A 1,153,433-nucleotide genomic window follows, 5' to 3' on the forward strand; every position below is an offset into this window, starting at 1 on the left:
GATACTTTGGCATCTTCATTTATCATTTGTATTCCCTTTGATCTCCTTAAGTTGTCTTACTGCTCTAGCTAGGATTTCAAGTACAATGTAGAACAGATACAGAGAATAGGTAGCCTTGCCTTGTCCTTTAGCTCAGTGTGATTTATTTAAGTTTCTCTCCATTTAGTTTGATATTGGCTATAAGCTTGCTGTATATTGTCTTTGCTATGTTTAGCTATGTGCTTTGTATGTCTGATGTCTCCAAGGCTTTAAAAATGAATGGGTGTTGGATTTTGTCAAATGTTTTTTCAGCATTTAAGGAGATAATCATGTGATTTTTCTCCTTCAGTTTGTTTATATGGTAGATTACAGTAATGGATTTCTCTATATTGAACCAACCCTGCATGCCTGGGATTAAGCTTACTTGATCTTGCTGGATGATATCTTTTATGAGTACTTGGATTTGGTTTGCAAGTATTTTGTTGAATATTTTTGCATTAATGTTCATAAAAGAGATAGGACAGAAGCTTTTTTTGTTGGGTGTTTTTGTGGTTTAGGTATCAAGGTGAATGTGGCCTCATACAATGAGTTTGGTAATGTTCTTTTTCTTTTATGTGAAATAATTTGATGAGAATTTGAGTTAACTCTGCTTTGAAGGTCTGTTAGAATTCTCTGAAACCACTTGGCTTTGGGCTTTTTTTTTTTTCCCTTGGAAGGGAGACTTTTGATGACTGCTTCAATTTCCTTGGAGGCTATAGGAATATTTAATCTATTTACCTAATCTTGACTTAATTTGGGTAAATGCAATCTATCCAAAAAAATTGTTCATTTCATTTAGATTCTCAAAATTTGTGGGATATAGCCTTTTGTAGTAAGACATAATGATTATTTGGATATGCTCCATGTATGTTGTTTTGTCACACTTTACAGTTCTGATTTTGTTGATTTGTATAGTTTCTCTCTGCCTTTTACTTAGTTTGGCTAAGGGTTTGCCTATCTTGTTGAGTTTTTCAAAGAACAATCTCTTGGTCTCATTGGTTCTTTCAATTGTTTTCTTTGTTTCTAATTCATTGACTTCACCTCTGAGTTTGATTATTTCCAACCATCTACTTGTCTTTGGCGTGTTGGTTTGTCCCCCCTGGGGCTTTTAGGAGTGCCATTAAGTTGCTTTTATGTGACGTTTCAAACTTCTTCCTGGAAGTACTTAGTGCTATGAACTTTGCTTTTAGCACTGCTTACTTTGCCTCCCATAACTTTGGGTAATTTTGCCTTCATTTTCAATGCATTTTGGATTCTCTAATTTCTTTTTATCATTTCTTCCCTGACTAAGCTGTCATTGAGTAGAAAGTTATTTAGTTTCCATGTGTATGTTGGTGTTTTGTTATTTCAGTTGTTGAGGTGTAATTTTAGGCCATGGTGAAATAGTAGGAGAAAAAAAATTATTTTGATTTTTTATGTGTTGAGGCTTGCATTGTGCCCAACTATGTGTCCTTTTTTTTTTTTTTTTTTTTTTTTGGGAAGTTTTCATGGAGTCCTGAGAAGAAGTTATGCTCTTTTGAGTTTGAGTGAAAAGTTCCGTAGACATCTATTAGGTCCATTTGATTTAAGACCTCTGCAAGTATCATCATTTTCCTGTTTAGTTTCTTTCCAGATGATCTGTCCCTTGGTGAGAGTGGAGAATTGAAATCTCCCACACTCAAGGGATAGATGTGTGATTTAAGTTTTAATAATTTGTCATTTACAAATTTAGGTACTCTTGTATTTGGGGCATAGATGTTCAGGATTGTGATGTACTCCTAGTTGATTTTTCCTTTGATGACAATGAAAGGCCCCTCCTCATCCTTTTTGACCCATTTTGAGTGAAATTCTGTTTTATTAGACATTAGAATAGCTAATGCCAGCTTGTTCTCTGGGAACATTTGTTTGAAAAAAAACTTTTTCTAGCCCTTTATTCTGAGGGAGTGTTTATCTTTGTTGCAGAGGTGTGTTTCTTGGATGCAGCAGAATGTTGGATCTTGTTTCTGCAACCATTCTGTTAATCTGTGTTTTTTATTGGAGAGTTGAGACCATTGATGTCAATTGATAATACTGACCAATGAATGTTTGTCATTTTATTGTGGAGTTGGTGGTGTTATTGTATTTCTATGCTTTTTCCTTTTAATTTTTGGTTGTGAAGTTATCTAAATACTGTGTTTCTTTGGTATATTTGATTTTGTTAGATTGGAGTTTTTCTTCTAGTAATTTCTTTTATACATACATATATATTATTATTATTATTGTGAGTTACATTTTATTAACTCTGTATCCTAGCTGTATCCTGCTCCCTCATCCCCCCCAATCCCACCCTCCCTCCCTCTTCTCCTCCCTGCCCCTTTTCAAGTCCATTGATAGGCGAGGACCCCCTCCCCTTTCATCTGACCCTGTTTTATCAAGTATCTTCAGGACTGGCTGGAAAGTCCTCTGTGGCCTAGCAGGAGGAGCAGGGCTGCTCCTACCTTGGGAGTGGGGAGGTCAAAAAGCCCGCCATTGAGTTCATGTCAGAAATAGACCTTGTTCCCCTTACCAGGGAAACCCGCTTGGTTACTGATCTACTACGGGCTACATCAGAGCAGAGGTTCTAGGTTATATCCATACATGGCCCATGGTTGGTGAAACAGTCTCTTATAAGACCCCTGTGCCCAGATATATTCGGTCCTTGTGGAGCTCCTAACCTCTCCACGTCATACTAACTCCCCCTTCTTTCATATGATTCCCTGCACTCTGCCCAAGTTTGGTTATGAGTCTTAGTATCTTCTTTGATACACTGCTAGGTAGAGTCTTTCAGAGTCCCTCTGTGGTAGGCTCCTGCCCTGTTACTTGTTTTCTCCTATGTACGATGCCCATCCCATTTGTCTTTCTAAGTGAGGATTAATCATTTTACCCCGGGTCTTCTTTCTTGTTTATCTTCTTTAGACGTATAGATTTCATTATGTTTATCATATCTTATAGGTTTATATAAGTGAGTATATACCATGTTTGTCTTTCTCCTTCTGGGATACTTCACTAAGAATGATCTTTTCTAGATCCCACCATTTGCCTGCAAATTTCATGATTTCCTTGTTTTTGATTAGGTATTGTTTAAGTTCAGTTTTGTCATGGAATATGTTGTTTTCTCCATCTATGTTGATTGCAAGCTTTGCTGGGCCTAGTTTTCTGTGTTGGCATGTGTGGTCTCTTATTGTCTGCTGAATCACATCTGCCCAGTCCCTTCTGGCTTTCACACTTTCTGTTGAGAAGTATGGTGTAATTCTGATAGTTCTACCTTATATGTTACTTGGCCTTGTATCCTTGCCAGTTTCACTAGTTTTTTGTTTTTGTTTTTGTTTTTGTTTTTGTTTTTTCTTTTTTCTGTAGATTTAGTGTTTTGGCTATTATGTGACATGACGAGTTTCTTTTCTGGTGTGGTCTATTTGGTGTTCTGTAGGGTTCTTGTATGTTTATGGACATCTCTTTCTTTAAGTTAGGAAAATTTTCTCCTATGATTTTCTTGAAGATATTTTCTGGACCTTGGAGCCTGGAGTCTTCTTTTTCAACAGTTCTTATTATTCTTAGATATTGTCTTTTCATGGCATCCTTAATTCCTTGTATATTTTGTGTTTGGGACGTTCACGAATTTTTTTTTTTTTGAGACATGTATCAATTCTGCAATTATATCTTCAGAACCAGAGATTCTCTCTTCTATCCCTTGTAGTCTGTTGGTGATGCTTACCTTTGCGGTTCCTGATCTTTTCTCCAAGTTCTCCAACTCCAGTTTTCTCTGTTTATATTTTCTTTATTAATTCTGATTCTGTTTTCATGTCTTGCAACATTTCCTTTACCTGTTAGAATGTGGATTCCTTTCCATAATGGCCTCTATATTTTTGTTCATTTCTTCTTTATAGGTCACTACTTGTGTCATTCACCAATTTTGGAGTTTCAGATCCTGTGCCCTTTAGATATGATGTGTGCTTGTTGTCACCATCTTGTACTTCAGTCACTATTAGTTTTATAGTAAAATCACCATGAGAAAATAAAATGTTGAAGAAAATAAAGAATGAAAAATGAGAGAAAAATTAGGAGTGATAAGTATGGAAAAACTTGGTCACTAAGCAAAGTTTATTTTATCTACTTTACTCTTCAATCTTCACTTTTACCAAAGTTTAAAGGTATATTTTTATTTTAAATTGTAATTTTTTCCAATTTCTTTTTATTTTCAAGTACTTTTAAGCAAATTCTCTAAAGTATATTCTATTACTATTAATCTTTTTACAGACATTTATATATTTTTTTAAATTTTTTTTTAATTTTTCATCAATTACACTTTATTCATTCTGCATCCCCCCGTAAGCCCCTCCCTCCTCCCCTCCCGATTTCATGAAGTGATCACAAAATTTTTAGCAAAAAAATTGACAGTTATAGTTAAAATCAAACGTAAAACAGTATGACAAAAATAAAATTCTCAAATTATAATAAAATGCATATGTAAAATCTCAAATTGACCAGTGTTATGTAGAAACTAAAGCAAAAGGAAATGTTAGTAGAAATTTTATCTAGAGTGATGACAGCCTAAAGACATAACATTTTATGAAGTTCCTGGCTAGAATGAAGGAGTTTTGATGCTAAATATTATTACAGACAAAAATAATAACAAAAAAAATCTAATGTAGAAAATAGCTGAGGTTTTCTAGGAATATTGAGAAGCACAACATGGCCTAAGAAGAAAATGGTGATGATAAGAATATATTTTCCACAACCAGATGAGGCTTGTCACTTATACTTTACAGTTTGTATTTTATGCCAAATTAATTGCATCACTATAGAGAATTTAGAAATGATAGTGTGAAAAAATTAAAGGGTTATTTTCACTGCTGTGCATAAATAATATAAACCTTTCAAGGGAGATATAAGGAAAGGGAGAGTTATGAGACTATTACAGAATATAGATAAAAATATTGGTGGCTTAAGTTAAAAATGGTAGGAACTAAGGGAAACAGTCAGGTTTGCAAAACAGGTTTTAAATAGTGTTGAAAGTATTTGTTGATAGTTTTAATATACGATATAAGAAAAGCCAAAATATTAAGTGACTTCACTAGCCAGATTTCAGTAAATGATTATCAATTAATATCACTATTTTACTACTAGGGATTTACAAATTATTTTTCTTATAATTTTTGTCTCCTTTAACCAACATTTCATTTCCCCCACACCACTGTGCCTGAGAAAATCCATGCTACTATCTTTTAATTTTTATCTGCATATAAGGGACTTCAAGTAGTAATTGTGGCTCTGTACTTCTATTATTTATCTTACATACTGCAGTTTAAGTTCACTCAGGCTGTAAACAGAATTTTCTTCCTATTTTATAATACATGGATGTAGTGGCTTGAGAATGGCCTTGTAAGCCCATATATTTGAATGTTTGGTACCTAGTTGGTGGACTATTTAGGAGGCAATGGGTGCAGGAATTATGGTTTAGTTAGAGGACATGTGGTCTTGTTAGAGAAAATGCGTCATTGGGGATAAGTTTGGAGATTTCAAAACCCATCGAAGGCCAAGTGTCTCTGCCTGCTACTTGTACCTCAGAACAAGCTCTCACCTACTGTTCCAGTATCATGCCAGGTTGTTCCATTGCTCTCCACTATGATGGTCATAGACTCTAACCCTTTGGAGCTGTAAGCAAGACATCCCAATTAAATGCTTTATTTTACAAGCTGTTTTAGTCTTGGTGTCTTTTCAGAGCAATAGAAATTTAATTAAGAAAACACAAATAAGAAAATATATTTTTCTCTGAATATGTACAAATTTTTGTCACTTGTAGTTAAGTAAAGATAGAAAGTTGATATTTGCTGATGAGACAATTGTGAAAGGAATAGGACAAGAGCTGGGAACTAAGAGTGTTTTTACAAATCAGTTATGGAATGGTGAGGGACAATTTACACATTTACTGAGGAAAGGAAACATTCATTGTCTTCAATTATATAACAACTGCTGATCATACAAACTCCAACAGATCACTCTAAACCCATGGACACACAGATGGCTCTGATTAAACTCAGTGGGTTAATAAAGAGGTAGAAATGAATATAAGAAATACTTGTGAATAGGTGCAAAGGAGTAAAAGGAAAGGGAAAAGTTGAAGGGTTATGGGGAGACAGTGGTTATTATATACTCTGTGCATCTCTAAAAATTATCTAAGAACAGAATTCAATTAATCAAAAGCACAGCAGATGTAAAAATATGATTTTATGAATCCAGAAATTTCTCTTTAAGCAGCCAAATGAGGGAAGTAATAAAACTGTCCTATATGACAAAACATTTATGAATCAGGACAATCATCAGCCTAGCAAGATATACAAAAAGGTGAAATAAGTGGCAATCACAAATCCATGAAAACAAACAACTGTGCAATTGTACTTAAGACCCATTCATAATGAGGAAAATCGTGCATGATGCTGGAAACCACCACATCCATGTATTATAAAATAGGAAGAAATTTCTGTTTACAGCCTGAGTGAACTTAGACTGCAGTATGTCAGATAAATAAGAGAGGTACAGAGCCACAAATTTCTAAGGCTATTGAGGTCACAACTTTAGAAAATAATCCACTACTATTCCTTTATTAGACTAGCAACATTCCTTACTACATTCTAAATATCATCCTTATACCCACAGTAATGTGTACCTACCTTCCTTCATCAAATAAACTTCTCTCTTCAGAAAATAGAGATGATTATAGTAAGGAACAACTGGCACAATAGAGAGATCAATAGATCATGGGAAGACCAGTCCTAGGGAACCCAGTTACAGCACAGTTTCATAACTATGGTGCAGGGAAGATATTTATAGAAGAGAAGAAAGATTTTTTTTTAATTTTTTTAGGGGCATTTCTTCCATAACGAGTCTGATAGCTTTATTTTGTGATCTATGCATGACAAGAGCCACAGTTTACTCACCAGTATGAGTGGAGGCTTACAATTCAAAGAAACTAGTAGTAAAACCTTTCAAGTCTAATCTTACATTTAAAGTCAGATATAACATGAAGAAACTGAGTGCTTATTCTTGCATCTATTTTTTTAATATATATATAATTATTTTAATGACTGATTAAGAATTCTTAATTTTCCATATCAATGAAGGAAATAAAATTAACTTATGCAATTATATTTTTTTCTTTTAGGGGTCTTTCTTTTTTCTTTCCTTCTTTCTTTCTTTCTTTCTTTCTTTAATTTTTTTATTAATTTTTTTTTCATTTTGTATCCTGACTATGAACCCCTCTCCTCCTAATTCCACCCTCCTTCCCTCTTCTCCCCTTATACCTCTCTACTAGTCCGCTGATAAGGGAGGTCCTCCTCCACTTCTACCATAGCTTATAAGATCTCATCAGGACTGGCTGCATTGTCTCCTTCTGCGGCCTGTGAAGGCTGCACCTTCCCCCCCACACCATGGGGAGGTGACCAGAGAATCAGCCACTGAGGTCATGCCAGAGAAAGCCCCTCCTTCCGTTACTAGGGAACCCACATGAAACTGAATCTCTGGGCTACATCTGAGCAGGAGTTTTAGATCCTCTCCATGCATCACCCTTGGTTGGGGTATCAATCTGTACAGGCCCCCCAGGGCCCAGGTTCTTTTACTCTGTTGTTTCCTTTTTGGAGCTCCTGTTCCCTACAGGACTTTATATCTCCCCTTTCTTTCATAAAATTCTATGCAATCAACACATGCTGGAGAGGTTGTGGAGAAAAGGGAACACTACTCCATTGGTGGTGGGAATGTAATGTGGCACCTTATCAGTCAATTAGAAATAGTGCTTCCTCAAGATCCAGCCATACTACTCCTAGGCATATATCCAAAATAAGCTCAAGTACACAACAAGAACATTTGTTCAACCATGTTTGTAGCAGCTTTATTGGTAATAGCCAGAACCTGGAAACAACTTAGATGTCCCTTCACTCAGAAAGACAAATGGGATGGACATTGGAAGTAGGAGAAAACAAGAAACAGAACAGGAGCCTACCATAGAGGGCCTCTGAAAGACTCTACCTAGCACCCCCTTGGATACTGATCTGCCATGGGCTACATCTGAGCAGAGGTTCTAGGTTATATCCATGCATGGTCTTTGGTTGGAGAATCAGTCTCAGACTGTGCCCAGAATATTTAGTACTTGTGGAACTCCTGTCCTCTCTAGGTCACACTAAGAACCCCTTCTTTCATATAATTCCCTACACTCTGCCCAAAGTTTAGTTATGAGTCTCAGCATCTACTTTGATATAATGCTAGGTAGAGTCATTCAGGTCCCTGTTCCCTGTCTTCTCCTGCTTTTGATATCTATCACATTTGTTCTTCTGAATGATGACTGAGCATTTTCCCTAGCGTCTTCCTTGTTGTTTAGATTATTTAGGACTATAGATTTTAGTATATTTATCCTATATTGTATGTCTAATAACCACTTATGATTGAGTATATCTCTGTGTGTCTTTCTGATTCTGGGATAGTTCACTCAGGATGATCGTTTCCAGTTCCCACCATTTACCTGCAAATTTCATGATTTCCTTGTTTTTAATTGCTGAGTAGTATTCTGCTGTGTAAATGTACCACAATTTCTGTATCCATTCCTCCACTGATGGACATCTGGGTTTTTTCCAGATTCTGGGTGTTAGGAATATAGCTGCTAAGAACACGTGACAGCCTACAGATTGGGAAAGGATCTTCACCAGACTTATATCTGACACAAGGCTGATATCCAGAATATATAAAGAACATGAGAAGTTAAACACCAGCAAACCAAAGAATCCAATTAAAAAAAATGGGGAATCGAGCTAAACTGAGAATTCTCAATAGCGGAATATTGAATGGCTGAAAAACACTTAAAGAAATGCTCAACATCCTTACTCGTCAGGGAAATTCAAATCTAACAATGAGATTTCACCTTATACTTATCAGAATGGCTAAGATCAAAAATTTAAGTGACAACACATGCTGCAGAGGATGTGGAGAAAGGGGAACCCTCCTCCATTGCTGGTGGGAATGTAAACTTTTACAACCACTTTGGAAGTCAATCTGAAGCTTTCTCAGAAAATTAGGAATAGTGCAACCTTAAGATCCAGATACACTACTCCAAGGCATATATCCGAAATACACTCAAGTATACAACAAAGACATTTGCTCAACCATGTTCCTTGCAGCTCTATTTGTAATATCCAGAAAGAAAAATTTTACAAGCTATAGTAAAAGAAAGCCGACTGTTACCTAGTCTCTCCTAGAAATAGCTGAATAAACAAGACCACAACAGTATGAATATTAGTAAACATGGACATTTAACATGGACGGGGGCAATTTTGTGGGGTCACATCTCTACATAAAGAAATAGAGGCAACAACTATTGATTACTGTGAGATGATTTCTCCCTCTTCCATGGATGAGTCATTTATTTGTTATCCATTGCAGAGTGCTCAGACTTGAAGCTGTGTACACACAAACAACAAAAATGGACTTCTCAGGTCGAATTTATAAGAACAAATAAAGCTAAAGTAAAAGAGGCTATCAATGAGAGTGACAGAAGTTTGATGGAGGTTGTCTTGATTGGCTGGAGGTAGGAAGAAATGACATAATTATATTTCAATTAAAATGTTAAAAATATGGTTCTATATATACATTTGATCACCTCACTCTAATAACCAGTTGAGTGATCTAATAGATTCATGAATAGTTCAGTCTACAACTTGAGGAATGGTTTGGCTGGAGGTACTGAAATTCACAGGTGTATATACAACCACAACATTTTCTGAACATGGTGGGTTTTTTTAATTTTAATTTTAACTGTCCCTTATTTTATTCCTTATTCTTTTCTGACATCCTTTCTATCTCCTATTGAAAATTCTTTGAAACAATCTTCTTATTTATGTTGTGTCTTAATTTTGTATATTACTTACTGAGTTTACTTAGCACTTCTTATTTGATAATAGGTGGTAGGTTAGCTATGGGACAACTGACTGCAGCTGTGGTTATCTGTAGAATTCCTCAAGAAGATTTGGCCTCTTAACATTTTGTCATGGATGGGGAGAAGTCCATGAGGACCTAAAGGACCATCAGCAACTAATGTTTGGTAGATTAACATTTTTTTTTATTTTTTTTGCCACTGATAAGTTGTTTTTGCTCCAGTAAATAACTTGAGTAGTTTGAAGACAATTTGGCAACAAAACCATTTAATGAAAGAATATTATTGTGGTTTGCTAAGGTCCTCCACACCCCCAGGCACAGCCTAGCCCAGAGTTACCAAACTAAACAAAAGTGAGAATGGAAAGATCCTTGGCTAACTATCTGACTTTCTTGATGGACTAGGTGGTATCAAAGTCTCAGTGAACTGGCAAGCCTTGTTTTGTGACTTGGAGTTGGGGTCACAACACAGGTATGTCATACTTATTTCTTTAAATGAGGAACTAGAGCCAGCAGCCACAGTATGAATGCATTGAGTGCCTCAAATAGTAACTGCCAGTTGGAATGAAAGTATGGACAGGTTGCCTAGCATCAAATGGCAATAAAGCATGCTGTTAGGAATGAAGTAAAGTTCAGCGTCATAAATTCAAATGGTTAACCACTTCTTTATTTGCATCTTTTTTCTTTTTTACCTGAACTTATGTACCTATAACAATGTAAGATTTAGAAATTATTTAAAATATTTAAAATTATCTAAAATTTTAAATTTAATTTAAAAATTAAAATGTACATGGAAATTAAATCTGAAACATTTATGTGCTGGGCAATTTTTTCACCAATGAACTATATTCACAGCTCTAATTAGTTGTTTCTAAATTTAATACACAATGTGATAGATATTTATTACAATAATTTTTAACAGAAAAAAGTACAAAAATATACTCATGCAACAGTTGGTGAGGCAACGAAAATATCAGGTAAGCCTGAAATCAATTGTAAGAAAAGTTTTTCCCAAATGAGGAAATGGTGAATTTTATGAAATATTGTTGAGAATTTAAATGAGACGTGAGAACTTGTCACTGAATTTGGCAAAATGAGGTCTTCCATAACCTTCATAATTCTGGTTCAAACTACACTTAAAATTTCAGTCAAATATAGGATTGGTAAAGATCCTTTCCCAGTCTGTAAGCTGTTGTTTTGTTCTGACTACAGTATCTGTTGCTTTACGAACCTTTTCAGTTTCATGAGGTCCCAATTATTGATTGTTGCTCTTAGAGCCTGTGCTGTTGGTGTTCTATTCACGAAGTTGTCTCCTGTGCCAATGAGTTCTAGGCTCTTCCCCACTTTTTCATGTAAGCGATTTAGTGTGTCTGGTTTTATGTTGAGGTCTTTGATCCACTTGGACTTTAGTTTTGTGCAGAGTAATAAATATGGATCTATTTTCATTTTTCTGCATGTAGACATCCAGTTGGACCAGCACCATTTGTTGAAGATGCTGTTTTATTTCATTTTATGGTTTTGGCTTATTTGTCAACAATCAAGCAGGAAAATGGTGGGATCTAGAAAATCTCATCCTGAGTGAGGTGTCCCAGAAGCAGAAAGACACACATGGTATATGCTCACTTATAAGTGGATACTAGACTTATATTATACTAGACTTATATTATAAGATAGAATAAACACACCAAAATCTGTACACATACAGAAGCTAAAGAAGAAGGAGGACCCATAGTAAGATGTTCAATCCTTACTTAGAAAGACAAATGGGATGGATATTGGAGTACGAGAAAACAAGAAACAGGACAGGAGCCTACTATAGAGGGCCTCTGAAAGACTCTACCTAGCAGTGTGTCAAAGCAGATGCTGAGACTCATAACCAAACTTTGGGCAGAGTGAAGGGGGAATTAGTACAACCTGGAGAGAACAGCTGCTCCACAAGTACCAAATATATCTGGGCATAAGCATCTTTTCTGAGACTGATTCTGCAATCAAGGACCATTCTTGGATAGAACCTAGAATCTCTGCTCAGACTTAACCCATGGTAGCTCAGTATCCAAGTGGGCACCCTATTAAGGAGAACAGGGACTGTCTCTGACATGAATTCAATGGTTGGCTCTTTGACCTCAGTCCCCTGCCAAGAGGACATTGCAGCCAGTCTTGATGAGACCTGATAAGCTAGAGTCAGATGGAAGGGGAGGAGGACCTCCCTTATCAGTGGACTCAGAAAGGGCAGGAGGGAGGAAAGAATTGGGAGGGAACGAGGAAGGGTGCTACAGCTGGGATACAATGTAAGTAAACTGTAATTAATATAAAGAATAAGAATTTAATTAAACTTCATTCAAAATATTTTGTAAATTAGAGGTTTATAATAATTATGGATTTTTGAATTTATGTTTTAAGTATTGTGCTGTTTTGTTCATGATTTCACTTAATTTTTCCAATATACTTCAATTAATATTTGAAGACTTTTAATTTACAGATGAGAAAACTATATCTCAAGGGAAGGTAACTGGTTTACTTCCTCCTAGAATCAATAAGAGACAGAGACAGATTTTAGACCAGGTTTGCATGACTCTAGAGTCTACAATTTCCATATCACTACAATAATTAAGGAATTAATATCTGTAACAATGGTTCAAAGAAATTATAAATACTGATTAACGTTGTCGGTTCTTGATATGAGGGTTTGTGCCTAGTCTTACTGTAATTTGTTATGCCATGTTCTGATTATATCCCTGGAAGTTCTGCTCTTTTTTAAAACGACACGGAGGAGTAGTGGATATGGAGGAAAAGGGTAGAAGGCTACTGGAAGTAGGAGAGGGTAGAGAAATTGCGATTGAGTTGTAATATATGACAGAGGAATAAAAGAAATAATTTCACATACTGAATTGACTTTAAAATAAAGAATAAGCCATGTTTAAAAATATTACTGATGTACATTTTTTTTTTTTACTTCTTGCCTGTGAAAACTGTTATTCTAAATAATAGACTTATATTCCACCAATGGTAATGGTACATTTTTATAAAAATAAGGGCCATCTCTGGTTTATGTATCACAGTACATTGGAAACTTTATATTTGAAATTTAAATGATATTTTAAATTATGATACTCCTATACAGCACCATTGGTGTATTTGTTGTGTGCTAGAAATCATGCTTAATAGTTTATGTATATTTGGGGAATCTTTAGTATAGTTCCATCTTTGTGCAATGTAACATTAACTTTGTTTCACAGATGAAGAAACTGAAGCCAAGAATGCTTAGATGACTTGCCCAGATTTGCATAAGTGAATGGTTTAACATGCTTCAATTCAGGTATATTTGACTATATAGGTGGGTAACTTTCCCTATGTCCTATTATTTATGAACAGCCAATTAATAACATTTTATTTACTTATCATTCAAAGTCAGGATTCAATAAGAAGCTTACTCTTGAATATTGTTACTTTTATTTTTCTGAAGCTGATGATATATATATATATATATATTTGAACAATAGTGGGTTATAATAAAACAGCCTAAAAAACAAGAATTATTCATATTACAGTATACATACTCCTTTTGGAAATTTTTCTTATATTAAAAACAGAAAAATTCTCTGCGGTGTGGTTTGTATATCAGTTTGAGTAAAGCATATTTGTCATATAACATGAACATTTTAGAAAGACTTGGAAAATGTCAACATGGAAACTTTCTCTTTTGACACTTCTAGTTTCATACTATACCTAAACCAGAAGAATCTATTTTAGTAAATGAAACTTGGGTCAGACTGTACAAAACACTGAGATGAGGAGACACGACTTTCCTCAGGTGAAAATGAATGCTAATATATTACCTTTTCAGTACTAGTTTTCCCATTTTCTGATATTTAACAGATAATTCTTTTTTATCTGATAAAGACAGATTATTTTAGGCTTAATACAATTTAGTTATATTTTCTGTAAGAATATAACTCCCTAACAACTTTTAAAAGATCATTTTAAAAAAGTTTGTGTTTAAGGCATATTTTGGCCAAGTTATTATTATTCTAAAGAAATCCTTTTATGTGTTGTTTCTCATGACTCTTGGAGAGTTTTGAAATGTTAGATAAGAGAAAGTTTTAGTTAGATAGATCCTTTTGGGAATATATTACAGAAAAAGCAAGTTAATAGCAGAGGCTATATCATAAAATGTTAATGATAATAACAATCAACTAATATTAAGCAAGCACTATGTTGAACATATTTAGTGATATCTTAATACTTTACATATATTTGCTCACTTCTCATTGCAATTCCATGAAAATTTATACGTCTTACTGGTGAGATATGAGAGACGGGAAAAGTCATTTTTTCACAAATCAGACTACAATTAAAATGATGAAGCCAAAATTCAAAATCAGGACATCTGGCTTCAGAGCTTGTTCTCTAACTGGTATACATAGATAGAAAGTTGGAAAAAATATGAAAAGAGGTCTGGAGAGTCAGATGAAAACATAGGCAAAAATATTCTTACAATATATCTAGCCAAATAAAATTATCTTAGGAGGAGAAGGGGCAAGAGGAGAGCTTGAAGAGGGAATCGGAGGACAGATCTTGGAACTACGTGGAGAGATGAACTGGACCTAAGATATCACTAAAAGCAAGTATAATGTGGGAAATCTAAATGTTAGGAAACTATGAGGGGTTGGAGGTTTAGGATAGAGTAACTATTGCCCAACATTGTGTTCTAGGTTAACTAAATAAACCCAGTCTCTGTGTGGTGATTTGGTTATACAGCTCTTTAAGATTAACAGCAAGATTTACTAGAAGATAAACCAATAGTAAATATTAATAACCACTTACAACATCTACTATTCGATTTTCTCTGTCTGCTGGGCAGTATTGTAATAAATAAAAATTCACTTACATTGTCTTCCAGAAGTTTGAGTGAATGTCTATTATACAGAAGCAATGGACATGCAGAACTTGGGAGAAACCAGGGCAAAGAATAATTTATTAGATTTAGGTGCACAAATATCCTGGAAAAGACAGTAAATAAATAAACCCACATTTAAAAAAAATAGAAATGCACACACACACTCTACTACCACAAACATCAAAATAAAAAGAATTAACAACCACTGGTCATTAATATCCCTCAACAAAAATGGCCTCAACACTCCAATAAAAATACACAGAATGGATGTGAAAACAGGTCCCATCTTTCTGCTGATTACAAGAAACACACCTCAGCAATAAAGACAGACATTATCCAAGATTAAAGAGCTGGAAAAAGGTTTTCCAAGAAAATAGACCCAAGAAGCAAATTGGAGTAGCCATTCCAGTATCTAATAAAATAGACTTTTAACCAAAATTAATCAAAATAGATGGGGAAGGACACTTCATACACAGACATAACTTCTCTATTCTGAACATCTATGCCCCAAACACAAGGGTACACATTTTCATAATGGAAACATTACTACAGATTAAATCACACACTGAACCCCACACATTAATATTTGGAGACTTGAACACACCACTCTCACCAACAGATAGATCATCAACACAGAAACTAAATGGAGAAATAATGAAATTAACAGGTGTCATGAAACAAATAAACCTGACAGATATCTATAGAACATTTCACCTGGACACAAAAGAACATGGGATGGGAGCACTGCATGGGGGTTCTCCAAAATTGACCATCTACCCACAAAGCAAGCCTTAGCAGATATAAGAAGATTGAAATAACCACTTGTATCTCATCAGAACAAATTGGATTAAAGCTGGAACCCAAAAACAACAGAAACAACAGAAAGCCTACTAACTCATGGAAACTGAACAGCTTCCAACCCAATTACCAGAGTCAGGGAAAGAACAAAGAAACTAAAATCTTTCTAGAATTAAATGAAAATAGAGGCACAACACACCTTAATTTATGTGATGCTTTGAAAGCAGTGCTGGGGGAAAGCTCATAGCACTAAGTGCCTGCATGAAGAAATTGGAAAGTTCTCATACTAGTGTTGTGCCTAGATTGTGAGACCCCCAAGAGACCACCAGGAGTTGACTCCATTGCGAAACACACAAGGATCTCTTTATTACAGGCTATTGCTTGGGCTCACACCCTCACTGCTATGGCAGTTGAGAGTAGAGTCCCTCATGCTCAGGATAAGTGGTTGATTTAAAGATTCCAGTCCCTCTCAGTGCACCCAAAGCAGGGAAATTCCTACCTGGGAAGCATCTATTGGTTGAAACACAAAAGAGGATGTTGTAGTTTGGCTATAGGAAGGCTCCCAAACCATTAGTGGTCTTGCTTCTCTTGTTTGGCTGTCCTAAGGGAGAGGGGTGATCTGGGCCAGTTTCCTAGCAACTGTATCTCTAGTGGGCAGGAAAAGAATTCAGTAAAGCTGGTTCCTCCCTGAAGATGGCTGGACATGTTTCCACCTGTCTGGCCTTTGTTCAGGCTTGTGCTTTAAACTTTAAACCAATAACTAAAAAAACCTAATTTTTAAATCTTTAGTTTCTCACTAGTAATTTAAAAGCACATATAAAAGCTCTAGGACAAAAAGAAACAAAGACCCCCAAGAGGAGTAAACAACAGGAATCAAATTCAGGGCTGAAACCAGTAACTTAGAATCAAAGAGCACAATACAAGGAATCAATAGAACAAGGAGGTGGTTCTTTGTGAAAATCAACAAGATAGACAAACCGTTAGCCAAACTAACTAAAAGGCAAAGGACAGTACCCAAATTAAAAAGTCAGAAATGAAATCCAAAGAATCATTAGGTCTTATTTCAAAAGCCTGTATTCCACAAAATTAGAAAACCTAAGAGAAACATTGACAAACTCATTTTATGAAGCCATAGTCACCCTCATACCAAACCACACAAAGACTCAACATATAAAGAGAATTTCTTCCTCATGAATATTTATGCTAAAATACTTAATGAAATACTCACAAACTAAATCCAAGAGCAGTTCAAATACAGCATCTACCATGATCAAGTTGGCTTCAATCCAGGGAGAGAGGGATACTTCAATATATGGAAATCCATAAATGTAATAACATTTGCATGACCATCTCATTAAATGAAGAAAAATCCTTTAAAAAAATCCAACACCCTTTCATGATAAATGTCTTGGAGAGATCAAGGATACAAGACCTGTCCCTAAACATAATAAAAGCAATATACTGCAAGCCGATAGCCAACATCAAATTAAATGGAGATAAACTCAAAGAAATACAAAGCTGCCCACTCTCCCCATATTTCTGTAATAGAGTGCTTGAAGTTCTAGCTAGAGCAGTAAGACAACTAAAGGTGATCATAAGGATACAAATTGGAAAGGAAGAAGTCAAAGTATCTATATTATCAGACGATAAGATAGTAAACATAAATGCCCCACAAAATTCTATGAGAGAACTGCTACAGGTGATAAACAGCTCCAGCAAAGTGGCTGGAAAGAAATTAATTCAAAACAGTAAATAGCCCTCCTGTGTGCAAACTACAAATGGGCTGAGAAAGAAATTAGGGAAATGATACCTTTCAAAATGTCCACACATAATTTAAAGTAGTTTGGTTTAACTCTTACCAAGTAGTTTTGACATGTATGACAAAAACTTCAAGTCTTTGAAGAAAGAAATTGAAGATTTTAGAAAACAGAAAGGTCTCTCATACTCATGCATCAGTAGGATTAGCATAGAAAAAAAAAGCCATCCTGCCAAAAGCCATCTATAAATTCAAAGCAATTCCTATCAAAATTCGAACAAAATTCTTTACAGACCTAGAAAAAACAATGTTAAAACTCGTATGTAAAAACAAATAACCCTGACTCACCAGAACAATCCTATACAATAGAAGAACTTCTAGGGTTATATCCTTCCCTCACTTCAAGCTGTATTACAGAACGATTGTAATAAAAACTGCATGGTACTGTCATAGAAACAGCCTGGTTGATCAGTGGAATTGAATTGAAGACCAAGAAATAAACCCACACATCTACAGACACCTGAATTTTGACAAAGAAGTCAAAACCATACAATGAAAAAAAAAAAGAAAACAACTTTAACAAATGGTGCTAGTATAACTGGATGTCTACATGAAGGAAAATTCAAATTGACCCATATTCATCCCCCTTCACAAAACTGAAATCCCAGTGGGTCAAAGACATCAACACAATAGTGAATACACTAAATCTAAAAGAAAAGAGTATAGGAATCAGCCTTGAGTTCATTGACACAAGAGACAACTTCCTGAATAGAACACAAACAGCTCAGACTCCAAGATCAACAATTAATAAATGTGACTTCATGAAACTGAAAAGCTTCTGTAAGGAAAAAGACACTGTCAATAGAACAAAATGACAGTCTACAAATTGTGAAAAACATCTTCACAATCCCTACATCTTACAAAGGGATAATATCCAAAATATAGAATGAAGTCAAGAAATTAAAGACCAACAAATTAATAATCCAATTTAAAAATGGAATACAGAGCTAAACAGTGAGTTTTAAACATAACTTCAAAAGGTTAAGAAGCACTTAAAGAAATGTTCAGTGTCCCTAATCATCAAGGAAATGTAAACCATTTTGACTCCGAGGTTCTTACACCAGTCAAAATGGCTAAGAACAAAAATTCAAATCTTGATTGTAGAGAAAACGGAGGGGGAAGAAGAGGAAGGGGAGGAACAGTAGGAGAGGAGGATGGGGGCTAAGACTGGGATCTAAAGTGAAAAACCAAATAAATAAAGTTAAAATTAAAAAAAAAAAACAAAAGAGATTGTAGTGAGGTATCAGTGAAATAAAAAATTAGTGACATGTACAAGTTAATAATGATCTATGTATTAAAAGAAGCAAGACAAATCTTTAATATATATTGTGTAGAGATGAATTTCAAATAGTCAGAATTAGAAAAAGAGTGGCCATTGATTAAGGATGTAAGTTCATCCACTATTATTTGTAAAGGGTTCTGTTTCAGAGAATTCTCTGTAGAGGAATATAGAATGGCAGAGAAACACTTAAAGAGATGCTCAACATCCTTAGCCATCAGAGAGATGCAAGTCAAAAAGATCCTGAGATTTCACCTTATACCCATCAAAATGGCTAAAATAAGAAACTCAAATGAAAACACATGTTGGAGAGGTTGTGGAGAAAGGGGAACCCTCCTCCATTGCTGGTGGGAATGTAAACTTGTACAACCACCTTGGAAATCAATCTGGTGCTTTCTCAGACAATTAGGAATAGTGCTTCCTCAAGACCCAGCTATACCACTCCTAGGCATATACCCAAAAGATGCTCAAGTACACAACAAGGACATTTGCTCAACCATATTTGTAGCAGCTTTATTATTAATAGCCAGAACCTGGAAACAACCCAGATGTCCATCAACGGAGGAATGGATACAGAAATTGTGGTATTTTTACACAATGGAATGCTACTCAGCAATCAAAAACGAGGAAATCATGAAATTTGCAGGCAGTTGGTGGGATCTAGAAAAGATCATTCTACGTGAGGTATCCAAGAAGGAAAAAGACAGACATAGTATATATTCACTTATGTAGACTTGTAAGATATGATAAACATAATGAAATCTATACACCTAAAGAAGATAAACAAGAAAGAAAACCCGGGGTAAAATGATTAATCCTCACTTAGAAAGACAAATGGGATGGGCATTGTACGTAGGAGAAAACAAGTAACAGGACAGGAGCTTACCACAGAGAGCCTCTGAAAGACTCTACCTAGCAGTGTATCAAAGCAGATACTAAGAATCATAACCAAACCCTGGGCAGGGTGCAGGGAATCATATGAAAGAAGTGGGAGTTAGCATGGCGTGGAGAGGTTAGGAGCTCCACAAGGACCAAATATATTGGGGCACAAGGGTCTTATATGAGACTTTTTATCCAGCAAATGACCATGTATGGATATAACTTGGAACCTCTGTTTGGATGTAGTCCGTGGTAGCTCAGTAACTAAGTGGGTTTCCTTGGTAAGGGGAACAGGGACTATTTTTGACATGAACTCATTGGCAGGCTCTTTGACCTCCCCACCCACCAAGGGAGGAACAGCCTTTCTAGGCCACAGAGGAGGACTTTTCAGCCAGTCCTGAAGATACCTGATAAAACAGGGTCAGATGAAAGGGGAGGAGCTCCTCCGCTATCAGTGGACTTGGAAATGGACAGGTAGGAGATGAAGGAGGGAGGGTGAGATAGGGAGGGAATGAGGGAGCAGGATAAAGCTAGGATATAGAGTTAATAAAATGTAACTAATAATAAAAATAAAAGATAAAAAGAAATAGATAAAACTATTCCTTTTTTTCTGTTAAGAGAGAGGGAGTACTGAGTAGAGAGGAGAAATAATAAGAAAAACAGGAATAAATATCAAAGAAACTGAAAGGAATACTTGCATATTAGAGAATTCTGAATTCCATATTATATATCAGATGGTGGTCTAAGCCACTTTAGCTTAAATGCCATATAAGTCGTATTCCATAAAACTGAAAAAAAGATACAAGCACTCATCAATGCTTAAGTGATTTAAATATTTTTATTGGATTTTTTTGGTGCTGGGATTAAAACAAGGGCTTTGTACTTGTAAGGAAAGTACTCTACTAGAAATCTAACTGGTAGTATTTTTTATTTTTTTTTTAAATTTAGTTACAGTGTATTAACTTTGTATCCCACTCCCACATTCCTTCCCAATCCCTCCCTTCCTCCCTCATCTTCTCCCTGCCCCTTTCCAAGTCCACTGATTAGGGAGGACCTCCTCCCCTTTCATCTGACCCTGTTTTATCAGGTATCTTCAAGATTGGCTGCAAAGTCCTCCTCTGTGGCCTAGCAGGGCTGCTCCTCCCTTGGTGGTGGTGGGGAGGGAAGGTCAAAGAGCCTGCCATTGAGGTATGAGACTGTTTCTCCAACCAAGGACCATGTATAGATATAACCTAGAACCTCTGCTCAGATGTAACCCATGGTAGCTCAGTATCCAAGGGGGTTCCCTAATAAGGGGAACAGGGACTAACTTGTAGTATTAAACATTATTTTTCCTATGATAGTTTTGAGTCTAAGGTATAATTGTCAATGTTAATTTGATACTAGCTTGGGCAACATGGAAATAGCAGGTTAGGTAGGATTACATCAAAGTCTACCTGAAACCATTCAATCAGTAAGACTAAAATTAAAAAAATCCAGAGACAACAGTCATTTCTTTTAATTTTAAATTTGCCTAGCATGATAAAGAAACAAGATTAAAAAAAAAAAAAACTAACACCAAGAATTTTCTGTTTGTTAAAGCTTCATGACTCAAGATTATTTTATATTTACCTAAAGTAATTGTAATACTTGTGTGTGTGTGTTGAAAATAAAGTTATGCAACTTGGGCTAACAGTGTTCTCTGAGAGTGCAATACACTACCTAACCAAAACCTCTAGAAACAGGAATGAAAAACTTCTACATTGACGTGAGAGTAGGTCAGTGACTCCAAAAAGCAATATTGCTGTCGCTGTTACCCTCAGTTGCCTCTCAGAGTTTGAAGAGAAGTCCATATTGCTGAAGACACCACACATTTTGGCCACAGGACTTGGATGATTTAAACTAGATATAACAAGAAAACCTCATTCCAGCAGTTTAGCATCCATAATACCAGAATATACTATGCAAGTTGCAAAGGGAAAGGAGCAATCAACTGTCATATTCATCCATGACACCTATGAACCAAAGCCATGACTAGGATTGCAAGATAGCCATAAAGGTACAGTAGTGCCACTTAGATCTTGGTGGAGGTGTCTAAAGAACATAAGGCCAGGAAGGAAATACTGCCTGGTACAAGAAACCTAACTATATTCCAACCAAGGACCATGCATGGAGATAACCTAGAACCCCTGCTCAAACATAGCCCATGGCAGCTCAGCAACCAAATGGGTTTTCCTAGTAAGGGAAACAGGGACTGTCTCTGACATGAACTCAGTGGCTGGCTCTTTGGCACCTCTCCTGAAAGAGGTGCATACTTGTCAGAACACAGAGAAGGACATTGCAGCCAGTCCTCATGAGACCTAATAAACTGGGTTGGATGGAAAAGAAGGTGGACCTCCCCCCATCATTGGACTTGGAGAGGAGCATGGGAAGAGATGAAGGAGGGAGGATGGGATTGGACGGGAATTAGGGAGCGGGCCTACAGCTGGGATGCAAAGTGAGTAAAATGTAATTAATATAAAAATATTAATTAAAAAAAGAAACCTAAATGAATTCCCCAGGGTTATTGAAGTCATAGATCTTAAAAGAGAACCTACAGCTACTGCTTTACTAGACCACCATAATTCATAACTACCCTCCTGTACTTATACTTACAACCACAGATAAGTGTAGTTCCCATTCCTCATCAAAGAAACTTCTCTTTACAGCAAGTGGAAAACACTGCAAATACACACACACAACACACAGAGACACACACAACTATACATAAAGCAAAGATCAGCAGGTAGAGGTTAGCCCAGCCCCAAGGGTCACATCTTCACTACAACTACAGCATGTGAGGTCCAGGTAAACTCGCTGAAGAGGAGGTAGAAAAAGTGTTTACAACCCAAAGGACTGGAAAATGTGCTGTGAGATTATATCTCCTAGAAATATTGCATTGCAACAAGATCTAAACAATGGCTACTATATCAATAGACATGTTAACGGGAGGGGGGCAGAAAGTCACTGGATTTTATTGCTAGGACCCATGTATATATGATATGTTTGTTTGTGCATGTGAATAATTAGAAAGTAAAGGATCATTATTTCAAAAGCAGACAGAAAATAGGGAAGAGTTCAACAGAAAAAGGGGGGATTATATAATTATTTTAACTTAAAATGTATTAGTTTAAAACAATTAGAGAACTATAATGATTCAGAATTAATACAGGATAAACAACTCAACTCTGTACTTTCAGAAACTCCTCAGGATTGTAATCCTGGATGTGTAATCTTTTGTATCTATTTTATTTCCCCATTCAGCCTGAACAAAATTGGATACATGTTCAAATTTGACTACAGAAACCCATATCCACGAAAAGCTTATAGTTTTTTCTCTTGGCTTGAAAATCATATTTAACATCTCCATGTGATTGTTTCAAAGCTTTCTTATAAGAATGAATAAAAACACAATATTCATCTACTGCTTCATTCTGCTGGATGGTATTATTATTCAGTTTATCACCTGTGTCAGAAAACCTAGGGTTATCAAACTTTTTTTTTTTTTTGCACATGTATTCTGGCACAGAAGAGATCAGCATTTGAGTTTCTCTTGAATCCCATTGTCTTCATGTTTACCTTCAGTGTCTTAAGTCACATTCACATCCTTCCTAAATTTATTTTTAATAATTCATTTCTTAACTCTGACTTTCAAATTGTAGTACATATTCTAAAGTCCATCTTCTTAAATCTTATACGGGGTCACATAATTCTTAATATTGACATGGCAAAAACAATGACTAAAGTAAAAGTTTCTGAGAGCCCAATATCCAACAACTTGTCCTTGATCAAAATAGTACTCATCTGTAATGCACTTGTAACAGCAGCCTTATTTGTAAATACCATCATTCTGCATAGTCCCAAAATTTCTTGCTATATCAATTTTTCTCAGATTTCAGACTACTGCGTTTCATAAATTGCAGTGTTATTATTATATATGCAAATTATTTTGCCCTTATTAAACAGAACTCTTTAATTAGAAGAAACAAAGATTTAACATTCTTCCACCAGGATTCCTTAGCATTGAAGTATCAAATTTGTTTATCTTTGGAATGTTATGTTAGAATCTTCATTTTTAAACGTACTGCTTTAGGAGGTGGAGAGATTTCTTATCAATTAAGATTGCTCTTCTAGAGGTCTCCAGTTGAACTCCCAGGACGCACAACTGCCTGCATGGTGATCCTGGAGGTACCTGATGCCCTCTTTCAACATGCATTGGTACTATATACCTGTAATACATAAAAATACATGCTAGTTTAAAGAATATACTCTTTGAGTTGTTAACATGAGTCTCAATAATATTATTGAAACAGTCTTGGTTAGGGATTAGAAAAAATCTTTTCAACAATTTCTAAAACAGCCATGAGCATAAATCTTCATTTTATATTACATGTTTATGTAATTTTGCATTATTGACATTGATGATTATAAAATAAAAAGGAGGACTCTGGTAAGATGATTAATCTTCATTTATAAAGGCAAAAGGGATGGACATCAGGAGAAGGTGAAAACAAGGAACAAGATAGGAACCTACCACAGAGTACCTCTGAAAGGCTCTACCCTGCAGGGTATTAAAGCAGATGCTGAGACTCATAGCCAAACTTTGGGCAGAGTGAAGGGAATCTTATCAAAGAAGAGGGAGACAGAAAGATCTGAAAAGTTCTGGAGCTCCGTAAGGAGAACAACAAAACCAAAAAATCTGGATTTAGAGGCCTTTTCTGAGACTGATACTCCAAACAAGGTCCATACATGGAAATAACCTAGAATCAATGCACAGAGGCAGCCCATGGCACCTCAGTCTCCAAATGGGCTTCCTAGTAAGGGGAGCAGGGGCTGTCTCTGACATAGATTCAGAGGCTGGCTCTTCTTCACCTCCCCATGAGGGGGTAGCAGCCTTACTAGGCAACTGAGGAAGACAATGCAGCCAGTCCTGATAAAACCTAATAGGCTAGGGTTGGATGGAAGGGGAGGAGGTCTTCCACTATCAGAGGACTGGGGAAAGGGCATGGGAGGAAGGGACTGGGAGGGGACTGAGTGGGGCTACAGCTGGGATACAAAATGAATAAACTGTAATAAATAAAAAAATATAAAAAGAAAAATGCTAGTGCTGCTACAACATCAAATATCCAAACAATATTTAATTATTTATGGAAAAATAAACAAATATATCCATGATTTTATGAAATTTTCTCTGCCTTTTATAAATGATAAAATAACACATATACTAAAACTTTTCTTTAAAGTAAAACAATTATTAGTAAATATTTTATTTTATACCTATATATGTGTATTTTTTCTACCAAAGGTCACATTATTTTCTCTCTAGGGTAAACAAGTCACAATTTAAAACGTTTAAGAAGTCTTGAATTTCATTTTCTTCAGAATGATGATTTTAATGTGTATATTTAGTTCCATACATCTTATAAAAAAATCCTTCCATGCTATGTATTATTCACTAATTTATAGTGATATTTCTGATCTAGAGTTATTATGTACATTTATCTTCATTTCTCGTAGCTTTTCCTTCCCATTTTATAAATCTCTTCTAGAACTACTAAGATTCCCTACAAATAGCATTCTGATTTAAACAGACATGCCTCAATATGTAGAATGTCTTCTGCCTTTCACATTTACTTCCCTTAAAAATACTTGCAAATAGTTATTAATCCCTGTAAAGGGGGTACAAATTTGATTTACTTTAGAAAATTTTCTTGAAGGCCGGACAATTCAGTGTTTTGCTATCTATATCATCAATGGCCTCCCTTAGAAAGAAGCATGAATGTCCATTTAGTAATACAGTTATCCTATTATAATTTGTTGTTATATTGAATAAAGGAATGAAAGTAATATGTCAAATTGCCAAAAGTGTCTTGGGAAAGCAATCACTCTTCTGCTAGCTTCAACTAGATAGACTCTATTTTATCCAGGTTATCTTCTAGCCAATATTCACCAACAGGATATTTAGTACTGCTAGAAACATTGATCTGAACAACAACCCCTGATCCCAGAAGACATAGAAAATCTAATATTTATTTAAGTTAACCATGACATCTTTACAGAACACACTAGGTCATTGCAAAAGCATTGTTCTGTTAGCCAAGAAGAGGTTATTAACAAGACTGATGACGAAGAGAAGATAAACATAGACAAGCATGTGGATCGTTTTTGCCACACGGATTTTTATTAGAACTCATCTTACTGCTTTTCTCTTTTTCCAGTGCTATCAGAGGAATCAGACAGCGAGCCTTGCTAGGCCACACAAGAGGGCATTGCAGCCAGTCCTGAAGAGAATGGATAAGCTAGGGTCAGATGGAAGGGGAGGAGGTCCTTCCCTATTAGGTGGACTTTGAAAGGGGCAGGGAGAAGATGAGGAAGGGAATAAGAGAGGGACCTATGGCTGGGATACAAAGTAAATAACCTGTGATTAATATAAAAAATAAATAAATTAAAAAAGACAGTGAAAATAAACAGCTTATTTATGGGGAATTATATTCATTAGACATTCTTTTGGGAAGCATCCCAAATGTGTTACTTCTCATAACTCTTTCAGTATATTGAAGGTAATCAGAGAAAATGCTCATCATTAAAAGCATTCTTAACGGAATAGGAAGAAATTTTACCTTGAGATGTACAGTAATGAGGAATCATTTATGAATTCCTGTAGACCCTTTGGTTCCTGAGTCATATGAGAAATGCTTTACTGTTAGTACTATGTGGTCTTATCCATCCAACTTTTACTAAACTTGCTTTTTACTTGATTTCATTTACAGCTTCTCTGCTTCTGGCTTGTCTAATGACTTCATTTTTTATCATTTCATACCTAATTTCTCTTTTTATAGTATTGCTAGATTGATAGTTGCAATCAAATTCTGTAGATACTTTATTTATACTGCCATAAATTTTAGCAAGATTTCTCAAACTGTTTTTTTAAACACGTAATATCATTTTGTATCTCAATCTGGCATCAAACTCATGTCCATGCTACCTCCACCCCTTGATAACTAACATTACACTGTTCTGAGAAACATATATTTTAGAGGAAAGGATTGAAATACATAATTTATACCAGTTCAGTTTGTTATATTTAGAGCTGCTTGAATAATTTCACTTATGTATTTCCAGTTAAGATCAAACACAAAGTTGTATCGTATTACATGGAATGTGCAACTCTTATTTTTTTATGAATTTAAATATTTCTTCAACAAATATTTTGTGGATGCTGTTATGAACGTTTTCATTACTAAAATAGTATAATGTGTTACAAGTATTACGGATATTCCAAATAGGACCATGATTACTTTCAGTAGACTAAGAGATTGAATATCATATTATTCACTGTACCTGATTCTAAAATTTCAAAAATACTAAAAGAAGAAATTTTTCACTATAAATATACGACTGCCCATATTTTTATACATTTGTATTATTAAAATGTCATTTAATAATAATGCTAAATCTAGCATGAAGTTAATAAAACAAATCTATACAATTTAAAATAAACAACATACAAAACTCTGATGATCATGAATCTTTTTCAGTCTCCTCACTAGGGATAAGAATGTCTTAGGTTCCTAGATAAAGGAAATAAGACACAGCACTAAATCCAGTTCTGTGATAAGAGAAATGTGGCTCCTAGGCATTATGGGGCCAATGTGACCAGACCCAGCTTTGCAGCCAACCTTGGGGATTAAGATAATCCTCTTCCTCCTATGTGGGGAAGTTCAGATGCCAGGGATAAATATTTTCCTTATAAAGTTGATTGTAATTTTCTGCTTCATTGATTCTTTGAGATGTCCCAAATGCTTTGTTCTTTGATGTCAATATCAAATGTTTTTGTTCCATAAGCTTTTTTTTCTAAAACACATTGCCAGTTGTAAAGATTTCAAGTTCATGTATTTCGAGATGCTGGGAATCTGAAGTAGGGGAAAGAAACTGTAGACTTTGTGGGACCTTAGGACATAACTTATGACACTAATACTAAAAAAGAAGAAATAGAACTATCATTTATTTTTAATTTTTAGTAGAATTGTACAAAATTGTTAATAGTTCCTTATGTTTAGCTTATTTTGAAACATAATTTACATTTTAAATATATCTTCTGATATCTTCTTCAGTTTCTTTCTTCAGAGACTTGAAGTTTGTTTTTTGGGTTTTTTTTTTTTTTTTTTCATACAGGTCTTTCACTTGTTTGGTGAGAGTCACACCAAGGTACTTTATGTGATTTGTGGCTTTTATGAAAGGTGTTGTTTCCTAAGCCCTTTTGTTTTTTTGTATACAGGTGGGCTACTGATTTTTTTTTTTTTTTGAGTGAATTTTCTATTCAGCCACATTGCTGAAGGTATTTATCGGTTAAAAAAGTTCTCTGGTAGAATTTTTGGGGCCACTCATGTACACTATCATATCATCTGTGAATGCTGAGTGAGGTAATCCAGTAGCAGAAAGACACACGTGCACTCACTTGTATGTAGATATTAGACATATAATACAGGATAAAACATACTAAAATCTGTACTCCTAAAGAAACTAAACAAGAAGATGTTCAATCCTCATTAAGAAGGGCAAACAGCCTTAAAGATGGAGCTGGTTTCCGCCTTCCACCTTCCCGATGGTGAGTGCTCTCTGTCACGAACAATTCCACATTTGGCTAAGGCTGAGGATCTGGCTTGCTTCCATGTATGTGGACCTATCTGCATTGCCCACATGGCACGCCTGGGTTGGCTACCCAGAGGCTATTTAAGCTGTGGGCTGGCTTTCCCCAGGGTCCGAGGATTGTTCAAGGTTTCTGAATAAACTGCATTGAAAAAAAAAAAATCTGAGCACAGGGGCTCTTTTCTGAGACTGGTATTCCACCTATGGACCGTGCATGGAGATAACTTAGAACCCCTGCAAGGATGTAACCCATGGCAGCTCAGTGTCCAAGTGGGTTCCCTAGTATGGGGAAAAGGGACTGTCTCTGACATGAACTTAGTGGCTGTCTCTTTGATCACCTCCCCACTGAAAGGGGAGGAGCCTTGCCTGGCCACAGAGGAAGACAATTGCACCAGTCATGATGAGATCCTATAGGCTAGGGTCAGAGGGAAGCGGGGGAGGACTGCACCTATCAGTGGACTGGGGGAGAAACATGGGTGGAGAAACAGGGGGATGAAGGTGGGACTGGTAGAGGAACAGAGAGGGGGCTCCAGCTGTGATATAAAATGAATAAATTGTAATTAATAAAAAAATTAATTTAGCTTAAAAAAAAAAGAAGGGCAAACAGGATAGACATCTGAAGCAGAAGACAAGGAACATGACAGGAGCCTACCACAGACGGCCTCTGAAAGACTCTATTGGTTGAGGTATTAAGCAGGGTGCAGGGAATATTATGAAAGATGTTGGAAATAAAAAGACCTTGAGAGGACAGTAGCTCCACAAGGAAACCAACATAGCCAAAAACTCTGGGTCCAATAAGCCCTTCAGGGACCAATACTGGAACCAAAGACCATGCATGGAGATGACATAGAACACCTGCTCAGATGTAGCCCGTAAGCAGCTCAGTCTCTGGTTGGGTTCTTTAGTAAAAGGAGCAGGACCTACCTGTCTTTGACATGAACTCAGTGGCCAACTCTTTGTTCACTTCTCTGTGGGGAGTACAACCTTGCCAGTCCACAGAGGAAGACAATGCAACCAGTCCTGTTGAGACTTGATAGGGTAAGGTCAGATAGAAGGGGAGGAGGTCCTCTCATATTAGTGGACTAAGGATGGGGTATAGGGGGAGAAGAGGAATGGAGGGTGGGACTGGAGGAGACTAGGGATGGGGCTACAGCCGGTATACAAAGTGAACAAATTGTAATAAATAAATTAATTAATTAAAAATTAAAATATATACTTTTAATACCATTACGGGGAAAACTTGATAACATCACACATATTGAAAAGAACAAAGTATTAACTAAGGAGATGTTATATAAATTAATGTTAGGCATCAATCTACTGTGAGATTGCTTAATTACTCTTTTCTTGAAAAATGTCTTGAAAATGGAAAAAAATGGTATATTATAGGATAGGATACTATGGGCAACTAAGCACATGTTGATTCAAAAGAGTAAGGAAACCGAATAGGTTCAAAACATTGTCACTTGAACAGTACGCTACTTAGGGGTTTTTGTTTTATTTTGTTCTGTTTTGTTGTTATCAACATGATAGAAGCTATTGTTATTTTTTATTTAATTACAATTTATTTACTTTGTATCCCAGATGTAGCTCCCTCCCTCATTCCCTCCCAATCCCACCTTCCCTACTTCATCTCCTGCTTGCCACTCTCTAAATCCACTGATAGGGGAGGTCCTCCTCCCCTTCCATCTATCCATAGCTTATCAGGTCTCATCAGGACTGGCTGCAGTGTCCTCCTCTGTGGCCTAGCTAAGCTGCTCCTCCCATGGGGGGTTGGAAGGTCAAAGAGCTAACCACTGAATTTATGCCAGAGACAGTCCCTGTTCCCCTTACTAGGGTACACACTTGGAGATTGAGCTGCCAAGGGCTACAACCGAGGAGGGGTTCTAGGTTATAACCATGCATAGTCCTTGGCTGGAGAAACAGTCTCAGATAAGACCCCTGTGCCCAGATATATTTGATCCTTGTGGAGTTCCTGTCCCCTCCAGGTCTTGCTAACTCCTTTTTCTTTTATATGATTCTTAAGCACTTTAATTCTTTTTGCAACCTGACACAGAACTGATGATAGGGGGCAATTCCCAGGTACTATCTAGTTTTGATGTCTGGACACAAGCTACTATCAAATTGGAAGAAGTCTTAATTGAGAAAAGACCACCAGAGAACTGCCCTGTAGGCAAGTCTGCTTTTTCTTGATTGATGATTAATATGGGAGGGCCAAGTTCACTATGGGTGGTGCCACCTCTAGACAGGAGTCCTGCATTATGTATAAAATAAGGATGAACAAGCCATGACTGAGCAAGCCAACAATGAGTTTTCCCCCCTGGCCTCTGATTCAGTTAATGCCTCCATATTCCTGTCCTGCCTTGAGTTCTTCAGCAATATTCCTTAGTAGTAGAGTGGAACCTGGAAGAATAAGCCAATTAAAACTTATCCTCACCATGTTGCTTTTGCCATGGTGTTTTGTCACAGAAATAGAAGTCATTACAAAGACATTCAGACAAAAGGCTTTGGAAGAACCTTTGAGACAAACTTGAGTCTGAAGGGAATATGTAAACCCTTCTTCCAGAAGCAGCTTCTCAGTGCTTCAAACAACACATGAAAATTTACCAATATGATGTTTCAGGCTCTTCCTTAAGGTCCTCCTTGTTTAGCTTCATTACTACTTCATAGAACTATAGATTTTAGTATGTTTATCATATATTTTATGACTAATATACACTTAGAAGTGATTATATACCATATGTGTCTTTCTGCCCTTGGTTTACATCACTCAGGATGATCTTTCCTAGTTCCATCCATTGCCTGCAAATTTCATGATTTCCTTTGTTTTTAGTTGCTGAGTAGTATTCCATTGTGTAAAAGTACCACATTTTCTGTATCCATTCTTCAGATGAGGGATATCTAAGTTGTTTCCAGATTCTGATAATTATGAATAAAGCTGTTAAGAACACAGTTAAGCAACTGTCCTTGATGTATGGTTGAGTATCATTCACATATATGCCCAGGAGTGGTATAGCTGGATTTTGAGGTAGCACTATTCCTAATTTTCTGAGAAAGCATCAGATTGATTTCCAAAGTGATTTTACAAGCTTATATTCCCACCAGCAATGGAGGAGGGTTCTCCTTTCTCCACAACCTCTCCAGCATGTATAAACATTTGAGTTTTGATCTTAGCCATTCTGATGGGTGTGAGGAGGAATCTCGGGGTGTTTTGATTTGCATTTTCTGGATGAGTAAGTACCCTGAGCTTTTTTTAATTAAATTTTTATATTTTTTAATATAAGTTACAGTTTATTAACTTTATATCCCAGGTGTAGCCCACTCCCTCATTCTTTCCCAATCCCACCCTCCCTCCCTCATCTCCTCCCTGCCCCTTTCTACCTAACCCTAGCTTATCAAGTATCTTCAGGACTGGCTGCAATGTCCTTCTCTGTGGCCTAGCAAGGCTGCTCTTCCCTTGGGGGTGAGGGGGTGGGATTAAAGAGCCAGCCATTGAGTTCATGAGAGAAATAGGGAACCCCTGTGGCCAGATATATTTGGTCCTTGTGGAGCTCCTGTCCTCTCCAGGTCTTACTAACTCCCCCTTCTTTCATATGATTCGCTGCATTCTGCAGAAGGTTTGGTTATGAGTCTCAGCATCTGCTTTGATACACTGCTAGGTAGAGTCTTTCAGAGGTCCTCTGTGGTAGGCTCCTGTCCTGCTTCTTGTTTTCTCCTACTTCCAATGTCCATCCATTTGTCTTTCTAAGTAAGGATTGATCATCTTATGCTGGGTCCTCCTTCTTCTTTATCTTCTTTAGGTGTACAGATTTTAGTATGTTTATTCTATCTTGGAAGTTTGGTATCCACTTATAAGTGACTATATACCATGTGTTTCTTTCTGCTTCTGGGATACCTCACTCAGGATGATCTTTTCTAGGTCCCACCATTTGCCTGCAAATTTCATGATTTCCTTGTTTTTAATTGCTGAGTAGTGTTCCACTGTGTAAATGTAGGACAATTTCTATATCCAGTCCTCCATTGAGGGTCATCGGGTTGTTTCCAACTTCTGGATAAAATGAATAAAGCTGTTACAAACATGGTTGAACAAATGTTCTTGTTGTGTACTTGAGCATTTTTGGATAAATGCCTAGGAATGGTATAGCTGGATCTCGAGGAAGCACTATTCCTAATTGTCTGAGAAAGTGCCACATTGATTTCCAAAGTGGTTGTACAAGTTTACATTCCCACCAGCAATTGAGGAGGGTTCTCCTTTCTCCACAACCTCTCCAGCACATGTTGTCACTTGATATTTTTTATCTTATCCATTTTCATGGGTGTAAGGAGAAATCTCAGGTTCATTTTGATTTGCATGTCCGTGATGTTTAAGTAGGTTGAACATTTCTTTAAGTGTTTCTCTGCCATTTTATATTCCTCTACAGAGAATTCTCTGTTTAACTTCATACCCCATTTTAATTGGATTGCTTGATTTATTGCTTTTTAACTTCATTAGTTCTTTATATATTCTGGATATCAGCCCTCTATCAGATAGATATAGGGTTGGTGAAGATCCTTTCCCAGTCTGTAGGCTGTCGTTTTGTTCTGACTACAGTGTCTTTTGTTTTACGGGATCTTTTCATTTTCATGAGGTCCTATTTATTTGTTGTTGTTCTTAGAGCCTTTGCTCTTGGTGTTCTGTTTAGGAAGTTGTCTCCTGTGCAAATGAGTTCTGTGGTACTTTTACGCAATGGAATACCACTCAGCAATTAAAAACAAGGAAATCATGAAATTTGCAAGCAAATGTTGGGGTCTAGAAAAGGTCATCCTGAGTGAGGTATCCCAGAAGCAGAAAGAAACACATGGTATATACTCACTTATAAGTGGGTACTAGACCAATATGATAGGATAAACATACTAAAATCTGTACACCTAAAGAAGATAAACAAGAAAGAGGACCCGGGGTAAGATGATCAATCCTCACTTAGAAATATAAGTGAGATGGACATTGGAAATAGGAGAAAACAATTAACAGGACAGGAGTGTACCACAGAGGGTCCCTGAAAGACTCTACCTAGCAGTGTATCAAAGCAGATGCTGAGACTCATAAGCACTTTAATTGGAGTGTGCATTTGAGCAGTGGAATTTGGCCTCTCAGCCCTGGTTACTATCTAAAGCTTGGTGGCTCAGAGATTGACCCTGGCAATTCTACAGGAGAGGGCTCTGACCCTGAGAAACTCTGTGCAACCATGGTAACCAAACAGCAGGTTCTATGTAACCTTGAGTGAGCCCTCATATGTTTTGGCTAAGTATAAATTGTCTTTGTGAGAAACTGATTGTACTTTTCTTCTATTTAAGTGTTAACCTGACATTCAGTAAATGACACCTTGATCAATGCCTAGAAATGGTGTCCCTCTTTGTGTCATCTTGCTTGCTCCTTCCCCCCAGCCCTCACTCAGGTGTTATCCAGGTGTCACTGCTGGCCTGTGACAATCTGCAGCTGTCAAAGAGCCCCTCTCAGAACCAGCACAAGCCAATTAGCTTGATGCTGTGGATGTTCTGAATCAGTCCCATATCCTACACCTGGGATTAAAACAAAAACATGTTTACATATCACAAACCAAAACTTCCACAATATTTCCCTCTTTTTGATTTTTAAAAAACTGGAGACTTACTCTTGCTTTCTTTAAAGGATATGATCAAAGAACAAAACACTTTTTGGATCAATAGTTTCTGCTATAACCAGCTAACTCTTTTTTTCTGGAAAGGCTTGTATATTTTGCTGTTAGCTTCGGAGCCAGGACTCCAAAGATGTTTCATAATGACAAAAAGTTGCCTTTTATGTCTCTCTTGGACAAGCATTCAACAGTCAAATGACCCCCTTTATCACACAGTTTACAAACTCTGGTTCTTCCAGTGCTACCAGAAATGTCTGTAGGCTGTTGTTTTGTTTTGTTCTGACAACAGTGTCCTTTATTTTGCAGAAGTTTTTCAGTTTCATGAGGTCCCATTTATTGATTATTGATCTTAGAGCCTGGGCTGTTGCTGTTCTGTTCAGGATGTTGTCTCCTGTGCCAATGAGTTCTAGGCTCTTCCCCACTTTTTCTTCTAAGTGATTTACTGTGTTTGGTTTTCTGTTGAGGTCTTTGATCCACTTGAACTTTAGCTTTGTGCAGGGTAATAAATATAGATCTATTTGCATTTTTCTACAGGTAGACATCCAGTTAGACCAGCACAATTTGTTGAAGATGCTGTCATTTTTTTATTGAATGGTTTTGGCTTCTTTGTCAAAAATCAAGTATCCATAGGTGTGTGGATTTATTTCATGGACTTCTATTAGTTTCCTTTGATCCACCATTCTGTTTCTATGCCAGTACCATGCAGATTTTATCACTATTGCTCTATAGTACAGCCTGAGATCAGAAAGGAGATAATTCCAGATGATCTGTTGCTGGGTTTTTTGTTTGTTTGTTTGTTTGTTTGTTTTTATTTTTCCATGTGAAGTTGAGAATTGTTCTTTCAACGTCTGTAAAGAATTGTGTTGGTATTTTGATGGGAATTGATTTGAATCTGTAGGTTACTTTTTGCAGGATGGCCATTTTCACTATGTTAATCTTACTGATCCATGAGCATTGGATATCTCTCCATCTTCTCATATCTTCTTCAATTTCTTTCTTCAAAGAATAGAAGTAGTTTTTCTGTTCTTTTTGTTTGTTTGTTTGTTTTGTTTTCAAACATGTCTTTTCCTTGCTTGGAGAGAGTCACAGAGAAGTACTTTATATTATTTTTGGCTATTGTGAAGGGTGTAGTTTCAAGGATCTTCACCAACCCTATATCCGACAGAAGGCTAATATCCAGTATATATAAAGAACTCAAGATGTTAAAAAGCAACAAATCAAGTAATCCAAATAAAAAATGGGGTACAGAGCTAAACAGAGAATTCTCAATAGAGGAATATCGAATGAAAGAAAATGCTTAAAGAAATAAATGCTCAGCATCCTTAATCATCGGGGAAATGCAAATCAAAACAACCCTGAGATTTTATCTTGTACCCTTCAGAATGGCTAAGATCAAAAAATCAAGTGACAATACATGCTGGAGAGGATGTGCAGAAAGGGGAACCCTCCTCCATTGCTGTTTGGTGGAGTCTTTTAGAGGATATCTGTGGCATGTTTCCATCCTGTTACCTCTCTTCTACGACTTCTGTTGTCTATCCTGTTTTCCCTTCTGAATTACAATTAAGAATTTTCCCTAGGGTCCTCCTTGTTGTTTAACTTCTTTAGGTCTGTAGATCTTAGTATATTTTTAAAAAATGGGGTATAGAGAGATAAACAGAGAATTCCGAACAGAGGAATATCAAATGTCAGAGAAACACTTAAAGAAATGCTCAACATTCTTAGTCATCAGGGAAATGCATATCAAATTGACTGAGATTCTACCTCAGAACCATCAAAATTGCTAAGATCAAAAACTCAAGTGACACCACATGCTGGAAAGGATGTGGAGAAAGTGGAACCCTCCTCTATTGCTGGTGGGAATGTCAACTTGTTCTAACACTTTAGATATCAGTCTGGTGCTTTCTCAGAAAACTGGGTACAGTGCTACCACAACGCCCAGCTATAACACTAGTGGGTATATGTCTGAAAGATGCTCAACCGTACAAAAAAAAGGACATTTGTAGAATTTTTTCATAGCAGTGTCATTTGTAATAGCCATAATCTGGATAATACCTAGATGTTCCTCAACTAAAGATTGGATACAGAAATTGTGGTACATTTACACAATGAAATACTACCCAGCTACTGAAACAAGGAAACCATGAAATTTGCAGGCAAATGAATGGAATTAGAAAGAACATCCCAAGTAAGCTGTCTGAGAAGCAGAAATACACACATACTATAAACTCATTTGTAAGTGGCTATTCACCATATAATATAGGATAAACATAATAACTTTAATTCTTAACTAAATAAATATATTCTCTTGCAAAATTCTTATCATACACTCATTTGGAGCTACATGATTTCTTGGCTAGTTTACTTATATTCATTTTTAGATAGTTTACTTCCAGTGATGTGATTAAAACAGTCTTCCCAAAAGAAATTCAATAGAGTATGCTTCTAAATTTGAAAACTTGACACACACTATGAAGTAAAAACTTCACTTTGTGTCTTATGTAGCCCATGGGCAACTCAGTCTCCATTAGAGTTTCCTAGTTAGGGGAGCAGGGGCAGTTACTGACATGAACTTGGTTGTCTGCTTTTAGATTACCATCCCTGGAAAGGTGGCCTAACTAGGACACAGAGAAAGAGGCTCCAGACAGTCCTGATGAGACCTGATAGGCTAGAATATGATATCAGTGGAATGACACTGTGAGTGTCACGGGGGGGGGGGGTGAGGGAAGATATAGGAGTTGGGAGGAGAAGAGGGAGGGAGCTACAGCCAGAATACTAAGTGAAGAAATTTTAATAAATAATATATATATATATAATATATATATATTAATAAGGAAAGAATTTGCCTACATCAGCTTGTCCTGTAAGCAAGTATGGGAGGCAATTTCTTGATTAACAAATCATATGAGAGGGTCCAGGCCTGTATGGCAGATAATCTCCAGTTATGTAAGAACACATAATGAGCTAGTCATGGAAAGCAAGTCAGTAAGCAACATTTCTCCATGACCTCTACTTCAGGTCATGTCTCTAGGTTTCTGCATTGTTTTAGTTCTTGCCTTGGCTTTTCTTTTCTTTTTTTTTTTTTTTTTTTTTTTTTTTTTGTTCTTTTCAATGCAGTTTATTCAGGAACCTTGAACAATCTTCTAACCCTGGGGAAAGCCAGCCCACAGCTTAAAATAGCCTCTGGGTAGCCAACCCCAGGGTGCCTCGTGGGCAATGCAGATAGGTCCACATACACGGAAGCAAGCCAGATCCTCAGCCTTAGCCAAATATGGAGTTGTTTGTGACAGAGAGCACTCACCATCGGGAAGGTGGAAGGCAGAAACCAGCTCTATCTTTAAGGCGCGGCATTACACACCTCTCTGCAGTTCCCCCTTTTTGTTTTAGACGCATCAGGCAAGAGTAGAGGTCTGATCTCTGATATTAGAAATAAATTGGGACTTTGTACCGATGTTCATTTAGGTGTCATCCACCCAAAGAGCATCAGACCCGTCTGATACCTTTTTCTCAGAGGCGGGACCTGGGGCATCAACCTGCATGCAATCAGACTTGCTCTTCTCTGGGTCCAAAGCGGCTGACCCTGAGTGCAGTGCTTAGCCTCGCATCCTGAGCGTAACATTTTAGCTTTTTATGGTAGCCAACCATGCTTGGGGAGACTGTCCTGCTTCAATGGCTGTAAAGGCCTGAATGATCATGGCTGCATTACACTGTTGTGAGACTCTAATCTTGCATATACACCACAGGCAAATCAAGGAGACCAACACCAGAAGGCCTGCTTGGCTTTTCTTATAGACTGTTAGCTGTAAGGAAGTGGTTCTCAACATTATGGTTGCAAACCCTTTTGGGGTCAAACAATGCTTTCAAAAGGTTTGCATGTCAGATATCTTGCATATCAAATATTTACATTATAATTCATAAGAGTAACAAAGCTACAGTTATGAATTAGCAACAAAAATAATCGTATGGTTGGGGTTCATTACAACATAAGTAACTGAATTAAAGGGTCCCAGCATTAGGAAGGTTGAGACCCACCTTCTGTGTTAAAGTAAAAAATAAACCCTCCCCCTCCAATTGGACTTAGGCCACTGTTTTATCACAGCAAAAGAGAAGTGAACTATAGCAAGCAAGAAAATGTTCTATTTGCCATATACTTCCAGGTTATAGTGTAGAAAAAGGGGCGACAACACTCAAGCAGGAACTTAAAGACAAAATTGTAGACAAATGTTGTTTGATGACTCACTCAAAGACTTATGTTTAGCAAGTTTTTTACACTGCCCAGGCCCACCTTACTAAGAATGGTGACATATAGATTGGGCTGGACCTTCCTATATCATTTATCAATCAAAACAATCTTCCACATACATACCCACAGGCCAAGTTTATTTGGCCAATTCTTAAGTTAAGATTCCATTCTCTGATTACTCTAGGTATTGAGAAAATTAACATCAATTAAGGACAGCTGTTAACCAAATCTTACAAAACTAGCTAATAATTTTAAAGGTTATTAGACACTGCTAGTTAAATACCAAAACATTTCCAACATATAATAGAGTAGTAAAGAACCAATATAAACAGTAGTTATTTACCAGAGGCAAAATTGAAATCAACTTAAAAGAGTTTTTGAAAACTCTATATTCCTAGATGCCTTTCCAAAAAAATCTTTTTATTATTATTTTAATATTAATTACAGTTTATTCACTTTGTATACCAACTGTAGCCCCCTTCCTCGTTCCTTACCAACCCCACCCTCCTTCCTTCATCTCCTCCCAAGTCCCTCTCCAAGTCCACTGATAGGGGAGGTCCTCCTACCCTTCCATTTGAACCTAGCTTATCAGGTCTCATCAGGACTGGCTGTATTGTCCTCTTCTGTGGCCTGGCAAAGCTGCTCCCCACTCAGGGGGAGGTGGTCAAAGAGGCAGGCTCTGAGTTCATGTCAGAGACAGCTCCTGTTCCCCTTACTAGAGTACCCACTTGGATACTGAGCTGCCATGAGCTACATCTAAGCAGGGTTTCTAGGTTATATCCATGAATGGTCCTTGGTTGAAGTATCAGTCTCAAAAAAGACCCCTGTGCCCAGATATTTTGGTTCTGTTGCTCTCCTTATGGAGCTTCTGTCCTCTCGTTTCATTCATAGGATTCCCTACACTCTGCCCAAAGTTTGGTTAAGAGTCTCAGTATGTGCTTTGATACAGTGCTGGGTAGAGTCCTTCAGAGACCCTCTGTGGTAAGCTCCTGCCCTGCTAATTGTTTTTCTCATTCTTCCAGTGTCCATCCTGTTTGTCTTTCTGAGTGAGAATTGATCATCTTCCTCAGGGTTCTCCTTCTTACTTGTTTTCTTTAGGTGTACAGATTTTAGTATGTTTATCCTATCTTATGGGTCTAGTATTCACTTATAAGTGAGTATAGGCCGTGTGTGTCTTTCTGCTTCTGGGATACCTCATTCAGAATGGTATTTTCTAGATCCCACCATTTACCTGCAAATTTCATGATTTCCTTGTTTTTAATTGCAGAGTAGTATTAAATTAAGTAAATGTACCACGATTTCTGTATCCATTCCTCAGTTGAGGGACATCTGGGTTGTTCCAGGTTCTGGCTATTACGAATGAAGCTGCTACAAACATTGCTGAATAGGGAAACAACACACTTCGCAATAGCCACTAATAACATAAATTACTTTGGTGTGACTCTAACCAAGCAAATGAAATGCCTGTTAGGAAAAAACTTCAAGTCTCTGAAGGAAGCAAATGAAAGAAGATCTCAAAAGATGGAAAGATCTCCCATGCTCATGAATAGGTAGGATTAATATAGTGAAAATGCCCATGCTGCCAAAAGCAACCTACATATTCAATGTAATTCCAGTCAAAATGGCAACACAGTTATTTACAGACCTTGAAAGAACAATTTTCAACTTCATATGGAAAAACAAATAAAACCCAGAATTACCAAAACTATCCTGTACAACAACAGATCATCTGGAGATATCTCCATCCCTAATCTCAAGCTGTACTACAGAGCAATAGTAATAAAAACTGCATGGTGCTGGCATAGAAACAGAATGGTGGATCAAGGGATTGAAACAGAAGGCCCAGAAATAAAGCCACATACCTATGAATACTTGATTTTTTACAAAGAAGCCAAAACCATTCAATGGATAAAAAGACAGCATCTTCAACAAATGGTGTTGGTCCAACTGGATGTCTACATGCAGAAAAATGAAAATAGATCCATATTTATCATCATGCACAAAGCTAAAGTCCAAGTAGATCAAAGACCTCACCATAAAACCAGACACACTAAATTGCTTAGATAGAAAATTGGGAAAGAGTCTAGTACTCTTTGGCACAGGAGACAACTTCTTGAACAGTACACTAACATCACAGGCTCTAAGATCAATAATCAATAAATGGGACCTCATGAAACCGCAAAGCTTCTGTAAAGCAAAGGACACTGTTGTCAGAACAAAACGACAGCTTACAGACAGGGAAAGGATCTTCACCAACCCTATATCTGACAGAGGTCTAATATCAAGAATATTTAAAGAACTCAAGAAGTAAAAAAAAAACAACAAATCAAATAATCCAATTAAAAAATGGGTTGCACAGCTAAACAGTGAACTCTCTCTCTAGAGGAATTTAGAATGGCAGATAAACACTTAAAGAAATGACCAATGTCCTTAGTCATCAAGGAGATGCAAATTAAAACAACCCTGAGATTTTACCTTACATCCATCACAATGGCTAAGATCAAAAACTCAAGTGACAGTACATGCTGGAGAGGATGTGGAGAAAGGGGAACTCTAATCCATTGCTGGTGGGAATGTAAACTTGTACAACCACTTTGGGAATCAATCTGGCTTTTTCTCAGACAATTAGGAATAGCACTTCCTCAAGGTCTAGCTATACCACTCCTAGGCATATATTCAAAAATTCTAATGTGAGATTTTTTTTCACAATTTTAGGCATACTTGACTTGGTATTAAATTTTATTATTTTGTATAAATCACATATACTTTATATATATTACATAATACATTTCAATGCATATATTACACTTTATTTTACATATAATAAAATAATTTTCTGATAGTAAGCAACAAAGTATTGAATAATTTTTGAAAGTAGACTACTTGAGAGTTCTTTTCAGTTCGCAGTAAAAATGAGTAGAACATTCAGAATTAGCCCATACACATGCACAATTTTCTTCCACTCTCAGTCATTACCAGAGTTGGATATTTTATGCAACATATGAATCTAAAGTGATGCATCATTTTCACTTGGTCTCCGTAGTTGATAATACAATTTCATGTTTTTCTTGTACATTTTATGGGATTAGACAGAGATGTGTTGGTTTACACCAACTGTTATAATAAACATTCAAAATATTCTGCTGTCTAAAACGTACTTTATCCCCCTATTACTTTTTTAAGATTTATTTTTTACTTTTTTTTTACAATTTATTTATTGTATATACTGATTATAGCCTCTCCCTCAACTCCTCTCAGTTCCAAACTCCTTTTCTCTTTCTCCCAGCCCCTTCCCCTAGTCCACTGAAAGGGAGAGTTCTCCTCCCCTGTCATCTTCAGCAAATCACCAAAAGATGCTCTACTAGCCAACAAGAACATTTGCTCAGTTATATTCACAGCAGCTTTATTTGTAATAGCCAAAATCTTTAAACAAAAAAGATATCCCTCAACTGAGGAATGGATATAGAAATTGGGGTACAATTACACAATGGAATACTATTCCCTCTTTATTTTTATCTACCTTTACTTCTGACATATATGTCATAAAAACAAAAGTGTTAGAAAGTTTCCTTGGTAACATATCATTGTATCTTAGAATCAGGCACACTGTTGTATCAAATGCTTTTATTGGTATTCCCTACACCAAAAGCTGAGCTTAGGGAATGATCAGAGTCCTAGTTCTTCTGAATTTATTAGATATTCAAATCTGTGGAATCTACCAATATCCGTTTTTGTTTTTGTTTGTTTGTTTGTTTCCAGGCAATTTTCATTTCTGTCATGTTGTCATTTCTAGCTTTTTGTTTGTTTGTTTGTTTGTTTTTTCCACTCACAGTGGTATCAGATTAAGTAAATGGGAGTGCATTGTATATATGACAGGAGTCTACTGCAGAAGGCATCTGAAAGACTCTACCTAGCAGTGTTTCAAAGCAGATACTAAGACTCATAACCAAACCTTCGGCAGAGTGCAGGGAATCATATGAAAAAAGGGGAGTTAGTATGACGTGGAAAGGATAGGAGCTCCACAAGGACCAAATATAACTGGGTACAGGGGTCTTTTCTGAGACTGACACTTCACCAAGGACCATGTATGGATATAACCTAGAACCTCTGCTCAGATGTAGCCCGTGGTAGCTCAGTAACCAATGGTTTCCCATAGTAAGGGGAAAAGGGACTATTTCTGACAGGAACTCAATAGCAAGTTCTTTAACCTCCCCACCCCCCAAGGGAGGAGCAGTCCTTCTAGGCCACAGAGGAGGACTTTGTAGCCAGTCCTGAAGATACCTGATAAAACAGGTGAGATGAAAGGGGAGGAGATCCTCCCCAATCAGTGGACTTGGAAAGGGGCAGGGAGGAGACCAGGGAGGGAATGTGGGATTAGAAGGGATTGAGGGAGAGGGATACAGCTGAGATACAGAGTTAATAAAATGTAACTGATAATAAAAAATTAAATTAAATTAAAAAATTTCTTTTGTATTTCCTTTCTTTTGTTTAAGTATCAATCAATATTTTTCCTCCTTGAGGGAATTACATTGTTTGGGGCCTGCAAACTAAGTTACTAGCTTCTTTTTTGTCCACTGTCTTGGCAAAACTAAATATTTTGTTCTGTATTAATCTTGTTGTTGTTGTTGACTATGTCAAATTTTTCATGATATTGTTTTGAATTATCATAAAAATCTCAAAATAAGTTTGTTTTAAAAGTCTGGATCAATGAAGAAATAAATCAGACAGTGAAACTTCTGCCTCAAAGTGTAAGAAAAAATGAGCTATACATTGGACAATTAGAAGGACAAAATGGATAGCAAGAACTAGAAATAAATAAAAGGTGTAATTTTCAACCCTTTTTGTTTTAAAGCAAATACAAGAATAAACTAAGCAGTGTGCATGGTTCTCATTTTAAATTCAGGCATAGTAGAAGGCACATAAGAGACTGATCTTCATTTTCTATTTATATATGCATTTGATGGCCTTATTATGTGTGTAAATTTATGCAGATACACTTTCTTTATTTTTCATAACTAAAATGAGTATTATTCTATATTCTGTATGTCTGTAATTCATTGCGTCAGTTATTTATGTCATAGGCAGTAAAATGCACTGAAGAATTATCATTTTACACAGGAAAAGAATGCACAAACACTTGAAAACAATTCTAAGTACTACAAATTAAAACTAAAATATTTATGTCAGCTGAAAGTTAGATATCCTTACATACAGAGAATAAAAGAAAAGTCTGTTTAAATTTTATAACTTTTAAATACTTATATAAACCATAGTCTATGGGCATTCACATTCGGTTGATGTATTGAAGGTCTGCAGTAAGAAAACTTCATTTTATTGACAATATAAGCAGAATCATGCCATTTAAATGCACATATCTTAGAAACATAGAGTAATAAGATAAACTAACCCTGGTGCCTAGAATCTTAAATCAGTTAAACTGTAGCACTCTTAATGACTGCAGTGGTTATAACTTTGGAAACACAAGTAATACAGCACAATTTTTTTAGAGATTTTAAATTGAATTACTGAAAATTGTACACTTAAAACTAAAATTCTGGAACTAAATTTTTAGTAAATTCTTTGAGCAGCGTTTTGCAAATATAAACATATGACCTAGACAATTATTTATTTAAAGTGAATTACTAATTGTTTTTTTCACATTATCCATGTATAAATTGTTATTTTACCATATTTGTTCAGAAATGGACTCAGTTCTCTGTTTTACTGACATATATCTGGTGTTGTTATACCTGTGCTTAAATATGATTAGATGGAAACAAAGCTATTCTGTATGGACTTTTGACAAAAATAGAACATAGGAAACAGTTTACCTATATTTTTCAGTGAACATTAATTTTTTTGTCAGTTTTTCTGCACTTGATTTTTGTTTTATTTATGGGGATGGATAAGTCATTTTATTAATGACTTGAAATCCATCACCCAATTAGGATAAGAAAATAGCATATTAGTAATTAAAATTTTCTTTTCTAAAAATAAAACAAGAATTAAATAAACACTATAACAGTACAAAATAATTTCGTATTAAATATTTTGCCCATCAGTATTTAAATAATCATGATTTTTGCCATGTACTTAGATGAATATGATAGTCTTTTAATTTTTATTGTTTTTAGACCAGTCTAGTAGCCATAGACATTTCAGAGAAAGAACTTTTGTTATTATAGTAGCCTATAATAAATAAGAGATAACACTTGCATGTTTTTTACCTGAATGTGTATATCACTCATTGGTAACCACTGCCTATTGGTTGAACCTGTTTCATAATTCTGCATAATACCAACATGAGGAGCAGTCCTGGAGAGATAGCAATTTACAGTTCTTACCTTGGCATAGGCAGTGTAATGCCCAGACCTCATAGCACCAGTGTGTTGAACAACTCCAAATAAGAAAGACAGTAGTTTTGAGCTTTCTGCAGCAAAATTCTTATGTTTAAGGGTTAAAAAAAAATGAGCCAAATCTAAGATTTCTGTAATTTTTTTTTCCTGATTTTTTTTTTTTCAATGCAGTTTATTCAGGAACATTGAACAATCCTCGGACCCCGGGGAAAGCCAGCCCACAGCTTAAATAGCCTCTGGGTAGCCAACCCAGGCGTGCCACGGGGGCAATGCAGATAGGTCCACATAAATGGAAGCAAGCCAGATCCTCGGCCTTAGCCAAATGTGGAGTTGTTCGTGACAGAGAGCACTCACCATCGGGAAGGTGGAAGGCGGAAACCAGCTCCATCTTTAAGGCACAGCATTCCGCAGCTCTCTACAATTCCCCCTTTTTGTTTTAGACGCATCAGGCAAGAGTAGAGGTCTGATCTCTGATATTAGAAATAAATTGGGACTTTGTACCGATGTTCATTTAGGTGTCATCCACCCAAAGAGCATCAGACCCGTCTGATACCTTTTTCTCAGAGGCGGGACGTGGGGCATCAACCTGCATGCAATCAGACTTGCTCTTCTCTGGGTCGAAAGCAGCTGACCCTGAGTGCAGTGCTCAGCCTCGCATCCTGAGCATAACATTTTAGCTTTTTATGGTAGCCAACCATGCTTGGGGAGACTGTCCTGCTTCAATGGCTGTAAAGGCCTGAATGATCATGGCTGCATTACGCTGTTGTGAAACTCTAATCCTGCATATATACCACAGGTAAACCAAGGAGACCAACACCAAAAGGCCTGCTAACGCTCCCATGCCTGCCCATTCCTTCAGATGATTCATGGCTGCAGCAATCCATGATGATAATCCTGTGGTTAGTCCTGCGTCCACTCTAGTAGAATTTGCTGTGACAATGGCCACTCTCAGCTGCTCCATCGTAGTATCGAATTCTCCAGTCCAATTACCTAAAATATAGCTAGACAATTGTTTAGACAGATTTGCAGCACAGGAAAAATTCTCATGTTGTATGCTAGTGACACAAAGTCCAGCATACTTTCATTGACAGCCAGGTTGAGCGATTTGCCATAGGGTATCAATTTGCTCCTGCAAGAGGTCAATCCTCTGATTGAACACCATCAAGCTTCCTTTTAGTTGAGCATTAATTCCTTTATGTACAACTAAGGCATGAGCTACATTGGCTAAATGATTATTCAGGGTCTGAGCAGTCTGCCCAGTATGACTCATGGCTAATGCCCTGGTGGTAGCTCCAACAGCTGTCAATGAGATGGTAGTAACAATGGTGGCTGTAGTTTCAAGATCCCTTTTCTGTCTGAAGAGAGTCATAGCATGAGGGGCATCAATGGGCACAGGCACCCAGTGAGGCATGTGAGTAACCAGGGCATACCTAACTTTACTAGCATTCCAGTATTGGGCAAAAAAGCAAGTATCATTACCACAATTACTTGGCTCTATCTGGCTAATAATGAATAAAAATGGGGGATATAGACAAACAGGTGTGGGCTTATAGGAAATATTATGAGAAGCCTTAACCCCTCGTTGGAACATCCTGCGTCAGTTCTAGAACTAGCAGTGGTGGTGTCCGAGGTCTGAGTAGGTTCAGGAGACCATTGCCCCCAGGGGCGAGACGTGCTCCATGCCAATTGACTAACTCCATGTTTTCCTCCAATTTTGAAAGTCATTTAAGGTTCTTAAATTATTTTTTCCCTTTTTTCTTAAATTTTTCATCAATTACACTTTATTCATTCTGCATCCCCCCATAAGCCCCTCCCTCCTCCCATCCCAATCCCACCCTCCCTCCTCCCTGTGCTTGCATGCCACTCCCCAAGTCCACTAATAGGGGAGGTTCTCCTCTCCTTTCTGATCTTAGTCTGTCAGTTCACATCAAAAGTGGCTGTATTGTCCTCTACTGTGGCCTGGTAAGGCTGCTCCCCCCCCAGAGGGAGGTGATCAAAGAGCAGGCCAATCAGATTATGTCAGAGGCAGTCCCTCTTCACATTACTATGTAACCCAATTGGACTCTGAACTGCCCTGGGCTACATCTGTGCAGGGGTTCTAGGTTATCTCCATGAATAGTCCTTGGTTGGAGTATGAGTCTCTGGGAATTTCCCTATGTTCAAATTTTCATGTTCTGTTGCTCTCCTTGTGGAGACCCTGTCCTCTCCAGCTCTTACTATTTCCCAGTTCTTACCTAAAATTCCGTTCACCTGCCCAACAGTTGCCCATCCGGTTCAGCATCTGCTTTGATAGTCTGAAGGGCAGAGGCTTTCAGAGGCCCTCTGTGGTAGGTTCCTAGGTTGTTTCCTGTTTTCTTCTTCTTCTGATCTCCATCCTCTTTGCCTTTCTGGATGGGGATTGGACGTTTTAGTTAGGGTCCTCTCTCTTGCTTAGTTTCTTTAGATGCACAGGTTTTAGTGGGTTTGTCCTATATTGTATGTCTATATGAGTGAGTATATACCATGTGTGTCTTTTTGCTTCTGAGACAACTCACTCAGGATGATCCTTTCCAGATCCCACCATTTACCTGCAAATTTCATGATTTCCTTATTTTTCATTGCTGAGTAATATTCCATTGTGTAGATGTACCACAATTTCTGCATCCATTCTTCAGTTGAGGGGCATCTGGGTTGTTTCCAGCTTCTGGCTATTACAAATGAAGCTGCTACAAACATGGTTGAGCAAATGTCCTTTTTGTGTACTTGAGCCTCTTTTGGATATATGCCCAGTAGTGGTATGGCTGGATCTTGAGGAAGCGCTATTCCTAGTTGTCTGAGAAAGCGCCAGATTGATTTCCAGAGTGGTTGTACAAGTTTACATTCCCACCAGCAGTGGAGAAGGGTTCCCCTTTCTCCACAACCTCTCCAGCATGTGTTGTCACTTGAGTTTTTGATCTTGGCCATTCTCATGGGTGTAAGGTGAAATCTCAGGGTTGTTTTGATTGGCATTTCCCTAATGGCTAATGAGGTTGAGCATTTCTTTAAGTGCTTCTCTGCCATTCGGTATTCCTCTACAGAGAATTCTCTGTTTAGCTCTGTTCCCCATTTTTTAAGTGGATTACTTGGTTTGCTGGTTTTCAGCTTCTTTAGTTCTTTATATATACTGGATATGAGTCCTCTGTCAGATAAAGGGTTGGTGAAGATTCTTTCCCAATCTGTAGGTGGTCGCTTTGTTTTGATGACGGTGTCCTTTGCTTTACAGAAGCTTTTCAGTTTCATGAGGTCCCATTTATTGGTTGTTGCTCTTAGAGCCTGTGCTGTTGGTGTTCTGTTCAGGAAGTTTCCCCCTGTACCAATGAGTTCTAGGGTATTTCGCACTTTTTTTTCAAGCCGATTTAATGTGTCTGGTTTTATGTTGAGGTCTTTGATCCACTTGGACTTCAGTTTTGTGCAGGGTGACAAGTATGGATCTATTTTCATTTTTCTACATGTAGACATCCAGTTAGACCAGCACCATTTGTTGAAGATGCTATCTTTTTTCCATTGTATGGTTTTGGCGTCTTTGTCAAAGATCAGGTGTCCATAAGTGTGTGGGTTTATTTCTGGGTCCTCTGTTCGGTTCCATTGATCCACCATTCTGTTTCTATGCCAGTACCATGCAGTTTTTAAAACTGTTGCTCTATAGTACAACTTAAGATCAGGGATGGAGATACCTCCAGAAGATCTTTTATAGTAGAGGGATTGTTTTAGCAATTCTGGGTTTCTTGTTATTCCATAAGAAGTTGAGAATTTTCCTTTCCAGGTCTGTAAAGAATTGTGTTGGTAATTTGATGGGCATTGCATTGAATCTGTAGATTGCTTTTGGTAAGATGGCCATTTTTACTATGTTAATCCTACCAAGCCATGAGCATGGGAGATCTTTCCATCTTCTCATATCTTCTTCTAATTCTTTCTTCAGAGATTTGAAATTTTTTTCATACAAGTCTTTAACTTCCTTGGTTAGGGTTACTCTGAGGTACCTTATGTCATTTGTGGCTATTGTGAAGGGTGTTGTTTCCTTAATTTCTTTCTCAGCCCTTTTGTCTTTTGTATACAGGAGGGCTACTGATTTTTTTGAGTTAATTTTGTATCCTGCCACTTTGCTAAAGGTGTTTATCAGCTGTAAGAGTTCCCTGGTAGAGTTTTTGGGGTCACTCACGTATACTATCATATCATCTGCAAATAGTGATAATTTGACTTCTTCCTTTCTAATTTGTATCCCTTTGATCTCCTTCAACTGTCTTATTGCTCTAGCAAGGACTTCCAACACTATGTTGAAGAGATATGGAGAGAGTGGGCAGCCTTGTCTTGTCCCTGATTTCAGTGGGATTGCTTTAAGTTTCTCTCCATTCAGTTTGATGTTGGCTATAGGCTTGCTGTATATCGCCTTTACTATGTTTAGATATGTGCCTTGTATCCCTGATCTCTCCAATACTTTGAACATGAATGGATGTTGGATTTTGTCAAAGGCTTTTTCAGCATCTAGGGAGATTATCATGTGGTTTTTTTCTTTCAGTTTGTTAATATGGTGGATCACATTGATGGATTTCCGTATATTGAACCGCCCCTGCATACCTGGGATGAAGCCTACTTGGTCATAGTGGATAATATCTTTGATGTGTTCTTGGATTCGGTTTGCAAGTATTTTATTAAGTATTTTTGCATCAATGTTCATAAGGGAGATTGGCCGGAAATTCTCTTTCTTTGTTGAGTCTTTGTGAGGTTTAGGTACCAAGGTGACTGTGGCTTCATAGAATGAATTTGGTAATATTCCTTCTGTTTCTATTTTGTGGAATAGTTTGAAGCAAATTGGTGTTAGCTCTTCTTTGAAGGTCTGGTAGAATTCTGCGCTGAAGCCATCTGGTCCTGGGCTTTTTTTGGATGGGAGACTTTTGATGACCGCTTCTATTTCTTTGGGGGATATAGGTCTATTTAGTTGATTTACCTGGTCCTGGTTCAGCTTTGGTAAGTCAAATCGATCAAGAAAATTGTCCATTTCATTTAGATTTTCAAATTTTGTGGCATATAGACTTTTGAAGTAAGTCCTAATGATTGTTTGGATTTCCTCAGTGTCTGTAGTTATATCCCCCTTTTCATTTCTGATTTTGTTGATTTGGGTGGTGTCTCTCTGCCTTTTAGTTAGCCTGGCTAAGGGTTTGTCGATCTTGTTGATTTTCTCAAAGAACCAGCTCTTGGTTTCATTGATTCTTTGAATTGTTTTATTTGTTTCCAATTGATTGATTTCAGCCCTGAGTTTGATTATTTCCAGCTGTCTACTCCTTCTTGGTGTGTCTGCTTCTTCTTTTTCTAGGGTTTTTAAGTGAGCCATTAGGGTGCTTGAATGAGCTGTCTCGAATTTCTTCTTGAAGGCACTTAGTGCTATGAACTTTCCTCTTAGCACTGCTTTCATTGTGTCCCACAAGTTCGGGTATGTTGTGTCTTCATGTTCATTGATTTCTAGAAAGACTTTAATTTCTTTCTTTATTTCTTCCCTGACCCAGCTGTCATTTAGTAACAAGTTGTTCAGTTTCCATGTGTGTGTAGGCTTTTTGTTATTTCTGTTATTGTTGAGGTCCAGCTTTATTCCATGGTGATCAGACAAGATACATGGGATTATTTCAATCTTCTTGTATCTGTTGAGGCTTGCTTTGTGACCCACTATGTGGTCTATTTTGGAGAAGGTTCCATGAAGTGCTGAGAAGAAGGTAAATTCTTTTGTGTTTGGGTGTAAAGTTCTGTAAATGTCTGTTAGGTCCATTTGATTCATGACCTCTGTCAGAGACATTGTTTCTTTGTTTAATTTCTGTTTGGTTGACCTGTCCTTTGTTGAGAGTGGGGTGTTGAAGTCTCCCACTATTAATGTGTGTGGATCTATATGTGCTTTAAATTTTATCAATGTTTCTTTCACAAATGTGGGTGCCCTTGTATTTGGGGCATAGATTTTCAGGATTATGATGTCTTCCTGGTGGAATTTTCCCTTGATGAGTATGAAGTGTCCTTCCCCATCTCTTTTGATTAATTTTGGTTGAAAGTCTATTTTATCAGATATTAGAATGGCTACTCCTGCTTGCTTCTTGGGTCCGTTTGCTTGGAAAGTCGTCTTCCAACCCTTTACCCTCAGGTAATGTCTATCTTTGTGTCTTAGGTGTGTTTCTTGTATGCAACAGATTGCTGGGTTTTGTTTACGTATCCATTCTGTTAATCTGTGTCTTTTTATTGGAGAGTTGAGTCCATTGATGTTGAGAGAGATTAATGACCAGTGGCTGTTAGATCTCTTGATTTTGATGTTGGCTGTGGTCATCAGGTTGTGTGCTTGGTTGCTTTTTGTTTTACTGAAGTGAGGATATTTACTTCCTGTGTTTTCTTGAATGTAGCTAGCTTTCTTGGATTGTATTTTCCCTTCCAGTGTCTTCTGTAATGCTGGATTTGTTTGTAGGTATTGTTGAAATTTGTTTTTGTCATTGAATATCTTGTTTTCTCCATCTATGAGGACTGAGAGTTTTGCTGGGTATAGTAGCCTGGGCTGACATCTGTGTTCTCTTAGGGTCTGCATGATATCCGTCCAGGCCCTTCTGGCTTTCATAGTCTCTGTTGAAAAGTCAGGTGTGATTCTAATGGGTTTGCCATTATATGTTACTTGGCCTTTTTCCCTTGCAGCTTTTAGTATTTTTTCTTTGTTCTGTATACTTACTGTTTTGATTATCATGTGGCAGGAGGATTTTCTTTTCTGGTCAAATTTGTTGGGTGTTCTGTAGGCCTCATGTATTCTAATTGGCCTCTCCTTTAGCTTGGGGAAATTTTCTTCAATGATTTTGTTGAAAATATTTTCTGGGCCTTGGAGAAGGGAGTCTTCTTTTTCCTCTATACCTATTATTCTTAGGTTTTGTCTTTTCATATTGTCTTGCATTTCTTGGACGGTCTGTGTCAGGAATTTTTCGGATTTAACATTTTCTTTGACAGATATATCGATTTCTTCCATTGTATCTTCTACACCTGAGATTCTTTCTTCCATATCTTGTAGTCTGTTGGTTATGCTTACCTCTGTAGTTCCTGTTTTCTTCCCTAGATTCTTCCTTTCCATTATTTCTTCCATTTGTGTTTTCTTTAATTTTTCCAATTCTATCTTCAGGTCTTGAGTTGTTTTGTTTACTTCCTTCACCTGTCTGATTGTACTTTCCTGTTTTTCTTTTAGTTCCTTCAACTCTGTTTCTATCATTTCATTCAGTGTTTTAAGCATTTCCTTTCTAAAGGCCATAAACTGTTTGGCTGCAGCTTCCTCTATTTCTTTACGGATGGCAATATTCTGTTTGAGTTTATCTTCCTCTATGTCTTTATGAATCTTATTTGTTTCCTCTGTTATCATCTTCATGAGCATACTTGTTAGGTCATCTTCTTGGATTTCAGTTATGGTGGGGTGTCCAGGGCTAACTGGGTTCTGGCGATGCCATATTGCTCTGTCTTTTGTTGCTTGAGCTTTTACGCTGGCCTCTACCCATTGTGTTATCTTAGGAGTTTGGGGTTATTTTCTGGTGGTTCCTGGGGATCCTGTGGTGGAGAGAATCCCCTTTGCAGAAAGCTGGATTTTCCTGAAGGATGTCTTCTCAGCTTTTTGGGTATAGTCCCTGGATGGCTGGTGTTTTTTCAGGAGTTGCTCACCTCAGGGATATAGACCTGAGTGGTAACTGTGGTCTTTGTTAGTCGAGAGGGTTCTCCTCTCACCCAGGGAAGTCCTGAGGGCAGCTGCCCTGTTTCTGGGTTTCTTGTTGCAAATTTAATGATCAGCTGCTGTGACCCAGTTGGACATCAGGCGCGCATCAACTGTTTGTGCTTGTGTGTGGAGCACAGCTGAGTGCTGGCGCCTAGGCCCCACTAGACTGCTATACTTTTTCTAGGGAAGGATTGGGTAATTTAGATCAGTACAGTTTCCTTCCTTCCCCGTGGATTCTCTGGAGACACGGACTCCTAGTGTCTTTTTTTGCCCTGGTGCACACTGCTCAGTGTCCGCCAGCTGGCTGGCCACAGAAATTTGCCTGTGCCTGGAGCACAGCTGTGTGATGGTGGCTCAGTCTCTGCCAGCTGTCTGGTGCGCAGAAACTGCCTGTGTCTGCCTTTGCGGCTTTTGGGAGTCTGAGTGGCTCCCTAAGCTGGGTAATTTTCTGGGGACCTTTTCAGGTTGGGGGTGAGCTGAGTGCTCTGAGATCAGACCCGCCGTTTCTATCTCTGGCGGCGAATCAGGCACGCAGGCAGGCAGGGCTCTGTGCTGGAACCTGGGTCCCCGGCTCTGGCGCCGGGCTGGCTCCTGGGGTGCCCGTGGAACCCGCCCGAGTCTTTTCCAGGGGATGTCTGGGTGACCTAAGGCCAGTCCCAATCGTTTCCTGTACCCTGGGGTTATCTCTCGACTGAAAATTCCAGTCTTTGATAGTGTGGTGCCCAAGGTTCAGTCTGGGACCGTGACCAGAGACACTGGCTTGTGGCTCTGGGCTGGGGCTGGGGCTGGAGGCCGGCAGCCAAGCATCTGGCGGAACCGGGATCTCTTCCGCGGTTTAGCCGGGTGAGTTAAAAGCTGACTGAATCCCCCACCGTGGGGTATCCTCTCACCTGGGAAACACAATGACTGTGTTTTATGCCCGAGAGTTCTGATTGCTGTTCACTGTGCTGATCCTGCTGTGCTGCTGCTCAGAATGAGAGTCCTCCCAGCGCCGCCATCTTGCCCCTCCGATTTCTGTAATTTTGAGTTTATGTAGGTGAAAACTAACCTAATGAAATATTTATTCTTCTATTTTTTAGATTATAATGAAATTTCATATTTTCTCTCTCTCCTTTCCTCTCTCCACACCCTTCCATATATCACTTCTAGCTCTACTTCAAATTCTTGGGCTCTTTTATTCATTAATTGGCAGTTTATGTATACATGCATATGTATGTACATTCTTTAAATTAAGAAGAGCTGTATAAGGAAACCAGGATAATTATGCATATTTAAATACCAATTTGTGAAATGAAGAGTGGAAATGGGAACAGGCAGGAAGGCTATGTACTCAAGCAAGATATAGTTCCATCCAAACAGATATCGATGTGTACCCTTTTTATACATTTTAATTTTTTTTTTAATATAACCTGCTCTGTCTGTATAGTGTTACTTGTATGTATGTTTTTAGGTCTGATCATTTGGTATTAGATAACCACTTGGTGGAACCTTCCATGGAGAAGATTAGCTCTATCACTTTCAGCATTCCTAAGCTGCCTGTAGCTCTTTGTGTAGGGTTGAAATCTATCCACCTTGGTATGATTACTGGTGTCCCTTCTTGTTCAAACCCTGTTTAAATATTGGTGAGACTTTATGAGTGTACTTTAAGAATCCATATGAGGTACACTCTCACAGCAAACTCCCTGATTCTCTGACTCTTACAACATTTTTGTTCTCTTGTCCACAATGTTCCCTGAATCTTAGGTGCAAGAGTTGTTTTAGTAGATGCATCAATTGTGACTGGGTTTCACATGCTGCATTTTTATTGCTTGTGGGTATATGTAATGGTCACTCTCTAGTGCAAAGAGAAATTTTCTTAAAAGAGATTATACTTATCTCTGAGCATAAGAAAAATAATTATAGGTTATAGTTAAAGAATATTTGAACACAGGGAACTTCCCAGAGACTCATACTCCAACCAAGGTCTATTCTTAGAGATAACCCAGAACCCCTACACAGATGTAACCCAGGGCAGTTCAGAGTCCAATTGGGTTACATAGTAATGTGAAGAGGGACTGCCTCTGACACAATCTGATTGGCCTGCTCTTTGATCACCTCCCTCTGGGGGGGAGCAGCCTTACCAGGCCATAGTAGAGGACAATGCAACCACTTTTGATGTGAACTGATAGACTAAGATCAGAAAGGAGAGGAGAACCTCCCCTATCAGTGCACTTGGGGAGTGGCGTGCATGCAGAGGGGAGAGGGAGGGTGGGATTGGGAGGGGAGGAGGAAGGGGCTAATGGGGGGATGCAGAATGAATAAAGTGTAATTGATGAAAAATTAAAAAAAAAGAAAAGATAATTTAAGAACCTTAAATGACTTTCAAAAGTGGAGGAAAACACGGAGTTAGTCAATTTACATGGAGCACGTCTCGCCCCTGGGGGCAATGGTCTCCTGAACCTACTCAGACCTCGGACACCACCACTGCTAGTTCTAGAACTGATGCAGGATGTTCCAACGAGGAGGTTAAGGCTTCTCATAATATTTCCTATAAGTCCACACCTGTTTGTTTATAACCCCCATTTTTATTCATTGTTAGCCAGATAGAACCAAGTAATTGTGGTAATGATACTTGCTTTTTTGCCCAATGTTGGAATGCTAGTGAATTTAGGTATGCCCTGGTTACTCACATGCCTCGCTGGGTGCCTGTGCCCATTGATGCCCCTCAGGCTATGACTCTCTTCAGATAGTAAAGGGATCTTGGAATTACAGCCACCATTGTTACTGCCATCTCATTGGCGGCTGTTGGAGCTACTACTGCAGCATTAGCCATGAGTCATACTATGCAGACTGCTCAGACCCTAAATAATCTTTTAGCCAATGTAGCTCATGCTTTAGATGTACAAAAAGGAATTAATGCTCAACTAAAAGGAAGCTTGATGGTGTTCAATCAGAGGATTGACCTCGTGCAGGAGCAAATTGATACCCTATGGCAAATCGCTCAACTTGGCTGTCAATGGAAGTATGATGGACTTTGAGTCACTAGCATACAACATGAGAATTTTTCCTGTGCTGCAAATCTGTCTAAACAATTGTCTAGCTATATTTTAGGTAATTGGACTGAAGAATTCAATACTATGATGGAGCAGCTGAGAGTGCCCCTTGTTACAGCAAATTCTACTAGAGTGGACGCAGGACTAACCACAGGATTATCATCATGGATTGCTGCAGCCATGAATCATCTGAAGGAATGGGCAGGCATGGGAGCATTAGCAGGCCTTTTGGTGTTGGTCTCCTTGGTTTACCTGTGGTATATATGCAGGATTAGAGTTTCACAACAGCGTAATGCAGCCATGATCATTCAGGCCTTTACAGCCATTGAAGCAGGACAGTCTCCCCAAGCATGGTTGGCTACCATAAAAAGCTAAAATGTTATGCTCAGGATGCGAGGCTGAGCACTGCACTCAGGGTCAGCTGCTTTCGACCCAGAGAAGAGCAAGTCTGATTGCATGCAGGTTGATGCCCCACGTCCCGCCTCTGAGAAAAAGGTATCAGACGGGTCTGATGCTCTTTGGGTGGATGACACCTAAATGAACATCGGTACAAAGTCCCAATTTATTTCTAATATCAGAGATCAGACCTCTACTCTTGCCTGATGCGTCTAAAACAAAAAGGGGGAATTGTAGAGAGCTGCGGAATGCTGTGCCTTAAAGATGGAGCTGGTTTCCGCCTTCCACCTTCCCGATGGTGAGTGCTCTCTGTCACGAACAACTCCACATTTGGCTAAGGCCGAGGATCTGGCTTGCTTCCATTTATGTGGACCTATCTGCATTGCCCCCGTGGCACGCCTGGGTTGGCTACCCAGAGGCTATTTAAGCTGTGGGCTGGCTTTCCCCGGGGTCCGAGGATTGTTCAATGTTCCTGAATAAACTGCATTGAAAAAATAAAAATAAAAATAAAAAAATTAAAAAGTAAAAAAAATTAAAAACACCTAAAAACACAGAAATAAATAAACCTCCTGAAAGTCAGTTAAATATAATTTAATAGATTATTTGGGTTTTCTGGTGGATTTCACTCCATAACAATTTCAGGATAAATCCTGGTCATCTCATAGTTGAACAAACAAATTATGGAAAGCAACCCTAGAGATTGTATAGTGCCTGCTTTCCTTCTTACTTGATCTCTCCTGGTATCAGGAGCATTAGCACCCCAGGCTAGCTAGCAAGAACCTTATTTTGAGAATGAATGACAATGAGAGAGAAGGCAAGAGCTGAACTGAGCTTTCATTAAACCATGAAGAGAAGGGTCTCCCTGGGAAATGTGCAAATTTTCCAGTAGGAACCAAGAAGAGGGTGGGCATCCTATTAGGGGAGGCACTGGTATAAATTGCCTTCTGTCTGTGCATGGGTAGGTGACAGTGGTGAAGCAAGGAGCACTGTAGCTCATTGCTGCCCATGCCTAAGATGTCAGCAGCATCTCAGGTCACAGGTTTGGTGAGAAGATGACATCCATATCAATCTCTGATTTTCTAACAGCATGTGGTACATTGATTTCTCTTATCTTGAGTAACAAGTGGCTATTAATATAGCAATTCACCAATCTTGAGTCCATTACTCTACATAAGTAGGAATAGAGTATGAGGGTTCTCTTTTCAGGGTCTTTCAAAATCTACACTGAGTGGCGCTGTTAGACAAGTTGTATTATTTTTCTTTGTTTCTCCTCAAGGTTCCTTTTTATTAAAAGCTGGTTTTGGAGACTACTCCCAATTATATTATGACTCTTTCTGATCTCTTTCTTTATGTCTGAATGTATGTTATAAGTGGTCCTGTGATTTGGTCAGATACACTCAAATAACCTGCCACTCTAGAGGTCCTCCTTTGTCATTATAGCTGCTGAATTCCTTTAGAGACATGCACCTTGCTGCTTGACAACACACATTTGGGATAGTGTGTTGACTGCAGGGTCAGGAATATTTGGGTCAGCAAACTGAGAGTTATTTCTACATGACATGAGAATAGGTTTCCAAATACCTATCCTGTGCCAGCTGCATTTGTGAAACTGGGAATTATTTAGAACTTAGATTTAAAAGTTTTATTTGAAAATTTCATACATGTATATATTGGATTTTGAGCATTTCACTCCCATTCCCTTTAATCTTCCTCCACTATCTCCTGGTAAATATGTCTTCCACAAACCATTGTTGTTTTTTTTTTCAAGCTGCTGTTCTTTGTTTTGTCTTCTGATTATTTCCTGTAATATAGCCTATAATCTTTAATAAATTGACTCCCTACAAGAAAAAAAGAGTTCTCTACCAAGATTTATAATATCATTAGCATTGAATAGTTGCCTAAATTTCAACAATCAGAAATGTTTCCCTGTTGTTGAGAGAGACGTAAGTCCAACTAGAGACCTGATGGTACTACCAAGCTTTTAAGGGTGTCACCAGTGAACCTTTAAGGTTAGTTTGACATGTTGGTCATTGTCTTGGTTCATAAGTATCATAGCTGGGTAAGATTGTTGGTTGTATCCCTACTTTGGAAGCTTGCATGATGTTTTCCAGTGCTATGAATGGTGGTGACTGAAATTTTTTAAGAGGATGGCATCACTAAATATAGAATTTTTTGTTCCTTTATTGATTACTGAGGGTCTATAAAACGTCTAAAATATAGGCAAAATATCCCGGACTATATTACCACAAGCAATGGGATAAGTCTTTTTATTTCATTTATTTATTTTATTCATATTACCCCTTTTCCTCAGAGAAGGGGAACTCCCTTTCACATATACCTCAGCTAACTAAGTTACATCCTTTTCCCCTGTGTCCTGTCAAGGGAAAGTCATCTGAAAGCTCGCTAGTAAGTCCATGTCCAATGCAGTCTTTACATCCCTTACTAGGTACCCAGCTGAAGTCTAAGATGCCCTCAATGGGATAAGTTTTGTGGCAGAGGAAATATGACAATAAGCACGTATGTCAGTAGGATAGTAATGGATAAACTTTCTTATTACTTGGTACACCTGGGAAGAAGGAAACTCAACTGGATACTATTTCATATTAGAATGGCCTGTGAACATGTTTGTTAGGGCATTTTCTAAAGCTATTTATTTATTTATTTATTTATTTTTATGTTTATTTATTCACTTTACATCTCAATCATAGCCCCTTCCCTCCTCTCCTGTGAGTCCCACACTGCTACTTTCTTTCCCACATCTTCCCTTCCATTCCCCTCAGAAAAGAAGACCTCCCCAACCTACAAATCCCAGCACATCACGTCTTATCAGGAACGAGTGCATCATCAATCTGGTGGCCTACCTGACAAGGCAGACCCACAAAGACAAAGTGATCTAAAAGCATGTAAGAGAATCCTTGTCAGAAATAGGTGGGGCATTTTCTTGTTAGGATATAAAAGAAACTGGACCACTGTGACAGAATTTACACCTGCAAGCAAGGTAGGAAGCAGTCTTCCCCTGTGGCAACTGTTTCAGTTCCTGATTTTCTGCCATGACTTCCCTCAGTGATGAATTGGAACGAGCAAACTACTTTCTCTTCAACTTGCTTTTGTTGTTTATCACAACAAGATAAATAAAAGTAGAACAAGGATTGCTCACATTATATAACATCACCTAGAAATTATCTAGTATAAAAGTTAAAAGTTTGGCAATTGTCTTCAATTGTCAATTTAGAAATGACAGCTTGAACTGAATATAATATTCTAAAATTAGATAGAGGAACTAGAAGTAGCATACACAGTCTCATGTAGATGGAAAAAATATGTTTCAGTGGTGTATATTCCCTAACATTGTGACTACAGTTAATAACCCTGTATTTTATTACTTTTAATATTTTAAATTATTTCATTTTTTAAGTTTTATTTTTCACAATTTATTCAATTTATATCCCAATTGTAGTCCCCTCTGCATCTGCTTAGATCCCAGTTAGGTGGAACCTTTCAGAGGCCATATATGATAGGCTTCCGTTCTGTTCCCTCTTCCACCACTTCTGGTCTCTATCTTGTTTGCCATTCTGAATGAGAATGAAGCATCCTCCAGAGAGTCATTCTTGTTGTTTAGCTTCTTTAAGTCTGTAGAGTTTAATATGGTTATCCTATATTATATGGCTTATATCTGCTTATAAGTAAGAATATACCTTGAGTATCTTTCTGGTTCTGGGTTACCTTACTCACGATGAACCTTTCTAGCTCCATTCATTTGCCTGCAAATTTCATGATTTCCTTGTTTTTAATTGTTGAGAATTATTCCATTGTGTAAATGTACCACAATTTCTGTATCCTGCCGGGAGCCAAGGCTATTTACTGAAGACAAAGTCAATTAGTGAGCCAAAGCTATTTAGTGGAGATCAAGCTATTTACTGAAGCCAAAGCCAAATAGTGAGCAAAGGTCATTTAGTGGAGACCTAAAGCTATTTAGTGAAAGAGTTACCTAGGACCCTAAATCATGGGTGATATATTTGTGAGGACATCTGTCTGTTAGTTTTAGAGCATCCATGAGATATCTTAAGAAAACATCCTTACGGTATCTTGCAAGTGCAATATTTAACCCAAGAAAGCACTCTTCCTATCTGCTGCAGCAGTAATTTAGCTTTCCCCCTTTCTCCCTGTATAAGTTGGGTAAAAATTTCTAATAAACGAGGCTTTGATCAGACAAATAGACTTAGCCTCCATTCTTCCTGTTTCTTGTTGCTCCCCCATTCCTTCCACCCCCTCTTTAGGAACCTGTTGAAATCCCGCGGGTCGGGACAGTATCCATTCTTCAGTTGAGGAACATCTGGATTGTTTCCAGATTCTGGCTCTTTCAAATAAAGCTAATGAACACAGTTGAGAAAATGCCCTTGTTGAATGGTAGAACATCTTTTGGTTATATGCCCAGGAGTGGTATAGCTGGATCTTGTGGTAGAACTATTCACAATTTTCGGAGAAAGCACCAGATTGATTTCCAAAGTGGTTGTACAAGGTTGCACTCCAACCAGAAATGGAGGACATTTCCCTTTTCTCCACATCTTCTCCAACAAGTGTGGCACTTGAGTTTGTTTTTTAAATAATTCTTTCTTTCTTCCTTTCTTTCTTTCAGTTTGTTCACTTTGTATCCCTGCTGTAGCCATCTCCATCTCCTCACAGTTCCATCAATCCTCCCTCTTCTCTATCTATACCCCTTCCCTAGTCCACTGATAAGGGAGGACTTCTTCTGCTTCTACGTAACCCTGGCCTATCAATTCTCATCAGGGCTGGCTGCATCATCTTCTTCTGTGGCCTGGCAATACTGAAATCCTAAAGGGGAGGTAATAAAACAGCTTGTCACTGAGTTCATGTCAGAGATGGCACCTGCCCCTCTTACTAGAAAGCCCACTTAGAAACTGAGCAAGGGGGTCTAGGTCTTCTCTATGCATGGTCCTTTGTTAGAGTATTGGTCTTTGCAGGTACCCCTGGGCCTCGGTTTTGGGGGTCTCTTTGTCTCCTTGTGCAGTTTCTGTTCTCTCCAGACCTTTCTATTTTTCTCATCTTTAATCAGGTTTCCTGCACTCTGCCCAAAGTTTGGTTATGAGTCTCAGCATCTCCTTTAATACCCTGATGGGTAGAGTCTTTCAGAGGCCCCCTCTGGAAGGTTCCTGTCCTGTTCCTTATCTTCTATTTCCGATGTCCATCCTGGTTGTCCTTCTGTGTGAGGTTTCAGCCTCTTCCTAGTGCCCTCAGTGTTCTACATAACTGTCATTTAATGCTTTCTTAGCACAGAATTTTACACAGATTTTGTGATTTAAAAACATAAATATTTCTACTTAAACTTTTCCATCATTAAAAAAATGACACTTTTTAGACCTGTGAGACCCAAATAGAATTTTAGAAAAACATAAAAACAGATGGGAAAAGTTTTGCAATTCTTTCTATCCACAGACTAAGTGTTAGTGCACACAAGTGTGTTTGTGCAACAGTTTTTCATTCACAAAATTTATCTTGTGGGAATCTTTCTTTCTCTGCAAGGAGAGTGCATGTTAGGATGTATTTTCTTTTCAATTATGTGTTTCTGTGGGAGTGGAGTGGTGTGTGTGTGCGCACTAAAATTAAATTGTGTTCATTATATAGTCTGGATATTATCCCACTGTCAGATACAGGGTTTGTGAAGATCCTTTCCCAGTCTGTAGGCTGTCGTTTTTGTTCTCTTGACAGTGGTCTTTGTTTTAAAGAAGCTTTTCAGTTTCATGAAGTCCCATTTAGTAATTGCTGATCTTAGAGCCTATGATATTGGTGTTTTGTTCAGGAAGTTGTTCCCTGTGTCAATTAGTTCAATGTTAGGACCAATTAAGACAATGATGAGATGCAAAACAGATTTTATATGAAAGGTGTTTATTAGATGAAGATAGAGATAGAGAAAGAGAGAGAGAGAGAGAGAGAGAGAGAGAGAGAGAGAGAGAGAGAGAGGCAGAGAGGGAGACATGATAGGGGTAAGAAAGAGGGGGCACCACAACAGAGAAAGTGGAGAGGGCAAGAGAGGCCAAGAAGGCAAAAGAGGAAGAAGTAAGAGAAAGACAAAGTAGTGGGTTGATCTTTTTAAGGAGCATTGTAACCTCGCCTACCAGGTATGGCCACCTGCCAGGCAACACATGATGACATCATAGGTTGCTAGATATCCCAGAATCAGGTGCTTAAATACTAATATTCCTCCATTTTTCTATAATTAAAAAATGAGGAGCTTGGGCTGCTTCTCATATAAGTTAAAGTATATAAATTTAAGTTCACTGGAAACAGTTCTTGGTTGCCATGCTAGAGGTTAAGAGAGAGAGAAGAAGAAGTAATTGTGACAAAATGGCCAGATTAAATGGTCAAGCAGAAGAGGAGAAGCCTCTGCCCTGGAAAGTTTAGGGTAGAGGGTTGCCAGTAGAGAGTTGCCAGCCATGAAAAGCAGCAGGTAGTGACTGAGAAATGCTGGGAGAACCTGGAGCTGCTTGTCCTAGTCCTGAAGCCCACTATTCCAGCCTTTTATTAATAAAACATGAAAAGTGGGCATAGATTCTCTTCTGGTTACTTCGTTCTGGCACTGGGGAAGCTATAGGGAGGTCAAAACACTTAAAAGCTGGCCAAGTCCATGAAGAACAGGCTGTTTTGATGCTGTCCAGGGTCTGTAAAAACATCCATGGCTGGTAGGGAAAGTGCAGGTCCAGCTTGATGAAAATCTGCAAGGTCAGACTGGAACACTTGTGGTAGCTGCTTTGGCGCTGCTGCAGACAAAGGAAACATCTGTGTCTGGCAGGATACTGAAACATATGCAGAAGATAAAGTTAAGTAGGTAAGTAGGTTATGGACATTTAAAACTTTTGGGTGAGTGAACAGAGTTGGAAGTAGAAGGTTTGGATCAAAGAGACCATGGGAACCTCTGTTTAACTGGGAAACCTCCATTTACCCAATCACTAGCAGTAATTAAAAAGGCTTTACTTTGGATCTGTCAACCAAAGAAATTGAGGTCAAGTTTGGTTACAGAAGAGGCACTAATGTAGAAACCTGAAATTCTGCAGAAGCCATCCCAGAGGAGAATCTGGAAGAACAGAAGAATGGACTATTCCCATTGGGAGGGTGGGAGTCAGTGACCTGCCAAGGCATCACAAGAGCAAGGTTTAACCCAGTAGAAATGGTCCTAGCTCATACAATAGCTCATTGGCATTGGCCAGAGACTTAGGGCACAGCTGCCTGTAAGAGACAGTTTACCTAGTGCTAGGATATTTGTAGGCAAGTGCGAAGGGAAGAAACTTTTCATGTAGAAAGAAAAAAAAATCTCTCCCAAGGGAAAGAGGAAGTTCTAAATGGAGGTCATCAAAAAGTGTCAACTGTAGCCAATGAACACTGTGGCTGGGAGTAGGGGGGGATCCCTCCATCTCAAAAGATAGTAGGAAGTTGCTGGACACTGAATAGTCAAGCTTTTGCTACCCAGAAAGGGGTTTTATGTTGATAAATGAGGTGAACTCTCTAATCCAGTGGCTGGCCACAGAGGAGAACTCACCAATCCAGCCAGTGTTGCAGCAGATAGCAATCTGGCAGCCAGGAAAATGAAGTCTCAAAACCATGGAAAGAGGAGGAATTCTATCTTCTGAGATAAGCAATAAGTGCAGTACTTATCTGGAGCCCAATTGACCTGAGAGGTGGATTCAGGTGGCTTTCCTTAAGCTTACAAGAATTACTTTTATGTTTTATGAAAGAAATAAAACTTTAGACATGTTAGCATCACAACTGTAATCTGCACTGAAATATACATTGTAGAAAAGGCAGTAGACATACACATCTGTGTTAATAGCATAAGTATTCTTTAAGGTGACCTCTGAAAAGGCAGAAGTCTTTCCTGAAGTAAAAAAAGACAAAAACTCACTTAATCTTAACCTTTAGTATAAGTACACATTATGCAGATTTAAGATCTTGAGCTTGGAACCATGATAGTGGGTGGTATAGTGGAATGTTTTTATGTTAGAGTTAGATTAATAAATCAGAGCTCTACTGATAAAGGTCAAAGCTCTGGACAGTCAATGCAACTGTAACATAGCAAAAGGAGGACCTATTAAGCCTTTTTACTTATTTAGGATACCTTAAATCATCTTAGACCTTGCAGTCTTTATAACTTGCATTTGCCAACCTTAAAACATTTTTAGACCCTCAAACATTTATAACTTGTATTTGTTTACCAACCTTAAGATGATTTTAGCCTCTCAAACATGTATAACTTGTGTTTACCAATCTTAAGACACTTTTTTAGAACCTCAAACATTTATAACTTGCATTTATCAACTTTAAGATGCTTTCTTAGACCATTAAATAACATTTTTTAGGCCTTTGTATGTAGTTATTTACTATTAGTCATAGGTGAGGCTGCTATAAGCATTTATTGTCCTTTAGCTAAATAAAGAGATGGTAAAAAGTTTCATTTAGGCCTATTTCTTGACTCTATCAACAAAGGATATTGTGTCTAGGCCTGAAAATAGCAACTCTAGGATTCAGGCTTAAGGCCTGATCTCCTGCATATGAAGAGAACTGAGAAGGCATCTGAAGTTTCCCAAGACAGAAGTTGGTAATATGTCCGTGGGACCCAAGTGTGAGGCCAAAACAGACCTGAAATGTTGCCCTGGGTTGGGCGAGGTGGTGGAGGTCACTGAATCAATAAACTATTTGTCCTCTGCCAGGCCAAGGAGCTGGAAGGCTGGAAGTATCTATGGCTCTTGTGCTGGCTGAGCCTCCATGGTTGGGCAGAGAGGACAAACCTGCCCGGGAGCATTTTGACTTCCAGAGGCCAGTCTGCTGGCAGGCAGCCATGGTTTGTTGAGGCAGCTGTGGGACCTGTGTCACCTTTGGCTACATTTGAAACAGTCACCTGGAAGAATTGACTTTTGGCTATACCCCAGTGGGAGAGGGCATTGCAGACTTCTTGTTTTTTGTGAGGGAATGCCAACAGCCTCAGAGCAGCAGCCAAGGTCTAGAGCATATTTTTTGATGCAGATGAGTCTTTCAGGAAGGCTCTTCTCTTATTACTTTTACCAACTCCTGTATAGTGACTCAAGGACCTTCCTCAGCTGTTCATTAAAGATATTAGTGAGACCATGTATGCTAGCAGCCAGATATTGGATCCTTCCCAAAGACATCGACTGTGGGCAACATAGGGATCTTGGGGACAGGGCTCTCAACATTGAATAAGGCCCTGTTCTCTGGGTGTCCCAGTGGAGTCCAGGCAAACAATTCCTGGAGCCAAGATAGTACAACCTAGACAGATCTGAGTGCCCAGAGGACAATATGACCAGCCTGTGGGCCACTGAGACATTCAGCACACCTGTGCATAGTCACTCTGCCTGCGAACCACACCATCACCCACACCTGTGCTTACATTCCACTCTTCCAGGCATCTATATGCACTAACAACTGGTCCTTAAAGGCACATTTCCACTTACACTCCCAGGATTGCACACATGCACCTGCAACTTTCCTCCCTTAGCTTCAGCTGAAACACCGACATCCAATCAAAAACCAGTGGGCCTCTCTCATCTTCCTGAAGATTACTCCAGAAAACAGAGACAGACGGCCCAGTCTGCAGTACAGGCTCCAGGAACAAACAGCAAAAGTTATCAGATAGCTAGAGGCCTGCTTAAGAACACATTCCACAAAAAATCAGGACATTATGGCTTCACCAGCAACCCCAAAAATCAATGGATATTTTAATTAATCAGAAACACAGAAAAAAATGATCTCAAATCTATTCTTCTCTAGTTACTAGAGTCACATAAAGAGGAAATGAACAAACTTGCAAAGAAATGCAGACAAATACAGCCAAACAAATAGAGGCACATGTAGAGACACATATAGAGGCATATAGAGAGGAAATGAACAACAAAATGGAGGTCATCATGGACAGACAGGATTCCAAATACAAACAGATGAAGGAAATGGTGCAAGACATGAAAACAGAATTAGAATCAATAAAGCAAACACAAACAGAGACACTACTGGAAATAGAAAACCCAGGGAAGAGATCAGAAACCACAGAGGTAAGCATCACCGAACAGAATTCAATATATGGAGGAGAGAATCTCAGGTGCTAAAGACACAACTGAAGAAATTGATACATCTCTCAAAGAAAAAAATAAAATCAGAAAAGGTCTACACAAAAAAAAAAAAAAAAGAAAGAAAAGAAATCAAGGACACCATGAAAACACAAAATCCATGAATAATAGGAATGGATGAAAAAGAAGATTCCAGGGTCCAAGGTCCAGAAAATATTTTCAAAAAGATCATAGAAGAAAAATTTCTCAAGTTAAAGAAAGAGATATCCTTAAACATACAAGAGGCTTACAGAACACAAAATAGACTAGACTAGAAAAGAAACTACTCGCATCCCATAATAGTCAAAACACTAAATCTACAGAACAAGGAAAAAATATGAAAAGCAGCAAGGGAAAAGGCCAAGTAACATATAAAGGGAGAGCAATTAGAATCGCACCAGACCCTTTCCAAATCCACTTATAGGAGAGGTCCTCCCCACCTTCCATCTGACCCTAGCTTATCAGGTATCTCCAGGACTGGCTGCCATGTCCACGTCTGTAGCCTAGCCTATCAGTGGACTTGGAAAGGAGCAGGGAGGAGATAAGGGAGGGAAAGTGGGATTGGGAGATAATAAGGAAGGGAGCTATGGCTGGGATACAAAGTAAACAACCAGTGATTAATATAAAAATAAAATTAAAATTTAAAAAAAATAAAAATCACATCAGACTTCTCAACAGAAACTGTGAAAGCCAGAGGGGCGTGGGCAGATGTCATGCACACACCACAGGTGCCAACAGATACTACTGTCCAGCAAAGCTTTCAATCAACATAGATGGAAAAAACAAAATATTCCATGACAAAACTAAACTTAAATAATCTCTACACAACAAACCAGCTCTATGGAAGTTACTAGAAAGAAAACTCCAGTCCAAGGAAATCAACTACAACCAAGAAAACAAAGGATATAGATAACTTCACAACAGCAACAACAAAAACTAAAAGAAAACAACATAAAAAAAATCACCACCAACTCCACAATAAAAGGGACTAAAATTTATTGATCACTATTAGCTATCAACATCAACAGAATCAGCACTCCAATAAAAAGACACATATTTACCAGAATGGTTGTAGAAACAGGATCCAACATTTTGCTGCATTCAAGAAACGCATTTCTGCAACAAAGATAAACAATCCCTGAGAGTAAAAGGCTCAAAAAGTGTTTTTCAAGCAAACAGGCCAAGAAAAAAAGCTAGAGTAGTTTTCCTATTATCTAATAAAATAGACTTTCAATGAAAACTAATCAGAAAAGATGAGGAGGGGCACTTCATCCTCATCAAAGGAACAAATTTACCAGAAGGACATCACAATCCTGAACACCTATACCCCAAATACAAGAGCACCTGCATTTGCAAACAAAGCACTATTGAAGCTTAAATCACACATCGATCTCAACAATAGTTGAGATCTCTTAATAGTGGGAGGCTTCAACAACACTCCACTCTCACCAAGAGACAGATCATCTATACAGAAAATAAATAGGAAAATAATGACACTTACAAAAGTCCTAAAACAAATGTATTTAATAGATGTCTACAGAACTTTTCACCCAAACAAAAAAGAGTATATCTTCTTCTCAGCACCTTTTGGAACCTTATCAAATATTGGCCATATAGTTGGGCAATAAGCAACCCTCAACAGGTACAAGAGGATCAAAATAATCCCTTTTATCCTATCAGATCACATGGCCTAATAGTAGACCTCAACAACAACAAAAAGAACAGAACCCCTACATATAAATCTGTACTCAATGAAACCTTTGTCATGGAAGAATTGAAAAAAGAAATTAGAGAATTCCTAAAATTCAATGAAAATGATGCCATAACTTACACAAATATCTGGGACACAATGAAAGCAGTGTTAAGGCCCTACATGCCTTCAGAAAGAAGTATAAGCCATCTCAGACAAGCAACTTAACAGCAAATCTAAAAGTCCTAGGAAAAAAAAAATAAGCAGACACACCCAAGAAGAGTAGATGATTGGAAATAATCAAACTCAGCTGAAATCAATGAATTTGAAACAAAGAAAACAATTCAAAGAATCAATGAGACTGAGAACTGGTTCTTTGAAAAAATCCACATGACAGACAAACCCTTACCCAAATTAACTAAAAGGCAGAGAAAAACTATCCAAATCAGGTAAATCAGAAATGAAAAGGGGGACATAACAACAGACATTGAAGAAATCCAAACAACCATTAGGTCTTAAAACAAAAGCCTAGTGACACAAATATTGAAAATCTAAAGGAAATGGACAAATTTCTTGATAGATTCCATTAACCAAAATTAAATCATGACCAGGTAAATGACTAAATAACCCTATATCCCTCAAGAAATAGAAGCAGTCATTGAAAGCCTCCCTTCTAAAAAAAGGCCCAGGCCAGATGGTTTCAGATAAGGTAAGCATACTAAAGTCTGTACACCTAAAGAAGCTAAGCAAGAAGGAAGACCCTGAGTAAGGTTCTCATTCAGAAAGGCAAATGGGATAGATATCAAAAGAAGATGAAAACAAGGAACAAGAAAGGAGCCTACTACAGAGTGCCTCTGAAAGACTCTACCCACCATGGTATTAAAGCAGATGCTGAGACTCATAACCAAACTTTGGGCAGAGTGCAGGAAATCTTATCAAAGAAGGGGAAGTTACAAAGACTTGGAAGGTACAGGAGCTCCAAAAGGAGAGCAACAGATCCAAAAATTCTGGGCCCAGGTGTATTTTCTGAGACTGATACTCCAACAAAGGACCATGCATGGAGATTGAAGTGCTGCACAGATGTAGCCCATGGCAGCTCAGTCTCCAAATGAACACCCTAGTAAGGAGAACAGGGGCTGTCTCTGACTTCATATGAACTCAATGGCTGGCTCTTTGAACACCTCCCCTGAGTGGAGCGGGCAGCCTTACCAGGTCACAGAGGAAGACTATGAAAGACAGTCCTGATGAGACCTGAGAGGCGAGGGTCAGATGGAAGGGGAGAAGATCCTACCCTATCAGTGGACTGGGGAAGGGGCATGGGAGGAAATGACTGCAAGAGGGAGGACAGGATTGGGAGGGGATGGGGGTGTGGGCTACATACAAGATACAAAGTGAATAAATTGTAACTTTAAAAAAGGTGTGTTTTAGAGCTGAACCAAATCAAACAAAAAAACAGGTTTTTTTCCAGTTCACAATATTGGGGTTCACAATAGGATCAAATACCCTGCATCACTTAATAGATACATTGATGACTTTACACAATACTGAATATGAATAATTTTAGCATATTTTTCCTATACATCCTAACATACATCTATAAATAATGCTTTATTAGCTGAGTACCACTTAACACAGTCAAAATGACATAAAAAATCAACCATCATAGCAATATGAAACAAGAATTGCTAGTAACACGAGAAACCAGGGGAAAGGCCGGAGTCAAATTCTCCATCAGAATATTGACTAAGAAACAATTGATAACTATATTTTAAATTCTAGCTTAGAAAACTACATTAAAAAAATTTATGTTGTTTTCAACCACACAGTTTTTACTGTAATGCTTTGTTATAGCTGCCCTATGAAATGATTTTGGGTATCTTCAACAAAACAAAAATGACTGTGGAAATTTCAAAATAGTGACTGATTAGTTGGTGTTGGATATGTTAAAGAGTGTATACTATAGTTATCAAAACTCATGGTAGAATTTAATCTCTATTAGTGGGATAGAAATTTAATCTATTTATGTATTTAAAGGTGGGGCCTTTGTGTGGTAATTAAGATGAAATGAACCTATAAGATCTAGGTATTAAACCAATGATACTGCATCTCTCTAGAAGGAGAGACCTGAGCTGGAATTCTGTCTTGCAATATGATGTATTTAATTACCTTGGTAATTGCAGAGAAATTTATCAAGAACTTTCCGAAGATGTGTCTCCCTAGACTTGAATTTCTCAGCCTCAGAAATATGACATTAAAAATCCTCCCTTGGATACATCACCATTGTAATGGAAAATGGACATAGACAGCTTGTTCCTGTAAAAGAAGAGAGTGTTTATATTATATATCTGAGAAAGAAAAATAAACATATTAAGTATATGGAACCAAAAGGAACAGTAACTTCACTGATATTCTCCCATGTAAAGAGTACTTAAATGGTATCAGATAAGGTTCAGGAACCAAATGACATGATAAAATTGTCTTTATGTAAATAACTTATAGAATATATATAAATCTTTTTGAATAAAAATATACAAATGAGAAAAGAAATAATAGAGCACAGGAGAAAATTAAATAAACAACACACATATGAAAACACAGTAATGAATTGGAGCTGGACAAAGGGGTTTATACCTGTATTCCTAGCTCTCAAGAGGCTGAGGTAGAAGTACTATAATGAGTTCTGGCAAAAGAATAGTTCTCAAATAAAAACGGATACATCATAGCTGAACACACAATGTAATAATAATAATAATGATAATAAAAAAGCTAAAGAGATGCCAAAGACTGGTAAAGGTGGTAAGAAGCTATGCTTGTGATCATAGTTCACAAATTAATCCAATCAAGAATACAATCCAGGACAAAATGCATTAAAAAGAGCAACCATTGTCTCAGAGCAGAAACTGTAGTTGACTCAAAGAAAATTATAGTTGGACTTACCATACTCCAGATATATTTATTAGGATATGTAATGTACACTTCTGAAAATCTCTGTAAGTTATATGAGTGTCAGTTTCTTGGGATAGATGCTAGCCAGCAAATAGGTTTTGATTTTTTTATCTGAAAAATACATGTGAGTTCATGCAGCTCTTACAATTGCTGCTAAGAATATTTTATAGGATGTGATATCATTAGGTTGATTTCCTAGCACAATTGCTTTAAAATGTAAATTTTATTGTATGAAGCTAATGATTTTTTCAGAATATTAATTTTAAAAGAATTAAAATTATAGAAACAGTTTCATATGAATATAAGTTTAACCTCAAATGTAAATTGATAAAATGGGATTCTAATGTTTCCTTCACATTCCCTATAGACTCTGGAGTTTGTGTAAACAAGCAAAAGTGGGTTCATGATTTGTATGTTATTCAGGTTACCTTTTTATATATTCCCTTGCTATATGTTCAATTACAAAGAAAACACAATTTGACATTCTCTTTTTCATTACCAGATGGCTCTTTATTTATTTCATGTAAAATGATGTTTCTCTTTACTACAATGATTTTTAAATTTATTTTAAAATTTTAACCTGTGAATATTTGCTTTTTTAAATTTTTTATTAATTACACTTTATTCATTTTGTATCCCCCCATAATCCCCCCCCTCTTCCCCTCCTGATCCCACCCTCCCTCCCCTTTCTGCATGCATGCCAGTCCCCAAGTCCACTGATAGGGGAGGTTCTCCTCTCCTTTCTGATCTTAGTCTATCAGTTCTCATCAAAAGTGGCTGCATTGTCCTCTACTGTGGCCTGGTAAGGCTGCTGCCTCCTCAGGGGGAGGTGATCAAAGAGAAAGCCAATCAGATTACGTCAGAGGCAGTCCCTCTTCCCATTACTATGTAACCCACTTGGACACTGAACTGCCATGGGCTACATTTGTGAAGGGGTTCTAGGTTATCTCTATAAATAGTCCTTGGTTGGAGTATGAGTCTCTGGGAAGTTCCCTGTGTTCAAATTTTCTTGTTCTGTTGCTCTCCTTGTGGAGACCCTGTTCTCTCCAGCTCTTACTATTACCCACTTCTTACATAAAATTCCATTCACTCTGCCCAACAGTTGGCCATCAGGCTCAGCATCTGCTTTGATAGTCTGCAGGGCAGAGGCTTTCAGAGGCACTCTGTGGTAGGTTCCTAGTTTGTTTCTTGTTTTCTTCTTCTGGCTTTCAGAAGCCCTCTGTAGAAGGTTCCTAGGTTGTTTCCTGTTTTCTTCTTCTTCTGATGTCCATCCTCTGAATATTTGCTTTTTGAAATAATTTTAGGTTTGAAAGCCAGAGATTATAATCTTGTGACTTCCTCGATATCCTAGTTAGAGCAATTAGACAACTAAAGGAGATCACGGGGATACAAATTGGAAGGAAGAAATCAAATATCACTATTCTCAGATGACATGATAGTACATAGAAGTGACCCTAAATACTCTGTCAAGGAATTCCTACAGCTGATAAGTACTTATAGCTTTGAGTCTGGGTACAAAATTAATTTTAAAAAAATCAGACATTAACTGGAAGGACAAGATGATGTCACCAGGAGAACACTGCAACTGAGGAGTAAGGCAACATTTTCCATACAGCGACCAAGAGACTGAACTCTGAGCCCTAAAGTGACAGTGACCATGTTCCCCAGGTGAGAGGAAATCCCTATGGTATGGGAATCAGTCGAATCCACTCTCGGGTTACCCAGCCAGAACCCAGAAGAGATCCTGGGCCCTGCAGACACTAGATTGCCAGACCAAAGCCACATGCCTGTGTGTCCTAATCACCTTCCCAGGCTGAACAGTGGGCACAAAAACACCAGAGACTGGGAGTCCCTGTCAGGAGAAAATCCCACAGGGAAGAAAGGAAACGGTTCTGACTTGGGTCACCCAGTGTTTACCTGGAAAAGGTCTCACACACCAGCGGGTACAAGCCGCCATCACTAAAACTGGGCTCAAGCTGTGAGTACAAAGAGTTGTTGTGTACCCAGCTCTCCAGCACAGACAGAGCTGTGCACCCTAGGGCAACAGAGACTGTGAGTCCCTGTTGGGAGTAAACCCTACAGGGAAGGAAGGAAACAGGGACCCAAATTAGGTCATCCACCATATCCCTGAACAAGGTCCCACACACAGGCCCAACTCAGGGACTTGATATGCACCAGATAGCCTGCTGTTAACAGGAGAGTGGTACTCACCTACTACAGATTACTACTTGGGTACTGGGGCACAGAGCCCCAACCTAAGACTTATAAAAGCCCAGGATCCCTGAGATCAACACCCAGATACTGCTCCAATGGACAACCAGTTATCCCTAACAAAACTGACCAAACCACAGAAAACCCAGGTTAAAGCAGCAGCTCACTAAATTTACAGCAAGAAACACAGAAGCAGGGCAGCTGTCTCCATGACTTCTCTGGGTGAGATGAGAGCCCTCTCAACTAACAAAGACCACAGTTACCACTCAGGTGTCTAAGACTGAGGTGAGCTGTGGCAACTCCTGAAAAACACCAGCCATCCAATGACTATACCCAAAAAGCTGAGGAGGTTTCCTTCAAGAAAAACCATCTTCCTGCCAAGGGGATTCTCTCCACCACAGGATTCCAGGAAACACCAGAAACTAAATCCAAATACCTAAGATAGCCCAATGGGTAGAGGCCAGGGTAAAAGCTCAACCAACAAAAGACAGAGCAATATGGCATCTCCAGAACCCAATTGTCCAGGGGCAAGCATCCCTGGACATCCCAGCAGAATTGAAATTCAAGAAGATGACCTAACATATATGTTCATGAAGAGGATAACAGAGGAAACAGATAAAATGCATAAAGATGTAGAAGAAGATAAAAACAAACAGTTTATGACCATCCATACAGAAATACAGGAAGTTGCAGCAAAACAGTGTGTGGCATTTAGAAAATAAATGCTTAAATCACTGAAAGAAATAAAATAAACAGAGGATTGTTCAAACAAACAGCTCAAGGAATTGAAGAAACACCCAGAAAATACAGTCAGAAATCTGAAGGAAATTAAAAAAAATGGCTCAGGATCTGAAGACAGAATTGGAAAAATTAAAGAAAAAACAAATGGAGGAAATTGTGGAGAGAAAGAACTTAGGGAAGAAAACAGGTACTACAGAGGTTATCATAACCAATATACTACAAAAGATGGAAGTAAGAATCTCAGATGTGGAAGATACAATGGAAAAATCGATGTATTTGTCAAAGAAAATGTTAAATCTAAAAAATTTCTGACAAAGATTGTTCAAGAAATTCAGGACAACATAAAAAGACAAAACCTAAGAATAATAGGAATAGAGGAAAAAGAAGATTCCCTCCTCTAAGGCACAGAAAATATTTTCAACAAAATCATTAAAGAAAATTTCCCCAATTTAAAGGAGAGGCAAATAAGTATACAAAAAGCCTACAGAACACCCAATAAATTAGACCAGAAAAGAAACTCTTTCTGCCACATAATAATCAAAACAGTAAGTACACAGAACAAAGAAAAAAATAATAAAAGCTGCAAGGAAGAAAAGGCCAAGTAATATATAATGGCAAACCCATTAGAATCACACCTGACTTTTCAACAGAGACTACAAAAGCCAGAAGGGCCTGGACATATATCATGCAGACCCTAAGAGAACACAGATGTCAGCCCAGGCAAAACTCTCAGTCCTCATAGATGGAGAAAACAAAATATTCAGTGACAAAAACAAATTTCAACAATACCTACACACAAATCCAGTGTTACAGAAGACACCATAAGGGAAAATACAACCCAAGAAAACCAGCTACTTTCAAGAAAACACAGGAAATAATTAACCTCACTACAATAAAAAAAAAACACAATAAAAAAAAACAGGCAAACAAACTTATAACCACAGCCAACATCAAAATCAAAGGATGTAACAGCCACTGGTCATTAATCTCTCTCGACATCAATGGAATCAATTCTCCAATAAAAAGACAAAGACTAACAGAATGGATGCATAAACAAGACCCAACAATCTGCTGCATACAAGAAACATACCTAAGTCACAAACGTAGACATTTCCTGAGAATAAGGGTTGGAAGACGGCTTTCCAAGCAAATGGAGCCACGAAGCAAGCAGGAGTAGCCATTCTAATATCTGATAAAATAGACTTTCAACCAAAATTAATCAAAAGAGATGGGAAAGGACACTTCATACTCATCAAGGGAAAAATCCACCAGGAAGACATCACAGTCCTGAACATCTATGCCCCAAATACAAGGGCACCCACATTTGTAAAAGAAACATTGATAAAACTTAAACCACACATAGATCCCCACACATTATTAGTGGGAGACTTAAACAGCCCACTCTCAACAAAGGTCAACTAAACAAAAATTAAACAAAGCAACAATGTCTGTAACAAAGGTTATGAATCAAATGGACCTACAGACATTTACAGAACCTTACACCCAAACACAAAAGAATTTACCTTCTTCTCAGCACCTCATGGAACCTTCTCCAAAATAGACGATATAGTTGATCACAAAAGAAGCCTCATCAGATACAAGAAGATTGAAATAATCCCTTGTATCCTATCGAATCAACATAGAATAAAACTGAACCTCAACAACAACAGAAATAGCAAAAAGCGTACACACACATGGAAACTGAACAACTTGTTACTAAATGACAGCTGGGTCAGGGAAGAAATAAAGAAAGAAATTAAAGTCTTCTTAGAATTCAATGAAAATGAAGGCACAACATACCCAAACTTGTGGGACACAATGAAAGCAATGCTAAGAGGAAGGTTGATAGAACTAAGTGCCTTCAAGAAGAAATTTGAGACAGTTCATTCAAGCAACTTATTGGCTCACCTAAAAACCCTAAAAAAAAAAGAAGTAACAGACACACTAAAAAGGAGTAGACAGTTGGAAATAATCAAACTTAGGGTTGAAATCAATCAATTAGAAACAAATAAAACAATTCAAAGAATCAATGAAATCAAGAGCTGGTTCTTTGATACAATCAACAATATAGACAAACACTTAGACAAGGTAACTAAAAGGCAGAGAGATACCACCCAAATCAACAACATCAGAAATGAAAAGGGGAACATAACTACAGACACTGAGGAAATCCAAACTATCATTAAGACTTACTTCAAAAGTCTATATGCCACAAAATTTGAAAATCTAAACGAAATGGACAATTTTCTTGATCGATTTGACTTACCAAAGCTGATTCAAGACCAGGTAAATCAAGTAAATAGTCCTATATCCCCAAAGGAAATAGAAGCAATCATTGAAAGACTCCCATCCAAAAAAACCCCAGGACCAGATGGTTTCAGCACAGAATTTTACATACCTTCAAAGAAGTTTTCTTCAAACTATTCCACAAAATAGAAACAGAAGGAACACTACCAAACTCAATCTATGAAGCCACAGTCACTTTGGTACCTAAACCTCACAAAGACCCATACATAGAAAGAGAATTTCAGGCCAATTTCCCTTATGAACATTGATGCAAAAATACTCAACAAAATACTTGCAAACCGAATACAAAAACACATCAAAGATATCATCCACTATGACCAAGTAAACTTTATCTCAGGTATGCAGGGGTGGTTCAATATAGAGAAATCCATCAATGTGATCCACCATATAAACAAACTGAATGAAAAAAAAATGATAATCACCTTGGATGCTAAAAAAGCATTTGACAAAATCCAACATCCATTCTTGTTTAAAGTATTGGAGAGATCAGGGATACAAGGCACATATCTAAACATAGTAAAGGCAATATACAGCAAGCCTATAGACAATATCAAACTAAATGGAGAGAAACTTAAAACAATACCACTGAAATCAGGGACAAGGCAAGGCTGCCCACTCTCTCCATATGTCTTCAACATAGTTCTGGAAGTCCTTGCTAGAGCAATAAGAGACTTGAGGAGATAGAACAGATACAAATTGGAAAGGAAGAAGTCAAATTATCACTATTTGCAGATGATATGATAGTATACCTGAGTGACCCCAAAAATTCTACCAGGGAACTCCTACAGCTGATAAACACCTTCAGCAAAGTGGCCTGATACAAAATTAACTTCAAAAAATCAGTATCCCAACTGTATACAAAAGGCAAAAGGGCTGAGAAAGAAATTAGGGAAACAACACCCTTCACAATAGCCACAAATGACATAAAGTACTTTGGTGTAACCTTAACCAAGCAAGTCAAAGCCTTGTATGAAAAAAATTTCAAGTCTCTGAAGAAAGAATTAGGATTAGATATCAGAACATGGAAAGTTTTTCCATGCTCATGGCTTGGCAGGATTAACATAGTAAAAATGGCCATCTTACCAAAAGCAATCTACAGATTCAATGCAATTCCCATCAAATTACCAACACAATTATTTACAGACCTAGAAAGTAAAATTGTCAACTTCATATGAAATAACAAGAAACCCAGAATAGCTAAAACAATCCTCTACAATTAAAGATCTTCTGGAGGTATCTCTATCCCTGAACTCAAGCTGTATTATAGAACAACAATAATAAAAACTGCATGATACTGGCATAGAAACAAAATGTTGGATCAATGGAATAGAACAGAAGACCCAGAAATAAACCCACAAACTTATGGACACCTGACTTTTGACAAAGATGCCAAAACCATACAATGGAAAAAAGACAGCATCTTCAACAAATGCTGCTGGACTAACTGGAAGACTACATGTAGAAAAATGCAAATAGATCCATACTTATCACCCTGTATAAAACTAAACTCCAAGTGGATCAAAGACCTCAATATAAAACCAGATACTCTAAATTGGTTAGAAGAAAAATTGGAGAAGACCCTAGAACTCATTAGTACAGGAGACAACTTCCTGAACAGAACATCAACAGGACAGGCTCTAAGAGCAACAATCAATAAATGGAACCTCATGAAACTGAAAAGCTTCTGTAAAGCAAAGGACACTGTCATCAAAACAAAATGACTGCCTACAGATTGGGAAAGAATCTTCACCAACCCTTTATCTGACAGAGGGCTAACGTTCAGTATATATAAAGAACTAAAGAAGCTGAAAAACAGCAATCCAAGTAATCCAATTAAATATTGGGGAACAGAGCTAAACAGAGAGTTCTCTGTAGAGGAATATCGAATGGCAGAGAAACACTGAAAGAAATGCTCAACCTCATTAGCCATTAAGGAAATGTAAATCAAAACGACCATGAGATTTCACCTTACACCCATGAGAATGGCCAAGATCAAAAACTCAAGTGACAACACATGCTGGAGAGGCAATGCAGAAAGGGGAACACTCTTCCCCTGCTGGTGGGAATGTAAACTTGTATAACCACTCTGGAAATCAATCTGGCGTTTTCTCAGACAACTAGGAATAGCGCTTCCTCAAGATCCAGCCATACCACTCCTAGGCATACATCCAAAATAGCCTCAAACACACAATAAGGACATTTGCTCAACCATGTTTGTAGCAGCTTTATGTGTAATAGCCAGAATCTGGAAACAGCGCAGATGCCCCTCAACTGAAGAATGGATGCAGAAATTGTGGTACATCTACACAATGGAATACTACTCAGCAATGAAAAATAAGAAAATCATGAAATTTGCAGGTAAATGGTGGGACCTCGAAAGGATCATCCTGAATGATCTGTCCCAGAAGCAGAAAGACACACACAGTATATTCTCACTCATATAGACATGTAATTACAGGATAAGCCTACTAAAGTCTGTACATCTAAAGAAACTAATCATGAGAGAGGACCCTGACTAAAATGCTCAATCCCCATCCTGAAAGGCAAAGAGGATGGACATCAGAAGAAGAAAACAGGAAACAACCTAGGATCCTGCCACATAAGGCCTCTGAAAGGCTCTGCTCTACAGACTTATCAAGCAGACACTGAGACTTATGACCAACTGTTGGGCAGTGTGCATGGAATCTTATGTAAGAAGTGGGAAATAGTAAGAGCTGGAGAGGACAAGGTCTCCACAAGGAGAGCAACAGAACAAGAAAATTTGAACACAGGGGTGTTCCAAGGGACTCATACTCCAACCAAGGACCATGCATTGGGATAACCTAGAACCCCTGCACAGATATAGCCCATGGCAGTTTAGTGTCCAAGTGGGTTACATAGTAATAGGAAGAGGGACTGCCTCTGACATAATCTGATTGTCCTGCTCTTTGATCACCTCCTCCAGAGGGGGAGCAGTCTTACCAGGCCATAGAAGATGACAATGCAGCCACTCCTGATGAGATCTGATAGACTAAGATCAGAAGGAAGGAGAGGAGGACCTCCCTTCTCAGTGGACTTGGGGAGGGGCATGCTTGAAGAATGGGGAGGGATGGTGGGATCAGGAGGGGAGGAGGGAGGGGCTTATGGGGGGATACAAAGTGAATAAATTGTAATTAATAATAAAAGAAGTCAAAAATAAATGTTGAAAGGCAAGGACAAATGAAAAACCTTGAAAGCAGAAACAAAGATAATATTAGTCATTCATATGATAATAGCAATAATATATAAAGCATTTCCATTTTCATTAGAAACAGAGAAATCATGAGTCCATAGAACATAATGCACTAACAGAAAACCGAAGTCAGGATTCCATACTTAGTAAGAGAATGTTTAGCAAATAAGCGGAAATTTCGTGGAAGAGTAACAAAACCAGACAAAATCCATTTGTAGAAATCTAGTCATATGAGAAAAATTAAAGGAGTGTCTTCATATGGAAGACAAGTTACTTCAATATTAATTAAAACACACATAAAATTGAAAATGCAACAGTAAGAAAAATTTTGCAATTTGAAAAAAAGTGAAATGTTAACATAAATACAGACTTCTTTCCTTCCTTCTCTTAGCAAACCAATTAAAAATAAAAAACTAGTAGGATTCATTTGCTCTCATGTATTTATAGTAAATAAATGTGTTATTTGTTAATAATACCATACATGTGTTAAGAGGATGGTCTGTGTTTGAATCCCTAGCATAAATGTTAAAAAAAAAAAAAGCTGTTCAGTTGGCAAAAATCTGTTATACTAGTATGAGAAAAACAGAGAGGTACCGCAGGAGCTCACTAGCTATGTATATATTTTTTTAATTGTTTAAAATAATAATTACAGTTTATTTATTTTGTATCTTCCCTGTAGCTCCCTCCCTCCTCCCTTCCCAATCACCTCCTCCCTGCCTCATCTCCTCCTATGTCCTTCTCCAAGTCCACAGATAGGGGAAGTCTTCCTCCCCTTCCTTCTAGCCCTAGCCTATCAGGTCTCATCTGAACTGGCTGCATTGTCCTCCTTTGTGGCAATGCTGCTCCTCCATCCAGGGGAGGCAGTCAAAGAGCTAGCCACTGAGTTCATGTCAGATACAGTCCCTGTTCCCCTTACTAGGGTACCTACTTGAATACTGAGCTTCCATGGGCTACATCTGTGCAGGGGCTCTAGGTTATACCCATGAATGGACCTTGGTTGGAGTATCAGTCTCAGAATATAATCATATGCCTGGATATTTTGGTTCTATTGCTATCCTTGTGGAACTCCTGTCCTCTCCGGGTCTTACTATCTCCCCCTTCTTTCACAAAATTCCCTGCACTGTCCTCAAAGTTAGTTTATGAGTCTCAGTGTCTGCTTTGATACAATGCTGGGTAGAGTTATTCAGAGCCCCTCTATGGTAGGCTCTTGTCCTATTTGCTATTTTCTCCTTCTTCCCAATGTCCATCTTATTTGCCTTTCTAAGTGAAAATTGACCATCTTACCCAGGGTCCTCCTTCTAGCTCACCTCTTGAGGTGTTCAGATTTTGTAGCTAATATTACTGGATATTTTCTGGGTCACAAGTAAGAGAAGTATTAGAAATTTAGAAAATACATGAAAGAGACCAAGAACAATAATGAAAGGCTTGATGTAATGCCAGTGTTAGCTACAAACTAATGAACTTTGTCAGATTCTCAAATTTTCCTGAGTTTCTAAAGCTAAACATTATTAATTATATGGCTCAGTTATTTTATAATTGTTGATGGATTCTGTAAGAACATTTAGTTAGCTATCTGGCTAGGTAGACTCAGTTATTGTTTTTTTTTTTTTTTTTTTTTTTTTTACAGGTAGCAGTTGTTCAATAATGTTAGTTTTCTTTCTTTTTTTTTTTTACAACACTGAAAATATTCAGAGAACAGTTAAGAGGCTTAAGACATAAGGTGGGATCACAGTCATGGGAAAAATTTATATTTCTTAAATTAATCACTAAGAAGAGCTGCTGAGGAGGTTTAATCACAACCTAAGGGTGGCAACACTTTGTAAGTCTTTCTGAAGCAATCATACCCTTAGTATAATAAACACTGACTAATATTCTGTATCTGTTTGGGTCCCCCTGTAGTAATGGTAAGCATTTATGGCATTAAGTCTCACATTTATATTACTGACCATTAATTTGTCTGGTCTGATTCCAAGTTCTGGATGCTCTAATTGTTACTCATATTACATTGAGCCATCTTGTTTAAGCATAGTTCCTTTTTTTCTACTTTGAAAAGTAATGGTTTTCATTTGTATGATATTCTTATTGATCTTCATCCTCCAGTCTCTTCTGCTGCATCCACTGTTCACTTCTGCTTTCATATGTTAACACGTATTCTTATATCTTAGTTTCCTTATTTCATAACCAACACCATATGTATGCATATATATGTATAAATATTAAAATATAGTATCCACCCATGAATTTGAACATGTAGCATTTGTCTTTATGAGTCTGGAATACTTTGCTTAACATAATGGCATTTAGTTACATCCATTTCTCTTTAAAATGGAATGATTTTTTTTTTCAATGCAGTTTATTCAGGAACATTGAACAATTCTCGGACCCCGGGGAAAGCCAGCCCACAGCTTAAATAGCCTCTGGGTAGCCAACCCAGGCGTGCCACAGGGGCAATGCAGATAGGTCCACATACATGGAAGCAAGCCAGATCCTCAGCCTTAGCCAAATGTGGAGTTGTTCCTGACAGAGAGCACTCACCATCGGGAAGGTGGAAGGCGGAAACCAGCTCCATCTTTAAGGCATAGCATTCTGCAGCTCTCTACAGTTCCCCCTTTTTGTTTTAGACGCATCAGGCAAGAGTAGAGGTCTGATCTCTGATATTAGAAATAAATTGGGACTTTGTACAGATGTTCATTTAGGTGTCATCCACCCAAAGAGCATCGGACCCGTCCGATACCTTTTTCTCAGAGGCAGGACCTGGGGCATCAACCCGCATGCAATCAGACATGCTCTTCTCTGGGTCCAAAGCGGCTGACCCTGAGTGCAGTGCTTAGCCTCGCATCCTGAGCGTATCATTTTAGCTTTTTATGGTATCCAACCATGCTTGGGGAGAATGTCTTGCTTCAATGGCTGTAAAGGCCTGAATGATCATGGCTGCATCACATTGCTGTGAGACTCTAATCTTGCATATATACCACAGGCAAACCAAGGAGACCAACACCAGAAGGCCTGCTAACACTCCCATGCCTGCCCATTCCTTCAGATGATTCATGGCTGCAGCAATCCATGTTGATAATCCTGTGGCTAGTCCTGCGTCCACTCCGGTAGAATTTACTGTGACAATGGCCACTCTCAGCTGCTCCATCGTAGTATCGAATTCTCCAGTCCAATTACCTAAAATATAGCTCGACAATTGTTTAGACAGATTTGCAGTGCAGGAAAAATTCTCATGTTGTATGCTAGTGACACAAAGTCCAGCATACTTTCATTGACAGCCAGGTTGAGCGATTTGCCATAGGGTATCAATTTGCTCCTGCAAGAGGTCAATCCTCTGATTGAACACCATCAAGCTTCCTTTTAGTTGAGCATTAATTCCTTTATGTACAACTAAGGCATGAGCTACATTGGCTAAATGATTATTCAGGGTCTGAGCAGTCTGCCCAGTATGACTCATGGCTAATGCCCTGGTGGTAGCTCCAACAGCCGTCAATGAGATGGTAGTAACAATGGTGGCTGTAGTTAAAATGGAATGATTTTTTAACTTATGGTTGCATTTAATTCCAATGTGTATGTGTACCACATTTTCACTATATATTCTTCCATTGATAGACATCTAGACTTGTTCCCTTTCAAAACTATTGCTAATAGTGTAGACTCATACAAATGTAGATGTACAAATATCTTGTGGTAGAACTTAGGAGTCTGTTAGGTATATACACAGGAGTCGTATAGGTGGGTAACATGGGAGATAGTTATAATTCTGGTGATAAATAGTTATAACATAGTTACAAATTTGGTTTCTAATAAACCTCATACCAGTATCTATAATGGCAGCAGTGATTTACGTCTATACTAGTGACCCATGGAACACTAATTTATAATCATATTAAATGGTGCTCTATTGTTGCCTGGGGAATGATTAGAATTCAGTAAAAATATACACAGGCATATTTAAATAAATCAGATGAACAGATTAAAAGACAAAATCCACATGATCTTTTTATATATATAAGGACATTTGAAAAAAATTTAACACCTCTACATGATGAAAATACTGGAGATACTGAGGATTCACGGAATACATCTAAACACAATAAAGGCAAGATACAGCAAACAAAGTCAGCATCAGTCTAAGCAGAAAAAAAAAACCCTCAAAACATTTCCATCAAAATCAAGAAGACAAGAAAGTCCACTGTCTCCATATCTATTCAATACAGTGTGTAGTCTTAGAGTTATAAAAAAACACGATTAAGAGAATACAAAGAGAAAAAGGAGTCAACATATCCTTCATTTACAGGTAGTGATTTTCCTTTAGTAAAATCCTAGAACTAATGAATACATTCTTCACAGTAGCAAGATAAGAAATTCTCAAAAATATCTATAGCTTTACTATACGCAAATGGAATAATGCTAAAAAATGAAACCAGGACCTTTCACAATAACCTCAATAATAATTGTACTAGTTTATGAAATTGACAGTAGTTGATGCTTCTCTGGAGTTCAATAACCATTGGTAATTAGCTATAATCCCAGGTTCAAATATTAAACTCCATCTATTTAACAGGTCATAAGTCAAATTATACAGATATTGGTTATCCACGAAATATAATTACTATTGCTTGTTGCACCCTATGAATATCTTGCCATACTGGCAATTATAGTTCATAAGATTTACAGCTGGATAAGACTGCTGACTGTTCATCTCTGTTGGCAGATTTTATAGAATCCTTTTGTGGCACAGAAGATTTAAAGATTTATACTAACTGTTATTATAATACGATGAATGTTTAACTTATATTTCTGTATTCATGTTAGTCAATAGAAGATCAATTTTTAAATTTAACTTGAGAATGATTTTACTGATTAATTGTTTTGTATTTTTCTCTTATATTCATGAACAAACTCAATTTAAGAGATATAGATTTTGGTATTTATAAGTAATATCCTGTAAGTAACCCAGATGAATGGGAAAAATGTGCACCTGAATATAGGATTAAATTGGAAAGCATTTTGTATAGTGTCAAAACATTTGATTATAATCTTTCTTGTTTTACCTTAGGAAGTACATGCTGTGGTCATTGAGATCATAGATTCAGAAAGAGCAATAAGAAATATTTATGATGTTTGCATATACTGATCTGTTTCTTGCTATTTATAAAATAGTCCTTGGTTGATGTGTATGAAATCAGACTGGAGCTAGCTATTCTGAGTGTTTTCTAAAGAAAGAGGTTCTCTTGCTTCAATGGCTGTAAAGGCCTGAATGATCATGGCTGCATCACACTGTTGTGAGACTCTAATCTTGCATATATACCACAGGCAAACCAAGGAGACCAACACCAGAAGGCCTGCTAACACTCCCATGCCCGCCCATTCCTTCAGATGATTCATGGCTGCAGCAATCCATGTTGATAATCCTGTGGCTAGTCCTGCGTCCACTCTGGTAGAATTTACTGTGACAATGGCCACTCTCAGCTGCTCCATCGTAGTATCGAATTCTCCAGTCCAATTACCTAAAATATAGCTCGACAATTGTTTAGACAGATTTGCAGTGCAGGAAAAATTCTCATGTTGTATGCTAGTGACACAAAGTCCAGCATACTTTCATTGACAGCCAGGTTGAGCGATTTGCCATAGGGTATCAATTTGCTCCTGCAGGAGGTCAATCCTCTGATTGAACACCATCAAGCTTCCTTTTAGTTGAGCATTAATTCCTTTATGTACAACTAAGGCATGAGCTACATTGGCTAAATGATTATTCAGGGTCTGAGCAGTCTGCCCAGTATGACTCATGGCTAATGCCCTGGTGGTAGCTCCAACAGCCGTCAATGAGATGGTAGTAACAATGGTGGCTGTAGTTCCAAGATCCCTTTTCTGTCTGAAGAGAGTCATACCGTGAGGGGCATCAATGGGCATAGGCACCCAGTGAGGCATGCGAGTAACCAGGGCATACCTAACTTTACTAGCATTGGGGTTTAAAAAAAAGCGAGTATCATTACCACAATTACTTGGTTCTATCTGGCTAATAATGAATAAAAATGGGGGATATAGACAAACAGGTGTGGGCTTATAGGAAATATTATGAGAAGCCTTAACCCCTCGTTGGAACATCCTGCGTCAGTTCTAGAACTAGCAGTGGTGGTGTCCGAGGTCTGAGTAGATCATTCAGGCCTTTACAGCCATTGAAGCAAGACATTCTCCCCAAGCATGGTTGGATACCATAAAAAGCTAAAATGATACGCTCAGGATGCGAGGCTAAGCACTGCACTCAGGGTCAGCCGCTTTGGACCCAGAGAAGAGCATGTCTGATTGCATGCGGGTTGATGCCCCAGGTCCTGCCTCTGAGAAAAAGGTATCGGACGGGTCCGATGCTCTTTGGGTGGATGACACCTAAATGAACATCTGTACAAAGTCCCAATTTATTTCTAATATCAGAGATCAGACCTCTACTCTTGCCTGATGCGTCTAAAACAAAAAGGGGGAACTGTAGAGAGCTGCAGAATGCTATGCCTTAAAGATGGAGCTGGTTTCCGCCTTCCACCTTCCCGATGGTGAGTGCTCTCTGTCAGGAACAACTCCACATTTGGCTAAGGCCGAGGATCTGGCTTGCTTCCATGTATGTGGACCTATCTGCATTGCCCCCATGGCATGCCTGGGTTGGCTACCCAGAGGCTATTTAAGCTGTGGGCTGGCTTTCCCCGGGGTCCGAGGATTGTTCAATGTTCCTGAATAAACTGCATTGAAAAAAAAAAAAAAAAAAAAAGAAAGAGGTTCTCTGCAGGGAGTAACTATTGTGGAAATATGTGATATAAATCGACAAAGACTGTAATCATTTGAAAGTTTAGAGGATTACAATGGCTGATTGTGTCTCTGCCACACACACACACACACACACACACACACACAGACAAATGTTCCAAAATAATGATTGCAAAAGAGCAGCCTTAGCAGAAGGCAGTAAACTGAATTTATTCATCACATTCCCATGTCAGGCCTTCATTTTTGCTCCTTTTGCATATTAATTTACTTAAAATATTTCCAAAATTTATGTACAATGTTTACATCCTTTCCCTTCAACTTCCCTCTATCCAATCTTCCCAATATCCCCATCCTTCTCAATGCTTAATCTATTTTCTTAATTACTATTTTTACTTATACATACATATGAATTAATAATTATATAAATACAATATATTGTATCTGTTAAGGCCTACAAAAGAGAAGAGAAATCATACATAGTACTCTAAGCCTATCTAACTTCCCTTGGCTAATAAAATCTTTTATTTTAAAGGAGAATCTAATCTTTTCACTTTACCAAAGCTGGATAATTTCCAGTTTCCTTAGATTTATCCTTATATCTACAGGTAAGTGTAGCTCTCATCTTGCATCAAATATGTTTCTTTTTTAGCATAAAAAAGAATTATACAATTATATAATTTTCTATTTTCTATTCCCTCTTTCCAGTATAATTCATTGCTCATTCTCTCAAAATCATACCCTCAGTTTTTTAAATTGCTGGTACATATATGATCTCAGGGCTGACTGCTTGATATTGGATAACCAATCAACACAATGCCTGCACCTAATCTCAGGGATCATAACAGAAGAGAGGGCAGGAATACTGTAAGAGCCAGAGGAATAGAAATTTTGTTCTGATATTGTGCCTTCTACAAATGTCAAGCAGCCTAGACACATGAGGGCTGTCTAATCAAGACCAGTACTATGATAACACCAGTGAACATACTGACAAGGAAGAGGCAAATCTCACTGGGCCTCAACCCTAAATAAAAGAACTGTGGGTAACTGGGAAATTCTCAAATTAGAAGATTTTTTTCCAGCATATCTAGACCATTACAGAAATCCACATTTGACTAAAATGCAGACTGTAAGTGACAATAAAGTATCTAACATCAGTTGAAATATGTACAATTAACCCTACATCTTGCAAACTGTGGAGAACAAAACCCCTATACCTCCACAAGGCTTAGAACACCATGAAAGAGGGGGTGGAAATATTGTAAAAGCCACAAGACCAGGATGTCTTCTACCTTTCTCAAAATTTAATCTAAGTTTTGACATTTTCTTGAGTGATATATATTCATTGAATATAGTGTGTTAATTGATAAGTGTATATATTATGCAGTGATCAAGTTGGGTAACATGTTGTTTTATCTCCTTAAACATGCAATACCTTCTTTTCATTAGAAATCTTCAAAATTGTTATTTTCTAGTATGGCATAAAATATAATACATTGCCATGAGGTATGTTCATCCTTCTGTATTGTAGAATGATAGAAATTATTCCTCCTACCTAATTATAAACCTTTAAATCAACTTATGTTGAGTGTTTTCTCTGACAGCAAGTGAATGAATAGTAAGTATAGCACAAAATATAAAACTGAGGTTCACTTCTCATGTTACTATAACCTTGTCTAACTATGAATTTTAATTGATTATTTCATTGAAGCTAAAACCATTTCTTGTTCTAGAAAAATTTCATAAAAACTTTAAGAGATCATATCTGAATCTTTCTGTCAGATTTCTGTCAGATTTCCTAGCTCTCTTTCATGAAACACCTCCACATTTTCCATCATAAATTCACCTCTATTCTAGTGTTGTTTTGTCATTTTACAACATATGTGACCTGTAAATTGCTGGATAATATTGAGATGGAAGTGAATTCATAGCATATTTTAATAATATCAAAAAAGATTTAAATTATTTCAAAAGAATTAATGAAAAAAGATGTGCTTTAGACTCAGATTTGTCTTTTGCTTCACAGAATTATAGGTATGTAGAAAAGTACAAGCAGTATAGTTATAAACACTTTAATGACAGAAAGCAATTTATACAGAATTATTGTCAAGGTTTATGAAAAAGCAAAAATCAGCCTTTGTGACAGCTGAAAATCTTATCAACTATGTGTTTTGGGGTTTAGTATTCATCTCTGTACTCATTTAAAAATGTGCCCATGTATCTAATGTGAACATCTTATAATTATACAGTTAGACAAAAGAAAATAAGATACATTTGTGCATATGATTTTAATGATACTATTAAATTACTCAAACAGTTCCTGTAGGCTTACCTTCCCCCAAATATAATTTATTATTTGTATTTTCTTTGCTATTTTCTCAACTCATCTTGTCTCATGTGCTGTTGGTTAGATTTGAGTAATTAGGTCACTGAAAGTCTGAAGAGAGAACAGAAATTAGATTTGACTTTACAAAGAAATGGAGACTATCTTGAGGTCTGGTACATTTAGAAAAAGGAAAAGAAAGTGGTCCTTTTTTTGTTTTTCTTGTAATTAATTTTTATCATGTGACAATAGTAGATTTTATTCAAGTGTGGATGTGCTTTCTCTCAAAGGAAACTATACATAAAATATATTCTTCGTTCTTTTTTTACACAGTCATACAAATTAATTCATAAAATCCACTTTTGAATGCAAATCAAAATATTACAAATGAAACACTATAAAACATTTTATGCAAAAAAGACAACATTATTTCCCTGCCTTCTGTGCTGATCTTTTTCCCAAAGAGGAAATAAATGACTTAATTTGAATGGATCCCTGTATCAATTACTATTTATGTTTTAGTGTTTTCAAACAATGTTTGATATTTATACGCTGTTCTTATTTTTCTTGTTGTTTTCTAACATTTCATATTAATCCAAGTAACAGCAATAAACATTTCTCTTCATTATGATAAGTATATGAAAAAGCCTTCAATAATGAGAATATCAAGACAATTGTAAATAAATAATATAGTAAATCATGATCTCCTTAGCAGAGTTTCAGTTTTAGGAAGAGTTTCATGAGATGTCCAGTGTTTTCAGGAACTGAAGTCCAATTCTCTGTAGTCATAGTTGTGTCATAGCCAGTATTTTTAGTGGATTTCCATTTTGTAACCTTAGGTATGCTTGAATAATTTTACCAAAATTTCTTCTCTACATAGTCAGCTAGGGTCAAAAGAGTCATTTTATGTGAGATTTGGAAAACAGAAATGAATAAGCAGCCAAATTACTTTTCTGCTTGGAAGGGTGATGAAAATGTACCAGGTGCTGTTGGAGTTCACACATGCTGTGTCTTTTTACCTGACTAATTGTTTTGGCATAGACCACAAATAGCATTTCAGCTATCCCTAAGCCTCTTAGAGCTTCAAGGTTCTTTGACTGCAGAGACAGATGAGAGTTTAGATCCGTGGGGAAGGATACTCACCTACATGATAAAAGTTGGAAGCGATAGGAAAACAGAGAGAAATGCAGTCCAATTTTGTGGCTTCTAGTCTTCCTTTATTTTCTCCTTCATAGATTTTTCTCTTCAGAATGGCCTATTCTGTAGACTTCAGTTTCAACACCAGATATAATACCAATAAACATTTTAACACACTTCCAAATATGTTCCATAAGCAACATATTAGGATCTATTCTACATAAGTGTTTTTATATGCATTTATAACAATATAATATGTACCACTACATATGATACATAATATGATACATAATGTGCATAAATACATCTGTATATTATACACATATACATGTATCATTACTCTCCAACAATTTTTTTTCTGATCAAATTCTCAACATTAGTGCTTCCATTGTATTTTCAAGTGAAAAAGAATGGATATTATGCAAAATTTCTTTAATTAGATATTTAAGATATAATAAATTAAATATTTAAATTAGATCTAAAACATTGACAAACATAGCAATGGAAACAATATACAATAAATCATTGCTTATTGCAAAGTCCCAAGGGCATGAAGTAAAATTATGGTAAGTGTACATAACAGAAAGATAAACAAATAATGACAAAATTAAAAAGCAACACCAATAGAAATGACATAACATAATGTAGAAGCTAACGTAGGTTACAATATCAGATTTTATGATATAGAAAATACGTTCAAGCAATGTAACCTATAATACTTTTAGCAATGACAATAGGGAAAATTAATGACATCTGTTCATCGTTATGCTTTGGCAACCCTCAGTAATAAGTATGTGAACAAGAGTTGCCATAAATCATTAGAGATTAAATTCAACAAAAAAAAATTAATAGGAAGAAAAGACTTAGAACATCAATTAAGTATGGACTTTTGAATTTAGTTATTTTGACTGGATTATTGCTTGAAAGAACCCCAAATATTAATTGTATTAGTTTTTTATTATTGTGACAAAATGCCTGAAGTAATTATCTTAAAAGAAGGAAAGGTCTGTTTTTGTAAAGTATAAGGGATTTATGTCCATAATCACTTAGTGCTGTTGTTTGAGAATTATCAAAAACCGTATATCATATGGGAATACATAGCAGCCTAATTGCCTCAGTGTCCAAGAAACAAACAAAAATAGGAATTACTTTTCAATTTTTCCTTCAAATACATGTAGTCAATGATTTAACTTCCATATAATAGGTACCAGTTCCTAAATTTACATTGCTTCCTAATAGCCAATTACGCTATGAATCAAGCCCTCAGTACTTGGGCTTTTGCATGACATACAACAGCCAGATGATTTATTTGAGTGGTCCAATGACTTATACTAAATAATGGATATCTTCAAAGAGATAATAATGTAATTTGGATATGGATAAGGCTGATAGTAACAGGTCAAAAGCATGAGGGTAAAAGTATTTGCCAGACCACCCCCCCAAAAAATAAGAAAAGTTTTATTAAATAAAAATTACTTTAAAAACATGCTCTCAGTAAAATCAGAGTTGTATTGGAGGAATTACTGTACAGATAACACTTTGCCTATAAAAACCTGTTAGGTATTTTTTTTATTATAGTTAAGAAAGGCTACTTGGGGGGAGGGGAAAGATGGCGGTGCCGGGAGGACTCTCATTCTGAGCAGCAGCAGGATCAGCACAGTGACCAGTAATCAGAACTCACGGCCATAAAACACAGTCATTGTGTTTCCCAGGTGAGAGGATACCCCACGGTGGGGGATTCAATCAGCTTTTAACCTACCCGGCTAAACCGCAGAAGAGATCCCGGTTCCGCCAGACGCTTGACTGCTGGCCACCAGCCCCAGCCCCAGACCAGAGCCACAAGCCAGTGTCTCTGGACATGGTCCCAGACTGAACCGTGTGCACCACACTATCAGAGACTGGAATTTTCAGTCGAGAGATAACCCCAGGGTACAGGAAACGATTGGGACCAGCCTTAGGTCACCCAGACATCCCCTGGAAAAGACTCAGGTTCCACGGGCACCCCAGGAGCCAGCCCGGAGCCAGAGCCTGGGACTGGCACCACAGAGCTCTACCTGCCTGCGCGCCTGATTTGCCACCTGAGATAGAACTGTGGGCACCAGGGCACCAGCGAAAGAGTTTCACTGTCTGGTGCAAACACACAGGGAGGGAAATGGCTGGTCTGATCTCAGAGCACTCAGCCGACACCCCCAGCCTGAAGAGGTCCACGGAAAATTACCCAGCTTAGGGAGGCACTCAGGCTCCCAAAGGTGGCAAAGGCAGACACAGGCAGTTTCTGCGCACCAGACAGCTGGCAGAGACGGAGCCGCCATCAACCAGCTGTGCTCCAGGCACAGGCAGTTTCTGCAGCCAGCCAGCTGGCGGACACTGAGCAGTGTGCACCAGGGCAAAAAAAGACACTGAGAGTCCCTGTCTCCAGAGAATCCACAGGTAAAGAAGGAAATTGTACTGACTTAAATCACCCAATCCTTCCCTAGAAAAAGTCTAGCAGACCAGTGGGGCCGAGGCGCGATCACTCAGCTGTGCTCCAGACATAGGCACAAACAGTTGATGTGCGCCTGATGTCCAACTGGGTCACAGCAGCTGATCATTAAATTTACAACAAGAAACCCAGAAACAGGGCAGCTGCCCTCAGGACGTCCCTGGGTGAGAGGAGAACCCTCTCGACTAACAAAGACCACAGTTACCACTCAGGTCTATATCCCTGAGGTGAGCAACTCCTGAAAAAACACCAGCCATCCAGGGACTATACCCAAAAAGCTGAGAAGACATCCTTCAGGAAAAACCAGCTTTCTGCAAAGGGGACTCTTTCCACCACAGGATACCCAGGAACCACCAGAAAATAACCCCAAACACCTAAGATAGCACAATGGGTAGAGGCCAGCGTAAAAGCTCAAGCAACAAAAGACAGAGCAATATGGCATCGCCAGAACCCAGTTACCCAGGGGCAAGTAGCCCTGGACACCCCAGCATAACTGAAATCCAAGAAGATGACCTAACAACTATGCTCATGAAGATGATGACAGAGGAAACAAATAAGATACGTAAAGACATAGAGGAAGATAAACTCAAACAGAATATTGCCATCCGTAAAGAAATAGAGGAAGCTGCAGCCAAACAGTTTATGGCCTTTAGAAAGGAAATGCTTAAAGCACTGAATGAAATGAAAGAAACAGAGTTGAAGGAACTAAAAGAAAAACAGGAAAGTACAATCAGACAGGTGAAGGAAGTAAACAAAACAACTCAAGACCTGAAGATAGAATTGGAAAAATTAAAGAAAACACAAATGGAGGAAATAATGGAAAGGAAGAATCTAGGGAAGAAAACAGGAACTACAGAGGTAAGCATAACCAACAGACTACAAGAGATGGAAGAAAGAATCTCAGGTGTAGAAGATACAATGGAAGAAATCGATGTATCTGTCAAAGAAAATGTTAAATCCAAAAAATTCCTCACACGGAACGTCCAAGAAATGCAAGACAATATGAAAAGACAAAACCTAAGAATAAGAGGTATAGAGGAAAAAGAAGACTCCCTTCTTCAAGGCCCAGAAAATATTTTCAACAAAATCATTGAAGAAAATTTCCCCAAGCTAAAGGAGATCCAATTAGAATACATGAGGCCTACAGAACACCCAACAAATTTGACCAGAAAAGAAAATCCTCCCGCCACATAATAATCAAAACAGTAAGTATACAGAACAAAGAAAAAAATACTAAAAGCTGCAAGGGAAAAAGGCCAAGTAACATATAATGGCAAACGCATTAGAATCACATCTGACTTTTCAACAGAGACTATGAAAGCCAGAAGGGCCTGGACGGATATCATGCAGACCCTAAGAGAACACAGATGTCAGCCCAGGCTACTATACCCAGCAAAACTCTCAGTCCTCATAGATGGAGAAAACAAGATATTCAATGACAAAAACAAATTTCAACAATACCTACAAACAAATCCAGCATTACAGAAGACACTAGAAGGGAAAATACAACCCAGGAAAACTAGCTACATTCAAGAAAACACAGGAAATAAATAACCTCACTTCAGTAAAACAAAAAGCAACCAAACACACAACCTGATGACCACAGCCAATATCAAAATCAAGGGATCTAACTGCCACTGGTCATTAATCTCTCTCAACACCAATGAACTCAACTCTCCAATAAAAAGACACAGATTAACAGAATGGATACGTAAACTGAACCCAACAATCTGTTGTATACAAGAAACACACCTAAGACACAAAGATAGACATTACCTGAGGGTAAAGGGTTGGAAGACAACTTTCCAAGCAAACGGACCCAAGAAGCAAACAGGAGTAGCCATTCTAATATCTGACAAAATAGACTTTCAACCAAAATTAATCAAAAGAGATGGGGAAGGACACTTCATACTCATCAAGGGAAAATTCCACCAGGAAGACATCACAATCCTGAACATCTATGCCCCAAATACAAGGGCACCCACATTTGTGAAAGAAACATTGATAAAATTTAAAGCACATATAGATCCCCACACATTAATAGTGGGAGACTTCAACACATCACTCTCAACAAAGGACAGGTCAACAAAACAGAAATTAAACAAAGAAACATTATCTCTGACAGAGGTCATGAATCAAATGGACCTCACAGACATTTACAGAACCTTACACCCAAACACAAAAGAATTTACCTTCTTCTCAGCACCTCATGGAACCTTCTCCAAAATAGACCATATAGTGGGTCACAAAGCAAGCCTCAGCAGATACAAAAAGATTGAAATAATCCCTTGTATCTTGTCTGATCACCATGGAATAAAGCTGGACCTCAACAATAAGAGAAATAGCAAAAAGCCTACACAGACATGGAAACTGAACAACTTGTTACTAAATGACACCTGGGTCAGGGAAGAAATAAAGAAAGAAATTAAAGTCTTTCTAGAAATCAATGAAAATGAAGACACAACATACCCAAACTTGTGGGACATAATGAAAGCAGTGCTAAGAGGAAAGTTCATAGCACTAAGTGCCTTAAAGAAGAAATTTGAGACAGCGCATTCAGGCAACTTAATGGCTCACTTAAAAACCCTAGAAAAAGAAGAAGCAGACACACCAAGAAGGAGCAGACAGCTGGAAATAATCAAACTCAGGGCTGAAATCAATCAATTAGAAACAAATAAAACAATTCAAAGAATCAAGGAAACCAAGAGCTGGTTCTTTGAGAAAATCAACAAGATCGACAAACCCTTAGCCAAGTTAACTAAAAGGCAGAGAGACACCACCCAAATCAACAAAATCAGAAATGAAAAGGGGGATATAACTACAGACACTGAGGAAATCCAAACAATCATTAGGACTTACTTCAAAATTTTATATGCCACAAAACTTGACAATCTAAATGAAATGGACAATTTTCTTGATAGATTTGACTTACCAAAGCTGAATCAGGACCAGGTAAATCAAATAAATAGACCTATATCCCCCAAAGAAATAGAAGCGGTCATCAAAAGTCTCCCATCCAAAAAAAGCCCAGGACCAGATGGCTTCAGGGCAGAATTCTACCAGACCTTCAAAGAAGAGCTAACACCAATTCTCTTCAAACTATTCCACAAAATAGAAACAGAAGGAACATTACCAAATTCATTCTATGAAGCCACAGTCACCTTGGTACCTAAACCTCACAAAGACTCAACAAAGAAAGAGAATTTCAGGCCAATCTCCCTTATGAACATTGATGCAAAAATACTTAATAAAATACTTGCAAACCAAATCCAAGAACACATCAAAGATATTATCCACTATGACCAAGTAGGCTTCATCCCAGGTATGCAGGGGTGGTTCAATATACGGAAATCCATCAATGTGATCCACCATATTAACAAACTGAAAGAAAAAAACCACATGATAATCTCCCTAGATGCTGAAAAAGCATTTGACAAAATCCAACATCCATTCATGTTCAAAGTATTGGAGAGATCAGGGATACAAGGCACATATCTAAATATAGTAAAGGCCATATACAGCAAGACTATAGCCAACATCAAACTGAATGGAGAGAAACTTAAAGCAATCCCACTGAAATCAGGGACAAGACCAGGCTGCCTACTCTCTCCATATCTCTTCAACATAGTGCTGGAAGTCCTTGCTAGAGCAATAAGACAGTTGAAGGAGATCAAGGGGATACAAATTGGAAAGGAAGAAGTCAAATTATCACTATTTCCAGATGATATGATAGTATACGTGAGTGACCACAAAAACTCTACCAGGGAACTCCTACAGCTGATAAACACCTTCAGCAAAGTGGCCGGATACAAAATTAACTCAAAAAAAATCAGTAGCCCTCCTGTATACAAAAGACAAAAGGGCTGAGAAAGAAATTAGGGAAACAACACCCTTCACAATAGCCACAAATGACATAAGGTACCTCTGAGTAACCCTAAACAAGGAAGTCAAAGACTTGTATGAAAAAAATTTCAAATCTCTGAAGAAAGAATTAGAAGAAGATATGATAAGATGGAAAGATCTCCCATGCTCATGGCTTGGTAGGATTAACATAGTAAAAATGGCCATCTTACCAAAAGCAATCTAAAGATTCAATGCAATGCCCATCAAATTACCAACACAATTCTTTACAGACCTCGAAAGAAAAATTCTCAACTTCATATGGAATAACAAGAAACCCAAAATTGCTAAAATAATCCTCTACAATAAAAGATCTTCTGGAGGTATCTCCATCCCTGATCTTAAGCTGTACTATAGAGCAACAGTTTTAAAAACTGAATGGTACTGGCATAGAAATAGAATCGTGGATCAATGGAACCGAACAGAGGACCCAGAAATAAACCCACACACTTACTGACACCTGATCTTCGACAAAGACGCCAAAACCATTCAATGGAAAAAAGATCGCATCTTCAACAAATGGTGCTGGTCCATCTGGATGTCTACATGTAGAAAAATGAAAATAGATTCATACTTATCACCCTGCACAAAACTGAAGTCCAAGTGGATCAAAGACCTCAACATAAAACCAGACACATTAAATCGGCTTGAAAAAAAAGTGGGAAATACCCTAGAACTCATTGGTACAGGGAAAACTTCCTGAACAGAACACCAACAGCACAGGCTGTAAGAGCAACAATCAATAAATGGGACCTCATGAAACTGAAGAGCTTCTGCAAAGCAAAGGACACCGTTATCAAAACAAAGCGACCACCTACAGATTGGGAAAGAATCTTCACCAACCCTTTATCTGACAGAGGACTCATATCCAGTATATATAAAGAACTAAAGAAGCTGAAAAGCAGCAAACCAAGTAATCCACTTAAAATGGGGAACAGAGCTAAACAGAGAATTCTCTGTAGAGGAATATCGAATGGCAGAGAAGCACTTAAAGAAATGCTCATCCTCACTAGCCATTAGAGAAATGTAAATCAAAACAACCCTGAGATTTCACCTTACACCCATGAGAATGGCCAAGATCAAAAACTCAAGTGACAACAACACATGCTGGAGAGGTTGTGGAGAAAGGGGAACCCTTCTCCACTGCTGGTGGGAATGTAAACTTGTACAACCACTCTGGAAATCAATCTGGTGCTTTCTCAGACAACTAGGAATAGTGCTTCCTCAAGATCCAGCCATACCACTACTGGGCATATATCCAAAAGAGGCTCAAGTATACAAAAAGGACATTTGCTCAACCATGTTTGTAGCAGCTTTATTTGTAATAGCCAGAAGCTGGAAACAACTCACATGCCCCTCAACTGAAGAATGGATGCAGAAATTGTGGTACATCTACACAATGGAATATTACTCAGCAATGAAAAATAAGGAAATCATGAAATTTGCAGGTAAATGGTGGGATCTGGAAAGGATCATCCTAAGTGAGTTGTCCCAGAAGCAAAAAGACACAGGATTATCATCATGGATTGCTACAGCCATGAATCATCTGAAGGAATGGGCGGGCATGGGAGCATTAGCAGGCCTTCTGGTGTTGGTCTCCTTGGTTTGCCTGTGGTGTATATGCAAGATTAGAGTCTCACAACAGTGTGATGCAGCCATGATCATTCAGGCCTTTACAGCGATGGAAGCAGGACATTCGCCCCAAGCATGGTTGGCTACCATAAAAAGCTAAAATGTTACGCTCAGGATGCGAGGCTAAGCACTGCACTCAGGGTCAGCTGCTTTGGACCCAGAGAAGAGCATGACTGATTGCATGCTGGTTGATACCCCAGGTCCCGCCTCTGAGAAAAAGGTATCAGACGGGTCTGATGCTCTTTGGGTGGATGACACCTAAATGAACATCGGAACAAAGTCCCAATTTATTTCTAATATCAGAGATCAGACCTCTACTCTTGCCTGATGCGTCTAAAACAAAAAGGGGGAATTGTAGAGAGCTGCGGAATGCTGTGCCTTAAAGATGGAGCTGGTTTCCGCCTTCCACCTTCCCGATGGTGAGTGCTCTCTGTCACGAACAATTCCACATTTGGCTAAGGTTGAGGATCTGGCTTGCTTCCATGTATATGGACCTATCTGCATTGACCACGTGGCATGCTGGGGTTGGCTACCCAGAGGCTATTTAAGCTGTGGGCTGGCTTTCCCCAGGGTCAGATGATTGTTCACGGTTCCTGAATAAACTGCATTGAAAAAAAAAAAAAGTAACAGAGAAGAAATAAGTTTTAAAGTGAAAAAAAAAAAAACCACCCACACAAAAAAAAAAAAGACACACATGGTATATACTCACTCATATAGACATACAACATAGGACAAACCCACTAAAACCTGTGCATCTAAAGAAACTAAGCAAGAGAGAGGACCCTAACTAAAATGTCCAATCCCCATCCGGAAAGGCAAAGAGGAGGGACATCAGAAGAAGAAAACAGGAAACAACCTAGGAACCTACCACAGAGGGCCTCTGAAAGCCTCTACCTTAGAGACTATCAATGCAGATGCTGAGCCTGATGGGCAATTGTTGGGCAGAGTGAATGGAATTTTAGTTCAGAACTGGGAAATAGTAAGAGCTGGAGAGGACAGGGTCTCCACAAGGAGAGCAACAGAACAAGAAAAGTTGAACACAGGGAACTTCCCAGAGACTCATACTCCAACCAAGGACTATTCATGGAGATAACCCAGAACCCCTGCACAGATGTAGCCCAGGGCAGTTCAGAGTCCAATTGGGTTACATAGTATTGTGAAGAGGGACTGCCTCTGACATAATCTGATTTCCCTGCTCTTTGATCACCTCCCTCTGGGGGGGAGCAGCCTCACCAGGCCATAGTAGAGGACAATGCAGCCACTTTTGATGTGAACTGATAGACTAAGATCAGAAAGGAGAGGAGAACCTCCCCTATCAGTGGACTTGGGGAGTGGCATGCATGCAGAGGGAGGAGGGAGGGTGGGATTGGGAGTGGATGAGGGAGGGGCTTATGGGGGGATGCAGAATGAATAAAGTGTAATTGATGAAAAATTAAAAAAAAGAAAAGAAAAATAAAAAAATAAAAAAAAAGAAAGGCTCCTTGGCCTTCCTTTGAATGTAATTTTATGAAAATCCATATCTGAATGTGTAAGTATGTTCTGATCTTAAAGCATTTCTCCATCTCCATTAAGAAACACATTTCAGTTTCCAAGTGATCTCACAATCTAGCCTTCAAACTCTTATGAGAACTGTCTTCTCCAAAATTCTACTCAAGCCTTATATATAACGTGTTCCTTTGGCCATGGGACAAAAAAAAAAAAAAAAAAATGGCTAACCAAAGAGAGTTTCTTATCTTGTTTAACACTGAGACATTCCAGAAGGAAAAAAAAAAAAAAAAACAAAACATAGACCTTTAACTCTTTTCAGTAATTTGACTTTGATGGCCTATAGGTGAGAATATACATAAAAAAAGAACAAAAAGTAAGAGCAGCAATTTCTACATTTTAACAGTAAGACTCTAATTATTTGGATCTTATCCCACTGACTTGTGATGTCATACTTAAATATTTTGAGTCCAGCTACTAATGATGTATGGTGATTTACCTCCAACAAATACAGTCTCAGGTGCATATTTAATCAGGGTATGACATACAGTGAGGATACATTATGTTTTCTGTCCAGACGACTATATGAGCAGAGGTCACAAAGAAAACACAGTTTAAATATCTGTATATGGATGTTATTACTTTATCCAACTGGCTATCCTTCTTGAGGAAAAATAGTTTAGTGTTTTGTGTTGACCTGAAATTATCTGTCAGGGGCCCAAATCCTATGACCTCTTTCTGGCTTACTATTGCATTTTCTCAAAGTCTGTGTCATGTGTCCACAAAACTATTACCATCTATCAACTTTGGATCATAGGGTAGGAGTAAAGTTCTGGACTATTCCTGCAGGTCAATGTCTTCATGAAGAAATATCATAGAGTAACCTCAGGAAATAATAGTAGAAAAAGAGTTAAATCTTGTCAAGATTGAATAGTAAGTGCTGGGGTTTTCCAAAGAGGAGTCTTATACTTATTGGTTCTTTTATCTGAGTGAACTACAATGGACCATTCCTTGAATTTAGAATTTCAAAGCCCTGGTATGATTTGTAAACCAACATGTTCTATCCTAGTCTTAATTTAGAGACATCTCCAGCCAAGACTGCAAAGGTACTGCTATTCTAAGGACTATTCTAAGAATACTCCTAAACCAGCACTTCTTTTATTTTAGACTTATTTTTTTTTCTTTTTACAGTTTATTTACTTTGTATCCAAGCTGTAGTTCCCTCCTGCATTCCCTCCCAATCCACCCTCCCTCCTTCATCTCCTCCCAAGCACCTCTTCAAGTCCACTGACAAGGGAGGTCCTCCTCCCTTTATATTTGACCCTAGCTTATCAGGTCTTCTCAGGACTGGCTGCATTGTCCTCCTCTGTGGGTTGGCAAGGGAACTTCCCCATAGGGGGTGGGGGTGGGAGTGGTCAAAGAGCCAGCCATTGAGTTCAAGTGAGAGACAGTCCCTGTTCCCCTTAGTAGGGAAACCACTTGAGCTGCCATGGGCTACATCTAAACCAGCACTTCTAATGATGTGGAAAAATAAGTAGCTGGATTCTGGGAGAACCCCGTTGTTTATCTTGGAACTCACAGAGATACTCTGGAACAAAGATAAATCTTGGTCTGGGATATCTACAGCTTCTTTTTAGATTTAGAAGGGACTTACTTTAGAAGCCTAATCTAATACCCTCTGTGTGGTATCCTCAACTAGGAAGGATTTAGCTAACAAACTGACACCAGCAATCCAGATTCCAAAAAATATTGTCTTACCCATATAGAGATCCTTGGTTGTTTTGTGTCTGTGTTTTCTAAAGTTAAATTGAGAATTTTGCAGTGTTCCTTGTGCTTGGAGTTCTGATAAGACCTAGGAAATGGACCTTTTTAGAGAAGTTTGGGCCTTTGACAAGCAAGTTTATATTTTGTGAGGCCAGTTTTGAAGAGTTAGTAGAATGTTTCATTTAGATTATTAACCTATTAAAGGAAGATACACAGGGTGGGGAAGAGATTTAGTAAAGGACACTTCTTTAGCTAGGGGCCTGTCCAAAAGATGGGGTTATTCTAAAATACCAGAGGTAAGCCAATCTAGTTATATTGCTGAGGTAATGACCTTGGTGAAGGTTTATAGCTATTCAAAGGTAAATACAAACTGAGTCTGGGAGGATGAGAATACCAGTAAAATTATTCTTACATTTTTTAATTTTTTATTTTTTAATTAAATTTTATTTTTTACATTAATTACATTTTATTTGCTTTATATCCCAGCTGTAGCCTGCTACCTCATTCCCTCCCAATCCCACCCTCCATCTTCCTTCTCCTCCCATGCCCTTCTCTAAGTCCGCTGATAGGGGAACTCCTCCTTCCCTTCGATCTGACCCTAGCTTATCAAGTATCATTAGGACTGGTTGCATTGTCCTTTTCTGTGGCCTGGCAAGGCTGCTCATCCTTCAGGGATGGTGGTCAAAGAGCCAGTCACTGAGTTCATGTCAGAGACAGTCCCTGTTTCTCTTACAAGGGAACCTACTTGGATACTGAGCTGCCATGGGCTACATCTGAGCAGGGGTTCTAGGTTATATCCATGAATGGACCCTTGGTTGGAGTATCAGTCTCAGAAAAGACCCCTGTGCCCAGATATGTTAGTTCTGTTGATCTCCTTGTGAAGTTCCTGTTCTTTCCAGCTCTTACTAACTCCTCCTTCTTTTATAGGATCCCCGGCTTTCTGCGCAAAGTTTGGTTATGAGTCTCAGCATCTGCTTTGATACACTGCTGGGTAGAGTCTTTCAGACACCCTCTGTGGTAGGCTCCTGTCCTACCTGTTTCCTGTTTTCTCCTTCTTCCAATGTCCATCCCATTTGTCTTTCTGAGTGATGATTGGTCATCTTACCCAGGGTCCTCCTTCTTGTTTAGCTTCTTTAGGTGTACAGATTTTAGTATGTTTATCATTTATTATAGGCCTAGTATTCACTTATAAGTGAGTATGTGCCATGTGTGTCTTTCTCTTTCTGGGATACCTCACTCAGGATGATCTTTTCTATATCACACCATTTGCCTGCAAATTTCATGATTTCCTTGTTTTTAATTGCTGAGTAGTATTCCATTGTGTAAATGTATCACAGTTTCTGTATCCATTCCTCAGTTGAGGGACATGTGGGTTGTTTCCAGGTTCTGTGTATTATGAATAAAGCTGCTATAAACATGGTTGAACCAATGTCCTTGTTGTGTACTTGAGCATATTTTGGATATATGACTAGAAGTGCTATAGCTGGATCTAGAGGAAGCGCTATTATTCTTACAGTTAACATCATGAATCGGTGAGTGTATCTGGTCAAAGACTTCGTAAAAATTGGGGACAATGGTGAATATTAGTACCACAGCCACACTGATGACCATCATGCAGGGGGAACATTCTGTAGGTTCCATCTGTGTGCTTAACCTCAAACATAGGTGTGTGTTTTATGGAGAGCAACAAAAGTGTCATAGTTCAGTATTTCATTTGTCAGTGAGAAAATGAAATACTTTCTATGCCTCAGGATTAAAGGATATTGATTTCTTTGAGGAAACCTATGAGAGTTCTTATGTGGAACTGCAACAGGAAAGGCTGTTAGTGTGTGTCCACGCGTGGGGATATTTTGCATATCAGAATATTTGTCCAGTGAGTTAGGGGCCTATATAGCAATTATATAGTGGCACTTTGAGGATCCAAGCAGTCCTTGGGCATCACAGAACTGCATACTTGGTGCTATAAATTCTATAAAAGCCTCTGGTATTTGAAAACACTTTTAAGGGGCCTGAGATTTAGACATGATGCTCTTTCCTAGGAAAGAAATAAGGTAACAAGATATGACCAGAAAAGAGTGAGTTAAAAGGTATGTTTGCATCTTATAAACCAAAATGCTGTATTTTTATATTTTCCTTTGTTTACAAAAATGTTAAGTTAGACTATCCAAACATAAAAAAGAAAAAATACAACAAAAATAACGTGAAATGAAAACTCAGAGGGTCTGTGCCACAAAGTAAACCAGTCCTCCTCAGGCTAATTTATTTGTTTTTTGGCTGAGAAACCAGGTAGAGGATGATCAGGCAGTAGGTGGTCTCTCCCAAGGTCAGAGCCATGGTGATCTGGTAATGCATTTGGTTGAGAATGACTTGTTTCAGGTAGATGGGCACACCATCAACCTTCTGAAAGAATTTCTACAGCTCTACAACTTTGTTCTTCCCAGCATAATAATATACCAGAGCATATTTGACAATTAAAGCTATTGTTTAGGGAAACTAGACTGAGTCAAATTTGTGCTCCTGATTTCCCTGGAGATTCTGGATGAAAGTTACTCAGAAGCTCATTGATGTCCTCCAGGACTCGGACTTTGTCTAAGCAGGAACCACAGAAGCACTGCTGGCTGTAGTATGATTGAGGGAGGAAGACAAAACCAGGGGTCAGGCATGTGGAATAAGGAGTTTCAGTTAGCCACTTGCGAAATTTTTCCATCTTGCAGTAAAATGTTACTAGAAATTTCAAATCTGCCTCTATTTATTGAGTATCATTTGCCTTGTTGAGATCTTTAGTGAAATGTTATGTAATTGTTCCATCATGGAAAAGAGAAAACCTATCAGTGTTGCACTTTACACAGCAGTACCAGAAATTCTTCTTTGATAATGCTATAGCTTTAAGTTAAGATTTGACTGAAGAATAAATACGTGAATAAAAAAAAAAGAAAGAAAAGGTATGTTTGTCTATCACACAGTCAAAGAAAAGTATAAAACAAGCTGGATCATGTCTTCCATCAATAACAATGAGGATGACCAGAGACAAAAATGATCAAATCAGTGAATGTGGTCAAAGTGGAAAAATGTTGCTCCATATGAAACAAAATCATAGTTCCTACCACTTTTTGAGTTACCCCCAACCTCATTCATAATAATGAGGAACATAAGAATCTATACTTCCTCAGGACTCTGTCAATACCTAAAAGGTGAAAAGGATCTCTTTCCTCATTGGGTTTCTCATAATTCAGGAGCATAGTCAGAGTCATTTGTCCCTTGTCAGGTCTGACCAGAGAGTATTAGGTTCTTTTGATGGAAGTTGGTGTCCCCAATTTGTAGATGTGCTTATTTGCCATTGGATTCTGGTACAGCCAAACAAAATGGAAATATTCTTGCTGATGAACACAGTAAATGAAAACCTAGATTATTAATTCTCCTATACTGACCTAGACAGCTGCTAGATATAGCTCTAAGATTTTGAGTGATATACAGGAAACAGATTATTGCTGTTGCAGTGTACTGTATCTATCAATTGTCTCTTTCATTCTCTAGCTTGGATTTTTGGGGACTTAAGCTCTTTTCCAAGTTTTAAAATGCCTTGAAATAAAGGGGGAAATGTGTTATGGAATCCCTAGTCACATTTTTGTTGATTTTGTCTAATATCTACAGACTTAGTTTATAAAACATATAGGCAGAATTTCCTGAATGTCTACATATTGTATAATATACCTTTGCATGATTTTAGCTAACCTAAATTTAAAAAAGATCTGGGTTCTCACAAGCTCTGCTTCTAATGGTACTTCCCACAATACATGATAGTTAATTAGTTTGAAAATTAAGCGTTTTTATTCATTCTAATACAATCTCAATGGGTCCTCCATTCATCATTGCTCACATCAGTGACTTAAAGTAACAACTGAGGCTCTGCATTGAACACAACAATGGAAAATGTTTTTGTTATACATGGGTTATAATTATGAACTTTTACATGCCAGGCATATGCTAAAGACAATATAAAAATTCTCTTCACACTTGAAATAGGTGCCTTACCTGGTTATGTCAAATATTACACTGAGTCTTTGAATTACATAATGAATAGTAGACATATTCTAGTTATAGAACTCTAGTTTGGATTTAATTATTGACAGAGAAGTACATATGTGCCCAGATAAGGCTGAAGTCCCTTATACCTACTGAAAAAGGAGAAAATTATTCTCTGAGAGAGGAAAAAATACCTTTGGAATAGTCCCCAAGATTACAGTATGAAATTTCTGGGAAAATACTGTATCTGGAAAAGCAGTCACTGGATAGAAGTCTTCAAGAAGAAGAAAAGAGAGAAAGAAAAAAAAAGCTTTGGAAAAGTAAAATGTGGGAGAAGATGCTAAATGGAATGGAAGGGAGTTAGAAGCTTAACAGGGCCCTAAATACACAAAAGTATCATCAAGAATGCCATATGGTTCTGAACTTAAGAAATACAGGCTAACATAAGACATGCTACTAAGGCACATAGAACATTCTTCTCACAATTTGCCTGTCCTATGAATAACCTACAAATGTGTGTTTATAAGGAATCTCATTACTTTAAATCAGAGCAAGCAGATTTAATAGAAACATAGAGTTACAGCTTTGTGTGTCATTTGGTGGTCAGTTTTCCTTGATCTGGGACTGAATATAAGTACCACATATATTTCTAAAGTTATTTAAATATACTTTGATAAGATAAGGAACAAATTTAGAGTAATATTTTAGAATACATCCAAAGAATGAGTCAGAGAAAATGGAAATCAAAAGATCCACAGTGTGAGTTCTGGTAGAAGTAAAATGTTCAAACAGAAGGAGATCCATAAAGTCAAGGGACTTGCCCTGATGTCAGTGGTGATAACATATTCAAAATACTCATTAGATATGCTATATGCTAGGCTGCCAATATAAGTTCTTCTGACTTTTGTGAGACCAGCTTTATTCCAGAGCCAAATACACCTTGGTTTTGAGGTCAGATTGATCTTGAAAGGAAATGTTTATAAGCCATAACTGGTCATAGAATGATCATGATTGGAAGAGAAATACAGGCTGTACTGAATCAATGTAAAAATCTAGTTAACTTTATGTCTCTTGGACTATAAATTCAAGGCAGGAAGAAGAAATGGCACATGAAGCTGCCTTTGTCAATACGTTCTACTCTTTAACTCTCAAGAGTAACAATGAACTCTCAAGAGTAACAATGAATGAGGGGGTGGGAAAAATGTTTGAGAGGGGAGAAAGACGAGTGACAAAGAAGGAGTGCTCAGAGATTGTAGAGTTTTTATTTTTATGCAAGAGATGGTGCTATTGATTGACTGAAGAACATTCTACAAATTCTCACCATATGAGAAGAAAAAAGTAAACTAACCTGTTACACTTATGAGATGCACCTATGCAAACTCTCTTCCTTTTGTCATTGCCTTCTGATTCCACCTAAGTATAAGCTTGGCTAGGGTCTGTCACTGGCAAAAGGAAGTAAGGCTTCAGCAAGGAACTGAAAGCAACACTTAATCTGAGCTCCAAGGAGAAATAACAGTCTGGATAAATGATCCAAAGGCCCTGGGAAGTCAATGAATATCAGTTCTATCCACAAACCTTAGTTCACCGGTGAACCCCACACTTTCAAGTTCTAGAATGAAGAGCATACAATACTGACCCAAATAAGAAAGTTCCCCATTCAGGCCACTGAAAACATCACGCCAGAAACAATGGTGACAGGTTAAAGAAGAAGGAAGAAAGTATTTACTAGAGAATAAGATTGGTAAAGCAAGAAAGATTTGTTTAAAATAAAATATGCTGCAAGAGGGACTGAGTTAAAGCTGGTAAACTATCAATGAAAATCAACTTTTTTTTCCATTGTATGGTTTTGACTTCTTTATCAAAAATCAAGTATTCATAGGTATGTGGGTCTTCTATTCTGTTCCATTGATCCACTGTTCTGTTTCTATGCCGATACCATGCAGGTTTTATTACTATTGCTCAGTAGTACAGCTTGAGATAAGGGATGTAGATAACTCCACATGATCTTTTGTTGTACAGGATAGTTTAGGAAATTCTGGGGTTTTGTTTATCCATATGAGAATTGTTGAGAATTGTTCTTTCAGTATCTGTAAAGAATTGTGTTGGCATTGTAATGGTAACTGCATTGAATCTGTAGATTGCTTTTGACAGAATGGACGTTTCCACTATGTTAAACCTACTGGTCCATGAGCATGGGAGATCAGCATCTTCAACAAATGGTGCTGGTCTAACTGGATGTATACTCGTACAAAAATGCAAATAGACCCATATGTATCACCCTGAATAAAACTAAAGTCTAAGTGGCTCAAAGACCTCAACATGAAACCAGACACACTAAGTTGGTTAGAAAAAAAAAGGGGGTACAGCTTTGAACTCATTGGCACAGGAGGCAACTTCCTGAACAGAACACCAACAGCACAGGCTCTAAGATCAACAATCAATAAATGGGACCTTATGAAACTTAAATGCTTCTGTAAAGCAAAGGACACTGTTGTCAGAACAAAATGACAGCCTGTAGATTGGGAAAGGATCTTCACCAACCCTATATCTGACAGAGGACTAATAACCAGAATATATAAAGAACTCAAGAAGTTAAAAAGCTATAAATCAAGTAATTCAATTAAAAAATGAGGTACAGAGCTAAACATAGAATTCTCTGTAAAGGAATATAGAATGGCAGAGAAAGACTTAAAGAAATGCTTAGTTATCAGGGAGATGCAAATCAAAATGACCCTGAGATATTACCTTACACACATAAAAATGGCTAAAGTCTGGGCACAGGGGGCTTTTCTGAAGCTGATACTCCATCCAAGGACCACTCATGGAGATGGCCTGGAACCCCTGCACAGAGGTAGCCTATGACAGTTCAGTGTTCAAGTGCCCTCCATAGTAATGGGGTCAGGGACTGACATGAACTGATTGGCTTGCTCTTTGATCACCTCCCTCTGAGGGGGGAGCAGCCTTATCAGGCCACAGAGGAAGATAATGCAGCCACTCCTGATGAGACCGGATTGACTAGGATCAGAGGGAAGGGGAGGAGGACTTCCCCTATCAGTGGACTGGAAGAGGGACACAGGTGGGGAATAGGAGGGTGGGATTGGGAGGGGAAGAGTGAGGGAGGTACAAAGTGAATAATAAAAATAAAAATAGATAAAAAGAATGACAAAAAAAAACCCTCAAGTGACAATACATGCTGGAGAGGATGTGAAGAAAGGGAAAGCCTCCTCCATTGCTGGCGTGAATGCAAACTTGTACAACCACTTTGGAAATCAGTCTGGCACTTTCTCAGACAATTAGGAATAGTGCTTTCTCCACATCCAACTATACCACCCCTAGGCATATTTCGAAAATATGCTCAAGTATACAAGGACATTTGCTCAACTACGTTCTTAGCAGCTTTATTTGTAATAGCCAAAACCTGGAAACAACCCAGATCTTCCTCAGTTGAGGAAAGGATACAGAAATTGTGGTACGTTTATACAATGGAATACTCCTCAGCAAATAAAAACTAGGAAATCATGAAATTAGCAGGCAAATGGTGGGATCTAGAAAAGATCCTGAGTGAGGTATCCCAGAAGTAGAAAGACAAACATGGCACATACTCACTTATAAGTGGATACAAGTCCTATAATATAGGATAAACATACTAAAATCTGTACACAGAAAGAAGCTAAGCAAGAAGGAGGACCCTGGGTAAGGTAAGATGATCAATTCTCCCTCTGAAAGATACCTGAAGAGGGAGAAAACAGGAAACAGGACAGGAGCCTACCATAGAAGGCCTCTGAAAGACTCTACCTTGCAGTGTATCAAAGCAAATGCTGAGACTCATAACCAAACTTTTGACAGAGTGCAGAGAATCCTATAAAAGAAGAGGAAGATAGTAAGATCTGGGGAGGACATGAGCTTGACAAGGAGAGTAACAGAACCAAAACATCTGGGCACAGGAGACTTTTCTGAGACTGATATTCCAACTAAGGACCATTCATGGAGATAATCTAGAACCCCTGCTCAGATTTAGCCCATGTCAGCTCAATATCCAACTTGGTACCCTAGTAAGGGGAACAAATACCTTCTCTGACATGAACTCAGTAGCTGGCTCTTTAACTACCCCCTCTGAGGGGGTAGAAGCATTGCCAGGCTACAGAGGAGGACATTGGTGAGACCTGATAAGCTAGGGTCAGATGAAAGGGGAAGAGGACTCACCTATCAGTGGACTTGGAGAGGCATGGGAGGAGGTAAGAGAGGAAGGGTGGGATTGGGAGGGAATGAGGAAGGAGGCTACAGCTAAGATACAAAGTTAATAAACTGTAATTAATATAGAAAATAAAAAATAACTTAAAAAACCTGGAAATAAATATATACAAGATGTAAAAAAGAAAAAAGAAAGAAAGAAAATCAACTCTTGTTCCTGAGAACACTTGAGGGAAGTTACATGATATTTTATCACTAACTGTTTGTGTTCAGTTCATATCTGGATAATTAAGGGAATATTTATTTTGTTAAGTGGTAAATTTTATAGCATATAGGATCACTTCTCTTTCTCTCCCCTTTCTCTCTTTGTCTCTCTCTTTTCAGACAGGATTTCTCTGTAGCCTTGTCTGTCCTAGACTCACATTTTTAACCTCAGTCTTGCAGAGATTCACCTCCCTCTGCCTCCCATAGTGCTGCCATTACAGACCTGCTGCACTGTGACTGGCTAGGATCTTATATTTGGCAGTGTATGGTAAAGTGTCATTGCAGATTGTGGATTAGCCTCTAAATGTTTGTGTGAAGCATTTTAAGCCACTGCATTCAGTCTCTTAAGTAGTGAGTTCTAGCTATTGAAGATGTGAATTTTGGGTTCTGCTGCTATTGTTGTATTCTTTTATCTTTTTAAAATAATTTTTAATTTTTATATTAATCACAGGTTATTTACTTTCTACCCCATAGCCCCATTCCCTCATTCCTTCCCAATCTCATCCTTGCTCACTCATCTCCTCCCTGCTTCTCTCTAAGTCCTCTGGTAGGGGAGGTCCTCTTCCCCTTCCATCTGACCCTAGTATTGGGTCTCACCAGGACTGGCTGCAATGTCCTCCTCTGTGGCATAGCAAGCCTACTCCTCCCTTGGGGGTTTGTCAAAGAGCCCTCCACTGAGTTCATGTCAGAGACAGTCCCTGTTCCCCTTAATAGGAAACACCCTTGGATACTATACTGAGCTTCTATGGGCTACATCTGAGCAGGGGTTCTAGGCTATATAGAACCCCTATAGAACCATGCATGGTCCTTGGCTGGAGAGTCAGTTTCAGAAAAGACCCCTGTGCCCAGATATATTTGGTCCTTGTGGCACTCCAGTCCTTTCTAGGTCTTACTAACTCCCCCTTCTTTCATATGATTCCCTGCACTCTGCCCAAGGTTTGGTTATGGGTCTCAGCCTCTGCTTTGATACACTGCTAGGTAGAGTCTTTCAGAGGCCCTCTATAGTAGGCTCCTGTCCTGTTTCTTGTTTTCTCTTACTTTCAAAGTCTATCCCATTTGTTTTTCTAAGTGAGGATTGATCATCTTACTCCAGAACCTCTTCTTGTTTAGCTTCTTTAGGTGTACAGATTTTAGTATGTTTATCCTATCATATTGGTCTAGCATCCACTTATAAGTGAGTATATACCATGTGTGTCTTTCTGCTTCTGAGATACCTCACTCGGGATGTTCTTTTCTAGATTCCACCATTTGCCTGCAAAATTCAAGATTTCCTTATTTTTAATTGCTCAGTCATATTCTCTTCAAATCATATAAATCTTTCTCCTTTTTTTTTGCCTTTTGTCTCCACAGTGAAGTTGAGAGTTTAAATGAAGAAACATTTTTAAACTTCATTTTAAGCATCAGAAACCTGAAAAACCATATTTAAATGTTGAACATTGGCTAGATAAATTTTATATATTTTAATAATTTATTTATTTATTAAAATTTACTCACTTTTTATCCTGGCTGTAGCCCCCTCCCTCATCTACTCCCAGTCTCACCCACCCTCCCTCTTCTCCTCCTTTGTTCCTTTCCTAATTCCACTGATAGGGGAGGACCTCATCACCTTCTATCTGACCCTAGCCTATCAGGTCTCATCAGGATGGCTGAATGGTTAAGGCATTGGACTTAAAATTTAAATTTTTGATTGACATTTTTCTGGAATATAAAGTAAACATCTCAAAATAAAAATGAGTGTCATGCCTTTAGAGAGACAGGAAAGAAACCAAGCTGAGAAGAATGCAGAAGGAAAGAGCAGCCACTGATCTCAGCAGAGTTTGGAATAGGTCCAGGATCTGACAGTTGCTACCAACTTTGGGGGAAGTCATTTAGCATTTCCTGGGAACTGTTTGCTAAGCTATGAGAGGAAAGGGATAACAATAGCTCAGTGACAAGTTTTCTGAGAGGATTTATATGAGAACATGTATATAAATATTGAACTGTAATTACATAAATTACAAAATAAAGTTAATATCGCCTACCTATATTACTCTTACGAAGTGTTGATACAGAGACAAGATTCAGTAGTTAGAATCCCTTTGTATTTGATAGATACAAGTTAGACCAAAATACAATCTTAACACATTGAAAGAAATCAAGAAAGACACTTTTACAATGGAAAAATGAAGAAAATATTCTCAAACTTGTTTAAATAGAGATGAAATATCTGTACATCAACATTTAAGAAATGAATAAAATACTTGGCTTTGATTAGGAATATGGAATATTTATACAAAAACAAGCTTTGTCATAGAAACCAGCTAGATGTAAGTAGTTTGATATCATAACCTTGTTCTTTGTATCATTGTGCCAAGAATACACGAAAAGATGGGGTTGCAGAATAATACTGAATAGACATGGTTGAATACCTATGGAGAGAAAAAAAATTTACTAGTAACTTTGAAGTTGATGTCAATTATTTAACTATAGCAAGAGAAAGGGAAAAACAGCAAAACAGCTGATACTTTATTTTTTTATTTTTTTTTTTTTAGAATTCTGAAAATAACTGTTCCTCAAGTGTATTCAAACAGCAGTCAAGAAACTTGTTCTGCTACTTTGGAGAATGAAGGCACTTGGCACAAAGGATAAGCTCCTTTTAAAGCTTTATCTTCTGAATGAACATGCAAATTAATAAATGTAGTTGGGAGAGTACTGAAGTAAACAAAGCAGTTTAGTTACACGTATTAAGAAGGAACTGTTGAGTTGTGAAGTTATCTTTTGTTTTTTTTTTCTCTAATTTTTCTTTAATTTCTTCTTGAACGAAGGATATTTAATGGTCCATTACTTATTATGTAAAATTTGAAGCTCTGCTAGATAAGTTGGAGCTTTCATTACGTTAGGTCTATTGTTTGGAGTTTTGGTCTGGAGAGTTTTACTGTTCTTTTTTATTTAGTTAAGTATATAATAAATTTTGATCATAATCCTTTTCCTCCCCCAACTCTCTCCATAACCTTGTTTCCTTTCCTACCCACTCAAATGCATGTTCTTTCTCTTCCCCTCTATCTATCTCAAAAAAGAGAGAAAGAATACAAGAAAGAAAGAAATGAAAAAAGAAAATAAAAACAAAAGAAAAAATGAAAATGAGAAAATCACGGTATTGCTATGTTGCTAAGCCTGGTCCCTACCCTCCTACCTCAGTTTCCTCATCACTAGAATTATAATCATGCACTACCAAGCGAGGCTATATATTATTGTAATACAGTAGGTTGAATTATTTTCACTGCCTATATTGGTATTTTCTCTTACCTAAAATTATTTAAAGATTTCATCCAGTCGGTATTTGTTTTTAAATCTTGCAAGTCAGATATTGACTACTTTAGTTCCAGATTTTCCACTTGATTTTTTTTATTTCCTTATTACGATGTCCTTGTTTCCTCATTATGTTGGATTTTCTGTTATAGCTTGAACAGATTCAAGGTGGCTACTTTCAAGTCTTTATCTGCTAATTTCATCATTCTTCAATGTGCTTGGTCTTGAAATTATTTTTCTTATTGCACATCATATGCATTTATATCTCTTTAACAATTTTTATTATAAGTAAGATGTTATGTTTATATGCCATTAAAGATCTAGATTTTATTTTTTTAGTGATAGACTTCTACATTTTATTAATGGTAAAATAACTTACAGATTATTACTATGGTTTTGAGGCTAATTTATAAGATGTGTTAAAGTGAATCCACAAAAGACATTAAGGTAAGATAAATCTATTCATAATTTTTTGCCTTTTGAGGTCTGTACAAAATTCCTGGGGTATTAATCATGTTATAAATAGTCAGAATTTAATTACTCTAAACGTTTGAAAATATTATATCTTATCTAATATTTTATAATTACTCTGTTGGCATTCTGTTTTCAATAATTATTTAACAGTATCTTTGATATCTATACTGAGTTGTAGTCATTTTTATCCAACATTACTTCTCTCACCTTCTCTTTTTCTAACTGAAGCTCTTATTCCAAAAAATGAACTCCTACTTATATGTGTTTATTTAATTATGGTTTCTTAAATCAACATGAATGGGAGGGTATTTACTGAAATATGGACAATTTATCAATGTCTATACAACTGGAGAACATTAATCCCATGCCCAGTGTCTGTAGTTGTTCTGTGAGATACATGTGGGGTGTCCTGAGACCTTCCTACATTCATGAAGAAGTAGTATCATATTTAATCTTTTTCTTTTTTTAGGTAATTGGAATTGCAGTGAGCTCCCGACCACAATGGTTTCATATCCAAAGGACATTGTTTCTTGAAATCTTTCCCAACCTCTGGATTTTATTTTATTTTTTTAGTTATACACTTTAAAGTTAATAGTTTGTATATTTTCAGTTTTCTTGAAAAAATATTAAAGACAATATATTTTGTTCATGTTTTTCTCTCTCTGAATGCATTCCAGATCTTATATACTTTCCACTCTGTTTTTCCATCAATGAATCTTTAAGGTGGTGACACATGTCTCCCATTCTTGGCTGTGTGCTCCATAGTCTCATGTTGAATTCTCATCTGTAGGGATAATCAATGTGTGCATGCACAAGCAGAAATTAGTACTTTGTTAATATAAAGTGGGAAATGCTCAAAGTCTGAATAAATGTGCTCCTGACATTCCTGCAGCACTTCCTATGCACAGTTCTATTGTTATTCACATTCTGTTTTGGAAATAAGCCAGTGATTCTAAGCTCCAGCTTCTGTGCATTAGGACTGTAACATAAAATTACTGAGCTTTTTGGGCTTTCCAATCCCTATTCTGCTACCTAGAAAATGTCTAAAAGCAGAGAGCCTGTGTGATCTCATAATGCTCTTACTGTATTTTCTTTCTTTTTTTTTTCTAATAACTGCCTGATGTCACTCTCAGCCAGCACCTGAAAAATAGTTATTTCATCTGTCTCTCTCAGCTTTACAATAACCTTTGGTAAAACTAGTTACTCTGCCATATACAGACACAGAAATTTGAAATGTCCCACAAAATAAATGTTAAAAGTGTGGTACTACTGTGAAAAATTTAAAAGAGTGTGTTGAAATATAGTTTCTACAAAAAAGTGATGTTGAGATAACTGGGAAATATTGGAATTGCATCGCACCACAGTTTTTTACACCAAAAATAATTTCTGGATGGGTTGAAATTTACCTATAAATAAATAAAAAAATGCAAGTAGCAAATTTAAAATAAAATGTTCCATATTGAGAAGTTTTTCTTTTAGAAGTATTTTCACATTAAAAATCTAAATAGTTTAGTGGGTTTATCCTATACTATGTCTATATGAGTTAGTATATACCGTGTGCGTCTTTCTGCTTCTGGGACAGCTCACTCAGGATGATTTCTTCCAGTTCCCACCATTTACCTGCAAATTTCATGATTTCCTTGTTTTTTATTGCTGAGTAATATTCCATTGTGTAGATATACCACAGTTTCTGTATCCATTCCTCAACTGAGGGGCATCTGGGCTGTTTCCACCTTCTGGCTATTACAAATAAAGCTGCTGCACACCTGGTTGAGCACATATCCTTATTGTGTACTTGAGCCTCTTTTTGTTATATGCCTAGGAGTGGTATATATATCCTAGGAGTGGAACTTGAGGAAGCACTATTCCTAGTTGTCTGAGGAAGTGACAGATTGATTTCCAGAGTGGTTGTACAAGTTTACATTCCCACCAGCAGTGGAGGAGGGTTCCCTTTTCTCCACAACCTCTCCAGAATGTGCTGTCACTTAGCCATTCTGATGGGTGTAAGGTGAAATCTTAGGGTCGTTTTGATTTGCATTTCCCTGATGAATAAGGATGTTGAACATTTCTTTAAGTGTTTCTCTGCCATTCGATATTCCTGTATTGAGAATTTTCTGTTTAGCTTTGTACCCCATTTTTAATTGGATTACTTGATTTGTTGCTGTTTAACTTCTTGAGTTCTTTATATATTTTTAAATTAGTCCTCTGTCAGATGTAGGGATGGTGAAGATCCTTTCCCAATCTGTAGGCAGTCATTTTGTTCTGATGACAGTGACCTTTGCTTTACAGAAGGTTTTCAGTTTCCTAAGGTACCATTTATTGATTGTTGCTCTTAGAACCTTTGCTGTTGGTGTTCTGTTCAGGAAGTTGTCTAACTAATTAAGAGGGAGGACTCTTGCTAAAATGCTCAATCCTTATCCAAAAAGGCAAAGAGGCTGGACATCAGAAGAAGGAGAAAACAGGGAACAAGTCAGGAGCCTGACACAGAGGACCTCTGAAAGGCTCTGTCCTGCAGACTATCAAAGCAGATACTGAGACTTATGGCCAACTTTTGGGCAGAGGTTAGGGAACCTCATGAAAGAAGTGGGAAACAGTAAGATCTGGAGAGGACAGGAACTCCACAAGGAGAGCAACAGAACAAAAAAATCTGAGCACAGGGGTCTTTCCTGAGACTGATACTTCAACCAAGGACCATGCATGGAGATAACCCAAGACCCCTGCACAGATGTAATCCATGGCAGTTCAGGGTCCAAGTGGGTTTCACAGTAATAGGAACAGGGACTGTCTCTGACATGAACGGATTGGCCTGTTCTTTGGTCACTTCTTCCTGGGGGGGGGGGGGAAGCAGCATTACCAGGCCACAGTATAAGACAATGAGACCTAATTGATTAAGATCAGAAGGAAGGAAAAGAAGAAGACCTCCCCTATCAGTGGACTTGGGGAGGGGCATGTGTGCGGGGGGGGGGGGGGAGAAGGGAGGGATTGGGACCGGAGGAGGGAGGGAACCATAGGGGGGATACAAGATGAATAAAATATAATTAATAAAGAATTTAGTCTATCAGATTACATCAGGAGTGGTTGCATTGTCATCTTCTGTGGCCTGGTAAGGCTGCTCTCCCCTCAGGGAGCAGAAGGAAGGAGAGGAGGACTTCCCCTATCAGTGAACTTGGGGAGGGGCATTTGTGAAGAAGGGGGAGGGAGGATGGGACCAGGAGGGGAGTAGGGAGGGGCTTATGGGGGGATACAAAGTGAATAAAGTGTAATTAATAAAATAAAATAAAATAAATTACAGAAAAAAATTTAAAAAATACTCAAATTACTGGCAAATTGAATAAAAAAATCGAAATATACAGAATAGATTGATAAACAAACTAAATCTTTATCCCAGCTTCAATAAATTACACTCATAGTCAATCTCATTTCAGATATGTCAACTTTCCACCCAAAGAATTTGTACCGACAGAGAAAAGATTATCAAATTCTGAATCCATATAATTTAGTCTGAATATGTCATTACACATATCTAAAAGAAGTTACAAAATATATGAAGTTTCAAACATCATAGCTAAAAATAGTAAATGTATCATTATATTTCCTTTGTTGTTTCATTTTTTACTCTTTTTAAATAAAAAAATGGCTTTATTTATTTTATTTTATGTGTGTGAGTATTATAATTGCACGTCTGTTTATGTACCACATTTGTGTCTGGTGCCCTTAGAAGTCAGAAGGAGAGAAGAGATTCCCTGGAACTGGAGTTATAGATGGTTACAAGCTGCCATTTGGCTTTTGGGAATTCAATCTAGGTCCTCTGCAAGAACAAATCCTCTTAACTTCTGAGTCAACTCTCCAACTCTATTTTATGGCTTATTATAATGCCATTTGTTTAAATGAGGAGCCAAACTGCTGTTTGGCGGAAGACATAGCCTTCATCAGGAAAGAGTGCATCAACTGGTTTTGCAATACCAAATGATAAGAACTGAAAACATATAAACTAGCAGCATACAAACTGATCAGACTATATATATATTCATATTCATATTCATATATATATATGTTTGTGTGTGTGTGTGTGAGAGAGAGAGAGACAACAATAAATGAAAAATAGGGTGAAAATTTAACGGACAGAAAGGAGGGTAATATGGGAGGGTTTGGAAGGAAGAACGGGAAGAAGAAACAACGTAATTATGTTATAACCTTAAAAGTAAAAAAAAAAGGGGGGGGCGGGGCAAGGTGTCAACGCCCGGACGACTCTCATTCTGACCAGCAGCACAGAAGGATCAGCACAGTGACCAGCAATCAGAACTCGCAACCATAAAACACAGGTGAGAGGATACCCCACGGTGGGGGATTCAATCAGCTTTAACTCACCCAGCTAAACCGCAGAAGAGATCCCAGTTCTGCCAGGCACTTGGTCGACAGCCCAGAGCCACACGCCAGCGTGCTCTGGTCACTGTCCCAAACTGAACTGTGGGCACCACAACATCAGAGTCTACTGATAAGGAAGGGCCTGCATTTTTTTAGCTGCTTCTAGTTCTTTGTGAAACGCTGAGGATTTTTTGACTTCCCCAAATTCTAACCAACATGACTCCCTAAATCTGTGATGATCAAGGACAACAAAACTGCTTTCTTTTGGCAGCTATTCGTCATAATTACTAAACATTTAATCAATGTATATAAAATAGTTATTTTCTAATTCCTTAAAATATTAGGTAGAAATTTTCAACAAAGAAAAGCCCTGACTCTTCTTTGTTAAAGGTGAGATACTGTAGTATTACATATGTAGAATAAACGCTTTACCTTGTCAAGGTTCAGAATAAGGTTTGTTAACATGGTCTAGCAGTGATCAATGAGATTACTACAATCATTGTGAACATACATTTCTAATATATTTTATGTTCTACATAGAGTCTTAACTTTTTTTGAAATTACATGTTTTTAATTACTTTTATTAATTACAGTTTATTCACTTTGTATCCCCCCTGTACTTCCCTCCCTCTTCCCCTACCAGTCCCACCCTCCCTCTTCCCCACCAGTATCCCTATCCCAGTCTACTGATAAGGGAGGGCCTCCTCCCCTTCCCTCTGATCCTAGTCTATTAGGTCTCACCAGGAGGGGCTGTATTGTCTTCTTCTGTGGTGTGTTAAGGCTGCTCCCCACTCAAGGGAAGGTGATCAAAGAGCAGGTCAATCACTTCATGTCAGAGACAGTGCCTGTCCTCATTACGATGGAGGGCCCTTGGACACTGAACTACCATATTCTACCTCCATTCAGGGATTCAAGGCCATCTCCATGAAGTGGTCCTTGGCTAAAGTATCAGTCTCAGAAAAGACCCCTGTGCCCAGACTTTTTGGATCTGTTGCTCTCCTTGTGGAGCTCCTGTCTTCTCTACGTCTTACTATCTCCTACTTCTTTCATAAGATTCCCTGCACTCTGCCCAAATTTTGATTATGAGTCTCAGCAACTGCCTTGAAACCCTGCAGGGTAGAGCCTTTCAGAGACCTTCTGTGGTAGGCTCGTGTCCTGTTCCCTGTTTTCTCCCTCCTCCTCTTTTTCTTTCTGAATGGGGATTGAGCATCTTAGCCAGAGTACTCCTTCATGATTAGCTCCCTTACATGTACAGATTTTAGTATGTTTATCCTATATTATATGTCAAATATCCACTAGAGTGAGTATATGCCCTGTGTGTCTTTCTGCTGCTGGGATATCTCACTCAGGATGATCCTTTCCAGATCCCACCATTTACCTGCAAATTTCAAGTTTTCCTGTTTTTTTATTGCTGAGTAATATTTCATTGTGTAGATATACCACAATTTCTGTATCCATTCCTCAACTGAGGGGCATCTGGGTTGTTTCCAGCTTTGCCTATTATGAATAAAGCTGCTACAAACATGGTAGAACAGATATCCTTATTGTGTACTTGAGCCTCTTCTGGATATATGCCGAGAAGTGGTATAGCTGGATCTTGAGGAAGCACTATTACTAATTGTCTGAGAAAGTGCCAGGTTGATTTCCAAAGTTGTTGTACGAGTTTACATTCCCACCAGCAGTGGAGTAGGGTTCCTCTTTCTCCACAACCTCTCCAGCATGTTTTGTCACTTGAGTTTTTTATCTTAGCCATTCTGATGGGTGTAAGGTGATATCTCAGGGTTGTTTTGATTTGCATTTCCCTGATGAATAAGGACGATGAACATTTCTTTTAAGTGTTTCTCTGCCATTCAAAATTCCTGTATTGAGAATTCTCTGTTTAGCTCTGTACCCCATTTTTTAATTGGATTACTTGATTTGTTGCTGTTTAACTTCTTGAGTTCTTTATATATATTGTAAATTAGTCCTCTGTCAGATATAGCGTTGGTGAAGATCCTTACCCAAACTGTAGGTAGTCGTTTTGTTTTGATGACAGTGTCTTTTGCTTTACAGAAATCTTTCAGTTCATGAGGTCCCATTTATTGGTTGTTGATCTTAGAGCCTATGCTACTGGTGTTCTGTTCAGGAAATTGTCTCCTGTGCCAATGAGTTCTAGGCTCTCCCCCATTTTTTCATCTAACAGGTTTAGTGTGTCTGGTTTTATATTGAGGTCTTTGATCCACTTGTACTTTAGTTTTATGCAGGGTGATAAGTATCTATTTGGAGGGGGGAATAAGCTTGCAGTGATAAAACCCAAACTTAAAACCTAAAAATTCCCAGGTCAATTACTGTGTCTTTAAGAAAGACTCTTAAACAGGCCTTGGAGCAAAAGGCAGCCACTGTGGGCAGACCTCAGACTTAATATAACAAAACTAGCTGCCACTACAGTCTAACAGGATGGAAGAAACAATAACAGACTTCTTGGAGCTTGTCTGATAATCTATTCTATGGTTTTAAGACTGAAATAAAGGAAAGTCTAGAAATTGTGACTATGATTACATTCATAGTCCTCAATTTAACTTTAATCATTGTGTTAGCCTTTTATTTCTTCTCAAAAGCAAAGGCTTTAGAAAAGTTACTAGAACAATATAAAAGAAAAAATGAAGGTTGGTAACAGGACATAAAACAAGAAATACAAAAGCATGCAGAACTGAATAATTAACAGGAAGATAGGGCAGAGATTTTAGAAAAGATACTGGAACAGCACAAAGAACAACTAGAACAATATAAAGAAAAAAATGAAGGTTGGAAGCAGGACCTAAAACAAGAGATACAAAAACTTACGGAACAGAATAAACAACAGGAAGATAGGGCAGAAGTTTTAGAAAAGATACTGGAACAGCACAAAGAGCAAGTAGAACAATATACAGAAAAAGCTAAAAGTTGGAAGAGAGGCATAAAACAAGAGATTATTGAACAAAACAAACAACAGAGAGATAGGTATGAAATGTGGGTGCAGACCTTAAGAGAAGAGTTTAGAATACTAAGTAAAGAAAATACTCAGGTAGAGGCAAAAGACAAAAATAAGAAAGCCAATCAAAGTGGTTAGAAAACAAACGTTGGCTTATCCAGTCAATATACAACAGAGACCAGCAGATGATGATCATCCACCGAATTATCATGAAGTTGAATGGTGCCCTGTGGAAGTGCTAGATCTGAGGAAATTTAAGAAAAGTGTCACTAATTTTGGAATACATTCACAATTTGTAAAACAAATGCCGACTTCCTGGTCAATCAAAAGTAGAGTAATCTCCAAGGACTGTGAGGATATGGCAAAGGCAATATTAGAACCTGGGCCATAATTACAACGGCTTTCATGGTGGAGAGAAGAAGCTAGAGAGATAGCACACAAAAATAGAGCCAGAGGTGTTGGTGTTTCTAAGGAACAGCTGCTTGGTGATGGCCAGTATGCTGACAAGGAGATACAAGCTGTATACAACGAAGAAACCTTAGCATTATGTCGCTTAGCAGCCTTAAATGCTTGGAGCAAGGTTGAGGAATCAGGAAAAAGGCTTGAGCCATTCTCCCAGGTCATACAAGGTCCAAGTTGAAACATTTACTAACTTTTTGCAAAGATTGACTTCAGCTGTGGATATAAGTATATCAGATCCACTAGCTAGAAAAGCATAATAGAATCTTTAGCTTTTGAAAATGCTAATACTGAATGCAAAGAGGCAATAAGGCCATTAAGAGCAAGATCTGCTCCAATAGATGAATGTTTTAGAAATATGATTGAAATCAGACCTCATTCACCCAATTTGATCTTGATAGGAGAAGTGACCCCAAAAGACCTTGGGAAATGTTGTAATTGTGATGGGCGAGATTACTACAAAAGAAATTACCAGGAAAACTAAAATAATTCAAGAAGGAAGCCTATGCTTCCTAGAATATGCAGATGTGGCAAGGGTCGCCATTGGCCTAGTGAATGTAGAGCAGTCACAAATACAAATGGGGTAATCCTTTATCAAAAGACGCCCAAGGGGGCCTCTCACAGGCCCCAGAACAGGACAGGGATACTCCTCCACAAGAAAATTAAACACCACTGCTCTGGGAATAAACATTAAAAACGTGGACAGTGAGGCCAAAGCAGATTCTATAGATAAATCAAAAAAACAGGAAGAGGACAAAAAACAAATATATTGGCAAACCTCTGTAAATGATCAAAGGCCAAAGCTAAAAGTAATTTTAAATACTATTGAAATTAAAGGCATGGTAGATACTGGGGCTGATGTCACAATTATTACTCCTAAATTCTGGCCCCCAAATTGGCCACTTCAAGAGGTGGATATTTAATTCCAAGGCGTTGGAACTTTATCTAAAGTGAAACAAAGTGTTATATGGCTTAAATGTACAGGACCAGAAAGTCAAATAGGAAAACTAAGACCATATGTAGCTGAGATAGCCATAAACTTATGGGGAAGAGATCTGTTACAACAATGGAAGACCCAGATTAACATCCCCCCAAGTTCTGAGACAAGCCAAAAAACAGGTAATACTCCTCATAAAGAAGCTAAAATTATGAAAAAAATGTCATCAAAAACAATTTCAGACTGTCCAGGTTGTCCATAAACAAAATACAACAGAGGCTGTCTTTTCAACTTCCTGTTGGGAAGCCACTGCTAATAAAATTCCCACAGCCTCACCATTAAGGTGTTTGGCAAACCAACCTATCTGGATTGAACAATGGTCTATGAGTAAAGAAAAAATTACTGGCACTAGAACAGCTAGTCCTGGAACACCTGGAGGCTCAACATATAGAGGAGTCGAACAGCCCTTGGAAGTCTCTGGTATTTGTCATCAAAAAGAAATCTGACAAATGAAGGATGTTAACAGATCTAAGAGCAATTAACAAAATTATTCAGCTAGTGGGATCGTTACAATCCAGAGTCCCATTGCATTCCTTGTTACCTAAAGAATGGCCTAATACAGTGATTGATTTAAAGGATTGCTTTTTCACAATTCCTTTACATGAACATGATAGGGAAAGGTTTGCTTTCTCAGTACCCACTTTGAATAGAAGCTGTCCAGTAAAGAGATATCACTGGAGGGTCTTACCGCAGGGGATGTTAAACAGTTCTACTTTGTGCCAATATTTTATACAACAACCGTTGGAGGTAATTCATAAGCAGTTTCCTCAATCCATAATTTGCCACTATATGGATGATATCTTATTAGCTGATTCAGATACAAAAACATTAGAAAATATTTTTGATGAAATAAATAGAACCTTGCCTTGTTAGGGGATTACAGATTGCTCCTGAAAATATACAAAGAGGAGATTCTATTAATTGCTTATGATACAAAATAAGTCCACAGAAAATTTGACCACAAAAAGTACAAATTAGAAAACAACAGTTAAGAACGCTTAATGATTTTCAAAAATTGCTGGGAGATATTAACTGGCTATGGCCTACCCTTGGTTTAGCTACTCAAGAGCTAAGTAACTTATTTCAAATCTTACAGGGTAATAAGGACTTGAATAGTCCAAGAACTTTATCAATTGAAGCTGAAAAGGAATTGGCTCTGGTAGAAAGGAAATTGCAAGATGCATGTATAGACTGTATTGATCCAAAGAGGGCATGTATTTTGGTTATTTTGCCCTCCACTTCATTCTCCCACAGGAATTCTTATGCAGAGGGAAGACTGTATATTAGAATGGATATTTTTAGGCACACAAACAAAATAAAAAACTAAAAACGTATATAGAAAAGGTTTCTGAATTGATCCTAAAAGGAAAAATGAGACTTTGTCAACTGGCTGGAATAGATCCAGCTGAAACTGTGGTGCCCTTTACCAATGCTAAGATTGTGTCATTATGGGCAGACAATATTGGCAAAGAGCTTGTGAATTTTTGGGAGAAATCAGCAACAGATACCCAAAAAGCAAGCTATTTCAGTTTATAAAAAGAACCAATTGGATTCTCCCTCATATAGTAAAAGGATCTCCAATTTCTGGAGTTCCCACATTTTATACGGATGCCAATAAATCAAAAAGGGCAGGTTATAAGTCAGAAAATCTGAGTAAAGTGGTGGAGAGTCCTTATGATTCAGTTAAAAAATCAGAATTATATGCAATTCTCTTGGTGTTATCAGATTTTCAGAAATCTCTTAATATAGTCACTGACTCTCAATATGCAGAGAGAGTTGTTCTGCATATAGAAACGGCTGCTCTAATTCAGGATAATTCAGACTTAACTTCACTGTTCCTTCAATTACAACAAGTAATCAGAAATAGAAATAATCTGTTGTATATAACACATATCAGATCTCATACAGGTTTAGCAGGTCCTCTAGCACAAGGCAATGATGAAATTGATCAAGTGTTGTTGGAAAGCATGTTAGAATCCTCAGAATTTCATAAAAAACATCATGTTAACAGCAAAGGTTTAAAAAGAGAGTTTTCTATCACTTAGCAACAAGCCAAAGAAATTGTGAGAAAATGCCCCACTTGTTCTTTATATAGCCAAACTCCACTACCTGCAGGAAGTAACCCTAAAGTTAACCAAAGAAATGAAATTTGGCAAACGGACGTGCTTTATTTTGCAGAGTTTGGTAAACTGAAATATGTGTACCGTACTATAGACACATATTCAGGGTTTCAATGGGCAACATCCTTAAGCTCTGAAAAGGCTGATTCAGTTATTACCCATTTATTAGAAGTGATGGCAATTATGGGCATAGCTAAACAAATTAAGACTGATAATGCTACAACGTATTTCTCTAATAAAATGGAAGGATTTTTTTTTTTTTACACATTATAAGATAAAGCATTTAACAGGTATACCGCACAATCCTACTGGACAAGCAGTCACTGAAAGATCCAATCGTACTTTAAGGGACATGCTTAACAAACAGAGAGGGGTATTAAAAGCCCCCAGAGATAGATTATATAATGCTTTATTGACCTTAAATTTCTTAAATGTTAATGAACAACAAACAACAGCTGCGGAGAGACACTGGGTTATAGCAAAAACTGCTGAGTTATTTCAGCCTATATATTTCAAAGATACCCTAACTTCACAATGCAGAGTGGGGAATGTGTTACACTGGGGAAGAGATTTTGCTTATGTTCATGCGGGAGAAGAGAAATTATGGGTTCCTTCAAAACTAATAAAAATCAGAAATGACAGAGGAAGACCACTGGAAGACCTTAGCCACTCAAAAGAAGAGAGAAATCAAGATCAAACAGAACAGGTAACATAAGTTGATAATCCCTTTACCTGGAAATACCTCTGAAACTGACTGAGACATAAAAAAAAAAAAATGTCTCCAGCCAGAATTCCATCAATACTTGGCCAATCAATCCTTGGCTATAATATCCTCAAAATTTATTATACTAATCTTTTAATTGCATAAACAAAAATGGCTTATAGTTTAGTTTCATCCTGCACATCTCATACATTTATAATTTTAGAACTCTATAATGCTTGAGAGAAATTATATGTTTGCAGAACAAAAGAACTGGATACCAGAGATGCTGACTCAAACCTAACAGAATCATTCTTCAGTATGCTGAGACATTGACACAACTGTTCCAGCATCTTGCATGTTCTTGCATGTTCCATTCTGCTTGTTCCTGCCTCAACTGCTTCAATTGCTGTTTCCTCATCAAAGACTGCTCCTAAAAGAGCATTAACGGAAGATACTAATTTTAATTGGTCTAGCATTTTAGACTATTCCAAAGAAATTTATTAAGCCTGAAATTTCTCAACACTCAAAGACTGGACTACAAATGTTATTGCTTACCTAACCATTTTTATTTGGGCCCCCTAGAGGATTACTACATGTCCAAACTGTCAGCTAGAAGAAATCCAAGAGAACGGCGTCCAATTTTCCTTAAAGGGGGTTGGGTATGTTTTTGGTTGTTTGCTATGGCTATGAAACTTTACTGTCATTGGGCGATGTTTATTATTAATGGTCTTATTCAAACAAGGAATATACAGGGATATTTTATAGAAATAGAAAAAAGGTAGATTATTGAATCTACTCAACTTAAGGTTTTATTTGTTATTCACAAATAAGGTTAATTTTAACTCTGGTATAGGATTTTGCATATTGATGCAAAAATAAGTATTTTTAATACATTGGTATAAGCTTTACTATATTGATAGAAAGTCAAGGTTACTTCCAACACTTTTAAACTACTATTAAAAAAGTGGTTAGGATATTAGGTATGCAAGTTAATTGCTAGTTATTCAACTCATAGTCATGTCAGACACTATTTTAATTTATCACAGGAGTATACATCCTAGGTTTGACAGATAGATATGATTCTGTATACAAAGCGATTACATAAAGATAGGTAGTCTTCAAAAACTTCAGAGACCTACAGAATATGGCATTTAAAATATTTTTATTATTTTAAATATTCTTTGACAATGAGACAAGTCATTTCCTGGCAGCACCCTGCCTACCTGAAAGAAGATAATGAGCATTGAAGAACCTCCATATGGAGATGGCTTCAAATGTGGCAAACAAGCCACTCAGATAAAGAAAATACCCTCGCTTCACGACAGACAACTTCTGCCCAAAATGGGCAAACTTAAATGCAGGACAAGTCGACTGCTGAATTCTGCCAAGACAGGGTAAGCAAGTCCTAAATAGTTCCTGCTTCACATATATGTCTGTCAAATATTCTGAGCCAGAAGGCTGATTATGCTCCGTTACAGAAAGTTATGGGCGACTACTCAGGCAGCCAACTGTCTCTGTCAATTTTTTTTATTTTTTGGAAGCTGCCAACAAGCACTTCCTATTTACTCCCATAACTAATTTTATTCCTTCTCAAGTCTCTGATTGTGTTGAAGACCAAATAGTTATTGTGCCACAATTAAGCTTAAGTGGTTTAGAAGTTAAAAAATCTTTTCTTATAGGTAATACCAATAATGATAATTTAGGTATCAAACTTTTAACTTGTCAAGATAGGATAATCAAATACTTTCTCCTAAGTTAACCTCTCCATGTGCTAAATACAAATGGACTGGACATTGCCCATGTAGAATTTGCCTAACAGTTTTCATATTTTCATAATTATTATTGTATTGAAAGAAAAGGAGCCTTTTTTGGACTTAAAACGGGAAATATTGGTATAATATTCTTTTGTGTACACCTTACCCTTGTTCATTCAAATGCTGATTTCTCTCGCCACTCTCTGGTTTCAATCCTAAGTATCCTGTCTCAGCTTGGTGTAAACTTCCAAATAAAGCAAATAGATGCAAGGTTGAGCTGGGAGGAGTCAGAGGACAGAAAATGAGTGGGAGGAGCTTAGAGGGCAGGAAATGAGTGGGAGGAGAAAGGGCAGGAGGAGAGCTTGGAGACAGAACTGGAGGAGAGTTCTTGGAGGACGTGGAGCCTGAATCAGACCTAAGATTTCACGAAAAGCAAGTATAATGTGGGAAATCTAAATGTTAGGAAACTATTAGGGCTTGAAGGTTTAGGATGAAGTAACTATTGCTCAGCATTGTGTTCTAGGTTAGCTAAATAAACCAAGTCTCTGTGTGTTGATTTGGGTATACAGCTGTTAGGTTTAACAGCAAGCACTACCAGAAGATAAATCAATAGTAAATATTAATCACGATTTACAACATTCTTGTATCTGTTGAGGCTTGCTCTGTGACCAACCACATGGTCTATTTTAGAGAAGGCTCCATGGGGTGCTGAGAAGAAGGTAAATTCTTTTGTGTTTGGGTGAAAGGTTCTATAGATGTCCGCGAGGTCCATTTGATTCATGACCTCTGTTAGAGTTATTGTTTCTTTGTTTAATTTCTGTTTTGTTGATCTGTCTTTGTTGAGAGTGAGGTGTTGAAGTCTCCCACTATTAATGTGTGGGGGTCTATGTGTGGTTTAAGTTTTATTAATGTTTCTTTTACAAATGTGGCTGCCTATGTTTTGGGGGAATAGATGTTCAGGATTGTGATGTCTTCTTCGTGGAATTTTCCCCTATTGAGTATTAAGTGTCCTTCTCCATCTCTTTTTATTAATTTTGGTTGAAAGTCTATTTTATCAGATATTTGAATGGCTACTCCTGCTTGCTTCCTGGGTCCATTTGCTTGGAAAACTGTCTTCCAGCCCTTACCATCAGGTAATGTTTACCTTTTTGACTTAGGTGTGTTTCTTGTATGTAACAGATTATTGAGTCTTGTTTAGGCATCCATTATGTTATTCTGTGTCTTTTTATTGGAGAATTGAGTTAATTCATGTTGAGAGAGTTTAATGACCAGTGGTTGTTAGATCCTTTGATTTTGATGTTGGGTATGGTAGTGTGTTTGTGTGTTTGGCTACTTTTTGTTTTGCTGTAGTGAGGGTTTTTTTTTTCTGTGTTTTCTTGAAAGCATTTGTTTTATTGGGTTGTATTTTTCTTTCTAGTATCTTCTGTAACACTGGATTTGTGTGTAGGTGTTGTTGAAATGTGTTTCTGTTGTTGAAAATCTTGTTTTCTCTGTCTGTGAGTACTGAGGGTTTTGCTGGGTATAGTAGCCTGGGCTGACATCTGTGTTCTCTTAGGGTCTGCATGTTCTGGCTTGCATAGTCCCTTTTGAGAAGTCAGGTGTGATTCTGATGGGTTTGTCATTATATGTTACTTGGCCTTTTTCCCTTCCAGCTTTTAGTATTTTTTTTCTTTGTTCTGTATACTTACTGTTTTGATTATTATGTGGTGGGAGGATTTTCGTTTCTGGTTTAATTTATTAGGTGTTATTTAAGCCTCTTATATGCTTATAGGCCTCTCCTTTAAGTTGGGGAAATTTTCTTCTATGATTTTATAGAAAATATTTTCTAGGCCTTGGAGGAAGGAATCTTCTTTTTCCTCTATTTCTATTATTCTTAGATTTTGTCTTTTCATGTTGTCTTGGATTTATTGGGTGGTCTCTGTCAGGAATGTTTTAGATTTAATATTTTCTTTGATGGATACAACAACTACTTCCATTGTATCTTCCACACCTGAGATTCTTTCTTCGTTATCTTTTAGTCTATTGGTTATGCTTACCTCTGTAGTTCCTGCTTTCTTCCCGAAGTTCTTTCTCTCCACAATTTCCTCCATTTGTGTTTTCTTTAATTTTTCCAATTGAATCTTCAGATCCTGAGCCGTTTTGTTGATTTCCTTCAGCTTTTTGTCTGTATTTTCTGGTTTTTCCTTCAATTCCTTCAGCTGTTGTTTGAACAATCTTCTGTTTCTTTTATTTCTTTCAGTGATTTAAATATTTCTTCTCTAAAGACACCAAACTATTTGGCTGCAACTTTCTGTATTTTTTTATCGATGACCATATCTGTTTCTCTTTATCTTCCTCCATTTCTTTATTGATGGCCATAATCTGTTTGACTCTTTCTCCCTCTAGTCTCTATGCATTTTATTTGTTTCTTCTATTATCCTCTTCATAAGCATAGATGTAATGTCATCCTTTTGAATTTCGTTCATGCTGGGGTATCCAGGGTTGCTTGTCCCTGGATAACTGGGTTCTGGAGATGCCATATTGCTCTTTCTTTTGTTGGTTGAGCTTTTACACTGACCTCTACCCACTGGACTCTCTTCGGTGTTGAGTCTTAGTTTCTGGTGCTTCCTGGAATCCTGTGGTAGGGATAATCCCCTTGTTATGAAGATGATTTTTCCTTAAAGAGGCCTATTCATCTTTTTGGGTATGATCACTGAATGGCCGGTGTTTTTCAAGAATTGGCACAGTTCACCTCAGGCATAGAGACCTGAGTGGTAACTATGGTCTTAGTTAGTCAAGAGGGCTCTTCTCTCACCCAGAGAAGTCCTGGAGACAGCTGCCCTGCTTCTGAGTTTCTTGCTGTAAATTTAGTGAGCTGCTGCTGTAATCTATGTGCCCTGTGGTTTGGTCAGTTTAGTTAGGGATAACTGGTTATCCCTTGGAGCAGTATCTGGGGGTTGATCTCTGAGATCCCAGGCTTCTGTAGGTCTGAGGTTGGAACTCTGTGCCCAAGTACACAAGTGGTAAACAGTGGCAGGTGAGCACCCCTTTCATGTGTGCAGCAGGAGGCTAGAGTCTAGAGCCTGTGGATAACCAGAATCATTCATGGAGCTATGTGTCCTGAGGTAGGGCCAGATATTTCCCACACCACAAGGTTTTCTCCCAACAGGAAGACCCAGTCTGTGGTGTTTGGGGTGGTGCATAGAGTTTGTAGGCACTGGCAGGTGGCAGTTCCAAGCTAGTGATTTGGCAGGAACCTGAGACCTTTTCCCAAGAACTTTCCTTTGAGTTGTGGTGGGAGGGGGGTGTCAGCTGAATGCTCTAAGTTGGTGCCTACTGTTTCCCTCCCTGTAGAGTTTTCTCCCAACAGGGAAACCCAGTCTGTGGTGTTCTGGAGTGCACAGTTCTGTTGATGATGGAGAGTCCAGCAGGTCTCTGGGCTGGTGACTGTGCACTGGTCTGCTGGACCTTTTTCAGGAATAGACTGGGTTACCTGAAGTCATTCCCCATTTGCTTCCTTCTCTGTGGAGTTTTCTTCAGACAGGGAAACCCAGTCTCTGGTGCCCTGGGGCCTACAGTTCTGTCTGTAATGGAGAGTAAGGCACACATCAGGCCTCTGGGCTGGTGGCTGGAGCACAGCTCAGGGCTGGCTTTTGTGCACCCATTGGCCTGCAGGACCTTTTCCAGGGATAGACTAGGTGACCTAAGGTCAGTCCAGTTTGATTTCTTCCCTGTGAGGTTTTCTCCTGACTGGGACTCCCAGTCTCTGTTGTTTTGGTGAGCACAGTTCAGCCTGGGAGGTGATCAGGACATGCAGATGTGGGGCTCTGGTCTGGCGACCGAGTTCCTGTGATACCCGGGATCTCTTCCCGGTTCTGGATGGGTGACCTGAGAGTGGACCTGACTGATGTCCACATCATAGAGTTTCCTCTCTTGTAGGAAACATGATCGCTATTGTTTGAGGGCACAGAGTTCAGTCTCTTGTTTGCTCTACCAACATTGCTTTCCTGCTCCTCAGACACAGTGTCCTCCCAGCGCCGCCATTTTGGATTCCCCAGTTTTAACTTTTTCACAAAAATTTTATCATATTTACCTCATTAGAACCTCTTTAAGTAGACTCCTGAGAAATTTTGATGCAATTATAGCAATGCTTAATAGTTTTATTCACTTTTATATATTGGGGAAAAGTAAGTAATTCATTTTTCCATTTTTTGAGTGCAGATATTTGTATTAGCCATATTTCTTTTCATCATTTCTCCTTTACACAAACAATGGTATTTATATACATACCACACAGGATAATTAATATTGGGTAGATTAATGTTTTCCTTTTTCCCCCATTTGGTGGAACTAAAGAATATAAAATGTTTATGGAAATATGTTATGGCATACAAATGAACATACTGACAATAAATTCAACTTTGAAGAAAGAAAAAAATATTTTTAGTGGTTTTTGTTTTTTGTTTTTGTTTATTTTTTGAGATAGCATTGATTTTTGTAGCCTTTGGTATCCTGAACTTGCTTTGTAGAATAATCTGGCCTCAAAATCACAAAGATCAGCTTGCCTCTGCCCCCTCAAGTGCTAGGATTGCACACATGTGCCACTATGCCTGGCATGGAGGAAAAGATTTCTATTTTTATCTGTCTTTTTCTAAACTACAGTTTTATCTTTTTTTTTCTAAACCAAACTACTGTTAAATAATAGTTTAACAATAACAATATCAATTGTTATTGTAAGATTGATAAAGCTATAATGAGCTTTAATTGTTTTGGTTGTTTAGTTTTATCTAAAAGTTATAAATTACAAACAGCATGTTTTGAATTTAACAAAATATCTTTTTTGCTTATATTTCTAAACCTGAAATGTTAAAACAAGTTTGCTTCACATTTCTTCATTATATTCTTTTTACAGTTCTTAAGCTTTAATTTATAATCAGGAAGAACTGAGTTTACGTTTTTAAACTGAATTTACTTCATTGGTATATTCAGTGATTTCTACTACACACTTTTCCCCATTTTACTTATAATTTCTCCCCATCCTTTCTCCTATAAAAAGAATGTAATTAGAGGGGGCAGAGCAAAGATGGCAACTAGCACACAAAGTTTCTGAGCGGTGGAATACCTAAACTTCTGAGTTGGTGAATGGAAAGACCTCTAACCCAGGAAAACAACAGTGAGGCTTTCTAAACGACGCGGAGCATCTCAGGAGGTGAAATCTTTGGTCTTGCGTCACCCGGGGACTTGTTTGGGGAAGGAGAAAAACGATCCTTTGATCTCTCGGCTCTCCCCTCCCCCAGACCTTCCTCCTCCTCCGGACAGCGCGCTGGTCTTTCTCAGCATAGACCTAACTGCCTGGGGTATACAGCCGCTGAGGCAAAGCTCCAAGCACTTTAGCGGCAGGCAAAGGCCAGCAGTACCTGTCCCGGAATCCCAGATTCGCATGGCAGCTGCACCATCCTCCCAGGGCCCGAGTCTGCTAGACGCCACACTAGCTCGGCAAGATCGCCCTCACTGACAGTACTGCCCACCCAATCCCACAGTGACAGAGAATACACTATATACTTACCAAAACCAGGCAGAAACGTCATACAACCTAGACACACCAGGCGCTGGGCCTCCCAAGCTTGGAGAGCATAGTGAAGAGACCCCAGGACTTCCCAGAAAGCATCAGGACTAGCAACCCAGTCTCCAGTTACAGTGGGACTTGGCAGCAGAGCAGCACTGAGCTGGCGGGGCACAACAGCCCTCCAGTTTAAGAAGAACCAGGGCCAAACCAGAGAACAGAGAGCCTGGTTACCCCATCTCTGCTGATGTGACCACCCTGAAATCTCCAGCTGCAACAAGACCGCAGAACCTGGCAGTGACAGCAGCACAGAACTGGCAGAGCACATCAAAGAAGCAGGGCCAAACCAGAGAGCAGAGAGCCCGGATATCCCGGTCTCTACCAAGTGACCTGCCTGTACAGCTAGTCCTCAGCACACGCTGAGAGTTCTCAGCTTCCTGAAAAACTCTCCAGACACCAGAGAGAGACAGTACCAGTCTGATCTGCAGAATCCAAAAACAAACAGGGAAGGTTTCAGATAAGCCAATGGCCAGGGGTAGGCAAAAGAACACTTCTAACATAAATCAGGACATCATGACTTCACCAGCAAACCCCAAAATTGATGGATACTCCATTTCAGCAGAAGCACAGGAAAATGATTTTATAGCCATGCTTGCCCAATTATTTGAGGCTCATAAGGAGGAAATGAACAAATCTTTCAAAGACTTGGCCAGTCAATTGGAGCTAAAGAAAGAAGAAATAGACAAAATCCTTAAAGAAACACAAGCAAACATAGCCAAACAAATAGATACACAAGTAGAGGAAAAATTAGTGGCATATAAAAAGGAAATGAACAAAGAAATAGAGGCCATCACAGAAAGACAAGAATCCAAATTAAAACACATGAAAGAAATGGTGCAAGGCATGAAAACAGAATTAGAATCAATAAAGAAAACACAAAATGAGAAAACCCTTGAGCTAGAGAACTTGGAGAAAAGATCAGGAACCACAAAAGTAAGCATCACCAACAGATTGAAAGAGATGGAAGAGAGAATCTCTGGAGCTGAAGACACACTTGCAGAAATTGATACTTCTCTCAAAGAAAAAGTAAAATCAGAAAAGTTCCAATCACAAAATATCCAAGAAATCAAGGATGCTATGAAAAGACAAAATCCAAGAATAATAGGAATTGATGAAAAAGAAGACTCTAGGCTCCAAGGTCCAGAAAATATTTTCAAGAAAATCATAGAAGAAAATTTTCCCAACTTAAAGAAAGAGATGTCCATAAATGTACAAGAGGCCTACAGAACTCCAAATCGACTAGACCAGAAAAGAAACACATCACGTCACATTATAGTCAAAACACTAAATCTACAGAACAAAGAAAAGATATTAAAAGCAGCAAGGGAAAAAGGCCAAGTAACATATGAAGGTAGACCTATCAGAATCACACCGGACTTCTCATCAGAAACTATGAAAGCCAGAAGGGCCTGGGCAAGTATCATGGAGACTCTAAGAGATCACAAATGTCAACCCAGACTAATATACCCTGCAAAGCTTTCAATCAACATTGAGAAAACAAAAAACTCCATGATAAAACTAAATTTACGCAATATCTACACAGCAAACCAAGCCTACAGAAGATACTAGAAGGAAAACTCCAATCCAAGGAAAACAAACTCACCCAAGAAAACAGGGCATACAGATAATATCCCGACAAAAAATGAAAAGAAAACAAGCAATGAAACAGGGTTAGATCACCGACTCCATTACAAAAGGAACTAACATGCATTGGTCACTATTATCTATCAATATCAATGGACTCAACTCACCAATAAAAAGACACAGGCTAACAGAATGGTTACAGAAACAGGATCCAACATTCTGTTGCATCCAAGAAACACACCTATGCAACAAAGATAAACACTACCTCAGAGTAAAGGGCTGGAAAACTGTTTTTCAAGCAAATGGTTCCAGAAAGCAAGCTGGAGTAGCCATCCTAATATCTAATAAAATAGACTTTCAACCCAAGTTAATAAAAAAAGATAAGGAGGGCCACTATATTCCTATCAAAGGAAAAATCCACCAAGAGGACATCACAATCTTGAATATCTATGCCCCAAATACAAGAGCACCGACATTCGTAAACGAAACATTATTAACGCTTAAATCATACATTGATCTTAATACCTTAATAGTGGGAGACTTCATCATTCCACTCTCACCAAGGGACAGATCAACTAGACAGACACCAAATAGGGAAATAAAAGCACTCACAGAATCCCTAAATCAAATGGAACTAATAGACGTCTACAGATCTTTTCACCCAAACTCAAAAGAGTAGACCTTCTTTTCAGCACTGGATGTAAATAGACCATATAGTGGGTCACAAAGCAAGCCTCAACAGATACAAAAGGATTGAAATAATCCCTTGTATACTATCTGACCACCTTGGACTAAAGATAGACATCAACAACAACAGAAACAACAAAAAGCCTACACGAACATGGAAACTGAACAACTTACTACTCAATGACAGCTGGGTTAAGGAAGAAATAAAGAAAGAAATTAAAGACTTCCTAGAATTCAATGAAAATGAAGGCACATCATACCCATATTTATGGGACACATTGAAAGCAGTGTTCACAGGAAAATTTATAGCACTAAGTGCCTGCAAGAAGAAATTTGTAACATCACATACAAACAACTTAATGGCCCAACTGAAAAACCTAGAAAAAAAAAGAAGCAGATACACCCAAGAGGAGCAGACGGCTGGAAATAATCAAACTAAGGGCTGAAAGCAATCAATTAGAAACAAATAAAACTATGCAAAGAATCAATGAAACACAAAGCTGGTTCTTTGAGAAAATCAACAAGATAGACAAACCCTTAGCCAAACTAACTAAAAAGCAGAGAGAAACTATCCAAATCAGCAAAATTAGAAATGAAAATGGGGACATAACCACAGACACTGAGGAAATCCAAACAATTATTAGGTCATACTACAAAAGCCTATATGCCACAAAATTTGAAAATCTAAATGAAATGGATAATTTTCTTGAAAGATTATATCTACCAAAACTAAGTCAAGATCAGGTAGAAAGACTGAATAGCCCTATATCTCCCAAGGAAATGGAAGCAGTTATTAACAGTCTCCCCTCCTAAAAAAGCCCTGGGCCAGATGGCTTCAGCACAGAATTCTACAAGACCTTCAAAGAAGTGCTAACTCCAATTCTCCTCAAACTATTCTACAAAATAGAAACAGAAGGAACACTACCAAACTCATTCTATGAAGCCACAGTCATCTTGATACCTAAACCACACAATGATCCAACAAAAAAAGAGAACTTCAGGCCTATCTCTCTTATGTACATTGACACAAAAATACTCAATAAAATACTTGCAAACCAAATCCAAGAATATATCAAAGATATCATCCACCATGACCAAGTAGGCTTCATCCCAGGCATGCAAGGGTGGTTCAACATACAGAAATCCATCAATGTAATCCACCACATAAACAAACTGAAGGAGAAAAACCACATGATCATCTCCTTCGATGCTGAAAAAGCATTTGACAAAGTCCAACACCCATTCATGTTTAAAGTCTTGGAGAGATCAGGGATACAAGGCACATACCTAAACATAGTAAAGGCAATATACAGCAAGCCTATAGCTAACATCAAACTCAATGGAGAGAAACTGAAATCAATCCCACTGAAATCAGGGACAAGACAAGGCTGCCCATTGTCTCCATATCTCTTCAACATAGTACTTGAAGTCCTAGCCAGAGCAATAAGATACCTAAAGGAGATCAAGGGGATACAAATCGGAAAGGAAGAGGTCAAAGTGTCACTATATGCAGATGATATGACAGTTTACATGAGCGACCCCAAAAATTCAACCAGAGAACTCCTTCAGCTGATAAACACCTTCAGGAAAGTGGCAGGATACAAAATCAACTCAAAAAAATCAGAAGCCCTCCTATATACCAAAGACAAAAAGGCTGAGAAAGAAATTAGGGAAACAACACCCTTCACAATAGCCACTAATAGCATAAAGTACCTTGGGGTGACACTAACCAAGCAAGCGAATGACCTGTTTGAGAAAATCTTCAAGTCTCTGAAGAAAGAAATCGAAGAAGATATCAGAAGATGGAAAGATCTCCCGTGCTCATGGATTGGTAGGATTAACATTGTGAAAATGGCCATACTGCCGAAAGCAATCTACAGATTCAATGCAATTCCCATCAAAATACCAACTCAATTCTTTACAGACCTTGAAAAAAAGATTCTCAGCTTCATATGGAGAAACAAAAAACCCAGAATCTCCAAAACGTTCCTGTACAACAACAGATCATCTGGAGGTATCTCCATCCCTGACTTCAAGCTGTACTACAAGGCAACAGTAATAAAAACTGCATGGTATTGGCATAGAAACAGAAAGGAGGATCAATGGAACCGCATAGAACACTCGGAAATAAACCCACACTCCTATGAATACTCGATATTTGACAAAGAAGCCAAATCCATTCAATGGAAAAAAGACAGCATCTTCAACAAATGGTGCTGGAACAACTGGATGTCTACATGCAGAAAAATGAAAATAGATCCATATTTATCACCCTGCACAAAACTAAAGTCAAAGTGGATCAAGGACCTCAACATAAAACCAGATACTCTAAATCAATTGGAAAAAAAATTGGGGAACAGCCTAGAACTCATTGGCACAGGAGACAACTTCCTAAACAGAACACCAACAGTACATGCTCTAAGAGCAACAATCAATAAATGGGACCTCATGAAACTGAAAAGCTTCTGTAAAGCAAAGGACACTGTCATCAAAACAAAACGACAGTCTACAGATTGGGAAAGAATCTTCACCAACCCTTTATCTGACACAGGGCTAATATCCAGTATATATAAAGAACTAAAGAAGCAGAAAAGCAGCAAACCAAGTAATCCCATTAAAAAATGGTGAATGGAGCTAAACAGAGAATTCTCAGTGGAGGAACATTGAATGGCAGAGAAACACTTAAAGAAATGCTCAACCTCATTAGCCATTAGGGAAATGCAAATCAAAACAACCCTGAGATTTCACCTTACATCCATCAGAATGGCCAAGATGAAAAACTTAAGTGATAACAAATGCTGGAGAGGTTGTTGAGAAAGGGGAACCCTCCTCCATTGCTGGTGGGAATGTAAACTGGTAGAACCACTTTGGAAGTCAATCTGGTGCTTTCTCAGGCAATTAGGAGTAGTGCTACCTCAAGACCCAGCTATACCACTGCTAGGTATATACCCAAAATTTGCTCAAGTACACAACAAGGACATTAGTTCAACTATGTTTGTAGCAGCTTTTTTTGTAATAGCCAGTACTTGGAAACAACCCAGATGTCCATCAATGGAGGAATGAATACAGAAACTGTGGTATTTTTACACAATGGAATACTACTCAGCAATCAAAAAGAGGAAATCATGAAATTTGCAGGCAAGTGGTGGGATCTAGAAAAGATCATTCTGAGTGAAGTATCCCAGATGGAGAAAGACAAACATGGAATATACTCGCTTATATAGACCTACAAGATATGATAATCATAATTAAATCTACACACCTAAAGAAGATAATCAAGAAAGTGGACATGGGTGAAGATGATCAATCCTCATTTAGAAAGACAAATGGGATGTGCATTTAAGTTATGACAGGAATCTTCCGCAAAAGGCATTTGAAAGACTCTGCCTGGCAGTGTTTCAAAGCAGACACTAAGACTCATAATCAAACCCTCGGCAGAGTGCAGGGAGTCATATGAAAAAAGGGGAGTTAGTATGATATGGAAAGGATAGGAGCTCTACAAGGACCAAATATATCTCGGCACAGGGTCTTTTCTGAGACTGACACTCAACCAAGGACCATCTATGCATCTAACCTAGAACTTCTGCTCGGATGTGGCCCGTGGTAGCTCAGTAACCAAATAGTTTTCCAAAGTAAGGGGAACAAGGACTATTTCTAACAGGATCTCAAGTTCAGGCTCCTTGACTCCCCGCCCCCAGGGGAGGAGCAGTCCTGTTAGGTCACAGAGGAGGACTCTACAGCCAACCCTGAAGATACCTGATAAAACAGGGTCAGATGAAAGGGAGGAGGTCCTCCCCTATCAGTGGACTTGGAAAGGGGCAGGGAGGAGACCAGGGAGGCAGTTTGGGGTTGGGGAGGGAATGAGGGAGTGGGATACAGCGGGACACAGAGTTAACAAAATGTAACTAAAAAGAAAAATATAATTAAAAAAAAAGAATGTTATTAAAGCCACATAGCTGTTGCTCAGAATGAAATTAATGAAATAAATTATTTCACTCCAAAATTATTTTTTCTGTACAAACAAATAGCTGTGTTTGAATCTCCAGCACCCAGTGTAAACCACAGCTAAGAGAAATGGTAGTACTCTTTGACTTGCTGACTGCTGACCTATCCCCAGTTTGTTGAGAGACCCTATTTCAAGAAATAAGACAAAGGTCATATATCAAGACATTTGATATCCTCTGGCCTCGCTGTGTAAATCCATGTATACACATACAAAACAAACAAAAAAGATAATGTAGATATATCAACGTAATAATTTTAATTAAATATTTATTTTTTATATTAATTACAGTTTATTCACTTTGTGTCCCTCTTTCCTTCTTTCCCTCTGAATTCCACCCTTCCTCCCTCATCTCCTCCCATGCCCCTCTCCATGTCCACAGATAGGGCAGGTCCTCCTCCTCGTCCATCTAACCCTAACTTATCAGGTCTCATCAGAACTAGTTTTAATATTTTTTAAAGATTTATGTATTTTTCTGTGTGTTTGTGCATTCTACATGCATCATTATATGTACATCCTGTTAGTGCATAGTGCCCAGGGAGTGAAAAGGGAGGGGCACTAGATTTTCTGGAACTGTAATTAGAGACATTGCCATTAAGTTTTTACTTTCATGTGTTTTATGTCATTAATTATTTTATTTAAGCTTCTCTGTCTGTCATTAACATATGGATAAAACTGCACCTTGCGCTGGATATAATCTATTATTGGCTTACTCCTTTAGTCCTTGGAATTTTCTGAGACAAGATTATACTACAAATCTCATACTAGCATTGGCCTAGACATGTAGACTAGAATAATTAATCTACTTTCTTTTTTATTTTATCTTATTTTGCATCACATATAGTGAAGCTATGCTATGAATATTATATAAGTACAGTTTTTCTATTTTTACTTATAGATTGAGTATATGTCATCATAGTATCAACTACTTTAGCTTATAAAATACATTTTTATCATATAAATGAATTTATTACTAAAATTTTGAGTAATAGTGAAATGTTTTATTTGTCTGTAAGTTTATTTTAATTTTTTTGTGTGTCATAGATGTACCACAGGGTCGGTCTCTGTGTTTTTAACCCAATTTGATAATTTTATCTTTTAATTATGTTATATAATTTTTAATATAATTATTTGATTAGATTTATCTATAAGTTTGGCTTTCAAGTTTTCTTAAAGTTTCCTTTCCAAAGTCCACTGCCAATGTCTGTCTCTGCCTTGGCAATGTTCCAGCATATAGGGTAGGATCTGACACAGGATGGGGAAGCCTTGGTTAGTTTTATCTCTTTGGTGGATGAACTTATGTCTCAGGTAATCAATCACGACCATGAAACATGATTTAAAGAAGAAATTGGTGTCTAGAGAGATGACTCAGAGGTTCAGAACAGTGGCTGTTCTTCCAAGGTCCAGAGTTTAATTCCACCAGCCACATGATGATTCCTAACCATCTATCGTGAGATCTAGTGTCCTCATGCAGGCAGAATGCTGTACAAATAATAAATAAATAGAAGAAGAAAAAGGAAGAGGAGGAGGAGAAGGAGAAGTAGTTGGAGGAAGAAATGTCGGGAGAGCCCAAGATTCCTTCTCTAGGACTAGGGACTGGCTATACTGCAGCTAAGGAGGGAAATATAAACTGGCTATTTTCTTCCTACAAAAAAGTGGCAAGCTTTTAGCCAAAACTGCAGAGGGTTGTAAAAAGGACCTCTTTGATCTGAGATTAGTTCCTGCAAAGGAGAATGCCCCTGCAGGAAGCTTCTGCAACAGTTAGGTCCTGAATCTACTCAAATGTTTGGGAACACATAGTAAAAGTAAAAAGGAGAGAAAATAAGCAAAAACCCTACATGCACACACATTCAAGGGGAAAAGTAGATAAGATAAAGTTAAGAACTTTAAGTTCAAACTCATTATTGTTTGGTTACAGTATTTATATATACCTAAAAATAAATGATGTATTTTAAAATACAACTGGATACAAGTTTTAAAACTAAACATTTCTTGTGTATGTATTCATTACATAAGTTCGTAGTGGGTTCATAGTGACAAAGGTTGACAAGTCCTAAAGGTTAACAGGGTCTAAAAGTTATAAGAAGATATGCCTTTTCAATTAGAACTGACCTGGCTACACATTTTTCAGCTATCTTTGGGACAATAATTTTATCTGTCTTTCATTCCAAGAAACACAGTAAATTTAAAAAGACAGTATATAATAACATAGAGAAATTACAACAAAACAGTTTGTATATAATGAAATAGAGATTTTTACTTAATTTAGACATATCTAGGTAACTCCATTATAATTTGAGTACATGGGAAATTCAAACCCACTAGTCTATATTTGTGGTGTATACCAGCATTCATGGTGACATCTGGAGTGAAAGCTATTTGAGGCTATAAATCTGCCTTAAGTCTCTTTCCAAGTGAGGGATCTGTAGGTCCACAAAGATATTTATTGTAGCCGTAAACTTTCTACTGTTCTGTAAGAAGTTCTAAAACAATTTAACTTTTAAAATTGTTTAAATCAAATCAGGAATTCCATAATCAGGAAATTAATTAATCTGAACAGGAGTACATCTTCAATAAGACCTCATAGGAAGTTTATTCAATCAGAGGATGTAAATACTCAGAAAGATAAGATTCACACCATTCCAGATTTTAGAGAGATGCAGCACTGCACAAATGACAGGGTTATAAAAGGTTGGAAGCAATTTGGTGGTGCATCACAACATAGACCTTGCAAAATAGCAGATTCCCTTCCAGAAGGCCCACCTACCTAATGAGCACCATTTCTTCTTTTTGCTTTTTAAAAATTCATTTATTTTTATTAATTACAATTTATTCAGTTTGTATTCTAGCTGTAGCCCCCTCCTTCATTTCCCCCCAACTCCACCCTTCCTTCCTCATCTCCTGCCATGCCCCTCCCCAAGTCCATTGATAAGGGAGGTTTTTCTCCACTTCCATCTTACCCTAGTCTATCAGGTCTCATCAGGACTGACAGCATTGTCTTCCTCTGTGGCCTGGTAAGGTTGCTCCCCTATCACGGGGAGGTGATCAAAGAGACAGCCACTGAGTTTATGTCAGAGACAGTCCCTGTTCCCATTGCTAAGGAACCCACTTGGAGACAGAGCTGTCATGGTCTATATGTTCAGGGCTTCTAGGTTCTTTTCATGTTTGGTCTTTGGTTGGAGTTTCACTTTCAGAAAAGACCCCTGTGCCCAGATTTTTTGGTTCTGTTGCTCTTCTTGTGGAGCTCCTGTTCCTTCCAGGTCTTACTATCTCCCCCTTCTTTCATAAGATTCCCTGCACTCTGCCCCAAATTTGGCTCTGAGTCCTAACATCTGCTTTGATACACTGTTGGGTAGAGTCTTTCACAGGCTCTCTGTAGTAGGCTTCTGTCCTGTTTCCTGTTTTCTCCCTTTTCCAATGTCCATCCTATTTGCCTTTCTGAGTGAGGATTGATCTTCTTACCCAGGGTCCTCCTTCTTGCTTAGCTTCTCTAGGTGTACAGATTTTAGTATGTTTATCCTATATTATAGGTCTGGTATCCACTTATAAGTGAGTATATACCATTTGTATCTTTCTGCTTCTGGGATACTTCACTCAGAATGATCTTTCCTAGTTTCTACCTTTAACGAAATGGCCCCTGATAAATTTTCAATTCCTCTGTCTGCTGATCATAACTTTTTTTGTAATTGATTTATTTATCTGACTTACTTCACCTTATCTTATTAAATAATTAACCATAACAATTTCATTCCTTATCAATTTGTGGTATGATTTATGATTTCTCCTATATATTAGACTTATCAGTCTAAATTAAAATATATTACTGCTTGTATAAGAGTGTTTTATGATATAGTTGTTATTTATTTTACTTATATTTATTTCACATATTTCACTTAACATTGTCATGGTTTTGGTATGTATTATCAGGTAATTATCTTTAAAATGATTCTAACATGATCAAAATATATTGTATTCAAATTAAATTGTGAAAATTACATATATGTATGTATATATTATAAAAGTAATATAAGCAGAGATTTATTACCCCTTATTCTTTCCATTAAACTATAACTGTAGTTTTCGTTTTGTGTTATTTTGTTTTAGAATAGTTTTATTGTTATACTTCTAATCTCTCTCTTTCTTTCTCTCTCTCTCTCTCTTAGTTTACAACAGAGGATTTCTCTGTGTGCCCCTGTCTATTCTAGAAGTCACTCTTTAGAAGAGGATGGCCTCAAACCCAGAGATTCTCCTGCCTTTTTCTTCTCCGTGCTAGAATTATGGGAATGTGTCACCACCACCTGGCTATACCTTCAATTATAGTGTTTTTACTTCAGTTTGTTTTCACTCTTTAATTATTTTTTGTCCATGGATTTTTTTAAAAACATCAAACACAGATGATAGTGTTTAAAAAAATACTATTTTTGGTAGTTATATTTTCTTGTAAGTTTCTATAAGCTTTAAATGTATGGAGTAAATAAATGAAAACTATTTTAACGTTTTATGATTTCTCCATAAAAGTTATATCAACTAGACTTTTCCAGATACATGGTAATTTCATTACTACAATTTTGTTTCTCTAGAATTAGTTGGGATTCTCTAAAGAAAAAAAACTGAACTGATAAGATGAATACATTCATATTTATAATTTATAAGTACACACACAAACACACCCACACACAGAAGAATGATTTACATGCTGTAGTCCAAGTGGTCTAACTATGGATGTCTATTGAAAGAAAGGTCAAGGATCCAGTAGTTGTTCCATCCACAAGACTGGATTTCTGAGGAGCCCTGATCTGGTTTTGGATTCCATGGGAAGTCATAGAAAGCGGCTGCTCTGCAATCTGTGTTGGAAGAACATTTTAGTTTCGGTGAATGAATACCTCAGCAACAGGATAGATGAAGTTTCCCTTAAGTATGAGGAGAATCAGGTAGAAAGCAAAAGCATCCTTCTTCCAAACCCTTTCATGTGGGTTGTCACAAGAAGATGTGGCCCAGATTAAGTGAGGAGAGGGAACTTCTCACCTCAAATTATCCAATCAAGAAAATCCTCCATGCTATGCTTAAATGCTTGAGTTTTAGTTTATTCAAGGCATAGTCTAGTTGATGACTGAGATAAGTCATAAGTTACATAAATGTGACATTGTCCTCTTCTTGAAAATGTCTTTAATACATGAATTTTCATTTAATACTATTATTATTGCTCATCTTCATTTACCACTATGAGTGTGGTTATGAAAAGAAAGGAGAGTTTTATTTTAATTGCCAAAATCCTAACTACCCAGAATAGTTCTTAGCACTACTAGTTGTAAACATCTTGATAAACTGAATTGAATTTCATTTCATGAGTGCAGTCTAAATGTATTTTAATACTGCAATAAAATACTAGAGAATGTAATTTAAGGAAGGAAAGATTTAAGTTAGATCACAGTCCAAGTTACTGTCCACTGAGGGAATAAACAGGGGAGCAGGAACTTGAAGAATCCAGAATGAAAGAGCAGTGAACACATATAAGAATACTAAGCTCACTTTATTTATATTATCTTGCTAAGAGAATAGACAAATCTACAAATAAGATGGGTCTTCCCACATCAACTCAAGTAATAAAAAATATTTCATATTACAATGGAGCCCACTTGGATACTGAACTGCCATGGGCTACATCTGTGAAGGGGTCTTAAGTTATCTCCATGCATAGTCCTTGGTTGGAATATCAGTCTCAGGAAAGACCCCTGTGCTCAGATTTTTTGGTTCTGTTGCTCTCCTTGTGGAGTTCCTGTCCTCTCCAGATCTTACTGTTTCCCACTTCTTTCCTAAGATTCCCTGCACTCTGCCCAAAGGTTGCCCATAAGTCTCAGCATAACTGATTGGCCTGTACTTTAATTACCTCCCCCTGAGGGGGAAGCAGCATTACCAGGCTACAAAAGAAGACAATGCAGCTACTCCTGATGAGACCTAATTGACTAGGATCAGAAGGAAGGAAAAGAAGTCCTCCCCTGTCAGTAGACTTGGGTAGGGGCATGCATGCAGAGGGTGAAGGAAGGGAGGGATTGGGATGGGAGAAGGGAGAGAACCACAGGGGGGATACAAAGTGAATAAAGTGTAATTAATGAAGAAAAAAAAAGTATTCCATAGAGAATTGCCCAAAGAACAACCTCCAAATTGATTTTAGGTTCATGAAGTTGAAAATTAACCCTTTGAACAAAAGAACTTTAATTTATTTTCAATATTTAAAACATAAAGCTCATTATTCAATAACAGTGATGAATCACATTTTGATTTTTATGCTTAGATGTTCTTATCAATTGAAAATTAAACATTAATTATTTCTAATTTTATACAACAGGTCAGAAACACAAAGAATCAAATAACAAATTAACTAACATTGTAGTTTCAAAATTATAAAACTGACAATTAAAACTCAATTGCTTATGACATATAGAAAATTATACACTATAGCACTATTTGCTCAATGAAAGATAAAATGCTATATAGTATTCTCTGTTCAAAATGAAAGATCTCAGTAAAGTACCAATTTTACAGCAATTATTTTACTTGAGAAGTACAAACTGTTTTTGTATTATAACACTACTTTGATCAAAAATACAATGACAGAATTTTTTTATATTCTTATTTTAAGTGAATGTTTTTTATTTGGATGTTAAATAAAAATATCATTATTTATGTGATCTAGTTCTAAAGACATCAGTACTATAATTTAACAAAATCTCATTATTAAACATTTTTATCTCTTTACACGTATCATTTTATGCTTAAAAAAATTAAACATTGATGATGACTGACTATAAACTTTTTGAAAATGTTGCTTACTTCAGAAATATTTGTTCTAATGTGTGTGTGTTGACTATCCTTACACAGAGGAAAATAACTCTTTAAATCTACCAGAACTTATTCCTTATATTAATTAGCATATACAACTTTCTGCCAGAAGAAAAACGCTGACTTGAATTTTAAAGAGGGGAAAAAAAGTAATGAAAAACACATTTATCAAGCTAATTCTAAATGTTTAAATCCCTGAGAAGAAATAAAAACAATACAGATGAAAAGGCAACTTGTCCTTTATAGTAACATCCCCAAACAATATTCAATATGTGCAAACAACTCAAAGAAAATAAAGATGTACGCTAAGAAAACAAAAACAAATTAGACATACTGAATTCATTTTGTACTTTAAAAGCAAACTTCAATAAAGATAAATGGTAAATATAAGACAAACAAGAATGATGCTGGAATGAAAAGTCAAAACCAAATACAGAGCTCTATGCTAACATCACTAAGAGATGTATGATGTGGAAAATAAGGTAACATTAGATACAAGACAAAAGAATTGTATCATTCACTAAATATGAGAATCACTATTAAACCACACAATTGGCTAGGGTCAAATAGAAGGGGAGGAGGACCACCCGTATCAGTAAACTAGGGGATGGGTATAGCTGAGAAGAGGGAGGATGGGTGGGATTGGGAGGAGACGAGGGAGGGGGCCACAACTGTGATACAAATTGAATAAATTGTAATAAATGATAGTAAAAAAATTAAAAAAGAAAAAGAAAACACACAATTAACAAGGAGAGCTTTGAGAAACTATTAAAAGAACAAATCCATGAATGATGGACATATAAGAAGACATATAGTATGCTAGTGACACAAAGTCCAGCATAGTTTCATTGACAGCCAGGTTGAGCGATTTGCCATAGGGTATCAATTTGCTCCTGCAAGAGGTCAATCCTCTGATTGAACACCATCAAGCTTCCTTTTAGTTGAGCATTAATTCCTTTATGTACAACTAAGGCATGAGCTACATTGGCTAAATGATTATTCAGGGTCTGAGCAGTCTGCCCAGTATGACTCATGGCTAATGCCCTGGTGGTAGCTCCAACAGCCGTCAATGAGATGGTAGTAACAATGGTGGCTGTAGTTCCAAGATCCCTTTTCTGTCTGAAGAGAGTCATAGCGTGAGGGGCATCAATGGGCACAGGCCCCCAGTGAGGCATGCGAGTAACCAGAGCATACCTAAATTTACTAGCATTCCAGCATTGGGCAAAAAAGCAAGTATCATTACCACAATTACTTGGCTCTATCTGGCTAATAATGAATAAAAATGGGGGATATAGACAAACAGGTGTGGGCTTATAGGAAATATTATGAGAAGCCTTAACCCCTCGTTGGAACATCCTGCGTCAGTTCTAGAACTAGCAGTGGTGGTGTCCGAGGTCTGAGTAGGTTCAGGAGACCATTGCCCCCAGGGGCGAGACGTGCTCCATGCCAATTGACTAACTCCATGTTTTCCTCCAATTTTGAAAGTCATTTAAGGTTCTTAAATTATTTTTTTCCCTTTTTTCTTAAATTTTTCATAAAATGCTGGACTTTGTGTCACTAGCATACAACATGAGAATTTTTCCTGTGCTGCAAATCTGTCTAAACAATTGTCGAGCTATATTTTAGGTAATTGGACTGGAGAATTCGATACTACGATGGAGCAGCTGAGAGTGGCCATTGTCACAGTAAATTCTACCAGAGTGGACGCAGGACTAGCCACAGGATTATCACCATGGATTGCTGCAGCCATGAATCATCTGAAGGAATGGGCGGGCATGGGAGCGTTAGCAGGCCTTCTGGTGTTGGTCTCCTTGGTTTGCCTGTGGTATATATGCAAGATTAGAGTCTCACAACAGTGTGATGCAGCCATGATCATTCAGGCATTTACAGCCATTGAAGCAGGACATTCTCCCCAAGCATGGTTGGATACCATAAAAAGCTAAAATGATACGCTCAGGATGCGAGGCTAAGCACTGCACTCAGGGTCAGCCACTTTGGACCCAGAGAAGAGCATGTCTGATTGCATGCGGGTTGATGCCCCAGGTCCCGCCTCTGAGAAAAGGGTATCAGACGGGTCTGATGCTCTTTGGGTGGATGACACCTAAATGAACATCTGTACAAAGTCCCAATTTATTTCTAATATCAGAGATCAGACCTCTACTCTTGCCTGATGCGTCTAAAACAAAAAGGGGGAACTGTAGAGAGCTGCGGAATGCTATGCCTTAAAGATGGAGCTGGTTTCCGCCTTCCACCTTCCCGATGGTGAGTGCTCTCTGTCACGAACAACTCCACATTTGGCTAAGGCCGAGGATCTGGCTTGCTTCCATGTATGTGGACCTATCTGCATTGCCCCCGTGGCACGCCTGGGTTGGCTACCCAGAGGCTATTTAAGCTTTGGGCTGGCTTTCCCCGGGGTCCAAGGATTGTTCAATGTTCCTGAATAAACTGCATTGAAAAAAAAAATAAAAATAAAATAAAAATTACAATTAATTAAAAAAAAAGAAGACATATAGTAAAAGACATAACATAAAAGAACCATAACAAAAACAAAAAATTTTCAATAAAACAATACAAGAAAATTTAACAGATCTATAGAAATAGATGTACATAAACCTACATGAACCCCAAAGAACATCAAAGAGACCAAACTAGAGAAGAAACAGTGCATGATGAAATAGAGCTTTAAAAATTAAAATGCAATAATAGAACATCTTTGTGGTATATGTCCAGTAATGATATAGCTGGGTCTTTAGGTAGAGCTAGCTATTCCCAATATTCAGAGAAACCTCCAGATTGTACAATGGAGGAACATTACGTTTTCCATATCTCAGCATGTACCATCACTTGATTTTTTTTTTATCTTAGCCATTCTAACAAGTATAAAATGGAATCTCAGAGCTATTTTGAGCTGCATTTTCCTGATGACTAATAATGTTGAGCAGTTTAAGTGTTTCTCTGCCATTCAAGATTCCTCTGTATAGAATTCTTTGTTTAGCTCTGTATCCCTTTTTTATATTTAAATGATTTGCTTTGTTGGTATTTACTTTTTTGAGTAAGAGAGGAAAAAAGATAGGAGAAAGAATGCTGAGGAAAATGATGGTAGAGGACTGATGTAAGGAGAGCAAGGAGGGAAAGAGTAAAGGAAGTAGAACAGAGTGCCTGCAGAGAGAGGAGAAACTGTATCCTGGGGCAACTATGAAATAGGGTAGAGACCTATGACAGGGTAAGCTTTTGGAAGTATTTGAGGATGACTCTAGCAGAGACCACTGCTATTGGGGGAAATGGAGATTGAAGAGGCTATCTGCTAATCTGACAAGTAGAGGGAGGGAAAACCAACCCACCTATAAAAATTTTGACCCTAAATTTATCCTGCCTACAATAAGTGCAAGGATGAATATAGAGATTGAGGCAATGTCCAACCAATGCCTGCTCATATCATGGGAAAGAGTCAACCCTTAACACTGTTAACACTCTGTTATGGCTGCAGACAGGAGCCCAGCTTAGCTTTCAGCTGCTAGGCTCCACCCATCAGGGGATTAAAACAAATGCTGAGACTCACAGTCAAACTTTGGGCAGAGCCCAGAAGCCTTGTGGAAGAGTAGGAGGAAGGATAGAAGGACCCAGAGGGAACAGGATCTTCATGAGAAGACAACAGAGCCAACTAAGCTGGGCCCAGAGGAGCTTGCCAAGACTGAAACACCAACCAAGGTTGATGTATGGACTAGAACTAGGCCCCCTTACACATATGTACACAATGGAAAATGTGGTATACATGTGGGTTCCCAAGCAAGAGGAACAGGGACCATCTCTGACAAGGGCTCTCTTGCATACTTTTCAATCACTTGTCCATGGCAGGGCTTCCTGGCATGGTCACTGTGGTAGAGGATGCACTCAGTCCTGATATGATTTGACATGCTGGGAGGGGTATAATGTGTGGGTTCCCCTTTTCTGAGGGGGAGAGGAAGGGATATATGCAGAAGTGAGAAGGAGGGTCTAACTAGAAGGAGAGGAGGGAGGGGGCTATGATTAGAATGCAAAATGAATAAATAAATAAAATTTAAAAATACAAGTTCTTTTTGCTGTATATTTCACATCTATCTTTTTTGTTTTCTGTTTATTTTATTTTATTTTTTTCAAGCACTAAGTGAACAAGCAGTCATTCAGTCATTTGTTCTTCTCCACTGTTCCTCTAGGGCTGGGCCTAAGTCTGAAGGCTTTCCAGGTGAGAGTCTATAGGGCCTTTGGATCTCTTGGCTCACAAGATATCCTTTCCCATTCTCTTTACTGCTTGCCCTCCATCATCTTTATCTCTCACCACACAAACGGATGAGTAATTCCTAACCTTAAGAAGTCATAGAGCTTTGACACAATGTGTTTCAGAGTTGACAAATTCACATTGTGCTGGACACCAGAACCCAGAGGGAACATTAATCGATTCTTTTTTATTTGAATTGACTAATAGCTGAAAAGAATGTATTGCTTTGTTTCATGTGTTTTTTTTTTTAATTCTTTATTAATTAAACTTTATTCACTTTGCATCACTGCTGGGGTTCCCTCCCTACTCCAGTCCCAATCCTTCCCTTTCTCCACCCTCTTCATGCATGCCCCGCCCCAAGTCCACTAATAGGGAGGACTTCTGTTCCTTCCTTCTGATCCTAGTCAATTAGATCTTATCAGGAGTGGCTGCATTGACTTCTTCTGTGGCCTGGTAAGACTGTTCCCCCCTCAGGGGGAGGTGATCAAAGAGCAGGCCAATCAGTTCATGTCAGAAACAGCCCTTGTTCTATGGAACCCACTTGGACACTGAACTGCCATAGGCTACATCTGTACAGGGGGCCTAGGTTATCTCCATGCATGGTCGTTGGTTGGAATATCAGTTTCAGGAAAGCCCCCTCTGCTCAGAATTTTTGATTCTGTTGCTCTCCTTGTGGAATTCCTGTCCTCTTCAGATCTCACTGTTTCCCTCTTCTTACATAAGATTCCCTGCACTCTGCCCAAAGGTTGCCCATAAGTCTCAGCATCTGCTTTGAGAGTCTGCAGGGCAGAGCCTTTCAGAGGTCCCTTGCATCAGCTCCTGACTTGTTCCCTCTTTTCTCCTTCTTCTGATGTCCATCCTCTTTGCCTCTCTGGATAGGGATTGAGAATTTTAGCAAGAGTCCTCCCTCTTGATTAATTTCTGGTATACAGATTTTAGTAGGTTTATCCTGTATTATATGTCTATATGAATGAGAATATACCATGTGCATCTTTCTGCTTCTGGGATAGCTCACTCAGGATGATCTTTTCCAGATCCCACCATTTACCTGCAAATTTCATGATTTCCTTGTGGTTTTTTTTTTTTTTTTTATTGCTGAGTAATATTCCATTGTGTAGATGTACCACAATTTCTGTTCCACCTTCTGGCTATTACAAATAAAGCTGCTACAAACATGGTTGAGCCAATGTCCTTGTTGTATACTTGAGTCTCTTTTGGGTATATGCCTAAGAGTGGTATAGCTGGATCTTGAGGAAGCGCTATTTCTAGTTGCCTGAGGAAGCAACAGATTGATTTCTAGAGTGGTTGTACAAGTTTACATTCCCACCAGCAGGGGAGGAGGGTTCCCCTTTATCCACAACCTCTCCAACATGTATTGTCACTTGAGTTTTTGATCTTAGCATTTCTGATGGTTGTAAGTTGAAATATTAGTGTCGTTTTGATTTGTATTTCCCTGATGAATAAGGACATTGAACATTTCTTTAAGTGCTTCTCTGCCATTCAATATTCCTGTATTGAGAATTCTCTGTTTAGCTCTGTACCCCAATTTTTAATTGGATCAATTGATTTGTTGCTGTTTAAATTCTTAGGTTCTATATGTATAGTGGGTATCATTCCTCTATCAGATATAGGGTTGGTGAAGATCGTTTCCCAGACTGTAGGCAGTCGTTTTGTTCTCACGACAGTGTCTTTTGCTTTACAGAAGCTTTGCAGTTTCATGAGGTCCCATTTATTGATTGTTTCTCTTAGAGCCTTTGCTGTTGGTGTTCTGTTCAGGAAGTTGTCTCCTGTGCCAATGAGTTTCAGGCTCTTCCCCACTTTTCTTCTAACAGGTTTAGTGTGTCTGGTTTTATATTGAGGTCTTTGATCCACTTGGACTTCATTTTTGTGCAGGGTGATATGTGTGGATCTATTTGCATTTTTCCATGTGTAGCCATCCAGTTAGACCAGCACCATTTGTTGAAGATACTCTCTTTTCTCCATTGAATGGTTTTGGCATCTTTGTCATAATCAAGTGTCCATAAGTGTGTGGATTTATTTCAGGGTCTTCTGTTCTATTCCATTGATCCACCAGTCTGTTTCTGTGCTAGTACCATGCAATTTTTAGTATTGTTGCTCAATAGTACAGCTTGAGCTCAGGGATGGAGATACCTCTAGGAGATCTTTTACTATAGAGAATTGTTTTAGCAATTTTAGGTTTCTTGTTGTTCCGTATGAAGTTGTGAATTTTTCTTCATGGGTCCGTAAAGAATTGTGTTGGTAATTTGATGGGAATTGCATTGAATTTGTAGATGGCTTTTGGAAAGAGGGCCATTGTTACTATATTAATCCTGCTAAGCCATGAACATGGGAGATCATTCCAACTTCTGATATCTTTTTCTAATTGTTTCTTCAGGGTCTTGAATTTTTTTTTTTTCATACAAGTTTTTGACTTGCTTGGTTAGGTTCACACCAAGGTACTTTTTGTCCTTTGTGGCTATTGTGAAGGGTATTGTTTCCCTAATTTCTTTCTCAGCCCTTTTGTCTTTTGTATTCAGGAGGGCTACTGATTTTTTTCTTTTTGAGTTAATTTTGTATCTTGCCACTTAGCTGAAGGTGTTTATCAGCTGTAGGAGTTCCCTAGTAGAATTTTTGGGATACTATCATATCATCTGCAAATAGTGATACTTTGACTTCTTCCTTGCCAATTTGTATCTACTTGATCTCCTTTAATTTTCTTATTGCTCTAGCAAGGACTTCAAGAACAATGTTGAAGAGATACAGAGAGTAAGGAAGCCTTGCCTTGTCCCTGATTTCAGTAGGATTACTTTAATTTTCTCTCTGTTTAGTTTGATGTTGGCTATAGGCTTGCTGTATATTGCCTTTACTATGTTTAGATATGTGCCTTGTATCCCTGATCTCTCCAAAACTTTAAATATGAATGCATGCTGGATTTTGTCAAATGCCATTTCAGCATCTAAGGAGATGATCATGTGTTTTTTCTCCTTCAGTTTGTTATGTGGTGGATCATTGATGGATTTCTGTATATTGAACCACCCCTGCATGCCTGGGATGAAGCCTACTTGGTTGTAGTGGATGATATCATTGATGTGTTCTTGTATTCAGGTTGCAAGTATTTTGTTGAATACTTTTTCATCAATGTTCGTAAGGGAGATTGGCCTGAAATTGTCTTTCTTTGTTGGGTCTTTGTGAGGTTTAGGTACCAAGGTCACTGTGGCTTTATAGAATGAATTTGATAGTGTTCCTTTTGTTTCTATTTTGTGGAATAGTTTGAAGAGAATTGGTGTTAACTCTTGTCTGAATGTTTGGTAGAATTCTGTGCTGAAGCCATCTAGCCCTGGGATTTCTTTGCATGGGACCCTTTTGATGACAGCTTGTATTTCCTTAGTAGATATAGGACTATTTAATTGATTTATGTGGTCTTGATTCAGCTTTGGTAAGTGGAATCAATCAAGAGAACTCTCCATTTCATTTAGATTTTCAAATTTTATGGCATATAGATTTTTGAAGTAAGTCCTAATGACTGTTTAGATTTCTTCAGTTTCTGTGGTTATGGCCCCCTTTTCGTTTCTGATTTTGTAGATTTTGATAGCGTCTCTCTACCTTTTAGTTAGTTTGGCTAAGGGTTTGCCTATCTTGTTGATTTTCTCGAAGAACCAGCTCTTGGTTTCATTGATTCTTTGAATTGTTTTATTTGTTTCTTATTTATTGATTTCAGCTCTGAGTTTGATTACTTCCAGCCATCTACTCCTTTTTGGTGTGTCTGCTTCTTCCCCCCCCCCCCCATGGCTTTTAGGTGATTCATTAAGCTGCTTGAATGAGATGTTTCGAATTTCTTTTTGAAAGCACTTATTGCTATGAACTTTCTTCTTAGCAGTGCTTTCATTGTGTCCCATAAGTTTGGGTATGTTATATCTTCATTTTCATTAAATTCTAGGAAGACTTTAATTTCTTTTTTTTTATTTCTTCCTTGATTCAACTGTCATTGAGTAGTGAGTTGTTCAGTTTCCATGTGTGTGTAGGCTTTTTGTTATTTCTGTGTTGTTGAAGTCCAGCTTTAACCATGGTGATCAGATAGGATACAAGGGATTATTTCAATATTCTTGTATCTGTTGAGGCTTGCTCTGTGAGCAACCATATCCTCTATTTTGGAGAAGGTTCCATGAGGTGCTGAGAAGAACATAAACTATTTTGTGTTTGGGTGTAAGGTTCTGTAAATGTCTGTTAGGTCCATTTGATCCATGACCTCTGTTAGAGACATTGTTTCTTTGTTTAATTTCTGTTTTGTTGATCTGTCCTTTGTTGAGATTGGGGTGTTGAAGCTCCCTCTATTAATGTGTGGTGTCTATGTGTGGTTTAAGTGTTATGAATGTTTTTTTTTGTTTGTTTTGTTTTTTGTTTTTTTGTTTTTTTTTTTTACAAAGGTGGGTGACCTTGCATTTGGAGGACAGATGTTCAGTGTTGTGATATCTTCCTGGTGGATTTTTCCTTGATGAGTATGAAGTGTCCTTCCCCAATTCTTTTTATTAATTTTTGTTGAAAGTCTATTTTATTAAACATATGAATGGCTACTCTTGGGTCCAGTTGCTTGGAAAACCATCTTCCAGCCCTCTACCATCAGGTAATGTTTACCTTTGTGACTTAGTTGTGTTTCTTGTATGCAACAGATTGTTGGGTCTTGTTTAGGCATCTATTCTGTTAGTCTAAGTCTTTTTATTGGAGAATTGAGTCCATTGATGTTGAGGGAGATTAATGACCAGTGGCTGTTAGATCTTTTATATTAACGTTGACTATAGTAATGTGTTTGTGTGTTTTAGCTACTTTTTGTGTTGCTTTAGTGATGTTATTTATTTCCTGTGTTTTCTTGAAAGTAGTTAGTTTTCTTGGGTTGTAATTTTCCTTCTAGTATCTTCTGTAATGCTGAATTTGTGTGTAGGTATTGTTGAAATTTGTTTTTGTTGTTGAATATCTTCTTGTCTCTGTCTATGAGAACTGAGAGTTTTGCTGGGTACAATAGCCTAGGCTGACATCTGTGTTCTCTTAGGGTCTACATGATCTCTGTCCAGGTCCTTTTGGGTTTCATAGTCTCTTTTGAGAAGTCAGGTGTGATTCTGATGGGTTTGTCATTATATGTTACTTGGCCTTTTTCCCTTGTAGCTTTTAGTATTTTTTCTTTGTTCTGTAGACTTGCTGTTTTGATTATCATGTGACGGGAGGATTTTCTTTTCTGGTCTATTTATTAGGTGTTCTATAGGACTCTTGTATTTTCAATGCCCTCTCCTTTAAGTTGGGGAAATTTTCTTCAATGATTTTTTTTGAAAATATTGTCTGGGCCTTGTAGGAGGGGCTCTTCTTTTTCCTCTATTACTGTTATCCTTAGGTTTTGTCTTTTCATGTTTTCGGATTTCTTGGATGGTTTGTGTCAGGAATTTTTTAGTTTTATTATTTTCTTTGATGGATACATCAATTTCTTCCATTGTATCTTCCACCGCTGAGAATCTTTCTTCCATCTCTTGTAGTCTGTTGGTTTATGGTTACCTCTGTAGTTCCTGTTTTACTTCCTAGGTTCTCCCTCTCCATGATTTCCTCCATTTGTGTTTTCTTTAATTTTCCAATTCTATCTTCAGATCTTGAACTGTTTTGTTGATTTCCTTCACCTGTCTGACTGTATTTTCCTGTTTTTCCTTCAATTCCTTCCAGTGTTTCTTTGAACATTCCTCAGTTTCTTTTATTTCTTTCAATGACTTAATCATTTCATCTCAAAAGCCACAAACTGTTTGGCTGTATCTTCCTGTATTTTTTTACAGATGGCCATAATCTGTTTTATTATATCTTCCCCTAATTCTTTATGCATTTTATTTACTTCCTCCATTAACCTCTTCATAAGCACAGATATAAGGTCATCTACTTGTTTTTCACTTATGTTTGCGTGACTGGGGATACTTGCCCCTGCATAACTGGGTTCTGGGCATACCATATTGCTTTGTCTTTTGTTGGTTGTGCTTTTTTGCTGACCTCTACCCATCTCTGTTTCACATGTTGTCTGTTAATTTCTGGTGCCTGCTGCGTCCTGGGGTGGGGAGAATCCACTTGGCAGGATTCTGAAGGAGATCTCCTCAGCTTTTTGTGTATGGTCACCTGAATGGTGGTGCTTCTCAGAAATTGTCACAGTTTACTTCAGGCGTTGGGATCTGTGTGGTAACTGTCCTGTTCAGGAAGGCTCTCCTCTTATCAGGAGAGGGCCTGGTGATGGCTGCCCTGCTGCTGGGGTTCTTGCTCTGAATTTAGTGAGCTGAAGCTATTGCTCTTAAGGTGTAATTGTTGGATGCAGCCCTCTTGAAGACCCAGGGATTCCCACAGTTTTGTCACTTTAGCTAGAGATAACTGGTTGAACCTTGGAGCAGTATCTGAGGGCTGCTGTAATGGTGCTCCGGCTTTTGTAGGTCTGAGGATGCAGCTGTGTGCCCCAGTGCCCTAGCGGTGCTCGATAATGGCGGGTAAGCACAGTGCTCCTGCTTGCAGGAGAAGGCTAGAGCCAATAGTTTGTGTGAATCCAGTAAGTCTTCTGGAGCTGGGTGTCTTGAGCTTGGACCTGATGATCCCCCTGCTGTGGGATTTCCTCCTAACAGGGACACCCAGCCTATGCTTTAGGGACTGCAGTCTGGTCTGGGATGGCAAGTAGAACCCATAGGCACAGATGCACATGGCTCCGCCTTTCTGGCGATTGGGCACCTGGGTGTCTGCTGAAACTGGGTAATTCTTTGGAGACCTTTTCAGGGTTGTGGTATAGGCTGAGTGCTCTGAGATCAGACCTGCTGTTCCCCTCCCTGTGGGTTTGCACCCGACAGAGAAACTTAGTCTCTGGTGCCCTGCGACCCACAGTTCTATCTGGGACAGCAAGTCAGGCGCACAGGCAGGACTCTGTGCTGGTGCCTGTGTGCCCAGCTCGGCTCTGGGCTGGCGACCTAGCACCTGGTGGAACTGGGACCTCTTCTGCAGTTTAGCTGGGTGAATTGAAACTGATTGAATCCCCCACCATGGGATATTCTCTCACCTGGGAAACACAATCGCTTGTGTTTTAGGGCTGAGAGTTCTGACTGCTGGTCACTGTGCCGATCCTGTTGTGCTGCTGGTTGGAACGGGAGTTGTCCAGGTGCTGCCATCTTGCAAGAGCCCCAATAAAGCTCTTGTGTTTATTTTTTTATTATTGTCATTTATTACAATTTATTTAATTTGTATCCCGGCCGTGGTCCCCTCCCTTCTCTTTTCCCAATCCTACCCTCTTTCCCTCTTCTTACCCTGTGCCCCTTTTTAAAACAAGGTTCTCCAGAAAAGAAGTCAAGTCACACATGTCAATCACAACTAAGTCATTATTCATTATAAAATTAGAATAAACTATTTTAAAGAGATAAAGGAGAAATTTAAAATAAGTGGATTAAATTGGAATAGACATGTGGACAAAGAAAAGTAGGGAAGCTGAGCAGGGATATCTAAACTAAAAACCTGAAGAGATATGTAGAACCCACTCCTGTAGAAGCTTTCCGAATTATACATGTGCATGAAAGGGAACTATATAGAGTCACCACATAATTGTGGAGATCTTAGAAAAGGCATTCCATCTAATATCTTATGCCTAATACCCACTTATAAGTGAGTATATATCATTTCTGTCTTTGTGCTTTTACATTACCTCACTCACGATGATCTTTTTCTAGTTCACACCATTTGCCTGGCAATTTCATGATTTCCTTGTTTTTAATTGCTGAGTAATATTCCATTGTGTAGATGTACCACATTTTCTGTATCCATTCCTCCATTGAGGTGCATCTGGGTTGTTTCCAGATTCTGATTATTATATAGAATAGAGCTGCTGCAAGCATGGTTGAGAAAATGTCCTTATTGAGTGGTGGGGCATTTTTGGGGTATATGCCTTAGGAATGGTATAGCTGGATTTTGAGATAGCACTATTCCTAATTTTCTGAGGAAGCATAAGCTTGATTCCCAAAGTGGTTGTACAAGGTTACATTACCACCAGAAATGGAGAAGGGGTCCCCTTTCTCCACATCCTCCCCACCATGCATCATCCTTTGAGGGTTTTTTTTTTTATCTTAGCGATTCTGATGGGTGTGAGGTGAAATCTCAGGGTCATTTTGATTTGCATTTCCCAAATAACTATGGATGTTGAGCATTTCTTTAAGTGTTTGTCTGCCATTCGATAGTCCTCTGTTAAGAAAACACTGTTTAGTTCTGCACCCCATATTTTAATTGGATTGCTTGGTTTCTTGGTGTTTAACTTTTTTAGTTTATATGTATATTCTGGATATTCTCTGTCAGAAGTAGGGCTGGTGAATATCCTTTCCCAATCTATAGGCTGTCATTTTGTTCTCATGACAGTGTCCTTTGGTTTACAGAAACTTTTCAGTTTTGGGAGGTCTCATTTGTTAATTATTGATCTTAGAGCCTGTGCTATTGGTATTCTGTATGGGAAGTTGTCTTCTGTGCCTATGAGATTAAGACTTTTCCCCACTTTTTCTTTTTACAGATTTAGTGTGTCTGGTGTTATATTGAGGTCTTTGATCCATTTGGACTTTAGTTTTGTGCAAGGTGATAAATATTTGCATTTTCTACATGTCGATGTCCAGTTAGATCAGCACCATTTGCTGAAGATATTGTCTTGTTTCCATTGCATGGTTTTGGCTTCTTGGTCAAAATTATGTTTCCGTAGATGTGGGTTTATTTCTGGGTCTTCAATTTGACTCCATTGGTCCACCAGTCTATTTCTATGCCAGTACCATCCCGTTTATATTACTTTTTCTCAATACTACAGCTTGAGATCTTGGAAGGAGATACCTCCAGAACATCATTTTTTTTTTCAAGTTAAAAAGGACTTCATTCATGGAGATAACCTAGAACCCCTGCACAGATCTAGCCCATTGCAGCTCAGTGTCCAAGTAAGTTCCATGTTAATGGGAACAGGGACTGTCTCTGACATAAACCGATTGGCCTGCTTTTAATCACCTCCCCCTGAGGGGGAAACAGTCTTACCAGGACACCGAGAAAGACAATGCAGCCACTCCTGGTGAGATCTGATAGACTACGATCAGAAGGAAGGGGAGGAAGACCTTTCCTATCAGTGGACTGGGCAAGGGGCATGGGTGGAGAAGGAGAAGGGAGGATGAGATTGGGAGGGGAGGAGGGGTGAAGCCACACAGTGAATAAATTATAATTAATAAAAATAAAAATTAAAAAAGGACTTTATTTTCCAGGAAAGGATGATACTATGATCTGAAATTCATCACCGCAATTTAGTAAAACAATTGATATTCTATATGTCTGTCTATCTATCTTCTAATCTATCATCTATCATCCAATCAACCATCTACCTATCATGTGGTCTGTGTGTCTTAAATTACAAATAATTACAGTAGTGGGAACATTAAAGATGAGAAGTACTTGCTTGATTGTTTAATGGATTGAGTCAAAACAAAAGTCACCCTTAAAATTTATTTCAGTGTTATCTGACAACTATTTACTTTAAAATGGTCTAGATGTTGTTGCATTGTGTATTGACCAACACAGAATTACATGCACTTCAAAGGGTTATTACCATTACCAGGAATGGATGTAATTACATTCTGTCAGAATGTACAGTACTTTGCTAATATGACTAACCCACTAGCTTGTTCAAACAAATATTGTCTGTGGTTTGTTTTATGTCTTTTCCAGTTACTACCTGTTCTCCAGGACAAGAGAGGTTGATATAGAGCAATTTTGTCTTTACAATAGCTTGATTCAGCTCCAAAAATATTAGGCCTTTTTAATGAGGAAGAATGTTAGAGCAATTGACAGTTATTTAACAATTGCTATTGTTAAAAATATGTACTAGTGATGAAACTATAACAGTTCAAAACAAAGTTTTTATAACTGTTCTTCTCCAATTCATCAAATGCTCAGAGATATGCTATCTTATACAATACCAATAATCCATTTCTACAACAATTACTAGCTAATTATTATTAAACAATCTAGAACTTTGGAATTCCTTGGGCTTAATTACAATGGTACAGAAATCATTATTTGCTCATTAACAGAGCAAGATTATAGGACTGGCCAGCAATGTTGGAAACTGACCACTTGTTTGCTACTTTACTTCAAGCCAGTTATCCCAATTTCCTCACCTGGAAATTGAGTAATATAAAATCCTGCTTGCTTCAATGGTTTTTTGTGCAAGTAAGTTAGTTGATAACCTCACATTATCACCACTACATTTCAGTGCCTCTTTTATTGATAAGACTCCGTGGCTTCTTACTGTTCTAAGACCGAAACTTAGAAATATACTTTCTATGCTCCACTCTTACCTACCTGACCAAACTACAGGCTGACATCTGGTGTCTTCAAAACTCTCAAGATGGGATTTATTTCTTTATCGTTTTTCTTGTAATCTTTGTGTCAGAAGATTTGTGTGTGTGTGTGTGTGTGTGTGTGTGCACAATTGTTTTAGCTATACTGTTTTTTTTTCCATAGAAAACTGAGAATTGTTCTTTCAAGGTCTATAAAAATTTTGTATTGGTATTTTGATGGGATTTGCATTGAATTTGTAGATTGCTTTGGGTAACAACAAGGAGAACCCTAAGGAAGTTGCTTAATCTTCCTTCAGAAGGGCAAATGGGATAAATATTAGAAGTAGGGGAAGACAAGGAATAGGACAGGAGCCTTCCACAGAGGATCTCTGAAAGACCCTACCCACCAGGGTAGTGAAGGAGATACTGACAATCATAGCCAAACTTTAGGCAGAGTGCCAGAATCCTTTGAAAGAAAAGGGAAATAGAATGACCTGGAAGGGACAGGAACTCCACAAGGAGACAAAGAGAGCTAAAATACCTGGGCCCAGCATACCCTGAAGAAACAAATACTCCAAATAAGGACTATGCATTGAAAAGACCTAGACCCTCTGTTTAAAGGAAGTTCATTGGCTACTCAATTTCCAAGTGGGGTCCCTAGTAAGTGATACAGGTGCTGTCTCTGACATGATCTCAGTGACAGGCTCTCTGATCACCTCTTCTTAACAGGCGAATCTTTGCCAGGCCACATAAGATAATGCAGCCAACCTTAATGAGATCTGATAAACTAGGGTCAAATAGAAGTGGAGGAGGTCCTCCCTTAACAGGGGACTAAGGAAAAGGCATAGGGAAAGAAGAGGGAGGGCGGGTGGAACTGGGAGGAGAAAAGGAAGGGAGCTCCAGCAGGGATACAAAGTAAATTAATTATAATGAATAAATGCATAAATTAAATTAAATTGAAAAAGAAAAGGTGAGGGATCCAAGATGGCTGAGAAGGGAGTACATACTTTCTGACCAGCAGCACAGCAGGATCTGCACAGTGACCAGCAGACAGAACTCCGGGCCCTAAAAGACCAAGGATTGTGTTTCCCAGGTGAGAGGAAACCCCATGGTGTGGGATTCAACCGGCTTCAGGTCACCCAGCTAAACTGCAAAACAGTTCCCAGGTCCCACCAGGTGCTCAGACGGCCCGGAGCTACATGCCACCAGCGTGCTCTGATCACTGACCCAGACTGCACTATGGGCTCCACAACACCAGAAGCAGGGATTTCCAGTTGAGAGAAAACCCCATGGTGCAGGAAGCAATCGGGACCGACTTTAAGTCACCCAGGCAATCCCTGAAAAAAAAGACCTGGGTCCGGTGGACACCCAGGCACCAGCCTAAAGTGGAGTGCTTAGCCACCAGCACTCTGCTCAACTTACCATCCCAGACAGAATTGAAGGCCCCAGAGCACCAGATACTAAGTTTCTCTGTCAGGTGGAAGCCTACAGTGAAAGGGAAAGCAGGTCTGACCTGAGAGCACTCAGCCAACATCCCCTCCCCCAAAAAAATGTTCTCAGGAAAAATCCCTGGGTTACTGCAAGCACCCAGGTGCCCAGGCACCCATTCTCTCAGTCTCCAGCAAGGCAGCCACATGTCTGTGCCTACTTGCTCTAGTCACCATCCCAGGCAGACCTACAGACCCCAAAACACCAGAGAATTGTGGAAAACATTGGTTCCAATCCTCAGGACACCCAGCTCCAGAAAAGATTCTGGGTTCCCACAGTTGCTAAGTTCTGGCCTTCTACTTCACATGAGTGCTGTGCTCACCAGTCACTGATTACAGGTAGGGTACTGGGGCACACCGCTCCAACCTCAGACCTACAAATGCCTGAGAGCCATTGGAGAAGCCCTCAGATACTGCTCTGAGGTGCGACCAGTTATATCTAGCTAAAGTGATGAAACCACTGGACTCCATGGTTCTTCACAAGGGCAGTGCCCATCAAATAGAGCTTAACAGCAGTAGCAGCAGCTCACTGAATTCAGTGAAAGAAACCCAGCAGGAGGGCAGCTATCTACAGGACTTCCCTTGAATAGAAGAGAGCCTCCCTGAACACCACAGTAATCACACAGGTCCATATGCATGAGCTGAACTGTGAAAATTCCTGAGAAGCACCATCATTCATTTGACCATACCCAAAAAGCTGAGAAGATCTCCTTTAGAACCCTGCCAAGGGGATTCTCCCACCCCAGGACCCAAGCAGACACCAGAAATTAACAGGCAGCACCTGAGATGGACAGATGTGTAGAGGCTAGCATAAAAACAAAATAAAAAATGGCAAAGCAGTATGGCATCCCCAGAACTCACATATCCAGGGGCAAGTATTCCTGGACACCCTAACATAAGTGAAATTCAAGAAAATGACCTTACATCTATGCTTATAAAGAGGTTAATTAAGGAGACAAATAAAATACGTAAAGAATTAGAGGAAGATAAAAATAAAGAGAATATGGCCATTAGTAAAGAAATGCAGGAAGATGCAGTCGAAAGGTTTGTGGCTTTTAGAGAGGAAATGATTAAACACTGAAAGAAAGAAAAGAAACAGGAACATTCAAACAAACAGGTGAAGGAATTGAAGAAAAAACAGAAAAATACAGTCAGACAGGTGAAGGAAATAAAAAAACAGTTCAAGATCTGAAGATAGAATTGGAAAAATTAAAGAAAACACAAATGGAGGAAATCACGGAGAGGGAGAACTTCGGAAAGAAAGCAGAAAATACAGAGATAAGCATAACCAACAGACTACAAAAGATGGAAGAAAGAATCTCAGATGTGGAAGATACAATGGAAGAAATTGATGTATCCATCAAAGAAAATAATAAATCTAAAAATTCCTGACACTAATCTTCCAAGAAATCCAAGACAACCTGAAAAGACAAAAAAATAAGAATAATAGGAATAGAGGAAAAAGAAGATTCCTTCCTACAAGGCCCAGAAAATATTTTTCAGCAAAATCATTGAAGAAAATTTCCCCAACTTAAAGGAGAGGCCTATAAGAATACAACAGGCCTACAGATCACCTAATAAATTAGGCCAAAAAAGAAAATCCTATAATAATAATAATAATAATAATAATAAATAATAAATAAAATCCCATAATAATAATAAAATAAATAATAATAAAATCTCATAATAATCAAAACAATGAGTCTACAGAACAAAAAAAAAAATACTAAAAGCTGCAAGGGAAAAAGGCCAAGTAACATATAATAGCAAACCCATCAGAATCACACCTGACTTCTCAACAGAGAAATCTCAACAGAGACTATGAAAGCCAGAAAGGTCTGGACCGATATCATGCAGATCCTAAGAGAACACAGATGACAGCCCAGGCTACTATACCCAGCAAAACTCTCAGTCCTCATAGACAGAGAAAACGAGATTTTCAACAACAAAAACAAATTTCAACAATACCTATGCACAAATCCAGTATTACAGAAGATACTAGAAGGAAAAATATAACCCAATAAAACACCTGCTTTCAAGGAAACACAAGAAATAAATAACCTCACTACAACAAGCCAAAAAGTAGCCAAGCACACAGACTACCACAGCCAACATCAATATCAAAGAATCTAACAGCCACTTATCATTAATCTCTCTCAAAATCAATAGACTCAATTTTCCAATAAAAAGACACAAAATAACATAATGGATGCATAAAGAAGACTCAATAGTCTGTTGCATACAAGAAACACACCTAAGTCACATATATAGACATTAACTGATAGTAATGGGACGGGAGATGGTTTTCCAAGCAAATGGAACCAGGGAGCAAGCAGGAGAGCCATTTTAATATCTTGTAAAATAGATTTTCAACCAAAATTAATAAAAATAAATGGGAAAGGACATTTGATACTCATCAAGGGAAAATTCCACCAGGAAGTCATCACAATCCTGAACATCTATGCTCCCAATACAAGGGCACCCACGTTTGTAAAAGAAATATTAATAAAATATAAACCACACATAGATACTCACATATTAAGAGTGGGAGACTTCAACACTCCACTTTCAACAAAGGACAGATCAACAAAACAGAAATGAAATAAAGAAACAATGTCTCTAACAGATTTCAATAAAATGGACCTAACAGACATCTACAGAACCTTACACCCAAACACAAAAGAACTTACAATCTTCTCAGCACCTCATGGATCATTCTCCAAAATAGACCATATAGTTGGCCAGAAAGCAAGCCTCAACAATACAAGAAGTTTGAAATAATCCCTTGTATCCTATCTGAGCACCATGGATTAAAGCTGCACCTCAACAACAACATAAATAGCAAAAATCCTACATACACATGGAGAGTGAACAACTCGCTACTTAATGACAATTGGATCAGGGAAGAAATAAAGAAAGAAATTAAAGTCTTCCTAGAATTTAATGAAAATGAAGACATAACATACCCAAACTTATAGGACACAATGAAAGCAGTGCTAAGAGGAAAGTTCATAGCAATAAGTGCTTTCAAATATCTCACTTAAGCAACTTAGTGGATCACCTAAAAGCCCTAGAGAAAAAAGAAGCAGACACAACAAAGAGGAGTACAAGGGTGGGAATCATTAAACTCAGTGCTAAAATCAATAAATTAGAAACAAATAAAACCATTCAAAGAATCAATGAAACCAAGAGCTGGTTCTTTGAGAAAATCAACAAGATAGGCAAACCCTTAGCCAACCTAATTAAAAGGTAGAGAAACACTATCAAAATAAACAAAATCGAAATTCAAATGGGGACATAACAAATACTGAGGAAATCCAATCAATCATTAGGACTCACTTCAAAAGTCTATATGTCACAAATTTGAAAATCTAAATGAAATGGACAATTTCCTTAATTGATTCCACTTACCAAAGCTGAATCAAGACTAGGTGAATCAAATAAATTGTCCTATATCACATAAGGAAATAGAAGTAGTCATCAAAACACTCCCATCAAAACAAAGCCCAGAGCCAGATGGTTTCCACACAGAATTCTATCAGACCTTCAAAGAGCTAATACTAATACACTTCAAACTATTCCACAAAAGAGAAACATAAGGAACTGTACCAAACTCATTCTATGAAGTTATATTCACCTTGATACCTAAACCACACAAAGACTAAACAAAGAAAAAAGAATTTCAGGCCAAACTTTCTTCTGAATATTGATGCAAAAATACTCAATAAAATACTCACAAACTGAATCCAAGAATACATCAAAGATATTATCAATTATGACCAAGTAGGATTCATCCCAGTTATTCAGGGGTGGTTCAAAATATGGAAATCCATCAATGTAATCCACTATATAAAGAAACTGAAAGAAAAAGACCACAGGATGGTCTCCTTAGAAGCTGAAAAAGCGTTTGATAAAATACAATATTTGTTTATGTTTAAAGCCCTTGAGAGATGAATGATACAAGGCACTTACTGAAACATAGTAAAGGCAATATACACCAAGCATATAGGCAACAACAAACAAAACAGAGAGAAACTTAAATCAATCCCACTGAAATCAGGGATAAGGCAAGGTTGCCCACTCTTTCCATACCTCTTTAACATAATTCTTCAGTCCTTGCTAGAGCAATAAGACAAAGGAGATCAAGGGGATAAAAAACAGAAAGGAAAAAGTCAAAATATCACAATTTGTAGATGATATGATAGTATACCTGAGTGACCCCAAAAAATTTAACAGGGAACTCCCACAGCTGATAAACAGCTCCAGCCAAGTGGCTGGATACAAAATTAACTAAAAAAAATCATCAGAAGTCCTCCTGTATAAAAAAGACTAAAGGGCTGAGGAAAAAAAAAATAGTTAAACAAAACCATTCACAATAGTTACAAAGGACATAAACTTCCTTGGTGTGACCCTAACCAAGAAAGTCAAAGACTTGAATGACAAAAAATTTCAAATCTCTGAAGAAAGACTTAGAGGAAGATATTAGAAGTTGGAAAGATTTCCCATGCTCATGCTTTGGCAGGATTAACATAGTAAAAATGGCTATCTTACCAAAAGCAATCTACAGATTCAATGTAATTACCATGAAATTACCAACACAATTTTTACAGACCTTGAAAGAAAAAATTTCAACTTGATATGGAATAATAAGAAACCCAGAATTACTAAAACAATCCCCTACAGTTAAAGATCTTCTGTAGGTATCTCCATCCCTGAACTCAAGCTGTACTATAGAGCAACAGTAATAAAAACTGCATTGTATTGGCCTAGAAACAGAACGGTGGACGAATGGAATCAGATAGAAGAACCAGATATAAACCCACACACTTATGGACACCTGATTTTTTACAAAGATACCAAAAACATACAATGAAAAAAAGATGGCATTTCAACAAATGGTGCTCGTCTAACTGGATGTTTACATGCAGAAAAATGCAAATGGATCCACATTTCTCACCCTGCACAAAAGTAAAGTCCAAGTGGATCAAAGACCTCAAAATAAAACCAGAAACTCTAAATCTGTTAGAAGAAAAAGTGGGGAAGAACCTTGAACGCATTGGCACGAGGAGACATCTTCCTGAACAGAACACACACACCACTGGCTCTAAGATCAACAATCAATAAATGGGACATCATTAAAACTGAAAAGCTTCTGTAAAGCAAAGGAAACAGCTGTCAAAACAAAAAAAACTGCCTACAGACTGGGAAACGATCTTCACCAACCCTATATCTGACAGAGAGCTAATATCGAGTATATATAAAGAGCTCAAGAAATTAAACAGCTACAAATCAAGTAATCCAATTAAAAATGGGGTACAGAGCTAAAAGGAATTCTAAACAGAGGAATATCAAATGGCAGAGAAAGACTTAAAGAAATGTTCAATGTCTTTTGTTATCAGGGAAATGCAAATCAAAACTACCCTGTGATTTTACCTAACAGCCATCAGAATGCCTAAGATGAAAAACTCAAGTGACAGCACATTCTGGAGAGATTGTGGAGAAAGGGGAACCCTCCTCCACTGCTGGTGGGAATGTAAACTTGTACAACCACTTTGGAAATCAATCTGGCACTCTCTCAGACAATTAGGAATAGTGCCTCCTCAAGATTGAGCTATACAACTATTAGGCATATATCCAAAAACACTCAAGTATACAACAAGGACATTTGCTCAACCAAGTTTGTAGCATCTTTATTTGTAATAGCCAGAACCTGGAAACAGCCCAGATGTCCATCAATAGAGGAATGGATACAGAAATTGTGGTACATCTCCACAATGGAATATTACTCAGCAATAAAATACAAGGAAATCTTTAAATTTGCAGGTGGGAACTGGAAAAGATCACCCTGAGGGAGCTATCCCAGAAGCAGAAAGACAAACAGGGTATGTACTCACTTATAAGTGGATATTAGGCATAAAATGTAGGATAAACACACTAAAATCTGTACACCTAAGGAAGCCAATCAAGTAGGAGGACTTTGGCTAAGATGTTCAATCTCCATTCAGAAAAGCAAAGAGGATGGACATTGGAGGAGGGAGAAAACAGGGAACAGGACAGGAGCTTACCACAGAGGGCCTCTGAAAGGCTCTGCCCTGCCTGGTATCAAGGCAGATGCTGAGAATCATAGCCAACCTTTGGGCAGAGTGCAGGGAATCTTATGAAAGAAGTGGGAGATAGTAATACCTGGAGAGGACAGGAGCTCCACAAGGTGAGCAACAGATCCAAAAAGTCTGGGCACAGCGATCTTTTCTGAGACTGCTACTCCAGCCAAGGAGCACTCATGGAGTTGACCTGGAACCCCTGCAGAGATGTCTCCCATGACAATTTAGTGTCCAAGTGGGTTCCAAAGTGATGGGGACAAGGACTGTGTCTGATATGAACTGATTGGCCTGCTCTTTGATAACCTCCCCCTGAGGGTGGAGCAGCCTTATCAGGCCACAGGAGAAGAAAATGCAGCCACTCCTGATGAGGTCTTATAGACAAGATCACAGGGAAGTAGAGTTTCTAAGTTATCTCCATGCATGGTCCTTATTTAGAGTATCAGTCTCAGAAAAGTTCCCTGTGCCCAGATTTCTTGGTTCTGTTGCTCTCCTTGTGGAGTTCCTCTTCTCTCCAGGTCTTTCTATATTCCCCTTCTTTCATAACATTCGCTGCACTCTGCCCAAAGTTTGGTTATGAGCCTCAGCATACACTGTTTGCTGATACAAACTTTGATACACTTTTGGGTAGAGCCTTTCAGAAACTCTCTGTGGTAAGCACCTGTCCTGTTTCCTGTCTTCTGCATCTACCAATGTCCATCCCATTTGCCTTTCTGAATGAGGATTGATTGTATTACCCAGGGTCCTATTTCTTGCTTACCTTGTTGAGTTGAACAGATTTTAGTATGTTTATTCTATATTATATGTCTAATATCCACTTGTAAGTGATATTTACCATGTGTGTCTTTCTGCTTCTGGGATACCTTATTCAGGATGATCTTTTCTAGATCCCACCATTTGCATGCAAATTTCATGATTTCCTTGTTTTTAATTACTGAGTAGTATACCATTTTCTAATTGTACTGCAATTTCGGTATCTATTCGGCTTTTGAGAGACATCTGGTTTGTTTCCATGTTCTGCCTATTATAAATAAAGCTGCTATGAACATTGTTGAGCCAATACAAAGGCTATAATTTCAACAATCAATAAATGGGACTACATGAAACTAAAAAGCTTCTGTAAACAAAGGACACTGTCATCAGAACCAAAAGACAGCCTACAGACAGGGAAAGGATATGAAGCAACGCTGTAACTGACAAAGGGCTAATATCTAAAATATCTAAAGAACTAAAAAAAGTTAAAAAGCAACAAATCAAGTAAGCCAATTAAAAAATTGGATGCAGAACTAAACTGATTTCTTTGTAGAGGAATATAGAATGGCAGAGAAACAGTTAATGGAATACCCCATGTTCTTAGACATCTGGGAAATGCAAATTAAAACTACCCTGGGATATCACCTTAATTCCATCAGAATGGCTAAGATCAAAACCTCAAGTGACAACACATGCTGGAGAGGATGTGGAGAAAGGGAACCCCTCCTCTATTACTGTTGGGGATGTAAACTTGTACAACCACTTTGGAAATCAATCTGGCGTTTTCTCAGACAAATAGGAATACTGCTTCCTTGAGATCCAGCTATATCATTTCTAGTGAAATATCCAAATCATGCTCAAGAATACAACAAGGATATTTGCTACTGTTTTTTTGTTTGTTTGTTTTGAGTTGATTTTGTATCCAGCCACTTTGCTGAAGGTGTTTACCAGCTGAAGTTGTTCTCTGGTAGAATTTTTTGTGGTCACTCATGTACACTCTCATATTATCTCCGAATAGCTATTCTTTGAATTCTTTCTTTCCCATTTGCATCCCCTTATTCACTTTATTTGTCTTATAGCTTTAGCTAGGACTTCAAGCACTATGTTGACGACATATGTAGATAGTGGGCATTTGTACCTTGTCCCTGATTTCAGTGGGATTGATTTAATTTTCCCTCTGTTTAGTATGATGTGGTCTATAGGCTTCTTGTATTTTGTCTTTACTATATTTATGTATGTGCCTTGTATCCCTGTTCTCTCCAAAATTTTAAAACTGAATGTGTGCTGTATTTTGTTAAATTCTTTTTCAGCATTTAAGGAGATGATCGTGTTTTTTTTTCCCCTCCTTCCATTTCTTTATATGGTAGATTACATTAATGGATTTTCACATATTGGACCACCCCTGCATGCCTGGGATGAACGCTCCTTGGTCTTGGAGGATCATATCTTTTATGAGTTCTTGGATTCTGTTTGAGAGTATTTTATTGAATACTTTTGCATCAATATTCATTAGAGAGATAAGTCTAAGTTCTCTCTTTTGGGGGATGTCTTTGTGTGGTTTATGTAATGAGTTGATTGTGGCCACAAATAATTAGTTTGGTTATGTTCCTTTTGTTTATATTTTGTGGAATAGTTTGAAGAGTATTGGACTTAGCTCTTCCTTGAAGTTCTGCTAGAATTCTGCTCTGAAACCATCTAGTCCTGGGCTTCCGTTTTTTTTTTTTTTTTTTTTTTTTTTTGAGAGGAGGCTTTTTGTGACTCCTCTGTATCCTTGGGAGAATATTTACTCTATTTGTATGAGCTTGATTTGATATTGCTAACTCAAAACTATCAAGAAAGTTGTCCATTTACTTTAGATTTTCGAATTTTGTGACATATATGCTTTGGAAGTAAGATCTAATGATTGTTTGTATTTCCTTAGTGTCTGTAGTTATGTCTTCCTTTTCATTTCTGATTTTGCTGATTTGGATAGTTTCTTTCTGCCTTTTAGTTAGTTTGGCTATGGATTTGTCTAAAATGTTGATTTTCTCAAAGAACCAGGTCTTGGTTTCATTCATTCTTTGAATTGCTTACTTTGGTTCTAATTTATTGATTTCACCTCTGAATTTGATTTTTTTTCAATAATCTACTCCTCTTCAGTGTGTCTGCTTCTGTGTTTATGGCTTTTATATATGACATTTTCTTATTTGTGTGAATGTCTTAAATTTCTTTCTGAAGGCACTTAGTGCAATCATCTTTCCCATGGTTAGTGAAGGTTATGCCTTCATTTTCATGCAATTTTAGGAAATCTCTAATTTCTTTTTTTATTTTTTCCCTGATCCAGCTGTCATTGAGTAGAGAGTTGCTTTGTTTTCATGTGTATATAGGCTTTTTTTTTTCTTTCTGTTGTTACTGAGGACTAGTTTTAGGCCAAGTTAATCTGATGGGATAAAGGGGATTATTTTGAACTTTTTGTATCTGTTGAGGCATGCTTTGTGCCCATCTATATGGTCAATTTTAAATAAATTTCTTTGAGGTGCTGAGAAGAATGTATACTCTTTCGAGTTTGGCTGAAAAGTTTGTAAACATCTATTAGGTCCATTTGATTTAAGACCTCTGTAAGTATCTTTGTTTCCCTATTTATTTTCTGTCTATATGGTCTGTCCCTTGGTGACAGGAGAATACTGAAGTCTCCCACTACTAAGTTGTTAGGATAAATGTGCAATATACATTAACAATATTTCATTTACAAATGCAGCTGCTCTTGTATTTGGAGCATAGATGTTCAGGATTCCGAAGTCTCCTGGTGGATTTTTTTCCTTTGATGAGAGTGAAGTGTCCCTCCTCATCTTTTTTTATTAATTTTTGTTGAAAGTCTATTTTATTAGATGTTAAGATGGGTATTTCAGCTTGTTTTCTGGGTCTGTTTGCTTGTAAATCCTTTTTCCAGCCATTTACTCTGAGGTAGTGTTTATCTTTGTGGAGAGGTATGTTTTTTGGATGCAGCAGAATGTTGGATCCTTGTTTCCACATCCAATCTATTAGTCTGTGTCTGTTTATTGGAGAGTTGCTTTTTTTTTGATGTTGATAGATAATAGTGGTCAATGAATTTTAGTTCCTTTAAATGTGGGGTTGTTGGTGACATTGTGTTTCTGTGCTTGTTTTCTTTTAATTTTTGTTGTGAAGTTATCTATATCCTGTGTTTTCTTGGGTGGAGTTTCTTTCATTAGATTGGAGTTTTCATTCTAGTATCTTCTGTAGGGCTGTGTTTCTGTGTAAATATTTTGTTTTCTCCATCTATGTTGATTGAAAGCTTTGCTGGGTATAGTAGTCCATGTTGGCATCTGTGGTCTCTTCGAGTCTGCATGACATCAGTCTAGGCCCTTCTGGTTTCATAGTTTCTTTGGAAAAATCTGGTGTGATCTGATAGGTCTACCTTTATATGTCACTTGGCCTTTTTCTCTTGTTGCTTTTAATATTTTTTCTTTGTAATGTGTATTTAGTGTTTTGACTATTATGTGATGTGAGGAGTTTCTTTTCTGGTCTAGTCTATTTGGTGTTATATAAGCCTCTTCTATGTTTATGGACATCTCTTTCTTTAATTTGGGAATTTTTTCTTCTATGATTTTCCTGAACATATTTTCTGGACCTAGGAGCCTAGACTCTCCTTTTTTGTCTATTCCTATTATTCTTAAGTTTTGTCTTTTCATGGTGTTCTTGATTTCTTAGATGTTTTGTGTTAGGACATTTTCTGATTTTATCTATTCTTTTAGAGATGTATTGATCTCTTTAATTGTGTCTTCAGCGCCAGAGAGTCTCTTCCACATATCTTGAATTCTGTTGGTGATGCTTACCTATGTGGTTTCTATTTCTTCGCTAGGTTTTTCCATCTCCAAAATTTTCTCTCTGTTTTTTTTTTTTTATTTATTCTAATTCTATTTTCATTTCTTGCACCATTTCCTTCATCTCTTTGCATTTGGAGTCCTGTTTGTCTATGATGGCCTCTATTTTTGTTCATTTCCTTTCTATATGCCTCTATATGCTCCTCTACATGTGTCTCTATTTGTTTGCCTGTATTTGTCTGTATTTCTTTGAGAACTTTGTTCATTTACTCTTTATGTGCCTCTAATAACTGGATAAGCATTGATTTGGGCTCATTTTCTTGTGTTTCCAATGAATAAAAAAATCCATTGATTTTTGTGGTTGCTAGTGAAGCCATGATGTCCTGATTTTTGTTGGATGCATTCTTATGGAAGCCTCTATCTATCTGCTTCTTAGTAACATTCACTATTTATTCTTGGAGCTTGTACTGCAGATTAGATCTGTCTGTCTCTATAGTCTGGAGTACTCTTCAGGAAGATGAGAGAGTTCCACCAGTTTGAGAGTGTATGTTGGTGTTTAAGATGTAGCTAAGGGTGGAAGGTCCTAGGTCCATGAGAGTGCATGTGGAAGTGTGACTTGGAGGGCCGGGTCCTAGTATGCACAAATGCCTTGGAAGGGTGTGGTGTAAGTTCAAGTGTGGGTACTGGTGCATTTCTCAGGTACAGTTGGCATGCACAGGTGCCCTGATTGGCTCACTGGCCCACAGGCTTGTGGTACTGTCCTCCAGGCACTCAGATCTGTATCGGTTACACCATCTTGGCCCCAGGAATTGCTTGCTTAGTCTCCACTGGGAGAGCGATAGCACAGGGACTTCCATGCTGAGAAAGCTATATTAAGGATCACTATGTTGCTGATGTCTGGCTGCTATCTTAGAGAGATCCTGGATCTGGGGCTTTGCAAGCACACACTTGAATGCTCACTCATTCACTTTTAGGCTTATGAGGAAAACACCAGCCCCCCATCTACTCTCAGAATTGTGCCTGTAGGGGGAAATGAAAATGTAGGAAATCTCTCAGTGTTGTCTTTTATTTGACCGCTGTGCAGGGATGCCCTTAGTTGGGGCTGTCTCTGCTGTCTCAGTCACAGAGCGTGGAGGCTAGTGCTTGGGTGAGAGGCCTCCTGCTGCAGAAACTGAACAGGGATTCCTGTCCTTGTGGCTGACTCAGGCACAAAGCAGGTAGGGCCCTACCACTGTAGCAGCTCCTGTCTGAGTCACTATGCTGGGAGGCTCCTAAAGGTGTAGCTCAATCTCAGTCACAGATCTGGGAATCTCCTTACCACCACCACGTCTGCCTTCTCAGTCGCTAAGCAGGGAGTATCTTGCTTGGGGCAGCCACCACCACAGGAGCCCAGTAAAGAAGACTGTGCCTGTATTCAAACTGTCCCAGTTCACATGTTAGCAACTCTAGCTCAGGAAGTCTCACTATCGACATTCTGCTTCAATCGCCTCTATATTCATCAGTTTAAGGATCTTCTGCCCCTCAGATAAGGTGCAAACTGGTAGCTGCTGTATTGGAGCCCCTTTATTTTCTGTTTTTTTTTTTTATTAAATTTCTCATTTTATTTCTCTTACATTTTAAAAATAAGGTGGTCATGTTGCTACATAGCTTTTTCTCATTATATTATTTTAGTATAAAATTATTAGTTTGTTTTTATTAAAGTCAACCTACAAATTCATCATTTCAAGGAAGTGTGATGTCACTAAGCATATTCTAATTTTATTCACTTTTTAGATTTTATTAAGTACACTTTACTCATTTTGTATTCCCCCATAAACCCCTCCCCCCTCCCCTCCTGATCCTACCCTCCCTCCCCCATCTTCATGCATGCCCCTCCCCAAGTCCACTGATAGGAGAGGTCCTCCTCTCCTTCCTTCTGATCTTACTCTATCAGATCTCATCAGGAGTGGCTACATTGTCATCTTCTAGGGCCTGGTAAGGCTGCTGCTCCCTCTGGGGGAGGTGATCAAAGAGCAGGCCAATCAGTACATATCAGAGGCAGTACCTCTTCCCATCACTATGTAACCCACTTGGACACTAAACTGCCATGGGCTACATCTGTCCAGGGGTTCTAGGTTATCTCCATGCATGGTATTTGGTTGGAATATGAGTCTCTGGGAAGACCCCTGTGTTCAAATTTTCTGGTTCTGTTGCTCTCCTTGTGGAGTTCCTGTCCTCTCCAGATCTTATTATTTCCCACTTCTTACATAAGATTCCATGCACATTGGCCAACAGTTGACCATAAGTCTCAGCATCTGCTTTGATAGTCTGCAGAGCAGAGCCTTTCAGAGGCCCTCCATGGCAAGTTTCTAGCTTGTTTCCTGTTTTTTTCTTCTGATGTCCTGCCTCTTTGCCTTTCAGGATGGGGATTGAGTATTTTTCTCAGGGTCCTTTCTCTTGATTAGTTTCTTTAGATGTACAGATTTTAGTAGGTTAATCCTATATTACAGGTCTATATGAGTGAGTATATACCATGTGTGTCTTTCTGCTTCTGGGGCAGCTCACTCAGGATGATCCTTTACTGGTCCCACCATTTACCTGCAAATTTCATAATTTCCTTATTTTTCATTGCTGAGAAATATTCCATTATGAGATGTACCACAATTTCTGCATCCTTTCTTCAGTTGAGGAGCATATGGGCTGTTTCCAGCTTCTGGCTATTACAAATAAAGCTGCTACAAACATGGTTGAGCAAATGTCCTTATTGTGAACTTGAACCTCTTTTGGATATATGCCTAGGAGTGGTATGCCTGGATCTTGAGGAAGCATTATTCCTAGTTGTCTGAGGAAGCGACAGATTGATTTCCAGAGTGGTTGTACAAGTTTACATTCCCACCAGCAGTGTAGGAGGGTTCCCCTTTCTCCACAGCCTCTCCAGCATGTGTTGTCACTCGAATTTTTCATCTTGGTCATTCTGATGGGTGTTAGGTAAAATCTCAGGGTCATTTGGATTTGCATTTCCCTGACGGCTAAAGACATTGAGCATTTCTTTCAGTGTTTCTCTGCCATTCTATATTTCTTTACAGAGAATTCTCTGTTTAGCTCTGTTCCCCATTTTTTAAGTGAATTACTTGGTTTGCTGCTTTTCAGCTTCTTTAGTTCTTTATGTATACTTGATATTAGCCTTCTGTCAGAAAAAAGGATTGGTGAAGATTCCCGATCTGTATGAATTCGTTTTGTTTTGATGATGGTGTCCTTTGCTTTACAGAAGCTTTTCAGTTTCATGAGGTCCCATTTATTGATTGTTGCTCTTAGAGCTTGTGCTGTTGGAGTTTTGTTCAGGAAGTTGTCTCCTGTACCAATGAGTTCTAGGGTCTTCCCCAATTTTCTTCTAACCGATTTAATGTGTCTGGGTTTATGTTGAGGTCTTTGATCTACTTGGACTTTAGTTTTATGCAGGGTGATAAATATGGATCTATTTGCATTTTTCCACATATAGACAACGAGTTAGACTAGCACCATTTGTTGAAGATTCTATCTTTTATCCATTGTATGTTTTTTGCATCTTTGTCAAAGACCAGGTGTCCATAAATGTGTGGGTTTATTTCTGGGTCTTCTGTTCGGTTCCATTGATCCACCATTCTGTTTCTATTCCAGTACCATGCAGTTTTTATTACTGTGGCTCTATAGTACACTTAAGATCAGGGATGGAGATACCTCCAGAAGATCTTTTATTGTAGAGGTTTGTTCTAGCAATTCTGGGTTTCTTTTTTTTTTTTTTTCTTTTTTTTTCAATGCAGTTTATTCAGGAACCTTGAACAATCATCTGACCCTGGGGAAAGCCAGCCTCTGGGTAGCCAACCCCAGCATGCCACGTGGGCAATGCAGATAGGTCCATATACATGGAAGCAAGCCAGATCCTCAGCCTTAGCCAAATGTGGAATTATTCGTGACAGAGAGCACTCACCATCGGGAAGGTGGAAGGCGGAAACCAGCTCCATCTTTAAGGCATAGCATTCCGCAGCTCTCTAAAGTTCCCCCTTTTTGTTTTAGACGCATCAGGCAAGAGTAGAGGTCTGATCTCTGATATTAGAAATAAATTGGGACTTTGTACTGATGTTCATTTAGGTGTCATCCACCCAAAGAGCATCAGACCTGTCTGATACCTTTTTCTCAGAGGCGGGACCTGGGGCATCAACCTGCATGCAATAAGACATGCTCTTCTCTGGGTCCAAAGTGGCTGACCCTGAGTGCAGTGCTTAGCCTCGCATCCTGAGCGTAACATTTTAGCTTTTTATGGTAGCCAACCATGCTTGGGGAGACTGTCCTGCTTCAATGGCTGTAAAGGCCTGAATGGTCATGGCTGCATTACGCTGTTGTGAGACTCTAATCTTGCATATATACCACAGGCAAACCAAGGAGACCAACACCAGAAGGCCTGCTAACGCTCCCATGCCCGCCCATTCCTTCAGATGATTCATGGCTGCAGCAATCCATGATGATAATCCTGTGGCTAGTCCTGCATCCACTCTGGTAGAATTTACTGTGACAATGGCTACTCTCAGCTGCTCCATCGTAGTATCGAATTCTCCAGTCCAATTACCTAAAATATAGCTCGACAATTGTTTAGACAGATTTGCAGCACAGGAAAAATTCTCATGTTATATGCTAGTGACTTAAAGTCCAGCATATTTTCATTGACAGCCAAGTTGAGCGATTTGCCATAGGGTATCAATTTGCTCCTGCACGAGGTCAATCCTCTGATTGAACACCATCAAGCTTCCTTTTAGTTGAGCATTAATTCCTTTTTGTACAACCAAGGCATGAGCTACATTGGCTAAATGATTATTCAGGGTCTGAGCAGTCTGCCCAGTATGACTCATGGCTAATGCCCCGGTGGTAGCTCCAACAGCCGCCAATGAGATGGCGGTAACAATGGTGGCTGTAGTTCCAAGATCCCTTTTCTGTCTGAAGAGAGTCATAGCGTGAGGGGCATCAACGGGCACAGGCACCCAGCGAGGCATGCAAGTAACCAGGGCATACCTAAATTTACTAGCATTCCAGCATTGGGCAAAAAAGCAAGTATCATTACAATTACTTGGCTCTATCTGGCTAATAATGAATAAAAATGGGGGATATAAACAAACAGGTGTGGGCTTATAGGAAATTTGTTATTCAATATGAAGTTGAGAATTTTTCTTTCAAGGTCTGTAAAGAATTGTGTTGGTAATTTGATGGGAATTGCATTAAATCTATATATTGCTTTTGGTAAGATGGACATTTTTACCAGGTTAATTCTGTTAAGGCATGAGCATGGGAGATCTTTCCATCTTTTGATATCTTCTAAATCTTTCTTTAGAGACTGGAAATTTTTTTTCATACAAGTCTTTGACTTGCTTGGTTAGTGTTACACCAAGGTACTATATGTCATTTGTGGCTATAGTGAGGGGTGTTGTTTCCCTAATTTTTTTCTCAGCCCTTGTGCCTTTTGTATACAGGAAGGCTACTGATTTTTTTTTTTGAGTTGATTTTGTATCCTGCCACTTTGATGAAGGTGTTTATCAGCTGTAGGAGTTCCATGGTAGAGTTTTTGGGGTCACTCATGTATACTATCATATAATCTGCAAATAGTGATAATTTGACTTCTTCCTTTCCAAGTAGTGTCCCCTTGATCTCCTTCATCTGTCTTATTGCTCTAGCAAGGACTTCCAGAACTATGTTGAAGAGATATGGAGAGAGTGGCAGCCTTGCCTTGTCCCTGATTTCAGTGGGCTTTGTTTAATTTTCTCTCTGATTGGTTTGATGTTGGCTATAGGCTTGCTGTATTTTGCCTTTACTATGTTTAGATATGTGCCTTGTATCCCTGATCTCTCCAAGACTTTAAACATGAATGCATGTTGGATTTTGTCAAATGTTTTTTCAGCATCTAAGGAGATTATCATGTTTTCTTTCAGTTTGTTAATATGGTGGATCACATTGATGGATTTCCGTATATTGAACTACCCCTGCATAACTTGGGTGAAGCCTACTTAGTCATAGTGGATGATATCTTTGATGTGATCTTGAATTCGGTTTGCAAGTATTTTGTTGAGAATATTTACATCAATGTTCATAAGGGAGATTGGCCTGACATTCTCTTTATTGGTTCTTTGTTATCTTTAGGTATCAAGGTGACTGTGGCTTCATAGAATGAGTTTGGTAGTGTTCCTTCTGTTTCTATTTTGTGGAATAGTTTAAAGAGAACTGGAGTTAGCTCTTCTTTGAAGGTCTGGTAGAATTCTGCGCTGAAGCCATCTGGTCCTGGGCTTTTTTTGTTTGGGAGACTTTCAATGACTGCTTCTATTTCCTTGGGGGATATAGGCCTATTTAATTGATTTACCTGGTCTTGATTCAGTTTTGGTAAATGGAATCGATCAAGAAAATTTTCCATTTCATTTAGATTTTCAAATTTTGTGGCATGCAGGGTTTTGAAGAAAGTCCTAATGATTGTGTGGATTTCCTCAGTGTCTGTAGTTATGTCCCCCTTTTCATTTCTGATTTTGTTGATTTGGATGGTATCTCTCTGTCTTTTAGTTAGCTTGGCTAAGGGTTTGTCTATCTTGTTGATTTTCTCAAAGAACCTGCTCTTGGTTTCATTAATTCTTTGAATTGTTTTATTTGTTTCTAATTGATTAATTTCGGCCATTAGTTTGATTATTTCCAGCTGTCTACTCCTTTTTGGTGTGTCTGCTTCTTCTTTTTCTAGGGTTTTTACATGAGCCATAAGTTGCTTGAATGAGCTGTCTCGAATTTCTTTTTGAAGGCAGTTAGTGCTAAGAACTTTCCTCTTAGCACTGCTTTCATTGTGTCCCACAAGTTTGGATATGTTGTGCCTTTATTTTCATTGAATTCTAGGAAGACTTTAATTTTTTTCTTTATTTCTTCCCTGACCCAGCTGTCATTTAGTAGCAAGTTGTTCAATTCCATGTGTGTGTAGAATTTTTGCTATATCTGTTGTTGTTGAGGTCCAGCTTTATTCCATGGTGATCAGATAGGAGACAAAGGTTTATTTCAATATTCTTGTATCTGTTGAGGCTTGCTCTGTGACCAACCAAATCCTCTATTTTCGAGAAGGTTCCATGAGGTGCTGAGAAGGTAAATTATTTTATGTTTGGGTGTAAGGTTCTGTAAATGTCTGTTAAGTACATTTGATCAATGACCTCTGTTAGAGATATTGTTTCTTTGTTTAATTTCTGTTTAGTTGACCTGTCTTTTGTTGAGAGTGGAGTGTTGAAATCTCCCACTATTAATGTGTGGGGATCTATGTGTGGTTTAAGTTTTATCAATATTTCTTTTACAAATGTGGGTGCCCTGTATTTGGGGCATAGATGTTCAGGATTGTGATGTCTTCCTGGTGGATTTTCTCTTGATGAGTATGAAGTGTCCTTCCCCATCTCTTTTGATTAATTTTGGTTGAAAGTCTATTTTATCAGATATTAGAATGTCTACTCCTGCTTGCTTCTTGGGTACATTTGCTTGGAAAGCTGCCTTCCAACCTTTTATCCTCAGGTAATGTCTCTTTTTGTGACTTAGGTATGTTTCTTCTATGCAACAGATTTTTGGGTCTTGTTTTCGCATCCGTTCTGTTAGTCTTTTTCTTTTTATTTGAAAATTGATTCCATTGATGTTGAGAGAGATTAATGACCAGTGGCTGTCAGATCCTTTGATTTGGATGCTGGCTGTGGTCATAACTTTGTGTGCTTGGTTGCTTATTGTTTTACTGTAGTGAGGTTAATTATTTTCTTTGTTTCCTTGAAAGTAGCTAGTTTTCTTGTGTTGTATTTTCCCTTCTGGTGTCTTCTGTAATGCTGGATTCATGTGTAGGTATTGTTGAAATTTGTTTTTGTCATGAATATCTTCTTTTCTCTGTCTATGAGGACTGAGAGTTTTGCTGGGTATAGTATCCTGGGCTGACATCTGTGATCTCTTAGGTTCTGCATGATATCCGTCCAGGCCCTTCTGGCTTTCATAGTCTCTGATGAAAAGTCAGTTTTGATTCTAATGTGTTTGCCATTATATGTTACTTGGCCTTTTCCCCTTGTAGCTTTTAGTATTTTTTCTTTGTTCTGCATACTTACAGTTTTGATTATCATGAGAGCTAGGCACCCAACAACTCTCTATGCTCCCGGCTTGGGCCCAGTGCAGTGATGGTGGCTTGTACCCGCTGGTCTGGGAGACTTTCTCCAGGCAAAGCCTAGGTGACCCAAGTCAGCACCGTTTCCTTCCTTCCCTTTGGGGCCCTCTCCAGACAGGGATTCTCAATATCTGTTGCACTAGGGTATACAACTGCATCTGTGCTGGATAGCTGGGTGCACAGCCACTCTCCATTCTGGTGGCTTGAGCCAATTTCAGTGATGGCGGCTCATACCCGCTGGTTTGTGAGACCTTTTTCAGGTAAACACTGGGTGACCTGTGGCCAGTCCCACTGCCTTCCTTCCCCATGGGTTTTTCTCGCAACTGGGACTCCCAGTCTCTGGTGTTTTTTTGCCCACTCTTCAGCCTGGGATGGTGATGAGGACACAGGCGTGTGGCTCTGGTCAGGCAACCTAGTGCCTGCATGAAATAGGATCTCTTCCGGGTTCTGGCTGGGTGGCCTGAGAGTGGACCCGACTGATTCCCTCACCGTGGGGGTTTCCTCTCACATGGGAAACACAATCGCTGTTGTTTTATGGCCCAGAATTCAGTGTCTTGGTCGCTGTATGGAAAATGTTGTCCTGCTCCTCAGATGCCGTGTTCTCCTGGTGCTGGCATCTTGTCCCCCTCCCTAATTTTATTCATTAATTCAAATAATATTTGTTTATTGTTTAGAATGTCATATTCACCAGATACTATCTCCCATATTTTATATATGTCTATATTTGGTGAATTCATTTTTAGACCCCATGTTTTTTCCTTACAATATACAATTATTCAGAAGAATAGAAAATAATATTTCTATTTAAATGTCCTTTGTTTCACTTCTCTTTTTTTTTTTTTTCCCAATGCAGTTTATTCAGGAACATTGAACAATCTTTGGACCCCGGGGAAAGCCAGCCCAAAGCTTAAATAGCCTCTGGGTAGCCAACCCAGGCGTGCCACGGGGGCAATGCAGATAGGTCCACATACATGGAAGCAAGCCAGATCCTCGGCCTTAGCCAAATGTGGAGTTGTTCGTGACAGAGAGCACTCACCATTGGGAAGGTGGAAGGCGGAAACCAGCTCCATCTTTAAGGCATAGCATTCCGCAGCTCTCTACAGTTCCCCCTTTTTGTTTTAGACGCATCAGGCAAGAGTAGAGGTCTGATAATTTACTTTGATGACACTATGATTTACATTTATTACAACCTAAAAGAAATTATCGTAATTTCTTTTCTTAATATTAAAAGTCTTTAAGTTAATTTACATTCTATTTAATGGTTCTGCACATAATATATATTTTACTACCATTAATTATCCTGAAGTTTCTCTTTTCTTGCCTTTTATGTCATCATTCCAGCTTGATTTTACTTTAATAGCTAAATTTTCTTTTCTTATTCATTAGTAACTTCTAAAATTTTGAATCCATGTAGAGAAGGCCCTAGTTACTCTAAATCCCCACCCCACATTTTTGGTTCCAGAGACCATGTCCATGACTTGTGCTTCTTATATAAGCATTCTATCACCAATTAGTATCCCAGTGTCTATTTCTTTTTTCTAGAATTTCTACCTAAAACTTTGCCTTTATTTTTAATATTATTAAAATATTAAAGCATATGATTTTCTATATTAATGCTTATAACTGAATATAACTTTCATATATTTCTAAAATAAAAATTGAGCTCATCCATAATAAGAGTGATGTGTTATAAGAGTCTTGTTCTACTTAATTTCACTTAAAATTTTTGGTACAAATCACTAAATTTATTGAAAAATGATACTTGGTGATTGTATAGTTTGGAATTCAACATTCAGTTTCATTAATACAATTGTACAATCTATATCTCAGTGAGTTTTAAATTTATAAGTCCTGGGCACAGCTATCCAGAGTTAGAGTTTGATTTTCCAATTCCCTACTTGAATTTTCACATGTAGTAGACTTACAGAAATAGAAGTAATTAAAACATTTTTTATTTTATTCTCTTATTTTTGTTATTGCATCGACTCATTTATCCTTCTTTCATTCCAATTAAGAAAAAAAACATAAATATTTTGCTCAGCAATTAAAACTATATTCTTTGTTTTTCTTATTCTTTTCATTTTTATTATATATCTCTATTAATTATTTTATACATACTGTTTACTATTTTATCAAGCTGCACTACCAAAGTAGCTTCTTCATAATCTTTGCCCTGCTAAAACAACTTTTAAAAATGTTAGTATTCACATGGAATACAACAATAAATTATCTGTAAGACTCCCTTTTGGACCATTGTGTTCCTATGACTTATAATAACAAAATATTTTAGCTTAGTGTTAAAATACTTGTTGAATGTGTGTAAAATCCTTGGATTAATCACTAGAATAAAAAGGATATTTTAAACAAACAAGTTGCCACATGTCTGTAATCTGAACCCAAATCCTTTGGAGAAAGATGGGATTTTCATGAATATAAATCTAGACTGGGCTATATTGAGGAGATCTACACAAAACACATGTTTTTAGGCACTTAAATTAAAATTGCATGTATTTTAAAATATTGTACCTTTAATTACATAAAAAATGGAGGCATAAGCTAACATTATTAGTGTATGCAACCATCATTTAAAATTTAATCATAATCACAAATAAGATGAAAGTAAGGAATGAGGTAGAAAGGTAAAAAGGGAGACATGAGTTATTTTACAAACTAGACAAAACTTTGTAACAAGACCACCTAATTTCTCCTTTCACAAGAGGATGTTAGTCTATCATCTGCATCTTTTAAATGAGGTGGCATTAATTATTTTTCCTCCAAACAATTCCTTTATAATGAAGAAAACTCAGTTTTCTACAATTCAGAATTCACTTACTGGAACATTAACTCGCTATAATTTTACTTTATGAACTAGGCTTTCCTGCAACTTTTAGGAGGAGCCAAAATAACTACATACTTAGCCCAGCCAATAGCAAAAAAAATTGTCCTCCTTAGAACTGTACATACCATTCTCAGTGACATTTGATCTAATATTGTAGTAATGGTAGTAAAAGATTTTACATGAATTAATTTCTGCTATTTCCTTGATAGAATTGTGTTTCTCAGACATTGTACACTCACTCCTCCAATGCTGGTGGACTGTAAACTTGTACAATAATTTTGGAAATCAATCTGGTGATTTCTGAGAATATCAGGAATAGCTTTATCTCAAGACCCAACTATACCATTCTTGGGTATACAGCCATAAAACGCTTGACCATACAACAAGGACACTTTCACAACTATGTTCGTAGCAGCTTTATTTGTAATAGTCAGAATCTGGAAATAAACAAGATGTCCATCAACTGAAGAATAGATAAAGACACTGTGGCACATTTACACAAAGGAATACTTCTTAGCTATTAAAAAAAAGGAATTAAATTTTCAGGCAAGTGGACAGAACAAGGAAAGATCATCTTGAGTGAGGTAATATAGACCCAGAAAGATATACACAATATGTGCTCACTTATAAGAAGATTTTAACCATATTGTACAGGATAAGAATAGATTCAAAGAAGAAGAAGGAGGTTCAAACACAGGGCATAGATATTGAAAAGGGCACCTTCTAACTAGACTAGCCTCTTAGTAAAGGGAGTGGTACTCAAACACACCCATAAAAATTTCAGCCCCACATTTACCCTGCCTCCAACATGTGCAGGGATAAAGATGTATCAGATAGAACAAAGTTTGAGGGAATGACCAATCAATGCTTCGGCCAACCAAAGACCTATGGGAAAATGCCAACCCACCTGTGACACTGTGAATGGTACTGTGGTTAGCTTGCAGATAGTAGCTTGACAGAATTGTCCTCTGAGAGACTCGACCCTACAGTGCCTCAAAACAGATGCTAAGACTTCCAGCCAAACATTGGGGAATGCTTAGGGAGTCTTCTGAAAAAGTAGAAATAAAGAGAAAAGGACCTGGATATGGTAGTTGCTCCACAAGAAGACCAACAATGCCAACTAACCAGGGCCCTGTGGGGTTTACTGAGACTGAAGCACTAACGAAGGACCATGCCTGAACTGGAACTAGATACTCTATAAAGATGTAGCAGATGGACAGCTTAGGCTTCATATGGGTCCTCTAGTAAGAGAAGTGGGGACTACATCAGACACAGTTTCACTTGCCTGTTTATAATTACTTCTTCCTGTTGGGACTGCCTTACCAGGCCACAGGGGAAAAGGACATGCTCAGTCCTGATGCAACTTTATGAGCTGGGGTGGATGGGAAAAGGATCTTCCCTTTACTGAGGAAGAGGCAAGGGGGAGGAAAATGGAGGAGAGAGAGAGGAAGGGTGGGACTGGGAGGAGAGAAGGGATGATACAATCAGGATGTTTAAGGCAATACGTGGCCCCTTCCTTCATCTTTCTCCCAATCCCACCCTTCCTCCCTCTTCTCCCCCTATGCCCCTCCCCTAGTCCACTGATACAGGAGGTTCACCTCCCTTTCTCTATTATTGTAACCTATCAGGTCTCATGAGGACTGGTTCCATTGTCTTCCTCTGTGGCCTGGCAAGGTTGTACCCCCACGGGGAGGTGCTCAGCTCAGATGTAACCCATAGACTCAGTATCCAAGTGGGGTCCCTAGTAAGGGGAGCAGGGCTTTCTCTAGCAAGAACTCAGTGACAGGCTCTCTAAGTTAATTAATTAAAAAAAGAAAGAATTTAAAATGTAATATCTGGCACCAAACTGAGTATTATTGATGTTGCAAGGCTTATGTTCAAGTCCTAAAAAAATAGCCTAAGGATGTAACAGAATTCTCAGATATTTTGGGAGACAGGTAATATTTAAGTAACTAATAGCAAATATATTGTTACCATTTTTCCATCTCATTATCGAATTTTTTTGGTAATTGCAAGTATATTGTTACTATTTTTCATGTCATTATTGAGTCATATTGTTAATATGTATGTTTAATTTATGACTTAGTCTTTATTATATGTGCATGGAAACAGTTAAAACAGTCTATATAAAGCTCATTGCTATCTGTAGTTATCAGAAACATCTTGAACATCTTAGAATATTTACCCTGTGAATGAGTGAGTACTACTGTGGTTTACCAGTGATTCTCTCTGATTTTGTATCTGCTTTATTTTTTTTCAAAAGACATATTTTAATATTTATTTGGTTTATGAGATTGGCAGAAACCCATTATAATCAAATGATATTATTCTCTCTCCTTATCCAGTTATGATTCTGTTACTATATTGCAACTTTCTTTTTTTTTTCTTTTGGTTTATTTTAAATATTTAATTTATTTTTAATTGTTTCATCATCATCATCATCATCATCATTATTATTATTAATTATAATTTATTCACTTTGTATCCTGGCTGTAATCACCTCCCTCATCTTCTCCTATTCCTACCCTCCCTCCCCTTCCCCTTTATGCCCCTCCACTAGTCAACTGATAAGGGAGGTCCTCCTCCCCTACTATCTGACCCTAGCCTATCAGGTCTCATCAGGATTGTCTGTATCTTTTTTATCTGTGGCGTAGTAGGCCACCTAGAGAGGGGGAGTTGACCACAGAGCAGGAAAAGGAGTTCATGCCAGTGACTACACCTGTTCCTTTTACTAGGGAATCCATATGGAGACTGAGCTATCCATGGACTACATCTGAGCAGGGGGTCTAGATCTTCTCTGTGCATGATCCTTGGTTGTTTCATCAGTCTCTGCATGTCCCTCTGGGACCAGATTTTTGTAGTGCTACCTCAAGATCCAACTATAGCACTGCTGGGCTTAAATCTGAAAGATGCTCAGCCATGCAACAAGGACAAATATGTTCATAGCAGCTTTAATCATAATAGTAAAAATCTGAATACAACCTAGATGTCCCTCAACTGAAGAATGGATACAAAATTGTGGTAATGTACACAATGGAATATTACTTAGCAATTAAAAACAAGGAAATTGTGAAATTTACAGGTAAAAGGATGGAACTAGAAATATTACAACTTTCTAACAGCTTGCCTTACTAAATTTTCTGAGTGCAAATCTTTTCCTTGTAGTTTGTCTTTCAGCATGACAGAAGGCAATAAATTTCAGAAAAAAATATTAAATACATTTGCTTTATCCAAAATACAACTTACATAATATTATTTTTACTTCTATTTTATGAAATTCTCAAAAATCTAATAAAATATAAGAAAAGTATTTCAGTGTTATCAAATTATTCTTTCACCATCATTAATTCTTCTTACTATGTTTGCAAATTTTAGCCCTTTTCCTCTAACACAACCATTTTCAAATTTACTGCCTTAAAATTTTATTTTTGAATGTCTTAATTACAACAAAATTGACAAAATGTACAATCATTCATGTACTTATTTCTAAGAATGAAATGAGAAATAAGCCATTTTATGGTCATTTAACTTTATAACCCATTTCAGCATTCTTTTTCTATAAAGAGAATAGGAATGTAATTATAATCTTAATATTAACACATTTGTGGAAAATAATTCTACTTATATATAATGTAAAATCAAGTCATCTTTAAATGCGGATGAACTGTTAGGTACTATTAAAAATTACTTCTCAAATTAGTAAAAAGGAAGATAACTATCATAAAATAGCATGCCATATTTCCTTATCATGAATTTGAAAGTAGAAAAATTTGCCTACTAAGTTTAAACCGGTGAGCTTAAAATACTAAAGTATTTGATTGACTTATCATAATTAAGTCAATGGTATTGAGAAATCTAACTATTTTATAATGATTTGATGTCCCCACTTGACTTTTGCTGTAAAAAACCAACATTTAGAAGAGCATCTTCACTACAAAATTAAGAAAATCATAATTTTCAACATTTTGAGAAGATTATATGTAATATAGATTTAATAGTAACTTCACACAGCTACTCAACATCTATGATTATTAGATGTATTTCTATACAATTTAAATCATTTGTTATAGTCCACTTTCAGAACAACACAGAAAATGAAAAAAATCATAAAATTATAATTTCAAAAATTTGTAATCATATAGATGATAAATGAATAAATAAGAACAAAAATATCTCTATCAGGTCAAAACTTCATCAGATGTTCTATCTAAATTCATACTGTGTTATACAACAAAATACAATTGAATCTTCACTAACAGAGAGTTTAGGGCACCAGTATTCATAAAGATGAAAATATATACATATATAATAAAAATATTAAAGACCTCTCATAGTCAGAGCTTATAGTTTACTAAATATTTTAAAAATCAAATTTCAAACTTATTTTTACACATTGAAATGCTGTTCTTTTCTTTAAAAAATTAATTATACATTCAATTTACATCTAGATCTTAGGGCTCTCCCTCCTCCCCTCTCAGTCCCATCCTTCCCCTAGCCCTCCTTCCACCCACGCTAGCTCATCAAGTAGCATGAGAATGGTGCTTGTCTTTTTTCCCTGTGGCCTGGAAAGGCAGTCTCATCAGGGGGAAGTGATCAAAAGGCAGCCAGCAGAGTCCATGCCAGAGATATTCCCTATTCCCCTTAGTAGTGGACCCACATGAACCCTGAGCTGCCCATTGGCTACATATACATAGAGGACCTAGGGCCAGGCCACCCATGGTCCTTGATTGGTGCGTCAGAATCAATAGACCCCTCTGTTCCTTGGTTAGTTGTCTGTGTTGATCTTCTCCAGATATGAAAGAATTTGAAGTGGTTAAAAAAAATCTGGACACAGGGGTTTTTTCTGAGACTGATACTCCAACCAAGGACCATACATAGATATAACCTAGAACCTCTAGTCAGATGTAGCCCATGGCAGCTCAATATCCAGGTGGGTTTCCTAATAAGGGGAACAGGGACTGTCTCTGTCATGAACTCAGTGGCTGGCTCTTTGATCACCTCCCCCTGAGGGGGGAGCAACCTTGCCAGGCTACAGAGGAAGACAATGCAGCCAATCCCTATGAGACCTGATAAGCTAGGGTCAGATGGAACAGGAGGAGGACCTCCCTTATCAGTGGATTTTTGGAGAGGGGCATGGGAGGAGATGAGGGAGGGAGGCTGGGGTTAGGAAGGAATGAAAGAGGGGGTTACAGCTGGGATACAAAGTAAATAAACTGCAATTAATATAAAAATAAACATTTAAAAATGTTTTGAGCTTAGTGGTGTTAGCATACACCTTTAATTCCAGGGCTTAGGAGGCAGATGGATATAGAACTCTGAGTTCAAAGTTAACCTAGTGTACTAAGAGAGTTCCAGAACAGCCAAGTTTTCAAAAATTTCCTGTCTCAAAAGGCAAAAACACTTTTAAAAGAAAAATAAAGATTTTCAAAATAATTATTACTGTATAAAAACCCTATATTGTATAGATAGTACTGATAATTTGGGCTACTTTGTTCAAAGAAAAAAATGTTCTGAAATTTTCAGCTTTAAAGTTCATTTTCACTGCTGGAATATCACATTTTATTCTTCCTGTTATATTATTGGCTGTGACAGAAATAGGATACTTACTTACATTTACACAGTCCTACCTTGTCTAGATTCAATAGCTGGGTAGATGCACTTTTCTCTCTTTGGCATCATTTGCTCATTACTGTTTTCTGAGTTTGTGTTTGGCCTCTTGTAGAATTGTTACCTAAATGGTGAACCAGATTGTGTTTTGCCAGTTTGCTTCTTCTCCTACACCCTCATAGCCAACAAACATTGTCATCTGTCTCTATAGGATTGCAATACTGCAGATGATGTCCAGAGAGTTTGTTTACACATATAGTAAGCTGGAAAACTTTGCCTAAGTTATAGCTGACCTTATTGAATCTGAATGTTGTGAACATATTTTGATGCACTGTGACATTCTTTCTCTTTTGTTTTCCTTGTACAGTAATAGTTCTGGCTACTGTATGGAGAAATATTATGACATGGAATTATATCCATAGTTTGATTCTGTTGCATATTTACTAATTTCAGTTAGAACACTACACTTGGTACCTCTATCCTTTTATTCTGTAATAACATCAAAACTTACAGTTTTACTATCTTCTATAAGGAGAAAAAGGTTTCCAGAGTTACTCTTTTTTTTCATTGTAATCTGAAATACAAATAATCTTTCCTGGTGATATACATATTAATAAACCCTATCAGATTTTTTTAATTATACTTGTGTGTTTTGTGTGTGTGTATGCCAGAGGTATATATCAGGATATCAGACATATTTTACTGTTGTTTACCTTGATTTTTGAAAGGGGGTCTCTCACTGTAACTACAGCTAATGTTGGTTACCATCTAGATGCCAAATCTTCCTATCTCTATTCCTTTACTAGTTCATTGGTTAAAGATGAATGACACTATGTCTACATTTTATGTAAATGCTTGGTATCTGAACTCAAATCTTCATGTTTGAACAATATGATTCATACGCAAAGCATTTCCTTAACCCCTCACATCAGGTTTCCTTCCTTCACTTGTATCCATAATGTCAGATCTAATATAGCCAATATTAAGCAGTAGGGTGAAATTAATGGCAGGGTTCTTATACTTCTCTATTGGCTGCTTATATTTGCCATGGAAGTGCTTGTGTTATGCTGCCAAATCAATGGCTCTTCTAACAGTGTTATCGTAAAAGGGTAATTTTGGAAATTGAACTGCATGGCCCTCTTGGATACATATACTCTACACCTTTATTATCTAAATAATTCTTCATGAAAATTTTCACATTTAATTTTTGTGGTGTTGGTGAAAATTGACACAACATATTCTGATCATGGTTTTACCTCCCATAACTCCTTCAGATACTCCCCTTATCCTCACCTCTTCACCTATCCAACTCTACATTGTCTTTTTTTCTTTAGAAAACAACAAGCAAAACCCCATAATAATAATTTAAAAAGCAAAAAATAAAAACATGCCAAAACAAGAAACATAAAAACAAACAAACAAAAAATCTCGAAACCACAATATACCAGTAAGCCAAAAATAAGATAAAAAATTCTCACATGAAACAATAGATAAAAACCATCTAAAATATACTATTGAGTTCTTTTTTGTTGTCCACCTACTATTGGGTATGAAGCTTTCCCTTACGTGTGGTTTATGTACCCAGTCTCACCAATAACACACAGAGTTGATCAACACATTGCATCTAATAAACGTATTATGGATACATGGAGAAAACCATAGTCATTTTTTTACTATGATACATAATTTCCTTCAGAGACAAACTGCTCACAAAGAGAAAGTTAGTGTCATATAACACAGATTTTTAGCAGATTATTATATAATTCTCACACTTGAGCTCACAGAAGTAGGAACAAGATATAACTATCAACTTAATATAAAAGTGCACTATATACTCTATTTTATGTAATTATTATTTAATACTGTATCTTAACATTCTTTAAATATTTCAGTGGCAAATAGTACCAGGGACGATCTAGGTTCATATATGTCAATTCTTACAAATTTTAAACAAAAGATTATATTTACTTTATTACTGTAAGTGATAAGATATACTACCTACATAAATTTTATACATTCATGCTATATTTTTCTGATTATTGATATATTGTCATGACTTTAATATATAGTTCATCTCTTTTTTTTTTCCAGTTGCTGCAAAAAAAAATTAAAAACCTACATGTAATTGTACCTGTGCAGTTTGTGGTTTTCTTAGTCTTTTTCATGTTTTTTTTTAATCAATTATCTCTTGTATAACAAACTTCATCAAAATTGAGTGGTCTAAGTCAGTTGTGGTCTTAGATGGCTGTTAACCTAGCACTTGGAGGTGAAGGAAGAGGAAACATTAGGATGAAAGTTATCTTCACTTTCTTAGTAAGTCTGAGAACACGCTAGTTTAGATGACACCTTGTCTCAAAAACAAACAATAAGAAAACATAGTGGCTTAAACATTCATTTCAGGATTATATGTCACCAAGTTAGGCTAGACAGAGGAAATATAGGTCATCTCTTTTCTATAAGATATGAAGTTTAATATTGAATGCTTGGTCTCAGATGTTACAGTTGAGTGGATGAAATTCCCACTATCCTTCCAGCACATGAAACCTCTAACAGATTTGTTTATTCTTGGTCAAATGGTGACAGTACAATAAGGTGAGCATGGAGTTCATGAGATCTACTGAATTGTAAGTTTAGAATGTGTATAATGTCAATTCTGTTTAATTCAGTGGGTCAAAACAAATCATAATGAAGCCTTGATCTCCAAATTTGGATCTGGATACTACCTATTGAAAACAGATTAAGTTAATTCTGTATCATTTAAGATTCCCTATATTATATCTAGGAGTGAAAGTTCAAGCTTTAATACTAACTCTGAGGTTGAATAAGAATGACAATGAGTTCTAGGCCATTATGGACTTCATAGGCAGCCCCTCCTCAATGTAGTAGTTTAAAATGTTTTCATTAATGCTGATATAGAAGCCTTTTAACCAATACATTTTATATTAGCTTCATAATAATATGTTAGCTAATATATTTAATGAGTTCATGAAAAGTAATGTATTGATCAAAGAAGATTTTTTAAAGCAAACAAAATACAAGCTAAAATACTCAAGAAATGTTCTCAGTAAGTTAATGTGATTGACTCTAAGGTAGTTATTAAGTTCAATAGAAGTGATGTACGGTTATCTAAAGTACACTTAGGAGCTAAATTCCATTTTGAGTTTAGTATATTAATTTTGAAGCAAATTGAAAAATACATATTTGAAATATTTTATATAACTGATTTATATTATGTGAGGAAAAATATTATCTGAGGAATTCAAATTTACCAATGTTTAGGATAGAAAAATAAATTATTTTAAAAAGTTTCATCTATGGAATGCCTATGTGAATAAATCAAAATATTCAGGGGACAGAAACAAAAAAGGTTAAACAAATGTCCTTGTTGTGTACTTGAGCATATTTTAGATATATGCCTAGGGGTGGTATAGCTAGATCTTGAGGAAGCACTATTCCTAGTTGTCTGAGAAAGCGTTAGATAGATTTCCAAAGTGGTGTGTAGCAGCTTTATTCATAATAGCCAGAACCTGGAAATAAACCAAATGCTCCTCACTTGAGGAATGGATACAGAAATTGTGGTACATCTACACAAGGGAATACTACTCAGCAATTAAAAACAAGAAAATTATGAAATTTGTAGGCAAATGTTGGGACCGAGAAAAGATCATCTTCAGTGATGTATCACAGAAGCAAAAAGACATACACAGTATATACTCACTTATAGGTGTATACTAGACCTATAAGATAGAATAAACATACTAAAATATGTGCAACTAAAGAAGATAAACAAGAAAGAGGACCCAGAATAAGATGATCCTCAGTTAGAAAGACAAATGTGATCGACAGGAGAAGTAGAAGAAAACAAGTAACAGGACAGAAGCCTACCACAGAGGGCCTCTCAAAGACTCTACCTAACAGTGTACCAAAGCAGATGCTGAGATGCATAACCAAACTTTAGGCAGAGTGCAGGGAATCATATGAAAGAATGGAGAGTTAGTAAGACCTGGAGAAGACAGGAGCTCCACAAGGACCAAATATATCTGAGCACAGGTGTCTTTCCTGAGACTGATTCTCCAACCAACGACCATGTATGGATATAACCTAGAACCCCTGCTCAGACTTAGACCATGGCAGCTCAGGATCCAAGTGTGTACCCTAGTAAGGGGAACAGGGACTGTTTCTGACATGAATTCAGTAGCTGGCTCTTTAATCTCCCCCCCTTCAAGGGAAGAGCAGCCTTGCTAGGCCACAGAGGAGGACATTACAGCCAGTCCTGATGAGACCTGATAGGCTAGGATCAGATGGAAGGGGAAGAGGACCTTCCCTATCAGTGGACTTAGAGAGGGCCAAGGAGATGAGGGAGGGAGGGTAGGATGGGAGGGAATGAGGGAAGGGGCTACAGCTGGGATACAAAGTAAATAAACTGTAATTAATATAAAAAATAAAAATTAAAAAAGAAACAAAAAGGTTCAACAATGATGCAGTCTTCATGAGAAGTTACTGAAGGAAATGTCTGACCCTAAACACTAAATCTGAGAAATTTATTTTTCTTTAAAGTACTATAGCCAGTCCACAAGTCGTAATTGACCAAAAATGTGTTAAAAATAATATGACTCTTTTTTCCCCCACAATATATAAAACAGGTAAAATGGTATTGAAAAATGTTATCACTCTTTACTTCCCTTTTAGAATAATTTTCTACTGACACAAATGAAAGCACTTGTTATTCAGTTTTTTAGCAGCTGGCAAGCCAGTATTGCTTTGAATATTTTCCAGTAATTGTGACCAATTCCTATTAGCATTTCTACTCTGGATGTTAAAATTTCATTTGAAAAACTGAGCACAGAACTTCCTTTTCAACATGAATATTGACTTCATCCTTTGTCTAATGAAAAGTAACATTTACATCACAGGAAAAATACCAAAAACAATATGCTTATGTTGATACAACATAATCAAACTGATAAATTGTAATATTTTCTCTTCATTTATTGATCATTACAGTATAATCAAGATCCAATTAAAGCGAGAAACAAAAACAGAAAATTAATAACAGATCAGTAATCATAATTCTAGGCAATCTAAATAATTTTAACATTCTGTGCTTGTGCTTTACCATTTGTAATAAATATATAAATCAACTTTTCATCTGACATCATGAACTTATTTTACTTTCTTAAAATTTGAAAGAAAAATTCTCAACTTCATATGGAATAAAAACGACCTAGAATAGCTAAAACAACCCAGTACTATAACAGATCCTCTGGAGGTATCTCCATCACTGATATCAACTGTACAATAGAGCAACAGTAATAAAAACTACATGCTACTGGCATAGAAACAAAATGGAGGATCAATGGAATCTAACTGAGGACCCAGAAAGAAACCCACATACCTATGAATACCTGATTTTTGACAAAGATACAAAAACCATTCAATGGAAAAAAGATAGCATCTTCCACAAATGGTGCTGGTCTAACATGACTTCCACATGTAGAAAAATGGAAATAGACCAATATTTATCACCCTGAACAAAATTAAAGTCCAAGTGGATCAAAGATCTCAACATAAAACCAGACACACTAAATCTGCTGGAAGAAAAAATGGGAAGAGCCTCAAACTCATTCACACAGGAGACAATTTTGTGACCATAACACCAACAGCTCAGGCACTAAGATCTACAATTAATAAATGGGACTTCATGAAACCGAAAAGCTCCTGTAAAACAAAGGATTTTGTCAACAGAACAAAATGACAGCCTACAGACTGGGAAGTGATCTTCACCAAACTTAAATCAGATAGAGGGCTAAAATCTAGAATATATAAAGAACTCAAGAAATTAAACACCAACAAACCAAATAATCCAATTTAAAAATGTGGTACAGAGCTAATGAGAGAATTCTCAACAGAGGAATATCGAAAGGCAGAGAAGCACTTAGAGAAATGATCAAGATCCTTAGTCATTAGGGAGATGCAAATCAAAATGACCCTGAGATTCCATCTTACACCGAGGAGAATGGCAAAGATAAAAATCTCAAGTAACAACACATGCTGGAGAGTATGTGGAGAAAGATGAACCCTTCTACATTGCTGGTGGGAGTGCACATATGTACAACCAATTTGTAAAAAATTCTGGTGTTTTCTCAGAAAATTGGAAATGGCACTAAATGAAGACCTGGGTATACCACTCCTGGGCATATGCCCAAAACTTGCCCCACCATTCAATAAGGACATCTGCTCAGTTATGTTCATAGCAGCTTTATTTGTAATATTAAAAAACCTGGAAATAACCTATATGCCCCTCAACTGAGCAATGGATACAGAAATTGTACATCTACACAACGGAATGCCACACAGATCTTAAAAACAAGGAAATCATGAAATTTGCAGACAAATGGATGGAACTAGAGAAGATCATTCCTGAGTGAGATGACCCAGAAATAGAAAGACAGGCATGGTATACACTCACTTATAAACAGATATTAGCCATATAATATAGGATAGTATCTATAGACCTAAAGAATCTAAACACTAAGGAGGACCCTAGGGAGGATGCTCAAATCTTATTCATAATGCCAAAAAGGATAGACACCAGAAACGCTAGAAGAGAGGAAACAGGAGGGGAGCCCACTTTAGAAGGTCCTCTGAAAGGATTTACCCAACAGGGGATAGAAGTAGATGCTGAGACTCAAGGATAAACTTTGGTCAGAGCTCAGAGAATCTTGTGGAAGAAGACAGGGGTGAGGATTGAGGGACATGGAAGGGACAGGAACCCCACAATGAGACCAAAGCTAAAGGATCTGAGTCCAAGCAGTACTGCAGAGACTCACACACCAATTGAGGACCATGCATTCGCAGGGTCTAGAATCCCTGGTCAGATGTTGCTGATTGGCAGCTTTGTCTCCAGGTGGATCTCTGAGTGAGGATATCAGGGACTGATTCTGTCATGTACTTGGTTTCCTGCTCTTTGATTGCTTGCCACTGGTGATGTGCCCCCTAGTGATGTGGACTTGCCAGACCAAGGAAGAAGAAGATCTAGGCAGTCTTGATGAGAATTGACAATATATGGGAAGATGGCAATGGTGGAGAACTTCCCCTGTCATTGTATTAGTAGAAGGCTATGGGGGGAAGAGGGAGGGAATTTGGGACTGTGGGAAGTTGAGGGAGGGCTTCAGTCAGGAAATATAATGAATAAAATGTGGAAAAAAATACAAAAGTTGTCTCTAACTCTAGTGTTGGTAATTTGTAACTAAAAAATGGTCTCTCAAGGAACAGAATTTCTAAATTTTTTTTTTTTCTCACTAGCATAGTTGTCACTAAAGACACAGAAGAGGTAAAGAAAGGCTTTTGGATGTAAATGTTTCTTGGTCTTAAAAAACATATTTTGCTCCCATCATTAAATTTTTGAAAGCTTGCTCTGGATAGGAACCATAGAATAATTGAAATGGAATTTGTTTTCATAAAATGTCAAGCTGTATTCTGAGAACTGTATATATTCATCTTTGATTAAATATTCATAATTATCTGTCAATTATTTTCTAATTTTGAAGGCCAGACAAGCAAACTGAGGATTTGAATTTAGTTAGCTATAGATGTAATATAAATTCAATTCTCAAGAGTTTGGGGTACTATTGGCAGAAACTGAGGTAGAAGGCTAAGGAATTCAAATTCACATGGGGGCTTTATCCACAAAAAAATATCATTAAGCTTTCTATTACTGCTAATGGTAACCTAAATCTCCAAAATAAATTGATTCAATCAGTGGCTCTAGACCTAATTTCATTCTCAAATGTCACTAGCAAACTTTATCTCTGAATTTTTATTTTTATTTAACTGTATCTGTGAGTATGTGTTCTTCTCTCTTGATGGGATAAAGCATTCATTAGCCATGCCTAAAGCACACATGACTAAAATGAAATACTTAGGTTACAAATCGCATCATATTTCTGAGTTTACTTCTTATAAGTTAATTAGAGGTGTGGTCTTCATATGATTTGGATTTAATTTATGTGCTAAATTCAAACAGTTCATTAGAAGAAGAAAATAAATCTTAAGTTATACAGATAATAGTGGTAAAGTTCTTTGTTAAGTTATAATTATCTATCTCTCTGTGTTAGTTATATATATTAGAATAGAAAAAAATTTAAGAAGACACGCTTTCCCACAAATTACTATTTATTTTACAGCTTTTGTCAATACACTTATAATTTAAAATGCTGACTTTGCATATATAGTCCACTTCGATGTAAATTACCCTTTAACATTTGAAATGTCAGAACCCCATATTTGAGGACAGCTTAACAATTGCAAATCAGCATGAATAGTAGAAAAAAAAAAGAAACAATCTGTATTCAAGCTCATGCCAATATTTTAGTCTAGTGCACACAAAGTGTTTAAAAGTGCTTAAAAGTGGCTACTTTTAAACATAGTGAGTTGAAAACAGCTACCCAGTGTCCCTTTTAAAGACTTATAAGGTCCTAGTAAACTTAAGTATAATATTTTAAGCCATTGAAATTTCATTCTTATCTAAAAATGAAAAGAATATTAATTTAGAATTGGTACATGGAATATGAGCATCAGAATGATGTTTTTTTTCTAATGGAGATTATTTCATATGAACAGATGGCTTGCTTTTTGCAAATGGAGATACTCTATTGCTCACAAAATGCCCATAATGGTATAAATGAAAATGCACCAGACAGGGAAATAAAAGACACAGGTTTTAGTTCAATACTATTTGTTATTCTACGTGCATTAGCTGAAGCTAATTTGCCTCAAGAAGCAGAATAAATTGAGAGCTGTGAATTATAAACTATTGGGGGATCATTAATTCAATTGTGTAGAACATAGAATTATTTAGAAATAATAAACAAGATACAGTAAAACCAATCTATAACTTATTTTGAAAGTCTTCAATTATATAGATGTCTTGTGATTCACCAAGAAGTTTAAATTATTAAGTACTTTTCAACTTTAGTTGAAATGTTAAACTAAATATTTTGTTCAAATATTGAATACATCAAGAGCTCTTATTAGTATTTTATTTTTAATTAAATTTTTATTTTATATATATTTTAATTAAATTTTATTTTTATACTAAATTACAGTTTATTCACTTTATATCCCAGCTGCAGTCTCCGCTCTCCTCCCCTCCCAATCCCACCCTTCTTCTCTCATCTCCCCTAGGAATATTTTGCCTGAACTCCACTCAGACACCCACAGAACAGGGGCATCAATGATGGGAATGCTGTCCCAAGGATCCCTATGTTGCCCACTGTGGGGGTAGGGGTGGGGGTGGGAGGGATTTAATGTCTGGCTGCTAGCATAATGGAGGCCTGGATCTGGAGCTCTGCATTCACTCACTTGAAGGCCCACTCACTCACTTGCAGGCCTATGGGGAAAGCACAGGGATTCCCCCTATTCTCTATTCTCAGATTTTGGCCTGCAGTCATAAATGAGTGTATAGGAGATCTGTCAGATCGGTGGTGTCTACTGTTTTGGCCATCAGCCAGGGAGGCCTGTACTTGGGGTAGCCACCTCTGTCATCTCAGTCACCTATCGTGGAGGCTCCTGCTTTAACTGCTGACCAGCTGCAAATGCAGACCTGCAAGCCTCTGCCATCTCAGTCACTGAGTGTGGAGGCTCCTGCTTGAGGCCAGCACTGCTGCCTCTGCAGAGCAGAGAGGCCCCTCCTTGGGACAAGGGGAAGTGTAGGTAGGTTGAATATTCTCCACTCTCAGTCCTGAAAGTAGTCTATGGGTGACCTTGATCCAAACTGTCCCAGCTCACGGGTTGTGCCCTCTGGCCCAGGAAGCCCCAGTGTTGATGTGCTGCTCCTCCAAGTAATTTCAGAGTTTTGAATCCTGTGACTCTCAGATATGGTATGCTCTGGTTGCTGCCATCTTGCACTCCTTCATTTTTTTTTTCTGAGAGTCATTCTGATTAAGCTATTTGTGTGGGCTTATTTTTGGGTCCTTTATTAAAATTCTCTATTCAGTTGATTTAAAAGTCTGTTTTGTATCAGTAATATCCTGTTTCTATTACAGAAATTCATGGAAATAAAATCTAATTTAGCTTAAGCTTCTGGTGAGTGAAAGATAGGGCATTGGCATCACCTCAACTAATAGGTGTATATGATGGTAGAGCACAGTGGTGAATGTATGCCAGGGGTAGATGGCATATCATAAAGGAGAAAGCAATATTAGAATTCAATCATTCTCATTCTCTCCTATTAAATCACGTTTACAAATGTTCAGATTTCTGTAGAGAATTGTCAGTCTCTTGTGAGTATAGCATTTCCCATCACCTGAAGACTAAGCTTTACCTATTAAAGGTTCCATACCATCAACCCCTAAAGGTATTGGCAATCAAACACCAATATATGAACCCTTGAAACACAAATAATCCATATTAAATTATAGCAATGAATATTTTGCCATTAAAAAAGCAAGTGTATTAAATATTATAAAAGCTTTATACTCAAAGTCTTTGGTTCATTTACAAGTAATATTTTCAGCATATATCTCAAATTTGAATCGTTTGTCTAGTTCACTGTTTTTCTCTCTCTAATGTTCATATAGCAAACAACCATTGTATACTTGAGACCATATTTACTACTTTTAGAAAAAAACTTGTCTCTCATATAATATATCCCTACTGCAGCTTCCCTTATGTCCACTTCTCCAAGTCCCTCACCCGTCTTCACTTTCACCAGATTGCCTCCCCCGCCACCACAGAAAACAACAGGCCGATCAGGGATATTAACTGAACACAGCACAAAGTGTTGGTTTCTTTACAAACACAGTTATATTTTGAAAATATGCTTTGTTTTAATCTCAGATGTGGGATTTTACTTTGGGCTTTAGTTTTTCCACAGCTCATAATTGTTTCATGCAGAGTTTGGTTTTTAATAGATGCTAACACCCTGGCTCCAGCAGCATTGTGAGGGGCATGTTCTAGGACTCTGAGAATATAAATATGAGAGCCCAGAAAGAGAACGTGTGGTGTGTGGTGATGTTGTGTGGTGAGTGGCAGTTTGGAGAGATCAGAGATGAGTAGTGTGGCAGCTTGGAGACAGACGCAAGACCCATGTAGATTCTACAATTGTTGCTTCAATATCTGAGCTTTCATGAGCCCTGGTTAATTGATTCCATGGGCAGTGCTCCTCTGGTGACCACAACCTCTCTGGCTACCACAATTCTTCCTCCCCTTTTTCTAGGGGGCTCTCAGAGTTCCTAGGGAAGCAACCAACCTCAAACTTGGGCTTTCTCTCTTTGAGTAATGTTTGGGTGTGAGTCTCTGCATGAACACCCATTAGCTGCTGGAGAAAGCCTCTCCAATGATGAGTTGGCTATGTACCCAGTTCTGAGTACAGTAGAGCACCATTAGTAATAATTTCATTGAATTTTTCTGCCAGTAGTACTTTGTTCTACCCTGGGTCTCTCAGCTATCCAGCAACCAGTTCCTAATCATCCAGGTAATGTAGTATATATGTTGTGGCAAAGGCCTCAAATGAGGCTGTTATTCATTGGTAACTCCCAAGGGTTCTGGGCCATCATTGCCCAAGCATAACTTGTAGGCTGAAGAGATTACAAGTCGAAGGATTTGTAGCTGGGTTGGTTTCCCTATCCCTAACATGGAAATCTTGCCTAATTACTAAAGATGGATGGTTCATTCAGGCTCATATTATCCAATACTAGCCGTCCTCCCTAGGGTCACCCTTATAGATTCCAGGAAGATTCCACTGCACTAAGACTTCACATGCCTCTCCACCAAATGCCCTCCAACTTCAATTGTCTCTCTCAATTCTCTCTTATTTTATACTTCTCTGCCTCCTGATTCCTCCTATTCTGATCCTCACCCATCCACAGACAACCTTCAAAATCTATTTTCACTCCTCTGGAAGATTCATGCATGTTCCCTGGAGTCCTCTTTGTTACTTAGCCTTTCTGTGTCTATGGACTACAGTGTGATCAATTATCCTTTATTTAACAGATAATATCCACTTACAAGTGAATACACACCATGTTTTTTTTTCTGGCTCTGGGTTACCTCATTCAGGATGATTATTTTTTCTAACTCTATCCATTTGTCTGCAAATTTCAATGTGTCATTTTTTTAACAGCTGGGTAAGACTCTCTTATATAAATGTAACAATTTCTTCATTCATTCTTCAGTTGAGGGACATCTAGCTTGTTTTCACTTTCTGACTATTATGAATAAAGTCACAGTGAACATAATTAGCAAGTGTCCTTATGCTAAGATGAAGCATCCTTTGGATTTATGCCCAGGAGCAATATAGCTGTGTTATGAGGTAGATTGAGTCCCAATTTTCTACTGATTGCCATATGTATTTCTGTTGTATGAGGTTATTAATATTTACTATTGGTTTATCTTCTAGTAAATCTTGCTGTTAATCTTAAACAGCTGTATAACCAAATCACCACACAGAAACTGGGTTTTTAGTTAACCTAGAACACAATACTGGGCAATATTTATTCCCTCCTAAACCTCCAAGCCCTCAGTTTCCTAACATTTAGATTTCCCACATTATACTTGCTTTTTGTGAAATCTTAGGTCTGGTTCATGCTCCACGTCCTCCAAGATCTCTCCTCCAGCTCTGCTATCCTAGCTCTTCTCTCACCCCTTCTCCTCCCACTTATCCCCTGCCTTCTGGTTCCTCCCCTCTTTCCTGTCCTCTGGCTCCTCCCTGCTCAACATTGTGTCTAGTGCTTTATTTTGTCCTGTTTACACAAGAGTTGAGACAGGATGCTTAGAATGAATATCACAATGCAATATCTGGATTGAAACCAGAGCATTGGGGGTGGGGAGGGGGAGAAATCAGCATTTGAATGAACAAGGGTAAGGTGTATACATTTAAAAAAAAACACATTATACCAACATTTCCCCCTTTAAGTCCAATAAAAGGCTCCTTTTCTTGTAATACAACAATAATTATGAAATTATGAAAACTGTTAGGTAAAATCTACATTTGTAATGTCCAGTCCATGTATATTTAGCACATGGAGAGGGTATCTTAGGAGAAAGTATCTGATTATCCTATCTATCTTGACAAGTTTAAAGTTTTATACCTAAATTAACTTTTATCCTTATTGGTATCACCTATATGAAAAGATTTCTTAACTTTTAAACAACTTAATTTTAAATGTGGTACTGTGACTATTTGGTCTTTAACCCCATCAGAGACTTGAGAAGGAATAAAATTAGTCATGAGAGTAAATACGAAGTGCATGTTAGCAGCTTCCAAAAAATAAAAAACTGACAAAGACAGTTGGCTGCTGAACAGTCACCCATAACTCTCTATAACGTTGGAGCTTCATCTTTAGCCTTCTGGCTCAGAAAATTTTGACAGACATATATGTGAAGCAGGAACTTTTTAGGACTTGCTTACCCTGTCTTGGCAGAGTTCTGCAGTCGACTTGTCCTGTATTTAAGTTTGCCCATTTTAGGCAGAATTTGTCTGTTGTGAAGCAAGGTTATTTTCTTTACCCGAATGGCTTGTTTGCCACATTGGAAGCCATCTCCATATGGAAGTTCTTCGATGCTCATTATCTTCTTTCAGGTAGACGGGGTGCTGCCAGGAAATGACTTGTCTCATTGTCAAAGAATATTTAAAATAATAAGAACATTTTAAATGCCATATTATGTAGGTCTCTGAAGTTTTTGAAGACTACCTATCTTTATATTATCGATCTGTCTACAAAATCATATCTATCTGTTAAACCTAGGATGTATACTCCTGTGATAAATTAGACTAGTGTCTGATATGACTATGAGTTGAATAACTAGCAATTAACTTGCATACCTAATACCTTAACCACTTTTTAATAGCAGTTTAAAAGTATTGGAAGTAACCTTGACTTTATATCAATATAGTAAAGCTTATACCAATGTATTAAAAATACTTATTTTTGCATCAATATGCAAAATCCTATACCAGAGTTAAAATTAACCTTATTTGGGAATCACAAATAAAACCTTGAGTAGATTCAATAATCTACCTTTTTTCCTATTTCTATAAAATATCCCTGTATATTCCTTGTTTCACTTTGAATAAGCCCATTAATAACAAACATCTCCCAATGACAATAAAATTTCATAGCCATAGCAAACAACCAAAAAAATACCCAACCTCCTTTAAGGAAAATTGGACACCGTTCTCATAGATTTCTTCTAGCTGACCTTTTGGACATGTAGAAATCCTGTAGGGGACCCAAATAAAAATGGTTAATTAAGCAAGTAATAACATTTGTGGTTCAATAACATTTGAATGTTGAGAAAATTTAAACTTAATAAAAGTCCTTTTTGAACAGTCTAAAATGCTGGATCAGTTAAAATTAGTAGCTTTCTTTAAAGTTCTTTTGGAGCAGGCTTTGATGAGAAATGGCAATTGAAGCAGTTGAGGCAGGAACAAGCAGAATGCTGGAACATGCAAGATGCTGGAACAGATGTGTCAATTTCTCAGCATGCTGAAGAATGATTCTGTTAGGTTTGAACCAGCATCTCTGGTGTCCAGTTCTTTTGTTCTGCAAACATATAATTTCTCCCAAGCAAAATTATAACTGCATGAGATGTGTAGGATGAAACTAAAATGTAAGCCAATTTAATCTATATCAATTAAATGGTTAGCATAATGCATTTTGAAGATATTATAGCCAAGGATTTATTGGCCAAGTATTGTTGAGTTTCTAGCTAGAGACATTTTTTTTTAATCTCTCAATTTGAGTTGTTCCCGTGTAAAAGGATCAGAACAAATATAAGTTACCATTATTATTGAAAATACAATCATTATCATGTTGAAATCAAAACAAGTTTGGATAGATCAAAACATCTTTTTGGGCTCTTGCGTGCCTGTTGTATTAGGCCAAGTTGCTACCTATTTCCCTAGAGAAGTCTCCCATTAGAGAGACAAGCTGGTTGCCTTAAGCAATAGAAAAGGCATGTTTTAAGTAAACTTTATATAAACTCCTTTATAAGCATACCGTAGGTATCTTGTACCTGTTTTGTGGTTTAGTCCTAGATTTTTATATATATTGTAGCTATTTGTCCTATCCCCTTGTTTATATAAAATAGGCAGTTATGCCTTTATAGCCAAACATAATTTAAACTCCCTCTTACCTTTAGCATTTAAACATACCCTAGGCATCTTGTACCTGGGTTTTATATTGTTTGTGGCTATTTTTTGGCTTGCCCCTTAGTTATACAAGATGGGCAGTTATGCCTTTATAGCCAAACTTTATTTAAACTTCCTCTTACCTCTAGCATTTATATAAACTCTCTTAGCATTAGCATATAAACTCTCTTACCCTTAGCATTTAAGTATATCCTAGGCATCTTGTACCTGAACTTTACATTGATAATGGCTATATTTTGGCTTGCCCCTTTTTTTATACAGAGTGGACAGTTATGCCTTTATAGCCGAACTTTATTTAAACTCCCTCTTATCTTTAGCATTTAAGCATACCCTAGGCATCTTGTACCTGGGCTTTACAATGATAGTGGCTATTCTTTGGATTGCTCTCCTTTTAATATGGGATGGACAGTTTTGTTTTTAAACATATGAATATAATTTTTGAGATTTTAAGACTAAACTAGGTTGGCATGTATTTTGCCATCTTTAAGCCTCTTTTGTCTTTTTTACATAGGCACAGGGAACATTATTCCCCTGTGAAAATGTCTCATGTTTAAAAGGATAAAGCAGTTTTCAGAGCAGTGTTAACCTATCTCTCTTTACATAAACCTAAAAATGATGTGAATCCAACCTTTAGAGCAGTAAGGACATAACATCTATTATTAAGAAAAAAAGAATTTACATGGTTACCTTAAGGAAAATTTTGTCATTTTGAATCTTAGACTATCTTTGTAAGTGGCTAAACAGCAGGAGTTGCCATCCTGGCTTTTATTATGTAAATGAGCTTGATCCAGAACTCAGGAGATCTGCCTGTTTCTTTTTACTTTGTTTTGGGAAAAAAGGCATGTGCCTTCACCAACTTGTATATATATACATGAATCAGTATCATTGTAACTCAAAGCCTTTAAATGAAAATCCAGCAAAGAGAAAAGAAAAATTTAGGTTATGCTGTAACAAACAAAGCCCATTTGGTTATTTTTTTTTGTTGATGTTTAAGTGAATTGGCAGACCCTTACCAGAAAGAGCTGACAAGTATCTTACAGCCAGAGAGCTTTGGATTTTAGCCATTATTAATCTAATTATTAGGAAGAGTGCCCCTTTTCTTATCAGTAACTTAGTATTCCAATTCTTGGCTTTTTCCCCATTTTCTCCTTGAATTTTCTCGGAGAAGGCATGGAGAAGAACCAGCACCATTAAACATGTTGCAACCAGATCCATGAATATTACAGCCAAAATGAAGCCAAAAGGGATTAAAACACCCTCTGCCATGGCATTTTTTTTTTTTTTTAATTTTAGATGCAGTTTAGGCCAAACTCTGTCTAGAGGTCTGTCTGCCTCCAGTTTCTTTCTTTCCCTCTATGGCTGTGGAGCTGAGCCAGACACAGTAAAAAGGAGCCATGCTTGTTTACCCTTCAGTTAAACTGCAGCAGGAGCCAGTTTTGTTATGGAAGTCTCAGGTTTGCCCACAGGAGGCTGTCTTTTGCTCCTGGGCGGGTTTAAGAGTCTCTCTTAAAGAGACAGTAATTGACCTGGGAGATTTTAGGTTTTAAGTTTGGGTTTTATTACTGTTTAAGTATGATTTAAAGGGTGTGGATTGTTAGATTAGTTGGGCGCCATTTGTTGTATGTGGTTATTAATATATACTATTGGTTTATCTTCTAGTAAAGCTTGCTGTTAATCTTAAACAGCTATATAACCAAAGCACCACACAGAGACTGAGTTTTTAGTTAACCTAGAACAAAATGCTGGGCAATATTTACTCCCTCCTAAACCTCCAAGCCCTCAGTTTCATAACATTTAGATTTCCCACATTATACTTGCTTTTTGTAAAATCTTAGGTCTGGTTCATGCTCCACGTAGTTCCAAGATCCCTGCTTCTGCCTCTGCTCTCCTAGCTCTTCTCTCAGCCCTTCTCCTCCCACTTATCCCCTGCCTTCTGGCTCCTCCCTCTTTCCTGTCCTCTGGCTCCTCCCTGCTCAACATTGTGTCTAATGCTTTATTTTGTCCTTTTTACACAAGTGTTGAGACAGGATGCTTAGAATGAGTATCACAATGCAATATCTGGACTGAAACCAGAAAGTTGGGGGAGGGGGGAGAAATCAGCATTTGAATGAACAAGGGTAAGGTGTATACATTAAAAAAAGAAAACATTATACCAACATATTTTCATAGTGGCTGTATAGTTTTGCACTCCCCCAGGAATTGAAAAGGTGTTCTTGCTACACACCCCAGCCAGCATGAGCTCTGCCTTGTGGATTTTGATATTATCCAGTCAGACAGATATAAGAAAAAAAATCTCAAATGAGTTTTCATTTGCACTTTCCTGGTGGCTAAGAATGCTGAACATTTTTAAAGACTTTTCTTGAATACTTAAAGTGTTTCTCATCCATTTGATATTCCTGTATTGAAATTTAGATCTGTAACCCATTTTTTTAATATTCTTATTTTTATTTTTATTATTAGTTACATTTTATTAACTCAGTATCCCAGCTGTATCTTGCTCCCTCATTCCCTCCCAATCCCACCCTCCCTCCCTCATCTCCTCCCTGCCCCTTTCCAAGTCCACTGATAGAGGAGGACCTCCTCCCCTTTCATCTGACCCTGTTTTATCAGGTATCTTCAGGACTGGCTACAAAGTCCTCCTCTGTGGTCTAGCAGTACTGCTCCTCCTTTGGAGGGTGGGGAGTTAAAAAAGCCTGCCATTGAGTTCATGTCAAACACATTTTTAATTGATTTTTTAGTTTGTTAATGTCTAGTTTCTTGAGTGCTTTTTTTATATTTATATTTTGAATATTAGACCTCTGTCAAAAATGGATCTGGTAAAATGTTTTCACTCTGTGAACTGCCTCGTTGTCCTATTGATGGAATACCTTGCCTTTCAGAAACCTTTTAGTTTCATGTGGGACTACATTTATTTCTATCAGTACTTTAACTCATTATTTTCACACCTTACAAAATTAATTGCCATTAATTACTTTTCCATTTTATGGTATAAAAAGTAAAACACAGAATTTAGATTCGGCAGCAATATACACTTTTACTTATGGAGATAATTTAAATCACGTAGTTTTAACAATTGAATTGTACTCTACATTCCAATAAAGTTATATTATGAAAATGATAGTAGATAATAGTCATTAGAAAATTAGCACATAAGTCAAAAGATAACAACTAGTGATTGTTGATGTCTCAGTTACTAATGGTATCTTTTCAAATTACAAAATATAACAATTTGCTACAGTATGTATCATAAATTAAATTTTTTGTTTTGTTTTGCTTTTATTTATTTTTTATTAAATACAGTTTATTCACTTTGTATCCCAAAGTAGCACCCTCCCTCAAGCCCTCCAAATCCCATGCTCCCACCCTCTTCTCCATCCATGTCCTACCCACAGTCCACTGATAGGGAAAGTCCTCCTCCCCTTCCATATGACCCTAGTTTATCAGGTCTCATTAGGATTGACTACATTGTTTTCCTCTGTGGCATGGAAATACTGTACCTCCACACACACCAGGGAGAAATTATCAAAGAGCAGACCACTGAGTTCATGCCATAGAGAGTCCTTGCTCCTATTATTAAGGTACCCACTTGGACACTGAACTGCCATGGGCTACTCCTGTGCAGGGGTTCTAGGTTATCTCAATGAATGGTCCTTGGTTGGAATATCAATCTCAGAAAAGATCCCTGTGCCCAGATTTATTTTCTCTGCTTGTGGAGTTCCTGTCCTCTCTAGGTCTTTCTGTCTCCCCCTTCTTTCTTAAGATTCTGTGCAATCTAACCAAAGTTTGGTTATGATTTTCAGCCTCTACTTTGATACACTGCTGGCTAGAGTCTTTCAGAAGCCCTCTATGATAGGCTACTGTCCTGTTCTCAGTTTTGTCCGTCTTCTGATGACCATCCCATTTGCCTTTCTGAGTGAGGGTTGATCCTCTTCCCCAGGGACCTCTTTCTTATTAGGTTCTTAGTTTCTGTAGGTGTACAAAATTTAGTATGTTTATCCTGTTTTATATGTCTAATATCCACTTATGAGTATGTACCATGTGTGTCTTTCTGCTTCTTGGATACATACCCCACTCCTGATGATTTTCTCTAGTTCTAACCATTTGCCTGCAAATTTTATGATTTCCTTGCTTTTAATTGCTGAGTAGTATTCCATGGTGTAAATACACCAAAATTTTTATATCCATTCCTCAGTTGAGGGGCATCTGTGTTTTTTCCAGGTTCTAGCTATTATGAATAAAACTGCTATGAACATGGCTGAGAAAATGTCCTTGTTGTATACTTGTGCATATTTTGGATATATGCCTAGGAGTGGTATAGCTAGATCTTGAGGAAGCACTGTTCCTAATTGTCTGAAGCAGCAGATTGATTTCCAAGTGGTTATACAAGGTTACATTCCTACCAGCAATGGAGGAGTGTTTCCCTTTCTCCACATCCTCTCCAGCATGTGTTTTCACTTGAGTTTTTTATTTTAGCCATCCCGATGAGTGTAAGGTGAAATATCAGGGTCGTTTTGATTTGCATCTCCCTGATGCCTAAGGACATTGAGCATTTCTTTAAGTGATTCTCTGCCATTCTACATTCCTCTACAGAGAGTTCTCTGTTTAACTCCGTACCCCATTTTTTTACTAATTAATTGCCATTACTCGATTTAACTAATTAATTGGATTACTCGATTTGTTGCTTTTTAACTTCTTGAGTCCTTTATATGTACTGGATATTAGTCCTCTGTCAGATATAAAGTTGTGAAAATCCTTTCCCAATCTGTAGGCTGTCGTTTTGTTTTGATAACAATGTCTTTTGTTTTACAGAAGCTTTTCAGTTTCTTGAGGTCCCATTTATTGATGGTTGCTCTTAGAGCCTGTGCTATTTAGGAAGTTGTCTCCAGTGCCAATGAGTTCTAGGCTCTTCCCCACTTTTTCTTCTGACTTAGTGTGTCTGGTTTTATGTTGAGGTCTTTGATCGACTTGAACGTTAGTTTTGTGCAGGGTGATAAATATGGATCTATTTTCATTTTTCTGCATGTAGACATCCAGTTGGACCAGCACCATTTGTTGAAGATCTTGTCTTTTCCATTGAATGGTTTTGGCCTCTTTGTTAAAGATCAAGTATCCATAGGTGTGTGGTTTTATTTCTGGCTTTTCTATTTGGTTCTGTTGATCCACTATTCTGTTTCTATCCCAGTACCATGCAATGCAGTTTTTATTCCATTTATTGATTGTTGATCTTAGAGCCTCTGCTGTTGGTGTTCTGTTCAGGAAGTTGTTTCCTGTGACAATAAGTTTAAGGCTCTTTCTGCTTTTTCATCTAATTGTTTTAGTGTGTCTGGTTTTATATTGAGGTTTTTGATCCACTTAGACTTTAGTTTTGTACAGGGTGATAAGTATGGAAATATTTGCATTTTTCTATATGTAGAGATCCAGTTAGACCAGCACCATTTGTTGAATATGTTATCTTTTTTTTAAAATTGTATGGTTTTGACGTTTTTCTCACAAATCAGGTGTCCATAAGTATATGGTTGTAATTTTTTAATCTTTTATTAGATTCCACTGATCCTTAAGCCAGTTTCTATGCCAGCACCATGCAGATTTTATTACTGTTGTGCTATAGTACAGCTTGAGATCAGGGATGGAAATATATCCAGAAGATCTTTTATTGTCGAGGATTGTTTTAGCGATTATTGGTTTCTTATGAATAAAGTCATTTAAAGGCAAAACAATGTTTTAATTTCAAAAGTAAGGACAGGAAGAAAAATCTACAGTCTTTAATATCAAAATAAATACATAAATATAAAAGTTACTGTATCAGGAATATAAAAAATAATAAAAGTAACTTAATTTAAAAAACGAATTAGAGGCTAGAAAGATGTCTCAGTGGTTAAAAGTTGTCTCTTCTTTTGTGAATGAATAGAGGCTCATTCCTAGCACCTAGGTTCATTCATAGGTTGGATAATATCTGTCTATAACTACAGTTCCAGAAAATCTGATGTCTATTTCTGGCTTCCACGAACACTTTTAAGACATGGTGCACTGGCACAGCATGTGTTGTCACTTGAGTTATTCATCTTATCCATTCTTTTGGGTGAAAGTTGAAATCTCAGGGTCGTTATGATTTGCATTTCCCTGATGACTAAGGACGTTGAACATTTCTTTAAGTGTTTCTCTGCCATTTGATATTCCTCTATTGAGAATTCTCTGTTTAGCTCTGTACTCCATTTTTCTAATTGTATTATTTAATTTTTTGCTGTTTAATTTTTTGAGTTTTTTATATAGACTGGATATTAGCTCTCTGTCAGATAAAGGGTTGGTGAAGATCCTTTCCCAATCTATAAGCATTCGTTTTGTTTTAACGATAGTGATAGTGTCCTTTGCTTTACAGAAGCTTTTCAGTTTCATGAGGTCCCATTTATTGACTGTTGCTCTTAGAGCCTGTGCTGTTGTTGTTCTCTTCAGGAAGTTGTCTTTGTGCCAATGAGTTCAAGGGTATTCCCCATTTTTTTCTTCTAAAGCATTTAGTGTGTCTTGTTTTATATTGATGTTTCTTATCCACTTGGACTTTAGTTTTGTGCAGGGTGATAAGTATGGATCGATTTGCATTTTTCTACACATAGACATCCAGTTAGACCAGTACTATTTGTTGACTATGGTATCTTTTTTCTACTGTATGGTTTTGGCATCTTTGTCAAAAATCAGGTTTCCATATGTATATGGGTTTATTTCTGGATCTTTTATCTGATTCTGTTGATCCACCATTCTGTTTCTATACCAGTACCATGCAGTTTTTATTACTGTTGCTTTATAGTTCAGCTTAAGATCAGTGATGGAGATACCTCCAGAAGATCTTTTATTGTAGAGGAATGTTTTAGCAATTCTGGGTTTCTTTTTATTCCATATGAAGTTGAGAATTTTTCTTTCAAGGTCTGTAAAGAATTGTTTTGGTAATTTGATGGGAATTGCATTGAATCTGTAGATTGCTTTTGATAAGATAGCCATTTTTACTATGTTAATCCTGCCAAGCCATGAGCATGGGAGATCTTTCCATCATCTGATATCTTCTTCTAATTCTTTCTTCAGAGACTTGAATTTTTTTTTCATGAAAGTCTTTTACTTGCTTGTTTAGGGCCAATATTTTGAGTACTCACTGAAAGCAACCACATCTTCTATAAGGGTATAATAGCATTACCTGTACCATGGCATAATACATCATTTTGGAGTCCTTCTTCCTGACAATCTTAATAATAGTATTATTTTCACATGTAGGGTTTAAGACATCCTCATCCATTAGTTAACTAATTTCCTGTGCCAACTGTGAGTTCCATCTTGTAAAATGGGCCACAACCTTAATAGTAGAAAAGTTGATGTTATGTGACACAATTCCTGTGAATACTCATTTCAAATGGACTACAGAAAACAAACAAATTAAAGTCTAATATTACATATCAATAAATGTATTGGGGGTAAATTACAGAAGTGTGAGTGATGTTCAAAATAGCATGGATGAGTGAAAGGCAGCTGAATCACTAAAATTTCTATACAGTACAAATGATAAAGAAAGCTAGGACCTTGGGACTCTCTAAAGGACTTAGAAAAAGCCTATTTAAGTCAAAGATCCTTTTCTCCTCCTTACTGATTATACAAGCTTATGGGGGGGGGAGAGGAAGTGGTTTTGTGAATGTCATATAGTTTTCGAGACTTATGGAGACTTGTGAGTCTCTCATTAGAACTTTCTAATTGTTAAGGAGCTTTCCTTCTTTATATAATATTTTAGTTCTGGGGATATGGTTACACAGTGGTTCATAACTCCCATAATATTTCAGTCATGTTTGCAAAAGTACATAGCTCTTATTTGGTAGATCATGGGATTCACAAATAGCTAAAGTCACTAATTCTTTTTCTCCTACAGCAGCCTACATAGGATCTTCCAGCACTATAACTCCTAACCAGAAAGAAAAAAGTTCTAGATCTCTTCCAATTAATTCCAATATTTCTCTTATAGTAGTGTGTTGTATCTTTATCAATAGGGTCTTATCATCTATCTGTATTTGGAAACCAAGATACATGCCAAGAGGCTATTTAGTTTAGGGCCTTTATGGCCCTCTGTGTAAAACAGGTTATAAGGAAGTACCTTATCACATTTTCCCTTCTGAATGAGGAATGAGCACCATGGTCCCTGGGGTCTTCTTGTTGTTTACCTACTTTAGGACTATAGATTTTAGTATGATTATGCAATATTATATGTCTAATAACCACTTATGAGTGAGTATATACCTATCAAGTATATATAAAAAACTTCGGAAGTTAATCAAGTTATACAATTAAAAAATTAGGCACCTAAGTATGAACTTATTCTAATCTCACAGGAAAAGTTAGAAATCAAATTTTACTACAGAGTCATCCAGACTCCCTGAACCACAAATGGGAGTTTTTACACCTCTGTGCTATTAGTTATTATTTTCCTTTGTCAATATGTGACACACACAACTATTCTGGCTTGGGGCTTCAATCTTTCTAGGCTAATATTTTGTTAGGACAGTTAATACATCCTTTTGGTCTCACAGGCTGTAGTTGAGAAAATTGATCACCAGGCCATTGAAAAAGTCAGATTCAAAAGACAAAAGTGATATAGCAAATAGAAATATTTGGAAATATATAACTTCCTATAAAAAAGTAATAGTCACCAAAATACTAATCTGGTATTTTTTATTTTCTTCATAGCTTATAACTTTACATGAGAATTTAATACACTGTGTAGCAATGTAATAACTTTCAAATATAATTAATGTCATAAAAATCACTAGAATATTTTAGAGTAACATATATTTGAAAATTTTAAAAATTCAAACCAATAATCTCACTTTTAGTATCTTTGGGCTTATTAAACAATCCAAAATATGGAAAAAAATCCCATGCATATGATTTCTTATCAGTGTGATTCCTGATTAGGTGAAATTGAAAGCAATTATATCTTCAACATCAGATTAATCATTACATACTTAATTTTCAAAATATTGTTTTGTAAGTAATTTTATATTAAGTTGTATATTTTTAAGTTAAAGAGAAAAATCATGAAGATTAAACAAGGAAACATACAAAAGCCAAAATACCATTAAATCATAAGACAAGATATTTAAGAAATACAATATTTTAAAGAGTATTCCTTCTACTAATCATAACATTTCTGCAATAGTATCTGTTGTAGGCTATATTACAAAATGTAATGTAGCTTACCTATATAAAAATAACAAAGATGCAATATAAAATTACAAGTATACTTTATATTCCAAGATATTAATAGACACATTAGAATATTTTTCTATGAAAGAAATTTCTATTAGGTCTAGAACACCTCAATTTTTCTATTAGATACTAATCTTTCAGTGGTTAAAACAAAATTTTCAATAAATGTTAGTTTTAATTTTATGTATATGAGTGTACGCCTGCATGAATGTACAGGTACAAACATGTGCCTTGATATTTCCAGAGGCCAGAAAAAGCAGTTGGATATCCTAGAACCAGAGTTACCAGAGTTCTGAGGGGGGAGTCTTGTGAACCTAAAATAGGTCATCTGATGGCGACAAATAGCTTGGAGGGGAAGCAGACTTATTCAAGTAAGAAATTGTGAAGTGAATTAACTGCAATACTGTCAGGTTAGGAAATCAATTAGACATGTTCCCAGCACATTCAAGTCCATCCCCCAAAAGAACTCTCACAGCAGACACATACATTGATATACACACAGCCAAATAGACCTACAGAAATCATAGCTTTGCTCCCCACTCCTTTTCCCCTGTAATACTTAGTCCTATTTCTATTTTACCACTTAAATCATTTAAGTTTTTCCAATTCAGGTGAACTATGCCTTCCATGAAGTTCTTTCCAATTTTTCTTATGTTTCTAAAAGCATGTTTCTAGTTATCATAACACATTTCAGATAATAAAGGTATAGCACAGTTTTAAATCGTTAATGAAAGCACTCTACAAACTCAGGGGTGAGAACTCTATAACTGTCTAATTAAACCAACACAGACTCCCAAGGTTCCCTCATTATTCAACACAGAGTTTACAAAGTAACCACAACAAACAAAATCATTCATTTTGAAAAGATTTTTAAGCTATACTTTTCATAGTTCATTTAAATATTTAAACATATATGTAACAATACAGTTCATGAAATGTGGTTATAAATTTATGGGGGAAATTGGAGAAATTGTAAAAAGGAAGGAAAATAGTGCAACTATATTTTAACTAAATAAAATAAATAAACAAACAAAAAATAGTACATATAGGATTAGGAATGCGGAGGATGTCAAAATTGTTTTATATGAAGATAAGTGATGCTACCAGTACTGAAACTAGATATTCTTCTTAACCTTTCTTAGTTCCTTTATTTTCTTGTGTAGATTTTTTTTTTCAGGCTTGCTGTTGTCATTACAACTAGTTATCTGAGAGACTTCTCAGGACTATGTACAACTTCCTTTTTTCAATTCAGACAGGAAATCTGTCCACCAACTATAGGATTTTTCCTTGTTGTTAGCTGATGCTACAAATATAAAAACTAAAGCATATTATTTTAAATAAAATTAGGACCTAACCTATTTTTGAAATTAAGTGTATGCAAAGCTCACTTCAATTAAATATGTGTGACAAAATTGGGAAGTGTAAACAGATACTAAGACAGTGTTGAATCTGAACAACATAGGCTGTTATCCTATGTGATGCATAGAAGGTATTCAACAAAAATTGGCTTTAGTTAATTTCCCTTAGAAATCTAATGCTTTCAGTACTAAGCGAGTAGCTTGAGAGATGGCTCAGCAGTAAAGATCCCTAACTGTTCCTTCAGAATACCCAGATTTGGTTCGCAGAACTCACATGGATTCTCATAGTGATCTGTAACTTCAGTCCAGGGGATATGATGCTTTCTTCTCACCTCCACGAGAACTGGGTACAAAAGTGGTGCACATATACAGGCACAGCACCCATGCACACAAAAGTAAACCACAACAAAGCCCAAAAGAAATATCATACCATCTTCACAGGGGTTTTGATGTCAAAAAGAAAATGATCAATAATGTAACAAAAAAATTATGTGGTCTTACAAGTTTAGTATTAACTTATTCTAAAGCTAGAGCACTATAAGTGAAACAGGAAAAACCTGACCAGCTAGAATAGTACTAGAGCAGGTAAAGGCACTTGCCCCAAACCTGAGGCCATGATTTTGATTCCCAGAACTCACATGGTGAAAAGAGAAAACCAACTGACCTGCATACACTCTTTGTATGATGCTCATATCCACCATCACACATACACACACATATACAATTATAAAAATGAAGTAAATAAATAAAGTCTGATGAGATGACTCAGCAGCTTTGAATAGGTATTGCTTTACTGCTCTTGCAGAGGACCTGAATTAGTGAGTTAGGTTCTCATCATCTGAATCAGGTGATATATCACCTATATCAATTATATCTCTGTGTAATTGCTTAAATGTGTCACTTATGATTTGCTTAAGGGTAAGAACTAATGAAATATTGCAAGCTCCAGGTCTAGTAGACTGATTGAATAGTGTCTTTTTGGACTCTTCAGGTACCTTCACTCAGTTGAAAGAATATACTCACACAGAGCACGTATTTGTACAAATAAATTGGGATGAAAAGAGGGAGAGGGCTGGGATTAGGCTGTAAAGCAATTAAATAAATACATGCTTGGAAAAAAGAAAAATGTAATATTTATATTAAAAAGTAAATGTAAAAATGTTTTGAAGAAGCATGAAAAACCCTGAGTGATACAGTATTTCCCAAATGTAGCATATTTTTTTCTGTTTATCTAATATCCACCAAAAGAGAGACATAATTTATATTAGAAGTTTACAATTTGTTTTATAAATCAGTGGCTTTAACCAATGCTTTTATTGTACCTAATTGCATTAAATTGAAATTTAACATTTAAGTTTTCTTGGTTCACTTTTAAAATATGCCATAGTCAATAAAGCGTGAACTCACTGATGAACTATAGAAATGCCAAGAAAATTTACATACTTTTGAGAATGTTTACAATACCACATCATTATTCAACATCCATTTCCCTGGAGTTTCCTACTGATTTACTTGGAAATCATTAAGAAAAGCATAGCTGTTAGTTAGATTGTACTTTTATTTTCTCCATATAATTGTCTAAATGTGTCACGTATGATTTGCTTAAGGGTAAGATCAAATGAAGTAATTTTTTCCAGTTTTCCTGATGACCCAACTCTGAAAACTTCAATTTTATGCAAATGTACTATTTCTAATAAATTATTTTAGGCAAGCACCATCTGAAGGAAATGCAATGAGTTTCAGCCTTTAAGACTCTTGAACTATTAGGAAGTCTGGCATAGCACTAATAAAATAAAACTACTTATAGTCAAATCTTATTTCTGATGCTGCTAACTGGGAATGTACAACTTACCATAATAGGCAATTTAGCATATAAATGTGTCCCATAAAAGCAAGATGTTGGCAATTCAAAACAATAAATGTTAACCTTAGGGCTAGTTGTTATTGAGGTGTTAAAGGGCCCTGAAATCTTAATGAACTCATTTATTCTTATACTATAAGAATTTCTTATAGTAAATATGTAGCCTACTCTAATATATTCTTTACTTCTCGGGCCCAACTATTAAGGAAACATTCAAAAAAATTTAGGCCTAAACAACAGTTTTCTTTTCTTTTTTTTTTTTTCATTGACTTCTTTTTGGTGGAAGTTTTAATTCAGTCTTTTCACTGAACTTACATGAGTGGTTTTTGTTTTTTGTTTTTTGTTTTTTTCTGTCATCCTTTGATACAGCTCTGCAAGTACATTTTATTGGCAGTCCATTATTTAAAATTTAGGGGGAAAGTCAAATGTCCCTTTGAAATAAAAGACCCAATTTCAATAAAAGCAAGCATGTAACCACATTTGTCTATTACAGATAAGGTTCAATACAATCATGGTGTTCTTCCTCATTTCTCTAAGTAAATAGAGATCTTGGCCGCTTTACACATCATTTGAAGAAGAAAAAAATCTTTCTTGATAATAGGCTTAATTGAAAAGGGAATCCAGATTAAAATAAGTTAGGTAAAGTCTCCTATTAAATAGGGTAAATAAAGTCTCCAAAGGAGATCATATGATGTGAGGAGAAACTGAAATCATAATATCAAGTAAAAATAACAAGAGTCTCTGAAGTCTTTCATAATCTTGACCAACCTTTCCTTATCAAACTTATGTTACTTTTTGTAAGCCTTTGACATGTCATTTGCTTTCCTAAAAATCTTATTAATCCTTTCTGTATGTTTAACTAGTTCCTATTTTGCTGTCTCCTCCTACTTTATGAATTTAGGTATTCTCTTTGGACTTGGCATGTGTTCCTGGTATAGAGAATTTACTTAGCACATTAAAAACCCTAGGGTTGATCTTTACCACCGAAAATAGATAAAAATAAAACAATCTCTCTTCCCCACCCTCCCAACAAAAATTGACTAAGAGGACTACGTACCATTTTCAGACTTACTTGCTTTGCCTACTTTATTCATTTTCCTTTTCAAAAATTGTGGATCTTTCATTTATTTCCAAAGTTTGTAAGCTATCCATAAGGTAAGCTTTCATTGTTTCAGTATTGTATACTATTTTCAATTAACTGCTACTCCTTACTTTGATAGATTACAATGTTTTACCTATTTTTATTTGTTTTAGCTCATTTGTAGATCTGGATGTATGAGTTTACATGTATCAAACATATGCAAGTGTGCACTGTGGCCAGAGAGGGCATTTGATCTCCTTGAAATGGACAGGTAATTAATTATTAGTCTCCTAAAGTGGGCTCTGGGAACCAAATCCAGGTCCTCTGCAAGAGGAGAAATTGCTCCTATCTCTTGAGGCAATTCGCAAATCCTCATACTTGAACACAATAATCTTCTTTCAAAATTCAGTGTATCTTCTTTTAGAGTCTTTATTTTACTACTTTTTCTTTATAATCTTTGTTATAGAGAAGATTTGTAGTCACTGAAAATTTGATAAAAAAGAATTATATTCAGTTGTTTTAATTCCTTTATTATTGTTTTAGAGATTCCTAGAGACATATAATTTATTTTGAGCAAATGTACTCACCTTTTTCTTTTTTTCTTGTTCTTTTTCTATTCTTCGCTTACTGTTTTTCCTTCCCAAATTCATGTGCTCACTTAAAAAAAAACACATTAAGTCTACTGAGTACTGCCCATATGTATATAGGTGTAGGGCCATTTACTGGAGCATGGGTAGCATTCCAGGAGTCACATCAATGACTGTGCCTCACTCCAAAAGCCATAATTTACCAATAGATTTTCAGCCAGGTCTGAGACTTTATTATCTTCTCCCCTGAACATGGTAGGATTATGTCTGGCTTGATTTTTTGCAGGTTTTGTGAATGCAGTCACAGATATTTTGAGGTTATGTGTACAAATCCATGTCATATCCAACAAAAGGTATTTCACTTCAGAAATTAAATAGCTCTGGCTCTTTTCACCATTCTTTCATAGTGATCTCCTACATTGGGAGGAAGGAGTGTAACATAGGTGTAACATTTGCAGCTGAGCACACTGTAATCTCTTATTCTCAGTGTGTTGACCAGTTGTCGATTTTTATATTAGTAGCTCTCTAACTTAAAGTTCATCTGAAGAAGGTTCAGTGTGTACTAATCTATGGGTATAATGATAAAAACATCAGGGACTGTTTACTAATATGTCCTTTTAACATAAAATATGATTAAAATTGCTATCAGGACCTATCATCCAACCAATTGCTGGTTTGGTGTAATTAATAGTTTCAAGAATGAGTCCTGACAGAAAAAGTTCCAAGATGGCGGCAAACAGAGTACCCCGTTTTGGAGAGGCATAGGACATGAATCTCCAGAATTGGTGAGTGGAGAGGCAATCGGAACTAGAATTTGGACTTTTGGGATTTCTAAAGGAGAGGGGACACCACAGAAGCATGGAGTGCTTGTAGATTTAGATTGGGTGTGGACTTCTCTGGGAAGGAAGTAGGGCGCTTCCCTTGTCTGGGCCTCCCTTGTCTGAGCAGGGAAACCTGCACACAGCACCAGGCAGCTGAGCGCAAAACTCACAGCCTGGGGATTAAGACAATAGAGACAGTGCTCCAGGCCCCTTACCGCAGTGGACAGCTGTAACCGCCTGCTGAACACCACCCCTGTGTCCCACCCCGGGCCCCGCCCAGGGCCCTCTTGCTGAGCTCTGGACCCATAGAGCGTCCTCTCCCCCTTCCCCCATCCCACTGATGCTATCCTGCCACAAGAAGCGCAGCGGAGCTCACCTCCCAAGTAGTTAGAGTGCACACACCTCCGGAAACAGCCACACCTGAGGAGCGCAAGAGCGCAGGCCCAACCACAGAGTGCCAACCACAAAGACTCAGTCCTGCAATACAATCCTTCCTAGATCTCAAAGCCGCAAAGCTCAGTGCCTGGGACCCAAGACCCCGGCTGCAGGGCTCCAGACCCCACAGCCACAGTGGAGAGCTGTAACCACCCGCTGAATGCCACCACTCAGAGCAAACACCTGAGGAGCTCATACCCCACCTAGTGCTCTCTTGCTGAGCTCTGGACCTATGGAACACCCCCCCCACACTACCACCACCACCTGGTCCCATCAGAGTGCATGCACTGCTGAAAACTCCACCCTCCCCCCCCCCCAGAGTGCATTGAACATATGACGAGAGTCTACCACAGAAGACATCTGAAAGACCCTACCAAGCAGCATTTCAAAACAGATACTAAGACTCATAACCAAACCTTCGGCAGAAGGGGAGTTAGTATGACAGGGAAAAGATAGGAGCCCCACAAGGACCAAATATATCTAGGCACAGGGTTTTTGTTTTTTTTTCTGAAACTGTTTCTCCAACCAAGGACCATGTATGGATATAACCTAGAACCTTTACTTGGACGAAGCTCGTGGTAGCTCAATAACCAATTGGCTTCCCATAGTAAGGGGAACAGGGACTATCTCTGACAGGAACTCAATGGCAGGCTCTTTGACCTCCCATCCCCCAAGGGAGGAGCAGTCCCTTTAGGCCACAGAGGAGGACTTTGCAGCCAGTCCTGAAGATACCTGATAAAACAGGGTCAGATGAAAGGGGAGGAGGTCCTCCCCTGTCAGTGGACTTGGAAAGGGTCAGGGAGGAGATGATGGAGGGAGGGTGGGATTGGGGAGGGAATGAGGGAGTGGGATACAGCCGGGAGACAGAGTTAACAAATTGTAACTAATAAGAAAAAAAAATTACACAAATCTCAAATCTTCAAACCTTATTATACTTCATTTCTAAAGAAGCTGAGAATCATGAGCAAATAAGACTGAATGGAAATGGTATTATGAATTTAGAATAAAAGTAATGGTAATGTCTATAAAATACAAATAGCTTTTAAAAATATTGAGTGATACAAGTGTAACTAAAATGTATGTAGTCCCCAGTTTAGGAAACACAATTTAGCTTTCCTTATTGCTATGTTTTGGATGTGAAATAACCTCACAGGCTGGTATGTTTAAACACTTGGTCCCCAACTGTCGATGCCACTTAGGGAGATGGCAACACCTTCTGGAGGTGGAGCTTAGCTGGAGGAAATGAGTCACTGGAGAGATGGGACTTGAGTGGGTGGGCCGTGATGTGTTATAGTCCTTGCTCAGAACTGGTCTCTCCCTGCTTCCTGCTTCCCCACCACCACCCTATCTCCGTGTGAGTCACGTGACAAGCCTTCTGATCCTCCCATCACAACTTGGTGTTGCCCACCTTGGTGGGCAGTACCTTCGAAATGTAAAATCAAAAAAAAAAAAAAAAAGAATGAGTTCTATAGTAGCATTAATATAATTTCTATGGCTCCAAAACTCACCCAAATCACTTTTTTTTTGCTACAATGTCATCTGTGAGTTTTTATTTTATTATTTACTAAAATTTATTCACTTTGTAACCAGGCTGTAGCTCCCTGACTTGTCTATTCCTAATCTCATCCTCTATCCCTCTTCTCCCCCTATATCCCTCTGGTATTCGACTGATAGAGAAGGTCCTTTTCTCCTTCCATCTGACCGTAGCCTATCAGGTCTCATCAGGACTGGCTGCCTAGTCTTCCTCTGTGGCCTGGCAAGGCTGCACACCCCAGGGGAAGGTGATCAAAGAGCCTGGGACAAGTTTTTGTCAGAGACAACTCTTGCTCCTCTTACTAGGAAACCCACTTGAAGACTGAGCTGCCATGGGCTACATCTGAACACGAGTTGTAGGTCCTCTCCATGAATGGTCCTTGGTTGGAATATTGGTCTCTGCAATGGCCCTTGGGCCCATATTTCTGGTTCTGTTGGTCTCCTTTTAAGGCTCCTGTCCCCTCCAAGTCTTTCTGTTTACCCCCTTATTTTATAAGATTACTTGTACTCTTCCCAAAGTTCGGTTATGGGTCTCAGCATCGCCTTTGATACTCTGGTAGATAGAGTCTATCAGAGGTCCCCTGTGGAAGGCTCATGTCCTGTTCCTTGTCTTCTCCTACTTCCGATGTCCTGTTTGCCCTTTTGAGTGACATTTCAACTACTTGTAGGGTCCTCTTTGTTGTTTAGCATGCTTATCCTATATTATATGGCTAATCTCCACTTATAAGTGAGTATATACCATGTGTGTCTTTCTGCTACTGAGTTACATCATTCAGGATGATATTTTCTAGATCTCACCATTTGCCTGCAAATTTCATGATTTCCTTGTTTTTTAATTGCTGAGTAGTATTCCATTGTGTAAATGTACCATAATTTCTGTATCCGTTCCTCAGACATCTAGACATCTAGATTGTTTCCAGATTCTGGCTTTTATGAATAAAGCTGATATGGACATGGTTGAGCAAATGTCCTTGTTGTATAGTTGAGCATATTTCATATATATGCCTAGGAGCAGTATAGCTGGATCTTGAGGAAGAGCTATTCCTAATCGTCTGAGAAAGCACCAGATTGATTTCCAAAGTGGTTGTACAAGTTTACATTCCCACCAGCAATGGAGGAGGGCTCCCCTTTCTCCACATCTTCTCCAGCATGTATTGTCACTTGAGTTTTTGATCTTAGCTATCATAATGGATGTAGTTTTTCAATGCTATATGACATTATGTAAATGTTTTTCCACAAAACATTGAGCCACTACACACAGCAATGCAGTGTTTATAAAATCCTTTATATATCTTCACAAATGAATGTTGATTCAAGTGTTACATAGAAGTTGACATGTTTTAATGATAGAATTTTTAATGTGTCTTATACAAGTTTATTATTATTATTATTAGTAGTAGTAGTAGTAATTACAGTTTGTTCACTCTGTATCCTGTCTGTAGCCACGTCCCTCATCTCCTCATGGTCCCGCCCTCTCTCCCTCTTCCTCCACCATGTCTTTTCCCTAGTTCACTGATAGGGGAGACAGACCCTCCTCCACTATTATCTGACCCTAGCCTGTCAGGTCTCATCAGGTGTATCTGGATCCTCTGTGGTACATTTTCAAAATGGACTACTACTCCACAATTAATAACAAGCAATTGGTGGGAAGTAGAAAGACACACATGGTTTATACTCACTTATAAGTGGCTGTAAGTCATATAATATGGGATAAATATACTAATGTCTATAATCCTAAAGAAACTAAACAATAAGGAGGACGCTATGGAAGAGTCCCAGTCCCACCAATCCTCCCTCTTCTCTCCTTATGTCCCTCCACTAGTCTGTTGATAAGGGATGACCTCCTTCCCTTCTATCTGACTCTAGAATCAGGTCATATAAGGGCTGGCTGCATCATCTTCCTCTATGGCCTATCAAGGCTGCATCTCCCCCGGGAGAGCTGATCAAAGAGCCAGCCTGTACAGATTTTAGTATGTTTATCCTATATTATATTTCTAATATCCACTTATAAGTGAGTATATACCATGTGTGTTTTTTTGCTTCTGGGATACCTCATCGAGGATGATCTTTTCCAGATCCCACCATTTGCCTGCAAATTTCACGATTTCCTTGTTTTTAATGGACCCTGGGTAAGATGATCAATCCTCACTCAGAAAGGCAAATGGGATGGAAATTGGAAGAGGGACAAAACAGGAAACTGGACAGGAGCCTAGCACAAAGGGACTCTGAAAGACTCTAGCCAGCTGTGTATCAAAGCAGATGCTGAGGCTCATAACCAAACTTTGGGCAGAGTGCAGGGAATTTTATGAAAGAAGGGGGAGATAGAAAGACCTGGATGGGACAGGAATTCCACAAGGAGAGTTACAGAACCAAAAAATCTGGGCCCAGGGATCTTTTTTGAGACCGATACTCCAACCAACGACCATGCACGGAGATAACCTAGAACCCCTGTATAGATGAAGCCCATGGAAGCTCACTATCCAAGTGTGTTCCCTAGTAAGGTGAACAGGAACAGTCTCTGACATGAACTCAGTGGCTGGCTCTTTGATTACCTCCACCTGAGGGAGGAGCAGGCATACCAGGCCACAGTGGAAGACAATGCAGCCAGTCCTAATGAGACTTGATATGCTATGGTCAGATGAAATGGGAGGAGGATCACAGCTATCACTGGACTTGGAGAGATGCATGGGAGGAGATGAAGGAGAGAGGGTGTGATTGGGAAGGAATGAGGGAATGGGGCTACATCTGGGATACAAAGTGAATCAATGGTAATTACTAATAAAAAATTAAAATTAAAATTAAATATCTAAACAAAAAAAAAAAGAGCCAGCCTGGCCCTTGAATTGCATCTTTAAATTCTCAAAAAAGTTAACTTACAAGGCCCATCCATTCATTACAGACATATTGTTTTGATTTTTTTCTCTGTGCCTTCAAAAGATTTTTTATGTTGGAACACTAGAAATTAATTACTCCCATTCCTTATGTCCTGTGACCTATGCTATATCTATCTCTACGGATTCAAATGCTTTATTCCAGAGTTAGTGGAAAAATGTATTGTAGTATTCATTATTGATGAACTTCTTTAACACAGCTCATGAAACATGCAGGAAAGATGCTGAAGAGACTGAGAATGACATGCACAATAGTTTCATAGATAACAGGCTTGAAAATTGAGATCAGACAGTTGAAAGTAAAACTGTATCACTTGATTTTACAGCATTCAGGAAATTTGTAACCTCTCTATTCTATAAGAAGATTAAATTAAGCAATATTTTAAGTGTTAAGTCATTATAAATTAAAGCAAAACAAAATAAGCATGAACAAAATGAAAACTTTAGAGTGTATTTCAATTTCTTAGCTTCATTCAAATAGCCTTTTCACAGAAAAAATTGTATTTATAAAAATATTAATATGTATAATAACAAAATTAAGTATTGAAAGAAAAGAAAAACTCGTGAATATAAGCAAAATTCTTCTTGATTTTAATATGTGTGAACTGTTCCTACAAATCTTTGTCAGAATTATGCCAATGTTTCTGTAAATTGCATGCTATCTTTATCTGTTCAGTTTGGAACTTTTGAACATGCATGCAATAAATATTTGCATATACTAGGAGTCATTACCACATTTACAACTGTATATAGTGACAAATACCAGGTTGTATATTTTATAACACTGGACTTCAAAGCAAGCAGAAAGAAGCAAAGGTCTGAACAAATAAGTTAGAGTAAGTAAAAGGTACTTTGTACCACATACTTTGTATCAAGTATGCCACATACTTGGACTCATAAATCAACTTCATATACAAGATTAGGACCAGTACCAGTATCTCCTGTTATAGTATATAAGAACTGAATTGGGAAGTTATTTTCATCTACTAAATGTATTATAAGCTATTATTTTCTCAGCATTTATTAAAAGGAAATTACATTTCATTGTTTGTTTGTTTTATAGGCCTGTTGTTTCATCCAGTAAATGTTTACCAAATATCTATTCTTTTAAGCAGTATATCAGTTACAACAGTAATAGAATTCAGTAATGAATTTGCTAAGTGGAAACACATTTAAAAAAGAGATATATAAGGTGAACTGAAGTAATATTAAAACGCATAATAGTTAAAATTTTTATTTTCTATGAGAGTATTCACAAAGATAAAAAGGGTTAGTAAATAGATGTATTTGACATCCTAGCCTCACACATACCCTGTCTATTTACAAATACATTCCTAAAATCACAATTATGTTATAAAACCTTGAAAATCTTATTTATAGGAAGTGACACAGACATATAGGACACAGTGTAGATTTTCACTTAAACTAAGCCAAAGATTTTTTTTAATAACTTGAAGTAAGACGAAGTTGAAATAGCTTTTGCTAAATATTAGATCTTTGAGTTCATTGCTGGCAAGCTTTAAAGTATATATATGTACAAAATTTGTGACAAGAGGGAAAACTGCACTTAATGAAACAGATTTAAAAGAAATCCTATTAGATCCACCTAGTACTGTCATTTTAATTTAAGCTAGTTTAATACTTTTAATTAAACATGTTATAATTTGGAGTAGTAATTTTATTTCCAAAGGAAAAAAAAATGGAGGCTGTGAAATTCTGAATAAAATTTTAAGGATTACAATACTAGAACATTATAGAAATGATATTCAAGCAATATATCACTAACACAGAAGTTTTGTTCCTTAACTAAATTATATTTCCTCACTACTCTTCAGCATCGATCTGATTTTTCTGAATGCAAAATGAGGAGGGTTTTTTTTCTTTCATTCAATGATTAAGTATTATGGGTTGAGGGTTAAATGACATATGGTATATAACTTTTAGTTGAAGAACTATAGATGGCATTTTGTTTCTCAGCCTTCAGTAAAACAATGGTCATTCTTCTGATATAAAATAGCTCTTCAAAATAACACTGAGAACTTGTAAGACTTAAAAAATAAAACTTGGTGTAATAGTTACTATAAATTCATTTTCATCTTTGCCTCACTTTTGACATTTAAATGCTAAATCCAGTTCTATCATTGACTTATTTACTATTCATTGATTTTAATGATTACTCTGTTGTTGACATTGGGTACATTGTTTATAAAATTTTAGGATAGCTAGTTGACAAAAAAAACTTAAAATATGTTTCAGTTATAATAGAATTTATTTGATATGGACACATATTCTGTTTCTTAACAAATTCAAATTATATAACATATTCATCATTGCCCATGGTATCTGGTATACAGAAAGAGGGAGAAGAAGGAAGGGTCTGTGGGCATGGCATACTTCCTAAAAGTAGACTCTATCTGCTAAAACTTTGAATACTATAATATTTGTAAAGACACTCCAGAATACAATTTATTTTCATTTCTTTAGTTATCAACTTTACTTTGTAAAAGCTTTCTAACTTCATGTACTATGATGTTGTTATAAACAAAAATGAAAATCCAAATTGATCTATTTTACCAATAAAAACTCAGGAGCCAAATGCTGAAGTAAAAATCTAATAGCTCAGAGAGCCAGAGAAAGCAACCAGCTGACCTTCCTTCTCAGCTCAGGTCTGGATAGAAAAGCCACAAAGTGCTCACGACCTCAACTGATAGTCCAAACAAAAAAGTCCAAGACCAAAGGCCTGCTAGCTCAAAGCCCAAAAATCTGGGAGTTAAGGATCTGATTCCTAAGCTAAAGCCAGGCTTGAGCTAAAAGGCCTTTTCTACTTCTCCATGCTGTCTTTAAAACACTTCAAATCAAAGTCCTTTCTACTCCTTAATCCATATCATCTGGTTTATTGCTCTGCCTCTTGACCTACAGTTACCTTTATTAAATCTGGTGTGCAGAAAGCTCTTAGATTACAGGTATGTCCTAGAACTGGCTGAACCACAACATAATCATCTGTTTACAATAATCAGAAAGTTCTTGGATTAAAGGTGTGTGATAAGACTCAACACATTAAACAAGAAGCAGAGTTTTACAGTTCACAGTTTTGAAGTTCACAATGGGGTCAAATATCCTGCAACACTTTCCCTTTCTGACAAAAAAAAAGATTTTTTTTCTCTAACATTAATAAACTATATACTATCAGGTAAAAATTATATTAACAATGTCTAGTCTATAATTAGCAACCTTGAAGAAAGTATTCTATTATCTATCCCAACTTGTTGAGTTCAAAGTTCAGTACCTAAATCACTTTGTATCAAAACTTGAGTCTGGGAGGGGAGGGACTCCTATATTCTGAGGAACAGGGGAGAGGGGCTGTCGGAGGAAGGGTAGAAGTGGGAGGAGAGAAGGGAGGGGCCTATGTCCAAGATAATTTGAATTAATATAAAAAGAAAATATCTTTTAATACCAACTAAAAACCATATTTAGACCTAAGTCGTCTTCTTAAATTTTAAAAAACATAATTTTAAATGAAAGATTACAACTATTTAGTCTTCAACCCCATCAGAGACCTGAGAGGAATAACATTATAAATAGGAAGTGCAGAACAAGTAGCTTTGAAAACTATAGAAATGACAGAGACTGCAGGTTGCCTGGATAGTCACCCAAGATAACTCTATAATATTAGAGAATCATCTTCATCTTTCTGGCTCAGAATATCTGACAGACATTTATGTGAAGCAGGTATAGTGAAGGACTTGCCTACCTTGTCTTTGCAAAGCTCAGCAGTCAAGTTTCTTGCATCCAGTTTGTCCAGTATTCTGTCTGTAATAGAAGCTAGGACATTCCTTGACCAGTGGCTAGCCTGCCACATATGAAGCCATGGCCTAGAGGAAAATGTTTTGATGCTCATCATCTTCTTCAATGTTGAAAAACGGTGTATCCAGGAGGTGATATGTGTCATTTAAAAAATATTCAATTTTTTTAAATGCTGTTTTTGGTAGATCTCTGGGGTTTTTTGAGGACCGTCAATCTATCCTTAGTATATCTGAATTACTTGCTTGTAGCTATTTGTTCACTGATTATTTAGAAATAAATATCTTTTAACTAAACTAGTACCTAACAAAACCACAAATTTGATTCACTCTTAGTTTGCATTTCTAATTATCCTGAACAGTTTATGACAGCAGCTTTCAAAAGGACTAGAAAGTCACATTGCACTTTAAAGAATTAAATAGGTACAAACCCTTAAAAAAGAATTGATACGCAGTAAGCTGTAACCAAAATATAACCTTAATTTTGTATCAATATACAAGTGATCTATGCCAATGTAACCAATTATAACCTTGATTTTTTTTATCACCATACAAAGATATGTAAGAGTAGATTCAGTAATCTACCCTTTTTTTCTATTGTGCCTATATACCCCATTTTCGTCTAAATAAAAAAGAATGATAAAATAAAACTATTTACAAAATTTAACAGTTTTTTGTTAAGCTTTCCACAATGCTCAGCTTTGTTAAATTTGGCAGTCTTAGGATTAACTACATTTGAGTTCAAAATTCTGTAGAATGTTCATGCTAGTCTCATATGAACTCAGCATTTTGAATGTCATAAGCAGTCTGTAGTCCAAAGACGATCTTTGGGTGGTGATTGTCAGTTTACGGGCAGAACATAGTAATCAACTGAAAGATGTCCACTCTTTGTACAGAATTAGGCAAATGAAAAATTATAAAGCACTTTTTCCTGTGGTTATTGTTACAGAATTCAGGTGGTGGATTCATCACTGGAGACCCTGTCACCTTCTTGGAAAACTAAAAAGTTACTGTTAAAAGTGGGAGAAAACCTAAACATTTTAAAAGCCATATTCAGCAGATTTCAGAAAGGTTTGAGGACCATAAAATACTGAGTACATATAAGGTATACAAACTTTGTTTCTTTTATTTTAATTTTTTATTTTTTTTAATATTTATTACAGTTTATTTACTTTGTATCCCAGTTGTATCACCTTCCCTCATTCCCTCCCAATCACATCCTCCCTCCCTCATTTCCTTCCTACTCCTCTCTAAGTCCACTGAAGGGGGAGGTCCTCCTCCCCTTCCATCTGATCCTAGCTTATCAGGTCTCTTCAGAGCTGGCTAAAATGTCCTCTTCTGTGGCCTAACAAGGCTGCTCCTCTCTTGGGGTGGGGGTGTCAAAGAGCCAGCCATTGAGTACATGTCTGAGACAGTCCCTGTTCCCCTAACTAGGGAACCTACTTGGATACTGAGCTGCAGTGGGCTGTATGTGGGCAGAGGTTCAAGGTTATATCCATTCATGGTCCTTGGTTGGAGAATCAATCTCAGAAAAGACCCCTATGCTCAAATATATTTGGTTCTTGTGGCGCTCCCATCATCTCTAGGTCATACTAATTCCCCTTTCTTCATATGATTCCCTCCACTCTGCCCAAGGTTTGGTTATGAGTCTCAGCATTTGTTTTGATACACTGTTACATATAGTCTTTCAGGGGCCCTCTGTGGTAGGCTCCTGTCCTATTACTTGTTTTCTCCTATTTCCAATGTCCATCCTATTTGTCTTTCTAAGTAAAGATTGATCATCTTACCCCGAGTCCTGTTTCTTGTTTATCTTCTTTAGGTATACAGGTTTTAGTATGTTTATTCTATTTTATATGTCTAGTACCCACTTGTGAGTGAGTATATACACTGCGTGTCTTTCTGCTTCTGGGATACCTCACTCAGGATAATCTGGCACTTTCCCACAATGGTATACTACTCAGCAGTTAAACACAAGGAAATAATGAACTTTGCAGGCAAATGGTGGGACCTACAAACTTTTTTTTTCTAGTTGCTTGCTTCAGACTCAAACCTTAAAACATGTATAGAAAGCTAGATGAAGCTTATTTCTAAAATTTCTAAAATAACTACTAGTATCAAAACAGAAAGTTTATATACACATAATAATCTTATAGGTTTTGAGCAAATATACTTTAAAAATTAGAGAGTCATGATTTTCTTGTTTTTGATTGCTGAGTAGTATTCCACTGTGTAAATGTACCACACTTTCTGTATCCATTCTTCAACTGAGGGACATCTGGGTTGTTTCCAGGTTCTGACTATATGAATAAAGCTGCTATAAACATGGTTGAGCAAATATATTTGTTGTATATTTGAGCATATTTTGGATATATGCCTAGTAGGGATATAGCTGCATCATGAGAGAGCACTATTGTAATTGTCTGAGAAAGCACCAGATTGATTTCCAACCTGGTTGTGAAAATTTACATTCCTATTTGCAGTGCAGGAGGGTTCCTCTTTCTCCACATCCTCTTCAGCATGTATTGTCACTTGAGTTTTCTGTCTTAGCCAATCTGATGGGTGTAAGGTGAAATCTCAAGGTTGTTTTAATTTACATTTCCCTGATGACTAAGGATGTTGAGCATTTCTTTAAGTGTTTCTCTGCCATTTGATATTCCTTTATTGAGAATTCTCTGTTTAGCTCTGTACCCCATTTTTTAATTGTATTACTTGATTTGTTGCTGTTCAACTTCTTGAGTTCTTTATATGTTCTGGGTATTAGCCCTCTGTCACATGTAGTGTTGGTGAAGATCCTTTCCCAATCTGTCGGCAGTCGTTTTGTTCCGACAACAGTGTCCTTTGCTTTACAGAAGCTTTTCAGTTTCATGAGGTCCCATTTACTGATTGTTGATCTTAGAGCCTGTGCTGTTGGTGTTCTGTTCAAGAAATTTGCATGCAAATGGTGGGAAGTGTAAAAGATTATCCTGAGTGTGGCATCCCAGAAACAGAAAAACACACAGGGTATATACTCACTCATAAGTGGATATTAGACATATAATATAGGATAAAATACTAAAATCTGTTCACGTACAGGAACTAATCAAAAAGGAAGACTCTGAGTAAGATGTTCAATCCTAATTCAGAAAGTCAAAGAGGATGGACATCAAAAGAGGGAGAAACAGGGAACAGGACAGGAGCCTACCACAGAGGGTCTCTGAAAGTCTCTACCCTGCAGGGTATCAAAGCAGATTGCTGAGACCTATAGCCAAACTTTGGGCAGAGTGCAAAGGATATTATGACAAAAGTTGGAAATACTAAGACCTGGGAAAGATATAAGCTCCACAGGGAGAGCAACCAACAAAAAATTCTGGGCACAGGGTCTTTTCTGAGTCTGATACCCCAACCAAGGATCATTCATGAAGATAACCTAGAACCCCTGCACAGATATAGCCCATGGCAGTTCTGTGTCAAAGTGGGTTTCAGAATAATGGGAACAGGGACTGTCTCTTATATGAACTGATTTGCCTGCTCTTTGATCATCTCCCCCTCAAGGGGTGCCGCATTACCAGGCCACAGAGGAAGACAATACAAGCGCTCATGATGATACCTGATAGATGGGGATCAGAAGAAAAAGGAGGAATTCCTCCCTATCAGTGGACTAGGGGAGGGGTTTGGGTGGGGAATAGGGAGGGTGGGTTTGGTAAGGGATGAGGAAGGGAGCTACAGGTGGGATACAAAGTGAACAAATTGTAATTAATAACAAAAATATGTTAACCATTTAAAAAATAGTCAAATGAAAACCAAAAAAATATGAGATCAGTTGCTAGAACATTTCCTTATTTTTTGTTTTTCTCTGTCCCATACCAGGTAGTTCTTCGGATATGAGACAGAGAATTTAAATTTTCTTTAAATTTGTATGCATTTAAAGAGAGAATCATGCTCCAAACTTAATGTCAGCTTTAATTTTCGATAGAATTTGAAGCACATAAAGAACAATTGCCCCTCATGTATGGATAGGTCAGAAGAGACAATGTGGAGGTGGGAGATACCACTTGGTCAAATTTTTCTTTTTCTCATCGTACTTTCTTTTTATATTCTGCCACTTTTCTTAAGATGTTTCATTTGTCCAGCAGTCTCCAGGTTCCTTTTTATTGTCCTGGAAAGATAAAACAAAACCCTGTCCCAATCCTATCGCTGGGGGCTTTTTTTGTAGGTGGGTTATATCAGTCCTAGAACAAAAATTATTTTTGGCAATAGGAAAAGTATTATGCCACAATTGAAATTTTTATAAAGTTCTTTTGAATATTGAAATTAAATATACGGGATCCAAGATGGTGCTGACCAATGCGCATCATATATGAGAGGCAGAGGATCAGAAACTATGAAATTGGTGAGTGGAGGGGCAGCTGAACCTAGAAAATCAATATTGAGGTTTCCTGAAAGAGAGGGGATGTCACATGAGCTGAGACCATTTAGATTCAGGTTACCTGTGGACTTCTCTGTGGACAGAGAGTGGCAAATATTCGAACTACTTGCACTTCCCCTTTTCAGGCCTCCCTCCTATTCCACAGAGCTGGCCCACGGTGCCAGAGACTCTTAGGTCAGAACTCACTGCTTGGGGAATAAGACAGCAGAGGCGGGGCTCTTAGCTCCTCAGCTGCAACTGCCAGTTGTACCAGCTATCCGGGTCCCAGATCCACAGAAAAAAAACCTTCCTTCTCCAGGGTCAGTGGTACCATGATTCCAGGTCCTGGGTATGCAAACAGCTATGTGGACTCTGCAGGGCTTCCCAGCCAGTGACTATACGGGCCTCCCAATCCCTCAGTGACAGACAGCTGGCTGTACAGCCACCAAAATCCACCAGACCAGCCAAACCACCCAGATACACCAGGCCAGCCAGGCCACTTAGATCTGTGGACCACTGTTGTGGCTCCCCAGGACTTTCTAGCAAGCACCTGTACAGACCTTCCAGTTCTTCAACTAGAGCTGGACTCCCAAGTTCTGTAGTGGCTGCAGCACCACTGAGCTGACAGAGCTCATACAATCACCTTTGCCCCAGCAAGCCCAAACCTGAGAGTAGAGAAAAGGCGGAACCCCTGTGCTTTCTGATTTGACTTGCTGGAGAGTGTGTGCATGCTCAAGAGCTTGCAGAGCCCCAGATTCAGGGCCCATCTAAAATAACACCCAGATATCACATCCCTCCCTCCCACACACCCACTGTGGGAAACAGAGTGATTTTGGGGACAGTGTTCTCAGTATTGAAGCCCCTGTTTTGCCGGTCTACCAGGGGAGTTCAGGAAAATAACTCCTAGAGCTCAGCATGAGCCAAATACCAGTAGCTTGTAGGTTATAGAGATGTTCAGGGAATCTGCACAAGCAAATTGCACCCGTGGACACCAACGCACCTGCAAACATCTTCAGCTCTTGCAACCCCTTCGGTGCCTGCACGACACCCCTGCCTCACACCCAAGGATTCTACACTCACTAGCCTGTCCTTCAAAGCACACTTCCATGCACATGCACATGCTCACCATCATTTATCTTTCTGTGCCCTCAGACATTCCTCCCTTAGGTACAGCTGAAACATCAAAGCAACCTTGCCAGGTCCCAGAAGAGGACGTTGCAGCCATTCTGGTTGAAACAAGATAAACTAGGGTCAGATGGAAAGGAGAGGAAGACCTTCCCTATCAGTGGACTTGGAGAGGCACATGAGAGATGTGGGAGGGAAGGTAGGATTGGGAGGGAATGAGGAACAAGGGATGCATAGGGAATAAAATAAAATTATAAAATAAAATAAAATGTAAAAAATAAAAATTTAATTAAAAAATAAAGCAAAAACAGAAATTAAATATACAATTAGGAATATTTATATTTTAGATTATAAATGATATTAACTTTAAATTTTAGCCTGCTTTTTAGTAGTTTAAAAATAATTAAATTATAGTTTCTCGAGGCTCAACATACCCAAAATTATGGAACCCACTGAAAGCAGTGCTGAGAGGAAAGTTTATAGAACTAAGTGCCTTCATAAAGAGATTGGAGACATCCCATACAAACAACTTAGTGGTACGCCTGAAAGCCCTAGGGAAAAAAAAAATAAGCAGACATACCTAAAACAAATAGACTGCTGGAAATATTAAAGCTCTGGACTGAAAACAATAAATTAAAAAAAGAATTCGAAGAATCAATGAAACCAAGACCTGGTTCTTTGAGAAAATCAGCAAGATAGACAAACCCTTAGTCAAATTAAATAAAAGACAGAGAGACAGTACCCAAAGAAACAAAATCAGAAATGAAAATGGAGACATTGCAACATGCATTGAAGAAATCAAAAGAATAATTAGTTCTTACTTCAAATGCCTATACTCCACAAAATTTGAAAATGTAAAGGAAGTGAACAATTTTCTTGATAGATTCCACTTAACAAAGTTGAATCAAGTTAACATAAACAATTTAAATATTCCTATATCCACATAGGAAATAGAAGCACTCATCAAAATCTCCCAAACCCAACCATAAAAGCCCATGGCCAGATGGCTTCAGAGCAAAATTCTATGGGACCTTTCAAAGACTAATACCAATATTCTTCAAAAGCTAATACCAATATTCTTCAAAATATTCTATAAAATAGAAATGGAAGGAACATTACCAAAGTCATTTTATGAGGACATAGACACTTTTATACCTAAACCACAAAAATATCCATAAAAAGAAAGCTTCAAAAATAGCTTATGAACAATGATGCAAAAATATTCAATAAAATATTTGCAAAATTAATCCAAGAACTTAATAAAGTTATCATCCACCATGACCAAGGTAAGATTCATCCTAGGAATGCACAGATGGATCAATATTCAATGTATGGAAATCTGTCAGTGTAATCCACCATATAAACAAATGGAAAGAAAAATATACATGACCATCTCTTTAGATGCTTAAAAAGCATTTGACAAAATACAACACTCCTTCATGTTTAAATTCTTAGAGAGATTAAGCCTACAAGGCACACACCTAAACATAGTAAAAGCCAATCCTATAGCCAACATCAAACTAAATAGAAACTTAAATCAATTCCTCTAAAATCGGGGAGGAAAGAAGGTTGCCCCCTCTCTGTATCTCTTAAGCATAGTACTGGAGGTATTGGCCAGAGCATTAAGAAAACAGAAGGAGATCAACTGATATACAAATTCGAAAGGAAGAACTCAGTTTCACTATTGACAGATGGTATCATAATATACATAATTCTACCAGGAAACTTTTATAACTAAAAACACTTTCAGCAAAGTCACTGGATACAAATTTAACTCAAAGGAATCAGTAGCCCTCCTGTATACAAAAGACAAGCAGGCTAAGAAACAAATTAGGAAAACAACACCCTTCACAATAGTCACAAAAACAAAGTATCTTGTTGTTACCCTAATCAAGCAAGTGAAATACTTGAATGAAAAAAAATCGTCTCTGAAGAAAAAATTTGAATATATGAAAAGATGGAAAAATCTCCCATGATCATGGATTGATAAGATCACCATTGTAAAAATGGTCATTTTACCAAAAGCAATTTATAGATACAGTGCAATCCTCATCAAAATACCATCAGAAATCTTTATGGACCTTGAAAGAAAAATTCTCAACTTCATATGGAAAAACCAACAAAAAATAGTTAAACAATTACTAAAACAATCCTGTATGGTAAAAGATCTTCTGTAGGTGTCTCCATTCCTGATATCAAGCTGTACTATAGAGCAACAGTAATAAAAACTGCCTGACACTGGAATAGAAACAGACTGTTGATCAATGGAATCAAATTTAAGACACAGAAATAAATCCACACACCTCAGAACACTTGAGTTTTGACAAAGGCCCCAAAACCATATTTAAAAAAAAGATTGCATCTTCAACAGATGGTGTCAGTCTTAACAGGTTGTCTACATGTAGAAAAAGGCATATAGATCCATATTCATCACCCTGTACTAAACTAAAATCCAAGTGTATCAAAGACCTTAATATGAAACCAGACATACTAAATCTGTTAGAAGAAAATATGGGAAGAGTGTTAATGTTTTTGGCATAGGAGACAACTTCCTGAACAGAACACCAACAGCACAAGCTCTAAGATCAACAATTAATGAATGTGAACCCATATAATTTACAAGGTCTGTAAAACAAAGGACACTGTGAACAGAAACAAATGACAGTCAACAGGCTAGGAAAATATCTTCACAGTACCTACATCTGACAGAGGTCTCATATCCAAAATATATGAATAACTCAAGAAAATAAGCACCAACACACTAAATAATCCAATTTCAAACTTGGCATACATAGATAAACAGAATTCTCAACAGAGGAATATCTAATAGTGGAGAAGCACTTAAAGAAATGTTCATACTCCTTAGTCATCAGGGAAATGCAAATTAAAAATAACTCTTAAGATTCCACCCTACACTCATTAGAATGACTAAGATAAAAGACGTATTACCAGAGGAGAATGGTATACATCAACCTACCTACAAGCCCTCTGGTATAATATGGTGGTCTGCTGACAAGAAAAGCTGGTACAATAGAGGCACAAAAGTTGTGGAAGTAAAAAAATCACTACCTGGTTGGATTGAAGGACCCTTCCATGAGAAGGAACTCATGCTTAACACAGCTTAGATGGCCATGATGCTGAGACTATATAGTTCACAGACCTGGGGTAAAACTAAATACTACTATTTTGATAAAGGAACATAACAATAAAGTGACTCATAACAACATTCTGTTAATACAGTTTAATGTCTTGCTTAGTCATCATTGAGACTTCCTTTTGTGGTAGATTGGAAGAGAACAGAGAACGACCACTGGACAAAGTGAAGAGAATGAGAGACCTCAAAACACTCAGGCCTAAATGCAGTGCCTCTATCAAATTCTTCTTGTCACAGGTCAGAGAAGTCTTTGGAAGATGGAAAACTAAAAAACAACAACAACAAAGAATTCTAGACACTCAAAGATGGCTGATTCATATATGAACTCAGACTATGGTGGCATTTATAGGACCTCCATAGTTGTAAGACAAATGGTATAACAGTACTAAGTGGGGAAATGGACAAAACCCCCTATCTCTAACCTAGAAGCTATTACCAAATGATCACAATTCACAAAGGAAAAATTAGTTTTCTCCAACAAAGTCTCACTGGATATAAAAACCACACTTAAATGTAGGCCCTGTGTTTAAAAGTAGATGGCTAACACATAATAAACTCAATGGTACTTTTGTAGGGTTTTATTATTATTATTATTATTATTATTATTATTATTTTGGCATCATCATACTGTGTCTGGGCATTTTTATTTTCCTTTTACCATACAGGTCTTTTGATTATATAATAGAGTTTCCAGTTTGGTGTCTTTATAATTTTTTGTGTGTTTTTGAATGTCTGTGTCTCTGCATACACATTATGTGGGCTTTTTTTTTGTGCTTTTTCTTTGGATTTTTTTCTTGTTGGTTTGTTTGTTTTATCCTATTCAGGTTTGTTTGTTTTCACTTTATTATTTCTTTTCTTTTTGTAGATGCTTGTTTGTTTTCTAATGAGATAGAACAATAAAGGATGAGGGAGCATGATGACTTCTGGAGTATTTGGGAGTAGTTCCACAAACAGAACATATTTTATAAAATTCATTTTCAATTAAAATGTTATTAAAATAAAAGCAATTAATTTCACTGTTAAAAAGAATTTACTCCAGAGAAAAGACTGATGGTGAGAACTCTGTGTAGTGGTAGGAACATACTGGAAATAATTGATGTGTATATACATTCAGTAACACAAAAGGCTCTTTGAAGGATTAATGCTCTACTTCAGAGATTCTGACAAACCAATCAGAGAATCACCTGGAATTTTAAGAGCCTTGTCTTTCATTCAACTTAGCATGAACCAGGATTGCAAAAACAAATATCTTGGAAAGTTCTGCAGGTTTTTTTTTTCATTAAGTAAAATTTTCAAGATAAAAAGACTCTCATAATTTATAGGGGAAATACATTTTATTTGAAGAATTACTATCCTGGACATTTTATTGGCAGGAATCAGACTAAGCTACAAACACATATGACTTTATGCTACAAAACAGGTATGATTCAGAGCTCAAATACAAAACTCAAAATGCACATACTGGAACCCAAAAGTATTATAACTAGTCTTTGAAACTTGTTTAAGAAACTTTGTGTTTTATTTTACCTTTTATTATTTTACCCTTCATCTGCACCAAGAGATCTGTACATTATTTTCATGTATATTTTTTACCATTATTTCTTTGAACATTACACTAATTTGCTTGCATTACATAACTATGGAGTCTGAGTAGTTAAAAAAAACTCCATCTGGAAAGCTGGAGAGACCTGAAACCCAATAAAGTTCAAGGTTTCAAGGCCAAAGGATTAAGACAATAAAACTGATTAAACTCTAGGCTGAATTATAATCTGAAGTTTAAAAAAAAATGTCCTGTCTCAACAACATCCAGAAAGAAAAAAAAAGTTTACTTTTTGCTATTAGTTACATTTAGGTATTTAATGGATTGACTAAATTCTTCTGACTCTGACAGTATACTCTGCTTTACTCCATTTACTACTGACTGAAATCTGGATCTCACTTAGAAACACATCTACATACAGATGCAGAAATTTTTAACCAAATATTTGAGAACCATATGGCTTTGTTATATTGACAATAACATTAAACCTTATGGTAAACTGCAGGTATATAGTTTGTCTAATTTTATCAATACATAAATTAGAGAAAGGTTTTTTCATAGAACGGTAGTTTATAAATCCCTGAGTCATAGTTGGGTGTGGTCTATATTAAACAATACTTTGAAATTTAAACTGAGCCTCTAATTATGCACATAGCATATAAAGACACACAGATCACTGTGTACCAGTAAGTAAAAGTCTCTCAGAGAAAATACAGCCATGATCCTGATAATTGGTTGTATGTGTTGTGGAAAAGCCTTTGTCTAGCTTCAACATTATAGAGTGTAGAATAATTAAATGTTTTTCATTACCATGATTTAATTATACTACACGTGAATCTGTCTTAGATCAATAGAAATAGTCTTCTGCTAGCTTTGTAGTATAGGAATAGTCTAGCACGTAGTAACATCTTATTGGTATTTAGTCATAGATGAAGATATAGACACAGTTTTCTTAATTTTTATTTGTTTCTTCACAGTTTATTCATTATATATCCCAATTGAAGCCTCCTCCCTCAATACTCCCAGTCCCATCCTCCTTCCCTGTTCCCTTCATCCACTTCTCCCAGCCCACTGAAAGGGGAGTTCTCCACTATTGCCATCTGCCCATAGCTTGCTAAGTCTCATCAGGAGTGTTTAGATCCTCTTCTGACTGCTCTCTGAAATAGATACATTTTTAAAAGTTTTTGCATGTATCTAAGTAGCAAAATATCTTTATTCCTTCCTGACCATCTGGATTTCCATCTGTTTCCATCTGGTATCTTTATCCAGAAAAAAAAATTCTGAAACATTTGTTATGAGGCAGATTATCTGGAGACATTTTTGTTTTATTTCACTTGCCTAAAAATGACTATATTTTCTCTATTTAGAAAAATTTACTGTATTGAAGTATAGTTCCATGCACTGAAATCCACATATTTAAGTTAATGAGGACAATAACTAATTTAAGATCTTTTGAATTAGAAATGGAAACAGTACCATGAGTTTTGAATGCTGATCTTTTCAGGATCAGTATTAAATGGGAAAGTATTCTCTCTAAATTTTAAGAAGTAGCACTGAGCCATAGCTTCCAATTAGCCATGGGTTTAGGTGGCTGCCTAGCTAATATTATACAATAAACTAATGCCAATAAGTTTTAATATAGATATTCAATAAATTACATGAAATATTCAATGCTTCATTATTAAAAAGGCTTTGGTTAGATATTTTTACCTAACTATAGGATACTTTAGGAATTTTAAGAATATTTAAAATACTCTGTGCAAAACTATGGAATTTTACAGGCTAGGCCTAATAAATATGTTATGTTCACTTCAGATTTTAGGCATTTTAAGAAGATTCAACTAACTGTGAGTCAAGAACCTTCTGTAGTTCAGTGGTTTATCACATAAGTGAAAATGAATATTGTGTCATCATAATCAAGATATATATCCATGTTCTTTTCTAATCTTCATGCTCTTTTCTAATAAGCCAAAGATTATTCAGTCAGAGAGTATACTGAACTAACATACTTTCTCTAAACATATGAAAACCATCTTAGTTTTCGATTTTGTATAAATACAATCTTACAGTGATTTTTTTCTTTTGTTCAAAAATAATCATGAAGGAGATACAGTTTACATCATGTATCAGAATTTTTTACTACTTTGTTTTTGTTTTGCTTTGGTTTAGTTAATTAAATAATCAGTTAATTAATTTATTATGATTGATTCACTTTACATCCTGGCTGTAGCCCTCACCCTCATCTCCCCCGAGTCCCACTCACTTTCTCTCTTCTTCCCCTAAGCCCCTTTCCTAGTCCACTGATAGGGGAGGACCTCCTCCCCTTCTACATGACCCTAGCCTATTAGGTCTCATCAGGGTTGGCTACATCATCTTCCTCTGTAGCCAGGCAATGCTGTATCCCCAAGGAGGAGGTGATCAAAGAACCTGCCACTGAGTTCATGTCAGAGACAGACCCTATACCCCTTACTAAGGTACCCACTTGGAAACTGAGCAGCCTATGTGTTTCCTCTGAGCAGGGCCTCTAGATCCTCTCCATGCATAGTCCTCGGTTGGAGTATCAGTCTCTGGAGGCCCTCCTGGGCCCAGGATTTTTGGCTCCATTGGTCTCCTTGTGTAGTTCCTGTCTTTCTATCTTCCTCTTCTTCCATAAGGTTTCCTTCACTCTGCCCAAAGTTTGGCTGAGTCTCAGTATCTTCTTCTATAGAGGGGTAGAGTCTTTCAGAGGTCCACTGTGGAAGGCTCCTGTCCTGTCTCTTGTCTTCTCCTATTTCCTATGTATATCTTGTTGCCCTGCTGAGTGAGGTTTCATCCTCTTCAACAGGGTCTTCCTTGAACAGTTGATTAGAACAAGTAAAATACTTGCCAAAGTAGTTTTACTATTTTCATTCTCTTCAGCATAAATATGTGAGGTCTATTTGAAAAATGTCATTGCCAGCATAAGAAATTGTCTGCTATTAATTCATTATAATAATGTGTAGTGTCATCTCACTTTCCTTTAATTAATATTTCCTATAAAAGTAATAATGTTAAATATTGTTATAAGTATGATGATGGTCTCTAAAAAATGTTATGGCTTGAATAAAAATTGTTCATCATAGTTGAGCAAATGTCCTTGTTGTGTACTTGAGCATATTTTGGATATATGCCTAGGAGTGGTATAGCTGGATCTTGAGGTTGCACTATTCCTAATTTTCTGAAAAAGTGTCAGATAATTTCCAAAGTGGTTGTAAAAGTTTATATTTCTACCAGCAATGGAAGAGGGTTCCCTTCTCTCCACATCCTCTCCAGCATGTATTGTCACTTGAGTTTTTGACCTTAGCCATTCTTATAGGTGTAAGGTTAAATCTCAGGGTGCTTTTGATTTGTATTTTCCTGATGTCTAAAGACGTTGAACATTTCTTTAAGTGTTTCTCTTCAATTTGATATTCCTCTGTTGATAATTTTCTGTTTAGCTCTGTACCACATTTTTTAATTGGATTACTTGGTTTGTTGTTGTTTAACTTCTTGAGTTCTTTATGTATTCTGATATTAGCCCACTGTCAGATATAAGGGTGGAAAAGATTCTTTCCCAGTCTGTAGGTGTTGTTTTGTTCTTTTGTCAGTACCCTTTGCTTTACTGAAGCTTTTAAGTTTCATGAGGTCCCATTCATTGATTGTTGATCCTAGAGCCTGAGATGTTGGTGCTCTGTTCAGGAATATTCTCAACTCTGTTCATAACAACTTTATTCATGATACCCAGAACCTGAAACAACCTAGATGTTCCTCAACAGAGGAATGATACAGAAATTATGGCACATTTACACAATGGAATACTACTCAGCCAATTAAAAACAAGAAAATCATGACATTTACAGGCAAAGGAATAAAACTGGAAAAGATCATCCTGAGTGAGGTAACCCAGAAACAGAAAGACACATATGGTATATACTTATTTATAAGTGGACATTATACATATAATATAAGATAAACATACTAAATTCTGTGCTCTTAAAGAAGCTAAACAACAAGGAGGGCCCTAGGGAAGATGCTTAATCCACATTCTGAAGGGCAAATGTGACAGACATTGGAATCAGGAGAAGAAAGGGAACAGGAAAAGAGCCTACCACAGAGGATCTCACAGAGATTCTGCACAGCAGAGGATTGAAGTTAATGCTGAGACTCATGGTCAAACTTTGGGAAGAGTGCAGGGAATCTTATGGAAGAAGGAGGAGAATGAATGACCTGGAGGGGACATGAGATCCACAAAGAGACCAACAGAACCAAAAGTCTGGGTCCACTTGGGCTTGTAGAGATTGCTACTGCAACCAATGACTATGTATAGATAAGACCTAGAAACCTTGCTCAGATGTAGTCCATAGACAGCTTTGTTTCCAAATGTGGGGAGCAGGGCTGTCTCTGACATGAACTCAGTTGCTGGCTCTTTGATTAACTCCCACTGGTGGGTGCAACCTTCCCAGGCCAGAAGACTAGGAAGTATCCAGTCGTGATATTACCTTATAGATTAGGGTCAGGTAGGAGGAGAGGAGGTCCTCCCCTATCTGTGAACTAGGGAAGGAGCATCAGGGAAGAAGGAGGGAGTGTGAGTCTGGGAGGAGAAGGGGGAGAAAGCCGTAGCCTGGATACAAAGTGAATACATTGTAATAGGTAACAAATAAATAAATCAAATTGTTCCCTAGAAACTCATCGAGCTTAACACTTGGGCCTCAAGTTGATGAGAATGTTGTGGAACGTTATGGAACACTTAGAAGACGGTGACTCTGAATTCAATGCTAGCTTCTTGCTCCACTGAATGCTTTCACTACCATGATTAGCTGTCTCCTCTCTGGAACTCTAAATTAAAATAACATTTTCTTTCCTAGAATGTTTTTCCCCCTTCAGGTATTCTATCCTAGAACCAGAAAGTACATACATCTACATATAAATCCTCAAAACTCATGAATATTACCTTACATGGAAAATTTAATTACATCAAATTGCATAATATTTTTATTTTGAACTTTTATAATGTTTTCCCTCATTTTTTAGTTTTGACACATTGTTTTGTTAGTTGCTGTAACATGAAGAGACTAATAAAAAAAAAGAACATTCTGATATCATGTCTTTTCAAGTATTTTAGATATTTTCTGAGTCCCCGATTCTCTGAATTATGAGAAGTTAATCCAAGAATGCCTATGGTAATTTATACTACGGTTTTTCTAATCCAGGAAACCCTACTGATAGTCCTCTTAAAAAGAAGAATTCACCATGAGTGTTTTTGTACTTGCCTTGAAAAATGCAGTATAGATTGTTTAATTTCTATCTTTTGACTAATTATTTTATAATGATTTTTCCACTTGAATTGTCACTATACATCACACACTTTTCTTTCAAAAAATGTAGATTTTCTTATTCGAGTTTATAGGAACATTTGATGTCTGTGTTAGTTCTTTGTATTTACTTTACACTTTGAAGAAATTGATATTGTGGAAGAATATAAACTTATTGCTCCCTATTAGAACATTTCAACCATGTATCCTATTTCTGGCAATATAATTTCACATTCATATACTTTTCCTTTGGGCAAGACTGTACTTCTTTGTAAAGACTTCAAAGCAGTTGGAAGATATTAGCAATTATTTGCACAAACCCCAACTTATAGGTAAGGATTACTGTAATTTTCCTTACCTAGACTCTTCAGGAAAAATAAATATATAGAAATTACCTCATTTGTAATGGTTGATATGTACCTTATTATACTGAGGAAAACTATATGTAAAAAGGATGAAAAGTTGGAATGGGTTTCAAATTGAATATTTGGGAAGAGTATTATTTTTTTTAAAATAATTATTTTTTGAATAATGATTGTCAGGAAAAATTGTAATTTCTGAAAATTTTAAAAATATTCTATCTTTCTTTTAATTTTTTATATGTATGATTGTTTTGTTTTTATGCATTGATGTCGACCATATTTATGTATGGTGTCTGCAGAGAGCAGAAGAGGGTATTGTATCTCCTGGAACTGAAGTTATATATTGATGTGAGATGCTATGTAGGTGTTCAGAACACAATCCAGGCTTTTTGCAAAAGTAGAAAGTGGTATTAGCAAGTGTGACATAGCTCATATTCTTAAAACATTTTTAGTGAAGAAAGAAAAATAATGAGGGTGAGGTATAATTTAGGAATAACTTGGGAAATATGAACAGATGAGGTGTTTTATTAGCAATAAAGATGTTTTAAAAGCCATATAGTAACTTTCCACTTTATACTATATAGAGTGATGATACTAATGCCCCAGACAGCATAGTGCACTAAGCAAAATGCCTAGTGTCAGATGTAGGATATTTCTCTACAATTGTTGGAAAATATAATTTGAATTTTGGTATTGCTCTTAAACCTGGTTAAACACCAGAATGTTGCTAGAGACCACACAGTTGGTTCATAGGACATGAAGTATTGACAATGGTGTGGAGCTGAAAAACCTCCTCCCACCTGGATAGATTTTATTGTGCCAGAGGTGCTGTGTACACTGCTAAGGAAGGAAAGTCATAAGCAGATATACCAAAGAGTAAAGCCTGTGAGTTATAATAATGATTAGCCAGGCAAACTTGGGATTTGTAATGATACCTACAAGACAAGATTTTCTCTATTTGTATATCTAGAATAGCAAACTTCACAGAATAGTTGCCATGTATTTGGTAGGAAAGGAAAATGAAAAATTCTTCAGTTGAAATGGAATTTCATTCATGTAACTTAATTAAATTCGGAAATCTAGCAGACATTATTAAAACTATGCTTAACAATATTCTAGTTTATATTCAGAAGTGGTTGACTAGAGAGATAACGCATGTTTTTAACACACAAAAGTACAAATATTCACCTTGTAAGATTTTACACATATATTTTTATATTTAGTTGTTAAAAATTTATAAACATATTTAATGGGTTTTAATGAAATTCAACCTATATTTCTCCCTCCTATTATTCACTTGTATTTTTATGTTTGTACATACAAAATAGCTACATAGTCTTCATCAATCATAGTGTATATAAATATTCAAATATCAATATTTAGCCTAAACACGCATAATTTATACATTTACAAAACAGTAAACTTGAACAAAACTCTTGATGTACTGAACCAGGTTTCTTCTGAGTATATATTTCTAAGTTATATATGCATATATATATATATATATATATATCCCTAAATTGTGTGTATATATATATATATATATATATATAAAATCTGGCACATGCAAATATGGGTGTATATATATATATGCTAATTGATTAACTACTTTATTTCTAGGATATCAGGCAGATTAACCAGAAGGCTAGTGATGAATTATGTCATTGAAGACTAGGGAGAGGTTAAATTTTTTGACTAATACAAATATATATATATAATGTCAAATAGAGTAATTGTCATAAAATCCAGTTTTGCTTAGAAAAGAACAGGTGCAAACAAGGAACCCACTGGAAAGTAACAATATGAATTTACGTGACAAATTAATATGAAAGTAATTGGCTGTAATGGAAATGATGAAAAAGAAATGGTTCAGAAACAATTGTAACTATTATTATACAAAGGGTACAACACTTGCAAGGCTGCTTGATGGCAGTTCTGGACAAAGGTTTGAATGAAATCATAAACTTATCTTAAGTACTAAGAACTGTATTCTTAGGTATTTTGTATTTTTTTTAATTCCGAACCAATATTTTGAAGTCACTCTACCTTTAAAGAACAGAATATTAGTAGTCTAAAAAATTCCATTATTTTCGTGCTTAACAGAAATACCTTTTATAATTCCCACCATGTGCCTATAAATTTCACTATTTCCTGGTTTTTAATTGCTGAGTAGTATCCCAGAAGCAAAAATACACACATGGTATATACTCACTTATAAGTGGATATAAGACAAATAGTATAGGATAAACCTACTAAAGAAGCTAAAGAAGAAAAACAAGAACTATGCTGTGTGTTACCTAATACCCCAGTCACATTTTCTATAAAACATAAAATCTCCCACTTGACAACATTAATTTAGAAAATGTTGGTAGCAACAATGTTAAATTCTATATATTATTCACATATAAATTCCTTTTTATAAATTTTGTTTTTTTCTTATCAGTTACATTTTATTAACTCTGTATCCCAGCCGCGTCCTGATCCCTCATTCCCTCCCAGTCCCTCCCTCCCTCCCTCCCTCATCTCCACTGTTCCCCTTTCCAAGTCCACTTATGGGGTACCTCCTCCCCATTCATCCGATCCTGTTTTATCAGGTATCTTCAGGACTGGCTGCAAAGCCCTCCTCTGTGGCCTAACAGGACTGCTCCTCCCTTGGGGGGGGAGGTCAAAGAGCCAGTCATTGAGTTCCTCTTAGAAATAGTCCTTGTTCCCCTCACTATGGGAAACCAATTGGTTACTGAGCTACCACAGGCTACATCTGAGCAGAGGTTCTAGGTTATATCCATACATGGTCCTTGGTTGAATGTCAGTCTCAGAAAAGACCCTGTGCCCAGATATATTTGGTCCTTGTGGAGCTCCTATCCTTTCCCCATCAGACTAACTCCCCTTCTTTCATATGATTCCCTGTACTCTGCCGAAGGTTTGGTCATGAGTCTGTATCTGCTTTGACAACACTGCTAGTTAGAGTCTTTCAGATGCGCTCAGTAGACTCATGTCATACGTTCAATGCACATCCCATCTGTCTTTCTAAATGAGGATTGATCATTTTACCTCATGTCCATCAGGGAAATGCAAATCAAAACGACCCTGAGATTTCACCTCACACCCATCAGGATGGCCAAGATGAAAAACTCAAGTGACAACACATGCTGGAGAGGTTGTGGAGAAAGGGGAACCCTCCTCCACTGCTGGTGGGAATGTAAACTGGTACAACCACTCTGGAAATCTATCTGGTGCTTTCTAAGACAATTAGGAATAGTTCTTCCTCAAGACCCAGCTATACCACTGCTAGGTATATACCCAAAGTTTGCTCAATACACAAAGGGATACTTGCTCAACCATGTTTATAGCAGCTTTATTTGTAATAGCCAGAACCTGGAAACAACCTAGATGTCCATCAACGGAGGAATGGGTACAGAAATTGTGGTATTTTTACACAGTGGAATACTACTCAGCAATCAAAAAGGAGGAAATCATGAAATTTGCAGGCAAATGGTGAGATCTAAAAGAGATCATTCTGATTGAAATATCCCAGAAGGAGAAAGACAAACACGGTATATACTCACTTATACAGACCTATAAGATATGACAAACATAATGAAATCTATACACCTAAAAAAGATAATCAAGAGAGCGGACACATATAAATTCTTATATGGCAAAAAATTACACATTTTAACATATTATATATGTGTGTATACAATATATGCACTCACAATACATATAACTGTATATGGAATACTATATGAAAGTATATAAATATTACATAGAGATAATTATGTTTATATACATATATACACATATATATGTTGTTATTGCTTTAATATAAAATAGCCCTTACATTTTATTGTATAGAATTTTTTTCAGATAGTGGCACAGGTTTGGGAAATGGTGTAAAATGTAAAAAAATAGTCCTAATTGTCTGAAGTAAATTATTTTGCATGAGCTTTTAACTATATCTGGTACCCAACATTTCCTCTATTTTTGCTTCCTCTATTGTGCACTATGATGTAAACAACCTCTTCTCAGTCTTTCCACTGCCATTATATTTAATCTCTCTTCAGGGGTAATATAAAGGACTTAGCTACTCATGGACATATGTGAAGCTATGTGCCAAAAGAAGCCTCAATTCTTCATTTTTGTTCCTCCACAGTGGTGATTTGAATGAGAATAGACCTTATTGAATCAAATATTTGAATGTTTGTTTCCTAGTTGATGGAAGGTTTTGGAAAGATTAGAAGGTGTGGTATTGTTCAAAGAGATGGGTCCCTGAGGGTAGGTTTTGAGGTTTCAAAAGCTCATGGAACTGCCACTTGTGCTTGAGCATCAAATGTAAAATGTCATATACTGCTCTAGTGTCCTGCTTAATTTCCACAAGTTTCTTCCCTATGCTGTTCATTAACTCTAAACAGTTGAAACTTGATTCTTTCTTCTATAAGTTTATTCAGCTATGATGTCTTTTCATAGCAATAGAAAATTATATGGGGTCTGCAGAGATGGACCGTGCATGGATATAACCTAGACATAGCCCAGGGAGGCTCAGCATCTGAGTGGATTCAAGGGGAACAGGGAATGTCTCTGACATGAACTCAGTGGCTGACTCTTTGACCTCCCCCCACCCTGAGGGAAGAGCACCCTTGCTAGGCCACAGAGGATGACATTGCAGACAGTTCTGATAAGACCTGATAAAGTAAGGTCAGATGTAAGGGGAGGAGGAACTCCCCCATCAATGGACTTAGAGAAGGACAGGAAGTAGAGGAGGGATGGAGGAAGGGTGGGATTGGGAGGGAATGAAGGAGAGGGGTACAGCTGGGATACAAAATAAATAAACTGTAATTAATATAAAAAATAAAAATTAAAAAATAGAAAACACCAAAAAAAAGAAAATTATCTTCGAAACCCACAATGGTATAAAATTATACTATACACCCCCCCACACACATATGTAATCTCTTCTTTACAAAAATCTTTATAAAAATTCTTCTAAGTATGAATTTTTCATTATTTAATTTTTAATATTTTATTCCCTCTACATCCTGATTGTAGCCCTCTCCCTTGTCTCCTTCTGGTCCCACAGTTTCACCCTTCTTCTTCTCACCTATAGCCCTCCCCAAGACTTCAGAAAGGAGGAACCCTCCCTCATTACCAGATGACCTCAGGCCATTAAGTCTCATTAGTATTGCCTACATCTTCTTCCTCTGTTGCCTGGCAAGGCCACCCTACAAGAGAAAAGTGATAAAAGAGCAAGCAACAGAGTCCACCTCAGAGACAGCCTCTTCTCTTCTTACTATTAGGGAGCCCACATGGAGACTAAGCTGCATCTTGGCTACATCTGAGCAGAGTCTCGATCCTCTCCATGTTTGGTCCTTGGTTGGTCCAGGCTTAGTATGCTCTTTTGAATATAAATACTGATGTAAAAAGTTTAATCCAAGTATTACAAAAATGATCTTCAGCGATGCTACCACTCAGGATGAAGATGATAACATTCTGAAATTTTGTCAACATATTTATATTAAACTACTTATTGACTTGATCATACTTCCATTGATCTATAAAAGTGTGAGATCTTAGGAAACAGTGATAAATATTCTCTTGAGTCATCATTCATACAAATAAAAAAAGAAAAAGATAAAAGAAAGATATGCAAATGGATCATATTAGTTACTATTTTCTATATTCAAACAAAATTCATGGGAAATAAATCTACTATTAAAGGAAAGCTTTACCAATAAAAAAAAATTAAGTACCATGATATGACTCTAACCAAGCAAGTGAAAGACCTGTTTGGAAAAAAAAAATCAAGTCTCTGAAGAAAGAAATTAAGAAGATATCCGAACAAACATGGAAAGCTCTCCTGTGCTCATGGATCAGTAGGATTAACAGAGTGAAAATGAACATTCTGCTAAAAGCAATCTACAGATTCAATGCAATTCCCATTAAAATACCAACAGAATTCTTTACTGACCTTGAAAGAAAAATTCTCAACTCCATATGGACAAACAAAAAAACCTGAATTTCAAAAACAATCCTGTACAACAACAGATCACCTGGAGGTATCTCCATCCCTGACCTCAAGCTGTACTACAGAGCAATAGTAATAAAAACTGCATGGTATTGGCATAGAAACAGAATGGTGAATCAATGGAACTGAAGAGAAGACCCAGAAAAAAAAAAAAAAGACAGTATCTTCAACAAATGGTGCTGGTCCAACTGGATGTTTACATGCATAAAATGAAAATAGATAATTATTTATCACCCAGCACAAAACTAAAATCCAAGTAGTTCAAAGACCTCAACATAAAACTGATACTCTATATCTATATCTCTTTATATCTATACAATACTCTACATGGTATAGAAGAAAAGGTGGGGAAGAGCCTGGAACTCATTGGCACAGGAGACAACTTCCTGAACAGAACAACGGCACAGGCTCTAACAGCAACAATCGATAAATGGGACCTCATGAAACTGAAAAGCTTCTGTATAGCAAAAGACATTGTCATCAGGACAAAACGACAGCCTACAGACTGGGAAAGGATCTTCACCAACCCTATATCTGACAGAGGGGTGATATCTAGAATATATAAAGAACTAAAGCAATTAAGCAAAAAATCAAGCAATCCAATTAAAAAATGGGGTACGGAGCTAAACAGAGAACTCTTCTGTAGAAGAGTATATAATCGCAGAAACACCTAAAGAGATGCTCAACTTCCTTAGCCATCAGAGAGATGCAAATCAAAACGACCCTGAGATTTCACCTTACACCCATCAGAATGGCTAAGATCAAAAACTCAAATGACAACACATGCTGGAGAGGTTGTGGAGAAAGGGGAACCCTCCTCCACTGCTGGTGGGAATGTAAACTTGTACAGCCACTCTGGAAATCAATCTGTCGCTTCCTCAGACAACTAGGAATAGTGCTTCCTCAAGATCCAGCAATACCACTCCTAGGCATATATCCAAAATACGCTCAACTACACAACAAGGACATTTGATCAACCATATTTGTAGTGGCTTTATTTGTAATAGCCAGAATCTGGAAAAAAAACCAGATGTCCCCCAACGGAAGAATGAATACAGAAACTGTGGCACATTTACACAATGGAATACTACTCCTTAAAAACAAGGAAATCATGAAATTTGCAGGCAAATGGTGGGATCTAGAAAACATCAACCTGAATGAGGTATCCCAGGAGCAGAAAGAGACACACGGTATATACTCACTTATATAGATAGGATAAACATACTAAAATATGTGCACCTAAAGAAGATGAACAAGAAAGATAACCCAGAATAAGATGATCCTCAGTTAGAAAGACAAATGAGATCGACAGAAGTAGGAGAAAACAAGTAACAGGACAGAAGCCTACCACAGAGGGCCTCTCAAAGACTCTACCTAACAGTGTACCAAAGCAGATGCTGAGATTCATAACCAAACCTTGGGCAGAGTGCAGAGAATCATATGAAATAAGGGAGAGTTAGTATGACCTAGAGAGGACAGGAGCTCCACAAGGACAAAATATATCAGGGCGCCGGGGCCCTCTGTAAGACTATTTCTCCAACCAAGGACCATGTATGGATACAACCTAGAGTCCCTGCTCAGATGTAGCCCATGTTAGCTCAGTAACCAAGTGGCTTCCCTAGTAAGGGGAACAGGAACTATTTCTGACATGAATTCAATGACTAAGAGAGGGGCAGGGAGGAGATGAGGGAGGGAAGGTGGGATTGTGAGGGCTTGAGTGAGGCGGCTACAGCTGGGATATAAATAAATAACCTGTAATTAATATAAGAAATAAAAATATAAAATAAATACTTACATAAAGAAATTTTTAAAATTGTAAACATAAAAAGGAAGGTTTTATTGTGGTTCACAGTTTGAATGTAGAGACCATCATGGTATCAATGATGTAAGTTAGCTGATAACATTCTTTCCACAATCAGGAAGAACATAACAATTAATTTTCAGGCTTAACTATGATAACTTTGGCCTTTTTATTTTGTATGGAACCTCAGCCAATAGAAATGAGTAACATATATTTCGATGTGTCTTCCCACATCAATTAACATGGTCTAGAGAACTTTTATATATTTGTTTCCTAGGTGATCCTAGATCCTGTCAACTAAAAAAATCACTATTAACTATAACTGGACTGGAAAATGTAGGTGCTTCTATTGGAGGATCTTCATTTGAAATGGAAGAAGAGGAAAAGCAGTGGATAAAGCTCTTTTTCTCCCTAAGAAAAGAAGAATTACCTCTTAAGAGATGCAATAATGTCAGAATTCTAATGAAGCTAATGGCTTCATGGTGGTTTTACTTTGGTTATGTTTAAGAAGTTGAAAGGACCTGTATGAAATCATGATGCTCCTATGCCTTTTATTTGGAATGAATTTTTGTATAAATGTTGATTTAATTAAATAATATATTGTGCTTTTAATAAAATGATGGGCCAATTGAACATATTGATCTGTTTCCTGACTTCATAAGTTTGTGATGATAAACGCATGGGTTCATTCAGCAGTTTACTTTCCTATAAAAATAATTTTTGAACAAAAAGTATTTCTTGTAGTATGTATTAAGTAAATATTATAATTTATACACCTGTTTCATAATTTCTCATATACAATGCACTTGCATGCATGAATTACACATACATGCATATACACGTACTCATATATTTTACTTTAAATTAAGCCATCTATTAAAATGCATCATTTTATGCATTGGGATTAAAAACTAGTCTACACCTAAATATACAATATTTTGGTAAATATGTATAATTACAAAATGAGCAAAATTTGTGTTAGAAGACATATCCTACGGGTGTGAGAGAAAATTATTCAATAGAAAAGACTGAGGATGAGATAATATTTAAAATATACATCAAAGAGGAATAATATTTCATCTAGTATAAAGAGTCACATTTTCAGGAAAACAATGTGTTATGTTGATGATTGCAAGGTCAAAACAAATATGTTGAGTCTAATAATATAATTTTAATTTACATAATTAAATGCAGATTTTTAAATTAATTTTTGTTTTTCTATTAGTTACAGTTTATTTACTTTGTATCCCAGCTGTAGCCCCCTCCCTCAAATCCTTCCAAACCCACCTTTCATCCCTCATCTACTCCCTCCCCCTCTCTAAGTCCACTGATGGGGGAGGTCCTCCTCCCCTTCCATCTGATCCTAGCTTATCAGGTCTCTTCAGAACTGGCTGCAATGTCCTCCTCTGTGTCCTAGAAAAGCTGCTCCTCCCTCAGGGGTTGTGGGGGGAGGTCAAAGAGACAGCCATTGAGTGGATATAACCTAGAATCCCTGCTCAAATATAGCCCATGGCAGCTCAGTATCCAAGTGGGTTCGCTAATTAGGGGAACAGGAACTATCTCTGACATGAACGCAGATTCTCTTTAACCTTAAAAATTTTGAATTCTGATATTGCATGGATTTTTTTCGGTGGCAATGTAAGCTCCTTCCTTACCAATAGCAACAAATAATTGAATCATATTACTTTGATCTATTGGTTAGTACAATGTAATACCTATTCACATTGTATTGTGCACACAGTAACTACATTATTAGAAATGTTGACAGGTATACTAATAGTTCTTCATAATCCAATTAAAACATTTATTTTGTTCAAGGTAAATACTCATAAACAAAGCTTTGTATGAGATTACGTTTATAAATTAAAAAAAAAAGTAAACCAGTGTGGTGGTGCATGCTTTTGATCCCAGCACTAAGGAGACAGAGGCAAGTGACTTTGCTTGAGTTTGAGGCTAGCCTGTTATACAAAGCAAGTTTGAAGACAGCCAGTGTTACATAGTGAAAACTTGTCTCAAAAAACCAACCAACTAAGGACATTGAGCATTTCTTTAAGAGTTTCTCTGCCACTCCATATTCCTCTACTGAGAATTCTGTTTAGCTTTGTACCACATTTTTTAATTGGATTGCTTGATTTGCTGCTTTTAACTTCTTCAGTTCTCTATATATTCTGGATATTAACCCTTTGTCAGATATAAGGTTGGTGAAAATCCTTTCCCAATCTGTAGGCAGTTGTTTTGTTCTGATGCCAGTGTCCTTTGCTTTACAGAAGCTTTTCAATTTCATGAGGTCCCATTTATTGATTCTTGATCTTAGAGCCTGTGCTGTTGGTGTTCTGTTCAGGAGTTGTCTCCTATGCCAATAAGTTCCCCACTTTTTCTTCTAACAGGTTTAGTGTGTCTGGTTTTATATTGAGGTCTTTGATCCACTTGCACTTTAGTTTTGTGCAGGGTGATAAGTATGGATCTATTTCCATTTTTCTTCAGAAATGCTCAAAGTCCTTAGTCATCAAGAAAATGTAAATCAAAAACACCTTAGATTTCACCTTACACCCATCAAAATGGCTAAGATCAAAAACTCCAGTGACAACACATGCTGAAGAGAATGTGGAGAAAGGGGAACCCTCCTCTACTGCTGGTGGGAATATAAACTTGCACAACCACTCTGGAAATCAACCTGGCGCTTTCTCAGACAATTAGGAATAGTGCTACCTCAAGATCCAGCTATGCCACTCCTACACACATATCCAAAAGATTCTCAATTATACAATAGGACATTTGTTCAACCATGTTTGTAGCTGCTTTATTTTTAATAGCTAAAATCTGGAAATAACCCAAATGCCCCTCAGTTGAGGAATGGATTCAGAAATTGTGGTACAATCTGCACAATGGAATATTACTTAGCAATCAAAAACAAGGAAACCATGAAATTTTCAGGCAAATGGGTGAGGATTAGAAAAGATCATGCTGAGTGAGGTACGCCAGAAGCAGAAAGACACACGTGGTATATACTCACTTATAAGTAGATATTAGATGTATAATGTAGGATAAACATATTAAAATCTGTACACGTAAAGAAACTAATCAAGAAGGAGGATACTGGTGAAGATGCTTAATCCCCATTCAGAAAGGCAAAGAGAATGGACATCAGAAGAGGAAGAAAACAGGGAACAGACAGGAGCCTAACAAAGAGGACCTCTGAAAGGCTCTACCCTGCAAGGTATCAAAGCTGATACTGAGACTTATCGCCAAACTTTGGGCAGAGGTCAGGGAATCTTATGAAAGAAGGGGGAGATAGTAAGAACAGGAGAGGACAGGAACTCCACAAGGAGAGCAACAGAACCAAAATATCTGGGATCAGGGGTCTTTTCTGAGATTGATACTCCAACAATGGACCATTCATAGAGATAATCTTGAACTCCTGCACAGATGTAGCCCATCGCTGCTCAGTGTCCAAGTGGGTTCCATAGTAATAGGAAGAAGGACTGTCTCTAACATGAAGTGATTGGCCTGCTCTTTGATCACCTCCTCCTGAGGGGGGAGCTGCCTTACCAGGTCACAGATGAAGACAATGCAGCCACTCATAATGAGACCTGATAGACTAGAATCAGAGGGAAGGAAAAGAAGACCTCCCTTATCAGTGGACCGGGGGAGGGGCATGGGTGGAGAAAGGAGAGTGAGGGTGGGATTGGGAGGGGAGGAGGGAGGTATCTACAGGTGGGATACAGAGTGAATAAACTGTAAATAATAAAAATATAAATAAAAAAGAAAAACAAAACAACAAACAAAAAATAAAGAGAAAATATAACATATTGGGCTAGAGTTTTTATACAGATATGTTTGATGCCTGTATATATAATAATATTCATAATACATAAGTATTATATTAATAATAAATGATACCTAATATCACCACAGCTCAATGTCAATTTTAAGATATTTGAAAAATATTACCATAGTGTAACAGAAACTAAAAATGGATAACATACATTTACCAAACAGAACAATGTAATATCTTGAAGCTAGCATCAGCTTTGTCCTTAGCTTACTTATTCAATTCAGCTTATAGGTTTTATAAAGAAATTATTTTGATATTCATTAATTTTATTAAATTTTTAATATTCAAATAAAAACAAAAGTAATACAGTTATTCTATCTAGTTTGTAAAGGAACTAATTGCCCTTAAGGAATAAAGTCAATAACAAGTAGGGAACCCAAAATTTATATGCAAAAAAGTGAAATTTGTGTCATTATAGAAATTAAAATGAAGTTGGATATACAATATGGACCCAAGAAATGGAAGAAAATGTTATCTAATTGGGGTAGAATTTAATTGGATTAATAGTAAAAAAGCTGAGGCACAGATAATAGGCAGAATTCTGTTTTGGCATTTTATGAGTAAGCTGTTTAGATCTTAGTTTAAAACATTAAGGATAGAAGTAGGAGACAGCTTCCTCCTTGGCACAGTGGCACAGTGGACTCGTCTTTCTCAGTGCAGACCTAACTGCCTGGGGTATACAGCCGCTGAGGCGGAGCTCCAAGCCCTTTAGCAGCAGACAAAGGCCAGCAGTACCTGTCCCTGAGTCCCAGATTCTTGCAGTGGCTGCACCATCCTCCCAGAGCCCGAGTCTGCTAGATGCCATACTAGCTCCACAGGATCGCCCTCACTGACAGTATGGCCCATCCAATCCCACAGTGACAGAGAATACGCTATATACTCACCAAAACCAGGCAGAAACGTCATACAACCTAGACACACCAGGCGCTGGGTCTCCCAAGCTTGGAGAGCACAGTGAAGAGACCGCAGGACTTCCCAGAAAGCATCGGGACTAGTAACCCAGTCTCCAGTTACAGCGGGACTTGGCGGCAGAGCATCACTGAGCTGGCGGGGCACAACAGCCCTCCAGTTTAAGACTAACCAGGGCCAAACCAGAGAACAGAGAGCCTGGTTACCCCATTCCTGCTGATGTGACCACCCTGAAATCTCCAGCTGCAGCAAGACCTCAGAACCTGGCAGTGACAGCAGCACAGAACTGGCAGAACACATCAAAGAAGCAGGGCCAAACCAGAGAGCAGAAAGCCCGGATACCACAATCTCTGCCAAGTGACCTGCTTGTAAGTGAGTACACCCTTGAGAATCTGCAGATCCCCAGATCCTTGGTCCTTCTAAAACAGAAGCCAGGCATCAAACCCCCTCCCACCCACATACCCACTTTGGGAAACAGAGGGGCACTAGGGACATTGAAGTTCCTGCTCTGTGGGTCTAATTGAGGAGTTAAGGCAGTTAATGCTAGAAACTGCACTGCGATCATCACTAGGGCCTGCGACATATACAGTGCAGAGCCCCTCCCACACACTCAAGGGTTCAACATTAGCATCACTCTGTCCCTCGAGACAGATGTCCACACACACTTACACACACACATACACACACACACACACACACACACACACACAAACAAACAAACAAACACACGCGCACACGCTTGCATTTGCCCGAAATGCGAATGCGTACTTTCCTCCCACAGGTACAGCTACTCCTCAGCACGTGCTGAGAGTTCTCAGCTACCTGAAGAACTCTCCAGACACCAGAGAGAGACAGCACCAGTCTGATCTGCAGAATCCAAAAACAAACAGGGAAGGTTTCAGAGAAGCCAATGGCCAGGGGTAGGCGAAAGAACACTTCTAACATAAATCAGGACATCATGACTTCACCAGCAAACCCCAAAATCGATGGATACTCCAATTCAGCAGAAGCACAGGAAAATGATTTTAAAGCCATGCTTGCCCAATTATTTGAGGCTTATAAGGAGGAAATGAACAAATCTTTCAAAGAGTTAGCCAGTCAATTGGAGGTAAAGAAGGAAGAAATGGACAAAATCCTTAAAGAAACACAGGCAAACATAGCCAAACAAATAGATACACAAGTAGAGGAAAAATTAGTGGCATATAAAAAGGAAATGAAAAAAGAAATAGAGGCCATCGTAGAGAGACAGGAATCCAAATTAAAACATATCAAAGAAAATTGTCCATTTCATTTAGATTTTCAAATTTTGTGGCATATAGACTTTTGAAGTAAGTCCTAATGATTGTTTGGATTTCCTCAGTGTCTGTAGTTATATCCCCCTTTTCATTTCTGATTTTGTTGATTTGGGTGGTGTCTCTCTGCCTTTTAGTTAGCCTGGCTAAGGGTTTGTCGATCTTGTTGATTTTCTCAAAGAACCAGCTCTTGGTTTCATTGATTCTTTGAATTGTTTTATTTGTTTCCAATTGATTGATTTCAGCCGTGAGTTTGATTATTTCCAGCCGTCTACTCCTTCTTGGTGTGTCTGCTTCTTCTTTTTCTAGGGTTTTTAAGTGAGCCATTAGGGTACTTGAATGAGCTGTCTCGAATTTCTTCTTGAAGGCATTTAGTGCTATGAACTTTCCTCGTAGCACTGCTTTCATTGTGTCCCACAAGTTCGGGTATGTTGTGTCTTCATTTTCATTGATTTCTAGAAAGACTTTAATTTCTTTCTTTATTTCTTCCCTGACCCAGCTGTCATTTAGTAACAAGTTGTTCAGTTTCCATGTGTGTGTAGGCCTTTTGTTATTTCTGTTATTGTTGAGGTCCAGCTTTATTCCATGGTGATCAGACAAGATACATGGGATTATTTCAATCTTCTTGTATCTGTTGAGGCTTGCTTTGTGACCCACTATATGGTCTATTTTGGAGAAGGTTCCATGAGGTGCTGAGAAGAAGGTAAATTCTTTTGTGTTTGGGTGTAAAGTTCTGTAAATGTCTGTTAGGTCCATTTGATTCATGACCTCTGTCCGAGACATTGTTTCTTTGTTTAATTTCTGTTTTGTTGACCTGTCCTTTGTTGAGAGTGGGGTGTTGAAGTCTCCCACTATTAATGTGTGGGGATCTATATGTGCTTTAAATTTTATCAATGTTTCTTTCACAAATGTGGGTGCCCTTGTATTTGGGGCATAGATGTTCAGGATTGTGATGTCTTCCTGGTGGAATTTTCCCTTGATGAGTATGAAGTGTCCTTCCCCATCTCTTTTGATTAATTTCGGTTGAAAGTCTATTTTATCAGATATTAGAATGGCTACTCCTGCTTGCTTCTTGGGTCCGTTTGCTTGGAAAGTCGTCTTCCAACCCTTTACCCTCAGGTAATGTCTATCTTTGTGTCTTAGGTGTGTTTCTTGTATGCAACAGATTGCTGGGTTTTGTTTATGTATCCATTCTGTTAATCTGTGTCTTTTTATTGGAGAGTTGAGTCCATTGATGTTGAGAGAGATTAATGACCAGTGGCTGTTAGATCTCTTGATTTTGATGTTGGCTGTAGTCATACTGTTGTGTGCTTGGTTGCTTTTTGTTTTACTGAAGTGAGGTTATTTATTTCCTGTGTTTTCTTGAATGTAGCTAGCTTTCTTGGGTTGTATTTTCCCTTACACAGGATCATCATCATGGATTGCTGCAGCCATGAATCATCTGAAGGAATGGGAGGGCATGGGAGCGTTAGCAGGCCTTCTGGTGTTGGTCTCCTTCGTTTGCCTCTGGTATATATGCAAGATTAGAGTCTCACAACAGTGTGATGCAGCCTTGATCATTCAGGCCTTTACAGCCATTGAAGCAGGACATTCTCCCCAAGCATGGTTGGATACCATAAAAACCTAAAATGTTACGCTCAGGATGCAAGGCTAAGCACTGCTCTCAGGGTCAGCTGCTTTGGACCCAGAGAAGAGCATGTCTGGTGCATGCGGGTTGATGCCCCAGGTCCCGCCTCTGAAAAAAAGGTATCAGACCAGTCTGATGCTCTTTGGGTGGATGACACCTAAACGAACATCGGTACGAAGTCCCAATTTATTTCTAATATCAGAGATCAGACCTCTACTCTTGCCTGATGCATCTAAAACAAAAAGGGGGAACTGTAGAGAGCTGCGGAATGCTATGCCTTAAAGATGGAGCTGGTTTCTGCCTTCCACCTTCCCGATGGTGAGTGCTCTCTGTCACGAACAATTCCACATTTGGCTAAGGCTGAGGATCTGGCTTGCTTCCATGTATGTGGACCTATCTGCATTGCCCACGTGGCACGCCTGGGTTGGCTACCCACAGGCTATTTAAGCTGTGGGCTGGCTTTCCCCAGGGTCCGAGGATTGTTCAAGGTTTCTAAATAAACTGCATTGAAAAAAAAAAAAAAACATATCAAAGAAATGGTGCAAGGCATGAAAACACAATTAGAATCAATAAAGAAAACACAAAATGAGAAAACCCTTGAGCTAGAGAACTTGGAGAAAAGATCAGGAACCACAAAAGAAACCATCACCAAAAGAATACAGGAGATGGAAGAGAGAATCTCTGGAGCTGAAGACACACTTACAGAAATGGATACTTCTCTCAAAGAAAAATTAAAATCAGAAAAGTTCCAATCACAAAATATCCAAGAAATCAAGGATGCTATGAAAAGACAAAATCTAAGAATAATAGGAATTCATGAAAAAGAAGACTCCAGGTTCCAAGGTCCAGAAAATATTTTCAAGAAACTCATAGAAGAAAATTTTCCCAACTTAACAAAAGAGATGTCTATAAATATACAAGAGGCCTACAGAACTCCAAATAGATTAGACCAGAAAAGAAACACATCACGTCACATCATAGTCAAAACACTAAATCTACAGAACAAAGAAAAGATATTAAAAGCAGCAAGGGTAAAAGGTCAAGTAACATATAAAGGTAGACCTATCAGAATCACATCATACTTCTCATCAGAAACTATGAAAGCCAGAAGGGCCTGGGCAAGTATCATGGAGACTCTAAGAGATCACAAATGTCAACCCAGACTACTATACCCTGCAAAGCTTTCAATCAACATAGATGGAGAAAACAAAATATTCCATGACAAAACTAAATTTACCCAATATCTACACAGCAAACCAACCCTACAGAAGATACTAGAAGGAAAATTCCAATCCAAGGAAAACAAATTCGCCCAAGAAAACAGGGCATACAGATAATATCCCGACAAAAAATGAAAAGAAAACAAGCAAGGAAACAGGGTTAGATCACCGACTCCATTACAAAAGGAACTAACATGCATTGGTCACTATTATCTATCAATATCAATGGACTCAACTCAACAATAAAAAGACACAGGCTAACAGAATGGTTACAGAAACAGGATCCAACATTCTGTTGCATCCAAGAAACACACCTATGCAAAAAAAGATAAACAAAAGCTCAGAGTAAAGGGCTGGAAAACTGTTTTTCAAGCAAATGGTTCCAGAAAACAAGCTGGAGTAGCCATCCTAATATCTAATAAAATAGACTTTCAACCGAAGTTAATCAAAAAAGATAAGGAGGGCCACTATATTCTCATCAAAGGAAAAATCCACCAAGAGGACATCACAATCTTGAATATCTATGCCCCAAATAGAAGAGCACCGACATTTGTAAATGAAACATTATTAAAGCTTAAATCATACATTGGTCCTAATACCTTAATAGTGGGAGACTTCAACACTCCACTCTCACCAAGGGACAGATAACTAGACAGACACCAAATAGGGAAATAAAAGCACTCACAGAATCCCTAAATCAAATGGACCTAATAGACGTCTACAGATCGTTTCACCCAAACTCAAAAGAGTACACCTTCTTTTCAGCACCGCATGGAACCTTCTCCAAAATAAACCATATAGTGGGTCACAAAGCAAGCCTCAACAGATACAAAAGGATTGAAATAATCCCTTGTATACTATCTGACCACCATGGACTAAAGCTAGACATCAACAACAACAGAAACAACAAAAAGCCGACACGAACATGGAAACTGAACAACTTACTACTCAATGACAGCTGGGTTAAGGAAGAAATAAAGAAAGAAATTAAAGACTTCCTAAAATTCAATGAAAATGAAGGCACAACATACCCAAATTTATGGGACACATTGAAAGCAGTGCTCAGAGGAAAATTTATAGCACTAAGTGCCTGCAAGAAGAAATTCGTAACATCACATACAAACAACTTAATGGCCCAACTGAAAAACCTAGAAAAAAAAGAAGCAGATACACCCAAGAGGAGCAGACGGCTGGAAATAATCAAACTAAGGGCTGAAATCAATGAATTAGAAACAAATAAAACTATCCAAAGAATCAATGAAACAAAAAGCTGGTTCTTTGAGAAAATCAACAAGATAGACAAGCCCTTAGCCAAACTAACTAAAAAGCAGAGAGAAACTATCCATATCAGCAAAATCAGAAATGAAAATGGGGACATAACCACAGACACTGAGGAAATCCAAACAATTATTAGGTCATACTACAAAAGCCTATATGCCACAAAATTTGAGAGTCTAAATGAAATGGATAATTTTCTTAAAAGATTCCATCTACCAAAACTAAGTCAAGATCAGGTAGAAAGACTGAATAGACCTATATCTCCCAAGGAAATTGAAGCAGTCATTAACAGTCTCCCCTCCAAAAAAAGCGCTGAACAAGATGGCTTCAGCATAGAATTCTACAAGACCTTCAAAGAAGTGCTAACTCCAATTCTCCTCAAGTTATTCCACAAAACAGAAACAGAAGGAACACTACCAAACTCATTCTATGAAGCCACAGTCATCTTGATACCTAAACCACACAAGGATCCAACATAAAAAGAGAACTTCAGGCCTATCTCTCTTATGAACATTGACGCATAAATACTCAATAAAATACTTGCAAACTGAATCCAAGAACATATCAAATATATCATCCACCATGACCAAGTAGGCTTCATCCCAGGCATGCAAGGGTGGTTCAACATACGGAAATCCATCAATGTAATCCACCACATAAACAAACTGAAGGAGAAAAACCACATGATCATCTCCTTAGATGCTGAAAAAGCATTTGACAAAGTCCAACACCCATTCATGTTTAAAGTCTTGGAGAGATCAGGGATACAAGGCACATACCTAAACATAGTAAAGGCAATATACAGCAAGCCTATAGCTAACATCAAACTCAATGGAGAGAAACTGAAATCAATCCCACTGAAATCAGGGATAAGACAAGGCTGCCCATTGTCTCCATATCTCTTCAACATAGTACTTGAAGTCCTAGCCAGAGCAATAAGACAACTAAAGGAGATCAAGGGGATACAAATCGGAAAGGAAGAGGTCAAAGTGTCACTATATGCAGATGATATGACAGTTTACATGAGGACCCCAAAAACTCAACCAGAGAACTCCTTTAGCTGATAAACACCTTCAGCAAAGTGGCAGGATACAAAATCATCTCAAAAAAAATCAGAAGCCCTTCTGTATACCAAAGACAAAAAGGCTGAGAAAGAAATTAGGGAAACAACACCCTTCACAATAGCCACTAATAATATAAAGTACCTTGGTGTGACTCTAACCAAGCAAGTGAAAGACCTGTTTGAGAAAGACTTCAAGTCTCTGAAGAAAGAAATCAAGGAAGATATCAGAAGATGGAAAGATCTCCCATGCTCATGGATTGGTAGGATTAAAATTGTGAAAATGGCCATCCTGCCAAAAGCAATCTACAGATTCAATGCAATTCCCATCAAAATACCAACTCAATTCTTTACAGACCTTGAAAAAAAGATTCTCAGCTTCATATGGAGAAACAAAAAACCCAGAATCTCCAAAATGATCCTGTACATTAACAGATCATCTGGAGGTATCTCCATCCCTGATCTCAAGCTGTACTACAGGGCAGCAGTAATAAAAACTGCATGGTATTGGCATAGAAACAGAAAGGAGGATCAATGGAACTGAATAGAAGACCCAGAAATAAACCCACACACTTATGAATACTCGATATTTGACAAAGAAGCCAAATTCATTCAATGGAAAAAAAAAAAAAAAACACCTTCAACAAATGGTGCTGGACCAACCGGATGTCTACATGTAGAAAAATGAAAATAGATCCATATTTATCACCCTGCACAAAACTAAAGTCAAAGTGGATCAAGGACCTCAACATAAAACAAGATACTCTAAATCAATTGGAAAAAAAGTGGGGAACAGCCTAGAACTCCTTGGCACAGGAGACAACTTCCTGAACAGAATACCAACAGCACATGCTCTAAGAGCAACAATCAATAAATGGGACCTCATGAAACTGAAAAGCTTCTGTAAAGCAAAGGACACTGTCATCAAAACAAAATGACAGTCTACAGATTGGGAAAGAATCTTCACCAACCCTTTATCTGACACAGGGCTAATATCCAGTATATATAAAGAACTAAAGAAGCAGAAAAGCAGCAAACCAAGTAATCCCATTAAAAAATGGTGAATGGAGCTAAACAGAGAATTCTCGACAGAGGAATATCGAATGGCAGAGAAACACTTAAAGAAATGCTCATCCTCATTAGCCATCAGGGAAATGCAAATCAAAACGACCCTGAGATATCACCTTACACCCATCAGAATGGCCAAGATGAAAAACTCAAGCAACAACACATGCTGGAGAGGTTGTGGAGAAAGGGGAACCCTCCTCCACTGCTGGTGGGAATGTAAACTGGTACAACCACTCTGGAAAGCTATCTGGCACTTTCTAAGACAATTAGGAATAGTGCTTCCTCAAGACCCAGCTATACCACTGCTAGGTATATACCCAAAGTTTGCTCAAGTACACAAAAGGGATACTTGCTCAACCATGTTTATAACAGCTTTATTTGTAATAGCCAGAACCTGGAAACAATCCAGATGTCCATCAATAGAAGAATGTGTACAGAAATTGTGGTATTTCTACACAATGGAATACTACTCAGCAATCAAAAAGGAGGAAATCATGAAATTTGCAGGCAAATGGTGGGATCTAGAAAAGATCATTCTGAGTGAAGTATCCCAGAAGGAGAAAGACAAACATGGGATATACTCACTTATATAGACTTATAAGACATGATAAACATAATGAAATCTATACACCTAAAAAAGATAATCAAGAGAGCGGATATGGGGTAAGATGATCAATCCTCATTTAGAAAGACAGATGGGATGTGCATTGAATGTATGACAGGAGTTTACTGAGTGCATCTGAAAGACTCTAACTAGCAGTGTTTTCAAAGCAAAGACTCATGACCAAACCTTTGGCAGAGTACAGGGAATCATAAGAAAGAAGGGGAGTTAGTCTGATGGGGAAAGGATAGGAGCTCCACAAGGATCAAATATATCTGGGCACAGGGTCTTTTCTGAGACTGACATTCTACCAAGGACCATGTATGGATATAACCTAGAACCTCTGCTCAGATGTAGCCTGTGGTAGCTCAGTAACCAATTGGTTTCCCAAAGTGAGGGGAACAAGGACTATTTCTAACAGGAACTCAATGACTGGCTCTTTGGCCTCCCCACCCCCGAAGGGAGGAGCAGTCCTGTTAGGCCACAGAGGAGGGCTTTGCAGCCAGTCCTGAAGATACCTGATAAAACAGGATCAGATGAATGGGAGGAGGTCCCCCCCCATCAGTGGACTTGGAAAGGGGCACAGTGGAGATCAGGGAGGGAGGGAGGGGCTGGGAGGGAATGAGGGATCAGGACATGGCTGGGATACAGAGTTAATAAAATGTCACTGATAAAAAAATAAAAAAGAAAAAGAAAAAACAGAAGAAAAATAAAATTAAAAAAAAAGAAGTAGGAGAGAAAAAGTCAATATGTGATGTGGAGTGTGGGGGAACCACAAGGCAAAATCTAAAGTTAAGTAGAAAATCATCATATTAAAATGCATGCTTTGAGATATTTGAAGAACACAATACAAGGAGAGATGATGTAGTTTAGAGCATATTAAGTGTGTGAAAATTTCGAAAATTGGGCAGATTTGTGTAGAGCATATACAATATGGTCCTGTTACACTGATGAGAGACACAGTCCAGCAACATAAAAACGGAAATGCTAAGGAAATTATTTTGGTATGTTTTGGAGTTATGAACTCCTTTTTGTGTTGTGTACCAAAAGTATAGAGACCATTAAGATACTGTTTAGGAAATTTTCTTTTTCTGTAGCAAATACCTTACCTAAATCAAGTTATAATGAGAAATGACTATTGAGCACTCTGGCCCAGTGGTATAGGCCGCTGATATCAGATAATCTGGAAACAGAGTCTGGAGATTTTAAGTTTAGCTTATGGAATTTTGTGAGATCTTGTCTCATTTTTAACATATTAAAAAGGTTAAAAATGTCTGAGCATATAGATCAGGATTAGAATGCTTATTAGTATGACTGAGACTCTGGGTTTAATACCTAATTATACAATAAAGAAAAAAAGGAAGAACAGTAGGAAACAAAGAAAAAATATAGACGGTTACAGAAATTGTGATATATATGATCAAGCAGCCTAAGTTATACATGATAGTATTTTATTATAAAAATTTGATTAACATGTGGTACTATGCTTCATCGTGGCATTTTCAAAGTTTTTGTTCGTTTGTTTTACTCGTCCCACCTTTTATTGATCTATTTCTTTGACAATTTCTCTTGTACCATTCTTTTCCTGACCATGGCATCCTTTGAGATACTTTGATACTTATACCTTATTTTTCTCTATATTATCCACTTGCACCTAATTTTCTTCTGTCATGTCTCATAGTCTCCTCACTAGTTCCAAAGTTAACACTCCCTTTACCATAGCTCATATAAATGCAAATGTCCATATAAGATGAAATATTTATTTTCTTTGTTCTTAGTCTGAATTACTTCACTTAATACAGTGGTTTCTCATTCATGTATTTTTCCCCAAATTTGTTGCTTTTTTGTGGCTGCATATAGTTTAATTTGTAGATGTACCACAATCACACTATACATTCATCTATTGACCGACATCAAGACTGGTTCCAATTCCTTGGTATTGTGAGTATTATAATTATCATAAATGACATGAAGTATCTATCAGAAAACTTTTAGTTTTAATAAACACTCAGCATTATTTTGGGGTCTACTATCAACACATAAAAACAACCACCTTTCATATATACCAATGACAGATTTACTAAAAGTTAAAGAAAATATTCCACTTACAACAACTCCATAGAACAAAACAAAGAAAAATTAAAGGAATTATATCAACCTTTATTGACAAGTCTGACAGCCTGGGTTTTATGCCAGAGAAAAACTCACTGTGGTATACACCCCTCCCAATAAATCAAGTGGTAAAAGTATTAAAGAAGTACAATAAAAATAAAAAATAACATTTTATGTTAATCAAGAGATATGAATATATCATGAACAATGAGTACTTGTATCAGCCACTAATTTATCCACACAAGTTTTTTTGATCAGTAATCTTTGGATAGAAAATGGTGAGATTTGATATTCAGAGTGCATAAGGAATGAAGCTTACTGTGTTCAGCAAAATTATTATTCAGAAAAAATTAGAACAACTTTCCCAGAGAAAATAGCAAGAAGGGATTTTAGTAACACTAGATCTATCTTAAGAAAGTTTTTCTTCCTTTTCCTGTTCTCCTGTGAGTTGGGAATATCCCATCTCTGACTCATTCTATCAAACCATTCTGATTCATTACTTTGTCTGTCCCTCTATTAGGTATCACATTCAAACATGGATGATTCATTCTATAAATTAAACTTACTTTCATTGTTTGGGATGAAAGGTATTTACTAAGGGCAAGTCTGTCTTCCCTCCAGATCATACTGTATTCCTGAGTACATACCAAATGGATCACATAAACCTAAAAGGACTTTGGATAGGATCCCTTGCAAGAGCAGCAATGTCATTGGATTAAAAATACTCTACATCATCTCCCTTTCTGTTTAAGATAAAAAAATGGCATAATTTTATTTTATAACATAAATAATTATTAGTCCCATAAACTTAGCAGTTCAAATGTCCTTATGGATATTGCTTGATTCTTCATAGGTAATCTTTGCTCATCTCTCCTTCAGCCAATGTCCACTTCATCATCAAGTTTTTCTATTCTTCCAGTCTGCTGAACAATCTGTCCTTTTTCAGCCAGTTTGTTCAGCTCTCTCAATGCAGTAGGAACAGTTTTCTGTATCATCTGTGTTACTGTCATTTGGCATCTCTTCCTTCCTTGAGTCATGCCTTTCACTTGGAAACTTCTCTTATTCCGATTGTACTTTTATCATACATAATCTTTCATCACCTGTAGAAATATAAGTAAAACCTCTTTTCCAAGGTATTACTGTAACTGACTTCCATTTTGATGTTAAAGCATCCTTGAAGAAATTGGTAGACTTTTTTTCTACAATCCACTGTTTTTCAGCTAATTCCCCCTTTCTGTTTATCAAGATACAATTAATTGATTAGTTAATCCATACATATAAAGATCTAGAATTTTTACCTTTGAAACTAGAGAGTTAAGCACTTGCATTCCATGCTCAGCTCCACACAAGTGAATGAGGCATTTTATCCATTTATGCACAGAAACCATGAAGCCATATTATATAAGACAGTGCCAGCCAGTTAAAATTATACCTGTTGTCTGACATTGAAGAAATACTAATCTCAGCTCCCCATTGTTGCAGTAGCTCTCTTCCTCATAGGTTTATGTCTATATCTGTCACATAAGGCTTTAATCTTCCTATTGCACTTCTGGACCCATACATTTAATTTGTCTTACACTTTGTTTTACTTGGCATAATGTTCTAATGCTTACAAATTGTGTAGACACCTTCTGAAGGAGTCAATGTGGATTTCTAGGTTCTCATGATGTTATAGTTATTTAAGCTCCTCTGTCCACCAAACCTTTAAATCCAATACCATTCAATTATAATTTTTTTGTGGTCTCTGGTCATTTATAACAGTTTTCAAAATAAAATCTATGTTCTAGTAATTTCAAATACTCTTGTTCTTTCAATTGAAGCTGCTTTGCCTTTCACATATGGAAGCAGTAAAAGCTGAAGAATCCTATCTCTCACTTTAAACTGCATATTTTCTTTACATAAGTCATAACTTCAATCTCTTCCTTGAAGTCTTCATCTATAATTCCTGGATGCACAATGAAGCCATCAAATGTTCTTTCTAAAACTATTACTACTGTCTTTGAAGGCAGATGGCAAATAACTCCAGTAGGTATTAAATGTTTAGTGATCATGTGAGATTTTAAGTCTAAAATTAAAATTTTAAGTCTGCTAAGTCTAGGGCAGCGATTCCCTCTAGAACATGCAATAGATCTCTAATACCTAGTTTAGTTTTCTCTAGTTTCTCCATGGATTGCTGAGAGGGAATACCAGACTCATGTTTGTTATCAAGGTATGAATGAATTCCTCAGGGAGTTTCCCTGTGTTCACGAAGTCTCCTACTCCAAGAATTTCCAGGTTAGACCCTTTTAACCCCCATAGACCCTGCTGTGCTAGGTCTTCTCAGACATGCTCAGTTGCCCTCAGCATCCAACTCCAATTTTGGGTCACCACTCTGCCAGGGTTTCTCTAGCCTTTTAACCAAGGAACATATGGCTAAAGAACAGCATATGGATACAATCAACAAGAACCAGGGAAACATGGTACTTTCAGAGCACAGTTATCTTACTATAGGAAGCCCTGGATATCCTTATACAACTGAAGCACAAGAAAATGAACATAAATTCAATCTTATAAAAATCTTTGAAGAGAAAACATATAAATCTCTTAAAGAAATTCAAGAAAATACAATTAAACAGGTAGAGGTCTTTAAAGAATAAGTGAATAAATCCCTTAATGAACTAGAGAAAAATGCAATTAAACAAGTGAAGGAAATGAATGAAACTATTCAATACCTGAAAATGGAAGTACAAAAACAAAAAACAGAAACAAAAACAAAGCCTAAAAGAAAGAATCCTGGAGATGGAAAACCTAGGAAAGAGAACAGGAGCAACAGACACTTTTATCACCACCAGATCGCAAGAGGTGGAAGAGAGAATCTGAGGTGTAGAAGATATGATAGAAAAAAATTGATACGCCAGTCGAAGAAAAGGATAAATCTAAAAAATACTCAGGAAATCTGGGATATTATGAAAAGACCTAATCTAAGAATAACAGGACTAGAGGAAGGTGAAGAATCCCAGCTCCAAAGACCAGAAAATATTTTCAACAATATTATAGAAGAAAATTTCCTCAACCCAAAGAAAGATATGACTATAAACATACAAGAAGCTTACAGAACACAACTTTGATTGGACCACAAATGAAAATCTCCAAACACATAATAATCAAAGCACTAAATCTATAGAACAAAGAGAGAATATTAAAAAGTGCAAGGCCAAGTAACATACAAAGGCATAATTATCATAATTACACCTGACTTCTGAACAGAGACTCTAAAAACAAGAAGAGCATGGACAGATGTTTTCCATCTCCTAAGAGACCACAGATGCCAGTCCAGATACTAAAACCAGGAAACTCTCAACCACCATATATGGAGAAACCAAAATATTCTAAACAAACAAACAAAAACAAAGTTTATTCAATATCTATCCATCAATCCAGCCCTACAGAAAATACTAGAAAGAAAACTCCAACTCAAGGAAGTTACCTACATCCAAGAAAATACAGGAAACAAATAATTCCACACCATCAGAAAGAAAAGAAGAATAGCTCACACAAACATACACACTAATATTACCAACATCAAAATAACAAGAATTAACAATCATCAGTTATTAGTATCTCTCAACATCAATGGAGTCAATCCCCCACTAAAAAGAAACAGGCTAGTAGAATGAATGAAAAATAGGATCCATCATTCTGCTCCACACAAGAAACATACTTCAAAAACTAAGATAAACAGTACCTAATAGTAAAGGGCTGGTAAAAAGATTTTAAAGCAAATGGACCCAAGAAGGAAGCTGAAGTAGTCATTCTAATATATACAAAAATAGACCTTCAACTAAAATTAACCAAAAGAGATAGCGAAAGACATTTCATACTCATCAAAGGAACGATCCACCAAAAAGATATCTCAGTTTTGAATATCTATACCCCAAACACAAGGGCACACAAATTCATAAAAGAAACATTACTAAAGCTTAAATTGCACATGGAGCCACACACATTATTTAATCCCTTTGTATCCCGCCTATAGCTCCCTCCATCCTCCCCTCTCCCAGTCTCACCCTCCCTCCTTCTTCCCCACTCCTGCCCCTCCCCTAGTCCACTGATAGTGGAGGTCCTCTGCCCCTTTCCTCAGACCTTAGCCTATCAGGTCTCAGCAGGACTGGCTACATTGTCTTCCTCTGTGGCCTTTTAAAGCTGCACCCCCCTGAGGGGGAGATGATCAAAGAGCAATACTTGAATTTTTAACTGGAGAAATAATACAACTAAAGGAGATAAAGGGGATACAAATTAGAAAGGAAAAAGTCAAAGTTTTGCAATTCACAGATGATGTGATAGGATGTATGAGTGAACCCTAAAATTCTACCAGGAAACCCCTACAGTGAGAAACACATTCAGCAAACTGGGTGGATAAAAATGTTAACTCAAAAAATTAGTAGCCCTCCTTTATACAAATGATAAATGGCTGAGAAAGAAATTCGGGAAACAATATTGTTTCAGGATATTTGATCCCATTGTAAACCCCCAAACTGTGAACTGTAAAACCCTGTTTCTTGTTTGGTATGGTTGAGACCTATTATACATTTTTAATCCAGGACCTTCCTGCACACCAGATTTAATAAAAGTAACCCTAGGTCAAGAGGTGGAGCAAGAAACCAGATGAGAGAGATTAAAGAGTAGAAGGGACTTTGAGTTGAGGGATATGTATGACAGCATGGCGAAGTAGAAAAAGCCTTTTAGAATGAGTTCTTGCTTTAGTTTATGCTTAAATTCATAAGCTCTCTGACTTTTTGGGCTTTGATGTAGCAAGCCTTTGGTCTTGGGGTTTTGGCTTTTTCTTCCTATGCAGTCATTTCAGTTCTTGAGCCTTTTGTTTTTTTTTTTTTTTTTTTTTTTTTTTTTCCCATCTGGACCTGAGTTGAGAAGGAAGGTCATCTGGGTGTTTTCTCTGCCTCTCTAAGCTAGCAGGTTTTTAACCTAGCACCTAGCTCCTGAGTCTTTATTTGTAAAATAGAATAGTTGGGATTTACATTTTTGTTTATAACAATACAGCACCCTTCACAATAGCCACTATATATATATTTGTGTGAATCTAACCAAGCAAGCAAAAGATCTGAATGACAAAATCTTCAAGTCTCTTAGGAAAGAAATTAAAGAAGATATTAAAGGATGGAGTAATTTCCCATTGCTCACTCACTGGTAGGATTGAAATAGTAATTATGGACATTTTCTCAAAGCAATCTACAGATTCAATTCAATTCCCAACAAAATTTCAAAATGATTCCTTACTTACCTGGAAAGAGCAATTCTCAACTTTTTTTTCCCATAATTTTATTTTTCTCATTAGTTACATTTGGTTAATTCTGTATCCCAGCTGTATCCCTCATTCCCTCCCCAATCCCACCCTCCCTCCCTCATCTCCTCCCTGCCCCTTTCCAAGTCCACTAATAGGGGAGGACCTCCTCCCCTCTCATATGATGCCCTTTTGTCAGGTATTTTCAAGACTGGCTGCAAAGTCCTCCTCTGTGGCCTAACAGTACTGCTCCTCCCTTGGGAGGCGGGGAGGTCAAAGAGCCAGTCATTGAGTTCTTGTTAGAAATAGTCCTTGTCCCCCTTACTATGGGAAACCAATTGATTACTGAGCTATCACGGGTCACATCCGAGCAGAGGTTCTAGGTTTTATCCTCTCATGGACTTTGGTTGAGTGTCCATCTCAGAAAATACCCTGTGCCCAGATACGTTTGGTCCTTGTGGAGCTCCTATCCTTTCCATATCAAACTCCCCTTCTTTCATATGATTCCCTGCACTCTGCCGAAGGTTTGGTTGTGAGTCTTAGTATCTATTTTGGAGCACTGCTGGTAGAGTCTTTCAGATGCTTTGTGCGGTAGACTCCTGTCATACGTTCAATGCATATCCCATTTGTCTTTCTAAATGAGGATATATCATCATACCCCGTGTCCACTTTCTTGATTATCTTCTTTAGGTGTATAGATTTCATTATGTTTATCCTATCTTTTAGGTCTATATAAGTGAGTATATTCCATGTTTGTCTTTCTCCTTCTGGGATACTTCACTCAGAATGATCTTTTCTAGATCCCACCATTTGCCTGCAAATTTCATGATTTCCTCCTTTTTGATTGCTGAGTAGTATTCCATTGTGTAAAATTCCACAATTTCTGTATCCATTCCTCCGTTGATGGACATCTGGGTTGTTTCCAAGTTCTGGCTATTACAAATAAAGCTGTTACAAACATGGTTGAGCAAATGTCCTTATTGTGTACTTGAGCAAATTTTGGGTATATGCCTAGCAGTGGTATAGCTGGGTCTTGTGGAAGCGCTATTCCTAATTGTCTGAGAAAGCGCCAGATTGACTTCCAAAGTGGTTGTACCAATTTACATTCCCACCAGCAATGGAGGAGGGTTCCCCTTTCTCCACAACCTCTCCAACATGTGTTGTCATTTGTGTTTTTCATCTTGGCCATTCTGATGGGTGTAAGGTGAAATCTTAGGGTCGTTTTGATTTGCATTTCCCTAATGGCTAATGACGTTGAGCATTTCTTTAAGTGTTTCTCTGCCATTCTATATTCCTCTACAGAGAATTCTCTGTTTAGCTTCGTTCCCCATTTTTTAATTGGATTACTTGTTTTGCTGCTTTTCAGCTTCTTTAGTTCTTTATATATACTGGTTATTAGCCCTCTGTCAGATAGAGGGTTGGTGAAGATTCTTTCCCAATCTGTAGGCAGTCGTTTTGTTTTGATGATGGTGTCCTTTGCTTTACAGAAGCTTTTCAGTTTCATGAGGTCCCATTTGTTGATTGTTGCTCTTAAAGCCTGTGCTGTTGGAGTTCTGTTCAGAAAGTTGTCTCCTGTGCCAATGAGTTCTAGGCTGTTCCCTACTTTTTCTTCTAACAGATTTAGCGTATCTGGTTTTATGTTGAGGTTTTTGATCCACTTGGACTTTAGTTTTGTGCAGGGTGATAAATGTGGATCTATTTTCATTTTTCTGCATGTAGAAATCCAATTAGACCAGCACCATCTGTTGAAGATGCTATCTTTTTTCCATTGAATGGTTTTGGCATCTTTCTGAAAATTTAGGTGTCCATACGTGTGTGGGTTTATTTCTGGGTCTTCTATTCGATTCCATTGATCCACCAGTCTGTTTCTATGCTAGTACCATGTGGTTTTTAGTACTATTGCTCTATAACACAGATGGAGATACCTACAGAAGATCTTTTATTGTAGAGGATTGTTTTAGCAATTCTGATTTTTTTGTTATTCCATATGAAGTTGAAAATTTTTTTTTCAAGATATATAAAGAACTGTGTTTGTTATTTCATAGGAATTACATTGAATCTGTAGGTTGCTTTGGTAAGATGGCCATTTTCACTACATTAATCCTGCCAATCCATGAACATGGGATAATTTACATCTTCTGATATCTTCTTCAATTTCTTTCTTTTTCTTTCTTCAGAGACTGGAAACTTTTTTTTTTCATACAAGTCTTGACTTGCTTGGTTAGAGTTACACCAAGGTACTTTATGTCTTTTGTGGCTATTGTGAAGGTATCGGTTCCCTAATTTCTTTCTCACCCCCTTTGTCTTTTGTATACAGGAGGGCTACTGATTTTTTTTTAGTTAATTTTGTATCCATCCACATTGCTGAAGGTGTTCATCGTCTGCAGGAGTTCCCTGGTAGAATTTTTGGGGTTGCTCATGTATACTATCATATCATCTGCAAATAGTGATAATTTGATATCTTCCTTTCCAATTTGAATCCCTTTGATCTCCTTTAATTGTATTATTGTTCTAGCAAGGACTTCAAGTACTATGTTGAAGAACTATGGAGAGAGTGGACAGCCTTGCCTTGTCCCTAATTTCAGAGGGTGTTTGATTTAAATTTCACTCTATTTAGAATGATGTTGGCTATAGGCTTGCTCCATGTTGCCTTTACTATGTTTAGGTAGGTCTCTCTATGACTTTAAACATGAACAAGTGTTAGATATTTATCAAATGGTTTTCAGCAGCTAAGGAGACGACCATGTGTTTCTTTTTTTTTTCCTTTTAGTTTCTTTATATGGTAGATTACATTGATCTATGTCTGTGTATTGAACCATTCCTGCATGCCTCAGATGAAGACTATTTTTTCATAATGGATGATATCTTTGAGGTGCTCTTGGATTTGCTCTGTGAGGTTTTTGTTGTTGTTGTTTGTTTGTTTTGTTTTCTGAGTATTTTGTTGTGTATTTTTGCATCAATGCTCATAAGAGAGATTGGCCTGAAGTTCTATTTTTTTTTGTATGGTCTTTGTGTAATTTAGGTATCAAGGTGACTCTGGCATCATAGAATGTGTTTTTAATGTTCATTATGTTTTTATTTGGTGGAATCATTTGAAGAACGGTTAGTTCTTCTTTGAAGGTCTGGTAGAATTCTGCACTGAAACCATCTGGCTCTGGGCTTTTTTTGGATGGGAAACTTTTGATGATGGCTTCTATTTCCTTGGTGGACATAGGACTATTTAATTTATTTATTTGGTCTTGATTCAGCTTTGGTAAATGGAATCCTGCAAGAAAACTGCTCATTTCATTTACATTTTCAAATTTTGTGGCATAAAAGCTTCTGAAGCAAGACCTAACAGATTAATAGTGGCAAATTTCAACACCCCACTCTCAACAAAACACAGTTCGACAAAACAGAAATTAAGCAAAGAAACAATAACTCTAACAGATGTCATAAATCAAATGATCTAACAGACATCTACAGAACCTTTCACCCAAACACAAAAGAAATTAACTTCTCAGTAGCTCATGGAACCTTCTAAAAAAGTAGACCATATAGTTGGTAACAAAGCAAACCTCAAGTGATACAAAAAGATTAAAATAACCCCTTGTATCCTAGCACATCACCATGGACTAAATAAAGCTGGACTTCAACAACAACAGAAATAGCAAAAAGCCTACATATACATGGTGAACTACTTGCTATTCATTGACAGCTAGTTCAGGGAAGAAATATGAAAAAAAATAAATAAATAAAGACTTCCTAGAATTCAATGAAAATGAAAACACAACATAGCTAAATTTATGGGACACAATGAAAACAGTGCTAAGAGGAAAGTTCATAGCACTTGTGGCCTTCAAAAACAAATTCAAAACATCTCATACAAGTGCTAGAATAAAAGCACTAGAAAAATAAGAAGCATACACCCCCAAGAGGAGTAGATGGCTAGAAATAATAAAATTCAGGGATGAAATCAATGAACTAGAAACAAAGAGAACAACTTGAAGAATCAAAGAAACCAAGAGCTGGCTCTTTGAGAAAATCTACAAGATAGACAAACCCTTAGCCATACTAACTAAAAGAAGAAGAGATACTATCCAAATCAACAAAATCAGAAAAGAAAAAGGGAACATAACAGCAAACACTAAGGAAATCCGTACAAATGCATTCTTACCAGAATTGGAGAGAAACACTCATATCAACTATAATCCTTTTTTCTATAAAGGGTCATGTGGACTTAGCTACTGCTTATAACTACCTTCCTCTACTACTCATTCTGCATTTCTCCCACCCTCAGCAAAAACCTCAGCTAGTCTTAGTTCTTTTCCTAAAGAACTGACTCCATCCTTCATTCCTAATGGGTATGGGAACTTTGCCATCCTTCTTGGGTTAGGCTGCTGTAGTTTCCCATTGAATTTAGTCAAAGGACACAGTAGAGTTCCATCACGAGATGCCTTAAAGGATCTTCTGTACCATAGACATAATCTTTCTTACCCCTGCTTTGGAGAAAAAAAAATCCAATTTCTCCTCATAATCTATATCAACCACTCCCTCCTAAAACATTTTTTTCCTTCTTAACCTAGTTTTTAAGGGTATTAGATGACCAAATTGGCCAGAAGGAAGTCTGGAAAAAAGATATGGATTAGATTACTTTATTTGTATAAACGTTATAAAGATATACTTTATAAATAGTGCAAAATATAAAAGTTTCCTGGGAGTATGACTGAGAATGAATTAGAAGTATCTAAAAGTATCTTCTGAAATACATAATAAAAACCCCATTATAAATTTTTATTTAAAAACTCCATTAATCCATTAACTCCATTAATACAATTAAAATATTTGTATTTTTCTCACTTATGTAGTTATACTTCAATTAAGAAAAGTCATTTAAAGTTATTAAGAAAAACTCATTTAGATGAATTATCTTTAAAGTAAATGAAACAGATGCAAAATATGTGGATATTGACTATTACCAAATACCTCACATTCACTGTCATCAAACTATCAAAATATTCTTCATAACCCCATCAGTATAGAATGTCTTTCAGCTTTTCCCCTCTTTTGTTTAATCCTATAAATGATCTTGCTTATAATTTTGCTCAGTAAATATCTCCTGACTGAAAGAATGCCATAAAATTCTAAGGTGATAGGATATTTAAAAGTACAGTAAAATTCTTAAATGATGGCCACAAGTTTATTTTGGAAAAACAATAAATGTGAAATTACATTTTTGAAATAAGCTCTTTAGTAAACAATTACCAAGTATTGAAGTTACAAGAAAAATGGGAGATAAATGCAACAACTATTTTGTGTACTACTGCAGTTACATTCCACCCTTTGAAGGCATTGAATTGTTACAAACAAATTAACTTCAACTTTTGAATAAAAGAGTTGATTTTTGTCATCCATATGGAGTTACAGAGTAAATGAAGAAAATTAGGTTTACATGAATAACTACTTTAGTACATTGTGTATACACTTTGGATTACAATTACAACAGCTGTAAGCCTCTGGTTACAAGATTGGTCCTACTGAAAAGACCTTATGGAGATCTTTTTGTTTAATGTTAAACTATTTCTGAAACAGGAATATGCCAGTTGAAATTTTCCAAAAGTCTTATCTGAAAGAATGCAGCAGCAATGACTTCTTCTAATTATCATTTTGTAAGGACAGAGAAACCATTAATTAAAAACAACAGCTTTTAAAAATTTTCAGTTACATCAGTGAACTGTTTTCAAAGAAACAAGCAGATATAACTTATGTAATAAATAAAATAGATCAATAGAGTAATGCTTCAGAATCAAAAAATAAAAAAAAGTGGAATTGACAGTAAAACTAAAGTTTTGAGTTAGTTGGAGATTTTGATTGTTATTTGACTAGAAGTTAGAGTTATTAATAAATTTGTTGTCTTACAGAGTTAATGATATTCTATTTCTCCTCTCATAGAAAATTGGATCTGGGTTATATCACTCAGGAAAATTTTTCATGCTCCCTCTATTTACCTATAAATTGATTATGTAAATGAACCCATCTTTTCATTAACAATTTGTGAGTTGATGAAAATCTAGGCTGTTTCCAGTCTCTGGCTACAATGAATAGAACATCAGAGAACATAAATAGGCAATGATCTCTGGAGTGATATGTAGAGTACATTGATTATAAGCCCAAGAATAATATGGCTAGTCTTGGTCATCATCTTGACTACATCTAGAATTAAGAAATACTAGATAATGGAGAGGCACACTCGTGAGGAATTTTTGCTTAATTTGAAATGGAAAGGTCCACTTCTAGTCCAGACCTTCGAGATGGAGAAACCCTTTTATAACATGGGTCACACCTTCTGCTGGAATCCTATATAAGTACATAGAGGAAGGAAGCTTTACTTTTCACCTCCTTTCTCTTACCTTGGTACAAAGTTCATTTCTTCACTACCATTAGAGTCAACTTCTTCTGGATTCCTGTGTATGTTGAAAACCAGCTAATCCATCCAGCCTCAGGGACTAAACAACTACTGAATTTTTGTAGCTTTCATTCATAGGCAGCCATTATTTGATAGACTTCAGCCTAAAAGTCATTCTAATAAATTTATTTTCTATATATGTATAGAGAAATTCATTTTATAGGTTCTGTTACAGTAAATAATAGTAAATAATACAAATTATATAACTAGGTCTTTTGCTAGATTAATTTTTTTTGTATTTTGATGTGCCTTCACACTGATTTCTATAGTGATTGCACAAGTGAGCACTAACAACAGTAGTAGATAAGTGTTCTCCTTTCATCACATCCTCACAAGCAACTGCTATCAGTTTTTCCACTGATCTTGGCAGTTCTTACTAGAGTAAGATGAATAATTCATAGTACTTTTCATTTGCATTTCCCTGATGCCTAAAGATATTAAACATTTTAAAAAGGGTTACTTAGCCATCTGTATCATCTGCATGGTGATTATTCAATGGGAATGGAGATGGAAGAGAAATATAAAAGATATAATATGAAGAGAGACAGGTAAAACTAAAGGCCTTTTGAAAAGCAGAAGTAACCCTGATTGAGTAAACATATGAGTGAATGCATATGGCTGACATGGGATCATCCATGAAAAAGATCAAGGCTTTATTCTCACTTGAAGATCAATCAGTGGGTATGAAAAATAGAAACTGCATTTTCCTTCTTGATGGTTACAACCTGAAAGTATTAACCTTCAGACATATTCTACTGAGACTAGAGAACCCATATACCCACTCCATGTTGTACATAATAAATGTGGTAAAGTTTCAGGTTGTCACATTAGTAGTTGAGCTTCCATCTGAGTGTGCTGTCCTCCTGGTTTAAGTTTTTTTATTGATGTCTCTGTGGGTATGTCATTTTATTTTATTCCCATGCTGCCCCAGTTAGCTTCCAGATCCAAGTCACACATTTTTTTTATTTTTTAATAATAGTTATAGTTATTAACTCTGTATCCCAGCTTTATCCTGCTCCCTCATTCCCTCCCAATCCCACCCTCCCTCATCTCCACCCTGCCCCTTTCCAAGTCCATGGGACAGACCTCCTCCCCTTTCATCTGACCCTATTTTATCAGGTATCTTCAGAACTGGCTGGAAAGTCTTCTCCTGTGGCCTAGCAGGACTGCTCCTCCCTTGGAGGGTGGGGAGGTCAAAGAGCCTGCCATTGAGTTCCTGTCAGAAATAGTCTCTGTTCCCCTTACTAGGGAAAACCAATTGGTTACTGAGCTACCACGGGCTACATCTGAGCAGAGGTTCTAGGTTATATCCATACATGATCCTTGGTGGAGTATTATTCTCAGAAAAGACCCTTGTGCCCAGATATATTTGGTCCTTGTGGAGCTCCTATCCTCTCCACATCATACTAACTCTCCCTTCTTTCATATGATTCCCTGCACTCTGAAAGAATCTATCTAACAGTATATCAAAGCAGATACTGAGACTCATAACCAAGTCACACAATTTATGCAAGAAATTTACTACTGTAAAAGCATATATATATATATATATATATATATATATATATATATGTTTAGATGGAGTCACCATACAATGGTGTAGACAACGATTCAAATAAATATCTTATGCCAGCAATTAGAGCCCCTATTGCCATGAATTGCTTACATGTTGTTAAGTCATTGAAAAAATGGGTTCCCACAGACATCTCCTCCAAACATTACAGGATATTGCCAAAGCTCTTGGTTACTTTCACAACCTAATGGTAGAGTTTTATTGCTGAGAACACACTTACATATGTAACGTAATATGGAGAAATCAAGCTGATGTTCTACAAGAAACTTCGCATATACTGATTAATGCCCATGATGTTGGAAAGTACTTTGCATACTACTAGAGGAGAAAGATATCATCAATACCATCCACCTCCAAAACCTGCAACTTACAATAATGATCTCCTGACAAGATAGACTGGAGCAATAGTGGCTCAGATGTTACAGAAAGAACCTCAGACTTTTCCATTAAATTTATATCTCATTCCATGAATTGTACTGCCAAATATTAAACTGTCAAAGGGGCCCCAAAACTGGGACAGATCTAACAGAAAACATGCTCCTATTAGTCTGCTAAAGGAACATAGTAATAAAATGACTACTAATAACATATTGCTATACTCATTAATCAGTGCATTTCTCAGTCATCATAATAGAAGATTCTTCCTGTGATTGATTGTAATTGATGCAAAAACCCACAACTAAACAGCATTCAGGGAATGAGAGACTTTGAAACATACAGCCCTAAATGAAATGTCTGCATCAAACCTTTTCCCTCAAAGCTCAAAGATTTATGTAGAAGAGAAAGTGGAAAGATTTTAAGACCCATAAGTAGTACACTACTCCAATGAAACAATGTTTTATGACAAAACAATATTAATGCACATATGAACTCACAAAGATTGTAGCAACATTCATAAGCCCTCTGTAAGTTCAAATGACAAAAAATCCAAGCACAGAAAAAATAGACACAAATCTTCACCCATTACAAAGAAGCTTTTTACAACTGATACCTTACGGGAAATAAAAAAAATCATATTTCTGTATTGCAGTGACACTGATTATATCACCCACCTTCACCCTGGTGTACAACATGTGATGAAATCCATATTTTTTGTGTGATTTCTGTTTTCTTTTTTTTAATTCATATTTTTGGGGGGTTTTTGAAACAGGGTGTTTTTTGTTTGTTTGTTTTTGTTTTTGATAATTCTTCATTGTCAGTCACCCTTCCAAGTGTTTTATGGGCTATGTTATTGATAGGTTTTATTTGCTTTTGTATGTGTGTATTAGAAAGACACAGTAAAACAGAGGAAGGGTTCTACAGTTTGTGCTCATTTTTCCTCCAGGGTCTTCCTAGGCCTATTTGCCATACCAACGGTAGGTTAGAAGAATTTGTTAATTTTAGCCCTCACTGCCACTGTCAGAAGATACTGCTCAACTTCTGAACTTTTTAGAATAATTTGTTAATTTAACTTTGCCTCTCAACATCACATACCTCTCAACATACCTCTCAACATCACAACTTTCTAGAAAATGAAGAATACTGAGTGACCCCTTTCAAGATTAAACTTCCTATTTTCCCAGTAAAGTTTCTAGACTTCCTGGTATATCCTAACATCCATGAACTCACCCTTGAAACCAGACTTTACATGGAGTCCCTCACACCTCTAACCACCACGGAAGAGATTCCTTCCTTCCTAGCCTGGAAGGGTAACTCTGAACCTAGTTTCCAAACTCTGTTCTATTTGTATACCCACTCTTAGAAGAAGTTATAGGATCCGTAACTGAGCTTCTAGACCCTACTATGCATGTCTTGTCTTCTGTACACACATCTAAAGCCCCTGCTCTAGCTCTATAAGACCTTGATTAGTCCTTTAGATTACTTTAAAAAGTGGGGAAGTGATCCCAGGGGTTTGGAGACAAATGAGATAACCCAATCTGTTGCCAATATTTCCAAATACATGGATGTACTCATTAGAGGAAGGCAGCTTTGCCAATGGATACTAGTAATGGACTTCCTATTGATTCAGGATGTTTTTATGCTCACATTCGGTCACCTTCTCTGACCTCTCTTCACCCTCAACCAGGGACCTCTTATCAGACAAGGATTTCTCTACTTTGTGTCCTCCTAAGTTTCTTCACATCAGCTTCTTAGAACATCCCTGTACTACTTGATTCCTGCTCTTCTCTTAACCCAGCAATGCTCCTACCCACAGTTACTACCCTTACCAACACCTGGCTAGAATCACTTGAATTCATTAGCTACAAAAAAATCACAATTTATTATTTCACCTCTGCAAGTACTGACTGTACTTTGTTTATTGATGGAAGCTTATCTTTCAACTCCTGCTATGCCATAATGTCCTATGACCAGGTTAGATTCTGCCCCTTTACCTTCAGGCACTACTTCTCAGAAGACAGAGCTCATAGCTCTCACTAAGGCCCTCTCTTTAACACAAAAACTTCTATCTATCTATTTACTTATCTATCTACATATATATATATATATATGTATATATATATATACATATACATATATATACATGTATATGTGTATGTATATTCCAAATATGCTTTCCATAAGCTATACCCCCATGATTCATCTGGCAGGGGAATGGCTTATTCACCACCAAGAATATAGCTATTACCAACAGGCTTCCAACCTATAGCTTCTACAAGCCTCTTATCTTTCCAATAAGTTGGCAGTTATTCACTTTTGAGGTCATTAGGCTTCTACCAATGATTTAGCTTTAGAAAATGCCTTTGTTGTCAAGACTGTTAAGAAGGTTAGCCAAACCCCATTCAACTTACTTCATTTTCTTCTTGGCCCTTTCAAACTTAACACTGACCTCCTCTGAGTCCCAAGGAGAAATCACCCAGTCCATGTGAACCATTGTGGGTCCCCAAAGGTTGGTTTCTTCTACAATAAGCTCAGGAAAACTCTTCCTGACAGGTATTCACAAGTCATGTTACATTGGGTCCCAACCTCTCTGCTACTTCTTGCAACTTCTCTTCTTTTTTTTTCCATTGTAAAGCTATCACCTGGGGATGCTCCAACTATACTCAAAACTCCGTAGAGTAAGCCTTGTAATGGACTCCTTCCTTCAACCTACAAAAAATTTGAGGTAATTTTCCAGTGCAAGAATACCAGACAGATTTTATACATATGCCTCCTAATGCAACAACAAAGACCTTCTTATGGTAGAAATTTTCTCAGAATGAATAGCTTTCCCTGCGTTGACTAAGACAGCACAAGTGACCCGTTTTTACCTCATTAATGTTATTTTGCTCAGATTTGGACTTCCTAGGTCCATACAATCAGAAAACAGACCAGCATTCATGTCTAAACTCACTCATTTAATTTCAAGAGCCTTAGAGGTACAATGACACCTTCATATTGCCTATCACCCCCCAATATCCTTGGGAAGATAGAAAGAGCTAATGATCTTATTAAGATACATTCATCAATACTGTCTTCTACACTACACCTTCCTTCTACTCAACACCTACCTCTAGCCATATCCCACATTTGTGCATACCCCAAGCTCCTTCCTTCATCAGCCCATTTGAGTTAATTTATGAACACTCTTTTCTCCATTTACTTCCTCTGGAAGTGGTTAGTTACCTTCTTTAAAAAAAAACAAAAAACAAAAAACAAAATCTCAACATTTAATATTATCAATAGACTCTGGAGCTAGATGATTGTGTGAAAGCCTTCTAGCTCATAGAGACATCAAAAGCACCCAGCTGACCTTCCTATTAGCCTATATCCCAGAAAGAAAATGCTCCTTTTTCCTTCTCTATGCTTTTGTAAAAGTCTTTCAAACTAAATAGTCCTCCTACCTATTTCCTGTCAGTCTCTCTATCTGTCCTCCAGAATTCCTCTCACTCTCTATAATTTTTTTTCTATGTCCACTCCCTGTCAACTGGTTGCTCCCTCTGCTTCTTGACCTATTTTTTACTTTATTTAGATCTGTTTACAGATAGCTCTAGGATTAAGGTGTGTTCTAGGGCGGAGCCACACCACAAATAGTAACAGGTTTTTCCAGTACGCAATCTAGGGGTTCACAGTGTGATCAAATATCCTGCAACACTCTCTTAGGATAACTTCTCCAGGTACATGCTGATCTCGTCCTCACTTAGACTTCCGCTGATACTATCATTCAAACCATTATGCCTTAAGACTAAAAGTTTCTTCTTCCTTGCTCTGAGCCCACAATGAGTGGCCCAAATTTGGACTTATTCACTATACTAACTATAACAAAACTTCAGGAATTGGTATCTTGTATTCATGTTATGCTGCTTAAGTGAGCTCTGGACACACAACCTGTCAGCTGACAAGACCACTAAATCTTAAGCTCTGTCACCTACTGGCTATCCCTAAGGAAGAATTCTATCCTTTTCTTTTCCTGTTTTTTGAAATTCCCTTCCACAGTGCCAATCACCAGAACCACATATCCAAACTTGAACTTTTAAATATATGTCCAAGATAAAGATCTCCCTGAATGTGTTAACTTTACCTTCTGCTTTTTCTTAGGATGTGCTTCAGCTATCCATATTACTTTTGATTTCCATGTAGCCTATACAGTGAACCATGGCTCTACACTGTCCTCTCACCTACATGATAACTTTAAATTTATTTCTTTTCCCTAGGATCAAACAAACCATTTTAATGGTGAGACCTTATGGGAAAGTTTGACCATTCTGTGGCTATATATACATTTGTTACTGTCTAAGAATTCAAACTTGACCTTTTCATTATCTGACACCTCTGAAATTACAAATGGGTCTAGGGGGTTAAAGAGACTGCTTATATTTAAATCTCCTACCAGAGGAAAATTTAAAATTTTAGGATTCTTGAAAAGACTCTGTCCACTCATGTTTTCATTGTAGTGAAGTCTATAAAATAAATCAGTATCTAACTTAAGCTTAGATATCTCAAAGCTTAGAAATGTCTCCCTTAACCCTAAATCCTATGGTCATCATAAATTGTTACCTTATACCTTTCCACATCTACGGAAATACCAACTCATCCTTTAATCAGTCTTGTGCTTCCTTTGATCACCCATGCAGTCATGCTTTCTGGCTATCTGCCTCACAAACATAACTTTAAACTTAAAACGCTGCAACTCTGAGACAATTTTCCCTTAATTTCTCACAGTACTTTTCTATACTATAGAAATACTGGGCCATTGTCTTTTCTATACCCATTTTCAAATTTACCCTCCCTCCTCCAATATTAGTACCTCACTCACAAAATGTACCAACCTCAGAGGAAACCCTCCTCTGGTGCTTCTTCAACATCTGTGGATGCACAGATGTATCAACACATGGTCTATGGTTTCCCCAGTCTGTTACTTCACTGTCTCATCCTCTACAGTGAGGGAGAAATTTTACCTCTTTTCCAGGTAACACATATATGAAATCAAGATAAGGTACTCCAAGTAATGATTGCTATAACTCTGACAGCTTCAGTAGGGGCTATAAGCAGTGGGGAGATTGATATATATTCTAATTCTATCCAGGCAGACCTCTATTGAGCTGACACACCTCATCCAGAAATCAACCTTGACCACGCAACTTCTTTGAAAGCAACTTACTTCCTAACCTCATTGGTCCCACAAAACCAGAAAGCCTTTGACTTACTGACCACCACCATTATTTCTAGATAAACAGTGTTGGTACAACATAAATCAGTGTGGTAAGCAGAAGATAAAAAATCTTATATGACAGCTTCCATTGACTGACTCCACAAAGTAGAGTCTTCCGACCTTTGGCTCCTTCCTTTCTTTGGCCTACTAATACCCATACTTATTGTAATAATCAATTTCCTTTCTCTTCAGGTCCTTTCAAGGGAAAATTAGCTAAATAACCAGAGAGTAAACCAAATGTTTCTAAATAAATTTCCTCAAGTCTCCTGTCATTGTCTGCCAGCTTGATTCTCTGCTTTGGACCAGTACTCCAGATATCACCTCCCACTCAGCAGGAAGTAACCAGGGGGTTGAGGAGGACTATCATTCCCACTTTTCAACAATGAAAGACTGTTAGGTCACAAAACACGCCCCATAATGGTCATGCTACTGACAATATCCTATGATGGCAGCCCTAGCCCCACTCAGGTCAGATTCTTACTGAGTAAACTGGAGTATTCCTTCAGTAAATGGAAGAAGTCTTACCTGGCAAACAGAAGAAACCTAAACTCAGCACTCCTTGTAAGCCTTCTGTTTGTCAGGAATACCACTAATTCCTTTCCTGCCAAGCTGCTGCTACCTATTCTCATGAGGTAGTCTGAAGGTTTGTTCCCCAAGGAGCTTTATTTACAGTTATGGAGTGGTGTAGTTCAGTGGTTTTGCTGCGCTTGCTTACACTCATAAATTTATTAAAACATTTTTCTACTATGAATTTAGCTTAATTTAATCAACAAATAATATATGGCCTCTCATGGAAATATCTATACATCAAATATTCCATTATAATCTTTGATATTTTCTTTGGAAATGAGACTGAAAAGCATATTAAAATAAATTGATATAGTTTTATATTGCATTAAAATTATTACAAAGAAATATTGTTTTTTGTCTTTTGTGCACAATTTACAATTTAATACATACCTAAGTATATACCTATATAATTCAGCCAAAACAATAGTCAGCATACAGATACACTGACTCTATTTAGCTTCAATACAAACTCATTTGTTAATCCATTAATAGATACTACCATCCTTTTATTTATCATTCCAATTTTAACATTTTCAGTTTATCATAAGAATGTGATCATACAACATGCAAGTGTGAAGACTAGCTATTTTCATATAGCATAATACCTTCAAAACTTATTCTTTTCTCTCAGTTGTTATGCTCTGTTAGACTTTTCCTGTGGACAATTGGTATAAATCTTGTTTCACCCAAGATAAATATTGTTACAAAATGTAACAATTCCATCAACACAAATAGGTAAATAAATGAGAATATCTGGCTACTTACAAAAATAAGGATGAAGAGTTACAAGAGTGAGTATAACACAAAGACACAACGATAATTAAGTGCCCATCTCAACATGGGTGATAAATCACTAAAAGTGTAAAACATGATGTAAAATATCTTTCACATAGTTCAGCTCTTTGATGTGTCTTCTTTTCAAGTAGTACTTTAATGCTTCCGTAACCATAAGGATGAGACTTGTAAATCTTAAAGCTGTCAGCTCTTATAACTTCCTAAGCCTTCTGAGATATCTTTCTCCACTCTGGAAAGAATGTTTCAATTAGTAGCAATCTCCTGAGGCCAAGGTGATGACTAGTTCCATGTTGCAACTGAAGGCAATGTCTGGGTCCAAGTTTCTACTGAGCCCAGGGTCTGCATTTATATCCATGACCCATGTTACCACCAAAGGCCACACATATGTCCGTAATCTGTGCTGTTTCCAGAAACCATAGCGATGGGCCATGCTGCTTCTTGGGACCATGTTGAAGACAATGACCTGTACTGCTTCTTCAGATCATGGTAATGTCTGGGTCCATGCTTCCTCTGAGGATCATGCCTGAGCCCATGTTCCTAATGTGGCCAGGAGCTATGTTGCTGTCCACCAATGGCCACATGGATGCCTGTGGTCTGTACTGTAACCTGAATCCATGATGATGTTTATGAGTTGTGCTACTTTCCCATGTTGATGTGACTGGCCTGTGCTGCCACCTGAGGCCTTTTTGATGTTTGTGGTCTGAGCTGCATCTGAGGGCAACTAGATCTACAGTCGTACTACATGTAGATGGAGGCTGTGTTCACGATCAATGCTGTGATTAGAAACCTTAGAGACTCATTATACAGGCTACTTTTGGTGTGATATCCGTGATTACGGATGAACAGTTGAGAGGTAGGGACCTAAAGGCTTTTGTGACGACTCCTACCTCGCAAAAAAAAAAAAAAAAAAAAAAAGCAACCGCCTAAACAGGAAGCCACTGAAGAGAACACTTAAAAGGTGTGATAGAGGGGGGGAGCCAAGATGGGGGAGCCAAGATGGCCGCGCCGGGAGAACAGCGCATCTGAGAAGCAGGACAGCACTCTCCATGCAGAGACCAGGAGACTGAACTCGGGGCCCTGAAACTACATCGATCATGTTTCCCAGGTGAGGGGAGGCTCCCACAGCATGGGAATCAGTCAGGTCCACTCACAGCTACACAACCAGAACCCAGAAGAAATCCCGGGTAACGCAGGCTTCGGATCTCCAGGCTGGAGCCGCAAGTGGGTGTGTCCCAGTCACTTTCTCAGGCTGATCCATGGGCACAAGGGTGCCTGAGAATGGGAGTCCCAGTCACGGGGGGACCCCACGGGGAAGGAGGGTTGCTGGTCTGATCACAGGTCACCCAGTCTTTTCCTGGAAGGTCACTGCCACCATCACAGCTGAGCTCCTGCCGCACGCAGAGAGCTTTGCACTCAGCTCAGCATTATAGACAAGCTCCCCGCCCCAGTACAACAGGGACTGGGAACTCCTGTCTGGAGAAGACCCCACAGAGAAGGAAGAAACTGTGCTGCTGGGGTCACCTAGGGAAAGTCTAGCAGACTGCAGATCGCAAACAGGTGAGTACGGCAAGCCATCACAGATCTGGACCCAAACAGGAAGCACAGAGTGATTGGAAACTCAGCTCCTGCAGACTAGCAGGTGGGCGCACGCTCCTCCAGCTCAGAGGCCTGCTTTGTACCAACTACTCCTTACAGACAGAACTGAGTGCCCCAAGACACCAGAGCAGTACTCACCTGCCACAGATTACTTCTTGGGTTCTGGGGCACAAGAGCCCCAACCTCAGACCTACAAAAGACCGGGAACCCTGAGATCAACCCCCAGATACTGGTCCAAGGGGCAACCAGTTATCCCTAACAAAACCGACCAAACCACGGAACACACAGGTTACAGCAGCTGATCACTAAATTTACAGCAAGAAACCCAGAAGGAGGGCAGCTGTCTCCAGGACTTCTCCCAGTGAGAGGAGAGCCCTCTTGACTAATCAGGACCACAGTTACCACCCAGGTCTCTATGCCTGAGGTGAGCTGTAGCAACTCCTGAAAAACACCAGACATCCAGGGACTATACCCAAAAACCTGGGAAGGCTTCCTGCAGGAAAAACCATCTTCCTGCCAAAGGGATTCTCTCTACTACAATATTCCAGGAACAACCAGACACTAAATTCAAACAACTAAGATAGCCCAATGGGTAGAGGACAGCATAAAAGTTCAACCAAAAAAAGCCAGAGCATTATGGCATCTCCACGACCCAGTTATCCAGGGGCAAATAGCGCTAGACACCCCAACATAAATGAAATTCAAGGAGATGACCTAACATCTATGCTCCAGATGATGATAACAGAGGAAACAAATAAAATACGAAAAGAAATAGAAGAAGCTGCAGCCAAACAGTATGTGGCCTTTAAAGTGGAAATTCTTAAATCACTGAATGAAATAAAAGAAACAGTGGATTGTTCAAACAAACAGCTGAAGGAATTAACGGAAAAACATGAAAATACAGTCAGACAGGAGAAGGAAACAAACAAAATAGCTCAAGACCAGAAGATAGAATTGGAAAAATTAAAAGAAACACAAATGGAAGAAATTGTGGAGAGAAACAACTTAAGGAAGAAAGCAGGAACTACAGAGGTTAGCATAACCAATAGGCTACAAGAAATGGAAGAAAGAATCTCAGGTGTGGAAGATACAATGGAAGAAATAGATGTATCTGTCAAAGAAAATGTTAAATCTAAAAAATTCCTGACACAGACCATCCAAGAAATTCAAGACAGCATAAAAAGACAAAACCTAAGAATAATAGGAATAGAGGAAAAAGAAGATTCCCTGCACCAAGGCCCAGAAAATATTTTCAACAAAATCATTGAAGAAAATTTCCCCAACTTAAAGGAGAGACCAATAAGAATACACGAGGCCTATAGAACACCCAATAAATTAGACCAGAAAAGAAAATCGTCCCGCCACATAATAATCAAAACCATAAGTATACAGAACAAAGAAAAAATACTAAAAGCTGCAAGAGAAAAAGGCCAAGTAACATAAAATGGCAAACCCATTAGAATTACACCTGACTTTTCAACAGAGACTATGAAAGCCAGAAGGGCTTGGACAGATATCATGCAGACCCTAAGAGAACACAGATGTCAGCCCAGGCTACTATACCCTGCAAAACTATCAGTCCTCATAGACGGAGAAAACAAGATATTCAATGACAAAAACAAATTTCAACAATACCTACAAACAAATCCAGCATTACAGAAGACACTGGAAGGGAAAATACAACCCAAGAAAACAAGCTACATTCAAGAAAACACAGGAAATAAATAACCCCACTACAGTAAAACAAAAAGCAATCAAGCACACAACCGTATGACCAAAGCCAACATCAAATTCAAAGGATCTAACAGCCACTGGTCATTACTCTCTCTCAATATCAATGGACTTAATTTAAAAGGCACAGACTAACAGAATGGATGCGTAAACAAAACCCAGCAATCTGTTGTATACAAGAAACACACCTAAGTCACAAAGATAGACATTACCTGAGGGTAAAGGGATGGAAGACGGCTTTTCAAGCAAATGGACCCAAGAAGCAAGCAGGAGTAGCCATTCTAATATCTGATAAAATAGTCTTTCAACCAAAATTAATCAAAAGAGATGGGGAAGGACACTTCATACTCATCAAGGGAAAATTCCACCAAGAAGACATCACAATCCTGAACATCTATGCCCCAAATACAAGGGCACCCACATTTGTGAAAGAAACATTGATAAAACTTAAACCACATATAGATCCCACACACTAATAGTGGGAGACTTCAACACCCCACTCTCAACAAAGGACAGGTCAACAAAACTGAAATTAAACAAAGAAACAATATCTCTAACAGAGGTCATTAATCAAATGGAACTAACAGACATTTACAGAACCTTACACCCAAACACAAAAGAATTTACCTTCTTCTCAGCACCTCATGGAACCTTCTCCAAAATAGACCACATAGTTGGTCACAAAACAAGCCTCAACAAATACAGGAAGATTGAAATAATCCCCTGTATCCTGTCTGATCACCATGGAATAAAGCTGGACCTCAGTAACAACAGAAATAGCAAAAAGCCTACACAAACATGGAAACTGAACAACTTGCTACTAAAAGACAGCTGGGTCAGGGAAGAAATGAAGAAAGAAATTAAAATCTTTCTAGAACTCAATGAAAATGAAGACACAACACACCCAAACTTGTGGGACACAATGAAAGCAGTACTAAGAGGAAAGTTCAGAGCACTAAGTGCCTTCAAGAAGAAATTTGAGACATCGCATTCAAGCAACTTAATGGCTCACTTAAAAACCCTAGAAAAAGAAGAAGCAGACACACCAAGAAGGAGCAGACAGCTGGAAATAATCAAACCCAGGGCTGAAATCAATCAATTAGAAACAAATAAAACAATTCAAAGAATCAATGAAACCAAGAGCTTGTTCTTTGAGAAAATCAGCAAGATAGACAAACCCTTAGCAAAGCTAACTAAAAGGCATAGAGACACCATCCAAATCAACAAAATCAGAAATGAAAAGGGGGACATAACTACAGACACTGAGGAAATCCAAGCAATTATTAGTACTTACTTCAAAAGTCTATACGGAACAAAATTTGAAAATTTAAATGAAATGGACAATTTTCTTGATCGATTCTACTTACCAAAGCTAAATCAGGACTAGGTAAATCAATTAAATAGTCCTATATCCCCCAAGGAAATAGAAGCAGTCATCGAAAGTCTCCCATCTAAAAAAAGCCCAGGACCTGATGGTTTAAGCGCAGAATTCAACCAGACATTTAAAAACAGCTAACTCCAATTCTCTTCAAACTATTCCACAAAATCAAAACAGAAGCAACATTACCAAACTCATTCTATGAAGCCACAGTCACCTTGGTACCTAAACCTCACAAAGACACAACCAAAAAAGAGAACTTCAGGCCAATCTCCCTTATGAACATTGATGCAAAAATACTCAACAAAATACTCGCAAACCGAATACAAGAACACATCAAAGATATCATCCAACATGACCAAGTAGGCTTCATCCCAGGTATTCAGGGGTGGTACAATATACGGAAATCCATCAATGTGGTCTACCATATTAACAAATTGAAAGAAAAAAACCACATGATAATATCCCTAGATGCTGAAAAAGCCTTTGACAAAATCCAACATCCATTCATGTTTAAACTATTGGAGAGATCAGGGATACAGGGCACATATCTAAACATAGTAAAGGCAATATATAGCAAACCTATAGCCAACATCAAACTGAACTGAGAGAAACTTAAAGCAATCCCACTGAAATCAGGGACAAGACAAGGCTGCCCACTCTCTCCAAATCTCTTCAACATAGTTCTGGAAGTCCTTGCTAGAGCAATAAGACAGTTGAAGGAGATCAAGGGGATACAAATTGGAAAGGAAGAAGTCAAATTATCACTATTTGCAGATGATATGATAGTATACGTGAGTGACCCCAAAAACTCTACCAGGGAACTCCTACAGCTGATAAACAGCTTCAGCAAAGTGGCCGGATACAAAATTAACTCAAAAAATCAGTAGCCCTCCTGTATACAAAAGACAAAAGGGCTGAGAAAGAAATGAGGGAAACAACACCCTTCACAATAGCCACAAATGACATAAGGTACCTCGGAGTAACCCTAAACAAGGAAGTCAAAGACTTGTATGAAAAAAATTTCAAATCTCTGAAGAAAGAACTAGAAGCAGATATGAGACATGGAAAGATCTCCCATGCTCATGGCTTGGCAGGATTAACATAGTAAAAATGGCCATCTTACCAAAAGCAATCTACAGATTCAATGCAATGCCCATCAAATTACCAACACAATTCTTTACAGACCTGGAAAGAAAAATTCTCAACTTCATATGGAATAACAAGAAACACAGAATTGCTAAAACAATCCTCTACAATAAAAGACCTTCTGGAGGTATCTCCATCCCTGATCTTAAGTTGTACTATAGAACAACAGTTTTAAAAACTGCATGGTACTGGCATAGAAACAGAAAGGTGGATCACTGGAACCAAAAAGAGGACCCAGAAATAAACCCACACACTTATGGACACCTGATATTTGACAAAGAAGACAAAACCATACAATGGAAAAAAGATCGCATCTTCAACAAATGGTGCTGGTCCAACTGGATGTATACATATAGAAAAAAGAAAATAGAACCATACTTATCACCCTGCACAAAACTGAAGTCCAAGTGGATCAAAGACCTCAAAATACACCAGACACATTAAATAGGCTTGAAAAAAAAGTGGGGAATACCTGAGAACTCATTGGTACAGGAGAAAACTTCCTGAACAGAACACCAACAGCACAGGCTCTAAGAGCAACAATCAATAAATGGGACCTCATGAAACTGAAAAGCTTCTGCAAAGCAAAGGACACCGTCATCAAAACAAAGCGACTGCCTACAGAATGGGAAAGAATCTTCACCAACCCTTTATCTGACAGAGGACTCATATCAAGTATATATAAATAACTAAAGAAGCTGAAAAGCAGCAAACCAAATAACCCACTTAAAAAATGGGGAACAGAACTAAACAGAGATTTCTCTGTAGAGTAAAACCGAAGGGCAGAGAAGCACTTAAAGAAATGCTCAACCTCACTAGCCATTAGGGAAATGCAAATCAAACCAACCCTGAGATTTCACCTTACACCCATGAGAATGGCCAAGATAAAAAACTCAAGTGACAACACATGCTGGAGAGGTTGTGGAGAAAGGCGAACCCTTCTCCACTGCTGGTGGGAATGTAAACTTGTACAACCACTCTGGAAATCAATCTGGTGTTTTCTCAGACAACTAGGAATAGTGCTTCCCCAAGATCCAGCCATGCCACTCCTAGGCATATATCCAAAAGAGGCTCAAGCACACAAAAAGAAAATTTGCTCAACCATGTTTGTAGCAGTTTTATTTGTAATAGACAGAAGCTGGAAACAACCCATATGCCCCTCAACTGAAGAATGGATGCAGAAAATGTGGTACATCTACACAATGGAATATTACTCAGCAATGAAAAATAAGGAAATCATGAAATTTGCAGGTAAATGGTGGGATCTGGAAAGGATCATCCTGAGTGAGTTGTCCCAGAAGCAAAAAGACACACATGGTATATACTCACTCATATAGACATACAGTATAGGACAAACTCACTAAAACCTGTGCATCTAAAGAAACTAAGCAAGAGAGAGGACCCTAACCAAAATGTCCAATCCCTATCTGGAAAGGCAAAAAGGATAGACATCAGAAGAAGAAGAAAACAGGAAACAACCTAGGAACCTACTACAGAGGGCCTCTGAAAGCCTCTGCCCTACAGACTATCAAAGCAGATCCTGAGCCTGATGGGCAACTGTTGGGCAGAGTGAATGGAATTTTATGTAAGAAGTGGGAAATAGTAAGAGCTGGAGAGGACAGGGTCTCCACAATGAGAGCAACAGAACAAGAAAATTTGAACACAGGGAACTTCCCAGAGACTCATACTCCAACCAAGGACTATTCATGGAGATAACCCAGAACCCCTGCACAGATGTAGCCCAGGGCAGTTCAGAGTCCAATTGGGTTACATAGTAATGTGAAGAGGGACTGCCTCTGACATGAACTGACTGGCCTGCTCTTCAGTCACCTCCTCCTGAGGGGGAGCAGCCTTACCAGGCCATAGTAGAGGACAATGCAGCCACTTTTGATGTGAACTGATGGACTAAGATCAGAAAGCAGAGGAGAACCTCTCCTATCAGTGGACTTGGGGAGTTTCATGCAAGCAGAGGGAGGAGGGAGGGTTGGATTGGGAGGGGAGGAGGGAGGGGCTTATGGGGGTATGCAGAATAAATAAAGTGTAATTGATGAAAAATTTAAAAAAAAAAGGGAAAAAATAATTTAAGAACCTTAAATGACTTTCAAAAGTGGAGGAAAACATGGAGTTAGTCAATTTACATGGAGCACGTCTCGCCCCTGGGGGCAATGGTCTCCTGAACCTACTCAGACCTCAACACCACCACTGCTATTTCTGGAACTGATGCAGGATGTTCCAATGAGGGGGTTAAGGCTTCTCATAATATTTCCTATAAGCCCACACCTGTTTGTTTATATCCCCCATTTTTATTCATTATTAGCCAGATAGAGCCAAGTAATTGTGGTAATGATACTTGCTTTTTTTGCCCAACGCTGGAGTACTAGTAAATTTACTAGCTGGTTACTTGCATGCCTCGCTAGGTGCCTGTGCCCGTTGATGCTCCTCACGCTATGACTCTCTTCAGACAGAAAAGGGATCTTGGAATTACAACCGCCATTGTTACTGCCATCTCATTGCTGGCTGTTGGAGCTACCACCGCAGCATTAGCCAGGAGTCATACTGTGCAGACTGCTCAGACCCTGAATAACCTTTTAGCCAATGTAGCTCATGCCTTAGATGTACAAAAGGAATTAATGCTCAACTAAAAGGAGGCTTGATGGTGTTCAATCAGAGGATTGACCTCGTGCAGGAGCAAATTGATACCCTATGGCAAATCGCTCAACTTGACTGTCAATGAAAGTATGCTGGACTTTGAGTCACTAGCATACAACATGAGAATTTTCCCTGTGCTGCAAATCTGTCTAAACAATTGTCTAGCTATATTTTAGGTAATTGGACTGGAGAATTCGATACTACGATGGAGCAGCTGAGAGTGGCCATTATCACGGTAAATTCTACCAGAGTGGACGCAGAACTAGCCACAGGATTATCATCATGTATTGCTGCAGCCATGAATCATGTGAAGGAATGGGCGGGCATGGGAGCGTTAGCAGGCCTTCTGGTTTTGGTCTCCTTGGTTTGCCTGTGGTTTATATGCAAGATTAGAGTCTCACAACAGCGTAATGCAGCCATAACCATTCAGGCCTTTACAGCCATTGAATTCAGTACAGTCTCCCCAAGCATGGTTGGCTACCATAAAAAGCTAAAATGTTAAGCTCAGGATGTGAGGCTAAGCACTGCACTCAGGGTCAGCCGCTTTGGACCCAGAGAAGAGCATGTCTGATTGCATGCGGGTTGATGCCCCAGGTCCTGCCTCTGAGAAAAAGGTATCAGACAGGTCTGATGCTCTTTGGGTGGATGACACCTAAATGAACATCAGTACAAAGTCCCAATTATTTCTAATATCAGAGATCAGACCTCTACTCTTGCCTGATGCGTCTAAAACAAAAAGGGGGATCTGTAGAGAGCTGCGTAATGCCGCGCCTTAAAGATGGAGCTGGTTTCTGCCTTCCACCTTCCTGATGGTGAGTGCTCTCTGTCAAGAACAACCCCACATTTGGCTAAGGCTGAGGATCTGGCTTGCTTCCATGTATGTGGACCTATCTGCATTGCCCACGTGGCATGCTGGGGTTGGCTACCCAGAGGCTATTTAAGCTGTGGGCTGGCTTTCCCCAGGGTCAGATGATTGTTCAAGGTTCCTGAATAAACTGCATTGAAAAAAAAAATATGTGATAGAGATGCTGAAATACATCTCTCCACAACTAATAGCTTTTGGCTGGGGTGTGTGAGGGGAAGGATTCAATTCTATTTAAGAGGCAGGCCACTGACAGAATGACATATATAAATAATATATATGCATATATAAATAATATAAATTGGACTTTTTAATATTTTTTCTTCTTTTGGTTTATACATTTTTAGGAAGAAAAGGTCACGAGAGGGGTGGGCAGACACAGAAAGACTGGGAGGTGAATATGCATAATATGACATTGCCAGAAAATCAATAAAAATGTTATGCTGAAAAACTTATTAGCAATCTGCTACACAAAACTCCATTCCTTGTTTTTTTTGTCTACATTTTAAAGTTCACAACCCACCATGTGCCTCATCAAAGACACTAAAATTATGTTACAGCCTTGAAGTTGTGAAGAATTTACTTCTTTATCAAATTTAGTTGAAAATATTTCTATGTAACTTGGTAAACTAGATTTTTTTTTTACCCTCAATTTTATCAGTATCATTTTACTTCATTTCCTCCCAATTTCTTACCTGACACTTAACATTGATTCCGTTTTTGGATCTTAAGAAAGTCTCTTCACAACAGATGTAACATGTACTCAGACATAATTTGCACTCTATTTTTCTTTTATATCTATCCATATCCACTAACAAAAATCAAAAGCTAATGCATAGGAGGTTAATAGCATCTTTCTCTCACTAATAATTTCTCTTTTCTAAGCAAGTACCCACTAATCAGTCAGCTGGGTCCTAAATGTATCTCTTATTACAAATATGAGCAACTGTGCAATTTATAAAGCATGCTGACAACATGCTTATATATTTTTAGTTACTTAAAAGTACTTCCTATTTTTAATTATTCTCAGGGTGTCCCTGTCCTTACATAGCAGACCATACTCATCAACTATGCTTGCCATTTTATACCATGTAGAAGACTGCCACACCAATACTTCTCAACCAGACTTTACTACACCTTATCACCCAAAGTAAGATTCCTTCAATCAGCATGATAGAAAGCAAAAACAGTATTCTATATCATATGGTGAAAATTTCTTAGGCTTTGATTTCCCTCTCAGATACTTCATTTGCACAAAAATCAGTTTTAGTTGTTCCCTGCTTCAGCACCATTTTTAGGAGCCATGATATCATTAATTCACAACCCTGTCTCTATTCAGACACCAAGTGTTGTTTTGTGAGTCTTCTTGGAGAGATATGACACAAATGTTTACCCACATAAGATAAAAGAGCAAAGATAATAGACCAAACAGTAACTACACCAAAGTCCAACTTGTTGAATCAATGTGTTTATATGGTAACTTATGGAATAGAGTAAGAGTAAGAAGTTTCTAAAATGAACAAAGAAGATAAAGATCCAAAGTTTACTGTCTCAAAGAAACTTTATCATTGGTAACAACTTACAAAAGCTGAAGCACTGAAGTTTTCTGCACAATCTGAAGACAGCTGTAGAGGTCCAAAAATTTTCTCTAAAAAGTCCATATCTTTGAGTCTCTTTTGCCAGTATTTGTTTATTACTTCTATTATCTTAGAGGGAAATCTGTGAATTCTATACATTCTTGCTTTCTAGAACTTGTAATTCCATTTACTTAGGTTTTCTACAGCTGCTTCCAAAAGGAAAAGTTTCAAATTTGTAGAGAATTAGTAAATTATGCATGAGACTTCTCCCTTTGTTGCTGAGTAGTCCTGTATTATGTGATTATAATTTAAAACATTAACCTGTTAAATGACATTTAGATTGTTTCTAGTTTTAGGCAGTTATCAATAAAATGTTATAAAGTACACTAGGAACTTTAAGAGGTTATTAGCATATCAATATTTTAGATTAATAATCTATAAAATTGGGTATGTAATTCTAAAAACGGTATATATTATTTGTAGAATCCAATTGAACTTAATATCAAATACAGAAGGAATGAAAAACTTAAATCAATGTTTAAAACATAAGGTCACTCAAGTTTGTAAAAGAAACACTATTACACTACAAGTCACATGCTGAACTTCACACACTCTCAGTACCAGACAAAAACTAAACAAAAAAAATAATGAAGCTAATAGACATTATGAACAAAATGAACTTAACAGATATTTAAAGTAAATTCATCTAAACACGAAAGATTATACTTTATTCTCAGCACCTGTGGTTCTTCAAAACTGACCACATACTTGAGCACAAAATGAGTCTCAACAGATAAAAGAAATTAAAAGAAAATCGTGTATCTTATCTGACCACCAGGAATTAAAGCTGGGCACCAATGTTGAGAGAAACAACAGAAAGCTTATAAATTTAGGGAAACTGAACAACTCTCACTATATAAAAACAATAGGTCAACATGGAAATTAAGAAATATATATAAAAAAACCTTCAAGAATTGAGTAAGTGAACACAAACAGCACAAGCTCTAAGAGCAACAATGAATAAATGGGACCTCATGAAACCGAAAAGCTTCTGTAAAGCAATGAACACCATCATCAAAACAAAACGACTGCCTACAGATTGGGAAAGAATCTTCACTAACCCTTTATCTGACAGAGGACTAATATCCAGTATATACAAAGAACTAAAGGAGCTGAAAAGCAGCACACCAAGTAATCCAATTAAAAAATGGGGAACAGAGCTAAACAGAGAATTCTCGACAGAGGAATATCGAATGGCAGAGAAACACTTAAAGAAATATTCAACCTCATTAGCCATCAGGGAAATGCAAATCAAAACAACCCGGAGATTTTACCTCACACCCATCAGAATGGCCAAGATGAAAAACTCAAGTGACAACACATGCTGGAGAGGTTGTGGAGAAAGGGGAACCCTCCTCCACTGCTGGTGGGAATGTAAACTGGTACAACCATTTTGGAAATCTATCTGGCGCTTTCTCAGACAATTAGGAATAGTGCTTCCTCAAGACCCAGCTATACCACTGCTAGTTATATACCCAAAGTTTGCTCAAGTACACAAAAGGGATATTTGCTCAACCATGTTTATAGCAGCTTTATTTGTAATAGCCAGAACCTGGAAACAACCCAGATACCCATCAACGGAGGAATGGGTACAGAAATTGTGGTATTTCTACACAATGGAATACTACTCAGCAATCAAAAAGGAGGAAATCATGAAATTTGCAGGCAAATGGTGAGATCTAGAAAAGATCATTCTGAGTGAAATATCCCAGAAGGAGAAAGACAAACATGGGATATACTCACTTATATAGACCTATAAGATATGATAAACATAATGAAATCTATGCACCTAAAAAAGATAATCAAGAGAGCGGACATGGGGTAAGATGATCAATCTTCATTTAGAAAGACAGATGGGATGTGCATTGAACGTATGACAGGAGTCTCCTGAGTGCATCTGAAAGATTCTAACTAGCAGTGTTGTCAAAGCAGATACAGACTCATGACCAAACCTTTGGCAGAGTACAGGGAATCATAAGAAAGAAGGGGAGTTAGTCTGATGGGGAAAATATAGGAGCTCCACAAGGACCAAATATATCTGGGCACAGGGTCTTTTCTGAGACTGACATTCAAACAAGGACCATGTATGGATATAACCTCTGCTCAGATGTAGCCTGTGGTAGCTCAGTAACCAATTGGTTTCCCATAGGGAGGGGAACAAGGACTATTTCTAACAGGAACTCAATGACTGGCTCTTTGACCTCCCCACCCCCCCCAAGGGAGGAGCAGTCCTGTTAGGCCACAGGAGGGTTTAGCAGCCAGTCCTGAAGATACCTGATAAAACAGGACCAGATGAATGGGGAGAAGGACCCCCCTATCAGTGGACTTGGAAAGGGGCACAGTGGAGATGAGGGAGGGAGGGTGGGATTGGGAGGGAATGAAGGAGCGGGACACAGCTGGGATGCAGAGTTAATAAAATGTAACTGATAAGAAAAAAATAAAATTAAAAAAAAGAAAAAAAAGAATTTAGTAAGAATAAACATTTAACACATCTTAATTTATGTTATAAATCTGTCCTATGAAATAAGGATGTCCAAGAAGCAAGATCAGAGTACTAAGTGCCTATATAAAATAAAATAAAATAAAATAAACACCTGTGGAGATCTCACACTAGCTACATTATAGCATATTTGCAAGCTCAAAAATAGCAACAAAAAAGATATAAATCCAGAAAATAAGTAGATGGAAATAAATAATAGAAATAACAACAAAATAACACAAAGAATTAAGGAAAGTGAGAGTTGGTTGGTGGGAAATCAGTAAGATTCACTACACATACCCAAATTAACTAAATGGGAGAAAGAGAATATCCATTGAACACAATTAGAAATAAAATGGTGAACATAACAATGACATGACAGAAATACAAACAAATATAAAGACACACTTTAAAACAAAGACTTCTTCTCAGCACCTCATGGAACCTTTTCCAAAACTGACCATATATTGGGGCACAAAACAAGCCTCAACAGATACAAGAAGAATGAAACAATGCCTTATACCATATCAGTCGATCATGGTCTATATCGAGACCTCAACAACAACAGAAAATACAAAAGCCTAAACTTGCATGGAAACTGAAAAGCTCTCTGCTCAAAGACAACTGGGTCAGGAAAGAAATAATTTACTTCTTCCTAGAACTTAATGAAAATGAAGGCACAAGTTAATCAAACTCATGTGACCCAATGAAAGCAGTGCTATGAAAAAAATCATAGCACTAAATGCTTTCATAAAGAAATTCAAGACATATCATACAAGCAACTTAACAGCACACCTGAAAACACTAGAGAAAAAAAAATGAGCAGACACGACCAAGAGGAGTAGAAGGCTGGAAATAATTAAACTTATAGCTGAAATCAATAAATTAGAAACAAAGAGAACAAAGCAAAGCATCAATGAAACCAAGAGCTGGTTCTTTGTTAAAATCATCAAGATAGACAAACCTTAGACAAACCAACTAAAAGGACAAAGAGGCACTATCCAAATCAGCAGATTCAGAAATGAAAAGTGGAACATAAGGAAAGACACTGAGGAAATCCAATCATTTGGTCCTACTTCAAAAACCTATATGCCACAACATTTGAAAATGTAAATAAATTAGAAAATTTTCTGGATAGATTCCATTTACCAAAGATGAATAAAGATCAGCTACATAAATTATATAGTCCTTTATCAACATAGGAAAGAGAAACACTCACGAAAAGTTTCACATCCAAAAGAATTCCAAGGTCAGACGATTTTAGAGGAGAATGCAACAAGACCTTCAAAGAAGAGCTAACACTAATACTCTTTAAATTATTCCACAAATTAGAATCAGAAAGAATGTTACCAACCTCATTCTCTGACCACACAGTTACCTTGATACTTAAACCACACAAAAACCCAACAAAGTAAGAGAACTTCAGACCTATCTCTGATATGAGCATTGATGTAAAAATACTCAATAAAATACTCACAAATTAAATCCAAGAACTCATCAAAGATATCATCCACCATGACCAAGTAGGCTTCATGCTGGGTTCAATATATGGAAATCCACCAATGTTATCCACTATACAAATAAATTTCATGAAACAAACAAACAAACAAACAAGTGATCGTCTCTTTAGATTCCTGGAAAGCATTTGATATAATTTGAATATGAACAAAATAGCTCATATTTAAAGTTTTAGAGATAAAAGGATACAAGGCACATACCTAAACATAGTAAAGACAATGTGCAACAAGCCTATATCCAACATAAAACTAAATGGAGGAACTTTAAATCAATTCCACTGAAATTGTTGAAAAAGCAAGGCTGGCTACTCTCTCCATATCTCTTCAACATAGTACTGGAAATCACAGGTAGAGCAATAAGACAGCAAAAGGAGATCAAGAGAATACAAATCAGGAAGGAAGATTTTAAATTATTAATACTCACAGACAATAAGATAGTATATATTAGTGACCCCAAAAATCTAACAGAACTCCTACAGCTGATAAACAACTTCAGGAATGGTGCTGGATACAAAACTAACTCACGAAAAATCAGTAGACCTCCTTTATAAAAATGATAAATGGCTGAGAAAGAAACTAAGGAAACAATAAATTTCAAATACTGACAAATTACATAAAGTACATTGGTGTAACTCTAAAAAGGAAGTGAAAATCTTGTTCAAAAAAATCTTCAATAAAATACTTGCAAACCGAATCCAAGAATACATCAAAGATATCATCCACCATGACCAAATGGGCTTCATCCCAGGCATGCAGGGGTAGTTCAACATATGGAAATCCATCAATGTAATCCACCACATAAACAAACTGAAGGAGAAAAACCACATGATCATCTCCTTAGATGGCAAAAAAGCATTTGACAAAGTCCAACACGCATTCATGTTTAAAGTCTTGGAGAGATCAGGGATACAAGGCACATACCTAAAGATAGTAAAGGCAATATACAGCAAGCCTATAGCTAACATCAAACTCAATGGAGAGAAACTTAAATCAATCCCACTGAAATCAGGGACAAGACAAGGCTGCCCACTCTCTCCATACCTCTTCAACATTGTACTTCAAGTCCTAGCCAGAGAAATAAGACAATGAAAGGAGATCAAGAGGATACAAATCAGAAAGGAAGAGGTCAAAGTGTCACTATTCACAGATGATATAATAGTATACATGAGCCACCCCAAAAATTCAACCAGAGAACTCCTCCAGCTGATAAACACCTTCAGCAAAGTGGCAGGATACAAAATCAACTCAAAAAAATCAGAAGCCCTCCTGTATACCAAAGACAAAAAGGCTGAGAAAGAAATTAGGGAAACAACACCCTTCACAATAGCCACTAATAACATAAAGTATCTTGGGATGACTCTAACCAAGGAAGTGAAAGACCTGTTTGAGAAAAACTTCAAGTATCTGAACAAAGAAATCAAAATCAAGGAAGATATCAGAAGATGGAAAGATCTCCCGTGCTCATGGATTGGTAGGATTAACATTGGAAAAATGGCCATGCTGACAACAGCAATCTACAGATTCAATGCCATTCCCTTCAAAATACCAACTCAATTCTTTACAGAACTTGAAAAAAAAGATTCTCAGCTTCATATGGAGAAACAAAAAAACCAAGAATTTCCAAAACGATCCTGTACAACAACAGATCATCTGGAGGTATCTCCATCCCTGATCTCAAGCTGTACTACAGAGCAATAGTAATAAAAACTGCATGGTATTGGCATAGAAACAGAAAGGAAGATCAATGGAACTGAATAAAAGACCCAGAAATAAACCCTCACACCTATGAATACTTTTTGACAAAGCAGCCAAATCCATTCAATGGAAAAAAGACAGCATCTTCAACAAATGGTGCTGGTCCAACTGGATGTCTACATGCAGAAAAATGAAAATAGATCCATATTTATCACCCTGCACAAAACTAAAGTCCAAGTGCATCAAAGACCTCAACATAAAACCAGATACTGTAAATCAGTTAAAAAAAAAAAAGTGGGGAACAACCTTGAACTCATTAGCACAGGAGACAACTTCTTGAACAGAACAGCAACAGCACAGGCTCTAAGAACAACAATCAATAAATGGGACCTCATGAAGCTGAAAACCTTCTGTAAAGCAAAGGACACCATCATCAAAACAAAACGACTGCCTACAGATAGGGAAAGAATCTTCACCAACCCTTTATTTCACAGAGGGCTAATATCCAGTATATATAAAGAACTAAAGAAGCTGAAAAGCAACAAACCAAGTAATCCAACTGAAAAATGAGGAACAGAGCTAAACAGAGAATTCTCTGTAGAGCAATGCTGAATGGCAGAGAAACATTTAAAGAAATGCTCAACCTCATTAGCTATTAGGGAAATGCAAATCAAACGACCCTGAGATTTCACCCTACATCCATCAGAATGGCCAAGATGAAAAACTCAAGTGACAACACATGCTGGAGAGGTTGTGGAGAAAGGGGAACCCTCCTCCATTGCTGGTGGGAATATAAACTGGTACAACCACTTTGGAAGTCAATCTTGCACTTACTCAGACAATTAGGAATAACGCTTCCTCAAGACCCAGCTATACCACTGCTAGGTATATACCCAAATTTTGCTCAAGTACACAACAAGGACATTTGATCAACCATGTTGTAGCAGCTTTATTCGTAACGGCCAGAACCTGGAAACAATTCAGTTGTCCATCAACGGAGGAATGGATACAGAAATTGTGTTATTTTTACACAACGGAATACTACTCAGCAATCAAAAAGGAGGAAATCATGAAATTTGCAGGCAAATGGTGGGATCTAGAAAAGATCATTCTGAGTGAAGTATCCCAGAAGGAGAAAGTCATACATGGAATATACTCACTTATATAGACCTACAAGATATGCTAAACATAATGAAGTCTATACACCTAAAGAAGATAAACAAGAAAGCAGACATGAGATAGGATGATCATTCCTCACTTAGAAACACAAATGAGATGTGCATTGAATGTATGACAGGAGTCTACCGCAGAAGGCATCTGAAAAACCCTACCAAGCAGCGTTTCAAAACAGATACTAAGACTCATAACCAAGCCTTCGGCAGAAGGGGAGTTAGTATGATGGGGAAAGGATAGGAGCCCCACAAGGACCAAATATATCTGGGCACAGGGTTTTTTTCTGAAACTGTTTCTCCAACCAAGAACCATGTATGGATATAACCTAGAACCTTTACTTGGATGAAGCTCGTCGTATCTCAATAACCAATTGGTTTCCCATAGTAAGGGGAACAGGGACTATCTCTGACAGGAACTCAATGGCAGGCTCTTTGACCTCCCCACCCCACAAGGAAAGAGCAGTCCTACTAGGCCACAGAGGAGGACTTTGCACCCAGCCCTGAAAGATACCTGATAAAACAGGGCCAGACAAAAGGTGCGGAGGTCCCCCTTAATCCGTGGACTTGGAAAGGGGCAGGGAGAAGCTGAGGGAGGGAGGGTCGGATTGGGAGGGAATAAGGGAGCGGGATACAGCTGGGATACAGAGTTAATAAAATGTAACTAATAATAATGAACAATAAAAAATGGCAATAATTAGATTAAAAAATCTTCAAGTCTTGAAGAAGGAAATTGATGAATATATCAGAAAATGAAAACATTTTTCATACTTATGGATCAGTAGGATTACATAGTAAGAATGACCATCCAACCAAAAGCAATCTACATATTCAAAGTGATTCCTATCAAAAAAGCCCAGAATTCTTTACAGACCTTAAAAGAACAATTCTCAACTTCATAAGGATAAACAAAAAACTCAAAAAAAAAAAAAACCTTAAAGAATAAGTTTTATTGTACTTAAGAATAAGTACAATAAAAGAACTTCTGGAGGCACCTCCATTCGTGATCTCAAGCTGTACTACAGAGCCACAGTAATAAAAACTACATGGTACTGTCATACAAACAAACTGGAAGATCAAAGGAATGTAATGGAAGACCCAGAAACAAACCCCCACTCCTAAAAACAACTGATTTTTTTTTTTTACAAATAAGGCAAGACCATACAATGAAAAAAGACAGCATCTTCAACAAGCAGCTGTTTTAACCAGATGTCTACATGTAAAAAATGCAAATAGATCTCTACTTATCACCTTGCACAAAAGTAAAGTTCAAGTGGACCAACGACCTCAACATCAAAGAAGACACACTATATCAATTAGAACATTCAGGAGGAACCTTAAACTCATTGGCATTGGAGGCAACCAAGAGTTTGGGCTCTAAGATCAAGAACCAATAAATGGGACCTCCGGAAACTGAAAAGTTTCTGTAAAGAAAGGACAGGGACACGTTCAAAAAACAAATCCACAGCCTACAGACTGGGAAAGGATCTTCACCAGTAGAATATCTGACAAAAAGCTAATATCCAGAATTTTAAAAAAACTCAATGTATTTTAAATACAAACAAACCAAATTTTCCCATTAAAAATGAGGTACAGGGCTAAACAGAGAATTCTTAACAGATGAATATCAAATGGTAGAGAAACACTTAAAGAAATACTCAGTGTCCCTAGTCATCTGAGATTTGATCACACACACACATCAAAATGGCTAAGATCAAAACTCAAGTGTTGATGATTTTTAATGTTTAATATTGATTTACCTTTTAGTTAAAAAGTGGTTCTACCTAAACCAGCTCTATATACAAATCACTACACAGAAACCAGGATTTATTTAATTAATCTAGAGCACCATGCTGAGTAATAATTACTCCCTCCTAAAGCTCCAAGCATACATAGCTTCCTCCCATTCAGATTTCTTACATTATATTTGCTTTTTGTCATGTCTTAGGTCCAGTTTCTTCTGGTGTTTCCTGGTCTTCTCCTCCCTAATCTGTCTTCCCAGTCTTTCTTTCTTCTCCCCTCCAGACCAGGATGTCTCACCCTATTTTCTTTACCCTATTTTCTCACCCTATTTTCATTACTGAGCATTGGATGGTTGATTTTATTGGTGATACAGAGAACAAATGGTAGTATGTTTACACAAACATGAGACAGGTGATGCTTAGAATAAGCATTAAAATGCAATGCCTAGATTGAAACCAGAGAATGGGGTAGAGAAGTAAACATTTGAATGAACAAGAGTAAATTGTATACATTCCACAAGAACATTAAACCAATATTTCCCCATTTAAGGCAAATAAAAGGCTCATTTTCTTTCAATATAATAATAATAATTATAAAACAGATGTGAAAATTATTAGGCAAGATTTACATGTGCAATATTCATTCCATGTACATTTGACAACTTAGGAGAAACTATTTGATTATCTATCCTATCTTGACAAGTTTAGAGTTCTATACCTAAATTAATTTTATACTTACTGGTTGCCTATATAAAATCATTTTCTTAAATTCTGAACAACTAATGCTTAATGGAGGATCTATAACTATTTGGTTCTCAACTCTACCAGAGACTTAAGAAGGAATAAAATTAGTTACTTGAGTAAATAGGAAGTGCATGTTAGCAGCTCCCAAAACATAGAAAATTGACAGAGACAGTTTGCTGCCTCTGTCACCCAAAACTCTAACTATGGAACATCAACTTCAGCTTTCTAGCTCAGTATATTTGACAGACATCTATATGAAGCAGGACCTACTTAGGACTTGCTTACCTTTTCTTGGCAGAGTTTGGCAGTCAACTAAGCCTGCCTTTAAGATTGTCCATTTTTGGCAGAATTCTGTCTATAATGAAGCAAAGGCAGTATCTTTACCCAGATGGCTGGTTGGCCAAATTTGAAGTCATCTCCAAATGGAGGTTTCTCAATAGTCATTATCTTCTTTGAGATAGGCTGGGTGCTGCCAGGAGATGACATGCTTCATTGTCAAAGAATATTGAAAATCATACAACCATTTTAAAATGCCATATTCTGTAGGTGTCTGAGATTTTTGAAAAATTATCTATCTGTATATATTCTTCCTACCTGTAAAATCATATCTATCTGTTAAACCTAGAATGTATACTTCTGTGATAATTTAGACTAGTGTCCAGCATAGCTATGTGTTGAGTAATTAACAATTAACTTGCATTGCCTAATATTCTAACCTTATTTTCTCTTTGAATAAGATCATTAATAATTTATAGCCATCTCCCATTGACACTAAAGATTCACAGCCCCAGAAAACAACCAAAAACCTACTCAACCCCCACCCCTCTTAAGGAAAATAGAATGTCATTCTCATGGATTTTTTTTTCCTAGTTCATTTTTTTGACACATGGAAATCTTGTTAGGGGGCTCAAAATAAATTGGAAAAATTGTAAATTAGGCAAACATTAGCATTTGAGGTCCAGTCTTTGAATGTTGAGAAATTTTAGGCTTAATAGAAGTTCTGTTTGGAACCATCTAAAATGCTTGAGCACTCAAGATTAATAGCTGTCTTCAAAGCTCTCTTGGGATCAGGCTTTGATGAAAAAAACAAATGAAGCAGTTGAGGCTGGAACAAGCACCATGCTGGAACATTCAAGATGCTAGAATAGATGTGTCAACGTCTCAGCATGCTGGAAGGATGAATCCTTTTAGGTTTGATCCAGGGTCTCAGATGTCCTGTCCTTTTGTTCTGAAAATATAATTTCTCACAAGCATTATACAGTTCTAAAATTATAAATACATGAGATATACAGGATGAAACCAAACTGTAAAAAAATTATCTATGCCATTTAAAAGAAAGGCATAATAAATTTTTAGGATATAGTAGCCAAGAATTTATTGGCCATATATTGTTGAAGTTCTGGCTGGAGACATTTTTATGCCTCAGTCAGTTTCAGAGTTGTTCACATGTGAAAGGATCAGCAATTTATATTACCTTTTCTGTGTAGTCTTTATTTTTCTCTTCTTGTGTTTGACCAAGATCTTCAGGGGGTCATCCTCTGTCATATCAGATTTTTATTAGTTTTGATGAAACCCATAATTTCTCTCCTCCTGTATGAACATACACAAAACCTCCTCCCCAGCATAACATATTCCTTGTTCTCCATTTTTGAATTAGGACCTTTATATACTGCTTTAATTCAGTAGTCCTTTTTAAAATTCCACTGTGTCTTAGCAAGTGTGTTACTTATCTCATTTAAATATTTTAAGATTGATAAATCATTACTTAATCTATTTGGGGGAAATATTACATTTCTCTTCTGTTTTATGACCATCTTTATAAAATTATTGTTAGATATTTTCATAACTGTTTGTCCTCTAGGATTATAAATTATATCTGTAACAGTTTTCATGTCATAATGTCTAAAATATTGTAGAATTCCAAAGGATACACATGCTGAAGCACCATCAGCCCCAATTTGCAAGGGCATCTCCAAAACATTCATCATCTTTAACAAATGTATAACCTTAGGATCATGTTCTCTGTAATTTAAGGGAAGAGCCCCCTGAAATTTTGAAGATGAATCTTTGGCATGGTGCACGTATTTCAGTTCTCCAAACTCTGTAAAACCAGGCACTATATGACCTTGTTCCAAGACAACACTAAACAGGATCTGCATTTGTACTTTAACACATAGACCCTCATCTAGTAATTGATCCTTGACAATACACAAGCACTATCCAGTCTGATAGTGTATAGCTGAAGACTTTCTCTCCAGCATCTCAATGGGTTGCCATTTTGCAATATCTTCAAACTTTTGTGGACTCTTCTCATCTGGAACTATCTCATTTTGTGTTATTGTATGTTCCAGATTGTATTTTTCTGAAGGCTCTCTATTTTGATTCAAGGGTGCCCCTAACCTCAGTCTTATGGCCTTTAATTTAGCATCTAATTTCTCAGACTCTTCTTTCTCCAAGTCTGTCTTTTCCTGATCTCTCCCAAAGAGGATATATAAAACTTAAATTGTCACTGGAAAAAAATATTTGTATGCTAAGAGAAACAAACTCAAATGTTATCCAGAAGCATATTGTCATTGTTTCTTCCTCCATTTTTATCACAGAAAAATATATTTTTTTTAATCTGAAAACCTCTGCCTAAGGACTTTACTTTCTTAGACCCTGCTTTCCTTTTGGACCTTAACATTTTAGATGCTTAAGGCTTTTCAATCTGCCCCTGCTCCTGTTTCCAGGGAGAGGTACATTATCCTGCCTCTCTCACTAAATCCTGACCCCTTTCTTACTCTGGGAAGTTATTGGGTCCAAAACTGTTTGCTCCTTCTACTGGCAAGCACTCCTTCTCAAATACTGACTTTGAGAAGATTGCTTGTTAAAAAAACAACTTGTTTTTCTACCTAAAAAAAACTTCCATGTATGTGGACCTATCTGCATTGCCCCCGTGGCACGCCTGGGTTCCATGTATGTGGACCTATCTGCATTGCCCCCGTGGCACGCCTGGGTTGGCTACCCAGAGGCTATTTAAGCTGTGGGCTGGCTTTCCCCGGGGTCCGAGGATTGTTCAATGTTCCTGAATAAACTGCATTGAAAAAAAAAAAAAAAAAAAAAAAAACTGCCTCTCTGGGATTTGTATGTATCAATTTTTATTTTTCTTGCAGCCTTTTGTATGCCTTGCTGCTCTGCGGAAGGGGACAGGGTCTCTCTAATCAAGAATCTGTGAGATCCTAGTTTAGGAACTGCTGTTGCTCTTTTTTTAAATGTCTTTTTATTATTATTTTTTACCATTTCTTTATTATTAGTAGTAGTAGTTAAATTTCATTGACTCAGTATTCCAGCTGTATCCCGCTCCCTCATTCCCTCCCAATTCCACCCTTCCTCCCTCATCTCCTCCTTGCACCTTTCCAAGTCCACTGATTGGGGAGGACCCCCTCCCTTTTCATCTGATCCTGTTTTATCAGGTATCATAGGACTGGCTGCAAAGTCCCCCGCTGTGACCTAGCAGGACTGCTCCTTCCTTGTGGGGTGGGGAGGTCAAAGAGCCTGCCATTGAGTTCTTGTCAGAAATAGTCCCTATTCCCCTTACTAGAGAAAAACAGTTGGTTACTGAGCTACCACGGGCTTCATCCAAGCAGAGGTTCTAGATTATATACATACATGGTCCTTGGTGGAGTGTCAGTCTCAGAATAGACCCTTGGACCCAGATATATTTGGTCCTTGTGGATCTCCTATCCTTTCCATGTCATACTAACTCCCCCTTCTTTCATATGATTCCCTGCACTCTGCCGAAGGTTTGGTTATGAGTCTTAGTATCTGCTTTGATACACTGCTAGGTAGAGTCTTTCAGAGGCCCTCTGTGGTAGGCTCCTGCCCTGTTACTTGTTTTCTCTTACATCCAATTCACATCCCATTTGTCTTTCTAAGTGAGGATTGATCATCTTACTCCGGGTCTTCTTTCTTGTTTATCTTCTTTGGGTGTATAGATTACATTATGTTTATCATATCTTATAGGTCTATATAAGCGAGTATATACCATGTGTGTCTTTCTCCTTCTGAGATACCTCACTCAGAACGATCTTTTAGAGATCCTATCATTTGCCAGCAAATTTCATGATTTCCTCATTTTTGATTGCTGAGTAGTATTCCAATGTGTAAAAATACCACAATTTCTGTATCCATTCTTCCATTGATGGACATCTGGGTTGTTTCCAGGTTCTGGCTATTACAAATAAAGCTGCTACAAATATGGTTGAACAAATGTCCTTGTTGTGTACTTGAGCAAATTTTGGGTATATGCCTAGGAGTGGTATGGAACCGAATAGAAGACCCAAAAATAAACCCATACACCTGTAAATACTTGATTTTTGACAAAGAAGCCAAAACCATTCAATGGAAAAAAGACAGCATCTTCAACAAATGGTGCTGGTCCAAATGGATGTCTACAAGCAGAAAAATGAAAATAGATCCATATTTATCACCCTGTACAAAACTAAAGTCCAAGTGGATCAAAGACCTCAACATAAAACCAGATATTCTAAATCGGTTAGAAGAAAAAGTGGGGAAGAGCCTAGATCTCATTGGCACAGGAGACAACTTCCTGAACAGAACACCAACAGCACAGGCTCTAAGAGCAACAATCGATAAATGGGATCTCATGAAACTGAAAAGCTTTTGTAAAGCAAAAGACATTGTCATCAGAATAAAACAACAACTTACAGACTGGGAAAGGATCTTCACCAACCCTATATCTGACAGAGGGCTGATATCCAGAATTTATAAAGAACTAAGGAAGTTAAAAAGCAATAAATCAAGTAATCCAATGAAGCAATGGGGTATGGAGCTAAACAGAGAATTCTCTGTAGAGCAATACTGAATGGCAAAGAAACACTTAAAGAGATGCTCAGCATCTTAGCCATCAGGGAGATTGAAATCAAAACGACCCTGAGAAATCACCTTACACCCATGAGAATGGTCAAGATCAAAAACTCAAGTGACAACACATGCTGGAGAGGTTGTGTAGAAAGGGGAACCCTCCTCCACTACTGATGGGAATGTAAACTGGTACAAACACTGTGGAAATCAATCTGGCACTTTCTCAGACAATTGGGAATAGTGCTTTCTTAAGACCCAGCTATTAATTTATTTTTTATTAATTACATTTTATTCATTTTGTAAGCCACCTCTAGCCTCCTTCCTCATCCCCTCCCAAAGTCAGCCTTTCTCCTTTTTTTCCTCCCATGCCTTCCCCCCAATGTGAGGTATCCCAGAAGCAGAAAGACACATGGTATATGCTCACTCATAAGTGGATATAAAAAAATGAAAATATAATATAAGATAAATATACTAAAATCTGTACACCTAAAGAAGCTGAGCAAGAAGGAGGACCCTGGGTAAGACGATCAATGCTTATTCAAAAAGGTGTTGTTCTGTTTTTTTTTTTTTTAATTTTTTATCAATTACGCTTTATTCATTCTGCATCCCCCCATAAGCTCCTCCCTCCTCCCCTCCCAATCCCACCCTCCCTCCTCCCTCTGCTTGCATGCCACTCCCCAAGTCCACTAATAGGAGAGGTTCTCCTCTCCTTTCTGATCTTAGTCTGTCAGTTCACATCAAATGTGGCTGCATTGTCCTCTACTATGGCCTGGTAAGGCTGCTCCCCCCCAGAGGGAGGTGATCAAAGAGCAGGCCAATCAGATTATGTCAGAGGCAGTCCCTCTTCACATTACTATGTAACCCAATTGGACTCTGAACTGCCCTGGGCTACATCTGTGCAGGGGTTCTGGGTTATCTCCATGAATGGTCCTTGGTTGGAGTATGAGTCTCTGGGAAGTTCCCTGTGTTCAAATTTTCTTGTTCTGTTGCTCTCCTTGTGGAGACCCTGTCCTCTCCAGCTCTTACTATTTCCCACTTCTTACCTAAAATTCCATTCACTCTGCCCAACAGTTGCCCATCAGGCTCAGCATCTGCTTTGATAGTCTGAAGGGCAGAGGCTTTCAGAGGCCCTCTGTGGTAGGTTCCTAGGTTGTTTCCTGTTTTCTTCTTCTTCTGATGTCCATCCTCTTTGCCTTTCCGGATGGGGATTGGAAATTTTAGTTAGGGTCCTCTCTCTTGCTTAGTTTCTTTAGATGCACAGGTTTTAGTGGGTTTGTCCTATGTTGTATGCCTAGTTGTTTTGTTTTTAAGGAAAAGAAATAAGAAACTGCTCTATAGTTTTTCTTGCTAGATTACTGTAAATCTGCCCCAATTTTTGGTGTCATTTGTTCAAGATTATTAATGTTTAATATTGATTTATCTATACCAAAATCACCACACCAGACTAGTATTTATTGAATTAATCTAGAACACCATGCTGGGCAATAATTACTCCATCCTAAAGCTCCAAGCCTACATAGCTTCCTTTCAGATTCCAATATTATACTTACTTTTTAGTCATATGTTAGGTCCGGTTTTTTTCTCCTGACATTCCCTGGTCCTCTTTTCTCTGATCTCTCCTCCCACTCCCTCTTTCTCCTCTCCTCCGGACCAGGATGTCCCACTCTATTCTCTCAATTGCTCAGCATTGGCAGGATTTTTTTTTTTTGGCAATACAAAGAACAAATGATAGAATGTTTACACAAACATGAGACAGATGATGCTTAGAATTAGAATCATAATGCAATTTCCAGATTGTACTATGTTAGATATTGTTTTAGAGAAATAAACATTTGAATGAACAAGGGTAAATTGTATACATGACACAAGAACATAAATACAACACTCATGGAAGAACACATCCTGGAGAGGATGTTGAGAAAGAGGAAAACTCTTCCATTGCTGATGGGAGTGCAAACTTGTACAACCTCTCTATAAATTAATCTGGTGCTTTCTCAGAAAATTGGGAATAGTTTTACCTCAAGACCCATATATTCCAATCCTGAGCATATACCCAAAGGTATATACAACTAGGAAAAGGTATATACAACTAGGAAATTTGTTCAACTATGTTCATAGCTGCTTTATTCATAATAGCCAGAACCTGGAAACAACCCAGATGCTCCTCAGTTGAAGAATGGATACAGAAGTTGTGGTTAATTTACACAATGGAATACTACTCAGCAATTAAAAACAAGAAAATCATGAAATTTGCAGGCAAATGGATGGAACTAGAAGAGATCATCCTGAGTGAGAAGTCCTAGAAGCAGAGAGACATGCACAGCATATAATCACTCATAGGTGTATATTAGCCATATTATATAGAATAAACATACTAAAATCTACAGAACAAAAGTAGCTAAATGACAAGAAGGAATCTAGGGAAGATGCTTAAATCTCATTCAGAATGGCAATCAGGATAAGCACTGGAAGTGGCAGAAGTGAAGGACTGGACCTTACCACAAATGTTCTCTAAAAGACCACGTCCAGCAGGGTATCAAAGCAGATGCAGAGACTCTCAGTCAAACTTTGTACAGAGTGCAAGGAGTCTAATGGAAGAAGGGGTATATAAAATGACCCAGAGTGGACAGTATCCACAGGAGACTAACAAAGCCAAAAAGAAAAGAAAAAAGAAGAGCCCAGGTGGTACTTTCAAGGCAGTTGCATCAACCAAAGACCATATGTAGAGAGTATGTAGACCCATTGCTCAGGTGTAGCCCACATACGACTCAGTCTCCATGATGTTCCCTAGGAAGAGGAAAAGAGACAGTCTGACATGAACTAGGTTGCCTAGTCCCTGATCATTTTTCCATGATTTATCCAGCCCACAAAGGAAGAGGATTCAAGTAGTCCTCATGGAACCTGATAGTCTAGAGTCAGACAGTACAGGAGGAGGTCTTCCTCTATCAGTTTACTAGGGAAGAGGGATAGGAGAGGAAGAAGAAGGGAGGGTGGAACCAGGAGGAGATGACAGAGTGGACAACAAATTGGACACAAAGTGAAAAATTGTAAATAATAATAATAATAACAATTTAAAAAAGAAAAAATAAATACTCTTTTTATAAATTTAAAATAAAATAAAATGCATTGAAAATAATTGTGTTGGTGTTTTATTGATGATTGCATTGAATCTGTAGATTGCTTTTGGTAGGATGCTTTCACAATTCTTAACAAAATATTAAAGTAAAGTTTCTACACTAGAAAAACAGATCATTGTTGACAAAGAGCACAAGGATGAGCAGCTTTAGAACTTTCATGGAATCTTTTATTTGTATCTCTCTCACTTGTTTTCAATCCTGATTCCGGACATATATAAAGCTTCTTGGATATATTTATTTGTATAGCAATAACATTTCGTAGGTCATGACATTAGTTCAGAATATAACCAAAGTTTCCTAAAATCCTCTTGTCTTTTTCTTTTCTTTTTTTTTGTTTGTTCTTTTATGTTTTTTAAATTTTTTTCATCACAATTTATTCATTATATATCCCAATTGAAGCCCCTCCCTCAATTCCCCCAGTCCCAATCTCCCTCCCTCTCCCCTCACCCCCTCTTCCTAGTTCACTGATAGGGGGAGTTCTCCACTATTGCCATCTGCTCATAGCTTGTTAAGTCTCCTCAGGAGTGTCACTTGCCTTTCTTAATACTGATGAGAAAAATGTAGGTGACAAGTGTCTGATTTATTAATTATAAAGTTCTCCATTAGGTTTTCACATCATAGATTCAGTGTTCATTGATGATCAGTGTGTCAAGGCTTTATTCCTCTATGGTTTGTCAAGTGATAAAATATTAATTCTGTCAGTTCTTTATATGTTAGCTGAAATAATTCTAGCATTAATAACTTTTCTTCATTAAATGTACCTTGAGGTGTAGTTTATAAAACAGAAGCAGCATAGATACTTTTACTTTTTTTTACTTTTATTTGCCATTTTCAATACTTTAGAAACCTGCAAAGCAACTTTTTTAACATTTTTTTAAAAATTTTTATTAATTACAGTTTATTTTCTTTTTATCCTAACTATAGCCCTCTCCCTCATCCCCTCCCAAACTCCCCTTCTTCTTCTATGACCATCCACCAGTACAATGATAGGGAAGGTCCTCCTCCCCTTCCATCTGATCCTAGTCTATCAAGTCTCATCAGTACTGGCTTCATTGTCTTTCTTTCTGGACTGGTAAGGCTGCTCCCCACTTAGGTAGAGGTGATCAAAGAGCCAGCCCATGAGTTAATGTCATAGATAGTCCCTGTTCCTATTACTGGGAAACCTTCTCGGACACTGCACTGCCATGGGCTACAACTGTGCAGGGGTTCTAGATTATCTCCATGCATGGTCCTTTGTTGGAATATCAGTCTCACAAAAGACCTTTGTGCCCAGATTTGAGAGCCTCTGAAAGACTCTACCCAATAGAGTACCAAAACATGCTGAGACTGATAGCCAAACTTTGGGTAAAGTGCAGGGTATCTTATCAAAGAAAGGGGAGCTAGAAAGACCTGGAAGGAACAAGAGCTCCATAAGGAGAACAACAAACCAACTTTTAAAAATCACATTATTAATATATTTTTGTTACATTTTTATTATTTACAAATTACCTAAATTTCTATTTGTTTGGAAAGTCAAATATACTCCTGAATTCTGTTAAAATGGCTCAAATTCATTTTTGTGAAAATAGTGATTTATTATTTATATTTCTATGTTAAAATCAAAAGTATGCTTCTTCCAACCTGATATACCATATTTAGTTGATATCCCTGGGAGGCCTGCATTTTCTGAAGAAAAATGTAGGAGTGGATTGGCCAAGAGAGGAGGTAGGAAGGAAACTTGGAGGAGAGGAGGGAGAGGAACCTGCTGTGGAGATGTAATGCATGAGAGAAAAAAATAAATTTTAAAATTTTGTTTTTTTGAGGTTCTGGTTTGCTACGCTGATCAAAGCAGATGGTAAGATTCATAGCCAAACTTTGGACAGAGAGCAGGGAATCTTATGAAAGAAGAGGGAGATGAGAGACTTGGTGGACCAGGAGTTCCACAAGGAGAACAACAGAACCAAAATATCTGGACACAGGGGTCTTTCTTAGACTGATTCTCCAACAAAGGACCATTCATGGAGATAACCTAGAACCCCTGCACAGATGTAGCCCATGCTAACTCAGTGTCCAGTGTACAAGTTCCTAGTAAGGGGAACAGGGGTTGTCTCTGACATGAACTCAGTGGCTTGCTCTTTGATCTCTTCCAGCTGATGGGGGGAGCAGCCGTACTAGGCCACGGAGTAAGACAATGCAGACAGTCTTGATGAGACATGATAGGCTAATTTCAAATGGGAGAGGAGGAGGACCTTCCGTATCAGTAGACTGTTGGAGGGGCAGGAGAGGAGAAGAGGGAGGGAGGGCACGATTGAGAGGGGATGAGGGAGGGGACCACAGTTGGGATATAAAGGGAATAAATTGTAATAAATATTTTTAAAACATTATTTAAGTGGAAAATAACATTTATTTGCTCTAACTTGGAATGTCTTGATAGCATTACCAAGACAAAGTAGCATTTTAATTAAACATATAGACTTCATGTCTCATAAATAAAATACTTGTCTTTTTAATAGGCAGACACAATTACAGAAAACCACAGCAAATTTATATGCATGGTTGTGGAGCCCAGTCTTCATGACTATAGCTACAAAACATCCCCACACCTAAGACTTAGGAAGATGGAATAGAAAGATATTAAGAGCTAGAAGTTCAGGAAGTTTGAAATAAGATTGTGACCCTAGTAATATTAAAAAAAAAAAAAACACATTTCCATTAAGTAACACTTACATGGCAGACAAAATATGAACTGAACAAAAAACCCCACCAATATAAATGCCAAAGTGGACAGGGAAAATTCCAGGAGATCTCAAATTGAAAAAGAGCACTATACAAGAAAACCTATACAAGTGAAGGAGGAAACTAACAGTTGGAGAGGTGGTCTTACCCCAAGGAAAAGCACACCATTTGATTCTGTGTTCCCAAATGGTCAGTCCTGAAAACATACATACAAGTAACCTTAAACAGGCTGATCAGGTTCTATTTAGGTAAATATATGTATATACATATAAGCATGTGACAACTATTAATCATAAAATAGGCAATAAAGAGAACAAGGGGTCATATGAGAGGGATTAGGGGTAGGAAAGAGAAAGGAGAAATACCATTTGATAATTTCAAAAATAAAAGTAAAAATTCAGCTACCATACATTTAAGAATTTTAATGTACTAATGACTATTATACTTACTTTCCATTTTTTTTTCTCAGTGGGGCTATTAGTTGCTACTAGTTTTTGTTGTTTAATTGATTTAATTAATTCATGTTTGGCTGTTTAAGATGTAGGTTTCTGGAATAAAGAAAAACATGCCTGAAAATTATATAGACACATTAAAAATAAAACAAATTTTAGACTTTAAAAGAATAATGTATATTCTAAGGAGGGATACTGATGTAATTGGGAAGGAGAGGAGATGAAATTTTATGTACTGCTATGGACACATATGTTGAGTTTTCTTATCAATTTGGCAAAAACAATGAATTCACACTTATCACACTGTAATTAAGTGACATTTTTATTCCTACGGCTATATTTATTTTTACTAACACATAGCAAATATGGTGCAGTTGCCTTATGCATCCTTGAAAATTTTTATCACTCTTGATTCTCCAGTTATTTTTAAGTTATTTAATTCTACTTTTCTAAACATTACGTAAAACTAAAAGGGCAGATATCTACTTTCCTAGCATATAAGTGACTTCTTATTTTATTAAGATATGTCAAGAAATAACACAAAGCTCAGTGGTAAATAGAAAGGTGATAAATTGTGACAATGTATATCCTTCTATTTTTGATGTAATAATCTGATTATTTAGGTAACAGTGTATCTTTTTCAGGAAGTTTGAACAGAAATAAGTAAAATTTAAATGTGAGGAAAGTTCATGCTTGTGGCAGAGAACTTTGGATTTTTCAGTTCTTAACAATATTTATGGGAGTGTTACTATGTGGTAGTCCTGACAGTTAGGAAAGGAAATTTTCACTAAATAATTTTGAATTCAAGACATCTCAACCCACGTAAATTACAAGGTACTACAAAGCTTCACAGTTTTAATCCTTTACTGAAAAACGGTTATTTTTCAGCTACATACATAAATTTATGAAGAGTGAGAAATCAACATACTTGTTCAAATTAAGATTTAAAAAATCAGAGAAATTGTTACAGAAATAACTTTCTGTATAAGAAAGACTGAGTATGCTTTTCTACTCTAAAGTATTCAATCAGTAATTTTTGACATGATAAATAACTACATTAAAATTTTTTTATTAATTACAATATATTCACTTTGGACCACAGTTGTAGCTCCCTCTCTCATTCCCCCCAAATCCCACCATCCCTCCCTGGCAAGGAGTTTCAGCCTCTGCTTTGAAACCCTGCTGGGTATAGTCTTTCAGAGACACTCTGTGGTAGGCTCCTGTCCTGTTCCCTGTTTTCTCTCTCTTCTGAAATCTATTCCCCTTGCCTTTCTGAGTGAGGATTGATCATCTTACCCACTGGCCTCCTCCTTGCTTAGCTTCTTTAGGTGTGCAGAATTCAGTATATTTATCCTATATTATATGTCTAATAGCTACTTATAAATGAGTATATACCATGTGTATCTTTCTGCTTCTGGGAAACCTTACAGTTTGGATATTAACCCTCTGTCAGATACAGGTTTGGTGAGGATCCTTCCCCAATCAGTAGGCTGTCATTTTGTTCTGAAGTCAGTGTCCTATGCTTTATAGAAGCTTTTCAGTTTCAGGAGGTAACATTTATTTATTTTTTTATTAAATATTTTTATATTAATTAGAATTTATTCATTTTTTATCCCAGCTGTAGCCCCCTTCTCTCATTCCCTCCCAATCCCACCTTCCCATCCTCATCTCCTGCCATGCTCCTTTGCAAGTCTATCAGAACCAAGCTTATAAGGTCTCATGGGGACTGGCTGCATTATCTTTCTTTGTGGCCTAGCAAGGTTGTTTCCCCCCTCAGAGGGTGGTGATCAAAGAGCCAGCCACTGAGTTCATGTCAGAGACAACCTCTGTTCCCCTTACTAGGGTACCCACTTGGATAAAGAGGTACCTTGGACTACACCTGAGCATGGTTTCTAGGTTTATATCCATGAATGGTCCTTGGCTGGAGTACCAGTCTCAGAAAAAGGCCCCTTTGCCCACATTTTGTGACATCAAATACAAGCAACTTAATGGCCCAATGGAAAGCCCTAGAGAAAAAAGAAGCAAATATACCCAAGAGGAGCAGACAGCAGGAAATAATCAAATGCAGGGCAGAAATCAATCAACTAGAAACAAATAAAACTATTCAAAGAAGTCTTGGTTCTTAAAAAAAATCAACAAGATAGACAAATCTTTAGCAAACTAACTAAAAGCAGAGAGAAACTATCCAATTCATCAAAATCAGAAATGAAAAGGGGGACATAACTACAGACACCGAGGAAATACAAACAATAATTAGGTTGTACAACAAAAGTCTATATGCCACAAAATTTGAAAATCTAAAGGAAAAGGACAATTTTCTTGATAGATTCCATTTACCAAAAGTAATTAAGATCAGGTAGAAAGATTAAATAGTCCTATTTCCCCAAAGGAAATATAAGCAGTCATCACCAGTCTCCATTCCAAAAAAAGTCCTAGGCCAGATGGATTCAGTGCAGAATTCTACCAGACCTTCAAAGAAGTGCTATTTCCATTTCTCTTCAAACTATTCCACAAAATAGAAACAGAAAATGTGAAGCCACGGTCACCTTGATACCTAAACCACAAAAAGACCCAAGAAAAAAAGAGAACTTCAGACCTATCTCTCTAATGAACATTGATGCAAAAATACTCAATAAAATACTTGCAAACAGAATCCAAGAACAGATCAAAGATACCATCCAATATGACCAAATGGGCTTCATCCCAGGCATGCAATGGTGGTTCAACATACGGAAATCCATCAATGTAATCCACCACATAAACAAACTGAAGGAGAAAAACCACATGATCATCTCCTTAGATGCCAGAAAACATTTGACAAAGTCCAACACCCATTCACATTTAAATTCTTGGAGAGATCAGGGATACAAGGCACATATCAAAACATAGTAGAGGCAATATACAGCAAGCCTATAGCCAACATCAAACTCAATGGAGAGAAACGTAAATCAATCCCACTGAAATCAGGGACAAGACAAGGCTGCCCACTCTCTCCATACTTCTTCAACATAGTACTTGAAGTCCTAGCCAGAGCAATAAGACAACTAAAGGAGATCAAGGGGATACAAATCAGAAAGGAAGAGGTCAAAGTGTCACTATTCGCAGATGATATGATAGTATACATGAGCAATTGCCAAAAATTCAACCAGAGAACTCCTCCAGCTGATAAACACCTTCAGCAAAGTGGCAGGATACAAAATCAACTCAAAAAAATCAGAAGCCCTCCTGTATACCAAAGAAAAAAGGGCTGAGAAAGAAATCAGGGAAACAACACCCTTCACAATAGCCAGTAACCACGTAAAGTACCTTGAGGTGACACTAACCAAGCAAGTGAAAGAACTGTTTGAGAAAAACTTCAAGTATCTGAAGAAAGAAATCAAGGAAGATATCAGAAGATGGAAAGATCTCCCATGCTCATGGATTGGTAGGATTAACATTGTGAAAATGGCTATGCTGACAACAGCAATCTACAGATTCAACGCCATTCCCTTCAAAATACTAACTCAATTCTTTACAGAACTTGAAAAAAAAAAAGATTCTCAGCTTCATATGGAGAAAGAAAAAACCAAGAATCTCCAAAACGATCCTGTACAACAACAGATCATCTGGAGGTATCTCCATCCCTGATCTCAAGCTGTACTACAGAGCAATAGTAATAAAAACTGCATGGTATTGGCATAGAAACAGAAAGGAGGATCAATGGAACTGAATAGAAGACCCAGAAATAAACCCACACACCTATGAATACTTGATTTTTGACAAAGCAACCAAATCCATTCAATGGAAAAAAGACAGCATCTTCACAAATGGTGCTGGTCCAACTGAATGTCTACATGCAAAAAATGAAAATAGATCCATATTTATCACCCTGCACAAAATTAAAGTCCAAGTGGATCAAAGACCTCAAGATAAAACCAGATACTGTAAATCTTTTTTTAAAAAAAACGTGGGGAACATCTTAGAACTCATTGGCACTGGAGACAACTTCCTGAACAGAACAGCAACAGCACAGGCTCTAAGAGCAACAATCAATAAATGGGACCTCATGAAACTGAAAAGCTTCTGTAAAGCAAAGGACACCATCATCAAAACAAAACGACTGCCTACAGATTGGGAAAGAATCTTCACCAACCCTTTATCTTACAGAGGGCTAATATCCAATATATATAAAGAACTAAAGAAGCTGAAAAGCAACAAACCAAGTAATCCAATTGAAAAATGAGGAACAGAGCTAAACAGAGAATTCTCTGTAGAGCAATACTGAATGGCAGAGAAACATTTAAAGAAATGCTCAACCTCATTAGCTATTAGGGAAATGCAAATCAAACGACCCTGAGATTTCACCCTACACCCATCAGAATGGCCAAGATGAAAAACTCAAGTGACAACACATGCTGGAGAGGTTGTGGAGAAAGGGGAACCCATTCTGGTTCCATTGCTGGTGGGAATGTAAACTAGTACAACCACTTTGGAAGTCAATCTTGCACTTACTCAGACAATTAGGAATAACGCTTCCTCAAGACCCAGCAATACCACTGCTAGGTATATACCCAAAATTTGCTCAAGTACAAAACAAGGACATTTGATCAACCATGTTTGTAGTAGCTTTATTCATAATAGCCAGAACCTGGAAACAATCCTGATGTGCATCAACGGAGGAATGGATACAGAAATTATACTATTTTTACACAATGGAATATTACTGAGCAATCAAAAAAGAGGAAATCATGAAATTTGCAGGCAATGGTGGGATCTAGAAAAGATCATTCTGAGTGAAGTATCCCAGAAGGAGAAAGTCATACATGGAATATACTCACTTATATAGACCTACAAGATATGCTAAACATAATGAAGTCTATACACCTAAAGAAGATAAACAAGAAAGTAGACTTGAGGTAAGATGATCAATGCTCACTTAGACACACAAATGAGATGTGCATTGAATGTATGACAGGAGTCTACCGCAGAAGGCATCTGAAAAACCCTACCAAGCAGCGTTTCAAAACAGATACTAAGACTCATAACCAAGCCTTCGGCAGAAGGGGAGTTAGTATGATGGGGAAAGGATAGGAGCCCCACAAGGACCAAATATATCTGGGCACAGGGTTTTTTTCTGAAACTGTTTCTCCAACCAAGAACCATGTATGGATATAACCTAGAACCTTTACTTGGATGAAGCTCGTCGTATCTCAATAACCAATTGGTTTCCCATAGTAAGGGGAACAGGGACCATCTCTGACAGGAACTCAATGGCAGGCTCTTTGACCTCCCCACCCCACAAGGGAAGAGCAGTCCTGCTAGTTCACAGAGGAGGACTTTGCACACAGCCATGAAGATACCTGATAAAACAGGGACTGTCGAAAGGGGAGGAGGTCCTCCCCAATCCGTGGACTTGGAAAGGGGCAGGGAGAAGCTGAGGGAGGGAGGGTCGGGTTGGGAGGGAATAAGGGAGCGGGATACAGCTGGGATACAGAGTTAATAAAATGTAACTAATAACAGTAAACAATAAAAAAATAAAATAAAATAAAATATAAAAGATCTGTATTCTGCCATTTTCACTGATATCACCCGGGGGACGAAACTCTGAAGATCCTGTGCTCCTCTTCTATCTCTGTGGTAACTGTAAAGCTGTTTTATTTCCCCCAAGATTATGGTTTAGTGGACTCCAAAGTTACCACTGAGCTGCTGAAAAGTAGATGGGGTAAGCCAAGCTGTTAGTATCACAAACTCAGTTCATGCCGTTTATATTCAGCTCCTTTTCTAGAAAAAAAAAATCAAAACAAAACCAATGACAAGAAAAACAAAATAAAGCTCCCTGAATTAATGCAAGATTTTGGGTTAAATTCCAGAGTTTTGAAAATGTTGGATAATGTTTGCCAGTTTTGTTTGTTTGTTTTGTTTTTTTAATTTTCAGAATCCCCACACCTTCTAAGCCTTGAATGTGTTACCCTCAAATGGCATTTATGTAGATTACCAAAAATTAAGCTTTTTTTCAAAAAGAGAATAAAAATGATACAGAAAAAAAAAAAAGATCTTTTGGATGAATCTCCATGCATGATCTCAAGCTGTATTATAGAACAACAGTAATATAAACTGCATGGCACTGGCATAGAAACACAATGGTGGATCAATGGAATTGAATACAAGACCCACAGACTTATGGACACCTGATTTTTGACAAAGATGGCAAAGCCATACAATGGAAAAAAGATAGCATTTCAACAAATGGTGCTGGTCTAACTGGATGTCCCCATGTAGAAAAATGCAAATAGATCCATACTTATCACCCTGCACTAAGTCCAAGTGGATCAAAGACCTCAATATAAAACCAGACACACAAACCTATTGGAGAAAAAATGGGGAAGAACCTCGAACTCATTGGCACCGGAGACAGCTTCATGAACAAAACACCAACAGCCCAGGCTCTAAGAGCAACAATCAATAAATGGAACCTCAAGAAACTGGAAAGCTTCTGTAATACAAAGAACAAAAGGACAGTCTATGGACTGGGAAAGGATCTTCAACAACCCTATATCTGACAAAAGGTAATATCCAGAATATATAAAGAACTAAAGAATTTAAAAAGCAAAAAATCAAGTAATCCAATTTTAAAAATGGGGTACATTGCTAAACAGTGTCTTTTCTGTAGAGTAATATAGAATGGCAGAGAAACACTTAAAAAATGCTCAAGGTCCTTAGTCATTAGGCAGATGCAAATCAAAATGACCCTGAGATTTCAGCTTACACCCATCAGAAGGGCTAAGATCAAAAACTCAAGTGACAATACATACTGGAGATGATGTGGCGAAAGGGGAACCCTCCTGAAATGCTGGTGGGAAATAAATCTTTTACAACCACTTTAGAAATTATTCTGGCGCTTTCTCAGACAATTAGTGATAGTGCTTCCTCAAGATCCTGCTATGCCACTCCTAGGCATATATCCAAAATGTACTCAAGTGCACAAGAAGGGCATTTGTTCAACTATGTTTGTAGCAGCTTTATTCGTAATAGCCAGAAGCTGGAAACAAAGCTGATGTCCCTCAGTTGAGGAACTGATACAGAAATTGTGGTACATTTACACAATGGAATACTACTCAGCAATCAAAAACAAGGAAATCATGGAATTTGCAGGTAAATGGTGGGATCTAGAAAAGATCATCCTGAGTGAGGTATCCCAGAAGCAGAAAGACACACACGGTATATACAGTATATACTCATTTATAAATGAATATTTGACAAATAATATAGGACAAACCTACAAAAAGCAGCTATGCAAGAAGGAAGACCCTGAGTAAATTGATCAATCCTCACTCAAAAGGACAAACTGGATGGACAATGGAAGAAGGAGAAAACAAGAAACAGGACAGGAGCCTACCACAGAGGGCTTCTGAAAGATTACCCAGCAGTGTATCAAAGCAGATGCTGAGACTCATAACCAAACTTTGGGCAGAGAACAAGGAATCTTATGAAAGAAGGGGGAGTTAGTAAGACCTGGAGAGGACAGGAGCTCCACAATGAGAGCAACGGAACCAAAAAATCTGGGCACAGGAGTCTTTCTGAGACTGATACTACAACCAACGACCATTCATGGATATAACCTAGAACCCCTGCTTAGATGTAGCCCTTTGTAGATCAATATCCAAGTGATTTCCCTAGTAATGGGAACATGAATAGTCTCTAGTATGAACTCAGCCACTGACTGATCACCTCTCCCTGATGGGGGAGCAGCCTTGCAGGTCACAGAGGAGCACAATGCAACCAGTCCTGATGTTACCTGATAAGCTAGGGTCAGATGGAAGAGGCCGAGGACCTCCCCTATCAGTGGATTTAGAGAGGGGCTTGGGAGGAAATGAGAGAGAGGGTGGGATTAGGAGGGAATGAGGGAGGGGGCTGCAGCTAGCATACAAAGTCAATAAACTCTAATTAATATAAAAATAAAAATTAAAATAGCAAAATTAATATGATAAAACCTGTCATATCATAGAAAACTTAACATACAATGCATCACCATCCACTTTGTAGTTTTATTTTAATCTATGTAAAATTAAAAACAAATTTAACATGAAAAACAAAAATCAAAACATTTTTCTCTCTGTTGTCATTGCTGGTGTTTGAACCCATGGCCTCATAAGTCCAGTGTACCAGGTCAGTTTTTTATTTTGGCTTCAAACAAACACATCATAAAATGTAATTATTTTTCATAACTACTTTATTAATATCTCTGTTTATGAATAAGAAAACATGCAATACAGAGCCTGAAATAGAACAATTAATACACACTTGCCACTTGACTATATACAGCCATACGTGTCCAAAAATATGCAATCTTTCACTTCCAAACGTCCCATACTTCGGGTCATTGTTCAGTGTCAGAATCTATATGGTACCACAGAGGAGGAATCTTCCCCAAATAAAAGCATAAATACCCAGTTCATAAAATTTAAAATATTTTAAGCAGGGACAACAAAAATTTCACAAGTTTTATCCCTATAATTATCATATACAGTCACAAAAAGTTGCCTTCCTTTTTAAATTTGTGCACACACCTTTTTATGAGCATCCCTTTCTTCTCTAGTCCTCCTGTTGTAAACTTGCAGTACTTTTGACAATCATATTTATGAAAATCACATGGGTGGTTAGTATAAAAAAGAGACTGTGGATGAATATTTTAAGGTTCTGAATAGGATTCTATAGTGTGATAATTGTCAAATGTTATCAAAAAAGTCTCTGCCCAAATATAGTCAGCTCCTCTGCTCTCATATTATCCAGGACAATTAAGCCCCTTAGAAATTCCAAATATAGTACCTTATGTTTGTGAGAAAATTCTTCACTTCAGTATAACTAAAGTTGGGTTTACAAAAAAAAATTAAAAAGTATAACCACAGTGAATTATAAATCAGAAGAATGTAAAGGATTACATTTTCATAAATGTATATTAGCTGCATGCATATTCAACCTTCATAAAAATAATTAAAGAAAACTTTAAATATGTTTAGGAGTAAATGCCATTTAATTTATTCAGGACTGAAAATGATCTCTTTGTTTATGACATGATTGTATTTTAAGGACTACCCAAATATGAGCTAATTGGTCTACTATTTTACTGTTTTTATGAGCGTGTGTGACCAACAGTTTGGGAAGGCAGAAGCTATTCATACTGTCATCATTGCATAATAGCACTTGTCATTTAGCAATATTTTTTAACCAAATTGGCATAACTAAAAACAAATTGTTAAATTACTAAATGAGACTACATAAAATGAACTCTCTAAATTGTTTACATTGATTGTATCATCAATAAAAGTTAGTTTTAACACATTGACATTGTATTAGTTAAAACTTGGAGATAGTTTGAGAATTAATGTGTATGTATTTATTACATGAGATACACAGTGTTTGAATAGAGTTACAAGTGTGTATACTAAAGCTATAGCAAGAAAATTAATAGTCACCTTTTAACTGAATATGAGGACAATACAGAATAACCAGTTTGGTAAACATATTCTGAAAATACCAAATCCCTGTCTAAATTCAAAAAAAGCTGATCTTTCTCTTTTTCTGAGGGAAACATTTTTTGACTCATTATAAAGTAAGATACTTTGCTGTTCTAGGAAAACATGTTTTGCTTTTCAGAAGAACCATTAGTGAGTTTTTTTAACATATATTTCTGTCCATCCATTCAAAGAAAGAATTTATCATGAGATGAGATAGATCTCATCAAATCTGAAGCCACGGAGATTCCTGGATTCCAAGGCTACACCTAGTGGAAGCTAAGAAAGAGAATGCATGGGGAGAATTACTGGGCTCACACCCCTTGCCTCTTTGGCTATGCCCAGCCTGCTTCCACTCAGTTTCACTCTGGTACAAAACCAGAAGATTGTGCCCAGTCATTTCATTTCCTAAACACTGTCTAAGTCTGATTATAAAATCAGATTTAGAAAGGGCAACAAAAGCATATTTGTTCATTCCTATATTTCTAGGAAAGGTATTAACACTTAACAAATTGTTAAACTTATGAATATAAAAGCTTCCCTACTAATTCCATAAGTCTCATAATCATAAAAATATCTCAAATATATATTTTTCAGGTTCCATATTTCCATTACTAAAATAAGCATTCATATTTCTGATACATTATTTAATAAAATTTTACTGCCAGTTTTTATCTCTTTTTAAATTTGTGTATATGTGGATGACTATGTCTATACTAGTTATGGAAAGAATATGTGTAAATAATTAAAACAAAAGAACCATTTCTCACTCACATAACTCTTTTTTTGTAGTTGTTCTTTTTTTCTTTTTTGTATGTGTGTGTTTAGAGGAAAAACAACAGTCTACTGGAAGAACTGATTTTGTCATTCTGGGTTTCTTATCTTCCCCAGGTTTAGAATCTTCATTAACAGCAACAATAGCAACAACAATATCAATACGTATATGTGATCTTATTTCAATAAAGTTTTAAAAACCATCAGTCTTTTGGGGGTTTGTACACCTGGAAAACCAGTGTGCTTCAAATCCCTGAAACCACCCACACATACAAAGACGGAAAGAGCAATAGTACTAACTAATTTGAAATTTCACTAATTAAACTCTAGGTGTTAAAAGTTAAGAACTTATACTGTACATCAAATCATATGCAATCTAACGAGCTGCACAAGGGGAACAATATATTCTCAACACTACTTAACCTACCTGGAACATGAAGGAGAACTTTTATCAACATTCATTGGAAAACATTACTAGTGAAATTATACATTTATCATAGTTTATATTACAACATTTACACACAGTTTAATCATAAATTACATATCTTCAAGTTACACATTACGAAGTCCACACCAAATTTAATCAACAAGAAATATTCAGCACCCCCAACCCAAACATAAATTAATTATTTGTTTAGTATGATATTGAAACTAGACACTTTCTTGATTTTGTTATGGGAGAAAATTAAGCTTGTAGTGTTTCTGTAAATTTGCGAAATGTACACACAGAAGATAATGCCCAGTTAAGTAGACAAAACAGAAAGCAATGTGTATACAACAAATGGAAAGTAATGTTTCCTACGGATATTACTGTATTCTTTGTTTAGAATATATTCTTCTCATATGTGAGATTTTGTTGTTCACTGTTACTGGGGTAGTTATTATTTACCCCGAGAGGCAGTCACGAACCTTATTTCTCCCTCTACACATCTCCTTGAAATTCAGTGCTGTAGGTTTAGAATTAAGTCTCTTAAAAAGTTCTTTCCTTACTTTCATCTTGTTTTCAGTAGTTTTCTTCAGTAAATTGAGCTAGATTGATAAAAATCCCTTAGTCTTATATACTTAATACAGGGTTTAATATACAACTTTGTTTTTTTCATTGAGCGTCTTTCAGCAACAGCCACTGAGCTGTCAAATCAATATTTAAATCATCCTCATCATCTTTAGAAAATTTTATTTTGTGGTAGTGGTTATATGTTAACACCTTCTTGGTGATTTTTATATACAAATTCCAGAACAGAAGCACCCAATTCTTACTGGAATATAGGCTTACCATGACAGATACAATAGTATTTCTGATATACTTTACACTACAAAGGTTTATAAATATAAAAAAGCACACGAACATTTAGGCTAATAGGTGCCTAATATGGGCATAGTTATTGCACTTCACTGTCTTGAATGCAACTGAAGAGTAGAGAAATAAGCAAAAACCTAGATATGTACAGTTTATATATGTTCTTTTTGGAAAAAACATGTATATACAAATTATATCAATATATTCTTAAAATAAGGGTAGAAAACATTTAAAAAAAAACAAGAATAGAGACAAAAACTGTAAAAGATCTTATTTTTACCCCGTGCTATAAATTTTTCAAGGTAGAAATATAGACAATAAAAACCCACAGGCAATTAAAATAAACAAAACAAAAAGATGAACAAAAAATGCTACAGTACTTATGCCATCTAATTTTATCTGAACAAATGTTTAGGCAGATTAAAGGTAAACTTGGAAAAAAAACAGACAAACTGAAAGTAAACTTGAAAAATCATATCTTTACCAATTTCCCAAAAACTACATACTGAATCAACAAAAATCAGAAAGGATGAAATCATATTGCACATAGTGGAAAAAAATTACCATACATCAGAAATATATTATAGATATTAATTTTTCTCATGATAAGCCTTTCCACACATAGAGATATAATTTAATTGTTTCTTTTGAAAATTTACAGTCCAAATCACAAATTTTAAATTGATTTTTATAATCTTTTACTAAGGGGTCTAGCTCTAGTCTTATCCTGGTATTTGGTATTTACAGAGCTATTTACAAATTTTCTAATTTAGAATATTCATTAAATGTGAACTTTAATCTTTGAATATATACACATATTTTTGAAAATGTGAACTATCCATAAAGGCTTTATAAGTGATGTTCTTCCATGATGGGAGAATCATCCTTTGAGGATCTGGACAGTTGACCTGAAGTAAAGGTGGTCAATGGAATGACTTTAATTGAGTCATCATCTGGATGAAGTCTTTCAGCCATGGTATAAAACTGAGATCTTGTACTACCCTGTACTCCCTGATCGAGGGGATGCAGTCCATCAGCTCCAGCACCCTGCACCCATCCTTGCTGCAAACTCATTGGTTGTTGGACCTGAGTGCTATGGAGTGTAGCAGCCTGTGACAGAGGAGTACTATGGTGAATTACCAGAGAGTGTGATAGAGGCAGGCTATAGCAGACTGCAGAAGCCTTTACTGGTGGTGGACTATGGCAGAGTGCAGTTGCCTGTGCTAAAGGAGGACTGTGATGGAGAGAAGCTGCCTGTACTGATGGAGGGCTATGGCACAGTGCAATAGGCTGTGTCACAGGGGGGATTTGGCAGATACCGACAGTCTGTGTCACTGGAGGGCTGCAGCGATGAACTGATGTGTTGGTCCTGGGTGGATTGTGGCAGAGAGCAGAGGTCTGTATCTGTTGAGGGATGGGATGGGTCAGAGAAGCTGGCATCCAGCAGGAATCAGAGTGACCCAAGATGAGGCATTCTTGAGTGCAGTTGTCAGAGGCTTCTTCCACAGTTGGCTGCACTGTTATTTCTGCAACTGTGAGGGTGAGGAAACAAAACAAAATAATTTTTTATCATTTATATAAAACAAATAAGATACAAATAAAAAGTTGATACTCTGTTTAAGTATATTACAGACTTCTAGTGGTTTTACAACTAGTGCCTAATTTATCAGAAAATGTTACTAATGTCAAATAAATAGCAGGCAGTGGATGAATCAGTGGAGAATTTTTGTATATTTATCTTTTCCTTACAAAAGGTACTGTAAGACAGGAAAAGATAAGAAACAGAGTGAACATATTTGAAAATCACTTCCTTGACTACCAATTTTTTTACATAAAGGATGTGAATCCTAATAGAAACAAAATAAATACAAATAGCCCATGAATCTTAATGTGAATAAGCTGGAATTGGCAGTCTAAAACGTGCATGTCCAATTATATAACCTATGCAGAGGGCAAAACTGTATGGATGATAAACTGATCAGTGGTTTCCAGGACTTTGGAGTTAACAGGGGAAGCAGAAAGAAAATCTTACTAATGCTATCCCTATACTTAGATGATTTTTCAGAGTGTAAGTAACCATAGAGAATGAGTTATTTTGTATATAAACATAGAAATAGCAACAAGAGTTCAGCAAATATCAAGAAAATTAATGCTTTATAGTTCATTTCTAGATGGCTGTGCTTCAAAATATTTCTAATAAAATAGTATTAGATGCCATATAAATACTCTCACTGTAATCTTACTCTTTGGAATATTTCAATTTTAAAATTTTATTCTTTTGTGTGTATGTTGTATACTTTGTGTATAATGTGGGTGAGTGATACTATACTCATTAATTCCTAGGCCAGAGCAAATATCTTTCTCTAATACTCTCCACCATAGTGTCTTGCAGCTGTCTCTCAGATCCAAGATGGCAGCGACTACCATGCAGGTGTCTGAACAGCAGCTCAGCAGTGAGAGCAGAGTGACCTGCAGCTGTGCTGTGGACCCCAAAATCCCGATGTCTATGTTTCTCAGGTGAGAGGAGAATCCAGGGGAATACTTGAACGTCCATCATCAGGCCACCCTGCTAATACCCCAAAATATTCCTGGGCTCTACCACAGGCCTAGGCTACCCACCTCCCCCAAGTCCCTCCAACTGAGGAGACCTCCCTGGGACTGGCTGCAGCTCGCTGGGCTCTGACCTTGCAGTCCTAGACCACCTTCACAAACTCACCATCTGTGGATATATTTCTGGCAGCTGTGATGCACGCAGCAAAGAGGCTCCTACCCTGCAGCCTTAGATGACCTACCCAAACCTACCTACTGGGAACAATAGCACCAGCAGTTCACTGGGCTCTTACTCCTCAGCCTTAGGCCACCCATCTGAACCCACCATCAGTGGATATTTTCCTGGGACCTGCAGCATGCACATAGGGCTCCTTCCCTACAGCCTTAGGCTACCCACATGCCCAAACACAACATGTGTGGATACCTTCCTGGACAAGCAACAGCATGGTTCTGACCCTGCAGCCTTAGGCCATCCACCTCCCAAGCCCACTTTCTGTGGATATCTTCCTGGAACCAGAGCAGGCCAGCTCTGACCTTGGGCTCTCACTCTCACTGCCTATGGAGTGAATACCTTCTTGTACTGTGGGTGAACTCCAAACCTGGGTGCTCACCCTTGCAGTCCTGTGGATACCTTTTGGATACTAGAGCTTCTTGTTTCCAAACCAAGGAGACCACACTAAACATCCTGTGGACACTTCCCTGGTCACAATAGCTAGTGGTGCTCACTCTCACTGCCTAATGGAAGGGATACATTCTGCTATTGTGGAGGAGGTGAGGTTCCATTATGCTTACTCCACTCCTTCCTGGTTCACACAAATCAGAATCAGCCAACACAGCACAGACAGTGAACACAGTAGAGCTGAACTGGGCTTGGGACCCAGGTTCCATTCCCTACTTCCCTAAAGGAAGTCTTTGGGACATTGGAGCAGCTCTAAGCAAAGAGATCTACCTGACAGTGCCCCAGCAGCCTGGCTCACATAGGCTACAATCAGAGAGCCCAGAACAGAAGAGAACCCAGTGGAGCTGAGCTTGGCACCTGACCAAAATTTCCATTGTTCTCTTCCCCAAGGAGGCCTGTGGGGCATTGGAGCATCTCTAGGCTTGGAGATCTTTCTGCTTGCTCCACAGCAGCCTAGATCACCTGAGTCTGAAACAACTCAGACCCAGCACAGCCAGTGAGCTCAGCAGAGCTGGGGCAGGACTGGGACCCAAATCACATCTTCCACCTTCTTAAAGAAGCCTGTGGGAAAATGGAGAAGCTCTAGTCTCAGAAATCTTTCCATTTGTCCCCCAGCTACCCAGTTCAGAAACAGAGAGCCAGAAGAGACAGTGATTCCAGGGGAGACTACTCAAGACTCCAGAGACAGGGCTATCCATCTGTAGTACAGGCTCCAGGAATAATCAGTCAAGGCTACAGACAACCAGATGGCTAAAGGATGGTATAATAATACCGGCAACAAAAACCAGGACATCATGGCTTCACCAGAATCTCCAAAAATCGAAGGAAATTCTATTGCAGCTGAAACACATAAAAAAGATCTTAAATCTATAATCATTCAGTTATTCAAGGCACATAAAGAGGAAATGAACAAAAAGTAAAGGCCATCATGGACAGACAGGAATCCACATTTAAACAGATGAAGGAAATGGTGCAAGATATGAAACAGAATTAGAGCTCACAGATGCCAATCCAGACTACTATATCCAGCAAAACTTTCAATCACTGTAGATGGAGAAAACAAAATATTCCATGACATAATTAAATTTCAACAACCTATATGTAGCAATCCAGCCCTACAGAAGATGCTAGAAGGAAAACTTCAACCCAATGAGATCAATTACACTCAAAAAAACACAGGATAAACACACCAACATATCAAAAAGCAAAAGAAAACAAACACACAATAACCACAAACTCCACAATAAAAGGAAATAAGAATTGTCACTACTATCTGTTAACATCAGTCACCTCAACTCTCCAATAAAAAGACACAGACTAACATATTGTTTGCCGAATCAGGATCCAGCATTCAGCTGCATTCAAGAAACACACTTCTGCAACAAAGATATATACCACCTCAGAGTAAAGGGCTGGAAAAAATGTCTTCCAAGCAAAAAGACACAGGAAGCCAGCTGGAGTAGCCATCCTAATATCTAAAGAAATAAACTTTTAAACAAAATTAATCAAAAAAAAATGGAGAGGGACACTTTATTCTCACCAAAAGAAAAATCCACCAGTATGAGATCACAATCCTGAACATCTGTGTGCCAAACACAAGGGCTCCTGCATTTGTCAAAGAGAGAGTCTCCCCTCACTGCCTTTCCTGATTTGGCTAGCCAGTGAACTCTTGGGATTGCCTGTAGTTTCAGTCATGCCTAGCATTTTTTGTTTGTTTCCATTGTTATATTTGTGTGTGTGTGTGTGTGTGTGTGGTATGTGTAGGAGTATGGATGAATGGATAATGGGTACTTAAACTCAGGTCCCCACACTTCATGGCAAATGATTTTACTGACTGAAAAATTTCCCCACTTTGTGTAATATTTTTGAAATAGAAAACAGATATAAAACATAAGTTTGAAAAACATTGATAGTACTAAACTGCTTACTCGCATGCAAAAGAACCAGAAATTTTATCATATATGCCTATAAAAAGGAACATACAATTGTTTTATTTGCAATGTGTATAACAAAACTCTAGATTCACTCACAGATTTTAAATCAAATCAAAGCTTCAAAGTAGAATGATGACTACTATTTGTGTGTTTGTGTGTGTATACCATATTGAGAAAATAGATTAAGATGGAAAAAAATGGATTTTTAGATATAGAACTTGCATATAACTAAAGTAACTGGATTAACTGGTTTTTTTGCTTGTTTGTTTATCTTCTTGAGTTCTTTATATATTCTGGATATTATCTCTCTGTCAAACATAGGGTTGGTCAAGATCTTTTCACAGTCTGTAAGCTGTCATTTTGTTCAGATGACAGTATCCTATGCTTTACAGAAGCTTTTCAGTTTCATGAAGTCCCATTTATTGATTGTTGATCTTAGAGCCTGTGCTGTTGGTGTTCTGTTCAGGAAGTTGTCTCCTGTGCCAATGAGGTCAAGGCTCTTTGCAACTAACAAACCAAGTAATCAACTAAAAAATGGGGTACAGATCTAAACAGAGAATCCTCACGGAGGAAATTCGAAAGGCAGAGAAACTCTTAAAGAAATGCTCTACATCCTTAGTCAACCAAGAAACACAAATAAAAATGGCCCTGAAATTCTACCTCACATGCATCAGAACAGCTAAGGTAAAAAACTCAAGGAATGACAAATGCTGGAGAGATTGTGGAGAAAGGAGAACCCTATTCCATTGCTGGTGTTTATGTAACCTTGTACAACCACTTTGGAAATCAATCTGGGGCTTTTTCAGAAAATCAGGAATAGTGCTACCTCAAGATCCAGCTATACCACCATTGGGCATATATCCGAAAGATGCTCAATCATACAAGGACGTTTGCTCAACTATATTCATAGCAGATTTATTCATAATAGACAGAATCTGGAAACAACCTAGATGTCCTTCAACTAAAGAATGAACACAGAAATTGTTATACATTTACACAATGGAACAATACACAGCAATTAAAAACAAAGAAATCATGAAATTTGCAGGCAAATCAATTGAACTAGAAAAGATCATCCTGAGTGAGGCAACCAAAAGGAGAAAGACACACATGATATATATTAACTTATAAGTGGATATCAGACATATAATATAGAATAAACATACTAAAATCTATAGTTCTAAAGAAGATAAACAACAGGGAAGACCCTGGGGATGAGGTTTAATCCTCATTCAAAAAGGAAAACAGGATAGACAGAAGTAGGAGAAGTCAGGGAATAGAACTGGTTCCTTTCACAAAGGACCTCTGAAAGACTCTACCAATCGGAGTATCAAAGCAGATGCTGAGACTCATAGCCAAACTTTGGGCAGAGTGCAAGGAATTGTATGGATGAAGGAGGAGATGATACCTGGAGCTCCATAAGGAGATAAACAGAGCCAAATAGCTGGGCCAAGGGTGGCCTGCAGAGACTGATGAATAAACCAAGGATCATGCATTGAGAGGACCTAGAGCCCCTGCTCAGATGTTGCTCTTGGGCTGCTCAGTTGTCATGTATGTTTCCTAGCAAGGGGATCAGGGACACTCACTGGCATGAACTCAATTGCCTGTTCTTTGATTACCTGCCCCTGGAGTGGTAGCCTTAGTAGGCCACAGAGAAAAATGATGTAGTCAGCCCTGATGAGATATGATAGTTTAAGTCAGGTAGGCTAGGGTCAGATAGTAGGTAGGCCGACCTCCCCTAATAGTGGACTAAGGGAGAAACATGAGGGCTAGGGGAAGAAGGAGAGAGGGTGGGACCGGAAGGAGATGAGCAATGGATTTACAACTGGGATACAAAGTGAAAAAATTGTAATCATATTAATAATAAAACAATAATAATAATAATGAAAATAAAAAAATAAAATTTAAAAAGATTTTATGGTACCAGCAAATAGTACCCAAGCTGTCATGGGAAAAAGAAAACAAACACACAATAACCACAAACTCCACAATAAAAGGAAATAAGAATTGTCATTACTATTCAATAATATTATCATTATTTTTGAACCATTCAATAATATTATCTAACTGCAACACCTATGAATCATAACAACGATCAACTTTGAAAGATATTAATAAAGTTACAATTAGTGAAACTCACATGTTTCTAGTAACCAACAGCTCTCTAATTTGACCTAAGTTCTACTCAACAACAAAAAAGTCATGTCTGGTACTGAAAACCTAACAAGATTCCCAGTGCTAATAAGGTCATGGATATTATTAGAAAAGAATCAACTACTACTCTGATAGATGAGCATAATCCAAACTACAACTTTTATCTTAAATTTATGCTCACAGATAGTTGTAGCTACCATTCTTCAACAACAACAGTAAAACTCTCTTCATAGCATATGGAGGCTATCACTAAAAACCACAACTGGACATAATATAGAAATCAATAAATTGATAAATACACTTAGCCCTGGTGTACTTATAGACATCACAACTCCTGCATCTATGGCTCAGGACCATTGCTGAAGAAAATGTGGACAGATGCTAAGAGTTAGAACACCAAGATGTCTGCTGTGTAATACAATCTCATAGAAATGGCTGCATAAATAAGACATGAACAATCACATCAATAGACATCTAATAAGGAAGGGGAAAATATTATAGGGTTCTACCATAAAAGATAAAAAAATGGACAATTTTAATTAGGCACTTAAAAATAGAAGAAATAGCTTCCATAGTAGGTTAGGTAATTCAACATAAAGTGGTTATACTTAAAACCATATACAAGCATAAATCAAACATCAAAAATGCAGTCAGCAGTTTATATCTATGCATTTATCCATGCACATATATGTAATATGGTGTTTGTGTGCTTATAATGATTATAGTACTAATGAGGTTATCAATTTGAGAGTAGAATGTGATAGTTATGGAAGAGGTTGGAGGCAATAGTCATGGAAGGAGCTTGATGGACTAGAGAGGAGAAAAGTGGATAGGTTCCAGGATGGTGGAAACCAGTATGCACTGTATGTGAGGGGCAGAGGATCCAAAACTCTGAATCAGTGAGTCAAACTGGTCAGAGAGTCATGAACCATGGGAAGCCAGCACTCCCCATGTAGGAAAGCCAATTGGGAGCTCCAGGTCCAGGGACGCTCCTCTCTAAAAGCCAACCACTGAATCCTTAAGGAAGCTTTGGATTGCTGAGGCAACATTCCCAGCACTCAAGCTGTGATTCTGCTGGTCACTCTCACTCCTGGGAGACCAGGCAAACATGGGAAGTGCACAGATCGTGGATCCAGAGTAGCACAGAGTGGCTAAGACACAGTCTGCCAGCCTTGTGGGTTTCTGCTCAGCTCCCTTCTGAGACACCCTGAGATTGACACCCATGCCAATCCCATCTGTGTACATGTACACGTGCACAACACCCACACCCCAACTAGCACCTGCACCCTGCCCTGCACACACACACACGCACCATGAATTTCAACACACACTCCCAAGCATGCTCACACACACAAGGCCATAAATATACCCAAGGAGCTCACATGCATGCACATGTACACTGGCCTTCAAGGCATTTGTCCCAGGGCCCGAGCCAAGCCTCCCAAGACTCTCAGCCTCTTCCCTTCCTTAGCTGCATCTGAATCTGCCGCACACATTCTTTTTCTCTAATCAATTTTTATTTATTTTTATTAATTAGTTTATTCACTTTGTATCCCAGCTATAGCCCCCTCATTCAATCACTCCCAATCCCACCCTCCCTCCCTGATTTCCTTCCATGCTTCTCTCCAAGTCCACTGATAGGGAAGGTTCTCCTCCCATTCCCCCTGACCCTAGCTTTTAAGTTCTCATCAAGAATGGCTGCATTGTCTTCCTCTGCGGCCTGGTAAGGCTGCTCCCCCCTCAGGGGTCGTCAAAGAGCCAGCCACTTAGTTCATGTCAGAGACAGTCCCTGTTTCCCTTACTAGGGTACCCACTTGGATATTGAGTTGCCATGGGCTACATCTGAGGAGGGGTTCTAGGTTATCTCCATGAATGGTCATTAGTTGGAATATCAGTCTCAAAAAGACCTTGTGTCCAGATACTTTTGTTCTGTTACTCTCCTTATGAAGCTCCTGTCCTCTCTAGGTCTTACTATCTCCCCCTTCTTAAATAAGATTCCCTGTATTCTGCCCAAAGTTTAGTTATGAGTCTCAGCATCTGCTTTTATATACTGCTTGGTAGAGTCTTTCAGAGGTCCTCTGTGGTAGGCTCCTGTCCTGTTTCCTGTTTTCTCCTTCTTCCAATGTGTGTTTTTCTGAGTGAGAATTGATCATCTTACCCAGGGTCTTCCTTCTTGCTTAGCTTCTTTAAGAGTACAGATTTTAGTATGGTTATCCTATCTTATATGTTTAGTATCTACTTATAAGTGAGTATAAACCATGTGTGTCTTTCTGCTTATGGGATACCTCACTCAGGATGATCTTTTCTAGTTCCCACCATTTGCATGCAAATTTCATGATTTCCTTGTTCACTTGAGCTCATGGAAACCTCTCATCTTCCTGTAGACTATCCCAGACTCCAGAGACAAGTAGACCCAGTCTGAAGTACAGGCTCTAGGAAGAAACAGTCAAGGCTATGGACAACAAGATTGCTAGCAGGCAACAAAAGAATCCAATCAACAAAAATCAATACATCATGACTTCACCAGAATTCCCCCCAAACAATGGGTAATCTAATGCAGCTGAAACAAAGGAAAATTATCTTAAATCTATGCTTATGCATTTATTCTAGGCAAACACAAACAAACTATCACAACCAACTCTACAGTAAAAGGAACTAACAATCTTTGGTCACTGCTCTCTATCAGTATCAATGGACTTAACTTTCCAATAAAAAGACACAGAGTAACACAATGGTTGTGGAAACAAGAACTAACTTTAGGCTGCATTCAAGGAACACACCGCTGCAACAAAGATAACAAATATCTCAGAATAATGGGATGGAAAAATGTTCTCCAAGGAAAGGAACCAAAGAAGCAAGCTGGAGTACGCATCCTAATATCGAATAAAATAGACTTTCCACCAAAACTAATCAAAAGAGACCAGAGGGGCACTTTATTCTCATCAAAGAAAAAGTGCACCACTTGAAAATCACAATCCTGAATATCTATACTCCAAATATAATGGCTCCTGCATTGTCAGAGAAACATTATTAAACCAAAAATCATTAATCAATCCAAAAAATAAAGAGTGGGAGACTTCAACACCCCGCTCTCATAAAGGGACAGATGATTGAGACAAAAGCTAAATAGAGAAATAATGACACTAACAGCAAACGGACCTAAAAGGTGTCTCTAGAACTTTTCACCCAAACATAAAAGAGTATACATTCTTTTGAGCACCTCATGGGACCTTCTCAAAAATCAACCATATAGTTAGGCACAAAGCAAGGCTCAACAGATACAAGAAAATCAAAATAATTTCTTGCATCCCATCAGACCAACATAGCCTAAAATAGACCTCAACAACAGAAAAAAAAAAAAAAAGCCTACATACACTTGGAAACTAAACAACTCTCTACTCAATGACAGCTTGGTCAGGGAAGAAATGAAAAAAATTAGAGACTTCCTAAAGTTCAATGAAAATGAATGCAGAACTTAACCAAACTTATGGAACACAATAAAAGCAGTGCTAAGAGGAAACTTTATAGCACGGAGTGCCTTCATAAAGAAATTTGAGTCATCTCATACAAGCAACTTAATGGAAAACCTGAAAACCCTAGGAGAAAAAGGAGACATACCCAAGAGGAGTGTAGAGATAATCATACTCAGGGCTGAAATCAATAAACTAGGAAAAAGGGAACAATTCAAAGAAGCACCAAAACCATAAACTGGTTCTTCGAGAAAATCAACAAGATAGACAAACACTTAGCAAAACTATCTACCCAAATCAACAAATCCAGAACTGAAAAGGGGGACATAAGAAGAAACACTGAAGAAATGCAAAGAATCTTTAGGTCCTACTTCAAAAGCCTATAAGTTACAAAACTTGAAAATCTAAATGAAATGGACATTTTATTGATAGAATCCATTTATCAAAGTTGAATCAAGATTAGGTAAAGAAATTAGATAGTCCTATATCTTTTAAGGAAACAGAAGTAGTCATCAAAATCCAACACCCATTCAAGTTTAACGTCTTAAAGAGATCAGAGATACAAGTCACATACAAAAAGATAGTAAAGATGATATACAGCAAGTATATTGGAAAACTCAAACTAAACGGAGAGAAATTTACACCAACCCCACTGAAATCAGAACAAGGCAAGGCTGTCCACTTTCTCTTTATCTCTTAAACATAGTACTTGAAGTCCTGGCTATAGTAATAGGACAAATAAACGTGATCAAAGGAATACAAATTGGAAAGGAAGGAGTGAAAGTATCATTCTTCAGAGATGATATAAAAGTATACATGAGTGACCCCAAAACTCCTACCAGAGAACTAATGTAGCTTATAAACAACTTCAGCAAAGTGACTGGATAGAAAATTAATGCAAAAAATAAAATCAGTAGCCTTCCTTTATACTAAAGACAAAAACGATGAGAAAAAAATCAGGGAAAAAAACAATTGCCACAATTATCATAAAGTACCTTAGGGTAACTCTAACCAAGCACGTAATAGAATTGTATGAGAAAAAAAAAACAAAAACAAGTCTTTGAAGAAAGTAATTAAAGAAGATATGAGACAATGGAAAGATCTGATATGCTCATAGATCAACAGCATTAACATAGTGAAAATGGACATCCTACAAAAAGCAAACTACAGATTTAATGCAATTTAAAACAATTAAACAATTTAATTAAACAATAAAACAATTTAAAACAAGAACAGAATCATTTACAGACCATGAAAGAACAATTCTAAGCTTCTTATGGAAAAACAAAAACCCAGAATTGCTAAAACTGTCCTATACAATGAAGTTCTGAAAGTATCTACATCCATGATCTCTGTACATTAGAGCAAAAGAAAAAAAAAAAAAAAACCTGCATGGTCCTGTCATAGAAACATACTGGAGGATCAATGGAATCAAATAGAAGACCCACAAATATACCCATATGCATACCTGATTTTTTATAAAGAAGCCAAAATCTTATAATGGAAAAAAGATAGCATCTTCAAGAAATGTTGCTGTTCTAACTGGATGTCTATATCTGAAAAATGCAGATAGACCACTATTTATACCCCTGCACAAAATCAAAGTCCAAGTGGATCACAGACCTCAAAATAAAATCAGACACACTAAATCTTTTGGAAGAGAAAGTGGGGAAGAGCCTGGAACTCATTGTTCCAGGAGACAACAACCTGAACAGAATGCTAACAGTACAGTCTCTAAGAACAACAATCAATAAGTGGGATCACATAAAATTGAAAAGCTTTATTAAAACAGAAGACACTTTTAAGAAATCAAAATGACAGCCTATTGACAGGGAAACCATCTTCATCAACTTTATATCTGACAGAAGGCTAATATCCAAAATATATAAAGAACTCAAAAAATTAAACACCAATAAACCAAATAATCCAATTAAACAATGGGTTACAGATCTAAAGAGAGAATTTTCAATAGATGAATAATGAATGGCAGAGAAACACTTAAAATAAATCCTCAAAAAAATGGAGGAATTTTGACATAATAATTCAGATTCTTATAAGTTCATGAAACACTTTTTTAGGTTATATGGAAATGAGTGGACCTGCAATTTCACTAAAGTTTCCTATCACAACAGTAGATTTACTTAATACATGCACAGTGTACATGTGAATGAATATATACAATCATGTGTATGTAATAATAATTTTAAGGAAAAAGTCCTTATCTTTCTGTATATTCCATTGTTTACCAATCTTAAGCAATTAAACTCAGGTAACTAAACAAAGAACCCACTACCAGTACTAGTCCAACATGACTGATTACTTACATATTTAAATAAACTTTATATTTGTATGTTTAGAAAGAATAGAATGAATAGTGTTCTTAAAGAATAATTTTATTACACTGCATACTTTTTCATGAAAAGATTTTCAATTTTCATTTATATGTTGCTTTTTAAATGGTATATTTTAAAATTTAGTGTCTACACATTTTAAGAAAATTAAACATAAGTCAAACTTTACAACTCATATTAAATAATGCAAGTTAATTGTGCAACTGCTCAGCAGTTTAAAATATAAGTATGCTAAAAGTATGTGATATCATGTATAATGAAATGAGGAAAAATGTATCCAATAAGTTCAAATGTAGATCATGGGAATTTCTGAAAATAAGACTTTCAATTTGAAGCACTAATTTTATTTCATTTTATACATTGTTAGTTTTTAAAATAGTAAAATCATTTATGCATATAATTGGTCACAAGTATATATATATATATATATATATATGATTTATAGAAAAATATTTTCACCTTATATACTCTAAAATCAAGTATCAAATTAAGTTATTTTTAAAGCTTAATCTTTCTCAAAAACAACATAAGAGCTTGTTTCTTTCAATAAATGATTGTACCTATAATATTATAAATATAACTAAAAATTACTTTATGCAATACAGGAAAAAAATTTTAACAACAAACGTAAACCCATTTGTTTCTATTATAAATAATATAGATTCATCAACTGAATATAATCTACTCAATTAAAACTTTTACAGTGTTACAACAGAATTTTCCTGAGAGGAAATTTTCTCTTACTTCTATAGCTTACTTTGACAGCTCACTTCTATAGTGCTTCATATTTTCAAGAAATGCATGTTTTGGTTTTTATACAATGTTTATGCTTTTATAAACTTGAAAAATTAAACATAGACAACAATATGATTCCTCACTATAAATCTGAGTTATTAAGAAATTAAGTGTAGTTGAGATTATACCACACACAATTCACCTAAAGTCATAGTTTCATGAAAAACTTACAGATTTCTTCTTGTCTACAGGTTTCTTTAGCATCCATGACCTACAGTCCTCTCAGAGTGGCTAATGATTACAGAACTGGGACTGTATATCAAATATTGAAGATGATTTTAAAAAAAGATATAGGAAATGCAAAAGTAATTTTAGAAGGACATAAGCCTCTTGCAATGAGTTAAGAATGACTTATTTCAGTGGCAGATACTTTCTTCATATTTCAGAAGTAGACTTATTGTATTCTGACAACTAAGAAATAGGGTGTAGTAGGGAAATTTTACACTGAGTATTGATTAGCGTCACTCTAATGTAGATTTAAGTCACTCCTTAAGAAGCGATCTTCTCCTTAAAAAATAAATCAGAACAGGAAATTTGGTAAAAACTCAGGAAATGGAATCTATAATCTCATAATTTTTTTTAATTTCAATTTTCATTAATTACAATTTATTCACTTTGTATCTGCCCCTCCCCCGAACCTCACTCCCTACTCCCCTTCTAAACCCACCATCCCTCCCTCTTCTCCACCCATGCCCTTCCACAGTTCACTGATAGGGGAGGTCTTCCTCCCCTTCCTTTTGATCCTAGACTATCAGGTCTCATCAGGACTGGCTGCATTGTCTTCCTCTGTGTCCTGGTAAAGGAAGAGGGAGGAGATCAAAGAGCAGGTCAATCCATTCATGTCAGACACAGCCCCTGTTCCCATTACTATGGAACCCACTAGGACATGGAACTGCAATGGGCTACATCTGTGCAGGGGTTCTATGTTATCTCCATGAATGGTCCTTGGTTGAAGTATCAGTCTCAGAAAAGACTCTTGTGCCCAGACTTTTGGTTCTGTTGCTCTCCTTGTGGAGCTCCTGTCCTCACCAGGTCTTACTATTTCCCACTTATTTTATAAGATTCCCTGCACTCTACCCAAAAGTTAGCCATAAGTCTCAGCATCTGTTTTGATACCCTGCAGGGGAGAGCCTTTCAGAGGCCCTCTGTGGTAGGCTCCTGTCCTGTTCCCTGTTTTCTCCTTCTTCTGAAGTCCATGCTCTTTGCCTTTCTGAATGTGGATTGAACATTACAACTACAGTCCTCTTTATTGATTAGTTTCTTTAGGTATATATATTTTAGTAGTTTTATCCTATATTATATTTCTAATACCCACTTATGAGTGAGTATATACCTTGTGTGTCTTTCTGCTTCTAGTATACCTCAGTCAGGATGATCTTTTCCAGTTCCCACCATTTACCTGCAAATTTCATGATTTCCTTGTTTTTTATTGCTGAGTAATATTCCTTTGTGTAGATGTACTACAATTTCTGTATCCATTCCTCAGTTCAGAGACATCAGGGCTGTTTCCAGCTTCTGGCTGTTACAAATAAAGCTACTACAAACATGGCAAATGTCCTTGTGTACTTGAGCTTCTTTTGGATATATGCCTAAGAGTGGTATGGCTGGGTCTTGAGGAAGCACTATTCCTAATTGTCTGAGAAAGCGCCAGATTGATTTCCAGAGTGGCTGTACAATTTTACATTCTCACCAGCAGTAGAGGAGGGTTCCCCTTTCTGCACATCCTGTTCAGCATGTGTTGTCAGTTGAGTTTTTTATCTTAGCCATTCTGATGGAAGTAAGATGAAATCTCATGGTTGTTTTGATTTGCATTTCCCTGATGACTAAAGACTAAGTGGTTTTTTAGCCATTCGATATTCCTCTATTGAGAATTCTCTGTTTAAGCATAACACATTACCTTCAAGAAAGTGATAACACATGTTGGAGAGGATGTGGAGAAAGAGGAACCTGACTCCATTGCAGGTAGAAATATAAACACGTACAACTACTTATAAATCAATCAGCCACTTTCTCAGACAATTAGGAATAGTGTTACCTCAAGATCCAGTTATACCAAAAAAAAAATCTAGTTATACCACTCCTAGGCATATTTCCAACACATGCTCAAGTATATAACAACATCATCCATGTTTATAGCAACTTTATTTGTAATAGCCAGAATCTGTAAACAACCTAGATGTCTCTCAGATATAGAATGGAAACAGAAATTATGATACATTTACACAATAGAATACTACTCAGCAATTAAAATCATGAAACTTGGAGGCAAATTGTGTTATCTAGAAAAGATCATCCTGAGTGAGATATCCTAAAAGCAGAAAGACACACATAGTATATACTAACTTAAAAATGGATATTAGACATATAATATAGGATAATCATACTAAAATCAGTACACCTAAGGAAGGTAATCAAAAGACCCTGGGTAAGATGCTCAGTCTTTGTTCAGAAAGGAGAACAGGACAGATATTAGAAGAGGGAGAAAATAAGGAACAGGACAGGAGCCTACCACAGAGGGCTTCTAAAAGACTTTACCCAGTAGGGTATCAAAAGATGCTGAGACTCATAGCCAAACTTTAGGCAGAGTGCAGGGAATCTTATGAAAGAGGGGGGAGATAGAAATAACTGCTGTGGACAGGAGCTCCACAAGGAGAGCAACAGAACCAAAAATCTGGGTCTAGGGATCTTTTGTGAGACTGATACTTTAAATAAGGACTATGCGTGGAGATAACCCAGAATCCCTGCACAGATGTAGCCCTTGGCAGCTCAGTGTGCAGGAGGGTTCCCTAGTAATGGGAACAAGGACTGTCTCTGACATGAACTCAGGACTGACTCTTTGATCATCTCCATCTGAGAGGGGAGCAACCTTACCAGTTCTCAGAGGAAGGCAATGCAGCCAGTCTTGATAAGACCTGACAGACTAGTATCAAATGGAAGGGGAGTACTTCCCCTATCATTGGACTGGGAGAGGAGAAGAAAAGGAAGGAAGGTTGGGATTGAGAGAGGCTGGGGAAGCTTGCTACAGCTGGGAAACAAAGTGAATAAACTGGAATTAATAAAAATAAAATTAAACTTAAAAAGAAATGATGGTATGATAATCAAAAGAACTTCCCAATCTAGGGGGGATCCAAAATGTCTAAGACCAGCGTGCACCATATCTGAGAGGCAGAGGATCTGAAACTACAAAATTGGTGAGTGGAGGGGCAGCTGAATCTAGAAAATAGACATTGAGGCTTCCTGAATGAGAGGGAAAATCACATGACCTGAGACCATTTATATTCAGGTCACCCACAGACTTCTCTGGGGACAGAGAGTGGCAAACATTTGATCCCCTTGCTTTTCCCCTTTTTGGGCCTCCCTCCTCCTCAGCAGAACCAGCCCACAGTGCCAGAGACTCTTAGCACAGAACTCACTCCTTGAGGACTGAGATAGCAGAGCTGGGGCTCCTAGTTCCTCAGCAGCAGCTGAAAGCTGTACCAGCCTTCTGAGTTCCAGATCTGTGGTACTATCCTTCTGGTTCCTGGGTCTGTGAGCAGATGTATTTACTCCACAGGGCCTCCAAGCCAGTGACTGTAAGGGCTGTCCAATCCCTCAGTGGCAGACAGCAGGCTATACAGCAATCAAAGTCCACCAGACCCACCAAACGCACCCAGATACACCAGACCTGCCAAACCACCTATGTCTGTGAACCACTGTTGTGGCTTCCCAGGATTTCCCAGCAGGCACCTGGACTGGCCTCTCATTCCGAAGCTGCAGCTGGACTCCCAAGTTTGGGGCTGCAGCACCACTCAGCTGAGGGAACTCGTACAACCACATTTGCCCCAGTGGAACCATACCTGACAGTAGAGAAAAAGGGAAAGCCCTGTGCTCTCCAATTTGACCTGCTAGAGATTGAGTGCACCTTCAGGAGCCTGCAGAGCCCCAGATCCAGGGTCCATCTAAGTTAGCAGCCAGACATCAAACCCCTCCAACCCCCACACCTACTGTGGGAAACAGAGGGCTCCTTGGGACAGTGTTCTCAATAGTGGTTGAAAAGGCCTGGTTCTGCGGGTCTACCATTGGAGTTCAGGTAACTAACTCCTGGAGATCAGTCAGAGCCAAATATCAGTACCCTATAGGCCACTGAGGTATTCAGAGAATTTGCACAAACAAATTGGGCTTGCAATCACCACTAGCACCTGCGAACACTGTCAGCACCTACAACCCTTTTGATGCCTGCATGGCGCCCCTGCCTCACAGTCCAGGCTTCTACACTCTCTAGCACCCTGTCCTTCAAGGCACATTTACACGCACATGCACATGCTCACCAGCATTTGTCCTTCTCTACCCACAGACTTTCCTTCCTCAGGTACAGCTGAAACACCAATGCACATGCTGAAACCATTGGACCTTTCTCATCTTCCCAAAGAATTCTACAGACACCAGAGAAAGACAGTACCTGTCTGAACTGTAGAATCCAGGAAAAAACAGTGAATTTATGGATAAGCAAATGGCCAGAGGTTGGTGTAAGAACACATTTAACAAAAATCAGGACATCATGTCTTCAACAGCAACCCCCAAAATCAATGGATACTCTAATTCATCAGAAACACAGGAAAATGACTTTAAAGCTGTGCTTATCCAGTTATTAAAGGCACATAAAGATGAAACAAACAAATCTCTCAAAGAAATAACTATGCAAATAGGGGCAGATAAAGAGGAAACAAGCAAATTAGTCACACAAGTAGAGGCAAATAAAGAGTAAATGAACAAAATTCAATAGCATCCAAGATGGCGGCGATCAGCGCGCATCGTTTCTGAGAGGCAGAGGATTTAAAACTCTGAAATTGGTGAGTAGAGGAGAAACTGAAATCAGAAAATCGACATTGTGGCTTCCTGAATGAGGGGGAACACCACAGGAGTGGAAAAATCTTTGATTCATGTCAGACACGGACTTCTCTGGGAACAGAGAAGGGCACTTTCCTTCTTTGGGCCTCCCTCAACCTCGGAGGAGCAAAGCCACAGCTCCAGTGACACAGAAATTGCTGAATGAAAACGGAGAAAACTTAGGCGGAGATACTAGCACCTCAAACTCAGCAGCCAGTCTAAGCTGCTTACGCAGCCTGAGATCCGCAGTAGAACACTGCCTGGCTCCCAAGCCTTTGAGCAGCCGGCTGTACTGTCTCCACAGAGCCTGACTGTACAAGCCACTCAGTCCTTCAGTGGTGGACAGCGGGCTGTGCAGCCACCAAAGTCTGGCAGACCTGCAAAACCACCCAGATGCACCAAGCTCTGAGCCATGGTACTGGATCTACAGGACTTCCAAGCAGGCACCTGGAAACCGCAGTTCTACAGCTGCAGCTGGACTCCAGGTACAGTGGCTACAACACCACTAAGCTGTCTGAGCACACATTAGGCTCCACCATCCCAAACCTGCCAGTAGAGAACAGGAGGGACCCCTGCGCTTTACAATTTGACCTGCTAGAGAGTGAGTGCGCCCCCCAAGTGCCTGCAGAGCCCCTGATTCAGGTTGCTTCTAAGCTAGCAGCCAGACATCAGAAATATCTCACCCACACACCCACTGTGGGAAATAGACTGTATCTTGGGACATGGAAACCCTGGCTCTGTGGCACCACCAGTGGAGTTTGGACAAATAACTCCTGGAGCTCAGAGATGAATACCAGTAGCCTGTAGGCCACTGACATACTCAGGGAATTTGCGCAGGCCAGCACTTGCAATAACTTAGTCTCACAAGACCCCTTCAGTGACTGCAAGTCACCCTTCCCTCACAGTGAAGGCTGCTACATTCTCTAGCACAGACAATAAAAGAAGAAACAAACAAATCTCTCAAAGATTTGACCAAACAAGTGGAGGCAAAGAAAGAGGAAATGAAGAAAACTCTCAAAGAAACACAAGCAAATATAGCCAAACAAACAGAGGCACAAGTAGAGATACAATTAGTGGCATATATATATCTCCCAAGGAAATCAAAGCAGTCATTAACAGTCTCCCCTCCAAAAAAAGCCCTGGACCAGATGGCTTCAGTGCAGAATTCTACAAGACCTTCAAAGAAGAGCTAACTCCAATTCTCCTCAAGCTATTCCACAAAATAGAAACAGAAGGAACACTACCAAACTCATTCTATGAAGCCACAGTCACCTTAATACCTAAACCACACAAAGACCCAACAAAAAAAGAGAACTTCAGGCCTATCTCTCTTATGAACATTAACGCAAAAATACTCAATAAAATACTTGCAAACCGAATCCAAGAACATATCAAAGATATCATCCACCATGACCAAGGAGGCTTCATCCCAGGCATGCAAGGGTGGTTCAACATAGGAAATCCATCAATGTAATCCACTACATAAACAAACTGAAGGAGAAAAACCACATGATCATCTCCTTAGATGCCGAAAAAGCATTTGACAAAGTCCAACACCCATTCATGTTTAAAGTCTTGGAGAGATCAGGGATACAAGGCACATACCTAAACATAGTAAAGGCAATATATAGCAAGCCTATAGCTAACATCAAACTCAATGGAGAGAAACTTAAATCAATCCCACTGAAATCAGGGACAAGACAAGGCTGTCCATTGTCCCCATATCTCTTCAACATAGTACTTGAAGTCATAGCCAGAGCAATAAGACAACTAAAGGAGATCAAGGGGATACAAATCTGAAAGGAAGAGGTCAAAGTGTCACTATTCACAGATGATATGATAGTATACATGAGCGACCCCAAAAATTCAACCAGAGAACTCCTCCAGCTGATAAACACCTTCAGCAAAGTGGCAGGATACAAAATCAACTCAAACAAATCAGAAGCCCTCCTATATACCAAAGACAAAAAGGCTGAGAAAGAAATTAGGGAAACAACACCCTTCACAATAGCCACTAATAACATAAAGTACCTTGGTGTGACTCTAACCAAGCAAGTGAAAGACCTGTTTGAGAAAAACTTCAAGTCTCTGAAGAAAGAAATCGAAGAAGATATCAGAAGATGGAAAGATCTCCCGTGCTCATGGATTGGTAGGATTAACATTGTGAAAATGGCCATCCTGCCAAAAGCAATCTACAGATTCAATGCAATTCCCATCAAAATACCAACTCAATTCTTTACAGACCTTGAAAAAAAGATTCTCAGCTTCATATGGAGAAACAAAAAACCCAGAATCTCCAAAACGGTCCTGTACGACAACAGATCATCTGGAGGTATCTCCATTCCTGATCTCAAGCTGTACTACAGGGCAACAGTAATAAAAACTGCATGGTATTGGCATAGAAACAGAAAGGAGGATCAATGGAACCGCATAGAAGACCCAGAAATAAATCCACACACCTATGAATACTCGATATTCGACAAAGAAGCCAATTCCATTCAATGGAAAAAAGACAGCATCTTCAACAAATGGTGCTGGACCAACTGGATGTCTACATGCAGAAAAATGAAATTAGATCCATATTTATCACCCTGCACAAAACTAAAGTCAAAGTGGATCAAGGACCTCAACATAAAACCAGATACCCTAAATCAATTGGAAAAAAAAGTGGGGAACAGCCTAGAACTCATTGGCACAGGAGACAACTTCCTGAACAGAACACCAACAGCACAGGCTCTAAGAGCAACAATCAATAAATGGGACCTCATGAAACTGAAAAGTTTCTGTAAAGCAAAGGATACCGTCATCAAAACAAAACGACTGCCTACAGATTGGGAAAGAATCTTCACTAACCCTTTATCTGACAGAGGACTAATATCCAGTATATACAAAGAACTAAAGAAGCTGAAAAGCAGCAATCCAAGTAATCCAATTAAAAAATGGGGAACAGAGCTAAACAGAGAATTCTCGACAGAGGAATATCGAATGGCAGAAAAACACTTAAAGAAATGCTCATCCTCATTAGCCATCAGGGAAATGCAAATCAAAACGACCCTGAGATATCACCTTACACCCATCAGAATGGCCAAGATGAAAAACTCAAGCGATAACACATGCTGGAGAGGTTGTGGAGAAAGGGGAACCCTCCTCCACTGCTGGTGGGAATGTAAACTGGTACAACCACTCTGGAAAGCTATCTGGCGCTTTCTAAGACAAATAGGAATAGTGCTTCCTCCAGACCCAGCTATACCACTGCTAGGTATATACCGAAAGTTTGTTCAAGTACACAAAAAGGACACTTGCTCAACCATGTTTATAGCAGCTCTATTTGTAATAGCCAGAACCTGGAAACAACCCAGATGTCCATCAACGGTGGAATGGGTACAGAAATTGTGGTATTTTTATACAATGGAATACTACTCAGCAATCAAAAAGGAGGAAATCATAAAATTTGCAGGCAAATGGTGGGATCTAGAAAAGATCATTCTGAGTGAAATATCCCAGAAGGAGAGAGACAAACATGGGATATACTCACTTATATAGACCTATAAGATATGATAAACATAATGAAATCTATACACCTAAAAAAGATAATCAATTGAGTGGACATGGGGTAAGATGATCAATCCTCGTTTAGAAAGACAGATGGGATGTGCATGGAACATATGACAGGAGTCTACTGAGTGCATCTGAAAGACTCTAACTAGCAGTGTTTTCAAAGCAAAGACTCATGACCAAACCTTTGGCAGAGTACAGGGAATCATAAGAAAGAAGGGGAGTTAGTCTGATGGGGAAAGGATAGGAGCTCCACAAGGACCAAATATATCTGGGCACAGGGTCTTTTCTGAGACTGACATTCAACCAAGGACCATGTATGGATATAACCTAGAACCTCCACTCAGATGTAGCCTGTGATAGCTTAGTAACCAATTGGTTTCCCAAAGTGAGGGGAACAAGGACTATTTCTAACAGGAACTCAATGACTGGCTCTTTGACCTCCCCACCCCCGAAGGGAGGAGCAGTCCTGTTAGGCCACAGAGGAGGGCTTTGCAGCCAGTCCTGAAGATACCTGATAAAACAGGATCAGATGAATGGGGAGGAGGTCCCCCCTATCAGTGGACTTGGAAAGGGGCACAGTGGAGATGAGGGAGGGAAAGAGGGACTGGGAGGGAATGAGGGATCGGTACACGGCTGGGATACAGAGTTAATAAAATGTAACTGATAATAAATAAATAAATAAATAAATAAATAAATAAAAATCACTAAACAAATCATTAAAAAAAAAAACAATTAGTGGCATATAGAAAGGAAACAAACAAAAACATATAGACCGTCATAGAGAGACAGGAATCCACATTCAAACAGATGAAGGAAATGGTGCAAGGCATGAAAACAGAATTAGAATCAATAAAGAAAACACAAACTGAGTAAACCCTGGAGCTGGAGACCTTAGAGAAAAGATCAGAAACCACAAAGATAAGCATCACCAACAAAATACAAGAGATGGAAGAGAGAATCTCTGGTGCTAAAGATACATTTTCTAAAATTGATACTTCTCTCAAAGAAAAAGTAAAATCAGAACAGTCCCAAAAACAAAATATCCAAGAAATCAAGGATGTCATAAAAAGACAAAATCTAAGAATAATAAGAATTGATGAAAAAGAAGAGTACAGGCTCTAAGGTCCAGAAAATATTTTCAAGAAAATTATTGAAGAAAATTTCCCAACCTAAAGAAAAAGATGTCCATAAGCATAAAATAGGCCTACAGAACACCAAATAGATTAGACCAGAAAAGAAACATATCATGTCACTTCATAGGCAAAACAGAAAATCTACAGAACAAAGAAAAGGTATTAAAAGCAGCAAGGAAAAAAGGCCAAGTAACATATGAAGGTAGACCTATCAGAATCACACCAGACTTCTCATCAGAAACTATGAAAGCCAGAAGGGCCTGGGCAAGTATCATGGAGACTCTAAGAAATCACAAATGTCAACCCAGACTACTATACCCTACAAAGCCTTCAATCAACATAGATGGAGAAAACAAAATACTCCATGACAAAACTAAATTTGCGCAATATCTACACAGCAAACCAACCCTACAGAAGATACTAGAAGGAAAATTCCAATCCAAGGAAAACAAATTCACCCAAGAAAACAGGGCATACATATAATATCCCAACAAAAATGAAAAGAAAAGCAATGAAACAGGGTTAGATCACCAACTCCATTACAAAAGGAACTAACATGCATTGGTCACTATTATCTATCAATATCAATGGACTCAACTCACCAATAAAAAGACACAGACTAACACACTGGGTGTAGAAACGGGATCCAACATTCTGTTGCATCCAAGAAACATACCTATGCAACAAAGATAAACACTACCTCAGAGTGAAGGGCTGGAAAATTTTTTTCAAGCAAATGGACCCAGAAAACAAGCTGCGGTAGCTACCTTAATATCTACTAAAATAGACTTTCAACCAAAATTAATCAAAAAAGACGAGGAAGGGCACTACATTATCATCAAAGTAAAAATCCACCAAGACGACATCATAATTCTGAACATTTATGCCCCAAATACAAGGGCACCTACATTCATAAATGAAACATTACTAAAACTTAAATCACACATCAATTCCAACAACTTAATAGTGGGAAACTTCAACACCCGAATATCACCAAGGGACAGATCATCTAGACAGAAGCCAAATAAGGAAATAAAGGCATTTACAGAAGCCCTAATTCAAATGGACTTAATAGATATCTACAGAACTTTTCACCCTAACTCAAAAGAGTTACCTTCTTTTCAGCACCTCACGGAGCATTCTCCAAAATAGACCATATAGTTGGTCACAAAGCAAGCCTCAACAGATTTAAGAAGATTGAAATAATCCCCTGTATGTTATCTGACCTAAAGGTGGACTAAAGGTGGACCTCATGGACTAAAGGTGGATGTCAAAGACAATGGAATTAGAAAAAGCCTACATGCACATGAAAACTGAACAACTTGTTGCTCAATGACAGCTTGGTTAAGGAAGAAATAAAGAAAAAAATTAAAGACATCCTAGAATTCAATGAAAATGAAGGTACCCTAATTTATGGGACATAATGACATAAGTGCTGAGAGGTAAAATCATAGCACTAAGTGCCTTCAAGAAAAAAATTTATAACATCTCAAAGAAGCAACTTAACAGCCCAACGGAAAGCCCTAGGGGAAAAAACAAAAACAAAAACAAAAACAGAAACACCCAAGAGGAGCAGACAGCTGAAAATAATCAAACTCAGAGCTGAAATCAATCAATTAGAAACAAATAAAACTATTCAAAGAATCAATGAAACCAATAGCTGGTTCTCTGAAATAATCAACATGATAGACAACCTTTAGCCAAACTAACTAAAAGGCAGAGAGAAACTATACAAATCAGCAAAATAAAAAATGAAACAGGGGACATAAGTACAGACAATGTGGAAATCCAAAGAATCATTAGGTCTTACGACAAAAGCCTATATGCCACAAAATTTGAAAATCAAAAAGAAATGGACTATTTTCTTGATAGACTTCATCTACAAAAATTAAGTCTAGATCAGGCATAAAAATTGAATATTTCTATATCCCCCAAGAAAAAAAAAGCAGTCATCAACAGTCTCCCTTCCAAAAAAACCCCAGGGCCAGATGGTTTCTGTGGAGAATTCTACCAGACCTTCAAAGAAGTGCTAATTCCAATTCTCTTCAAACTATTCCACAAAATAGAAACAGAAAAAACATTACCAAACTCATTCTATGAAGCCACAGTCACCTTGATACCTAAACCACACAAAGACACTAAAAAAAAAAGATAACTTCAGACCTATGTCTCTTATGAACATTGATTCAAAAGTACTCAATAAAATACTTGCAAACCTAATCCAAGAGCACATCAAAGATATCATACAATATGACCAAGTAGGCTTCATCCCAGGCATGCAAGGGTAGTTCAACATATGGAAATCTGCCAATGTAATCTACCATATAAACTAACTGAAGGAGAAAAACCACATGATAATCTCCATAGATGCTGAAAAAGCATTTGACAAAAGCCAACATCCATTCATGTTTAAAGTCTTGGAGAGATCAGGGATACAAGGCACATACCTAAACATAGTAAAGGCAATATACAGCAAGCCTATAGCCAACATCAAACTCATTGGAGAGAAACTTAAATCAATCCCACTGAAATCAGGGACAAGAAAAGGCTGCCTGCTCTCTTCATATCTCTTCAACATAGTGCTTGAAATCCTAACTACAGCAATAAGACAAGTAAAGGAGGTCAAGGGGATACAAATCAGAAAGGAAAAGGTCAAAGTGTCACTATTTGCAGATGATATGATAGTATACATGAGCAACCCCAAAAATTCAGCCAGAGAACTACTTCAGCTGATAAACACCTTTAACAAAGTGGCTGGATGCAAAATTAACTCAAAAAAATTCAGAACCCTAATTATTGGAGGGAGTCAAGATGGCAGCGCCAGGAAAGCACCGCATCTGAGAAGCAGGACAGCACTCTCCATGCGGTGACCAGGAGACTGAACTCTGGGCCATGAAACTACATCGATCGTGTTTCCCAGGTGAGGGGAGGCTCCCATGGCGTGGGAATCAGTCGGGTCCACTCATGGCTACCCAGCCAGAACCCAGAAGAAATCCCGGGTAACGCAGGCTTTGGGTCTCAGGGGTAGAGCCGCAAGCGTGCCTGTCCCAATAACTTTCCGAGGCTGATCCGTGGGCACAAGGGTGCCTGAGACTAGGAGTCCCAGTCACAAGAAAACCCCACGGGGAAGCAAAGTTGCCAGTCTGATCACGGGTCACCCAGTCATTCCCCAGAAGGTCGCTAGGAAGGCGGGTACCCACCACCAACACAACTGAGCTCCTGCCTCTTGGAGAGTTGCGCACTAAGCTCAGCAGTACAGACAAGCTGCGCGTTCCACTACAACAGGGACTGGGAACCCCTGTCCAGAGAGGACCCCACAGGGAAGGAAGAAACTGTGCTGCTGGGGTCACCTAGGGAAAGTCTAGCAGACTGCAGATGACAAACAGGTGAGTATGCCCAGCCATCACAGATCTGGACCCAAACAGGGAGCACAGAGTGATTGGAAACTCAGCTCCTGCAGATTAGCAGGGGGGCGCACACTCCGCCAGCCCAGAGGCCTGCTTTGTATCAACTAATCCTTACAGACAGAAATGTGTGCCCCAAGACACCAGAGCAGTACTCACCCGCCATAGATTACCTCTTGGGTTCTGGAGCACAGAGCCCCAACCTCAGACCTACAAAAGACCGGGAACCCTGAAATCAACCCCCAGATACTGCTCCAAGGGGCAACCAGTTATCCCTAACAAAACCGACCAAACCGCGTGACACACACAGGTTACAGCAGCTGATCACTAAATTTACAGCAAGAAACCAAGAAGGAGGGCATCTGTCTCCAGGACTTCTCCCGGTGAGAGGAGAGCCCTCTTGACTAATCAGGACCACAGTTACCACCCAGGTGTCTATGCCTGAGGTGAGCTGTAGCAACTCCTGAAAAACACTGGACATCCAGGGACTATACCCAAAAAGCTGGGAAGGCTTCCTGCAGGAAAAACCATCTTCCTGCCAAAGAGATTCTCTCCACTACAAGAGTCCAGGAACAACCAGAAACTAAATTGAAACAACTAAGACAGCCCAATGAGTAGAGGACAGCATAAAAGTTCAACCAACAAAAGCAAGAGCAATATGGCTTCTCCAGAACCCAGATATCCAGGGGCAAATAGCGCTAGACACCCCAGCATAAATGAAATTCAAGGAGATGACCTAACATCTATGCTCATGAAGAAGATAACAGAGGAAACAAATAAAATACGAAAAGAAATAGAGGAAGCTGCAGCCAAAAAGTCTGTGGCATTTACAGAGGAAATGCTTAAATCACTGAATGAAATAAAAGAAACAGTGGATTGTTCAAACAAACAGCTGAAGGAATTGACAGAAAAAAACATGAAAATACAGTCAGACAGGTGAAGGAAACCAACAAAATAGCTCAAGACCTGAAGATAGAATTGGAAAAATTAAAAAAAAAAAAACACATATGGAAGAAATTGTGTAGTGAAAAAACTTAGGGAAGAAAGCAGGAACAACAGAGGTTAGCATAACCAATAGGCTACAAGAAATGGAAGAAAGAATCTCAGGTGTGGAAGATACAATGGAAGAAATAGATGTATCTGTCAAAGAAAATGTTAAATCTAAAAAATTCCTGACACAGACCGTCCAAGAAATTCAAGACAACATAAAAAGACAAAACCTAAGAATAATAGGAATAGAGGAAAAAGAAGATTCCCTGCACCAAGGCCCAGAAAATATTTTCAACAAAATCATTGAAGAAAATTTCCCCAACTTAAAGGAGAGGCCAATAAGAATACAAGAGGCCTATAGAACACCCAATAAATTAGACCAGAAAAGAAAATCCTCCCGCCACATAATAATCAAAACAGTAAGTATACAGAACAAAGAAAAAATACTAAAAGCTGCAAGGGAAAAAAGCCAAGTAAAATATAATGGCAAACCCATCAGAATTACACCTGACTTTTGAACAGAGACTATGAAAGCCAGAAGGGCCTGGACAGATATCATGCAGACCCTAAGAGAACACAGATGTCAGCCCAGGCTACTATACCCTGCAAAATTCTCAGTCCTCATAGACGGAGAAAACAAGATATTCAATGACAAAAACAAATTTCAACAATACCTACAAACAAATCCAGCATTACAGAAGACACTGGAAGGGAAAATACAACCCAAGAAAACTAGCTACATTCAAGAAAACACAGGAAATAAATAACCCCACTACAGTAAAACAAAAAGCAACCAAGCACACAACCGTATGACCACAGCCAACATCAAATTCAAAGGATCTAACAGCCACTGGTCATTAATCTCTCTCAATATCAATGGACTTAATTCTCCAATAAAAAGGCACAGACTAACATAATGGATGCGTAAACAAAACCCAGCAATCTGTTGTATACAAGAAACACACCTAAGTCACAAAGATAGACATTACCTGAGGGTAAAGGGATGGAAGACGGCTTTTCAAGCAAATGGATGCAAGAAGCAAGCAGGAGTAGCCATTCTAATATTTGATAAAATAGACTTTCAACCAAAATTAATCAAAAGAGATGGGGAAGGACACTTCATACTCATCAAGGGAAAATTCCACCAAGAAGACATCACAATCCTGAACATTTATGCCCCAAATACAAGGGCACCCACATTTGTGAAAGAAACATTGATAAAAATTAACCACACATAGATCCACACACACTAATAGTGGGAGACTTCAATACCCCACTGTCAACAAAGAACAGATCAGCAAAACATAAATTAAACAAACAAACAATATCTCTAACAGAGGTCATGAATCAAATGGACCTAACAGACATTTTCAGAACCTTACACCGAAACACAAAATAATTTACCTTCTTCTCAGCACATTATGGAACCTTGTCCAAAATAGACCATATAGTTGGTCACAAAGCAAGCCTCAACAGATACAAGAGGATTGAAATAATCCCTTGTATCCTGTCTGATCACCATGGAATAAAGCTGGACCTCAGTAACAACAGAAATAGCAAAAAGCCTACACATACATGGAAACTGAACAACTTGCTACTAAAAGACAGCTGGGTCAGGGAAGAAGTAAATTAGAAAATTAAAATCTTCCTAGAACTCAATGAAAATGAAGATACAACATACCCAAACTTGTGGGACACAATGAAGGCAGTGCTAAGAGAAAAGTAAATAGCACTAAGTGCCTTCAAGAAGAAATTTGAGACATCGCATTCAAGCAACTTAATGGCTCACTTAAAAACCCTAGAAAAAGAAGAAGCAGACACACCAAGAAGGAGCAGACGGCTGGAAATAATCAAACCCAGGGCTGAAATCAATCAATTAGAAACAAATAAAACAATTCAAAGAATCAATGAAACCAAGAGCTTGTTCTTTGAGAAAATCAGCAAGATAGACAAACCCTTAGCAAAGCTAACTAAAAGGCAGAGAGACACCATCCAAATCAACAAAATCAGAAATGAAAAGGGGGACATAACTACAGACACTGAGGAAATTCAAACAATCATTAGGACTTACTTCAAAAGTCTATACGCAACAAAATTTGAAAATTTAAATGAAATGGACAATTTTCTTCATCGATTCCACTTACCAAAGCTAAATCAGGACCAGGTAAATCAATTAAGTAGTCCTATATCCCCCAAGGAAATAGAAGCAGTCATCGAAAGTCTCCCATCTAAAAAAAGCCCAGGACCTGATGGTTTCACCGCAGAATTCTACCAGACATTCAAAAAAGAGCTAACTCCAGTTCTCTTCAAACTATTCCACAAAATCGAAACAGAAGAAACATTACCAAACTCATTCGATGAAGCCACAGTCACCTTGGTACCTAAACCTCACAAAGACCCAACCAAAAAAGAGAACTTCAGGCCAATCTCCCTTATGAACATTGATGCAAAAACAATCAACAAAATACTTGCAAACCGAATACAAGAACACATCAAAGATATCATCCACCATGACCAAGTAGGCTTCATCCCAGGTATGCAGGGGTGGTTCAATATACGGAAATCCATCAATGTGATTCACCATATTAACAAACTGAAAGGAAAAAATCACATGATAATCTCGCTACATGCTGAAAAAGCATTTGACAAAATCCAACATCCATTCATGTTTAAAGTATTGGAGAGATCAGGGATACAAGGCACATATCTAAATATAGTAAAGGCAATATACAGCAAACTTATAGCCAACATCAAACTGAAGGGAGAGAAACTTAAATCAATCCCACTGAAATCAGGGACAAGACAAGGCTGCCCACTCTCTCCATATCTCTTCAACATAGTTCTGGAAGTCCTTGCTAGAGCAATAAGACAGTTGACAGAGATAAAGGGGATACAAATTGAAAAGGAAGAAGTCAAATTATCACCATTTGCAGATGATATGATAGTATACGTGAGTGACCCCAAAAACTCTACCAGGGAATTCCTACAGGTGATAAACACCTTCAGCAAAGTGGCCGGATACAAAATTAACAAAAAAATCAGTTGCCCTCCTGTATAGAAAAGACAAAAGGGCTGAGAAAGAAATGAGGGAAACAACACCCTTCACAATAGCCACAAATGACATAAGGTACCTCGGAGTAACCCTAACCAAGGAAGTCAAAGACTTGTATGAAAAAAATTTCAAGTCTCTGAAGAAAGAATTAGAAGAAGATCTGAGAAGATGGAAAGATCTCCCTTGCTCATGGCTTGGCAGGATTAACATAGTAAAAATGGCCAACTTACCAAAAGCAATCTACAAATTCAATGCAATTCCCATCAAATTACCAACACAATTCTTTACAGACCTGGAAAGAAAAATTCTCTGCTTCATATGGAATAACAAGAAACCCAGAATTGCTAAAACAATCCTCTACAATAAGAGATCATCTGGAGGTATCTCCATCCCTGATCTTAAGTTGTACAATAGAGTAACAGTTTTCAAAACTGCATGGTACTGGCATAGAAACAGAATGGTGGATCAAGGGAACCGAACAGAGGACCCAGAAATAAACCCACACACTTATGGACACCTGATCTTTGACAAAGAGGCCAAAACCATACAATGGAAAAAAAGATAGCATCTTCAACAAATGGTGCTGGTCCAACTGGATGTCTACATGTAGAAAAATGAATATAGATCCATACTTATCACCCTGTACAAAACTGAAGTCCAAGTGGATCAAAGACCTCAAGGTAAAACCAGACACATTAAATCAGCTAGAAAAAAACTAGGGAATATCCTAGAACTCATTGGCACAGGAGAAAAACTCATGAACAGAACACCAACAGCACAGGCTCTAAGAGCAATAATCAATAAATGGGACCTCATGAAACTGAAAAGCTTCTGCAAAGCAAAGGACACCATCATCAAAACAAAGCAACTGCCTACAGATTGGGAAAGAATCTTCACCAACCCTTTATCTGATAGAGGACTTATATCCAGTATATATAAAGAACTAAAGAAGCTGAAAAGCAGCAAACCAAGTAATCCACTTAAAAAATGGGGAACAGAGCTAAACAGAGAATTCTCGACAGAGGAATATCGAATGGCAGAGAAGCACTTAAAGAAATGCTCAACCTTATTAGCCATTAGGGAAATGCAAATCAAAACAACCCTGAGATTTCACCTTACACCCATCAGAATGGCCAAGATCAAATACTCAAGTAACAACACATGCTGGAGAGGTTGTGGAGAAAGGGGCACCCTTCTCCAATGCTGGTGGGAATGTAAACTGTACAACCACTCTGGAAATCAATCTGGTGCTTTCTCAGACAACTAGGAATAGCGCTTCCTCAAGATCCAGCCATACCACTCCTGGGCATATATCCAAAAGAGGCTCAAGTACACAAAAAGGACATTTGCTCAACAATGTTTGTAGCAGCTTTATTTGTAATAGCCAGAAGCTGGTAACAAGCTAGCTGCCCTCAACTGAAGAATGGATGCAGAAATTGTGGTACAACTATACAATGGAAAATTACTCAGCAATGAAAAATAAGGAAATCATGAAATTTGCAGGTAAATGGTGGGATTTGGAAAGGATCATCCTGAGTGAGTTGTCCCAGAAGCAAAAAGACACACACGGTATATACTCACTTGTATATAGACATACAAGATAGTACAGACCCACTAAAATCTGTGCATCTAAAGAAACTAAGCAAGAGAGAGGACCCTAACTAAAATGTCCAATCCCCATCCTGAAAGGAAAAGAGGATGGACATCAGAAGATGAAGAAAACAGGAAACAACCTAGGAACCTACCACAGAGGGCTTCTGAAAGCCTCTGCCCTACAGACTATCAAAGCAGATGCTGAGCCTGATGGGCAACTGTTGGGCAGAGTGAAGGGAATTTTATGTAAGAACTGGGAAATAGTAAGAGCTGGAGAGGACAGGGTCTCCACAAGGAGAGCAACAGAACAAGAAAATTTGAACACAGGGAACTTCCCAGAGACTCATACTCCAACCAAGGACTATTCATGGAGACAACCCAGAACCGCTGCACAGATGTAGCCCAGGGCAGTTCAGAGTCCAAGTGGGTTACATAGTAATGTGAAGGGGGACTGCCTCTGACATGATCTGATTCTTTCATCACCTCCTCCTGGGGGGGAGCAGCCTTACCAGGCCATAGTAGAGGACAATGCAGCAACTTTTGATGTGAACTGATGGACTAAGATCAGAAAGGAGAGGAGAACCTCTCCTATCAGTGGACTTGGGGAGTGGCATGCATGCAGAGGGAGGTATGAGGGTGTTATTGGGAGGGGAGGAGGGGGGAGCTTATGGGGGGATGCAGAATGAATAAAGTGTAATTGATGAAAAATTTTAAAAAAAGGAAAAAAAAAGATAATTTAAGAACCTTAAATGACTTTCAAAAGTGGAGGAAAACATGGAGCTAGTCAATTTACATGGAGCACATCTCGCTCCTGGGGGCAATGGTCTCCTGAACCTACCCAGACCTCGGACACCACCACTGCTAGTTCTAGAACTGATGCAGGATGTTCCAACGAGGGGGTTAATGTTTCTCATAATATTTCCTATAAGCTCACACCTGTTTGTTTATATCCCCCATTTTTATTCATTATTAGCCAGATAGAGCCAAGTAATTGTGGTAATGATACTTGCTTTTTTGCCAAATGCTGGAATGCTAGTGAATTTAGGTATGCCCTGGTTACTTGCATGCCTCTCTGGGTGCCTGTGCCGTTGATGCCCCTCACGCTATGACTCTCTTCAGACAGAAAAGGGATCTTAGAATTACAGCTGCTATTGTTACTGCCATCTCATTGGCGGCTGGTGGAGGTACCACCACGGCATTAGCCATGAGTCATACTGTGCAGACTGCTCAGACCCTGAATAATCATTTAGCCAATGTAGCTCATGCCTTAGATGTACAAAAAGGAATTAATGCTCAACTAAAAGGAGGCATGATGGTGTTCAATCAGAGGATTGACCTCGTGCAGGAGCAAATTGATACCCTATGGCAAATCGCTCAACTTGGCTGTCAATGGAAGTATGCTGGACTTTGTGTCACTAGCATACAATATGAGAATTTTTCCTGTGCTGCAAATCTGTCTAAACAATTGTCTAGCTATATTTTAGGTAATTGGACTGGAGAATTCGATACTACGATGGAGCAGTTGAGAGTGGCTATTGTCACGGTAAATTCTACCAGAGAGGATGCAGGACTAGCCACAGGATTATCATCATGGATTGCTGCAGCCATGAATCATCTGAAGGAATGGGTGGGCATGGGAGCGTTAGCAGGCCTTCTGGTGTTGGTCTCCTTGGTTTGCCTGTGGTGTATATGCAAGATTAGAGTTTCACAACAGTGTATTGCAGCCATGATCATTCAGGCCTTTACAGCCATTGAAGCAGGACAGTCTCCCCAAGCATGGTTGGCTACCATAAAAAGCTAAAATGTTATGCTCAGGAGGCGAGGCTAAGCACTGCACTCAGCGTCAGCTGCTTTGGACCCAGAGAAGAGCATGTCTGATTGCATGCGGGTTGATGCCCCAGGTCCCGCCTCTGAGAAAAAGGTATGGGACGGGTCTGATGCTCTTTGGGTGGATGACACCTAAATGAACATCAGTACAAAGTCCCAATTTATTTCTAATATCAGAGATCAGACCTCTACTCTTGCCTGATGCATCTAAAACAAAAAGGGGGAAGTGTAAAGAGCTGCGGAATGCTGTGCCTTAAAGATGGAGCTGGTTTCCGCCTTCCACCTTCTGATGGTGAGTGCTCTCTGTCTCAAACAACTCCATATTTGGCTATGGCTGAGGATCTGGCTTGCTACCCTGTATGTGGACCTATCTGCATTGGCCACGTGGCATGCTGGGGTTGGTTACCCAGAGGTTATTTAAGCTGTGGGCTGGCTTTCCCCAGGGTCAGATGATTGTTCAAGGTTCCTGAATAAACTGCATTGAAGAAAAAAAAACCCAATTATTTCTACATGGTAGTTAATAATGTCTCTCACTACCATGTATCACAAAGAAAAAATAATATTCAGGCCTTTACAGCCATTGAAGCAGGACAGTCTCCCCAAGCATGGTTGGCTACCATAAAAAGCTAAAATGTTATGCTCAGGATGCGAGGCTAAGCACTGCACTCAGGGTCAGCACTTTGGACCCAGAGAAGAGCATGTCTGATTGCATGCGGGTTGATGCCCCAGGTCCCGCCTCTGAGAAAAAGGTATCAGATGGGTCTGATGCTCTTTGGGTGGATGACACCTAAATGAACATCAATACAAAGTCCCAATTTATTTCTCATATCAGAGATCAAACCTCTACTCTTGCCTGATGCGTCTAACACAAAAAGGGGGAACTGCAGAGAGCTGCGGAATGCCGTGCCTTAAAGATGGAGCTGGTTTCTGCCTTCCACCTTCCCGATGGTGAGTGCTCTCTGTCACGAACAACTCCATATTTGGCTAAGGCCAAGGATCTGGCTTGCTTCCATGTATGTGGACCTATCTGCATTGCCCACATGGCACGCTGGGGTTGGCTACCCAGAGGCTATTTAAGCTGTGGGCTGGCTTTCCCCAGTGTCAGATGATTGTTCAAGGTTCCTGAATAAACTGCATTGAAAAAAAAAAATTAAGTAAACTAAAAAAAAAAAAAAAAAAAAAATTAGTCACCCAGGAATCACTTGTATTTATAGACAGCTATCTAAAGTTTTAAAAAAGCCTCCATTATCTTTCCTATTATTTTTTATTACATTTCAGATTCTTAAAAACATATTGAACCTTATTCTGTAACTAGAATAGTAATATATTGATGCACCTATGTTATATATATTCTGGATCCTAGACAACAGACAATATCTGTTATTTTCCAGAGTTAATAATTTGGAGGAGTTGGAGAATGGGGAATTAGTTGTTGAACAGAAAATGAATAACTATATTTTTATCACTAAGATTCAGTTATTAGGAACACAGTTTTGTTGGTTTTTTGTTGGTGGTGGGGGTGTTTGTGATCTTAGATGATCACACTTGATAACCAAAACCGTTATTCTTCACAGATGTGCTGTTGACTTTCACTAGTTTGGTGGGTGGTGGGAGGGAAATTATTTTTAACCATTTGTTAATCTAACTTATGTAAAATAATTGACTGCAACATAATTAATACAAAGATTTACCATTTGGATTATTTTATTAACTGAAAATTCAGGTGTTGAAACAATTTTAAATCCTGTTATTTTGTTTTCTGTTGCTGTAATGTGGGAGGGCTCTCACTTGTTAATTAAATTGTGTATAAAAAAGGAAGAAAATCTCAATCGAAAGACAAAAAAAAAAAATTCGGGAGCCCTCTTTTATACCAAAGACAAAAGGGCCGAGAAAGAAATCAGGGAAGCAACACCCTTCACAATAGCCACTAATATTAACATAAAGTACCTTGGTGTGACTCTAACCAAGCAAGTGAAAGACCTGTTTGAAAAGAACTTCAAGTCTCTGAAGGAAGAAATTGAAGAAGATATCGGAAGAAGGAAAGCTCTCCCGTGCTCATGGATTGGTAGGATTAACATTGTGAAAATGACCATCCTAACAAAAGCAATCTACAGATTCAACTCAATTCCCATCAAAATACTGACACAATTCCTTACAGACCTTGAAAGAAAGATTCTTTGCTTCATTTGGAGAAACAAAAAACTCCGGAATCTCCAAAACCATCCTATACAACAACAGATCATATGGTGGTATCTCCATTCCCGATCTCAAGCTGTAGTACAGAGCAATAGTAATAAAAACTGCATGGTATTGGCATAGAAACAGAAGGGAGGATCAATGGAACCGAATAGAAGACCCAGAAATAAACCCACACACCTATGAATACTCGATTTTTAGCAAAAAAGCCAAAACCATTCAATGGAAAAATGACAGCATCTTCAACAAATGGTGCTGGTCCAACTGGATGTTTACATGCAGAAAAATGAAAATAGATCCATATCTATCACCCTGCTCAAATCTAAAGTCCAAGTGGATCAAAGACCTCAACATAAAAACAGATACACTAACTAGGTTAGAAGAAAAAGTGGGGAACAGAACACCAACATCACAGGCTCTAAGAGCAACAATCAATAAATGGGACCTCATGACACTGGAAACCTGTAAAGCAAAAGACACTGTTGTCAGAACAAAAAAACAGCCTACAGACTGGGAAAGGATCTTCACCAACCCTATATTTGACAGAGGGCTGATATCCAGAATATATAAAGAACTAAAGGAGTTTAAAAGCAATAAATCAAGTAATCCAATTAAAAAATGGGGTACAGAGCTAAACAGAGAATTCTCTGTAGAGGAATATAGAATGGCAGAAAAACACTTAAAGAGATGTTCAATGTCCTTAGCCATCACAGATGCAAATCAAAACGACCCTGAGATTTCACCTTACATCCATCAGAATGCCTAAAATCAAAAACTCAATGACAGCACATGCTGGAGAGGTTGTGGAGAAAGGGGAACCCTCCTCCATTGCTGGTGGGAATGTAAATTGGTACAACCACTTTAGAAATCAATCTGGCACTTTCTCAGACAATTAGGAATAACGCTTCCTCAAGACCCAGCTATGCCACTGCTAGTCATATACCCAAAATATGCTCATGTATACAACCAGGATATTTGCTCAACCGTGTTTGTAGCAGCTTTATTTGTAATAGCCAGAACCTGGAAACAACCGAGATGTCTATTAATGGAGGAATGGATACAGAAATTGTGGTACATTTACACAATGGAATACTACTCAGCAATTAAAAACAAGGAAATCATGAAATTTGCAGGCAAATGGAGGGATCTAGAAAAGATCATTCTGAATGAGGCATCCCAGATGGAAAAAGACTCACATGGTATATACTCACTTATATAGACCTATAAGATAAGATAAAATACTGAAATCTGTTCAACTAAATAAGCTAAACAAAAAGGAGATCCCAAGGTAAGATGATAAATCCTCACTTAGAAAGGGAAATGGGATGAACATTAGAAGTAGGAAAAAACAACTGGCAGGAGCCTACCAGAGTGGGCCTTGTAAAGACTCTACCTAGCATTGTATAAAAGCAGATGTTGAGACTCATACCCAAACCTTGGGCAGAGTGCAGGGAGTCATATAAAAGAAGGGAGAGTTAGCATGATCTGGAGAGTATAGGAGCGCCCCAAGAACCAAATATATCTGGGCAGAGGTGTCTTTTATGAGATTGTTTTTCCAACCAAGGACTATGTATGGACATAACCTACACCCCCTGCTCAGATGTAGCCTATGGTAGCTTTGTATCCAAGTGGGTTCCCTAGCAAGGGGAACAGGGGCTATTTCTGACATGAACTCAATGGCTGGCTCTTTGACCTCCCCCCTCCCCAAGGGAGGAGCCGCCCTGCTAGGCCACATAGGAGGACTTTGCAGCCAGTCTTGAAGATACCTGATAAACAGGGTTAGATGAAATGGGAGGAGGTCTTCCCCTATCAGTGGAATTGGAAAGGGGCAGGGAGGAGAAGAGGGAGGAATGGTGGGATTGGGAGGGAATGAAGGATTGGGATAAAACTGGGATACAAAGTTAATAAACTGTAACTAATATTAATATATTATATTAATTATATTATTAATAATATATATGTATATAATGAAATAACCAAAAGCAAAACAAACAAACAAAAAAATAAAAAAACAAAGAAATCATGGAATTTGCAAGCAAATGGTGGGATCTAGAAAAGATCATCCTGAGTGAGATATCCCAGAAGTAGAAAGACACACACAGTATATACTGACTTATAATTGGATACTATATCTACAAGAAAGGCTAAACATATTGCAACCTGTACATGTAAGAAAAATAAACAATAAAAAGATTCCGGGGTAAGATGATCAATCCTCACTTAGAAAGACAAAGGGGATGGATATTAGATGTAGGAGAAAATGAGCAACAAGACAGGAGCCTACCATAATGTGCTTCTGAAAGACTCTCCCTAGCAGTGTATCAAAGGGGATACAGATGTCTTAATGGTAAGAAAACAAGATCCCATGTAGAGCCTAAAGCATAAACTTTGCCCTGGAGTTTAGGCACTACCATACATGCTTTTAACAGTGGTAGTTCCTCAAATCTCTATATTGCAGCTAACTTTACTTGAGTGAGATTTTCTGTTTTAAAGAAATGGCACCAATATATTTCAAAACAAATATTTTCTAAACTCTGTCCCATCATGATTTTGTTTGGTCCTCTTCATTTTTCATTTAGAACCATAAACTTCTTCCTTTCCATTTTCTGAAGTTTTCTTTCTTTTTCAACCATCTGGGACAAGAAATATATTGAGCTCAATAATTAACTTGCCGTGAACAATTTGCCAAGCACTTATAAATTTTAAATTCAACAGGCAGAATTATTGTCAGACATCTGAGAAGAGATGACTCAGCCACTTTTAAGACTGAGAGAATTGTCAAGAATTCATATGATAAAACTGTGACTTATAAGCAAATTTAAGTGTAAGAGTCTTGTCTTTTTACTTAAGTGGCATTTTAGCCATCTATATTTTCTTAATAATTACAGAATAATACTGCATCATACAATTTTCCTTTTTTACTTGGTTTGTCGCTTTTCCTAAATAATTTACAAATGGAAAATACTGGGTATACATGTGTTAAGATTAAATTGTAATATTTACTTTACATTGTTTATTATTGTCTCATGATAAAAAAATAATCCTCCCTAAATTTAATATGATGGATAACTTCTTCTGATTAAAAAATTTGTTAGTCTATGCTTTCTTTAAATTAAATTTTGCACACAAATTTTTGTACGTATCAAGAATATTTGGACTGACATTCTTATTAGTACATAAAGATAACCAAGTGAAAACAATGTCCTTAATGCATTTCTAGGAGATAATCACTAAATTTTCATCTATAAATAAGACCAACATTTGCCAATATTATTGTAAATTTAATTTATCATTCAAGAAAACACTTGAATATAGCCTTGTCCAGAGTAAACAATTTTGAAAGTAATGAAACTTGCAAATATTAGTTTTCTCATAACATCGATCTGATAATTCAGCTAGATGTTGTTAAAGTATATTTATTTTGAGAAAAACGAGCAATAACTCTTTATGCTAACCTTTTTAGTTATAATAAGCTTGTAGAAATATAATTTTTCCGCTATTTTGAAAAGAAATTTGGTGGATACTCAAAATTTGTTAATAATCACTGGACATTTAAAATAGTAGAATTTCTTTTGTATGAACTATATTTCAATTAATTTTTAAATTATGAAGATTAAAATAGCATCTCAGTCATCAAGATCCTGCAGAAGTAGGCTAAAGATTTAAGATCAATAGAGATAATCATCCAGTAGATATTTGTACAGCTATAAAATCTTATGAGAGTTTATATTATGTTTTAACATGACTTGGATATTCATATTCTCTATGATGCAAAACATCAAGGAATTCCTCTTTGTGGAGTGTTTACACATAAGGTTACTTTTACCTAAAAAGGTCTCTATTATTTACTAGTAGTATTTTAGCTTTCTTAAAATATAAATGTTATCATATTTTTTCTTTTTAAGTGCAATATTTATTTTCTCAAATTTGAATGTTATTGTTGCTGGATAATGTATGCTACTATCAATTAAAAGACTAGCACATCAAAAAATAAGAGTTCACTTAACATGATTACAAAACACTACTTAATTAAAATTATAATTTCCTGTAACAAAAACATAAGTACAATAAATGAAAATTTTTAAACTTAAAATATTACATTATAATTAAACTGATTCTTTGTGTTATACTTTTTAAAACAGTGCATTTTTAATTTTAATATTTTATTTATTTCACAGAACTAGGTTTTATTGTGACATTTTCCAAACAAGTCTGCTTTGTTGTTTCTCTTGTCACTTCTCCCCATGACCCCTCTCTTAATCCATTTCATCTCATTTTTACTTTCATATCACCCTGACCCTGAAATTTCCTAATTCTTCCAGCAACATCTCATGCTGTCCAGTGCTTTTTTTTTTTTTTCAATTAAAGAATGACTAATCCTTCAAGTTTTTGAATTGCAGTCGGTGTGTATCTATTTGCATGGACATTCAACATGAATTCATGATTAAGCCCTTTTATTTTTTATCATGATTAGTAATATTTTTGTCAAGAATAAACATGAGCAGGTTTATTTGATTTATACTTATGAAAAAAACTGACTAGTACATATTAAGTTCTTTTCTAAGTGCTTCACTCCATATATATTAATGCTCACTGTAAACACAGACGACACTTATTGAAGGTCAAATGTATGCCTGACACTTCTGTAAACTCATTATAATTCATCACCTCTCATTTAATATCCAAGGCATTCCACAAAGTAGTAACTAATATAATCTCTACTTGCAAATGAGAAAAACCAACATACACTTAAATAACTTGTTATGACTGAACAGTTAAGAATTACATTTATATAGAGAGAGATAGATATATATGAGAAAAACTTCACTTGTCTGATTGCAGATCCTAGTCTTAGCCATTGAACAACACTACCTTTTATTAAACTTTATTTATTAAACTTTTATTTTATTAAAACTTCAAGTGTACATGTCAAAATAATCCAAAATATTTATTTTAGTAAAAATTGTTTACTTTTGTTTTACTTTAGTACTCAGTGTTTCAACTGTGTAATGATAACTCTGTCTTATGGCCTGTAGGTGCAAAGACGCTAATTTTGGATTTAATTAAACATTTTTCTTTATTTTATGTAGTATCCTTTAAACATTGCTCTAGTAATTTCATTCCAGCTAAATAATTTAGTTCTCATGAGAAACTCAATCTTGTATTTCATAAGACTAGTTTTCTCCAGACATTTTTTGTCAGCTCCCTAAAAGTGTTATAGCATGAAGCACAACCATCTGAAGAACTTAATACAATTATTCCTAGCCTCTGCATAGTTCTTAGAATTACCATGTGAGCTACTCTCTAGAAACCTATGAATGTGGCTCTTATTAAATCTGTTACAGTTTCCAGTGATTTGTCTCTCTTATAATCATTGGAGGAGCACTGATTCAGTTCAGTGAACCAGGGCAATATTATTTTGCTTTCTGATGCATAAATAAAAGGATGGGTATGCACATTAAAGTGCTGATTCCTTAGAGGAGCAGATGATTATGTCAGTGTGTCATTCACGTAACAGATGGTATGTGAGATTAGTTTCTTGGGTAAGAATGTTTTCAGGTTCTGATTTGCAATACATTCCTTATTATCAAGTAACAACATATACATGGGAAGAGCTTCTTTACAGCTACATTTTATAATGATCCATATTTCCAGAAATAGAGTCACTCAGAGCACAGACAAGCAACAGATATTGCTTTTTGATTCCACAGATGAAGATGTTATTAAATTTCTACAAAGTTTGCCACCAAGGAAAACTGTCATACTCTTATACATCCTTTCATGTTCCAGGTGTATGAAAGTTTCTTGATAACTTTTGATAACCCTATGCACAGTATCTCAAAGCAAAATATGCATTGCACAAGTTTAGACTTTTCTTTTTGCTATGCTGAATGATTGCTAATAAAATACAGATAAATCAAATAACAGTTTTCTGTCTGTATTCTGTGTCACTTTAACTTGGCAAGGTACAATAGTACTGAATTAAAGTTCATTTTCAAACTCATCCACTTCAATGTACTTCTCTCATTTTGTCTACTAACAGAATAATAATCAACAATAACAATATCTGCAATAAAGTTGAAAACTATGGTGTGACAAACACTGCACTTAGTGTTTTAACACACATTATTTCATTAAAGTTGGTAGAATTATTTCTATTTTACATTTGCAACACATTAGGTTAACAACTAATGCATAAAATATTCAAACTCAGACTCATTCTTCCATATATGTGCTCTCCTGAACCCATAAATATTTCCTTTGAAACATATTATCTACAAGTTGTATTGTGAAGTTTAAGGGTCACAGTTGTCCTTTCCTATGTGAACAATTGTCAGTAACATGTTGTAATGGCACTCAGTATCTGTCTTTTCCAGGAGTCAGTGTAATTTAGTGGGTATTCCCAAATCACACTGCTGCCATAGATGAGCCTCCCAGATAACCATGAAAAGATAGTGATGATTTTCAAATACATTCATCTCTCCAGAAAGTTTACACAGATATGTATTCTGGCCACATGCAAACAATATTCTGTGAGAAATGGTAATCACTTCCAACCATCTTTATCTATTTCTAAATTACAGCTAAAGAAATTGGCCAGCTTTTTTGGTTCTGTTGCTCTCCTTGTGGAGTTCCTGTCCTCTCCAGATCTTACTGTTTCCCACTTCTTTCCTAAGATTCCCTGCACTCTCCCCAAACGTTGCCCATAAGTCTCAGCATCTGCATTGAGAGGCTGCAGGGCAGAGCCTTTCAGAGGTCCTCTGTGTCAGGCTCCTAACTTGTTCCCTCTTTTCTCCTTCTTCTGATGTCCATCCTTTTTGCTTTTCTGGAGAGGAATTGAGCATTTTAGCAAGAGTCCTCCCTCTTGATTAGTTTCTTTAGGTGTATGGATTTTAGTAGGTTTGTCCTATATTTATGTCTATGAGTGAGTATATACCATGTGCATCTTTCTGCTTCTGGGATAGCTCACTTGGGACGATCTTTTCCAGATCCCACCATTTACCTCTAATTTTCATGATTTCCTTGTTTCTTATTGCTGAGTAACAGAAGCAAAAAATCTGAGCACAGGGGTCTTTCCTGAGACTGATATTCCAGCCAAGGAATATGCATGGAGATAACTTAAGACATCTGCACAGATGTAGCCCATGGCAGTTAAGTATCCAGGTGGTTGCATTGTAATAGGAACAGGGACTGTCTCTGACATGAACTGAGTGGCCTGCTCTTTGGTCACTTCCCCCTGAGGGGGAAGCAGCATTACCAGGCCACAGAAGAAGATAATGCAGCCACTCCTGATGAGATCTAATTGACTAGGATCAGAAAGAAGGAAAAGAAGACCTCCCCTATAGTGGACTTGGGGAGGGGCATGCAGGCAGAGGGTGGAGGAAGGGAGGGATTGGGACGGGAGGAGGGAGGGAACCACAGGGGGGATACAAAGTGAATAAAGTGTAATTAATAAAGAAAAAATAAAATAAAAAATAAAAATAAAAAGATTATTACAAAAGAAAAAGAAATTGGCCAGCAGTACTACCAGCTGTACTGAGTGTTTCTATTTAAAGTCTGAATATTAAGCAGCTTTGAAAGTTATTGCTAAATGTGCACTTAAGTTAATTGGAAGCCTAAGAAAGAATTTCCATAATTTAAGAAGACCTTTCATGCAGAGTAATTGAACTGATATTGGTGCATTTGGGAAAGATACATGTTAGGATGCGACAAACTGAATTTCTAAACAACCCAATAAAATGCATAAGCAGGAGAATTTTATTAAGAGAAAATGCACCTTTTAGAACAGCCTTCCAAAATGCAGTCCATTGAAACAGGGAAACATTTTAAAGAATACTATATGATGCATCCCAGTATCTGAACCAATCCTAAAGATAAGTGAGGACAGTCTGATGCATAGTCACCTACTCACGGCCTCTTCTTTTTTTTTTATTAAATTTTGTTTTATATTAATTACAGTTTATTCACTTTGAATCCCAGCTGTAGGCCCTGCTTTCATCCTCTCCCAGTACCACTTTCCCTCCCTTATCTCCTCCTAAGGCCTTGTCATTATTATCTAATGCATGGAAAGTGGCAGTAATGTATAATATAGCCTTAGGCTGCATCTTTTAAAGTTTAGGAAAAATTTGGAACAATTACTACAAGCATGGTCATAGAGACATATTTCTCTCCAGATTTATGATGTTGGTGTCTTTAAGTGATTCAAGATTAGCATTTACAAGGCTCTTGTGCCTTCATTTATTTATTGAATTGTGTGTGTGTTTGTGCGTGTATATACATGCCAAGTGCACATCTGAAAGTAAAAAGTCAAACATAACTTTCAATAATTTGTTTTCTTCTACCATATTGTCACAAGAAGTGAACTCAGGTCATCAGACTTGGCAGTAAAGTTTCCTTATGCACTAATCCTTTACCTATGGTAGTATTTAATTTTTTAAACCATATTGGTACAGCCTAACTGCACATATTTACTAAGTGTTTTTTCAGGAATAAGAGAAATTAGACTGAAAACCATGTAACAAAATGAATAAAATAATTCAGTGTAAGTCCATAGGCTATTATTTAATAGCCTGGGGATAATCTATACTTCGGTCAAATATTTCAGTGTTTTTCTAAATAAAATATTATTTCTAATTACACCAAACTTTATTTTTATAAAATAAAATATTCATTTTATTGACCTTCTAAGTATGTTTTGGATGCTTAAAATATGTTTTGCATACATGAAAGCATAAGATATATACAACTGCATATCATAGTGGCTGAAAGAACTACATATTATGTAACATTAATGGATATGATAATTGTTAGAGCTAGATTATGACAATATTTACTCACTTGTCTTTAAATTGTTACTTATTTCAATAAATGATTGCAATGTTTAAATGAATACACACTCAAGTCAAGAAAATTATCACCATATAAGAAATGTTAATAAATATATATATATTTTTTTACCAAAGCTTTTCTTTGTTGCATGCATTTATCATGAACTTGAGCTTTGGTTAGTCAAACAATTCTTTACCTATATAAAGTGATGCAAACAGTCAGCTATTAGCTATTTTCTATATTATCAAATCTAAACTGTGAAAAAGTCAGTGTACTCTACTCTCAACCCATGGTTTGTGTTATTAGATATATTGTCTAATAGGTCAAAATACAGGAGATATATTGTCTATCAGGTCAAAATACAGGGGAAATAAATAAGCAAAATATAACTGAGGTAATATGAAATCTCTTAATGAATGACTAGGTAACTGTCATTATAAAATGTTCTCAGATAACACTTGAAGAAGTCAAAACAGACCATATTTGTAGAGTTATCATAATAAAGATGTCCCCAAAGAGAGAAAAGAAATATTTCTTTTCATTATTTACAATATTTTAAATTTGTATGATATTTTGTCCTTAAAGAATAAATACGTGCAGTCTCTCAAGTTATAATTTATTATAAATACTTATACTATACGTGCAATTCATGAATGTCAGTCACTATAGGATTTAACATGTGGGCAAATCTGATACATCAATTCTCCCCCAGCCCCAACCAAAAATCAGACATACTCAATAATTTCCATCCCTTCATTTTAGCTAAAGACCCAATCTGAAAATTTATTGCATCTCTCCTGCACCATATATTGGTATAATTGATGGTATATGTTAGAGCAGCTTAACTTCAAGAATTGCTGCTGCTTTCTGTAACTGTTACCTTTGTTTTCCTCAAATTCAACTTTGTAAATGATTTTCTTGCTACTGTTTTAATTTTGATATGTCTCATTTCTCTGGAAATTTGCCATGAAATGGAATAAAAACATGTATCTGTATATTTTTCTAAATATGTACATCAATTTCTGTCTAATATAATCAGATGTCTAATATCAAACACATTATTTTTCTACTAAATTTGAGTAAACTGCTAATGTATCATCTTGGTTAAACTATGTTTCAGGTGACATTATATATTGAGGCATATAAATGTATTTAATTCATGAGTTTCACCTTAATGATACCAATATATGTTACTTAAACACTTTAGTATATGTTATATTCCAAATTCTTATGTGCCACACATTTTTTTCAGGTGTACATTAAAATTATAGCCAAATTTCTATATTGAATGGCATTTTGACTTTTGATACATTTCAGTCAATTACTATAACATTCCTTCATTGTAAGGGGCTTAATTTACATAAAATATGGAGAAACTATTGTGTATTCTGAGAGGGTTGAAATATGTTGATGAAAAGTATCTCCCATGGTTCAATAGCAATGTACTTACTTATTTTGAAATTTCTCTTCCTGTTTCATTTCATTTAAATACATATAGTCTTGGAATCCTCCCAGTCAAGGAAAATGTTTCTTTATTCACGGCTTTTAAAATATTGCCTTTTCACTGCAACACAACTCCAATTAAACACTAATTTATATAAGAGGAGATTCCTTGGGTAGGGATGAATCAAATATTTCATACCCTCATGTAAATGCAGCTTATTTATTTGAATCTGTATAAACTAAACTACGAAACTGATAAGCATAAGCTCTAATTCAGAAAAAAAAATACCTTCTATCTTACCTAATGTTTATGCAATATATATATATATACTTAAAGAACCTCTTCACTGTTCAGGATTTTATGATTTTATATATAATATATACATATATTATTTATTAATATATAAATAAACATTATAGATTAAATGTTATATATTAATATATATACAATCTGTTATACTTTTGGGCCCCAACTTCAGCAACATCCTTAATATTAAGCCAAATGTTTTGATATTTTTCTTCAAAATCTCAGTAGGAATAAATTTTCCTTAGTCTTTAAGTATGGTACCTTCTCAGATGATATATAAAAATTGATATTAAAGATTGAATAATACAGCACATGGCAGTTCAGTGCCCAAGTGGGTTATATAGTAATGGAAAGAGGGACTGCCTCTGACATAATCTGATTGGCCTGCTCTTTGATCACCTCCCCCTGAGGGGGGAGCAGCCTTACCAGGCCACAGAAGATGACAATGCAGCCACTCCTGATGAGATCTGATAGACTAAGATCAGAAGGAAGGAGAAGAAGACTTCCCCTATCAGTGGACTTGGGGAGGGGCATGTGTGAAGAAGGGGGAGGGAGGGTGAGATCAGGAGGGGAGGAGGGAAGGGCTTATGGGGGGATACAAAGTGAATAAAGTGTAATTAATAACAAAAGATTGAATAATACAAACTAAGAAAAATCACTTGAATTTTGTAGATTAAAGTGCTATTATTTTCAAATTAAGCAGAATTAACCTGGCTATATAAATATGATCATCATTTTTATAGTACACACCTTTATTGATGAGTTTTGTGGATGATGTATAATAAAGCACAATATAACCATTTTAATTTTTAGAAACTTTATTGTGTTTATAGTATAAATTTCATTTTCTTTCTCAAAGTATGTTTTAGTTGGACATCAATTATAGAATGCTTTCAAACCACATAAAAATTGCCATCAGCAAATAACTGCAGTGTAATTGCTAATCTTCAATTCCAACTTGAATCAAGATATAATCGTGTAGATAACAGATATGTGTATGAGAGAGATACAGAGTATTTCTAGAAAGATTTAACTGTGAAAGTGAGCCATACCACTTTATGGGTAAGGTTTCTAAACAGCAAAGTGAGTAAAACACCAATATTCACTTCTCCCTATTTTCTGACTGAGAACATAAATTATACAGCTGTATCACACTCCTGATACTAAAGAAGGAACCAGTCTTATAGATATGCTTTCCTTGCTGTATGGATTATACATATAGATTGTAAGCCAAAATAATTTTTCCTCTACTACATTGCTTTTGTAGGGTGTTTTGTCAAGTAATAAACAAAATCACTAATCCAGGTTTTAAAGATAAAATTCCTGTAATCGAAACCACTTATAAAAAAATACAATGAAGACCAAGACTCAGAACTAAAGAAAATTAATCATAGTTACAGTAACCAGAGTTACTTTAAAAGATGTTATTTATCATGAGGAGAGATGAATAAACATCTATTTTCTTAAAAAGTAAAATAAATAAATAAATAAAAACAAAAAAGTGTTGAAGGTCCAAAACCAAGTATTTCACCTATGTGTGGCTTTTTGATGCAATGAGTAAATTTTACTTCCATAACATGGATAAGTATTAGGCAACAGCATCACTCAAAAAAGACAGTTTCACAGGTGTGATGATTCACAAAAGCTCTATCTCTGGAGCTCCCTTTCCTAATCACAGACAGTTCCAATGAATAGATTCTTTGCTGCCGCCCCCCCTTCATGACTGTTAGTATAACTTTGAAAACCGTCCTTAGAAACCATGTAACATTCTGAACTTCCTGTTTGTAGGTTTGATGAGATTTCTGAGTTTCCTAAATTTGTTGATTCTATGACCATCCCATTTCTATTCTTATCTAAAGATTTCGATTCATAGAAAAAAGTCACACAGTAGGTATTTGTAAATAATATTATAAATGAAACCATAGTAACAATCCAGGGGCTTTTTGAACTTTATTATTTTTAATGTACTTAATTTTATTCCTTTCATCTCCTTAAAAAAAAAAACCTTTATAACTTTTAAGAATACAAAAGTCACTACAAGTTTATATGAATAATGAAAGATATCCAATTAAATACTCTCAAACCAAATACAAGAACACATCAAAACATCATCCACCATGATCAAGTAGGTTTCATGCCAGGGATGCAGGGATGTTTCAACATGCAATAACGTTTCAAAGTAATCAACCACATAAACAAACTGACAGGAAAACAAAAACAAAAACATGAGCATCTCATAAGATGTTGAAAAAGCTTTTAACAAATTCTAACACCCCTTCATTTTAAAAATATTGGGGAGAAATGAAGTTGTGAATCAGTGGGTATATGCAGTTTTAATTGTGATAATCATTATGAAGTTCTTTCCAAAACAGCTACCATTTCAGCTCCATAAGGAGGTCTGTTTACCTACAAATAAATTTTTTAAAGTGTTACGTAGATCTGACTATTACAAAACAGAAACAGGGCATGTTAGTGTAATTTGACATATGTATTTTTTCAAGTTAATATGTTTTCATTATTATTATTATTATTATTATTATTATTTACAATTTATTCACTTTGTATCCTGGCTGTAGTCCCCTCCCTTATCTCCTCATAGTTACACCCTTCCTCCCACTTCCCCCACTATATCCTTCCCCTAGTCCACTGATAGGGGTGATCCTGCTCCCCTTCTATCTGACCCTAGCCTATCAGGTTTCATTAGGACTGTTTGGATTCTCTTTCTCTGTGGCCTTTTAAGACCACCTCACCAGGGGGAGGTAGTCAAAGAGCAGGCAAACAAGTTCATACCAGTGACTGCCCCTGCCCCCATGAAGACTGAGATGCCCATGGATTACATCTGAGCAGGGGATCAAGGTCATGTCCATGCATGGTCTTTGCTTAATTCATCAATGGAGAAAAGTGGGTGGTAGCTTTGAACTCAGTGGCACAGGAAACAACTTCTGGAGTAGTACACCAACAGCTCAGGCATTATGATCAACAATTAATAAATGTGAACCCACAAAACCGAAAAGCTTTTGTAAGGCAAAGGACACTGTGAAAAGTACAAAACAGCAGCCTACAGAAAGGAAAATATTTTCACCCAAATCACATCTGACATAAGGCTAACATTCAAAATATATGAAGAAATCAAGACACTAGACATCAACTAGCCAAAAAAGCCAATTAAAACATGGGCTGCAAATCTAAACAGAGAATTATCAACAGAGGGATCTCTAATAGCCATGAATCACTTAAAATATATTCATGTTATCAGGGAAATGCAAATCAAACAACATATTACACTCATTGGAATGGCTATGATCAAGAACTCAAGTGACATCTTACGCTGATTAAGATGTGGAGCATGGGAACACTACTCTATTGCAGGTGGGAGTGTAAATTTTTACGACTTTGAAAATCAATTCTGTGTTTTCTCTGAAAATTTCAAATAAATATATCTTAACACCCAGCTATACTACTCCTAGAATGTAACTAAGTGAAGCTCCACCATACTGCAAGGTCAGTTGCTCAGATATGCTCATAGCACCTTTATTCATTATTACTAGAAACTGGAAACAACCTAGATGACCTTTAACTAACTGAAGAGTGGATAAGGGATATGTGGTACATTTGCACAATGGGATATTATTCAATCATTAAAAATAATGGCATCGTGAAATTTGCAGGCAAATGCATGTAGCTAGAGAAGATCATCCTGAGTGAGGTTACCCAAACCCAGAAAGAGAAAGATGATATGTAGTCCTTTATAAATGGATATCAGTTATAAAACAGAGGATAAACATGTTTTAAACAGACACAAAGAAGCTAATTAACAAGGAAGGCCCAAGGGGAGAAACTTGAAACTCACTAAGAAGAAGTAGATTAGGTATTTCTAGTGTATAGAAGGAGGAGCCTGGGTGAGGGACAGAGTTGGGGTGGGAACAGGAAGAATGATGTGGAGTGGAAGATAGAGAAAGCTTTAGGAGAAGCAATTGGATTAGGGGTGGAGTCATCTCTGGGATAAGCAAAATAAATAAATAAATGAGCAAACTAATAAATAAATGAATGAATAAATAAATAAATGAACAAATGAACGAGTGGAAACTCCCAGAAATTTATGAGGCTGTCCTTAGCTAAGATTCCTAGAAATGGGGATATGTAACCTGATCCATCCATCTCCTGATGCAAGCAAGACTTCCAATGGAGGAATTGAGACTCCAATCAAGCCACAAAACCTTAGACCTGCAGTTTTTCTTGCCTACAAGATATGTAGAGGTATAGGATGGAGCAGAATTTGAGGGAATGACCAGGTAATTAATGACTGACCCCGTCTGAGACCAACCAAACAAGAAGGAGCTAGCCCTGATACTATTAATGATATTTTGCTTTACTTGCAGACAGGATCCTAGCATAACTGTCATCTGAGCAGTTTCACCCAGCAACTAGTGGAAAGTGATGCAGATAACCACAGCCAGCATTAAGTATAGCTTGAGGAATCCTGTAGAAAATGGAAAGTAAGGTTAAAGAGACAGAGGAGTCAAGGACACCACAAAAAATCTACATAATCAACTAACCTGGGCACATAGGGGCTCACAGAGACTGAACCACCAACTAGAACATGAATGGGATGGACATAGGCCCTGTGTATGTGGAGAGCTGAGACTCAGATGCCATCTAATGGCACTGACATCCGCCCTCAGAACTGTAAAGAACCTCCAGGACACATGTGCAGGTTGCGAAAGCTCGCCAAGCCACTGCCCAAGCCCCGGCCGTCAGACGGGGTGAAGAGTGAGCAGCCAATCAGGGTATGAAACATCACTTAGGTGCGACCAGGGCTTATATAAACAGCGCCACTTCGGGGCTAACTCTCTCCTCCGTCTCTCCCCGCCCGGGGGTTGCCCCCCCCCCCCCCCGGCCGCGGCCCGCAGGTCGCCGCGGCGTCCGTCGGCCAATGCGACGCCCGCCGCCCATGCCCGCGAGGTGGCCGGGCCCGTGCCGTGGCCGCGCTGCCACCCCGAGCGTCATGGGGCCGGTCCCGCGGCTCTCTCCTCCTTTCATCGCTTGACTGTAATAAAGCCTGTTGCAGAAGGATCCTTTTGCCCATGTGCGTTCTTGCTGGCGAGACGATCACGCGGCTTTCAACATGTGTATATATGTAATGGTTGTGCAGCTGTGTCTTCATGTGGGAACCCTAAGGAGGTAGCATGAGCTGTCTCTGACTACATCATTTGCCTTTGGATCCCTTTTCCCTAACTAGGATGCTTTTAATAGCTTCAATAGAAGACAATACACCTAATATTATTGCAATTTGATATGATAAGGCTGGTTGATATCCATGGGAGCCTGTTTTTCTTTTCTGAGGAGAAGGATAGAAGTGGTGGATTGGGGGAAGATGAAAGGAAAGAGACTGGGAGGAGAGAAGAGAGGGGAAGCTTTGATTGAGATGTAAAGTAAATAAGTATCTTAATAAAAAGAAAAGAAAATTAGTCTTCTGAGAAATTTAAGCTCACTAATTCATATTATACTTTTAATTTCTTGTTTCAGAATTGTTGTATCTGTATGTATATGACCTTAATATTTTCAATGAATTTCAGTTTAAAATAGCTTCACAATCACTACCATGTTTGATTCACCTAGTAGTATGTTATTTGTTTAACTATTTTTTTAATGCAATAAGTAAGCTTGACGCTTTACTCTTAGGTAATTTTTTTTACCATTTGTAGTTTTAATAAACTGGGCAACAGAATATATGGGATGAAAAAAAAGACCTTTTCCTTGAAAATGTAGCAGAATTGTTTTAAGTTATCAAATATTTGTATATTTAGCAATAATCAATCATATTATGTTAGTGAACCACATATGTCTGTAAAGAGTGATTACTTTGGCATGTCATATATGAAGGCATATTGTCTCAATAGGATAGCATCATTGCCACAGACACATTTCAATTTCCTTTGATGCTTTTGTTCTTCCATAGGTGGATTAATTTTACTGCAATTAAAAAAAGTTAAAATATCTTTTTAAAAGAACATCCATTCAAAAATCACCTTAAAAATGTGGAGTAAACTTAATTATAATTATCAAAGATAGTGAGCCAACCGGAGAATTACAATAATATTCTATTTAAATGTATATTATATTCTAAAATTTAAACGTACAAGGGATGCATTTGTTTTGTTTTCCATGTCTTTTTTTTTACACTTTATTCATTTTGTATCCCTCCATAAGCCCCTCCCTCCTCCCCTCCCGACTCCACCCTCCCTCCCCCTTCTTCATGCTTGCCCCTCCCCAAGTCCACTGATAAGGGAGGTCCTCCTCTCCTTCCTTCTGATCTCAGTCTATCAGATCACATCAGGAGTGGCTGCATTGTCATCTTCTGTGGCCTGGTAAGACTGCTCTCCCTTCAGGGGGAGGTGATCAAAGAGCAGGCCAATCAGATTATGTCAGAGGCAGTCCCTCTTCCCATTACTATGTAACCCACTTAGACACTAAACTACCATGGGTTACATCTGTGCAGAGGTTCTAGGTTATTTCCATGCCTGGTACTTGGTTGGAGTATGGGTCTCTGGGAAGACCCCTGTGTTCAAATTTTCTGGTTCTGTTGCTCTCCTTGTGGGGCTCCTGTCCTCTCCATAACCTACTATTTCCCTTAGTCTGGGTCCTCTCTCTTGATTAGTTTCTTTAGATGTGCAGATTTTAGTAGGTTTATCCTATAAGTCTATCACTTGTTAAAACAATAAAGAATTGAAAAAACTACAAACTGAAGCTGGGCATGGTTGGTCATGCCTATAATTCCAGCACTAGTGTAGGCAGAGGCAGGTGGATCTCTGTGAGGTCAAGGCCAGCCTGGTCTTCAAAGCCAAGGATAGCCAAGGCAACACAGAGAAAGCCTGTCTTGGAAAAACAAAAACAAACAAACAAACACATGCACATACACACACACACACACACACACCAAGTTTAACAACTTAGTGTTGACTTTTTCCAGTTTAACCAAATTAATTGAATTTCTTTGTTTTGGAAGAGAATTTTACTATGTACCTCATGAACTTATGATTTTTCTGACTCTGTTCCTGCTATTGTTGGTGTGACAAATGTATATGGCCATGCTAGGGTAACTAAATTTATTTCTTATTATATACTTTTATTTTTAAGTGATCAATATCTGAAAGAAGTGATTATAGGCATAGCAACCTCTACAAAATATACCTGGTTAAATTTAGAGTAATAATAGCTTGTCATCATACAATAATTCTTAAATCATTAACATGTAGATCTCTGTATGAAATTAACTACTACCAGAACAATGTATCAGGCAAAATGTAGGTGGTTTGATTTACCAATGTCAAATAACTTAAGTCTTAGACTTGTTTCCAGTGCAGATGTGATCATTCTCTGTGATAAGAATTATTTGAAGTAAAGCAGTGTTAAGCATTTAACAATAGACAATACTGAGTTAGTTGAAGTAGTTCCAGTGTTCATACTCAGTAAACAGTCATATACAATTTAGTTAAGTTTTATTCTTGGAATTACCTAAGTTATGTTTGGTTATAGAAGTCTAGGATCTAAATTTCAATAGATATCTACCTACTAAGGTGCATTTTTTTAAATAAAAGAGAAGTTAATTCTCCTAAAATGTCAGGGAATACACAAATTCTTGTAAACATGGCAGCTTAAATAAGAAGTAAACAAGGAAGAGACTAATAGATATGCTAGTGTGGAAGTGTAGTTTTACTTGTAGTAAAACTACAAGTAACTGGGGAATGCTGAAAATGTGAGAAATAGTTTTCCCCATAGAAGAACCCTTATTCCATGATTGGTAATCCAACACTGAGTGGTAAGTCCTTTATTATAACAGACATTTTATGTGCACCTTTTCTTCATACTAACTTTCTGTGAAATATCTTTGGATAACTCTGTCACATATTTGTGATGTCAGTTGAGCAAAAATCTCTCTAATCTTTTTTATTCATTTTACTGTTTTTTTTTTGTTTGCAGAGTCTCACTCTATAGCTCAGACTTTGGCAATAAATTGTCATGTTCTTATATTTAGAACCAAGCCCAGTTATGTACAAGCATTTTCCCCCGATTAAATACTTCTTGAATAATTTTTTGTTCTCTTTTAACTATTACGTAGTTCTAGTTGTCTTCATAATAGAATTTCATAGTACTATGCAATATAAAACTGAGACTCCCTAACAGTTCATCAATAAATGTCCTTACAAAAGACTATTTTGACATTTAGAGATCAAGGAAAATAATTTAGGAAATAATGGAAATTGGTCTTCAAAATGTAGTTTGAAAGTCATGTACGCCATATTTTAATTATTTCTGTAATTTCTAATTATTTAGCTATATAAACTATTAAATTTCATAGGCACAGAAATGAAAGATGCATAAGTAACAGCTTCATGTTTAGTCATAATTCTCAGAGAGGAGAAATTACTTTAATTTCTATTAAATTTTCTTGTCATATTCTATTATTCCTTGTCATTTTTGTCAGATATTTGTCATGTTAACATAGAAGATCAAAGTTTCTATTTGAAATATTACACATCCTTGAAAGAAAAGATTACATAATCACCTTCACTTATTTGGACACTGTCTGCTGTCGTTGATAAAGCCTATGTTTTATTAATAATGATAAAAATTTCTTTTCACAATTTTCAGTTACAATGAATAAAACATTTGTTTAATCCATATTTAGCACCACATTTTCAGTTACAAAATGAACAAGTAATTAACTAGTTTCCATTCTATGTCTGTTTATAAACATTAATCCCTCATCTCAATTGCTGAGATTTTTTAAAATTAAGTTAATATATATATTACAATTTATTCACTTCATATCCACTTTGAAGCCTACTCCCTCATCGCTTCCAACACTTACCCACCCTCACTCTTCTTCCTCTATGCCCTTTCCCTGGTCCCCTGATAGGGCAGAGCCTACTCCCATTCTGTCTGATCCTAGACTATCAGGTTTTATCAAGGCTGGCTGCATCAGCTTCCACTGTGGCTTGACAAGGCATCAATGTACAAGGGGTGGTGATCAAAGAGCCTGACACTGACTTCATGGCAGACAGACCCTGCCCCCATTGCTAGGGTACCCACTTGGAACCTGAGAAGCCTATGGACTTCTCAACAGGGGTTCTAGGTCTTCTCATGAATGGTCCTTTGTTGGAGTATCAGTTTCTTTAGCCCCCCCCCCCTAGGTGCAGGTATTTTGTCTTTTCTGGTCTCCCAGGTCTTTCTATCTCACCTTTCTTCCACAAGGTTTCCTAAACTCTGCCCTAAGTTTGGCTATGAGTTTCAGAATCTCCTGGTGGGCAGAGTCTTTCAAAGATTCCATGTGGAAAGCTCCTGTCCTGTTCTTTGTCTTCTACTTCTGATGACTATCCAATTTGTACATCTGAGTGAGGTTTCAGCCCCCTACCTGGGGTTCTCCTTGTTGTTTAGCTTATTTAGGGCTATAGATTTTAGAATGTTTATCTTATATTATATGGCTAATATCCACTATTTTATAATTTATTTATTTTTTAATACAATTTATTCACTTTGTATCCCAGCTGTAGTCCCTCCCTTGTACCCTCCCAATGCCACCTTCTCTCTTCATCTCCTCCCATGACCTTCCCCAAGAGAAGCTAAGCAAGAATGAGGACCCTGGGTAAGATGAAGAATCCTCACTGGGAAAGGCAAACAGGATGGATATAGGAAGAGGGAAAAAACAGGGAATAGGAGAGGAGCCTACCAAAGAGCACCTCTGAAAGTCTTTGATACCAGCAAGGTATCAAAGCAGATACTGAAAACCATAGCCAAACTTTGGGCAGAATGCAGGGAATCTAATATCCACTTATAAGAGAATATATACCACATGTGTTTTTCTGCTTCTGGGTTACCTCACTCAGGATGATCTTTTCTAGATCCTACCATTTGCCTGCAAATTTCATAATTTCCTTGTTTTCAATTGCTGAGTAGTATTCCATTGTATAAATGTAGCACACTTTCAGTATCCATTCCTCTGTTGAGGGACATCTAGGTTGTTTCCATTTTCTGGCTGATACAAATAAAGCTGCAATGAACACAGTTGAGCAAATGTCCTTATTGAACAGTGGGACAGCCTTTTGGTATATGCTTAAAGGGGGTATAAACAGATCTTGAAGTAGCACTATTCTTAATTTTCTGAGGAAGCACTAGATTAATTTCCAAAGGGGTTGTACATGTTACTTTCCCACCAACAATGGAGGAGGAATCCACTTTCTCCACATTGTTGCTAGCATGTATCATCCCCTAAGTTTTTGAGCTTAGCCATTCTGATGGGTGTGAGGTAGAATAGCAGGGTCATTTTGTTTTGCATTTCCAGGATGACTAAGGATGTTGATCATTTCTTTAAGTGTTTCTCTGCCATTCAATAATCCTCTATAGAGAATTCTCTGTTTAGCTCTGTACCCCATTTTTAATTGGATTACTTGGTTGGTTGGTGTTTATCTTCTTCAGTGTTCATATATTTTGGATATTAGCCCTCTCTCAGATGTAGGGTTGGTGAAGATCTTTAACCATTCTGTAGCCTAACATATAGGAACAAATGAAAAATGGCTATCCTATCAAAAGCAAACTACAAATTCAATGCAGTTCCCAACAAAATACCAACACAATTTTACAGACTTTGAAATAAAAATTCTCAATTTAATAAAGAAAAGCAAAAAAAAGTAACTAAAACCATAATATACAATAAAAGATCTTCTGTGATATCTCCATCACATATCTCAAGCTGTCCTATAGAGCAACAATAATAAAAATGGCATGGTAGTACCATAGAAACAGAATGGTGGATTAATGGAATTGAACTGAAGATACAGAAATAAACCAACACAGATCTGAAAAATTGATTTTTGTCAAAGAAGCCAAAATCATACAATGGAAAATAGATATCATCGTCAACAAATTGTAATAGTCTATCTGGATGTCTACATGTAAAAAAAAAAAAATGCAAATAGACCCATGTTTAACACCCTGCAGTAAAATTAAATCTAAGTGGATCAAAGACATCAACATAAAGCCAGACACACTAAATTGGTTAGAAGTAAAAGTGGGGAAGACCCTAGAACTCATTGGCACAGGAGAGAACTTCCTGAACAGAACACTAACAGCACAGGCTCTAAGATCAACAATCAATAAATGGGACCTCATGAAACTGAAAACTTCTGTAAAGCAAAGGACACCGTCATCAGAACTGCTGAGATTTTGGGGAGTTCTTATTTTTTAAAATGTAAGAGTAAATGAATAATTTATCTCTCCTTATTGCTATTTTTAGAGTCCCTTATACATACAACCTACCTCTAGTTATAAAAATTGGTCTAATCCATTATTTAGACAATGAAGCTCTGTATCAATGCTTCTCAACTTTTTTAAAGCTGTGCCTCTTTAATACAATTATCCATGCTGAAAGGGAACCTAACCATAAAATTATTTTCATTACTCCTGTAATTTTTCCTGTAATCAATTGTATTGTAAATACCTGCATTTTCTAATGCTCTTAGGAGATCCCTGTGAAAGTCCTTCCACCTTCAAAAGGGTCATAACCCACATATTGAGAACTACTGTTCTATATTAAATATTATAAATTTTATTATTAGGAAACTGACTTCAGTAAGTTTTATATAATTGATAAATGTGTATTATTTATTACTCATTTATATCTACAAATACGGATATGGTATATAAAATGCTATTTAGGCATTTTATTTTATATACCAAAAAATTAATAGACTGTGATAGCCAATGCAGTAGGTACTATGAACATTAAGAAACTTTTGAAGTATTAGAAAAAACTTAAGAGAGAGGATAAGCCCCAAGATTGCAATGGCAGCGACCAGTGTGCACCATTTCTGAAGGGAAGAGGATCCAAAACTGGTGAGTGGATGGGTGGCTAAAGCCAGAGCATAGACTTTGAGGCTTCCAGGCTAAAGGGGACAACCTGTGAGCTGGGAGAGATAGGATCCAGGCTCCCTGTCGAAATCTCTGGGGTCTGAGAGTGACCAACTACCTAGCCTCTGCATTTTGAGATACTCATTCCCTTTCTCAACTTGCCCAGGTTGGCGCAGCACCGGTGGGAAGTGTATAACACTGATACTAAACACCTCCTTACTCTAATGTCCAAACAGGGGACACAAATCTGAGAGTAGAAAACTGTGGGCTCTCTGAGATAATGGCATACCCATGTTAGTGAGTTCCTGGGCCCTGAGCAGTTTGTACACTTGCCTGCAGTGAGTGTACATGGGCCTTCTGAGCCTCCCACACACACCTACCTGTAAGTGAGTGCTTATGAAAGAGAGTGCATACACAACCCCAGATTGGAGTTCCACTGAACTTGCAGCCAGACATCCAATCTCTCCCATCCATACCCCCACTGTGAGGAACATAGGGATCTCTGGTACAGCATTCTCAACACTGAAGCCTCTGTTCTCTTGGTATCCCAGCAGAATCCAGCCAAACAATCCCAGAAACAAGAAGGTGCAGCAAAGGCAGATCTGAGCATTTGGAGCACAATATCTAGACAGGCCTGTGAGCCACTGAAAAATTGGGGCACCTGCACACACACACTGAGCCTGCAAACAGAAAATGGAGCCTACACCACAATCTGTGCTTTTTCTCCTCACTTACACTTCATCCTTCCAGGCAGGCACAACACACATTTCTGCTCTTAAGCATTTGCGCACTTGAGCTTGTGTCTTCCTCCCTTAGATGCATCTGAAACACCAACACCAAGGCTCAAATTTTTCATCTTCCTGAAGAATATTCCAGATTCCAGAGGTAGACAGACACAGTCTGCAGTACAGGCTCCAGGGACAAACAACAAAGGCTACTGAGCATCAGATGGCTAGAGGCAGGCTTCAGAACACATCCAAAAAAAAAAAAAAAAATTAGGACATCATGGCTTCCCCAGCAAACCAGAAAATCAACGGATATTTTAACTCATTGAAAACACAGGAAAATTATTTTAAAGCTATGCTTATCAAGTTATTAGAGGTACATAAAAAGGTAACAAAATTCTCAAAAAAATACAGGCAAATATAGCCATACAAATAAAGGCACATAAAGAGGAAACGAATAAAAAATAGACCATCATGGAATGATAGGAATTCACATTCAAACAGTTGAAGGAAATGGTAAAAGACATGACAGCAGAATTAGAATCAATAAAGAAAACACAAACAGAGAAAACCCTGAAGTTGGAGAACATAGAGAAAAGATCAGGAACCACAAAGGAAAGACTTACCAAGAGAATACAAGAGATGGAAAAGAGACTCTCATGTTCTGATGTTACAATTACAGAAATTGATACATCTCTCAAAGAAAAATAAAATCTGAAAATCCCAAACTCAAAACACCTAAGAAATCAAGGACGCCATGTAAAGATGAAACCTAAAAATAATAGGAATTGACAAAAAAAAAAAAAAAAAAAAGATTCCAGGCTCCATAATTCAGAAAATATTTTATTTTCAAGAAAATCATAGAAATTTTTCCCAACTTAAAGAAAGAGATGTCCATAAACATACAAGAGGCATACAGGACAACAAATAGACTAGGCCAGAAAAAGAACTCCTCACATCATGTAACAGTAAAAACAATAAATCTACAGAAACACAACAAAAAAAATATTGAAAGCAAGAAGGGCAAAAGGACAAATAACATATAAAGGTAGACCTATCAGAATCACACCAGACTCCCCAGCAGAAACTATGAAAGCCAGAAGGGCCTGTGCAGCTGTCATACAGAGTGCAAGAGAACACAGATACAAAACCAGGCTAATATACCAAGCAAAACTTTCAATCAACATAGATGGAGACTACCATATATTCCATGACAAACTAAACTTAAACAATATCTACACAGCAACCCAGCCCTACAGAAGATACTATAGGAAAAACTCAAATCTCACAAAATCAACTGCACCCAAGAAAACACAGGACACAGGTAACCTTACAACAAAAATTCAAAAGAAAACAAGTGCTGAAACACAGTTTCACCACCAACTCTACAATAAAAGGAACAAACATTCATTGGTTCCTACTATCTATCAACATCAATGGATTCAACTCTCCAATAAAAAAATACAGATTAACAGAATGGTTACAGAAACAGGATCCAACATTCTGTTGCACCCAGGAAAAACACCTTTGCTACAAATGCAGACACAACCTCAGAGTAAACATCTGGAAAAAGGTTTTTCAAACAAACAGATGCAGAAAAGAAGCTGGATTAGCTATCTTAATATCTAATAAAATAGACTTTCAACAAAAAATAATCAAAAAAGATGATGAGGGGCACTTCATTCTCATCAAAGAAAAAATCCAGCAGGAGGAGATCAAAATCTTGAACATCTATGCCCCAAATACAAGAGTACTTTCATTCATAAATGAAACTTTATTAAAGATCAAATCACACATGGGTCCCAACACCTTAATACGGAAAGACTTCAACACTATACTCTCACCAAGGGAAAGATCATCTAGACATAAGCTAAACGGGGAAATAAGGGCACTTACAGAGGCCCTAAATCAAATAGACCTAATAGATGTCTACAGAACTTTTCACCTAAATTCAAAAGAGTATAACTTCTTCTCAGCACCCCATGGAACCTTCTCAAAAATTGAAGATATAATCTGACACAAAGCAAGCCTCAACATATACAAGAAGTTTGAAATAATCTCCTGTGCCTATCAGACAACCATGGCTTAAAACTAGACCTCAACAACAACAGAAATGACAAAAAGCTTATACATGCATGGAAACTAAACAACTCTCTATTCAACGACAGTTGGGTCATGGAAGAAATAAAAATAGAAATTAGAGACTTCCTGAAATTCAATGAAAGGGAAGTCACAGCTTACCCAAATTTATGGGACACAATGAAAGAGTACTAAGAGGAAAGTCCAGAGCTAAGTGCCTCCTGAAAGAATTTTGAGACATCTCATACAAGCAAATTAATGGCACATCAAAACCCTGCGGGGGGGGGGGGTTGAAAGAAGCAGACTCATCCAAGAGCAGTAGATGGTTGTAAATAATAAAACTCAGGGCTAAAATCAATCAATTAGGAAAAAAATCAAACAATTCAAAGAATCAATGAAACCAAGAGCTGGATCTTTGAGAAAAATCAACAAGATAGACAAACCCTTAGCCAAACTAACTAAAAGGCAGAGAGAAACTATCTCAGTCAGCAAAATCAGAAACAATAAGGGGGACATAATGACAGGAACTGAGAAAATTCAAAGAATCATTAAGTCTTACAAAAGCCCATAGGCCACAAAATTTGAATATGTATATGAAATGGAAAATTTTCTTAATTGATTCAATTTACCAAAGCTAAATCAAGATCAGGTAAATAGATGAAACTGTCCTATATCCACCAAATCCACCAAAGAAATAGAAGTAGTCATCAAAAGTCTCTAATCCAAAAAGAAAGAAGGAAAGAAAGAAAGAAAGAAAGAAAGAAAGAAAGAAAGAAAGAAAGAAGGAAGGAAGGAAGGAAGGAAGGAAGGAAGGAAGGAAGGAAAGAAAGAAAGAAAGAAAGAAAGAAAGAAAGAAAGAAAGAAAGAAAGAAAGAAAGAAAGAAAGAAAGAAAGAACAGGGCATGATGGTTTCAGATCATAATTCTACCAAAACTTCAAAGAAGAGATAACACCAATATTCTTCAAATTCTTCATAAAATAGAAACAGAAGGAATATTACCAAACTCATTCCATGAGGCCATGGTAACCTTGATACCTAAACCACACAAAGACCCAACATAGAAGGAGAATTTCAGAACTCTCTTATGAAAACAAATGCAAAAATACTAAATAAAATACTCACAAATTGAATCAAAAAACACATAATAGATATCATCCTCCATAACCAATAGGCTTTATCCCAGGCATGTAGGGTTGGTTCAACAAACAGAAATTCATCACTTTAATCAATGACATAAAATAACAGAAAGAAAAAAAATAAAAACAAAAACACATGATCCTCTCCTTAGATGCCAAAAAAGCATTTGACAAAATCTAACACCCATTCATGTTTAAAGTTTTCGAGAGGTCAGGGATATATGGCACATACCTAAACATAGTAAAGGCAATATACAGCAAACCTGTAGCCAACATCAAACTAAATGGAAAGAAACTTAAATCAATCCCACTAAATCAGGGACAAGGAAAGTAGCCCACTCTCTCAGTATCTCTTCAACAGTCCTAGCTAGAGCAATAAGACAACAAGAGATCAAGGGAATGCAAATTGGAAAGGAAGAAGTCAAAGTATCAATATTCACAGATTATATGATAGTATATATGACTGACCCCAAAAATCCTTCCAGAGAACTCCTTCAGCTGATAAACACCTTCAAAGATGGCTAGATATAAAATTAACTCAAAAGTCAGTAGCCCTCCTGTATACAAAAGACATAAGGTCTGAGAAAGAAACTAGGGAAACAACACCCATTACAATAGCCACAAATGACATTAAATACCTTGCTGCGACTCTAACCAAGTAAGTGAAAGACCTCTATGGGAAAAAAAAAAAAAAAAAAAAAAAAAAACGTCTCTGCAGAAAGAAAAAGAAGAAGACATCAGAACATGGAAAGATTTCCCATGCTCATGGATTGATAGGATTAACATAGTGAAAATGGGGAAACAAAACAAAACAAAACAAAAACAATAACAAAAAAACTGAGCTCTGGGAGTCCTACAGAGAATGATACCCCACCAAGGATAATGCATGCTAAGGACCTAAAACCCCAGCTCAGATGTATCCCATAGACTCAGTCTCTAAGTGGTGTCCTTAGAAAGGGAAGCAGGGGCTTTCTCTGACATCAACCAGTGTCAGGCTCTCTGATCACCTCCCCTGTGGTGTGCAACCTAGCCAGGCTACAGAGGAAGACAATGCAACCACTTCTGGTGAGACCTGATAGGCTAAGGTCAAATAGAAGGGGAGGAGAGCCTCCCTTATCAGTGGACTAGGGGAGATGTATAGGGGGAGAATTGGGAGGGTTGGTAGGATTGGGAGGAGACATGGGAGGAGGCCATAGTGAGAATATAAATTGAATAAATTGTAATAAATGCTAATTGAAAAAAAGAGAGACTCATTATAAGTAGAGCCCAGAAATGTGTATTTGATTAAGTCTTCCTAGAGATTCTGACATGTGACCTGATTTAGGAGCCACTCCTTGGTACATTTTGCTCTATATCAAATCTAGGTACATCATGGTGCAACAAACGCTTATGATTTAGTCCCAAAGAAATTAACTTAGAGAAGTTTGTTTTTTTTTTTTTTATCTCAAGACCACTCTTTGTAGTATATATTTATTCTTGGGGGTCAACATCACCACGTTTTCTTTTTGAGAAATGCAAATAATAAAGAATAGAGAAGGTTAGTCTGTGGCAAAATGAAAATTTTGCTCTATACCTTACAACATTAATTGTTTACCTTTTCCAGAAAGTCTGCAAAGTTTTCTTTGGGCTCTAGAACAAAATAATTAACATCTTTCCAGAAATAATTCTGTAGTTGTTGAGAGTATCATTGCTCCCTGTGATTACTTTAGATATACTGTGACTGTTACTTTAGGAACCACTTCACTTGAGACAGTATGCTTGAGTTTGTGGTACCTTTCAGCAGTTACTTGTTGATTAATGACACACTGATTTCTTGGTTTAACATTCATGTAACTTTCATTTCATTGGCTATAGGATTGGTTTAAGCTACAAATTAAGGAAATAAGTATCAACTTAATCCATGAATTGAAAATGCTGGAATTCTAAAAACCTCAGTCTTTCTGAATGATAATTCATTCACCTGCTCACATGATTTCGTATATATTTATCTTTGAATAAATACAGGTAAATTAGTTTAACCATGGGTTTTATTTTATTTACTCATATATGATTTTTAATTCAGAATTCTTAAAATGAGATTGCAGGATCTAACAGCTTCTACCAACTTTTACTGTTGTTGTGATATTACAGTCATCCATGAGATTGTGTTATTTCTACCTAGAAGAAATAGCAAAATATGAGAAGGCTGAGACAAACATGTTTGAGGTACATTGGGAATTCAGTGCCAAAGTGCTCTTATTTGAGGATGGAACCAAGTGAAGAGGAATGAAATTGGATTACAATGTATAAAAATGGCATGAGAAAAAAACAACATTTAATAAGTTACTGTTTTGTTGGTTAACATCTCATATTTGTAATAGTAAAACTTGTTCTCATAAATACAAACAACTTGACATTGCCATTACCAATCTTAAAATTAGGTGAATGTCTTATGTATACAGGTTTGTTGTGAAACTCAGAATTTAGCTTGAATAGGTACAATAATTTGTTTATTATCAAAGTATGTGCACCACAAAAATTCCACAGTAAAGTATGATGACCAGCTTCATTTTGTGATTAAAGCTGCCTCCTTTTCTCTACTTGTGCTTAAAATCTTTTTAAATAAAATAAAACATTTTAAAATTAAAAAAGAAAAACTTCAGTATTTTGGTTGTGATGATAATTTTAAAGTTTTATACACATGAATGTATACATATATGTATACCAAAGCTTACATATGCATGTGATTTTCATAGGACAATTTGCAGGGTATGATTTGTCAATAAAACTTCTCAACTACATAATAACATGTCCTAGCTACCATAACATTAGTCCGTATATTTTATATGGAAGCCATAGAGGAGAAAAACTGGATTATACCTAAAAGTAATGCAGTGTTGGTTATGTTTTCTTAAATTGACAAAAGTGACAAACATCCTGGAAGAAGAAACTATATTTGTAAAAATGTCTCTATCAGTTCCAACTCCAGGGCATTTTCTTAATTAGTAATTTATGGGGAAAACCCAGCCCACTGTAAGTGGTGGCATCCTTGGGCAGGTAGTGAGTTGTATAAGAAAGCAGGTTGAGCAAGGGATGAAATGCAAGCCAGTAAACAGGGCTCCTCCATGGCCTCTGATTCAGTCGCTGCCTCCAAGTTCCTATGTTGACTTATGTCCTGAAATCCCATCATGATGCACTGCAAGCTGTAAAATGAAATAAACCTTTCTACTTCAAGGTGCCTTTTGTATAAACCGAGGACATGACCACTGCAAGATATAATTGAGGGGAAAGTTTTTATTGTAGATATGAAGGAGAGTACAGCGAGAGGTTTCTGGAAGTTTCCATAACAGCGAAAGAAGGTAGTATATTTAACATGACCATCAGCCTGTTCCCGACCATGAAAGGAGAGAGAGTGGGAGAGTGAGAGAGGAAGAGAACGAGAGTGTGAGCAAAGGAAACCAAGATAGAGGACCTAGAGAGACAAAGAGAGCACATAGTCAAAATAGAAGAGTCATAAGGGAATAAGAAGCCGGAATGGGAAGCTCATTAGTTGAAGAAGTTTAGGATAAGGGATGGGATAAGATACAAGAAGAGCCCGGACGCCATAGTATTTGTGATACTGTCAGAGCCTGGATAATAGCATATGTTCTGGTATGCTAATAGACATCACAGATAGTCATTTGTTGAGTTTCTTTTGTTAATGTTCCTTTTGTTTCTATTTTGTGGAAGGATTTGAAGAGTTTTAGTGTTAGCTCTTCTTGGAAGGTCTGGTAGAATTCTTCAAGGAAATCATTTGGTCCTGGGCATTATTTTGGATGGAAGACTTTTGATGACAGCTTCAATTTACTTAAGGGGCATAGGAATATTTACTTTTTTTTTTACCTGATCTTGATTCAGCTTTGGTAAATGGAATGTATCAAGAAAATTTTCCATTTCATTTAGATTTTCAAATTTTGTGGCGTATAGGCTTTTGTAGTAAGACCTAATGATTGTTTGGATTTCCTCACTGTCTGTTGTTATGACCCCATTTTCTTTTCTGCTTTTGTTGATTTGGACAGTGGCGCTCTGCCTTTATCTTGTTGATTTTCTCTTGGAGGAGATACTCTTGATCATGGTATTCATCATAGCAATAGAAAGCAAAGTAAAACAAATTGAAAGTATCTCAATGATGTTGATTGATTTTCATAGTATGTTGAAAGTTAAGAGCTATTTTCAAAGCAGATTTTCAAACAGAACAATAGAATCAAAGTCTAAAAGCTGTTTGAATCTTTGAGTTGAACTTTAAAATATTTTTACTGACGAAAACAATGTGATTGTGGGACAGATGAACAATAAATGAATCTAGAAGGACAGGCTATAGAAAAGGTAGTATTATGCTGAGATATTTGTAATAGTGGAAAAGATAATAACAATTAGATAATAACAAAAGATAATAGCAATTGCATCAATATAAAAGGATGTCATCAAATATTAAGGAAATCTATTACAATATAATATGTTCTAATTAAAAATGAAATGGTATAGAGTATAATAAGTTGATGTACTTTTTTTTAAAGAGTTATGTGCCTCTAAGCAAGCTATGTAACATTTTTCAAACTCAGCTTACATACTGGGATGCCGGACTACTACAATATTATGCCCGTATAATGACATTATTTATATCTATTGTAGAGTTGTTTATAATAGAATGGGACTTTGATATCTATGCATATAACGAAGAGTTCTACCACTAAAAAATGGTTGTATTCAATTCTACTAATAACACTAGTCCACTCTTCAGTGTTTTTTGCATTTCATTATTCTTTTGGTTGGAGAGAAAATAAACTGACACTACTTAGAACCATGGGTACTTTACTCCTAAAAGATATAGCTATAGATAAATCCGTTTCTTGAATGCTTTATGTAAATTCAGTATTGTCAGTGAGAAAGGATGGATTATAGTGGTTCTGGCCTATAATATTCACTGGAGAAAACAAAACTTTGTTTTTGAAAAAATAAATCAAATGTTAGCCATTCTTTCCTGAAACAAATTGGAAGGCGAATTGTTTTTACATATGGCCTGACAGCACCACTAGCAAATACTTAATTTTTCATAGGATAAACTGACAGTGACATTTAATACTCCTAACAGAAGCTACATGTTCTGATCTATGAAACTGTTTGGCAGGTCATGCAAAGAAGAAAAAAATGACTGATATACAATGGAGAAGCCAAGACAAAATATATATCTTGAATCACAAATGACATGAAACACACTTGGAAATTACTGTATTTGCAAGGGCTTTGGGCTACTTTAAACTAAAACATTCTGAGGCATTTTACTAAAACATTCTGAGCATGTTTACTATTTCATACCCAATACTTTAACCCTCCTTTTACTTAAGGTTTGACTGCATACAGTATGAATTCAGCAGAGTATGAGCAATTCAACCTCTTTTAGAACTGCTAGGCAGTAAAACCCCAAAATTAAAAAAATAAATTGGTAAACATGTTTGAGGGTTTGACTCCTCAGCAGATATTTTACATTTCCTTTTGCATTGTTTTTTTTTTTGACCTGTTATAGATCATGATCTATAGGTATCATTTTATGTGTAATATACATCCATATATCCATATAACAAGTAGCTTTAAATAAATTATTATAAAACACCTGTTCCACATAGTTCAAAAAGAAAACAGAAATCAATTATTTGCATACATTTATACAAACAACAAGTAATACTATAAAAATATTCTTCAGACATTCACCTACTGAAGGTTTTGCTCAGTTTTAAACTATCTCTCAATAGTGTGTTGGGAAGCATGAAGAGATGCATAGCAATTCAGTTGGAAATTAAAGAAGGGGGTCATTATAAAGGACAGAAGAAGGTTAAGAAATTTTGTTCCTTCTCTTTGTAGGCCATCTGTCCTGCCCCTGCTCCCCCCAGGTCTGTCCTTCACCCTCATATCTCTCTGTGTTGCCTCACATATGTTGTTCCCTGTCTTCAGGCACTTCCAATGTCTAATCCATTTTGGCTTCAGAGTGAGATATAAGAATCCTCCTTTGAAACTTGCTGAAGGAGCTGTATCACTAGCGGTGGAATTTGAGGGTATCATTCTTTCATGCTGCCCTGGTTGTGGATAAGATGTAAGCTCTCATCCATTGTTTAAGTACCATGCCTGCCTGTCTGCTGCCTGCTGTTACACATTTTACCATTATGTCATGGACTATAGTACCTTCTGGAACTGTGATCCCCAAATTAAATGTTTTATTTTTTTTTCATAAAAAAAAAAAGAATCCTCCTTTGAGTCCTCCTTGTTACTTATCTTCTTTGAGTCTGTGAACTATAGTATGTTTATCCTATACTACATGGCTAAAATGTGTTTAGAAGTCAGTACATACCATGTGTCTGCGTTACCTCACTCAGGGTGATCTTTTCTAATTCAATCCATTTGCCTGCAAATTTCATGATTTCCTTTGTGGGAGTATCTCTATGACAAGCTGGAGGCCTAAGACAGGTTGAGCTTTTAGGAGGATATGGGGATAACTCTAGTTGAGATTCCTTACAGCAGGGGTCATGTAGACTGAAGAGGATACCCACTAGTTAGACAGGACTCCTAGTGGAGGGAGGGTTCACAAACCCAACCACAAAACCTTGGATGCAAAACTTACCCTGCCTACAGAGATAAAGAAGGATCAGAAATTGAGGGAATGTCCAACCAATGCCCGGCCCAACCCGAGACCCATCCTATGGGAGAAAGCCAACTCCTGGCGTTATTAACCATATTCTGCTGTGCTCACACAGACAGGAACCTGATGACTTACAGTCAAACACTGAGTGAAGCTTAGAGAGACTTCTGAAAAAAAAGTGGGAGGAATGATAAGAAGGACCAGGAGCTGCCAGAAGCTCCACACAAAGATCATCTCATTTCAAGATGAAACTCTACAAGGTTAACAACCGTGTAGGAGGTCACTTACATATTAACTATAATATGGAATTTAAATATTTAATTATGCTGCTTAACCCATTAAGCTACCTTTCACTCCAGGTAAGCAAATCGTGTGACACCATTGTTTCTTAAAGAGGCACCCAGGAGATTGTATGCATATGATTTTCAGATAAAGAAGCTGCATTCTAAGAAATAAGGTTAGGAGTTGGGCTCTAGTGTCATGTTAATGAATCAGATCCAGTACCTTTTTGGTGTTAACAGTGGGTAATACTGACAGAACTGAAAAATAAAAACACAAACAATTTAGGAGGAAAAAAGTTGAACAACTTTACAGCTGTTAGGTCTCCAATCCTGAACAAATGACCAACTGAGGTGCCTATTTAACAAATCGAAGTGGCTGCCAAGGTGACCTAACACTCCTTAGTCCCTACCAATAACAGAGTACAGCTTGCATACCCTGTCCCCTATCCTAACCTCAATACCAGGAGCAGGGCTGTCCTTCCCCTAGATGCTCTAAGTATACTCTGTCCATTTTGGTTACCATTCCCTTTTGTCTACCCTTTACCTTACCTTCCTAGCTTCTTGGTCTCCTGGTCTCCTGTCTCCTGGCTTGCTCCTCTCCCCTCCTCTCTCTCCTCACATGGCCTTACTTAGGGTCATGTTCACTCTGGACTTTCCCAGATGTCTCGGCACCTGGCTATGCTCTGCCTTTTACCTATACTAAATGTCTCCTCCACCATACCTAGGAGCAGTCATGTTCTTCCTTTTATTTCTTTTTTTCATTCAATAGCTTAGAAATTGTTATGCCCAGATCTTAAGTTCTCCAAAGATCACCAAGAGCTGGACCATGTATGCAAGAGCAAAGAGCTTTATTTGGGCTTAATCTAGGTTTCTTCATCATTGCCAATGAAGTGGATCAGAGAGGAGAGCCCCGAGCAGCTACATGGCTGAATTTTTATTTGGAGTTTGAGCAAGAATCCAAAATTCCCAGCTCAGTAGTGACATGATTGGTTACAATTGGGTGACATTTCAGCAAAGGCAAGTTTGTTACAGAGTGATTGGCTAACTAACATAAATAACATTGAGTGAGCTATGTATAGACTTCAGGAATGTTAGGTGGGTGGGCTGCCCAGCACAGATGCCCCACCCTGAGATAAGATACATTCCCATTCTTGTGGTTATCCTCAGGCTATTCCTTGGGTAGGAAAATTTGTTTTGTTTTGTTTAGTTTTATTTTTTATTCCTGGAATTGGTGATCTATACCTCTTTAGCTGTAAAGCTACCATTAGCTTATCTTAGCCAACAATGTGATCAGAGACCTGAGAAGCACAAATTGTAATTTAAGTGAATTTATGTACCAAGAAAAATGACAGAGATGACTAGTTAGTCTACCACGTAGGCAGTTGTCCTTGTCTCCTGTGGTCTCATAGCATCATGAGCAGAAGCAGTAAGGCCATCAGGCACAGAAGATGAGAGACTACTTCTGTGGAAAAGAAGAACCTGAGAGAATGGCCTTGCCTCACTATCTGTAATGTGAAACAATGACTTCAGGTATCCACAGTTTTGTCAACAGTTTAGGCTGGGCCTTAGTGGTGGTTAAATTAGGGCAGTCTTTCTCAGTGTTTAGCATAACACAATCCAAAGTTGAAGTCCTCTGTCACTGTACCCAAATCTTCTCAGGGACCTTGGGAAGCTACTTCCAGGATTTTAGGAATCTCTGTCATAATAAAAACCTACATATATTTGATGCCATATTCATCAGATCTCTGACAAGCTTGAAGGCCAGCATATTTGAGTTGATCTTTGTCTGTATTTAGTTATCTGCTCTAAACTTCATCCTGTAAAACAGAATATTATAATCTCTAATTCTGGCATACCTTAGATAAGTGTCTTAGGACCATATCTATTTCAAGTAAATCTACATAGGCAAATTTTGTAGTTACCCATCCTAGGCTTAGCCTTGAAAACATAAACAAGAGACTATGTAAAGCTCAATCTTGTAACCAACTGCATCATTAGCATAACTTTAAATATATTTTTGAATTAAAATCAAAGCAAAACTTTAAATTAGATACAGTTCATAAAAGGGCTGGCAAATCTTGCTTATCCTACCATATTGCATTAAGACTGAACAGCAAAAAAGCTTAAAGGAAAGAAGATGCACTTAGCATTAAATAGGGAATTAAACACAGCTGGCAGCCCTCAAAAAAGATAGTGGTAAAACCACAGATCCACCTTCTTTATCCCTGAAGCAACAAGGCAGCCACATGTTGTTAAAGGCTATGGCTGGCAATTTAAAACATAGCCATCAGATATCCCTGATGGTGTTGCTTCCTCCCATGTATAGTACTGTGAAGCGTTTACAGTTTCCCATAACCAAGGTCTAATATTGTAATCAAATAAGTTTTAGAACCAACTATATAACAGAACATTATAGAACAATTTTAAAACTGTACTTGATCTATTCTGGCCATGTCAAACTTACTGGCAGAAAGAAACAGCATTGATCCATTTTTTTCAGTAACTGACAAAAACACAGGCAGCCAAGCACACTTCAAATCATCATGTTAATCTGAATAGACATTCACAAACCAGGGTGCTGAATCACACATACAACATGCCACAAAAATACAACCTTGAAAATTTCAATATTTCAAGGTTTTATATATATATATATATATATATATATATTCCGTAAAGATGTTATTATAAAGTACCTGATAAACTTTAAAATGTTTCATGGCTTTAAACATATTTTTAAAAGAAATATTTTTTTCAATATCAAAATAAAGTACCATTTTAAGAGTGAAATCACAAAGCATAACTATAATTTTAAAAGTCAAAACCAAATTTTATCAGTGTAAATAATTCAATTACTAAAATAAATACCAATTTAAAATTAGACTTGTCTTCTTAGTCTAAAATGAGATAGGATAATAAACAGAATTCATTACAAGTAAGAGATTCTTCAAGTTTTTGCCCTACCCCACACCACGTGGCAATTTTAAGATGGTGGAATCACATCACATGGCAAGTCACATGGTTGTTGCTTAAAAACATCTGTGTTTCTATAGATATTACAAACACATATGCACACACACATATGTGTGTGTGTTTTAAACAAGAGTTTGAATTTAAACTTTAAATGTACACAGTAACTGTAAATCTATAATCAAGACATAAAGAGCATATTTACCATTTAAGTTCAGTCAGAAATATACATGTAATGGCCATACATACATTTAAAACAAACAGACAAAACTTTCCTTACTTTCTCTAGCTATAATTTCAAGCCCTTTTTACTTGCTAGCAATGTGGCCAGGGGTGCGACACTCTGCAGCCATCCCTCAGTATGCCTCTTCGCCTTTGCCTTCTCATACTAACCCCCAGAAGAGAAGTGGCCATCACAACCATTTTTCCTTCTGGAGGCAGGCTTGTACTCCTACAGCTGTTTTTGCTTGTCTGCCTACCCTCCCAGCAGGCTCTTTCCCACCTACAGCTAAAGGCTAGAGGAGCAGAGCTTGTGGACTATGGTTCGAGTCTCCCTGCAAGAAACCTGCAGCTCAGGCTTGAGCCACCAAGATGAATGGCTCTGTTGGCCTTGAACTAAACTCAGGTTTTACCCATGGTTAAATCAATTTAAGAAGACCCAACATAAAAGAACAACAAACACAGAGGCATTCACAAACAGACATAAACGTTCCTGGAGAAAACTCGGTCTACCAGAGAATTGGAGGAATACCGTTTGCTGGATCCAGAACGAAAAAACCAATTTGAGAGCTCCCAGGCTCTCCCCAAAACCAAAACCAACGAGAACTGAGGTTCTCCCAAAGAGGTGGCAAAAATGTCTTCTGCACTTCAGGTGGGAGATTTACAGCCCATCCGCTAATCCCAAAGACTAGTTCCAACGACTTTTGCAAAAGGAAACCCAAACCAGGAAAATTCGACACCAGAAACAAGAAAAAAGACACACAAAAAAACCCACAAAACATAAACCAATATTTCTGAGACACTGACAGACATGAAAAGAACACTCACTTACTGGTGGTGTTCAGCTCCATCTGCCAGGTGCCCTAGGGGGTCTTAGGGATCCCAGATGCCCCCCAAATATTAAGCCCGGATCTTAAGCTCCCCAAAGACCACCAGGAACTGGACCACGTATGCAAGAGCAAAGTGCTTTGTTCAGGCTTAAGCTTGGTCTCTCCACACTCACCAATAAGAGAAGAGCCCTGAGCAGATACATTAAAGGGTTTTTATTTGGGATTTGAGCAAGAACCCAAAATTCCCAGTTTAACAGCTACACGATTGAGTGACATTCAGCAAGGGCAAGCTTGTTACAGAGTAATTGGCAAACTCACATAACTAACATTGACTAAGCTATCTGCAGAACACTGTCTTGAAAAGCACTTTATCATCTTTGCTTGTTTATTCTTCTCTTTCTTTTCAGGTCATGATTATATCCAGAGAAACTCATATATCATGCTTTTTAAACAACTAAAATCCCTGATTATCAAAAGTTACACAGTGTCTATTTGTTCTTCAGTAATAATGGTTTTGTTGTGTCTAGATTTAGACTGAGTTGACTGAAACCATTTTAAATACAAATTTTAAAATATAAAGAACATCTTCTTTTGGCTTGCATGAATCTACTAGATACAGACAAATGTGTCTATATATGAACACATAAGAATATATATAATGTTACAATGAAATATATGGTTTTTAGTGGTTTAATTAGACCACAATAAAAATTTGACATTAGTTACTAAAGTGGACTAGTACATAATTATTAAATACATAGAACAATTTGACTCCTCCAAAAATATAATCAAATAATATTTAAAATTAGAATATCTTTCAATAATTACTTAACTGAAAATGCTCTTTATGCATGATACCTCTTATAGGTATTTTGGAAACATGAATGAAGAACTTGAATAAGACACTTGTCAACATGGAGTTGGGATTGCAATAAAATTGTTTTTTGTTTTGTTTTGTTTTTGTTTTGTTTTGTTTTTGTTTTTGTTTTGTTTTTGATGGTAATCCATAGCACCCATTCAGAAGGTATTAGCTGTGACATCCAGGATATAAATAAATAAATAAATAAATAAATAAATAAATAAATATTGTTTCATCAATAATAATCAGGGAACTAAAAACTTACCACCTGTGCAACCTCCCCCCCCACCTTATCTTCTAACTCTAGAGAGGGAAAAATGATTTTCAAACCTACACGTTCATTTACTATATTGGTTGTTTAAATGTACATTTATTCATGAAAATATTATCAAAAATAAAAAAAATGACAGTATTGTTTTCCACTGAAATATCCCCAACACAATACGTGGCATAAGTGAAGCACATAAAATGTTAAATTGAACTATTATTGACTAACTGTCAAACATTTTCAATTTGAAAGGTTGAAAGACTTAAAGAATTGAATGCCATTTACACTTTTGAGTGTTACAGAATAAAATATTTAATAATGTATATCTCAATATTAAGAAGGTACATTACTACCTTATAGTAGATAAATAAGGTATTGCACAAATTATTTTAAGAAAAGGCAAATTTGTTTTCAAATTGCCATTCAACAATAGCAGAAATACCAGTCGCATAAATAATTTAAAATTCAACAGTAACCAAAATTTTAAAAAGTGAGAATAGATTAAATTAATTAATGTATTAATTTATTAATACATATAACATGAAATCAATATAAAATTATGTGTAATACAAATATCACAAAACATTTTAATAAGATGGTATTAAATTCCTATCTTCATTTTATATTTAAATAATATATCAGCTAAAACTAACCACACTCCAGAAATTCAATAGGTATAGTTGGTTAGTTGATAATATGTTGGTCAAAGTGGACTAAATGTCAGAACTAGATATTTGGAATCAAACTTAGAGCCTTGTGATTATGAGCTACATATTCAACTTGCAAGTTTTATTTTTACCTAACACCTCCCTTAAAGTTGCCCATGTGTGTTTAAAGAATTCGAAAAACAAAAACAATCATACATGTTTCATTATTAGCAAGGTTTTTGTTTTCCTTTCCTTTTCTGTGACTAAAATATATGTATTATTACTTTAGATTTGGTAAATAAAATAGTATGAGAAACTCCCTTGATTTATTTCTTTTATGACAGAAATTTAATAAATTTATAACTGAATAGTTTTTTGTTTATGTCCAGGCAATAATAGACAGATATTAATCAAACATAGCCTAATTATTAACTGTGAAGAAAACATTAATACTGAGCAATTAGTATTATATAACTACTTGTATATTGTATTATTTCTTTTTTTAGTTTTTTTAATTATTTTTTGAATTTATTACAATTTATTCAATTATTATCTCAGCTGTAACACTCTCCTTAGTCCCCTCCCAATCGGGACCTCCCTCTCTCTTCTCCTCCCATGTCCCTACCCAAGCACACTGATAGAGGAATTCCTCCTCCACTTCCATCTGACCCTAGCCTATCAGGTCTCATCAGGAATGGTTGCATTGTCTTCCTCTGTATATTGGTAAGACTGCAACCTGAAAGGGGAGGTGATCAAAGAGCTAGCCATTGAGTTCATGTCAGAGACAGTCTCTATTCCCCTTACTGGGGAGGCCACTTGGACACTAAGCTGCCATGTGCTTCATCTGTGCAGGGTTTCTACATTATCTCCATGCATGGTCCTTGGTTGGAGTATCAGTCTAAGAAAAGACCCCTGGGACCAGATTTCTTGGTTCTGTTTTTCTCCTCATGGAGCTCCTGTCCCCTCCAGGTCTATCTTCCCATACTTTAATAAGATTCCCTGAACTCTGACCAAAGTTTTGTTATGAGTCTCAGCACTTGCTTTGATTCGCCTCTGGGTAGAGTCTTTCAGAGGTCCTGCCCTCTGTGGTATCCTCCTATTCTTTTCCCTGTTTTCTTCATCTTCTAAGGTCTATCCCATTTGTCTTCTGAATGAAGATTGAGCATCTTCTTCAAGGTCCTCCTTCTTGTTTAGCTTCTTTAAATGTACAGGTTTTAGTGTTTATCCTATCTTATGGGGCTAGTATTCATTTTTAAGTAAGTATATACTGTGTGTGTCTTTCTGCTTCTGGGATACCTTACTCAGGATGATCTTTTCTAGATCCCACTATTTGCCTGCAAATTTCATGATTTCCTTGTTTTTAATTGCTGAGTAGTATTCCATGGTGAAAATATACCATAATTTCAATATCCAAAGGAATTATTTTGAATCTGCTTGTTATGCTACCCATAGACAGTCCTCTGTATTTATACTAAGAACAGCTTCCATTAAAGAAGAGTACTTTACAAATGTCATACTCCCTTTGATGCCAGGCTGAGGATATCACACAATGTTCAGTTTTTATAGTAAAATAGAGGTTAATCTCCTGCATTAATGCAGGATATCATGAAAACTCACTTCAGTCTCAGGATATCTTGTTCATTAATAAATTGAACAGTTCCAGCCTTCCTTATTTTTTAGGCTCCTGGCTTGTTTTTGTTTTTGTTCTCTTCTAATGTCTATTCCTTTTGCCTTTCCGAATGAGGATTAAGCATCTTGGCAAGGGTTCTGCTTCTTGCTTAGCTTCTTTAGGTGTACAAATTTTAGTATGATTATCCAATATTATATGTTTAATATCCACTTATAAGGGAGTATATACCATGTGTGTCTTTCTGCTTCTGTGATACCTCAATTTTTCTTCTAAAAAGTTTAATGTGTCTGGTTTAACGTTGAGGTCTTTGATCCACTTGGACTTCAGTTTGGGGCAGGGTGATAATTATGGATCTATTTATATTTTATGCACGTAGATATCCAGTTAGACTAGCACCATTTGTTGAAGATGCTTTCTTTGTTCTATTGTATGATTTTGGCATCTTTGACAAAAATCAGGTGTCATAAGTGTGTAGGTTTATTTATGGGTCTTCTATTCAATTCCATTGATCTATCACCCTGTTTCTATGCCAGTATCATGCAGTTTTTATTATTGTTGCTCTATAGTACAGTTTAAGATCAGGGATGGAGATACCACCAGAAGGTCTTTTATTGTAGAAGATTGTTTTAGCAATGCTGAGTAGTTTGTTTTTCCATATGAAGTTGAGAATTTTTCTTTCAAGGTCTGTAAAGAACTATATTGGTAATTTAATAGGAATTGCATTAAATCTGTAGACTGCTTTTGGTGTGATGGCCATTTTTACTATTTTAATCCTGCCAAGCCATGAGGAAGGGAGAGCTTTCCATCTTCTAGTATCTTCTAATAATTTCTTCAGAGAATGGAAGTTTTGTTTTTGTTTTTTGTTTGTTTGTTTGTTTTTCATAGAAGTCTTTGACTTTCTTGGTTAGAGTTACACAAAGGTACTTTCTGTCCTTTGTTGGCATTTTGAAGGTTGTTGTTTCCTGAATTTCTTTCTCAGTGCAGTTGTCTTTTGTATACAGGAGGGCTACTGATATTTTTTTTCTTTTTTCAGTTAATTTTGTATCCAGCCACCTTTGCTGAAGGTGTTTATCAGCTGTAGGAGTTCCCTGGTAGAATTGTTGGAGTCAGTTTGAAGGGTACTGAAGTTAGCTCTTCTTTGAACATCTGGTAGAATTCTGTGCTGAAACCGTCTGGACATTGGCTTTTTTGGAAGGGGGAGAATTTGATGACTGTTTCTATTTCCTTAGCAGATATCAGTCTATTTAATTTATGTACCTGGTCTTGAGTCTGCTTTGAAAAGTGGAATCGAGCAAGAAAATTGTCCATTTCACTTAGATTTTCTAATTTTGTTGCATATAGGCTTTTGAAGTAGAACCTAATGATTCTTTGGATTCCCCCCTCCCCTCCTCCCTAGGGCTTTCTCATGTGCCATTAAGTTGCTTGAGTGAGATGTTTCGAATTTCTTTTTAAAGGCACTTAGTGCTATGAACTGTCCACTTAACACTGCTTTCATTGTGTCCCATAAGTTTTTTATTTTGTGCCTTCATTTTCAATTTTAGCAAGTCTTTAATTTCTTTCTTTATTTTTTTCCTGACACAGCTGTCATTGAATAGTGAGTTGTTCAGTTTCCATGTGTTTGTAAGATTTTGTTTTTAGCTTTAGTGCATAGTGGTCAGTTAGGATACAAGGGATTATTTCAGTCTTCTTTTATCTTTGGATGCTTGCTTTGTGACCAACTACATGGTCTGTTTTGGAGACGGTTCCATGAGTTGCTGAGAAGAAGGTAAATTCTTTGTGTTTGGGTGAAAAGTTCTATAGATATCTGTTAGATTCATTTGATTCATGACCTCTGTTAGTCATTGTTCCTTTGTTTAATTTCCTTTTTGCTGACCTGTCCTTTGTTGAGAGTGGGATGCTGAAGTCTCCCACTATTAATGTGTGGGAATCTATGTGTGGTTTCAGTTTTATTAATGTTTATTTTATAAATATTTGTGCCTTTGCATCTGTGCCATAGATGTTTAGAACTGTTATTCTTCTTGGTGGAATTTTCCTTTGGTGAGAATGAAATGTCTTTCCCCAACTCTTTTGATTAATTTTGGTTGAAAGTCTGTTTTATTAGATATTAGAATGGCTTCTTCTGCTTGTTTCGTGGTACTTGGCATACCGGCTTCCAGCCCTTTACCCTCAGGTAATGTCTATCTTTGTGACTTGGATGTGTTTCCTGTATGCAACAAATTGATGGGTTTTGTTTACACATCCATTCTGTTAGTCTGTGTCTTTTTATTGGATATTTGAGTCCACTGATGTTGAGAGATTAATGACCAGTGGCTGTTAGATGCTTTGATTTTGCTGTTGGTTGTGGTAGTAATTTTGTGTGATTGGCTACTTTTAGTTTTGCTGTAGTGAGGTTATTTATTCCTGTGTTTTCCTGAATGAAGTTAGCTTTCTTGGGTTGTATTTTTCCTTCTAATATCTTCTGTAACGCTAGATTTGTGGGAAGGTACTGCTTAATTTTTTTTTTTTTTTTGTATTTGAATATCTTGTTTTCTCCGTCTATGAGGACTGAGAGTTTGGCAGGGTATAGTAGCCTGGGCTGACATCTGTGTTCTCTTAGGGTCTGCATGATATCCGTCCAGGTCCTTCTGGCTTTCATAGTCTCTGTTGAGAAGTCAGGTGTGATTCTGATGGGTTTGCCATTTATGTTATTTGGCCTTGTTCCCTGCAGCTTTCAGTATTTTTTTCTTTATTCTGCATACTTGCTGTTTTGATTATTATTTGGCTGTAGGATTTTCTTTTCTGGTCTAATTAATTAGGTGTTCTGTAGGCCTCTTATTTTTTTTTCCTTTTTTAATTAAATTTTTATTTTTTATATTAATTACTGTTTATTTACTTTGTATCCCAGCTGTAGCCCCCTCTCTCATTCCCTCCCAATCCCACCCATCCTCCCTCATCTCCTCCCTGCCTCTCTCTAAGTCCACTGATGGGGGAGGTCCTCCTCCACTTCCATCTGACCCTATCTTCTCAGGTCTCATCAGGACTGGCTGCAATGTCCTCCTCTGTGGGGTAGCAAAGCTGCTCCTCCCCCGTGGGGTGGTGGGGAGGTCAAAGAGCCAGCCATTGAGTTCATGTCAGAGACAGTCCCTGTTCCCCTTACTAGGGATTCACTTGAATACTGACCTGCCATGGGTATTCTTATAGGTCTCCTTTAGGTTTGGGAAATTTTTTTCTACGATTCTGTTGAAAATATTTTCTGGGCATTTGAGAAAGGAATATTCTTTTTCCTCTGTTCTTATTATTCATTACTTTTGTCTTTTCATCTTATCTTCAATTTCTTAGATAATTTTATCAGGAATTTTTGAGATTTAACCTTTACTTTGAAGGACACATCAAATTTTTCCATTGTATCTTCCACACCTGAGATTCCTTCTTCAATCTCTTGTAGTTTGTTGTTTATGCTTACTTTTGTAGTTCCTGTTTTCTTCCCTGAGTTCTTCCTATGCATGTTTCCTCCTTTTGTGTTTTCTTTAATTTTTCCTTTTCTATCTTCAGATCTTGAACCCTTTTGTTGATTTCCTGCATTTGATTGTTGATTTGACTGCATTTTCCTTCTATTACTTCACCTGTTTTTATTAAATTTCCTCTGTTTCTTTTATTTCATTCAGTGATTTATTTCCTCTATGAAGGCCACAAGTTGTTTGGTTGCATCTTCTTGTGTTTTTTTATGGATGGCAATAATCTGTTTGAATTTATATTCCTCTATCTCTTTAGGCATTTTGTTTCCTCTACTCTTTTCTTCATAAGCATATATGTAAGGTCATCTTCTTCAATTTCACTTATGAGAGATGGTCCAGGGTTACTTGACCCTGGATTACTGGGTTCTGGAGATGCCATATTGCTTTGGCTTTTGTTGGTTGTGCTTTTGTGCTGGCCTCTACCCATTTGGCTCTCTCAGGTGTTGGCTGCTAATATCTTGTGCCTGCTGGAATTCTGCGGTGGGGAGAATCTCCTTAGCAGGAAGATGGTTTTTCCTGAAGTAGTCCTCCTCAGCTCTTTGGCTGTGGTCACTGAATGGCCTGTGCTTCTCAGGAATTGCCACAGCTCACCTTAGGTGTATGGACCTGTGTGGTAACTGTGGCCTTGGGAGTCAGGCGAGCTGTTCTCTCACTGGGAGAGGTCCTGGAGACAGCTGCCTGGCTGTTGGTTTTCTTGCTCTGAATTTAATGAGCTGCTGCTGCTGTTCTTACACTGTGATTTTTGGGCATAGCCCTCTTGAAGAAGCAGGGAGCCCCATGGTTTGGTCTGTTTGGCTAGGGAAACAGGTTGTGTCTTGGAACAGCATCTAGAGGCTGATCCTGTGGATGCCAGCCTTCTCTAGGTCTGAGGTTGGAACTCTGTGCCCCATTACCCAGTTGGTGAGCCCTGGAAAAGGTCCAAAGCTCTGGCGGGCTCTTAGCCATCAGCCCAGAGACCTGCCCACTCACCCAACTCGCTGTCCCAGATAGAACTTTGGGCCCCAGGGCATCAGAAACTGGGTTTCCCTGTTGGAAGGATACCTGGCAGTGGCAAGTGATTGCAGCACTCATGAGTGTGGTAGGAGTCTAGAGCCTGGAGCCTGCATGAACCCAGAAACTTTTCCAGAGCTGGAAACCCTAAGGTCAGACCTGATGTTTCTCCCAAAGCGAGGTCTCCTGCTGACAGGAGACCCAGTCTGTGGTGTTTAGGGGTGCACAGTTCAGTATTGGATGGTGAGTATAGCACACAGGCTCAGGCAAGTGGCTCTGTGCTGGTGGCTGGGCGCTAGCAGGAACCTGGGAACTTTTCTCAACAATTTTCATGAGGGGGTGATTCTGCTGAGTGCCTTGAGGTCAGACATGATGTTTCCCTCACTGTGGGGTTTCCTCCAGACAGAGAAACCCAATCTCTTGTGCCCTGGGACCCACAGTTTTGTCTGAGATGGTAAGTTGGACTTGCTGGCAGGTCTCTGGGCTGGTGGGTGATTGCCTGCTGGGGCCCAGGATTTTTTCCAGCTATTGTCTGGATGACCTGAGGTCAGTCCAGAATGCTTCCTTCACTGTAGGGTTTTCTTTTGACTGGAAATCCCAGTCTTTAGTGTTGTGAGGCACATAAATCTGTCTGGGTTAGTGATCAGAGCACTCAGGTGTGTGACTCTAGGCTGGTGACAGAGGGTCTGCTAGGACTTGGGAACTCTTCTAGGGTTTAACTGGGTGACCTGAGAATGGACCCAAATGCTTCCCACACCCTGGGGGTTTCCTTTCATCTGGGAAACACAATCACTGTTTTTTTTAAGGCCCAGAGTCTGGTCTGTTGATTGCTGTGCAGTCATTGCTATCTTTCACTTCAGACGCAGTGGCTTCTCTGAACTGCTGTCTTGGATTCCCCCATATTATTTCTTAAGTGTTTATAGTTGTTTAACCACTAAGAAACTGTGTGTGTGTGTGTGTGTGTGTGTGTGTGTGTGTGTGTGTGTGGTCAATTTAAGTTTAAGTTGAAGAAGCTGGTATTTCTCACATTGATGAAGCTCTTTTTCAACCATCATGCGAATATTCAGTCTCTACGATATCATACTTTAATCAAAACCCTAATGTAGGATTATATACTTGGAAAACCATAAATCAGTATCTCTAAGAGGATACACAGTAACCCTTCTTTGTTAAGATTATCTTACATCTGCTTTAAGACATGCTAAATAGTTCTCAGATTATATACCTAATTGTTTGAGCAATGGTAAAAACTGCAATAATATTTCATAAGCTTATCTTATTGATATATTTGTCCAAGCAAATATATCTTATTGATATATTTGTCCAAGCAAAAAGAAAATACCTGAAGATACCTGATAAAACAGGATCAGATAGATGAATGGGGAGGAGGTCCCCCTATCAGTGGACTTGGAAAGGGGCACGGTGGAGATGAGGGAGGGAGGGAGGGACTGGGAGGGAATGAGGGATCGGGACACGGCTGGGATACAGAGTTAATAACATGTAACTGATAAGAAAAAAATAAAATTAAAAAAAGAAAAAAAGAAAAATGAAATTAAAAATGAAATATAAAACTATCTTTTTATACTTTAAAAAAGTTATATATTATGATAAAATTCTCTATGTGCAATTATGTGCAATATTTAATATAGCAATTAGATAATCTAGTATTTTTTATCTAAAAATTCAATGTTCAGATATGTACACATTTTTAGCATGCAGTTTGTTGAAGAAACTTATAGACTTTTTCATTATTTTTAGATTCTATGAGTCTTAACTTATTACAATAAAAAAGTAACATATGAATACATGCTATACAGTATAAATATGTCACTTATACTAATGCTGGGGATCCTGATTATTATTTAATATAGCTAATAAAATTTTTATAAAACTAACTATAATACAGTATCCTGTAAATAAGATTTAGCTAATGTATGTCTTCCTATATTAAATATAATGACATTTGTATGAATTATTGAATATTAGCACTTCCATAGGCCGGTTAAAAATGAAAATAAATAATTTATACTTTCTTAAATTTTTCATATATGGGGAGTTAATACAGTTTGCTTACGGTAAATTAATCCATCTTCCTTTTCAAAGTGGTAAATACGTGATTGATTAACACTTCACACACACACACAGAGACACTACATTTTTGGCTTTGGGTGGAAATTTTCAGTTTCAGATGGAATTTAAATACAATGAAATTTCAGGTCTAGGAGAAAACTGCTAAGGAATTTTCCTTTATATAAAATTAACATTTATTTTCATATTCCAAACCATATTTTATAAAACTATGAGAAGCCTCTGGATGGAAAACTTTGTCAGAGCTTTATCATTAAAAGTAATTATGTTTGTCTGCTATTTCAGTAAGTAGCCTAAAAAGTCATCTTGCATTACTTTAATGAAGTAGTTTTTATAGTGTTTTTTTTTTATTATTTTTTTTAGTGCAATGACAGGGAAAAATGAGTTTCAAATGCACAAGTGTTTCTGCTCTAATAATAAAGTGTTTCTAAGAATAGTATAATTGGCCATTTTCTCAAGCTCTTTACAATTATATATGCATATACCTTTAGAGAAAATGTTATTAATTTAATTTCACTCTCAGTAGTAATTGAATCATTATTCATTATTAAAATAAATTAACTCAGGAAGATAGCATGTCCTATCATGGTTTAAAAATAGCTTTTAATTGTGATGACTAATTGTGCCATCCTGTTGCATTATTAGAATACTTCACATTTATAATGACAAATTACTTTTTTATAAAAAGTGTTTCTTATGATACATAAAATATATAACTAGTTTTACATGACAGAGAAAATTTTCCTTAATTATGCTTAGCTGCACATTGCTCTACCTTAAAGTATTATTTGCTCTTTGTTCAGAAGCTTACATTCCCATGCAGAAACAATATAATGTTAGAAAGAGAGAGAGAAAATCCTGTTCACACAGAAATAAGAAATAGTCTGAATGTAAAACAGTTCCTAAAAGTTAAGCTCAATCTTTTTAAATAAAGCAACTCATTTTATGGAATAAATTATGGGAGAAAAAATGAAAGGTAAACTTGCTTCTGATGGTACATATAACTGATGTTTAAATGTACACAGAGCTAAGATACTGTAATGAACAATATGAAGTATAATTTTGTGGTATTCAGCTTTATTGGAGACAGCATTGGCACTGAATAAGAACAACTAGAACTAGTCAAAACAATGCTGACCATTATTTGTAAACCTTCCTGAGCAGAACACCTACAGCACAGGTTCTAAGATCAACAATCAATAAATGTGACTTCATGAAACAGAAAAGCTTCTGTAAAGCAAAGGACACCGTTAACAGAACAAAGCTACAGCTTACAGAATGGGAAAAGATTTTCACCAATCCTATATATGGTAGAGGGATAATGTTCAGATATATAGAGAACTCAAGAAGAAAAACACCAACAAACCATGTAATCCAATTAAAATTTGAGGTACAGAGCTAAACAGAGAATTCTCAACAGAGGAATATCGAACTGCAGAAATCTATTTAAGGAAATGCTTAACATCTTTACTCATCCGGGCAATGCAAATCAAAACGACCCTGAGATTCCACTTCACACCCATCAGAATGGCTAAGATCAAAAACTCAAGGGATAACACTTGCTGGAGAGGTTGTGGAGAAAGGGAAACCCTCTTCAAATGCTAGTGGGAAGTAACCTTGCACAATCTCTTTGGAAATCAATCTGGCACTTTCTCAGAAAATTAGGAATAGTGCTACCTCAAATTCAGCTAAACCACTCCTGGGCATATATTTGAAAGATGTTCAACCATACAACCAGGACATTTGCTCGATTATGTCCTAGCAGCTTTATTCATAATAAACAGAATATGGAAACAAACTAGGTGCCCGTCAACTGAAGAATAGATACAGAAATTGTGGTAACATTTCTGTTACCACAATGGGATACTACTCAGCAATTAAAACAAGTAAATCATGAAAATTGCAAGCAAATGGATAGAACTAGAAAAGATCATCCTGAGTGAGATAACCCAAAAGCAAATAGACACATATGGTATATACTCACTTATAAGTGGATATTAGCCATGTAATATAGAATAAACATACTGAAATCTGTAGTCCTAAAGAAGCTAAACAACAAGGAGGACCCTAGGGAAGAGGTTGAAAACTTATTCAGAAAGACCAACAGGATAAACATCAGAAGTAGGAGAAGACAAAGAACAGGATATGATCCTTCCATAAGGGATCTCTGAAAGACTCTACCCACCAGGGTATTGAAGGGGATACTGAAACTCACAACCAAACACTGGGCAGACAACAGGAAAACTTATGGAAGAAGGGGGGATAGAAAGACATGGAGGGGACAGGTGCTCAACAAGGAGACCAACAGAGTCGAGAAAATCTGGGCCCAAGAACCCTGCAAAGACAGATACTCCAACTAAGGACCATGCATGGAGAGGACCTAAATGTCTTGCTCAGATGAAGCCCATAGGCTTCTCAGTTTCTGAATGGGTGTCCTAGTAAGGGGATCAGGGACTGTCTCTGAAAGGAACATTGTGGCAGCCTCTTTGATCACCTCTTCCTGTGGGGTGCAGCCTTGCCAGGCCACAAAAGAGGATGATGTAGCCAGCCTTAATGAGATCTGAGAGGCAAAGGTCTGACTGAAGGGTAGGAGGTTCTTCCTTATCAGTAAACTATTGGAGGGACATAGGGGGAGAAGAGGGAGGGTGGGTGGTACTAGGAGGAGACAGGGGAGGTTAAAGTAGGATAGAAAGTGAATAAATTTTAATAAATATTAAATTAATTAATTAAAAAATAAATCATATAGTTAAAGATAAGACAGGAACACGTTAGAGTCATCAGAGAGAAGGAAACTTCAGTTGGGAAAATGGTTCCCTGAGATCCAGATGTAAGGCATTTTTAATAGCTTAATTTCTTTTTTAATTGTTATTATTATTACAATTTCTTTACTTTGGATTGTGGCTGTCATCAGCCAGTACAGATGCCAAGCCAACCTGAAAATAAGATGTATCCTAACTCAGAAATTCTTTGAAAGTCTCAAAAGTTTTGTAACAAGACATGGTAGCAAAGGTATAGATAGATAGATAGATAGATAGATAGATAGATAGATAGATAGATAGATAGATATACGTACATATATATATATGCACCACATTCAAATTGCCTGAGATGAATTTCAATGCCTTTGTTTATCTACAATTAGCAATTTAAAACAACTAAATAAAAGCAAATCAATTTTCCAAGCAAAAGAATAAAAGGAAAAAAAAGAAAAGAAAAGAAAAATACCTTAAACATCAGCTTCCCTGACAGATCTCATATATGAATAGAGGAAGTATTCAGATGTTTACTAGTATATCACTGTGATTCAGAAGTGATGACATTAAGGATTAATCATCAATACAGACAGTAAAATTTTTGAAAGATATTTTTCCAGTAAAAATGGTCATCCCTTAAAACATCCATACAGGTAGCATCATATGGATTGAACAGTTTAATCAGTGCAAAACTAAGCTTTGAAATTGAAGGATGGTGGGAAAGGTTATAAAGGAGAGTTTGGAAGATGGAAAAATATAACTAAATTACAATTAAAAAATTTAAAATAAGAACTTGTGAGATATTTCTGCAGCCATGTTTGGATTTCAGCTAATGTTATGATTATGCAGACCTTGTTTAGGCAACTGTGTCAATATTTTATTAGTGTAACTCCCTGAAAATATGGAAGATACTTTCTCCCCTCTTGATCATATGTGCTGAGAGAAGAAGATAACGTTTTCTCCAGGAATGAGAACCCAGTGGTTAGACCAAAGCACATACCAATGCATACAATGATGAATGGACTCTTTAGGTCATATATCACACAATAATAGTTAAAAAAGAAGTCATGAATTTGAGAGGGAGAGGGGATCAGACACAGGAGAAGCTGAAGTATGTAGAGAGTGGGGTAGAAATGGTATAAAAACAATAATCATATGTAAGATTCTCAAAAATAGTGAAAATATTTTAAAAAAAGATGAAAAAGTAAAAAGGTTTTTAAATTATTTGGATTATTCACATGATCTATGATAATTTCTCAGACTATACAATACTATCATGAAAGAAAAAGAAATACCAATATAAGGGATGAAAAAACTTAAAATTAACATTAAAAGAGAAATAAAATACTTTATGCTAAAATTATGATCTTTAAGTCAAAATTGAAAGAAGTATTTTCAGTGATATTTTTTAAGTTCATATACTATACTAAAACATAACCAATTAAAGGTATATAAAAATACATCAAAATATTCTCCTAAAGTGAACACTAAACTTGTAAATGTGAATATAAACTCTTTTTAAAGTGTGGCTTCATAAGACCCAAGCATCATATATTCTTTGTTTAATTTTTTTTTTATTTATTCATTTTACATACTGGGTAATAGCCTACTTCGTCCTTACCATACCCTTGCTTTTTAAAGAGAGAACAAGCATAAAAACCAATGAAAAATAATATATAAGCCTCCAAACATACATCTCCAGCCAAATTGGGTTTGATAAAGTTACTAAGAACATGCTTTGGAGAAATGCCTATTATCAATAACATCTTGACAAATTGGATATCCAAATATAGAGACTGAAGCAAGTTCTCTATATCTTATCACTTATAAAGAGCAACACAAAATAAATCAAATACCTAAGACGTGTAAATGGAAAAATAAGTTCTCAAAGTAGAGTATGAAAGAAAAATAAATATATAGAAGAGAGAAAACTGAAAAAAAAAACCTACAAAGAAAAAGAAATCCTCACAGAATTCAGTGATGATCTGCAAAATGTGAGATAATATTAGTATTAATAAAGAAAAGATATACCTCTGACACATGGTTGATATACAGAATACACATGTGTTGTATAGTCTTTAAGGTTGGCAAATTCATTTAGAGTATATATATATATAAATATACATACATATATATGTATATTATATATATTGTTACATGTTGGTTTTTATAATTGTTTCATAATTATGCTTACTCTATAAAATGACATTTTTATTAGGCAGAAAAAGGAAATTATTGGGGGTTGGTCTGATGCTTGTATAATGAAGTTAATTATTGGCCCTAAAGATCTGGTTACTGCCTGGATACACTTATTCTTGTTGTGTAAACCTATCTGATTGGCTGATTAAAAGGCCTCTACCTGAGCTAGGTAGAATGGGGTAGGTGTGGCTAAGGTTCCGGGCTTTTTAGGAGAGGAGAATCACTGGAAGCAGACAAACAGGAAGAGAGAAGGGAAGATGACCCCAGGTTAGCTTAAAGATAAAACCAAGGGGGCCAGGAGGAAGGACTCCAAGGATCGCATGGATGGTGAAAACAAGATGAGAAACATAAGAAAGTATTTATAAGATTTTGGATGGAAGATAGTCCAGATAAGGATGGTTAAGATGAATGGCATTGGATGGGACCTAGGAGGTGAATGGTAAGGTTGGTGAGATAACGTAGTTGATATATGTGCCCAGCCCAAGGTAAATAGACAATTATGAAATCTAACCCGTGTCTGTATGTTATTATTTATGATAGCAGGTTAAAAAATACCACCATGTTAAATATAGGGCTAATAATAAGAAACATTATGTAGCCTAATTCCCACCTTTAAATACACTACAACACACATGAAACAACAAAAAGCAAAAACTGATTTGGTAAAACATAGGTTAACAGAATGCTGAATGGCTTGATCTTGTGAAGGTTGGGTTCTGCCTTTAATTGAAAAACTATGGAAAGTTCTGTAAGATAGAGAGTCAGTTTTCTTTAAGAATATGGCTTCTTTTTTTTTTTTTTAAATACAAACAAACTTTATTAAGAAGATGTTCTATATGCTAGTCATGTTCTGTCCGTGGTTGATTTTCATTTACTCTAATTACTTTGTTTTTTTTTGTTTTTGTTTTTTTTTTTTTTTTTTCAATGCAGTTTATTCAGGAACATTGAACAATCCTCGGACCCCGGGGAAAGCCAGACCCCAGCTTAAATAGCCTCTATGTAGCCAACCCAGGCATGCCACATGGGCAATGCAGATAGGTCCACATACATGGAAGCAAGCCAGATCCTCGGCCTTAGCCAAATGTGGAGTTGTTCGTGACAGAGAGCACTCACCATCGGGAAGGTGGAAAGCGGAAACCAGCTCCATCTTTAAGGCACAGCATTCCGCAGCTCTCTACAGTTCCCCCTTTTTGTTTTAGACGCATCAGGCAAGAGTAGAGGTCTGATCTCTGATATTAGAAATAAATTGGGACTTTGTACAGATGTTCATTTAGGTGTCATCCACCCAAAGAGCATCAGACCCGTCCAATACCTTTTTCTCAGAGGCGGGACCTGGGGCATCAACCTGCATGCAATCAGACATGCTCTTCTCTGGGTCCAAAGCGGCTGACCCTGAGTGCAGTGCTTAGCCTCGAATCCTGAGCGTATCATTTTAGCTTTTTATGGTATCCAACCATGCTTGGGGAGAATGTCCTGCTTCAATGGCTGTAAAGGCCTGAATGATCATGGCTGCATCACACTGTTGTGAGACTCTAATCTTGCATATATACCACAGGCAAACCAAGGAGACCAACACCAGAAGGCCTGCTAACACTCCCATGCCCGCCCATTCCTTCAGATGATTCATGGCTGCAGCAATCCATGTTGATAATCCTGTGGCTAGTCCTGCGTCCACTCTGGTAGAATTTACTGTGACAATGGCCACTCTCAGCTGCTCCATCGTAGTATCGAATTCTCCAGTCCAATTACCCCCTGGTTACTCGCATGCCTCACTGGGTGCCTGTGCCCATTGATGCCCCTCACGCTATGACTCTCTTCAGACAGAAAAGGGATCTTGGAACTACAGCCACCATTGTTACTACCATCTCATTGACGGCTGTTGGAGCTACCACGAGGGCATTAGCCATGAGTCATACTGGGCAGACTGCTCAGACCCTGAATAATCATTTAGCCAATGTAGCTCATGCCTTAGTTGTACATAAAGGAATTAATGCTCAACTAAAAGGAAGCTTGATGGTGTTCAATCAGAGGATTGACCTCTTGCAGGAGCAAATTGATACCCTATGGCAAATCGCTCAACCTGGCTGTCAATGAAAGTATGCTGGACTTTGTGTCACTAGCATACAACATGAGAATTTTTCCTGTGCTGCAAATCTGTCTAAACAATTGTCGAGCTATATTTTAGAATATGGCTTTTTGTAGGTTAGCAACACTGCTCTGGGTATAGCCTCTGCTGCATAGATTTTTGCCAGCGTGGCACTAACTAGGATCACCTTGGTAGAGAAAACATTAATTGTAATGCTATGTATGGGAAAACCAGATAACCAATATGCTCAAAGTTCTTTGAAGCCCATAAGTTCTTCCACATGTCAGACATTTGAGCCTCTCAGACTGTGAGATTTAGTGTTTGATGACTGAAACTGTGCCTCAGTTCTTCCCTTTAGGAATAAAAAGTATTTGTTTGTGACTCTTCAGGAATCCATCTCAGTAAAAGACTTACCACTTTGAACAGTTTGTGAATCTCTACATTACCTACTACATGTTACACAATAGAAATATCTCTGGTTAAAGTACAGAGCAGCACAAATCTCTACATGTCAAGGTAACTATTTAGAAGGCAATTTGACAACATGCCACACACAGCTATGTTATTTTAACTCTAAGGGACTATGGTTTCTCTAGCCAGATTTTGTTTGTTTGTTTGTTTGCTTATCTTACCATGTTTACAGTGGAACCAGGCATAAGCAACTCTGGGTACTTTACTATTGATGAGACATCTGTTTTAACCTGTTGCTGTCAAAAAATTCAATGAACATTGTAGAAGATCACTCAGAAAGAATGTAGGAGCTAGAGAATGGCCAATGAATAAGAAGGAGAACTGTAAAATGTAATCCGCTAAACATGATATAACACATTAACTCATTAATTAATTAATTAACACATGGACTCACAGCTGCTGTGGTAACTTCCACTAAAACAAGCCAGTTAAAACTTCTAGCATGTTTTGTGGAGGGGCTCCTAAGACACCACTCCTAACTGAAAAGCTGTTGGAAATTGATGGTTGTTGGAGGAGACAGACAATATTTTTGTGTACTGTGGTCACTAGCATGTAACTTGTGCTTCACTGTACTGTATGATGACATGTCCATGTTCATATGAGCCTTATTAATTAAACTCACTTAGTATAACACAATAAATAAATAACTAAACAACCAAACAAGTGGACAGGAAGTTAAGAGAGATATATTTTACAGCAATCCTGGGAACTGAAGGAGGGCAGTGGAGGTGAATATTTTCAAGGTACATCATACTTTTTTGAAAGTTTCAAATAATTAATAAAAATATTCTGAAAGACTAAAGATATGTAGTGCTGATGACATTTGGAGAAAAGGGAACCTTTAAACACTGTTCATGAAAATGTAACTTAATACATACATTAAGAAGAATAGAGAAGTTTCCCACAAATATTCACAACAGTATTATAATGTTGTCCACTATTCCAACTCCAAAATATATACTCATAGGAAATGAAATCAGTATATCAAAGAAACACCTTTATCCAGATGTTATTGCAGTTTTATCAAAGAGTCAAGAAATAAGAACAACCTGAAAGTACATAAACTGATAAATGGAAAATGAATATGTGGTATATGTAAATAATTGAATAATATTCAATTATAAAAAGTAATTCCTATCACTAGAAAAATAGCATTGTTAGATAGAAAAATCATTATGGTATATGATTAGCTTTCATGATCTTATCTATTAAAAGTAAAATAACAAAAAGTAGAATTAAATATACAAGCTTATATGGAAACAAATAAAAAGACAATTACACTAAGTAAAATTTCAGTGTTAGGGATAACTTCTGGTGATACGACCGATCTACTAATTATGTTGTATGAAAGATCTTACCCATCTTTCATAGGTTTTATGTTGTTGAAGTTTCTGAAAGAAACTTGCAGCAACTTTCATTGTGTTGAAAGAGCTGTGAAGCTACTTTAAGTTCAGAAAGTATTTCAACTTTAAACCCACTTGTGATATAGATTTAAAGGTAGTTTATTCTTCTACCACATCCTTCTAACTCTGATACGCAATTGCCATAGATACTTGGCATATGAATTTAAAGTAGACCATAAATTAGTAACAGTAAAACCAGCACAGTCTGTTTTTTCTTAAGGAAATAATAAGATGTGAGTTCGAACAAGAAATAATAAAATGGCCATTTTCACAATGTTAATCCTACCAATCCATGAGCACGGGAGATCTTTCCATCTTCTCTGGAAAGCTATCTGGCGCTTTCTAAGACAAATAGGAATAGTGCTTCCTCCAGACCCAGCTATACCACTGCTAGGTATATACCGAAAGTTTGTTCAAGTACACAAAAAGGACACTTGCTCAACCATGTTTATAGCAGCTCTATTTGTAATAGCCAGAACCTGGAAACAACCCAGATGTCCATCAACGGTGGAATGGGTACAGAAATTGTGGTATTTTTATACAATGGAATACTACTCAGCAATCAAAAAGGAAGAAATCATGAAATTTGCAGGCAAATGGTGGGATCTAGAAAAGATCATTCTGAGTGAAATATCCCAGAAGGAGAAAGACAAACATGGGATATACTCACTTATATAGACCTATAAGATATGATAAACATAATGAAATCTATACACCTAAAAAAGATAATCAATTGAGCGGACATGTGGTAAAATGATCAATCCTCATTTAGAAAGACAGATGGGATGTGCATTGAACATATGACAGGAGTCTACTGAGCGCATCTGAAAGACTCTAACTAGCAGTGTTTTCAAAGCAAAGACTCATGACCAAACCTTTGGCAGAGTACAGGGAATCATATGAAAGAAGGGGAGTTAGTCTGTTGGGGAAAGGATAGGTGCTCCACAAGGACCAAATATATCTGGGCACAGGGTCTTTTCTGAGACTGACATTCAACCAAGGACCATGTATGGATATAACCTAGAACCTCTGCTCAGATGTAGCCTGTGGTAGCTCAGTAACCAATTGGTTTCCCAAAGTGAGGGGAACAAGGACTATTTCTACCAGGAACTCAATGACTGGCTCTTTGGTCTCCCCACCCCCGAAGGGAGGAGCAGTCCTGTTAGGCCACAGAGGAGGGCTTTGCAGCCAGTCCTGAAGATACCTGATAAAACAGGATCAGATGAATGGGGAGGAGGTCCCCCCTATCAGTGGACTTGGAAAGGGGCACGGTGGAGATGAGGGAGGGAGGAAGGGACTGGAAGTGAATGAGGGATCGGGACACGGCTGGGATACAGAGTTAATAAAATGTAACTGATAAAAAAAATTAAAAAAAATAAAGTAATAAAAAAAAGAAATAATAAAATGTGAGTTCGAACATATTTGAGAAGTGTGTTTGTTTAACTATTTTCAAAGGCAGTACTTATTTTGTGAGATGGCATTTAAAATTAGGCATATCTTGATTTAAAAATGAATAAAATTATGTGATATCAACTATATGTTGATTTTAAAAAGTTGCTTTATTTGTAATTAAATTTCTAGTGTATGCTGTAGTTCTTGTCTATTTTGGAAAGGAACACAGGATATGAAGAAATAGATCAAGTTTGAACAATGAGACTACTACTTAAATTGTAGAGGTATAATAATATTACATCACTAATATTACATAAGCAATCAGTAACCTTATCGAATATCTTAAGAAATGATTTTTGGGTTTGTATATTATATAGCTGTTAATATTTTATTCATTTTTAGTGCTTATGGTCTATTGCAGTATATTATTAAAGAATTATATTTATGTTTCAGAACAAGGGATCATGCAAAATATGTAATAAGGTACCTGACAGACAAAAGAAACTAAATAAGTATTAAATTAGGTAATATATTGTTTGTTTGTTTTATATTGTTTTGTTTTATTCTTGTTTGTTTGTTTGCTTGTTTGTTTTCTAAAGAGAAGGAGAAAGGAGTGGCATTGAATGGGTAAGGAGGTGGGGAAGATATGGGAGGAAACAACGGAGGGGAAACTCTGAAAGAAATATAGTGTATGCAAAATTATTTTCAATTAAAAATAAAGTAATATATTACAGAGAGTCAAAATATATGAATCTTTAAAGTTTATTACAACCTTTTGTGCTGTTTGGATTCTAGGTTGAGTATGTACATGTGTGTGGACGTTCATGTGCCGATGTTACAACTATGGAGGTCAGGGGACATTTTGTTGGAGTGAGTTTTCTCTTTCAATAGTAAAAGTTCTAAGAATAGACTCAGATCATCAAACTTGGTAGCAAGCATTCTTACCAACTAAGCCATCTCTTCAGATAGTATCCTTAGTTTTTATCATAAATTAGAAGCTTATAATTGGAAACTATTTAATGTGACCATTCTAAAGTTCTACATTTTCCTCTCTTTCATTCTATTTGTTTATTATACAGCAACAAATACCGACTGAACAAAAATTACAACATTTTAAAATGCTGTAAATTAAGACTTTGAAAAGTATTCAATAGCTGCTTTCCTTTCTCCAAGCAGAAAATCAGTAAATACATTTCCTCTATCTCACTTGGATATCAATAGCAAAAACATCTTCCACATATTTATGTCAACAGTGATATAATCAGATACGGTTTTTGCAAAGAAAGTATTTACTATTTTATTAAAAATTGTTCATTATCTTCTGTGTTTTATGTTTCCTTTTTATTTCATTTTTAATTAAATTTTTATTTTTTATATTAATTATAGTTTATTCACTAGGTGGCTCTGCCATTAAAGGCTATCCTCTTTTAAAAAATATTTAATTTCTTCCCTTTGCAAAGTTTTTCTTGCTTCTAATTTAGTAAATTTTGTAACATTAATAACTGATTATCAAATGGTGATAAATGCTTTCTGCTGTCTCAGGCACACAGCATTGTACAACATTATTATTAATAGTTCCAGAATATCCATCTAGTAAGCATGAGCAGCATTAATACATATTTCTGGAGAATCTGTTTAAGAGATTCACTTTTATTTATCGTCCTTAGAAATGTGCATTCCTAACATAAGGCCCATGTTATGGTAACTCATATCATTAATAGTTGAAGTTTGTTTTATATGACCTAGAGAAAATAAATATTTTGATCTTCTGAACCCAATTTTGATAGTGATACAAACACAGTACAACTAGAATAAGATGTCCATGGTGCAAGTATGGAAGTCAGAGGACATCTTGCGGTAGTCAGTTTCTCTCTTTCTATAATATAGGTCCCATGAATTGAATTCAGCAAATTAGGCTAAATATCAAGCCTTTTTATTTGCTGAGGCATGTCTTATGCCATTATTTTTATTTTTGACAGATAGACAGACACACATATACATGCACACAAAGTGAGAAACAGAGAGAGGAGTGAATGGGACTAGGGGGAGATATTTTTCAAAGTACTTTATTTTCTTTGAATTATTGCTGCCTACAGTGGTAATGTTCCCAAAAGAACAAGTATATATACAAAATTTTAGGGCCTTTTGTTTGTTGTTTATTTATTTATTATTCTTGGAATAATACCAAAACACTGTATATGCAACCAAAACTGAAAGGATCATTTTTAGTCTTTTAGAAGTATCCAAATCTAATGCAATGAACATTAGTCACAAATAATTAAGCTAACACTTAAAATATGACTGGTTGGAACTGAGAAGTTTGCTCTTCATAAATCACGTGTATTTTTGCAGTGTATACTGTGAGGAAAAACAGAAACATAATTTTTAAATTAGTTATATATTACTATGGTAACAGTTGGAATATGTTTTTTAATGTTTTACTGAAATTAATTTTGTCTACTTATTTTAAATTCTTAATAATACAACCACTAGAGAAATTAAAATTGTTCTCATATTTTCATAAGACTGTGCTAATAAAAATAAATAACAATATATAATTTAAAACTCCTTACTCCTTGGCTACAGTCTTAAATTAACAATTTACCTAAAGAAGAATTTCCTTATTCATTAATAATTTTGTATAATAATGGCTTTTAAGTATATTGAACCTTTTTGCAGGCATATTTGAAACTTTTGCAATGTCATGGCTCATTTACATTGTGCTAAGAAGCAGATTCAATTAGCAATGCCTTTATTTATTCATTGTTTTTACAGATACAGTTTAAAATGTCAAACACACAAATTCAGCCAGGAAGTTTGAATAGAGCATTTAGATTTTATGGCTTATATTTTATTCCAATGATACACCAAAGTTTTATCAGAACAACAATAGTAAAACATTACAGCTATTTTTAGAATTTAATAAGTGTATTGTCCTCAAAATGAACTTTGTTTTCTTCTCTTTAGTCTATTTTTGTATTATAAATAGTTTCAATTTTGCTTCCATTTTTGTTTGTTATAAAAAATAAAAGCTGGTGGGGCGCGCTGCAGAGACCAATACTCCAACCAAGGACCATGCATGGAGAGCATCTAGACCCCTGGCTCAATTTCCAAGTGGGCTCCTTAGTAAGGGGATGGGCAGGGGTTTTCTGTGACATGAACTCATTGGCCAGCTCTTTGATCACCAACCCCTGGGAGGTACAATCTTGCCAGGCCAAACAGGAAGATGATGCAACCAGCCCTGATGAGACTTGATAGGTTAGGGTCAGACAGAATAGGAGGAGGTCCTCCTATTCTGATAAGTCAGTGCACTAAGGAAGGGAAATAGGGGAAAAAGAGGGACGGTGGGTGGGACTGGGAAGAGATGGAGGAGCCTACAACCAGGATGCAAAGTGAATAAATTGTAATAAATAAATAAATATAAAATATTAAATAAAATAATAAAAAAGAAAAGCAACACAATTCTATTTAGAGAAACATTTTGCCTAGTTCTCTGTTAATGTACAATATATAATGAATATGGAAGAAGTATCTTGTAATATATTACCTGAAAAAAATTATTTTAACTATTAAAATACCCAAATCCTAATGCCTTCTAACACTTAAATCTTTCTGCAAATATTTTTCTATGCGATTTTATGCCTACTGTTAGTAACCTAAAACAGAGCTAACAGAACCTCAGTTGATTTGATCCTTCAGCATGGTAATATAGGGAGATAACTATATAAATAAGAAGAGATTAATTGTATGTTCCATACTATAAATTCTTAACATAAAACCTATGAGTACTTCAGCACGGTGCAGGGAATCATACGATAAAAGGGGGAGTTAATATGACCGGGAGAGGAGAGGAGCTCCACAAGAACCAAATATATCTGGGCACAGGGGTCTTTACCAAAGACCATGTATGGATATAACCTAGAACCCCTGCTCGGATGTAGCACATGGTAGCTCAGTATCCAAGTGGATTTTCCTAGTAAGGGAAACAGGAACTATTTCTGACTTGAACACAACGACTGGCTCCTTTACCTCCCCCACCTCCCTTGAGGGGAAACAGCCTTGCTAGGCCACAGAGGAGGACATGACAGCCAGTCGTGAAGATACCTGATAATCTAGGGTAAGATCGAAGGGAAGGAGGACCTCCCTTAGCAGTGGACGGAGGGATTGGGAGGGAATGGGGGAGGGGCTATGGCTGGGATACAAAGTAAATAACCTGTGATTAATATAAAAATATAAAAATTAATAAAAAAATGTATGAATACACATTTTCATTAATGCCTGCCTATAAGAAAAAAGTGCTACTCAGTGAAAGGGCATTATTTGACTAAAATTGACATTTGAAAACTCCATGGCTATCCTTCATACAGATAAATTACATTTTATCTCTTTTTTTAATTTTTATTTTTTTCTTCACAATTAATTCATTATTTATCTATATTGAAGCCCCTTCCTACAACTGCCCCAGTCCCACCCTTCCTCCTTCTTCCCCTCATCCCCTTCCCCTAGTCTACTGAAAGGGGGGAGTTCTCCATTATTGCCATCTGCCCATACTTTGTTAAGTCTCATCAGGAATGCTTAGATCCTTTTCCTCCATGGTCTGGTAAGGCTGTGTCATCGGGGGGGGGGGGGGGGAGTGATCAGAGAGCAGTCATCTGAGTTCATGATAGAGGCATCTCCCAAGAGATCCACATGGAGAATGAGCTGCCAATCGGCTACATCTCAGCCGGGATCTAAGGCGAATGGTCCTGTTAGTGGACCACGAATGGTCCTCTGTTAGTGGCATTAATCTCTGCAGGATCCCCTGGACCCAGATCTTTTAGTTTTGTTGGTTTCCTTGTGGGGCTCTTGTCCCCCTCCATGTCCCTCTAATCCCACCCTTCTCATCCTCCATAAGACTTCCTACACTCTGCCTAAAGTTTAACCCTGCCTCTCAGCATCTGCTTAGATTCCTCTGTTGGGTGAATACTTTCAGAGGACCTAGTATAGTAGACTCCCATCCTGTTTCCTGTCTTACACCTCTTCTGGTGTCTATCCTGTTTTGCCAATCTGAATGAGATTTAAGCACCCTACTTAGGATCCTCCTTAGTGTTTAACTTCTTTAGGTCTGTAGATGTCTGTCTTATATTATAGGGCTAATATCCCCTTATACGGGATTATATACCATGCCTTTCTTTATATTTCTGGGTTACCTCACTCAGGATGATCTCTTCTAGTTCTATTCATTTGTCTGCAAATTTCATTATTTCCTTGTGTTTAATAGCTGAGTAGTATTCCATTGTGTAATTGTACCACACTTTTCATCTAGTCGCATATAATACTAATAGCAGAATCCATGTGGTCATGACTCTTATTCAAATTCTCGTTCCACTCTAGCACTATGAATAGTTTATCAGGACACATTGCTGAGTAAAATAAGTCAGACACAGAAAGACAGTTATCACATATTTTATTTCATATGCAGAAAATAAATGTCTTATTGCAGAAAAGGTATTAAGGACCAGAGCAAGGATTCTAGACATGAGGTTGGTGATAAGTTAAATGGAAGCAATAAATAAATAATATAGTAATCAATGGAAATTTTTACATTGAATTCATTAATTTGAAAAGAAGTATTTACATTTGAATCATAAACACAAGCAAGTTATTATGACTATTACATATCTATAGCTTCTCAGTTATGCAGGGAGTTTGTGTAGCTACAAAGCCACAAGAAGGGGAGACTTATAAAATTACATGTAGTATTTCCACATTGACCTTATTATTTATCAAACTATTCAATATATAAGACATTGAAAGACATTAGGAGTTATGTTATCATTCAAACTTTAATATTTTAATGATTGCTAAATTTTATTAGAATATGAAGGTTGGTCATATAATAAGGCTAAAGAAGTACTCTAACTATATGTAACAAGCACCAAGTTCTGAAAACATTCAAAGTACCAAACAATAGTTAGTCATATATTCAAATTCTTTTATCAAGCTTGAAGAACAAAGAGATCTGTCAAAACAAAACAAAACAAAACAACACAACAAAAAGAGTTCTGTGTAACATATTGGATACATTAATGGCTTCTATTTCAATTTTAAAAAAAATCACTGTATTATTGATTGCATTTTTAAAACTTCCAAAGCAAAGTGATAATTTTGGATAATAGTAAAACAAGGAAGCTCATTTTCAAATGTGAAGTAAAAATGAGCATAAATATATGTGAAGCATTCTGAATATCTAATAGTATTTTATAATTTTATGAACAAAAAATAAAATTAAATGCATTTTAATTGGTTGCTTACAGTTAATTTTTAAAAATATTGGTTGTTTCTTAGTCTTACCTTAAAAGAGACTCACAATTAATGTATACATGAATATTTGTAACAGTGTACCTTACATATCATTACATGAATGGAAACTTAGACTATTTTGTTAAGCATGTATACAGTATGTAAAATGTATGCATCTAATTAGAAAAGAAGTAAAGAAAAATAATATTTTATCTTTCATAATTTCCTCAGATAAATGTTGAAGTTATTCACTTTTCAGAGGAAGAAATAAATAATTATATCCATACATTATGTCAAAGCAATTGTTTTAAGTAAATGACTACATGACTGTATTAATTTTATTACATAAAAAATTTACAAAAGGAAATTAGAAAAAACATTCAAGTAGTCAAGATACCAAAACAAACACAAGGAATATTCTTTAAGATATCAGTTCATTTTAATATCTGAAGCAAGCAGTTAAAATTGTAATTGTTTATGAGAAGTAAAAAAAAAATAATGAATGTTCTTAAAACACACATAAACAATTCATTTTAAAAAGAAACATGCATTTTAGGTAACTTTTGTTTTTGTTTCTACTGTACCTTTCTTTAGTCCAGGAATGAAAGCTAAAAAGAAATGTGTATAAAGTTAAACAATATATATTTAGTCTTCTTCCAACTATACTATATAAATTATATACTAAACTATATTATTTTAATTAAATTATATTTTTTACAATAATTACATTTTATTCACTTTGTATCCCAGCTGTAGCCCTCTCCCTCATTCCCTCTCAATCCCACTCTCCCTCCCTCATCTCCTCCCTGCTCCTCCCCAAGTCCACTGATAAGGGAGGTCCTCCTCCTCCCCTTCCATCTGAAACTAGCTTATCAGGACTGGCTGTAATGTTCTCCTCTGTGGCCTGGCAAGGCTGCTCCTCCCTCAGGGGAGGGTGGTCAAAGAGCCAGCCACTGAGTTCATGTCAGAGACTGTCCCTGTTCTCCTTACCAGGGAACTATTTGGATACTGAGTTGCCATGGGCTACATCTGAGCAGGGGTTCTTGGTTATACCTGTGAATGGACCTTGGTTGGAGTATAAGTCTCAGAAAAGACCTCCTATGCCCAGATATTTTGGTTCTGCTGCTCTCCTCCTCAACCCCATTACAAAGAGTGTGTTAACTTAAAGAGGATTTAAAAATCATTACATTTTTTTTCTTCTGTAGTTTGTGTGAATATGACATGACCAAGCCTATGTGATACATGTGGCACTTTCAGCAAGTAATGATTGCTTTGTTAACTAACGGGTATGTGTTTTTACTTATCAGCAGCTAAACTTATGCAAGAAATCAGTACACTTCTTGTTTCATTGACTGTGAAAGTAAAGTTCCAGTAGCATTCATAGACCCTCCTACTGGAAACATGAATGCAGCAAAACAGTATGTGTTACCTAGAATACTCTGTCTCCAAATTCTGATGATGAAAATAAAGGTAACTGCCAAAAATCAATAAACACTAGCATGACGATATAATTCAGTGGAACTATTCTTAATATTCTTTTAAGAAAAAGTTCCTATATCATAACTAACCATACATATTATTTCTCACAATTATAAGATGAAGATTCAAGTATATTATAGTCAAATTCTAGATAAACAAAGGATTAAGTTTTAATTACTCTTTATTCAAAGACACTATGGCATCACAGTCAAGGAGTAGTCAAGACTATTTAAACCAAATCTTTTATACTAGTAGAATATTAGGTTTCTATCAGTATGTATGGATGACCATTCAATATTTTATTGGTAACATTATAAAATCCACAATAAAGCTTATTTTTGATCACTTATGTGTTTTAATATATATTTTATAATATGCATGTATTAATAAAAGCTTAAAAGACATATTTCAAATATTTATTATCATGTATATAAATATGTGTTTTCTTTAAGGCATTACATTAATATTTTTAGAATAACTTCTAATAAAGATAAAAAGTGAATGAATCAGTATACAAGTAAGGTTAAATCTAAAGCATATTCTCAATTTTTATGAGTTAACTATTGAGAATAAGCTGTACATTTATTGTATTATGCCATACCTCTTAAAGGTTAATGCCTCTTAGAGGTTATGGAATGCAGCAGAACTGTGAAAAAACTAAAAGTTGTAGACTTGAAGACTTGAATGCAAAATGAGTAAACTAATATTTATTTCCCTGTGATTCTAATTTTAAAATGGTATTTGCCTGGTCCTTGATCACGTCTCCCTTTTGGGGCAACATAGCCAGCCCACAGAGGAAGAAGATACAAGCAGTCCTGAAAGGACCTGATTGACTAGGATCAGACAGTAAGGGAGGAGGACTTTCCTTTATAAGTGGACTAGGGAAGAGAAAATGGGGGTGAGGAGAAGGAGGGTGGGTGGGACCAGGAAAAGATGAGAGATGGAACTACAACTGGGATACAAAGTGACTAAGTTGTGAATAATAAAAAATAATACAATGAAATATTTAAAAAAATGATATTTCCCCTAAAAGATCTAATACTTCTTGATGTATATCTCAAATTGCCCCTGTAACTTTCTCATTGATTGTATTACTAATAAGTTGTATAGTTACTGTATTTTTCTAAAGTGCATGGACTTCAAAACAAGAAACATTGGGGCTCAAATCAAGTTTTCTGTTCAGTTTGTGTGAAAGGTTACGACTCCAAACACAAATGCTGCAAGGTCGATCATATAATGAGCATCTAACTAATAGTGGAAGAAATATTGAAAACATGTGCTTCACCCTTTTATAAACTTATATGCTTTTATATACTTATATACTTTTATATACTTATATAAAAGTAATTCTTATGTATTTTGTTCTGCCATGAATGTTAAAAGAATACTGTCTCAAAGAAGCACTCATTTCAATACTGCAAACTGATAGTCCATTTGTTCCTTTGATTATGAAAATATCAAAAACTTTTAATTTACTTTATGAAATAAACAGCCACTGTTAGCAATATCAACAAAATTTTGGTTGACCATACTCACACTATTGCGTAATATTAAATACCCCTATTCATCCATAGATTAAATGTGGCTGTAGCAGTTCCTAAAACAACTTATTTTGTCATTTCTCAAATCTTCCTTCTCTCCTAGCTATCATCTCTACTTTATTGAGAAGAACTCTTTCAACAGCTATAGCAGAGACTACTTTGAAAGAGATTATAATATAGAGAAAGTATAATTCAGAAAAATAAAAGATAAATCTTAAAATGTAGTAAAAGTAAAGTGAATTTATATATCAAAGACCAGGATCCTTAGAAAGTTCCAAGGTTTTCATGGGGCAATATCAAGGCATGTTATGTTATATTACACAGATATTCCTATTAATATTTAACATATAAATTAGAAATATATGACTTAATGTGAAAGAGAACTATGACTAGATTACTGCTTAAGATTATATCAGGGGAGTGTATTACCCTGCTTTAGCATCCTTAGTACATATAAAGAAATAAGTTTAGAACAAATGAAATCACTCTTCCAAAAGTCTAACAACAATACAGAGTAGAGGTAAAGTTTGAACTTATGTGTTTTGGTGGTAACCAGCCACTGCGGAAAGCTACTCTACTTTAAAATACCATTTCCTAGGAGAACTCCAAAATGGCAGTGACCTTATCACACGTTTCTGAAGGGCAGAAGATCTGAAATTCCAAAACGGGTTAGTGAATGGGCAGCTGAAGCCAGAACATCAACTTAAATGCTTCCCAGGCTAGAGAGGACAACCGGTGAGCTGCGACACATTGGATTCAGGCCATTCATGAAAGTTTGTGTGGTCAGAGAGTATCTACCCCCTACACTTCTGACTGTAGCTTTCCTGGCTCCTGGGGCAGCTGCTGCAGCAGCTGTAGAGAGTACATAACACCAGGTATGGGAACACCTTACTCTAAATGGCCAAACAGGAAACCCAAATCTGAGAGTTAAAAAACTGTGGGCTCTCTTCACTTTTCACACAAGCCTGCAAGTTAGTGCACTCAGGTCCTCTGAACTTCCCACAAATGCATGCAAGTGAGTGCACTGAGGCACTCTGCACTTTCCACACCCACCTGCAAGTGAGTGCTTCTGCAAGACAGTGCTTATAGAGCCCTAGATCAGGACCCTTCTACACTAGCAGCCAGACATCAGAACCCTCCCTCTGTACGCCTCCTAGCTGTGGGAAACGTAGGGATCTCTGGGACAACTTCCTCAACATTTAAGCCCCTGTTCTGTGGGTCTCCCAGTGGAATCCAACCAAACAATTTCTAAAACCAAGATCGATTAACCCAGAGAGATCTGAACGCTTGGAGCACAACACCAAGACAGGCCTGTGGGGCACTGAGAGATTCAGGACACCTGTTCAAGTGCACTGCACCTGCAAAAGGTGCCTGCACCACAACCTACACTTGCACTCATCCCTTACACTTCACCTTTACAGGAAGGCACACTTCCACACACATTCCTATGCTTGAGCACTTGCAACTGTTGCTTTCCTGCATCAGAAACACCAACACCCACACTCAAACCAGTGGACCTTGATAAGCACCCTGAAGATTCCAGAGACAGACAGACACCCTCTGCAGTACAGGCTCCAGGGAAAAAAACAGCAAAAGCTATTGACCATCAGATGGTTAGAGGCATGCTTAAGAACATATTCAACAAAAATTAGGATTTCATGGCTTCACCGGCAATGGAGATTTTAATTCATCGAAAACACAGGAAAGTGATTTTAAAGCAAGGTTTATTGGGTTATTAGAGGCACATAAAGAGGAAAGGAAAAACTCTCAAAGAAATACAGCCAAATATAACCATACAAATATAGGCATATAAAAAAGAAATGCATAAAAAATAGATGCCATGATGGACAGACAGGAATCCACATACAAACAGATAAAAGAAATGGTGCAAAACATGAAAAGAGAACTAAAATAAATAAACACAAACAGAGAAAACCGTGAAGGTGGAGAACTTAGAGAAAAGATCAGGAACCATAAACAGAAGCATCATCAACAGAATGCAAGAGATGGAAGAGAGTCTCTCAGGCTCTGAAGATACAATTGCAGATATTGATACATCTATCAATGACAAAATAAAATCTGAAACACAAAACAACCACTAAATCAAGGACACCATGGAAAGACAAAACCTAAGAATATTAGGAATAGACAAAAAAGAAGATTCCAGGTTCCAAGGTCCAGAAAATATCTTCAAGAAAATCCTATAAAAATTTTTCCAACTTAAAGAAAGAGATGTCCTTAAACATAGAAGAGACCTACAGAACACCAAATAGACTAGACCAGAAAAGAAACTCTTCATATCACATAATATTAAAAAAACTAAATCTACAGAACGAAGAAAAAATATTAAAAGCAACAAGGAAAAAAGGCCAAGTAACATACAATTGTAGACCTATCAGAACCACACCAGACTTCTAAACAGAAACTATGAAAGCCAGAAGGGCAGATGTCATGGAGACTCTAAGAGAACATAAATGTCAAAACAGACTACTATACCCAGCAAAATTTCAATCAACATGGATGGAGAAAACAAAATATTCCATTACAAAACTAAACCAACAATATGTACACAACAACCCAGCCCTGTAGAAGATATGAAAGGGAAAACTCCAATTTAATGAAATCAACTACACCGAAGAAAACACAGGATATAGATAACAAGCATAGAAATACAGTATCACCACCAAATCCACAATAAAAGGCACTAATATCCATTGGTCACTATTATCTATGAACTTCGATGGACTCAAATCTCTAATTAAAAAGACACAAACTAACCGAATGGTTGCAGAAACAGGATCCAACATTCTGCTGTATCCAAGAAACACATCTTTGCAACAAAGACAGACACTACCTCATAATAAAGGACTAGAAAAAAGCCTGAAAAGCTGTAGAAGCTATCCTAATAGCTAATAAAATAGAATTTCAACCAAAATTAATCAAAAAATATGAGTAGGAACCCTTCATTCTCATCAAAGGAAAAATCCACCATGAGGATATCACAATCCTGAACATTTGTACCCCAGATACAAGAGCCCTCACATTCATACATGAAACATTATTAAAGCTTAAACACACATTGATTCCAATACCTTATAGAGGGAGACTTCAACACTTTGCTCTCACCAAGGGAAAGGTCATCTACACAGAAGCGAAATAGGGAAATAATGAAATTTAGAGGGGCCCTAAAACAAATGGAGCTAATAGATGTCTGCAGAACATTTCATCCAATTTCAAAAGAGTATACCTTCTTCTGTGTGTCCCATGGAATTTTTTCCAAATTGACCATATATTTGGACACAAAGCAAGCCTCAATACATACAAAAGACTGAAATAATCCCTTGTATCCTAACAGATCAACATGGCCTAAAATTAGACTTTAACAACAGAAATATTTAAAAGCCTAGACATGCATGGAAACTAAATAACTCTCTATTCAATGACAGCTAGATTAGAGAAGAAATAAAAAAAAAAGAATTTAGAGACTCCCTAAAATTCTATTAAAATGAAGGCACAACATGCCCAAATTTATGGGAAACAATGAAAGCAGTACCTAGCTGAAAGTTCAGAGAATTAAATACATCCAGAAATAAGTTTGAGACATCTCACACAAGCAACTTAATGGGACACCTGAAAGCCCTAGGGGAAAAAAAGAATAAAGAAGCAGACGCACCCAAGAGGAGAAGATGGTTGGAAATACTAAAACTCAGGGCTGAAATCAATCAATTAGAAACAAACAGATAAACAAACAAACAAAGAACAATTCAAAGAATCCTAAAACAACAGCTGGTTCTTTGAGAAAATCAAGATAGACAAAGCCTTAGCCAATTTAACTGAAAGACAGAAAGAAATTATTCAAGTCAGCAAAATCAGAAACAATAGGTGGGGCATAATGACAGACACTGAGGAATTTCAAAGAATCATTAGGTCTTATTTCAAAAGCCTGTCCACCACAAAATTTGAAAATGTAAATGAAATGAACAATTTTCTTGAGATTCCATTTACCATAGCTAAACCAAGATTAGGTAAATAGATTAAACATTCCTATATCCTCCAAAGAAATAGAAGCAGTCATCAAAAGTCTCCCATACAAAAAAAACCACAAGGCATGATGCTTTCAGAGCAGAATTCTACCAGAACTTCAAATAAAAGCTGATATGTGAATACTGTTCAAACCTTTCCACAAAATAGAAACAGGAATATTACCAAACTCATTCTGTGAGTCCACAGTAACCGTGATACATAAACCACACAAAGACCCAACAAAGAAAGTTTCAGACCTATCTATGTTATGAATATTGATGCAATAAATACTCAATAAAATATTCCCAAACTGAACCCAAGAACAAATCAAAGATATGCACTGTGACCAAGTAGGCTTCATCCCAGGCATGGAAGATTGGCTCAGTATACACAAATCCATCAATGTCATCCACTGCATAAACAAACAGAAGGAAAAAAAGACAACACATGAGCATCTCCTTAGATGCTGATAAAGCATTTGACAAAATTCAACACAGTTTAATTTAAACAGTTCATGTTTAAAGTTTTGAAGAGATCAGCGATACAAGGCACATACATAAACATATATAGGCAATATACAACAAGCCTATAGTCACCATCAAACTAAAGAGAGAAACATGAAACAATCTCACTGAAATCAGGGACAAGGAAAGGCTACCCACTCTCTCCATATCTCTTCAACATAGTACTTGAATTCTTACCTAGAACAATAAGACAACTAAATGAGATCAAGGGAATACAAATTGGAAATGAAGAAGTCAAAGTATCAATATTAACAGATGATATGATAGTGTACAAATGTGACCCCTAAAATTCTTCCAGAGCTAGATACAAAATTAACTCAAAAAACAAACAAACAAACAAAAAACAGTAGCCCTCTATACAAAAGACAAAAAGATTGAGAAGGAAATTAGGAAAAAAACATCCTTTACAGTAGCCAAAAATAACATAAAAAGTACCTTGGTGTGACTCTAACCAAGTAAGTGAAAGACTTGTATGGAAAAAAACAAAAACAAAAACAAAAAACCACAAAACTTCAAGTCTTTGAAGAAAGAAATTAAGGAAGATATCAGAAGGTTGAAAGATCTCCCATGCTCATGGATTAGTAGGAATAACACTATTAATAACACTAGGAATAACACTAGTAGGAATAACACTATTAAATAACACTAGGAATAACACTAATAAATGGCTATCCTACTGAAAGCAATCTAAAGATTCAGTGCAATTCCCATCAAAATACCAACACAGTTCTTTACAGAACTTGAAAGAACAATTCTCTATTTCATACGCAATAACAACAACAACAAAACAGAATTCCTAATACAATCCTGTACAATAATAGATATTCTGCAGGTATCTCCATGGCTGACCTCAAGCTTTGCTAGAGCAACAGTATTAAAAACTGCATGGTACTGGCAAAGAAACAGAATGGTGGGTCAATGGAATCAAATAGAACACCCAGAAGCCAAACAATACAATAGCAAAGAGATAGCATCTTCAACAAATGGTGCTGGTCTAACTGGATGTCCAGATGTAGAAAAATGCAAATAGATCCATATTTATCACTCTGCACAAAACTAAAGTCTAAGTTGATAAAAGACATCCACGTAAAACCAAACACACTAACACTGTTCAAAGGAAAAGTAGGGAAGAGCCTTGACCTCATTGTCATAGGGGATAAATTTTTGAACAGAACACCAACAGCACAGGCTCTCAGATCAATAATCAATAAATGGGACCTCATGAAAATGAAATGTTTCTGTTAAGCAAAGACACTATCATCAAAACAAAATGACAGCCTATGGACTGGGAAAAGATACTCACCAACCTATATCTGACAAAGGGCTAATATCCAGAATATATAAAGACCTTAAAAAGTTAAACACCAACAAATCAAGTAATCCAATTAAAAAAATGGGGAATAGATCTAAACAGAGAATTTTTAATAGTGAATAGTGGAATATCGAGTTGCAGAGAAACCCTTAAAGAAATGTTCAATGTCCTTAGTCATCAGGGAAATGCAAATCAAAACAACTCTGAAAATCCATCTTACACTGATTAGAATGGCTAACATAAAAACCTCAAGTGACAACACATGCTGGAGAGGAAGGAAAGGGAAACCCTCCTCCATTGCTGGTGGGAATGCAAATTGTCCAACCACTTTGGAAATCAATCTGGCACTTTCTCAGAAAATCAGGATCAATATCCAGCTATACCACTCCTAGACATATATCGGAAATATGCTCAACTATATAACAAGGACATTTGCTAAACCATGTTCGTAGCAGCTCTAGTCATAATAGCCAGATTGTGGAAACAACCTAAATGTCACTCAATGGAGGAATGGATACAGACATTGTGGTACAGTTACACAATGGGATTCTATTCAGACATTACAAGCATGGAAATCATGAAATTTGCAGGCAAATGGATGGAACTAGAAAAGATCATCTTGAGTGAGGCAACCCAGGAACAGAAAGACACATATGGTATATACTCACTCATAAGTAGTTATTAGACATATATCTATACTCCTAAGGAAGCTAACAACAAGGAAGACCCTATGGAAGATGCTCAATCTTCATCCAGAAGAGCAAATGCGACAGACATCGGAACCAGGAGAAGACAGGGAACAGGACAGGAACCTACCACAGTCTCTGAAAGACTCTACTGATAGAGGTATTGAAGAAGAGGATAAGACTCATAGCCAAACTTTGGGCAGAATACATGGGATTTTATAAAAGAAGAGGAAGATAGAAAGACCTGGAGGGGACAGGAGCTCCAAAAAGAAAATATATATATATATATATATATATATATATATATATATATATACTGAGTCACGGGAACCCTGAAGACAATGATACCCCAATGAAGGCAATGCATTGAGAAGACCTAAAACCCCAGCTCAGATGTATCCCCTAGACTCCAAGTGGGTTTCCTAGTAAGAGGAACAGTTGTGTTTTTTGTTTTTTTTTTTGTTTGTTTGTTTGTTTTCTGGCATGAACTCAGTGACAGGCTCTCTGATCACTTCCCCCTGTGGGGTGCAGGCTTGCCAGGCCACAAATGAAGACATTTCAACCAGTCCTGATGAGACCTGATAGGCTAGAATCAATTGGAAGGGGAGGAAGACCTCTCCCATCAGTGGACTAGAGAAGGGTCTTCGGGGAAGAAGATGGAGGGAGGGTGGGATTGGAAGGAGATAAGAGAGGGGGCCACAGCTGGGATACAAATTGAATAAACTGTAATAAATGATAATAAAATAATCATTTCCTAGATATGAGAACAGCGTGTATGGCAGAATCCTTTTGTTGAAGGCAGCCTTTTATAGCAAGTAATATCAAGAGATCAGTGCATTTATTAATATTTTCAGAAATTTCAACATCTGTAAATACAAATGTTATATGCCATTTCACATAACAGCTAAAAGGAAAGAGTGAAAAAAAAAATACATGAACTCAGTGGCTGGCTCTTTGATTACCTCCCCCTGACAATGCAGCCAGTCCTGATGAGAGTTAATAGGCTAGTGTCAGAGGGAAGGGGAGGAGGACCTCCCCTATCAGTGGACTTAGAGAGGGACCTGGGAGGGGATGAGGGATTGAGGGTGGGATTTGGATTGTACTAGGGAGGGGGTTATAGCTGAGATACAAAGTGAATAAACTGAAATTAATTTAAAAATAAATAACAAAAAACATTTTATGAATTAGAATCAGTTTTGGAAAAAAATGGTAATACCTACTGAAAACAGTAATTAGTAGTTTAGTAATATTTTTTAAAAAGCAAAACATTATTTTTTTAATTTGAAAATTACAAACAAAATATATTATGCTTCAAAAATGTAGCCTTAATATTTTAAGTGAGTCAAGGGCATTTGGAAGATACCTATAAAATCTGACTTCATTGTGATAATTTTAACTAAGAGAAGAATAATTCTATGATGCACAGAACTGAATTCTTTACAGGAAAGATTTATATGATTTTATTATTATTTTGCTCCTGTTTGTCTCCAAATAATATTACTTCATTAATCAATTTGGTGAACTCATTTTTTTGGTTAACATAACTACTTGATAGAAAATTTTCTCTCTTTTGCAAATGTTGTACTTTTTTCCAAAGAGAAACTAGAGTGAATCTGAAAAACTGAACTTTAAAAAATATGAAACTATAAGTCATTTTATTTCATACAAAATACAATCAATCCTTGACTATGCTTCTTAGTGAGACATATAGGAAAAAAGCTTTGATAATATTCAAAAGCAAAGTTTAAAGAGCTGTATCTATTTTTTTTAAGTTTAGGGGAAAATATCAATAAATAAATATTTTTTAAATCTACCTCTTAACTAAAACAAATGCTTAAAAAATTACAGCTCTCAACATTTCACAGTTTTTGATATTCCACCTGTTCTTAAGTAGATGAATTGTAAATTAAGTTATTTTTAATATAGGACTTGTATTGGATATCTGGTATTTAGTTCCACAGAATTGTTTTCTAAAACATATGGTATAGTTTAATGCAGACAAAACACAGACTTTAAAGCTAACAGTGTAAGATCTATATGTGACTAAATAATTTAAGTCATTTTATTTTAATAATTTTCTCTAATTTTAGAATCTTTGAGTATTGTAACAAATCTTAATTATTTTACGGCACAAGTTTAAAAATAACTTCAATTTTTAGAATTGAAATAATTGGTCCTTTATGTTTCATTTTTCCAACCTTTTATTCTACCACATACCACCTATAAAATCTTTTTTGACGTAAAGAAAAAGTAGGCAATTAAACGTTTTGGTAACATAACGGAAAAATTAGTAGAGAAAGACTGCCATATAACTTAAGTTGCAAATCACTGGTGGAAGACCATCATATATTTTATGTGTGTAAGATGATACAACTGGCTAAAATTATTAGAATTATACTCAGTATAGCTGGAAGATAAAGAGTTTTCATTTTAGAAATATTATTTATAATGTGTTATATGAAAACTACAGTAATAGCATAATTATATTTACATTATTTGTAGCATATAATATAACGAAACAACAAAGTAAATAAATCACATAATTACAATTTGAAAAATAATATCCTTTAAATATATTAATTCACAGGATATATGTTTACACATGAGAGTACATTGAGAAATATACTGTAAAATTTTAAGTAATTTCAATAACTTTCACTAAAATAAGTGGCAAATATTTTCCTCAAAGCAATGTGCTATTAATTGAATGTTAAAATTTACTACAAAATGAGAAATACAGTGAGGTAGTTTCACTGAAAGATATTTATTGTCTTAATGTATCAGTATAAATAAATGCACTTTAATAACAGGAACATGATTGGCCACATCTAAACTCTAGTTTATCTCACTTTAAAGTTATTTTTTTCCAATTTATATTAGTGTTTTCCCCAAAGCAGTATAGGAACTTTTATTTTTCTCATTATAAATATAATAAGAATGAAAACTATTCAAATATGTGTATTCTTCATATACAGTTGTAGGTGTAATTTTAGATATAAATTACTTTAAAATGTAATATTAAATTATTTTAAAATGTTTTATTAATAATTGTGTCTTTGCATAATTGATACTCATAGAATTATTTAACTTTACATTTTAAATATCCGTTGATAAACCTAACACATGCTAAACTAGCTATAGATTTTATAAATAAACAAGAAGAGACATATTCCATGTGGTGAGACATATTTAATAACTACTGCAGGGAACTGATTTTAGATATTATGTTGATGAATACTTTATGTCAGCAAAGAACAAAGCTAAAACACAGTGCCACAAATATGAAGAGGAAATAAAAAGTAGAAGCAAGCTATTTCAAAATGCATTAAATAGAAGCTTATATGCACAGGAATAAGTCAGTCTACGAAAGACTTATTTTATCAACCTGACAGATTAACTGAGTGCACAAGACATGTTAAAAGGTTTCTTGAATAAACCAAATGCTTTCTGCCTTAGAAATCATCTGCACTTCATGATTAAAAGACAGAGATTCAAGGTAATGGCTCTTTGGATGCTCTAAATATAAATATTATATTTTTGGTACTTATAAAAGGAAAGCATCCTTGCATGTCACTAAGAGATAAAATATTTCCTCAGATCTACTTTTTACATAACAAGGAAGAATATATAAATCTTTCATAAACTATAAATTTGTTTCTGCATTTGCTTGAATTCCTAAGTATTATTCTCTGACTTTCTTAGGTTCTTCAGACATAAAATGTTAACATTACTTCTAGTCAGAATGAGATATCTGTGTAGAAATGAGCTTACATCTGCAGATTGGTAATGCTAAGAACTTAGCTGTAATTTATATTCAAAACATAATCATTAACAACAGGTATATTTATTTAAAACATATACCAGTCTTATCCAGTCCTTTCTTACCCATTGCTCACAGACCATATATTGTGACACCATGTTTTTCCTAACTTTTAGCATCAATACTTTCTTACTTTGTTTGAATTCCTCTTCTGCATCATGCAGAATATCCTAATATTCCTTTAACGGAAGAACAAAATGTGCCCCAAACAAATGTACTTTCTGTATAGTTAAATTAACTTGAAGTTGTACATGCACACTGTCCTCTAAAATTAAAAAAAAGTTATGTAACTAATTTAAATATTAAACAAACTTGATGGGAGTTTGTTAAAACATAACAAATTATTCTAATCTTTATCCTGTAATGGTAATTCTAATCATGATATTTAAACATTAATAATGATTAAAATACCGATATTAGAAGTAATATATTATAATTGGTTTAGATAAACTCTAACAAAACTGTTTTTCTAGTAGGAATGCATCTTCTCTGCTAAATTGAATATCATCTCTATGCATGAACTTAGTAGTTTGCCATGCAATTTTTAACTAAATACACATCATGCTTTGAATTTTTCCTCTATTTCCCTTTAAATTTGCTACTTACTACCAATGGTCAATTGAGTAACATCTAAACCAAACAAAGCAATTGTATCATTTCACTCTATAATGTTCATGGAAATGATAATTAAATTTAAGTATTTACAGCAAAACCATTCATTTATAAAAGTGTGGGGCTTCAGTTAAAGACATATAACACCACCAGACTCTTCTTTATTCAGAAAATTTATATATTTGGGATGAATATATCAGAAAAAAACCTGTAATTAAAAATAAGTTATATAATCTAAATTAAGAATTCAGGTACTATAATGATATACAAAATATAAAAGTAATTTTAAAAATGGGGAGAAATGGCTCAGTGATTAAGAGAAATTGTTGCTCTTGCATAGGGTCCATATTTCATTCCCAGAGCCCACATGGTGGCTCATAACTGTTTTTAATTACAGGTCAAGGAGATCTACCACACTCTTTTAGCCTCAGTAAGCATCAGGCATGAACTTCATGTATTTACATATATTCAGACAAAGATTAACGCACATAAAATAAAAAATAAATAAATCTTTAAAATATTAACTTGATGTTCCTAGTACTAAAAACTCAGTTTGTGAGACATTTTTGTTTTATTTATTTATTTATTTATTTATTTATTTATTTATTCACTTTGTATCCCCATGTAGTCCCCCTTCCCTAATATCCACCTAGTCTCACCTACCCTCCCTCTTCTCCCCCTGTGCCCTTTTGGTGATGTCATTTCTGGTCCTTTAAGTAACCCCTCACAAATACTCTTATAAGCAATCTCAGTATAACCGGACGGTTTGACAAGTTGGAATTGATATACTTACTTTGGTCTGTTGTGTATTTCTTTTCTGAGTAGATGTTTGTTCACATCTCCTTAGAATGGTGTCACACAACAATAAACAACTGGGATAAATTGAACTGACTTGAATTCTAAGTTTCATGAGTTTTTTTTTTTTTTTATTATTATTATTGTTGGGAGCCACTGGTCTGCCAGCTTGCTTTGATATTTAGATCTCAGCGGAAAGACTGCTTTCATTCTGGTCTTCACTGGAGTCAGTGATAAGTCACCAAGTCTATCTTCTTTTGTTTGAGACAGCAGGTGGGATGTCTTGTCAAAGTCACACTTTTTGTTTAACTTCCTTGTGAATTCACTCATTGTGCTGAGGTGCTTTGCTCTGGCTTAAAAGGACTCTGGAATAAAGCAAGGTGTCTAGCTTCCACTAGAGTTTCTCAGAAAGGCCCCATGTGTTGTGTTGGTTTATTAATTTTAATCCTCACTCCCAACTCAGGAACCATTTGACTCTGCTGGCGGGCTATGGTAATTTATTTTTTATTACAATTCATTTACTTTGTATCTTGGCTGTGCCCCCCATCTCGTCCCAGCTCCCCTCCTTCCTCCCTCTCCCATTATGCCCCTCCTCTAGTCCAGTGATAGCAGAGGTTGTCTTCCCCTTCTAAAATTATAGAGTTTTTAAAACCTGCCATTATAGATTTTACTAAGCATATGGCCTCCTCTGATTTAATGTATTCTCTGAAGTCTAGAAACATTGTATTTGACTCTTTAACATGGAACATATTGATATTATATTTTCACAAATCAAGATCAATTAGTATCAAATCCAAAATAGAGATTCATGACACTAATATTCTGTATTTTCTATAATGCATGCCCTTAATGTAGTCTTTGTCAGTTTATAAACAAAACAGTGTATTTTAATAGACAATGCCGGGCTGCCTTTCAAGAAGTCAATTGATTTACATTATTAATGTATAATTCCAAATAAATATTTAATACTGAAAAGTTGGAGCATTACCGGTCACATTATAAGTTAGGTTTAAGAAAGGAAATGTTTGTACCTCAAACACTGTTTTAAATATTGACATAGTCGTGAAATGGCAACTTAATTATGATTCCATATAGACTACTACTAAGAATGTCAGTGAACTTGTAAAAGACGAATGAAAACAAATATAGAGAAGTAAAAGAAAAATACATAAATATTCCAAGTGTTATGTAATGTAATAGTATATAAGCATTATATAATGTTTGACTTACTTTTGGATAAATTCAATATGTATAACACTATTACTTAGATGATATTTCTGTGCTCATGACATCAAGGGATATATATCTATATTTCACAGACAATTACAAATGTTTTTCATTTTTTCAGAAAGTTTTCAGTGTGGATAACAGATAACTCAGAAAATGATTTGTGATGGTAAAATGTACAAATATATTAGTATCTAGTTACAAATGATTTGGATCTAATGAGTCATCATTTTATAATTATTCATTTATTTATTTATTTACTAAGATAGTGTCTAACTCTGTCACTTAGATAGCCTAGAACATACTGTGTATTTCAGGTTGGCTTTCAATTTTTGAACTTCTGCCTCATTACCCCAAATGCTGCAATTAGAGGTACACATGACCATACTCAGCTCTAATATATTTTCTTTTGATTATTTACTGTTTTATGAGTCTATACTCATATAGACTCGTATAGACTCATATAGACATTACGGGCAGTTATAATAAAATATATTAATCCAAGATACAAATTGTCTATCTAATTTCTACATTTCTATTTATTTCTGTATGTATTTATATATTTATCTTTCCAGCATCTTTACATCTATTATCTATCTGTAAGTATCTAATATGAAGAATTAAACATGTGAACAAAGTAAGAAATTTTTCTTCCTTTTTTTTTTACAATTTATTCATTGTATATGCTGATTTTAGCCCCATTCCTCATTTTCTCCTGTTCCCACCCACTCTCTCTTTTCCTCCTCTATTCCTTTCCCTTAGTCCACTGATAGGGGAGTTCTCCAAACCTGCCATATGACCCTAGCTTATCATGTTTCATCAGGATTGCCTAGATCATCTTCTTCTATAGCCTGGCAAGACCCTATTGCCAGGGGTAGTGATCAAAGAGCAGGCCACCAAGTTCATGACAGAGGCAACCCCTGTTTCTCTTACTCAGGGACACACATGGAAACTGATATGCATATTGACTACATCTGAATAGGGGACAGGGTCCTCTCCATGTATGGTCCTTGGTTGCTGCAACAATCTGAGCCCAGGGGACCCTGCAGAGACTGATGCACCAACCAAAGTAAGAGCTTTAATAATTCTGTTTTCATACAAATTTTATCAATTACATAAGATTAGTCATATTACATAACTAAAATTTATTACTTCCCAGAACAATTACTATTAATCCCTCTTTCTACATTTTGTGAATTTTAAAAGCTATGCAATTGACCTCAAAAGAATCATACATGTCATCATATAGTGCTTTATCTTAGTCCTTGTTATTGAGGTAAATCGAATACTCAAAATAATTTATATTTATTTGAAAGAAAAAGATGTCAAACATTTTAAATGACTATTAACCATTTATATTTCATCTTTTGTTAAATTAAATTGTTTTCTTAAAGTTTAGTTGAGTTTTTTGATAATTCTAGATACTTATTCCCTAGTGTTAGCTGTTAATTAGCTTTCTCATTTTGTAGGCTCCTTATTTGCTCAAAATATGTTGTACTATTTTGTACCAAAGCTGTTTTTTTTTCTTTTTTTTTTTTTTAGATTCATTGGGTTCTTTTGGAGTCCAGATAGCCTGGAGTTCTTTTCTTGAGAAGAAACTCAAACCCATATGTAGCCCTGAGTATAGAACACTACAGGTGATATGGAAAACTGCAGGGATAAGATGAAGCCTAGGAGGAATATCCAGGAGAAACACGATTATAAGGTTGAGGGAATAGTAGCAGGAAGAACTCAGATAAAGAAGTCCAAAGACTATTTGCTCAAGTTTGGCTTGCAATGATATCTTTAGTGCCACTGCACCTGGATCTTTAAGGAAATTTTAACATCAGAATAGAAGTCAGGGAATGTGTTACACTGATGAATAGATTTTTGCCTATATTTCCATAGGTGATGAAAGACTAAAGATGCCATCAAAATTGATAAAGATCTGATCTGAATAAGAGAAGCTTTTACATGAAAGGCGTGATCAAGAAAAGAAGAAACACAGAAAGAGCAATGCTGAAGACACAGAAAACTGATTTTCCCCTTCATTGGGACAGCTCAAAAAAAAAATAGGCTGAAAAAGGACATATCATTCATCAGACTGGCAGACTGGAAAACCTTCATGCTGAATTGGAAATTTCCTGAAGGACAGATGATCAGGATTGCAGTTGTGAAGAATCATTGCATCAATGTATCTCCATAAGGACATTCAGGCTGTTAAGTTTATGGATTTGATAGTTGTTTCTGTTAAATAGTTAAACTATTTTTTTAGCTTAAACATAAAAGGGGGAAGACATAGAAGAATTTTAAAACAGCAATTTGGCTACTCTGGCAAGTGATCACATCCAAATACCTTCTAGGTCTATGTGATTCGACTGGAATGCAAACACACTCTGAAATACACTATGATCTGGTTGAAATACTGACATGTCCTTAATACACATCTTTAATCCTAAACAATTAAAATAAGGTTAGTTTATAGAAGGAAGTAGCTGTGTTTCAAAGTGACATCTAATGGAGAGTCAGACAAAGCGACAATTCTGAGATAGATTTGGCTGAATGAATCACAGATAGAATATGCCAAAATCTCATGAAAACTGGACAGAAAAGTGAGGGTACTTTAGGTTGTTTCCAGATTCTGTCTATTACAAATACAGCTGCTACGAACATAGTTGAGCAAATGTCCTTATTGAATGGTGGAACATCTTTTGGGTATATGCCCAAGAGTGCTGTAGCTAAAGAGCTTCTCTAAGTATATCCATCCTCTATCTCAAGCTGTACTATAGAGCAACAGTAATAAAAACTGCATGACAGTGGCATAGAAACAGAATGGTGGATCAATAGAATTGAACTGAAGACCCAGAAATAAACCCACATACTTATGGACACCTGATTTTTGACAAAGATTCCAAAACCATACAATGGATAAAAGATAGCATCTTCAAAAAATGGTCTAACTGGAAGTCCACATGTAGAAAAATGCAAACAGAACATATCACCATACACAAAAGTAAAGTCAAAGTGGATCAAAGATCTCAACATAAAAACAGACACACTAAATCTATTGGAAGAAAAAGGGGGAAAGAGCCTTGAACTCACTGGCATATGAGACAATTTCCTGAACAGAACACCAACAGCTCAGATTCTAGTATCTGCAATTAATAAATGAGACCTCTTGAAACTGAAAAGCTTCTGTAAAGCAAAGGACACTGTCATCAGAACAAAACAACAGCCTACAGACTGGGAAAAATTCTTCACCAACCCTACAGCTGAAAGAGCCTGATATCTAGAATATATAATGATATATATATAATATATAATGTCAAGAAATTAGACAACAACAAACTAAATAATCCAATTAAAAACGGAGTACAGAGTTAAGTAGAGAATTATCAACAGAGGAATATTGAGTGGCAGAGAAACACCTAAAGAAATGCTCAACATCCTTAGTCATCAGGGAAATGCAAGTCAAAATAAATCTGAGTTTCCATCTTACACCAATCAGAATGGCTGATTAAAACTTCAAGTGACAGCACATGATGGAGAAAATGTGGAGAAAAAGGAACCCTCCTCCATTGCTGGTGGGAGTACAAACTTGCACAATCACTTTGAGTTTTCTCAGAAAATTGGAAATAGCACTACCTCAATAATGTACCTTTTAAGAAACATGTTTCTATCCATTGTGTATAAAAGAATTGATGGAATCAAAGAAAAACCTTCACTGTTCTTCTGAAGCAGTGCATGGAAGATATTTTAAGGTTTTCCATTTAAATTAGTGATTCTCCAATTTTTTTACATTCATACAAATTAGATATCTTTGCAAAAATATCATTTCCAAACTCTTGTTTCAGAGGGTATGGTCATAATATAGGAAGATGACATGGAACTATTTTTGTCTTTTTTGTTGTCGTAAAACATATTTAACATTTACTGAATCAAAAAACTTTGGCTATTCTGGAAATGAAAATTCAGTATATATTGAGTTGTGTTGTATTAAAATTTTATATATTTCATTTCATGCAATAATTTGCTGTAATTACAGGTTGCTGATGCTATCAGGTACCATTCAAGTAATGGACTACAAACAAATTTCATGATATATTGATGTCATTGAAATTCTTTTAATATATTTTTTTACTTCTTTATATACTAATAAACTTTGTATAAATATTTACCCTGGTATTTCTAAAAATAATTCAAATTAATTTTGAATTAAACTTTAATTGTATTGTATATATTGTTTGTTACTATAGATATTAAATAGAATGGTAACTAATTTTTTATGATGTACTATACTAAAAAGTTTATTTTATACAGCCTCATAAGGTTCATTATTCTTCTCCTCTTCTTCCCCCATCCCCTCTTTGTGTCTCTCTCTTTTTCTGAGATATGTATGTGGGCATATGTGACATGGTGTGTGTGTGACAACTTTGTGTTGTCAGTTCTCTCCTACCACCTTCATATGGGTTCTGGGTATCAAACTTAGGTTATCATGTTCCTAGCTAGTCAGTGTCATGATGTCTTGAGAAAAACAAACAAACAAAAACAAGAAAGTGTAATTAATATACTTCTTTTCTTTTTTTTTTTCTGTGAAAGAAACATTTGTTTAGTCATTTCAAATGAATTCAGAACAGGTTTCACATTTTGAGTCTGATGCAAAGACATCAAGTCATACTGACTATCCAGTGTGCTCTCTGACATATGTGAGTATGAAGATGTTCAGGCGCAAAGCAGTGTACGTGATAGATCTGCTCAGAAACCTGCTTGAAAACATTATTTAAACCTCACATTAAGGTTTATTACAACATAAGCATTCTAAACAACTTCTAATTTCAAAACAAAGTATTCCAGGAATCTACTATCCTTTCAAATAAAAATAATTTATACTCTTCTTAAAGTAATTCCAACAACTTGTCCTTTACTCAGCCTATAGGAAGAACAGCCTCATGTTCATTTTGATGGAGTGTACATCAGTAAAACCATATATATTCACCAGGGAAAGCAGTCTCTTGATGGTTTCTATAGAGCTTGCCACCAAGTAGAATATTACAGATATATAAGGTTCTTTATGGATAGCCATGTGATGATGTTGACAACCCCTAAGAACCTCTATCTATTATTTCCCATTTAAGAACCAGGAGCACATTTGTGCAGGGGTTCTTTCCAAGTCATCTCCATGAATGTATCAGTTGGAGTATCAGTCTCAGAAAAGATCCATGTACCCAGATTTTTTCTCTCCTTGTGGAGATCCTTTATTACAGCAACAGAAAAGCAAACTATAATAATAAGTAAGCCCAGAAGAAACCAGCAAAATCATCCAGAAACACACATAAACCATGAATGTTTTTTAAGACTCCAAGGTTTGTGGTGATTTCTTGTCCCACAGCAATAGAGAGCTGACAATCAGTGGCTTAAGTAAGATGCTTTCAGCCAAACCAGTTACATTAAAATTACATTAAAATAGCTTCAGGGCTGAGGAGGTAATTCAGCAGTAGGTTCCATCCTCAGTATCACATAAAACAACAATTATATTTTTAAAAATCGTAGTTGTTTTTCTGGTTACAGATGCCCAACTAGACTATATCCATTCATTAAGTCACTACTTGCTTAGCAAGGTCAATATGTCCTGAGATTCCAGGACTAGGGAGATCAAGGCAGAAATATCATGTTTCAGTTCATTCTGGACTATATGCCAAAATCCAGTACAAAGAGAGAGACAGAGAGAGAGGGGCTAGTTAAGGTAGCCTAGGTCTTCAATTCTAGCACGCAAGAGGCAGAGGTTGGAGAATCTCTGTGAGTTTGAGACCACCCTGTTCTATATAGTACATTCAAAAATATAAATAAAGAGAAAAAGAAAAAAAAGAAAGGAAGAAAGAAAGAAAGAAAGAAAGAAAGAAAGAAAGAAAAGGAGAAAAGAGAAAATATTAAAAGAAGCATTATCAACAATTACCCAGCAGAAATGCATCCATTCTGGAGTTCCTATTTCTTTCTTTTTGTTTATTTGGCTTTTTTTATTAATTAAAGTTTATTCGCTTTGTGTTCCAACTGTAGCCCCCCTCTCTGATCCCCTCCCCTTCCTCCTTCCTCTCCACCCATGCCCATCCGCCAGTCCACTGATAGGGGAGGTCCTCTATCCTAGTCTATCAGATCTCATCAGGACTGGTTGCATTGTCTTCCTCTGTGGCCTGGTAAGGCTCCTCCTCCCTCAGGAGGAGGTGATCAAAGAGCCAGCCACTGAATTCATGTCAAAGACAGTCCCTGTTCCCATTATTAGGGAACCCACTTGGACACTGAGCTGTATTGGCTACATCTGTGCAGGGGTTGTAGGTTATCTCCACGAATGGTCCTTCAGTGTATCAAAGCAGAGGCTGAGACTTACAGCCAAATTTAAGGAGGAATGCAGGAAATATTACAAAAGGAGGGAGAGACAGAAAAAAGTGGAGGGGACAGGAGCTCTTTTAATATTTTTAAAAACTCTGTTAAATCATAATGAACAAGTCCTCAATTGGATGCTGTGCTCAAACATAGCAAAATACTCCACACTAATAAATTAGGATCTTCTGACACGTAATTATGTTATCAAGTCATTGAAGTAAACAGAGCTTATTGTTCTTTCATCAAATAAAACATAATGTTTTTTGGCCTTATTAAATATAAACTATAAGTAATTCACTTCCATCTAATAGAATGCTACTTTACAATATGCCCTGCTACTTGTGCTGCCAAAATTAGCTTTGTGCTCAAGTGAAATTAAATGTGTGTTCAAAGGCACTAATGTCAATTGAATTCACTACTGAAATATTTAATTTCATTATAATCTTATAATGAAAGAAATATGAAAATAGTTGCTTCAAAAAAGATACAATGGAGGGCGGATCCAAGACATTGGTGACTAGCATGCACCATATTTTGAGAGACAGAGGATCTGTAATTCCAAAATTGATCAGTGGAGGGGCAGCTGAAGCCAGAACATCAACATTATGGCTTCCTGTGCAAGAGGAGATAACACGTGAGCTGAGAGCATGTAGATCCAGGTTACCTGCAGATGTCTTTGAGGACTTAGAATGGCGAACATTCAATCACCCTGTACTTCCCTTTGTTGGGCCTCCCTCTTCCTAGGAGGAGGCAGCCCACAGTGTCCGAGGCTCATAGCACAGAACTCCCTGCTCAGTGACTGAGACAACAGAGGCGGGCCGCCTAGTTCCTCAGGGGAAGCTGCCACCTGTACCAGCTTTCCGAGTCCCTTGTCCACTAGCAGTTATATGGACCTTGCAGGACCTCTCAGCCTGAGGGTTGCCTAGTCCCTCAGTGATGGGCTACAGGTTGTACGGGCCACTCAGGTCCACAGACCACTGTAGGGGCTCCCCAGGGTTTCCCAGCTGGCATATGTACCCACCTCCCAGTCCTGCTGATGTGGCTAGACTCCCAACGGACTGCTATACCAAACTCCACGTTCTGTAGCTACAGTACCACTTAGCAGACAGAGCTCCTACAACTGCAATTGCCCCAGCAGGCCCAAATCGGAAAGTAGAGAACAGGAGAAACCCCTGTGCTTTTCAATTAAACCTGCTAGAAAATGAGTGCACCTTCAAATGAGTACCTACTGAGCCCCAGATCCAGGGTCCCTCTACAATAGCAGCCAGACATCATATCCTTCCTACCCACACACCCATTATGGGCAAAATAGGGATTCTTGGGATACCGTTCTCAACATTGAGGCCCCTGTTCTATGAGTCTACCAGTGGAGTCCAGGCAAACAACTCCTGGATCCCAGACAGAGTCGAATACCAGTGGCCTGTAGGTCATGGAGGTATTCTGGGAATCTGCGCATGCTCATTGCACCTTCGAAAAGCACCAGTGCCACAACCCCTCCTTTGCCTGCACCACTCTCTGCCCCACATTCCTTGCATCTACACTCTATAGCACCCTGTCCTTCAAGGCATACTTCCATGCACATGCACACGCTTGCTCTCCAATACTTTTGCATTTGCATCTGCACCAGCTGATCTCCCTCCATTAGGTACAGCTGAAATGCCAACACACACTCTCAAAGTAGTGGACCTCTCTCAGACACCAGAGAATGATGGACCCAGTCTGAACTATAGACTCCAGGAACAAACAGTGAAGGTTATGGATAAGAAAATGGCCAGAGTTGGGTAAGAACACATAAAACAAAATCAGACATCATGGCTTGACCAGCAACCCCCCCAAATCAATAGATACTCTAATTCATCAGAAACACTGGAAATGATTATGCAGTTATTAGAGGCACATAAAGAGGAAATGAACAAATCTCTGAAAGAAATAGCTGTACAAATGGATGCTAATAAAGAGGAAATGAACAAAGCTCTCAAAGAAATAGACACACAAAAGGAAGCAAATAAAGAGGAGGCAAACAAAGTTCTCAAGGAAATACAGGCAAATACACCCAAACAGATAGAGGCACACGTAGAGACACAATTGGTGGCATATAGAGAGGAAACAAACAAAAAACGAGAGAGAGAGAGAGAGAGAGAGAGAGAGAGAGATCATAAGAGAAAGGCAGGAATCCACATTCAAACAGATAAAGGAAATGGTGCAAGGCATGAAAACAGAATTAGAATCAATAAAGAAAAAAAAAATAAAAAACAGAAAACCGTGGAGCTGAAGAACTTAGAGAAAAGATCAGGAACCACAAAGGTAAGCATCACCAATAGAGTACAAGACATGGAATACAGAATTTCTGGTGTTGAAGATACACTGGCAGAAACTGATACTTCTCTCAAAGAAAAAATAAAATTGAAAAAGTTCCAAATAAAAAACATCCAAGAAATGAAGGACACCATGAAAAGGTGAAATCTAAGAATAATAGGAATTAATGAAAAAGAAGAGTCCAGGCTTCAAGGTCAAGAAAATATTTTCAAGAAAATCGTAGAAGAAAATTTTCCCAACTTAAAGAAAAAGATGTCCATAAACATAAAAGAGGCCTACAGAACACTAAATAGACTAGACCAGAAAAGAAAATCTTCATGTCACATCATAGTCAAAACACTAAATCTACCAAACAAAAAGATATTAAAAAGAGCAAGGGAAAAAGGCCAAGTAACATATAAAGGTAGACCTATCAGAATCACACCAGAATTCTTGCCAGAAGGGCCTGAGCAGATTTCATACAGACTTTAAGGGACCACAGATGCCAACTCAGACTACTATACCCATCAAAGCTTTCACTCAACATAGTAGGAGAAAACAAAATATTCCATGACAAAACTAAATTTAAGCAATATCTACAGAGCAAACCAGCCCCACAGAAGATACTAGAAAGAAAACTCCAATCCAACGAAAACAACTACATCTAAGAAAACAAAGGATACAGATAAATATAGAATAAAAAATTAAAAGAAAACCAGCAATGAAACACAGTAACACCACCAACTCTAAAAAATAAAAAAAAAAGAATTTAACATTGATTGGTCACTATTATCTAACAACATCAACGGACTCAACTTTCCAATAAAAAGACACAGACTAACAGAATGGTTGCAGAAATAGGATCCAATATTCTGCTGTATTCCAGAAACATACCTCTGCAATAATGATAAACACTACCTCAGATTATAGGGCTGGGAAAGTGTTTTTCAAGCAACTGGACCCAGAAAAAAAGCTAGGGTAGCTGTCCTAATATCTTATAAAATATACTTTCAACCAAAATTAATCAATAAAGATGAGGAGGGGCACTTAATTCTCATCAAAGGAAAAAATCTACCAGAAAGACCTCACAATTCTGAACATCTATGCCCCAAATACAAGAGCACCTACATTTGTAAATGAAACATTGTTAAAGATGAAATCACACATTGATCCCAACACCCTAATAGTGGGGGACTTCCAACACTCGTCTCACACCAAGGGACAGATCATCCAGACAGAAGCTAAACAGGGAAATAAGAGCACTAACAGAGACCCTAAATCAAATGGATCCAATAGATGTTTACAGAACTTTTCACTCAAATATAAAAGAGTATACCTTCTTTTCAGTACCTCATGAAATCTTCTCAAAAAAATTGAACATACATTTGGCACTTGGTCACAAAGCAAGCCTCAACAGATACAAGAAGATTGAAATAATTCCTTGCTTTGTTTCTGACCAACATGGGCTAATGCTGAATATCAACAAAAACAGAAATAACAAAAAGCATACACACATGGAAACTGAACAACTCTCAATTCAATGACAGCTGGGTTAGGAAAGAAAGAAAGAAAGAAATTAAAGACTTCCTAGAATACTAGAAAATGAAGGCACAACATACCCAAACTTATGCCACACAATGAAAGCAGTGCTAAGAGGAAAATTCATAGCACCAGGAGCCTTCAAGAAGAAATACGAAACATCTCAAATAAGCAACTTGAGAGCTTACCTGGAAGTGCTAGGAAAACAAAACAAAACAAAAAAAACACACAAAAAACAAAAGAACCAGACACACCCAAGAGGAGTAGACTGCTGGAAATATTTCAGCTCAGGGCTGAAAACAACAAATTAAAAATAAATAAAACAATTCAAAGAATCAATGAAACCAAGAGCTGTTTTTTTTTTTGTTTTTTTTTTTGAGAAATCAACAAGATAGACATACCCTTAGCCAAACTAACTAAAAGGCAGAGAGAAATTATCCAATTCAGTACAATCAGAGTAGAAAAAGGGGACATGTCAACAGATACTGAGGAAAACCAAACAATCATTAGGTCTTCCTACAAAAGCCTATATGCCACAAAATTTGAAAACCTAAATGAAATGGACATTTTTCTCAACAGATCCCATTTACTTGAATGGTCCTATATCCCCCAAGAAAATAGAATCAGTCATCAAAATCTCCCTTCCAAATAAGGGGCAGGGCCAGATGATTTCAGCACAGAATTCAACCAGACCTTCAAAGAAGAGCTAACTCCAAAATCTTCAAATTATTCTACAAAATAGAAGCAGAAGGACCATTACCAAATTCACTCTGTGAAGCTACATTCACCTTGATACATAAACCACACAAAGACCGAACAACAAAAAAAGAGAAATTCAGACCTATCCCTCTTATGAACATTGATGCAAAAATGCTCAATAAAATACTTGCAAACCGAATCCAAGGACACATAAAAGATATTATCCAACATGACCAAGTAGGCTTCATCCCAGGCATGCAGAGGTGATTCAATATACAGAAGTACATCAATGTAATCCATCATATAAACAAACTGAAGGTGAAAACACACATGATCATCTCCTTAGATGCTGAAAATGCATTTGACAATATCCAACACCCATTCATGTTTAAAGTTTTGGAGAGATCAGGGATGCAAGGCACATACCTAAACATAGTAAAAGCAATATACACCAAGCCTATAGCCAAAATCAAACTAAAGGGAGAGAAACATAAATCAATCCCACTGAAATCACGGACAAGGCAACACTACCCAATCTCTCAATATCTTTTCAACATAGTACTTGAAGTCCTAGCTAGAGCAATAAGACAACTTAAGGAGATCAAGGGGATGCAAATCAAAAAGGAAGAAGTTAAAGTATCACTATTTGCAGATGTTATGACAGTATACATGAGATATCCCCCAAATTCAACCAGAGAACTCCTTCAGCTGACAAAAACCTTCAGCAAAGTGGCTGGATACAAAATTAAATCAAAAACATCAGAAGGCCTCCTGTATACCAGACAAAAGGGCGGAAAAAGAAATTAGGGAAATAATACCACTCACAATAATCACTAGTAACATAAAGTACCTTGGTGTGACTCTAACAAAGCAAGTGAAATACTTATTCGAGAGAAAAAAAAATAACCTTCAAGTCTCTGAAGAAAGTAATTGTAGAAGATATCAGAAGATGAAAGATCTCTCATGTTCATGGATTAGTAGGATTAACATAGTGAAAATGCCATCATGCCACAACCAATCTACAGATTCAATGCAATTCCCATCAAAATACCAATACAATTCTTTACAGACCTTGAAAGAAAAATTATTAACTTCATATGAAAAAAAAACAAAAAACCAAAAACAGAACTGCCAAAATGATCCTGTACAACAACAGATCATCTGGAGGTATCTCCATAGGTAATCTCATGCTGTGCTACTGAGTATTCATAATAAAAACTGCATGGTATTGGCATAGAAACAGAACTGTAGATCAGTGGAACCAAATAGAAGACACAGAAATAAATCCACACACCTTTAGATACTTGATTTTTGACAAAGAAGCCAAAATCATGCAATGGAAAAAAGATAGCATTTTCAACAAATTGTTCTGGTCTAACTGGCTGGCTACATGCCTAGAAATGCAAATAAAACCCCATTTATCACCCTGCAAAAAACTAAAGTCCAATTGGATCAAAGACCTCAACATACAACCAGATACTCTAAATCGGTTAGAAAAAAAAGTGGGGAAGAGCCTTGAACTTACTGGCACAGGAGACAACTTTCTGAACAGAACACCAACAGCGCAGGCTCTAAGAGCAGCAATCAATAAATGGGACCTTATGAAACTGAAAAGCTTCTGTAAAGTAAAGGATACTGGCGTCAGAACAAAACGACAACCTGCAGTCTGGGACAGGGTCTTCACCAACCCTTTATCTGAGAGAGGGCTAATATTCAGAATATATAAAGAACAAAAGAAGCAAGTAACCCAATTAAAAATGGGGCATAGAGCTAAACCGAGAACTTTCTGTAGAGGAATGAGGAATGGTTGAGAAACACTTAAAGAAATCCTCAACATACTTAGTCATCGGGGAGATGCAAATCAAAATGACCATGTGATTTCACCTTACACCCATCAGAATGGCCAAGATCAAAAACTCAAGTGAAAATACATGCTAAAGAGGATGTGGAGAAAGGGAAACCCTTCTCCATGGCTGGTGGGAACAGAAACTTGTACAACCTCTTTGGAAATCAATCTGCTGTTTTCTCAGACAATTAGGAATAGTGCTTCCTCGAGATCCAGCTATACGACTCCTAGGAATATATCCAACGTATGCTCAAGTACACAACACAGACATTTGTTCAACCATGTTCATTGCAGATTTATTCTTAAAAGCCAGAACCTTGAAACAACCCAGATGTCCCTTAGTTGAGGAATGGATACAGAAATTATGGTACATTTACACAATGGAATACTACTCAGCAGGTAAAAACAAGGAAATCATGAAATTTACAGGCAATTGGCAAGGTTTAGAAAAGATCATCATGAGTGAGGTACCCCAAAAGCAGAAAGACACAAGTGGTATATACTCACTTATAAGTGGATATTAGACCTATAATATAGGATAAACATACTAAAATCTGTATACCTAAAGAAGCAAAGCAAGAATGAGGACCCTGGGTAAGATGATCAATCCTCACTCTAAAAGATAAAGAGGATGGACATTAGAAGAAGGACAAAACAGGAAGCAGGACAGGAGCCTACCACAGAGTACCTCTGAAAGACTCTGCCCAGCAGTGTATCAAAGCAGATGCTGAGATTCATACCAAACTTTGGGCAGAGTGCAGGGAATCTTATGAAAGAAGGAGGAGATAGTAAGACCTGGATAGGACAGGAGATCCACAGGAGAACAACAAAACTGAAATATCTGGGCATTGAGGTCTTTTCTGAGACTGAAACTCCAACTAAGGACCATGCATGTATATAATCTAGAACCCCTGCATAGATGTAGCCCATGGCAGCTCAGTGTCCAAGTGGGTTCCCTTATTAAGGGGACATGAGCTCAGTGTCTGGCTCTTTGACCACCCCCTTTGAGGGGGTAGCAGCCTTGCCAGGCCACAGATTAATACAGTGCAGCTATTACTGATGAGACCTTATAAGGTAGCATCAGATAGAAGAGGAGGAGGGCCTCCCCTATCAGTGGACTTGGAGAGGTACATGGGAGGAGATGAGGGAGGCAGGTTGGGATTGGAAGGGAATGGGTGAGAAGGCTACAGCTGGGATACAAAGTGAATAAACTGTAATTAGTATAAAAATAAAATTTAATAAAAAAAGTTAAAATGGAACATTTCAAAATAAATTCTAAATGTCAAAATACTACAAAGTCATGACACAAAATTATATCAAATCAAATGAATACAAATGATTTAGGAACTAAAAATTATTAGAAGCATTATACTTTTAGAATGCTGTTCAAACACTAAAATGAATATTTATTTTAAATAATTCTGATTATTAATCACAACTATGTATTATCAATATGTAATAAATATTATTTATTTATCAACCAATAGATAAAAGCCCTTCATTTTACTGAGATATATAGGCACATTTCTTTGTATAAAGTATTTGTGTATCTGTCACATTGCTTGCATGTACATATTTATGTATATATGTATAAAAAATTATTTACTGTTTTTACTAATTGGTAATAAACCATTTTATACTTTGACTTATATTTCTGTTAAACAAACACTTAAGATTAAATAGAACTATGTAATTGTAAATCAAATCCTTGTATTCTGAAGCCTTCTAGCCATTCATTAGAGTGATGAAACAAATACAGTTCAACTCTCTGGTAACCACGATTATATGTTTTAGTATCTTGTTGACTGTATTTCTTCATTTGATAACTTTGTTTTCAGTTTTTAGCCCATTTTTACATGACATTTTTTCTTTTAAGTTTTTGTATTCACTTTACATCCTTGTAGCTTCATTCCTCCTCCCCTCACAGTCCCACCATCCTTACCCCTTCCCCAACCCATTTTCATCAGAAAAGGGGAACTCCCTTTCTCATCCAGACAGTTCATCAAGTGGCATCAGGACTGAGCATGTCCTCATCCATTGGCCTAGCATGGAAGTCCGGCCAGAATAAAGTTATCAAAAACTGGCAGTTTAGTTTCTATGTGGGTTGTCTAGTAAGGGAAACAGAGGCTCTAACATATATTCAGTGGCCAGCTCTTTGATCATCTCCTGCTGGTGAGGTGGCCTTACTAGGCCTCAGAGAAAGAGGATCCAGAATGTCCTGACAAGACCTGATAGGCTAGAAAGTAGGGGAAAAGGACCTCTTCTTTCAGTGGACTAGGGGAGGGACATAAGTGGTGGAAGACAGAGGGAGGGTGGGACCGGGAAGAAATTAGAGAGGCAGCTACAGCTGGGATACAAAGCAAATAAATTGTAAAAAACAATAAAAATAAAGAAAAAAATTAAAAGCTGGCAAGTAAGTCCATGCCCTCAGCATTCCCTCTTCCCTTACTAGATGACCCACATGAAGCTTAACTATGAAGGATGCTCTGCTAATCTTGGAGACAGGAGCCTGACAGATTTGTCCTCTGAGAGGCTCTTCCCAGCATTGCCTCAAAACAGATGCCAAGACTCACAGGCAAACATTGGATGATGCAAAGGCATCTTGTGGAAAGAGGAAAGGACCTGGAGGTGACAGGAGTTCCACAAGGAGACCAACAGAGCCTACTAACCAGGGCCCAAAAGGGCTTACTGAGACTGAAGTATCAGTCTCACACCATGCAGGAACTGGATCTGGTCACCTACAAAGATGTAGCAGATGGGCTGCTTAAGCCACATGTGTGATTTTTTCTTAACTTTGGATTTTAGCTTAATTCTTTGTGTATTCTAGATATTCATCCTTAGTCAAATATATGTAGCTGGCAGGTATTTTCCTTCACTATTAAGAGCTTTGGCATCATCTTTTATTATAAGGAGACAAGAGGATTTTGGCACTATTGATTTGTTTAAGGTTATTCCATGAAGCAGTGTTTCAGGGATGAGCAAGAAAGTAATTAGGGTAACAAAATCATAACTTACGGGAAAATGTGAATGATGTAGGAGAATGAAAGGCCCAAATGTAATTTTAAATTTGTTTTCAGTGTTGGAGTTATTTAATGCAAATTTAGTATTTGAAGAGCAATTGTCCCTTATTTTTACTAAATGTAGGTGAGGAGAATGTTAAAACATGATTAAAGATGATGCTGGCCATAAAGAAAAAGAACTAGTAAAATAAATAAGTGGCAAATTTGTATGGGAAATTAAGAATTATTCTCTCTTGTAAATAATTAATAGTAAAACTTGAAGCACTGTCACTCATGATTAAAATTTAGTTATATAGAAAGGAAGATTAGATTAAAAATGTCTTTATTCTAATCTTTCACTCAATGACAACAGTAAAATAGAACAAGTTATCAAAGACCTTCTGCTTCATTGAAATTCTGAATTTAACCAAATATTAGAATATTTTCAGGTTAGAATATTTTGTTAAACCCAAGCTAGTTTTTAAATTATTCTTGCTTAGTGGCACTTATATTTTTAATTTTAGAAAGACATCTTTCAACGCAACAAAAATCAGAGTTAATAAAAGAACAATAAACACTGTTTTCCTTCTTTATATTGCCCTGTAATTTTATTAAATTAATTGTACAAATTTAAGATACCAATGGTACTGCTGGTGTAAAATAAATATAGACAAATGATTACTAGAGGTGAGAAATTTAAAATATCCCTCCTTTCAAACAGTCATCAATTTGGTATTTAGAGTCCATGAAATATTTTATCTTATGGAATTTCAAATGCAGTATGGCAATATTATTATTTAACAAAATCCAAATGCATAGAACTACAAAAGATCATCTTATGAGTGAGTATATACTGTGTATATCTTTCTGCTTCTGGATTACCTCATTCAAAATGATCTCTATTTCCCACCATTTGCCTATAAATTTCATTCTTTTTAATAGCTGAGTAGGATTCCATTGAGTAAATGTACCACTATTTCTGTATCCATTCCTCTGTTGAGGGACATTTAGGTTGTTTCCAGATTCTGGCTATTACAAATAAAGCTGCTATGAACATGGCTGAGCAAAGTTCCTTGTTGTATATTTGTGCATATTTTGGATATATCCCTAGGAGTGGTATAGCTGGATCTTGAGGAAACACTATTCTTAATTTTCTGAGAAAGTGCCAGATTGATTTCCAAAGTAGTTGTACTATATAATATAGAATAAACATACTAAAATCTAAACTCCTAAAAACGCAAAACAACAAGTTAAGACCCTAGGGAAGATGCTCAATCCTCATTCAGAAGGGTTAATGTGATAGACACTGGAAGCAGGAGAAGACAGTGAACAGGACAGGAGCCTACCACAGATGGCCTCTGAAAGCCTCTACCAATTGAGCTATTGAAGCAGAGGCTGATACTCATAGCCAAAATTTGGGCAGAGTGCAGGGAATCTTAGGAAAGAAAGGGGAGATAGAAAAATCTGGAGGGAACAGGAGCTCCAAAAGGAGTCCAACAAAGCCAAAAACAACTGAGCCCTGCGGGCCCTGAAGAGAATGATTCCCCAACCAAGGACTATGCATGGCAAGGACCTAAACCCCGGCTCAGATGTAGCCCATAGATTCAGTCTCCATGTAGGATCCCTAATAAGGGGAGCAGGGGCTTTCTCTGGCATGAACTCAGTTTCAGGCTCTCTGATCATCTCCCCTTGGCGGGTGCAGCATTGTCAGGCCACAGAGGAAGACAATGCAACCAGTCCTGATGAGACCTGATAGGCTGGGGTCAAATAGAAGGGTTGGAAGACCTCCCCTATCAGTGGACTAGGGGATGGTCATGGAGAAGATGGAGGGAGGGTGGGATTGGGAGGAGCTGATGGACAGTGCCACAGTTGGGATACAAATTGAATAAATTGCAATAAATTATAATAAAAAGTAAAATGAAAATTAAGAATTGAAGCTTTGAAATAAACTCTTTTGTTTAAGGAAAAAAAAATCATCTTGAGTGAGGTAACCCAGAAGCAGAAAGACAGGCATGGTATTTACTCACTTATTAGTGGATATAAGCCTTATAATATAGGACAAATACATTAAAATATACAGACCTAATGAAGGTAAATAACAGGAAGTACACTAAAGAAGATGTTTAATTCTCATTCAGAAGGTAAAACAGCACAGACGTGAAAAGTCGTAGAAGAAAGGGGACAGGAATCGAGCCTACCATAGAGGGCTTCTGAAAGACTCTACCCATCAGAGTGTTGAAGTAGATGCTGAGAATCATAGCCAATTATAATTCTTTTTTTTTTGACCATGTTCATAGCAGCTTTATAATTCTTAAGTGATAATATAATAATAAGCAGATCACATGCTACTATTTGATGATTGACCACTCTGAAGAAATTTCAAGATGAACTTCAAAATAATTACTTTAATATTCAAAACAATAGGTTTGCAGCATCACATCCCAGGCATTTTAGCCATATTAAATGATTTATATTTTTATTATATCTACTAGATATAAGGTTTATGCTTCTGTCCAATTTAAAGTTTACTATATTTAGGTTTTATTTATCTAAATTATCTCCATATAACCAGTTTACATTTCTAACCTAGCAATAATATTTACCCTGAGATGTACTCTTGTCATGTAATAACGTACTTCTATGAAACACCATAATGGAACCATATATTCAAGTACTAACATTACTGCTGTTTTCTAAGTTGTGAATCGTGGTATAGTTTTAATATTTCAACTTACTGATCTTGTGCGTGTTTATGTGTAGGTATTTTCTTTTTTAAATTTTTTTATTTATTACAATTTATTCACTTTGTATCCCAGCTGTAGCCCCACTCTCAATCCTTCCCAATCCTGCACTCCTTTCCTCTCTCATCTCCTCCCATGCCTCTTCCCCAGTCAACTGATAGGAAAGGACCTCCTCTCCTTCCATCTTGCCCTAGTCTATAAGGTCTCATCAGTACTGTCTTTCATAGTCTTCCTCTGTGGCCTGGTAAGTCTGCTCCCTCCCACCCCAGTTGGAGGTGATCAAAGAGCCAGCCACTGAAACAACCCCTGTTCTCCTTACTAGGGAACCCATTTGTAAGGGCTGGAGAGATGGCTCAGAGGTTAAGGACACTGGCATTTTCTTTAGCTTATTGAAGATCTTTTAATATTGCCTCCAAGTTATCATGAATTATAATTGTGTTTTCATTTGACATATCTGATGATGACTTTTTCTTAGTTGGTATTAAGTAGAAGTCAGAAAATATTGCTTTAGATTAGATTTTACACCTATCGTATATTCATGTCGTAATATGAAAATGTATTGTTAGAAATTAGTCTTTGTTCACGTTTCAATTCACTCTGAGTAAAAATGCTTATCACATTGTGCCAAGACTGACACTTATGTGGTGTTGTTTTATTTTACATAAGCTATGCCAATGTGAAACATAATGTCAGCTAATTAAGTTTCTGTTGTGACTTAAATAATATTTTTGGCAGTTATACAATATGATTCATTTTTATTTTTTCACCCAGCTCCTTTTTTGTTAAAACAAATGTTAAACAACATATGAGTGACAGAAGTTTATTTGTACAACAATACATGAATGTATAAACAGAAAAAAATTGTTAAAGGAAGGAATATATATTTCAAGACAGTGGAAATAAAGCAGAAGATAGCTAAAAGACATATCAGGGTACAATAAGAGAAAAAAAAAAAGAATTTACTCTATACCCAGCCTTCCAATATGAAACTAATACCATTTAAATTGAATTTGAGTTTAGAATTCTCTGCCTTCTCAGTAGTCTGATATGTATTCAGACACTTCTTCACTATTTTGGTACTACTCACATCACTGTTGTTATGTGATCGTGAAAAATATGTTCATATCATGCTGTACCTGTATTTTTAACTTTTTGTTATATCAATATAATGAAGAAAATAAAAATGTTACTATTAACATCCAGCTACATTGCCTCAAACACTATGCAAGAGACTTTACAAATTTTACGCCTATTAATCTATACCATTTTTATTAAAATCAACATTCAATTCCAGGATCTGTGACAAAATGCATACTTTTTTTTTACTTATTGAAAACAAATTTTCACATCATTAGCATTTTAATAGTACTAAATCCCTAACAGATGTTCTCAGAGCATATACCACAATAAAAGCATAAAAATTATAAGACATCTTCTAGATATCTGTATTTGCTCCTAAGATATTATTTTAACTTTGCTACAAAGACATCTTCAATATATCTCTGAAATGCAAGTCACCTTCAGGATATAATAAGAGGGTTTAATATAATTTATTAGTAGTACTCCAACTAATAAGTATTATTTATTGATATGCTAACTATTCATTATATATATATATATATATATATATATATATATATATATATGTTCTCTAAGTAGGAAGAAAGTTGTTGTAACCATTCTAATGTCTAACAAAATAGACTTCAAGTGAAAACTAATCAAAAGAGGTAGACAATGACACTATATACTCCTCAAAGGTAAAATTCAACAAGATAATGTTTCTGTTCTTAACATCTATGCCACAAATGCAAGGACATCCACAGATATAAAGGAAACACTACTAAAGCTTAAGTAAAACATTAATTCTCATAAACTGATAATGGGAGAATTAAATATCTGACTCTCACCAACAGAAAGATCAAACAATCAAAACCTAATAGAAATACTAGATCTAATAAATGATGTAAAACAAATGGACTTAACATGTCTATAGAACATTTCACTCAAACACACACAAAAAAATATAACTTCTTCTCACAAAACTTTTTTTTTAAATTAACCTCAAATTCAACCATATAGCAACTCATAGCAGATACTAGAAAACTGAAATAATCTCCTGTATCCCATCAGATCACCATGGTTTAAAGGTGGATTTCAACAACATTAGAAACAACTAATGGAAATGAAACCTCAGTTTGTAATAAATACTAGATCAAAAACAAAGAAAGAAATTAAAGATTTTCTAGAAATCAATGAAAACTGAATACACAACCTTCACTGTGGGACACAATGAAAGCCATGCTAATAGAAAAGTTCATTGCACTAAGTGCCTACATTAGAAAATAGAGAGAGAGAAGTCTCACACCAGCAACTTAGTAACTTATCTGAAAGCGCTAGAACAAAAAGAGGTAATCACTTCCAAGATGAGAAAATGAGAGAAAATGAAAAACTGAAGTGACAACACATGCTGGAGAGGTCTTGTAGATGCTAGTGGGAATGTAAACTTATACAACCATATTGGAAATCAATCTGGTACTTTATCAGAAAACTGGGAATAGTGGTACTTCAAGACCCAGCTATACCACTCCTGGGTGGTACCACTCTGAAAGATGGTCAGCCATACAACAAAGACATTTGCTCAACTATGTTCATAGCAGCTTTATTCATAATAACCAGAATTTGGAAACAACCTAGATGTTCCTTAAAGGAGGAATGGGTACAGAAATTGTGGTAGAGTTATACAATGGAATACTACTCAGCTATTAAAAACAAGGAAATCATGAAATTTGTAGGCAAATAGTGGGAATTACAAAAGATGTAACAACTTAGATGTCCTTCAACCAAAAAAACAGATGAAGAAAATGTGGTACATTTACATAATTGTGTATTATTCAGCTATTGAAAAGTGACAAGGTAAAATTTTCAAACAAATAGATGGAACTAGAAAAAAAAAGTATCTTGAGAGAGGTAACCCAGACCTAGAAAGACTAACATGCTATGTACTCACTTATAAATTAGATTATAATTGATTATAATTAATTATAAATGATTATCATGATATATTCCACGAACCCTGTGATGGTAATTAAAAAGGAGTGCTTCAGGGCATACTCATAGATATCCCTAGGAAAGGGAAATTGGATAGCGTTTTTGTGTTGACTGGGAACAGATTGAGATAGAAATAAGAATAGTGAAGGGATAAAGGGAAGTATTTGTGGAAACCAAGACAGGAATTGGAGAGAATTGGTGGGTGATGTGGAAACCAGTGCAGTGAAAACTTCTTGGAGTCTATGAGGAGATCCTAGAGAAGATGCTTAGTAATGAGAAATATTGAGCCTAAATTGGCCATTTTTTTTTATAACCAGTTACTTCTTTCCATGATGGGACCTGAGACACCATCCAAGCCTCAAAACCTTTTACCTACAATGTGCCCAGCCTTCAAAATCCTTAATGGTGGAGCAGAATTTGGGGGAGTGGTCAGCCAATGACTTGTTTAATTTGAAGTGTATGTAACCCATGCCTTACACTGTTTGGAGGGTCAGGAACCTGAGGCTGGATAGCCCAGAGACATAGGAGAGAATCAAACACAACTTGTGAAAACAGAAACAAAATGAATGAAGTTAATCCTAATCATGTTCTGCTAAAGTCATAGATAGTTGCTTGATCCAGTAGTTATTAGGGAAGCTTCCTGAATGACATAATTTAGAGGGAATGTGAGATGACGCAGAGACTCACAGCCAAATAATAGGTAAGACAGAGCTCAGGTTGGAGGTCTCTATGGTCTCTATACCCTAGGAGATAGATAAACCATAAGGAAGTTGGAGAAAAGAATTGTAGACGCCAGAGGTGTTCAGAATATGGCATGGAGACTAACAGAAAGTGAAGTGTTAATCACGGAACCTTCATGAGTAGTTTGTGCTAGGCACTCTGCATATATTTTATGGCTGCTGGCTTGGTGTTTTTTCTTTTTTTGGGGGGGGCGGGGGAGGACTCCTGACAGTGGAAGTAGGGTTGTATCTGACTCTTTTGCCTATGTTTGGGAGCCTTTTTCTCCTTTTGTGTTGTCTTGCCCAGCATTGATGTAAGTCTTTGTGACTGATCTTATTATATCTTGTTGTGCGGTACACCATAGATGTTGGTGGGAAGCCTGCTCTTTTCTGAGAGAAAATGGGGGGGATAGATCTGGGGAAATGGGGATGTAGGAGGTGACTGAGTAGAGTGGAGGTAGGGGAAGCTGCATTGGGAGGGTATTGTATGACGGAGGAATAAATAAAAATCTTAAAAATCAGGTATTGCATTTCAATGCTACTAATAAAAGACATTATCATAGAGGTCAGCATTATTAACCATATGCTACCATACAGGGCAGATTAAAACAATGTTGTGAGCCTGACTTAGTTTTATTTATGTACAGGATACATTAAAACTTCTATAATCAATTCACTGTTTAATGACAATGAGCTACATATGGCAAACTATGATATAACCATAATAACATTCTTTATTTTCAAATAATTTCTAAAACATATTTGAAACACTTTTCTGAAACAGAAAGAGTAGCTGTCTTCTTTCATTTCATTTATCTTGTAGACATATTTTCTAATCACCATTAGCAGCTGGAGATTTTACAACTCACTTCAATGGAGGTGACAAATTATTTTCAGGGAAGTGGCCAGAGTTCAGTCATAATTGAGATATTTACACCATAAACAACAGCCAAACTACTTTCAGTCAAGCTGTTTTGTTAGCACGGTATTTTATCCTTGAACACAATTAGTGCAGAAACACTGACATAGTCACTGAAAATGTATATTCTCAGAGAAAATGATGAATTGCTCAGTTGACATTAGAAATGAAAATTTTAGTCAATTAACGCTGCCAAACTACTGAACAAACATGCAATCAATTGCTTTGGGCGACTGTGCCGTATTAATTCATAGCTGGTATTTCATTTTTTAGTGTTCTCTGATGAAACATATTTAGCATTATCTTCATCATACAGATAAAAATAGACCATAAACTTTCTAAAAATTGCATCAGGGTAGAAATATTATGCATAAGCAGTTGAACTCTCATAGAATTTCAGAAGAAAGCTTAATATTTGGCAGGATGTCAAACAGCAAATATTTTTAAAGGGACACAATACAAAAGATGAATGTAATACAATAGACTCAAATCTATTAATTTTTGTGTTGGAAAGCAGTCACTGATAACTCTTCTCCAAAGACAGCTCATAAAAGTCTCATATTCCCATATGAAGGATACTTCATTCTTCTACAAAAACTGAAACTCCCATATTGGAATGAAATATGTCATCTGTGGTTTAACAATTTACTAAAAGTTTTATGAAAATTTAATTTGTCACAATAAATTCAAAAACTTTCTTCTCAAGCATTCATCCACATTAGCAAATTTGGCCGTGTCAAAATATGTTAATAGAGCTTACTAGACAATGATTGTCAGTGAGTTTTTGTACTACAACATGGCACTTTAGAGAGTTTAGGTTGTAAAAAGTTATGCAGTTTGAAAAAGCCAATCCCCTATTGGGACATATGATTTTCTTTTTTCTTTTTTTTTAGTTTAGTTCTTAATTTTATTTTATTAATAACACTTTAATCATTTTGTACACCCCCATAAACCCCTCCCTACTCCCCTCCTGATCCCACCTGCCCTCTCCTTTCTGCATGCATGCCACTCCGCAAGTCCACTGATAGGGGAGGTTCTCCTCTCCTTTCTGATCTTAGTCTATCAGTTCCAATCAAAAGTGGCTGCATTGTCCTCTACTGTGGCCTGGTAAGGCTGCTCCCCCCTCAGGGAGAGGTGATAAAAGAGCAGGCCAATCAGATTATGTCAGAGGCAGTCCCTCTTCCCATTACTATGTAACCCACTTGGACACTGAACTGCCATGGGCTACATCTGTGCAGGGGTTCTAAGTTATCTCCATGAATAGTCCTTGGTTGGAGTATGAGTTTCTGGGAAGTTCCCTGTGTTCAAATTTTCTTGTTCTGTTGCTCTCCTTGTGGAGACCCTGTCCTCTCCAGCTCTTACTATTTCCCAGTTCTTACATAAAATTCCATTCACTCTGCCCAACAGTTGCCCATCAGGCTCAGCATCTGCTTTGATAGTCTGTAGGGCAGAGGCTTTCAGAGGCCCTCTGTGGTAGATTCCTAGTTTGTTTCCTGTTTTCTTCTTCTGGCTTTCAGAAGCCCTCTGTAGCAGGTTCCTAGGTTTTTTCCTGTTTTCTTCTTCTTCTGATGTCCATCCTCTTTGCCTTTCAGGATGGGGATTAACTGTTTTACTTAGGCTCCTCTCTCTTGCTTAGTTTCTTTAGATGCACCGATTTTAGTGGGTTTGTACTATGTTGTATGTCTATATGAGTGAGTATATACCGTGTGTGTCTTTTTGCTTCTGGGACAACTCACTCAGGATGATCCTTTCCAGGTCCCACCATTTATCTGCAAATTTCATGATTTCCTTATTTTTCATTGCTGAGTAACATTCCATTGTGTAGATGTACCACAATTTCTGCACCCATTCTTCAGTTGAGGGGCATCTGGACTGTTTCCAGATTCTGGCTATTACAAATAAAGCTGCTACAAACATGGTTGAGAAAATGTCCTTTTTGTGTACTTGAGCCTCTTTTGGATATATGCCCAGGAATGGTATGGCTGGATCTTGGGGAAGCACTATTCCTAGTTGTCTGAGAAAGTGCCAGATTGATTTCTAGAGTGGTTTTACAAGTTTACATTCCCACCAGCAGTGGAGAAGGGTTCCCCTTTCTCCACAACCTCTCCAGCATGTGTTCTCACGTGAGATTTTGAACTTGGCCATTCTCATGGGTGTAAGGTGAAATCTCAGGGTTGTTTTGATTTGCATTTCCCTAATGGCTAATGAGGTTGAGCATTTCTTTAAGTGCTTTTTTGCCATTCGATATTCCTCTACAGAGAATTCTCTGTTTAGCTCTGTTCCCCATTTTTTAAGTGGATTACTTGGTTTGCTGCTTTTTAGCTTCTTTAGTTCTTTATATATACTGCATATGAGTCCTCTATCAGATAAAGGGTTGGTGAAGAATCTTTCCCAATCTGTAGGCAGTTGCTTTGTTTTGATGACGGTGTCCTTTGCTTTACAGAAGCTTTGCAGTTTCATGAGGTCCCATTTATTGATTGTTGTTCTTAGAGCCTGTGCTGTTGGTGATCTGTTCAAGAAGTTTTCTCCTGTACCAATGAGTTCTAGGGTATTCCCTATTTTTTTTTTTTCGGGCGATTTAATGTGTCTGGTTTTATGTTGAGGTCTTTGATCCACTTGGACTTCAGTTTTGTGCAGGGTGATAAGTATGGATCTATTTTCATTTATCTACATGTGGACATCCAGTTGGACCAGCACCATTTGTTGAAGATGCTATCTTTTTTCCATTGTATGGTTTTGGCGTCTTTGTCAAAAATCAGGTATCAATAAGTTTGTGGGTTTATTTCTGGGTCCTCTGTTCGGTTCCATTGATCCACCATTCTGTTTCTATGCCAGTACCATGCTGTTTTTAAAACTGTTGCTATATAGTACAACATAAGATCAGGGATGGAGATACCTCCAGAAGATCTTTTATTGTAGAGGATTGTTTTAGCAATTCTGGGATTCTTGTTATTCCACATGAAGTGGAGAATTTTTCTTTTCACATCTATAAAGAACTGTGTTGGTAATTTGATGGGAATTGCATTGAATCTGTAGATTGTTTTTGGTAAGATGGTCATTTTTACTATGTTAATCCTGCCAAGCCATGAGCATGGGAGATCTTTCCATCTTCTCAGATCTTCTTCTAATTCTTTCTTCAGAGATTTGAAATTTTTTTCATACAAGTCTTTGACTTCCTTGGTTAGGGTTACTCAGAGGTACCTCATGTCATTTGTGGCTATTGCGAAGGGTGTTGTTTCCCTCATTTCTTTCTCAGCCCTTTTGTCTTTTGTGTACAGGAGGGCAACTGATTTTTTTGAGTTAATTTTGTATCCAGCCACTTTGCTGAAGGTGTTTATCAGCTGTAGGAGTTCCCTGGTAGAATTTTTGGGGTCACTCACGTATACTATCATATCATCTGCAAATAGTGATAATTTGACTTCTTCCTTTCCAATTTGTATCCCCTTGATCTCCTTCAACTGTCTTATTGCTCTATCAAGGACTTCCAGAACTATGTTGAAGAGATATGGAGAGAGTGGACAGCCTTGTCTTGTCCCTGATTTCAGTGGGATTGCTTTAAGTTTCTCTCCGTTCAGTTTGATTTTGCCTATAGTTTTGTTGGATATTGCCTTTACTATGTTTAGATAAGTGCCTTGTATCCCTGATCGCTCCAATACTTTAAACATGAATGGATGTTGGATTTTGTCAAATGCTTTTTCAGCATCTAGAGAGATTATCATGTGGTTTTTTCTTTCAGTTTGTTAATATGGTGGATCACATTGATGGATTTCCGTATATTGAACCACCCCTGCGTACCTGGGATGAAGCCTACTTGGTCATGGTGGATGATATCTTTGATGTGTTCTTGTATTCGGTTTGCGAGTATTTTGTTGAGTATTTTTGCATCAATGTTCATAAGGGAGATTGGCCTGAAGTTCTCTTTTTTGGTTGGGTCTTTGTGAGGTTTAGGTACCAAGGTGACTGTGGCTTCATAGAATGAGTTTGGTAATGTTGCTTCTGTTTCGATTTTGTGGAATAGTTTGAAGTGAACTGGAGTTAGCTCTTTTTTGAATGTCTGGTAGAATTCTGCGCTCAAACCATCAGGTCCTGGGCTTTTTTTGGATGGGAGACTTTTGATGACTGCTTCTATTTCCTTGGGGGATATAGGACTATTTAATTGATTTACCTGGTCCTGATTTAGCTTTGGTAAGTGGAATTGATCAAGAAAAATGTCCGTTTCATTTAAATTTTCAAATTTTGTTGCATATAGACTTTTGAAGTAAGTCCTAATTATTGTTTCAATTTCCTCAGTGTCTGTAGTTATGTCCCCCTTTTCATTTCTGATTTTGTTGATTTGGATGGTGTCTCTCTGCCTTTTAGTTACCTTGGCTAAGGGTTTGTCTATCTTGTTGATTTTCTCAAAGAACCAGCTCTTGGTTTCATTGATTCTTTGAATTGTTTTATTTCTTTCTAATTGTTTGATTTCAGCCCTGAGTTTGATTATTTCCAGTCGTCTACTCCTTTTTGGTGTGTCTGCTTCTTCTTTTTCTAGGGTTTTTAAGTGAGCCATTAAGTTGGTTGAATGCGCTGTCTCAAATTTCTTCTTGAAGGCACTTAGTGCTATGAACTTTCCTCTTAGCACTGCCTTCATTGTGTCCCACAAGTTTGGGTATGGTTGTGTCTTCATTTTCATTGATTTCTAGGAAGATTTTAATGTCTTTCCTTATTTCTTCCCTGACCCATCTGTCTTTTAGTAGCAAGTTGTTCAGTTTCCATGTATGTGTAGGCTTTTTGCTATTTCTGTTGTTATTGAGGTCCAGCCTTATTCCATGGTGATCAGACAGGATACAAGGGATTATTTCAATCTTCTTGTATCTGTTGATGCTTACTTTGTGACCAACTATGTGGTCTATTTTGGAGAAGGTTCCATGAGGTGCTGAGAAGAAGGTAAATTCTTTTGTGTTTGGGTGTAAGGTTCTGTAAATGGCTGTTAGGTCCATTTGATTCATGACCTCTGTTAGAGATATTGTTTCTTTGTTTAATTTTTGTTTAGTTGACCTGTCCTTTGTTGAGAGTGGGGTGTTGAAGTCTCCCACTATTAGTGTGTGGGGATCTATGTGTCGTTTAATTTTTATCAATGTTTCTTTTACAAATGTGGGTGCCCTTGTATTTGGGGCATAGATGTTCAGGATTGTGATGTCTTCTTGGTGGAATTTTCCCTTGACGAGTATGAAGTGTCCTTCCCCATCTCTTTTGATTAATTTTGGTTGAAAGACTATTTTATCAGATATTAAAATGGCTACTCCTGTTTGCTTCTTGCATCCATTTCCTTGGAAAGCCGTCTTCCATCCCTTTACCCTCAGGTAATATCTATCTTTGTGACTTAGGTGTGTTTCTTGTATACAACAGATTGCTGGGTTTTGTTTACGCATCCATTCTGTTAGTCTGTGTCTTTTTATTGGAGAATTAAGTCCATTGATATTGAGAGAGATTAATGACCAGTGGCTGTTAAATCCTTTGACTTTGATGTTGGCTGTGGTCATATGGTTGTGTGCTTGGTTGCTTTTTGTTTTACTGTAGGGGGGTCATTTATTTCCTGTGTTTTCTTGAATGTAGCTAGTTTTCTTGGGTTGTATTTTCCCTTCTAGTGTCTTTTGTAATGCTGGATTTGTTTGAAGGTATTGTTGAAATTTGTTTTTGTCATTGAATATCTTGTTTTCTCCGTCTATGAGCACTGAGAGTTTTGCTGGGTATAGTAGCCTGGGCTGACATCTGTGTTCTCTTAGGGTCTGCATGATATCTGTCCAGGCCCTTCTGGTTTTCATTGTCTCTGTTAAAAAGTCAGGTGTGATTCTAATGGGTTTGCCATTATATGTTACTTGGCCTTTTTCTCTTGCAGCTTTTAGTATTTTTTCTTTGTTCTGTATACTTACAGTTTTGATTATTATGTGGCGGGAGGATTTTCTTTTCTGGTCTAATTTATTGGGTGTTCTATAGGCCTCTTGTATTCTTACTGGCCTCTCCATTAAGTTGGGGAAATTTTCTTCAATGATTTTGTTGAAGATATTTTCTGGGCCTTGGTGCAGGGAATCTTCTTTTTCCTCTATTCCTATTATTCCTAGGTTTTGTCTTTTTATGTTGTCTTGAATTTCTTGGACGGTCTGTGTCAGGAATATTTTAGATTTAATATTTTCTTTGACAGATACATCTATTTCTTCCATTGTATCTTCCACACCTGAGATTCTTTCTTCCATTTCTTGTAGCCTATTGGTTATGCTAACCTCTGTAGTTCCTGCTTTCTTCCCTAAGTTCTTTCTCTCCATAATTTCTTCCATTTGTGTTTTTTTTTTTTTAATTTTTCCAATTCTATCTTCAGGTCTTGAGCTATTTTGTTGGTTTCCTTCACCTGTCTGACTGTATTTTCATGTTTTTCCATCAATTCCTTCAGCTGTTTGTTTGAACAATCCACTGTTTCTTTTATTTCATTCAGTGATTTAAGCATTTCTTCTCTAAAGTCCAGACTGTTTGGCTGCAGCTTCCTCTATTTCTTTTTGTATTTTATTTGTTTTCTCTGTTATCTTCTTCATGAGCATAGATGTTAGGTCATCTCCTTGAATTTCACTTTTGCTTGGGTGTCTAGGGCTATTTGCTCCTGGATAACTGTGTTCTGGAGATGCCATATTGCTCTGGCTTTTGTTGGTTGAACTTTTACGCTGTCCTCTACCCATTGGGCTATCTTAGTTGTTTGAACTTAGTTTCTGGTTGTTCCTGGATTCTTGTAGTGGAGAGAATCCCTTTGGTAGGAAGATGGTTTTTCCTGAAGGAAGCCTTCTCAGCTTTTTGGGTATAGTTACTGGATGGCCAGTGTTTTTCAGGAGTTGCTATAGGAAAGAGCTTCCTACTGATTCACTCTTTTTAAAATTCACAGAACTCCCTCCCATAGGAGAGAAAACTATGAGAAAAGACCTGGGCATTGGAGTAAGTACCTAAGCTAGACTAGTGAAAGACACCAATTTATGAAAATATAGGATAAACATACTAAAATCTGTATATCTAAAGAAGCTAAGCGAAAAGGGGGACCCTGGGTAAGATGATCAATCCCCATTGAGACAGATGGGACTGACATCTGAAGAGGGAGAAAAAGGGAACAGGACAGGATCCTACCACAGAGGGCCTCTGAAAGACAACCCAGCAGGGTATCAAAGCAGAGGCTTAGACTCATAGCGAAACTTTGGGCAGAGTGCAGGGAATCTTATGAAAGAGGTGGGAGATGGTGGGAGATAAAAAGACCTGGAGTGGACAGGAGTTTCACAAGGAGAGCAACAGAACCAAAAAATCTGGCCACAGGTGTCTTTTCTTAGAATGATACTCCACCAAGGACCATGCATGGAGATATGCCAGAACCCCTACACTGATGTAGCCCATGGCAGCTCAGACTCCAAGTGAGTTCCCTAGAAATGGGAACAGGAACTGTCTCTGACATTGAGATCAGTAGCTATCTCTTTGCTCACCTTCCCCTGAGGGGAAGCAGCCTTACCAGGCCACAGAGGAAAACAATGCAGTCAGTCCTTCTGAGACCTAATAGGCTAGCATTAGAGGGAAGGGGAGGAGGACCTCCCCTTTCAGTGGACTTAGGGAGAGGCTTGAGAGGAGATAAGGGAAGGACAGTGGGATTGGGAGAGGATGAGTGACTTTGAGTGACAGGACTACAGCTGATATACAAAATGAATAAACTGTAATTATTAAAATATAAATGAATTAAATAAATTAAAAAAAGGAAACATCTCATACAAACAACTTGAAGGCTCATCTGAAAGCCCTAGGGAAAAAAGATGCAGCCACACCCAAGAGGAGTAGACAACTGGAACTAATTAACTCAGGGATGAAATCTTTAAAATAGAAACAAAGAGAACAATTCAAAGAATCAACAAAACCAAGGCTGGTTCTTTGAGAAATTCAACAAGATAGATAAAGCCTTAACCAAACTAAGTGAAAGGCAGAGGGACACTGTCTAAATCAACAAAATTGCAAATGAAAATGGGGACATACAACAGACACTGAGGAAATCCAAACAATCATTCAGTATTAATGAAAAAAGCCTATATGACACAAAATTTCAAAATCTAAATGAAATGGACAATTTTCTTGATAGATTCCATTTAGCAATGCTGAATGAAGATCAGGTAAATAAATTAAATAGTCCGATATCCCCTACGGGAATAGAAGCAGTCATCAAAAGTTTCTATCCAAACTAAAAATATTCTTAAACAAACCAATTTTATGTAAATGTTTTCTTATTTGAATATATATGTATGTCAATGTTCATTAAATATATAATATAAACATTTTTCTATAATGTTATAATTTTCATACGACAGATAAAAACTTTTTAGTCAATTCTAGTGACTATTTCTTCACTTTGCATCATTTTCTCACAATACAACAGAAACATTCTAATTGGCTTGCAATGATGCCTGATATCTACATCAAAGAATCCTCTTAGCTTACTCTAAAAATATTTATTAAGGTGTATATATTACACATTAACACTTTTGTCAGTTTCATTACACTTTGAGTTTATTATATATCTATGTTAGCTGTAGCTGTCAACTTGATATAACTTAGAATTGTCTGAGAAGGAGTTCATCAATTGAAGAATGTCTTAAATCAGAATGGCTTATTAACATATCTGTGAAGGATTGTCTTCATTGTTTAATTGATTTTAAAAAGCCAAGCAAATTTCAGGTAGCATTATCTAGGCATCTTTTTCTAAACCCTGTAATAATCCTATCTAAGTATAAACCAGCTTGCAATCCATCTAGCAACTACCTTTCAGCATTATTCATGCTGTATCTCTTTTTGGCATTGAAGCAAGTTATTTGGTTGGATGTGATGCCATGTAGAAAAGAAAGCAAACTTGCATTCAGATCCCTGCCTTGATTTCCTGATACAGCTTCTTTCAATGGCAAATTGGGTGTAAAATTGTAAGTTGAAAGAAAGCCCTATCTTTCCTATGATGCTTTTGATCATAATATTTTATTACAGAAATATTATGAACACCTTGCAAAGACTAAACTCTATAGAAGAAACAGCCAAATGTGAAAAAATAATCTAGATTCTGAAGCAAACATATTTAGAGAATTCAAAATATTTAAAATTTTGAAAAACAGGAATATAAAAGAAAACGTAAATGACATAAATCAAGTATTAAAATGCAATAATTTAGCTTAAGCCCATCAATAAATGTATAAAGTAGTTGTAACAGATGTAATAGATTGTATAAAAGTCAAAATGAATGAAGTTACTTAGATCTATAAATATTATATCATGAATATAGTTATAATAATTTAAAAGCTGAAGACAAAAAATATACCATATAAGCCAAATCTAAAAAGAACTTGAATAGCTACTCTAATTTGTAAAAGCAAAACTAAACAGATTTCTGAACACAACAGTATAAACAGAAGTAAATAGAACAGTCCCAAAATGAGAAAAAAAAATTCAGTGAGAATTGATTTCCTACGTAAAAATGAGTCTTAAAATAGTGCATTGAAAAAGTCATAATTTAAAAATTAAAAAATAATTTTGGGCTTATGTTTTTCTAAGAGAAACTAAACTACATGTAGTTAGATGAAAATAACAAGACATTTGAACATAAATTATAGATTAAAATGTAAATCACAAGAGAAAGCAAACATATTTTAGTAGAATTAAAAATAAAAGTAAAGCTCTATGTGGTGCACCATGGGAGACTGAGGCAGGAGGATTTCAAGTTATATGCAAATCTATACCATAGAAAAAAATTCAAGCCCTCTTATGCAACTTATTGAAATCCTTTTTCACAAACAAATAAAATATGTTGCTGTATCTCAGCGATAGTCTTCCTCCCTACTTTGGGTGAGGTCTAGGGTTTGAATCTAGCATAGCAAATCAATCAATCTAAAGAGAGTAACAATGCATATTACACATTTTAAGAAGCAAAATCAGTTAGACCAAAATTAAATTTGCTCCTATAAACTCATTGAAGAGTACAGTTCTTAAAGTCTTAATTTTCATGTAAATTCATACTAAAGAAATTAGAATAATAAATTATACACAAAGTAAACAGAGAAGGGAATAGGGGTAAAAGAGAAACTAAAGTTGTAAGTATAATACCAAAAAATAATCAAATATGAAACTAGGAACTAGTATAATCCATCATAGAGAAAACAAAAGAAGCATCACATGGGATTTTAACAAATATTATGTTTTTAATATCTTTGCTTCTTTTTTAATTGTCTAAAATTTTGTTTTATTTTAACTATGCATATATACAGGGGTGTAAAAACATGTTTAGGCCAGCTTTTCTCAAAAATGAACAGTCCTAGTTTTCATTTGTTCTGAAAACAACTCAGATATATATATTTAATATTCACTTCTTGTCAGGGACTACCTGAGGGAACTCGCCAACTTCAGAGACCACCTGTAGGAACTCACCAACTTGCCTCAACTTGCCTGTTCCCTTACCTGCAGTAAACATACTGCTTGGAGATGCCCGTTCCCTTACCTGCAGTAAACATACTGCTTGGAGATGTCAGAGACCACCTGTGGAAACTCATCAACCTGCCTCAACTTGCCCGTTTCCTTACCTGCGGTAAACATACTGCTTGGTAACAGCAGAGATGTACTCACAAAACTGTGGCTCATCACAAGATGTTTCAGGCTCCTGGCCGAGAAGAATTTGTAATTTTTCACCCACCCTACTTCCTCATCCTGAACCCTATATAAAAGCTGATTCTGCTCAGTAAAGTTGGTCCTTGACAAGCACCTGTTTGCTTGGACTCATTCTTTTCTCTCGCTCATCTTTTCACAGGATCGGATTCTGTTCTATCCCCCTGAATAACAAGCTCCGCTGGCCAGAGCAACTTCTATGGAATGCATCCATTTCTTTATTGATTCCATCTTCAGGAGAGTATTGTTCACCACATACTATCTGAACAGTTACTCAAGTTTCATCAGCCACAATTTTGTTGCTTTTTCTTTGCAAAACTTTAATATGGCAACACTTCACAGGTTCTAACGCCCCTTAACTTACCCAAGTGCTCATGCTCTAAGCTACAGAAATGAATTGATTTTAAATGCTTACATGATGGTAGTTTATATATTTACATATATACATATATTTAATTTTGTTTATTATCTATTACAATTTATTCATTTTTCATCCCAGCTGTTAGACCCCGACTATTCTCCCAATCCCACTCTCCTTTCCACTTATCCACCTATGCTCCTCACCTAGTCCACTGACAGGGGAGGACCTCCTTTCCTTCTATCTGACCCTAGATTGTCAGGTCTTACCAGAAGTGGTTGTATTGTCTTCCTCTGTGGTCTGGCAAGGCTATACCCCCCCCCCCCCAGTGGGAGGTGATCAAAGAGCAGGGCACTGAGTTCATGTCAAAGACAGCTCCTGCTCCCCTTACTAGAGTACCAACATGGAGAATGAGCTGCCTATGGGCTACATCCGAGTAGGGTTTCTAGGTCTGTGGAGAGCTGCTTGTCAAGCAGCTTTGTGATGTTTTCACCTAGGCCTTCACCTTGAGGTAGAAAAATAGGAAGTTTCACCAATTTCTTTAAAGCTTATCTGTGTGACCTTGGACCATTGAGACAGAGAAAATAGAAAGTTTTGCCAAGTTCCTTAAAGCTTATCTATGTGACCTTGGACCATATCTGCTATATAAAGAGGTAGTTTTTGGAGGTAGTTTTTGAAAAGAAGTTAGGCAGTTCCTAGAACCTTTTTTTTTTTATTGTTGTGACTTGTTTTTGAATTGCTGTAAAAAAGGAAACCTGGAATAAACCCACGCTGCTTCAGTCAAGCTGACCCCCTGGGTAGTGTGTTTCGTTTTTATTATTTTAAATTCTCACTCCCCATTCAGGTAATGTTCAACTCTGCAGGGGCTCCCCAGCATAGGTCCTTTCCATGCTTGGCCTTGGTTGGAGTATAGGTCTCTGCAGGGACCCTGGACCCAGATTTTTCAGATCTGTTGGTTTCCTTGTGGAGCTTCTGTACTCTCCAGGTCTTTTATCTTCCCATTATTCCATAAGATTCCCTGTACTCTGACCAAAGTTTGCTTCTTAATATAAAGCAAATCTATGGGCAATGTGATCAAGGTTTTATCCACTTTATCATTTTTTAAATAAATTTTTATTTTTTGAATTAACTACAGTTTATTCATATTATATCCCAGCTGTAGTCCCCTCCATCATTCCCTCTCAATCCCACCCTCCCTCCCTTATCTCCTCCCATTCCCCTTTCCAAGTCTACTGATAGTGTATTACCTCTTACCCTTTCATCTGACCCTACTTTATCAGGACTGGCTGCATTGTCTTCCTCTGTGGCCTGACAAGGCTGTTCCCCACTTAGGGGTAGGTGATCAAATTGTCAGGCACTTAGTTCATGTCAGAGACAGACTCTGTTCCCCTTACTAGGGTACCACTTGGATATTGAACTGCTATGGGCTACATGAGTGCTAGGTTATATCCATTCATGGTCCTTGTTCAGAGCATGATTCTCAAAAAAGACACTTGTTCCCCAATTTTTTGGTTCTGTAGCTCTCCTTGTGGAATTCCTGTCCTCTCCAGGTCCTAATATCTCCCCCTTCTTTCCTAAGATTCCCTGCACTCTGCCCAAAGTTTTACACTTAAAGAAAGGTTCAATATCCTTAGTCATCAGGGAAATGCAAATCAAAACAAACCTGAGATTTCACCTAATACCCATCAGAATCTCCATAAGATCAAAATCTCAAGTGAAAAGGCATGCTGGAAAGAATGTGGAGAAAGGGGGAACCCTCTTCCATTGCCAGTAGGAATGTAACATTGTACAACCACTTCAGAAATCAATCTGGCATTTTCAGATACAATTAGAAATAGTGCTTCCTCAAGATCCAGCTATACCACTCCTAGGCATATATCCAAAATATATTCAAGTATACAACAAGGACATTCATAGCATCTTTATTTGTAATAGTCAGAGCCTGGAAATAATCCACATGCTTCTCAAGAGAGGAATGGATAAAGAAATTGTTGTACATTTACACAATGGAATACTACTCAGCAATTAAAAACAAGGAAATCATGAAATTTGCAGGCAAATGGTGGGATCTAGAAAAGGTCATTCTGAGTGAGGTATCCCAGAAGCAGAAAGACATACATGGTATATACTCACTTATAAGTGGATATTAGACATATAATATAGAATAAACATACTAAAATCTGTACAGCTAAAGAAGCTAAGCAAGAAGGAGGTCTCTGGATAAAATGATCAATCCTCATTCAGAAAGACAAATGGGATTGAGATTGGAAGAAGGAGGAAACAAGGTAAAGGACAGGAGCCTACCACAGAGGGCCTCTGAAAGACTTTACCCAGCAGTGTATCAAAGCAGATGCTGAGACTCATAGACATTTTATCTTTCTACACAAACAGCTGTTGAATTTTTGTTCTTTCTATTTTTATTTAGTTAATGAAATCATTATAACCCATATGTCCATATTCCACCCATATGATGAGTGACACAGGATCCCAGGATCCCAGAAACTCCATTAACTTAAAAAGTGAGTCATCTGCTAATACATATCAGAAAAGTACAAACGAAGTACTAAATAGTTTACTTCCCTAATATTTCTCATAGTTGAAGGCATGTAAGTCAAGATACTTAATTCTGGTGGCTTTTCTTTTCTCTCTCTGCATTTGTATGTTTGAGTGTGTTGTTTTTGTTGTTGCTGTTTTGTTTGTTTTTTTTCCATTTGGTTTTTCCAAGACAGAGTTTCTCCATGTAGCCATGGCTGTCCTGGAACTCTGTAAATGTTGCTGGCCTTGAACACAGAGGTGTACCTACCTCTGCTTCAGGAGTGCTGGGGTTAAAGGCACATGTCATTATCACCCACCATACTGATGGGTTCTTATTGTGTAGCTAGATCTGTCCAATGTCTAATTGGATTCTTTAAGAATTTTGGATTTTGTAAATGAACAACTTTGATCTTTAATGTCTCTACATGTGTTTCAGAACTAAAGGGTCTTTCTCATCAAGAAATCAAAATATTATGAACATAATGATTACTAATGAATATGGATAAAGTAATATTGGTGAATGTATGGGATGCTATTGTAAAGAAATATTAATTTAATTCAAAAACATTATATCTGTAACAGTCTTGATTTTACATTATTCAATAATTTAAATGGGAATCATGCTAACTGCAGCACAACAGACTTTATAAAAAGTCTCAAAAGATAACAAAAATTCAATATGTATTTCATCAGAAAAATTGTAAATGAAACTATAAGAGAAAACTAAGAATTTTCCTCTCAAACTGGAATTTGCTCAATCTACTTGTGAATAGTCACACTATGGAAGCATAGTTCATGTTAATTTCAAATGGCTTTGTAAGCAGATGGATATTTGTAATGATTAGATTTTGACTTGTTGCTCTGAGGAACCTATTTCCATGAAATTACATTTGTCTGTCAAACCCCCCACACTCCCAGGAAACATATTATTAAGAGAATTATGTCCTTAAGTAAATGTAGAGAAACTGTAGTTGGAAAGCAAGTGCTAAGCTATGAACCCCCTGCTAAGTAGCTCATAAAATTTTGTCTGCAGCTAACATTTTCTTGCTATTCTAAATATACTACATTGCATTATGTAGTAAATTCAAACACTGATGATGGAAAATTTCATACTTAGAAATCCCTCAGTACAGGAGCAGATGCCTATTCACTTCTTTTTTTTTTCTTTCTCTCATTTATTTAATTTGCATCCCAGCTGTAGCTCCCTCCCTCATCTCCTCCCAGTCCCACCTGTTCTCTTTCTTCTTCCCCTATACCTCCACCCCTTCTAACTTGATAAGGGAAAGACCTCCTCCCCCTCTATCTGATTGTACCCAATCAGGTCTCATCAGGGCTGGCTGGGCCCAGGGGTCCTGCAGAGACCAACAGAACAGCCAAGGACCATACATGGAGAGGACCTAGACTCCCTGTTCAGAGGAAGTCCATAGGCTGCTCAGTTTCCAAGTGGGTTTCCTAGTAAGTGAACAGGGACTGTCTCTGACATGAACTCAGTGGCTGGCTCTTTGATCACCTATCCCTGGGGGGGCGGGGTGCAGCCTTGCCTCCATACAATCTTATTTTCTAGACTCTATCTGCTAATACTGGTCCAGAATGTTTCAGCCTCTAAAACTTACTGCTGAATGACTTGCTCTTTTCCAGTTCTTTCTAAACTCTAGTTGGCTGATTCAGCTCTAATGATCTGGCTCAAACTCCTTTCCAAGCTAACCAACTCAAACTCACTTCTTTTAGCTTCTGACTGAATTGTTCTGCTTGGCCTCAAACTAACCACGGCAATTTGTTCTAATCTCTGGCTCCTTATCATTCTATGGCTCATCAGTCTTCTTTTCTAGCTTGCTTTCTCTACCATCTCTCTCTCTATAAAATTGTCTCAATAGAAATGCCTCCTCTCTTTTTCTCTCTCCTCACTGCTCTCTCTTAAGTTACTTCTCTTTTCACTCTGTCTCCTGAGAGTTGAACATATCATATTTTGTCAGATCTTTCTCTGATAAGTCCCTTTGTCTGCTTCTTAATTAGACATCTTCAAGCTTGGGTGCTTCCTTCCACAAACTAAACTTACCTACATTGTTTGGAATTAAAGGTGTGTGCTAAGGGTGTGCCTGTATTCCAGCCAGAGAAGTTAAAGGTATATATTCCAGATTTAAGTTCTCTGGCATATCTGCCTTCCAGCTGGATCACCTAGAACTAGAAGGTCTTTGGATAGGATCAGAACAGCCAGGTTGCTGTATTAAAATTCCTCTACAAGAGATTCAAGATGGCAGTGATAACCATGCAGGATATTTGAACAGGAGATGCTCAGCAGTGAGAGCAGAGTGACTAGTAGGCCATACTGTGGACCCCCAAACCTGACATCTTGTTTCTCAGGTGAGAGGAAAATCCATTGGGATATTCGAGGGTCTATCTTCAAGCCATCCAGCTAATACCAGGAAAAATTCCTGGGCTCCTGCCTAACACTGCCACATCCCGAGGCCAGCCACTCAAGCCCACCACCTGTGGATAACTTCCTGGTACTAGTGGCTCACAGCTTAGACCTTGGGCAAAGACTCTCACAGTCCTTGGAGTGAACATCATCCAATATTAAAGGTGAATTTCCAAACCCAAGCACTCACTCTCACAGTCCTGTGGACACCTTCTGGGTACCAGTGGCTCCTGGTTCCAAACCTGGAAGTCCACTCTCATCATCCAGTGGATACCTTCCTGGTTCCAGTGGCGAGTGGTGCTTACTCTCACCATCCTGTGGTGGTGGAGAGGATACCTTCCTATACTGTAGGGGACACAGGGCTCCATTCTACCTGCTCCCTAGGTATCTGGATCCCCTGTGTCAGAATCAGTGAGCACAGCACAAACAATGAACAGAGCAGAGCTGATCTAGGCTCAGGAAACAAGTTCCATTATCTGTCATCTAGAGGAAGCCTGAGAAGTAACTATAGGCTCAGAGATCTTTCTGCCTGCACCCCAGCTACCTGACCCACCTGGTCAGAAACAAGGAGTACAACACAGACAGAGAACCCAGCAGAGTTGAACTAGGTGCTGGACCCAAATTCCATTGTCCTCCTCCCCAAGATTGCTCAAGTGTCAGAAACAAGGAAACCAACACAGCCAGTGAACCCAGCAGAGCTCTGAGCCAGGCACTCAATCCAAATCCCATTGTCTGCCATCTCAAAGAAGCCTGTGGTGCACTGGAACAACTCTAGGCTTGAAGAACTGTCCACCTGACCCTCAGTGGCCTGGCCTACCTGGGTCACATATAGTGAGCAGCAGAGGTGAGGTGAGCAAGGGATAAAAGTCGCATTGTCCTTCACCCAAAGAAAGCCTGAAGGGCATTGGATTAGCTCTAGGCTCAAAGGTCTTTCTGCCTGCTCCCCAGCATCTTGGCTCACCTGTGTCAGAAACAGAGAGCCCATCAGAGGCAGTGAACCCCGTAGAAGTAGAAATGAGCTAGGCATGGAAACCAACTGCCATTTTCTGCCATCTCCAGCAATCCTGTAGGGCACCGGAGCAGCTCTATGTTTAGAGATCTGTCCGTCTGGGCCCCAACTGCTTGGCCTACCTGGATCACAAAAAGTGAGGCAGCAGAGATAGTGAATTCAGCAGAGCACCCTCCCTTCCTTACTTGCACATGAATCTCCAGCACCCATTTTTGAGACCCTGGACATATCTCATCTTCCTGTAGACTACTCCAAATTCCAGAGACAGGTGGACAGAGTCAGCAGTACAGCCTCCAAGAACAAGCAGACAGGGCTACACACAACCAGATGGCTAGAAGCCAGCATAAGAGTACAATCTCCAAAAAACAGGTCATCATGTCTTCACAATAATCCCCCCAAATAAGTGGATATTATAATGCAGCTGAAACACAGGAAAAGGATTTAAAATCTGTGATTACACATTTATTTGAGGCACATAAAGCGGAAAGGAGCAACAGCAACAAAAATAGAGGCCATCATGGACAGACAGGATCAAAATCAAATAGGTGAAGGAAATTAATAAAATCATTTGATTCATGAAAACTAAATTAGGATCAAGAAAGACTACACAAACTGAGAAAACCCTGGAGTTGGAGAACTTGGAGAAGAGATCATGAACCATAGAAGTAAGCATCACCAACAGAATAAAAGAAATGGAAGAAAGAATCTCAAGCACTGAAGATAAAATTGCAGAAATTGAAACAGCTCTCAAAGAAAACATAAAAATGGAAGAATTCCTGACATAAAACATTCGAGAAATCAAGGACACCACAAAGCAAGCCTCAACATAAAGCAGAAGGTTGAAATAAGCCCTTGTATCACATAAGACCACCATGGTCTAAAACTAGACCTCAATAATGACAGAAATAGCAAAAAGCCTACACACACTTGGAAACTGAACAACTCTATTCAATGGCAGCTGAGTCAGGGAAGACATTAAAAAATTAAATACTTCCTAGAATTCAATAAAAATGAAGGCACAATTTACCCAAACTTATGGGATACAATGAAAGCAGTGTTAGGAAGAAAGTTCATACCACTAAGGGCCTTAATAAAGAAACTCAAGACATTTCAAAGAGCAACTTAACAGCACATTTGAAAGCACTTGAAAAAAGAAAAAAAAGAATTGCCATTTTTACTATGCTAATCCTACTGATAGATGAACATGGGGGATCTATCCATTTTCTGATATCTTCTTCAATATCTTCCTTTTTTTTCATACATGTCTTTCACCTACTTGGTTAGAGTCACACCAAGGTATTTTATGTTATTTGTGGCTATTGTGAAGGATGTTGTTTTCCTATTTTCTTTTTCTGCCAATGTGTCTTCTGTAGACAGGAAAGCTTCAGATTTTTTTGTGTTACTTTTATATCCACTTTGATGAAGGTGTTTAACAGCTGAAGGTGTTCTCTGGTAGAATTTTTGGGGTCATTTATGCATACTGTTAAATCATCAGTGAATAGTTACACTTTGACTTTTTCCTGTCTGATTTCTATCCACTTGATCTCATTTAATTATTTTATTGCTCTAGCTAGAACTTCCAGAACTATGTTGAAGAGATAAGGAGAGATTGGGCAGCCTTGACTTATCCCTGTTTTCAGTGGGATTGATTTAAGTTTCTCATCATTTAGTTTGATGTTGGCTATAGGCTTGCTGTATATTGCTTTTACTATGTTTAAGTATGTGCTTTGTATCCCTGATTGCTCCAAAACTTTAAACATGAATAGGTGTTGAACTTTGTCATATGCTTTTTGGCATATAAGGAGATGATCATGAGGCAATCTACGGATTTATTGCAATTCCTATCAAAATACCAACACAATTCTTTACATACCTTGAAAGAATTATCAATTTCATATGGAAAAACAAACAAACAAACAAAAACCAGAATAGCTAAAACAATCCTGTACAATAAAAGATCTTCTGGAGGTATCCCCATCCCTGATCTCAAGTTGTACTACAGAACATATTAAATATGTCATGGTACTGGCACTGAAGCAGACTGAAGGATCAATAGAATCAAACTGAAGACCCAGAAATAAACCTATGGACACGTGATTTTTGACAAAGAAGTCAAGACTATACAATGGAAAAAGACAGCATCTTCAACAAATGGTGGTGGTCTAAATGGATGTCTACCCATAGAAAATTGCAAATAGCTAGATACTTATCACCTTTCATTAAAGTACAGTCCAAGTGGATCAAAGAACTCAATATCAAACCAGACACACTAAATCTGTTAGAAGAAAAAGTAGAGAAGAGCCTTGAACTCACTTGCACAGGAGACAACTTTCTGCAAAGAATAGCAACAGCATAGGCCCTAAGATCAATAATCAATAAATGGGACCTTCTGAAACTGAAAAGCTTCTGTAACTCAAAGGACAAGGTCAGTGAACAGAAAGGCAGCCTATAGACTGACAGACGGCTAATATACAGGATGTATATGCAAAAATCAAGAATTAAACACTAACAAACAAGATAATCCAATTAAAAATGGGGTACAGAGCTACAGAGAATCTTTAAAAGAGGAATACTGAATGTTGGTGAAAATATCCTAAGTCATCAGTAAAATTCAAATCAAAATGATTCTGATATTCCATGTTACATCCATCAAAATGACTAAGATCTAAAACCCATGTAACAACACATGCTGGAGACGATGTGAAGAAAGGGGAACCCTCCTCCATTGCTGATGGGAATGTAAACTTGCACAAGCACTCTGGAAATCAATCTGGCACTTTCTCAGACAACTAGGAATAGTGCTACCTCATTACCCAGCTATACCACTCCTGGGTATATATCCAAATGATGCTCAACCATACAGCAAGAACATTTGCTTAACTATATTAATAGCAACTTTATTGCTATAGCCAGAATCTGGGAGCAGCCTGGATGTCCCTCTTATGAAAAATGGATACAGAAATTGTGGTACATTTACACAGTGGAATACTACTCAGCAATTAAAAACAAAGAAATTTTGAAATTTGACAGCAAATGGATGGAACTAGAAAAGATAATCTCTAGTGACTTATTCTGGAAGAAGAAAAACAGGCATGGTTTATACCGATTTAAAAGTGGATATTAGCCATACACTATAGGATAAACATACTATTAGGTTTACTGATTTCAGTATGAATATCCTATAGTAAATGTCTAATATTCACTTATAAGTGAATATATGCCATGTGTGTTTTTCTGATTCTGGGATACTTCGCTCAGTGTGATCATTTCTAGATCCTACCATTTGTCTGCAAATTTCATGTTTTGTTTGTTTTTAATTGCTGAGTATTATTCCATTGTGTAAATGTGCCACAATTTCTGTATCTATTCCTCAACTGAGGGACATCTGGGTTGTTTCCACGTTCTGGCTATTGCAAATAAAGCTGCTACAAACATGGTTGAGCAAATGTCCTTGTTATATACTTGAGCATCCTTGGGATATATGCCTAGAAATTGGTATAGCTGTATCTTGAGGTAGCACTATTCCTAGTTGTCCGAGAAAGCGCCAGATTGATTTCCAAAGTGGTTGTACCAGTTTACATTCCCACCAGCAATGAAGGAGGGTTCCTCTTTCTCCGAGCCATTCTGATGGGTGGAGGTGAAATCACAGGGTCATTTTGATTTGTAATTCCCTGATGACTAAGGATGTTGAGCATTTCTTTAAGTGATTCTCTGCCATTCACTGTTCCTTTATTGAGAATTCTGTTTTGCTCTGTACCCATTTTTTATTTGAGTAACTTGATTTGTTGCTGTTTAACCTCTTACATTCTTTATATATACTGGATATTAGCCTTCCTTCAGAGATAGGGTTGGTGATGATTCTTTCCCAATATGTAGGCAGTCATTTTGTTTTGATGACAGTGTCCTTTGCTTTACAGAGGCTTTTCAGTTTCATGAAGTCCCATTTATTGATTGTTGATCTTAGAGCCTGTGCTGTTGGTGTTCTGTTCACGAAATTGTCTCCTGTACCAATGAGTTCAAGGCTTTTCCCCAATTTTTCTTCTTACAAGTTTATTGTGTCTGTTTTTATATCGAGGTCTTTGATCCACTTGGATTTAGTTTTGTGCAGAGTGATAAGTATGGGTCTATTTGCATTTTTTCTACATGTAGACATCCAGTTAGACCAGCACTATTTGTTGAAGATGCTATCGTTTTTCCATTGTATAGTTTGAGCATCTTTGTAAAAAATCAGGTGTCCATAAGTGTGTGGGTTTATTTCTGGGTCTTCTATTTGATTCCATTGATCCACCATTCTGTTTCTATTTCAGTACCATGCAGTTTTTATTACTGTTGCTCTATAGTATAGCTTGAGATCAGAGATGGAGATACCTCCACAAGATCTTTTAATGTAGAGGACTCTTTAGCTTTTCTGAGTTTCTTGTTATTCCATATGAAGTTGAGAACTTTTCTTTCAAGGTCTGTAAAGAATTTTTTTTTTTTTTTTGGTAATTTGATGGGAATTGCATTGAATCTGTAGATTGCTTTTGGTAAGATGGCCATTTTTACTATATTAATTCTGCCAAGCCCTGAGTATGGTAGATTTTTCCATCTTCTGATATCTTTTTCAATCAATTTGTTTCTTTAAAGACTGACAGTTTTGTTTTGTTTTTTTTTTTTACAAGTCTTCCACTTGCTTGCTTAGAGTTACACCAAGGTACTGTCTGTCCTTTGTGGCTATTGTGAGGGGGGTTGTTTCCCTAATTCCTTTTTTAGCCCTTTTGTCTTTCCTATAAAGGAGGGCTACTGATTATTTTTGAGTCAATTTTTAACCAACCAATTTGCTGAAGGTGTTTATCAGCTGAAGGATTTCTCTGGTTGAATTTTTGGGATTTCTCATGTATACTATTATATCATCTGCAAATAGTGACATTTCGACTTTTTGCATTTTGATTTCTATCCCCTTGATCTCCTTTAGTTGTATCATTGTTCTAGCTAGAACTTCACATACTATGTTGAAAAGATATGGAGAAAGTGGGCAGCTTTTTTCCTTATCCCCGATTTCAGTGGGATTGATTTAAGTTTCTCTCCTTTTAGGTTGATCTTGGCTATAGGCTTGCTATATATTGCCTTTACTATGTTTAGGTACATGCCTTGTATCCCTGATCTCTCCAAGACTTTAAACATGAATGGGTGTTAAACTTTGTCAAATGCTTTTTCGGTATCTAAGGACATGATCATGTGTTTTTTCTCCTTCAGTTTGTTTATGTGGTGGATTACATTGATGGATTTCTGTATGTTGAACCACCCCTGCATGCCTGGGATGAAGCCTGCTTATCATGGTTGATGATATCTTTGATGTGTTCTTGGATTCGGTGTGTAAGTATTTTTTTTAGTACTTTTGCATTAATGTTCATAAGAGAGATAGGTGTGACGTCCTCTTTTTTTATTGGGCCTTTTGGTAGTTTAAGTACCAAGGTGACTGTGACTTCATAGAAAGAGATTGGTAAAGTTTCTTCTGTTTGTATTTTGGGGAATAGTTTGGAGAGAATTGGAGTTAGCACTCCTTTGAAGGTCTGGTAGAATTCTGTGCTGAAGTTATCTGGACTTGGTTTCTTTTTGGATGGGAGACTTTTGATGACTGCTTCCATTTCCTTTGGGTATATAATACTATTCAATGTGTTTACCTGATCTTGATTTAATTTTGGTAAATGGAATCTATCAAGAAAATTGTCAATTTCTTTTAGATATTCAAAATTCGTGGCAGAAAGGTCGCTGGTGCAGGTGCCAACTGCGGGAAAGCAAGCATGGGTATGTGTGTGAAATTGTGCCTTGAAGGTCATCATGTTAGAGTGTATAGATGCCTGGGTTGTGGGACGTAAGCATAGGAGGGAATGCGGATGCTGGTGCTATTCACTGGTGCAATGTACATGTGGAAGTGCCCTGAATACCTCAGTGGCCTACAGGCCTGTTGTACTATTCTCCTGGTATTCAGATTTGTCTGGGCTCCAGGAATTGTTTGTCTGGACTCCACTTGTAGACCCACAGAATAGAGCCTTCAATGTTGAGAATGCTGTCCTAAGTAAGAATCCCTATATTGCCCACAGTGGGTGTGTGGGTGAGAAAGATCCAGTGTCTGGCTACTAGAGTAGAGGAACCCTGGGTCTGGGGTTCTGCATTCAGTCACTTGAAAGCTCTCTCTCTCCCTAGCAGGCTTAATCATAAAGCATGGAGGTTCCCCCTGTTCTCTACTGTTAGATTTGTGTCTGCAGGGGCAAATGAGAGTATAGAAAATCTGTCAGGTCAGTGGTGTCCACTGTTTTTCTGCTGGGCAGGGAGACCCTTAAGTGGGGTAGCCAATTCTGTTGTCTCAGTCATGGAGCTGGAGCATGTAGGTTCCCGATGGACTACCTGCCACCCCACCACCACTGCTTTAGACTTGGGAGGCTGGTACAGCTGTCTCTTGGGAAGCCCTGGGGAGCAGGTACAGCCACCCACAGAACTAGGAGGCCTGTACAGTGGCTGCTGGGACAGCTGCCCATGGGTTGCAGCAGAACTGGGAGGTTGGTATAGTCTCTGCTGGGAGGCCCTGGGAAACCTGTACTGTGGGTCACCTCTGCCTAGGAGGGAGGTCTGTGCACAGGTTAAGGGGAAGTGCAGGGTTTTTGAATATTCGCCATTGTCAGGCCCTGGAGACCACCGCAGATGACCTGGATCCAAATTGTTTAACTTCACGGGTTGTCCCCTCTCACAGCCTCAATGTTGTTGTTCTGGCTTCAGCTGCCCCTCCACTCACCATTTTTGGAGTTTCAGATCCTGTGCCCCTCAGATATGGTGTGTGAGCAATCTTCTGGACTTATTCATCTACTATCAGAATTCCTTGAATAATTTTTCTCATTCTATTTCCACATAGGTTTACCTTGGTTTTGAGGTAGCTTCCAGATACTTCTTCCTTACCCTCAAAAAAGAGGATTTTATTTTATTTCATAGAAAATTATTGCCCCATTATTATATAAAGCATAAGCTGAACCTTCTGGAATACCTCCAAAGTAAATTTTTATCTACTTCTATAGTATTTGCTTTTTTTGTGAAAATATAGACTTCCTTGGTTGGGGTGTTAGTCTCTACAGGGTCCCCAAGGCCCAGTTTTTTGGCTCTATTGCTCTCATTTTGGACCCCCTGTCCCCTCCAGGGCTTTCTATCTTCCTCTTCTTTCATAAAATTCCATGCACTCTTCCCAAAGTTTGGCTATGAGTCTCAGCCTCTGCTTTGATACCTTTATCAGTTGAGTCTTTCAGAGGCCATCTGTGGTAGGCTCCTGTCTTATTCCCTGTTTTCTCCTGCTTTCAATGTCTATCATGTTTGACCTTCAGAACGAGGATTGAGCATCTTCCCTAGGGTCTAACTTGTTGAGTAGCTTCTTTAGGAGTATGGATTTTAGTATGTTTATTATACCTCAACCAAGGACCAAGCATGGTGAGGAACTAAAACCCCTGCTCATATTTAGCCCATAGACTCAGTTTCCAAGTGGGTTACCTAGTAAGGGGAGCAGAGGCTGTCTCTGGCATGAACCCAGTGGCAGGCTCTCTGATTCCCTCTCCCTGGAGGGTGTAACCTTGCCAGGTCACAGTCTTAATGAGATCTGATAGGCTAGGGTCAGACAGAAGGGGAGGAGGGCCTCCCCTATCAGTGAACTAGGGGAGTGGCATAGGAGGAGAAGAGGGAGGGAGGATGGAATTGGGAAGAGATACGGAAGTGGGCCACAGCTAGGATACAAAGTGAATAAGTTGTAATAAATCATCATCATCATCATCATTATCATATTTAAAAGAAAACGAGATTTCCAAGTATAAAAATTAGATATAGAATTCAGAAATCCAAAGAATTATATTTTTTAATGATAATTGTAATACATGGTATTGGGATTAAAACATGTTAAATAATTTCAACTAATTATGCAAAAAGCAATGATAAACACTTACTAGGTTTTACTTCATACCAAAGATTCTATTTTATAGTTAGAGTCTATCAAAGCTATCTTTTCTGTAACTCAGATTTTATTATCCCTTTTATGCAGCTGTTGCGCTGTTGCTACAGTGGCAATTCTGTGGGAAAAGCAGAAGTCAAAGGCCAATTTCACATTGTGAAGCTATCTTTTGCCTCTTGGCAGCTAATTTTTGACATTGATGATGTATCCTCAATGAAAGTAACTCCCTATATTAATTAAGAAAGTAGATTTTCGCTATCTCCAACTAAACACCTACAGAGATGACTACCAGCAAGTATAGGGGGGAGAAGGCATATCACAATTAATAATTTTTAAGTGTGATTTCCTTCTTAATCACATTCCTACCTATCGATTTACTCAATAAAAATGATAAGAGAAAATCCAAAATGCATAAAGGGTGTTTCCTTAAAAGTTATGATTCCACTGATCCACTGATTCCATTCAATGAGGGAATTAAAACTTTTTATCCTTAAGTATATTTTTCTAAATGCCTTGGAAAAGCAATTAAAGCTATTAGAATGACTACCATAATTTTAGGTTTAATTTTACTATCAGCATCTTTACAGGCAAAAAAAAAAATATGGATATTTTAAAATGTCAACAGATGGGCATTTAAAGTGCCAGAGAAAGATAATTATTTCACACTTCAACATACATATCTTGAATAAATACTTTGTAATTGATTTTTCAGAAAATGCAAATGTTGAGTGTGCTATTTGAAACTGAATAAGTACAAGCAAAATGAGGTTATGTACAAGAATTAACTAAGAGAAGTATGAATCAGATACAATAAAGAACCAAATTTAACTTCACTTTAGCCACTGTTACCTTTCAATACAATTAAAAGCAAGCCATGCTCAATATAATATACATTTTACCATGAATGAATGATGACAGAAATTTGCTGTTTTTTTTTAATCCTGAGATTGGAGGGAAATTTCTTTAACTGCATCATTTTAACCAAAGTACATTATTTCTTATCATAATTTACTTTTCATATACATGTATATTATATATCATTCATATTACCTACTTTCAAATATTGAAAACTGTGAGCATATCAACAGAAAAAAACTTTGGTTTTTCTCTTGAGTAATAATAGAGAGATTAAGAGAGAAAGAAGGAAATATTTTTGATGTGATGCCAAAATATGTCAATCAACTTGTAGCTTATGCTTTTTATGGTGTATTTATTTCTATATGCTAGAGTTATTATTTATAATTGCCCTTTATTGAACTACAGTGATACTAGACATGTTATTGGGTAGCATATAACTTATGTTAATTATAAAAACCCATTTGACATTGTAAATGACATCTCACAAATTAGTGCTACATGATTAGTAGAAGTATAGCCACAAAGAAAGTCATGCTAGCAAAGTAAGTTACACCAAAACACTTTAAAACACTTCAGTTTAGCAATCAATGTACCAACTCCTATCCTCAGAAATTGAGAATATTAATGCAATGTTTGCAGTTCTGAACTTAAAATGAGTAACTCTAAAGAGAATCAGTTAATTTATTTTTCAAAAATATTTTAATGCCAACTGTTATATCACATAATGTCAATACACATTGCATAAAACTACAACGTTTGGAGTAATATTCAAAAAATGAGTCATGTCTCATATTGGAATTAATTCTTGTTACTCTGGTACTAGTACTACAATTTTGGGCATTTCTGAACCCTTATCCTACCTGCACTTGACAGTGTAAATTAATCTCTTATGTATCTCTCTAATGACATTAAGAATTGTTAAAATTTACTATTTCAACAATAATTATTGTAAAATGTAATTCTTCATTTTTGCAATACTGTGTTGCTAACGTTATTGACACTGAGTTGAATATATTGGGCATGTAAGATGTTCTGTCTTACTCATTAACATAATAAATTATACTGATACATCAATGATAAAAAGAGTTGAAAAATATCAGCAGTGCCAGAAAAAAGTAAATTCATGGAAGCTGTGGTATTTTAAATGGTTGTTTCTTTAAAGTAAAATAGACAGAATTTATCCACATATTTAAAATAAAGATAATGATCAGGACATCAATAGGACATATATGGAACCAGTTCTTTGAAAACTCTACTAACAGTTTGAAATGACCATAACCATCTTGGTTATATCTGTTGTCTTTGTCCCCCAGGAGACTACAACACAATATTCTAAATCCTAAAGATAAGAAAAATCAAAGGGGATACAAAGTGAATAAATTGTAATAAATAAATATATAAATAAAATTAAATGAAAATCATTAAAACATTCAGACAACTGTTTCATGTAACTCTTAAGAATATTTCCACAAAGGAGGACATTCTGATAAGGTAAGGTCAGATGGACTGGGAGGAGGACCTCCCCTATCAGTGGACTTGGATAGGGGTATGGGAGGAGATGAGGGAGGGATGGTGAGATTGGGAGGGAGTTACAGCTGGGATACAAAGTGAATTAACTGTAATTAATATAAAAAGTAAAAAAAAAAAATTTAAAAAAGAATATTTCTTAATAGATGTTTGACACTTAAAAAATTAAATCCCAGGAAAACTGCTGTGATGATTTTTATTAATTGTCAATTTGTTAGGCTCAAAAAAAAATCACCCTAAGGACAACTTGCTGGACATATATATATAGTATTAGTGAAATGGGAACAACAACAACAACAAAAACTCCTTCTAGGTGTAGAAAGAACCATTCAATCATCAGGAATCTTGGGCATCATAGAAAGCAGAAAGTAACCCTAACTTAAATACTCATTTCTCTCTTCTTCCTGACTGCAGAATAAACGTGACATATAGTTTTCCACTATTGTCACCATGCCATCTTTATCATGATGGACTTCCCATCTAATGGTAAGCTAAAAATGACCTCTTTCTTACTTAAATTACTTAAACAACTATTTTGTGATAGCAGAGAGAAGTAGCTAATACAGTCACCAAATCTTCCCAACATAGCATATAAATCTCTTTATTCTACCACTGGATACAAGTTGCCATTTCTTTCTACTATACAGGAAAGGTTCTGTCTGTAACCTGTATTACATTGTACTTTGTGTGATTAAGGGAGAGCTAGAAAGACCTGAAGGGGTCAGGAGCTCCACAAGGAGAAAAACAGAAGGAAAATATCTAGGCCCAGGGTCTTTGCAGAGACAAATACTCCAACTAAGGACTTATGCATAGATATAACCTAGAACCCCTGCTCAGATGTAGCCCATGGTAGCTCAGTCTCCAACTGGATTCCCTAGTAAGGGGAGCCGGGACTGTCTCTGACATGAACTCAGTGGCTGGCTCTTTGATCACCTCTTCCAGAGGAGGGGGCAGCCTTACCAGGCCACAGAGGAAGACAAAATGGCCAGTCCTGATGAGTCCTGATAGGCTAGGGTTAGAAGGAAGGGGAGGAGGATCACCCCTATCAGTGGACTAGGGAAGGTGCATAGGAGAAAAAGGAGGGAAGGTGGGACTGAGAGGAGATGAGGGAGGGAGCTACATCTGGGAAACAAAGTGAATAAATTGTAACAATTAAATAAATAATTAAAAAATAAAATGAAAATAAAAGAAAGAAAAATAAAAAGAAAAATTTCCCCTTTGATCTTATTTGATCACCTTTTCCTGGCAAGCTGACATTACTAGGCTACAGAGAAAGAGATTCTAGACAGTCTTGATGAGACCTGATAGGCTAGGGTTAGGAGGACCTCCCCTATCAGTGGACTCTTGGAGGGGCATAAAGGTGGAATAGGGAGGTTGGGACTTTGAGGAGATGAGGGAGGGGCTGCAGCCAGGATTCAAAGTGAATAAATTGTAATAATAATAATAATAATAATAATAATAATAATAATAATAATAATAATTTTTCAAAGATTCTTAAAAGGGTGGTACAGATTTCTTGTTTGGTTTTGTATTTGCTTTTATTTTCCTTTTATTCAATAAAATGGAGTTTAAGTAATAAAAAAAAAAAGAAGAATCTTCTTCTCTTATGTCATGAAATCTTTTTCCTTTGGTAGCCAATTCATGTCTATTAAAGATTTCTGAAATGGATAATGAGCTATAATCTACTTGAATTCATATCATATGTTTTTCTGAATTTCTTTTTAGAAAAGATCAAGGTTCTATTTCCTCACAGATAATTAAACTTAAGAACTAAGCAGAGGTACATTTTATTACTAAACTTTAAACTTGAAAGTACAGTGAGAATATCTTAAACAGATTTTTCTGAATTTATAAATTATGATAGAAATTATTAAAAGGAAATTATTATAAAAATCAATAAACTGGGAGACACTACCCAGAATTTATAACCTAACTCTTACACTTAATGATCATGGAATATTATAGAAGAGAAGGTGAAAGATTTTCAGAGGCAGAAGACTGTGAGATAGTCTCTTCTAAAAAGATGAAAGAGTGGACAAAGAGGAAACAGTCTGACAGACTGGAGGTAGATATGTTCAAGATATGTTTTGTGCAATGCTCTAAGAATTAATAAAATAATTATAAGAATGAAACTGTCCTCGTTTAGAAAGACAGATGGGATGTGCATTGAACATATGACAGGAGTCTACTGAGCACATCTGAAAAACTCTAACTAGCAGTGTTTTCAAAGCAAAGACTCATGACCAAACCTTTGGGAGAGTACAGGGAATCATAAGAAAGAAGGGGAGTTAGTCTGATACGGAAAGGATAGGAGCTCCACAAGGACCAAATATATCTGGGCACAGGGTCTTTTCTGAGACTGACATTCAACCAAGGACCATGTATGGATATAACCTAGAACCTCCACTCATATGTAACCTGTGGTAGCTCAATAACCAATTGGTTTCCCAAAGTGAGGGGAACAAGGACTATTTCTAACAGGAACTCAATGACTGGCTCTTTGGTCTCCCCACCCCCGAAGGGAGGAGCAGTCCTGTTAAGCCACAGAGGAGGGCTTTGCAGCCAGTCCTGAAGATACCTGATAAAACAGGATTAGATGAATGGGGAGGAGGTCCCCCCTATCAGTGGACTTGGAAAGGGGCACGGTGGAGATGAGGGAGGGAGAGAGGGACTGGGAGGGAATGAGGGATCGGGACACGGCTGGGATACAGAGTTAATAAAATGTAACTGATAAAAAAATAATAATAAAATTAAAAAAAGAATTTCAACTAAAAAAAAAGAATGAAACTGTCATTCTACATGCCTGTATGATTCAAAAGAAGACTTAACTTTCTTATCTTATTACAAGTAGATTTGTATTTATTTATTTACTTATTTATTCACATTACATCTTGATCTTAACACTTTCCCTTCTCTGATACCAGTCCAACCCTCCTTCCCTCTCTCTTCTTTATCCCCCATCCCCTATTCCTCATATAAGGAGAGACACCCTGCACACACAATGCTTATTAAGTCACCTCCTCTTCCCTTGTGGCCTGGCGAGGGATCCCCACCAGTGGGGAGTGAACAGAGAACAGGCAACAGAGTCCATATGAGAGCTAGCCCCTGCTCCCCTTAATAGGAGATCCATATGAAGCCAGAGCTGCCCATCTGCTACATCTGTACAGGGAGCCTTGCCATTTTTATGTCTATTATTTTCACTTAGACAACCTAGCTTTACAACAGGCATATGATAGACATAATCATGACCTACATTCAAAATATCTCTGCCTCAATATTCAAAGTATGAATTACAATTTTTTATTTTCTCTTAAATTATTATTATTATTTACAATTAATTCACTTTGTATCACAGTTGTATTCCACTCCTTCATCTACTACCAGTCCCACCCTCTCTCTTTCTTCCTCCCCTACTCCTCTTCCCTAGTCTGCTGATAGGGGAAGTCCTCCTCCCCTACTGTCTGAACCTTGCCTATCAGGTCCTATCAGGACTGCCTGGATCCTCTTCCTCTGTGGCCTGGCAAGGCAGCCCCACTGGGAAGAGTGACCAAAGTTCAGGCAAAAGAGCCCATGTCAGAGACAGTTTCTGCTCTCCTTACTAGGGACCTCAAATGGAGACTGAGCTACCTATTGGCTATATCTGAGCAGGGACCTAGGTCTTCTCCATAATTATCTCTCATCAGTCTCAGTACAGAATAGTAGGAAAGCATCATGTTGAAGCAAAATATTATTATATAAGAATTTAAAAATATATTTGTTAGCTCTGTACCCCATTGAAGTACATTTACACAATGGAATAGTACTCATCAATTTAAAAAAAAAGTGAAATCATGAATTTTTCAGGCAAATGGATGGAACTAGAAAAGATCATCCTGAGTGAGGTAAACCAGAAGTAGAAAGACACACATGGTATATACTCACATATAAGTGGATATTAGACATATAACATAGGATAAACATACTAAAATTTGTAGACCAAAGAAGCTAAACACAAGACACCAGGGAAGAGGCTTAATACTCATTAAGAAAGGCAAACAGGATAGATATCAGAAGTTGGAGGAGACAGGGAATAGGACAGGAGCCTTCCACAGAGGGTCTCTGAAAGAATCTATTGAGCATGGTATCAAAATCAGATGCTGAGACTCATAGCTGAACTTTGGGCAGAGTTCAGGGAACCTTGTGGAAGAAGGGGAGTTAGAAAGTCCTGGAGGGGACTGGAGCTCCACCAGGATACCAAGAGAGCCAAAATGTCTGGGCCATTGGGGTGCTACAGAGACTGATGAATCAACTAAGGACCATGCATGGAAAGGACCTAGACCCCCTGCTCAGATGTAGCCCATGGGCAGCTCAGTCTCCATGTGGGTTCCTTACTAAAGGGAACAGTGGCAGTTACTGCTCTATGATCACACCCCCCTGAGGTGGCCTTACTGGGCTACAGAGGAGGATCCAGAGAGTCCTGATGAGACCTGATAGACTAGGATCAGATAGTAAGGGAGGAGGACCTCCCTTATCATTGGAGTAGGGGAAGGACAGTAAGAGAGAGGGAGGGTGGGGCAGGGGGAATATGAGGGAAGGGGCTATAGCTGGGATACAAAGTGAATGAATTGTATTAAATAATAATAATAATAAAGAAAGATCCAAGATGGAGGTGACCAGTGTACACCATAACCTAAACAAGAAGGAGGACTCAGGGTAAGATGATTAATCCTCACTTAGAAAGACAAATGGTATAGACATTTGGATGTAGGAGAAAACAAGTAACAGGACAGGAGCCTACCACAAAGGGCCTTTGAAAGACTCTACCTAGCATTGTATCAAAGCAGATGTTAAGACTCATAACCAAACCTTGGGCAGAGTGCAGGGAATCATATGAAAAAAGGGGAGTTAGTAAGATCTGGAGAGGACAGGAGCTCTACAAGGAACTAATATATCTGGACACAGGGGTCTTTTCTGAGACTGATTCTCCAACTAAGGACCATGCATGGATATAACTTAGCACCCTTGCTCAGAAGTAACCCATGGAAGCTAAGTATCCAAGTGGGTTCCTTAGTAATGGGAATAGGGACTGTCTCTGACATGAACTCTATGGCTGGCTCTTTGACCTCCCTACTCCCAAAGGAGGAACAGCCTTTCTAGGCCAAAGAGGAGGACATTGCAGCCAGTCCTGAAGACACCTGGTAAGCTAAGATCAGATGGAAGGGGAAGAGGACCTCCCCTATCAGTGGACTTAGAGAGGGGCAGTGAGGAGAGGAAGGAGGGAGGGAGGGTGGAAATGGCAGGGAATGAGGAAGGAGGCTACAGCTGGAATACAAAATAAATAAACTGTAATTAATATAAAAATAATAAAAATAAAAGAAAAAATGAAAAATTATCTTTGTTAAATTAACTTCTATAATCTGAAAGAGAAACATGATTTTGTTAGTCTTTTTAAATAATGGTAAATGTTACGATATATATTACTTTCAAGGAACATCTTAAAAATTGATAAAATCTCTTTTATAAAAAAGAGTCAAGTACTTAATATCAAATGAATTTTAATTCTGTCATAGTTGAAATATGCCAAAGTTAATCATCATCATAAAGGTAAGTTCATAAATCCAATCAAATGAATATTTTTATTTATCATTTTTGAATGTGATTTCTCAAAGTAGGAAGATTAAATCTCAGAGATATGACTGGATATTATGAGTCACTTTCACTTTTTTCTAATTTTATCTAGAAGAGAAAACTTTGCTTATTGTGTAGTCTTTTATTATCCTGATTGCAATCTCATTTCACTTGTCCTTGACAAGATATATTTGCAGTGACCTCCGGCTTGTTAAATATTCAACAGAAATTTTACAGATTTTCACATAACCTTGATTAACAGCCTTTTGGAAAATAATGCTGAAACAAGAACTTTATTTGGAAAGTACCTTGAGTGTTCTATGCTCATTTCTATTTCACTAACAGTATATATAATCAGCAGTCACTGAAAAAATATGACAGCACAGGTGAAATATGGTACAGTTTTTCTCTTCTCAGTAGCAAAGTAAATAAATGCAGCATTTACAACTTGGTTTATAATCTGGAAACTATTAGGTTTTGATCTCATGGAACAAAGATATAAAGTAACATAGAAACTGATATTCTATATAAAATGTCAATAAATATTTCCCTGCAAATTCAGAAAAACAGATACTCAGCACACATAGCAACAGCTCATAAGACAACACACAATTATTGTACAAAAATGAACTAGGACTGTTTCATATTTGGAATATCTATGTGGAAATTTACATTGACTCTAGTTTATGTACAACCCAGAAAAAACTAAACAATGACAAACTCCATTATCTCAAGATAGGCTATAATCTACCTAATCCTTCAGTGAATCATGTTAATCTTTTCTTGGATACAAATGAGAGACAGGCATAACCATGACTCTTTCTACTTATAATCCCACAAGTCAGGAGGGAGAAACAGGAGGATTACCTTAAATTCAAGGCCAGTTTTCTCTAAAAAGTGAGTTTCAGGCCAGTCAGTACTTTATAGTCAAACCCTGCTTCAAGATGCAAAATCAAGCTAGGAATTGTACACATGACCAGTATATTATTTTTAGTTTTTATTGCTTATATCTGTATTTCTAAAACTATTAACATTTTTAACCTATTTGGTTTTATTATATATATAAAATAAATTGTTCAAATTAACTCTCTTCATTAGATTGTTGTCTATAATAAGAAAATCATCTACAGTGAAATTTCTTAACTATTGCAATATTTTGGAAAACATATTGATTCTTTAATCAATTAAAAAATAAGTCAAGGATAAAGCTTGAATTATTCAAAAATTATATTTTATTCCCTGTATTTATTTTTCTTTTAGCAATAAAAAATTATACAAAGATGATTTGAGCTGCTTCTTTAAGTTGCTTTTTATTTTAATATTTTCACAATTTATTCATCATCTATCCCAATTGAAGACCTCTCCCTCAACTCTTCCCACTCCTACCCTCATTCCCTGTTCCCCCCATCCTAGTCCTCTAGCCCAGTGAAAAGGAGAGTTCTCCTTTGACATCTGCCCATAGCTTATCAAGTCACATCAGGACTGTCTGGAATCTCTTCCTCTGTGGCTTAGTAAGGCCACACAGGCAGGGGCAAGTGATCAAAGATCAGGCAACCGATTTTATGACACAGGCAGCCCCTAATCCCTTTATTCAGGGACCCGCATGGAAAATAAACTCCCAGTCAGATACATCTGAGCAAGGGGAGTGCGGGGCAGGGGAGAGTCTAGGTCCTCTCCATGCATGGTCCATGGTTGGTCAGTCTCTGCAAGGAAACCCTGGGCTCAGATTTTTTAGCTTTGTTGTTCTCCGTGTGAGGCTCCTATCCCCTTCATGTCTTTCTATCCACCCTTTCTTCCATAAGACACCCAGAGCTCTGTCCAAAGTTTGGCTATGAGTCTCAGCATCTGCTTCAATCTCCTGTTGAGTGGAGCTTTTCAGAGGATCCTCTATAGGAGGCTCCCATCTTGTTTGTGTGGAGTGGTAGATTACATTTCCTTACATATTGATATCCAGTTAGATCAATAAATTTCTAACCAAGCTATCTATTTCTTGCAATATTTAGTAAAAAAATATTGTCAGGTTTCCAATATTAACTTGTCAACAATTATTTTCTCTGTTTCATTCTTTTCCTTTATTTTCTAAAGATAGATAAAATTCTCCAGGGTCTTGCACAAACTGCACAAATTTGTGGGGTTTTTGTTGTTGTTGTTTTGTTTTTATTTTTATTTTAAACACTGGGATGCATAAACAACTCAGACATTACATTTCTTTTTTCTGTCTTTCTTTTTTTGTTTGTTTTGTTTTGTTTTTATGGGGTTTTGTTTTGTTTTGGTTGGTTTGTTGGTTTGTTGGTTTTTAGAAAAAGACAGTATTTCACTGTGTAGCCTTGGCTATCCTGGAATAGCTGTGACGTCCAGGCTGGCCTCTAACTCACATGATTTGCCTGCCTCTGCCTCCCTCTTACCCTGTACTTGGATTAAAGGTATACTCCCCCAAGCCCAGCTTCAAACTTTAATTTTCAAATGAGTTAAAAAAATAAGTAACATGTTCATATAATGACATTGAAGACATTGGTAAATTATTAAGTTCTAAGTGATATTATTTAATTTCATTTCTTTAATTTATATGGACAGCAGAAATAAATTATTTCATTTATTATTGAGGTTTATGGAAATAATTATATTTTACCACTAATTATGGAGTGTATGTTAAAATTTAATTATACTATGTAAATATAACATTTTTTTACAGGTTTCAAAAATACAATTTACTTACCATATAAAAGGTCACCAACATCTCTGGAGGATACTTCAAAGCCTCATATAACTTAATGAATGTCAAATGTCTGACTATGTTTTAAAGGTTAAAGATATTTAAGATATAAATTAATAAATAAGCCATATTTGTTGGCACAAACCTGTAATCTCAGTATGTTGAAGGCTAGAACAGGGTATGATGCCAGCCAAAATGACAAAATATTATTCCTTAAAACTGAAAATACCATATAGACTAGACCAGAATAGAAGCTCTGTAAACACATCATATTCAAAACACTAAACCTACAGAACAAAGAAAATATATTAAAAGCAGCAAAGGAAAAAGGCCAAATAACATATAAAGGTAGACCTATCAGAGTCACACCAGATTTCCCAACAGAAACTATGAAAGCCAGAGGGTATGGGCAGATGTCATGGAGATTTTAAGGGACCACAGATGCTAACCCAGACTACTCTACCCAGCAAAGATTTCAGTCAACATAGATGGAGAAAACAACATATTCCATGACAAAACCAAACTTAAAAAAATATCTACAAAGCAACCCAGAGGTACAGAAAATCCTGTACAGAAGGAAAAGTCCAATCCAAAGAAAACAACTACATCAAAGAAAACATAGGATATAGATAACTACACAACAACAACAACAAAAAATTCAAAAGAATACAGGCAATGAAACACAGTAATACCACCAAATCCAAAACAAAAGAAACTAACATTCATTGGTCACTAGTATCTATCAACATCAATGGACTCAGTTCTCCAATACAAAGACACAGACTAAAAGGATGGTTTCAGAAAAAAGATCCAAAATTCTGCTGCATCCAAGAAACACACCTCTGCAACAAAGATAAACACTACCTCAGAGTAAAGGGCTGGAAAACTGTTTTTCAAGCAACTGGACCCAGAAAACAAGCTGGGGTAGCTATTCTAATATCTAATAAAATAGGCTTTCAACCAAAATTAATCAAAAAAGATGAGGAGGGGTATTACATTCTCATCAAAGGAAAAATCCACCAAGAGGACATCACAATTCTGAACATTTATGCCCCAAATACACGAGCACCTACATTTGTAAATGAAACATTATTAAAGCTGAAATCACACATTGAATCTCAACACCTTAATAGTGGGAGACTTCAACACTCCACTCACACCAAGGGACAGATCATCTAAAAGGAAGACAAATAGGGAAATAAAGGCACTTACAGAGATCCTAAATCAAATGGACCTAATAGATGTTTACAGAACTTTTCACCCAAACTCAAAAGAGCATACCTTCTTTTCAGCACCTCATGGAACCTTCTTCGAAACAGACAACATAGTTGGTCACAAAGCAAGCCTCAACAGACAGAACAAGATTGAAATAATCCCCTGTATTCTCTCTGACCATGATGGACTAAAGCTGGACCTCAGCAACAATGGGAATAGCAAAAGCTTACACACAGGAAAACTAAACAACCTGCTACTCAATGACAGCTGGGTTAAGGAAGAAATAAAGAAATTAAAGACTTCCTAGAATTCAATGAAAATGTAGGTACAACATATTCAAATTAATGTGACACAATGAAAGCAGTGCTCAGAAGAAAATTTATAGCATTAAGTGCCTTCAAGAAGAAATTTGTATCATCTCATACAAGCAACATAATGGCTCAACTGAAAGACCTAGAAAAAAAAAAAAAAAGAAGCAGATACACCCAAGAGGAGCAAACGACTGGAAATAATTAAACTCAGGGCTGAAAACAATCAATTAGAATCAAATAAAACTGTTCAAAGAATCAATGAAACCAAGAGTTCGTTCTTTGAGAAAATCAACAAGATAGACAAACCCTTAGCCAAACTAACTATAAGGCAGAGAAAAATTATTCAAATCAGCAAAATCAGAAATGAAAAGGGGGACATAACTACAGACACTGAGGAAATCCAAACAATCATGAGATCACACTACAAAAGGTTATATGCCAAAAAGTTTGAAAATCTAAAGGAAATGGAAAATTTTCTTGATAGAAAACTTTTACCAAAATTAAGTCAATACCAGGTAAAAGACTGACTATTCCTATATCCCCCATGGAAACTGAAGCAGTCATCAACAGTCTCCCTTCCAAAAAATCTTGGGCCAGATGGTTTCAGAGCAGAATTATACCAGAATTTCAAAGAAGAGCTAACTCCAATTCTCTTCAAACTACTCCACAAAATAGAAACAGAAGGAACATTACCAAACTCATTCTATGAAGCTACAGTTTTCTTGATACTTAAACCACACAAAGACACTCCCTCCCCCCCAAAAAATAAAGACAACTTCAGACATATCTCTCTCATGAACATTGATGCAAAAGTACTCAATAAAATACTGGCAAACGAATCGAAGAACACATAAAAGATATCATCCACCATGACCAAATAGGCTTCATCCCAGGAATGCAAGGGTGATTCAGTATATGGAAATCCATCAATGTAATCCACCATATAAACAAACAGAAGGAGAAAGACCACATGATCATCTCCTTAGATGTTGAAAAAGCATTTGACAAAAATCTAATACCTATTCATGTTTAATGTCTTGGAGATATCAGGGATAAAAGGCACAGACCTACCCATAGTAAAGACAACATATGGGAAGCCTATAGCCAACAATCAACCTAAACAGAGAGAAACTTAAATCAATCCCACTGAAATCAGGGACAAGGCAAGACTGTCCACTCTCTCCTTATCTCTTCAACATAGCATGTGAAGTTCTAGCTAGGACAATAAGACAACTAAAGGAGATCAAGGGATATAAATCAGAAGGAAGGAATCAAAGTAACACTATTTGGAGATGATATGATTGTATACATGAGCGACCCCAAAAATTCAACCAGAGAACTCCTCCAGCTGATAAACACCTTCAGCAACATGGCTGGATAAATTTTTTTTTTTCAAAAAAAAAAAATAAATAAATCAGAAGCCTTCCTCTCTACCAAAGACAAAGTGGCCAAGAAAGAAATTAGGGAAACAACACGTTTCACAATAGCCACTAATAACTTCAAGTGCCTTGGTGTGATTCTAACAAAGCTAGTGAAAGACCTATTTAAACAAACAAACAAACAAACAAAATAAACTTCAAGTCTCTGAAGAAGGAAATAGAAGTAGGTACCAGAAGATGGAAAGAAATCCCATGCTCATGGATCGGTAGGATTAACATAGTGAAAAATGGCCAGTCTGTCGAAAGCAATCTACACATTTAATGCAATTTCCATCAAAATACCAACACAATTCTTTACAGACCTTGAAAGAATAATTCTCAACTTCATATGGAAAAGCAAAATATCCAGAATTGTCAAAACGATCCTGTACAATATCATATTGTCTGGAATTATCACTATCCCTGATCTCAAGCTTTACTACAGAGAAAGAGTAATAAAAGCTTTATGGTACTGGTAGAGAAATGGAATGGTGGATCAATGAAATTGAATAGAAGATCCAGAAATAAACCCATACACTCATGAATACTTATTTTTGACAAAGAAGCCAAAACCATTCAATGAAAAACAGACAGCATCTTCAACAAATGGTACTGGTCTAACTGGATGTCTATATGCAGAAAAATGCAAATAGATCCATATTTATCACCATGCATAAAACTAAAGTCCAAGTGGATCAAAGACCTCAATATAATACTAGACACTCTAAATCCGTTAGAAGAAAAAGTGGGGAAGAACTTAGAACTCATTGGCACAGGAGACAACTTCCTGAACAGAACACCAGCAGTACAGGCTCTCAGATCAACAATCAATAAATGGGACCTCATGAAACTGAAAAGCTTCTGTAAAGCAAAGGATGCTGTTGTCAGAACAAAAATACAGCTTATAGTCTTGGAAAGGATTTTCACCAACCCTATGTCTGACAGATGGTTATACCAGAAAACATAAAGAACTACAGAAGTTAAAGAGCAACAAAGCAAGTAATCCAAATAAAAAATGGGGCACAGAGCTAAACAGAGAACTGTCTGTAGAGGAATACAGAATGGCAGAGAAACACTTAAAGAAATGTTCAACATCCATAGACATCAGGGAAATGCAATTCAAAATGACCCTGAGATTTCACCTTACACCCATCAGAATGGCTAATATAAAAAACTCAAGTGACAGTACATGAAGAGGATGTGGAGAAAAGGGAACCTTCTTCCATTTCTGGTAGGAATGTAAACTTGTACAACCACTTTATAAATCCATCTGGTACTTTCTCAAACAATTAGGAATAACGCTTCTTCAAGATCCAGCTTTACCACTCCTAGGCATATATCCAAAATATGCTCAACTGCACAATAAGGACATTTGTTCAACCATGTTCGTTGCAGCTTCAAACATAATAGCCAGAATCTTGAAACAACCCAGATGTCCCTTAGTTGATGAATGGATACAGAAATTGTGGTACATTTACACAATAAAATATTACTCAGCTATTAAAAACAAGGAAATCATGAAAATTGCAGGCAAATGGTGTGATCTAGAAAAGTTCATCCTGAGTGAGGTATCTGAGAAACAGAAAGACACACACAGTACATACTCACATACTCACTTATAAGTGGATAGTAGACATGTAATATAGGGTAAACCTATTAGAATCTGTATACCTAACAAAACCAAGCAAGAAGGATGACTCTGGTAGGATGATCAATATTTACTCAAAAAGACAAACAGGATGAACATTGGAAGAAGGAGAAAACAGGAAACAGGACAGGACCTTACCACAAAGGCCCTCTGAAAGACTCTGCCCAGCAGTGTATCAAAGCAGATTCTGAGAAGTATAGCCAAAATTTGGGCAGAGTGCAGGTAATCTATGCAAGAAGGGGGAGACAGTAAGACCTGGAGAGGACAGGAGCTCCACAAGGAAAGCAACAGTACCAAACTGGGAACAGGGGTCTTTTCTGAGACTGATACTCCAACCAAGGACCATTCATGGATATAATCTAGAACCCCTCCTTGTTGTTTAGCTTCTTTAGGACTAAAGATTTTAGTATGTTTATCTTATATTATATGTCTAACATCCATTTATAAGTGAGTATATATCATATATGTCTTTCTGCTTCTGGGTTATCTCACTCAGCATATTTTCTAGTTCCATCAATTTGCCTGCATATTTCATGATTTCCTTGTTTTTAATTGCTTAGTACTATTCCACCAGGGTATTGAAGTAGATATTGAGACTCATAGACAAACTTTGGGCAGAGTGCCAGAATCCTTATGGAAAAAGAGGGAACTAGAAAGATCTGGAGGGGACAGGAACTCTACAAGGAGAACAACAACAGAGCCAAAATACCTGGGCCCGGGATGGGGGTGGTGTTGCAGAGACCAATTCTCTAATCAAGGACCATGAATGGAGGGGACCTAGAACCCCTGTTCAAAGGAAGCCCACTGGCTGCTCTGTTTCCAAGTGGGTTCCTAGTAAAGGGTTCATGGGCTGTCTCTGGCATGAACTCAGTGGTAGGCTCTTAGATCACCTCTCCATGGGAGGTGCAGCCTTGCCTGGCCACAGAGGAAGATGACGTAGCCAGCCTTGATGAGACCTGATAAGCTAGGATCAGATAGAAGGGGAGATGTTCCTCCCCTATCAGGGGCCTAGGCAAAAAGCATAGGGGGAAAAGAGAGAAGTTGGGTGGCATTGGGAAGAGATGAGGGAAGCGGCTACAGCTGGGATACAAAGTGAATAAATTTACCAGAATTTGTTATTTTATACTGTTTCTAAACTAATAAGTAATAGTTTCAGTTTTCAGTACCTATCAATCACTGTTTCTGGTTCAACGTGTATAGTAAATTATTTTAATGTTCACTTAACATGGTTTATAAATGTTTGTAATCATTTATGAATAATCCTAGTTGTGCACGGAGGTGCTCACCTATAATCCCAATACTAGGGAAGCAGAGGCAGACTGATCTCTGTGGATTCAAGGTTGCCCTGGTCTACAATGCGAGTTCAGGACAACTAAGTCTACACAGAGAAACTCTGTCTCAAAACAAATAAACAAACAAAAAAGAAGATTCTTTATATTTTCTAATATTTGAAAAGTTATAATATACTAATTTGTTTATAATAATTTTTGGGGGCCTTAAACTTTGCAAAATATGCAAGTCAGAAATTAAGCTGATGAGTTTTTGATATATTATAGCCCTCATCCCTTTCCCAACAGATTATTATCTAATCTTGCTAACCATTGTATCTGTTTTAATAGAAAGTTTAGGTTCAATGCTTTGATATGCATACCAAGTACTAACGGTAGCTGTTGTTTATGAGTATTTTTCTATCCATCTGATAGACAGTACCTCTTAAAACTCCTTTTTGATTTGATTAAAGATCCATATTAAAAGAAGGGAGGCAATTTTGAATGAGTCATTATTATTTGATCTACATTATTTTGTCAAAACTTTTTAAATGATTGTTTCAAGAATTCTTAGGCATGGCCTAAAGCTATGTTTATAAGACAATTATTCTTTTTAAATGATCATAAGGTGGAGTCTGAAAAGGCTTTCAGTGTGCACAAGTGCACAGCAACTTCTTTACTTTGAGATGGGACAATATAAAGTTTCTTTGTTTAAAATAAATTTTGTTTGCATGTTAAATTTTAAAGAGAATATAATGTGATTTTTACCAGGGAATTACTTACAAACAAGTCATATTAAAATATTGCAATAAATAAGTTGATAACATATATAATAGAGCTATTATATATAAAAGATTAGAAATATACTAAAATTTAGTACTATTGAGTTGTCTTATGACATAACAAAAACAAAAATAATAAATCATGTCACTATATCTTAAAATACATTAATACTAGGCTAGGCATAATTGGCACATGCCAATAACCTTAGCAGTTTGTCAGAAGAGGTGGAAGATTATAAATTTCAAGGCAAGTCTTAGTGAGAAACATTTTCAGAAATATAAAAACAATTTCATAATGGTAAGGATATTTCCTTCTAAGAAGATATGAAAACTTTGTTAAAGTGTAAAGGATGCTGATTATTCATTCCTATAATGAGTGTATTTGCTTGCTTTGCTTCTAATAGATGCGATTCTCTACTTAGAACATTTTTACTTCTTCTATGGAGTGTAAAGACAAACTACATTTGTAAATATACACTAACACATGATGAATCTGTCTCTTGGCATACAATCTATTCATTTACAGAGATTCTGTAAATTCAAATATGAATATTTTACTTTTAAATATGTGGTTACAATTTCTGTTTCTAATTTTAAGGTTAGTTATTCATCTCTGTGAAGTATTAACTTGTTAGTTTTAAAATTCCAAATTAATTGTAAATAAATAAAATCAGACATTTTTAAATTTCTGAAGTTTTCATTCAAAACAGCATACTATTGCACAGAATTGCCTACTGTTGATTTCTATCAGGTGATAGACAAAGCCATATACACTGAGAAATTAAAACATATGCCTATGATTTCTCTATACATCTATCCTTAGAAAACATCATTCATACTAATAACACAACTTCCCTTCATTTTATGCCTATTAGTCTTGAGGCACAAAGCCACATAAAAGATATTGTTAGGCATAGGGTGCAAACACAATGAATGATGATAATAAAACAAGATGCAAGGCAAATAATCAGTCAATAATTCTTTACTCTTTTTAACTAAACTAGAATAATGAAATAAAGAAAACTCACACATAATCAGCTATTACCCAATTAAATTTTCTATCATAGGATGCATCTACTTTGAATTGCTAAGCAAATATGCTTCCCAAATCTATTATGACTTCAACAATAGGACATTTCATTTTTATGAGTCAGTAGGCATACAGAAAAAAAAAAGTTTTGTCTGGATACATGCAAAAGCAGACAAATAAAACAGTGCAGCATAAACCCAATAGAAAATCTTCCTTCTCTATTTATACAATATCTTCTACTTTATTTGGTACAGTTTTATCTATTAAAATGTGATAACTAAGTCTCAGCAACCAGAACATACACCCTAGAGATAATCCAGAAGGGTTTTTAATTAATTAGCTCATCTGAGATTGAGTTTCCTGACTTCAGAGGCATAGAAGATATTGGCTGATTCAACTAGTTGACAGTACAGCTAGTACTTCAATTTAATTGTGGGGTTTATTTCTTGATTTGAACATAATTAATTTACTAGAAATAAAATTGAATAACGCCTGTACACCAGAAATAGAAATAGCCTTCCTCTTCTAGGAGACATGGGTAGTATACAGTAAGGATATGTTGTTTTTCATATGAGAGCTGTGAGAAGAACTATGATGTGGAAATGTATATGTGTTTGCACATATATATGTGTGGCAATAGTAGATATAGCAGAGCAAGAATCTTTATAGAACAATCCAGCAAATATGCACTAAGACTTGGATTTTATTTGTAATGATTTTTCATTCCTTACTGTGAAGGATATCCTCAAGCATATATGCTATAAAGTACAGTACGATAAAATTTATGCTAGCTACAAACAAAAAATATTTTATTTTAAAACTTTATCTCATTTCATCATGGATTATTTTTATTCATCAAGCCACTTGTTCTATTGTCGTTATTCATGGACTGGAAGGGACTGTTCGGAGTATCAGTCTCAGAAAAGACCCCTGTGCCCAGATTTTTTGGTTCTGTGAAATTTTAATCAAGACAATTTTACTCAACTGCTTTAGAAATGTTTTTCTTCATGACTAATTATTGAATCATACATTGTATAACATTGACTAGGTGCTATTTTGATAAGAAATTAAGACATATAAAGGAAAATGAAACATTTACACCTTTACACCATAATGTATATATATATACATTATATATATATATATATATATATATATATATATATTTATATATATATAAATATCCATGGATGTTAAAATTTCACCAGGGAAAAAAAGTTTTTCTGGAAGTACACAAAAAGAAAATTCTCCTACATTTGGAGACGTACTCTTATAAAGATGGTTTGAATTTGTTATAGCAAGCTTGTTTCTCTTTTTCAAAAGTAATATAATATAGCGAAAGCAGCTTTGGAAATCAGTTTAACATGTGTGAGTTGTTTCACATACAGTTGTTTTAATATATGTCCTTGAAGCATTGTGTTGTCACCCTATATTGATGGAAAATACACAGAAAGATTCAGTTCATTCTGTTTGTTATTATGAGATTTTCTAGATGAGAGGTGTCTTTTTTTTTCTTATTTGCAGTTTGCATCCTTTGAAACCTTCAGGGGATTTCAAAGAGTTCTATAGGTGTTTAATTGGGCTCAGTGTGTTTAAGATCTTCCTACACAGTATTTGAATGTCAGATATTATATTTTATACATTAAGCTGTTCTGTTAAACTGTAATGGGAAAGTCTTATTAATTTAATACAATGGAACTTAGAATTTAAATATTTGCATTTCATTCTACTTCAATTCTGGAAGTCCAATTTTCCACTTTGTAGATGAATTTTCACATAGCAATATGGCTGTTCTGGAAGGGATCACATCTAAAGACCTTCTAAGTCTATTTGATCCAGTTGGAATACAGATATGCTCTGGATTACAGTAAGATCTGACTGTACCGACCTTTAGTACACAACATTAATCTCAAACAATGAAGGTAAGATTAGTTTACAGAAGGAAGGACCCATGTTTGAAAGTGACTTCTAATTGAGGGACAGACAAAGTGATGAATCAGAGAAAGATTTGACAGATGAGTCAGAGATAGAATACACCCTACTCTGATAAGAACAGGATGGCAAAGAGAAACAACTTAAGAAAAAGTAAAGAGAGACAAGAGAGTTTTTTTTATTTTTTTTATTTTTTTTAAATTTTTCATCAATTACACTTTATTCATTCTGCATCCCCCCATAAGCCCCTCCCTCCTCCCCTCCCAATCCCACCCTCCCTCCTCCCTCTGCTTGCATGCCACTCCCCAAGTCCACTAACAGGGGAGGTTCTCCTCTCCTTTCTGATCTTAGTCTGTCAGTTCACATCAAAAGTGGCTGCATTGTCCTCTACTATGGAGAGTTTTTTTTTTATTATTATTATTATTTTTTACCTAGAAAGTCTAACCAGGATAGTTTTACAGAGAAAATAATCTAGAAATGGGTAGCGACAGAATGAGGTAGAGAATGACAAGGAGACAGAAGATGAAAACATATTGCCAATTGCAATATTTACAAGGGTTTTAGATTTTGGCATAGTTTTTATAGAACATTGTCAGTGGGAAAAAATCTAAGGAGCTTAATTAAATCTTGAAAATTGATATGACAATGAATGAGGTTTTTATTGTATTGTATTTCATAAATATCTCTAATGAGTGTTGTATCTGTGCTGGCTCACGTTATATAAATTTGAGCAAGTTGGAGTAATCAGGCAAAAGAGAGCCTCAACTGGTAAAAAATAAAGAAGACAGAGAAGAGAGACCACTTAGAGCACTGCACACAGAGAGAATTGAATGCAGTTCAGTGGAATGCAGTTGAGTTCAGTTGAGTTTGTCCTGTACCCTTCAGTTCATGCAGTCAGTGCAGTTCAGTTCAAGTAGTTCGGAGGAAGATTTCCAGTCAGAAGCCTAGTAAAGCCAGAATAAATCAGTTATTTTGGAGAGGAGTTTGAGTCAGAATAGCTGAATTGAAACAGCCAGCCAGAGTTCAAAAGGAGCTAGAAAGTTTGAGCTTATTCAACAGTAAGTCTTAGGGAAAGGAAACATTCTATTTCTAGGTTAGTAGATGGAGGATGAAAGCTGAAGTCTTCAAGGTTTGGGCTTACAGAAAAGTAGATTGTAAGGAGACTAGGTGCTTCCAGGGCTAAACCTAGGGAATGTCAGATAGAAATGCTCTGAGCTTTCAGCCCAAACTAAATATTTGTAAAGCTCTTGTATGGCTCTCATCTCATCCCCTCATCTGAGGAAATAAAAAAATATATATAATTATATATTAATATAAAAATAAAAAATTAATTAATTAATTGCCCAAATTAAGAAATTGCACCACAGACTTGTTCATAGGACCATCTGTTGGACTTTTCTTTTTCCTTCAGACCTAGTCATTTACTCCTTGTTACTCTTTTTCCAAATTCAGGGACTTCGTTTTTTTCTCTAATTATTGTTACATGTTTATATATGTAGAATAGAATAAGTATATACTCTGAAATATAGCTTCCTCAGCCTTCTGTATATTATTACTTGTAATTATATTTTCACGGTTGACCATTTGCACTGGAAATCCAATTTTTTTTTTCCTGGGAAAGATTGTCCCGCTCTAAGAATTTATTTTTCTTTAGTTCTTTGTGTAGGATTGATTTAAGAGAAAATCCTAATCACTGTTGGAAGTGCCACATCTGGGAAGGTTGTCCTATATTATATAAGAAGGCATAGTGAGCCAATTATGAGAAAAAGTCTGTAAATAGCACTCCTCTATGACTGTTGCATCATTTTCTGCCTCCAGGTTTCTTCCTTGAGTTCCTGCACATATTTTATTATGGCAATAGAAACCTCAGTAAGACAGTGACATTTCAACTACTTTAAAATAAACTAATAAATGTAACTTGATAATTTTAATACAAAATGAAAGCAGTTGAGAATGAATTACACGAGATGATCAAAACAGAAAAAGAGTTGATTACAGAAGAGAATGAATGGGTAGTATATTTAGAGTTTATAATCCCTGAGATTATTTTTAAGTTTTAAAGACATAGAAAAATTCTAAAGTCATTGGTAATTCCAGGTTGATGTATAAGCCATGCAGAATAGTGTAATGATGGTTATGGTTCAGCATGTCTTCATTGTTTTCTCTAAAAGTTTCTTTAGTTATCTCTAATAGTCATCGAAATGAACAAAGTATATTGTTTTTTTTAAGTTTTATAAGATTTTAAATGAGAAACTTTGTTTGAATACTGGGTGTCATCATCTATACAGAAAGTTTTCCATATTGCTATATTATCACACTTCCTTTGAGCAATGATAACTATATAAATTTTATTCCAGTTTAATCACAATGTGCACATTCATTTAAATTGCAAAAAGTAAGTGCTTACAAACATCAGTGATGGTTATATTTTAGAACATGATAAACATCAGATTTTAGTTAAAGACATTAAGCTGTTGATTAAAAGGTCTCAATCTAGGAGACAACTCATTTGCATTACCAGGAGGTTAGACTGGATATCATTTATGTCCCAAGGAGTCTGAAAATTCAAGGGCAATGTAAATGCACATTCACATTTTGGGGTTTTGATAGTTTTAAAATTATAACCCTAAGTGAAGGATCAGCATAATCCCTTCATTTTTATAGCCAAGGAAAACAAGACATAGTGAGTTTACAAGCTCTATCCAAGGTTGCTGAGCTATGTAATTTCAATTCATAGATGACAGTTCTATATTAAATATGGTAATGGATTAAAATATGTGAATTTATTAGCTTTATGGTGAAAGATTTCATGAATTGTAATTAGAAAAATTAAGAAGTACAATAAAAATTATTTAATATTCAATATTGAGAAAGTATGATTCAGGCAGTTGTTTACAGAACCTCCATTTAGCTGGCTTGTCTGCTTTGTAACTCAGAAGATATGCTTTCCCTTTTCTTGTTTCTATTTCTTTCTTTCAGATATTGGTATTTCACTAATTTTTAGATTTATTTTTTGAAAATCTCACACATGCCTATAATACATTTTGATTGAATACATACTCACTCTTTCCCTCAAATTACTTCTATGCACCCCAATATATTTTTCAATTCCATGTACAAACTTCTTTTCTTCTTTTAATAACCCATGGAGTCCTCTTAATGCTGCCAGTGTGCACATGAGTATCTGAAGGATTTCATACCCTGTTTGTCTTCACTGTGCCTGTTTTGTGAAAATAAATTGATAAAAATGGCAGCCAGCTCAAAAGGCATGGTTTCTTTCTTTCACTTCTCCAACTCCCTTCTGAAAGTTGCTGTGATTTTCAAACTGCCTGTACTGTATTCTGTATAAAGTCTAATAAAATTATCCTGAGATTAAAAGAATTCATTTTAAAGTAGGTTTTATTAGTTTTTTCTCTAGAATTTATAATTTTATTTTAGAAAGGGGGATTAACTAAATCTTTTTTAAAGCCATTAAAAAAGCTTAGTTTTGTTTAGAGAATACTCTGTAAATGTGGAAATAGAGGCAGACATTATTTTGTAGAACAGAAAGTTTCTATTAAGATGTAGCTATGGGATTTCTACATATTTCTGTAGACAGTCCAGGCTTCTTTTGACATTGTTTTTAATTGTAATTTTTTTAATATTAGTTACAGTTTGTCAACTTTGTATCCATGCTGTATCCCCCTCCCTCTTTCCCTCCCAGTCCCACCCTCCCTCCCTCATCTCCTCCCTGCCCCTTTCCAAGTCCACTAATAGGGGAGAACCTCCTCCCCTTTCATCTGATACTGGTTTATCAGGTATCTTCAGGACTGGCTGAAATGTTCTCCTCTGTGGCCTAGCAGGACTGATCCTCTCTCAGGGGATAGGGGGAGGTCAAAGAGCCTGCCATTGAGTTCATTTCAGAAACAGTCCCTGTTCCCCTTATTAGGGTACCAACTTGGATACCGAGCTACCAAGGGTTACATCTGAGCAGAGCTTCTAGGTTGCATCCACACATGGTCCTTTTATGGAGAAACTCTCTCATAAAAGACCCCTGTACCCAGATATATTTGGTCCTTGTGGAACTCCTGTCCTCTCCGGGTCATATTAACTCCTTCCCCCTTTTATGATTCCCTGCACTCTGCTGAAGGTTTGGTTATGAGTTTTAATATCTGCTTTGATACACTGCTAGGTAGAGTCTTTCAGAGGCCCTCTGTGGTAGGCTCCTGTCCTGTTATTTGTTTGCTCCTACATCCAATGTCTATCCCATTTGTCTTTGTAAGTGAGGACTGATCATCTCACCCTGGGTCCTCTTTCTTGTTTATCTTCTTTAGGTGTATAGATTTCAGTATGTTTATCCTATCTTATAGGTCTATATAAATGAGTATATACCACGTGTGTCTTTCTGCTTTTGGGATACTTTACTCAGGATGATCATTTCTAGGTCCCACTTCGTATATAATAAACAGCAGTACAATCTCAGGTTACTAGAATAAATGAATGCATTTGTAACATTCAAGTGGCAACACATTCCTTTGATGATTATGGCATTTGTATGTTCATTTTTACCCTATTTGTCAGCCAAGTTCTTCATATCAATCTATAGTCTTTTATGTAGTGAACTTGACAGATGCAGGAAATAGTTGCCAAGATTTGATTTTTTTTTTTTTTCCAGCAGAGGCATCTGGGTATCAGATTATCTCCTTGGCTGGCTCTTGTCTTGCTGTGTGTTGGTTTTAGTGGGGTCTGTTGTAGCATCACCTGTTGATATGCTCACTTTTCCTCCCATATGTCCATTTCCCATGATTCATGGATGAATGTGGGAATGAAAGCTACAATACTATCTTTATTTTTATTTTTAATTTTTTAATATTTATTTTTTATTACTTACAGTTTATTCAATTTGTATCCCAGCTGTAGCCTCCTTCCTCGTTCCCTCCCAATCTTACCCCCCTCATCTCCTTTCATACCCCTCTCCAAGTCCACTGATAGGGGAAGTCCTCCACCCCTTTACTCTGACCCTAGCCTATCAGGTCTCACCAGGACTGGCGGCATTGTCTTCCTCTCTGGCCAGGTAAAGATGCTACCACTTCTGGGGGAGGTGATCAAAGAGCCAACCACTGAATTCATGTCAGAGACAGTCCCTCTTCCAGTTACTAGGGAACCCAGTTGGAAACTGAGATGCCATGGGATACATCTGATCAGGGGTTCTAGGTTATATCCATGAATGGTCCTTTGTTGATCTGAGACTGTTGATCAGTCTCAGAAAAGACCCCTGTGCTCAGATATTTTGGTTCTGATGCTCTTCGTGTGAAGCTACTGTCCCCTACAGGTCTTTCTATCTTCCACTTCTTTCATGAGATTCCCTTCACTCTGCCCAATGTTTGGCTATGAGTATCAGCATCTGCTTTGATACAATGCTTGGTAGAGTCTTTCAGAGACCCTTTGTGGTAGCCTCCCATCCTGTTTCCTGTTTCCTCCCTCTTCCAAAGTCTGTCCCATTTACCTATTTGGGTGTGGATTAATTATCTTACCCAAGGTCTTCATTTTGCCCAGCATCCTTATCTGTACAGAGTTTGGTATGTTTGTCCTATATTATATGTCTAATATTCACTTATGAGTATATACCATGTGTGTCTTTATGCTTCTGAGATATCTCACTCAAGATGATCTTTTCTAGTTCCCACCATTTGCCTGAAAATTTCATGATTTCCTTGTTTTTAATAGCACAGTAGTATTCCATTGTGTGAAAGTACTACAATTTCTGTATCCATTTTTAGTTGAGGGACATATGGGTAGCTCACAGATTCTGGCTATTACAAATAAAGCTGCTATAAACATGGTTTAGCAAATGTCCTGCTTGTATATTTGAGCATATTTTGTATATATGCCTAGGAGTGGTATAGCTGGGTCTTTAGGAAGCACTATTTCTTTTTTTTCCCCATGTTTAATTTTATTTTTTTATATTAATTACAGTTTATTCACTTTGCATCCCTGCTATAGCCCCCTCCTTCATTTCCTCCCAATCCACCTTCCCTCCCTCTCTCCCTGCCCCTCTCTAAGTCCACTGATAGGGGAGGTTCTGTTCCCTTTCCATTTAAACCTAGTTTATCAAATCTTATCAGGACTGGTTGCAATTTCCTCCTCTGTGGCTTAGCAAGGCTCTTCCTCCCTCAGGGACAGGGGCGGGGACGTCAAATAACCCACCATTAAATTCATGTCTGAGACAGTCCCTGTTCCCCTTATTAGGGAACCACTTGAATGCTAAGCTGCTATGGGCTACATATGAGCAGGGGTTCTAGCTTTTATCCATGCATGGTCTGTGGTTTGAGAATCAGTCTCAAAAAACACCCCTGTGCCCAGCAATATTTGGTCCTTTTGGTGCTCCTGTCCTCTCCAGGTCTTACTAACTTGACCTTCTTCCAAGTGATTCCTTGCACTCTGCCCAAGGTTTGGTTATGAGTCTCAGCATCTTCTTTGATACACTGCTAGGTAGAGTTTTTCAGACACCCTCTATGGTAGGCTCCTGTCCTTTTTTTTTTTTTTTTCTTCCCTCCTACTTCCAATGTCCATCCCATTTGTTTTTCTAAATGAAGGTTGATCATCTTACCCTGGGACCTCCTTCTTTTTTATCTTCTTTAGGTGTACAGAGGAGAGATGGCTCAGAGGTCAAGAACATTGGCTGTTCATCTAAAGGTCTTGAGTTCAATTCTCAGAAACCACATGGTGGCTCATAATCATCTACAGTAAGATCTGGTGCCCTCTTCTGGTGCACAGTCTGGTGGCACACAGCTATCGATACTAGAAGCTGGTGCCCTCTTCTGGCATGCAGGAATATGTGGAGATAGAATACTCATACTTAAAATAAATAAATAAATCTTAAAAAAAAAGTCTGCCTTGTTGCAAGGGTTGGAAAGATGGCTCACCAGTTAAGAGGACTGACTGCTCCTCTAGAGGACCCGGGTTCAAGTCCCAACACCCACATGGTGGTTCACAGCTGTCTGTAAGTCTAACACTCTCACATAGACATACATGGAGGCAAACACCAATGCACATGAAAATAAATAAATTTTAAAAAAGGAAGCACTATTTCTTATTGTCAGAGAAACTGCCAGATTGATTTCCAAAGTGGTTGTACAAGTTTACATTCCCATAAGCAGTGGAGGAGAGTTCCCCATTCTCCACAACCTCTCCAGCATGTGTTGTCACTTGAGTTTTTGATCTTAGCCATTCTGATGGGTGTAAGGTGAAATCTCAGGGTCACTTTGATTTGCATTTCCCTGATGACAACCAATGCTGAACATTTATGTGTTTCTACACCATTCGATATTCCTCTATTGAGAATTCTCTGTTTCACTTTGTATATCATTGTTTATATATATTTATATATATTGGGTTACTTGACTTCTTGCTGTTTAACTTGGTTTTGTTTTTTTCTTTTGTTTTTTTTTTTTGTTTGTTTTTTGTTTTACATTTTGGATATTTGTCCCTGTCAGATATAGGGTTGGTGAAAATACTTTCCCAGTCTGTAACCTGTCTTTTTGTCTTGAATACAGTGTCTTTTGCTTTACAGAAGCTTTTCAGTTTCATGAGGTCCCATTTATTGATTGTTGCTCTTAGAGCCTGTGCTGTTGGTGTTCTGTTCAGGAAGTTGTCTCCTGTGCCAATGAGTTCAATACTCTTCCCCACTTTTTTATGTAACAGATTTAGTGTGTCTGGTTTTATGTTGAGGTCGTTGATCAATTTGGACTTTGCTTTTGTGCAAGGTGATAAATATGTATCTATTTGCATTATTCTATATGTAGACATCCAGTTAGATTAACACCATTTGTTGAAGATGCTGTCCTTTCTCCATTGCATTTTACTGGCTTCTTTGTCAAAACTCCATAGGTGTGTGGATTTATTTCTGGGTCTTCCATTAGATTCCCTTCAACCACCATTCTGTTTCTATGTCAGTACCATTTAGTTTTTATTACTATTGCTCTGTAGTACAGCTTGAGATCAGGAATGGAGATACCTCCAGATGATCTGTTATTGTACCGGATTGTTTTAGAAATTGTGGGGTTTTGTTTTTTTCCATATGAAATTCAGAATTTCTTTCAAGTTCTGTAAAGTATTGTGTTGGTATTTTGATGGGAATTGCATTGAACCTGTAGATTGCTTTTGGCAGTGTGGCCATGTTAATCCTCCTGATCCATGAACAAGGGAGGTGTTTCCATCTTCTGATATATTTTCAATTTCTTTCTTTAGAGACTTGAAGTATATTTTTAAACAGGTCTTTTTAAAGTAGGTTTTAAAAATAATGAAAGACAGTATATGAAATTATCTGTTTTGTCATTGTTTTTGAAGTGTTTTGCTAGGGAAAAAGAATAACTGTTAATGGCTAGCTTCATGTATACACTTTAGAAGAATATTTTAATGTAATCTGAAACTTTCCTAAAGTAACATAAGTAAAAATTGTGTATCAAGTAAAAATCATGAAGATAATAATACTGAGACAGCATTACCTTGATTTAACAAGGGATAAAACTAACTCAACACACACTTGTCACTTCTATTGTCATTATTGGAAATTTCAACATTCAATAAAAATGTTCAACCATGTTCACAGCAACTCTATTCATAATAGCCTGAAACTGGAAAAAACCCTAAACTGAAGAATGAATACAGAAATTGTAGTACATCTCCCTAATGATACTCAGCAATTAAAAACAAGGAAATCATGAACTTTGCAGGCAAACAGTGGAAACTAGAAAAGATCATCCTTAGTGAGTTACCCCAGATGTAGAAAGACACACACAACATATACTCAGTTATAAGTGGATATTAGACATATTACATAAGATAAACATAATCAAATCTGTACACTTAAAGAAACTAAGCAAGAAGGAGGACACTAGGTAAGATGACAAATCCTCATTCAGAAAGGCAAATAGAATAGACATCCGAAGAGGGAGAAAACAGGGAACAGGACAGCAGAGGGCCTCTGAAAGATTCTACCCAGCAGGGTATAAAAGCAGAAGCTGAGATGCATACCTAAACTTGGGCAGAGTGATAGGAATCTTATGAAAGAAGGGGGAGATAATAAGACCTGGACGGGACAGGAGCTCTACAAAGAGAGCAACAGAATTAAAAAACTATATGGGCACAGAGGTCTTTTCTGAGACTGATACTCCAACCTATGTCCATGCATGGAGATAACCTAGAACCCTTGCACAGATGTAACCCATGGCAGCTCAATCTCCAAGTGGGTTCCCTAGTAATTGGAATAAGGACTGTTTTTGACCTGAAGTAAGTGGCTGGCTCATTGATCATCTCCTCCTGAGGGTGGAGCAGCCTTACCAGGCCATAGAGGAAGACAATGCAGACAGTCCTGATGAAACCTGATAAACTAGGGACAGATGGAAGGGAAAGAGGACCTCCCGTATCAATGGACTTGGGGAGGGGCATGGGAGGAGATAAGGGAGGGAGGGAGGGTGGAATTGGGAAGGGATGAGGGAGGGGGCTACAGCTGGGATATAATGTGAATAAACTGTAATTAGTAAAAAAATAAAGAAATAAAATTGCTATGATCACAATGACAGATTGTCTATAGTTATTCATTATGTAATAAATTTTTTTATATACTCACTGGATGTTGCATGTTAATGTGAGCTCTTCTAAGAACTATAAGTTTTTTTTTCTTTTCAATTTAATACCATTAAGAATATACCAAATACATTGATGTGACATTCCTTGTTCATTAAAATTCAAGTATTTTATTTCAGAAACTGGTATGTGGCTAATACTGCTAAATATTCTAAGTCACCACCAATTACCTTTTGCCCATCTGCTTATACAAACTTAAAAAAAACCCTCCCAAAACAAATGGCAAATGACCTTGTTTTATAATCAAAGAAAAATGAGAAGAGTTAGATCAAAGAAGCCATGAGAGAAAAATTTCAAAAAAATGAATAGCTTCTTTGCTCATAAATAATAGAAGCATAAATGTCAAATGAACTTTATTATAGGATGTAGGTAGCCTAACAAAAACTTAGAAGCAGACCAACTCTTATTGTGCGGAGAAGTCCACCAATTCTCTTGTCAGTGATGGTGGTTATTCAATTTACCGACACTGCAGACCTTAAGGCATTGGTTCTTGGTGGCTATTCATGCCATGCTCTCAGAGTTGTCATTTTCTTTTTTTTTCAATTACACTGTATTCACTTTGTAGCCCCCCATAAGCCCCTCCCTCCTCCCATCCCGATCCCACCCTCTCTCTCCCTTCTTCACGCATGCTCCTCCCCAAGTCCACTGATAGGGGAGGTTCTCCTCTCCTTTCTGATCTTAGTCTATCAGTTCACATCAGGAGTGGCTGCATTGTCATCATCTGTGGCCTGGTAAGGCTGCTCCCCCCTCAGGGGGAGGTGATCAAAGAGCAGGCCAATCAGATTATGTCAGAGGCAGTCCCTCTTCCCAATACTATGTAACCCACTTGGGCACTGAACTGCCATGTGCTACTTCTGTGCAGGGGTTCTAGGTTATCTCCATGAGTAGTCCTTGGTTGGAGTATGAGTCTCTGGGAAGTTCCCTGTGTTCAAGTTTTCTGGTTCTTTTGCTCTCCTTGTGGGGTTCCTGTCCTCTCCAGCTCTTACTATTTCCCACATCTTACATAAGATTCCATGCACTCTGCCCAACAGTTGGCCATAAGTCTCAGCGTCTGCTTTGATTTTCTTTTTTTTTTTTATGTTTTGCATGTTTTGCTTTTTTTTTGATTGTTTTTTGTTTTTTGTTTGTTTTTTTTCTTTTATTCTATAATTTTATTTTTCTCATTAGTTACATTTTGTTAACTCTGTATCCCAGCTGTATCCCTCATTCCCTCCCCAATCCCACCCTCCCTCCCTCAAATCCTCCCTGCCCCTTTCCAAGTCCACTGATAGGGGAGGACCTCCTCCCCTTTCATATGACTCCCTTTTGTCAGGTATTTTCAGGACTGGCTGCAAAGTCCTCCTCTGTGGCCTAACAGTACTGCTCCTCCCTTGGGAGGTAGGGAGGTCAAAAAGCCAGTCTTTGAGTTCCTGTTAGAAATAGTCCTTGTTCCCCTTACTATGGGAAACCAATTGATTACTGAGCTATCACGGGTCACATCTGAGCAGAGGTTCTAGGTTTTATCCTCTCACGGACTTTGGTTGAGTGTCCATCTCAGAAAAGACCCTGTGCCCAGATATGTTTGGTCCTTGTGGAGCTCCTATCCTTTCCACATCAAACTCCCCTTCTTTCATATGATTCCCTGCACTCTGCCAAAGGTTTGGTTATGAGTCTTAGTAACTACTTTGGAGCACTGCTAGATAGAGTCTTTCAGATGCTTTGTGCGTTAGACTCCTGTCATACGTTCAATGCATATCCCATTTGTCTTTCTAAATGAGGATAGATCATCATACCCCGTGTCCACTTTCTTGATTATCTTCTTTAGGTGTATAGATTTTATTATGTTTATCCTATCTTTTAGGTCTATATAAGTGAGTATATTCCATGTTTGTCTTTCTCCTTCTGGGATTCTTCACTCAGAATGATCTTTTCTAGATCCCACCATTTGCCTGCAAATTTCATGATTTCCTCCTTTTTGATTGCTGAGTAGTATTCCATTGTGTAAAAATACCACAGTTTCTGTATCCATTCCTCCATTGATAGACATCTGGGTTGTTTCAAGGTTCTGGCTATTACAAATAAAGCTGCTACAAATATGGTTGAGCAAATGTCCTTATTGTGTACTTGAGCAAATTTTGGGTATATGTCCAAGTGGATCAAAGACCTCAACATAAAACCAGATACGCTAAATGTGTTAGAATAAAAAGTGGGGAACAGCCTAGAACTCATTGGCACAGGAGACAACTTCCTGAACAGAACTCCAACAGCACAGGCTTTAAGAGCAACAATCAATAAATGGGACCTCATGAAACTGAAAAGCTTCTGTAAAGCAAAGGACACCGTCATCAAAACAAAGCGACTGCCTACATATTGGGAAAGAAGCTTCACCAACCCTTTATCTGACAGAGGGCTAATATCCAGTATATATAAAGAACTAAAGAAGCTGAAAAGCAGAAAACCAAGTAATCCAATTAAAAAATGGGGAACGGAGCTAAACAGAGAATTCTCTGTAGAGGAATACCGAATGGCAGAGAAACACTTAAAGAAATGCTCAACGTCATTAGCCATTAGGGAAATGCAAATCAAAACGACCCTAAGATTTCACCTTACACCCATCAGAATGGCCAAGATGAAAAACACAAATGTCAACACATGTTGGAGAGGTTGTGGAGAAAGGGGAGCCCTCCTCCATTGCTGGTGGGAATGTAAACTGGTACAACCACTTTGGAAGTCAATCTGGCGCTTTCTCAGACAAATAGGAATAGTGCTTTGATTTTCAAACAGAAAAAAACAGGGGATTGCTTTACCAACAGAGGCCTGCTTTTGAGCAATCAACCTCCATCTATCCCATATTAAATTTAAGGTACTGAAGATAAAACTCATCTTCCAGGCTGTCACACAAATGGAATGCAGTAAATATCTTCAGGATTCTAACTTTAAACACACAAGTCTTATTTTGATCCATCACCTCTGTAAAATTTTTAAAGATAATCTTCTCTATAAATGCTCCTTTTATTCACTAAACATGGCTATTAAAAATTAGAAACCATTTTTTTATTGGTCTACGTTGTTACTGTATTTTTTTTTACTAAGGTTAATTGGATATAATAGAAGACTCAGTATAAGATTTATTTTACATATTTTCATACCATAATCTACATTTAAATACATTTTAATGAAAAGGAACTGTCACCTCACATACTTTATTAATTGGTAAAATTTTTACATCTATCTAAGTACCTTGATGTTAAAAAAAATCTATGACTGTCTCATGTCCTTTACTCTCTTTTTCAACAGAAGAACAGATTAAACTATTGGGGATCTATGCATTTCAATATATTTTTCTAACATCATCACTATGTAACAGACGCTAATATAAGCTAGTAGTCACAAATAGTATCATTGATTGCAATGTGTTTCTTTTAGAACAAAAATTGGTTCTGATGTTATTGTTGCCTTAAGATATTGTATATGAAGTAACATTTCACAATTTCAATTGTTTTATAAAACTGTTCTTCTATTTCATTTGCAAACCAATGACAATATAAACATTTTGTTGCATAATTAACTTGTCTGAATCACCATGCTTATTCACTTTATCCTAGTAACAAATATCACTTATAGACATATCACCACTTAAAAATACTGGTGGACAGATACTTTGAAGTATCTCACAATTGATGAACAGATTTAAATTACATGTTCCTCCATGGTCTGGCATTACTGTAGAATACCAATAGAGTTTTCAGAAACAGGTGCTCCTTGATTTATGAATCGACCCACATCACTATGAGCACCTATTGGATACAAATATTCTTTCACAAATATATTTAGTAAAATTACACCTAACCTACCAAAATTGTATACTAGCAATATACTAGACAATAGAAAATGGGTATATTTGTCATGAAATATAATGACTTATTACTGTTCTCTGTGTACTCATACCACATTATCTCTACCCAGAAAGTGGTCAAAATTCAAAATTGGATTTATATTTTCTCTGAATGCATGATGTTTTCATTCTACTGTACTTTGAAAATTCTTAAATCTAGTCATTTTCAATAAGAAGACATTTGCATATGGCCCATTGTAGTAATAATCAGCTTAACTAATTAACATTTAGGTGGCTCAAAGAACTAAAGAAGTTAAAAGGCAATAATTTAAGTAACCCAATTAAAAATGGGGTATAGAGCTAAACAGAGAATTCTCTGTAGAAGAATATAGAATGGCAGAGAAACACATAAGGAGATATTCAACATTCCTAGCCATCAGAGAGATGCAAATCAAAATGACCCTTAGATTTCACCTTACACCCATCAGAATGACTAAGATCAAACCTCAAGAGATAACCCATGCTGGAGAAGCTGTGGAGAAAGGGGAACCCTCCTCCATTGCTGGTGGGAATGTCAACTGGTACAATCACTATGGAAATCAATCTGGAGTTTTCTCAGACAATTAGGAATAGTGCTACCTCAAGATCCAGCTATACCACTCCTAGACATATATCCAAAAGATGTTCAAGTACACAACAAGGACATTTGCTCAACCATGTCTGTAGCAGCTTAATTAGTAATAGCCAGGACCTGGAAACAACCCGGATGTCCATCAATGGAGGAATGGATACAGAAATTGTGATACTTTTACACAATGAAATATTACTCAGCAATTAAAAACAAGGAAATCATGCATTTTGCAGGCAAATGGTGGGATCTAGAAAAAAAATCATCCTGAGTGAGGTATCCCATAATCAGAAAGACCCACGTGGTATATCCTCATTTATATAGACCTATAAGATAGGATAAACATACTAAAATATGTACACCTAAAGAAGATAAACAGGAAAGAGTTCCAGGGGTAAGATCATCAATCCTCATCTAGAAAGACAAAGGGGATGGACATTGGAAACAGTCTTGTCTCACAGGAATTAAAGGGGAGAAATACCTATTGAGCCTACAATATATGGGTAAAAGTTACAAAATTTTTCATTAGAAAATTGCTGGAATGTTCTGGAAATGTGTTATTATCTCCTCATAAATAAATATGTTTTATTTTAACTGCATCATAATATAGAATGGCATCTATATTGATATCTCCTTGATATCTTAGATGAATGAGTATAATACGTCCTCTAGTTCATCTCTATCCCTGAAGTACAAGTATAACAAAAATGGATTGTGAAATTGTTTGTGTGTTTTTACTCTGCTTTTGAGTTATCAACTTAAGTACCTAATATATTTTATTTGAGAGAGGTTCATTTTAAACCAAGGAGATGGAGAACTTAGAGGAGATGAAAAACTGCACAGGTAAGCATCAGCAATTGGATATAAGAGATAGAGAGAGATATCAGGCTCTAGAGATATAATTACAGAAATCCATATATCTTTCCAAGAAAACAGAAGAACAGAACAGTTCCTGACAAAAAAACATCTAAGAAAGCAAGGGTACCATGAAAAGAAGGAACCTAAGAATAATAAGAGGAGAAAAAAAGACCACAGATACCAACCCAGATATCTATTTGCAGCAATATTTTCAATCAACATAGATGGAGAAAAAATTATTTCATGACATAACTAAATTTAAAAAATAGGTACACACTGACCCAACCCTACTGGAAGGAAAACTTCAGCCCAATGAGATGAACTACACACACGAAAATATAGGATAAAGATACCTTCTCCACAAAAAAAGGAAATGAGCACACAAACACACAATTACCTCCAATTCAACAATAAAAGGAACTAACAATGATTGATTATTAATATCTATCAACATTAATGGACTCAACTATCCAATAAAAAGACATAGACTAACAGAAGGGTTGTAGAAACAGGATCCAACATTCTGCTGCATGTAAGAAACATCTCTGCATCAAAGATACACACTACTTCAGAATAAAGATCTGGAAAAAAGTATTCCCAGCAAACAGATGCAAGAAGCAAGCTGGACTAGCCATCTTAATATCTGATAAAATAGACTTTCAACCAAAATTAATCAAAAGATATGGGGAGGGACACTTCATTGTCATTAAAGGAAAACTCCACCAGGAATACATCACTGTCTTAAACATCTATGCCCCATACACAAGAGCTTCTGCATTTGAAAAAAAAAACTTTATTAAAGCTTAAATCACAAATTGACCCCAATACCTTAATGGTGGGAGACCTCAACACCCTACTCTGACAAATGAAGATCATATATCATCCACCATGACCAAGTAGGCTTCATCCCAGGCATGCAAGGGTGGTTCAACATACGGAAATCCATCAATGTAATCCACTACATAAACAAACTGAAGGAGAAAAACCACATGATCATCTCCTTAGATGCCGAAAAAGCATTTGACAAAGTCCAACACCCATTCATGTTTAAAGTCTTAGAGAGATCAGGGATACAAGGCACATGCCTAAACATAGTAAAGGCAATATACAACAAGCCTATAGCCAACATCAAACACATTGGAGAGAGATTTAAATCAATCCCACTGAAATCAGGGACAAGACAAGGCTGCCCACTTTCTCCATATCTCTTCAACATAGTACTTGAAGTCCTAGACAGAGCAATAAGACATCTAAAGGAGAGCAAGGGGATACAAATCAGAAAGGAAGAGGTCAAAGTGTCACTATTTGCAGATGATATGATAGTATACATGAGCGACCCCAAAAATTCAACCAGAGAACTCCTTCAGCTGATAAACACCTTCAGCAAAGTGGCAGGATACAAAATCAACTCAAAAAATCAGAAGCCCTCCTATATACTAAAGACAAAAAGGCTGAGAAAGAAATTAAGGAAACAACACCCTTCACAATAGCCACTAATAACATAAAGTACCTTGGTGTGACTCTAACCAAGCAAGTGAAAAACCTGTTTGAGAAAAACTTCAAGAAAGAAATCAAGGAAGATATCAGAAGATGGAAAGATCTCCCGTGCTCATGGATTGGTAGGATTAACATTGTGAAAATGGCCATCCTGCCAAAAGCAATCTACAGATTCAATGCAATTACCATTAAAATACCAACTCAATTCTTTACAGACTTTGAAAAAAAGATTCTCAGTATTATATGGAGAAACAAAAAACCCAGAATCTCCAAAACGATCCTGTGCAACAACAGATCATCTGGAGGTATCTCCATCCCTGATCTCAAGCTGAAACAGTAATAAAAACTGCATGGTATTGGCATAGAAACAGAAAGGAGGATCAATGGAACCGCATAGAAGACCAGAAATAAACCCACACACCTATGAATACTCGATATTTGACAAAGAAGCCAAATCCATTCAATGGAAAAAAGACAGCATCTTCAACAAATGGTGCTGGACCAACTGGATGTCTACATGCAGAAAAATGAAAATAGATCCATATTTATCACCCTGCACAAAACTAAAGTCAAAGTGGATCAAGGACCTCAACATAAAACCAGATACTCTAAATCAATTGGAAAAAAAAGTGGGGAACAGCCTAGAACTCACTGGCACAGGAGACAACTTCCTGAACAGAACACCAACAGCACAGGCTCTAAGAGCAACAATCAACAAATGGGACCTCATGAAACTGAAAAGCTTCTGTAAAGCAAAGGACTCCATCATCAAAACAAAACGACTGCTTACAGATTGGGAAAGAATCTTCACTAACCCTTTATCTGACAGAGGACTAATATCCAGTATATACAAAGAACTAAAGAAGCTGAAAAGCAGCAAACCAAGTAATCCAATTAAAAAATGGGGAACAGAGCTAAACAGAGAATTCTCGACAGAGGAATAGCAAATGGCAGAGAAACACTTAAAGAAATGCCATTAGCCATCAGGGAAATGCAAATCAAAACGACCCTGAGATATCACCTTACACCCATCAGAATGGCCAAGATGAAAAACTCAAGAGACAACACATGCTGGAGAGGTTGTGGAGAAAGGGGAACCCTCCTCGATTGCTGGTGGGAATGTAAACTTGTACAACCACTCTGGAAAGCTATCTGGTGCTTTCTAAGACAATTAGGAATAGTGCTTCCTCAAGACCCAGATATACCACTGCTAGGTATATACCCAAAGTTTGCTCAAGTACACAAAAGGGATACTTGCTCAACCATGTTTATTGCAGCTTTATTTGTAATAGCCAGAACCTGCAAACAACCCAGATGTCCATCAACGGAGGAATGGGTACAGAAATTGTGGTATTTCTACACAATGGAATACTACTCAGCAATCAAAAAGGAGGAAATCATGAAATTTGCAGGCAAATGGTGGTATCTAGAAAAGATCATTCTGAGTGAAATATCCCAGAAGGAGAAAGACAAACATGGGATATACTCACTTATATAGACCTATAAGATAGGATAAACATAATGAAATCTATACACCTAAAAATGAAAATCAAGAGAGCAGACATGGGGCAAGATGATCAATCCTCGTTTAGAAAGACAGATGGGATGTGCATTGAACGTATGACAGGAGTCTACTGAGCGCATCTGAAAGATTCTAAGTAGCAGTGTTTTCAAAGCAAAGACTCATGACCAAACCTTTGGCAGAGTACAGGGAATCATAAGAAAGAAGGGGAGTTAGTCTGATGGGGAAAGGATAGGAGCTCCACAAGGACCAAATATATCTGGGCACAGGGTCTTTTCTGAGACTGACATTCAACCAAGGACCATGTATGGATATAACCTAGAACCTCCACTCAGATGTACTCTGTGGTAGCTCAGTAACCAATTGGTTTCCCAAAGTGAGGGGAACAAGGACTATTTATAACAGGAACTCAATGACTGGCTCTTTGGCCTCTCCCCCCCCCAAGGGAGGAGCAGTCCTGTTAGGCCACAGAGGAGGGCTTTGCAGCCAGTCCTGAAGATACCTGATAAAACAGGATCAGATGAATGGGGAGGAGGTCCCCCCCATCATTGGACTTGGAAAGGGGCACGGTGGAGATGAGGGAGGGAGGAAGGGAGGGACTGGGAGGGAATGAGGTAGCAGGACATGGCTGGGATACAGAGTTAATAAAATGTAACTGATAAGAAAAAAATAAAAAAAATTAAAAGAAAACAAATGAAGATCATAAAGACAGAAGCTAAAAAGAGAAATCATAACACTCACAGAGTTCTTAAATCAAATGGACTTAATAGATATCTACAGAACTGTTCACTCAATCACAAGAGTCTATCTTTTTCTCTGCACCTATTGGATCCTCTCCAAAATTGACCATATAGCCAAGCAAAAAGCAAGATGTAACAGATATAAAAAGATTGAAATAATCCCATGTATTATATCAGACAACTAAGATCTAAAAGTAGACTTCAAAAATAACAGAAGTAACAAAAAGCCTACACACTCATGGAAACTGATCAACTCTTTACTCATTGATAGCTGAGTCTGGAAGAAGTAAAAAAGAAATTAAAGACTTCCTTGATATCTAATCCACACAAAGACCCAACAAAGAAAGGGAATCTCAGACCAATCTCTAAAATGTGAGCAAGAAGGCTTCACCACAGGTATGCAGGATTGGTTCAGTATATGGAAATCCATCAATGTTATCCATCATATATATAAACTGGAACAAAAAACATGGTCATTGTGTTAGATGCTGAAAAAGCATTTGACAAAATCCAAAACCCATTTATGTATAAAGTAGACATCAGGGATACAAGGAAACATAGTAAAGGCAATATACAGCAATAAATATACTAATGGCAATTTATAGCAAACCTATAGGCAACATCAAACTAAATAGAGAGAAATTTAAATCAATCCCATTGAAATCAGAGAGACAGCAAGGCTACCTTTTCTATCTGTATCTCTTCAAAATAATATTGGAAGTACTGGCTAGAGCAATAAGACAAATAAAGGAGATAAAGGGAATACAAAATTGGAAAGGAAGAAGTAAAAATATCACTATTTACAGATGGTATGAGAGTGTACATGAGTGACAACAAAAATCCAACTAGAGAACTATTACGGCTTATAAACACCTTCAGCAAACTAGCTGTATACAAAATTAACTCAAAAAACCAGTAACCCTTATGTATAAAAAAATATAAATCTGCTGAGAAAGAAATTATGGAAGCAACACCCTTCACCAAAGTCACAAACAACATAAAGTACCTTTGTGTAATGCAATGCAGGTTCCCCTTTCTCTAGATCCTCTCCAGCATGTGTTGTCACTTGAGTTTGTTTTTTTTTTTCTTCAATGCAGTTTATTCAGGAACCTTGAACAATCATCTGACCCTGGGGAAAGCCAGCCCACAGCTAAAATAGCCTCTGGGTGGCCAACCCCAGCGTGCCATGTGGGCAATGCAGATAGGTCCACATACATGGAAGCAAGCCAGATCCTCAGCCTTAGCCAAATGTGGAGTTGTTCGTGACAGAGAGCACTCACCATCGGGAAGGTGGAAGGCAGAAACCAGCTCCATCTTTAAGGCACAGCATTCCGCAGCTCTCTACAGTTCCCCCTTTTTGTTTTAGACGCATCAGGCAAGAGTAGAGGTCTGATCTCTGATATTAGAAATAAATTGGGACTTTGTACCGATGTTCATTTAGGTGTCATCCACCCAAAGAGCATCAGACCCGTCTGATACCTTTTTCTCAGAGGCGGGACCTGGGGCATCAACCTGCATGCAATCAGACTTGCTCTTCTCTGGGTCGAAAGCGGCTGACCCTGAGTGCAGTGCTTAGCCTCGCATCCTGAGCGTAACATTCTCATTCAGGAGATCAAACAGGATAGATGCCAGAAGTGAAAAGAGAAAAGGAACAGGTCAGGAGCCTACCACAGATAGCCTCTGAAGGACTCCACCCAGCAGGGAATCAAAACAGATATGGGGATACACAGCCAAACTTTGAGTAGAGTGCAGGGAGTCTTATAGAAATATGGGGGCAGGAAGGAAGAAGGACCAGGAAGGAACAGTAACTCCACAAGGATATCAACCACCCCCCACAAAAGCAGGGCACACAGGAGACTGTAGAGACTGATGATGTACCAACAAAAAACCACATATGGAGACTCCTACTCATATGTAGGCCATAGGCAGCTCAGTCTCCATGTGGGTGTCATAGTAAGGGAAGAAGGTACTGTCTCTAACACTAACTCCATTGCCTGCTCTTTGATCATTTCCCCCTGGAGGTATGGACTTACCAGGCCACAGAGGAAGAGGATCCAGGCAGTCCTGATGAGGCTTTATAAGCTAGGGTCAGATAGGAGAGGAGGACTACCCCTTTTCAATGGACAAGGGGATGGATATAGTGGCAAAGAGAAAGGGAGGGTGGAATGAGGAGGAGGTGAGGGAGGGAGCTACAATCGGGATACAAAATTAATAAACTGTAAAAAAATCAATAAAATAAAAAAATTAAAAATAAAGGGGAAAAAAAAGGTAACTCGGCCCAGTTGGAACTTCAGAGACTGATGCATCAACCAAAGACCATGCATAGAGAGGACCTAGACTCTTTGCTCAGATGTAGCCCATAGGTGGTTCAGTCTCTATGTTGGTTCCCTAGTGAGGGGAGAAGAGACAGTTTGACCTGAACTCAGTTGTCTGTTCCTTGATTACTTTTCCCTGGTGGGGTAACCTAGCCAGCCCACAGAGGAAGAGGATCCATGCAGTCCTGATGGGACCTGATAGGTTAGGATCAGACAGTAGGGGAAGAGGACTTCCCCTATCAGTGGACTAAGGAAGCATAGAGGAGGAAGAGCAAGGGAGGGTCTTAGCAGAAGGAGATGAGGGAGGGTATTACAACCTGGATACAAACTGAGAAAATTTTTAAATAATTATTTTTTTTAAAAGACAGAGGTATATTTTAGTGATATATTACTAAAGGATCTTTTTAAGTTTTCATACAGTTTGCTTATTTATTTATTTGTTTACTTGACCAGTTAATCTTTAGAATTAGATGTGCAAATAATGAAATATTCAAAGGATAATTACTTTTGTCATAGTCAATTCCAGAGTTTTAGCCAATCAAGACAAGTTTTACAGATCTCTAAAAAGTATTCTAGTCACTCTAATCAGTCTCTCATTTCTTACACCAATTAATTAGGTTATAATAGAAGATCAATCAAAATGTATGTAAAGGAAAGATTAATTATTTCTTTTCTGTGAATTAATTAGTACTATATTAGAGTGCTGAGGAAAACCATTTAGTGAAAGAAAAATGAATGCCAACAGATGTGATAACTTAAGATGTATAGCGGACATATATTTTTAAGGACAAAATGTATTTAGTTTAAATGTAGAACATATATATGCATATATTGCCTTGACACTTCATATATTTTTCTCTATTAGTAGATGCACAAGGTATGAGTAAAGGAAAAAAATAGTAAATAAATTTTTGTCAGAGATATTTTTTAAACTACGATATATCGTTCTTCATTTTTCATACGTAGGGTTTCATTTAGCTCAGGTTGTTTTGACACTCATGAAATCTAAGACAACCCTAACATCTGATTCTATTACTGGCACTGTTTTTCTCCTTAACCTTTGGAAAAATACCATGAACATAAGTGGTCTAGTAAACTACAGAGCAGTTTTAGTCTCTTTAGGAATATTTCAATATATTAGTTCCAAGGGAACATTAATATTAATCATAACCAGCCAATTTATGATATGCCAGTACAGTGATTTAAACTTAATGGTAAAATTACATTCATTATGAGGCTGAAAATCCATCTATACTGCTTCATATGCAAGTAGTTTTAATAAATCTCTTATGTTTAATGTAGCATAAACTAATATTTCCACCAATCTCAAGATCAGTGCAAAATAAAATACCAGGACATAGTTTTTTAAAAGTAAGGTAGAAAATATTTTAAATGTTATATTCAAAACATTTCAACCAGTGAAGCACAGATACGGACAAAAGGTCATATATATGTATTTCTTAGTGTCAATTTTCTTAAAATCTCTAGACAAATATATAAAATTCACTGTCACTTATTCATACTATATGTTTTCCCAGGGCCAAATGTTGTCTGTTTCTATGAATGCATTTTCAGAACATTCCTTCAAAATCCATTTGCTATTTGATAAAGTATGTACTTCCACCCAAAGCCATTTAAAATGCCATTTTTGGACGGATGTTCTGTTTGATTTTATTTTGTTTACCTAATCTCAAAGAACATGAAAATGGTACACATAATGTGATATTGGTAGAATGCAGTTTGTTGCCCAAAACACACAGAAATGTAAGACCTCTGTACTAGGTAACCCTTATATGAAATAACTTTTAAATACCTGATTGTATGACACACGATGTTTCACTAAACTTGTTTTCTGAATAAAAAGAATGATTTCTAGATTTTTAATTTGTTAATATTTATTATTTTGGCTCTGTTTTCCTTGTGGAGCTCCTGCCTCCTCCAGGACTTTCTATCTCCCTCTTCTTCCATAAGGTTTCCTGAACTCTTCCCAAAGTTTAGCTATGTGTCTCAGTATCCCCTTCAATACCCTGGTTTATTTCTAGCACCCATGTCAGAAACTCACAAGCACCTGATGTTTTAATTCCAGGGTATACGATCTCTCTTCTGTCCTCTGTGGCAATTTGCACACATGTTGCCTGTATATATCTATATCTATCTCTCTCTCTCTCTCTCTCTCTCTCTCTCTCTCTCTATATATATATATATATATATATATACATATTTACACATAAGAATGTAAAGTAAAAAATTATCTTTAAAAAGATAAAGTATAAATAAATAAAATGTGATTAGTATTTATTTTAAAGCACATACATTAAAGATTCTACATCCATATTATTTGTAATACTTAAGTGATTTTTAAAAACTTACAGTTCATATCAGTTTACTTAATGTGTTCATATCAGTTATTTTTATTTGTTTATAATTGTTTGTATCAATATTAACTGCATAAAACTTGAATCTGGAGCAAAATTTAAATTTATGTACATCTATGTAATTATGCATATATCTATACATAAATTATGGGAATTTGATAAATTTATTAAATATACATTATTATAGATTTCTATTACATTTATAGTGTATATATTTCTTAATATAAATTATTGAATTTTGTGTTTTCCAAACTTACAATGCTTTTTATATGTTAAAAAATAGTCTTACTGTTAAAATTTTTATCTTTAATGTCAACATGATTCTTTAAAAAATCAGTATCTCAAGGGTTTTCAAAAGCACCTACCTTTAGAGTCTTTTATGTGTAGAATCAAATGCAAAATCTCTTTGTTTACAATTTGTTTTATAGTATATTGGTTAACAAAATAGCAATATATTTTATAATATTCTTTACTCTCCCAGAGCTCCTTCAAGAACTTGCTTAGCTACTTACTTACCCACTCAATACCATTTTATATATCTTTCTTTCCTTTAAATAAAAAAAAAAACTCAAAGCAAAAAAAAAATCAACATACAGAAACAAAACAAAATCACACACACACACACACACACAGGCAAAAAACCAAACAAACAAAGAATAAAAGACATGGAGTTAGTTTTGTGCTGCCTAACTATTTCTAGTCATAGAGCCTACCCTGGAGCATGGTTGATATATGGAGTCTGTTTTACAGGGTATAACAAATTTTTCCTATCCCAGTAGGTATCAATTTTAAACAGCTTCTTGAATAACAGTAAGACTTTTAAACAATGATATGAAAAAAGAATGTGATGATAGTGCATCATTGAGGTCCTCAGACTAATTTTTCCTCAACTGGAGCCAGAATTCTTTTTTAAATTATTATTATTTTTTTAAATAGGAGCAAGAATTCTTAATTTTCCTGAATTACATGGAAATTATTTTAGCTTTATTATAATACAAAGGAATAATAAATGATATAGTAAAATAATGTAATTGCTTATCACTGTGTAAAGAAAGACTGTATATAAAGGTATGCAAAATTGAAAATTCCTCCATGTGCCTAAAAAATGACTGTTATAACTTTCATAGTAAATTTTATTTAGAGTATTGGCAATCCTATATTTAAAATATTATCATATGCTCTATATATGTCATTCATTAAATAGATTTACCTCTAAAAAATATGCTATTGGTCACAGCAGCAAAATTATTTGACCAATATAACTAGAGTTATAAAAATGTGATTTGAAAACACAATTAATCTATTTCTAATAAGGAACTAGGAAAGAATCACTTACTAGATTCAGGATCAGAGTTGCCATCTCCTTCAGTGCGGTTGTTTGGTGCAGCATGATCAAAGTACTCTTCCTGAGGATAGCCAAGAGGTAGGGCATGGGATAGGCTGGGAAGGCTGCCTGAATCATGGTCTCCCAATCCACCATCACTGATGCTTTCCTGAGAGCCTTCTGGAAGGTGAAATGTAACACGCCGCTGAGACTGAAAGGAAAAAAGATTGTAAAGTTTCAGTAATATTATGAACAATTTCTTAGTGGATCCAATTTACAAAACATTATTTCAGGTGTCTGGTAAACCCACATAAAATTATCTTGCTGTGTGAACAATTTCAGGAATTTATGAAAAGGCATATCTATTATGTTAAACCAGTTTCACCTGGCACCTGAGTTGCCTCTATTATATTTCTAAACAGATAGGGGAAGTCCTCCTCCCTTTCCATCTGACCCTAGCCTATCTGGTTTCATAAGGACTGGCTACATTGTCTTCCTCTGTAGCCTTGTAAGGCTGCTCCCCCACAATTGGGAGGTGATCAAAGAGACAGCTACTGATTTCATATCAGAGACAAGTCCCTCTTCCCATTACTAGGGAACCACTCGGAGACTGAGCTGCCATGGGCTACATCTGTGCAGGGGGTTCTAGGTTATCACCATGCATGGTCCTTGGTTAGAGTATCAGTCTCAGAAAAGACCCCTGGAACCGATTTCCTGGTTCTGTTGCTCTCCTTTTGGAGATCCTGTCATCTTTAGATCTTTCTATCTCCCCCCTTTTTTCATAAGATTCCCTGCACTCTGCCTAAAGTTTGGCAATGAGTCTCAGCATCTGCTTTGATATACTGCTGGGTAGAGTTTTTCAGAGGCCCTCTGTGGTAGGCTCATGTCCTGTTTCCTATTTTCTCCCTCTTTAGATGTCCCCTTTGCCTTTGGGCATGAGGAGTGATCATCTTACACAGGGTCCTCCTCCTTAGCTTCTGTAGGTATATAGATTTTAGTATGTTTAGCCTATATTGTATGTCTAATATCCACTTATAAGTGAGTATATACCATGTGTGTCTTTCTGCTTCTGGGATACCTTACTCAGGATGATCTTTTCTAGTTCCCACCATTTGCCTGCAAATGTCATGATTTCCTTGTTTTTAATAGCACCACAGTATTCCATTGTGTAAATATACCACAATTTCTGTATCCATTCCTCAGTTAACAGAATGGAGGAAGATAAAGACAAACAGATTATGGCCATCTGTAAAGAAATATGAGAAGATGCAGCCAAACAGTTTGTGGCCTTTAGAGAGGAAATAAATCACTGAAAGAAATAAAAGAAACAGAGCAATGTTCAAATAAACAGCTGAAGGAACTAAAGGAAAAACAGTAAAATAACAGTGAGACAGGTGAAAGCAATCAAAAAAAAAATCTCAAGATACGAAGATAGAATTGAAAACATTAAAGAAAACACAAATGGAAGAAATCATGGAGAGGAAGCACTTAGGGAAGAAAACAAAAACTACAGAGGTAAGCATAACCAATAGACTAAAAGAGATGGAAAAAGGAATCTCAGGAGTGGAAGATACAATGGAAGAAATCGATGTATCTGTCAAAGAAAATGTTGGGAGGAGATGAGGGAGGGTTTGGGAGGGATGAGAGAGCAGATACAGCTGGGATACAGAGTTAATAAAATGTAACTAATAATAAAAAATAAAATAAATTAAAAAAAGAAAATGTTAAATCCAAAAAAATTCTCGATACAGACCATCCAAGAAATCCAAGACAACATGAAAAGGCAAAACCAAAGAATTATAGGAATAAAGGAAAAAGATGATTTCCTCCTCCAAGGGCCAGAAAATATTTTCAACAAAATCATGGAAAAAAAAAAAACAATTTAAAGGAGAGGCCTATAAGAATAAAAGAGGCCTACAGAACATCTAATAAATTAGACCAGAAAAAAAAAATCTTCCTGCCACATAATAATCAAAACAGTAAGTATACAGAACAAAGAAAGAATACTAAATGCTGCAAGGGAAAAAGACCAAGTACATATAATGGTAAACCCATCAGAATAACACCTGACTTCTCAACAGAGACTATGAAAGCCAAAAGAGCCTGAACAGATATTATGCAGACCCTAAGAGAACACAGATGTCAGCCCAGGCTACTATATCCAACAAAACTCTCAGTCATCATAGATGGAGAAAACAAGATTTTCAATGACAAAAACAAATTTCAACAATACCTACACACAAACAAATGTTACAGAAGATGGCAGAAGGAAAAATTCAACCCAGGAAAACTAATTACATTCAGGAAAACACAGGAAACAAATAACTTCACGTCAGCAAAACTAAAAGTTGCCGAGCACACAAACAGACTACCAAAACCAAGAGCAAAATCAAAGGATCTATCAGTCACTGGTCATTAATTTCTCTCAACATCAATGGACTCAATTCTCCAATAAAAAGACACAGAGTAACAGCATGGATGCATAAATAAGACCCAACAATCTGTTGCATACAAGAAACACACCTAAGTCACAAAGATAGACATTACCTGAGAGTAAAGGGCTGGAAGACTGTTTCCCAAGCAAATGGACTCAAGAAGCAAAGAGGAGTAGCCATTTTAATATCTAGTAAAACAGATTTTCAACCAAAATTAATCACCAGAGATAGGGAAGGTTATTTCATACTCATCAAAGAAAAACTTCACCAAGAAGACGTCACAATTCTGAACATCTATGCCCCAAATACAAGAGCACCCACATTTGTAAAAGAAGCATTAATAAAACTGAAACCACACATAGATTCCCACACATTAATAGTGGGAGACTTCAACACCCCACTCTCAACGAAGGACAGGTCTACAGACCTTTTTAAGTGCCCTGCTACTTAAACTGTCAAGATGGCCATACATTGGGATAGAAACCACATGAAAGAGAGGATAGCTTTACAAAAGGAATAAAGAGAAAAAAAATATTAAGGGACACACTGTTTTATTAGGTATCTTCAGGACTGACTGCAACGTTCCCCTCTGTGGCCTAGCAGGACTGCTTCTCTCTTGGGGAATGGGGAAGTCAAAGAGGGTGCCATTGAGTTCCTTTCAGAAGTAGTCTCTGTTCCCCTTACTTTCTGAGCTACCACAGGCTACGTTCGAACAGAGGTTCTAGGTTATATCCATACCTGATCTTTGGTGGAGTATCAATCTCAGAAAAGACCCCTGTGCCCAGATATATTTAGTCCTTGTGGAGCTCCTATCCTCTCCACAGAAAGGAGGATCAATGGAACCGAATAGAAGACCCAGAAATAAAGCCACACACCTATGAATACTTGATTTTCGGACCTCATCAGGACTGGCTGCATTGTCCTCCTCTGTGGCTTCACAAGGACACTAACCCCCTAGCGGAGTAGGTCAAAGAGCCTTCCATTGAGTTCATGTCAGAGACAGTCCCGGTTCCCCTTAATAGGGACCTCACTTATATACTGAGCTGGCATGGGCTACATCTGAGCAGGGAATGGTCCTTGGGTGGAGTATCAGTCTCAGAAAAGACCCTTGTGCCCAGATATTTTGGTTCTGTTGCTCTTCTTGTGGAGCTCCTGTCCTCTCCAGTAATAAATATAAAAATATGCATATAAAAATTTATTTCTATTTAATCTTTGGAAATCATTTTCTTTGTTAAACATAGTTTTGCAGAATCCTGATGCGGAATGCTAAATTCGTCAATCAAGCACAGCAATTTTATACAATTTTATCACGAAGAAACTAGAAGCATTATAGTTTTAGGTTTAACTTCACTCACTTGCACATATTATTTCAAGTATAAATTTGAAGAAATCTTTTGTGTATTGTATGGAGGCAAAATTTGTCAATTGAAAATGTATAGCTTAAAAAAAAAGAAAATATATAGTTTATGGCTGAGGCAGGAAATAGTTGGGAAATCCTGCAGGCAGAAGGGATTCTGGGATAGAGCCAGGCTCACAAAATCCAGATTGCACTATGTGAGGAATATGGACACATGGTACCTGAGCTCAGGTTAGCAGCCACATGTCAGAATGTAAATTAGTATAAATGGGTTATTTTAAGTTATGAGCTAGTCAGAGAACAGCCTAGCTATATGGCCTAGGTATTTGTAAAATAATAATTGAGCCTTATGTGTAATTATTTCCACAGAGCCATGGGGGATGGAGGAAAAAACATCTGCAACCTAATGGTCCCTTACAACAAACATATGAAGATATATAATTGTCAGCCTTTTAATAAATTAAGAACATTGGAAAGTAGGTTGAATAATAAACAAAACATTACATCATAAAATCCATATACTGTTAGCAACTTAAAGTCAATATAATATTCCATGCACGATCAATATTACTACACATAAAATAAGCTAGATTTTCACAAAACTATGATTTCTTTCCTTTTCTGTTTTTTTTTTTTTTTTGAGACTAGGTTTCTCTGTGTAGTTTTGTTTCATCCTGGATTCGCTTTATAGCATTGCAGACCAAGATACCTCGCAATCTCTCAGAAATCCACCTGTCTCTGCCTCCTAAAGTGCTGTAATTACAGAGGTGCTCCAACAAGCCTAGCAGTTTATTTTCTTATAGTGAATTCCTATTTAGAAAAATTCTTTTTGAAGGCACTTAGTGTTATGAACTTTCCTCTTAGCACTGTTTCATAGTGTCCCATAAGTTTGGGTATGTTGTGCCTTCATTTTCATTGAATTCTAGGAAGTCTTTAATTTCTTTCTTTATTACTTCTCTGACCCAGCTGTCTTATAGTAGCATGTTGTTCAGTTTCCATGTATGTGTAGGTTTTTTGATATTTCTGTTTTTATTGATGTCCAGCTTTATTCCATAGTGATCAGCCAGGATACAAGGGATTATTTCAATCTTCTTGTATCTGTTGAGGCTTGCTTTGTGACCAACTATGTGGTCTATTTTGGAGAAGGTTTCATGAGGTGCTAAGAAGAAGGTAAATACTTTTGAGTTTTCGATGATCCACCACATAAACAAACTGAAGGAGAAAAACCACATGATCATCTCCTTAGATACTGAAAAGGCATTTGACAAAATCCAACATCCATTCATGTTTAAAGTATTGGAGAGATCAGGGATACAAGGCACATACCTGAACATAGTAAAGGCGATATACAGCAAGCCTATAACCAACATCAAACTCAATGGAGAGAAACTTAAATCATTCCCATTGAAATCAGGGACAAGGCAAGGTTGTCCACTCTCTCCATATCTCTTCAACATTGTTCTTGAAGTCCTAGCTAGAGCAATAAGACAATTGAAGAAGATCAAGGGGATACAAATTGGAAAGGAAGAAGTCAAAGTATCACTGTTTGCAGATGATATGATAGTATACCTGAGTGACCCCAAAAATTCTACCAGGGAACTCCTACAGCTAATTAACACCTTCAGCAAAGTGGCTGGATACAAAATTAACTCAAAATTGTGTTATATCTAAACAATGGAATATTACTCAGCAACAAAAATCAAGGAAATCTTGAAATTTGCAGGTAAATGGTGGGATCTGGAAAAGATCATCCTGAGTGAGCTATCCCAGAAGCAGAAAGATGCACACGGTATATACTCACTCATATAGACATATAATATAGGATAAACCTACTAAAATCTGTACACCTAAATAAACTAATCAAGAGGGAGGACTCTTGCTAAAATTCCTATCCAGAAAGGCAAAGAGGCTAGACATCAGAAGAAGGAGAAAAGAGGGAAGAAGTCAGGAGCCTGACACAGAGGACCTCTGAAAAGCTCTGCCAAGCAGACTATCAATATAGATGCTGAGACTTATGGGCAACCTTTGGGCAGAATGCAGGGAATTGTAGGAAAGAATTGGGAAACAGTAGGATCTGGAGAGGACAGGAACTCCATAAGGAGAGCAACAGAACCAAAAAATCTGAGCACGGGGGTCTTTTCTGAGACTGATATTCCAACAAAGGACTATGCATGGAGATAACCTAAGACCCCTGCACAGATGTAGCCCAGGGCAGTTCAGTATCCAAGTAGGTTCCATTGTAATAGGAACAAGGACTGTCTCTGACATGAACTGATTGGCTTGCTCTTTAATTACCTCCCCCTGAGGGGGAAGCAGCATTACCAGGCCACAGAAGAAGACGATGCAGCCACTCCTGATGAGACCTAATTGACTAGGGTCAGAAGGAAGGAAAAGAAGTCCTCCCCATCAGTGGACTTGGTGAGGGGCATGCATGCAGAGGGTGGAGGAAGGGAGGAATTGGGATGGGAGGAGGGAGAGATACAGGGGGCATACAAAGTAAATAAAGTGTAATTAATAAAGAAAAATAAAATTAAAAATGTAAAATCCTAAATTTTGTTACTATGCAAGTATTTATATATGACAGAAGGATAACATTTATCATGACTCAGAATTTTATATTATATTAAAGTACAGTTTTTTTCATTTAAACTTTTATAGTGTTAAAATAAATAATAGAACACTGAAACAAAGAAACACTGTTGGCATAAATACAGGAAGTTTGATAGCTTAACATCTGTGGTTAAGTAGTCGGTCATCTCTCATAAACAGAACTAAATTCCCCATTGAATAGCCTGTAACATTATGGAAAATGATAGGAATGTTGGCTATGGACATTACTTTTTATATAAAGACTTCTTTATCTACACTAAAAATAACAAGACAATTTTAATAAAATTGTGTTTTCTCATTTTTTGTTTGTAATTTACAATAAACAAACAAATAAAACTGCAAATAATGTGCTAGAATGAATATGTAGTTTTGGGGCTATGCATGTTAACATTCATTCAATTTTAAAAGTATAGAGGAGAGAGAATAAGTGAGTGTTTAAGGATCAACTTGAAGGACTAAATTTCATTGCTTTTGTTGGCCATCTGGAATGCACTTAAAAATATAAATACATCATGGCTACTTCATTTTTACAAAGTAGTTGTTCCACTTAAAACCTTTCCATATATGCACATATATTTGAAGAACCAGCTACAGAACAGACACAGTGATTACAGGTATTGCTTATTCTGTTTTTAAGTTATGACAATATCTCAACATTGGATCATGATGCATTGTTTGATCAAAAGAAATAAAATAAAATAATCTAATGTTCAACCACTTCTTGAGTGTTTCAGTTCTTCAATTGTACTTTCAGAGTTTATAGTAGGATATACATTTTTCTGTCTTTGTAATTTATAGCAGTCCAACAAATGTCACCAATTACATGAAAATTTTTATGTGTATGTATGTATGTATATATGTATGCATGAGATAGAGAGACAGAGAGAGAGAGAGAGACCCAACAAGTCCTGTTTGTGTTGCCCATATACTCAATGGATCTTCATCACTCACAGTGACTGCTCCTTAACGAAAACTGAGTCCTTCCACACTGCCTATTACATGTGCAAATCCATCAGCTGTGAAACGCTACACTTCAGCGTCTTTATCAAAAATTTTAAGAGATCTCTTCAACAACTTCCTGTCTGGACTATTTTTTTTTTTTGGCGGGAGTGGTTGTCACAAAAGCCTTCAATGTCTCTTGTTTTCAATTATAGCTACACAATCATATTTGCACTGCAAAAGAGGCTTCCCTGCCCATAGCAGCCAGTCGGCAAAAGTATTGATCATGAATTTCCACATTGTTTCTGTAGGGAGCTTGGATCATAGATATGAACCTGGTCTCTAAGGGAAGCACAGACCACAACATATTTTCTGGATGCAATAAACTGCTGATTGTGGACATCAATATGGTTTCCCTCTGCAGCCTGGATCACAGACATCAACATGGTACTTGAACATTAACTTGGTTTCTGGTGGCAGCATGGATCATGGAAGTCTTTCAAGGATACATAACCTAGAAAATGAAGGATTCTTCATGTGAGGTATCTTGTTGTTCAGAGTCAGGGTGACCAGTTTAGGAAGCTTGTCTGAGGGTAGAACCTGCATAAGTTCCAGACTGCTGTATACCACCTTGTCCTTGGCACTGCCACCTGTCTTTACACTGGGTGTGGCAATCATGTGTGAAGCCCCAGGCAGCTTGCATCCTGGTGCTCTCCTCCCCATAACATGGCAAGCAGCAAGAATGGTAACACCAGCAGCAGTGGTGGCTCCATATCATGAGTTTTGATAGCCAGTGGTGACCTGAGCCCCCCAGTGATATGACAACTGGGCATACTTGGAAAGGACATGCTCCTTTGTCCACTGCAGTGGCTCTAGTTCTGATTCTCTTAGCTGCTCAAATCCATCTTTTTGGCCCCATGATATACTCTTTACTTTTCAATGAATTAATCTTTATTGTCTATTGTTAATTTCTGCTCCTATTCTTAATATAGGAATATTCAAATTAAGTATCTATTTTTTTGTCTAAAGTACATACAGCTGTTACACATTTTATGAAAATATTATTTGTCTATCAAAGAAAATATAAATATGTTTTTCTTTTATATATATGAAAAATATTTATATTATATAACATATAAGTGTGCAGTTACATTTATATAATATAATAATACTAGAGTAATATAATAATCTATTTTTATAGCCCATCAAGAAAGCTATGGTGTACAAATGAAAGCAAATGTATTGACTGTAATAATGATTTTAGCTGATAGATATAAATTTTGAATTTTTTTCTGAATAGATGACTGCTCTTTATAGTTTGCTATGTTCTTTTAGAATCCGAGAGAAATCACAAGGGATGCCACTCCTGAAGTATACTTGCTTTGTTTGTAGTTCACATCAAAGTTTCATTACATGTTCATGTTGGTGACACTTAGCTGAGCATTCACAGGCAAAAAACCACTATACATCATAATACTATAGTTCCATACTATATATAATAATAATATCTTTACATTTCTGTAATATGATGCAAGAGACATTTTAAAAAGGTTAATCTGGCACCAAATAATCTGCAAGTTATGCCAACATGTGATTCTCATTTGGTAATTCTTGAGTACAATGTTCTGAGGAGCTCATTAGAACTTCCTCTCAAAGTTTTCAAACTTATCATATAGTTATTGCACTGCTCCTGACTCTAATTCTAATACACTCTATATCATCCTTTCTCTGGGCTTTCTCATTGTCAACCCATGCAACTCTTAGTAGAATGTGTAGTCATAAGAATTCATGTTGCCCCCATGAGCCCCTCCCTCCTCCCCTCCCGATCCCACCCTCCCTCTCTTTTCTGCATGCATGCCACTCCCCAAGTCCACTGATAGGGGAGGTTCTCCTCTCCTTTCTGATCTTAGTCCATCAGTTCACATCAAAAGTGGCTGCATTGTCCTCTACTATGGCCTGGTAAGGCTGCTCCCCTGCAGGGGGAGGTGATCAAAGAGCAGGCCAGTCAGATTATGTCAGAGGCAGTCTCTCTTCACATTACTATGTAACCCACTTGGAGACTGAGCTGCCATGGGCTACATCTGTGCAGGGGTGCTAGGTTATCTCCATGAATAGTCCTTGGTTGGAGTATGAGTCTCTGGGAAGTTCTCTATGTTCAAATTTTCTTGTTCTGTTGCTCTCTTTGTGGAGGCCCTGTCCTCTCCAGCTCTTACTATTTCCCACTTCTTACCTAAAATTCCATTCACTCTGCCCAACAGTTGCCCATCAGGCTCAGCATCTGCTTTGATAGTCTGTAGGGCAGAGGCTTTCAGAGGCCCTCTGTGGTAGGTTCCTAGGTTGTTTCCTGTTTTCTTCTTCTTCTGATGTCCATCCTCTTTGCCTTTCCGGATGGGGATTGGACATTTTAGTTAGGGTCCTCTCTCTTGCTTAGTTTCTTTAGATGCACAGATTTTAGTGGGTTTGTCCTATGTTGTATGTCTATATGAGTGAGTATATACCATGTGTGTCTTTTTGCTTCTGGGACAACTCACTCAGGATGATCCTTTCCAGGTCCCACCATTTACCTGCATATTTCATGATTTCCTTATTTTTCCTTGCTGAGTAATATTCCATTGTATAGATGTACCACAATTTCTGCATCCATTCTTCAGTTGAGGGGCATGTGGGTTGTTTCCAGCTTCTGGCTATTACAAATAAAGCTGCGACAAACATGGTTGAGCAAATGTCCTTTTTGTGTACTTGAGCCTCTTTTGGATATATGCCCAGGAGTGGTATGGCTGGATCTTGAGGAAGCACTATTCCTAGTTGTCTGAGAAAGCGCCAGATTGATTTCCAGAGTGCTTGTGTCAGTTTACATTCCCACCAGCAGTGGAGAAGGGTTCCCCTTTCTCCACAACCTCTCCAGCATGTGTTGTCACTTGAGTTTTTGATCTTGGCCATTCTGATGGGTGCAAGGTGAAATCTCAGGGTTGCAGAATGAATAAAGTGTAATTGATGAAAAATTAAAAAAAAAAGAAAAGATAATTTAAGAACCTTAAATGACTTTCAAAAGTGGAGGAAAACATGGAGTTAGTCAATTTACATGGAGCACGTTTCGCCCCTGGGGGCAATGGTCTCCTGAACCTACTCAGACTTCAGACACTACCACTGCTAGTTCTAGAACTGATGCAGGATGTTCCAACGAGGGGGTTAAGGCTTCTCATAATATTTCCTATAAGTCCACACCTGTTTGTTTATAACCCCCATTTTTATTCATTGTTAGCCAGATAGAGCCAAGTAATTGTGGTAATGATACTTGCTTTTTTGCCCAATGCCGGAATGCTAGTGAATTTAGGTATGCCCTGGTTACTTGCATGCCTTGCTGGGTGCCTGTGCCCATTGATGCCCCTCATGCTATGACTCTCTTCAGACAGAAAAGGGATCTTGGAATTACAGCCGCCATTGTTACTGCCATCTCGTTGGCGGCTGGTGGAGGTACCACCGGGGCATTAGCCATGAGTCATACTGTGCAGACTGCTCAGACACTGAATAATCTTTTAGCCAATGTAGCTCATGCTTTAGATATACAAAAAGGAATTAATGGTCAACTAAAAGGAAGCTTGATGGTGTTCAATCAGAGGATTGACCTCATGCAGGAGCAAATTGATACCCTATGTTAAATCGCTCAACTTGGCTGTCACTGGAAGTATGCTGGACTTTGTGTCACTAGCATACAATATGAGAATTTTTCCCGTGCTGCAAATCTGTCTAAACAATTGTCTAGCTATATTTTAGGAAATTGGACTGAAGAATTCGATACTATGATGGAGCAGCTGAGAGTGGCCATTGTTATGGCAAATTCTACCAGAGTGGACGCAGGACTAGCCACAGGATTATCATCATGGATTGCTGCAGCCATGAATCATCTGAAGGAATGGGCGGGCATGGGAGCGTTAGCAGGCCTTCTGGTGTTGGTCTCCTTGGTTTGCCTGTGGTGTATATGCAAGATTAGAGTCTCACAACAGCGTAATGCAGCCATGATCATTCAGGCCTTTATAGCCATTGAAGCAGGACAGTCTCCCCAAGCATGGTTGGCTACCATAAAAAGCTAAAATGTTACGCTCAGGATGCAAGGCTAAGCACTGCACTCAGGGTCAGCTGCTTTCGACCCAGAGAAGAGCATGTCTGATTGCATGCGGGTTGATGCCCCAGGTCCCACCTCTGAGAAAAAGGTATCAGACGGGTCTGATGCTCTTTGGGTGGATGACACCTAAATGAACATCAGTACAAATCCCAATTTATTTCTAATATCAGAGATCAGACCTCTACTCTTGCCTGATGCGTCTAAAACAAAAAGGGGGAACTGTAGAGAGCTGTGGAATGCTATGCCTTAAAGATGGAGGTTGTTTCTGCCTTCCACCTTCCTGATGGTGAGTGTTCTCTGTCACAAACAACTCCATATTTGGCTAAGGCTGAGGATCTGGCTTGCTTCCGTGTATGTGGACCTATCTGCATTGCCCACGAGGCACGCTGGCACGCTGGGGTTGGCTACCCAGAGGCTATTTTAAGCTGTGGGCTGGCTTTCCCCAGGGTCAGAAGATTGTTCAAGGTTCCTGAATAAACTGCATTGAGACGAACAACAACAACAACAAAAATGCCCAAATCTGTTTAACATTTTAAAGTGGTAGTGTGGATGTTTATCTTCAAACACTTGGGCCTAATTTAAGCATTCTTGTTTTCTCCTTTTCTTATTAATATCTACTCGCTAAAGGAATTAATTGCAATAGTAAGGAATGTATGATGGAGGTATTAAAATAATTCAGTAATTAAAAAAAAGAATTCATGTTGCTTTTTAATGACTACCATGCAGCAGGATAATTTATAATTCACATATAAAACATTGTGATAGCCCAGTCACTAAGCATATTCTAAACTTTTGAATTCCTGAATTCTATAATAATCAAAAGACTCTATGGATTTCAAGAATGTCTTTATTTTCTCATAGGTAAATATCTTAGCAGAATTGACTTTAATTACTCAACATAATAGAAACTAAATTGTGAAAATAATTTATTTTGACACTCATGTCAAAATTTCCACCTCTATTATATATCGGCTCACATGTCTTATTTGAAGGTTCTAAGTGACAGAGGAGACCTTTTAAAAAATTTTTGTCAAGGTCTATTCTCTACCAGAACTTTCCAGTTGTTGGTTACTTCATTTTATTCTTGTTTTCACTCAATTTTATCTATCTATCTATCTGTCTGCAAGCATAGCAGAATATTTTTAATAGTGTCAGGCATTGGCTCTCTTCCTTGGGGAAGTGGGTGTCAGTTTGGGCCAGGCATTGGTTCGATATTCCCTCAAACTCTGCCCCACTTATAATCCCGCATATCTAGTAGGCAGGGTAAATTTGGGGTCGAAGTTATTGTGGGCAATTTGGCGTTCCTCTCCCTCCATTAGGAGTCCTGCCTAGTTAGAGGATGGCCTTTTTAGTTGCCATGACCCCTGCTACTAGAAGTCTCAGCTAGTGTCACCATCATATCCTCCCAGAAGCTTACCCTGTCATAGATCTCCAGATTGTCACAGAGATGCTTCCACCCATAATTTCTGGTTTCTCTTCTCTCAGAAGGCCTCTGCCCTTCTGCTCCTGTTCTCCCCAGTTCTGATTTTGACCTTTATTTCTCTCTGCACTCATAACTAAATGGAGAATTCTAAAAAGAGGAATACCAAATAACCAAGAAAGAGCTAAAGAAATTATCAACTTCCTTATTCATAAGGGAAAGGCAAATCAATATGACTCTGAGATTCCATACTACACCCATCAGAATGGTTAAGAACAAACGGTCAGTTGACAACACATGCTGGCTAGGATGTGGAGCAAGGGGATCACTCCTCTATTGCTGGTGGGAGTGCAAACTTGTACAAACTTGTAATTTGGAAGTCAATCTGCTGCTTTCTCAGAAACTTGTGAATAGTTCTACCTCAATACTCAGCTTTGCCACTCCTGGACATATACCCAAAAGATGCTCTACCATACAACAACGACAGTTGCAAATACCAGAATCTAGAAACAACCTAGTTATACATCCTTTGAAACATGCATAAACTGTGGTACATTTACATGACTGAATACTATTTAGCAATTAAAAACAAGGAAATCATGCAATTTGAAGACAAATGGTTGAAACTAGAAAAGATCAATCCGACAGAAGTAACATAGATGTAGAAATACAAATATACTATGCATTTACTGATAAGTGGATTTTAGCCATATAATAAAGGATAAACATATTAAAATTAAAAGACCAAAAGAAGATAAGCAAAAAGAAGGATACAAAGGAGGATGCTTAAATATCACTCAAAAGGGGAAATAGAATAAATAGGGGAAGTAACTGAAGAGACAGAACAAGATAGACATACCTTTTTATGTATAATTTTAATTTATTTTTTTATTAATTACACTTCATTCATTTTGTATTCCCCCATAAACCCCTCCCTCCTCCCATCCCGATCCCACCCTCCCTCTCCCTTCACGAATGCCCCTCCCCATGTCCAGTAATAGGGGAGGTCCTCCTCTCCTTCCTTCTGATCTTAGTCTATTAGATCACATCAGGAGTGGCTGCATTGTCATCTCTGTGCCCTGGTAAGGCTGCTCCCTCCTCAGGGGGAGGTGATCAAAGAGCAGGCTAATCAGACTATGTCAGAAGCACTCCCTCTTCCCATTACTATGTAACCCACTTGGACACTAAACTGCCATGTGCTACATCTGTGCAGGGGTTCTAGGTTATCTCCATGCCTGGTACTTGATTGGAGTATGAGTCTCTGGGAAGACCCCTGTGTTCAATTTTTCTGGTTCTGTTGCTTTCCTTGTGGGGTTCCTGTCCTCTCCAGTTCTTACTATTTCCCACTTCTTACATAAGATTCCATATACTCTGTCCAACAGTTGGCCATAAGTCTAAGCATCTGCTTTGATAGTCTGTAGGGCAGAGGCTTTCAGAGGCCCTCTGTGGCAAGTTCCTAGGTTGTTTCCTGTTTTCTTCTTTTTCTGATGTCCATCCTCTTTGCCTTTCAGGATGGGGATTGAGTGTTTTAGTCAGGGTCCTCTCTCTTGATTAGTTTCTTTAGATGTACAGATTTTAGTAGGTTTATCCTATGTTATAAGTCTATATGAGTGAGTATATACCGTGTGTGTCTTTCTGCTTCTGAGACAGAAGGTTGACATAATTTTAATTTTGTAAAAGTACATCTTATTTTGATACATGATTCATTTCAGTTAATCATATTTAATAAGTTTATGTTTATAAAGACAGGATGAAGTTTCATAAGTGTGAATTACATAATAATAACATGTTACATATTAATATTCATTACTGTTCTATATGGTCTTTATTATACAGAATTCTATTTTTATTGATATTGGAGTTAAAAACAAAACGATGAATCTTGTGACACTGAAGAAAAAATGCTAATGAAGATTTTTTTAAGAGTATCAGTTTTAGATTAGGTCTTTTCATAGTACCACAGATTTCCTAGATATTTTATCTCATGGAAGTTTTTTCTAATTTAACATTTTCTTTGCCTGATGTATTAATTATTGCTACTGTATTTTCTACAGCTGAGATTCTCTCTTCCACCTCTTGAATTCTGTTGGTGATGATTATGTCTGTTCTTCTTTTCTTCCCTAGGTTTTCCATCTCCAGGACCCCTCACTTTGTGTTTTCTTTTTTAAAATTTTTTAGTAATTACACTTTATTCACTTTGTACACCCCCCTCTGATTTTCTGTTTTCCTTATTACTTCTATTTCCATTTTCAGATCTTGAATAATTTTGTTCATTTCCTTTACCTATTTTTTTTTTTTTTTTAGTTTTCCTGTATTTTGTTAAGGGATTTATTAATTTTTCTCTTTAAAAGCCTCTACCTATTTCATTGTATTTTCCTCCTTTTCTTTTTTAAATTCATTTAATTACAGTTTATTTTTTTTTTTATCCAGTCTGTAGCTCCCTCCCCCATTCCTTCTCAATCCCACCCTCCCTCTCTCTTCTTCTCCTATGCCCCTCCCCCAGTCCAGTGATAGGGTAGGTCTTCCTCCCTGTCCATCTGACCCTATTCTATCAGGTATCATCAGAACTGGCTTCTTTGTCTTCCTCTGAGGACTGGTAAGGCTGATCCCACTTCAGGTTGAGGTGATCAAAGAGCCAGCCCACGAGTTCATGTTAGAGACAGTCTCTGTTCTTATAATTGGGGAACCTTCTTGGATACTGAGCTGCCATGGACTACCTCTGTGCAGGGGTTCTAAGTTATATTCATGCACGGTTCTTGTTTGGAGTATCAGTCTCAGAGAAGAACCCTGTGCCAAGATTTTTTTTTGGTTCTGTTGCTCTCCTTGTGGAGTTCCTGTTCCCTCCAGGTCTATCCATCTCTCCTTTCTTTCATTAGAGTCCCTGAACTGTGAACAAAGTTTGGCTACAAATCTCACCATATGTTTGGATACCCTGCTGGATACAGTCTTTCAGAGGTCTTCTATGATAAGTTCCTGTCCAGTTCCCTGTTTTCTCCCACTTCTGATGTCCTTCTCGATTGCTTTTTTGAATGAAGATTGGGCTTCTTGCCAGAGTCCTTCTTCTTGATTAGCTTCCTTAGGTGTACAGGATTTAGTATGATTATCCTAAGTTAGATGTCTAATATCCACCAATAAGTGAGTATATGCCATGTCTGTCTTTCTGCTTCTGGAATAACTCACTCAGGATGATCTTTGCTAGTTTCCCCCATTTGCCCGCAAATTTCATGATTTCCTTGTTTTTAATTGCTGAGTAGTATTCCATTGTGTAAATGTACCACAAGGTCTGTATCCATTCCTCAAATGAGGGACATCTGGGTTGTTTCCAGCTTCTGGCCATTGCAAATAAAGTTGCTATGAACATAGTTGAGCAAATGTCCTTGTTGTATACTTGAGCATCTTTTGGATATATGCCTAGGAGAGGTATAGCTGGATCTTGATTAAACACTATTCCTAATTGTCTGAGAAAACACCAGATGGATTTTCAAAGTGGTTGTACAAGTTTACATTCCCACCAGCAATGGAGGAGGGTTCCTCTTTATCCACATCTTCTCCAGAATGTGTTGTCACTTGAGTTTTTGATCTTAGGATTCTGATGGGTGTAAGGTGAAATTTCAGGGTTGTTCTGATTTGCATTTCCCTGATGACTAAGGGTGTTCAGCATTTCTTTAAGTGTTTCTCTGCCATTAGATGTTCCTCTATTGAGAATTCTCTGTTTAGCTCTGTACCCCATTTTTTTTTTAAATTGGATTACTTGATAACATCTTCAACAAATGGTGCTGGTCTAACTGGATGTCTACATGTAGAAAAATGCAAATAGACCCATGCTTATCACCCTGCACAAAACTAAAATCCAAGTGGGTCAAAGATCTCAATGTAAAAACGGACACACTAAACCTGTGAGAAGAAAAAGTGGGGTATACCCTTGAACTCATTGGCACAGGAGACAACTTCCTGAACAGAAGACCAACAGCACAGGCTCTAAGAGCAACAATCAATAAATGGGACCTCATGAAACTGAAAAGCTTCTGTAAAGCAAAGGACACTGTCATCAGAACAAACAACAGCCTACATTTTGGGAAAAGATCTTCACCAACCCTATATCAGACAGAGGGCTAATATCTAGACTATATAAAGAACTTAAGAAATTAAACAGCAACAAATCAAGTAATCCAATTTCCTCTGTTTCTTTAAGGGATTTATTCCTTCTATCATCTTCATGAGATTAGATTTAATGTCATATTCTTGTGCTTCAGCTGTGTTATGATGTCATTAGCTGCTTGTAGTACAGCTGTTGGCTTTTATTGTGTTCTCATGTTGGCCTTTATCAATCCAGTTGTCTCTAGTACTGGCAGGCCTCAGGTAGTGCAGGTAGAGTTGTGAGCTATAAATTGGAGCACCAGTGACCAAGTGCAGTTTACCTTCAGTGCTTGATGGTCACAAGCGTCGTTATGTCCTGGGTGCTCTCAGGTATAGAAGATAAAATAGAAGAAATTGATACATCAGCCAAAGAAAATGTTAAATTTAAACAATTTCTGACATAAAGCATCCAGGAAATCTGAGATACTATTAAGAGACCTAAGAATAATAGGAATAGGAGAAAATGAAAAGTCCCATATCTAGAGACTAGAAATTATTTAAAAAAAAATCACAGAAGAAATTTTACCTAACCTAAAGAAAGTGGCTATAAAAATACTTGAAGCATACAGAACACCAGTTAGAATTGACCAGAAAGAAAATCCTCCTGCAACAAAAAAAATCAAAACACTAAATGTACAAAGAAATAATATTAAAAGCTTCAAGGGAAAGTGGCCAAGAAACATTCAAAGGTAGACTTATTAGAATTACACCTGGCTTTTCAACAGAGACTCTAAAAGATAGAAGAGCCTGGCAGAGCCTCTAAGAATCTACAGATGCAAATGTAGATTAGTATATGCCCAGCCCAACTCTCAATCACCGTAAATGGAAAAAACAAGATATTACAAGACAAAAGCAAATTTAAACAACATCTATCCACAAATCCAGCCCTACAGAAAATATTAGCAAGAAAACTCTAACACAAGGAGGTTAACTATATCCAAGAAAATACAAGAAATAAATAATTCCACACTAGGAAAAACAAAGGAAGAGACGCACACACAAACATCAAAATAAAAGGAATTAGCAATCATTGGTCATTAAGATCTCTCAACATCAATGGATTAAATTCCCCAATAAAAAGACACAGGCTAATACAATGCATACTTTAAGCTTAATGGCAAACTTGCTTTTATCAATCTGGATGTTTGGTCATGTAGAGGATTTTATATTGTGGTACATTAGTTTATCTGTGTACACAGCGCATACTAATTTGGGAGATTATCAACGTCATAGTTAAAGAATTTTCTCTTTCAAAGAAAATCTGAGCCCAGAGGGTCCTGCAGAGACTGATGCACCAACCAAGGACTTCTCATGGAGGAGACCTAGACCCCCTGCTAAGATGTAGCCTATTGGATCCTCAGTCTCCTTGTGGATTTCCCGAGTGATGGAGCAAGCGCTACTTGGATGCCCGCTTTTTGATCACTTTCCCTTGGCTATGCTGACTTACCAGGTCATAGAAGGAGAGGATCCAGGCAGTTCTCATGAGTCTTGATAAGATACAGGCAGATGGCAGAGGAGGAGAACTCCCTCTCTCAGTGGATTAGGGAAAAGCGATTGGGGGAAGAGGGAGAGAAGGTGGGACTGGGCGAAGCTGCTGGAGGGGGTTTCAATCGGGATATATAATGAATAAACTGGGAAAATATAAAAATTAAAAGAAAAAAGAAAGAAAAAAAAACAAAATTCACCCATAATTATGGACAGTTAAACAAGTAAAAAATTTAACACTATCTTTTTTTTTTAAAACTTTTTCTTTATTATTATTATTTTTAAATTTTATTCACTTTTTATCCTGGCTGTAGCCCCCTCCACCTTCTCAGTGCCATGTACCACCCCTAGTCCACTTATAGGGGAGGTCTTCCTCCCTAACCTACCAGGTCTCATCAGGACTGTCTGGATCCTCTTTCTCTGTGGCCAACTGAGGCCACCTTGCCAGGGAGAGGTGATCAAAGAACCAGCCACTAAGTCAATGTCAAAGATAGCTCTGCTTCCCATACTAGGACACCCACTTGGAAACTGAGTTGCCCATGGACTACATCCAAGCAGGAGCTCTAGGTCCTCTCCATGCATGGTCCCTGGTTGATTCATCAGTTTGTGCACAACCTATTGAGCCCAGCATTGAGCTTGTGCAGCCCCTGCCCCCTTCAGGGCTTTCTATCTCCCTCTTATTCTGTTAATTTCCTGTACTCTGCCCAAAGTTTGGCTATGGGTCTCAGAATCTGCTTCAATACCATGATGGATAGATTCTTTCAGAGGTTCCCTGTGGAAGGCTCCTGGTTCCTTGTTTTCTATTTCTGATGTCTCTCCTGTTTGCCCTTCTGAATGAGGGTTAAGCCTCTTCCCTATGGTCCTCCTTGTTGTTTAGATTCTTTGGTCTGTAGATTTTAGTATGTTTATGCTATATTATATGTCTAACATCCACTTATAAGTGAGTACATATCATGTGTGTCTTTTCTGCTTCTGGGTTACCTCACTCAGGATAATCTTTACTAGTTCCATTCATTTTCATGTAAATTCCATGATTCCCATGTTTCTAATTGCTGAGTAATATTTCATTGCATAATATGTTAGAAGATAATGTGTGGAAGATCCTTGACCTCATTGGCACAGAAGAAAACTTCATGAATACAGCATCAACATCACAGGCTCTAAGATCAACAATGAATAAATAGGACCTCATGAAAAGCTTCTGTAAAGCAAAGGACACTGTCAACAGAACAAAATGACAGCTTACAGACTGGGAAAGGATCTTCAACAACCCTACATCTGACAGAGGGCTAATATCTAGAATACATAAAGAACTCAAGAAGATAAACACCAACAAACCAAGTCATCCACTTAAAAATGGGGTATAGAGTTGAACAGAGAATTCTGAAGAAAGGAATATTGAACGGCACAGTCTTCTGGGAGATGCAAATCAAAACAACCCTGAGATTTCACTCACACCCATCAGAATGGCTAAGATAAAAAACTCAAGTGACAACACATGCTAGAGAGGATGTTGAGAAAGGAGAGCCCTGCTCCATTGCTGGGAGGAATGTAAACTTATACAACCACTTTGGAAATCAACCTGGTGCTTTCTCAGAATGGGAATAGTGCTACCTCAACATCAAGCTATACTAATCCTAGGCATATATCTGAAAGATGCTTGATGATACAGCAAGGACATTTGCTCAACTATGTTCATAGCAGCTTTATTCTTAATAGCTAGAATCTGGAAACAACCTAGATGCCACTCAACTGAAGAATGGATACAGAAATTAGGATTTAACAATATTGTAAGTACTGGTGATTACAATTGCTAATCCCCTATCTCAATGGCATTTACCTCTGCATTGCTAGCTTCTACCATTTTTCAGTTAAAGTTAATACAAGAAAATCCAACTTTTTCAATTTTGTCATTCATCATCTTTAAGATTTATATAACTTCATTCTTTTCTTAAGAAGAATAAATAAAAAGAAATAGTGGCATTTTTCACCTCACTTAGTTTTCAAAAATAGCAGTTGTATGTGATACACTGAGGAATACTATACAATTTAGAAGAAAAAAAGTATTTCAAATATACTATAGTTATTCTAAAACATGTTAGCAATACCCATAAATTCAACACTCTGAAGAGTTAACATACTATTAAATATGAACACTCTTTTTAAAAAAGAAAAATAGAAGAGCATGTCCGATTGCATGTGGGTTGATGCCTCAGGTCCTGCCTGTGAGAAAAAGGTATTGGACGGGTCTGATGCTCTTTGGGTGGATGACACCTAAATGAACATCAGTACAAATCCCAATTTATTTCTAATATCAGAGATCAGACCTCTACTCTTGCCTGACGCGTCTAAAACAAAAAGGGGGAACTGTAGAGAGCTGCGTAATGTCGTGCCTTAAAATGGAGCTGGTTTCTGCCTTCCACCTTCCCGATGGTGAGTGTTCTCTGTCACAAACAACTCCATATTTGGCTAAGGCTGAGGATCTGGCTTGCTTCCGTGTATGTGGACCTATCTGCATTGCCCACGAGGCACTCTGGGGTTGGCTACCCAGAGGCTATTTAAGCTGTGGGCTGGCTTTCCCCCGGGTCAGATGATTGTTCAAGGTTCCTGAATAAACTGCATTGAAAAAAAAAAAAAAGAAAATTAATCTAATAAGTATTTTTAAACTGTTTTGTTCCCTTTTTGTTGTGATATCTCTGACATTAAACAAATAACCTTTTTATTAAAGTATTTATGCAATTGATGTAAAGGCTAGGTTTCTCCTTTTTTACTGTACGCTTCATAGTTATTCCATCCTATGTAATCATATCAGAAACCATATGTTGCTTGAATGACATTTGCTTCATTAAAAATGCATCAATTAAATAGACCAGTTACATAACTATGGCAATAGGAAAATTATTATGTAAATATAACAAAGTGAGAGCAGTGGAAAAGCACCACCTGAAACAAAATGTAGCTTTTTCACAGAAACAAATTTCACACTATTTAACAAATAGAAAAAAAAATGATAAAAAGAATGATAATTATCATTCTTACAAATTGCATGATTGTTGGTATTCTATGTCATCTATGAACTCACCATCAACGGAGTACATTGTGTTGCCTTGTTAGAGTATCATTAACAGTTTCCATATATATTATAAAATAGCTTAAGTGATATGTTCACTGTTTGAAAATTTCTATCTCATAAAGTAAAAAAAAAAAAAGTTGCCTTTGAAAAGTGGCATTGCTTATAAAAGTAAAATATTTGAGAGATGTCACTTCCCTGCAGTGTGTTAGCCCCATCTAGCGAATGATTAATGAATTCCTGAGTCCAATATCATATGTACATTTTCTAAGCTACCATGGAAGATTGGTTGTGACATTAGTGTGGAAAGGATTGAAGTAACTTTTGTAGAATAGGTTAATTTTATTAAATGAATAGTATCAGTAGTTCCAATCACATTCTCAAACTGGTCTCTTAACTTTTTTTATTTTTACCAAGTATGTAAATAGTTTAGTCATAAACTTAGATGCAGAATTCAGAAATCCAGTGTTATTTATTTATTTATTTATTTATTTATTTATTTATTTTTGCTATTTTCCTTTTGGAAGGTCCATTACATTTACCAAAAAGGTGTGTTGTTATATTTGCTTCCATTGTCCTGCCTACATTTCTCTTTGAGTATTATTATTATTTTTGTTTGTTTGTTTGTTTTTCAATGCAGTTTGTTCAGGAACCTTGAACAATCATCTGACCCTGGGGAAAGCCAGCCCACTTTAAATAGCCTCTGGGTAGCCAACCCAGGCGTGCCACGGGGGCAATGCAGATAGGTCCACATACATGGAAGCAAGCCAGATCCTCGGCCTTAGCCAAATGTGGAGTTGTTCGTGATAGAGAGCACTCACCATCGGGAAGGTGGAAGGCGGAAACCAGCTCCATCTTTAAGGCATAGCATTCCGCAGCTCTCTACAGTTCCCCCTTTTTGTTTTAGACACATCAGGCAAGAGTAGAGGTTTTTTAATTTAATTTTATTTTTATTAATTACACTTTATTCATTTTGTATCACAGCTGTAGCTCCTCCCCTATTCCCTCCCAATCTCACTGTCCCTTTCTCTTCTTCTCCATCCCTGATCTCAAGCTGTACTAAAACCAGCATAATAAAAAGTGCATGGTACTAGCATATAAACATAATGGTGGATCAGTGGAATTGAATAGAAAAATGAGAAATAAACCCACACACTTATGGACACCTGATTTTTCACAAAGATGCCAAAACTATACAAAGGAAAAAAGGAGAGTATTTTCAACAAATAGTGCTGGTCCAACTTGACATCTACATGCAGAAAAATGCAAATAGATGCATAATTATCTCCCTGCACAAAAATAAAGTCCAAGTGGATCAATATCCTCAATATAAAAACAGACACACTAAATCTGTTAGATAAAAGAGTAGGGAGAAGCCTTGAACTCATTGGCACATGAGATAACTTCCTGATAAAAACACCAAGTGCACAGGCTCTAAAATTAACAGTCAATAAATGGGACCTCATGAAACTGAAAAGATTCTGTAGAGCAAATACTGTCCTCAAAAACTACAGCCTACATATTAAGAAAGAAAGGATCTTCACCAACACTGTATCTCACAGAGGACTAATATCCAGAATATAAAAAGAACTTAAAAAGTTAAACAGCAACAAATCAAGTAATCCAATTAAAAAATGAGTTAACAGAGCTAAATAGAGAATTCTCAATAGAGGAATATCAAATGGAGAGAAACACTTAAAGAAATGCTCAGTGTGCTTAGTTATCAGGGAAATGCAAATCAAAACGACCCTGACATTACACCTTACACCCATGAGAATGGCTTAGATCAAATACCCAAGTGACAACACTTTCTGGAGAGGATGTGGAGAAAGAGGAACGGAGTTCATTTCTTTTGTTGTTTTATTTTTATTTTATTTTTTTATTAAATTTTAATTTTTATATTAATTACAGTTATTTACTTTGTATCCCAGCTGTAGCCCCCTCCCTCATTCCCTCCCAAACCCACCCTCCCTCTCTCATCTCCTCCCTGCCCCTCTCTACGTCCACTGATACGGGAGGGCATCTTCCCATTCCATCTGACTCTAGCTTATCAGGTCTCATCAGGACTGGCTGGAATGTCTTCCTCTGTGGCCTAGCTAGGCTGCTCCTTCCACGGGGGGTGGGGATGTCAAAGACAAGCCTGAGTTCATGTCAGAGACAGTCCCTGTTTAGTTTACTAGCGAACCATCTTGGACACTCAGCTGCCATGGGCTATGTCTAATTAGGGGTTGTAGGTTTTATTCATGCATGAACCTTGGTTGGAGAATCAGTCTCAGAAAAGACCCCTGTGCCTAAATACATTTGGTCCTTGTGGAACTCCTGTCCTCTCCAGGTCTTACTAACTCCCCCTTCTTTCATATGATTCCTTGCACTCTGCCCAAAGTTTGGTTATGAGTCTCAGCATCTGCTTTGATACACTGCTGGGTAGAGTCTTTCAGTTGCCCTCTATGGTAGGCTTCTGCCCTGTTTCTTGTTTTCTTCTACTTTAAATGTCCATCTCATTTGTCTTTCTAAGTGAGAATTGATCATCTTACTCCGGTCCTCCTTCTTGTTTAGCTTCTTTAGGTGTACAGATTTTAGTATGTTTAACCTATTTTATAGGTCTAGTATGCACTGATAAGTGAGTGTAAACTGTGTGTGTCTTTCTGCTTGTGGGATACCTCACTCGGGGTGATCATTTCTAGATCCCACCATTTGCCTGTAAATTTCGTGATTTCCTTGTTTTTAATTGCTGAGTAGTATTCCATTGTATAAATGTACCACAATTTCTGTATCTCCGTTGATGGACATCTGGATTGTTTCCAGGTTCTGGGTAATACAAATAAAGCTGCTACAAACATAGTTGAGCAAATGTCCTTGTTGTGTACTTAAGAATATTTTTGATATATGTCTAGGAGTGGTATAGCTAGGTCTTGAGGAAGCACTATTCCTAATTTTCTGAGAAGGTGCCAGATTGATTGAATGGAGTCTATTTTAATCACCAACTTTTAACCATTTTAGCCTGCTTATGTTAGGTATGTAACTATATTGCATGTACAGGATCGTTTTGGAGATTCTGGGTTATTTGTTTTTACATATGAAGCTGAGAATCTTTCAAGGTCTGTAAAGAACTGAGTTGCTATTTTGATGGGAAATGCATTGAATCTGTAGATTGCTTTTGGCAGGATGGTCATTTTCACAATGTTAATCTTACCAAAACATGAGCATGGGAGATCTTTCCAACTTCTGATATCTTTTTCAATTTCTTTCTTCAGAGACTTAAAGTTTTTTCAAACAGGTCTTTTACTTACTTGGTTACAGTCACACCAAGGTACTTTATGTTATTAGTGGCTATTGTGAAGGGTGTTGTTTCCCTAATTTCTTTCTCAGCCTTTTTGTCTTTGTTATACAGGAGGGCTTCTGATTTTTTTTTTTAGTTGATTTTGTATCCAGCCACTTTGCTGAAGGTGTTTATCAGCTGAAGGAGTTCTCTGGTTGAATTTTTGGGGTCGCTCATGTATACTATATCATCTGCAAATAGTGACACTTTGACCTCTTCCTTTCTGATTTGTATCCCCTTGATCTCCTTTAGATGTCTTATTGCTCTGGCTAGGACTTCAAGTACTATGTTGAAGAGATATGGAGAGAGTGGGCAGCCTTGTCTTGTCCCTGATTTTAGTGGGATTGATTTAAATCTCTCTCCAATGTGTCTGATGTTGGCTATGGGCTTGTTGTATATTGCCTTTACTATGTTTAGGCATGTGCCTTGTATCCCTGATCTCTCCAAGGCTTTAAACATGAATGGGTGTTGGACTTTGTCAAATGCTTTTTCGGCATCTAAGGAGATGATCATGTGATTTTTCTCCTTCAGTTTCTTTATATGCTGGGTTACATGATGGATTTCCATATATTGAACCACTCCTGCATGCCTGGGTTGAAGCCTCCTTGGTCATGTTTAATAATATCTTTTATGTGTCCTTGGATTCAGTTTGCAAGTATTTTATTGAGTATTTCTGCATCAATGTTCATAAGAGAGATAGGTCTGAAGTTCTCTTCTTTTTGTTGGGTCTTTGTGAGGTTTAGGTAGCAAGGTGACTATGGCTTCATAGAATGAGTTTGGTAATGTTCCTTCTGTTTCTATTTTGTAGAATAGTTTGGAGAGAATTGGAGTTAGCACTTCTTTGAAGGTCAGGTAGAATTCTATACTGAATCCATCTGGACCAGGGATTTTTTTGGAAGGGAGACTTGATGACTACTTCTATTTCCTTGGGGAATATAGGATTATTCAATCTTTCTACCTGATCTTGACTTAATTTTGGTAGATGGACTCTATCAAGAAAATTGTCTATTTCTTTTATATTTTCAAATTTTGTGGCATATAGGCTTTTGTAGTGTGACCTAAGGATTGTTTGGATTTCCTCAGTGTCTGTAGTTATGTTCCCCTTTTCATTACAACAACAGATCATCTGGAGGTATTTCCATCCCCGATCTCAAGCTCTACTACAGAGCAATACTAATAAAAACTGCATGGTATTAGTATAGAAACAAAAAGGAGGGTCAATGGAACCGACTAGAAGACCAATATATAAACCCACACACCTATGAATACTTGATTTTTGACAAAAAAGTCGAAACCATACAATGAATAAAAGACAGCATCTTCAACAAATGTTGCTGCTCCAACTGGATGTCTAAATGCAGAAAAATGAAAATAGATTCATATTTATCACCCTGTACGAAAGTCCAAATGGATCAAAGACCTCAAGATGAAACCAGTTATTCTAAGTCGGTTAGAAGCATAAGTGGGGAAGAGCCTAGAACTCATTGGCACAGGAGACAACTTCCTGAACAGAACACCAACAGCACAGGCTCTAAGAGCAACAATCAATAAATAGGACCTCACGAAACTGAAAAGTTTCTGTAAAGCAAAAGATACTGTCATCAGAACAAAATGACAGCCTACAGACTGTGAAAGTACCTTCACCAACCCTGTATCTGACAGAGGGCTGATATCCACAATATATAAATAACTAAAGAAGTTAGAAGAAAATAATTCAAGCAACCTAATTAAAAAATGGGGTATGCAGCTAAACAGAATTCTCTGTAGAAGAAAATAGAAAGGCAGAGAAACACTTAAAGAGATGCTCAACATCCTTATCCAGTAGGAAGATCCACATCAAAATGACCTTGAGATTTCACCTTACACCCATTAAAATGGTTAAAATAAAAAACTCAAATAACAACACATGCTGGAGAGGTTGTGGAGAAAGGGGAACCCTCCTCCACTGCTGGTGGGAATGTAAACTGGTACAACCACTTTGGAAGTCAATCTGGCACTTTCTCAGACATATATTAATAGTGCTTTCTCAAGACCCAGCTATACCACCTCTAGGCATATACCCAAAATTTGCTCAAGTACTCAACAAGGACATTTGCTCAACCATGTTTGTAGCAGCTTTATTTGCAATAGCCAGAACCTGGAAACAATCCAGATGTCCATCAACGGGGGAATGGATTCAGAAATTGTGTATTTTTATACATTGGAATACTACTCAGCAATCAAAAACAAGTTAATCATGCAATTTTCAGGCAAATGGTGGGATCAAGAAAAGATCATTGTGAGTGAGGTATCCCAGAAGGAGAAAGACACACATAGGATATACTCACTATAAGATAGGATAAACATAATGAAATCTATATACCTAAAGAAGATAAACACGAAAAAGCACCCAGGGTAAGATGATCAATCGTCAGTTAGAAAGACAAGTGGGATGTGCATTGGATGTAGGAGAAAACAAGTAACAGGACAGGAGCCTACTGCAGACGGCCTCTTGAAAGACTACCTAGCAGTGTATCAAAGCAGATACTAAGACTCATAATCAAACCTTGGGCAAAGTGCAGGGAATCATATCAAAGAAGGGGGAGTTTGTATGATGTGGAAAAGATAGGAGCTCCACAAGGACCAAATATATCTGGGCACAGGGTTCTTTTCTGAGACTGATACTCCACCAAGGACCAGGTATGGATATAAGCTAGAACCTCTTCTCAGATGTAGCCCATGGTAGCTCAGTAATCAATTGTTTCCCATAGTAAGGGGAACAGGGAATATTTCTGACAGGAACTCAATGGCAGGCTCTTTGACCTCCCCACCCCACAAGGGAGGAGCAGTCCTGCTAGGCCACAGAGGAGGACTTTGCAGCCAGTCCTGAAGGTACCTGATAAAACAGGGTCAGATGAAAGGGGAGGAGGTCCTCCTCAATCAGTGGACTTGGAAAGGGCAGGGAGGAGATGAGGGAGAGAGGGTGTTATTTGGAGGGAATGAGGGGGCAGGATACAGCTGGGATACAGAGTTAATAAAACCTAAGTAATAATAATAAAAAATTAAAAATACAAAAAATAAATAAATAAAAATTATAAAAATAAAAAATATATATTGCATGTAAAATGTCAATGTTTTTAGGAAACTGAATATTCAGATAGCCATGTAAAATTAGGTTAATGATTTTAGCTTCAAATCAAAAGTCTTGCAGAAAGCCTAAGTCATCTTAAAGTGCTAGAACACTTGTCACTGAAATGAAAAATAAATGCTCATTTATTGCACCTTTGGGCCTGTTGGAGAATGAAGACCAAGCAAAGAACAATGGGCTGGACCTGGATCCTGTACACATCAAAAGATGTGCAGCTTGGTCTTCATCTAGATTTCCTAACAATGGGAATAGGGGCTGTGTCTGACTCTGATGCCAGCCTTTAGATCCTTGTTTTCTTGCTTGTCTGCCTTGACAGGCCCCATTGGGAGAAGTTGTACTTAGTCTTAGTTTGACTTTAAGGGCCAGGGTGGGTTGGTACCCCTTGGGGGCCTCCTCTTTGAGAAAAAAGAGAGAGGAGTGGGTGACTTGGCCATGAACGTCTTTAAGATCTCCAGTATTAGAGTACTTTCATTTACAATATTATGCAAAGGCTAAGACTGAATTCAAATGAGGCTTAACTCAGAGGATCAAAACTCTACTTGTCATGATACCACAGACATAACAACCAGAAATGCTTCTAATCTCTTTAAATCTAATTGAGGAATTTAATACCCCCATCTGGCTCCTGTGTACACAAAGAAATGGACACATATTACTAAATTTATGAAAATTTTTGAAATATATGAATGTACAAAGTCTACTAATGGAAAAAGGAAGAAGCCACCTATGAAAGTGAGAAAAAGATAAGGCTGGGAATGGGAGTAACTATTTTAAAAGGGCATTATATAAATGGCTGAAACTTCACAATTAAACCCACTATTTTAAATAATTAATACATACAAATAAAACATCATAACATTGTTTAAAATGATGTTTAAATTATTAAGTTTTTTTTCAAAGGTATGCTTTCCAGTCATACATACATACATATATATACATATATATATATATTGATATTGATATATTTATTCTTTGTTGTAACTCATACAAACTGAAAAGTAATTAGTTCAAAATGAAGAATATATTTTTTCATTAGCACTCTGAAAACCCTACTAGACTTTTTAAAGAATATTTTTTCTTTTCATTTATAGTCTGGTGATACTTCTGTAAGAGAGCCTCACACATAATCCATGCAATGATAGCTAGAAGTAAAATAATTTATTTTCTTGAATGTTTAACATGCTTTTGTTGTTTTTACTGATCTTCAACACTAATAATTAATTATAAAAACTATGAATGAAATAAAATTTAATTGCTTTTATATAAAATTGACTTTTTAGTAAATTAAACATAAGTCAATTTATCATAAAACAGTGAGATTAGCTAATACTTAAATATAGATATAAAATTAAAAAGAATGGTAAAATTATGAGAAAAGTAAGTCATTTCTATAAATAAGCAAATAAAACTTCTACTAATAATATTAAGAAGAATAAGGAAGACCCATGTGGTATTTTTGCTTTTATTTTAACATTACTGTTTAAAAATCTTTTCTAATCAAGACTTTATCTTCTTTTGAAACCATTTGCATTCAGACATTCTAAAATTCTTTAGAGTGTTTATATGAATTTACGGCACAAAAGTCTTTTGTTTAAAGCTGACTTTTCTTCTTTTTTTTTCTTGCTACTAATGTTTTATTTTAGCCTGTAACTGTGATTTCTTAATATTGTACATATAAATAATATATACCAAAATTATATCTATATATACATATATATCTCCATTTCCACATATTTTATGAGGTTACCATTATTCACTTCATCAGTTTACTCCCAGAACTAAAAATGTTCTATTAATTTGCTGTTAATTTAGAAAGATTTTAATCTTTAATTTTATTTTAAATTTTAATTTAATTTTAATCTTTGTTAGTAATGAAAGATTTCTTTCCATTTAGAAATCTGAAGTTTTCTGCGTACTTGTTGTCACTCTTACTTTACTAATGAAGTTCTAGATTTTTTTTTGAATTTTCTTTTTTTTTGATTTTATTATTATTTTTTTATCAGTTACATTTTATTAACTCTGTATCCCAGCCGTGTCCGATCCCTCATTCCCTCCCAGTCCCTCCCTCCCTCCCTCATCTCCACTGTGCCCCTTTCCAAGTCCACTGATAGGGGGGACCTCCTCCCCATTCATCTGATCCTGTTTTATCAGGTATCTTCAGGACTGGCTGCAAAGCCCTCCTTTGTGGCCTAACAGGACTGCTCCTCCCTTCGGGGTGGGGAGACCAAAGAGCCAGTCATTGAGTTCCTGTTAGAAATAGTCCTTGTTCCCCTCACTTTGGGAAACCAATTGGTTACTGAGCTACCACAGGCTACATCTGAGTGGAGGTTCTAGGTTATATCCATACATGGTCCTTGGTTGAATGTGAGTCTCAGAAAAGACCTTGTGCCCAGATATATTTGGTCCTTGTGGAGCTCCTATCCTTTCCCCATCAGACTAACTCCCCTTCTTTCTTATGATTCCCTGTACTCTGACAAAGGTTTGGTCATGAGTCTTTGCTTTGAAAACACTGCTAGTTAGAGTCTTTCAGATGCACTCAATAGACTCCTGTCATACATTCAATGCACATCCCATCTGTCTTTCTAAACAAGGATTGATCATCTTACCCCATGTCTGCTCTCTTGATTATCTTTTTTAGGAGTATAGATTTCATTATGTTTATCATATCTTATAGGTCTATATAAGTGAGTATATACCGTGTTTGTCTTTCTCCTTCTGGGATATTTCACTCAGAATGATCTTTTCTAGATCCCACCATTTGCCTGCAAATTTCATGATTTCCTCCTTTTTGATTGCTGAGTAGTATTCCATTGTGTAGAAATACCACAATTTCTGTACCCATTCTTCCATTGATGGACATCTGGGTTGTTTCCAGGTACTGGCTATTACAAATAAAGCTGCTATAAACATGGTTGAGCAAGTATCCCTTTTGTGTACTTGAGCAAACTTTGGGTATATACCTAACAGTGGTATAGCTGGGTCTTGAGGAAACACTATTCCTAATTGTCTTAGAAAGCACCAGATAGCTTTCCAGAGTGGTTGTACAAGTTTACATTCCCACCAGCAGTGGAGGAGGGTTCCCCTTTCTCCACAACCTCTCCAGCATGTGTTGTTGCTTGAGTTTTTCATCTTGGCCATTCTGATGGGTGTAAGGTGATATCTCAGGGTCGTTTTGATTTGCATTTCCCTGATGGCTAATGAGGATGAGCATTTCTTTAAGTGTTTCTCTGCCATTCAATATTCCTCTGTCGAGAATTCTCTGTTTAACTCTGTTCCCCATTTTTTAATTGGGTTACTTGGTTTGCTGCTTCTCAGCTTCTTTAGTTCTTTATATATACTGGATATTAGTCCTCTGTCAGATAAAGGGTTAGTGAAGATTCTTTCCCAATCTGTAGGCAGTCGTTTTGTTTTAATGATGGTGTCTTTTGCTTTCCAGAAGCTTTTCAGTTTCATGAGGTCCCATTTATTGATTGTTCCTCTTAGAGCCTGTGCTGTTGGTGTTCTGTTCAGGAAGTTGTCTCCTGTGCCAATGAGTTCTAGGCTGTTCCCCATTTTTTTTTCCAATTGATTTAGAGTATCTGGTTTTATGTTGAGGTCCTTGATCCATTTTGACTTTAGTTTTGTGCAGGGTGATCAATATGGATCTATTTTCATTTTTCTGCATGTAGACATCCAGTTGGTCCAGCACCATTTGTTGAAGATGCTGTCTTTTTTCCGTTGAATGGATTTGGCTTCTTTGTCAAATATCAAGTATTCATAGGTGTGTGGGTTTATTTCTGGGTCTTCTATGCGGTTCCATTGATCCTCCTTTCTGTTTCTATGCCAATACCATGCAGTTTTTATTACTATTGCCCTGTAGTACAGCTTGAGATCAGGGATGGAGATACCTCCAGATGATCTGTTGTTGTACAGGATCATTTTGGAGATTCTGTGTTTTTTGTTTCTCCATATGGAGCTGAGAATCTTTTTTTCAAGGTCTGTAAAGAATTGAGTTGGTATTTTGATGGGAATTGCATTGAATCTGTAGATTGCTTTTGGCAGTATGGCCATTTTCACAATGTTAATCCTACCAATCCATGAGCATGGGAGATCTTTCCATCTTCTGATATCTTCTTCTAATTCTTTCTTCAAAGACTTGAAGTTTTTCTCAAACAGGTCTTTCACTTGCTTGGTTAGAGTCACACCAAGGTACTTTATGTTATTAGTGGCTATTGTGAAGGGTGTTGTTTCCCTAATTTCTTTCTCAGCCTTTTTGTCTTTGTTATAAGTGTTAAGCTGCCATTTGATATTCCTCTACAGAGAGTTCTCTGTTTAGCTCTCCACCCCATTTTTAATTGGATTACTTGTTTTGTTGTTTTTTAACTTCTTGAGTTCTTTATATGTTCTAGATATTAGCCCTCTGTCAGATATAGAGTTGGTGAAGATCCTTTCCCAGTCTGTAGGCTGTCATTTTGTTCTGATGAAAGTGTCCTTTACTTTACAGAAGCTTTTGATTTTCATGACTACCCCTTTATTGATTGTTGATCTTAGAGCCTGTGCTGTTGGTGTTGTGTAAAGGAAGTTGTCTCCTGTGCTTTTTTTTATGGTGGTTCAATATAAGGAAATCAATCAATGTAATCCACCATATAAACAAACTGAAGGATAAAAACCACATGATTATCTCCTTAGATTCCAAAAAAAAAAAAAAAGGATTTGACAAAACCCAAAACCCATTCATGTTTAAAATCTTGGAGCGATTGGGAAGGTAAGGCACATACCTAAACATAGTAAAGACAACATACTGCAAGCCTATAGCCAACATCAAGCTCAATGGAGAGAAACTTAAATCAATCCCACTGAAATCAGAGACAAGGCAAGGCTGCCCACTCTCTCCATATCTCTTCAACATAGTACTTGAATTGCTAGCTAGAGCAATAAGACAACTAAAGGATATCAAGGGATACAAATTGTAAAGGAAGAAGTCACCATATCACTATTTGCAAATGATATGATAGTAAACATGAGTGATAGCAAAATTCAAACCACAAAACTTCTTCAACTGATAAACCCCTCTTTCATCAACATGGTTAGATCCAAAATTAACTAAAACAAACAAACAAACAAAGAAACAAACAAACAAAAAACAGTAGCCCTCTTATACAAAAAAGACAAAAGTGCTGACCCTTTTGTTGGGGAAACTACACCCTTCACAATAGTCACAAATAATATAAAGTACCTTGGTTTGACTCTAACCAAGCAAATGAAAGACCTGTATGAAAAACAACAACAAAAAAAAAAACGCAAACAAACAAACAAACAAAAAACCCTTCAAGTCTCTGAAGAAAGAAATCAAAGAAGATATCAGACGATGGAAAGAACTCCCATGTTCATGGATCAGTAGGATTAACATAGTGAAATGCCATCCTGCCAAAAACAATCTATAGATTCAATGCAATTGCCATAAAAATACCAACACAATTCTTTACAGGCATTGAAAGAAAAAATTTCAACTTTATATAGCAAAACAAAAAAAAAAAAAAACCCAATTGCCAAACAAACAAACAAAAAACCTGTACATCAACAGATTGTCTGGAATTATCTCCATCCCTGATCTCAAGTTTTATTACAGAGCAATAGTAACAAATGCTACATGGTACTGGCATAGAAATAGAATGGTGGAACAATGAATTTGAACAGAAGACCCAGAAACAAACCCACACACCCATGGATACTTGATTTTGACAAAGAAGCCAAAACCATACAAAGGAAAAAAGACAGCATCTTCAACGAACTGGATGTCTACCTGTAGAAAAATGCAAATATAACCATATTTATTACCCTGCACAAAATGAAAGTCCAAGTGCATCAAAGACCTCAACCTAAAACCAGTCACACTAAATCTGTTAGATAAAGAAGTGGGGAAGACTTTTTATTTCTAATGAGAAACATAAATGGAGTCGATCCAGATGGAAAGAGAGGTAGAGAGAAACAGGGAGGAGTAGAGGTAGGGGAAGCTATAATCAGTATATATTATGAGTGAAAATCCTAATTTCAGTAAAAAGAAATTATATTGGAGGTTGGTCAGATGCTTGTTACTGGCCCTTAAGATCTGGTTACACCTATCTTTGCTTAGTAAACCTGCCTAAGACATATCTGATTGGATTATTAAACAGCCTGTACCTGCACAGGGCAGAATGGATTAATTGTGGCTAAGGTTCCTTGGCTTTTGCTTACTGTAAAATCATGAGATTAGTGGCAGAGACCAACAGAAAGAGAGGAGTAGGAAGGAAAATGCCTTGGATGGGTTACTGTGGAAAAAATAACCACATGGGCTAGGACAATAATGGTGTGAAAAGGCCCAAATGAAGAATACAAGCAAATGACATGGGATTATGGATGAGAGGTAGTACAATTTAGGAGGATTAAGTTGGATGGCAGTGGATGGGGTTGGGAGATGGACAGTGAGGATACTGAGAAAATGTAAGTGAAATATGTCCCTAGTCCAAGGTAAATAAGGCAATTACAAATCTAACAGGTTTCTGTGTCTCCTTATTTGTGATAGCAGGTTAAATAATACTATTGTTACAATCTTAGGGCTAATAATAAATAATCTGTAGACAAACACATTTCTATTATTTACTGTAATAAAGTGATATGAAATTAAGTAAATCTTTAAAAATAGAAACCAACAAAGTATTACAAATATAAACAATCAAACAATTGTATATTTATTTTTATATTGAATTGTCTCAAATATTTGAAGGACATTTAATTACACTATCTCAATTTTAAAAATGTTTTGCAATGTCAATAATTTCAAACAACCATCTATAAGTTTGTTTGACAGCTTAGTAACATATTAACAAAAAATCACTAAAATTCTTATCTCTTAAATGCAATTAGTGATTATTTAGTATCTAGAAAGTACTATTAATTATATAATATACTTAAATATGGGAATTGCATTGAATATGTAGAATGCTTTTGGAAGGATAGCCCTTTTCAAAATCACTAAAATTCTTTTTTTTTTTTTTCAATGCAGTTTATTCAGGAACATTGAACAATCCTCGGACCCCTGGGAAAGCCAGCCCACAGCTTAAATAGCCTCTGGGTAGCCAACCCAGGCGTGCCACGGGGGCAATGCAGATAGGTCCACAGACATGGAAGCAAGCCAGATCCTCGGAAAGTACTATTAATTATATAATATACTTAAATATGGGAATTGCATTGAATATGTAGAATGCTTTTGGAAGGATAGCCGTTTTCATTATGTTAATTCTACCAATTCAAGAGCATGGAGAGATCTTTCCATCTTCTGGTATCTTCTTCATTTTCTTTCTTCAGAGACTTGAAGTTTTTATCATACAGACCTTTCACTTGCTTGGTTTGACTCACACCAAGGTACTTTATGTTATTTGTGATGATCTTGAAGGGGGTTGTTTCTCTAAATTCTTACTCTGCTCATTTTTCTTTGGTACATGGGGGTGGAGGTTCTGATATTTTTGAGATAATTTTGTATCCAGCCACATTGCTGAAGGTGTTTATCAGCTGAAGGAGTTCTCTGGTAGAATTCTGGGGTCACTCATGTATACTATCATATAATCTGTGAATAGTGATACTTTGAATTTCATGTTTTTCTGATTTGCATCCCCATGATGTCCTTTAGTTGTCTTACTGCTTTAGCTAGGACTTCAAGAACTTTATTGTAGACATAAGAAGAGAGAAAGCAGCCTTGCCTTGTCCCTGATTTCAGTGGAATTAATTTAAGCTGCTCTCCATTTGGTTGGATGTTGGCTATAGGATTGTTGTACATTGCTTTTACTCTGTTTACGTATATGCCTTATATCCCTTATCTCTCCAAAACATTAAACATGAAAAGGTATTGAATTTTGTCAAATGCTTTTTCTGCATCTAAGGAGATTATCTTGTGCTTTTTTTCCAATTTGTTTATATGATAGATTACATTGGTATGTTGAACCATCCCTGCATGCCTGTGATAAAGCATTTTTGGTTGTCGTGGATTGTATCTTTAATGTGTTCTTGGATTCAGTTTGCTAGTATTTTATTAAATATTTTTGTATTAATGTTTGAAAAATGCTCATAAGTGAGACTGGTCTTAAGTTTTCTTTCTTTTTTGGGTCTTTGTGCAATTTGGGTATCAATGTGAATGTCGTCTCATAGAGTGAAGTTGGTAACATTCGTTCTGTTTCTATTTATTTTTCCACAGACCTTGATAAAACAGTTCTCAAATTCATATGCAAAACCAAAAAAAAAACACAAAACAAAAAAAAAATGACTAAAATAAGTCTGTACAATAAAAGATCTTCTGGAGGTATCTCCATCCTTGATCTGAAACTGTACTGCGGAGCATCAGTAATAAAAATGCATGGTACTGACATAGAAAAATAAAGGGGTATCAATGGAATCAAATAGAAGACCCAGAAATAAACCCACACACCTATGGATACTTGATTTTTTTTTTTACACCGAATTCAAAACCATACAAGGGAAAAAAGATAGCATCTTCAACAGGTTGTGGAGAAAGGGGAACCCTCCTCCATTGCTGGCAGGGATGTAACGTTGTATAACCACTTTGGAAATCAATCTGTTGCTTTCTCAGAAAATGAGTAATAGTGCTGCCTCAACATCCAGCTATGCCATTCCTGGGTGTATACCTGAAAGCTTCCCCACAATTCAATAAGGACATTTGCTCAACTATGTTCATAGCATCTTTATTTCTAATAACCAGAATCTGGAAACAACCTAGAGGTCCTGTAACAGTGGAATGGATATAGAAAGTATGGTACAGTTACAGAATGGAATACTACACAGCAATTAAAAAACTATATCATGAAATTTGCAGGCAAATGGTATGAACTTGAAAAGATCATCCTGAGTGAGGAAACCCAGAAACAGAAAAGACACAAATGGGATATACTCACTTATAAGTGGATATTAGACATTTACTTTAGGATAAACATACTAAAATCTGTAATCCTAAAGAATCTAAACAATAAGGAGCACTCTAGGGAACAGGCTTATACCTCATTCAGAAGGGCAAACAGGAAAGACATTAGAATTAGAAGACAAGGAATAGGACAGTAGCCTTCCACAGGGAAACTCTGAAAGATTCTACCTACCAAGGTATGGAAGGAGATAATGAGCCTCCTAGCCAAACGTGGCAGAGTGCCTGGAAGCTTATGGAAGTAGGAGATGAAAAGACCTGGAGGGGCAGGAATTTTATAGGAGACCAACAGAGCCAAAAAAAAAAAAAAAGAAAAAAAAAGACGAAAAAAAGTGCCCAGTGTGGCCTGCAGATACTAGTATTCCAACCAAGATCCACGTTGCGGCAAAATGACTAATTTTTCTTCTCTCAACAGCCATTGCTATTTTATAGCACATTACATAATATTTGTTACGGTTACAGTACCAAGAATTAACTCACTCTTGAGCATGTAGTTACAAGCAAATTTGATGCTTTAAACTGTCTAATTTTGTATTCCAATATCTATAAACATAATTTATATTAATTTCCAGAGGTATTTCATTTCCACATTGTTAAAATAGAATGAATGTCATGAATATTAGAAAAATAATTACATTTCTATTTACTTAAATTAAAGTAAATGAATGTAGTTCACTTGGCATACATGAACATTGTTTTAAACAAAAATGTAGTAGCCCGTGGTTGGTCAGTAACCAATTGGTTTTTCCCTAGTAAGGGGAACAGGGACTATTTCTGACAGGAACTCAATGGCAGGCTTTTAGACTTCCCCACCCAGCAAGGAGCAGTCATGCTAGGCCACAGAGGAGGCTTTGCAGCTAGTCCTGAAGAAACCTGATAAAACAGGGTCAGATGAAAGGGGAGGAGGTCCTCCCCTATCAGTGAACTTGGAAAGGGGCAGGGAGGAGATGAGGGAGGGAGGGCGTATTGGGAGGGAATGAGGGAGCGGGATACAGAGTTAATAAAATGTAACTAATAATAAAAATTAAAAAAATTAGAAGACCAATAGGTGGGTTAAGAATGTCATGAGGTAGCATTTGTAACCTCAGATGTTTTCACCACATTCCTGTAACCCTTCTAATTGTTGATTCCATCAATATATTTCATTATTTTCTTGATTTGTGACTATTTGCCTAATAAGTAAAATGATCATAAAGTTGCAAAAAATTGTAGTTGATTCATTAAAATATGGCATTCTGAAAATAAGCTTTGGCTTTAAAGTACGTAAGTATATTTATGAAGATATAAGGTAAGTATATATTTTGGTATTACTGTTGAGTCATTCAAGTGGTTCATGTCTGTTAGCCTTGATACAGAAAAGTTTATTTCAAAATTTCTGGCTGAAATATGGTTTAATAAACAAGACTTTAAGTATCCTCTAATCTTTTTCTTCCTTGAAATCTAATGAAACAAATTAATTCAGAGTATATCTTTCCTAAATATAGCACTGTGGCATAGAACTATTTTGAGCTAAAGCCACTTGAAAAACAGCAAGTGCAAGATCAGTCTAACCTTGATTATATTTCTCAAAATAAAGAGATGAAATTCCCGTTTGAAAGTTGTCTCTTTGCAGGGAGTCATATGAAAGAAGGGGAGTTTGATGTGGAAAGGATAGGAGCTCCACAAGGACCAAACATATCTGGGCACAGGGTCTTTTCTGAGATGGACAGTCAACCAAAGTCCATGAGAGGATAAAACCTAGAACCTCTGCTCGGATGTGACCCGTGACAGCTCAGTAATCAATTGGTTTCCCATAGTAAGGGGAACAAGGACTATTTCTAACAGGAACTCAATGACTGGCTCTTTGACCTCCCCACCTCCCAAGGGAGGAGCAGTACTGTTAGGCCACAGAGGAGGACTTTGCAGCCAGTCCTGAAAATACCTGACAAAAGGGAGTCATATGAAAGGGGAGGAGGTCCTCCCCTATCAGTGGACTTGGAAAGGGGCAGGGAGGAGATGAGGGAGGGAGGGTGGGATTGGGGAGGGAATGAGGGATACAGCTGGGATACAGAATTAACAAAATGTAACTAATGAGAAAAATAAAATTATATAAAAAAAAGAAAGTGTCTCTTTATGGAAAAAAAAAGAATGTAACATTCTTATCATCAAGGACAGACTGGGGAATATCTGGATAAAGAAGCCTACAGTTTGGGAAAGAATCTTTACCAACCCTGTTTCTGATAGAGGGCTAATATCCAGTATATATAAAGAACTAAAGAAGCTGAAAAGCAGCAAACCAAGTAATCCAATTAAAAACTGGGGAACAGAGCTAAACAGAGAATTCTCTGTAGAGAAATATAGAGTGGCAGAGAAACAGTTAAAGAAATGTTCAGCGTCATTAGCCATCAGGGAAATGCAAAACAAAACAAACCTGAGATTTCACTTTACACCCATCAGAATGGCCACGAAGAAAAACTCGAGTGACAATACATGCTGGAGAGGTTGTGCAGAAAGGGGAACCCTTCACCACTGCTGGTGGGAATGTAAACTTGTACAACCACTCTGGACATCAATTTGGCGCTTTCTCAGACAAATAGGAATAGCGCTTCCACAAGATCCAGCCATACCACTCCTAGGCATATATCCAAAAGAGGCTCAAGTACACAATAAGGATATTTGCTTAACCATATTTGTAGCAGCCTTATTTGTAATAGCCAGAAGCTAGAAACAGCCCAGATGCTCCACAACTGAAGAATGGATGCAGAAATTGTGGTACATCTATACAATGGAGTATTACTCTGCAAGGAAAAATAAGGAAATCATGAAATTTACAAGTAAATGGTGGGACTTGGAAAGGATCATCCTGAGTGAGCTGTTCCAGAAGCAAAAAGACACACATGGTATATACTCACTCGTATAGACATATAACATAGGATAAACCTACTAAAATCTGTACATCTAAAGAAACTAATCAAGACAGAAGACCCTGACTAAAACTTTCAATCCCCATCCGGAAAGGCAAAGTGGAAGGACATCAGAAGAAGAAGAAAACAGGAAACAACCTAGGAACCTGCCACAGAGGGCCTTTGAAAGGCTCTGCCTGCAGACTATCCAAGCAGACACTGAGACTTATGGCCAACTGTTGGGCAGAGTGCATGGAATCTTATGTAAGAAGTAGGATATAGTAAGAGCTGGAGAGGACAGGAACTCCACAAAGAGAGCAATTGACTAGAAAATTTGAACACAGGGGTCTTCCCAGAGACTCATACTCCAACCAAGTATCATGCATGGAGATATCCTAGAACCCCTGCACAGATGTAGTCCATGGCAGTTTAGTGTCCAAGTGGGTTACATAGTAATGGGAAGAGGAACTGCCTCTGACATAATCTGATTAGTTTGCTTTTTGATCACTTCCCCCTGAGGGGGGGAGCAGCCTTACCAGGCCACAGAAGATGACAAAGCATCCACTCCTGATGTGATCTGATAGACTAAGATCAGAAGGAAGGAGAAGAGGACCTCCCCTATCAGTGGACTTGGGGAGGAGCATGCGTGAAGAAGGGGGAGTAAAGGTGGGATCTGGAGGGGAAGTGGGAGGAGCTTATGGGGGGATACAAAGGGAATAAAGTGAAATTAATAAAAAAAATAAACAACTGTGTAGATTGGTTCAAATCTCATATTAATTCATTTCTGTTTTCTTTCTATTAAAATTTTAATTGGTTCTTTCTGAATTTCACATCATGCACCCCAATTCCACTGATCTCCCCATGTTCTTATATCTGCCATTTGCCCATGAAAATGGCATGCCTCCTCCCAAAATGCAAAAAATAAAAAAGTAAAACAAAGTAAAGCAAAAACACATTTTCTGTGGAAGTTTCAGTGTGTCTTGTTGTCACATTGTACACTCTTATGCCTATGCAACTTTACTTGTAAATGTTCATTGGGATGAGTCATTGGTTGGATTGATGCCTGTGTCCTCTACCACACTGTCAACACTGGATCCTCCCTGGGATACCTCAAAAACATTTTGTTTTTGCCCTGTTCAATGGAGATCCTGCAGCTTTAGATCTTCATTGCATCCCTTTCACACACCTTAGCAGTTCATAAAAGCAGTAGATGATGGAGTGACCCAACACAGAGCCCTAGATCTGGTCCTCGGTGAGAGGTAATTTCATCTTCCTGTCAGCTCTCACATGCCCCTGCAATCAGATCCAGCCTTCAAGCCTTGTTGCAACACTCCAGTCATTATAGTAGAGCTGGCCATGGTGGTATGGGCACAGGAGCACCAACCCAAGAGCTCATGAGAGCAGGAGAGCTGACTTGTCCCATGTTTACTTCCCTTTTAAAGTATCTAATTGTACTGAAAGTTATTAACTTCATGATATGGAAACAATTTACACCTTAGAAGAAATAGAGACTAAATTCATACTTAATGGTAAGGAAGACAATAGCAATATTCCATGCTTACACACAACCAGTTTTTCCTATAAATACATGTGTAGGTATGACAGCATAGTTAATAACAGGTGACATTTAAAATGAAACCAGCAAAATTACTAATTGTAAACATATATCTTTGTGCCCACAGATAAATGTGATTCTCACCCTTTGTTATATAGATGTCTCTTTGCAACAGACAAAGATCATTATGGAAACTATAACTGATCAAAATACAAATAAGTGAGCATCCTCTCTCTTGATTAGTTTCTTTAGATGTACAGATTTCAGTAGGTTTATACTATATTACATGTCTATATGAGTGAGTATATACCGTGTTTGTCTTTCTGCTTCTGGGACAGCTCATTCAGGATGATCCTTTCTAGGTCCCACCATTTACCTGCAAATTTCATGATTTCCTTATTTTTCATTGCTGAGTAATATTCCATTGTGTAGATGTACCAAAATTTCTGCATCCATTCTTCAGTTGAGGGGCATCTGGGCTGTTTCCAGCTTCTGGCTATTACAAATAAAGCTGCTACAAACATGGTTGAGCAAATGTCCTTATTGTGTACTTGAGCCTCTTTTGGATATATGCCTAAGAGTGGTATGGCTGGATCTTGAAGAAGTGCTATTCCTATTTGTCTGAGAAAGCACCAGATTGATTTCCAAAGTGGTTGTACAATTTTACATTCCCACCAGCAAAGGCAAAGAGGAAGGACATCAGAAGAAGAAGAAAACAGGAAACAAGGTAGGAACCTGCCACAAAGCGCCTCTGAAAGTCTCTGCCCTGCAGACTATCCAAGCAGACACTGAGAATTATGGCCAACTGTTGGGCAGTGTGCATGGAATCTTATGTAAGAAGTAGGAAATAGTAAGAGCTGGAGAGGACAGGAGCTCCACAAGAAGAGCAACAGAACCAGAAAATTTGATCACAGTGATCTTACCAGAGACTCATACTCCAACCATGTACCATGCATGGCGATAACCTAGAAACCCTGCACAGATGTAGCCCATGGCAGTTTAGTGTCCAAGTGGGTTACATAGTAATGAAAAGAAAGACTGCCTCTGACATAATCTGATTGGCCTGTTCTTTTATCACCTCCCCCTGAGGGGAGAGCAGCCTTACCATGCCACAGAAGATGACAAAGCATCCACTCCTAATGAGATCTGATAGACTAAGATCAGAAGGAAGGAGAGGAGGACCTCACCTATCAGTGGACTTGGGGAGGGGCATGGATGAAGAAGGGGGAGGGAGGATGGGATGGAAGGGGGAAGAGGGAGGGGCTTATGGGAGGATACAAAGTGAATAAAGTGTAATTAATAAAAAATAAAAATAAAAAAGATAAAAAATACAAATAAGTGATCTTGTGATGACCAAGTTCATTTGATATATCTGTAATATGGCTCCTGAACCATAAGCTAAAATTCACTGTGGAATAAAGAGTGGAAAGATTGTAAGAACACCTAAAATTTTGCTGTGAGATTGTCTCCTAGAAATATTATAAAAGCTATATCCACGAAATCTTATCAACTTGCATGCCTAAATAGGGCTCAAGAAACTATAAAACGAACAGCCATCCTAGCCTGGAAGGGTGCTCATGGAACCAAAGCCACAGACAAAGAACTATGGACACTTAGCTAAAACTAAGGGTAGAAAAAATACTCTTAGCCAGGGAAGGCTGTTCTGCTCAGTAGGTTATCAGACAATAGGTAGTCTGCTCTGAGATCATGTACATTGTAGGTAACATTATGCATTCCTCAATTTAATTATCATTTCCTATGTAATCAAAGTATGTTAGCATAAAATAAATATGCTTTAATAATACCACCTGGTAGATACAAATTACTACAGTTCTTTCAATACAAAATTATAGTATAAGAAAATGAAAAATAAATGTAATTTCTTTTTCTTTGTCAAGTACATAAGGGAAATTATGGTAATAATTTCTTTGTCAAGTACATAAGGGAAATTATGGTAATAATTAAACATGTACATACATAAATATGAAAAAGTTAAATTGGAAAACATGTACTTAGTATCTGAAATATAATCGGAAATGTTTTCAACCATCAGAGAAGACAAAAAATGGCTCTCAGCCAGGTGCATTGGAGCTTACCTGTAATCCCAGGATTCCAGGAGGTAGAGCCAGCCTGTGAGTTTAAGCCAGCCTGGTCTAAAAGGTGACTCAGGACAGCCAAGGCTACATAGAGAAACCCTCTCTCAAGAAAAACAAACAAACAAACAAACAAAAACCCAGAAAAACAAAAAAATTCAGAAATGGCTCTAATCATTTAGATTCAATGTTATAGAAATTTCCTGATTCTACTAGATTTATAGGGCTTCACTGTGATAAAACCTAACCAATTGTGATAATGCCATCAGAAAAAAAAATTGATTTTTATACATAGTTAACATCAGGTTATTCTTGCTTTTTATTTTCATCTACTGTGCCTATCCCAATTATGAATTCTACTATCAAACTATTATTAGCTAACTTAAGTATACTGCCAAGTAATTCATAGATAGCTATAGTAATTACTAGAATAAAAAATAATTTTGAGATATAGTGGGACTTAAGTTTAAATGCTCTGCAAACATTAAGAAATATTGAAATAATGGAAATATTCTGAATAAAGAGAATATGCATTTACTGGCATTAAAAACAAATAATTTAATTTATACCATTGTTATATATATAGCAGTTGATTGAATATTTAGTGAAGTATCTAAATTTTGAAAAAAATTAAACATCTCATTATCAAGAATAATTTAAAATGTATGGATTCCAGTACATGGTGCTTAGCATGTACTTAAAAAATAATGACAGTTTTCAAAATAGATGAATGTCTTTACATTTGTAGCAGAAATAGAAAAAAAGTTGAAGGAAAACTCTGAGAATGCTAACTAAAAAATATTGCTTAGATTTAAATCTAACACTGATTGTTCTGTTAATACCCTATCATCCCAGAAGAATGCATTTGCACTCTAGGTTCAACATTACTTTCTGTGACAGATGTTTGTATTATTATAAGGTATAAGGCTTTTCACTACTTTGAAAACCTTATATTTGGCTCCTTCACCTACAATGAGTAATTTGTAATTCACTGGACATGCTAATGTTTGGAATTTCATTTTTAATAACAGGTATAACCAAATAATTGCTAGCCATTTTTTTTTTTTGTGTGTGTGTCTGGCAAATAGTTAAAAGGCAACTGAAAATTAGTGGTATGGTGACCAAAATTAAAGCATCAGTCTCAAAGTATATGATAGCCAATGGTGGTCTGAATTTGCTATCACATATTTGTATGTAATTCTCTTACAACTAATGCAAAAGTAATTACTTTCAAGAACTTATACATATACATAACACTTAATCAGAGTTTTGAAATAGATGAGTACCATTACATTTATAGTAATACAATGGGCCAGTGTGTTTATCATTAACTTCCGATTTCTTTTAATTTTACCAGAAACAGTGACCAATGAAGAAGTAAATGACATTTCCCTACAATGTTGATAAAGGATGTTTACTTCTTAATCATTAGACAAAGTGTAGCATTTGGCAGCTGTGGGTTGGGGGTGGGATTGTGTATGTGTGTATGTGTGAACACTTTAAATGGAATACTTTGATGATTAGCAACAATTTACTAGAAGGTAAACATAACAAAGAAGTTCAAACAATTAACACCGTTTCACCCAGAATGTCAAAAATATACTTTCTTTTTTTTAAATAAGTACATATCTTTTTTCATTTGTGTAATTTGAAATTAAGTGGAATAGTTCAGTGTGTCCTGTGGCAATTTCCCAGCAATATGTCACTGTGCTACAGTTTGCTATGAAGCTGCATTGCAATTGCCCATGAGCTGTAGAATGTTTGGCTGCCCCACAACAATACTGCAATTTTAATTAACATTGGGGGAACAACAGATCAGTCCAACAGTCTTCATTTTATTGATAGTCTTCTGAAAATTGGGATGCCTGCTTCATGCACAGACCATTGCTACCACCTGCAGGATTGATTTGTGTGGTTAATAATTAAATCTTATCTGTACCCATTACAAAGCCAAATGCCTATCACTTCTGTTTGAAACAATATTGCAGGGCATGATTTCAAACACTGAGAAATTATCATGTATTATAATCAAAAGGGAAAGGATTTTTATTTATTTTGATCTTACAGGGAGAAAATTTGGAAAATGTTCTACTTTTTAAAATAGCTTGGTTTTGAAATTGGTTCACTTAAGTGATGCTACCTACGTTTAAATAAACATTTAAAAATATTTCATTGACATATTTTCAGGCACATGCATTAGATAGTGTATTTTGGACACTGTTAGTTTCTATACAATATTGAGTTCATCTAATCTCTGTATAGAATTTCAAAAAGCTTTGTGGCTTCATCATGTAAGTAATTGCTTCTGAGAGCAAACAAGCCTATTCACAAACTTGTAGAATTATTATTAAAACTAATTAACTGTATGTTTATATTAAAGTTAAATCAATAATGGACAAGTATGTATGTATTTATTTATAACAATTTATTCCAGATTCTGACTATTATGAATAACACTGTTATGAACTTAGTTAAGCAAATGTCTTTGTTGTAGGCTATAGCATCATTTGGATGCCCAAGTGTGGTATAGCTGGATTTGGAAACTACTATCCCTAATTTTCTGAGAAAGGACCAGATTGATTTCCAAAGTGGTTGTACAAGTTTACATTCTCACCAGCAATGGAGGCAGCAATGGAGGATGGTTCCATTTCCACAACCTGTCCAGCATGGATCATCCTTTGAGTTTTTGATCTCAGCCATTCTGATGGGTGGGAGGTGGAATCTCAGGGTAATTTTGATTTGTATTTCCCAAGTGACTAATGACCTTGAACATTTCTTTAAGTGTTTCTCTGGCATTCGATATTCCCCTGTTGAGAATTCTCTGTTTAGCTCTGTACCCCATTTTTTAATTGGATTACTTGGTTTGTTGGTGTTTAACTTCTCATGTTCTTTATATATACTAGATAATAGCCCTCTGTCAGATATACGGTTGGTGAAGATCCTTTCCCAATCTGTAGGCTGTTGATATTTTCTAATAAGAGTATCCTTTGCTTTACAGAAGCTTTTCAGTTTCATGAGGTCCCATTTATTTATTGTTGACATTAGAGCCTATGCTGCAGGTTTTCTGTGCAGGAAGTTGTACCAAAGAGATAAAGACTTTTCCCTAATTTTTCTTCTAACAGATTTAGTGTGTCTGGATTTGTGTTGAGGTCTTTGATCCACTTGGACTTTACTTTTGTGCAGGGTGATAATTATGGATCTATTTGCATTTTTCTACATCCAGTTAAACAAGCACAATTTGTTGAAAATGGTGGGGCTTTTTGTTGTTGTTGTTTTGTTTGTTTGTTTGTTTTCTTTGTATGGCCTTGTTTTTTGTCAAAAATTAAGTTTCAGTCAGTGTGTGTGTTTTTTTTTCTGGGTCTCTGATTCAATTCTATTAATCCACCAGTCTATTTCTAGAGCGTTACAATGCCATTTGTGTTACTTTTGCTCTACAGTACAGCTTGAGATCAATAATGGAGATACTTCCAGATCTTTTACTTTTTAGGATTGGTTTAGCTATTCTGGAGTTTTGTTTTTCCATATAAAATTGATAATTGGGTTTTCAATGTTTATGAAAAATTGGGTTGGTATTTTGATGGGAGTTGCATTAAATCTGTAGATTGCTTTTGGTAAAATAGCCATTTTTATTATGTTAATCCTGTTGATCCATAAGGGTGGGCTATCTTTCCATTTTCTGATATCTTCTTCAATTTCTTTCTTCAGAGACTTGTTTTTTTTTTTTTTTTTTTTTTTCTTTTTTTTAAAGGTCTTTCACTTGCATGATTTGAGTCACACCAAGGTACTTTTTTGTTATTTGTGACTATTGTGAAAGGTGTTGTTTCCCTAATTTCTTTCTCAGCCTGTTTGTCTTTTCTATACAGGAGAGCTTCAGAATTTTTGAGTTAATTTTGTATTCAGTCATTTTGTTAAAGATATTTATCAGCTGAAGAAGTTCTCTGGTAGAATTTTTGGGGTCACTTAGGTAGACTATCAAATCATCTCCATCCTTTCCTATTTGTATTAAAGTAGCCACTTCTTGTATTATATTATTTTAACTTACTTAAAATATATTATTGTGGAGAGCCAGGGTTTGGTCGCCATGGCGCTGGCTTCCGCCCTCAAAACTGGTAAACAAGTCCTAGAGCGCATGACCATTCGGCAATAGCACACCAAGTCACGAGCCCAGCCCGGGCGTCATATGGGGTGATGGGTGAGCAGCCAATCAGGGGATGATACGTCATCTCACACCATGGGTGAGCAGCCAATCAGGGAATGATACATCATCTCACACCACTCTGGTGCGAGCTGGGCTTATATAAACAGCGCCACTTCGGGGCTCGGGGTCTTCCTCTTTTCATTGTAATAAAAGCTTGCTGCAGAAGGATCCTGTTGTCCGTGTGCGTTCTTGCTGGCGAGACGTTTACGCAGGTAGCATATATTATTTAAAACATTAAAATTGTTGAGATATAGAAGGGTTGTTCATGGGAGTCCACAGTGCCCTGCCCAGGGAGCAGATGAGAGTGCTGCTGTCCCACAAAAATTGTTGCTGTCTTTATTGTGAGGAGCTACCCCTGATATAGAGTTCACTGTCACTGTTACCCGAGTGTTAATGATTAGGCTGACTAGGTGGTTGCCTGTGGGACTCGGAAGTTATGTATCGGTTCTAGCCTATTTTTCTAGCCTTATTATGGCTATAATCATAGAGTATACCTATATCACCATGGCCTCTTTTCTGCATGTGGAGGGCTGGGCCTTCCAAATGTTCCCAAACCTGATTAAACCTTTAATGTCCTGTACTCAACTGGGCAGCAAGTTAGAAAGAAGTGAAACGATGGTCCCCTTGCTGCAGAAGAAGAAAAGGATAAAGGGTGTGTCTTATACTGATTACCAGTCTGTCTCTGAAAATGGTCAAAATGTTCTGAGAATCTGATGACCCTTTAGATATTCCATCAAATGTCACTGAGCATCTAGACAACACTGTGTTTCTGTCAATTGGAGGGAACAAGAACTTTGGTTTGGATATTTTACAGGCTTCTGTAAGTTATTTAGTCTTGGGGAAGTTGACTTTATACCATTACTGCCTTGGAAACTATGGGCTGAACTGAATGGCAGGTGTAGGCACCATGAAAGTTAAAGTTAACATTTGAAAAGATCGTGCATTTACAAACCATGTTAGAAACCTAGGAAAGCTTTACAGACTCACGTTGTTTGTATATGGATGGAAATTATGTTGATTCAGACAGAGATACATTCTTTTTTTGAAATCAGCTAATGCTAGAAACTTGAGTCTTATGAAACTTTGTTGTGTGTTTCAAGTATAATGGAAGCACTCAGTGTCCCTAAGATTGATTCACAGAGATCTATTTACTTTACAAAGTAATGAAAACCATGCCCACTACTGTTAGTGATTGCAGTTGACAGATTGTGACTCCAGTCATGATGGAGTAGAGAAGCTAAGAAAAGAGTGAATTTTAACTGCAATTAGGCATAGCTTTTGACAATATACTATCTTATTTACATTTGTTTCTTAAACCAGAATGTCCAGTCAAGTTTACTTCAAATTGTTTTCTTACCCAGAGCAGAGGAGATGTGCTGGTAATCTGTGTACCCTGTGTGTGGTGTGAAGGAAAGCACAGTATATTACCCAAATGATGTGGAGAGGAGCAAAGTCTGTAGTGCTGAGGACTGAGGAAGTGAACATCTTCTCCACATATGCCCATGAAAAAAGTCAGTTGCCTTGAAGCTACTCAGTCTCCAGCTACCTCCAGCAGACCCCATCTAGCCTCACCCACACTTCCCTTTATGCTGTGTCATTTTGAAAAATGTGACAATGAACCTCATGCTCCAAGGTTGTTTATATTCTATTTTATATGATATAATACATTCTGATTGTTCTTTTCCCTTCCTCTACTTCTCCTACTTCCTCCCACATCTTCTCACATCTGGATCCACCTTTTGTCTCTTCTTAGGGTGAAAACAGGTGTCTAAGGGATAATAATACAAAATAATAAGAAAATACACAAAAAGAAAACAAAAAAACCCTAACAGTTTGGAATAAATATAACAAAGAAACAGAAGAAAGAGAGCCCAAGAAACAACACACACACACAAACAAAAACAAAAACAAAAACAACCCTTGCCCAATAAAACAGAAACTAATGCAGAATACCCACTCATTAGCACACTCAAGAATCCCATAAAAATGCAAAACCAGATGGTGCAGGCCCTGTGCATATTGTGTCAATATCTTTGAGTTAATATGTGTTTCCTGGTGTGTTTGAAAGCCCTTGTTTCTTTGGTGTCCTCCATCCTCTCTGGCTCTTACACTCTATCTGCCTCTCTTTCCAAAGGTTTCCTTGAGCCCCGACTGGAGAGATTTAATGGAAATATCCTGCTTAGGGCTGAGTGTACCAAGGTCTCTTCCTACATCTTGTCTCTGGCTCTCTGTATTTGTTCCATTTGCTTATATGTGCATACTAATTGTTAAGTCAATGATAAGGAAGCTACAATCCATAGAGACACATAAATTAGGTATAGAGTAAAGCACAAGTGGGAAGGAAGGATAAATTTCCTAAAGAAATCTAGTTATGGATTAAAAGAGGGTTGGGACTGGAATGGAAGGATCAAAAGCAGAGAAGGAGGGAAGATAGAGATGATGAGATGATGGAGAGATTATGTAGAAGGACAGCCAAAATTAAGGATTATCTTTGTGGTAGTATCAAATAACTCAAGAAATTAAACACCAACAAACAAAATAATCCAGTGAAAAACTGGGGTACACAGCTGAACAAAGAATTCTCAACTGAGAAACATCTAATGGCCAAGAAACACTTAAAGAAATGTTCAACTTTCTCAGACATTGAGATTCTATTTTGACCCTTCAGAATGGCTAAGATCAACAACTCAAGTGACAATGCATGATGGCAAGGATGTGGAACAAAGAGAATACTCATCCATTGCTGGTGGCAGTGAAAACTTGTACAACCACTTTGGAAATCAATCTGGCACTTTCTCAGAAAAATTGGAAACAACTCTACTTCAAGACCCAGGTACACCATTCCTGGGAATATACTCAAAAGATGCTCTCCCATAAAACAAGGACACTTGCTCAACCATGTCCTTAACAGACTTATTCATAATAGCCAGAATCTGGAAACAACCCAGATGTCCTCCAACTAAAGAATCATTAAAACAAACAAACAAACAAAAAATGTGGTACATTCACATGATGGAATACTACTCAACTATTAAAAACAAGAATGTCATGCACTTTTCAGGCAAATGAATGGAACTAGAAAATATTATTCTGAGTGAGACACATGAAACTCAGAAAGACACAGATGGTATGTACTCACTCATAAGTGGGTTTTAACCATATCGTACAGGATTGATACAGTACAATTCACATATACAAGGAAGATAAATAACAAGGAGGACCCAAAGGAGGATGCTTAAATCTTAGGCAGAAGGGGAAAGAAAATAGAAGTGGTTGAAGAGAGGGAACAAGACAGGATACTAGCATAGCTGTCTACTGAGAGCCTCCACCCAGAAGCTGATTGAAGTAGCTGCTGAGATTCACAGCCAAACATGAGGTAAAGTATAGGGAGTCTGGTGTAAAAGTGGGAGAAAGAATAGAAGGACCCGTAGGTGCCAGGAAATCCACGAGAAGATCAACAGAACCAACTGAACAGGGCCCAGAGGGGCTTGTGGAGATTGAGGCACCAACCATGGACCATGCATAGACTAGACCTAGGCCCCCTATACATATGTAGAAGATGGGCAGCTCAGGCTCCATGTGAGTGGCTTAGTAAGGGGAACAGGGGTTATTTCTGGCATGGACTCTATTGCCTGCTTTTTGATCCTACTGACATTATGTGCTACATATAGGTTACCTAGTGCCTTGCTCAACCATCATCAGAGAAACTTCCTTCTTCAACAAATGTCCCACATTTCTATTGTAGCTTCGGAAGAGATGTGCTATCAGTCCCTTTTTCTGCAATTCCATTCTTTATATTGTGGTTTCTTGCACACTAAAAACTGATCATTTGAACAATATAATAAAAGCAAACAAGTAGGTTGTGGCTGAGATAAATATTTCCTTTCCCTTTTTCCTAACCTCATGTTTTTGTTCCAGCAGAGAATAACACACCAGTTACTGGAAAATCCTTGGTCTTCATCTTGGATTATTGATTGTATGCTTTTGACAAGGCAGATAAGATGCGGGATTTAGCTTTCCCTTTTTTCTTTTGTGAGAGCATTCTAAGCACTAATTTTCATTCTGGGTTACCACAAAGCTCAATGATAACATCTGTATTCGCTTGTCTGTCTGGTATGTGAGCTGATTTCCTTAAGAAAGAAACAGCTCTCCTTTCCCAGAGATTACGCTTAGAAGCTTTGTCTAGGACAATTTAGTGGCACATCCAGAATACCCTAGAAACTTCCAAAATGCTCATATTTCTCTGCAATATACAGTAATGTTCACAACACTTTACAAACACCCAAAAATAGACTGGGCAAAGGAAAAGAACCACACCAAATGTTTCTTTGTTATTTTAAATGTTTGCCAAAGTTGTAGTACCAGAAAGTAATTGTTCTTAATCATATCTGACTGCAATATATTTGTGAATGCTATTATGAGACTCCTGGGACTTTCACTGTTGTATCAAATGTCAAACCTTATGATTTTTCTGGGAAAGATAAAATTTCTTTTATTTAAGGAAACTTATAAAAATATTTTACATGCATAGTTATAAAAAATAGAAGATGATCTTTTGTTTTTGAAGTTTATTAAGGTGAGTGTTCAATTTTCTTGCTGAAGTGAGGTTTGCCTGAGGCAAGAGGGAAAGGAGTGCAGAGTTATGTGGATTCAGCCCCATAGCTGCACAACAAAGGACTCTGCTCTTTATTACTTCAAACCTTAGCGCCAAGCAGGTATCAAATATTTTTTGATCTAAGCATGTGAGGTTAGAAGTTATTTTCATTTTATTATTTTCTCTTTTGAACTTCAAAATTTTGGCTTTTAAGTGGTATTTTGCATAATTCCTTATTCTTAAAAGTGCATGACACTAGTCTGCAATCTATGCTTCATGTTGTGTGTTTCTCCCAGATGAGTAGCACTCTGATATTACATTCCAATGTCTCATGGGAAATTGAACTTGTAAGTAAGAATGAAATTAGGCAGGGTTGTACTTTATATTAGCATATCATACATCAGCTGCACAGACATACTTTCAATGTTCCAGATTGGTTGATGAGCACAGCTAATAGCTTAAATTTAAATTTGATGGAAGCAAATCTTATCTCTTGTGTACCATAAATTTTAATTTGTATTAGAAAATATCCCTTTCCAGTACAGAAATTTCTGTTACTTTCGGAGCATGAGATTGAAAATCATTTTTCAAACAAAAATAAACCCAAGTCATTCTAGAATGTTGTACAGATGTACATAGAATAACTATCCCCAGGCATCTCCATGTGAAAATATGGGCTATGACAATTTTGTGGTCTTTATCTCTCCTAAAGCCCCTTTAAACCGTATGGGTTCTCCATCTTTTTCTCATCTTAGCCCCATATTTCTTGCTAGGGGCCAGGGTTGAAAAATGATAGCTGGTAAACCTGTAATGTGCAATAAACCACTCATCACAGAGATCAAGTCTTTGCTTGCTTGCAGAGATCTTTCTCACAAAAAAGTCGGTGTGCTGATCAACCTGAACAAGATAGCACAGACCCAGGAAGACACACACGCTATATACTCACTTAGAAGCTGATTTTAATCATATAGTATAGTATACTACAATGCACTGACACCAAAGAGATAAGTTAGATGGACATCTAAGGCTTATTTTGGCCCACTAGTTAGGGGAGTATGATATATCTCCCACACAGATTTTGTTGCCTGCTTTCTGATCACTTTCCCCCTGATGGGACTTCCTTACAAGGCCACAGGGAAGGAATAGGAACTCAGTCCTCAGGTAAATAGATGAGCTGGGAGGTCTGGGTAAGGGGGATCTACTCTTCTGAGGAATAGGGGAGAGGGGATGCAGTAAAGAGGGTGGGACTGGGAAGAAGCCTATGACCAATATGTAAATTAAATTAATAAAAAAACTTTGTGTACTTAACTATCTTTATCAAGTTTGCCACTCACTGAAACTAGACAATCCTTTTCTGTTCTCCAATCCCAATACTGCCTTTCTCTATTAGAGCCAGTCTGTACCATGACTCACTGTGATAGCCCCAGGAGCAGAACTGAGAGATTCTTCATAGTTCATAGTCCTTCATTGCAGAAAGAAACGCACAGATCAGAAGGTCATGCTTGGAGACCTCACTGCAAAATTGTTCGGGGTATTTTCCTTCATACAGCTCTTGGTTATGGTGACAAATGAACCATACTCCTAGTATCCTTTCTAGGTTTCCCAGAATGTCTATGCTTCAAGACATAATGCAGGAAGAGAATTTCACTTTCATTTTGTATTTCTTTTTCACAATTTCATGGAGTGTTTTTGCAAAATAAGCTGGACTACATAAAAATGTATAATAAATAAAAATTTTCATGTTTCTTTTTAATTTATTATTTATTACAATGTATTCACTTTGCATCCCAGCTGTAGCACTCTCCCTCATCTCCTCCCAGTCCCACCCTCTGTCCCTCTTCTCTTCCAATGCCCCTTTCCTAGTCAATTGACTCTATCCAGCAGGGTATCAAAACATATTCTGAGATTCATACCCTTCAGGTCTTTGTATCTCCCCGTTCTTTCATAAGATTTCCTGCACTCTGCTCAAAGTTTGGCTATGTGTCTGAGCATCTGCTTTAATACTTTGCAAAGTAGAGTCTTTCAGAATCCTGTGGTAGGCTCCAGTTCCATTTCCCTGTTTTATTCTCCTTCTTCTGATGTCCATACTCTTTGCTTTTCTGACTGAGTAATAAGCATCTTACCCAGGGCCCTCCTTCTCACTTAGCTTTTTTAGATGTACAGATTTTTGTATGATTCCCTATATTATATGCCTAATATCCACTTATAAGTGAGCATATACCATTTGTGTCTTTCTGCTTCTGGGATACCTCACTCAGGATGATCTTTTCTAGTTCCCACCACTTGCCAGAAAATTTCATGATTTCCTTGTTTTAATAGCCAAGTAGTATTCCATTGTGTAAATGTACTACAATTTCTGTATTCATTCCTCAGGTGAGGGACATCTGGGTTGTTTCCAGCTTCTGGCTATTACAAATAAAGATGCTACCAACATGGTTGAGAAAATGTCCTTGTTGTATACTTGAGTATCTTTTGTATATATGCCTAGGTTTGCTATAGCTGGATCTTGAGGTAGCAATATTTCTAATTGTCTGAGAAAGCACCAGATTTATTTCTAAAGTGGTTGTACAAGTTTATGTATTGAAAGAGAGTTCCCCTTTGTCCACAACCTATCCAACATGTGTTTTCCCTTGAGTTAAAAGGTCTTAGCCATTCTGATGGGTGTAAGATGTAATTTCAGGGTTGTTTTGACTTGCATTTCCCTGATGACTAAGGAAGTTGGGCATTTCTTTAACTGTTTCTCTGCCATTAGATGTTCCTCTATTGAGAATTCTCTGTTTAGCTCTGTAGCACACGTTTTAATTAGATTACTTGATTTTTTGCTGTTTAACTTATTGAGTTCTTTTTATATTCTGGATATTAGTCCTTTGTGAAGATCCTTTCCCAATCTGTATGATATTGTTTGGTTCTGATGACAGTGTCTTTTGCTTTACATATCAGGGAACTAGGGGAGGGGCATGGGAGGAGAAGAGGGAGGGAGGATGGCATTGGAAGGGGAGAAAGGAAGGAGCTATACCTTGGATATGAAGTGAATAAACTATAATTACTAAAAAAATGAATTAATTACAAAAACAAAATAGTTTGGAAGTAAAATAAACTGAGCAACTTTAAAACACATGAAGTTAAGACAAAATTGAAACTGTTTCATGTTTATGAAATGTGAACCTAAAAATGTGATCAAATGAACACACTAAGGCGTGAAAAGGTGGGAACTGAAATAAAAGGTAACTGTGCAAAGATTCTCGCCCGTGTTTCCTGGATGTGGGAAGCAGGATTTACTTGGAGATTGTGAAAATCACAAATCTTGCATATATAGAAAAATGCAGATCAATGTGAATTATATCATCAAACCTAGTCTAACAAAGCCAAAAACTAAAATCCAAGAACTGGAAAAAAATGGGTTTTTATCCCCAGAACAACAGAATACAATGAAAGATTACAGTTTACAAAACAAAAAAGATGAGATGTGAAAGAAAGAAATAGAGTTAATGGGAGAGAGAGAGAAGAAAGGAAAAATAATAAAGACCACAAACTAAATTATGTAAATCTATTTACACAAATAGTCAGTGATATACTACATTGTAAACTCAAAGAGGCATAAGTTCAGAATTTGAATTTGAACAGAATGGAAAAATTTTAATCCATTTCTGAGCATAATGTGATTAAAAACCTTAATAAAAATTGGTGTCCAAAAGTAACATAGATTCTGACAGTCACATACCTTGAAGTTGCAATGCTCTTAAACTGTTTGCAATTTGTAATATTTTTTATGTCAGGATTTGGAAATATATAAGTAAAATTACATATATTGATTACTATATGATGAACCAATTATTATTAAGAAGAATGATAACTTAGTGATGAACAAAAGACCTTCAGTACAGAGAAGAATACCTGTATTATACAGAAAAAAGATAGAATGTGTCAACTGATTGTGGGTAAATCTTTTAAGTACATATGATGCAATAAATATTTTTTTAAATAAGATAAATATGTGTTTTTTCTAATATTAAAAAGCATATACTATAAAGGAGAGAAATACACTCTTGTAGTAGAGGCACACACTAAAATATATTTTGAATTGTTTATTTCCATTTTGTTTCTCAGATGTATGTTTAATAATTCTCTATATTATAATTACTTGCCTGACTAACTGATATCAAAATTCAGACAGTCTCAATACTGAGAAATTGCTATTTCATTTATCATTTCACATGCAGTTCTTTCTTTCAATAATTCATATGCAAATTCAGATAAGTTAAACATTAAAATTTTTCCAGTGTTTTAGATGATACAAAAATGGAAATGATATCACTCAAAAATAATATTTTCAATGTAACTGAAAAGTAATGTCATAAAAGCAAGAGGTAAAGCTATATTTACCTTTCACAAAGTGACAAAAAGTACTATTCAAGGACTTCTTTTAAAAGAAAACAATTCTAGTTGATGTAGTGTGAGAAGAGTGAGGGAAGGCAGAACACAGAAGAGACAAGGGAGTGGGCCACAGCCGGAATACAAAGTAAATAAATTATAATAAATAAAATTTTAAAAAGAAAAAATACAACTTTATATAAAAAAGTAAGTTCAAGAGATGGTATTTCTAATATCAGAGATCAGACCTCTACTCTTGCCTGATGCGTCTAAAACAAAAAGGGGGAACTGTAGAGAGCTGCGGAATGCTATGCCTTAAAGATGGAGCTGGTTTCCGCCTTCCACCTTCCCGATGGTGAGTGCTCTCTATCACGAACAACTCCACATTTGGCTAAGGCTGAGGATCTGGCTTGCTTCCATGTATGTGGACCTATCTGCATTGCCCACGTGGCACGCTGGGGATGGCTACCCAGAGGCTATTTTAAGCTGTGGGCTGGCTTTCCCCAGGGTCAGATGATTGTTCAAGGTTCCTGAATAAACTGCATTGAAAAAAAAAAAAAAAAAAAAAACTCAAGTGACAACACATGCTGGAGAGGATCTAGAGAAAGGGGAACCTGCTTGCATTGCTGGTAGGAATGTAACTTTGTACAACCACTTTGGAGATCAAGCTTTCACTTTATCTGAAAATTATGAATAGTATGTTTCTCCTATATTATATGTCTATTATTCACTTATAAGTGAGTACATACCATGTGTGTCTTTTTGCTTGCTGATTACTCTACTCTGGATGATCCTTACTAGTTTCATCCATTTGCCTGCAAATTTCACGATCTCCTCGTTTTTAATTGTGGGACAGTGTTCTATTGTATAAATTTAACACAATTTCTTTATCCATTCTTTGGTTGAGGGACATCTAGGTTGATTCCAGATTCTGGCTATTATTAATAAAGCTGCTATGAACATAGTTGAACAAATATCCTTGTTTTATGGTTGAGCATCTTTCACATACATGCCCAAGAGTTGTAGAGTTGGATATTGAGGTAATAAATAATAATAATAATAATAATAAGAAGAAGAAGAAGAAGAAGAAGAAGAAGAAGAAAATGAAAAATGTAATCACATTTAATTAACTGGTTTATAAGTTTTAAGAAAAGAAGTATACATAAAATTTTGATTCTTGTTCAAAAATTCATACAGTTCAATTTATCAACTCCAGAGTCATGTGATTTTTAACTTTTGATGCTTACTGAATTTTAACTGTGCCATGGGAGGTATATTATTTTTTACAAACAGGATTATTCCCAGCTGTGTGTTGCAATATTGGTTAAGTAATGTACATATCTTTGTATAGGCAATTTCTGCAGTATAACAATTGTTATAAAAGTAACTTCATTCATGATAGACAAATAATGGCCCTAATGTGTCCTAATTATTATTTTCTAACTTTTTACAATTTATTCATTCTATAGTCCTCTATATCCAGGACTACCTGGATCCTCTTCCTCTGGACCACTTCACCAGGTTGAAGTGATCAAAGAGCAGACAACCAAGGTCATGACATAGGCGTCCCATGTTTCCTTTACTCTGGAACTTACATGGAGACTGACCTGCCCATTGGCTACATCTGAGTAGGTGGTCTAGGTCCTCTCCATGCATGGTCCTTGGTTGGTGCATTAGTCTCTGCAGGAACTCCTGAGCTCAGATTTTTAGCTTAGTTAGTCTCGTGTAGAGCTTCAATCTACAGACCTAAAATATCTAAACCACAAGGAAGACCGCACAGAGGATGCTTAAATCTCATTCATAATGGCAAACAGAATAGACACCAGAAGTGGTGGAAGAGAGGGAACAGAATAGGAGCCTACGAGAGTCCTCTGAGAGGCTCCATGCAAAAGGGAGGAGTTCCAGATCCTGACACTTACAGCCAATCTTTAGGTAGAGCAGAGGGAATCTTATGGAAGTTGGGGTAGACAGAAGGACATGGAGGGGACTTGGCCTAATTCTTTGCTCCAATGATCATAGCAATCTCGTGTAAATGCTTTCCATCAGTGTCCTCAAGAGCTTGGTTATAATTATTGTATTACACGTGAAGAATAAATATAGTTCAGACTTTTTTAACTGTTTACTTTTTAAAGAAAGCAATAAGTTATCATCAAAATTTAAAATATTTCTTTTTTTTATTAGTTACATTTTATTAACTCTGTATCCCAGCAGTATCCCATTCCCTCATTCCCTCCCAATCCCTCCTTCCCTCATTTCCTCCCTACCCCTTTCCAAGTCCACTGTTTGGAGAGGAACCCCTCCCCTTTCTTCTGACCCATTTTATCACGTATTTTCAGGACTGGCTGCAAAGTCCTCCTCTGTGGCCTAGAAGGACTGCTCCTCCCTTGGGGGGGGTGGGGAGGTCAAAGAGCCTGCCATGAGTTCCTGTCATAAATACTCCCTATTCTCTTTACTATGAGAAAATCAATTGATTACTGAGCTACCACGAGCTACATTCAAGCAGAAGTTCTAGGTTTTACCCATACATGGTCTTTGGTAGAGTATCAGTCTCAGAAGAGACCCCTGTGCCCAGATATAATTGGTCCTTGTGGAGCTCCTGTCTTCTCCACGTCCTATTAACTCCCCCTGCTTTGATATGATTCCCTGCACTCTGCCCAAGGTTTGGTTATGAGTCTTAGTATCTGCTTTGATACACTGCTAGGTAGAGTCTTTCAGAGGCCCTCTGCAGTAGGCTCCTGTCTTGTTACTTGTTTTTTTCCTACATCCAATGCACATCCCATTTGTCTTTCTAAGTGAGAATTGATCATCTTACCCCGGGTCCTCTTTCTTGTTTATCTTCTTTAGATGTATAGATTTCATTATGTTTATCATAATTTATAGGTCTATAGAAGTGAGTATATACCATGTGTGTCTTTCTCCTTCTGGGATACCTCACTCAGGATGATCATTTCTAGGTCCCACCATTTGCCAGCAAATTTCATGATTTCCTCGTTTTGATTGCTGAGTAGTATTCCACTGTATAAAAACACCACGATTTCTATATACATTACTCCACTGAGGGACATCTGGGCTGTCTCCAGGTTCTGGCTATTACAAATAAAGCTGCTATAAACATGGTTGAATAAATGTCCTTGTTGTGTACTTGAGCAAATTTTGGTTATATGCCTAGGGGTGGTATAGCTGGGTCTTGAGGAAGCACCATTCCTAGTTGAGAAATCGCCAGATTGACTTCCAAAGTAGTTGTACTAGTATACATTCTCACCAGCAATGGAGGAGGGTTCTGATTTCTCCACAACCCTGCAGCATGTGTTGTCATTTGAGTTTTTGATCTTAGCCATTCTGATGAGTGTAAGGTGGAATCTTAGGGGCATTTTGATTTGCATCTCTCTGATAGCTAAGGAATGTTGAGCATCTCTTTAAGTGTTTCTCTGCCATTATATATTCCTCTACAGAGAATTCTCTGTTTAGCTCTATACACCATTTTTTAATTGGATTACTTGACTTATTGCTTTTTAACTTCTGTAGTTCTTTATATATTCTGGATATATAATATATCCAGTCAGATATAGGGTTAGTGAATATCCTTTCCCAATCTGTAGACTGTCGTTTTGTTCTGATGACAGTGTCCTTTGCTTTACAGAAGCTTTTCAGTTTCATGAGGTCCTATTTATTGATTCTTGATCTTAGAGCCTCTGCTGTTGGTGTTCTGTTCAGGAAGCTGTCTCCTTTGCCAATGAGTTCCAGGCTCTTCACCACTTTTTCTTTTAACCGATTTAGTGTGTCTGGTTTTATGTTGAGGTCTTTGATCCACTTGGACTTTAGTTTTGTGCAGGGTGATAAAAATAGATCTATTTTCATTTTTTCTGAAACAAAATAATTTCATATCATTTTTTGGTAAGGCTTCGTTAGTACTTTTATTGTTATATTCTTCTTGCTTCTGTTGTTTACTATGTCAAGAGGCATGTATTATGTATTGGCTATTTTATTATTAAAATTCTTTTTAAATCAAATTAGTATTTTAAATACATTGTAAATATTTTAAAGAATAATACATTTAATATTTTTAAAGCTAGGATAAATAGTCAAATTAATGGAATTTATAAGATATGCTTAAGCATTTGAGAATTGGGTTTGTCACTGATTTTTTTTTTTTCTTTCTTTAAATACTTCATTATTGGGGCGGGACAAGATGGCAGCGCCAGGATGACTAGCAGCACAGCAGGATAGGCACAGTGACCAGCAATCAGAACTTGAGGCCATAAAACACAAGTGATTGTGTTTCTCAGGTGAGAGGATACCCCACGGTGGGGGATTCAATCAGCTTTAACTCACCGGGCTAAAGAGATCCCGGTTCAGCCAGGCGCTTGGTCGCCAGCCCAGAGCCACACGCCAGCGTGCACTGGTCACTATCCCAGACTGAACTGTGGGCACCACAACATCACAGACTGAAATTTCCAGTCGAGAGGTAACCCCACAGTGCAGGAAACGATTGGGACCAACCTTAGGTCACCCAGACATTCCCTGGAAAAGACTCGGGTTCCGTGGGTACCCCAGAAGCCAGCCCAGAGCCAGAGCTGGGGACCCAGGCGCTGGCACAGAGCCCTGCCTGCATGCCTGATTTGCTGCCTCAGACAGAACTGTGGGCCCTGGGCACCAGAGACTGAGTTTCACTGTCAGGTGCAAACCCACAGGGAGGGAAACAGCTGGTCTGATCTCAGAGCACTCAGCTAACACCCCCACCCCAAAAAGGTCTCAGGAAAATTACCCAGTTTAGGCAGATGCCCAGGCTCCCAAAGGCCAGAAAGGCAGAGCCAAACGTGTCTGTGCCTGCGGGTTCTACTCGCCATCCCAGACAGAATGGAGGTCCCCAAAGCAAAGACTGGGTGTCCCTGTCAGGAGGAAACCCCACAGCGGGGGGGATCATCAGGTGTAATGCTCAGGACACCCAGCACCAAAAGTCTTTCTGGATTCACGCAGACTCTATAGACTCTAGCCTTCTACTGCAGGCAGGAGCGCGGTGCTCAGCCGCCATTATTGAGTACCGCTAGGGCACTGGGGCACACAGCTGCATCCTCAGACCTAAAAAAACCAGAAAGCCATTACAGCAGCCCTCAGATACTGCGCCTAGGGTCAACCAGTTATCCCTAGCTAGACTGACAAAACTGTGGGAATCCCTGGTCTTTCAAGAGGGCTGCACCCAACAATTACACCTTAAGAGCAACAGCTGCTGCTCACTAAATTTAGATCAAGAAACCCAGCAGCAGGGCAGCCATCACCAGGACCTCTCCTGATGAGAGGAGACCCTTCCTGAATACCACAGTTAGCATACAGGTCCATATACCTGAAGTGAACTGTGACAATTCTTGAGAAGCATTACCATTCAGTTGACCATACCCAAAAAGCAGAGGAGTACTTCAGAACCCCGCCAAGTGGATTCTCCCCACCCCAGGACTCAGCAGGCCCCACAATTAACAGACAACACCTGAGACAGAGAGATGGGCAGAGGCCAGCGAAAAAGCACAACCATCAAAAGGCAAAACATGGCATCCCCAGAACCCAGTTATCCGGGGGCAAGTAGCCTTGGATACCCTAACATAAGGGAAATTCAAGAAGACCTTACATCTATGCTAATGAAGAGGTTAATGGAGGAAGCAAATAAAATGCATAAAGAATTAGGGGAAGATATAATAAAACAGATTATGGTCATCCATAAAGAAATACAGGAAGATGCAGCCAAACAGTCTGTGTCACTGAAAGAAATAAAAGAAACAGAGGAACGTTCAAACAAACAGCTGAAGGAATTGAAGGAAAAACAGGAAAATACAGTCAGACAGGTGAAGGAAATCAACAAAACGGTTCAAGATCTGAAGATAGAATTGGAAAACTTAAAGAAAACACAAACAGAGGAAATCACGGAGAGGGAGAACCTAGGAAAGAAAAGAGGAACTACAGAGGTAAGCATAACCAACAGACTACAAGATATGGAAGAAAGAATCTCAGGTGTGGAAGATACAATGAAAGAAATCAATGTATCTGTCAAAGAAAATAATAAATCTAAAAAATTCCTGACACAAACCATCCAAGAAATCCAAGACAACATAAAAACACAAAACATAAGAATAATATGAATTGAGGAAAAAGAAGATTCCCTCCTCCAAGGCCCAGAAAATATTTTCAACAAAATCATTGGAGAAAATTTCCCCAACTTAAAGGAGAGACCAATAAGAATACAAGAGGCCTACAGAACACATAATAAATTAGACCAGAAAAGAAAATCCTCCTGTCACATAATAATGAAAACAGTAAGTATACAGAACAAAGAAAAAATACTAAAAGCTGCAAGGGAAAAAGACCAAGTAACATATAATGGCAAACCCATCAGAATCACAACTGACTTCTCAACAGAAACTATGAAAGCTGGAGGGGACTGGACAGATATCATGTAGACCCTAAGAGAACACAGATGTCAGCCTAGGCTACTGTACCCAGCAAAACTCTCAGTCTTTATAGACAGAGAAAACAAGATATTCAATGACAAAAACAAATTTCAACAATACCTACACACAAATCCAGTGTTACAGAAGATACTAGAAGGAAAAATACAACCCAAGAAAACTACCTACTTTCAAGAAATCATAGGAAATAAATAACCTCATTACAGCAAAACAAAAGTAACCAAACACACAAACACACTACCATGGCCAACATCAATATCAAAGGATCTAAGAGCCACTGGTCATTAATCTCTTTCAACATCAGTGGACTCAATTCTCCAACAAAAAGACAAAGACTAACAGAATGGATGCGTAAAAGAGACCCAACAATCTGTTGCATACAAGAAACACACTTAAATCACAAAGATAGACATTACCTGAGAGTAAAGGGCTGGAAGAATGTTTCCCAAGCAAATGGACCCAAGAAGCAAGCAGGAGTAGCCATCCTAATATCTAATAAAGTAGATTTTCAACCAAAATTAATGAAAAAAGATAGAGAAGGACACTTCATACACATCAAGGGAAAAACCCAGCAAGAAAATATCACAATCCTTAACATCTATGCCCCAAATACAAGGACACCCTCATTTATAAAAGAAACTTCAATAAAACTTAAACCACAAATAGACCCCTACACATTAATAGTGGGAGACTTCAACACCCCACTCTCAGCAAAGGAGAGGTCAATAAAAGAGAAATTAAACAAAGAAACAATAACTGACAGAGGTCATGAATCAAATAGACCTCACAGACATCTACAGAACCATTCACCCAAACTCAAAAGAATTTACCTTCTTCTCAGCACCTCATGGAACCTTCTCCAAAATGGACCATATAGTTGGTCGCAAAGCAAACCTAAACAGATTCAAGAAGATTGAAATAATCCCTTGTATTCTATCTCAACACCATGGACTAAAATTGGACCTCAATGACAAAAATAGTGAAAGGCCTACACACACATGGAAACTGAACAACTTGCTTCTAAAGGACAGCTGGGTCAGAGAAGAAATAAAGAAATTAAAGACTTCCTAGAATTCAGTGAAAATGAAGGCACAACATACCCAAACTTATGGGACACAATGAAAGCAGTGCTAAGAGGAAAGTTCATAGCACTAAGTGCCTTCAAAAAGAAATTTGAAACATCTCATGTAAGCAACTTAATGGCTCACTTAAGAGCCCTCGAAAAAAAAGAAGCAGACACACCAAACAGGAATAGAAGGCTGGAAATAATCAAACTCAGGGCTGAAATCAATCAATTAGAAACAAATAAAACAATTCAAAGAATCAAGGAAACCAAGAGCTGGTTCTTTGAGAAAATCAACAAGATAGACAAACCTTAGACAACCTAACTAAAAGGCAGAGAGAAACTAAACAAATCAGCAAAATCTGAAACGAAAAGGGGGACATAACCACAGACACTGAAGAAATCCAAACAATAATTAGGACTTACTTCCAAAGTCTATATGCCATAAAATTTGAAAATTTAAATGAAATGGACAATTTTCTTGACCGATTCTACAAGCCAAACCTGAATCAAGACCAGGTAAACCAATTAAATAGTCTTATATCCCCTAATGAAATAGAAGCTGTCATCAAAAGTCTACCATGCAAAAAAAGCCCAGGGCCAGATGGTTTCAGCATTGAATTCTACCAGACCTTCAAAGAAGAGCTATCACCAATACTCTTCAAACTATTCCACAAGATAGAAACAGAAGGAACACTCCAAAACTCATTCACAGTCACCTTGGAACACTCCAAAACTCAGCCACAGTCACCTTGGTACCTAAACCTCACAAAGACCCAACAAAGACAGAGAATTTCAGGCCAATCTCCCTCATGAACATTGATGTAAAAATACTCAACAAAATACTTGCAAACCAAATCCAAGAACACATCAAAGACATCATCCACTACGACCAAGTAGGTTTCATCCTAGGCATACAGGGATGGTTCAATATATGGAAATCCATCAATGTGATCCACCACATAAACAAACTGAAGGAGAAAAACCACATGATCATCTCCTTAGATGCTGAAAAGGCATTTGACAAAATCCAACATCCATTCATGTTTAAAGTATTGGAGAGATCAGGGATACAAGGCACATACCTGAACTTAGTAAAGGTGATATACAGCAAGCCTATAGCCAACATCAAAGTCAATGGAGAGAAACTTAAATCATTCCCACTGAAATCAGGGACAAGGCAAGGTTGTCCACTCTCTCCATATCTTTTCAACATTGTTCTTGAAGTCCTAACTAAGCAATAAGACAATTGAAGGAGATCAATGGGATACAAATTGGAAAGGAAGAAGTCAAAGTATCACTATTTGCAGATGATATGATAGTATACCTGAGTGACCCCAAAAACTCTACCGGGGAACTCCTACAGCTGATAAACACCTTCAGCAAAGTGGCCGGATACAAAATTAACTCAAAAAAAAAAAATCATTAGCCTTCCTGTATACAAAGGACAAAAGGGCCGAGAAAGAAATTAGGGAAACAACACCCTTCACAATAGCCACAAAGGACATAAAGTACCTTGGTGTGAACCTAACCAAACAAGTCAAAGACTTGTATGAAAAAAATTTCCAGTCTCTGAAGAAAGAATTAGAAGAAGATATCAGAAGATGGAAAGATCTAACATGCTCATGGCTTGGCAGGATTAACATAGTAAAAATGGCCATCTTACCAAAAACAATCTACAGATTCAATGCAATTTCCATCAAATTACCAACACAATTCTTTACAGACCTTGAAAGAAAAATTCTCACTTTCATATGGAACAACAAGAAACCCAGAATTGCTAAACAATTCTCTACAGTAAGAGATCTTCATGAGGCATCTCCATCCCTGATCTCAAGCTGTACTATAGAGTAACAATACTAAAAACTGCATGGTACTGGCATAGAAACAGACTGGTGGATCAACGGATTTGAATAGAGTACCCTAACATAAATCCACACACTTATGCACACTTTGTTTTTTACAAAGATGCCAAATCCATTCAATGAAAAAAAGACAGCATCTTCAACAAATGGTGCTGGTCTAACTGGAAGTCTACATGTAGAAAAATGAAAATAGATCCATAATTATCACCCTGCACAAAACTAAAGTCCAAGTGGATCAAAGACCTCAACATAAAACTAAAGACACTAAACTGCTTAGAAGAAAAAGTGGGGAATACCCTTGAACTCATTGGCACAGGAGACAACTTCCTGAACAGAACACCAACAGCACAGGCTCTAAGAGCAAAAATTAATAAATGGGACCTCATGAAACTGAAAAGCTTCTGTAAAGCAAAGAACACTGTCTTCAGAACGAAACGACTGCCTACAGATTGGTAAAAGATCTTCACCAACCCTTTATCTGACAGAGGGCTAATATCCAGTTTATATAAAGAACTAAAGAAGTTAAACAGCAAAAAATTATGTAATCCAATTAAAAAATGGGGTACAGAGCTAAACAGAGAATTCTTTGCAGAGCAATATCAAATGGCAGAGAAACACTTAAAGAAATGCTCAACCTCATTAGCCATCAGGGAAATGCAAATCAAAACGACCCTGAGATTTCACCTTACACGCATCAGAATGGCCAAGATGAAAAACTCATGCGACAACACATGCTGGAGAGGTTGTGGAGAAAGGGGAACCCTCCTCCACTGCTGGTGGGAATGTAAAATTTTACAACCACTCTGGAAAGCAATCTGGCGCTTTCTCAGACAACTAAGGATAGAGCTTCCTCAAGATCCAGCTATACCACTCCTAGGCATATATCCAAAGATTCTCAAGTACACAATAAGGACATCTGCTCAACCATGTTTGTAGCAGCCTTATTTGTAGTAGCAGAAGCTGGAAACAACCCAGATGCTCTTCAGTGGAGAAATAGATGCACAAATTGTGGTATATCTACACAATGGAATATTACTCAGCAATAAAAAACAAGGAAATCATGAAATTTGCAGGTAAATGGTGGGATCTGGAAAAGATCATCCTGAGTGAAATATCCCAGAAGCAGAAGATGCACACGGTATATCCTCACTCATATAGACATATAATATAGGATAAACCTACTAAAATCTGTACACCTAAAAAAACTAATTGAGAGGGAGGACTCTTGCTAAAATGTTCAATTCCTACCCAGAAAGGCAAAGAGGCTGGATATCAGAAGAAGGAGAAAAGAGGGAACAAGTCAGGAGCCTGACACAGAGGATCTCTGAAAGGCTCTGCCCTACAGACTATCAATGTAGATGCTGAGACTTATGGTCAACCTTTGGGCAGAGTTCAGGGAATCTTAGGAAAGAAGTGGGAAACAGTAAGATCTGGAGAGGACAGGAACTCCATAAGGAGAGCAACAGAACCAAAAAATCTGAGCACAGGGGTCTTTCCTGAAACTGCTATTCCAACCAAGGACTATGCATGGAGATAACCTAAGACCCCTGCACAGATGTAGCTCATGGCAATTCAGTTCCCAAGTGGGTTCCATTGTGATAGGAACAGGGACTGTCTCTGACATGAACTGATTGGCCTGCTTTTTAATTACCTCCCCTTGAGGGGGAAGCAGCATTACCAGGCCACAGAAGAGGACCAGACAGCCACTCCTCATGAAACCTAATTGACTAGGATCAGAAGGAAGGAAAATAAGTCTTCCCTTATCAGTGGACTTGGGGAGGAGCATGCATGCAGAGGGTGGAGGAAGGGAGGGATTGGGACAGGAAGAGGGAGGGAACCACGGGAGTGGGGATACAAAGTGAGTAAAGTGTAATTAAGAAAGAAAAATAAAAAAAAAGACTTCATTATTATTTACATAGTACATTCTTAGAGACATTAATTATTTTCAGGTTTTTAATGCATCCTTTTTACAATTTGAAGTTGCCTTTTTGGTTAAAGACCAGTTTTTGAAATTAATAAATTCCTTCTACATCAAGAAACAGGGAGAAAATATTGTAACTATTGCTTTGCTCTCCAAATTATCTTCTAGGGTTTTCTGTAGGGAAAAAAATTAAAGAATTTACTAGAAGCACTGACACAGAAGAAACTCCTGGTGGTCTAATCAAAGGAGACAACAAGGGCTGTACTTTAATTCTATGCATGTACTATTTAGTTGTCTGAAATATACAGCAATGGAAACATATTGCTTGGATGCACTGACAGCAACACTATAAAATGTTTTATTTTTTTATACACAATAGTTACATGAAAATTGTAAGACTTGATATTTACACATTAAAAGATCCAATTACATATTTCCTTAATGCAGTGATTGTTTACAAATTTACAAAAATATATTAGAACACAAATCTATGCTCATATCTATATACTTTTAAATAAATGCTTGGAATGTAACACATGCTTTTGTGTTACATATCAGAGAGAGGAGAGAGAAAGAGTGAATAAAAGAAGATAATTAAAGATGTAGGAGGACACAAATATAAGGTCTACTCAGACACTCCGGGAAAAATTGGAGAAAAGTAGATAAAAGTAATCGGAGGAGGTATGTAACAGATGAAATTTTGTAGTCTAATACCAACATTACAGTGAAAGGCTAAATATTCAAGAACACCTGAGAACCATAAATTGGCCTTCAGGGTTTTTTTTTAAATACATTACTTTTGAAAAAGGTTTACTTTTAAATTGAGTATTTCTGTCAATTTATGATGTTTATTTGTTTTATTTTAAATTTTCTATTAAATTTGTCCATTGATATTTTTATAGATGTATATATTGCATTATAACTTTCTTGCCTACCTCCAAACACCACTATCAGCCCACACACTTGTCTATGAAAAACTTTTTTCATTTTTTAAAAAAATAAGATACTGTTTCAACCCATTTCTTCCCTGAAAAGCAAGCAGACTAAATTTTATAACATGAAAAGGAAAAAGAGATTCTAAGAATATTTATTCCGTCATAAAATAAACCCAATAAAATTAACTAATTGATTACAAGCTACTATAGTGAAGATTATTTATTTCAATTATGTTGCCATTGTTCACATCTTGTTGGTTCTCTTTCAGATTGGCTATTAGAATTCTTAAAGACAAGAGACTGATACTCCAACCAAAGACCATTCATGAAGATAGCCTAGAACCCCTGCTCAGATGTAGCCCACTGCAGTTCAGTATCCAAGTTTGAGCCCCAATAAGGGAACAGGAACTGTCTCTGACATGAACTCAGTGGCTGGCTCTTTGATCACGCCCACTGAGGGAGGAGGAGCCTTGCCAGTCCATAGAGGAGGGCAATGCAACCAGTCCTGATGAAACCTGATAGCCTAGTGTCAGATGGAAGGGGATATGGTATGATGCAATATCATAACATTGCAGAAAGTCCTCTCAGATATCAGTCATCTCAACCTAACTTACCTTCCCAATTGATGGTTTATATATCTAATGTGATTTAATTATTCACTCCAATTTTGCACTGCTTAAAAACAAAAGAGTTTTCAACATGAATACACAGTATAAAAACTCTTTATAATGTGTAGGTGGTTATGTAAGGAAGATTTTAGAATTAAAATAATTTGTTATTTTTCTGATATGTGTTCATGATTAATTTGTAAGCTTTCAATACTATATTTGTTGTGTTTACATATCCAGTAAAATAATAAGGGCCATATAAAGAATAAATCAAAGAATAGATGCAATTGATAAGAATTATTTGCTAAATACTCCTTAAATGGCAAATCAGGTAAACAGATATCAACACTAAATGCCCTGTCCATTTAGGGCATGTCATTCTTGGAAATGGACATTGTTTGTACATCAATAACACATTTAAAGATAGATGGGGCTTAGAATTTCAAACATATGTATTCAGCCCCAATGCAGCATTTCTTGATTTTTTTTCATGTTTCCCATCAAATAAAACAGTTTGGTTACATAATTATTTTGGAAAATGTTTCAGATTATCAAGAAAGTAGAAGTAAAAAAATAAATCAATGTTCTATCAGAATAGAGAAATAGACATAATAATCACCTAATATTCTTATATGAGGATTGAATATTTATCAAGGTAAATAGTCATTTTCAGATTTTCTCAGCCCTACCAGTTATTATAGAAATTAAAAGCAATTCACCTACTTAAAAATTAGCTTTAATACATAAGATTCTGGACATCAAATAATAAAATCTAACCATTTCTAGCAGAGTAATTTGTAGCAACATAAATTAGCAATTTAACCTGATGAAATGTTTTTATTTACAATCAGTTTCGACTCTTGGGTGTTTCTGTATTTCCACGTTATTTGAAGATTGATATGATGTTGGACATTAGAGGTGGTGTTCTCCATAAATGGACAAAATTTGCTCTACTACAAAACAATAGATGAAAGGGCCAAGCTCTACAAAATTCATCCATAGCACACCTACTAGGTTTCAGAGTACTTCCAAAATCTGGTAAAGACCCAACTCCATTTCTGCACAATAAATCACCAACTTAAAATATTTATAATTTTATAAATTTGGTCCTTTATTACATTTCTAGATGATTATTTTCATCTCCAGTTTCAAATTACTCAATAAAAATGTTGCACAATAGTGGTCACTTACTCCTTAAATGGCAATATATACTCTACTTTTAGCCACATATATACTCTACTTTTCTTGTATGAATTTTGTTAATCAATATGAATAAACTTTTGAATTTTGAAAACAGTGGAAGCTAGTTAATTTGTTTTATTTAATAATAGAAATTAAACTAATATATTTTACTCATGTTTGTTACTTGTTTGATTATGAACTTTTTTCCGTTTATTTTTGTTATTTAGCTCACTATTTCAGGACACAAAACAGTGAGTCCCTTGAGCACTGGTTTAATCAGTGAGCACTGATTAATCAGTGACCACTGTTTTAATTCAATGAGCACTGGTTTAATCAGTGGCACATGCATCTCATCATTTTGTTCCTATGTAGTACATACTCTAAAAGTAATAATTTAACTATTAATCATATAAAGATGTATTAACTTTCAAAGGGACTCAGAGTTCATGTTATTTTTAAATTATTATTAGCATTGCATAGGGCTAGTTATTGCTGAGATTCAAAAGAATTCACCAAAATGCTAGTAGTAAAAGCTGTTTAGATTTTGAAAAAGGTGAACAGACACAAATATAATACTTTAAAAGTTGGTTTGCAAGTAATATTAATTCACTAAAACCTCAGTGGTCCAGCTGTCTTTGGCCACACTTTAGTAATTAAGAGATCAAGATATATTCCACATATAATATGGACACATGCACAAAGCTGAAAATGCCACAAAACAGTAAAGTGACTTTAGCTGCTATTTCAAGACTAGAACAATTTAATATCAATAAACATGGTAATGAAGAAGATGAAAGCACACAAAGTTCCATTCCTAGACAGAGAAACACAAACAATTAATGAGTATTGAGATAGAAAATCCTTCATATCCTCGTTCAAAGATGAGAAGCTTATATATTATACAGTATAAGGTGATTATCCCAAAATTTATATATACACAAACAACAAGGTGGATTCATGGATTGTAGTTATATATTTGTATGTGCCTGAGTGTATGTTTATGTGTGTGATACAATGCTAATCAATGGAAAAAAGACCATTAATCTGAGAGAGAGATGGAGAGAGGACATGGAAGTTATTGAAGGGAGGGAGCATGAAAGTGGTTCCATGAAGGAAATAGAAAGGGGGAAGTGATATAATTGTATTTTAATTAAAACACATGCAATAAAATGGGAGTGTGAACACAGGTGCCTTGTATGGGTGGATAAATCCACTCCCAGAAGTCATAATGTTATTAAATGTAAACTCCATTGCAGGTAGTAGGTTACCTCCTTTAGATCCTGAAGTCTCTCAAACAATACAGGATATTGATACAAGAAATAGGTGGAACGACCTATTGTTGAGGATATGATATGCATTGGTTGACATAAATTGAGAAATTAAGGTGGCACTGAAATGGAAGCTTTTTCTTGGAAGACTTCAGGCAGATTGCTGAGAGAAAATTTATATCAACAGTCTTATTAAGCTATGGACACTGTGCCACACTACCAACTTGCCAGGCAAGATGAGCCCACTGGGTCAAAAGTTGCATGACAATTATGTAGGTAACAAACCGCTGTCTGACTAAATCTGAGGCCCACTCTGCAAGGAATACATGTCTGGTATTGTTTCTTTATTTTTTTTAATTTTAAATTTTCATTTTTACATTAATTACAGTTTATTCACTTTGTATCCCAGCTGTAGCCCCTTCCCTCATTCCCTCCAAATCCCACCCTCTGTCCCTTATCTCCTCCCATGCCCTTCTCCAAGTCCACCGATAGGGAAGGTCCTCCTCCCCTTCCTTTGATGCTAGCCTATCAGGTCTCATCAGCACTGGCTACATTGTTTTCCTCTGTGGCCTGGTGAGGCAGCTCCACCCCCAGAAGGAGGTGATCAAAGAGCCAGCCACTAAGTTCATGTCAGAAACAGTCCCTGTTCCCCTTATTTGGATACTGAGCTGCCATGGGCTACATTTGTGCAGCAGTTCTAAGATATCCCCATGCATAGTCTTTGGTTGGAGTAACAGTCTTAGACAATATCCATGGGACAAGATTTTTTTGGTTTTGTTGCTCTCCTTGTGGAGCTCCTGTCCCCTCCAAGTCTTTCTATCTCCCCCTTCTTCCATAAAATTACCTGGACTCTGTCAAAAGTTTGGTTATGAGCCTCAGCATCTGCTTTGATACATTGCTAGGTAAAGTCTTTGAGAGGCCCTCTGTGGTAGGCTCCTGACCTGTTTTCTCCTTCTCTCAATGTCCATACCATTTGTCTTTTTAAATGAGAATTGATCATCTTTCCCAGGGTTCTCCTTCTTCCTTAGCTTCTTTAGCTGTGCAGATTTTAGTATGTTTATCCTATATTATATGTAAAATATCCACTTATAAGTGAGTATACACCATGTGTGTTTTTCTGCTTCTTGGATAGATCATTCAGGATGATCTTTTCCAGTTCCCACCATTTGCCTGAAAAATTCATGATTTCCTTGTTTTTAATTGCTGAGTAGTATTCATTTGTGTAAATGTACCACAATTTCTGTATCCATTCCTCAGTTGAGGTGCATATGGGTTGTTTCCAGGTTCTTGCTATTACAAATAAAGCTGCTACAAACATGTTTGAGGAAATGTCCTTGTTGTGTATTTGAGCATATTTTGTATATATATATGCTTAGGAGTGGTATAGCTGGAAGCACTGTTGCTAATATTCTGAAAAAGCACCAGATTGATTTCCAAAGTGGTTGTACAAGTTTACATTCCCACCAGCCATGGTGGAGGGTTCCCCTTTCTCTACAACCTCTCCAGCAAGTGTTGTCACTTGAGTTTTTGACCTTAGCCATTCTGATGGGTGTAAGGTGAAATCTCAGGTTATTTTGATTCCCATTTTACTGATGACCCAGGAAGTAGAACATTGCTTTTAGTTTTTCTCTGCCATTTGATATTCCTCTACAGAGAATTCTCTGTTTAGCTCAGTACCCCAGTTTTTAATTGGATTATTTAATTTGTTGCTTTTCAACTTCTTTAGTTCTTTATATATTCTGGATGTTAGACCTCTGTCAGATATAGGGTTGGTGAGATGCTTTCCCAGTCTGTAGGCTGTCTTTGTTTTTGTTTGTTTGTTTTTGTTTTGTTTTGTTTTTATTTTGTTTTTCTGATGACAGTGTCCTTTACTGTATAGGAGCTTTTCAGTTTCATGAGGTCCCATTTATTGATTATTGATTTTAGAACCTGTGCTGTTTGTGTTTTGTTCAGGAATTATCTCCTGTCCCAATGTATCAAGGCTCTTGCGCATATTATCTTCTAAATGATTTAGTGTGTCTGGTTTTATGTTGAGGTCTTTGATCTACCTAGATTTTAGTTTTGTGCAGGGTTATAAATATGGATCTATTTGCATTCTTCTATGTGTAGACATCCAGTTAGACCAGCATCATTTGTTGAAGATGCTGAAGATGTTGAAGATTTCATTGAATCGTTTTGTCTTTTTTTGTCAAAAATCAAGTATTTGTAGGTATGTGGGTTTATTTCTGGGTCTTCTATTTGGTTCCATTAATCCACCATTCTGTTTCTATGCCCATACCAAGCAGTTTTTATTACTATTGCTCTGTATTGCAGATTGAGATCAGGTATAGAGATACCTCCAGAACAGCTGTTGTTGTTCAGGATTGTTTTGGCAATTCTGAGTTTTTATTTTTCTATATGAAGATGAGAATTTTAATCCTTACCAAAAACCCTTTGTTTGGAAGTCATAAGCCTTAGTAGAGAATTTGTTGCCTTTTTCTTAATGTTTTATTTCCCAAATAGATACATGTTACTTGTTAAACTGTATCCTATACATTCTGCTATGAAACTACAAAGGAACACACAATGCACCTTACTTACTGAAGGATGCCCAATAAATTAGTATTTGGTAGGGAGTAAAAGCTAATGATATTCTATTCTTCACTTAAAATCAAGATTTTAGTAGTTGCTGGGAGGCAAGAAATTTTCTGCAGTGACATAGCCACTGATACATTTTCCTTAATTTTATAAATAATTGTTCCACCATGTCTTGTAGTTAGTCCTAATTAAACTTACTGGTTTAGGGGGCTGGAGAGATGGCTCAGAGGTTAAGAGCACTGGCTGCTCTTCCAAAGGTCCTGAGATCAATTCCCAGAAACCGCATGGTGGCTCACAACCACCTATAGGGAGATTTAGTGCCTTCACACATGCAGATAGAATAATAAATAATAAATAAGCAATAATAAATAAATAAATAAAAACTTACTGGTTTATAGAAATGAAAACTAAGAAAGGATTAGATGAAATAGGTACTAAGAGAAAGGGTAATGGCAAGAGATCTAGGGCCACTTTAAAGGGTAGTGGAAGTGTGACAATGATAAGAAGATCTTAGATACTTGTATGAAAATGTCATGTGGAGACCCATTATTATGAATAATTAATATTTGCAGGTAATGCAAAATAAAAAAATAATAATTGTTCTTTCACATACTATCTAGTACATTAATGTTTAAATGGGATCAATATATATTATACACTTAGTAAGTAAGCTATCCATTCACATGTACATATTTTTGAGTAACCCACTTCCAATGTCGTTGGAAAACACATTTGAACTCATAGACCTCTTTACACGTAAAGTAAAACCTGAAGAAAACAATATGGGGACTGAATTTAAATGAGTTTTGTGTAAATTTTGTCTCCAAATCTTGCTATAAGAGGATCAATTGCAAAAAGATAATTATGCTGATGGTGGTTGGTTTCATGCTTGTATTGTGATGCTAATCACTGGCCCTCAATATGTGGTTACTACCTAGGTACACTTGTCGTGTAGACCTGCCTAAGACTTAATTCCTGATTGGTTAGTTAACAACAACAACAACAACAACAACAAACCTGTGCTTGGGCAGGAAAGAAGGAGATAGACTTGGTGAAGGTTCCCAGTCTTTGGGAACAGGCGAATCACTGGAAGAAGACAGGCACAGGTGAAGAGGAGAAAGAATGCAGCCATAATGTATTAGCATAGAAAAGGAACCACATAGTCCAGGAGGAAGGACTCCAAAAGTGTTGTGGAAAGTAGTGATCTAGAGAAAGGATAGCAAGTATTTATGAGATGATGGATGGAAGGTAGCCCAGATAAGAAAGGTTAAGGCATATGATATTGGAGAGCGGCTGGGGAAAGGATGGTGAGATTATTGAGATCACGTAGTAGGAATTATTTGTCAAGTCTAAGGTTTTATAAAGTAATTATGAAATATAAGAGGTGTCTGTGTCTTAGTGATTATGATAGTTGGTAAAATAATACCACTGTAACAATTATTAGGTTAATACTAAAAGATATTTAGCCCAATAAAGTTTATTTCCAAAAACATTATGCCAATAAATTTATCCAGGGATTCTGTACTTCTTAATAACAAACTTCTGTAAGCTTAAAGAGTGCTGAGGGAGCTTGAAGTGCAGTTACTTTTCAGTGAATCATTTCTGTTATAGCACACATGACAAAAACACAGTGAGTTCACAGATTTATTTTTAACCAGAATTCCTTTATTTTGATACTGATATATTTAATATTTGAGATGTTTCTGTTCTCATTTTTAAATTTTAATTATTGTTATTTATTACAGTTAATTTACTTTGTAAACCAGCTGTAGGTTTTAATAAACACACAACACACACAGGAAATGCATTATTGAATTGAGTGGGAATGTTTTTACGTGTTGACAAAATTTAATGTTTTAAATTTATTAGATCATGATTCTTTGAATAACAAATTTATAATGTAACAAACTCATAGGAACATAATGTTCAGTATATTTTCATGTATAAATGAGTATTTTATAAAATTATTTTCAGAATAAGGAATAGTTTTGGTTTATTCGATAAATGTTTAACTATGTCAGTATAAAATCAAACTTTGAAAATATTCAAAATGGGGCAGCAGTGGAAATATCTCTGTGCCTAGAGCTGCTCTAGTCCCCCACTGGCTTTATACCCATCAGGGACTCAAAGCATATACTAAGGCTCATAGGCAACCTTTGGGCAGAGTGCAGGGACTCTTATGGAAGGAGGGGAAGATACAAAGACCTGGAGAGGACAGGAGCTAAACAAGGAGACCAAGAGAGATAAAAAAATCTGGGTTCAGGGTGTTCTTCAGAGTCTGATGAATTAACCAAGGACTATGCATGAAGGAGATCTAGACCCCCTGCTTAGATGTAGTCCATAGGCAGCCCAGTCTCCATATGGGTACCCTAGTGAGGGGAGCAGAGACTATCTCTGACATGGACTCAGTGGCAAGCTCTTTGTTCACCTCCCCTTGGTGGCCCAAGTAGGCCACAGAGAAAAAGGATCCAGACAGTTCTGATGAGACCTGACAGGCTAAGATGTTGTTGATTATTAAAGGTTAATATTGATTTAGCTTTTAGTTTAACAGTGGTTATTCCTAAACCAGCTGTACACACAAAGACTAGGATGTATTTAGCTAACCTAGAGCACAATGCTGGACAATGATTATTCCATCCTAAACACGCATAGTTTATTACTATTCAGAGTTTCCGACATTATACTTGCTTTTAGCCATATCTGGTCCATCTCTTCTTGTGATTCCAAGTCTTTTCCTGCCAATCACTGTTTTCCGACTTCTCCCACTAACTTTCTTCTCCTCTCCACACCAGGATGTTCTACCCTATTCTCTTCATTGTTCAGCACTGGCTTTTTATGTAATTCACAATACTGAGAAGAGAGTGGCATGTTTACACAAACTTGAGACAGGCATAAGCATCACAATATAATGTCTGGATTGAAACCAGATAATGGCATAGAGAAATCAGCATTTGAATGATCAAAGGTAAAATGTATATACATTCCACAAGAATATTATACCAACACTAGGGCAAATAGTAGGGGAGGAGAACTTCCCCTATCAGTTGACTAGGGGAGGGACATAAGAGGGGAAGAAGAAGGGATGGTGGGATAGGAAGGAAATGAGCGAGGGGCTACAGCTGTGACACAAAGTAAGTAAACTGTAATAAATCATAATAATAAAGAAAAAGTAAAAATGAAAAAAAATTTAAAAAGTATTCAAAATGAAATTTTATTGCAGATTTGAAGATAATTTTGTTAAGTAATTTTCTTCTTTCATGTTCACAATAGATTTATTTTTAATGGTCTTCCTTGTGTCATAGAAATAATATCTGATAACTCAAAATTTATCTTTAACAATAGCTGTTGCATGAAATTATATCTTACATTTAGATGACAGATCTGATATTACTTTAATACAATAACCACAAATAAATATCTGAATTAGTCATTGCAGTAGTTCCCTTATGGTAGGTACAACCTACAACTATTAAAAATACAAATTACTAATTAATTAGTTTTCATACTATGATCATGACTTTACCTACCATAAATGAGGATTCTCATCTTATTCTCATCCTGTTGACTACATAGAGCAAGATCAATTAAAGCTCAAATTGTATATTTAAGAAAAATAGGTGATAATACTGATCAATTTGTTTTGTAAACATACCCTCTAAACCCTTATCTACTTACACAAATACACACACATAAAAACCCTTTTTAAAACACTGTGGAAAAATAATGACCTCATTGTGGAAATTTTTCAGTTTTACCAAAAAAGTACATTTAAAGAAACTTTAATTGTTTAATCGTTTCTAGTAGATGCTTTCTGTTACTCGTTTTAAGTGTGATTTTCACAGTTCACAAAATTCGAGTGTTGCTCCATTAAGACTTGGAGTTCTCAGAAAAGACCCCTGTGCCCAGATTTTTTGATTCTTTTGTTCTCCTTGTGGAGCTACTGTCCTCTCCAGGTCTTACTATCTCCCACTTCTTTCATATTATCCCTTGCACTCTGCCCAAAGTTGGGCTATAAGTCTCAGAATCTGCTTTGATTCTTTTCTGAGACTGATACTCCAACTAAGGACTATTCATGGAGATAACTTAGAACCCCTGCACAAATGTAGCCCATGGCAGCTTAGTGTCCAAGTGGGTTCCCATTGCTATTCCTTAGTAATGGGAACAGGTACTGTCTGTGACATGAACTGATTGGCCTAATTGTACAGCATAAGCGAGTTACAGACACCAGCATAAGGTGAAACCTCCTAAGAAGATCAAATTGCAAATCCAGAAAATCAAAACAAATTGAGCCTGAGATTTCACCTTCCTTGAGCCTCTTTTGGGTATAAGCCTAGCAGTGGTATGGCTGGATCTTGAGGAAGCGCTATTCCTAGTTGTCCGAGAAAGCGCCAGATGGATCTCCAGAGTGGTTGTACAAGTTCACATTCCCACCAGCAGTGGAGGAGGGTTCCCCTTTCTCCACAACCATTCCAGCATGTGTTGTCACTTGAGTTTTTGATCTTGGCCATTCTCATGGGTGTAAGGTGAAATCTCAGGGTCGTTTTGATTTGCATTTCCCTGATGGCTAATGAGGTTGAGCATTTCTTTAAGTGTTTCTCTGCCATTTGATATTCCTCTGCAGAGAATTCTCTGTTTAGCTCTGTACACCATTTTTTGATTGGATTACTTGGTTTTTTGCTGTTTAACTTCTTCTTTTTTTTATTTATTTTTTGCTGTTTAACTTCTTTAGTTCTTTATATACACTGGATATCAGCCCTCTGTTAGATATAGGGTTGGTGAAGATTCCCAATCTGTAGGAATTCATTCTATTTTGATGACGGTGTCCTTTGCTTTACAGAAGCTTTGCAGTTTCTTTTTTTTTTCCTTTGTTCCACACTTTTTTTATTCTCATTAGTTATATTTTGTTAATTCTGTATCCCAGCTGTATCCCTCATTCCCTCCCCAATCTCACCCTCCCTCCCTCAAATCCTCCCTGCCCCTTTCCAAGTCCACTGATAGGGGAGGACCTCCTCCCCTTTCATATGACTCCATTTTGTCAGGTATTTTCAGGACTGGCTGCAAAGTCCTCCTCTGTGGCCTAACAGGACTGCTCCTCCCTTGGGAGGTGGGGAGCTCAAAGAGCCAGTCATTGAGTTCCTGTTAGAAATAGTCCTTGTTCCCCTTACTATGGGAAACCAATTGATTACTGAGCTATCATGGGTCACTTCCGAGCAGAGATTCTAGGTTTTATCTTCTCAAGGTCTTTGGTTGTGTGTCCATCTCAGAAAAGACCCTGTGCCCAGATATGTTTGGTCCTTGTGGAGCTGCTATCCTTTCCACATCAAACTCCCCTTCTTTCATATGTTTTCCTGCACTCTGCTGAAGGTTTGGTTATGAGTCTTAGTATCTACTTTGGAACACTGCTAGGTAGAGTCTTTCAGATGCTTTTTGCGGTAGACTCCTGTCATACGTTCAATGCATATCCCATTTGTCTTTCTAAATGAGGATTGATCATCATACCTCCTGTCTGCTTTCTTGATTATCTTCTTTAGGTGTATAGATTTCATTATGTTTATCTTATCTTTTAGGTCTATATAAGCGAGTATATTCCATGTTTGTCTTTCTCCTTCTGGGATACTTCACTCAGAATGATCTTTTCTAGATCCCACCATTTGCCTGCATATTTCATGATTTCCTCTTTTTTGATTGCTGAGTAGTATTCCATTGTGTAAAAACACCACAATTTCTGTATCCATTCCTCCATTGATGGACATCTGGGTTGTTTCCAGGTTCTGGCTATTACAAATAAAGCTGCTACAAACATGGTTGAGCAAATGTCCTTATTGCGTACTTGAGCAAATTTTGGGTATAAGCCTAGCAGTGGAAAGGCTGGGTCTTGAGGAAGCACTATTCCTAATTGTCTGAGAAAGCGCCAGATTGACTTCCAAAGTGGTTGTAGAAGTTTACATTCCCACCAGCAGTGGAAGAGGGTTCACCTTTCTCCACAACCTCTCCAGCATGTGTTGTCACTTGAGTTTTTTATCATGGCCATTCTGATGGGTGTAAGGTGAAATCTCAGGGTCGTTTTGATTTGCATTTCCCTAATGGCTAATGATGTTGAGCATTTCTTTAAGTGTTTCTCTGCCATTCTATATTCCTCTACAGAGAATTCTCTGTTTAGCTCCTTTCCCAATTTTTTAATTGGATTACTTGGTTTGTTGCTTTTCAGCTTCTTTAGTTCTTTATATATACTGGATATTAGCCTTCTGTCAGATAAAGGGTTGGTGAAGATTCTTTCCCAATCTGTAGGCAGTCGTTTTGTTTTGATGGCGGTGTCCTTTGCTTTACAGAAGCTTTTCAGTTTCATGAGCTCCCATTTATTGATTGTTGCTCTTAAAGCCTGTGCTGTTGGAGTTCTGTTCAGGAAGTTGTCTCCTGTGCCAATGAGTTCTAGGCTGTTCCCCAATTTTTTTTCTAACAGATTTAGTGTATCTGGTTTTATGTTGAGGTCTTTGATCCACTTAGACTTTAGTTTTGTTCAGGGTGATAAATGTGGATCTATTTTCATTTTTCTGCATGTAGACATCCAATTAGACCAGCACCATCTGTTGAAGATGCTATCTTTTTTCCATTGAATGGTTTTGGCTGCTTTGTCAAAAATCGAGTATTTATAGGTGTGTGGGTTTATTTCTGGGTCTTCTATGTGGTTCCATTGATCCTCCTTTCTATTTCTATGCCAATACCATGCAGTTTTTTATTACTGTTGCCCTGTAGTACAGCTTGAGATTGGCGATGGAGATACCGCCTGATGGTCTGTTGTTGTACAGGGTTGTTTTGGAGATTCTGGGTTTTTTGTTTCTCCATATGAAGCTGAGAATCTTTTTTTCAAGGTCTGAAAAGAATTGAGTTGGTATTTTGAGGGAATTACGTTGAATCTGTAGATTGCTTTTGGCAGGATGGTCATTTTCACAATGTTAATCCTACCAATCCATGAGCATGGGAGATCTTTCCATCTTCTGATATACTCTTCAATTTCTTTCTTCAGAGACTTGAAGTTTTTCTCAAACAGGGAAAGGAAGAGGTCAAAGTGTCACTATTCCCAGATGATATGATAGTATTCATGAGTTACCCCAAAAATTCAACCAGAGAACTTCTCCCATTGATAAACACCTTCAGCAAAGTGGAAGGATACAAAATCAACTCAAAAATATCAGAAGCCCTCCTGTACACAAAAGACAAAAGGGCTGAGAAAGAAATTAGGGAAACAACACCCTTCACAATAGCCACTAATAACATAAAGTACCTTGGGGTGACATTAACCAAACAAGCTTTTCAGTTTCATGAGGTCCCATTTATTGATTGTTGCTCTTAGAGCCTGTGCTGTTGGTGTTCAGGAAGTTGTCTCCTGTACTAATGAGTTCTAGTGTCTTCCCCACTTTTTCTTCTATCTGATTTAATGTGTCTGTTTTTTGTTGTTGTTTTTTTTTTTGTTTTTTTTCTTTTTGCTTTTTTTTGTTGTTGTTGAGGTCTTTGATCCACTTGGCCTTTAGTTTTGTGCAGGGTGATAAGTATGGATCTATTTTCATTTTTCTACATGTAGATATCAAGTTATACCAGCACCATTTATTGTAGATGCTATCTTTTTTCCATTGTATGGTTTTGGCATCTTTGTCAAAGATCAGGTATTCATAATTGTGTGGGTTTATTTCTGGGTCTTCTGCTCAGTTCCAATAGAAAGTTTTGAGACATCATGTATCTTTCTTTCCTTTAACATGACCAATATCATTGATATGTATCAAATAGAAATGACACGACAGCATGCTTCCTTTGTGTCTGATATAAAAGAGAATGTTGTCATCCATTTTAAATGTAATTTTTAAAGAGTACAAGACCTAGAGTTAATTGATACATTTTATCATTTTATAAGGTTTCTATTTCTATTTTTCTCAGAGTTATTGTAAATGGTAGGCTAGGGTCATCTAGAAGAGGAGGAGGACTTCTCATATAAGCGGTCTAGGGGAAGGGCGTAGGGGGAGAAGAGAGAGGGAGAGTGGGATTGAGAGGAGATGAGGGAGGGGACCACAGCTAGGATACAAAGTAAATATTTTGAAATATTTAAAAATAAAAATTAAGAAAATAAAAATAAATGTTGTGGTGATTCATTTTTATATATTTACTGGGATGCCTATACTTGTTTTATTTTATATCATTTAATGTCATGAGTCACACAATTTGCTTTTTGAATGCTCACCTTTGATGTATTTGTGGGATATATTCCACAGGTTCATGAATTAATACCATCAGTTTATATTCTAAAATTCTAAACATTTGTAAAGAATTTTTTTTCATCAAGTTTCATGAATTTCGTTAATACACAAGTATTCTTGTTGCTAATGCTGATTTCTGGTACTCATATGAGAGTAATTTATTGTTCAAAGAATGAGTTGGTATCTATGTCCTAGTTTCAGTTTTCTCAATGTTAATTTAGAATTATTTTAATTTAGTTTATTAAATATTTCATTCAAGTGCTCTCATGAAATCACCTGGTCTTGAAATTTCTGAGTGTTCCTTCTGAATTAAAATTGTTTTTTCAAATCTTTTTTTAATATTTACATTAGAATTTATTTTTTAACTTTTATTAATTACACTTTATTCAGTCTCTGAGAATATCTGTAAACACCCACTTTTTGAGCTTGACATGTGATCTATAGTCAAAATGGCTAAAGTCATTTGCAGCTTGTATTTTTATGTTTTGTTTTTTACCTTTAGGAAAGAGAAAAATGAAGCTCATAAGTGTCATTTAGTCAAGTCTTCTATCATTTAATTTCATTATTTATTCCACTATGTATCAAGAAATAATGCATTCATAATAGTTTAATTCATGATATACTTAAGGTGACACAACACACATACTACTAATTTTGAAAGATTTTTCTTTCCAAAGACTCTTGAAATACATATCATGTCCTTATTATTCCACCAGAATTTTTTCACTCCATAATAAAATAGTCATGAATGTTAGCAGGCCTGTGTTAACACCCTCCTCTTAATACAGAAAAGTTAATTTGTACCAACATTTCTAAGTCCAAGACACGAAACTGTGGATTTCCTTTTCTGCTTCTGAAGAAATACACACTTGTGGGTCCTTTAATTCGCTCTAAGAGAATTCACTCTAAGGCTGCATACTTCAAAGACTGCCACAACCTCTTTAACAGGTACTGGTTCAGAATTTGCATGAAAACATGTTTATCTTTAACTCTTCAGCTGTTTTCATCACCTGTTCTTTTATCTCTAGCCAATCGTGTGAAATACTGCAAGCATATGATTCTTTAAGGTAGAACAGCTTCACTGATCCATTTCTAGTTTCTTAACTCACAGGTTTTACAAACTATAATACAATAACTAATGTGTCTTAAGTCAGTACATTTTTTATTATATAGAAATAGCCACAATAATTTCTTTTTTTTAACATACAGAAACCTGAAATAAATTATTGGTCAGTAACAGAATGACATTAAGTCCTATGAGTATAACGTAACAAGAGAGGTCAGTCGTTTGAGCATTCTGGATTTGATAAGGAAATTGACTTGGGAAAATTTTGAAGCAAAGGCTGATACTGAAATAAGATGATTTTTGGGCAACATGTGGACAACTTAGTAACAGGTTTCAGATTAAAAGTTGTATTAGGTGCAGAGCCAAATACTGTTTGGTCAGTTGGGGTGTTATTAAACTGTAGCCAGGATTGTGCCGACTGTGGCATTTGCCATAAATGAAAAGCTAAAATTGGCACAGTCAAAAATCTGTCTTTTGTACTACACAAGAAAGAAATTGGAACACTTTGAGGAAGTGATATGTTTCTTTTTTTCCTTTCAGTTAAGTAAAGCCACAATTTTAAAGAAAACTTTAAAATTGTAAAATTTTTAAAATTGTAAAATTGAAGGTAAAAAAAAATCTGAGCTAAGGAAGTCTTGCAGAGACTATGCACCAAACAAGGACCGTGCATGGAGAGGTCTTAGGTGCTCTGTTCAGATGTAACAGATTGACAGCTCATTCTCTATTTGAGTTCCCAAGTAAGGGGAAGAGGAGTTGCCTCTGTCATGAACTTGGTTGCCTGATCTTTGATCACTTGCCCCTGGTGATATGGCCTGGCAAGGCAGTACTTATGAGACTTGATAAGCTATGGGTAGATATCAGAGGAGGAGAACTTCCCCTTAGTGTAGACTAGGGGAAGGGTATGGGGAGAGAAGGAGGGAAAGTGGGACTGGGAAGAGTTGCAGGAGAAGGCTTCAGTTGGGAAATATAATGAATAAATTTTTAAAAAAAGAATTTGGAAGGCTAATACAATAGGATCATGAGATCAGTGTCAGTTTTGTTTAATAGCTAGACAATATCATACACAAAAAGAACACAATAAAATTTAAGTTTATATTGAAAAAATAAAACTTGATACTTAAATTTGAATGATTAGTTTTCTAGTGTGTTTGAGTATTATTTTACTGATGTTAGAGTAATTTCTTAGAAAATGACTTTCTAATATTAAACTTTGAACAGCTGGTTGAGTTCTTGCTTAGAATTCACAAAGCTCTGGTTTTAATATTTAGCACCACAAAACAATGTTTTATTACCAGTTGGAGTTTAGTGATTTTAAAAATTTGTTAAGTATATGAAAATGGTAAGATTTTTGCTATTTATTTTGTTTCCTCTTTAAGAGTATGTGATGGAAACACTGCTTGGTAGGGTCTTTCAGATGCCTTCTGCGGTAGACTCCTGTCATACGTCCAATGCACATCTCATTTGTCTTTCTAAGTGAGGATTGATCATCTTACCTTGTGTCTGCTTTCTTGTTTATCTCCTTTAGGTGTATAGACTTCATTATGTTTAGTATATCTTGCAGGTCTATATAAGCGAATATAAACCATGTTTGTCTTTCTCAGCTGGGATACAGAATTAAAATGTAACTAATGATAACAAACAATAAAAAAAAAGAAAAAAAAAAAGAGTATGTGATGGAGGGGCCAAGTTGGCAGCGCCAGGAGAACACTGCATCTGAGGAGCAGGACAACATTTTCCATACAGCGACCAAGAGACTGAACTCTGGGCCCTAAAACAACAGCGATCATGTTTCCCAAGTAAGAGGAAACTCCCACGGTGTGGGAACCAGTCTGGTCCATGCTCAGGCCACCCAGCCAGAACCCAGAAGTGACCCCGGGTCACGCAGGCACTAGGTCGCTAGACCAGAGCCACACGACTGCGTGCCCCAATCACCTTCCCAGGCTGAATGGTGGGCACAAAAAACACCAGAGACTGGGAGTCCCAGTCGTGAGAAAAACCCACGGGGAAGGAAAGTAGCAGGACTGGCCATGGGTCACCCAGTCTTCCCCTGGAAAAAGTCTCACAGACTGGCAGGTACAAGCTGCCATCACCGAACTGGGCTCCCGCCACCAGGACCAGCACAGAATGGGGCTGTGTACCAACTCTCTAGCACAGACGGAGCTGTGCACCTTAGTGCAACAGAGTCTGGGAGTTCCTGTTGGGAGAGGCCCCCACAGGGAAGGAAGGAAACAGTACTGGCTTGGGCCACCCAGGCTTTACCCAGGGATAGACTCTTGCAGACCAGCGGGGACAAGCCACCATCACTGATCTGGCCCCAAGCTGGAAACACAGAGAGTAGTTGGACACCCAGCTTCCTCAGACTAGCAGGCAGGCGCGCATACCGCCAGCCCAGAGACCTGCTTTGTACCAACTATTCCTCACAGACAGTACTGTGTACCCCAGGACACCAGATACTTGGAGTCACTGTCTGGAGAAATCCTCACAGGGAACTAAGCAAAGGAGACTGACCACCCAGTATATCCCCAGAAAAGGTCCAGCAGACTGGCCCAAACCAGGGACCTGCTGTGCACCAGATAGCCTGCTGTTACCAGGAAAGCAGTACTCACCTGCCACAGGTAACTGCTTGGGTCCTGGGGCACAGAGCCCCAACCTCAGACCTACAAGTCCGGGATCCCCAAGATCAACCCCCAGATACTGTTCCAAGGGGCAACCAGGTATCCCTAACAAATCTGACCAAACCACAGGACACACAGATTACAGCAGCAGATCACTAAATTCATAGCAAGAAACTGGGCAGCTGTCTTCAGCACTTCTCCTGTTGAGAGGAGAGCCCTCTCGACTAGACTAATGAGGTCCACAGTTACCATTGAGGTCTCTATGCATGAGGTGAGCAGCAGCAACTCCTGAAAAACACCAGCCATCCAGTGACTATACCCAAAAAGCTGAGAAGGCTTCCTTCAAGAAAAACCATCTTTCTGCCAAAGGGATTCTCTCCACCACAGGATTCCAGGAACCACCAGAAACCAACTTCAAACACCTAAGATAACCCAATGGGTAGAGGCCAGTGTAAAACTTCAACCAACAAATGCCAGAGCAATATGGCATCTCTAGAACCCAGTTATCCAGGGACAAGTAGCCCTAGACACCCCAGCATAATTGAAATACAAGAAGAGGACCAAACATCTATGATCATGAAGAGGATAACACAGGAAACAAATAAAATATGTAAAGAAAAAGAGGAAGATAAAAACAAAAAGTTTATGGCCATCCTTAGAGAAATAGAGGAAGTTGCAGCCAAACAGTTTGTGGCATATGGAGAGGAAATGCTTAAATCACTGAATGAAATAAAAGAAAAAGAGGATTGTTCAAACAAACAGCTGAAGGAATAAATAGAAAAACAGGAAAAAAAAAAAAAAAAACGGTTAGACAGGTGAAGGAAATCAACAAAATAATTCAAGACCTGAAGATAGAATTGGAAAACTTAAAGAAAACACAAATGGAGAAAATTGTGGAAAGAACGAACTTAGGGAAGGAAACAGGAAGTACAGAGGTTAGCATAACCAACAGACTGCAAGAGATGGAAGAAATAATCTCAGGTGTGGAAGATACAATGGAAGAAATAGATGTATCTGTCAAAGAAAATGTTAAATATAAAAAATTCCTGACACAGATCATCCAAGAAATTCAAGACAACATAAAAAGACAAAACCTAAGAATAATAGGTTTGGGGGAAAAAGAAGATTCCCTTCTCCAAGGCCCAGAAAATATTTTCAACAAAATCATTGAAGAAAATTTCCACAACTTAAAGAAGCCAATAAGAATACAAGAGGCCTACAGAACACCCAATAAATTAGACCAGAAAAGAAAATCCTCCCACCACATAATAATCAAAACAGTAAGTATACAGAACAAAGAAAAGATACTAAAAGCTGCAAGGGAAAACGGCAAAGTAACATATAATGGCAAACCCATTAGAATCACACCTGACTTTCCAACAGAGATTATGAAAGCCAGGAGGGCCTGGATTGATATCATGCAAACCCTAAGAGAATATAGATGTCAACCCAGGCTACTATACCCAGCAAAACTCTCAGTCCTCATAGATGGAAAAAATAAGATATTCAATGACAAGACAAATTTCAACAATACCTACACACAAATCCAGAGTTACAGTAGACACTAGAAGGAAAAATACAACCCAAGAAAACTAGCTACTTTCAAGAACACACTGGAAATAATTAACCTCATTGAAGTAAAACAAAAAGCAAACAAACACCAAACACACAACCGTATAACCATAGCCAACATCAAAATCAACGGATCTAACAGCCACTGGTCATTAATCTCTCTCAATATTAATGGACTCAATTCTCCAATAAAAAGACACAGACTAACAGAATGGATGCGTAAACAAAAACCCAGCAATCTGTTCCATACAAGAAACACAACTAAGTCACAAAGATAGACATTACCTGAGGGTAAAGGGTTGGAAGACGGCTTTACAAGCAAATGGATGCAAGAAGCAAGCAGGAGTAGCCATTCTAATAGCTGATAAAATAGTCTTTCAACCAAAATTAATCAAAAGAGATGGGGAAGGACACTTCATACTCATCAAGGGAAAATTCCACCAAGAAGACATCACAATCCTGAACATCTATGCCCCAAATACAAGGGCACTCACATTTGTAAAAGAGACATTGATAAAACTTAAACCACACATAGATCCCCACACATTAATAGTGGGAGACTTCAACACCCCATTCTCAACAAAGGACATGTCAACAAGACAGAAATTAAACAAAGAAACAATGTCACTAACAGAAGTCATGAATCAAATGGACCTGACAGACATTTACAGAACCGTACACCCAAACACAAAAGAATTTACCTTCTTCTCAGCACCTCATGGAACCTTCTCCAAAATAGACCACATAGTTGGTCACAAAGCAAGCCTCAACAGAAACAAGAAGATTGAAACAATCCCCTGTATCCTGTCTAATCACCATGGAATAAAGCTAGACCTCAACAACAACAGAAATAGCAATAAGCCTATGCACACATGGAAACTGAAAAACTTGCTACTAAATGACAGCTGGGTTAGGGAAGAAATAAAGAAAGAAATTAAAGTCTTCCTAGATCTCAATGAAAATGAAGACACAACATACCCAAACTTGTGGGACACAATGAAAGCAGTACTAAGAGTAAAGTTCATAGCACTAAGTGCCTTCAAGAAGAAATTTGAAACAGCTACTTCAAGCAACTTAATGGCTGATATAAAAACCATAGAAAAAGAAGAAGCAGACACACCAAAAAGAAGTAGATGGCTGGAAATAATCAAACTCAGGGCTGAAATCAAACAATTAGAAACAAATAAAACAATTCAAAGAATCAATGAAACCAAGAGCTGGTTCTTTGAGAAAATCAACAAGATAGACAAACCCTTAGCCAAGCTAACTAAAAGGCAGAGAGACACCATCCAAACAAAATCAGAAATGAAAAGGGGGACATAAGTACAGACACTGAAGAAATCCAAACAATCATTAGGACTTACCTTAAAAGTCTATATGCCACTAAATTTGAAAACCTGAATGAAATAGACAGTTTTCTTGATCGATTTTACTTACGAAAGCTGAATCAGGAACAGGTAAATCAAGTAAATAGTACTATATCCCCCACAGAAATAGAAGCGGTCATTGAAAGTCTCCCATCCAAAAAAAGCCCAGGACCAGATGGTTTCAGCACAGAATTCTACCAGACCTTCAAAGAAGAGCTAACTACAGTTTTCTTCAAACTATTCCACAAGATAGAAACAGAAGGAACATTACCAAACTCATTCTACAAAGCCACAGTCACCTTGGTACCTAAACCACACAAAGACCCAATGAAGAAAGAGAACTTCAGGCCAATCTTCCTTATGAACATTGATGCAAAAATACTCAACAAAATACTCGCAAACGGAATATAAGAACACATCAAAGATATCATCCACCATGACCAAGTAGGCTTCATCCCAGGTATGCACGGGTGGATCAGTATACGGAAATCCATCAGTGTGATCCACCATATTAACAAACTGAAAGAAAGAAAAAGAAAAAAAAAAAACACATGATAATCTCCCTAGATGCTGAAAAAGCATTTGACAAAATCCAACATCCATTCATGTTTAAAGTATTGGAGAGATCAGGGATACAAGGCACATATCTAAACATCATAAAGGTAATATACAGCAAGCCTATAGCCCACATCAAACTGAACGGAGAGAAACTTAAAGCAATACCACTGAAATCAGGGACAAGATAATACTGCCCACTCTCTCCATGTCTCTTCAACATAGTTCTGGAATTCCTTGATAGAGCAATAAGACATTTGAAAGATATCAAGGGGATACAAATTGGAAAGGAAGAAGTCAAATTATCACTATTTGCAGATGATATGATAGTGTATGTGAGTGACCCCAAAAACTCTACCAGGGAACTCCTACAGTTGATAAACACCTTCAGCAAAGTGGCCAGATACGAAATTAATTCAAAAAAATCAGTAGCCCTCTTGTATACAAAAGACAAAAGGGCTGAGAGAGAAATTAGGGAAACAACACCCTTCACAATAGCCACAAATGACATAAAGTACCTTGGAGTAACCCTAACCAAGCAAGTCAAAGACCTGTATGAAAAAAAAAAAAAAAAACTTCAAGTCTCTGAAGAAAGAATTAGAAGATAACAGAAGATGGAAAGATCTCCCATGCTCATGGCTTGGCAGGATTAATATAGTAAAAATGGCCATCTTACGAAAAACAATCTACAGATTCAATGCAATTCCATTCAAATTACCAACACAGTTCTTTATAGACGTGGAAAGAAAAATTCTCAACTTCATATGGAATAACAAGAAACCCAAAATTGCTAAAACAATCCTCTACAATAAAAGATCTTCTGGAGGTATCTCCATCCCTGATCTTAAGCTGTACTATAGAGAAACAGTATTAAAAACTACATGGTACTGGCAAAGAAACAGAATGGTGGATCAATGGAACCGAACAGAGGACCCAGAAAAAACCCACACAATTATGGACACCTGATCTTTGACAAGGACACCAAAACCATACAATGGAAAAAAGATAGCATCTTCACCAAATGGTACTGGTCTAACTTGATGTCTACATGTAGAAAAATGAAAATCGTTCCATACTTTTAACCTGAACAAAACTAAAGTCCACGGGGATCAAAGGTCTCAACATAAAACCAGACATATTAAATCTGTTAGAAAAAAAAAGTGGGGAAAGACCCTTGAACTCATTGGCACAGGAGACAAATTCCTGAACAGAACACCAACAGCACAGGCTCTAAGAACAACAACCAATAAATGGGACCTCATGAAACTGAAAATCTTCTGTAAATCAAAGGATATCAAAACAAACCGACTGCCTACAGATTGGGAAAGAATCTTCACCAACCCTTTATCTGACAGAGGACTAATGTCCAGTACATATAAATAACTAAAAAATCTGAAAAACAGCAAACCAATAATCCAATTATAAAATGGGGAACAGAGCTAAACAGAGAATTCTCTGTAGAATAATACTGAATGGCAGAGAAACACTTAAAGAAATGTTCAACCTCATTAGCCATTAGGGAAATTCAAATCAAAACAACCCTGAGATTTCACCTTACACCCATGAGAATGGCCAAGATCACAATCTCCCGTGACAACACATGCTGGAGAGGTTGTGGAGAAAGGGGAACCCTTCTTCACTGCTGGTGGGAATGTAAACTTCTAAAACCACTCTGGAAATCAATCTGGTGCTTTCTCAGACAACTAGGAGTAGAGCTTCCTCAAGATCCAGCCATACCACTCCTAGGCGTATATCCAAAAGAGGCTCAAGTACACAATAAGGGCATTTGCTCAACCATGTTTGTAGCAGCCTTATTTGTAATATCCAGAAGCTGGAAACAGCCCAGGTGCCCCTCACCTGAGAAATGGATGAAGAAATTGTGGTACATCTATACAATGGAGTATTACTCAGCAATGAAAAATAAGGAAATCATGAAATTTGCAGGTAAATGGTGGGACTTGGAAAGGATCATCCTGAATGAGTTTTCCCAGAATCAAAAAGACACACATGGTATATACTCACTCATATAGACATATAACATAAGACAAACCCACTAAAATCTGTACATCCAAAGAAACTAAGCATGAGAGAGGACCCTGACTAAAATAATCCCCATTCTGAAAGGCAAAGAGGATGGAAATCCGAAAAAGAAGAAAACAGGAAACAACCTAGGAACCTGCCACAGAGGGCCTCTGAAAGCCTCTGCCCTACAGACTATCAAAGCAGATGCTGAGCCTGATGGCCAGCTGTTGTGAAAGAGTGAGTAGAATCTCATGTAAGAAGTGGGAAATAGTAAGAGCTGGAGAGGACAGGGTCCCCACAAGGAAAGCAACAGAACAAGAAAATTTGAACGCAGGGAACTTCCCAGAGACTCATACTCCAACCAAGGACTATTCATGGAGATAACCTAGAACCCCTGCGCAGATGTAGCACATGGCAGTTTAGTGTCTAAGTGGGTTACATAGTAATGGGAAGAGGGACTGCCTCTGACATAATCTGATTGGCCTGCTCTTTGATGACTTCCCCCTGAGCGGGGAGCAACCTTACCAGGCCACAGAAGATGACAATGCAGCCACTTCTGATGAGAACTGATAGACTAAGATCAGAAAGAAGGAGAGGAGGACCTCCCCTATCAGTGGACTTGGGGAGGGGCATGCATACAGAAAGGGGAGGGAGGGTGGGATCAGGAGGGGAAGAGGGAGGGGCTTATGGGGGGATACAAAGTGAATAAAGTATAATTTATAAAACTTAAATAAAAAATTAAAAAAAAATTGTACATCTAAAGAAACTAAGCAAGAGGGAGGACCCTGACTAAAACATTCAATCCCCATCCTGAAAGGAAAAGAGTTTGGACATTAGAAGAAGAAGAAAACAGGAAACAAGTTAGGAACCTGCCACAGAGGGTCCCCGAAAGCCTCTGCCCTGCAAACTATCAAATCAGATGCTGAGACTTATGGCCAACTCTTGGGCAGATTGCATGTAATCTTATGTAAGAAGTGGGAAATAGTAATCTTATGTAAGAAGGGGAAGGGAGAGTGGGATCGGGAGGGGAGGGGGGAGGGGCTTTCGGGAGGATATAAGGTGAATAAAGTGTAATTAATAACGAAAAATAAAAAAAATAAGGCTTGCTGGAAAGCAACATTATATACTGATCCATCTTGCCTTTCTTTCACTCATTTTCATAGTTCCAATGTCTTTAAAAGCCATACATTCCTTAAACTCATGTTTATTTTTCTGAAAAAATAATACATACTTTTTCAAATATTAAAAAAAGAGTATGTGATTAATAAGAATAAAAATCACTTATTCCTAGAATTCGTTATGATTAATGTCACTAGGATTGGAAGTGTGTAAAATTTGATGTTGGGTTGTTGCATTTTTCTCTTTTTCAAATGGGTATCATTTGTTTCAAATATTACAGGATGTTAATGACAAATTTCAAAGTGACAATGATAAATGATATTATTATGTACTTCATTGTTATCTTTTCTATATTAGAATCTTAACTCTGCCATAAATTTTATACAAACATTGCTCAAGACAGTCTATTTTTGTGTTACCTGAAGACCTTTAAGGAAAAATGGAAGAGTGTCACCAACTAATTTATCTCAGTAACCCTGTAGAAGCATGGGAAGCTCTGAAGACATAAATGAAGGTAAATTTATCTGCTCTATAAAATCAGATTGTTTACTCTATTGCCACTACAAACAGAGACTGCCAAGTTGATTTATAAGTACTTTGGATATGGCCAAATTAACTTACTGTTCTCTAGCAACAGGTTTTCAAGGTTTTTTGGGAGACTCCACTCTCCATGATGTTCTCATGCATGATCTGAGTATTCTAGCAATGGCACAGCTGGCAGCAGTGACTTTAGTGAAACTTGTCAAAACCTTTAATTCTTCTACAACCTCACACATCTAATCATAAGAATATTTTAAGAGGATTTTTTATGTGTCCATCTTCATAAGTGGCGATTTCCTCCCTATGCCAATCCTAGTTAACCCACCACTTTAAAGAAAAAAAATCCACTGGTGATAATTTGCAAGATAATTTAAAAAAATGTATAAGATTAGTTTGTATCATGATCTAAAATTGCGCTCAGAATTTGTTTTAGCTTACTTAATTAGATTCCACAACAAATATGTTATTAAAGTTTAGAACCATTTATATTGGAAAACAATCCTGTTTTACTATTATGCTTAATGTAGTATGTCTAGTTTACATGTCATGTGTGGCTGTACTAAAGTGAATAAAAATATTATAAAATTATGATAAATAAAATGCAACGTTTTCATATACTAGAACTATACACACATCTCCATAATTTTACCATTTATTTTGTGTTGTACAAAATTGATTTCAATATCTATGAAGTAATGATAGAAGTGTTTTCTACAGTTATGTTTAATCATACAAATAAAGAATGAGAAGTTTAAGACATATAAAGTGACTTATGTTTAATCATACAAATAAAGAAAGGGAAGTTTAAGACATATAAAGTGACTCTACTGTTCACTGTTAATATAATCAGGTAGTGCTACTTTTTCGTTTCAACTAAAGCAAATAAGGACAGACATTTCAGGTTGTTATTAAGTTATCCTAATGCACCTACAATCTTTATTGGGAATTAGGCAAGTGTTTTGATTTTATTAATGTTGGTGCTGTGTTCCCCAAGTGGGGTACAGTGGATGGTGAGGGAGAGTTCCATTATGCTTTAAAAGTAGGAGTGACCATGTCCACTGGCATTCTATGTGACATAAATAGAGGATCCTAGCAAACTGGTAGAGCTTTAGAATGGGCACAGACAGGGCCATGACTGCTTCATCTGTCTTCAGAGAAGACCCCTTGGGTTCTGGCAGGCCTGGCAGCCTGGCACCTCCCCAAAGTAACAGTGGAATGGTTGGCTACCAAAGAGCTCATGAGCATTCCCTATTGGTCCGAAGGTTTTATAAAAGTATTTGTTGTTACATGGAGATCTACATCTCCATGCTGACCTGCAGAGTCTGTGTCCCTTATTTGTGACTCCACCTCCATCATCACTTCCTGGATCCCAGTTCCCATGCCTTAATAGCTGTATACACATAGTTTCAGAAATTAGCCTATTTTATTTTATGTCTATGAATGTTAGGCAGGTTTATATTTCTGTATTTAATGTGCATAAAGGTCAAAAAGGGCATCAGACTCCCTGGACCTGGAGTTATAGTCAGTTGGGAGGAAAACATGTGGCTCTTGGGAACCAAACCCTAGTCCTCTGCAAGAGTAACTAGTGCTATTAACTGTTGAGCCATTTGTGAAGCCTCCATAATTAGACTATTTTTCTATCTTTTATTTAGTTTCTAAATATAGTAATTGTTTATGATATAGGGACTATCATGTCTTTGAATGATCCTTTCTTTCTGTATGGCCTTTTGTCCTCTAACTCGTCAGAAACTTAAAGTATGGCTATGGAATTCTGTAGAGAAGAAACATCTGGACAAAACTCCTTATTACTGACAATCTTACTTCCAGCTTTGCACTTACAAGAGTTTTTAATTTGTTAGGCTTTTTAATTGGCAACTGTCAAAAAATAGCAACATCAAACTCGGTTACAAATATGGCATTTAAGGATTATGGCAAATTCTGAATTATATAATACAACAAATCAGTTTTCTTTTTTTTAATTTTATTTTTTTCTTATCAGTTACATTTAATTAACTCTGTATCCCAGCTGTATCCCGCTCCCTCATTCCCTCCTAATCCTACCCTCCCTCCCTCCCTCATCTCCACCGTGCCCCTTTCCATGTCCACTGATGGGGGGGAACCTCCTCCCTATTCATCTGATCCTGTTTTATCAGGTATCTTCAGGACTTCCTGCAAAGCCCTTCTCTTTGGCCTAACAGGACTGTTCCTCCCTTGGGGGTGGGGAGGTCAAAGAGCCAGCCATTGAGTTCCTGTTAGAAATAGTCCTTGTTCCCCTCACTATGGGAAACCAATTGGTTACTGAGCTACCACAGGCTACATCTGAGCAGCGGTTCTAGGTTATATCCATACATGGTCCTTGGTTGAATGTCAGTCTCAGAAAAGACCCTGTGCCTTGGTTGAGACTGATTTGCCAAACAAGGACCATGCATGCATATAACTTAGAACCCCTGCTCAGACGTAGCCCATGGCAGCTGAGTTTCCAAGTTGGTTCACTGGTAAGGGGAACAGGGACTGTCTCTGACATGATCTCAGTGGTTAGCTCATTGACCTCCCCATCCCCCATGGGAGCAATAACCTAGCTAGGCCCCAGAGGATGACATTGTAGCCAGTCCTGGTGAGACCTGATAAGCTAGGGTCAGATGGAAGGGGAGGAAGACATCCTCTATCAGTGGACTGATAGAGAGGGGCAAGGAATAGATGATGGAGGGAGGGTGGTTTGGGGAGGGAATGAGGGAAGGAGCTACAGCTGGGATAGAAAGTAAATAAACAGTAATTAACATAAAATAAAAAGATATTTAAAAATAAACAAACAAACAAATATAAAAACAAATAAATAAATAAAATTAAAAAGAAGAAAAAAAAAAACTTTTGGAGCTCCTGTCTCCTCCAAGTCTTTCTATCTTTCCCTTCTTTCATAAGATTCCCTGTACTCTGCTCAACATTTGGCTATGAGTCTCAGCATCTGCTTTGATACCCTATTGGGTAGAGTCTTTCAGAAGCCCAGGTTTTGTTTTTGTTTTGTTTTGTTTTTTTTTTTTTTTTTCCTGAGACTGATACTCCAACCAAGGACCACGCATGTGTGCACAGATGTAGCCCATGGCAGCTCAGTATCCAAGTGGGTTCCCCTGTAAGATGAACAGAGATTACCTCTGACATGAACTTAGTGGCTAGTTCTTTGATCACCTCCCCTTGATGGATGAGGAGCCTTGCCAGAACACAGAGGAAGACAATGCAGCCAGTCCTAATGAGTCCTGATAAGCTAGGGTCAGATGGAAGGGGAGGAGGACGTCCCCTATCAGTGGACTTGGAGAAGGGTGTGGGAGGGGATCAGGGTGGGAGAGTGGAATTGGGAGCGAATGAGGGAGGCTATAGCTGAGATAGAAATTGAATAAACTGTAATTAATAAAAAAATAAAAAGAAGTTAAAAAAAACTGTGGTAATTTAGATTTCCCCTAAGGCAACAGTTCAAATTATACATTTTTTTTCACAAGTCTAACTTGTGGTTTGGAAACAACAACAACAACAACAACAAACCCACAACTGATCATAAAATAATGTAAAATAAAAAAAAATCTTCATGAAATAAAATTCCTATTTTCACTGGCCATCTACTCAATATTTCAACACTCACAATTTCTATCATTACTGCAGCACAGTACCTTCAGTGGACCTTCTGGCTGTATATGTGAAAAAAAAACCAAACACTGTGACTATAGTATACTATGATTTTTCTTTTCGTCATGCTTTGCTCACTGTTCTCACATTAGCACACGATATATAGGCATAAAGAAGAAACAGCCATCAACAATTATGGATAATGTTGTGGTTAACAATATTGGTGTATAATTCTGTCTGTGACAAATATCTATTAACCAAAATAAATTCAGATATTGGAGAATTCATGGATTGTCACTGGTATTCTTTTCAGTCATTTATATAGTATACATAGAGCTGTATTATAGAGCAACAATAATAAAAACAGCATGGCACTGGCGTAGAGACAGGCTGGTGGATCAGTGGAATTGAAGTGAAGATCCAGAAATAAACCCACACACCTACGGATAATTGTTTTTTGACAAAGAAGCCAAAACCATACCAGAGAAACAAAGATAGCATCTCTGTCAAATGGTGCTGGTCTACCTGGATGTCTACATATAGAAAAATGCAAAGAGATTAATAATTATCACCCTGCACAAAACTAAAGTTCCAGTGGATCAAGAACCTCAACATAAAGCCAGAAACACTTCAGGTGTTAGAAGAAAACGTGGGGAAGAGCCTTGAACACGTTGGCACAGGAGACAACTTTCTGAGAAGAACACCAACAGCAACAGCAAGGGCTCTAAGATCAAAAATTAATGAATGAGACCTCATGAACCTGAAAAGCTTCTGTAAAGCAAAGGACACTGTAAATGAAATAAAATGACAGCCTATAAACGGGAAAAAGTTCTTCACCAACCCTACATCAGATAGAGGATTAATATCCAGAATACATAAAGAACACAAGAAGTTAAACACCAACAAAACAAATAATCCAGTTAAACAATGGGGTACATAGGTAAACAGAGAATTCTCAACAGAGAAGTATCAAATGGCAGAGAAACACTTAAAGAATTGCTCGTAGTCATCAGGGAAATGCAAATTGAAACCCTGATATTCCAACTTAAACCCATCAGAATAGCTAAGATAAAAAAACCTTTTCTGACGACAGAAGAAAACAATGCAGACAGTCCTGATGAGAGCTGATAAGCTAGGGTCAGATAGAAGTGAACTTGGGAAGGGTCATAGGGGGAGAAGCATGAGGAAGGGTGTGATTGGAAGGAGACAAGGGAGAGGGTCACAGCTGGGATACAAAGTGAATTAATTGTAATAAATAATAATAATTTTTAAAAATCTTCAAAAAAGAAAAAACCAATTAAGGAACAACACATGCTGGAGAGATTTTGGAGAAAGGGCACCCATCCTCTATTTCTGGTGTGAATGTAACCCTGTACAACCACTTTGGAAATCAGTCTGGTGCTTCTCAGATAAATAGGACTAGTTCTACTTCAGGATACTTGTATTCCACTCTTAGGCATGTATCCAAAGGATGCTCAACCATACAACAAAGGCATTTGATCAACTAGTTCACAGCAGCTTTATTCATAATAGCCATAATCTGGATAAAACATAGATGTCCCTCAACCAAAGATGAACACAAAATCTGTGGTACATTTACACGATAGAATACTACTCAGCTACTAAAAACAAGGACATCATAAAATTTGCAGTGAAATGGTAGGAACTACAAAAGATCGTACTGAGTCAGGTAACCTAGAAACAGATAGACACAAATGGTATATACTCACTTATAAGTGGATATTAGACATATAATACACGATAAATATAGTAAAATCCATAGTTCTAAAGAAGTTAAGCAACAAGGAGGACCCTAGGGAAGAGGCTCAGTCCTCATTCATAAGGGCAAACAGGGTAGACTTGGAAGTAGGAGAAGACAAGGAACAAACAGGAAAGGAGCCTTCCTCATGTGCTCTCTGAAAGACTCTACCCACGAGGGTATCAAAGCACATGCTGAGACTCATAGCCAAACTTTGGGCAGAGTTCAGGGACTCTTATGGAAGAAGAGGGAGATCAAAGACTTGGAGGGGACAGGATCTCTATAAAGAGACCAACAGAGGCAAAAAATCTAGGCTCAGGGGTTCCTGTATAGACTGATAAATGAATCAAGGACAGTGCTTGATTGGAGAGGAGTGGAGAGGACTTAGACCCAGTTTTCAGATGTATCCCATGTGGGTTCTCTAGTAAGGGGAGCAGAGGCAGTTACTGGCTTGAACTAAGTTGCCTGCTCTTTGATCACTGCCCCCTGGCGATGTGGCATTACAAGGCCACAGCAAAGCAGAATCCAGCCAGTCCTGATGAAACCTGGTATCTTTTTTTTAATATTTTATTGTTTATTATTATTAGTTACATTTTATTAACTGTGTATCCCAGCTGTATCCCGCTCCCTTATCTCCTCCCAATCCCACCCTCCCTCCCTCAGCTTCTCCTTGTCCCTTTCCAAGTCCACGGATTTGGGAGGACCTCCTCCCCATTCATCTGATCCTGTTTTATCAGGTATCTTCAGGACTGGCTGCAAAGTCCTCCTCTGTGGCCTAGCAGAACTGCTCCTCCCTTGGGGGGTGGGGAGTCAAAGAGCCTGCCATTGAGTTCCTGTTAGAGATAGTCCCTGTTCCCCTCACTTTGGGAAACCAATTGGTTATTGAGCTACCACGAGCTACATCCAAATAAAGGTTCTAGGTTTATCCATACTGTTAATTTTCACTGAGTTAAATTATTGTGACAATTTCATAGGTATTTTTCTCCAACAATAGTCTATCAATTATATCATATGGAAAGGTCATGTACACATAAAAACTGATAGTAATCAAAGACAGTGATGTAATAAGATGATAACTTCAGACAGAAGTATGTTTGCAAAATAGGCAAAACATAAAGAACACAGACATTTAAAATTTTTAAGTCTATTATTATTTATTAAAATTTATTCCCTTTTTATCCCAGCTATGACCTCCTCCCTCATCTCCTCCAAATCCCACCTTCACTCCCTCTTCTACGCCTGTGACCCTCCCCTAGTCCACTGATAGGGGAGGTTCTTCTTCCCTTCGATTTGACCCTAGTATATCAAGTCCCATCAGGCCTGGCTGCATTGTCTTACTCTGTGGCCTGGAAAAGCTGCAACCCCCAGGGAGGGGGAGTTGATCAGAGAGCCTGTCACTGAGTTCATGCTAGAGAGAGCCCCTGCTCCCATTACTAGGGAACCCACATGGAGACAAAGTCCATGGGCTACTTTTGAGAATCAAATGAAAGGAAAATTCAAGTTAGCCATATGGTATAATTCAGTATAAATAATATAGTTCAGAAAATAAAAACTGAAGATTCCATCCAAAACCATGATTCCCTTCAATCATGAGTAAATAAAATCCAGAGAGTACACATGCATACAAATAGGGAATCAACAACCAAGGCAGCATATAAAGACATGTCACAAAACATTAACAGTTGGAACACTAAGGATGATGTGCAACAATGATTTGAATAATTACAGGATAAGCATTGTAATCCTAATCCCAAAGGTTCAAAGGTTTTTCCAAATTTTCTGTTCTCTTAAGCTACTGATCAAATTTTTTGGTTATTGTTATATTTAACGATATAAATTCATTCAATGGAAAATTATTAAGATCTTGCAAAAATGCTTTAGAGTATGTCTGCAATATTTTGTTCTTAGATGTTCCTATGTAAGAAATGTATGCAGTATGATAGTAAGCAGGTTCTTTGGATATTAATACCAAGTTGAAGCCCTTACTATTTAGTTTTCTCACAGCTCTACTAGAAATTTTAATAAAAACTAGTAAAATAAATATAAGAAATGTATTCATAATTGCTGTAGTTTAGTCTTATAGATAAGTGAGGTAATATTACTCTAAAATAATTATGTATTAAAAATAATCTTTCAGTAAAGGCAAGAAATACAGATACATCTTTTCAAAGGCATAACATAAGATTTGATTGCATTTGGAGAAAAGTTTATAAAAATATATCAATGTCATATTATTTTTTCTTATTTATTATAATTATTTTTTTTGTTGCAGTGTATTTAGTTTTTATCCTGGCTGTGGCCCCTTCCCTCGTCTCATCCCAATCTCATCCTCCTTCCTTCTTCTTTCCCTATGACCCTCCCCTAGTTCACTGATAGGAGAAGGTTCCCCTCCCCTTCTGTTTGACCCTAACCTATCAGGTCTCATCAGGACTGGTGGCATTGTCTTCTTCTGTGGCCTGACAAGGCTGCACCCCTCTGGGGGAGGTGATCAGAGAGCCTGCCACTGAGTTCATGCCAGAGAAAGTCCCTGCTCCATTTACTCCAATTGGATACTGAGCCTATGGGCTACATGTGAGCCAGGGTTTTAGGTCCTTTCCATGCATTTTCCTTGGTTGGGGTATCATTCTCTGTCTTCTTCTGCTTCCTATATCTATCTCATTTGTCCTTTTGAATGAGATTTGGAGCATTTTCCCTAAGGTCTTCCTTGTTCTTTAGCTTCTTTAGGAGTATAGATTTTAGTATGTTTATCCTATATTATATGTCTAATATCTACTTATGGGTGAGTATATATCCTGTGTGTCTTTCTGCTTCTGAGTTACCTCACTCAGGATGATCTTTTCTTGTTCTCACCATTTGCCTGCAAATTTCATGATTTTCTTGTTTTTAATAGCTGAGTAGTATTCCATTGTGTAAATGTACCACAATTTCTGTATTCATTCCTCAATTGTGGGACATCTGGGTTGTTTCCAGCTTCTGGCTATTAGGAATAGAGCTACTGAAAACATGGATGAGCAAATACCCTTGTTGTATAGTTGGGCATATTTTATTTGAATCACTAAATTAAACTTTCAGGTGAATACCTGAAGAAAAGTCTTCCAAATATGCCTGACTTTCTGAACCAAAAAGAAAGTATCCTGGAAAAGTGAGCACAATGAATATTTTAATACATAATAGCTTTAACATTATTGTCACTCAACCACCTTGTCTTTATTCAAACTGGGAACAAATTGGGTACACAATTGACAGGAATCAGAAAGAAGACAGGCAGATGACAAAGAAGACCTTTCACTTTTACTCTGACTATAGTTGCTTTCTGTTATCTATGATGTTAGTTAGAAAGAAACCACTTTGCAACTTCAACTCAGGCACATACAAAGGGATCAGGAACATATTCCATTGAGAATCTCAGTCAGTTCTGTCTCTGCCTTCTTCAGTTTAGCACTTTGGTGAACATACATTTTAACAAGCCAGGCCATTTGTGCAAAACCTCAGGGTAGTTTAGACACAGACTTATCCAGAGAAGATGGAGAACTCACAATGTCTATTTATATATCTCAAGGTTAATGATAACTATGAAAGAAAAAAAATCCTGCACTTGAAATTGATAAGCCAGTGAGTGCTAATACAAATAAATGCTTTAAAGTACTTTAAAAAAACATTTTTTAAAAATTTACTTCTTTCATTTAGTTAAAATAAGTGTTGCTACAACTATTTTTTTCAGCTAGAGGTGGTTGCATTTTGAAATGCACTTTCCTCTTAATTAGCTATTAGTTGCTCTAATATTAACTAGCTAGAGAGGGAATGTACTTTGGAATGTGGCATTTAATTTTATTATGCCATTAGAATGCCACTAGATTATCTGTGAAATATTATATTTAAGAACTAATAAAAAAGTGTCTCTTTCTAACTTTTATTTTTAGTATAAAAATAGCTCCTATCTGAAGCCACTTAAAAAGGTATAAAAATCATTGAGAATTGCCCTTGTCTTTTCATGTTTTAGAACTTAAATATAATAAAATAATAAAACAACAATAAAGCATTTGTGAAGTTACTATATATTTAACTAAGATAATATATTTTTCCTAATTTTTATAAAAATGATATCTGACTTAAACTGAACATAAAAGATATAGTATAGAAGTCATAAAAATCTAAATAGCTAAAGTTCATGGATGCAAGAAATTAATCTTTTATGGAAACATTTGCAATAAATTCAAAGTTAATGACTATTCTGACACTCAATATATTTAATGTTTATAGCTTCTCAAATTTAACATAAAAAATACCCTTCAAAATGCACACATAAATGCAGTGGACCTAAATCAAAGGGCATCAGAGGACAGATTTCATACCTACGGTGTACTGTAATCAATTTATATCAAGCTGTGTACAATAGGTTAATGAAATAGCTTTAATCATGTTCTACTGTAATAATGAATAGAAATATTTGCAAACTTTTTTTAATTAAACCATTCTTATAAAGAACTTGCAAAAAAATATACCCTATCTATTTAAATCTCTCTCTCTCTCTCCCCTTTCTCTTTCTCTCGGTGTATGTGACTTCTTATTGATGTGTGTGTGTGTATGTTTGTGTCTACATGCATGCATTGCTGATTGTCGAAAAAGCCTAAGGATTCAGAATTACTGAAGATGGAGTTATTAGCAGTTGTGAGCCACTTGACTTGGGTGTTGAGAACTCAACTATGCTCCTGTGTAAGAGCCATATGCACTCTTAACTGCAGAGCCATCTCTCTAGCCTTAGAAACATTTTAAACTATTGATTCAAGTATACCACAAAATACCATCATATGGATATACTAAATGTAATATTTGAATTCAATTAAAGCACTGTTTCATTATTATAGAAATAGTTTCCTTAACACAAAAATTTTGATATTTCCTTTTTGGAAAGTTTCTACAAAGAGACCACCCTCATTTAAATTCTGGCTCTGGTCTTGTGATGCTATAGCCTTGTTATCTGTAACACTACTTCCTCAGTTATAAAAAGGGATACTAAGTCCTATTGGGGTGATTAAAATTTTATTTAATACCACCTCTATGCATATATGTATATATGTGTACAGATTCATGTATACAATGATTCCTTATAAACATTTACACCCATACATAGAGACACATATACAATGATTGAAAATAAATCATGACAGGCACAGTGATGCACACCTATAATCCCAGCACTTGGGGTGGCAGAGCAAGGCAGTTCCCTGTGAGTTCGAGCCAGCCTGGTCTACAAAAAGGAGTCCAGGACAGCCAAGACCACGCAGAGAAATCCTGTGTCAAAACAAAACAAAACAACAAAACAGGATGCTATTAGCAGGTTATCATTCTTTGTTATGGAAAGCTAATAGAAATAAAATGGCAAAATGTTCATAACTATCCAGGTTTAACACTGTGTTTTGTGTTTGCCAGACTTTAGGTTGGATTTTTTTTTCCCATTCCTCTTGAACTCTGCCAGTGTCATGTCTCCAATACTTAGAACTCACTGAAAAAAAGATGAGATGTAACCCCCATAATTAGTTTTTAATTTTTTCCTTCATTATTATTAATTACAATTTATTCATTTTGTATCCCAGCTGTAGCCCCCCTCTCATCTCCTCCCAGTCCCACCCTCCCTCGTTCTTTCCCCTTTATGGCCCTCCCCTTGTCTACTGATAGGGAAGGACCTCCTCCCCTACTACCTGACCCTAGTCTATCAGGTCTCATCAAGACTATCTGGATACTCTTTCTCTGTGGCCTAGTCAGGCCATCTCTCCAGGAGGCAGTGATCAAAGAGCCATCCACTGAGTCCATGTCAGAGACAGACCCTGTTCTCCTTACTAGGGAACCTACATGGAGTCTGAGATGCACATGGGCTACATTTGAGCCCCCAAACCTGTAAACTTTTACAAAGTTCCTATTTTTCTCTCTGTCACTCTTTTCCCCTTTGTATCCAGTGAAATTTTATTACTACTAAATTTGCTTTTGTGCTTTAAATGGACAATTTTATTATTCCTTTTTTGGGTTTTGATTTCATGCAAGAAGTAAGGTCGACAAACAAAGGTCACACTGATCTTCAAGATATTTCATAAGGACATTTGACAACTCTCAGGAAAGTATATTGATTTATAATGCTGATGTTGTTATTTTACTTTTTCTTTCAAGCATTAATGCTAATTCACTTTGACATTCTAGTAAAATTCCATTTTCACATAGTTATTACACTTGATAAAAACATGTAAGGGCATCAGATGTAGTAGATGACTTCCTGTCAGAACCTAGGCAAGTTGTTTTTCAAACCCCAAATTTGGCCCTTCAAATTACATTATAATTTTTATTTAAAAGATTTTATACACAGTGGAAACTATCACATGCAGGTACTTCATATATTTTTCAGAAGTTTAATGTTAATATAATTCAACCTCAAAACATGATTAAAAAATCAAAGCATAATGCTAGACAATTTGTCATAGAACAGAAAATTTATTTTTATTGAGTTCTGCTATCTTTTCTCATTTTTAATATTAATTACTGTTTAATCAATTTGTATCCCAGCTGTGGCCCCCTCTCTCATTCCCTCCCAACCCCACCCTCCCTCTCTCATCTCTCCCATGCACCTCTCCAAGTCCACTGATAGGGGAGGTCTTCCACCCCTTCTATCTTGCCCTAGCTTATCAGATCTCATCAGGACTGGCTGCAATGTACTCTTCTGTTGCTCTCTTTTTGGAGCACATGTCCCTTCCATGTCTTACTGTCTCCCACTTCTTTCATAAGATTCCCTGCACTCTGCCCAAAGTTTGGTTATGAGTCTCAGCATCTGCTTTGATTCACTGCTGGGTAGAGTCTTTCAGAAGCCCTCTGTGGTAGGCTCCTGTCCTGTTTCCTGTTTTCCCCTTCTTTGAATGTCCATCCTGTGTGTCTTTCTGAGTGAGGATTGATCATCTTATCCAGGGTCCTCCTTGTTGCTTAGCTTCTTAAGGTGTACAGATTTTAGTATGTTTAACCTATATTATATGTCTAATATCCACTTATTAGTGAGTATATACTGAGTGTGTCTTTCTGCTTCTGGAATGACTCACTCAGGATGATCTTTTCTAGATCCCATCATTTGCCTGCAAATTTCACGATTTTCTTGTTAATTGCTGAGTAGTAGTCCATTGTGTAAATGTACTACAATTTCTATATCCGCTCCTCAATTGAGGGATATCTGGGTTGTTTCCAGCTCCTGGCTATTATGAATGAAGCTGCTACAAACATGGTAGAGCAGATATCCTTATTGTGTACTTGAGTATATTTTGGATATATTCCTAGAAGTGGTATATAGCAGGATCTTGAGGAAACACTATTCTTTATTGTCTGAGTAAGCACCAGATTGATTTCCAAAGTGGTTGTGGTTGTACCAGTTTACATTCCCACCAGCAGTGGAGGAGGGTTTCCCTTTTTCCACATCCTCTCCAGCATGTGTTGTCACTTGAGTTTTTGATCTTAGCCATTCTGATGGGTGTAAGATGAAATCTCAGGATTCTTTTGGTTTGCATTTCCGTTATGACTAAGGATGTTGAGGATTTCTTTATGTGTTTCTCTGTAATTTGGTATTCCTCAGTTGAGAATTTTCTGTTTAGCTTTGTAGTTATTTAATATTAGTGCTCACACTATTTAACAAGAGGAGAAATTAGAATTATAATTTAGTAGGATGTGTAAGATAGTTTGTTCATTTTCCAGTTTAATATTTAATATTTTTTCTATTATTATTATCATTATTATTATTATCAATTTATTCACTAGGTGTCCCTCATCTCCGTTTGGTCCCATCCTCCCTTCCTTTCCTCTCTTTCTCACTTGGTCAACTGATAGGGGAAGTCTTCCTTCTTTACAGTCTGACCCTAGCTTGTAAGATCCCATCAGCATTGTCTGGATCCTCTTCTTCTGTGGGCTGGCCAGGTAGCCTTAACAGGGGAAGTAATCAAGGAGCAGGCAATGCAGTTCATGTCAGAGACTGTCTTGTCTCCTCTTACTAGGGAAATCACACAGAGATTGAGCTGTCTATGGGCTACATTTAAACAGGGAGTCTAGGTCTTGTCTATGCATGGTCTTTTGTTGATACTTCAGTCTCTACAGCCCCTGCGCACCCCAGGCCCTATTTTTTTTTTTTTTTTTTTTTTTTGTTGGTCTCCTCGTGGCACTTCTGTTTCCTTCTGGTCATTCTCTATCTTCCTTACTCCAAAAGACTAACTGAGGTCTGTCCAAAGTTTGACTGGAAGTATTTGAATCTGCTTTGATACCTTGCTGGATGAAATGTTTGAGAGGATATCTGTGGTAGGCTCCATTCTTTTCCCTGTCTTCTACCATTTCTAATGTCTGTCCTGTTTTCTCTTCTGAATGAGAATTAAATAGTGAAAGAAGGAAGGGGAAAAGGCCATGTAACCTATAAAGGCAGACCTCTCAGAGTCACACCATATTTCTCCTCAGAGACTATAAAAGGCACAAGGACCTGGGCAGATGTCATTCAGACACTAAGAGTCCACAGATGTCAACCCAGAACACTATACCCAGCAAAACTTTCATTCAACATAGATGGAGAAAACAAAATATTCCATGACATAACCAAATTTAAACAATATATACAAAGTGACACAACCCCACAGAAGATACTAAGAAAAACTCCACTTTAACAAGATCAACTACACCCAAGCAAACACAAAGGTAAAAGGTACTTTCACAACCAAAAAGCAAAAGAAAATAATCACACAAACAAATAATCACCACCAACATTACAATAAAAAGAACTAACAATCATTGGCTACTAATATCTATCAACATCAATGGACTTTTTTATTAACTTTTTATTCGTTTTACCTCCTTATTGTACCCCCATCCCCCTTCCCCTCCCACTGTCGCTTTCCTTCTCTCCTTTTATCCTATACATCCCAGATCATTAAGTTTCATCAGTAGAGAGCATATCCTCCTCCTCTGTGGCATGGCAAGGGAGTACCACGAGGAGGAGTAATCAAAAAGCTGGTAAGTGAGTCTCTATCCTATGTACTCTTCATTTCCCTTACTGTCTTCAAAACATAATGACTGCCTACAGATTGGGAAAGGATATTCACCAACCCTTTATCTGACAGAGGACTAATATCCAGTATATATAAAGAATTCAAAAAGTTATACAGCAACAAATCAAGTAATCTAATTTAAAAAAATGGGGTACAGAGCTAAACAGAGAATTCTCAATAGAGGAATATCGAATGGCAGAGAAACACTTAAAGAAATGTTCAACATCCACAGTCATCAGAGAAATGCAAATCAAAGTGACCCTAAGATTTCACCTTACAACCCTCAGAATGGTTAAGATAAAAAAAACAACAACAACAAAATAAACAAAAACAAAACTCAAGCAACAACACATGCTGGAGAGGATGTAGAGAAAGGGGAACACTATTCCACTGCTGGTGGGAATGTAAACTTGTACAATCACTTTGGAAGTCAATCTGGCTCTTTCTCAGACAACTAGGAATAGCATTTCCTCAAGATCCAGCAATACCAATCCTAGGCATATATCCAAAAGAGGCTCAAGTATACAACAAGGACATCTGCTCAACCATGTGTATAGCAGCTTTATTTTTAATAGCCAGAAGCTGGAAACAACCCAGATGGCCCTCAGTTGAGGAATGGATACAGAAATTGTGGTACAACTAACCAATGGAATACTACTCAGCAATAAAAAAACAAGGAAATCTTGAAATTTGCAGGTAAATGGTGAGAACTGGAAAAGATCATCCTGAGTGAGGTATCTCAAAAGCAGAAAGACACACAGGGTATATACTCACTCATAAGTGGATATTAGATATATAATATAGGATAAACATATTAAAATCTGTACACCTAAGGAAGCTAATCAAGAAGGAGGCTCTGGCTAAGATGTTCAATCCCCATTCAGAAAGACAAAGAGGATGGACATCAGAGGAGGGAGAAAACAGGGAACAGGACAGGAGCCTATCATAGAGGGCTTCTGAAAGGCTCTACCCTGCAGGGTATCGAGGCAGATACTGGGACATATAGTCTAACTTTGGGCAAAGTGCAGGGAATCTTATGAAAGAAGTGGGAGACAGTAAGACCCGGAGAGGATAGGAGCTCCACAAGGACAGCAACAGATCCAAAATGTCTGGCACAGAGGTCTTTTCTGAGACTGATACTCCAGTAAAGAACCACTCATAGAGATGGTCTGGAACCCCTGCACAGAGGTAGCTCATTGCAGTTCAGTGTCCAAGTGGGTTCCATAGTAATGGGGACAGGGATTGTCTCTGACAGGACAAGTTTGGCCTGCTCTTTGATCACATTCCTGTGAAGGGGGAAGCAGACTTGCCAAGATACAGAGGAAGACAATGCAGCCACTCCCGATGAGATCTGATAGACTATGATCAGAGGGAAGGGGAGGAAGACCTCCCCTATCAGTGGACTGGGGGAGGGGCACGGATGGGGATGAGAGATGGAGGGTCGAATTGAGAGGGGAGGAGGGAGGGAGGTACAGGGGGGCTACAAATTGAATAAACTGTAATTAATAAAAATAAAAATAATTTTAAAACACCCATGCACGTAAAATAAAAAAAAAAAAAAACAAGTGTACTTCCTTTGCAGAGGACAGGAGTTCAATTCCAAGCACCCATACAAGGTTTCGCAAAACCACTTGCAACTTCATATTTGATGCCTCTAGACCTCAGAGACACCAACACTCACATGAACATATCTACACACAGTCTTACACACATGTACAAAATTCAAAATAACAAAATGAATATTTAAGAAAAGAAAAGGGGATATAGACCAATCTAGCACCAGCTTAGCGTTGCCTGGCATTATCTGAAAGCACAGATATGCTGTCTGCAACATGCAGAAAGAGAGACAGAGACAAAGATAGAGGCAGAAACAGACAGACAGAGTGTGCAGGAAGAGCTGGAAGGCCTGAACTGGAACAGTTTTCAACTCAGCATTCCACTGTTTCTCAACACAGACTCAGACTTCCCTCGGGAACAGAAGAGTAAGAAGGCAATGCAGTTGGTGGAAGCTCTCACAAGCAGCCAACAGCAAAGAAAGGCTTGTTCACTTAGTGGTGTGGTTTAAATAAAGACCCCTTTGTCAAAGGCGTGGTTCCCAGCTTGTGGCACTTGTTGTTAGAGAGTTTGGGACACTTAGAAAAAGTGGAACCTAGCAGAAGGCTTTCTGGTACCTGAGATGTGCCACTGAAGGAGGTTACTGGGACCTGTCTTTTCCATGTTTTGGCCAGGAGGAGACTATTTTCATCATGTGTTTTCACCATAATATTCTGTCTAATTAGAAGACCAGCACAGTGTGTCCCTTGGATCCTGAGCTGATACCTGTCAGACCTTAAGGCAAAATAAAACTTCCTCTTTTAAAATGGATTCTCTGTTTGTAGATTGGGTTTCTGTTTCCTTCTGTTTCTTAGAGTAACAAGCAGGCAGAGACATCCCCAACTGAATTAAGGTGGGTGTTTAGTTTTAAAAGAGTGCTATAACTTAAAGGCCACTGAGTAGTTTATCCAAGCAGAGCTTCTGGAAAAGAAAAATTAAATACAGCATTCACTGGGCCCTTAAAGTTAACATGCCAGAGGCTGGAGAGATGGCTCAGTGGTTAAGAGGACCTGAGTTCAATTCCCACAACCACATGGTGGCTTTCAACCATCTGTAATGTAATCTGATTCACTCTTCTGCTGTGTGTGAAAACATAAAATAAATAAATCTTTAAAAAAAAGAAAATAAGACTCAGCAAATGCATCCAGAACTATGTAATACAAAATATACAGAAAACACAACATGAATTTCTCGTAAGGCAGAACGATAACATATGTCATATTAACTACTGAGAGTATTAACTTGGGGCAAAAGGTGAGTTTCAACAATTTAAATAAAAAAAAATCTTACCTTTCCTGCCCTCTTCCCTTCAGATCTCCGCTGATTTTGGATAAAATGGAGACAAGGGAGGCAAAACAAAACAAAAACAAAGACAAAAATTAGCACTAAATAGTTTACTACATAGCGATTTTATTTTTTTACAAAAATATGTCAATATTTCCAGTGCAATTGTACAATAATTTTAATCTGTTTTCATTCCTTTAGGGGTAGTTTGAGCAAATAAATATAACGGTATTGTAAATTTCATGAAACAACATGAAAAGCCACATAAAATACTATGTTTGGATTTAAAAAAACTTCAGTTAACCTACATATGCATTAACTAAAAAAATATACCCATTCCATTAGAAGATATTCTCTTTTGATATCACATACATCTCACAGAATTTTGAATGGCTAGGTCTTTTGTTTGAATATAAACATGTTTCTTATTTAAATCAGGATGAACTAGGTTCATTGGGCATTTCTGAATTAAGAACAAAAATATCTATATGACATCAAGACAAAATTTCTAATGTTAAGACAATAACGTTGGTGGTTCTTTATTTAAAATTTATTTATTTATTATTTATTAAAATTTATTAACTTTGTTTCCCAGCTGTAGCACTCTCCCTTGTTTACTCTCAGTCCCCCTCCTCTTTCCCTCTTCTACTCCTATACCCCTCTCCTAGTCCACTAATAAGGGAGGTCCTACATCCCTTCTATCCGACCCTAGCCTATCAGGTCATCAGGACTGGCTTCATCCTCTTCCTCTGTGGCCTGGCTAGGCTTCACCCACCACATGAAGATGATCAAAGAGCCAACTACTGAGTTCATGTCAGAGATAGCCCGTGCTCCCCTTACTAGGAAACCACTTGGAAATTGAGCTACCTAAGGGCTACCACTAAGCAGAGGGTCTAGAGCCTATCCATGCATGGTCCTTCGTTGACTCATCAGCATCTTCAGGGTCCCCTGAGTCCACGTTTTTTGGCTTTGTTGGTTTCCTTGTGGAGCTCCTGTCCCCTCCAGGTCTTTCTATCTCCCCCTACTTCGATAAAGTTCCCTGCACTCTGCCTAATGTTTGTTCACAGAAGCTTTATTTTTAATACCTAGAATCTAGAAATAACCTAGATGTCCTCCAACAAAAGAATGGATGCAGAAATCGACATACATTACACAATGGAATACTACTCAGCAATTAAAAACAAGGAAATCATGACATTTGCAGGAAAATGGTTGGAACTAGAAAAGATCATGCTGAGTCAGGTAACACAGAAGCAGAATGTCACACATGGTATATAGTCACTTATAAGTGGATATTAGTCATATAATATAGGATAAACATATTATAATCTATAGTCCTCAAGAAGCTAAACAACAAGGAAGACACTAGGGAAGAGGCTTACTCCTCATTCAGAAGGGCAAACTGGATAGACATCAGAAGTAGTAGAAGACAGGAAACAGGGCAGGAGCCTTCCATATGGGACCTTTGAAAGACTCTACCCAACAGGGCGACAAAGGAGATACTTATAGTTCTTTCATTATTATTATTATTTATAATTTATTCACTTTGTATCCCAGTTGTAGTACCGTCCCTCATCTCCTCCTAGTCCTATCCTCCCTCCCACTTCCTCTCCTTCCCTCTTCCTTAGTTCACTGATAGGAGAAGTCCTCCTCACCTACTGTTTGACTCTAGCATATCAAGTCCCATAAGGACTGCCTGGGTCCTCTTTCTCTGTGGGCAAGCTGGGTCACCCCACCAGGGAGAAGTGATCAAGGAGCAGGTGACTGAATTCATGTCAGAGACTGTCTCTTCTCCTCTTACTAAAGAACCCACATGGAGACTGAGTTGTTTATTGGCTACATCAAAGCAGGGGATCTAGGTTTTTGGTTGATGCAGCAGTCTCTGCAGCCACCACCCCACCACCAGGCTCTGCTTTTTTTTTTTTTAACTTTGTCAATCTCCTTGTGTTCTTAAGAGGAACATCTTAATTTATTTCAGTTAGACTAACTGTTTAAAACTCTCATAATGAACTTCTAGAGTTCAATTTATTTAAGATTTTTTCTTTGTATTGTCCCTCAGGAGGCATGTTAATTAACATTTTAAAGCTCAAGAAATTTTTAGATAGCCAGAACCTGGAAACAACCCGAATGTTCCTCAGTTGAGGAATGCATACAGAAATTGTGGTACTTTTACACAATGGAATACTACTTAGCAATTAAAAACGAGGAAATCATGACATTTGCAGGAAAATGGTGGGACCTAGAAACAACCATCCTGAGTGAAGTATCCCAGAAGCAGATAGACACACATGGTATATATTCACTTATATAGACCTGTAAGATATGGTAAACATAATGAAATCTACACACCTAAAGAAGATAAACAAGAAAGAGGACCTAGGGTATGATGATCAATCCTCACTTAGAAAGACAAATAGGATGGACATTGGATGTAGAAGCAAACAAGTAACAGGACAGGAGCCTACCACAGAGGGCCTCTGAAAGACTCTACCTAGCAGTGTACCAAAGCAGATATTAAGACTCATAACCAAACCTCCAGCAGAATGCAGGGAATCAAAAAAAGGGGGTGGGGGAGGGGGGGAGTTAGTACTACCTGGAGAAGACAGGAGTTCCACAAGAACCAAATATATCTGGGCACAGGGGTCTTTTATGAGACTGTTTCTTCAAACAAGGGCCATGTATAAAACCTAAAGCCTCTGCTCAGATGTAGTCCTTGGTAGCTCAGTATCCAAGTGGGTACCCTAATAAGGGGAACAGGGACTGTTTCTGACATGAACTTGATGGCAGACTCTTTGACCTCCCTTCCCCCCACCCCCAGGGAGGAGCAGTCCTGCTACACCACATAGGAGGACTTTGCAGCCAGTCCTGAAGACACCTGATAAACCAGTATCAGATGTAAGGGGAGGAGGTTCTCCCTCATCAGTGGACCTGGAAAGGGGCAGGGAGGAGATGAGGGTGTGACGGTGGGATTAGGAGGGAAAGAGGGAATGGGACACATCAGGGATACAAAGTTAACAAACTGTAACTAGTATTAAAAAAATAAAAATAAAAATAAATAAATAAGTAAACAAATGAAATTTTTAGGACATAATGTTTTCAGAGTTATTCTTAATTTTAAAGGATAAAGACACTATATAACAATTGAATTAAATGTCTATATCTCTACTGTTTACTTTTGTCTTGGTTCCCTGTCCATTGTACAGGAACGCAAAACTTTGTGTGAATTTTCTAGAAAGCAAATAACTACAGAAAGTTGAAATGGCAGTAGCATTTATCCTACAGTAAGAGTAAATACAGAGAGAAACACATTCAATATTATGAGAGAGAAGACATAGTCTACATTATTCATTCAATGGCCTATTACCAGTCTCAGAGAATAAATTTTTATTGTTCATAGAAACACATATGGATGTTCAAAATAGGAACTGAGGTATGGAAAGATATAATTCATCATTTATTTTCAGATGATTTAAGCTTAACATGTTCAAACTATGTATATATGTATTGATCAGAAGCAACCATTAATAGCTAAATGTTGAAATTCAACTTGTCTGCAGAGGCATAGACTAAGGATAGTATTTGAAACAACTGTCCAAGTTAGTTCTCTTGTGTTTTGACAAGTTTAATTAATTAGTGTTTACTAATTTACTATCTCTCCTCATTATGAATGATAATGACTGAGAAATAGACTAAAATTTTTAACTCTCTATAAGAAATAATCTACACAAAAAAACTTCATCCGATTTTTTAGTCATATATAAAATGATATATATATAGTGATAATATAATTCTGTATTCCATAGAATAATCCTAGATCATTTTGTTTCCTTCTCTTGAAATTATTTTAAGTATAGAGTAGGTTTTAGATTTTAGGTAAGGATGGCAATCCATTATCATACAGACTTTTAGGGAACCAAGGAAGGACATTAAAATGTTAATCTCATTTCTTTTTAAATTGTTAGTGAACTTCTGGAAACTTAATAGCTTACCCAATATTTAATAGAATCTTTCTGGCCACAGTTCCAAAATATGCTTGTTCATTTGAATTATGTACTAAAAATGGCAGTATTGCCCAAGTTGTTCTACTTTTGATAGTATTTCAGAATCCCCATTGAAGAAAAAAAAATAGAAAAATATGATAAACAGCAAAGTCCTTTTTTAATCCATACCACTCAGTTATCAGGATATTTTCATATCAGTTATTATGAGTGGGTTCTATGTAGTGCATTTCTGTTAGACAAACACAATTAAAAGAATATATTGAAACATATTGTATGGCATATTAGTAGCTAATTATCAACATATTTATGATATAAATATTTTAAAAAGTTCTTCTAGTGTTATGAATCATGGTACAAGTCTATATATCTGGCATTGCTGACCCTAAAGCTTAAAGACCTTGACTATATCTAGTGTGGAAAATAAAGATCTTGTCTTGAAAGAAAAATATGAGTGTGTGTATGTGCTTCCCTAAAAATTTGCCACAAAATAATCAACACTAAACAAACAAAAACACTATAAAACTATATACATTTAAAAATATATACAAAAAGAAGAAAGTTTTACATTTTTATATATTTCCAAGTTTAAGGCATAATAATAAAATCGTTTGATATGTGACATTATAATTTAATTCTTTAATTTAGTATAATGATTTTACATTTCAGTTGTATTGTAACTGTTATTTTAGTAAATGCATTTACTTTTTGTGTGTAATAAAATTGTTTTGTAAACAATCATGTTTTGTTACACATTTTTTCATTGATGCTGATTTAGTTTGTTAGCACATATGATTATTAGGAATAATCTAATTATAAACATATAGAGAAATGTTATATTTGTGCATAAAACTGATGGTATAAATAAAAAATATCCCTCAGAGGGACAAGTATTTGAATACTTGGTTCTTAGTTGGTAGCACTGATTGTGGAGGTGGGACAGTCCTGTTATTTGAAGGTAAGTCACTGGGAACTGGTTTTGAGAGTACATAACCTTGACCTACATCCACTTTACTCTCCCTGCTTCATTTTTGCAGTTGAAGATGTGATCTCACAAGTTCCTCTTCCTCCTGCCATATATAGTAATTATTATCATGCTAAACCACCACGGTTGACTTTTAAGTCTCTGACTTCATAATCTCTGAATTCATTCCTGGTTCATCCAACAGCTAATGGAAACATGTGTAGAGACCCACAACCATACATTACACAGAGTTCAAGTAATCTTTTAAAAATGTTTATTATTATTATTATTTACAATTTATTCACTTAGTATTCCGCTGTAGCCTCCTCCCTCATCTCCTCTTTATTCCACCCCTCCCATTCATCTTCCTTCATTTTCCCCCTCCTTTAGTCCACTGATAGGGGAGGTCCTCTTTCTCCTACTATCTAACCCTAGCCTATCAGGTCTCATCAGGACTGTATGGATCCTCTTCCTCCATGGTCCAGTAAGGCCACCCCACCAGTGTTGATGAAAGAACAGGTAACAGAGTTTATGACAGAGACTGCTCTTTCACCCCTTAGAGGTACCTACATGGAGACAGAGCTGCCCAAAAGTACATCTGAGCAGGGAGTCTACGTTTCTCTACATGTAGAACCTATTGAAGAAGCCAGAGAGGTCAAGTACACCGTAAGAAAGCCTACAAAATCAACAAATCTGGATCCAACGAGGATCAATGAAACAGAAACCCCAACCAGAGAACATGCATGTGATGGGCCTAGCCCTCTTACACATATGTAAAAGATATGCAGCTTAGTTTTCATTTGGGAGCCCTAACAGCAAGAGCAAAGGTGACTCTGACTCTGTTTAATTCCTCTGGATACCTTTCCTTTACCTGGGATGCCTTGCCTAGAATCAGTAGAAGAAGATGCACATATTTCTACTGTAATTGGTATGCCAATGCTGGCTGATATGCATGGGAGACATCCTTTTTTTCTGAGGAGAAAGGGAGGACAGAAGAAAGGAGCCAGAAGTTGAGGTGGAATGGAGGGACTGGGAGGAAAGGAGAGGCATAAAGTAAAGGAATGAGTTAATTGGAAAAAAAAAGTTAAACAGAAGCAAAATGGTTTAAACATGGCCTATGAGTATATCTTTACAGATGATAACAAATTCCCAGCTTCTCACCAAGGGTGATTTACGATAACATTACATCTTATTCATACATAATCCATTTGGTTTATTTAAAACTCCAGTCTTGCCTTGAAATGTTCTCATATTATGACAATAACAAAAGTAATGTGATGGACACATCTGTTTTCTAAAATTACTGCACATTAGATAAAAGACTATTTTCATTTTTAATTGTTTCCATAAGAATTTTTGTTTTCTGTCAAGATGTATGCAATTACCTATGATATCACTTTAAATTACACATCATCTTCACATGTTTTTATGAAATGGGAAAACATGACTGAGGATATTGTTTGTGTCTATTAAAATTTGTAAATGTTGGCAAAATGAACATAAAAACAATAAAATAATTATGAAAACTATCAAAAGAATATAAATGATCTTCCTTATTTCGAGAAAAAAATATCATATTACTTAGTTTTGTAGTTTTTCAGCTCTCATATGAAATTAAGATAAAATATATCTAAAACAAATAATTAAGATGACAAGAATCAAATTTCAGGCAAAAAGTTGTTTAAATGTTACATGAGTTTATAAGCTAGCAAAGGCCTCAAGAACAAGCTAAAAGCAAAGATAATTTCATGTAAACACCAGTTAACATCCAGTATTGTAATATTAATTTTAACCTAGAGTATTTCCTGTATGGAAACACATAATCTTCAGGTTTATTACACCAATTTCCTGAGTACGCTGTTGACTGTAATAGAATATATTACTTGGATATGAGTATATGTTCCTTTATTTCAGGTGTGATTCACTGTTCCATTAAGCAATAGATAAATTATGTAATATAGGTAATTTCATATATTCATTAAAATTTGTGAATTTATAACATTTATAATTTCTATATTATTAATACTCCATTTCTTAACTAATAAATATCTATGATAGATAGATAAATTTATAGATAGATTTGTGCAGTGTAGTATTTGCCCTGATTTTATTGTTAGTCAAATGCGTTTTACAACTCCTGAAGGAATTCTAAAATTTACAATCTGATTTGCTACTTGATAGCTATGTGTTTTCACATTCTCCATTATATATCTCTTTACATAGGTATACTGCTCATTGTGTATTTATTATTCCTTTGGATATAATGTGGACATACTACTACACATAACTGTTCACATATTTCCAATTGAGTTACTATAATTTTCTACCCAGTCTAAGATGTGTTACATACAAGGAGGTTATCCTATATAAAAAAAGCAAAGGATCAACATGTATGGATATAACCTAGAACTTCTGCTCGGATGTAGCCCGTGGTAGCTCAATAACCAATTGGTTTTGCCCTAGTAAGGGGAACAGGGACTATTTCTGACAGGAACTCAAGGGCAGGCTCTTTGACCTCACTACCCCCCAGGGGAGGAGCAGTCCTGCTAGGCTACAGAGCAGGAATTTGCAGCCAGTCCTGAAGATACCTGATAAAACCGGGTCAGATGAAAGGGGAAGAGGTCTTCTCCAATCAGTGGACTTGGAAAGGGGGAGGGAGGGAATATGAGGGAGGGAGAGGTTGGGAGGGAATGAGGGAACAGGATATAGCTGGAATACAGAGTTAATAAAACGTAACTAATAATAAAAAGAAAAAAAACCTGTTTATTACTTTCATATTCTACCAAGGTAGTTCAATGGCACATTTACCAGGGTTGTTAGGGAAAAATTGTTAAAACAAATATCTTTGTGCTTTAAGAAAATAGATTCTTGTATGAGATGTTTCAGATTTTTGTTTGAAGGCACTTAGTGCTATGAAGTTTACTCTTAGCACTGCTTTCATTGTGTCCCATAAATTTGGATATGTTGTGGTGACTTCATTTTCATTGAATTCTAGGAAGTCTTTAATTTCTTTCTTCATCTCTTCCCTGAAAAAGCTGTCATTGAGTAGTGAATTGTTCAGTTTCTCATACAAGCAACTTAACTAGTCACTTGAAAGCCCTAGGGAAAAAATAAAAAAAGAAAAGAAGCAGACACACACAAGAAGAATAGACAACTAAAAATATTCAAACCAGGGATGAAATTAATAAGCAAGAAACAAAGACAACAATTCAAAGAATCAATGAAACCAAGAGCTGGTTCTTTGAGAAAATCAACAAGATAGAAAAACTCTTAGCCAAACTGACTAAAAGGCAGAAATACACTATCCAAATCAGCAAAATCAGAAATGAAAAGGGGGACATAACCACACACACTGAGGAAATTCAAACAATCATTAGGTCTTATTTCAAAAGCCTATAAGCCACAAAATTTGAAAATCTAAGCCCATCAGAATGGCCATGATCAAGAAAACAAGAGACAATACATGCTAGAGAGTATGTAGAAAAAGGGGAACCCTACACCATTGCTGGTGGGAATGTAAACATGTACAACCACTTTGGAAATCAATCTGGCGCTTTCTCAGACAATTAGGAATAGTGTTTCCTCAATATCCAGCTATACCACACCTAGGCATATATACAAAATATGCTCAAGTACACAAGGATATTTGCTCAAACATGTTTGTAGCAGCTTGATTTGTAATAGCCAGAACCTGGAAACAAGCCAGATACTCCTCAACTGAGGACTAGATACAGAAATTGTGGTACATTTACAAATTAGAACACTACTCAGCAATTAAAAACAAGGAAATCATGAAATTGGCAGGCAAATGGTGGGATCTAGAAAAGATCATCCTGAGTTAAGTTTCTTAGAATCAGAAATACACACGTGACATATACTCACTTAGAAGTGGATATTAGACTTATAAGATAAACATACTGAAATCTGTACACCTAAAGACACTAAGCGAGAAGGAAGACCCTGGGTAAGATGATCAATACTCACTTAGAAAGGCAAATGGGTTTGACAACAGAAGAGGGAGAAAACAGGGAATAGGACAGGAGCCTACCACATAGGACCCCTGAAACACTCCACCCAATAGGGTATCAAAGCAGATGCTGAGACACATAGCCAAACTTTGGGAAGAGTGCAGGAAATCTTATGAAAGAAGAGGGAGATAGAAAGACCTGGCGGGGACAGGAGCTCCTCAAGGAGAACGACAGAAACAAAATATCTGGTCACAGGGTCTTTTCTGCTACTGCTACTCCAACCAAGGACCATGCATGTAGATAACCTAGAACCCCTGCGGAAAAGTAGCCCATGGCAGCTCAGTCTCCAAGTGGGTACCCTAGTAAGGACAACAGGGAATGTCTCTGACATGAAATCAGTGGCTGGCTCTTTGATTACATCCCCCTGATGGGGGAGCATCCTTACCAGGCTACATAGGAAGATAATGCAGCCAGTCCTGTTGAGACCTGATAGGCTAGGGTCTGATGGAAGAGGAGGAAAACCTCTCCTTCAGTGGACTTGGAGAGAGTCATGGGAGGCGATGAGGGTAAGAGGGTGGGATTTAGAGGGAATGAGGTAGGGGGCTAAAGCTGGGATACAAAGTGAATAAACTATAATTCATATAAAAATTTAAATTAAAAAGAGAAAATCAAAATGAAATGGACAATTTTCTTGATCAATTCCACTATCCAAAGTTGAATCAAGACCAGGTAAATAAATCAAACAGTCCACTATCTCCGAAGGAAATAGAAGCTGTCATCAAAAGTCTCCCATCCAAAAAAAGGCCAGGGCCAGATGGATTCAACACAACATTTTACCAGTCCTGAAAAGAAGAGTTAACACCAATACTTTTCAAACTAGTAGGCAAAATAGAAACAGAAGGAACATTATTAAACACATTCTACGAAGCCGTAGTCACCTCAATACCTAAACCTCACAAAGACCCAACAAAGAAAGAGAATTTCAGGACAATCTCCCTTATGAACATTGATGCAAAAATACTCAACAAAATACTCTCAAAATGAATCCCAGAACATATTAAAAATATCATCCACTATGGCTAAGTAGGCTTCATCTCAGGTATGCAGGGATGGTTAATTATGAAAATTCATTAATGTAAAACACCATCTAAACAAACTGAAATAAAGAAACCACATGAATCTCCTTAGATTCTGGAAAACATTTAATAAAATCCAACACTTGTTAATGTTTAAAGTCTTGGAGAGATCAGGGATACAAAGCACATATTTGAACATAGTAAAGACAGCAAGCCTGTAACCAACATAAAACTAAACAGAGAGAAACTTAAATCATCCCCATTGAAACCAGGGACAAGGCAAAGCTGTCCATTCTCCATTCAAAACAGTTCTGGAAGTCCTTGCCAGAGCAATAAGACAAAAAAGATCAAGGGGATTCGAATCAGAATGGAAGAAGTCAAACTATCACTATTTGCAGATTTTATGGTATACATGAGTGGTCTCAAAATTCTTCCAGAAAACTCCCACAGCTCATAAACACCTTCAGCAAAGTGGCTGGGTACAAAATTAATTAAAAACAAAACAAAACAAAACAAAACAAAAACATCAGTAGCCCTCCTGTATAAAACAGACAAATGGGCTGAGAAAGAAATTAGGGAAACAACACCCTTCACAATAGCCCCAATTTCATAAGGTACCTGGGGTAACTTTATCCAATCAGGTCAAAGACTTGTATGAAAAACAAACAAACAAACAAACAAACAAAAATCCAACTTCAAATCTCTGAAGAAAGAAATAGAAAATATCAGAAGAACGAATGGTCTCCCATGCTTGGCAGGATTAACAAAGTAAAAAGTCCTTCTTACCAAAAACGATCTACAGATTCAATAAAATTCCCATCAAATCACCAACACAATTTGTAACAGATCTTGAAAGAAAAATTCTAAACTTCATATGGAATAACAAGAAACCCATAATAGCTTAAAGAATCCTTTAAAATAACAGATCTTCTGAAAGTATCTCCATCCCTGATTTCAAGCTGCACTAGAGCAACAATAATAAAAACTGCATGCTACTGGCAAAAAAACAGACTTATGGATCAATGAAATCAAATTGAAGACCCAGAAATAAACTCACACACTTATGGACACCTGATTTTTGACAAAGATGTCAATACAATGTAAAAAAGCTAGCAGAGTTCAGGGAATCTTATGAAGGAAGGGGGCAATAGAAAGACCTGGAGGGGATAGGAGCTCCTCAAGAAGAGCAACAGAACTAAGAAATCTGGGCCCAGGGGTCTTTCCTGAGACTTTTACTCCAACCAAGGATCCTGCATGGAGATAACTGAGAACCCCTGCTTAGAGGTAGCCCATGGCAGTTCAGTCTCCCAGTGGGTACCCTAGTAAATGGAACAGGGACTGTCTCTGTCATGAACTCAGTGGCTGACTCTTTGATCACCTCCCCATGATGGGAGGAGGGCTGCCTTTTCAGGCTACAGAGGAGGACATTGCAGCCAGTCCTGATGAGAGCTGATAGGCTAAGGTCAGATGGAAGGGGAAGAGTACCTCCTCTATCAGTGGGCTTGGAGAGGTTCATGGGAGGAGTTTAGGGTAGGAGGGTGAGATTTGGAATGAATGAGGGAAGGGGCTTCAGGTGTGATGTAAAGTTAATAAATTTTAATAAATTAAGAAATAAAAATAATAAAAAAGAAAAGTAGAAAAAGGAACTAGATTCTCCTAAAAAGAATAGAGATCACAGCACTGACCTATCTATCTATCTATCTATCTATCTATCTATCTATCTATCTATCTATCTATAATTATATATAATAATGTGGTATCATCTCCTTCTTTATTAAAAGGCTTAATTAATAATTTTTCTTATAAATAATTTTTACATATTTAGTAGCAGTGTTGGCAGATATGTAGAATGAACACTAATTAAAGGTTAAACTTCATATTTACCACATCTCAATCTGTGTCTAGGATGCTGCCAGAATTTCCTAAGAAATAAAGAAAAACACATTTCCTGAGTCATCTAAGAAGTGTTGAATTATGAAACTCTTGCATTAAAACTGCATGAGATAGGGTCTGAGTCTTATTTTAAAAGTTATTTCATTCCCTTAGAAGTATATATGCCTCAGGCATCTTCTCTGTATTTAGCATGCAAAGTATCTAAAATATTTTGAGTTTGTACATTTTTTACTTCTCTGTGAAGTTCTCTTGGAGATTTTTTTTTTTTTTTTAGAAAATTGACTTTGTTTCATAAAATTCATAAAATTCCATTAAATCTGCCCAATGTTTGACTGAGGGTCTCAGCCTCTCCTTCAATATTCCAACCATTAGTTTCTTTCAGCGGCCCTCTGTGCTATGCTCCTGTCCTGTTCCCTCTCTTCTCCTGCTTCCAATGTCTATTGAATTTGCCCTTGTGAATGTGGATTGAGTATCTTCCCTAGGGGTCTCCTTGTTGTTTATCTTCTTTAGGAGTATAGATCTTTGTATGTTTATCCTATATTACATGTCTAATAACCACTTATGAGTGAGTATACCTTGTGTGTCTTTCTGCTTCTGGGTTACCTCACTCAAGATTATCTTTTCTGGTTGCTACCATTTGCCTGTAAATTTTATGATTTTCTTGTTTTTAATAGCTGAGTAGTATTCCATTGTGTAAATGTGCCACAATTTCTGTATTCATTTTTCCCTTATTGGGCATCTTGATAGTTTCCAGATTCTGGCTATTACGAATACAGCTTCTATGAACATGGTTTAGCAAATGTCCTAGTTGTATGGTTGAGCATATTTTGGATATATGCCTAGGATTGCTAAAAGACCTGGAGGAGACAGGAACTCCAAAAGGAGGCCAACAGAGCCAAAAACACTGAGCGCTGGCAGCCCTGCAGAGACTGAACCTTCAACCAAGGATAGTGCATGTAGAGGACTTAAAACCCCTGCTCAGATGCAGCCCTTACACTCAATCTCCAAGTGGTTTCTCTAGTAAGGGGACCAGGAGCTGCCATTGGCATGAACTCAGTGGCAGGCTCTCTGATCACTTCCCCCTGAGGGTGTTGCCAGTCGTGATGAGAATTGATAGGCTATGGTCAGATAGAAAGTGGGGAAGACTTCCCCTTTCAGTGGTCTATGGGAGTGGCCTATGGGGAATAGAGGCAGGGAAGACAGGATTGGGAGGAGACGTGGAAATTGGCCACAGCCTGGATACAAAGTAAATAAATTTTAATAAGTAATAAATAAAATTAAAATAATAAGTACAGAAAAAAAAGATAATTGACTATGTTAAAGTTGCTATTTTCAGCTTCCAATTCAATATAAAACAGACAATGATTCCATTTATCTGACTGGCTTTATTTTCAGCAGAGTTCTGTATTTAGGACAGTTTTACTTTTTATTAATGGTTAATTATTATTAATTATTTTGAAATATTTAGAAAATTATAATTTACAGAAAGCTTATTTGTGCAGGTTTTTGAAACCAAAACAAATAACTGAACAACTGATCTGTGGCAGTAGATAAAATCTCAGTCTCACAAGGTAAATAGGTTAGATTAAAACCCAATTTCACTCTTATTAATTTTGTCATTTTGTTGATTGGTAAATTCTTGAACCACTTTGTGATTGAATCTGCTCACTTGTAAAACATCAGTAATAATACTAATAATGTGACATTGTGGCTATGTCATTATGTTAATACACAGTTTTGTAGTAAGAACTCAAAAGTGATAGCTGATAGCTGGCATTACTATTGTCATTATTTTTACAGTGCAATACTATATGCACTGTAACCCTAACCCTAATCATAATGCTAACAAAATACTATGTGAAATGAGGAAACTGTTGAGGTTTAAATGATAATGGCCACCATTGTCTCATACATTTAATGCTTAGTTCACAGTTGCTGAGCTGTTTAACAAGGATTAGGACATATGGCCTTGCTGGAAAAGGTGTATCACTAGGAATGGATTTTGATCCTATCACTGTAAGTGATATTGAGGATTGTGATTGCAAAACATTTCCTTTGGAGTTTCAGGTGAGTCACTCAAGAAAACAATTTTAAGCAAACCAGATAATGCTAATATGTTTTTTCCTTAGCATATAAAATACATTTTAATCAAATAGTTTGTTTAGCTAGTGAATATAGATCAGAAATAATTAAGTGGTTAAGTTTGTTTTAAAATATTGATTTAAATTACTAAAATAACACGTATGTATGTACATTTAAATTATTTAATTATATTTTAATTTTATAACTCACAAGGAATACTAGTATCTAAAATTTCAAGTTGATGTAGATTTTAGTTAGTTGGTCAAATAATTTACATTTCACAATCCTTTTATATTTTTTGTAGTGAAATGCAAAGGCATAATCATGTTTCTCAGAAACCAACATTTGTATGTTTTTTATTTTCTTCCAGGGACATAGTCAATTTTTCTCACAGTAAAAATGGCACTTTTCCAACGCTATGGAAACAGTGTAAATAAAATATTGAGATAAACATGATTTGTCAATGACAGAAGAAATCCTATAAAAACCTATAGATAGAGCATTTTACCACAGAGGATGCCATCAGCTGGCAATTTCATCAGTCTATTAAATCTGTAAGCCATTATCTTTTGCCTACATTGGTTTTTGTTTTGGAGTTTGGAGTTTTTGTTCCCCAAAACTATTGACTTATTTCACCCAGGCTTGGCATAAGGGTTTTTAGAAATTATGGTCCTCATTTTATTATCTGTAATTAAATACGACTACAAAAAACAAAGGAAACAGCAAAAACTAAACCATAACTTAACATAGATGTTAATAAGAAGTAAGCTTAATAAGAAGTAAGAATGCGTCAGCATTATGCTAAATAAATACCTCCTACCTATCAGTTATACTAAAATTTTCAGTACTTTTTTGCATTTGAAAATGTTACTAGCTTGTTTTAAAGGTAAGTTCATTGAATTATACCAAGATAGGTGATTAAATAGCATTCAGAGGTGAAGTAGCATGCTCATGATGGCAAAGCTAATGTTACACAATTTGTACTCTATTAAAAACCAATGTGATTTTAAAGCTTTCTATGATAATAACCTCAAAATAACTGTAAAATCTTCATGATTTTAATAGTAACTTCTTTATAAGGTAAAGAATACTATATGTATTAACAAATGATATAGCAATAATTTATTATTATTATGTCTTTGATTTTTGAGACAAGATCTCTCTGTAGTCCTGTAAGTGAATTATAGAATACTTACAATCTTTATAAGTAAAATTAAAATTATTACAGTGAATGGAAATATAATTTCTATTTCAGCTATGTTACTGTACATATGTTTGTTTCCTTCAAAAAATTAAAGAATTTAAAATTGCCAGTCTTAATTGGTTTAAAATTCCTATTTATTTGGCAAAAGATTTTACTGCCTAAGAAGATATTTCATTGCATATTACACTTTTTTGCTTTAAAAAAAATTTTTGGTTATTTTCCTATATATCCTTCATTACTTTTACAAATGATCTTTGAAATTATAATGATATGTTGCCCTCCATAGTCTTTCTTAAATCCCTCTCATTCAAATTACCTACTATCGAATGAGGTATCTCAGAAGCAGAAAGACACACATGTTATATACTCACTTATAATTGGATATTAAACATATAATATAGGATAAACATACTAAAATTTGAACACCTAAAGAAGCTAAACAAGAAGGGGGACCCTCAGTAAGATGGTCAATCCTTACCCAGAAAGTCAAATGGGATGGACAACAGACTAGGGAGAAAACAGGAAATAGGACAAGAGCCTACCACAGAGGGCCTTTGAAAGACTCTACCCACCAAGGTATCAAAAGAGATGCTGAGTGTCTGCTTGTCTTCTTCTGTGGCATGGTAATGCTGCTTTCCCCTCAAGGGGAGGTAATTAAAGAGCAGGCCAATCAGTTCATGTCAGAGACAGTCTCTGTTCCTATTACAGTGGAACCCACTTGGATACTGAACTGCCATGGGCTACATCTGTGCAGGGGTCTTAGGTTATCTCCATGCATAGTCCTTGGTTGGAATATCAGTCTCAGGAAAGACCCCTGTGCTCAGATTTTTTGGTTCTGTTGCTCTCCTTGTGGAGTTCCTGTCCTCTCCAGATCTTGCTGTTTCCCACTTCTTTCCTAAGATTCCCTGCACTCTGCCCAAAAGTTACCCATAAATCTCAGCATCTACATTGATAGTCTGCAGGGCAGAGCTTTTCAGAGGTCCTCTGATGAGACCTAATTGACTAAGATCAGAAGGAAGGAAAAGAAGTCCTCCCCTATCAGTGGACTTGGGGAGGGGCATGCATGCAGAGGGTGGAGGAAGGGAGGGATTGGGATGGGAGGAGGGAGAGAACCACAGGGGGGATACAAAGTGAATAAAGTGTAATTAATAAAGAATAAATATGCAAAAAATAAATTATTGGATAAATTGAATTAAAAACAAAAGAGAGAGAGAGAGAGAGAAATGCTGAGACTTATAGCCAAACTTTGGAAGGAGTGCAAATTTTGAAAGAAGAGGGAGATAGGAAGACCAGGAGGGGACAAGAACTCCACAAGGAGGTCAACAGAACCAAAACCTCTGGGCAGAGGGGTCATTTCTGAGACTGTTACTTCAACTGAGGATGGTGCATGGAGATTACCTAGAACTCCTAGAACTCCTGCACAGATGTAGTCCATGGCAGCTCAGTCTCCAAGTGAGTTCCCTTGTAATGGGGACAGGGACTGTCTCTGACAGGAACTAAGTTGCTGGCTCTTTGGTTACCTCTCCCTGAGGGGGGAGAAATTTTACTAAGCTACAGAAGAAGGCAATGCAGCCATTTCTGATGGAATCTGATAGGTTAGGGTCAGAGGGAAGGACAAGAGGACCTCCCCTATCAGTGGACTTGGGGAGTGGTATGGGAGGAGATGAGGGGTGGAATTGGGACAAAATGAGAGAGGGAGTTATAAAGGGGATACAAGGTGAATAAAATAATTTATAAATAAATAAATTAATTAATTAAAAAAAATTAATCCCAGGCATGCAAGGGTGGTTCAACATACAGAAATCCATCAGTGTAATCCACCACATAAACAAACTAAAGGAAAAAAAACCACATGATCATCTCCTTGGATGCCGAAAAAGCATTTGACAAAGTCCAACACCCATTCATGTTTAAAGTATTGGAGAGATCAGGGATACAAGGCACATACTTAAACATAATAAAGGCAATATACAGGAAGCCTACAGCCAACATCAAACTCAATGGAGAGAAACTTAAATCAATCCCACTGAAATCAGGGACAAGAAAAGGCTGCCCACTCTCTCCATATCTCTTCAACATAGTACTTAAAGTCCTAGCCAGAGCAATAAGACAACTAAAGGAAATCAAGGGGATACAAATCAGAAAGGAAGAGGTCAAAGTGTCATTATTTGCAGATGATATGATAGTATACATGAGTGACCACAAAAATTCAACCAGAGAACTCCTTCAGCTGATAAACACCTTCAGCAAAGTGGCTGGATACAAAATCAACTAAAAAAAAAAAAATCAGAAGCCCTCCTGTATACAAAAGACAAAAGGGCCGAGAAAGAAATTAGGGAAACAACACCCTTCACAATAGCCACTAATAACATAAAGTACCTTGGGGTGACACTAACCAAGCAAGTGAAAGACCTGTTTGAGAAAAAAAGAAATTGAAGAGGATATCAGAAGATGGAAAGATCTCCTGTGCTCATGGATTGGTAGGATTAACATTGTGAAAATGGCCATCCTGCCAAAAGCAATCTACAGATTCAACGCAATTCCCATCAAAATACCAACTCAATTCTTTTCAGACCTTGAAAAAAAGATTCTCAGCTTCATATGGAGAAACAAAAAACCTAGAATCTCCAAAACAACCCTGTACAACAACAGATCACCTGGAGGTATCTCCATTCCCGATCTCAAGCTGTACTACAAAGCAATAGTAATAAAAACTGCATGGTATTGGCATAGAAACAGAAAAGAGGATCAATGGAACTGAATAGAAGACCCAGAAATAAACCCACGTACATATGAATACTCAATTTTTGACAAAGCAGCCAAAACCATTCAATGGAAAAAAGATAGCATCTTCAACAGATGGTGCTGGTCTAATTTGATGTCTACATGCAGAAAAATGAAAATAGAACCACATTTATCACCCTGCACAAAACTAAAGTCTAAGTGGATCAAAGACCTCAACATAAAACCAGATACGCTGAATCTGTTAGAAGAAAAATTGGGGAACAGCCTAGAACTCATTGGCACAGGAGACAACTTCCTGAACAGAACTCCAACAGCACAGGCTTTAAGAGCAACAATCAATAAATGGGAACTCATGAAACTGAAAAGCTTCTGTAAAGCAAAGGACACTGTCATCAAAACAAAACGACTGCCTACAGATTGGGAAAGAATCTTCACCAACCCTTTATCTGACAGAGGGCTAATATCCAGTATATATAAAGAACTAAAGAAGCTGAAAAGTAGCAAACCAAGTAATCCAATTAAAAAATGGGGAACGAAGCTAAGCAGAGAATTCTCTGTAGAGGAATATAGAATGGCAGAGAAACACTTAAAGAAATGCTCAACATCATTAGCCATTAGGGAAATACAAATGAAAATGACCCTGAGATATCACCTTACACCCATCAGAATGGCCAAGATGAAAAACTCAAATGACAACACATGTTGGAGAGGTTGTAGAGAAAGGGAAACACTCCTATATTGCTGGTGGGAATGTAAACTGGTACAACCACTTTGGAAGTCAATCTGGCGCTTTCTCAGGCAATTAGGAATAGTGCTTCCTCAAGATCCAGCCATACCACTCTTAGGCATATACCCAAAATTTGCTCAAGTACACAATAAGGACATTTGCTCAACCATGTTTGTAGCAGCTTTATTTGTAATAGACATAACCTGGAAACAACCCAGATGTCCATCAACGGAGGAATGGATACAGAAATTGTCGTATTTTTACACAATGGAATACTACTCAGCAATCAAAAAAGAGGAAATCATGAAATATGCAGGCAAATGGTGGGATCTAGAAAAGATCATTCTGAGTGAAGTATCCCAGAAGGAGAAAGACAAACACGGAATATACTCGCTTATATAGACCTAAAAGATAGGATAAACATAATGAAATCTATACACCTAAAGAAGATAATCAAGAAAGTGGACATGGGGTATGACGCTCTATCCTCATTTAGAAAGACAAATGGGATATGCATTGAACGTATGACAGGAGTCTACCGCAGAAAGCATCTGAAAGACTCTACCAGCAGTGCTCCAAAATAGATACTAAGACTCACAACCAAACCTTCGGCAGAGTGCAGGGAATCATGTGAAAGAAGGGGAGTTTGATGTGGAAAGGATAGGAGCTCCACAAGGACCAAACATATCTGGGCACAGGGTCTTTTCTGAGATGGACACTCAACCAAAGACCATGAGAGGATAAAACCTAGAACCTCTGCTCAGATGTGACCTGTGATAGCTCAGTAATCAATTGGTTTCCCATAGTAAGGGGAACAAGGACTATTTCTAACAGGAACTCAATGACTGGCTCTTTGGCCTCTCCACCCCCCAAGGGAGGAGCAGTCCTGTTAGGCCACAGAGGAGGACTTTGCAGCCAGTCCTGAAAATACCTGACAAAAGGAGTCATATGAACTTGGAAGTGGACTTGGAAAGGGGCAGGGAGGAGATAAGGGAGGGTGGGATTGGGTAGGGAATGAGGGATACAGCTGGGATACAGAATTAATAAAATGTAACTAATGAGAAAAATAAAATTAAAAAAAAAACAAAAGCAAATTACCTATTATCGTTCAAATTCATTGTCGCTTTTTGTTCAATGATAATTTATATATTTTTCAGATAATTTTAGAAATTGTTTTTCTCTTTGAGACCTGATTGTCAGGGGTATTAAATGATAATTTGTGTTGTTATGAAATTAACATAATAAAGCACCACATAGAAGAACATAATGAGCAAACCCCACAAAATTCCTTATTACTAGTAAGCACAGATTTCTAGGCTCATCATCTTTGTTTAAACAATTCTCTCTTTGTTAAGCTGTGTCTCCTTCTCTATGTTACCTTGGCTAGTTCGCAATTCATGATGCGGACCTCAAACTCAGAAAGATCCACCTACCTCTGCCTTCGAGTTCTGGGATTAAAGGCATCTGTAGCTACATGTGTAATCAATTTATTCTTTTTTAATTTTTATTTTTTAATATTATTTACAACTTGTTAACTTTGTATCCCTGCTGTATCCCCCTTCTTATTTCCCTCCCAATCCCACCCTCACACCCTCATCTTCTCCCTGCCCCTTTCCAAGTCCACTGATAGGGGAGAACCTCCTCCCCTATAATCTGATACTGGTTTAACAGGTGTCTTCAGGACTGGCTGCAAAGTCCTCCTATGTGGCCTAGCAAGGCTGCTCCTACCTGGGGGGGGGGTAAGGGGGGAGGTCAAAGAGCCTGCCATTGAGTTCATGTCAGAAACAGTCCCTGTTCCCCTTATTAGGGTACTCACTTGGATACTGAGCTACCACGGGCTACATCTGAGCAGAGGTTCTAGGTTGCATCCATACATGGTCCTTGTTTGGAGAAACACTCTCATAAAAGACCCCTGTGCAGTGTATCAAAGCAGATTTTAAGACTCATAACCAAACCTCGGCAGAGTGCAGGGAATCAAAAAAAAAAAAAAAAAAAAAAAAGGGAGGGGGGCATTAATATGCCCTAGAGAGGACAGGAGTTTCACAAGGATCACTTTATTCTTAATAATTATTTGAAAAAAATATGTATATTTGTCTGGTTCACTTAATGTATTACTGAACCATTCTGCACAGTCTCAGGGCAGTTAGGCAAAATTTTAGAAAACATATATAACAGCAATAAGTTATGAGAGAAGGCTAAGACAATAACTACTTCCATAAATTTACAAAACACTGTCAAGAACAACTTATATTAAATTTTTCTCTTTATTTATTTATTTATTTATTTTTCACTTTACATGTGGATCATAGCTCCCTCCCTACTCTACTTCCAGTTCCACCCTCACATCTTTTTACCCAATTACCACTTCCCCTGCTTCTCAGAGAAAGAAATTCCCCACCCAGTACTGTGCCACTTGGTTCTACCACTTAATGTTGCATCAGTACTAAGTGCATTCTCTTCCACTGAGGTCATAGAGGGCTGCCTTGCTAGTGGAAAATGATCCAATAGCAGACACCTGTGTTCCTATCAGTATCAACCGCTGTTCCAGTTGCTAAGGGACTCACATAAAGAGCAGACTGATATTTCCTAGTTCCAACCATTTGCCTGCAAATTTTATGACTTTCTTGTTTTTAATAGTTGTGTAGTACACCATTGTGTAAATGTACCACAATTTCTGTATCAATTCCTCACTTGAGGGGCATCTGGGTTGTTTCCAGATGCTGGTTATTATGAACAAAGCTGTTATGTACATAGTAAACAAAATGTCCTAGTTTAATGGTTGAACATTTTTGAGATATATGCCAGCGAGTATTATTGCTGGATCTTGAAGGAGCACTATTCAAATTTTATGAAAAAGTGCTAGACTGTTTTCCAAAGTGGTTGTACACAGTTACATTCCCACCAGAAATGGAAAACAGTTCCCCTTTCTCCATAACCTCTCTTCCATGTGTCATATTTTCAGTTTTTTATCTTAGCCATTCTGATGGGTTTGATATGGAATTCCAGAGTGTTTTGATTTGCATTTCCCTGATGGCTAACAATGTTGACCATTTATTTGTTTCTGTAACATTCAATATTGCTTTGTTGAGAATTCTCTGTTTAGCTCTGTATCCCATTTTTAAATTTGATTACTTGATTTATTGCTGTTTAACTTCCTGAGTTCTCTATAGATGCTGGATATTAGACGCTTTTTAGATGTATTAATGGTGAAGATCCTTTCCCAGTCTGTAGCCTGTCGTTTTGTTCTGTTGACAGTGTCCTTTGCTTTGCAGAAGCTTTTCAGTTTCATGAGGTCCCGTTTATCGATGTTTGATCTTAGAGCCTATGCTGTTGGTGTTCTGTTCAGGAAGTTGTATCCTAGGCCAATGAGTTCAAGGCTCTTTCCTAATTTTCCTTCCTACAGATTCAGTGTGTCTGGTTTTATGTTGAGGTCTTTGATCCACTTGGACTTTACTTTGTGCAGGTTGATGAATATAAGTCTATTTGCATTTTTCTACATGTAAAATTACACTAAGACCTGCACCATTTGCTGAATATGCTATCTTTTTCCATTGTATCGTTTTAGATTCTTTATCTAAAATCAAGTTTTAATAGGTGTGTGGATTTTTTTCTGGGTCTTCAATTCAATTTCATTCATCTACCAGTCTATTTCTTTGCCACTACCATTCTGTTTTTATTACTATTGTCTACAGTACAGCTTGAGGTCAGGGATGCAGATACCTCCAGATGTTCTTTTACTGTATACGATGGTTTTAATTATTCTGGTTTGTTGTTGTTGTTGTTTTTCTATATGGAATTGAGAATTGTTCTTTAAAGTTCTGCAAAGAATTGTGTTGGTATTTTGATTGGAATTGCATTATATCTGTAGATTGCTTTTGGTAGATTGGCCATTTTCACTATGTTAATCCTACTGATCTGTGAGCATGGGAAACCTTTCCATCCTCTGATATATTTTCATTTATTTATTTATTTTTACATTTTTTTCTTTATTAATTACATTTTATTCCCTTTGTATCCCCCCTATGGTTCCCTCCCTCCTCCCATCCCAATCCCTTCCTTCCTCCACCTTCTGCATGCATGCCCCTCCCCAAGTCCACTGATAGAGGAGGTCTTCTTTTCCTTCCTTCTGATCCTAGTCAATTAGGTCTCATCAGGAGTGGCTGCATTGTCTTCTTCTGTGGCCTGGTAATGCTGCTTCCCCCTGATATATTATTCAGTTTCTTTCCTAAAAGACTTGAAGTTTATTTTTTTTTTTTCATAAAAGTCTTTCACTTGATTGGTTACAGTAACACCAAGTTACTTTATGTTGTATGTGGCTATTGTGAAGGGTGTTGTTTCCCTGATTTCTTTTTTGGCCAGTTTGTCTTTTGTATACAGGAAGGCTTCTTTTTTTTTTTTTTCTTTTTTCTTTTTTTTGTGTGTGTATGTGTGTTTGTGTGTGTTAATTCTGTAATCAGCATTTTGATGAAGCTGTTTATCAGCTGAAGGAATTCTATGGTAGAAATTTGAGAATCACGTTTGTATACTATCATATCATCTGTGATTAGAGATAGTTTGACTTCTTCTTTTCTGATTTGTGTCCCCTTGATCTCCTTTAGTTATCTTATTACTCTAGCTAGAACTTCAAAAACTATGTTGAAGAGATACGGAGAGAGTGAGCAGCCTTGCCTTGTCCCTGTTTTCACTGGGATTGGTTTAATTTTTTCTCCACTTAGTTTAATGTTGGTTATATGATTGCTGTATATTGCTTTTCCTCTGTTTAGGTATGTGCCTTGTATCCCTGATCTCTCAAAAACTTAAAACATGAATGGTTGTTGTTTTTTGTAAAATTTTTTTTTCTGAATCTAAGGAGATGATCATATTGTTTTTTGTCCCTTCATTTTTCTTTTTACATGGTGGATTACATTGATGGATTTCCATATATTGAAAACCCTTGTGTGCCTGGATGAAGCTTACTTTGTTTTTGTAGATGATAATTTTAATGTGCTTTTGGAGTCAAAGAATGAACAAAATCAAGAGCTGGTTCCTTGAAAAAATCAACAAGATAGACAAACCCTTAACCAAACTAAGTAAATGGTAGAAGGTCACTATTCAAATCAACAAAATCAGAAATGCAGAGGAACAGAACAACAGATACTGAGGAAATCGAAACAAGCATTAGCTCTTACTCGTAAACCTTATAAGTCACAAAATTTGACAATTCTAAATGAAATGGACAGTTTTCTTGATAGAATAAGTTTACCAAAATTAAATCAAGATCAGGTAAATAAATAAACTGTCCCTTATCCCACAAAGAAATTGAAGCATTCATCAAAAGTCTTCCTTCTAGAAAAAGCAGTGGGCTAGATGGTTTCAGCACAGAATTCTACTAGACCTTCAAAGGAGAGTTAATTCTAATACTCTTCAAATGATTACACAAAATAGAAACAGAAGAAACATTACCAAACTCATTCTATGAAGCCACAGTACCTTTTATACCTAAAGCAAAGCCACAGCAAAAAAGGAGGATTTTGGAGCTATCTCTGTTGTGAACATTCATGCAAAAATACTCAATAAAATACTAACACACCAAATGCAAGAATGCATAAAAAATATCATCTACCATGACCAAGTAGTCTTCATCCCAGGCATGTAGGGTTGGTTCAATATATGGAAATCCATCAATGTAATCCACCACATAAACAAACAGAGGAGAAAAAAAAAACCCACATGATCATGACCTTAGATGCTGAAAAAGCATTTGATGAAGTACAACATCCATTCATGTTTAATGTTTTGGGGACATCAGGGATTCAAGGCACATACATAAACATAGTAAAGGCAATAAACAGAAAGCCTCTAGCCAACATCACACTAAATGGAGAGAAACTTAAATCTATCCCGTAGAAGTCAGGGACAAGGCAAGTCTGCCCAATCTCTGTATCTCTTCAACATAACACTTGAAGTCCAAGCTAGAGCAATAAGACAACTAAAGGAGATCAAGGGAATACACATTGGAAATGAAAAAATTAAATGTATCACTATTCACAGATGATATGATAGGATACATGAGTGACTCCAAAAATTCTACTAGAGAACTCCTTCAGCTGATAAACACCTTCAACAAAGTTGCTGGATACAAAGTTACCTCAAAAAAAAAATAGTAGCCCTCCTGTATACAAAAGACAAAGGCTGAGAAAGAAATTAGGGAAACACCACCCTTCACTGTAGCCACAAACAACATAAAGTACCTTGGTGTGATGCTAACCAAGCAAGTGAAAGTCATGTATGAAACAAGAGAGAAATTTTTTCAAAGAGAAAATTGAAATATACAACAAACATAAGACAAAAGTGCAAATAATTTGATTATAAGAGAAAGGTCCAAAGTGTCTGAAGTTTATGTTTTTGCTTTATCTCTAAATGCAAATTGCATGAGAAACCAGCTTATGTTTCCTATACATTTATTTTGTGGTAAAGCAAGTCCTAAAGGAAAATTAGATATTATGTGGCATTTTTTTTCAGAAAATATACTTGTAAATACAGCAAAGATTTTGCCATATAATAGTGGAGAATCTTCTCAGTAATGCTATCCGGAATTCTAGTGACTGACCTTCAGTGATTTTAATTACCCAGCATAATTCACAGTACAATAATCTGAGGCAATAAAGTCATCAACAATTCTGGGTTTCTAAACCAGAGAATGTCTTTAACTTTGTTTTATAAGGCATTATAGATTAACCTGAGTAAGCATTTGTGATTTGAGAAGCCCTTTTTGAGAGGAAAGAGTAAGCAGAAAACTATTTCAGTATGGTGATACTAAAAATCTAATAATTCCTCTCATTAAAAATATCTCTTTAAAATTTAAGCAAGGACATATGTGTTTTTCTTTCATTTATTAAATTTTTGAAAAAAAAAACTTTATTCTTTTTTTGTTTTGTTTCATTTTGTTTTAATATTTAATTTCTTCCTTTATTTATTTGTTTATTACAATTATACACTTTGTATCCTGGCTGTAGACCCTCCTTCATATCCTACCAGTCCCTCCCACCCTGTCTCTTCTCCCACTATACCATTTCCCTATTCCACTGATAGGGGAGGAATTCATCTCCTTCTATCTGAACTTAGCCTGTCAGGTTTCATCAGAGCTGGCTGCACCATCATCCTCTCTAGACTTACAAGGCTACACTCTCCAGGGAAAAGTGATCACAGAGCCAGTCACTGAGTTCATGTCAGAGAGACATGACATTACTATGGAACCCACTTGGAAACCAAGCAGCCTATAGGCTTTCTAAGAGCAGGGGGTCTATGTCCCCTCCATGCATGGATCTTGTTTGGGGTATAATTCTCTGCAAGCACTCCCGGGCCCAGGTTTTATGCCTCATTAAGTATCCTTGAGGACTTCCTGTCCTCTCCAGGTCTTTCTGTCTCCCTCTTCTTCCATAAGGTTTCCTGAACCCTGCCCAAAGTTTGGTTATGAGTCTCATTATCTCCTTCACTACCCTGATGGGTAGAATTTTTCAGAGGCTCTCTGTGGAAGGCTCCTGTCCTTTTCCTTGTCTCCTCTTACTTCTGATGTCTATCCTGTTTGCCCTTCTGAATGAGGTATCAGTCACTTTCCTAAGGTTCTTCTTGATATTTAGCTTTGATAAATCTATCTGTTTAGTATGTTTATCCTGTATCATAAGGCTAATATAAAATTATAAGTATATACCATATGAGTCTTTCTGCCTCTGGTTTGCCTCACTCAGGATGACCTCTTCTAGGTCCCACCATTTGCCTGGAAATTCATGTTTTTCTTGTTTTTAATTGCTGAGTAGTATTCCATTTTGTAAATGTACCACAATTTCTGTATCCACTCTTCACTTGAGTGACATCTAAGTTGTTTCCAGATTCTGGCTATTATGAATAAATCTGCTTTGAACACAGTTGAGCAAATGTCCTTGTTGTATGTGATACTATACATGAGTGACTTCCAAATTCAACCAAAGAAGTTCTTCTTCTGATATACACCTTTAGCAAAGTGGCTGGATACAAAATTAACTCAACAAAATCTAAATCCCTCCTGTATACAAAAGACAAATTGGCTGAGAAAGAAATTAGGGAAATATCTTTCACAATAACTGCAAAAAAACACTGAAGTACCTTGTCGTGTCTCTAATCAAGTAAAAGTCTTGTATGTTAAAAAAAAAGTTTCTGAAAAAGAAATGGAAGAAGGTATCAGAAGATGGAAAGATTTCCCATGCTCATGGATTGGTAGGATTAACATATTGAAAATTTCTATCTTACCAAAAGCAATCTATAGATTCGGTATAATTCTTATCAAAATACCAACACAACTTTTTACAGATCTTCAGAGAAAAATTCTCAACTTCATATGGCAAAACAAAATACCCAGAATTGCTAAAACAATCATGTATAATAAAAGATCTTCCAGAGTTATCTCCATCCCTGATCTCAAGCTGTAATATACAGCAACAGTAATAAAAACTGCATGGTACTGGCATAGAAACATACTGGTAGAAGAATGGAATCAAATAGAAAACCCAGAAGAAAAACTCCATACACCTACAGACACTTGATTTTTTACAAAGAAGCCACAAAAATACAATGAAAAAAAAAAAAAGCATCTTCAACAAATGGTACTGGTCTAACTGGATGGCTACATGATGAAACATGCAAATAGACCCATATCTATTATTCTGCACAAAACTAAAGTATAAGTGAATCAAAGACCTCAACGTAAAACCAGATACCTTAAACCTGTTAAAAGAAAAAGTGGGAAAGAGCCTGGAACTCATTGACGCAGCAGACAACTTTCTGAACAGAACACTAAAGCATAGGCTCTAAGATCAATAATCAATAAATGAGACCTCATGAAACTGAAATGCTCTGTAAAGCAAAGGACACTGTCATCAGAAAAAGACAAAACAAAACAAAACAAAACATACAGACTAGGAAAGGGGAAAGGATCGTCACAAACCTTATATCTGTCAGAGGGTTAATACCCAGGGTATATAAAGAACTTGAGAAGTTAAACATCAGGAAAACAAGTAATACAATTAAAAAAAATGGGGTATAGAGCTAAACAGAGAATTCTTAACAGAGCAATATAGAACGGCAGAGAAACACTTAAAGAAATTCTGAGAGTCATTAGTCACCATTGAAATGCAGATCAAAATGACTCTGAGATATGATCTCACACCCATCACAATAGCTGAGATCAAAAACTCAAGGTATCTCTATGAATAGTCCTTGGTTGGAGTATGAGTCACTGTGAAGTTCCCTGTGTTCAAATTTTCTTGTTCTGTTGCTCTCCTTGTGGAGTTCTTGTCCTCTCCAGCTCTTGCTATTTCCCACTTCTTACATAAAATTCCCTTCAATCTGCCCAACAGTTGGCCATCAGGCTCAGCATCTGCTTTGATAGTCTGCAGGGCAGAGGCTTTAAGAGGCCCTCTGTGGCAGGTTCCTAGGTTGTTTCCTGTTAACCTAGAACCCCTGCACAGATGTAGACCATGGCAGTTCAGTGCCCAAGTGGGTTACATAGTAATGGGAAGAGGGACTGCCTCTGACATAATCTGATTGGCCTGCTCTTTGGTCACCTCCCCCTGAGGGGGGAGCAGCCTTTCCAGGACACAGAAGATGACAATGCAGCCACTTCTGATGAGAACTGATAGTGTAAGATCAGAAAGAAGGAGAGGAAGACCTCCCTTATCAGTGGACTTGGGGAGAGGCATGCATAAAGAAAGGGGAGGAAGGGTGGGATTGGTAGGGAAGGAGGGTGGGGCTTATGGAGGATAAAAAATGAATAAAGTGTAATCAATAATAATAATAATAATAAACTCAAGGTATGACACCTTTGGAGAGGTTGTGGAGAAATGGTGCATTCTCAGAAAATTAAGAATAGTGCTACCACAAAATTTAGCTATACCCCTCCTGGGCTTATATCTTAAAATATTCTCTTAGTTGAGTCACTGTACTAAATAGCTAAGTAATTATTATAAAATTATTACAGTTATAAAATAATTATAGTTAAAAATTTTCATGCCATCACTGCCACTCCTCTGATGTTAGCTAACAATTTATTTAGGTGCTGACATGAATGTTAAGTTTAGAGTTTCTTTTCCTCTAGGCTGTTAATGAATTTTGACATTATTAACGGCTCCCTTATGGAATTGCATGGTAAGCTGAATGCTCAACTCTCTAGGTGGTAGCATTTATATTTTAGAATCATTTCGCAAGTGAAAAACAAATTTAAATTCTTATGTGCCAAGGAATCCCATGGCTCAGTCATCTTTGTGAATTGTCTGAAAAGAAAAATGAGAAGTTGGCAAAAGGAGAGGGGACCTGATGGCTATTTCATGTTGTTCTTATAATCTATTGCTTTCCCCACTTCCTTGAATACTATTTTTGTTTCTTCTGCTATGCCTTTGCTCATTCTGAGAATTTCTCTCTTTACAGCCCAATATAATTCTTTACCTATGCAGAAAATTCTGTTTAGCTCTGTACCCCATTTTTTAATTGGATTTTTTATTTTTTTCTGTTTAACTTCTTTACTTCTTTATATATACTGGATATTAGCCCTCTGTCAGATATAGGATTGGTGAAGATCTTTTCCCAATCTGTAGGCTGTCGTTTTGTTCTGAGGACAGTATCCTTTGCTTTACAGAAGCTTTTCAGTTTCATGAGGTCCCATTTATTGATTGTTGCTCTTAGAGTCTGTGCTGTTGGTTTTCTGTTCAGGAAGTTGTCTCCTGTGCCAGTGAGTTCAAGGGTATTTCCCACTTTTTTTTTCTAACCAATTTAATGTGTCCGGTTTTATGTTGAGGTCTTTGATCCACTTGGACTTCAGTTTTGTACAGGATGATAAATATGGATCTATTTTCATTTTTTTACATGTAGACATCCAGTTATAGCAGCACCATTTGTTGAAGATGCTGTCTTTTTTCCATTGAATGGATTTGGCATCTTTGTCAAAAATCAGGTGTTCATAAATGTGTGGATTTATGTCAGGGTCTTCTATTCTATTCCATTGATTCACCAATGAAACATTTAAAGAAATGCTCAACCTCATTAGCCATCAGGGAAATGCAAATCAAAACGACCCTAAGATTTCACCTTATACCCATCAGAATGGCTAATATAAAAAAACTCAAGAGACAACACATGCTGGAGAGGTTGTGGAGAAAAGGGAACCCTCCTACACTGCTGGTGGGAATGGAACTTGTACAACCACTCTGGAAAGCAATCTGGCACTTTCTTAGACATCTAGAAATAGAGCTTCCTCAAGATCCAGCTATACCACTCCTAGGCATATATACAAAAGATTCTCAAGTACACAATAAGGACATTTGCTCAACCATGTTTGTAGCAGCCTTATTTGTAATAGCCAGAAGCTGGAAACAGCCCAGATGCCCCTCAGTGGAGGAATGGATGCACAAATTGTGGTATATCTACACAATGGAATATTGCTCAGCAATAAAAAACAAGGAAATCATGAAATTTGCAGGTAAATGGTGGGATCTGGCAAAGATCATCCTGAGTGAGCTATCCCAGAAGCAGAAAGATGCACACAGTATATACTCACTCATATAGACATATAATATAGAATAAACCTACTAAAATCTGTACACCTAAAGAAACTAATTAAGAGGGAGGACTCTTGCTAAAATGCTCAATTCCTATCCAGAAAGGCAAAGAGGCTGGACACCAGAAGAAGGAGAAAAGAGGGAACAAGTCAGGAGCCTGACACAGAGGACCTCTGAAAAGCTCTGCCTTGCAGACTATCAATGTAGATGCTGAGACTTATGGGCAACCTTTGGGCAGAGTGCAGGGAATCTTAGGAAAGAAGTGGGAAACACTAAGAACTTGGCAAAAGGAGAGGGGACCTGATGGCTATTTCATGTTGTTCTTATAATCTATTGCTTTCCCCACTTCCTTGAATACTATTTTTGTTTCTTCTGCTATGCCTTTGCTCATTCTGAGAATTTCTCTCTTTACAGCTCAATATAATTCTTTACCTATGCAGAAAATTCTGTTTAGCTCTGTACCCCATTTTTTAATTGGATTTTTTATTTTTTTCTGTTTAACTTCTTTACTTCTTTATATATACTGGATATTAGCCCTCTGTCAGATATAGGATTGGTGAAGATCTTTTCCCAATCTGTAGGCTGTCGTTTTGTTCTGAGGACAGTATCCTTTGCTTTACAGAAGCTTTTCAGTTTCATGAGGTCCCATTTATTAATTGTTGCTCTTAGAGCCTGTGCTATTGGTGTTCTGTTCAGGAAGTTGTCTCCTGTGCCAATGAGTTCTAGGCTGTTCCCCACATTTTTTTCCAATTGATTTAGAGTATCTTGTTTTATGTTGAGGTCCTTGATCCACTTTGACTTTAGTTTTGTGCAGGGTGATAAATATGGATCTATTTTCATTTTTCTGCATGTAGACATCCAATTGGTCCAGCACCATTTGGGAGAGGACAGGAACTCCACAAGGAGAACAACAGAACCAAAAAATCTGAGCACAGTGGTCTTTCCTGAGACTGCTATTCCAACCAAGGACTATGCATGGAGATAACCTAAGACACCTGCTCAGATGTAGCCCATGGCAGTTCAGTATCCAAGTGGGTTCCATTGTAATAAGAACAGGGACTGTCTCTGACATGAACTGATTGGCCTGCTCTTTAATTACCACAAGGACCAAATATATCTGGGCACAGGGTCTTTTCTGAGACTGACATTCAACCAAGGACCATGTATGGATATAACCTAGAACCTCCGCTCAGATGTAGCCTGTGGTAGCTCAGTAACCAATTGGTTTTCCAAAGTGAGGGGAACAAGGACTATTTCTAACAGGAACTCAATGACTGGCTCTTTGGCCTCTCCACCCCCCAAGGGAGGAGCAGTCCTGTTAGGCCACAGAGGAGGGCTTTGCAGCCAGTCCTGAAGATACCTGATAAAACAGGATCAAATGAATGGGGAGGAGGTCCCCCCCATCTGTGGACTTGGAAAGGGGCACAGTGGAGATGAGGGAGGGAGGGAGGGACGGGGAGGGAATGAGGGATCAGGACACGGCTGGGATACAGAGTTAATAAAATGTAACTGATAAGAAAAATAAAATAAAATAAAAAAAAGACTCCCTTCTCTCTGTACAAAGTATAGCTGTATAGTCCAAATGCAAGATTCTATCTTCAATAATAAGCAAACCTCAAAAATTAAGAAGGTGGATTTGAAATACTTGTTGATAAGCCTATATTCTCTAAAACAGAGTATAGAAATAGTAAGGTAAATGAGCTTGTATTTTTAGAAGCAGCTGCCACTTAGTTTTACCTGTCTTTTGACCAAGTTCTATTTCATTTTATTATTGCATAATTCCTAAATGTCTTGATATAACTGTTTGTTGCAAGTTTCATTTTCATGGATACAGTACTTTTGGTAAACATTGTACATCTATTTCTTTTTCAGTTTCTGTAAATTGATATTCTTCAAGTTCATTGTTAAATTGATACACTTGCTTAGTTTTCTAAATTAATGATTTGGCAAATTTTTATATAGGATGCTACTGCATTTTTATAGCATGTATGTTCTGAATCATTAAAATTCCAAAAACTTACTATTCTTATTCTCTCCCCCATATCAATTTATAACTCCCCCATGTCAAAATGATAACTTTTTGAATTAAAGATTTGGTTTCATAAAAAACAAAGAAATACAATTTAAACATGAAACACAAGACATTTTTAGTGAACAAAAGACATAGAATTGTTTGCTGAAAATTAATAAAATAACATAAACTTTTAAAAACAAAAACTTTAGAATTATTAAGCATATTCAGAAATATTGTTATGATATTTTAGAAAATATAATTCATAGCAGAAATTTAATGAATCCAAATGACCATTATTTACTGAAATTTTCATCAAGCTTACTTTTCTAGACAAAGAAGGAATACTAAAGAAATGTCCAGAGAGATGAATCAGATGGCATTTCCAAAAATAGTCCAATGGGTAGGTGAAAAATAATGAAAAATAATGGTCCAAATAATTAGCAATAAAGATGATGCAAATCAAAACCACAGAGTTATATCTCAGGAATGCACTAAGAATGGGTTATACCAAAAAGAATGATTATAACAAGTGCTTATGAGAGAGAGGAGAAGCTGAATCCTTTGCAATGAGCTTGTGGATATATGCCTAGAAGTGGTATGGCTGGATCTTGAGGAAGCGCTATTCCTAGTTGTCTGAGAAAGCACCAGATTGAATTTCAGAGCGGTTGTACAATTTTACATTCCCACTAGCAGTGGAGGAGGGTTCCCTTTTCTCCAAACCTCTCCAACATGTGTTGTCTCTTGAGTTTTTGATTTTAGCCATTCTGATGGGTGTATGGTGAAATCTCAGAGTAGTTTTAATTTGCGTTTCCCTGATGACTAGTGACACTGAGCATTTCTTTAAGTGTTTCTCTGCCATTCAATGTTCCTCTATTGAGAATTCTCTTTTTAGCTCTGTTCCCATTTTTTAATTGGATTACTTTATTTGTTGCTTTTTAACTTCTTGAGTTCTTTATATATACTGGATATCAGCCCTCTGTCAGATATAGGGTTGGTGAAGATCCTTTCCCAATCTGTAGGCTGTCGTTTGGTTCTGAAGACAGTGTTCTTTGCTTTACAGAAGCTTTTCAGTTTCATGAAGTCCCATTTATTGATTGTTGATCTTCGAGCCTGTGCTGTTGGTTTTCTGTTCACGAAGTTTTCTCCTGTGCCAGTGAGACTCTTCCCCACTTTTTCTTCTAAAGGATTTAGTGTGTCTGGTTTTATATTGAGGCTTTTGATCCACTTGGACTTTAGTTTTGTGCAGGGTGATAAGTATGGATCTATTTGCATTTTTCTGCATGTAGACCAGCACAGTTTGTTGAAGATGCTATCTTTTTTCTTTTGTATGTTTTGGGCTTGTTTGTCAAAGATCAGGTTTCCATAAGTGTGTGGGTTTATTTCAGGGTCTTCTATTGGATTCCATTGATCCACCAATCTCTTTCTATGCCAGTACCATGCAATTTTTATTACTGTTGCTCTATAGTACAGCTTGAGATCAGGGATGGAGATACCTCCAGAAGATCTTGTACTGTAGCTGATTGTTTTGGTGATTCTGGGTTTCTTGTTATTCCATACAAAGTTGAGAATTTTTCTTTCAAGGTCTGTAAAGAATTGTGTTGGTAATTTGATGGGAATTGCATTGAATCTAAAGATTGCTTTTGGTAAGATGGCCATTTTTATTATGTTAATCCTGCCAATCCATGAGTATTGGAGTTCTTCCCATCTTCTGATACCTTCTTATAATTTTTTCTTCAGAGACTGTAAATTTTTTCTATACAAGTCTTTGACTTTCTCGGTTAGGGTCACACCGAGGTACATTCTGTCCTTTGTGGCTATTATGAAGGGTGCTGTTTCCCTAATTTCTTTCTGAACCCTTTGTCTTTTGTATATAGGAGAGCTAGTGATTTTTTGAGTTAATTTTGTATCCAGCCACTCTGCTGAGGATGTTTATCAGCTGTGGGATTTCTCTACTAGAATTTTTTGGGTCATTCAGGTATATTATCATGTCATCTGCAAACAGTGATACTTTGACTTCTTCCTTTCTATTTTGTATCCCCTTTATCTCCTTTGATTGTCTTATTGTTCTAGCTAAGACTTCAAGAACTATGTTGAAGAGGTATGGAGAGAGTAGGCAGCCTTGCATTTACCCGGATTTCAGTGGGATTGATTTAAGTTTCTCTCTGTTTAGTTTGATGTTGGCTCTAGGTTTGCTGTTTATTGTCTTTACTATGTTTAGGTATGTGCATTGTATCCCTGATCTTTCCAACACTTTAAACATGAATGGATGTTGGCGTTTGTCAAATGATTTTTCAGCATATAAGGAGATTATCAGGTGTTTTTTTTTCTTTCAGTTTGTTAATATGGTGGATCACTTTGATGGATTTTTGTATATCGAACTACCCCTGCATACCTGGGATGAAGCCTACTTGGTCATAGTGGACATTACTTTGATTTGTTCTTGGATTCTGTTTGCAAGTATTTTTTTTGAGTATTTTTGCATCAATGTTCCTAAGGGAGATTGGCCTGAAATTAGAGAATTTTTTTGAGAACTTTGTTGGGTCTTTGTGAGGATTAGGTACCAAGGTGACTGTGGCTTCCTAGAAAGAGTTTGGTTGTGTTCCTTTTGTTTCTATTTTATGGATTAGTTGGAAGAGTATTGGAATTAGCTCTTCTTTGAAGTTCTGGTAGAATTCTGCTCTGAAACCATCTGGCCCAGGGTTTTTTTTTTGTTTGTTTGTTTGTTTTTGTTTGCATTGTTATTTTTTTAGGGGGAGGAACACTGTTGATGACTGTTTCGATTTTCTTGGGGGATATAGGAATATTTAATTTATTTACCTGGTCCTGATTCAACTTTGGTAAGTGAAACTGATCCATAAAATTGCTATTTCATTTAGATTTTCCAATTTTCTGATATATAGGCTTTTGAAGTAAGACCTAATGATTGGATTTCCTCAGTGTCTGTAGTTATGTCCCTTTTTCATTTCTGATTTTGTTGATTTGGAAAGTGTCTGGTTTTATATTGCCTTTTAGTTAGTTTGGCTATGGGCTTGTCTATCATGTTGATTTTCTGAAAGAACCAGCTCTTGTTTTCATTGATTCTTTGAATTGTTTTATTTGTTTCTAATTTATTGATTTCAGCCCTGAGTTTGATTATTTCCAGCTGTCTACTCTTTGCTGTGTCTGCTTCTTTCTTTCCTAGGGTGAGCAATTAAGTTGCTTGCATGAGATGTTTCGAATTTCTTCTTGAAGGCACTTAGTGTTATGATCTTTCCTATTAACACTGCTTTCATTGTGTCCCATAAGTTTGGGTATGTTGTCCTTTCATTTGTATTGAATTCTGGGAAGATTTTAATTTCTTTCTTTATTTTTTGCCTGACTCATCTGTCATTGAGTAGCAAGTTGTTCAGTTTCTGTGTGTGTAGGCTTTTTGCTATTTCTGTTATCATTGAGATCCAGCTTTAGTACATGTTGGTTGGATAGGACACATGGGATAATTTCAATCTTTTTGTATTTTTTGAGACTTGTTTTGTGACCAACTATATGGTCTAATTTGGAGAAGGTCCCATGACGTGCTGAATAGAAGGTAAATTCTTTTGTGTTTGGGTGTAAGGTTCTGTAAATGTCTGTTAAGTCCATTTGTTTTTCTGACCTCTTTTAGAGTCATTTTTTTCTTTGTTTAATTTCTGTTTTGTCAAAGGAGGAAATCATGAAATTTGCAGGCAAATGGTGGGATCTAGAAAAGATCATTCTGAGTGAAATATCCCAGAAGGAGAAAGACAAACATGGGATATACTCATTTATATAGACCTATAAGATATGATAAACATAATGAAATCTATACACCTAAAAAAGATAATCAATTGAGCAGACATGGGGTAAGATGATCAATCCTCGTTTAGAAAGACAGATGGGATGTGCATTGAACGTATGACAGGAGTCTACTGAGAGCATCTGAAAGACTCTAACTAGCAGTGTTTTCAAAGCAAAGACTCATGACCAAACCTTTGGCAGAGTACAGGGAATCATAAGAAAGAAGGGGAGTTAGTTTGATGGGGAAAGGATAGGAGCTCCACAAGGACCAAATATATCTGGGCACAGGGTCTTTTCTGAGACTGACATTCAACCAAGGACCATATATGGATATAACCTAGAACCTCCACTCAGATGTAGCCTGTGGTAGCTCAGTAACCAATTGGTTTCCCAAAGTGAGGGGAACAAGGACTATTTCTAACAGGAACTCAATGACTGGCTCTTTGGTCTCCTCACCCCCGAAGGGAGGAGCAGTCCTGTTAGGCCACAGAGGAGGGCTTTGCAGCCAGTCCTGAAGATACTTGATAAAACAGGATCAGATGAATGGGGAGGAGGTGACCCCTATCAGTGGACTTGGAAAGGGGCACGGTGGAGATGAGGGAGGGAGGGAGGGACTGGGAGGGAATGAGGGATCGGGACACAGCTGGGATACAGAGTTAATAAAATGTAACTGATAAAAAAATAATAATAAAATAAAAAAAAGAAAAAAATAATTTCTGTTTTGTCGACTTGTCCTTTGTTGAGAGTGAGGTATTGAAGTCTTCCACTATTAATGTGTGGTGATCTATATGTGGTTTCAGTCTTATTAATGTTTCTCTTACAAATGTGGGTGCTCTGGTATTAGGGGAATAGATGATCATAATTGTGGTGTTTTATTGGTGGTGTTTTCCTTTGATGAGTATGAAATGAACTTCCCATTCTCTTTTGATTAATTTTGGATGACAGTCTATTTTATCATATATTAGAATGGCTACTCCTGCTTGCTTCTTGAATCCATTTGCTTGGAAAACTGTCTTCCAGTCCTTTACTCTCAGGTAATGTTTATCTTTGTGACTTAGGTGTGTTTCTTATATGCAACAGATTTTTGGGTCTTGTTTATGTATCCGTTCTGTTAGTCTGTCTTTTTTTGGAGAAATTTTGGTATTTTTTCTTTCTTCTGTATACTTACTGCTTTGGTTATTATGTGGTGGGAAGATTTTCTTTTCTGGCCTAATTTATTAGGTGTTCTGTAGGCCTCTTGTATTCTTATAGTTCTCTCCTTAGTTTGGGAAAATTTTCTTCTATGATTTTTTGAAGATATTTTCTGGGCTTTGGAAGAGGGAATCTTCTTTTTCCTCTTTTTCTATTATTCTTAGATTTTGTCTTTTTATATTGCCTTGGATTTCTTGGATGATCTGTGTCAGGAACTTTTTGTATTTAATATTTTCTTTGATGGATACATCTATCTGTCTTTAATTGTATCTTTATACCTGAGATTCTTTAGTCTAACGATTATGCTTACCTCTGTAGTTCCTGTTTTCTTCCCTAAATTCTTCCTCTTAATGATTTCCTCCATTTGTGTTTTGTTTAATTTTTTCAATTCCATCTTCAGATCTTAAGTTGTTTTGTTTCTTTTCTTCACCTGCCTGATTGTATTTTGCTGTTTTTCTTTTAGTTCCTTCAATTGTTTGTTTGAAAATTCCTTTGTTCCTTTCATTTCTTTTAGTGATTTAATTATTTCCTCTCTGAATGCCACAAACTGTTTGGCTGCATCTTCTAGTATTTCTTCACTGATGGCCATAATTTGTTTGATTTTATCTTCCTTTATTTCTTTATGTATTTAATTTGTTTCCTCTATTATCCTCTTCATCATCGTAGATGTAAGGTTATCTTCTTGAATTTCAATTATGATGGGGTGTCCAGGGCTTCTCACCCCTGGATGACTGGGTTCTGCAGATGATATATTGCTCTGTCTTTTCTTGGTTGAACTTTTATGCTGACCTTTACCCACTGGGCTACTTTAGTTGTTGGCTGTTAGTTTCTGGTGCTTCCTGGAATCCTGGAGTAAGGAGCATCCCCTTGGCAGGACAATGACTTTTCTTGAAGGAGGCCTCCTCTGCTTTTTGGGTATGGTCACTGAATGGCCAGTTTTTCTCAGGAATTGCCACTGCTCGCCTCAGGCATATAGACCTGAGTGGTAGCTGTGGTCTTTGTTAGTAAGTGGGGGCTCTCTGCTCACCCATAAAAGTCCTGGAGACAGCTACCCTGCTGCTGGGTTTCTTGTTCTAAATTTAATGAACTGCTGCTGTTGTTACACTGTTTTCCAATGACAGCCCTCTTGAAGAACCTGCTGATTACCTAGCTGTGGTGTTTTCTTCCAACAGGGATACTCAGTCTTTGGAACTCTGAGACTCACAGTTATGTCTGAGAAGGTGAGTCAAGCACAGAGCAATTCTTATGCCAGAGGTTGAGTGTTGCGTTCTGGGCCTGCAACTGAAGTCCCTACTCAGGAGGATGTGCATCTTGCTCTGGGCTGGCAGCTGTGTTTCTCTTTCTGGCCTAGAGGCTGTGCTCTCCAGTCAGGGATGGTGGCTGGGGGCACCATTTTGGGCCCGGCTCTGTGCACCCTGATCTGGGCTGACAGCTGTGTGTCTGCAGGTCCCCAGGACCTTTTCCATGGATTACCTGGGTGACATGAGGTCAGCCCCAATTGATTTCCACACCATAGGATTTTCTCTCACCTGGCAATCAAAAACACTAGTGTTTTAGGTCCTAGAGTTCAGTCCTGGTCACTGTGCTGACACTGCTGTCCTGTTCCTCAAACACAGTGTCCTCATGGCATTGCCATCTTGAAACTCTTCCAATGAGGTCATTATTTTAAGCAAACCATGCAATGTTCAGGAATTGAGTGATTAAGTCCTATTTATCATATAAAATCTGAAAAAGCTGATTTCAGAACTTCAAAATGGAGTGGGCCTGTCTTAGAGTCAGAAAGTTTAGGGACAATTAGTAGATTGGAAAGGTTGATCAGTAAGTTATAATTAAATAAAAATAAGCAGCCGTATTTTGCCGTTGGACATGTAACTGCTTAAGGTAAGTATGGATTTAAAATACAATTAATTATACTACAAATCAATGTAAAATTAACCCAGTAGACTTATAACTCTTCCTGCAGGTATTGACACAATTTTGATAATCAAGACATGATTTTCACAAGGAGAGAAAACTGATAGATTTCGAATGACTATGTAAATAAGGAGATATTTTTTAACCATTTTAATTAAATTTTAATTTTTATATTAATTACAGTTTATTCATTTTGTGTCTCAGCTGTAGACCAATACCTCATTCCCTTCCATCCCCACTCTTCCTCCCTCATCTCCTCCCATGACCCTTCCCAAGACCACTAATATAGGAGGGCCTCCTCCCCTTCCATCTGACCCTAGCCTATCAGGTCTCATCAGGATTGGCTGCATTCTCTTCCTCTGTGGACTGGCAAGGCTGCTCCACGACAGGGGGAGGTGATCAAAGAGCCAGCCACTGAGATCATGTCAGAGACAGTCCCTGTTCCCCTTACTAGGGAATCCTCTTAGATACTGAGCTGCCATGGTGAGCAGGGGTTCTAGGTTATGTCCATGACATGAATGGTCCTTGGTTGGAATATCAGTCTCAGAAAAGACCCCTGTGCAATAAGGGGATTGTTAGTATAATGTTCTTATGGAATGTATACAATTTACCCTTGTTCATTCAAATGCTGATTTCTCTCCCCCAGTTATCTGGTTTCAAGCTGGACATTGCATTGTGATGCTTGTTCTATGCATGACCTGTGTCAAACATGCACCATTTGTTCTCTACATTGTTAATAAAAACAATCAGCCATAATGCTGAGCAATAGGGAGTATAGGGTGGGAAATACTGGTTCAGAGTTGGAGGAAGAGGAAAGAGGCAGGAGAGGAGAGGAGAGAGAATCTGCAGGAGAGGTCTTGGAACCATGTGGAGAGATGAAACAGACCTTAGATATGACTAAAAGCAAATATAATGGGTAAAATCTGGAGGATAGGAAACTATGTGGGTTTGGAGATTTAGGACGGAGTAATCATTGCTCAGCATTGTGCTCTAGGTTAATTAAATATATGACAATCTGTGTGTTGATTTGGGTATACAGCTGGTTTAGGAATAACCAATGTCTACCTAAAAGATATATCAATAAAAAATATTAATACCCACAACAGGGGATCTTATTTCTTGTTCTGCCACTGACTGCTTGTGTGAATGAATGTGGGACTTAATAGCCAATACAGCTAAGTGAATCTTTCAACTACCAAATGACTGTTTTGATCAAATAGTTCGACAGTCAATCAGTATCATTGTTATTTAATTTTTGATGGGAAAATAAATGAAACATAGTATACATTTGCTAATGTAGTAACATGCTGCACAAGTCATTACCCTATTCTCATTATTCCAATCATTTGTTTCTAATTTCAAGATTATCACTAAAAAGAATTCTTCATATGATCTCTACACTTAGTCAAAAGCAATCATCATGTATAGTCACAGTATGTTACATATACAGCCATTTTTTCCTATTAATTAAAAACTTATAATTGGTAGTTGGTATAACATTGATTTGTACTAATCTATGATATTTTAGAAGATGGGGCCTAAAAGATTTTTTTTCTTTCTATGATTAAAATGTCAATATTTTCCATATTACAAAACAAAGAATCAATAAATACTTTTTTATTAATTATACTTTATTCACTTTATATCCCCCATAAGCCCCTCCCTCCTCCCCTCCTGATCCCATGCTCCCACCCCCTTCTCCACACATCCCCCTCCCCAAGTCCACTGATAGGGGAGGTCCTTCCTTCTGAACTTAGTCTATCAGATCTCATCAGGAGTGGCTGCATTGTCATCTTCTGTGGCCTGGTAAGGCTGCTCTCCCCTCAGGGGGAGGTGAACAAAGAGCAGGCCAATCAGATTATGTCAGAGGCAGTCCCTATTCCCATTACTATGGAACCCACTTGGACACTAAACTGTCATGGGCTACATCTGTGCGGGAGTTCTAGGTTATCTCCATGCATAGTGCTTGGTTGGAGTATTAGTCTCTGGTAAGATCCCTGTTTTCAAATTTCTGGTTCTGTTGCTCTCCTTGTAGAGTTCCTGTCCTCTCCAAAACTTATTATTTCTCACTTCTTTCATAACATTCCGTGAACACTGCCCAACAGTTGGGCATAAGTCTCAGCATCTGCTTTGATAGTCTGCAGGGGAGAGGCTTTCAGAGGCCCTCTGTGGGAGGCTCCGAACTTGTTTCCTGTTTTCTTCTTCTTCTGATGTACTTCCTCTTTGCCTTTCAGGATGAGAATTGAGCATTTTAGTCAAGGTTCTTTGTCTTGATTAGTTTCTTTAGATGTACAGATTTTAGTAGGTTTATCCTATATCACGAGTATACAAGTGAGTATATACTATGTGTGTCTTTCTGCTTCTGGGACAGCTTACTAAGAATGATCCTTTACAGGTCCCACCATTTACCTGCAAATTTCAAGATTTCCTTATTTTTCATTGTTGAGTAATATTCCATTGTGTAGATGTATCACAATTTCTGCATCCATTCTTCAGTTGAAGGGCACCTGGGCTGTTTCCAGTTTCTGGCTATTACAAGTAATGCTGCTAAAAACATGGTTAAGCAAAGGTCCTTATTGTTTACTTGAGCCTCTTTTGGATATACGCCTAAGAGTGGTATGGCTGGATCTTGAGGAAGCACTATTCCTAGTTGTCTGAGAAAGCGCGAGATTGATTTTCATAGTGGTTGTACAAGTTTACATTCCCACCAGCAGTGGAGGAGGGTTCCCCTTTCTCCATAACCTCTCCAGCATGTGTTGTCACTGGAGTTTTTCATCTTGGCCATTCTGATGGGTGTAAGGTGAAATCTCAGGGTCGTTTTGATTTGGATTTCCCTGATGGCTAATGAGGATGAGCATTTCTTTAAGTGTTTCTCTGCCATTCTATATTCCTCTATAGAGAATTCTCCGTTTAGCTCTGTTCCCCATTTTTTAATTGGATTACTTGGTTTGCTGCTTTTCAGCTTCTTTAGTTCTTTATATATACTGGATATTAGCCCTTTGTCAGAAAAGGGGTTAGTGAAGATTTTTTCCTAATCTGTAGGTAGTGATTTTGTTTTGATGACAGTGTCCATTACTTTACAGAAGCTTTTCAGTTTCATGAGATCCCAATTATTGATTTTTGCTCTTAGAGCCTGTGCTGTTGGTGTTCTGTTCAGGAAGTTGTCTCCTGTATCAATGAGTTCTAGGGTCTTCCCCACTTCTTTTTCTAACCGATTTAATGTGCCTGGTTTTATATTGATGTCTTTGATCCACTTGGACTTTAGTTTTGTTCAGGCTGATACGTATGGATCTATTTGCATTTTTCTTTTTTTTTTCAATGCAGTTTATTCAGGAACCTTGAACAATCCTCGGACCCTGGGGAAAGCCAGCCCACAGCTTAAATGGCCTCTGGGTAGCCAACCCAGGCGTGCCACGTGGGCAATGCAGATAGGTCCACATACATGGAAGCAAGCCAGATCCTCGGCCTTAGCCAAATGTGGAATTGTTCGTGACAGGGAGCACTCACCATCGGGAAGGTGGAAGGCGGAAACCAGGTCCATCTTTAAGCCATAGCATTCCGCAGCTCTCTACAGTTCCCCCTTTTTGTTTTAGACGCATCAGGCAAGAGTAGAGGTCTGATCTCTGACATTAGAAATAAATTGGGACTTTGTACCGATGTTCATTTAGGTGTCATCCACCCAAAGAGCATCAGACCCGTCTGATACCTTTTTCTCAGAGGCGGGACCTGGGGCATCAACCCACATGCAATCAGACATGCTCTTCTCTGGGTCCAAAGCAGCTGACCCTGAGTGCAGCTATTTGCATTTTTCTACATGGAGACATCCAATTAGACCAGCAACATTTGTTGAAGATGCTATCTTTTTTTTCCATTGTATGGTTTTGGCATCTTTATCAAAGATCAGTTGTCCATAAGTGTATGGGTTTATTTCTGGGACTTTTGTTCGGTTCCATTGATCTACCATTCTGTTTCTATGACAGTACCATGCAGGTTTTATTACTGTTGCTCTATATTACAGCTTAAGATCAGGGATGGAGATGCCTCTAGAAGATCTTTTATTATAGAGGAGTGTTTTAGCAATTCTGGGTTTCTTGTTATTCCATATGAAGTTGAGAATTTTTCTTTCCAGGTCTGTAAATAATTGTGTTGGTAATATGATTGGAATTGCATTGATTTTGTAGATTGCTTTTGGTAAGATGACCATTTTTACTATGTTAATCCTGCTAAGCCATGAGCATGGGAGATCTTTCCATTTTCTGATATCTTCTTCTAATTCATTCTTCAGAGACTTGAAATTTTTTTTCAAACAAGTTTTTGACTTGCTTGGTTAGATTTACACCAAGGTACTTTATTTCATTTGTGGGTATTGTGAAGGGTGTTGTTTCCTTAATTTCTTTCTCTGCCCTATTGTCTTTTGTGTACAGGAGGGCTACTGATTTTTTTGAGTTAATTTTGTATCCGGCCACTTTGCTCAAGGTGTTTATCAGCTGTAGGAGTTCCCTGGTAGAATTTTTTTGGGTCATTCCAGTATACTATCATATCATCTGCAAATAGTGATAATTTGACTTCTTCCTTTCCAATTTGTATCCGCTTGATCTCTTTCAACTATCTTATTACTCTAGCAATGACTTCCAAAATTATTTTGAAAAGATATGTAAAGAGTGGGCAGCCTTGTCTTCTCCCTGATTTCAGTGGGATTTCTTTAAGTTTCTCTCCACTTAGTTTGATGTTGGCTATAAGCTTGATATATATTGCCTTTATTATGTTTAGTAACATGTCTTGTATCCCTGATTTCTCCAAGAGTTTAAACATGAATGGATGTTGGACTTTGTCAAATGCTTTTTCAGCATCTAAGGAGATTATCAGGTTTTTTTTTTTTCTTTCAGTTTTTTTCCTTTCTTTTTTTTTAAATTTTATTTTTTTCTTATCAGTTACATTTTATTAACTCTGTATCCCAGCCGTGTCCCGATCCCTCATTCCCCCCCAGTCCCTCCCTCCCTCCCTCATCTCCACCGTGCCCTTTTCCAAGTCCACTGATGGGAGGGACCTCCTCTCCATTCATCTGATCCTGTTTTATCAGGTATCTTCAGGACTGGCTGCAAAGCCCTCCTCTGTGGCCTAACAGGACTGCTCCTCCCTTGGTGGGTGGAGAGGCCAAAGAGCCAGTCATTGAGTTCCTGTTAGAAATAGTCCTTGTTCCCCTCACTTTGGGAAACCAATTGGTTACTGAGCTACCACAGGCTACATCTGAGTGGAAGTTCTAGGTTATATCCATACATGGTCCTTGGTTGAATGTCAGTCTCAGAAAAGACCCTGTGCCCAGATATATTTGGTCCTTGTGGAGCTCCTATCCTTTCCCCATCAGTCTAACTCCCCTTCTTTCTTATGATTCCCTGTACTCTGCCAAAGGTTTGGTCATGAGTCTTTGCTTTGAAAACACTGCTAGTTAGAGTCTTTCAGATGCTCTCAGTAGACTCCTGTCGTACGTTCAATGCACATCCCATCTGTCTTTCTAAACGAGGATTGATCATCTTACCCCATGTCTGCTCTCTTGATTATCTTTTTTAGGTGTATAGATTTCATTATGTTTATCATATCTTATAGGTCTATATAAGTGAGTATATCCCATGTTTGTCTTTCTCCTTCTGGGATATTTCACTCAGAATGATCTTTTCTAGATCCCACCATTTGCCTGCAAATTTCATGATTTCCTCTCTTTTGATTGCTGAGTAGTATTCCATTGTGTAAAAATACCACAATTTCTGTACCCAATCCTCTATTGATGGACATCTGGGTTGTTTCCAGGTTCTGGCTATTACAAATAGAGCTGCTATAAACATGGTTGAGCAAGTATCCCTTTTGTGTACTTGAACGAACTTTGGGTTTATACCTAGCAGTGGTATAGCTGGGTCTGGAGGAAGCACTATTCCTATTTGTCTTAGAAAGCGCCAGATAGCTTTCCAGATTTGGTTGTACAAGTTTACATTCCCACCAGCAGTGGAGGAGGGTTCACCTTTCTCCACAACCTCTCCAGCATGTGTTATCGCTTGAGTTTTTCATCTTGGCCATTCTGATGGGTGTAAGTTGATATCTCAGGGTCGTTTTGATTTGCATTTCCCTGATGGCTAATGAGGATGAGCATTTCTTTAAGTGTTTCTCTGCCATTCGATATTCCTCTTTCGAGAATTCTCTGTTTAGCTCTGTTCCCCATTTTTTAATTGGATTACTTGGTTTGCTGCTTTTCAGCTCCTTTAGTTCTTTGTATATACTGGATATTAGTCCTCTGTCAGATAAAGGGTTTGTGCAGATTCTTTCCCAATCTGTAGGCAGTCGTTTTGTTTTGATGACAGTGTCCTTTGCTTTACAGAAACTTTTCAGTTTCATGAGGTCCCATTTATTGATTGGTGCTCTTAGAGCCTGTGCTGTTGGTGTTCTGTTCAGGAAGATATCTCCTGTGCCAATGAGTTCTAGGTTGTTCCCCACTTTTTTTTCCAATTGATTTAGAGTATCTGGTTTTATGTTGAGGTCCTTGATCCACTTTGACTTTAGTTTTGTGCATGGTGATAAATATGGATCTATTTTCATTTTTCTGCATGTGGACATCCAGTTGGTCCAGCACCATTTGTTGAAGATGCTTTCTTTTTTCCATTGAATGGATTTGGCTTCTTTGTCAAATATCGAGTATTCATAGGTGTATGGGTTTATTTCTGGGTCTTTTGTTCGGTTCCATTGATTCTCCTTTCTGTTTATATGCCAATTCCATACAGTTTTTATTACTGTTGCCCTGTAGTATAGCTTGAGATCAGGGATGGAGATACCTCCAGATGATCTGTTGTTCTACAGGATCATTTTGGAGATTCTGTGTTTTTTGTTTCTCCATATGAAGCTGAGAATCTTTTTCTCAAGGTCTGTAAAGAAATGAGTTGGTATTTTGATGGGAATTGCATTGAATCTGTAGATTGCTCTTGGCAGTATTGCCATTTTCACAATGTCAATCCTACCAATCCATGAGCACGGGAGATCTTTCCATCTTCTGATATCTTCTTCGATTTCTTTCTTCAGAGACTTGAATTTTTTCTCAAACAGGTCTTTCACTTGCTTGGTTAGAGTCACCCCAAGGTACTTTATCTTATTAGTGGCTATTGTGAAGGGTGTTGTTTCCCTAATTTCTTTCTCAGCCTTTTTGTCTTTGGTATATAGGAGGGCTTCTGATTTTTTTTTAGTTGATTTTGTATCCTGCCACTTTGCTGAAGCTGTTTATCAGCTGAAGGAGTTCTCTGGTTGAATTTTTGGGGTCACTCATGTATACTATCATATCATCTGCAAATAGTGACACTTTGACCTCTTCCTTTCTGATTTGTATCTCCTTTAGTTTTCTTATTGCTCTGGCTAGGACTTCAAGTATTATGTTGAAGAGATAGAGTGGGCAGCCTTGTCTTGTCCCTGATTTCAGTGGGATTGATTTAAGTTTCTCTCCATTGAGTTTGATGTTAGCTATAGGGTTGCTGTATATTGCCTTTACTGTCTTTAGGTATGTGCCTTGTATCCCTGATCTCTCCAAGACTTTAAACATGAATGGGTGTTGGACTTTGTCAAATGCTTTTTCGGCATCTAAGGAGATGATCATGTGGTTTTTGTCCTTCAGTTTGTTTATGTAGTGGATTACATTTATGGATTTCCATATGTTGAACCACCTTGCATGCCTGGGATGAAGCCTACTTGGTCATGGTGGATCATATCTTTGATATGTTCTTGGATTTGGTTTGCAAGTATTTTATTGAGTATTTTTGCTTCAATGCTCATAAGAGCGATAGGCCTGAAGTTCTCTTTTTTTGTTGGATCTTTGTGTGGTTTAGTTATTAGGAGTTAGCACTTCTTTGAAGGTCTTGTAGAATTCTGCGCTGAAGCCATCTGGTCCAGGGCTTTTTTTGCAGGAGAGACTGTTAATGACTGCTTCAATTTCCTTTGGAGATATAGGGCTATTCAGTCTTTCTACCTGATCATGACTTAGTTTTGGTAGATGGAATCTTTCAAGAAAATTATCCATTTCATTTAGATTTTCAGATTTTGTGGCATATAGGCTTGTGTAGTATGACCTAATAATTGTTTGGATTTCCTCAGTGTCTGTGGTTATGTCCCCATTTTCATTTCTGGTTTTGCTGATTTGGATAGTTTCTCTCTGCTTTTTAGTTAGTTTGGCTAAGGGTTTCTCTATCTTGTTGATTTTCTCAAAGAACCAGCTTTTTGTTTCATTGATTCTTTGGATAGTTTTATTTGTTTCTAATTGATTGATTTCAGCCCTTAGTTTGATTATTTCCAGCCATCTGCTCCTCTTGGGTGTATCTGCTTCTTTTTTTTTCTAGTTTTTTCAGTTGGGCCATTAAGTTGTTTGTATGTGATGTTACAAATTTCTTCTTGCAGGCACTTATTGCTATAAATTTTCCTCTGAGTACTGCTTTCAAAGTGTCCCATAATTTTGGGTATGTTGTGCCTTCATTTTCATTGAATTCTAGGAAGTCTTTAATTTCTTTCTTTATTTCTTCCTTAACCCAGCTGTCATTGAGTAGTAAGTTGTTCAGTTTCCATGTGCGTGTCGGCTTTTTGTTGTTTCTGTTGTTGTTGATGTCTAGCTTTAGTGCATGGTGGTCAGATAGTATACAAGGAATTATTTCAATCCTTTTGTATCTGTTGAGGCTTACTTTGTGACCCACTATATGGTCTATTTTGGAGGAGGTTCCATGTGGTGCTGAAAAGAAGGTGTACTCTTTTGAGTTTGGGTGAAATGAACTGTAGACGTCTATTAGGTCCATTTGATTTAGGGCTTCTGTGAGTGCTTTTATTTCCCTATTTGGTGTCTGTCTAGTTGATCTGTCCCTTGGTGAGAGTGGAGTGTTGAAGTCTCCCACTATTAAGGTATTAGGATCAATGTATGATTTAAGCTTTAATAATGTTTCATTTACGAATGTCAGTGCTCTTGTATTTGGGGCATAGATATTCAAGATTGTGATGTCCTCTTGGTGGATTTTTCCTTTGATGAGAATATACTGGCCCTCCTTATCCTTTTTGATTATCTTGGGTTGAAAGTCTATTTTATTAGATATTAGGATGGCTACCACAGCTTGTTTTCTGGAACCATTTGCTTGAAAAACAGTTTTCCAGCCTTTTACTCTGAGGTAGTGTTTATCTTTGTTGCATAGGTGTGTTTCTTGGATGCAACAGAATGTTGGATCCTGTTTCCTTAACCATTCTGTTAGCCTGTGTCTTTTTATTGGTGAGTTGAGTCCATTGATATTGATAGATAATAGTGACCAATGCGTGTTAGTTCCTTTTGTAATGGAGTCGGTGATCTAACACTGTTTCATTGCTTGTTTTCTTTTCATTTTTGTTGGGATATTATCTGTATGCCCTGTTTTCTTGGGTGAATTTGTTTTTGTTGGATTGGAGTTTTCCTTCTAGTATCTTCTGTAGGGTTGGTTTGCTGTGTAGATATTGAGTAAATTTAGTTTTGTCATGGAATATTTTGTTTTCTCCATCTATGTTGATTGAAAGCTTTGCAGGGTATAGTAGTCTGGGTTGACATTTGTGATCTCTTAGAGTCTCCATGATACTTGCCCAGGCCCTTCTGGCTTTCATAGTTTCTGATGAGAAGTCCGGTGTGATTCTGATAGGTCTACTTTCATATGTTACTTGGCCTTTTTCCCTTGCTGCTTTTAATATCTTTTCTTTGTTCTGTAGATTTAGTGTTTTGACTATGATGTGACGTGATGTGTTTCTTTTCTGGTCTAGTCTATTTGGTTTTCGGTAGGCCTCTTGTATATTTATGGACATCTCTTTCTTTAAGTTGGGAAAATTTTCTTCTATGAGTTTCTTGAAAATATTTTCTGGACCTTGGAGTCTGGAGTCTTCTTTTTCATGAATTCCTATTATTCTTAGATTTTGTCTTTTCATAGCATCCTTGATTTCTTGGATATTTTGTGATCGGAACTTTTCTGATTTTACTTTTTCTTTGAGAGAAGTATCCATTTCTGCAAGTGTGTCTTCAGCTCCAGAGATTCTCTCTTCCATGTCTTTTATTCTGTTTTTGATGCTTACTTTTGTGGTTCCTGATCTTTTCTCCAAGTTCTCCAGCTCAAGGGTTTTCTCATTTTGTGTTTTCTTTATTGATTCTAATTCTGTTTTCATGCCTTGCACCATTTCTTTCATGTGTTTGAATTTGGATTCCTCTCTCTCTACGATGGCCTCTATTTCTTTTTTCATTTCCTTTTTATATGCCACTAATTTTTCCTCTACTTGTGTATCTATTTGTTTGTGTATGTTTGCCTGTGTTTCTTTAAGGATATTGTCTATTTCTTTTTTCTTTACTTCCAATTGACTGGCCAGCTCTTTGAAAGATTTGTTCATTTCCTTCTTATGAGCCTCAAATAATTGGGCAAGCATGGCGTTAAAATCATTTTCCTGTGCTTCTGATGAATTGGAGTATCCATGGATTTTGGGGTTTGCTGGTGATGTCACGATGTCCTGATTTATGTTGGAAGTGTTCTTTCGCCTACCCCTGGCCATTGGCTTATCTAAAACCTTCCCTGTTTGTTTTTGGATTCTGCAGATCAGACTGGTACTGTCTCTCTCTGGAGTCTGGAGAGTTCTTCAGGAAGCTGAGAACTCTCAGCGTGTGCTGAGCACTAGCTGTACCTGTGGGAGGAAAGTATGCAGGCACAAACGGAGCAAATGCAAGCGTGTGTGCATGCGTGCGTGCATGTGTGTGTGTGTGTGTGTGTGTGTAAGTGTGCGTGGACGTGTGTCTCGAGTGACAGAGTGATGGCTAATGTTGAACTGTTGAGTGTGTGGGAGGGGCTCTGCACTACATATGTCGCAGGCGCTAGTGATGATTTCAGCACAATTTCTGGCATTAACTGCTTTAACTCCTCAATTAGACCCACAGAGCAGGAACTTCAATGTCCCTAGTGTCCCTCTGTTTCCCAAAGTGGGTATGTGGGTGGGAGGGGGTTTGATGCCTGGCTTCTGTTTTAGAAGGACCCAGGATCTGGGGATCTGCAGATTCTCAAGGGTGTACTCACTTACAGGCAGGTCACTTGGCAGAGATCATGGTATCTGGGGCTTTCTGCTCTCTGGTTTGGCCCTGCTTCTTTGATGTGCTCTGCCAGTTCTGTGCTGCTGTTACTGCCAGGTTCTGAAGTCTTGCTGAATTTGGAGATTTCAGGGTGGTCACATCAGCAGGGATGGGGTAACCAGGCTCTCTGTTCTCTGGTTTGGCTCTGGTTAGTCTTAAACTGGAGGGCTGTTGTGCCCTGCCAGCTCAGTGCAGCTCCGCTGCCAAGTCCTGCTGTAACTGGAGACTGGGTCGCTAGTCCTGGGAGGATGGTACAGCTGCAGCTCGAATCTGTGACTCTGGGACACGTACTTCTGGCTTTTGCCTGCCGCTAAAGGGCTTGGGGCTCCGCCTCAGCGGCTGTATACCCCAGGCAGTTAGGTCTGTTCTGAGAAAGATGAGTCCGCTGTGCTCCTGTGCCGAGGAGGAAGGAGGTCTAGGGGAAGGGAGTGCCGCAAGATCAAAGGATCGTTTCTCTCCTTCCCCAAACAAGTCCCCGGGGTGACCCCAGACCAAAGTTTTAACCTCCTGAGATGTTCCCTTTTGTTTAGAAAGCCTCACCGTGGTTTTCCTGGGTTAGAGGTCCTTCCATTCACCAACTCAGAAGTTCAGGTATTCCACTGCTCAGAAACTGTGTGTGCTAGTCGCCATCTTGGCTCAGCCCCTTTCCTTCTTTCAATTTGTTAATATGGTGGATCACATTGATGGATTTCCGTAAATTGAACCACTCTTGCATACCTGGGATGAAGCCTACTTGGTTATAGTGTATGATATCTTTGATGTGATCTTGTATTCGGTTTGCAAGTATTTTGTTGAGTATTTTTGCATCAATGTTCATAAGGGAGATTGGCTTGAAATTCTCTCTCTTTCTTGGGTCTTTCTGAGGTTTATGTACCAAGGTGACAGTGGCTTCGTAGAATGAGTTTGGTAGTGTTCCTTCTGTTTCTATTTTGTGGAATAGTTTGAAGAGAATTGGTGTTAGCTCTTCTTTGAAGGTCTTGTAGAATTCTTCGATGAAGCCATCTGTTCCTGGACTTTTTTTGGATGGGAGACTTTTGACGAATGCTTCTATTTCCTTGGGGAATATAGGACTATTTCATTGACTTACCTCTTCTTGATTCAGTTTTGGTAAGTGGAATCGATCAAGAAAATTGTCCATTTCGTTTAGATTTTCAAATTTTGTGCCATATAGTCTTTGGAAGTAAGTCCTAATAGTTTTTTTGGATTTCCTCAGTGTCTGTAGTTATGCCCCCCTTTTCATTTCTGATTTTGTTGATTTGTATGGTGTCTCTCTGCCTTTTAGTTAGCTTGGCTAAGGGTTTGTCTATCTTGTTGATTTTCTCAAAGAACCAGCTCTTGGTTTCATTGATTCTTTGAATTTTTTTATTGGTTTTTAACTTATTGATTTCAGCCCTGAGTTTAATTATTTCCAGCCGTCTACTCCTTTTTGGTGTTAGTACAATATAGAAAAAAGGATCTTCTTTAAATGTTTCTTGTTCTCAGAATGACTTTTCTTTGCTCTTGTTAATTCTCAATTGTTAAAAGTTGAGTTTTTAAAATTAATTTATTTTTATTAATTATAGTTTATTCACTTTGTATCCAAACTGTAGTCCCCTCCTTCATCCGCTACCAATAACACCTTCCCTCCCTCATCTGCTCCCATACTCCTCTCCAAGTCCACTGATAGCTGGGATCATCTCTCACCGGGACTGGCTGCATTTTCTTCCTCTGTGGCTTGGTAAGGTTGCTACCCCCTGGGGGGTGATCAAAGAGGGAGCTACTCAGTTCATGTCAGAGATAGTCTCTGTTCCCATTACTAGGGCACCCACTTGGAGAATGAGATGCCATGGTCTACATCTTTGCAGGGATTCTAGGTTATCTCTATTCATCGTCCTTGTTTGGAGCATCAGTCTCAGAAAAGATCCCTGTGGTCAGATATATTGTTTCTGTTGCTTCCCTTGTGGAGTTCCTGTCCCTTCTAGGTCTTTCTATCTCCCCTTTGATTGAGCATCTTTCAGATAGATGCCTATGAGTGCTATAGCTGTATCTTGAGATACCACTATTCCTAATTTTCTGAAAGTGCACCAGATTCATTTCCAAAGTGGTTTCGCAGGTTGGCATTCCCACTATCAGTGGAGGAGTGTTCCCCTTTATCCACATCCTTACCAGCATGTGCTGTCCCTTGTATTTTTTTATCATGGCCATTTTGATGTGTGTAAGATGGAATCTCAGAGTCATTTTCATTTGTATTTCCCTGATGACTAAGGACACTGCATATTTCTTTAACTTCTTAGTCATTCAAGATTCCTTTCTTCAGAACTCTCTTTAGCACTGAACCCCATTTTTAAATTAAATTATTTGGACTATTGATGTTAAATTCCTTGAGTTCTTTATATACTCTGGATTTTAGCCCTTTGTCAGATATAGGGTTGGTGTAGATATTTTCCCAATCTGTAAGCTGCCATTATGTTCTATTGATAGTGCCCTTTGCATTACAAAAGCTTTTCAGTTTCATAATGTCCCATTATAATTTCTATGGAATGTGTACTAAAAATATCAAGGGAGGTTGATTATGGAAAAAGAAGTATTCAGGTGATTGTAATTGCTACATTTAAAAGTTAAGAATTCCAGACAAAGTGGTGCATCAATCAACATATATAACTCAAGTCACTCACCGGATTTTTAGCAGCTATCTATTCACTCTAAATACATACAGCTGCTAACATGTTAGCTACAATTAATACTTATAGATATAACTCTACTATTTAATATTTTATGAAAGCTAATAAAACTGAAAACAATATTAAAATAGACCTGTGATTTCATGGTTTACATGTTACCTTAATTATCTGTATATTTGTATTTAAAACTAGAGACCATTCTATTTAATTATATATCATTTTAGCACCTGCTAGTTTTTAAAAGCAGACAAATTATTTGTCTGTATTATGAAATACAACTAGTTGACATTCAAATGTTTGAATGGGATATCAAATAGGAACTTGATTTTCAATCGAGAAATAGAAATAATTTAAGATTGAATCATGAGTCTAATAGTTTCTATTTTCATTATGGTGCTTTCTAAATTCTGCACTTCAGGAATGATACCATCTTGAAAATGAGCTACTTCACAAAGAACCATAAACTCTTATTCATGAAACAAATGATTATTTTAAAATTTTCATAGCTAAGTACAATGTATCTCAAAACCTAATCTAACCACATAGGTGTTATGCAAGCACATAAGAATAGAGAAGGAAAAAAGAAAGTGGGGTTTTCATTCAGAGGATGGAAGGAGGATAATGGAGGGAGAGGTTAAAAAGAAGAGATACTGGAAAAACCTTTACCTTCAATCCTGTATTTCATAAGACTCTCTCTCTCTCTTTCTCTCTTTACTTGTTTGTGTCTGTATATATGTGTATGTGTATGTGTATGTATATGTATATCTATATGTATATGGTGACAATGTTTATCATAAGAGTCATGGTCAATTCAAGAAAAATAATTCAGTGCTATGCAGAAACCTTTCAAGTTGTTGCTCAGTGTATCCAAGACACTCAAATTATGGGCTATTTTTATTGTTCATTGTTGCCTCTCATAACTTGAAAACAAGATCCTTTTGAAGAAAACACTACATATTTTCAAAGTAGAACTTGAAAGAATGGAGCTGCCATGAGCTGGAAGCTTCCTTTTATATGTTCTAAACCTCATAATATCTAAGTTGCTTTTCAAGCTCCCCATGGAGAAAGGTCACTATCAAAATAACCACCCATAAAGGGAACCCTAATGATATAATAGTGACACCTCTATTTTAGAGCCAACTAATAATTGTCTGATTGTATTTAAAGACCATTTAATAGGAGGGAAATCAGGATGATAAAATAAACCTTGTAAACCTATCCAACTACCTCTGGGTGGAGCAGTCAGAGACCCTGGAAGATAAACTATAACTACATTGTTAACAGATATACTATCCACCTGCCTTTTACATACTTATCTTTTTTTTTTTTCTATTTTAGTTTACTTTTTTTTTTTCAATGCAGTTTATTCAGGAATCTTGAACAATCATCGGACCCTGGGGAAAGCCAGCCCACAGCTTAAATAGCCTCTGGGTAGCCAACCCCAGTGTGCCACATGGGCAATGCAGATAGGTCCACATACATGGAAGCAAGCCAGATCCTCAGCCTTCATGTCTCATCAAAAAAGCATATTTCAGCACCAGGATGAGGTTACTAAAGAAATATACAACTTTTCAAAATGCAGATAATGAATGACATTGGAAGCTCAGTGCCAATGGGTACATCTATAATACAATTTCAAAGTTTAAGTTTCAGGTTTCATGGAATAAAGGAAGAAAGCTTCTTTGATCCAGAGTATTTGCATGCCATCTCTCAGTCATTGTCTTTCAGACATGACATATAAGCTGTAACATGTTATTTAATTAATATTGTTGTATAAACAATACCTGCATAATTACCACACCAGGTGACCACTAAACTGAATGGGGAACTTTGCAGAGGCTCTAACATCCAAGATGAAGGGTACAGGCAATCAGTCATGACTAAAAGGGAGACTCTGTTTTCTTCCAGGACTAGTCACCTCATACATCAGCCATTCCCAAGTGCTCAGCCCTAAACATTTATGCATACAACATTAAGTAGACTCAGTAGGGTATTGTGAGTATGTATGTATACATATATGAATGTAAAGTATATCAATAATCATACTTAAAGAATAAGAGGGCAAGGATTAAATAGGGACTGGGAGACAAGGTGGAAGTTGGAGGAAAGATGTAGTCAAAATGAGAAATGATGTAACTATAGTACTTATATCAGTAATTCTCAAAAGAAAATAATTTTCAATTGTCTTTAGTGAAGCTTTTATTTATAATAGATATATATTAATATACAGTTCAACAACTGGCCCACACACATAAAATACGACATGGACATGGAGAATGTGCAGTCCTAAGCATAATAAAATTACTACACATCCACCTATCACAGCTTAGGGATCATTGTGAAAGAAGGATCAGAATAAGTGTTCTAGAGGTGTAAGAAGAATTCAAAGAAGCAGTGTCTTTTGGACACAGCAGAGCAGCTGCACATATGAACTCACAGCTATTATGACAATATATACATGAGTTTTACAAGCCTGGCCAGACAAAATACAAATGTGGATAATGAAAATGGAGATGGGATACCACTCTTTTTAGCTGCTGGGTGAGGAGAGTTAGTTTTCTCTAGTATCATGGCCCATAGTAAGTAGACCACTCTTTAGTGGAGGAAAAGCAAAAAGATACAAAATTAATTGAATGGAGAAGAAAGTAGATCTGGAAAGAGTTGGTGAGTATGAATATGATCAAAATGTATATTTGAAATTTGAAAATTACTAGTATTTATTGAATCAAATGTAAAATAGAACAGTTTAAAGTACCTCTTCTCTATTCACAGTAATACTACATATAGGGTGTACCTTATCAGTCTAGGTTATACCTCATTTTAAATGACACATTGTTATGGTAATTTGAAATTGAGTTGAAGACTCATGATTCAAAACAATAGAGAATGTCAGATTATTAAAAACACTCAAGCAAAATGCACACACATTGTCAAAATTGTCATATTCTTCTGTAGGTATTTTGTGTTAATTAACAAACCAAAAACTTAAAATTGCACATCATATGGTAGAATAGAACAAAGAGTAAAAACTTTTCTCCACAAAATGAATCTTAGTGAGCTCTCATATTTGTGGAGGGTAAATGTCTAATTCTGTCTAACATTTTTTTATTTTTTTGGCCCAGAAAGAAATGTATTGCCTTCCACTTACAGAGACTAGATATCTAAAATTAAGGTGCCAGAGCCCTTCATAAGGCAAAGAGGAAAGATTTTCTCCCAGGCTCTCAGATAGCTATCTTTTAGCTGCTTCTCCATACTATCTTTCTTCCATATGGGCCTTAATTCTAAATATGCTGTTTAACTTTTAACTGTGCAGAAGCACAATAACTTTTGTTATGTTGGTCAATTAAATTTAGACATTATAACACACATGTTGAAATCATGTATGAGTAGTTGTATACCTCATTTACAGAATTTCAAACTTGTATGGGCCTTAAGCAACTTTAAATATACAAATGAAAAATAAGGTGTACTTTTTTCTCAATTTTTCTGTTCTGCAGATTGTCAGTTACACAAATATAGACTGGATCATATGTTCACGATGTATTATCAGTTCTCCCCAAATGTTTTGAGAATGAATAAGAAGAACTGCAAATGTGATAGTTAGAACATGAAATTTGATGAAACATCAAATTTAGACCAGAGTGATTTAAATGTTATGAAAATTTGAAGTTGTTGATTTGAAATTTGTATTAAAAATTAATCATTTGTTCCTGCAGGGAACAAATTAATTCTGTAACTCTAAAGACAGTCTAACTATATGCAATATTGTGGTATGTTATTATTAAGTAACACATGATTTCATAGATTTTCAAGATATATAAAGATAAGTAAATGTGGCTTTTATCCAATTATATAAATTTCTTTTTATGTGTCTACATTTTTAGAATTTATTTTCCCAGTAACCAATTTTAAAACATTTGAAAATGACTAAATAGAAGACAGTGGATAAATAATTTGATGTCTTGTAATTAGTCTTGATTTTTAACTTAGTAATTTCGATGTAGTATTGGTAATTGACTCCAGAACTTAATCTATGATAAGCAAATGAGCTGAAGTAATCCTCCACATAGGTCCTTTAAATTCTTAACAGTAAATTAATTGGGCAGATAAAAACAAACTCCATAGAAAGTGCTTATACCTTGTACTCTGCAGTCTAGGGTTTGGAAGAATCCTTATGGGAGGGGGGGCAACAACTTGAATGGAGTTTCTTGTCATGTTTTATATTTCCTGATTAAAATTAGAAAAATCCACTTTGAAAATTCTTCAAACTTGAATAATTATTCAAATTTGCAGGCAAATGGTGGAACCTTGAAAAGATCATCCTGAGTGAGGTATCCCAGAAGCAGATAGACAAACATGGAATATTCTCACTTATAAGTGGATACTAGACCTATAAGGATAAAAATACTAAAATCTGTACACCTAAAGAAGCTAAACAAGAAGACCCTGTGTAAGATGATCAATCTTCCAGGATGGACATTGGAAGAAGGAGAAAACAAGAAACAGGACAGGAACCTACCACAGAGCACCTCTGAAGGCCTATACCTAGCAGTGTATCAAAGCAGATGTTGAGACTCATAAGTAGATTTTGGACAGAGTTCAGGGAATCATATGAAAGAAGGGGCAGTTAGGAAGACCTGGAGAGGACTGGAGCGCCACAAAGAGAGCAACAGAACCAAAAAAATCTGGGCACAGAGGTCTTTCTGAGACTGATATTCCAACCAAGGACTATTCATGGATATAACCTAGAAAGAACCCTTGCTCAGATGTAGCCTATGGCAGCTCAGTATCCAAGTGGGTACCCTAGTAAGGGGAACAGGGAGTGTCTCTGACATGAACTCGTGGCTGGCTCTTTGACTCCCCTCCCCCGCCCCAGGGAGGAGCAGCCTGGCCAGGCCACAGAGGAGGACAGTGCAGCCAGTCCTGATGAGGTCTAATAAGCGAGAGTCAAATGGAAAGCCAGGTAGTCCTCTCCTATCAGTGGACTGGGAGAGGGGCATGGGAAGAGATGAGGGAGGAAGGGTGGTGTTAGTAGGTATTGAAGGAGCGGGTTACAGCTGGGATACAAAGTGAATAAAATCTAATTATTGGAAAAAATAAAAATTTAAAAAAAAAAAATGAGCTCAAATGGCTAGTTCCTTGAACAAATTGGAGTAATCTCCATAAAAATTTGCCTAACATAAGAACAAATAATGCTATATATTTTGCTAAACCTACCTTAGTTAATTCATATTTTAGAAAAAAACCCTCATATTCAATTCTTTCATTCAATATACTTAGTTTGACAAGCTTTATTCTAAAGGATTGTGGGTGCCTTAAAATCATGGCCTCTCTTACATTTTCTTCTTCCTCTCCTGTTAATCTCTGTAACATTTTCCAAAGAAATGCAATTATCTGAGTTTCATAATTTTTTTATTTATTGTTATTATTATTTATTACAATTTATTCACTTTGTATCCTGGCTGTAGCCTTCTCCCTCATTTCGTACTGGTCCCACCCTCCCTCCCTCTTCACTCCTATGACCCCCCCCCAGTCTTCTGATAAGGGAGGTTCTTTGCCCCTTCTTTCTGACCTTAGCCTATCAGGTCTCATCAGGACTGTCTGGATCCTCTTTTTCTTTGGCCTAGCGAGGCTACCCTGTCAGGGGGAGTTAATCTATCTGAGCACAGGGAGTACTGCAGAAACTGATGAATCGACCAAGGACCACGCATGGTGAGTACCTAGAACCCTTGCTCAGATATACCCATGAGCTGCCAAGTCTCCATGGGGATTCCTAGTAAGGGGAACAGGGCAGTCTCTGGCATGAACTCAGTTGCCTGCTCTTTCATCACCTCAGTATCTGCCTATTTTTATCTAAAATCTTATTTATTAGGGAAGTCTACCAATTAGAAAAGGAGACTTAATGTCTCTAATAAATTTATACTTAATACATCAACTCTTCTTAGAAATATTGCTTTAGGAATTTTAAGCTATGTGACAGTTCTGCCCCTTTTCTTCCTATTATCTAACTCAGAGCTCATAGTAATTATGTCACTGTTTGGTTTCTCATTTTGGTACCCATTGACTTTTTTTAATTCATTATCAAATTTGTATCAATCCAGAAATTATCTACACCTCCCCTATATTTTCTCTGAACAGAGCTTAAACTTGAATAATTTTATGAATCTTTGAATTTTCATAAATTGTATGTTATACACTAATGAGTTTATATACCATGATGTCTGTTAATCTGTGTTTTGTTTGTTTGTTTGTTGGTTTTAATAGACCAAAATATTGCTTTGGAGGGAAAGTTTCAATTTGCCTACAAAAGGAGTAGGGAGGAAATGTTAAAACAATGTCTCTTTCATACCTGTGGGTGAGGATGAGTCCAGATTTCCACAGTTGTTGCCTCTTTCATGGGGGTGTGAGATCGTACTACTTCCTTCATTGACTACATAAAGGGAAAATAGAGTATTTTAAGCTTCTTGTTAAACCTTAGGGGCATACAAATACATGCACCCAATGTATTCACACAGACATAATACACAAACAAATGAGAAAATTATCTTTTTAAAGAAATAATATTTTATGTAACAAATGTGTTATTATGGGCTACAACATGCTGGTTCTGCCAAGTCCTATAAATAAAGTGTGAAACAGAAAATGTTTTATATTCTCATGGAGCTTTTATTCAAATATAATGAATTTATTTGTTGTATATGAACAAATGTGTGAAGAACAACTTAAACTATTTAAGTCAAAGTTTAAGTTAGAAAAAGTTGATTTTCAGATAAAGATCAACTCACGAATACTATTAAAGGTTACTTTTGCTGTTACATAAGTAAACATAACTTGCTAGTATTACTAGACTAAACATTCATCATCATGTTTCAACTTAGAAAAACCCAGCAACCATGAGAGCCAGAATTCAAAATGAAACACCATACCAGCAGATTTTTCTCATGAGAAAATAAAACAAAGAAAATGAAATGAAGCAATAAGCAAATAAAATTTTGAAAAATTCATCTTTAATCTAGACTTATTCATTAATGGTCACTGAATTAAATTAATTTTGTTTATAGAAACTGATAACATGTATCAAGAAAAAATAAACTTAATACTAGCTTTTTAGTAAATATTATTACACAAAAAGTTATGAACATTATGGCGTTCAGTATAAAAGGTATTTTAGAAAGGAGAAATGACCTAAAATATGTTTCCTTGTCTCTCTATCAGTTAACAGATGTTACCAACAATAATCCTCTGTTCAGTATTTGAAAAATCAATGCTAAGTTTGAAATGATTAAATATCTACTTGTATGAAATTCTTTCATGGACAAAAAGAGCCAAGAATAATTTTAAAATGTTGCAAACATTAACAATTATGATTGATGAATGACAATATATGTATGGCAAGAAGTTCACTTAACCATAAATATAGTAACATATTTGATATTCAAAGTGTAACTAGTTGCTGTATTAATTGTCACTGTTGAACATATTTTAATGCTATTTGTTATTGAAACAGTAGAATCAATAATGAACATTATTCATTCTTGTGTACTGAATTACTATGATTTTGTAAAATTTTGTCAAAATTGCAGATTAAATAGCCTGACTATATAAACATTTGAATGATAAAAAATATTTATACAGGTATTTTGAGATTGATGCTGAAATTGCATTTACTGAATGAGAAGGAAAACTCTGATTATTATTTTTACCAAACAATGAATCATACTGTGAAATAAATTTTGCTATAGTGTTGACATTTCTTAATAAATCAAACTACAAGTATGTAAAATAGTGTTTATCTTAAACTGAAGTAAAGGCATTTTGATGAGTAAAGTACTTCAAATCGAAAGTCTTGTCAACTTTATTTATAGATCCACTGTCAGGAGAAGATGAGGGAAGGGCCTACAGCCAGGATACAAAGTGAACAACTGGTAATTCATAATAATAATAACAGGAAGAAAAAATCTCTACCCAAGCACAAATTTCATGTGAGCTTTGACAAATATTCAAGTAAAGACAGTTACCTAACCTGAAATTGGAAATAGTTAATCTTTAATGTACTGATTTGCTAAGGGGAAAATAAAGAAAATAACCTAATGCTTTTCTCATTCATCATCCAAAGGACCTAAAATTGTTGATATTAAAGTTTATCTCTAGTTATCTGTGGATGAAGATAATTTAGACCTGAGAAGAAAAATTTCATACAACTCCTATACCAGGACGAAATTGCTCTCTATTAATATTGCTTGCATGCCACCAGTACAAATTTTGGTGAAAATTCATTTTCTCTTTGGTCACACAAGTATATTCATTCCTTTAAAGGAAGATATTGCCAAACCATCAACTACAGAAACTAGAAAAACATATTGTGTAACAGTAAGTAAGTAAGTAAGCTAAGCCAGAACGGATGATAGAATTTAGAAATAAAGGATAGGAAGGACTTTTTATTTCTATTTTATTATTTTTCATACAAGGCAATATATTCAAATTGTGGAGAAATCAGTGTGTTCAACATTTTAATCATCTTGAATACACTGCTGCCCTAAATGTACCAGAATGATAAGAAGAAATGTATGTAAAAGGAACTAAATATGTACTTTAGATGTACCTGAAAATTAGGCTAGAAACTATATACAGGAAGCAAACTTGAAACATTTTAATATGACTGAAAAAATCATTTATAGGCTAAAGATTTACAGTTGCCTTAATTTTGGAAGTCACATTTAATTAAAAAAATAAAGCAGGTATCTTTGGTTTTTTTTTGTATGCATATTTAAACAACCTGATTGAAACAGAATCTATCAATTATGAGTAGCTAAATGAATATCTGGGTAACTTCCTGTTAAATACACAATGCTAAATTAAAATGTTCATTGAATTAAGTAAGAATGATACATTAAGGATTTAAGAGTTCAAAAAACGTATGAATAGATCTTTCCCAATTAACTTTGGTTACTGCTTTATAATACACTTTAATATTAAAATACCCAAAAGTTTGTTGAAAAAATTGTACAAACACACTAATGAAAAGGTCAAGTAAGATCTACAGACTTGCAAGTGTTCTGTTACTACTCTTTCCTCTCATACCAATACTCCCAATTATATGAATGAGGAAAGCATGTCACAGAATGGTGTTAAAATATAAAACTTTACACGTTTCACTACAATGTAAATGAGACAAATTGCAGTTATTGAAAACCACAGTACTTAAATACATTGTTTGACTGCTTTAGGAAAATTAAATATTATTGATGCCTTCTGAGACCCACCTCCCAAAGTCCCAAACCTTGGTACTGTCTCTCTCTTATGCTCAGCCTAGGTGTAGGGAAATTTATTGGCCAATCAGTGATAATTTTGCATTTAAGGTTACACAACATCACTTGGTTTACATGAGAATGGGCTTTTAAGACAGTGAAGATCTCATGGGACAAGCAATTGACATTTGAATACATAGTAGCTACAGATCATCTATAACAGTGCCCTTTTTTCAGGTAAATAATTGTTAGTTTATATATTACCCCAAACATCCATGCAACATCTTCCCTTTTGTCTTCTACTTATATTAGGCTGGGTCTATAATGATACCACAGAAAAGTACAGGACTAGCCCAAAATAACTAAAATTAGCAAGTTCATTAAATATACATAAATGTAGTACATGACTTGGCTACAAATGCGGGCCTGTAATTAATTTAAGACACAATATTTATTGTTAGCAATAGATACAATCACTGATGAATAACAATGTTTTCATGTGTGTCTGCCTATCTTTGTATACCTCTTTCCCATAATATACCTCCTAGTTATAGATGATGCTACATATATTATTGGGAAGTCATTCACCCAAAAGTTTCTGTTTCAACCATCATGGTAAATTCAGTCAGTGGTACACCTAAAAGTGTTCTTTACTAATTCTCTAGCCATCTCTCAGCTTAATCAAGTTGACTATCAAGATGACATATCATAATTGGTTAGTGATACCTTTTTCAAGAAGCAGTAGTGAATGAACCGCAATTTAAATCTGAACCATGTGTATTGTGAAATAAGCAAAAATTTTAAAGTCGGCCATTTGTCACATAGTCTACAGTGACAAAACATGAATTGAAAACTTGAAGTTAAAGAATAGTGTTAGAAATATGTGGAAAGTAGGTACCTGTTTTAAATAGTAGTGAATTAAGAAAATATTTTATATGTGAATTTAAGAAGAGACAGACATATATCAATAAACTGACCAGGGAAGAAAACCTCAGAAAATTTAGATGGCATGTGAGATTTAGCAAATTTAGTAGAATTTAGCAAAACTAAATTTCTTACATGCCATCTTGTTTGATAGGCTTAGTATGTTTCCTCATGAGCAAAAGGGGACAGTGTGACAAGAACAAAAAAGATGAAGTAAATAGATATAAATTAGACTATAGAAAAGATACAACACCTATTAAGTAGAAGAACTTTTATCCAGTAATTTGGATGCTCTAGCATTGGATCACCAACAAAGACTTTCTAGGTCTATGAGAGCCAGGCTGAAAGGCAGATACACTCTGGGTTACAGAATTATGTGACTGGACTATAGACACACCCTTAGAATACACCTTTAATCCCAAATAATGAAGAGAAGGTTAGTTTATAGAAGGAAGCAGTCATGCTTGAAAGTGATTTCTAATTGAGTGGCAGACAAAGTGATGAATCAGAGAAAGATTTGTCAGAATGAAGCGGAAATAGGATATGCCCAATTCTCACAAGAAAAGGACAGGAACAATAGTCTGCTTAACAGAAGCACAGGAAGAGTAAGGAAAGTTATTTATCAAGAGTTTCTTACTTGGACAATTTTAGCAAGACAGGTTGCAGAGAAAATAACCTAGACACATATGAAAACAAAATGAACCAGAGAATGAGAAGGACCCAGAAGATTAAAACATATTGCCAAAATTAGTTTGTGGCCAAACAGAGCAATTCAGGCAGAAGCCAGTTTGAATCACTTAGCTTGCAGAAGAGTTTAGGGCAGAACAGCTGAGTTAAATCAAACAGCAAGAGTTCAAAAAGAGATAAACAAAATTAGGCACAATTCTCCTCTTATCCGCTCATCTCAGGAAATAAAAACAACATTTACACTATTATTCAGTACAGACATTTTTGAGTACTGTAATTATTTTAACAATTATTCTGAGTATTATTGTAATACACAGAAAATTATAAACATCAATGTTCATCTGTTAGTCTAGCTGAAAAATAAATTGATCATAAAGTGAGTGATACCATCTAAAACTATTTCAATAATCCTGGAGAGACACACTAGTAGCTAATATCAGATTGGGTGTACTATAGGTTGTCAAATGGGATGGTAAAGTCAACAGTAGTTCAAAGAGTATTGGATATGTGCTGTGGATAAAGGAGAACAGCTGAAAAGGAACTCAAGATTTTGAAATTTCAGTTGAAATAGTGAAGCTCATAATTAAGTTTGAAAAAGAGAAAACAGGAGCTGAAACTTGAGAATGTTAAATTTAGAAAGTATATGAGAACATTAGGGTCTTTGAAAAATAGCCCAGGAGAACATCAATGTTAGAGGGTAGGAGGTTTCTATGAGGAGATTTACTGGCCTTGAGTTTAAAGAACAATAGACTAAGGTCAAGAAAGCCTCTGGCTGATCCCTGTTTTCTCCCTCCTCTGGTGTCCAACCTCTTTGCCTTTCTGAATGGAATGAGCATCTTAGCCAGAGTCCTCCTTCCTGATTAGCTTCCTTAGGTGTACCGATTTTAGTATGTTTATCCTATATTATATGGAACCTACCAGAGAAGGTCTCTGAAAGGCTCTACTCTGCAGGGTATCAGAGGCAGATGCTGAGACTCATAGCCAAACTTTGGGCAGAGTGCAGGGATTCTTATGAAAGAAGTGGGAGAAAAGTAAGACCTGGAGAGGACAGGAGCTCCACAAGGACAGAGACATATCCTAAAGGTCTAGGCACAAGGGTCTTTTCTGAAACTGATACTCCAGCCAAGGGCCATTCATGAAGATGGCCTGAAACCCTGCAAGGTGGTAGCCTATGGAGGTTCAGTGTCCAAGTGACCTCCATAGTAATGGGGACAGGGACTTTCTCTGACATGAACTGATTGGCCTGCTCTTTGATCATCTTCCCCTGAGGAGGGAGCAGCCTTACCAAGCCATAGAAGAAGATAATGCAGCCACTCCTGATGCGACCTGATAGACTAGGATCAGAGGGAAGGGGAGGAGGACCTCCCTTATCAGTGGAATGGGAGAGGGACAGGAGTGGGAAAAAAGGAGGGTGGGTTTGGGAAGGGAGGAGAGAGGGAAGTACAGGAGGTATACAAAGTGAATAAACTGTAATTAATAAAAATAATTAAAATAAAAAAGCCAGCTGAAACAAATAATTGGTATACGTGTGATCTATTTATTCAAATCCTGGAAATAGGTCAATTGAAATTTTAACGTGAAATAATAACTGAATATGGCAAACTAGTATTGAATTTGATAACTATAGCTTCTGGTTAAGATTATAGAGTATAATGTATGTTTTCTACTAGGCTCTCAAAACATCTCTTTTATTTTTAAATACTATTATTCCTGATTTTGATTTGAATAACTGAACAAAAGAAAGGCATGATGAAAGTAGAGATTCCTCCTCCACTGCTGGTTGGAGTGAAAACTTGTACAACCACTTTGGAAATCAATCTAGCACTTTATCAGAAAATTGGGAATAGTGCTGCCTCAATATCCAGCTATACCTCTCCTGGGCATAAATCCCGAAGATGACCCACCATTCAATAAGGACCTTTGCTCAACTATGTTCATAGGAGTTTAATTTGTAATATTCAGAATCTGGAAACAACCTAGATGTACCTCAGTGGAGGAATGGATATAGGTGCGTAGTGGACTACTACTCAGCTATTAAAAAAAAAAAAAAAGAAAATCATAAAATTTACAGGCAAATAGATGGATTTAGAAAAAAATTTCCTGAGTGAGATAACCCAGAAACAGAAAATCAAGAAAGGTACATACTCACTTATAAGCTGATATTAGCCATATAATATAGGATAGCCACCTATAGACCTAAAGAAGCTAAATAACAAGGAGGACCCTAGGTAAGGTGCTTAAATCTCATTCAGAATGGCAAATAGTATAGACACAAGAAGCGGTGGAAGAGAGGAATCCAAATGGGAGCCTAGGATACAGGGTCTTCTGAAATGATTAACCCAACAGGGGTTTGAAGCAGATGCTGAGACTCACAGCCAATCTTTAAGCAGAGTGCAGGGAGCCTTATGGAAGAAGAAAAGGGTGGGAAAAGAGGGCCATGGAGGGGACAGGAGCCCCACAAGGAGACCAAAAAAACTAAAATATGTGAGCCCAGGGGTTCCTGAAGAAACTATTGTACCAACTTAGGACCATGCACGGAGAGGTCATAGACCCCCTGCTTAGATGTAGGCAATGGGTAGCTCAGTCTCCATGTGGATCTCTGAGTGAGGGAGCAGAGACTGCCTCTATCATAAACTCAGGTGACTGGTATTGGATCACTTGCTCCTGATGATGCAGCCTTGCCAGGCCATGGAGGAAGAGGATCCAGGCTGTCCTGACAAGACTTAACTAGGTACGAGCAGATGGCCATAATGGAAACCTCCCCCTTTCAGTGGACTAGGGGAAGGGTAAGAGAGTAGGAGGTTGAGACTGAGGTAGTTGAGTAAGGGAATTTCAATCAGGATATAAAATGAATAAATTATGAAGAAAAAAAATTAAAAGTAAAAGTAAATAAATAAAGAGATGAGTCATGACAAAAAAGAAAACAAGTGATTCATTTGTAATACTACTTATTCATTATATAAGTTATATAAAAAAGCATTTTCTTGGTGATAAACTAATTATTATTATTATTATTATTACTATTTACAATTTATTCACTTTATATTCCAGTTGTAGCCCCCTCCCTCATCTCCTAACAGTCCAACCTTCCCTCCCTCTTTCTTCCTTATCTCTTTTCCCTAGTCCTCCTCCCCTACTGTCTGATCCTAGCCAATCAGATCTCATCAGGTGTGCCAGGATCCCCTTTCTCTGTGGGCTGGCTTGTCACCACATCAGGGATCAGGTGATCAAGGAGCAAGCAACCAAGTTCGTCAAAGACTGTCTCTTCTCTTAATAGAGAACCCACATAGAAGCTTAGATGTCCCATCAGGACTGCCTAAATCCTTTTTCTTTGTGGGCTGACTAGATCACCTCACCAGGGAGAAGTGATCAAGAATAGGCAACTGAGTTCATGTCAGAGGCTATCTCTTTTGTATGGTCTTTGGTTGGTGTATCAGTTTCTGCCCTCTGGGCCTTGCTTATTTTTGGCTTTGTTGGTCTCCTTGTGTAGCTCCTGCCCTCTCCTTGTCCTTCTATATCCCTCTTCTGCCATAAGACTGCCTGCTCAAGCCAAACTTTGGATAAACTGTATTTCTTAAAATCAAGCCTTTAAATATTTCTATTTCATGTGTTTTTCTGTGATCCCTCCAGTATATAGCTGAGAATTTTCAACACACATTCAACATATATGTTCTCTGTAATCCATTGATAATAGAGAACCATTGATAATAGAGCCATTTATAATAAACTACAGGTTCAGATGAGTTAAACTTTTCAAATATTTGCTGTCCATGCTGATGTTCATATTTATTAACATGACAGGAAAGCAAAAATGATTATTGATTAGGACACTATTATCCTCTAAAATTAATAGCTAATCTTAAGAAAGAAGGGGGAGATAGTAAGACCTGGAGAGGACAGTAGCTCCACAAGGAGAGCAACAGAACCAAAAAATCTGGCCATAGGGGTCTATTCTGAGACTGATACTCCAACCAAAGACCATTCATGGATATTACCTAAAACCCCTGCTCAGATGTAGTCAATGGCAGCTCAGTATTCAAGTGGGTTCTCTAGTAAGGGGAACAGGGACTGTCTCTGACATGAACTCTGTGGCTGGCTCTTTGATCACCTTTCCCTGACAGGGGAACAGCCTTGCCAGGCCACAGAAGCGGACAATACATCCAGTCCTGATCATACCTGATGAGCTAGGAGAAAGACCTCCCCTATCAGTAAACTTGGATAGGGTCATAGGAGGAGATGAGAGAGGAAGGGTGGGATGGGGAAGGAATGAAGAATGGGGCTACAGCTGAGATACAAAATGAATAAAGTGTAATTAATATATAAAAATAAAAATTTAATAAAGAATTAAGAGTGTATGGATTATTCCACTTTCTGGAAAAAGCTGATAAAAGTGATTTTCTTATTTAATGAATATATTTATCTTAGTTATTAATGGTAATGAATAATTAATGACCACACCTACATTTTATGAAATTTTTAATCTCTGAATTAGTTTAAAAACTAGAAATATTCAGAACATTTATGTTTTAGCATAATTAACTGTGTTTTATGTATAATTGAATGTTTTGATGCATTACTTAAATTGCTCCATGATTACATCTCAAAAGGGGAAAAGTTCTTCCTCATCCTTGTTAAATCAAAATGAAAGTCAGCTATACTTAAATTATTGAATAAGCGATCACATATAGAAGACATCAGAAACCTAGACTGAAGAGTAAACAGTTTAAATGGTCAATTTACCAGAGTGCAAAAGGAATGTGGGAATCTACTATAAATGTTCACTGTGGTAATAATATGACTATAAAAAGCAGGTATTTCCAATTTTGAAATGCAAAGCAGTGTTTATTAATGAAAAGTTAATTTGAAGCATGTTGATCGGTGATTAATTTTCTTTGTGAACATTATTGTAATAGAAGTTGTCATTATTGGGTAGAGTTTAAAAATATCAAGGACCATGGCAGAAGCTGCTGATTTATTCAAACATATTCTAATAAAAATATACAGAACATTTTTCTTCCTTATTAAAGGAAGTAGTCTTTTCAGGTATACATAGTTTGGGGTTGAATTTTCATATCTGTACTCATAGTATTTTAAGAAAGTGAAACTTATTATATATGTGTGTAGATACCCTTGTATGAAATATAAATTTAGATATTCTAAATCATGGAATTAACTTTAGTTAGTTTGAACTTTAGAACTACTTATGATTTTATGTATAAACTCATAAAGGTTAATTTTAAAATGGATATAGTTTCTGCATTTAGAACTGGATCTTATTCTGGAAAGAATATTCTCTACTACATTACACACTGAATGAATGTATGCACTGGCAGATGAAGGAATGGAATAAAGTTAAACTTGGAAGATTAATGAAGATTTACTTTTTGAACAACTCAGCACACTGCATGAAAATATCTACATGCCTATGACTTATCTAATCCATTAAGTCCTGTGAAATTTTCCCTCTTTTTTATTTTTTTTATTAATTACAGTTTATTCACTTTGTATCCAAGCTGTAGCCCCTTTCTTTGACCCCTCCCAATCCCACCCTTCCTCCTTCCTTTCCTCCCATGCCCCTCCCCAAGTCCACTGATACAGGAGGTCCCCCTCCTGTTCCCTCTAACCCTAGCCTATCAGGTCTCATTAAGACTGGCTGCATTGTCTTCCTCTGTGGCCAGGTAAGGTTGCTACCTCCTCGGGGGCGGGGCGGGGGGTCTGTGATCAAACAGGCACCCATTGAGTTCATGTCAGAGACAATACCTGTTACCCTTACCAGGGATCTAACTTGGATACTGAGCTGCCATGGGATACATCTGTGGAGGCGTTCTAGATTATCTCCAGGCATGGTTCTTGGTTAAAGTTTCAGTCTCAGAAAAGAACCCTGTGGACAGATTTTTTGGTTCTGTTGCTCTCGTTGTGGAGCTCCTGTCCCCTCCAAGTCTTTCTATAAGAAGGTGGAGACAGAAAGTCCTCTGGCATTTTCAGAGGGTCTTAAAGTCACAGTCAAATCTACTGAAATGAATGATAAGCAGTAAGTAAAAATAATCTTTGAAACTTCTCATTTTTGTAAGATTCAATCTGAGGAGTCTATTGCTTAGAAGAATCCCAAATTTCTAGAAAGCTAACACCTTATTAAGAGCCAAATGTCAATGTTTTTTTTTTTTTTTCATTTTTAAGCTTACTGTGTGCCTGAGTCCACGATAAGATGACAAAACATAAACAAACAAACAAATTAATTAATTAATTAATTAATTAATAAACACACAAACAAGCAAACATGTATTCCGGTTCATTCTCTTATCTTTTTCTTCACTGTCTTTTACTGCTATTACTTTGACATTATTATCATCATTATTATTTTCAGTTTATTTACTTTGTATCCTAGTTGTAGCTCTTTCCATCATCTCCTCCATATCCTATCTCCCTTCTTCTTCCTCCCCCATACATCTTACCTAGTCCACAGATTGCAGAAGTCCCCCTCCTCTACAGGAGGAGAGGTTCCATCAAGGTTACCTGGATCTTCTTCCTGTGTGGTCTGGCTAGGTCACTGGCTAGAAAGAAGTGATCAAGAAGCAGGTAACCGAGTTCATATCAGAGACTGTCTTTTTCTCCTCTTACTAGGGAACCCACATGGAGTTTGAGCGTTCTATGGGCTACATCTGTGTAGGGTTCTAGGACCTCTCTATATATAGTCTTTGGTTGATGCATCAGTATCTACAGTCCTCACCTGGACCCATTTATTTATTTATTTATCTATCTATTTATTTTTATTTTTATTTTTTTAGTATTTTGATCTCCTTGTGGGTCTCCCATTCCCTTGAAGTCCCTTTGTATCACCCTTCTTCCATAAGACTCACTGTGATCTGTCCAAAGTTTGGCTGTGAGTCTCTGCATCTGCTTTGATCTCCTGCTGGGTAGAGTCTTTTAGAGGACACTTGTGGTAGATTTCCCATCTTGTTCCCGCTCTTCTACCATTTCCAGGGTCTACCCTGTTTACCCTTCTGAATGAGAATTAAGTATCTCTCCTAGGGTCCTCGTTGCTTAAGTTTTTTTTGGTCTATAGATTTCAGTATGTTTATACTGTATTATATGGCTAATATCCACTTATAAGTGAGTATATAACATGCTTGTCTCTCTGCTTCTGGGTTACCTCACACAGGATGAGCTTTCCTAGTTCCATCTATTTGGAAGCCCTCTCTTTTTTGAAGGAAAACTGAAAAGCAGGAATTCTAATGGAGAAGGGAGGTTACTGGGGAATGGTTGGAGGAGAATCTGTGTTCAGGATGTATTGTACGAGAGAAGATTATATTTCAAATTCAAAAATAAAAGTAATGCAAAATATATCTAATGTCAATTCTACAAAACCAATTCAAGAGAAATTTATTTTTAACAAAGGTTTCCTAATAATGTTGAAAATGTTTCTTTAAGTAGATCTACAATATGATTAAAAGAAACACACATTGAAATACCAGGGCAAATACTTGTCCACCTGTTAGCACTGAAAGACAACACTGGAATAAGGACAAATTTTATATCTGCAGAAAAACTGAGTCATAAAAATAATTTAATAAATGCAATATAACACATTAATATATAATACTTTGATTTCAATAGATAACCAAAATATTTGAAAAATCCAACTTTATCATTTTATAAACATTTTAATAAACTAGAACTGATATACAAGCTTCTCAACTTGAAAGTTTGAAAAGCTTACTGCTTGAGATTGAGAAAATGGTGATACTCATATATGTTACTTTTGTTCATTATTGCTCATAAATTATTAGCAAACATGATAAATTAGCAAACAAACAATATGTTTAAGGACCAAAGAAGAGTACATTTTTATATCTGCAAGAGACAAAATTAACAACATGTAACAATCCAGAATCTGCAGAACAACACAAATAATTCATGAATACATTTTTGGAGACTGTATGCTATCGGGAAAAGGATATACACAGTCATTGCATTCTTATGTTAAGGGAAAATAGCTAGAAAAAATAATCTAATTACAGAATTTAAGTCAATTGAGATAAAGTACCTTAGGACCAGAACAAATATAACCTTGCCAAAGATTTCCATACAATAAGTATATTGCCACAAAAAAGTGATATCAGAATGCATATATAAATAGGGTCCTTTAAGTTCATCTTATAGTTAATCTATTTATTTATTTATTTATTTATTATAATTTATTCACTTGTATCCAGATTGTAGCCCTCTGTCCACTCCTCCCATTCTCACCCTCCCTCCTACTTTTTCCCTATGCCTCTTTCCTAGTCCACTGATAGAGGAGGACCTCCTCCCCTTCTATTTGTTCATAGCCTGTTAGGTTTCATCAGAGCTGGCTCATCATCTTTCTTTCTGTTACTTTCTAATAAACAAATATACTTTGAAATTATGAACTGAAAATGTGTTCAATATGTCTAATCTATTGTAACCTTGGTTTACCATGCCAGAGCATTGTATAATATCACTTGTTCTCTCTTTAGATTGTGCAAATGACCAAAAGATGGTGTATTAAACAGAAGTCCAGAATTATTACACTGTCATCCTTCCTTTTCATTAAGATATTTGACAAAATTGCCAAGTCAAGTCAATGAGTAAGGAAAATATTTCAACCAATACCTAGAAAACAATAGGAATAAGTCTACATATTTAATTTGAAATGAATGACTACTTATCCAAAGTCTACACACACACACAGTCATATGTATTGCATTATAAAAGTACATTATAAGATAACTAAATGTCTAGAAAATTACCATAAGGTGAATCTATGTTAACTCAACATAAGCATGGTTCATACAGACCTAAGCAAATGTTATTAAAGAAAATATTTTGTACTCATAGCAGTAAAATTGTGTAGGGCTGGTTTAAGTAGTAACATTAAAAAATTCAGAACATATCAATAAAAAATAATAATATCTAAATTAAACAATAGAATAAAATAACTTATTTAATTTTGTTATGTGACAAGTTAACTTAATGAAGAAATGGGAAAATAATTAAAGAGAAACTTTATCAAGTAAAGAGATAATAAAAATAAGCCTAACTTATGGTATCTACTTAAATGACTATAATTAAAGGAGAGGGAACATTTATTATCACCATAAAATATTGGTGAAAATGTAAAGTAACTGGAAATCTCAAACACTGAGGAGACTAATATGGAATTTCATAGCAGAAATTCGTATTTTTGGAAGATAAGTGTGACAAAGTTGGAGTATTTACTTTATCATTTAACTTCACTTCATTCTAAAATGCCATCAACAAAGTCAAAAATTATAGATCATATAAAATATTAGGTGAGCAATAACAAACTATGACTATTATGTGCATTCAGCATCCAGGTTCATGAATCATGAATAGAGCATATTCTTCAATCATTTGATTGTTAATTATCAAAAGCAATATTATATGTGAAAGGAACACATCCAGGGACAGTGGCGATTTTATAGGCTTAAAAACTCTTCACTCCAATCATTATTTAAAATATATATACCCAGCTAACCAGGGCCCAGAGGAGTTTGTTGAGACTGAAGCATCAAAAATGATTATGCATGAACTGGACCTAGGTCCCATACAAAGATGTAGCAGATGGGAAGCTTAGGCCTCATGTATATCCTCTAGTAAGGGAAGTGGGAACCACATTGGACAGGGATACACTTGTCAGATTTGTGATCACTTTCCCCTGGAGGGGTTCCCTTCCCAAACCACAGAGGAAGAGGATACACGAAATCCTGATGTAATTTTTTTAATTTTATTTTTCTTATTAGTTACATTTTGTTAGCTCTGTGTCTCAGCTGTATCCCGCTCCCTCATTCCCTCCCCACCCCCACACTGCCCCCCCTCTGGTCTCCTCCCTGCCCCTTTCCAAGTCCACTGATAGGGGAGGACCTCCTACCCTTTCATTTGACCCTGTTTTATCAGGTATCTTCAGGGCTGGCTGCAAAGTCCTCCTCTGTGGCCTGATGTAATTTGATGAGCTAGGCTAGATGGGAAAGGCAGCTCCCTTTTCTAAGGAAAAGGGAATGGACAAAGTTGTGAGAAGGAAGGGTAGGACTTGGAGAGGGGCTGGTATGGGGCAACAAAAAAAATGTAAAATCAATATAGAATATACATACACATATGTATATGTTCATGTGAATTTATCAAGAGCACATTCCTAAAGTTACGCTTCACATGATATCATAAAAGATACTTTTTATGTAGTTTAGGAAAATGTTTGAAATAAAACAGTAATATCCTAATGTATGTATTATGAAAATTCGGTTGTTTCTATATTAGTTAGCTATGTTGAGGAGGCAGTTCTAATATATTCTATCACAGATACTATTCTTATATGGTAACAAGAAATGCAATAATGTGCATGGTAGGGGAGAAAAAAAACAATCATAGTAGGACTTATGCTGTGGAATCATATATCACGTTTAAATCAAGTTAACTGAAATTAGTTTATATGACAGCACCTGAATGTTTCCTTTAGCAAAATAAATGGTGCTCAATCATCATTTCTATGATAAGGAATAAGATTTTGGCCTATATTCAATAGATTTAAATGAACAAAGCCGCCAATCAAATTGCTAAGTCTCTTATACAGAAAATAGGAATGCAAAATTGTGCTGATTCAATAAAAAATGGTAGAATATAAAAGAGACCATTTAAATTATAAAATGAAAATAAGATTGCATTGTAAATTTTTAATAATTAACCCAGTTATATGTTTACATGGCCTTAATAACGTACTTAAATCCTAGATTGTATGTTCTTTATGACCATTTAAAGTTGTAATATTAATAATTCTAAAATAACCGTTCACTTAAACTCCTCTTGGTTATGCTAGTGACAATGGCTAAACCTACAGGTTTCTTCTTCTTCTTCTTCTTCTTCTTCTTCTTCTTCTTCTTCTTCTTTTTCTTTGGTTTTCAGTATAGAGTAGTGCTATGCAAAATGAAACTAATGAAAACCACAGTGCAAACCATATTTAGAGATTTGCATTGTCTAATAAAAGATAAATCATAAATAAACTTTTGGAGAAATTAATCATAGTAATATGTTCACATTTAGTATAATATATGCAACATATCTAATGTGGCCATTTTAAATAAATATCAATAAGATACTTGACTTTTTTTGTTTTGACTTGATACTTATTTTGTATTTAAACTGAAAATAGTTTTCAATTTAATTCAAATGCTCAACAGCCACACATATCTGGTAATTCAGTACTCTGCAGATTTAGATGATTTTTACATTTTTTTTCATTCTTAAAGACAGTGATATTATTTGCATATTTATTTTGTGCCTACATGTTATCATAAAAAAATTCATTGATATAGAAACTCAGTTAACTAGAGACTGAACAGAGCAAAACAAAACTAAACTAAAAAACTTGCATAAGAAAACAACTTTATGGATGTTTTGTGTGTGGGATATTTCTGATTTTATTTTGTCTTTGAGAGATATATCAATTTCTGCAATAGTATCTTTAACATAAGAACACATCTAACATAAGTCAGGACATCACCTAGCTAAAGCAATAAGACAACTAAAGGAGATCAAGGGGATATAAATCAGAAAAGAAGAGGTCAAAGTGTCATTATTTGCAGATGATATGATAGTCTACATGAGCGACCCCCAAAATTCAACCAGAGAACTTCTTCACCTGATGAACACCTTCAGCAAAGTGGTAGGATACAAAATCAACTCAAAAAAATCAGAAGCCTTCCTGTATACCAAAGACAAAAGGGCCGAGAAAGAAATCAGGGAAACAACACCCTCCACAATAGCCACAAATAAATACCTTGGAGTGACTCTAACCAAGCAAGTGAAAGACCTGTTGTAAAAAAACTTTAAGTCTCTGAAGAAAGAAATTGAAGAAGATATCAGAAGATGGAAAGATCTCCCACGCTCATGGATTGGTAGGATTAACATTGTGAAAATGGACATCCTGCTAAAAGCAATCTACAGATTCAACACATTTCCCATCAAAATACCAACTCAGTTCTTTACAGAACTTGAAAGAAAGATTCTCAGTTTCAAATGGAGAAACAAAAAAACCAGGATCTCCAAAACAATCATGTACAACAACAGTTCATCTGGAGGTATCTCCATCCCCAATCTCAAGCTGTACTACAGTGCAATAATAATCAAAACTGCATGGTATTGGCATAGAAATAGAAAGGAGGATCAATGGAACCGAATAGAAGACCCAACATTAAGCTACACACCTATAAATACTTGATTTTTGACAAATAAGCCAAAATCATTCAATGGAAAAAAGACAGCATCTTCAACAAATGGTGGTGGTCCAACTGGATGTCTACATGCAGAAAAATGAAAATGGATCCATATTAACCACCCTGCACAAAACTAAAGTCCAAGTGGACTTTAAAACCAGATTCTCTAAATAGGTTAGAAGAAAAAGTGGGGAACAGCCTAGAACTCATTGGCACAGGAAACAACTTCCTGAACAGAACACCAACAACACAGGCTTTAAGAGCAACAATCAATAAATGGGACCTCATGAAACTGAAAAGCTTCTGTAAAGCAAAAATACATTGTCGTCAGAACAAAACGACAACCTACAGACTGGAAAAGGATCTTCACCAAACCTATATCTGACAGAAGGCTGATATCCAGTATATATAAGGAACTAAAGAAATTAAAAAGCAATAAATCAAGTAATCAAATTAAAAATGGGGAACAGAGTTCAACAGAGAATTCTCTGTAGAGAAATATAGAATGGCAGAGAAATGCTTAAAGAGATGCTCAGCATCCTTAGTCATCAGGGAAATGCAAATCAAAAAGACCCTGAGATTTCACCTTACACCCATCAGAATGGCTAAGATGGATAACTCAAGCTGGTTCTTTGTGAAAATCAACAAGATAGACAAGCCCTTAGCCAAACTAGCAAAAAGGCAGAGAGACACTATCCAAATCAGCAAAATCAGAAATGAAAAAGGACTCCAGCCACTGAGGAAATCCAAACAATCATTAGGTCTTACTACAGAAGCCTATATGCCATAAAATATGAAAATCTAAATGAAATGGACAATTTTCTTGATAGATTCCATCTATGTAAATTAAGTCAAGATCAGGTAGAAGTATTGAATAGTCCTATATCCCCCAAGGAAATAAAAGCAGTCATCAAAATCCTCCTTTCCAAAAAAAGCTCAGGGACAGATGGTTTCAGCGAAGAATTCTACCAGACTTTCAGAGAAGAGCTAACTCCAATTCTCTTCAAAATATTCCACAAAAAAAAAACCGAAAATTGCCCAACTCATTCTATGAAACCACAGTCACCTTGATACCTAAATCACACAAAAACCCACCAAAAAAAGAAAACTTCAGACCTATCTCTCTTATGAACTTTGATGCAAAAATACTCAATAAAATACTTGCAAACTGAATCCAAGAACACATAAAAGATATCGTCCACCATGGCCAAGTAGGCTTCATCCCAGGCATGCAAGAGTGATTCAATGTATGCAAATTCAACAATGTAATCCACCATATTAACCAACTGAAGGAGAAAAACTACCTGATCATCTCCTTAGATGCTGAAAAAGCATTTGACAAAATCCAACACCCATTTATGTTGAAAGTTTTGGAGTGATCAGGGATACAAAGCACATACCTAAACATAGTAAAGCCAATATACAGCAAGCCGAAAGCTGACATCAAACACAATGGAGAGAAAATGAAATCAGAAACAAGGCAAGGCTGCCCACTCTCTCCATATCTCTTCAACATAGTACTTGAATTCCTAACTAAAGCAGTAAAACAAGTAAAGGAGATCAACGGGATACAAATAGGAAAGGAAGAGGTCCAAGTTTCACTATTCGCAGATGATATGATAGTATACCTGAATGACTACAAAAATTCAATCAGAGAACTTCTTCGGCTGATACTCCTTCAACAAAGTGGCTGGATAAAAAAAAATAACTCAAAAAAAAAAAAAAAAAAAAAAAAAAAAAAACCAGAAGCTCTCCTGTATACCAAAGAAAAAAGGCCAAGAACAAAATCAGGAAAACAACACATTTCACAATAGCCAGTAATAACATAAAATACCTTGGGTGACTCTAACCAAGCAGATGAAAGATCTGTTTGAAAAAAAAAACAAAACAAAACAAAACCAAACAAAACTTTAAGTCTCTGAAGAAAGAATTTGAAGAAGATATTAGATCGAAAGATCTGCCATGCTTATGGATCTGTAAGATTAACCTAGTGAAAATGGCCATTTTGCCAAAAGCAATCTACAGATTCAGTGCAATTCCCATTAAAATACCAACACAATTCCTTACAGACTTTGAAAGAAAAATTATCAACTTCATATGGATAAACAACAAAAACCCAGAATTATCAAAACGATCTTGTCCAACATCAGATTATCTCTGGGTATTTTCATCCCTGATCTAAAGCGATATTACTGAGCAATAGTAATAAAAACTGGATGATATTAGCATAGAAGCAGAAAAGTGGATCAATGGAATGGAATAGAAGACCTGGAAATAACCCATACACCTATGAATACTTGATTTTTCACAAAGAAGTCAAAACCATTCAGTGCAAAAAAGACATCTTCAGCAATTGGTGCTGGTCCAACTGGATGTCTACATGCAGAAAAATGAAAAGAGATCCATATTTATCACCCTGCACAAAACTAAAGTCCAAGTGGTCAAAGACCTCAACATAACTCCAGATACACTAAATCAGTTAGAAGAAAAATTGGGGAATATCCTGGAGCTCATTGGCACAGGAGACAACTTACTGAACAGAATACCAACAGCACAGGCTCTAAGAGCAACAATCAATAAATGGGACCTCATGAAACTGAAAAGCTCTGTAAAGCAAAGGACAGTGTCATCAGAATAAAACAGCAGGCTACAGACTGGGAAAGGATCTTCACCAACCCTATATATAACAGGGGGCTAATATACAAAATACACGAAGAACTAAAGAAGTTAAAAAGCAATAAATCAATCAACCCAATTAAAAATGGGGTACAGAGCTAAACAGAATTCTCTGTAGAAGAATATAGAATGGCAGAGAAAAACTTAAATGATGTTCATCGTCCTTAGCCATCAGAAAGATGCAAATTAAAATGACCCTGAGATTTCTCCTTACACACTTTGGACTGGATAAGATCAAAAACTCAAGTGACAACAGAATCTGGATAGATTGTGGAGGAAAGGGAACCCTCCTCCATTGTTGCTGGGAATGTAAACTTGTACAACAACTTTAGAAATCAATCTGGCACTTTCTCAAACAATTAGGAATACTGCTTCCTCAAGATCCAGCTATACCACTCCTAAGAATATATCCAAAAGATGCACAAGAACACAACAAGGACGTTTGCTCAACCATGTTTTTAGCAGCTTTATTCATAATAGCCTGAACCTGGAAACAATCCAGATATCCCTCAGTTGAGTAATGTATACAGAAATTGTGGTACTTTTACACAATTGAATGCTACTCAGCAATTAAAAACAAGGAAATCATGAAATTTGCAGGCAAATGGTGGGATCTAGAAAAGATCATTCTGAATGAGGTATTCCAGAAGCAGAAAGATACACATAGTATATACTCACTTATAAGTGGGTACTAGACTTACAAGATAGGATAAACATAATAAAATCTGTACATCTAAAGAAGATAAACAAGAAAAAGGACCCAGGGTAAGATGATCAATCCTCAATTAGACAAATGGGAAGGACATTGGATGTAGGAGAAAAGAAGAAACAGGACAGGAGCTTAACATAGAGGGCCTATGAAAGACTCTACCTAGCCGTGTATTAAAGAAGATGTTGAGACTCATAAGCAAACCTTCTGTGTAATGCAGGGAATCATATGAAAGAAGGGGGAGTTAGTGTGACCTGGAGAGGATAGGATCTCCACAAGGACTTAATATATTTGGACACAGGAGTCTTTTAAGAGACTGTTTCTCTAACCAAGGACCATGTATGAATATAACCTAGTACCCCTGCTCAGATGTAGCCCATGGTAGCTCAGTATCCAAGTGGGTATCCTAAGAAAGGGAACAGGGACTATTTCTGACATTAACTAAAAGGCTGGCTCTTTGACACACACCCCCTCCCCCAAGGAGGAGCAGCCTTGTTAGGCCACAGAGGAGGACATTGCAGCCAATTCTGAAGATACTGATAAGCTAGGGTCAGATTTAAGAGGAGGAGGACTTTCCCTATCAGTGGACTTGGAAAGGGGCAGGAAGGAGAGGAGAGAAGGAGGGTGGGGTTGGGAGAGAATAAAGGAGGGGGCTACTGCTGGGATACAAAGTAAATAACCTTTGATTAATACAAAAAATAAAAATTATTTTTTAAAAAAAGTATACAACAAGGACATTTGCTCAACCATGTTCTTAGCAGCTTTATTTGTTATAGCCAGAATCTGGAAACACCGCAGATGTCCCTCAACGAAGGAATGGCTACAGAAATTGTGGTACATCTACACAATGGAATAGTACTCAGCAATTAAAAACAAATAAATCATGAAATTTCTGGAAAATGGTATAATCTAGTAAAGATTTTTCTGAGGGAGGTATCCCAATAGGCAGAAAGACACACATGTTATATACTCACTTATAAGTGGATACTAGACATATAATAAAGAATAAACATGTTAAAATATGTATATCTAAATAAGCTAAGCAAGAAGTAGGACCCTAGGTAAGATGATCAATCCTCAGTCAGAAAGACAAACAGGGTGTACATTGGAAGGAGAAAACAGAAAACAGGACAGGAGTCTTTCACAAAGGGCCTCTGTAAGACTCTACCCAGCAGTGTATCAAAGCATATGCTGAGATTCATAACCAAACTTTTTTAAGAGTGCAGCTAATCTTAGGAAAGTAGGGGAGGGTGGAGAGGCCTGGAGAGGACAGGAGCTCCATAAGGAGAACAACAGAACCAAAATATCTGTGCACAGGTGTCTTTTCTTAGACTGATAATCCAACCAAAGACCATTCATGTATGTAACCTAGAACCCCTTGCTCAAATATAGCCCATGGCAGCTCAGTCTCCAAGTGGGTTCTCTAGTAAGGAGAACAGGGACTGTCTCTGATATGAACTCAGTTCCTGGCTCTTTTATTATCACTCCCTGAGAGGGGAGCATCCTTACATGGCCACAGAGGAGGACAGTGCAACCACTCCTGATCAGACCTGATTAGCTAGGGTCAGATGGAAGGGGAGGAGGATCTCCCTTATCCGTGGACTTGTAGAGGGGCATGGAAGGAGATGAGCGAGGGGATTAGGATGGAGAGAGAATGAAGGAGCAGGCCTCAGCTGGGATACAAAATGAATAAACTCTAATATATATATACAATATAAAAATTTAATTTAAAACATTTTAAAAATAACTGCATGGTTCTATCATAGACACAGACTGGAGCATCAGTGGAATCTAATTAATCAAAGACCCAGAAATAAACCCTCAAAACCCTTGGATCTCTGATTTTTGACACAGTTGCCAAAACCATACAATAGAAAAACAATAACATCTTCAACAAATGGTGCTGGTCTAACTGGATATCCACATGTAGAAAAATACAAGTAGATCCATATTTATCACTTGGCAGAAAATCAAAGTCCAAGTGGATCAAAGTCTTCAATATAAAGCTCTGCTTGAGGAAGAGCACAGGAGATAATTATCTGAAAAGAACACTAACAGATCAGACTCCAAGATTAACAATCAATAAATGGGACCTCATGAAATTGGAAAGCATCTGTAAAGCAAAGGATACTGTCAACATAATAAAATGACAGCCTACAGAATGGGATAAGATCTTCACCAACCCTAAATCTGATAGATGGCTAATATTCAGAATATATAAAGAACTCAAGAAATTAAACACTAAGAAACCAAATAATCCAATTAAAAAATCACATACTGAGCTAAACAGAGAATTCTCAACATAGGACTATCAATTGCAGAGACACACTTAAAGAAATGCTCAGCAACCTTAGTTAACATGGAAATGAAAATCAAAACAACTCTGAGATTCCATCTTACAGTGATCAAAATGGCTAAGATAAAAAACTCAAGTGACAAGACATGCTGAAGAAGATGTGGTGAAAGGTATTCCTCCTCCATTGCATATGGGAGTAAAAACTTGTACAACCACTATGGAAATCAATCTGCTGCTTTCTCAGAAAGCTATACCACTCCTGGATGTTTATCTAAAGATGCTCCACCATTCAACAAAGACATTTGCTCAACTATGTTCATAGCAGCTTTAATTGTAATAGACAGAACCTGTATACAACCTCAACTGAAGAATAGATGCAGAAATTGTGACATATTTTTGCAATGGAATCATACTCAGCTATTAAAAAAAGGAAATCATGAAATTTAAAAGCAAATGATAGAACTAGAAAAGATCATCGTGAGTGAGGTAGCCCAGAAACAGAAGACAGATATGGTACTCACTCACTTTTTATTAACCATATAATATAAGATAGCCATAGTAATAGAAAGGAGGAGAAAGATGTAAGAGAAAGGAGAAAGCAGAGTTGCCATAGGATAAAAATTAAAAAAAAAAAAAAAAACAAACAAAAACAAACACAAGACAAAAAAAAAAAAACAAAAAATGTGGACCAGGAGGAAGGACTGACTCCAAGAATAGCATGGAGAAGAATGGCACAGATGAGGACTATAAGAAAATATTTGGGGATTATGGATGGAAAGTAGTCTAGGTAGGAATGGTTAAAGCAGATGGCACGGGATGAGGCTGGGAGATAATGAGATAATGAGTGGAATTATCTGCCCAAGGTCAAACAAGGAAAATCTAAAATCTGAAAAAAAAAAAAAAAAAAAAAAAAAAGATAGCCATAGTAAAATCTACAGTCCTAAAGAAACTAATCACTACCCTACGGAGGCTGCTTAAATCTCATGCAGGATGGCAAAAAGGATAGACACTAGAAGTGGCGAAGGAGAGGTAACAGCAAGGGCGCCTACTATAGAAGGTCTTATGAAAGGCCCCACCATGCAGAGGATTTAAGCAGATGCTGAGACTCACAGCCAACCTTTGGGCACAGCATAGGGAGTCTTACAGAAGAAGTGGGGGCAGATAAAAGGACATGGAGAGGACAGGACCCACACAAGGAGCCCAAGAAAGCTAAAAATTCTGAGCCCAGAGGTCCCTGCAGAGATTGATGTGCCAACCAAGGACGATGCATTGTGAATACCTAAACCCCCTTCTAAGATGTAGCTGATTGGCAGCTCAGTCTCCATTTGGGTGCCTGAGTAACAGTAGCAGGTACTGCCTTTGTCATGAACTCGATTGTTTGCTGTTAATCACAAGACCCGGTAATGTGGTCTTGTCAGGCCACAGGGGAACAGGATCCAGCCTGTCGAGGATACTTGACAAGCTGTGGGCTAATGGCAGAGAGGAGAACTCCCCCTTTCAGTAAACTCTGGGAAGGTGATAGAGGGGAAGAGGCAGGGAGGGTAGGATGGGGAGAAGTTGAGGGAGGAAGCTTCAATCAGGATATATAATGAATAAATTTTGAAAAAAATTAAAAAATATAAAAAACAAAAAATTACAAATTATCTAAATCACAAATTCTATAATATATATTATGCTATAATATATATCATGTATATATAATCTATATTTAATATAATATTTTATGTGGTAATTTGTATAGTCAATATCTTACAACTTTAAGAGTGTACTAGAACTAAAAAGACTTAGAAGTTGTTGTGTGTTGTCAATTTGCTCATAGAAATTTACCAGAAATCTACTCCCCAAATCTTAAATGTTGCTTTTCTATAAAAGGAAAGAGAGCAATGTATTTACAGATAATACAGAAATTAATTAGTTTAGGAAAGTAATGATCATGCTGCTGTTCTTAGGACATGTTTTGACTCGTAGCTGCAGAACAAGTTGTACAGATTAAAAGTGATTGTAAACTTCCCTCTTGTTCCTAGCACTAAAAAGCAAGATGTTGTGCACAGTGTCAAACTGTTTTGTTGTTTAATAGACTCCCAGTCAGAAAGAAATGATTGTTATACCTGAATAGAATGATTTTTGGGATTCTGTGCTGTCAAAATTTAATTCCAAAATAACAGTTCAAGATTTATTGCCTACTTCTTGTAATAGGCAAGAAAAAATATTCTAAAATACCCCATGAATGTGGCATTTATGATAAATATTATTTATGGTACTTCTACAGAATGTTGTCCTGATCATATGATTTTGAAAAAAAGTATTCAGGGTTTGTCTCTTATGCACAAAGCATATTTGCAAGACACTAGACCAGAGGCAGGGCAACAATTTAATGTTTTTGAACTCTCCAAATGGAACTATTATACATTAAAAAATAAAAATTTGGAACATCTTGACATTTTTATTTGAAAAATAGCTTCTAAGCATGTGGAAGTGAAACTTGTTTCAGGAAATAATGAGAATGCTGGAGAAAAAAAAAGCATACTTAGGTCATCCTGAAATATACTTAAACATCCATTTAGTGGAGCACAAAAATTCTGGGGCTGTTAACAATTATTTCTGTCTTCCAAGAATTTATTTCCCAAAGAAACTAGTATATGTATATTGTAGTAGTTCTACTAAACAAAACAGTTCATTCATCCACTTATTCATGAATTTTAAGTGTCTGGATGTTTTGCGCACTCCTAGGCAGTAAGATGGTGATAACCTTCCAGTGAATACTATTGAAAAGAAATTTCAGTTTGCCACAATAACAAAAATATGTGCTCTCTGCAACAATTATATCTTCTTTAAAGTAAGATGATTTATTTATTTTATGTGTTTTGCTTATAAAATAAAGAAGTCATTTAATATAGGAATATTTCCTAATGCTTTTGAAGTCTGCAGAAAATACTGAACTTATGTGCATTGTCGGGTGATTTACATGAAGTCTGAATTATATCATAGAGTTTTCTGCTCACAGATCATAAAAGAAACAAATAATTAACAAAAAGTAAAACCAATAATGGCTGTAGATATTCTTGTTGATAAATATTCATCAAATGACTTTAGTACTTTTCTGAAAGTTCTAAAACTTTCCATCCATTTTTTGCTGTTGTCACATTCTTCTTATTATTTTTGGTGTTAATGTTTAATAAATGTGTTACTGGAGTCATCATTCACTTATCTGGGTTAAATACAAGAAGGTTATTTAGTCTGCATGCTCAACTCACTTTCTACAGAGTATGTGCATTTGAAAAGCAAGACTATTGCCACAAATGACAGGACAGTGATTACATAATAGCATAACATATAAAAGAATCAAAATAGAGGGATTGATATTACATAGAGGAAGTGACTAGTAAAATGTTTGGCAGTTATCCAGAGATGTTTACAAATAATTTCATGGCACTATTTCATTTAGATTTTTTTATATACAACAATTAATAAGATTGGGTTCATAGGTCAGACATTTAAATCGATTGCCCAAAAGGAGATGTAGAAAATTGTCACTGCTTTAATTTCTAATACATAAGAATTCATAACACTCCTGAAAGTCCATTGATTTCCTGTAGGTTATTAAGAAAAATTCAGAATGGAATTGTATAACCCTGAGAAACTATTGAACTGATGACAACTGGATGGTTAGCCAGTTGCATAAGATTGTAGTATGAAAGGAGAATAAACTGGAAAGGTTGGAATTGGATGACATATCTGAAAACATCAAACATTAAAAGTGCAGAATATACAGATATATTTCATATCCAAGTATATTTTTGTGAATTATTAGGGAATTAAAAGGAGGCTTTTATGTTTGAAATAATATAGCAATACCAGTTCATAAAATTAATCCTGTAATATGTATACTGTATATCTCATTTTTTTCATAGACTAATTAGTATTATTTGAGCATTTTGACTCACTTATTCACTCTGTTAATCTCTATCTGACAAGCTAAAAAAATGGACTTTATCAGTTTCAATTCAGGTACACATTTATTCCATCTTACACATTCTTTATTTCTGTGGTTCTAGGTTTCAAAATGGAATAATCTGGCTGAATGTGAAACTGAACTTTCTGAAATAAGTGTGTCAGTGATTTCTTTGCTTATAGAAAGCAATCTGAGCTGGTAGGAACATGATACAGATGTGGTAGTGAAGATTTCTAAACCATGCCTGTGGTGTATATGCAAGATTAGAGTCTCACAACAGCGTAATGCAGCCATGATCATTCAGGCCTTTACAGCCATTGAAGCAGGACAGTCTCCCCAAGCATGGTTGGCTACCATAAAAAGCTAAAATGTTATGCTCAGGATGCGAGGCTAAGCACTGCACTCAGGGTCAGCCGCTTTGGACCCAGAGAAGAGCATGTCTGATTGCATGCGGGTTGATGCCCCAGGTCCCGCCTCTGAGAAAAAGGTATCAGACGGGTCTGATGCTCTTTGGGTGGATGACACCTAAATGAACATCGGTACAAAGTCCCAATTTATTTCTAATATCAGAGATCAGACCTCTACTCTTGCCTGATGCGTCTAAAACAAAAAGGGGGAACTGTAGAGAGCTGCGGAATGCTGTGCCTTAAAGATGGAGCTGGTTTCTGCCTTCCACCTTCCCGATGGTGAGTGCTCTCTGTCACGAACAACTCCACATTTGGCTAAGGCTGAGGATCTGGCTTGCTTCCATGTATGTGGACCTATCTGCATTGCCCACATGGCACGCTGGGGTTGGCCACCCAGAGGCTATTTTAGCTGTGGGCTGGCTTTCCCCAGGGTCAGATGATTGTTCAAGGTTCCTGAATAAACTGCATTGAGAAAAAAAAAAGATTTCTAAACCAATATTTTCGATTAGATGACTGGCTATGCTCATTCCAACTGTCAGATTCTATAATTTGGTTAATAAATTACTTTAAAACTTTAGTTCAGGGAAACATGTAACATAATTGCAGGTTTTCATCTCTCCCTCAGATCCCAAAAATAAAAATGTTATAGTCTATTAATGAACTCTGAAGCAGATCATTGTTGAGGCCTCCCTTCCCTCCTGTTCCCATCTCCATTGGATTGTACAGACATTATCTTTTTACCCTATAGGTCTTCTGTCTTTGCATTGTGGCTTCCAGCTTAGTATTTATATGTGATTCCTGAGTGTGCCAATGAGTGGGTCTTTGTTTATTGTACATTCTTTGGGGTTCTTTCTATTTGTTTGCTTGATTTATCCAATTCTAATGTGTTAGGTTTTATTCCAATTGTTATATTTTATATTGTTATGGCTTGTTATGAGCTCTTGGCCTTCTTGGTGGTATTTTTTTTAATGGAAGACATCTTCTAATGGGAGATAGAGAGACTGAACTGGCAATCTTCTATAACAAGGAAAGGCTCTGAGCAGTGGGACTTCGGCATCAACCCAGCTATAAAACTTTTGATCTACAATTTGTTCTGACTACAAGATATTCTGGAGTAATCATGAGGCAGACCTTGTGGGGTTGGCCAGTCAATGATTAATCCAAATTGAGGTACACATTATAAAATGGAACTCACACCTGGCACTGCCTGGATGGCCAGGAATCAGATACTAGGAAAACCCAAAGACTCAAACATGAATGACAAAAATAGTCAATGAAATGATTCCTAATGATATTCTTTTATACCCATAGATTAGTATCTAGCTCAGTTGTCATGAGAGGGGAGTCACCAAGAAACTGATAGGAGGATATATAGACAACCACAGTCAAACACTAGACATAGCCATGAGTACCCCACAGAAGATTGGGGAGAAGGATTATAGGAACCAGAGGAGTAGAGAAAACCAAAAGAACATGACCCATAGAACCATTTCACAGGGGTTCACAGATACTGAAGTGACAATCATGGACCCTGTACAGGTCAAAACCAGATTCTTTGCATATTCATTGTGGTTTTGTGGCTTTGTGTTCTTATGGGAATCCTAGCAATGGAGTGGTCAGTGTTTTTTCCTCTTTTACCTGCACTTCAGAGCCATTTCCTTCTACTGGTTTCCTTTGTCCAGCCTTGGTGTAAGGGTTTGTGTCTAGTCTTATTTTCTTTAGTCATGTTCTATGAATAACTCTGAGAGGTCTGTTTTTGTTTAGATGGGAAAGAAGCAATGTTTATCTGGGGGAGAGAATAGGTTGGGGGAGTTACTGAGATAAGTGTAGAGAGGGGAAATTGTTTTGTATGGCACTTAAATATGAAAGAAAAAAAGAAAAGAAAAGAAAAACTAAACATAAAAAGACAGAAAAAGGGTAGATCCAGATGGGAGAGGGGGTGTGAAGGAACTGGAAGGTGTTGAAGCAGTGGAAACTGTAATCACATTTTATAATGCCGGAAATATTTTTAATAAAGACAAAAGTTGCTCGTTGATTATGTTATTTTGAGCCTATTTTAAATGAATTTATAATGAATGAATTCCTGTAAAATAGCTCAGAGCAGAGGTAAACACCATCTTTAAATCATTCTTCTCTTTAATTTGAGTGCTCTTGGTATTTCTTTTTAATGCATATGAAGTCTAAGAGACTGACCTGCTTACAAAAGTAAAGATAAACAAGAAAGAGGACAATGGGTAAGATGATCAACCCTCACTTAGAAAGACAAATGGGATGGACATTGGATGTAGGCGAAAACAAGTAACAGGACAGGAGCCTACCTCAGAGGGCCTCTGAAAGACTCTACCTAGCAGTGTATCAAAGCAGATACTAAGACTCATAAGCAAACCTTTGGCAGAGTGCACGGAATCATATGAAAGAAGGGGGAGTTAGTATGACATGGAAAGGATAGGATCTCCACAAGGACCAATTATATCTGGGCACAGGGGTCTTTTCTGAGATTGACACTCCACCAAGGACCATGTATGGATATAACCTAGAACCTCTGCTTGGATGTAGCCCATGGTAGCTCAGTAACCAATTGGTTTCCCATAGTAAAGGGAAGAGGGACTATTTCTGACAGGAACTCAATGGCAGGCTCTTTGACCTTCCCACCCCACAAGGGAGGAGCAGTCCTGCTAGGCCACAGAAGAGGACTTTGCAGCCAGTCCTGAAGATACCTGATAAAACGGGGTCAGATGAAAGAGGACGAGGTATTCCTCTTTGTCTGGCAAGGTTGCATCCCCCAGGAGGAAGTGATGAGATAACTGTTACTGAATTCATGCCAGAGAAAGCTCCTAATCTCCTTATAGGAAACCCACTTGGATACTGAGTCTATGGTTTACATCTGAGCCGGGATATTAGGTCTTCTCCATTCATTGTCCTTGGTTGGGCTATCAGTCTCTGGAGTGCCAACAAGACTCAGTTTTTTGGGCTTTGTTGGTCTCCTTGTGGAACTCCTGTCCCCTTCAGGACTTTCTATGCCCCTTCTGCATTCATAAGATAAAGTGTACTCTGCCCAATGTTTGGTTGTGAGTCTCAGCCTCTGCTTTGATACCCCAATCAGTAGAGTCATTCAGAGGCCTTCTGTGGTAGGCTCCTATCCTGTTCCTTGTCTTCTGCTTTTTACGTCTATCACATTTGTCCTTCAGAATGAGGAATGACCATATTCCCTAAGGTCTTCCTTGTTGTTTAGCTTCTTTAGGAGGGTAGATTTTAGTATGTTTATCTTATATTATGTGACTAATATCCACTTATGAGAGAGTATACACTATGTGTGTCTTTCTGCTTCTGGGTTAACTCACTGGAGATGATCTTTTCTAGTTCCCACCATTTACCTGCAAATTTCATGATTTCTTTGTTTTTAGTAGCTGACTAGTATTCCATTGTGTAAATGTACCACAATTTCTGTATCTATACCTCTCTTGAGGGACATTTAGGTTGTTTCCAGCTTCTGGCTGTTATAAATCAAGCTGTAACAAAGATGGCTGAGCAAATGTCCCTTTTGAATAGTTGAGTATATTTTGGATAAATGCCTAGGAGTGGTATATCTGGATCTTGTGGCAGCATTATTCCTAATTGTCTGAGAAAGCATCAGATTATTTTCCAAAGTGGTTGCACAAGTTTACATTCCCACTAGCGAAGGAGGAGAGTTCCCTTTTCTTCGAATCTTTCCAGCATGTGTTTTCACTTCAGTTTTTTAACTTATCCTTTCTGATGGGTGTGAGGTGAAATCTCAGGATTGTTTTGACTTGCAACTCCCTGATGACTAACTACGTTGAACATTTCTTTAAGTGTTAATCTGCAGTTCAATATTATTCTATTGAGAATTCTGATTAGCTCTGTACCTCAGTTTTTAATTGGATTACTTGGTTTGTTGGCATTTAAAGTTTTGAGTTCCTATATTCTAGATATTAACCCTTTGTCAGATTCAAGGATGGTGAAGATCTATTCCCACTCTGTAGGCTGTCATTTTGTTTTGATGACAATGTTCTTTGCTTTCCAGAGCTTTTCAATTTCATGAGGTTTATTGATTGTTGTTCTTATAGCCTGTGCTGTTTGTGTTCTTTTCAGGAAGTTGTCTCCTGTGCTAAGGAGGTTAAGGGTCTTCCCCAAATTTTCTTCTAACAATTTTAGTGTGTCTCGTTTTATATTGAGGTCTTTGATTCATTTGGACTTTTAGTTTTGTTCAGGGAGATAAATATGGATCTATTTGAATTTTTCTACATGTACACATCCAGTTAGACCAGCATCATTTGTTGAAGATGCTATTTTTTCCCATTGCATTGTTTTTGCTTCTTTGTCAAAAATGAATGTTCCTTAGTTGTGTGGGTTTATTTCTGTACCTTGTAATCAATTCTGTTGATCCTCCAGCCTGTTTTTCTGCCAATAACATGCAGTTTTTATTATTTTTTCTCTAGAGTACAACTTGAGATCATGGATGGAAATACTTCCAGATGATCTGTTATTGTACAGGATTGTTTTAGCAAATTTGGGTTTTTGTTTTTCCATATGAAATTGAGAATTGTTCTTCCAGGTTCTGTAAAGAATTGTGTTGGTATTTTGATGGAAATTACATTGAATCTGTAGATTGCTTTTGGTAGATGGCCATTTTTACTATGTTAAGCCTACCAATCCACGAGCATGGAGATCTTTCCATTTGCTGATATCTTCTTCAATTTCTTTCTTCAGAAGCTTGAAGTAATTTTTTTTTTCATACAGTTCTTTCACATACTTAGAGTCACACCAAGGTACTTTATGTTATTTGTGGCTATTGTAAAGGGTCTGTTTTCTTAATTTATTTCTCAGCTCCTTTGTCTTTTGTATACGAGGTTACTGATTTTTTTTAAGTTAATATTTATTTAGCCACTCTGCTGAATGCATTTGTCAGCTGAAGGAGTTCTCTGGTAGAATTTTTTGAGTCACTCATATATACTGTCCTATCACCTGTGAATAGTGATGCTTTGACTTCTCCCTTTTCAATGTGTACTCCTTTGATCTCCATTATTTGCCTTCTTACTCTACCTAGGGCTTCAAGTACTATGTTGAAGAGATATGGAGAGAGTAGGCAGCCATGCCTTGTCCCTGATTTCAGTGGGATTGATTTAAGTTTCTCTCCATTTAGATTGATGTTGTCTATAGACTTGTTTTATATTACCTTTACTATGTTTAGGTATATGCCTTATATCCCTTATCTCTCTAAAACATTAAACATGGATGAGTATTGAATTTTGTCAAATGCATTTTAGGCATTTAAGGAGACTATCACGTGTGGTGGATTACATTCATTGATTTCAGTATAATGAACTACCCCTGCCGGCCTGGGATGAAACCTACTTGGTCATGGTGGATGATATCTTTTATATGTTCCTGGGTTGAGTTTGTAAGTATTTTATTGATTATTTTTGCATCAATGTTCATACGAGAGAGAGGTCTGATGATCTCTTTTTTTTGTTGGGTCTTTGTGTCATTTAGAGATCAAGGTGACTGTAGCCTCATAGAATGTGTTTGGTAATGTTATTTCTGTTTCTATTTTGTGGATTGTTTGAAGAGAATTGGAGTTATCTTTTCTTTGAAGCTCTTGTAGAATATTGCGTTGAAACCATCTGGCTCTGGGCTTTTTTTGGAAGGGAGATTTTTGATGACTGCTTCTCTTTCCTTGGGGGATATAGGACTATTTAAACTATTTACCTGATATTGATGTAATTTTGGAAGATGGAATCTATCAAGAAAATTTTCATTTCATTTATATTTTCAAATTTTGTGGCATATAGGCTTCTGTAGTAAGACCTAATGACTGTTTGGATTTCCTCAGTGTCTGTTGCTATGTCCCCTTTTCATTTGTGACTTTGCTGATTTGGATAGTTTCCCTCTACCTTTTAGTTAGTTTGGCTAAGGGCTTATCTATATTGTTGATTTTCTTATAGAACCCTCTCTTGCTTTCATTGATTCTTTGAACTGTCTACATCTTTTTTAAGTAATTAATTTATTTATTCACTTTATATTCTGGTTGTAGCCCCCTACCTCTTCTCCTCAGAAAAAAAGTGAGCCACTGCCCACCAACCCATCCCAGCTCATTAAGTCCCATCAATATCAAGTGCACTCATTGTGGCCTGGTTAGGCATTCCTGCCAGAGTGAAGTGATCATAAAGCAGGCAACCGAGTCCATGTCAAAGACAGCCTTTGCACCCTTTATTACGAACCCACATTAAGCTTATGGATAATTCCAAATGAAAATGAATTTTCTATTCCTTCACAAGTTTGGCCTTAGAAGTTATATGTACAGGTGCATGACTGGAATTGTATTTCTAAAGTATTTCCTCTAAATATACAAAGCTAATTTTGTGGTTTAGGTCACAATCAGAGATGGAATAATGCACTGTAACATAATGGTGAAAAAAATTTGTACTCAATGACTAGAAGAAAGATTGTACCATATTCATATATGGAAGAAAAACTCCACACAGCTAAAAATTATAGTGATTATAATTTTCACAATGTTATTTTATTTATTTTTCTACTTATCCTAAATTGTAGTGTGCTGATTTGAAATACAAGTACTGAAACAATCTTGCAAGTGGGATCAATATTTAATTCTATTGTTCTTATAGAATTTTAATTTCTAAAATGTGAGTTGAGATAAATGCATGGAATCATGCATTTTTTGGTGATACTAATGTAGATGTATTGAGGCATACACATTTTGAACCAGATATATTTTCAGATATAGATCTTGGGGAACATCTGTTCACAATCTAAATAAAAATAATATCCAATTATTTATATTTTAAAATATTTTTACTCTGGTTTTAGGAAATATTATACCTAACAATGTATATGTATTATCTTAATGTCATTGTGTATTGTTAATAAATGTAGGCAGTTTTTAGCTATCAAGGTGAATTGATAAATTAATCAGAAGTATATTTTCCTAGACAGAGACACTAAATTATAGATTAGGTTATTTTTGATATGTTAATATTTTATTGTACTTAAGTTGTTCCATATAATGATGGAAATTTCTAATATATTTTTACTAATATTCCCTCTAATATTTAAAACAAAGCAGAGCATTAGTATAAAACATTGTAGCCCATTTTGTGGAATAATTTCATGGGAAAACAACAAACTATTAAAATTTTTAATTTATACTCTGATATGTATTGAATCATACCTTTTCTACTTTTTTAGTACTCAAAGCTTAAAGAGTCTGTTCTAAAAAAGTTCATGCACAAAGGGTAGTTTATGTCAGAAGTAACAAAACGGGAAGTGTCTAAAAATGCAACATGTTCTTAAACTGATTTTCAGTCTCAACTTTTGATTTCTGACAGGGTCTATGCTTGTGTTAAATAAGATTATATCCAAAAGACAACATTCACTAGTAACTTTGTTGATAACTTGACCTTACTATTTTACTTCAGTGACATTCTGTTAAAATGGGGAAGAATTACCTAATTCTAGTGTCCTTTCAAAACTGCTTTAAAGATGAAAGGTACTTAATATTATCATTGCATGCTTATGTTTAGACAAATATACATATGAAAGTAATGATATGTATAAATAAAAATGCAAAATACAGCAACTGTGACATGAATATTTCCCAAACATATTAACTTTACAAGCTGCTTATGGAGATTTAGGCAATGAATCCCATTAACATCAAAGGGTGTCACAGAGTGAAATCTCACAGAACAGCTTAGAAAATATAAATGATATCATGTTAACCACAGGGATAATTCAGTACTTGGATTTTTAAAAAGAAAAAATTAGCATTTTTAAAATTTTCTCCTATTAAGAAATAATATATTAATCAGCAGATATTTCAGGAATATCTAGTCATGTATTTTATGTCACAAAATTAGTAAAAATATTCACTAAGATAACCACAAATACATATTCTGGATTAGCATACATTTAAAAATATAATTTAGGGGTTGCGTATTTCTTTTTTTTTTTGCAATAGAATTTTTTTATTAAAAGTAACAAAAAATATAGTGTTGATTATCATAGACCAGAAGTGTTATAGAAAATAAAATATTTAGACATGACTAGACATTAACATCAAAAAGACCGGAAAGTTGCAGAGAGAAAAAGCTTGAGCCTGTGCACCATATTACTTGTCATGCAATCTTAACTCCCCTCCTTCATGCAGTTGTCCACCTGTCCTAGGAGCTGAGTGGCAGTGGATTTGGGTTACAAATCCCTGTGTTCTAAAGATGCTAAGCATGCTAAACTTTTTGCACTAATCACAATTCTGACTGTGAGAATATTTACATTAGAGATGATGTAAAGGTAAAATAACTATGAATAAATATATAGAATATGCTCAAGAATAATGAGAAAAAATATTTAAAATAACCTTGGCCCAATATAGAATGTGGGCTATAGTCAAAAGAAAGAATATTCAGTATTGAGAAGCTGGTGTTTTACCTATGAAAGGAAGTAAAAGTGCTACAGACACCTGAACTGAAGCTTTTAATGTTTATCTTGTTACATGATGTTTAGTTCTGAATGTTTTTAAAAATCCATGTATTAAAAAGCCTACTAAAGTAAATATAATATTTTATGACAGGGCTAATGGCTTTGAACTCAGTATGTAGCTGAGGATGAGCATGAACTTCTTATTTGTTTTACATCCACCTCCCAAACACTGGGATAGTGTTTACTACCAGAGTAGATTTGTGTGGCTCTGTATAATCAACCCAAAGCTCATACATATTAGATGAGCACCCTATCAAATGAGATGAATCTTTAACACTGCCAGTCAAAAGTAATATTTTTAAATAATTAATAGTTTGAAATAAAAGAGGGAGAGGAGAGAAGCAGCAGCAGAAGAACACCAAGAAGAACAATAGGATCAAGAGAGCTACACATTATATTAAATTACAAATTATTAATATTGTCAACAGGATAAGTTTTTAAGTCCTAATTTTCTTGAAGAAACTTAACATTAATTTTTGAGTTCAATTAATTCTTCTTTGAATATTGAAAGTTTACAGATCATTATCAAGTTTCAAGGAAAATGACATTATTCTACCTAAGTACCACAGGTATAGTATTAATACAATAAAATAGTTTTAGTGATTATCAAAAGGAGCACAATTGGCCAGAAAATCTTACTGTGTCCATGCAATTTTTAACCAAATAAAATCTGAATTCAGAGCAATGAACTAGCTCCTTTATTTCTGCAGTAAAACTGCATCCATTGCCCCATTCTCAAGATGCAAACCTTAAAACTACTTGAAAGATACATGGCTTTTATGGAGAAGACATAACATAATCCAGGAGTGAAAGAAATAAAAATCAAACAAAAGAAAGTAAAGCAACATCAGCCATAGCCACTGTTTTAATAGATTAAATTGTTGAATTTAGGGCAATTTTATTCACGGGATTAATATTATTATTGTAACTCAAATACAACCTGCAATTGACACATGGCACACAGCTTGGTGTAAGGCTGACAAAGCAGGTTCTTCAGCATTTACTAGCAATGATATTAGAAGAAAGCATACTGAGAGGAGACACAGAAAGAATTTTGGGCAATTATTTCTTTCTCACACTTTCTGGCAAGCTGGAAAGGAATGCCATTTGTATTTCTTAATTGGATTCATTTCCAAACAAATAAAGACATTCAGCAAAAGTTTTAAAGAGCACTGTACATGAAGTTAATAACAACACAAAGCACTCACTATGCCATCTACAACTATAACAAAAAAATGACACAGAATTCCAACATGAAAAATTATTAAAATAGGAAAGCAGATTCCAAAGACTTTTTAAATAGGTATGAATTATGAAATGTGCTCTTTGTATTTATGCTTTATATGGACAATACAGAATGGCATTATGCTTTTAGAAACACATAAATCACTACGTATTTGAAATGAGTATATAAAAGAGAGCATTTGAAGTTTCAATATACAAATACAGCCAGATTAGGGGATTTCTGGCTATACTAAAAACATTTCAGTTATCAGACCTATTCTTTAACCACAGAGAACAAATATCCTAAAGAGGAATCAATGATGATCAGATTTGAATATGGTGTTTCAGACTAGATTTGACCTAAATAGCCAACTTCATGCCTATATTAATGAGAATTTATATTGTTTATTGTACACAAAATAAAAATGCAAGTAAATAAGGTGAATGCCTATTGCCTGGGAACCAAGAAGGAAGCAAATTGGGTAAGTGCAGATCATTATGTTTCCCTTTGCTTTTGCAAATCCAGTCCTCCGAGTTTCATTCCTAGCTCTGTATCAGACCACCAGCTTCAGCTTCAACTTCCTTTCAGGCCCAGTCTCCAGTGGATCACACAGATATTTCATTGCAACCTACCTCTTGCTGCCACTACTTTATCCTAGCCTCCATTCCAGAAACACTTCCTGGGAATGAGCAGGTAAGTTTATGACCAGTCTTCACCTCTCTGTCAGTTCCTGCAAAACCAATCCCTCAGTTTTACCTTCATACCTATAGCAGATTATCTGCTGCATTTCCCCTTTCTACTCCTGCCCCCATCTCCAATGTATCACACATTGGAGATATACACATCCAAACTTCCTACTTTCTACTCATTGCTTTATCCCTTCTAATAATTCCAACAGCCATTCCTTAGAATCTTTACTTTGGTACACTACCAAAGAAAGAAAGTAAACATCAACTCAGCAAGAAATCACCTGACTGACAATGCTGTCCTATCTGCAAGATATGACAGAGCAAAGATAGCACAAATTTTATAGTTGTAAGCAATCAATATTTGATTTAACTTGAGGTACACTACATTAGATAGAACACACAATCGCACTACTTAAGTAATTAAGACCCTGAAATTAAATATGTGTGTGTGTGTGTGTGTGTGTGTGTGTGTGTGTGTGTAAACTGTTCAACCATACAAGGACAATTGTTCAACTATGTCATAGCAAATTTATACATAAGAACCAGAATCTGGAAACAACTTAGATGTCCTTCTACAAAAGAATAGATACAGAAATTGTGGTACATTTAAACAATGGACTAATACTCAGCTCTTAAAAACCAAAGAAATCATGAAATTTGCAGGCAAATGGATGGAACTAGAAATGATCATTCTGACTGAGGTCACCCTGAAACAGAGAGACATGCATGGTATATATTCACTTATAAGCAAATATGAGCCATATAATATAGGGTAAATATACAAACCTAAGGAAGCTAAACAACAAAGAGGACCATAGGGAAGATGTTTGATTATCATTCAGAAGGGAAAACAAGATAGACACTGGACGAAATAGAAGAGGGAACCAGATGGGAGCTTACCACGGGTATCCTATAAAAGACTCCACCTGCAGGAATCAGATGCAGAGACTCATAGACAAACTTGGGACAGAAAGGGGATAAAAAAGGATCCAGAGGGGATAGGACACACACAAGTAAAACAACAAAGCCCAAAATTCTGGTCCCAAGGGGTACTGCAGAGACTCATCCATCAACCAAAGACTATGCATAGAGAGGACCTTGCTCATAGAAGGCTCAATCTCCATGAGGGTTCCCTAGTAATGAGAGAAGAGACAGTCTCTGATCTAAACTTGGTTACTTGCTCCTTAATCACTTCTCCTGGTGAGGCAACCTAGCCAGCCAACAGAGGAAGAGGAGCCTGCCAGTCGTAATGGGACCTAATAGGCTAGAGTCAGACTGTAAGGGAGGAGCACTTCCCCTATCAGTGCACTAGGAGAGGAGGAAGAGGGAAGGAGGGTGGGATAAAGAGGAGATGAGGGAGGGGGCTACAACAGGAATACAAAATGAATGAATTTTAAATTATAATAATAATGAAAATAGAAGAAATAAACTTAAGTATTAAAATGATTCCTTATGGCATTTTGGCATACTCATAGATCAATTCCTTGTTTAGCCACCCGCAGGAAAGCTCGCTCCTGCAGCATATGGGAACAAATACAGAAATTAACAACATATTTTTTTTCAAAGAATGGGAGACCTTGGGACACTCAGCTATAAATAAGACATCTCCATCAAATACCTCCCTTCAGGGCTCAGAGAACTCTGTGTAAGATGAGGAAGAAAGTCTCAGATGCGCTCAGTAGACTCCTGTCATACGTTCAATGTACATCCCATCTGTCTTTTTAAATGAGGATTGATCATCTTACCCCATGTCCGCTCAATTGATTATCTTTTTTAGGTGTATAGATTTCATTATGTTTATCATATCTTATAGGTCTATATAAGTGAGTATATCCCGTGTTTGTCTTTGTTTTCAAAGCAAAGACTCATGACCAAACCTTTGGCAGAGTACAGGGAATCATAAGAAAGAAGGGGAGTTAGTCTGATGGGGAAAGGATAGGAGCTCCACAAGGACCAAATATATCTGGGCACAGGGTCTTTTCTGAGACTGACATTCAACCAAGGACCATGTATGGATATAACCTAGAACCTCCACTCAGATGTAGCCTGTGGTAGCTCAGTAACCAATTGGTTTCCCAAAGTGAGGGGAACAGGGACTATTTCTAACAGGAACTCGATGACTGGCTCTTTGGTCTCCCCACCCCCGAAGGGAGGAGCAGTCCTGTTAGGCCACAGAGGAGGGCTTTGCAGCCAGTCCTGAAGATACCTGATAAATCAGGATCAGATGAATGGGGAGGAGGTCCCCCCCATCAGTGGACTTGGAAAGGGGCACGGTGGAGATGAGGGAGGGAGGGAGGGAGGGACTGGGAGGGAATGAGGGATCGGGACACGGCTGGGATACAGAGTTAATAAATTGTAACTGATAAAAAAAAATAAAAAAAAATAAATAAAAAAAATAAAAAATAAAAAAAAAGATGAGGAAGAAAAATAAGAGACAGAGAGGATGGAGGAACCAAAGAAACAAGGCTCTAAATCAACTAGATTGACACACATATAAACTCAGAGACAGAGGCAGCATGCATAAGACCTATATGCTTCTTCACCCGGTCCTTTGCATATATATTATGGCTTCCGGTTTAGCGTTTTTAAGGGATTCTTAAGTGTGTGAACTAGTAGGTTTCTGTTTCTTATGCACCATTTTGGAGCTCTTTTCTTTCTGTTGGTTTTGTCTAATTCCAATGTTTTAGTTTTTGCTTTATGACTTTTCTTATAAGAGACAGAAAGGAAGCAGATTCTCATGGGAGGGTAAGTGAGGAGGAACTGTGGTAGTAAAGGAAAGGAAACTGTAATGAGGATATATTTTCTAAGAAAAATATTATTAATAAAAGAAAAAATAAAAATTAAAAATTAAAACTACTTAGTTTTTGTCATTTTTCTTATATCTGTGTTTCACTGTAAAAACAAATGTATAGAGTGCTAAATTATCACTGCAACATATCTACATTAGCCTTAATTTGTTTTGTGATTGATCTCTGTCCTGATAATATAATGAAATAGAAAGCAGTGTTAACTAGTTTGATAATATAGGCCAGAATAATTTGATGTATGTACAAAGTAAATACCTGAGGTCAAGGAGTCATTAGAGCAAACTTACTATATTTTTAAGTAGTTTAATTCAGAAGATAAATGTACAGACATCTAGAGACAGAAAGATAGTCTACATAAAAATAGATGATTAATCTTGGAAGTCTGTCCAGTCCTACATAGCTTATTCTACATAGCATATTCAAGTACTAAATAATGCCTACCAAACAATATACTATAGATTTTTAATTTTGCTCAAGAGTGAATTTTCTGCACTATTCTACACATGATATTTAGAAATGTGTATTCTTAGAGAGGAAAAAATAACAAAATATATTTGTTTGGAGAAAGAGTTCAGTCAAAGAATTATACTTTCTTTAGAACTTTAAGTGTGGTCTCTAATCTGAGAGAAAGTAAACAAATATAAAGAGAAACATAATGAAAGTTTTAAGTATTTCATACATTCTTATCAGTTAAAATGAATAAGAGATCTATCACTCACAAATAGTTCGCCAGATACTATGTTCAGTCCTGTACTGATTCCATCTTTTCCCAATAATTATTTAAAGGACCCTCATGAATTCAGTGGCTGCCTCTTTGATCACCTCCCCCTGAGGGGGAAGCAGCCTAGCCAGGCCACAGAGGAAGACAATGCAGTCACTCCTAATGAGACTTGATAAGCTAGGGTCAGATAGAAGGGAGGAGGACCTCCCCTATCAGTGGACTTGGAGATGGGAATGGGAGGAATTGAGAAAGAGAAGGTAAAGTTAGGAGGGAATGAGGAAGGAGGCTACAGCTGGGATACAAAGTGAATAAACTGTAATTAATATAAAAAATTAAAAAATCAATAATAAAAAATAATCATTTGTTTATTCTTTCATATGCATATGACTTGTATACATATGTACATAATGTTCTCTTTATATATGTGTATGCATAGAAGGTTCTTGTTCACACATGAATGATTTAGTTACATGATCCATGTCACTCCAAATAATGGTAAAATTCTATAGTTTAAACAGCATATAAAAATATTCCACAAAGAATCTTGCTAAGATGGTTCCCTAGTTGTGCAATGAAAATTATGCTTAAAAGAAAAGGAATGAAATAGGATTTACTAATCAGTGTACATTCTAAAATGGCTTCCTCATCTCTCTTTTCAGTACAAGATGGTGTGGCTCTTTTGTTACACAGTATTCACATTTTTCTTTCTTAATTAAATTTTTATTTTTACATTAATTACATTTTATTTGCTTTGTATCCCAGCTGTAACCACCTCCCTCATTCCTTCCCAATCCCACCCTCCCTCATCTCCTCCCATTCCCCTATCCAAGTCCACTCTTCCCCTTCCATCTGACTCCAGCTTATCAGGTCTCATCAAGACTGGCTGCAATGACCTCCTTTGTGGCCTGCCAAGCCTGCTCCTCCCTCAGGGGGTGTGGTCAAAGAGCCAGCCACTGAGTTAATGTCAGAGACAGTCCTTGTTCCCCTTATGAGGGAACCCACTTGGGTACTAAGCTGCCATGGGCTACATCTGAGCTGGGGTTCCAGGCAAAAAAAAAAAAAAAAAATACTACTATATCCATTTTTGCTCTTTAGTACATTAGCTACTCAAGCCTAGATGGTATAAATTACACATTGTGTTTGCTGACACACAGGCAATTTTATAACCACATGAACCTTCTTAAAATTGAGAATAATTCTGTGTAGAGTTATAAAATGCAGAGATAGACTTATCTGAAAACATAAAAGACACGAAGTCTGAGAACAAATCCATAAGGACAGTCCAATCTGGGAACTTAAGTAGAATATGCAAACAGTTACAAAGATGTACTTTAGAACCCCATGATAATAGTGGAGTTGGATCCTACAATCTTCTAAACTGACTTCCTATTTTACAACCTAAAAATCTTTGAAGTATTTGATGGACAACTTCATAAGAGAAAAATTTTAAAAAGGATGTGTACTACTTATGTTAATATGATATCAATTCAATTTTTTCAAGTGCTGATCAATGCTAGACAATCAGAAACTTTCATGAATTATGAATTTAAAAAGAAGCTGGTGCCTTTTAGTGGAATGTCACAAGGTTAACCAACTGGTAGTCATGGGTTCCCTTGGGTATAATTTCAGCTGTAGTGCTTTGACTCCAGTCGATGGATGAACAATAGCAAAATAGAGCTCTTTTTGGAATACATAATTAGCTGCTCTCCTAAACATCAACCTTCAAAAATCATTATACATGAGTATTTGATATTGCAGGCAATTACCAGACCTCAATTTGTCTGGCATTAGCATCTGCTGTTACTTTGTCTTTTCCATAACTACATCTCAAATAATATTGATAGTACAATTGTCATAGAATGCCCTGTTGATATAATTGCATTAGCAATTAAACCAACATGTTATGTTTCCTGCACCAGGATTTAAAAGTTTGCCCCAAGTGTCTCCATTTCTCTGTAATGTTTTATTTTGTATGTCTGATTCATAAACAATATCTTTAGTTTTTATTTTGTTAAATATTTTGCAAGTATCACTTTACCATGTATAAATTAAAAGGCCAGATAAATTTGAAGCCAATAGTAAAATGTTGATAAATCAAATATGACATTTTAAAGTGTTTATAGAAGCAGAGTACTATACATAGTATTAAAGAGGCTAGAAATCATAAGACTTAATTAACACTATGTTCTGTCAAAATCCTGTTTTACTCTTATTCCATTGTCCTCGTTATTAAGCAATGCCTATATTTAAAAAAAAACTTTCATTATTATTAACTGTTTCTGCAATAAATAGTAATATGTAATATATAATACATTATGTAATACATTATAATAAATAATCTCTGAAAACATTAGACCCTATGCATATTCATTTACACATGTGTATTTTGATATAGAAAGCATCTTAGCAATGCCATTTAATTACAATTGTTAATGGACATATCAAAGTGTGATTCAAAATAGTGACTATCGAAAGTTAAATCAATTAGATTTGTGACTTCATCAGCTTTAAAATGGGATTTCTGATATTGTAGAAAAAAGGTAATAAATTGCAAAATATTTATTACAATTTCAATAAAATGCAGAATCAGTCTTAAATCAATGTTCTTTAATCTAATCTTAGTCACTTTCTGCAACAACAACAACAAAATTATAAATAATCAAAAAAGGGCTTCAAATGGTCTACATATGGAAGGTATAATCTGACTTCAAAATGTGGTTTATCTTCTCACATGTTCACCAGAAAATAAGTTCAAGAAACTATGAAGCCCTGCTTTATGGGACAGAGCAATGACTCAACAGGTAAAATGTACTTGCTACCAAGTCTGATCATCAGACTTATTTCCATAGGATTTAAATGCTCCAGGGACAGAAAAAACTACTCTATCAAATTTTGTTCTGATCTCCATCTAGATGCTGTGGCAGCAGAGTGCCCACACACACACATGTACACAATAAATGAAAGTTTTAACCAAAAGTTGAAAGACTGATTTAGAACATAAATTATTAATAAGTATTTTTATAATTTTAAAATTTTAATTATTTTTATTTATTACAATTTATTCACCTTGTACCCCAGCTGTGCCCCCCTCCCTCATCTCATCCCAAACCCATACTCCCTCCCTTTTCTCCCTTTAGTCCCCTACCCTACTCCACTGATAGGGGAGAACCTCCTCCCCATCTATCTGACCCTAGCCTATCAGGTCTCATTAGGACTGGCTGCATTCTTATATTCTGTCCAAATTAACTTAGTTAGAAATAAAATTTCTACATGATATTAAAGTTGGTTCTTGTTAAAGATTATATATCTTCAATTTTAATGAATGCGAACCATAAATTATTTATACTAAAGAATTTTATTGTATCCTGCATAATGTGCATATTTATAGCACAGATTATGTGTTTTTAATTAACTTTTAAAATTAAAATATAATTGCATCCCTTCTTCCCTTCCTGATCTTCCTCCAACCCCTTTCATGTTCCCTTTCTCTTCCTATGAAATTGATAGCCTCTTTTTGACAGTTATTGTTATATATGCACACAATTTTACATATGCACATATATACAGCCCTTGAGGGTTTTTAATGTGGCTACTGTCTATGTAATCATACTTTCAGAACTTAACAGTTTGTATTGGATAACTAATTAGGGAGCTTATCCTTTACAGAGGTTAATTCTATCTGTCAGCATTCATTGTTTATTCATTGTGGTGGGGCGAAGTAAGGTTTCCTCTTTCTGTATTAGTATATCTAATATTGTTGTTGTTGACACTGTTCATGTCTCACAGCAAGCTTTTTGGTCTCCTGGTTCTAAAAATTCTTTCTACCCCTCCTCTTTAATCTTCCCTGACTCTTTGGTGTAGGAGTTGTAATGTATACGTTTTTTTTCTGTGGCTATGATCCACATAATTTGCTGATCTCTACATTATGACCTGTTGTAGTTTCCTTTTGTATAATCAAACTTTAAAGCTAGAAAATTTAATGTGCGTATGCTACCTATGAACATGAGATTTAACAAGTCTATAAATATCTTAAACATTTATTGTATTGGGCTGGAAAGATGGCTCAAAGATTAAGAGCACTGGATGCTTTTCCAGAGGGCTCGGGTTCAATTCCCAGGAATCACATGGTGGCTCACAACCATCTATAATGAGATCTGGTGCCCTCTTCTGGTGTGCAGGCATACATGCAGATGGAACATTGTATGCATAATAAATAAATAAATAAATCTTTAAAGAAAGAATTAGTGTATTGTAACAAAAAGTTACTTCAGATATACAGATGAGCTATTTCTTTACCTGAACGTCTATTTCATCTTCCATTCTTTCCTTTAGTAAAACAATCTATCCTAGGTTTTTATTCTTTTCATGTTCTGTTTCAGTATTTTTTTCCAAACTGTTATCTGAGTGTATCAATGTGGAAACAGTAGGAGACTGGATAGATGATCACTCTCTTCCTATTCAGATGGTAGTATGGGAATAAAGAAATTGATCAGTAAAGTGCTTGGGATTCAATTATGAGGACCTTAGTTTAAATCTCTATCACTATGTTGCATGATTTATAACTCCAGTGCTAGAAAGCAGAGGCAGGTAATTCTCTAGAGCTCGTAAGCCAGACAGATTCTCAGGTTCATTGAGAGATTATGTCCCAAATATAAAGAATGATATAGGAATAGAGTGGATACCAACCTCAAACATTCAAAATATATACATACACACTTACATAATACATACATGTACATACAAAAATGGTAGTGTTATGTGTTACACTGAAATATCTTCACAATTGGTAGTCAAAACAAGAAAAGGGACATAAAACAGTAAAAAATTGAAGAAAACACATTCTAAATAAAATTCAAGTAATTAAATAATTCAAAAAGTTGGTGCTGGATTATTTAGGAGATGCTTGGTAGCCTGCAGAAAGCACTGGGTTTTATTTCCATTTACAGCATAAAGTAGATTAAGATATACTCCTGTAATTTGAGAATAAGAAATTCTATGGCATTGTCACTCACAGAGTGAGCTCTAGGGTAGCCCAGGAAAAATGAGACAGTACATTGACAGAGAGAGAGAGAGAGAGAGAGAGAGAGAGAGAGAGAGAGAGAGAATAAATCATTACTGATTTAAAGAAAGATACAATAAAATTTATGGAAATGTAATCCTGGGCTATTATTTGTGGTTGGGCAGGACACATACCCTAGAGAGAACCTAACCAACATAATTTCTAACTGTCTTCTAAATACATATCCCAGTAGCAAAGGTAAGTATAGTTTTCATTTTTTAAAAATGATCCTTTTTGTAACAGATGGAGACTATTACAAAAATCTACAACAGTACAAAATGCATAGGTAAGTGACTGTGGAATATCAAACACCAGTTAATACATCTACAAAATAACCAGGCTGCTGGGGCACTGGCAGATAGATCTCTGTGCCTAGAGCTGCTCCGGTGTTCCCACAGGCTTCCTTAAGATGGTGGAGAATAGGACTTTAGTCCTGTGCTTATCTCAGCTCCACTGTGTTCACTGTTCAATGAACATACTATTAAATTCTCTCACAATTACTTTTGTTTAAAACACTCTTGCAGGAAGAGCAGTCTTGCTAGGCCACAGAGGAGGACACTGCAGCCAGTCCTGAAGATACCTTGATAAGCTAGGGTCAGCTCCTTTGGGAGGAGGTCCTTCCCTAGCAGTTGACATGGAAAGGTACAGGGAGGAGATGAGGGAGGGAGGTTGGGATTGGGAAGGAATGAGGGAGGGGGCTATGGGTGGGATACAAAGTAAATAACCTGTGATTAATACTAAAAAGAATTAAAACTTAAAAATATATTCTTGCTTTGACACCCAAAATTTATGTCATGATTAATGAGGAATTTCATATTTTATTTCCACACTGTGACAAAAATCCCTGGTATATATTTTAAACTTAGTGCAACTCTCAGTTAAAACTAGCTATATTTTAAGAGTCTGATAGTCAAAAATATTTACCAGACCTTTCACTGGATAGTAAAGCTACAAAATCTTACACTGTGATGTTACACATGATAGATGTGAGCTAAACCCCCAAAGAATTAGCTCTGTTATTCTTCTACCCCACACCCCAGATTCCTTTCATGGTTGCTATTTAGAAAGAAAAACCTGGATACTGTTTGGGCCATACATTAACATTCCTTATTTAGTTGTAAAATTCCTATATTGCAGATGACAGACTTTCTTGAGATTATTATTTTTGCCTTTACAATATAAGGGTGGTGGTTGTAAAAGTTTTAACATAGTTGAGAACATATTACTAAGTAATGGGAAAATTCCAGTTTAAGAGAATGCAGACAGCCTTGCATGTGTTGCTACTTTTTAAAATAAAATTAGGAAATATCTCTCAGAAAATAGTTTCTAATACAAGTAAAGTTGGGCACATAGAAATTTGTACAGAATATATAAAGAACTAAAGAAGTTAAAAAGCAGCAAACCAAGTAATCCAATTAAAAATGGGGTATGGAGCTAAACAGAGAATTCTCTGTAGAGGAATATAGAATGGCAGAGAAACACTTAAAGCAATGTTCGACGTCCTTAGTCATCAGGGAGATGCAAATGAAAATGACCCTGAGAGTTCAGCTTACACCCATCAGAATGGCCAAGATGAAAAATTCAAGTGACAACACATGTTAGAGAGAATGTGGAGAAAAGGGAACCTCCTCCATTGCTGGTGGGAATGTAAGCTTGTACAACCACATTGCAAATCAATTTGGCTCTTTCTCAGACAATTAGGAATAGTGCTTCCTCAAGATCCAGCTATACTACTCCTAGGCATATATCCAAAATATGCTTAAGTACACAACAAGGATATTTGTTCAACCATGTTTGTAGCAGCTTTATTCCTAACAGCCAAAATCTGGAAATGACCCAGATGTCCCTCAATGGAGGAATGAATACAGAAACTGTGGTACATTTACACAATGGAATACTACTCAGGAATTAAAAACAAGGAAATCATGAAAATTTCAGGCAAATGGTGGGATCTAGAAAAGATCATCCTGAGTTGGGTATCCCAGAAGCAGAAAGAGACACATGGTATATACTCACTTATAAGTAGATACTAGGCATATATGATAGGATAAACGTAATAAAATGTGTACACCTAAAGAAGATAAACAAGGAAGAGGACCTGGGGTAAGATGATCAATCCTCACCTAGAAAGACAAATGGGATGGACATTGGAAGTAGGAGAAAACAAGAAACAGGACAGGAGACTACCGTAGAGGGCCTCTGAAAGACTCTACCCAGCAGTGTATCAAAGCAGATGCTGAGACTCATAACCAAACTTTGGGCACAGTGCAGGGAATCATACAAAAGAAGGGGGAGTTAGGAAGACCTGGAGAGGACAGAATTTCCACAAGGACCAAGTATATCTGGGCACAAGGGTCTTGTCTTAGACTGATTCTCCAACCGAGGAACATGCATGGATATAAACTGGAACCTCTGCTTGGATGTAGCCCATCTCAGCTGAGTGTCCAAGTGGGTTCCCTAGCGGGGGGAACAGGGACTGTCTCTGACATGAACTCAGTGGCTAGCTCTTTGACCTCCCCACTCTCCATAGGAGGAGTAGCCTAGCTAGTCCACAGTGGAGGACATTGCATCCAGTCCTGGTAAAACCTGATAAGCTAGGTTCAGATGGAAGGGGAGGAGGACCTCTGGTATCTGTGGACTTAGAGAGGGGCAAGGAGGAGATGAGGGAGTGAGGGTGGGATTGGAGGGACTGGAGATGGTGTTACAGCTGGGATACAAAGTAAATAAACTGTAATTAATATAAAAAATAAAAATTTAATAAGAAATGTAGGAAAGTGGAAGGAGGAGAAATACCCTGGTGAAAAAAAAAGTAAAATAAAAAAGAAATTTAACTTGAATCTTTGGAAGAAGATCAAATGGTGATATTTCAAACTGAAATAAGAAGGTTGCTGATTTCAAAATGTCTCTATATTTTTAGCTGTATTTTAATAACTCACATTCTAATTTGGTTTTAACTAACTTAAACTCAAAATGTGTGTTTGTGAGATTTGTAATAGGGAAATTTCAGCCAATCATAGACATCTAAACTCCATTCAATCAGATAGAAGCCACTGACAACACCATTTTCAAATAAGCAAAGCAACTAACTGTAGCTCATGCGATTATTTCTTTATTTGGCTTCTGTGTACAGCCTATAAGAGATTCCTAGGTATCTAAACATCAGCTCAGCAGTGAGAGTAGTGTGACCTGCAAGCTGTAATGTGGATCCTAAAACCCTGAGGTCTTTGCTTCTCAAGTGAAAGGAGACTCCACAAGGATACTCAAAAGTCTATCTTCAGGCCATCCAGCTAATACATGGAAACCCGGGCTCCTGTGCAGCACTGCCACAGCCTTAGGCTACCTGCTCAAACCAAACATCTGTGGATATCTTCCTGGTCAGGAACCAGTAGTGCATGCAGTGGTTCCTACCCTGCAGCCTAGGCCACCCATCTGTGGATATGTACCTGGGATCTGCAGCAGCTGCTTGCTCAGCAACGACCCTGCAGCCTTAGGATACCAGATGCCCAATCCCACTTTCTGTGGATACTTTTCTGGGACAAGCACCTGACAGCTCAGACATTGGGAGCTCATTGTCACTGCCTGTGGAGTGAGTACTTTTCCTGTACTGAGGGTAAGGCTCCAAACCTTGGCCCCCATTCTCACAGTCCTGTGGATACCTTCTGGTCTCAGCTGCTAGTGGCACTCAGTTTCACTGCACTGTGGAAGGGATTCAGTTTGGTACTACTGAGGAGGCACAGCTCCATTATGCCTGCTCCCCACCTTACCTGCCTCACCTGGGTTAGAATCAGCCGGCATAGTACAAATAGTAAACATAGCAGAGCTGAGCTAGGTGTAGGCTCTGATTCTATTCCCACCATGTTAAGGAAGCCTGTGGGGCAACAGCATGGGGGTGTATGCGACAGGTAGTGTGGGGGAGAGAATCCAGAAAACCCAGTGGAGCCTGAGCTGAAGTCCCATTGTCTTACTCCCCAAGGAGGCCTGGGGGCTCAGTGATCTTTAGGCCTGCTTCCCAACACCCTACACACCTGGAAATAATGAGGCCCGCACAGTCATGGCACCCAGCAGAGCTGAGCCAGGCCCATGACCCAAATCTCATCCTCTACCATCTTAAGGAATCCTATGGGACACTGAAGCAGCTCTAGACTCAGATCTTTCCTCCTGTGGCCCAACTACCTGACATACCGGTTTCACAAACACTGAGCCAGCAGAGACAGTGAATCCAGGGGAACCTACTCAAGACTCCAGAAACAGGTGGATTAAGTCTGCAATAGAGTCTACAAGAATAATCAGTCAAGGCAACAGACAATCAGATGGATAGAGCCCAACTTAAGAATAAGGACAACAAAAAACAGGACATCATGGCTTCAACAGAATCTCCAAAAATCAATGGATATTCTTTTGTAGCTGAAACACAGGAAAATGGTCTTAAATCTATAATTATGCACTTATTCAAGGCTCATAAAGAAGAAATAAACAAAAAATAGAGACACATAAAGAGGAAAAATAATTAGGCCATCATGGACAGACAGGAATACACATTCAAACAGATGAAGGAAATGGCAAAACACATGAAAACAGAATTAGAATAAATAAAGAAAACACAAACAGAGAAAAACCTGGAGTTGGAAATTTAGAGATGAGATAGGGAACCACAAAGGTAAGCATCACCAACAGAATACAAGAGATGGAAGAGAAAATCTCAGGAGTTAATGATACAGAAATTGATACATCTCTCAAAGATAAAATGAAATTGGTAAAGCTCCAAACACAAAACATCCAAGAAATCAAAGACACCATAAAAAGAAGAAAGCTAAGAATAATAGGAAGAGATGAAAAAGACGATTCCACATTCCATGGCCCAGAAAATATTTTTGAGAAAAATCATATATAAAACTTCCCCAACCATAAGAAAGACATCGCCATAAATATACAAGAGAGCTACAGAACACCAAATAGACTAGACCAGAAAAGAAACTCCTCCCATCATATAATAATCAAAACACTAAATCTATAGAACAAAGAAAAAAATATATTAAAAGTATCAAGGGAAAAAGTCCAAGTAACATATAAAGGCAGACCTATCAGAATCATACCAGACTTCTCAACAGAAACTATGATAGCCAGAAGGGAAGATATCATGCAGATGCTTAGAGATCACAGATGACAACCAGACTATTATATTCTGCAAAACTTTCAATCAACATAGATGGAGAAAACAAAATATTCCATGACATAACTTAATTTAAACAATATATGTGCAGAGCGATCCAACTGTACAGAAGATACTAGAAGGAAAATTCCAACCAAATGAGATCAACCACAGCTAAGAAAACACAGGATGAATATACCATAACAACAAAAAAAAGCAAAAGAAAAAGTGCATAGAAACACACAATCACTACTAACTCCACAATAAAAGGAAGTAACAATCATTGGTCTCTAATATCTACTAACATCAATGGTTAAAACTCCAATAAAAAGACACAGACTAACACATCAGTTGCAGAAACAGAATCGAACATTCAGCTGCATTCAAGAAACACACCTCTGCAACAAACATTGACACTATCTCAGCGTAACGGGCTAGAAAACCATTTTCCAAGCAAATGGACCTAACAAGCAAGCTAGAGTAGCCATCCTAATATCTAATAAAATAGACTTTAAACAAAAATTAATCAAAGAAGACAGAAAGGGATACTTCATTCTCATCAAGGCAAAAATCCACCAAGAGGACATCACAATCCTGAACATCTATGCATCAAACACAAGGGCTCCTGCATTTGTCAAAGAAATATTATTAAAGTTTAAATCACAAACTGATCCCAACATATTAATAGTGGGAGACTTCAACACCCCATTTTCTCCAAAGGACAGATTATCTACATAGACACTAAATAGGAAAATAATGAAACTAACAGAGGTTTTTCATCAAATGAAACTAACAGATGCCTACAGAACCTTTCATCCAAACACAAGAGAATATACCTTCTTCCCAGTACCTCAAAAAATCTTCTACAAAATTGCCCATATAGTCGGGCACAAAGCAAGCCTCAACAGATACAAGAAAATTGAAATAATCCCTTGTATCCTATCAGAGCACCATGGCTTAATACTAGACCTCAACTATAACAGAATTAACAAAAAGCTTATACACATATGGAAACTAAACAACTCTCAGTGACAACTAGGTCAGGGTGTAAATAAAGAAAGAAATTTAAAGACTTCCTAGAATTCAATGAAAAATGAAGGAACAACATACCCAAACTTATGGGACACAATAAATGCAGTACGAAGAAGAAAGTTCATAGCACTAAGTGCCTTCAGAAAGAAATTTGAGGCATCTCATACAAGCAACATAACAGCACACCTAAAAGCCCTAAGGGGAGAAAAAAGAAGAAGCAGACACACCTAAGAGGAGCAACTGGAAATAATCAAACTCAGGGCTGAAATCAATTAATTGAAACTAAGAGAACAATTCAAAGAATCAAGGAAACAAAGAGCTGGTTCCTTGAGAAAATCAACAAGATAGACAAACTCTTAGTCAAACTAACTAAAAGGCAGAAGGACACTGTCGAAATCAACAAAATCATAAATGAAAAGGGCAACAAAATGAAAGACTCTGAGGAAATCCAAACAATCATTAGGGCATACTTTAAACGCCAATGTACAACAAAATTAGAAAATGTAAATGAAATGGGGATTTACGACTATTTAATTTATTTACCTGATCTTGATTCAACTTTGGTAAATGGAACCTATTTAGAAAATTACCCATTTCATTTACACTTCCAAAGTAAATAAATTAATTAATTAATTTAAAGAGAAAGCCCAGGGCTACACAGTTTCAGTGCAGAATGCTACCAGACCATCAAGGAAGGGCTAACAGCAATACACTTCAAGCTATTTCACAAAACAGAAACAGAAGGAACATTACCAAAATATGAAGACACAATAACCTTGACACCTAAACTGCAAAAAAAGACCCAACAAAGAAAACGATTTCATATCAATCTAGCATATGAACATTGACCCCCAGATATTCAGTAAAATGTTTGCAAACAAAATCCAAGAACATATTAAATATATCATCCACCACCACCAAGTTGGCTTCATCCCAGTCATGCAGGGGTGCTTCAACAGTAATCCACCATATAAACAAACTGGAAGAAAAAAGAAAACACATGATCATCTACTTAGATTCCAAAAAAGTATTTGACAAAATCCAACACCATTCATGTTTAAAGTTTGAGAGAGATCAGGGATACAAGGCACATACCTAAACATAATAAAAGCAATATACAGTAAGCCTATAGCCAACTTCAAACCAAATGGATCAATCCCAATGAAATTAGGGGCAAGGCAAGATTGCTCACTCTCTCCATATCACTTCAATATAATTCTTGAAATCCTAGCTAGAACAATAAAAAAATTACAGGAGATCAGGGGATATAAATCAGAAAGGAAGAAGTCAAAGTATTGCTTTTTGCAGATTATATGATAGTATACATGAGTGACCCATAAAAATTCTACCAGAGAACTCCTTCAGCTGATAAACACCTTCATCAAAGTGGATGGATACAATAGTAACTAAAAAAAAAAAAAAAAAAAAAAAAATCTGTAGCTCTCCTGTATACAAAAGACAAACAGGATCAGAAAGAAATGAGGGAAACAATACCCTTCACAAAAGCCACAAATAACATAAAGTACCTTTGTGTGGCCGTAACCAAGCAAGTGAAAGACCTGTATGAAAAAAACTCCAAGACTCTGAAAAAAGAAATTAAAGATATCAGAAGGTGGAAAGATCTCCCATGCTCATCAATAGGTAGGAGTTGAAAATTACTATCTAACCCAAAGTAATCTACAGGTTCAATGCAATTCTAATCAAAAATACCAAAACAATTGTTTACAGACCTTGAAAGAACAATTTTCAATTTCATATTGAAAAACGAACAATAAAACGAGAATAGCTATCTTTGGGAGTTATCTTTGGGACCTCAAGCTGTAACACAGAGCAACATTAATAAAAATGGCATGCAAATTTCATGATTTCCTCATTTTTGATTGCTGAGTAGTATTCCATTGTGTAAAAATACCACAATTTCTGTATCCATTCCTCCGTTGATGGACATCTGGGCTGTTTCCAGATTCTGGTTATTACAAATAAAGCTGCTACAAACATGGTTGAGCAAATGTCCTTGTGCTCTTGAGCAAATTTTGGGTATATACCTAACAGTGGTATAGCTGGGTCTTGAGTAACACTATTCCTAGTTGTCTGAGAAAGTGCCAGAATGATTTCCAGAGTGGTTGTATCAGTTTACATTCCCACCAGCACTGGAGGAGGGCTCCCCTTTCTCCACAACCTCTCCAGCATGTGTTGTCACTTGAGTTTTTCATCTTGGCCATTCTGATGGGTGTAAGGTGATTAAAAAATTTAAAAAGGCGCAAAAAAAAAAACCAATCTCAGTCACACTGGTCGTGTGGCATTGTCGTATGACCTTCATTCAATAGAAAATGTGTGTAGAGAGAAAAGTTGCACGTGGTGCCCAAGTATTACATTTACTTACATATTTCTGTTAGCTCTCAGTCTCTCAGTCTGTCTGTCTGTCTCTGTCTGTCACTTTCTGTCTGTCACTGTCTCTCTGTCTCTGTTTCTCTTTCTCTCTGTCTGTCTCTGTTTCTGTCTCTTGCTCCACTTAGGATAGCAGGAACTCATGATGTAGGTCAGAAGGAAGACTTCAAACCATAGGTGATAGCCAATTCAACCCTGGAAATACAGACATGAACAACCACAGCCAATTTAAAACATTCTTATTTGACTTTTTCTGACTAAAATGATATAAACAACAGAAAAAGGAATTAATTTAATATTTAAGGACATCTGTTAGCATCCTGTTGTTAATGTAGCATATCCCAACACATTGAGTGAATTAAAGAAACACATATTTCTTTCTGTACTCCCTCTCCTACCTGTTCCCTCTCTTCAACCCCTTCTAAGTGAGATCAAACCTGTAGAGAATGGGTGGCATAAGGACAGAGGGCCTGCAAAGAGAAGAAAAACCTTTGGTACGGCATTTCTGTGAGAAGCTAGAGATCTAAGACAGGGTAAGGTTCTGGGAGGATATGGGGATAAGCTGAGACTTCTAGTAGCAGGGATCATGGAGACTTAAAAGTGCACCCTCTGATTAGACAGGATTCCTAGTACAGAGAGAACACCAACCCACCCACAAAATCTTCGAACCAAAATTTATCCTGTCTACAAGATGAGCATGGATAAAGATAGAGCAGAGATTGAGGGAATGTCCAACCAATACCTGGCCCAACCTGAGACCCACCCCATGGGAGAGAGCCAACTCCTGATATTATTAACAATACTCTGCTTTGCTTGCAGACAGGAGCATAGCATAGCTATCCTCTGAGAGACTCCACCTAGCATTGGATTGAAACAGATGCTGAGACTCACAGCCAAACATTGGGCAGAGTGCAGGAAGACTTGTGGAAGAGTGGGGAGAGGGGAAGGATAGAAGGGAGGGGCCAGGAACTCCAGGAGAATACCCACAGAGCCAATTCTCTAGGGCTGGAGGGGAGGGCAAGTTGCAGGTACTGAAGCACCAACCAAGGACCATGCATGAACTGATCTTCCACCCCCTCTACAGATGTAGAAGATGAGCAGCTAGGGATTCATGTGTATCTTCTCATAAAGGGAGCAGGAGCTGTCTCTGACATGGACTCTATTGCTTGCATTTTGATCACTTCCACCTGATGGGGTTACGTCTCCAAAACACAAGGGAAAAGGGTCTGTTTAGTCCTGATAGAGAAGGAAGGACTGGGGAAGATAGAAAAGGGGAGGGTGGGACTGGGAGGAGAAGAGGCTAATATTGAAATGTAAAGTGAATAAATTAATTTAAAAATATATTTCTTTCTCACTCTCTCTTCTCTTTCTTTTTTTTTTTTTAATTAAGTTGAATTCCTAGAACTCAGAAATAAGATGTGTGCCTCACTGGGGCAAAATCTGGGTTTCATTCTTTTCTGGAGGTTCAAGGATAAAATCAATTTCTTCAGTTTTTCAGCTTCTAAATGTCATCCATATGATTATTTTTTATCTTCAAAGCCAAGTCGATTACATTCAAATTGTCTTTTCTCGATAACTGCATTTCTCATATAATTTAAGGAACTTTATGATCATATTGTGACCTCCAAGGCAGTACAAGATTATTTCCCTAATTTAAATGCACCTATATAGAAATCTTAGCTGCATCTACAATTATAGTCTTCCTTCACCATGTAATCTAACATATTAATTGGCTGTAAGTATAAAAATTCAGATGGATATGATCAACATGCATTGAATAAATACGTGGAGCACTCAAAGATTTTTAATAAATGAAGAAACAAATCCCCCCAAAATGGGGATGTCAGTAGAAGAGTTATTTTTCTAACTACTATGCCAGTCTTCACGAATTCAATGAGAAATGATTTTCATCCACTTATTTGAAATGACATAGACATAAAATGAATGAGTGAAATTTTTGGGTTACTTATTCATTTGTTTATGCACAGAATGCTAAAAGCTAATTATATTATTCACAGTACATTGTATAAAGTACGTTTGAACAATGAATTAGATAATATTAAATTTTCATTCTTAGGCACTTGTGTTTGTTTGTACAAATATCTCACATAGATTAACATCCTCAGACATAAGAACATCTCTTTCTGAGATATTCTATCTATACAATTAAGAGAAAATATCATTGGGTAGTCTTAAGTGACTGTGTAAGGAATAACCCATTGAACGAAGGGTTTAGTTATAAACCCCATTCACATGATCCCTCATTAGGATTTCTTGCACTGCACTCTTTTTATAATAAATGTTCAATATTTGAATCATTATTTTTTCATTTAATATTTTTATTCTTTGAGAATTTCTTATATTAGTACTGTTACCCTCTGTTTTACTCCCTCTTAAATTCACAGTCTGTTCTTTGTTATTATTAAATATTTATATATAAATTGCATTGGGTTAATCTAGTGTTGTTCATATGTACAGGTTTAGGGCAAAAACCTTGTAATTCATTAAATTATTAGGAGGCTTAACCCAGACAAGAGTAATTTTCCTTCTCTCAGCAGTCACTGATTGCCTGTACCTGCCTACATGCTGCTAAATCAACTGGTTTTCTAATAATGCAGATCTTCTTGAGTCAGTCATATTGTTGATATTTTATACCTGCACAGGAATTGAAAAAATGAAGTTAGAACCAAGCTGGAATGCTTCTGAGAACTAGCTATAATATAGAAAGCCACTATCCAAATTTCCCATGGAGAAAAAAAAATCATTAGTTGTTCCTAGTTGTAATGGCTAATTAAAACAACAACGACCAATATCAAAAAATATATCAAGTGTACGATAGTGGTATTTTTATACTGGGGAAATGAGTAGCTATGTAATTGGATTTAAGACTTATTAACAGGAGGAAAATCATGGCTATTTCCATAAATCTTGTCTATTACTCATGACTGGGCATAGAGAATAATTTATATTGTCATTTTCCTACACTAAAATAAGTTCTCTATCCTAAATACTTACTACATCACTCATTAAAGAAGTTACTTGATGCAACAGATAGACATTGTTGCAGATATCTTCAGTTGTTCACAATGTGATGAATGAGTTGTCTTGGAGAACCCAACTCCAATAGACACATCTACAGTGCAACCCATACTCTGAAGGCTCAGAGAAAATCACATGAAAGGGGGCAAAAATATTGTACGAACCAAAGGACAAGGGCACCTGTCTTTTGTGTATTCTAGCCATGAAAAGAAAATGCTCCCATGAAGTCTTAATAATGTCTTTGCCTTGTTTCCCTCTTTATTAGATAGAGTAAATGATGCATGCCAAATGGAGCTCTACTAAAATTGTACACAAAAGTTCTCCACTTTGAAGGTGTTCTATTTGCATTTGTGTATGATCATTAAATGGCTGATAGCTGTGGCTTTGAAATTTAAAAGAAAATTCAGTGTATAATTAGATTTGCAAATAAGAAATCTACAGACAAGAAACACAGAGTCCATTTATGATTGCTTATTGTGGAAAAAAAGAAAAAAAAAAAAACCTCTTCTAGATTCTGAGAAGAGAGACAGTCCTTCATGTTTTCTTTCAGGAGCCAAACAATATCCATGTATTTGAAAAACACCTGTCCATGATAATTCTGTACATCTTCGCATATAGTTCTGAAAGATTTAGAATTTGACAAAAGTCTCCTGAGGAATACAGAAGAAACAAACATTATAATATAAACAGCATAACAATACTATGTGATTTCCATTGACCCTGATAATTGTCATTTTCTCATGCTATTCCTGGCACGTAGGCTTAGGGAAAAAATGAGCAAAGCTTAATGCAATTAAGAATTAGCATAGTCAGCAACTCCACTGAGTAAAAGTTTTAATGTAAAGCACTGTTAATTGAGAAAGTGATGCCAGGCAGTACAGTGTTTCTGTTCCTTTTTATAACTGTCCTCATTCTGCCAAAAATCTTAAGAATCATTCATTAGTATCCTTAAAACAGGTTGAAGGTGATACCCTGTGCAAATACCATATAACTGCCTTAGGATAACGTACCTAGTTGACGCTTGTGTACATACTTTTAAGATTGAGTTTAAAAACTTAGGATAAAATTGTCCTAAATACATTTGCTTTCAGCACAAATAAAATGAGAAGAAGAAAAACATAGAAGGATATAAGCTTCCTGTGTTATTGGGATTTAATTATACTAGATAAAACAATTTGTAAATATTTTGCAATGGGAACAGATCCCTTGGAAGGCTTAAACTGAAATATTATAAAGATGCCAAGTCTCACGGTATTTTCATTTTCAGAAGAAAAGGGACCTTGAAGTTTAACTTTCAGTAAATAAGAGACATTTTTCATAACTTAGTATAATTGCTACAAAATTAAAATAAATTCAGGTGTTATCTAGGGTCCAGGACTGAATAAAGAGAGAATAGGAAAAAATCCAAATAAGTAGTGGCATTCAGTCTGCTCTCCTTTCTGATCTGCCAATTTATGAGCATGGAGTTTCATAGCCCACAAACCCAAAGCGTGCTTCTGAAGCCAGACCACTCCTTCAGTGATGGACTGGACATAATCCATGAGCAAAAATAAATCATTCCTCTCTTAAGTGGCTTCTTATCAGATACTTGTGCACAATGACAAAAAGTAGCAAACATATGCACTACAGACTAAATTAAGATTTGTGTGCTGAATGTTGTTAATTGGCTTATTCTCTTATTATTTTTCTTTTGACATCTCTAAATGCTCATGTTTATAAGCACATGTATGTATTCCTCTGTGTGTATGTGTGTATATGTTGCTGTGTATTGATTCCAGGAATGATTGAATACCAGATAAATGTCTTACCACTGAGCTACATATGCAGATGCATTTACATTTTGGAACATTTACTGTAAGCAGTCAACAAGAAAACAGGCTAAAATAGATGCAATTAAAATTCACTTTATTTAAATATTCTGAAGATAATATTCTCAGTTTCCTTTGGACATATTTTGATGGATTTTTTTAGAGAAACATATTTCAAGAACTTGATTACACTGATTTTATGTAGTTGTAGAAGCTGAAGTCCATTAAGTGATGTAAATTTTACATAAACTGTGTTGATTTGATAAGAGAATGAAATCTAGACTAAACATGTTCGTGTTCACTCAACTACTTTGTGTTGTCCTTTCTTCAAGCTGTAAGAATTTACTGATCATTTATCATATGAAAGCTACAGAAAAAAAATTCAGGTGTTGTATGAAAGGAGAGAAGGCTCCTGTCATACGTTCAATGCACATCCCATTTGTCTACCTAGCAGTGTTTCAAAGCAGATACTAAATCTCATAACCAAACCTTCAGCAGAATACAGAAAATCATAGGAAAGAAGGGGAGTTAGTCTGATGGGGAAAGGATAGGAGCTCCACAAGGACCAAATATATCTGGGCACAAGGTCTTTTCTGAGATTGACACTCAACCAAGGACCATGTATGGATATAACCTAGAACCTCCGCTCAGATGTAGCCTGTGGTAGCTCAGTAACCAATTGGTTTCCCAAAGTGAGGGGAACAAGGACTATTTCTAACAGGAACTCAATGACTGGCTCTTTGACCTCCCCCCCCCCAAGGGAGGAGCAGTCCTGTTAGGCCACAGAGGAGGGCTTTGCAGCCAGTCCTGAAGATACCTGATAAAACAGGGTCAGATGAAAGGGGAGGAGGTCCTCCCTTATCAGTGGACTTGGAAAGGGGCAGGGAGGAGATGAGAGAGGGAGGGTGGGATTGGGAGGGAATGAGGGAGCAGGATACAGCTGGGATACAGAGTTAACAAATTGTAACTAATAAGAAAAAAAATCATAGATGTTAATGTAAATCAATTAATCTTATTCATTTCAAAAAAATGAGAGAAGGTTAGCACTCTCCTTGACAAAGATAGAAGAGGCCCTTGGGCCTAACAAGACACATACAGTTAAGGCATTGCCACCTACTTCATGGCATCTAACCACTGTTTTAATGTCTTAAACCAAAATAATGAAAGCAAGTGTGACCTGGACTGATGCACATTGATTTCTAGCCTTCTTGTTAACTGCTATTATATCAGCCCTACCCTGACTAGTTTATTGTATAGTTTTACATATTATTTCTGCAATATGAGACCCTATTGTACCTTTAAAATTATTGTAACTTAAAGTTAATAAACTCAAAGTCACAAATTTGTCTGGCAAAAAAATATTCAGTAATTACCTCCCTTTACTCTGATTTTAGGACATTGTCAAAGGTTCCAGATTTATGATTTAAAATTATAATGATTAGGAATTTTAACTAATAACAGGAAAAATGTAGATGAGTTAATAGATGTATAATTTCTCCAAAAATTTACATGCTAGAATTACATGTGTTGTGACCACAAAACTAGCTATATATATTCAGCTATATATGCTGGTCAAAACTCTGGTTTTCACAAAAGTTACTGTCAAAAAGAAGGGAAAATTTATTAGTTGTAAATATTTTTGAAAAGCTATCTAAGAGAGCACGTAAACTTCATAAAGGTCAATATCATGTTTGCTTTGCTCACAACTACTCCTTTGATCAATTAATATCCCATGGTAGAGGCTAAACAATCTTCTGGAATGAATGACCTGTGCAAAGAAATACATTTATAAGAGAAAAAATATTATCTTTCATTGAGTATCAATATCTTGGAAATCATCATGATTTTATAAAATTATTACCAAGTATTTCAAAAAGAAAGTGTTTTGTATATTAGGTAAGTTTATTGCATTCAAACTGGTTTTAGCATCACGTCTCGTACACTATCAGATTTATTATCTAGAAACTAGTTTGAAGACACCAAGAAAGGTTTTCTATATTTTTTTATCAGAAGATAAAAACTGAGTATATGAGAATTTTTTTATGAAGTCCAGCTGGGGAGAGTTTTAAATTTATGTTATTTATGTACCCAGCTCAGAATAATGTGTTATCTGGCAGGACAAAAAAGCAAATTGTTGATAAAAATAAATGGTTCAATTTGTATTTTACTGAAATAATGTAACTTGAGTATTTGATGTATTTGATGAGGGAACTTTTTGTCCTGCAAACAATATATGTCCTCAATTATTTGTTCCTTTTGTTGTAATTCTATCTTTATGATACTGATATTTTCCCAATCCTCGTAACACAACTGTTTCTCATTGTGAGCAAGAATGTTTGATCTTGGTAAAATTCAACAGAGTAATAATTTAATTGATCAAAGATGTTAGTAAAAACATTCCTAAATAATTGATATTAGAGACCTTTCCTTCCCTTTCTGGATGATAAACTTTGGCTTCTCACCACATTATAGTAGAAATGTAACTTTGGCTCATTTTCATCTGATCATGACAATTATGAATGATTGCTCCCGTCACTCACTGTTTTTACTCTCAAAGAAATAAAAATATTAAAAGAAAGATTCAGCTGAAAATATTCATGACCTTTTTAGAGAGCAGAAAGCCTATTTCATTCGAGCATTCTTTAGAGACAACTAACATTGTTCCTAATAAAGTCTTTATTCCTTGGTATACTCTCCCACAAAGTTTAACATTTCCCATGAATATTCAGATAAATGCATTTACTCAGAAATATTGTACAAGGATGCATCCTGAAAAAATAATTTTATTGTACTTGTATGATATCCTCATTTCCATAATAATTTTTCACATATTAAAACACTCCATCTCACTTGCATCATCTTATTTTTATTCATTATATAATTATAGTCTTTGCTTAGGAAAATGAGAAATGAATAAAGTTCTAAAAGTAGATAGGTATTTAACACATTTAGACTTATTAAACACAAATCACGAGGAAACTGATCAAAATGAAGGTCATTTCCCCAGTTTTCAGAACAATAGCAAACTCCCTGCACTTCAATGTGGATAAAACCAAATGTAAAAACAACTAAAAAATATTACTATGACTTATATGTGTTCAACCTGTAAAAGTTCATTTCATAGATGGACAAAACAGAATTTTTGAAGAGGTAAAAAGTTTCAAAAACAGAACTGAAATTGTTTTCAATAAATGGAATGTAGTTTAGGTCACTTAAAAGATAATTTTGTTCTGTTCATTTGTCTTAATACAAATGTCTTAATTTTGATTATTACCATTCTGGCACCAATGTATCCCAGAGAAGTGTACACTCTCACGGCAATAAGTAGAATATCAATATGAAATATTTGGTCAAGATAAGCATAAGATAATTTTGTGTTTTACAAAGAGTCTTTCTGATTTTTGTTTCTAAGAATTATAGATATACATTCATAAAAGCAGTTCATGTTCTTTGAGATCTCTAAATTAGCATTACATGAAAAAGAAAATTACCTCTCTGGTAATAAGTATAAAAAAGAAAAGTTATACAAGTTTCTTCTCGCTTACACATAGCTTCATGTTTTCTCTTATAAACCCTATATTTTCTGAACTGGTACTCATAGTAACAAGATTGAGAATGGTACTAGTTTGGTGGCTGAAAAAGAATGGCTCCCATAAGCATAGGTATTTGAATTCTTGGTCCCCAGTTGCTGAAACAATTTGGGAAAGATTAGGAGGTGTGGTCTTGATGAAGGAGGTGTTTTACTGCAGTTGGGCTTTGGGGTATCAAAAGATTTCAGCCATTTTCATTTTCTACATCTCTTTTTGCTCTTCTTTCTCTGTGTCTGTCTGTCTCTCTCTCTCTCTCTCTCTCTCTCTCTCTCTCTCTCTCCTGTTTCTGCCTTTTGCTTGTGGATGAGATGGAATCTCTTAGCTCCAGCTCTAGCACCACACCTGTCTATTGCCATGATAGTCATGGACTCACATTCTGAAAATGTAAACACCCAAATAAACTGTCTCTTTTATCAGTACATTTGACAAAGGTGTTTTATCACAGCAATAAAAATGTAACTAAGACAACTAAATGACTAATGTAACATCAAGTGTGTATTGCTATAAAAAGTACAATAGGCAGAATTAAAAGTGGTAATAATAAGATTAAGGAAAGAAAAACAGAAGAAAGGCGATCCTTCTGATCATGGAAAAAGAAGCAAGATTTACCATGATTAATACCTTAATAAATTGATAGATTATACTTTACTTGCAAAAATACTTATTAGGAGAGAAAACTCTCAAAGAAGAATCACATGAAAAAAACTATAAGAATGAATGTGTCAGCTCCTGCCTTGTTCTCATTTCTAACTGATATCTCTAAAATTGTTGTGTCACAAAATAAAGCTAATTTCTAGTAACCTAAACTGAAATTTTTCCTTAAATAATATAAATTTATTCATATTGGAGAATGAAAATTAAAGAATGTCTACTATTAAAGATAAATCAATGCATAGCAGACTACTGTTAATTGTGTCGAGGACTGGCTATCTCCCATGGGGTGAGACTCAGGTTAAGCCAATCATTGGTTGGACATTCCCTCAATCTCTGATTTATTTTTGTCACTGCACATCTTGTAGACAGGGTATATTTTGGATTGAAGTGTTTGTGGCTGGGATGGTGTTCCCCTCCCTCCACTAGGAGTTGTGTCTAGTTAGAGCGTGATGATACTCGTCTTTGCTTACAAATGGAAACCTGTCATAGCTGTTCTCTGAGTTGCTCCACCCAGCAGCTGATGGAAACAGATGCTGAGACCTAAAATCCATCATTGGATGGAGTACAGGGAGCCTTGTGATAGAGTGGAGGGAAGGATAGAAGGACCCAGAGGGAACAGGAGCTCCACAAGAATATCAACAGAGTTAACTGATCAGGTTCCAGGGGAGGCTTATGGAGACTGAAGCACCAAGCAAGATCCATGCATAGACCTATGCCCCTACACAGATATAGCAGATAGGCAGCTCAGTCCTTATATAGGTTCCCTGGTAAGTGGAAAGAGGGTTGACTCAGACATGGACTCTGTTGCCTGCTTTTTGATCACTTTCCCATCACAGGGATACCTTACTAGGCCACAGGGGAAGAGGAAATGCTCATTTCTGATGCAATTTGAACTTTAATATGCTAGGGTGTGTGGGTGTGGACTCCCCTTTTCTATAGAGTAGGGGAGGGGTTTAGGAAAACAGGAAGGGAAGGTGGGACTAGGAGAAGAGGAGGGAGAAGACTACAACTGGGTTGTAAAAATAAATTAAAAGTAAAATTAAAAATCAGAAAGCCATTGAGGGATTCTCTGACATATACTCTATCCCCCTAGTGGGGCAGCTTATCCAAGCCACAGAGGAAGAGGATAAAGCCAGTCCTGATGAAAACCAATATGTTAGGATCAGAAGGTAGAGAAGGAGGACCTCCTCTATCAGTGAACTAGGGGAGGGGCATAGGAGGAGAAGAGGAATGGAGAGTGGGACTGGGAGTAGATGAGAAAGGGTGCTACAGCCAGGATTTGGATAATTTTATTAGTTCATTTCATTTAAAAATGCTTGCTGGAGGTTGGTTCAAGATGGCGGCGAACAGAGTGCACCATTTTGGAGAGGCAGAGGACATGAATCACTGGAATTGGTGAGTGGAGATTCAATCAAAGTAAGAATTCGGACTTTCGGGCTTTCTAAAGAGAGGGGACACCACAGAAGCATGGAGTGCTTGTAGATTTAGATTGGGCACAGACTTCTCTGGGAAGGAAATAGGGCGCTTCCCTTGTCTGGACCTCCCACAGGGAAACCTGCACACAGTACCAGGCAGCTGAGTGCAAAGCTCACATCCAGGGGATTAAGACAACAGAGACAGTGCTCTGGGCCCCTTACCGCAACAGACAGCTGTAACTGCCCGTTGAACACACCCCCTCCTCGGACACATATCCCACCTGGGCCTGGCCCAGGGCCCTCTGGCCCAGAGGAGCGTCCCCTTCCCCCATTCCGCTGCCACAAGACTGCCACAGAAATGCACGGAGCTCACGTCCCAAGTGGCCAGAGCACAATAACACCAGAAACCTCCTCACAGGAGGAGTGCACCCACTGCCAGAGCCAGAGCACAGGCCCAACCACAGAAAGCCAACCACAGAGTGTCAGATCCACAATACAATCCTTCCTGGATCCCAAAGCCACAAAGCTCAGTGTCTGGGACCCCAGATGATGGAGGCAGGGAGGCAGGGCTCCAGACCCCGCAGCAGCAGCAGCAGCGGAGAGCTGTAACAACCTGTTGAACACCACCACTCAAAGGAGACCACACCCCACCTAGTGCCCTCTTGCCGAGCTCTGGACCCTAGGAATGCACCTCCCACTACAACCATCACCTGGTCACACCTGAGTGCATGCACCACGAAACTCCACCCCGCCAGAGTGCATGCCCAAAGAGTGCTACCCACAGAGACTCAGATCCACAGTACAACCTTCCCAGATCCCAAGTCTGCAAGTGGCAGCACTGACTACACAGGGTTGCCCAGCCAATGATTTTATGGACCATCCAACCCCTCAGTGGCAGAAAACCAGCTGGATAGCCACCAAAGACCCGCAGACCCGCAAAATCAATACACGCCCGAATTCTTCAACAGCACTTATGATCCCTTAGCGCCTGCATCACCTTTAGTGCCTGCAAAGCACCCCTGTCACACACTGAAGGGTTCTTCATTCTCCAACACCCTGTTCCTTAGGACACACCCACAAGTACACACACTCAAACACACACTACCCCGGCATTTGTCCTTCTGCGCCTGCGAACTTTCCTCCTACAGGTATAGCTGAATCACCAACGCACACACTGAAACCACTAGACCTCCCCCATTTTCCTGAAGAATTCTCCAGACACCAGAGAAAAACCAGTCTGACCTGCAGAATCCAGGAACAGACAGTGAACACTACGGATAACCAAATGGCCAGAGGTCAGCGAAAGAACACAACCAACGCAAATCAAGATATCATGGCTTCACTGGCAACCCCCAAAATTATTGGACACTCCAACTCATTAGAAACACAAGAAAATGATTTTAAAGCTATGATTATCCAGTTATTTGAGGCGCATAAAGAGGGAACCAACAAATCTCTCAGAGAAATACTCATATAGATTCAAACAGTTAAAGAAGAAACAAATAAATCTCTTAAAGATATGGCCTCCCAAATGAAAACAAAGAAAAACGAAGTGAACAAAGAAATTCTTAAAGAAACACATGCAAATATAGCCAAACAATTAGAGGCAGAAGTAGTGGCACTAAGAGAGGAAACAAACAAAAAAATAGAGACCATCTTGGATACACAGGAATCGACATTCAAACAGATGAAGGAAATGTTGTAAGACATGAAAACAGAATTAGAATCAATAAAGAAAACACAAACTGAGAAAACCCTGGGACTGAAGAACTTAGAGAAAAGAGAAGGAACCACAAAGGTAAGTAAGCATCATTAACAGAATACAAGAGATGGAAGAGAGAATCTCGGGTGCTGAAGGTACATTCGCAGAAATTGATTCTTCTCTCAAAGCAAAAGTAAAATCAGAAAAATCCCAAACACAAATCATCCAAGAAATCAAGGACACTATGAAAAAGCAAAATCTAAGAATAATAGGAATTGAAGAAGAAGAGGATTCCAGGCTCCAAGGTCCAGAAAATATTTTTAAGAAAATCATAGAAGAAAATTTTCCCAACCTAAAGAAAGAGATGTCCACAAACATACAAGAGGAGTACAGAACACCAAATAGACTAGACCAGAGAAGAAACTCCTCACGCCACATCATAATCAAAACACTGAATCTACAGAACAAAGAAAAGATATTAAAAGCAGCAAGGGAAAAAGGCCAAGTAGCATATGAAGGCAGACCTATCAGAATCACACCAGACTTCTCATCAGAAACTATGAAAGCCAGAAGGGCCTGGGGAGATAACATGCAGGCTCTAAGGGACCACAGATGCCAACCTAGACTACTATACCCAGCAACCTTTCAATCAACATAGATGGAGAAAACAAAATATTCCATGACAAAACTAAATTTAAGCAATATTTAAACAACAAACCAGCCCTACAGAAGATACTAGAAGGAAAATACCAATCCAATGAAAACAATTACACCCAGGAAAACATAGGTTAAAGATAATTTCCAACAAAAATCAAAAGCAAATAAGCAATGAGTCGTAGTAACATCGCCAGCTCTACAATAATAGGAAATAACATTCAATGGTCATTATTATCTGCCAAGATCAATGGACTCAACTCTCCAATAAAAAGACACAGACTAATAGAATGGGTGTGGAAACAGGATCCAACATTCTGCTGCATCCATAAAACACACCTATGCAACAAAGATAAATACTACCTCAGAGTAAAAGGCTAGAAAACAGTTTTCCAAGCAAATGGACCCAAAAAACAAGCAGGAGTGGCTATCCTAATATCTAATAAAATAGATTTTCAACCAAAACTAATAAAAAAAAAGACATAGATGACCACTACATTTTCATCAAAGGAAAAATTCACCAAGAAGACATCACATTTCTGAACATCTATGCACCAAATACAAGAGCACCTACATCCATAAATGAAACATTATTAAAGCTGAAATCACACATTGATCCCAATACCCTAATAGAGTGAGACTTCAACACCCCACTATCACCAAGGGACAGATCAACTAGACAGAAACCAAATAGGGAAATAAAACCATTTACAGAGTCCCTAAATCACCTAATAGATGTCTACAGATCTTTTCACCCAAACTCAAGAGTATACCTTCTTTTCAGCACCACATGGAACATTCTTCAAAATAGACCATATAGCTGGTCACAAAGCAAGCCTCAACAGATACAAAAAGATTGAGATAATCCCTTGTATTCTATCAGACCACCATGGACTAAAGCTGGACATCAACAACAACAGAAATAACAAAAAACTTACACGCACATGGAAACTGAACAACATGCTACTCAATTACAGCTGGGTTAAGGAAGAAATAAAGAAAGAAATTAAAGACTTCTTAGAATTCAATGAAAATGAAGACACAACATAGCCAAATTTATGGGACACATTGAAAACAGTGCTCAGGGGAAAATTTATAGCACTAAGTGCCTGCAAGAAGAACTTCGTAACATCACATACAAACAACTTAATGGCCCAACTGAAAACCCTAGAAAAAAAAAAAAGAAGCAGATACACCCAAGAGGAGCAGAAGGCTAGAAATAATGAAACTCAGGGCTGAAATCAATCAATTAGTAACAAATAAAACTCTTCAAGGAATCAATGAAACAAAAAGCTGGTTCTTTGATAAAAATCAACAAGATAGACAAACCCTTAGCCAAACTAACTAAAAAGCAGAGAGAATCTATCCAAATCAGCAAAATCAGAAAGGAGAAGGGTGACATAAGTACAGACATTGAGGAAGTCCAAACAATCATTAGGTCATACTACAAAAGCCTATATGCCACAAAATTTGAAAAATCTAAATGAAATGGAGAATTTTCTTGATAGATTCCATCTACCAACATTAAGTCAAGATCAGGTAGAAAGACTGAATAGCCCTATATCCCCCAAGGAAAGTGAAGCAGTCATTAACAGTCTCTCCTCCAAAAAAAAAAAAAAGCCCTGTGTAAGATGGTTTCAGTGCAGAATGCTACCAGAGCTTCAGAGAAGTGCTAATACCAAATCTCCTCAAGCTATTCCACAAAATAGAAACAGAAGGAACATTACCAAACCCATTCTATGAAGCAACAGTCACCTTGATACCTAAACCACAAAAAACCCAACAAAGAAAGAGAACTTCACACCTATCTCTCTTATGAACATTGATGGAAAAATACTCAATAAAATATTTGCAAACCGAATCCAAGAACACATCAAAGATATCATCCACCATGACCAAGTAGGCTTCATCCCATGCATGCAAGGGTGGTTCAACATATGGAAATCCATCAATGTAATGCACCACTTAAACAAACTGAAGGAGAAAAGTGACATGATCATCTCCTTAGATGCCGAAAAAGCATTTGAGAAAGTCCAACACCCATTCATGTTTAAAGTCTTGGAAACATCAGGAATACAAGGCACATACTTAAACATAGTAAAGGCAATATACAGCAAGCCTATAGCCAACATCAAACTCAATGGAGAGAAACTTAAATCAATCCCACTAAAATCAGGGAGAAGACAAGGCTGCCCACTCTCTCCATATCTCAACATAGTACTTGAAGTCCTAGCTAGAACAATAAGACAACTAAAGGAGATCAATTGGACACAAATCAGAAAGGAAGAGGTCAAAGTGTCACTATTCGCAGATGATATGATAGTATACATGAGTGACCACAAAAATTCAAACAGAGAATTCCTTCAGCTGATAAACATCTTCAGCAAAGTGGCTGGATACAAAATCAACTCAAAAAAATCAGAAGCCCTCATGTATACCAAAGACAATAGGGCCGAGAAAGAAATTAGGGAAACAACACCCTTCACAATAGCCACTAATAACATAAATTACCTTGGGGTGACACTAACCAAACAAGTGAAAGACATGTTTGAGCAAACTTCAAGTCTCTGAAGAAAGAAATTGAAGAAGATATCAGAAGATGGAAGATCACCCGTGCTCATGGATTGGTAGGATTAACATTGTGAAAATGCCCATCCTTACAAAAGCAATCTACAGATTCAACGCAATTCCCATCAAAATAACAACTCAATTCTTTTCAGACCTTGAAAAAAAAAAGATTCTCAGCTTCATATGGAGAAACAAAACCCCAGAACCTCCAATACAATCCTGTACAACAACAGATCATCTGGAGATATCTCCATCCCCAATCTCAAGCTGTACTACAGAACAATAGTAATAAAAACTCCATGGAATTGGAGTCGAAACAGAAAGGAGGATCAATGGAACCGAATAGAAGACCCAGAAGTAAACCCACACACCTATGTATACTCGATTTTTGACAAAGCAGCCAAAACCATTCAATGGAAAAAAGATAGTATCTTCAACAGATGGTGCTGGTCTAACTGGAGGTCTACATGCAGAAAAATGAAAATAGATCCATATTTATCACCCTGCACAAAACTAAAGTCTAAGTGGATCAAAGGCCTCAACATAAATCCAGATACGCTAAATCGGTTAGAAGAAAAAGTGGGGAACAGCTTAGAACTCATTGGCACAGGAGACAACTTTCTGAACAGAACACCACCAGCACAGGCTCTAAGAGCAACAATCAATAAATGGGACCTCATGAAACTGAAAAGCTTCTGTAAAGCAAAGGACACCATCATCAAAACAAAACGACTGCCTACAGATTGGGAAAGGTCTTTGATCAACCCTTTATCTGACAGAGTGATAATATCCAGTATATATAAAGAACTAAAGAAGCAGAAAAGCAACAAACCAAGTAATCCAATTAAAAAATGGGGAACAGAGCTAAACAGAGAATTCTCGGTAGAGGAACATCGAATGGAAGAGAAACAGGTAAAGAGTTGCTCAACCTCATTAGCCATCAGGGAAATGCAAATCAAAATGACCCTGAGATTTCACCTTACACCCATCAGAATGGCCAAGATGAAAAACTCAAGTGACAACACATGCTGGAGTGGTTGTGGAGAAAGGGGAACCCTCCTCCATTGCTGGTGGGAATGTAAACTGGTACAACCACTTTGGAAGTCAATCTGGCAATTTCTCAGACAATTAGGAATAGTGCTTCCTCAAGACCCAGCTATAGCACTGCTAGGTATATACCCAGAATTTGCTCAAGTACAAAACAAGGAAATTTGCTCAACCAGGTTTGTAGCAGCTTTATTTGTAATAGCCAGAACCTGGAAACAATGCAGGTGTCCATCACCTGAGGAATGGATACAGAAATTGTGTTATTTTTCACAATGGAATACTACTCAGCAATGAAAAATGAGGCAATCATGAAATTTACAGGCAAATGGTGGGATCTAGAAAAGATCATTCTGAGTGTAGTATTTCAGAAGGAGAAAGACAAACATGGAATATATTCACTTATATAGACATACAAGATATGATAAACATAATGACATCTATACACCTAAAGAAGATAATCAAGAAAGCAGACATGGGGTAAGATGATCAATCCTCATTTAGAAAGACAAACGGGATATGCATTGAATGTATGACAGGAGTCTACCACAGAAGGCATCTGAAAGACTCTACCTAGCAGTGTTTCAAAGCAGATACTAAGACTCATAACCAAACCTTTGGCAGAGTACAGGGAATTGTATGAAAGAAGGGGAGTTTGATGTGGAGAGGATAGGAGCTCCACAAAGACCAAACATGTCTGGGCACAGGGTCTTTTCTGAGATGGACACTCAACCAAAGACCATGAATGGATATAACCTAGAACCTCTGCTCAGATGCGACCCGTGATAGCTAAGTAACCAATTGGTTTCCTATAGTAACAGGAACAAGGACTATTTCTGACAAGAACTCAACGGCAGTCTCTTTAACCTCCCCACCTCCCAAGGGAGGAGCAGTCCTGTTAGGTCACAGAGGAGGACTTTGCAGCCAGTCTTGAAGATACCTGACAAAACATAGTCTTATGAAAGGGGAGGAGGTCCTCCCCTATCAGTGGACTTGGAAAGGGGCAGAGAGGAGATGAGGGAGGGAGGTTAGAATTGGGGAAGGAATGAGGGATCGGGATACAGCTGGAATACAGAGTTAACAAAATGTAACTAATAAAAGAAATAAAATTAAAAAATAAATAAATAAACAAAAAAAAATGCTTGCTGATATTCCAACCAAGGACTATTCATGGAGATAACCTAAGCCCCCTGCACAGATGTAGCCGATGGCAGTTCAATATCCAAGTGGATTCCATTGTAATAGGAACAGGGACTGTCTCTGACATGACCTGATTGGCCTGCTTTTTAATTACCTCCCCCTGAGGGGGAAGCTGCATTACCAGGCCACAGAAAAAGACAATGCAGCCACTCTCGATGAGACCTAATTGACTAGGATCAGAAGGAAGGAAAAGAAGTCCTCCCCTATCAGTGGACTTGGGGAGTAGCATGCATGCAGAGGGTGGAGGAAGGTAGGGATTGGGATGGGAGGAGAGAGGGAAACACAGGGGGGATACAAAGTGAATAAAGTGTAATTAATAAAGAAAAAAATATAAAATTAAAAAAAGAAAAAAGTGCTTGCTCATACATAGAACACTAAACAAATTGACTACTTTCGCTGTAATGTTTTTATTTATGAATTACCATTTGCTCATATCTCTATTGCCAGTGAAAATAGAATTTGCAATGTTTAGCATTCTGTAGAGGAATTCAATCAAGTAACATGGCAGTTCTGGTAAAGGATAGCTTCCAAAGACCTTTTAGGTCTATGTGATTTGGCTGAAATGCAGACATGTCCTGCATTACAGTATGATCTGGCTAGAACACAGACAAAATCTTAGTACACCTTTAATCCCAAACAATGTCTGTAAGTTTAGTTAGTAGAAGGAGAAGCCATGTGTGAAAATGATGTCTAATTGAGGAAAAGACAAAATGACAACAGAAAGATTTGACAGAATGAGTCAGAAATATAAGCTCAACTCTCTCAAGAACAGACAAAAAAGATAGATGACTTAAGAGAGCAGTGCAAGAGAGAGAGGTGGCAGTTTTACAAAGACAGCTGGCAGAGAAACAAGCTAGACACAGGTAAAGAGAGAGTGAACTAGAGAATGAGAATGAGCCAGAAGATTAGAAGATGCTGCAAAAGTTAGTATGAGACCAAGAAGAGCATTTCAGTGAGAATTTAAGAGAAACCAGACTGAATCTCCCTGAACAGATGGGAATTTGAGCCAGCAAAGCTGAGCTGAACCATCCAGTCAGAGTTCAGAAAGAGCTGGAAAGGGTGAGCTTATTCAGCAGCAAGATTCTTAGATGACAAAGTGTATCTGGTGAATAAAAGATACATTTAGAGTATTTCAATCATTTGTAAGAATAATTATGGTACTTCTAAATCCCCACATTTTGTAATCATTTTATAGAGAAACACAGCAAAACTCCTCTTTAGTAAATGAAACGGCTTACACTCTAGCAAAAACTCAAAAAGCTAATAAAAAAAAATCGGACCCTGGGCAAGATGCTCAATCTTCATTCAGAAAGGCAAATGGGACTGACATCGGAAGATGGAGAAAACACGTATCAGGAGAGAAGCTTACCACAGAGGGCCTCTGAAAGACTCTACCCAGCAGGATATTAAAACATATGCTGAGACTCAGCCAAAATTTGGGCAGAATGTTGGGAATCTTATGAAAGAAGGGGTAGATACGAAGACGTGGAGAGGACAGGAGCTCTACAATGAGGGCAACAGAACAAAAAATTCTGGACACAAAGGTCTTTTGTGAGACTGATATTCCAACCAAAGATCATGCATGGAGATAGCCTAGAATCCCTGCACATTTGTAGTCCATGGCAGCTCAGCGTCCAAGAAGGTTCCTTAGTAATTGGAACAGGGACTATCTCTGACATGAACTCAGGGGATGGCTCTTTGATCACCTCCACCTGAGGGGAATCAGCCTTACCAGTCCACAGAGGAAGACAATGCAGCCAGTCATGATGAGACCTGATAGACTAGGGTCCGATGGAAGGGGAGGGAGGACCACCCTATCATTGGACTGGGGGAAGGGCATAGGAGAAGAAAAGGAAGGGAGGGTGGGATTGGGAGGGGATGGGTTAGGGGGTTACAGCTTGAATACAAGGTGAATAAACTGTAATTAATAAAAATAAAATAATATTTAAAAAATAAATTGGAAAAAAAACATTAGAGTGTTAGGCCTTAACAGGCTTGGCAGTCTTTGAAAATGAACTTTCCCAATCATGTATAGCTTTGGATCTGGCCTCCTGTTTCTGTTTGACTTTAAAGTATACCAATTTCACTTCTTAAAGATTCCACATGGCACATTAGAGAAAAAATGGTAGAAGTCTTACGGCTTTGATGAAGCTCATTCAAAGCACTTTAAAGAGAAACTTTTTTCTTGATGAAACAAGCTACTTATTTAAATTTTATTCACTTTTGATTTCTTTTTTATTCTATCCAATCTACTCTGTGGCATGATACTCACTAAAATAAGCATGATATGAGTTGTATCATAGCTAGTGTTAAGATATAGCATTCTACAGTCTTAAAGGATCATAAAATAATCCAAATCCTACATATATATTCTTCCTTTACCTAAGAAAGAATTGTGCTGCACTTGTTAATTACTTGTCTAGGAGACAGTCCATCTTGAAGAATGATACATAGGAATATATGCCAAAAATATGGGAGTAGTATCAATGCATGTTTATACCTTAGAATATCCTTCGTCAATCCAAGATCTTCACCACAAACCTGGCCACTTTTATGAGTTAACTAAAATAACTTTACAACTTTTCATTTCCTTCTCATTTATATCTACCACAAAACCTATCCAAGATCTTAAGTTGGCTTTCCTTGACACCTTCAGAATTCTTACTCTTTCTATGTAAAATCCTTCTACCCCCATACAACTGCTAGCAGACATCTGTTACTATGCCTGCCTGCTTTTTATGACTATAACTTAAAAGCCATTTTTTTTATTACTCTTCTTCATCCTCTTCCTGGCAGTTGCTGAGATTTATAGCTTGTTTGTGCTATTGTTTTTCCCTCTAAAAAAATGACTTTAGGATATTTTTTCATTTTATAATTCATTTACGCAGAGTACTAAGGTCATTCAAAATGCTTCTTTGTTTTCTGGTAACAAAGGGAAACAACATAACATACAGTTAAATCAGTCTGGGAGAAAAGGGAACCTAATTTTAGTCCTGGCTCTGCTGTTAACAAGTTGTGTCTTTCAGTAAGTCTCTTAGTTCTTCTAAGATTCTATTCCGTTATGAAGTCAGATGTTCATATTCATGATAAAAATGTAATGTGAATGTTCTTGTTAAGAAGTACATTAGCAAATATACTATAAATGTGATGGCTTACGATTATTCTTTCTAGTTCTTCATTTATACTTTATCAAAATGTTTTTTTTCTTTTAATGTTTTAAAGGCTGCAAATTATTACATGTTAATTTGAGTTCCCAAAGGCTAATTTGTCAGTTTAATATTTTATAACTTACTAAATAGCAGATTTGACTTCTTAGATTTTATGTGGTCTTTCTCAAGAAAAACAAACAAAAATACAAACATACATAAAGGAGGGAAGGTTTAGTATGGTTATTTGTTCACAACTTATATTTCATCCCTGTTTGTTTCTGACATATCCAAATGTTATTAGTTTAGTAAGCTTCCATATGACTATTTTCTGGACTTTATTACATTTGTTTTAAAATTTTGTAACTATATGTCTATGAAATTGTCTTAGTTTTAAATTTTTTAAAATAGAAGTATCATTATAGAAAGTTGATATTGTATAATACGTAGAGATATGCAGTGGCTTTTATGCCATAAGCCTCAAATCATGAATCAGAGAATTAATCTATAGAATTAATCTGTGACCTGATATTGGGAGAAATTTTGCCAACAGAAAAATGATAACAACTGCTGTCACTGTTTCTGGCACCAAACCAAACTGGAATGTCTACACATAATAAATCAAAGAACCTGGGTCTCATCTTTATCACTATTACCAACATCAGAGTCAGTGGGGCTGGGGTGAATAAGCAAAATGTCATGAATAAATTTGAGAGCAGCCATGAGAAAATGAATGATGGTTAGACATATAAACAGTATAACAACAGCTGTGATATATGTGTTTGTGTGTGTGTGTGTGTGTGTGTGTGTGTGTGTGTGTAAATAAGAAGTGTACATTCTTTTCCTGTTCCAAAAGCACTTCTTTTACACATATGATGTGTTAGACATGGCTGGGTGCTGGAGATGCAAAGATGATATAGATCCAACATAGCTTATCATAGAGCTCTCTCTATAGTAAAAATGAAGCAGACACACATAAATCTTAAAGCACCTTGTGATAAGTGTTGCAGCACATTTAAGCACAAAGTGTGGTTGGTCATCGTATAAAGAACCACCTTCCCAGGAGCATCTTAGCAAAGCATAACATTCTATAATTTGGAATGTAAAAGAACAGAAAGTTTCCAGATAAAAGAAGAAGTTAAAATTTCTATAGACAGAAAAGCACACTTGAAAGAAAAAGCACAGGAAGAACACATAATATAAAATCTAGGAATTATATACTTTGCTGGTATATTTTGTGAAGTGAAGGCAGGACAGTTAAAAAAAATGGCTGTGGCTTTGATGGTCTTCTTGTGGAGCTTTGGTCACCTCTAGGTCCACTTATCACCACTGCCCCCTCATTCCAGTTATCTCTCTATGCTTCACCCAACTTTTGGCTTGAGTCTCAGTATCTGTTTTGAGCCTTTGCTGGGTGGAGCCTCTCAGAAAACAGCTCTGTTAGGCTCCTGTCTGCAAGAATATCAGAGTATCCTTAATAGTGATAGGGGTTGGCTTTCTTCTATGAGGTGGGTCTTAGGGTTGTGGAGACTGAAGCACTTACCAAGGACAATGCAACATCTGGACCTAGGTCCTCAATTTATAAAGTAACCAGTGAACATCTCAGGCTCATTAGTGAGGGGAGTGGGTATTTCTTTGACAAGAACTATGTTGCCTGCTTTTTGATCACTTCCCCCTGATGGGGCTTCCCTACCAGGCCACAGGGGATGAGGAAGAACTCAGTCCTTCTTTGAATAGATGACCTGGGGTGTATGGGGAGGCTTCTCTCTTCTGAGGAATAAGGGATGGAGAATGCAGGAGGGAGGGAGGAACTGGGAGAAGAGGAGGGAGGGACCTATGACTGAGATGTAAACTGACTCAATAAAAAAATGGCTGTGAAAAGACTGTGCCTTGGATTCTTTTCCTGTTGTGATATAATACTGATACAAAAGATGAATAAATTGTAAATAATAATGATGACAATAATAATAGTAATAACAATGTAAAATGAAAATAAAATACTGAGGCAAAAGCAACCTAAGGATGAAAGGGTTTATTGTGGCATACAGTAGCTAGAACATCACAGCAGTGGAAACTTGGAGGATCTAGTCACATGACATCAGTAATTATGAACAAAGGGTGATGAATTTATATATGCAAGTGCTTAACAGACTTTTTCAAGTTGCTGGTCCACAAACAAGATGAGTCTTCTTACATATATTAATATAATCAAGACAATACCCCAGTTATGGTCAAAGGTACAATCTCCCATGTGATTCTGTAATTGTTAACAGTAAATAGATAATTGGAACCATATGGTGAAAACACAATCTACCATTAGAACTTGAAATCCTCATGCAATAGGAAAACCAACAGGAATTACAAAGAAAATATAAATGAGAAAGTACAAATTCTTGATTCTAAGTGTTGAAATTCTAGACAAAAGAGGAACTCTAATGGATGAAAAAAAATGGACTGTGTAAAAGTGGTAATCTCAAAGAAATTTGAGACATTAATATGGCTTTTCTCCACTTAAGGTAACCTGTTCATAAATAATTACTTAGGTAATATAGATAAATATAATTTCATGTGATAGAAAGCACTATATGCAATTCTTAAACATTTAAGTACAAAATTATAACAGAATCCAAACTGATTGCAATTTACATATGACACAACTGTATCTGTAAGACATCTTCTGTATAATAGGTGAATAATGAACATGTTAATTCAAGTTATAATAGAAAGAACATTGTTCCATTTTCCCTTCTGCTGCTATAATAAAATACAGATAAAAAGCAATCTAGAAGAAAATTATTATTCTCCATGAACTTGGAAAGTCATTTCAGGCAGGGACTCCTGAAAAAACTTAAACAGAAACTATAAAAGGATGCTCTTTATTAGTCACTCACTCACTCTCAGCCTTAGCTAGCTTTCATATACAGTCTAGGATCAGCCACCAAAACATGGCACAACATTACATGCTATGGGCCTTCCTACATTGATGAACAATCAAGACAACCTTCCATATAAGTGACAAAAAGCCAATTTGATCTAAGCAATTCTAAGCCTACAGTTGAAGCTTCTCCTCTCAATGATTCAATGCTGTCACAAGTTGACAATAAATAGTAAGCAAAACAAACATTAAACTCTATGGAAAAATAATATAAAATGTTTTCTTAAGAAATCAATAGAGTGAAAGTCTAGAATTGTGATTTATGACAGATGCTTATTTATTATTTGACCTTAAACAAAATAATTGACCACTGTAAAGACTCCCTTTTATGAGTAAAAGTTAGAAAATATCCAACCAAGTCTATTATTCTCCATGTTCTACAAAGAGTAGAAATCACAATAGGCCTCGAATAAAATCACAGACTTACATAAAAAAATTATGCTACCATGATCTAGAAATAGTGATTTTATATTGTTAATAGTGGAAATAAAACAGTGCCTTTAAAATACTGTCTACTGGAGAAGCCAAGATGGCAGCAACCAGGATGCACTGTATCTGAGAGGAAGATGATCTGAAACTCTGAAATTGGTGAGTGGAGGGGCAGCTAAAGCCAGAAAATCTACATTGAGGCTTCCTGAAAGAGAAGGGACATCACATGAACTGAGACCATTTAGATTCAGGTTACCTGAAGACTTTTCTGGGACGCAGAGTGGCAAAGATGCGAAACCCTTGCACTTCCCCTTTTCAGACCTCTCTCCTCCTCAGCAGAGCCAGCCCACAGTGCCAGAGACTCTTAGCATGGAACTCACTGCCTGGGAAATGAGACAGCAGAGGCGGGGCTCCTAGCTTCTCAGCCATAGCTGCCAATCACATCAGTTTTCCAAGTCCCTGATCCACAGTAGCATCCTCCCAGTCCTGCGTCTGCAAGGGGCTGTATGGTCTACATAGGGCCTCCCCAGCCAATGACTGTAGGGGCTGCCCAATCCATCAGTAAGGGACAGCCAGTTGTACAGCCACCAAAGTCGCCATACCCATCAAACCACCCAGGTACACCAGGTCGGCCGGGCCATCTAGGTCTGTGGACCACACAGTTGTAGCTCCCCAGGACTTTCCAGCAGGCACTTGGACCAGCCTCCCAATTCCACAGCTGCAGCTAAATTCCCAAGTTTGGCAGATGCAGCACCACTGAGCTGATAAAGCTCAACCACATTTTATCCCAGCAACACCAAAACTGAAAGCAGAGAAAAGAGAGAACCCTGTGCTTTCCGATTTGACCTGCTAGAGAGTGAGTGCACCTCCAAGAGCCTGCAGAGCCCCAGATCCATGGTCCACCTAATACAGAAGCCAGACATCAGACCCCTTCCACCCAAACACCAACTGTGGGAAACAGGGATTCTTGGGAGTGTGTTCTCAATATAGAAGCCCCTGCTCTGAATGTCAACCAGGGAAGTTGAGGCAAGTAACTCCTGGAGCTCAGTCAGAGCCAAATAACAGTAACCTGTAGGCCACTGAGGTGTTCAGGGAATTTCACAAGCAAATTGTGATCATGGTCACCACCAGCACCTACAAACTTTTGTGCCTGCAAGGCACCCCTCCTTCAAACTACAGACTTCTATGTTCTCTAGCACCCTGTCCTTCAAGTCACACATCTACACACACGCACATGCAGAGGCTTGCTCATATTTGTCTTTCAGCAAAAACGGACCTTCCTCCCTGAGGTACAGCTGAAACACTAATGCACACACTGAAACCATAGAACACCCCCCATCTTTCTGAAGAATTATCCAGACATCAGAGAAAGACTGCACCAGTCTGAACTACAGAATCCAGGAACAAACACTGAAGGTTATGGATAAACAAGCATCCACAGGTTGCCATTAGAACACATCCAACAAAAATCAGGACATCATGGCTTCACCAGCAACCCCCAAAGTCAGTGGATACTACAATTCATCAGAAACACAGGAAAATGACTTTACAGCTATCTTATTCATTTATTAAATGCACAAAAAGAGGAAATCTCAGAGAAATAGACATACACATGGAGACAGATAAAGAAGAAATGAACAAATCTCTAAAAGAATTACCCACACAAGTGGAGGGAAATAAAGAGAAAATGAACAAAGCTCTCAAAAAAACACAGGCAAATATACCCCCCCAAAAAAATAGAGGCACAAACAGAGGCACAATTAGTTGAAAATAGAGAGGAAAATGAACAAAAACATAAAGACCATCATAGAGAGACAAGAGTCCACATTTAAACAGATGAGGGAGATGGTGTAAGACATGAAAAGAGAATTAGAATCAATAAAGGAAACACAGAGAAAACCATGGAGGTGGAGAACTTAGAGAAAAGATCAGGAACTACAAAGGTAAGAATCAACAGTTGAATACAAGAGACGGAAAAGTGAATCTCTAGTGCTGAAGATACACTTGCAGAAATTTATACTTCTCTGAAAGAAAAAGTAAAGTCAGAAAAGTCCCAAACAAACAAAGAAATCAAGGATGTCATGAAAGGTGAAATCTAAAATAATAGGAATTGATGAAAAAGAAGATTCCAGGCTCCAAGATCCAGAACACATTTTATGGAAAATCATAGAAGAAAGTTTCCCAACTTAGAGAAAGAGCTGTCCATAAACATAAACATACAAGAGGCTTACAGAACACCAAATAGTCTAGACCAGAAAAAAAAAAAAAAACACCACACATCACATAATAGTGAAAACACTAAATCTATAGAACAAGAGAAGGTATTAAAAGCAGCAAGGGAAAAAGGCCAAGTAACATATAAAAGTAGACCTATCAGAGTCACACCATACTTGCCATCAGAAACTAAGAAAGCCAAAAGGGAATGGACAGATGTCAGGCAGACTTTAAGGGAGCACAGACGCCAACTCTGACTACTATACCCTGCAGAGCTTTCAATAAACATGGATGGAGGAAAACAAATTATTCCATGACAAAACTAAATTTAAACAATATTTACACAGCAAATCAGCCCTACAGATGATACTAGACAGAAAACTCCAATCCAAGGAAAACAACTACACACAAGAAAACATAGGACACAGATAATTTCCCAACAAAAATTAAAAGAAAACTTCCAATGAATCACAGTAAGACCACAAACTCCACAGTAAAAAACTAACAGTCATTAGTCACTATTATCTATCAACATCAATGGACTCAACTCTCCAATGAAAAGACATAGACAAAGAGAATGTTTGCAGAAACAGGATCCAACATTCTGCTGCATCCAAGAAAAACACCTCTGCAACAAAGATAAACACTACCTCAGGGTAAAAGACTGGAAAAATATTTTTAAAGTAAAGGGATCCAGAAAACAAGCTGGAATAGCTATCCTAATATCTAAAAAATTAGATTTTCAAGCAAAATTAATCCAAAGAGATGAGGAGGGGCTCTTCATTCTCACCAAAGGAAAATTTCACCAGGAGGACATCAAAATTTTGAACATCTATGTCCCAAATGCAAGACCACCTACATTTGTAAATGAAACATTATTAAAGCTGAAATCACACATTGATCCCAACACCTTAATTGGGGGAGATTCAACACTCCACTCTCAGCAAAGGACAGATTATCCAGACAGAAGCTAAACAGGGAAATAAAGGCACTTAGAGGGACCTTAAATCAAATGGACCTAATACATGTCTATATAACTTTTCACCCAAATTCAAAAAAGTATAACTTCTTATCAGCAACTCGTGGAACCTTCTCCAAAATAGACCATATACTTGGTCACAAAGCAAGCCTCAGCAGATTAAAAAAGAAAAAAACCTGAAATAATCTCCTGTATTCTATCTGACCTCCATGGTCAACAACAACATAAGAAATAACAAAAACCCTATGCACACATGGAAACTGAACAACTTGCTTACTAAATGACAGCTGGGTCACAGAAGAAATAAAAAAAAAATAAAATAAAGTCTTCCTAGAATTAAATGAAAATGAAGGCACAACACAGCCAAACTTGTGGAACACAATGAAATCAGTGCTAAGAGGAAAGTTCATAGCAGTAAGTGCCTCCAAGAAGAAATTCAAGACAGCTCATTCAAGCAACTTAATGACTCATCTAAAAACCCTAGAAAAAAAAGAAGCAGACACACCAAAAAGGAGTAGACAGCTGGAAATCATCAAACTCAGGACTGAAATCAATCAATTAGAAACAATTAAAACAATTCAAAGAATCAATGAAACCAAGAGCTGGTACTTTGAGACAATCAAAAAGATAGACAAACCCTTAGCAAAGCTAACTAGAAGGCAGAGAGACACCATCCAAATCAACAAAATCAGAAATGAAAAAGGGGACATAACTACAGACACACCATATTAACAAACTGAAAAAAAAAAAAAAAAACATGATAATCTCCCTAGATGCTGAAAAAGCATTTGAAAAAATCCATCATAAATTCATGTTTAAAGTATTGGAGAAGTCAGGGATACAAGGCACATATCTAAACATAGTAAAGGCAATATACAGCAAACTGATAGCCAATACCAAACTAAATGGAGAGAATCTTAAAGCAATCCCACTGAAATCAGGGAGAAGGCAAGGCTGCCTACTCTCTCCATATCTCTTCAACATAGTTCTGGAAGACCTTGCTACAGCAATAAGACAGTTGAAGGAGATCAAGGGGATACAATTTGGAAAGGAAGATGTCAAATTATCACTTTTTGCAGAAGATATGATAGTATACCTGAGCGAACCCAAAAATTCTACCAGGGCAGTAACAGTGGCGGCTGTAGTTCCAAGATCCCTTTTCTGTCTGAAGAGAGTCATAGTGTGAGGGGCATCAATGGGCACAGGCACCCAGCGAGGCATGGTTTGCCTGTGGTGTATATGCAAGATTAGAGTCTCAAAACACCGTAATGCAGCCATGACCATTCAGGCCTTTACAGCCATTGAAGCAGGACAGTCTCCCAAAGCATGGTTGGCTACCATAAAAAGCTAAAATGTTATGCTCAGGATGCGAGGCTAAGCACTGCACTCAGGGTCAGCCGCTTTCGACCCAGAGAAGAGCAAGTCTGATTGCATACAGGTTGATGCCCCAGGTCCCGCCTCTGAGAAAAAGGTATCAGATGGGTCTGATGCTCTTTGGGTGGATGACATCTAAATGAACATCGGTACAAGTCCCAATTTATTTCTAATATCAGAGATCAGACCTCTACTCTTGCCTGATGCTTCTAAAACAAAAAGGGGGAACTGTAGAGAGCTGCGTAATGCCGCGCCTTAAAGATGGACCTGGTTTCTGCCTTCCACCTTCCCGATGGTGAGTGCTCTCTGTCACAAACAACTCCACATTTGGCTAAGGCTGAGGATCTGGCTTGCTTCCATGTATGTGGACCTATCTGCATTGTCCACGTGGCACGCTGGGGTTGGCTACCCAGAGGCTATTTAAGCTGTGGGCTGGCTTTCCCCAGGGTCCTATGATTGTTCAAGGTTCCTGAATAAACTGCATTGAAAAAAAAATAGATGTGAAAAAAAAAATTCTACCAGGGTACTCCTACAGCTGATAAACAGCTTGAGCAAAGTGGCCAGATACAAAATCAACTAAAAAATCAGTACCCCTCCTGTATACAAAAGACTAAATGGCTGAAAAAGAAATAAGGAAAACAACACCCTTCACGATAGCCACAAAGGACAAAAAGTACCTTGGTATAAACCTAACAAGCAAGTTAAAGACTTGTATGAAAAAAAATTTCAAGTCTCTGAAGAAAGAATTAGAAGAAGATATCAGAAGATGGAAAGATCTCCCATGCTCATGGATTAGCAGGATTACCATAGAAAAATTGGCAATCTTATCAAAGCAAACTACAGATTCAGTACAATTCCCATCAAATTACCAACACAATTCTTTACAGACCTGGAAAGAAAAATCCTCACCTTCATATGGAATAACAAGAAACCCAGAATTGCTAAAACAATCCTCTACAATAAAAGATCTTCTGCAGGTATCTACCTCCCTGATCTTAAGCTGTAGTATAGAGGAACAGTAACAAAAACTGCATGGTACTGGCATAGAAACAGAATGGTGGATCAATGGAACCGAACAGAAGACCCAGAAATAAACCTGCAAACTTATGGACACCTGATCTTTGACAAAGATGCCAAAACCATACAATGGAAAAAGATAGCATCTTCAACAAATGGTGCTGGTCAAACTGGATGTCTACATGTAGATAAATGCAAACAGATCCATACTTATAACCCTGCACAAAACTAAAGTCAAAGTGGATCAAAGACTTCAACATAAAACAAGACACATTAAATCGGTTAGAAGAAAAAGTGGTGAAGACTCTAGAACTCATTGGTAAAGGAGACAACATCTGGAACAGAATGCCAACAGCACAGGCTGTCAGAACAACAATCAATAAATGGGACCTCATGAAACTGAAAAGCTTCTGTAAAGCAAAACACACAGTCATCAAAACAAAATGACTTCCTACAAATCGGGACAGAATCTTCACCAACCCTATATCTGACGGAAGACTAATATCCGCTATATATAAAGAAATAAAGAAGCTGAAAAGCAACAAACCATATAATTCAATTAAAAAATGGGGAACAGAGCTAAACAGAGAATTCTTTGTAGAGGGATACTGAATTGCAGAAAAACACTTAAAGAAATGCACAATGTCATTAGCCATTAGGGAAATGCAAATCAAAATGACCCTGAGATTTCACCTTACACCCATCAGAATGGCCAAGATGAAAAACTCAAGTGACAACACATGCTGGAGAAGCTGTGGAGAAAAGGGAACCCTCCTCCACTGCTGGTGGGAATGTAAATTTGTATACCACTCTGGAAATCAATCTGACGCTTTCTCAGACAACTAGGAATAGCACTTCCTCAAGATCCAGCCATACCACTCCTAGGCATATATCCAAAAGAGGATCAAGTACACAATAAGGACATTTGCTCAACCATGTTTGTAGCAGCTCTAATCATAATAGCCAGAAGCTGGAAATAGCCCAGATGCCCCTCAACTGAAGAATGAATGTAGAAATTTTGGTACATCTACACAATGGTATATTAATGAGCAATGAAAAATAAGGAAATCAATAAATTTGAAGGTAAATGGTGGGACCTGGAAAGGATTATCCTGAGTGAGCTGTCCCAGAAGCAGAAAGACACACATGGTATATATTCACTCATACATACATGTAATATAGGATAAACCTACTAAAATCTGTACATCTAAAAAAGTAATCAAGATAGAGGACCCTGACGAATGCTCAATCCCCATCCCGAAAGGCAAAGTGGAAGGACATCAGAAGAAGAAGAAAAGAGGAAACAAGCTTTTAACCTGCCACAGAGGGCCTCTGAAAGGCTCTGCCTTGCAGACTATCAAAACAGACACTGAGACTTATGGCCAACTGTTGGGCAGTGTGCATGGAATCTTATATAAAAAGTGGGAAATAGTAAGATCTGGAGAGGAAAGGAACTCCACAAGGAGAACAACAGAACCAGAAAATTTGAACTCAGGCATCTTCCCGGAGACTCATAATCCAACCAAGTACCAGGCATGGAGATTACATAGAACCCCTGCACAGATGTAGCCCATGACAGTTTAATGTCTAAGTGGGTTACATAGTAATGTGAAGAGGGACTGCCTCTGACATAATCTGATTGGCCTGCTCTTTGATCACCTCCCCCTGAGTGGGGAGCAGCCTTACCAGGCCACAAAGATGATAATGGAACCACTCCTTATGAGATCTGATAGACTAAGTTCAGAAGGAAGAAGTGGAGGACCTCCCCTATCAGTGGACTTGGGGAGGGACATGTGTGAAGAAGGGGGAGGGAGGGTAGGATCGGGAGGGGATGAGGAAGGGGCTTATGGGGGATACAAAGTGAATAAAGTAATTAATAAAAAATTAATAAAAACACCCACCAGAAGGGAGGAAAATAAATAATTAAAAAAAAAGAATTCAAAGAATCAATGAAACTAAGAGCTTGCTCTTTGTGAAAATCAACATATCGCAAGGTCAGATGGCTTCAGGGCAGAATTCTACCAGACCATCAAAGAAGATCTAACTCGAATTCTTTTCAAACTATTCCACAAAATAGAAACAGAAGGAACATTACCAAACTCATTCTATGTAGCCACAGTCACACTGATACTTAAAGCCTCCAAAGACACAACAAAAAAGGAGAATTTCAGATCTATCTCTCTTATGAACATTGATGCAAAGCACTCAATAAAATATTGGCAAACGAAATCCAAGGACACATGAAAGATATCATCCACCATGACTTCATCCCAGGCATGCAAGGGTGGTTCAATATATCTTTCAATGCTGTCCACCATATAAACAAACTGAAGGATAAAAAACCACAAGATCATCTCCTTAGAAGCTGAAAAATTATCTGAAAAAATTCAACACATATTCATGTTTAAACTCTTGGAGAGATCAGAGATTAAAAGCTCATACCTAAACATAGTAAAGGCAATACAAAGCAAGCCTATAGCCAACATCAAACTCAATGGGGAGAAACTAAAATCAATCCCACTGAAATCAGGGACAAGGCAATGTTGACCATTCTCTCTATATCTCTTCAACATAGTACTTGATGTCCTAGCTAGAACTATAAGACAACTGAAGCAGATCAAGGGAATACAAATCAGAAATACAGAAGTCACAGTATCACTATGATAGTGTACATGAGTGACCCTAAAAATTCAACCAGAGAATTCCTTCAACTGATAAACACCTTCAGTAAAGTGGCTGGATACAAGATTAATTCAAAAAAATCAGAAGCCCTCCTGTATACCAAAGACAAAATGGCCAAGAAAAAAAATTAGGGAAACAACACCCTTCACAATTGCCACTAATAAAATAAAGTATCTTGGTGTAACCCTAACCAAGCAAGTGAAAGACCTGCTGGTAAAAAAAAAAAAAAAAAAAAAAAAAAAAAAAAAAAAAAAAAAAAAAAAAAGAAGGAAATATCTCCAATGCTCTTGGATCGGTATGATGATTAACATTGTATAAATGGTCATTTTGCCAAAACCAATCTACGAATTTAATACAATTCCCATGAAAATACCAACACAATTCTTTTCAGACCTTGAAAGAAAAAGTTTCAATTTCATATGAAAAAAAAATGACACAGAATTTCCAAAATGAATCTGTACAAACACAGATCTTCTGGGGGTATCTCCATCGCTGATCTCAAGCTCTACTACAGAGCAACAGTAATAAGAACTGTATGGTATTGGCATAGAATCAGAATGGGTCATCAATGGAACCAAATTGAAGACCCAGAAATAAACTCACACTCCTACGGGTACTTGATTTTTGACAAAGAAGCCAAAACCATTCAATGGAAAAATGAGAGCAACTTCAACAAATGGTTCTGGTCCAACTGGATGTCTACATGCAGAAAAATGAAAACAGATCCATATTAATTACCTTACACAAAGCGAAAGTCCAGGTGGATCAATGACCTCAACATAAAACCAGACACACTAAATCTTTTAGAAGAAAAAGTTGGGCAGGGCCTTGAACTCATTGGCACAGGAGACAACTTCCTGAACAAAACACCATTGCACAGGTTTTAAGATCAACAGTCAATAAATGGGAACTCATGAAAATGAAAAGTTTTTGTAAAGCAAAAGACTCTGTTGTCCAAACAAAATGACAGCCTACAGACTGGGAAAGGATCTTCACCAACCTTATATCTGACAGAGGGATGATATCCAGAATATATGAAGAACAAGCAACAGATCAAGTAATCCAATTGAAAAAATGTATTACAGAGCTTAACAGAGAGTTCTGTGTAGAAGAATATAGAATGGCATAGAAACATTTAAAGGAATGCCCATGTCCTTAGCCAGCAGGGAGATGCAAATCAAGATGTCCCAGAGATTTCACCTTATTCCTATCAGAATGGCTAAGATCAAAAAGTCAACTGACAACACATGCTGGAGAGGTTGTGGAGAAAGGGAAACCCTCTTCCATTGCTGGTGGGTACACAAACTTGTACAACCGCTTTGGAAAACCATCTGTCACTTTCTCAGACAACTAGGAATAGTGTTTCCTCAAGATCCAGCTATACCACTCCTAGTCATATATCCAGAATATTCTCACGTACACAACAAGGACATTTTCTCAACCATGTTTGCAGCAGCTTTATTCGTAATAGCCAGAACCTTTAAACAACCCAGATGTCCCTCAATGGAGGAACGGATACAGAATTCGTGGTACATTTACACAATGGAATACTACTCAGCGATTAAAAAGCAAGGAAATCATGAAATTTGCAGGCAAATGAGGGATCTAGAAAAGATCATCCGGAGTGAGGTATACCAGAAGCAGAAAGAGACACTGAGCATATGCTTACTTCTAAGTGGGTACTAGACCTATAAGATAGGATAAACATACAATAAAATCTACATACCTAAAGAATCTAAACAAGAAGGAAGACCTGGGGTAAGATGACCAATCCTCACTTAGAAAGACAAATGGAATGGACATTGGAAGTAGGAGAGAACAAGAATCAGGACAGGAGCCAGCCATATTGGGCCTCTGATAGACTCTGCCTTGCAGTGTATCAAAGCAGGTTCTGAGACTCATAACCAAACTTTGGGCAGAGTGTAAGGAATCATATGAAAGAAGGGGGAGTTAGTAAGACTTGGAGAGGACAGGAGCTCCACAAAGACCAAATATATCTGGGCACAGGGGTCTTTTCTGAGACTGTTTCTCCAATCAAGGACTATGCATGGATATAACCTAAAACCTCTGCTCAGACATAGCCATTTGCAGCTGAGTGTCCAAGTGGTACCCTAGTAAGGGGAACAGGGACTGTCTCTCACATAAACTCAGTGTCTGGCTCTTTGACAGTCTCCCATCCCCCAAGGGAGGAGGAACAGCCTTGCTAGGATACAGAGGTGGACATTGCAGACAGTCCTGATGAGACCTGATAACCTAAGTTTCAGATGGAAGAGTAGGAGGATCTCCCCCATGAGTGGACTTGGAGAGGGGAAGGGAGGAGATGAAAGAAGGTGGTTGGGATTGGGAGGGAATTGTATTCTCTGTGGCAAAAAAATTAATTAATTAATTAATTAATTAATTAATAGCTCAAAGCTCCTCAAGAATCAAGAAAATATCACAAATAATGCAAAAGTCCCCAAATAGAAGATAATGTGAGATGATTTTCTTGTGAAATTATTTTTGCAAACACTGCCCATCAAAGTTCATATTTATGTTGATGTGGACCATATGGTTAGTACCCTGATCCCTCCATTATTTTTTAAAAATGCTTCATGTTGGCCTGTGGCCTAGACTGCTGGTATCCTGATGACTGAATGTGGTTTTCCCCTAACTACCAATCAATCCTGACCAGTAGGAAGTAGATAAAAATGAACTACAGCCCTGTTCCCTATTAATCTCTTACCAAAGGTTGTAGGGGGTGGGGAGGAGGCATTAAAAGGTGCATAAATACTCTAAATAAAGTAGGTTTGCTGAAAAATCTAAGTCTACAGGTGGTGCCCAATGTGGGGCTTGAACCCAAGACCCTAAGATTAAGAGTCTCATGGTTGATTTCCTCCTCGTATTACTTGATGCTATTTCAGCTTTTAAGTGGTTTTATCACTCTCTTTAATATAATTTTTATTTTTTAATATTAATCACGGGTTATTTACTTTGTATCCCAGTCCTAGCCCCTTCCTTCTTTCCCTCCCAATCCTACCCTTCCTCCCTCATCTCCTTTCTGCCCCTTTCCAAGTCGACTGATAGGAGAGGTCCTCCCCAGCTTCATCTGACCCTAGCTTATCAGGTATCTTCAGGACTGGCTGCAATGTCCTCCTTTGTGGCCTAGCAAGGCTGCTCTTCCCTTGGGTGGTGGGGGAGCTCAAAGAGCCAGGCATTGAGTTCATGTCAGAAATAGTCCCTGTTTCCCTTACTAGTGTACCCACTTGGATACTGAGCTACCATGGACTACATCTGAGCAGGGGTCTATGTTATATCCATTCAATGGCTGGCTCTTTGACCACCCCACCCCAAACCCCAAGTGAGGAGCATCTCTTCTAGCAAGCCAGCTCTTCCCTGTTTATTCATTGACAGCTTTCTTCTTTTTGAAGACATGCATTGAAAAACAGCAGGTAATCCAGCTGGAATGTAGAGAGAAGTGTTCTGTATTCCAGTTTGACCTGGCTGCAATACAGACACACACTTAGTACACACCTTTAGTCCAAACAATGAATGCAGAAAGGAAGAACCCATGTTTTAAAGTGTCCCCTAACTGAGGGGCAAAAAAAGGGATGAATCAAAGATTTGAAAGAATGAATCAGTGATAAGATGCTCCCTACTCTCATAATAACAAGACAAGAAATAGAGACTGCTTAAAGAGCAAGGCAGGAAGAGAGGGAGGGTTTTATGAGAAATTTTTACCACAATTTCTGTACCCATTCTTCCGTTGATGGACATCTGGGTTGTTTCCAAGTTCTGGCTATTACAAATAAAGCTGCTATAAACATGGTTGAGCAAGTATCCCTTTTGTGTACTTGAGCAAACTTTGGCTATATACCTCGCAGTGGTATAGCTGGGTCTTGAGGAAGCACTATTCCTAATTGTCTTAGAAAGCGCCAGATAGATTTCCAGAGTGGTTGTACCAGTTTACATTCCCAACAGCAGTGGAGGAGGGTTCCCCTTTCTCCACAACCTCTCCAGCATGTGTTGCCGCTTGAGTTTTTCATCTTGGCCATTCTGATGGGTGTAAGGTGATATCTCAGGGTCGTTTTGATTTGCATTTCCCTGATGGGTAATGAGGATGAGCATTTCTTTAAGTGTTTCTCTGCCATTCAATATTCCTCTATCGAGAATTCTCTGTTTAGCTCTGTTCCCCATTTTTTAATTGGATTACTTGGTTTGCTGCTTTTCAGCTCCTTTAGTTCTTTGTATATACTGGATATTAGTCCTCTGTCAAATAAAGGGTTATTGAAGATTCTTTCCCAATCTGTAGGCAGTCGTTTTGTTTTGATGATGGTGTCCTTTGCTTTACAGAAGCTTTTCAGTTTCATGAGGTCCCATTTATTGATTGTTGCTCTTAGAGCCTGTGCTGGTGGTGTTCTGTTCAGGAAGTTGTCTCCTGTGCCAATGAGTTCTAGGCTGTTCCCCACTTTTTTTTCCAATTGATTTAGAGTATCTGGTTTTATGTTGAGGTCCTTGATCCACTTTGACTTTAGTTTTGGGCAGGGTGATAACTATGGATCTATTTTCATTTTACTGCATGTAGACATCCAGTTGGTCTAGCATCATTTGTTGAAGATGCTGTCTTTTTTCCATTGAATGGATTTGGCTTCTTTGTCAAGTATCGAGTATTCATAGGTGTGTGGGTTTATTTCTGGGTCTTCTATGAGGTTCCATTGATACTTCTTTTTGTTTCTGTGCCAATACCATGCAGTTTTTATTACTGTTGCCCTGTAGTACAGCTTGAGATCAGGGATGGGATACTTCCAGATGATCTGTTGTTGTACAGGATCGTTCTGGAGATTCTGGGTTTTTTGTTTCTCCATATGAAGCTGAGAATCTTTTTTTGAAGGTCTGTAAAGAATTGAGTTGGTATTTTGATGGGAATTGCATTGAATCTGTAGATTGCTTTTGGCAGGATGGCCATTTTCACAATGTTAATCCTACCAGTCCATGAGCACGGGAGATCTTTCCATCTTCTGATATCTTCTTAGATTTCTTTCTTCAAAGACTTGAAGTTTTTCTCAAACAGGTCTTTCACTTGCTTGGTTAGAGTCACACCAAAGTACTTTATGTTATTAGTGGCTATTGTGAAGGGTGTTGTTTCCCTAATTTCTTTCTCAGCCTTTTTGTCTTTGGTATACAGGAAGGCTTCTGATTTTTTTGAGTTGATTTTGTATCCTGCCACTTTCCTGAAGGTGTTTATCAGCTGAAGGAGCTCTCTGGTTGAATTTTTGGGGTCGCTCATGTATACTATCATATCATCTGCAAATAGTGACACATTTTTACCTCTTCCTTTCTGATTTGTATCCCCTTGATCTCCTTTAGGTGTCTTATTGCTCTGGCTAGGAATTCAAGTACTATGTTGAAGAGATATGGAGACAATGGGCAGCCTTGTCTTGTCCCTGATTTCAGTGGGATTGATTTAAGTTTCTCTCCATTGAGTTTGATGTTAGCTATAGGCTTGCTATATATTGCCTTTACTATATTTAGGTATGTGCCTTGTATCTCTGATCTCTCCAAGACTTTAAACATGAATGGGTGTTGGACTTTGTCAAATGCTTCTTCCGCATCTAAGGAGATAATCATGTGGTTTTTCTCCTTCAGTTTGTTTATGTGATGGATTTCCGTATGTTGAACCACCCTTTGCATGCCTGGGATAAAGCCTACTTGGTCATGGTGGAAGATATCTTTGATATGTTCTTGGATTCGGTTTGCAAGTATTTTATTGAGTATTTTTGCGTCAATGTTCATAAGAGAGATAGGCCTGAAGTTCTCCTTTATTTGTTGGATCTTTGTGTGGTTTAGGTATCAAGGTGACTGTAGCTTCATAGAATGAGTATGGTACTGTTCCTTCTGTTTCTATTTTGTGGAATAGCTTGAGGAGAATTGGAGTTAGCACTTCTTTGAAGGTCTTGTAGAATTCTGCGCTGAAGCCATCTGGTCCAGGGCTTTTTTGGAGGGGAGACTGTTAATGACTGCTTCAATTTCCTTGGGAGAGATGTAGGGCTATTCAGTCTTTCTACCTGATCTTGACTTAGTTTTGGTAGATGGAATATTTCAAGAAAATTATCCATTTCATTTAGATTTTCAAATTTTTTGGCATATAGGCTTGTGTAGTATGACCTAATAATTGTTTGGATTTCCTCAGTGTCTGTAGTTATGTCCCCATTTTCATTTCTGATTTTGCTGATTTGGATAGTTTCTCTCTGCTTTTTAGTTAGTTTGGCTAAGGGTTTGTCTATCTTGTTGATTTTCTCAAAGAACCAGCTTTTTGTTTCATTGATTCTTGGAATAGTTTTATTTATTTCTAATTGATTGATTTCAGCCCTTAGTTTGATTATTTCCAGCCGTCTGCTCCTCTTAGATGTATCTGCTTCTTTTTTTTTTTCTAGGTTTTTCAGTTGGGCCATTAAGTTGTTTGTATGTGTTGTTACGAATTTCTTCTTGCAGGCACTTAATGCTGTAAATTTTCCTCTGAACACTGCTTTCCATGTGTCCCATAATTTTGGGTATGTTGTGCCTCCATTTTCATTGAGTTCTAGGAAGTCTTTAATTTCTTTCTTTATTTCTTCCTTAACCCAGCTGTCATTGAGTAGTAAGTTGTTCAGTTTCCATGTGTGTGTCTGCTTTTTGTTGTTTGTATCCCCCTGTATCTCCCTCCCTCCTCCCCTCCCAAGCCCACCTTCCCTCCCTCCCTCTTCCCCACCTGTGCTCTTCCCCCAGTCCACTGATAAGGAAGGTCTTCCTCCCCTTCCTTCTGATCCTAGTCCATCATCTCTCATCAGGACTGGCTGCATTGTCTTCCTCTATGACCTGGTAAGGCTGCTCCCTCCTCAGGGGGAGTTCATCAAAGAGCAGGACAATCAGTTTCTATCAGAAACAGTCCCTGTCCCCATTACTATGAACCCACTTGGACACTGAACTTTCGCGGGCTACATCTGTGCGGAGATTCTAGGTTATCTCCATGCATGGTACTTGTTTGGAGTATCAGTCTCAGAAAAGCCCCGTGTCCAGACTTTTTGGATCTGTTGCTGTTCTTGTGGAGCTCCTGTCCTCTCCAGGTCTTACTATCTCCCCCTTCTTCCATAAGATTCCCTGTACTCTGGCCAAAGTTTGGCTATGAGTCTCAACATCAGCCTCTATACCCTGCAGGTTAGAGTCTTTCAGTGGCCCTCTGTGGTATGCTTCTGTCCTGTTCTCTGTTTTCTCCCTCTTTTGATGTCCATCCTCTTATGGCATCTCCATAACCCATTGTCATTCTTTAAGTATCATTCTCTGCAGGCACACCAGGGCCCAGGTTTCTTGGCTCTGTTTGTCTCCTTGTGGAGTTCCTGTCACCTCCAGGTCTTTCTCCGTCTTCTTCCATATGGTATCCTGCACTGTGCCCAAAGTTTGGCTATGAGTCTAAGTATCTCCTTTGATACCCTGTGGGTAGAGTCTTTCAGAGGCCGCTGTGGAAAGCTCCTGTCCTGTTCCAATGTCTATCTTGTTTGCCCTTCTTAGTGAGGTTTCAGCCTATTGCCTAGCATTTTCCTTGTTGTTTAGCTTCTTTAGGACTATAAACTTTAGCGTCTTTATCCTATATTATATTAGATAATCATTCATGAATATTATGAAAGTACTTGCTACATATAGTTTTTTAAAACCTACACCATCTCTAATGTAAAATTCCTAAGATTAATTTTTCCAGAAAATCTGTGCTTTTAAGAATATTTTTATTTGTCATATTATTATGATATATAAAAAGATATACATGATGTCAAGAAACATGTAAACGATAAATGAAACACATATTTTAGAGAAAAATGTGAGACAGCTACTACTGAGAAAAGCTGCTACAAAAATTTGTAGAAGGCAGAATATATGAGTTATTATGAGATGGTTTGATGAAATTAGTGGTGTTTTTACAATGAATGATTGGTGTGCTTGTGTTATATTTTTAAAACTATTTTAATAATATTAAATCTTTCAAATATGTTCCCAAAATCATTGTCTTTCTCAACAGTGATAATATTATGTTAGACCATAGACATTCTAGTTTCACATTTCATGGTTTTGTAGAATTGTGAGTCCATTTCCTAAGCAATTCACAGCAACTATTTTACAATTGCTAAATAATTTGTGAAATAAACAAATGCTATTTTAATTTAAATCCTATAAGAATATTTCCCTTCCAATCTATTTTCTGCAGTCAGAGCCAGCACATATTAATACATAAAGAAACAAAGAAATACCAAAGGATTATTTGATGTCACATAATGACACATTTCATGTCTTGGCTGAGAAATTACTTCTTTCATTCATTTTATGCGTATTAATTATTTTAAAAATTAATTTACTGATAGATTTTCATTCCAATATGGACCTACTGTGTGAAATCAGATATAAACATTTTAAATGTTTGATGTGGAACTAGATTTTATAGCAATAATTTTAATGTAGTTATGGTTTTATAAATCAGAGGTAAACCTAGTAAATTCTTTTTTAATTTATTTATTTTATTAATTACAGTTTATTCACTTTGTATCCAAGCTGTAATCCCCTCCCCCAACCCCTCTCAATCCCACTCTCTCTCCATCTCCTCCCATGCCCCTTCCTCAGTCCACTGAGAGGGGAGGTCTTCCTCTCATTCCCTCAGAACCTAGCTTATCTGGTGTAATTGATACTGGCTGCATTATCTTCCTCCATGGCCTGATAAGGCTGCTCCCCACTCAGGAGGAGTGATTAAAGAGCCAGCCTTGAGTTCATGTCAGAAACAGCCCCTGTTCCCATTAATAGGGAACCCACTTGGAAAATGAGGTGCCATGGGCTACATCTGTGCAAGGGTTCTAGGTTATCTCCATGCATGGTCCTTGTTTGAACTATCAGTTTCAGAAACAAACAAACAAAAAACATGCCCAGATTTTCTTTTTGTTTGTTTGTTTGTTTTGTTTTTGTTTTTGTTTTGTTTTGTTTTTATGAGTCTCAGCATCTGCTTTAATACACTGCTGGGTAGAGTCTTTCAGAGGCCTTCTGTGGTAGGCTCCTGTCCTGTTCCCTGTTTTCTCCCTCTTCAGATGTCCATCCCATTTGCCTTTCTTAGTGAGGATTGATCATCTTAACTAGGGTACTCCTTCTTGCTTAGCTTCTTTGGGGGAATAGATTTTAGTATGTTTATCCTATATTATATGACTACCATCCACTTATATGTGAGTATATACCATTTGTGTCTTCCTGCTTCTGGGTTACCTCACTCAGGAGATGTCTCTGCCTTAAAAGTCCCTCTCTTGCCTTCTTACTCTTGTGCTCTCTTCCTTTCTCCTGCTCATCAGGACTGGCTGCATTGTCTTCCTCTGTAGAATGGAAAGGCTTTCCACCTCAGGGTGAGGTGATCAAAAGCCAGCCACTGAGTTCTTGTCAGAGACAGCCCCTGTTCCCAGTACTAGGGAACCCAATTGGAAACTGAACCGCCAGGGGCTACCTTTGTTCAGGGGTTCTAGGTTATCTCCATGAATGGCCTTTGGGTGGACTATCAGTATCAGAAATGATACTTTGGCCCAGTGTTTTTGTTGTTGTTGTTGTTCTGTTGCTCTCTTACTGGAGCTCCAATTCCCTTTCCCCTTCTTTAATTAAATTCCCTGCACTCTGCCCAAAGTTAGGCTATGAGTCTCAGTATGTACTTTAATACCCTGCTGGGTAGTCTTTCAGAGGTCCTGTGTGGTAGGCCTGTCTTGTTCCTTGTATTTGCCCTCTTCCAGTGCCTATCCGTTTAGTATTTCTAAAAGAGTATTGATCATCTTACCTTGGGTCCTCCAGCTTGCTTAGCTTCTTTAGGTGTTCAGATTTTAGTATGATTATCCTATAGGTCTAATATCCCCTTGAAAGTGAATATATAGCATGTGTGTCTTTCTACTTCTGGGATACCTCACTTGGAATGATATATTCTAGTTCCCATCATTTGCCTGCAATTTTCATGATTTTCTTTTGCTTAAATATTGAATAGTTTTCCATTGTGTAAATGTACCAAAATTTTTGTATCTATTTGTCAACTGAGGGACATATGGGTTGTTTCCAGATTCTGGCTATTATGAGTAAATATAAACATGCTTGCTATAAACATGGTTGAGCAAATGTCCTTGTTGTGTACTTGTGCATGTTTTGGATATATGCCTAGGAGTGAAATAGTTGGATCTTGAGAAAGCACTATTCCTAATTGTCTGAGAAGGTGCCAGATTGATTTCCAAAATGGTTGTACAAGTTTACATTCCCACCAGCAACAGAGGAGGTTTCCCCTTCCTACACATTCTCTCCAGCATACATTCTCACTTGAGTTTTTTATTTTAGCCATTCTGATGTGTTTATGGTGAAATCTCAGGATTGTTCTGATTTGCATCTCCCTGATGACTAAGGAGGTTTTCTTTAAGTGTTTCTCAACCATTCTATATTCCTCTACTGAGAATTCTCTATATACATCTCTGTACCCATTTTTTAAATTAGATTCCTGGATTTGTTGTTGTTTAACTTCTCGAGTTCTTTCAATATTCTGTATATTAGTCCTCTCTCTGATGTAGGGTGGGTGAAGATCCTTGCCCAGTCTGTAGGTTGCAATTTTGTTCTGATGACAGTGTCTTTTGCTTTGCAGAAGCTTTTCAGTTACATGAGATTCAATTTATTGATTTTTGATCTTAGAGCCTCCGCTGTTGGTGTTCTGTTCAGGAAGTTGTCTCCTATGCCAATGAGTTCAAGGATCTTCCCCAGTTTTTCTTCTAACAGGTGTGGTGTTTCTGGTTTTGTGTTGAGATCCTTGATCCACTTGGACTTTAGTTTTTGCAGCGTCATAAGCATGGATGTATTTGCATCATTCTACATGCAGTTATCCAGTTAGGCCAGCACCATTTGTTGAGGATGCTATACTTTTTCCATTGTACTGCTTTGACATCTTTGGCAAAATCATTTATTCATTAATGTGTGGGTTTATTTCTGATTCTAATATTATATTTCCTTGGTCTATTGGTCTGTTTCTATGCCAGTAACATGCAGTTTGTATTACAGTTACACTGCAGCACAACTTAAGTTCAGAGATGGTAATACCTTTAGAAGATCTTATTGTAGAGGACTATTTTAGTGATTCTGGGTTTCTTACTTTTCCATATGAAATTGAGAAATTTTCTTTCAAGGTCCGTAAAGGATTGTGTTAATAAATTTGATGGGATTTCCATTGAGTCTGTTGATTGTTTTTGGTAAGATGGCCATTTTTACTGTGTTATTCCTGCCAAGCCATGAGCATAGGAGATCTTTCCATTTTCTGATATCTTCTTCTAGTTGTTTCTTCAGAGACATGAATTTTTTTTTCATACAAGTTTTAAAGTTACACCAATGTATTTTATGCCCTTTTTTTGGCTATTGTGAAGGGTGTTGTTTCCCTAAATTTTTATCACCCCTTTTTGTCTTTTGTATACAGGAAGGCTACTGACTTTTTGCATGATTTTGTATCCAGTCACATAGCTGAAGTTGTTTATCAGCTGTAGGAGTTCCCTGGTAGAATTTTTTGGGGACACTCCTGTATACTATCATATCATCTGCAAATAGTGATACTTTGAATTCTTCATATCCAAACTGAATCTCTTTGATCTCTTTTAATTGTCTTATTGCTCTAGCAAGGATTTCAATAACTACATTAAAGAGAAATGCAGAAAGCAGGAAGCCTTGCCTTGTCCCTGATTTCAGTGTAATTAATTTAAGTTTCTCTCTGTTTAGTTTGATGTTGGCTATAGTCTTGCTGTATAGAGCCTTTACTATGTTTAGGTAAGTACCTTGTATCCCTGATCTCTCTAGGACTTTGGACATGAATGAATATTGGATTTTGTCAATTTTTTTAGCATCTAAAGAGATTATCATATTTTTTCAGTTTGTTTATATGGTTCATTACATCAATGGATTTCTGTATATTGTGCCACTCATGTATACCTGGGAAGAGGCCTATTTGATCATACTGGATGGCATCTTTTATGTGTTCTTGGATTTGGTGTATAAGTACTTTAGTGAGTATTTTTGCAACAATGTTCATAACAGAGATAGGTCTGAAGTTCTTTTTTGGTTGGGTCTTTGTGTGGTTTAGGTATCAAGGTGACTGTGACTTCATAGAATGAGTTTTGTAAAGTTCCTTCTGTTTCTCTTTTGTGGACTAGATTAAAGAGCATTGGTGTTAGCTCTTCTTTGAAGGTCTGGTAGAATGCTGCTCTGCAACCATCTTGCCTTGGGTTTTTTGTTTTTTGTTTTTTGTTTTTTGTTTTTTGTTTTTGTTTTTGTTTTTGAATGGGAGACCTTTGATGCCAGCTTCTACTTCCTTTGGGGATATAGGATTACTTAGTTTATTTACTTGCTGTTGATTTAAGTGGAATTGAGCCAGAAAATTGTACATTTCATGTAGATTTTTAAATTTTGTTGTATATAAGCTTTTGAAATAAGACTAAATGATTGTTTGGATTTCCTCAGTTTCTGTTGTTATTTCCCATTTTTCATTTCTGATTTTGTTGATTTAGATAGTGTCTCTCTGCCTTTCACTTAGTTTGGCTAAGGTTTGTCTACCTTGTTGATTTTCTCAAAGAACCAGCTCTTGATTTCATTAATTCTTTGAATTGGTTTATTTGTTTCTAATATATTGATTTGAGCCCTGAGTTAGATAATTTCCAGCTGTCTACTCCTCTGGAAGTGTCTGCTTCTTTTTTTTTCCCCTTGGGATATCAGGTGAGTTGTTGATTGAATGAGATCTTTTGAATGTTTTCTTTAAGGCACTTAGTGAATGTTCTTCTTAACACTGTTTTCATTGTTTTCCTTAAGTTTGGGTATGTTTTGCCTTCATTTTCATTGAATTCTAGGAGTAAAGAATGCATCAGTTTCTATGTGTGTGTCGGCTTTTTGCTATTTCTGTTGTTGTTGAGATCCAGCTTTACTCTATGGTGGTCAGATAGGATACAAGGGATTATCTCAATCTTCTTGTATCTGTTGAGGCTTGCTTTATGACCAACTGTATTGTCTATTTTGTATAAGGTTCCATAAAGTGTTGAGAAGAAGGTAAATTCTTTTGTGTTTGGGCGAAAGGTCATGTAGATATTTTTTAAGCCCATTTGATTCACAACCTTTGTTAGAGTTATTGTTTCTTTGTTTAATTTCTGTTTTCGTTGACTTGTCCTTTGTTGAGACTGGGGTGCTGATGTCTCCCACTATTAATGTGTGGATATCTATGTGTGGTTTCAATTCTAATAATGTTTCTTTTACAAATGTGAGTGTCCTTTTATTTGGGGCATAGATGTTCAGAATTGTGATGTCTTCTTGGTAGAATTTTCCTTTGATGAGTATGAAGTGACCTTCCTCATCTCTTTTGATTAATTTTGGGTGACTATCTATTTTATTAGATATTGGAATGGCTATTCCTGCTTGCTTCTTGAGTCCATTTGCATTTAAAACCATCTTCTAGGTCTTTTAAGCCCTTTTCCTCTCTGGTAATGTAAATCTTTGTGGAGAGCCGGGGTTTGGTCGCCATGGCGCTGGCTTCCACCCTCAAAACTGGTAAACAAGTCCTAGAGCGCATGACCGTTTGGCAATAGCACACCAAGTCACGAGCCCAGCCCGGGGCGTCATATGGGGTGATGGGTGAGCAGCCAATCAGGGAATGATACGTCATCTCACACCATGGGTGAGCAGCCAATCAGGGAATGATACGTCATCTCACACCACTCTGGTGCGAGCAGGGCTTATATAAACAGCGCCACTTTGGGGCTCAGGGTCTTCCTCTTTTCATTGTAATAAAAGCTTGCTGCAGAAGAATCCTGTTGTCCGCGTGCGTTCTTGCTGGCGAGACGATTTCGCGGGTTGCAACATCTGGTGCCGAAACCCTGCACGCCGGGAGCCTACCATTGCCGGTGCTGAGGAGACCCCGTTCGCGGGGAGGATTCAGAACTGCAGCATGGAGGTAAGTTCTGAGAGGTATGTTTGGTCTTGATTTATCTCATCTTTCACCTCAGCTAGCAGGAGCCCTTATTGCTTTCCCTGTTGTGACTGTTGCGCTCGTCCTTTTTCTTTTGGTTTTGTACAAGCTTGAGGGCGATCTCGAAAGGGAAGAGATTAACGGAAAGCTAAGAGCAGGTACTAGATCACTGTGGCTTTTGGTTAAATCTTGCTTGGAAAATGAAAACTGTCGTTCCTCTATTAAGGCTGGTCAGGAAGTGTTGGAGGAGATACAAGACAGTATGTCAGAAACAGAACGGGATAAAAGGTTAAGAGCTCTTACAAAAAAGGAAAAGGATGTCTCTAAAGATGTCCCTAAGGATAAAGACCCTTCCACGGACGGTAAAGTTGCGGGAGCGAAAGGCAAGGGAAAGGACACCCTGAGAGAGAAACATGATAAGGAGAAGAAAAAATCTAAAAAGGAGCCTCTCTATCTGACAAAAGAACTAGAGGCTTTAGAAATTGGCAATTCTGAGTCGGAGGAGTTAAGTCCCTCTGAGGAGTCAGATCTAGAGGAGGAAGCAGCCCGCTATGAGAAAGAACGATACCACCTGGATGAGCGGCCACTACTGAGAAACAGGAAGCGTGCACTTTCTCGGTCGGCCGCTCCTGTTGTCCCTAGTGCTCCTCCTCCTCCTTACATCGGGTGGTACTGCCCTGACTCCTCCTTTTCAACAAAAGATAGACATAAAATTTTTCAGACTTTTCCAGTATTCGAAGACGTGGAGGGAGGCCGTGTCTACGCACCTATAGACTACCCTCTAGTCAAAGAACTGGCAGAATCAGTTAACAAGTACGGGGTGGATGCTAATTTTACAATCATGCAGCTTGAGAGGCTGGGCTCTACAGCAATGAACCCAAATGATTGGCAGACTGTAGTAAAAGCTGCCCTCCCCAATATGGGTGTGTATTTGGAATGGAAAGCTTTATGGCATGATGCCTGTCAGTCCCAGGCTAGGGCTAATGTTAATGCAGAGGACAATCAACGAAATTGGACCTTTGACCTACTAACAGGACAAGGTCCACAGATATAAATTGGCTTAGGCCGTTTTTAAAGATTCCTTCTGCTGAATTAAAACCCCTATTTGATATTTTGGAAGGGGATGCTCATATTTCTTCACCCAGAGCCTTAACACCGGCTGCAAGCTGCGCCCTGTAGAGCCTGATAGGCCTAAGGAAGTGGTCAAATGGAAGGATGTCTTGACTGGTTAATGGAAAGGCCCGGATCCTATCTTAATAAGATCCAGGGGAGCTGTCTGTGTTTTCCCACAGGAAGAAAACAATCCATTCTGGGTACCGGAGCGCCTCACGCGAAAGCTCGCGGCAGCTGAAGATGATCTTTCAACAAATATACCTGCAACTACTTGAAGAGCTAAGGACGGCGGTGGTGACCATTAATTCTACTGGAGTGGATTTATCGCTCACAGATGGCTTATTATCCTGGGTTTCTTCCGCCATTTCTTATTTTAAGGAATGGGTAGGTGTTGGGATGTTTGGCGCTGCCCTGTGCTGTGGTTTAATATTTATCCTCTGGTTGTTCTGCAAACTCAAAACCCAACAAAAATGGACAAGGTGGTGATCGCACAGGCGCTAGCCTCTCTGGAGCAAGCCACCTCCCCCAATATTTGGTTATCCATGCTGAAAAATTAATGTTTGACAAGGTTGCCTCTGTCTTTGCAGGAACATGCCACAATCTGGATTTACAGCCCTTGCACTTCCTGGGGATCTGTTTCCCATTGCACAGGGATGGGTGTAAATCACAATTTTTCTCTTGCCAAACGATCTGGAAAGTCAGTGACAGAAGAGTGCAAATAAGTCTTCACCGACCTAAGACAGGACAGCCTCACAGTGAGGAGGTTGCTCCAATGATGGGCAATGGCTGAAGCATTGCCTTCCACCAGGCTCAGACGTTGGCTGTCTGGCATAATGCTGTATTGACAGTAGGAAGCTTACTGTTCAAACAAAATAAAAAAGGGGGAGATGTGGAGAGCCAGGGTTTGGTCGCCATGGCGCTGGCTTCCACCCTCAAAACTGGTAAACAAGTCCTAGAGCACATGACCGTTCGGCAATAGCGCGCCAAGTCACGAGCCCAGCCCGGGGCATCATATGGGGTGATGGGTGAGCAGCCAATCAGGGAATGATACGTCATCTCACACCACTCTGGTGCGAGCAGGGCTTATATAAACAGCACCACTTCGGGGCTCGGGGTCTTCCTCTTTTCATTGTAATAAAGCTTGCTGCAGAAGGATCCTGTTGTCCGTGTGCGTTCTTGCTGGCGAGACGATTACAGGGTCACAACATATCTTCTTTAGTGAGTTTCTTGTATGCAACAGATGGTTGTGACTTGTTTACATATCCATTCTGTAAGACATGTAAGTCTATGTCTTTTTATTGGAGAGTTGAGTCCATTCATGTTGAGAGAGATTAATGTCCAGTGGTTTTTAGATCCTTTGATTTTGCTGTTAGTTATGGTAGTGTGTTTAGCTACTCTTAGTTTTGCTGTAGTGAGGTTATTTATTTTCTGTGTTTTCCTGAATGTAGTTTGTTTTCTTGTGTTTTATTTTTCATTCTAGTATCTTCTGTAATGCTGATTTATGTGTAGGTATTGTTTAAATTTGTTCCTGTCATTCATATGTTGTTTTCTTCACTGAGAGCTTTACTGGATGAAGTAACTTGGGCTGACATTTCTGTTTTCTTAGGGTCTGCATGATATCTGTCCTGGTCCTTCTGGATTACATAGACTCTGTTGAGAAGTCAGGTTTGAATCTGATGGTTTTGCCATTATATGTTAGTTTTTTTTTTCCTTTGCAGCTTTTATTAATCTTTTTTTAATATATATACTTACTCTTTTGATTATTATGTGGCAGGAGGATTTTCTTTTCTGGTCTAATTTATTAGGTGTTCTGTAGGCTTAAAAATAATTTCTGGGCTTTGTAGATGAAAATCTTCTGTTTTTCCTCTATTCCTATTATTCTTAGGTTTGTGATGTTTACAGATTTCATTTAATTTGGGTTGCAGCATTGCAGATATCAACCTATATGTCTTTAGCATGCCCTGGATAGCTTATCTTTGGGTAGTATGTCTAAGTGTGTAATAAAGATTGCTTGAAATTCTCACAGAGCTTATTCATTTTTTCATTATTTAAAAAAATGTACACTTGTGCTTTATTTTCTTTATCTTATTTCCTAGAAATCACATTTTGTTTGGCTTTTTAAAAATCTATTATTGCATTGCACTTTTTACCTGGAAAAGTTTGAAGTTTTTACAGGTCTCTGTTTAGTGCGTTGAGCATCTAATATGTTCTTGGCATTTTAACAAATTATTGTCAATTTTATCATTTTAATAAATTCTTGATCAGATTTTTTTATGTTTCATAATAATTTCATACCATTCCTTGTGATTGTTTGGCTTCTGTATACTTTTATCTTCTTACAAATTAACATCAAAATTTCATATGAAATATATACACATTACTTCCAAAAGGTTCAGTCTTTTTGTCGTAGTTTGATACATTTAAGTTACCTGGATACAGGTTTCCCTTTTACTCATTTTACCAGATTCATAGTAAACCTTCATCTATAGATTATTTTTATTATTATTTTTACTTATTAAAATTTATTCCCTTTGTATTCCAGCTGTAGCCCCCTCACTCATCTTCTCCCTGTCCCATGTTCCCTTCCTCTTTTCCTCCTATGCCCCTCTGTTTGTCAATTGATAGGGGAGGTCTTCCTCCCCTTCTATCTTACCCTAGCATACCAGGTCTCATGAGGACTGGTTTCATTGTATTTTTTTTTGTGGTCTTGGAAGGCTGCCTCCTCCCCCAAATGGGAAGTGATCAAAGAACCAGCCACTGAGTTAATGTCAGAGACAGTCCTGTTCCCCTTACTAGTTAATTCACTTGGAGACTGAGATGCCATGGGCTACATCTGGACAGGGGTTTTAGGTTATCTCCATAAACGGTTCTTGGTTGGAGTATCAGTCTTTGAAGACACCCTGGGCCCACAATTTTTGCCTCTGTTGGTCTATTGTAGAGCTACTGTCACCTCTATGTCTTTCTATCTCCCCCTTCTTCTATAAGATTCCCTGTTAGAAAGGATGATCCTGAATGAGGTAAACCAGAAGCAGAAAGACAAACATGATATATACTCACTAATAACTGGATATTAGGCATATAATATAAGATAAACATACTAAAATCTGTACACCTAAAGAAGTTAAGCAATAAGGTAACCCTAGAGAAGTTGTTCCATCCTCACTCAGAAATCAAATAAGATAGACATTGGAAGTGTGAGAAAACAGGGAACAGGACAGGAGCCTACCACTAAGGGCCTTTGAAAGACTCTACCCAGCAGGGTATCGAAGCAGATGCTAAGCCAAACTTTGGAAAATTACTTCTTTTTCAAATTGTTTTATTTCATTTTCATTAATTACTGTTTATTAACTTTACATCCCAGCTGTAACACTCTCACTACTCCCCTCCTAATTCTACCCTCCTTTCCTCTTCATCTACTATGCCCCTCCCCAGTCCAATGGTAGGGAAGGGTCTCCTCCTCTTCCATTGAACCCTAGCCTATCAGGTGTTGTCAGGACTGGTTTCTTTGTCTTCCTCTGTGGACTGATAAGGCTGGTCCCCAGTCAGGCGGACATGATCAACGAGCCAGCCCATGAGTTCTTGTCAGTTATGGTCCCTGTTCCTATTATTGGGGAACCCTTTTGGACACTGAGCTGCTATGGGCTACTTCTGCACAGGGATTCTAAGTTATCTCTATGCATGGTCCTTGTTTGGAGTATCAGTCTCTGAAAAGACCCCTGTGCCCAGATTGTTTGGTTCTCTTGCTCTCCTTGTGGAGCTCTTGTCCCCTCTAGGTCTTTCTATCTCCCTCTTCTTTCATAAGATTCCCTGCACTCTGCAAAAAGTTTGGTTATGAATCTCAGGATATGTTTTGATACCCTGCTGGGTAAAGTCTTTCACAGGCCCTCTCAGATAAGCTTTTGTCCTCTTCCCTGTTTTCTCCTTCTTTTGAAGTCCATCTTGTTTGCCTTTTTGAATGAAGGTTGAGCGTCCTCCTTCTTGATTAGCTTCCCTAGGTGTACAAATTTTAGTATGATTATCATATATTATATATCTAATATCCACTTAAAAGTGGCTATAAGTGGACAATTCTTAAAAATGAATAAATTTTTTATGCATTCTAGTCAGTCCTTGAGTAGTACAATTTTCCAGGTAGCTTCATAAAAACAAGCATTATTCTCAGTGCTATTCAAGCAACAAACTTTTGTATTACTGAATGTTTTTCCTAGTTTCAAATTATTTATTCACACATGCTCCAATTGGTAGACTAAGTAATACACATAGTAGAACTGTTGATTTTGATTGTTCTCTGTGGGTAGTTACTTTGTGTTCATCTCTTTATCACAATACCATAGCTCCTGTGCTCCTCTCTAATTTCAAGATCTCCTCAAATTGTAGAATATCAATTTCTCACTTAATATTCCATTGTTGTTATGGCAATACTTCAACATTCTAATCAGTGAGTTCTATAGATCAAATTCAATCTAAAAACACTTGCTTAGACCACGTGAAGCACTTCTTTTGTTGGTAAGTAACACAAAAACACAAATGTAACAACAAAACACATCTAACAAAATCAGTTTATTAACTACATATGTACTTCTTGATTTTATAATTCTAAAAACATGAATATTCTAATTTAGAGATAATAGGTTATTTTGACTTCAGTGTTAAGATATAAGTTCAATTTGAAGGAGCACTATTAAAAAGATGATACTTATGCATTTGTGGTTCTTTGGGGATGGAGCATAAAAATATACACATAATAATAGAGTTTATATATTTCAAAGATGATCTGACACTTTCACTGTGTTATGATCTAATGCTAGTTTTCTCAATTTAAGAAATACTATATAATAGCAAATGATTAATCAAAAATTAATGGTGACATTACTGGACAAACTAATCATATAGCCACACATAAAAAATTTAATTCAGTTTCTTGAGACATGAAGGTCATATTTGCATAAAGAAATTGAGTTTATGTTTTTAAAAAATTCATGAACAAGAAAAAATGGCCTAAAATACCACATGCCAATATGATCAGTAAATGAAAGAATTCTGCATTTGCAGACAGTATAGGGAAAGTGTAGGAATGATTTGAATGGAGACTTATTAACACTCATCCCTACTCTATATAGTCATTAAAAAATAAATCTTTGCATATCTGAATCATATTTGAAGTCAGATGATTGCCAGGAACTGTGGTGCTTGTTGGTAATTCCAGCATTTACTAATAGTTGCAGAAAAAAATAAGAGGTTTAGTCCATTCTTGGTTACGTGGAAAGTTCAGTGACATTCTGGCCTCCAGGTTACACTTTCTCAAAAAAAGAAAACAAACAAACAAAAAAACGAAACAAAACAACCAAAAATCCCCAACAATACTATACTATAGTATAGTATACTATATATATACTTTATTACATTTTTATATATACTATACAGTATATATAATCTTTGTAATAACAATATGTAATAGTACATCTTATATATAATACTATATATTCTAATAATACTATTCATTATATATATATATATATATATATATATATATATACACTGTATATGTCCTTTTACTTTTGCTAGTTTAGTTTATTGTTTGGATAAATTACATATTACATCACCCAAAGAATCACAATAACCCTGTGTTCAAATTTTCTTAGCAAGTTATAATACCCCCATATATGCTAAGATTTTTTTCTACTTGAATTAACATATAAGGAAAAATACCCATTTCTCCATCAAATTGTCAATTGCCATTAAGTTGTATGTGTTGAATTTCTTTTCATGGGGGAGGAGGTGTCTCTGTTACATTTTTAAAAATTAACAGATGTCATTATTTTCCAAGGAACTGATCCTATTTATTTTCTGGCTTTGTGTGATTTATTTTAAGTTGATCCATTTTATTTTTATTTATTTTACTGAGATTCCGTATATTTTATAAGATTCTATGTAATTGCAGTAACTTACTTAGGACTGTCAAGTGTAGAAAAAGGTAATTCTGCCTTCCTTTAATTCAATAAAGAATAAAAGTAATTTCATCAGTCTGTCTTTTAACACAAAATAGTCAATGTAGCCAATTTAGAATATGAACAACACACTGAGAATTAAAGTGGGAAAGTCACTAGCATTTTAGGTAATTGATTTATTGAATTAATATTTTTAAAATAATATTGTAATTTATATTGTCTAACTAAATTAAACTGCACATATTTCTTTACAACCTTTGAAGGTCTTCCTGTTTTATTTCTTAGCTTCATAAGGACAAACTCCATAAACTTCATTAAAGCTAGGGGAAAACAAAACAAAACAAAAATAGCTACCACTGGAGTACTGTGTCAAGAGTTTGCAAAGGGTGATTTTTTACTTTTGAGAGAGAGAAGCTAATCCCTCAAATGAGAAAATTGTCTTTTTTGAAAAAAATATCTTAGGCTAAACGCATAATATCAGTTGACAGACATTCCTAATATATAGATGCTATTCTAATCCAACTTTTCTAACTCTGAAGATGACACATTCCCTTGATACTGGTAAAATGTGAATGCTGATAATCAATGATTTTTATCACTTGGCCTTGTGAAAAGCTTCAATAAAATTCCCATGGGTAAGGTACAATTAGCAATAGGAGCAGTCAAGAAAATGTTAGTACATAGCCCAATTTAAAAGGAAATGAAGGTTTATGTATCTGAGGTGAAATATTAGTTATCTTTCAAGAAAAGAATAATGTGTCTGGGTATCTGAGATCTTAGTTCTGTAGTTCTCTAAGTAACAAACTGAAAGTGTTTTTCTTTGAACAGACATATGCTTAACCAAAATCATGCTATCTTCTTTTTTTAAAACACATTCAACAAATAGTCCATTAGGAATAGCACTACTTAGAAACTTGATGCTCTCTGTGTGTGATTTTGTTAGTTGTTCACTTTGTAACTAGAAACTTTTTGAGGGCATATTTTAACACCAATTTAAAATAAAATGAGATTTGCTTAGGCATGTTTGAAACAGAAAACTATCACCTATTCAAACCAACTCTCCCATTCAGCAGTTCTTATTCACTGGCAAATTTAAAATAATTGCTTACTACCTAAGCAGTTTATAAATATGCATTGATTTTATGAACACACTATGAAATGCAGTGTATTTTCTTAAAAGAATGATTTAAATATGTCTAGATTATTGAGTAACAGCAATGTTGTCTACATACATAAATTTGTCTTCCTTTTTGTTAATTAAAAATATTTACTTAAAAATTCATCAAAGGTGAAAGTATCTTCCAATATTTTCACAGAGAAATGTGATAATTATGTTTCAAGGTTGAAATAATGCCTTGAGGAGTATCTGAACTTTCTATATGAATACAAAATTTCACCATGTGAAGCATTGTGTATGTCAAAACACCTCATATATTAATGAATCCCTCCTTTCTTTTTTAAAGTTTACCTATTGAAAGCATTGCCAAACCTCTTTCTCATGGTTAATTGTAGCAAAGAAGAAATATTGTTTTTTTCCTATGTGAACCGACTAACTAATCATGGCCAGTCTATTAATGTCAGCCATCAGTTGACAAGGTTCTGAAATAATTATAATAGTAGCCAAAAATAGCAGTAGTTTTGTAAAGCATTGGTTTACTATTGCCAATTACATTACCAGCTTCTACACTTATACCAACTTGATAGGTCTGAAATAATCTTTTAATACAAACAATGATATATTTGAAGTTAAAGTGTTTTCATGGAAATACTTTTCATGCTATGATAGGTATTTCGTGACATCTATAGTAAACACTTTATCGAAATATTTAAATTTAAACAGAAAAATCTCCTCTAAAGGTAAACAAATCTAAGGAGAGGTATGTAATTCTAGAGTGTTGTACTGCCTAGGATTCATGAGAATAAGGAACTAGACTGTGAGTCTAAACAATCTCCACTCCTTATTTGAAATGTTATGCATAAAAAATGTAAGATTATTGTGAAGTGCTAATAAAAATATTTATCTTAGTAAGGATGTGTTAACTAAAGTAAGATTGTTTCAATGTAGTTTAACTATAGAAACACCTCCACATGCATACAAACTGATTTGTACAACTTCGTTTGTCTTTCTCTCCCTCCCTTCTGCTTTCCTTTTATAGTCCTTTTTCCTGTCTTTTAAAACACTGTATTTATGGGGAGAATGGTGTTTCTGTGTGAATTGGGGTATGTGTGCACCACTTGTGCTGTTGCCTCCAGAGACAAGAAGATGGTCTCAGTTACCCTGGAGCTGAAGTCATAGGTAGTTGTGAGTGCTTCTATTTTAATTTCAGTCCTTTGGAAGACTAGCAAATTATCTTAATCTCTAAGCAAGCTCTCTGGTGCCCCTTTTATTCTTTCTGTCTCCTTGCTTCAATCTTTCCCATGTTTTCTGTCTTCTTTTTACTGTTTATTTTTCTTGTTTTCATCTCCTGCTTGTCTGTTTTTGTAAACATCATCTTTTTATACTGATATCTTAATTTTTAAAAATTTTATTTTAGTATATTTACTTTACATCCCAAATGGGCCTCCTCTTTCCTCTTGTCTCAGTCTTCCCCTCCTTTTCCTTCCTCCTCCCTCTCTCCTTTTCCCCCAGAAAGGGGGACCACTTCTCTCCCCAAACCTTGTCAACCTTCCCCAGCACATAAAGTCACATCAGAACTTAGTATATCATCATCCAATGAAGCCAGACAAGATAGCTCTGCCAAGGGGAAGTGATCCAAAAGCAGGCATGTCTACTCATCAGGTCACACACAAGAAGACCAAATGGCCCATTGGCCACCTAAGTGCACAGGGCCTAGGTACAGACCATGCATGCTCCTTAGTTGATATCTCGGTCTCGGTAAGCCCAGGCAGGTCTGGGATAGCTGTCAATTTTGGTCTTTTTGTGTGGTTCTTTTTCCCTCCAGATCCCTTCATCTTTTCTCCAACACTTACAAAGGACCCCGGAGCTCTGTCCCATGATTGGCTGTACTTCTCAACATCTGTCTCTATATTCTATGCCTCCTTAAACTTTCACTGTCTTCCTTTTTGGCCCTTCCTCTCTTCTATCCGTTTGTTGCTGTTATTGTTCCTACATGTACCAACGGGTTTTCCAAACTGTACTTTTTCACTTAGAGTATACAGACTTGTACTTTTTGGTGTTCATCAACAATTGTTTTTGGCTTTTCTCTGGTGTTGAATGTTCATATAGCACTTTCTACAGTACAATTTTCTCTTATGTATAAATATTATCACTTTAAAATTTGAGTTAGCCATGATATTCAACTGCTTTAATCAGAAAATGACAAACAGTCTCATTTTAAAAATACTACTGTGACTCTGGGCTTTGTATTTAAATATTAAAATCTTAGTCCATGCCAACACACTAGGTGATGAAGCATGAAATCACAAAACAAAAGATAAACATGGATTTGGTACCTACAGTATGACCCACCTATAAAGATAATTATAAGAATCTTTTGTTAGTGTTCAACCATTGTTAGGTAGTCTTAATTCCAGTTTCAGGAGTTTCAACTAATTAGGAAGTTCATTCCATTTTAGTAAAAAAATTCTGTCTTCTATTTTATTTGCCTTTCTGAATGATAATTAAGCATCTTCCCTACAGTTCTCCTTCCTATTTTGCTTCTTCAGGTCTGCGGATTTTAGTATAGTTATATTATGCGGCTAATATCTGCTTATAAGTAAGTATATACCTGTGTGTCTTTCTGCTTCTGGGATACCTCACTCAGGATGATCTTTTCTAGTTCCATCCATTTGCCTACAAATTTCATCATTTCCTTGTTTTTAATTGCTGAGTAGTATTCCATTGTGTAAATGCGTAACAATTTCTCTATCCATTCCTCAGTTGAGGGACATCTAGGCTGTTTCCAGATTCTGGCTATTATGAATAAAGTTCCTATATCAACAAAGCTGAGCAAATGCCCTTGTTGTATGGTTGAGTATCTTTCAGATATGTGTCCAGGAGTGGTATAGCTGGGTCTTGAGGTAGCACAATTATTAATTGTCTGAGAAAGTGCCAGATTGATTTCCAAAGTGGTTGTACAAGTTTACATTCTGACCAGCAATGGAGGAGGGTTCCCCTTTCTCCACATCCTTTCCAACGTGTTGTCACTTATGATGCACATGAGATGGAATTTCACTGTTGTTTTGATTTGCCTTTCCCTGATGACTAAGGATATGGAAGATTTCTTTAAGCATTTTTCTGCCTTCTGATATTACTCTATTGAGAATTCTGTTTAGCTATGAACCCCATTTTTTATTAGTTTGTTGGTATTTAATTTCTTGAGTTCTTTATATTCTGGATATTATCCCTGTGCCAGAAGTAGTGTTGTTACAACCACTTTGGAAATCTATCTGGCACTTTCTCAGACAATTAGGAATAGTGCTTCCTCAAGACCCAGCTATACCACTGCTAGGTATATACCCAAACTTTGCTCAAGTACACAAAAGGGATACTTGCTCAACCATGTTTATAGCAGCTCTATTTGTAATAGCCAAAACCTGGAAACAGCCCAGATGTTCATCAATGGAGGAATGGATAAATTGTGGTATTTTTACACAATGGAATACTACTCAGCAATCAAAAAGGAGGAAATCATGAAATTTGCAGGCAAATGGTGGGATCTAGAAAAGATCATTCTGAGTGAAATATCCCAGAAGGAGAAAGACAAACATGGTATATACTCACTCATATAGACCTATACGATATGATAAACATAATGAAATCTATACACCTAAAAAAGATAATCAAGAGAGCAGACATGGGGTAAGATGATCAATCCTCATTTAGAAAGACAGATGGGATGTGCAGTGAATGTATGACAGGAGTCTACTGAAGGCATCTGAAAGACTCTAACTAGCAGTGTTTTAAAAGCAATACAAAGACTCATAACCAAACCTTTGGCAGAGTACAGGGAATCATATGAAAGAAGGGGAGTTAGTATGATGGGGAAAGGATAGGAGCTCCACAAGGACCAAAAATATATGGGCTCAGGGTCTTTTCTGAGACTGACATTCAACCAAGGACCATGTATGGATATAACCTAGAACCTCCACTCAGATGTAGCCCGTGGTAGCTCAGTAACCAATTGGTTTCCCATAGTAAGGGGAACAAGGACTATTTCTAACAGGAACTCAATGGCTGGCTCTTTGACGTCCCCACCCCCCAAGGGAGGAGCAGTTCTGTTAGGCCACAGAGGAGGACTTTGCAGTCAGTCCTGAAGATACCTGATAAAACAGGATCAGATGAATGGGGAGGAGGTCACCCCCTATCAGTGGACTTGGAAAGGGGCAGGGTGGAGAGGAGAGAGGGAGGGTGGGAGTGGGAGGGAATGAGGGAGAAGGATACAGCTGGGATACAGAGTTAACAAATTGTAACTGATAAGAAAAAATAAAAATTAAAAATTATATATATATATATATATATATATATATATATATATATATCAGATTGGCTTACAGCCAGTCTGTAGGCTTTCATTTTGTTCTATTGGCAGTATCCTTTGCTTTACAGAAGCTTTTCAATTTCATCAGGCCCCATTTAGTGTTGATCTTAGAGCCTGAGCTCTTGGTTTTCTGTCCAGAAAGTTATGTCTTGTTCCAGTGAGTTCAAGGCTGTTATCTACTTTTTTCTTTTAACAGACTTAATGTGTCTGGTTTTATGTTGAGGTCCTTCATCCACTTGAACTTTAGTTTTGTGCATGGTGATAGATATGGATCTATTTGTATTTTTTTATTTAAATCTAGACATCCATAAGACCAGCACCATTTGTTGAAGAAGCTGTATTTTTCCTATTTTTTTTCTTAATGGACTGACAGGAAAGTCAGTAATGGTGAAATTGAAGTGAGGAAAAGAATATAAGAGTTACCTGGTTTCTGTAGATGGTTACATGAACATGCAACTTGCACACACATATGAGTATGTAGTTGAGGCATAGTCTGTAGCTCTGGGAAATTTTCTAATGATATGTAATAATGTTCTTTATATCAAACGCTCTGAAGTAGAGGAAGGTCGAAGTAATGAGAGAATATCACTATATATATTATATATAATATCATATATACATATATGTGAGCTTGTGTGTTGTATTTCTCTATACAGTAAAGATTTTTTTTCTTTGACATTAAAATAATATAATCTTCCCATTGCAGGTAGACCTGGCATGGGTAAGAATGAGACCAAGATAGATGGGTGGTGGAGGAGAGAGTAATGGGAGAGTCTACTGAAATTGGGAGTGGGCATTAGGCGGGGGCAATGTAGCAACCTAGTGCAGTGGAAACTCTCAGGAATCTTTAGGAGAGTGGCCCTAGCAAAGACATGTATTACGATGGGATATGGTGTTTGAACCAGCCATCTTCTGCAACCAGGTAACATTTCCAGTGTCAGGATTAGGACTCAACACAGACACAAAACCTTCGATCTATAATTTGTCCTGACTGCAAGATGTGCTGTGGTGGGGGTGGCATAGAAATTGTGTGATCAGCTAACCAATGACTGACCCAAACTGATCCCCATGGAACAGTGGAAGGATAGATAAAACAACCTGAAGGGGATAGGAGTTCCACAAGAAGACCTACAGAGCAAACTAAACAGGACCCAGATGAGCTTGTGGGTTCTGAAGCACCAAACAAGGACCATACATGGACTGGATTCAGAACCCTTACACAAATATATCTGATGGTCAACATGATTTTCTTGTGAGTTCACTAGTAAGGGAAGAAGTTGGGGCTGTCTCTGACTTTGACACTGTTGCCTGTTTTTTGTTTTTGTTTTTGTTTTTAATTTTAATCACTTCCCTGTGCTGGAGTTGTCTCACTGGGACACAGAAGAAGAGGATTGCTCAGTCCTGAGGCAATTTGATGTGTTGGGGTGGGTTGGTGGGGGGTGTCACTTTTCTAAGGCTTATGGGAAGGAGGATGGGGAAAGAGGGATGGAAGGTTGAACTTGGAAAATGGAAGGAGAGGGCTATGATCAGGATGTCAAGTGAATAAATACATTAATATTTTAAGTGTCATTTTCGCTTTCTCTACAACCACTCCTGCCTGTGTTGTTACTTGAGGTTTTGATCTTGGCCATTCTGATGGGTGTAAGGTGAAATCTCAAGGTCGTTTTCATTTGCACTGATGGCTAATGACATTGAGCATTTCTTTAAGTGTTTATCTTCCATTTTATATTCCTCTATCGAGAATTCTATATTTAGCTCTGTTCCCATTTTTTAATTAGATTACTTGTTTTGTTGCTTTTCAACTTCTTTAGTTCTTTATATATACTGGATATTAGCCCTCTGTCAGATAAAGGGTTGGTGAAGATTCTTTCCCAATCTGTAAGCAGTCGTTTTGTTTTGAGGACGGTGTCCTTTGCTTTACTGAAGCTTTTCAGTTTCACGAGGTCCCATTTATTGATTGTTGCTCTTAGAGCCTGTGCTGTAGGTGTTCTCTTCAGGAAGTTATCTCCTGTACCAGTGAGTTCCAGGGTATTCCCCACTTTTTCTTCTAACCGGTTTAATGTGTCTGGTTTTATGATGAGGTCTTTGATCCACTTGGACTTTAGTTCTGTGCAGGGTGGTAAGTATGGATCTATTTGCATTTTCTACATGTAGACATCCAGTTATACCAACACAATTTGTTGAAGATGTTTTCAATTTTCCACTGTATGGTTTTGGCATATTTGTCAAAGATCAGGTGTCCATAAGTGTGTGAGTTTATTTCTGGGTCTTCTATTCAGTTCCATTGATCCACCAGTCTGTTTCTATGCCAAGTAGCATGCAGTTTTTATTACTGTTGCTCTATAGTACAGCTTGAAATCAGGGATGGAGATACCTCCAGAAGACCTTATATTTTACAGGATTGTTTTAGCAATTCTGGGTTTCTTGTTATTCCATATGAAGTTGAGAATTTTTCTTTCCAGGTCTGTAAAGATTTGTGCTGGTAATTTGATGGGAATTGCATTGAATCTGTAGATTGCTTTTTGTAAGATGGCCATTTTTAGTATGTTAACCCTGCCAAGCCATGACCATGGTAGATATTTCCATTTTCTGATATCTTCTTCTAATTTTTTCTTCAGAGACTTGAAATTTTTTTCATACAAGTTTTTGACTTGCTTGATTAAGGTTACACCAAGGTACTTTATGTCTCTTGTGGCTATTGTGAAGGGTGTGTTTCCTCCACTGCTGCTGGGAATGTAAACTGGTACAACCACTTTGGAAATCAATTTGGCGCTTTCTCAGACAACTAGGAATAGCGCTTCCTCAAGATCCAGCCATACCACTCCTAGGCATATATCCAAAAGAGGCTCAAGTACACAATAAGGTCATTTGCTCAACCATGTTTGTAGCAGCTTTATTTGTAATAGCCAGAAGCTGGAAACAACCCAGGTGCCGCCCAACTAAAGAATGGATACAGAAATTGTGGTACATCTACACAATGGAATATTACTCAGCAATGAAAAAGAAGGAAATCATGAAATTTGCAGGTAAACGGTGGTATCTGGAAAGGATCGTCCTGACTGAGCTATCCCAGAAGCAGAAAGGCACACAAGGTATATACTTACTCATATACACGTATAATATAGGATAAACCTACTAAAATCTATACACCTAAAGAAACTAATCAAGAGGGAGGACTTTGGCTAAAATGCTGAATCCCCACTCCGAATGGCAAAGAGGATGGACACCAGAAGAAGAAGAAAACAGGAAACAAGTTATGAGCCTCCCACAGAGGGCCTCTGAAAAGCTCTGCCCTGCCTAGTATCAAAGCAGATGTTGATACTTATGGCCAAACTTTGGGCAGAATGCAGGGAATCTTATGAACAAATTGGGAAATAGTAGTTAGATCTGGAGAGGATAAGAGGTCCACAAGGAGAGCAACAAAACCAAAAATTTTGAGCACAGGGGTCTTTCCTGAGGCTCATACTCCAACCAAGTACCATGCATGGAGGTAACCTAGAACCCCTGAACAGTAGCCCATGGCAGTTCAGTGTCCAAGTGGGTTCATAGTAATGGGGAGAGGGACTGCTTCTGGCATGAACTGATTGGCCTGCTCTTTGATCACCTCCCCCTAAGGGGGTTAGCAGCCTTACCAGGCCACAGAAGATGACAATGCAGCCACTCCTGATGAGACCTAACAGACTAGGATCAGAAGGAAGAAAAAGAAACCCTCCCCTACCAGTGGACTTGGGGAAGGGAATGTGTGGAGAAGGGGGTGGAAGGGAAGGATTGGGAGGGCAGGAGGGAGGGGACTACAGGGGAGATACAAAGTAAATAAAGTATAATTTAAAAATAAAATAAAATAAATGTCATTTTCATTTTCCTAAAATTTAGGATATGCATCTCTAACTACTTCAAACCCACTTAAACCACAACAGAAAAGAAATAAACAAAGAACAAAGATAAAACCAGGTTCCTATTATGTAGTGCTGGCAGATCTCGAACTTACTCTCACCTCAAAAAAATAAAACATATGTCAATAGTAAACCTTAAAGCAAAGATGGAGTTTTGGTTGTACCGATATGACAGTGTAAATTCATCTATTTTATTATCTGTATAATCCTGACAAAAAGTATTTATATCAGAGAAGCTATTCATGCATTGAGGCAGGTAGTTCATAGGGATCTCTGTAAAGTCCAACAACTTTTCTTGTGAATCCAAATCTCCAGTACAGGAAAAATAAACGTTGACAGACTGTACCCAGCAGGGTATTGAAGCAGATACTCAGACTCATAGCCAAACTTTGGAGAGTACAAGGAATCTTATAAAAGACTTGGAGGGGACAGGAACTCCACAAGGAGAGCAACAGAACAAATAATCTGGGCACACGGGTCTTGTCTGAAACTAATACTCCAACCAAGGACCATGCATGGATATAACCTTGAATCCCTGCTCAGATGTAACCCATGGCAGTTAAGTCTCCAAGTGGGCATCCTAGTAAGAGGAACAGAGGCTGTCTCTGACATGAACTCAGTGTCTGGCACTTTGACAACTCTCTCCTGAGAGGAGGTGGGGCACAGCCTTACTAGGCCACAGAGGAAGACAATGCAGCCAGTCCTGATGAGAACTGATAGGCTAGGGTCAGATGGAAGAGGAGGATTTCCCTTATCAGTGGAATGGGGAATGAGCATGGGAGTAGAAGAGGGATTGAGGGCAAGATTTGGAGGAATGAGCGAGGATGCTAAAGCTGGGATACAAAGTGAATAAATTATAATAAATAAAAAATAAATTTAAAAAAGTAAAAATAGATCAGATATTCCAAGAATGATCTCAAAATAAAGGCATAAATGTAGAATCCATCTACCAAGTTAACACCACAGGAGGCTTTGTCCAAAAGGTTTTTGGATGACCATTTGATACAGTACAAAACACTAGTAAGTCTAGAATATTTAAGTGCATCCTTTAAGTCTAAGATTATGAATTTGTGCACTATTTAGTATATCTAGCTAATGTGGTCATTACTGTAATTTTAATAAATTTGTGGACTTGGTGATAAATAACAGAATAACCTACATTATTCCAAGACTACGTAAGTCTTAATTTTTTCAGGTTATACACATATTAGCAGAAGAATTATAATTAATGGGAGTGATAAGTTGACAAAGCAATTCATATGCGTTTTTCTATGCAAGTGCCTTGTTTCTAATCATTGTCTTGTTCAGAAAAAGCAGAAGCAACAAATATAATATCAAATTGTAGAACTTACAAGAAAATGTCAGGAAAATAATTATAACAACAGAGACAAAAAGGTGGTTTTAATTTTGTAGACTTTCATCCTCTCTGATATGATTACTTTGTAGAAATTCAGGAGGCAATTGGTAATAAGTATATATATATATACATATACTTATATATATATACTTATATATATACTTATATATATATACTTATATACATATATATACTTATATATATATACTTATATATATATACTTATATATATATACATATATATATATATATGATCCTCTTTAATTGTTAGAACTATACTATCTGAGGAAAAACTCCATTTTGGAACTTTATTAGATTTCCAGTAGTTTAATGAATAAAAAAATATTCATTATTTAACATAGAAGGGGTTTGTTTAAAGCTCTTTAGAAATTTCTCTGGTAAAATGTAGCACCTCACTATTTTATCCACCATTACACAGAATATCTATAAACAGTCCAAGTGTTTTCACAGTGCTATAGGGTTCATTCACATTATTTCTGAGCTGTGGTTACTTCAAATATTCTTCTTATTGTACTGTGTTCTTAAATACTCTGAATGAAAATCTAAATGTTCTCACAAAGTCAGAGTAATACCCCTGTAATGAAATTCAACAAAAGGAATAAAATGTTTTTGTCAATGTTTGCCCTTAAGCTATATTTTGGAAGGTGTTGTACAAGGATTACTTAGTAGAACATGTTTTAATCAGTGTTACTTTATATTTTACCTTGTATATGAAATTAATATAAAAGAAGAATCAGAAAATAAAATCTGTCCTTTTAATTTTATTGTTTTTTTTCTAACATCTTTCTTCACTTCCTATTAGTATTCTTTTTATTTTCTTAGTAACTCAGCTCCATGTCCTTATAGTGATTTTTAAATGCATCAGCACTACCCTGCTGCTAAAGGGCACAGCAAGTTTTAAAAGCCTTAGTGAAGATGCCATGATAGATAAAGGAGTGAAAATATTTTGCCTAACCCTAGATATTGATTTATAGCTTGCATCAATGTAATTGCTTTAATGGACAATTGTCTCCAACTTCTAAAGACGAATCAACCCGTATTACTTTCAGCATAGTATCCCAAATATTATTGACTATAATTTTGCCTCTTGAAACAAAGGCAATCATTTTGAGTCGTCAAATTTAATTCATAGATTCTAAATGACACTAGGTCAGCACTGCCATCAGCTGAACAGCAACTGACCTTGACAGCTCTGACATTTTATACAGGCAGTTAGTAGTGACTGACTCACTAGAGAACAGCTCATTATTTACAGTGCTATATATTACTGAAATGACATGATTCTGACCTGAGTGTTTTTCTTCTGCACCTAAGCAGTGTCCAATTATAGACCCCTGCTGAACTATAAAGTAATATATATTTTTGTATGCCTTAAATTTATGGCTTTCATTTTATTTTGTCACCCTTCAGGTTTGTGTCGCTTTGTGTGGGTGATATTCTATGTAGATAGTTCCAGTGGAAAGTAGTGCTGTACATGAACTTCTCTTATTGCTATTGTTCAAAACCCTGTTCAGTGATATAGAGGTTTAATTAATGTTTGGCTATCCATGATTGTTTGGGGAAGGTATTTATCACTGCCAAATGAAAAAACATATTAAAAGAAAACTATATATACAAATCCACATTTTTGTTCAATTCTGAAGAAGGTTTTAAAAAAATAAACCCAATGCTGTATCATAATATAGCCAATGCTATATCATATTATAGACTTAATATAGATATTCATTATTAGTTCACTGCTTTTGGTGCTAACCAAATGAACCAATTTGGCACAGTTATTTAATGTTGAAGTAAGTTCACATAACATAAGCATTTTAAAAACAAAATTACAATTAATAGTTGGTATGCTACTATATCCAATCCAATGCAAAAACACTTTTTTCCTTGCTCTCCCTTGAACACCAAAGCAAAATATTAAAAAGCACTTTTCTTCCAAGAAAAGACTCCATCCACAGATTAAAAAGACTTGGTCAGATTTTCAGTGTTTTTAATAATAAAATTAGAAATCATATTAATCTCAACAGACACTAAATTAAATACTGTCTTTGAATACCACTCTATTTTTCTTTTATTATTATTAGCATTAATTTATTTGTTTTCTATCATAGTTGTAGTCCTCTCCCTCATCTCCTTCTGGTCCCACCCTCCTCCCAACTTCTTATCATATCCCTCTCCCCTAGTCCACTGATAGGGAAAGTCCTCTTCACCTACTGTCTGACCTTAGCCTATCAGGTCCAATCAGGACTGGCTGGATCCTCTTCTTCTGTGGGCTGGCTAGGTCACCCCACCAAGGAGAAATCATCAAGGAACAGGCAACCCAGTTCATGTCAAAGACTGTTTCTTCTCCTCGTACTAGGGAATGCACGGGGAGACTGAGCTGTCTATGGGCTAAATCAGAGAAGGGATCTAAGAACTTTCTGTGTATGGTTGTTGATTGATGTATCAGTCTCTGCAGTCTCTCTGAGCCCTGTTTTTTTGTTTGATTTTGGGGCTTTATTGGTTTCCTTGAATGAGATATCCCAGAAGCAGAAAAACATGTATGTATATACTCACTTAGAAGTAGATGTTAGCAGTATAATTTAGGATAAACATGCTAAAATGTACGGACCTAAAGAAGCTAAACAACAAGGAAGACCTTAAGGAAGATGGTTATTTCTCATTCAGAAGGAAAAACAGGATAGATGCCAGAAGTGGTAGAAGAAAAAGAACAGGGCTGGAGCCTACCAGAGATGTCCTCTAAAAGACTCCACCCAGAAGAGGATAAAAGACTTTGGACAGAGCCCAGGAAGTCATATGGAAGAAGGGGGAAATAAAAGGACCCAGAGTCTTACCTAGAGTCCTCCCTCTTGCTTAGCTTCTTTAGTTGTACAGATTTTAAGTTTGTCCTATATGTCTACTATCCACTTAAAAGTGAGTACTGGGTAAGATGATCAATCCTCACAAAGAAAGGCAAACAGGTTAGGCATCAGAAGAATGAGAAAACAGGGAACAAGACAGGATCCTACCATAGAAGACCTCTGAAACACTCTACCCTACTAATAGGGTATCAAAGCAGATGCTAAGACTCATAGCTAAACTTTGGGCAGAGTGCAGGGAATTTTATGAAAGAAGGGGGAGATAGAAAGACTTGGAGGTAACAGGAGGTCCATAGGAGAGCAACAGAATCAAGAAATCTGGGCCCAGAGGTCTTTTCTGAGACTGATACTCCAATCAAGGACAATTCATGAACCTAGAACCCCTGATCAGAAGTAGTCAAAGGTAGCTCAGTCTCCTAGTGGGTTCCATAGTAAGAGGAATAGGGACTGTCTCTGACATGAACTCAGTAGCTGGCTCTTTGTTCACCTGCCCCTGATGGGAGAACAGCCTTACAAGGTCACAGAGGAAGACAACACATCAAGTCCTGTTGAGACCTGATAGGATAGGGTCAGATGGAGGGGAAGGAGGACCTCTCTTATCTGTGGATGTGGAGAGGAGCATGGGAAGAGATGAGGGAGGGAGTGGGGGATTGGGAGGGAATGAGAGACGGGGTTACAGCTGGGATACAAAGTGAATAAACTGTAATAAATATTAAAAAATAAATACATTAAAAAAACTGACCTGGAGGGGACAGAATACCACTCTATTGTTAAGGTGAATACTTTTCAGTGCAAATAAAAAGTTTTAAAGCAAAGATTATTTCCATAGTCTGTATAAATATGTCTCACAAGTCCATGTGTAATGTTGGTCAAAAATGTGGCTCTATTGCCATCGCTGTGGACTTTCACTCCAATATTTACAGGAAGCCCTTGGGTCATTGAGGATGTTTCCTTCAAGGCAGATTTTGATTGTTTGATTGTTTGATTGTTTGGTGTCAAAGACACCGAAATCATACAATGGAAAAAATACAGCACCTTCAACAAACAATGATTCTCTAAATGGATGTCTACATGTAGAAAAATGAACATAGATTCATACTTATCACCCTGCACAAAACTAAAGTCCAAGTGGATCAAAGACCTCAATATAAAACTAGACACACTAAACAGGGTAAAAGAAAAAATAAACAGCCTTGAACTCATTAGAACAAGAGACAACTTCCTGAACAGAACACCAACAGCACAGGCTTTAAGATCAGCAATCAATAAATGGGACCTCATGAAACTGAAAAGCTTCTGCAAAGCAAAGGACACTGTTCTTAGAACAAAACTACAGCCTACAGACTTGGAAAGGATCTTGACCAATCCTATATCTGACAAAGGGCTAATATTCAGTATATAAAAAGAACTCAAGAAGTTACAAAGCAACAAATAAAGTAATGGGGTACAGGGCTAGATTTTTCAATAGAGGAATATCAAATGGCAGAGAAACAGTTAAAGAAATGCAAAGCGTGTTAGTTATCAGGAAAATGCAAATCAAAATGAACCTGAGATTTCACCTTACATACATCAGAATGGCTAAGAACAAAAACTCAAGTGACAACACATACTGAAGAGGATGTAGAGAAAGGGGAAATCTCCTCCATTGCTGGTGGGAATGCTAACTTGTACAATCACTTTGGAAATCAATCGGGCACTTTTTCAGACAGTTAGGAATAGTGTTTCCTCAACATCCAGTTATAACACTCCTAGGCATATATCCAAAAATGCTTAAATATACAACAAGACATTTGCTCAACTTTTTGTAGCAGCTTTACTTATAAGAGCCAGAAGTTGGAAACAACCCAGATGTCCCTCAGTTGTGTAATGGATACAGAAAATGTGATACATTTACACAATGGAATAATGTTCAACAAATAAAAACAAGGAAATCACGAAACTTGAAGGCAAATGGTGGGATCTAGAAAAGATCAGGCTGAGTGAGGTATCCCAGAAGCAGAAAAACACACATGGTATATACTCACTCATCAGTGTATATTAGACACATAATATAGGATAGTCATACTAAAATGTGTACACCTAAAAAAGGTAAGCAAGAGGGCAGATCCTGGGTAAGATTCTCAGTTCTCATTCAGAAATTCAAACTGGGTGGACATCAGAAGAGGGAGAAAACAGGGAACAGGACAGGAGTTTACCACGTAGAGACTCTGAATAACTATTCAGCAGGGTATTGAAGCAGATGATGAGACTCATAGCCAAACTTTGGGCAGAATGCAGAGAATCTTATGAAAGTAGGAAAAGATAGAAATTTCTGGAGGAGACAAGAGCTCCAGAAAGAGAGAAAAAAAAATCTGGTTACAGGGCTCTTTTCATTGCTCTTTGAATACTCTCCCCTTAGTGTGGTGCAGCCTTACCAGGCCACAGAGGAAGACAATGCAGCCACTCCTGATGAGAACTACTAACTATGATCAGCTCTTAGGGGAGGAGGACCACTCCTATCAGCGGACTGTGGGAGGGGCATTGGAGGGCAAGAGGGAGGGAAAGTGGGTTTGGGAGGGGCCTAGGGAGGGGGCTAAAGCTGGGATACAAAGTGAATAAATTGTAAATAATAAAATAATAAATAAATTTTAAAAATACAACACTGAATATAAAACAGTATGATCAAAATGAAAGTTCAAAGTAATCTTAGTGGTTGTAAAGGAATAATGTATTAATAATGACAGCTAAGTTAAAAGAGACAGCAAATAAAATTGTTAAAAAGAAGTGGTACAAATACATTTGTCCTCTTTATCCTTTGCGAAAACTACTATCAGTACCTCCTATTTCATTCTCAAAGTAAAAATTCCCTCAAGCATAAAGAACTGATAGTTGAAAAATAGTTAATGGCCAAAAATACAATATATTGATAATTTTCTGTTTAGCCTATACCCCAGGTTTTAATTGAATTACTTGGTTTTATTGGTGTTTTATTTCTTTTTTTTAATTTATTTATTTATTATGTATACAATATCTGCATATATGCCTTCATATCAGAAGAGGGCACCAGATCTTATTATAGATGGTTGTGAGCCACCATGTGGTTGCTAGGAATTGAACTCAGAACCTCTGGGAAAGTGGCCAGTTCTCTTAACCTCTGAGCCATCTCTCCAGCCCCTTGGTGTTTTATTTCTTGAGTTCTTTACATATTCTAGATATTAGCCGTCTGTCAGATAAAGGTTGGTGATGATTCTTTCCCAATCTGTAGGCAGTCATTTTGTTGTGATGACAGTATCCTTTGCTTTACAGAAGCTTTTCAGTTTCATGAGGTCCCATTTATTGATTGTTGATCTTAGAGCCTGTGCTGTTCTTGTTCTGTTCAGGAAGTTATCTCCTGTGCCAATGAGTTCAAGGCTCTTCCCCACTTTTTCTTCTAAGAGGTTTAGTGTGTCTGGTTTTATGTTGAAGTCTTTGATCCACTTGGACTTTATTTTTGCGCAGGGTGATAAATATATATCTATTTTCATTTTTCTGCATGTAGACATCCAGTTAGACCAGCAACATTTGCTGAAGATGCTTTCTTTTTTCCATTGGAAGGTTTTAGCATCTTTTTAAAAAATCAAGTATTCATAGGTGTATGGGTTTATTTCTGGGTCTTCTATTAGATTCCATTGATCCTCCCAACTCTTTCCATAATTACTGTTGCTCTATAATACAGCTTGAGATCAAGGGCACAGGTCTCTCTAGAAAATTTGTTATTGTACAGGATTGTTTTAGCAATTCTGGTGTTTCATTTTTTGATTTTTTTTAATAGATGAGGAATGAGTGAAGTGTAAATATCACTCTAAATCCTCTTTTTGAGAAATATTATACTCACTTAATGCAACATAAATTGGACTATTTCCTGCCTTCTTCTAGCAGAAATATTTTAATATGGTGCTAAAATATGCTTAAGAAATTATCTTTTTATTTTATGGCAGGACATGCTCCCCTAGTCCTAATGCTCTAAGTTAGAGTGCTGTAATTCTCCAAGTCATATGAAGAAGATATCTATTAAGGAAATAAGACAACTGTGAATGTTGACTGACATAAGCATTCAGTTTATTTATCTTTTATAGGTGAAAAGAATCCCAAAGTTTTTTTTCTTTCTAAGATAGATTAATAAGTTAGTAAATTAGTAATATAACCAATAATATATTAACATTGACATTTCTTGCATTTTGCATAACTCACTAAGCCATTATCTAATGGTTAGGATATGTACCTGTTAGACGTGTCATGCAAAATATTAATATATGAAAGCATATTTAGAAATTATAAACTATCAAAAGCAAAAGATAAGGATATCTTGGAAATTTTCAATTTTAGCTGTGTCATCACATGTTTATATATTTAACTAAAGTTTCTTTATGTAAAAATATTTCTATGACTTTAAAATAATTATGAGCAAAATTTCCTTTACTAAATTCTTGAGACTATCAATTGAAATTTGTGAATTTCAAGTGCAATTCACAAATCCTCAGTATTCATTTTTAAAAGCAAGTGGAAAATTTTGTTCAGGAAAATTTTTATACAAAATAAATATTATAATTTATTTATTCATTTATTACAATTTATTCACTTTGTATCCCTGCTGCCACCTCCTCCTTTGTCTTCTGACAGTCCACCCTTGCTCTTCTACCACTATGCTATTTCCCTAGTCCACTGATAAGAGAGGACCTCCTCCCTTTCTACTGACCCTAGCCTATCAGGTCTTATCAAGGCTGGTTGCAACATCTTCCTCTGTGGCCTGACAAAATGTCACTCCCCAGGGGGAGGTGACAAAAAAGCCAGCCAATGAGTTCATGTCGGAGACAGAACCTGTTCCCTTTCCTAGGAAATCTACTTGGAAACTGAGCAGCCTATGGGCTTCCTCTGAGCAGGGGGTGTCTAAGTCCTATCCATGCATTGTCTTTGGTTGGAGTATCAGTCTCTGTAGGCCCCCCTGATCCCAGTTTTTTGGTTCTGTTGGTATGCTTATGGAGTTCCTGTCCTCTCCAGGTATCTCTGACTCCCTCTTCTTCCTCCAGAAATACTCTTAACGTGCTACTGATAATAAAGGTTCTTATTAAGAAATATTCCTGCCAAATTGTGTTGGTGGTGCATAGTTCTAATTCCAGCACTTGAGAGATAGAAGAATGTGGGTTTCTGAATTTGAGACCAGCATGGTCTACAAAGAAAGTTTTAGGACAGCCAGTGCTACAGAGAGAAATCCTGACCTCCCAAAAGTCATTTTTTTCTAACAAAAAGAATAATAGTGGTAAGAATCATAAAATCGGAGCGTTCCCTTGAAGGATTAAATATAATAAAAAACACTTTTTGGAGATGTTAGCCACTTATTACATTTATCTTTGACAATGTAAAGAATCATGAAGTTATTTAAACTGTAGAAACCAATCTAACTTCATGTAAAACAAAGCAGGAATTCTACAAAGAACTAGGTTTCTATTTATCTGCAGCATCTTGCAATGGTGGCTCTATTGCAGTATTAATGGACCTTCTTTTGCATTAAACCTCACCATTAGTGTGTGATTAAAAGAAAATATTAATATCATTATTTTTAATTGTGAATACCTTCAAGTGATCTTTAGTCTTAAAACTGTTCCTAGCGACTCTAAGATGGCCTTGACCAGTGTGTTTTGTTTCTGAAGGGCAGAGGATACAAAACTCCAAAACTGATGAGTGGATGGGGAGTGGAAGCCAAAGCATTGAATCTGAGGCTTCCTGGCCTAGGGGAGAAAACCCTTGAGTGAGCTGAGACAGATTGGATCAAATCCCCCAACCCCAGGGACATCTCCTGGGCCTGAGAGTCGCTACCTATTGACCCCCTGCACTTTCGGCTGCACCTTCACTGGCTTCTGAAGCAGTGGCAGGGAATTCATAACCTCATGTATGGAGCTTATTTATACTAATAGCCAAACAGGGGAAAAATCTGAAAATAGAAAATTTTGAGACCTTTGAACTAACTGTATAGTCCTGCAAGTGTGTTTGGGGGCCCTCTGCTCTTCCCACACACATCTTCAAGTGAGTTCCAGAGCCCTCTGTGCATTCCACAAACCTGCCAGTTAGTGTACGTGGTCTCTCTGTGCATTCCACACACACCAGTGAGTGAGTGCATCAGAGAGAGGGAGAGAGAGAGAGAGAGAGAGAGAGAGAGAGAGAGAGAGAGAGCTTACAGAGCACCACAACGTGGTGGTCCTTCTATGCTGGAAGTCAGACATCACATCCGTCCCTCCAAGCCACACCCCCACTGTGGGCAACAGAGGGATCTCTGGAAAAAATTTCTCAAAATTGAGCCCCCTTTTCCATGGATCTCCCAGTGAAGTCCAGCCAAATAATTCCTAGAGCAAACATAGTGCAGCCCAGACAGAACTGAACACTGGGAACACAATACAGGCCTGTGGTCCATTGACTCATTCAGGGCACCTGCACAGGCATCTGCACCACAACCTGCACTTGCACTCCTCCCTTACACTTCACCCTTCCAGGCATGCACATACTCCTTCTCTTGAGCACTAGCACCTGTGGTTTTCCTTCCGTAGATGCATTAGAAACAAAAACACCCACTCTCAAACCAATGCACTTCTCTCATCTTCCTAAAGAATACTTGAGTTTCCAGAGACAGATGGACAGTCTGTAGTATGGCTGCAGGAACAAATAGCAAAAGCTACTCACCATCAAATGACTAGAGGCCAGCATAACAACACATCCAAAAAAATCAGTACATCACCAGCAACCCCCCAAAACATTGGAAACTGTAATTCATCAGAAAAACAGAAAAATGATTTAAAATATATGCTTATACAGTTATTAGAAGCACATAAAGAAGAAATAAACAAAACTCTCAAAGAAATACAGGCAAATATAGCTACACAAGAAAAGGTACAAAAAGAGGAAACAGATTTTAAAAAAGATGACATCATGGAAAGGCAGAAATCCACATTCAAACAGATGAAGCAAATGGTGCAAGACAAGAAAAAAAAACAAGAATGAATAAAAATAAAACACAAACAGAAAAAACACTGGAGCTGGAGAACGTAGATAAAAAGTCAAGAACAACAATGGTACGCATCACCAACAGAATACAAGAGATGGAAGAAAATCTCAAGCCCTGAAGATACAATTGCAGAAACTGATACATCTCTCAAAGAAAAAAAAATCAGAAATGTTCCAGGAGGATTCAAGATGGCAGTGACCATATGCACCATACCTGAGAGGTAGAGGATCTGAAACTCTGATATTGTTGAGTGGAGGGGCAGCTGAAGCCAGAAAATTGACATTAAAGCTTCCTAAATGAGAGGGGCCATCACATGAGCTGAGACCATTTAGATTCAGGTCACCAGCGGACTTCTCTGGGGATGGAAAGTGGCAAACATTCAAACTACTTGCAAGTCCCCATTTCGAGCCTCCCTCCTCCTCAGAAGAGCCAGCCCACAAAACTCACTGCCTAGGGACTGAGACAGCAGAGGTGGGGCTCCTAACCTCTCAGCAGGGGCTGCCAACTCTGCCAACATTACCTGTCCTAGATCCTTGGTACCAGCCTTTCAGGAACCAGGTTCATGTTACTAACCTTCCGAGGCCAGGGTCCGCAGTAGCAACTATCTGAGTCCGAGGTCCTAGAACAGCTGTAAAGACTCTACAGTGCCTCACAGCCAGTGACTGCACAGGCCTCCCAATCCCTTAGTGGTGGTCAGCCGGAGGTACAACCAACAAAGTCTAACAGACATGCCAAACAACCCAGGTACACCAGATCCGCCAGACCACCTAGATCTGTGGACCACTGTTGTGGCTTACTAGGACTTCCTAGCAGGCACCTGTGCTGGCCTCCAGTTTTGCTGCTGTGACTGGACTCCTAAGTTCAGTTTGTCAGTGGTTGCAGCACCACTGAGCTGAAAGAGCTCATACACCCGTATTTGACAGAGAAGGCCCAAAACTGAGAGTAGAGAACAGGGGAAACCCCTGTACTTCCAGATTTGACCTGCTAGAGAGTGAGTGCACCTTCAAGTGTCTGCAAAGCCCCAGATCCAGGGTCTTTCTAAATTAGCAGCCATACATCAGATCCCTCCCACCAATGCACCCACTATTGGAAACAGAGGGACAGTGTTCTCAATATTGAAGCCTCTGCTCTGCGGGTCTACCAGTAGAGTTCAGGCAAATAACTTCTGGAGCACAGACAGAGCTGAATAACAGTGGCCTGAAGACCACTGAGGTATTCAGGGAATCTGCAAAAGATAATTGCTCCTGCAAAGACCTCAAGCACCTACAATCCATTTGGGCACTGCACAGTCACCATGCCCCACACTTCAAGTATCTACATCCTCTAATACCCAGTCCTTCAAGGCAGACTTCCATGCACACACACACACTCACACACTCGCTTTCATTTGTCCTTTTGCGCCCATGAATCATCTTCCTTTAGGTACAGCTGAATCACCAATGCATACTCTCAAATCACTGGACCTCTGTCATCTTCCTGAAGAATTCTCCAGACACCAGAGAAAGATAGGACCAGACTGAACTGCAGAATCCAGGAACAAACAATGAAATTTACAAATAAGCAAATGGCCAGAGGTTGGAGTAAGATCACATCAAACAAAAATGAAGACATCATGGCATCACCAGCAACCAACAAAATGAATGGGTACTCCAATTCATAAGAAACACAGGAAAATGATTTTAAAGCTATGCTTCTTCAATTATTAGAGGCACATAAAAAGGCAACAAACAAATCTCTCAAAGAAATAGCGAAACAAATGGAAGAAAATAAAGAGGAAATGAAAAAAGATCTCAAAGAAATACAGGCAAATATAGCAAAAGAGAGGCACAAGTAGAGGAACAATTAGGAGCATATAGATAGGAAACAAATAAAAAAATTGAAATCATCACAGAAAGACAGGAATCCACATTCAAACAGATGAAGGAAATCGTGTAAGGCATGGAAACAGAATTAGACTCAATAAAGAAAACACAAACAAAGAAAACTCTGGAGCTGGAGAACTTAGAGAAAAGATCAAGAGCCACAAAGTTAGGCATAACCAATAGGATACAAGAGATGGAAGAGAGAATCTCTGGTGCTGAAGATACACTCCCAGAAATTGATACTTCTCTCAAAGAAAAAGTAAAATAAAAAAAGTCCTCAAAAAAAAAATCCAAGAAATCAAGGACACCATGAAAAGGCAAAATCAAAGATAAATACGAATTGATGAAATAGAAGATTCCGGGCTCCAAGGTTCAGAAAATATTTTTTAAAAAAATCATAAAAAAAATCATAGAAGAAAATTTTCCCATAAACATACAAGAGGCCTACAGAACACCAAATAGACTAGACCAGAAAAGAAACTCCTCACTTCACATCATAGTCAAAACACTAAATCTACAGAACAAAGAAGATATTAAAAGCAGCAAGGGGTAAAAGCCAAATAACATATGAAGGTAGACATATCAGAATCATACCAGACTTCCCAACAGAAATTATGAAAGCCAGAGGGGCCTGGGCAGATGTCATGCAGACTTTAAGGGCCAACAGATGCCAACCCAGACTACTATACCCAGCAAAACATTTAATTTCAACAATACCTACACACAAATCCTGAGTTACAGACGATACTAGAAGGAAAATTAAAAAACAAGAAAACTACTTTCAAGAAAACACAGGAAATAAATAACCTCACTACGGCAAAACAAAGAGTAGCCAAACACACAAACACACTACCATAGACAACATCAACATGAAAGGATATAACAGCCACTGGTTATTAATCTCCCTCAACATCAGTGGACTCAATTCTCCAATAAAAAGACACAGAATAGGAGAATAGATATGTAAACAAGATCCAACAATCTGTTGCATACAAGAAGTAAAGGGCTGGAAGACATTTTTCCAGGCAAATGGACCCAAGAAGCAAGCAGGAGTAGCCATTCTAAAGTCTAATAAAATAGACTGGCATAAAATAGACTGGTACTGGCATAGAAACAAACTGGTGGATCAATGACATTGAATAGACAACTCTGAAATAAATCCACACACATATGGACACCTGATTTTTGACAAAGATGCAAAAAACATTCAATGGAAAAAAGACAGCATCTGCAACAAATGGTGCTGGTCTACCTGGATGTCTACATGTAGGAAAATGCAAATAGATCCATACTTACCAACCTGCACAAAACTAAAGTTCAAGTGGATCAAAGACCTCAATATAAAACCAAACACACTGAACCGCATAGAAGAAAAAGCGGGGAAGAGCCTTGACCTCATTGGCACAGGAGACAACTTCCTGAACAGAAAACTAACAGCACTGGCTCTAAGAGCAACAATCAATAAATGGAACCTCAAGAAACTGAAAAGCTTCTGTAAAGCAAAGGACACTGTTGCCAGAACCAAACGACTGCCTACAGATTGGGAAAGGATCTTCGCCAACCCTATATCTGAAAGAGGAATAATTTCCAGTGTATAAATAAAGAACTCAAGAAATTAAACAGCAATAAATCAAGTAATCCAATTAAAAAATGGAGTACAAAGCTAAACATAGAATTCTCAATAGAGGAATATCAAATGGCAGAGAAACACTTAAAGAAATGTTTAACGTCCTTAGTCATAAGGGAAAATTGAAACGACCCTAAGATTTCACCTTACACTCATCAGAATGGCTAAGATCAAAAACTCAAGTGACAACACATGCTGGAGAGGTTGTGGAGAAAGGAGATCCCTCCTCCACTGCTGGTGGGAATGTAAACTTGTACAACCACTCTGGAAATCAATCTGACACTTCCTCTGACAACTAGGAATAGTGCTTTCTCAAGATCCAGCTATACCACTGCTAGACATATACCCAAAAGAGTCTCAAGTACACAATAAGGATATTTGCTCAACCATGTTTGTACCAACTTTATTTGTAATAGCCAGAAGCTGGAAACAGGCCAGATGCCCCTCAACAGAAGAATGGATACAGAAATTGTGGTACATCTACACAATGGAATATTACTCAGAAGAAAAATAAAAGAAACAAGGAAATCATGAAATCTCCAGGCAAATGGTGGGATCTGGAAAAGATCATCCTGAATGAGCTATCCCAGAAGCAGAAAGACACACAGGGTATATACTCACTCATATAGGATAAACCTACTAAAATCTGTACACCTAAAGAAACTAATCAAGAGGGAGGACTCTTGCTAAAATGCTCAATCCCCATACAGAAAAGCAAAGAGGATGGACATCAGGAGAAGGAGAAAACAGGGAACAAGTCAGGAGAATGCCACAGAGGAACTCTGAAAGGCTCTGCCCTGCAGACTCTCAAAGCAGATGCTGAGATTATGGCAAATCTTTGGGCAGAGTGTTAGGAGCCTTATGAAAGAAGTGGGAAACAGTAAGATCTGGAGGAGAGCAACAGAACCAAAAAATCTGAGCACAAAAAATCTGAGAATGATACTCCAACTAAGAGCCATGCATAGAGATAACCTAAGACCCTTGCACAGATGTAGTTCAGGTGTGAAGTGGGTTCCATAGTAATAGGAACAGGGACTGTCTCTGACATGAACTAATTGGCCTGCTCTTTAGTTACCTCCTCCTGAGGAGGGAGCAGCATTACTAAGCTACAGAAGAAGAAAATGCAGCCACTCTTGATGAGACTTAATTTACTAGGATCAGAAGGAAGGAAAAGAAGACCACCCCTATCAGTGGACTTAAGGAGGGGCATGAATGCAGAGGGGGGAGGAAGGGAGGGATTGGGATGGGAGGAGGGAGAGAACCATAGGGGTGATACAAAGTGAATAAAGTGTAATTAATAAAAAATAAAAATTTTTAAAAAATAAATATCTACATAGAAATCCAACCCTACAGAAGATTCTAGAAGGAAAACTCCAATCCAACAACAACAACAAAAAGTTACATCCAAGAAAACACAGGATGCAGATAATCTCTCAACAGCAACAGCAAACACAAAAAAGAACAACAGAAACACCACCAACTCCACAACAAAAAGAACTAATATACATTGGTCATTATTATTGATCAACATCAAAGGACTGAACTTTCAAATAAAAAGACACAAACTAACAGAATGGTTGAAAAAACAGGATCCATCATTCAGCTGCACCTAAGAAACACACAGCTGCAACAAAGATAAACACTATGTCAGAGTAAAGGGCTGTAAAATGTTTTTCAAACAAAAGGACCCAGAAAACCAGCTGGGGTAGCTATCCTAATCTCTAATAAAAATAGACTTTCAACCAAAATTAATCAAAAAAGATGGGAGGGGCACATCATTTTCATCAGAGGAAAAATCCACTATGAGAACAACACAATTTTGAACATCTATGCCCCAAATATAAGAGCACACACATTTCTAAGTGAAACATTATTAAAACTGAAATCACACATCAATCCCAACACCTTAATAGTGGGGGACTTCAACACTCCATTCACACCAATGGACAGATCTTCCAGACAGAAGCTAAACAGAGAAATAAGAGCACTAACAGAGGCCCTAAATCAAATGGACCCAACAGATATAGTACTTTTCACCCAAATTCAAAAGAGAATACATTCTTTTCAGCACCTCATGGAACCTTCTACAAAACAGCCCATATAGTTGGTCACAAAGCAAGCCTCAGCAGATATAAGAAGATTGAAAGATTCTCTTGTATCCTATCTCACCACCAAGGACTAAAGCTGGTCCACAACAACAACAGAAATTGCAAAATATTTACACAGATGTGGAAACTGAACAACTCGGGACTCAGTGACAGCTGGGTTAAGGAAAAAAATTAAAAAAGAAATTAAAGACTTCCTTTGATTCAGTGAAAATGAAGGAAGGCACAGCATGTGCAAACTTATGGACACAATGAAAACAGTGCTAAGGGGAAAGTTGATAGTACTAAGTGCTGTCAAGAAAAAATTTGAAACATTGCATACAAGCAACTTAATAGCTCATTTGAAAGCCCTGGGAAAAAAAGAAGAAACACCCAAGAAGAGTAGATGGCTTGAAATACTCAAGCTCAGGGCAGAAATCAATAAATTAGAAACAAAACAATTCAAAGAATCAATGAAACCAAGAGCAGGTTCATTGAGAAAATCAACAAGATAGACAAACCCTTAGGCAAACTAACAAAAAGGCAGAGAGAAACTGTCAAAATCAGAAAAATCAGAAATGAAAAAGGGGAAATTACAGCAGGCAAAGAGGAAAACAAAATAATCATTAGAACTTACTGCAAAAGCCTATATGCTACAATATTTGAAAATCTAAAGGAAATGGACAATTTTTTTTGACAGATTACATTTACCAAAATTAATTCAAGAATGGGTAAATCAATTAAATAGTCCTATATCCCCAAAGGAATTAGGAGCAGTCATCAAAAGTCTCTCTTCCAAAAAAAAGCCCAGAGCCAGATGGTTTCAGTGCAAAATTCTAACAGATCTTCAGAGAGTAGGTAACTCCAATTCTCTTGAAAATATTCCAGAAAACAGAAACAGAAGGAACATTACCAAATTCATTATATGAATCCACAGTCACCTTGATACTTAAATCACACAAAGACCCAGCCAAAAAAAGAGAACTTCAGACCGATATCTCTTATGAACATTGATAAAAAGTACTCAATAAAATACTTACAAACTAAATTCAAGAATACATAAAAGATATCATCCACCATGACCAAATAGGCTTAATCACAGTCATGCAAGGGTGGTTCATTATATGGAAACACATCAACATAATCCACCATATAAACAAACTGAAGGAAAAACAAAACATGATCATCTCCTTAAATGCCAAATTGCATTTGACAAAATCCAACATCCATTCATGTTTTAAAGCCTTGAAGAGATCAGGAAGGCAAGGCACATACGTAAACATAGTAAAGAGAGTATACAGCACATATGTAAACATAGTAAAGAGAGTATACAGCAAGCCGATAGCCAATATCAAACTAAATGGAGAGAAACTTAAATCAATCCCACTGAAATCAGGGACAAGGTAAGGATGCCCAATCTTTCCATAATTCTTCAACATAGAATTTGAAGTCCTAGCTACAGCAAAAAGACAAGTAAAGGAGATCAAGGGGATTCAAATCGGAAAGGAAGAGGTCTAAGTGTCACTATTCGCAGATGATATGATAGTATACATGAGTGACCTCCAAAATTCAAAAAGAGAACTCCTTCATCTGAAAAACACTTTAGACAAGGGGACTGGATAGAAAATTAAATTAAAAAAAAAATCAGAAGCCCTCCTCTATACCAAAGACAAAAGGGCAGAGAAAGAAATTAGTGTAACAATAGCCACTAATAACATAAAGTCCCTTGGTGTGATGCTAACCAAGCAAGGGAAAGACCTCTTTGAAACAAACTTCAAGACTCAGAAGAAAGAAATTTAAAAGATATCAGAAGATGTAAAGATCTCCGGTGCTCTTGGATCTGTAGGATTAACATAGTGAAAATGGCCATCCTGCCAAAATCAATCCACAGATTCAATGCAATTATCCTCAAAATACCAACACAATTTTTATGGAACTTGAAAAAACATTCTTAACTTCATATGGAAAAACAAAAGACCCAGGATTTCCAAAAATATCCTATACAACAACAGGTATTGTGGAGGTATCTCCATTCCTGATCTCAAGCTGTACTACAGAGCAACAGTAATAAAAATGGCATGGTATTGACCTACAACCAGAATTGTTCATCAATGGAACCAAATAGAAGATCCAGAAATAAATCTACACACCTATACATACTTGATTTTTGACATAGAAGCCAAAATCATTCAATGGAAAAAAAAAGAGAGAGAGAGAGAACATCTTCTATATATTGTGCTGGTCCAACTGGATGTCTACATGCAGAAAAATGAAAATAGATGCATATTTATCACCCTGCACAAAACTAAAGTCCAAGTGGATCAAAGACCTCAACATAAAACCAGACAAAGTAAATTGGTTAGAAGATAAAGTGGGGAAGAGCCTAGAACTTACTGGCAGACGAGATAACTTCTGTTTTTTGTTATTAATTTTTATTTTTTATATTAGTTACAGCTTGTTAACTTTGTATCCCTGCTGTATCAAACTCCCTCTTTCCCTTCCAATCCCACCCTCCTACCCTCATCTTCTCTGTGACCCTTTCCAAGTCAACTGAGAGGGGAGAACCTCCTCGCCTTACTTCTGTTACTGGTTTATCAGGTGTCTTCATGACTGGCTGCAAAGTCCACCTCTTAGCCTAGCAGAGATGTTCCTCCTGGGAGGGGGGTGTCAAAGAACTTGCCATCGAGTTCATGTCAGAAACAGTCCCTGTCCCCCTTATTAGGGTACCCACTTGGATGCTGAGCTGCCATGAGCTACATCTGAGCAGAAGCTGTAGGTTGCATCCATACATAGGCCTTGTTTGGAGAAACAGTCTCATAAAAGACCCCTGTTCCCAGATATATTTGGTCCTTGTGGAACTCTTGTCCTCTCCAGGTCATATTAACTCCCCCTCCTCACGTTTTTTTTTAATCTCTGCACTCTGCCGAAGATTTGGTTATGAGTCTTAATAACTGCTTTGATACACTGCTAAGTAGAGTCTTTCAGAGGCCCTCTGTGGTAGGCTCCTATCCTGTTACTTGTTTGCTCCTACATCTAATGTCCATCCCATTTGTCTTTCTAAGTGAGGATTGATCATCTTATCCTGGGTCCTCTTTTCTGTTTATCTTCTTCGGGTGTATAGATTTCATTATGTTTATCCTATCTTATAGATCTCTATAAGGGAGTATATACCATGTGTGTCTTTCTGCTTTTTGGATACCTCACTCAGGATGATCTTTTCTAGGTCCCACCATTTGCCTGCAAATTTTATGATTTCCTCGTTTTTAATTGCTGAGTAGTGTTCCATTGTGTAAAAGTACTACAATTTCTGTATCTATTCCTCAACTGAGGGACATCTGGGTTGTTTCCAGGTTCTGGCTATTACAAATAAAGCTGTTACAGACATGGTTGAGCAAATGTCTTTGTGTAATTGAGCCTCTTTTGGATATATTCCCAGGAATGGTATAGTTGGATCTTGAGGAAGTACTATTCCTAGTTGTCTGAGAAAGTGCCAGATTGATTTCCAAAGTGGTTGTACAAGTTTGCATTCCCACGAGCAATAGAGGAGGGTTCCCCTTTCTCCACAACCTCTGCAGCATGTATTGTTAATTGAGTTTTTTATCTTAGCCATTCTGGTGGGTGTCAGGTGAAATCTCAAGGTCATTTTGATTTGCATCTCTCTGATGGATAAGGAAATTGAGCATTTCTTTAAGTGTTTCTCTGCCATTCTGTGTTCCTCTACTGAGAATTCTCTGTTTAGCTCTGGATCCAATTTATAAATGGATTGCTTGATTTGCTGTTTTTTTAACTTCTTTAGCTCTTTAAATATTTTGGATATCAATCCTCTGTCAGATATAGGGTTGGTGCATATCTTTTCCCAGTTTGGAGGGTGTTGTTTTGTTTTGATGACTATGTCTTTTGCTTTAGAGAAGCTTTTCAGTTTCATGACATCCCATTTATTGATTGTTGCTCTTAGAGCTTGTGCTGTTGGTGTTCTGTTCATGAAATTGTCTCCTGTGCCAATGAGTTCTAGGCTTTTCCCCACTTTTTCTTCTAACCGATTTAGTGTATCTGGTTTAATGCTGAGATCTTTGATCCACTTGGACTTTAGTTTTGTGCAGGTTGATAAGTACGGTTCTATTTTCATTTTTCTGCATGTAGACATCCAGTTGGACAAGCACCATTTGTTGAAGATGCTGTCTTTTTTCCACTGAATGATTTTGGCTTCTTTGTCAGAAATCAAATATCCATAGGTATTTGTTTTAGTTTGGGTTTTTCTATTCGGTTCCATTGATCCACTATTCTATTTCTAGGCCAACACCATGATATTTTTACTACTATTGCTCTGCAGTACAGCTTCAGATCAGGGATGGAGATGCCTCCAAATGATCTGCTGTTGTACAGGATTGTTTTGGTAATTCTGGGTTTTTTGTTTCTCCATATGAAGTTGATAATTTTAGGAGACAACTTCTTAAGCAGAACACCAACAGCACAGACTCTAAGATCAACAATCAATAAATGGACCTCATGAAGCTAAAAATCTTCTGTTAAGCAACAAAATTAACAAAATGAAAGCCTACAGACTATGAAAGTCTCCTTCACCAAGCCCATATCTGACAGAGTGCTGATATCCAGAATATATAAAGAACTAAAGAAGTTAAAAAGCAACAAATCAAGTAATCCGATTTAAAAAAATGGGGTACAGAGCTAAATAGAGAATTATCTGTAGAAGAATATAGAATGGCAGAGAAACACTTAAAGACATGCTCAATCTCCTTAGCCATCAGAAAGATGCAAATCAAAACGACCCTGAGATTTAACCTGATACCCACCAGAATGGTTAAGTTCAAAAACTCAAGTGACAACACATGCTGGAGAGGTTGTGGAGAAAGGGGAACCCTCCTCCATTGCTGGTGGGAATGTAAACTTGTACAACCATTATGCAAATTAAACTGGCTCTTTTTCAGACAATTAGAAATCCAGCTATACCACTCCTAGGCATATATTCAAAAGAGGCTCAAGTACACAACAAGGGCATTTGCTCAGCCATGTTCATAGCAGCTTTATTCATAATAACCAGAACCTGGAAACAGCCCAGATGCCGCTCAGTTGAAGAATGGATACACACATTGTGGTAGTTGTACAGAATGGAACACTACTCAGCAATTAAAAACAAGGAAATCATGAAATTTGCAGGCAAATGATGGGGCCTTGAAAAGATCATTCTGAGTGAGGTATCCCAGAACCAGAAAGACACACATGGTATATACTCACATATAAGTGGATATTAGATCTATAAAATAGGATAAACATACTATAATCTGTACACCTAAAAAAGCTAAACAAGAAAGAGTATGCAGGATAAGAAGACCAATCCTCCCTTAGAAAGAAAAAGGGGAAGGGCATTGGAAGTTGCAAGAAAAAGAAAACAAGAAACAGGACAGGAACATACTACTGAGGGTCTCTGAAATACTCTACCTAACAGTGAATCAAAGCAGATGCTGAGACTCATAACCAAACTTTGGGCAGAGTAGAGGGAATCATATGAAAGAAGAGGTAGTTATTAAGACCTGAAGAGTACAGGATCTCCACAGGGAGAGCCACAGAACCAAAATATCTGGATTCAGTGGTAATTTCTGAGACTGATTCTCCAACCAAGGTACATTCATGGATATAACCTGTAACCCCCTGCTCAGCTATAGCGCATGACAGCTCAGTATCCAAGTGAGTTTTCTAGTAAGGGCAAGAGGGACTGTCTCTAACATGAACTCAGTGGCTGGATCTTGACCATCCCCCCCCACTGAGGAGGAGCTGCCTTGCCAGGTAACAGAGGAGGATATTGCAGTCAGTACTGATGAGACCTGATAAGCTAGGGTCAGATGGAAGGGGAAGTGGACCTCCCCTATCTGTAGAGTTGTAGAGGGGCATGGGAGAAGATGAGTGAGGGAGGGTGGTATTGGAAGGGACTGAGGTAAGGGGCTACAGATGAGATGCAAAACAAATAAAATGTAATAAATGTAAAAAAATAAAAATTTAATTTAAAAAATGAAATATTCCACACACAGATAGCATCCAAGAAATCAAGTATACCATGAAAAATGAAATCTAAGAATAACAGGAATAGATGAAAAAGAAGATACCAGGCTCGAAGCTACAGAAAATATTTTCAAGAAAATCACAGAAGAAAAATTTCCAAACTTAAAGAAAGAGATGTCCAAAACATACAAGAGGCCTGCAGATCACCAAATAGACTAGAGCAGAAAAGAAACTCTTAATGTCACATAGTAGTCAAAAACACTAAATCTACACCATGAATAAAAAATATTAAATGCAGAAAGAGAAAAGGTTAAGTAACATACTAAGGTAGATCTATCAGAATCACTTCAGAGTTCTAAACAAAAAAAAAATATGAAAGCCACAAAGGCATGGACAGATGTACTGCAGATTCTAAGAGAACACAGATGTCAAAACAGACTATTACAACCAGTAAAACTTTCAATCAACATAAATAGAAAAAATAAAATATTCCATAGCAAAACTAAACTTAAACAATATATACATGGAAACCCAACCCCACAGAAGGTATTAGAAGGAAAACTTAATTCTAATAAAATCTGCTACACTCAGGAAAACACTGGATATAGCTAACCTCACTACAAAAAAATCGAAAGAAAATAATTACACAAACACAATATCACCAATTAATTAAAAAAAGGATCTAACATTCATTGGTCACTATTTTCTATCAACATCTATGGACTCAACTCTTCAGTAAAAAACACAAAATAACAGAATGGTTGATGAAATAGGATCCAACCTTCTTTTTTTTTCATTTATTTGTTTTTTATTTTATTATTATTTTTTTTATCAGTTACATTTTATTAACTCTGTATCCCAACCGTGTCCCGATCCCTCATTCCCTCCCAGTCCCTCCCTCCCTCCCTCATCTCTACCGTGCCCCTTTCCAAGTCCACTGATAGGGGGTGACCTCCTCCCCATTCATCTGATCCTGTTTTATCAGGTATCTTCAGGGCTGGCTGCAAAGCCCTCCTCTGTGGCCTAACAGGACTGCTCCTCCCTTCGGGGGTGGGGAGACCAAAGAGCCAGTCATTGAGTTCCTGTTAGAAATAGTCCTTGTTCCCCTCACTTTGGGAAACCAATTGGTTACTGAGCTACCACAGGCTACATCTGAGTGGAGGTTCTAGGTTATATCCATACATGGTCCTTGGTTGAATGTCAGTCTCAGAAAAGACCCTGTGCCCAGATATATTTGGTCCTTGTGGAGCTCCTATCCTTTCCCCAACAGACTAACTCCCCTTCTTTCTTATGATTCCCTGTACTCTGCCAAAGGTTTGGTCATGAGTCTTTGCTTTGAAAACACTGCTAGTTAGAGTCTTTCAGATGCGCTCAGTAGACTCCTGTCATATGTTCAATGCACATCCCATCTGTCTTTCTAAACGAGGATTGATCATCTTACCCCTTCACTAACCCTTTATCTGACAGAGGACTAATATCCAGTATATACAAACAACTAAAGAAGCTGAAAAGCAGTAAACCAAGTAATCCAACTAAAAAATGGGGAACAGAGCTAAACAGAGAATTCTCGACAGAGGAATATCGAATGGCAGAAAAACACTTAAAGAAATGCTAATCGTCATTAGCCATGAGGGAAATGCAAATCAAAACGACCCTGAGATATCACCTTACACCCACCAGAATGGCCAAGATGAAAAACTCAAGCGCTAACACATGCTGGAGAGGTTGTGGAGAAAGGGGAACCCTCCTCCACTGCTGGTGGGAATGTAAACTGGTACAACCACTCTGGAAAGCTATCTGGCGCTTTCTAAGACAATTAGGAACAGTGCTTCCTCAAGACCCAGCTATACCACTGCTAGGTATATACCCAAAGTTCGTTCAAGTACACAAGAGGAATACTTGCTCAACCATGTTTATAGCAGCTTTATTTGTAATAGCCAGAACCTGGAAACAACCCAGATGTCCATCAATGGAGGAATGGGTACAGAAATTGTGGTATTTTTACACAATGGAATACTACTCAGCAATCAAAAAAGAGGAAATCATGAAATTTGCAGGCAAATGGTGGGATCTAGAAAAGATCATTCTGAGTGAAATATCCCAGAAGGAGAAAGACAAACATGGGATATACTCACTTATATAAACCTATAAGATATGATAAACATAATGAAATCTATATACCTAAAAAAGGATCCAACCTTCTGTTGCATCCAAGAAACCTTCTGTGTGTCTACGACAAAGACACACATTACCTCAGATAAAGGGCTATAAAATAGTTTTTCAAGAAAAGGGGCCCAGAAAACAAGCTGGAACAATTATCCTAATATCTAAGAAAACAGACTTTCAACCAAAATAATCCAAAAAGATGAAGAAGGACATTTCATTCTCATCAAAGTAAAATCCATCATGCGGACATTATAATCCTGAATATTTTTGCTCCAAACACAGGAGCCCCATCATTTGTATATGAAACATTATTAAAGCTCAAATCAGAGATCTGTCCCAATACCATCATAGTGCAAGACTTCAACACTCCATTGTATCCAGGGGACAGACAATCTAGACAGAAGCTAAATAGGGAAATAATGGCACTTATGGAGTTCCTAAATCAAATGGACCTAATAGATGTCTACAGAACCTTTCACCCAAACTCAAAAGAGTATACCTTCTTTTCAGTACCTCATGGGACCTTCTCCAAAACAGACCATATAGTTGGTCACAAAGCAAGCCTCAGAAGATACATGAAGACTGAAGTAATCCCTTGTATGCTATCTGACCATCATGGACTAAAGCTGAACATCAACAAAACAGTAATAGCAAAAAGACTATACCTACATGGAAACTGAAAAACTCACTACTCAATGACAACTGGGTTAGGGAAGGAATAAAGAAAGAAGTTAAAGACTCCTAGAATTCAATGAAAATAGAGGCACAACATACCCAACCTTATGGGACACAAGGAAAGCAGTGCTTAGAAGAAAGTTCATAGTACTAAGTGCCTTCAAGTAGCTAAAAGAAGACCTAGGAATAAACCTACATACTCTAAGTAAATTTGATTTTTGACAAAGACGCCAAAACTATACAATGGAAAACAAAAAAAGAGATAGCATCTTCAACAAACTTTGCTGATCCAACTGGTTGTGTCCATATAGAAAAATGCAAATAAATGCATATTGATCACTCTGCACAAAACTAAAGTCTCAGTGGATCAAAGACCTCAACATAAAACCAGGCACACTAAATCTGTTAGAAGAAAAAGTGAGGAAGAGCTTTGACCTCATTGGCTCAGAAGACAACATCATGAATAGAACACCAATAACACAGGCTCTAAGATCAAACATCGATAAACGGGACCTCATGAAACTGAAACGCTTCTGTAAAGCAAAGGACACTCATCAGAACAAAACGACAGCAAAGAGATTGGGAAAGGATCCTCATCAACCCCATATCTGACAAAAGGGTAATATCCAGAATTATTAAACACCAACAAACAAGTAATCCAATTAAAAACTGGTATACAGAGATAATCAGAAAATTCTCAATAGAGGAATATCAAATTGCAGAGAAACACTTAAAGAAATGTTTAACATCCTTAGTCATTAGGGAGATTCAATTTCAAAACAACCCTGCAATTTCACCTAACACACTTCAGAAAGGCTAAGATCAAAAATTCAAGAGACAACAGATGCTGGAGAGGATGTGGATACAGGGGACCTTTCCTCCATTGCTGGTGGGAATGTAAACATATACAACCATTTTGGAAATCAGTCTGGCACTTTCTCAGAAAATTATGAATAATTCTACATCAAGTTCCAGCTATTCAACTACTAGGCATGTATCCAAATTATGTTCAACTACACAACAAGGACATTGGCCCAACCATGTTTGTACAACTCTATTTCTAATAGCCAGAAGCTTCAAACAACCTAGATATCTTTCAACAAAGGAATGGATACATAAACTATGGTATATTTATCTAATGAAAGACTACTCAGCTATTTAAAAGAAGGAACTCATGCAATTTTCAAGCAATTGGTGGAAGCTAGAAAAGATCATACTGAGTGAGGTATCCCAGAAACAGAAAGATACCCATGGTATATACTCACTCATAAGTGGTTATTAGACATATAATATAGGATAAACATACTATACTCTTAAAGAAGCTAAACAAGAACAAACACTATAGAATCTGAAGCATGGAACAGGACAGGAGCTTATCACAGTAGGCATCTGAAAGACTCTATTGATTGAGATATAAAAGCAGAGTGTGACACTCATAGCCAAACTTAGGGCAGAATGCATGGAATTTTATGAAAAAAAAAGGGGTAGATAGAAAGACCTTGAAGGGACAGGAGCTTCAAAAGTGATCAACAGAAACCCCAAAAACCTTAGCCCTGGGTGCCCTGAATGAAAAGATACCCCCACCAAGGACAATGCATGCAAAGCACTTAAAACCCAGGCCCAGCTGTAGCCCATAGACTGAGCATCCAAGTGGGTGTCCTAGTAAGGGTTATAGGGGATTTCTCTGGCATGAACAATGTGGAAGGCTCCCTGATAACCTCCTCCTAGTGAGTGCTCCCTTGTCAGGCCACAGAGAAGACAATGCAACCAATGCTGTTGAATCCTGACAGGCTAGGATCAGATAGAAAGAGAAGATTATCTCCCCTATCTGTAGACTAGGAGAAGGGCATAGGAGAAAAAGAGGGAGGGAGAGTGGTAGGGGCATAGGGGAAGAAAAGGAAGGGAGAGTGGGATTTGGAGGAGATGATGGTGGGGGCCACAGCCAGGATACAAATTGAATAAATTTTAATATATGATAATAATAATAAACTGTTCCTAATATTATCATTGCTTATTTGCAACATTTTCTTGTATCTGGTAGACTGCTTTTAGCATCTCTAACTTTCATTGAAAAGGAATATATCTAACTTTCATTTCATAACCATTACATTAAGCGCAAATAACTTAATAAGAGAGGTTTATTCACTGTAAATTAGGTTAATAATTCACTGCATTGCTGAAATACTAAAATCAACAGGTAACCATACATTTAAGGGGAAATGTAGATTAATTCCATAATTTAATCTTATTAAGGAAATATCTTACTTAAAAGAGTTAATGTAGCTTTGAAGTTCTAGATAAATTTGTACTCATTTGTCCTTGGAATACTAATTTCTATGGTACCATAGTTATCAGAAATTATTGGGTTTTATGTTATTGTACAGAGATTTCTTATTTCTAAATACGCTCTTATTTTCCTTTATGCCTATTAAAAAAAGCTAACATTCCATTTTCTAAAAGTCATTATCTTTTAAGAATGTTTTCTGAAGAACCTTGAAGAATGTAAATATTCTTTGTAACCTAAAATGAAGATGTTTTCCTATATCTTCGTCTACCTGGAAGATCAGAATGATCATGCCTTCATTTTCTTAAGCTGTTTTAGCATTTTACCAAGAGAATGCAAGTTTGAGAAACCAATATTATTTTGACTTCATGATATGAAAGTGAATCTCTTCATTGTTGAGAGCAGGTGACATGATATCATAAGAAAGATGTAGTGGATATGTTAGTATCAGTTAATTATCTTGGCCATCTAAAGATTTGCTCACATGAAGCTAGGATTCACAAAACCGTTTATACTCAGAGACGCTTATCACTTTTGAAAAAGTTTTCCTATGAGGCAAGCAGCCCAGGTGTTTCTGATTCTTATGAATAAGATGGTAAAGTGGTTAGTCCTATAATCTTTATTATACAGTTTTCCAGTATGCACTGTAGCAAAAAGCATCACACTACCATCAACAGACAAAACTGTCCTTATTATAAGAATCAGTCTATAAGAATTTTTTTCTAACATAGCATTCATTTGGCACTGTTTACCAAATTTAAATGAATTCATATTCCTGTTAGAAAGTTCTGTGCAATATGATCATTTTGATCCTTTTTAGAAGTCAATGCTCTTTATAATCTTATATCAAGTAATAATAATGAGAATAATAAATTAGAAGGATTACTTTAAAAAGTTGGATTACCTACCTGTCGGGTATGTACACACACAGGGGTCTTGAAAGTTGTCACTGGATAGCTGCACTCAGAAACACTATAGGGATCAGAACTGCTGGAGGAGCACTTTGAGATGGAATCACAGCCTACGAAAGTATTATCAAGAGGCAGTTCCTGAATGATGTGGTGCTTTGAGTTCAGGGGTGTTTCAGGCTGGATCTGGAAGGCAGGCTGAGGAGAAGCAGATTTGTAGTGTCTAGCCAAATCAGGGCTATCAGGCTTAAAGGTAGAAGGTGTAGTGCCCCAGCTGTACTTGCCCACGGTTTGCTCTTCCAGCTCAATGGGAAGGTCTAGTGTGACACTATTTCTATCATTTTCAGCATCATCTGGCTTTGCTTCTTCAATAGTAACAAAATTGAGCAGCAGGTTCTTGGGGGCATGCTTTTTCTTTTTCTTCTTTTTCTTCTTCATCATAATCATCTGCCTGTTTTCTGGGTTTGGAGTAACCCACTCAGAATTCTGTTTGTTTTTCTGAGAAGCCTTAAGGTGTGGTGATTGACGGCATCTTACTACAGCAGTTATTAAAATCACTAGGACTACAGTTATGGTGCCAGCAACAATGGCAACCATGATCTTGACATAGTCAGAGGTTGGTAAGGTTGCATTAGTTGTTTCGGTATTTTGGGTTGCAGGCGAGTCAATGCTTTTGCGCACCAGTTCATAAACCATTGTATCATTGGGCACTGACTCATTCACAAACAGGTTGACATTTACAACACTGAAGAGAGAATCAGGTTGTCCTAAATCCTCAGCTTTGACTATCACTCGGTGTAAACCAAGATCTGAAACAACACATTTCTCCTTCAATGTGATGTTGCCTGATATTTGTTCAATCATAAAGAGTCCTTTTAGGTTTCCTCCAATGATGCTGTAACGCAACTCTGCATTCATTCCGGTGTCATTATCAATGGCAACAACCTTGAAGACAACTGTACCTGGATTTGTAGAAGGCAAAACCCATTCAAAGGAGTAATTGGAAGGAGGGTCAATGAAAACTGGTTTGTTATCATTGACATCAACCACATTTATAGTTACTTTAGCCGTTGAAGAACGTGATACCCTACCACCATCCTCAGCCTTTACATAGAAAGTGTAGGACTCTTGTTTTTCTCTGTCAAATGAAATATTTGGCCTGATCACACCAGTCTGTGGATCAATAGTGAACTGATCATTCACATCTAAGATGGAGAGAGTAACTGCAGAATTATCTCCATAATCAGGATCAGTCACAGTTATTAGCCCGACTGTGCCATGTCTTGGAAGGTTTTCAGGGACATAGAAGTTGTACTCATTATGCGTGAAAATTGGACTGTTATCATTCTGGTCAAGAACTGTCACGAAGACAGTAGCATTAGACATTAAGGGTGGAATACCATTGTCCTGTGCCAGCACTGTGAAATAATATTTTTCCTGTTTTTCTCTATCTAGTTTTTTCACAGCAGTCAGGATGCCAGTATGACGATCCAGGCTGAATTCAGGCGGTGCATCAAAACCTAGCAGGTAGCTTATTTCAGCATTGCGTCCACTATCTGCATCTGTTGCACTGATTTTTGTCAACTGTGCACCAGGAGAGTTATTTTCTAGAACAGAAAGACTTATAAAAGACTGGGTGAAAACTGGAGCATTGTCATTTTCATCTTTTACTTTAATCAGAAGCATGGCTGACTGATTCAGAGAAGGTTTACCAGAATCAGCAGCCAATAATTTGATGGCGTATTCTCTTGTGGACTCAAAGTCAAGAAATGCAGCAGTCTCCAAGAGGAACTGATTACTGAATACTGGCCTTAATCTAAAAGGGACTTCATGGTCTGTGAAGCAGGTCACCCTACCGTTATGTTCAGAATCCTTATCCATCACAGTTATGAGAGCAATTTTAGTGTTAAGTAAAGCATTCTCTGAAAGAAGCACAGTGCCATTGGTTGGATTGATGATGTATCTTATGTCAATTGATGGAACATTATCATTGATATCTGTAACATTTACCAGCACCACGGCTCTTGCTGGTGTTGATCCACCATCAGTTGCCAAGACCAATAACTTGTGGCTTGGTGATTCCTCCCTATCCAGTGGTTCTTTCACAGTGATAAGTCCAGTGGTAGTGTTAAGATGAAACAGTCTCTTAGCAATGTTGGAGACTAGATTGCTGAAATAAAAGTGGATTCTGGCATTTTCACCTATGTCAGCATCTGTGGCATGGAGCTGTGTCACTGAAGAACCTACAGGAGCATTTTCTGGTATACTGACTTCAATTTCCTTCTCTATGAAGATTGGTTGGTTGTCATTTGTGTCAGCAACACTTACTTGCAAAATAGCTGTACTAGATCTTTGAGGAAAGCCACCATCTTCAACTTTTACTTTCATCACATAGGTATCTTTCTCTTCTCTATCTAATTCCTTTTGAACAATCAACTGTGGCATCTTGTCTCCTTCTGGTGTTTCAATGACATCAAGATCAAAAATATTTTGACCCTGCAAAACAAAGAATGATACAAAATTTAAATTTTATTAATATAAAATACCATATTATGGTTAAATTATAGTTATGCTAAACCATGTAATGAGAATTATTTCCAGTTTCCAGGATCCACAGAACAGGAGGATAGTCTCAACAATGGATACCAGAAGATCTCAGTTCTGAATTTCAGTTTTGCCTAGTTAACACTGTGACTTCAAGCAAGTTATTAAATTCTTTAATACATTTAACGCATAGCATCTTTTGGTAGTAAATGTTTTTTCATTACTAAATTCTATTATTATTATTATTATCATTATTGTTTACAATTTATTCCATTTGTGTCCTGGTTGTAGCCCCCTCCCTTTTGTCTTCCCAGTCCCACCCTCCCTCTCTCTTCCTCCCCTATCCTTCTCCCCTAGTCCAAATATAGGAGAAACCAGTTTAAGTGTGAAAAAAAAAAGTTCAAATAAATAAACTTGAATTTGTTTACTTATTGCCTGACCATAGCTTATCAGGTCCCATCAGGACTGCCTGGATCCTCTACCTCTGTGGGCTGGCTAAGCTGGCCCAACAAGGAGAAGTGACCAAGGAACAGGGAACCAAGTTCATGTCAGAGATTGTCTCTTCTCCCCTGTCTAGGGGATCCACATGGAGACTAAGATGTCTATGGGTAAATGTAGTTTATTACACAAATTGTTTGTGTGCCCAAACGAAATGTATAGAATTTTCAAAAGAACTGTTCCTTTCACATGATAATGAAGTTATTACTGATTATTTTGATTTTAACTCACTTTAAAAATATGGCTTATTAGATATTGGTACTATAAATGTCATTGATTTCAGGTAGATAAAATTACCAGTCCTAATTAATGTCAAGAACCTTATTTTATGAACTTTAAAATCTCCTTTAATACAAAATGATTTTAAATTCATTACTGGTATTTCACTTTATATTAAAAAATAAGCTTGGAGTTGCAAACTCAAGCCTGACAAACAAACAAAACCCTGTAAAAAAGTAAAATGTTAAATTTGACTAAGACTCTTTCTAGCAAAAATCAAAAAATCAGAAGTTGATCAGGAGACATATTCTTGCTTTTAAAAAAATAAAAGCTATCATCACCAAATTTTGCCTATTGTTTTGGGAAAATATCCCAATCAGTGCGGTAAATGCTAACCTTTTTGACATGCATGTGCATAGCACCATGGCATTGCTTATTGGAAGATAATAAATAACACGGCACTTTCAGTATCATAAATCTGGTACAGTTGCCCAGAAAATGTGTAGAATGCCAGTAAGTACTAAAAATAGATCCAAAGTGACTGGATTCTAAAACTGATTAAATAAAGGCATTCGGTCAGAAGATTGATGAAAAGTGATGAGGAGACTAAAATGTTCTTCCTAAGCTTTTGCTAAAGCTAGATTTATTAAAACAACAATATGAATTTAAAAAAATATATTGTCACAATTTATTCAATTTGTATGCCTGCTGTGCCCCCCTTCCTCGCTTATTAAAGGTCTTTTTTTGGTGGGGTCCTATATATATTGTTACATCTTCTGGCATAAGAAATGACTTTTTAGGGTATAGAACGCTTTGATTTAGACAAACTACAGTGATGTGTCTATCTCAGAAAACAGTGGAGAAATATATTTAACATTCTCATTTAAAATAGACGGTACCATAATGAAATTGCTTTCGTTCCACTAAAGTTGACTTTTGCTGTATAAGCTGTCTAAAACTACTAGAGAAAATAAAGAACAACTGTTTATAATATTCAATAGTGTGTAGGCATTTATATTCTATGCACTATTTCTACAGCCTTTCTTCCACCATTCACTTGCAGCACTGTCAAGGGAGATAGAAGAAAACGAAATGGATTTTAAGCAAAATGGCTTAAGCTTTCAGTCATATATACGTCAATAAGACAGAAGCCACAGAATCTTTCCTACATTACATGCAGAGTTAAGAAAGCAGAATAATGTATAAGAAAACAAATTATTTTTAACAATGAATTTGAGCTAAAATATTCACAGTAATAGTGCTAATTTGGTTGAAATTATATACCACTTAAAATACCTTACATGTTCATTTTATTACCTGAATTAAAAAAAAACTTTTTCGAACAAAATATTCACATAATATTATTTATCCTTTTCTTTTTCAGTGTTATTCCAAGGAAAATTTCTTTTTACTGTACTAAACCTTTATTTTAAAGATTTTAAAGTTATGAATAGTTCATAGTTGCATTTTGGAAGGGAGTAAAAGTTTTGTTAATTTTTTATTTTTTATATTAATTACAGTTTATTTACTTTGTATCTCAACTTTAGCCCCCTCCATCATTCCCTCCCAATCCCACTCTCCCTCCCTCATCTCCTCCCATGCCTCTCTCAAAGTCCACTGATAGGGAAAGTTCTCCTTCCCTTCCATCTGACCCTATCTTCTCAGGTCTCATCAGGACTGGCTGCAGTCTCTTCTGTGGCCTGGAAAATCTGATCCCCCCTCAGGGGGAGGTGATCAAAGAGCCAACCATTGAGCTCATGTCAGAGACAGTCTGTGTTTTCCTTACTAGGGTACCCATTTGGATATTGAGCTGCCATGGGCTTCATCTGAGCAGGGTTTCCATGAATACTCCTTAGTAGGAGTATCAGTCTCCGAAAAGAACCCTGTTTCCAGATTATTAGGTTGTGTTGCTCTCCTTGTGGAGTGCCTGTCCTATATTTTTAAAAAATCCTTAAAAATTGAATATTTTTATTAATTACTGACTTTTGTGGCCATATCTTTCTGGTTACTACAGTAAATAAAACATTACAAAACATTACAAATTATTTGTGGCATAACTTCATTAAAAGGTTTTAATGTATTAATAGCTACACAATGCTACTACTGGAATGATGACATCACTGAAGATAACATACTTGTTATTGTCTGACAACACATTAACAAATTAAATACTTTTATTGGATTCCTTTACATTCCTTTTTTTTCTTTCTTGCTTCATTCTTAACTTATTTTGTCTATTCTTCACTAAATTTTGGAAATGTAGATGTTTATTTACAGAAGAAGTGAATTGCTAGGCATGTTGTTGGATGTATTTATACATAGTATTTAGGAGCCTGAAGCAAAATTTTGAGTTCCAAGGTAACCTGGGCTACATATTGAGTTCGAGAACAACAGAAAGAAAAATATAAAAATGGTAAATTGTGACAGGGACATAGAAAAGGAACAAATTTCCTAGAAGAAATCCCACAATATTTGATAAGTATGTATGCTAATTCAAAATTCTGATTCTCTCTTGTAATATTTGTTTCTGAATCTACCCTTTTCTTTCTAACTCTTCAGTTTCTAATGTTTACAAGGATTAAGCATACTCATATCTCTAAAATACTTAACTAAATAATTATTTGAAACACAGATTAGACAAAAACATGTATTTTACTCTTAATTTTAAATTGTTTTTTATATTACATTTATTTTTTTTATTTATTACAATTTATTCACTTTGTATCCCACCTGTAGCCCCCTCTATTATTACCTCCTTAGCTTGCCCTCAATCCCTCTTCTCCTAGCATGCCCTTCCTACGTCCACTGACAGGGGAGGTACTACTCTCCTTCCACCTGACCCTGGTCTATCAGGTCTCATCCTGACTGGTTGCATTGTCTTCTGTGGTCTGCTAAGGCTGCCCACCCCCTCAGTGGGGGATGATCAAAGAGCCAGCCACTGAGTCTATGTCAGAAACAGCCCCTGTTCCCCTTACTAAGGAACCCATTTGGACACTGAACTACCATGGGCTACATCTGTGCAGGGGTTCTAGGTCACATGCATGCACGGTCCTTGGTTGGAATATCAGTCTCACAAAGCTCCCTGTGCCCAGATTATTTTGGTACTGTTGCTCTCCTTGTGGAGCTCCTGCCCTCTCCAGGTTTTACTTTTTGCCCCATCTTTCATAAGATTCCCTGCACTCTGCACAAAGTTTGGCTATGAGTTTTAGCAATTGCTTTGATCTTCTGCTGGGTAGAATCTTTCAGAGGCCCTCTGTGGAAGGCTTCTGTTCTTTTCCCTATTTTCTCCCTCTTCCAATGTCTATCCTTTTGACTTTCTGAATGAGGATTGAGCCTCTTACCCAGGGTCCTCCTTATTGTTTAGCTTCTTTAAGTGTATAGATTTTCGTATGTTAATCCTTTATTATAAGTCTAATATGCACTTATAAGTGAGTATATACTATGTGTATCTTTCTGCTTCTGGGATACCTCACTCAGGATGATCTTTTTGAGTCACCACCATTTGCCTGCAAATTTTATGATTTTCTTGTTTTTAATTGTTGAGTAATATTCCATTTTGTAAATGTACCACAATTTCTGTATCCATTCCTCAGTTAAGGGACATCTGGGTTATTTTCCATATCTTGATTATTACGAATAAAACTACTATGAACATGGTTGAGCAAATTTATGGTCAAATTTTATTTGAAAGTATTTTATGGAATGTATCTTTAAGTTTACAATTTTAATCTCTATATATTTATTTAAATAAAATCTCATTCCTAATTGCTGCTAATCAGTGTTTTTTTAATAGATATTCCCTTGTTCAAAAATTAGGTGAGCAGAATTTACAAGCAAGCAGAAAGGAAATATATTAAAGCACTGAACATTAATATTTAAAGTCCATTAAGTATGACCTAGCCTTCTTTGTCCAAAAAGGATACCGAAACTCACTGAAGGTAAGTGACTGTTTTGCAACAATATCATGAATTTATAATGCAGCCAGATATGTATATCAAGGGTCAGGACTTCTAGCAAAATGATTTCTATGTAAACTTATAGTTATTTCTCATGCCAGAAGCTTTTTGGATCCTGACAAGATCCCTATATTATGAGAAGATCTCAGCATGTGGTAAATACCATGTAATTGTCATTTAAAAAAAAGTTGCACAGTTTTAGGTATTCTTTTATTTTGTTAAATTTTAATGTTTTTTGGAGGTGGTATTGTTTTATTTTGTTTTCTTGGTTTGTGTGAATTTGGTGTTATACTGGGTGTCCTTTGTTTGCTTGTTTGAGAAAGAACTGTAAGTTGAATAGAGAGGTAATGGAGATGATATGGAAGGACTTGATAGATAGGAAAAACATGATTAAATATATTTAAATTGAGAAACTGTTTTAAATAACAAAAGGAAATATAATAAATAGGAACAAGAATCAGATGATATCACACTGATTCTGACAATAAATAATGTTTTAATTTAAATAAATTTTACAGGACATTCTAAAAATTGGCAAGAAAAAAAAAACTGAAATTCTGCTTTCTGGTTGAGCAACATTGAGCTATTCTCACAGGTTTCTTTAAACCTGCATCTATCCTTTCTCTGTTCCTAAAAGGTAACTTTATTTACATCCCAGAATTCCTGGACTCAAGGGATTCTCCAGCCTTTTCCTCCAGAATATATGGAACTACAGGCGTGTCTCATGGACTCTCAACAATATGGCTGCTTAAACAGATCTTAAAATCAGCTGGCATACCAAATTGAATAGGGTGAATCTCATGGGTCCTCAACCCTAAATGGTGAGTTATAGATAATTATAACTGCTGAGGTATGGAGAATTATTTTTCATCAGGGATTGGAATCCTAAATATTTGTTCAATCACAGGTGGCCATACATAAAACCATATGCATACATACAATATTAAACAGACTCAGCAGTATAATTGATACATTTAACAATATATAAAACAAGTAAAATAGCATGTCACATATAAGTAACTTCTAACAATAAAATTCTTTTTCTAAAAAAAGAGGCCGAGAGGTTAAGTAGAGAAAGAGGAAGATATGAGAGGGATTAGAGGGAAGAAGGCAAAGTTATGTAATTATGTTTCAATTACAAAATATTTTAATGGTTTTTTCCCTGTTCTTTTAAGTACTTTTCTATTATTTCAGAAGTATAATGTTTTGTGAAAAAAAAGGAATCTTTGCATTAAATGTATCAATTACTTAATATGAGTTGAATTCACAAAATAGAATTAACTATACCAGGTAGTTAATTAGTAAAATATTTAGCATTTTTATTTTCTTAAAATTTTTCTTTCACTACTACTTTCTTTTGTATACCAGAAGTTCCTTGTCTTCTATCAGATATATGGCTGGAATGGAACCTTAGAGAAGCTTCTTGTCTTCAACTTGCATTGTTGAGTGTCCCTGATTGAAACAGAGACATGTACTCAAACTCTCTGAAATGGTCCAGGCACCTCCTTTAAGGAGTGAGCCATAACTATAGAAGGAGATGTTTGAGAGTAGACTCTACTACTTGTGTGCCCCTATGACAAGTTTTCTTCTTCTTTTTTCTTTTCTTTATATAACCTCTTGATCTGGTAGAGAAAAAAAAGGAGACATTCAGATCATTCCCTTTGATTCCTAGAAAACAGGTCCAATTTAAGGGTGATGTAATTTTGGCTCCCATCTTTTAGTGAACCTTCTCTATTGCTCAGCTTTTGTCAAGGATATATGGTGATACAATAAAATATTACTGTCTTTTTCTTTTTTTTCACATTTTATTTTATTTTTTTATTTATTTTTTTTAAATTTTTCATCAATTACACTTTATTCATTCTGCATCCCCCCATAAGTCCCTCCCTCCTCCCCTCCCAATCCCACCCTCCCTCCTCCCTCTGCTTGCATGCCACTCCCCAAGTCCACTAATAGGGGAGGTTCTCCTCTCCTTTCTGATCTTAGTCTGTCAGTTCACATCAAAAGTGGCTGCATTGTCCTCTACTATGGCCTGGTAAGGCTGCTCCCCCCCCAGAGGGAGGTGATCAAAGAGCAGGCCAATCAGATTATGTCAGAGACAGTCCCTCTTTGGGTTACTGTCTTTTTCTTTAGAAAAAAATTCTTTCAATAAAGAATGTATATCAAATAATAAATTCTAGAATAGATTAAAATATTTCATGTGTAATACCCTTAATCTGAAGCTTCATCTGCAATCAAGTAGCAACTAAAATAATGACTAATTTCATTTAAATTTTATGGTTATGTCAGTTACTAAAATATGGCATGAGTTTCAGTAACAGACAATGAGATAACAACTAAATGTTTGTTTGTTGATATTGAATTGCTAACATTCAAAATGTCTGAATACCGCCTCAGACACTCTGGTCAAGAAAGTCAGGAAGTAAGACAATATTTTTATAAGTAAGAAAAATAGTATTACAAAGTTTAAGGCTTCATCACAGTATTTTATCTTGCAAGTCTCAGGGCTTCGGAAGAATATCTTCCTTCTATCTTTCTTTTTACTTCTTTCTCTGTTGTGGAGAAGACAGTTTTCCTTTGAAGCCCTGCTTGATTTAATTTTTCACTTTTTACAAATATTAACAAGTTGAAGTAAGTTTTTTCATGGTTCACTGCTTATTATTGGCAGTAACTCTTGTACAAATTAGAAAAGAAAGCTTTCTAATAATAAAAAAATACTCCCTTTATTAGTTGAGCTCTCATAATCCAGAGTTATAAATAAACAAATATATTCAAATATAGCATTTTTTCATAACTTTTCTGTTAATTTTGTAAAACATATTAGCAAAGGGTATTTGACTAACATAAATATTCAATTTATTAAGTAGTCCCATGATTCTATTTTGGTAGCATACAGAGAACACAATAATAACAAAAACAAACAACAACAACCTAGAATATAGTAGTAAAGACTACTACTCTATGTAGGCATTGGTTCAGCTTCTCCATGTTCAGTGAGCTTGTGGAGATACGTTTTCTGTTGGTTTGAGGAGAGCAACCTACAGTCTTAGCAACAGCCTGGGTGGTTTGAGGATTCCCTTGTGACTTCTTTGGCCAACAACTCAATTAGATGTAAGCCAATCCATTTACTGAACATTTACTTTGGTGACAAGAGGTAGACAGGTAGGATTCTGTCTCTCGCACTATTTGGTGATTTCATTTAGATCATCTTTGTGTGTGTGTGTGCAACTTCTACTGTATTAGTTATCCATAGTTCCCCTTAAATGCACCTTAATTTTAGCTTTATTTCCTGGTATTCCCATCTCCAATCTTCTCTTGGCTGATACTTTTCATTTGATCCTCTCTTTACAGCCCTTCCCCAAATCCATCCATAATTACTATTCTGTTTGTCTTTCTTAATAGATCTTAATAGATCAGGGTGAGATGGGTTTTGGGACAATAATATCTTCTCTGACTATCCAAAAGAGCAGAAGATGTTGTGGTGATATAGAATACATGGCTTGGTGGTCATGGCAACAAAATAAGTAGAACCATGCAATGATTGTTATGGTCCAATAATGCACAAGGAGTGTGGGTGCCATTAGAACCTCATCTGGCATTATACCAATCCTGCAGCTATACAGGATCTTTGGAGGTGCTGAAACCTATATGACAGATGAAAGAGTAACTAAGGCAGGGTTCTGTAACTCACTTTCTATGAAGTTACCATCTAAGGATGTGGGACCTTTTGGTGATGCAGATGTTTTTGTCACTTGTGCTCCTGTTTGCAAATGAGAAATAAACTCATTGGTTCACTGGGAAAGCTGAACAAATACAAAAACAAAGTGGTCATATGTCTTAGGATTTAGATTTTCTTAGGCCTAATACAATGTGTTTTTTGAGAGTGCAGACCATAACACAATAAACATCAAAAACTTTTGGCAATAACAGTAATACATAAGTCTTATCTCAAAATAGAAGAAGCCTTTTAATAATCATTCTCTATCATTTTTTTCCTTTCAATTACAAAGATAAAGTAAATTTACACATAAAATTCATCTTGGATAATGTGTTGCAAACTTTTTGAAACTCAGTATTATTTCATACACTATTTAAACATCAAAGGACTTGTATTTTGATAAATGTTATATAATGATCTCTTATGGTATAAGTTGTACAAATAATATACTATTGTTTATTTTATCGATTAACCATTTCTGAACTACTGTCTTTCTTAAAGACACTTATAATTTGAATGTTTAAGGAGGAATTTTTATGTAAACTAAATCCTCCATGAAAGAAGGGTTAGACAGAAGGACCCATAGGGGGCAGGAGCCTGACAAGGAGACCAACAAAACCAAAAACTAGGTGGGCCCAGGGGGTCTGCAAAGACTAATGCATCAACTAAAGTCTATGCGTGTAGAGGACCTATATCTCCTGCTCAGATATAGCCCATAGACAGCTCAATCCATGTATGTCACCTAGTAAGGGGAGAAGAGACAGTCTCTAACATGAACTCAGTTGCCTACTTCTTGATTACTTCTCCATGTTATGGTGTCCTAGCCAGCCCACAGAGGTAGAGTATTCAAACTGTCTTGGTGGAACCTCATAAACTAGATTCATACAATAGAGGAGGAAGACTTCCACTATCGATGGACTAAGGGAGAATGATATTTGAGGAAGAAGGAAGGAGGATGAGACCAGGAGGAGATGAGGGGGACTACAGCAAGGATACAAAGTGAATAAAATTATAAATATAATAATAAAACTGTATGTCTTCCAAATTAAAAAAGAAAAAAAATCAGAGGACAACTTTCAAGTGTAAGTCATTTTTCTAGCCAACCTGGGATCGGCCTCAGCTCATTGAGTTTGACGGCAAGTATGCTAATCTGGAGTCATTTCAGTGTCATGAAAACTGATTAGTTTAACAAAAGAATTTATATATGTGATTAAAAAAATTACCACTTAAAAGTTCTAAAGACAAGTTACCATAACAGGAGGTATGATAGACTTTGTGCACATGTGAAATGTAACATTGAATTCAAGTAAGACTGATTAGTTTATTGGACAACCATACTTTAAAACTGTAAAATAATTTAATATGAATATCTTTGGATTTCAGGTAAATTTAAAAAATATCAAAATGATTCATGTTCTAAGACCAGTTCTAATACAGGAAAGGTTGAAGCAGATGTTAAAAAGAATTGAAAACATAACCAAGGGTGTGTGTGTGTGTGTGTGTGTGTGTGTGTGTGTGTAGCAGAGAGGCTATTTTCTTACTTATCATATATAATCAAATGTACCACAAACTAATTTTCTAATCTGTAAAGTTATGTATAATATTTATTTCATTTCCTTGTTGTTGTTTCATTTATGTAGACATGGTATCAGTCTATAATTTCAGCTGGCCAAAAACTTGCAGCAGTCTACAAGCTAAGCAACTATATATGATTGTGAAAGTTTTCTATGGAAACCACAATGTTTAAAAATTTTTCAATTTTTAAGCAATTTTTATAATTTTTAAAATTTTAGGTCATACATGAGCTATTGAACAACTTATAGATACAGTCACTATATTATGCTCATAAAAATGTGGAAACATTTCCAGACCTGACAATATGTCATAGTTAGTTTTTGAGAAATAATATTCCTTCAGTAAACAATATATGAACATCAATAACAACACAGCAGAATTATTACTGTTTTAAAGTCATCTTTCTTGCCTTTTGTAGTTAAACTGATTTTATTATTACCAGAGTTATCTACATTTGCAGTAACTGCTTTTAAGTATATTAGCAAGACATGTGCTTAAATAAATTCAATAGTTTTTTTTTTTAGGAGTATGCTAAAACAGTCAGACTGACTCTATAAATTGAGGTGTAGTTGAAATAACATGAAATGTATCTTCTTATCCATGAACAGTGTCTAGTGAAAGACATTCAGCATGGAATATTGGTAACAACATACGTTTCTGCACCATACCTGATTCAATGTGTCACTACTTACACAACATTTTAAGGATCTAATTATACTTTGTCATTAAAGAAAAGATTTTCCCTAAGATAACAGTATTGGAAGTGTATGTATTATTTATAATGTGTAATATCTGAATCCCCAAGAAAAAAAAATCTAGGCAAATCCACTAAGGCAGAAGTTCCCAACCTCTCTGGCATCAGATTACTCTTTCACAAGAGTCATCTAAGATATTTACCTTGTTGTTCATAACAGTAGGAAAATTAGAGTGTTGAAGCAGCAATGAAAAATTTTTATGCTTGATGTTCACCAAAACATGAGGGTCTGTATTAAAGGATTACAACATTAGGAAGATTGAGAACCACTTCACTAAACAAATCAACACACATTATATAAAATGAATTGCATGGAGATTGTGTTGTTATAATATTCTTGTGGAATGTATACAATTTTCACTTGTTCATTCAAATGCTGATTTCTCTCCCTCCCTCCCTGGTTTGAATCTGGACATTGCATTGTGATATTTATTCTAAGCATCACCTAACTCAAGTTTGTATAAACATGCCACCGTTTGTTCTCTCTATTGTCAATAAAACAACCATCCACAATGCTGAGCAATAAAGAGAATAGGGTAGGAGATCCTGGTCCAGAGGGGAGGAGAAGGAAGCAACTGGGAGGAATAGGAAAGCAGAGATTAGCAGGAGATGACTTCAAACCATGAGGAGAGATGAGCCGGACCTAAGCTATGACTAAAAGCAAGCATGATGGGTGAAATATGAATGGTAGGAAACTATGCGGGCTTGGAGGTTTAGGATGGAATAACTATTGCCCAGAATTGTGTACTAGGTTAATTAAATAAATAAATCCTAGTCTCTGTGTGGTGATTTGGGTATACAGCTGGTTTAGGAATTACCACTACTTAACTAAATGATTAATCAATAATAAATATCAATAATCAGCAACAAATGGCACCCAACTAATATAGGTATCCACACCCTTTAAATAACACTTTAACATAATTTAGTGGAGGGAATAAACTCCCAGTGATACAACCCAAACTTAAAACCTAAAAATTCCCAGATCAAATACTATCTCTTCAAGAGACTTTTTTTTTATTTTTATTTTTTGGCAGGATAGGAGTAGGCAGAGTAGAGCTGCCTTCTGGTGCCCCTCCCACACAGTACCAGAATGCATCACCTCTACTGAGCAGTGAGAGTAAGAGCTACTAACTGTTGTGACCAGGAAGGTGTCCACAGGATGTTGAGTGTGGTCTCCTGGGTTTGGAAACAAAAGCCTCTAGTACTCAGTAAGTGTCCACAAGACTGTAAGAGTTAGTGACCATGTTTGGAGTCTTACCCACAGTACAGGAAGGTATTCATTCCACAAGCAGTGAGAGTGAGCACCCAAGGACAGAGCTGCCCAGCTCTGGTTCTAGGAAAATATCCACAGAAAGTGGGCTTCGGCATTGGGTGGCTTAATGCTGCTGGGTCAGAATTGTTAATGCCCTGCCACTGCCTGTCCTAGATGGTATCTTCATATGGTGTATTTGGACAGGTGGTGGCCTAAGGCTGTAGGTGGAAGCCCTGGGTGCATGCAAGCTGCAGGTCCCAAGAAAGTATCTACTAATGATGGGTTCCAATGGGTGGCCTAGGATTGTGGGGTCAGAGACAAGCGATCTGTACCTGGTGGTACTTTTGGGTTTAGGAGGGTGATCTAAGGCTGCAGGGTAGGAGCCCCCACCTGCATTCCCACCCCTCGTGTGTGACTCTGCGGGCAGTCCCAGGAGTATATTCACAGATGGTGTGTTTGGGGAAGTAGCCTAGGGATGCAGGATCAGAACCCAGAGAGCTGCCGTAGGTCTCAGGAAGATATCTACAGATGGTGGGATTGGTCAGGTAGCCTAGGACTGTGGCAGTGCCTAGCGGAAGCCTGTGAATTTTTCCTGGAATTAGCCACATGGCCTGAAGATGGACCTTCAAGTATGCCCAAAAAACATAGACGTCAGGATTTTGGGGTCCACCGTAGGGCCTGCTGGTCACTCTGCTCTCACTGCTGATCTGCTGTTAAGATACCCTGTGTGGTTGGCAATACCATCTTGCATGTCCTATTTTCAGAGTCTCTTTTTTTTCATTTTTTAATTATTTTTTTATACTTTATTCACTTTGTATCCCCCCATAAGCCCTTACCACCTCCCTCAAGGATCCCACCCTCTCTCCCCCTTCTTCATGCATGCCCCTCCCCAAGTCCACTGATAGGGGAGGTCCTCCTCTCCTTCCATATGATCTTAGTCTATCAGATCACATCAGGAGTGGCTGCATTGTCATCTTCTGTGTTCTGGTAAGGCTGCTCTCCCCTCGGGGGGAGGTGATCAAAGAGCAGGCCTATCAGATTGTGTCAGAGGCAGCCCCTCTTTCCATTACTATATAACCCACTTAGACACTAAACTGCCATGGATTACATCTGCACAAGGGTTCTAGGTTATCTCCATGCCTGGTACTTGGTTGGAGTATGGGTCTCTAGGAAGACCCCTGTGTTCAAATCTTCTAGTTCTGTTGCTCTCCTTGTGGGGTTCCTCTCCTCTCCATAACCTACTATTTCCCACTTCTTACATAAGATTCCATGCACTCTGCCCAACAGTTGGCCATAAAGTCACAGCATCTGCTTTGATAGTCTGCAGGGCAGAGCCTTTCAGAGGCCCTCTGTGGCAGATTCCTAGTTTGTTTCCTCTTTTCTTCTTTTTCTGATGTCCATCCTCTTTGCCTTTCGGGAAGGGGATTGAGCGTTTTAGTCAGGGTCCTCTCTCTTGATTAGTTTCTTTAGATGGACAGATTTTAGGTTTATCCTATAAGTCTATATGAGTGAGTATATACCGTGTGTGTCTTTCTGTTTCTGGGACAGCTCACTCAGGATGATCCTTTCCAGGTCCCACCATTTACCTCCAAATTGCATGATTTCCTTATTTTTCATTGCAGAGTAATACTCCATTGTGTAGATGTACAACAATTTCTGCATCCACTCTTCAGTTGAAGAGCATCTGGGCTGTTTCCAGCTTCTGGCTATTACAAATAAAGCTGCTACAAACATGGTTGAGCAAATGTCCTTTTTGTGTACTTGAGCCTCTTTTGGATATATTCCTAGGAGTGGTATGGCTGGATCTTGAGGAAGCGCTATTCCTAGTTGTCTGAGAAAGCGCCAAATTGATTTCCAGAGTGGTTGTACAAGTTTACATTCCCACCAGTAGTGGAGGAGGGTTCCCCTTTCTCCACAACCTCTCCAACATGTATTGTGACTTGAGGTTTGGTCATCTTACCAAAAGCAATCTACAGATTTAATGCAATTCCCATCAAATTGCCAACACAATTCTTTACAGACCTGGAACGAAAAATTCTTAACTTCGTATGGAATAACAACAAACCAAGAATTGCTAAAACAATCCTCTACAATAAAAGATCTTCTGGAGGTCTCTCCATCCTTGATCTTAAGTTGTACTATAGAGCAACAGTTTTAAAAACTGCATGGTACTGACATAGAAACAGAATGGTGGATCAATGGAACCGAACAGAATATCCAGAAATAAACCCACACATTTATGGACACCTGATTTTTGACAAAGATGCCAAAACCATACCGTGGAAAAAAGATAGCATCTTCAACAAATGGTGCTAGTCCAACTGGATGTCTACATGTAGAAAAATGAAAATAGATCCATACTTATCACCCTGTACAAAACTGAAGTCCAAGTGGAACAAAGACCTCAACATAAAACCAGACACATTAAATCGGCTAGAAAAAAAATGGGGAATACCCTAGAACTCACTGGCATAGGGGACAACTTCCTGAACAGAACACCAACAGCACAGGCTCTAAGAGCAACAATGAATACATGGGACCTCATGAAACTGAAAAGCTTCTGTAAATCAAAGGAACACCGTCATCAAAACAAAAGGACTGCCTACAGATTGGGAAAGAATCTTCACCAACCCTTTATCTGTCAGAGGACTAATATCCAGCATGTATAAAGAACTAAAGAAGCTGAAAAGCAGCAAACCAAGTAATCCACTTAAAAAATGGGGAACAGAGCTAAACAGAGAATTTTCTGTAGAGGAATATCGAATGGCAGAGAAACACTTGAAGAAATGCTCAACCTCACTAGCCATTAGGGAAATGCAAATCAAAACAACCCTGAGATTCAAGACTCTTAAACTGTCCCGGGAGCAAAAGACAGACTACTATGGGCATACCTGAGACTTAACATACAAAATTGGCTTCTGCTACAGTCTAACAGGAGGGGTACACAAGCATGGCTTCCTTATACTGTGGCTGGCTCAGCTCAACTCTGAGCAACAACAGTAGTCATGGCTGGAAAGAAAGAAACTGGAGGCACACAGACCTCTAGACAGAGCTTGGCCCAAAACTGCATCTAAAATAAAAATGCATGGCAGAGGGTGTTTTAATCCCTTTTGGCTTTGTTTTGGTTGTCATAGTCATGGATCTGGTTGCAACATGTTTAATGGTGATGGCTCTTCTCCGTACCTTCTCCACGACAGTTCAAGGAGAAAATGGGGAGAAAGCCAAGGAATGGAATACTAAGTTACAGACAATAGAAAGGGCCATCTTCGTAATAAAAAATTAAATTAATTGCAGCTAAAATTCAAAGCTCTCTGGCTGCAAGATACATGCCAGCTACTTGTGGTAAGGGTCTACTCATTCACTGTAACAACAACTAAATTCCAAAAAAATAACCAACTGGGCTTTGCTTGTTATTTCCTAAATTGGCACAACTGACCCAAAACTTAAAATTTTCTTGTTTCTTTGCTTGATGTTCATTTAAAAGCTTTGAGTTACAAAGATATGGAATTTATAAAAAAAAATATTTGAGCAATTTGGTGAAGGCATATGACTTTAATCCCAACACAAAGTAAAACAAACAGGCAGATCTCTGAGCTCCAGATCAGACTAATTTATATAATAAAACCAGGGTGGCAACTCCTGCTGTTTAGCCACTTGCAGAGATAGTCTAAGATTCAAAATTGACAAAATTTTTCTTACGGTTACTATGTAAGTTCTTTTTTTCCTAAATAATAGATATTATGTCCTTATTGATCTAAAGATTGGATTCATATCAAATTTAGGTTTATATAAGGAGAGATGATGTCACACTGCTCTGAAAAGGCAAGCCAATCTCAGTTAAGATCAAAAGGAAGGAGAGGAGGACCTCCCCTATCAGTGGACTTGGGTAGGGGCATGAGTGAAGAAGGGGGAGGTGAGGTAGGACCTGAGGGAAGGAGGGAGGGGATTATGGGGGGATACAAAGTGAATAAAGTGTAATTTAAAAAAAAATTAAAAAAAACTTATAGTTCCACAGAACTGGTACCAATGGGCATTTTAGCTCAAGAAATATGTTCTGTTGGTCAATGTAAAGACTCAAAATTAGGCTTGGAGACAAACATGCAAACTGTATGCCTCCCACATCAAAAAACTTTTAAATGCTGACTAGATTAAGGTGTCACACTGATCAGAAAGCGGGATTATCTTTTCAAATGTAAGGTGGAGCTGCAACTCTCAGTCATGCCTGACAGAAAACAAAACAAAAAACCAAAACCAAAACAAACAAACAAAAAACAGGAATCTTACAGGTGGCAAAGTACATGCCAGCCTATTTAAGTCCTAGAAACTCAAATATTAAATTCATATTTTTAAAAGGCTGAACCATCCATCCCATATAAAAAAAGGAGATGGGAGTGAGCCAAAAAAGAGCCACAACCAATGTAATAATCCAGGTACAAGCTGCCAAGGATATGCTTAAACTCTAAATTAAAAAGGAGTTCATATAATGTTTAATGAAAACATGCATTTTCTGGTGGGTACTCAAGGCAACCAACTTGTCTCTCTAATGGGAGGCCTTCTCTTAGGTAGCAGTTGGCTTAATACCACTGATGACCAAAAAACCAAAAATTATATTTTGATCTATACAACGTTATTTTGATTTCAACTTGATAATGACTGTATTTTCAATAATAATGGTAACTTTGCTGATCCAATCACAGGAAAAGAACTGAGACATAAAAAATACCTCCAGCCAGAACTTTAACAATACACAGCCAATAAATCTCTGACTACAATAACCTCAAAATTTATTATGCCATTCTTTTAATTGGCATAAATAAAATTGGTTTACACCTTAGTTTCGTCCTGCACGTCTCATGCATTTATAATTTTAGAAATGTATATTGTTTGTGAGAAGTTATGTTCGCAAAACAAAAGGACTGGAAACCAGAGATGCTGGATCAAACCTGACAGAAATCATACTTTAAACATGCTGAGACATTGACACATCTGTTCCAGCATCTTTCATGTTCCAGCATTCTGCTTGTTCTTACCTCAACTACCTTAATAGCTGTTTCTCATCAAAGCCTGCTCCCAAGAGAGCTTTAAAGAAAGCTATTAATCTCAACTAGTCCAGCATTTTAGACTGTTCCAAACAAGACTTCTAATGAACCTAATATTTCTCAACATTCAAAGACTGGACAACAATTGTTAATGCTTGCTTAATTAACCATTTTCCCAATTTCCTTTAGGCCCCCAAGAAGGGTTTCTGGGTGTCCAAAAAATCAGCTAGAAGAAATCTATGAGAATGATGTCCAATTTTCCTTAAGCGTGGTTGGATATGTTTTAGGTTGTTTTCTGTGGCTGTGAATATTTATTGTCATTGGGAGATGGTTATAAATTATTAATTGTCTTATTCAGAAAGAAAACAAGTTTAGACTCGGGGATTTCTCTCTTTTTCTCTTCTCTATCTTTCTTTCATAGATAAGGAGAAAAGGGGTTGAAAAAAAAGAAAGGCAAATACAGGAATATCATATAGGAATAATAAGACAAAAGGTAGATTATTGAATCTACTCAACTTATAGTTTTATTTGTTATTAGCAAATAAGATTAATTTTAGCTCTGTAATAGAATTTTGTATATTGATGCAAAAATAAGTCTATTTTAACACAGTGGTAAATTTTAGTATATTGATACAAATTCAAGGTTATTTCCAATACTTTTAAGCTGTTATTATGAACCAGTTAGGGTATTCGGTAATAATTATTAGTTAATCAACTCATAGTCATCTCAGACACTAGTCTAGTCTAATTTTTTTGTAAGCTGCTACCATTCTCAAGTGTCTGGTGGGGTTGAAGACCAAAAAGTTATAGTTATAATTAAGCTCAAGTCATTTAGAAATTAAGAAAATGTTTTCATATAGGTAATACCAATAAGGATAAAAGTTAATTTAGGTATAGAACTGTAAACTTGTCAAGATAGGATAATCAGATACTTCCTCCTAAATTGCTAAATACACATGGACTGGATATTGCATATGTAAATTTTACCTAATAGGTTTCATAATTTTATAATTATTATTGTATTGAAAGAAAGGATTTTTTTATTGGACTTAAAGGGGGAAATGTTGCAATGATGTTCTTGTGGAAGGTATACCAATTTACACTTGTTCATTCAAATGCTGATTCTTTACCCACTATCTTGTTTCAATCCAGACATTGAAAAACAAGAATTAAAGCAGAACTCAGGAATTTAAGATACTTTAACTTAATACGTGATTATGCTTGTTTAATTTTAACTTTTGAAATGGTATGGGTTGATTACAGGATACAATATACTGTCATTCCTATTTTATAGAATGCAGAAATGGCAGATGATCAAGTGAGCATAAAACAAATATAACTACATAAATACCAATACAAATACAAAGCATAAAAATAGTTATTTCCTTAGCCTACAAAGTCTGAGCACTTCAGGAAATATTGTTTTCAGGTACACCAGACAAAAAAAAATAAAAAATGAAAAAAAATAGTCGCGGTTTCCAAGAAAGTAGTTAACAGTACACATCTTATCTGAAAGGCAGAGGATCCAAAACTCCTCTGAAACTGGTGAGTGAACTGGTAGCTGAAGCTAAAACATCAACTTTGAGGCTTCCCAGGCTAGAGAAGACAGATTGGATCCAGTTCACCTGTGGACATCTCCAGGGTTTGAGGGTACCATCCCTTACCCAGACAACAGCAGCGACTGCCCCACATAAGGGCCTCCCTGCCCAGTGGCCAAAATTGTAAACACCACTGACAAATCTCTTACACTTTAATTTTCCCCTGTAAGCACATATCTGAGAGTAAAAAACTATGAGCTCCACCCTACCCCATACTTTCCTCACACTCCTGCCTGCAAGTGTGCCTTCAAGTGAGTACATGTAGAGCCCTACATCCAGCCTCCCTGTACCCTAGCAGCCACAATTCTATTCCTTCCCACCCACTGCCCTCACAGTGGGCGACATATGAATCCCTGGGACATGATTCTCAACAATGAAGCCCCTGTTCGGTTGGTCTCCCAGTGGAGTCCAAGCAAATAATTCCTAGAACCAAGATGGTGCAACCCAGACACATGGGAGTGCCTGGAGGACATACAACATGCCTGTGGACACTGAGCCATTGCCTGAAAACCATGGCAGCATATCCAGCTGAGCTTATACTTCACCATTCCAGGAATCTACACTCAGTAACATATTCCCACATTTATGCACATGCAATGCACCTATAACTGTTCTCTCTTATCTACATCTGAAACAACACCATCCACTCTCAAACCCTTCGACCTCTCTCATCTTACAAAAGAATACTCCAGACTCTAGAGACAAACATACCCAGTCTACAGTACAGGCTCAGAACAGTACAGGAAAAACAATCAAACAAAAAAAAACAAAACAAACAAATAAACAGCATACAGATAAACAGATAGATAAAAGACAAGAATAGGAACATAAACAACAAAAATAAGGATATCATACCTTCACCAGCAAACCTCAAAATCAATGGATATTTAATTCATTTGAAACACAGGAAATTGATCTCAAATCTATGCTTATTCAGTTATTAGAGCCACAAAAGAGGAAACGAACAAAGCTCTCTAAGAAAAACAGGCAAATATAGACAAACAACTAGAGTCACATTTAGAGACACACATAGAGGCACATAGAGAGGAAACAAACAAACAAAAAATAGAGGCCCTGATAAACAGAGAGGAAGTCAAATGCATACAGAGGGAAGAAAGCGACAGAATACATGAATACAGAATAAGAATCAATAAAGAAAACAAAAACAGAAAAAACTCTAGAGCTGGAGAACTTAGAGAAAAGATCAGGAACCACAAAGGTAAGCATTACTAACAGAATACAAGAGATGAAAGAGAGAATCTCAAGGGATGAAGACATAATTGAAGAAATCAATACAACTCTCTCTAAAAAAAAAAAAAAAAAAAAAAAAGACCTTGGAATCTGCTTTGATACCCTGCAGGATAGAGACTTTCAGAGGCCCTCTGTGATAGGCTCCTGTCCAGTTCCCTGTTTTCTCTCTCTTCTGATGTTCATCCTCTTTGCTTTTCTGAATGGGGATTGAGCATTTTATCCAGAGTCGTCCTTCTTGATTAGTTTAATTAGGTATACAGATTTTAGTATGTTTATACTGTATTATATATATAATATCCACTTATAATTGAGTGGATTACAGGGAATCTTATGAAAGTAGGGGGAGACAGTAAGACCTGGAGAGGACAACAGCTCCACAAAGAGATCAACAGAAACAAAAAATCTTGGCACAGATGTCTTTTCTGAGATTGATACTCTAACCAAGGACCATTCATGGAGATAACCTAGAACCTCTGCACAGATATAGCCCATGGAAGTTCAGTATCCAAATGGGTTCCATAGTAATGGGAACAGGGACTGTCTCTGACATGAACTAATTGGCCTGCTCTTTGATTACCTTCCCCTGAGGGGGTAGTAGCCTTATCAGGTCAGAGAGGAAGACAATGCAGCCACTTCTGATGAGACCTGATAGACTAGTATCAGAAGGAAGGAGAGGAGGACATCTCCTATCAGTGGACCAGGGAAGGACATGGGTGGAGAAAAAAGAAGGTGGGTGGGATTGGGAGTGGAGGAGGGAGAGAGCTACAGGGAGGGATACAAAATGAATACATTGTAATAAATAAAAATTTATAAAGACCTTAAATCAGAAAGGGTCATGATATAAAACATCTAAGAAATAAAGGACAACATGAAAAGACAAAAACTAAGAATAATGGGAATAGACAAAGAAGAAGATTCTAGGCTCCAAGATCCAGAAAATATTTTCAAGATAATTATAGAAGAAAATTTCCCCAACTTAAAGAGAGAGATTTACATAAACACACACACACACACGAGACTTACAGAATACCAAATACACTAGACCGGAAGATAAACACCTCATGTCACATAATATTCGAAACAGTAAATCTACAGTACAAAAAAACAATGCAGTAATGGAAAAAAGCCAAGTAACATATGAAATTAGACCTATCAGATTCGCAACAGACTTCTCAACAGAAACTAGGAAATCTAAAAGAGTCTGTGCAGATGTCATGAAGATTCTAAGAGAACACAGGTGTGAAACCAGACTAATATGCCCAGCAAAATTTTCAGTAAGCATAGATGAAGAAAACAAAATATTCCATATCAAAACTAAACTTAAACAGTATATATACATAGACCCATGCCTACAGAAGATACTAGAAGGAAAACTCTAATGAAATCAGCTGCACCCAAGAAAATACAGGATAGAGATAATTTCACAACAAAAGAAAAGAAAACAAGCACAGAAACAAACTATCACCACCAAATCCACAATAAAAGGAACTAACATTCATTGGTCACTATTATGTATCACTATCAATGGAATCAACTCTCCAATAAGAAGATACAGACTAACATTATGGTTACAGAAATAGGACTTAACCTTCTGTTGCATTCAAGGAACATACCTCTGCAACAAGGATAGACACTATGTCAGAGTAAAGGGCTGGAAAAAGTTTTCCAAGTAAATGGACTCAGAAAAAAAGCTGGAGTAGTCATCCTAATATTTAACAATATAGACTTTCAATCAAAATTAATAAAAAAAAAAGGAGGGGCACTTCATTCTCATCAAAATCCAACAGGAAGATATCACAATCCTGAACATATATACACCAAACAAAAGAGCAAATGCATTTTTAAAAGAAACATTATTAAATCTTAGATCAAACATCAGTCCCAACAAGTTAATTGTGAGAGATTTCAACACTCTCCTCTCACCATGGGACACATCATCTAGATAGGAGCTAAATAGGAAAATAATGACAGGAAAGTCCTAAATCAAATGGACTTAATAGATGTCTAGAGAACCCTTACCCAAACTCAAAAGAGTATATCTTCTTCTCACCACCTCACAGAAATTTCTCCAAAATTGACCATCTATTCAGGCACAAAGAAAGCCTCAACAGATACAAGAAGATCAAAATAATCTCTTGTATCCTATCAGACCTCCATGGCATAAAACTAGATGTCCAAAACAACAGAAATAACAAAAAACCCACACACACATATAAACTATACAACTCTTTACTCAATGACAGCTGGGTCAAGAAGAGATTTAAAAAAAAATATATTAGAGAATTTTTAAAATTCAATGAAAATGAAGGCACAAATGACCCAAACTTATTTGACACAAGGAAAGCAGTGCTAAGAGGAATGTTCATAGCACTAAGTGCTTTCCAAAAGAAGGTTCAGATTTCTCATAAAAGGAACTTACTAGCACAACTGAAAGCACTACAAACAAAACAAACAAAAACAAACAAACAAAACAAAAATCCAGACACATGCCAGAGGAGATAACCAAACCCAGAGCTGAAATCAATAATTAAGAAACAAAGAAAACAATTCAAAGAATAATAATATAAAAAAAGAGCTGGTTCTTTAAGAAAATCAACAAGACAGACAAACCTTTAGGCAAACTAAATAAAAGGCAGAGAGAAAATATCCAAATCAGCAAAAACAGGAATGAAAAGGGGAACATAACAATAGACACTGAGGAAATCCAAACAATCATGAAGTCTTCCTACAAAAGCCTATACACCCCAAAATTTGAAAATCTAAATGAAATGGTAAATATTCTTGATAGATTCCACTTACCAAATTTAATCAAGATCAGGTAAATAGATTTAATAGTCCTATAATCCCCAAGAAAATAGAAGCAGTCATCAAAAGTCTCCCTTCCAAAAATAGCCCAGAACCAGATGGTTTCAGCACAGAATTCGACCAGACATTCATAGAAGGGCTGACTCCAAATCTCCTCAAACTATTCCTTAAAATAGAAACAGAAGGAACATTACCAAAATCATTCTATGAAGCCTCAGTCACCTTGATACCTAAACTACACAAAGACCCAACAAAAAAGAGAATTTCAGACCTATATCTCCTCGAACATTGATGCAAAACTACTCAGTAAAATACTTGTAAACTGAATCCAAGAACACATAAAAGACCGTGAGCAAGTAGGATTCATCCCATGCATGCAGGGGAGATAAAATATACAGAAATCCATCAGTGTAACCCACTATATAAACAAACTGAAGGAGAAAAAAAACACATCATCATCTCCTTAGATGCCAAAAAAGCATTTGAAAAAATCCAACACTCATTCCTCTTTAACGTCTTGGAGAGATCATGGATACAAGGAACATACCTAAATATAGTAAAGGCAATATAAAGCAAGCCTATAACTAGCAACAAACTAAAACAGAAATTTAAATCAATCCCCCTGAAGTTAGAGAAAAAGCAAGGTTGCCCACACTCTCAATATCTCTTTAACATAATACTTGAAGCCCTAGCTAGAACAATAAGAAAACTAAAGGAGATCAAGCAGGTACAAATCAGAAAGAAAGAAGTCAAAGTATCACTATTTGCTGATGTTATGATAGTATACATGACTGAGCCAAAAAATTCAACCAGAGAACTCTTTCAGCTGATAAACACCTACAGCAAAGTGGATAGATACAAAATTAGCTCAAAAAGAGCAGTAGCCCTCCTGTATACAAAGGAAAAAAAGGGATAAGAAGGAAATTAAGGAAACTACACCCTTGACAATTGCCATAAATAACATATAGTACCTTTGTGTGACTCTAACCATGGAAGTGAAACACCTATTTGCAAAAATAATTCAAATTTCAGAAGAAAGAAATTGAAGAAGATATTGTGGATCAGTAGGATTAACAGTGAAAATGACCATCCTGCCAAAAGCAATCTAAAAATTCAATTCAATTCCCATCAAAATACGAAATACAAATCTCTGCAGACCTTGAAAGAACAATTCTCAACTACATATGGAAAAACAAGACAAACAAACAAATCAACAAACATAATTTTCAATACAATCCTGTACAACAACGGATCATCTGGAAGTATCTCCATCCCTGATCTCAAGCTGTACTACAGAGCAATAGTAATAAAAACTGCATGGTACTGTCATAAAAAAGGCTGGTGTATCTATGGAATCCAATATAAGACCCAGGAATAAACCCACACACCTACAGACACTTGGCTTTTACAAAGAAGCAAAAAACCATACAATGGAAAAAAAGACAATATCTACATCAAATTGTGCAGGTCTAACTGGATGTCTATATGTAGAAAAATGCAATTAGATCCATATTTATCATAGTGAACAAAACAAAAGTCCATGTGGATCAAAGACCTCAACATAAAACCAGACACACTAAATCGGTTAGAGAAAGAGTGGGGAAGAGCCTTGAAGTGATTGGCACAGGAGACAACTACCTGAACAGAACACCAACAGCACAGGCTCTAAGATGAACAATCAATAATGGGACCTATGAAACTGAAAAGCTTCTATAAAGCAAAAGACACTCTTGTTAAAATAAAATGACAGCCTACAGACTGGGAAAGAATCTTCACCAACCCTATATCTGACAGAGGGCTGATATTCAGAATTTATAAAGAATTAAAGAAGTTAAAAGGCAACAAATCAAGCAATCTGATTTTAAAAAATGGGGTACAGAGCTAAACAGAAAATTCTCTGTAGAAGAATATAGAATGGCAGAGAAAAATGTAAAGAAATGCTCAACATCCTTAGCCATCAGGGAGATGCAAATCAAAATGACCCTGAGATTTCACCTTACACCCATCAGAATGGCTAAGATCAAAATGTCAAGTGACAACACAAGCTGGAGATGTGGAGGTAGTGTAACCCTCTTCCACTGCGGTGGGAATGTAAACTTGTTCAACTACTTTGGAAATCAATCTGGCTCTTTCTCAGACAGACAATTGAGAATAGTGCTACCTCAAGATCCACCTATACCACTCCTAGGCATATATACAAAATGTGGTCAAGTACACAACAAGGATATTTGCTCAACCATGTTTGTAGCAGCTTTTTTCATAATAGCCAGAAGCTGGAAACAACCCAGAAGTCCCTCAACGGAGGGATGGATACAGAAATTGTGGTACATCTATACAATTGGATACTACACAGCAATTAAAGAGAAGGAAATCGAGGGGCAAGATGGCGGCGATCAGTGTGCATTGTTACTGAGAGCCAGAGGATTCTAAACTCTGAAATTGGTGAGTGGAGGGGCAACTGAAATCAGAAAATCAATATTGTGTCTTCCTAAAGGAGGGGGGACAGCACAGGAGAGGAGAACTCTTTGATTCAGGTCAAATGCAGACTTCTCTGGGAAAGGAGAGGGGCACTTTCTTTTTTTGGGACTCTTTCCTCCCTGGAGGAGCCCAGCCACAAAGCCAGTGTCATAGATCTTGCTGCTTGAGAACCTAGACAGCATGGGTGGGAATACTAGCACTGCAACCTCAGCAGCCAGCATCATCCCTGTCCAGAGCCCGAGATCTACAGTAAAAGCCTGCCTGGGTCCCATGCCTGCTGGCAACAAGCTGTATTGACTCCACAGAGCCTGACTGTACTATATGGACAGCTCAGTCCCTGAGTGGCGGACAATGGGCTATGGACCTGCAAAACCACCCAAGTACACCAAACACCGAGCCAGAGTACTGGCTCCCCAGGACCTCCTGGCAGGCACCTGCACACCCCAGTTCTGCAGCCGCAGCTGGACTCTCGGGTACAGGTGCTACAACACCACTGAGCTGTCTGAGCACACACATGGTTTCACAGGTCCAAACCTGCCAGTAGAGAACAGGAGGAACCCCTGTGCTTTTTGAGTTGAGTTGACCTGCTAGAGAGTGAGTGTGCCTCCTAGTGCCTACAGAGCCCCAGATCCAGGGTGCTTCTAAGCTAGCAGCGAGATATCAGACACATCCACCTACACATCCACTATTGGAAACAGAGGGTATCCTGTGACATGGAAACCCCAGTTCTGTGGTGCCACCAGTGGAATTTAGGCAAATAACTCTTGTAGCTCAGTTAAAGATGAATACTATTAGCCTGTAGCCCACTGACATTCTCAAGAAAATTGTGCACACGATAATCACCAGCGCATGAGATAACTTCAGAGCCTGCGGCCCCTTCGGAGACCGCAAGGCACCCTTCCCTCACACTGAAAGCCTCTACAGGCAAATTTTAATTGTTTTCTACATGAAAGCTCTATAAATATGAACATGTTTCTGCTCTATAAGTATGAACATGTTTCAGTTTATTCTGGTTAGAAGTTTGATTTTAAATAAATAACATTAGGTTTTCTGAAAGTTTAAAGCAAAACTTCCATCACCTGAAAATTCATGGAAAGATTTTTGAAGAAAATAGATTGAGAAAAACTATTACATTCTTAAAATATACAGATGGATAGACTACTTGAGATCATGAAGAAACCAGTGAGCAATGAATGTTCCAAGAAAGGAATTCATGTTCTGTCAGCAATGATGACATTTTCACTTTTCTCCTTACATAAGGACTTCTAATAATGATATTCGCATGCTACTACTATACTTCCTAAAGCATTAAAAATAATATTTGGTCATTTCTATAGTCACTTGAAAAGGCTCACAATTGGAACTGCAGTTGAGAAAAAAAAATGTTTGGTGGAGGTGAATTGGGTATTTTTAGTTGTTACTATAGTAATAAATTTCCTATGCTAAGTTAAAAGATGTAAATGTTCCTACAATGTATTTTTTAAAATATGTAATTATACGGAGGAAAAAGGAGAGAGATATCATAAAAGGATTAAAAAATCAACTTCAGAACAGTATAATCTAATTTTTTATTCAACCACCTTCACTAGCCTTCATTTTGCATTCATTTATTAGTGAAGGTAGTTGAGTTTCTTAAAGTTAATGGAATATTTAATATACTTTAAGCAAGAATTTATTTTCCAGATTTTAGATATCTATATGCACTCTTATATTCATTAACATATATATTCAGTGACATAAAACAATACTCTCAAATGAAAATAATCTATAATTCTAAAATTACAGATTTTAGAATATAGAAATATTTTAGAAAATAATCTAAAATTTTGTTTAATTTTAATCCATTAGGCTGTTTTCCTAAAATTTATGCAGCCTTGTGTTATTTAGAGGTCAACTTTGTTCTCTGTTAAAATTTTTTTCTTTTTTTAAGTTTATTTATTTTTAAAATTTTTACTTTTCGTTTTTATATTAATAGCAATTTATTCTCTTTGAACCCCAGCTGTAGCTCCTTCCTTTATTCCCTCCCAATTTCACCCCACCTGTCTCATTTCTTTCCATGTCCCTCTCCAAGTCCACTGATAGGGGAGGTCCTCCTCCCTTTCCATCTGACCCTAGCCTATCAGGTCTCATCAGGACTGGCTGCATTGTCTTCCTCTGTGGCCTGGTAAGGCTGCTCCCTCCTCAGGGGAAGGTGACCAAAGAGCCAGCCAAGGAGTTCATGTCAGAGACAGTCCCTGTTGCCATTACAATGAAACCCGCTTGGATACTGAGCTGTGGATATATGGGCTACCTCTGTGCAGGGGTTCTAGGTTCTATCCATGCATGGTCCTTGGTTGGAGTATTAGACTCAGAAAAGACCCCTGTGCCCAGATTTTTTTGGTTCTGTTTCTCTCTTTGTGGAGCTCCTGCCTGCTCCATGTCTTTCTACTTCCCCCTTCCTTCAAAAGATCCCCTACAGTCTGCTTAAAGTTTGGATAGGATCCTAAGTATCTGCTTTGGTTTACTGCTGGGTAGAGTCTTTCAGAGGACATCTGTGTTAGGTTCCTGCCTTGTTCCTGGTTTTCTCCCTTTTCCAGTGTCCATCCAGTTTGCCTTTTTGAGTGAGGATTGATCATCTTCCATAGGGTCATACTTCTTGCTTGGCTTCTTTAGGTGTACAGATTTTAGAATGCTTGTCCTACGTTATATGTCTAATATTCACTTATAAATGAGTATATATCATGTGTGTCGTTCCACTTTGGGATAACTCACACAGGAAGATCTTTTCTAGTTCCCAACATTTGCCTGCACATTTCATGATATCCTTGTTTTTAATTGCTGAGTAGTATTCAGCTCTGTAAATGTACTACAATTTCTTTTCTTTTCTTTTCTTCTTCATCATTACTCAGTTGAGTGATATCTGGGCTGTTTCCAAGTTCTGGCTATTATGAATAAATCTGTTAAGAACATGGTGGAGCAAATGTCCTTGTCGTGTACTTGACCATGTTTTGTATAAATTCCTAGGAGTGGTATAGGTGGTTATTGAGGTAGCACTACTCCTAATTTTCTGAGAAAGTGCCAGATTGACTTCCAAAGTGGTTGTACTAGTTTACATTCCTACCAGCAGTGGAGGAGGGTTCCCCTTTATCCACATCATCTCCAGCATGTATTGTCACTTGAGTTTTTAATCTTAGCCATTCTGACAGGTATAAGGTGAAATCTCAGGGTTTTTTTGACTTGCACTTCCCTAATGACTAAGGACTTTGAACGTTTCTTTTTTTTTATTTTGTTTTTTGGTTTTTTTTTTTTACTTATTTTTATTAATTACAGTTTATTAACTTTGTATCCCATCTGTATGTAGCTCAGTCCCTCTTCCCTTCCCAATCCCATCTTTCTTCCCCCTTCTCCATCCATGCCTCTCCCCCACTCCACTATTAGGAGAGATCCTCCTCCCCTCCCATCTTATCCTAGTATATCAGGTTTCATCAGTAGAGGCTGCATTGTCTTCCTCAATGGCCTGGTAAGGCTGCAAATCCCTGAGGGTGGGGGTGATGAAAAAATAGTCCAAACAGTTAATTTCACAGACAGTCCCTGTTCCCATTACTAGGCAACCAACTTGGACACTGAACTTCCATGGGCTACATCTGTGCAGGGGTTCTAGGTTATCTCAATGAATGTTCCTTGGTTAGAATATCAGTCTCAGAAAACAACCTTTGTGTCCAGATTTGTTGTTTCTGGCGCTCTCCTTGAAGCTCCTGTCCATTCCAAGTATTTCTATCTCCCCTTTCTTTCATAAGATTCCCTGCACTCAGCCCAAAGTTTGGCTATGAGTCTCAGCATCTGCTTTGGTACCCTGCAGGGTAGTCTTTCAGAGGCTTTCTGTGGTAGGCTCCTCTCCTGTTCCAGTTTTCTTGCTCTTCTGATGCTCATCCCATTTGCCTTTCTGAATGAAGATTGAGCATCTTACCCAGAGTCCTCCTTCTTGATTAGCTTCTTTAAGTGTACAGATTTTAGTAAGGTTATCTTATATTACATGTCTAATATCCACTTATGAGTGAGTATATATCCTAGGTGTTTCTCTGACATTCGATATTCTTCTATTGAGAATTCTCTGTTTAGCTCTGTAACCCATTTTTAATTGGTTTACTTAATTTGTTCTGTTTAACTTTTTCAGTTCTTTATATATGCTGGATATCAGCCCTCTGTCACATATAGGGTTGGTGAAGATCCTTTCCAGTCTGTATGCTGTTGTTTCATTCTGATGACAGTGTCCTTTGCTTTACTTCTGGTTTTCAGTTTCATGAGGTGACATTAATTGATTGTTGACCATAGAGCCTGTGCTGTTGGTGTTCTCTTCAGGAAGTTGTCTCCTGTGCCAGTGAGGTTAAAGCTCTTCTCCACTTTTGCTTCTAATAAATTTAGTGTGTCTGGTTTTATGTTGACCTTTTTGATCCACTTGGACTTTACCTTTGTGCAGGGTGATAAGTATGGATCTATTTGCATTTTTCTACATGTAGACATCTAGTTAGACCATCACCATTTGTTGAAGATGCTATATTTTTCCATTGTATTGTTTTGGCTTCTGTGTCAAAAATCAGGTATCTGTAGATGAGTGTGTTCATTTCTGGGAATCAGTTTGATTCCAGTGATCCCCCAGTATGTTTCAATGCTAGTAACATGACATTTTTATTACTGTTACTTTGTAGTACATTTTGAGATCAGGGTTGAGTAAACCTCTAGAAGTTCTCTTATTGTGCCGGAGAATTTTTAAAGTTATTTTATGTTTTTTTAACATAGAATTCTTTCTTTCAAGGTCTGTAAAGAATTGTTTTTGTATTTTGATGAGAATTGTATTGAGTTTATGGATTGCTTTTCCTGTGATTGCCACTTCCACTCTGTGAATCCTGCCATACCAGGAGCATAGGAGATCTTCCCATCTTTTGATACATGAAGTTTTTGTTTTGTTTTGTTTTGTTTTAATACTTGTCTTTTACTTGCTTGGTTAGAGTTACTCAAAGGTATTTTATGTTTCTTGTGGCTATTGAAAAGGGTGTTGTTTTCCTAAGCCATTTGTCCTTGTGTACAGAAGAGCTACTCATAATTTTGAGTTAATGTTGTATTCAGCTACTTTGCTGAAGGTATTTATCAGCTGAAGGAATTACCTGGTAGGATTTTGGCGGTCACTCAATTACACAACCATATCATCTGTGAGTATTAATATTTTGATTCTTCCTTTCTGATATGTATCCCCTTGATCTCCTTTAGTTGTCTTATTGCTCTAGCTAGGTCTTGTATTACTTTGTTCAAGAGATATAGAAAGAGTGGGAAGCCTTGCCTTGTACCTGATTTCAGTGGAATTGCTTTGAATTTCTCTCCTCTTAATTTGATGTTGGCTATAAGACTGTTGTGTACTGCCTTTACATTGTTTAGGTATGTGCTTTGTATCTCTGATGTCTCTACGATTATAAACATGAATGGGTATTGGGGCTTGTCAAATGCTTTTTCAGAATCAAAGGAGATGATCATGTATTCTTTTTTCTTTCAGTTTGTTTATAGGGTGTACTCTATTGATAAATTTCCAAATATTGAACCACTTGTGAATGCCTGGGATGAAGCCTACTTGGTCATTGTGGATGATATATTTGATGTTATCGTGGAGTCAGTTTTCATTTTATGAGTATTTTTGGGTAGATGCATATAAAAGACATTGGTCTGAAATTCACTTTCTTTGTTGTGTCTTTGTGCAATTTAGGTATCAATTTGACTGTGGTCTCATAGAATGAGATTGGTAATGTTCCTTTTCTTTTATTTTGGAATAATTTTAAATATATTGGAATTAGCTCTTTTTTGAAGCTCTGTTAGAATTCTGCACTGAACCCATTTGGCCCTGGGATTTTTTTTTTTTTATACAAAAAAAGATTTTGATGACAGCCTCTATTTCCTTAAGGGATATATGACTATTTAATTTATTTACCTGATCTTGATTTGACTTTGTTAAATTGAATCTATCAAGAAAATTGTACATTTCATTTAGATTTTCAAATTTTGTTGCTTATTGGCTTTTGAAGTAGGACATAATGATTACTTGGATTTCCTCAGTTTCTGTCTTTATGTCCCCCTTTTCATTTCTGATTGTTTTGATTTTGATTGTGTCTCTCTGCCTTTTAGTTAATTTGGCTAATGGTTTGTCTATCTTGTTGATTTTTCTCAAAGAACCAGCTCTTGGATTTGTTGATTCTTCAACGTGTTCTCTTTGCTTTTAATTTATTGATTTCACATCTGAGTTTGATCATTTTCAGCAATCTACTCCTCTTGAGTGTGACTGTTTTTTTATTTTTCAAGTGCTTTCAGTTATGCCATTAACTTGCTTGTATGAGATTCTCTAATTTCATTATGAAAGCACTTAGGGCAATGATATTTTTTCCTCTTAGCAAAGTTTTCTTTGCTTACCATAGGTTTGTTAAGTTGTGCCTCCATTTTCATTGACTTCTAGAAAATCTTTAATTTCTTTTATTATTTCTTCCTTGACCCTGCTGTCTTTGAGAGCAGACTTATTCCATTTTTATGTATGTGTAAGCTTTTTCTGTTTCTGTCATTGTTGAGGTCTAATTTTAGGCCATAGTGGTATAATATGATACCAATGTTCGCTTCAATCTTCTTTTATCTGTTAAGGCTTGCTTTGTGCTGGAATACATGGTCAATTTTGGAGGTTACATGTGGTAATGAGGAGAAGACATATTCCTTTGTGTTTGGGTGAAAAGTTCTGTAGACATCTATTAGTTCCATGTGATTTAAGACTCCTGTAAGTCTTATTATTTCTCTGTTTAGCTTCTGCCTCAATGTATGTCCTTTAGTGAGAGTAAGATGTTGAATTCTCCCACTCTTAAGGTGTTGGAATCAATGTGTGATTTATACTTTAATAATGCTTCTTTTACAAATGCAGGGACCCTTGTGTTTGGTGCATAAATTTTCAAAATTGCCATGTCCTCCTTGTGTATTTTTCCTTTGATGAGAATGTAGTGTCCCTTCCCATCTCTTTTGATTAATTTTGGTTGAATATCTATTTTTTTAGATATTAGGATGGTTACTCCAGCTTGATTCCTTGCTCTGTTTGCTTAGAAAACCTATTTTCCAGCCCTTTACTCTGAGGTCGTGTCTATCATTGATGCAGAGGTGTGTTTTTTGAATGCAACAGGATGCTGGATCCTCATTTCACAACCATTCTGTTAGTCTGTGTCTTTTTATTGGAGAGTTGAGTCTGTTGACATTGATAGATGTTAGTGACTAATAATTGTTAGTTCCTTTTATTTTGTAGTTGGTGGTAATTGTATATGTGCTTCTGTTCTTTTGCTTTATTGTTGTGAAAGCCTCTTTGCTCTGTGTTTTCTTGGGTGTAGTTAATCTTGTTGGGTTGCAGTTTTCTTTCTCGTATCTGCTGTATGCATGGGATGATGCATATATATTGTTTTAATTTAGTTATATCAGGAAATATTTTGTTTTCTCCATCTATATTGATTCAAAGTTTTGCAAGGTATAGTAGTCTGGGTGTAGCATCTGTGGTTTCTGAGTGTATTACATGCCACCTGCACAGGCCCTTCTGGCTTTCTTAGTTTCTATAGAGAAGTCAGGTATGATTCTGATAAGTTTCCCTTTATGTGTTTCTTGGCCTTTTTCCCTTGCTGCTTTTAGTATTTTTTTTTTCTTCTGTGGATTTCGTGTTTTGGTTATTATGTGGCAGAAGGAATTTATGTTCTGATCTATTCTATTTGTTGCTCTGTAAGCCTATTGTATGTTTAAGGACATCTCTTTCTTAAGGTTAGGGAAATTTTCTTTTGATTTTCTTTAAAATATTTTCTGCACCTGGGAACCTGGAATCTTTTGTCCTCTTTGCTATTATTCTTTTGTTTTGTCTTTTCATGGTGTCCTTGATTTCTTGGATTTTGTCTTAAGAACTTTTGCATTTTAATGTTTTCTTTGAGAGATGTTTCAATATCTACAATTTTATCTTCAGCTCCTGACATTCTTTCCTCCATCTGTTGTGTTCTGTTTCCTTATATCTTCTCTAAGTTCTCCGTTTCCAGGGTTTTCTCTGTTTGTGTTTTCTTTATTGAAATTTCAATTCTTTATTGAATTATTCTAATTTGGTTTTCATGTCTTGAAGAATTTTATTCATTTCCTTCACCTATTTGATTGTGGATTCCTGTCTGTCGATGATGGCCTCTATTTATTTGTTTTTTCCTGTTTACATGCCTCTAATAACTGCATAATCATAGCTTTAATATCCTTTTCTCGTGTTTCAACTGCATTAGAGTATCCACCTATTTTGGAGGATTCTGGTGAAGCCATGATCTCCTGGTTTTTCCTGATTGTATTCTTATGCTAGGTTCTAGCCCTCTGGTTGTCTATAACCTTTACTGTTTGTTCTTGGCACCTATAACTGCCGACTGGGTCCATTTGTATCTGGGCTCTGAAGTAGTCTAGGGGAATATGAGAGATGTCCACTGACTCAAGAATGGGTGCTGGCAATTTAGATGCAGCTAATGAAGGTAGTTTTCTCTTCTGAGTTCACTTGGTATTCCAGGCAGCTGGGGCACAGTCGGAAAGATCTCTAAGCCTAGAGCTGCTCTGCTTACCCACAAGCTACCAGGAGATGATGGACAATGGGACTTGGGTCTCATGCATAGCTCAGCTCTCCTAGATTCAATGTCTGTGCTGTGCTCACTCTTTCTGATGCAGGTGGGCCAGACAGTTGATGAGCAGGCAGAAAGATTTCTGAGCTTAGAGTTGCTCTGGTCTCTCTCTCTTAACATTTCAAGAGAGTATAATTTTATTAAAATATAAAAAGCATGTACTCTCACTTACTGTAGCAGTTAAAAACTATGAAAATCTTAGTACAATTGCAATAATATGAATTTAATTTATTTAGTGAGCAGCCAATACAAAAGTACTGAGGTAGAAAAATGTTTGGAAAGAGTCACTACCCCCATGGATTTATTAAATGTGATTATATAAAATACTATTCTATTTTAATAAAAATTAGGAAGAAATATTTATTGTCATTCATAAATATTTTCTCTTGAACAGCTCATAGTGTCATGGAATTGTTTGAAATCTTCAGATACATAAAAATATCAAATCTATTTTAATATATTTTGCACCAAAAATCTTCAGTATTTACTAGCTTTAAAATTATGGCAATGATATTTTGTTAACATTTCTGTAGAGAATCATTGAGCCAAGAAATGATTCTTGTTTTGATGACCATGCTAATTCCTGTGTCAGTGCTGATAAGTATATTAGTCTATTATTGTAATTCTCAAACCTAATATCTGTGTCTCCAATTATTCTCTTATACAACGAATAAAAATATTTTTATCTAAAGCGAGTGACGATGATACATTAATTAATAAAATAATAAAAGTTCTTTCAAATTTCCTTATTGAGTCGAAGAAAATCATTCTCTAAACAATCTACAGTTTAAGATTAGTCATTGGTATAACTGGGTCTTGAGATAGTGCTATTCCTAATTGTGTGAGAAAGCACCAGACTGATTTCCAAACTAGATGTACAAGTTTGCACTCTCACCAGTAATGGAGGAGTTTCCCCCTTTCTCCACATTCTTTCTAGTATGTGTTGTCCCTTTGGATTTTTTTCTTAGACATTTTAGCTGCTGTGAGATGGAATCTCAGAGTCATTTTGATTTGAATGTCCCTGATAACTAAGGACACCGAGCAATTCTTTATATGCTTGCTGGGCATAAGATATTCCTCTATTGAGAATTGTGTTTATTTCTGTTTCCCATTTTTTAATTGGGTTATTGTTTTTTGTTGGTGTTTGTTTTCTTGAATTCATTATGTATTATGGATGTTAGCCCTTTTTCAGCTGTAGGATTAGTGAAAGTCTTTTCCCAGTCTGTATACTGTCATTATGTTCTATTGGCAGTGTCCTTTTCTGTCAGAAAAGAGAAACTGTGGATAAGGCTGTCTCTATGACAAGCTGGAGATATAAGTCATGGTGGGATGCTGGGAGGATACAAGGGGGACCCACGCAGAGACTCCTAGTAGCAGAGGACATAGAGACTGATAGGGATATGCTCTAACTAGACAAACTCCTAGTAGAGGGAGGAGAACACCAAGACATCCACAAAAACTTTCACCCAAAATTTACCCCACTTACAAGATTTGCAGAGATAAAGATAGAGCAGATAGGGAAGAGATTAAGAGAATGTCCAGCCAATTATTTGCCCAACCAAAGACCCACCTGTAAGATAGTAACATCCCCTAACACTACAATACTCTGATAAGCTTTTAGAGAAGAGTCTATCAGACTTGTCCTCTGAGAGGCCCTACCCAGCAGTGTCTCAAAACAAATACTGAGACACATAGCCAATGGGAGATGAGTAGGGAGTCTTGTGAAAAAAGTGGGAGGAAAGAGAAAAGTAACTGTGGGTGACAGTTGTTCCACAAGAAGAATAACAGAGTCAATTATCCAGGGCTCAGAGGGGCTTGCTGAGACTAAAGTATCATCGAAGGACCATACATGGATTGTACCATTTTCTCCCTACAAAGATGTAGCTGATGTGCACCTCAGGTCTCCTGCTGGTCCCCTAATAATGGGAGTGGGGATTCTCTCTGACAACTACTTTCTCTTGCCAGCAGTTTGATCACTTCTCTCTGGCAAGCCTGCCTTGCTAAGCCACAGAGGAAGAGGACTTGCACAATCTTGATTTGATTTGATGAGTTGGGATGGGAAGGGGGCTCCCTTTTTTTGAGTAATAGAGGAAGAGGAAGAGGGAAGGTGGATGGCAGGAAATTGGGACTGGGAGACAAGGAGAGATGGGGCTCCAACCAAGATATAAAGTGAATTAAAAGTAGAAAATTATTACATAAAAAAGGAACTTTAAAAGTGGGAGAAAAAAAGATTAACCCTTGGTAACTTTCCTAAGATTTGATGCCTTATAATCTTTACAAAGAGTATTGGATAAACTAAATTTACTTTTTCATACATATTTTATGTGTATGTACAGAGAAAATAAGACAGCATTATGTTCATTCTCAATCAATGACACTGGCTCCACATTTACTTTTGGAACTAATTCAGTATATAAAAATGTCTTTCATTTACCTTCTTTAGCTCAATTCTTGAAGCAAATGTCTCCTCTTTATTTCTTTCCGCATACTCTTGCCTCTCCATATGACTATTACGCTGCTAATTTAAACACTTTTCCATATACTTCTTCTACTATGTGGAATTGTTTTATTTACATCTCATTCATAGAGAAGAGATAGTCCTTGTTTCCCCTTACTAGGGTACACACTTGAATACTGAAATGCCATTCGCTACATCTGAGCAGGTGATCTAGGTTATATCCTAGATGGCCTTGGTTGGAGAATCAATCTGAGAAAAGACCCCTGGCCCAGATATATTTGGTCTTTGTGGAGCTCCTGTCCTCTTCAGGCCTTAATAACTCCCTTTTCTTTCATACGATTCCCTGTACTCTGCCCAAGGTTTGGTTATGAGTCTCAGCATCTGCTTTGATACACTGCTAGGCAGAGTCTTTCAGAGGCCCTCTGTGGTAGGCTCCTGTCCTGTTTCTTGTTTTCTCCTATTTCAAATGCCCATCTCATTTTTCTTTCTAAGTGAGGATTGATCATCTTACCCCTGGTCCTCCTTCTTGTTTAGCTTCTTTAGGTATCCAGATTTTAGTATATTTATCTTATTCTGAAAACAAGCTGGAATAGCTATCCTAATATTTAAGAAAATAGACTTTCAACCAAAATTAATCATAAAAGATGAGGAAGGGCATTTCATTCTCATCAAAGGAAAATTCCACCAGGAAGACATCACAATTTTGAACATCTACTCCCCAATTACAAGACCACCTACATTTGTAAATGAAGCATTATAAAAGCTGAAATCATACATCAATCCCAACATCTTAAAGTGGGAGATTTCAACACTCCACTCTCACCAAGGGACAGATCATCCAGACAGAAGCTCAACAGGGAAATAAGGGCACTTACAGAGGCACTAATCAAATTGACCTAATAGATATCTACAGAACTTTTCACCCAAATTCAAAAGTGTATACCTCGAATCCATGCTTAGATGTAGCCCATGGATGCTCAGTATACAAGTGGGTTCCTTGGTGAGGGGAAGAGGGACTGTCTCTGACATAAACTCAGTGGCTGTCTCTTTGACCTCCCCACCCACTGTGGGAGGAGCTGCTTAACTAGGCCATGGAGGAGGACATTGCAGCCAGTGCCAGTGAGAGCTGATGGGCTAGGGTCAGTTGGAAGGGGAAGAGGGCCTCTCCTATCAGTGGACTTGGAGAGGGGCTAGGAGGTGATGGGGGAGGGAGGGTGGAATTGGGAGGAAATGAGGGAGGGGGCTACTGCAGGGGTACAAAGTGGATAGACTATAATTAATTTAAAAAAATTAAAAAAATAAAAAGAGAATTGTGTTGGTATGTTGATGGGAATTGCATTGAATCTGTAGATTGGTTTTGGCAGGATGGCCATTATTTACTATGTTTATCCTACCAATTCATGAGCGCAGGAGATCTTTCCATCTTCTGATATCTTGTTGAATTTCTTTCTTCAGAGACTTGAACTTTTTTTTATGACAGATATACTTCAATATTTATACTTCACATGAGGATCTTGTTTCACAATAAGTATACAGTTAACTTAAATGTCCTTAATCATCAACCATTAGTGCATTACCAGACAAGATACATGTAGCTATCAAGTTTTATTAACAGTCTTCATTGACCTTTGTCCATTGTGTATTATCTATGTGGCTGTTGATTGCGGTCCTCAGTTCTACTCTGTTGTCCAATATATCTGTTTTTAAGAAAGTACTATGTTATTTTGTTGCTATGGCTAGAGCTTGACATCTCCAGAGACATCTCCGGAGGGTAACCTCACTGTTTTTTGCTTGAATACCTAGTCTCTCCTCTGCTTCTACATGGAACTTAAGATCAATTTCTATGTAGAACTGAGTTGGTATTTTGATTGAGTTTGCATAGAATCTGCTTTTGGTCAGATGGCCATCTGCATGTAATATTAGTTCTACCAATCACAAAATGCGTATGTGTGTCTTTTTGTTCTTTGTTTTGATTTGCTTGGATTTTGTTTGATCTTTACTATGGTTGGTTGGGTTGGTTCTGTTTTCTGTTTTCTGTTCTGTTTTGTTTTATTTTGTGTTTTTTTCTTTTTGTTCATCTTCTGGGAAATGGAGCATTAGTTTTATTTAAGATTGTGGCCTCAAATGGGTTGAATTAGCTTCAGTAAATGACCTAATTAAACCTGGATGAGTTTAAAGAACTCATAGAGGAAAAGATTAGGATGTATATGGAATGAAGGATAGCTCTAAGAAGAGTTTGGGGAGGGAATCTAAATGATCAAAATCTAACATATGAAATTTGCAAACAATATATGTATTTATATACTAATACAAAATTTCAAAGTTCAAGATTCACCTGAGATTTAAGGTATCACAAGAATGGGAAGGTTTTAGTGTCCTCTCACATAGATCCCAATCAGTTTTGGTTCTTCTGTCCTCCCCCAAAGAGAACAATTCATACACGACACAAGAGACTTGAACTTTTTATTTGAACAGATTTTTCACTTGCTTAGTTAGAGTTACACCAAGGTACTTTATATTATTAGTAACTATTGTGAAGTGTGCTGTTTTCCTAATTTTTCTCTCAGCCCTTTAGCCCTTTTTTCTTTGGTACACAGGAGGGCTTCTGATTTTTTTTTTTTTAGTTAACTTTGTATCCAGCCACTTTGCTGAAGGTGTTTATTAGTTGAAGGTCTTCTCTGATTGGGGGTCACTCATGTATACTATCATATCATCTGCAAGTAGTGATACTTTGACTTCATCCTTTCCTATATGTTTTCACTAGATCTGCTTTAGTTGTCTTATTGCTCTAGCTAGGTCTTCAACTACTATTTTGAAGAGATAAGGAGAGAGTGGGCAGCCTAGTCTTGATCCTTATTTCAGTGGGATTGATTAAATTTCTCTCTGTTTAGTTTGATAGTGGCTGTAGGCTTGCTGTATATTGTCTTTACTGTGTTTAGGTATGTGCCTTGTATCCCTATTCTCTGCAAGACTTTAAACACGAATGAGTGCTGGATTTTATCAAGTGTTTTTTCATAATCTAAGGAGATGATCATGTGTTTTTTCTCCTTTAGTTTGTTTATATGGTGGATTTTATTGATGGAGTTCCATGTATTGTACCATCCCTGAATGACTGGGATAATGCCTACTTGGTCATTGTGGATAATATCTTTTATGTGTACTTGAAATCGTTTTGCAAGCATTTTATTGAGTATTTTTGCATCAACTTTCATTGGAAAGGTCTGAAGTTCTCTTTGTTGGTTGGGTCTTTGTGTGGTTTAGTATAAAGGTGACTGTGGTTTCATAGAATGAGTTTGGCATTGATCCTTCTGTTTTTATTTTGTGAAAAAATTGGAGAATTGCAGTTAGCTCTTCTGTAAAGGTCTGGTAGGATTCTGTGCTTAAACCACCTGGCCCTGGGCTATATATATATATATTTTTTGAAGGGAGACTTTTGATGACTGCTTCTATTTCCTTGGGTGATATAAGACTATTAATTCTCTTTACCTGATCTTGATTTAATTTTGGTAAATGGAATCTATTAAGAAAAAATTCCACTTCATTTAGATTTTCAAATTTTGTGGTGTGTAGGCTTTTGTAGTAAGACATAATGATTGTTTGGATTTCCTCAGTATCTGTTATGTCCCCCTTTTTATTTCTGATTTTGCTGATCTGGATAGTTTCTCTCTGTCTTTTATTTAATTTGGCTAACGGTTTGTCTATCTTGTTGATTTTCTTAAAGAACCAGCTCGTGGTTTCATTGATTTTTTGAATGTTTTATTTGTTTCTAATTTATTGATTTCAGACCTGAGCTTGAATATTTCCAGCCATCTACTCCTTTTGGGTGTCTGTGCTTCTTTTTATCTAGGTATTTCAGGTGAGCCATTAAGTTGCTTGTATGAGATGTTTCAAGTTTCTTCTTGAAGGTACTTAATGTTATGAATTTTCCTCTTAGCACTGCTTTCTTTGTGTCCCATAAGTTTGGGTATGTTGTGCCTTCGTTTACATTGAAGTCTAGGAAATCTTTGATTTCTTTCTTTAGTTCTTCCTTAACCAATCTGTAACTGAGTAGCAAGTTGTTCAGTTTCTATGTGTGTGTAGGCTTTTTGCTATTTCTGTTTTTGTTGAGGTCCAGCTTTAGTCCATGATGGTCAGATAAGATGAAAGGGATCATTTCAATCTTCTGGTATCTGCTGATGCCTGTTTTATGACCAACTAAGTGGTCGATTTTGGAGAAGGTTCCATGAGGTGCTGAAAAGAAGGTATACTCTTTTGAATCTGGATGAAAATTTTGTAGATATCCATTAGGCCCATTTGGTTTAGGACCTCTGTAAGAGCCTTTATTTCCCTATTGAGCTTCTGTCTAGATGATCTGTCCCTTGCTGAGAGTGAAGTGTTGAATTCTTGCACTATTAAGGTGTTGGGATAGATGTGTGATTTAAGCTTTAATAATGTTTCATTTACAAATGTAGGTGCTCTTGTATTGGGGGTATAGATGTTCAGAATTGTGATGTCTTTCTGGTGAATTTCTCCTTTGATGACGAAGAAGTCACCATCTTCATCTTTTTTGATTAATTTTTGTTGATAGTCTATTTTATTAGATATTGGAATAGCTACCCCAGCTTGTTTTCTAGGTCCATTTACTTGAATGACATTTTCCAGCCCTTTACTCCGAGGTAGTGTTTATCTTTGCTGCAGAGGTTTGTTTTGGGAATGCAGGAGAATTTGGATCCTGTTTCCTCAACCATTCTGATTATCTGTGTATTTTCATTGGAGAGTTGAGTCTGTTGATGTTGATAGATGATAGTGACCACTGAAAGTTACTTTCTTTTATTTGGAGTTGGTGGTGTTACTCTGATTCATTGCTTGTTTTCTTTTATTTTTATTTATTTATTTATTTATTTATTTTGTGACGTCATCTGTATCCTATGTTTTCTTGGGAGTACTTGTTTCTATTAGAGTACAATTTGTCTTCTAGTATCTTCTGTAGGTATGGGTTGCTATGTAGATATTGTTTAAATTTAGTATTGTCATTGAATATTTTTTCTCCATCTATGTTGACTGAACGCTTTCCTGGGTATAGTAGTCTGGGTTGGCATTTGTGTTCTCTTAAAGTCTGCATGACATCTCACTAGGACCTTCCGGTGAGAAGTCCAGTGTGATTCTGATAGGTCTACCTTCATATGTTACTTGGCCTTTTTCCCTTGCTGCTTTTAATATCTTTTCTTTGTTCTGTAGATTTAGTGTTTTGACCTTGATGTGTTATGGGAGTATATTTTCTGATCTAGTCTATTTGGTGTTTTGTAGGGCTCTTGTATGTTTATGGATATCTCTTTCTTTAGGTTGGGGTAATTTTCTTCTAGATTTTTCTCAAAAATATTTTCTGGACCTTGGAGACTGGAATCTTCTTTTTCATCAGTTCCTATTATTCTTTGGTTTTGCCTTTTCATGGTGTCCTTGATTTCTTGAATGTTTTGTGTTTGAAACTTTTCCGACTTTACTTTTTCTTTAAGTGAAGTATTAATTTCTGCAAGTTTATCTTCAGCACCAGAGATTCTCTCCTCCATCTCTTGTATTCTATTGGTGATGCTTACCTTTCTGATTCCTGATCTATTCTCTAAGATATCCAGCTTCAGGGTTTTCTCTGTTTATGTTTTCTTTATTAATTCTAATTCTGTTTTCATGTCTTGCACCATTTCCTTCATCTGTTTGAATGAGTATTCCTCTTTTTCTATTATGTCCTCTATTTTTTGTTGTTCTTTTCCTTTCTCTATGCCATTAATTGTGACTCTACTTTTGCCTCCATTTGTGTGGATTTTTCTTTGAGAGATTTATTCTTGTCCTCTTTATGTGCCACTAATAACTGGATAAGCATAGTTTTAAAATAGTTTTTTCTGTGTTTCAGCTGAATTGGAATATCCATTGATTTGGGTGTTTGCTGGTGAAGTCATGATGTCCTGACTTTTGTTGGATGTTTTCTTATGCCGACCGTTGGCCATCTCCTTCTCTGTAACCTTCACTTTTCCTCATGTAGTTCAGCCTGAGTCTTTCTTTCTCTGATGTCTGGTGTATTCTTCAGGGAGATGAGAGAGGTCCACTGATTTGAGAGTGTGTGTTGGTGTTTCAGCTGTACCAATGGGAAGAAGGTCCACTGGTGCAGAAACATGCAAGGGAGCTAGCAAGTGTGTTTGTGTGCATGGAAGTATGCTTTAAAGAACAAGATGCTAGGCAAATGGAAGGGGGACAAGATGACAGCGTCAGGAGCATGCTTTGTCTGAGGAGCAGGACAACATTTTCCATACAGCGACCAAGAGATTTAACTCTGGGCCCTAAAACCATAGCGATTGTGTTCCCCAGGTGAGAGGAAACTTCATGGTGTGGGTTTCAGGTAGGTCCACTCTCAGGTCACACAGCCAGAACCTAGAAGAGATCCTGGGTCACGCAGACACTCTCGCCACATCAGAGCAAAACGTCTGCATGTCCTGATCACCTTCCCAGGCTGAACGATGGGCACAAAAGCACAAGAGACTGGGAGTTCCAGTCACAAGAAAAACCCACAGGGAAGGAAGGAAACAGGACTGACCACAGGTCACCCAGTCTTGCACAGGAAATGTTCCTGCAGAATGGCAAGCATGCACTGCCAGCAATGAACTGGGCTCCAGCTGGGAGCACAGAGATTTGCTGGAAGCCCACTGTGCGCCCAACTCTCCATCACAAACAGAAATGTGCGCCCCAGGGGACCAGAGACTGGGAATCCCTGTTGGGGGATCCCATAGGGAAGGAAGCAAACTGGCACGGAATTAGGTTACCAAGTATATCCCTAGAAAAGGTCCCACAGACCAGTGTGCACACCAGAACAGAGACCTGGTATACACCAACTAGCATCCTGCTTCTCCCATGAGAGCAGTACTCACGTGCCACTGATTACTGATTGGGTATTGGGGCACAGATCTCCAACCTAAGACCTACAGAAATCTGGGATCCCCGAGATAAAACACAGATGTCAGCCCACGCTACTATACCCAGCAAAACTCTCAGTCCTCATAGACGGAAAAAACAATATATTCAATGACAAAAACAAATTTCAACAATACCTACACACAAATTCAGCATTACATAAGACACTAGAAAGACAAAACACAACCCAAGAAAACTAGCTATTTTCAATAAAACACAAGAAATAATTAACCTCACTACAGAAAAACAAAAAACAAAAAACAAAAAAAAAAAAAACCTAGAAAATATTTTGGAAACATATTAACTCAAAATAAATTTTGGGGAAGAAAACTGTTACTAACTACAAATAATAGAACACATGTCATTTGTGTATAGAAAGCCAGAAAGTATCACTAAAGTAGTTAATTGCTTTCTATTAGAGAAAAAAAACAAAAACAAAACAAATTTACCAAAACAGCTTATATATCTCCCAGATAACTATGTTGTTAAAACTCCATCTACCTTTTATGTTCCCAGTTCTCAGCATTCACACTACCAATAAACTTGCATCTACTGATATTCTGTCTAGAATTGTGGAATTTTCAGACTCTTTCTCTAATAAATGCTTCAATTTATAGAAAAAAAAAAAGAAAAAAGAAAAACAAAAAACAACCAAGCACACAAACTTACTACCACAGCCAACATCAAAATCAAAGGATCTAACAGCCACTGGCCATTAATCTCTCTCAACATCAATGGACTTCATTCTCCAATAAAGAGACACAGGCTAACAAAATGGATGGGTAAACAAGACCCAGCAATCTGTTGCATAAAGAAACACACCTAAGGCACAAAGATGGATATTACCTGAGAGTAAAGGGCTGGAAGGTGGCTTTCCAAGCAAATGGACCCAAGAAGAAAGCAAGAGTAGACATTCTAATATCTGATAAAATAGACTTTCAACCAAAATTAATAAAAAGAGATGGGGAAGGACACTTCATGCTCATCAAGAGAAAATTCCACCAGGAAGACATCACAACCCTAAACATCTATGCTCCAAATACAAGAGCACCCACACTGGTAAAATAAACATTAATAAAACTTAAACCACACATAGATCCCCACATATTAATAGTAAGAGACTTCAATACTCCACTTTCCACAAAGGACAGGTCAACAAAACAGAAATTAAACAAAGAACAGAGGTCAATAAAATAGACCTAACAGACATATACAGAAACTTACACTCAAACACAAAAGAATTTATCTTCATCTCAGCACCTCATGGAACCTTCTCCAAAATAGAACATATGAATGGTCACAAAGCAAGCCTCAACAGATACAAGAAGATTGAAAGAATACCTTGTATCCTATCTGATCACCATGGCCTAAAGTTGGACCTCAATGACAACAGAAATATCAAAAAGAGTATACACACATGGAAACTGAACAACTTGCTACTAAATGACCACTGCGTCAGGAAAGAAATAACACAAGAAATTAAAGTCTTCCTAGAGTTCAATGAAAATGAAGGCACAACATAGTCAAACTAATGGGACACAATGAATGCAGTGCTCAGAGGAAAGTTCATAGCACTAAGTGCCTTCAAGAAGAAATTCAAGCTATCTCATTCAAGCAACTTAATGGCTAACCTAAAAATCCTAGAAAAAAAGAAAAAAAAAAAAGAGGCAGACACACTAAAAAGGAGTAGAGAGCTGGAAATTATCAAACTCAGGGCCGAAATCAATAAATTAAAAACAAATAAAACAATTCAAAGAATCAATGAAACCAAGGGCTGGTTCTTTGAGAAAATCTACAAGATGGACAAACCCATAGCCAAACTAACTAAAAGGCAGAGAGACACTATCTAAATCATCAAAATCAGAAATGAAAAGGGGGACATAACTACAGACACTGAGGAAATCCAAACAATCTTTAAGACTTACTTCAAAAGTCTACATGCCACAAAATTTGAAAATCTAAATGAAATGGAAAATTTTCTTGATTGATTTCACTTACAAAATCTGAATCAAGACCAGGCAAATCATAGTCCTATATACCCTAAGGAAATAGAAACATTCATCAAAATTCTCCCATGCAAAAAAAAGGCCAGGGCCTGATGGTTTCTGCACAGATTTCTACCAGACCTTCAAAGAATATCTAATTCCAATTATCTTCAAACTATTCCAAAAAATAGAAACTGAAGGATCACTACCAAACTAATTCTATGAAGCCACGGTCACCTTGATACCCAAAAGACCCAACAAAGAAAGAAAATTTCAGACCAATCTTCCCTATGAACATTGATGCAAAAATACTCAACAAAATACTTGCAAACTGAATACAAGAACACATCAAAGATATTATCCACTATGACCAAGTAGACTTCATCCCAGGTATGCAGGGGTGGTTCAATATATGGAAACCAATCAATGTGATCCACCATTATTAACTAACTAATAGAAAAAAACACACATGATAATCTCCTTACATGCCAGAAAAGCATTTGACAAAATCGAATATCCCTTCATGTTTAATGTATTGGAGAGATCAGGGATACAACGCACATATCTAAACATAGTAAAGGCGATATACAGCAAGCCTATAGCCAACATCAAACTGAACGGAGAGAAACTTAAAGCAATCCCACTGAAATCAGGGACAAGACAAGGCTGCCCACTCTCTCCATATCTTTTCAACACATTTCTGGAAGTCTTTGCTAGAGCAATAAAAGAGTTGAAAGAGATCAAGGGGATACAAATAGGAAAGGAAGAAATCAAACTATCACTACTTGCAGATGTTACGATACTATAACTGAGTGGCCTCGAAAATTCTACCAGGGAATTTCTACAGCTGATAAACACTTTCAGCAAAGTGGCCAGATACAAAATTAACTCAAAAAAATCAGTAGCCTTCTTGTATACAAAAGACAAAAGGGCTGAGAAAGAAATTGGGGAAACAACACCTTTCCCAATAGCCACAAAAGACATAAAGTACCTTGGTGTAACCTTAACCAAGCAAGTCAAAGACTTGTATGAATGAAATTTCCAGTCTCTGAAAAAAGAATTAGAAGAAGATATCAGAAGATGGAAAGATCTCCCATGCTCATGGCTTGGCAGGATTAACATAGTAAAAATGGCCATCTTACCAAAAGCAATCTACAGAGTCAATGCGATTCCCATCAAATAACCAACACAATTATTTACAGAACTTGAAAGAAAAATTCTCACCTTCATGTGGAAAGAAAAGAAACCCAGAGTTGCAAAGAGAATTCTCTACACTAAAAGATCTTCAGGAGATATCTCCATCCCTGATCCCAAGCTGTACTATAGAGCAACAATACTAAAAACTGCATGGTACTGGCATAGAAACAGAATGGTGGATCAATGGAACCAAACAGAAGACCCAGAAATAAACCCACAAACTTATGGACAACTGATCTTTGACAAAGATGCCAAAACCATACAATGGAAAAAAAGATAGCATCTTCAACAAATGGTGCTGGTCAAACTGGATGTCTACATGTAGAAAAATGCAAATGGATCCATACTTTTCACCCTGCTAAAAGCTAAAGTCCACGTGGATCAAAGGCCTCAATATAAAACCAGACACACTAAACCGCTTAGAAGAAAAAGTGGGGAAGAGCATTGACCTCATTGGCACAGGAGACAACTTCCTGAACAGATCACCAACAGCACAGCCTCTAAGATCAACAATCAATAAATGGGACCTCATGAAACTGAAAAGCTTCTGTAAAGCAAAGGACACTGTCCTCAGAACCAAACGACTGCCTACAGATTGGGAAAGGATCTTCGCCAACCCTATATCTGAAAGAGGAATAATTTCCAGTATATATAAAGAACTCAAGAAATTAAACAGCAACAAATCAAGTAATCCAATTAAAAAATGGAGTACAAAGCTAAACATAGAATTCTCAATAGAGGAATATCAAATGGCAGAGAAACACTTAAAGAAATGTTTAACGTCCTTAGTCATAAGGGAAATGCAAATTAAAATGACCCTAAGATTTCACCTTACAGTCATCAGAATGGCTAAGATCAAAAACTCAAGTGACAACACATGTTGGACAGGTTGTGGAGAAAGGGGAACCCTCCTCCACTGCTGGTGGGAATGTAAACTTGTACAACCACCTTGGAAATCAATCGGCTGCTTTCTCAGACAACTAGGAATAGCGCTCCTCAAGATCCTGCTATACCACTCCTAGGCATATACCCAAAAGAGGCTCAAGTACACAAAAAGGACATTTGCTCAACCATGTTTGTAGTAGCTTTGTTTGCAATAGCCAGAAGATGAAAACAATACAGATCTCTCTCAATAGAGGAATGGATACAGAAATTGTAGTACATCTACACAATGGAATATTAGTGAGCAATGAGAAACATGGAAAACGTGAAATTTGCAGGTAAATGGTGGGATCTGGAATAGATCATCCTGAGTGAGCTATCCCAGAAGCAGAAATGCACACATGGTATATACTCACTCATATAGACATATAATATAAGATAAATCTACTAAAATCTGCACACCTAAAGAAACTAATCAAGAGGGAGGACTTGCTAAAATGCTCAATCCCCATCCAGAAAGTCAAAGAGGATGGACATCCGGAGAAGAAGAAAACAGGAAAAAAGTTAGGAGCCTCTGAAAGGCTCTTCCCTGAATACTATCAAAAAAGATTCCGAGACTTATGTCCAACTGTTGGGCAGAGTTCAGGGAATCTTATGAAAGAAGTGAGGAATAGTAAGATCTGTAGAGGACAGGAACTCCACAAGGAGAGCAACAGAACCAAAAAATTTGAGCACAGTGGTCTTTCCTGAGACTCATATTCCAACCAAGTATGATGCATGGAGATAACCTAGAACCCCTGCACAGATGTAGCCATGGCAGTTCAGTGTCCACGTGGGTTCCATAGTAATGAGATCAGGGACTGCCTATGACATGAACTGATTGGCCTGCTCTTTGCTCATCTCCCCATTAGGTGGGAGGAGCCTTACCAGGCCACAGAAGATGACAATACAGCCACTCTTGATGAGATCTGATAGACTAAGATCAGAAGGAAGGAGAGGAAGACCTCCCCTATCAGTAGACTTGTGGATGGGCATGTGTGGAGAAGGGGGAGGGAAGGTGGGATTTGGAGAGGAAGAGGGAGGGGTTTATGGGGGGATACAAAGTGAATAAAGTGTAATTAATAATTTTTTTTAAAAAGTTGCAAATACGATCTCAAAATTAATCCACTACATAGAAACCATGATTTATCAAAAATGATTTATCAAAAAAAAAAACAAAAACAAAACAAAAACAAAAACTGGATGCTAGAAAGTGTTGATGCCTGGGATGTAGGACAGAGGGTGGTGCAGGCATAGGAGAGATTGTAGATGCTGGCACAATGAGCATGCAGATTCCCTGAATACCTCTGTGGCAAAGAGGCCATTGGTATTCACCTCTGTCTGTGCTCTAATAGTTGTTTGCCTGGACTGGACTAGTAAACCTGCTAGAACAGTGCCATCAATGTTGAGGATGCTGCCCTGAGAATCTCTATGTTGCACACTGTGGGTGTGTGGGTGGGAGAGATCTGGGGTTCTGCATGCGCTCACTTGATGGTGCACTCACTCTCTAGCAGTTCTAATCTGAAAGCACAGTGGTTTCCCCTGCTCTCTACTATCAGATTTGTGCCTGTTGGGGCAAATGCAGGCGTTTTCTGCTCAGTGGTGCTGCATCCACAGAACTTAGTCTGTTAAAGCGGTCCACTGGGAATCCAGCCACAGAAGCTGAACTGGGAGGCAGGTACAAATTGCTTCTGGGAAGTTCTGAGGAGCCCCTACAGCCATCCATGGACCAGGGTGGCTCAGAGGCCCTGGTGGAACTGGGTGTCCCGTAATGCTGACTGCCCACCAATGAGGAGCTGGACAGCCAGCACAGTCACTGGTTGGGATGCCCTGCTGTGCTGTATACCTGCTCACAGATGTGAGACCAGCAAGCCTGGTACCGTGGACTCAGGACCCAGAAGGTTATTACACTGGACCTGGGACCTGCAAGGTTGGTAGAGCTGGAAGCTGCTGCTCAGTCCCCAGGCAGTGGGTTCTGTGCTATGAGCCACAGGCACTGTTGGCCTGCTCAGCCTAAGAGTAGCAAGGCCCTACAAGAGGAAGTGCAGGGGGATTTAGTGTTTGCCACCCTCTGTCCCCAGAGAAGTCCATGGGTGACCTGGATCTAAATGGTCTCAGCTCACCTGCTGTCCCCTCTTGCCCAGGAAGGCTCAATGTAGATGTTCCAGTTTCAGCTGCCCCTCATTCACCAATTTCAGCTTTTGGATCCTCTGCTTCTCAGATATGGTACGTACTGCTGTACCCTAATTTTTAATTGGATTACTTTTGTTTGTTGGTGTTTAACTTCTTGAGTTCTTTATATAATGTGGATATTAGCCCCCTGTCAGATATAGGGTTGGTGAAGATCCTTTCCCAGTCTGTAAGCTGTCATTTTTTTCTGATGGCAGTGGCCTCTGATTTACAGAAGCTTTTCAGTTTCATGAGGACCCATTTATTAATTGTTGATCGTAGAGCCTGTGCTGTTGGTGTTCTGTTCAGGAAGTTGTCTCCCGTGCCAGTGAGGTCAAGACACTTCCCAAATTTTTCTTCTAACAGATTTAGTGTGTTTAGTTTTATTCTGAGGTCTTTGATCCACTTGGACTTTAACTTTGTGTAGGGTGATAAATACGGCTCTATTTTTATTTTTCTACATGTAGACATCCAATTAGACCAGCACATAAATAGCTTAACTTTTAATTTCAGTTATGTGGTATGAAATTGTAAACTGTCCTAATTATCCATAGAATTTTTCTATTTTTTCTTTGTTATTTCACCTTTAAGTATATTTATATATTACCCTAATAATAATCAAATACAATTTTTCAATACTGGCCTTCAATAAAACTAGATCAGATTAGCCCTAATTAAATCTCAACCTATGCTGTAATAAATCAAGTTTTTCACAGAAGTGTTATTGTTGGTCTATTTACTTTCAAACAGTAAAATTGACTGAAATTTATGGATGAATCAAAAGAGATTATTGTTTCTTCTTTTTTTAAAGCTACTTCTCCCACAGAATATTTGCCACTTTTATGATAAGACACTTTTGCAAGTCAAAGTGCATTCAATTAATGTCACCGATGTCACAGCCATTTGTATGCCAGAGGGAATGCTTTGTATTCAACTCTCATTATATTTTACAAACACCCTAAACAGTATTTGTTCATGATCCTTTTTAAATACTTAAGAACTTTAGGTACAATGTATAGTTATTTAGTTTTATCATATTTAAAGCAAAAAGAAATTGTATACTACATTTCTAAAAAGTTATTGAAAATCTTATAAAAAGATTTTCTGTTTCTGTTTTTTGGTGACATTTTTAAGAAAGGTCAAATGAATACAAACATATTTCAACAAAGCTAAAATCATCCTAGCAGGTATGTTTAATTTAAATTTCTTAATCAACTTTTGAGATCAATATGAAACTTTGTTATGTTGTCCTGTTGTAGAGATGGCAAAATTATTCCTTATATGAATCTTGCATTTTAAAACAAGACATATTTTTCAGAATATCCAGTGAAGAGAACAAGAATATTCCTATTATCTGATTTTAGGGTTCTAAGATCCCATTTTAATTTCACCTTTTACTCTTATTTCTTAAATTAACCCTTTGCTTTTAGAGTCTGCTGTACAGTATGGTAGTTACTTAATATTTATGACTACTAAAATTTACGTTAAATTAAAGGATACAGGCAGCATTAAACAGATTCTTTAGATAAAAAATAGTGCATGAAGTTTGAAGGAAGAAGTGATAAGGATATGGGAAGAGTTTAAGAGAAGTGAGTCAGAAGATTTGATCAAAATACATACATAAAATTCTTAAATAATATCTAAGAATACAATAAGTGATACAACACACACAAAAGTAATTCAGTTCCTTGGTACCACTCCTAACTTTTCAAATAATCAAGTAACCTATAATTAAAGGACATCCTTTTGCCTATCAAAGACTAAGAACATTCACTACTACAGTAAGTTCCGTTAAAACGTTTGCCTTAGAGTCAATGCATTTATAGACTTTACAATTAACAGTACTGTTTCACATTTTAAGTAGTCAATTATTTGAATGTATTTCCTTTTGTTCAATTTATTTGTTAATTTTACATCCCAATCATAACCCCTTTCTTTCTCTTCTTCTGGTCCCACAAGCTCACTCTCTTCCCTCTTTACCCCTCCTATTATCCCCAGAAAAGGGAAGACCTCATACCAAACCACTATTTCAGTTTCTAAATAATTTTGTTCGTGCTCCTGTGCCCTATGCTTAGTGCTTATTCTTCATACTTCAGGTCTTTAAAAAATACTGCACAATTAACACATTATTTTTTTTAAAAGAGAAAAGATAGGAGGTAGGACTTTTATTAAGAAATGGGCTGACAACTGAAAAGAAATGTGCTCAAATTCTGATCAATATCTTTCCTGTATTGTTTCAAATACATGAAAGAAGTAAACATCATTGTAGAGATTGATTCTAAAATGATTACTTACAAAGCATCTAAACCATCTATTTCTATTGCAAATAAATCCTTCTCTTTAGAATTAGTTCATACACTCACATGTGTAGTAGTTGGAGTTCACTTGAGAAGACTGTAGTTTTCAACTTCCTTATAATGCACGTTATGAAAACATGAGATCAGTTAAGCAATTTATCCATATTATCTATCCCTTGGATCAAAATATATGGATTATAACCATCAAAATGAAATATAGGTTCTTTCAGTAATTTTGAACATTAGTCATAATGTCAGTTGCATTCTGGTAGTGCATAATCTGAAAACACTTGTAACTTTTGAGTATCCTATCTATATTAATGATATTTGCAAATGTGTTCAATGTATAAAGAACACTAAGTATATTTCTTTATTTTACATACCAATACCTGAGCTCTCAACTATTCTGCAAAGCTTCCCAGTAATTAAAATTAATTGCCCATGCACTTGATGAGACCTCTGTGCCATTTTAATGAACATGCAACATTTTAATCATGTTTTGCATTGTTTTCCTATCACAAGACTCAAATCAAGCCAAATTTCTTTAGATTAAGTGATTATTTTAAAAAGTACTTACTTTTTTTTTTTTATAGTAGCAAATTCTGGGCTGGAGAGATGGCTCAGCCATTAAAGGCTAGGCTCACAACCTAGCCTTTATAAGAATTCTCTGTTTCCAAATAATTCAAACAAAACAAAAAATGTATAGAACTGACAGAATAGTGGATAATATTGATTTCCACTCTGCAGATTGGAAGGATAATTAGAGATCTAGCCTTGATTTTAAAACAGCATGAAAATATTAATCAATAATCCAAATATGTTAGAATTTCTAGTAATAAAAAAATTAATAGGGATTTGTTGGGAGGATATGAGAGGAATTAGGGTCACATAATCTGGGAAATATATTCTCATACTTCATTATATACATGCACAAAATTCTCAGGAAGAATATCCTAGTCACCTCTCATAATTTTGACATGATTTAAGTTCTAAGATTAAGCTTTTTTTTCTGAAATAATTATTTAAAATTTAATTGACTCATTTAGTCATTCTTAACATTTAAATGTGTGTATTTAGGTGAAATATATGACAGAGCCATAACTAGACAGATTTCCAAGTCATGTAGCAGATAATCTGTTGAGCTGAACTTGTCTCTGGCCTATATCTGTTAAATACTTGAAAAGGAATGTTTACACAGTGCAGGTTTGTAAAAATTTGTGTGATTGCAAAATGTACATTAATAACTTTTTCTAGTTTTCTTCGCATAATCATTGAAAAGTCAAGATTATGGTTTACTGAAAAGTACAAAAAGATCTTTTACTCTACAAGAAAATTAATATTTTTAATAAAATATTTTTGAAACGCACCTTAATTAGCTGGTAGTTTTGGACTCCATTTATTCCGATGTCTGGATCAATGGCTGCCGGAAGAGAGTATCGAGAGTTTATAGCGGAGTTCTCTGGAATTGAAATGTTGATGACAGTGGCAGGGAATAACGGTGCATTATCATTTATGTCTTCTATCAGAAAGCGTATCTTAACCAATCTAAATATTTCATCTGGCAAAACGGCAACCTCCACTTCGTAAAAGCAACGGGCATCCAACAAAATTCCAGCACATAATTTCTCACGATCAATGCGAGCGCCGGTAGTGAAGATCTCACCAGTACCCTCTTCAATCCGAATCAATGGCACATCTCCGGTTTTGTAAACTAGTTTGAACTGCATAGGAGTGGTTAAGGACTTGTCAGGAATGAGAGACAAGTTGAGGTCTTTCAACAAGTCGCCAATCAGGACGTTCTCTGGCATTTCTTCTTGGACCGTATAATTCTTCTCCTGGGCGCCAGACTGAAACACGACACATGCTAACAGGACCGCAAATATATACGTCCCGGACAACAAGTCCATACCAGTCTCGACACCAAAGATACTGTTTGTCAGGTCACGGTATACTAACAAAGAAAGAAGGAAACACAGAGAAGGTAGAGGATAGTGAAGGAGAGAGAGAAAAAGGGAGAGAAAAAATATTAGAAAACCAAACATAAATGTTCATATTAACTAACTGCTGTTTTAAATTAAAATCACTAAATGAAATATTACCGTTAGTAGTAATTAAACGACAAATTTGTTTTGAATCGACTCATATGCATTTCTAAAGTAAGAAGAAAGATAAATGAAGCATCATGTATGGTAGTTAAAGGATATGTTATATTAAGAAGAGTCCACTATTGAAGATGTGTATGTATTTGAATATATGAAGATATTTAAAGTAGATACAAGTAATTTAAACATTTAACTCTATAATAACAAGTAAAATAAAATGGTATTTGTTACAATCACAAAAAAATATACCATTATGTGTTTGTTTCACTCAGGATTTCAATTACATTTATTTTAATTGCAATGAGTTTAATACAATATTTTATATTTTCAGTTCTGTGCATAAGATGTACAGTTGTTCAGATGAAAGTAGGTAAAACATAATGATGAAAGACTTTGTCAAGTCTAATTTCAAAAAAAGCGTTGTAGAATAAAAATGTGTTATGTGAAAAGTATCTAAATATAAGGAAGAAATCATGTGTAAAGCAGAATTGATGCGTGCTTAGATGAAAAAAATAAATATAAATTACAGATATTCAAATTACAGATTAATATAAATAGTTGCTCATTTGAAACTTTGGGAACATTGTTTTTTGTTTTTTGTCTTTTTTTCAAGGAACAATAAAAACTATGCCTTTGAGGACACTGATAGCACATAACAATAAGACAAAGACTTATGAATACATATTATGGTTAGAACTATAGATCTGCTAAATAACATGCAAATTTTAGTAAGAGACATGGGTTAAAATAAGTATAATTTTGATAGTTTATGTTTGTAAACTGAAAAATGAACATTGATGTTTTAAAATAACATAAGAATAGACAAAATAAATATCGAGGCTAGTAATAAAAATAAGAAAAATAATTGCTTTTTTAATAAAAATTTCAGAAAGTATTATTATTCTTTCTTAAATTTTAATCACAAACAATGTTATCAGGAGATAGTTGTGCTAATCTCAGTTTGATCAAATCTTCCTATGATAATATATAGCTCACCATTCCATATTATAAAACACATATTATATATGCATGAGGGAGGAAGACTGAAATGAGAGCATCAAACAGGGAGGATGGCAAAAGTAAGGGAATATATGGCAGAATAGCTAAAATTAGGACCATTTGAGGGATCATGTGAAAACTTAAAACAGTAGAAGCTTCTTAAAATATGAACATAATTGAAGTTACTCTAAATGAAATTGCCAAATAACAGGGAAAAGAGAGCCACAACTGAACATTTCTAATGACCAAATGACGCTTCCAGTACTGGGAACCAATAACAGCAAATTGATTTGTTTACCAAAGGGGTACTGTGGGAACCATCAAACAATCTACGAGTTGTTCTTTCCACACTGGTGGAAAAACCCTATTGCTGAAAGACAATACCTACCCAACCCAATGAACACAGAAATGTCAAGATGGTGACTGACTACAACTTTCACCCCTATGGACTATTATTCATGTACTGGAAAATACTTTGCATGCTACCAAAGGAGAAATGTAAACAACCCAGGTACACACCCTTTGATCACCAAGAGTAACCTACCTGTAAGATAAGCAAGTGAAATTGTGGTTAAAATAAACAAACAAGCAAAAACCTCATGGCAAAAATTAATGCTTGATTTCAGTTAAAGACCACTTCATGAAATGTAAGCAATACATACTGCTGCTTGACTGACAAAGAACTTCAGACTAAAGAGGCCAGCAACATAGGGAAAAAAATACTACTGTTCAGGTAAAGGAAAAACAACAAAAAAAAAGAATCTTAATGACATTTCTCCATTACTTAGATCATTGCCTTACTCAGGCATCATCAGAGAAGCTTCCTTCTGCAACAGATGGCACGCCCAGACAATATTCATAATTTGAGAGACCTTGGAACACACATATCTAAATGGGATGGGTCCATCAAATCCCTTCCTTCAGAGTTCTGGAGACTGTGGAAAAGGAAAGAGAAGGTAACAACCAGGGGGGTGGGGGATAGAGGATACTAGGAGAAGAAGACCCTTTAAATCAATATGGTTAAAGGCCATATGAACTCAAATGGACAAAGGCAGCATGCACAAGTTCTGCACAAGTCTGCACCACGTCCTCTGCATAATAATAATATGGCTTACAGTATAGTGTTTTTATGGAAATCCTAAGTGCATAAATGAGTGGTTCTCTGTTTCTTGTGCCCTCTTTTTCCTTCTGTTTATTTTGAAAAATTCTGTGTTAGATTTGTTTTATCTCATTTTATTGATTAAGAGGCTGGAAGGATGGTTCAGAGGTTAAGAGCACTTGTTGCTCTTGCAGAGTACCTGGTGTTTGATCTTAGCACCCACATGGCAGCTCACAGTATGTGCAACTCCACTTCTGAGGCATCTGAATCCTCTTCTGAGTTTGAGGGCACTACATTCATCTGGTGTAGGAAAAACCTCCATAAACATAAAATAAGAAGAAACATGTCTTTCAAAATAATAAATCCAAAATAGAAGAGAAAGCTTGGGTGGAGGCATCTCTGACAAACTGGATGTCTAAGACAGGGTAAGCTTCTGGGAGGATGTGGGGTTTCACAGAGACTGAACAGGACACCTTATAACTAGACATGACTCCTAGTAATGGGAAGGAAACACCAAAACACCTATAAAACTTCTACCCAAAATTTACCCTCCCTATAAGTTGTGCAGGGATAAACATAGAGCAGACATAGCAGAGACTGAGGGAATATTGAACCAATGTGTGGCCTATCCTGAGACCCACATTGGAGAGAGCCAACCCCTGACACTATTAATGATACTCTTACTATGCTTGAAGACAGGAGCCTAGCATACCTGTCTTCTAGGAGGCTCCATCCAGCAATGGATCTAAACAGATGATGAGACTCACAGGCAAATATAGCACAAAGCACAGGGAATCTCAAGGAATAAAATGGGAGATAGACAGAAGGATCTGGAAGTGACAAGAGCTACAAAAGAAGACCAGAAGAGCCGAATAACCAGGACCCAGGGGACTTGTGGATACTGAAGCATCAACAAAGAATCATGCATAGACTGGACCAAGGCCCTCCACACAGCTGTAGCAGATGGGTAACTCAGGCTTCATGTAGGTCCTATAGTAAGTGGAGTGGAGGCTGTCTCTGACCCGGACTCTGTTGCCTGCTTTTTGCTCACTTCCCCCTGACAGGGCTGCCTTGCCAGGCCAAGGAGAACAGGAAGCACTTAGTCCTGATGAGACTTGATGAGCGTGGGTGGGTGAGTAAGAAGGCTCCCCTTATTTGAGAAATAGGGGAAAGGGGGTAGTTGAAGAGAGAGGGAGGGTGGGACCAGGAGAAGAGGCAGAAGGGGCTATAATAGGGACATAAAAAGAATAAATAAATGAATTTTAAAAATAAATGTATCCAAAACAATTTCTTCTTGCTTTTGCTTTTCCTTCATGAAAATCTTACAATTGATATTAATTCTCAATTTTTTAGTATTTATTTTAATTATTTATTATTTTAAGTGAGAGTGTGTATGTGTGTGGTTTCATGTGAGTATGGGTATATTCAAAACTCACAGATTATATACTCCTCGTTCTGGAGTTAAAGATGGTTGTGAGTTGCTCAGCATGGGTGTTGGATGTTAGAAATCCAAGATGAATCTTCTAGAAGAGTAAAGTGACAAGCTTTCTTGGCTTCTGAGACATCTCCTCAGTCCCTATTTCTCTATGTCTTTGATAAAATTCAACAATTAACTTAGATTTCTACAAATTCCTTTTTCTCATTCCTTGATTCCTATTGTCAATTTGACGTGATTGACACAAACATTTGACATATTAAGTAACATTCAATGTCAAGATTTAGGAAATATTGGTGTGTAATTTTATATAATAAAATATGAAAACTGTGTACTAGTGCACTAAGCACTAACAAATGTTATATTTTTATAATTAAACATGATTAATTGCTGCTATTAAAGAGCACAGCATTTTTAAAAGATGTGTGGAGATACACATTTAAGATTTTATTTCAGAAACGCATTAATGCATGCAGGTATCTAGTGATATTTACTAGGAATTAGGAACCTCAGAAATGTTTTAGCAATGATTCTAACCACAGGAAGACATGATATAAATAGCATTTTAGGTGAATATAACTGTCAGAAAATGTGTTATTATCCCATCCCACTACATACCTAGACATATGCTTTCAAAAATATATAAGCATATGTAAATGGTGAATGACATGAACTGAGAATAATGAAAAATTCTCATTTTTACTCAAAATAAAATAAGATGCTTTTTCACAACTTAAATAGTTTACATCATGAAGTACATAAGTGTTAGTCAAACATATTTTATAAACTGTGGTCATAAAACCTCTGAAACATACATTATCTATCTAAAAAATTGTTTTGCAATTTGTAAGTCACAGAGATATATCAAAAAGGAAAATGAATACTGAAGATATACTCTGTGTTAGTAAACAACAGCAAAAGACTATTTCTTGAAGTCTAGTAATTTTTGAATCATTTGGTCCATGATGATGAGTACTGGCGTTGCACAATATAGAAACATGTACAAACCTAGAACTCCTGCTCGGACATAGCCCATGGCCGCTCACTATCCAAGTGGCTTCCCTAGTTAGGGGAACAGGAACTGTCTCTGACATGAACTCAATGGCTGGCTCTTTGACCTCCACACCCCCTGTGGGAGGAGCAGCCTAGCTAGGCCACAGAGGAGGACATTGCAGCCACTACTGGTGAGACCTGCTAAGCTATGGTCAGATGGAAGGGGAGGAGGACCTCCCCTATCAGTGGACTTGGAGAGGGGCAGGGAAGAGATGAGGGAGGGAAGGTGGAATTGGGAGGGAATGAAGCAGGGGGCTACAGCTGGGATACAAAGTAAATAACCTGTAACTTACATAAAAATATAAAAATTTAATTAAAAAAAGAAACCTGTACAAGATCTGGTCTCCTGTGAAATACTGATTTTTTTACTCTTATGAATTTGTGACAAAAACCATTCTGTTGATACAGTGACTTAATGTGTACTCACATGTATTCTCTATACACTGAATCTAGGACACTTAAAAAGTGTATGTCTGAGATATTTTTATAAATATAATGCAAACATAGTGGAATAAAAATGGGACAGTTGCAGACTGAAATAAAAGTGCTACTCTATTCTTATTCTACCTTTAGGTATTACACATTATTACAATTGTCAGGAAAAATGATGCAGATCTTTTTCAAAAACTTTGCATACATTTTGCACTATTTCAAAGCAAAAAGAATTAAGGTAATGACCTAGTTCCATGAACTCCCAATTCATTCTAAATCTGTGCCATACTCACTTTAACACCATTATTAAACTAAACTTGTTATTGTTGTTATTTTAGAGATAAGGCTTCTCTGAAAACCAAAGATTTAAAAAAGTTTTTCAAGCATTTTAAAAACTAGAATAAAATTATATTGTTGTTGTTAAAAAAAGAAAGATGTTTGCCTATATTATATCTATTATTAGTGCTAAGATTATTGTGATGTTATTATCTAGCCCATTATCACAAATAATAAGACAAAACACCTGTTAAAATTTTTAATTGCCTTACTTAACTTGGACCAAGCATATATACCTAACTACACTGTTTGAATCGCTTCACCGTTCATAGTACAGCCCCCATCCTGTGCATCTCCCTTAACCATCCTATCTTCCATCAATAATCTTATAAATATTTGTTTTTATTCTACATCTGGGCCTTTTCACGCCATTATTGGAGTCCTGTTTCCTCATCCACATGGTTTTTTCTCCATCTCATTGTGATGTCCTCCCTTCTCTCTTCCAGTCCATCTGTCCAGCCTACTTGTGATTCTCTCCTCAGTAAACCCTGGGAACCTTGGCCATACCTACTCCATTCTGCCCTTCCCAGGTATAGGGCATTTAATGAATAAATCAGGCATAATGTTGCAGGTTTATCCAAACAAGAATGGATGTAGCTGGTAGGCAGTAACCAAACCTTGAGTGCCAGTAATTACCATTATATCAACCTCCAACAGTATACAGAATAAAGACAATAATCATTTATAAAGCTTAAGTGGATGTACATAATAAAAATGTCATAATGAAAGCCATTATTTTAATTATCTATGATTAATATACATTAATAAAAACATAAGACAATGTAACCAATATAAGCTTCTCTAACACAACAAAACCTATATCTTTTTTAATTTTTATGTTTTTATGTTTTTTTTAAATTTTTTTATCAGTTACATTTTATTAACTCTGTATCCCAGCCATATCCCAATCCTTCATTCCCTCCCAGTCCCTCCCTCCCTCCCTCATCTCCACCGTGCCCCTTTCCAAGTCCACTGATAGGGGGGGACCTCCTCCCCATTCATCTGATCCTGTTTTATCAAGTATCTTCAGGACTGGATGTAAAGCCCTCCTCTGTGGCCTAACAGGACTGCTCCTCCTTTCGGGGGTGGGGAGGCCAAAGAGCCAGTCATTGAGTTCCTGTTAGAAATAGTCCTTGTTCCCCTCACTTTGGGAAACCAATTGGTTACTGAGCTACCACAGGCTACATCTGAGTGGAGGTTCTAGGTTATATCCATACATGGTCCTTGGTTGAATGTCAGTCTCAGAAAAGACCCTGTGCCCAGATATATTTGGTCCTTGTGGAGCTCCTATCCTTTCCCCATCAGACTAACTCCCCTTCTTTCTTATGATTCCCTGTACTCTGCCAAAGGTTTGGTCATGAGTCTTTGCTTTGAAAACACTGCTAGTTAGAGTCTTTCAGATGCGCTCAGTAGACTCCTGTCATACGTTCAATGCACATCCCATCTGTCTTTCTAAATGAGGATTGATCATCTTACCCCATGTCTGCTCAATTGATTATCTTTTTTAGGTGTATAGATTTCATTATGTTTATCATATCTTATAGGTCTATATAAGTGAGTATATCCCATGTTTGTCTTTCTCCTTCTGGGATATTTCACTCAGAATGATCTTTTCTAGATCCCACCATTTGCCTGCAAATTTCATGATTTCCTCCTTTTTGATTGCTGAGTAGTATTCTATTGTGTAAAAATACCACAAATTCTGTACCCATTCCTCCGTTGATGGACATCTGGGTTGTTTCCAGGTTCATGGCTATTACAAATAAAGCTGCTATAAACATGTTTGAGCAAGTATCCCTTTTGTGTACTTGAACGAACTTTGGGTATATACCTAGCAGTGGTATAGCTGGGTCTTGAGGAAGCACTATTCCTAATTGTCTCAGAAAGCGCCAGATAGCTTTCCAGAGTGGTTGTACCAGTTTACATTCCCACCAGCAGTGGAGGAGGGTTCCCCTTTCTCCACAACCTCTCCAGCATGTGTTGTCGCTTGAGTTTTTCATCTTGGCCATTCTGATGGGTGTAAGGTGATATCTCAGGGTCGTTTGATTTGCATTTCCCTCATGGCTAATGAGGATGAGCATTTCTTTAAGTGTTTTTCTGCCATTCGATATTCCTCTGTTGGGAATTCTCTGTTTAGCTCTGTTCCCCATTTTTTAATTGGATTACTTGGTTTGCTGCTTTTCAGCTTCTTTAGTTCTTTGTATATACTCAAAACCTATATCTTATGACTCTAATGAATTCTGGTTGACAACATCCAACTCTTTGTACTTTTAGTAAATACATCTAGAATAACTAAACAAGGACATACACTCTTTGTTTAAGAATTAATAACACATGAAATGAATTTGTGGGAGCTTTTGATGTTACTCAAGAAGAAGTATTTATTAAGCAAGCTTTATATGCTAAGTACTGTTATAGGTACTAATAAACTATATGTGAACAGAACATAAAAGATTCTTGTTCTCCTAAAGTTAATATTTGATAATAGTAACACACTAGTCTATCATCCCTTCAGCATATTTTAATTGGTTATATGTGAAATATTAGTTTACATGCTATAGCAAACTGTTGAATTTTAATAAATATAAGCCCCACAATGATAGAAGACACATCCTTATGTTGCTCATTCTCCAAATTCACTCATTATTTTAATATTATCTGAAAGCAAAAACATACCCTTCAACATCTACAAGGTATGATGGAGTTGCTTATTTATTCATGTTCTTATGAATAGGAAAACTTCTTTGGAAGATTCAGTAAACAGTAAAATGGCTCTCAGTGTTGAGAAAAGTAAGCACACTGAGACAAAGAGAAATGCCGACAAGAGATAATCACTATTCTATCAAAGTGAATACCCATTGCAGAATAGGAGCAGGTACTTTATCTCCTCTATTTTACTCAAGTTCTTCTTGTGTAGCTATGAAACTTGACATGTTCAAATGAAATGTTTAATGAAGTATACAATTACATAAAATGGTATTTCCATTAAATTTCATTTCATAAATATCTCTTTTACTTTATTCACCTTTATACATCAATAATTTTCAGGTTTGGGACTAAATTTCACTGAAAAGGGGATTCCTGTAATGTTTGTTTGTTTGTTTTCCCTGTGAAATTGTTATCAACTATTGATACATTTGAACACTTAAGAGTCAATATAGTAAGATCTGGAGAGGACAGGAACCCCACCAGGGGAGCAACAGAACCAGAAAATTTGAACACAGGTGTCTCCCCAGGGACTCATACTCCAACCAAGGAACATGCATGAAGATAAGCTAGAACCCCTGCACAGATGTAGTTCATGACAGCGTAGTGTCCAAGTGGGTTCCATAGTAATGGGAAGAGGGACTGCCTCTGACATAATCTGATAGGCCTGTTCTTTGATCACCTCTCCCTGAGGGCAGAGCAGCCCTACCAGGCCACAGAAGATGACAATGCAGCCATTCCTGATGTGATCTGATAGACTAAGATCAGAAGGAAGGAGAGGAGGACCTCCCCTATCAGTGGACTTGGGAGGGGCAAGCGAGAAGAAGGGGGAGGGAAGGTGGGACTGGGAGGGAAGAAGAGAGGGGCTTATGGGGGGATACAAAGTGAATACACTATAATTAATAAAAAATAAAAAATAATATAAAAAGAGTCAATATAGGGGGAGGTCCAGGATGGAGGCAACCAGCATGAATGGTAAATCAGGGGCACAGGACCCGAAACTCTGAAATTGGTGAGTAGCGAGGCAGCTGAAGCCAGAAAATGGATATTGAACTTTCCTGGGCCAGAGGGGACAACCTCTTAGCTGAGACTATTTGGATCCAGGTTACCTGTTGACATCTCCGGGGACTGAGAGCAACGAATATTCAACCGCTCTGCCATTCCCGTTGAACCAAAGACCGGCCTCCCACATCAGAAGAGGTACCATTGCTTCAAGCATGAACCTACCTGCTCTGTAACTGAGACAGCAGACATGGGATACCCAGTTCTGCAGCAGCTGCTAAGTGTGGCTGTACATGCCTCCCAGGGCCTCCCAGGACTGCAGCTGTGGGTTGATGTTAAGGCCTCCCAGTTCTGTGACAGCAGCAGGCCATGTTATTGGTCTCTAAGGTCTTCAGGCAGCTGTACTGGCCTCCAAGGGCCTCCCAGTGGGTGACAGGACAGGCCTCACAGTACTGCAGTTGCAGCTAACCCTAACAGGAGCCTCCATGACCTATGACTGAGACAACAGAACTGGCTATCCCAAAGTAACAGTCTCCCTGTCCAGCGGACAAACAGTGGACACCACTGAGCTGATGGATCTCTGACACTCTTATTTGCCCCTGCAGGCCCAAATCTGAGAGTAGGGAAAGGGGGGAAATCTTGTGCTTTCCAATTAGGCCTGCTAGAGAGTGAAGGCACATTCAAGTAAGTGCATGCAGAAACCCAGATCCAGGGTCCCTCGATGCTAACAGCCAGACATGAGATCCCTCCGACCCACACAACACTGTGAGCAACGCAGAGATTCTTGGAACAGTATTCTCAATATTGAAGCCCCTGTTCTTTGGGTGTACAAGTGGAATTCAGGCAAATAATTCCTGGAGTCCAGACAGTTCCGAATACCAGGATTACAGTACTACATGACTGTAGGCCACTGAGGTATTTAGGGTGCCCATGAAAAGTGCCAGCACATGCACAACCTCCTGTGCTTAAGCCCCATATTCCAGGCTTCTACATGTTCTAGCACCCTCTCATTCAAGGCAATTTTCCAAGCACACTTCCATACTTGCTCATCTGCAGTTGTGCATCTGTGCTTGCAACCATTCTCCCTTAGCTACAGCTAAAACACCAACATTCACCCTCAAACAGTGGACCTCTCATCTTCCTGAAGAATATGCCAGGCACCAAAGAAAGACAGTCTCAGTCTGAAAAATAGTGAAGGTTACAGATAAGCTGATGGCTAGAGGTGGGCATAAGAACACCGCCAACAAAAATGAGGACATCATGGTTTCACCAGCAGACCCAAAAATCAGTGGATATGCTAATTCACCAGAAACACAGGAAAATTTTCTCACTTCTAGGTTGTCCATATATTAGAGGCACATAAGGAGGAAATAAAAAAGCTCTAAGGAAATACAAGCAAATACAGCCAAACAAATAGAGGCACATGTAGATGCTCAAGTAGAGGCATGTAGAGAGGAAACTGACAAAGCTCTCAAAGAAGTACAGGCGAGAAGAGGGAGGGGCAAGATGGCGGCGCCGGGAGGACTCTCATTCTGAGCAGCAGCACAGCAGGATCAGCACAGTGACCAGCAATCAGAACTCTCGGCCATAAAACACAGTCATTGTGTTTCCCAGGTGAGAGGATACCCCACGGTGGGGGATTCAATCAGCTTTTAACTCACCCGGCTAAACCACGGAAGAGATCCCAGTTCCGCCAGACGCTTAGCTGCCGGCCGCCAGCCCCAGCCCCAGCGCAGAGCCACAAGCCAGTGTCTCTGGTCACGGTCCCAGACTGAACCGTGTGCACCACACTATCAGAGACTAGAATTTTCAGTCGAGAGATAACCCCAGGGTACAGGAAACGATTGGGACCAGCCTTAGGTCACCCAGACATCCCCTGGAAAAGACTCGGGCGGGTTCCACGGGCACCCCAGGAGCCAGCCCGGAGCCAGAGCCAGGGACCCAGGTTCAGAGCCATGCCTGCCTGCGCGCCTGATTCGACGCCGGACATAGAAACGGCGGGTCTGATCTCAGAGCACTCAGCTCACCCCCAACCTGAAAAGGTCCCCGGAAAATTACCCATCTGAGGGAGGCACTCAGGCTCCCAAAAGCCGCAAAGGCAGACACAGGCAGTTTCTGCGCACCAGACAGCTGGCAGAGACTGAGCCGCCATCACACAGCTGTGCTCCAGGCACAGGCAGTTACTGCGGCCAGCCAGCTGGTGGACACTGAGCAGTGTGCACCAGGCAAAAAAAGACACTGGGAGTCTGTGTCTCCAGAGAATCCACGGGGAAGGAAGGAAACTACTGACCTAAATCACCCAATCCTTCCCTAGAAAAAGTCTAGCAGTCTAGTGGGGCCGAGGCGCCAGCACTCAGCTGTGCTCCAGACACAAGCACAAACAGTTGAGGCGCGCCTGATGTCCAACTGGGTCACAGCAGCCGATCATTAAATTTGCAACAAGAAACCCAGAAACAGGGCAGCTACCCTCAGGACTTCCCTGGGTGAGAGGAGAACCCTCTCGACTAACAAAGACCACAGTTACCACTCAGGTCTATATCCCTGAGGTGAGCAACTCCTGAAAAAACACCAGCCATCCAGGGACTATACCCAAAAAGCTGAGAAGACATCCTTCAGGAAAAACCAGCTTTCTGCAAAGGGGATTCTCTCCACCACAGGATCCCCAGGAACCATCAGAAAATAACCCAAAACACCTAAGATGACACAATGGGTAGAGGCCAACGTAAAAGCTCAAGCAACAAAAGACAGAGCAATATGGCATAGCCAGAACCCAGTTACCCAGGGGCAAGTAGCCCTGGATACCCCACCATAACTGAAATCCAAGAAGATGACCTAACAAGTATGCTCATGAAGATGATAACAGAGGAAACAAATAAGATTCGTAAAGACATAGAGGAAGATAAACTCAAACAGAATATTGCCATCCGTAAAGAAATAGAGGAAGCTGCAACCAAACAGTTTATAGCCTTTAGAAAGGAAATGCTTAAAACACTGAATGAAATGATAGAAACAGAGTTGAAGGAACTAAAAGAAAAACAGGAAAGTACAATCAGACAGGTGAAGGAAGTAAACAAAACAACTCAAGACCTGAAGATAGAATTGGAAAAATTAAAGAAAACACAAATGGAAGAAATAATGGAAAGGAAGAATCTAGGGAAGAAAACAGGAACTACAGAGATAAGCATAACCAACAGACTACAAGAGATGGAAGAAAGAATCTCAGGTGTAGAAGATACAATGGAAGAAATCGATGTATCTGTCAAAGAAAATGTTAAATCCGAAAAATACCTGACACAGACCGTCCAAGAAATGCAAGACAATATGAAAAGACAAAACCTAAGAATAATAGGTATAGAGGAAAAAGAAGCCTCCCTTCTCCAAGGCCCAGAAAATATTTTCAACAAAATCATTGAAGAAAATTTCCCCAAGCTAAAGGAGAGGCCAATTAGAATACATGAGGCCTACAGAACACCCAACAAATTTGACCAGAAAAGAAAATCCTCCCGCCACATAATAATCAAAACAGTAAGTATACAGAACAAAGAAAAAATACTAAAAGCTGCAAGGGAAAAAATACTAAAAAGCTGCCAAGTAACATATAATGGCAAACCCATTAGAATCACACCTGACTTTTCAACAGAGACTATGAAAGCCAGAAGGGCCTGGACGGATATCATGCAGACCCTAAGAGAACACAGATGTCAGCCAAGGCTACTATACCCCGCAAAACTCTCAGTCCTCATAGATGGAGAAAACAAGATAATCAATGACAAAAACAAATTTCAACAATACCTACAAACAAATCCAGCATTACAGAAGACACTGGAAGGGAAAATACAACCCAAGAAAGCTAGCTACATTCAAGAAAACACAGGAAATAAATAACCTCACTTCAGTAAAACAAAAAGCAACCAAGCACACAACAGTATGACCACAGCCAACATCAAAATCAAGAGATCTAACAGCCACTGGTCATTAATCTCTCTCAACATCAATGGACTCAAGTCTCCAATAAAAAGACACAGATTAACAGAATGGATACTTAAACTAAACCCAGCAATCTGTTGCATACAAGAAACACACCTAAGACACAAAGACAGACATTACCTGAGGGTAAAGGGTTGGAAGACGATTTTCCAAGCAAACGGACCCAAGAAGCAAGCAGGAGTAGCCATTCTAATATCTGATAAAATAGACTTTCAACCAAAATTAATCAAAAGAGATGGGGAAGGACACTTCATACTCATCAAGGGAAAATTCCAACAGGAAGACATAACAATCCTGAACATCTATACCCCAAATACAAGGGCACCCACATTTGTGAAAGAAACATTTATAAAATTTAAAGCACATATAGATCCCCACACATTAATAGTGGGAGACTTCAACACCCCACTCCCAACAAAGGACAGGTCAACCAAACAGAAATTAAACAAAGAAACAATGTCTCTGACAGAGGTCATGAATCAAATGGACCTAACAGACATTTACAGAACTTTACACCCAAAAACAAAAGAATTTACCTTCTTCTCAGCACCTCATGGAACCTTCTCCAAAATAGACCATATAGTGGGTCACAAAGCAAGCCTCAACAGATACAAGAAGATTGAAATAATCCCATGTATCTTGTCTGATCACCATGGAATAAAGCTGGACCTCAACAATAACAGAAATAACAAAAAGCCTACACACACATGGAAACTGAACAACTTGTTACTAAATGACAGCTGGGTCAGGGAAGAAATAAAGAAAGAAATTAAAGTCTTTCTAGAAACCAATGAAAATGAAGACACAACATACCCAAAATTGTGGGACACAATGAAAGCAGTGCTAAGAGGAAAGTTCATAGCACTAAGTGCCTTCAAGAAGAAATTCGAGACAGCTCATTCAAGCACCCTAATGGCTCACTTAAAAACCCTAGAAAAAGAAGAAGCAGACACACCAAGAAGGAGTAGACGGCTGGAAATAATCCAACTCAGGGCTGAAATCAATCAATTGGAAACAAATAAAACAATTCAAAGAATCAATGAAACCAAGAGCTGGTTCTTTGAGAAAATCAACAAGATCTACAAACCCTTAGCCAGGCTAACTAAAAGGCAGAGAGACACCACCCAAATCAAAAAAATCAGAAATGAAAAGGAGGATATAACTACAGACACTGAGGAAATCCAAACAATCATTAGGACTTACTTCAAAAGTCTATATGCCACAAAATTTGAAAATCTAAATGAAATGGACAATTTTCTTGATCGATTTGACTTACCAAAGCTGAATCAGGATCAGGTAAATCAACTAAATAGTCCTATATCCCCCAAAGAAATAGAAGCGGTCATCAAAAGTCTCCCATCCAAAAAAAGCCCAGGACCAGATGGCTTCAGCGCAGAATTCTACCAGACCTTCAAAGAAGAGCTAACACCAATTCTCTTCAAACTATTCCACAAAATAGAAACAGAAGGAATATTACCAAATTCATTCTCTGAAACCACAGTCACCTTGGTACCTAAACCTCACAAAGACTCAACAAAGAAAGAGAATTTCCGGCCAATCTCCCTTATGAACATTGATGCAAAAATACTTAATAAAATACTTGCAAACCGAATCCAAGAACACATCAAAGATATTATCCACTATGACCAAGTAGGCTTCATCCGAGGTATGCAGGGATGGTTCAATATACGGAAATCCATCAATATGATCCACCATATTATCAAACTGAAAGAAAAAAACCACATGATAATCTCCCTAGATGCTGAAAAAGCCTTTGACAAAATCCAACATCCATTCATGTTCAAAGTATTGGAGAGATCAGGGATACAAGGCACATATCTAAACATAGTAAAGGCAATATACAGCAAGCCTATAGCCAACATCAAACTGAACGGAGAGAAACTTAAAGCAATCCCACTGAAATCAGGGACAAGACAAGGCTGCCCACTCTCTCCATATCTCTTCAACATAGTACTGGAAGTCCTTGCTAGAGCAATAAGACAGTTGAAGGAGATCAAGGGGATACAAATTGGAAAGGAAGAAGTCAAATTATCACTATTTGCAGATGATATGATAGTATACGTGAGTGACCCCAAAAACTCTACCAGGGAACTCCTACAGCTGATAAACACCTTCAGCAAAGTGGCCGGATACAAAATCAACTCAAAAAAACCAGTAGCCCTAATGTATACAAAAGACAAAAGGGCTAGAAAGAAATTAGGGAAACAACACCCTTCACAATAGCCACAAATAATATAAGGTACCTCGGAGTAACCCTAACCAAGGAAGTCAAAGACTTGTATGAAAAAAATTTCAAATCTCTGAAGAAAGAATTAGAAGAAGATATGAGAAGATGGAAAGATCTCCCATGCTCATGGCTTGGCAAGATTAACATAGTAAAAATGGCCATCTTACCAAAAGCAATCTACAGATTCAATGCAATGCCCATCAAATTACCAACACAATTCTTTACATACCTGGAAAGAAAAATTCTCAACTTCATCTGGAATAACAAGAAACCCAGAATTGCTAAAACAATCCTCTACAATAAAAGATCTTCCGGAGGTATCTCCATCCCTGATCTTAAGTTGTACTATAGAGCAACAGTTTAAAAAACTGCATGTTAGTGGCATAGAAACAGAATGGTGGATCAATGGAACCCAACAGAGGACCCAAAAATAAACCCACACACTTATGGACACCTGATATTTGACAAAGACGCCAAAACCATACAATGGAAAAAAGATAGCATCTTCAACAAATGGTGCTGGTCTAACTGGATGTCTACATGTAGAAAAATGCAAATAGATCCATACTTATCACCCTGCACAAAACTGAAGTCCAAGTGGATCAAAGACCTCAACATAAAACCAGACACATTAAATCAGCTTGAAAAAAAAGTGGGAAATACCCTAGAACTCATTGGTACAGGGGAAAACTTCCTGAACAGAACACCAACAGCACAGGCTCTAAGAGCAACAGTCAATAAATGGGACCTCATGAAACTGAAAAGCTTCTGCAAAGCAAAGGACACCGTCATCAAAACAAAGCGACCACCTACAGATTGGGAAAGAATCTTCATCAACCCTTTATCTGACAGAGGACTCATATCTAGTATATATAAAGAACTAAAGAAGCTGAAAAGCAGCAAATCAAGTAATCCACTTAAAAAATGGGGAACAGAGCTAAACAGAGAATTCTCTGGAGAGGAATACCGAATGGCAGAGAAGCACTTAAAGAAATGCTCAACCTCACTAGCCATTAGGGAAATGCAAATCAAAACAAACCTGAGATTTCACCTTACACCCATGAGAATGGCCAAGATCAAAAACTCAAGTGACAACACATGCTGGAGAGGGTGTGGAGAAAGGGGAACCCTTCTCCACTGCTTGTGGGAATGTAGATTTGTACAACCACTCTGGAAATCAATCTGGCGCTTTCTCAGACAACTAGGAATAGCGCTTCCTCAAGATCCAGCCATACCACTACTGGGCATATATCCAAAAGAGGCTCAAGTACACAAAAAGGACATTTGCTCAACCATGTTTGTAGCAGCTTTATTTGTAATAGCCAGAAGCTGGAAACAACCCAGATGCCCCTCAACTGAAGAATGGATGCAGAAATTGTGGTACATCTACACAATGGAATATTACTCAGCAATGAAAAATAAGGAAATCATGAAATTCGCAGGTAAATGGTGGGATCTGGAAAGGATCATCCTGAGTGAGTTGTCCCAGAAGCAAAAAGACACACATGGTATATACTCACTCATATAGACATACAATATAGGACAAACCCACTAAAACTTGTGCATCTAAAGAAACTAAGCAAGAGAGCGGACCCTAACTAAAATGTCCAATCCCCATCCGGAAAGGCAAAGAGGATGGACATCAGAAGAAGAAGAAAACAGGAAACAACCTAGGAACCTACCACAGAGGGCCTCTGAAAGCCTCTGCCCTTCAGACTATCAAAGCAGATGCTGAGCCTGATGGGCAACTGTTGGGCAGAGTGAATGGAATTTTCGGTAAGAACTGGGAAATAGGAAGAGCTGGAGAGGACAGGGTCTCCACAAGGAGAGCAACAGAACAAGAAAATTTGAACACAGGGAACTTCCCAGAGACTCATACTCCAACCAAGGACTATTCATGGAGATAACCCAGAACCCCTGCACAGATGTAGCCCAGGGCAGTTCAGGGTCCAATTGGGTTACATAGTAATGTGAAGAGGGACTGCCTCTGACATAATCTGATTGGCCTGCTCTTTGATCACCTCCCTCTGCGGGGGAGCAGCCTTACCAGGCCATAGTAGAGGACAATGCAGCCACTTTTGATGTGAACTGACAGACTAATATCAGAAAGGAGAGGAGAACCTCCCCTATTAGTGGACTTGGGGAGTGGCATGCAAGCAGAGGGAGGAGGGAGGGTGGGATTGGGAGGGGAGGAGGGAGGGGCTTATGGGGCGATGCAGAATGAATAAAGTGTAATTGATGAAAAATTTAAAAAAAAGGGAAAAAATAATTTAAGAACCTTAAATGACTTTCAAAAGTGGAGGAAAACATGGAGTTAGTCAATTGGCATGGAGCACGTCTCGCCCCTGGGGGCAATGGTCTCCTGAACCTACTCAGACCTCGAACACCACCACTGCTAGTTCTAGAACTGACGCAGGATGTTCCAACGAGGGGGTTAAGGCTTCTCATAATATTTCCTATAAGCCCACACCTGTTTGTCTATATCCCCCATTGTTATTCATTATTAGCCAGATAGAGCCAAGTAATTGTGGTGATGATACTTGCTTTTTTGCCCAATGCTGGAATGCTAGTAAATTTAGGTATGCCCTGGTGACTCGCATGCCTCACTGCGTGCCTGTGCCCGTTGATGCCCCTCACGCTATGACTCTCTTCAGACAGAAAAGGGATCTTGGAACTACAGCCACCATTGTTACTACCATCTCATTGGCGGCTGTTGGAGCTACCATCGGGGCATTAGCCATGAGTCATACTGGGCAGACTGCTCAGACCCTGAACAATCATTTAGCCAATGTAGCTCATGCCTTAGTTGTACATAAAGGAATTAATGCTCAACTAAAAGGAAGCTTGATGGTGTTCAATCAGAGGATTGACCTCGTGCAGGAGCAAATTGATACCCTATGGCAAATCGCTCAACTTGGCTGTCAATGAAAATATGCTGGACTTTGAGTCACTAGCATATAACATGAGAATTTTTCCTGTGCTGCAAATCTGTCTAAACAATTGTCTAGCTATATTTTAGGTAATTGGACTGGAGAATTCAATACTACGATGGAGCAGCTGAGAGTGGCCATTGTCACAGTAAATTCTACCAGAGTGGACGCAGGACTAGCCACAGGATTATCATCATGGATTGCTGCAGCCATGAATCATCTGAAGGAATGGGCGGGCATGGGAGCGTTAGCAGGCCTTCTGGTGTTGGTCTCCTTGGTTTGCCTGTGGTATATATGCAAGATTAGAGTCTCACAACAGTGTGATGCTGCCTTGATCATTCAGGCCTTACAGCCATTGAAGCAGGACATTCTCCCTAAGCATGGTTGGATACCATAAAAAGCTAAAATGATACGCTCAGGATGTGAGGCTAAGCACTGCCCTCAGGGTCAGCCGCTTTGGACCCAGAGAAGAGCATGTCTGGTTGCATGCGGGTTGATGCCCCAGGTCCCGCCTCTGAGAAAAAGGTATCAGACGGGTCTGATGCTCTTTGGGTGGATGACACCTAAACGAACATCGGTACAAAGTCCCAATTTACTTCTAATATCAGAGATCAGACCTCTACTCTTGCCTGATGCGTCTAAAACAAAAAGGGGGAACTGTAGAGAGCTGTGGAATGCTATGCCTTAAAGATGGAGCTGGTTTCCGCCTTCCACCTTCCCGATGGTGAGTGCTCTCTGTCACGAACAATTCCACATTTGTCTAAGGCTGAGGATCTGGCTTGCTTCCATGTATGTGGACCTATCTGCATTGCCCACGTGGCACGCCTGGGTTGGCTACCCAGAGGCTATTTAAGCTGTGGGCTGGCTTTCCCCAGGGTCAGATGATTGTTCAAGGTTTCTGAATAAACTGCATTGAAAAAAAAATAACAAAAAAATTAAAAAAAACATAAAAAAAGAAGTAAAGGCGAATACCGCCAAACAAATAGAGGCACAAGTACAGGCACAATTAGTGGCATATAGAGGAAAGGAACAAAAAATAGAGGCTGTAATGGAAAGACAGGAATTCACACTCAAAAAGATGAAGGAAATGGTGCAAAATATCAAAACACAATTAGAATCAATACAGAAAACACAAACAGAGAAAACCCTGAAGCTAGAGAACTTGGATAAAAGATCAGGAACCACAAAGTTAATCATTACCAACAGAATATCAGAGATGGAGGAGAGAATCTCAGGTGCTGAAGATATAGTTACAGAAATTGATACGGCTCTCAAAGAAAAAGTAAAATCAGAAATGTACCAAACAAAAATCATTAAAGAAATCAAGGATGCTATGAAAAGACAAAATCTGAGAATAAAAGAAATAGAGAGAAAAAAAAAGATTCTAGGCTCCAAGGTCCAGAAAATATCTTCAAGAAAATCATAGAAGACAGTTTTCCCGACTTAAAGAAAGAGATATACATAAACATACAAGAGGCCCACAGAACACCAAGTAGACTAGACTAGAAAAGAAACTTCTCATATCACAGCATAGTCAAAACACTAAATCTACAGAACAAAGAAAAAATATTAAAAGCAGCAAGGGTGCTTGCCAGGCCAGAGAGTACAATAATGCAGCCAGTCCTGATGAGATCTGATAAGTTAGGGTCAGATGGAAAGGGAGGAGGTTTATTTTAGGCTGATTATACAAACTACAATAAAATAGAACATATATAAGTTTTAAGTCAAACCATTAAAATATATGTTTTCACATTTTCCAGAATGTAAGTAAAAATTTAAATGACAGAAAATTTTAAAGATAGACTATTTCTTCTGCAATTAACGTATCCTGAAGAAAAATAGAATATTCGGTGTAAACACTGTAGTATTTTTTCCCTCAAAGCATGGTATCTTACAGCCTGCATATAATCACATGGTTGGCAAATGAATAGAAAAATATGTTTCTAGTAGATACAAACAAGAATGCAATGTCCCTGTTCATAGTCGAAAATACAATTAAATTATATCTTTTATGTAAACAAAAATATAAATATTTATTTTTCATTCTAGCTAAAATTGAGGTGATGAAGTAAAAAGAATTCATTGAATGACCGTTTTCTCTCTTTATACTTTATTAGGCTTAAGTTTACATATTTATAACATGAAGATAATTAGAAAGTCTCTTACTCACTGGAGGTCCATATATCAGGATTTGATATCTAAATAAAGTACAAAGGAAGATTTTGAGTAATTTGAACCAACTAAAATATGTAAACATGTAATATTGTAATTCAGAATACTGTTTTAGCAAATTTGGAAATGTTGGTTAAGATGAAAATGTAATCAGGTAACATTTAATTTTAAATTTCTATGAATTTGTTTTGAGTATTGTTGTATGAAGTGACTAAAAAGATGATACTAACAATTTTTACCTCTTCTTGTTCACCTAAAATTTTTAACTATGCTATTTAATCTTCATTAGCTTCTGAAATTATTTTTCTTCTTTCTTTAGTAGATATTAATTTTTTTCTCTTTAATAAATTTGAAAACATCCATGTCATTTTTCTTTCAAGATATATCTATAGCAATAAATTTTATGTGTCATAGACACTCTATCACTTCAACATGAAAATAGAAAGAATTTTCTGTGAATAAAAAATTGATGACATTTAATTTACTTATTAATTTCTCTAAAAATATAAACTATGCAAAAGACATATAAACCATGGTTAAAAGAAGTGAATGGGAGAAAAAAATGAGGAAAGCAAGGGTGAGGTTCCATAAACAATTTAATATTCTAGTTACTATTCTTTATGTTGGGAATGAAAAACCTTTATATTTTTGAGAAAATTATAAACTTTCTTTTCAATTCTTTCTGCACCTATCCCTTACCCCAAGTCTCAGGACTCAAGCCAGAACCAAGCTCCAACTAAACCCACAGTTTAACACTGAGCTACATCGTTGCAATTGTAAAATAAAGTGTCAATAAACAAAAAAAAAGTAGGATAAATATCACTAAAAGTGCTGGATTTTCCATTTAACCAAAAGTTGTGAATTTATATTTTAAAAAAAGATGACCTTTGAAGCTAAGTTTTCTGAGCAAAAGTTTGCAACTTTGCTCATTTCATCTATTAAAAGCCTAGTATGTTTGACAATTTTAGCACCAGAACAATCACCTTTAGAATAAGAAAAATATTTTATTTTATTTAAATAAGCAAAACATAAGTACTACACACTGAAAGAACAGTAATTTTAACTGTACATTAAAATTTTACATTAATATATACGAGGGCAGTAAGTAAAAGAGAAAGGTGACTAAAGTTGAGGTGAGGGAGATTGACGGTATAGTACCAGTCTGTATTTCAGGCACTTAAGAGGATGTGAGACGGATTACAATTTTAAGACAATGCATTTTTATGCAATAAGTTTCAGGATAGTCTGAAATAGACAGGGAGACCCTATATCAACAAACAAAAAGGAAATAAAAGTAAACAAATCTACCAAACAAACAGAAAAAAATGTTAAAAAGAATAACTTAGAATGAGTCTCTGAAGAAAGAAATTGAAAAAGATATCAGAAGATGGAAGATCTCCCATGGATCAGGAGGATTAACATAGTGAAAATGGCCATCCTGCCTTAAACAATATATGGATTCAATGAAATTCCCATCAAAATACTAACACAATTCTTTAAGGACCTTGAGAGAACAATTCTCAACTTCATATGGAAACACACACACACACAAAAAAAACAGAATTGTCAAAACAATCTTGTACAACAACAGATCTTCTGGAGGTATCTCTATTCCTGATCTCAAGCTGTACTACAGAGCAATAGTAATAAAAACCGCATGGTACCGGCATAGAAACAGAATGTTGGATCAATGGAATTCAATAGCAGCCAGTCCTGAAGATACCTGATAAAACAGGATCAGATGAATGGGGAGGAGGTCCCCCCATCAGTGGACTTGGAAAGGGGCAGGGTGGAGATAAGGGAGGGAGGGTGGGAGTGGGAGGGAATGAGGGAGCTGGATACAGCTGGGATACAGAGTTAATAAAATGTAACTGATAAGAAAAAAATAAAATTATAAAAAAATAAAATAAAATAAAATGTTAATTGGATTATAGGAATGGCCTATATCAAAAATAAATTATCTAGATGAATAGAAACACTGAAATGGTCTTTGCAGTCCCAAAAAGAAACTTTCTTTAATAAAAGTATTTTTATTAAAATAAAAAAAAGAAGACCAAGGAATAAACCCACACACCAACCAAAACTTGATTTTTGACAAAGAAGCCAAAACCAAACCAAGGAAAACAAAACAAAACAAAACAAAACAAAACAGCATCTCCAACAAATGGTGCTGGTTGAACTTGATATCTACAATGTAGGAAAATGCAAATAGATTCATATTTATTACCCTGCACAAAAGTGAAGTCTAAGTGAATCAAAGACCTCAACATAAAACCAAACACACTAAGTCTGTTAGAAGAAAATGTGGGGAAAAGCCTTGAACTAATTGGCACAGGAGAAAACTTCCTGAACAAAATACCAACAGCACAGGTGCTAAATTAAACAATCACTTCATGGAACTGAAACGTTTCTGTAAAGCAAAGGACACTGTCATCAGAACAAAACAAGAGCATAAGGACTAAGAAAGGATCATCATAAACCCAATATCTGACAGAGGGCTAATATCAAGAATAAATAAAGAACTAAAGAAGTTAAAAAAACAACAAATCAAGTAACCCAATAAAAAAATTGGGTACAGAGCTAAATAGAATTCTCAATAGAGGAATATCAAATGGCAGAGAAGCACTTAAAGAAATCTTCAACCTCATTAGCCATCAGGGAAATGCAAATCAAAACGACTCTGAGATTTCACCTTAAACCCATCAGAATGGCTAAGATCAAAACCTCAAGTGACAACACATGCTGGAGAGGTTGTGGAGAAAGCAGAACCCTTCTCCACTGCTTGTGGGAATGTAAACTTATACAACCACTTTGAAAATCAATCTGGCCCTTTCTCAGACAATTAGGAATAGTACTTCTTCAAGATGCAGCTATACCACCCCTATCCATATATCCAAAAGATGCTCAAGTACACAACAAGGACATTAGCTCAACCATGTTCTTAGCAGCTTTATTCATAATCGCCTGAACATGGAAACAACCCAGATGTCCCTCAACAGAGGAACTGGCAGGGAATGAGGGAGGGAGCTACAGCTGGGATACAAAGTGAATAAACTGTATTTAATATAAAAATAAAAATTACAGTCACTGAGTAAATACCAACCAAACTTGAATTTATTGTCTAAAATATAGAAACTAAAATGTCATCAATAAAGAACACATACATAGGTTAAAAAAAAATCAAGATATACCGCCCCTAGGCAAATATCTAAAAGATGCTCAAGTACACAACAAGAACATTTCCTCAACCATGTTCTTAGCAGCTTTATTAGTAACAGCCAGAACCTGGAAACAACCCAGATGTCCTTCAATGGATACAGAATGAATACAGAAGTTATGGTCCTTTTACACAACAGAATACTAATCAGCAATTAAAAACAAGGAAATCATGAAATGTGCAGGCAAATGGTGGGAATTAGAAAAGATCATCCTGTGTGAGGTATCCTAGAAGCAGAAAGATACACACGGTACATACTCACTTACAAGTGGATATTAGACAGATAATATAGGAATAATGTACTAAAATCTGTATACCTAAAGAAGCTAAGCAAGAAGGAGGGCTCTGGGTCAGATGATAAATCCTCACTCAGAAAGGCATACATGATGGACATTGGAAGAGGGACAAAACAAGGAACAGGACAGGAGCCTACCACAGAGGGCTCTAAAAGACTCTACCCAGCAGGGTATTAAAGCAAATGCTGAGGCTCATTTCCAAACTTTGGGCAGAGTGCAGGGAATCTTATGTAAGAAGGAGGAAATAGGAAGACATGGAGGGGACAGGAGCACCACAAGGAGAGCAACAGAACCAAGAAATCTGGGCACAGGGGTATTTTCTGAGACTGATACTCCAGCCAAGGTCCATTCGTGGAGATAACCTAGAACCTCTGCAAAGATGTAGCTTATGGCAGCTCAGTATCCAAGTAGGTACCCTAGTAAGGGGAACAGGGACTGTCTCTGACATGACTCAATTTCTGGCTCTTTGATCACTACGCCCTGAGGGGGAAGCAGCCTTACATGGCCACAGAGGAAGACAATGCAACCAGTCCTGATGAGACCTGATAGGCTAGAGTCAGATGGAAGGGGAAGAGGAACTCCCATATCAGTGGACTTGGAGAGGGTCATAGGAGGAGATGAAGAAAGGAGGGTGGGATTGAGAGCTAATGAGGGGGATACAACGTGAATAAACTATAATTAGTATAAAAAATAAAAATTAAGAAAAACAATAAACACTGTCTTTTGTATTGGAGAACTCTATGTTTCAAAATAACAATGGGAAATATCAGTAAATTTTATATTGCTGTATAAAATATCATTTGAGAGATGCATCTATTATTCAAGATAAAATATTATAAATACATTATTCTGTCTTATACTCTTTAGATTTCATTCAGAGTGGTGGTAAGCATTTTTTAGTGTTTGTTCAAAAATGCACATCACATAATACCTAACAAACTTACTATTCAAATCTGTACCTAAAATTAACTGTAGTACTTGGAAACATTTCAATATGCACAAATGTACATATTGTTTTAATTTAAACCGTGAATATACTATGGTAAATAGATGAGACTATAATACACTGAAAAGCAAAATAATCAGAAATACCTACAGTTTATTTCAGACATAAAGTTTTTGTTATGTCACTTCAAAAATAATGAAAGCCTTTTGAAAATCATAGACCTTAATTAAGTGTAGTGGCTCCTTACATTTAAATGGTATTTGTGTTTTTAATTAAGTTATTTTAAAGGAGCACTTGGTTTATAAACTGAGAAAAAAATCTCCTAAAAATGATCTTACTAAATATAGTAAGCAAACAAATAAAAGAAATTAGAAAGTCAAAGATATTACATAATGCCTAGAAACATTCACTTTACTGAAATAATTTTTATTTTCTCTATTCAGAGCCGCCTACTAATGAGAAGAAAAAAAAACAGTATTATGGAAATATTGTAGTTTTTAATTGCCTTAGAACATTGCTAGTGCAGTCAAACCCATATTTCTCAACACAATTTAGAAGAGTTTATTGAGCAAGAAAATAGTAGATCTAACCTAGATTTTATATATATATATATACACACACATATATATATATAGTCTTTTTTTCTTTCCTTCTTTTTAGAAAAAAATACATCATCAAATATTTTAAGAATAAATTATCTTTAACCTATAATACAATATGTATGCCAGGGCAAACATCTCCGTAAATTTGAGTACTGTTTTAAAGCAACACAGTGACATAAGAAAAACGTTGGACAACCTAGGAAATCTATTTCTTCCCTTGGCAATAAGAAAACAGGGGGTGGGAAGTGCTGGAGATTAATATTAATTACTGTTATGTTGGTCCTTGAAGTATAAAGAACAGATTCACAAATAAGCATTTTGCTACCTGAATTAACTGTACTTTTAAAGAAGCATTACAATGGGGATAGGGCTTGCCTCTTTTTTATTTAATAGCACTTAGTATATTTGTCATTGATTATACTTTTAAATGTACTAATTATCTCATGAGAATCATTAAAGAAGCTAAACAAGGCTTGATTCTCCAACAACAAAAGTCATTTTTTCAATACCTTCTAATAAACTAGTTCCTGTAAGGGAAAACAGAGTGTCATTATTCAGTGGGTGAAATTATTCACCCTGCATAGTTAACTATTGCCAAAAAAAGTCTATACAATGGAAATTCTTGAATTTTTGTCAAATAAAATGAAATATTATTTGAATATTCAAATATTCAAAGTTGCCAGAAATGCCAGAGTAGAGCTAGAGATTTCTGACTCTCTCATACACACACACACACACACACACACACACACACAAAGGGACACACAAATGTTTTGGGTTTTTTTTTTTTTCGGCTTGCTTGTTTTGTTCTGTTTTAAACACATGTTAAGCTATTCCATAGATGTAACATGTTTTCTCCCAAATACTATCTCCCAAGCTTATCTTCTCAAAGTGATGAATCTTTACAGAGAAGAAACAGCAAAAACCTTGACTGATTTCTGAGTCTATTTTAAACTGTAACAATTCTGTTCTGATTGCATCCTTGCTTTCTAGTTTATTGTGTCTAGTTTGTAATTATATACTTATGTCATCATATGTTGTAAAATTGTAAGGCTAGTGCTCTTACCTTAACTATGCTTCAGAAGGGCAAACAGGATAGACATTGGAAGTAAGAGAAGACAGGGAACAGGACAGGAACCTTCCACAGAGGGCATCTGAAAGATTCTACCCAGCAGGGTATCAAAGCAGACGCTGAGACTGCTAGCCGCTTAAAACACTTAAAGTATTGTGTAAGTTGTTATGTTTTCTTTATTATGTAGAGCTTCTTATTTTTATCTGGACATAAGATGAATATGTGCATTAGTTAAGAGAATTAATATTATTCCCTGTCTCTGGGACTTAGAAGGTATGCAGTATTAAAAAAAATGGTTTGTGTTAATTATCTCAAAATACATAGAATTTTAAATACCCATGTTGTTAAATCATTGTGAGATTCAAATGAGATATAATCTGGAGTACTATATAGTTAAGGAAAAATAATTTTAGAGTGGTAATATAATAATTTATACAGTTAATGCCAGGTACCATTATTGTTATTTCTTGTTACAAAGAGATGTTCTTTCAAGTACAAAAGTACTCCTTTCTCCAAAGCTTTTGTTTCCATGTATATAGTTACTCATGCCCAATCAACATCTAAAACATTAATGTAGTTCAGAAATAATTCATAATTTTTATTGTGGTATTGTTATATATTGTTACATATTGGTATTAATCTCTTATAGTTCTAAATTTATAACTTAAATTTTATTTTTAAAAGGATATATGCAATTTATGCTATTCTAATCTTCATGGCCCACATAGCAACAGTTTCTGCTTAGCAATATTAAGTAATGTTAAGAGCAATGAAATACAAGGTGATTTGGCAAACACTCAAGTATGTTTAACACTTGCAGGGAAAAAAAAAACTGCCTTGTAATTCACAGGGATCCTCATGTCTCTACCAAAACAAGCTCTGCTAATGTTCTTACAGTATCAGAGCTCCAAAGAGAAAAATGATCTCATTTGCAAGATGATGACTCGTGGTGTCACAATTAAGACAGCAACATTATCTTGGAAGTGATTTTTTTGTTTGTTTTCATAAACGCCACTAGAGCACATTGTGCTTCCCCCAAAACACAGTTTTTTAAATATTTATGTAGGACTGAATGAGTGCAATGAATGCTGTTGCTTCACTTTAATGCTGCTTATATACCACGAAATGGACTTTTCTTCTGTAGAATGATAAGGAATGAAAATTTCAGTCACATTAAAGAGCTACTGTGTTACATGAGACAAAAACCTAGTTGTGACAAAACTATTGTGTGTCTAGGTTATCATTTGTTCCCAGCTTTTAGGGCTTTTTGGTGAGTAACAACAACAACAAAAAAATACATATAAACTCTTTCACTTTTGTTTTGGGTGTCCCTTGTCTGCAAAGTGTGAGATACTGATAAAAAAAAAGGAAGAAACAAAGCACTTAAGCTCGAGATGTGAAAATTCAATTGGCTGCTCTGAAATATGAAAGACTTGAATAACATATTCATTTAAAATAGTGATTAGGGTTGGAAAAAATGGTTCAGTAGGTAATGGTACTTACTGTGAAGCCTGGTGACCAGAGTTAACTCCACAGGAAGAAATACTAGGAGAAAATGGGTTTCTGAAAGTTGTTTTCTGATGGTTACAAATATGTCACAATGCACATGTGCACACACAAAAACAATATTAAAAATCTTTAAGGTTTTTTAATGAATTCATATTTTCTTTTTTAGTAATAGAAATTTATTGTTATTATTTTTATTATCTTACAATTTATTCACTTTGTATCCCAGTTGTAACCCCCTCTTTTATCACCTGCAGGCCCCACCCTCCCTCCTTCTTCCTTCCCTATCCATTTCCCTTAGACTACTGTTTGGGGAAGTCCACCTCACGTACTATCTGACCCTAGCCTATCAGGTACTATAAGTACTGCCTGTATTCTCTTCCTCTATGGCCTGGCTAGGTCACCCCACCAGAGAGAAGTGATCAAGAAGCAGGCAACTGAGTTCATGTCAGAGACTTTCTCTTCTCCCCTTACTAGAGAACCCACAATGAAGGCTTAGATGTCTTTAGCCTACATCTGAGCAGGGGTTCTATGTCCTCTTTATGCCTAGTCTTTCTTTGATGCAGTTTTTGCAGACCCTGTGGGCTCAGCTACCTTTTGGCTTAGTTGGTCTCCTTGTGGAGCTCCTGTCTCTTTCATTTTTTTTCCATATCCCCCTTCTTCTATAAGATTTCCTGCACTCTGTCCATCCTCTGGCTGTGAGTCTCTGCATCTGCTTTGATCCTTTCCTGTTCCCTTTCCTCTACCAGTGTCTATCTTGTTTTCCGTTCTGAATGAAAATTAAGCTTCTTCCCTAAGGTCCTCCTTGTTGTTTAGCTTCTTTCGTTCAGTATATTTTTATATGTTTATCCTATATTATATGGCTAATATCCACTTATAAGTGAGTATATACCGTGTGTGTCTTTCTGTTTCTGCACCAACAAACCAAATAATCCAATTAAAGAATGAGTGCAGAGTTAAACAGATAATTCTCAAGAGAGGAATAAGGAATTTTGGAGAAACACTTAAAGAAATGTTCAACATCCTTCTTCATCAGTAGAATGTAAATCAAAATGACTCTGAGATTCCATGTCACACCCATCAGGATGGCTAAGATCAAAAACTCAAGTGACATTGAAGAGGATGTGGAGAAAGGGGAACCCTCCTCCATTGTTGATGCGAATGGAAATTTTGTACAATCACTTTGGAAGTCAATCTGACACTTTCTCAGAAAACTTGAAATATTGCTACCTGAAGATCCAGCTATACCACTACTGGACATATATCCAAAAGATGCTCAACCATACGACAAGGACATTTGCTCAACTATACTCACAGCAGCTTTATTTGTAATAGCCAGAAACTGGAAACAACATAGATGTCCCTTAACCGAGGAATGCATAGAGAAATTGTGGTACATTTACGCAATTGAATATTACTTAGTTGTTAAAAACAAGGAAATAATCAAAGTTGCAAGCAAATTGATGGAACTAGAAAAGATCATCACGAATACAAACATTCAAGGACCTATCTAGTGTTAAAAAATAATTACAACTTTCCAATTGGTATCCCCTTGATCTGCTTTAGTTGTTTTATTGCTCTAGCTAGGACTTCAAGTACTATGTTGAAGAGATATGGAGAGAGTGGGCAGCCTTGTCTTGTCTCTAATTTCAGTTGGATTGATTTAAGTTTCTCTCCATTGACTTTGATGTTGGCTATAGGCTTGGTGTATTTTGCCTTTACTATGTTTAGGTATGTGCCTTGTATGCCTGATATCTCCAAGAGTTTAAACATGAATAGGTGTTAGATTTTGTCAAATGATGTTTTGGGATCTAAGGAGTCATAGTTTCACTATTCACATATGATATGACAGTATACATAAGCAACCTCAAAAATTCAATCAGAGAACTCCCTGAGCTGATAAACACCTTTAGCAAAGTGGCTGGATACAAAATTAACTCAAAAAACTCAGAAGCCCTCCTGTATACCAAAGACAAAAGAGCCAAGAAAGAAATTATGGAAACCACACCCTTCACAGTAGGCACTAACAACAAAAAGTACCTTGGAGTGACTCTAACCAAGCAAGTGAAAGACCTGTTTGAAAAACTTCAAGTCTCTGTAGAAAGAAATTGAAGAAGATATAATACGATGGAAAGATCTCACATCCTCATGGATAGGTAGGATTAACATAATGAAAATGGCCATGCTGCCAAAAGCAATCTACAGATTCAACAGAATTCCTATCAAAATACCAACACAATTCTTTTTGAAGTTGAAAGAAAAGTTCTCAACTTCATATAGAGAAACAAAAAAACCAGAATTGCCAAAACAATCCTGTACAACAACAGATCATCTGGAGGGATCTCCATCCCTGATCTCCAGCTTTATTACAGAGGAATAATGATAAAAACTGCATGGTGTTGGTATAGAAAAAAAATGGTGGATCAATGGAACCAAATAGAAGACCCAGAAATAAACCCAAACACCTATGAATACTTGATTTTTGACAAAGAAGACAAAACTAGTCAATGGAAAAAAAGACAGCATCTTCAAGAAATGATGCTGGACTAACTGGATGTCTACATGCAGAAATGAAACTAGATCCATATTTATCACCCTACACAAAACTAAAGTCCAAGTGGATCAAAAACCTCAACATAAAAGCAGACACATTACTTCATGAGACTGTTTCTCCAACCAAGGACAATGTATGATATAACTTAGAACCCTTGTTCAGATATAACCCATGGTAGCTCAGTATCCAAATGGGTTCTCTAATGAGGGGAACAGGGCCTAGTTTGACCTGAACTCAATGGCAAGCTCTTCGACCTCTCCCACTCCCCAAGGGAGGAGCAGCCTTGCTAGGCCACAGAAGAGGATATTGCAGCCAATCCTGAAGAGACTTGATAAGCTAGGGTCAGATGGAAGGGGAGGTGGTTCTCCCCTATTAGTGGACTTGGAAAGGGGCAGGGAGAATTTGAGGGAGGGAGGGTGGGATTGGGAGGGAATGAGGGAGGGGGCTACAGCTTGGATACAAAGTAAATAACATGAGATTAATATAAAAAAACAAATAAATTAAAAAAAAACAGACACACTAAATCAGTTAGAAGAAAAAGTGGGAAAGAGCCTAGAACTCATTGGCACAGGAAACAACTTCCTGAACAGAACACCAACAGCACAGGCTCTAAGAGCAGCAATCAATAAATGAGACCTCAAGAAACTTAAAAGCTTCTACAAAGCAAAAGACACTGTTGTCAGAACAAAACGACAGCCTAAAGACTGAGAAAGGATCTTCCCCAACCATATATCTGACAGAGGGCTGATATACAGAATATATAAATAACTAAAGAAGTTAAAGAGAAACAAATGAAGCAATCTGATTAAAAAATGGGGTACAGAGCTAAATAGAGAATTCTCTGTAAAGAAATATCGAATGGCAGAGAAACAGTTAAGGAAATGCTCAGTGTCCTTAGCCATCAGGGAGATGCAAATAAAAAAGACCCTGAGATTTCACCTTACACCCATCAGAATGGCTAAGATCAAAAACTCAAGTGACAACACATGCTAGAGAGGTTGTGGAGAAAGGTGAACCCTCCCCTATTGCTGGTGGGAATGTAAACTTGTACAAGCATTTTGGAAATCAATCTGTCACTTTCTCAGACAATTAGGAATATTGTTTCCTCTAGATCCAGCTATACCATTCCTGGGCATATATTCAAAAGATGCTCAAGTACACAACAAAGACATTTGCTCAACCATGTTTGTAGCAGCTTTATTTGTAATAGCCAGAACCTGGAAACAACCCAGATGTCCCTCAATGGAGGAATGGATACAGAAATTGTGGTACATTTACACAGTGGAATACTACTCAGCAATTTAAAAAAAAAAGGAAACCATGAAATTTGCAGACAAATGGTGGGATCTAGAAAAGATCATCCTGAGTGAGTTATCCCAGGAGCAGAAAGACACACACACAGTATATACTCACTTATATAGACCTATAAGATAGGATCAACATATTAAATCTGTACACCTAAAGAAGATGAACAAGAAAGAGGCCCCAGGGTAAGATGATCAATCCTCACTTAGAAAGACAATTTGGATGAACATTGGAAGTAGCGAAAACAACTAACAGGACAGGAGCCTACTCCAGAGGGCCTCTGAAACACTGTGCCTAGCAGTGTATCAAAGCAGGTGCTGAGATTCATAACCAAACCTTGGGCAGAGTGCAGGGAATCATATGTGATAAGAGGGAGTCAGTAATATCTGGAGAGGAGAGGAGCTCCACAAGGACCAAATATATATGGGTACAGGGTTTTTTTCTGATACTGATTCTCTAGCCAAGAGCCATGAATGACCCTAGCCAGCTCAGTATCCAAGTGGGTTCCCTAGTAAAGGGAACAGGGACTGTCTCTGACATGAACTCAGTGTCTGGCTCTTAGACCTCCCCCACCCTGGAGGGAGGAGCAACCTTGCTAAGCCACAGAGGAGAACATTGCAGCCAGTCCTTAAGAGACCTGATAAGCTAAGGTCAGATGGAAGGGGAGGAGAACCTCCCTTATCAGTGGAATTAGAGAGTGGCAGGGAGGATATGAGGGAGGAAAGGTGGGATAGGGAGGGAATGAGCAAGGGGTTTATAGCTGGGATAAAAAGTAAATAAACTGTAATTAATATTAAAATTAAAATATAATCGGAAAAAGTAATTACAGCTCAGACTTCTTTGCAAATGTTTAAAAAATGGATTTTAAAACTTTTGATATGTGTGTTTACTGTGTGTTCAAACTATTGACAATGTGTATTCAATGATTTTCAGTTTCTAAGCTACAAAAATGCATGTGTGGAGCTTCTGAAAAAGTTAAGCATAAGATGAACAAGCAATTTGTTTTCATTCTGAATGGAAGCTTCAAGTAAATTGCATAGGTCAAAGATTAAGATCAACTTTAATATCAAAATGCAAATGATTGTACATTTCTTTAATTTTGTATATGTGATACATTGCATAATACTTCGAATTTATTGATTTCTAAAATTAAGTTACTTTTGGTTAACTTCACTTTTGTCATATTTATGGGTTCCTTTTTACTCTATGTGGTTTAAGGTGCAGCAGCATTAACATGCCCACAGTGTTCTTCAGAATTACAAAATTCTAGGTCTCAACAAGAAGCTACTGAAAGAACATTTGCATCTCCACAAGATTTCTAGATATTAAGTCATACATTAAATTTTGAGAAATGCAGAAATAAAATATACCTTCCTAGAAACCAGAGATTAAGTCAACAAGTCATTAGTAGTGATCATGATTGATTACAAATGTCTACTGGCTCTCTTTTCAAATACTTCGATGCTGTTACAGCTACCCAGCTACACATTTCATGGAACATTAGCCTCACATTCCAATTTTTTAAAAGTTGTGCGTAACTGCAAAGCATTTACAAAGTGTGTAATAATGATCAATGGATTTTATAATCAGTCCCATAAATAATTCTGCTTTACATTCCTTCACTTTATGAAATGGACAGTGTAAAGTATAACTAATGTATCTAGAGATTGTTAGGAATAAGTTCATGGGATATGAAAGTTTCAAGGAAGGAGTGCTCTTTGAAGTGGGCCTAATTAAAAGCAACGAGACAGAGAGAGCTAGAGTTAAAATGAGCATATTATTTTCAGATCGAAAGAGACAACAATGGGTATGCAGCCTGATTTAAGATTTTTATCCTGCTCATTTATATAGTGTATTTGAATGTGTGTGGACTTGTGTGTGTGTGTGTGTGTGTGTGTGTGTGTGTGTGTGGTACGTTTTCTTAAGTTTCTTTTTAAATGTAGTGCAGTCTTAAGTTTTCATAGATTTTTTTGTCCTAGTAAACTATAATCACAAAAATTAAGGTTTTATAAACATGTAATATTTGAAGTGAAGGAAAACACAGCACAGGCAGTTTCAAAAAGACTGCGTATTTCACACTACACTGAAATTCAAGCCCCCATTCTAACACTCTGGTTGTCTTTTCTCTTTCCTTTGTTTTCCTATTTCTTCTTTCCTTTCTCCTCTTATTCCAAGGAAAATAGAGCTGTACAAGGTTATTCATGAAAGAAAAGGAAAACTTTGCTTTGAAATATTTTGCCTGCCTACCTTTTTTCCTAAAAAATACTCTCTACCATTCAGCTAACACTTTGACATACTGAGTATTTAATTTTTAGAAAAGTTCACTGAAAATCTTTCCAAAGTCATATTTGAACCTTCATAGAAATGGACATTTAAGTCTGTATGGTAAATATGCACTTATAACAATAAAACTATTTTTATAGCAACTACTATAATTTAAGAATCTGTAATAAATGCACTTTTCTGGTCATTTTTAAAAACCAAATATTTACTTTTTTATATTTAGTATGTATTCATTGCTATGACTTTTATTAATATACATTTTTCAAACCACATAAAACTTTGAGGGTACTGGACATTCTGTTTCTTTCCTTATTTTTATACTAATTTATAGCAGTATTTTTGTATATTTTTATTAGGAAGATAGAATCCAAAATATTTAATTTTAATGTGTTGATATTTTATCAACTTGTCCTCAATATCAAGACATAATTTAATGTATTTTATAATAATGCATACAGTGTAAGAGTAATTAACAGTTTCAATTTAAAAGGAAGTGTAGAATACAGGTCTGCGTCAGAATAGAAAATTGCCTAGCTAAATAAGAATAAATATTGAACTTCTGATAAGACAACAACCTACACTTGCATTTTTGTAATAGTAATTAAAAGGTTGTACACACAGTGTTTTGGACTTTTAAACACAGTAAGAAGTAGGAAGCAAGTGTGCAGAAGTGACTTCATCAGTCTATCATGCAATACCTTATATAAACTCCTAGAGAATTCATTCCACATCTGTGAGTTGAAGGTTTTGGATTAAGTAGTTCTGGTCTTTTCTGGTCTTTGCCATTTCCAGAGGCTATGAAACCTGCCCTAGACTTAGTGTTCTATAATGTAAAGAATGACACTTAATAAATATGTGTTGAATTCAGTTTAATTTGAGTATTCATCACTTTTTTGTTGCTGATGTTAATTGCTCCTGACCTGCTAATATGTAACCTCCTTAAAGCCATTAATTTCTCAAATCTCAGGGCCATCCCTCACAATTCTGTCTAATTCCCTCAGGAAATGTATTATAATGCTGAATAAGCCATGAAATTTTGTTATTGATGGTTAAAGAATCAGTGTAGTGAAAATAGCAATGCCTACAGAGACAAAAGACAAGAGAGAATATTGTGTATACTGACTTTTGTGAACGATCACAAGACTTTTTTTTTTTTCTCTATCAGAAAGAGCCTTGAAGTAATTTAGAGCTCCTTCATTTTCCATTTGAGGAAACTAATTCAGGGAGGTGAAGTTATTTGCTCAAGGCTACTCTGTATATACTTATAAAAATACATTATGTTCACATAATTTAAATAAATTCCCACTCTCACTTACCATGTCAAAACCCAGAGGAAAACGTTTTCAATCCTGAAGACAAAACAAAAGATTTGCATATTGGAAACTTAATGTCTTTTGTTTGGTATAACACAAACATACAAACAATTGGCTTTAAAGATGGCATGTCTAAAGAAACAGAACTTAAAAATCATTGACAACTTCCTCCTAAAATAAATCACATAAAAGCATAGAGATGCCTTACAAACACATGAATTAAGATGTAGCACTTAGTTGGAGTATGAGTCTCTGGGAAGTTCCCTGTGTTCAAATTTTCTTGTTCTGTTGCTCTCCTTGTGGAGATCCTGTCCTCTACAGCTCTTACTATTTCCCACTTCTTACATAAAATTCCATTCACTCTGCATGACAGTTGGCCATCAGGCTCAGCATCTCCAACCAAGGACTATTCATGGAGATAACCTAGAACCCCTGCACAGATGTAGCCCATGGCAGTTCAGTGTCCAAGTGAGTTACATAGTAATGGGAAGAGGGACTGCCTCTGACATAATATGATTGGCCTGCTCTTTGATCACCTCCCCCTGAGGGGGGAGCAGCCTTATCAGGCCACAGTAGAGGACAATTCAGCCACTTTTGATGAGAACTGATAGACTAAGATCAGAAAGGAGAGGAGAACCTCCACTAGCAGTGGACGTGAGGAGTGGCATTCATGCAGAAAGGGGAAGGAGGGTGGGATCAGGAGGGGAGGAGGGAGGGGCTTATGGGGGGATACAAAATGAATAAAGTGTAATTAGTAAAAAAAATTTAAAAAATGTGAAAAAAAATAAAGTGTGATTCACAAGTCTTAAAAAAAAAAGATGTAGCACTTAATATTTGCCACATTAAGTAAACTCAAACTTAATGGAGTGGTATTTTGGTTGTACTATTATAATTTGAATTGTTCTATAAATAAAATGAAGGGAATGTTTTAAGTGTCTGGAATCTATACCATTAACATGTAATTTTTTTTTAGTATTTTATGATATACTTTTCACAAGATCAATGCACAAAGACACTAAATGAAATGAAAATATAATGCAAGCAGCCAAGTGACAAATTTGTTTTAATACACATGAAAGTACTCATATTTGAGATTGTTTTGTTAATCTAAGAATATTTTGGCTTTTACATGAGAACTTGAATAAAATAATCTCAGGAAAACAGGAGAGTCAAGGCAGAATCCAGTGGAAAGTCCTGGCTTGAAAACTGAAAAACCAGCAATCCTTTTACCATTTACTGACTAGACAGCTTTTACTAATTTCAGCTCTCTGACTTTCAGACATGAGAAATGGGACTAACCATACCTTCCATTTTCTATTCTGTTTATGTGATACTAGAATGAACGCTTACATTTAAATTATATAAATATATAGAATGTTGTACACATTGAAGATACTAGAAAGGACAACGAATCAAAACTTAAGCAGAAAGTAATACTTGACTTTCATTTTATAAGATGTTAGCAAATGAACTGTAAACCAGTTTAAATTGCAGTTTGCAGTCTACTCACAATATATTGTCAAGCAAAAAGAAATGTCAGATTATAAAATGATCTGTTTAAAATGAATGAGAAAAATCTTATTTAGGACATCTTTCTTCTTTTTACTTTCCTTTTTTATTATGTAATTGGTCAACATTTTTAGATGAGTGGATTATGTGGACAAACCATCTTTGTTTGTTTGTTTAAATTTTTTTATTTTTAAAAGTCTTAATAAAATATTTAATTAATTTTATATTGACATTTTAAATTCATTTTTCATCGTTGTTATAGCCTTATTCCTGTTCTCTTCTCAGTTCCACCCTTCTTCCCTCCTCCCCTTTTCCTCAGAAAGGGGAGCTCCCTTTCCCATCCAGCCCAGCTCATTAAGTTGCATCAGGACTGAGCATGTCCTCTTTCCCTGTGGCCTGTCAAGGCAGTCTCTTCAAGGGAAAGTGATCAAAAGACTGGCAAGTGAGTCCATGTCTAATGTTGTCCCTACTTTGCATACTAGAGGATCCATATGAAGCCTAAGCTGTTGGTTTGCTACAACTTTGTAGGGGGCCTAGGTCCAGTTCACACATGGTCCTTAGTTGATGATAAACCGTTTTTTTTATATATGTGCTGGATGTGACAACAATAATCATTGTCATTTTTTAGTTTATAATTATGCTGATCAATATTTACAGCATTAAAAATGTCCCTTTAAATTCTTGAATAATTGAAGGTGTTCAGGGTATAAAAGAAGCATTTATGATTTTGACAAATTCTTCTTTTAATTTTAAACCATAATTGTAAAGGCCCAACTTTTTAATTTTTAATTGGATGATAATTAAAATTCAATGTTTATATGTATGCAACTAAATCTCTAAAGACAATTTCAACCTAAATAGTTTTTCTTTGGCAAACCTGTGCTTTATCATTGATGCCACACAGGATATAAATTTTGAAGAAATATATTATAGATATCAATAACATTTTACTTTTTCAAACCATGGTTTTGAGATATACCTTTTATGATTAACTTCAGCCAAATAATCATACCTTTTTCAACTATGATTATTTTAAATATTACAAGCAAACCTATAAATGTCAAGGAATCTTACCTATTTTTCTTCATTCTGGATACTGAATGATCAACAAAGTCATCAAATAACAAAACTCTGCTCAAACAATGACATGTAATTCACCATGTTTTAATATAAAGTTAATTAATATGAACAAATGTACTTGTTACACATTTTATTTGTCTCAAGGTTAAATTCAAATGCCTTTGAAGAAATTCTTTTTTAAAAGGTTCATATGACATATGAGGAGTGAACTCCTATTTCTCAACAGCACTGAGCCAAGTTTATAAAATGTCAAGTAACATGAGAATTACTTTTTTTTAACTCATATCAAGATACTTTGTAAGTTTTTTTATATATATACAAAAGCATTCCTTTATCTCTAAGCATGGTAATTACATATGTTGATAGAAACACAAATTAGCAAAAGTTTTACAATCTTGTCTGGGATCCTGAAGAAGGTCTTTGAGTAGGTGGTCTCCTCTCCAAATATAGAAACTTATACTGTTACAACATCCTCACTAAGGAATTAGTGGCTGGGAAAAAAAAAAAAAAAGATTGTCACTAAAACCAATAAAAAGAATGATTCATGAGAAGAGGACTACCAGGAAGGACAGAATAAACCAATAAAAAGAAAGATTCATGAGAAGAGGACTACCAGGAAGGACAGAATAAGGCAACAGTGTAGGGAACATGCACAGCATTTAAATCCCTACATGCAACCAAAAAAACAGATATTTGCAGTCATAATAAAACTAAAATAAATCAAAGGAATTCCACTAAAAATCTTGTTTGAAATTAAAGCAGCAAAGGACACAGAAACAATATTAAGCTGTCATAGCACAGAAAATTTTACAAATCTGCAAACAATTTTAATTTGAGATTGCTTGCTTTCTGTCTTCCTTCCTTCCTTCCTTCCTTCCTTCCTTCCTTCCTTCCTTCCTTCCTTCCTTCCTTTAAAGGTCCATAGAGGTTGCTAGAGAGGCTAGGAAAGCTAATGAGCTATACTACATAAAAAAAATTAGGAATGTTAATTAATGTAGAGATAATGCAATGAGGAAAAAGGAAAACTAGGTACAGTGGCTTGCTAGTGTCTAAGGGAAAGTTACAAGATTTAAGCAAGTCTCAACAAGCCACTAGGAAAAAAGCTGAAGTAGACAATAGAAGAAGAAATGATGTAAGGTGCTGAGAGGACTCAAGAATGTGTTTGAAGATGGAGTAGAGTAGGAAAAACTATACTTGTAAATGAGTGAAAATGCTAATATCTTGAACAAAAGGTAATTATTCTATTGCAGATAAATACATAGAAAATATATATTTTTCCCAAAACTAGCATTATTTTTTTCAGTTATACTGGTGTACTTTAATCCCTCTTATGTCCTGTGCTCTTCTTATTACAACAGTTTCTCACTTTACTGGTCTCCATTCTCTACTGTAATGCATCAATTTATTTATTATAACTAAAGAAAAACAGCAACATTTAATAAACTACTCACTTCAAGATATTTATTCTTTATTTTAGTATTATTATTTTATTGGAAAAATCCTCAAAGGTGGCCAGAATCTACAAATTACACACACCTATAACTCCACAATAAGCCACAAATTCCTGCCAGCACACTTCCCCTACTACTTTCTTCTGTATAACCATTCCTGTCTACATCTTGGATAGCCACTGGCTAGGAATCCCTACTTTTTATAGTCAGAAAGACATTGTTTTCTTTAAAACGAACCTCTTAACCGTTCAGCAAAAAAAGAAAAAAAAAAAAAACAATTCCTTCATCCATTATGCACAATTAGAGCATTCATCACATCATATCCTAATTTTATGTGAGTCTCCTAGCTAAAATATGCCTATGCAAATTTTTTTTCATAATGTCTTCTGGATTCTTGGAGCCTGAAACTTTGGCACAATCATTGACTAATTCATGTTTGTGGATTCTTTGATGAATAAATGGGTCACACCTCCTTTCAAATATATAAGCCATAACTATTGGATATAATTAGCTTTCAGGTTTTCATCCCCTGAATAATTTTCTTTCCCACCAACAGAAAACGTGGCAGCCATAGCTACATGTCCTGAGCATAGTTCAAAACCAGCAGTTTGTGTACAATATCCTTGTCTGTGTGCTTTTCTGCTCCCCTCCTCCAAGAATCTTATTAATCTTGTCCAAAGGCCCTTGTGGTGTGTTTCCATGGAAAAAGGGAGAATTTTCTGCTTTTAAAATCCCTTACCAGATTTCTTCCTGCCACCAACAATCGAAAAGATTACTATCAGGAATTTTTATCTTGCATAATAAAGTTTTGAATATCAAGAGAATGGATAATATGAAACCTGCAATCCTCTCAGCCAGGCCTTCTAGCTGCAGAAACCCAACATTAAGGGTATCCATCAGAACAGCACTTTAGTGATTGAGCTCTACAAAATTAACTTGATCTGAGTTCTCATCTTCCTGCATTTCAAACGCACAGCCACTATTAAGTTTGCCAGAGAGATATATCATGTAAAGGACGCTTTGCATCAAAGGGAAGAAGAAAACAAAGTGGGGTAGAAACCCCGCGTTTACAAAATTGAAAGCTAGTGTGCAATTCCCCTCTGCCTCCAAAGGAAATGCAGCAGCTAAGCAGTTTGCTGTAATCCCCTGGAATCTAATTTCCTCAGGAATGTGACAACTGCAGGCTTCAGTTGGTGTTCACCAGCCCAGCCTGTGTCCCCTCCCTCTTGTCCTGTAAAACCTTTCCCAACTGCTCACTAGGACTTTTCTCTTAGTGCTAAAGAATAAATTGTTCACAGTCAGTGGGAAAAGGGATTGGTTTTGCTTTTAGGAAAGTGGGGAGTGCGGAGTTGTTCCTCAAAAAGACTGGAGTACTCTATAACGGAAAGCTACAGGGGACTTCTACCCAGTTAACAAACAAACAAACAAACAACAACAACAAAACTATTCAGGAATCTTCACAGTTTGAAGCATTAGCCCACAGAAGTGACTCCGCAGCCTTAGAATAAAAACCTCAGCAGCTAATTGCCTGCTGCCGCAGAGCCAGAATCGTCTCAGTGTTCAACTTCCTATTTACAGCCTTGTATTTGTATTTTAATCCATGGGACTCCACATCCAGACCATTCATCTTTGTCCCCTATCCTTTCGCCCCATCTCGGGGAGAAAAGGACACCCCGTCCCTGGAAGAACTCCCTTAGGTTGCAGACAGAGACCAGCAGTGTGCATGTGTGTATGGGGGCTGTGTGTGTGTGGGAGGGGGGGTTGAGGGTTCAGTTAAAGATGCTGTGATCTTTACATCTTTTCTAATCACCCAGGGTGTGGTTGCGTGGGAGGGAGACAGGACCTGCAGAAATTCCAACCCTGGCACCTAGCCACTACACGGTTAAATTCAGTGTGAATAAAAAAAGGTAAGAGATGGAAACTGGGAAGAACAGAGACCCACTGGAAGGAGAAAGGGGAACACACACACACACACACACACACACACACACACACAAAGTCCTGAAGCTGTGTGCCCACTTAATGGACAGGTGGCACCTTGACAGGGGACAGGACTTAGAGGATAAGGGTGCCTCTTGGGGGGGGTGTGAATGTGTGTGTGGGGGGGTCGGCTTCCTGTGAAAGGAGGCTAGGGATGCAGGGAGGCTGCGGACTTGGAGCTTGCCCTGCAGATTGGCCAGCTGGGCTACAGACACGCACTGGCCCCTCCTGGTGGCCAGCTGAGCCTCACTGCAGCTGACGTCATTGCCAGAGAAGGAGGGGGGGCGGGGATCAGGAGGACCCCTGCATGAACTGCATTCCAATGACTCTTTGGTGGAGGAGCTCGATAGCAGCCGCTTGGCAAACTCAGCGCCCTGAAGGCGGTGGTGGGACTCCCAGCTGGGTGCGGCAGTTCTTAATTTAGCAGCTGGAGAAAGGTAGATTTAGACCTTGTGTGGTCCATCTTCTGGTTCTTTCTCAAAACCTCCTGCACACTGTCGGCTCTGCCTCCAATAAACCAAAGACAAGAAAGGTGAAACATAGACACTACTATCAGTTACTTCCACTGGTTTTAAAAAGCTTCATCCCCCAGCAAAAACACCCAAGCAAAGACAGCCTTGAGGCTAGCGCCCTGACCCTGAGAATTTGTTTCAAACAAGATTAAAAAGTGCTCTTCTTCCATAGTTACATAAGGACCAACAAGCGCACCCTCCCCTCACTCCTTTTTGTTCAGTTCTGAGTCACACTTGTTTTATTTTTCTTTATTTTTCCGTTCTTTCTTTCTTCCTTAGTTTCTTTCTCAGTCCTTCCTTCCTTCCTTCTTTCTTTCCTTCCTTCCTTTTCTTTCTTTCTTTCTTTCCTTCTTTCTTTTTAATGGAGGATAAGGAAGACAGTTGCATTAAGTCACCCAGATGCCTTCACCGTTTTCCTCGTGGTGCTAAGTGTTTGGAATTAATCCACTTGCTCCTCAGGTTGTTTCCTGGATGCCCTGCTCTGACCATTTTCAAGACTTTTCTGCCACCATCACTCTCTCATCTTTTAGTCCTCTTGCCCATGGCTTAGTTTCTTAACCACTTTTCCCCCAGTAGGTGCATTGTACAGAAACAGACCCTAGGCTGGTATAAATCTACTTTTGCTCATAGTGAGGGAAGAACAGGGTTACGTTTATATTGTTTGGTGCTGTTGCCCTTGAATTTCATTTATGTTTTTTTTTTTGTTGTTGTTGTTGTTGTTTTTGCTTGTTTCTTTTGACCTTCTCTTTCTCATTTACTTTTTTGGTGGGTGCCACACTGGTGCAAGTTTGGACTCCCAGCCCCCTAGACAACATTTTCAAAGGGCACCCCCTCACAGGCTAGTGCCGGCTTTCTGGCATGCTCTCACATTCTCAAGGCACACACCCCAGTTCCCCTCACCCCAACCCGCAAAGGCAGCTAACCCAATGGAGCCTGGAATAAATCTCAGACAGCAAAGGGGCCGTCTTCACTCAAGCCTTGGGAGAGACGCTGAAGCGGATCCTACTGTGCAATCTGGGACATTAACACCCCAGGGACAAGTTGCTTTGTGACTGTGCTCACGGGGAAGTAGTGTCTCTAACCAGAGGTAGACTGTGGCTGCGCTCTTCCAAAGTCTGTAAAGCAACGTGGTCTCTTTTTAAAGTCACCTTTTCCAATGACGCTCTTAGCAAGACGCATTTTCGGAAAAGGGGACTGTTTTGTACATGCTCTAGGAAGATCATTCCTTTGTGAAGGAACTGCTTTTTTAGGTCTCAAAAATGTCATGTATATGACATAGGTGGGCGGTTTTTTTTTTTTTTTTTTTTTTTTTTTTTTGGCTTAGGAATTTCAAGTCATTTCTTTAGAGAAAAGGAACCCTTTTATGCTGGACTTGACTTAGGAAGTCATTTTATTTTCCCCAATGATAAAAGAAAAAAGAACACCGCTTTTCAGGTGCTGGTTTATAAGAAGTTGCGCTTATAAAAATGAGACAGAAATTTCTACACCTACCATTTCCATATTCACTAGGTCCCAGGGAAAGCAGAAAAAGGTGCATACCATGGGGACCAACCCCGAAGACCCTGGGTGCCCTCCTGCGTGCACTGTTTTCACAAGCTCTGAGGCAAGGATCGCCACCCCTCCCCCAGAGGTTTGTGCTATCAAACCTGGACTGGAATTGAAGCATCCAGAGAGGGAACCGCAGCTGGACTTCCTCCCAGGGTCCACCGCGGATTTGCAGCTGGTGCATTGCCCCTCATCTGGCATTGCTCCTAGAGACTCCCTCAACAGTCTGGGACTTCAACTCTGCATCCGACACTTTCCCAACCAGAGTTTCATTCAGCTTCGCTGAAGCTGGCAGAATCAGTTAAAGTGAAAGACCTTTTTGCACAGGCGATGTCGGGGAAATTTATGAGCAGACACTTTTCTGACAAAAGTGAGAGTTTTAAGAAAGAAACCAAACCGCTTGGAGGCAGTGCCAAAAGATTTTCTTTGCGAGCTCACCTCTGGGGTTTGTTCTTACCGCTAGAGAACAGAACCCAGAGCGGAGGGCACCAGTAGCATCTCTAAAACCATGCTGTGGTTAACTGTCCAGATCCTATGTTCTAAGTGCAGGACATGCCATGCGTCCCCAGCCTCAGAGGATCTGGCTCCAAGACCAGATACTTACCTACTATTAAGACTCCTCTTGAGTAGAATGAAGAGGGGGACGAAAAAAGGAGGAAAAAAAGGCTTCAGACAGCTCCACGGAGACTGCGATTGCTGTAGCGGGATCTACCGCCACAGCTTGCAGTCCGCGGAGCAGCTATTTGTTGTGGAGACTGCTTGTGAGGCTGCTCGAGCTGCCCCGGCTAGCTGCGCTGCCTGTGTCTCCTGAGGAGCCTCTGCCGCTGAGACTCCGTGCACTCAGGTAGCCTGGCTTTTGGCTTTGCTTGCTTGGCGGCTGCTACCTTTGGCTCACAGCTCCTCCCGCCCTGACAGTCGACTGCAAGGAGCCGCTGCCAAGACAGCCCTTTTCAATGGCAAGAGGGAGGGACTAAAGAGGAGCGGGGAAGGGGGACCTAAGGGAGGTGAGCGAGTGGAGGCAGGGGAAGAGGAGTGAACCAGTGCCCTAGCAGCCTGCTGGGAAGGGATGGTGCAGCACAAAGGATGGGTACCCCCCTCTGGTCCCCACTCCCAGCACCCTACCACCTACTCCAGCTCAGGAGGCGGCCTCTCCCAGCGGACTAAGAATCCCAGGAGTGGTGCAAAGGCTAGAGCGAAGTGAGGTAAGCTTGGGAAGTTACCGCTTGTGGCCCAGAGGAGGCGGACTGCGCCTTGCCTGCAAGCTCCTTCACAGGACTGAAAGCTTAGGGGAACACACAGAGCAAAATAAACTGGGCAAGCATCCTTTCCCGCTGGTGGTCCCCCTCTCTTTGTACTTTAGTTCATCTCTTTAAGTTTCATTCCTTTACATTATCTTACAGAAGTTGGATTTTTTTTTTTTCTTTTTCGTGGTCTGTTCGCTTTTCACAAGATTCCTATGGCTCCCCTGATTTCAGCTAGAGAACCAGCACCAAGCAACATAATTTTCTCACACAAAGGATACTTAGGGCACACTAGAGGAGGTAGGGGCAAGAGCCTGGAGAACCAGAAGTTTGAGACGAGTGCCTGATTCTGAATATGTGATACTCAATCTATTCAACCATAAACTCTCTGATACCTTGGCTGCCTGTCCACACTCATCCTCCCCCATGGGGTGGGGTGGAGTGATAGTGGAGTGTCTGAGGACAAAACCTAACATTTACCTATCCCAGTGAGCAACTGAGAGTAGCATTAAACAGGTTGGTGTTTGTGACCCTTTCAGTTGAAAGGACTATGGGAGGAGGTGCTTGTCACCATGTGAATGATGCAGTTTGGAAACAGGAAAGTTAGCTAGACAAGGAAGAGCCCAGACTGGAGCTGCAAGTCTAATACATGCCAATAAGCTTCGCAGCCTAGTTGGTGAAACCCAGCTGACATGGGGTGTCAAATCTCCCAAGAGCACTAAAGCAAGAAAGGACACTGTGTGTGGTTTGTGGCTCAGATATATTGTGAATATCAAGAGACAGAGGCTAATTCCCTACCTATAGAATGGGCTCAAAAACAAGTGACAACACCATAACCCCCTTCATTCTCATTTCAAAGAGAAAGTCCTTGTATTTACACAGAGACACAAGAATGAAACAGGTGAATATTCTAAATTATTCTACACAAAAAGTGAGCATTTTAGAAAATAATCCACTTTCTTTGCTTAATGTGTAGAAAAACGTAAATTTATGTTTCTTCAGTTTGGTTTTGAAAGGGAAAGCTGAGCTTTGGTTTTCTTTTTTTTTTTTTTTCTGAGAAAAAGTAAATTGCTTACAGGCACTAAAAGCTAAGTATTCAGTTTTTTAATTTTGTATAAAAAAAGGAAAATAGAATGAGAGATTGCCTCCTCAGGGGAAAAAGAATAATAAAAAGGAAATACTCTGCTGGTTATTATTAGTGGATTTTCTCAAATGGCTTTTTTCCCCCATAGAGTTGTTTTGAGGGCAAATCTTTATGAATCCTTACTCCACTATTTCCTATTCTATTTTCCTAACCACTTTCAAAATTCCAATTGCATATTTTTTTAACTTAAACTCTGTTTCAAAACTTTCTCAAATTATTTTTGCTGTTGTATTTTCTTTTTTCTTATACCTGAAGCCAGTGCTGAGAGAAAACCTTAGCATGACAGTTCTGTGCTGCCTGCATGAAATAAAATACAAGGAAGTATTTGCTTGTACAGGTCCAGTGAGACAGTTTAACATTACATTTTATTCCTGTTGTATCTCTGACTTCATTTTTCATAATATCTAGCAACGTTCTGTTCTCTTTGTTGGAGGCTCAAGGAAATGTGTAAGAGATGAAATGAGATGCTGCAAAATAGTTGCTGCTCTGATTCTTGGACATTGCACTTTTTGCAGACACTACTATAGGGGGTGGCATTAACTCGATGAAAATGAAATCACCAATTGATTTAGAACAGAATGGCAAAGCTATGTCACAGGGATACTTTCGAAGCATACATTATTCTCCATAACACCTGTAGTGGTTATCAATCAATTGATTTCCTAAGATTTACATCTCAGTTGGTGTAAAGGGAGAGAACTAGTCATTAACTATTCTTAAAGCTATTACCACAATAGAATTATGTTAGTATTATTAAGTCTGTTTTATAATTTCTGAACTGATGCTCATAAAGCACAAATAATTCATACAAGGACATTGAATTTAACAGTTTAGTCTCTGGTGTTCTGTTAAACCAAAAGAATGTTTGATACATAATATGGATTGTTCTTTACTGTAGAGTGCAGTATTCCATTTTATGTGTATAGTCCAAAAGAAAATATCTCTGTGGAGTAGAAGCATTACTTATAGACCAAGGAGACTCTAAAAGTTGAACCAAGTAACCCAGAAAATCATCTGGGAAAAAAAAATGAAGTTTGCTCAAAAGACTGACAGAAATACACATCTGAAAATAATGAAAGAAAATTCCCATTTTCTCTGTCTATATTCTGACTGATGGGAGCAACACAGAGCAATGGAATAATCAGAAGCTAGGACACCAGGACAAAAGAAAAAAAAAAACTGAATTCTAACTCTGAAAGAACTGATAAGGACCTTGTTGTGCCTGCAGAGAGAAAGACTCTCTTTGACTAAATGAATTTATGGGGTTTCTGCAGTATTAAATTTTCCTATAAATTCTCAAAAACCACCCAACAAGGTAGATAATATTAGCTTCTCAAGTAAGAAAATAAGAATAGATTTTTTTTAAGTCTATAAAATCTAGAAGTGGGGAAGCCAACCCTGTACTGTTTACAATATTTTATTTTTTGCTCTCCATTCACATATGATTTTCAGATTGTGTAGTTATAGGTTTTCAAAATGTAAATTCTATAAGAAATCTTATAATAAACAAAGACTTCAAAAGAGGGCACTATGCCAATGTATTTGTTAAAGAAAATGATATGAATCAACTGTGATATTTAATGCATTTTTCAGTGTTTCAATTAGGAGCCTGAACAATGATTCTACTATGCATATAAAAGTATAATTATGATAATATATTATCACTGCCAATTTCTTTTTTATATAGGATTAACCAAGACAATTAATTTCTTTTACATCAGTTTCCCTTACATTAAAATACTACTTGTCAAACAATCTGCTTGTGATTTGTCCTCCCAAGTTATCATTGTGCAAAAGAAAACACACTAGTCATGCAGATTAATCAGAACAAGCACATTTTGTCTCTTACATGATAGCTGCTTTAGACAAAATTTCAGCCATTTGGTGTTGTACTAAACAACGTGTACTGTACATTGGGCACAAATCTTGTACTTTATAGATGATAATAGCTCTTTGGAAAGTAGATAAAGCAGAATAAAATGTATTCTCCATATTTCTAAATCTAATATTACGTCAGTAACATTTCCAATTATTAGCAGACAATGATGCTCTATGGGTTAAGAAAAGGACAGTAGTTTTTGAATAAGTAGGGCGTCTCAACTCTGTCACTTTTTTTCACGTTTCAATAGGCTAGTTTACTAAGTAAACATAAGTGCCAAAAGACAATCGAAGCCTGGGATTCATTGTGAGCCTTACGTGACAGGTAAAGAAATTTTAAATAGCAACAGAACAAGAAAATTTGAACACAGGGAACTTCCCAGAGACTCATACTCCAAAGACTATTCATGGAGATAACCTAGAACCCCTGCACAGATGTAGCCCATGGCAGTTCAGTATCCAAGTGGGTTACATAGTAATGGGAAGAGGGACTGCCTCTGACATAATCTGATTGGCCTGCTCTTTGATCACCTCCCCCTGATGAGGGAGCAGCCTTACCAGACCACAGTAGAGGACAATGCAGCCACTTTTAATGTGAACTGATAGACTAAGATCAGAAAAGAGAGGAGAACCTCCCCTATCAGTGGACTTGGGGAGTGGAATGCATGCAAAAAGGGGAGGGAGAGTGTGATCAGGAGGGCAGGAGGGAGGGGCTTATGGGGGATACAAAATAAATAAAGTGTAATTAATAAAATAAAGTAAAAAAAGAAATTTTAAATATAATTTCTCAAATGACTACTATTTTATCATAATGTCTGCACTTGGTCAAGTTAAAAGCATTTTTTTCATTTCTCTTTCCTTTTTTTACATTTATTTATTTATTTATTTATTTATTACAATTTATTCACTATCCCTGCTGTAGCCTCCTCCCTCTTCTCCTATTAAGGAGTACCCTAGGGGAGAGGCTGAAACCTCATTCAGAAGGGCAAACAGGATAGACATTGGAAATAGGAGAAGAAAAGGAACAGGACAGGAGCCTTACACAGAGGACCTCTGAAAGATTTGTCCACCAAGGTATCCAAGGAGATACTAAGACTCAGAGCCAAACTTTGGGGAAACCTTATGGAAGAAGAGGGAGATAAAAAGACCTAGAGGGGACAGGAACTCCACAAGGAGACCAACAAAGCCAAAAATCCTTGGCCAGGGGAGCTTTTACAGACTGATACTCCAACCAAGGAGAATGCACTGAGAGGACCTAGAACCCCTGTTCAGAGGAAGCCCATAGGCTTCTCAGTTTCCAAGTGTGTTCCCTATGAATGGGAACAGGGGTTGTTTCTGACATGAACTCTGCTGCAGGCTCTTTGATCACCTCCCCATGGGGAGTGCAGCCTTTCCAGGCAACAGTGGAAGATAATTGTAGTTAGCTTTGGTGAGACCTGATAGTCTAAAGTCAGATAGAAGGGGAGGAGGTCCTTCCCTCATCAGGGGACTAGGAAAAGGGTATAGGGGGAGGAAAGAGAGGATGGGTGGGACTAGGAGGAGACTATGAGGATAGGGGCTACAGCAGGGATACAGAACCACTTTCTAATTGTGTGATTACAGACAAATTAACCTTGAGGACACTATTGTCCAGTGAGATAACCACTTTCCACATGTGATTGTTGAGCCCATGAAATGTAATTCTCAATTTGAGATATGCTGGGAAGGCCATTCTGATGGGTATAATATGGAATCTCAGATCTTTGTTGGTCTCCTTGTGGGACTCAAAACAACTCTGAGATTCTATATTACACCCATCAGAATGGCTAAAAGCAATTGATGTTTTTAATTAAAATTTTATTATTTTTATATTAATCACAGTTTATTTAATTTTTATCCCAGCTGTAGCCCCTTCCATCATTCCCTCCCAATCCCACCCTCCCTCCCTCATCTCCTTCCTGTCAGAGCAGCTGATGGTTTTAACTGGAGATTTTTTTCTTTTATGTATTTAGCTGAAAATAATCATAAGCACAGCTTAACTGGAGACACTAGAGGGTGCTGTTAGTGAAAGTTTAGAAAAAAATAGCTTTCTAACACCCATTCTCCTAGCAAGCATTATGGATTATTAGAATTTGAGAGGGGCATAGGAGGAGATGAGGGATGGAGGGTAGGATTGGGAGGGAATGAGGGAGGAGGCTACAACTGTGATACAAAGTAAATAAACTGTAATTAATATAAAAATAAATATTAAAAAAATAAAAAAACTATAGATAGATAGATAGATAGATAGAGAGAGAGAGAGATTTGAAAGGGGCATACTGGTGAAATGAGACTAACAGTTCTCCATTCCCTCCTGGGCGTCTTCTTCACTTTATTCCTTTTTATTTTCCATCACTTCTTTTTCTCCTAGGACTACCACATTACCCAAAACAATATTAGATGTTTGCAGTAGTGCTTGGGTTATTAAACTGGAAATATTTGAGTTGGTTCCCTATTCCTAAAACCTAAAAGCTGAAGGGACAGCTGCAAGGAAAGTCCAATAAAAGTTCCTTCAAGTAAGATTTTGTAACAATCCCTGACTACTTAAACATGAAATGAAATTAAAATGAAATTGTGGTAAAATAACTGTAAGTGATCAGGGAATATGAGATTCTTTCCCTTTCAGTCTTGGACAGCTTAACACTTGGAGTGGACAAAAGCTGCACCCTAGCTTTTTCTCATAAGCATGGGAAATGAAAGCCTGTGTGTATAGATGAACTTTGCTGAAGCACAGGACTCTAATTATTGCCAGGGAATGAGTAATCATGAGTCCTAGTGGTTATTGTTTTCCACTAAAGAATGTATTTCTTGTGTGGTACTGTCACTTCTATACACTGTCTAATATACCAGATTCTGTGTGGTAATTAGGTATATTAGGCTGTCAGTACATGAGCACAGGAAAATACTGTCTCTTTAAAGAGTTGAAAATTCAGAATGCTGTTAACAGGTTTTGTCTTTATTTCTTCAGGAAGAAATTTGGCTTATGTTATCCATGTGGTGTGCCATGAAGTTTTAAAAATTGTAAGAAGCTTTGGCTGTGGAGTAAAACTTAATTCTACTTTCCTTATTTGTTTAATATTGGGGATAATTTTTTCATCTTTTCATTATTCCGACATAGCTATCTCATTAGTGCTTAAGAAAGATACACACACACACACACACACACACACACACACACACACACGAAAACAACTACACATTACCAAGCCAGTATCCTGAGTCTGATTTTAAAAAGAAAGTCACATTATATTCAAGATTCCTGAGTCTGATTTTAAAAAGAAAGTCACATTATATTCAAGATTTCCAGACTGATATCAGGCTATTCTGAGCCTTCTTTACTTCTTAAGCGTCTTTATTTCTATGATCTAACTATGAGTAAAGTAGATTTAACTTTTGTGTGGCTTGTGAAATCCATCCTATTTTCTAATGTATGATAAGTATTATAGTGTGTGTACTCAAAGAATAAAAAGTAAAAATACCTTTTAAAATAATTATGGCTATGATTTACTGAAAAAAAAAGGTACTTACTGGATGGCTATTTTGTGCTGTTTTATTGATTGCACCTTTTAACTATCAGATATCACATGATAGATGAGTAGACAATAGATATTCAACATGATATTTTTCATTTCAAATTAAACAGTGTCTATTCTTCATTTATTAAAACTTATCTAAATGTAAGTTTCTGTATTTGTTTGAAAAAAATATTAAACCTAAACTTGTTCTAAATTGTCAAAATGTAGCAAGTCTTTTTTTTTCTTTTTTTAATATTTTTTATTTTTAAATAACTTTATACATTCACTTGTATCCCAGCTACAGCCCTCTCCCTCTTTCCCTCCCAATCCTCCCCTCCCTCCCTCATCTCCTCCCTACCCCCTTCTGCGTCCACTGAGAGGGGGTGTCCTCCTCTCCTTCCATCTGGCCCTAGCTTATCAGGTATCTTCAGGATGGTTGCAATGTCCTTATCTGTGGCCTAGCAAGGCTGCTTAATCTATTTCTTCTTACATAAGGTGAAAAAGGATGATTCACTTAACTTTCATATTGAAAGAAAGATGTGTTGAGTTTTAAAAACAATAGTTCTTTCTTGGGTGAAATTAAAACACTGTGAAACCACAAGTACAATTGAATACTCTGTTAACTCTCTTGTAGTTAATTATCTTTTTTGAGCAGCTAGATACTAAATGTAATGGATTTGGAGCAGAAAAGAGTACTCTATTTGGGGACAAAAGTGTAACACAAAACTATGAAAATAAAATACTGTATATATTCTTTCTACTTTTAATATTAATATTAATTTCCTTACATCTTTGTTAATCCTATGATGACAGCAAAGTTTCATTCTGAAATTTACATATCTTTACAATCTTTTCTTCATGTTCCCATAATCTCTTTTTTTATTCAGTATTTAATTTTCTGGTAGTAAATTTAAAAAAAAATTGATCTTTACTGTCAACCCCATGCCTAGTTGACTATTTTATTTTTTTAATTTTAAGTTTTTATATTAATTAGAGTATATTCATTTTGTATGCCAGCTGTAGCCCCCTTCCTCATTACCTCCCAAACAAACCCTCCCACCTTAACCTCCAAGTCCCTCCATGACCCTGTCCAAGTCCACTGATAAGGGAGGTCCTCTTCCCTTTCCATGTGACCTTAGTCTTTCAGGTCTCATCAGGACTGGCTGCATTATCTTCGTCTGTGGCCTGGTAAGGCTGCTGCCCCTTTAGGGGGAGGTGATCAAAGTGATGGCCACTGAGTTCATGTAAGAGACAGTCCCTGTTCCCCTTATTAGGGACCTACTTGGAGAATGAGCTGCCATGGCTACATTTGTGCATGGGTTATAGGTTATCTCCATGCATGGTCATTGGTTGGAATATAAGTCTCAGAAAAACCCCCTGGGCCCAGATTTCTTGGTTCTCCTGGTAAAGCTTTTGTCCCCCCCTCCATATCTTCCTATCTCCACCTTCTTTCATAAGATTCCTGCACTCTGCCTTAAGTTTGGCTATGAGACTCAGAATCTGCTCTGATACCATGCTGGGTAGAGACTTTCAGAGACACTCTACAGTAGACTCCTGTACTATTCCCTGTTTTCTCCTTTTTCCAATATCCATTTCATATGCCTTTCTGAGTGAGGATTGATTATCTTACCCATGGTCCTCCTTCCTACATAGCTTCTTTAGGTGTACAGATTGTAGTATGGATATCCTATATTATTTGTCTAATATCCACCTATAAGTGAGTATACAGCATGTGTGTGTCTTTCTGCATCTGGGATATCCTGCTCAGGATGATATTTTCTAGTACCCACCATTTGCCTGCAAATTTCATGGTTTCCTTGTTTTTAACTAATGAGTAATAATCCATTGTGTAGAAGTACCACAGTTTCTGTATCCAGGGCTCAAATGAGGGACATCTGGGCTTTTTCCAGATTCTAGCTATTAAGAATAAAGCTGCTAAGAACATGGCTGAGTAAATGTCCTTGTTGTGTACTTGAGCATCTTTTGGATATATGCCTAGGAGTGCTATAGATGGATCTTGAGGTAGCGTTATTCCTAATTGTCAAAGAAAGCAACAGATTGATTTCCAAAGTAGCTGTACAAGTTTATATTCCTACCAGCAATGGAGGAGGATTCCCTTTTCTCAACATCCTCTCCAACAAATATTGACAAATGAATTTTTGATCATAGCCATTTTTATGGGTGTAAGGCATAATCTTATGTTCTTTTGATTTGTATTTCCTTGATGACTAAGGACATTAAACATTTTTTAATTATATCTCTGTCATTCAACATTCCTCTGTAGTGAATCTTCTGTTTAGCTCTGTACCCCATTTTTTAATTGGGTTACTTGATTTGTTGCTTTTTAAATACTTTAGTTCTTTATATATTCTGGATATTAGGCCTCTGTCAGATATAAGGTTGGTGACGATCCTTTCTCAGTCTGTATATTGTTGTTTTGTTCTGATGACAGTGTCCTTTGCTTTTCAGCTTCATGAGGTCTCATTTGTTGCATGTCGTTTTTAGAGCCTGTGCTTTTCAGGAAGTTGTCTCCTGTGCCAAAGAGTTTTTCCCCACTTTTTGTTCTAACAGATTTAGTGTGTCTGATTTTAAGTTGAGGTCTTTGATCCACTTGAACTTTACTTTTGTGCAGGATGATACATATGGATCTATTTACATTTTTCTACATGTACACATCCACTTAGACCAGCATCATTTGTTGAGGATGCTGTCTTTTTCCATTGTTTTATTGTGGAGTTATTGGTGCCACTGTGTTTCAGTGCTGTTTTGTTTTAAAAATTTTGGGGTGTGTGAAGATATCTATATCCTGTGTTATCTTAGGTGTAGTTGTTTTTGTTGGGTTGGAGTTTTCCTTCTAGTATCTTCTGTAGGGCTAGTTTGCTGTGTAGATATTGTTTAAGTTTAGTTTTGTCATGGAATATTTTGTTTTCTCCATTTATGCTGCTTTTAATCTACTTGTCCTTTTCCCCTTGCTGCTTTTAATATTTTTTCTTTGTTCTGTACATTTACTGTTTTGACTATGATGTGATGTGGGGAATTTCTTTTCTGGTTTAGTATATTTGGTATTCTTTAGGTCTCTTGTATGTTTATGGACATCTCTTTCTTTAAGTTGGGAAAAATTTCTTCTATGATATTCTTGAAAATATGTTCTGGACCTTAGAGCCTGGAATCTTCTTTTTCATGTATTCCAATTATTCCTAGATTTCACCTTTTAATGGTGTCCTTGATTTCTTGAACATTTTTTTTTTTTTTTGTTTGGAGCTCTTCTGATTTTACTTTTTCGTTAAGTGAAGTATAAATTTCTGCAAATGTGTCTTCAACACCAGAGATTCTCTCTTCCATCTCTTGTATTCTGTTGGTGATGCCTACCTTTGTGGTTCCTGATCTTTTCTCTAAGTTCTCCAGCTCTAGGATTTTCTCTGTTTGTATTTCTTTATTGATTCTAATTCTGTTCTCATGTCTTGCACCATTTCTTTCATCTGTTTGAGTGTGTATCTTGTCTTTCCATGATGGCCTCCATTCTTTTTGTTCATTTCTTCTCTATAACCCACTAATTGTACTTCTACTTATGCCTCTATTTGTTTGGCTGTATTTTCCTGTATTTCTTTGATAGCTTTGTTCATTTCCTCTTTATGTGCCTCTAATATTTGGATAAATCAAGAATTAATATAATTTTCCTGTCTTCCAGTGTTTCTAAGGAATTAGCATATCAGTTGATTTTGGGGGTTGCAGGTGAAGCCAAGATGTCTTGATTTTTGTTGGATATGTTCTTACTCTACCTCTAACCATCTGCTTATCTGTAATCTTTGCTGCTTTTTTTTTTCTTCCTGGAGTTTGTACTTCAGATTGGGTCCATCTTTCTCTGGTGTCTGGAGGTTGAGAGATGTCTACAGGTTTGAGAGTGGATGTTGGTGTTTCTACTATAGCTAAGGGAGGAAGGTTGCAGGCACAGTTGTACCAGTGCAGGTCAGCAAGAGCTGGTGAGCAAGTATGGGCATTTGGGAGGCAGTGTGCCTTGAGGGACAGGGTGCTAGAGCTTTTATATGCCTAGAAGGGTGGAGCTTAAGTATGGGAGTGGTTGTGTGTGCTGGTGCTGTTTGTGGGTGCAATGCACATGTGCAGGTGGCCTGAATACCTCAGTGGCCTACAGACCTGTAGTACTGTCCTCCTGGCATTCAGATCTCTCTGGGCATCAGGGATTGTTTGCCTGGTCTATACTGGTAAACCCACAGAACAGGGGCTTCAACGTTGAGAATGCTGTCCCAAGGATCCCTATGTTCCCCACAGTGGGAGTGTGGGTGGGAGGGATATGATATCTGGCTGCTAGAACAGAGGGACCCTGGATCTGGGGCTCTGCAAGCACTCACTTAAGGCACACTCACTTGATAGTAGGCCTAATCAGAAAGCACCAGGATTCCCCCTGTTCTCTACTATCACATTTGGGTGTACAGGGGCAAATGAGAGAGTAGGAGATTCTTCAGCTCAGTTGTGTCCACTGTTTGTCCACTAGGCAGGGAGACCTTTTCTTGGCGTAGCCACTTCTTTTGTCTCAGTCACTAAGCATAGAGGCTCCTCATAGGGCTAACAGCTACCGGCCACCACTGCAGACCTGAGAAGATGGTACTGCAGCCTGCTGAGAGGCCCTGGGAAGCCTGTACAGATGCTTTCATAACTGGGAGGCCTCCACTGTCTCAGTGACTGAGCAGGGAGGCTTGTACCTGGAACAATCAGTAGAGCTGTGAGGCCCATGCTTGGAGCAGCAAGCAAGGCAAGCCACCTCCTCTGAGGAGGGAGGCCAGTACTTGAGGCAAGGGAAAGTACGTGGGGGTTGAATATTCACCAATCTCAGTTCTTGGAGATGTCTGTGTGTGACCTGGATCCATATGGTCTCAGCTCATGGGTTGTCTCTTCTTGCCCAGGAGGACTCAGTGTCAATATTCTGGCTTTAGCTTCCCCTCCACTCATCAATTTCAGAGTTTCAGATCTTGTGTTCCTCAGATATGGTGTGGGTTTTTTGCCGCCATCTTGGACCTCCTCCCCTATTTGACTATTTTCTACTACTAGACATTTAATTGTTAACTTTTATAATGGCTATGACAAGATATAAGACAAAAACAACTTAAGTAAAGAAAAGTTTCTCTTTTTTCTTGCAGATTGAAGGAATGAATCACAGCATGAAAGGCAAAGGCAACTTGGATACGTGAAAGGACGCAGAGATCAATAAAAGTTTTTACTTCAGCTTAAGTTTTTCTCTTTATTCATTCCAGAATCTCAATCCTTAAGAGTATGGTTTTAGGGTAAAATTTTACCACCTCCATAATGCATCCTAGAAAGTTCCTTGAACATGCCCAGAATTTATTTCCATGTTGATACTCGTGATAATGATTAACTATCTCAGTTATCTCATTCAGTGATGTGAACATACAACAGTGTCCAGTACTAAAACATGTTTTGATACTCAGGTCATGGGCACACTGACTGGTATCCACTGTCCCCTTTCACTGAAGTCCTGAATTCTGTGTTGATACAAAATTTTCTATGTACCTTAGAATTATGATTTTGATAAGATACATTCCTAAACAGAGTGGGTAAAAATAACCTCAATATTCTCTGACATTAACTTTATAATTTTATTTTTACTTTCTTAGAGTGTGTATTATGTATATGATTCTGAAATGACCCAGCACATTGCTAAGTCTTCTGAAGTTTTTCATAATAAGTAAAATGTTACCCAAAACCATTAATTACACTTGAACAATGTAAATGAATTAATACCCACACTTCTAGCAATGATTCTCCAAAAGATTACCATAAATTTATAGCAATATTTGAAAAATTAGCAGTGATAAAAGCACAAATAAAATATCACAAACTTATAAAGTTATTAAGTGACATATCTTTTCCAACATCTTCTGCCTATGAATTATCTCTACTTTCTTTACATTGATCAATTGTAAGATAGTACAAATGCATATTAGAAAAAGCTATTTTTTAAAGAATATTTACAAGATAAAGTGTTTAGGGGCTGTGAGAGATCTCTGTCAGGTTCAGAGAAAAACAAATATAAATATCCATCCTTAGTTAAGAACCTCTTTAATTATATACTTCTGCAAAGGTATTGAACATGTTAATCTGTATTTTCCAATTAGGGTTATAAATTAACATTTCATGAAAGTTTAAATGTTAATAAAATATTTATGGACATCTTTAGTTTCTAAGTTTGTGTCACCCTAGAATTTACTCAAAAGTCTATATGCGTAGCCAAATTTAAAATTAACCTAAATTAACAATTTGTTAGAAGTATGATACCTGCTGAGTTTTACAGAGTTTTTTGGACCTGATGTGCAATGTAGTCCAACACAATTGTATATTTTGCATTACATTTACTCTATCAAGAAGCAATAATTATAATTCAATAAAACATTGTAGTTCAATAATATTTTAGTGAAATAACTTAGCTTAGGCTTTCATTTAATTCTTAATAAATGTAAAAGAAAAATAGAAGATAATCTTTTGTCCCAAGTCATATCTAAGAACTAGTAACTTGGGCTCTGTTTCAGAGGAAGAAAGTGGAACATAAAAGCTATGCATATTCTGAGTCCTAAGGGAAAGCAAACAGTAAGCATCATTTTAAATTGCTTGTATTTTCATCCGCCTTCGGCTTTACTACAATAATTTTAACAACTCACCCTATTTTTTTCCATTTGTGAACAAGTACTACAGTGTGCTAAAATATTTCTCTGTAGAGTGGTATGAAAGAAACAGAGGTGCTATCAGAAAAAAAACAAGTTAAAGAAACCTCTTCTTCACAATAACATTCATTCTGTAGACTTTTTAAAGAAGAGAATAATGTTAGGTATTAGCAAGCAATGGAGAAACACAAATTGTTTTCTAAACCCTATCTTTAAACTCCTATTAAACCCTTTGATCTCCCTGGATGCAGCTTCAGATAGAGAAGTAGACAATAAAAAGAGGAACTAAGAAGGAAGAAGAACCTGAGGATGTATAAATGGTATTCAAGGCCCTTTAAGGGAAATCAGAGGACAAAATTGGTGTTTAACAGATTGAAGTGGTATAGAGGTGATAAGCAAGCTTATTAAGTGGAACACCTGTCTATCTTTAATATGTAAATGTATATTATGACTCTTCGTCAAAGACAAGTTACCAATACATTCATGTACGGAACTCATTTGTCCTTTTCATTGTGATCCTTAGCTTTTTGGGGGTAAACATTCTCACCAGACATAAGGAATTTGTTTAAAGTCGTATGAAAAATGCTTTTAGGTGCTTATAAAAGTACTCTTGGCTCTTCAGACTTGCCAATTCCATTATGACCAAGAAAAATTCTTGGTATATATATATATATATATATATATATATATATATATATATATATGCCATGCTGTTAACAATCTTATTTTGTGTGTGCTGTTATCTAAAACATATCAGAATCAGTGTAAAAATGGTGAAGACTAAATTTTGTGCATGGAAATAGATTAAAGGATTATTCATAAGTGACATAATAGGGGATTCCATTGTTTCTAGTCTTGAACTAGTGTATAGTGTTTTGTCTAAGTTGTGATAAACATGACATAATTTTAATATGCTCCTTTGTGAGGTATATTTTTTATAGCATGGAATGAAGGGAACAGGAGCATATTTGCTATATATTACATGATTCAACAAAGATGAAACCTAATTTATGATTCTGTATAATCCTAGTTGTATGGTGTTTGCCAAGTTACTTAGATTCTCTGAATTATATTGTCAATAAATATATAGTAGGTAGTAAAGATGGTCTGAGAATTGTTGAGAGGAATAAATGAGATAATGAGCATGAAACATTTGATGGAGAAACTAGCAAAAATATTTTAATATCCTTTAACACTACCAAAAATAAGACTTTATAAGAAATGCAAAGGAATACCTGAATGAAAAGAATAATAAACAGTGTATTACTCATTCATTATCTCTTTATTAAATTCATTTATTTATATACCAATATTTATAAAGAAACTTTATTTCAGAAATTCTTAAGTTATTCTTTAAAAATCCTTCCTAGTCCATGTTTTATAGATGTGGTTAATGGATTATATAATGCTAAGTATTATCAAAGGGAAAAGAAATCAGTAGCTTTAATTTATTCCAGAAATGAGTGTCCAGAGAAACATAAAGTATAATGTATATCTTCTTTGAGAAGTTTCTCAACCATTAAGTATAGTCCAAAATTAATAGCAATGATAATGATTAGGTGTATGTATATGAGTATGTGTGCATGTGTATGTGTGAAACTAATTCCTGCAGCTGACTTGTTGAACAATAAATAATACTAAATTTTATATATATTATGCTTCCCATATTTGGTAGAGTTTGACTTATATATTAACCTTAGTAATGACAAAGGAGTTTGCTTTCTGCTGACAGTCGGGATCAATGCCCACTGTGGGAAAAAAACAAAAACAAAAACACTACGAACTTCCCACATAAATGAGAGAACAAAGAGAGCTTGGTTTGATCAGCAGGCAGCATGGCACTATCCAAGGTTGGAGACTAGCAGTAACTTCAAGGTCAGTGAGTAGCAAAACTGGCCAAGGCTAACAGTCAGCAACTAGCCAAGGCCAGCAGCTAGAAATAAAAAAAAGATGAAGATAGACAAAGCAGAACTATGAATACCCTGTTTATCCAGAGAATAGCATGTGAAAGGCATGTGATTATCTCCACAGATGGGCCCCCATACTAGAACAGAGTATGGGGCTAAAGAAGTGATACCCAGAGAATTTGCCAGTCCTACATTAATTACTTCTTTGCCCATTTCCAAAGATTTTTTTAATGAAAATTACACAGATCCCTTCATGACAGCTCTAAGAATATCCTCTTGTAGGAGCTCTGTTTGCTTGCTTTCTGAAAAAATAGGTTTAGGTCATTAAAGTCTGTCACATATTCCCTTAATTTTTCAATGTCTTTATGATCTTTACTAAATTCTACTTTCTCCTTGTTTTCTCTCACCTGTCAGAAAGTATCTATATTGGGATAAGATACCCCAAGACCAAGTTCTCAGCACAAAGGAGATTTCTTTGCCCCAGAAAGAAAAAGGGCATGAAATAAGTGACAAAGACAAGAAATAAAAGACAAGGGAGAAGGGGAAGGGAACAAGAGAAAGAGATAATGCCTCTGTCAGACAGAGGATTGCCTTTGGATAGAGACGAGATAAAAGTGGCCCATAGACAAATTGTATATAAATGTAAAAGGAAAACACCTGTTTTAGGATGAGTTGTATAATTTATATTGGCCATGTTAATTAAGGTAGCCTAAAGTGGGCTATTAATTGCTCAATATCAATATTTTAATAGCTGGACCTTGGTAGTGAGTGTCAGGAGGAGGAAAAAATGGCCAAAAAAAAAAAAGAGAGAGAGAGAGAGAATAGAGCTTACTGGCTAGCTAAAAGCATATAATATAATGGTTTCTAGCTTTTAGCAGGGCAGAGGAAGTGGGGGAGAAAGGCAGGGCCTGCCAGAGCCATGTTTGCCAAGTCCAGTCCAGGTAGAGTCCCTTCAGTGTCTGTGTTTTGAGATAATCATCTCACTGTTTATGGGAGACAAAGAATTTGAAAGATATTGTATTAGGTTAAATTTTAGTGACTACTGTTGATCTGGTACCTAAGCCATTTAGTCTTGAACTTTTGGGTTGAGAAAAACCTAGACACTCTCAATTTTTTTTTCATGAGGAGCTAACAATAAATAAAATTATTAATAATGAACAATCAATATAGTACACTATAATAAAGGTTACATACATGCGACCTTTGTTACTGTTTTTGAGGCAGGGTCTATGTAATTCACACTGTCCCTGATTCAGCATCCAGGGTGCTAGTATTATATGTATCACTATACCTTGCTGTCAAAATCAACTTTTTATTTAAAAGTACTACTGTATGACTTGTCTTTATTATATCAGTATTCCTACTACTGTTCTTCAAGTCATCACTAAATAAAATGATAATCATTTAACCACAAATGTAATATCAAAACATTCCGATTTTGAAAATTGGGATGGCTACAAAATACCTAATGGGTGGTAAAAAGAAATGATTCATACCTTAAACAAGATAAAACTGAAGAGTGTAAAGTTCCATTATGTTACTTTGAACAACACATAATTTAAAGCAAATGGGTTTTGTTTTGTTTTGTTTTGGAAATTTTCACCATACAGTGTCAGAACACAACAGGTCACAAGTGATTGTAGTTATTGTCACCTTGATGTAATTTAGAATCAACATGACAACAAACCTATCTCTGGACATGTCTGTGAGAAAGTAAAAAAATAATTTCATTTTTTTATTAATTAATTTTTTTCTGAAACAATTTTATGCATGTACAAAATGCACACTGATCACTTTCCTCCCAATCCTTTCCTATCCCTGCACCATACTCCCACTCTCTCTTCCTAGCTAATATCTTTCTCACATTCATACATATTCATGTGTTTTCTGGACAATAGAATATGTTCACACACACAAAAAAAGGCAGGGCCATCTGTGTTACCAAGGGTTTGGAACTATCCTTCGGACCTGATAGGTACTGTTGTGTGTCAGGATTTTTCCTAGAGTGAAGAAATACACAAGTTTCCTCACCCGACATAGGGAGGAATCCCACAAAAGGCCAAAATACAAATACCACCAAAGTTCAAGTTAGTGAACAATGAGTTTTATTGTGGATATTTACAGGAATATGAGTATAGAGTTACTTACAGGAGTAGAAATGGCCAAAAGACAACTGTATCAGGAAAGAGCCTGGAACTCATTGGCACAGGAGACAACTTCCTGAACATAAGACCAACAGCACAGGCTCTAAGAGTAACAATTGATAAATGGCACCTCATGAAACTGAAAAGTTTCTATAAAGCAAAAGACATAGTCATAAGAACAAAATGACAGCACAGACTGGGAAAGGATCTTCACGAACCCTATATCTGACAGAAGGCTGATATCCAAAATATATAAAACTAAAAAAGTTAAAATGCAATAAATCAAGCAACCCATTAAAAATGGGATGCAGAGCTAAACAGAGAATTCTCTGTAGAGGAATATAGAATGGCAGAGAAACACATAAAGAGATGCTCAACGTCCTTAGCCATCAGAGAAATGCAAATCAAAATGTCCCTGAGATTTCACCTTACACCCATCAGAATGGCAAAGGTTAAAACTCAAGAGACAACACATGTTGGAGAGGTTGTGGAGAAAGAGGAACCCTCCTCCATTGCTGGTGGGAATGTAAACTTTTACAACCACTTTGAAAATCAATCTGGTGCTTTCTCAGACAATTAGGAATAGTGCTTTCTCAAGATCCAGCTATACCACTCCTAGGCATATATCCAAAAGATGCTCAAGTATACAACAAGGACATTTGCTCAACAATGCTTGTAGCAGCTTTATTCATAATAGCCAGAAGCTGGAAGCAACCCAGATGTCCCTCAGTTGAGGAATGGATACAGAAATTGTGGTACTTTTACACAATGGAATAGTACTCAGCAATTAAAAACAAGGAAATCATGAAATTTGCAGGGAAATGGTAGGATCTAGAAAAGATCATCCTGAGTGATGTATCCCAAAAGCAGAAAGACACACACGGTATTTATATAGACCTATAAGATAAGATAAATATACTAAAATATGTGCACCTAAAGAAGTAGTAGAAAACAAGTAACAGGATAGGAGTCTACTGCAAAGGGCCTCTGCAAGACTCTACCTAGCAGTGTATCAAAGCAGATGCAGAGACTTATAACCAAACCTTGGGCAGAGTGCAGTGAATCATATGAAAGAAGGGGGAGTTAGTATGATCTAGAGAGGAAAGGAGCTCCACAAGGACAAAGTATATCAGAGTACGGGGGCCCTCTATGATACTGTTTCTTCAACCAAGGACCGTGTATGGATATAAGCTAGAACCCCTGCTTGGATGTAGCCCATGGTAGCTCAGTAACCAAGTGGGTACCCTAGTAAGGAGAAAAGGAACTATATCTGACATGAACTCAAAGACTGGCTCCTTTACCTCCCCACCTCCTGCCCCGAGGGAGGAACAGCCTTTCTAGGCCACAGACAAGGACATGGCAGCCAGTCCTGAACATAGCTGATAGGTTAGGGTCAGATGGAAGGGGAGGAGGACCTCCCTTAGCAGTGGACTTAGAAAGGGGCAGGGAGGAGATGAGGGAGGGTGGGATTGGGAGGGAATAAGGGAGTGGTCTATGGCTGGGATATAAAGTAAATAACCTGTGATTAATATAAAAAATAAAAAATTAAAAATAAATAAATAAAAATTAAAAAAAGACATCTGTATCATCATATCCCACTGTGGCATTGGATGACAGATGACAAAAAATAGGGACCTGAAGCACACTGAACAGCTTGTAGGGAGCTCAAGGAGATGGAAAATGTCTGTTCAAAGTGATTCAGTTGGCCTAAATCTCTTCCGGAAACCTCTACTGGTTTCTGCTTTTCCACTCAGCTACTTTGTTCTCAGAATCTTCTTTTCAGCTTTGCTTTCTGAGAGTCTCCTCTGTAATTTTGCTTGTCTGAAAATGACACTTAGAAGTCTGTATTGTTTACCCTTCAGAAGTACGGGACTAGTAAATCTGGTCATTTTCAGGGACTTTCTGTGCTATTTTGAATTGTTTAACATCTAAATTAAGGAGATTTAGCACAGAATGGAAATATTTTTATATAATAGGAAACTTTGGTATAACAATCACAGCACTAAGTGTACATCTGGACAAAGGGAATACGTAATCTATGAACACTCAATGTTCAGCAATAAAAGATAGAGTCTCATGTTTTTTCCTGCCACCATTAAAATTGTAATGGTTGTATCCTGTTTAAGGACATTTTGCTGTCCTTCACTCTCTTTTGTGGCTCTTGTATACTTACTACTCCTTCTTCCAATGTGTTTGTGTGCCTTAGAGGGGGTAGTACAAATGTCTTTATGTATGAGCACAAAAACTCATTTAATTTCAGCATCTCAAGGACATGAGTCTCTGAATCCACAACTGTTTCTTAGAAGGAAAGGTTTTTCTGATTAATAGGCACAGCAGTTCTAGTCTATGGCTATAAGAATAGATATTTAGAAGAAAGTTTGATTCTATATCAATTTAGCTAAATAATGTTAAGAAGTTCTATTCTTGGGCTTACACCCTCTCCAGCTCTTAGTGTGTTATGGTATGAACCATTCAGAGAGTCACCAGTCTGACAATGAATAAAATTTAAAAAGAAGAGGTTTTTATTCAGGGGCATTTAAAGGCAAATTATACAAAGTTGCATTCTGTCTATGTATAAGCAAAGGTCATTTCAGGCAAATCAAGTTTTTGTTTACAGAAGCAGAGACATCAGTTTTGTTAAAGTTCTACTAGACCAGGCAATTACAAAAACTAACCCTTACCATCCTTTCACATTTGGAACTGCATTTTTGTATTTATAATTCTCTTAAACATAGTGATTTTAAACTTTTAAACAGAAAGTTAGCCATCAACATAGAGTTAACCATCACAGTTGTTAGCTGGCTTACAGTACTAGGCATGGGTTCTCCATAACTTAGTGAAGCACATCTTCCTTTCTTTCTTCCTTCCTTCCTTCCTTCCTTCCTTCCTTTCTTTCTTTCTTTCTTTCTTTCTTTCTTTCTTTCTTTCTTTCTTTCTTTCTTTCTTAGTATTAGTTATTAAAATTTATTCCCTTTTTATCCCAGCTACAGTCACATCCCTCATCTCCTCCTGGTCCCACCTTCCCTCCTTCAACTTCCCCTAAACCCCCCACTAGTCCATTCATAGGGGAGGAACTCCTCCCCTACTATCTGACCCTAGCCTATCAGGTCTCAACAGGACTGTCTAGATTCTTTTTCTCTGTAGCCTAGTAAGGCCACCCACTAGGGGGAGGTTATCAAAGAGCAGACAACCAAATTCATACCTGAAATTGCCCCTGCTCCCCTTACTAGAGTATCTCCATTCAGAATGAGCTGCCTATAGGCTACATTTGAGTAGGGGGTCTAGTTCCTCTCCATGCATGTTCTTTGATTGATTCATCAGTCTGTAAGAGCCTCCCCCTGGGTCCAGATTTAGCTTTGTTGGTCACCTTGTGGAACTTCTGTCCCCTCCACGTATTTCTATTTCCCCCTTCTTCCACAAGATTACCTGCACGCTGGCCAAAATTTGGGCATGAGTCTCGGCATCTGCTTTGATACCTTGCTTTTTGGTAGTGCCTTTCAGAGGCCTTCTGTGGTAGGCTCCTATCCTGTTCTCCTCTCCCGCTTCTGATCTCTATCCTGTTTACCCTTCTGAATGAGAAATACACATCTTCCCTAGGGTCCTCCTTGCTGCTTAGCTTCCTTGGGAGCATAGATTTTAGTATGTTTATCTTATATGTCTAATATCCACTTTTAAATGAGTATATACCTTGTGTGTTTTTCTGCTTCTGGGTTACCTTTTCTAGATTATCTTTTCTAGTTCCATCATTTGCCTGAAATTATCATGATTTCCTCATTTTTAATTACTGAGTAGTATTCTATGGTGTAAATGTACCACAATTTCTGTATCCATTCCTTGGTTGAGGAACATCTAGGTTATTTCCAGGTTCTGTCTATACAAAACTGCTATGAACATAGTTGGGCAAATGTCCTTGCTGTATGGTTGAGCATCTTCACTAACCCTACAACTGACAGAGGGCTAATATCTAGAATATATAAAATAACTCAAGAAGTTAAACACCAACAAACCAAGTAATCCAATTTAAAAGTGGGATACAGAGCTAAACAGAGATTTCTCAACAGAGCAATATTGAATGGGAGAGAAACATTTAAATAAATGCCTCATGTCCTTAGTCATCAGAGAAATGCAAATCAAAATGACTTTGAGATTACATCCTACACCATTCAGAAAGGTTAAGATCAAAAACTCAAGTGACAACACACACTGGAGAGGATATGGAGAAAGAAAAATCCTTTCCAATTGCTGGTGGGAATATAAACTTTTACAACCAATTTTGAAATCAACCTGTTGCTTTCTCAGAAAATTAGAAATAGTGAAGCAGAACTTAAATAAAATTAGAAAACAATTGGCTGTCCTCAGAATAGTCATGTTACTATTGCAGTTTAGATTTTCTGGTTTATAAGGTTTACATCTGGGCCAAAGCAATGGTGGCTTTCTCTTGAAGTGGCTTGTATAATACTCCCTATATTTTTGAAGGATAGTAAGCTAGAAGGAAGTTTCTAACTATGTACCAAATTCCTTTCTCTAGATATTAAAAATGAGGTATGTGATAGCTTCTGTAGTTACTAGAATACTCTCTAGTAACTTAAATCTTGATTCTATAAATGTTAGTTTCCATGCAGCAAACTAAAATATTATTCCTAACAACACCAAGTGCTGAAGGAAAAATTGAAAACAGGATATGTACACACTTCTTTCCTCTAATTAAAGCATAGAAAATATATAATATTTCTATGTGAACAGCTTTTTCTTAACTTGGAAATTACATAACAAGGTCAAATTTAGGACTTTGGTCATAAGGCTTCTTATCTCATATAATTATCTGTCATACATAAAGGACATATAAAATTTCCAAGAAATAAAATGGAACTATATATTGCACACAAAATAGAAAATTATCAATTAGTCTTATTTTTGATGTATTTGCTAACAATCTAATCTCAGATTAGATATTTTCCACTTTAAATGGCTAAGTAAATTCTATTTCACACAAAAAAGCATTCATCAAGCTCAAAATTTTTCTCCAAACATAATATATTTTTACTATTTTGTTTGGGGGAGGTGGGAGGAAAAGAGTTTATTCATCTTATGATTCCAGATCAGAGTTCATCACCAAAGGAATTCAGGACAGAAAATCAAGCAAAACAGAAACCTGGAGGCAGAACCTGATGCAGAGATGATAGAGAGGAGTACTGCTTACATGCTTGCTATTCATGGCTTGCTCAGTCTGTTTTCTTATAGAACCCAGGACCAGGAGCAATGGTTGGTTTTGCCTACAATGACATAGATCTTCCCATGTCAATCACTAATTAAGAAAATACCCTCCAGGCTTGCCTAACTCCTTATGGAGACATTTTTTTAAATTGAAGTTCTCTCCACACAGATGACTTTGTCTTGTGTCAAGTTGACATAAAACTAGGCAGTGCACATATATTTTCCTATTTGATTCCCCATAGGTCTCTCCTGCCTTAATATGCCTTTAGAGAACCTGTCTCTTTCAGGAAAAGAGGTAACACTTTAAATGACAAAAGATAGAAAAGCAGTGCAATTATTTTTTTAAATATATTTTAAGTAAAGTCTTGTACTTTTATTGCATTTACAATGTGCTCTGAGAAGAGAATAAAGCCGTACTTTATAGTAAAATGAAGTGGGAGGAATTCTTTAGCAAGTAAAATTATGGCTTGAATCTTTTCCTTTTGATGTTTGCTGTACTAATGTGTATATTATATTTCAATTAAAAATGTTCAAACATGGGAGAATCCAAGATGGTGGCGCCTAGAGGACACTGTTTCTGACAAGCAGGACAGCAGTGATTGCGCAGTGACCAACAGACTGAACTCTGGGCTTTAAAACACCAGTGATTGTGTTTCCCAGGTGAAAGGAAACCCCACATTGTGGAAAGCAATTGGGTCCATTTTCAGGTCACCCAACTAAACCCTGGAAGAATTTCTGGGTCCTGGCATGTGTTCAGTTGCCAGCTCAGAGCCACACACTTGTGTGCTCTGATCACCATCCCAGACTGAACTGTGAGCCCCACAACACCAGAGACCTGAGGTCATCCAGACAATCCCTGGAAAAGGACCTAGGGTCCAGCAGTCACTCAGCCTCCAGCCCACAGACTAGCCTGGACCCCCAACTCACTGTCCCAGACAGAACTGTGGGCCCCACGGCACTACTGACTGGGTTTCTCAGTTGGAAAGAAAGCCAAGGGTGAGGAACACAGCAAGTCTGACCACAGTGCACTAAGCTGAATCCTCCCAGCCCTGAAAAGTACTTGGGAAAAGTTCCTGGGTTTCTACAGGTCCCCAGCCCCCAGTATGGAGCAACCCCCTGTGCCTGCATGCTGTACTCACCATTCCAGACTGAACTGTGGATCCCAAAACACCACAGACTGGGACTCCCTGTTGGGAAGAAACTCCACATTTGGGGAAACATCACGTCGGAACCCAGGACACACAGCTCCAGAAAAGTTTCTAGGCTCCCTCGGCTCCAGACCCTAGCCTCCTGCTTCATGCATGAGTGCTGCACTCACCTACCGCTGTTTACCACTTGGGTATTGGGTCACAGAGCTCCAACTTCAGAGCTAAAGAAGCCTGGGATCCATGAGTTTAACCCCAGACACTTCACCAAGACACAACCTCTCTCCCTAGCTAAACTGAACAAACCGCGGGCTCCCTGTCTCTTTAAGAGGGCTGTGCCTAGTAATCTCAGTATAAGAACATCAGCAGCAGCCCACTAAATTCAGATTCAGAGCAATTAACCCAGTGGCAGGACAGCTGTCTCCAGGAATTCTCCTGGTGAGAGGAGAGATCCCCTGACTAACAACGACCACAGTAACCACACAGGTTCATATGCCTGAGGTGAGCTGTGGCAATTCCTGAGAAACACTGGTCATTCAGTGACCATACACAAAAAGCTGAGGAGTCCTCCTTCAGGAACAACCATCTTCCTGCCAAGGGGACTCTCCCAACCCTAGGATTCTAAAAGGTACCAGAAACTAACAGCCAGAGACAGCCAGACAGGTAAAGTAAAAAGTACAACCAACATTATCATAAGTAAAATTTAGGAAATGACTTTACATCTATTCTTATGAAGATGTTAATGGAAGAAACAAATAAAATGTTTAAAGAATTAAAGGAAGATAAGTCAAGCAAATTATGTCCATCAGTAAAGAAATGGAGGAAGATAAAGTCAAACACAGTTTGGCCATACATAAAGAAATATGGGACCCTTCAGCCACAAAGCAAGCAGGAGTATCCATTCTAATATCTAATAAAATAGATTTTCTGGGGGATACAAGTTGGTGGCGAATAGTACGCGCCTTATCTGAGAGGCAGAAGATTTGAAACTCTGAAATTGGTGAGTAGAGGAGCATCTGAAGCCAGAAAAATCGACATTGAGGCTTCCAGGGTAAAAAGGGACAACATGTGAGCTGAAACCATTTAGATTCAGGTCACCCGTGGACATTTCTAGGGATGGAGAGTGGTGAACATTCTATCCACCTGTGCTTCTCCCTGTTGGGCCTCCCTCCTCCTCAGTGTAGGCACATATCACAAAACACCCTGCTCAATGACTGAGACAAGAGAGGCAGGGCTACTAGTTCCTCAGCAGTGGCTGCCAGCTGTACCAACCTTCCAGGTCCTGTGTCTGCAAGCAGCTATATGGGTCTGCAGGGCCTCCCAGGCAGAGACTGTACCAGTTGCCCAGTCCCTCAATGGTAGGCAGCCAGCAGAACAGTCCACACAGGTCTGCCAGGCCCACCAGGCCACCCAGGTCCATGGACCACAGTAGGGGCTCTACAGGAATTCCAGGCAGGCATCGGTACCAGCTTCCCAGTTCTGTTGCTGTGGCCAGTCTCTCAGTGGACCACTTCACCAGCCTCCAAGGTTTGCAGCTGCAGCACCACCCAAGGAGATACTATACATGCATTTGCCCCAGCAGGCCGAAATCTCAGAGTAGAGAACAGGGGACCCTGTGCTTGCCTATTAGACCTGCTAGAGACTGAGTGCACCTTCAAGTTAGTGCATGCAGAGCCCCAGATCCAGGTTCCCTCTATGCTTGCAGCTAGACATCAGACCTCTCCCATGCACACACCCACTGTAGACAACATAGAGATTCTTGGGGCAGCTTTCACAACATTGAAACCCCTGTTCTGTGTGGGTCTACCAGTGGAGTCCAGGGATATAACTACTGGAGCACAGACAGAGAGGAAAACCAGTGGCTTGAAGACCACTGAGGTATGCAGGGAATCTGCACATGAGCATTCTGCCCACAAACACCAGTGCCCGCAACCTCTCCTGTGCCTGCCCCACCACCTGCCCTACATTCCAACAATCTACACTCTCTAGCACCTTGTCCTTCAAGGCACACTTCCATGCACACATACACCCTTCCTCGCCACTCTTAATCTCAGGGTCGTGGGTTCATGCCCCACGTTGGGCACCATTTGTTGTAATCAGAGATTAATATTTACTATGGGTTTAACTTCTGGTATCGCTGCTATTAATCCTCAGCAGCTGTAAAACCAAATCACCACACAGAGACTGAGTTTTTAGTTAACCTAGAACACAATGCTGGGCAATACTTACTCCCTCCTAAACCTCCAAGCCCTCAGTTTCCTAACATTTAGATTTCCCACATTTTACTTGCTTTTTGTGAAATCTTAGGTCTGGTTCATGCTTTAAGTCCTGCAAGCTCTCTCCTCCAGCTCTGCTCTCCTCGTGCTCTCCTCTCCTCGAGCTCCTCCTCCTTCTCGCCCCTTCCTGTCCTCTAGCTCCTCCCCTCTTTCCTGTCCTCTGGCTCCTCCCATTGCACAACATTGTATCTAGTTCCTTTATTTGCGTAAACCAGAGAGTTGGGGGTGGGGAAATCAGCATTTGAATTAACAAGGGTAAGGCATATACATTTTAAAAGAACATTATACCAACACCCTTGCTTGCCTCCATTTGTGGTTCTGCACCTGCGAAATTTCCTCCCTTAAGTAAATGCAGCTAAAACATCAACACACAGTTTCAAACCAGTTGACCTTTCTCATGTTCCTGAAGAATACTTCAGACACCAGAGAAAGACAGAACCAATCTGAACAACAGAATCCAGGGAGAAACTGTGAAGGTTATGGATAAGCAGATGGCCAGAGGTCAGAATAAAAACACATTGAACAAGAATCAGGACATTGTGGCTTCACCAAAAACATCTCCAAATTAAAGCATAGTCCAGTGCATGTGAAACAAAGGAAAATGATTTTAAAACTATGCTTGTCCAGTTATTAGAGGCGCATAAAAAGGAAATGAACAAATCTCGCAAGTAAATAACAGCACAAATAGAGGTTAATAAAGAGAAAATGAACAAAGCTATCAAAGAAATACAGGCAAACATAGCTAAACAAATAGAGGCACAAAAAGAGGCATAATTAGTGGTATACAGAAAGGAAACGTACAAAAAAAAAAAAAAGAGACCATCATAGAGAGACAGGAATGCACATTTAAACAGATGAAGGAAATGGTGAAAGGAATGAAAACAGAATTAGACTCAATAAAGAAAACACAAATAGAGAAAAAACCTGGAGGTGGAGGAGAGCTTAGAGAAAAGATCAGGACCCACAATGTTAAGCATCACCAATAGAATACAAGAGATGGAAGGGAGAATCTCAGGTGCTGAAGACACACTTGTGGAAATTGAAACTTCTGTCAAAGAAAAGGGAAAATTGGAAAAGTCCCAAACATGAAACATCCAAGAAATCAAGGACGTCATGAAAAGACAAAATCTAAGAATAATAAGAATTGATGAAAAAGAAGATTCCTGGCTCCAAGGTACAGAAAATATTTTCAAAGAAATCATAGAAGACAATTGTCCCAACTTAAAGAAAGAGATGTCCATAAACATACAAGAAGCCTGCAGAACACTGAACACACTAAACCAGAAAAGAAATTCACCATGTCACATCATAGACAAAACACTCAATGTACAGAACAAAGAAAAGATATCAAAAGCAGCAAGGGAAAAAGGACAAGTAACATATAAAAGTAGACCAATTGGGATCACACAAGACTTCTCAACAGAAACTATGAAAGCCAGAAGGGCCAGGTCAAATGCCATGTAGACTTTAAAGGACCACGGATGCCAACTGAGACTACTACAACCAACAAAGCTTTCAATCAACATAGATGGAGAAAACAAAATATTCCATGACAAAGAAAATTTAAACAATATCTACACAGCAACCCAGCAATACATAAGATACTAGAAGAAAAAATCCAATTAAATGATAACAACACATAAATTTCTAAATGAAACATTATTAAAGCATAAATCACACATCAATCTCAACACCTAAATAGTGGTGGACTTCAGCACTGGACTCACACCAAGGGACAGATCATCCAGACAGAAGCTCAACAGGGAAATAAAAGCACAAACAAAGGATCTAAATCAAATGGACCCAATAGTTGTCCACAGAACTTTTCACCCAGAGTCAAAAGAGTATACCTTCCTTTCAGCACCTCATGGAACCTTCTCAAAAACTGACCATATAGTTGGTCACAAAGCAAGCCTCCACAAATGTAGACAGATTGAAATAATCCCTTGTAACCTATGTGACCACCATGAACTAAAGCTAGGCATCAACAAAAACAGAATAGCAAAAAGCCTACACACATGGAAAATGAACTCGCTACTTAGTTACAGCAGAGATAGGGAAGAAATAAAGAAAGAAATTAAAGATGGAGAGGGGGCAAGATGGTGGCGCAGGGAGGACTGCTCATTCTGAGCAGCAACACAGCAGGATCGGCACAGTGAACAGCAATCAAAACTCACACCAAGACAGAACGGCGGTCCCCAATCTGGCCCAGAAGGGGACACACACTGCCAGCCCAGAGCAGAGCTTACAGCTTCTAGACCAAAGTGGCCTACTCAGTGGACATCCCAGACCCGGGTGCACAGCGTCCGGACTAGAGTGGCGCCTGTGGCGCCATCCCAGACAGGGACACACAGCTTCCGGCCCAGAGTGAGGCACCCTGCCTCCAGACCAGAGAGGAGCCCTCAGTTGCCAGCCTAGAGAGGTCTGCACAGCAACTCAACCTAGGCGCACATTCTCCAGGCCAAGAGAAGAGCACTAAGCCCCTGGCCCAGAGACCTGCTGGGTACTCCTCTCAACTTCCCGAACAGAACTGTGTTCCCCAGGATAACAGACTGAGTTTCCCTGTTGGGAGAAAACCCCACAGCTAGAGAATCAGCAGGATCTTCAAGAGGGCTGTACCTGGAAAACAGTATAACAACAACAACAACAACAACAGCTCACTAAATTCAGAACGGGAAACCCAGCAGCGGTGCAACTGTCTTGAGAACTTCTATGGGTGAGAGGAGAGCCCCCCTAACTAACAAAGACCAGAGCTACTACTCAGGTCTATACACCTGAGGTGAGCAGTGGCAATTCCTGAGAAACACTGGCCATACAGAGACCATACCCAAAAAGCAGAGGAGGCCTCATTCAGGAAAAATCATCTTCTGGCCAAGGGGATTCTCCCTACCTCAGGACTCCAGGAAGCACAGAAACTAACAGCCAACACCTAAAACAGTCCAATGGGTAGAGGTCAGCAGAAAAGCCCAACAAACAAAAGACAGAGTAATATGGCATCTCCAGAACCCAGCCATAGAGGGGCGAGCAGCCCTGGAAAACCCTGCATAATAGAAAACCAAGAAGATGACCTTACATCTATGCTGATGAAGAGGATAATAGAGGAAACAAATAAAATACTTAAAGAATTAGAGGGAGATAAAAACCAAACAGATCATGTCTATCCATAAAGAAATGGAGGAAGTTAAAGACAAGCAGATAAAGGCCATCCGTGAAGAAATACGGGAAGTTGCAGCTAAACAGTTTGTGGCCTTCAGAGAAGAAATAATTAAATCACTGAAAGAAATAAAAGAAACAGAGTTGAAGGAACTAAAAGAAAAACAGGAAAATATAATCAGACAGGTGAAGGAAGTAAACAAAACAACTCAAGATATGAAGATAGAACTGGAAAAATTAAAGAAAACACAAATGGAGGAAATAATGGAGAGGAAGAATTTAGGGAAGGAAACAGGAACTACAGAGGTAAGCATAACCAACAGACTACAAGAGATGGAAGAAAGAATCTCAGGAGTAGAAGATACAATAGAAGAAATCAATGTATCTGTCAAAGAAAATGTTAAATCCAAAAAATTCCTGACACAGACCGTCCAAGAAATCCAAGACAATATGAAAAGACAAAACCTAAGAATAATAGGAATAGAGGAAAAAGAAGATTCCCTTCTCCAAGGCCCAGAAAATATTTCCAACAAAATCATTGAAGAAAATTAACCCAAGTTAAAGGAGAGGCCAATAAGAATACAAGAGGCCGACTCCCTTCCCCCAGACCTCCTTCCTCCTCGGCACAGTGGCACAGCGGACTCATCTTTCTCAGCGCAGACCTAACTGCCTGGGGTATACAGCCGCTGAGACGGAGCCCCAAGCACTTTAGCGGCAGACAAAAGCCAGCAGTACGTACCCCGGAGTCCCAGATTCGTGCAGCGGCTGCACCATCCTCCCAGGGTGCGAATCTGCTAGACGCCATACTAGCTCCGCAGGATCGCCATCACTGACGGTACGGCCTGCCCAATCCCACAGTGACAGAGAATACGCTATATACTCACCGAAACCAGGCAGAAACGTCATACAACCTGGACACACCAGGCGCTGGACCTCCCAAGCTTGGAGAGCACAACGAAGAGATCCCAGGACTTCCCAGAAAGCAATGGGACTAGCAACCCAGTCACCAGTTACAGCGGGACATGGCAGCGGAGCAGCACTGAACTGGCGGGGCACCACAGCCCTCCAGTTTAAGACTAACCAGGGCCAAACCAGAGAACAGAGAGCCTGGTTACCCCATCCCTGCTGAAGTGACCACTCTGAAATCTCCAGCTGCAGCAAGACCTCAGAACCTGGCAGTGACAGCAGCACAGAACTGGCGGAACACATCAAAGAAGCAGGGCCAAACCAGAGAGCAGAGAGCCCCGGATACCAAGATCTCTGCCAAGAGACCTGCCTGTAACTGAGTGCACCCTTGAGAATCTGCAGTTCCCCAGATCCTGGGTCCTTCTAAATCAGAAGCCAGGCATCGAACCCCCCTCCCACCCACATACCCACTTCTGGAAACAGAGGGGCACTAGGGACATTGAAGTTCCTGCCCTGTGGGCCTGATTGAGGAGCTAAGACAGTTAATGCCAGAAATTGCGCTGCTATCATCATTAGCGCCTGCGACATATACAGTGCAGAGCCCCTCCCACACACTCAAGGGTTCAACATAAGCCATCACTCTGTCCCTCGAGAAACTCATCCACCCACACTTGCACACACAGACACACACACGCGCGCACACACGCTTGCATTTGCCCCGTTTGCGCCTGCGTACTTTCCTCCCACAGGTACAGCTAGTCCTCAGCACACGCTGAGAGTGCTCAGCTTCCTGAAGAACTCTCCAGACACCAGAGAGAGACAGCACCAGTCTGATCTGCAGAATCCAAAAACAAACAGGGAAGGTTTCAGATAAGCCAATGGCCAGAGGTAGGCGAAAGAACACTTCCAACATAAATCAGGACATCATGACTTCACCAGCAAACCCCAAAATCGATGGATACACCAATTCAGCAGAAGCACAGGAAAATGATTTTAAAGCCATGCTTTCCCAATTATTTGAGGCTCATAAGGAGGAAATGAACAAGTCTTTCAAAGAGATGCCAGTCAACTGGAGGCAAAGAAAAAAGAAATAGACAATATTCTTAAAGAAACACAGGCAAACATAGCCAAACAAATAGATACACAAGTAGAGGAAAAATTAGTGGCATATAAGAAGGAAATGAAAAAAGAAATAGAGGCCATCGTAGAGAGACAGGAATCCAAATTCAAACACATGAAAGAAATGGTGCAAGGCATGAAAACAGAATTAGAATCAATAAAGAAAACACAAAATGAGAAAACCCTTGAGCTGGAGAACTTGGAGAAAAGATCAGGAACCACAAAAGTAAGCATCACCAACAGAATACAAGAGATGGAAGAGAGAATCTCTGGAGCTGAAGACACACTTGCAGAAATGGATACTTCTCTCAAAGAAAAAGTAAAATCAGAAAAGTTCCAATCACAAAATATCCAAGAAATCAAGGATGCTATGAAAAGACAAAATCTAAGAATAATAGGAATTCACGAAAAAGAAGACTCCAGACTCCAAGGTCCAGAAAATATTTTCAAAAAAATCATAGAAGAAAATTTTCCCAACTTGAAGAAAGAGATGTCCATAAATATACAAGAGGCCTACAGAACTCCAAATAGACTAGACCAGAAAAGAAACACATCACGTCACATCATAGTCAAAACACTAAATCTACAGAACAAAGAAAAGATATTAAAAGCAGCAAGGGAAAAAGGCCAAGTAACATATGAAGGTAGACCTATCAGAATCACACCGGACTTCTCATCAGAAACTATGAAAGCCAGAAGGGCCTGGGCAAGTATCATGGAGACTCTAAGAGATCACAAATGTCAACCCAGACTACTATACCCTGCAAAGCTTTCAATCAACATAGATGGAGAAAACAAAATATTCCATGACAAAACTAAATTTACACACTATCTACACAGCAAACCAACCCTACAGAAGATACTAGAAGGAAAACTCCAATCCAACAAAAACAAATTCACCCAAGAAAACAGGGCATACAGATAATATCCCAACAAAAATGAAAAGAAAACAAGCAATGAAACAGTGTTAGATCATCGACTCCATTACAAAAGGAACTAACATGCATTGGTCAAAATTATCTATCAATATCAATGGACTCAACTCACCAATAAAAAGACACAGGCTAACAGAATGGTTAAGGAAACAGGATCCAACATTCTGTTGCATCCAAGAAACACACCTATGCAACAAAGACAAACACTACCTCAGAGTAAAGGGCTTGAAAACTGTTTTTCAAGCAAATGGTTCCAGAAAACAAGCTGGAATAGCCATCCTAATATCTAATAAAATAGACTTTCAACCCAAGATAATCAAAAAAGATAAGGAGGGCCACTATATTCTCATCAAAGGAAAAATCCACCAAGAGGACATCACAATCTTGAATATCTATGCCCCAAATACAAGAGCACCGACATTCGTAAATGAAACATTATTAAAGCTTAAATCATACATTGATCCTAATATCTTAATAGTGGGAGACTTCAACACTCCACTCTCACCAAGGGACAGATCAACTAGACAGACACCAAATAGGGAAATAAAAGCACTCACAGAATCCCTAAATCAAATGGACCTAATAGACGTCTACAGATCATTTCACCCAAACTCAAAAGAGTACACCTTCTTTTCAACACCGCATGGAACCTTTTCCAAAATAGACCATATAGTGGGCCACAAAGCAAGCCTCAACAGATACAAAAGGATTGAAATAATCCCTTGTATACTATCTGACCACCATGGACTAAAGCTCGACCTCAACAACAACAGAAACAACAAAAAGCCGACACGCACATGGAAACTGAACAACTTACTACTCAATGACAGCTGGGTTAAGGAAGAAATAAAGAAAGAAATTAAAGACTTCCTAGAATTCAATGAAAAGGAAGGCACAACATACCCAAATTTATGGGACACATTGAAAGCAGTGCTCAGAGGAAAATTTATAGCACTAAGTGCCTGCAAGAAGAAATTCGTAACATCACATACAAACAACTTAATGGCCCAACTGAAAACCCTAGAAAAAAAAGAAGCAGATACACCCAAGAGGAGCAGACGGCTGGAACTAATCAAACTAAGGGCTGAAATCAATCAACTAGAAACAAATAAAACTATCCAAAGAATCAATGAAACAAAAAGCTGGTTCTTTGAGAAAATCAACAAGATAGACAAACCCTTAGCCAAACTAACTAAAAAGCAGAGAGAAACTATCCAGATCAGCAAAATCAGAAATGAAAATGGGGACATAACCACAGACATTGAGGAAATCCAAACAATTATTAGGTCATACTACAAAAGCCTATATGCCACAAAATTTGAGAATCTAAATGAAATGGATAATTTTCTTGAAAGATTCCATCTACCAAAACTAAGTCAAGATAAGGTAGAAAGACTGAATAGCCCTATATCTCCCAAGGAAATCGAAGCAGTCACTAACAGTCTCCCCTCCAAAAAAAGCCCTGGACCAGATGGCTTCAGCGCAGAATTCTACAAGACCTTCAAAGATGTGCTAACTCCAATTCTCCTCAAGCTATTCCACAAAATGGAAACAGAAGGAACACTACCAAACTCATTCTATGAAGCCACAGTCACCTTAATACCTAAACCACGCAAAGACCCAACAAAAAAAGAGAACTTTAGGCCTATCTCTCTTATGAACATTGACGCAAAAATACTCAATAAAATACTTACAAACTGAATCCAAGAACACATCAAGGATATCATCCATCATGACCAAGTAGGCTTCATCCCAGGCATGCAAGGGTGGTTCAACATACGGAAATCCATCAATGTAATCCACTACATAAACAAACTGAAGGAGAAAAACCACATGATCATCTCCTTAGACGCCGAAAAAGCATTTGACAAAGTCCAACACCCATTCATGTTTAAAGTCTTGGAGAGATCAGGGATACAAGGCACATACCTAAACATAGTAAAGGCAATATATAGCAAGCCTATAGCTAACATCAAACTCAATGGAGAGAAACTTAAATCAATCCCACTGAAATCAGGGACAAGACAAGGCTATCCATTGTCCCCATATCTCTTCAACATAGTACTTGAAGTCCTAGCCAGAGCAATAAGACAACTAAAGGAGATCAAGGGGATACAAATCGGAAAGGAAGAGGTCAAAGTGTCACTATTTGCAGATGATATGATAGTATACATGAGCGACCCCAAAAATTCAACCAGAGAACTCCTTCAGCTGATAAACACCTTCAGCAAAGTGGCAGGATACAAAATCAACTCAAAAAAAATCAGAAGCCTTCCTATATACCAAAGACAAAAAGGCTGAGAAAGAAATTAGGGAAACAACACCCTTCACAATAGCCACTAATAACATAAAGTACCTTGGTGTGACTCTAACCAAGCAAGTGAAAGACCTGTTTGAGAAAAAATTCAAGTCTCAGAAGAAAGAAATCGAAGAAGATATCAGAAGATGGAAAGATCTCCAGTGCTCATGGATTGGTAGGATTAACATTGTGAAAATGGCCATACTGCCAAAAGCAATCTACAGATTCAATGCAATTCCCATCAAAATACCAACTCAATTCTTTACAGACCTTGAAAAAAAGATTCTCAGCTTCATATGGAGAAACAAAAAACCCAGAATCTCCAAAACGATCCTGTAGGACAACAGATCATCTGGAGGTATCTCCATTCCTGATCTCAAGCTGTACTACAGGGCAACAGTAATGAAAACTGCATGATATTGGCATAGAAACAGAAAGGAGGATCAATGGAAGTGCATAGAAGACCCAGAAATAAATCCACACACCTATGAATACTCGATATTCGACAAAGAAGCCAATTCCATTCAATGGAAAAAAGACAGCATCTTCAACAAATGGTGCTGGACCAACTGGATGTCTACATGCAGAAAAATGAAAATAAATCCATATTTATCACCCTGCACAAAACCAAAGTCAAAGTGGATCAAGGACCTCAACATAAAACCAGATACCCTAAATCAATTGGAAAAAAAAGTGGGGAACAGCCTAGAACTCATTGGCACAGGAGACAACTTCCTGAACAGAACACCAACAGCACAGGCTCTAAGAGCAACAATCAATAAATGGGACCTCATGAAACTGAAAAGTTTCTGTAAAGCAAAGGATACCGTCATCAAAACAAAACGACTGCCTACAGATTGGGAAAGAATCTTCACTAACCCTTTATCTGACAGAGGACTAATATCCAGTATATACAAAGAACTAAAGAAGCTGAAAAGCAGCAATCCAAGTAATCCAATTAAAAAATGGGGAACAGAGCTAAACAGAGAATTCTCGACAGAGGAATATCGAGTGGCAGAAAAACACTTAAAGAAATGCTCATCCTCATTAGCCATCAGGGAAATGCAAATCAAAACGACCCTGAGATATCACCTTACACCCATCAGAATGGCCAAGATGGAAAAACTCAAGCGATAACACATGCTGGAGAGGTTGTGGAGAAAGGGGAACCCTCCTCCACTGCTGGTGGGAATGTAAACTGGTACAACCACTCTGGAAAGCTATCTGGCGCTTTCTAAGACAAATAGGAATAGTGCTTCCTCCAGACCCAGCTATACCACTGCTAGGTATATACCCAAAGTTTGTTCAAGTACACAAAAAGGACACTTGCTCAACCATGTTTATAGCAGCTCTATTTGTAATAGCCAGAACCTGGAAACAACCCAGATGTCCATCAACGGAGGAATGGGTACAGAAATTGTGGTATTTTTATACAATGGAATACTACTCAGCAATCAAAAAGGAGGAAATCATGAAATTTGCAGGCAAATGGTGGGATCTAGAAAAGATCATTCTGAGTGAAATATCCCAGAAGGAGAAAGACAAACATGGGATATACTCACTTATATAGACCTATAAGATATGATAAACATAATGAAATCTATACACCTAAAAAAGATAATCAATTGAGCAGACATGGGGTAAGATGATCAATCCTCGTTTAGAAAGACAGATGGGATGTGCATTGAACGTATGACAGGAGTCTACTGAGCGCATCTGAAAGACTCTAACTAGCAGTGTTTTCAAAGCAAAGACTCATGACCAAACCTTTGGCAGAGTACAGGGAATTATAAGAAAGAAGGGGAGTTAGTCTGATGGGGAAAGGATAGGAGCTCCACAAGGACCAAATATATCTGGGCACAGGGTCTTTTCTGAGACTGACATTCAACCAAGGACCATGTATGGATATAACCTAGAACCTCCACTCAGATGTAGCCTGTGGTAGCTCAGTAACCAATTGGTTTCCCAAAGTGAGGGGAACAGGGACTATTTCTAACAGGAACTCAATGACTGGCTCTTTGGTCTCCCCACCCCCGAAGGGAGGAGCAGTCCTGTTAGGCCACAGAGGAGGGCTTTGCAGCCAGTCCTGAAGATACCTGATAAAACAGGATCAGATGAATGGGGAGGAGTTCCCCCCCTATCAGTGGACTTGGAAAGGGGCACAGTGGAGATGAGGGAGGGAGGGAGGGACTGGGAGTGAATGAGGGATCGGGACACGGCTGGGATACAGAGTTAATAAAATGTAACTGATAAAAAAAATAAAAAAAAGAATACAAGAGGCCTACAGAACACCCAACAAATTTGACCAGAAAAGAAAATCCTCCTGTCACATAATAATCACAACAGTAAGTATACAGAACAAAGAAAAAATATTAAAAGCTGCAAGGGAAAAAGGCCAAGTAACATATAATGGCAAACCTATTAGAATCACACCTGACTTTTCAACAAAGACTATGAAAGCCAGAAGGGCCTGGACAGATATCATGTAGCCTCTAAGAGAACACAGATGTCAGCCCAGGCTACTATACCCCACAAAACTCTCAGTCCTCATACAGAGAAAACAAGATATTCAATGACAAAAACAAATTTCAACAATACCTACACACAAATCCAGCATTACAGAAGACACTAGAAGGGAAAATACAACCAAAGAAAATTAGCTCCTTTAAGAAAACACAGGAAATAATTAACCTTACTACAGTAAAACAAAAAGCAACCAAGCCCACAACATTATGACCACAGCCAACATCAAAATCAAAGGATCTAACAGCCACTGGTCATTAATTTCTCTCAACATCAATGGACTCAACTCTCCAATATAAAGACACAGACTAAAAGAATGGGTATGGAAACAAAACTCAGCGATCTGTTGTATACAAGAAACACACCTAAGGCACAAAGATAGACATTACCTGAGGGTAAAGGGTTGGAAGACAACTTTCCAAGCAAATGGACCCAAGAAGCAAGCAGGACTAGCCATTCTAATAAGTGATAAAATAGACTTTCAACCAAAATTAATAAAAAGAGATGGGGAAGGACACTTCATACTCATGAAGGGAAAATTCCACCAGGAAGACATCACAATCCTGAACATCTATGCCCCAAATACAAGAGCACCCACATTTGTAAAAGGAACATTGATAAAACTTAAACCACATATAGATAGATCCCCACGCATTAATAGTGAAAGTCTTCAACACCTCACTCTCAACAATGGACAGGTCAAAAAAATAGAAATTAAACAAAGAAACAATGTCTCTGATAGAGGTCATGAATCAAATGGACCTAACAGACATTTACAGAACCTTACGCCCAAACAAAAAAGAATTTACCTTCTTCTCAGCCCCTCATGAAACCTTCTCCAAAATAGACCACATAGTTGGTCACAAAGCAAGCCTCACCATATACAAGAAGATTGAAATAATACCTTGTATCCTGTATGATCACCATGAAATAAGGCTGGACCACAACAACAACAGAAATAGCAAAAAGCCTACATACACATGGAAACTGAACAACTTGTTACTAAATGACAGTTGGGTCAGGGAAGAAATAAAGAAAGAAATTAAAGTCTTCCTAGAACTGAATGAAAATGAAGACACAACATACCCAAACTTGTGGGACATAATGAAAGCAGTGCTAAGAGGAAAGTTCATAGCACTAAGTGCCTTCAAGAAGGCATTTCAGACACCTCATTCAAGCAACTTAATGGCCCAATTAAAAACCCTAGAAAAAGAAGAAGCAGACACACCAAGAAGGAGCAGACAGCTGGAAATAATCAAACTCAGGGCTGAAATCAATCAAATAGAAACAAATAAAACAATTCAAAGAATCAATGAAACCAAGAGGTGGTTTGAGAAAATCAACCAGATCGACAAACCCTTAGCCAAGCTAACTAAAAGGAAGAGAGACACCACCCAAATCAACAAAAACAGAAATGAAAAGGGGGATATAACTACAGACACTGAAGAAATCCAAACAATCATTATGAATTCCTTCAAAAGTCTATATGCCACAAAATTTGAAAATCTAAATGAAATGGACAATTTTCTTGATCAATTTGACTTATCAAAGCTGAATCAGGACCAGGTAAATGAATTAAATAGTCCTATATCCCCCAAGGAAATAGAAGTGGTCATCTAAAGTCTCCCATCCAAAAATGCCCAGGAACAGACGGTTTCAGGACAGAATTCTACCAGACCTTCAAAGAAGAGCTAACTCCAATTCTCTTCAAACTATTCCACAAAATAGAAACAGAAGGAACATTACCAAACTCATTCTATGAAGCCACAGTCACCTTGGTACCTAAACCTCACAAAGACTCAGCAAAGAAAGAGAATTTCAGGCCAATCTCCCTTATGAACATTGAAGCAAAAATACTCAACAAAATACTTACAAACCGAATAAAAGAACACATCAAATAATTTATCCACTATGACCAAGTAGGCTTCATCCCAGGTATGCATATACGGAAATCCATCAATGTGATCCACCATATTAACAAACTGAAAGAAAAAAAAAAACACATGATAATCTCCCTAGATGCTGAAAAAGCATTTGACAAAATCCAACATCCATTCATGTTTAAAGTCTTGGAGAGATCAGGGATACAAGGCACATATCTAAACATAGGAAAGGCAAGCCTATACCCAACATAAAAGTGAATAGAGAGAAACTTAAAGCAATCCTACTGAAATCAGGGACAAGACAAGGCTGCCCACTCTCTTCATATCTCTTCAACATAGGGTTGGAAGTCCTTGCTAGAGCAATAAGACAGTTAAGGAGATCAAGGTGATACAGATTGGAAAGGAAGAAGTCAAATTATCAGTATTTGCACATGATATGATAGTATATGTGAGTGACCCCAAAAACTCCTACAGCTGATAAATACCTTCAGCAAAGTGGCCGGATTAAAAATAAAAAAATCAGTTGGACTCCTGTATACAAAAGACAAAAGGGCTGAGAAAGAAATTAGAGTAACAACACCCATCACAATAGCTACAAATGACATAAAGTACCTTGGTGTAACCCTAACCAAGCAAGTCAAATATTTGTATGAAAAAAACTTCAAGTCTCTGAAGAAAGAACTAGAAGAAAATATGAGAAGATGGAGAGATCTCCCATTCTCATGACTTGGCAGGATTAACATAGTAAAAATGGCCATCTTACCAAAAGCAATCTACAGATTTAATGCAATTCCCATCAAATTGCCAACACAATTCTTTACAGAACTGGAAAGAAAATTTCTTAACTTCTTATGGAATAACAAGAAACTGAGAATTGCTAAAACAATCCTCTACAATAAAAGATCTTCTGGAGATATCTCCATCCCTGATCTTAAGCTGTACTATAGAGCAACAGTAATAAAAACTGCATGGTACTGGCATAGAAACAGAATGTTGGATCAACGGAACCGAACAGAAGACCAAGAAATAAACCCACACACTTATGGACGCCTGATATTTAACAAAGATGACAAAACCATACAGTGAAAAAAAGATAGCATCTTCAACAAATGTTGCTGGTCCAACTGGATGTCTACATGTAGAAAAATGAAAATAGATCCATACTTATCACCCTGGACAAAAGTGAAATCCAAGTGGATCAAAGACCTCAACATTAAACCAGACACATTAAATCGCTAGAAAAAAAAAGTGGGGAATACCCTAGAACTCATTGGCAAAGGGGACAATTTCCTTAACAGAAAACCAACAGCATAGGCTCTAAGATCAACAATCAATAAATGGGACCTGATGAAACTGAAAAGCTTCTGTAAATCAAAGGACACTGTCATCAAAACAAAACAACTGCCTACAGATTGGGAAAGAATCTTCACCAACCCTTTATCTGACAGAGGGCTAAAATCCAGCATGTATAAAGAACTAGCAAAGCTGAAAAGCAGCAAACCATGTAATCCAATTAAAAAATGGGGAACAGAGCTAAACAGAGAATTCTCTGTAGAGGAATACTGAATGGCAGAGAAACCCTTAAAGAAATGCCCAACCTCATTAGCCAATTAGGGAAATGCAAGTCAAAACAACCCTGAGATGTTTCCTTACACCCATCAGAATGGGCAAGATAAAAAACTCAAGTGACAATACATGTTGGAGAGGTTGTGGAGAAAGGGGAACCCTTCTCCACTGCTGGTGGGAATGTAAGCTTGTACAACCACTCTGGAAAGCAATTTGGCGTTTTCTCAGACAACTAGGAATAGCGCTTCCTCAAGATCCAACCATACCGTACCTCCTAGGCATATATCCAAAAGAGGCTCAAGTACACAATGAGGACATTTGCTCAAGCATGTTTGTAGCAGCTTTATTTGTAATAGCCAGAAGCTGGAAACAGCCCAGATGCCCCTCAACTGAAGAGTGGATGCAGAAATTGTGGTACATCTATACAATGGAGTATTACTCTGCAATGAAAAATAAGGAAATCATGAAATTTGCAGGTAAATGGTGGGACCTGGAAAGGATCATCCTGAGTGAGCTGTCCCAGAAGCAGAAAGACACACACGGTATATACTCACTCATATAGTCTTATAGGATAAACCTAATATCTGTCCATCTAAAATCTGTCCATTACAAGAGAGAGGACTCTGACTAAAATGCTCAATCCCCATCCCGAAAGGCAAAGAGGATGGACATCAGAAGAAGAAGAAAGCAGGAAACAACCTAGGAACTGCCATAGAGGGCCTCTGAAAGGCTCTGCCCTGCAGACTATCAAAGAGGCTGAGACTTTATGACCAACTGTTGGGCAGAGTGCATGCAATCTTATGTAAGAAGCGGGAAATAGTAGGTTATGGAGAGGACAGGAACCCCACAAGTAGAGCAACAGAACTAGAAGATTTGAACATAGGGGTCTTCCCAGAGACCCATATGCCAACCAAGTACCAGGAATGGAGATAACCTAGAACCCCTGTGCAGATGTAATCAATGGCAATTTAGTGTCTAAGTGGGTTACATAGTAATGGGAAGAGGGACTGCCTCTGACACAATCTGATAGGCCTGCTCTTTGATCACCTCCCCCTGTGGGGAAAGCAGTCTTACCAGGCCACAGAAGATGACAATGCAGCCACTCCTGATGTGATCTGATAGACTAAGATCAGAAGGAAGGAGAGGAGGACCTCCCCTATCAGTGGACTTGTGGAGGAACATGCATGAAGAAGGGGTAGGGAGGGTGGGAATGGGAGGTGAGGATGGAGGGGCTTATGGGGGGATACAAAGTGAATAAAGTATAAAAAATAATAATAAAAAATAAAAGAAAAAAAAAGAAATTAAGACTTCTTAGAAGTCAATGAAAATGAAGGCACAACATATCCAAACTTATGGGACACAATGAAAGCAATGCTGAGAGGAAAATTCATAGCACTAAGTGCATTCAAGAAGAACCTTTTTATTGTTTATTTTTATTATTTTTTTTAAATATTAGTTACAGTTTATGAACTTTGTATCCCTGCTGTATCCCACTCCTTCATTTACCTCCAAATCCCACCTTTTCTCCCTCATCTCCTCCCTGCCCCTTTCCAAGTCCACAGATAGGGGAGGACCTCCTCCCCTTTCATCTGATCCTCATTTATCAGGTATCTTCAGGACTGGCTGCAAAGTCCTACTCTGTGGCCTAGCAGGGCTGCTCCTCCCTCGGGAGGGGAGGTCCAAGAGCCCTTCATTGAGTTCATATCAGAAATATTCCTTGTTCCCCTTAATAGGGTGCCCACTTAGATATTAAGCTACCATGGGCTACATCCCAGCAGAGGTTCTAGGTTCTATCCATACATGGTCCTTAGTTGGAGAAACAGTCTCATAAAAGACCCCCGTGCCCAGATCTATTTTGTCCTTGTGGAGCTCCTGTCCTCTCCAGGTCATATTAGCTCCCCCTTCTTTCTTATGATTCCCTGCACTCTGACCAAGGATTGGTGATGTGTCTTAGTATCTGACACTCATCAGAATGGCTAAGATCAAAAACTCAAGTGACAACACATGCTGGAGGTGCTGTGGAAAAAGTGGAACTCTCCTCCATTGCTGGTGAGTATGCAAACTTGTACAACCACTTTGGAAATCAATCTGGTGCTTTCTCAGACAATTAGGAATAGTGTTTCCTCAAGATCCAGCTATAGCACTCTTAGGCATATATCCAAATTATGCTCAAGTACACAAAAAGGAAATTTTCTCAACCATGTTTGTAGCAGCTTTATTTGTAATAGCCAGAAACTGGTAACAACACAGATGTCCCTCAGTTGAGGAATGGATAGAGAAATTTTGGTACTTTTACACAATGGAATAATACTCAGTAATTGAAAATAAGGAAATCATGAAATTTGCAGGCAAATGGTGGAATTTAGAAACAATCATCCTGAGTGAAGTATCCTGAAAGCAGAAAGACACACATGGTATATACTCACTTATATAGACCTATAAGAAAGGATAAACATACTGAAATCTATACACCTAAAGAAGATAAACAAGAAAGAAGACTCGGGGTAAGATGATCAATCCTCACTTACAAAGACAAATGGGATTGACATTGGATATAGGAAAAGCAAGTATTAGGACAGAAGCCTACCACAGAGGGACTCTGAAAGACTCTACCTAGCAGTGAATCAAAGCAGATACTTAGACTCAAGAAATTCAAGAAGATATCAGAAGATGGAATGATCTCCCATGCTCATGGATCAGTAGGATTAACAAAGTAAAAATGGCTATTCAGCCAAAAGCAATCTACAGATTCAATGCAATTCACATAAAAATACCAACACAATTCCTTATAGACCTTGAGAGGAAAAATTATCAACTTCATATGGAGAAACAAAAATCTCAGAATTTCTAAAACAATCCTGTACAACAACAGATCGTCTGGAAGCATCTCCATCTCTGATCTCAGGCTGTACTACAGGAGCATTAGTAATAAAAACCACATTTTATGGGCATAGAAACAGAATAGTGGATTAATGGAACCGAATAGAAGACCCAGAAATAAACCCACACACCTATGAATACTTGATTTTTGACAAGGAAACCATAAGCATTCACTGGAAAAAAGACAACATCTTCATCAAATGGTGCTTGTCCAACTGGATTGTCTACATGCAGAAAAATGAAAATAGATCCATATTTATCATCTTGCATAAATCTAAAGTCCAAGTGTATGAAAGATCTCAACATAAAATCAGATACCTTAAATTTGTTAGAAGAAAAAGTGAAAGAGCCTAGAACTCATTGGCACAGGTGAGAACTTCCTGAACAGAACACCAACAGCACAGGCTGTAAGATCAACAATCAATAAACGGGACCTCATGAAATTGAAAAGCTTCTGTAAAGTAAAAGATGTTGTTGCCAGAACAAAACAACAGCCTACAGACTGGGAAAAGATCTTCACCAACACTATATCTGACAGAGGGCTGATATCCAGAATATATAAAGAACTAAAGAAGTTAAAAAGCAAGAAATCTGATTTAAAAAATGGGGTACATAAAAATATGAGAAGTGCATAGATATTATGTGTTGAATAGATAATGTGTTAATTCATGTTATATAATTTAAAATAAAACTCATAATTTGATAAGTTAAAAAAATGGGGTACAGAGCTAAACAGCGAAGTCTCAGTAGAGGAATACAGAATGGCAGAGAAACACTTAAAGAAATGCTCAATGTCCTTAGTCATCAGAGAGATGCAAATCAAATTGACCCCAAGAAGAAACTTGAAACATCTCATAAAAGCAAAAGCAACTTAATGGCTCACCTGAAAGCCCTAGGGAGGAAAAAAAAGCACACACACCCCAAGAGGAGTAGATGGCTAGAAATATTCAAGCTCAAGGTTGAAATCAATAAATTGAAAACAAATAAAACAATTCAAAGAATCAATGAAACCAAGAGCTGGTTCTTTGAAAAAATTAACAAGATAGACAAAACCTTAGCCAAACTGAAAGGCAGAGAGAAATTTTCCAAATCAGCAAAATCATAAATGAAAAGAGAGACATAACAGACACTGAGGAAATCCATACAATCACTAGGTTTTACTACAAAAGCCTATATGCCACCAAATTTTCCAAAGTTGGGCAATTTTCTTGACAGATTCTATTCACCAAAATTAAATCAAGATCAGATATATAGATTGAATAGTCCTCTATCCCCCAAGGAAATAGAAGCAGTCATCAAAAGTGTTCTTTCCAATAGCCATCCAGGAACAGATGGCAGAATTCTACCAGACCTTCAATGAAGAGCTAACTCCAATTCTATTCACAGTCACCTTGATTTGTCCTAATTCACACAAAGATCCAAAAAAAAAAAGGAAACTTTAGGACCTTCACTTTTGTCAACAGTGATGCAAAATATTCAATAAAATATCTGGAAATTGAACCCAAGAATACATAAAGATATCATCCACCATGACCTAGTAGGTTTCATCCCAGGCATGCAAAAGGTGACCCATATCAGGGAATCCATCAGTGTAATCCACTATATAAGCAAAATGAAGGGAAAAAAACTCTTTATCATCTCCTTAGAGCTCGAAAAAGCATTTGACAAAATCCAACATGCATTCACGTTTAAAGCCTTGAAGAGATCAGGGATACAAGGCACATTCCTAAACATAGCAAACACAATATACAGCATGCCAAGAGTCAACATCAAACTAAACAATGAGACTCTTAAATCAATCCCACTGAAATCAGGGACAAGGAATAGCTGGACACTCTCCCAGTATCTCTTCAACATAGTACTTGAAGTCCTAGCTATAGCAGTAAGAAAACTAAAGGATTTCAAGGGGATACAAATCAAAAAGGAAGAAGCCAAAGTATCACTATTTGCAGATGATATGATAGTATACATGAGAGACTACAAAAATTCAACCACAGAACACCTTCAGCTGATAAACACCTTCAGCAAAGTGGCTGGGTACAAAATCACCCCCCCAAAAAAATCAAACCCTCCTGTATACCAAAAACAAAAGGGCCGAGAAAGTAATTAGGGAAACAACACAGTTCACAATAGGAAAGACTAACATAAAGTACCTTGGTGTTATTCTAATCAAGCAAGTGAAGTACCTGTTTAAAAAAAAAAAACAAAAAAACAAAAAACCCAAAAAAAACTTGAAGTCTCTAAAGAAAGAAATTGATGTAGATATCAAAAGATGGAAAGATCTCCATTGCTCATAGATTGCTAGGATTGACATATTGAAAATGGCCATTTTGGGAAAAGCAATCTACAGATTCAGTTCAATTCCCATCAAAATACCATCACAATTATTCACAGACCTTGAAAGAAAAATTCTCAACCTTATATGAAAAAACAAAACAAACAAACAAAAAACCCAGAATTTCCAAAACTATCCTGTACAACAACAGATTGTCTGGAGGTATCTCCATCCCCGATCTCAAGACATACTACAGAATAATAGTAATAACAACTGCATGATATTGGCATAGACACAGAATGGTGGATCAATGGAACCAAATAGAAGATCCAGAAATGTATACACACACCTGCGGATACTAGTTTTTGACAAAAAATCCAAAACCATACAGTGAAAAAATAGACAGCATCTTCAACAAATGGTGATTGTATAAGTGGATGTTTATGTGTGGAAAAATGTAAATAGACCCATATACCTCACTCTGTACAAAATTAAAGTCCAAGTTGATCAAAGACCTCAACATAAAATTAGACACAATAAACCTGATAGAAGAAAAAGAGGGGAAGAGCCTAGAAATCATTGGCACAGGAGACAATTTCCTGAACAGAACACCAACAGCACAGGCTCTAAGATCAACAATCAATAAATGGGACCTCATGAAACTGAAAATCTTCTGGAAAGAGAAAGATACTGTCATCAGAACAAAGGGATAGCCTACAGATTGGGAAAGGACCTTCACCAACCCTATATCTGACAGAGGGCTAATATCTAGAATACACAAAGAACTAAAGAAGATATAAAGCAAGAAATCAATAATTCCAATTAAAAATGGGCTACAGATCTAAACAGAAAATTCTCTCTAGCAGAATTGAGAATGACAGAGAAACACTTAAAAAAATGCTCAAAATCCTTAGTAATAAGAAAGTTGCAAATCAAATGACCCTGAGATTTCACTACACCCATCAGTATAGCTAAGATCAAACACACAAGTGACAATACATGCTGGAGAGGATGTGAAGAAAGGGAAACCTTCCTCTACTGCTAGTGGAAATATAAACTTGTTCAACCACTTTGGAAATGAATCTGGTACCTTCTCAGACAATTAGGAATAGCGCTTCTTAAAGATCCAGCTATTTCATTCCTTGGCATATATTCAAAATATGCTCAAGTACACAACAAGGACATATGCTCAACCATATTTGTAGCACCTTTATTCGTAATAAGCAGAACCTGGAAACAACCTAGATGTCCCTAAAAAGAAGGAATGGATACAGAAATTGTGGTACCTGTACACAATGGAATACTACTCAGCAATTAAAAACAAGGAAATCATGCAATTTTTAGGCAAATGGTGGTATCTAGAAAAGATCATCCTGAGTGACTTATCCCAGGAGAAAGACACACATGGTATATACTCACTTATTAATGGATACTCAACCTATAATATAGGATAAACATACTAAAATATGCACACCTAAAGAATTTAAACAAGAAGGAGGACCCTGGGTAAGATGATCCATGCTCACTCAGGAAGACAAACAAGATGGAAATTGAAAGGAGAAAACAGGAAACAGGACAGCAGCCTACCACAGAGGGCCTCTGAAAGATTCTACCCAGCAGTGTATCAAAGCATATTCTGAGACTCATACCCAAACTTTGGGCAGACTGCAAGGAATCTATGAAAGAAGTGTGTAGATAGTAAGACCTGGAAAGGAAAGGAGTTCCACAAGGAGAGCAACAGAACAAAAATATCTGTGCACAGGGGTCTTTTCTAAGACTGATACTCCAGCTATGGACTATTCATGGATATAACCTAAAACCCCTGCTCAGATGTAGCCCATGGCAGCCTAGTATCCAAGCGGGTTCCCTAGTAAAGGGAAGAAGAACTGTCTCTGACATTAACTCATTGGCAGGATCTTTTACCAGTCTGTACCCTTCAAGGTGCCAGGCCATAGCGGAGAACAATCCAGCCAGTCCTAATGAGTACTGATAAGCTAGTGTGAAATGGAATAGGAGGAGGACCTCCCATATCAGTGGACTTGGAGAGAGGAGTGGGAAGAGATGGGGGGGTATGGGAATGACAGAGGGATCTACCACTGGAATACAAAGTGAATTAACTATAATTAATATAAAAAATAATTAAAAATAGATTTTCAACAAAGTTTAATCAAAAGAGATGGGGAAGGTCACTTCATATTCAACAAAGGACACTTACACCAAGAGGACATCACAATTCTGAACATTTATAGTCCAAATACAAGGGTACCCACAATTGTAAAAACAAAACAAAAAAAACATTAATAAAATTATACAATACATAAATCCCTACACATTAATAGTGGGAGTCTTCAACACCCCACTCTCAACAAAGGACAGGTCAACCAAACAGAAATTAAACAAAGAAACAATGACTCTAACAGAGGTCATGAATCAAATGGACCTAACAGACATCTATAGAACCTTTCATCCAAACACAAAAGAATTTAACTTCTTCTCAGCACCAAATGGAAACATCTCCAAAATAGACTATATATTGGTCAAAAACCAAGCCTCAACATATGCAAGAAGTTTGAAATAATCCATTGTATCCTGTCTGACTACCATGGAATAAACCTGGACCTCAAAAATAACAGAAATTGCAAAAGGCCTAGACACACATTGAAACAGAACTTCTCACTACTCAATGACAGCTGGGTCAGGGAAGAAATAAAGAAAGAAATTAAAGACTTCCTGGAATTCAATGAAAATGATGTAACAACATAGCTAAAATTTTGGGACACAGTGAAATCAGTGCTAAGAGTAAAATTCATAGCAGTAAGTGGCTTCACACAGGACTGAAATTAATAAATTAGAAACAAAACAACAATTCAAAGAATCAATGAAACAAAGAGCTTGTTCTTTGCCTACAAGATAGACAAGCCCTTAGCCAAACTAACTAAAAGGCACAGAAAAACTATCCAAATCAGCAAAATCAGAAATGAAAAGGGAGACATAATTACAGACACTGAGGAAATCCAAACAATCATTAGGTCGTTATTACAAAAGCCTATATGCCACAAAATGAAAACCTAAATGAAATGGACAATTTTCTTGACAGATTCCATCCACCTAAATTAAGTCAAGATCAGGTAGAAAGATTGAATAGTCTCCTATCCCCCAAGGAAATAGAAGTAGTCAAAACATTCTCCCTTCCATAAAGGGCCCTGGGACAGATGGTTTCAGAGCAAAATTCTACCAGACCTTCGAAGAAGTGCTGACTCCAATATCTTTAAACTATTCCACAAAATAGAAACAGAAGAAACATTAACAAACTCATTCTGTGTAGCCGCAGTCACCTTGATACCTAAACCACACAAAGACCCAACAAAAAAAGAGAGAGAGAACTTCAAACCTATCTCTCTTATGAACACTGATGCAAAAACACTCAAGAAAATAATTGCAAACTGAATCCAAGAACACATCAAAGATATCGTCCACTATGACCAGGTAAGCTTCATCCCAGGTATGCAGGGGAGGTTCAATATACGGAAATCCATCACTGTGATCTAACATATTAACTAAATAAAAGAAAAAAAACCCACATGATAATCTAATTAGATACTGAAAAAGCATTTGACAAAATCCAACATCCATTCATGTTTAAAGTATTGGAGAGATCAGGGATACAAGGCACATACCTAAAAATAGTAAAGGCAATATACAGCAAGTCGATAGCTGACATCAAACTACATGGAGAGAAACTTAAATCAATCCCACTGAAATCAGGGACAAGGCAAGGCTGCCCACTCTCTCCATATCTCTTCAACATGGTTCTTGGAGTCCTTGCTAGAGCAATAAGAAATTAAAGGAGATCGAGGGGATACAAATCAAAAAGGAAGAAGTCAAAGTATCACTATTTGCAGATGATATGATAGTATACTTAAGTGACCCTAAAAATTCTACCAGAGAATTCCTACAGTTGAAAAACTACTTCAGCAAAGTGGCTGGATAGAAAATTAAGTCAAAAAAATCAGGAGCCCTCTTGTATACAAAAGACAAAAGGGTTGAGAAAGAAATAAGGGAAACAACACCCTTCACAATAGCCACAAAAGACATTTTAAGTACCTTGGTATGACACTAACCAAGCAAGTCAAAGACTTGTATGAAAAAACTTCAAATCTCTGAAGAAAAAATTAGAGGAAGATATCAGAAGATGGAAAGATCTCACATGCCCGTGGCTTGGCAAGATTAACATTGTAAAAATGGCCATCTTACCAAAAGCAATCTACAGATTCAATGCAATTCCCATCAAATTACCAACACAATTCTTTACAGACCTTGAAAGAAAAATTTTCACCTTCATATGGAATAACAAGAAAACCAGAATTACTTAAACAATCCTCTACAATAAAAGATCGTCTGGAGGTACCTACATGACTGATCGATCTCAAGCTGTACTATAGAAAAATAGTAGTAAAAACTGAATGGTACTGGCATAGAAAAAGAATGGTGGATCAAAGGTACTGAATAGAAAACCCAGAAATAAACCCACACAGTTACGGACACCTGATTTTTGATAAAGATGCCAAAACCATACAATGGAAAAAAGATAGCATCTTCAGCAAATGGTGCTGGTCTAAATGGATGTCTACATGTAGAAAAATGAAAATAGATCCATACTTATCACCCTGCAAAAACTAAAGTCCAAGTGAATCAAAGACCTCATTATAAACCCAGAAACACAAAACCTGTTAGAAGAAAAGGTGGGGAAGAGCCTGGAACTCATTGGCACAGGAGACAACTTCCTGAACAGAACACCGACAACACAAGATCTATGATCAACAATCAATAAATGGGACCTCATGAAACTGAAAAGTTTCTGTAAAGCAAAGGACACTGTCATCAGAACAAAACGACTAACTAGAGATTGGGAAAATATCTTCACCCATCCTATATGTGACAGAGGGCTAATATCCAGTATATGTAAAGAACTAAAGAAGTTAAAAAGTAAAAAATTAAGTAATCCAATTAAAACATGGGAAACAGAACTAAGCAGGGAATTCTCAATAGAGGAATATCGAATGGCAGAGAACCACTTAAAGAAATGCTCAACATCATTATTCATCAGGGAAATGCAAATTAAAAAGGCCCAGAGATTTCACCTTACATCATCAGAATGGTTAAGATCAAAAACTGGAGTGACAACACATGTTGGAGAAAGGGGAACATGCCTCCAATACTGGTGGGAATGTAAACTTGTACAAGCACTCTGAAAATCAATCTGGCTCTTTCTCAAACAATTAGGAATAGCTCTTTCTCAAGATGCAGCCATACCACTTCTAGGCATGTATCCAAAAGAAGCTCAAGTACACAATAAGGATATTTGCTCAACCATGTTTGTAGCAGCTTTATTTGTAATAGCCAGAAGCTAGAAACAACCAAGATGCCCCTCAACTAAGGAATGGATACAGAAAGTATGGTACATCTACACAAGGGAATACTATTCAGCAATAAAAAACAAGGAAATCATGAAATTTGCAGGTAAATGGTAGGAACTGGAAAAGATCATCCTGAGTGACCTAGACCAGAAGGAGAAAGACATACATGGCATATAATCACTCATATAGACATATAAGATAAACCTACAAAAAAACTGTACACCGAAAGACTCTGGCTAAAATTCTCAATCCCCTTCCAGAAAGGCAAAGGGGATGGGCACCAGAAGAACGAGAAAACAGGGAACAAGTTAGGAGCCTTCCACAGAGGCCCTCTGAAAGGTTCTGCCCTGCAGACTATCAAAGCAGATGCTTAAACATATGGCCAAACTTTGAGGTGATTACAGGGAACATTATTTAATAAATGGGAGTTAGTAAGACCTGGAGGTGACCAGAGCTCTACAAGGAGATCAAGAGATCCAAAAACTCTGGGCATTAGGGTCTTCCCTGTGACTGACAATCTAACCAAGGAACATGCATGGAGATAACCCAGAACCTCTGCTAGATGTTAGCCCATGACAGTTCAGTCTCCTAGTGGGTTCCATAGGGAACAGTGACTGCCTCTGACATGAACTGATGGCCCTGCTCTTTGATCACTTCCCCCTGAGGAGGGGGGAGCCTTACCAGGCCACAGAGGAAGACAATGCAGCCACTCCTGATGAAACCTAATAGACTAGGATCAGAAGGAAGAAAAAGATGACCTCCTCTACTAGTGGACTTGGGGAGGGACATGCGTGGAGAAGGGAGAGGAAGGGAGGGATTGAGAGAGGAGGAGGGAACTACAGAGGGGATACAAAGTAAATAAAACGTAATTAATAAAACAAAACTTAAAAAAACTAGAATAAAAAAGTACTTGCAAACTGAATCCAAGAACACATAAAAGATATCCACCATGACCAAGTAAACTTCATCTCAGGCATGTAAGGTCGGTTCAATATATGGAAACCCATCAATGTAATCCACCATATAAACAAACTGAAGGAAAACATCCACATGATAATCTCCTTAGATGCAGAAAAAGCATTTGACAAATTCCAACATCCGTTCATTTTTAATGTCTTGAAGAGATCAGGGATACAAGGTGTATACCTAAACATAGTAAAGGCAATATACTGCAAGCCTATAGCGAACATCAGACTCAATGGAGAGAAAGTTAAATCAATCCCACTGAAATCAGTGAAGATCTCCCATGCTCATAGATCAGTAAGATTAACATAGTGAAAATTGCCATTCTGCCAAAAGCAATCTACAGATTCAGTGCAATTCCCATCAAAATACCAACATAATTACTTACAGAACTTGTAAGAAAAAATCTCAAATTCATATGGAGAAACAAAAACCCAGAATTTCCAAAATGATTCTGCACAACTACAGATCATCTGGAGGTATCTCCATCCCTGATCTCAAGCTGTATTACAGAGCAATAGTAATAAAAACGACATGGTATTGGCATAGAAACAGAAAGGAAGATCAATGGAACTGAATAGAAGACCCAGAAATAAACCCACACACCTATGAATACTTGATTTTTGACAAAGAAGACAAAACCATTCGATGGAAAAAAGTCAGCATCTTCAACAAATGGTGCTGGTCTAACTGGATGTGTATGCGCAGAAAAATGAAAGTAGATCCATATTTATCACCCTGCACAAAACTAAAGTCCAAGTGTATCAAAGATCTTAACATAAAACCAGATACACTAAATCGGTTAGAAGAAAAAGTGGGGAAAAGCCTAGAACTCATTGGCACAGGAGACAACTTCCTGAAAAGAAAACCAACAGCACAGGCTCTATGGTTAACAATCAATAAATGGGAACTCATGAAACTGAAAGGCTTCTGTAAAGCAAAGAACACCTTCGTCAGAACAAAACGACAGCCTACAGACTGGGAAAGGATCTTCACCAACCCTATATCTGACAGAGGGCTGATATCCAGAATATATACAAACTAAAGAAATTAAAAAGCAATAAATTAAGCATTCGTATTAAAAAATGGGGTACAGATCTAAACAGAGAATTTTCTGTTAAAGAATATAGAATGACAGAGAAAGACTTAAAGAGATGTTCAATGTCCTTAGCCATCAGAGAGATGCAAATCAAATGACCCTGAGATTTCACCTTATACCCATCAGAATGTCTAAGATCAAAAATTCAAGTGACAACATATCCTGGAGATGTCGTGGAGCAAGGGGAACCTTCCTCCATTGCAGGTGGGTATGCAAACTTGTACAGCCACTTTGGAAATCAACCTGCCACTCTCTCAGACAATTAGGAATATTGCTTCCCCAAGATCCATTTATTTACCACTCCTAGGCATATATCCAAATTATGCTCAAGTACACAACAAGGACACTTGCTCAACCATGTTTGTAGCAACTTTATTTGTAATAGCCAGAACCTGGAAGCAACCCGGATGTCCCTCAGTTGAGGAATGGATACAGAAATTTTGGTACATTTATTCAATGGAAGAGTACTCAGCAATTAAAAAGCAAGGAAATCATGAAATTTTCAGGCAAATGATGGGATCTAGAAAAGATCACCTGAGTTAATTATCCCAGGAGCAGAAAGGCACACATGGTATATATTAACTTATAAGTGAGTACTAGACCAATAAGATAGGATAAACATACTAAAATCTGTACACCTAAAGAAGATAAACAAGAGAGAAATCCCAAGGCAAGATGATCAATCCGCACATAGAAAGACAAATGGGATGTACTTTGGAAGTAGTAGAAAACAAGTAACAGGACAGGACCTGACTGCAGAGGGCCTCTGAAAGACTCTACCTAGCAGTGTATCAAAGCAGATGCTGAGACTCTTAACCAATTCCTTGGCATAGTGCAGAGGATCATATGAAAGAAGGGGGAGTTTTCATGATCTGGAGAGGACATGTGCTCCACAAGGACCAAATCTATCTGGGCACAGGTTTCTTTTCTGAGACTGTTTCTCCAATCAAGGACCATGTATGACTATAACCTAGAACCCCTGCTCAGATGTAGCCCATGGTAGCTTAATATCCAAGTGGGTACCCTAGTAAGGAAACAAGGACTATTTTTGACATGAACTCAATGGCTGGCTCTTTGACTTCTGTCTGTCCCCCTACCCGAGGAAGGAGCAGCCTTGCTAGGCCACAGAGGGGGAAATTGCTGTCAGTACTAAACATACCTGATAAGCTAGGTTCAGATGGAAGGGGAGGAGGACCTCCCCCATCAGTGACTTGAATAGAGGCAGGGAAGGGATGAGAGAGGAAGGGGGGATTGGGAAAGAATGAGAGAGTGGACTATAGCTGGGTAATATAAAAAAATAAAAAATAAATAGTTATTCAGAAAAAATGAATGGTTTTGGCATATAAGCAGAAAAGGGATCATATCATAGAATATGATACCCAGAAATAAACCCACACATCTACAAATACTTGATCTTTGACAAAGAAGCCAAAACCAATCAATGCACAAAAGACAGCATCTCCAACAAATGGTGCTGATCCAACTGGATGTCTCCATGTAAAAAAATGAAAATAAACCCATATTTTTCACACTGCACAAAACTAAAGTCCACGTGGATCAAAGACCTCAACATAAAACCAGATACACTAAATTATTTAGAAGAAATATTGGGGAAGAATATGAAAGGAAATTATATGAAAGAGGGGGAGCTAGTATCACATGGAGAGAGCAGGAGCTCTACAAGGACCAAATATATCAGGGCCAGGGGTCTTTTATGAGTCTGTTCCTCTAACCAAGGACCATGTATGGATATTACTTAGAACCCCTGCTCTGATGTAGCCCACTGTAGCTCAGTATCCAAGTGGGTATCCTAGTAAGGGGAATGGGACTGTCTCTGGCATGAACTCTGTGACTAGGTCTTTGACCTCCCCACCCTCTGTGGGAGGAGCAGTACTTTGCAACCTGTCTTGGTGAGACCTGAAAAGCTAGGTTCATATGTAAGGGGAGGAGGACCTCCCTTATCAGAAGACTTAGAGAGGGGCAGGGAGGAGATAAGGGAGGGTGGGATTGGGAGGGAATAAGGGAGGGTTCTATGGCTGGGATACAACCATAAATGAACTGTAAATGAACTGTAATTAATATAAAAATATAGAAATTTAATAAAAAATATTCAAAAACCTAATCCAAGGACACAAAAAAGATATCTACTATGACCAAGTAGGTTTCATCCCAGGTATGCAGGGGTGGTTTAATATACAGAAATCCATCAGTGTAATCTACCATATAAACAAATTGAAAGAAAAAAAAAGAACACATGATAATCTCCTTAGATGCTGAAAAATATTTGACAAAATCCAACATCCATTTATGTTTAAAGTTCTGGAAAGATCAGGGATACAAGCCACTTACCTAAACATATTAAAGGCAATATACAGCAAGCCTGTAGCCAACATTAAACTAAATGGAGAGAAACTTAAATTAATCTTCCTGAAATCAGGGAGAGGACAAAGTTGCATACTCTCTCTGTATCTCTTCAACATATTTCTTGAACTCCTTGCTAGAGTAATATAACAAATAAAGGAGAGCAAGGGGATTCAGTTTGGAAAGTAAGAAGTGAAAGTATCAGTATTTGCAAATGATATGATAGTATACATGAGTGACCCTAAAAATTCTACCACTAAAGCTGATAAACACCTTCAGGAAACTGGCTGGATAAGAAATTAACTCAAATAAATCAGTAGCCCTCCTGTATACAGAAGACAAATAGGCTAAGAAAGAAATTATGGAAACAACACCCTTCACAATAGCCACAAAAGACATAAAATAATTTGGTATAACTCTAACCAAGCAAATCAAAGAATTTTATGAAAAAAAAAAGCTTTAAGAAAAAAGAAGATATCAGAAGATGGAAAGATCTCCCATGCTCATGTTTTGGTGGGATTAACATAGTAAAAATGTCCATCATAGCAAAAGCAATCTACAAATTCAATGAAATTCCCATCAAATTACCAACACATTTCTTTACAGAAATTGAAAAAAAAATCTCAACTTTATATGGAATAACAAGAAACCTAGAATCATCAAAACAGTCCTCTACAATAAGAGATCTTCTGGAGGGATCTCCATCACTGATCACAAGCTGTACTACAGAGGAATTGTAATAAAAGTAAAACTGCATATTAATGGCATAAAAACAGGCTGGTGTGTCAATGTAATCAAATAGAACACCCAGAAATAAACCCATACACTTATGAATACTTCATCTTTGACAAAGATTCGAAAAACATACAAGGGAAAAAAGATAGCATGTTCAACAAATGGTGCTGGTCTAACAGGATATTTACAGGCAGGAAAATACAATTAGATCCATACTTATCACCCTGCACAAAACTAAAGTCCAAGTCTATCAAAAAACTCAACAACAACAAAAAAAAAAAAAAAAAAACAGACACACTAAACCTGATAGAAGAAAAAGTGCTGAAGAGCCTGGAGCTCATTGATACTGGAGACATCTTCCTTAAGCGAACACCAACAGCACAGGCTATATGATCAGCAATCAATAAATGGTACTTAATGAAATTGAAAAGCTTCTGTCAAGCAAAGGATATTGTCATCAGAACAAAATGGCAGTCTAAGGATTAGGAAAGGATTTTCACCCACCCTATATCTGACATAGGGCTAATATCCAAAATATATTATTAAATCAAGAACCTGGAGGAATGGATACAGAAATTGTGGTACTTTCATAAAATGGAATACTACTCAGCAATCAAAAACAAGGAAATCATGACATTTGCAGGCAAATGGTAGGATCTAGAAAAGATCATCCTGAGTGAGGTATACCAGGAACAGAACGACACACACAGTATATGCTCACTTATATAGACCTATAAGATAAGATAAATATGCTAAAATATGTACCCCTAAAAAAGATAAACAAGAAAGAGGACCCAGATAAGATGATCAATGCTCACTTAGAAAGAGAAATGGGATGGACATCTGAAGTATTAGAAAACAACAGGACAGAAGCCTACTGCAGAGGGCCTCTGAAAGTGAAAGACTCTACCTAGCAGTGTATCAAAGCAGATGCTGAGACTCATAACCAAACCTTCGGTAGAGTTCAGGGAATCACACTATAAAAAGAGGAGTTAATATGACCCAGAGAGGACAGGAGCTAAACAAGGACAAAATATATCTTGGCACAGGGGTCCTCTATGCGACTTTTTCTCCAAACAAGGACCATGTATGGATATGAGCTAGAACCTCTGCTCAGTTGTAGCACATTGCAGATCAATATCCACGTGGGTGTTCCTAGTAAGGGGAACAAGGACTATTTTTGATATGAACTCAAAGACTGGCTCCTTTACCTCCCCCACCACCCAGAGGGAAAAACAGTCTTGCTAGGCCACAGAGGAGGACAAGGCAGCCAGTCCTGAAGATACCTGATAAGCTAGAGTCAGATGGATGGGAGGAGGACCTCCTCTAGCAGTGGACTTGGAAAGCGGCAGGGAGGAGATGAGGAAGGGAGAGTGGGATTGGGAGGGGGCTACTGCTGGGATACAAAGTAAATAACCTGTGATTGATATAAAAAAATAAAAATGAATAATAATTACAAAGTAAAGAAAGAAAAAATTTCAAGAAGTTAAACAGCAATAAATCATGTAATCCAATTAAAATGGGGTTCAGAGCTAAACAGAGAATTCTCAATAGAGGAATCTCGAATTGCAGAGAAACAGTTAAAGAAAACCTTCACATCCTTAGTCATCAGGGAAATGCAAAACAAAATGACCCAGACCTTACACCCATCAGAATGGCTAAGATAAAAACTCAAGTGACCACACATGCTGGAGAAGATGTGGAGTAAGGGGACCCTCCTCCATTGCTGGTGGGAATGTAATATTGTGCAAGCACTTTGGAAATTAATTTGGCACTTTGTCAGACAATTAGGAATAGTGCTACCTCAAGATTAAGGTACACCACTCCTAGGAGTATATCCAAACATTCTCAAGTATACAATAAGGACATTTGCTCGACCATGTTCATAGCAGCTTTATTTGTAATACCCATAATCTGGAAACAACGCAGATGTCCCTCAATTGAGGAATGGATACAGAAATTTTGGTACATTTACACAATGTAATACTTCTCAACAATTAAAAATAAGTAAATCCCGAAATTTGCAAGCAAATGGTGGGAACTAGAAAAGATCATCCTGAGTGAGCTATCCCAGAAGCAGAAACGCACACACACATGGTTTATACTCACTTATAAGTGGATATTTGACATAATATAGGATAATCATAGTTAAATCTGTACACCTAAGGAAGCTAAGCAAGAAGGAGGACCCTGGCAAAGATGCTCAATACTCATTCAGAAAGTCAAATGGGATAGACATAGGAAGAATGCAGAAATAAGGAACAAGGCAGGAGCCTGCCACAGAGGGTCTCTGGAAGACTCTAACAAGCAGGGTATTAAAGCGGATGCTGAGACTCATAGCCAAACTTTGGGCAGAGTGCAGGGAATCTTATGAAAGAAGGGGAAAAAAGAAAGCTCTGGAAGGGTCTGGAGCCCCACAAGGAGAACTACAGAATCAAAATATCTGGGCCTAGGTGTCTTTTATTTGCCGGGTACTCCAACCAAGGACCATTCATGGATATAACTTTCCTGCACAGACGTTGGCAGTAGCAGCTCAGTGTCCAAATGGATTCCCTAATAAGGGCAGCAGGGTATGTCTCTGACACGAATGCAGTTGCTGGATTTTTTATCACTTCCCTCTGAGGGAGGGTGCAACCTGACCAGACCACAGAGGAATACTATGAAAGACAGTCCTGATGAGACCTGAATAGCTAGGGTCAGATGGAAGGGGAGGAGGTCCTCCACTATTAGCGGACTGTGGAAAGGGCATGAGAGGAGATGAGTGAGTGAGGGAGAGTAGCTTTGGGAGGGTATTGGGATGGGGTACAGCTGGGCTACAACATGAATAAATTTTAATTAACAATAATAATAATAAATGTAAAAAAGAAAAATTCATCTGATTCAAGTGAACTCAGAATAGTGTGATGTTTAAAATCCCCATAGTTTTCCCTTTGTGACATACTTCCTCCAGCAAGACCCTACCTTCTAAACATAACAAACAGCACCATCAAAACTATACCAAGTAGTCAAACAAAAAGGTCTGTTTTTAATACATGCAAATAAGTATATTGTCCACAGAGATATATGGTCTAATTTGCTCATCTGTGTGTTTCTGTTTGTGTGTGTTTTCTCTGTTTTATTTTATTCAACAGTGGTAATAGATATCCTTTATGACAAAAATAATACAGTTCTCTAGATTCTTTGTTAATGGCAATGGGCCTAGTGTGGGAGGAAACAAGTTTTTTCTGTACGGAATTAAATGACCTATATGTTACTGAAGTCATTGACCTTGGACTCATTAACACAATGCTATAACTAATCAAAGTAATGAATCTCATAATAATGACAAACTCTTAGTTTGAAACAAGAAGGTTCTTGAACCTCGCTTGTTAAAAGTGATGCAGACAATTAAGCACCTATACTGAAAATGTGCTAAGAATTTCTGAAATCAAAATGACAATGGGAGAAAGAATTCTCTTTTATTTCTTCTGTCACTTATTCATAAATGCAGAGAATATCTTAAATTGGCATCCTGCAGTCTACTGGCCAAATATTCACAGTAATCATAAATGTAAAAATCATAAATCATAAAATGTTAGAAATAACTCAAAATATAAGGAAGACAGACAGACACCAGAAATAAATGAATATTGCCAAAATACTATGGTCACCAAACAAAAAACTTAAGACCATCTTGAGTGAGGTAACCCAGAAGCAAAAAGACACATGGTATGTACTCACTTATAAGTGCGTATTAGCCATATAATATAGGATAAATATGCTAAAATTTATAGTCGCAAAAGGGACTATAAATCCAAATGGGATGCCCAGAACCAGTTGGTGCATCTACAACACAGCTCTTTGCACCTAGATATCAGAGAAATCAGAGAGCATTTAGAAAGACTGTAAGAGCCAGAAGACTATGAAATATGTTTTAGGTTCAGTCCTGGCAAATGTCAGGGATGTTTCACCTATGATACCTCAACAATATGACTGCCTAAATTAGGACACATTTGGACATGGTGATGTGGAAAGCAAGAAGATTCTCACAAGGCCATACTCATAGATATTCACCTACAGGAAATTAATAGCTGTTGTGAGTGGGAGAATCATTCTTTTGGGGTGACACCCTGACATCTTCTCAAATCACAAGTGATCATCTTTATAACACATCACATATACATATGAGCAAAACTAAATTGAGTCAGCAGTCTCTCTCTTACTCTCTCTCTCCCTCCTCTCCTCTGTCTTTGCAAAACAATAAAAATTAAAGATGAAAACTTTGTGATCCTGAGAGGAGGCACAGAATGAGTTGGAGGAAGAAGGAATAGGTTGATTATTTTAATACAGTATTCATGTAAGAAATTCTCAAAAAGAATGCTAATAAATAATTCCAAACATAAATGGTCACAATTTATCTGTTTTGATTACTTCTATAGTGCCAGTTATCTGGTCAAATGCTAATACTTCTTAAATTGCATATGATCTAATTAAAATTCTCTTATAATATCATTATATATAATTGTTCATTTATTTTCTGTCCTAATCCTCATTGTTAATTTGTGTTTTATTGTTTAGTTGCCAAGTTGTACTCCCAAGATTAGTGGCATGTTATAGTCCAGGTAATAAAAGTATGGGAAAACAAGTAGCAAATATATGCAGGAAATTAACAGTAGAAAACAATTGCGTACATAGATTGTTGTGATGTTATTTGTGATGGTAAATGTGTTTCTTTTTTCTATAAAGAAGAATAAGCATCTGTGAGAGGGAATTTTATTCACACATGAAGATTTCCATTATGAAAGGTAAGCTTATGCACTGCTTCCTGTCAAATAGAGCGTGGATAGAGAACGCCTCCAATATCCATTGTTTTTCATGTTTCTTTGGCTCAAAATATTACTAATGTACAAGTGGCATATTTTGTGGTATCATATATTTACTTCATGTGTGAATCACAGAGTATGTGAAACTTACATGGTCATCATTTTCTAGTTAATTTTTTTGTCATTTATTTCTTTTAGGAAATACATTATTTACAGATATGAAAGTAAATGACCATATACAATTGAGCATATGAAATCAGTGATTGCTCATGAGCTTATTTAATTTTAGAAATTATTGAATATTAGATGATTATAGAGTTTCATATCAATTTGGCTGTCAAAAGGCAAATATCTTTAGTAAATTCATGTTTAAACCACTATAGATTTCATTATATGTGATATTAGCAGAAAACATTATTTTTTAGTATTTTAAGCTTTTTGCATGACATAATATACTGAATAGATTAATGACCTTTGCAACTTTACTCTATTAACAAAAGTCATTCTTGAAAAGCAAAGTAATTTGTACTTTCAAGTTTGTTATTACTAATTGCATTCTTGTTTAAATATTTTAAACATTTTTTTCTATAAGTAACCTGACACAGAAATAATTTTTCAGTTGGTTTTCAAATTTTGTTTCTAATTGAATGGAATAGAAGCTTTTAGCCATTCAAGGTTTTATTCGAATGGAAAATTTGTTGTAATTTTAAGAAAAATAAAGTTCCTACAAGCTAAAATGCTGAATTCATGTTCAATATTTGCTGAGCTTCTAATAAGTGCTTGTTCAACTGCATAGTTTAAATTATGGCATTATCTATTTTTTATACTATTTTTTTATTTTTTTATTTTTTTATCAGTTACATTTCATTAACTCTGTATCCCAGCCGTGTCCTGATCCCTCATTCCCTCCCAGTCCCTCCCTCCCTCCCTCATCTCCACTGTGCCCCTTTCCAAGTCCACTGATGGGGGGACCTCCTCCCCAATCATCTGATCCTGTTTTATCAGGTATCTTCAGGACTGGCTGCAAAGCCCTCCTCTGTGGCCTAACAGGACTGCTCCTCCCTTCGGGGGTGGGGAGACCAAAGAGCCAGTCATTGAGTTCCTGTTAGAAATAGTCCCTGTTCCCCTCACTTTGGGAAACCAATTGGTTACTGAGCTACCACAGGCTACATCTGAGTGGAGGTTCTAGGTTATATCCATACATGGTCCTTGGTTGAATGTCAGTCTCAGAAAAGACCCTGTGCCCAGATATATTTGGTCCTTGTGGAGCTCCTATCCTTTCCCCATCAGACTAACTCCCCTTCTTTCTTATGATTCCCTGTACTCAGCCAAAGGTTTGGTCATGAGTCTTTGCTTTGAAAACACTGCTAGTTAGAGTCTTTCAGATGCGCTCAGTAGACTCCTGTCATACGTTCAATGCACATCCCATCTGTCTTTCTAAACGAGGATTGATCATCTTACCCCATGTCCGCTCAATTGATTATCTTTTTTAGGTGTATAGATTTCATTATGTTTATCATATCTTATAGGTCTATATAAGTGAGTATATCCCATGTTTGTCTTTCTCCTTCTGGGATATTTCACTCAGAATGATCTTTTCTAGATCCCACCATTTGCCTGCAAATTTCATGATTTCCTCCTTTTTGATTGCTGAGTAGTATTCCATTGTATAAAAATACCACAATTTCTGTACCCATTCCTCCGTTGATGGACATCTGCGTTGTTTCCAGGTTCTGGCTATTACAAATAGAGCTGCTATAAACATGGTTGAGCAAGTGTCCTTTTTGTGTACTTGAACAAACTTTGGGTATATACCTAGCAGTGGTATAGCTGGGTCTGGAGGAAGCACTATTCCTATTTGTCTGAGAAAGCACCAGATAGCTTTCCAGAGTGGTTGTACCAGTTTACATTCCCACCAGCAGTGGAGGAGGGTTCCCCTTTCTCCACAACCTCTCCAGCATGTGTTATCGCTTGAGTTTTTCATCTTGGCCATTCTGATGGGTGTAAGGTGATATCTCAGGGTCGTTTTGATTGATGCAAAAATACTCAATAAAATACTTGCAAACCAAATCCAAGAACACATCAAAGATATCATCCACCATGACCAAGTAGGCTTCATCCCAGGCATGCAAGGGTGGTTCATCATACGGAAATCCATCAATGTGATCCACTACATAAACAAACTGAAGGAGAAAAATCACATGATCATCTCCTTAGATGCCGAAAATGCATTTGACAAAGTCCAACACCCATTCATCTTTAAAGCATTATCTATTTTTAGTCTCATGTAAAAACAAGCTTTTCTCGAGACCATTTCAGGAGACCTAATGCAACTGAGATCAAAGTAACAATTTTAGCTTTATCTTTAGGGAAGGTGTGTAATACAATGTCGGAAATAAGTAAGCCTTATTTGGACACACAGTTTCTTACTGATATTGATAGGAATTGAAAATCCTGAGAAATGACTTATTTATTAAAGTATTTGTTAAGAAATTTTTTCCTTCATCAACATCTGTATAAACGTTTTATTTTCACTTTTGAAATAACACCTTTTGAGATAACACCTTCCTATGATGAGATCACTAGAAATAATTGTTTCCTATAATGGTAGTTCATTGCAGGATTGATTTATCTGCTTTGATAGATAAGCGTTAAAATAGAAATAATAAATTCATTAAAAAAACAACTTTCATTTAACAATAACGGTGAAATTCTTATAATTTGAAGTTATAATAGCCAAAGGACAAACAATTCAAGTTTCTGTAGAAGTACATGAAGACAGCATACTTTTGAAACTAGTTATGAGTTCCTTTTTAAACAGGTATTAAAAAATGAACGGCACATTTTCACATAATATATCTCAAAATCACAGAATTTCATGGAAATACCCTACAAGTTACAGTGTGGAATATGTAGAGAAAGATGTAGGGAAAACAAAGCTGATATATATCATATTATATATTTACATATATATGGTTCTTTTGCTTAATATCATGCCTATTTAGTGAACTGCAAAATAAATTGATTATAAATAAACTTGTCAAGTTTTATTTGTTATTACCTTTGGGCCTTTCAGTTCCTATGTGTTGCTTGAACAATAATACTTATTAAGTAGTTACAAAAATCTTATTCCACTTTTCAAGATAAGAAAATAATATTGTTCCCCTTACTTTGGAAAACTACTTGGTTACTGTGCTACCACGGGCCACATCCTAGCAGAAGTTCTAGGTTTCTAACAGGATCTCAAGGGCAGGTTCTTTGACACTCTCCTCCCCAGGGGAGGAGCAGTACTGTTAGGCCACAGAGGAGGACTTTGCAGCCAGCCCTGAAGATACCTGATAATACAGGGTCAAATGAAAGGGGAGGAGGTCCTCCCCTATCAGTGGACTTGGAAAGGGGCAGGGAGGAGACCAGGAAGGGAGTGTGGGGTTGGGGAGGGAATGAGGGAGCGGGATACAGCTGGGACACAGAGTTAACAAAATGTAACTAAAAGGAAAAATAAAATGAAAAGAAAATAATATTGAAAGAGATAATGCTTCCAATATCTATCGCATTTGTCTTTCTGAATGAGGATTGAGCATCTTCCCTAGGGTCTTCCTTGTTGTTTAGATTCTTTAGGAGTGTAGATTTTAGTATGTTTATTCTATGTAATATGGCCAATATCCACTTATAAGTGAGTATATACGATGTGTTTCTTTCTGCTTCTGGGTTACCTCAGTCAAGATGATCTTTTCTAGTTCTCATCATTTTCCTGAAATTTTCATGATTTACTTGTTTTTAATAGCTAAATAGTATTCAATTGTATAAATGCATCACAATTTCTGTATCCATTCCTCCAGTGAGGGACATCTAGGTTATTTCCAGCTTTTGGCTATTACAAATAAAGCTGCTACGAACATGGTTGAGCAAATACCCTTGTTGTGTACTTGAGCATATTTTGGATATATGCTTAGAAGTGGTATAGAAGGATCCTGAGGTAGCACTATCTCCAAATTTCTGAAAAAGTGCCAGACTGATTTCCAAAATGGTTGTATAAGTTTACTGTCCCACCAGCTATGGAAGAGGGTTTGTTCCCACTTTTCCACATCCTCTCCAGCATGTGTTATCACTTGATATTTGATCTTTGGCATTCTGATGAGTATAAGGTGAAATCTCAGGTTTGTTTTAATTTACATCTCCCTGATGACAAAGGACATTGAACATTTTTTTAAATGTTTCTCTTCCATTCAATATTCTTCTATTGACCAAGGTTTGGAAACAGAGGCTGTGACTCATAGCCAAACATTGGGCAAAGTTCAGGGAATCTTATGAAATAAGGAGGAGATAGAATGACCTGGGGGGACAGGAGCTACAAAGGGAGACCAACAGAGCCAAAAATACTGAGTGCTGATGGCCCTGCAGAGACTGAAACCCCAACTAAGGACAATGCCTGGAGAGGACATAAAACTCTGGCTCAGAGGTAGCTCATAGACTCAGTATCCAAGTGGGGTCCCTAAAAAGGGGAGCAGGGGCTTTCTCTGGCATGAACTCAGTGACAGTCTCTCTGATCACCTCCCACTGGGAGGTGCAGTCTTGCCAGACCACAAAAGAAGACAATACAACATGTCTTAGTGAGACCTGATAAGCTAGTGTCATATAGAAGGGGAAGAGGACTTACCCTATCAGTGGACTACGGAAGGGGCATAGGGGAAAAAAGAGGGAGAGAGGGTGAGATTAGGAGGAGAAGAAGGAGGGGGCCACAGTCGGGATACAAGTTGAATAAAGTATAATAAAACAATTTAAAAAAGACAAGGTTATAAAAAAAGAGATAAATCAATAGGAATTACACTACACTGCTAATTAAATTAGGTCATCAATTCTACTTTTTGACTTTAAAAGTTTATCCTAAATCATAACTTGTTCTCTTTATTAAGGTAACACTTTACATGAATATGGAAATACTACATTTGACAAAGTACTTCTCAAAAACCATGATTCTATTATCATAATCCATCATCTACTTCAAAATCCATCGAGGCTTTCATCCCCATTTACATGATGTATAAAGTATAACTCAAGCTGCATAACAAGGCTTATAAGAACAGGGCAAGAGTTTTTTTAAAGAAGTGGGTTTTTCATACCATGCTACACTCTTTCTTAATTTGTAATATATGATAAAAATGAAAATACACATTTCTTTCAGAGTTTTCTATGCATGTTTTTAATCATATAGTTTCTATGTAATAGTTAACTATAGACATTAAAACAGTACACTTAACAAACTACTAAAATTGATGGGATAAATATTTTTTGATGGATCATCTAAAATTTGCGAGGGAATTGGAATTTTCTTCACCAATTTCAATAAGATCTTGTAAGTGAAAACTTTATATGCAGTCTTCTATCACTAAATATCCATTCTCCATGTTTAGTAGAAAAGTCAAGTAGAATATTAGTTTATCATCTTCAGAGGTGAATTAATTTCTTTTTTTTTTCAATGCAGTTTATTCAGGAACCTTGAACAATCATCTGACCCTGGGGAAAGCCAGCCCACAGCTTAAATAACCTCTGGGTAGCCAACCCCAGCATGCCACGTGGGCAATGCAGATAGGTCCACATACATGGAAGCAAGCCAGATCCTCAGCCTTAGCCAAATGTGCAGTTGTTCCTGACAGAGAGCACTCACCATGGGGAAGGTGGAAGGTGGAAACCAGCTCCATCTTTAAGGCACGGTATTACACAGTTCTCTACAGTTCCCCCTTTTTGTTTTAGACGCATCAGGCAAGAGTAGAGGTCTGATCTCTGATATTAGAAATAAATTGGGACTTTGTACTGATGTTCATTTAGGTGTCGTCCACCCAAAGAGCATCAGACCCATCTGATACCTTTTTCTCAGAGGCGGGACCTGGGTCATCAACCCGCATGCAATCAGACATGCTCTTCTCTGGGTCCAAAGCAGCTGACCCTGAGTGCAGTGCTTAGCCTCGCATCCTGAGCATAACATTTTAGCTTTTTATGGTAGCCAACCATGCTTGGGGAGACTGTCCTGCTTCAATGGCTGTAAAGGCCTGAATGGTCATGGCTGCATTACGCTGTTGTGAGACTCTAATGTTGCATATATAACACAGGCAAACCAAGGAGACCAACACCAGAAGGCCTGCTAACGCTCCCATGCACACCCATTCCTTCAGATGATTCATGGCTGCAGCAATCCATGATGATAATCCTGTGGCTAGTCCTGCGTCCACTCTGGTAGAATTTACTGTGACAATGGCCACTCTCAGCTGCTCCATCGTAGTATCGAATTCTCCAGTCCAATTACTTAAAATATAGCTAGACAATTGTTTAGACAGATTTGCAGCACAGGGAAAATTCTCATGTTGTATGCTAGTGACTCAAAGTCCAACATACTTTCATTGACAGCCAAGTTGAGCGATTTGCCATAGGGTATCAATTTGCTCCTGCACGAGGTCAATCCTCTGATTGAACACCATCAAACCTCCTTTTAGTTGAGCATTAATTCCTTTTTGTACATCTAAGGCATGAGCTACATTGGCTAAAAGGTTATTCAGGGTCTGAGCAGTCTGCACAGTATGACTCCTGGCTAATGCCATAGTGGTAGCTCCAACAGCCGCAAATGAGATGGCAGTAACAATAGCGGCTGTAATTCCAAAATCCCTTTTCTGTCTGAAGAGAGTCATAGCGTGAAGGGCATCAACGGGCACAGGCACCCAGCGAGGCATGCGAGTAACCAGCTAGTAAATTTACTAGCATTCCAGCATTGGGCAAAAAAGCAAGTATCATTACAACAATTACTTGGCTCTATCTGGCTAATAATGAATAGAAATGGGGGATATAAACAAACAGGTGTGGGCTTATAGGAAATATTATGAGAAGCCTTAACCCCCTCACTGGAACATCCTGCATCAGTTCTAGAACTAGCAGTGGTGGTGTCGAGGTCTGAGTAGGTTCAGGAGACCATTGCCCCCAGGGGCGAGACCTGCTCCATGTAAATTGACTAAGTCCATGTTTTCCTCCACTTTTGAAAGTCATTTAAGGTTCTTAAATTATTTTTTCCCTTTTTTTAAATTTTTCATCAATTACACTTTATTCGTTCTGCATCTCCCCATAAGCCCCTCCTTCCTCCCCTCCCAATTCCACCCTCCCTCCTCCCTCTGCATGCATGCCACTCCCCAAGTCCACTGATAGGGGAGGTTCTCCTCTCCTTTCTGATCTTAGTCCATCAGTTCACATCAAAAGTGGCTGCATTGTCCTCTATTATGGCCTGGTAAGGCTGCTCCCCATCAGAAGAAGGTGACTAAAGAGCAGGCCAGTCAGTTCATGTCAGAGGCAGTCCCTCTTCACATTACTATGTAACCCAATTGGACTCTGAACTGCCCTGGGCTACATCTGTGCAGGGGTTCTGGGTTATCTCCATGAATAGTCCTTGGTTGGAGTATGAGTCTCTGGGAAGTTCCCTGTGTTCAAATTTTCTTGTTCTGTTGCTCTCCTTGTGGAGACCCTGTCCTCTCCAGCTCTTACTATTTCCCACTTCTTACATAAAATTCCATTCATTCTGCCCAACAGTTGCCCATCAGGCTCAGCATCAGCTTTGATAGTCTGTAGGGCAGAGGCTTTCAGAGGCCCTCTGTGGTAGGTTCCTAGGTTGTTTCCTGTTTTCTTCTTCTTCTGATGTCCATCCTCTTTGCCTTTCCGGATGGGGATTGGACATTTTAGTTAGGGTCCTCTCTCTTGCTTAGTTTCTTTAGATGCGCAGGTTTTAGTGGGTTTGTCCTATGTTGTATGTCTATATGAGTGAGTATATACCATGTGTGTCTTTATGCTTCTGGGACAACTCACTCAGGATGATCCTTTCCAGATCCCACCATTTACCTGCAAATTTCATGATTTCCTTATTTTTCATTGCTGAGTAATATTCCATTGTGTAGATGTACCACAATTTCTGCATCCATTCTTCAGTAGAGGGGCATCTGGGTTGTTTCCAGCTTCTGGCTATTACAAATAAAGCTGCTACAAACATGGTTGAGCAAATTTCCTTTTTGTGTGCTTGAGCCTCTTTTGGATATATGCATAGGAGTGGTATGGCTGGATCTTGGGGAAGTACTATTCCTAGTTGTCTGAGAAAACGCCAGATTGATTTCCAGAGTGGTTGTACAAGTTTACATTCCCACCAGCAGTGGAGAAGGGTTCCTCTTTCTCCACAACCTCTCCAGCATGTGTTGTCACTTGAGTTTTTTATCTTGGCCATTCTGATGGGTGTAAGGTGAAATCTCAGGGTTGTTTTGATTTGCATTTCCCTAATGGCTAGTGAGGTTGAGCATTTCTTTAAGTGTTTCTCTGCCCTTTGGTATTCCTCTACAGAGAATTCTCTATTTAGCTCTGTTCCCGATTTTTTAAGTGGGTTACTTGGTTTGCTGCTTTTCAGCTTCTTTAGTTCTTTTTTTTAATTTTTTTTTATCGGTTACATTTTATTAACTCTGTATCCCAGCCGTGTCCCGATCCCTCATTCCCTCCCAGTCCCTCCCTTCTTCCCTCATCTCCACCGTGCCCCTTTCCAAGTCCACTGATAGGGGGGACGTCCTCCCCATTCATCTGATCCTGTTTTATCAGGTATCTTCAGGACTGGCTGCAAAGCCCTCCTCTGTGGCCTAACAGGACTGTTCCTCCCTTCGGGGGTAGGGAGGCCAAAGAGCCAGTCATTGAGTTCCTGTTAGAAATAGTCCCTGTTCCCCTCACTTTGGGAAACCAATTGGTTACTGAGCTACCACAGGCTACATCTGAGTGGAGGTTCTAGGTTATATCCATACATGGTCCTTGGTTGGATGTCAGTCTCAGAAAAGACCCTGTGCCCAGTTATATTTGGTCCTTGTGGAGCACCTATCCCTTCTATCTTATGATTCCCTGTACTCTGCCAAAGGTTTGGTCATGAGTCTTTGCTTTGAAAACACTGCTAGTTAGAGTCTTTCAGATGCGCTCAGTAGACTCCTATCATACGTTCAATGCACATCCCATCTGTCTTTCTAAACGAGGATTGATCATCTTACCCCATGTCCGCTCAATTGATTATCATTTGTAGGTGTATAGATTTCATTATGTTTATCATATCTTATAGGTCTATATAAGTGAGTATATCCCATGTTTGTCTTTCTCCTTCTGGGATATTTCACTCAGAATGATCTTTTCTAGATCCCACCATTTGCCTGCAAATTTCATGATTTCCTCCTTTTTGATTGCTGAGTAGTATTCCATTGTATAAAAATACCACAATTTCTGTACCCATTCCACCATTGATGGACATCTAGGTTGTTTCCAGGTTCTGGCTATTACAAATAGAGCTGCTATAAACATGGTTGAGCAAGTGTCCTTTTTGTGTACTTGAACAAACTTTGGGTATATACCTAGCAGTGGTATAGCTGGGTCTGGAGGAAGCACTATTCCTATTTGTCTTAGAAAGCGCCAGATAGCTTTCCAGAGTGGTTGTACCAGTTTACATTCCCACCAGCAGTGGAGGAGGGTTCCCCTTTCTCCACAACCTCTCCAGCATGTGTTATCGCTTGAGTTTTTCATCTTGGCCATTCTGATGGGTGTAAGGTGATATCTCAGGGTCGTTTTGATTTGCATTTCCCTGATGGCTAATGAGGATGAGCATTTCTTTAAGTGTTTTTCTGCCATTCGATATTCCTCTGTCGAGAATTCTCTGTTTAGCTCTGTTCCCCATTTTTTAATTGGATTACTTGGATTACTGCTTTTCAGCTTCTTTAGTTCTTTATATATACTTTATATGAGTCCTCTGTTAGATAAAGGGTTGGTGAAGATTCTTTCCCAATCTGTAGGCAGTTGCTTTGTTTTGATGACGGTGTCCTTTGCTTTGCAGAAGCTTTTCAGTTTCATGAGATCCCATTTATTGATTGTTGCTCTTAGAGCCTGTGCTGTTGGTGTTCTGTTCAGGAAGTTGTCCCCTGTACCAATGAGTTCTAGGGTATTCCCCACTTTTTTTTCAAGCCGATGTAATGTGTCTGGTTTTATGTTGAGGTCTTTGATCCACTTGCACTTCAGTTTTGTGCAGGGTGGTAAGTATGGATCTATTTTCATTTTTCTACATGTAGACATCCAGTTGGACTAGCACCATTTGTTGAAGATGCTATCTTATTTCCATTGTATAGTTTTGGCGTCTTTATCAAATATCAGGTGTCCATAAGTGTGTGGGTTTATTTCTGGGTCCTCTGTTCGGTTCCATTGATCCACCAATCTGTTTCTATGCCAGTACCATGCAGTTTTTAGAACTGTTGCTATATAGTACAGCTTAAGATCAGGGATGGAGATACCCCCAGAAGATCTTTTATTGTAGAGGATTGTTTTAGCAATTCTCAGTTTCTTGTTATTCCATATGAAGTTGAGAATTTTTCTTTCCAGTTCTGTAAAGAATTGTGTTGGTAATTTGATGGGCATTGCATTGAATCTGTAGATTGCTTTTGGTAAGATGGCCATTTTTACTATGTTAATCCTGACAAGCCATGAGCATGGGAGATCTTTCCATCTTCTCATATCTTCTTCTAGTTCTTTCTTCAGAGATTTGAAGTTTTTTTTCATACAAACTTTGACTTCCTTGGTTGGGGTTACTCTGAGGTACCTTATGTCATTTTTGGCTATTGTGAAGGGTGTTGTTTCCCTCATTTCTTTCTCAGCCCTTTTGTCTTTTGTATACAGGAGGGCTACTGATTTTTTGAGTTGATTTTGTATCCGGCCACTTTGCTGAAGGTGTTTATCAGCTGTAGGCGTTCCCTGGTAGAGTTTTTGGGGTCACTCACGTATACTATCATATCATCTGCAAATAGTGATAATTTGACTTCTTCCTTTCCAATTTGTATCCCCTTGATCTCCTTCAACTGTCTTATTGCTCTAGCAAGGACTTCCAGAACTATGTTGAAGAGATATGGAGAGAGTGGGCAGCCTTGTCTTGTCCCTGATTTCAGTGGGATTGCTTTAAGTTTCTCTCCGTTCAGTTTGATGTTGGCTATAGGTTTGCTGTATATTGCCTTTACTATGTTTAGATATGTGCCTTGTATCCCTGATCTCTCCAGTACTTTAAACATGAATGGATGTTGGATTTTGTCAAATGCTTTTTCAGCATCTAGGGAGATTATCATGTTTTTTTTTCTTTCAATTTGTTAATATGATGGATCACATTGATGGATTTCTGTATATTGAATCACCCCTGCATACCTGGGATGAAGCCTACTTGGTCATGGTGGATGATATCTTTGATGTGTTCTTGTATTCGGTTTGCGAGTATTTTGTTGAGTATTTTTGCATCAATGTTCAAAAGGGAGATTGGCCTGAAATTCTCCTTCTTTGTTGAGTCTTTGTGAGGTTTAGGTAACAAGGTGACTGTGGCTTCATAGAATGAATTTGGTAATGTTCCTTCTGTTTCTATTTTGTGGAATAGTTTGAAGAGAATTGGTGTTAGCTCTTCTTTGAAGGTCTGGTAGAATTCTGTGCTGAAACCATCAGGTCCTGGGCTTTTTTTGGATGAGAGACTTTAGATGAATGCTTCTATTTCCTTGGGGCATATAGGACTATTTAATTGATTTACCTGGTCCTGATTTAGCTTTGGTAAGTGGAATCGATCAAGAAAATTGTCCATTTCATTTAAATTTTCAAATTTTGTTCCGTATGGACTTTTGAAGTAAGTCCTAATGATTGCTTGGATTTCCTCAGTGTCTGTAGTTATGTCCCCCTTTTCATTTCTGATTTTGTTGATTTGGATGGTGTCTCGCTGCCTTTTATTTAGCTTGGTTAAGGGTTTGTCTATCTTGTTGGTTTTCTCAAAGAACCAGCTCTTGGTTTCATTGATTCTTAGAATTGTTTTATTTGTTTCTAATTGATTGATTTCAGCCCTGAGTTTGATTATTTCCAGCTGTCTGCTCCTTCTTGGTGTGTCTGCTTCTTCTTTTTCTAGGGTTTTTAAGTGAGCCATTAAGTTGCTTGAATGCGCTGTCTCAGATTTTTGTTTGCAATCTGCTGTCTGCTAGACTTTCCCTAGGTGACCCCAATAGCACGGTTTCTTCCTTCTCTGTGGGGTCCTCTCCGGACAGGGGTTCCCAGTCCCTGTTGTACTGGGGCGCGCAGCTTCTCTGTACCACTGAGCTGAGCACAAAGCTCTCTGCATTTGCCAGGAGCTTGGCTGTGATGGAGGCAGAGACCTTCCGGGGAAAGACTGGGTGACCTGCGATTTCCAAAATAATAATGACAAAGATTGTATTGCCTTAACATTTATGTGTCTTAACGGCTTCTCTATTTTTAAAATGTTTAGTTTTCTAAGATTCTTTCATTCTGACCCTAAGTTCATCTCAAGAGCTTTGTCAACTGTTTAACTTTTTCTCATGAATACACAGCAAAATACAATTGAATTCTGTACATTTTAACAATGTTAACAGTATAATTATGCCTTTCAATTATCTTTCTTTCTTATTGGACAGAAAAATTAAAGCAAATAACATGTTTATTCTCATGTGCTGACAAATTTGGGGAACCTTAAAATAAAATAAATTATCAATTGAAATCAAATTGAATGGAAAACATCATTTGCATAACTATATATACATTAATAAAAATGAATTAATTACAGAGATGTATTACAAAGCAACAATTATTTGCAAATTATTATCAAGAATATAATAAGATGCCAAGTATAGTAAGAATTTTTTTTACTGTGAAAAAAGTGACATTGACATAAAAAAAGAAAAGAAAAGAAGATCTCTTTTTTTTTTCTTTTTATTTTTTTTTATAAGTTACATTTTATTAACTCTGTATCCCAGCCGTGTCCCGATCCCTCATTCCCTCCCAGTCCCTCCCTCCCTTCCTCATCTCCACCGTGCCCCTTTCCAAGTCCACTGATAGGGGGCACCTCCTCCCCATTCATCTGATCCTGCTTTATCAGGTATCTTCAGGACTGGCTGCAAAGCCCTCCTCTGTGGCCTAACAGGACTGCTCCTCCCTTCAGGGGTGGGGAGACCAAAGAGCCAGTCATTGAGTTCCTGTTAGAAATAGTCCTTGTTCCCCTCACTTTGGGAAACCAATTGGTTACTGAGCTACCACAGGCTACATCTGAGTGGAGGTTCTAGGTTATATCCATACATGGTCCTTGGTTGAATGTCAGTCTCAGAAAGGACCCTGTGCCCAGATATATTTGGTCCTTGTGGAGCTCCTATCCTTTCCCCATCAGACTAACTCCCCTTCTATCTTATGATTCCCTGTACTCAGCCAAAGGTTTGGTCATGAGTCTTTGCTTTGAAAACACTGCTAGTTAGAGTCTTTCAGATGCGCTCAGTAGACTCCTGTCATACGTTCAATGCACATCCCATCTGTCTTTCTAAATGAGGATTGATCATCTTACCCCATGTCCACTCAATTGATTATCTTTTGTAGGTGTATAGATTTCATTATGTTTATCATATCTTATAGGTCTATATAAGTGAGTATATCCCATGTTTGTCTTTAAGAAATGCTCATCCTCATTAGCCATCAGGGAAATGCAAATCAAAACGACCCTGAGATATCACCTTACACCCATCAGAATGGCCAAGATGAAAAACTCAAGCGATAACACATGCTGGAGAGGTTGTGGAGAAAGGGGAACCCTCCTCCACTGCTGGTGGGAATGTAAACTGGTAAAACCACTCTGGAAAGCTATCTGGCACTTTCTAAGACAACTAGAAATAGTGCTTTCTCCAGACCCAGCTATACCACTGCTAGGTATATACCCAAAGTTTGTTCAAGTACACAAAAAGGACACTTGCTCAACCATGTTTATAGCAGCTCTATTTGTAATAGCCAGAACCTGGAAACAACCCAGATGTCCATCAACGGTGGAATGGGTACAGAAATTGTGGTATTTTTATACAATGGAATACTACTCAGCAATCAAAAAGGAGGAAATAATGAAATTTGCAGGCAAATGGTGGGATCTAGAAAAGATCATTCTGAGTGAAATATCCCAGAAGGAGAAAGACAAACATGGGGTATAGTAAGAATTTTATGAAGGTGAAAAATGAGTTCCAAAGATAATGAATATTTTTGCATAGGGTGAAAAAAGGTCTGAATTGTGGAAGATGCCAAATGGTTAAGACAAGGGTTCTAAAATCATGGAAAACATAGGTCAGTGTTTAATGGAAAGATCTCCCATGCTCATGGCTTGGCAGGATTAATATAGTAAAAATGGCCATATTACCAAAAGCAATCTACAGATTCAATGCAATTCCCATCAAATTACCAACACAATTCTTTACAGACCTTGAAAGAAAAATTCTCACCGTCATATGGAACAACAAGAAACCCAGAATTGCTAAAACAATTCTCTACAGTAAAAGATCCTCAGGGATCTACATCCCTGATCTCAAGCTGTACTATAGAGCAACAAAATACTAAAAACTGCATGGTACTGGCAAAGAAACAGACTGGTGGATCAGTGGAATAAAAAAAGACCCTGACATAAATCCACACACGTATGGACAGCTAATTTTTTGACAAAGATGCCAAATCCATGCAATGGAAAAAAGACAGCATCTTCAACAAATGGTGCTGGTATAACTGGAAGTCTACATGTAGAAAAATGCAAATAGATCCATACTTATCACCCTGCACAAAACTAAAGTCCAAGTGGATCAAAGACCTCAACATAAAACCAGATACACTAAATCTGTTAGAAGAAAAATTGGGGAAGAGTCTTGAACTCATCAGCACAGGAGACACATTCCTGAACAGAACACCAACAGCACAGGGTGGTGTTCTAAGAGCAACAATCAATAAATGGCACCTCATGAAATTGAAAATCTTCTGTAAAGCAAAGGACACTGTCCTCAGAACAAAATGACAGACTACATATTGGGAAAGGATCTTCACCAACCCTGTATCTGACATAGGGCTAATATTCACTATATATAAAGAACTAAAGAAGTTAAACAGCAAAAAATCAAGTAATCCAATTAAAAAATGAGGTACAGAGCTAGACAGAGAATTTTCTGCAGAGGAATATCGAATGGCAGAGAAACACTTAAAGAAATGCTCAATGCTCAATGTCATTAGTAATCAGGGAAATGCAAATCAAAACGACCCTAAGATTTCACCTTACACCCATCAAAATGGCTAAGATCAAAAACTCAAGAGACAACACATGCTGGAGAGGATGTGGATAAAGGCGAACCCTCTTCCACTGCTGGTGGGGATGTAAACTTGTACAACCACTCTGGAATGCAATCTGGCGCTTTCTCAGACAAGTAGGACTAGCGTTTCCTTACTTCTAGGCTTATATCCAAAAGATTCTCAAGTACACAATAAGGACATTTGCTCAACCATGTTTGTAGTAGCCTTATTTGTGATAGCGAGGAGGTGGAAACAGCCCAGATGTCCTTCAGTGGAGGAATGGATGCACAAATTGTGGTATATCTACACAACAGAATATTACTCAGCAGTAAAAAACAAGGAAATCGTGAAATTTGCAGGTAAATGGTGGGATCTACAAAAGATCATGCTGAGTGAGATATCTCAGAAGCAGAAAGATGCACATGGTATATACTCATATAGACATATAATGTAGAATAAACCTACTAAAATCTGTACACCTAAAGAAACTAATCAAGAGGGAGGACTCTTGCTAAAATGCTCAATTCCTATCCAGAAAGGCAAAGAGACTAGACATCAGAAGAAGGAGAAAAGAGGGAACAAGTCAGTAGCCTGATACAGAAGATTTGTGAAAGGCTCTGCCCTGCAGACTATCAATGCAGATGCTGAGACTTACGGGCAAAACGGGGAACCTTTGGGCAGAGTGCAGGGAATCTTAGGAAAGAAGTGTGAAGCAGTAATATCTGGAGAGGACAGGGTCTCCACAAGGAGAGCAACAAGAAAATTTGAACACAGGGAACTTCCCAGAGACTCATACTCCAACCAAGGACTATGCATGGAGATACTAAGACCCCTGCACAGATGTAGGCCATGGCAGTTCAGTATCCAAGTGGGTTCCATTGTAATAGGAACAGGGACTATCTCTGACATGAACTGATTGGCCTACTCTTTAATTACCTCCCCCTGAGGGGGAAGCAGCATTACCAGGCCACAGAAGACAGTGCAGCCACTCTTGATGAGATCTAATTGATTAGGATAGGAAGGAAGGAAAAGAAGTCCTCCCCTATCATTGGACTTGGGGAGGGGCATGCATGCAGAGGGTGGAGGAAGGGAAGGATTGGGAAGGGAGGAGGGAAAGAACCACAGGGTGGATACAATGTAAATAAAGTGCATCAATAAAGAAAAAAAAAAGAAAATTAAAAAGTTGGTAAAGTGGGAGTATAAATCTAAGCAGCAGACCCTAAAAATGTTTTTTTCTCTTTTAGAAATAAGGTGGGTTATAGCAGTCAAGATTTCAAAGAGGTCCTGTCTTCCCCTGAGGCTTATCTAATATCTTTATGAGCAAGTTATTCAAACACTGATTGGTTTTTGCCATTATATTTTTTATTCAGTTTCAATTGAATAAATGATACAATAGTTACCTAGGTGTTCTTGACCAAAAAAAAAAAAATCACAATACTATTTTAGAAGCAGAAACTTTTTCATTGCATATCACATAAAGAGGTATGAGAATACATAATAACAGGAAAAATTTAGCATGAGTTCCTTGGCTTTGAACATAGAATTATCTATGTATAAATCTTGAGCAACATATGCAGCCTTCTGCTGATGCTGGTACCCTCACCTCTACAGCTCATTCCATCATAGTATAGACTAGTCAGGACCTTGATTTTGTGCCATCAACATAGAAAGAAAGTGAGACTACTTGAGGTTCTATTATATTATATGTGGAAATTCTTTTTAACTACCATTTCATAGGGATCTTTTATGAGAACACCAGAGAAGTAAAACAAGTTTTTGTTTGTTTGTTTGTTTTTAGGGTTTTTTTGTTATCAGATTTTTTTATTGTTGTTGTTATTATTATTATTATTTACAATTTATTCACTTTATAACTTAGTTGTTTCTCCCTCCTTCATTACTTCCCAGTCTTACCCTCCCAGCCACTTCCTCCCCTATCCACTTCCCTAGTCCACTGATAGGGGAAGTCCTCCTCCCCTATTGTCTGATCCTAGCCTATCAGATCCCATCAAGACTTGCTTGATCCTCTTCCTCCATGGGCTGGCCAGGTCACCTGACCAGAGAGAAGTGATTAAGAAGCAGTCAACCAAGTTCACCTCAGAGATTGTCTCTTCTCCCCTTAATAGAGAACCTCCATGGAGCCTGAGCTGTCTATGGGCTACATCTGAACAGGAGGTCTAGGTTCTCTCTATGTGTGGGCCTCCTTGAGCCCTGCTTGTTTTTGTTTTTGTTGGTGTTGTTATTAGTTTTTTTTTTTGTTTTTTGTTTTTTAGCTTTGTTGCTCTCCTATGACTCCTGTCACTTTCATGTCCTTTTATATCCCCCTTCTTCCATAAGAATTTCAGCACTCTGTCCAAATTTGGCTGTGAGTCTCTGCATTTGCTTCCATTCCCTGCTTGTTGGAGGTTTTTGGTAAGCTCCAGTAAGGTTTATGCTCTTATATCAATCCAGTAAACCTATACAACCACTTCAATCTGTTGCTTCCTCAGAAAACTAGGAATAGCACTACCTCAAGACCCAACTATATCATTCCTGGGCACATATCCGAAAGATGTTCAACCAAACAACAAAAAAATTTGCTCAGTTATGCTCATGGCAGCTTTATCTGTAATAGCCAAAATTTGAACGTAACCCAGAGGTCCCATGGATACAGAAATTGTGGTACATTTACACAATGGAATACTACTCAGCAATTAAAAACAAGGACATCATGAAATTTTCAAATTTGGGATCTAGAAATGTTGGGATCTAGAAAAGAGCATCCTGAGTGAGGTATCCAAGGAGTAGAAAGATACACATGTGGTATATACTCACTCGTAATTGGTTATTAGACATATAATATAGGATAAACATACTAAAATCAGTACACCTAAAGAAGCTAAGCAAGAAGGAGGACCCAGGGTAAGATGCTCAATCCTCACTCAGAAAGGTAAATGAGACAGACATTGGAAGAGGGAGAAAACAGTGACAATTGTTAATGAAACTGCTGACCTAAAATTATCTTAATCAAAAGTTCAAAGTTCTCATGCTGTTTTCCTTTGTAATTTTACTTGTTTCTCCTTCATTCATTTTCACAGAACATCATCAGGAGTACGTTCATTGCCAAACTGCTAATGAGAGTAATACTTCAAGCAACAAATTTTTAGGTATATATAATTGTGAATGACATTAAGTACTTCTTAGAACTAAACTATTGTGATATTATGTGCTTGTGATTAAATGTTTATCATTTTGTTTAGTGATGACTTGAAAGAACAATGGTAGCAATAGTTATATACAAAAGACAAGTTGTACAGTAGTCCTTTTAAATAAAACTTGTAAGTTAGAAGTTCTTAAAAGAAAAGAAAATTGTAAAACATAGGTACTTCAGGTTGAGGAAATATTTTTGAAATGTTTCACATGTGAATAAAAACAGTTTTTTAACTCTAATATGGATATAAGCAAATATAAAATACCTTGTAATTTGCCTCATAATCTCTATTTGTACACTTGTAGCTTTGTATTATAATCAGCATGTAAGATGAGAATTAGGGTAATATTCCACCCAACTGTAGTTTCAAATTTCACTGAAACTTCCAGTTATTTCTCAGGTTTTATGTTAGAGTCTTAAGGACTCTTAGCCACTCACTCATCTTTTCTTCTCACTGACAGTCATTTTTGTCATAAAAAAGTAATCAAATATAATTATGTGAATAATGAGATACACCTGCTTTTTCAGTATGTGTTTATATTTGTCAAGCTGAGTTGGAAACCATACTAAGTCACTGTTATAACACTGAGCTACATCAACAGCTCTATTAGTAAACTTTATAAACATCTTTTCTATGTATTATTTATCTACAGTAAAAAAAAAAAAAGAATACAGAGAATTCAGCTTTTCCCAAGAAAATACCAATGTTTAAAATAATGTATCAGCTGGGCATGATGATACACACATGTAATCCCAAAACTTAGGGAGGCAGAAGCAGGAAATCACTGTGAGTTTGAGGCCAGCCTGGTCTACAAAGTGAGTTCAGGACAGCCAAGATGAAACAGAGGAACCTTCTTTCGAAAACTGAATAATAATAAAATAAATAAATGAAATGAAATAACATATGTAATAAGGAATTTAAAGTGCTTATGCTTAAATTTTGCCATTCATAAAATTTTCCACTTATCAATTCGTACGCCCAAGAACCTATAGCTAGCTTGTTCTCTGAATCATATTATTCATCTACTTTGAGAGTCTCAGTATCATTTTATCTAATCTAATGTTTACAAAGAAACATAACATCCAAAAAAGTATGTTTTTGTTCTTTAATAAACACTCTCTAAAGACTGCATTTTAGACTATGTTGGAATAGCAACATAAATACTGGTGGTTAATATGTCATAGAAAGAAAATAAAATGATTTCCTTTTGTCTCTAAAAACATAGAAAAAAAAACCCCTCAGTTCTTTGTTGGAATGGATCCTTCTTACAAAAGAATGATTAATAAAAGAAAAACTGAAGTTTATTAAGTTGCATACTTCATTTTTTCTTTAGAGACACTGAAGAAAGAATACTTTACAAAGAGATATTTTTAATTAAATTTTTATTTTTTATATTAGTAACAGTTTATTCAATTTGTATCCCAGCTGTAGCCCCCTCCCTCATTTGGCCCTAATCCCACCCTCTCTCCCTCATCTCCTCTCAAACCCCTCTTCAAGTCCACTGATAGGAAAGATCCTCCTTCCCCTTCAATCTGACCTTAGCTTATCAGGTCTCATCAGGACTGGATGCATTGTCTTCCTCTGTGGCCTGGCTAGGCTGCTTCCCCACTTGGGGTGAGGGGGTCAAAGAGCCCCCCCCCCACTGAGTTCATCTTTAATTTCCAGTTTATATACTGTCTTTGGAAATAACTACAAACTTTTGAGACCTATTATGGTAATAAAAATATTTTTATTTTTTCTATTTATTAATTACACTTTATTTACTTTGTATCTCCCCTGTAGTTCCCCCCTCCTCCCCTCTCAATCCTTCCTTTCCTCTTCCTTCTACACGCATGCCCCTCCCCGAGTCCACTGGTAGGGGAGTTCTTCTTTTCCTTCCTTCTGATCCTAGTGTGTTAGGTCTCATCAGGAGTGGCTGCATTGTCTTCCTCTGTGGCCTGGTAAGGCTGCTCCCCCATCAGGGGGATGTGATAAAAGAGCCAGCCACTGAGTTCATGTCAGAGAAAGTCCCTGTTCTCATTACTATGGAACCCACTAGGAGACTGAACTGTAATGGACTACATCTGTGAGGGGTTCTGCGTTATCTCCATGCATGCTACTTGGTTGGAGTATCAGTCTAGGGAAGACAACTATGTTCAGAAATTTTGGTACCGTTGATCTCCTTGTGGGGCTTCTGTCCTCGCCAAATCTTACTATTTTCCATTTCTTTCACAATATTCCCTGCAATCTGACCAAAGTTTGGCCATAAGTCTCAACATGTGCTTTGATAGTCTGCAGGGCAGAGCCTTTCAGAGGCCCTGTGTGGCAGGCTCCTAACTTGTTCCCTGTTTTCTTCTTCTTCTGATGTCCCCTTTTTCTTTATGGATGGGGATTCAGCATTTTAGCCAGAGTTCTCCCTCTTGATTAGTTTCTTTAGGTGTACAGATTTTAGTAGGTTTATCCTATATTATATGTCTATATGAGTGAGTATATACCGTGTGTGTTTTTCTACTTCTGGGATAGCACACTCAGGATCTTTTCCAGTTCCCACCATTTACCTGCAAATTTCATGATTTTCTTGTTTTCTTTTTTTTTCTTTTTTCTTTTTTTATTGCTGAGTAGTATTCCATTGTGTAGATGTACCATACTTTCTGTAACCATTACTCAACTGAGGGGCATCTTGGTTGTTTCCAGCTTCTCTCTATTATGAATAAAGCTGCTACAATCATGGTTGAGCAAATGTCCTTATTGTGTACTTGAGCCTCTTTTAGATATATACCTAGGAGTGGTATGGCTGGATTTTGAGGAAGCGCTATTCCCCATTGTCTGAGAAAGTGCCAGACTGATTTTCAGAGTGCTTGTACAAGTTTACATTACCACCAGCAGTGGAGAAGGGTTACCCTTTCTCCACAACTTCTCCAGCATGTGCTGTCCCTTGAGGTTTTGATCTTAGCCATGCTGATGGGTGTAAGGTGAAATCTCAGGGTTGTTTTGATTTGCATTTCCCTGATGGCAAATTGAGCATGTCAAGTGTTTTCTCTGCCATTATATATTCCTCTATTGAGAATTCTCTGTTTAGTTCTGTTCCCCATTTTTAATTGGATTACTTAATTTTTTGCTTTTTAACTTCTTTAGTTCTTTATGTATACTGGATATTAGCCCTCTGTCAGATATAGGGTTGGTGAAGATACTTTCCCAATCTGTAGGTAGTCGTTTTGTTCTGACGACAGTGTCCTTTGCTTTACAGAAGCTTATCAGTTTCATGAGGTCCCATTTATTGATTGTTGATTATAGAGCCTGTACTGTTGGTGTTCTATTCAGGAAGTTGTCTCCTGTGCCAATGAATTCCAGGCTCTTCCCCACTTATTCTTCTAACTGATTTAGTGTATCTGGTTTTATGTTGAAATCTTTGATCCACTTGGACTTTAGTTTTGTGCAAGGTGTTAAATATTGATCTATTTTCATTTTTCTGCATGTAGACATCCAGTTAGCCCAGCACAATTTGTTGAAGATGCTTTCTTTTTTCAATTGAACAGTTTTGACTTCTTTGTCGAAAATTTAGGTTTATTTCTGGATCTTCTAACCGGTTCCATTCATCCACCATCCTGTTTCTATGCCAATGCCATGCCATTTGTATTACTATTGCTCTGTAGTACAGCTTGAGATCAGGGATGTAGATACCTCCAGATGATCTGTTGTGGTAAAGGATCGTTTTGGAAATTCTGGGTTTTTTGTTTCTCCTTATGCAGTTGAGAATTTTTCTTTCAAGTTCTGTAAAGAATTGTATTGGTATTTTGAGGGGAATTGCATTGAATCTATAGATTATTTTTGGCAGCATGACCATTTTTACTATGTTGATCCTGCCGAGCCATGAGCATGGGAGATCTTTCCATCTTCTGATATCTTCTTCTAATTCTTTCTTCGGAGACTTGAAATATTTTTGTTCATGCAAGTCTTTGACTTGCTTGGTTAGGGTTACACCAAGGTACTTTATGCCTTTTTTGGCTATTTTGAAGGCTATTGTTTCCCTAATTTCTTTCTCAGCCCTTTTGTCTTTTGTATACAGGAGGGCTACTGATATTTTTCAGTTAATTTTGTATCCGGCCACTTTGCTGAAGGTGTTTATCAGCTGTAGGAGTTCCCTGGTAGAATTTTTGAGGTCACTTAAGTATACTATCATATCATCTGCAAATACTGATACTTTGACTCTTCCTTTCCAATTTGTATCCACTCGATCTCCTTCAATTGTCTTAATGCTCTAGCAAGGACTTCAAGAACTATGTTTAAGAGGTATGGAGAGAGTGAGTGAGCATCCTTGCCTTTTCTCTCATTCCAGTGGGATTGATTTAAGTTTCCCTCTACTTAGTCTGATGTCAGCTATAGGTTTGCTGTATATTGCCTTTACTATGTTTAGGTATGTGCCTTTTATAAATGATCTCTCCAATACTTTAAACATGAATGGTTGTTGGATTTTGTCAAATAATTTTTCAGCATCTAAGGAGATTATCATGTGTTTTTTTTCCCTTTAATTTGTTAATATGGTGGATCACATTGATGGATTTCCATATATTGAACCACCCCTGCACACCTGAAATGAATCCTATTTGGTCATAGTGGATGATATCTTTGATGTGTTTTTGTATTCGTATTTTGTTGAGTATTTTTGCATCAATGTTCATAAGGGAGATTGGCCTGAAATTCTCTTTCTTTGCTAGGTCTTTGTGAGGTTTAGGTATGGCTTCATAGAATTAGTTTGTTAATGTTTCTTCTGTTTCTATTTTGTGGAATAGTTTGAAGAGAATTGGCATTAGCTCTTCTTTGATTTTCTAGTAGAATTCTGGGCTGAAACCATCTGGCCCTTCGGCTTTTGTTGGATGGGAGATTTTGATGAATGTTTCTATTTCCTTAGGGGAGATATGATTATTTATATAAGATATAGGTCTTGATTCAGCATTGGTAAGTGGAATCAATCAAGAAAATTGTCCATTTCATTTAGATTTTCAAACTTTGTGGCATATAGGCTTTTGAAGTAAGTCCTAATGATTGTTTGTATTTCCTCAGTGTCTGTTGGTAAGTCCCCCTTTTCATTTCTGATTTTGTTGATTTGGATAGTGTGTCTCTGCCTTTGAGTTAGTTTGGCTAAGGGTTTGTCGATCTTGTTGATTTTCTCAAAGAACCAGCTCTTGATTTCATCTTTTCTTTTAATTATTTTTATTTGTTTCTAATTTATTGATTTCAGCCCTGAGTTTGATTATTTCCAGTAGTCTACTCCTCTTTGGTGTGTCTGCTTCTTTTTGTTTTTCCTATGGCTTTTGGGTGAGCCATTTAGTTGCTCGCATGAGATGTTTCGAATTTCTTCTTGAAGTCAGTTAGTGCTATGAATTTTCCTCTTAGCACTGCTTTCATTGTGTCTCATAAGTTTGGGTGTGTTTTACCTTCATTTTCATTGAATTCTAGGAAGACTTTAATTTCTTTCTTTTTTTTTCTTTTGTGACACAGTTGTCATTGAGAAGCAAGTTGTTCAGTTTCCATATGTGTGTAGGCTTTTTGTTATTTTTGTTGTTGCCATCCAGCTTTAGCCCATGGTAGTCAGATAGGATACATGGGATTATTTCAATCTTTTTGTTTCTGTTGAGACTTGTGTTGTGACTAACTATATGGTATATTTTGGAGAAGGTGCTAAGAAGAAGGTAAATTCTTTTGTGTTTGGGTGAAAGTTTCTGTAAATGTCTGTTAGGTCCATTTGATTCATGACCTCTTTTAGAGTCATTGTTTCTTTGTTTAATTTCTGTTTGGTTGACTTGTCCTTTGTTGAGAGTGGGGTGTTGAAGTCTGCTACTATTAATGTGTGGGTATCTATGTGTGGTTTGAGTTTTATTAATATTTCTTTTACAAATGTGTATGCTCTTGTATTTGGAGCATAGATGTTCAGAATTGTGGTGTTTTCTTGGTGGAGTTTTCCTTTGATGAGTATGAAATGTACTTCCCCATATTTTTTGGGTAATTTTGGTTTAAAGTTTATTTTATTAGATATTAGAATGGCTACTCCTGCTTGCTTATTGGGTCCATTTGCTTGGAAAACCATTTTCCAGCCCTTTACTCTCAAGTAATGTCTATCTTTGTGACTTAGGTGTGCTTTTGTATGCAACAGATTGCTGGTTCTTGTTTATGTATCCATTCTGATAGTCTGTGTCTTTTTATTGGAGAATTAAGTCCATTGATGTTAAGGGAGATTAATGATCAGTAACTGCTATATGCTTTTATTTTGGCTATGGTAGTGTGTTTGTGTGCTTGGCTAATTTTGGTTTTGCTGTAGTGAGGTTATTTGTTTCCTGTGTTTTCCTGAATTTAGTTAGTTTTCCTGGGTTTTATTTTTCCTTCTAGTATCTTCTGTAATGCTGGATTTGTGGGTGGGTATTGTTAAAATTTGTTTTTGTCATTGAGTATCTTGTTTTCACCATCTATGATGACTGAGAGTTTTGTTGGATATATTAGCCTGGGCTGACATCTTTGTTCTCTTAGAGTCTGCATTATATCTGTTCAGGCCCTTCTTGCTCTCATAGTCTCTGATGAGCAGTCAGGTGTGATTCTGATGGGTTTGCCATTATATGTTACTTGGCCTTTTTCTCTTGCAGCTTTTCGTATTTTTTCTTGGTTCTGTATACTTACTGTGATGATTATTATATGGCAGGGGGGATTTTCTTTTCTGGTCCAATTTATTAGGTGTTCTGCAGGCCTCTTTTATTCTTATAGGCTTCTCCATTAAGTTGGGGAAATTTTCTTCAATAATTTTGTTGAAGATATTTTTTGGGCATTGGAGGAGGCCAACACCTCCTGGGCGTTCGTTTTCTGGGCATTCTTTTTCCTCTATTCCTATTATTCTTAAGTTTTGTCTTTTCATATTCTCTTGGATTTCTTGGATGCTTCGTGTCAGGAATTTTTTTTTTTATTTAACATTTTTCTTTGATGGATTCAGCAATTTCCTCCATCGTATCTTCTATACCCGAGAGTCTTTCTTCCAACTCTTGTAGTCTGTTGGTTATGCTTACCTCTGTAGTTCCTGTTTTCTTCCATAAATTCTTCCTTTCCATGGTTTCCTCTGTTGTCTTTTCTTTAATTTTTCCTATTCTATCTTCAGATCTTGAGATGTTATTTCCTTCACCTGTCTGATTGTATTTTCCTTTTATTTCCTTCAACTTTTTGTTTGAACATTCCTCTTTTTTTATTCTTTCAGTGATTTAATTATTTCTCTGAAGGCCACAAACTGTTTGGTTGCATCTTCCCATATTCACTGATGGCCATAATCTGTTTGATTTCATCTTTCTCTAATTCTTTACATATTTTTTGTCTCCTCTATTATCCTCTTCATCAGCATAGATGTAAGGTCATCTTCTTGAATTTCAATTATGCTGGGGTATCCAGGGCTGCTCTCCCTTTGATTGCTGGGTTCTGGAGATGCCATATTGCTTAGGCTTTTGTTGGTTGAGCTTTTATGCTGACCTCTACCCACTGGGCTGTTTTAGGTATTGGCTGTTAGTTTCTGGTGCTTCCTGGAATCCTGGGGTAGGGAGAATCCCCTTGGCTAGAAGATGATTTTTCCTGAAGGAGGCCTCCTCCCCTTTTTGGGTATGGTCACTGTATGGCTATTGTTTCTCAGGAATTACCACTGCTCACCTCAGGCTTAGGGACTTGAGTAGTAGCTGTGGTCTTTGTTAGTCAAGGGGGCTTTCCTCTCACCCTTGGAAGTGCAGACAGCTGCCCTTGCTGCTGGGTTTCTCATTCTGAATTTAGTGAGCTTTTGATGTTGTTACACTGTTTTCCAGGTACAGTTCTCTTGAAGAACCTGCTGATTTCCTAGCTGTGGCGTTTTCTTCCAACAGGGAAACTTAGTCTGGTTCCCTGGGGCACACAGTTCTGTCTGGGAAGGTGAATCAAGTGCACAGCAAGTCTGGGCCAAAGGCTGAGTGCTCCGTTCTGGCTCAGAGACTGTGCACACAGGTCTGGGATGGAGGCTGGGAGTGCTGCTCTGGTCAGGAGGCTCTGAGCACCTATCTGGGCTGGCAGCTGTGTGTTCCCTTCTGGGCCAGAGGCTGGGCACACTTCTCTAGGCTGGCAACTAAGGGCTCTGCTTTGGGTCAGAGGCTTGGCACCTCACTCTGCGCTAAAGGTTGTATGCCCTGGTCTGAGATAGTGGCTGGGGGGTGCCGCTCTGTGCCTGAGGCTGCACACTCCTCTCTGAGCTGGCCACTGAGGTCTCTGCTCTGATCTGGAGGCTGGGCACCTCACTCTGGGCAGGAGGCTGTGTGTCCAGATCTGGGATGGTGCCTGAGGGTGTTGAGGGAGCCTGTATGTTCTGATCTGGGGTGGAGGGTGCTCCAGCTGGTCCCCAGGACCTTTTCCAGAGATTAACTGAGTGACCTGAAGTCAACCTCAATTGATTTCTACACTGTAGGATTTCCTCTCACATGGCAATCACAAACACTGGTGTTTTAGGTCCCAGAGTTCAGTCTCCTGGTCGCTGTGCTGACACTGTTGTCCTGCTCCTCAGACACAGTATCCTCCCGGCGCTGCCATCTTGTTGAACCTTGACTTTTGAGTTTCTAGAGGGGAAACGAATATATAGTTCCCAGTTAGGCTGCAGGAATCTTAAGCTCTCTTTTATAGCAAACAATCACTGGCAAATATAGGAAAGATTCTCAACCAAACAACAAGGACATTTGCTCAGTGATATTCATAGCAGCTTTATTCATAATAGCTAGAATCTAGAAACAACCTAGATGTCCCTCAACTAAAGAATGGATGCAGAAATTGTGGTACATTTACACAATGGAATACTACTCAGCAATTAAAAACAAGGAAATAATGAAACTTGCAAGCAAATAGATGAAAATAGAGAAGAATGAGGTAACCCAAAAGGAGAAAGACAATCATTGTTGAGTATGTGGAAATTAGCCATGTAGTATAAGATAAACATACTAAAATCTATAGACCTAAAGAATATAAATGATAAAGAAGACCCTAAGGAACATGACTAACTCTCACTAAGAAGAGAAAACAAGATAAACAGTAGAAGCAGTAAACAAGATGGAACAGGATGTGTATCTACCACAGTTGTCCTCTGAAAGACTCCAACCATCAGGGGATTGGGCAGCCCACAGGGAGTCACTTGTGAAAGAGTGGCAAGATAGAAAGTCATGGAGGTGATCGGAGTCCTACAGGGAGACCAAGAAAGTCAAAAAAGCTGGGCCCAGGGGGATTGCAAAGACTGATGTATCAACCAAATCCTATACATAGAGATGACGTAGACATACTGTGCAGATGTAGTCTATATACAGCTCAGCCTCCATTTGGGTTCCCTAGTAAGGGGAGAAGAGACATTATCTGACATTTACTGGGTTGCCTGTTCCTTGATCACTTCTCCCTAGTGGGGCCACCTAGCAAGCCCACAGAGAAAGATGATCCAGGCAAACCTGATCAGACCTGTTAGGCTAGGTTCAGAGAGTAGGAGAGGAAGATTTCCCTTATTAGTGGACTAGGGAAGAAGGATAGGGGAGGAAGAAGGAAGAGGGATGGGACTGGGAGGAGATGAAGGAGGGGGATACAACAGAGATACAAAGTGAATAATTTATAAATAGTGATTATAATAGTAATAATAATAATGAGCAAAAATAAGAATATTTCATAGGAAGTCTGTTTAAAACGAATATGCTCAGGTATAAAAAAAGACATTTGCTCAACCATGTTCCTAGCAGCTTTATTTATAATAGCCAGAATCTGAAAACAATCCAGTTATCCTTCAACTGAAGAATAGATACAGAAATTGTGGTACATTTACACAATGGAATACTACTCAGCAATTAAAAACAAAAAAATTGTGAAATTTGTAGGCAAATGGATGAAACAAGAAAAGATCATCCTGAGAGAAGTAAACAAGAGGCAAAAAGATATGTGTGGCATATACCCACTAATAAGTGAATATTATACATATAATAAAGAATAAACGTACTAAAATCTATAGTCCTAAACTAGCTAAACAACAAGGAGAACCCTAAGGAAGTGCTTGAAACCTAATTCCTGAGGGCAAACACGATAGACATCAGAAGTAGGAGAATACAGTGATCAGGATAGGAGCTTTCCACAGAGGGCCTCTGAAAGACTCTGAAAGACCTCTGAAAGATCGAGGTCTCTAAGCAAATGCTGGGACCATCATCCAAACTTTGGGCAGAACGCAGGGAATCTTATAAAAGAAGGGGTATATAGAAAGGCCTGGCAGGGACTGGAGCTCCACAAGGAGAGCAACAAAACCCAAAAATCTGAGCGCAGGGATCTTTTCTGAGACTGATACTCCAAACAAGGTCCATGCATGGAGATAATATAGAACCCCTGCACATAATATAGCCCATAGCAGTTCAGTCTCCATGTGAGCTCTCTAGTAAAGGAAACGGGAGGTCTCTGATATTAACTCAGTGTTTAGCTCTTTGATCACTTCCCCCTGAGGTGATCAGCCCACAGCGGAAGACAATGCAGCCACTCCTGATGAGACTTGATAGGCTATGGTCAGATGGAAGGGGATGAAAACCTCCCCTATCAGTGGACTTGGGGAAGGGAATGGGAGGAGAAGAAAGTGAGATTGGGAGTAGACAAGGGAAGGGGCTACATCTGAGATAAAAAGTAACTAGATTGCAATAAATAAAAAAATAAATAGGGAAAAACATTGTTACTTAGGTAACAATATGTAAAGCAAGTGAAAACAGAACTGTTTGAACTCTGTTTATGTTTTTAATTTAAACAATATTTCATTTCCTTTTTATTTATTATTATTATTATTATTACAATTTATTCACTTTATATCCCAGTTGTAGCCTTCTCTCTCTTCTGAGAGAGATTGGCCTCAAACTCATAGAGATCTGCATGTCTGAGCCTCCTTAATGACACTGTATTGTGTCAGTTAATGCAGATGTTTTTAATCTACAGACCAAACTTTGAAGATAGGAAGCAATTCAATCTCCTTTTTTATTCACTTTACATACATGTTGTAGTTCCATCTCTCCTCCCCTCCCAGTCTCACACTTCTTTCTTCCCCTTTCACAGTCCCTTTTTTCTCAGATAAGGGGAGATCCCTTTCCCTTCTAGCCCAGCATCGGGATGCATCAAGACCAAGGATGTCATTGTCCCATTATATTTAACTTGTCTACAAAATAGAATATATAAAAGAATATCTGGTTTTAATTATATATTATATTTTCTAATTACTTGATCTTTATTAATATTTTATGCTGTACTTCTTTTTCCTTGGCTCAGTGTAACAATGTATTACTTTTATGTAATACAATGTATTACATTTTTCTCTTTTTTCATATATAGCATATATTTTATTCATATTCACCTCCATTACCCTTTTTAAAATTTTATTGTTTTTATGTTAATCACAGGTTATTTACATTGTATCCCAGCCATAGCCCCCTCCCTCATTCCCTTTGCCTAATGAGATAAATGATAACATGAATGAAGGCCTTATCCCTCTCTCAAGCCTGACTGGGAATGTTGGAAGAAGGTGTAATTTTTGACTAAGACATTTAATATTTTTTTCTAAGAAAGTTGAGAAGAAAGCAAGTATAGATAGTTAGCTTTTCAAAACTCCTCTCAATCATTATGATATCATTTCCCATATGGCTTGGAAAGGACCAAAGTAAAATTTGAAAGTTGATTCATTATCCACACTTGATTTTTCAATGGAAAGGTTTTATACTGCACCTACAGTATTTAAACCTAGCTCCATTCTGGAGTAATGATCTATGTGAATAATCTCAGAATTTCAGAGGTTGAAAGAAGAGTTCAAGGCCATCTTGAATTACATAATGAATACCTAGGCTTATATTTGCTATGGAGTGAAATCCAACAACAATGAACCAAAAAAAAATTAGCTTCAAGAAAACAAAAATATGGTTATTGTGTTTTTAGTGACTCTTTGTGATCATCCCATTCATTAGTATGAATATTACAGTATTGAGGCAGCACAATCAATGTATATGTATTTGCTAATGAAAAGTCACTTACTTGTTCATTTTTATTGGGTATTTTTCAGTATATTATCACACCTGCATTGCAACTGATTTCCAATTCCTAAAGTAAACCCTTCAGTTGGATTACTTAGTAGAGTATGTCCTTTTACAACATACAGTATTTGCTTTAACTTAACTAAGACGGTTGATATATTCAACTTTACTGTATTTACTTTACTATTCATTACGAATTTGTATTTAGAAAGCTAGTAATACATGTACAAATGTTATCAATATAATTTAGTAACCTTACTAAAATATCTATTCATTGTATATTTACTGTGAATTAATCCATGGAAAATTGTGTATGTGCAGTTCCTGTCAAAAAGAGTGGTTGCTATGTTTACTGTCAAGGGATAGTACTAAATAATGAGTTTTCTATTTTCCATATCTGAAATTCAGTATATGGTTTGAGGTCAAAAGAGGTATACTCTCTATGTAAAAATTTCAAAATATTTTAATAATTCTTGTAATCTAATAATACTTTCTGTTATCTTCCAAGAAAATAGTTTATAGTTTATTTTCCTTTAGAAAATGATTGCTTATTAAATCATCAATGAGTTTTAAAATATACATAAGCAATCATAACTCTGTAGTGTCACATACAGTTATAAATATAATATATAGAAGTAAGCCTGCTTTCTGTGACATTCAGATTTATAAATAGTTTTTTATTGTTTCTGAATGAGGGGGATGTTGGTACAGTGGTTGGGAACTAAAATTCAATAAGTTGTATAGAAAGGTTGCAAATTAAATACATTTTACATTTTACATAGTAATTTTCCTCCCAAAATCCAGATATTTATACTAAAAGAAGTAGAAAGAAATAAAAAGGAAAGACAGAATCAAGGGGAAGATTAAATTGCCAGATCAGATATTAAACAGGTACCTAAATTGTCAATAAGACACTGTCTATACTGCACCTAGTTTGTGGAATTCCATGCTTTGCTTTTCCCATTCATGTAACATATTGATAGAACAGAAGTTTCATGAAAGAAATACACTCCTTTGGTTAGTCGAATAAACCATTGTAAAAAGTTTGACATTGATGATATGGTAGTATACATGAGTAACCCCAAAAATTCTGCCAAAGAACTCCTTCAGCTGAAGGCTCAGCAAACTTGTTGGATACAAAATTAACTCAAAATAATCAGTAGTCATCCTGTATAATAAAAACAAAATGGCTGAGAAAGAAAATAGGAAAACTACACTTTTTACAAAAGCAACAAATAATATAAAGAACCTTGGTGTGACTCTAACCAAGGAAGTTAAAGACTTGTTTGAAAAACTTCAAGAACCTGAAGGAAGAAATTGAAGACAATATCAAAGGTTGGAGAATTTCCCATGCTCATAGATTGGTAGGATTAACGTAGCAAAAATAGCCATCCTAACTTTAAAGAAAAATTCTAAATTTCATATGGAAAAACAAAAATCCTAGAATTGCTAAAACAATCCTGAACAATAACAGAAGACCTAGAGGTATCTCCATACCTGATCTTGAGCTTTACTATACGACAAAAGTAATAAAAACTGCATGGTACTGGCATAGAAATAGGCTGTTGGATCAAAGAAATCAAATAGAAGACCCAGAAAAAAAAACTTACACACCTACGGATACTTGCTATTTCACAAGGAAGCCAAAACAATACAAAGGAAGAAGATAGCATCTTTAACAAATGGTGCTTGTCTAATTGGATATCTACAAGAAGGAAAATGAAAATAAATCCATATTTATCACCCTGCACAAACCTAAGCTTGAGTGGATTAAAAACTTCAAGATAAAACCAGACACATTAAACCTGCTAGAAGAAAAAGTGGGGAAGAACCTTGACCTAATTAGCACAGCATACAACTTCCTAAACAGAACACTGACAGCACAGGCTCTAAGATCTACAATCAATATATGGGACCTCATGAAACTGAAAACCAGTAAAGCAAGGGACACTGACATCAGAACAAAACAACAGCCTACAGACTGGGAAAGGATATTAACCAACCCTATATCTAACAGAGGGCTAATGTCCGGAATGTATAAAGAACTTAAGAAGTTAAACAGAAACAAACCAAGTAATGGAATTAAAAAGTGGGGTACAGAGCTAAGCAGAGAATTCTCAATAGGGGAAAAAAAGATGGCAGAGAAACACTTAAAGAAATGCTCACATACATCCAATACACATCCCATTTGTCTTTCTAAGTGAGGATTGATCATCTTGTCTGGGTCCTCTTTCTTGTTTATCTTCCTTAGTATACAGATTTTAGTATATTTATCCTATCTTATAGGTCTATATAAGTGAGTATATACCATGTTTGTCTTTCTCCTTCTGGGATACCTCACAAAGAATGATCTTTTCTAGATCCCACCATTTGCCTGCAAATTTCATGATTTCCTCATTTTTTTGTTGCTGAATAGTATTCCATTGTGTTAAAATACCACAATTTCTGTATCCATTCCTCTGTTAATGGACATCTGGGTTGTTTTCAGCTTCTGGCTATTACAAATAAAGCTGCTACAAACATGTCTGAGCAAATGTCCTTGTTGTGCACTTGAGTAAATTTTGGGTATATGCCTAGGAGTGGTATAGCTGGATCTTGAGGAAGCACTATTTCTAATTGTCTGAGAAAGTGCCAGATTGACTTCCAAAGTGGTTGTAGAAGTTTACATTCCCACCAGCAGTGGAGGAGGGTTCCCCTTTCTCCACAACCTCTCCAGCATGTGTTGTAATTTGAGTTTTTTATTTTAGCCATTTTGATGGGTTTAAGGTGAAATTTCAGGGTCGTTCTGATTTGCATCTCCTTGATGGCTAAGGATGTTGAGCATCTCTTTAAGTGTTTCTCTGCCATTCTATATTCCTCTACAGAGAATTCTCTGTTTAGCTCAGTATCCCATTTTTCATTGGATTATTTGATTTATTGTTTTTTATCTTTTTTAGTTGTTTATATATTCTGGATATCAGCCCTCTGTCAAATATAAGGTTGGTGAAGATCCTTTTCCAGTCTGTAGGCTGTCATTTTGTTTTGACGACACTGTCTTTTGCTTTACAGAAGCTTTTCAGTTTCATGAGGTCCTATTTATTGATTGTTGCTTTTAGAGCCTGTGCTGTTGGTGGGCTGTTCAGGAAGACAGGAGCCTACTGCAGAGGGCTTCTTAAAGACTCTACCCAGCAGTGAAGATACTAAGACTCATAACCAAACCTTCGGCAGAGTACAGGGAATCATATGAAAGAAGGGGGAGTTAGTATGATGTGGAGAGGAGAGGAGCTCCACAAGGACCAAATATATCTGGGCACAGGGGTCTTTTCTGATACTTATATTCCACCAAGGACCATGTATGGATATAACTTAGAACCTATGCTCGAATGTAGCCCATGGTAGCTCAATAACCAATGTTTGGGGTTTTTGTTTTGTTTTGTTTTGTTTTGTTTTTGTTTGTTTGTTTGTTTTTTTCTTTTTTCTCCTGTAGTAAGGGGAACAGGGACTATTTCTGACAGGAACTCAATGGCAGGCTCGTTGACCTCCCACCCCCCAAGGGAGGAGCAGTTCTGCTAGGTCACAGAGGAGAACTTTGCAGCCAGTCTTGAAGATACCTGATAAAACAGGGTCAGATGAAAGGAGAGGAGGTCCTCCTCAATCAGTGGACTTGGAAAGGAGCAGGGTGAAGATGAGGGAGGGAGGGTAAGATTGGGAGGGAATGAAGGAGTGGGATACAGCTGAGATACAGAGTTAATAAAATGTAACTAATAAGAAAAACAATAAAAAAAAAGATTTTACCTTGATTTCCCTCAATGATGGACAGTGACCTGGAATCACTAGATGACTAAACCCTTTCCTCTATTAAAAAAATGGAAATGCTCAAAATCCTTAGTCATCAGTGAGATGCAAATCAAAATGACGCTGAATCACCCATGTTCATAGCAGCTTTATTTATAATAGCCAGAATCTGGAAACAACCCAGATGTCCATCAATGGAGGAATGGATACAGAGATTGCGGTACTTTTTCACAATGGAATACTACACAGCAATCAAACACAGCGAAATCATAAAATTTACAGACAAATGGTTGGATCTAGAAAGATCATCCTGAGTGAGTTATCCTAGAAAGAGAAAGACTCACATGGTATATACTCACTTATAAGTGGGTGGGTACTAGATGGGATAAACATACTAAAATCTGTACACCTAAAGAACATAAACAAGGAAGAAGACCTGAGGATGAACATTGGAAGTAGAAGAAAACAAGTAACAGGACAGGATCCTACTGCAGAGGGCCTCTGAAAGACTCTACCTAGCAGTGTATCAGAGCTGATGCTGAGACTCATCACCAATCCTTGGGCAGAGTGCAGGGAATCATATGAAATATGGAAGAGTTAGTATGGCATGGAAAGGATAGGAGCTCCACAAAGACCAAATCTATCTGGGCACAGGGTTCTTTTCTGAGACTGTTTCTCCAACCAAGGACCATGCATGGATATAACCTAGAACCCCTGCTCAGATGTAGCCCATGGTGGCTCAGTAACCACTCGTTTCCCATAGTAAGGTGAAGAGGGACTATTTCTGACGGGAACTCAATGGCTAGCTCTTTGACCACCCTGTCCTCCAGAGAGAAGCAGCCTTGCTAGGCCACAGAGGAGAACATTGCCACCAGTCCTGGAGAGACCTGCTAAGCTAGGGTCAGATGGAAGGGGAGGAGCACATCCTTTATCAGTGGACTTAGAGAGGAGCAGGGAAGAGATGAGGGAGGGAGGGTGGGATTGGGAGGGAATGAGGGAGTGGGCTATAGCTGGGATACAAAATAAATAAACTGTAACTAATATAAAAAATTAATTAAAAAAAAAAAACGACCCTGAGATTTCACCTTATACCTATCGGAATGGCAAAAAAAAAAAAAAAAAAAAAAAAAAAAAACTCAAGTGGAGAGGATGTATAGAAAAGGGAACCCTCTTCCGTTGCTGATGGGAATGTAAACTTGTACAACCATTTTGGAAATCATTCTGGCACTTTCTCAGAAAATTAGGAATAGTGTTACATCAAGATCCAACTATACTACCTAGGCTTATATCCAAAAGATGCTCAAGTATACAACAAGGACATTTGCTCAATCATATTCTTAGTAGCTCTATTCATAATATCCAGAACCTGGAAACAACCCAGATGTCCGTCCCTCAGTGGAGGAATTGATACAGAAATTGTGGTACATTTACACAGTGGAAAACTACTCAGCTATAAAAACAAGTAAATCATGAAAATTTCAGGAAAATGATGTGAACTAAAAAAGATCATCTTGAGTGAGGTAATCCAGAAGCAGAAAGACACAGAGGGTATGTACTCACTTATAAGTGGATATTGGCCATATTATGTAGGAAAAACATACTAAAATCTATACACCTAAATAACCTGAACAACCATGAAGATCCTAGAGAAGCTGCTCAAACCTCATTCAGAAAGACAAACGAGACAGATATAGGAAGCAGGAGAAGACAGGGAAAAGGACAGAAGCCCATCACAAACAGCCTCTGAAAGACTCTACTGATAGAGGTCTCAAAGCAGAGGCTGAGACTCATAGCGGAACTTTGGGCAGAGTGCAAGGAATCTTATTAAAGAAGGGGGAAATAGAAAGACCTGGAGGGGACAGCAGTTACAAAAGAAGACCAACAGAGCCAAATAAACTGAACCTTGGAGGCCCTGAAAAGAATGATACCCCAACCAAGGACAATCTATATAGAAGACCTAAAACCCTGGCTCAGATGTAGCCCATAGACTCTTGTCTCTTAGTGGGGTCCCTAGTTCGGGGATCAGGGACTTTCTCTGGCATGAACTCTGTGGCATGCTCTCTGATCACACCCAGAGGGGGGTGCAACCTTGCCAAGCCACAGAGGAAATAATGTAACCAGTCCTGATGAGACCTGATAGGCTAGGGTCAAATAGAAAGGGAGGAGGACCTCCTCTATCAGTGCACTAGGGGAGGGGCATAGAGGGAGAAGAGGGAGGTATAGTAGCCTTGGGAGAAGATGGAGGAGGAGGACACAGAAGGGATTCAAGTTGAATAAATTGTAATAAATGTTAAAAAAGCATCAATAGTGTCTCCCTGTTTTGGAGAAATGACAGCAGGCTATTTCATTATCACCTTTATCACATTTGTAGATTCACATTATGAAATCTGAACAATTTGATAGGAATCTATACTTGGCAGTGACTTTTATTGTATTGTTTTTGTTGATCATATTTATTTGTGTTTTTCAATATTGTGCTGGCTTACCTAATTGGACAGCTGGGATTTGCTAGAGACCAGAGTGATGAGAGAAAGAACACTACTCCCTTTGAAAATTATCCAGGATTTTCTAGAAGATATCTTAAGCATCTTTTCATTTCAAAATGAGCTGGATTCACTATCTCATATAGTCTGTCTTTTATTTTAATTTATTTAACTTTATGAAGAATTGAGTTCTTGGAGCAGTGCAGTATTTATTTTTCTGTGAATACCTTTCCTGACACAACAGTGATTGCGGCAAAAAATATAATGCAGAAATTGTACTATTCAATTGATTTTTTTTAATTTTTTATTTAACTTTTATTAATTACACTTTATTCCTTTTGTATCCCCCCATAAGCCCCTCCCTCCTCCCCTCCCGGTCCCACCCTCCCCCCTTTCTGCATGCATGCCTCTCCCCAAGTCCACTGATAGGGGAGGTCCTCCTCTCCTTCTTTCTGATCTTTTTTTTTTTTTTTTTTTTTTTTGTTCTTCTCAATACAGTTTATTCAGGAACCTTGAACAATCTTCTGACCCTGGGGAAAACAAAAAGGGGGAACTGTAGAGAGTTGCGTAATGCTGCGCCTTAAAGATGGAGCTGGTTTCCGCCTTCCACCTTCCCGATGGTGAGTGCTCTCTGTCACAAACAACTCCATATTTGGCTAAGGCTGAGGATCTGGCTTGCTTCCATGTATGTGGACCTATCTGCATTGCCCATGAGGCATGCTGGGGTTGGCTACCAAGAGGCTATTTTAAGCTATTCAATTGATTTTAAAAATGTATATTTAATATATTTAAATGTATATTTAAAACTGCTTAAATCCTTACCACAGAACTGGTACCTGTGGTTTTTAACACCCCACCAATTCTAAAATGCATTGGCCTCTTAATAACATTATGAGAAAACTTTTATGCTATATCCTTTGCAGTTAAAATCTTTAACTAAGAGAAGGTTGTATTTCAGAAAAATGCTGTGTCAATGTTAATGGAATTTTGTTAAGAATAAAACATGTAACTGTTATATATTTTTAGTCTCAAAATTTGCCTTGCTAATGTTTTAGTGCATTCATTTCACTGCTGCTAGATCTAAAAATAAACACTTAGTAAATATGATATTTCCTGTATTTTTGGTGTAACTAACTGCTTTTTACTTATTAATATTAAAAAAAACCATATTTCCCTACAGGAATCAATAAAAAACATATATACATTTTTTTTCCTATTGTTCTTCACTCAGGAGGCACACAAGCTGCTTTTACTCGGTTAGGAATTCTCTTGAGATTTAATATTTACTATTATTTTATATACTATCTGAAGAGGAAAGTACAAATCATGTGAAAAGAACTCTTGGCAAAGCTTTACCCTTACCTCCTTATTTCAGTGTCCTACAACCACACAAACAGCATACCAGGAATGTAGTTTGTCACTGTACCAATTTTTTTTCTTTTTTCTGGCAGATACTTTTTTATCCTTTGCTCACATTCTGTATAGATCATGGTTTTTGGAGTCAGATAAACTTAAAATATCCCTAACACTGCTGCTGAGAATTCTTTTAAATTAAGTTGTGAGTATGTGTCATTACTGACTGGAAGTTGAGTCATAGCATGCCAGCTCTTGAAAATATCCGCTTAATAACTTCCTGTGTTATTCAATCAGCAATGCTTTATAATTTATACTCTGCAAACACACTGTCTACTCTTGTCAAACTGATACTTTCCTCTTCACACATGACATAATACACATATTCTCAAAAGAATGTTTATCCAGTGTTATGATGATTAGAAGGGAGAACCTCTTTAGGAGTAGAATCTGTAATTTTGGGTAAATATTGCTTAATAACAATGAAAGAGAGGTTATTAGGCACTACTTTTGTCAAGCTGTCTGAAAAAGGTATTAGAAAATAATTTGAGTATTGTGAGTTCTTAGTAACTTTAGAGAATCAGGTACTTAGAATTATCAAGAACTTACCAAAGAATAATCTCTATTCTAGGAAATAACATGTCTTCCAAGAAAGGAAACAGTTAAAAGAAATCATCTGACAATGCTACAGGATTTCTGAGCATGGATCTCATTTTTTTTTAATCAATGTAATTAACCTAGGTGAAAAAGGTCACTATATCATGAACTCAATGGCTAAATCTTTGACACTCCCCCCGCAGAGGGAAAAACAGACTTGCTAGGCCCCAGAGGACAACCAGTCCTGAAGTGACCTGATAAGGGAGGGTCAGATGGAAGGGGAGGAGGACCTCCCCTATCATTGGACTTAGAGAGGGGCATGGGAAGAGATGAGGGAGGGAGGGTGGGATTGGGAGGGAATGAGGGAGGGGGCTATAGCTGAGATACAAAGCAAATAAAATTTAACTATTATAAAAAACTAAAATTTAAATAAAGAAAAAGGTCACAATATATAATATATACTATAACATAGTATATATTATAAATATACTATACTATATTTGTTATTTTATATTAATACTATAACTGTCATCTTATATTTATTTTATTATATTTATTATATATTATATCATATCTTATATCATTATATATAATTTTATAATATATAATATTATATTACACAGAATATATTATAAAATTATATGTAATATATAATAACATATAGAAATAGAATATGTATAAAATTATATATAATATCATTATATATTACAATATATAATTATTTTCTATAATATATATTATATAGAACACATTATAAATTTATATTATATTATATTATATTATATTATATTATATTATATTATATTATATTATATTATATTACACTGATAAAGCTGCTACGAACATGGTTGAGCAAATGTCCTTTTGGTGTACTTGAGCAAATTTTTTTTTCAGTTTCTTTTTTTTTTAATTTTATTTTTCTTATTAGTTACATTTTGTTAACTCTGTGTCTCAGCTGTATCCCACTCCCTCATTCCCTTCCCAACCCCACATTACCTCCATGCTCTCTTCCCTGCCCCTTTCCAAGTCCACTGATATGGGAGGACCTCCTCCCCTTTCATTTGACCCTGTTTTATCATGTATCTTCAGGGCTGGCTGCAAAATCCTCCTCTGTGGCCTAACAAGACTGCTCCTCCCCTGGGGGGGGGAGGTCAAGGAGCCTGCCCTTGAGATCCTTTTAGAAATAGTCCTTGTTCCCCTTACTTTGGGAAACTACTTGGTTACTGAGCTACCACGGGCCACATCCAAGCAGAAGTTCTAGGATATATCCATAGATGGTCCTTGGTTGGAGTATCAGTCTCAGAAAAGACCCTGTGCCCAGATATATTTGGTCCTTGTAGAGATCCTACCCTTTCCATATCATACTAACTCCCCTTCTTTCATATGATTCCCTGCACTCTGCCAAGGGTTTGGTAATGAGTCTTAGTGTTTGCTTTGAAACACTGCAAGGTAGAGTCTTTCAGATGACTTCTGTGGTAGACTCCTGTCATACGTTCATTGCACATAACATTTGTCTTTGTAAATGAGGACTGATTATCTTCCCCAGTGTCTGCTTTATTTATTATCTTCTTTAGGTGTGTAGCTTTCATTATGTTTACAATATCTTGTAGGTCTATATAAGCGAGTATATACCAAGTTTGTCTTTCTCCTTCTGGGATACTTCACTCAGAATGATCTTTTCTAGATCCCACCATTTGCCTTCAAATTTCATGATTTCCTCCTTTTTGATTGCTGAGTAGTATTCCATTGTGTAAAAATACCAAAATTTCTGTACCCATTCCTACATTGATGGACATCTGGGTTGTTTCCAGGTTCTGGCTATTAAAAATAAAGCTGCTACAAACATGGTTGAACAAATGTCCTTGTTGTGTACTTGAGCAAATTTTGGTATATACCTAGGAGTGGTATAGCTGGGTCTTGAGGTAGCACTACTCCTAATTGTCTGAGAAAACGTCAGAATGACTTCCAAAGTTGTTGTACCAGTTTACATTCCCACCAGCAATGGAGGAGGGTTCCCCTTTCTCCACAACCTCTCCAGCATGTGTTGTCACTTGAGTTTTTCATCTTGGCCATGCTGATGGGTGTAGGGTGAAATCTCAGGGTCATTTTGATTTGCATTTCACTAATGGCTAATGACGTTGAGCATTTCTTTTAAGTGTTTCTCTGCCATTCTATATTCCTCTACAGAGAATTCTCTGTTTAGCTCTGTTCCCCATTTTTTAATTGGATTACTTGGTTTGTTGCTTTTCTGCTTCTTTAGGTCTTATATATACTGGTTATTAGCCCTCTGTCAGAAAAAGGGTTGGTGAAAATTCTTTCTCAACCTATAGGCAGTCGTTTTGTTCTGATGATGGTGTCTTTTGCTTTACAGAATCTTTTCAGTTTCATGAGGTCCCATTTATTGATTGTTGCTCTTAGAGCCTGTACTGTTGGTGTTCTGTTCAGGAAGTTGTCTCCTGTGCCAATGAGTTCTAGGCTATTCCCCACTTTTTTTCCCAACTGATTTAGAGTATCTGGTTTTATGTTGAGGTCCTTGATCCACTTCAACTTTGGTTTTGTGCAAGGTGATAAATATGGATCTATTTTCATTTTTCTGCATGTATTCTTCCAGTTGGTCCAGCACCATTTGTTGAAGATGCTGTCATTTTTCCATTGAATGGTTTTGGCTTCTTTTTCAAATATTGAGTATTCATAGGTGTGTGGGTTTATTTCTGGGTCTTCTATGCGGTTCCATTGATCCTCCTTTCTGTTTCTCTGCCAGTACCGTGCAGTTTTTATTATTGTTGCCCTGTAGTATAGCTTGAGATATGGGATGGAGATTCCTCCAGATGATCTGTTGTTGTACAGGATCGTTTTGGAGATTCTGGGTTTTTTGTTTTTCCATATGAAGCTGAAAATCTTTCTTTCAAGGTCTGTAAACAACTGAGTTGTTATTTTGATGGGAATTGCATTGAATCTGTAGACTGCTTTTGGTAGGATGGCCAGTTTCACAATGTTAATCCTACCAATCCATGAACATGATAGATCTTTCCATCTTCTGATATCTTCTTCAATTTCTTTCTTCAGAGACTTGAAGTTTTTCTCAAACAAGTCTTTCACTTGTTTGGTTAATGTCACCCCAAGGTACTTTATGTTATTAGTGGCTATTGTGAAGGGTGTTGTTTCCCTAATTTCTTTCTCAGCCTTTTTGTCTTTGGTATACAGGAGGGCTTCTGATTTTTTTGACTTGACTTTGTATCCTGCCACTTTGCTGAAGGTGTTTATCAGCTGAAGGAGTACTCTGGTTGAATTTTTGGGGTCGACCATGCATACTATCATATCCTCTGCGAATAGTGACATTTTGACCTCTTCCTTTCTGAATTGTATCCCCTTGATGTCCTTTAGTTCTCTTATTGCTCTGTCTAGGACTTGAAGTACAATGTTGAAGAGGCATAGAGAGAGTGGGCAGCCTTGTCTTGTTCCTGATTTCAGTGGTATTGTTTTAAGTTTCTCTTCATTGAGTTTGATGTTGGCTATAGGCTTGCTGTATATTGCCTTTATTATCTTTAGGTATGTGCCTTGTATCCCTGACCTCTCCAAAACTTTAAACATGAATGGGTGTTGGACTTTGTCAAATGCTTTTCCAGCATCTAAACAGATGATCATGTGGATTTTCTCCTTAGGTTTCTTTATGTGGTGGATTACATTGATGGATTTCCCTATATTGAACCACCCCTGCATGCCTGGCATAAAGCCTACTTAGTCATGGTGGATGATATCTTTGATGTGTTCTTGGATTTGGTTTGCAAGTATTTTATTGAGTATTTTTGCATCAATGTTCATAAGAGAGATAGGTCTAAAGTTTTCTTTTTGGTTGGGTCTTTGTGAGGTTTAGGTACCAAGGTGACTGTGGCTTCATGGAATGAGTTTGGTAGTGTTCCTTCTTTTTTTATTTTGTGGAATAGCTTGAGGAGAATTGGTGTTAGCACTTCTTTGAAGGTCTTGTAGAATTCTGCACTGAAGCCATCTGGCCCAGGGCTTTTTTTGGAGGGGAAACTGTTAACAACTGCTTCAATTTCCTTGGGAGTTATAGGGTATTCAGTCTTTCTACCTGACCTTGACTTAATTTTGGTAGATGGAGTCTGTCAAGAAAATTGTCCATTTCATTTAGATTTTCAAATTTTGTGGCATATAAGCTTTTGTAGTACGACTTAATAATTGTTTGGATTTCTTCAGTGTCTGTAGTTATGTCCCCATTTTCATTTCTGATTTTGCTGATTTGGATAGCTTCTCTCTGCTTTTAAAGTTAGTTTGGCTAAGGGTTTGTCTATCTTGTTGATTTTCTCAAAGAACCAGCTTTTTGTTTCATTGATTGTTTGAAGAGTTTTATTTGTTTCTAATTGATTGATTTCTGCCCTGAGTTTGATTATTTCCAGCCATCTGCTCCTCTTGGGTGTATCTGCTTCTTTTTTTTCTAGGTTTTTCAGTTGGGCCATTAAGTTGTTTGTATGTGATGTTACAAATTTCTTCTTGCAGGCACTTAGTGCTATAAATTTTCCTCTGAGCACTGCTTTCAATGTGTCCCATAAATTTGGGTATGTTGTGCCTTATTTTCATTGAATTCTAGGAAGTCTTTAATTTCTTTTTTTATTTCTTCCTTAACCCAGCTGTCATTGAGTAGTAAGTTGTTCAGTTTCCATGTGCGTGTTGGCTTTTTGTTGTTTCTGTTGTTGTTGATGTCTAGCTTTAGTCCATGGTGGTCAGATAGTATACAAGGGATTATTTCAATCCTTTTGTATCTGTTGAGGCTTGCTTTGTGGCCCACTATAAGGTCTATTTTGGAGAAGGTTCCATGAGGTGCTGAAAAGAAGGTGTACTCTTTTGAGTTTGGCTGAAACGATCTGTAGACGTCTATTAGGTCCATTTGATTTAGGGATTCTGTGAGTGCTTTTATTTCCCTATTTGGTGTCTGTCTAGTTGATCTGTCCCTTGGTGAGAGTGGGGTTTTGAAGTCTCCCACTAATAAGGTATTAGGATGCATGTACGATTTAAGCTTTAATAATGTTTCATTTATGAATGTAGGTGCTCTTGTATTTGGGGCATAGATATTCAAGATTGTGATGTCCTCTTGGTGGATTTTTCTTTTGATGAGAATATAGTGGCCCTCCTTATCTTTTTTATTAACTTTGGATGAAAGTCTATTTTATTAGATAATAGGATTGCTACTCCAGCTTGTTTTCTGGAACCATTTGCTTGAAAAACATTTTTCAAGCCCTTTACTCTGAGGTAGTGTTTATCTTTGTCGCATAGGTGAGTTTCTTGAATGCAACAGAAAGTTGGATCATGTTTCCGCAACCATTCTGTTAGCCTGTGTCTTTTTATTGGCGAGTTGAGTCCATTGATATTGATAGATAATAGTGACCAATGCATGTTAGTTCCTTTTTTATTTTATTTTATTTTTTTTATTTTATTATTTTTTTATCAGTTACATTTATTAACTCTGTATCCCAGCCGTGTCCCGATCCCTCATTCCCTCCTAGTCCCTCCCTCCCTCCCTCATCTCCACAGTGACCCTTTCCAAGTCCACTAATGGGGGGGACCTCCTCCCCATTCATCTGAACCTGTTTTATCAGGCATCTTCAGGACTGGCTGCAAAGTCCTCCTCTGTGGCCTAACAGGACTGCTCTTCCTTTTGGGGGGGGGAGGCCAAAGAGCCAGTCATTGAGTTCCTGTTAGAAATAGTACTTCTTTCCCTCACTTTGGGAAACCAATTGGTTACTGAGCTACCACAGGCTACATCTGAGTGGAGGTTCTAGGTTATATCCATACATGGTCCTTGGTTGAATGTCAGTCTCAGAAAAGACCCTGTGCCCAGATATATTTGGTCCTTGTGGAGCTCCTATCCTTTACCCATCAGACTAACTCTCCTTTTTTCTTATGATTCCCTGTACTCAGCCAAAGGTTTGGTCATGAGTCTTTGCCTTGAAAACACTACTTTTTAGAGTCTTTCATATGTGCTCAGTAGACTCCTGTCATACATTCAATGCACATCCCATCTGTCTTTCTAAATGAGGATTGATCATCTTACCCCATGTCCGCTCAATTGATTATCTTTTTTAGGTGTATAGATTTCATTATGCTTATCATATCTTATAGGTCTATATAAGTGAGTATATCCCATGTTTGTCTTTCTCCTTCTGGGATATTTCACTCAGAATGATCTTTCTAGATCCCACCATTTCCCTGCAAATCTCATTATTTCCTCTTTTTTGATTGCTAAGTACTATTCCATTGTGTAAAAATACCACAATTTCTGTACCCATTCCTCCGTTGATGGACATCTGCGTTGTTTCCAGGTTCTGGCTATTTCAAATAAAGCTGCTATAAACATGGTTGAGCAAGTATCCCTTTTGTGTACTTGAACGAACTTTGGGTATATACCTAGCAGTGGTATAGCTGGGTCTTGAGGAAGCACTATTCCTAATTGTCTTAGAAAGAGCCAGATAGCTTTCCAGAGTGGTTGTACCAGTTTACATTCCCACCAGCAGTGGAGGAGGGTTCCCCTTTCTCCACAACCTCTCCAGCATGTGTTGTCACTTGAGTTTTTCATCTTGGCCATTCTGATGGGGTAAGGTGATATCTCAGGGTCGTTTTGATTTGCATTTCCCTGATGGCTAATGAGGATGAGCATTTCTTTAAGTGATTTTCTTCCATTCGATATTCCTCTGTCGAGAATTCTCTGTTTAGCTCTGTTCCCCATTTTTTTCATTATGCAAATTATTATTATTATTATTATTATTATTATTATCAGTTACATTTTATTACCAATGTATCCCAGCCGTGACCCGATCCCTCATTCCCTCCCAGTCCCTCCCTCCCTCCCTCATCTCCACTGTGCCCCTTTCCAAGTCCACTGATAGGGGGGGACTTCTTCCCCATTCATCTGATCCTGTTTTATCAGGTATCTTCAGGACTGGCTGCAAAGCCCTCCTGTGTGGCCTAACAGGACTGCTCCTCCCTTCGGGGGTGGGGAGACCAAAGAGCCAGTCATTGAGTTCTTGTTAGAAATAGTCCTTGTTCTAGCAGTGTTTTCAAAGCAAAAACTCATGACCAAACCTTTGGCAGAGTACAGGGAATCATAAAAAAGAAGGGGAGTTAGTCTGATGGGGAAAGGATAGGAGCTCCACAAGGACCAAATATATCTGGGCACAGGGTCTTTTCTGAGACTGACACTCAACCAAGGACCATGTATGGATATAACCTAGAACTTCCACTCAGATGTAGCCTGTGGTAGCTCAGTAACCAATTGTTCCCCATTTTTTAATTGGATTACTTGGTTTGCTGCTTTTCAGCTTCTTTAGTTCTTTGTATATACTGGATATTAGTCCTCTGTCAGATAAAGGGTTAGTGAAGATTCTTTCCCAATCTGTAGGCAGTCGTTTTGTTTTGATGATGGTATCCTTTGCTTTACAGAAACTTTTCAGTTTCATGAGGTCCCATTTATTGATTGTTGCTCTTAGAGCCTGTGCTGTTGGTGTTCTGTTCAGGAAGTTGTCTCCTGTGCCAATGAGTTCTAAGCTGTTCCCCACTTTTTTTTCCAATTGATTTAGGGTATCTCCTTAGATGCCGAAAAAGCATTTGACAAAGTCCAACACCCATTCATGTTTAAAGTCTTGGAGAGATCAGGGATACAAGGCACATACCTAAAGATAGTAAAGGCAATATACAGCAAGCCTATAGCTAACATCAAACTCAATGGAGAGAAAATTAAATCAATCCCACTGAAATCAGGGACAAGACAAGGCTGTCCATTGTCCCCATATCTCTTCAACATAGTACTTGAAGTCCTAGCCAGAGCAATAAGACAACTAATGGAGATCAAGGGGATACAAATCGGAAAGGAAGAGGTCAAAGTGTCATTATTTGCAGATGATATGATAGTATACATGAGCGACCCCAAAAATTCAACCAGAGAACTCCTTCAGCTGATAAACACCTTCAGCAAAGTGGCAGGATACAAAATCAACTCAAAAAAATCAGAAGCCCTCCTATATACCAAAGACCAAAAGGCTGAGAAAGAAATTAGGGAAACAACACCCTTCACAATAGCCACTAATAACATAAAGTACCTTGGTGTGACTCTAACCAAGCAAGTGAAAGACCTGTTTGAGAAAAACTTCAAGTCTCTGAAGAAAGAAATCGAAGAAGATATCAGAAGATGGAAAGATCTCCCGTGCTCATGGATTGGTAGTTTTAACATTGTGAAAATGGCCATCCTGCCAAAAGCAATCTACAGATTCAATGCAATTCCCATCAAAATACCAACTCAATTCTTTACAGACCTTGAAAAAAAGATTCTCAGCTTCATATGGAGAAACAAAAAACCCAGAATCTCCAAAACGATCCTGTACAACAACAGATCATCTGGAGGTATCTCCATCCCTGATCTCAAGCTGTACTACAGGGCAACAGTAATAAAAACTGCATGGTATTGGCATAGAAACAGAAAGGAGGATCAATGGAACCGCATAGAAGACCCAGAAATAAATCCACACACCTATGAATACTTGATATTTGACAAAGAAGCCATATCCATTCAATGGAAAAAAGACAGCATCTTCAACAAATGGTGCTGGACCAACTGGATGTCTACATGCAGAAAAATGAAAATAGATCGATATTTATCACCGTGCACAAAACTGAAGTCAAAGTGGATCAAGGACCTCAACATAAAACCAGATACCCCAAATCAGTTAGTTCCTTTTGTAATGGAGTCGGTGATCTAACCCAGTTTCATTGCTTGTTTTCTTTCATTTTTGTTGTGATATTATCTGTATGTCCTGTTTTCTTGGGTGAATTTGTTTTCAACAAATCAAAGCCATCATTCATCATGATCAAATAGGCTTCATTCCAGTGATACAAGGGTAGTTCAACATACAAATATTTATGAAAGTAATCCACCATATAAACAAACTGAAAGAAAAAACAAAAGAAACAAACAAAAACATGATCTCATTAGATGCTGAAAAAAACCTTTGACAAATCCAACACCCCTTCATGTTTTAAGTCTGGGTTATAACAACTTCTTGAGCAAGCAGGACATGAAGATGTTTTAGAAGACAGAGAAGTGAAGAACTACTACTATTTGGAATGAAAATATAATAAAAGCCACTTGATCGAGAGCCAAATAGTAGAATTAATGATATACTTATGGTCTCAGGAACATTTCTCGTAACATGAACAATAACAATATGCAAATGTTTATGTCTAAGTTTTGACTCCTAATCGACTTGATGAATCATAAAGGATACAATAATAAGATCTCTCCTTGACTCTTGTCTCAGTTGAGAATTCAGTATCAACATTCTTTGATAATAGATAGCCAGGAAAGTAGATTGTAACAGATAAGTTAAATGTTATTCACAAATAGCTTGCCTCAAAGTGGTAATTGGCCTGGAGACAGAGTATTCATTGAAGACAAATCTGAGAAGACTAAGCTATTATGTGTTCTTTTATTAGGTGTTAATAGTATCCCAAGAAGTCCAGATTGGCCTCAAACTCTTTGTGTCACAAAAAATGACCTGAACTCTTGAACTTCTTGTCTTTAGCTTCCAAAATTTTAGGAATGTACTACTATGCTAGCTTGTATTTATGTTACTCCTTGCAAAATACTGACAGTAGTTCAAGTGCAAAAACAAAGAGCCACAAAAATTTTAATGCTTTCATATCTTTCTTTTTCTGTGCATACTAATTTTAGTAGAATGGAAGCATATTTTCTTTGTTAACACAAATACAAAAATTATAAAATTTGACTGGCAATAACATTCACTTTATGTAATATAATGAAGAACTTTAGACCTTACTGAAACTATTCAAATATTCGTATCATTTAATGTATACCAGAAAAGTTATCAAACCTAAGATATAATATTTATTGCACTAGAACAAATTTTGGAGGCTATATAAATTTTCTGTTCCAAATTTTTCTCCTTGAATATTAAAGATTTAATGCTTTCAGGCTTGTTCATAGATTTAGAAAAAGAATATCATAGTGCATGAATCCACCACCTTTTCTCAGATTCTTCTCTACATAAATCCCCCAGTGAAACTTAAGTACATTTCAACAACTTTCACTCTGAAAAATAAAAGTTATTTCTCAAAAAAATTGGATTAATTATAAGAAGAGAATTGCTTTGCTGCCTTTGCATGTGTAACAGCAATAAGAAATTCTTGTGATACATATATTTGACTGCTTCTCTATTCAATCTTGACATTCAAAAATTAAAAGGGAAGTAATTGAAACTGTTATTACCCTGCCAAACAGAGTTCATGAGCTACAGTTACAGATTTTCATTCATGTGTGAGAGAAGATATTTTCTATATTATCACTCTGTTTGAAATGGAAAGAAGATTGTACTTGCTATTTCTTATGGCGGTTTGTCAAAAAAACTTCCTTAAAGTGTTTACAGCATGTGACTTTATTCCTTGTTCTGTATACATATTCTATGTTGATTATACATGAAAGAATATCAATAATTTAATATCAGTACTTGAGTTACAATGTGATGAGACTTTAGCTATCATCCTGTGAAATGGATAAAAATAATTCTGTATACTTAAAAAAATACAATCTATGCATTTACATTGAACCCCATACTAATTTCTCTTTTACATTTTACTTAGTAAGTCTATATGCATTTGAAATAAAGATGATATTTGGCAATACTTGGTTGTATTATATCATTAACCATAGCATATTCTTGAGAAGATTGATCTCACACACTTAGGCTCAAAGTTCAAGGCATAGCCACAAATGATCTCACAGTACATGAACTCTGTTTAACCAAACATATATACATGTATATATGTAACATATGTAAAGAAATTTCTTGAAGAAAAAGAGCAAAATCTTGCTTTTTATCAGTCTTTCCTTTACGATAGCCTTGTAACAACACAGTGGGAAAGTAGTATTCTCTAAGAACAAAATAAACATAAATCATTAGGTCATATTTATAATATCACAGGGATTGCACTGCACCAAATGTTACCAAGCAACTTTTGATTTCTCTACGCCACTATTTGGTTTCAATCTGGACATTGCATTGTGAAAATTATTTGAGGATAAGTGTATATACTAAAATTTCTGTATAGAGAAAAGGTATCTAATTATTTTGTTTATTTTAAACGTTCATGCACATGCTATATTTAACTTGAATGCAAATTTCATAGGAACAAGGATTATTGAAGTGAAAACCCTCTATTATTTTTAACCATGTGGTGTTATCTCCTAGTTCCTTTATAGCTTTTTTTTTCCCTCTCAATGCAGTTTATTCAGGAACCTTGAACAATCTTCTGACCCTGGGGAAAGCCAGCACACAACTTAAATAGCCTCTGGGTAGCCAACCCCAGCGTGCCTCGTGGGCAATGCAGATAGGTCCACATACATGGAAGCAAGCCAGATCCTCAGCCTTCGCCAAATATGGAGTTGTTTGTGACAGAGAGCACTCACCATCAGGAAGGTGGAAGGCGGAAACCAGCTCCATTTTTAAGGCACAGCATTCCGCAGCTCTCTACAGTTCCTCCTTTTTGTTTTAGACACATCAGGCAAGAGTAGAGGTCTGATCTCTGATATTAGAAATAAATTGGGACTTTGTACCAATGTTCATTTAGGTGTCATCCACCCAAAGAGCATCAGACCCATTTGATACTTTTTTCTCAGAGGCTGGACCTGGGGCATCAACCCGCATGCAATCAGACATGCTCTTCTCTGGGTCGAAAGCAGCTGACCCTGAGTGCAGTGCTTAGCCTCGCATCCTGAGCGTAACATTTTAGCTTTTTATGGTAGCCAACCATGCTTGGGGAGACTGTCCTGCTTCCATGGCTGTAAAGGCCTGAATGGTCATGGCTGGATTACGCTGTTGTGAGACTCTAATGTTGCATATATACCACAGGCAAACCAAGGAGACCAACACCAGAAGGCCTGCTAACGCTCCCGTGCCCTCCCATTCCTTCAGATGATTCATGGCTGCAGCAATCCATGATGATAATCCTGTGGCTAGTCCTGCGTCCACTCTGGTAGAATTTGCCTTAACAATGGCCACTCTCAGTTGCTCCATCATAATATCGAATTCTTCAGTCCAATTACCTAAAATATAGCTCGACAATTGTTTAGACAGATTTGCAGCACAGGAAAAATTCTCATGTTGTATGTTAGTGACACAAAGTCCAGCATACTTCCATTGACAGCCAAGTTGAGCAATTTGACATAGGGTATCAATTTGCTCCTGCATGAGGTCAAACCTCTGAATGAACACCACCAAGCCTCCTTTTAGTTGGGCATTAATTCCTTTTTGTACATCTAGAGCATGAGCTACATTGGCTAAAAGATTATTTAGGGTCTGAGCAGTCTGCATAGTATGACTCATGGCTAAGGCCGCGGTGGTAGCTCCAACATCCGCCAATGAGATGGCAGTAACAATGGTGGCTGTAATTCCAAGATCCCTTTTCTGTCTGAAGAGAGTCATAGCATGAGGGGCATCAACGGGCACAGGCACCCGGGGAGGCATGCGAATAACCAGGGCATACCTAAATTCACTAGCATTCCGGCATTGGGCAAGAAAGCAAGTATCATTACAATTACTTGGCTCTATCTGGCTATCAATGAATAAAAATGGGGGTTATAAACAAACAGGTGTGGACTTATAGGAAATATTATGAGAAGCCTTAACCCCCTCGTTGGAACATCCTGCATCAGTTCTAGAACTAGCAGTGGTAGTGTCCGAGGTCTGGGTAGGTTCAGGAGACCATTGCTCCCAGGGGCGAGACGTGCTCCATGTAAATTGACTAACTCCATGTTTTCCTCCACTTTTGAAAGTCATTTAAGGTTCTTAGATTATCTTTTCTTTTTTTTTTAATTTTTCGTCAATTACACTTTATTGATTCTGCATCCCCCCATAAGCCCCTTCCTCCTCGCCTCCCAATCCCACCCTCCCTCCTCCCTTTGCATGCATGCCACTCCCCAAGTCCACTGATAGGGGAGGTTCTCCTCTCCTTTCTGATCTTAGTCCATCAGTTCACCTCAAAAGTGGCTGCATTGTCCTCTACTATGGCCTGGTAAGGCTGCTCCCCCCCCCAGGGGGAGGTGATCAAAGAGCAGGCCAATCAGATTATGTCAGAGGCAGTCCCTCTTCACATTACTATGTAACCCACTTGGAGACTGAGCTGCCATGGGCTACCTCTGTGCAGGGGCTTCTGGGTTATCTCCATAAATAGTCCTTGGTTGGAGTATGAGTCTCTAGGAAGTTCCCTGTGTTCAAATTTTCTTGTTCTGTTGCTCTCCTTGTGGAGACCCTGTTCTCTCCAGCTATTACTATTTCCCAGTTCTTACATAAAATTCCATTCATTCTGCCCAAAAGTTGCCTATCAGGCTCAGCATCTGCTTTGATAGTCTGTAGGGCAGAGGCTTTCAGAGGCCCTCTGTGGTAGGTTCCTAGGTTGTTTCCTGTTTTCTTCTTCTTCTGATGTCCATCCTCTTTGCCTTTCCGGATGGGGATTGGACATTTTAGTTAGGGTCCTCTCTCTTGCTTAGTTTCTTTAGATGCACAGGTTTTAGTGGGTTTGTCCTATGTTGTATGTCTATATGAGTGAGTATATACCATGTGTGTCTTTATGCTTCTGGGACAACTCACTCAGGATGATCCTTTCCAGATCACACCATTTACCTGCAAATTTCATAATTTCCTTATTTTTCATTGCTGAGTAATATTCCATTGTGTAGAGGTACCACAATTTCTGCATCCATTCTTCAGTTGAGGGGCATCTGGGTTGTTTCCAGCTTCTGGCTCTTACAAATATAGCTGCTAGAAACATGGTTGAGCAAATTTCCTTTTTGTGTGCTTGAGCCTCTTTTGGATAAATGCCTAGAAGTGCTCTGGCTGGATGTTGGGGGAGCACTATTCCTAGTTGTGTGAGAAAGCACCAGATTGATTTCCAGAGTGTTTGTACAAGTTTACATTCCCACCAGCAGTGGAGAAGGGTTCCCTTTTCTCCACAACCTCTCCAGCATGTGTTGTCACTTGAGTTTTTGATCTTGGCCATTCTCATGGGTGTAAGGTGAAATCTCAGGGTTGTTTTGATTTGCATTTTCCTAATGGCTAGTGAGGTTGAGCATTTCTTTAAGTGTTTCTCTGCCCTTTGGTATACCTCTACAGAGAATTCTCTGTTTAGCTCTGTTCCCCCTTTTTTAAGTGGATTACTTGGTTTGCTGCTTTTCAGCTTCTTTAGTTCTTTATATATACTGGATATGAGTCCTCTGTCAGATAAAGGGTTGGTGAAGATTCTTTCCTAATCTGTAGGCAGTCGCTTTGTTTTGATGACAGTGTCCTTTGCTTTGCAACAGCTTTTCAGTTTCATGAGGTCCCATTTATTGATTGTTGCTCTTAGAGCCTGTGCTGTTGGTGTTCTGTTCAGGAAGTTGTCCCCTGTACCAATGAGTTCTAGGGTATTCCCCACTTTTATTTCAAGCCGATTTAATGTGTCTGGTTTTATGTTGAGGTCTTTGATCAACTTGGACTTCAGTTTTGTGCAGGGTGATAAATATGGATCTATTTTCATTTTTCTACATGTAGACATCCAGTTGAACCAGCACCATTTGTTGAAGATGCTATCTTATTTCCATTGTATGGTTTTGGCGTCTTTGTCAAAGATCAGGTGTCCGTAAGTGTGTGGGTTTATTTCTGGGTCCTCTGTTCGGTTCCATTGATCCACCATTCTGTTTCTATGCCAGTACCATGCAGTTTTTTAAACTGTTGCTCTATAGTACAACTTAAGATCAGGGATGGAGATACCTCCGGAAGATCTTTTATTGTAGAGGATTGTTTTAGCAATTCTGGGTTTCTTGTTATTCCATATGAAGTTGAGAATTTTTCTTTCCAGGTCTGTAAAGAATCATGTTGGTAATTTGATGGGCATGCATTGAATCTGTAGATTGCTCTTGGTAAGATGACCATTTTTACTATGTTAATCCTGACAAGCCATGAGCATGGGAGATCTTTCCATCTTCTCATATCTTCTTCTAGTTCTTTCTTCAGAGATTTGAAATTTTTTTCATACAAGTCTTTGACTTCCTTGGTTAGGGTTACTCCGAGGTACCTTATGTCATTTGTGGCTATTGTGAAGGGTGTTGTTTCCCTCATTTCTTTCTCAGCCCTTTTGTCTTTTGTATACAGGAGGGCTACTGATTTTTATGAGTTAATTTTGTATCCGGCCACTTTGCTGAAGGTGTTTATCAGCTGTAGGAGTTCCCTGGTATAGTTTTTGGGGTCACTCTCGTATACTATCATATCATCTGCAAATAGTGATAATTTGACTTCTCCCTTTCCAATTTGTATCTCCTTGATCTCCTTCAACTGTCTTATTGCTCTAGCAAGGACTTCCAGAACTATGTTGAAGAGATATGGAGAGAGTGGGCAGCCTTGTCTTGTCCCTGATTTCAGTGGGATTGCTTTAAGTTTCTCTCCGTTCAGTTTGATGTTGGCTATAGGCTTGTTGTATGTTGCCTTTACTATGTTTAGATATGTGCCTTGTATCTCTGATCTTTCCAATACTTTAAACATGAATGGATGTTGGACTTTTTCAAATGCTTTTTCAGCATCTAGGGAGATTATCATGTGGTTTTTTCTTTCAGTTTGTTAATATGGTGGATCACATTGATGGATTTCCTTATATTGAACCATCCCTGCATACCTGGGATGAAGCCTACTTGGTCATGGTGGATGATATCTTTGATGTGTTCTTGTATTTGGTTTGCGAGTATTTTGTTGAGTATTTTTGCATCAATGTTCATAAGGGAGATTGGCCTGAAGTTCTCTTTTTTGGTTGGGTCTTTGTGAGTTTTAGGTACCAAGGTGACTGTGGCTTCATAGAATGAGTTTGGTAATGTTGCTTCTGTTTCAATTTTGTGGAATAGTTTGAAGAGCATTGGAGTTAGCTCTTTTTTGAATGTCTGGTAGAATTCTGCAGTGAAACCATCAGGTCCTGGGCTTTTTTTGGATGGGAGACTTTCGATGACTGCTTCTATTTCCTTGGGGGATATAGGACTATTTAATTGATTTACCTGGTCCTGATTTAGCTTTGGTAACTGGAATCGATCAAGAAAATTGTCCATTTCATTTAAATTTTCAAATTTTGTTGCATATAGGCTTTTGAAGTAAGTCCTAATGATTGCTTGGATTTCCTCAGTGTCTGTAGGTATGTCCCCCTTTTCATTTCTGATTTTGTTGATTTGGATGGTGTCTCGCTGCCTTTTAATTAGCTTGGTTAAGGGATTGTCTATCTTGTTGATTTTCTCAAAGAACCAGCTCTTGGTTTCATTGATTCTTTGAATTGTTTTATTTTTTTCTAATTGATTGATTTCAGTCCTTAGTTTGATTATTTCCAGCCGTCTGCTCCTTCTTGGTGTGTCTGCTTCTTCTTTTTTTTTTTTTCCCTAGGGCTTTTAAGTGAGCCATTAATTTGCTTGTATGAAATGTTTCAAATTTTTTTAAGGCACTTAGTGCTATTAATTTTTTTCTTAGCATTGCCTTCATCGTGTCCCACAAGTTTGGGTATGCTGTGTCTTCATTTTCATTGAGTTCTAGGAAGATTTTAATTTCTTTCTTTATTTCTTCCCTGACCCAGCTGTCATTTAGTAGCAAGTTGTTCAGTTTCCATATGCGTGTAGGCTTTTTGCTATTTCTGTTGTTACTGAGGTCCACCTTTATTCCATGGTGATCAGATAGGATACAAGGGATTATTTCAATCTTCTTGTATCTGGTGAGGCTTGCTTTGTGACCAACTATGTGTTCTATTTTGGAGAAGGTTCCATGAGGTGCTGAGAAGAAGGTAAATTCCTTTTTTTTGGGTGTAAGGTTCTGTAAATGTCTGTTAGGTCCATTTGATTCATGACCTCTGTTAGAAATATTGTTTCTTTGTTTAATTTCTGTTTTGTTGATCTGTCCTTTGTTGAGAGTGGGGTGTTGAAGTCTTCCACTATTAGTGTGTGGGGATCTATGTGTAGTTTAAGTTTTATCAATGTTTCTTTCACAAATGTCGGTGCCCTTGTATTTGGGGCATAGATGTTCAGGATTGTGATGTCTTCTTGGTGGAATTTTCCCTTCATGAGTATGAAGTGTCCTTCCCCATCTCTTTTGATTAATTTTGGTTGAAAGTTTATTTTATCATATATTAGAATGGCTACTCCTGCTTGCTTCTTGCATCCATTTGCTTGAAAAGCCATCTTCCATCCCTTTACCCTCAGGTAATGTCTATCTTTGTGACTTAGTTGTATTTCTTGTATACAACAGATTGCTGGGTTTTGTTTACGTATCCATTCTGTTAGTCTGTTTCTTTTTATTGGAGAATTAAGTCCATTGATATTGAGAGATATTAATGACCAGTGGCTGTTAGATCCTTTGATTTTGATGTTGGCTGTGGTCATCAGGTTGTGTGCTTGGTTGCTTTTTGTTTTACTCTAGTGGGTTATTTATTTCCTGTGTTTTCTTGAAAGTAGCTAGTTTTCTTGGGTCATATTTTCCCTTCCAGTGTCCTCTGTAATGCTGGATTTGTGTGTAGGTATTGTTGAAATTTGTTTTTGTCATTGAATATCTTGTTTTCTCCGTCTATGAGGACTGAGAGTTTTGCAGGGCATAGTATCCTGGGCTGACATCTGTGTTATCTTAGGGTCTGCATGATATCCGTTCAGGCCCTTCTGGCTTTCATAGTCTCTGTTGAAAAGTCAGGTGTGATTCTAATGCGTTTGCCATTACATGTTACTTGGCCTTTTTCTCTTGCAGCTTTTAGTATTTTTTCTTTGTTCTGCATGCTTACGGTTTTGATTATTATGTGGCGGGAGGATTTTCTTTTCTGGTCTAATTTATTGGGTGTTCTATAGGCCTCTTGTATGCTTATTGGACTCTCCTTTAAGTTCGGGAAATTTTCTTCAATGATTTTGTTGAAAATATTTTCTGGGCCTTGGTGCAGGGAATCTTCTTTTTCCTCCATTCCTATTATTCTTAGGTTTTGTCTTTTTATGTTGTCTTGAATTTCTTGGATGGTCTGTGTCAGGAATTTTTTAGATTTAACATTTTCTTTGACAGATACATCTATTTCTTCCATTGTATCTTCCACACCTGAGATTCTTTCTTCCATTTCTTGTAGCCTATTGGTTATGCTAATCTCTGTAGTTTCTGCTTTCTTCCCTAAGTTCTTTCTCTCCACAATTTCTTCCATTTGTATTTTTTTTTTAATTTTTCCAATTCTATCTTCAGGTCTTGAGCTATTTTGTTGGTTTCCTTCCCCTGTCTGACTGTATTTTCATGTTTTTCCTTCAATTCCTTCAGCTGTTTGTTTGAACAATCCACTGTTTCTTTTATTTCATTCAGTGATTTAAGCATTTCCTCTCTAAGGGCCACAGACTGTTTGGCTGCAGCTTCCTGTATTTCCTCACGGATAGCCATAATCTCCTTGTCTTTAATTTCCTCCATTTCTTTACAGATAGCCATGATCTGTTTGTTTTTATCTTCCTCTAATTCTTTTCGTATTTTATTTGTTTCCTCTGTTATCTTCTTCATGAGCATAGATGTTAGGTCATCTCCTTTAATTTCATTTATGCTGGGGTGTCTAGGGCTATTTGCCCCTGGATAACTGGGCTCTCGAGATGGCATATTGCTCTGGCTTTTGTTGGTTGAACTTTTACGCTGTCCTCTACCCATTGGGCTATCTTAGTTGTTTGAATTTAGTTTCTGGTTGTTCCTAGACTCTTGTAGTGGAGAGAATCCCTTTGTCAGGAAGATGGTTTTTCCTGAAGGAAGCCTTCCCAGCTTTTTGAGTATAGTCACTGGATGTCCGAAGTTTTTCAAGAGTTGCTACAGCTCACCTCAGGCATAGAGACCTGGGTAGTAACTGTGGTCCTGATTAGTCGAGAGGGCTCTCCTCTCATGGGGAGAAGTCCTGGAGACAGCTGCCCTCCTTCTGGGTTTCTTGCTATAAATTTAGTGTTCAGTTGCTGTAACCTGTGTGTCCCGTGGTTTGGTAGGTTTTGTTAGGGATAACTGGTTGCCCCTTGGAGCAGTATCTGGGGTTTGATCTCAGGGTTCCCGGTCTTTTGTAGGTGTGAGGTTGGAGCTCTGTGCTCCAGAACCCAAGAGGTAATCTGGCGGGTGAGTACTGCTCTGGTGTTTTGGGGCACACACATCTGCCTGTAAGGTGTAGTTGGTACCAAGCAGGCCTCTGGGCTGGCGGAGCGTGTGCCCACCTGCTAGTCTGCGGGAGCTGAGTTTCCAGTCACTCTGTGCTCCTGTTTGGGCTCAGATCTGTGATGGCTGGGTGTACCCACCTGTTTGCAATCTGCAGGCTGCTAGACTTTCCCTAGGTGACCCCAGCAGCACGGTTTCTTCCTTCTCTGTGGGGTCCTCTCTGGACAGGGGTTCCCAGTCCCTGTTGGACTGGGGTGCGCAGCTTGTCTGTACCGCTGAGCTGAGCTCACAGCTCTCCGTGCATGGCAGGAGCTCAGCTGTAATGGCGGCAGGCAACTGCCGTCCTGGAGACCTTCTGGAGAAAGACTGGGTGATCCGCGATCAGACCCGCAACCTTGCTTCGCTGTGGGGTCCCCCCGCGCCTGGGACTCCCAGCCTCAGGCACCCTTGTACCCACGGATCAGCCTGGGAAAGTGATGGGGACACGCAGGCTTAAGGCACCAGCCCGGAGACCCAAAGCCCGTGCCACCCAGGATCTCTTCCGGGTTCTGGCTGGGTAGCCGAGAGTGGACCCGACCGATTCCCACGTCGTAGGAGCCTCCCCTCACCTGGGAAACACAACCGCTGTGGTTTCAGGACCCAGAGTTCAGTCTCCTGGTAGCTGCACGGAGAGTGCTTTCCTGCTTCTCAGTCGTGGTGCTCACCTGGCGTTGCCATCTTGGCTCCCCTCCTTTATAGCTTTTTAAATAAAGGAAATGAAGCTTAGTTTGTTTAAAATATTTTTCTATTATCAAAAACAGACTAATAGGAAATGATATTTGAATACATGATACCAGTCACCTACTACTTTAGTCATTAGGAATTCAAGAGACTATATTGTGGAATTAAGTGTTTCAATAAGCTACTTTTCTTCTCTGACCTTTGGTCACAAAAGTGAAGTGAACATGAATTAAATGAATTATATGTCAACTGAGCACCTAGCTATTTTGAAACACTTTGAACTTTCAAAAGCCCATTGTAGGTCCATTCTTGCTCTCTCTCTAACTCCTGCTTGCAGATTAGGATATAAGCTCTTAGCTATTGGTCCAGTGTCAGGCCTGCTTGACTACTGTAGTGCTCCCTGCTATGATGGTTGTAGATTAAACCTCTGAAACTATAACTAAGCCCTAATTAAATGCTTTCTTCTATAAATTACCTTCATCACAGAGCCTTCTCACAGCAATAGAAGAGTAAATAAGACAGAAGTCAAAGTGTGATATCCAATGTGAAGCTCTATAACTTCCAGTTGGAACGGCCATTCTAACTGTATAGAGGATCATTGAGTTGGATAATTTTGGATCAATTTTATTTGCAATAGTTTTATTTGCAGCCTTAATAATAATATTTTAAAAATTAGAATATGTGGCTGAAAATATAGTTTGTTAGTTGAATATATGTTTAAAATGCCTGAGGTTCCAAGTTCAATATTTGCACATATCATTCTCTATATCTTAATACTGATAAAGTAATCAGAAAAATATTATGTAATAATAACTTTCAAATTTCTAAATGAGGAACAGAAATCTAACCTTAGCTTCAGATATTCCATAAGCAAATGAACTTTGGGATAATTTGAACTTAGGTAGCAAAAACACTCAAGTCTATGGTCTATTGATTTTGATCAAGCTGAGAAATATAGCAAGCAAAACACAGTTATACAAGAACAATAATGAAGAATATTTAAGAAAAAAGAATTAATTTATTCAAAATCAAGGACCAGAAACGATCTCCATGTGTTTAATCAGCAGAAAAGTGGAATAAAGTAACAAAAATAGGACCTACTTTGGAGAGAAAAGCAGAGTGTATTATTTCCTATACACATCCCTACAACAAAAATGCACGAATAAAAGCAACCTAGTTGAAGTTGTTTTTATTTTAGCTTATAATGCAAGAAGATATATTGCATCATAGCAGTGATGATATGGTGACAGGAACAGAAATCCAGCTTGTCACATTGTGATATTAATTTAAAAAATTAGCAAGTAATGAATGCTTCAAGTCAACTCTAATTCTCTGTTTTATTCAGTCTAGAATTCCATCTTATTGAACAGTTGTGCTCACATCTATGATGAGATTTTCCACCTCCACTAACCTTACTTAGAAAATCCCTTAGAGACACAACTAAAACTTTCTTTCCATGGGAACTCTAAATCCACTCAAGTTCACAATAAAAATCATCCATTAACCAATATACATGATGAATTTGATACCTTCCATTTTTTAATTTATTTTTATATAATTATATATTATAATTTATTCACTTTATATCATTGCTGCATCCCTCTCCCTTGTCTCATCCCAGTCTCACACACCCTCGCTCTTCTTCCGCTATGCCCTTAACCTAGTCCCCTGATAAGGGAAGACTTCCTCCCCTTCTATCTGACACTAGCTTATCAGGTCTCATCAAGGCTGGCTGTATCATTTTCCTCTGTGGCCTGGCAAAGCTGCACTCCCCAGCAGGAGGTGATCAAAGACTCTGCCACTGTGTTCATGTCAGAGACAGCTTCTGTACCCCTTAGTAAGGTACCCACTTAGAAACTGAGCAGCCAATGGGCTTTCTTTGAACAGGGGTCTAGGTTCTCTCCATGCATGGCCCGTGGTTGAAGTTTCCGGCTCTACAGGTCCCCCTGGGCCCAGGTTTTTTGTCTGTTGTTCTGCTCTTGGAATTCCTGCATCCTCCAGGTCTTCCTATCTCCCTCTTCTTCCATGAGGATTCAGCACTCTGCCCAAAGAATGGCTGTGAGTCTCAGTATCTCCTTCGATACACTAGTGGGTAGAGTATTTGAGAGGTCCTCCGTGGAAGGCTCCTGTCATATTCCTTGTCTTCTACTTCCGATGTCTATCCTGTTTGTCCTTCTGAAAGAGGAATATACCTGAAAGATTCCTCACCATTCAATAAGGACTTTGCTCAACCATTTTTGGAGTAGCTTTATTCATAATTGCTAGAATCTGCAAACAACCTAGATGTCCCTCAACTGAGGAATGGATACAGAAATTGTGTTACATTTATACAACAGAATATTACTCAGCAATTAAAAACAAGGAAACCATAAAATTTGCAGGCAAATGGTGGGATCTAGAAAAGATCATCCTGAGTGAGGTAACCGAGAAGCAGAATGACACATATAATATGTACTCAATTATAAGTAGATATTAGTCCTAAAATATAAGATAAACATACTAAAATCTACAGCTCTAAAGAAGCTAAACAACAAGGAGGATGCTAGGGAAAATACCTTACATTTTTTTAGGGCTTTGTTATTTGTTTGTTTGTTTTGTGGCTTTTACAATCTTTTTTTTAAAATTAATTTGTTAATTAACTTCATTTTTATTTTTTGTTATATATTACAATTTGTTCACTTTGTATCCCAGCTGTAGCCCCTCCCTCATTTCCTCCCATTTTCATCCTTCCTCCCTCTCTCTTCTTCCCCTATGCCCCTCCTCTAGTCTACTGATAGGAGAGGTCCTCTTTTACTATCTGACCTTAGCCTATCAGGTCTCATCAGGATTGAATGCATTGTCTTCTTCTGTCGCCTGGCAAGGCTTCACACCTCAGGGTGAGGTGATCAAAGAGCCAACCACTGAGTTCATGTCAGAGATAGCCCCAGTTTTCCTTTTTAGGGAGCCCACTTGAAAACTGAGCTGCTTGTAGGATATATCTAAGCAAGGGGTATAGGTCTTCTCGATGCATGGTCCTAGGTTGATTCATCAGGCTCTTCAGGGCTCCTTAGGTCCATATATTTTGATGCTGTTGGTATCCTTGTGGAATTCCTGTCCCCTTGAGGTATTCTATTCTCCCCCTTCTTCCATAAAATTCCCTGCACTGTGCCCAAAGTTTGGCTATGGGTCTCAGCATCTGCTTTCATACTATGATTAGTATAGACTCTCAGAGTCCTTCTGGAGAAGGTTCCTGTCCTATTCCCTGTCTTCTTCTACTTCTGATATCTATTCTGTTTACCCTTCTGAATAAGGATTAAGTCTCTACCCTATGGTCTTCCTTGTTTATTAGCTTCTTTAAGACTATAGATTTTAGTATGTTTATCCTGTATTATATGCCTATAACTCATTATAAATGAGTATTTACTATCTGTGTCTTTCTGCCTTCCGGTTTACGTCACTCAGGATGATCTTTTTTAGTTCCATCTATTTGCCTACACATTTAAAGATTTCTTTGTTTTTAATTGGTGAGTAGACATTGTGTAAATGTCCCACAATGTCTGGATTCATTTCTCGGTTGATAGACATTTAGGTTGTTTCACTTTACATCCCAATTGTAGTCCTCTCCCTTTTCTCTTCTGGGTACCATTTTCCCTCCCTCTTTCTCCTATCCCCCCACCAACTCACTCCAGTCCATCCTCTTTCCCTTGGCCTGACAAGGCAGGCTCACCAGAGGGAAATGATAAAAAATCAGGCAACAGAGTCCTTGTCACAGAGAGACGCTACACCCCTCGGTAACTCACATGGAGACCAAGCTACATATGTGTAGGGGGCCAACTTGAAGTCTATGTATGAGCCTTGGTGCTTCAGCCTCCACAAGCTCCCTTAGGCCCAGGTTACTTGACTGTGTTAGTCTTCTTGTAGAGCTCTTGCTTCCTCCTGGTCCTTCTATTCTTCTCTCCACTATTCCACAAGACTTCCTGAGCTCTGCTTAATGTCTGGTTGAGGGTCTCTGCTTCTGTTTCAATCTACTGCTGGGTGGAGCCTCTCAGAGAACAGCTATGCTAGGCTCCTATCTGCAAGCATAACAGAGTGTTAATGGTTTCAGAGGTTGGCTTTTTCTCATATTGTGGGTTTCAAGTTGGGCCAGGCATTTGTTGGACATTCCATCAAATCTTTATCCCTGCTCTATCTTTATCCCTGTACATCTTGTAGTTAGGGAAAATTTTGAGTTGAAGGTTTTGTGGGTGGTTTGATTTTCCCATCCCTACACTAGGATAGAGAGGGTAGCCTCTTCAGTCTCCATGATCCCTGTTGCTAGGGGTCTCAGTTAGAGTCACCACCAAATCCTTCCAGGAACCTATCCTGTCCTAGGTCTCTAGCTTGTCACAGAGATGCCCATGTCAATGGTTTCTCTTCTCTCTGCAAACCCTATGTCCTCCAACCCACGGTCTCCCAACATCTGAAGTCCACCCTCATTTCTCTTTGCCCTCCCTCTCACATCTTGTACCCTTTCTTCAACCATTTCTTCTGTCTACTCTATTTCTTCTTCTGAGTGAGATTCAAGCATCCTTCCTTGGGCCCTCCTTGTCAATAAGCTTTTTGGGTCTGTAAATTATGGTACAGTTACCTGTATTATATCTGCTTATAAGTGAGTACATACAATGTGCATCATTTTGGGTCTGGGTTACCTCACTCAGGCTGATCTTTTCTAGTTCTATCCTTTGGCTTGATGATCTCATGATATTTTTGTTGTTAATGGCTGAGAAGCATTCCATTGTATAAATTTACCACAGTTCCTTTATCCATTCTTCGGTTAAGGGACATGTAGATTTTTCCAGTTTCTGGCTATTACAAATAAAACCACAATAAAAATAGTTGAAGAATAAGTACACACAAAGGACATTTGCTCAACCATGTTTGTAGCAGCTTTATTTGTAATAGCCAGAAGCTGGAAACAGCCCAGATGCCCCTCAACTGAAAATGGATGCAGAAACTGTGGTACATCTATACAATGGAGTATTACTCAGCAGTGAAAAATAAGGAAATCATGAAATTTGCAGGTAAATGGTGGGACCTGGAAAGGATCATCCTGAGTGAGTTGTCCCAGAAGCAAAAAGATACACATGGTATATCCTCACTCATATAAACATACAACATAGGACAAACCCACTAAAATCTGTACATCTAAAGAAACTAAGCAAGAGAGAGGACCCTACCTAAAATGTTCAATCCCCACCCTGAAAGGCAAAGAGGATGGACATCAGAAGAAAAAGAAAACAGGAAACAACCTAGGAACCTGCTACAGAGGGCCTCTGAAAGCCAGAAGAAGAAAATAGGAAACAACCTCTGAACCTGCCATAGAGGGCCTCTGAAAGCCTCTGCCGTGCAGACTGTCAAAACAGATGCTGAGCCTGATGCCCAACTGTTGGGCAGAGTGAATGGAATTTTATGTAAGAAGTGGGAAATAGTAAGAGCTGGAGAGGACAGGAACTCTACAAGGAGAGCAACAGAACAAGAAAATTTGAACACAGGGAACTTCCCAGAGACTCATACTCCAAACAAGGACTATTCATGGAGATAACCTAGAACCCTGACAATGCAGCCACTTCTGATGAGAACTGATAGACTAAGATCAGAAAGAAGGAGAGGAGGACCTCCCCTATCAGTGGACTTTGGGAGGGGCATGCATGCAGAAAGGGGGGAGTGTGGGGCTTATTGGGGGATACAAAATGAATAAAGTGTAATTAATAAAAGTGAAATAAAAAATTAAAAAAATAGTTGAACAAATGTCCTTGTTGTATAGCAGAGCATCTTTTGGGTACATACCTAGGAGAGGTACAGCTGGGTCTTAAGGTTTAACTATTTCCAATTTTCTGAGAAAAGGCCAGGTTGATTTCCAAAGTATTTGTAAAAGTGTACCCTCCCACTAGCAATGGAGGAATGTTCCTCTAACTCTACAGCCTCTCCGGCATGTTCTGTCAGTGGAGTTTTTGATCTTAGCCATTTTGATGGATGTGAGATGGAATCTCAGAATCTTTTTGATTTGCATTTCTCTGATGTCTAATGATGTTGAGCATTACTTTAAGGGATTCTAGGCCATTTGAGATTTCTCTGTTGAGCATTCTTTGTTTAGCTCTGTACTTTTTTTATAGAGCCATTTAGTTTATTTGGCTTACTTATAGAGTATAGGTGAAATTATATACAAGAACGTGGACAATTGAATGGCAGCTGCACCAACAAAAAACCCCCCGGAGACTGGGTGATGCTTCAAAAAAGCTGCATTCCTCAAGCTCCATTCTTCAGATAGACCAGAACAACAGGTCAGAGATTCTTATGTCCCAGCAGTCTATACTGTGAATAAATTGCACAAATAATAGTAACAAGAAGAAGACGTAGAAGAAGAAATTAAGAAATAAATGAAAAAGGGCTCTGGAAGTAAACAGCTTAGAAGTCTTAGAAATTTACTGAACCTTACAAGAATCACAGAGCTCTTTCAACTCTATTTTTATAATTGGATTATTTGGTTTGTTATGATTTAGTTTCTTTAGTTCTTTATAAATTTTGCATTATTAACCCTTTGTCAGATGTCTCGTTGGTGAAGATATTCCTCAATCTGTAGGCTACTTTTTGTTCTGTTGACAGCATTCTTTTCCTTACAAAATTTATTAGTTTTATGAGGTTAAATTTACTAGTTTTTGATCTTAGAACCTGAGTTTTAGGTATTCTATTCAGAAAGTTGTTTCCTATGCCAATGAGTTCAAGTCTGATTCCCAGTTTCTCTTCTAATAGATTTAATGTGTCTGGTTTTATATTAAGATTTTTTTTTACCTACTTGGATTTGAGTTGTGCCCAGGGAGATAAATATAGATCTAATTGCATTTTTTTGCATGTAGACATCCAGTTAAACCAGCACTATTTGTTGAAAATACTTTCTTTTTTCCATTTTATTGTTTTGGCATCTTTGTAAAAATTTAAGTGTCTGTAGATATGTGGGTTTATTTTTCTTGTTTGAAAAAGATTAAAGAAATGTCATAAAAGGTAAATCCACAGTGATGTGTTATCTTAAATTTTAAAATTTTTTTCTTAGAAAGTTTTAATCTGCTTTTCACTCCTGGAGGATTTTATTGAATACATACATCCTTATAAAATTTTATTCTCATGACTTTTCATACTCCACTGGGCTTTAGTTTTGCTTTCATATTCCCAAAGATACATTTGAATGTAGTTCTCAAAGTTGTTCCTCTCTAAGAAAAGTGATTTTCCACATGATCCTTTTTTGTTGTATGTGTTATTTTCAGTTTAAATATACTTCTATTTTTATTTTAAAAATATTTCACTTCCTTGGGCTTCAAATATTTTGTTCCATTTTAATTTCAGAAGTTTCCATTTCTTTAGTTTTAAAATTTATTCTCTTATCTTTCCTTTGATCAACTTGTAACCCTGGTGATATAACTTTGGAGAAAATGAATCTCAAAGTTTTACTGTAAATTATGAGTTTTCTACTGGAAATATTCAGCAACTTATTACCTGTAGTTTAGATATCTTACCCTGAGCTTGTGAGGTAATTTTTTTTTCTGTTTCTGTCTCTTTCTGCTTCTGTTTCTCTCTGTATGTCTCTTTTTCTGCCCCTGTCTCTGTCTCTCTGTCTGTCTGTCTGTCTCTCCCACACACAAACAGATATGAGATCACTTCTGGTTCCTTTAATATGATAAGCAAATTACTGAGTTACACTGAGTTACACTGCCACCTACAGTATAGAAATTATGTTCTTATTAGTGTTTTTGTTTGTTTGTTTTGTTTTGTTTTTTTCTCTCTCTCTTTGTATATATTTCTCTTTTCCAGTTTGAGAAGAGGGCCTGGATTCTCAGGTAACCTCAATATTCTGACAGATCAATGACATATTGACTACATATGGATTTTCATTCCATTTACCTTATATCTTTCTCTGGAGCTAGCAAGACTGATATCTATAGTAATTGAAAACTTGGGTGGAAACAAAATATTTAAACTTTTCAGATATGATTGGTGTTTGAATCTCTTTTTACCTGTGTTACACTTTATTAGTGAATATAGAAAGAATTTTCAAGCACATGAGTTGAAGGTAGTGCCCACGATACCTAGCCTTTACCAGAAATTACTAAATAAAACGTCTTAAATCAGAAAAAAAAAATATTAAGTTCAGGGAAAATTAAACAATATAAAAGGATTTGGATCAATACATATATGAAAGTTGGAAACTTTAGTTGTTTACTAAGTAAGTTACAATGTAGCATTTGGACAAAGCAGATTTTGTGCATTTTGAAAACCTGATGCATATGTAATCTTCATTAGTACACACAAGACTGAAATGTGATTAAATGTCAAAGTTTCAGTATTTTTGCATAAGATTATTAGAGATATTTTGATAAGATATTGATTGATACAGTTGTCAGTATTTTCACTTACTGAGACAAATAGACAAGAAAACAACTTCAAGAGAGGAATGATTTATTATGGCTCAAAAATTGGGGGATGTCAGTCTATGGTCAGTTGGCTTTTTTCTTTTGGTCATATGTAAGCTTAGACAGAGCATTGTGATATGCAAAAGCTAGTGATATAAAAAGAGTGTTCATCTCATACTGTGCCAGAGGAAAATAGATCTGTAGAATGATATCAGGGATTTCATGTTCCATTCCAATGCATGCTCCCAGTTTCCTAAGATAAGCTTTCTAAATAAAGCTTCACTACTCAACATTTCTACTACTTCATCAAATAGAGCTAATACCTGTAAATAATCTCATTATCAAATGAGCCTCCAGGTACATTTAATTTTTAAACTGCAAACATCATATTTTATTACTTTAGCATTTCATTTATGGTGTTTCAACTAAACCTTGAGAAGACTTTGATGAAGAAATCCCATTTAGGAATCACTGCTCCAGAGTCTCTTATTCTCCACAAACTGTTCAGTTGTGGAGTTCTGGAGTAACTCTTACCAACTGTAAAAAGAAACATGAAGTTGAGTGTTGAATGGTGCACTGATCTTTGGACTTAGCAATATGTCATTAGGAATCATTTTATTCTTACATTCATTTAGCAGAATTATAGTAGTATGTTTTACACTAGGCCCATAATCTACCCTTCATTTTTCTTTTCTTTTTCTTTCTTTTTTTTTTATTTGTTTGTTTGTTTCTCTGTTTATATGTGGCTGTCCTCGACTGGCTTTACGTTGTCCTTGAACTCACAGAGGTCTGTCTGCCTCTGCCTTACTGAGTGCTGAGATTACAGGCATGTGCCACTACACCCAGTAAATTACACTTCTTAAAATAAGATAAGCAGCAAATCAAATTCTTACTCTGTACTAAAAATGACTAATTTAACACAGTCATGGCAGTTATTGTGTTATTACTTATTTAATTTAATTGAGGTTCAGTATGTGATAGATTTTTATATAATAAAGAAACAATAATTATTCTTTTTGAAATTGCATAAAATAGACACTAAATAAAGTTTTATTTTCATCAAGTATGAATTTTATGTTTTATTCTTACCACCAAGAAAATGCTATAAAGTTCTGTATGGTAATGCCTCTTCTTAAAAAAAAAACAAAACAAAACAAAAACATTTATTTATTTATTTATTTTATTACAATTTATTCACTTTGCATCCCAGCTGTAGTCCCCTCCCAATCCTGCCTCCCTCCATCTTCTTACCCAATGTCCTTCCCCCAATCCACTGATAAGGGAGGTTCTCCTCCCCTTCCATCTGACCCTAGCGTATCAGGTCTCATCAGGACTGGCTGCATTGCCTTCCTCTCTGTCCTGGCAAGGCTGCTTCCCCCTCAGGGGTAGGTGATAAAGAGCCAGCCACTGAGTTCATGCCAGAGACGGCTCCTGTTCTCCTTACTAGGAAACCCACTTGGAGAGTGAGCTGTCATGGGCAACATCTGTGCAGGGGTTCTAGGTTATCTCCATGCATGGTACTTGGTGGAGATCCCTGTGCTCAGTTGATAATGCCTCTTGTTTATCATATGTGGACTACCTAAGTTCTATCTGTAACACATCTATTTAATTTCTTATTATATCTCCCTTTTTTTCTTCTGATTAGTATTTTTAAAATTAAACAAAATCTCCCATATGGATAAGCACTCTTCAAGTATGTTTATGTAAAATTAAAAAAAACATTGTATTCCTCTTTTGCTTGAAATTTCACCACAAACTATTGTCAACATACTATGTTCTTTTTTTTTAATTTTTTATTATTTAAACTTTATTCATTTTGTATCCCCCCATAAGCCCCTCCCTCCTCCCCTCCTGAGCCCACCCTCCCTTCCCTTTCTACATGCATGCCCCGCCCCAAGTCCACTGATAAAGGGAGGTTCTCCTCTCCTTTCTGATCTTAGTCTATCAGTTCTCCTCAAAAATGGCTGCATTGTCCTCTACTGTGGCCTGGTGGCCTCTGAAAGCCAGAAGAAGAAAACAGGAAACAAACTAGGAACCTACCACAGAGGGCCTCTGAAAGCCTCTTCCCTGCAGACTATCAAAGCAGATGCTGAGCCTGATGGCCAACTGTTGGGCAGAGTGAATGGAATTTTATGTAAGAAGTGGGATATAGTAAGAGCTGGAGAGGACAGGGTCTCCACAAGGAGAGCAACAGAACAAGAAAATCTGAACACAGGGAACTTCCCAGAGATTCATACTCCAACTAAGGACTATTCATGGAGATAACCTAGAATCCCTGCACAGATGTAGCCCATGGCAGTTCAGTGTCCAAGTGGGTTATATAGTAATGGGAAGAGGGACTGCCTCTGACATAATCTGATTGGCCTGCTCTTTGATCACCTCCCCCTGAGGGAGGAGCAGCCATACTAGGTTCTTTATGCTTTATTTACAGCCAATCTGGTCTCTCTCGTTGACACTATACAATACAATATAAACTTTGCATAACAAAATAATCTCTTCAGATTTTAGCGAAAATGCTTTGAGTTTTATTTTCCTACTGAACAAGCAGTTGGCCGTGGGCTTATTGTTTATTTTTTTATGTTGATCTATGTCCCCTGTCTCTCTCGATTCTCTTGGCCTTTTATCATAAAGGAATGTTGTGTTTTGTCAATGGTCTTTTATGCATCTAATGATATAATTATATTGTTCTATCCTTTAATATATTTATATGATGGATTATATTTTTATTTTACTTATGTTGAGCAACCCTGCATCTCTGTTATGGAGTCAACTTGATTATAATGTGTAATTTAAAATTTTTTTTAATTCAGTTTACATGAGTTTTACTGAAAACTTTTACTTACACATTCATCATAGATACTGGCTTATACTTTTTGCTAGGTCTTTAGTTTTGATATGGTTAAGATACAGAAACAAATTCAGAAAATGAATGGAAGCGGGGGAAGGAAAACACTTATTTACTGGTTGTGGAAGGACAATTGGTACATTCATTATGTTAATCAGTGTACAGGTATCTCAAAAAACTAGAAATACACCTACCACATAGCCTCATTACACAACTCTTGGACATATAGCCAAGGACTCTATATGCTATGACAATGATACCTGCTCTTCCATGCTCACTGCTTTTGTGTTCATAGTACTCAGGAAATATAAACAACTTAGTTATCTATTAACTGATGAATATAGAATGAAAATGTGGTACATACCTACAATGGAATATTATTCCACTTTTAAGAAACACAAAATTGTGAAATTAACATGTAAATGTATGGCAAGGCAAACAATACTGTTTGAAGTATCCAAAACTCAGAAAAACAAATATATCATTTCATCTCTCATTTGTGGGTGGTAGCTTTGAATCTTCAGGTATTTCTGATAAAAATATCTTGCATATTTTTAAATAGTAGAAATCAACAAGGGGTATGGGGAACATTTAAAGAATGGGAGAGAAATTCAGTGGTATGAATATGTAAAGGGGAATGTTGGAACAAAAAATGGTTAAATGTTGTGAATGGAAATGAAGAGTAAAAAGGATAATATAGGTAGTGATAACTAACACTAAAGACCTTACAAAGAAGTCATATGAAAACCAACTAAAGTATAAATCTCCTTAATTCATACAAATACACATATAGAACAAATTTAAATCAAGTTACCCTACAGTAGGATCACAAATCCACTACTAAACATTCAAGTTCCACCAATATGTTTTCTAATTTAGCTTTTGGTCAGTAAAGTCCCGTAATACCATTTATATCACATGCATTGCATTACATCACATTACATGAAAGATGACCTTACTTGCGATTCTGAACTTGATGGTAAGATTTTATTTCTGAAGACACTTACATATTTCAGTTACACAACATGGAGAAAACAATGTGGTAATTACCTGGAAGCTACATCATAGTAGTTGGTTTTCCTGAGACTGGAAGATGCTATGTACAGTATTGGCAATGAAAAGTAATCATCAGTATTATCCAGACCTGAACTCTGAAAGCTAAAATATCAACTGGCTGGACAACACATACCCACTGTGACACTAGTGATACAAATATCATGGGAGTAACAGTTTTCTGATTGTATTGAAAGCCATCTACACAGCTGAAACACATACCTTGCATTATCAGGATATCCTAAGGGAGAAACTACAAATATTTTTGTTTGATAATTGCACATAATGTTAAATCAATGTTTTATAACTTTTCATTATACCCACAGTTAAATGCATCTCTCATCTCTCATCTGATAAGCTCCTTTTTGTGGTTAATGTCTTTTAACACTGGCAAAGTCTATTGGCTAAGGTGCAGAAAATAAAAGACAGAGTGCTGACAAAATTCTTATTCCTAAATGCAATATCTACAACATTTGTTCTTTTTATCAAGGCTTATGCATCATTTTAGAAGATGGGTCAGAAAGATTGTGAGAGCCAGGGACTGTAAATGATTATAAAGAAACAGGGTTTTCTGGACACTGCAGAATAGCTGCAATATGGAATTTCAGTGGTTGTAACAGCATGCACAAAATCTTGAGCAAGTGCAAACCAGACAAAATCACAGCATGAAGAGGGGAACTAGACATGAAATAGCATCCCTAACTGAGTAACTGTGGTTGATGGCTGTCGAGAGTGTCAGTTTCCTTTAAAGGTGTGGTAGGATCACCACACTATGTGGGATGGTTACATGGTTAAAAATATATAGGCAGCACAAATTGTATTGACTTTTTCATTTTTTTTTCAAAACAGTGATTTATTGTGTTGCCTTAACTGTCCTGGGCTCACTTTGTAAACCAGGCTGGACTCGAACTCACAGACTCACAGAGATCTTTCTGCCTCTGCCTTCTTGAGTGCTAGAATCACATGCATTTAACTTGATGTTTTTTAAAGGCCATAACATTGGTTGACTAAAGAATAAGAGTGGGTATTAGAGAAATTGGAGGAAGGCCTGAATATGATAAGAATATATGATATAAAATTATCAAAGAAAGAACTCATGAAAAAATAGAACTGTCTCTTCACTCATCTTGCTAGGAATATTTATATTACCATACCATGAACTCTTACAGTTTGTTGCTTGTCCCTATGCCTAGGTTCTTTCCATTTTCCTAACTGGAAAACTCCAATTCAAACTAGAGAGATGGCTGAGAGGTTAAGAGCACTGGCTGTTCTTCTAAAGGTCCTGAGTTCAATTCCCAGCAACCACATGGTGGCTCACAACCATAAATCTGGTGCCCTCTTCTGGTGTGCAGGCAGAATACCATATAAATAATAAATATTAAAAAAAACAAATTTTAGAACACTTTCATGAAACCATCTCACGTTACTTTATTATAGAAGTAGCCATTTTGTATACCCTGTAGCAGATAACACAAACTTTTATTGAAAGTATCTGTAACATTTATTCCTTCAAGAAGTTTACTCCATGCTTTACTAGTTTCTTATAATGAACAACATTAGAAGATATATGAGTCCCTAAGCTTTGTCTCTTAGACTAGCTATTTTTCTAGCTAGGTATTAATATCTAAGAGATAGCATTATGTTTTTAATCAAGGAAATTATATTGCTTACTTATAATAACTTAATGAATAAATTATAAATTAATAACTTGTTAAAGCAATATACTTATAAATAGTTTCACCACTGAATCACTTTCAAAACATTTCAGTGATATCCTGGGTAGATGAAACCTTTGTTAATTTTCAAATTAAAATGAGACACATACTACACTACAGATAATTATTACAGTAATACTCTGAAAGTTCTTAATTGTGAGAGTTGAACAAATTCTTTAACCTCTTGAATAAATAATTACTATGAATTACTTTAAAACAACTTGGTCATATATGCACACTTACATACTACCTCAAATTGCTATTGTACTGAAGATACATAGACTTCTGTATTAACCATTTCCATAATGTTTATATTGTGTTAAGTACTATAAAATAACCTAGGCATGATTTAAAGTGTATAGGAAAAAGTATACAAACATTATGCAAATATTATGCCTTTTTATATAAAACAGGTGATAATCTTCAGAAACTGATAATTTGAGAGAAGGGGTCCTATAGACAATCATTCATGTACATTAAGGGAAAACTGTAACTGCTTTAGTTAAAGTTTCTATTGATGTAAAGAGATACCAGGATCAAGGTAACTCTTAAAAGGAAACATTTAATTGGTGCTGGTTTGCAATCGAGAGGTTTATTCCACTCTCATCATGATGGGAATACAGGCTAACATGGTTCTGTAGAGGTAGCTGAGGGGCAGGCCGAAAGAAGGGAGAGTAACACTGGGCCTGGCTTGAGCATTTGAAAAATCAGTGCCTACCCCCAGTTACATATTTCCTCTAATGAGACAACTCCTACTCCCACAGGCCATACCTCCTAATAGTGTCTCTTCCTATGAGTCTATGGGGGCCATTTTCATTCAGACAAACATAGTAACCTCAAAGTATCTGGAGATTTTGTTGACAGCTTGAAATTAATCTAAATGAAGACAAAATGTCATGTGCTTTTTTAAGACTCAGGATATGCAAATTTAAAGAAGCTTCAAAAAATAAAAATAAAAAATATAAAGTGTGGGTGGCTATCTCACCCAAGGAGGAGAAGAAACACCTGTGATGACTGTGATCTAAAGTAAGTCCTAACAAAAGTTTGACTTCTAATGATGAGATCACAGAATGAATTCTCTCACCCTTTATCTTACCACAATTTAAACTGTGTTTCCTGTACAGTGGATAGTATATTACAGATTAAAGTACTACCAAAGTATGATACGTTAAAAAATTTAATAAAATTATTGTTACATACTACTGTAGCTACAGAAAATTTTATACACAGAATAATGGATCATACAATACATACAAAAAGTTCTGTTAAAAGATAGCTTACTTTTGTTGCAGTAAGGGATCTTTCAAGAAGCAGAACTAATAAAATAGAAAAAAATATGGATTTATTAGAGTATCTTACAGGCTGTGTTTTGAAAATGCAAAGAATTTCGTAGTTATTTGTCAGAACAAGGTAAGTCAAAGAACTGAGTCTAAAAAGGAAAAATCTGATTGCTTGTGAGAAAACACCAAGAACACAAAAACAGGAGTCTTGTAACATCAGGATTTTTCAAAAACACAGGATTGTTCTAAGAATGTGCTTTTGTGCTCCTCCCAGTGATGGTAAATAGGAGTGAATTTACTTTATATCATTCATTACAACTACTGATTTCTGTTTATATGCCTCTAAGAAAACATGTGTTTTTTTTTCCATATTCAGTTTTTCCTTGTGATTGTATGAAGCTTGAACTCATGAGATCTTTGTTCATGAGACCCATTTTAACTCTGTCTGATGCTATAAATAAAACTGGCTATTGGTTGATCTAATCAAGAAAATGTCTCCTATGCTTGGGTTTTGTTTGATTGTTAGTAAAGCTGGCAAGAAAGTTTAACCATCACAATCTTCTTGTCATTACCGAAAGCATAATGTTGGAGTTCAGCAAATGATGACAAGTTAAATGCAAGGTTTGCATGTAAAAATGATAAAGAGAGAAAAGAACTGCAAATAAGCAATATTTGATTATTACTGATACTTAATAAATTATTTAAATTAAATATGATGAAGTTTGTAATATTACTGAAAAAACATGCAACATTTTAGAAACCATGGGTAACAAATGTAGAATGAAACTACAAAAGGCAAAAGAAGAAACACTCTACTCTAAATAAATATAAGTAGTGAAGATGTAAAAATAGCAACATTAAAGTATCAATGAATTTGAAGATTCATCTATAAAAGCTTTTACATAATGGTTTCTTTTTTATTGTTTTATTTATTACAATTCATTCATTTTGTATCTCAACTGTGACACCCTCCCTCTTTTCCTCCTCGTCCCACCCTCATTCCCTCTTCTCCTTCTATGCTCCCCCAGGATACCAATAGGGAAGGTCCTCCTTCTCTTTTATCTGACCCTAGCCAATTATGTCTCATCAGGACAGGCTGCTTTGTAGTTCTCTGTGGCCTGATAAGGCTGCCCCACCACAGAAATGCAGGGGTACATGATCAAACAGCCAGTCACTGCATTTATTTCAGAGACAGTCCCTGTTCCCTTTACTAGAAAACCCACTTGGAGGGTAAGCTTCCATGGACTACAACTGAGCAGGAGTTCTAGGTTATCTCTATGTATAGTCCTTGTTTGTAGTATTGGTCTCTGCAAAGAACCCTGGGCCAGAATTTTTTTTGGTTCTGTTGGTGTCCTTGTGGAGTTCCTGTCACCTCCAGTTCTTTCTGCCTTCCCTTTTTTTCATAAGATTCCCTGAACTCTGCCCAGAGTTTGGCTATGAGTCTCAGCATTTGCTTCAATACCATGTTGGGTGAAGTCTTTCAGAGATGCTCTCTATGGTAAGCTCCTGTCCTGTTCCATGTTTTCTCCCTTTTCAGAGGCCTATCCTTTTGGACATTCTGAATGAGGACTGAGCATGTACCCTAGGGTCTGTCTTCTTGCTTAGCTTCTTTAAGTGTACAGAGTTTAGTATGTTTATCCTACATTATAAGTTTAATAACCACTTATAAGTGAGTATACACCATGTGTCTCTTTCGGCTTCTGGGGTACCTCACTCAGGATGATCTTTTCTAGATCCCACCATTTGCCTATAAATTTCATGATTTCCTTGTTTTTAATTGCTGAGTAAAAGTATTCCATAGTATAAATGTACCACAATTTCTGTATCCATTGATCAGTTGAGGGATATCTTGGTTGTTTCCAGATTTTGGCTATTATGAATAAAGCTGCTATGAACATGGCTAAGCAAATGCCCATGTTGTATACTTGAACATATTTTGGATGTATGCCTAGGAGTGGTATAGATGGATACTGAGGAAGCACTATTCCTAAATCTCTGAGAAGGCGCCAGGTGGATTTCCAAAGTGGTTGTACAGGATACATTCCCAGTAGCAATAGAGGAGTGTTCCCCATTCTCCATATCCTCTCCAGCATGTATTGTCACTTGAGTTTTTTATCTTAGTCATTCTGAGGGGTGTAAGGTAAAATCTCAGGGTGGTTTTGATTTGCATTTTCCTGATTACTAAGCACTCTGAACATTTTTTTATTTGTTTCTCTACCATTCTATATTTTTCTATTGAGAATTCTCTGTTTAGCTCCATACTCCATTTTTTCAGACAAATGTTCATTTTATTCTTTCTCATCAGCTTACACTGTAAAATAGCTATTCACATCTGACTCCATTTGTGAATTATAATAAAATTTTCCCATTTAAATGCAGGTGATAGTAAATTGTCACTTTTTCTCTAAGCCAGTTAGTCCATATTTTCAAGGGAAGTACATACATTAATATGGCTGTTGGATGAAAACCTCAAGTTATGAAAAACCCACATTTGTCTCCATATAGTAAAAGGTTTAATATGCATCCACTTCAGTGTGATTTCGTTTTTGATGTTAATACTTCATTTTACCCCTTCATTATTTTGTAATAATCTTTCCCCAATTCCACTTTAAGTTTAACAAGAAAATTAAATGCCATGGGGGATATTTTATCTTGAGAATTTGGCTCACATATTTGTCTGAATGAAATGCAAATACTCAAAGTGATTGACAGGATTTATGCTCCATTTTTTTTAATTGGATTACTTTATTTGTTGCTTTTTAACTTCTTGAGTTTTTTATATATTCTGGATATTATCCTTCTGTCAGATACAGGGTTGGTGAAGATCCTTTCCCAGTCTGTAGGCTGTAGTTTTACACTGATGACAGGTTCCTTTGCTTTACAGAAGCTTTTCACTTTCATGAGGTCCCATTTATTGATTGCTGATCTTAGAGCCTGCGTTGTTGGTATTCTATTCAGGAAGTTGTCGCCTGTGCCTATGAGTTCAAGGCTCTTCACCCCTTTTTCTTCTAATGGATTTAGTGTGTCTGGTTTTATGTTAAGTTCTTTGATCCACCTGGATGTTAGTTTTGTTCAGGGTGATAAGTATGGATCTATTTGCCTTTTTCTTCATGTAGACATCCAGTTAGACCAGCGCAATTTGTAAAAGATGCTATCTATTTTTTCCTTTTTATGGTTTTGGCTTCATTGTCAAAAATCAAGTATCTGTAGGTGTGTGGATTCATTTCTGAGTCTTCTGATTGATTCCACTATTTTGTTTCTATGCTACTTCCATGCAATTCTTATTACTGTTACTCTGAAGTACAGCTTGAGAGGGCAATACCAACAGACAGTCTATTGTATAGGATTGTTTTAGCAAATCTGTGTTTTTTAATTTATTTTCATATGAAATCAAGAATTATACTTCAAGGTCTGTAAAGAATTAAAGAATTGTGATGGTATTTTGATGGGAATTGCATTGAATTTGTATATTGCTTTTGGCAGGATGGCAATTTTCACAGTGTTGATCCTGTGGATCAATGAACATGGAAAATCTTTCCATCTTCTGATATCTTCTTCAAATTCAATTTCTTTCTTCCGAGATGTTTTATCAAACAGATCTTTCACTTACTTCATTAGAGTCACACTAAGGTACTTTACGTTATTTGTGGCTATTGTGAAGATTGTAGTTTCCCTAATTTCTTTCTCAGTGCTTATGTCTTTTGGGTACAGGAGGACTGCTGATTTTTTTTTAATTAATTTTGTATCCAGCCACTTTGCTGAAGGTGTTTATAAGTGGAAGGAGTTCTCTGGTTGAATTTTTGTGGTCAACCATATATATTATCATATCATCACTGAACAGTGATAATTTGACTTCTTTTCACATGTGTATCCCATTGATCTCCTTTAGTTGTCTTGTTTCTCTAGCTTGGACGTCAAGTACTATGTTGAAGAGATTCAGAGAGAATGGACAGCCTTGCCTTGTCCCTGATTTCAGTGGGATTGATTTAAGTTTCTCTCTGTTAAGTTTCATGTTGGTTATAGGTTTGTTTGATATTGCCTTTACTATATTTCGGTAACTGCCTTGTATCCAAGATCTCTCCAAGATTTTAAACATGAATGGGTGTTGGATTTTGTTAAATGCTTTTGCAGCATCTAAGGAGATGATCGTGTGGTTTTTTTCTCCTTCAATTTATTTATATGGTAGATTACATTCATGGATTTCTGTATATTGAACCAGCCCTGCATGTCTGGGATGAAACCTACTTGTTCATGTTGGATTATATCTTTTCTATATTCTTGGATTCAGTTTGCAAGAATTTTATTGAGTATTTTTGCACCAATGTTCGTAAGAGATATAGGTATGAAGGTCTCTTTTTTTGTTGGGTCTTTTTGTGGTTTAGGTATCAAAATGACTGTGGCCTCATAGAATGAGATTGATAATGTTCCTTCTGTTTCTGTTTTGTGGAATATTTTGAAGAGATTTGGAGTTAGCTCTTCTTAAAGGTCTGGTAGAATTCTGTGCTGAAACCATCTGCCCCTGAACATTTTTTGGAAGGGACACTTTTGTTTACTGTTTTTATTTCCCTGGGGGAATAAAAGACTATTTAATCTATTTTCCTGATATTGATTTAATTTTGATAAGTAGAATCTATGAAGAAAATTGTTCTTTTAATTTGCATTTTCAAATTTTGTGGTATACAGGTTTTAGTAGTAAGACCTAATTATTGTTTACATTTCCTCTGTGTCTTTATTTATATCTCCGTTTTTGTTTCTTATTTTGCTTATTTAGGTAGTTTCTCTCTACCTTTTAGTTAGTTTGGCTAGAATATATAGATGCCTGGAAGGTTGGAGCATAATCACATGTGGGAGTGCTGTCACAGTTAGTGGGTGCAATGCACATGCACAGGGCCCTGAATGCCTCAGTGGCCCATCGGTTTGTTGTAGTGTCCTCCAGGTATTTGGATCTGTCTGAGTTGCACCATCTTGGCTCCAGGAATTGTTTGCCTGGACTCTGCTGGGAGACCAACAGAACAGGGACTTCAGTGTTGAGAAGGCTGTCCCAAGTATCCCTATGTTGCACAGTGGGGATGTGAATGGGAGGGATGTAATGTCTGGTTGCTAGCTTAGAGGGACTGTGTGTCTGAGGCTCTGCATGCAATCACATGAAGGCACAGTCATTCGCTAGCAGACTAATGCAGAAAGCACAGGGGTTTCCCCTGATCTCTACCCTCAGATTTGGGCCTGCACAGCCAATTGAAAGTTTAGGAGATCCCTCAATCAGTGGTGTCCATTGTTTGTCTGCAGGGCAGGGAGTACCTTATTTGGGGCATCCTCATCTGTGGTCTTAGTCGCCAAACATGGATGCTCTTGCTTGGGGCAGAGGCAGCCTACCACGGTTGCAAACCTAGGAGGCCCATACCGCTGCTGCTTCTGTCCTTTCAGTCACCGAGCATGGAGGCTCATATATGAGGTAACTACTGTTGCCTCAGCTGAGGAGGGAGGCCTGTGCTTAGGGCAAGAAGAAGTGTAAGGTGTTGAATATTCACAACTCTTAGGTCCTGGAGACATTCAAAAGTGATCTGGATCCAAAATTGTCCTGGCTCATGGGTTGTCCCCTTTTACCCAGGAAACCTCAATGTTGATGTTCTTGCTTCAGCTGCCCCTCCACTCACCAATTTCAGAGTTTCAGATCCTGTGTTCATCATATATGGTGCATGCTCATTGCTGCCATTTGGACTCACCACAATTTCTGCAATTGTATCTTCAGTGCCTGAGATTATCTTTTCTGTTTCTTGTATTCTGTTGGTAATACTTAACCTTTGTGGTTCCTTATCTCTTCTCTAAGCTGTCCAGCTCCAGCCTTTTCTCCATGTTTTCTTTATTGATTCTAATTCTGTTTTCATATCTTACACCATTTCCTTCATTTGTTTGAATGTGGATTCTTGTCTTTCCATTATGGTTTCTATTTTTCTTTTTGTCCATTTCCTCTTTATGTACCTCTATATGTGCCTCCATTTTTTTGTTCATTTCCTCTTTATGTGCCTTGAATAACTGCATAATTATAAATTTAAGATCATTTACCTGTATTTCTGCTGCAATAGAATATCTGTTGATTTTTAGAGATTTTGTAGAAGCCCTGATATCCTGGTTTTAGTGGCCTGTATTCTTAAGCTGGCCTGTAGACATCTGGTTGTCTGTAGCCTTAACTGATTGTTCCTGGAGCATGTACTGCAGACTGGATCCACCTTTTCCTGGAGTCTTGAATAGTCTCCCCTGGATTCACTATCTTTGCTGGCTCACTGTTTGTGACCCAAGTAGCTGGGACACAGGAAGAAAGAACTCTGAGCCTAGAGCTGCTCCAGTATCCCACAGGCTTCCCTTAGATGGTGGGGGATGGAACTTGGGTCCCAAGCTTTGCTCATCTCAGCTGTGTTCACTGTCTGTACTGTGCTGGTTGATTCTGACCTGGGTGAACAAAGCAGAAGGGGAGTAGGAAGAATGGAGATGAGCCTCCCCCACAGTACTAGATTATATCCCCGCCAGGGGGCAGTGAAAGTAAGCACGGTCTCCCAGGTTTAGAAACAGGAACCTCTAGTATGCAGAAGGTGTCCACAGGACTGTGAGAGTAGGAACCCAAGTTTGGAGTCTCACCCACAGTACATTAAGGTATTCACTTCATAGGCACTGAAAGTGAGTGCCCAAAGGCAAAGCTGTCCTGCTCTGGTTACAGGAAGATATCCACAGAAAGTGGGCTTGGGTAGTGTGTGACCTAAGGTTGTGATCTGCGAGTGCCCCACTGCTGCCTGGTCTGGGCAGGTATCCACAGCGGTGTGTTTGGAAGGGCCTAAAGCTTTGGGTAGGAGCATGCAAGCTTCTGTTCCTAGGAAGGTATCCATAGATGGTGGGTTCTGTTGGCCTAGGACTACTGGGTCAAAGCAGGAGCCAAGTGAGCTGTTGCCACAGGTCTTGCTGGGTTCTGGTGCATGGTCTAAGGCAGCAGGGTAGGAGCACCGTCAGTTGCCACTGTGTGCCCCAGGAAAATGTCCACAGATGGTGAGTTTGGGTGAGTAGCCTAGGGCTGGCGGGGTCAGAGCCCAGAGAGCTGCAGTTTTTAGGAAGGCATCTGCAGAAGGTGGATTGGTCAGGTAGCCTAGGGTTGTGACAGTGCAGGGTGGGAGCTCAGGAATTTTTCCCAGTATTTGCTGGGTGGCCTGAAGATGGATCTTCAAGTATCCCCATGGATTCTCCTCTCACCTGAGAGACACAGACTTTGAGGTTTAGGGGTACACAGTACAGCCTGCTGGTTACCCTGCTTTCACTGCCTAGCTGCTGTTCAGATACCCTGTGTGGCTGGCACCTCTATCTTGGATCCTCCTATACTGCATTTTTAACTAGGACATTCAATTCATTTAAACACAAGGTTATTATTGACAGGTGAAGACTTATTTTCTCATGTTTTAAGTTATTCTTTATTTTAAATATTTATTCTGTTTTTCCTATGTTATTCTTTGTGTGTTTGGATATGTTAAAGTATCAACAAAATTTGGTAATTACTTCTATTTCTCTTTTACACATTTACTCTTCCAATATATTATGAGTAGTTATTTTTCTTGCTTTGGCATCTAACAATCTCTTAGTTACATTGGTATTGTAACTTCAGATTTTTTTTCATGAAATACTTTCATTTTCTATTCTACAATGTAAGCTTGATTGTGTGTTTTGATGTTTTCTTTTAAAACTTGAATGATCTTATTCTAATTTGTCTAAACCTGTGGTAAGAAATCTTCTGCTATTCCAGTTGAAAATATATTTAATGTGACTTAGTGCTTCAATGGTAATTGTGCATGGGTATCTTCTCAATGAATGTGATAATATCAAATACCTGCATACCCTCTGGAAAACAGGGAGGGGAAGTTGTTAATGACTTGTTGTCCTTTTTTTTTTTTTTCTTCTTCTTCTTCTTCTTTCCTATATGTAGGGACAGATTTCATCCTAATGCCCCAGAATGATTATTGCGGAATTAGTCTTCCCTCCCTAGACTATTATCCATCCCTACAATGGATGTCCTATATACTTTATGGCTGGTTGACATCTATGCTATTAGTCAGAGACCACATTAGACTCTCAGCCTTTTACCTATATAACCCAACATCAGGGTTACCTCTACTTTGTAAAGGAGTTATAAGGATTTCTGTTTCTATTTTAAGACCAGTGATTTTTTTTTTACTGAATTTCTTATTCATAATGTTCATTTGTAATCTTCTTCAAAGTATATATGCATTATCTTGATTCTTTTTGAGCTTCCTTATATGTTTTCTTTTAATTTCCTTTTTATTGAAAATAGATTCTTCTGTCTTATAATGCACCCTCACCATAGGTTTGTTCCCTCCACTTTTCCTAGCACCACCCACACAGGTCCTCTCTCCCAGAGAGCAACTTTGCCTCCATTTCCTCTTCTTAAAAAAAGCAAGAGAGGACAGCTAAATATGGCAAAACAAGATACAATAATACTCACGTATACTATCATATCATCTGCAAATAGTGATAATTTGACTTCTTCCTTTCCAATTTGTATCCCCTTGATCTCCTTCAACTGTCTTATTGCTCTAGCAAGGACTTCCAACACTATGTTGAAGAGATATGGAGAGAGTGGGCAGCCTTGTCTTGTCCCTGATTTCAGTGGGATTGCTTTAAGTTTCTCTCCATTCAGTTTGATGTTGGCTATAGGCTTGCTGTATATCGCCTTTACTATGTTTAGATATGTGCCTTGTATCCCTGATCTCTCCAATACTTTGAACATGAATGGATGTTGGATTTTGTCAAAGGCTTTTTCAGCATCTAGGGAGATTATCATGTGGTTTTTTTCTTTCAGTTTGGAGTTAGTCATTTGGCATGGAGCACGTCTCGCCCCTGGGGGCAATGGTCTCCTGAACCTACTCAGACCTCGGACACCACCACTGCTAGTTCTAGAACTGACGCAGGATGTTCCAACGAGGGGTTAAGGCTTCTCATAATATTTCCTATAAGCCCACACCTGTTTGTCTATATCCCCCATTTTTATGCATTATTAGCCAGATAGAGCCAAGTAATTGTGGTAATGATACTCGCTTTCTTTTAAACCCCAATGCTAGTAAAGTTAGGTATGCCCTGGTTACTCGCATGCCTCACTGGGTGCCTATGCCCATTGATGCCCCTCACGCTATGACTCTCTTCAGACAGAAAAGGGATCTTGGAACTACAGCCACCATTATTACTACCATCTCATTGACGGCTGTTGGAGCTACCACCAGGGCATTAGCCATGAGTCATAATGGGCAGACTGCTCAGACCCTGAATAATCATTTAGCCAATGTAGCTCATGCCTTAGTTGTACATAAAGGAATTAATGCTCAACTAAAAGGAAGCTTGATGGTGTTCAATCAGAGGATTGACCTCTTGCAGGAGCAAATTGATACCCTATGGCAAATCGCTCAACCTGGCTGTCAATGAAAGTATGCTGGACTTTGTGTCACTAGCATACAACATGAGAATTTTTCCTGCGCTGCAAATCTGTCTAAACAATTGTCGAGCTATATTTTAGGTAATTGGACTGGAGAATTCGATACTACGATGGAGCAGCTGAGAGTGGCCATTGTCACAGTAAATTCTACCGGAGTGGACGCAGGACTAGCCACAGGATTATCAACATGGATTGCTGCAGCCATGAATCATCTGAAGGAATGGGCGGGCATGGGAGTATTAGCAGGCCTTCTGGTGTTGGTCTCCTTGGTTTGCCTGTGGTATATATGCAAGATTAGAGTCTCACAACAGTGTGATGCAGCCATGATCATTCAGGCCTTTACAGCCATTGAAGCAAGACATTCTCCCCAAGCATGGTTGGATACCATAAAAAGCTAAAATGATACGCTCAGGATGCGAGGCTAAGCACTGCACTCAGGGTCAGCCGCTTTGGACCCAGAGAAGAGCATGTCTGATTGCATGCTCAACATAAAACCAGACACATTAAATCAGCTTGAAAAAAAAGTGGGAAATACCCTAGAACTCATTGGTACAGGGGAAAACTTCCTGAACAGAACACCAACAGCACAGGCTCTAAGAGCAACAGTCAATAAATGGGACCTCATGAAACTGAAAAGCTTCTGCAAAGCAAAGGACACCGTCATCAAAACAAAGCGACCACCTACAGATTGGGAAAGAATCTTCACCAACCCTTTATCTGACAGAGGACTCATATCTAGTATATATAAAGAACTAAAGAAGCTGAAAAGCAGCAAATCAAGTAATCCACTTAAAAAATGGGGAACAGAGCTAAACAGAGAATTCTCTGGAGAGGAATACCGAATGGCAGAGAAGCACTTAAAGAAATGCTCAACCTCACTAGCCATTAGGGAAATGCAAATCAAAACAAACCTGAGATTTCACCTTACACCCATGAGAATGGCCAAGATCAAAAACTCAAGTGACAACACATGCTGGAGAGGGTGTGGAGAAAGGGGAACCCTTCTCCACTGCTTGTGGGAATGTAGATTTGTACAACCACTCTGGAAATCAATCTGGCGCTTTCTCAGACAACTAGGAATAGCGCTTCCTCAAGATCCAGCCATACCACTACTGGGCATATATCCAAAAGAGGCTCAAGTACACAAAAAGGACATTTGCTCAACCATGTTTGTAGCAGCTTTATTTGTAATAGCCAGAAGCTGGAAACAACCCAGATGCCCCTCAACTGAAGAATGGATGCAGAAATTGTGGTACATCTACACAATGGAATATTACTCAGCAATGAAAAATAAGGAAATCATGAAATTCGCAGGTAAATGGTGGGATCTGGAAAGGATCATCCTGAGTGAGTTGTCCCAGAAGCAAAAAGACACACATGGTATATACTCACTCATATAGACATACAATATAGGACAAACCCACTAAAACTTGTGCATCTAAAGAAACTAAGCAAGAGAGCGGACCCTAACTAAAATGTCCAATCCCCATCCGGAAAGGCAAAGAGGATGGACATCAGAAGAAGAAGAAGAAAACAGGAAACAACCTAGGAACCTACCACAGAGGGCCTCTGAAAGCCTCTGCCCTTCAGACTATCAAAGCAGATGCTGAGCCTGATGGGCAACTGTTGGGCAGAGTGAATGGAATTTTAGGTAAGAACTGGGAAATAGGAAGAGCTGGAGAGGACAGGGTCTCCACAAGGAGAGCAACAGAACAAGAAAATTTGAACACAGGGAACTTCCCAGAGACTCATACTCCAACCAAGGACTATTCATGGAGATAACCCAGAACCCCTGCACAGATGTAGCCCAGGGCAGTTCAGGGTCCAATTGGGTTACATAGTAATGTGAAGAGGGACTGCCTCTGACATAATCTGATTGGCCTGCTCTTTGATCACCTCCCTCTGCGGGGGAGCAGCCTTACCAGGCCATAGTAGAGGACAATGCAGCCACTTTTGATGTGAACTGACAGACTAATATCAGAAAGGAGAGGAGAACCTCCCCTATTAGTGGACTTGGGGAGTGGCATGCAAGCAGAGGGAGGAGGGAGGGTGGGATTGGGAGGGGAGGAGGGAGGGGCTTATGGGGCGATGCAGAATGAATAAAGTGTAATTGATGAAAAATTTAAAAAAAAGGGAAAAAATAATTTAAGAACCTTAAATGACTTTCAAAAGTGGAGGAAAACATGGAGTTAGTCAATTGGCATGGAGCACGTCTCGCCCCTGGGGGCAATGGTCTCCTGAACCTACTCAGACCTCGAACACCACCACTGCTAGTTCTAGAACTGACGCAGGATGTTCCAACGAGGGGGTTAAGGCTTCTCATAATATTTCCTATAAGCCCACACCTGTTTGTCTATATCCCCCATTGTTATTCATTATTAGCCAGATAGAGCCAAGTAATTGTGGTGATGATACTTGCTTTTTTGCCCAATGCTGGAATGCTAGTAAATTTAGGTATGCCCTGGTGACTCGCATGCCTCACTGCGTGCCTGTGCCCGTTGATGCCCCTCACGCTATGACTCTCTTCAGACAGAAAAGGGATCTTGGAACTACAGCCACCATTGTTACTACCATCTCATTGGCGGCTGTTGGAGCTACCATCGGGGCATTAGCCATGAGTCATACTGGGCAGACTGCTCAGACCCTGAACAATCATTTAGCCAATGTAGCTCATGCCTTAGTTGTACATAAAGGAATTAATGCTCAACTAAAAGGAAGCTTGATGGTGTTCAATCAGAGGATTGACCTCGTGCAGGAGCAAATTGATACCCTATGGCAAATCGCTCAACCTGGCTGTCAATGAAAGTATGCTGGACTTTGTGTCACTAGCATACAACATGAGAATTTTTCCTGCGCTGCAAATCTGTCTAAACAATTGTCGAGCTATATTTTAGGTAATTGGACTGGAGAATTCGATACTACGATGGAGCAGCTGAGAGTGGCCATTGTCACAGTAAATTCTACCGGAGTGGACGCAGGACTAGCCACAGGATTATCAACATGGATTGCTGCAGCCATGAATCATCTGAAGGAATGGGCGGGCATGGGAGTATTAGCAGGCCTTCTGGTGTTGGTCTCCTTGGTTTGCCTGTGGTATATATGCAAGATTAGAGTCTCACAACAGTGTGATGCAGCCATGATCATTCAGGCCTTTACAGCCATTGAAGCAAGACATTCTCCCCAAGCATGGTTGGATACCATAAAAAGCTAAAATGATACGCTCAGGATGCGAGGCTAAGCACTGCACTCAGGGTCAGCCGCTTTGGACCCAGAGAAGAGCATGTCTGATTGCATGCGGGTTGATGCCCCAGGTCCCGCCTCTGAGAAAAAGGTATCGGACGGGTCCGATGCTCTTTGGGTGGATGACACCTAAATGAACATCTGTACAAAGTCCCAATTTATTTCTAATATCAGAGATCAGACCTCTACTCTTGCCTGATGCGTCTAAAACAAAAAGGGGGAACTGTAGAGAGCTGCAGAATGCTATGCCTTAAAGATGGAGCTGGTTTCCGCCTTCCACCTTCCCGATGGTGAGTGCTCTCTGTCAGGAACAACTCCACATTTGGCTAAGGCCGAGGATCTGGCTTGCTTCCATGTATGTGGACCTATCTGCATTGCCCCCGTGGCACGCCTGGGTTGGCTACCCAGAGGCTATTTAATCTGTGGGCTGGCTTTCCCCGGGGTCCGAGGATTGTTCAATGTTCCTGAATAAACTGCATTGAAAAAAAAAAAAAAAAAGATACAATAATACATATAAAGGCTGGACAAAGCAACCCAAAACCAGGAAAAGAGTCCCAATAGCAGGGAGAAGAGTCAGAGACATGTTGGCTCCCACAAAAACACCAAACTAATACCTATAGCATATACTCAAGAGGATCTTCTCCAGACCCATCTAGGTGCAGTGCTACTTCAATCTGTGAGCCCATATGAGCCCTGCTTAGTTGATTTGGTGCGTCATGTTCTCCCTGGTGTCTGTCATCCTCTCTCACTCCAAAAATCTTTCTTATTCTGTATGTTTCACTGATCTCCACTGGGTTGGGCCCTCTGGAGATCTCCAGTTTAGACCCTTTCTTTGCATAATGTCTAGCTGTGGGTCTCTGCACTCTCTCCCATTTACTGCTCGGAGAAGATTCTTTGATCATGATTGGACAAGGTCCCAATCTATGAGCATAACAAAACATCACTAAGAATCATTTCACTGATTTTTCTCCCAGTTCTTTTGTTTCTATCTTAGGTCTCTGGTCTATCAACTATCCAGGTCCTGGCTACCAAGGCATTATAAGGCATGGCTTCCTCCACTTGCATGGTTCTCAAGTTAAATTAAATACCGTTTGGCAGCTCCCATATGTTCTGCACTATCCTTCCCCCAGCTCATTTTCAGGCAGAACAGATTGTAGGTAAAGGGTTATTTATTTATTTATTTTGCTTGGTTGGTGTCCAGATTTCTCTTTTCCTAATCTGCAGAGTACAAAGCTAAACAGATATAACTCAGTATTAAGCTGAAATATGCTCTAATGATAATCTCTGAAAAACATATTTGGAGTAACCTTATATACACTGTGTAGGTTGTATATATGCATGTAAATGTATGTGTTTTTGAGAGAGAAAGAACAAGTAATTTAAAAAGAGGCCATAAGTTTGAAAGAGAACAAAATATTGTATCTAGAAAATAAAAGAAACAAAAGTGATAATAATTCAGTGATAATGTTTCTTTTGGAGTGGACTGACGTCTGTAACCAACATTATAGATTAGTTTCAGGAATACAATGTCAAACAAAAGAAAAAAATACATATGAATATATATTTTTCATAAAAAGTTTATAATTAAGAAAAAAGTCTGCATATAAAACAGTTTCAGGCTTCTGATTTGCTCTTACTTTTATGACAACAGTTATATAAATGTTTCTGTGATCATTATAAAATTAAATAGAGATGAAGAGTCACTACTTAAAGACATTAATAATAGGATAACTTTATTATTCTATACAAAATCTAAGAAGTCAAGATTTCCACAATGGGAGAAACTATCAAATAAGAATTTTAGGCTGTAATATGAAAAGTTAATTATCTTGGTTGTCCTGTACACACCGATTGATAGTACAATGCCAAGTGCTCAACGTTGAAATTATACAGACAAGGAACATTAAATGGAATGAATGGTTATATTTAGGCATATATAGTATATAATATATTATATTATTATATTATACACATAATACATATACATACATATAATATATAAATATATTAAGTATATTAATATCCTTATTGTATTATTTATATATAATATATCAATATTATATAATATATAATTATATATAATATATATACATGCAAAAACAATTAGTGAAAAAAAGAGGCCATGAATTTGAAGGAGAATAGGGGAGATTATATCTGAGTGTTTACAGGAAGGAAAGAGATTGGAAAAACATTTTCATTGTATTATATTTTGAAAAATATGTTATTCAAATACCCAGAAACTCAGGGATAAAATTACAGGACAAGACATCATAATGGCTTCTATAGGATCTACATGATATTGCTAATATCTCCAGCTTTACTTTTCTGTTCAGTTATTATTTGCTTATTATTTTCAAGAAATACCATTTACCATCTTTTATAATATTGTATATTGGATCTGTCATATGAATATATTTTACATGGTGTACAAACTTTTGCATTTCACATGTCCCATGCAAAGACCTTCTTTTATCTTTCTGTTTTTTAAGGTAAACTGATGACTGAAAATTAATGAAATCTTCCTTGGTAAATAAATATTACCTTAGTAATTCTTAGACTGACATTAAAGACAAAAAGTATGTGCCCATTTTAAATTCCAGCTCATGCCTAGTAATAGCAGACATCTATAAGGCTAACTCATTATTATGTAGTGAGTGAATATTACCATAATTTGACATGGGGTTTCTAATGTCTTTTATTCACACATTTACAAATGAACAGATTTTACTCTCCCCTTATTTCTTTAATTTGACATAGCAGCCTTCTCAGTGGCATGTGCTCTGTCAAAGTGGTAGCATAATGAGAAGGGAAAGAAACCAACCATTATCCCTTAGAAATTAATAAATAATAAATAACATAGGCCCTGAACAATTTCTAAAATTGTAACGTCTTTGTGAGCATTATACAGAGAAATCAATTTTGGACATCATAAAAGGCATTCAAGAAATGGTATTTAATTTGAAATAGAAAGTAAGTGGAGATTGTAGCTAGGTTATACTAGGTGAAATTGAAAAGGGATAAAGTTCCAGCCATAAGTACTTCATATGAAATACATATAGTACATTCCAGATCCCGAAGATCAAAGTAGTGTAGTGGCATTAAAAACCTAGAGCTTTGTTTGGTGAAATGGCTTAGAAAGTAAGGGAATTGGCCAGGCAGAGTGGTGACCTGAGTTCAGTCATGGTGATACACTGAAAGTAGAAGAGAACAAATCCTCAAATTTGTCCTCTGCTCTCAACATTCATTACAAAGCATGTACTTCCGCTTACCTCTAATATACAACAATAATAAATAATTAAATTTCACAAAAATGAAAGCTATTAAGCTCAAGCTTGTGTTTGAATATAACAAAGTAGTATGCCTAGAAGAGAACCAATTACAGATATTGTTGTGTAAGAAGCTACATGAGAAGAAGTAAATGCAGAGGAAAATACCGGGTAACTTCATATTATGAATAAAAGAAAATAAAATGTTTTAGGGTATTTAATCATATTATGAACCTTGAGATTTTATTGCTTACTGGAAAAATCTATTTTTAATTGTGGTGTGGTTTAATCATAGCACACACTTTTAATCCAAGTGATCTCTGCTTAAATATCATAAACAGGATTAAATAAATTAAACCATATGCCAAGAGGCAGAACAAGCAACCAGTTGACAGGAAGTGAACATAGAAAATAAAAATATAGAGTTTAAGAGCAAGACAGGAGGTCAGATAAAGTCACACAGGAAGGGGAAGAGACAGACATTCAGTTTGAGGCACGGGAATGTTTGAGCCTATGCTTATTTCTTTACATATTTTCTGTGATTTTTCCTCTAATAGTTTATGTGTTTCAGATATTCCATTAATTTTACTGATTCATTTAGGATTTATTTTATGCAAGATAAATTATTGTAAACTATTTTGACATCCAAACAGGACAGGAGCCTACCACAGTGGGCCTCTGAAAGAATCTACACAGCAGTGTATGAAAGCAGATGCTGAGACTCTTAACCAAACTTTGAGCAGAGTGAAGGGAATCCTATGAAAGAAGGGGGAGACATTGGGACCAGGAGAGGACAGGTGCTCCACAAGGAGAGCCACAGAAGCAAAGTATCTGGGCACAGGGGTCTTTTCTGAGACTGAGACTCTAGCCAAGGGCCACTCATAGAGATGGCCTGGAACCCCTGCACAGAGGTAGTCTATGGCAGTTCAATATCCAAGTGGCTTCCATAGTAAAAGGGACAGGGACTGTCTCTGACATGAACTGATTGGCCTGCTCTTTGATCACCCTGAGGGGGGAGCAGCCTTACCAGGCCACAGAAGAAGACAATGCAGCCACTCTTGATGAAACCTGATATACTAGGGTCAGAGGGTAGGGGAGGAGGGCCTCCTCTATCAGTAGACTGGGAGAGTGACACTGATGGGGAAGAGGGAGGGTGGGATTGGGAGTGGAGGAAGGATGGAGGTTCAGAGGGGATAGAAAGCAAATAAACTGTAATTAATAAAAATAATTAAAAATTACTAGTTTAAATGCTAGTTCATTTTGTAAACTAGACTTAGACATACCTTGAATAATAGGCAAATCTTTAAATTTATTATGTGTTGTTTTCATTTAAACATGTTGTCTGTTGAATGGGGGCTTGATAAATGGCCCAGATATGAAGAGCTTTGACTGAACTTTAATATCCATCATCAAAGGAGGAGCTCATATTCCTCTGACCTGCTAATTCTACGAGAATCAATGCTCTCTTCTTCAGTTGGTACTGAATACACATGCTGCATAAACATACATACTGAGAAATTCACTCCTACACATAAAACTTTGAAAATTTAAAATAAGTGTATTTTTGAAGTTACATAATATTTTTTTCCTGTAAAAAACACCTAAAGACTTTAAAGTTGAAATGAGATATTGCCTTACACCCATCAGAATGGCCAAGATAAAAAACTCAAGTAACAACACATGCTGGAGAGGTTGTTGAGAAAGGGGAACCCCCTTCCACTGCTGGTGGGAATGTAAACTGGTACAACCACTCTGGAAATCTATCTGGTGCTTTCTAAGACAATTAGGAATAGTGCTTCCTCAAGACCCAGCTATACCACTGCTAGGTATATACCCAAAGTTTGCTCAAGTACACAAAAGGGATGCTTGCTCAACCATGTTTATAGCAGCTTTATTTGTAATAGCCAGAACCTGGAAACAACACAGATGTCCATCAACGGAGGAATGGGTACAGAAATTGTGGTATTTTTACACAATGGAATACTACTCAGCAATCAAAAAGGAGGAAATCATGAAATTTGCAGGCAAATGGTAGGATCTAGAAAAGATCATTCTGAGTGAAATATTCTAGAAGGAAAAAGAAAATCACGGTATATACTCACTTATGTAGACCTATAAGATATGATAAACATAATGAAATCTATACACCTAAAAAAGATAATCAAGAGAGCAGACATGGGGTAAGATGATCAATCCTCGTTTAGAAAGACAGATGGGATGTGCATTGAATGTATGACAGGAGTCTACTGAGTGCATCTGAAAGACTCTAACCAGCAGTGTTTTCAATGCAGATACAAAGACTCATGACCAAACCCTTGGCAGAGTACAGGGAATCATAAGAAAGAAGGGGAGTTAGTCTGATGGGGAAAGGATAGGAGCTCCACAAGGACCAAATATATCTGGGCACAGGGTCTTTTCTGAGACTGACATTCAACCAAGGACCATGTATGGATATAACCTAGAACCTCCACTCAGATGTAGCCTGTGGTAGCTCAGTAACCAATTGGTTTCCCAAAGTGAGGGGAACAGGGACTATTTCTAACAGGAACTCAATGACTGGCTCTTTGGCCTCCCTACCCCCAAAGGAGGAGCAGTCCTGTTAGGCCACATTGAGGGCTTTGCAGCCAGTCCTGAAGATACCTGATAAAACAGAATCAGATGAATGGGGAGGAGGTCTCCCCTATCAGTGGACTTGGAAAGGGGCACGGTGGAGATGGGGGAGGGAAGGAGGGATACAGAGTTAATAAAATGTAACTGATAAGAAAAAAATAAAATTAAAAAAAGAAAATTTAAATGAAGCAGTAGCAACACATGGTATAACTTATCCTAGTACTACAGTGTTCTTTATAGTAAAATGAAATTACATTGTACTTTGCAAAAGAAAACCAGTAGTGAGATAAAGCTTTATTTTGATTCATTGCTAATAATAATGTTAAAATGTCATCCCTGCTTTCAATTACAATGTAATACTTACAATAAATAAGTAAAAGCTGGTCTCAACTATAGTTCTTCAAAAATATATACTTCTTAATATTGAAAACGTTAATACAATGGGAAAACAATCACCATATACATTTTCTTTCAGAGTTTGTATCTGCTGATAATTTTCATGATATATATTCACTTTTATATTATTTTTAATTTCATTAATGATACCATACTAATTAATTAATTATAGTATCTAGAATGGTTGATCTCAAACAAAGATTTTCATTTATTTCTATTTCATCTATATTAGCATATTTTACTATTTTTATAAACAATTCTTTAAATTAGTATGTATAATTTAAAATATATATTCTAGGCAACTTAAAATGGACATTTGGCCAGAGGGAAAAAGAAATATATTGAAAGAGTGGTCATAATAGAATAGAGTTCCTATGAAGAGGAAAGAAAAGGCACTGTTTTATCAGTTAATTATTGGAGTTATCCTGCACAGAGCATTATGCTTATCCCAGAAGCCATGGGTTAGGAAATAAACCCCAGATCAAGGAGTATAATTGTATAAGTGTCTTTATGTGTATGTTTACTAAGATATATCACAAGATGATTTAATCATGTATGAAAAAAAATTGATGAGTGCAGTGGTAAGTATGCTGAAAGAAGTATCAAAAGTTAGTAATAATGCACTAGTAACTTCTCTGTTGCTGAGACAAAATGCACTGACAAAAGCAAATTATAAAAGAAACCTTATTTTGTATAATGATAACAGAGGAATTGAGTTAATTACTATCAGAAACAGAATTCTAACAAGGGCTGAAACTGATCATATTTTCATTCACTCACAAAATGCAGATAGAGAAGGGGGCAGGAAGTAGGGCAAACTCAAAGCTCTCAAAGTTTGGCTTAACCTTCCTAAATATTATCACCAATGGAGACCAATATTTAAGAATACAACCTAAGAGGGACATTTGTAAATCAAAACACCACACATTGTTTTCCCATATCCTTCAAAAATTTGACTGAACCTTATTTATAAGGTGTTTTTTGACTCCAAAAATTAATAAATTGGGCATACAGGTTATTGTTGTAAGTCAAACAGAGCAACCATCTTACTGTAACAATAAGAAAATTCTGTTTCAACTACAATTACCATCTTAGTTTACATGGATAAAAGGGTGACATTGATTTACTTTGGTATTTTCCTCATGATCTCACAAGATCCTGGGAAACCATTGGTTGAAAGGCAATTATTTCTAGTATTCTGAAGGTTTTTTCAAATTCCTGTAAGATTTGTTCATATTTTATGATTCATTTACAAGTTAATTATTAGATAATATTCACATTTTCTCACATAGTACAAATATAAGCTAAGATTTAAGGCCATCAATATGTTAAATCATTTTGGATAAAAGTTATAAAAATATGATTAGATATGTTTGACATTCCAACCAATTTGACATGTCATATTGCCATCAGCATTTCAGAAGACATTGTTTTCTCATGACCAAAGAAGATAATAGCATTATGTGACTACTTAGGAAGTCTTCATAATGAGTGCTAGCTGTTTATAATATAAATGTTTTATTAGAATATATGTTTTTATTTATATCAATCATCTATCTGACTACATCTGGGTTGTAATATGATCCACTTAAATTTCTAAAATGTGGAATTGATGGCTACAAATTTCCCTTTGTGGGTGATACCATTTATCAAATCAGTCACATTTATTTCAAATTGTTACTGGTTTATAAAGTCCAAAACAGTTAATGGCAATACAAAAATTTTGCAGGCTTATAGAAAGTTAGACTGCAGTTATAGACACTCTTGACTAGTGTAATCATACATATTTTCAGATTCTTTCCAAAGAGGTTTCACGTTATACTTAACACTCTCTAAAATAAATAATGTGGTCTAGAATATTAATTTAGGTATCAGCAATAGGGAAAAAAGAAATGTAAGCTTCTATGTAATGTAGGTTAGATTAAGTTTGCAAAGAAATTTTCTCTAAAAAATTTAGCGCAATATCTGACTTAAAATTTCAGCTGACGAAATACAAATGATGGACAAAACAGCCGTAGTCATTTATTTGAGGGAGAAAGATTGCACCCTGTGGTTTGTGTTGTCAGACTCTCTGACATGCTCTTCACAAAATTTAAAGACGTTTGTCAACTGAATTGCTTCTCAAAGTTCTGTTGTGAACTGCCTGCTTAAGAATTTGTTTATATGACTGGATCCAAGATGGCAATGCTGGGAGGACACTGTGTCCGAGGAACAGGGCAGCAGTGTTGGCACAATGAATAAGAGACAGAACTCTGGGCTCTAAAATACCAGCACTTGTGATTCCCAGGTGAGTGAAAACCCCACTGAGGTCGGAAGCAATCAGGTTCACTCTCAGGTCACACAGCTAAAACACAGAAGAGTTCCCAGTCCGGGCAGGCACTCACTCAACAGACCAGAGCCACAAGCTGGAGTGTCCTGATCACCTTCCCAGGCTGAACTGTGGGCACCAAAACACAAGAGACTGGGATTCCAAGTCATGAGAAAAACCCATAGGTAAGGAAGCAAACAGGACTGACCTCAGGCCACTCACTCTATCCCTGGAAAAATTCCCGGGGACCTACAGTGCATAGCCACATGCCCAGATCTGGGCACCACCTGCCAGCCAAGAGACCAGCTGCATTCCCAACTCTCTGTCACAAACACAGCTGTGTGCCCCAGGGCACCAGAGACTGGATTTTCCTGTCAGGAGAAAACCATACAGTGAGGGAAACAGCAGGTCTGAACTTAGAGCACTCAGCCTACTCCCCACCACACACAGAAAAGCTCTCAGGAACTTCCAGAGTCTCTGTAGGCTACCAGTAGCCAGCTTGGAGCCAGCACATGCCTATACCTGCGCTCTATGCACCACCCCAGAAGGAACTGTGGACTTCAAAACACCAAAGACTGGGTCTCTCTGTTGGGAGGAAACCCATGGTGGGGAAACTTCTGGCCCTACCTAAGGACACCAAGCTCTGGAAAAGTTTCTGGTTATCCACAGGTTCCAGGCTCTAGACTCCTACTCCACACAAAAGAACTGTGGTCACCTGCCACTTATTACCACTTGGGTACTGGGGCACAGAACTCCAACATAAGACCTACAGAAGCTTGGGATCCCTGAGATCAGCTCCCAGTTACTGTTCAAGGGGTAACCAGTTATCCCTTACTAAACAGACCAAACCATGGGGAGCCCAGGTTACACCACAGCTACTAAGTTTAAAGCAAGAGGAAGAGCAACTGATTCTAGGACTTCTCCAGGTGAGAGGAGAGCCCCCTTGACTAACAAAGACCACAGTTACCACTCAGGTCTATACGGCTGAGCTGAACTGTGGCAATTCCTGAGAAACACTGGCCATTCACAGACCATACCCAAAAGGCAGAGGAGGCATCACTCAGGAAAAAAATCACCTTCCTGCCAAGTGAATTCTCCTCACACCAGGATTCCAGGAAACTCCAGAAACTAACACACAACACCTACGATAGCCCAATGGGTAGAGGCTACCTCAAAAGCTCAAAAAATAAAAGACAGAGTAATATGGCATCTGAAGAACCGAGTTATCCAGGGGCAAGAAGCCCTGGAGACCCCACCATAAATGAATTTCAAGAAAATGACTTTACATCTATGCTTATGAAGAAAATAATAAAGGAAACAAATAAAATGTGTAAAGAATTAGAAGAAGATAAAGTCAAACAGATTATGGCCATCCATAGGAAATATGGTAAGATTCAGCCAAACAGTTTATGGCCATTAGTGAAGAAATACTTAAATCACTGAAATAAAAACAAAACAAACAAACAAACAAAAAAAAAAAAACAAAAAAAATGAGAAGAATATTCAAACAAACAGCTGAAGGAATTGAAGGAAAAACAGGAAATTACAGTCAGACAGGTGAAGGAAATCAACAAAACAACTCAAGATCTGAAGATAGACTTGGAAAAATTAAAGAAAACACAAAAAGGAGGAAATTGTGGAGAGGAAGAACTTAAGGAAGAAAACAGGAACTACAGAGTTAAGCCTAATAGACTACAAGAGATGAAAGAAAGAATTTCAGATGTGGAAGATACAATGGAAGAAATCTATGTATCCGTCAAAGAAAATTTTAATTCTTAAAAACTCCTGACACAGACCATCCAGAAATCCAAGAAAACATGAAAAGACCAAACTTAAGAATACTAAAAAATAGAGTAAAAAGATTTCCTACTCCAAGACCCAGAAAATATTTTCAAAAAAATCATAGAAGAAAATTTTCCCAACTTAAAGGAGAGGCCTATAAGAATACAAAAGACCTGAAGAACACCTAATAAAATAAAACAAAAAAGAAAATCCTCTTACCACATAACAATAAAAACAGTAAGTATACAGAACAAAGAAAAAAAAAATACTAAAAGCTGCAAGAGAAAAAGGCCAAGTAACATATAATGGCAAACACATTAGAATCACACCTGACTTTTCAACAGAGACTATGAAAGCCAGAAGGGCCTGGATAAATATCATGCAGACCCTAGGAGAACACAGATGTCAGCCCAGGCTACTATACCCTGCAAAACTCTCAGTCCTCATAGACAGAGAAAACAAGATATTCAATGACAAAAACAAAATTCAACAATACCTACCCACAAATCCAGCATTACAGAAGATACTAGAAGGAAAAATAGAACCCAGAAAAACTAACTACATTCAAGAAAACACAGGAAAAAATAATCTCACCACAGCAAAACTAAAAGTAACCAAGCACACAAACACACTACCACAGTCAACATCAATATCAAAGGTTCTAACAGCCACTGGTCATTAATCTCCCTCAACATCAGTGGACTCAACTATCCAATTAAAATACACAGACTATCAGAATGGATAAGTAAACAAGATACAAAAATATGTTGCATATAAGAAACACACCTAAGTCACAAAGATAGACATTACCTGATAGTAAAGTGCTGAAAGACAGTTTTCCAACCAAATGGATTCAAGAAACAAACAGGACTAAACATTCTAATATTTAATAAAATATATTTTCAACCGAATTTAATCAAAAGAGATGGGGAAGGTCATTTCATACTCATCAAAGGAAAATTCCACCAAGAAGACATCACAATTCTGAACATCTGTTCCCCCAATACAAGGGCACCCACATTTGTAAAAGGAACCTTAATAAAACTGAAACTATACATAGACCGCCACACATTAGTAATGGGAGACTTCAATACCCCACTCTCAACAAAGGACAGGTCAACAAAACAGAAATTAAGCAAAGAAACAATGCAGATGTCATGAATCAAATGGACCTAACAGATATCTAGAGAACCTTTCACACAAACAAAAAGAATTTACCTTCTTCTAAACACCTCATGGAACTTTCTCCAAAATAGATCATATGTTTTGTCACAAAACAAGCTTCAACAGATACAAAAAGATTGCAATAATTGCTTGTATCCTATCTGACCACCATGATCAGAAGCTGGACCTCAACAACAACAGAAAAAGCAAAAAGCCTACACACACATAGAAACAGAACAACTCACTATACAATGACAACTGGGTCAGGGGAGAAATAAAGAAAGAAATCAAAGACTTCATATAATTCAATGAAAATGAAGGCACAACATACCCAAACTTATGAGACACAGTGAAAGCAGTGTTAAGAGGAATGTTGATAGCACTAAGTTCCTTCAAGAAGAATTTTGAAATATCTCATACAAACAACTTAATAGCTCACCTGAAAGCCTTAGAAAAAATAAAGAAGCAAACATACCCAAAAGGAGTAGACAGCTGGAAATAATCAAACTCAGGGCTGAAATCAATCAATTAGAAACAAATAAAACTATTCAAAGAATCAAAGAAAACAAGAGCTGGTTCTTTGAGAAAATCAACAAGATAGACAAACCTTAGCCAAACTAACTAAAAGGCAGAGAGACACTATCCAAATCAACAAACTCAGAAATGAAAATGGGAACATAACAATAGACACTGAGAAAATCCAAACAATCATTAGGACTTACTTCCAAAGTCTAAATGCCACAAAATTTGAAAATCTAAATGAAGTGGACAAATTTCTTGCTCAATTCCATTTGCCAAAACTGAATCCAGAAAAAAATGAATCAATTAAATATTTGATAATATTCCTATATTTCCTAAGGAAATAGAAGTTGCCATCAAAAGTCTCCCATCCAAAAAAAGCCCAGAGCCTGATGGTCTCAGGGCAGAATTCAACCTGATTTTCAAAGAAGAGCTAACACGAACACTCTTCAAACTATTCCACAAAATAGAAACAGAAAGAAGCTTACTTAACTCATTCTATGAAGCCACAGTCACCTTGATACCTAAACCTCACAAAGACCCAACAAAGAAAGAATTTTAGCCAACCTCCCTTATGAACACTGATGCCAAAATATTCAATAAAATACTTCCAAACCGAAGTATATCATCCACTATGACCAAGTAGGCTTCATTCCAGTGATGCAGGGATGTTTCAATATGCAGAAATCCATCAATGTAATCCACCATATAAATAAACTGAAAGAAAAAGACCACATGAACACTTCCTTAGATGTTGAAAAAGCATTTGATAAAATCCAACATTCATTTATGTTTAAAGTCCTAGAGAGATCAGGAATACAAGGCACATACCTAAACATAGTGAAGGCAATATATAGCAAGCCTACAGCCAACTTCAAAATAAATGGAGATAAACTTGAAACAATCCCATTGAAATCAGGGACAAGACAAGGATGCCTACTCTCTCCATACCTCTTTAACATAGTACTTGAACCCCTAGCAAGAGCAATAAGACAATTAAAGGAGATCGAGTGGATTCAGTTTGGAAAGGAAGAAGTCAAAGTATCACTATTTACAGATTATATGACAGCATACACGAGTGACCCCAAAAATTCTACTAGGGAGCTCCTAAAGCTGATTAACATCGTCAGCCAAGTGGCTGGATACAAATTCAACTCAAAAAATTCAGTACCTTCCTGTATCCAAATGACAAAAAGGTTGAGAAAGAAATTGGGAAACAACACCCTTCACAATAACTACAAAGGGCATACAGTACCTTGGTGTAACTCTAACCAAGCAAGTCAAAAACTTGTATGAAAAAAACTTTCAGTCTCTGAAGAAAGAATTAGAAGAAGATATCAGAAGATGGAAAGATCTCCCCTGCTCATGGCTTGGCAGGATTAATATAGTAAAAATGGCCATCTTACCAAAAGCAATCTACGGATTCAATGCAATTCCCATCAAATTACCAACAATTCTTTACAGACCTTGAAAAAAAATATTCTCAACTTCATATGGAATAACAAGAAACCCAGAATCGCTAAAACAATTATTTACAATAAAAGATCTTCTGGAGGTATTTCCATCCCTGATTTCAAGCTATACTATAGAGCAACAGTTATAAAAATTGCATGTTACTGGCATAGAAACAGAATGGTGGATCAATGAATCTAACTGAAGACCCAGAAATAATCTCACACACTTATATACACCCTATTTTTAACAAAAATGCCAAAACCATACATTGTAAAAAAGATAGCATCTTCAACAAATGGTGCTGGACTAACTGGATGTTTACATGTAGAAAAATGAAATTAGATCAGTTGAGGAATGGATACAGAATTTGTGGTACATTTACACAATAGAATACTACTCAGCAATTAAAAACAAGTAAATCATGAAATTTGCAGGCAAATGGTGGGAGCTAGAAAATATCCTGAGTGAGGTATCTCAGAAAGACACACATGGTAAATACTCATTTATAAGTGGATATTAGACATATAATGTAGGATAAACATACTAAAATCTGTACACCTAAAGAAGCTAAGCAAGAAGGAGGGCCTTGGTTAGTCTGTCTTCAGAAAGAAAAATGGGATAGAAATCAGAAGAGGGAGAAAACAGGGAACAGTACAGGAGCTTATCACAGAAGGCTTCTGGAATTCCCTGCTTATCATGATGTGGAAGTAGATGCTGAGACTAATAGCCAAACTTTAGGCAGATTGCAGGGAATCTTATGAAAGCAGGGGGAGATAGAACATCTTAGAGGGTACAGGAGCACCACAAAGGGAGCAACAGAGCCAAAAAATATGGGCACAGGGGTCTTTTCTGAGACTGATACTGCAAGCAGGGACCATGCATGGAGATAACTTAGAACCTCTGCACAGAAGCAGCCCAAGACAGCTCAGTATCCAAGAGTGTTACCCTATAGTAGGACCTGGGATCACCTCTGACATGAACTCATGGGCTGGCTCTTGGATCACCTTTACCTGACGGGGGAACAGCCTTGCCAGTCCACAGAGGAAGACAAATAAGCCAGTCCTGATGAGACCTGATAGACTATGGTCAGATGGAAGGGGAGGAAGGCCTCCCTTATTATTGGACTGGGGGAGGGTCATAGGAGAAGTGGGAGGGAGGATGGGATTGGGAGGGGAAGGGTGAGGGGGCTACAGCTGAGATACAAAGTGAATAAACTACAGTTAATTAAATAAAAAAGTAAAAAAAAAAAAAGAAAAAGTGAGAATTTGTTTATATACCATCCAAATTCCTCCCTTGATTAAAAAATGTGGTTTTCCTGGTTGTTTTATAACTGTTTTTAATGTATGAAGTTTATTATAAATAAATAAAGTCCATATGCATTTTGAAAAAAAAACATAAAGCCTCAGAAAAGTGTAACTGAAAAATAAAATGATTGGGTGAACTTGAACATATCTCATTTTCTATTAGTTATAATAATCACTTCATACTCCATGTACCAACTGTATTTCTCTCATTATAAGGAATAGATTATTATTGTTGATAGGGAGGAAGAAGGAGAGATGGTGTAACTGGGATGAGACAAGGGAGAGAGATATGATCAGAATGTAAAGTGAATAAATTAAAAAATTAAATTAAAACTTATTTTTATTATATACCTCTTGTCAATCATGATCTTCATTTAGGTATCTGTTCATGTTTATCAGAGATTCTATATTTTTCTACCATTTCCAATAGTAACATTTTAAAGTTCAGTTAAATGAGAAAGTAAATTATTTTCATTTTAGATTAAATTGAAGTATCTTATAATTGAAGGACATTATAATATCTATAAGTTTATAATATCTATAAGTTTCTTATGGTATGAAGCAAACATACCCTGATTCCTAGAATATATCCACAACACTCTAACACTAGAATATGCAGGGATCCTCATTTTGTTAGTCATACATAATGAATAAGATACACATGATTCCTAGAGCACATGTTGAAACACAGTGGAAAGTTTCATTTTTGAAACTTTTTTTTTAATTTAAAGTTTTGTCTAAAATCCTCTATCTCTCTCTTTTTCTCTACACACGGAGTTCCACTAGTGTGTATGCACTGATGCATACATACATGATTGTTTTTACTGCTCTGGAGAACAATGAATTCGAAACAAATATATAGAATTACAAGCTATAACTGAAATTCAGAGAGGAAAATATGAAAGCAGAAAGAAATGAGTAATATGCATTGTTTAATTTATTGTTAATCATAGTTTTAAAGAAAATATAAGATTGAGAAAAAACTATATTAACTTAGTACTACTGGAGCCTTTCCAGATCTACTGAAAGTATCTCTCTCAATGATTTCAGCAGCACGGTGAACTCAGTTATTCAGGATTGTACTCAGACTTCCAAAGACAATTTATAACAACAGTTATGTGAAATATCTCAAAGCAACATAATTTAGACTATTTTATTTTTTATCAATAATAATAGATGATTGTGAAGACAGGAAGACATTTTCCACTTTTGGAAAACATAATTTTTGAGTAGATGAGAGCTCATTGTCAGTGATTTAAAATTAAAGCAAATTACAAAGTATATCCTTTATCCATAAAGAAAATTCCCCCAAATTATGGTTCATGATTAAAAATGTTTAGAGCACTCCAAATATTATTCACTCTATTATTCATTTCAATATTTACTGTGTTCTGATGGCCCAGGTGACCACAGACAGAACTTGTAAAAATAAAATCAAGTTGCTTGATTTCAAGATATTATGACACTGCATAAACATTTCTATTCCATAATGGATAATTAGGAATGCAGAGCCAAGTGAACAGCTCAAATAAAAATTAAAGCTATCAGTTAAAATTTTATATCCTAATTGTCCATGTCTAGTATCTTAAGTACAATATGGTGGAATGTGAGCATCTAAGGACTCATAAAGTTATCATATTGTATGTTTTCAGGTTATGGTCCATATAGCCACTTCTAAATGGGATGATGCTTCTAATTGTTGTCTAAAACCCTTCTTTGAAGACATTCTATGATTTTCGCATCTCCAATTTTTTGAGGTCTCAATTGATGCTTTGTATTTATTCTTACAGCATTACTTTTCATGACAGGCCACAAATGTCTTGATGGTTTTCTATTATTGTAATAAATATCAATAACCAAATGCACCATGGAAAATAAAGTGCTTATTTGGCTAACATTTTATATTCACAGTGCATCATCCAAAGAAGGGAAGGTAGAAACTCAAACAAGTAACTCAGAGGCAGAAATTCAAGCAGAGATCATATATTTTACTGACATATTCATTATGGTTTGTTCAATCTACATTATCAATAGCCCAGGATTTTCTAACCAGAGGTAGCACTGTCCCCAGTGATCCCAGTACTTCTACACTAATTATTAATCAAGAATGTGTCCACACAGATCTCCTATAGGCAAATTTGATGTAGATATTTCTTAACTGATATTATATAACCTCAGGTGACCCTAGCCTTTGTCACATCGGAAAACAAAACAACAACCAAAATAAAACCTCTAACATGCACATAATGTTCATTTCCATTACATACTTCTTGTGGTCTTAGACTTTCTTTTGAAAATAAATATATAGCCTCTATGATCTCATAATGTGCAACTCTACAAGACTGATGTAGGCATACAGTAAGTTTTCCCCCTGGCCATAGTGGTCTCCTTTTATGTTGAAATGTTTCCAAGAAGGATTATATTCCAAGAATATAATAGCAAGAATTTTCCACATGTTTCCTCAAAAATACTTAAAACAAATTTTGTCTTCACCACTGTGAAATTATTCCATGTGGGTAATGTTGATTTTTGAGTTATCTTTGAGACACTTTTGCTGTTTGTTATGAAGCACTTAGCTTATCATTAAGGTCCCCAGAGTAACCACCTTTGTGATAACATCTGTAATAATGTTGAAGAATTTTAATCCAGCAACATGTCTGCTCTGATCATATCCAAAGACCTTTTAGATCTGTGTGATATGACAAGAATGTATCACACACTTAGTAAACACTTAAATCCCATATAATGAAAGTAAAGTTGGTTAGTAGAAGGAAGTATGCCTGTTTAAAAGTGATATCTAATTGATATGTAGACAAAGAGACTAATCAGAAAATGATTTTATAAGAATGGGGTATGAGTTAATCTCAGAGACAGTCCCTCAGGGGCTGGCTCTTTGAACACCTACCCCTGAAGGGGGAGCAATCTTACCAGGCCACAAAGGAAAACAATGCAGCCAGTCCTGATGAAATCTGATAGGCTAGGGTCAGATGAAAGGGGGGGGGAGGACCTCCCCTATTAGTGGGCTTGGGGAGGGGCATTGGATGAGATGAGGGAGGGAGTGTGGAATTGGAGAGAAATGAAGGCAGGAGCTACAGCTGGGACACAAAGTGAATAAAATGTAATTAATATAAAATATAAAAAAGCAAAAACAAAACAAACAAGAATGGAGTATGATCAACTCTCATGAGCACAAAGAGGAAAGAAAAGCTACTTGAGAGAGCAACATACATTCACACATACATACACACTCAGAAAGAGAACGAGAGCTAGGGAGAGAGAAGGGGAGGAAGGTGGAGAAAGAGAGAGGAGATAATTTTACTGGGAAAGTTTTACAGGGACAGGTTGAAGAGAGAAGGTAGACACAGGTGAAGACAGAATATGCCAAAGAATGAGAAGGAGCCAGAAGATTAGAACAGTTTGCTATAGTTATTTTGAGATGAAACAGAGCAACTCAGTCAGAAACCAAGAGAAACCAGTTTAAATTAGTCAGCTTGGAGAGGAGTTTTGAGCCAGAAAGCTGAGTTGAACCTGCTAGCCAGCAATCAGAAAGAACCAGAAAGGGTGAGCTTATTCTACAGTAAGTGTCACAGGATGAAAATATCCTAGGATGAGATTAGATTTTATGGAAGCTAGAAGCTTCCATCTCTAGGCCAACATTATTAGATGGAGGCAGTAAGCCTCAGAAATGACAATTACACCAGGTGTATAAAAGATACTTGTAGAGTTGGTACACCCAATGTGGTTGGAAAAAAATGTTACTGGAGAATTAAAGGCTCACCACCATTGCAGAAAGTAGAGCACATCTGACATAAACCTTACAGAGGATAGGAAACAGCTGACAGAAAGCCACAGAAGAGAACTTTGCCTTGGATTGTCTTCAGAGGAAGCTTCAGTTCTCAAATTTGGCTGAATGCTCAGAAACTCCAAAGTTGTGGGAGCTTCGAGCCCAGAGCAAGAAAAAATGTAGGGGCCTCTGATACAGCTAATCACAATAAACGACCCCCAAGTAAAATTTTAATTATATAGACAGAATTTTCTGGCTTTAAAAATGAAAATCTTGGAGTTTCCAAGATGGCGGCTACCAGCATTCACCATATATGACGGACACAGGATCTGAAACTCTGAAATTGGTGATTGGAGGGCAGCTGAAGTCAGAACCTCCATATTGATGCTTCCTGGGTGAGAGGGGACAACCTATGAGCTGGGACATTTTGGATCCAGATCACCTGTGGATGTCTCCAGGGACTGAGTAAAGAATATTCTGCACTTTCCCTTTCCCCAAGCACAGGTATCCCTGCTTGGCAAGGTGGCCAGCAGTTGCCTCTGCCACAAGCACTGAGACTGCTTGGATGAGACTGCAGTGACTGCCCCAAGCCCAAGCTTCTATGCTCAGTGAATAAAATGGCACAGGCAGGTCTCCAAGGCAGATGCAGCTGGGGCAGCTGCTAGTCCAAGCATGAACCACCATGTGCTCAGTGACTGAAACAGCATAGGCAGGCCTCCCAGAGCTGTCACTGGAGCATATTATAGGTTAGTATAAGCAGGATTCTGCACATGCTCTCTGACTGAGGTTATAGAACTGTAAGACGTGGGGTCTCACAGCTCAGGAGTTCAAGATCGCACCCTTCCCAGAAACTCCCAGGGACCACGACTCATTGCAAAAGCATGAAGTTTAATTTAACCATTGCGCAATGGGGTCACCCCTGCTGGTCAGCAAAGAGTGGCACTGGGAGATAAAGGCCTTAGGTTTTTAAAAGAAAAAGTGCAGGAAATTTTGAAGTTGCAGTCTTGGCAATTTAGGATTGGATGAGGAAGCTATAAAGTAAGATAATTGGTTATTCTTAGGTGCTCAAGTTTGGCCAGTCATGCCAAGTGTGGATGCAGCTGCAATTGAAGGTGGGGGTGGTTAGTTCATCCTATGGGATCTTGACTGGAGGTCAGGAGCTACTCAGAAGAAGGATTGAGGCCATCTGGGTTGGTTGCTAAGAAACACTATCTCGAAGACAAGGGTCTGGTCATTCTTTTTGCTGAGTGAAGGTCATTGTTTGCTCGCTTTTTATTTTTATTTTTTTAATCTGTCCTCACAGATAGGGTCACATTTCTCTGTTCTCTGGAAAGGTACTAAGAGGCTTTAGATTAACCTGGACCTAAAACTCAAAACTATAGGCTTTAGAAGACATACAGGTTACAAAGTTAGTCTAACCCTTTCATAACCATACCTGCCTGGGGGGACCAAACAGTGGACACCACTAAGCTGAGGGATCTCTTGCACTCTTATTTGCCCCTGCAGGTCAAATATGAGAGTATAGAACAGGAGGATCCTCTGTGCTTTCCAATTAGTCCTGCGAGTAAGGGAGTGAGCTTTTAAGTGAGTGCTAGCAAAACCTCAGAAAAAGGGGCCCTCTACACTAGCAGCCAGAAATCTGATCTCTTTCACCTATGACCCCACTGTGGGCAACATAAGGATTCTTGGGAAAGCTTTCTCAACATTGAAGCCCCTACTCTGTAGGTCTTCCAGTGGAGTCCAGATAAATAATTCCTGGAGCTCAGACAGATCAGAACACCAGGAGGACAGTACAAAAGGCCTGTAGGCCATTGAAGTATTCAGGGCACAAGTACATGCTCATTGCTCCTGCAAACAGCACCAAAATAGTCACCTCTCCATGCCTCTGGGCTTATGTGCCACCCTTCCAGGCACCTATAAGCTCTAGTACCCTCTCCCTCAAGACACACTGCCACACATGCCCTAGATTACACATATGTGCCTGCAACCTTCCTTCCTTAGCTATAGCTGAAACACTAACATCCACTCTCAAACCAATGGATGGCTCTCATCTTCCTCAAGAATACTCCACACACCAGAGACAGACCAACTCAGTCTGAAGTACAGACTCCAGGAAAAACAGTGAAGGTTACAGATAAGTACATGGCTAAAGGTCAACATAAGAAAACATCCAACAAAAATCAGGACATAATGGTTTAACCACCAACTCCCAAAACAAATGGATACTTTAATACGTCAGAAACACTAGAAATGATTTTAAAGCTCTTCTTATCCAGTTATTACAGGCACATAAAGGGGAAATGAATGAAGTTCTCAAAGAAACACAGACAAATACAGACAAACAAAGAGAGGCACAAGTAGTGGCATATAGACAGAAAATTAACAAAAAATAGAGTCTATTATGAAAAGACAGGAATCCACATTCAAACAGTTGAAGGAAACAGCTCAAAACATGAAAACAGATTAGAATCAATAAAGAAAGCACAAACAGAGAAAACACTGGAGCTAGAGAACTTAGAGAAAATATCAGGAACCACAAAGGTAAGCATCACCAACAGAATACAAGAGATGGAAGACAGAATCTCAGGCACTGAAGATACAGTTGCAGAAATGGATACATCCCTCAAAGAAAAAAATAAAATCAACTATACCGAAGGTAACTCCACAAAAAAACTTAGAAGAAAACAAGCATTGAAACACAGTAACACCACCAATTCCATATTGAAAGGAACTAACAGTCATTATTAACTATTATCTAGCAACATCAGCGGACTCAACTCTCCAATAAAAAAAAAAAAAAAAAAAAAAAAAAAAAACGCAGACTAACCGAATGGTTGTGGATACAGGATCTAACATTCTGATGCATCCATAAATACACCTCTGCAACAAAGATAAACACTACCTCAGAGTAAAGGGATGGAAAAATATTTTTCAAGCCAATGGACCGGGAAAAGAATCAGGGGTAGCTATCAAAAAAGCTTCAAGTCTCTGAAAAAAGAAATTGAAGAAGATATCTGAAAATGGAAAAATCTCCCATGCTCATGGATTGGTAGGATAAACATTGTGAAAATGGCCATCCTGCCAAAAGCAATCTACAGATTCAATGCAATTCCCATCAAAATACCAACTCAATTCTTTACAGACCTTGAAAAATAGATTCTCAGCTTCATATGGAGTAACAAAAAACCCAGAATCTCCAAAACAATCCGTATAACAACAGATCATCTGGAGGTATCTCCATCCCCGATCTCAAGCTGTACTACAGAGCAATAGTAATAAAAACTGCATGGTATTGGCATAGAAACAGAAACGAGGATCAATAGAACCAAATAGAAGATCCAGAAATAAACCCACACACCTATGAATACTTGATTTTGGACAAAGCAGCCAAAACCATTCAATGGAAAAAAGACAGCATCTTCAACAAATGGTGCTGGACCAATTGGATGTCTACATGCAGAAAAATGAAAATAGATCCATATTTATCACCCTGCACAAAACTAAAGTCAAAGTGGATCAAAGACCTCAACATAAAACCAGATACTCTAAATCGGTTAGAAAAAAAAAAAGTGGAGAACAGCTTAGAACTCCATTGGCACAGGAGACAACTTCCTGAACAGAACACCAACAGCACAGGCTCTAAGAGCAACAATAAAATAGACTTTCAATCAAAAGTAATAAAAAAAATGAGCAGGGGCATTTCATTCTCATCAAAGGAAAAATCTACCACGAGGTCATCACAATCATGAACATTGATGCCCCAAATACAAGCACACCTGTATTTGTACATAAAACATCCTTAATGCTTAAATCAAATATTTATTCCAACACCTTAATAGTGAGGGACTTCAACACTCTATTCTCACCAAGGGACAAATAATCTAGACAGAAGCTAAATAGGGAAATAATGACACTTGAAGAGGTCTTAAGTCAAATGTACCTAACAGATGTCTACAGAAATTTTCACCCAAACACAAAAGAGTATACCTTCCTTTCAGCTTCTCTTGGAACCTTCTCAAAAATTAACCATATAATCATGCACAGAGGAAACCTCAACAGATACAAAGAAGTTCAAAATAATCCCTTGTATACTATAAGACCTCCATAGCCTAACACTAGACCTTAATGATGACAGAAATAACAAAAAAGCCTACATAAACATGGAAGCTAAACAATTCTCTACTCAATGACAGTTTGGTCAGGGAATAAATGAAAAAAAAAAAGAAGAAGAAAATTGGATACTTCAATGAAAATGAAGCCACAACTTACCCAAAACTATGGGACACAGTGAAAGCAGTGCTAAGAGGAAAGTTCATATTACCAAGGACCTCCAGACAAAAATTCAAGACATCTCATACAAGCATTTTAATGGCACACCTAAAAGCCCCTCCCATCCCAAAAAGAAGCAGGCACACCCAAGAGGAGTAGACAATTGGAAATAATCAACCTCAGAGCAGAAATCAATGAATTAGAAACAAAGAAAGTATTTCAAAGAATTAATGAGACCAAGAGCTGGTTCTTTGAGAATATAAACAAGATAAACAAACCATTAGCCAAACTAACTAAAAGGCAGAGAGACATCATCCAAGTCAACAAAATCAGAAATGAAAAGGGGGACATAATAACAGACATTGAGGAAATTAAAAAAAAAAAAAGGAAATAAAAAACAGTAGGTCTTACTACAAAAACCTATATGCCACAAAATTTGAAAATCTAAATAAAATAGACAATTTTCTTGATATATTCCATCTAACAAAATTAAATCAAGTTTAGGTAAATCAGTTGAATAGTCCTATATCCACCAAGGAAATAGAAGCAGCCATCAATAGCCTCCCTGCCAAACAAAGCCCAGGGCCAGATGGTTTCAGAGCAGAATTGTGTCAGTCCTTCGAAGATGAGCTAATTCCAAATCTCTTCTACTATTACACAAAGTAGAAAAAGAAGGAACACTATCAAACTCATTCTATGAAACCACACTCACCTTGATACCTAAACCACACAATGACCCAACAAAAAAGAGAACTTCACACCTATCTCTCTTATCAACATTGTTGCTAAAATATTCAATAAAATACTTGCAAACGGAATCCAAGAACACAGAAAAGATATCATCCACCATGAACAAGGAGGCCTCATTCCTGGCATGCAGGGGTGGTTCAATATAAAGAAATCCATCAGTGTAATACACCATATAAACTAACTGAAGGAGAAAAACCACATGATGATCTCCGTAGATGCTGAAAAGGCATTTGACAAAGTTTAACACCCATTCATGTATAAAGTCTTTGAGAAATCAAGGATATAAGACTCATACCTAAACATAGTAAAGACATTATAGAGTAAGCACATAGCCAACCTCATACTAAACAGAGAGAAACTTATCAATCCTACTGAAATCAACAATGCAAGGCTGACCACTCTTTCTATATCTCTTCAACATTATACTTGAAATCTTAGCTAGAACAATAAGACAACTAAAGGAGATCAAGGGGATACAAATCAGAAAGGAAGAAGTCAAAGTGTCACTATTTGCAGATGATATGATAGTATCCATGAGCGACCCAAAAAATTCAAGAACACCTTCAGCTGATAAACACCTTCAGCAGCAAAGTAGCCAGATACAAAATTAACTAAAAAAATCAATAGCACTCCTGTATACAAAAGACAAAGGGGCTGAGAGAGAAACTAGGGCAACAACACCATTCACAATAGCAACTAATAAGTACCTTGTTCTGACCCTAATTAATCATGCAAAAGACCTGTTTGGAAAAAAAATCAAGTTTCTGAACAAAGAAATTGAAAAAGTTATTGAAATATGGAAAGATTTCCTATGTTCATGGCTTGGCATGATTAAAATACTGAAAATGTCCATCCTTCCAAAAATAATCTACTGATTCAATGCAATTTCCATCAAAATACCACCACAATTATTTACAGACCTTGGAAGTATTAAATTCTCAATTTCATATGGAAAAACAAAAAACCCAGAATTGCTAAAACAGTCCTGTACAACAACAGATCGTCTGGAGGTAGCTCCATCCCTGATCTAAAGCTGTACTGCAAAGAAATAGTAATAAAAACTGCATGCTACTTGCATAGAAACAGAATGGTGGATCAATGGAATCAAATAGAAGTACTAGAAATAAACCCACACACCTATGGATACTTGATTTTTGACAAAGAAGCCAAAACCATAAAAAGGAAAAAAGACAGCATTTTCAACAAATAATGCTGGTCTAACTGGATAGCTACATGTAGAAAAATACAAATAGATCCATATTTATCACACTGAACTAAACTAAAGTCCAAGTGGATCAAAGACCTCAACATAAAACCAGATACACTAAATCTCTTTAAAATATTGCCTTGAATTCATTGGTACAGGATACAACTTCTTGAATAGAACACCAACAGCACAGACTTTAAGATCAACAATCAATAAATGGGACCTCATGAAACTGAAAATCTTCTGTAAAGCAAAAGATACTGTCAGCAGAACAAAATTACAGCATACATATTTGGAAAGATCTTCACTAACCCTATATCTGATAGAGGGCAAATATCCAGAATATATAAAGAACTCAAGAATTTAAACAGAAAAAAAAATCAAGTAACACAATTTAAAAATGGAATTCAGAGTTAAACAGAAAATTTTCTCTGCCATCCAGTAATGGCAGAGAAACACTTAAAGAAATGCTCAACATCCCTACTCATCAGGGAAATGAAAATCAAAATGACACTGAGATTTCACCTTACACTCATCAGAATGGCTAAGATTAAAAATTCAAGTAACAACACATGCTGGAGAGGATGTGGAGAAGCGGCAACCCTCCTCTATAGCTGTCAGGAATGTTAACATATACAATCACTTTGGAAATAAATCTGATGCTTTCTCAGACAATTAGGAATAGTGTTTACACAAGTTCCAGCTATACCACTCTTATACATATATCCAAAGCATGCTCAAGTATACAACAAGGACAATTGCTCAACCATGTTAGCAGCAGCTTTATTTGTCATAGCCAGAATCTGGAATCAACACAGATGTCCCTCAACTGAGAAGTGGATACAGAAATTGTGGTACATTTACACAATGGAATACTACTCAGCAATTACAAACAAGGAAATCATGAAATTTGTAGGCAAATGGTGGAAACTAGAAAAGACCTCCCTGAGAGAGTTATCCCAGAAGCAGAAAGACAAACATGGCATATACTTATTTATAAGGGAATATTAGACATGTAATGTAGGATAAGTATACTAAAATCTGCACACCTAAAGAAGCTAAGCAAGAAGGATGACACTATGTAAGATGATCGATCCTCACTCACAAAGGCAAACTGGATGGACATTAGAAGAGGGAGAAAACCAGGAACAGAACAGGAGCCTACCACAGATGTCTTCTGAAAGACCCTACCCAGCAGGGTACCAAATCAGATGCTGAGGCTCCTAGCCAAACTTTGGGCAGAGTGTTAGGAATCTTTTGAAAAAAGGGGGAGATAGAAAGACCTGGAGAGCACAGGAGCTCCACAAGGAGAACAACATATATAAAATATATGGGCACAGTGGTTTTTTCTGAAACTGATACTCCAAGCTAGGACCATGCATGGGGATAACCTAGAACTCCTACAACCCCTGCACAGATGTAGCCCATGGCACCTCAGTCTTCAGTGGGTACCCTAATAATGTCTCTGACATGAATTCAGTGGCTGGCTCTTTGATCATCTCTCCCTGAGGAGGGAGCAGCCTTACCAATCCACAGAGGAAAACAATGCAGCCAGTCCTGATGAGATCTGTTAGGCTAGGATTAAATGGAAGGGTATGAGGACCTCCCCTATCTGTGGACTTGGGGAGGGGCATTGGATGAGATGAGGGAGGGAGGGTGGGATTGGGAGCGGAATGATGTTCGGGGCTACAGTGGGAATACAAAGTGAATAAATTGTAATATATAATAATATAACTACATTTTTACAAATTGAAAAAAAAAAAAAAACACGAAAATCTCCATTTCAGATCAGTTCAGACCAAGGGTAGGAGTTGAGGGGATAGAAACTCTACTTGAAAAAGACATCACAGTACTCATTGCAATTGTGACCACTAGAGTAAATCCCTCCCTACTTTCAATTGCAATCTTTATGTATTTCCTCTCCAGAAAAGTTGAAAAATAGCTCTGCAACATGAACAAATTAGCTATGAAAATACGGAGGCTTGAGAGACAAGATAGAGAAATAAGAGAACAGGTGATGCTAAATTGTGAACATATTGTACCTAATGAAATTGAAGATCAGGATACATAGACCATTGACAATGGATAGGAGCCTGACTCATTGGTGTCAAGCCTGATGTTATTGCCTAAGTGTCTAGTTTATATGTGGATTAATAAAGATCTAATTGTACCTTGATAAACAGAAAAGGGAATAAGAACTTCCAGAAATGACTGGATAATGCTTTTTTTTTAATGCCAATGACTCAAGAAAGCACTGCTGAAAAACACTAATAAGTAGAAAAAGGAAAAAATAATAATACCTGCTGAATTTATATTAACCTGTGTACTTTAATAATGTTACAACATCAGAATGGAAGTCAGGGACTGTGCTACATTGGAGAAGAGGTTTTTCCTATATTTTCACAGATGAGGAAAGACTGTGTTTCATCAAAGTTAATAAAGATGTGATCGAGTAAGAGAAGCTTCCACGCAGACGGCATGATTCAAGAAAGGAAGAGACACAGAAAGCTTATCTCTCTTCCAAGAAGACATATCAACAAACTAGACAAAGAAGGAAAGGTCATTTATCAGTCCAGCAAATTAGAAAACTTTGATATTAAACTATACTGTTGCTGAAAACAGATGACCAGGACAGCAGTTATGAAGGATCATCACAGGAACTGATCTTCCTAAGGACTTTCAGACAGTTAAATTTTGTGAGTTGATTTTTTTCTGAGATAACAAACTGTGTACAATTTTGACTTAAACTAAATGGGAGAATCTGTTGAGGAATTCTAATGCAGCAGGAAGGCTGCTCTGGTCATATCCAAAGTTCTATGTGATCTAGATGGATTGCAACACACCCTTGGTATGCATCTTCAATCCCAAACAATGAATGCAATGTTAGTTTGACAACAATTACATCTGATGAATAAAATATATTTTACATAATAGTTTTCATTTTATTGGCAAATTTTAAATCCTTCTTTTCTTCTTTTTACTACAACTTTCATTGTAGATAAGGTACATTCAATACTTGTGTCACAGCTTGTGTGCTTTAGACCTATGAAAATCTTTCTCCCAGAAAAACACATCTATCGCATTTAGTTTTTATCTCCCATAAAGACTCAGGTCATGATCACAATACAGCTCTTTTTGTCACTATTTTAAAAGGATCATTCTTATTCGGTTCCCAGTTAAATCTTCATAAGTACCTGAAGCATCATTAGTTGTTTTTTTTTTTTTCTTCAAACTTTTATCTATAACCTAATCTAATCTCTTCCCACATTTCCTTATTTAGCATTTCTTATAAAATTCAAGGATTTTATAGTCTTCTGTTCAAAATTCTTCCCATGAACTAGTTCCAAATTCTGTTTGGAAATCTCTGCGGGTTGCACATTACAGAGATCTATGCCAATATCCATTTAGGGATTATGCCCTTGTTGGCCTATTGTTTTTCTTCCTATTAGGTCTCAACTCTTAATGTTTCTGCAACATCTCAAAAGTGCCACACTGAGAACCTTTGTGATACCTTTGTATAAGCATTGCACATCCCGTGAATCAATCTGACAAACAAGCAAAGGGATTATCTTAAGTGCATGCTCTTTGCATGAACACTTCTAATACAGCCTTACCAGATGATTCAACTGATTCGACAAGTATTGAAGAATTGTTTCATTAAGAAAAGAAAGCTACCTTTACACTGTACACTGTCAGTTTTATTGGTGTTAGACCACAGACTGCTCTCAGAATGGACTGTATCTCCGTATTTTGACTGCATTTTGTTGTATTCAATACAGTCAAACCTACATTGGAGCTGATGACTAACACTTGGCTGTCAGGGCTTGCTCTAAAATGTAATAAAATATGTCTTTTATGTTTTGTATGTATATATGTATGTGTATAGTGTACATGCGTACATATGTGTATGAGTGTTAATATCTGTGTGAACAGATGTGTGTCTGTGTACAAGCATGTGTGTATGTGTGAATATACACGGAGGTTTGAGGTTGACATCTATAACTTCTTTGATTCGTTTCTGTCTAATATATTGAGAAGGAGTTTAAACTTGGACCTTGCCATTTAAGTTATTTCAGTTAGCCATCTTTTTTCAGGTTCTCCTCTATTTGCCATGTACATGTTAAAGCACCACTGTAACAAGGATTTACTTGGATTCTGGATATCTGAACTCTGATCATCGTGCTTATAAATCACACATTTATTTACAGAACAATATCAGCAGCCCAAGCTCTTCATTTTTGTCTTGTCATAATTTACCAGTACTTTTAATATATTATTTTATTTTAATATATTTTCATAGCACATATTTTTATTATATATTTCCTTTATCCTTCTTCTTCATACCAATGATACTTCAGGTTCTTTCTCTCTCATCTCTCTCTTTCTCTCTTTCAAGAAAAAACAAAATCAAAAAAAGCACAAAAATCACACCTAATCTCTCATGATCTTCATGATTAATCAGAATAATAGTGGACCATCAAATGATTTACAACAATTTGTAGAAATATTGCATTTGCCTCTAGTAGTTGAATCTTTAATGGATGTAATGCTATCTCATTTGCCTTGGGCCTTCTTTTCAATAGGAAAAACAGGATTATTTGATGATTGCTATAGTTACCATTGCTTTGTTTAATTCATTTGGCAGGATTATAGAAAAATTTCCTTATATATTTATAGACACTGGGAGCTACATATTCAGCATTTTTATAACTTAATTATCAGTATTTCAGGATCCCAGAGTTCAGCTATTTAAAACATAAATTTCTTTGCTCTGGCAATATTATTCTTGTATGGATATTTCATCCCATCCTTCTAGGTCTGCTTCTTATTCAGGAAAATATGACATTATCACTAGATTAAAAAACCTTATCACTTTTATATGTTTTTGTTTTCAGCATGCAAGTATTTTATTGAGTGTTTCGCATCAATGTTTGTAAGAGAGGTAGGTCTGAAGTTCTCTTTTTTGTTAGGTCTTTGTGTGGTTTAGATATCAAGGTGACTGTGACCTCAAAGAATAAGGTTTGTAATGTTCCTTCTGTTTCTATTTTGTAGAATAGTTTTAAGAGGTTTGGAGTTAACTCTTCTTTGAAGGACTGGTAGAATTCTGCCCTGAAACCACCTGCCTGGGATTCTTTTTTGGAAGGGAGACTTTTGATAACTGCTTCTATTACCCTTGGGGATAATAGGAATATTTAATCTATTTTCCTGATATTGATTTAATTTTGGTAAATGGAATCTATAGAGAAAATAGTCCATTTAATTTAGATTTTCAAACTTTGTGGCATATAGGCTTTTGACATAAGACCTAATGACTCTTTGTATTTTCTCAGTATCTGTCATTAAAAGACTCTAGTGATCAGGGTATCAATGCAAATGCTGAGACATGTAACCAAACTTTGAGCAGAGTGCAGGGAATTTTATAGAAGAAGCAGAAGACAGAAAGACCTGGAGGGGACAGGAGCTCCAGAAGGAGACCAAAAGAACCAAAAAACCTGGGCCCAGGAGGTCTGAAGAGACTGATACTCCAACCAAGGACCATGCGTGGAGAGGACCTATCACCCCTGCTCACATATTGCATATAGGCAGCTCAGTGTCCAAGTGGGTACCCTAGTAAGGGGAGCAGGGGATGTCTCTGACATGAACCCAGTGGCTGGCTCTTTGGTCACCTCTCCCTGGGCGATACAGCCTAACCAGGCCACAGAGGAAGACAATGCATCCAGTGCCAATGAGACCTGATAGGCCAAGGCCAGATGGAAGGGGAAGAGTACCTCCTCTATCAATAGACAAGTGGAAGGGCATAGAGGGAGAAGAGTGATCGAGGGTGGGATTGGAAGGAAAGGAGGGAGAGGGCTACAGTTGGGATACAAAGTGAATAATTTTTAACAAATAATAAATATAATTGAAAAAATGTCACTATAGTTTAGAGGTGTGTGTATATGTGTATATGTTTTAAAATCTGGCAACTAGAAAGGTTTTCACCTTTTGAACTTTGATATATATTTAAACATTTTTCTCTTGTAGGTATAACATTTATATGAAAATTTCCATTACATGGTGGCTGAATCAACTCTGCGCTTTCATTTTAAAAGAAAAGTCCCCCTCCTCTTCCATCTGTCCCTAGCTTATCATGTATCTTCAGGACTGGCTGCAAATTCCTCCTCTGTGGCCAGCAAGGCTGCTTGCTCCTCTCTTGGGGGTGGGGATTGGGAGGAGGACTTCCCTTATCAGCGGACTTGGAAAGAGGCAGGGAGGGAGGGTGGGATTGGAAGAGAATGAAGGAGAGGGATACAAAGTTAATAAACTGTAACTAATATTAAAAAATAAAAACTTCCCTCAATCCTCTAGGTTCCAAGTATCATGTTAAAGTAGTACACCAATTTTTCTCCCTTTGTTGCTAATGGAGTTCTACAGAAAATTTCACTATATGTGTTGATAGAGAAAATGAATTTTGGACTAACAGATTTTTGACCTTTGCTTTTTTAGTACATTATTAATATTTTATATCATGTTTTTGTTCAATTGTACAAAATGTTGACATAATTCTTAAATGTAAGAATTCTTAAATGTAATTCTTAAATGATGTAAGCTTGACCTGCTATAGAAAATGTCCAATTCTAGGTTGTCCTGACCTAACCAGCCCACAGAGGAAGAAGATCTAGACAATCCTGATGGGACCTGATAGGCTAGGGTCAGATAGTAGGGGAGGAAGACTTTCCCTATCAGTGGACTAGGGAAGAGGGAGAGGAGAAGAAGAATGAGCAAGGTAGGCCTGGAAGGAGACAAAGGAGTGGCTACAACTAAGAGAGAAAAATAAATAATTTGTAATAATAATAATAACAATAAAAGAAAAATGAAAATGTCCAGTTCTATGCACTAAATAATAAAATTATTTATAGCATCTAACAGATATCATTATACTATATATTGGGCATAATTATTAATAATAGGTGTTTAATTAAAGATTTTGCACACACACATATATTTATATATATATATATACACATACATACATACACATGTTGTCTTATCAGCCTACCCTAAAAGTGAGAAAGCAATCAAATCCCCAAATATCTATTGTATCTTAAAACCAGTTAAATATATGTTAGCAAGACTTTTCAGAATGATTACAAATGCCTGGGAGAAAAAAAGGAGAGGAAAAATTGTTTTTGTTGTCAATGTCAAAGCTGATGGTCCATGCCAATTTGGTTACATTGGTTCTGGGCCTTTGTTGCTATAGAAAAATCATAGATGAAGGATACGGGAGAGAAGGAAAAGAAAAGGCCTTTTATTTATGAGAAGCCTAGAAGGATAAATACAAACAAGAAGACGTGCTGGCCCAGTATCCTTTCATGGGCACATTCCCAGTGATCCACTTCCTCATGTTAAGTCCAACTTCACACATTTCTGTGATGTCTTAGTAGCCTTAGTTTTAAATTTAGTTTATTTGTATTTTGTATGAAGTGTTTATGTTGGGGAGGGGGCAGAAATTATGTGTATGTGGGTATATATGCCTGCAGAGGATGAGGCAATTGGTACCCTGGAAGCTGAGGTTATAAGTAGTTGTTAGGTAATTGACACAGATACTGGGAAACAAATTCAAATCTTTTTAAGATGGAGTCACCTTTAAAGACCCTTGGTCAAGTTTTTAATTTATTGGAGGTTAGTACAATATCTCAGAAAGATAACTTATCATAAATCACACTTCTCCAAAACTTCCCCTCTAAGTACTATTTATATTTAAGATATAGCACTTTGTACATGGGAATCTGGGAGGTGGGTCAACATTTCATATCAAAGTTCTAATATTTTATACATGGCCTGTAAAGGATCAACATATAGCTCATGAAGTAAAATTAATTTAGTCATCCCTCAAAATACTATATAGTCTTATGAGATCAGAGAGACTAGGGTCAGATGAAAGGGGAGAAGGACCACCCCTATTAGTGAACCGGGGGAGTGGCAATGGAAGAGAAGAGGGAGGGGAGGTGGTATTGGGAAGGGACAAGGGAGAAGGCTACAGCTGGGATTCAAAGTGCACAAACTAATTAATAAAAATAAATTAATACACATATAAATTTTATCATTGTTTAAAATGCTGAATCCAATGACTTCTCTGAAACTTATGGAAACTCTCAGCTCTGAAATATATATTTCAATAGCTCCAAGGTTATGGGTAGGACTTTCTGTCCAGCTCTCCTTCTCAGAGCTGGTATTTCTTCTAGTCTGATCCTGTGAAGGTACTGCCAGAATATCTATGAGTAAACGTGCATATCACTCATATTGTGTATGGAAGACACTGTTTTCCTGGAGACATACACCACCTCTTGCTCTTGTAATCCTTCTACTTCGTGTTTCTCATGTGTCATTAATCCTTGAGGGCAGTGGTGCTGGTCATGATAAAATCATATTTACCCAATGTAGTGTCACTGGGTATCTTCAACCATGCTCCAGAATAAAACCCATGCACCCAAGTAGCTGGCCAACACAAAATGGACTCCATCATCTTTGGGTACTTCTTATTTTGTTTGGGTATTTTTTGCCTTGTCTATTTTCTTTCCTTCTGTTTGTTTGTTTGTTTTGTTAGCTTTAATTTTTTTTGATTCATTTGAGACACTAAGCAAGAATGAACATGAAGCTGTGCCAGTAAGGATCTGGGAAGAGTTAGGGGAGGGAAAGTATTATGACTAAAATATATTATATGAAAAAATACAAGTTAAAATATTTTTTATTTTAATTTTTTTATGAATTACACTTTATTTACTTTGTATCCCCCATGTAGTTCCCTCCCTCCTGCCCTCCCACCCCTGTGTTCCTCCTTCTCCACAATTGCCCCTCCCCAAGTCCACTGGTAGGGGAAGTCTTATTTTCCTTCCTTCTGATCCTAATCTGTTAGGTCTCATCAGGAGTGGCTGCATTGTCTACCTCTGTGGCCTGGTAAGGCAGTCCCTCTTCCCATTACTATGGAACCCACTATGAGACTGAACTGTCATGGGCTATATCTGTGCAGGGGTTCTGCATTGTCACCATGAATGCTACTTGGTCAGACTATCAGTCTCAGGGAAGACCCATGTGCCCAGATTTTTTGGATCTGTTGATCTCCTTGTGGAGCTCATGTCCCCTCTGGGTCTTACTAACTCCCACTTCTTTCATAAGAGTCCCTGCAATCAGCTCAGAGTTTGGCCATAAGTCTCAGCATCTACTTTGATAGTCTGCAGGGCAGAGCCTTTCAGAGGTCCTCTGTGTCAGGCTCCTGACTTGTTCCCTCTTTTCTCCTTCTTCTGATGTCCATCCTCTTTGCCTTTCTGGATAGGATTTGAGCATTTTAGCCAGAGTCCTCCCTCTTGATTAGTTTCTTTAGGTGTACAGATTTTAGTAGGTTTATCTTATATTATATGTCTACATGAGTGAGTATATACCGTGTGTGTCTTTCTGCTTCTGGGACTGCTCACTCAGGATGATTTTTTTCCAGATCCCATCATTTATTTAACTGCAAATTTCATGATTTCCTTGTTTTTTTTATTGCTGAGTAGTATTCCATTGTGTAGATGTACCATACTTTCTGTATCCATGCCTCAGGTGATGCGTATCTGGGTTGTTTCCAGCTTCTGGCTACTAAAATAAAGCTGCTACAAACATGGTTGAACAAATATCCTTATTATGTAGTTGAGCTTCTTTTGGATATATGCCTAGAAGTGGTATGGCTGGATCTTGAGGAAAAGCTATTCCTAATTGTCTGAGAAAGCGCCAGATTGATTTTCAGAGTAGCTGTACAAGTTTACACTCCCACCAGCAGTGGAGGAGGGTTCCCCTTTCTCCACATCTCTCCAGCATGTGTTGTCAGTTGAGTTTTTGACCTTAGCCAATCTGATGGGTGTAAGGTGAAATCTCAGGGTCGTTTTGATTTGCATTTACCTTATGACTAAGGATGCTGAGCATTTCTTTAAGGGTTTCTCTGCCATTTAATATTCCTGAATTCTCTGTTTACTTCTGTTTCCCATTTTTTAATTGGATTACTTAATTTTTTGCCTTTTAACTTCTTTAGTTCTTTATATATACTGGATATTAGCCCTCTGTCAGATATAGTGTTAGTGAGGATCCTTTCCCAATCTGTAAGTACTTCTTTTGTTCTGATGACAGTGTCCTTTGCTTTACAGAAACATTTCAGTTTCATGAGGTCCCATTTATTGATTGTTGCTCTAAGAGCCTGTCCTGTTGGTGTTCTATTCAGGAAGTTGTCTCTTGTGCCAATGAGTTCCAGGCTCTTCTCCACTTTTTCTTCTAACATGTTTAGTGTGTCTGGTTTTATGTTGAGGTCTTTGATCCACTTGGAATATAGTTTTGTGCAAGGTGATAAGTATGGATCTATTTGCATTTTTCTACATGTAGATATCCAGTTAGACTAGCAAAATTTGTTGAATATGCTGTCTTTTTTACATTATATGGTTTTGGCTCTTTGTCAAAAGTCAAGTGTCCATAAGCGTGTGGGTTTATTTCTGGATCTTCTATTCAGTTTCATTGATCCACTATTCTGTTTCATGACAGTACCATGCAGTTGTTATTACTGTTCCTCTATAGTACAGCTTGAGTGCGGGGAATGGGGATACCTCCAGAAGATCTTTTATTGTAGAGGATTCTTTAAGCAATTCTGGATTTCTTGTTATTCCATATGAAGTTGAGAATTTTTCTTTCAAGATCTGTAAAGAATTATGTTAGTAATTTTATGGGAATTGCATTGAATCTGTCGATTGCTTTTGGTAAGATGGCCATTTTTATTATGTTAATCCTGCCAAGCCATGAGAATGGGAGATCTTTCAATCTTCTGATATCTTCTTCTAATTCTTTCTTCAGAGACTGGAATTTTTTTTTCATACAAGTCTTTGACTTGCTTGGTTGGGATCACACCAAGCTAATTTATATCTTTTGTGGCTATTGTAAAGGGTGTTGTTTCCCTAATTTCTTTCTCAGCCCCTTTGTCTTGTATATACAAGGAGGGCTAGTGATTTTTTTGAGTTAAGTTTGTATCCGGCCACTTTGATGAAGGTGTTTATCAGCTGTAGGAGTTCCCTGGTAGAATTTTGGGGGTAACTTAAGTATATTATATCATCTGCAAATAGTGATACTTTGACTTCTTCCTATCTAATTTTTATCCCCTTGATCTCCTTTAATTGTCTTATTGTTCTAGCAAGGACTTCAAGAACTATGTTGAAGAAATATGGAGAGAGTGGTCATCCTTGCCTTGTAACTGATTTCAGTGGCATTGATTTATGTTTCTGTGCATTTAGTTTGATGTCAGCTATAGGCTTGCTGTATATTGCTTTTACTATGTTGAGATATGTGCCTTGTATCCCTGATCTCTCCAATACTATAACATGAATGGATGTTGGATTTTCTCAAATCCATTTTCAGCATCTAAGATTATCGTGTGTGTGTGTGTGTGTGTGTGTGTGTGTGTGTGCTTTCAGTTTGCTAATACAGTGGATCACATTGATAGATTTCCGTATATTGAACCACCTCTATATACTTGGGATAAATCCTACTTGTTCATAGTGGATGATATCTTTGATGTGTTCTTTTATTCAGATTGCAAGTATTTTGTTGAGTATTTTTTGCATCAATGTTCATAAGGGATATTGGCCTGAAATCCTCTTTCTTTGTTGGGTCTTTGTGAGGTTTAGGTAGGAAGGTGACTGTGGTTTCATAGAGTGAATTTGGTAGTGTTCCTTCTGTTCCTTTTTTTTTTTTTTTTTTTTTTTTTTTTGGATGGTAGATTTTTGAGGACTGCTTCTATTTCCTCAGGAGATATTGGTCTATTTAATTGATTTACCTGGTCTTGATTTAGCTTTAGTAAGTTGAATTGATCCAGAAAATTGTCCTTTTGTCTCTCTGCCTTTTAGTTAGTTTGACTAAGGGTTTGTCTATCTTGTTGATTTTCTCAAAGAACCAGCTCTTGGTTTCATTGATTCTTTGAATTTGTTTCTAATTGATTGATTTTAGCCCTGAGGTTGATTATTTCCAGCTCTCTACTCCTCTTTGGTGTGTCTGCTTTTTTTTTTTTCCCTAGGGTTTTTAAGTGAGCCATTAAGTTGCTTGCATGAGATGTTTCAAATTTCTTCTTGAAGGCACTTAGTACTATGAACTTTCCTCTGAGCACTGCTTTCATTGTGTCCCATAAGTTTGGGTATATTGTGCCTTCATTTTCATTGAATTCTAGGAATACTTTACTTTCTTTATTTCTTCCCTGACCCATTTGTTATTGAGTAGCAAGTTGTTCAGTTTCCATGTGTGTGTAGGCTTTTTGTTATTTCTGTTGTTTTTGAGATCTAGCTTTAGTCCATGGTGGTCAGATAGGATACATGGGATTATTTCAATCTTTTTGTGTAGTTGAGACTTGTTTTGTGACCAACTAAATGGTCTATCTTGGAGAAGGTTCTGTGAGGTGCTGAGAAGAAGGTAAATTCTTTTGTGTTTATTTGAAAGGTTCTCTCGATATCTGTTAGGGCCATTTGATTCATGACTTCTGTCAGAGTCATTGTTTCTTTGTTTATCTCTGTTTTGTTGACCTGTCCTTTGTTGATAGTGGGGTGTTGATGTCTCCTACTATTAATGTGTGGGGATCTATGTGTGGTTTCAGTTTTATTAATGTTTCTTTTACAAATGTGGGTGCTCTTGTATTTGGGGCATAGATGTTCAGAACTCTGCTGTCTTCTTGGGGAAGTTTTCCTTTGATGAGTATGAAATGACCTTCTCCATCTCTTTCTGTTAATTTTTCTTGAAAGTCTATTTTATCAGATATTTGAATGGCTAATACTTCCTGTTTCTTGGGTCCATGTGCTTGGAAAACCATCTTCCAACCCTTTACTTTCAGGTAATGTCTATTTTTTGACTTAGGTGTGTTTCTTATATGCAACAGATTGTTGGGTCTTGTTTACCTATCCATTCTGATAGTCTGTGTGTTTTGTTTTGTTTTTTATTGAAAAGTTGAATTCATTGATGTTAAGGGAGATTAATGACCAGTGGCCTTTAGATGCTTTGATTTTGCTGTTTGCTATGGTAGTGTGTTTGTGTGCCTCGCTACTTTTGGATTTTCTATACTGAGGTTATTTGGTTCTTGTGTTTTCCTGAATTTAGTTAGTTTTCCTGGGTTCTCTTTTTCCTTCTAGTATCTTCTGTGATGCTGGATTTGTGGGTAGGTATTGTTTGAATTGGATTTTGTCGTTGAATATTTTTTCTCCATCTATGATGACTGAGAGTTTTGCTGGATATATTAGCCTGGGCTGACACCTGTGTTCTCTTAGAGACTGCATCATATCTGTCCAGGCCCTTCTTGCTTTCATAGTCTCTGCTGAGAAGTCAGGTGTGATTTTGATGGGTTTGCCATTATATGTTACTTGGCTTTTTTCTCTCACAGCTTTTCTTAATTTTTCTTTGTTCTGTATACTTACTGTTTTGATCATTATGTGGCTTGAGGATTTTCTTCTCTGGTCTAATTTATTAGGTGCTCTGTAGGCCTCTTGTATTCTTATAGGCCTCTCCTTTAAGATGGAGAAATTTTTTTCTATGATTTTGTTGAAGATATTTTTGGGGCCTTGGAGCAGGGAATTTTCTTTTTCCTCAATTCCTATTATTCTTAGGTTTTGTCTTTTCATATTGTCTTGCATTTCTTGGATAGTCTGTGTCAGGAATTTTTTGGATTTAACATTTTCTTTGACAGATACATCGATTTCTTCCATTGTATCTTCTACACCTGAGATTCTTTCTTCTGTCTCTTGTAGTCTGTTGGTTATGCTTACCTATGTAATTCCTGTTTTCTTCCGTAAATTCTTCCTCTCCATAATTTCCTCTGTTTGTGTTTTATTTAATATTTCTAATTCTATCTTCAGATCTTGAGTTATTTTGTTTACTTCTTTCACCTGTCTGATTGTATTTTCCTGTTTTTCTTTTAGTTCCTTCAACTGTTTATTTGAACATTCCTCTGTTTCTCTTATTTCTTTCAGTGATTTAATTATTTCTTCTCTGAAGGCCAGAAACTGTTTGGCTGCAACTTCCTGTATTTCTTCATGGATGGCCATAATCTGTTTGATTTTATGTTCCTCTAATTCTTTACATATTTTATGTGTTTCTTCTATTATCCTCTTCATCAGCATAGATGTAAGGTCATCTTCTTGAATTTAAATTATGCTGGGGTGTCCAGGCCTGCTTGCCCCTGGATGGTTGGTTTCTGGAGATGCCATATTTATGTCTTTTTTTGTTGTTGTTGAGCTTTTATGCTGTCTTCTACCCATTGGGCTGTTTTAGGTGTTGGCTGATAGTTTCTGGTGCTTCCTGGAATCCTGGGGTAGGGAAAATCCCCTTAGCAGGAAAATGATTTTTCTTGAAGTCAGCCTCCTCCACTTTTTGGGTATGGTCACTGTATGGCCAGTGTTTCTCAAGAATTGCCACTGCTCACCTCAGTTGTATAGACCTGAGTAGTGGCTGTGGTCTTTGGTAGCCAGGGAGGCTCTCCTCTCACCCTTAGAAGTCCTGGAGGCAGATGTCCTGCCGCTGGGTTTCTTGTTCTGAATTTAGTGAGCTGCTCCTATTGTTACACTGTTTTCCAGGTACAGTCCTCTTGAAGAACATGCTGATTACATAGCTGTGGGGTTTTCTCCCATAAGGGAAATTAAGTCTGGTACCCTGGGGCACTCAGTTCTGTCTGGGAAGGTGAGTGGAGTGCACAGCAAGTCACTGGGCCAGAAGCTTAGTGCTGCACTTTGGTCTGGAGGCTCTGAGCTCCTATCTGGGATGGCTCCTATCTGTGTGTCCCCTTCTGAGCCAGAGCCTGCGCACATCTCTCTGAGCCAGCAACTAAGGGCTCCACTCTGGGTCAGAGGCTTGATGCCTCACACTCCGGGCTAGAGGCTGTGCCCTGCAGTCTGAGATGGTGGCTGAGGTCCCTGCTCTGGGTCCAAGGCGGGTGCACCCCAATCTGGGCTAGCAGCTGTGTACCAGCTTTGGGCCAGAGGCTCTGCACTCCTCTCTGAGCCAGCCACTCATGTCTCTGCTCTGGTCTAGAGGCTGGATGCCTCACTCTGGGCCAGAAGCTGTGAGTCCCAGTCCCAGATGGCAGCTGGCAGAGGGGGTGGGGGCAGGAGGCTGTGTGCTCCGATCTGGTGCAGCGGGTGGATCCACCAGTCCCCAGGACCTTTTCCAGGTATTGACTGGGTGTCCTGAGGTCAGTCTCAATTGATTTCCACACTGTAGGATTTCCTTTCACCTGGAAATCACAATCGTTGGTGTTTTATGTCCCAGAGTTCAGTCTCCTGGTCATTGTGCTGATACTGCTGTCCTGCTCTTCAGACACAGTATCTTCCTGGCACTGCCATCTTGTAGAATCTCTAAAATAAATTTAAATTCCTTACATACTTACATTTTATAATGGCACAGAGTAAACATTCCCACTACTAAAAAGATGCATTAATGAATAGAAAGGAATGACTAGATAGAAGCAAATGTAAAATTCACCAGAAAAAAGTGTTAAACACTCTAGCTCCACTTCTAGTACTCAGAATACATGGTGCTATGATATAAATTCCAGCATATTAGGGAAGCCTAACACCTATACCTATATTTTACATGTCCAGGCAATCAAGCTGGTTTTACCTGTTGTCTTTTGCTTACCTTGGTATATTTTGCATGTTCCTAGCAATTCTAATATCCTATGGATTCCATTAAATCTTTAGACACACTCTCACAGCTTCTTATAAACCAATCAAGTGAATTAAACTTTCTTACATAATGAGTAGTTTCCTATGTTTTTACACAATATATGTATGTAAGCCTTCATAATACAAAATTCTTGTATTTCGCCTCCATCCATCACACTAAACACATAATACCTAGGCCTGCCACCGACAAGGATAGAAACATAAATCTTTGAATCTATCTTTAAGTACTTTAATGAATGAATGAGATGAAACAGTTTATTTTTCATGACACCAAAATACAGTACATTCTAGATCTATCTCCTTAAGAAAAGGATTCAAAATGAGTTATTATTTTATAACTTGTACATAAAATGAGTGAATTCTGGACAGCTCTATCTCTCCTATTGTGCTGCTCCAAAGTAAGTGTTTGTCTTTAAGGGTGCTAATGTAGTCTGGAATGATTTCATTAGCTTCAACTTTGTACAGGATTTTTCTGCCCTACTGCAAGGTTACCCCAACATCTGTGCTGTGTTTTTGATGCATAATTATAAACATAAACTTGAGTAAATACTGCCAGCATTATAGTATCATAACCTGAAAAATGATTTGCCTGAACATTCTTTCCACAAGAAAAGATTGTTCAGTATGAATTAAATTGCATCTCCCATTAAGTCTTATGTTTGTACCAAAATACACAGTCTCTGCCACAATATTTTGATAATGGCTTTTATTTAAATGCCAATAAAATCTTTAGTTGTATTTGAAAGCTCATGTACTTGATCTCGGTGTGTGCATTCTTGTCAGTGTTCTGGTCTTTGGAGTTTATACAATAATAGACCATTAATCTCTGCTTGAACAATTCTAGGATTTCTCAAGGATTTGAATAACTTTCCAATACACATGACTATATAGTCTCAGCAATGATCTCACTATTATAATATTTATTTTGGTGTTCTTCATTTTATTTTGAACTCATGGTAAATTATCTGACGTAAACATTGTATGATTTGAAAAATTAATTTTAGTTCATAATTTATAAGGCATCCTTCCATGACTTCATATTCTTTCTCTGTGCATGTGTTGAGGCATAACATCACAGTTGAAAGTATGTTGTAATAGCTCTTAAGCTCATGGCACAAAGACAGAGAAGAAAGGGCCAAGACAAGACACTGTCAAATACACATCTCCAGTGACACATTTTTTCAAGTAAGTCTGATCTTTCACAAATCTGCTTCTGAACAGTTTATTTGAAACAATAAATGAGTTAATTCACTGACTGATCAATTATGATGAAATTACATCCCTATATCACCACTTGTGAATAATACTGTTTGCACTGGAGGAAGAATCTTTGCAAGATACATTTTTGTGTTGATACTTTATGGACAAACCATAACAATACATATTTGGACATCCAAAGGCTAAGAAAGTAGTAATAATGAGACAAATCATGAGAACAATAAGAACTCAATTTACGTGTATTTTTTAAACTTTGCATATACCTTACCAAGTTTAATTGAGTGGACCTTTTTTCAAAGTTTTTTATTATAAAATTGCATGATATATCCTTGGCTAATACAAATAAATAAGAAATTATAGATGCGGAAGAGGGCAAGATCTCTGCGCCAGGACGACTCTCCTTCTGTCCAGTAGCACAGCAGGATCGGCACAGTGACTAGCAGTCAGAACTCGCGGCCATAAAACACAAGTGATTGTGTTTCCCAAGTGAAAGGATACCCCACGGTGGGGGATTCAATCAGCTTTAACTCACCAGGCTAAACCGCAGAAGAGATTCCTGGTTCCACCAGGTGCTTGGTCAACAGCCCAGAGCCACACGCCAGCATGCTGTGGTCCCAGACTGAATTGTGGGCACCACAACATCAGAGACTGAAATTTCTAGTTGAGAGATAACCCCAAGGTGCAGGAAACAATTGGGACCGACCTTAGGTTACTCAGACATCCCCTGGAAAAGACTCGGGCTCCGTGGGCACTCCAGGAGCCAGCCCGGAGCCAGAGCCAGGGACCCAGGCACCAGCAAAGAGCCCTGCCTGCGCGCCTGATTCACTGCCCCAGATAGAACTGACAGGGCACTGGGGCACACATCTGCATCCTCAGACCTACAAAAGCCAGAGAGCAATTACAGCAGCCCTCAGATACTACGCCAAGGATCAACCAGTTATCCCTAGCTAGACTGAAAAAACTGGGAATCCCTGGTTCTTTAAGAAGGCTGCACCCAAAAACTTACATCTTAAGAGCAACAGCTGCTGCCCACTAAATTCAGAGCAAGAAACCCAGCAGCAGGGAAGCCATCACCAGGACCTCTCCTGATGAGAGGAGAGCCTTTCTGAATACCACAGTTACCCTATGGGTCCATACACCTGAAGTGAACTCTGACAATTCCTGAGAAGCACCACCATTCAGTTGACCATACCCAAAAAGCAGAGGAGAACTTCAGAACCCCGCCAAGTGGATTCTCCCTGCCCCAGGACTCAACAGGCACCAGAAATTAACAGCCAACACCTGAGACAGAGAGATGGGTAGAGGCCAGTGAAAAAGCACAACCAACAAAAGGAAAAACAATATGGCATCCCCAGAGCCCAGTTATCCAGGGGCAAGTAGCCCTTGACACCCTAACATAAGTGAAATTAAAGAAGATGACCTTACATCTATGCTTATGAAGAGGTTAATGGAGGAAGTAATAAAATGCGTTAAGAATTAGGGGAAGATATAATAAAACAAATTATAGTCATCCGTAAAGAAATACAGGAAGATATAACAAAACAGTTTGTGTCACTGAAAGAAATAAAAGAAACAGGAACGTTCAAACAAACAGCTGAAGGAATTGAAGGAAAAACAGTAAAATACAGTCAGACAGGTGAAGGAAAACAACAAAACAGTTCAAGATCTGAAGATAGAATTGGAAGAATTAAAGAAAACACAAATGGAGGAAATCATGAAGAAGGAGAACCTAGGAAAGAAAATAGTAAGAGGTAAGCATAACCAACAGACTACAAGAGATGGAAGAAAGAATCTCAGGTGTGGAAGATACAATGGAAGAAATCAATGTATCTGTTAAAGAAAATAATAAATCTAAAAAATTCCTGACAAAAACCATCCAAGAAATTCAAGACAACATAAAAAGACAAAACCTAAGAATAATAGGAATAGAGGAAAAAGAAGATTCCCTCCTCCAAGGCCCAGAAAATATTTTCAACAAAATCATTGAAGAAAATTTCCCCAACTTAAAGGGGAGGCCTATAAGAATACAAGACCTACAGAACACCTCATGAATTAGACCAGAAAAGAAAATCCTCCCATTACGTAATAATCAAAACAGTAAGTATACAGAAAAAAGAAAACGTACTAAAAGCTGCCAGGGAAAAAGGCCAAGTAACATATAATGGCAAACCCATCAGAATCACACCTGAATTCTCAACAGAAACTATGAAAGCCAGAAGAGCCTGGACTGATATCATGCAGACCCTAAGAGAACACAGATGTCAGCCTAGGCTACTGTAACAGCAAAACTCTCAGTCCTCATAGACAGAGAAAACAAGATATTCAACGACAAAAATAAATTTCAACAATGCCTATACACAAATCCAGTGTTACAGAAGATACTAGGAGGAAAAATACAACCCATGAAAACTAACTACTTTCAAGAAATCACAGGAAATAAATAACCTCACTAGAGCAAAACAAAATACCTAAACACACAAACACACTACCATGGCCAAAATCACCATCAAAGGATTTAACAGCCACTGGTCATTAATCTCCCTCAACATCAATGGACTCAATTCTCCAATAAAAAGACACAGACTAACAGAATGGATGCATAAACAAGACTCAACAATCTGTTGCATACAAGAAACACACTTAAATCACAAAGATAGACATTACCTGAAGGTAAAGAGAAAAATCCACCAGGAAGATATCACAATACTGAACATCTATGCCCCAAATGCAAGGGCACCCACATTTGTAAAAGAAACTTTAATAAAACTTAAACCACAAATAGACCCCTACACATTAATAGTGGGAGACTTCAACACCCCACTCTCAGCAAAGGAGAGGTCAATAAAAGAGAAATTAAACAAAGAAACAATAACTGACAGAGGTCATGAATCAAATAGACCTCACAGACATCTACAGAACCATTCACCCAAACTCAAAAGAATTTACCTTCTTCTCAGCACCTCCTGGAACCTTCTCCAAAATAGACCATATAGTGGGTCACAAGGCAAGCCTAAACAGATACAAGAAGATTGAAATAATCCCTTGTATACTATCTGATCACCATGGAATAAAACTGGACCTTAATTACAAAAATAGCAAAAGGCCTACACACACATGGAAACTGAACAACTTGCTTCTAAATGACAGCTGGGTCAGAGAAGAAATAAAGAAATTAAAGACTTCCTAGAATTCAATGAAAATGAAGGAACAACATACCCAAACTTATGGGACACAATGAAAGCAGTGCTAAGAGAAAAATTAATAGCACTAAGTGCCTTAAAAAAATTTTTGAAACCTCTCATACAAGCAACTTAATGGCTCACTTAAAAGCCCTAGGGGGAAAAAAAAAAGAAGAAGCAGACACACCAAAGAGGAATAGACAACTGGAAATAATCAAACTCAGGGCTGAAATCAATAATTACAAACAAATAAAACAATTCAAAGAATCAATGAAAACAAGAGCTGGTTCTTTGAGAAAATCAACAAGATAGACAAACCCTTAGCCAAACTAACTTAAAAGGCAGAGAGAAACTATCCAAATCAACAAAATCAGAAAAAAAGGGGGACATAACCACAGACACTGAAGAAATCCAGACAATAATTAGGTCTTACTTTCAAAGTCTATATGCCACAAAATTTGAAAATCTAAATGAAATGGACAATTTTCTTGACCGATTCTACATGCCAAAGCTGAATCAAGACCAGGTAAACCAATTAAACATTCCTATATCCCCTAGGAAATAGAACCTGTCATCAAAAGTCTACCATGCAAAAAAAGCCCAGGGCCAGATGGTTTCACACCGAATTCTACCAGACCTTCAAAGAAGAGATAAAACCAATACTCTTCAAACTATTCCACAAGATAGAAACAGAAGGAGCATTACCAAACTGATTCTATGAAGCCACAGTCACCTTGGTACCTAAACCTCACAAAGACTTAACAAAGAAAGAGGATTTCAGGCCAATCTCCCTCATGAAAATTGATGCAAAAGTACTCAACAAAATACTTGCAAACTGAATCCAAGATCACATCAAAGACATCATCCCCTAAGACCAAGTAGGCTTCATCCCAGGCATGCAGGGGTGGTTCAATATATGGAAATCCATCAATGTGATCCACCACATAAAGAAACTGAAGGAGAAAAACCACATGATCATCTCCTTAGATGCTAAAATGGCATTTGACAAAATGCAACATCCATTCATGTTTAAAGTATTGGAGAGATCAGGGATACAAGGCACATACCTGAACATAGTAAAGGCGATATTCAGCAAGCCTGTAGCCAACATCAAACTCAATGGAGAGAAAGTTAAATCATTCCCACTGAAATCAGGGACAAGGCAAGGCTGTCTACTCTCTTCAAATCTTTTCAACATTGTTCTTGAAGTCCTAGCTAGAGCAATAAGACAATTAAAGGAGATCAAGGGGATACAAATTGGAAAGGAAGAAGTCAAATGATAGTATACCTTAGTGAACCCCAAAACTCTACCTGGGAACTCCTAAAGCTCATTAACACTTTTAGCAAAATGGCTGGATACAAAATTAACACAAAAAATAATCAGTAGCCTTCCTGTATACAATGGACAAAAGGGACGAGAAAGAAATTAGGGAAACAACACCCTTCACAATAGCCACAAAGGACATAAAGTACCTTGGTGTGAACCCAACCAAACAAGTCAAAGACTTGTATGAAAAATTTTCCAGTCTCTGAAGAAAGAATTAGAAGATATCAGAAGATGGAAAGATCTCCCTCCCATGCTCATGGCTTGGAAGGATTAATATAGTAAAAATGGCCATCTTACCAAAAGCAATCTACAGATTCAATGCAATTCCCATCAAATTAACAACACAATTCTTTACAGACTTTGAAATAAAAATTCTCACCTTCATATGGAACAACAAGAAACCCAGAATTGCTAAAACAATTCTCTACAGTAAAAGATCTTCAGGAGGTATCTCCATCCCTGATCTCAAGCTGTACTATAGAGCAACAATACTACAAACTGCATGGTACTGGCATAAAAACAGACTAGTGGAGCAATGGAATTGATTAGAAGACCCTGATATAAATCCACACTTATGGACACCTGATTTTTGACAAAGATTCCAAATCCATTCAATGGAAAAAAGACAACATCTTCAACAAATGGTGCTGGTATAACTGGAAGTCTACATGTAGAAAAATGCAAATAGATCCATACTTATCACCCTGCACAAAACTAAAGTCCAAGTGGATCAAAGACCTCAACATAAGCAGGTTAGAAGAAAAAGTGTGGAATTCCTTGAACTCATTGGCACAGGAGACAACTTCCTGAACAGAACACCAACAGCACAAGCTCTAAGAGCAACAATCAATAAATGGGACCTCATGAAACTGAAAAGCTTCTGTAAAGCAAAGGATACTGTCCTCCGAACAAAACAACAGCCTACAGATTGGGAAAGGATCTTCACCAACCCTATATCTGACAGAGGGCTAGTATCCAGTATATATGAAGAACTAAAGAAGTTAAACACCAAAAAATCAAGTAATCCAATTAAAAAATGGAATACAGAGCTAAACAGAGAAGTCTCTGCAGAGGAATATCAAATGGCAGAGAAACACTTAAAGAAATGCTCAACATCATTAGCCATCAGGGAAATGCAAATCCAAAGACCCTAAGATTTCACCTTACACCTATTAGAATGGCTAAGATCAAAAACTCAAGAGACAATACATGCTGGAGAGGTTGTGGGAAAAGGGGAATCCTTCTCCACTGATGGTGGGAATGTAAACTTGTACAACCACTCTGGAAAGCAATCTGGTGCTTTCTCAGACAACTAAGAATAATGCTTCCTCAAGATCCAGCTATACCACTCCTAGGCATATATCCAAAAGATTCTCAAGTACACAATGAGGACATTTGCTCAACCATGTTTGTAGCAGCCTTATTTGTAATAGCTAGAAGCTAGAAACAGCCCAGATGCCCCTCAGTGGAGGAATGAATGCACAAAATGTGGTATATCTACACAATGGAATATTACTCAGCAAAAAAAAAAAAAGGAAATTATGAAATTTGCAGGTAAATGGTGGGATCTGGAAAAGATCATCCTGAGTGAGCTATCCCAGAAGCAGAAAGATGCACACGGTATATAATCACTCATATAGGATAAACCTACTAAAATCTGTACACCTAAAGAAACTAATCAAGTGGGAGGAATCTTGCTAAAATGCTCAGTTCCTATCCAGAAAAGCAAAGAGGCTGGACATCAGAAGAAGGAAAAAGGAGAGAACAAGTCAGGAGCCTGACACAGAGGACTTCTGAAAAGCTCTGCCCTGCAGACTATCAATGTAGATGCTGAGACTTGTGGGCAACCTTTTGGCAGTGTGCAGGGAATCTTAGGAAAGAAGTGGGAAACAGGAAGATCTGGAGAGGACAGGAACTCCACAAGGCAAGCAACAGAACCAAAAAGTCTGAACACAGGGGTCTTTCCTGAGACTGATACTCCAACCAAGGACTATGCATGGAGGTAACCTAAGACCCCTGCACAGATGTAGCCCATGGCAGTTAAGTATCCAGGTGGTTGCATTGTAATAGGAACAGGGACTGTCTCTTACATGAACTGATTGACCTGCTCTTTAATTACTGCCCCCTGAAGGGGAAGCAGCATTATCAGGCCACAGAAGAAGACAACACAGCCACTCCTAATGAGACCTAATTGACTAGGATCAGAAGGAAGGAAAAGAAGTCTTCCCCTATCAGTGGACTAGGGGAATGGCAGGCATGTAGAGGGTGGAGGAAGGGAGAGATTGGGATGGGAGGAAGAGGGAACGACCACGGGGGAGATACAAAGTGAATAAAGTGTAATTAATAAAGAAAAAAAGAAATTATAGATACAAAGTTAAAAGTGAAAGCTACACATTGATATAGATATAATTACATATGATATATGCAAATATATTCCACTATAATGGGCACTGTTTCATATAACAGCATATGACAGAAAGACAGTATAAAATTGTATTTTATAAATATTTCATATTTGATTTATGTTTTTTATAGTTTGATACTTGGATATTAATTCTTTATGAGGAATAAGTTAGCTATATTATGTTTTCATGATATCATTCAAGGTATCTTTTTATATTTCTCAAATTTTTCATTGATTTTCTGCTTATAGTGTGACTTTTTAGGCAGACAATTAATGATACTGTATATCCCTGTGCTTTCCATTCTTAACTCATTAAAGTCACTAATGTCTTTCAGAAGCAAAGGCATAAAGAACACTAATAGACATGTTAAAACTACATGAAAATTAATGCTTATGAATCAAAATAGTGATATGAGCATTAAGATGACAGAGTTTGGCATAAACTATACTAAAACCTAGCAATACTAAACCTCTTTTGGTATTGCCATTCTATCATTCTCAGAGTACAGTTAGATCCAAAGTATCTCTTGTATGTAGCAAAAATAGAAATTAGATTTTCATAAGGGAGAGATTGTGCAAAGAGAATGGTCATATTGCTAATAGTGGTAATACTTAGTTATCAGTCTCACTTAGCCACAATTTCAGTCTTCCTTGTTTCTTTTGCATATGATAATGCATGAAATATATTAAGGGAAAGTTTTCAGAAATTCAGTTATATTTCTAAATTTCATGTGATCCTGAATAGCAAGGTGAAATATTTTGTAATTACATCCTGTACCACTGGGGTGTGCTTTTTTCTCTCTTTCTTTTTTCTTATCCTTCGTTCGTTCCTTTCTTCCTTTTTTTTTTTCCTGTACACAGCTGCTGCCTAATAGATAAATTTGCCTGATAGGCATGTATCAAATTTCTTGGTCACCAGAATGATGGCACAGTATAAAAATCTTACAGTGCTTTTGTTTAAGTAATACTTATTTACTTAAGTATTAAGGCCTCAATATATGAGCAGCAATTCTGATAATTTTATTACATATTATTCATTATAATATTTATTATTATTTTCACTTATTTATAACTTAAATTTTACCATGGATATGTAGGTGTTGTGGTTAGTGTTGTTAACTTAAAAAGATCTAAAAAATATGGGAGAGCTCTGTCTAAATTAGACATTGTCTTGATTATGAATTCCTATGGTAATTTCTATGATAGATTATCTTGATTGTACTAATTGAGGAGGGAAAAGCAGTTCACAGTGCACAGCACCATTCCAGAGACAAGAAATTCCTCCTTGTAAAAAAATGGAGAAAGTGAATTAAGTACTAGAATCCATTCATTAAAGTATTTTCATTATT

General features: G+C 37.4%; 1 protein-coding gene and 1 non-coding gene across 8 annotated transcripts; one reads left to right on the plus strand and one right to left on the minus strand.

Moving 5' to 3' along the window:
- Positions 1-325,392: 325,392 nt before the first annotated feature.
- Pcdh11x (protocadherin 11 X-linked) lies at positions 325,393-955,736 on the minus strand. Of its 7 annotated transcripts, XM_060375758.1 has the most exons (9): positions 955,417-955,729; positions 946,739-946,771; positions 910,508-911,091; positions 854,819-857,314; positions 708,706-708,786; positions 649,443-649,472; positions 538,513-538,711; positions 429,925-429,948; positions 325,393-330,382 (listed from the first exon to the last, which is right to left on the minus strand). In XM_060375758.1, the coding sequence occupies exons 3-9, from the start codon at positions 911,045-911,047 to the stop codon at positions 329,700-329,702; spliced, it is 4,053 nt and encodes a 1,350-aa protein (XP_060231741.1). In that variant the 5' UTR covers positions 911,048-911,091; positions 946,739-946,771; positions 955,417-955,729; the 3' UTR covers positions 325,393-329,699. The 7 variants fall into 7 exon arrangements, with proteins under 7 accessions (XP_060231741.1, XP_060231740.1, XP_060231742.1 ...); XM_060375757.1 differs by lacking the exon at positions 946,739-946,771 and having other exon boundaries at positions 955,417-955,736; XM_060375761.1 differs by lacking the exons at positions 325,393-330,382; positions 946,739-946,771 and adding an exon at positions 428,498-429,059.
- LOC132650278 (U6atac minor spliceosomal RNA) lies at positions 768,952-769,077 on the plus strand. The gene has a single exon (XR_009588648.1). It is a non-coding gene; the product is annotated as a U6atac minor spliceosomal RNA (small nuclear RNA).
- Positions 955,737-1,153,433: the final 197,697 nt, after the last annotated feature.

The sequence above is a fragment of the Meriones unguiculatus genome, chromosome X (assembly GCF_030254825.1).
Source record: "Meriones unguiculatus strain TT.TT164.6M chromosome X, Bangor_MerUng_6.1, whole genome shotgun sequence".
In the NCBI taxonomy this organism is placed as follows: Eukaryota; Metazoa; Chordata; class Mammalia; order Rodentia; family Muridae; genus Meriones; species Meriones unguiculatus.

What these genes read in the sequence shown, in the direction of transcription:
- Pcdh11x (XM_060375757.1), bottom strand. Translation starts at nt 911,047, where the DNA reads ATGGACTTGTTGTCCGGGACGTATATATTTGCGGTCCTGTTAGCATGT. An exon ending in GGACTCATCCTCACCCACAG is followed by an intron (nt 649,473 to 708,705) that starts GTATGAAAGAGA and finishes ATCCAAAATCAG; the next exon opens with CGGAGATCTGAAGGGAAGAG. An exon ending in AAGGGAAGAGGGCAGGAAAG is followed by an intron (nt 538,712 to 649,442) that starts GTAAGATTTTTT and finishes TTTTCCTTTCAG; the next exon opens with TCTCAGCGGCGTGTTACATT.